General features: G+C 43.7%; 16 protein-coding genes across 40 annotated transcripts in view; 7 read left to right on the top strand and 9 right to left on the bottom strand.

Annotated features, from left to right (window-relative positions):
* Positions 1–77,285, top strand: part of LSAMP (limbic system associated membrane protein) — a 1,013,284-nt gene extending 935,999 nt beyond the window's left edge. For both annotated transcript variants that reach the window (XM_075034369.1, XM_075034368.1), the window contains 4 exons: positions 41,391–41,525; positions 45,332–45,452; positions 46,438–46,586; positions 69,587–77,285. In XM_075034369.1, the coding sequence (XP_074890470.1) occupies positions 41,391–41,525; positions 45,332–45,452; positions 46,438–46,586; positions 69,587–69,684 (503 nt within the window). In that variant the 3' untranslated portion in view covers positions 69,685–77,285. The remainder of the gene's footprint in view (positions 1–41,390; positions 41,526–45,331; positions 45,453–46,437; positions 46,587–69,586) is intronic.
* A 23,898-nt stretch (positions 77,286–101,183) lies between these two features.
* GAP43 (growth associated protein 43) lies at positions 101,184–156,861 on the bottom strand. Its single transcript, XM_075034770.1, has 3 exons — positions 156,743–156,861; positions 124,116–124,743; positions 101,184–102,264 (listed from the first exon to the last, which is right to left on the bottom strand). The coding sequence occupies exons 1-3, from the start codon at positions 156,770–156,772 to the stop codon at positions 102,176–102,178; spliced, it is 747 nt and encodes a 248-aa protein (XP_074890871.1). The 5' UTR covers positions 156,773–156,861; the 3' UTR covers positions 101,184–102,175.
* A 141,190-nt stretch (positions 156,862–298,051) lies between these two features.
* On the top strand, positions 298,052–810,880 carry ZBTB20 (zinc finger and BTB domain containing 20). Of its 8 annotated transcripts, none has more exons than XR_012651362.1 (11): positions 298,052–298,124; positions 389,290–389,349; positions 424,885–425,006; positions 469,842–469,917; positions 620,297–620,395; positions 667,926–667,980; positions 750,898–750,994; positions 758,417–758,604; positions 777,073–778,710; positions 783,235–784,670; positions 801,997–810,880. XR_012651362.1 is itself a non-coding variant. In XM_075034364.1 (11 exons), the coding sequence occupies exons 10-11, from the start codon at positions 777,093–777,095 to the stop codon at positions 783,651–783,653; spliced, it is 2,037 nt and encodes a 678-aa protein (XP_074890465.1). In that variant the 5' UTR covers positions 381,197–381,291; positions 389,290–389,349; positions 389,440–389,525; positions 424,885–425,006; positions 469,842–469,917; positions 620,297–620,395; positions 667,926–667,980; positions 750,898–750,994; positions 758,417–758,604; positions 777,073–777,092; the 3' UTR covers positions 783,654–810,880. The 8 variants fall into 8 exon arrangements, 7 of the variants coding, with proteins under 7 accessions (XP_074890462.1, XP_074890464.1, XP_074890463.1 ...); XM_075034364.1 differs by lacking the exon at positions 298,052–298,124 and adding exons at positions 381,197–381,291; positions 389,440–389,525 and having other exon boundaries at positions 783,235–810,880; XM_075034361.1 differs by having other exon boundaries at positions 783,235–810,880.
* Positions 810,881–831,468: 20,588 nt separating this feature from the next.
* Positions 831,469–843,454, top strand: DRD3 (dopamine receptor D3). Its single transcript, XM_075034769.1, has 6 exons — positions 831,469–831,750; positions 838,412–838,524; positions 839,750–839,892; positions 841,025–841,221; positions 842,118–842,463; positions 843,258–843,454. The coding sequence occupies exons 1-6, from the start codon at positions 831,469–831,471 to the stop codon at positions 843,452–843,454; spliced, it is 1,278 nt and encodes a 425-aa protein (XP_074890870.1).
* Positions 843,455–854,067: 10,613 nt separating this feature from the next.
* QTRT2 (queuine tRNA-ribosyltransferase accessory subunit 2) lies at positions 854,068–868,608 on the bottom strand. 3 transcript variants are annotated; one of them, XM_075034358.1, is made up of 8 exons: positions 868,347–868,608; positions 867,576–867,631; positions 865,208–865,284; positions 862,000–862,209; positions 860,861–861,060; positions 858,071–858,222; positions 856,419–856,536; positions 854,068–855,420 (listed from the first exon to the last, which is right to left on the bottom strand). In XM_075034358.1, the coding sequence occupies exons 1-8, from the start codon at positions 868,541–868,543 to the stop codon at positions 855,159–855,161; spliced, it is 1,272 nt and encodes a 423-aa protein (XP_074890459.1). In that variant the 5' UTR covers positions 868,544–868,608; the 3' UTR covers positions 854,068–855,158. The 3 variants fall into 3 exon arrangements, with proteins under 3 accessions (XP_074890459.1, XP_074890460.1, XP_074890461.1); XM_075034359.1 differs by lacking the exon at positions 865,208–865,284 and having other exon boundaries at positions 868,347–868,424; XM_075034360.1 differs by lacking the exons at positions 867,576–867,631; positions 868,347–868,608 and adding an exon at positions 863,734–863,832 and having other exon boundaries at positions 865,208–865,287.
* A 64-nt stretch (positions 868,609–868,672) lies between these two features.
* CCDC191 (coiled-coil domain containing 191) lies at positions 868,673–889,902 on the top strand. The gene is made up of 16 exons (XM_075034356.1): positions 868,673–868,824; positions 870,144–870,285; positions 872,608–872,736; positions 873,276–873,454; positions 873,956–874,179; positions 874,965–875,121; positions 877,015–877,205; positions 877,968–878,217; positions 879,591–880,060; positions 880,580–880,674; positions 882,315–882,397; positions 883,777–883,878; positions 885,033–885,176; positions 886,383–886,535; positions 886,916–887,070; positions 888,571–889,902. The coding sequence occupies exons 1-16, from the start codon at positions 868,684–868,686 to the stop codon at positions 888,701–888,703; spliced, it is 2,748 nt and encodes a 915-aa protein (XP_074890457.1). The 5' UTR covers positions 868,673–868,683; the 3' UTR covers positions 888,704–889,902.
* A 3,167-nt stretch (positions 889,903–893,069) lies between these two features.
* On the bottom strand, positions 893,070–900,839 carry ZDHHC23 (zDHHC palmitoyltransferase 23). Its single transcript, XM_075034357.1, has 4 exons — positions 900,733–900,839; positions 899,681–900,382; positions 898,786–898,953; positions 893,070–897,930 (listed from the first exon to the last, which is right to left on the bottom strand). Exons 1-4 carry the CDS (start codon positions 900,837–900,839, stop codon positions 897,663–897,665), a joined length of 1,245 nt encoding a protein of 414 aa, XP_074890458.1. The 3' UTR covers positions 893,070–897,662.
* A 1,280-nt stretch (positions 900,840–902,119) lies between these two features.
* On the bottom strand, positions 902,120–956,332 carry GRAMD1C (GRAM domain containing 1C). 3 transcript variants are annotated; one of them, XM_075034354.1, is made up of 18 exons: positions 956,179–956,332; positions 954,456–954,584; positions 937,408–937,492; positions 933,487–933,590; positions 931,634–931,729; positions 930,347–930,427; positions 923,673–923,791; positions 922,412–922,532; positions 918,980–919,142; positions 912,215–912,358; positions 911,324–911,442; positions 910,028–910,170; positions 908,247–908,350; positions 907,352–907,531; positions 905,638–905,695; positions 905,019–905,129; positions 904,061–904,166; positions 902,120–902,441 (listed from the first exon to the last, which is right to left on the bottom strand). In XM_075034354.1, exons 1-18 carry the CDS (start codon positions 956,251–956,253, stop codon positions 902,364–902,366), a joined length of 2,016 nt encoding a protein of 671 aa, XP_074890455.1. In that variant the 5' UTR covers positions 956,254–956,332; the 3' UTR covers positions 902,120–902,363. The 3 variants fall into 3 exon arrangements, with proteins under 3 accessions (XP_074890455.1, XP_074890453.1, XP_074890456.1); XM_075034352.1 differs by having other exon boundaries at positions 902,123–902,441; positions 912,215–912,361; XM_075034355.1 differs by lacking the exon at positions 956,179–956,332 and adding an exon at positions 954,794–955,627 and having other exon boundaries at positions 902,135–902,441; positions 912,215–912,361.
* A 3,166-nt stretch (positions 956,333–959,498) lies between these two features.
* Positions 959,499–967,684, top strand: LOC142034058 (uncharacterized). Of its 3 annotated transcripts, none has more exons than XM_075034768.1 (4): positions 959,499–959,675; positions 963,461–963,820; positions 966,301–966,441; positions 967,560–967,684. In XM_075034768.1, exons 1-4 carry the CDS (start codon positions 959,609–959,611, stop codon positions 967,562–967,564), a joined length of 573 nt encoding a protein of 190 aa, XP_074890869.1. In that variant the 5' UTR covers positions 959,499–959,608; the 3' UTR covers positions 967,565–967,684. The 3 variants fall into 3 exon arrangements, with proteins under 3 accessions (XP_074890869.1, XP_074890868.1, XP_074890867.1); XM_075034767.1 differs by having other exon boundaries at positions 963,461–963,904; positions 967,565–967,684; XM_075034766.1 differs by having other exon boundaries at positions 963,461–963,904.
* A 1,406-nt stretch (positions 967,685–969,090) lies between these two features.
* Positions 969,091–981,494, bottom strand: LOC142034057 (phospholipase A2-like). The gene is made up of 4 exons (XM_075034764.1): positions 981,452–981,494; positions 978,196–978,361; positions 972,478–972,584; positions 969,091–969,307 (listed from the first exon to the last, which is right to left on the bottom strand). The coding sequence occupies exons 1-4, from the start codon at positions 981,492–981,494 to the stop codon at positions 969,144–969,146; spliced, it is 480 nt and encodes a 159-aa protein (XP_074890865.1). The 3' UTR covers positions 969,091–969,143.
* A 16,858-nt stretch (positions 981,495–998,352) lies between these two features.
* On the bottom strand, positions 998,353–1,006,629 carry CLDND1 (claudin domain containing 1). 6 transcript variants are annotated; one of them, XM_075034347.1, is made up of 6 exons: positions 1,006,557–1,006,629; positions 1,005,895–1,006,072; positions 1,001,566–1,001,868; positions 1,000,234–1,000,341; positions 999,705–999,842; positions 998,353–999,596 (listed from the first exon to the last, which is right to left on the bottom strand). In XM_075034347.1, exons 3-6 carry the CDS (start codon positions 1,001,852–1,001,854, stop codon positions 999,376–999,378), a joined length of 756 nt encoding a protein of 251 aa, XP_074890448.1. In that variant the 5' UTR covers positions 1,001,855–1,001,868; positions 1,005,895–1,006,072; positions 1,006,557–1,006,629; the 3' UTR covers positions 998,353–999,375. The 6 variants fall into 6 exon arrangements, with proteins under 6 accessions (XP_074890448.1, XP_074890452.1, XP_074890449.1 ...); XM_075034351.1 differs by having other exon boundaries at positions 1,001,566–1,001,865; XM_075034348.1 differs by having other exon boundaries at positions 1,006,579–1,006,628.
* A 4,544-nt stretch (positions 1,006,630–1,011,173) lies between these two features.
* On the top strand, positions 1,011,174–1,015,306 carry GPR15 (G protein-coupled receptor 15). The gene is made up of 2 exons (XM_075034809.1): positions 1,011,174–1,011,224; positions 1,014,182–1,015,306. The coding sequence occupies exons 1-2, from the start codon at positions 1,011,174–1,011,176 to the stop codon at positions 1,015,304–1,015,306; spliced, it is 1,176 nt and encodes a 391-aa protein (XP_074890910.1).
* An 18,149-nt stretch (positions 1,015,307–1,033,455) lies between these two features.
* LOC142034056 (apovitellenin-1-like) lies at positions 1,033,456–1,034,590 on the bottom strand. The gene is given in 3 exon segments (XM_075034763.1): positions 1,033,456–1,033,555; positions 1,033,921–1,034,080; positions 1,034,476–1,034,590. Coding segments are annotated over 3 exon segments (375 nt in total).
* Positions 1,034,591–1,042,652: 8,062 nt separating this feature from the next.
* Positions 1,042,653–1,057,616, bottom strand: ILDR1 (immunoglobulin like domain containing receptor 1). Its single transcript, XM_075034762.1, has 8 exons — positions 1,057,562–1,057,616; positions 1,054,382–1,054,552; positions 1,052,250–1,052,399; positions 1,051,406–1,051,525; positions 1,051,106–1,051,252; positions 1,046,662–1,046,793; positions 1,044,041–1,044,852; positions 1,042,653–1,042,978 (listed from the first exon to the last, which is right to left on the bottom strand). Exons 1-8 carry the CDS (start codon positions 1,057,614–1,057,616, stop codon positions 1,042,937–1,042,939), a joined length of 1,629 nt encoding a protein of 542 aa, XP_074890863.1. The 3' UTR covers positions 1,042,653–1,042,936.
* Positions 1,057,617–1,058,351: 735 nt separating this feature from the next.
* Positions 1,058,352–1,105,257, top strand: CFAP44 (cilia and flagella associated protein 44). The gene is made up of 35 exons (XM_075034338.1): positions 1,058,352–1,058,367; positions 1,063,886–1,063,975; positions 1,064,735–1,064,827; positions 1,065,627–1,065,804; positions 1,066,849–1,067,011; positions 1,068,022–1,068,124; positions 1,068,447–1,068,663; positions 1,070,223–1,070,337; positions 1,070,834–1,070,998; positions 1,072,236–1,072,391; positions 1,073,022–1,073,069; positions 1,074,145–1,074,244; positions 1,075,496–1,075,590; positions 1,078,052–1,078,261; positions 1,079,823–1,079,933; positions 1,081,642–1,081,794; positions 1,083,648–1,083,869; positions 1,084,351–1,084,493; positions 1,085,395–1,085,665; positions 1,087,624–1,087,679; positions 1,088,112–1,088,274; positions 1,088,606–1,088,736; positions 1,089,685–1,089,878; positions 1,090,284–1,090,449; positions 1,091,403–1,091,580; positions 1,094,861–1,095,364; positions 1,096,758–1,096,961; positions 1,097,383–1,097,578; positions 1,098,555–1,098,665; positions 1,100,164–1,100,294; positions 1,101,440–1,101,556; positions 1,102,484–1,102,685; positions 1,103,384–1,103,544; positions 1,104,308–1,104,442; positions 1,105,003–1,105,257. The coding sequence occupies exons 1-35, from the start codon at positions 1,058,352–1,058,354 to the stop codon at positions 1,105,255–1,105,257; spliced, it is 5,553 nt and encodes a 1,850-aa protein (XP_074890439.1).
* A 185-nt stretch (positions 1,105,258–1,105,442) lies between these two features.
* BOC (BOC cell adhesion associated, oncogene regulated) lies at positions 1,105,443–1,152,113 on the bottom strand. Of its 6 annotated transcripts, none has more exons than XM_075034340.1 (19): positions 1,152,044–1,152,113; positions 1,131,546–1,131,713; positions 1,130,878–1,131,156; positions 1,122,470–1,122,616; positions 1,121,718–1,121,861; positions 1,120,989–1,121,282; positions 1,119,893–1,120,165; positions 1,118,798–1,119,189; positions 1,115,977–1,116,142; positions 1,115,012–1,115,122; positions 1,113,572–1,113,778; positions 1,112,567–1,112,748; positions 1,111,328–1,111,433; positions 1,111,004–1,111,126; positions 1,110,109–1,110,330; positions 1,109,463–1,109,689; positions 1,108,791–1,108,870; positions 1,107,991–1,108,184; positions 1,105,443–1,107,393 (listed from the first exon to the last, which is right to left on the bottom strand). In XM_075034340.1, the coding sequence occupies exons 1-19, from the start codon at positions 1,152,090–1,152,092 to the stop codon at positions 1,107,209–1,107,211; spliced, it is 3,549 nt and encodes a 1,182-aa protein (XP_074890441.1). In that variant the 5' UTR covers positions 1,152,093–1,152,113; the 3' UTR covers positions 1,105,443–1,107,208. The 6 variants fall into 6 exon arrangements, with proteins under 6 accessions (XP_074890441.1, XP_074890443.1, XP_074890445.1 ...); XM_075034342.1 differs by having other exon boundaries at positions 1,115,977–1,116,145; positions 1,118,891–1,119,189; positions 1,152,044–1,152,107; XM_075034344.1 differs by having other exon boundaries at positions 1,115,983–1,116,145; positions 1,118,891–1,119,189; positions 1,152,044–1,152,107.
* Positions 1,152,114–1,153,433: the final 1,320 nt, after the last annotated feature.

Raw genomic sequence — 1,153,433 nt, 5'->3', positions numbered from 1 at the left:
AGCACAGGGAGAATTTCTGGGCTGTTGGGATCCCATGCTAGAGCAAAGCAGAGCAGCTGGTCTAGGGGACCACGTACCAAGCAGCATCTCCAGGGAAACCCGTTGATACAGTAGGTGAGATTGCCAACGAGTGTGAAGTGCTCTGGCTGCCTTCAAAGCAAACAGGGTGATGCCGGCTGGGAGCGTGACCATGAGAGGAAGGTTATCTTCAGATCAGAAGGGACTGCTTTGCCCTCCTTAGACTTTCTCTGAAACAGGGGTGCTCTGTACAGATGATGTCCCTCTTGGAGCACATTATCCTCCTTGTTAAAAAAAGAAAACACCTTTGTTTTAACTTCTGGTTTGAGTGAAGGGGGGAAAAAAATGCAGCAGTTCCCAGAACTGCTTGCCATAGCTCCAGTAACTGAGTAACTCATGGGTTTTCTGTCTCTTATATGATTGTTTCCCTCCTGCATGAAGAAAATCTTGATGTTCTGCTTAGGGGCAGGGGACTAAGGGAACAGCTTTAGTATGGTCTTATTCTTGGTTCTCTCTGGCTCTGGCAAGCAACCGTAGTCCCTGCTTGCCTCACTTTCCCTTTCTTTATCTTCCTGGATGTCAAGATAATGATTTCAGTAAGCATTTCCCAACCCTGCTGTCTGGTATCACTGTGAAGTTAGTACATGCTCACTTGCAGTCACTGCATTGGCTGCAGTGCTGCATTTGCAGTTCAGCTGAGTCCAAGCTCCTCGCTCATCACTTTTCCTCTTATCTAAGCTTTACAGGTGCCAAAGCTGGTACCTCTCCCTCTCCTTGCCTTCACTCCTATGTTAACCTCCAGTTCCTTCTCAGGAGGAAAAATCGCAGGCAAGTCTAGGTTCCCAAGTCATTTTGGCTTTAAGACTGACAGCCCAGCAAATATACAGCAATGGGAAGGGGGAGATACAGATACAGTCTGCTGGGATCATCTGTCCATCAGTCAGCAAGAATGTAGTGCTTTATTCACTTACTGCATCTTCTCATGTCATAAAGCACAATCCAAATGAAGGCTTGGGGAAAATGGATTTCATACTGCATAAAGAGCCCATTTCTTGCACTGCTGGGTAAGACCATGAACTTCTTCAAGTGGGCTCTGCTGTGCTGGAAATGAGAGAGACCTGAATGTCTGGTGTTAACAGTGAGCAAAACATTGTGCTGATCTAGGCCCTGCTCCTAACACCATGCGCTGAAGTACCTGGGGACAACACCACAGCCTTTGAAGGCTCTCCTTCACTTAATGATAACGACAGGATACTTCAGATGTTGCGAACCACAGGGAAATGCATTCATGTTTTCCAAAGAAGTGTGGGATGATTTATCTAGGGAGGGTAAAACCACCAGCTATCTTGGGCTGGAAAGTATGTCAGGATTTAATTCTGCTCATGATCCCTTAGCACAAGAAGAAGGTGGAAAAAGAGAGAGAAAAAGAAAAATATGAATAAAGAGAGAATATAACCCAGAAGCTACATATCCAGTGGTGACCTTGACACAGGCATGTGTGAGTGCTGAGAAAGTAATGAGGTGTTGTTTCACTAAAGCAGGACTCGGTGGATGTGTATGGCGAGTGGACCTTAACTTCGAGGCTGGCAGGAACGGGTCAGAGAAAGTCGTAGTGGGGAGAAGCAAAATATATCAGCTACTGCAGTTCCCCCCATCTGCTGGTTCCCTGTCCCTCTCTGCCATCGGGCCGTGTCCTGAGCTATACAGGCTGCTTGGGGATTTTGGCCGCCTGTCCCGGCTGCTAACATACACTAGAGCATCCCAAAAGGGCTGGTGTTAGCCCCTGTGACCTGCTCCAGCCCAGAGAGCTTTTGCCCTGTCCCTTCCCACTCCACCTTCCAGGGAACGGGTTACGAAGGCGTCTGACACCACGTCCACTCCCTGTAAGTGCTTCGTGCACTCAGGGTGTTTCTGAGGGCTGGTTAAACTGTTTGCAGTGATAAAGGGGTTGGAGCAGTGCTCCGTGTGTAAGTTATGTTCGTTCAGTGCACCCGGAGAACACCAAACTCATCCTACAGACTCAGGTTTTCACCTCGTGTGGCCTTTTCCCAGGCAGTTTGTGCCTGATGTGCATCTTAGATACAGCTTATTTTATTGCCTGAATTAGGTTCTTGTCTCAGTAGGCATGGGCCTTTATGTCACCAGCTCTGGTAAATGTTTGTCAGCTAAAATAAATGAAGCATTATTTGGAATAGGCATCCTGGTAACAGACAGCAGGATACGGCCCTGCTCAGAAAAAGGCCCAGAGCTTAAAGAAGGCTGCTCCTCCTGGCAGCCCTAGTTTTCAGGGTGGATTTCAACCCCAGTGCGTCCCTAGTGCATGTTGTTATCGTTCAGTATACTTGCAAAACCTTGGATTCCACATAGCTTTCCTGTCCCTAGCTTTAGATACGTGACTTTCATTAAATCGACAGACGGTGAACAAGAACTAGTCCCAGCTCAGCAAATACGCTGGCGAAAGCCTGAGAGCCCGCAAGCCCGGAGCTTGTTCTTGCTCACCCCACTGTAAACCCCTTGGGCCACATCCTGGCCTTTTTGAGATGGGTGTAAGTCTAGAGTTAACACCATCGATTGCGGTAGTGTGCCTCTGGCATTAGGCAAGCGTAGCAAAGATCAGAGCCTGCCCGTGCTTTTGTGTTTGGAGTTGCTGCGTATTGACCTTGGCTTAGGTGCGTACGGAGCAAGGGTCACTTCCAAGTCCATTTCCAGTCTCCTTTCCAGGTTCTGCTGTGCCGTTTTGTTCATGTACCAGCTTCACGGCCCCATTACGTACTGCCAAATCCTTGCGCTCATTTGAGGATTATCTCAAAGAAGGGGCAGCCTGCACTCATCAGGTTTAGCCATTTCAATCTTTCCTGTAAACTAGGGTATCCCCAGAACTGGCTGTATGGTGTTGCAGGCTCCTCTGGCAGGAAAGCAGAGATGCTGGTAGCTGGCTGCGTAGATGGCGGGAGTGAGTGATTTCCCCTATAGCTGAGCTGCCAGAAAGACAGACATGACCACACTTCAGCTTACTTTTACAGTCGAGCATCTTAGCCCAGACCCACTATCATCAGGAGCGGTCCAATGCTGTAAACAGGGATAACTGATGCACTGGCACATAATGCACATATTCCTGTTGGCACTGTCACGGAGCTGGTAATCTGCAAAAGAGCAAACGCTGGAGAGCATAATGTCATAAATTGTCTGAGATGGATAGTCACCTCAGTTCTTCTGTCGGGGCTCGAGTCTCTATAAGCTGAGCAGAAGAACCAGCCTATATAGCGAGGGCTGCAATGGACCCAACACCAGCGGGGCTCAGGGGAAGCTGGGTCATTTATCTGCTCACACCACTGATGCATGTGGCAGTTCTTCCCTCTTTAAGTTGCCTCAAGAAAACTTGCTCATTTTCTGTGCTTTGGAAAAAGCTGTCGATCCTATCTTAGGTCTTTGACAGAAATGGCTTTCTTGGGCATCTTCTCCTTTTTCTTCCAAATTTCTATTCCTGAATAAGTGAAGAAAGAAAAATTGCATGTTAAGCTGAGTTCCATAGCTGAGAGCAGAGCAGAAGCCAGACTGCTGGGAGTGGTGGAGACCACATACGTGAATGAATTTGCACGTAGCTAGAGCTGAACTGGGAGTAGTAGTGAGCGTGCGGTGGATCGTGCAAGGGTAGTGTAGGATGGTGCTCGAACAGGACCAGGGGGAGGGAGGTGCACCTCTGTTTCTGTACAAAAGATCTTGAAAGAAGATTTGCATATGTAGCATGCATATAGCTGAGAGGAACAGTAATTAGGAGTAAGTGAAGGTGAAGCTGAAAGAGGAATTTCATGTTCTGTGGAAGATCTTTCCATGTAAGCTATTGTTCAGAAAGGTTATTAGCAAGCGGCAGTACAAACTGTCCTGAGCCGCGTGCTCTGCCTTTGTCTGACTACAGGATTTTTACAAGCCTTTTTTTCTTTGAGAGCTGACAGCATAATGGTCCTGGACAATGCCAAATCATCATCTGCACACTCGCTAGGGGAGCTGGGCTTTTATATGAGAGCGAGGAAGATAAAAACAGCACACTCAAAGCAGGACAGAAATGACTGAACAAGGGAATGAGAGAAGGAGAGACTTAAATGCCGTTCGCTGGGCTGGCTGGTTTTTTCTTCCCTTTAATTTTTCGCCCTCCCCTTCTCATCATATTCTGGATGTCTTGTTCCAGAACTGCTTCAGTCATTTTGTGGGCCTGTGTTTGCAGAGCATGAAGGCTCTGGTTTTGAGGTAAATACCAAATTGATGCTTTAAAAAATGGGGGCAAAAAAGCCCTGTATAAGGAAAGTTTAGGACAGATGTTGCATCTCCTTCCCCAAGCAGCATTTCTGCTCCTGACAGGCAGCCCTACAGACTGCACCTGCAATTGGACTCCACTAAAATGCTTCTCCAGCAGTATTGCCTAAGTGAGACCTTTGGGTTAGGTCCTTAAACGGGACGGGTTTGAACTGACCAGGGCCAAGAGGGTTCCCTGACCCGTCCCCATCACTAACATTGCCTGATGTCTGCATCTCAGAGCAGACATCGCCGTGCTGTCCCTTTTGAGCTGTGTCCTTCCTGCTGGCGGCCAGTTTGAGTCCAGAAAAAGGGGCTTAGTTATGAGTACCACCTGCTGACGAGGAGTGGATTCGCGTTGCAAGACTCAGACAGAAAGCCAAACTTTTCTAACGCTCAGGCGTATTAAGAAAGATCAGCATTAAGATACTTTCTTTCAGACTCCCGTAGGCGGACTGGGTGTGTGGGGGGGTATCTCTAAAGCCCGTGTTCCTCCCCTCCGTTCCCTTATCTCCCTTCCCCGAGGCTTCCTACGCATCCCTTACTGCGCCGCTCCTTTCGTAATATGGCAAGAGGGTGAGCGACAATCAGTCTCCTGCTCCTTTTCGTCCGCTTCCCTCACAAAGATTGCAGAAGCTGTTACAGTCGTTAAGACTGGAAAAAAACCTACCGTGAAGCATTTCTGCTGCCAGTCTGTGTTTGGTAGGAGGAGGATTTCCTTCAATCAGCAGGTCCCTAAGTTGCCCCAGATATACAATGCGTGCTGGCAGGGACGGCATCTGGCTTTATCAGCTTTGTTGTTGGGAACAAGCTCCATATAGTAACCCTGTCATGCAGGAGTAAGGCAACATATTGCAATTCGTGTCGGTAAACCCTTTATGCTGTTGTGTGTTACTATTAAAGATATGATTGTGTCTGGCATTATGAAGTATTTTAGAAATGTTTTAGGACATTTTAGCTCGCTGTACCACTCGCATTGTCTGCATGCCTCCAGCAACAAATCCAGGCGCCTTACTAATCTGAAGTCCAGCTTTACAGGGCAGAGGGAATCCTCTAAAATAATGTCATCCTCCTGCATATAAAATCATCACAGCTTTTTGATGTATTTTACCTCAGACTCTTCCAAGGCTGGTACGAAATGGGGAGGAGGAATTCTTTCCCTTTCCTAATGGGTAAGGCTTTTGTTCCTGCCAAGGTGTGAAATATTGCAGCGTAATGATTTAACGTGCAGAGAACAGGAAATTCTGCCATAAGCAATGGGGTTTTGGTGGGGAGGCAAAGAGGTATTTCTCTAGATAGCTGCTTTGCTTCTCCTTAGTGGTTTGAGACTGGTTGTGAGCATGGGGCTGGGGTATTATGGATGTCCTTGTGTATAGCTCCAGTCTTCGCCAGTAACTATCTTTGCCAGTATCTTTTGCCAGGCTACTAGGTTAGCTACCGTGGCTGCAGTGTCAGAAGACCTGGCGATCAATGTTAGGAATCTCACCCCAGTGTCTGGAGACCTTTCTGGAGATTTTTCTGGCTTCTTTTCTGCTTCCTTGGGAACAGTATGCTTTGCAAAGAGCCTCAGTTTTGCTTTATTGCTGGATTGCATATAAAGAGCTTATTAAAAAATGAGTAACAATAACCATGTAATTAACATTACAGTTGTTATCATCCAAGTCCTGTATTGACTGCTCATGTTTGGCACAGGCACTGACATGCAATTTTAAAAAAAATAAATAGACGGGATGAAAATTTAGCTTTTGGAGATTTTTTTGAAGACTTCAGCAGTACAGCAAATTAGTGGTACCATACTAACTTTCTTGGGACTTAGACTGAAATGCAGAAGAAGCTAGTCAGTCTGAACACATTTTCTAAAGGGACCTCAGGTGCTGGGGCTCAGGATTTCCAGACCAGCTCCTTTTCCTTGCAGGTTCCAAAAGAAGGAGTAGTTTTTCTAGCCCAAGGTGTGCTGCCCTTTTTGACCTTCAAGCCCAACCGCAGCAGAGACTGCAAGAGTGGGCTGCTCTTGAGAAGGTGCCCTCCTGCGTGAGCTGGGCCGTTCAAAACCTTCTCCCTGCCCCGGCCACCAAACCAAGTGGTGGGATTGAAGAAACAGAGTCAACCGAGGGAAGTGTACCGCAGCCCAGAGCGGAGTCTGCTGGTCTTCAGTGTGCTGCTGCAATGCCCTGAATAGCAAAGCGGAGTCAGCCTGAACTCCACCGGCCACCGCCTCTCCCTGGGAGGAGGACTATGACAGTCCTCAGTATTTTGGGGATAGTAATCCTGGGCAGTGCTGTTACGTGTGCCTCTCTGGCCCAGGGTCATGGCGATGAGGTGAAGAGGGAGTGTGAGAGCAGGACCACCAGTGTATGCCTGTATCTTCCAGCAACAGTCTGCACAGAAATATCTAGGAGAGAGGAAGCCAAAATAAAAACCAGTTTCTGCGTCTCAAATGGATAGAAACAGCTAGATAAGCGTCCAATCAACCAACAATAGAGCAGAAATCATTTCCCCTGGGCTGCAAAAAGGTGCTTAGGAGATGGAGAGACAGGCAGAGAGGCAGCAGCAGCTTCTCAAGCATTAAACGTTTTTTCTGGCCTTGCTTCTCCCAGCGCGTGGGGAGGTAGCAGCTGCAGCCTGCCTGCAGGTCATTCCCACCTGGACCCCTCCTTCTCCAACAGGCTGGTTTCTCACCTCAGTCTTACCCATCCTTTGCCTGCTTGCTACCATGGAGTTGTCTTCTTCTGGGAACCCCCTTGCCAAGGCTGAAGGTGGAAGCATTCTGGATGGCGTATTGGCTGAAGGGTTCCTCAGGTTTAGGGGCGCTTTTTTTCCTGCCCTCATACTCTTGCGTTACCTTTCTTCAGCCAGATGGCTTCTGCTTGCAGAAAAGTGGTAGGTACTGCACGCACGGCAGGCATCCCCCCGGGAAGCCATGCCAGCTGACATGCTATACCATCAGGAAAGAGTAGGCCAGTGCACTCTACACTCCTGCATAAAAAATGAATTGTATAATATTTTATTTATCAAAATTCTGGGCTTATTTTCTTTTCTCCCTTTTCCAATATTGCTGTCCAGCTCCTGTAATAGTCCTTTGCCAGTCCCTCCAACCTGAGTGCTCGGGTCTACTTTAAAAAGTTTTCAGACCACCCTTTTAACTGAGTAGTAGAAAAATCAAAACCAGTGGGAGTTCCCCCCACAACCTCTCTGCAGCTTTTCTGCTGTTTGGTCTGCGACCAGAGCAGCCCCTCTCCCGAGCAAGCAGAGAGGGTATTAAGTAAGGGATAGGGGGGCTGAGCCAGTCTGTTCATTCATTCATTCCCTTTAGCACTGCTGGTGTTCACCTCTAGAGCAGTTTTCTTAACAGGATGAGTGGGATGCATAACCATACGTGAGTGTGCGTGGCAATGCACAGAGGTCTGCCTGGCAAATATGTTCCTGCAGTACTAACCATGAGTGCCAGGAATCGTAGGAAAAAAAGAGAAAAAAACCCAAGCCAGTAGCTAAGAATGAAAAAAAAAAAACCCTGTTTACTGTCACCAGACTGGGATGAAACTGTTGCTACTAAGCCCCAAGATAAAAAGAGAGACCTTCCTACCTCACACCTCCTGCTGAAAGCTTGGCTATAGATACAGGGTTTGCATTGTGCTCTCTCCATCGGCAAGCTGGGATGCCGCTGGGCTCGTCAGGGGAAAAGGGAGCCGAGATGAAGGCCCTGCTGATAACAGTGGCCTGTCCTAGCCTCCCAAGTCAGCACTACCCGCTGAAGCAGAGGAGAGAGGCAGGCCCTGTGCTGCCCACGGTTTGTACTAGAAAGGAGGAGATAAGGCGGAGATCAAAGGGAATGCACTGGTCAGCCGTAGGAGCTCAAAATAAATTGCTGCATTCTCATCAGCAAATTACCCTTTTCTGCAACCACAGCCCCCTCCTCCCCCTCCTGCCAGATGCCTCCCCCTCCTTCTCCCATCATCTCTCCTGAAACCTCTTCCATGTTGGCCTGATGCTCCATTATGTAGCATCACCTGAGCATACTGAGAAACATATGGCTGTGATTTGTGGCTCATTACTTGAAAGGCCAGGCATCAGACCTACTCCCTTGAGTGACCTATGCCATCCTGTTCAGAAAGGGGACATGCCAGCAGCTCTGCCTCCAGCACCCCTCACTCTTTCTCCCACGATAGCAATTCTGGCAAGGTTTCCAAGAGGATGACAAGACGCTGTCATTGGCAGAGATGGCCTTGCTGTCACCTTTTGTGCTTTCTTTGGGAACGAGGAACTTTTTATCTTACGTGTGTGTGCCTCCATCTTTAGTCTCTGTCTCCGCATGCTCCCCCGTGTAAATCTCTCCTTCCCTCCCTACAGCTCCGTCTCTCAGTGCAGGCAGCGCAACTGCTCCTCTCCAAGGCCGTGATCCGCTGAGTGCAACCAAGTGCAATTTCGGGCTCAAATAACCCAGTGTGCTGGGACACACTGGGGACTGAGGAAATGGTTGCCTCCAGGTTGGAATTCATGTAGTTCCGTGAGTGCGTGCAGGGGATCTGGGTCCAGGGGGTCACTTTGGGGCTCCCCGTCAGAAGCACGGGAGTGCCCAGAAGGAGGAGGCTCCCTGTCCTACCTTCTGCTAACCATGGCTGTAGAGCAGCAAGGTCGCTGACAGAGGGGTCCAAGGGCCATGGGAAAGGCCAGGCGTGCAAAGGACAGCGGGTAAAAAATCAGTGCGGGGTGGATTCAGACTTCCTTTAGCTCAGTCAGGGTTGTTCCTACTTGCTGATTTGATTTTTGCCTTTGAAACCCCAGGACTGGGCAGATGTCTAAGCAGCATGTCCCAGGCTGTCGCTGAATAGTTATCCTCTAAAGATCCCATCACAAGAGATGTTGGAGCTGTGTTTCAAGCTGGCCAAAGCCGAGCAGATACTCGCTCTAATGCAGATCCAGCCCAAGAGGAGTCAGCGTGCAGACGCTGGCTTTGAGAAGGCCAGCAGAGCTGTGCTTGTCCGAACATCGCCCATCGGAAAGCACCGTAGGGAGAAGCACATTGTTGCTGACTGAGAAAAGGGCACGCAGCTCCTTATTTGCCATATGCCAGTCCAAGACACTATCAGAGAGCCATCTGTGGGTCTGCACCCCGTTAGTGCTGCCTCAGCCTCTCCAAGCAGAAAGACAGCCTAGGAGTGATGACTACAGAGAAAATAATTATAACGGGAAAACAGACAAACCAAAAGAAATGCTCAGAGCTCCTGCAGCACTGCACAGTCTGTTCAGGAAGGCTATCATGTCGGAGGAGAGCAGCATTTGACCGATGGAAGCTGATTTGTGTTGCTGAAAGAACATGTAATGTCATATTGGATAATATCATCCCTTTCTCTGCGTCTGGGTAAATCTCTGAGCTTTTGATTTCCCTTGGCTTATCCTGCTGTGACACTTCCTACGCAGTGGCATGGGATAAGCTCCCTCACCTCTACGCTGCTCGGGGGATGATTTTTTTTCTTTATCAGGGCACACTCCAGAAAGGCGTTGGATACTGGGCTAAATCTGCCCTCTTAAGATTTTACTTAGGGAAAAAAAAAATATGTGAAAGCCTTTAAAAAGCTTAGAGAGATAGTAGGCAAGACAGTGCAGAGCTGTGCTCCTTGGCCTTATCTCCTGGGTGTTGCTGGCTGCAGTGTACTAGCAAGCTGCAGCAGCTGTGGGAGCAGCTGCCCTCAGCCTGCAACAGTAACACCACTGTTAAAAAAAAAAAAAAAAAAAAAAGAAAAAAACCCAAAAACCAGAAATGCCAGAAATTATGTTTGTGACTGCACTGCCTGTGCCAGCTGAGATGAGCTTGCCCTGCGCGGAGCCACAGGCGGCAATGGCAGCCAGCGCACGTTAAGGGCTGCAGAACCAGTGTCTTACTGGAAACCCATCCGAAAGGGCTGTCTGGGCGGAGGAAGAAGCAGCCCAGCCCTTACCGCAGCAGGGTGGGCACAGCCAGCCGAGGAGGTGGCGAGTCGCTCCGGATCGGGCCCTGAGCAGGACGAGCTGGGAGAAATCACAGCTTTCCTGCTAATAGTTCTGGGGAGCAGGTTTTGGCCAGCCTTGCTCGCAAATGTTGTTCTCGTTGCTCCTCGCTGGGAGGGAGGCGTAGGCAGCCAGGGAGCAGAATATGTCTGTTACCATGGGAAAGGGAACCCGTAGCACCGTGCTGAGGGCGAGCCTTGGGAAAGGGCTGTGAATCCGCAGCGTACGTGCGCTGAGGCACAGGAGGGCATTCAGTGGCGATGCTCTCCGTCGCTCGGCCACGCTGCTCATGAGCTGTCGCAGCCCGCAGCTCAGCGCCATTAGGCAAAGAGGAGATGTGCTCAGCCCGCTCCAGACCGGGCAAGTCGTGCGGCCACGTCCTCGGGACAAGAAATTGCGATGGCGGCCGAGAGGGTGCAGGAGCGCGTCTCCTGTCACCCTGACGGCCACAGGGGCTGTTTCAAACACGCTGGCGTTGCCCCAGGGCTCTCAGCCTGAGGCACTGGCGGAGGGGGGCCATCCTACCGGCCTAAGAGTGGGGTGAGCGGCCCCCCCGGGGCACTTCTCCGTCTCCACTGACTGCACAGGGAGACAAGACACCTTGCTGAGGCCAAGCATGGTTTTTTTGAAAGCCGGCGTCAAGCGAGGCGGCCCTCAGGCTCTCTGTGCTCTCCTAGGTCAGGGCTTGCACCAGGCGTTCGGGGAGCTACTGGAAGCTCACCCTGGGCAAAGGACGCGGCCCCTTCCCTCTGCTGTCTGCAGTCCTTCCCCAACCTGCGGCACTTCTAAATACATCCTCTTCAGTGGCAGAGCAATACCTCCGTGAAGGTACCTCGCTTCGTCTTCCCTCCTCTGCCTGCCTGGTCTTCCAGCTCTTCCCTGCCCTGTGCCAGCGTGCCTTAATGCGTGGCACAGGTAGGAATACCCACGCTGCCTTTTCAGGGGCAGCTGTGAGGAAGGTGGCGTATGTCCCTCATCCTTCTCCTCTAGCGCCCGTGGCAGAAGGAGCATTGTTGCATTACGCCAGCATTTAAGAAATAATAATAATTAAAAGCTTTCTGATGAACCTGGTTAATTTCCTATTCTAAAAAGCTGCTAAGGCAGCGCCTTTTGTGCATTAGCATATTTGCAAGGTTAATGTAGTGTACTTAATAAGATAAATAATGCTTGTCATGATATTTCAGGCCAATTTTAAGGGGAGGGAATTAAAAATATTTTGCTTAACGTCTTAAGTTTTTGCCTGGTCAACTTTAAGTTAACTGCTGAGCTACCGCTGAGTGTTGAGAGATGTTGTTCCCTTCTCCCCTTGGCAGGTGCTCACTAGCACTTGCAGAGGGTTAAAGGAGACTGTCAAAGCACAGATGGCACGGGTGAGCTTCAAGTGGGCTCTCGGTGACTGCCGTGATAGACATCACTTTGGGAACGTTCATAGGAAGGGCATTAGGAAGGCAGCGAAGCCATAACAGGCTGAAGGAAAAGGATATGGGATCAGGGACAACGTCTGTGACTGGGAGGGAGGAGACGGTGGTACTGACCTGCAGGAGAGGGTCTGAGGCTACAAGAATGGCGAGCAGATGGCAGCAGTAATAAACCAGTGACTGATGCGGTGGGACCACGAGGCTGGAAGAGGTAGTGAGGGCTTTCTCACCAATACAGAACCTTTTTTTTTTTTTTTTTTAAAGGTCCTACTTCAACCCTTAGCTTAATGGTTTTATTTTTCCTCTGAACGTCCAGAACCAGGGAAGCATTTGAAAAATCCCCATGTAAGACACTATGGGCCATGGGAGACAATCATAAACCTGCTTCCCAGCTGCCAGCCCTGGGCAAGTCTCAGGTAATGATTAGCAGAGAGCCCTTGCGTGCCTAATGGTTTCTCTTGCCTCCTCTTCTGCAGAATGATTGCTTTTTTAGGCTTTTTAATAATATACAGTAAAAGCAGGCACATCCATAGATAAATGAGGCCACAGTGGGCAAGGAAGAAAGAGGAGAGAACTTCCCAAGCAAACAATCCAGGGCACCTGGCTTGCTGCTCCCACATGCCCTTCCTTTCTCTCCCCTCCTCCCTCTGACCAGTAACACAGACCAACCAGCTCATTATTTTCTCATAATGATGAGAAAAGGGAGGGAGAAGCAAGCCGACAAAACTGCCACTATTTGCTATATAGGAAATTAATAAATAGATACGCCACACAGATACACGCCACAGTGAAAGGATGGAAGGACGGGCAGATATTTAGCTGGCTGGGAAAGCTAGACTGGTACGATGAAGGAAGAGACGGACAGCAGAGGCAGCTGAAAGATGAGGGGGCAGAGGGGGTGGAAGAAATAAAACAGGGAAACCCTAACGCACAGTGGGGAGAGAAAGATACAGTAAAAAAGTGAAGGGGGGAGAGAGATACGAGTGAGGAATAAGGAGGATGGGTAAACAGATACAGCAAAAAGACAGGTTGGATGAGTCTGGCAGAAGAAGGAAGGAATAATATGTTGTTGTAGGTGTCCAAGGGGGGAGGTAGCGAAGGGGTGGAGGACCAGCTACAGTGGGTAGATTGATTTTGATGTTAGCTATATTGCAGGTCAAATACAGTCCTCACACCACATCGACTCCACATCTGTTTCTTCTTCTACCTGCCTGTCAGCCCCCTGCTGTGTCCTAGATTTTTTCAGCTGGAGCACCTCTCGGGCTCGGCACCGACTGTCTGTCAGCCCTGGGGTGGGGGGAGACCGGAGCATCGGGTGAGGCGCGTACCAGCCCACGTGCCCCGCAGCACCGATGAGCCCAGGCTCAGCGCAGCCTTACAGAGGTACAGCTTTGGGAGGGAAGGCAGGTTGGTGGCTGGAAGCCCGTCCCGCAAAGGGAAAAGGGCTTTGAGTGCAGCACCCAGTGTCAGAGAGATGTCGGTGTAAACACCGAGAGGCTGCCTGGATGGATGGATGGATGGATGGATGGATGGATGTGGGGCAATCCATCCTGCCCCACATGGCACCTGTGAACTGGAGGTGGTGCCAGCCCATCTCGCTGCTTAACATAAGGAAAGGGCTTTCACAGCAGCACTGCAGGCTCAGCCTCTCCAGGCATCTCGTTGCTGTGGTTTTGGCCTGTGATGATGGCCTGTGTCAGGACAGCAGCTGGCTGGCTACCCTGCTCTACAGAGGGAGCCATTTCTTCAGCCTCGTCACTGCAAATGCCATCGCTTAGCTGACCCCGCTGTGCTGTGGCGATTTCCCTCCGCCTTGGGCTTCTGGACCCAGACGCCAGCCTGGGAAAGCCCAGCGTGGTGCAGCCTGCGTCCCCTGACAGCAGTCCTGCAGCCCACCAGCCACACAATGCCTGGCTGGGATGCCTTCATCATCCTCCAGCACGGGGCAGACGGCCCTTAACGCGAGATCCTCCTACCTCTGCCGTGCTGCAGCCTATTATTCTCTCGGAGCAGCCTATTCAAGAAGAAAACAAAACCAGCCCCCTGCCTCCGTCCCAGCTGGTAGTTTCTTTCTCTGTCTGGGGTGCCACAAACAGTGGCACTTAGAACTTCAGAAGGGTTCTGCTTTCCTGCCCCGAGCCCCTGGCAGCTCTGCAGGGCTCTGGCAAAGTTGTGCCCACCCAGCCCAGGTGCCAGCCAAGGCAGGAGATGTCTCAGTGCATCCCAGTGCATCCCAGTGCCCAGGCAGATGGAGGAGCGGGTTGGGCTTGCCCTGGAATTTTGGGTGGGTGGCAGTGTGCTGTCTCTGAGGCTGCCCGGCTGAGCGCTGCTCGCAGCTTTCCTGGGGGGGAGCACCCCCCTCATCACTCTGCTGATCCCAGTTGCATGGTAACTGCGACTGCACTAAGGGATAAATAAACACCTCAGAGCCCTCCCTGCTCTTCCTTCCTCTCCTGTCTGTTGGCACCCATTGCTTTGCAGTCATTTGCTGACTCTTTCTGGTTTTTTTCTCCACTTGCCTTCCCTCTGTATTTGCCCCATCCTGTTTCTGTCCTCTGTGAATAATGCTCGGCAGCACGGTGTGCTCCTGTAGAGGAGTTAGAGCTGCTCCAGGCAGTTAGCCACTCATCCAAGAGAGGATCCTGAAAAGGAAAGAAAGAAAAAAAAAAGGAAAAGAAAACTAAACTAAAATTAGGGGTTTCTCCATTCTCTGTGTCCTTAGTGCTTGCTAGGGCTATTGGCAGAGCTGGCAGTGGGGAGCTCAGGGAGCAGGGGCACTGTGGGTGAAGCCCCGGGTGCCTTGATACAGCTTTAGAAACAAAGATGTATATAGACGGAGGAGGAGAACTGCCAAAGCTGTACGGAGCTGAGGATTGAGATAATGGAGGCTGATACAGGTCAAGACTGAGCTGTATTGCGTACGATGTACCGGCCGGCCGAGTCAACACGCCCTGTGCCACGGGCTTTGCTGTGCTCTAGAGCTCTGGATGTTGCCCTGTGGACTTCACAAACCAAGGAAACCTAGAAGAAATGCACAAGAAAATCAAATCCAACTACTTAAATTGTTCTGAGTGGAGGGGGAAGAAAAGGAGGGTTCTCGGAAGAGCTTCAGGAGCAGCAGAGAGTGCCGCACTGAAACCCGCCAGATTTTGGCTCCTGTGCCTAAGCGTAGTTCTTGGCTGCCCTTCCAGAGCATGTCAGCAAGGCTCTGTCAGCTGCACTGCATCAAAGGGGGTGTAGCAGAGGTTAACAGTAACATCTGGGAAGGGTTTTGCCCATTCTGTGCATCATGTATGGAGAAGCACACTCTTGGATCTGTTTAGGATAGTGATCAGGTAGCAAAACTTTGGGAGGGAAATGTCCCACCACCAGAAAGCATCTGTGCAGTAGGCATGGGAATTTAGAAATGTGAATGATGGGTGAAAATGTGAGCTGGTATTTATATATATATGTGTGTGTGTGTGTGTGTGTATATATATATACATATATATATATATGATGATAGCTCTTCACTAGGAAATGAAATCCAGCGGGGGAGATAATACTGTGTAGATTTCAAAAGTCTTCACATGTCCATACACTAAAGAGCATTTCTCTCCTCCTCTTGTTCAACCCCGACACCATAGATGCCTCAGACTTGAGCAGTCTGTTTGAACTACCTGCTGTTCAAAAATCTTGAGGAGACAGCTGAAGCTCTTTGCTAACCGAAGCCTTTCTTCCAGAGCTTCCAGGAGGCAGATGAGAGGAGCATCCAGGCTACTTTCTGCTCCTAGGAGAGCAGGCAAACTCCCAACTACGTCTGGACCCTGTCATGCATGCTGGGATGAGTTAAGGCTACCGAAACAGGAGCCTGCTGGCCTGTAGTTGTCCTGCACTGCAGCGAGTCACGGATAAACCTGCTTTGCGTGGGAGGTGGGAGTTCTGTCTCTGCCTAGGAGATCCTAAAGGATTTCTATTTTATAGGACATCCTAATAGGAGCTGGTCTGATTTTTATCCATTAATCCCTGTTTTACTGTGTGAGCGCACACTCGCACAGCAGCATGTATCTCTCTGTATTTGAGTCCCACCTCCTTGCCTTAGAGATGTATACACCTGCCTATTTCTCTTAGCCTCACAGACGCCGTGGAACAAAAGGTGAATGAGATTTTCTTTCACCTTGTGCATCATCAGCAGGAATATCCCTGTTTCCAATGGCAGGATTGTTTCTGTTGGGAATGGTGGATGAGGCAGATGGAGTCTTCTCTGACAAACCTCCTGTGTTTCTGGCATTTGAGAAAAGCATCCTTTGCCTTGAAAAATGAGTGAATCACACAGGGAGGGAATCTCTTCCACCATCTTACTTTTACAACCAGTCTTCTGTCTATAATCAGGGGTTTTAAAGGAGAGGGAATGAAGTTCCTGAGGCAGAGGATGGTGGGAATCTCTGCTCTGAGAAATTTTGGGGCATGGAAATCACAGAATAATGGAGTTGTGATGCTCAATATTTATTCTAGACTTGTAGCAGGCATCACTGGAGTGTAGTGGGCATATGAAGTGTGACTCACTGAGGGAGGTCATATTGAGGATGTCCAGAATCAGGAGAAAGTCAGGATCTTGGAAACCAATCTGATTTTGCTGCTCGTAAGTAGAGGTGGTAAGGTTTCTTTTTGCACTTGGCACAGTGAAGTATTGACAGCTCTCATGAACTCTTCACCCTGGGCGTAAATAATTACAAAGGGAATTGATTTTGAATCATGTTTCATATGTAGAAATGTACCACTTATTAAGTGCAGTGCAACATATGGTATGGTGTGTGTCTACATTAGCAGTTGAGTTTGAATCCTGACCGTGCTTTGGAATCGTATCTCCCAGTCATCTCTTTGCTTTGGTTCCTGTTGCAGGACGGTCTCTGGGCATATGCTGTCTTCCTTTCACGTGAAGCTAAACCAGGAGATGCACAGACTCACCAGTTGCTAATGGTGGTCAGCCCACGGGGCCTGAATAGATCTAGTCCCAAGTAAACCTCTGCACTGTATATAGTGCAAACAGCAGGTGTCCAGCGCCATTTCGCTCTATAAATCTGCTTCTTTTGCGCCGCGGTGTTGGTAACGTAGACACAGTGGTTGGCTGGGGTGGACTCTCGAGGCTGAAGGACTGAGCCTCTTAAAACCAAGTACTTTTTGCTGCAGTTTTAGCCACCTCAAAAAATACGAGCTTGCCCACACAATCATTTCATCTGATAGTTTCCCCCACCATTGGCAAGTTCGTATCATTTGGACCCGCATGTGGTTTGCACTGTGGTCTAGACTTGCCACCCATGGTCTGCCTGGGGTTTACACTGATCAGGTGAAAAGTCCTTAATGTTGACCCCAGTCCCGCTGTTCCCCCCACTTCCCTTACACCAGCTGATAGCTGCCCTTTCCCCAGTGCGTACTGGCAGAGCCTGGTGCTTTAGCTCTATTAGGTGAGAAAAGGTGATGTGAAGAGACCCCTCTTACAGCGTGCTCCAAACGTGGTGAGGCTGATGCTTTTCCTGATTACCTGCAGGGAGTTCTTCTGTCTAGGGCTCTTCAGCAGGAGAGCTCTGCGGCACGGCACCTTCTGCTCCCGGGCTGGAAAACACCGCAGCCCTTGCTCTGGGGTAGTGGTCGCTCATCCATGTCTCCAAACACAGCCCAGGCTCGAAAGCTCCCCGGGCACTTTCTTTTCTTCTCTGTGTCTGCCAGAAATTGTGCGTTTGTGGCCTCTAATGCCACACATTGATAGGAAGAATCGGGAGATACCCTGCGATGCGCTTGCGTGTGTTGCACCCGCCCTGCCCATCCATTCCCTTGCTGCTTCTGACACGGCGCTTCCAATACTGAGGGCAGTCACTCCTTTTTAGCGGTACCATTAGACCATCGTACTCTTTCTCATTTCCTTCTCCCAGTGCCGCTGAGAGTTGCTACTTAGCTGGGATTTTCCAGGTAGCCTAATGGAGTTAGCCATCCAGAGCCAGCGACTTTCTGTGCGTAGAGAGCATCTAATTCTCTCAAAGCCCATGGCAAATCCCAGCATTATTTCCTATGCAGATGGCTGCTACAAAGAAGCAATTAGGAAGATAACCAGTATCTTCCCTTCCTCTCTACCATTTTTAAAGCTGCAGGGGAAAATGGCAGTATTTTGGTTACAGATAAGTATAAACCAAACCCTAAGGTGTTGACAACCCAAAATACTTGCGTGTTTCAGTTTTGAACTAACATCTAGATTTGTATCTTGGATATGGTCCCTAGCTTTACTTCTTTGAATAGTAAATCTTTTTCACAGTTTGAACTGTGAATATAATTTAGCATTAATGTACCGTGTATGTCTTTGATATGGCCGAAAGGGACAAGTTATGTATCTGGGTTGGAGCAGAAAGACATATCACCATGTTGGCAGGATCTTTACCGCTGGAACAGTGAGTCCAGGAATCTAAAATGCAGGAGTCTTGGGGAATATTTAGGTCTGAAGCATGAAGTATGTACATACATCTAGCAGTAGGTGCCCTCGATTGGCATATAGAACACGTGAAGTGTTTCAGGTGTAGAAGTGGGGTGCTGCCTTAGGGGGGTGGAGGAGGCAGAAGAGCATCTGCAGCGAGGAACCATTTTCTGTGGCTACAAGGTCTCCTCCCGTTAGGGGTCCAGCAATGGGGAGATCCTGGTTCTGTTTCAAGTTCCTTCTTGGGTAGATTGTTCTTTTCCCTTCATCCATGGAAGGAAGAGGGGGGAAAAGATTTTGACTGTGTAAAATTGTTTGTGGCTAGAAAACTCAGCAGGAGTTCTCAGCATGATATAGTCTTGTTAAGTGATGGTCTTCTTTTCCTCCTGTTGCCTTACTGGGGGAAGAAGGAAAGAATTAGCACTCCCTAGATCCGAAAGGTAGAATTAATTATGACTGTGATTCATTATGGGCAAAACCAGCTAAACATTTCTCTGCTATTTTTAATTTTGCATTTGAATCGTAGAGTATAGGAAACCCAAGATAGAGTCTGAATTCCTGGGAACAATTTCATTTCCAAATGCGCATGTAGCAGAATTGCCAGGAATTGGAGATAAAATGCAGTCTTTATCCGATTTTTAAAGGATTGAAACGTCCCTCCGTTGTTTTGCAGTTAATCTTAACTGTTGGCGGTATGAGGGAGGGATGTCCAAGGTCAGAACAAGCCAGATCACTGAGGTTTGGTTAAGTTTGACCTGTTATTTTTAATGTAGTCTGTGATTCACTCAAGGAGTGGCTAACCGTGCCTCTCCTTGCCATTTTTTTTTTTCTTCAGGGGAGGGGGGGGGGGTCACTATTATTTTTACTACTATTGCCATGATTATTACTAGTTTGCAGTGGTTTTTTTAGTCATCTGTGTTCAGCTCTCTTGAGAGCAATGAAAAGAAATCAAACTGCTTTTGTGAGTTGTGGCAGAAGAGTGCAAATAGATTGATTAAAAACACTGTTTCTTTTTTTAATTTAAACAGAGCAGAGGCTTGTGGGTAATGTGCATAATGTATGCTCGGTGGTAACAAGCCACTGTGGGGAGAGGGGAGGAAAGCGAGGAAGAGAAAAAAAAAAATGGAAGTGGAGCCAGTGTTGTTCTGCCTTTAAACACAAGATTGATTTTACATTTTCCCTGTGTGTCACTTTCATTACTAGCAAATTAATCCTTCTCTCTGAGGCCTGAAACTTATTTCTGGGGTTTCTCATAAGAAAATAGCTTTTGGTGTGCTACCTATTCTTAAAAAGGGAGCTTGGGGCTTGGCTACATGAGGAAGTTGCACCCATTTAACCACAGGTGTAATTTTAAAATTGACCTTGTTATAGAGGCGTACATGGCTGCCTTATTTTGATTTTTACTTTACTATAAATCTGCCTATACTGACAGAAACACAACACTCTCGAAATGATACGAGAACGCTGACCAGAGGACGGGTAGCATCACTTTAACTAAACCGATAAAAAGTTACCCCTTCACAACTATGGCACCTTGTTGAGATAAAGAAGGCATCTAGGGAGACCTGTGGCCTGAAGGCTCAAGCCCTCAGCAAACCCTCTCGGGAGGAGGTTGTGAGATGTTTCTGACACTGATACGGTTCTGCAGGGCAGCATCACTTTGGAGCGCGAGGGTCTGCCGGCTGCTGTAACCTGTGGGGACTGGGGGACCTTCCTGGCCTAATAAAGAGGCAGATTTACTGAACACTCATTTTAGGCCAATGATTCCGGACAATTAAATGGTTAAATCATCGGATTGCCTAAAGCTACAACTATATTGCAAGTTAAGCAATCTATTTCGCCGCAGCTGGGTTTCTAGCAAGGGCATACTGCTGTTTTGTGGGGCTGCTCTCTCTTCAGTCCTCAGGTCATGGTACCACATGTAGAAATTCGGACTTGGCTTTGTTTCTGTTTAAATTACCTGGCATACCTAGAGCTTAGATCACCTGTGCTCTTATTACAGAGGGGTTTGGGTTTCTTTCGAGTTTAGGTGGGTTTTTGCAAGTTGTGCTTTTTTCAGATCCAGGAGTTAAAAAGCATGCTATCATTTCTTTACAGTCGTTGGTCAGTCGAGTCATTGGCTGGTTAGCAAAACCCGCTGCTGCTTTGCCTGTTTTGATGCCTCTGACGAAGCGAGAGGGCTGTTCTGATTCAGTTCTGGCTCAGAAAGCTGGAGTGTGACCCATAGACACTTCCCCACCTCGGTCAACGTTAACACTTCGATTTCTATTTAAGACGAGTAGGTGGGTCACAGCCTGCCCCACTCTTTGGGGATCACTTGCCGGCTGCGACCAGGTTTGCCTGGATCCGCGGTGCTGTGGTCATGGGGCTGTGGTCCGAGATCTCCGGTGGCTGCCTAGTATCTGGGTTAACGCAGCTGCAATTTTTCACCATCAGTTGCTGTCACAGAGCGTAAGTGTAAGAGTACGGTCTTTTGGGCTGACCTGAGCAGGGCCCCGCAGTCCTGTTGGCAGCAGTGGTTGGTAAATAGCTCGGGAAGGGTGGGAAGAGGGGCTCCATCTTTCCCGTTTGCATATCAAACAGCACGCCAAAATAGCCGTTTGCAGCCACAGCGAAGATTTGCTCCTATCAGTGAAAATCCAGCATGTTTTATCTGACCGTAGGTCAGGTGTTTGTTTGGATTAACAAACAAAAGGGACGCCAGATGTAAGGAGGAGAGTGACTGGTTTTGAATCAAAAGGACTCTTCTTTTTTCTTTTCCCTCTGAAAACTCTAGTGGCAGCGTTTCAAGACGCTTAGGCTATGTTTCAGTGAAAATGACTGCCAACTTTTCCTTTGCTGTGCAGTGGCCAACTCTAACGGAGGATCTGGTATGTGATTAGGCTTCTTAAGTGGCAGGTGGGGGAGTGCATCCACTTACAGAATTATTGTTAAAATGAGGAGCTTTTGGGACTTCTCTGCAGGAACTCTGGATTGTTGGAAGCATTCCACCTGATATCTCAAAAATGCTCACTTATAGCCTGGAAATAGCAGTCTTTACTGCTGCCTTTTGGATTTACGAGAGCCTTGAGCAAGCCATTGGCTTCTCTTTGAGCATGTACTGGTTTAAATACACCCATGCAGAACAAAGGGAAAGACATGGCCGGGCCATATTCATTTCCATTCTGACTGACTTAAAGTGAAGGGTGCCTGTGAGCATCTGCAGGACTTGTTATTGCTCAGTGGGCAAGAGCTTGTCAGAAACGTTGGGCTGATTATCTGCTATGTGAACTGTGTGGTTTATAATTGACCTCTTTACTCCTGCCTTAGCAGAGGACAATCTTATTTTTTACGCTTCAAACAAGTACAATTCCGAGTGAATAAATCTTCACGCCGAGACCTGGGACCCAGTTCTTTTCCCTTCAGAATAATTGGCAAAAATGCCCCAAAATTATTTTCTGGGAAGAAGGAATCTCAGTTTGGATGCCTACTGATAGGATTGTTGGTGGCATGGGTTTAGATACCCTGTACTACCCGAGGGACTCCTGAAAGAATGTGACATTTGATGGGCCTTGATCAATGCAGAAGCATCCCAGAAGCCAGCAGAAGAAAGGAAAGTGCCCGTGTAGCAGTAGGCATGTGGCTGTGGGCATGGGTATAGGAGTGATCTGTCTCTGACCTGGTTTGGGAGAGCAAGGAGGGCGGCAGGGCAGGAGGGAGGACACTGACAGAGCTGGAGGGCTGTGGGATTTGCCCACAGTAGTGACGTTTGTACCCGATATAGTATAAAGCTTGTCTTTTCCAACTACCAAATGCATCGGCATTGTAGACTAAGGAGAAAAATTAAAGGCAAAAATCACAGAGATTGGGGGGAGGGGGGGAAGGAGCGTTATGCTGGTTTGTTTATCAAGAAACAGAACTTTACTGGGACACAATATGAAACTACAAGCATATTATCCTACTGCCTTTCCAGCTCCAGCACCAGCTCTTTTCTTTTCCAGGTGAGGCATTATTGTGTTAATACTTGCAGGAGGAGGGAAGAAATGAGTCCAAATGCCCCTGTTTGAAACGTCCTATCAGTGCATAAAATATGTCTGCGGATTTGAGAATTACGCTGACTTCACAACAGTAAATTTCAGATAAATAATTTATCTCCTGCAAACACATTTCTGTGCTCTTACACATCCATTTGTTTCTGGAAAGCAGCGGGGGCGACGGGGAGGCAGAAGCGATTGGTGCTCGCTGGGGAACTTTCTGTGGAGCCGCCTGTAGCTTGGGTGTTGTTGGCCGCTGGAGGTAGGGTTTTGTTCTCACAGCCACCAGCTCCCACATCATAAATAAAGCCATTTTGGAAACAAGAGGCACCTTGAGCTAAAACTGGCATTTCTCACAATATTGGCAGATCAAGCCAGCAACTGTTGATTTTAAATGTTTAATGAGCAATATGTTGCTGATTCTGGTAATAATGTTGTGTTTGCCTAACCTTTCTCAGTGTGCTCCCTTCTGCTGTATTGCTGGCAAGTTTCCAGGAGAGAAGGAAAGGGAAAGGAAAAAAAAAAAAAAACCAAACCCCACCAGGAAGCGTGAAGCAGGGTAGAGAGAAGAGGAAAACTGAACGACTTGAGGAGAAAGGGCATAAAAGGCAGAGGTAGAACTTAATTAAAAGAAAGAGATAGCAGCAGGATATTGATGCCATGTCAGAGTATTAAACTGGGGATTGCAGAGAAAGATGACTTTTCCCTGCAGAGATATTCTTATTCATACTGAGGCAATTGGAAAAGAAAGGCTGGTTACTAGGAGGAGATGGACAGGAGGAGCTGCGTGGAGGTGAAGCCCCAACCAGGGAGAGAGAGGCGGTTCAGTCAGCTGGTTAAAAGCAGGTGAATCGAAAGAGAAGCGGCATTCTACAAATCATTAAGGTGCTCACTTACTTCCATGTCAGGCACATATAATGCTCACTCTAAAGACTGTCTCCAGTGTGCTGTATTTTTTCTAATTTGTTTTTGTTCGCCCTCAAAACTCAGAGTGATTCAGCATAAGCCTGCTTGACACTGGGTTGCGGGTTGGCTATAGAGAGGCTTACGAGCACAGGCAGGTATCTCAGGATACAAAGGAGGCTTCCTTGACCAGTGGAGGCAGGAACATGGAATGGAAACAGAAAAAGGCTGCTTTTACAGTACTAAATAGCAGCTGCTTGTGCTGCTGCTCTCATCCTAGACTAGACCCTCCCTCTATTGGTGCGAGTACTGACCATTGCTTGCTGTGGAAGACCGAGCTCTTGCTTAACTTATACCATGGCTCGCGTGCTAGGGAAAGCACAAGACTGAAAATCCTGGAAGCCCAAGGCTTTTGTTTTCCGAATGGAGAGATTTGGGGCAGCAGGGTCAAACGCTTACCACCCCTGCGCCTTGGACCCTCCTCAGCGGGAGTTATCCAGAGTTATTGTGCAAAAACTGTGGAAGGTTTTTGTAATGTGTTGATTGGGCTCTTGAGTGAGACCAGGCGTTTTCTCATCTTTTAATCATTACCTGTTTGGCTGATGTTTAAATCAATGACTGCATGCCAAACACTCACTGCCCTATTAGGAAGCCTTTCTCTTGTTTTACATAATGACTTATTTATTGCTTCCATTGTATGTACGGCACAGTATATATTGTCCAAAAGGGAGATATAGATACTAGGTCGTACTTGGTGAAGGAGGATTTTGCTCTTTTTAATGAGGAGAATATCAGTTTTGCAATGCTTGTTATACTTTCATTTCCAGGCTGCTGCATACAAATTGTGTTATATAAAGTTGACCACACGCAAATACACGTATAGAAAAGCGTGTGTTGAGACACTGTGAGATAAAAACGGAAAGCAACAGGACACAGAGGACGTGTCTAAGAGCAGCCTTGCCAGAAAAAGGAAAATGGTCCACCCAGGCCACTGTCTTTCCTCCAGCAATGAGAGAGGCTTAAGAAGAAGATAGTGTCCTTTATTTATATAATGGCTTGATTTATTGTTTTTCCTTCATGGGTAACCTATCGCCTCCTGAATTTACTTGCTTCCTTGTTACCAGGTGAAACATGGATGTGTGTTCCACACTAAATTTTCCATTTTTAAGAGCAAGTATGCATTGGATTGCTGGATTTACGTTCTCTCTCTACTTTTTACTCCCTCTTTTATACCACCATGATATCTTCTGTTATTTTCTCGCTTTCTTGATAAACACCCTAAGCATCAAAGCTAGTGTATGCAAAAGATATTTTATTAGCCTTGAGCTTTCCACCAGGGTCCTCAAGTAGAAATAGACACAGGCCCTTATCAGTTTAAATGAAACACATCTTCAGTGGGTCATCTTCAAGGAAATTTCCAGCAGCCCAGCTTCCATGAGTGAAGTTTTTTGCTGCCAACACATCCCAGTGATTTCTCCTTAGCTGTAGCATACCCCTTCAGTTATAGGGTGGGTTTTTTCCTTCTTCTTCTTCTCTCCTCCACCCCCCACCCCCCACCCCCAGTTAAATTTCCTACAGTTTGAAGTAGAAGAATTAAGTTTTTTCCAGCTATGTGGTGTAATATGGCATCGTCTCTCGGAGCAATCACCACATGTGTTTGCTGTGTAACAGACAACTATAAAAGCAAAACAAAGCTGCAAGTATAAGAATTCTTCTCCTAGATGTTTCTCCAATACACTATTCCTCCATGAATGTTTTTTGTCATTGCAATAGCTCAACTGAGTTGCAGTCAGGTTTCGGTCTTTTAGACAGATATACGAGTGGAAGGAGAAAAGGGTTGGAAGATAAAAAGGAGAATAATAGGGGAAGAGGAGGAGAGAGAGAGGGGAAGAGGAAGAAATGAAAAGGTAAAAGAGGTATGTGAACTGAAGAAGGGAAAAAAAAGGATGAGAAGCAGGGGAATGATGGGTTGAAAAGCAGGAGAAGTGATTCAGACCTCTGAGATGGCAAGGTCTGAGACTTGTCAGCTCTTGGCAGGACAGAGCCCTGCAGAATGCAGTATAATCTCTATTGGGGCCCTTCAGTTTAGGGGCCTATAAATTGAGTAGGGTTTATTGCGAATTCTGGTTAATAACTTTCTCAAAGGGGAAAACTCCTGTATTCTCTTTGAAATACAATTTCTTGTCTCATAAATTGAAACAGCTGCGACTGTTCCCTCTGCACACAAATTTTTTTCATCTTTTGCCTTTTTTGCTGGGTGTATGCGTGTGATTTTGCTTAATGATTTTTCCCTGCAGAAGGGCCCCAGAATGTGGTGCTGTATACAGGTTTGTGATCAGTGTCTTTGCACAAGCACAAGAAAAATGCCTTGGGCATTTTCTGCTTTTAGAGAAGAACAAGTGTTAGGCTATTAGTCTGAATCTAACTTAGAGCGCATTTCTCCGGAGAAAACTCAGTAGGAATTTCTGCAGCCTCATTCCCTAGAAAGACTCTTGCCTAAGCTGAGATTTAATCTATTACCTAGACTCCAGCCTTGGAACTGGAAAGGCTGCTAGCACCTCCATAGCTACGATGCAGAAAGCAGAGAAGAAACTATAAGTGAGCATCTCGACAGCCTGTGTTGCTGCCCCAGCTCTTAAGGCATCCCTTCCTGCACAGGGCTCGTGATGGGCACCACAGTGGAGGTGGAGAGCGGTATTCCCACCTGGAAAGGGAAGCAAGACCATCTCCCTCTTTATGGCTCAAAGCAGTGCTAGATACTCTCTGCCAGTATCAGCCCATCTCTGTCTCTCTGAGGGCTCCCAAACATCTATTTTTTTTCTTTTTTCTTAATCAAAAGAGCCAAGCTTGCCTTTGGGCTAGTGCAGAAATCAACCACTTTTGTGGATGACTGAGTGTACAGAAACACAGACGGGGATTCAAGCCTTCCTGCCTCCAACACGCTATCTGCTCCAAGTTAAAGTGGTCAAATCCCTGAATCATTAAGCAAGTGATGCATGAGTTAACATAGCCAGCACACACAGATGTCCCGAGGAGGTTCAAATTCAGAGGGTTATATGTCACCTTCAGCCAATTTCTGTTTGGAAAGAGCTCAGGAAGGTTTGGGGTTAAGTAAAGAAGTACCTGGATAGGTATCTCAGTTTCTCATTCTTCTAGCTCTCTCCCATGACTCCCCACAAGTGCCTCCAGCTGGAAGAGAAGAGGGGTGTAGAAAAAGCTGGGATTTTTCAGATCTGAGTGGAGAGCTCTTCCCCCTCATATCAGACCTCAGCCTTCCCATTACATCTGACAGATGAGAGCCTCTTTGGGCAAGCTGCGTGTTCAGGAGATCGCGGAGCAGCAAGGCCGTTTCTCATGTTGCGTTAGGAGCAGAGCCGTGGTCTCCAGCCGGCTGGGCTTCATCCCCATCCCCTCTTGCAGCAGCATCCCAGCTTACGGGCACCCTCCCGTGCATGCATCAGGCGGCCCAGCAATGCTGCGTGACAAGCTGATGCAGGTGGGAGACGTGAGGAGCCTTTGCCCGCCAGAACGGATTTGCAAGTGAGGGCACCGAAACCTCAAAGGACCCCAGTGACGAGCAACTGGAGAGGCTCACAGTGTTTCTTTCCTCCCTGAGCCTCTTGGCAGCCACGCTGGCCTCCACGCAAACCAGGGCTTGTTCGCAGCGAGAGCCTGGGGGAAGAAGAGGGAAAGAAATGCGTGGGAGCTCTTCCAGGGCTACATGGAAAGTACTGGAGATTATCTTCTAGATTTCCTGCAGTGCTGGGATTGTTTGGGGGTTGGGACTATGGCTTCTTCCTTGTCTTTTTGATCCGTAAGTCGCAGACTTGGAGCATTTTATTAACTGAGACCTTCTAGAGGACTTGTCTGTATTTGAGAAGGTAGCAGTGAAAGCACTTGTCTAGAAATGGGATGGTAGTTAATGGCGTATTTTATCTGCCTTTCATGAGATGAAGCAGGCAGAAGGTAAGGAGGAGGAGTCAGCACCAAACGTTCCCACTCTGTCCCAAGCCCTCGCTATCAAAGGTCGTGGGAACCTACCTCTCTTCCTACTTGTATGTCTCGTGCAGGTATACGCACCATGTACGTGTCTGAGACCCTCAGTGATACCGCCAACAGCCTTGTACTGCCTGTCAGCAGTGAAATTGTTTACCACAGATCAATATAACTGTGATACATCTGAAAGACTCAGGCCTCAGTTCCCCCTTGTACGTTGTATTCCCAGCCAACACTAACTACGTTCCCCGCTGCTTTCCCATGGTGATTCACCTTGCTCAGAGCTCTGCTTGCTTGCCCTAACCTTCTGCAGCCCCTCGCTTTTTTTTAATCAACCTTCCATCTATATCTCATGCTCTGTGTCTCATTTCCTTATCTAGTTGCTTTTCTGTCCTTGTCCTGAAGACTTGTGTCTCGCAAACTATCTTCTTTATGCTACTTTTTTTTAATTTTTTGTTGTCTTGCCAATTCTTCCCCTATTCTCCATTCTCCTTCCTTCTCTGTTCTTTCCTCTCCTTCCTGCTTGTTGCATTCCCCTGTATACGCAAGCTCATACTGCCTGAAAATTATCTCGGGACCTTCTGCTCCTGAAGCAGTGAAAAAATACAGTCTGCAGGTGAATTTGCCATTTTAATGTAGTTAACATTCCTCCCCTCCTTCAACTGTTCTGCAATTGCAAACTGCTGAGATTAGTGGCATAAAATCCCACCAGGATATTGACATAACCTGTAAGCCAGAAAGTTGTTTTAATCAAACCCAGCATCCCATTTGGAATGCCGGACTTAGAAATACAAGGATAGCAGTTTTGATTGCAGCTGAGAAATAAGGAGATAAGTGTTTGGGGAGAGGGGGTTTGAAAACCTTTTTTTTAATATTATTTCTATACATTATAGTCAGAAGTTGCAGGATTATTTTTTTTTCCACTGAGTCCTTGCCTATACAGAGTGCTCAGACCGAGTATTGGTATTGGAGAGGTGATAAAAAGGAATTCGATTGGATGGCTGGATTATTAAGCAGGACTATTATCCAGTAAAAGTGTCAGAGGACCTCAATCCATGGGGCATGGATGATTACTGTGGATGAATATCTGGTCCTTGGAGGCCAGGTAGGAGGGCACGATTGTTGTGTGTCTCCCCCACCCCCAGTAAAATTTAGAGCAGCCTTGGATAAGCCGCCCATAAAAATGTCTGTTATGTTGCTTGGAATACATTGAATCAAAGAAAGAATAGAAGATACCCAAAACTATTTGTCAGTCACTAACTCACAAACTCCGCCTCTCTCTGTTGCCTTCCGTCTGCTCTTGGCTTCTCAAGAGGCAATCTTTGTCAGCGTGACTGGCATCCACAGATCAGCAGGGTGAGGACAAAGTATTGACAAGCCATTGCAGATGCTTCCAGTGGCAAAGCTGATAAAGAGGAGAAGGTGCTGCAGTAAAGGAGGGATGTCTGGATGCTAGGTACTGTGGTGCCAGTCAATATGCCTGCTGTCAATACAATCCCGTGTTGCAGCACTCTAAACTGCCAGGAGAGAGAGCGAAGCGGCCCATTTGCAGCCTTGGTTTGTGCGTACGGCGGCCTGAAACCCACATAAAGCATGCAGTTTGTATGAGATGGTGATGAGAGACAAGGGGAGATTTCTGTCCCCAGCTGGTGATCAGTTTATTCGCTGAAGTACGAGGATTGATAGCGCTTGTCACTATTAGCCCAGCTAATGTAGCTGCAGATGCTACATTTAATCATATAAACTATGCGGCGCAATTGCAGAACAAGGGCCTCTGGCCTGCACCGCTGGAAAAGCAAGCGGAGCAGATTCCTAAAGGGCTGGTGGAGAATCGCAATCGTCCTGCACCCTTGTGACAGGAAAAAAGCCGATGTGTCCTGCTTCTGCGTGGCACGCTGTGTAGGGCTATGTGTTTGTGTGCATGCACGTGTGTAATTTAGTGAGTGCACATGAGAGAACAAAATGAAGAGATCTTGTGCATGAGATCAAGAGAATGTGCAGGAGAAAGCAGAGCTCCACTGCATATAGAAGAAAGGAAAGGAGTGGTTGGGGCAGGAGGATGTACCCGGTCCCCTTTGGCTGTCTTTCGTAACACCATATTCCTGACAACCTTGTCTTGGTATCTGTGGCCAAAAGGAGAGTGAGAGCATTTCAGAAGATGTGGTGCTGCCTAGCAGCACAGCTGTGTAAAGTGGGGAGCAGCAGGTAAGACCAGAGCCCTTCAACAAGGTGTTTGTAGTGCAGTATGGACAAGTTAGAAAGAAAAATTAAAAAAAGGGAAGGTTTGGAGTTTCTTATGGCCCACATCATCAAACGGCAGCCTCACTCTCTTTCTGCCGCTTTCCAGGAATGTTTGAAACCAGCTATTATAGGGTTTCAGCCATTAATGAGGCCTCTTCTCTTCTCCCACCTGCCAAAAGGTACTTTGTCACAGGCGTGCATGAGGCTGCGTGGATGCAGGCACCATGCAACACTCAGGACAGCAGAGGCAAAGGATGCTCCGAACTGCAGTCCTCCGAAGGCAGACCCCTGCGCTCGTCCTCTCGCCCCCTCTCCCCGCCTGCCAGCCTTCTCCTGTGCACACCCTCACGTTAACGCTCTGTCATACTTCCAGTCCCACGCCCCTGCTTCCCCGTGTATTTTTTCCACCACTCGTACACAGGCACACACGCGTGCAGAGTCTAATTCCCGTGTACTCCTTCACCCACCTGCATTTCCTCTCGCATCCCCACAAGCTTTCGCACTGCTCTCCTTACGATGCTCGGCAGCTCTCGCCCACGTGCCCAGCTCGTACTCGCCGGTGCTCACCGCGCTCTCACGTTCTCCGTCTCCAAACGCCCAGACCTATAACCCAGCTGTTATTAGTTCGGTGTCCTGTCAGACACACATCTGCAGTCAAGTGGTCCAGAACAAGACTGGCGTGTATCAGGGTTAAAAATGAACACACCGGGAACGTCCCTCTTCTCTAAACTCATACCCTGATAATATAGCCCGCAAGGGAAAGAGTTTGCGGTGTAAAGACAGCTGGTTTGTAGCTTTCACTGAAGGAGAGCATGGGGGAGGCAAGTCCAGCCCAACACCTAGCCCTTCAAATGAAGTGACTTGTCAAGTATGCAACTGTGGCAGAGATCTGAGAAGCAGTAAATTTAGCAGCACTCACTTCCACTGACAGCCTGTCATGTGCTTGAAACATAAATAGTGGTGGAGACAAATCACTGCTGTTTTCCTATTAAGCTTTGGCCCACTGGCCTCCTAGCTTGCCAGCAGCATTTCTACCTGGCCTGCCGGCGTGCCTCGTCTCAGGGACGGATGTGCCTCCCTGTTGCAGGCTTTGGGAGAGTCAGGACGGGAATTAGCGTGCTGTTATTTCCTCAGGTGTCCTTGGTGTCTGGGTACTTGCTCCTCAGCTGATGGATTTCTCGCTCAGGCCGTGTGCTGCTGGCACCTCCTCCCTCCACCCAAGGTTGAGGAGACACAGACCCTCTCCCTAGAGGGCTCGTGGTTTTCACCCTTGCCCCTAGTTTCTTCCGTGCAGCCTGGCAAGGTCGTGCTGATGGAGTAGATGAGGCACTGATTTGAATAAGGGAGTAGAGGTGAAGTTTTCCGGTGTACCTGAGTGACTCGCAAGCACAAATGCCATTGAAAGCCACTGGGTCTTGTCCTGTTAAAGCATTTAGTGGCTTTTGCAAACCGTGCTTTCAAGCATTAATTATTATATAACCACTTAATAAAACATGCCATCAGAAGCTCACATTAATCTTTACAGAGATGAGAGACATCCCTTAGTGCTCTAAATTGAGGAACCGGGAGCAAATGGACTCAGCAAATTTCCCCTTCTTCCCTCTCTCTTATCGGTTCTGATTCCTCTTCCCCTCACTCCTCAAGGAAGATGAAAACATGCCAGTGATTAAGGTGGCCTGCTCTGTGTTGGTTTAATTAGAACAACTGCTGTTTCAGTTACAGTAAAACTCTCGCCGGTGTGCAGTTGCAAAGGCACTGTAATGAAATCCCTGCCTCTTCAGGAGCTTTGCAGAAGGGAGCCAACGAGTCCTCAACATAAAATGGATGGCTTTTCATGCTTTCTTGGGTATTTGGGCTGCCTCTGGCTTCTGTAGGAGCTAGGGGCTCTTGTTAGAGCAAGACGTTTCTCTTCCCAGAGGAGAAAAATGTGTTTGGGGAGTTGGGAGGGGAGAAGTAAGTGGATTCCTGTCCATGACAGTAAGAGGTGGATACAGAGAGGTGAAGCCCAGTGAGACACTTTTGGTTGACATGAGTGGCCATGGTCTTCTCATGCCAGCAGCGTTACAATTGTTGGAATTTTTCTGTAAGCATTACAACAAGAAAGAGTATTAGGGAATTGGGAGAAAAGCAATGAAATATCTTTTTGGTTTGTCCTCAGACCCCTTCCTAAACTTAAGGGGTAAGCTGGAAGAAGTCAGAAAGGAGTTGTTTTGAAACTGTTTCTTCTACTCATCGTTTTCTGCATTCTCCCTTTCTGGTGCCCCCTGCTCTTTTTCCCATATCTCTGATGAAGAGACCCTGCCTCACAGCCATGATTTGCAGTAGTGCTGATGACCAGCAGCTGCGCTTGCAATGGTAGGAGTTGCATCAGGGAGCTAAAAGAGCTCAAAATCAGGGTCCATATTTCCTCTCTGCTTGCTTCCTCTGTAGGACTGTACAAGCTGCAATATTCGTCACTGAGCAAATGCCTTCCTCCTCCTTTGAGTCAGTGCCTTGCAAGTTTGAGAGAGAGAGAGAGTCCTTATTTTTTAGAAAGCAAGGGAGTGGCTAACAGCATAGGAATTAAATATCCTGGACTGAAGCAATCATTTATCTGGACCACTATCACTATGAATCAACAGCAGATACCTCAGATGATAATATCACAGGAGCCAGCCCAATTGATCAAAAGTCCCTGCAGCGTGTGAGCCCAGACAGCATCTTCCCAGCACACCCCACCCTGCCTCAAAACCTCTCTGATCCTTGCCTTGATACCTGGCAATGCTTCATGCCTGCTCAATCCTAAATCCAGCCATTTAGCCTCAGCTCCTCATCCCTTGTTGTGCTCCCTGGTGAATATCCCCTTTGCTCCTTCCACCAGGAGCAGATATGGGGGATGGTGTCAGGCAGTGGCTGTGCTGGATCTAATTGAGAAACATTGCAGCAAGGAGAGTGGTCAACAGAAAGGCAAACAAAACGATTTTTCAAGGAGCTAATCCACCTATACAAATATTGGCGCCAGGCATCACAACACACTGACATGTTTTTGAAAGGGTAAATCTTGCTGAGGGGTGGCTTAACTCTTTGACCTCATTTCCTCAGTTGAAAACTATAGCTGTGTAAAAGATCAGTGGCAAGATCCAGGCTGATACAGAAATCCCGGTCTTTAGGTTTTAGTTGTGAACTCGGTGTTCCGAGTAGCCTCACTGAAAATGGGGATGAGCTACAAGAATTGCCATCTTGCAGAAGCACAGGAGATTCAGGTGCTGTGTGATCTGGCCATGAAATATTTGGCTCCAGCTTGCAGAGAAGGAGCCACAGCAATGTGTAAGCTTCTAAGGTAATGTTCTTTCCCATTTCAAGTAAATTTGGGCCAATTTGTAATTTCTCAAGCCTACTTCCAAGTTTCGGACATAAAAGGATGGAATTCTGTGGACTAAGTTGAATCTCTGGAGGGGTTTTGTTTGTTTGTTTGTTTGCTAATTTCTAAGTTAGGTTGAAGTTCTGGGTTCATTCTTACCCCCTCATCCCAAGAAGTATGAGCGGACATAAACCAGAAGGGAACAAACCCATTATATTTGAAAACAGGGCAACATTTTCATGGATGCCTACAAAAGCGAGCCTCTTGATTCTTGCACAATAGTATATTGAGCATGTCTTGCTCTATGGGAGACACAAGACTCTTGTAAGGAACATAACAAGGATTTTTAAAGATGCCACCAGGCACAGACCAACCCTATAGTTCCTAGATTGACAGACTGGCACAGTTGGTACCACTGAGCGTCATCACATGAGATTTCCCTAAGGTTTGGGACTGAGATAAGTATTTGTGGAATTAAAGTAGGGTCTACATTGCTGTCCATCCCTGCTCTTCACTGGCAGGACAGAAATGATATGGTTCAGTCAGGCTTCTTGTGGAACTTGCCCCAGATGGGACTTGTTGCTGTTGATCTTTTCTTTGGTCTTGGGTCTGTGAGGAAGAACTTGTCTTCAAACTGTATAACGATGATAGCACGAGTGCTTTGTCAAAAATGGGAGAACTTGCAGGGAAAGCAGTACATGAGGCCAAATGAGAGGAAACCAGCTGACAGTCACCGGAGACTGTATCGGTTGACTGCTTGCTGTTGTATTTTAATTGCCTCTCATAGATTTCCACGACATGCAAGAAAACCCAGTCCCCTGCATCAGCTCTTGGCTTGCGTTACTTTCTTGTGCTTAACACAGTGGGAAACAAGCACCAGTTGATTTCCTGGCCCCTCTGCTGTTCCTCTCGCCAGGGGCAACCACTGCCCCATCCTCTTTTTGTAGCTCCTCACAGAGCTGACTGCGCTGCTGGGAGCGAGAGGGTGGTGTGCCGCCATCGACGTCTGCACATTGAATAACCCCTGTGCCTAGGCTGAGAATTCCTTCTCGGACCTCCTGTTGTCAACCTCCATTTTATTAGCTGCTCCAGCATGGTCCCCTCAGCCCTGAGGACTTACCAACTCCTGTCTTCTTAAGACACTCAAAGATCTGGTGTCATCTCAGTGATTCATCTAGCTGCTGACGTCTTCTGCCTCAATGTTGTTGTAAAGTAACCTCCAAAAGGCACCAGGCAGAGATTTGGGGACGCAGAAACTGTGCAACTATTGGTTTGCTCATGTTTATCTGTCATTTTCTTGGCAGTAGAATTAAGGCTTGATGTTTGGTAGCATAGTCATGACAACTCACGTTGCAGCATGCAACATTTAGGGAGTATAATATTGTAGCTGTGACATTAGATGACTTAATTTACCTCATGGTTCATAATTTACTTTGCACATTGGCATCACAGCCAAGTTTTGCTCAAGAGCATTTCGTCTGTCCAAAAAATGCTGTTTGTGTTCGTTAAAAAAGTGTTCGCAAATTTGGGTAAAATTCAGTAAGTAATTTTGAAAAAAAAGTTAAAAAAAAAAATCATTTTCTTTGACATGAATTTTTTTTTTTTTTTTTTTAAATTCTATCTCAAGTTGAGGCAGAACATTAATTCCTTCTTCTGGTTCAGCAAAGAGCAGAAGAAAACCACTGGTCAAACAGAAGGCTTTGACCTGAAGCAGGGCTGGATTTTTTTTCAGGGGGGCGGTTCCCTTTCTTTCTTGTGTTCACATGTGGATTTTGAATGGGAAATCTGGTCAGTTGCTGAGATGCAGTGCTATATTGCACACCAGCTCCGTGCCCACGGTCCGGGTTCTGTCTGGTGACCTTTAGTGGTCATTTATGAATAGGAGTGAAGAGGGAGTGGAAATTCAGAGAAGCAGCAGACCTGCTGCGGCTGCTTCAAGCAGACAGCCCCCACTGACAGGCACCCACGGCCGGGATGCAAGCTGCGTCCGAGCTGTCAGCTCTTGGCTTCCAGCTCCTGAGCAGAGACGTCAGCGACGGCGAGTCATCCCAAGTGGTCTCTCCCGCTGGGTTTGGTCAGCGCTGTCCCTCGAGAGAGAGCACGGAGACATCGTTCAGTCTGGGGAGGCTGCTCGTAACCTGGAAGGTTTGATTTGCATGCTAGATGCGTGGGGTTTGGGGAGAAAGTCCCGATGAAAACCGCAGGCTTTCTTAACCCCGGCCGTGCCAGCGGGTGCTCGTGCTGGCCCAGCCGGCGAGCTCCTCGGGCACCGTCCTTGGCTCGGGAGGCACGGCAGCCAGCTTTGCACGTAAGGAGAAAACGCGATTGCTGATGAGCAAGGTCCTGTGAACGCCAGGGGAAACCATGCCAGAGTGTTTCCTCCTAATCTGACTCATTCTCATTCATGAAGCCAGAGCCAGGCCAGAGCCCTCCCTGGCACTGCACTAGTTTTTTGGTTTATGTGTAATAGCTACAGACCTAAGGGCATGGGAGGCATGAGGCCAGCTTAAACAATAAATACCCTGCTGTGCCTTGCTGCTTAAACAGAGTAATTACTGCCTTACTACATGTGACCCCTCTGTTCCCGTCCCTCTGGCAGTTGTTATTTCATGGCTCCCTTTACAGAAGGGATGTCTGTGCCTCTCTCCATGCCGTACATCTCTCTGTTTGCCGCTGTCTCACCTCCCGTCTTTCTCACTCGCTCTGTCTCAGTTCGTTTCTCTTTGTCAGTAGCTGACTACCAGGCTCTCTTTTTCTCAGTCACCGAAGAATCTCACTTTGTTTGCATTTCTCTCTCAGCCACTGTCCGTCTCTTCATTCCCCCTCTATTTTTTCTCCATCTGTTTCTCTCTCGCTCTCAAGCTCTCCCCATTTTCACCACTTCCCATGCCACGCTAGTTTGTCTGCCTTCCCTCCTCACTGTAGCATTGTAGCACTAGCTGTCCCTTTGCTCATCCACCATCTGCTGCTCTCCACTGATCTTTTTGCTAAAAACAAGCCTCTTCAACTAAGGGACAGAAAAAAAATGCCAAGCTCATTGGAATCTCTGATGGCTGAGGAGACAGAGACTGACAGACGAAAACTTCAAAGTTTTGAATTTAAAAAAAAACAAAACAAAACAATCCCAGCTGGAAGTAAAACAAAAAAGTTATGTCAAAGGCTCCCTTATCTATTTTTGTCTTTCAGAAGCCTGTTCCTAGGGAACGTAAGGTGCAGAAGGAAGGAGGAAAGTTAGGTGAGCAAAACCTTAAACAATAAATGGAGAGTGCAGAGAGAACAAAAACTGCCGTTCAGCATTGGAAGTTGCTACACACAAAAAGACTTCAAATAGCATTTATTGATTTGCAATCTTTTTTATCTCCTTGCATCTTGTTTTAGGCAGAGGAGGGCCCAACAAAGATGCATAACCCCTTCTGCTCTCCCCTCTTCACAACTACAAAGAGGCTTGGAAGGAAAACAAACATAGAAGCAGGATATCTGAGCTCTTTCTCCACATACCAAATGCAAACAGATAACTTTCAGTGGCTCTGAACTTCAGTTTAGTTTAAGACCACAACAGTATTAAAAACAAAAAAAGACAACTAAAGTAAGATTCTGCACGAGCAGGAGCCAAGAGTTGGATGCACAAACAGGAGAGGACGGAGCAAAATGTGGCTGCTGCCTCTGCAGACTAGCTTCTCCTTTGGAGATGTAAGGAACTAGGGCATGACGGGAAAGACCTCTCTGGTAGAACACGTGGCTGAAGGCATCGCTGGTCCCTTGACTACCTGAAAGAGCTGTCTGCACGCAGTACAGGTGGGGTTTCTTCTGAGCGTGCGTCAATTCTAGAAAGGCAGAGTTTAGCCTTTGAGGAAAGAGTGATGGTGCGTGGCAGTGCAAGGGGCCGTTTGGGCGGAGGTGGGAAGGACCCATAAATACGTGGGGAGGGTGTAAGTCTGTGTTTCTGCACACGCAGTGGGATTTATATGTATATAAATATTTAAAATACATAATAGATAAAACACAGAAGATTATATATATGTGTTATATAGATATCTCATATATGTATGTGAGGGCACAGGCAGGTGTGCACGTCAACAGGAGACAATATGCAGAGCCCATGGGGTTGTACAAGGCTATCTCCAAAGGGTGGGGGGAGAGCGGGGCTGCTTGCCAGCGGGCTAGCATTGCCGAGCAGGTTTGCTGTTTGGGTTCATTATTTACTTTACTGAGTCCAATTAGGAAGGCAGGGGATAGGAAATGTGGCTGAGGCAAGCGGGCCTTCAAAGCCTTCCTCCTGCACACATCAAAGCCGCCTGCTGCAGATCCCTCTGCAAAAAGGGCTCTGCCAGCTCCGAGCGGCGGCAGATGCCTGGCTCACTCTGCTCGGGGTCGTTCCCTGTTGGTTTGATTGTCAAGCCTCCCAGGCTCGTACTCTCTATCTCCAGCCTCCAGAGCAGAAAGCTCCTCTTTCTCATTTACTGGGACAGAGTTAAGGAGCTACAGCTTGGCACGACGGTGTTTAACGGGGCTGCAGCAACAAACCAAGCTAACTATGAACGTGCGAAAGGCAAAAAAACCTTCAGGGAATAAGGTTGCCTGGAGTCATGGGAAGGGATGCTTTGGGATGAGAAGAGCTGCGCTGCATGTGGAGTCATCCCCTCCAGGGAAACCTGGAAGGGCCCTCACTGGAAAGGGGTTGTACCGAAGCAGACAAAACAGCCAGAGGATAACCCTTGTCGGCAAGGAAGGTTTGGCAGCAGGGTCAGGATTTCATCCCTGGATAACATGCTCAAGGCAAACATCTTCTCTTAATGGGAATGGAGTTGCTCGCTTGCCAGGAGCTGGCAGACCCTCTCTTCACCTAATAGAACATGTTGATTGTTATTGGTACCAAAGAGTATTGTCCAAGCCTTCTCCCTCCCCACTTCAATAAACTGCATAGTGACAACCATCAGCTCCCTGCCGAAGCTGGCTCCAGCGCGGAAACATTTGTAAATTTGCTCAGTGTGTAAAGCTCTGTTCCTGCTCCCCCCCTTTTGCCTTAGAGGTTAGAGTTAATATGACTCACCTAATCTGGCTGCCAAGGTGAATTAGTGAAAACATCTCTACAGCTCTGTGCAAGATATCACAACCTGACATTTTTCTAACACACTGTGATACATCTTTCCTCTCCCTGATCTGTACTATGACACCTCAATTTTATATAAATGCTTTTTGTTAGAAATTGTTAGTGTACTTTTAGAGGGGACAGGGCTGCAAGCAAAAGGGTCTGTCTTGCAAGTGAGAGCAGCTGAGTTCTTGTAGCAAAATGTTGATGCCCAGGGTTGAAACAGGTTACCAGTGCAGGGACAAGAACAGTGCTACCACTATTTCAGCAAGAGACCGTCACAGAAACTTTCCCTGAAGTGTTATGCTCATATCTGTGTCCTGGAGCAGGGGAACGAGGAGCTGAATAGGCCTACGGATGTCTTTGGCATGCCCTTTAAAAGAGAAGTCCCCGCTCTCAGTCATTCCCCGGGAGCTCCGCTGGGCAAACCAGCAGCTCATCGTGTCTTGGGAAGGGGTTGTGTGTAGCTGTGAAAGCTCTCCTGCTGGACATGGTACACGGTTTAGACTTTAAGTGCATGTATGTATGCAGGGGAGAAGCTGAAAAACATCTTCCCTTGGGAAAGTATGCACCCTTTTAGGATACTTTGGAGCTCCATTGATGTGGTTCTCTGACAGACAGACTTAACAGCACCCTTAATGAGGGTGCCACTCCATTAGAGCTGGTTAAGTCACCCTCAACCCTCTTTTCATTACGGTGACAGTCTTCTGACAAGGGCAAATTGCAGGAGAAGCAAGTCCCACTTGGAATGAACCCTGTGTATAAACAAGGCAGAATTGCAGAGCAAATGATTTGCAAAGCAGAGGCAAATTACGTTTTAACCTTTTCTTTGTGAGTCTTTCCCTGATGTCTGATTAACTTTCCAGTCAACTGGCTGACCTACCAACTGGGAGTGCTGCTGTGAAAGGAGGGGAGTGTTGGTTGTCAGCTCAAATTGAGGGTGGGATTTTCAAAGAGCCTTATTAGCAGGTAGCAGTATGTGATAAGAAGATCTGGGAATTAAAAGAGTTCCCAACCAAAAATGAATCATGCTGTGGCAAAAACACAAACAACGTATTGGCTGTACAGACAGCAGCACGGTGCAGTAGTTGCGATGCAATCCTTCATCTGTGTTCGGCCATGGTAACACCTCATCTGAAATGCTGTGTTCGGTTTGGGGTATTGCACTTCCAGAAAAATGTGAACTTGTCAGAGAGGTCTAAAAGGGAAGAACAAGAATGATCAAGGGTCTGAAAAAAAACCTCACCTACACAGGAAGGTTGAAAGACCCTGGCAACGTTCAGCCAGGAAAAAAAAAAAAAAAAGATGACAACTGAGGAGGAACGTAAGTGATTTAAAAGTTGATAAAAGGCTATTGCAGGGAAGGAAGGAATGATTTGTTCTTTTTGTCTATAGTGGCTAAGACAAAAATAATAGCTTTAAATTGCAGCAAGGGAGACTCAGGTCAAACTTCAGGGAAACTGCTCCAGTGGTAAGGACAGCGAAGCACAGGAACAGATCATCTGGAGCGGCTGCAGAGTCTGTGCCGCTGGAGGGCCAAGGATGACTGTCTCCCTGACATGACCCATGTGTCCTGCCTTGAAGCTGTGGAGTGGGTTAGGTGGTGACCGAAGTCCCTTCCAGTACTATGACTGACCTAACTCTGGTCCTACAGGGGCTAAGGTTCCCTAACATTAGTGAGTTACAGCCATAAAGTACCTTTTAAAATTCCCACCCAGCTTCCACTGACTCTCCATAGCAGCAGCCCCAGTACACAGCAGAGGATTGAAAGCCGCGTCCCGGGACACCGGGTGGGCAGCAGGAGCCAACTTTGCCTCCCTACCTTGTAAAATACACTGCTGCCATGCGGTAAGGCCCTTCAGCAGATTGTTAGGGGATGCGAAAACCTGCCTCAAAGCAGTTGTAAGTTTTAGACATAGCAATGAGACTTCGGCTCACCTGAACATCTGGTAGGAGCTGGAAAAGGGACTGCTGGTTAGCCCCGCTGAAAGAGAGGGGAAACCTTGTCTTTACATGAGTTTAATAGGTACGCTGCTGTTTTCACGCTGAGTCTCCGTGACGGGGGGTGGTTTTCCCCTAGAATGGTTCTGAAAATTGCCTGGGAAAAAAAAACAGAAAAGGCAAAAATAATCAAGCGAGGGACAGAGTTCTAAGCAGATTTTGAAGTTGCTGAAGTCCCTGTCTCTGATGCAGAAGGGAAACGCACGCAGATGGCATCGCCAGTGTGAGCGGCCGGCCCGACCCGGCCAACATGCTGCAGGTAGCCTGTGCCCGGGTGGTGGGATTCATCGCAGGTCGTTCCACGGGAACTTTAGCTCCAGAGGCAGGGCTTACCCACGGCTTTCACGCAGTGCCGCAGAGCCAAGGACAACAGCCCCGTCCTCGCAGGCGCTATCTGAACTCCATCAAACAACTCTTAAGCGCTCACGTGAAGTGGGCAGGGTTTCAGAAGTGCTTGGCACCTATTGAGCAGAAAATGTCTTCTGGGCAGAGAGTTGCTTTGGAAAATCTGACCTCTCTCTGAGGAACCTGAATGGGAGCCCTTGTGGGCTGACCTTTTTTTTTTCTGGAAATCTGTCTTTTACCCTTTGAGGGTTGGGGGATGCTTTCTCTAAACATAAACAGGCACTCAGCTGGGGCTTGTGGCTTTGCATGCTGCAGACCAGTGCTTGCAGCCCTCTCGGAGAAGGGAAGCATCTCCCTTTACACTGCTGCCAGTGCGGTTCAGATTCTTTCCAGGAGGAGCCTTACTTTGCTTTCTGAAGGAATAGGGTAGATATACTGATCCTAATATTTCATGCTTCCCTGGCACCTTTCATCTAACGATTCTAATGTGTTTTTTACGGGGGTTAACCTCCCCGCCCTTCCCTGACCAGGAGGTGATGAAGAGTGGGGCTATTAGCCGCCGTTCACAGAGGGAGAGCAAGGGAGTGACTCACCCAAGGTCATACAGTGAATTAAAAGCAAGGCCACAGACCTCCCCTGATTCCTGCCCCCGGCTGTAACCCCGACGCTCAAGTCACTGCTTTCAAAACTGTGTTAGCGAGGCAGCACGGTTTAAATATGTCATTTTGTATGTACAGTAGATCAGGGATTCATGATGATTATTGGTCTCTGCGGATCAAATTACACTTTGTTTCTCTCAGTTTGGCCGTGTTTAATGGTAGCTCGATCTGATCGATGGCACTTCAGGGTGGTGGTTTCTCTGAGAGTCAGAAAGACATTTTTCACAGTTTTGCAGTGGAGAAAAGGGTGCTGACAATACACCGCCGCATCTGAGGACCCAGTTAGCCCTGAACCAGCCCATCGGCCACAGGCCAACTAACCTGCCCTGGTACTCAGCCACCACACCAGTGAACCTACTCCGGTCTCATGTGCTAGAGATTCTGCTTCTTGGCCTGGACAGCCTGTGAGATGCAATGCTTTGGTACTGCTCGTATGCTTCCTTCCAGATTTTCAGAACCCAGGTTTTCCGTAACTGCATAAAAGGCTAGTATCTTGCTGATATGGCTTCTGAAATACTTTAAAATTACTCGTGACTGTTGTTTATTTGCAGAATCCCTGTTGTGATCGTTCTTCCATAGCAATTAAGCAGAAGGCTTCCCAAATCTGAATGCCTAACAGAGCCACCATCTGTATTTTTCTGTCCCACCAGGCAGAGAGTTTGAAGGCGAGGAAGAGTATCTGGAGATCCTAGGGATCACGCGAGAGCAATCGGGCAAGTACGAATGCAAAGCTGCCAACGAGGTTGCTTCAGCAGACGTCAAGCAAGTCCGGGTCACTGTGAACTGTGAGTACATTGCAACTGGAGCAGGTCAACGGGAAGAGCTTTGCCCACAGGCAGGGGTGACTTTAGGATAAATAGAGAAGCCTTTCTGGTTTATAGTATGTGATCTGAAATGGGGGGGAGACGCTGAGGTAACTATCTGCAATCAGACACTTATCATAGGGTATAGTTTGTGCTTTAAACCTGGTAATACATAAGAAAAGAAAGGGAGAGAGAGAGAGAAAAAAAAAAGACAGGAGCTGTGAGTTGCTCCCATCTCTCCCCTCAGAAACACTGGCGATGCCTTGTTTTCACTCATTGATATTCGGGAGAACAGTAGCGTGAAGAGAAGCTTCAGCAAGGCAGCAAGGAGAGATAAGGGAGGGTTCAGCTGGCTCAGAGCAAACACACGCCTGCCTGCACCCAGCCATCTCAGCAGTGCCTACGTGGGTATCACAGCCCAGGGGCCTGGGGGACATGCAATAGAGGCATGTGTTAATGAGAGGGTGCAAAAACTTGACTTTTATGCTGATTTCAGGTCATTAGCATAAAGCCCTCTTAAAGAGACCCTCCGTGCACCAATGCAATACAGGAGGAGGCTAGACCAAAGGATACGGCAATCCACCTAAAAACACCAGGAGGCACAGTTGGCCATGGGGCTTACATCCGCGACTGTACGAGTGGGGCATGGATCCCATCGCCCATACATGCTTAGACAAATGTCCGCTTCGCTCTGCTGGCATGCTCCTCTCACAGTGACACAAGATATTTCAGACTGCTGTTACTTTTATAATCCTACATGTGTATATGTCCACCTCCATATTTGTATGGCTCGTATTTGGCACTGGAGTGATTTACAGTGAATATCCCCATCTACCCGCTCTGTTTCCTTGCTTGGAAGCTAATACCTCTGCAGCAGGGATGGATGAATGGGAGGTATATCGTCTCCTGACCTTCTTCAGTTTACGCACCAGAATATTAACTTAACCTGAAACTGGAGATGGTTACAGACATGTTTCAGGGTGCATATGCATGGCATTGATTCACGGATAGCACCCTCAAGGAGTGGGTTAGGGCAGAGAGCTGACGGCAGCAAGTGCTTCAGCCCATCCCAGTCTAATTTGCCACCACAGGTGATTTTACCACTTTTTAATACCATTCTTGCTCTTTGTCTCTTTCTTTCCCTTTGGGCCATCACATCAGATCAACTTGTCTGTCTTGCTTAGAAGTCAAGGTTATAGGCTCCCTGCAGCATCTTCAGAATCCACAGACTTCTTTATAATTCTCTGAGAAATTGGGTGGCAGTGGTTTAATACCAGCTGCTTTATGGGCCAAATTTAGCATTAATGTGAAACTGTAGTAGCAGATTTTCTGCAGTAAAACTGTTGAGGGTTTTTTCCTGTCAAAAACAGCTGAGTTTATAAACCCAAGACATTCCATAAGAACCAATTAATATTTTCAAATATTTCTGTGAAACATAATTTCAATGATGCTTTTAACGTGGTTGAAACAGATTGTTTGTATAAAGTCAGAATGTTTGGTTTTGACTTAGTTTCAACTCATAATAACTATGCTACAGTAAGATCTTAAACATTTTTACTGTTGGAATGTATGAAAATATAATGTCGTAAGAGTACTGTAATATTATTATGTGGCCTAATTTGTAATGCAAGCAACTTATAAATTCCTTAGGGACAGATCTTTTTTTTTTTTTGAAACAAAGGGAAAAAATCTAAGAGGTTATGAGGGCCATGCACAGGAAAAAAAATCAGTCCTGTTTGGGGAATGACAGCTAGACATTTGCATACATCTTGCCTTATCTTGCTTCCTTAAACTATACCACAAGCAGCAGAAAGTGGGAAAACTACAGCAAGTTTGAAAAATGGGACCTGCCCAACCTCGGGAGCTTCCTGGCCATCACTTATCATCTGCTGATGCTGTGGAGCACGTAGCTTGTCAGCCCGGACTGCAGGAGAGAGCGTCCTCGCTTTGCTTTGGTCTCACACTACCACCTTCAGGCTTCCCGAGTAATGGCCCTTGCACATCACAGACAGGGAAACTGAGGCCTGGGGAAGAGTGTTGGGGGGGGCAAACAGCTAAAGGGAACCCACTCCTGGCATCCCCAGCAGCAAAACAGCTAAACATAAAGCGGCTGCTTTCTGAGTACAACGGGCTGGCCGCCCCTCTGGGCTCTGTCCTTTAAAAAGCGGAGGAGGGTGGCTAAGGCAGGGATGGCTCAGAGCGAGGGGCTGGCAGCAGCCCGGGGAGCACACGCCTGCCAAGGCCATTTTCTAGGCCCATAGAAAGGTGCTTGTTCATTTTGTGGCTCACCTCTTGTGCTGGATGCAGTGAAATGGAAAAAGTTTGTCTCGCTGCAGGCAGCAAGAAGATATACTGCTCGAACCAGAAAATCGAAGAAGGATGCTTAAAAAATCACCTTCACTATCCTTTTATTACCCCTCCTCCTTTCCAAATTAAAATATTTACGTGAACCCACAGCCTTTGAATGTAGGATCCTATTTATGTACACTTATTAATATTTATGATGTTAGAGGGCGCACTGCAATATCCCTAAAGCCCTGCATAAAATCCCGATTAAGGTCAGGAAAGGGATCACATTGAGATGGCTAATGTGTTCACAAACAAACTTCTTTCCATTCATTTTCCAGACAGAATTATTTTTTTTCTTTGACTGACACAATCCATTTTGATTCTTTTTTTTGGCCTTTCCGTGCTGGGACGGATACAGACGGCGGAGCTGTACTCTGTACACACAGAGTGTGCTTTATGGTAACTTGAGTTTCGGCAAAGTAGCTGCCTGAGTTGCAGCCCCGTAATCTCAGGGTATGCAAGTATTAGTGATGAGAGACAAGGCACTTATTCCCTGATCCCTCTCAGCAGCCAGGTGGAAATAATTCTGCCTTTTAACATGTAAAGCTTGTCACTTAACATTTTGAACATGGGGCTGGGATTGAAGATGCCGGTGCCTACCCTACTCGGCACCCAGCCAGCACTAAGACCTAGCTCCAGCGGAGCACACCGATATGGTTCCCAAGTTTTCTTTGCCCCTGGCACAACTCTCAAGCTTCAAAGTAAGCAAAGGTGGGAGCACCATGCTGGGCTGAGGGCAAGCTTCACGCAGAGCAATCCCGAGCAAGCCCGCTTGGAGCCTGTGACAAAACGTGATGTCCAGGAAGGTTTGGGCAGGATTTGTCACCTTAGACACCTAAGGGAAGCATCTCAACAAGTGGTCTGGCTCTCAAAGTTTCACCCACAGCTCCTGCTAGAGCTCTTCCCTTTTAAGCCATGAATGTATTTCTGTCTCAGACATGTTGCCTCAGTCCTTTCTTATTGTAGTTTTGACATTAGACACAGAGGTTATATGGAAAAAAAAATTCATGCTAGTATTAAATTCCTCCTTTATTCCTTTTACTTTTGCTGTCATCCTTTACCCTTGATGAAGTCTTTCTCTCATCTTCTTCTCCCTGATGAGCCCATGTGCACTAGAGATCCACAGGTAAATATTCATAAATTACAGAAGTCCATCATTAACCTTAGCTCTGCCTGTGTATGCCTATGCATTTATGACAGAACTTCATTCAGTGTTGCTGAAGAGAAGCACGCGTGATGCTAACACGGTGTATTAGGGAGAGTTCAAAGAGCAGGCATTATTCTCCAGAGGAGCAGAGGGGAGCGTGTGCCACAGCCAGAAGGAGTCGTGGGCCTCCACCGACCCGAATGGTTTGCATGAGGAAACCAACCCTGACATAGTTTCACTGTATCGTTCCACCTGGAAGTGCGTGAAGTGACCATGTGTTTCGTTCCTGCAGACCCTCCCACCATCACAGAGTCCAAGAGCAATGAAGCGGCCACGGGACGACAAGCCTTACTCCGGTGCGAGGCGTCAGCAGTCCCCACGCCTGATTTCGAGTGGTACAGAGATGATACCAGGTAAGACCTTTAGCTCGCCTCTTCCCTCCTCCCCTTTTCAGTCCACTCAATAGAGGATCCTTAGAGAATCACCTATCGTCCTCCCCAACTCTTCTTCTCAAACAAATTACTCTTCACAATCCACATAAGTCACGATGGTCCCATCAGACTCGGCAGAGCCAGCACGGTCAGGGCTGGAGGAGGCAGTCCCTCTCTGCGCTGGGGATGCTGAAGAAAGTGCAAAGGATGGAGCTCTTGCCTTTAAGTCAGTTACGGGCCAATACACAATTAAGACATCAATAGTGCTTTCTTCCTGATGATGTTCATGCATTAAATAGCCCATGATACAGACAAAAAAATTAGGCAGTGTTAGTCACCAAGTAGGTAATGCCACTCTAGGTGCCCTCATCTAGGGGAAGGAGTTGCTGAGGTGTAAGATTCCCCCATCTGTGTGACCTGAGCCACCCAGATTTGCATAAAAGAGAAAATGAGAAGAGAAAAAGGATCTATCCCTTACACCTGAGCATTTACCGGGCATTAAGAAGGTTGTGTTACTATCCTGGTTTTTAATCTGAGCCATGTGCACAGGCTCATGGGTGACTCAGCTTTGGTATATGCACATACTGGAACACATGAATTGGTGTGTTTCACTAAAAACCTTTTGTTCAAGTACGGACTAGCCCTCAACTGGCTGTGGTGTGTTCATTTCCAAGTGTTAGTCGGTGCTGGATGAAGGCTTCCTGCCTTTCCCTTGGCTTTTCTTGCTTCTCCACTGCTTTACTCGTGTCATTTCACCCCACTGCGCTCCTTCTTCCTTTCACTCCCTGCTCCTGCTTTAAATCAATGCCTTCTTTGGTCTCTTTCTTCTCACGTCTCCTTCGTGCCTCCCTCCATCCTCACCTGCTAGCTGGGCTGAATGACTTTGGTTCACTGCCTGCTGGGCAGTGATTTCCTTCCCAAAACACAATTGCCATTGCACTACACACCTCTTCTCCTGTCTTCCCAGGATAAACAGTGCCAACGGTCTGGAGATAAAGAGCACGGGAAGCCAGTCTCTGCTGATGGTGGCCAACGTCACTGAGGAACACTACGGGAACTACACCTGCGTGGCTGCCAACAAGCTGGGAGTCACAAATGCCAGCCTATACCTTTACAGTAAGTATGGGAGAGGGGAAAGGGAGGTCCAGATCGCTCTCACAAGGACCAGGCTCTGTAGGAAGCACACGGTGACCAAAACTCAGGAAAGCATCCACTTGCCACCCCCACCCCCCCAAAACCTCCAGCCATAAACTGGCTTTTCAGCACTCTGCTTCAGATACCTACATGTTCATACTTGCCGTGAAACAGAAACACAGCCAAATTAAAAGGTTTACAGTCAAGCCCTTTGATTGACTTTCTTTGCCGAAGTCAGATTTTGTTAAAATAATAAAAACATGTTTGTTTTAAAGCTGGAAACAAAAAACCCTTTAGAATGACAGCCCTTTTAATAAGGAGACAGAAGGCCAGGGCTCAGAGGGTCCGTGACAGCTGAGAAATGACAAGTAATTCAGAGAGATGGAGAGAACTAGCCACCGAGCCTGAGGAGAACAAGAAAAAGTCAAGAAAAAGAGAAATGAGTTTGAAAATGGAAGGGAAAGAAGTAGGGAAAGACAGAATGATTTAAAGGGGCATACCATAGGGAATGTGGGGGAAAAGGTAATCAGCAGATGAAATATGGAATAAAATTCCTTGGATCTCATTCTGCTACCTTTCAATTACTGAGTTTGTCATAGTAAGTGTAAACAGACAGAAGTTGGGACTAGACAAAACTCCAGAGCAGAGTTACCTGCTGGTTCGGAATTTTGCAGTTGATTCAGACCTGACCCTGAACAGAGCCGCTGCCCCTCATCTACCATCCATGCACATGTACAAACTGTGGCTTATTCAAAATGCAGTTCCCAATGCCAGGTCCAAAACTTGAGCTCGACTTGGACCACACATTGTTATTGCCACCAGAAATAGACTGCAGCAGAATGACCCACTCACATCAATGGACACATAAACACAAAAGTGACTTAGGGCTGTATTCCTGTGACAGCCCCAAACTGAATTAAAACACTCAGGCTGTGACCTGCATGTTCTTTTAAATAGAAAAAAAATAAGCTGTGTAAAGTAGTCTCAGTACCCGACGGAGTTTAGTCTAGTTTCTGCTACGTGTGGTCAGATTAATCAAACCCTCAGAAAAACAATGTTTTGGTTTGGTTACTTTTTAACAGATGTAGTGCAAAAGGGTAAATCCATTGGCATTCTTTCTTCACCACCTCTGGATTTATTTCATGGCAGTTTGAATTTTTGCAACATTTGGATGTATTCGTGTAAGTTTTTTTCTAAAGAACAGATATTATCGTAAAAGAACATATATTTGATTTCCCGTAGCATTGCAGCACACAAAGCAAATTTCTACTTTGAAAGTCTTTTCACCCACCCTGGTCTTGTGACTGTCATGAGATTCAAAAAAAAATCCTCAGGCAGCAATCTGGAACACAATTTTCAAATACTCCAGATTTGTTCTTGCTGATATTAATATAATGCTAAGTTTAGAATCCATTATTTGTGGCTGAATTCTAAATTTGGCCCTCTCTGTTGGTTCCTGTTACACAGATGAGCTGGAATGCATCACTGAAACAAAATATAAGATGAAATTCAATAATGTATGTATGCACACGTGATTTTAGCTGGGGGGTTGGTTTTGCTAGAAAAGCATTTTGTATGAGTTCAGAACTTCACCTCAAAGGATCTCAAAGGACTTGCTAGCAATGAATATTTTAACATCACAAGTTATTTAGAAATGGGTGTGTGTTATTAGCACCATTTTTCAGCAGGAAACTAAGGTACAGAGTGAAGAAATGGTTTACCCATGGTCGTAAAATGAGTGGCAGAACCTGTAAGAGACCCGGGGAGATCTTGCGAAGTTGCCATTAACTATTCCAGGAGGAAATGTGGCAGCTATTAAAGATGACTTGCAACAGCAAGGGTCCTATTTTAGCCTCCTTTTTATGTATGAAGAAAACTTTCCTTCTTTCAAGTTGTTGGATTTTGTTTATCATTTTTACCTTAGAAATTGAAGGCCTATTTATGCTGGAAAATGCTAGAGAACTTCACAAGAGCCAGAAGAATGGAGGTGCAGGAGCTAAGAGAGATTCAGTGATTTTCAGCAGACTGTTTCTAACTTTCATTTTTGTTGCCTAATTAATCTGTATTTCTTCAGTGTGCAATTGCTTCATATTGTTTCAGGAAATCTCTGTTCTTCTTCTAGTTCATGTGGAAGAGAGAAAGAGAGAGAGAAAAAAAAATAAAGTCAGGCAGACTACAGCTGGTATTTCTAAGGTTAAGAAATCAGGGAGGAAATAAGTGAAAAGTACCCAGACTCACAAAGATAAAGAGAGCAGCTGAAAAATCCTACAAGCCCAGGTGAAAAAAATGCTGTAGTTGTCACACAGTAGCTGAAATAACAGGTAATGTACACTCCCAGCCACACACCCAGGCAGAAAAATAAAGCAGTGCCAAGTTTTTGCGTGGTACAGCAGATAGATACTCAAATACTTGGGAGTGGTTTTCATCCCCAGAATCGGAGATTTTATTTCTTTTTTAAATAGAGGACAAGCTCACTGTAGGGCAACATCCCATTAGGGAGGCAGATACAGCAATGGTTCCTCAGTGTCCCATTGCAGCACAAAAAAGAATGGCAGCCAGGAGTGAAGAAACAACCAGAGAGTTAATAATGAGGCCCTGGCAGCCTTGCCCGAGGTGGAGGGCAGAAGGGGAGCTTGCAAAATGATGTGAAAGAACAGTTTAGCAATAGAGAAAAATGGGTGACTACCATTCCAGGAAATCTCAGCCAGCACTGAAAAACTCTCGGAGAGACCGAGTGCCTTAGTTGTCAATGCCATAGATAGAAGATGCATTAAAATACAAAAGCAGCTCCCTTGAGCTGTATGAATAGATAGCTAGTGATCTTCCTTAAAGGACATAGCTGCAGGATTGCCTGCTGTAGGTAGAGAGATTTATACCTCTCACTCCTGGAGACTGAGTTTACAACAACATAAAAATGGCCATACCAAAGGTCTGTCTTACCCAAGAACCTGTCTCCAACAGCAATATGGAATATGTTTGCAGAGAGGGTACTCGGGTACAGTTTGATGATACAACTGATGGAATAGCTTGCTGCCATCCCTTCCTCCCCACTCCTTTTGCTCACCCCGCTCTCTGCCACATGCTTTTGTTTTTTCCCTTATTCTGGTACTGGGTGGACAACCCGCTGAGCCAGTTCAACCTGCTAAACCGGTGAAAAAGTAACCCAGCTTTACCACCCACCCGCAAAAAGGACCCCAAACAGTTTTCTTTTGTTGTACTGAGCTGAATGAGTGCATGGAAGGGCTCAGCAAGCACCAGAGCCCATGCAAGAGGGGAAGCCATATCGCACATCTGTGGATATGAGGAGTTGGGAGGCAGGACCATGTTTTGCAGCATTAGTGAGCCAGTAGGTTGATTCAGCTCTGCAGAGCCTAGGAACGGGGTTTGTAAACTCCAAGCACAAAATACTGTGAGACTTAGGAAAGGGGGAGTAACACAGGTCTCTGAGAAAATTACCTGACAGAGAGGCCAAGCCAGGGCTGCCATCGCAGAGCAACAGAGGTGAAAAGTAGTGCCGCAACTGAAAGGAAAGGGTTTTTTTCCTAAGTGTATTAGGAGGGAGGGAATGTGTTTTCTTTTCATTGCACTCAGCTAACAGAGTGCTATGAAAAGTGCTATGAGTAAAAGTCACAAGTTGTATCTTAAGCCATGCTACACAGAAGTGTAAATGGGTATATATGCCACATATGCATCTGCTGAACAAGCATATAGATACATAGGTTTATGTGTACGTGAGTACGTATACATACGCATGCAGCTGTGCGACGTATAAGCAAGCGCACACTCACCCCCACAGGCACACAGAAGCAGGTGCAGCACCTGGTGCATTCTAGCAAAGCAGAGAAAAGAAATGAAAGCTTTGCCAAATGAGTTGGCTTCTGCCTCCCGCAGAGCTAGCCCATCCCGGAGGATAAACCGGGAGACAACAGGGCAGTGCCGCACATCCTTACGCAGTCCTGCTGGCTAAATTGTCTCAATTATAGGAGACTGCCAGCTCAGCAGGTCCCGTGCCGCATCCTCTGCGGTTTGCATCCTTTGCACCCTTCGGGGAGTAAGAAAATGGTGGTGAAGCAGCAGCTGGCAAGACCCATGCCATTTAGAAGCAGCAGCAGACGCGATCCCACCCCTGCCTTCTCGAGAGGCTTCAGGTAGAGTTATCATTACAGTCCAGCAGTTTTGATCGCAGCAAGAGACATGTTCCTAAGAAGAGCTGGCACTTGCCTCTAACTTGTCATTATTTGTTAGACCCTCGGCACAAGTGCTAGCTGCATGCACGCGCTTACACCCCTTCTCCTAACTCTGCCCACGCTTTGTTGCACCTGAGCATTTGCTTATGGTGGTTGCTGCTAGGGTTTGGAGCGTAACTGTGGCTGAAATCTCTCTTAGTGGCTCTTAGCGCGAACCCTGTGTTTTCCCAGGGGCTGTCAATAACGGGGAGACTCAGGAGAGGAGGAAGGTGGTTAGGGTGACAGCCAGATGGGGCAAGGCTGAGACACTGCTAATGAGGCAGGGTGGAGCAATAAAGGCAGCACGCAGCGGGTGAGGGGAACAGAGGTAGAGTCCTTGAATAGAAAGCAGCATGATAATGAGGCCGTAGTGCTTTGCTTTAACTGCTTATGCTGTGTAGTCTGCAGCCTGCTGTGCGGGAAGAAGGTAAAGGGGAGTTGAGTTATTTAACCAAACTAAATAACAAGGAAGTCATGTCAGCATAACAGCCTGCTTTCGCAGAACAATAGTCCCCTGTTGCTACATAAACACAGAGATCCAGGCTAGCTGCGTATTTTCTAGGCAAGAGACAATCTCCCCTGTGCCTGCTGTGGATTCAAACAGCTCCATTACCACCACCACGAGGGCAGGAGATCTGCCGGTGTCACAGGGATGGGCCTGACCTGCTATGTCCCCACGGGCTCCAGCGAGGCAGAAACTAGCTCTTTGCACCAAGGGTGCTGTCTAAAGAGCGTTGGCCTCCAAATAGCTGGGCCTGGGTTGATCGGAGAAGAGTAGTGGACTAATGATGTATCCTGCCAAGCTCTATGTCCGTCAGCAGTGGGCTTAGCACTGTCCAGGAAACAGCTCATTGCCCCAAGCCTATCAGCTGTTGCATAGTGGCATATCTCTACAGCTAAATGTCTACCTGCTGATCAGTCCATGAGCAGGAACTTGTCTCAGTCAGTACGAGGCATCCACCGAGCTCTGGAGGTAAGGAAAGGAGTCCCAGTGATCAGGGTCGGGCCTGGGGGGCTTGTATTCTTGGTTCGGTGCCTGGCTCTGCCAACAGTGCGGCATTTGACCTTGGGCAAATTGCTTCCCTGCTCTGTGCATCAACTGCACGATCTGTAAAATGGAATTAACACTACTGTTAGCCTCAGACTGAGGGCTCTGACACCAGTTTCCCTCAGTGTCTGTGCAATTCTTTTGAGATCCTTGTGTGGAAGAAGCAAAGCGTGAAGCCAGCAGTGACGTATAACAAAGTCCTGCTGTGACGTATAACGAGGACTCATTGTAAAAACCCTGTAAACAAAACAGCAGGCTCTGCGTAAAACTAGAGGGTGACAAGTCTGCAAAAACTCTGTTCCCCTCAGAAGACAAAAGCTCCAAACAACCACAGTGCCCTTAAGGATTCACCAGGGTGACTGCTCCCATGCTGAGATCCTCAGGGGACTTGTCACTGGCAAGAAATCCATTGTGAAGGAGGTTCTGGGGAGGCAGCAACTACCCATGGAGGACTTCCACAACTCACCTCTCTGCCAAGACTAGCTTCCAGCCAGAGGTGTAGCTAAGAGGAGCTGTAGTGTGACGACACGAGTGGTCTTGAAAGTCAGAGGGGAGATACGGCCCATCAACTCCAATTACCTTCACTGCAGGTGCTTAATCCCTCTTGCTGTGTGGATATTATTTGTTTAGTTTTTCAAATGACTTCTCTCTGACTCCCAGTCCCAGGGGATGTTGATAAGTATTAGGTGTGTTACTAGCAAAATGCTCTGTATATGAAACCTACTCTAGTTCGTCTAATTTGGGGATGGACAGCTCCATCAGGTTTGTATCTGCTGCTTGCTTGGTGTGAAAAGTGTCTTGTCCTTTTCTCCTGCATGTTGCTTATTGTTTTTTTTCCCCCCTTAGAACGAGTTTTACCCACACTCCCCAATCCTTTTCCAGGTCAGTATATGTTTTATGTTGAAGTAGCTCTTTAGCCGGGTCATTCTCCATCATCTTGACGAATGTTCAGAGCTAGGGATGGGCAAAACAGCTCAGAAACACAGGAAAATAAGGGCTTTCCCTTCTCGTCTACATGCCATTTGGTCTCTTCTGCTCACCTTCCTCATCCTTCCCCTTCCCCTCTCCGCCTTTTCAAAAAGCCAATCAAGTAAAGAGCAACAACCTCTAGCCAAGCTTTGAGCCATGACATTGTGTCCTCACCCAGGTCTGGACAGTCTTCAGTGAGGTTCAAGTTGTCTGCAGACCTACTCCTAATATATATTCCTGTCCTAAGTTGTCTTTGCCCACACGTTCAGATTTGGATCAAAAGCATAAGCAGACCTAAAATTTTGCAGAGCTGGTGGAAGGGACAAGTGAGAAGCTAAAAATTAAATTTCTGCCAGGAGGTTTTTTTCACTCTAGTTGTGCAGACTATCCATGGTGAAACACTTTGTTTTCTCATTCCTCTGTCACACATCCCCAAGTGTGCCAGTCACGTAGTGCTGCATTTGAGGCAGAGAGCACGAAAAGAGGTGCATGGTGAGGTGTTACTGTCTGCTTTATTCCAAGGGAAGAAGGTAGGAAGGCAAAACAGGGTCTGAGTATTTTTCCTGTCTCCGTGCTGCCCAAGCATGCCTCGGGTCCAGGCAGCATGGCCCCAACATCCGCGTGAGACTTGGGGCTTGGATGCGACCTTGAGATTCTGAAAAAGCGCAGAGACTGGGCACTTCCAGAAAGCAGGCTACAGCATTTGAAACAAAATCAACAATAAGGCAGCCAGCCCCCGTATTCGCTTAAAAAAATCTTGGCCTAGAGCTTCTTAGTATCTTTGTTTTACCACCATATGATGAAGATGCACTCAACTCATGGGATGTTCAGAGGCCTAAATAGTTAATATCTGCGCAGAGCTTTGGGGTAGAGTGTTATTAAGGTCCCATGTTGTTTTGCAGAAGAGTACCTGCCCAAGTAAAGCACCTGCAGGTACTCCCATGAAAAGAACAATAAATGCTGGGTGTTACACCAGCTCCATTTAACTACTGTGCCATTTTCAAATCAAGCTCTGCTCTTGGCAACTTATTCAGGCTCGGGATGTAGTCACAATTGCCTATTTAAAAGGCAAATCCACAAATACAATTAAAGAAAAGTACCTACAGAAAAAAGGGGGGGGGGGGGGAGAGAAATCAAGCTACCATTAAAATTAAATCCCAGAGAGTGATTTGTAAATAACATTCAAGGAGCTGAGAAAAGGAGTAAAGTAGGCCATTGGGAACCTAGTGTGGAAAAATAAATCCAATTAAACACCATTATCGTATGTATTGCAAATGAAACTTGTGCTTGGATATGAAATTAAAGTTGCTGAGGCTGTTTGGGTTGTAAGGTTTTGGGTGTTCTTTTTTTTAAGCAGAGTTTTCAATGACAAATATTTTTGTCTGATGGAAAACCCAGGGCTCTTTCTTTTTATGATTATTTTTATTATATATCCTTAAATTCCACAGGCAGGCAGTGTTAATTTTTTTCATAGCCAGCCCTGTTTACAGCTGGTTTTGAATTAGTAGCCCATTAAGCTAAATGATAAAGCAAAAACTGCAAGTGAGCAAGGCCAGGATTTCCATACTGAATACCCCCCTAATCAAGGTGCCAAGGCCATCCTGCACAGCTTCAGTCAATCCATTAAAACACTTCCCCCTCTGTCTTTGAAGTAGTTATTTTTTTCCTTTTACTGCTTCCCAGTCTCCTGAGATCATCTCGAAGGACGTCCTGGTGTGACTTCACTTCTGTGAGGAGTCTCCAGGAATTTGTGGTGCCAAATGCTGGGATATCTCTAGTGACTCAGGACACGCAAAGAGGATTTTGCAGAGGGGGGAAAGCAGAGTTTAAATACTCTGGACCTCATCTGTTTTCTGAAAGCCCCTACCAGCTTCTCCGATGTGGGCGTTCAGCACAGATATTGGCGCTTGTCTCAACATTTGCTTTTACTTTGCTGTTCACCTTCAAAGAAACCTTAGGCATAAAACTTTCTTGTTAGACCTTTTTCTCCCTATGAGTTGATGTTCTGAGATGCAGTCCTCAGCTCTCAAATAAGCCTCTCTTTAATGACCAGAATCACAGCCTCCTCCCTCTTTCTCCCTCAATCTCCATTTCTCTTAAGCCTCTGTAACACTTCCCTGCCCCGTGGGGTTTTGAGCATTAATTTAAAAGGAAGGTGTTTTGAGATGAAGAGCACTGTAGTCATGCTAAGCATTGCTATCATTAGCTAGCTGCTGTGGAAACATCTTGCTTTCAGACAGGCTGGAGACTCAGAAGCAGCCCATTCAGCTAAACACATGGGACTTGAATTCGATGAGGCAGTCTCCTCAAAGGCTGGTGGAGCCCAGCTGATTCAGCTCATAACTGAATTGTCCTTGGTAAATTTTCCAGCCCTCCTGATTTTGCAGCCAGGCACTCAAAATGCCCTGAAATGTCTTCTGGGATGATGCCACATCATCGCATCTTCCTGTCTGCATTGTAACATCATGTTATAATGGGATGACACAAGGCCTGGCTGTCACAAAGGGGGCCTTACTGCATCATCAGGAGGCTTTTCAAAAGGGTTTTTCTTCTGGAAAAGGAGAATTTTCTCATTCCACACCACACCTGCCAACGACAGGGATCACTGTTGAACCTCAAAGGGGTCTGTCACAATTATGGCACTAGCTCTATCTCTGTCCTCCATTGTCCCTTGTCCTCAGCCCTTTGAACGTAAGACTCCCTCCCCTGTGATTAGCACCTAGTGTCCACATCAGAATGGCTTAGCCAGACCCAGACTGATGGGCTTCAAAACCCACGAATCTTCCTCACAGGAGTTTTGTGATGAGGGCTTACCACAGACTAACCAGGGGCTTTCTCAGCGTGGTTAGCTTGAATGCCCTGTTTGCTCTGCAAGGGGCATGCTGTGTTTCCCAGAAAGCAGCACATCCAGAAGTGCCCGCGAGGCATCAAGCGTGCCGGTCTTTGGGGCCCGATCAGACGAAGTCATGGCCATCAACAGGGTGACAAAAGATTTATAGCAAGGGTGTGTAAGTAATTAGCGGAGGGGAGGGAAAAGGAGAATGAGCAGTCCTGTCTTTCTGCCAAAACGCGCACTGATCGGAGAATGACCCTGTATGGCTGTAGATCGTAGCTAGTCTCCATTTAGCTGTAGCCCGTGTAGCCTGTACTGTCACTAATGCCTTCATCAGGTGGGTGGGAGCTGGGGGAAGGGAGAAAAGAGATGTTCATTTGGGTCTGATGACCAGAGTGGGAAACAGAGAACATCCTTCTTTCCAATACCCCCTTTGTCCTCTTCCCTCCCTGTGGAGGTCCTAGCTGTGGAGAAGAGAGCTCATCTGTTGCAGTGGTCACCCCCACCCATCCCCGCTCCCCTTTTGCTTTCTCTGGTGCGTGGCCCCATCAGTTCTGCTGAGCGGGCAGCTCTCATGTCAGTGGGGTCTGCTTTGGCCAAAGGATGAACATCTGGCTATTTTGGAGCTAAGGAGAGAAGCATGGGGGAATACTTCAGAGAGTACAGACTGTAAAGGCTTAACACGTTATGGGGGTTTGCTGACTAGGCAGTGGTGTGGGAACAGTCCACAGAAACCAGCCCTCCCAGTATGGTGTGGCCAGCTAAAGAACCTGTCCATCTCTGGAGTCCTCTTCACTGAGGCCAGAGGGTGCTTGTTTCTCAGCTGGGCTCCAAGAAAGGGTCAGTGAAAACCCAAACCTTTGCAGCCTTTGAAACAAACAAATTGGTTTTTGTTTATCTCTGCCAAAAAAAGCAGAGCTTGTCCTATCGTGATCCTGACGTAGCAACTACCAGCAGAGATAATTAACGGCCACAGGGACCAAGCGCAGGAGGGCATGTTTGGAGCCATGTGCAAGGTATTTCCATAAATTCTCAGGCATTCAGGGGCCATAGTTCAGCTGTAGTGGTCACCCCACAGTGATGTTTGCCTGACTACTTGGAGCATGCCTCTCTTCTCTGAAAGTTGGCTGAGTCCCGGGCATCGGCACCTGATAACACCCATGACCCCAGGTGGGAAGCACAACTCACGGCCCTCCTCGCTTCCCGCTGCTGGTATCCAGCCAGATTTTCCAAAGAGCTCAATCTCCATTTGGTAAGTGCAGAAGGAGCTGGCTCTGCAGGGTGGATGCTCAGGCAGGCCAAGCTTCTCTTGCTGCTCAGGGTCAACCCTGCCAGGTCTGCAGGCACTGAAGGCAGGGAGTGTAGTGGGTGCCAAGCCTGCGGAGGATTCAGGCCAAGGGAACAGGAAGGACAAGACGGGGTGAAGGCAGAAGACCAACATCTTATTAATTGTTTCTTGCTATTTCATAGGTACCAGGCAAGGGATGGCATTGTATCTTATTTTGACTGTGTCGTTTAAAGTGAAAAAAATCAAAGTCAGAGGTGATGATAGTGTCTTCCAAAAGCGGCAGCAGGGATGCAGGCAGAAACAGCATCTTAGGGAAAAGAGAAATGCCGAGAATTATTTGTTACTACAGCTACTAACATTGCTTGGTGGGTTTTTCTGAATAGCAAAAGACAGTTTCTGTTTGCGGAGATTGCTTTAAAAAAATTTAAAACCCAGTCTGCTTCTTCCCCCCAAAAAAGTGTAAAGAAAAGAAACCAGCTTTCCTAAAGAAAAAAGAGGGGGGGGGGGGGGGAGAGAGAAATGGCTTTATTGCTTCATCTGTTTCTGTACTTTTTGTTCATTAATTTTAATTTAGATTGATTTATTCCAGAATGAGCCCTGGGTTGCATATATTTGCATAACCCTCTCCAGTAGCAATGCTATGGAGAATCCAGTGAGTGAGGAAGAGCAGCAGCAGAGGGTAGGAACTGAGACTGGAAGTCCCAGAAAGATATTCCTCTGAGCTGGGCCCTTGCGCTGGGATAGGGAAGGCAATTCAATGTCTGTTTAGTCACTGGCGTGGCTTTGCATGCATCCAGAACAGCCCTGCAAAACAGAGGTCGGGACGCAGCAGTCAGGTGGGAGAGTGGAGTTTGGGTGAAATCAGTGGGGGAGAAAACACAAAACTGCACTGCAGAGATTAGAAACAAACCCGTGAAAGAGCAACTGCCGTGGAAAATCAGTTGTCCGGTAGGGACACTGATAGTGTCAGCAGTGTAGCGTGGACAGATTACCCTGCAGAGCAGAGCTCGAGCAGGCTATAACCCTCCTGAGACAGATCTCCTCAGCCCAGAGGATACTCGTAGCCTGATACCATCTGTATGTTAGATGAGTTTCTGAAGCCATCAGCCGAACCTTTCTCCTCAGAGACGATGAAGGCAACTTATACCCACTGCACAGCAGGTGTACCTAAATCCTTGCTCTCTCCCTCTGGCTCTCCTTACTTCCCGTGTTGAGCTGCCAGCCGGGCTGACTGGGACCAAAGTGTGGAGGGCAGCAAGGAGGAGGATGAAGAACGGCCACTTTTGTCTTGATTTAATCCTTACTCGTGCACAAAAATTCCTCCCACCCCTGAGCGAAAATGACCAAAGAGTGCTTCCCAACTTCATCCTCCCCCTTCCATTTCCAGTGTAAACCACTCAAGAATTTGCCTAACAACTTGGCCTCCCCTCTGGTTATTGTCCCAAGTGAACAGGCTCTCCATTCACTAACCCATGACGGTAAGTCGGTTTGGGAAGCGGCGGGTTTATCTTCCCAGCTCAGGCACTGCACCGGGCCCGCTTGTGAACCGGTTGCCATTCAGTGTCTGCTCTGCTGTTGATAAAGCACATTACACATGGCTGGGCTTGCATGATTAATACAGCTGTCTAAGCGCTCTCTCTAAAAACAAAAACAACCGGGAGAAGGGAGGTGCGGGATTTGGGAGGGAGGGGGTGCACAGGGAAAAAAAACCAACCATTCCAAAGAAAGCAGGCTTGCGGAAAAAGCAGAGTGCTCCTGGCAGGACTTCCCTCCTGTGGGCAAGCAGGGCTGTCAGCAGAGCTGCCCTGCAAAAGGCAGAGGCCTAGTGGCAAGGCGAGCAAAGGAAAAATGTGCTTGGCCCTTCCCTACCATCGCTTGCGTGTCCCTCTGCAATCTGGGGAGCGGATGCATGGACAGGAGCAAGGGGTCAGGCCGTGGAGAAGGATGTGCCGTGACCAGCATAGCTTCAGTGAGGTCCGGTCAGGCAGCCTCTACGGTAGGTGTTACAGATACACACGCACACTGATGGACAAGTACATTCCTGAGCCAGATCACTTTATGCACCCTATGTGTGCACCTCATGCTCGGAGGCACATCCCACAGTCACTGGGCAATTTCCAGGCACCCTAGAACATTTAAAGGAGGAACCAAAGTAGCTGCAGGCATCTTTTCCATTGCCCCAACTCATCCAGCTGAAGGCCACCTCAGCTGCCTGTGTAAGCTGTATTAACGTTGCCTTTTTAATTACTGATCTAGGAATGGGCTGTGGGAAGCCACTATGGCTTTCCGCTCTGGCTTTTCCCATGCCTGGAGCAGGCATTAAAGGCATGCTTGCACTGTTAGGGCAAGGAAACCAGGAGTCTCTGGAATTGCACACACCTACACGCATCCATACTTTGATGAGAACTACAGGTGACACAAAGTAATATTTACTTAGACCACACACTTCAGAGACATACACCAGTCTGTGGGCCCAGCTCCGCTCCCGTGAAATCTCTAATTGACTGAAATGCTGAAAAGCGCACTGTAGTGTTCCTATGATACAGGTCCCATACTTCTCACTGTTCACAAGCAGCCCTTGACGAAGGCTAGCTGAAACCTCCTCCTGGCCCGTTCCACTCCTGGGCAAGGAAGGATGGGGACAAGGGTAGGTTTCTACTAAGCTCACTGCAAGGGTTGTCCCCAGAGAGGACTGGTGGCCCTAAGAAAACCTCAGGGACAGGCGGGGGGGCACCATGCTGCAGGTAGTAGAGGGGAGGGATGGGAAGGGCTGAGGCAGCGATACCACTGGATTTCAGTACCAGAGCAACCTCAAGCATGCTGGTCACGTTCCACCCCGATTTAGTTCTCCTTCTGCTCCAGTCTCATTTCCAGTCACCCCTCGGTGTGTCCTTCCCTCTTCATTTCTGCTCACAGGCACTCAAATCTTTCTCATGCCAAATATCCAGCAAAGCTTGTGGAAAACCATAGGAGGGATGAAGTGGGTAAACAGACAGACATAAAGCTGATGAAAATATTAATTTTTCAAGAGGTTCCAGAGCCTCCGATTAGCAAACCTGCTGCCTAGGGCTGTATGTGCTCTGGGTGAGGGGGGCTATGCTGTTTGTTCCCTACTGAGACACCAGACTGTGTGCTGGCATCACCTTTGGTCTGCTGTGCCGTACACAAGTGCTTGAGAGGTGAGCAGGGGAGGGATTGCTGTATCCTAGGAAAGTGAAAAGCAGAAAAACCTCAGATCTTCCCTGTGATGGACCCTGAAAAAGTCTGTGCTATGTATTGTTTGGTTGTTTTGCTTGTAGGAGGAGAGTCTTCAATGAATGGTTTGAAGACAAAGCAGTTTTAAGTCACTGATTTTGTATCAGAAGTTTGCCAAGTGCTTTTTAAAAAAAAAAAATCTCCTCCGGTTGCTAGGGGAATGGAAAGGGGGGGAGAACTATTTTTCAGCTGCGAGGAAAACTTGGAACTTTTTGATATCTACCAGACAGATCTGGTGATGGAAGATCTGTGTGTAACCTTGCAATGTAGGTGGTCTTCTAGGCACCACCAGCCTCACTGGTCAGGGTTAACAGTTCAGTGCTAGACTAAAAGTACTGTAAACCAGCTCCAGGATAGATGGCATAAGCAGCCAGCTCTTGAACACAACGACCTTCTCAGAAAGACACTGAGAAATACAATTTCAGGGATATTCTTTAGGCCTCAGGGAAGGATGGGTGCGCTGCATTACAGAATGAATCTTCACTAAGACGTGAGGTATGATAGATGAGTACTTAGTACACCATGAATGAGCTCCAAAACATGGGGAAGAACTGTTCAGTGCTAAAAAAGCATGAGCAAATTCTGAAATACATTAAACCGTGCGCTAAGATTGATAGACACCAGAGACATTTCCTTAATCTTGTTGGAGAGTTGCTGGAGGGCATCCTCCCTAGTTTACACAGTGGTACTTCCACCTCTAGAAAAGCCAGCCTATTGCCACTGCAGTCACAGTCAAGTTTTAATTACAGGAGCAGAACTTGTAGTGAGAATGGGGTATGAGCAGGTAATGAACAAAACAGTTTCAACATTAAGAACAGGGAGTGAAAAATCGTGTCTTCTTCTCAAAGGGGAGGGGGGGGGGGGCGACAGGAAAGTAGTAAGAAAAAAGCCCCAAATGAACCCTAGTAAGTAGAAGCTGGTAATCCCTAAAGCCTTAGACTAGAGTGCAAAGCCTTGGAAGAAAGAAATTAATAACTTTCAAAGTATGACCTTGAAAATGGAATTAACAGTATTCCTCCCTTTTAAGCCTTCATGATAATAAAGATTTCATCTTCTGAAACCCTGGCAAGAGAGTCAACAGACTAGAAAAATTACTTCCTGCAGAGGAGCTGGCAAGTGTAAAACCTAAGACCCCTCCAGGCCCCAGGGAGTGAGATGACAGAGAGAGACCCATATGGTGCACATCCCCTTCCCCTTGCACCTTCTCCTTTAGAGGTTTTTTTTTCATTCCTCCCTCATTTTTGGTCCTCTTTGCTCAAGAAGCAGGACTCCAGTCTTCACTATAAGTAGAGTCAACCTGTCAACAGCACGGAGCCCAGAGCTGCTCAGGGTGGAGAGCACTTGGAAAAACAAACCAGCTCTACTTGGTTTACCGTCACTCCTTCTAGTCCTTACCGTCACATCCTCTTAGCCTGTCCCATGCCTCCTCCTGGCCTCGCTTCCACTTAGCAGCTTATGGGGGCTGATGGTCCTCTTGCACCAGGTTTTACCTCGTGTTCTTTGCAGGATCCCAGGAGCAGATTCCTGAAAGCAAATAAGGAGTCTGTAGCATTCTGATGCCCTTTGAAACTTCTCTGTGGGCTTTCCTCCACCAGCACTGCAGATATGTCAAGCCCTGGAGTCTTGTTAATGTAAATAAGAGAAAAACTGGCACCTGCTGTCTCTTTTCCTATCTCCATTTCGGTTTACTCAGGTGATGGGACCCCAGACCCAGTAGAATATTCTAGATTGGCAAATGTGGGTGTGAAACGTGTAGACGGGTGGGTGATTTTTTCCCTCTGGGTATGGACCAGGAATGTATCTGCTTTCTGCTTGCATCTCAGATGACCCTTTCTCGAGGTCTGCGTTGGGAGTCTTGAAAGGCGTACGTTCAATTTCTGCCGGCGGTGATCATGTCGCTTACAACATTTGGAGGCATGCCTCTGTGCAACCAAGCGGACTTGTGGCTTTGCTTACAAGTCTGGCTTCGTTTGCAGGTTCAGCAAGGGTTACATGTCATTGCACAGCCTCTATCCCCCCTCTCTTATGGGCCCCTTCAGGGGTGCTGTTGGTGTAACGAAAGGGAGCTGGAGGGAGTGAGGGGGCAGAAGGGGGATTATCTGCGTGGAGGAAGTGGAACGGGCTAGAAACTTTACCACCACCCCCTGCAACCTCTGCTTCTTGCTACCATAGTGGGGAAATGTCTTGCTTTTGATGGGGATGACCCTCCAGCGGGTCAGATCTGCCCCCCCCCCCCAAGGCAGTTTTACCAAGGATACCGCTGCGTGGTGGTTGCGGACCGGGGGGGGATCAGATTCTGTGCCCCATAACCGTGGTCCTATGGGGCTGTCTCAGGCAGAAGTGGGTCCGAGCACCCGGAGCTGGCACCCTTCCTTTAGCGTGGTCCCGCGGGGGCTTTGCGGTGCGGGACCCCAGGGTTTCCCCGCAGGTGCTCGTAGCCATGAAGGCCGGGTGGTAGGTGCCAGCCAGCGCACTTCCCCGCCGGGGGGTTCCGAGCCGGGCCGGGTGAGCGCCCGGAGTCTCGTTTTTCCTTGGCTTTCGGCTGCCACCTCGCGGGGAAGCGGCGATTTGGCGGCATCGGCGGCACCGCATCCCTCCCTCGGCTGTTCGGGGGATCCCCGCTTTCTCTCCTCTGGTTCTGACCCGGGTGGTACTGGCTCCTTGCCTTTGCGTTCCCGGTGCTGACTGCCTCCTCCCATATAACACCATCCTTCCCCTGTAGCTGCCCCTCTCCCACCATCCCTGCTTCCCTGTGCCTGATCTGGATTTAATTTCCTCTCTTCATCTGCCCTTCTCCCAGGACCTGGTCTCCTTACCTGTCCAGCCTGCATGCTCACATCAGCTCCTACATTTCCCCATCCTCACCCTGGCTGACATCTCCTGCTCTTGCCCTCTTCAGTCTCCTGAGCCGATCGTGCCCGTATTGCCGTTTCAATTGAAGACCTTCCCTGTGCTGTAGCCCTGTGTTGGTACAAGTGTAAGGCTCATCCTATCGCCTCGGTCCGTATCACCCCCTTCTTATATCCCTCATCACGGCCGCCTTTTCCTATGCCTCTGACCTGATACAATCTTCCTCCCATATTTATCACCTTCTCATGCAGCCCCCAACCCCAAATGGATGCTATAGGCTTTGAGGGGTGAACGACAGCCATGAGGCAGGGCACGTACAGGGCTACCGAGGAGCCTTCGGATCTTGGCCACTGCTGCCGAGGCTCTGTGTTGCAGTGCCTTATAGCATTATTAAATTCAAGGCTTGAAGGCAGGGAGAAAAACGGCCCTTTTATTCATCCCACAAAGGTCAGACCTCAGAAGTCCGCTCCCTTCTCAGTGATTTCTGCAGCTAGCCTTGTCTCTGGAGGTTGAGCCTGTGCCACGGGGGATGCGCCACTGGAGTCTCGGTTGCTTAGGCCTCGGGGGGCATCATACCAAGCCCTCCCACATCTGACCTGTGCTCCCTTCAGCCGCCTGGGTAGCATCCGCTGAGGACTCAGTAATAGCTGTGCCCCAGGTTTGGTGGGGAGACTTGCAGCTCTGCGATTTAGGACACCAGTCTCTTGACACTGCGTAGCTTCTTTCTTAACAGTTTCCTTGACGAAAAGCTCATCTCTCTCTTTCCTAGGGAGATCTGAACACACCCCAGCTAATTCTTCCCACAGTGAGCAGTTTCCTTAGCCTGGCTCTCCTGTAGGCAGCAGAGGAGACTGCAGAGCAAGGAGTGACTGAGACAGTTTTAATCTAGCCCGTTCAGGTGGCAATTAGTAACGGGCAGTGTGCCAGCTTTTCTGTTAATGCCAAGGTCCTAAAGTCACAGGAGAACATAACACCCAAATTTATTGTGTGGCCATAATATCACTGCTGGCAGCTGACTGCCGCTGCGCTCCTTAAAAGTCGAGGGAGGTTGTGGGTATGGAAGTCTGCAGGCAGTCCAGAAGTGACTGGGCAAGTTCGTGGAAGAAAAAAATGAGTCTGTTAAGGAGTGCAGCTTCCACTGGCTCAGGATGACTCTGAAGCACCTGAGACAGGCCAGTATGATGCCATGCTGGCCGTGTGCTCCCGGCTGGTCTCCACCCGGCACCTGCAGGGAACAGGACTGAAGGTCAGACAAGACCTTTGGACTGACCCAGTAGAGCTGGTCTTTTCTTGTGGTATGCTCCTCTTGGAGGCAGGCTGGTTTTGAGGAAGAGAGCAGTTCTCGCCTTTGCAATCTTGCTGTGGTTTGCTGTGAACGTAAGCAGCACCCTGCTTTTCCCCTCTCCCTCCACTATCTCACCCAACCACCCCCCCCCCCCGCACTCCTTGCCATGTCTTTTCCTACACCCTTGACGGGAGTAGGAGCAGTTCATGAGCCACGACACACGTGCACACACACACAAAAGCATTACAGCTATACCATGCAAATTCAAACTAGCATACATACCCATGTCCCCTATAGTGAAACCTGGGCCAGCTTAGCTTGCAGCCCTCTGGAGAGGAGCAAGTGCAGCAAGCCCAGCTGTGCTGTGCCGGTTTGGGGGAGCAGGGGGGCTTAAACCTGTGAGAGGCCAAAGCACTGACCCACTGTCCCAGGAAAGTCACTCAAGATGTGTAAAGTCTGTGGGGATCCCCTCCCCAAGGGTATTGAAGGCAGGTAGTTTTGTATAGCTATTATTTACCTTTTTCTGAAAGACCAAATCTCTGCACTGTCACAAGGCTCCGAGCCAAAGCATCAGAGCAGAAAAATGTTCTGAGGGACAGTTGCTGGCTTGCTTCTTTTTACGTTTAAAATAAACGCTTTTTTCCTCCTCAAGCCTTGCTCTCAGACACAGCAGAAGTATTTTGGCTGCTGCTCTTCCCCTTAAAAAATAAAAATACAATCAGCCCAAGGCAAACACCCAGCATGAGATCGTTCCACCTGGCCTGCTGATGCTTGTAAAGCGCTACACAACCAGGGCCTTATAACGGGAAAGGTCAGGCAGCCTTAGCAGTAGCAGGTGCCGCTGGCTCTGTGTATGAGGCTGGTAAAGCTCTCGCAGCACCCCGAGCGGCACGCTGCACGTGGGAGCATGCAGCAACTCTTCTGCTTCATGCGGCGTGGAAGGGTTTGCCCGCAGGAGGGTGAGGCACTGGGTGAAATCGCTGAAGAAGTCCCACGCTGAAGGGCCTCGCCGCCCCTTCTGCATCCCCACTTGAAAGTACGGAGATGTTCTCCCTCGGGAAAAGACCCCTGGAGCCTCTCTGTGCGGGGCTGCTGCACAGGCGCGTTACACACGGGTGGGCAGGAGCGGCGAGGTTACGGTGGCACGGCGCTGGTTTTTCCCATGGTTAAATTTAAGGACACAGCGAGGGTCACGCTGCCTTGGGAAGAGGGTCCCAGGTCCCCTCCAGCCCTGAGAGGGCTACAGCTCTCTAAATCTCGGCCAAGTGCCGTGACGCCGATGCAGATCGCCCGGGCTGAATGGGTGGCACGGACAAACCCTCAGAAACGCCCGGTGAGGCTGTTGCAGCAGGGTTAGGCGCTGGGTATCTAAATGTCTCGCGATTTGGAGCAAGGGAGAGAAGTGCTGTTGTTTTGCCGTTGCCGGTTTTCAGTCTGTTCCTTCTTAATTTGATTGATGTGATCCGACTCGGTCGGCCGTCCGGGGTCTGGGGGTCCCTTAAGGGTTTATTTGCGAAATGCTGCCAGATATTCATATTAACTCATCATCATCATCCTCGGAAACCCAATTTCCTTCCCTGGCTGCGGTGGCAGGAAAAAAAAAAACCCCTTTGAAGTGATTGCATGGCCACGAATGTGGCAGGGGAACCCCCCAGCCCGGGAGACGAGCTCGCAGACCAAATTCCCCGAGCACAACCCGAAGGTTACGAAAGTGGGAGAAAAGCGGAGAAAGCACCACAAAGCCCCCACACAGAAACTATCCCCCCCCCGTGTGTCGTGCGTCCCCCCAAAACGCTCGCTTCTCGGCTGTCAGCACCAAGGGAGCGCTTTGGGCGGCCCAGCCGGGACCGCAGGCCCAGGGGCCGTGACCGGAGTCCGTGCCCAGGCCCAGGCGGGCAGGGGGACACGGGGGGGGTCTCGGGGGGGGGGGTGTCTCCGCGGGGGGCGGCGGCGGCCGCCAGAGGGCGGCGGAGACCGCGGCCTGGCGGGCGGGGGGCTGCAGGTGCGTGACGTGTGCGGGCGGGGTGATGGCGGGACGCGGCTGAGGGGGGGGGGGGGCGGGGTGAGGCGGCGGTTTGGGAGCGCGCTGGGTCCCGGCGCCGCCGCCTCTTCCCGCCTTTCCCGCCGAGGCGCGCGGCGTGCGGCGGCGAGCAGGGGGTGTGTGGTGGGGACGTGTCACGGGCACCGCGCTCCGGCGGTGGAGGTGGGAGTGTTGGCGGGTGGGTGGGTGGGTGATACCTTCCAGGTTGCGCAGCGAAGCTGAAGGGGAGCGGGAGCTGGCGCGACCCTCTCCCAGGTCCTTCGTCATGCCAGGCCTTGTGCGTCCTCCCGTGTACCTGGGTACTGCAGAGGGTCAGCCCTTGAACACACCGCGCCACGCCACGCCACGCCACGCCATACCACACCACGCCATACCACACCAGACCACACCATACCACACCACACCACGCCATACCACACCACACCATATCACAACACACCACACACACAATACCACGCCATACCACACGACACCACACCACGCCATACCACACCACACCATACCGCAACACACCACACCATACCACAACACACACCACACACAGTACCACGCCACGCCATACCACACCACACCACGCCACACCACACCACGCCATACCACAACACACCACGCCAACACACCACACCATACCACACGACACCACACACACAATACCACGCCATACCACACAATACCACACCACGCCACACCACACCACACCACGCCACACCACACCACAACACACCACGCCAACACACCACACCATACCACACGACACCACACACACAATACCACGCCATACCACACAATACCACACCACGCCATGCCACACCACACCATACCACACCACGCCAACACACCACACCATACCACATGACTCCACACACACAATACCACGCCATGCCATACCACACCGCACCATGCCATACCACACATCACACTCATGCTACACCACACCATACCACACCACACAATACCACACCACACCGTGCCATACCACACAACGCCACACTCATGCCACACCACACCAAACCACACACACAATACCACACTACATGACGCCATACCACCCCACACCACACTCATGCTACACCACACCACACAATACCACACTACGCCACACCACACCACACCTCTATTCCCCCCCGCCCCACCAAGCACACAAACCCCGAGCCGTGCACTTTTACACGTACTAAGGCAGCAGCACCCAGCCCAGGCCAAACACAGCCCTGCGTCAGCTGTGCATCGCGCGCCTCCGTAGGTACCTGTGCCTTTGCTCTGCTGGCGTGTGCGCCCTGGAAGAGTGGCAAGGAGGGGTGGGTGGTTGCCACTTACGTATGTGTGACATACGTGTATGTGTTGTTAGACAAATAGTATTTTAGCCAAACAGTAAAAACGTGATGGCTGGAAACTTTTTGTGGGCAACACACCCTGCCTGGTGTGCAGGATTATTTGCTGGGCCGGAGGAGTCACGTTTTGGGACTTCTTCACTGACAATATAGGATGGAAATGGTCCCAAACAGCCTCCCCCCAATTGTTTGACCGTGAAAGATGTTTTCTCTGAAACACAGGTCAGGTAAGTATAGTAGCCGAAATTGAACTGGTGCCCGAGCTCAGAGGGGGAAATAAGTTCCTGTCACCCAAACAAGGAGTGAAAAACTAATATTGTAGGATTTGTGTGACAAGCCACAGAAGGCGAGCAGGGACTAACTGAAAAAAAGAAGCCATAGATGGAATATAAATTTTCCACACAGTTCAGCACATACTTACTTAATAATGAAAGAATAGAATTGGGGCACAAACAGCTGATCTAGTAAGTGATGGGCTACATTAGGAAGAAATCACACAAATGAAAGTGCTACAGAATTTCAGGGGCTCTGGGGACATGCGTGGATTTGCTGCCTTTTAGTCACCAGCTAGAGTTTAATACTGACTGTGCTGCTGAGCGAGCCTGTGGCACCCGTGCTCCACCCAGCAGAGAGCGGCTCTTCACCTGGTAAACTGCAGGGTTTTTTTGGCTCCCCCCACCGTTAGAAAAATAGCTCTTCTTGGTAGTAAACATGTCTTCTTTCTTCCACCGCAGCATCAGTCCCAACGTATAGACTCATCTCCATCCACACGCTTCAGCATCTTCCTGCACCCCTTCTGTGTAAAACACTACATAGACATGTGCCTATACATATATGCGTACATATAAATGTACATATAGGCGTACACCTGTGTGTACATATACATGATGAGCATGCATTTACAAAACCACCTCCCTGCTCCATGATAAAGCAAAGGCTGCCAAGGCTTGGTATTGCAGGGTGAATTTAAAATAGCATCGCTGCCTTTAAAGCCATCCAGAAACGGGAACCCATAAATGAGAGGATGAATGAGAAGATGTCAGGAGTCTTAGCACTTAATATTCCTGGAGCGAGGCTGCACTATTTGTTGCTGCGGCAGAGCACTCCCCCCCGGCAGACCCCCCCCGCGCATGCACGCACACACGCATGCAAGTTCGTTTCCCACCCTTACGAAAAAAAATCAACCTCCCTGGCACACCCTGCACCCTTACCCCGTAGGTGCCGTGCCGCAAGGCCATAAACACAACAGCGGAGCCTTCCTCCACCCCGATTAAGAAATAAATAATTGCGGCGCAGCCCCTGGGAGGGGAGGCATCCGCTGGTCGGGCCCATGTTTTATTGATCGGACCGCTGTGATGAATCAGCCCCTGCGGAGCTGGTGTCTGGCTGCAGACAGGCGCTGGCCACCGCGCAGAATTACAACGAGCCCTGGCATCCCAGGGCCAGCGCCGGGAAGGTGGCAGAGTGGGGAGATGTGGGGATGGGGAGGGGGGTACACCGTGCCAAGGTGTGAGCCGTGCCCCCGCTCCAGGCATCCAGCCGGAGGCACGGCGAGGGATGGGATGGGGTCGGCAGCCGGGGCTGAGCCTTCCCGCTTGCTCCAGGCCCTGTTTCTCCAGCCTGGGTGTTGCTTAGGGAGAGCCGCATGCCGATGGAGCATTGGGCAGGAGGGGAGGATGAGGAGGAGCCGGCGGGCAGGAGCCTGGACGGAGGCACACCTGAGCGGGAAGGCTGCTGTGCCCCGGTTCCCTGCGGCAGGAGAAGCCCCGGAGCGAAGCGCCGTGTTCCTGTGTTACCCCCCGTCTCGCTCAGCCGTGTGTAATCTTGTCCTCTTTTCTCTCCCTTCTCGCACCCTGCAGGACCCGGCACAGGGAGAGTAGACAACGGCTCCATGAGTTTGGCCGTCCCACTGTGGCTGCTGGCAGCGTCCCTGCTCTGCCTACTCAGCAAATGTTAATACAAATCAGAATTAAAAATAATAATAATAATAATAATAATAATTAAAAAAAAACCCAACACGACAACAACAACAACAACAACAACACACAAAACAAAATGCGTTATACAGGAGACAGAGCGAAGAGAGGGGAGAGAGAAAAAAGAGAGGGGGGGAGAGAGAGAGGACTGTTTCTTTCACAACTTTTGTGTGTTCAGGAGCGAAGAGGGGGGAGAGGAAAAATTACAGCAAAGAAGACTCAGCAACATTTAATCCGAAACCTGACAAGCCGGCTGTCAAGTCACCGACCGTCTAGGAGGCAAAACGAAGCGAGGGAGAGAATGGGGCACCAGCAAGGACTGTGTCGCCGGAGGATGCTGCAATGTAAACAATCCAACAAAACCCACAAAGCCAATCGAACAGGAGATCCCTTTTCTTTTCTCTCCTCCTTCCTCTTTTCCATACTCCCTCACCTTCCTTCCTTCCTTCCTCCTCTTTCTTTCTTTTGCAGAAAGAGGTCTTTGCTTCGGTGTCTATAGCCACTTTACTTTTTGGATGCCCTGGGTCATTTTTGTGAGCCGATGCTCAGCCAGTTCATATTTTTGAAAACAACAAAAAAAAAAAAAAAAAAAAGGGAAAAAAAAAAAAAAGCCACAAACCAGAGCAAGCCACCTGAAGCTCTCTGCACACTGGTGTCCTGTGAAGAACCCCTTCCTCTCTTCACTTCACCCTGCGCTCCTGTGCACCCAGCCCTTGCTAAACACCTTCTTTCCTGTCCCCTCCTTCATGCAACATTGTGCAAGCTGGCCTGAACTAAAGCTGTGTCAACTCTACTGAAAACATACTTTCCTTTTCTTTTCTTTTAATCCTCTTCCTCTCCCCCCCTCAATTCGACCAGGTATCTTTCTCCCGTGTATGCCTGTGTGCGTGCATGCATGCGTGTATGTGTGACTCTTGCTCCGTCTTCTCTCTCTTTCTCTTGCTCTCTGGAAGCATGCAAAAGGAACAGTCCATGTGTACATATGCTCATCCTGCTGTAGATAATGTCCTGCCTTGTAAGTGTGAGACAAGATGCTGAGAGATCACTCAGGCAGAGAAGAGGGGTGAGGAGAGGGGAGCGGCTGCAACACAGGTTCCATGGTGTCCCCTCTCCGGCGTCCTCACTGGCTTTTTGTCTCCTGGCCACCTTGCTTGCAAGAGTCAGTCTGCACCCTTGCTTAGCCTTTTTTTCTCTCCCACCTGCAACCTGTCTGGCTCTCAGCCTTCAAGTACCAGCAGAGCAGCCCCTGCTACACGTGAGTGCTTGCACACGTGCATGGGGGTGTGCGCACGTGTGCGTTTGTCCGAATAAGCAGAAGAAACCAGGACTGGCCTGCAGCACTACAGAGTGCGGCTGCCCGCTCCTCCTGGGGAGGGGAGGCTGGGCCGGTGGGATGTGAGTGATGAGACCTTGGACATCACTGAGCAGCCATTCCTGTAGGTATAGGGTGTGCGTAGGAACGATGCCTCCAACGTGAAAAACCACAATCTGGTCATTCCTAACCATTTTGGTAGTCATGCAAAAATAGAGCCAATACCCTTTTTTGTTGTTGTTCTTTCTGTCCTCACTGTTATAAAAGGAAATGTGTGCTGTGTAAGGGTGAGAGTGTGAGAGTGTGTGTGTGTGTGTGTATTGTACACCACTGCTACTACAGAGCTCACTTTGCAAATTCCACATTTGAAACAGATTAGGTCAGAAAATGTCCAGGACCTGTGAATGTAAGAAAAAAAACAAATGTCAGGTCCAAAATTCTGGGCTTACAAAGAAGGAGCTTAAAGTGGTGCAGCAAAGAAGTAGGCAGCACAATTCCCCTTGTGCGTCTCTTTTCTCATCTGAAGGGTGCTGGTCTTGCTGCAGGGGGCTATCGCTTGCCATCACCCTTCCCATGGCAGAGTCACATGCAGAGATGCCAACAGGAGATGCTCTAGTGGCTCCCGAGTGAGGAGAAAGAGAGGGAGAGAATAGGCTGTCAGAAACAGGGTTAAGAAGATGCTGGGTGGTGGCTGGAAATTCCCATGCCAGCAACAGGTCTGCTGCAGGAGCCGGAGCGAGCGGTGGGAGAGGGGAAGCCAACAGTCGTACGCTCCAGTGCCTGCAGTGCGTGTGTGCGGACAGGAGCAGTGGGGAGAAGACTCCTGTGTTTCCTGGCCAGCCACGAGCCCTAGCATCCACAGCAGCAAAGATGACAAAACACAGGGTTTATCAAGTAGCCACTGGGTCTTTTAGCGGGAGGGATGCGCAGGGAGGAACTTGAGTTAGCCCACACAAGTCGAGTGACCGTTCCACGCCCGTACAGTGTTTTACAGGCACCATTGAGCTGTCAAGCACCAGCAAGCTTGCTTTTCTGTCTTTGCCCTGTGAATTGGAGCAGTAGCAGCAAGCTTGGCAGCCGCGCTCGCATGCTCTTGAAGGCAAGGGGGAAGCAGCTTGGGCTTGCAGCCCTGCGGCGCGCGGGAGGGGATGCCCACCGGGCGGTCCCCCGCCGGGAAGGAAAGTGGGAATTGCCATCCGTGAGCCTGTCCCCATCTTTGCAGAGCCGGGGCACGCTCCGCCGAGGCCTCTCGCTGCCGCTTAGCATGGTGCTTTCACCTTGCACTGCGGCACTGCCGGCCCCTGCCTCCTCTCTGCTGAGCTCAGCTGTTTCGGGTAGCAGCAGGCAGGCAATTAAGCAGGCAGGCAAGGGCTCCTCACAGGCAGCCAGAATGAGCGAGGAAATATTAGAGAGAGAGGCAAGAGGCTGAAGTTGGGGTGATGGCAGACTTGCTGCAGATCTGCTGTGGATTTGGAGGGTGGTAAATTATGCTCCCCCTGCTCCTCCAGGTCCCAAAGCCATACGTGGGGGGTGTTTGTGCCTTGGTGCAAGAGGGCAGAGCTGGGCAACTGGTGCCTGAAATCCGCCCAAGGCATTCAGGGACAGGTCCCCCCTTCCGAGATAGGGCGGTCTTTGAAGGGACTTGTGCATCTCCTTTGGAGACCGCTGTGCTGCGGCCCAGGAAAAAAAATGCCCTGTATCCTTCAGAGCATTCAGACACCCCAGTCCTCGTGCCTACCTCTCCGGAGGGTTGTGTCATTCGGTGTCTTAGTTACAACTCCAGATTTCCTGCTGCAACGGGGCTTTTCATCCCCTGGTACGGCCGCGAGCTGATGCTGGTCCCAGGAGCCGGGGCTTGGAGCTGCACCGTCTCCAGCACACTGGCATAAGGGAAAACACTGCATCACCGGCATTTCTCATTCTCAGGGCTGTACCTACGCCTGGATTTATTGTCACATGCTTGTTGCGAGAAGGTGGGCAGCCTGCAGTGACTTGCCGGCACAGGCTGTTCCTAAGGGCTGGGTCAAGCCCACCGTTTTTTCTTTAGTTTGAGGCTTCTCTTTGATGTCAACCTGGTTGCTGTCGTGAGGTCTGTCGTGCGTGTCGTCCTCTGCATGTGTTTTTGTCGCTGTGGGGTCGCTCCTAGGCACTGGTTGCGCACACATCAGAGCCCTATGGTGTGGTGGTGGTCACGAGTCCCGGCACCTCGTTGTCTCACATCTTTCTTGGTTTGAAGTTTTGAGGGGATATTTTTGTAGATGTCAAGGCACAGAGGCTTATGTTTAAAGGGAAATATATTACTAAAAGCGGGACACCCGTTTTTTTGAAGCCATCTGCCTATTAGCTAGACAAAACAGCCACAACCCCGGTGCTGGGATCTGGTCTTGCCTGCAGGACCTGGGCAGATCCGTGCCTCTTTTGCGTGGCTGTGAAACAGGGTTAAAGCCAGTTATTTGCGGACCTGTCTGAGAAAAGCCACAAATACCAAGTATGCCTGTTATCTGCAGCAGTGCTGGGAGCCCCACTCCTGTCAATGTCTGTTCCTAGCAGGGCTGGGGGAGTTGTGGGTAGGCTGGAGCTTGATTTACTCCGAGAAGCTAATCCTGCAAGCTGCCGTGTGCGTCACGGGATGCTGTGAACATCCCCCTGTTTCCTCCTGAACTTGAGCAGGGATCGCTCAAAGCATCTGTCGAGAGGAGAGCCTGGATGAACATAGGAAACACAGGCAAAGTCAAACAATTTTCTCCATTCTCTTTCACCCCTCTGCCCTTTGACAGAGAAGTTGCAAAGGGTTTTCTCATGTCTCAGGCCCTTTTCTCTGAAGCTGTTTCTCCTCCTCGCCTCTACTCCGTGTTCATGTTGCTATCATCTTCCCCATCCCCTCCCGAAAAGCTGCGCTCTTGCTTCCTGCTGCCTCTCAGCTGGTTGGGGACTGGGAGAGATGGGAGTTTGGAATGGGACACCAGTTCCTTGAGCTCGTCAGTGTAATTGTGTTTGATTGATGGAGATTTAACAGTTAGTGTTATAAAAAGAAACAAACAAAATGGAAAAAAAAAAAAGAAAAAGAAAAAAATTGTATTTCTTCTACTGGTTTGTAAATATTACAAGAGTTACATGAGATGTCTGGTAATGTCCAAGCAGAGGAACAAAGACTTAGATTTAATATATGGCCCCATACTTGCTAGCAGATTTCTAACCCTTTTCAGATGACCGAGAGGAGGGGTGAAGGCAAGTCTTTCTGAAAGGAACTGGACAGGGGAAATGCAGCCACCCCGAGCCACATGAGCTCCATGCATGACTGTAGCATGTTGCTTGGAGCGTGTGTCTGGTCAGATGGAAAACGAAGCAGACGCCTGTCTCTGAACGGCTGGGAAGGGCGACGTGGGACGCTCCAGCCGACACCTGTATCTTGGCAGTTGTGTTCATTTTTGTTTGTTTGCAGCCCCGCAGCTCGCAGGTATGTTGCTCAGTGATGCAGTCCCCTCCTCCCCCCTTCCCGCTTTCTTCACCAGTGAAGTTGTGTCGCCCCATGCTAGCACCAAGTGCATGTTAACGTGCCATTCATGAAGATTTCATTGGTGACATGCATTGTGTCGAGAGTTAGTCTTTGTCTGCACACCTTTCTCACGCCACTGACTGTTCACCGCTTGGGCAGATCTCTCGTGTACTGCTGCTTGCCCCACTTTTGGTCAAAGTATAGCCAAGCCCCACCAGCTCTTCTTAGCTCCAGGTGCATCCAGACCATGCCCCCAAGCCACCTGTCTGAGCAACCCTACTTTGAAAGTCCAAGCTCACAGCATGGACAAAGTCGCCGTCAATAGCCACATGGTCTCCAGGCTGAGTGGAAGCTGCACATCTGGAAGGAATTTGGGGGAGTAAACAGTGAGTCCTGATGATTCAAGAGCATTTGGGGAAGAGGACCTGGGAAGTCAGAGGAGCTACTTCAGAGTCCTTCACAGCCTCGTCACCAGGTGATGTTTCAGCTCAATCTTTGTGCAGTGCTCTACCACTTCGCCCCTCTCTGATGAGGGAATCTATGGGCACAGGGAAACAGCTCTTCTCCTCCCAACCCCTCTCGCACCTCTGCTTCCTCTCCTCCAAGCACACTGACCCGCAGCCCAAATCATCATGGTGCTTGATGTGATGTAGCAACTGACACCAAGGATGGCTAACCGAGACAGTCCTACGGAGGAGATGCTGGGGGGGTGGGGGGGGTGAGCACAGCTCTCTCCTGATGGTGCACAATCTTACTGCTTCTCTGACTTGAGTACACAAAACTCCTTGAGTTAGGGATGCCAGGAGCAAACTGTCCCATGGAAGGAGCAGAACCTTAGGCAGGGAAATGATGGAGAAACTGGATGGTCATTGCCAAGATGTGATGCCGGTGGAAATGGGTAGGGATGAGTGCTGTCCATCATCCATGCGCAGAACTCCCAGGTTCACCAGCGAGGAGACTGTGGCCTCTCAACGCTAGTCTTAGAGCGGCTTCATTTCCAGTGGGATGCCCAGAAGATATTTTTTTTTTTTTAACTGCATGACTCCTGCTGACTAAAAGAGCTGTGTCACACCATTAAAACCTTTCTCTTTTCCTTCTTGTAACTTGCTAGAACAATGTTCAGGCAGCTCCTACAGTCCCCCAAATTTTGCTTGATGGTTGGCTCCTATTAGGGCAATATGTGGTGTTTGCTTATTGATTCACTCGCTGTAACAGGAAAGCAGATGTCAGCTTGGTGAGGATATGTTGGTATGATCCTCTGTATCTCTGTGTCTTGGAGCGATGTGTGTGTGAGGCCAGGAGACCAGCCAAGGCAGGGCTTGGGAAAAGAGGAGCAGCTCTCCTAATGAGTCCAGACAAGTGGCAAGCAAAGGGTCCTTCATTTATTGCAGGCTCAGGTTGGCTGGTGCCACAGTGACTCAGCCTGCCCTGCAAACCTTGTAGAAGTGCCCGGAGAGCGGAGGAGGAAGGGGCAGTGCGGGTCAGGAGGACACGACTGCAGCACGGGCGGTCGGGCGGCATGCAGGGCAGGGCTCCTTGGGCAGCACAGAGATCACAGCCGAGAAGGGCCGTTCCCAGGGAGGGCAGGACCTTCCTTCCCTGCCTGTGCCCCCGGTGCATCAGGCGCTCGCCCCCCGGGGCGTGCACACCACGCTGCGACAGGTTTCCACGCGGTGTGAGACCGTGGTGGATCCGGCCGTGCCCTGGGAACAGGCGTGTGGATGTTTCTGTACATAACAGACGGGCCACAGATGGAGACGAGGAGCAAGACCGCCTAGGAGCCAGCCAGCGGGGAGAACGCCTCCCGGGTGAGGCTGTCCTTCTCCGAAATGATGACATTTTGCTCCCCATTTCGGCCACGCACAGGCACACGCGCGCACCCCTGCAACCTCTACCGCACCCACGCTAGAGCGGTCCTCACGGCTACCATACGGGCGCTCTCCTTTCCCACGCCGTCCGTCACGCACGCGGCCAGACACGCGCTCCTCCGCTTGCTCCCGGCGCTGGCTCTGTCTGCCCACGCCGCTGCGTGGTGACCTCCCGAGGAAACCAGGAGAAAGCACGCGTGTGTCCGCCTGCGCGTGCGGGGGGCACGCGTGTGTGCCAGGAAAGGGAGGAGAGGGGCAAAGAGCAGGAACCTGCCTCTGCGGTGCCACCGTCACCTCCCAAAATCGTTCAGCTTTCCCAGCTGGAGCCAAGTTTCATCCTCTAGACCTTGAGAATGAAGGCCAGTCCCTTCTTCTTGCTACACGGTGGGGTGGTTAGAACTCTCCTCATTAACAGTGTTATATACATATAAATATATATATATATCTATATCTTTATATATATTTTTCCCCAGCACTGTAGACATGAGCTGAAATTCTCTTTAACGAAACGAGAAAACGGCCGTTTTATTTTTTGCCATTGGTTTGTTTTTGGAACTAGCTCTGTGGAAGAAAATTTTAAAAGCGCAAGTGTGTGTGTAAAAGAACCGATCAAAGAAACAAAACAACCCAACAAATGAATGAACAAAACCCAGTAATGGAAAAAAAAAAGAAGCTTTTTATTTTTTCTTTTCTCAATGTATTTAACTTCTGTTATCTCGTTTCTGTTTCTTTACATGTATGAATGCTCTGCTCTTCTGTGATCTTAAAAAAATACAAAAAAATACAAAAATTAAATAAACGTGAAAAGGAAGTAATGTTTCTTTATTTCCCCTCCCTTCCTTGCATACCTGGGCTTGTCTCCTCTCTGATCGTGTCTAGTGATGACTTCCCATCCCAGCCAGGGGATGTGGGGCAAGGGGGTGCAGGGCTGCAAGCAGGGCAGGGGCAAGTGGCTTGGGGCTGAGGGTGCCAGCTCCCCCCACCAGACTGGGCCCTGGGGTGCAGTGCCTGGGGGTGAAGGGAGCGGGCTGGGTGTAAATAAGGACAAATTGGGGCTGCCATGAGGAGAGGAGAGGAGCGGAGGCTGTCCGCAACTGGGTGGTGTGGGCGAAACTGCAGTGCCAAGTCCTGAAGCCAGTGCTTGCCTTACGGTCTTGCAAATAATCACATTTTTTTAAAGTAAATAGCCTGTGTGAGCGTGTGTGCAGGTACAGGTCGGGATCAGGGTTGCAGTCCCAGGAAGGGAAGAGCAAGAAGGAGATGGAAGGGATGGGCTGAGGCTGAGCAGCACAGGCGAGCACGAGAGAGGAGCACCAAAAGATGGAGCACGATGGTGGAGATGGAAGAGGAGGCCAGTAAGAAAGGAGGCAGAAAATGCTGGCCAAAAAAACCAGAGCAGGACACAGCACTGGAGACGCCAGGTCTTATGTTAGGGAGGGAGAGGGGAGCCAGGGGAATGGAGGGGGCTTGGGGCTTGGAGCGAGGGCAGCCAGGACAAGGGGGAGAGGGGCAGGAGTCACGTACCATGGGCACAGGCAAGCATGAAACGTATAGGTTAGAAGAAAGAGAGCAGAAGGGAAGGGGCAGCAGAGTAGCCAGGGCAAACCTACAAGAAAACACAGCCAAAGGGGCGAGGAACCAAGAAGCAGGATCCAGGGATTCTGGTGAAAGGAGAAAGCAGCACCTGGGATATCTCAGCATGGTAAGTATGAGGGATGGAGAGCCCAGGACATCTACAGCCAAATCACGCCGATGGCGGGATCTGTCCAACACATAAATGCTGCCTGGATGTCACAGCCTTGCAGCACCTGCCTTGTCCAATATAATATAATATAATATAATATAATACAGGGAGAATCTGTATTTCCTGGCGAGCCCCAGGGACACAGCTAAATGTGCTACTGCCAAGGCAGTGGTCCGGCTGGGATCCAGGTCCCGGCTGTGCAGCAGGGCTAGGGCAACCCAGGGTTGAACCCCGGGGGAAACGGAGCAGCGTGTGCCTAAACCTGGGGAAAGGCAACCCCAACACTGGAGCAGCAGCACGAGGATACACATGGCCGGGCTCAGCTCGCACTGCGGGAGAGCCTGGCTGGAGCTCTGAGAGCAAGGTGGTCTTGTCCTCGCATGCTGCTGGAGAGGGAAAACCCAGGGCTGCTTATTTCTGGGTCTGCTCTGCGCAGCATCTGTGTGGTGCCTTCACTGCCTCTGTTTCACCTTCCACCTTCTCCTCTACAGCCTATTTGTTTCCAGTTTTCTGGGGCAGAGACTGGAGACCTATGTACAAAACAGGGGTATATTCTACAGGAAGGCTTATCTAATTTTGTTTCTGGAATATAACAGATAGGACAATGAAAGCCTCGTTTTCAGTAGAGTACAGACTTATTTCTTAAATTGCATGAAATTAAATAAAACCTGCTGTCAGAAGCTCAGCACAAACAGCATGCTAAGCAGCGGTACGTCAGTAAGCACTAGGGGTAAGCAGGACTGTGAACGTGAACATGGCTAGCTCTTACCACAGCTTTGCTACTCGAGACCGAGAAGAAGCGATGGATTACGAACCCTCCTCCATTGCCGTCATCCTCTTCCACGGCACTGGGAGAGCTGGGGGGTTGCGGGGCAGGGGGGGCCAAAGGCAGAGCTGGTGGGGGGAGCCCCAGGCTGGGGTACCAGTGTGCTGGGTGGATATGAAGGTCGGCGCTGAGGTGGAAACAAGCCACGCTTCTGGTGCTGTACGTGGCTGTCACCAGTCCTACCAGGGCTCCGCCGCAATGTCTGCTCCGAACACCCCTGGAAAAGCTGCCCGTACCTTTCCACCTCCACCACCTTAAAGCTGAGGCTAAGAAGAAGAAGACAAGCAAAACCCTGGCAAGCACAACCTCCCTTTTCATTAACATTTTAAATGGTTATTTTTAATGGTACATTTAACTAACACTAACTTATCCATGGGAAGAGAATTTGGCTGTTAACACTGGCATCTGCTTAACAAACTGAAGCTTTGCATTTGGTGAGGCGTGAGCATAACACCAATAGTATTACTTGCTAACAGCAGACTCATTAGCATTAATTGCTGCGTTTACTACCACAAAGAGCTTTCTGTATCTGTAACAGCAGTTATTAGATGTACCCCGTTCTCACTGGAAAAGGTACATAGGATATTAGTAGCAGTGATGCAGACCTACCGGTAAATGAGGATCTAAATTCTTGGCACTTACCATAACTCAAAACTTCCAGAAGAGTAAGAAGAGTGATGAGATGTTCCGGGCACTGTGTTCTTCATCTTTCCTCACTGGAGAACTATGTTCAAACATGGCTAAATTGCAATTGGAAATGAGTTTAAGGGTTATGGTGCTCAAAGGCCACAGGAAAATGTGTCCATAAAAATATCTTGCAATTCAGCCAAGACTGGCTTTTGCTGTCCAAGGCAGGCATTGTCAGAACAGGCAAAGAGCTGGGTTTAGAGAGATAAACTGCAATGGATAAAACACCTGATCAGATTTGCCACAGCTGTGCACTGGTTGGCACCATTAAGATTGACAGGACTTGCCACTTGTGCCCGTCAGCAGCTGGAATCCCAAGGCAGTGTATTTGTCTTAGAGACACCATATTTTGATGCTTGGGATGTGAACTACAGATTTTTTTTTTTTCATAAGATTTCTCAAAATGTGACACTTCAGGCTGGGTTATAAATCAGGATGCAGATGTCACAATTTATCACAAAATCCAGGCCAAAGCACCCCAGAAGCATGAGGGCATCTTTGAGTGGCTGTGACATGGGATATCTGTGAGAGCTGGAAATTGCAATGACTTGCTTCCAGAGAGATACTGGTACCTAACACCTTGTTACTGGTCTGTTGTCTGTGTTATGAACTCTGTCCACACACGGCAGGTGTGCTGCCTGTAAAAACTTGGGAACACGCTGGAGAGTATGACCTCTGCACAATGCTTTCTGATGATTAATACGTTCATAGTATATGGTTTGTAGAATATTTACTACTTCCTCTTCAAATATGCTGCCTTCCCAGTTTAGCTTAAAAATGGTGCAATGACCAGGAAGCTAGAGGAATTAATGTTTGAACCATTTTTCACGGAAAGGAAAGTGCTAATTGAAATGCAGAATAGAGTGGTCATACGTTCCAATAAACTTGGTGATAAATCTGATTCTATGTCTTTTAAAAAATAACAACTAAAATGCAAAACACTGAGCAGGAATAATGCTACTCTGCCAGATAAGAGCTGCTCCAAAACCGTTACAGGGCTGGAAGGCAGCAAGGCGCCCTTTAGGCTTGGTTTAGAAATCGCACCTCTGCATTGATCTGCTGTTACCCCTTCCTTGGGTGCTGGTGTTTTTTATCTAGCTCTCTGCCTGGGACTTGAGGGTTGCAGTCCCCTGATGCCTGCGGTGACAGGCTGCAGGACTAGCAACGGGAGAGTTTGTGGAATTCACTGGTAGAAGTGGACAGTCCCACCTTCTTCTGCCAGCTCAACACACAGACCTGGGTTTTCCAGCCCAGACTCCAAGACGGTTTCTTTAGCTTGCAACCTGTTTTGCAACCCATCCTCCCGGCTGAAGAAATCACTCCAGGGCCTGAGCCCCTCAAGGATGCTGCCCAGACAGAGGGGCAGTGGGGATGCACAAGGCACTTGACACGAGTGCAGGAATCCAGCAGAGCTTCAGTCCCTCACCGTGCACCTGGATTCCAGTCCTGGCCCTGCATTCAGCCCTATGTGATCACAGGTAGCTCTAGTAGTCGTGCAGGCTTGTTTCCTGTAGATACCTGAATTGCGTTGGGTTTTATTTTTGCCCTGCGGTTCTGTCAGGTTCCCCTCCCAGCACTGAAGCCGTGCACTTTGTCTAGCATCGAAATTTTCACGGGGAATAATGGTCTAATCCCCACTGCAGGCAAGTGGCAGGGTCAGGATCAAAAGATGCGTGCCGTTATGAGAGAAGTTATTTTGCTTTCAGGCTGAGGGATATGGCAGCACAGAAAGCAAGGACCTTGCACCAAAGGCTCTGCAGGGGTACTCCTTGCAACCCATCCCTCCCCATTCCCTGGGCAAGCGAACACGTGGCAAGCGAGCAAGCTGAAACGGCCGCGGGGAGAAGCTCTGACTCCAGCAGGTCTTCCCCCATCCCCTCCCACCCAGCCATACGCCATCTCCGAACCCTCATTCTCTCATTGTCATGTAGGGCAGAGGAACCACCAAGGATCCTGGCAGAGAAGCAGGAGGTCCTCTGCAAGGCTGATGGTGGGAACACTGCTTCCACCTGGCTGTCTGGCAGCCAGCACCCTTCCACTGCCATCCAGCAGGCAGCACACAAAGAGCTCCTAGAGGTGCCAGATCCTGCCGCGAGTAACAGCATAGGCAAGGTCATACAAGGCGGCAGCTGGGTCTCTGGGTATAAGGGGGGCACAACTATCATTACTGGAGGAGCTCTGCCTCAGGGACATAAAAAAAAGTAAAGTGGCTTCAGTTGGCACAAGTAGTGGAAAACACAGGCACTGTGCATTCGGCCAGAGCACCCATGAGCTGATGGCAAGCTTGAAATAAGACTGTGCGTCCTCTCTGCAATAAGGTTTGGGAAGCCTTCTCGAATAAAGGCTGCCATGGCTGCCTATGGGTCCATCACCCATTTGTAGAGTGGCCTGAGAACTTCTCCAGCTGTGGAGAACCTCTCCCAGATCATCTCTGCTGACCTTACTGGTTTGCTTGGCAGAGCCAATACAACCCCCTTCCCAAACCAGTGCTTGTGTGTTGTCTGCCTTGTGAAGGAAGGGCTGGGCTCACCGTGTCTTTCCATGAATGTTACTTTACCCAGCCTGAGGTCTTCCTTCCACCACAGAGCCTTGCACACGCCTTCAGCACACCGATCAAAGCTCTCCTCCATGGCACAGAAACTAAAAGACGTCCAGAGGTTCGTTGCTGAAGGCATCTGCTAGTGAGAGCACCTCCAGTACCCCAACACGGCTGAGGCAGAGCAGGGAGCAGTGCTGCTGTTTCCATCCACGGCACACGGTGGGAACGAGCACCGTACCATGATCTCGAAGCAAATTGCTCTTGCTGGTAGCGGTGCATTGCTCTTCTGCAAGGTTTTTTTTTCCGGGGCGGCGGTTGGCACAGTAGAGCTGTTGACAGGCATCAGGGCAAGCCTCCCACGCTGCAGGATGGGGTTCCAGCTGACACAGCCCCGGTACCCATCAGCATAAGCCGCGCTGTGTGCTCTGTTAGCAGGACAGAAATGTGATCATATGCCTGAGCCCAGTCAGGCCTTTTCCTGCCAAGCGATCTGGCAGCAAGCGGCTGCGGGAGGAACGGCTGCGAAGCGTGGCCTTGGGCTGCTGTCTCCTTGAGGATGATGTGGAGGGGCATCTCTCTAGGGAGCTGCACCTCTTGGTGTGCTTGGGGACCCAAAGGCTGCGGAGAAGACGTGGGAATTTGTGCCGCTGGCTGCGGAGAAGGATTTAATTCCCCGGGGGGGGCACAACTGAGCGTCTCTTTGTAAGGGGCCAGCAGCTGAGAGCCTGCTCCTGGCTCCAAGTGAACCCTGAATCAGCGTGAGGGCCAGGACCACAAGCTCAGAGGGCATTTGCAAGGCTGTCCAAAACCTTCCTGCTCTGCTCTTGTTACCCCCGTTAGCTAATTGAAATGGAAATAAGGAAAGAGACCAAACATCTCCGGGAAGGGGCTGTAACACTTGCAAATAAAGGTTTGCGACTGCTCTAAAGCACCTCCCTGGCCCCCTGCCCCAGGCAGCAATGCGTCCCTGGGCAGCGGAGGGACAGGGCATCCTGAGGCAGCCAGATCAGACTAACAGGAGCCCATTGCAACTGAGTGATAGCAGAGTTAACAAACCAAGAGGCACTAAGGAGAGTGACTGAAGAAAGGGGAAAAAAAGACAATGGAGGCACTTTGTACCTCTAATGATGGCTGCGATGCGGCAAATGAGGGAAAATTAGCACCAGACAGACAAATGGAAACTCATTTCAAGAGGCACTGAGTGAGACAAAATTGCAATGAGAAGCTCAGGAGATTAACTTGGTAGCAATGAAACTTTATCTCCCAAGGAATTCAGTGCTCCTGCACACTCCCTTGCTCGCTCTCTGTACCCTCAGAGCTCTCCCTCCCTGCCCTTTAGTGATCCCCTCGCTCTTATATAAATACTAGAGCTGACAAAACATTTATTCAGAGCGGGAGGGTGAATTTGCTTTGATGCTATCCTCCCTCCCACTTTTTTAAATTTGTACCTGCAACAAACAATTTCTGTCTGCAGCGAAGGTGAACAGGAGTAGGAAGTCATCGCTACTCCAGCGGCCAAAAACTGACATTGCGCTCAGCTTCACACAACAGTCTGAGAAACTGGGGTGGCCCGATCACAGTTAGGGTCAGGGAGGTTTTGGCTTGGGACACAAGGACAGCAGCTGTCTAAGGTGGTTTGTGCTTGCATACCAGAGGGAATTGCCCTTCCTCAGCCAGTTGGGCAATTTCACTTAATGAATTGCTGAACTCTGTCCCTGTCCATCACCGAAACACCGGCAACACCGTTGTGTTCTCCCGCTCTGCGTCTGTGACATGTGGTTGTTTTTTAGCCTTGTACCCTCTTGCCCTAAGAGACAAGAGCTTGTCAAGGGTGGGAAGAGGCACGTGTCGTGGGGAGGGAGCCCGTGCACCGCTCCGTGCGTCCTTCTGCACCTGGTGCCCGCTCCAGGGTCACCCGTGACCGAGGACCAAAGCTTGACAGCCCGCCCTGGGTCTGTGCCTTCAGCCAGTCAAAGCAATGCAGTAATTTAGGGATTGGGAAGCCTACAGCATGGGACTGTGCTGGGACTCTTGCCGTGGTCGCAGTTTCTGTCCAATGGTTACAAACAGTAGGGATTCGTACCAGAGATAGACTAGTAGCTGCCTAAAGTCCTTGTTGGCACCTCCTGAGGTAACTGTGCCAGACCTGACTCATTGCACTGGCTTTAGCTTCGCTTCAAAAGGATGGCACCAGCTTGGTGTGAGAGGTTACTCGGTCGAGAATCATGGGGTTTTTTCCATATATCCTCGTTACCGATGCCTGTGGATAACTCCAAGAGCAACACCATGATGGCACTATTTCTTGCTCACCCAACAGCTCTGTCACCTGAAAAGATTACTGTGATTACTGTGCAATTTTGGTTCTAGGAACAGACACCTCCTTTAAAAGCCAGATACCCACGTGGTGAAAATCAGCATTGATATACTGACACCAATGAGTCTGCTGTGCTGGCTAGTGAGCTCCTCTCCTACATCCGAGTTATTATACATAGAACCTATCAAACAGGAGGCAGTCACCCATATCATAGAGTGATGGGACTCTGTGCTTGACAGGTGCCACAAAGGACAGATATAACGTATGGCATCTACGGTGGAGCCTTGAAGTCATGCTGTCCCATAAAGGCAATCTTGCCCTAGAAATTTAATTCGCGGGACAGCCCATTTGGCTGGGCTGCCCTTTGTACAGGAGACGTAGCCCTTGAGAAGAGCTACCTGGGCTGTGATTGCTCGGTCCGCACCCTGCGCCTGCAGCAGGACCCCTGGTGCTGGGCTCACTGGTCCAGCTGATGCTGGTTGCACATCTACATCCCTCCAGCGCCAACAAATGACCCTAGGCTAACCCATCAGAGGCCGAGCGGGACAGAATGGCAGAGGCTGAGTCTCACCCAGGGGCTGGAGCGTGCTGGCAGGTACCAGGCTGCTCTTACCAGGCTGCTCTAATAATCTCCTTGTAATAAGCAAATTAGCTAAAATCGAAGCCAGTCTCCAGACACTTTATGAACAGATAAAAGAAGTATGGCTGCCTAGGGAAGCGTTTGATGGGTGCTCAGCTCCCTTGTTTTCGACTCTTATTCTCTTGCTTCTCTATTATTCAAATCTCCTTTCCACCTTTATTGGCATTAGGTATTTAATTTCCTTGCAGGGTTAGTGTTTGTCTCTTCCATTTCTGTTTCTAGTGCATGATTTTGTTGAGCAAGCACGAACCATTTGGCCCACATTGATTATTTATGAAGGTGGGAACCTTTTATCTCAGCTGCTTAGTAACTTAACGGTGGTGTAGAAAGAGGCTGTCTATAAGTAGCTGCACGTCTTGCAGGAGCTGGGAGACAGGGAAGGAGGTTGAGGTGCAGCAGTATCTGATAGGAAGGGAGTAGAGAAGGGAGACAAATCAGGCTGAACTCACTGTAAAGGGTGATTTATCTATCATGCCACCAGAAAGCAGGGGTAAAATGATACTCTTGGGATTTGATAGAGCTTTGCATTCACCTTGCAGAGGTGGTAAGAAAATATCAGTAAAGAGTGAGGCCCGTTATTATAATTTCCAAGAAGGAGGGATGAAATTTTCAGGAATGAGTGCAACAAGAACACCGCACCTCTGCTTGCGATGGGCTGGAAGCTCATCCCTCCCGGTGCGCAGGCAGATGCTCCGCAGTTGCCTGGGTGCCGGCTGTACAGGCTGACTCTAGGAGCGAGGGCAGAGCCGAAGAGAACAAAGGATTTCTAGTTCAAGCCAGGCTTAGTGGGAGAGGCGTTGCAACCCTCCGGTGAGACTGCATACTGTGATTTCTGCAAAACCAGGCAAGTCACGCACTTGTAATGGGTCACTGGGACCTGCTCAGGTGGAAACAGAAAATAAGTTTCCCTCCCCGGCCCCCAGCCTTTCCTAGCCCAGCCTTTTGTGTTTTCTCTCTTTTCGTTGCCTCTCTGCTCACATTGCCCTCTACTAGTCCAGAAGATGGGAAGAGAAACACAGCGGACCAAGAGTTCACAGCCTGGAAAGGTGTTGTCCCTTTCCTATACGCACAAGTATGCAGGAAGGCAAATCCATTGCATGTTGAAAACTGCTCTAGAGCAAAACAAATAGATCAACACTGAAGGACAGGAGCTGAACTGTTTTATGAATGGAGATGCTATTAGAGTGTATTGCAAACAGGATAATGGAATATCAGCTCAAATTTCACTTTGCTGTTACTACTAAATCCGAATCCTACACAAAGTTTAATATAGTTCTCCTAAAAATTTCTTGTCGCTTCTGCTCTTCCCTTCATCCAGTGACAGCTGAACCTGTCAGATTCCAATCTGTCCCACGGCTTATGAAAAAAATGTTTCATGGAAAAAATATTTTATGGGAACATAAATTTAAATGCTGCTCCAGCATCAGTGCCGTTCAGACAGAAAATGTTACAGGAGTTGCCTTTGAGGAGACCAGCCAGAATACAGTAAGGTTAACGTGAGGAAAGAAGGAGGGCAGTCTGCCCCCTTCTTTAGCTGCGTGTCGCCAGGATGTGCCATGACATTCTCTGGTGGGGTGAAAACGGGACAAGGGCAGGGTGTATCTGGGAGGCATCCGCAGTCAGCGAAGGAAATACACGTGTGCACTGTGGGCCTTGAGCCTGGTTTAGCAAAGGACGGATCCCAAGGATCTCTGCCATCCTTTAAAAGTATGGCTTTCTCCACCACAAGCAGGGCAGCGGGGATAGCTGTCGAGGGAGGCTGGGGTCTCTGTGGTGGGGACACAGCACCTCTACCCCAGCATGAGCTGTCAGAGCCAGCAGACAGAGGAGAAGCTACAACCCTCAGGGTCCCTCTCAACCGAGCCAATACCCAAGCGCACGTACCGTGAGCGGGTTCTGCTTTTCGACCAGCCGCTGAACTGAGGCTTTCCGTGAGGCTTGCTGAACAAAAGGCAAATCTAATTTTCCCCTCCAGCAGTCTCAACAGCAGCAGATAGCAGGGCTAGATCTGTTTTGAGCAGCACAGGGATGCTTTGCTGTGGCGGAACTGGGGTGCTGCCGCCCTGACTCAGTGCAAAGGGTGCACCCCCAGTCACCGATTCAGCGGTGCTTTGCCTTCCTTATGCCAAGGCCTCCTAAAATCCTCATTCTCTTTCCTTATCGCACCAGCTACCCTGTCACCACGTGGCAAAGGCTGCCCAGTTCAGGTGGCCGTCGCTGTACTGCCGGTTGAATGTCAGTGGCATATAAACCTGAATATTAAAAAAAGCGTAAGGGGTGGCTGATGGTGCTTGTTTGCAAGCGGAGGCCCATGCCCACGTGCAGTGCCGAGGCCCCGGGCACAGCTCAGCCGGCGCACAGCGGTTACCGACGAGCAGCCGAGTGAGCTAAGAAGGTGTTTCCAGTTTAAAATTTGATGTTATGAGCTTAATAAAGATGAACTGAAAGAAAGCCCTAGCATACATGTGCAGAGTTTTCTGTGACTACAGCAGGCTTATTCAGAGCCGCAAGGATGGGAGGCACTATTTGGGGAAAGACGGAGGTAGGCAGCGCACTGCGCGGGTACGTGCTCTCCCGAGGCATTTCACTTAGCAGAGCGTTCACCTACAGAGACGGTCCCGAGAAGCCTTTTCCCTGCTGGGTGTTTTGCTTACAGAGGCATTCCCCAGAGATCATCCCTGGAGACGCTTTTACCCTTAGAAGACAGCTGTCTTCACGGGATGTATTTTTAACAAGGCTTAAAGGTATGTTTTATTCCCATCCTCTTCCCTGCAGAATAAAAACTTCGGAGCAGAGTAGTCCTTGATCTGATCCGCACGAAATTCTGAGAGATGAGCTCAGTTGTGCGCTCTGCCACAGCCTCTTCCCGCGCCCCTGGGCAAGCAGCAGAGTCCTGCTGCACAACCGGGAGGTAGGTATCGCAAAATGTCTGGAGGGTCTAAGCCTTCACAGCCCCGTGTTGTAGTAATCATCCTTCGCGTGGCGCTCCAGGCTTTGCGAGGATAATATTGTTAGAGTACTGACAGCCGCTGGGTACAGCGTTGTAGAAATACTGTGATGCTAAGGCTGGCAGACTTCTGCGGTCTGGAGGCATCACCAGCGATATGAGACAGTCCTTTAGTCTTGGCGTTGCTAACACCAAATTTGAACGGCTAGAGCCGGCCAGCCATTTGGGCACCCAGACCCTGCTGGAGCATCTTATTTACTTGCGATGGCAACCAACAGTCAAGTGCCTGTGTGAGCAATGGCCTGTTGATACGAAGGGTCTTGAATAGCTAATAAATTGGGATGGGGAAGGTTTGGCAAAATGGTTTCTGGCCATTTTAGAGTTTTCTGGTATGAACAGAGAGGAAAATTCACACCTCCTGTGTGTAAACGTGCCTGGGTGGAGAAACAAACCTGTGTTTGTGAGCTTCCCCCTTGCCTCAGATCAAAATGCTGTTTTGATCATGTCTCTGTTTCAGGGCACATCTGACAGTAGGATTTGTATTTTAAACGAAGGGAGACTTCTTGCCATGTGATGGCAAGCACAGTAGAGACAGAAAAGGGTTCCTTGCTTCTGGGCTTTGTGGTCCCCAAGCTCCACAAGAAAGCAATAAACTAGAGAAGTGTGACCTTAATGGCCTTAAATGCTTCCAGTCTGTATAATATTGTGATAGGATCATCATGTGGGTTTTGCTAGTGCAATGCCACAGGGAAGGAAATTAAGACAGCTACAGTTGTGTGAAGAGTCCAACCCTTGTCAGGCTAACAGAGGCAGATGGTAACTACAGAACAAGAAGGGGGAGGCCGAATCTTTCTTCCACCTTTGCTTAGTACCTCTGTGAAATCACCTGAGAAGGTGTATGAGGGATTGTTTGCTGTGGGGCTGATGATAGAAAGTGCACTGATAGAAAGTGAAGGCGTGACCGTGATCTTTGCAGATACCCACAGCCTCAGTGCAGAATATCCTTCAGAGAAGTTCTGATGAGCCAGGAGTGGTGCTCTTTCTTACAGGAGATGTGCTTTGCTACCGCCGAGATTGCTTTCTTTTCTCAGCAATGTGTTTTCTGACTGCCTCAGCTAAACCAAGCAGTTCGGTTCTTTTGCAAGTGCCTATCTGCTGAGCACCTATATGTGTCAGCATGCAACCCATGGAAAGCAAAACTTCATATAGTTTCACACTTCTCGGTACTTAGATTCTTGATTTGTGTCTTTTCTACAGAGAGTTAATTGCCATGCTACAGCCCTGGCATGTTTAAACGTCTGATCTGGCTTGTTTAAAACTGGGATCATTCATGTCTCTATCCCACACAGAGACAGGGCTGCAAAAAGGTATAGATGGCCAAGTCTCACCCTGAGACGCTCTCTGTGTCTGTTTGTGCACTGCCGCTGCTTTACAAACTTCTCTCTCCCTGCCTGGAAATAAATAAATAACCAGACAAGCCAACAGCTCAGATGTAAGGGCTCGAGCTCTTGATCATGAGCGGTGCTTGGCAGAGGAGGAAAAACATGCAGACTCATTCATAGAGATGCTGTGTGGAGCTGCCGTGGAAGAGCCTGTGGGCGTATGATGAATGCTTAGTAATTAAGCTGATTCTGGGCACGTTGATTATCATTTCAGGGAGATGTGGAACATCCTGCAAATACTTACATAAACAGCTGATTCCCGGGGCGCACACACGCATGTGTGTGTGTATGGGTGGGAAGGGGAAGCAGCCTGACAAGTGGTTTGAGAGTAAGAATAAATAGGTGCTGTTGCATTTGTGACTTTGTTCTGGTTTTTAATCCAGCAGGGAGGAACCACGGGAATTTGTACATTTATAATCCTGCTTTCTGTCTGTGTCAGCCAGAGTGAACAACTCATTAGCATGAAGATTTTTCTCTTTTGATTTCTCCAAGTACTAATGCAGAGAGAAGCCAAGCGGACTTGGGAGCCCCTCTTGTAGTTTTTGCTGTGATAGCACTGGTGCAGGCACTATCCATGTCTTACTGTAGTCCCTGGAGTCCTTCCTAAAAACTTACTTAGGACTTTATGCTGCAAGTTTTAGGAGTGTGGCTGCTGCAAAAGAGGTTTGAATCTGGAGCAGAGAGTTGCACCTCTCCCCACCCCCGAAATCTCAGAGATATTTGGTTCTGGGACTTTGGTGGAGACATATCAGTTAGTTAGACTATTAGAGACCTGGTTTAGTACCTAATGGGTTTGGAAAATGTCAAACTGGAGAGAAAAAAAAAAAAAACAGAAAATGGAAATGAGTATACCTCAGAAGGATCTATTTTATATCATGGTGGGATGTGCCACAAGTCCAGTTGCTCCTGTTTTGTGCAAGGCGGGGATGATGCAGATGATGCTCTGAGATCCCACCTGGCCCTGATCTTTTGGGACATTTCATAGAGCAGAGTGCAATGGCACTGTTTATTACACCCTTTCTCCACACTTCTCAACGTCTCCTTGCTGTGTCAGATACTGCAGACAGGGCATCCAAAATCCAACACGCTTCTGCACCGTCTCACCAAAGCTCTGGACTTTCCCTGTATCCTAGCACAGCATTAGTGCTGAGGCAAGGAGGAAACTAATTGCCTCCGGGCATTTTTCATCAGCCTGTGCGATTCTTACAGAGCTCCTGGCCTTGCATATTATGAAGACGGGCAGGGAGACAGACGTGGGGTGTATATGTGTGTGACAGGGGTGGGGGGCAGCAACTCCAGGCAGCGCTCTCCGCTTAATTGGTTTCCTTCCTTTCCCACTGTATTAATCACCTCCCTGTGCATGCTGCCCAGGGCTCATTTCGAGTCATTTTGCGGGCCTGGTGAGAGGGACAGGGAGCAGCCCGGGAGTGGATTGCTTCCCAGCAGCCTCTGGTCAGAGCCACAGGTCCTTTTATCTGTCTCCCTGGCTCCACAGCAGCGTACTTTTCCACCCAGTCCCTCTTCGATGCTCTCTAATGGAGGAGGAGGTGAGCATGAAATGGACTGCTAAAACCTATGAATATTTCAGAGGAAAAAGTCAAGGGACTCCATTAAATCCTCTTCAGTCTCTGCAAATGGAGCTGGGGGGGGGGGCGGGGGCGCTGCTTAATGAGAAACTCCAGCGGCATTCAGGCGATGTCAGGAATGCACCTAGCAACTTCCAGGCTGCTGCGACCTCGTGATGCTTTCCAAAGCCCCCCCCCTTTTGCACCGTCCCCATAGAGCCACCCAGCACTGCTGCCATCCTCTCCTTCCCCAGACAAGCCCAAACAACTCTGCCGTCAGCCATGTCTTCTGCTGCCGCAGCCTGCCCCTATATACCTACCCAATATTCACCACCCAGCTTACCCCAGTTGTCCTCAGGGGTACCTCTTCCCACTGTCACCCCCATAGCATGCCAGACCACCCCCCGAGCTGCCCGGCAGCCCTTTGGCTGGCTTTTAACCCAATGTCCTCCTATAGCAGCCCATCACCTACCGGCACACTGTTTACCAGCATCCCTCCCAGTTCACCAGCCAGCTTTCCCCAGCCCCTTACCAAACCTCCGTCCTCATCACAGCCTCCTCGAGATGACTTTTACCCCCCCCCTCCATCAGCAAACAGCTAGAGCGGCGGCGGCGGCTTTCAGAGCAACAACCAGACAGAGCCTGACAGCCCCATATGTTTCAGCAGAGACAGTTCCTCCCTCTAATGGGCCCAGAGGAGCGCGGCTTTCAAAGGATTCAGCGTGGAAGTGACAGGCTGGAAAGCCTTATTAATGGGCTCTCCGCCGGAGAGGGGCTGGGAGGCAGGGAACGCCAACAGCCCGGCCGCACGGCCATCCCGCCGCGGCGAGGTAGAGCCAGACCTCCCTGGCCACCGGCATCCCACCGCAGCCCACGCGCCGGTGCTCCACGGCGGCTCCCGCATCCCAATTTCTCAGGACGACGACTCTGGTTTGCCGATTCCCAGGTCAGGGTTAAGGTGAAACGACACCGGGGATCCTTTAACTCACGAAACTCAGTTTTTATTTGCTCACAACAAGAATTGGCCTGCTCACCACCAGAATTGGTATGCTCACAACAAGAATTGGCATGAAACTATATCGGTAAACCGTGTAACATGGGCTAACCATACATCACCAAACGCATACTACAGACCTCGCTTATTTGGGAATCAGTTCAGGGAAGACAATAAGGAGATCCCTCCCGTTGAGTCACGAGGTTCAGAACGGACCCCCTTGCTTTCTAAACTCCTCAGCGCGGAGCCTAGGGGCAGCTGGATCCTAGCCCCAGACTTGGTCAACAGTTTATGTCTAAAGGGATGAGGTGTAGGGATTACGGAAAAGGAAAAAAGAGAGACACAAGACAGAGAGAGGGAGAAGAGAAAGATTTCACCAGTCCTGGGTCCAGCGTTGGTTCAGACAGCCAAGGGGTCCGGTTCCAGTGGTCTTGCACACCTGATAAAAGTTTGTGTCCTTTTATCATCCCTGCCCCTCCTTCAGATGGGCACTCAAACTCATTAGGCTAATTAGGTAGCCTTTGGGCTGATGGGCTTGGGGGGTAACTTTTCCTTCCCTGCAGACGTGATCTCTCGCCATGCATGGTGAGGTGCCCTGTTCAGAACATCAGAGCGGGGAGCTGGGCACCCTCCTGTTGCCAAGGGGTGCTGATCGGCTTCTTTTCACCTGGGGTCCTTGCTAGGCAGAGTTAGTCATTAATCAGAACTTGCCCCACCACAATGTTTGAGACATTAACTCCTTCAGTCTCCCACAGTGGCAAGCGAGCCTCCGTCACCCTCCCCTCAGACATGAGATGGGGTGGTGATGTCCCCGGGGTCTTTGTTTTTTTTCCCGAGGGACCAGTCAGTGTGCGAGGTCTTTTAAGTCTATGCACCCTGCATCACAGTCTGCTCTTCCAGCCCCGACACCCAAAGATGCCCGGTGGGGTGCCTGGCACAAGGCTTGGCTGTCATGAATGGAGAGGAGCCTGGGGGCAGCAACCCACGGCTGTAGGTCTCCTCTCTCTTTGCTACTGAGAAGCGGTGGGGTCAGGAAGACAAAGTGCCAGTGCTCAGAAACTGCTCACCCCTTTGCCGGGTGCTGGCCTTCAACCAGGACTTGTCTTTTGGTCTTCTAGAGGAGGTGAGCCATCATCCCTCACAGGGCTGCTCCTCATGGATTTCTTCTCCACGGCTTCCAGGAACATTGGTCCTTCACATGCAAAGCCACCAGTGTCTCCCCTGTTAGACACCAGCACCCCCTTAGGCCACCATTAAATTTTAGCTTTTGCTGTGTTGTTCCTAAATCGCTCAGGTCTGCCTCAGAATGAAAGAGACCCTTTCCAGGCCCTGGGCAAGCTCCACAGCGAAATTGTCCCTGCACTTAAACATGAGCTGCTGCACAGACAGGAGCTGAATGAGGCTCATCAAAACTTAAACCACGGACTGACTGACTGCAGATAAATGGCCAAGGATGGGCATACCAGTGTAGAGGGGAAAAGTTGAACCTTCTCCATTAGATCTCTCCTCCAATGAGAGAAACTGGTTTTCCCTCTCTGGGTCAGGGTCCTGAAAATTGCCACAAAACCCTTCAGAAGACCATCTCAAGACTAAAAAAAAAGCATAATCATGGGCTCAGTAAAGAGAGACCTCACCAGCAGTTTTCAGTTCACCCCAATTAACTCCTCCTTGTTATCCAGCCAGTGATGACCTATACCACCCTTCCTCTCTCCCACCACAGATAATGAGTCTTACCTCTCTCTTGGCTTAGCATCCACCTGTTGCCCCTGAAGTGCTAATTACATTTTACTCCTAACCTGCTTAATCAACTACCATGATTAAACTAAGCACGAAGCGCTGCTTTTCTACCTGTACCCAGCTTGCAGTTTGGGTTGCAGGTTGGTGCATTTACAGAGCCTGAAGTACCCCAAGGCCTTTTCTGCAGCTCTGGCAGTCTGTTTCGTACAAGCTACCACCTTTCTGCAAACCCTGCTGCTCAGCTACAGTCAGCGGTGCTCCTCTGAGAGAAATGGGCTTTTACTTCCTTGCCTCTCTTATTATTCATGTTCAGCGTTCCCTGCCAAGCTAAATGAAAGTTATTTCCTCTTTAATAAACAAAAGTGGCCCTACATGGAGAAAAATGATTTCATTTTTAATAAACAAAAGTGATCTTAGGTACAGAAGTGCATAATTTCCTTTGTCTGGCTTTTTCTGCTCATCTTCAGAGAGCAGCAGACTGGACTGGATGCCAGCTCCGCATACAATGGTAAAACAGGGCAGAGTGTAGCAGATTAGGAGATCGTAAAGGTCTCTTACAGGGTGCTTCATGCTGCCTGCTGGGTAGAGGATAGCAGACTTTTAGAAATTTGAGTGATGGTACGAGAAACACTGGTCTTTTGCCAGTGACCTCAGTAGGGCAACGAAGGTGGCAAGTCTGCCGTGAAGCTGTTGGCACTGTCAAAACCCAGGAAAACCTGACGCTCCTGTTGGGGTTTCCCCAAGGAGAGGAGGTCTCCTCTGCATGTTCGCAGCTAAGCCAGGGGACCACCACGGGAACTGGAAACACATCGCTCACGTCTCACGGAAGCTAGGGAAAGGCTGGCGGTGCAGTCCACGAACGTAAGCAGCAATCGGAAGGGAGTTCACCTGGGCCAAGAGGCAATGGGGGGGCAAACACCCAAGGTGAGTCATGGGTCATTCTGTACAATTCAGGCAGAAAGTTTATTTCCAGCTCACGCTGGCAAGAGCGTGACACTGGAAAGCACGCGCAACGCGCTTTGTGTGCCCGGCCAGAAAGTCTCTGGCAGAGATTTACGTTCGGCTGAGTGTTTTAGCTGACACACGTGCTGTGGCACAACCGTTCAGCCTCCTGCCTCCCCCCCCCCCCGCCGCTGTGTAAAAGATAAAAGAGTGCAAGGCAGCCTTGCTACCCCAAGACACCATTTACTTGGAGGGAGGTCCTTGGCCGCCCCTTTACAGATGTTTTGCCCCACTGAAGCAAAGCCAGTCTGCCAGGGTTGAGCCCTACAATCTAGCGATGTGGCTAATTGAAACCACTTGATTTTGAATGCTAAATATTTGTTTGCATACAAGCTGGAGTCCACGCCTTTTTTGGAGAAGCTACGGGGCAACTGATGATTACATGCAAGAATACAGACATCTAATTGTGTCATTTTCATTTGTAAATTGGCACTTTGTCCAGAATCCATGTGAGGTGCCGAGGTCTGCTCTGTTTCCCAGGCAGCTCCTTGGACCCTCATCAGGAATTTTCCTGGGCCCTTGCTAAGCCAGCTGCTGTATTTCAGAGATGAGTTGCAAGTGATTTCTAAATAGCGGTTGCAAAGCTTCCTGGGATGAATAGATGTGATAAAAATGCTTGATTTCAGCTCTGCTCTTGAGCTGCTGACAGATACAGCACAGCATTAAGTCAGCAGCCAAGCCCAGCCTGGGCAGCAATTGCTGCTCTGTTCATATTTCATTGAACTTGGCACAAAGTTGATACTGAGGGAAATAACTTGGTGGGACTTCTTAGGTGCTGAAATATATATTCCTATCTCAAAAACTTCTGGAGTTTCCCAGTGAACTACTGAAGCTTTAAATCCAATGAGGAATTTGATACCTTTAGATACACTTGCACAAGGTTGCCTAATTGTGTAAAAAAATTTATTCCATTTTGTACTCGCTTTTCCTGAAACTTGCTGAGTGGTTTACTGAATGGTGACCCACATCACCCTTTCTACACCCAAGCAGATTCCCTCACTTGGAACAACATCCCAGGCCCAGCATTTTGCTGTCGACATATTGCAGATCCATGGTGCCGAAGCACAGCTTTCCTTGGTTCAGCCTGGTTTCAGGTGATGTCTGTTCCTTATTATATAAATACCTAGCACTTTTGCACGGGGAGACCACGTCTTGCATCAGGCTTGTATCTTCTACCTCAATAGATATTTAACAACAGTAAAAACATACCAGGCCTTTTACTTTACCCTTTCTTTTTAACATAGGTTTTTACCTGGACAGAATAAGTAGAAAGTATTTCTTTCCACAGTAATAGGACTTGACTGAGAAGGTAAAGGAAGAATGGAAGGAGATTTTTTTTTTTGTAAAAGCATTGAAATCCTACACAAGGGAGAAACTTCTATTCCAGGAAGAAATAATTGCACACAACTACACGTATCTATAAGTGAGAGACTTTATTTGAACCAATTTTTCAAATACAGACATCTGTATTATTCTCACTTCTCGGGAATGTTTTCTGCTCATTTTTGAAGCTTGCAACCTTAGGACAATATTCAGGACATATGTGTACATTAGATCTCTGCAGATGGACACATTCATAATGCACAAGTACAATGAGTGAGAGACTCTTTCCAGATCCTCACACAAGAGCATCGGAAATGGGCCGCTCTAATCGTCAAGTTCTGCTCTTATTAGCTTCCAGACACGTCACAGTTCTTGATACTCTCTAGGCTGTAGCCACCTTCTTCAGGCCCCGATTTACTACTGTGTTACTTCAGCTGTATGCCAGTGTAACTCCTCAAAATAGGGCTTAGGTGATGCACAGGGATGTGTTTCATTCATTGGGAACAGGCATGAGCAGAAAAACCAAGCTATTGGATGAACGGTTCACCTAGGATTTTCTTTTGTGAGAGTAGTCTAGGTCTCAGGCAGGGATTTTTTTTTTTTTTTTTTTTTTTTTTGGAAGTGACCAGTGGCTCTGGGTGTGTAATACATGAATCCTGATGTTCAGAGAATACAGGGGACCTGTGGATTGGGCCCCAGTGAGGTGTCTCTCAAGTTGGGCACTCCAGACGTGAGCCACTGGGGTCACTAGCCTGTTCTGCAAATCTCGACCTTCACCTCTTCTTCCAAGTATTGCTCAACAGAGGAATGTAGTAATAAAGCATTGTAGGTAAGAATGCAGGCTCGCACATGACCTGAGATCAACACCCTGAAAAATGGATAGAGGGTAGCGCTTTCAGGACCACCTAAATGACTCATGATCTTCAGTTCCATTTTGGAAAATGACTGGAGAATTTTAGGCCTGAGACCCCAAATTCGCTGCAGAGAGGAGTTTGGACATCCTTCAACATCTGGGCCTTAGGAGCTTACGTCTCTTTGAAAGCCAGTGAAATGCATGCTCTCAAGTGCCCAAGTCACTTAGGTTATTCTGAAAACTGTACCCTATATACATATGGGTAGATAAGGGGCAGACTTTCACAGGCACAAGTGGCAGTTAGACATGTAACTCCCATTGATTTTTTTTTCCCCCTCGGGGACCTGGAAAATCCCCCCCCCGAGGAGTTGAATCCTCCTCTCGCATTATTTTCACACCAGATTAACACCACTGGTTCCAGTGGAGCGACTCCTGAGTTACCCCGGTGTGAGCGAGAGGAGAACCAGTCCTGAGGTGCTCTAAATATCCAGTGAAAGTGCTAATGTGACAATGCGGAAAAGCGGGGAATCTGAGCACAGGCCTGGAAGAGGACCCCCCGCCACCACCCCCGCCACACTGCTGAGCTGCAGGTCACCACCGAACGGACTTCTTAGCCAAGAGGGGCCACAAAACCATTGATTCGGACCCTTCCCTCCATCTCTGCAAACCACAGCCGCTCTGTTGCCTTCCTAAGACACCTATGACAGACACCAAACCTTCAGTACAAAAAGCCTCACGTTCTAGTTTGCCATTCAGAGACCGCAGAAAAAAAGAAATAACTCCCGGGGGAGAGTTTGGTAGGAACTCCCTCTTTCTTTCTTTCTTCTTTCCTTTCTTTCTAAACCCCTCTCGTCCAGTCATGGCCATTTCTTTCATTTATGTAACACGTTCCCCAAGCGATGGTGTTTACGTTGTCACCGTAGGTGAGTTCCTTCTAGCTAAGGCCTCTCACGGGGCTGCATTAGGGTTTAGGGTTGGAAAACACTGGGTCTGAAGGGATCTCAGCAGGATGCCCTTCCCCTCCCTTTGGAATGTGGCTCACGGTGGAGCTTCTTGGCTGATGCAACTATTGCAAGGGTTGTGGGGTTTTGTATGCCATCAACGCAGACAGTCTGTGGATGCCACAAGCATTGCAAAGCAGACCGAATTCACGCGAATGATCGACTGCATTGACCGGGGGTGTTAGGTTGGCATTTTTTTACACTTTTCCAAGGCTTAGCCTAGATGAGGTGAAATGTCCAGAGCTGGCCTACAGCTGGTAGGAGCATTCAGTATCGATGTGGATCACTAGCATATCTTACTACAGAGGCATGGAAAAAGCCCCTCTTGGACTCTGAATTTCCACAGCTCTGTACGTAAGGTCAGGCACCATATTCCCAGTGTGAGTCATTCTGACATGCCCTTTCCTCTCCATCCATAAAGTAACAACCACAGACACCTCCAGGCAAAGCTATATCCTCTTCAGGGAGAGAGGATTAGATATATTCTCCCTGGGGAATTCGTGTTGGTTGTTGCATCAGGAGCAGCAGAAAAGTTCCAACTACTCTGCTGGATACTCTTTGCTCCACTCTTTACTTCTGGGACCTCCTGCCTCTTGTGCTGCTTAGCTCACTTGATATCCTGCTAGAAAAATCGTTCCTCAAATACCCCTGTTCTCCTTCCAGTTTCCATCCCATGCCGCATCCTTTATACTGTTTCCTTTTAGCCTTTTAAAATCTAGCTGAAGAGGCAACTCAAGGAAATCCAAATGCTTTTCTCTGCTCTCTTCCTGTACCCTGAAGACAGCCCAGCTTCCTATACAAATCTTGTGTATTACACATTAAACCACTGCCTGCTCAAGGCAGGGTTTGTCTGTGTGCTCTCTCTCACGCTCTCTTTGCCCTGACTCTCCGGCAGGATCAGGACACGGTACAATAAGAAAGATAGGGGGGGTGCTTGGTTACAGCTAGTAATTTTAAACTGGAACCAAGGGAGAGGAATTAGTATTTAAATTATTTAGGTTTGCAGTTGGTAACCACATATCCCGTTCTCTTTGCGGGGGAAAAAACCAAAACACAAACCCCAACCCTTTGTTCTCTAAGCAACATGGCAAAGTATGTTCTTACGAATGGTGACAAAACACGCGCGATGCCCCAACCATCAGCCAAGGGGGAGGCAACATGCGAAATACAAAGATAAAACATTCCTGGGGAGAGAAAAGTGTTTGGGTTTTGAGGAGGGAGGAAGGCCTATGTCCAGGAAGACATGAGAGGCAGTTTTCTTTTCCGTATAAAGTTAAAAATAGCAATAGTAAAGTGGAGGCAAGATGAAAAGTTTGGGGTCTGAAGTCAGAAGAGCAGGGAGACCACGCGGTCTTTGCAGAAACAGGCAAGACAGTCCTTCAGAAAACTCTTGTAAATGGTCATGACAGGAGATGAGGCTAAACAAAAACCATGCTCTCTCCTTCCTGCCTCCTCCCAAACACCTCTCCCACAAATCCTGAGAGCTGAACCTCAGTTCTCTCGACTCGGTGCTAGAGACACGGGGCGTCTGCAACGTCCGAGCTGGGCTGGGCACCTCGTGTGCTACGAACAGCAAACATATACTCTACGCCTCTCCTGCCTACGCCTCGGCCCCCCCGTGTCCGTCAGAGCGCTCTCCCTCCCCAAACACCATCCACCCCCCCTGCCGCTTCCACGGCAGAAACAGGCAGGGTGGTGAGACCTGACATACGGTCCAAGCAATGCCTGATGTCCGCGCTACATTTGCTGAATTGAGGTCAGGCTGGAAGGTGTCTCAGGGTTTACCACCCATCATGACATGGGAATATTAGCATATATATCGTTTATGAAGTATGACACAATACCTATCTGTCAGTCAGCCCATCTTTCTACCTATTTAGTCTGTCTAATCTACTTTAGCTAGCTACGTTTCACTATCTCTATCAATCATCTATTGCTCCATATTATCTAATTTCTTCCTGTCTCTCTCTCATCTTTTTCACTCTAATCTTTCTTACTCTAGCTATACTCCCCTCTCTCTCCCTATCATCCATCTATCCACTCGAAAATCTTTCCCCCCCTCCTCTCTCTAATCCCTGTTTTTATAAATCTCTGTCCAATCTCTCTCCCACTCTCTCTTTCCCTCTCTTCTTTAAAATCCTCCCTCTCTCTCTCTCTCTCTTATTTCTACACAACGCCAGGAAGCACATGGAAATTAATCCTGATGCGTTTTTGATGGCACTTCCAGTGAGCGGTCTACGTTCAAACCAATCATCTCTGAGGAGACACTGTTCATCTTTTCTCCCTATTTCCAACAAAGAGATGGAGGAGAACAAAGGAGTAGGGCAGGGAGGGCCAGCCAGCCCTCTGAAGGCCACGGGGCTGCCACTCCACGCATCAGCCACCAAGGGACGTTGGGGCTGTCAGCAGACCCGTCTTTTTGGTGTTACTGCTGTGAGGTCAATTTAATTGTGGCCCTGCAGCATCGTATGGCAATCCTGCAGGGTACGCTGGCTGTCACGGCCAACGAGGCCAGGAAACCATGCACAAACTGGTGGGAAAGCACAGGATAATAATCAGGGCAGTGAAAGAGCAATAACTGGGCTTTTATGAAAGCCCGGTTATTACTGAATAAATTTTAGCAGTTCGCCCTCGTGGCTCATAAACAGAGCAGCAGACCCCGAGGGCTGTTCAGGCTCCTCCGCCGGGACAGGCTGGGTCTAGCGGGCGCGCGGTTGGGACGTGCGCGGGAACATCCCGCACCCCGTGGAAAGCGGTGGTGGAGATCGGTGCTCTGCCCGCGGCGCCCAGCCTTGCGCCACGCTTTTAGCTGGCTGCGGGGGAAGGCCATGAATAACAGCTAAAAGCCCTGGCCCTCGTTAGAGCTGGGTGAACCATCCCAGGTCTTGCCAGGGAGCAGGAGCGAGGTATTTCTCAGCGTCGTCGACTGGCTCTTACACCACCAGACCTTGTCCTGCTCACGTGCCAATTTATTCAATGCGTTGGCCCAATTTACTTTGCCAATCAGAACGTTTTTGGAGGGCCACGCTAAGCTACTCAACGACTTCTCCAACTCTAGCCCGATGGGGTGAGCGTCACCCCGCTGCCGGGGGGAGCTCAGGCCCCGGGACCCTGTCCCTCACGGCCCTTGGTAAACCCCTCAACAGAGGTCGGACCTTCAGCACGGACCAAAGCTGGTCCTTCTGCTGGCTCATCTCTCCAGGGTCACCATACTTCTCCAAATCAGGGCCTAGAGGTATCCTAGAGGGCTGCTTATTTTGCTCTTTCCTAAAACTGATTTTGCTACTTTCATTACTTGTGTTAGTCGGGGCTAACACCTCACTCAAAAATCCAAGCCTGCTTCCCTTAAAAATCCCCTCAGCAGTGCCAGGGAGAGCGGTCGGTCACTGAGCAGTGGCCGAGGAGCACAGCGGGGCCACGAAAGAAGCGGCCCACCAAAGACCGCAGGCCAGCAGGATGTACGGCAGCATAGAAATGCGACACGGTGGTATTAATGATCATTATTCTCATTTATTATAATTATTGTTCAGTTTGAAAAAGGAGCCTGGAGCCAAGCGTTACGCTAATTGGCACATTTTTTTGTTGTTGTTTTAGTTCTGAAAACAAACTGGGGTTTAGTATTATTTTTCATTCATTTGTTTGTTTGGTTTGGTCTTTTTTTTTTTTTTTCTTTCGTTCATTCCATCACATTGAAAAAGGAAGAAAAGGAATTTCTTTTTTCCTCTTTTGTTTTAACTCACTCGGTAAGTCTGGACTCCTCGGATGAACGTAACATTGCACACACACACACTTGGAGGAGAGAGAGAGGGGGGGGAGAGAGAGAGAGCGCGCTCGCGGTGGGCAGACAGACACACGCACGCGCCAGGTCAAAGAACTCTGATACAGTGCAAGAATTTTCCCAAAATGATTGGATCATCATTACCAAAAAACTCGCCATAACAACACCAAGAAACAAAGAAATGTTTAAGCCACACTGTTTGACTGGGATTTTTCCTGCTTTTTTTTTTTTTTTTCTTTAAATGTTTGCCACACAGAGAGAAAAAGGGTTTAAGTGGGAATGGGAGAGGGACGGACAGGCTCACAGATGTGAGCAGGAAGGGGGGAGATCGAGATTGGGGTAGGAAGGAAGGATAGAGGATAGGGGGAGGGAGGGAGGGGCAATGGGGAGTCATTTCTTAATGTTCAGGCATTTTCTTGGTCCGCCTTGCTCTCTTCTTCTTTCACCTCTTCCTGCTGGGCACTTTCAGTAGGTTTGGTTTCTTCTACAGCATCTAGTGGGGAAAGAGATGGTCCAGAGTTAGTCAGCCATGAGCAACAGCATCCTGCATGTACACACAGCCATCGCACGATGGACGGCGTGGCTTCGGGCTTCTCTCTCCCCAAAGTGACCCAGGTCTCAAAGTCCCTGGCATTTCTGCAGCATGGAAAGAACGTGTCAGGGTTCAGCCCAGCAGGCAAGCGTGTAGCTCTCACAAAACGCCTCCAGCCCCACCAGAAAGCACGTGCAACTGGAAGGAGCTGCCCGGCTTGCTGCTGCTGTCAGGGGCAACCACCATTCATTTCATCAGGTGCGCTGATCAGGCTCTTGGCTTACCAGCTAGATCACGCACCCTTTTACCGAACCCCCTGACTGTGCCAACCACTGTTGCATGTTGCCCCCTAATTCCGCTATGCATCCTCCCAGCCAAGGCTTAAAGCGCTCACAAAGAGAAAACCCTACACGCACTTGAAGCTTGCAAGACCCAGAGGGAAACATTTTATAACCTGGAACTCAGACTTCTCTTACGCTAAACTGAGATCTAGACAAATGTCTCTAGCCTTCAAGAACGGGAGCCTTCATCCGGGAGGTTGTCACATCTCTCCAGTTTTCTGGGCTCTCCTTTCGAAGGCAGAGCTGCCCCGGGGGGAAGCAATGAGTGTAACGGGAGGGTAGGTCTGCCTGTCCATCAGACACTTTGTTCTGGCACACTGTTCACGTGAGAAGTTAAAATGAATGCTAGGAGCAATCCCACAACGATGAACTAGACAGGGGATCAGAACCGAGGGGAAGGCAGAGGCAGCCGAGAGAGACAAGGCAAACGAAAGGAGCACCTCTGAGGCTGGAGCGATCTTATTGCTGGGGTCATCCAGCCCCAGACACCATGCCCCTTCATGGCAGCAGGACAGATTTAATTGTCTCTGAGTTCCTGCTGACCATCTCTCATCACCTTTACATCAGGGTACGCTACCATGTTCCCGGGCCTCCTTCAGAAACGCCGCTAAGGTCTATGCACCGTGTGGATTGCTTTTTACAGGAGAAGGTGATGGTTGACCCAGGGCTGTAAGGTAGAATAATGCACAAGGGTCTTAGTGCACTGTAGTGGCTGGTCTGCTCCATCGCCAAATCTGCCCGTTCCTCACTGACTCCCCCTCCCACACATACATACACACAGACCATGGAGAGGCCAAGCAAGCGGCATCAGTCCAGACTTGGGATAAAAAACAGGCAAAAGAAGGGCTGGGTGCTGTGGGACAGACCACAAGATTGGTATGTCACATACCTCAATGCCGGCACTCGACATACCTCCGTAGCATCACTGTATCTCCGGTGGTCATTCAGAGAGGACTGTGGGGTCCCTGGACAGTTCCTGGCTTCTCTGATGGGCTATCACATTACCTTATACCAGCAAATAAAATGGGCCAGGGACTGCTCTCTGGCCCCGAGGCCAGCTGGCACCACACAGCTCATGTCCATACGGCTAAACGCTCTTACTCTCCAGAACAGGGTGGCTGTGTTTGGGAGCTGTCAGGGGCAAAGCTAGTTGGCCTATTCAAAAAATCACACCATGGCCCATGCTGTCAGCTTAACAACATGGATGTTCACATGCCAGTGTTTAGTTTGCGAGGATTAGCATCCTCACACCCATGTTTAGCCTTAGTGAGAATGCTAATTGGGATGTGAAACTTTCCTTACTGACACGGTTTATGCATTTTGGCCTGGTCCATTCGATGCCATCAGATGGCAGACTTGTATTTGCTTCCAACACTGGCAGTAGGTGCTGCATTCCTGCTTCCCTCTCCCCCTCGGCTCTTTAGCCTAGCTTTTAAATATGTTCCTAGGCACCACTTCCATAAAGATCACCTTTAAGATGTGTGTAACTTCCTAACGTGAATCATCTTCATTAAAGGCTCTGCTTCTGGACCTTCAAATACTTTTTGTCTTAGTAAGTCCTGACTGCTGATTTTCCAAAAGGACAAAGTCTGTGGAAACATCCCCATGGCCTGAGCCCCTGCACCTGCAAACCCCCTGTCAGCAAAAACATCTGTAGACTTTCTTTCCCTTGACACCGAACAGCTAAACAGAATGCTACTCAAGGACTCCTTCTATATATGGTACAGCTACAACCATGAACCAAAGACAAAATGGGCTACTGATTAAAATAGGATGCAAGTATCGTTGCAAGGCAAAGCAGGCCAACTTGCCCTAGCTTTGTTAATTTCTCTGAATGACTTGATCGTACTCCACTGGGGAGGGAGGGGAGTCCTTTTAATCCCACTCTTCTCCAAGGCATTCATAGCAGGAGACACATGGAATTATGGAGCGGAGAGTAGAATCCTAATGCACAAACATCTACCCCTAAATTTGAGCCAAAAGACTATCGTTAGCCAGCAGCAAAGCATGCTTTGCTATAAGGCTCTGATAGATCCTAGTAAGGCAGAATTTGGTTTTTTGCGCACATAAATGCAAGATGGATGGAAGAGCAACAACGGATAGGCAATGCAGCTTCAGGAACACAAGCCCTGACACTGTATTTCATTATGTTTAAAACTTTCTGTGTCTTCCTACTGAAAATACACATAGGTTTTAGCCAGCAGTCCCCACAGCTTCCTCAGGACAGCACGACAGAAGGGCCCATAATGCAGCAGGCACAGCGATAGACACTGGGAGGTCCTGCATACCTGCTGTGATACCGGGTGCCTTGGCCAAGACATACAAACTGCTAAGTTGCACAGATGCCCACGTTAAATCAGCAGCTGAAAGTGGGGTCCAGCTCCAACGGTGGTAGGCTCTTGACAATGAACTTCAGCAAGAAGTAATATCACAAAGGATAAAAAATTCAGCACAAAAAATAAAGTTCAAGCTGTGGCACTGCTAAACAACAGCAGTGAAAAGAAGAGGATTCTCAGTGCAATGGGAGCAACGCAGCACAACCCTACTGACATCAGGGCCAGTTAATAACAGTTTCTGATTCACGAGGAGAGATGAGACGGTTTATCTGACTCACCCTTCACTGGTTTGTTTGATGCAGGCTATTTCTGCAGTATGTTCTCTGGGGTTCTCTCCAGCCTAGTTTTCAATGTCCCAGCAAAGGAGGGCAGGGTATCCCTGGGGAGATCAGTAAATGGCTATCCTGGGGATTCCATACATCAGAGAGGATATTTCTTACATTGCTTTTTACCCACTTCCTTGAACTCTGGGCTGTCACACCTGCCAGTTTGTAGTGGACGGATACAGTTACACAGACAGAACTGCAGAGCCTTGGCATTTTACACTCACTTTGCACTTCGTTGGAATAGGTGTAAAAGGTGACAAAAAAGCAGGTGAGAATTCAGGGCATTTAAGCAAAATGTTCAGTCCCCTGCTCGAGGAACAAAAGCATTTCATCCTGGGTGGCCAAATTTCCATCTGTCTAAAGCTGCCTCCCTTCTGAACATGCCAACACTGTGAGATCTCCTCCTGCACGATCAGAGTCCCCTGTGTCCTCTTGCAAGGGAGAGAACAAGCAGGTGGTGATTTATTCCAGATGGACCTAGACTGGGGCAGCACCGAGATCATGAAATGGGAAAGTTGAAGTGGGAGTGGATGGACATCTCGCCTAACTCCAGACATCTACACAAAGACATCTACAGCTGATCTTCTCACCCTCTGCTCCCTTTCTTATTAGTGGAAATAAACATGACATTCTAGGAGTCTATTAACCTGACTTATTTAGATGTCTGCTTTAGGACAAGAGGAGTCTCAGCCTGGGAACACCTACATCTTTAGCAAGCCAAGGTGGAGACATACACATTTGTTATAGAGCATTCCAGCTACAGAGCAAAAAAGAAGGGCCCAAACTCACAAAATGAGAACACAACATGTGCATGTGTGGAGGAAACAGAACAAGAGGGGAGGCTGAGCTGTAATACGAAGCAAAAGAAGCCTGAGGAGGGGCCCCCCAAAAAAATAAAATCTGTCCTCAAAGATAAAGCAGGAATGGCTAGGTCAAAAAGCTAAAAAACCCACCGCAAAACAAGACCAACAACAAAACCCACCTAGTTTGTGCTTGCAGTCATCACCCTCACAGTTGTTTTAATGCACATCAGTCATCACTTGCACTTCTCCTGGTTATTCCCATCCTGTGGTCCCCCCCAGACCCAGCTTTGAGATTTTAGTTTGTTTTGCAGCTTTGCCTTTTGTTTCAGTCCTTTGAAATCTAATCTGCAGTCCAAATCATCCTATAGCATGGGATAATTTTGCCAAAGAGACAGGCATCTGTGAGCTGAGCTGCCACCAACCTCACTTCAATCTAGCACCCTGCACGGGGCAGCCAAGTTGAGAAACCTTTTGGGCAGCCTCAGACAAACCTTAAGCTGTGACTGCAGAATTGCTTAAGCGATAGAGCTTCGTGGTGGGTGAGGCTGAAGTGCATTTGCTTCCCAGCTGAAGGACCTGCATCAGAGACATGCTTCATACCTACAGCTCCAACTGGTACCTGCTGGGGAACTGCCTTGCCCACGGAAGAGGAACGGTATGGAAGTGAACTACAGATCCTTGCTGAAATAGGGTCTTGGAGAGCTCCTGCCCCTCAGCACTCCATTTAGTTCCTGGAAAGGGTGAGAGTCATGTCTGTGAGCCCTGCTGCGGAGCAAACGCCTCGAACATATGCAGCTCTGGTTGCTGTAAAGCTGAAGCAGGCACGCAAGCAGCAGTTTTGCTGGATGGTGGTACTTCCAGCTGCCTTTGCCTACACTGTGCTCTAATGGCTAAGTGTGCAGGCTCCTCTCCAAGTCTCTCCACTGCCCTACATTACTGAAATTAGGTTGAGTGGATTTCCGGGTAAAACACTGTCTCTTGGGACCTGCCCAGCTCCCGTCTGACTTGCCAAGATTAATTAAATCAGAGCAGACATCAGCTTATGACCATAGTAGCAGCAACCTTTCTGCTGATCATTTCTTTTGTGGCTGGTGGCTTCGGTTTTGTTTTCCTTTTTGTCCCTGTTCCACTGCAGATCTTTAAATTATCACAGCCGACGCCAAGAAAAGAGAAATTGCACAAACACTCTGGGATTCTACTACAGATGCAGGGATTTTGCTTTTGCTGCTTTCCCACTGTTTGCATTATTATTGCTGATATTGATTGTGCAGCTAGAACTCTCCCATGCCTTCACGCTAGAGTATTGCCCAGATCTACTCAGCCGCTGCTCTTTCTCTAGCATTTGTCATGCTCACTCCTTTCTCCCTCTGTCCTCTGCCAACTACAGCTTGGTCAGAGATGGAACTGAAAACCTGTGCCTCGTCTGGTGTCCTCTTTGCTCCAAAATATTAATCTGGGTTTTCCTGCCCTATTATAAGCAGACCTCGGCTGCCCCAGAGATGACTCTGTTTAGAGACATTTTTTGGAGGGTAAGGAGCACTGGAAGGCCCCATTTAAAATCCCTGACCTGAGCCTCTCCTGATTTTAATGACATTTGGATCAGATTTGGATCCAGGCTTCACAGCTTGATTCATCTGTCCCAATCCATCTGTCCTTCTAGCCAGCCAGAAGCTGATTCCAGGCAGACGATGGTAGGTCTGAGACTGCTGAAACGAGACGCACTTCAGGTTCAGAGCTGTTGCTTATACAGTTCTCTTCCCGATCCAAGTTAGCCCATTGCAGTCAGTCAGCCCTACAATGCGTCATATGCAGCGCTAAAATCCTACGCCCTCCCCACTCGCTGCTTCTGAAAACTGGCAGACTTATGCTGCCCAGTAAAACACTGAGAAGTGAAGGAATTGGGTATTTCAGGTGAGTGGCTGCATCTGGTCCAGGGGACTGACTTGATGATTTCTCCCAAGCCCCTGGTGAATCCCTCACTCGCTAAAGACAAACCCAGGGTACCACCTCGTTACTGGGAGCCCTGGGGGTTCTGGTGGGCATCTGGCACCTGGGAGATCTGCATACCCTTGGCAAACCCTGCAACAGGGTGATGGGGAGGGACGTCCCCACTGCAAGCAGCAGGCAGGAGGTCCAGGGAAGTTGCCCAGTAACTACAGGAAAGAAGCAGGCAAAGCAGCCTGTTAAGGTTAAAACAAAAAGGTGAATACGGCCACAATACGTGGTAGTTTGGGCCTCTTGTTCCTCGACCGCCTCATCTTTGTTTCAGCGCCACGTATGCCAATCTCAGTTGCTCTAGCAGAGATCAAAAAAACCAACTTCTGCCAGTCCCATGGCTGATGACTTTGGTCCAAGCTTGGACGGCTGCCTCTTTTTCCGATCCTGCTAAATCCTCAGAGGACAGCCAGCCCCAGTTCTGTCGCCCCAGCTGCCTTTGCGCTTTGTCAGGCTGAAAAGCCAGTAGCTTAGGGATTTCCTCTCCCTCTCCTCCCACCCGGTGCCTTTCTTCTCCCAGCACCACCACGGAAATCCCACCCTGCATCGGCATCCGTGTGTGCAGCGGATGGTAAGGGAGGGAGCGGTGGCAGAGATGCTCGGGGTGCGCGGCGGTGGGGAGGGGGTGCTGAGGGGAGTCGGGCTCGCAGCTCCATTGCGAAGCATCTTTCGCAGTGTCTAGACACCAGCTGCCGGGTTGCCATGGAAACTCCCCAACTTTGGCTGATGGGAGGGAGAGTGAGGTCTCCAGAGAAATGGGAGTGGTGGAGGAAGAGGGTGGAGAGAGAAAAGGGAGGATGTTCCTTGTGAACCTGAGGTGTTAACCCTGTTACAGCTACAGTTGCAAATATTTTTGCTTCCTGGAGAATGGGAAAGAAGCGGCTCTCCTTCTTTCTTCCACTGCCGTTTCCTTCCCACACCGATGGATGCAGCCAGGCCTGAAGGCTGAGACAAATGACCTGCCTACTGCTGGCTGGTCATTTATTCCTGCCTCTTACCGGCACTTTTTGCCCAAACTTCCTGTGTACGGTACCTATAACCAGGCAACTGCAATCCACCTAGGGTTGGAAGAAGCCTACCACAGTGGTTAGGTTTTCAGACAGTGAGATCTCCTTTAATAACGCCTCTCTCTTGGCCACCGTCGCTGCTACAAGCAAATGCAGCTCCAGGGCGGACAGGGTGCTCGCATCCATCACGGTGCTTCCGTGGGGATGCTTTGCTGCACCAGAAAGTGGTGGGCAAGTGGGAGGCTGTGAAGTACAGCAGCCGAAGGGGAGGTAGAAGAGCCCTTTTGGATGAGGGTGCCTTGGAGGCAGATGTTTTTCACTGGTATTGAGTGGCCTCCTGCCAAACAGCGTCAAAGGTGCTGACCTCGACAGACTCCTACCAAGGCTCCGCGGTCTTTACGGCCAGGGAGCCTGAAGTGGAAAAATGGGAAATGACTTGCGCAGGGTCTTTACAGCCACCAGCTGGGGTCAGAGCTGATCTGATTCCCAATCAGTTGCTCAGCTGCCCAGCTGGAGCAGAAAGGCTCCCTTCAGGAGAGGTTCCAACCTACCAGCCTCTCCATCTCCCCAAAAAGTGTGAGACAAAGTCAAAGATGCCTCTGCAGACGTTCAGACGACAGTTCTTCATTATCTACTGCTTGACTTTCCAGCAAGGTAGTGTATTGGGTTTTTTAGATACAATATGCAGATTACACCGGATATATGAGATAAAACAGGCTATAATATCCAGATCATACATTTATGATGATCCCAGACCATTGTGACCTTCCCAAGTTGCTACAGGCGGCCAGCAATACAAGTATTTATCTGGTCTTCATCACCCCAACAATGGCCTAACTGACAATCATGGAGGTATTTAATCCTTGTGTCATCCCAGTGAAGAAAGCAAAGGCTTTTATCTGCATTTTAGAGTGAGCAAAGTATGAAGAACTGGGCTCTGGTCACACAAAAGCCTGTGGTGTACCCCAAAGGCTGAACCACCTTCGCTCTTCATTCCACCATCTCAACCAGCCACTCTGCACACAGCAGCACTTTCATAGGTGTGATGCCTTGGTCCCGTGATTTCTGAAGTTCCACAAAGTCCTAATTTCAGGCCACAACTGGATATGTGGCAATCTCAGCAACACACCTCACCCCAAACCATCACAGGAAGGCAGGTAGAAGAAAGGCTTTCATTACTTCACCTGAGAAAAACCTAAGAAGAAATAACCCACAAGTTGTTCTTTACTTTTCTCCTCCTCTGCCCCTGTTATTTCACACGGGTCCTGCAGACCAGAAAGGCTACTCTTTTTAATTCCTTAAATACCTTGTGATTTGAACAGCTTGAATATAGAGGTTTTTACTTGCTTCCAGCTGTGGAATCTAACAGTTGGCAGCTGCTCTTGGCATACATGCTGGAACACAGGATGTCCCCATCTTGTGCAACAGTATTCTTTTGTGTAACCCATCTTTTCCCCCTTGCTGGGTTAAGTTCTGGAGGATGGTTTAGAAACAGAGGGCATGTGAGGGGCCAGAAGAACAAAGTCTTGGTAAGACCTATCCATTCATTCTTTAGCCTCTCTAGGGTGGCTGCCGTGTGAGACCATAGGGGAGAAATCAGAGGAAAGATAAGAAGAAATGGAAACACCCTGAGTAGATCATGGCCAAATGAGCAAAATGCAGCCTTATTGAAGTGACTGATAGCGATTCCTGTGCAGCCAAGACATTTCTAGCAAAGTAATTAATTCAGGGAGTGAAGCTTCCAGCACTTTGGGGATGGAGGTCTGGGTTTGGAGAGGCCTGGCAGATGCACAGCAAGTGACAGAAGTTTGATAGACACATCAGATCCTCAGAGGTTTGCCCATCTTACAGCTCTGCTGATCAGCCTGGCAATTGTGGTAGGATCAGTAGGGGGATAAAAACGAACCCAAAACTGTGGCAGACTGCTGGCATTCACGCACTGCTGATCCTGAAATAAAGAGGGTTAAGGAGAGGAAGGAAATGTGCAGAGTGCTAGAGCCTTTGCGTTCTCCATCTACCACTCCCACCTCATCACACAGGACCGGCTGTGAGGCTCCTCTCCTCCCTTGCCCCGGCAAAGATGGCCAGGGAAAAGAGGCCAGAGGAGGAAATCTTCCCTAATTGCAGCAAAAAGGTCTAGAAATTCCTTCAGTGCATCCAGAATTAATGCACCACTCCTCCCCTCGTACTCCTCCCCCTTCAGCTGTCGGTGGCAGGAAAACAAATTGCTGCAGCCCTTACTACAAACCATGCTCCCGCCTCCCTTCCCCCAGCCCAAAAGACATGTGCCATTCATAAGCTGCCTGACTGCTGGTCTCCATTATTAAAGCCTAGAAGGCTGATAAATTGGGGATTCATGGAGCCTGCAAGCCTCCAACAACCAGATTGCCATGGAAACCAGAGGCAGCCTCCATCTCCAGCAGAAATGATATTGATCTAGCTGAAGGCAGGGAATTACAATCAAGGAGAGGATATAAAATGTCTCTTTTTCTTCCTTTTCCCATCTTCCTGTTTTGTGTTTAAATGAAGGAGAAATTTCATTTAGAGATCATTAGTTCGTTTCTGTCCATCATCATACACCAAGGCTCTGCAAATTGGATGCTAAAATGAATTAAGTGCCTGTTGTCAGGTCTTCCACAGCCATCTTGTTCGTAACCGTCCCCAGCAGTTGCAACATCAACACCACCATATTATTACTAATTTTTCCCATACGCATAGCTGGTGTGCACACACGTAGGATCCCAATGTGTTTTGTGCAGAATGGACACTGAAACACAGTCGCTGCTCTCCAGGAGGCGGTTCAGGCTTAATGCTGTACCCACTGAAGCTCCTGGGGGGCCTTTGCTTTTCATTTCAACTTGAGGAGGTCATCACACGCATTATGACAGCCCAGACATAGAAAGAGGCATTTTGAACTATAAGCACTTACGGGGAAATGCCCACTCTGAGACAACGCAGAGTGGCATTGCTGGTGCAGAGCAACCCTCCTCTTTGCCCGAAATCCCCTGTCTGGGACCATTTAATCGTAGCCCTCCAGGGATGGAAAGATCAGGACTCACGGCACCCATCCTGCAAAACTGGGTGGGCAGCTGCACGTTTTCCCCAGCTCATACTGCGAAGGCCAGATCCTCCTCGGTCTGTCACCTCATCCCTTGGGTGCCTGTGAGAAAGCCCAAGGGTTGGGAGGTGAAAACCACAGCTTGACTTAAGGTGGGAGGTCGGACTGCGTAGTCGCCTCTTCCACTCGCAGAAATCTCTGTGACCAGAGGTGCGGTGATGCTTGCCCAGTACGTGCTCAGCCCTAAGGGAAAGGAGGGTGTAGGGCAGCCCTGTGCCTGGCGCTGGCCATTTTCAGTGAGCTGGGCTGCACAGCAGGGAGGAAGGAGAGAGCTGCCTGGAAAACCGTTCACGAGCGCTCTTGTTGACAGCAGCAGTCTTCCCTGCGAAGGTGGCAGCAGCTAGCACCAGTAATTCTGATTTTAATTAAAATCTGGGATTTTTTTTTTTTAAAACCCAACCTTCTCCCGTTTTGGGAGGGACTTTCCAGCCTCTGAACTTTCTGAGCGCTGCGCCAAGCGAACTGGTGCAGCTGTCCCACAGTAGCCATCTCAGTTTAATTGGCTTTTCACAAGAACAGTTCAATCAGGCGGGTAATGAATTCGGCCTTGACATGAGGGCACCCAGTGAGGCACCTGCAAATGCTGGGGAGACCTCGTAGGGGCACAGCGAGGCAGCCCCATGCACCGCCGGCCGTGCCGTGGTGGCACGAGGCCAGGCTGCATCACCTAACACCCTGCAGCAGCAGGTATGTCTGGGTTGTCAATGGCAAAGTCAAAGCTCTTCAGTACTGTCCAATACAGTGGAAAAAAATTACCCTTATGGGGTGCTAAGACAGACCTTTGCTAAAAGAGACCTTTGCTGAGCTAGCCTACGATGACAAGGCTTCTCTCCCTCACGAAAGGACATTTCAGCACGGCCGTGGTTGTCCCCTTGCTGATGCTGCCAGCCCAAGCCAGCCCTGGCTCGGCTGTGGGGCCAAGCAATAGCCGCTTCTTTGCTATCGCAGGAGTAGCCAAAATTTGGTATGAAGCCTAGCTCTGCACGGGTCCACAGAGGCTGTGAGTCACCACAGCTCCCACCTGCAGAATTTCTAAATTTTTGGCCAAGGTGGAACAGCCCATACTTTTGGCTTGGGCACCATCATTTTGACAACGGCTGTCACAGAAGAGGGCTTTATCTGAGGCATGAACCCACCAGGCCAGAACTGCTCTGAAATTGCACTGAGGCATAGGAATTGGCACCCCACCATTCTGTGCTCATGTTGTCTCCCCGGTCCTCTGCCTGATTTTATTTGCTGTAAAGGTCCTTGGCTCAGGTCTTGCCTGCTGGTCGCAGAGCGATGTTGTGAGATATCCGCATGAATGAACACATCTCTCCTACTCTTCCTCTCCTGCTGGAGCTGTTCCACTTTCATAAATCATTAAATATTCATTGGGCCAGAGGAAAACATTGACTCTGTAGACCAGTGGTGAGGGCACTCATCTGGAATGGGGGAGACCAAACTCCACATCCTGGCTCCAGCAAATAATAAATAATTTATACAAAGTAGAACGGCTCCAGCAGGAGGGATCAGGGGAAATTTCATGCTGCAGCCCAATGGTTTGCTTGCAAAGCTCACTGGATTTCAGCTTCCTAGGGTAAGGCATGAGCCCATCTTGTCTTTCATCCCATTCAGGGAATACCTGACCCTCACGTGCTAGCTACATTAAAAGCAGGCAAAGGCTTCTCTTACTACTTTAATCTACAAATCCCATCATTCCTGGTACTGGTACACTATGTTTGGTTTTGACAAATTAAAGGGTCCTTCAGTGAGAGGAGAAGGAAAAAAAAAAAAAAAAAAGAGTTTTACAGAAGAATTCCAGCCCAGCAGGACTACTCAGAAGCCCTGCATGGAGGTGGTTTGAAAGGCAACTAGGCTTAACTCCTCTGTTTGTTATAAACACATACACATGATTTGCTAGAAATGAGGACAAGAAGTAGTTGCATGCTACATCAGTTAGGAATGCCTGGAATTTTCTCCTTGTTCCCTGCTGTAAAAATCAGTGACTCCATCCATCTTTCTCATAGTCATTTGGCTTCAGCCATGAAGAAGGTTTCTAGCTTGAGGCACAAAGAAACGTTTTCTTTTTCATTTTGTGTCTCTTTATTGAGTGCAGTGAACAGTGCCGAGTTACTATTTCTTGAGACCGAAGTCTGCTGTTCCTCCAGAGCAGCGGTGCTGCTCAGTAGCAGTGCTGTGCATTTCTTCCCTCTGCCTTCCTGCTGGGCCTCAGGTGTGTTTGGGAGAGGTTGTGTCATGGACAAGAGGTCAAGTTCCATCCCTGTGCCCAGCGTCACATTTGGCCATGCCGAAGTCTCCCAACAAAGGCTTGGCATTAGTGCTGGGACAGGTTTGTGCAAAGAGTACTTTCATCCGCACAGATAAGCTTAAAGGCATGTCCCAAAACCGTTCACACTGCTGAAGGATCTCTCAAACACCCACCAGCCCCACTGACCTGCAAACCTGCAGCGCCCTGAACGTCCACGCCGAACCCTAGGAGCTGTACTGTGGGACGGGTGCAGGACCGAGCAGGTGTGGTACAAGGTTAGGAGATCTAGGTGACAGTCATGCCTGCTCACTGTTTGGCAATAAAGATTTGTTACTTCTTTCCCTGTGCTTTCACCATCTGGATCCCTGGCGTAGCACTTGAATAACGGGCTGTGAATGCAGACAAAGGGCCAGACAGAAGTGCTGCTTGTAGAGATTGCAGCAGCCCTACCGAAGACAACCTCACCGCAGCCCTCTGATCGGAGCCTGTGAACGCAGGGAACTTCCATCCCTTCTGACCACAAAGGAAGGCAGAAGACCAATATTACAATATTGCACTGAGTCCCTCCCAGGGGAAGAAACATACAGACCATTTGTGAGCAGATCTAAGATAAAGACCACAGACTCCTTCAACCCACATGTCCTTCTGAAGTGCAGCAGGGCAGGCTCCAGCCCAGGGCTTGGTCCCCTGTGGCATATCCCTTGTTTCGGCACTGATGACTGAAGATTACTCTGAATTGCCTACAACACTAATGCTGAAATCACAGGTGAAATCCTAGCCTTACCTAAGTTAGTGAGGGTTAGATTTCAGTCCTGTAGCTGGAGCATTGCCTCCGAACAGGCTGCAAAAATGTGAGGAAGGAGGGAGGAAGAAGGGGAGCTTGGAAGAGAAATTTTGGGATAGGTAACTCAGGGTGTCCAAGCTGGAATACATACTCCTTCATTTCTAAGCCCACCCTCCAGTGAGGGGATGGAGTCCTACACTCATCTAAAAACTAGGCAGTTATGGACTTCCACACCTCCCTCAGAGGCTTGTGTCATTTCCAAATCAATGGGTGCCCAAAGCCTTTAAGAACAGCAAAGGGGTGTTTAAAAGTACTTTCCACCACCTCAACTTTAAATTACTTTTACTTTATTCCATCATCCATCTCTTCAAACTGTTATCCAGTAAGGTCTTTGAAACATTTTTCACAGCTGCTAAGACAGTTCTGCCAAAGTCAGCAGCACTGGCGAATGCTTCTGCAGACTGGTCACAGCTCTCGCTCCTGTCCTCCCATCCCTTTCCCTGTACATGCAATGCATTGTCAGCTATGGTTCTGCAGCACTGCACCACTTCAGCATTGGGATTTGGATGCTTTACCAAGTGTCAGAGAGATTTTCTTCTTCATTAAGCCCTGTAGGTTACAGGTAATGTCCGGTTATCATTACTAACATTCCCAATTACTGTGTTTTGCTGAAGGAAGATGGAGAGGTTGAATAGTGTCTTCTACCTTCTGCTTTCTTTCATAATGAAAAGAGGACTCATTTGCTATTGCCTCAAGGTACAGCTGGGAAGTGTGTGGTCCTTTGAACACTGGATAATTGGGACCTTATGACCTTTATCTAAGACTTATTTACATGAAGCCTTGAGTCTCACTTTTCCTGTCATTAGGAGAAGAGCATTTTCCTTTACATCTCTGGGCCCTGCCCAGGTTTCCATAGTTCTTTTCCTGACTACTCTGCAGCCCTGCTAAGGGCAGGTGTCCAACAAGGGTCCTGGCTGCCAGGACCTCAGCTGCGATTTTCATCTCTGTTCCAGTGTCCCATGCTGACAGTGATGTAGCTAAGGACACAGAAAGAAAAAAGAAACATTTCCACCAATCACTTTCTCATTTTGTGATGATAAAGCCAAGGCTCTTGATGTGGTACAGGCCATTAGAGCTAAAGAACATGCAAAGGGAAACTTTAGCAGGGAATACAGAACTAGGAAGAAAGTCACAGTTCTAGTAACCTGCAAAACCACACCAGACTCCCCTTCAGAGAACAGCTATGCACACAACAGCAGCACTCTCCATCACTGTTTTCCCCCATATGCTATCATCTAGCATCTCCTCTACTTTCTGCCTGAAAGACGTTCAACGCCAACAAAGAGGAAAACTAGGGAATGAGGAAGCCCTCCTTTAAGTCAAGCTTGCAGCATGAATGTAGTCTTGAGAAATATATTGTGGCTAGAGACCTGTTCAAACTGAGCTCATGTAAGTTGGTCTTTCACAGGTCTATTGGAGGTCCAGAACTGGAGGTGGAACCTATCCTACAGAGCTGATGCCAGTGGCTTGACTTGTAAGCCTCCTGTAATTGCCTACATTTACTTTGGTTCTCAGTTCTCCTGGCCACTGCCCAATCTCACAGACCATCATATGGCTGAATAAAATATTTGTGCAGTGCCTTCTACAAAGAGGAGAACTCCCAAGTCCACAATGGACCTGGATGTTATTGCAGTCATCAGTGCTCACTGGGTAGCTGTGTTCAAAAACCAAAGAAGTTGGTGTGCATAAGGACTGGGATGAGGACCAAAACAGAAGAAATATTGCCTTTCTGGAAATAAGTGTATACAAGCACAGCCTTTTCTGGACTAATGTGTGCAGTGTTTGTCACCCCATCTCATAAAGGGCTTGCAGACAGAGATGCTAAAAAGTATGGGAATTATTTCCCATAAAAAGCAAATGCAAGCATTGCTTGTGTTTTCTTTAGGAAAGAGATGAACAGCTAGAGCTATGGTACTATGGCCTCTATGCGTATGTGCATACTATATGATACTATATACAATAATCAATGGCACAAAGTAGTGCTATCAGAAGCTTTTGCTCTTTCTGTGACATAACACAAGTACAGAAAGATATTTAAGGCAATAGTGGCCAATTCACTGCTGAACTTTCCGGCCATTGTGCAGTTGGCTGGAGTTGGGGAAGCTGTGGACATTTAGTCAATCTGATATTGTGCATTTATATATATGCCATATAAAGCCACAGTTATAACTAGTATCAAAAGAGACAATACATCATGCTTTAACTGTTAAACCAAATCCTAGGCAGCAGAGGACAGGGATGAGTCCTAGCAGTAGAGAGGAAGTTTACCCCACATCTGCCCATAGCAGTATCTGGTGCCAGCCACTGCAAGAAGTACAATAAACAGAGATTAGTTCTGCCCTAGCTTGGCAGTTTCTATGTTCTTCTACCAGTTATTTGCATGGACCCTGGGGAGTACAACTTCACCTTGCCAGAGTCCACAGAGCTGCCACAGAGATTGGAAGTGATCACTGCACTGCCACTGATAATCTAGTATTAATGCACCTATTGCACAGCTCTTCAGGAATGCCTAATTAATCTGATCATGCTGACCTGGTGAACTTTCCCAATCCCTTTCCTCTGCGCATGGCAGCCATCTGCACCAGATAGTCAGTACTGCTACCTTTAAAGTACGGCTACCTTTAAAGTACTGCTCCTTGGAGCCACAAATCCCAGCTGATACTCTGCAAGCTTCTATCTGAAAAGTTCAGCCTACTTGATCTTAGTGTAAAGAGATGACACTGGTGGTGGTGCAGAGCACTGCTGGCAACTACAGCAAACAGCTGCCACTAAAATTTCATTGTCTGTCTGTCTATTCTGTCCACTGGTCTGCTATTTGAGCCCTTCTCAGCGGAAAATTTGGTTATCATTTATGGCAGAAAGCCTTCCTCCCATGTAGGGATTTCTGAGCATTTTCTGAAGAATCAAGTGCAGTTGTAGCAGGCCACTGTGGAAAACATTGTAACGAGGAGAAAGTGATTCTGAGCAAAATCTAGGTGGAGTTTAACCATTGGCCTTGGCTATAGAGAGCCGTTTGCTAGCAGGAGCAACCACTACACAACATAAGCTTATACCGTGACATTAGTATACACTGCGTTAAATACCACCTGTACATACCGCTTGTAAGAGCTCCTTCCTATGGAGATGTGCAAGAGCGTAACACTCTCAGCAAACCTTGGTATACCATCTAGAAAGTTCAGTATTGTACAGGTTCAAGACCAATAGCTTTGTTCAGTTGGAAGAATACTACATAGACATGAAGAAGAATGAGGCTGGCCAACCTCCCCACGAACAGGAATTCTGTGCAGCATGCCACGATCAACGAGGAGGGGCTTGGCTGATACAGCAACAGCCGTGATTACCAACATTAGAGGGGATGAAAGATTGCTGTCACCTTTCCTATAATTTCCATCCTTCACAAAATAGACCAGTTAACCAGCCTTGAGTGTCCATGCATTTCTTACTGAGGTCCCAAAAGAACTGGTGCCTCCTCACTGCAAAACAGTGGTTAACCCGCTCTCCTCAAGAGGCTTTTTCCAGAGTCAGCCCACAGGTTGTCATCGGTAAATACGCTTAGTGCCACGTAAGATTTCATTAAAAGCAGTCAGCTCCTGCTTCACCACTAGCCTACTAGCACCGTTACCACCTATACGGGGCAAGCTGCATCTCATTAGAACATAGCAGACCTGTGGCACACGTGGGACCAGAGACAGTATTTCACTGCAACAGAGGAGGAAATCTTGCACCTGTAGCAGGTAGCATGTAGGTTTCTTGTTCTCTGGAAAATTGTGACATTCCACGTTCCTCATCCTGCCCCTCACATGGCTATTTGCACCAATGCAAAGCAGGATGTGAAATACATCTGCAATGCTTATACCCATGTAGACACAATGCAACGATTAAAAGTTTCAAAGCAACTGAGGACTAGGCACGTACTTTGACACCTTTCAGCATGCTACAGGTAGTCTAAATTGCATTTATATTCTTACTTTGTTGCCGGAGTAGTACTACAGACAAGAAAATGCTGGCACGCTTGCTTAGCGTTGTTCCCTCTGGGGCAGTCATGGAAAGACTACTGTATTTGCATTGCTTTCCTTGGCTGCCAGGTGTAGCAGCAGAGATAAGCTCCCATGAAACAGGAATGGCAGTGAGGGTGTTATGCCTCATGCCAGCTACCCATGGGCCAAGACTAAAATTCCAGTTACGCAACTGCAATCCTCTTGCACAGTGCAGGCTGTACCTTCTAGCTTGTACATGACAATAGTCTCCCTTTCCAAATCTTTATATAGCCAGCACTCCCTAGGTGCAGCAAGTGTTGTTCTTCCATCAATATGCTGATTGAACTGAAAACAAAGAACTGATTCAACTCTAAACCATGAAAAAGGATCCGTAGGGACTTGCTCCCTCTGAGGAAGTGAAGAGAAGATGGTGCCTCCCAGTGCTCCTTCCTTGCAGGATACAGGGCCCTGGGGGAACTGCTGGCCCGCTTACATGCAAAGCAATTGTCATCTGGCTCATTTTTCATTTCGGCTGTGAAACTGCTCCATTGTAAAGCTATTTCATCAAGTAGGAGAAAGCATTCTTCATCTCCCAACAAAAGAAGATCCATTTGTTTCCTTAGGCACAATTTACTCTTTCACATTTCTGGGCTTTGTTGTATTCTTACCTGACAATCTGAGAGTGCTTTTGATGTGAGAGCTAGCCAAATTTGGAGGCGAGACTTGAAAACCTGGGAAAGTACAAAGAGAATCTAACGTTGTGTGACATTCACCTCCTCTCCTCCCCACAAGGCACACAGTAGCCCATCTTCTTCTATAATCTGCTGTGCTGGATGCTGATCTCGCTTCAAAGCTGCGCTAATGTAGACTCTTTCCAGTAACTTTGATGGAGACTCTCTGGATTTCAGCCAATGCAACCTAGATTAGAATAAGTCTCACCTCCTCATCCATATGTAATGTATAAATTCCCTCCTACCACTTTTGAATTTTGTCCTGTTGAGTAGGTTGGCATCTAAGGGAGCCTCTCTAAGCATAATGCCAACACCAAGGAGGCAAAAGTTGGATCATAACGAGAAAGCCTATAAACATAAGTCTTGGCAAGGATGCTCAGATAAGAGAACACTTTCTTGGCATGCAAGTCACCCACCAAAAGACGTGAAGAGAACTGAAACTGTCCTGCTTACATCAATCCCTCATTGCTGCTGAACAAAGCCCACTGACTCATTTATTGTCTTACCCAGGTTGGAATCCATCTACTTTTTGATACATTGAGGATTGCTTAGAAACTGCCCTACTGTACAACTGGGAATGCCTGGGGTTCCAGATCAACCAATACTGGATACAGGACAGTTGTTTGAAGCTGTTTGCCAAACTGTTACCAACAGACAGGTAGAGTACATGGAACTGAATAACAAGGAGAGCTGAGGGCTGTCAGGGGAATTAGTGACTAGTATGAACAATCACCCAGCCTCTCCCCCCCTCCAGAAACATTAAATATTTAAGCACTAAAAATCATTCACTTCTCTATCTGGTTAGTTATTCCTTTCCCCTCTTCCTGTCTTTTTTGTCCTGCCCTTAGATGAAGGCAAAAACCTCTTCTGGATAGAAATGAAACGCCCTTGCCTTTTGCTTGTGTTTGCACCGGGGAAGATATCCACAGATAACACGGTACAGCCATTGTAGTAAAATTCAAGGCAGATGAACATCACTGCACAAAAGTAGCACGGTCGGCACGCCTCACGGTAGTAGCAGCCAAGCATGCCATGGCAACCAGCCAAACGATGACACTGGCTAGGAGCCAATTTGATTTATTTTTGGCAGCCTGACACCGCATACTACTGTGCCAGTCTTCGATCACAGGAACGATAAGAGATGACCTCTGAAAGCCAAGGGGATGACTTCTGGGAGAAGGGGACTGATGAAGCTGAAAGAGGATCTGTCCCCAGGCTGGAGGAGTACTGGAGTGGCAGATGTTTGGTAGCCCTCCCTCCTTTGTGAATGACCATCACAGCCGTGCCAGTAACCACCAGTGCTGCATTTGCTGGGGGATGACTGGGAGAAAGGTCGAAACATGGCAAATGTCTTTAAGTCTACGGACACAGTAAGTACCAAGGGAGAAATGGGGAGGTTTAAAGAGATGAGAGGGAGAAATAGGATCAAGATAGGAAAAAGAAAACATAGGGTTTCTGTCAGGAAACATTTCCTGTCTGTGCGAACTTTTATACTGTGATGAAGCTCTTTTGTGGAACATTCTTTAAGGAGAAAGCAGCTTCTTACTATTCTGGACATTGTGCTATAGAGTGTATTGCAGAACACAACCCAGCATCCTCAGAGACATGGACAAGAAAGCCCGTTCAATCTTTTTTGCATTTCTTTCTTGGATGGCTCTGGAGGCACTTGCCCAGCTGTATGAGTTTGTGACTAGAAGGCTGATATCATACTGGAATAGGAATGTAGAAAAAAAAAAAAAAATCTATATTCATTAACATTTTAAAGAGACTAACAGTTTGACTGTGGCCACACACCTTCCATGTTTGCTTTCTGCAAACATTAGTAAGCTTGAGTATTACAGCATGCATATTGAATAAGTATAAATAGATGCACATACTGGCCTTGAACACTCAAACAATCACTGAAAACTCATTTTTAAATATATATATTTGATTGTAGATTTTCCAACTTACTCTGTTGGCTAGATATTTACATAAGTAACAGTATCATGTGCAAATGCATATTACATCATGCATTTAAATGGCTACTTCAGATAATGTGGCCATGAATGCTTGGCCACTTCAAATGATGTTAAATCCAACAAGAACACGAGGAAAGTATCTGCAAATAATTTAGAATACTGCTTAGAAATAAACCATTCTTTGATGACTGATGACTCAAAACAGGTAAAAATTAAGCAAATGAAACAGCCTGCTACTATGAATTTCCTACCTCTATCCATTAGAGCAGATTAATCCAAATAAAAATAGAATGTTAATTCAGAGCAGAATCACTATTCCTGTTTAGGAATAAGGCATCCCCACTCTTAAATAAAAGTTAGTTAGCACTTGTTATCCTGTGTACAGAGGACCCCAAAACATCAATTCACTCTGTCCTATTTTTGCCATTGATGTTTATACCTTTGCTCATGTATAAAAACAATGCAAGCACAGCATGCAACATACCAAATTAGATTTCACAAATCACATGACATTTATTTTGCCACTCAACTCATCACACAAAGTAAGAACAAAGAGATGGAGACCTGAACAACACAAAGCCAACTTGGATGATGCAACTTCAACGCTTATCTCTAGAAATGTTTAAATGAAAGGAGGTAAAACCAGCAACCCTTTGTTTTTGTGTACATTCAGTTTAGGCTCACCCTCTTCAGGGCCGCTCCCCTTGTCCATACCTTATATCATAAGTGTTCTGCATGAACTCCTCTCCCAGTACTTATCTCTCCTTTTGGATATCTATTCTTTCCTATCTGTCCACTTTGTTGAGCAGGAGTAGAGTCACCTGAAGCCCCAAGTTAGCTAGGAAGCTTGGAAGTCTAATTAGAGAGAGGGAATTGTAATTTGTGGAAAAGAAGTAGTTAACCAAATGAAATGATGGAGAAACATCAGTAAGTACAAGACTGGACGCTGAGGCTCTGTAACATCTACATCAGGCTGTTTATGAATATCAAGGTGATATGCCACATTTTTGTCCCAACAAGCTAAAGAATGCAGAATGCCCTGTGAATGGCTTGTTTATATTCTCTTTCTTTGATAAGGTAAGGAAGGTAAAGAACAAGAACAAAAGTATCCTGTGGTCTTTGATCCATTTTCTACCCAGCTCAGTATCACAATTCAAAAACAGCTGTTCTTTATGGTTTGTAAACACTACGCCTCTGTCAAAAATGCTTACTTTTGCCTCTCAAAACTTTTCACCTCTTCCCAGGGGAACTAGTTAAGCAGAGTTGCACTCAGTCAAGAGCAAAGACTTGAAAACACCTCCTAGAGTGACTGTTTGCATTCAAACCTCTCTTCTGTCCTCACTCCCCGAGCTGTCGGGACCTTTATTTAATATTCCCTTTCCCTACCTCTAACCACGTGGGTCTGACCCAACTGACACATCTAAAAGCTTCATGCAAGTATGGCAGTCATGGGCTACTCCAAGTACAGAGGCTAGCAGTATTGGTGTAGATGAAACTATAAGCAATGCTGATAACAAGATGTTCCTGATTGGGATATGGTTGTACCAAGAATCTCATCCATTCAGAAGCAGATGGAAAAAAGACACTTTTGGCTCCTTCTTGACCATCCCACTACCAAGGCTAAATGGCCTCCTGCAGTATGAGACCGCTTTTGTATTGTGAGCTTTTCAGCTCAAGTTGGCAGGCTCCAGTGAGCTGGTATCACCTCGGGCTGTTTTGTTGCCCCGCTGGAACTGCCTCTGCCAGTTGACTGAGAAGATTCATCACCCTCTTTAGCAAATGTAGAGTTTGGGGAGCTCTCCCAGGCTCCTCCAAGCCTCCCAGCTGGCTGACGCTCTCCAGCCACCAGGGAAAAAGGTCTGGATGGCACCTCCACCTAGAGGAACAGGAGCCTCGAGAGGAGGTGCAGTATTTCCAAAAGGTGCCGGGAAGCAGGGAAGAGGGCGTTAAGCAAGAACATGCAACTCTCCCCACCCCTAAACCCAGCAAGGGGATTCCCTTGTTAACTCTCAGTCTAACCCCCAGGCCAGCTCTCGCTGGCCAACCTCGGATGTGTCCCCAAGAGACCAAGGGAGGTATCCGTTTCTGGAGAGGCCCATTCCCTAGCGAGGCATTCACTCACCTGTCTTCTCTTCGGTTTGGCTGCTCTCCACTGTCTCCATTTGGGGTTGCGCTGTTGCCTTGGCAGTAGCATCCTCTGCGGCAGGGGTGGTGGTGGCAGTGGTGTCAGCAGCAGGCACGTCGGCTTGTTTAGGCTCCTCTTTGTCTTGGGCTTCATCAGCCTTCAAGGACGGCGAGTTGTCAGTGGAAGCTTTAGTGGCACTTTCCGTTTCGGCGGCAGCGGCAGCAGCGGGCTTTTCCTCTGAGGAGGCGGCAGGAGCGGCAGCCTGCGGGGCTGGCTGCTCTGAGCCCGTGTCGGCGGCTCCATCCCCTTTTTTCTCCTCCGCTGGCGCGCTGCTGTCTTTGCTGCCCTCCTCCAGCTGGGCACTGTCAGCGGCCGCCGCTTCTGTGGCAGTGGGAGCCTCGCTCTCTTTGTTCTCGGCCGCTCCGCCGGCAGGGCCTTCCTCCTTCTTGTCGGCGGCATCGGTCTCAGACGCCGGGGCATCTCCCTTCTTCTCCCCCTTGAGCTTTTTCCTTGTTATGTGTCCACGGAAGCTGGCCTGGATTTTGGTGGCTGCCTTATGAGCTTTATCTTCTGGTTTGATGCCATCTTGCTCAATCTTTTGGTCCCCGTCCTCATTTTTTTCAACCTTTGAAGAAGAACAAGGGAAGAGGACAGAGAAGAAAACAGGGAGATAAGTTAAGATCACTCCAGGTGTGGCCTAGGCTCTGGTTTTATTGGGAATGTCCCACCTTCCCCTCCTGCTAACCAGTGACAGGTTTCAAAGCAGCCTTTCCATTTGGTAGGAGTTTGAAGCCAGGTGGCTCTCATTTCATCCTGGGGCTGGACAGACGTGGGGCATTTGTAAAAGGAATTTAAAGCACCTCATCATCTCCATCAGCAATGCTGAGAGCACCTTGACTGTGTGGAAAGGCTTGCACCAGCTGGGTTGTCTCTATTCCCATGATTTATTTTCCCATCCATTTTGAAGTATACCATTTTTTTTCCCCTACTCATTTTCAAAACACTCTCCTGAGGGGGATTTTCACAGCCCTTCCAAATCCACCTTTGCCTTCAAGTCTTTGTTTCTTTTTAATGACACCTTGTTTCACAGGTGTGTGACTCTAATGACAGCAAGTATTTTGTCCTTTATAGCTTTTTGGCTCAGGATTGCCAACAGAGAATAATATTGCTGCCCGCCCCACCGCAGATGCATGCTGTCAGACATACACAGATATTCACAGGATATACTCCTCACAAATGCCCTGCCTGCAAGCACTCCAAGCACTTTGCCTCTGCTCACCACTCATGGTTTCAATGAAGGAATAATAGGCAGATAGATATCAGTCTTTCCCGTTTCAGCAATTATAATTTCTCTTGACTATTGGGGGGAATTCAGCTTTGCAACAAAGAACAGGCATTCCCCGTGTTTTTTAGACATAAGCCATGCATTAGAGTCTTAAATGTGACCAAAACAGAGCCTGTGCCTCGTGCTGGTCTGCTGCAGACAGATAATGCTCAGCTTGTAAACCCCCACTGAATCTACAGGACATACCATGCTTCACCCCAATAATTTAGCAGCCCTTGGGCAAGTAACAGCTCAGCTGCATATTGATGAAAGGACACTGTTCTATTAATATTCCCATTGGGAAGCATTCAAAGAGCTACTCGGAAGCAGAGCCACTGGCCTCTTTGCTGTCTGCACCTGGTTTCCAACACTGGCTCAGGTCACGAGAGAAAGAAAACGAGCTGGCTGAGAAAGATAGCAAGCGTTTATTCCTGGGTGGGAAGAGGAAACCACTCCTTAGGCCATTGCAACTGAGAGATGCCATCTGGAAAAAGGCCCGGGACCAGAAGAGCAGAGAGAGGAGACAGCTTATAAGTACATTCAAAAAGAGTGCAGCAGGAATAAGGGAGAAGAAGCCACTGCAGCACGCACGTGTGGCACTGGAACCACCACGGCTGTGAAGAGGAGGAGAGGGGACTGGTCACACTGGCAGCAATCACTGGGAAACAGACTGGAAGGGATTATTTCCACAGCGTGAGACAGGGTCAGGCACACGTGTATGAGCGAAACTGTGCCGGTGAACCAAATGCTTGGCCACTGGCATGCCAGACGCGGTACCCGCTATCTCCCCCGGGTCCCCAGTGAGCGCAGGATGCCCCATCCTAGCACTGGTGCCCCCCTGGGATCGTTCCCCAGGTAAACAGGGGTGAGCTTGAGGGGGTACGGCGGCCAAGGAATGAGCAGCCCCCAAATCATCAAGGAAAAGAACCGCTCCACACAGCTGTGCAGAGGTGAGGATGGGTCTGTCTACAGCACGAAATAAGTCTGGGAGTGAGACTAGGCGCCAGGATGCTTGTGTAGGGGGCGAGCGAAAAAGCCTGTGAATAAATATGCAACTGATATTAATACACAGCATTCAGCACAAGGAGTTTTCATGCGCCTGACCGTGCCCAGGGACAAAACGGTGGTTGTAGCTACCACAGGGGCACAGCTGAGCAGTTACATCTACAGTTCCCCAAGTGCATTGAGCGATGTGGTATGGAAAGTGGGTTTTCATGCTCGGATCGGCTTGTCAGAGAGCAGGTGACGGTTATGTGTAAAGACGTTACCACGCTGTAACCATTCATGTATGTCTTTTGCTTGCATAGCTAACTGCACTGTGTTATTCAGCATCTGGGGTAAGCTTTTCGGCCTATTTCAGCACAAGGGGATGGAAACAAATCGGAAGTACCTTTAAACTAGCGTGTTCACAGAACAGCTGTGATCCAGCCAGGGTAGTGCAGAGCTCTGCACGGGTTCATCTATCCTGCTCCTTAGGCAAGTTTTCCAGCTCGCAGTTAAGTCCTGTGTTGCTGTGGCAACATAACTACTAATACCCGGACTAGCTGGTTTGAGGAGAGCCTGAGTATGCCTACATTACACTGTAGCCACAGCAACGTGAAGACAGACTCCTTTATAGCACTGTATAACACTTAGATGCCCTAGCTTTGACTCTCTCTCTCCAAGGACTGTGGCCAATTTCAAACAGCGGCAGGACTGGGAGACTGGAAAGACAATTCAGACATAACTACAAGACCCCAAAGGTCCAGTCCCATATGCCCGACTCCTGCAAAACCATTAGTGAATGTGACAAAATTGTTAATCCCCGGACAAAGATGAAAACCATTGACTGAAGGGAGATCTCCCTTGCCACCGGCCTTGCTGCTCTCACATCCCACGTACCTCCTGCTCCAACCAGGACGGCTATTTTGAAGTGTGGACTGCTGCATGCATGCCTGTGACTCCAGAGGAGTTACCCTGTCCCTGGGCTGTGCAGCCCTTCGAAGGCTTATCTCCTTCTCACCGCTAGCAGGAGGCCAGGGCGCAGTGAGCCGCCGAGTTGGCTCTCCTGCTATTCTGACAGATGAACTCGCAGGGAGCTGCGACTGCCAGCCAGCCCTTTACCTGGCAGTAAATTCATCCCAGGGAATGGGAGAGCACTTTTTCTTTTCTCTCCAGGGAGATCAGACTGAAACCTCTCACCCGCACCTACCTCATTACAGAGCTAAAAGGCTCCTTTGCTATTCTGATGACATCATTGTCCTCTTATCCCAGTCGGGATGACATCAGTCTGAGTCCTTGCCAGACCGCAAGGTTTGCAACTGTGAAATATATTTCCAACAGGCTGCTTTCAGCATGATTTCAGATATAAAAGATAAGAAACATGAGGCTGGGGCAGAGGTGGAGTTTAAGGTCATGGACGAAAGAAATGTACTAATAGTTTGTCTGTGCCAACTGTGGCCCTCAGGAATACCATTTCTAATTCAGTCCTTCCCCACTGAAGCATCCCAGGCATTTGAAATGACTTATTTTCAGGCTACTGGCCTGCAGCTACTTCTGGGGTAGGACACGGTATCCATATAGTATGTGTGTCATGTTGTATAACAATGGGTTGGGTGAGAAACAGATTGTTCAGAGGGAAACTTCTGTTCACACAAAAAAAGACAAGGGTTCTTCATCTGTGACTTACGCACACAGCAGATAAACCTTAATTAAGGAAGATACTAAAAAATAACCTGTATACATTGAAGCTCCTGGAAAGCAATTTATCTTCCTTGGAAAGCTAAAAGGATGAGTCAGCCCTGCCAGGATGTATTCAAAAGCATCTCAGTGGAAAACAAGAAATCTGTCTGTCTTATCTATCTGCCATGCGTGTATGACATCTTGGTTGTACTATTGTGGCTAGAATAAAGTGACTACTATTACTAGTGTTTGTAAAGAATCTAGAGCTCCCAGCCAGGAATCAGGTCTGGTAAGGATAGGTTTCATATATTAATATTCCATCACACCCCCTTCATTTACACATTTATGTGTAAACTCATACTAGTACTTAATATTGACATATTCATGATACTCTAAGTGTGCATGCAATGTATTGTCATTTTACAGAGAGCAAATGTCCTCTGTTTCCTTTAGTGTGAAATAAGTCATAGATCCTTCAATGGCTGAAGGACTTAAAATCATGGAGGCTGGTGGATACATAGCTGTATGGATGTATAAAAGGACATACATAGTCAAGTATGTCCGTTTTTTTATTTGGACCATCCCCACATACCCACTGAAGCCAGTGTGCAAAGCTTTGCCTTTGTGAAACACACTGTTAAGCTTTTATGTCTCTATCTACACAGCCCACAACATCTTTCCAATCCTGGAGGGATGATCCTCTCACCATCTCCATCTGCTTGTCTGCCACACCTCCGGGTTTCTAGGACATCCCTTCCCAGGCAGACTGTTCCTGTAAGTGAGACTTTCTTTGCTGTCACATAGCTCAGAGAGTAGGAGATAAGAAATTAGTGTTTAAGACACAGGTAGGGCAGAGGTTAGTTCTTAGGTACCAAGAATGTGGGAATTGCATGGAGCCATGCCCCCAAGAAGATTTCTAATCTCTGGCCACCATTCCACCTTCCATCTCCAAACCCACAGCTTACAGAGGGGTCAAAATATGGCAAAGAATGAAGAAAGTGTTACTATAACTTCCAGGCCCTTCTAACTGTCCCACATGCTAGTACGTCAGGAAAGGAGAAATGGAGAAACTAGATGTTCTCCAGATGTTCCATGTGTTTGCAGCCACACATAGGCAAAGAGCAACAAAGGATGGGACTGAGTGCTTTGGTCCTTGCTTGCTGTTTGCCCACCTGTCTCTTGTGGCATACCTCATTGCCTGGCCTTGGAAAAATAATCACGTAGTTCTATATTTTGGATGCTGGGATGGAGAGATCAAGAAAGAACTTACTGTTCCATTAAAAGGTCTTTCAATATTACACAGTCCTCTCTGCCCATCTCCCTTTCCTGGTGTTTCTCTGCCCACCAATATATAGCATATGTCAGCCTCCTTAATGTTCATCCTAGGATCAGGCTGCTACACACTCAGTCATTACCCTGGTATCCCGCTCCTTCCTGTCCTTAGATAGGAACTCCTCTTTAACGTGACACCAAATCCCACAGCCCTTCGATTCATGTTGCTGTCTCCTGGTATTCTGAAACCCATGTGCCAGGAGTCCAGATTTAGGACTTGCACAGCTTTCACCAGAGATGGCATCAATACTGGCCGAGCATGGACATCATACGACCAGTGACAGTTATCGATAACCCACTTCACAACCCAAGGGCAATATGATACCTGATTATTAAGGAAAAAACCCACCCCGTGTTCTCCACGAAAAGATATAGGGACTCCAAGTCATTCCCTTCTCATGACACCTGTGCTAAGGTATGTGTGGAAATCTTTCCTTCAGTTAGCTACTGCTGAACCAAGTAACCCCCCGTGGAACTTGTGGGGTTAAGGTGCATCCCAGCCCATGCTCTAATCTTGACTAGAGCACAACGTATGTTCCTACTGATGCTATTCAAGGTCACTTGGGCCCAGACTCGTGAAGAAATTTAGGCCCCTGACTCCCATTGATTTCACGGGATTGAGTCACCTCAATGCTTTTGAGGGCCTGGCACTACATGACCTGATTTGTCTCAGAGACGGCATTTAAGGAGCAGAATGCATTAAAAAAAAAAGACCGGCTGTCTCCCCAGAAGGAGTGAAGCACGGACACATGAGAAAGAGAAAAGGCTTTCACGCCTTGTGAAGTGAGGAAGCAATTTAGCACAGAGAACAGCTTTTTTTTAACCCAGTTAAATGGTGTGAAGACACCTGGCTACAGGATGGCACCTCTCAGCACAACCTGTCTGCAAAGCGAGGAAACAAACAGAATTCCTTTTTTTCCCAGGATGACTATGGTGATGGCGGGTAAAACACCCTTGAGAGAGAAAAGGTTAATTCATCTTTCTGAAGGCTTATGCAGGATGGTTCCCCAGGGTATAACTAGCAGGGTTTCAGCTCGCCAGTTTCAAATCCTGTAACAATGGAGTTTCCATCCTTTCCTCTACAAGATCCTCTCACGTGTAGGAAACTTCCCCTCTATTTTATGGTGCCTAGAATGGAATAAGCTAATGATGGTCAGGCAGATGGATGGATGTTATTCACTTGTGTGCTGTGACTGAGAAGATGGGTAGAAAATAATCTCGGCTAGAACTATTTAGATATTTTCAGTGTGCCTTCTCAATAAATCTATTATACTCTCCTCACCTGCTTTGTGACTCTCCCTTTTGTTTGTCAACCTGTTTCTGTTAAGCTGGTGGTCAACCATGGTGTCATCTACCACCCTGAAGCTCCTATAGCTCCAGTGGTTAAATGGAGAAAGGCACTCAGTACTGCCTATGCTGCCTTTGAAGGCTGGGTGAAAGAAATAAGAGCCTTGCCCCTGAAGCTGATGCAAAGTCGCTGATGTCCAGGACTCGTGCTTTCTGGAGCAGAGCGGCTTGTGGACGTCATTGGGGAAAAGCACTTGCCTTGGGTCTGATCTGGGCTCTGCGGAGCACTTCGGTGGTTGTGGGGGACAGGATGCGTTCACTCATCTTTCAATTCAAAGCACCCAAGGTCTCAGAGACGGGACTGGGTTGCAGCTTGCCAAGGCGGTGCTTTCACAGTTAATGTCAAGGGCACGTGTATACCCTGTGGTATGGCCTCAGTCTGTGGACTGTGTTGAAGGCCTTGGGTGTTTGGCATGATCAACACCTTTGCTCTTGCTTCAGGTTGGATCCTGGCACATACTGAGCTGTCAGTTGTGCCTAGCCTCCTTTTTGGAGGGAAATACTTGTGTCGCTCCAGAAGGAGCCAGCCAGCAGGCGTTCAGATCAAGGGACCAAAGCCTGGAAATGAAGCAGGAAGGTATCCAAGCTGACAGTGTAAATCCACTCCCAAAATAGACCATGTTGAAGAAATTCAGCAAAAGGACCAGGTGAAAAATTTCCCTTGAACTATGCTTTGATTAGAAAAGCCCATTTAAAGAATATGTGATTTCTGCTGCAGATGGGTTTAGACAGAAATGCAAACTTGGATGTCACTGGACTAAAGAGAAATTTTATCGAGGCTCAGACTATGTGGTTTGTGTGGTCCTGTTCAGGGTAGTTCAGGCAAGGATGGTTGCTGCTATGTGAATTATTTTAAAGTAACACCTTCAGACTCTGAATCCCATGGTCTGCTGACCATAAGCAGGTAATGAAACCCTGAATTATCATTCCTTCTCCCTCCCCACCTTTCTCTCTCACTCTCTTTTCTTCTTGCTTGCTTAGTTTTGGACTCCACAAAATTTTTCGGGGAATTGTTATTAACCTCTGGTAGCTCAGATTGCCTGCCCCCATGAGGGCTGGACACACTTGCTTCTGCTCTAGCTAGAGCTAGAGGCTCTAGCTCGGCCAGAGGCTAATTTACAGCTCAGAATTGCTTCTCTGAGATCCCGTGCAGGCAGCTGCTGAGCCTCCCCAGAGTCACGCAAGGTCTCTAGAGCCTTTTCTACAAGCAGCAGCAGCTTGTGTCCTGTAGCTCCTACCCCATTCCCTCCATGGGAACACAGGGCTGCACCCAGCTCTGGTGATGGGAAATATCCCTACTTCTCCCTAACCTGAGTAAACTGCAGGCAGGGATAATACAAGCCCTTCCACTGCTGGTCTCTGAGGTTACCTTGAGCTTTTCTGGTTGCACCTAGAAATTGTGAGGAATTTCATGCTGTGACCATCAGTCCATGGGCAACTAGACTGAGGCCCTGTCACTAGCTCAAGCACCTGCTTGTGCTTCTTGCTGGTTTGCCCAGGGTTTTTGCAGCCAGCAGAATAACAATGAAAAGCTCAAGCCCCAAGTCCATCCCGTCTCTGAACCTTCTTTTTAACCTGCCTGTTAACCTTGAATCTCCTCTGGTACCTCCTTCTGGCAGTGACTATTATTATTATTATTATTATTATTATTATTAGTTTAGTTTATGTCACTGGAAATGGGGGCAATTATCTTCCGAGAAAGCATCTGCAAGTTCATTAAAGTCAAACAAACATCCCAAGCAATTAGGGAAAGCAAGGCACGGACTAACTCCCAGTGACTTGGGAAGATGCTTAGAGGGTGGGCTCTGCTATTGCAGCAAAAACCTTCCTCCCCTGCCCAGCCCCAGGCTTTGTCACTGCAGAGGTGGGCAGGGAAGGGAGGTGTGGGGCTGAAACCCAGGGTGGGTAGAAGGGGCCCTGCAAGGAGCTGGTTTGGTAAGGTGGAAGGCTAGGGGAGGGAGAAGACAGCTCAAGGCAGAGAAAGAAAGGAATGAGAGGAGAGGAGAGGTAAGAATAAAGGAACCAAATGGAGAGGAGAAAAGGAAAGGTGGGGAGAGAGGTAAAACCTGTCCAAAGCCAAAGCACTGAATGGAAGAGAGGCATATAAATAAGAGGCACAATGACAGAGATGTGATACAGAAGAAGGGAGAGGGCAAGGGAGAGAGAGAGAAAATCACTGATCCACATCCAAAGGGCATGACAGCAGGAAATACCAAGAAAAACCAGGCAGCTAAATAGCCAAGCAGGGTCTCCTGGAGCAGATCGGCATGACTGACAGTGCCACAGCTGAAAGAGGTGTTAGCAGTGCTCTCGCTGGCCCATGCCACCTCGCTGCACAACCCTGGCTGTCATTTCTGTGAGCACTGGGCTAGCAGTGGTCCTGAGGACCCTGCGTCAGCCTCTCAACAGCGTCCTGCTGGGGAGCTGGCCCTGTCAGTAAGCAGGCTGATTTGGATGCGGGCGAGTTAATGTGTGACAGCCCTGGGCTGAGCCTTCCCTCCTCCTTCCCCATCCTGGACCGCGGACGGGGGGAAGTGTGATGGAGCAGCTTCTCCAAGGCAGCAGGGAGATATGAGAGAGGAAATCCAGGTGGGGAATGAAGGTTGTTCACTTCTTCACTTCTAGCTGTGTCACCCTACTTGTAAAATATAAAGGGTGATGCTTACTCTGCCCTTGAAACCTGAAGTTTTGCCATGGTGCTGCAGGGGAGGCAAGGCGCTTTCATGAATACCCTATTCAATTATCACAGACCGTCCCACCAGCCATGCTCATGTCAGCTAAGGCTTCAATGAGAAAGAAAAATGCTTTGGCTGTGCACCAGCCTCCTCTGTCTTCCCACATCATTGCTCTACAATGAACTTCTGCTCCACAGAGCATCTGGACAGTGATGTTTCTAGAGGACCTTTCACCCCCCACTGCTTTACACCTAGCACCTGCACAAAGAAGAAAAGGTCTCTCTCCTCCCGAACTGCAGCTACTGCTGGGGTGAAACCCTGTAGCTGCTACCTGTGCCCACAGCCACATACAGCAGTTGAACTTCAGGGGGGACAGGAGCGTGTATCCCACCTGAAATGGCAGGGTGACCTGAAGAAGGTAGCAACCAGGATTCTTGATCGGGATCTGACAAGGACGGTAAAGTCAGTATTGCCTTTCTTACTGTTCATTATCTTCCTGGTCAGACCTTTGTCTCTTACTTTTCTAGTCTCCTCAAAGAGAGCGTAACCCACAGCACCATCTTTAGCCAACAGCTTCCCCATTCCCCAAGGAGGAGAGTACAATCTTTCAAATCACCAGAGCTGCCCCCAGCAAAACCCAAGTAACCAGAGTTGCAGGACTACATAATCTGACAAACTGGCTCTAAAATAGCTCCACCAAAGATATCCTCTCTCATAACCTCTTCAGCTTTTGTTCCAGATAGACCAATCCCACATCCCCACTGCAGAGCTGAACTGTGTGTGTACCAGGATCTTGTATCCCCAAAGAGCAGGAATCCATCGCAAAGGCTTCTACCTGCTGGTATAGACTCATCTCCTCACTGGGGCAGCTGGCTTTTTCTCAGCTTCTGGTTCTGAAGGGTTCAACGGGTCTCGGTGGCATGGCCTCTCCTCACCAGCCAGGATTGGCCCTGCTGGCTCTGCTTCTTGCTCCGTGGGACTGCCTGACCCCACCAACACCAGCCCCAGCTCTGCTAGGACAGGGTGTCAGCCTTGCTGCTGGAAGCAGAGAATGATGGTGTTGAGTGCTGGCTCTGATCTTCGCAGAAGCTGTTTACTGATTTGTGTTGTGGATCTTCATGCCCATCTAGGCTTGACTGACCCAGAGATTGCTCTCATGCGTCCACATGTACTTTTTCCTCTGGTTTGCCCTGGCCATTCTCTCCATCCACCTTTACTTCAGTGGTACCACTGGTGCTGATGTTTGCTCCACAGATCTTCTGCAAGGTAGCTGATAGGGCTGTCACGATAACATGAGTATGAACTCACCACAAGCAATGGGTAAGACATGGACCCCTCTTATAGATCTGAATCCTTCACAGCAACAGCACGTCTTGGATGCTAGACACCTTATAGAAAACATTCTGTGAAATCACTCTTGGCCTACATTTTTTTTCTCACTCCTTTTATGTGTTTAAAGTACAAGCAGAGAAAGAAGGAGAGAGATCCCATACCTCCTCCCTCCTTAGGCACTAGTTCAGGTGAGAATGGCAAGAGTTAAACCTACTCTTAAGATATTGAATATAGGAAACAGGTCACTGGTCCCACTGTGAGCTCTTAGATACTGCTGACTTACAGCAAAGTATGAGAAGACTTAGTCCATCTCTCTCTATTCCTCCTACCCTGAAGTTTGTACAGCTTATTAACAAACAGTTGTACTGGGATCTTATTGGAAATTCAATGCCAAATGCAATGTCAGAAGGTGAAAGTGGAGTGTAATTTCATTGATTTCAATGACATTTTCACTAGGGATCATTTTTACAAGATCTCTGTGGTCTGCTGCTCCGAACAACTTGTGAGAGGAGACACTGTTATGTTCCAGAAGGACTCTGAACCCAATTGAATTAAGTATTTGTAGTGTTGCAAGAGCCTCAAATGCATGGTGTTGTAGCAAGGCAAAGCATTGTGCAATATTTAAGCTGTGCTCTTATCTATTCCCTCCTGTCAGTGCAGGATGAGAACATCCTGAAAGGAGACATAAGTGTCTGTCAGAAACTGAAAAGGTCTCCAGAGGGGACCTGTATGACACAGCTTCCTTCACCAAGAACCTAGGCTTGACTGCCTGAGCCCATGCCCAGCTTGCATAACTTCAGTGCTTTCCAAGGTCTGTAAAAGTGATGAATCGGGCCTGTGATTTCAGCTGTCACTCCCGAGTGGCACAGCGCCGAAGGCACAGTGTCGTGCCATACCCCTCTCCCATCCTTCAGGTAGGGTTGTCACCAGAGCACAGACATGGCTTTGATTGGAAAGATCCTTTGGGGCCACAGGCAGCTGAACAGGAGACCCAGTAGCCTCAAGGCTTAATCACTTATTCTAGGGACTGGCACTGAGCTATGGGAAATGCACATGTGGCTTTGAGCCATTTTGTTTCCTACTTTGCTCCTCTACTGTATACAGCCCTATTGAAAAAGGGCGAGGGGGGAGGCAAGCCCGCAGTCCATGCTGCGATAGACCCTTTGTGGACACTCTTAAGTTAGTGCTATAAAGATCTCCAGCCAAAAGGAACACACTGAATAGATGTGCTAGGGAAAAAAGCCACAAGTGTTTGGATTCCCCACTTAGAAGGGCTAGTATATCACAGCCACATTTAAGCAGTCACCCAGAGCTTTTCCTAAGCTTCCTGCTGTAGGAGAGCTGTTCTTTCTTTCCATTTTTTCACTCCCTGGGCTTCCCATCTTTAAGTTGTTATTAAAAAAGGGCTTCAATAAGCTTTAAACATCTTGGTCCTAAAGTCTCCTGGCTTTTTTCCATTCTTCAGTCAGGAAGCATAGCAGTAGCCTCAAAGCACTGCGCATTGTAATGTGTTTTCCCCAGGCACACAGTTTAGATCACTCTGTATCTGGTGCATCTGTAGCACAACCATACTGTATATCCAGGTGCCCCTGGAGCCCTCCGCGTGGAGAGCTTTACTCAGCGGCCGCCCTGGCAGAGAAGTCGAGGGAAAAGGGACCCCTGGCAAGAACGAGGGAATGGCTGGGCAGGCAGGGTGCACAAAGCTCCTTCCACTTCTTTCTGCTCTGCTGCAGATGTGATACGGAAAGAGGGCTTTCATCCTGAGGAGGACTTTTGAGTTTCTGGAATAGGAACCTTCTTCGCTCAGGATCCCGTGCAAAGCCAGACAGAAAGCACTGGAAAGTACGCACAGACGATCTAACACCAGAAAATGTGCGGTGTTTCCTGTTCTCTTAGTAAGGGCCAGTTCACACTGCGCTGCTTTGTCACACACTGAAGAGCAAATAATTAGAATTCTCCAGGGTCCTTTAGGCCCTCCCTGTGCACTGCAGCAGGGCTGATGTTCTTCATCTTTAACCCACCCTGCAAAACCAGTGTTTTTTACTCATCTTTAGACATTTCCCCGAAAGATGATTCTCTGGGTTTCTCTGGCAGTTTATTCCTTGGTGGACTAAAGAGTTCCTCCCAGAGTTTCAGTCAGCCCCCTGCGTCTTGTCTGCTTTGAGAATAGTTCGTTTCTGCTTTTCTTAGTAACACTCCTTCACATATCAATAGCTCTTACCTGTCATACCAGCCTTCTTTGCCAGATCACTCTTCCTAGCCCTCTTAAGCCCTACTCAGAAATCTTACTTTGGTTACCGAATTCACATTTGTTCTACTGAGAACTGACTAAAATGTCTCCCCAGCTTTAATGAATAATGAAACACTATACTCACAAAAATAATAATTAGCAATATAGCTAAAAATAAATCAGTGTGTGGATCAGACTCCCAAAGGCAGTAGGAAAAGCTGCAGCCATGAACATAGATGGTGCTGAAAATAGCTAAGCACTTAGGGAAAAAAAGAAGAAAAAAAAAGCTTAGGGAAACTTCTGAATGGCCAAGTGTCCTATAGATAGATAGCAATCCACGCAGATTGTTAAACACAGTCCTGAGTCTGACTGCTCCATTTCCTATCAGCCTCCCCCAAATGCTATTCAATGGATTTAGAAGCGTTCTGAGGATGTCAAGAAGTTGGGTAGCTGGAGCAGGCTAGGACAAGTAAGATGGAGTGAAAGGATGTCAAACGCTTTTCAGAGGTTCTCCAAGACTTTCCATCCGGGCTTCTATTGTCCTAATGGTGAGCTTCCAGATGAAGGAAGAGGTGCCCACTGTGAGAAGAGCCAAATGCATGAGGATTTATGATGATGACAACCATTATTATTTCTACATCCTTGGGATATCTCTCCCTTGTGGTGCTGGGAAAGGAAGCAATGAAACAAGCAACAGGAATCAAGACAATGGGAGTGTGCTGAACACAAGAAAGGGTACAGGCAGCACACTGGTTTACAGAGGAAAAACAGTTCAGATACTGCAGGAACCAGCTTGCTTTCTCCTAGCACCATCTAAAATATAGAGCCATTTCCTGGTAGAAAGACATAATTCCTACTTCTTCAGGAAGTCACAGGACAAGGCTGGTTCTTGCCAGTCCACTTTATTGACCCATTAACAGTAACAATACTAAGTCCTTCATAGGACACATCATTGGAGTTAGGCAAACTGTAGGTCCACTCAAATGAAGCAAAGATTATGATATGCAAATGTCATATGTGACCAGGTCATGCCACTAGTTGTACTGTACTTTTCAGATGAACTGGTCCCTAAGCCATGGAAATAGACACATATCATGCAAATCCCATTACAGTGAATGATTACGGATCTAAAATTTTAGCCCAGGAGTGTGGCTTTTTTTTTCTTTTTTCTTTTTTTTTTTTTTGGTAACTCTTTCTTCTTTCTCCTTCCCAGTCAGAAAGAGGAAATCATATTGTATAACTATCACAAACTGCTTGTCACACACACACACATATATATATATAAACATAGTGGAGTAAGTGAGTAATTTGCAAGAAATCCACCTCCTGAAGTCAGTTTGCATAACCAATTCACTAAATCCTGCTGAAATGAAATCAGAAATGAAGCCTAGATGTGGAATATTTTCAAACAGATTAAATTCAACACGAGTCATTTGATCCCTTCCAGAAAGAACAAGTTACGAATGCACAAACACTTTCTGTACTCTTTCAAGCCAGTCACTAACTCAAGGTTTTGGGATCTGCTTAATCCTTAGTAATATCTGAGAGTACTCCATGTAGAATTGGAGCACCTGTTGGGGCTTTCAGGTAACTAACATTTCGATCTCAGCGCAAAGCAGAGGAAAAAAGTTTCCACCTGCATTGTGCTTTGGTTGCAGAAGCAATTATTTTGAAGCCTGAAAAAAATATAACACATCCCCCCAAGATGCCTGCTTTCCAGATTGTACTCTCACAGCACTTTACAAACATTCGTGAATTATTAACATTTTAGTACACATTCCTATGCTTTAGCTCTAGTGAGTCAACATAAACTTGATTGAAAGAAGAATTACAGGGCCGGGTTTTAAGGAACGAATAGCGGGATCTTGACAAATGCCTGCTTGCCTTAATCCTATTAAAACCAGTGCGAATTAGGCACCAAGGCTCTTTGAAAATCCTGCTAGGCTCCTGCCTATATAAATCTTATTTGTTAGGAGTTCTGTAAATTACCTGATACCACCCTGCCACTGTTTGGAACCAGGCTTGTAAATATCTGCTGAAAGATAGCAAAGTAAAACAAAGGAGCTTAAAGAAGACTTAAAGAGTTAGTAGGAAATCTGGATATTTGAAGCTTAGGAAACTTAGGGGTATAAAGGGATTACACTAAAATCTTGGTCCTATTTTTTGCAGCTGGAAGTTGGAAAGTTAAAACGCAGTAGGCAGAGGCTTGGCGAAGGAGAACAGAGGCTCTCAGGGTTAGGGCAGCTGACAGACGGCGGTCCTACAGCACTGCCCTACCTTTGCTGCTCAATTCCTCTGTTATCCTGGCCCATATTTTTCACAGGGTGATTCCTAGTGCCATGTTCTACATCTCTGAGTAGATGGTTTCAGACACCTTGAGTCTGATTGGGAGCACTGCTGAGCACTCAGAGCTGCAGCTGAGAGTAATGGGAGACGTTTTCAGATATGTGCAATTGAAAATAAAACGTACAAATAAAACTCATGTTCTCTGTTTCTCTAATTCAGCACACAGAATTAGGGAGTCCTGCTGACCAAATTCTTTTTGTGCCTTGGTTGTCCATCTGCAAAAACGGAGTAAAAATACTCGGTCATCTCACATGGGTGTTGCAAAGATTTACTAAGTAATGTTAGGGATGTGCTCAGAATCACAAGACAGCCCAGGAGAAAATTAGTATTTCTGATTTCACAGCAGAGTTTGAATAGTACTTATTGAGCAAAGCTGTGGGGTCACACGCTGACTTACTAAGAGAGAACAAAATATTGAATAACTGCTCATTAGGTGAGCACTGTCCATTCTGTGACCTGAATGCTGTAGGAATCCCTAGAAAGAAAAATGAGATGTGTTCCTGTTATTAGAAGCGTACTGAAATACATTCACAAGAGGAGACCATGCTGAGGTTGAACAGGCAACTGCATTTCCAATATTGGCTAATTTTTTAATACTTGACTTAGCAGCCTTAATAACTTTCTTCTAACATAGTTTCTCTGTGGTCTTTTTTCACAAATATACTAGCTCATGTTGCAGCTGAAGCTTAAATCTATTTCCACTCCTAGTAATGTGGGTTAATTCAACTTTTACCCAGATTTCACTTTCTAAAATGCAATTAACTAAATTACGGGAGCTCGAACCTCTTGGCCCCATGAGCATCTTAAAAAAACCCAAACCTTCCAATGTCCAAGAAGTGGCAAACCCCTACTCAGTGACCCAAGGTGAGGGATTTTTCAGCAGTTAGCTCCCAGGCAGAAAACAGCAACGGTTCCCTGGGGTCTGAGCACCCAGTGTGGCATGGGGTGAAGCTGGGTGCCCAGCTGAGCCCCAGAGCTTGTAGGGAGCTGTTGGTTTCAGAAGCCCCTGAGAGCTTCCTCCCACATGGAGATACTGATAAAAGAGTAGTCCTAACATCAGCAGTCAGTAATATGACATATCTCCATTGTGGGAGTCATACTTCAATCGCCCAGTATCTGCCTGTGGCGTAAAAGCCACAAGTTGGCCATCCTTGAATCAGGTGAGGCAGGATTATCAGTGGAAAATGAAACATTTTTCTTAGCAAAAAATAAATTAATAGAAAGTAAGTCTTATGTGGGAATTTAATGAGTGCACAATTACTACATCAGGGAAAAGCCCCCTAAAGATTTAATCATTTAATATGTACAAAAAGCTACTGAACAGAGCATTACTTTGTTCAAAGGATCAGTTATATCCTTGCCTAGTTTTCAGCAACTCGGTGCCTACCCTGCAACATCAGAGCTGGAATAGCAGGGGTGCTGCAGGGCAGAAGCACAGGGTGTTGATAAAAGTGGAGCAAAGGAATGACAGAAATCGTGTTCAGCATTTTCCTGTGCTCTGTATAACTGAGTGCTATTTCACTGCCACTGGCAGCAAAGTGACCTCCTGTTTACACCACAGTACTCAAAACTCGTGTTTTTTAAAAACTGTGCCCATCTCCAATTCTGATTAGCTTCTCCAGGCATTTCTGCGCTGCTCGGAGTTTTCATAAACGAATTTCCAAACAGCAGAATCGCTCTGTAAGGTACCCCTCAGAGGTACTCAGCATACTCTGTCATCTGCTGCGCCTGACACCAGGAAAAGCTTAGAGGCAAGTACCCAAGAGAGAAGTTGAAAAATTACAGGTTGGGGATATCAGCATCGACGATACCATACTGTGTGAAGCTGAGACGCAATGAATCATATGTGAAAGATGGAACTGAATGGGCCTGGATATAAGGAGGCAGAGCAACGAGAAGAACATTTTGCTCTTTGCAGGGACAGGTCAGAACCACAGAAAAGAAAAAGAAGAAAGCAAGCCCTGCCAGTGGGGCCACTTACTGCACCTTGCGAGACGGGAAGGCTGACCTTAGCTTGGTAAGGTCCCTTCAGTTCTGGAGTGGGTGCTTACAAGTTGCAGTATTACCTGCTGTGGTCAGTGCTTCTCCTTCTGTGGGGAGAAGCAGCCAGTGGAGCCACACGATTGTAGATGTTTCCAACAAAATTATCTCCTGACATAGCCCGGTGCCTTTTCTGCCTCCCTCTTAATATCTGTGCTGTGGCAGTGTACGCTTCTTCTGTGACAAAGCCAGAAGCAGGGGCTGCCCCGGGGGTCAGCTGAAACCCCATCTGATTTGGGAGCAGTAGGGGCTACAAAATCCCCTCCACTTCACAAATGCTAACACAAGACCTACATTTCCACTACCTTCTTGGCAAACATGCATCAGAGAGACAACACCACATTGGTGTTTGGCCCAGAGAGACACCACCACATTCACTTTGCAACGAGGTCTCTTTCTTCCCTACACTGACAGCCTCTCCACTTCCATTCTTAACTGGCAGAGGGACAGTGTCCTTCCTCCAGATCTGCCAAAACGACCTTCTCTTTTGGCCACCTACACTGCCTCCACGAAGTATCTCTCCGGATCACTCCGACTTGACCATCAACTCTGTATCAGTCCTGACAGCCAGAGGTTTAACTCCAGAGGAGCGGGAGGAGGGTCTCTTAAGCTGCCATGGAGGGCAATCTCAGCAGAAGGTCCTCAAACTAGGAGACAGGGTATCCTCAAAAGGCATAGGCTTCAAGCCATAACCAGCAGTTAGATTTGGTGGGTTTGCAGTGTCATGCCATGATGGCACATCTCAGAACAGCAAACATAGGCACAACTCTTCTTCCATGCTTACGGAGTGCTGATGAATTGCTTTTTTCCCCAAGACTTCTGAATTTCTATACTGGGATTTCTGTATTTCCATTTCAGTCTCTGCTAAGAACAGCTCTCCCTTGAGCATATTAGGCTGCTTTGTGCCCCCCTGGGAGAAGTAAACTTTCTTCTAGAGATAATTCATGGACACAGAGGCCTAGGAGGCAACGTATCAGTTCATCAGTAGCCAGCATACGTAGCAATGGTGGGAAAAATTCCCACCTGTGCCTGGCCAGAAAATTGTATCCCATCTTATGCACCAGAGATTTGAGGAAGGCCATACAGACATTCACAGTCTCCACCATAACAGCAGCATATTCAGACTAGGGAGAAACCACAGGCAGGCTCTCATTAATAAAAGTGTATGACCGTTTATCACCGAGGTTCTTGCCTCTTCTTGGGCTCCCTGTTAAGCCCAGTTTGAAGGCTCTGACCTCTTTCTTAAGCCCATCGTGGTCTGGAGCTTATGTTCCAGACAAGACTGCCTCTCCTGGTGCAAGCACAACCTCCCCACCCGGAGATCCTCCAGGGCAACAACAGAGAGCCCAAACTTAATGAAAACAGCACCAAGGTTGGGACGTAGGACCTGTGATACCATAGACATGCTTGCTTCCTCAACTCTCCTGCTCAGCCCTCCCTCAGAAGATCCTCCCGTGGAGTCCTGTAGGCAGATCCATGCCCCACTCCCACAGACACAAATATAAAGCCACTGGCAAATAAAGCAAACAAACGATTTGCATTACTCAAGCTATTTCTTCCAGGTGAGGGGAAGGGAGGGGAAGAAGAGAGGAACAAACCCATACTTTTTCTGTCATGTCTAGATTAAGTCATGCAAGGCATGTGAATACTGGTTTAAAAGCTATTGGTTGTATACAGAGAAAACAGGCAGAATGACTTCAGCAGATAATTCCACTTTCTTCTGTGCCTCAGCTTCCTCACATACAAAAGGAGTAATAACAAGAGCGTTCCAGGCTTGATTTGTTAAGGATCCAGTGAAAAGTGTAGTACTAGTTTCAGTGATAACACATTTGGCTCACTTTTGCCCAATTATTTTGCAACCCATCGTTCACAGGCACAAGTACAAAGTAGCGTGACTCATGTATTACATAAAAAGCCTGTCTTATAAGCATCTTTCTGGGCACATGGTAAAGGCTGAAGTAGAAAATGTAAAATGGAGACTACCTCTGAAACATCACTTTGACTCCCTTGTGCATATGCCTTATAATAGCCTTTATCGTATCTTTTTTTTTCTTGCAAGTCTCCCCCACCCCAGCTACTACAAAGGATAGACAGAGCTCACTGAGTGGGTAGCAATTCAGTATTTTTCCCGTTACCCTAATTTCAGGCATGGCAAAGTGCCTTACTTGCCACACATCATTCAAACCCATCACTGAATGCAGAATACTAATTTCCTCATGGTCTTTTTCTGTGGTGCTATTTTGCCGTAATATCTCAGTGCTTCATGAGCTTTAATGGATGTTCTCCCAGGGAGGTAGGTGGGGTTCTTATCTCTATTTTACAGACAGTGAAATCAGACACAAAGAGGCTAAGGTCAAAATGGCCAGAGCACCCACTAATTTTGGGTCCCTCATTTGCGATGCCTTAAATTAACATTTCCCCAGCTCTGTGCGCATTGAGAGCAGAACTCCATACAATACTGCTTCTGCACTTCTGCAAGTCGGACCCCAGGTGTCTCAGACAGAGAAGCCAGAAAATGAGAACACACCAATTAGTGGCCACCCATGGAAAAACCTCATTTATATGGCTTTTTCATATCACATAGGAACTCATGGCAAAAGGCAGGAAAAAGCCTAATTCTTCAGGGCAGTATTCAATTGCCAAAACATGAGACCATTCTTCCATTTTTGAACAGCCCCCCGCCCAATTCAATACATAACCTTCATCACTGGCAGTAAATGAAACAGGAGACCTATAGAAAACACCTCCCTTTATGGCAAAACTCATTCAGTCCCTAAGTATATTCCATTCTGTGCACTGAATGGGACAGGGATCCTATTGAAAAAAATATATACCAGTATTTGATCTTATAATTAAGGACCATGTCATTATGCCTATATGTGAGAGAAGACAAATTAAAGATGGATAGGCAACTATTTTAATTAATTCTCTAGATCCTAAGTGTTTGACTTTGAAAATCCAATGTATGCTTAACAAAAGTGTTTAATCTCTTACTTTAGAAACGTAAACTAAAAAGGAAGAAAATAGGAAATTTCATCATTTGAAATCATAATGGCATTCTCTTTCCTTATATTATAAAGGCGCGACTGTTGCTTATTAAATGGTTGCAAAACTCTTTACACTTTCAAAGCTTTATTCTTCTAATCTCAGCAGATACATCCAAATAACAAATTAAAAACCCATAGTGTCTATTTGAAGAAGACCCCTACCAAGAAAATTCTTATCCAAACAGGGAAAGCTCAGCCAAATTTGACGTAGTTGAAGAGATTGTCTTTGACTATTACAATTTATCTCATTCCCCCCAAAGTTGGGTAATCCTGACTATAGGCAGGGTGTCTTGTTCCCCCTCTTGTGTTGTGTAAAGGCTTTGGAGTAACTGAAGAAAGGATATCTTCCTGGGTGTTGTATGGACTCAGCACGTGGTAATGGAAGATACCACAGGTCAGCTTTAGTTCTTCTATGTTCTCATGCAGCAGTGCTCTTCTGCTGTATGAGAATATATCCAGTGAAGGTGAATATTATTTCTCAGCATGTTTTATTCAGTATTCCCAGCAACCGCTGGGACACATCATAATGGGAGCAGAGGGGATTAAGCACTGAAGGTGTGTGCTAGTAGGGGTACAGCACTCCAGTTGGGAATTTCTGAGTGACTGCCATATAAATGCTTTGAGACAATTCATGTCAGGCAGGTAGAAGAAGCCACCGACTGATAAATCCCTTGTAATAATTCTCTCCTGAGGATGATGAAAAGGGAACCTCAGTGTGGTGTTCCAGCAGATGTCTGTGTTCAGAAGATGGATGCTGGAACTAAGTTTAGGAAGAAGGTGAGATGCCTTACAGAAACCATAGTCTTAAGTCCACTAGAAAATATGGGGAGAACTAGGCACCTCAGTATCACAATACACCAAATAAATAAATGCTGAAGACAGAGCAGCATCTAAACTGTCTGGGTTTAGGCATCTTACTCTGGTTATCAGGGAGGCATCTTCTGGTTTGGATTCCAAGCCCTGAACCCCTGCCCAGAAAGAGGCAACAACTATCGTTCCCCTCTAACAGCATGCAATAGATAGGTATTTACCTAGTATCTCAGTGGAGAGACCACCTTCCCTAAATTATGGGAGATGTTGATTCAAGTACCTGAAAAGATCTCAGGCCTTACCTTCCTCCTACAGAAGACTGTTTAGAGTAAGCTGCCTGTAGCTTTTCCTTCTTAAGTTCTTAGGCTCTTTTCATGGAAGAATGAGGTCAGAGACAGAGAAAGCACAGAAGTAAATATAGCCTTATAACCTACTGGCTAAGCACCCTTCTGCAAGAGGACAGATTGCGTCCAGTTCCTGCTCCAGTGAATATTTGATACTAATCATACAAAATAGTGTTGAGAGAGCACAAGAGACCATTTAGTCCATCCTCTGGTCCAGAAGGACCTCCTACAGCCCTTCAGTGATTGGAGCTGCCGTAGTCTTCTCAGACAATCTACTCCAGTGCATCACAATCCTTTTGGACTCTTCCTCAGGTCTAGTCCGAATCACTCTGATGGCCCATTAAAGAACATTACTCCCTGTTTTATCCACTCTGGACAGGAAGAACAGATTATTCCCATTTTCTTGCACTCACCAGACTAGCATCCTGACCCCTCTAAGCCTTATTCCTTTTAGGTTAAACAACCCTAATTATTTCAGTCTTTCCTCACATATTACATTTCCCCTGACTTCCAGCAATTCTCACTATCCCAGTCTGCACTCTCTCTCACTGGACCACACTTTCTTAGAGTGCAGTACGAGACTAAGGCATGACATTTCAGCTGAGACTTACATGTATTCATCAGAGCTGAAGGCTTATTAGATGTGTCTTACAGCCTATACTGCCATTTGCACAACCTGGTAAAATGATGTTTTGCTTTTTGACAGTAGAATGATGTTCTAGACTAACACTGAATTTGTGGTCCTCTAGAGACCCTGTCTGCCCTCCTGAAGGATAGCTAGCTGGCCTGTTGGCTTCCATGGACAGCTGGCTGCAATTTATTAATCATTCCCATGGAGAGCACTTTACATTCGCTCTGATGCTGTTCAAACCAGGTCCTTGGTTTGACAAGCTTGTCTTGAATTTCAGTAATTTCCACCAGCCTATACCTGGTTCATACCATCTGCAGATTTTACAAAACACTTCCTCTAGATAGTCATCCAGGTTGAAATTAAAATATAAAGTACAACGTATTTAATGAAAACATGAAGCACTAACAGGCCACAGCTCAAGCTTGTGGCAACCCGCTCGATAGAGTCTTCTGTTTCAACAGGAAATCAGTGAGAATTGTTCATCCAGTGGGATTATCTACACCAGTTCTGCATCCCTGCTGTAATGTTTTCCTTTGGACCGTGTTTCTTTGCTTTGCTTATGATAAAAGCCTGTGAGAGAATGTCAAAATCCTTACAAATGACAAGGTATGACAACTGCTTCCCCTGTATCCACGAGGCTTGTTAGAGAAGAAAGCTAAATTAGTTTGACATGATCTATTCTTGACAGATCTGCGCTGGCTCCTAATAATCTGCTTTATTTGATTATTTCTACCAATTTTTTTTCCAGGAATGAAGTTAAACTGAGTAGTCTGTAATTTCTTATCTTCTCCCCATTCTTTTTCAGCCTTCTGACACCTCATCCAGCCCTCACAAGTCTTCAAAGCATTCAAAGCTCAAGGTTCAGAGATTGCTTCCATCAGCTTTGTAAATAAGCTAGGATGATTCGAAACAATGATCTTGCATCAGTACATCCTGACTTGTTCTGCCCTTTTCCTAGATCCTGATCTCCCTCCTTTGTGGCTCCTATTAATGGTTTTAGCCATCAACTTGCAGTTCACCATGCTACTGGAGACACAGAAGACAGGCATAAAATGCTTTGGCCTTATTGACAATGTATGATGTAAATCTTTAACCAAAGCTCTTCCCTCCCCTCCATGAGTATCATAAACACTAAGGTAGAGAGTCAGGACGATAAGTCTCTCACTCTCTTGCTCTGGCCCAATTAATATTTTATTTGTCTGTGCAAAATAGATCAGCTTCTCCAGGAAACACTGGTCCCAGTATACTCTATAGCCTAATAGCACATTCTCCTGGGAGGAGGGGGTGCAGATCTACTCAGGCTGAGATGGTATATTCACCACATCTCCGGGTAAATACTTTAATCAAAGTGTTTCTGGATAAAAGGAAGGTAGTGCATTCGCCTCCTCTTGGATTCATTCTGTGCGAACACTTGACCTGTGTGCTCTGACAAACCTACCCGTTTTGGCTGTGCAAGGAGAGCAGCTGGAAGAATACTTGGTTTGTAGATCGCACAGTAGCCTAGCCATTAAGTAGGTATTGAGCTGATTATTGCTTATAAAACCAAGTATCATCTAGGCATGCCAGTAACCAGCCTTTAAACATTTAGGGGATTTTGCAGGTCTAAGTGTAATTATTTTAGGACTTTAGGCACCTCCACAGTTAGAAAGGAAGGAAGCTCTGAAGTTCTACAGCCTAGAACAGACACCTCTAAGAAGGTAGTTCAACTTACAACAACCCCTTATTTCTCAGTTCAGAACAATGGTAAAATATTGTGATGTATTTCAGACCCCTCTTGTCAGCCACACCCTAATTAAAAAGCAGTGAAATTCTACAAAATAAGGCACTGTCTTATGGTATCTCTTCCCGAATTGTGGAATCATACAACTCCAAGGAAGAAAACAAAGAACATAAGGAAGAATTAACTGAACTGCAAAGGAAGATTTGCTAAAAGTTCCTATAAGGCATTAGGTCTCATTTTTCACTAATTTGTCAATTTTTTTGTCTTCCACAGAGTCTTGTACACTGGCATCATCATGGAGGGTTCTGTTTGCTGCATATCTAGTTTTAGCATATAAGGAGCTTCTGGTACTGATTCACATATTAACTTTGCTAGCTATCTTCTGGAAGTTATCCAACTTCTGTTTACTTCATGGAGGTTTCAGTTAGCTTCAGTTCTTCGGTTATTTTGAGGGGAGGTCTTTTCTCCTTGCTCCATTTGTCCTTTCCTTAGGATTTAATCTCTTCTAGCTGGTATTATGACTGGAATTTAGGATACAAGGGAAAGGCTGTTTGCCAGATCCTGTGCTTTAGGTGGGACTGGTTGATCCTTTTCATGTTTTTGACTGCAATTTTAACAGTCAACATTAAATATCAATTTTCTGTTGTGGGTGTCTGTCCTCAAAACTCTATGTAGGGCTTGAAGTTCCTCTGGGTCTTCCACTGGAAATGCAAAGAGCAGGAAGGGTTAAAACCACTGTTTCTCATCTTTGATCAGGGAAAGTCTCCATTCTGACAGATTCCAACTCAGCCTGTGCAATCCAGGTCTTTGCAAGCTGCCAGCCTGACTACTCCAACTTAACAAGCTAAGAATTAAAATCTTGACCCTAAGAAAGGTGCCCCCAGTTCTGAGGAACACAAGTGCCATTTCAGTGCAGCTCTCCAGTCTACAGTGAAGTGTCTCTGCTGAGGATAAAACTTTTGGCCCAGCTTCTAAAAGCCCCTTTGCCTCAGTTGCCCATCATTCCAGTTCCCTGTTGTTCCAGTACTGCCTCCCAGCTGCACCACGTTTCTCAGGCACAGTCAAGCAGGTGATGCCCTCCTTGCATTTTCTCAGCCGGTGATTTCCAGCAGTGGACTTCACTCTTACATGAAACTACATGGCTGCAAATTTTACTGCCAGCAAATCAGCAAGTGATAACTTGCTTATCTCTACCCTTCCAAACCTAGATGATTTTGGTTAAATTATTTATAAATCCACCACTGAATACCTTACTCCTAAAGCTGTGGGCAGACAGAAGAAGGAATGATACAAGAACAACAATGGTCAGTTCAAAACCATTGTGGTTTACATCCTGCTGGTTTCAATTTGAACTAATATAAATTACTGGCATCTTGTGCAAAAAGAGCAAAGCATGGTACCATGCTGCCCCAACCTGCTCACCCCTGAGTACTTAACATTGCAGATTTGTAAGGTCATTGGATACTATTAATAAAATAAATGGATTAGACTCCATTCAATAGTCTGACGAACTGGATGCCAATTGATAATAGTCTTAACAATTATAAAAGTAATCGAAACTAGATTACTCTGAACACCACCAATTATTAGAAATCATTCCAATTCATAAAAACCATGATGTTCCTGAGACCACAGTTTCACTCCTAGGCAATTATGAGAAGAGTGGAATAAAACTAGCTTCAGAGCTAGGTTCAGATCCAAACACACTCCGCCGCACCCCTAAATTTTAGGGGTATTCAAACCAAGGGAGGATTCTTTTAGAGCCTATTAGCTTCACTAATTACCAGCCCTTACAGAAAGGTGTCTCCTACAGAGAGAATGTTAAAATATTGTGAGATGTCCCAGCTTTCTATAAATAGAGATATACTGTGATTATGGCTGGAATTAATTCAAGAAACTTCAGAAGTAAGATGACTAATGAATGGGACTGACATTTGTTGGTTAGAATTTAAAAGACTATAAGTACATCCTGCCTTCCCTTTCGAGGCACCAAAGCCAACCAACCCTGGCGGGAGGAAGGCAGGCGCAGGACATCCTCTCTTGGGCCAACAAGACAGCTGGAGCACAGCCTGCCATCCAACAGTGGCATTAGCAGCCAAGGGACAAGCCCAGAAGTATGAACCCTCAAGAAAGCAGGAATGGTGATACTAGTTTGTACTGTATGCATTGCTCCTACGGCAGCCATACCCCTCCACAGCCACCTGCTGGGGGTGGGCAACCTGTTCCCTATGCTAACAAAAACGTGATAGGTGAGGATGCGCCATTTTGCTGTCTCTGTCTATAGGCGCTCATTTGCAGTAGCTGCGACAGCTGCCCAAGTGGAGGACAACTGGGGAAGCTGCAAAAGCAACTGGAAGGACAAAGGAAGAACCCATGTAGTTTTTCCTCCTACCAGCTTCCCTTCTGATGCCAGGAAGGGTGAAGGGAATAAGACCCTGGTGGTAGTGCCTGATGCTGCCAGCAGGAGTCCCCAAGAAGCACAGCCTAATGGAGGGCTGGTACCCAGCTGGAGGAGAGAAGCAGCAGCAGGAGGACTGCATGGTCAAGGGAGCAGGACGAAGGCGAGGAGCAGAACAGATGGGTACAGGAGACAAAATGAGTAACAGGTGGAGGCAGAAGGAGCAGTGTAACTCCAAAAGCACAAATTCCTTTTGTTATATTAAAACCAAATCACTATTTGCATTACACTATTCCTCCACCCCATACACATGTAGTTGCTACAGGCTGGATCATTATGATGGTAGGGGAGGAGCGAGCAGACTGGCGAATAGCAGGGACAAAACTAAGTTGTAGCCCTACTCTCGGGCTCTGGCCCATAGTAATAATGCCTGGGTCCAGGGAGAAAATCAGTGGTTTGTGTTAAAGGAACTCAAGCGGCTAATAAACATCCCAGCACTGCAGGAGTGACTGAGGATGGATAAAGCAATGCTTTGCCTGCCTAAAGCACCTCTCACATGAGGGCATCTGAATCTTTTTTTTTTTTTCCACACGCTAATTATTTAGTTTCCAAATTAAAGAAGCATCTTGCAGAGACGGCCATGACAGGCAGAGAAACTGTGCTTAGATCAAGTCAGAAAGCAGGTTAATAGCACTGCTAGGAAGAGAAACCAGCTCTCCTGAAACCAATTCCTATATACTAACTACTGGCCTGTGGTGCTTGCAACCATGAAAAGGCACAGATTTTTACACACACACTCAGCAGGTGATAGAGAGAGCCCTAAGGAAATATAAACACCTTCTCCACATGAGGCCATCAGAGCTCTGAGGTTACATGTCACCTCCCGGCGTGCTCAGGAGGATCTTGGAATTATAGATTAAATGAATGCGGATGGATTCCAGACTTTGACTTTGGACTTCAGCTGCTGAAAGGTGTTTCACCCAGATACCTGCTCTGGTATTCCTACAGCAAAGTATTCTGGTATTTCCACCAGTAAGGCATGTACACCTTCCACTGGGCCTTTCTGGATGACCAACCTCCTCTTACCAGCCCGGCATTGCCCTGTGTAGAGCTACTGGGCTATGGTTGTTGACTTACAGCTGGACACTAGGCCTTCAAAACTCAGGTGCAGCCAGGTACGGACTGCTGCCAAATCTATCCCCGAGACGTGTCAGACTCACAGCAAACAGGGGAATCGCATAGTGACTTCCAAAGGGCATCAACACAGAGAGCTGCCATCAAAAGGTTTCCCATCCCCAGGTCTCTTTAGCCTAGAACTGTCACCAGACCTATCGTTCATTCTCAAATCCAAATAAAGCCCTCTCTGTGTAGCAAGGAAGCAACAGAAGAGATGCAAGTCATTTATGTGCAGGAGGAAGGGACAACAGGAGAGTTGTACGGAGGGAAGGATGCATGGGCCAACAACGCATGGACTGAGCAAGCAGTAGTCAGTAATGCACCACCAGCCTACCAGGAGCATGCAGAGGTCTCAGGTTATATGTACTTGGTGCTTTTGCTTCATACTGTCTATCTCAGCCAAAAGCAGAGGCAATCTTCAGGCTGTGCCTGCTGTTTTACCTGTTAATACACCGATCCCTCAGCCTATACGTGCCTGCTCAGTACAGACTGGGCAGAGCCCGCACACACCCCATGTCCTCGGCACGTGGAGCAGGCAAGAGTCACTGAGGGGAGCACGTGTCTCACACCATGAGGCCAGTGAACCCGAGCAGGTATGCACAGCCTTGATTTACATCACGCAAGACTATCGTCCTGCTTTCATTTTGCAATGGGCAAAGGGCCCAGTTCACCTTCCCACTAGCACAAGAAGGCCTTGCAAGTTGGCAGCTGCCAGCAGTGGGGAATTCCTGCTCTCTGGGAAATGGGGAGAGGGAAATATAATGTCTGTGCAGAGTGGCTGCTAGATCCTGGGGGGGCATCACAGAATCCATGACAGCTGGCCTGAAATGAGAGCTGACTTGAGGTAAAGCTCTTTGCACTTTCTCCTTCTCGTCAGTCAAAGCAACATGACTGGCGGAGGGGTCCCCCTCATCGCCCAGCACTGCTCACCCTCTCAGCATGGCACGGGCAGAGTCTAGAGCCACAGCCCATTTTCTTATCCTGAGGCAGAAGCAGTTCCGAGCTCATTCAGACATCCTATCCTCAGCATTGAGCCAGGACAAGCCTTCAGACAATGCATGTCGGTCCCTCAGGTCGCACACGTGTGTCCAGCCTGGCACAGGCAGATACAAGATTCAATGCAGCCCTCTTACCAGGGATGCCTCTACATACTGGCGGGTACTGCCTGACTGGTTTTTGCTGGGACTTTTCATTCAGGAGCAAGCAGCAATAGGCAATTTGGATCAACAGACTGGTTTCTTTCCCACTAAGCATTACGGCTGTCCTCCCCCTGGAAACTCTGCCTGCAATTAGTTCCCTAGGAGGGGGCTTGTCTGTGCCATTAAGAACAGTTACATTACGCGATCTAGGAGAAATCAATGTCTCTAATAGTCAGCAAAGGCAGCGGAGGAGGACAGGGCGATGGGAGGGGTGTTTCTCTGGAGACACCCTTCTCGGGAGAAATCCCAGGGGTATCGCCCCAGGAAGAGAAACAGTAAGGACCTGGAGTAATTAAACTTCCATGCAGCAATTGTTTACTGGAAGAAGGACAGAAACCGCTCAGCATCTCTCAGAAAGGCAGGGGCAGTGGCTGGACTCTCCCCAGGTGCAGATGAAGTGCCTCTGCCCTGAAGTCAATGGGCTGTGGTGATTTACACCACGCTGGCAAGCGGAGGGAGGAGGGGCGCGGGCGGACACCTTTCCTTTAAAATATCCCTTTTCCTCTCTCCACGTTGGTGTTTAAAGGTAAGACCATGCCTCGCAAGTTTTGAGGCATCTGGATTGTGCGGCATAATTAAGTTATTCTAAATGAGGTCCGAGACATTTTAATATCCTGAGGCAAGAAAACCTTAACTCTGCGTGCATCTTCCTCTCTGTCTTTTTCTCCATTCCCCCCTTCCCGCACACCTCTGCAGTTCCCGGAATGACAAGACACCTCACCGGCTGGCTGTAATGGCTAGGACAGCTCCCTAATGCTTTCTCCTTCTCCAATTGCATTAAACGGCATCTTTGGAGGTACAGCACTGTTTATTCATGCTGCTCGTGTGGAAGGCGAAAGAAATGCAGACTGCCTCTTCCCCCTCCCTCCTTTGATTTGATGGGTGTGGCAGGTTTAAACCTTTGCAGCCGCTGGCTCTCCAGCACCGACCGGGGTGAGGAGGAGAGGACGGAACGGGAGGGAAGCCGTCGGATATGGCTGGTGATGAATGAGACTCATCTCACCCACAAGTGGGAAACCTGCTTGCGGGTTATTGTTTAATCACTCATGCAATCCAATACTGAGCACATACCCCCATAACGTCCATCTGTTCTAGTGTGTGGTGCATGCAACACTTGCGTTTCTAGCCACCTCTCTAACTATCCAGCTCTGCGTTATTACCGACTGCACCTCTCGCTGGCGGTAAAGGTTAAGTTCAATTTCTCAGAAATTGCTTGACCCAACCTTTCGGTTATGCCACCTTTTAGCCGAACATTTTGTGGGCACGGATTCAGAGCCGCGACCAACTGTAGGCAGAAATGACAACACCGAGCTATCTACATCGCTCATGGGCGGGCACAGTCAGTCACATACTTCACTCTTCACATTGGCATCACACCCACAAGAAAGAATAATCTGCAAGGTACGAGTGTGTGAACATATTTGTCTTTGAGGGGTGGGAGGACAGACACATACAGGCACACCTAGACACAAATGTGAAGAGATTTCTTCCACGCCCAAGCCTGTAATTTCAACATTTCGCTCTTTAGCTGCCAGAAAGGCGGGACACCAGGGGCTTCCCCTGAAAAATAATTTGAGGAGAGCTGTCTTTATTTTGGGAAGGAAACTCCTGCCTGCGCTGAAGAGCCCATGCTATCTTTTTCTTTCTGTGAAAGGTCTGGGTGGGGACAGAGGAAGAGCACAAGCTGAAAACGGAGGTCTTTTTCTTCTCCAAATTAAAGCTTCCTCTGCTGTATCACCAGCTTTGCTGAGCGAACTGCTATATTGCCAGTTTGGCAACTGTGCTGTGTATTCAGGTACAGGAGCAGGAGTTGGGCTCTGAGCCCAGGAACATCCACCGAATATGCACGGGCAGGCACATTCAGGTTGTACGGCTGCATAAGGATCAGAAAGCATGTGCGAACGAGTGCATGTGTGCTTGTGCATATATGTATAGTACGGATGCGAGCAACCAGAGAGCGGAGATGTGTGCTGCACATGCACGCGCAAAGGGGTGTGTACCATGCGGTGGATTAATGTACAGAGTGGGAAGAGAGGACTATGTGCAATCAAGATACCTGCATGCTGTGCATTTCTGAATATGTCAGAATACAAAACCACAGGAGTAAAGCTGTAGAGATGTAAAGAACAGATACATCGGAGTATTATTCAGGCCCTTTAATGCCCCACCTGTGATGGTATGGGCAACATTATCCCTCTCCCCCAATAGCTCTCTTCTGACTCCAAAGAATCCCAGAGCTACCTACTTTTATTATAAAATTTGTTGTGCACCTCCGCCCACCACTCTGTCACTCTGCCTCCCTGTCTGCCTTCCTTCTCCTCCTCTGCTCTTTTCATCCCATATTTGCCAGCTGAACGTGCTCTGCTGGCTGCCTGCAACGTGTTCCCCCCCTCCCAGCCACCACCACCTCCCTCCCGATTTTAGTGAGCGTACCATTAATTGCAAAGCATTTGAAAAACCTGCATGGGGAAAAACACAGGATGACGCAGGGTCTCTTTCTATCCCGTTCACCTGCCCCTCCCCATTATTCTATAAAATAGCTCCTTCGTTTGATACCACACACATCTCCATTCAGAAACACACTTTAACCTGGGCTTTTTTTCAACACCGTGCTGTTCTACAGTAACTGGAGTTACTCACATCAGTGTGATAGGCTATTGCTCCAGAATACTGCAGTACTACACTGTAAGAGATATAGAAATGTAGGCATATATAGAGAAAGTAACCAGTATGGTGCCATACCTAAGACTGAGTTGAGTTTTGTGCTCAGAACAAGGACCAAAGCTCCTTGTCGCTACCTACAAATGCATAATTCCGGGAAGTTTCCAAAATGCCGTACAAAGATAGCTGGGGCCAGCTCCTGCCTCAAAGTTCCAACTGAATAAATCCAGCATCCTCCCGAGGAAGTCCAAGAGGTTCAGCCAAAATAGGCTCTCTTAATCAGGAGCAGGTTTGGGCTTTCACAAAAAATAAAAGGGGGAAGGGTGAGGGGGGAACGATCCAAGTAGCTTTTTTTTCAATTTCATTATCATTTTGGACATAAAAAATTTGGCACTGAAAACTAGCCACCACCCAAACCTCCTCATCATCCCAACTCCCTTGCTGGAAAAGTCAGGTGGTACCAGTAAAGAGAATGAACTGGTTTCCAACAGGTTCACACTGTGAGCTTCTCTTATCCCACCCGAGTTCGGAGCTAACAGAGGCGTGGTCCGCTGTCTCTTTACCAGCTGGTGCACAGTTGTCTAACTGGTTGTACTATGAAGGGTATTGCAAAGAGGGTGACTCTCCCCCTCCCCTGGCTAGTGCTTTTGTTATTAATTAATTGGATTTTTCACTATAGCGTAGGTTGAAATAAAAAAGCTTCAGGTTAATTCTTGCTCAGATTGTTGTAACACGAAAAAAATGAATGCACCTGTCCTCCGAGCCACCTCACAGCACATGCACATAAAGCATCTCCCATTCATCGGAGACAGGAGCAATAGAGAGCGTTCTGACCAGGGATCAAGGCTCACTGGGCATCCTTTCTTTTTTGGCATAAGATGAAGAATTGCTTCCTTTATCTCCAAGGTAGAGCCAGATCTCATCACGTTTCCTGCCAGCCGCACCCCCCCACACCCCCAGCCCCCCCCCCCACCCCCGAATCCACACCCTCAGAACCACAGACAGAAAATCCTAGGCAATACATCTGCCCACTATTAAAAAATAATAAGGAGAATAGAGGGGAGATTCTGGTGGCTCCCCAAATGTGAACGTAGGCCACCCCCCTTCCCCACATCACCAGCCCCGGAAAGGCAAAACAGTCATGTTGCAGGGTGTGAAAAGAGCCTTCGGTCGCAAGAAGCTAAAGAATTGCAAAAGAGATGTCTGCTGAAAGCAGCTGAAATTTCCCCCCCCCCCCCGCCCCAGCCCCTACCCCAGCCCCTCACACGCTCAGGCAGACACACACCCCACGGACACCCAGCAGCCTGGGAGATTTCTTAGCGGAAAGAAATACAAAAATCTTCAGCTCTACCTGTTTTGTTCTTCTCATACAGCACAGCATGATCGTATTGTCCCCTTCCTTCCTTCTTCTTCCTTCCTTCTCCTCTCTCCTTTTCCTCTTCTCTCTCTTCCCTCTCCCCCCCACCCTCTCCACTCCCTCCCTCCCTCCCTCTCTCTCCCTCTCTCTCTCTCACACACACATACACACACGCACACACACGCACACACACACCAGGGCAGTTAGCAGCAACTGGAAGGTCCACAGCTATTGCTCATCACACATGCACACGCTGCCTCTCCCTCCCTACCCTTCCCAGAATTGTTCACCAGCTCTCCCCGACTCGTCACCTCCCCACCCCACCCCCACCCCAGCAGCCACCCCCCCCCCCCCCCAAGTCCCTTGCCAGCCTCATGAATAATTAAAATCTTCAATCTGGACCCAATTACCCAACGACTTTCCCACTGTACAAGAGGCGACGGGGGAGAAGGGGACACTGCAGACTGCGGAGGGCTGGGGTGGGGTGGGGTGTGTCTGGGAGGCACTGGGCGAGGAAGGGGGGGTCCCCCCAGCCACGCTCCCACCGGAGCGGCCGAAGCCCCCCCGGCACCCGGCCACGGCCGGGAGTGGGATTGATGGTGTGAAGGATGCGTGGGGTGGGGTGGGCTCGGCGGGGAGAAGAGGGAGCGGGGGGCTTGCCGTGGCAGGCGGTGTGTGCCGTGCACAGGTGACGTGCCGTAGGTGGGAGCTGCGAGCTAAATGGGAATTGGAAAATATGTTAAAATGGCTGTTAAAAATCCCCCTCCCCCTCCCCAGCACACTCGCAAACATATATGTACATGCTGCCTTCTTCATACGCGCAGGCATAAACCCTGCGTGGTGATGTCCTGCAGCACCCAACGGGACAACTTTCTCCCTTGTTCCCTCAGTCCATCCTACAGACCTTCCGTAGGCACAGAAAATGATACTCCCGCAACAGATTATTTTTTTCAGAATAGCTTCAAAACCTACAGAAATCATCCCTTTCCCTTCTGTATAGATCTCAATTAATTTCAGTACCTAAGTAATTTGTACGTCTATTGATCTCTGCCTGCAAATTGCCGTAAACTATTATGAGGAAGATGTGCATGTCCACACACACAGCCACCCCACATGCACGTGTGGGAACAAAAATGTATGGGTTTGCATGCACAGAAGATCCTGGCAACACGTGAGCCTGAGAGAACATTAATGCACACGCACACCCCCAAGCACACGTCTTGAAAGTTATAACACCCTGTTTCCTCAGAATGTATGTGAGCAGGATAGCTATATCTGTTGTTGTGAAAAAATATTCCAGACAACAGTTAAACCGAAGTATGACAATGTTGAGCATGTCAAAAATATAAAAAGACTGCTGGATTTTTAGGATTTCATCTACCAAAATTCAAATTTAGCTTATTTTATTTACTGTGTCTGGGAGGCAGTCAGATGCTGTTCTCTTTTTTAGCGCTATTGTCACTACATCAACTTCTCTGCCACACCATGGAGTTACTTCTAATTTATTTTTAATGTAAAACTGCCTGCAAAAGGGAAAAAAATTGTCTTAGGTTATTATTAAGGCCTTTGCTCTTTAAATATATCTAAATACATTATTAACACCAATATTCACACACGCGTGCACACTTATACAAATAAACGCATACGTATATAGATACAGTTTCTGGAATACCCCTCAGCGCAGACTCCTACATAATCATATTCAGTTGCTATGACATCATTGCAGTTCCCAGTACCCCATTTTTCTTAAGGAAAGTAAACAGCATTTCAAAGAGAATGTAGCTAGCTATCTAGATCTCTATGTAATTTAAGGGAAGTGCCTTTTAGGGTCAGGCAGGTATCAGTGTTTGTCCTCGTTCTACAGTCTAGAAAAGGGAAATAATGATATGATAATGACATTCAGAAAAGATACTAAACTGGGAAGAGTTGCAAACACCAGCTGACACAGAAGTAGACCAAAGGATTAAATAATGAAAATTAGATTCAGCTTCAGAAAACGCATGCAGAGAAAAAAAATTTTTTAGCAATCCTAAAAGACAGGTAAGAAGTGGAGCAGCTGAAAGCGATGGGCATCGAATTCGAGGAAGGGGTGCCTGTGACATACACCACCGCTAGCAACACCATGCTAAGGCACGGAGGAGCAGTGCAATGGCATTTTGGAATATGCCCGTGGGACTTAGGAGCCTCTGTCCTGGCCCCAGGAGTTGCTGAGGGCTCATCTCCATGGTGAAGTTAGTGTGTCGTGAGCTTGTGGGCACTTGCTAACCCACACGGCTGCTCCTCGTGCCCTTGGGAGATGGGACTCTTCTGGTCAAGCATGCACATCCCCATCGGAGAGCATCACCCTGGCCTCCCTTTGAGAACGAAGAGAAACGGGAACCTTGAGGGTGTGATTCAGATCGTCCTAAAGCAGGAGCCTAAACTAGGTCAGACAAATCACGCTTCGGAAGTGTTTTAGAAGCTTGTTTTCTTCCCGCTGACAAGGCCTTTTTTAGGGAACCTCCCTGCTTAGGGAGCCCTGCCGAGGAAAGCCTTCCCAGCCCTCGTCTTTCCCAGACGCCCACCCGGAGGGGGAGCAGGCTGGCAGCAGCAGGGCTGTGTTGGAGCAGCCAGCTAGGGTCAAGCCACCCTCCTGTGCACACCCCGGGGCAGTTACTCGCTACCTCAAGTCGGAGCCGAAGGCAGAGCCGCCTCTCTTCATGCCCAGCCCCATGGGCACTCTATGCTCTAGCTTATTGCAAACCACTTTTGCCACATAGAGAAAAAACCCTTAATAGGTTCCCCATGCACGTAGAGCTAGTGGTGAGTGGCCGGTCCACTGCAGAGTCACATCTGAGTTTCCTCTGAATTAATCTTCTTACATAGAAGACCCATAAGCTGAGACCCAAATTTTCAGGGCATGTCAGTTCCTAACACCGCCTTCTTTCAAATCAGGACCCTTTAAGTACATTTAGAAGTTGGACTTTAAATTCTGCAGCCAATTATATGGTTCTGAAAATCATATCCCAGCATCCCTTGCCCCACCATTTTGGCTATGTTTTCACTTCAACCTATAAGGTAAATTATCTGGTCCACAAGTCCACAGCAATGAAAAGGCTAAATGGAATGAGAAGGAATTAAAGGCATAAACTTCAGCCAGGCAATTAATGAACATCAGAGGCAAAACTCAAGGGAAGAAGAGGAGGTGAATCTCCATTTCTTGAAGTCGCCAAGTCAAGACTGGATGCTTTCATCCAAATGACACTTTTGTCTCTCCACTGCACTGCCAACGCTGGCTCATTCAGCACTCCTTCAGAGTTTCTGGATAACACTGCATCGCGCAGTGTAGACATGCCCTGAAAGGCCCCTTTGACCTTGGCTTTTGAATCTACACAAATAAAACGAAGAACAGTTCCAAAGAATAACATGAATGGGGGGCTAGGGGAGGGGGCTGGAAGGAGGGGGTGAACAATGACCATAGATTTTAAAAGCTTAATCTGTGAGACTTGACTAAGAGACAGCTAAGGAGGTGGAGAAGTGTGATATTTTCAAAAGCCATAAGCCTCAAGAAGGGAAAGGAATCATTTGGAGTGATACATAACCCATTGTTTGGTGTATGCTGCATGTTACTTCACTGTGAAGGAGGGTATGGTTCATATAAAGTAATTATTAAGATGACTCCTTTAATTCAAAGCCATGTCTTTGATTTAAAAGGGTCCAGATCATTTCAAAGTAACAAGATGTACTGGTGGTTGTTACAACATAGGGTGGGTGGACTGAGACACAAACCAGTGCTTTTTACCTGTTCAGTTCTGCTGCAAGGTTTAGCAGTGCCTGAAGTTACTCCAGCAGCTCAAGGTCCATATTGGTTCAAGGAAAAAGCATCTTCAGTCCAGCTGCTAATTTAGGTTCAATAGTGACAGCCTAGATTCAGTTTTGGTTTGAAGAACCACCTAGTTTCAACCTGCATCTGGGATCGTAATCGGGCTGATTCCCTGGCCAGACAAAGTTAAATAAAATCAAGAAGAAGGAAGATAGTTTGCCTATAAGAGCTGTCCCAGTGGTAAGCATGCTAAACTGAAGAGGCGTCTCTTTGAGAGAAGTACTGTGAAAGTCCCGTTACTAGGGATATTTAAAGCTTCAGTAAAAACAGCACTGAAGTGAGCGACTTGCTTTCATTGGGAGATAGACTGGGTTTTCTCTTTATTCATATGCTCCACATATAGTGGTAGCCTCGCCTTTTGTTAGCCAACTTTCATGCTGAAGGGAAAAAAGCCAATTTTATAAAGATTTTTTAGGATCCTCATTTGAATAGGCATTCCTGAAAATCCCACTGTTGGCCCACTTGCATTTTTAGTCTCCTCAGCAGCTTTACAGCCCTGGACGCATTTGGCCTCACTTTCAGTCATCTGCGGCTTAATGATACAAAATAGTGCAGTGCAACACTACGACCAAACTCCTTTTCTAAATGATTTAGACATAGTCATGAATCTCCTCGGAGGAGTACCCATTTTTCAGTATAAGGATCACTTATGTCAATTTACCTTGGATTTCAGTTAATCCTGAATTATTAATAATAGAAAAGGAGCGCCTAGTTTATTTTGACCTAAGACTGTCCATATGCCACAGGCTGAAATAAGTGGCTTTAAACCCATGATTTTCAAAAGCCACAATGCCACTTACTCTTGCATAGAAGCCTTCAGAAAATGCCAGTCCAGGAATGCTCTAATTCATTCAGTGCCTTTAATGCTTGCTCGGTTGCTCATCCTCCACGACACTAAACACACATGACATTAGCACCTGTTGCCATCGTGCTAGTCAAAGAGATATGCACAGGTGCTCTGCATTTATTCCCTGCAATTTCCATTTTAATTCCCATGCCTGCACAGCTGGGCTTACAGCACTGAAGACACCTGACTTTACAATAGGAAACATAAGAAATGTCCTCAATAATTTCCCTGTTTTCATCATTCTTAGCAAAAACGTGTTTCTGTAAATTGTGTAGCGTATACAAACTGGAATATCTGTGTGGGAGCAAGGGTAGAAAGATTTTTAACATGCACAAAGAATGGTCTGTACAACCCCCAAGTCAATGTTAATTATTATTGAGCTTAGAATCATCAAAAATGCAAACACAACAGTTAAATCCCAGCTCAGCTTAGTGTCGAAGACCATAACTCTTCAAGAAAATGAAATCTCATCTGCTTGTCTGTCAAAAAGAAAAATGTCATCACAGAAAGCAGTCAACCTATCAGCTATTATTCTCAGTGTAGTTATAGTCTGCCATGGGGGAATGTGATACTTTACAAGCCAAACCAAATATGAGACAGGATGACCCAGGAAGCCCCTTCCTTCTTCTCCAGGGACCATTCAATGTGCTGTTGGGTATACGCAGCAGTCCCTTCTGCTGTAGCACAGGCTCAGCAAAGCAAGCTTTGAATGAGAATCAATGGGAACCAGGAGCTCAGCACGGGCCAATTTACCCTGCTTCTCAGTCTGGCTCCATCATTTACTCCGAGTCCTGCCATGCCCTTACAAGTTGCCGTCAGCATCCAGGCTCGCCACCTTACAGTGCCACACGGGCGATGTCTACGCTGCTCCGTGCTGCGGGGTGTGATGGGACTGGGACAGAGACAAACGCTAAGGTGTGAGCCCGAGACGCTAACTTCAGGGCACGACTGGAGAAGAAGAGTCCATCTCAGTGCTGTTTCGCTTCCCTCCCGGCTTCTTCAGTAATATATTGCCATTTCACTAACACAGTGCTGAATGTGGGAGCTGCCCAGTGACATCAGTAAGATGACAGGACAGTATTATGATGTGAGTCACAATTTCCTGAGCCTTCTTTGGACCAACTGACCCTGCTCCACGCCTGCCTACAAGGCCCCTCATTCAAGGCAGAGTGGGGATGATGACCTGGTTGCTCCAGCACTGGGAAGGTGGGTGGGCAGGGACAGGTTCATCCTCCTTCTTTCCTATGCCCTCAGCTGATCCGACTCCTCCTTCTCTCCAGCAAAACAGCTGAGTTGAGCTGAACCAGTCTGCATGCAGGAAAGTACATGGGGTATCCTGGACCCAGTCAGGAAATGGATGAGAGGAAAAAAAAGCTGAAGAAGACCTTCCGATGCCCTTACTTGGCACTGCAGTGTCAGCTATGGGGTGAAGTTTCCAGAGATGAAGAGCACCCAACAAATCAGATCTGCCCTAGCCTTCAGCGTTTCAGGAAGGGGCATTAAGGATTTCTAACCATGGCCATGCTTCATTCACAGGCATGTGGTGACCAGGCCATGCATTGATCAGGATCACAGTAGCAGACTCCACAAACCACAGAGAGGGTTAAAGGACGTAGAAGGAGTATTTGTATTGGAGAAGTGTGAGGTGGTGGAGTGAGCTGACAGGACCCTTTCGCTTATCCAGAGCTGCAGATAGGGGAGTTAGAACAGCAAATATCTACCAGGAACTAAATGGGCAGGAAAACTGTAAACATCCACCTGCCTTAAGGCTCCAAAAAGCATCTCTCCTTGCCTTGGCTTCATTTAGATTAGCCACAACAGACACACTGAAAGAGGAAAGTCCATATCCCTCAGTCTGTCAAGCAGGCATGGCATATGCAGAGGGTTGTTCCCTTGCAGTGGGACCCTCAACACAAAACTCACTGCATCCAATTAAAGTGGAAGAGCTCCTCAATCCAAAACGCAGAGCACAGGCTTGGGCAGACAACGGGTCTGTAGTTCAGTCTCACCACGGCCTAAATCTTGTTACAGTTCTCTTTAAGTAGAATCCTGTTAGAAGTGGGAGATAGACCCATAGTTGATGCAATCCAGTATCAAACCTATATGAATTGCAGGTAGAGACTGCAGCACTCTTACAAGCTAGAAAGTGCTCTGTTTGGTCCATAAAATCATTTATACTGGAGAATGGAAATTCATAGTTAAGATTCCCATAGCTGATTATCATCCCCTTACTCCAGCAGCATCAGACCTGTGCTTTGGTGCATATGTGCATTAAAAAAGAGTTCTCCTACATTGCCAGAGCCACACCATGCCCAACCTTCATAATAGTGCCCTAGTACAGCAATTATTATTTCTTTTCCAAGACCCCACTGTTAGCCAAAGGAATTCACCCCGGAGGGCAGGAAACACAGATGGAATTTTATTAAGAGTCCAGGACTGTGCAGGCGGGAATCCAAACCTGCTGCCCCATGCATGGAAATTGCATTGCAGTAAAAAGCCCTGTTTTAGCTCAGCTCCACAGGATACAGAGCTGTGTTTCTGGAGCATGTTTTTCTAGAGGTTTAGAAGCCGCTCCAAGCATAACGGTGAATTTTCTTATTGTGTAAATCTGGGGGATTAGCTCCTTCCCCAAGTGATTCTGGTGGCAAGGAGAAAGAGAAGCTTTCTGGAGAGGGGCAGCTTGATCTCTCCAGGCTGTTACGCAGCCCCCCTCACTATCTGACAGAACTGTATTATACAACGCAAGTGGCATTGCGACGTGCTAGAGAAGCCAGTCCTGGTTTACATCTGCTGCACCCCTTTCTTTGCCCTACAACCTGCATGCACAATTCACCCAGCTTGTCCCTTCCGCCTGGTGTAGCTGCCACCCACAGCTGCCAGTCCCCTCTATCCCGTAGATGAGGCACAACCCGACACAAGCAGAGGCCAGAGTTTCTTAGCCTGGAGAAGGCAGCGGGAAGCAGCAAGGGAGGTGACACGGACCCGCAGCCAAACGCATAGGGAGCTTTATGCCTACTCAGGTAATGGCACAGGAGATGCAGTGGAGGTGGAAAGGTCTCCTTCAGCTCGAGGGAGAATGGAGGAAAAAGGCATTCGTTTACCGCCTACATCAGAGAAGACAAGTATGCTGATCTTGATGGTCTTCTCATGTGTGTTCATCTCAGTAGGGTCAAGTTAAAATTTATTTTAATATTGTATGCTATAAAATGTGAAGGGTAATTCTTCCTTGTTACCCTGATTTATTCACACAGAGAGGAGGAAAAAGAAGTTCATTCTCTGTTTGTTATGAAAGCTAAGCTCAAGTACGAACAATGTTCCATAGTAAATGATGGAGAGTTTGACAATCTTATCTGTATCGTATGATCATATATTGAAAGGTTCTATTGTTAAGAATAGATACAAGAGAATACAATTTCAGCTGCTTCAGGAACTGTAATTCTGATCTTCCTCATTTTAGAGTTCAAGTCAGGGATCTGTGTTTTCCCAGCATAGCTTTTTGCATGCTATTTCCTTGGGTACTTTTTAAAATTGAAATAATTCTTTGTAACATTAGAAAAGCAAACTATGTATGTCCAGCTTTCTCAAAGTTAGTCACAATACAAAGATAAGACCGGCATGGCCCTTCTGTTCAAGCACAGTCCTGAGTTCTGCCTAAAAATTTAAATGTCATTAACTTCCTTCTTGAGGATAAAAGCTAAAAAAAACAAAGATCAGGGAAAACAAAACACTGAGTCCTCAGGCAACACCAGGCACAAAGAGGTACAACCCAACAGTGTGAGGTGATCTCCATATTACACATGATACACACCAGACCCCTCCTGCTTAGCTGTTAGCCACTAATGTTGAACAGAGAGCAGCATGGTCATTTTCGTTCTTGCATTAAGCTCAATAGTTACCAAGCCATGGCTTGAGGCACTGTGATGCCCTCAAGGTCCTCCAGCATTTCCTGCAACCACTGGGAATTAATAGGCTAAAACTGAGCCCAACAGGGAAAGCAAAGTTGCTGAAACACAGTGCTCATTTAGTATTGCTGCTTGGAAGCCAGTGAAGGTTATTAATTCTTAGATCTTTGGTGAATACTGCCTCCTTTGTATGTTTAGTCATCCAAGAAGTCAAAATGGCCTCCCAAGGGATGCTGAGCTACTGTGTCTGACTTAATTTTGATCATACTGTGCCTGCTGAAGATGGGACTTTGCTGCATCTGCCTTTTTACCATCTCATCAAACTCCTGCAGGCTCTTACTAGATCTTCTTCACATGGCCTGAAATTTGTCTCGTTATTTCCCAGGACATCTACGGGTCCTTTCTGGGTAAGTACACTGGTGTCACATCTCAGGAAAATTAGAGGATGGGTTTTGTGCTGGTTTTGGCTGGGGCAGAGCTAATTTTCTTCACAGTAGCTGGTATGGGGCTGTGTTTTGGATTTGTGCTGGAAACAGTGTTGATGACACAGAGATGTTTTAGTTACTGCTGAGCAGTGCTTACCCAGAGCCAAGGCCTTTTCTGCTCCTCACCCCACTCCACCAGCGAGGAGGCTGGGGGGGCACAAGAAGCTGGGAGGGGACACAGCCAGGACAGCTGACCCCAGCTGACCCAAGGGATATTCCAGACCATATAACATCATGGTCCACATATAAAGCTGGGGAAGAAGAAGGAAGGGGGGATGTTTGGATTTGCGGTGTTTTGTCCTTCCCAAGTCACCGTTACATGTGATGGAGCCCTGCTTTCCTGGAGATGGCTGAACTCCTGCCTGCCCATGGGAAGTGGTGAATGAATTCCTTGGTTTGCTTTACTTGCGTGTGCGGCTTTTGCTTCACCTATTAAACTATCTTTATCTCAACCTATAAGTTTTTTCACTTTTACTCTTCCGATTCTCTTTCCCATCCTACCACGGGGGAGCAAGCAAGCAGCTGTGTGGGGCTTAGGTGCCAGCTGGAGTTAAACCATGAGTTTTGTACTTTGAAAACTTAAGTCATGCTTAGCATTAAAGTAGAGCTCTATTCCTCTGCACATAAAAAAATTAGGAAGCATTTGTTTTACCTTCATTGATCTTAAAACTGATCTTAAATCCTATCTTACTGTCACTTCCTCCAACTTTCTATTGTCCAAGACTTTCTGTCTTGTAGCAGTGAGGTCATCTACATATCAAAGTTGTTTGTGCTGCACATGTCATTTCACCTAATCCTGAGAATTTCACAACAGTTTTTACAAAGGCATTATTAAAAGGCATAAGAGATGGTAAATATTCCTGCCTTCTCCTGCAATGTTATTAAGCGGAACAGATATTCTACGCTGTAGTCACACTCTGCATTTTGAACCACAAAAGCAAATTGCCCTAGCTTAATAACTTTACTGAAGATTTAAAATTCTTTCATTATATCCAGTGCAATCTTGTGTTTTTGTAAAATTTATGCAAGCATTCTAATCATAATCTCATGCCTTTTTTTTTTGATTTGCTGGTAAATTATTGGATCTGCTGTGAATTCTGTCTTTTTAAGATCCTTATTCCTTCTTCCTAGGGGTTAAATCCATAGAAGGATCAAAGCTAGGATTTCTCAGACTGCCAAAAAGATGCCTTGATAAACATTAGTTCCCAAGTCTTTTTCAAATTTGGATGCAGAACCACTTCCTTTCAGTTTTTTAAACTTCTTTGCAACATCCTATTGAACCTGATCCACTCATACTATGCTTGACTTTGAGCACATTTCTTTCTCTCCTCCATCACCCGGTCAGGGACCTAACAGGCTCTGTTGCTTTCTTCTGGTCCCAGCATTCAATTGCTCTTAAGTAAACCTTAAAGTAAAGCAACACCACCTCCCAAAACACATGGACGTTTTCATAGACTTTAGGAAACAATTCTTTATCAGGGAGTTGTATAAAGCTCAGCAACAAACCACCTTTTCTCAATGTATATACACTTATGCCCTGGCAACAACATTATCTATTTTTCTAAGGCTCAGCCTATAGTTTGTATTATTTAAAAGCTATATAAATTTGCTGCAGTGTTTAGAAAGTACTCACTCCTTCCTTTTATAATTTCAAATAGTTCTATATGTGTTTTTCACTGCAGTGAGATATTTACTGCTGTTAACATGCTTTGGAACCTTGATAAATTTACTTCAGTTTCTCAATTACCACATTCCTAAAGGAGAAAAAAAAATCCTCACCCATCCTTCTTTAAGTCCCTTTGAAATACATTGTAGTTCATCTTTATTATTAGTCACTGCTGAACATATCCATGGATAAGGTAATTAACATTACTGTATGTGATGAAGACACTTTTTGATATGTCTCAAATCTGATCCTTTTGAAGTCACGAGGCAAAACTCTTTTTCTTATTCTACAACACTATGGCACACAGTATCCCCAAATCTACCCCATGTTCTTAAAACTTCCTCTTTACTATACTTTCTGTAAACTCTCCCTGACACAGCCGTCTCCTTGAAACTACATGGTCCCCTCATTTGATTCCTGTAGTCCATAATAACTTTTTCTGACCTAGCCGTAAAGGAAGAAACAGAACTTGCCATGGCTCTTTCAGAACTAAGCATCTGCTGCTTAGTAAGACACTCACTACCTCAGAAAGTATCAGCTGCAAACTGTGAGAGGCTGGAAGAGTATCTGGGGGAAGCATCTTTACTGTTTCTTTTATTGCTGCTCTCCGCCCCTGGTTTTGGCTCCTGAATAAAGAGAATGGACTAGATGGACCTTTGGTCTACCCAAGGACGGCTATTCTCAAGCTGCCAAACAGACTAACTCCTGAGTTTCCCTGTCTTTCCTTCACTAATTTGAATCTTTCTCTGTTCTCTACCCAGAGACGATATCTGTGAAACTCCTGGAGATTGAACTATCTTTGTGGCTACCACCTCTTTGTCAAATATGGGTGGGATGAGATAGTGAGTTGAAGTCTCCTAAAGACAGGGACAGAATGACATTCTGAGGCAGTGGAACCACCAGCATATTGGGTAGGTTTCTTTGCTAACGTAGTGCACTTTTAATATAACTTGCTCCACAGGTAGGTTTCCAAATCAATGAATACAGCATTTCAGACCTATCAGAAGCTACTCCTACAGCAGCTGGCTGCAAACATATTTCTTCTGCAATTTCTGGACTTCCCAACTGCTGTTGGGCAGCAATATTTAACAAAATGCTGTGGTGTAGGGCTCATTTAGCCAATGACATGTGTGATGCCTGTGGTGCCAAAGAACTGCTTTGAGCTGCAGCAGCGTTAGGGCTAACAACACTCTTCTAGGCTTTCCTACTCAGCAGGAAGCAGTCGCACAGCCATGCAAGTAAATGACAGGCTTATCATTCCTCATTCAAGCATCAGCACAGTCATTCAGCAGAATCCCCATGTTCTTACAGCAAGACCATAATAAAACAGTGGCTTGAACTACACTGTGTGTTTGTGCTTCACCTTATTTATTGCCCCTGCTCAGTAACTTTGCTGCATGGTTATTCAACAGGTGCCCTTTGAATAAGGAGCATGTGGCACAGAGATGACTGGAAGACAAGGCAGTAAAAAAGAGCAGCCTAGGAAGCAGTTGTGCAAGGCTTATTATAAAGGGCAGCTAACTGATTCATCAGTGCCCTCCCCAGCAAACCATGCCATATAAATGCTATTTTGAAATTAGCCTTGTGGAGTAAGAAGGATTAGTTGGCAACAGTGTGCATGCTTGAAGTGTGAATATGTAATGTCTTCTCTCCCTAAAGGAAGATTTTTTTTTTTTTTCCCCTCCAACTGCATGGTGCATGGTTTCAACTCAATTTATGATGTGTGCCCCAAGGCCATTTTTGCAGGCATTTCTAATTTAAGAGAATTAGCAGGATTTTCATTCTCTAGCATTGGACTGATATTCTCTGACTCCCACCCGATGCTGGAGGAAGAAGGCAAAAGAAATAACGTTACAACCCAGCATAAGATACTGCAATAGGAAGAGATAGGAACCAGGGTTGCCTCCTTTTGTAGGTCTTGCAAGGAAAAACAGCAAATCTGCCAGGCTACAGATTTCTGTGTTAGCATGCAGTGAGGTTGAAAGAGCATATGGCAGAAATGGCTGCCTGGCTGCAGTGCACCTATTGCCAGCCCTGTCATTCAGGGCTGTGGAGACAAGATAAAGGTTTATTTTAGTGTCCTGACAGCTGACAGGAACTTGTCATATTGCAGAAGCTGCTGAATAGCAGTCTGGGGAAGCAGGGGACGGGAAGAGAAATCAAAAGCAATCACATACTCGGTGCATGCTTGTCTAATCTCCTGGGGGCAAGAGATAGGGTGAGGTCTCTCATGTATTCTGTGAGTACAGCACCTAGCACAAAGGGGTGCTAACAAATGCAAGAAGTAGACAGCAGAAGAAGGTGCCAGAAGAATCTGGACTGAACTTCATTTCATGTTGTACCCGCTTTTCAAATGACATGGGGAAATCTATTGTTGTTGGGTATGAGGAAAGCTGCTCTGGGATTTCCCTGTGACTACCCAAAATGCAGAAGAACCTGAGCTGGCAGGATCTTCCTTGCAGTGTTCCTGATTAAGTGTAGGGTTCATCTCCAGAGGCAGGAGATGGGGAAGAGGGAGGGGAGGAGGGTTTCTTCTTTAGGGAAAATTTTGACTCTTCCTGCAAAATCAGTAACAATTCTTGGGCTGGAAACAAACACTGCAATGTTTTAATTAAAATTTTCTGCAGGGAGCAGATACTTTCTGTTAGTGCATCTAGGGGAAAAAAAAAAAAGAAAAAAGCCTATAGAATAGTTTTGCCTAAGTTTTTGAGCTCCTCTTCCTCTCTATTTACTTTTAGTTACATGATTTTAGACACAGTCCCTCTACCGAGTCTTCCAACAACAGCTTCCCCTACCTTTACTGTTGATTCCAGGTAATTCATCACATAATAGGTTTTAAGCTGCGGGCACTGCTGTGTCTCTTCAACTCCCAGTAAACATGCAGCCTTTTTCCCCACCAAAGTTAGTAGAAGTGTCTCTTGTATAGTGTTCTGCATCTTATCAAATCACACCTATGGGCTGCTAGTTCCTTGAGGCAGGAGACCTCCTTTAGACAACATTAGATACAGCACTGAGCATACTGCTGGAGCTAGACAGATGTGTCAGCTCCTTCCATCTGTTAATACAAGTGCAAATAAAAAGAAAAATCTGACCTGGATTTCAGTGGCAGTCAGGAATAAACTCTGGATTCAGATCCAACAAGCAAGGCATTTGAGTCAGATTTATATGCCTGCCTTGGAACATAATGTCCCTAAAAACAGAACCTGGATTCACTCCTTCTCATTGCCATAATGTGTCAATGACACATCTTCTTAATGTGCCTCTGGTGCCTGATTGTTCCTCATGTTTCCTCTGGCTTCACACAATAAAACACCTTTTGAACAAGCACCTTGCCATCTTGGAAGCTGAATAAACTCAGTCTGTTCCTGACTCGCAGAAGTAGTGTAGGAAAGAAGGCAAAAGAAATCTGCCAGCATGGCTGGAAGAGAAGCTTATCTTGCCTTGGCTGGGTTCACTTTGGTTTCCCTCTCCAGCTTCGTTCCATCAATTGCCGTACTAATGTATCCCCAAGGGTACTGATCCCAGAACAATATGCTGCAAAGATGATTACAGTCTAAAAAAGAAAAGAAAACCCTGTCACCATGGATGTTATGGGTTTCAGCTTTTCACATTTAATCCTTTAATTGGTCTTTCTGGCAAAAAGAATTCGATACTTGGCTTTATTGCTGCATGGATGAGCCCTACTGCAAATCCCATTGGGATGAAGTTACAGTCATTTGGCAGTAAGAAGATCCTTAGCAATATCTCAAAATCCTACCCAGAGGGTTCCTTGTTGACATCACAGTTTCTGTGTGATGTCATAAAGCCTCCTCTGAAACATAAAAAGCAGTAGGACCTCTAGATATTTGATGAGACTGTGGCTAGCCCTTACTCTGCTATTGTATCAAGAGCTACATCAAAGGAGAGTTTGGGTCTTGGCTTGCAGCCAGAACATTGATGAATGCAAAGTACACAATAAGAAGGTTGAACAGGTTGTATGCACAACAAAAACAAATATTGTAAAGATATTGAGTGTGCTGGACATGACGGAAAGAGAACATTACACTGAATTTTTGGGGGAGGTCTAGTCTCAGATGTCTTCCAAACTTCCATACTATTGCTTTATGAACAGTTCTATAGGCTACCTGTATGCTGTTGGGCAGACCCAAATAAGGGCTAAGCAATCTGAGCAACAGAGTCTTTGGAAGAGACAGTTTTGTCTTATGGGAATATACAAGTAAGTTGCCTTGGAACCTCCCAGCTAAACATCTCAATAAAATTTAATCTCCCATGCCCCAGGCCAAGAGCGATAGCAGCTTCTTTGCATTCCAAATGAGCAGCCCTTGAGGTATGAAAGAGAGAAACGACTTCATTTAGAATAAAACGAAACATAGGAGCTCTGATTCATAGTCCTATTCATTAATGACTGGTAACTCTTTCTTCTCTAAAAAAAGGGGAAAGACTTAAGTCATTGCAATGGGTGCCCCTCCAAGACAGGAGTGTACTTTCTTCTAACTTAAGAAGTTCCTGAATACAAACCTGAAGATTTGGCCCTAAAAGCCCTCCTCAAGTCAGTCAATTTGTGCTGATGTAACTAATTGAGGTGTCTGGATCTTACGACCCATCGTCATGCTGTATGTGCAATGAAAAGAGAGCAGATTAGCACCTATGAAGCTAAAAATAAAAGCGTCACCTCTGAGGTTGGGCCTATTGTGCTTATTGCAAGGGGTGGGGTAGGATTGGTAGAGCTGTGCGTCCATCGTGGATGTCACCATGGCACACCCACGCCAACATCTCCACGGAGACACAGCACATTTCTAGCTCCTGCATCACCAACTTGTTGCCAAGGAAACAAGAGGATGCAAAAAAAAGAAGGAAAAAATCTCAATGACATTCAATTTTGAGACAGTCAAGAAACCCCTGAAAGGGATTTTAAAAGTGCCTGAGAAGGAAATGGAAATTGGGCTTCTAATTACAGATTCTCAACCAACTCCTTTTTATTCCCCGGTTATTCTGTCTGCTCACGTCACTGTCTTCCTGCCATTCTCTGTCTACAGAGGTACGAATGCCAGACATCAGTGAAAAAAGAATCAGAAAGAGCTTTCCTGGAGTGAAGGAGAGGAGGGAGGGAGGGAGGGAGAGCGGGGGAGAAGGTTACTCAGTACAAGCAACAGTGGAGATTCCATAACTCAGAGAAAGGTGGTGGACAGAAGTTGCAGAAAGGGAAACATGTGGAAGAAAGGCAGAGTGGGAGTGAAGGTTTCTGTGAGAAGGGGTATGTGCAGTTGGCAGGTGTGGGTGTACATATGCGTATCTACACCCAAATGCATGTATATTTTTATATATGCAGCTGAGAAGGCACATGTGTATACAAAAGTATATATAAATCCACACTGGACAGTCAAAAACCCAAGTTGGGCACCCCCCAAAAATCATTAAGTTGACTTAGAAATCAAGCAATTAAACATGAAAAAATTTGTCTTTTCATTTTGTTTCTTTTGATCCATTACAGCACTACATTTACAAGCTTTCTCCATAACCAGAAAAGCTACAGATTTGCATCCCTTTTTAAATGACAGCCAGCATTTTCATGCAACCACCTGATTCTAGGAGCTGTGGCTTTGCAGAAAAGTAGCAAATACAAGGAGAATCACAAGAAGGCTGAGAGTTGGCAAGCCTGGTGGTGCACATAAACGTAACAGCACACAACAGAACCAGCAGATGCACCTGCTACAAAGTGCATGAGTACAAAAGGGAGGATTTGTTGGGTGTTCCTGTGCAGAGAGACATGACCACCAAGACAAGCTGTACAGGTGTTGTCAAAGCATAGCAGAGCCAGATTCCACCAGCACTGAAACCAGCGTGGTCCAGAATTAGACGCGCTAGCTGTCTTGGGGAATGAGCATAAAGAAGATTAACTGTTTGAGTAAATGGCTGCATATCATCTTACTTGAGCATGGGAGACAGGGAAGGTTTCATCATATGATAGCACAAAGTGGTGCAGATGTTTAATGGCTATCCTGCACAGCTAGCGGTATGGCTTGCATTTGGGTTAGTGCTGAAACAGGTGCAAGAGCTCTGTCTTCACTTTCTTCTCTTCAGTATTCACCGAGTCTCACTCTTCTTCACAGCTCGAGCCTGCCATCAAGCTTGCAGCCAGAGGTGAGATGGCTGTAGGCCAACAAGGCAAACTTACAGACAGAAGTTAACTGTTGCTGAATTGCAATGAGGGCCTTATAGAGTGACACTGAGGGATCCCCATTAATACCAAAGGAGTTCATCCAGGCTGAATACCCACCGAATTAACGATTTATGGCTGTTGGTAGTAAAAGGCTGCCAGCAGTAAGGTGTGGACTCCACCCCAGGTAGAGAAGAACCAGTGCTGGCCAAACATGAATATCCCTTTGTGGTCCCTAACACCTTCTCCCTACACCTTGCTGATGCCTTTGCAGGGCTGGGAAGTCTGTACCCACTTTGAGGCAGATTTTCTTCCTCTTGCTAGAAGCAGGTGTGAAGGAGGATGCCAAGTGCTTCTCTACAAACCTGTGTGGTGACAGTCTTGGCAGTCCGACAGTTTTTCCTAAGGTTGCCATGACATGGAAGTGATGGGCATATGAATCACGGTTGTGGAGAACACCAGCCTACATGCAGATGCTGCGTTCAGATCAGCAGAAGTAAGTCCTGACCATCCAGTTCTTTACTGCTCCCTGCATGAGGTAATTTGGAGTATCCAGCCACCTCAGGGACTGTAAGCAGGAGAGGACAAGGAGACCACCTCTCACATGCATGCAGCAATATGAAACCACAGGAACACAAGCAGCCTAAATCACCTAAATGATGAAGCCAAGGTCAGGTTAAAACATTTTAAGCAGTTGTCGGTGGTCCACTTTCAGCTTTGTTGCCGAGTAAGGTGACAACAGCTAGAGTGACTAAACTGAAGGCCATGGAAAGTGGCCTCTGCTTTGTGTGTCCCAGTGCCATGCTGCCGTGCAGACTGAGCCCTTGTCCGTGGAAGCAGAACTCAGTGTGGGCACATCCGAAGGGGCTATCTCACCCCAGCAGAGCTGTAAAGACAGGGGGTGCCTGGTGCTGAGAGCTAAACATGGGTAAGACAGAGGGAAGCAGATGCATTGCTGTCAAGATGCAGGGGAGGTCTGAGTCAGGGAGAAGACAGTAGAAGTCTTTTTTTCTCTCTTCAGCACATAAAAAGGAGTTATCTTAATTCTCCATCATATGTATGGCTCAGTCGTACTTTAGCATATCCAAAATGTTACTTTTTCTCAACACAGATAAAAACACCATCAGGTGACTACTTTGTGAATAAAAAAAGGAGTGCTTTTAACAGGCAGTTTAGATTCACAAATTACTCATGAAAAAGGATATAATGCATTCTTTTTAAAAATGCATGTTTATATAACAACTTCCAGCTTCTGAATCACCAGCACATGTTCATGTTTCCTGGAGGGAAAGATGTTTTTTTGGTAAGTTACTGTTTTGAATGAATTTATCATGAAATACCCAACAAGTGTCATTAAAATTTGCTTTGGGCAAAATACAAGTTCTGATAATTTTTGATTTTTCTGTTTGCTCCAAGTGCTGTTCATCAATGAAATGAACAGTTATTCCAATTGACTCTTTTTTTTCAGGGGGGAATTTTATAAGTCCTATTTCCCTAGATATAGTTTTGCCTCTTCAACAAATATTTTAATAGCCATTTTTAAAAGCCTAAGTGCTTTGAGTGAAACAGAATAAAAAGCTCTAGGAAATTCCAGAATTCTGGAAAAATGCTTCTAAAACACTGACAGTGGTTTCTTTGTAAATAAAATTGAAACAGAGTTTATAAATGACCTAAAATACATACAGACACATGCATACATATAAACATACATGCTGTGTTATTTTTATACTTACATTTTTATTTTGTGAAGTAGACAGACACTGTGACTTTATCTTTCTCCAAGGATACACAGTATGACCTTCTTCTCTTTAACACACACAATGTAGGCTCTCTCGTTCATTAGCATACATGCACATGCATACATCCTATAACACACTGCATCCCTAAAATGCATATACACTGTAATCTCACCCTCTAAACACACACAAACAAATCTCTTTAGCATAAGCACAGCTACACACACATCTGCACAATGAAATCTTTCTAACACAGAGGCCCTGAAAACACAATTTTATCTGTCTCTAATACATACTGTCATTCCTTTTTCTAACACAATGTAATCTCTCCCTCACTCACTTTCTTTTATACACACAGACACACAGACAGACACATACAGTGTAATCTTATCTCTCTCAGATTCAACTACAGTATCTACATTATTTTCAAAATTGCATAAACACTTTCTGCCTGACATTTTCACTTGTAGACTCCATCATTCACAACTACACAAATGCTTGCAGAGATGTGAGGATGCAGAAGGAAGTCCTTGATCACGCAAATGCCTGTGCGCTCAGGTAAAGAGGCCTTTTCTAGCAAGATGTTGTTTTACAAGGGAGAAGACATTATAAGCAATGTTTTCACTTTGGATGCAGTATTAGTTACACAGTGCTTCTTGTTATGATATTATACCACCAACAAATAGTAAGACACTTAAACAGCTTGATAAAAAAAATGTCTCCTAGATCATAAAAACAGATTATTCCTGTATTGCTATCATTGTCAAACACTTCATTGATACGTTCCACGATACCTGCTGCAAGTAAATTACAATATGCAGTTACACCGATATTTCCCATGACATATAATATGCTGTAGGCCCTGGGATTTCAAAAGAAAAAAAGAAAGATGTATAGAGGAGGTTCCACCTCCACTTAAGCTATTATTTCTACAACAAAAGTCTATGCTTAAATCACTTGTATTAGCAGGATTGTTCTAATGGGACTATTAGATGAATGTCTGCCTCTGCGAGCTTCTTTACACAATGGAGGGTGGTAACAGTAAGAATTAAAGGATGCAACACCGAGCACTTCTCTTGCACATCATTGATTCAGAGCCAGCGTAGTTAGTTGACAGTTTTGGGGGGACCTCTGAAAAAAGGAGTTTCTTGTCCTCACTCTAATTTCCAGTCTCCTAATTATCTCATAATAGAAACAAATATTAAAATGAAAACGCAATGAAGGACCTGGAGTTGATCAGTGATATTACAGAGTAGCTAAAGGGGAATTTTTTGCAGGGCCTTGTTGGGCTACAAGGATTTTTACTACCTCCATGGAGCACGCTTTAAAGAAAAACTGCAGAGGAAAACAATTATGACGCTGTATGACACTATGACACTGTAGAGAGCACAGGTGCATTGTAAGCAGCACTGAAGAGGTCACAGGAAACTCCCGTGCCCAGCAGTATTCTGGCCCCTGTTAGGCTATAATCCCACTGGAAGTCTGAAGCAGTGGTTTCTGGACTCTGCCAGCGCAGCCTTCAGCTACCACACAAATACCTAAAGGCAAACACATGACAAAACTAGACTACTTCTAACCACTTTTGACAAGACAGAAATTGACTCTTATCTACTGCAGGAAGCATATATCACCACAGACCTTGCAAAATCCATACAGTGAGTGTTAATGTCAGCCTCTTTCTATCCACAGAATTGATAGAGCGGGAGCAGATGCACTGCAAACTTCCCACATACCCTCATGTGCCTCTTCCCCTATTGCCCCCGAACAGATGCCAAGTGTCCACAATCCCATCTGTAAGGCCATTCACAGCACTGGCACGCTGCATTTCATTAGAGGATAGGAGAGCATTTCACAAGCAGGACCCAATCTTACTCTACCCCTGAGGTAGGAAAGCATCACTAAGCACCTTTCTACAGTGAGAAACCCAGTGCAGTTGCGTGTGGCAACCGCAAGCCTAATACAAGCACATGGGCTTCCTGACTCCTTTCCTGAGATATCCGATAGCCACCTGGCCATCTGCTGCATGGAAAATATTCCCTAGAAAACAGACTGCATGACTAGTTCAGCTGCCCTCAGCAGCTCTAGACTTTTTTCCTTCTCCCTGACATCAAATACCTTGACATTAGGGATCCTGATAGTTTTGAATGCCATTTAGATGTCATTCCTGCTCGAGAAAATTTGGTAGGCCTCATGCTGCCCTGCCCCATGAGGACTGCTGACCTTAAAACCCTACTTGCTGGTTGTGAGACAGATTTATTTCTTAGAATCACCTTTGACGCACTTCAGCAAGTCCCCGAGGACCTGTAGGGAAATGTCACCTGTGGGTTAGTCAGCTTATTTGGAAAATTGTCTGCTCAGCATCTACTTGTCATGGTGTCTTGGCCACTGGTTTGTTACTAGGAACAAACCAGTTTTTTCTGTGCCCTGCTGAACAAATGGTTTCCCACAGGTTGCTTGGTCAGCGGTGCTGCTGTCACTGCCATCTCCATCTCAGTCGCCTCCTGACCTTGCTGTTGTTGCCCCAAGCCCGACTAGAGGCCCTGCCGTCAAACTTTCTAGGTAACGCTCGTTGTGGACTCCTGCAGCTCTTCCATTTTTATCTCTAATGAGATTGACCCACAGAGGCCACTCCATTGAGGATTCAGGAGAAAGCCACTAATCAAGCTGACAGACCCATGTGACAAAGCTTCTTCCTCTCCCTCTTCCACACTTTCCCTCCTCTTCTCTTACTGTCTAATCAACCTAGTTATCTATCTTTCTGTCACAATAGTAGTTAAGTAACTCTTCAATATTTCAGAAACAACCAACACCCTCCTTTCTTCTTTTCCTTCTCAAGGCTGTAGGAGGAATTGTTCAATTAGTTTTTTAGGTGGCATGATTTGTTTGCTTGTTTATACGCATACATGCGAGTGGGTGTTTTATAGATGTATGTAAAGAGCTCAGTGGGGGAGGGCTAGGCTGAAGAGTCAAGCTGTGTATTTATTACTGAGAGTGGAGAGATGCATGACCTTCCATAGCTGATGCGCTATAGACCTCCACAGCATAGCACAGCCCCTGTCAGCACTCTGTCTCCTGCTTTTAGCTTAGCCCCACCAGCAAATCTGGGCAATCACCATGGAAGTAAGAGTTTTAGCGAGGGAAGGAAGAAGAAAGAGCAGTAATTATTTCAGACTTGGCTACTTCAGGATTGCCTGTCCTGGATAAACAAGATAGCCCCTGCTACTGCCTGAACATCTAAACATGAGGCAAATGCCGTAGAGATGGTCAGTATCTTTTATTAGGCCAACTGCTATGGATGGAGAGGAAAAGATGTACACAAGCTTCTCCTTGGGTTTGAAGCAGCAGTAGAGCGAAACACTGTGCAGAACTCTGCAGAAACTTTGACATTTTTAGTGCTCTGAGATATGACAGAAGCAATTTCCTGGACAACGTACTTTTCAAAAAAATTATTTTTACAAAACTTCTCTAAAACACATTTGTGTCATAAAGTACAAATATCCTAAAATATTTTGCTCTCATCAATGACAGATACTCCACAGGCTCCTAACAACCACATTTACTGGAACAGCTTTCATCCTTTTAACAGCTCTTCCTTTCTCCATGTACCATATGTTGTGTGCGGATCCTGTAAACAGAGAGAGCCGGAGGCAATACCGAGGGTCTCCTGCCATTTTTGAAGCTAACTACTACTCAAGGGATAAAATAGTATCAAACATGATGTCAGGAGTTTCACAGTAAAAGGACACAGCAGAAGAATGTATTTAAGTTGGGGGAAGATATTCACTGGAAGAGTGTTACCTCTATCCAGATTGCATGGCCATTTGGGGACTTCACATAATGTTGGCATGACTGTTTCAGATTTTAGAGTAAACGGTATGAAAGGGAAAAAAAAAGTATCTTTGTTCACTCCAAGGCAGTCTCTGTCTAAGTCTGTCCAACTGAATACCAGTCTTTCAGCATCAATTTCCAACAGACTCGTCTGTTACATTGCTAGTAGTAGAGTCACTGCTCTAAGGCCTTTCCTCACACATAAGTGTACATGGGAACTGGGATAGAGGGGAGAGGTGAAGGTGAGGTGCTAGGTACTGGAAAAACCCTGTAGTCCTGCAATGCTCATTTTGCAAGAATCTGAAAAAAAAAAGGACAGGAGAACTGCTGACCCAGCTGGATTCACATTCTAGGTGCCTATGAGAGAAAAAGACTTCCTCTTCAAAAGCAACAGCTAATGAGGAATTGGTTGGATGGTCACATCCAGAGGGTAGTAGTCAATGACTCAATGTCCAGATGGAGATCAGTGACAAGTGGTGTCCCTCAGGGGTCTGTACTGGGACCAGTACTGTTTCATATCTTCATCCATGACATAGAGAGTGGGATCAAGTGCACCCTCAGCAAGTTTGCAGATGACACCAAGCTGAGTGGTGCGGTTGACATGCCTGTGGGATGGGATGCCATCCAGAGGGACCTGGACAGGCTCGAGAAGTGGGCCTATGTGAATCTCATGAGGTTCAACAAGGCCAAGTGCAAAGTCCTGCAGCTGGGTCGGGGCAACCCCTGGTATCAACACAGGCTGGGGGATGAAGGGATCGAGAGCAGCCCTGCTGAGAAGGACTTGGGGGTACTGGTGCACAATAGGCTGGACATGAGCCGGCAACATGCACTTGCAGCCCAGAAAGCCAACTGTAACCCAGGCAGCATCAAAAGAAGCGTAACCAGCAGGTCGAGGGAGCTGATTCTGCTCCTCTACTCCACTCTGGTGAGACCCCACCTGGAGTACTGTGTTCAGCTCTGAAGTCATCAGCACAGGGAAGACGTTGACCTGTTGGAGCGGGTCCAGAGGAGGGCCACAAAAATGATCGGAGGGCTGGAACACCTCTCCTATGAAGAAAGGCTGAGAGTCATGGTTGCTCAGCCTGGAGAAGAGAAGGCTCTGGGCAGACCTTACTGCAGCTTTTCAGTACTTACAGGGGGCTTACAAGAAGGATGAGGACAAACTTTTTAGCAGGGCCTGTTGCAATAGGACAAGGGGCGATGGTTTTAAACTATAAGAGGGTAGATTTAGGCTAGATATAAGGAAGAAATTTTTGACAATGAGGGTGGTGAAACACTGGAACAGGTTGCCTAGAGAGATGGTAGATGCCCCATCCCTGGAACATTCAAGGTCACGTTGGACAGGGCTCTGAGAAACCTGATCAAGTTGAAGATGTCCCTGCTCATTGCAGGGGGATGGACTAGATGACCGTTAAAGGCCCCTTTCAACCCAAAATATTCTATGATTTAGGGAGTTCTGAACTTTGGAAAGCAGAAGGGAAGAAAACAAGCACTTCAGCTGTAGCACAGCTGCAATGAACCATCCTGAACAGTCATTACAGTGTCTCAGCATCAGGATGTCAATGGAAAGTCATTGTACCTCTGTGTGAGATTGGCTTAAAAATCATGCCATTCAAAAAAAACCTGAACCATGTAATATAGGTTCTTTTTATTTCCTCTCTGGGTTTTGAGTCCTCAAATATCATCTGGTCCAATTTTTCAGTATTGTCTGCAACTGTGAAGACTAGAAGCACACATTTACAAAAATGAAATCTTCTATTATCGTGTATTTCCATGATTCCAGTGCCTGGGGATTTTAAGAAACACCTGAAGTATCACTCAATGCACAGTGGTGACACTGCTGTTCCCAGCACAGCTCTGTTATGGTCTTTGTGTTAATGCGTCAGGACACTTTCCCTTCCATATGCCATGACCTTTCCTTAAAGCTATGGATTTCTGGAACTGCTGAGCTACTGCTCTGCAATGTGTATGCAACATTACATCTGAAACCATGTCAAAGCTTCCTCCTACAAGGTGGATTAGAAGCGATAGAAAAGCAGCAGGAGTTGCACCCAGCATTTATTTCAAATATAGGCATTTATGCCAGCACTGGAGGGAATACATCCCAAATTATGCATGCCAGAGGGTCTCTACTAGCCTGTTCCAAGGAAAGTAACACTTCCTTGGGGAGAAGTCTCCCTCTCTCACTTTTTCATTCTCCCCCTGTTCTGCTTCACCAAGAGAAAATGCTGCATCTTTCACCAAGCAGAGTCAAGTCTGCAAATCCCTTGGCAGACAGCAGACAGATTTCTCTGTTTGCTGGCCCTTATGTGACCAATTCACATAGTACAAACAAATGATGATGCAGATGCTAAAGATGGCAAGACATTACAGTGTAAACAAAGGCTATTATGGGATCCTGACAGCTCCACTACTTAGATCACTGCACACTGAAAGCAGGAGTGAGATCAGAATGCCTCTGTCCCCATCCCACTTGGATTTCCAGGTAAGATAGTTCATGCACACATGAGACCTGTACAGTGCATCAAAGCCTTTCCTCTGAGTACCCAGCACTGGCACAGAGACCAAAAAGCTGGGAGAACTTAAGGCTCTGCAGTCCTGACAGCATCACCAATATTCACACAGAAATTTGAGCATCACTACCTGCAGCAAAAGCAAACAACGTTAGACCATGAGGCAGTGAGTCTCTTGAAGACCATGTCTGTCCAGCTCCCTGCACATTCTCCAGGGCAGGCAGAAAACCAGAAAATCGGCAGCACGGGGGAACAGTGCATGCACCACCCACTCCCCTTCCCTTCCCCAGGCGGCACGCAAAGGAGGGTGAGTGCTAGGAAGAAGGCAGGCTGGCTCCCCGATGCGAGAGCCCTGCTCATAAAACTCAATTAAGTGGATTACAGATGAGCTCATTCCCAGCGGTGGGTCACATTCCATTAGAGGCAGGCTCAATGCCAGGCGGACTCAGTGCTGCTCGGATGGCAGGACGGTCCGCCCCACCGCTTACAGTCCCTGCCTCTGATCTCACCACACCTTGCAGGATTTCCTGCCCCGTGCCCCACCACTGCACGGCAGGCTCATTGCTCATCCCTGCTGACTCTCCCCGTGAGATAATCAGGGCCAGCGTTAGGTCATGGAGAGAGACAGGGATGGCCAAGCTCTCCAAAACACCGTGGTCTTGGGCAGCAATATGGGAAAGGAAAAGCATAGGGAGAAATAGTCAATGGGTACAAAGAGAAGATGAGCAGGAAGGGAGGCTCTGTGGAAAACGATGGCAGAGTTCAGGCTGAGGCAGGGAAGGATGGAAACAGCCAGCCCCATAAACTGGATCAGTGGTATTTTACGTGCAAGTGAGAGCAATCAGAGCTCTCAGCTCACTAATCCCAGAGGCTTTTTCACAGCATAGGTATAAGATTACAGCATCATCTGCTATATGAATGTATATATAAACACCTACAGACACTGCACTCAGCACTCATAAATGTGTGTGTGCTTGCATATGGGGAACAAAGAGTGTGTCTGAGGTAGATTTTTGTTGGGGAATTACTATGTTTGGAAGAGGAAGTGGGGAGGGAGAAGGTGAATGAATCTGTGACAGGTGAGCATGTGTAGGCGTGAGGGCAAGAGAAAGCTGGATGAATGAGTGTGTGGGTGTGTAATATATGGGCTAGAGTAAGTCAAATGTTATAAGCACCTGCAGGCATTTTGCCAGATTTGAGACCTATTTTGACTTGCTTTGTGCATCCCACTTTGCTTTTCACTGTTTGCAAACGTTCCTGGCAGCTCAGCTTAATTTGTACAAATAGCAACCAACCAAGAGCGAGCCAAATGTGTTGTGAAATAGGTTGAGGAAAACGCAGTTTTTTGTACAGATCCAAGCAGCAGGGGCTTTGTACCATCTGGAACTTGTGTACCAAGTCCCAGGCAAAGGCCTACAAGGGAGATCAATCTAGTTACCTCCCCTCCATTTGCCATCCCACGTGAGGAACAAATACTTCAGACCAGTTGCAGACCGAGACATGCTGTCTGGACAATGATCCTTATAGGGCATGGGACCCACACAGCGCAGGCATCTGCTATCCTGGCACAGGAGACCTCAGTATCCACCACCTCAGAGAGAGTTTTCTGCTTTATCTCAGAAGGACTGAGAGGAAGACAGCAGCCTTATGTTTCACCCCCTTGTGTGTGACAAGTGAACTCAGTTTGGCAGTGTGAGGCAGCAGGTTTCCCATTTGTTTTACCACCAGTTTACTGGGCAATTTTGGACAATTCCGCTTGCCTTCTCCACATCTGTTTCCCAAGATATAAAAAACTAGCAGTAATGACACAGACATGACATCTCTTGATGAAAAGCATTGTGTAAGACTCAGGTGATATTATTCTCCTGCACTAGCTGAGGCTGATTGCCAAATCTCCTTTGCATTCAGTGGCAGCAGTATCCAACCCCAAAACTCCGAAGAAGTCCAAGCCTGAATTGCAGGAGCTCCAGCTCTAGGCTCTCCAATTTTGCTTGCCCCTTCAACAGATCACAACCCAGGTTCTGGCTGTCTCAGGACCTCCAGCATAATACATAGAGCCCATCCTAGGTGGCAAGGGATCTCAGAGTCCATTTGGCATGTCCCAGATTTTGCTTACTACTCTGCCCTTGGCAATGTCACCACCTGGCTGTATGTTGAGTGTATTATAACAGAGTCCAGAATAGCTGGGATGCAAAACTACTGTGGCCACACCCTTTCTTTCCCCACCATGGCACCAGAAGAATTTAGGGTCATATATAGCAGCCCCAAAATCTGACACCTTGTCTTTTATTCTGCTTTTACCTTCCTTTCTGACTGGCTTTTCTTTATCAGCATCACTCTTTCTGCTACCCTGACCCAAGGGTTTGCTCCAGCAAGTGCTGTATGCACTGTGCCAAGCTGCCTCACCCTGCCTTACTGACGATTCCTATAATGGCTGACAGTACAGTGCTATATCCTCTTGTCTGCGTGCATGAATTAGCGAGCCCTTTCATTTCACCTTCAACAGAAAAAAAAGAGTGACCTGTCTATGCAAATAGCCCCCTCTCCCTTTAACTAAAGGGAACACAATATATTGCCTCTCTAGGGAACTCAGAGAAAGAGAGAAAAAAACAGAGATGGTATCAGGGTGCCAAAGCACTATGTATAAAAAGCCTTTTTCACCCTAATAGTATATCAGGTGCTGCCCCAAGAGCTGTTATTGAACCATGGCCAGAAATGGTGTGGTTCTATCCAGTGTGTTTTTCTCCCGCCCCCTCTCCCCCCTCCAGCACTCATCACTCCACGAGTATATTTCATTCAATGAAATGGTTTAAGGCACTGCCTGCAAGGAGGATCTTTTGTGAAATACCACAGTTCTGCCTTCTAAACCTTTCAGCTGAATGAGAATAACTGCTGCGGTTGCCACGGCACAGGCTACAGAAAAATGATGGTTGTGTTTAATTACACTGAGTGGTTGAGGCCACTGCCTTACTTTGCTCTGGGATACATTCTTCTGAAAAGCAGCCAGGTAATTCTGCTGCTGCTGCCATTCCCACAGTGTCCTGGGAAGGGAGGAGGGGCGACAGGGAGGGGGGCTTTCTGCCAGGTTTAGCTATAGCAAACATATCTGACCTGAGGGGTCTCAGAGGATGTGGTTACACCAAGCAGAGATCCCCCAAGGCAGTGCCAGAGGTGGCTGGTGGATTCTCAGGAGTGTAGGTAAAATTCAGTTTTCATGTGAGGATTTCAGCTGGACTATTCCTGCGCAAGAATAGGAGAGAGAAAGAAAAAGGACTGGGAAGGGAAAGAAGGCAGAAAGGAACTGGAATGGAATCCTTCAAGACTCCAGGAGGAAGATAACAGAAGCAACAAGGATGCTTCTGAGAGGCCAGTACCCTCAGCCATGTTTTACACAACTTAGCCTTTCTCTGAATGACGTTGCCAGCCTGGCTTTGGGAGAGCTGACAGCAGGGTTGGAGGTGTTTCAGTACCCCTCATAGCTACTGCCTACTTTTCCGGGAGTTGGTCACCGGTAGTTCTGCCCCAATTAACTCCAGAGCTGGAAACAATATAGCCACATGTGCTTCAAGACCCAATGAATTCTGCTCAGAAATGGGGGAGATTAACCTCAATGTCATGCTATGCTAATATAGCTAATTTCCTTCCAGGGCTCATGTCTCTGCATGGATAAGCACAGATACACCAGCTCATCTGGTGCATGCTGAAGTGCTTGCAGTACAGCACTGCCTTACCCATCTGAACATACTTTGGGAGCTCATCCATGAGTGTTGCTTTCATCTCCCTCACGTGCACTGTCTTTTGCAGTGCAAGCAATTCTTGGAGTCCAAGTCCCTCTCATCTTCAACAAAATCCTCTCAAAATGCTTTGGGAATCTGCCACTACTTCCATCAGCCAAGCTTCATCCACAGTGACCCTAAGGAGACCTGCATAAGGGAGAATCCACTGAGTGAGGTTTTGGTTGGGGTTTGTTTTTTTTTCCCCTCCCCCTGGTTCAGAGCCTTTGAGTTCCCAGGTATTAGAACCAGTGAATGACAAGTCTCCTAGACCATGTTTAGAGCTACCCTCTTCTTAGCTAGACATGCAGCAATGGAGAATATGCCAGTGGATCAGGGGGTTTTGTCATCACCCTTCTTGGGAACCACCAGTTACTAGGGTTTTTAGAGAGTCTTTTTCTGGGGTTCTGGGGTGAATGCTTAGGACTTCCTTAAGAGGACCTAAGTTCGTATGGAGCAGTAATAACTTTTAAAGTATGCTGCTGGTAAAAAAAACCAAAACAAAACAAACCCCAAAATACCAGTATAGCTCTTGGTACACCTGGAGATGGATAGCAAGGAGTTTTATCTGAATGCCTCATGAAGAAATAAAACAAAACAAAAAAAAGTTTCATCGGATCCTTTTGGGCTTAACATTCAGCATATTTATGTTAAATGTATATGTAAATATACGCTGTTATATTTATAACTACCTAAACCATAAATTTGAACATTTGGTAGGCATCAAGCCCTTCAACTACAACTTGGTGAATCCCAACCCCTACCCAATGACATCAATACAGCTTAGCCTTCAGATAAAGCTTAGTTTACTATTCAAAGTACCACACAGACAACAGCTCTTGCCACCTCCTGCCCCGCTACACTCCCTACTGCTGCCTTTGGTTTTACAAGGCCCTTTTTGGAAGATACTGCCTGCAATGGACACCAGTGTATGCTCGTGATGCCTTTCTTGTATACATATAGCCATCGGGTGGGCACCAGCCTGATTCCAACCAGTTCACTTCATGGGCATATATACAATTATCAGACAGATTGTGATCCCTGGCTTCCAAAGGTAAAGCCAGCTGCATTTAACCCACTGGCCTCACGCTGCAGAACCCCGCAACTGGCGCTTCCCACTCCCAGGAAGATGCGGCATTGCTCGGTCACCATGGTGACAAGCACTTTTCTATACGGTAACCACCATCCTGAACTCTGCAACTGGCTCCTGTGTCAAGCCCAAGTCCCTGTATTTACACACACAGTTCGTTTTGCCCGTGCAGCCCAGTTGCGGCTTTGCCCGCTACCCCAAGCCCCGCTCTTCGTCAAGCGCCTTCCCGCACCCCTGTAATCCGCCACCGGAGCGTTCCCGAGATGACCACAGGGATCGCCGGGGCTCCCACCAGAGGCTGCGGCTGGCCTGACCTGCTAAATATCTTACGGGGAGAACGGCTGGTGCCTTCCCCGAGCCTGCTGCAAGGCAGCTCCTCGGAGGATGCAGCCGCAGAGCTCTGCTGAGCGGTCACCAGGCCAGGCCTCCGTGAAAGCCAGCGCCGCGGCGGCATCCCCACTCGCTCTTCATCCTCCTCTTCCTCCCCTGCACACCCTCTCTCGCTGTCCTGCCTCATGGGGCGGGCACCGGCTCCCCCCAGTCGCCCCAGTCCGAGGGAGGCTGGGCGCGGGTGGTGCGTGGGGACGGCAGCCGCAACAAGCGGGGCGAGCCTGAGGCTCACCTCGGGCCGGGCGCCTCGCCTCAGGGCGGCAGCCGCGCCGCCTCAGGGGAGCGGGGGGCCCCGCAGAGGACCCGCAGCCACCCTCGGCGAGCCCGGCTTCCCTCCCGCCGCCTCCCCCCGGTCCTGCGGGGAGAGCTCTTCCTCCCAAGCGAAGGGTTAACGCCGCCGCCATCCCCTCCCGCCATCGCTCCCCGCCCCCGCTCCCCCCTCACGTCCCTACAGACATCTCCCCTCCGCCAGGGCCTCCCGCTTCCCCCCCCCGCCTCGCCGCAATCGCCATGGAAACCAGCCCCGAGCAGCTGCCGGCTGCGCCCCCGGTCGCCGGCGGCGTCGCCGGGGAAGGCGGTGGCGAGCAGCAACGGCTGCGCGACCTGCCCCCGGGCGGCCATTTTCTACCCCGCCCGCGGCTCCGGCGTGAGGGCGGGAGACGGGCCGGCCTGGGCCTCGGCTCGGGGAGAGCGGGCAGCCTGGCGTGCCCCGCGGTTGCGGTGGGGAAGGAGTGACTGGGACAAGCAAAGCTGCTGGGCCCGCCCTTACCTGATGCCGAACGGGCCCAGTGTCCCTGTTCCTGCTCAGCAGCAAGCGGCGCGGTCGCCTTGGAGGTGGTGGGAAGGAGGGGTGTTCACGTCCCGGCGCTTTTCACCTTTGTGCGGTTGCCCAGGTGCAAGCCCTGAAAATTGAGGTTTAGGTGAAGTGGGTGCACCTGAGGCGGGCCGCGCGTCTGCTGGCCCTGATAGTGGGATGTGGAGCTGAGCTCGGGGCTTCATTCTCCTCTCAGTTCACCTCCAGGAGGAACTTTCAGATGAAAAAGCTCCCCAGAAGCATCACACGTTGCCACCTGTAGCCCCTCCAACACGTGGCGGTCATCGCCGACCCTTGTGGCTCCTCTGTGGAGGTTTATGTTCTGGTGAGGGCTTCCCTTCCCTGGGGAGATAAACCACACATTTCCTCAGGTGCGGCAACTTGTCCTCCACCCACAGAAAACAAAAAAACCATCACACACACTTCCATCTCTTTTTTTCCATCAGGTGGAGTTGACCTAACCTGAGACACAGACCAAAACATGGAAGTTTCTTTTACTGAGGGTTGTAACACACCCTCTTTGTGGCAAAAGTTGTCACTAGCCCACCAGAGCCCCTTTGGATCCCAGCTCCATTTACACAGTTCCCATGTGTGCCCACATAGGCGAATTCGCTCACGGCTCCCAGGGGAAGAGTTGTGCCGTGCAGCACAAGTGGGAAATGGCTCCAGTAGTCCTCGCAAAATGCACAGGTGACAGCAGATCCTGTGGGAACAGGTCAGGCTTTGCTTTCGTCTGCGTGCCAGCCTGGAGAGTTAGCCTGGTGGTGGAAACATATGCCAAAGGATGTCCTGAAAGTAGGTTGAAACAAAATAGGAAATTCGGCTTTGCTGTCTTACTATCCATAGTGAATCATGTCTTTTTTACTACCCTTATCTCAAATGCACCCTCCCGGCTCCGGTTTCACCTCTGAGAGACTCATTACACCTATCCTGCCTGTAAGGTCAAAGTAGGGCCCCAATTTTGAACTTGACCATAACTCTCTTTTGTTCTAGCCCCAAACCTGTCTTCTGCCCTCATCTTATACTCTCCCAAAACTCATCCTGTTCTCACTTATGTCCCTGATTATATGGCTGCTGAAATCTTTCTGTCCACTTTTTCTGTAATATTTCACTGTGTCCCCAACCGGCAATTATACATCAGAGATCAAAAGGAGCATTTCTCCATACCCACAAGATGCTTCTGAGACTAAGATTTTGCCTGTGTACATGAGGCTACCCTATTGTCTCCGCTCTTCTAAATCAAACTGATGCCTGTTGGCCTCCAGCTTTCCCTCCCTGTGTTTTCCCTCTAATGATCTCTGCCTCTTGCCCATCTCCTTCACAGACGGAACAATTTGCAGCGCAGGATCTCCTTCTTTGATATTGTCCTCCCAAACCCTCACACTGAGGGGTCACTCCCCAATATGATACAGCACAGACACTGCAGCTGCTGTTTGGCATTACCCAGGGAATGTCTCTCCCCCACTGCTGTTAGTTAATTATAAGATCTGATGTGGTCTAATAGGCATGGCTGTTAGACGCTAACCCCCTCAGCTGCAAAACGCTGGGTATAGTTGCTGGCAGCTCTCTATTTTCTGCTCCCCTTGTATTTTCTTATTACATTAAGTAAATATGACCCTTCCTTCTTCCTTACTAGAACAACCTATTTACCAGACATTCAAATATATAAGTAGTGAAGGCAATAGAAATGCACACTAATGGAGCATTGAGGCTGTAATTTGAATACACACAGAGCCTAGGCTATTCAATCCTTGTTATGTGACATTAGGACAGTTCTCTAGCTCCATGGTCCAGAGAAAAAGCATAGAGTAGAGGGGGATGAGTTCTAAGAGTTACACTGGACTCCTCAAGTCTGCTGGGCATAAAGATTGCTACTGAAGTATAGATAACTATTATTTGATTTTGTCTGATCACATGACTGTGGGAGCAGCTCAGAACACCTGGCATTTGTTTTCAAGAGTGAACATTAGAATCTGTTGTGCTGCATGTTTGCCAAGCCTTTGAAGAACCGGTTTTACAAGGTCAGGTTGGAGGATGGCCTTGTGTATGCCTGGGAAGATGTGGCTGAAGACAGTCACAAGTATGTGTATGGAATGTTTTTATCTTTAACTGTTCTGAGGACTGGCAAACATCCCAGCTGAGCCAGATATGCGCTCCTGTGTTAGTAGTATTGGCTGTATGCCGTTAGTTCTTTCTAGGTCTTTGTTGAAACATATATAAGTTTGATCATTTAGTGAAATAAACGGAATCTTGTACAGATAGCTTGAGCGCTTAGTTCAGTCGCTGCACATGACTGCACCTTTTTCTTTAGAATGAGCTCTTAGACAAGACATCTGTGTTTTTATGACTCTTGGAGCTGACCACAGGCATGAAATTGCTGTGGGCAGAAGCTCCAATTGACTGATCGTGCAGCAGACATCTAGAAGCCACCAAGCTCTGTAGCAGCTAGCTATGTAACTACCTAAGCAACTGCCTGCTTCAAGACAGTAGAACTCAGGTCTGACAATTGCCAGAACCTACCATGAAACTTCATTACTCAGCTGATCAACAAGCAGAAGAAAGAAATACAGCATGAAAAGAAAGGCGAGGAATTAGATTGCTAGAGGTTGTGTGTGTGATAAAAACAGATTTTGTCTGGAGCTCAGAAACCGTCAGGATGAAGATGGTACAGGCAGAGAAAAAATCAGCTGACGTGATGAAAGTAGGCCTGTTCTGAATTTCAGCATGCCGTTTTTGCAAGTGTGTATGCTAGACCACCTTGGTTCCTGATAGACCTGATGTGTAACATACACTATTCCTAAACTTATACTTTCCAGGGCCTTTTACAGGCTCTCTGTTAATTCCAAATTCAGAGAAAACACGTCTCAAAGGGATACCAATACACCTTGTCTTCTGCCTTCCCCGCCACAAGTCAGGATCAGATACCAAGAAATGACCAGTATTGTTTCCTTCATTACAAATCTAGTGAAGTAGTGGGATATTAATCAAGCCATCTGACAGTCTGGGTGATTGGACAAATACTTAAGAGATGTTTTGTACATGTAATGATATATTTTCTTCAGGGACTTGGAGCCTTTCCTATTTTCAGGCTTAGTTTGCCTTCCACTTAATGTAGGGGAGAGAAGTTAAAGGGAAGATTTTAGCTCTCTAGATCCCCTTCAAAGAGCTTAGCTGTGTTAGCCTGTCACTTATGTGTTAGGAGTCCTTCTTCCTTTGTACCTGAAGATTAAATTTACCATAAAACAAAACCATGTTTTTCCTTTGTACAGACTAAATCTGAAGAAGTAAGGTCAGGAAAAGCAATACCTAAATTAAGCCACCTACAATAATGTTTACCTGGCCTGCATGTATCCTAAATGGTAAGAAAGTATGAAGGCCTCCTTCCATTACTACACTTGGTGGGGTAAGCAGGGAGAACAAGAGGGAAGTCTTCCAGAAGCATGAAAATGACTTTTTGGCATAGTTCAGAATCAGCAAGAACAAAAGTTAGCTTAAACCATCTTTAATTAAAGCTGTGCTGGATCATCTCTCTTTTACAGCAAGCACAGTCTCAGCCATAAAAAGCTTTACACTGCAAACATAACACAGAGAGACCAGGAACAGAATATACTACAGAGACCAAGTCTCGCTTTCAGTGGTGATTCACAGGGGCAAATGAGGACAAAATTAATATATGTAGAGGAGAAAAACTGATATTGCTGTGGAAACCATTTCACTTCATGACATTTTAAGTCTAAACTGTAAATTCCTGACAATGAATCAATGTAGTTTTGTGTTATTCTACTATTGCAGCCAGCCCAGAGTGGGCCATGGTGACGAATACCTTCCAGGCTATCTCCATGCAGCAGAAGCCCCTACTGTTTCAGCCAAAATGCCCGTAGTGACAGTATATGCTTTATGTGGTTCCACTAGGACTGGGAAACTTGATCGCATAAACTTCGTCAGCATGGATTATTTTTTTATTGTATTAAATTGTGTCCTGGCGTTTGCCCATACACCACATCACAGCCTCAGCAAGCACATAGTACAAGTCCCTCTGCCAGAGCATGCAGGCATGGGGGCAAAGTTATGGTTGTTGCGAGGCCTCCCATCTCTGAGCCTGTCCAATTTGGTCATGATTGACATCTCAGCTGTCGTGTTTCATCAGTGTAAGTTCCCCCTCCTCTGCCTCATTCTTCAGCTTTCAGAAGGTAGGCGCTTGGTCCCATGTCTGTTCAGAGGGAGCACCATGACCTACACGTCTGCCCCTGACCTTTAGCCTGATCAATAAAACTACAAATTGGTCTTTTCTTATCCTCGGCACTTTAGTCATAAAATCCCTATTGAGATGGAATGAAACACTGAACTTTATGTCTAGGCGTCATGAACATATTTCGAGGCGGGGGAGAGAGACTGGCAGTATTTCAGCCATGAAATATACAACCCTTTTTCTCTCACTCACTCTCTGTTCAGCAATCCTGTGTGTTATATTTGAAACCTGTAGAACATCCTTATTGGTTCTATATTCACATATTTTCCCAAATATTCCAGAACAGAGAGAACCTCAAGTATCCTTTAATGCTTTTTTTCCACTACACACCCTTCCCCCCTTTGGTGACTCTCCATTTTTTACATCGCTGTCTAGAGATGATTGACTCTGGGTCTCTGGAAAGCCAGTGGCCAGATCCAGCTACCTCCTGAACATATTTTCTGGGGTACAATCAGAGGAAAAGCTGCTGACCAAAACTCCTAGAAAAAGGATCTTTTACCTTTGCACACCAGGAGGTGTGCATATGAGGTGAGGACAAGATGCAAATATACTCATGACAATGCTGCTGCTAAGAAAGAGTTGTTTTAATACCCAGACTAGCCTAACACAGTAGGAGATGCAGAAATTGCCCCACGCCCAATGCAGATGAGAGCTGTTTTTCATCCGAGCCTGCTGAAAGAGCTTAAGACAGTCTCTCGCGTGGCACGGACAGTGCGTTCAGGGAAGAAACAGCTTGCACTGTCATATTCTTCATGTAAGCTCACCCATAAGCCAGAGACAAGCCTTTCGCCTGCCGCATCCAGCTTGTGCTAGCAGCAGGCAATGCAGCAGACATTAAACACAGGTAGTGCTGCACTTGCGCTGCTTCAGTGATTTGCGAGTAGAGGACGTGTTAGGGAGGCACTAGAGGGAGAGGAAGAAGAAACAGCCCATTCCTACAAGGGAGAGGCAGGACAGGAGACGCAAGGGGTGAGGCATAAGGACAGCCCTTCCTACTGTAGGATGGTGGCACTCCAAGAGGCAGAGGGGAGAGGAGGAATCAACAGGGACACCTGCACTGCATGGAGTGATATATTCAGGAGGAAGAGGGCAAGAGGCATAATTTCTCTTAGAGAGGAACAGAGCGTGTTTTGGGAGAGGGCAAACAAAAACCAGTAAGAGTTTAACGCTAAATGTATGTGCTGTTGTTGCTGGTATTTCTGCTATCGGATGTTTTGTCACGGTCGCTGCAGAAGTCTGCCTTGTACTGAGGCAGGCAGCGGGAGCGGACATGGGAGGGCACAACCCAATGCACTCATCTCGTTAAGCCCTGCAGCAGTGTCGGCAGACCTGAGCTTGCATTTGCACTTGTGCAATAAACAGTACTCGGGTCTGAAAAAGCATGTAAGCGCTTTTTTTTTTTTATATATATATACCAACAGCCTTTATCAGAAAATCAGAAGGGCCTTAACATGGCTATAAAGGTGCTTAATGTGTTACTTTACACCCATTACAGAGCAATGCAGAGGGAGGAAGGAGGCTGTACTGTACAGTTTTGTACACAGCTTGGAAGATCTATTCCATCCTTTTTCCAGTGAAAAGGCTGGTGGAGCCACATGACTTCTTCATGCTGGCAAGATAGTTGTGTATTTAGCATGCTCAGCTGCTAGTAAGGTTGGAAACCATACTTTTTACTCAGCTGCACTGCCACGGAATGGCCCTGAATAACCTCCTGTGTCACTTCAGGGCTTTTAGCTGGTGAAATGAAACATGACTGTGAATCAGAGGAAGGAAGAAAATCATAGCAGACTCTGTTCTAATTACTTTTTGATAGTCAGGCCACTCCTTATTGCCAGGAAGGCTTGCCATCGTGTCCATCCAGAAAGCCAGATCCAGTCAATAAGGTGGACCAGAAGACTAGGAGTCTTTTGGTTCTTGAAAGCCCAAGAGGAGTAGTTTGAAAATAACACCACCGCCTATGTGTCTCTCTGGCGCTGCTGTATGCTACATAACACTGCTGAGTCTGCAAACATGATTTCCTACACCTCAGCTTGGAGGAGAGGCCAGAAATACTGTGTTGGAATCACAGCACAGCACAGCACATGTTCAAGGCAGGCAGGTGGCAGGTTCAAAGTGGAGCAAAGAAACAGCTCCTTTATGTAATGCACAGTTAAGCTCTGGAGCACCTTTTCTCAGGATTTTATGGACGCTGGAAGTTCATATGAGTTTCAAAAGTAATCAAATACAGACCTGGAAGAAATAACATCAGAAGGTACCTGATGCAGCTCTGCTGCTGTATTATACAGGGAGTTCTTGAGCTAAAACTTGCTGGAGGCTGGAAGAGTATACAGGGCAAGGGTTGGTAGATGCTGGCCCTGCTCTATACTCTAGCAGGGCACCACTGTTGGCCACTATTAGAAGCAGGACTCTAGACAACACAGAATGGTTTCATCTGCTGTAGCTGGTTTTATATGTTCTTACATAACGCAGGCTGAGACTAGAGTCTTCTGGGTTTACACACTTGGCAGGGAAATCCCACCTTTGGGAAAAAGAGGCTTTTTCTAAAGAGACTTTTAGTGACATCAGCTTTTAATGACACTGGATCTCTGTATCTCATTGCAGAGATGGCAATTCCATCTTCACCTGCTTACCCTTTATTTCGTTTGCTGTATGATCTTAGTGTTGTCTGGAGATCAGGTCTTTATTATAATGTGCACTGCAGTACCCTATAAGAAGAGAGAGGAGTCATTCCTCAGAAGAACCAGGTGCCAAAAAAAGAAGATAAATAGAAAAGGCACAGCAGAACAGAGAGGGAACGCAAGCTGGGGAGAAGCTGGTCCCATTGGAACTGCTGGAAAAATAGTTCACATCTCTTAACTCCCAAATGAAGACCCACAAACCTCACATGCTATGTTACCTAGTCCAGTCCCAGGCTCATTTGAAGTCCTACCTCAGAACGCTATTTTTTGCTATTTTCTTCAGCGCTTCCTGATTTCATGGCTGAGTGCCCTTTCCTCTAGTGGAAAGCACCGCTCACCAATAATGGGCAACAGCTCAGCTTTTGGTGGTGGTTTATATCTCTGTATCACTGTGTCCATCTTCTTCCCTTTTGCAGTGCCATTAGGGACCAAAGGAGCTAAATAGTTAGAGAATAATACACCATTAGGGACCAGTCCCAGCTGCACAATACATTTCAAGCACACCAATGTCCAGCCACCAGTTTCATCTGGCGTACATGCCCAGCAGAAGGATTCCAGTACTGATGTAACTGAGGCTTGCCCAGAGACAAACTCCATTGGAAGCAGTGGCACGACTAGACCATGATTTTAGCAGAACCAGGATTTCATGCTCCAAGTTCCCAATATGTTCCCTGGTGTCATATTTGAGCATGTAACTTGAAGTACTCCGTATGACATAAAATACGCGGCGTACCAACAGATTTGTGTTGGAATTGATCTAGTCATTCTGAGTTCTTTATTCATATGGTTGAGCTGTGCAAGGAATAAACATTTCTGGTACCAAATTTAGAAAGAGTGTATTTTATTGTAGGCGAGAAGATATTATCTTCTCTGGTGGCAGTACTGGGGATTGATGGCAGTTTACAAAATGCAGAAACTGTGTGTGTGTTAATCTCTGATAGGCTTATCGCTGTACTAAACTGCTTCCATAAATCGTAGGCCTAATGCTGCTTTCAGTTACACCAACACACACCCAGTAACTCCCAGAGGATTTTAAGATACATAAATTACAGCAGAATTTGATCCCTTGTAGTGTCAGTATTTTTTAACACTCATCTTTTCAATAGGTGGAACGCATAAACACTCCAGATTGTTACTTACTTCACCAAGTTCAGTCTTGCTGGAAGGCAAGTGATGATACCCACTGAGTACAGCCAGGAGGAGCAAATTCCATAGACCCATTATGCAGGGTGATTTATGTGGCATTCATTGTGACTGGGCTTGGGGTGTTTGTTTGTCTTCTTTTTTACAGTATATTGCTGGTCAACTCATAACATATGTTATACTCAGACCTATGGATAAAATATCAAGTTCACAGAGGAAAAATAAGAACAGAATTTACATTTTATTCATTTTTTGTTTGTCTGCTGTTCTTACACATTCAAATGTCTAAATGCATTTGTTGTATCCTAATCTACATCAAACTGTCCTGCAGAAACATTCATTATTCTTTTATTGTCAGCAAAACACATTGAAACAGGGGTATTAAACATCTGGCCAACATACGTTTATGTGGCCCAAATGGCATATTCAAGTTCTAAGTATATAAGAATTCCTTTGAAAACAAAAGAAGTCTTGCCTCTCGATTTGGGAGAGAACCTATCAAATACGAGCTGGTATAACTAAAGCAGTGGTCTCTGCCTGAGACAATGGATAGCTTAAAGCAGTACCTGAGAAGTGCAAACTGCCCGTACTCTACCACTAATCTCATTTTAAGTCTAATGAGGGCACTTAGTCAGAATTAAGTAGTTTGCTGCTATGCCCCAGTGATTGACAAAGAGACAAGCTTAGGACTGGAGATAAGACAAAACCTGAATGTTGCCAAAAAGAAGGAAATGCGTAAAGAGCGAATGGAGCAGACACATACAGAAGAACAGGGACCAGAAAAAAAATGAAGGTTTGGAAAGGCCACAAAAGGCAAAAATGTGTGGCCATAGGAAGTGGGCATGATTTCACCCCAGTAGAGAGGTCTCTCAGCTGGGGGTGGGGGTAGGACCGAAGAAGGAGATGCTATTTGCAGCTCACAGAGGTGTGAAAGCAGGCACAGCTCAGCTCCTGTGAGGCTGGTGTGAGGCTGCCTGGGATGTAAATTCCAAGGCATCAGGTCATAGCCCCTGCAGCTCAAGGGTTTTCAGCCTCAGAGAATTTTCCTGCTGCCAGCAGGTTTGGGATAAGAAAAGTGAGTTTCTGTAACAGTGGAAAAGAGCAAGGAAGGTGGTTCCAAAGGCTGAAAAGTGGGGGAGTGTGGGAAGGATCAGTGGTACTTTGGGCAGCATCAGTGTGATGGAAAGGATAGTAGATTTCAGGAAGATGGCAGTGGGATTTTCAGATTTATAAGAGACCACAGAGAGGCGATGGGGTCTGTCGCCTTTCCTGCAGTTCTCATGCCACTTCTCCCCCTGATGCCCTTTATTCCTTCCTTACTCCCTGGAGTACATGGGCTCCATTTCCAACTTGCCCCCTTCCCTAAACCCCACAATCCCTTCTCTCTACCCGAGCAGCCTTCTGCCCACATGTACTTCCTCCGTCCCATCTATCATCCCTCCACATCCTATCCCACTCTGCACAACAGCTCCTTCAGGCAGCGGAGATTGCTGTCATAAGGATGGAGGCACAGGGGCAAAGCTAGGAAGGTAGAAATGGTAGAGGAAGGAGAAGGGCATACACGTGCAAATGATAATGCTGTTGATGTAGAAGACGGCAAAAGCAGGGTACAGATTGGGCCTCTTCAGGCTAGGAGAGCCAAGGCACCTAGTTATCTTTTACGAGGCTTCACCCTAGTACTACTCTCTACCTTACAGCAGTCTAAAGTCATTGTAGTATGTCAAGTCACATGGGGGTTGGCAGGGGAAGGTCTACTCCTACAAAACACACATGTTCATGGAACACATGTGAGTGTGGGATCCCCTTAGAAGACACATACTCACTCTGTAGCAGCTGTGCAGGGCTGCAACCCCTCTCCTGCTGCGGAACCCCAACCCTGGCCGCAGCTGGGTGCCAGAGAGGGACACTGCTAGGAGTGCTGAACGGGCAAGGTAGGAGATGCAGGCACTGTCCCAGGTGGTGGGAGGTGGGGTGAAACGGTGGGTAACTGATGGGTCTCATGCGTAAGGTACATCAGCTGGCAGGGCTGCCAAGCCCCTGTCCGTGCAGGGATGAGCAAAGCACGGACAAAACACCACTCTGGAAAGAGGCAAGACTGAGAATGAGGTCAGATTCACAACACATCCAGACATATAATTTCCACCATACAAGACAGTTCTGTACCTTTATTCAACATGATAGTTAAGAAGCTTGGAAATAAACAGGGGGAAAAACCCCTATGATCAAGGCACTATCACAGAATTCAAACATCAGTGGCTGCCTGATAAAAAACATTGGCTATTTGTTTTGCTGGATAATGGAGAAAAGCATGTCTTTTTTCTTCTTCTGTTTTAAACTGGAATAACTATGCTGTGGGGTCTTGTCAGATGCTTTGATCACTTGGCATTATAGGCTTATGTAAGTATGTGCCCACTTTACAAATTTAGTTAGTGTACTAGTCTATTCTAGAGTAACTAAATTATTGCAGTGTGATGACTTGGGGTCCAGTTGTCAAAAGCCCTACCAAATGGCTTAAAAACTTGCATCGTATTTTCCAGAGTAACTTCAGCGCTTATGACAGGAGACATTTGTGGGTGGTAAGAGAATGGCTGCTATATAAAGTAACGCAGGTTCAGTTTCTTTGGGGCAAATTAAAAGGGGAATATAATAACAGTAGTAATGGTAACAACATCATCAATAATAATGGTAGGTTAGCACTCCTTTAGCTGAGCTCCAGTAACTCTGCTGCAGTGATGCTGCTGCCCTCAGCTGCCCATCCTCCCCTCTGCCAAATCATCGCCGCCGCAGAAGCAGAGCGGGAGGAAGAGGATGCGTGCCTGGGTCCTTGGCTGTCCCCACATGCAGCCAAAGAAGGCTCTGGCTAACACGTGCCGCTGCGAAATTCAGCACTTGAGCTGTGAGCACACGTTTCCCGGTTTTGCTCCAGAGATAACAGCCTCCAGCAGTGAGGTGGGCTGGACAGCAAGGGGGTCAGGACAGCATCCGACCCATAAAAATCAGAGTGATTATTTTTAACTAGAGGAATGGGGACCCTTGTGCCGTGTCTGAATACCTATGTCCCTGCCATAGGATTGCCACACTGATGGTGTCTGAGAAGCTTTTCTGTTGGGCGAAGCCCAGTGTTGGGTCAGGGAAAAGGAGCGTTTCCAATGAAGCAGAATGAGTAACCTTTTGTTAACCAACAAGAAGAACAACTGAAGCATAAGACCTAGGTGCACCCCCCCCGTCTCAGGTCATAACCAGAGTTCGGTGCAGAAATTGTTGCCCTGGAGCTGCACCGTGTCCCGCTCAGTCCCGGGGTCAGCCATCACCCGTGAGCCGAGGCCGAGCCCTGCCCACCCCTGTGCTTGCAAAATGTCCACGGCTCTTTCTCTCAGCTGAAAACAGCTGTTGCTAGGGAACTGCTTAAAGTCAAAAAGACAGCAAAGGATGAGAGGAGAGCAGCAGCTGAAGGATGGCAGGCCGGAGGCTGCCGAATGGGAAGGCGAAGCGGGGAGGGAGGTGAGAGAGTCAGGAGAAAGGAGGGACTGAAGAGTGTGGGGTGGGAATTGTTTCCCACCTTGCCACAGATCAACAATTCCCTGTCCCTTTCAGGACCTCGTTTTCTTAAAATCACTAAACAGCTTCCTTGATTTTTGTTTTTTTAACGTGGCTGGGAGGGAGGTAGGATCTCTCTCTTTTCATTTAGTGTGCTTTTGCATTATACTTTCCATCACTTTCCTCTTGTAATAAAAAAATACAACTCTTAGTTTTGCTCTCCCTCACTCTTAGGGACTGTTACTCTTTTCCACTGTAGCGTTGAAATTGTGGATGCACCTCATTTTATAAATTCAGATGACACTAAAACAACAGGGGTTTTGTCTTTTTCCTTGAAATTTTCCTTCTGCCTGGAGTTAATGGGGTGCTGACAGCTGATCTCTCTCTGGGAAACGTCAGAGTTATACAGTTATTCACCATACAGAGGTACCTAACCTCTAGTGAAGATCTGCTTTGTTCACCTAAGGGCCTTTTCCAAAGAAAGCTGAACCCAGCAGCAGGTTGTCCTCATGTGAAACTAACTTTGGATTAGGCCAAATCACCGTGAAGCGCTGTTAGCCCATAGCTCACATGGAAGAGATACGGCTTACATTTTAATCTGGTGGCATTTGACAGCCCACCAAAGTGACTAGGCACCATTAGAGTTGGTACAGCTCTCTGCATGGGTCTAAACCACGGTTCAGACTCTGGCGTTAGGTTTTCTCAAACGATGCTTCAATGTCTCTGCCACCGCACTGTCTATTCTGTGGGTTGGAGTGTGGTAAGTGATGGCGTTTGAATTAGAGTGAATTCTAATTGTGGGCAGTACTAATGCTGTCTGAATAGTGAACAAATGCGTCTAAATAAAGAACAAGATTATATAGTTCATTGCCAAGCAGAAATAGAAGGAAAGAAACAAAATATTCTTTGTAATTTAAAAAAATAATAACATCATGTGGATAAAAGGGATGGTAACAAGAGATATAGATATGTATATATATAAAGTCATTAAATAAAATAAAATAAGCTATGTGTGAAGTTTCCAAACTCAACTGTGGTTGCAATACCTTCCAAAGCAAGCCATGGCATATAATAAAAAGCTCTGTTTTATTGGTTTCAAATACTACAATGTATAATTGACTTATGGCAGGGGCGGGTGGTGGGATAGGCAGTGTTTCACTTCCAAGCATCTGGTCCAAAATCAGCCTTGGTTAGCAGTGATTGAATGTTATTAGTGTTTGATGGGTCTCTGGTGGAACCTATGAAATGCGTCGGAGGTTTCAGTGCACTTCCTAGTGGACAGGTGCCCATACCACTAAAACCACAGCTCTTTTGGAGCTAGTTGCATTCGCTCTCCTTGGCAATTTCAGTGGAGAGGCTCACGGCTGAATGGAGTGTGGAGCAGTCTCCATGCTGAATATTTCTTCCTACGGAGAAGCTTCACCAGTCCTGTGCTGAGGCACAGTAAGGAAAGTACAGGGCTCAGTGGCCTGCTGTTCCTATCTGTTCTGAGGTCAGAGCAAGAAAGTATCTTTCAGCTTTTGGACCAAGGGGAATAAAGGAAGGCTACTGAGCTTACAAAAGCCCATTCTTCCAGGAGAGAAACCAGGGAGGATTTAAGCCCTATATGAGTGCTTGGTCGCTTGTTCCCAAACTGTCAGGCTTTGCGAAGGGAAATTCTGCTTGTTGTGATCTTCAGCAATCTCTTCTGTGGGACCAAAGGAGTGGTTATCTTGACAGGGCTCTTCTGTAATGCTTGCTGTTCTCTGTGGCGAGATACGGTCATCAAGAGGCATGAGTCACCCCAAAGATGCACAGAATAAAATGGCTGGATAGGAACCATGTCATTTTCTGGACTTGGAAAGCTCACTCCGTCCTCCCTACTCATTGACAGGCCAGAGGACTGACCTCTGGAAATAAAGGCTCTTTGGCACATCAGGCTTGGTCTTTAGACGCTATTCACAGAGCTCCATAGCTCATGTTTCTTACTGACATTTACGTTTTACATATTGCTTTCACCACATCGCCCTTCTCCTATTGCTTCTTGGCAGACTAATAAATCCACTTGGCTTTTGATGGCTGTCTCTCAGGCTGCTTCCCCCAGCCATCTCTAGGCCTTGTTCATTTCCCTCAGCAAGCAGGCATATCTTCTGCTTTGCTCCTATATTCATTTGCGCTTGGCCTTGCAGTGTCTGCCAGGCAGTTCAACATCTGATTCTGTTGTTATCCTAGACAGACTGTATTAGGTGGCTTTTTATTAACCTCTTTGCTGCTGTAGGAGAACTGCACTGCAGAAAAGCTTTGCAAAGACAGTGAGGCATGGTCAGCAAAGTTGGGAAGGAAGAATCACCCAGCAGCTACTGTGTAAGAAGCTCAGGAATTCCATTATTGCTATGAAAATCCTCAATAACTCATGCAGCAGATGCTGGACGACAACCAAAAGCCACTACCCTTCTGATGCTCAATAGGATCTTTTAGTAAAAGAAGCATTTGCACAGAAAGCTAGCTGCATGCCAGACCTGTGACTACAGACTGGTCTTCTCAATGAATTCTCCAGCCTCTTCCTGCATCCCAAAGCAGCAAAATATGGCTTTGAATCACCCCTCTGAAGGAGCCCTCCCATTTCATTAATGATACAGGCCACATGGACAAATGAGCTTCCTAACCCAGGCAGCATTCATCTCATCCTAAGAGGTGTCTCTAACAGATGGAAGCAACATCACATGTAGCCACTTGTGTCTCCCCACTGATTATAGAGGGAGCCTGAATTAATGCTTATATACCTGGTTTTTAGATGGCTAAACTCAGCTGAAACAACCCCCTGTTTGCCTAACAGTCTCAAGGTAACAACAGGGTGTTTTAAATGGTGGAGGTGTAAGTTACAGTTGCCTTCTTACAGCTTCAATATTTCCTGAAGGTAATGTATATATCTCAATATTATCCAGCAGGTCAAATTTGTCAAATAAGATAAAAGATCAATTAAACCAGAATATGACTTTTTGTGTCCAGAAATGGTTTTCTGGGACCAGAGAGTTTGAGTAAGCTTTGAAGTGGAAAGGAATTGAGTTGATATTAATTGCCCAGTTGCCTTTGGCCTGAGCAGATAGAAAAGTGCAGCTGTAGTTGCTGTCATTAGGAGACAACAGCATGGTCAGTGGGGTATAAAGCAGTAAATCATGAAAGGTTTATTCATGCTGTCTAATAGGCTGAATAACAAAAGGGTGATGGTTTGATCAGATGTGGTTGAGGGGAAAGCTCATGCATCAAGAAAAGCATGGTCCTAGCCAGAGCGATGGGGTCTGGAGAAGGAAGGGGACAGGCCCCAGAGAATGTCGGTGCTGACAAGGCAATATTTTGTAGCAGGGAGGATCAGCGAGGCAGAGCCTCAGCACTGAAGTCAAAACAGTTGAGCATGATTCACTGAGGGTAAAGTTACCTCAGTTGCCTTTCATGTGCAGAGACTGACATCAGAGGAAATCTGAAGAAGTTGTAAGAAGGGGCTTACAAATTCCAAACAGAAATGCCACTTCATGACACATGGGAAGAGAAGCTCGGTGTGTCAGCAGAGTCCTCTTCACCCCACACCAGTTTTTTCTGTGTATTTTGAAGAATTCCCCTTTACCCGCACCCAGGCATTTTCAGCTACCAATTCCTTTTTCTCTGTTGAACATTTCTTCCATTATTCATCCTCCCTCACCTACCCTATCCAACATGGGTCCTTCTAGCAAGCAGGTTCATGTAATCTAAAACACAGTTTCTGTCCTGTGATGAGGAGATGGGCAGCTTAACATAAGCAGTATCAGAAGCAGCAGTTTTAACTCCCTTATTTCCTTGGAGCAAGTTAGATTCCAGCTCTGTGGGCTCCTGGTTTTGGCAGTCTTTCTTTCACTGTTCTTCATGTTCTAGTATCAATCAAAGCTCTTGGGGAAGAAAACCCTGGAAGTAGTCTGTGGGAATTTCAAACATAAATATATTTATTTCAGTCACAATCATGAAAGGCATTTTTGTTTGTTTGGTTTTTAATACAGAACCAGAACAGGAAAATGCATTTAGGATGCAGTGGCGTCAAAAGCTGTGGTGGTGCTGTGGCTTGCCACGTTAGCAAATACTGCAGTGTAATAGGAATGGAGCTGTAGAGAGAAACAGCTGGCACTGAGGATCTGATGTCTACATTTACACATTTGGGGAGGTTTAAGTTGATCTAGCTGTATTCTGACTCCGTGGACTTAATGCCCATTAGCAGGTATATTTCTGAAGCAAGTGTTTCCATTTAAATGGGAAAATAAACTAAATGGGGACAACCAGCAGATTTACTTCAGAAGTGCACTTTTGTGCCAAAATAAAATGCTAATATAGGCACATGATATGTGGCCCTAGGTGTGCCTCCTCTTTTATAAAATAGAAGAAATGATGTTCATTTGCTCCAAGAAAAAGGGTGTTATTAGCTACAGTCCATTTATCTGCTCAAGTGCGATGCACTAGCAATTGAAGCTGAATACTGCATATTTAGAAACATTAACACTTGGAAAGCATATAGGAATGCCCTAAAAAGAAACATACCCTATGTTAACTATACTCTCTGTGCTTTAATGATCCACCCACATCCAAAATGTCGCCTCCCTCTTTTTTAATCCTTCTTTGGCCTCGTGCCACAGAGGCTTGAAAAAAGTAGTTTTTTCCTTTGGATTACGTGCGGTTGAGAGCCCCTTGCTAAATGCTGAGAACCCTCAGCGCCTGCTGAGTCTGGTGAAAACTGATGGCACTCAACACTCTGCAAAAGAGCACGCAGTCTCCTGCCTGTTAGCAAAGGATGTGGAGGGCAAATGGCTGTGTGGGTGTGAGCACGTCTACAGGGAAAAGAGGAAGCAGCTGTGTGTGAGAAAAAAAGAATGACCAAGGAAAAGACTTGTGTGTGTGTGATAGGGGGAGACTAATACAGTTAAAATTGAAGTGATAAATCATACCTGAGATCTCTCTTGAGACCTATAAATAGGAAACTGAAAAGCATTTCCTTCTATTTATTTTATAAGTGCTATAAACTTTATCAGCTTTTAGTATTGGAGACTCGTGCAATATTTATGGGCTGTTTACTTTAGAAGTTATTCAGAGGTTAGCGTCAGGAGGCTAATGAAAAAGAAAATTGGGATGGGTAACGGAAAGAGGGCTTTTCCTACAGCCCCATAATAACAAATGCATCACATCTGAGTTGCTTGGCCCTCCTCCCAATGTCCTGTGCTCCAGGGATGCCTGTATTTCTCTAGCAGATACTTACCCTGAGCTTCACAGCTCCACAGGGGATCACAAAGAGCATCACTTATTGGTAAAAATGAAGACAAACTTGTTCAGGAATTCCTGTGAGGAGACTCACAGAGTAAAGAAGGAGATTGCACAATAGGACTTGCAAAGAGGAGGTGCCTTGGAGTGTGTTTCAGAGATTTGGAAAGATTAAGGTACATAAAGGTCCTCTAAATGGACCAGAATCCAAGATCCGCCTCAAGAAGTCTTCAGTTGCAATACAGAGGAAGGCTACTACAGGAATGTCCTCTTACACTGGATAAGCCACTGGCAGTATTTTTGAACTGATTAGTAGGTTTGAACAAAATAAGAACCTCCTCGCCCCTCACAGTACTTCATACCAAGCACAGTCCAAAATTCTGATTTGTTTCTTATTGTCTGGAAACATTATTTCAACTTTCCACACTTATGCAGCTTCATAGATGGCTTATTTATGCTCTTTTCTTTCAAATGGAGACAACAGCTGTTTTCAAAGTTTTTTTTCCAGAGAAAGATAAAATCTCTTCAAATTTATAGCTGGGTGAAAGAGCTTTCCAGAACCTGATGCTGTGTAGAATCCTTCTCTCAGAAAAATTTGCAGATTGTTCACATAAGGAAATGTGAACATACAGACACTGCTGGGCTCAGTTATATGAAGGAATTCCCCCAAAAAAGCGGTGAATACAAGCCAAAACTAAACAACTCTATAGAACACATCTTACGGGTAGGACGGGAGGCCCAGCCCCAGCTGGGGAAGGCACAGACACCAAAGATGGCATCGGCAAAGCACAGGGACTGTGCTGCCCAGTTGTTTCTGTACACAGCCATGGTTTAAAACTGGACTAAGAGAAGATGACACGAGGTAGCTCACACATCTCAAAGGCGGGGAGACTACTGTATCGATAGCTCAGTCCCTTCACCATATCAAAGAGGAGACCAAGATGTGTCCAACTTACCATTTGTAAGTGCCCAGTGCTTACGGGGTCTTTAGTATGGCAGAGAAAAACAGGCCAACGACTCATAACATTAAGCTAGACGCAGACCAATTCAAACAAGAAATGAGACCTGTTTTTTTAACAAATATAAGAATGAAGTACAAAAATATGCTGGCTTTGGCACATTTTTTAAATCCTCAAATCAAGATCAGATGCCTTACTGGATGATACATTATTTTAACTACACACAGTGCTATTGGACTCATTACTGAAACAGCTGGATAAATGTCTCTGGCATGTGTCAGATTAGATGATAGTGTATTAGTCCCTTCTGCCCCTAAAACCGTAAGTTTGTGAGTGAAGAAATTACTTACTCCTGTAGATGTAAAACACCGTCTTTATTATTTGACTATAAAGACCTTATTAAAAAAAACCCCAAACACAAAACCAAACAACCTTCCTATGAAGTGATGTCGTAGGGAGTATGGGGTTTTGCCTGCCTGTATACCCTGGTGTCCTGGTTTTGGTCGTAATAAAGTTAATTTTCTTCCTAGTAGCTGGTATAGTGCTGTGTTTTGGATTTAGGATGAGAATAATGTTGGTAACATACTGATGTTTTAGTTGTTGCTAAGCTGTGTTTATACTAAGCCAAGGACTTTTCAGCTTCTCATACTGCCCTGCCAGCAGAGGCTGGGAGTGCACAACTACCTGGGAGGGGACACAGCAAGGACAGCTGACCCAAACGAGCCCAAAGGGTATTCCATACCGTATTATGTCATGCCCAGTATATAAACTGGGGGAGTTGGCCAGGGGACACCGTGGCTTGGGGATTGGCTGGGCATTGGTCAGCAGGTGGTGAGCAATTGTATTGTGCATCACTTTGTTTTGTATATTCCAATTCTTTTATTATTATTACTATTGTCATATTCTTGTTGTTATTATTATTGTTATCATAATTATTATTTTCTTCCTTTCAGTCCTATTAAACTGACTTTATCTCAGCCCATGAGTTTTATTCATTCTCTCCCCCATCCCACTGTGGGGAATGGGGAGTGAGTGAGCAGCTGTGTGGGGCTTAGTTGCCAGCTGGGGTTAAACAATGACCCCTGGGTAAAATTTTGGCCAATGGGAATTATGCCTTGAACTTCAATAAGGATGAGGTTTAAAACGTTGCTTCTGCCAGCAACTGTCCATTACCTTCTGAGAAACTTCCAACTATTCTTCAAAGAAATTGAGCAGTGCATTGCCTGCTTGTCACCTAGTGTCAGATGGACTAGCAGCAAGTTTTGTTTAAGTCCTTCAAAGAGCCTTGGAACAAACATTCAAGGGTTAAAACAGTTACCTGTTTTAAGTGTACTATCTTACAAGTTTCTGCTGCTGTTGACCCTGCAGAAAACTCTGACTACATTATTTTTAAACCACCATTTTACTGTTTAATTTTTATTTACTTGTATGGGATTTATCAAAAGAACTGGAAGAAAAAATTCTTTAGAGTAAATAAACCACAATACGTGTCTCCTAGGATTTTATGTATAGACCAGAAAGTTAGTTATGGAAAAACAAAAAAGAGAAACAGGAGGAAAAGAAGCTGTTGTCAAAGGGTACAGAGCCAGTGTTATACCTAGAAAAGGCTGAAAGAAAAATAATGATGACCCATGGTTCAGCTATTATAAGACAAAGGTTCAGAGGAGGAAAAGGCCTGAGTTACTGGAAAGAAAATGATTAAATGATTCTGCTCTTTACTGGCCTAAGGAAGATGTAAGTGAATATGTTACTGTTGAAGCCAGACTCAGGATAGAGATGAGGAACAGTCCTCTCTGGCAGACAGTTTTAGCCACAACATAAATACTGATCTGCCAGAAGTTTAAATCAATAAAATGCTGTGTTTTCATAAGTGTAGTATATGCATGTTATTAACTGAAACAAGATGAAGCAACTCTCTTGCATATCATGCCTTTAAAATCATAGGAAACTTGTCACCTTTGATGCAAGGAGTCATATGATGGAGTTAAGTTTTTTTATTTCAGATCCCATGTGAAGTAGGGAGACCTGTGCACCTCCAGACTTTGGAGTTGTTCTTCCTGTTCATTTTCATACTCAGAAATAAACCATCAGAAGAGAACATATAGGAGTTGTACTTTGTCCAGATGTAAACACGATACCAGAGAGGTCCAGCTGGCAGCCCAAAGACCAGAACCCGCTTTCCTTCCAGGCCACCATGTCTCCTCTGAGGAGATGGGAAACAGCTGCCTGGGCAGCACACTTGGACCTAAAAATCAAGCACTTGCCCCATGGCTGTGAAAAATTTGACGGTTAGAGCTGCACATGCAGGAGGGGATTATACTGGCATCAAGCCTTCTCCTTTGCTCATAGAATCCTACCAGCAACCCAGGAGTTCCTCTGAGAGACCATGAAAGATTTCTGTGATCTCACCCTCACAGCTGTGGAAGTAGGTACCCAGTTATGCTAAGGGGTTTAACAATGTTGAAGAAATTCTGAAAGAAAAAGCCAAAAATCCCTACACACACACACACACACACACACACACACACACCCCGAAAAAGGACAATAAAAGACATCAAAGACAACTGAGCAAAGACTAATTATTTACCTTTTCAGTGATAGGCAGTATGGGTTGATTTTATCTTAAAAAAAACCCTGAGGGCATGTCTGACCAAGACACATTACAAATGAATGTGTAGCTGTTTGTCAGTACGTGCAGAGCAGCCATGTAGCTTCAGTGTAAAATAACTTTGGAATAAAACAAGTAGCTCCATAAACACCACTACTATCGAAGCACATTTTGCTACCTATCTGAATCCTGTAACTGAATGGAAACTGAGAAGCTTTTTCCACATCGGGGATGCCTTCAAGGGCTCTCTCTAGTGTAGAGTTTCTGATGGCTAATAAAGGTTGAGCTCACATCATTGCTCTCCTTTCCTTGTTGAGACAGTGAAATGGTCTTTCTCATCTGCCTGGTCAGTGTACAAAGCTTGTCTTTGAGACCTGCACTCCCCACAAAAACAGCCAACAGGATCAAGAGCTATCTGGAAGAAAAAGTAGGCAAAAGACAACAGTGAGAGAGAGTAAAAGTCACTAGAGAGCAGGGAGTATTTGGATCCTTTACAACAGGCTATAGCACGTAAGGGAACAAAATGGCCAGTGCCTGTGAACACAAGCTCCACAAGTGTCCCTAGAAGAGTGCAGGTGCAGTTCACAGAAAATAATGCCGTAGAGGTCCACTCTGCTACTGTCTCGAGGTAATCTTTGCCAGCTCAAAGGGCAAGAAAATCCATCCAGGAAAGGCTTGTCCATTTAAAAAGATGACAATGACTTTCAAGTGCTAGAATGGAACCCACTGTGATGCGAGAAGTGGCAGTGTGGAGGTGATGATGGCTTTCTCACCAGGTGACAAGACCATAAATGTTAATGGGCATTTCATCAGAGGGAAGGAAGGAATGTACAGACTAATAAAAGGCACAATGCTGACAGCAGCTTCTCCTCAGCAAACATTTCCGGTCCACTCCTCTGTCATACAAGCAAAATTTATTGCCACTACGCAATGCATTAACCCTTAATATATTGGCTAGGGCCCAGGGAATAGCCATTTTTATGCAAGTTATGTCCAGCGATAGAAAGACAATATTTGGCTGCAGGGAGAAGGCTAGTCATATCCTGCCCATTCTGCCAGAGATCCCTCTTTTCTTGCTCACCCAGCGTGATCCAATTTCTCCTCCCCACACCTACTGTTGTATCCTGCAAGCCTAGAACCAGTTCAGTCCTCAGAAATTGTGGTCCTAGTCCTCATTGCCGGTCTCCCATTGCAGGCTCTTATAATATGCCAGCTCTGCACCCCCAGCCCTATTTTTTACCTCAGCCTATATGGGGTCAGGGTGGCCCTTGAGCAATTTCTCAGGCACTGCACTGCAAATGAAGATGCTGAGGTAATCGGTACGTAGCCCACAGCAGACCTCATAGCCTAAAGGCAACCATGCTTTAAGGACGCGATGATCCACAGACTTGGAACTCTTGATATTTGGAAGAAGAAAATCTTTCCCCACCAGCTTTTCTTTGCATGAATTGCAACCACACCTGTTTTTATCGATGCCCTTCTAGAAGATCTCCAGGTGCCGGGTATCTGTGGATGTAACAGGAATACCTCCTTTAGAAAATCTATTCCAGTTTCTGTTCTTTGCTCCTTGTTTCCATCTTCCCCCTCCTCTCCAGGGCCTTCTTGTCTCCCCCTCTCCCGCTGCTCTGGGGACATGCTAAAGCTAGCTCCTAATTAAGGTGGTTGCAATTCCCTGCTGGAGCGATGGCGCCAGGGCCTGAAACCATCCTGTGCCTGGGTCCCCTGGAGACAACCCGGCCATGCTCAGACACCTTGCTGCTCGCTCCTCCTGTCACAGACTTTCCCGTATTGGCTCCAGCAGGTTTGCTTCTGTGTTTTGTCAACTGTGCTAATCTCTCTCCAGCGCTGCGGGCAGGGGATGGGGAGGTCACTCGGCAAATGAAGTGAAGATCTCCCTGCCCTGAAAACAACGACAGGGAAAAAGCCGTGGGGGGAAGCGCGAAGGGCTGAAGCAGAGATACAGCTCTGCCTTGCGCTGTGTTCGCAGCCACAGCATTCCCATTTGACTTGCTATTGTCCTTTGCTGAGGCCCAACGCGCTGCACAATGCCTGCCACCCAAATGACACCGAGCATGTAATCCTCTTACTGCCCAGATTAGTGCCTTGCAGACGCCGTGTCCACGCTCACCCTGTCAGCACACACACAACATATGGCCCACCCCGCAAAGCAACCCAAATAAAAAGCTGGCCCATGGCTCTCTCTCCCCATGCACGTTCTGCCCACCGTGTCCACACTCGTGGCCCCCCCAGCACAGCGCAGAAGCGCGAGGGCATCTTTTGTGCATCGCTGAAACGCTGCCGCTGAACTGCAACATCACTTGGCATTCACAGACACCGCAAAAAATGTGTCCACTGCCCACCACGCAGGTGGCACGAGTGATAATGCTCTGGCTAGAAATATCCACCTCAAGTGTCTCTTGGAATAGGGAGGCTCTTCATCTGGAGAAGACTCTGTGGCTGCCTTGTATACCAACATCATCTTCATTAGGTCCAGCCCAGGCAATGTGCCAGAGGTACTGCAGGGTTTAACCGCAGCGGGTCCCTCTTTGGAATTGGAGCTGCTCCTCCCTTCAGCAGGAGCAGGCAATACAGAGTGCAGGAGCCAGAGTTGCACCTCAGTTCTCTGAACTAAGCAAAACTCAGTTACAGAAAGGCCTTTCCCAACACATTTCAGAATATATACCCCGCATCTGTGTTTTAAACCTTCTATGTAAACCATCATCAGACATGATTATGTAAGCACAGACTTGGTCAAAATGATGCTCGCGTACAAACGCACATGTAAAGTATCTATTCCTCCCATTAGCCACACACAGAGAAATGTACACATGGATCAAAGTGGAAAAAAAGTGCAGAGACAAACTAAAGTTCTCTGAAGGTAGCCAGGTCATGCCTCACAACCATTCAAATGACTTATGTGTAGTTATAGAAAATCCAGTGGTAGGAACACTCTCTCTGTAGCAATGTTTTCCAAAGAATATGAGTGACTGAAGAACCTAAGTGTCATTTGTAAAAATAAGGCAGACCTTACATGACTGACCCTCCTGCAGAGCCACTTCAAAGCCCTTTGTTGGTGGAAATGAAGTTCAATTTTGCCACCTCATGGAGAAGCAACAAGGATGGGTGCTCACCGCCTGGGGACAGCAAGCAGAGGGCAGAACTGGAGCTGGGAGAGCTGCCATCCTCAGGGGTGCCTGATGATGCCAGGGGAGTGGGAGGAGGACAGGCAGCAATTACTGCTCCTAGGGAGACAATGCAAACCCAGGCATAGCCACTGGCTCACACACCTTGGCCCACACGCTTGGCAATAGCAGGCAGCTCGGTCTCCGTGGCTCTGACATAGAAAAGTAGGCAGAGGAACAGTGACTCTTTTGCTGCCACCAGCAGTCTGCTGCCCTAGGCAACTGCCTGCTTTAGCTGTGCTTAAAGCTGGCACTAATCACGCTGGCCTTGAATAAAGCTTAGGCTCAGGGGACTTGGCTGCTTTGGAAATTGTTAGCCTATATTTTTCTTTCAGCTGTGACAGACAAGGAGACAGTGGGGCAAGGGAGCAAGGAAAACCAATATAACTGAAGTTGCCAAAAGTTTCGATTCAATATACAAGAAATTGATATAGGAAGGTAGAAACACCTGCTTAGAGATTCAACCTAGCAACACCAGAAATTTGCTGTCAGATGTTTTAATAGAAAATCTCAATGAAAAGAGAAAAATGGAAAAATAATTTAATCAAAATTTTCAATTAAACAATTTGAGTTTTCTTTATTGATTATTGCAAACCAAACTATTTTATCCCAGAACCAAAATGGTCTGGTTGACACTAAAATAAAAATTTTGAGTTTGAAGTGCCATTATGGTGTCTTATGGGAAAGACAGTATGAAATGTCTCATGCTCCTGTTTCACATTACCTCCTGGGGTCTTCAGGTGGACTGCTAGTCCCATGAGACACACTGGTGTCAATCAGAGAGATTCCATCACCATTGCAGTTGTAAGCCGCAGCCATCAGGAGCAATGATGTCTGGCAGGGGTGCTTGGCTCTAAAGGGAAATGAGACAGCCTCCTGCTTCCTCACAAAAATGAAAGCAAATGGAAAAGACAGGTGCAGAGATAACATTGATAGCCACAGGCACGTGAAGATGCTTCCAGTTAAGAGCTTTAGAGCTGAAGTTTTACACACTCTTCCACTGAGGAGTGAGTTTGCAGCCAAATACTGACCCCACTAAACTGGGACCATCAACAAGTCTATGAAAATAGCACAGTGTTAATCAAAAGCCTAAATAATAGCTTATGGTTGAGGTCATTAAAGGTAAACCAACATGACTATCAACAAACCTTACATGCCAGGGGTACTTAAGGAACAATTAGTTGTTGTTTCACTCAATAAAGAATCATCAGAATTGACAGGGTTAGACAGAAGTAGTTCTTTCACATGGTGTTTAAATACATTTATACCTTCTTATTATAAGAAGTTGTTTGGGTCAGGAGCAGAAATGGATTCAGAAAGGGAATAGACAGTTTCACCACTGGTGATGATGCAACATGATAGTCTGTCTGTGACTTTTGAATGTCCTTGTCTGCTAATGGTTGGGAGTTGGGAAGGTGTGCTTAGAAAAGATTGCTCACTACTTGCTCTCTTCCTTGTACTCTTCCCTCAGTATTTACAACTGGCCATGCTGAAAACAAAAATGAACAAGGCAATCTTACTACCAGAGCCAAGGTGTCAGTTTTTAGGTTATGTCCTACCACACAGCAGGACACCAGCACTCAAACACATGTGCTGTCTTACACTGGAGTGAAAATGTCATCCAGCATCAGCTCAGCCAAATGCATCCAGCTGCTGGTAAGAAATGCAGTGATGTTCCCAATAATTCCTGTCTCAACTCTCATCAAGGAATAACTATAATCTCTCCCCAAATCAAAACATAATCTGCTCAACAGGGAGCTAATAAAAGAAATCCAATTCTGAGGGGAAGAATGACAGGGAAATTTTTAGGCACATAAATTATTAATATAAAAAAGATGTTGTTGTTCAAAAATAGCCCAAGCTGCTAATAAATAGTTTGGAGTTACTTTCTGGACACCAACCAAAGCAGCCTGTCTAGGAAGGGTTTGTAAAACTCATACTTTCATTAAAGTCTTGAATAAGAAAGACTTATGCCAGAGACTGCAGCAGTCTTGTTACCTTTTCCTGTGTGAAGTTGTGGAGAAAAGAAATATCCACTTACACACTGAATAAGTAGTCAAACTAGAACCAGATTTCTTCTCAAAAAAATAGTTTTCTTCCTATGCAGAGAATCAATCATCTCAACAACCTACAATCAGAAAAGAAGATAGATTACATCAGGCATGCTAAAATATCTCCAAGTAAGCAATTCCTGCTGTTACTGCTCCTCAAAAAAACACACAGATGATTTGTTGCTGGCTGCCCATTACTGGAGCTACTTTAATTTGCAGATGTCCAAAGCAGAGACATGTCTAATGAAAACAGGCTGACATTCCCAAACCGATGCCTCTATCTCAAGTTTCCATTTAGTCTCATGCAAAAACCTACATGCAGTAAGAGGATTAAATTTCCAATCCCTGTATCAAAGCATATAGGACCAAAGAATCCCCAAACTCCTTCTCCCTTATTCTCATGCTTGAGAGTCATGACCAGCCTTTACGGAGAGGACAGAGAGGAACTGCCATGACTCAAGAACTAAGTCTACCCTGTTCTCCCTATGAAACACCCTCGCCACTAAATTCACCACTGTTGGGTTTTTTTCCAGCAGTATTGACCAAGTCAGTCAGTGCTGCAGCATCTTTTGAATGTAAAGCCCTAAGAAGCTGCAGCGTCAACTTTTATTTCACAGCTAAGCAAAGGGACTCGGAAACCATGGTGCTGTGCTTACAGACTGTAGTGGGCACCAGTGCCCCAGATACCTTCAGAGCTTGCTGGGATCTGATTTGGCCCCAGACAGCCCATCTTAATCTATTGCTATGGAAACCACCACATTCCTGGGCACAAGGCCACCTTTTCCTGGGAAAGTCTGGGGTTTTTTGCAGCTCAGTTAGAAGTGATTATTCCCACCAAAAAAGCAGGTAATAGTGGTGAAACACTGGAACAGGTTGCCCAGAGAGGTGGTAGATGCCACATCCATGGAAACATTCAAGGTCAGGTTGGACAAGGCTCTGAGCAACCTGATCTAGTTGAAGATGTCCCTGCTCATTGCAGGGAGCTTGGACTAGATGACCTTTAAAGGTCCCTTCCAACTCAAACCATTCTGTGATTCTATGAATATTCTAAGTAACAACATACAGACTATAACCAGATTCCTCTCTCCTGTATTTCAAGGAAGCCTTCTGAGATTTATTGGCAGTTGTCAAGGCAAAAAAAAGAGTGGGCTTGCTGAGACATTGATGCTTTGTAGGACTACTGACCTTACTATTTCTCACCAGATGTGAGACAAGAGGGGTATTAAAGATGATAACTTCTAACAGTAGCTACAAGGAAACGTACAACAGGATAAAGAATACCCTGTACAGTAATATGCTCTATAGCCATTTTGTCGGCAAGGCTGAGTTTGTCAACATAACAACTGCCTTGCTCACACAGAGACCTGCCATATGTTTTTTACAACCAGTTATCTTCTCCACAGCTAGAACATGTTCCCCTACTAAGTCAAAACCTGCAACTCCTGGTCCCCATCAAAGTCTCCAAATATGCAGCACTCTGACAATTTTGTCCCTCAGGGCCAGATATCTTTGCCCAAGGGACTGGAAAAACCCCAAACAGCACCTATGAAACCCACCAAATCAAACACACCTGAAAGGAGGGAAGGGGAAAAATAGCTACCATCTCCTCAGAAAGAACCACTAACAAGAAAAGCAAAGCGAGGCAGCACATTCCCTTCCTGCAGCTTCCAGCCAGAGCATGCCATGAGTGCCGTGACAAGGGAGCAGCCACCCACATGGAAAAGTGGACTCGGGGTCAAACCTTGCATTACCTGGCACTCCCATCAGGACATGCCAGTCCCACTGAGCTACTGGTCAGCTGGAGACAAAAGCAGTCCCTATCAAGAAATAGCCAGAAGGCTCCTTTTGATTCTCTGTTTTGGAATCAAACCTAATTTTGAAGACTCCAAATCTGCTGCAAAATTGAACTATTGCTTTCAAGACAGCCACAATTAGGGCTGTGAGCGTGGCACAGAAGTACCACAGACTGAAAGTACTCTGCTTTAGAGAGTGAAAGACCTTCCAAACATAAAAAACCCTCACACAACTCCTAATTTTGAAACAGGATTGCAGGTTCATTTCCTACCATCACTGAAAGAAAGAGAAACATAAACACACATATACACACCAAGGTTGAGACAGGGAGCGAGGAACTAAGTCCTTTTCCCTGTATCCTCCACACCTAGTCCCTGAGAGGCAGTAACAAGCACCCTTGGGACAGCAGTGATGGTGAAAGGGAATGGTCTCAAGTAACACTATAACCACCGTGCACTGAAGGGGGCATTGGTGGTTCATATAAGATGACTACAGGGTGCCCAGCAGACCACACAAGGGCTGATGTGCCACCCAGCACACCACAAGGAGAGCTTTGTCTGAGCTACCCACTGTAATTACATGTTGCAATTTATTGTGAGTCTTGCGTGGCTTTAAAAGGCTGGGAGCTTTGTCACTGAAGTCAATGGGAGTGGGAGCAGTTTCAGGGAGGCACAGCAGTGAAATCCTGTTGTCACAGGGTCACCACAGAGGGATGTCAAGCATAAACCTTGTGAGTGTGGCTGCCGTCTTCTGAATTGCTCTTCTGCAGGTGCTCAGAGGAAAGCAGTTTGCTCCAAAGGGTAAGCAAGGCTAGAGCTAAAAAAAGACAGATCCAACTGCTAATACAAACCAAGCTGAAAGGCCAAGGGTTTCTTTTTGATTTGTATTCTTTCCACTGATCTGTGACCCACTCTGACCTCTCCCGCTGACCCCTCACCTCTGGCAGTCGAGTGGAGAATTAGTCACTCTAAGTAAGGACGCAGACCCTGGGGCTGTGGTCCGTGCTGGTTTCCTCAGGATCAGGGCACTGTAATTCCCTGCAGCATGTGCTGCAGGTCGTGGTGCTCCTCCCGTTGGTCATCCATCTTCCATGGTTCCTCAGCAGAAAGGCAATTTGCTGAAGGGTGTTCATGTCAGAAGTGTTCTTGTCATACGGTAGGTAGGTATGTAGGCTGTCTTAAGTTGGCTGCCTACTATTGTCTCATTTTTCCTAATGGGTGGCAGAGGTGGTGAGTCAAGCTTTGCAGGACGGCTTCTCCAGTAACACTGCTGAAAGGGTGAGACACTGTCCATGAGTCGCTTAGGGTATGCAGAGCTCCAGAAATTTTGTTCTGTCTTATGACTTAGCCTTGGCTGGACGAAACACAGCTGGGACCATATGACTGACTTCTTACTAAACGAGAAGTTAATCTCATCAGAGGGCTCAATCAACAAATGCTGACTGCATTTCCTCAGGGTCTGCCCTGGTCCCATGGGAGGGACAACAGGGACGCAGAATTGAAATGGATGGCTTGCTCCCACTGCGGCCTCTGCAGATTTGCAATTCAATTCAATAAAAGATGGAGCAGGCTGCTGAGCTGCTTTTGAAAGGGTCAGAGGGTTCAGAAGCAGCAGGAGGGAAATGGAGGCAGGGTATAAGCAGGAGAAGAGCCAACATTTTTCTTCTTCATTCCAGACTAATGCTCTGCTCCTGGGGCAGGAGAAAGAGCACCTCTCTGATTGAATTACCAGTAGGACCAGAAGAATAAGCAGGTGCTGGATGGCTGACACCCATACCATTTAGCAGGCATACATGGGACTCAAACTGGGGGGAGCAGCAGCTTACAGTCAGAAAACCTTTGCCCAGGGTACTGAAAACAACTTTTTTCACTCATGTCCACACCTCTGTTCTACCACCTTCAAAGCACCCACAGCTTTCCATGTTACAGCCAAAGACAGAGCCAGTGTGTTATATCAAAGCATGAGAGATCATTGATTTTTGTACGCACTGCAAGGGAGTGAGACCTGCAGAGACCCAGAAATATGTACTGGAGTGTGCTAGGAGACCACCGTGACTTACCCCTTTGCCTCTAATCCCTCGAGAGGATGAGGTATTGCTGTAGGCAGCACTGCCTAATTGCTGAGTGGCTAGCATGAACTACAACACTATGATGAGGAGAGCAATCTAGTCAGACAGAAGAGGACCTGAAAAGCTTGTGGAGAAAACACCCTGATTTAACCACGAAAATGTACAAAATTGTTAGTGAGCAAGCTCTTTTCCTTAAAGTTTCAATTTGTCTTTCTTGCTGAAGTTCAGGCAACGCTAGTCACCAGAAGTCACAGTTATCTAATAACAGTGTGTCACGTTAGCTCGCAGTACAGTCCTGTCCCATATCCGTGATAACAGAGCCAGGGCTACAGGTTGTCAGCACCAAGCCTGTGCTAAACTACCTGATGAGGACTTTTAAAGTCATACACTTTCGTTCAGCTACATATCTCTGGATCAGGCAGGGTGGTTACTGGATGTGGCTCCATGCCTGCTGTTGGAAATGACATCAGGCAGGATGATACAGATGGATCTTTCCAGCCTTCAGAACTGGATCTTCCCCAGGTCCATTTCCTTCTCGCTCCTTATTCCCCTCTCTTTTTTTTTCCCCTTCTGACAGCCTTGCTACTGCGCAGTGTCTTTGTGCTGTGTGTCTTCAGCCAGGATTGCATTAATCTCTTCCCCACGAGTCTTTCTCAGGACAAACTGACAAGAAGCAGACTTATTAATGCTATTATGTCCCAGCTCGTGTTTCCCAGTACCAGCCCATTCCAGGAGAATACATAGGAGCTTAAGGGGGAGCTTCACCCTGAACTTCAGCATAAGAGAGCTGCAGAATGCAACACTGAAGCTTCTATGCTAAATACTTTGTACTAAAGCAGGTATAAACGCAAAATGTTTTCAGAAAAGGGGGGAAAGTAATCATAAGACTTGTCCTTCTCCAGTTGCTTGTTTTTATAATTCCCCCAAATGGGAGCAGTCTTGCACCCAAACACGTTCCCGTTTTCCTCACTTCCACTAGCAACAATGGTGCACATTTTCTGCCTTTATCTTCAGAGTTTAGCAAGGCAATGTCTTGATTTCTTCAGCGCTCCATAGTGTGAGCCTGGAAGCTTCATACAGCAGATTGCAAGCAGTGTTGCTTAGACTTTTACTGAAATGACAAGTCCTGACTAGCTAGTCATTTCAAGGAGCTAGACCTTCCTAGCCCTACCATACTTCTACTTAAAGGCCAAACAGGCAAGATGTTATTTCTCTTCTCCTATGCACTGATTTACCCATTTCTAGAGTATTGCACAGCAATCTCTACCCAAATATTTAGTGGCTAGGATTCATCTGTATTGCAAAACCATTTAAGAAAGCCAGACATCTTTGCCAAAGACCAAGGCCAAAATCAGGGCCTCCTCTATTCTTGTCTATTTGTCAGCATTTAACTCTCATCTTTTCAGAGCATTTTGGCTCAGGCAACTTCAGCAAAGTGCAAATTCCAGCTGCTCTGATCTCATGGATTCAAAACTCAACTATTTCCATTTTTGTGGCTGCATGCTTCCTGTGCTTTGAACTTTGGGTTTGAACAAACTTAGGAGTTTCCAGTCATATCAGTGAGATTTCATGTAGGTGAGAAAAAGAAAAAAAAAAAGAAGAAAGATGTTCTCTATGGATCAGACATAAAATCAGCCTTGGGTTCAGTTAGAAAGGTCAGATGAACTTCCTAACGAGCCCTACCTGAGTTTGAAGTTTGTAACGACAGCTGAAAGTAGCCAAATTTCACTCTGTTTCAGGTTTCATTTCACATGTTTCATGCACTCCTAGACCTCACCGTTTTTGACATATATAATTTGGTTATTACTCCTGGTTTAAAGAGTAGATAGAAATTCTATCAGAAGAGAAAAAGGTGGCCAGACTGTTAAATCTCTCCCCTGTTACTGAACTTTGACAAGGCCATTTTTTTCCATAGAACGCTGAGTTTATTTCAGTTGGATGTAAAGTAGAAGTCACAGATGTCCATACGGTAAAGCTGTCTCAGCTGGGCCTCGATCCTGAAGGCTCCCACAAAGGGAGGGCGCATGGCTTGATGGCAGTCACTGTAGGTGTCCACAAGTCTTCTTCTCCCTTTTTTCTGAAGACTTGTATGGGATCACGTGAGCTGCACCTATTTAATTTAAACCTGAATGACACTTACGCAGTAGAGAGAGGCCAAAGTCAGAACTGCTTCTCTGATTTGCTTCAAGCTGAGGGATGGAGGGGGCATGAGCACGACACAACATGAGAGGCCAAGGCTTAACCAAATGCAGCTTCAGTCCTCCTGTCCAGACCACATCTTCAAACCAAACTGTCTTCTGCTTTGTCCCAACAGATTGCTGCAGGTGCACCAAGAGAAGCAGTGTAATCTCTGTCCACGGAGATATTCGCAGCTTGCCTGGATGAGGTCCTAGGCAACCTGGTCTGACTGGCCCTGCTTTGAGCAGGAGGTGGGTCTAGAGACCTCCAGAGGTCCCTTCCCACCTCCTTTATTCTCCGATTCTGTCATCTTTCAAGTTGTTTCACTGACACGTTTTGTGGCAAGAAAAGAAGTGGAATGCAAAGTGCTCATTATAAACATATCAAGGTATATAAATATATTAAAAATAGATATATTCTCCCATATAACAAACTCTAGTGCTTATTAGAGAAGAGAAATGTGAACTCTATTTTAGCTGAAGCTGTTGCATCTCCTTTCCGCTTATACAAATCAGGTAAAAATATTCAGTAATGTCTCATGTCTACCTTTTTTCTTTCTAATAATTTTTAGCTAGCTCAAATAAGTCAGATATACCATGGGTCTAAAGTTCAGCTCCAACTCAGATATTATGAGGATCATCTACCACCTAAGAGTTGTGATATAGAAAAGGTGAAGCAATTGGAAAGAAGAAAATTCCAATTAAACATAGGAAGTGTAGAGTACAAAGAGAGAGTGTGAAATGATGATGAGCAAGTATAGAAAAGACAAGCAGAGACTGTCGAATAAGCAGCAGGAATGTAAAGAGATGGAGATTTTAATAAAAAAATACATGATAACTAAAGCTAGTCAGAAACTATTATATTTTTCTCTGGAAACATTTTTCAACAATATGAATTGCTAGGGTTTTGGTTTTTTTCTAAAGGCTCACCATAAAAAAAAGAGCTTTCATCAAACACAAAAATATTTGCAGTATAAACAGGAAAAAAACCTTTTTGAGATTTTTTTACTTTTTTTTTTTAAGAAAGTACAAAGGAAATGATTAATTATCTAATTATAATTACATCTTCCACTGAATCTTCCAGTGAACAAAGTTTCAGACACCTTATGGAGTAATATGCAAGGCGATGGCAGCCTGGGGCAGCTTGGCTATTGTCAAACCATTATCTTTCCAGCACTGCTATTTCACATTTGATTGTAAGAATTTTACACATGCTTAATATTCCTTGGGAGAAAAACCACACCACAAGCAGATTATTAGGGGGAAATAACTTCATATCTAAAAAGGTAATTGCAGAGACCTATAAAGCTACAAATAGGAGATTAACCTCCTTCCTTCCGTTCTTTTCCTCTACCCCAAATAATTCTCAGCTTTCACTTGTGTTTTCTGCAGCCATTAATGAAATCTTTCTTCCTATGATACCGCCACATAAGCTCTTCTATACACAGCAGCAAGGGCAAATAATCCATCACCTGTCCCCTCTGCAACTCATGAAATACTCAGCACCAGAGATTCTTATAATACAAAATGCTGACTTTTAATTTTTCCTAACGTAAGGCTGTAGATACAGGCAATGATATAAAGATAGAAATAATTCCTCTGGAATATTTGCTAAAGAGCAATTCTGTGAGAGGGAAAATCTTGGGAAACTCCAAGTCCCAAAACACTGGTTTATCAAAAGCCCCAACTTGCAATGGTTACCAGTCAAGCAAACTGGTGTTATCTGGAGTAGGATGGGATACATGAAATCAGGATCTAGCTTCAGCCAAAGTTTCCTGCCTGCATTCCCTATTCTCTGCTCTTCTCCTAGCATTAGCTTGATTTAAGATTGTGCCATTAAGACACAGGAGCCTAAGGGAACGCCCAGAGCAAATATACAGATTCTTCTCACAGTTCTGCGGGATCATATACCAGAGATGTTCTTCCCATCTTTGCCTATAAGATCCTTTGTGAAAATGGTTGCCAGGATTATTCCTGCCTTTTTTTTCTGGGGTTTGTTCTTCTCATGTGGAGGAAGTCAGCTGGAGAAGCCAGCGTCATGCAGCTCTCAAAATATTTGTGTTTCCAGAAGGGAGTGCAGCAGGGACTACAAGCAATGTCTCTGGGGAGGAGGAGAGAGAGGAGTGGATCTGCTCATACACTTTGTTTCCACACAACTCAGCCTTGCTCTCTTCAGCTGAAGTGGCATCACTGTGCCATGCACACCCCAGGTCTGAATAGCCAAAACTCTCCTATCACATAATCACACCCTCCCTTATCCAGTCCTTTGGTACCCTGGGCCGTTGCATCTCATTTCCAGCAGGCCTGTGTAGAGAACTATTGTTGCTGTTTGACAGATGAACATGAAAAAGAAAAAGAAAAAACATTGTAGTAGTTCTGATCTGAGCCAAAATTCAAATGCTTGGGGGACTTTCTTTGCCAAATCAATGAACAAACAAACAAACAAACTCCTTTTTTCCTTATTTTGGCTCAAAGAAAACATGTCACTCAATTCAAAAGGAAATGTTCCCTTTCCATTTTCAGTAAGTTTAACAGAAACAAACAACGGGAATAAAAGACTAGAGGCAGACATTGCTTTATTCAGCAGTGCAGTGTTAAAAAACACAAAGCACAGAGGGGCAGCTTTCTCCATCTGAAGGGACTGTCAAATATTCAGGTTTCCCCATTTTAGATCTACCTCTTCTGCTATAGGAGGTTCTTATGTAAGTTAAGGTCAATCTTCACATTGTTCTGCTTCGTACCACACATGCATTGCATGTAACCAACCTCTTTATAAACCCCATACAAAAAGGATTTAAATATGTTCTAGAAAGTGGAACAGCTCCAGCAGGAAGGAATAAAAGAGGTTTACCCCAGAAAATCTGGGGTAGAAATATAATTTCAAGCTGATGAGGCAGAGGCAGGGATAGAGTCTGTGTCTCTGTCGGTCCGAGTGAATGCCTGAAGCAGACAGCTGGGTTAACGTGGGCCCTTCCTTGTCATCCTCCAGTTTAGGAATTTAGCTTCTTACGCCTTAAAAAAACCCCAAAACCAAACCAACCCCAAAACCAAACCAACCCCAAAACCAAACCCCTTTTTGGCTATTCAGCAGATTTAGTTGTAATTATTGCATGGCCATGGCAGACTTCATGATTATCAAGAAATAGTTTCTTTATCAAAAACATTTGGTTTAGCCTTATTCTGAATTACATGCTAAGCTCTTTGAATTGGTGATGGCACTTTTGAGATCCAGTACAGGCACTGCACAGTGCTACACTAAAACCTTAAAGTTCATCAGGGCCTCTTGACACTACACTGACACATCAAACAGTGGAAAAGTTTAAAAAAAAAAAAAAAAGAAAAGAAAAAAACCAAACCAGATCACCCAATTCCTAATAACAAGTCTATACCTGAGTTCTTCCCAGTCTGTTTATCCCAAGAGTTTTCATTATGCCTAAAAGAGTTATTAGTCCAAATGATACTGACATTTGATAAATGTGGGTTAACTGATGTTCTAAAACTCCAATGAAAATCTCAGCCTTAGGGAAAGGGAACAGCAAAAAAAAAATCACCTTGGGAGCCTTCGACAATATTAAGACTGGCATCCTGAGGCACTGAAAATGGCTGGGGAGCCGAGCAGTGGGAAGAGCAGCATCTCAACCACAGCTCATCAGCAAAAAGAGGCAAAAATTCAGAAGACGTAAACTAAACACCGCTCAGTGTAGCAAGACTGCAAGGATAGGTGGGAACTGCTTTGCGGGACCTCCAAGTCAGTCACCACAGACCCCCAAGAATCTAAACTTTCTCCAGTTACCCTGCCTGTGCCAGGAAAAAAGCTGGGTGGGAATAGTCCAGGTAGTGCCAGCTATCTTGGAAGGCAACTTGGCAGCACCAACAGTGCGTTCCCTCCGCCCGGCACAGAACATCCTCTGCCCCTGCACATCTAGAGCAGGAGGATGCTGTTTGCCCGTTCTTTGCATTGAAAAAAAGCAATGAAATCCATTTCAGTTTTGCTTATAACTGTTCATTTACACATTGTTACTGTTCCCTGGGAATCTGGCCCTCCTCACAGCACTTTGTTCTTTAATGACTTTTTTCTGGAACTTAAAAATAGTAATAATTACGGAAAAGATTCTGTTAGGCTATTCTGGCTAAATGAAGGCCTTTTAAAAAGAGCTGATGGCGAAAATGAAATAAATGTATCATCTGCCATGTTGTCCACACCCCATGCTTTCTAAATGTGTTGCATCCAAACTGCAGTATGAGCTTTCTATATAACAGAGAGTTTAACGTGACCAAATCTGGTTGTGTTAAATTATGTAATCCTCAAATTCTGGTTTCTGCACTCTGCATCTTTAAATCTCCAGGAGTACAGCAGGAAAGATGTGCATGACGAACTTCAATGTAATCTCAAATGTTCTTTTCTGTTTTTCCCATGCGAGATAAATTAAAAGTCATTAAGCAGCGTTTTTGCATACACGGAAATACAGCAAGATGCTGAGCTGTATTGTAAGTGCGTATGCAATTGCTGTATGGGGAGTAATTGAATCAATGAAACCTGTTTGCAGTGCCTAGCCAGCACATGCAAGGACACCGGCTGAATTTTGAGAATGAAAGGTGAATGACCGGGAATGCCAGTCCTGCAACCCACGCAGGTGGAGCAGCACGAGCTTCGATCTGTGCAAGAATCAGTGCTTCCCAAATCTAATTGCAAGCAGAGAATTCCTTAGAAAGGAAAAGAGAATTTCATTTTGCAGGACTCAAGTAGTCCCTGAGCTCCTTACTGATACTGGCAAGCAGGCTGAAATATTGCCAGTAGATTTTTAGCTTGGTTTCTAAGGAAACAAGGCCTTTGTAAGCACACAGGAGTGTGTGTGTGTGTGTGTGTGTGTACGTTAGGCTCTCGGATGCCCTTCACCTCCAATAGCTTTTGAGCTCATTGGCTGATTTCAAACCAACTTTGCTGAAGGTATTGAAGGTACAGTATTCTTACAAGTGGGTGAAAATAGGTGATTGCATAAAGGCTGCGCTGTTCATTCTGCCACTGACAGAAAGGCTAACAAACCCCCTCTTCCCAGACTTCAAGGAATCCAGGATACTGGCTGCTGTATTTCATTATTTCCGCAGATCACGGATCTGGCTGTTTTAACTTGTTGAAGCATTGCCCAACAACCACTGGAGTAAGCTCTATCAAAAGCCCCTTCTAACAGCTGCTGAACACCGACCCACACTGGATGCAAACTGATGCTGGCAAAGGGATTATAGGCATAAACTTGAGAAAGCCCTGCATTGTCTGGTGCGTCACGTTTTGCAAGGAGCAGGGGCTGAGCGTGCACTTGAGTCTCAGCTGGGTGGGCTTCGGGCTGTTGGACTCCCTCACCTGGGAGCATGTGGATTATTTGACCAAAGCACCCAAAATCCCCTGACTTGGTTGCCTTTATTGTTTTTATCTCCGTGCTGACTCTGCTCTCTAAATGTATCCACAGAGTGTCTCTAGGAGGGAGGGAATCGAGGGCGCCAATGAAGCGGAGATGTGCTTAATGCAGACACCATTAATAAATCACTGATAGTTAAGATATAGATTGGGTGATGGGTGGCAGATGGGAAGGAGGAATGTCAAATTGCTTTTCTCATATAGATTATTGGATTAACAAGGAAGCAGCGGGCATGTGGCAAACCGGTGTAACAAATTACTATCATAAAAAAAAAAATGGAGCTCATCGCAGGCTGGTAATAATGCCATGTCGGCCATTAGCTCTCTGGAGAGGTACTTAGAGCGCAACATCCGTCTTCTGGAAAAGAGACGGCCACTGGAACACCAGAGTGAAGGAGGCCCCCACTTACTTCTCCTTCCCCCTCCCCCTGCCTCCGACTCCAGAGCTCACGCTGTTGAGGCAGGGTGGCCAACAGCAGCTGTAATGAATAATCGCCATAGCTTTTAATAAGCGCTGCTAATTATTCCCCCTCTGCCTCCGACTGGGCTTCTGCGCTCCCCTGCACCAGCGCAGACAATATTGGCGTGAGATCAGTAGGCAAACAACAAACCACCGGACTGACTCTGCTTTCAGGTCCCAATCCTGCTCCCTCTGAAGTCAGTGACTAAAATCCTATTTGCCTTAAAACGGAAACAGATCAAGTCTTAATTTTCCTGCTGTTCCAGCTGCCAAGCTCATGTGCCTACCTACACTGCAAGAGTTACATACTACCGTTGTGCTGCAAATAATGCCCCCTGATATGCACTGAGTGCCTCAAAATAAACCTCAAGTTGCCTTTAGTTTCTTCTGTCAGAGTCCCTGTTGCCTCCCACCAGGAACTAGGTACACCTGCATGCAGGGAGCCAACACAGCAGGAGAACAGCGGACTACAGGTGTTATGCGGACAATATGTATATCTTCTAAAATTAATAAATTAAGTAATGGTGCAGCTGTGAAAATCCTATGCAGAGAAAAGAAAGAATGAATAGCATAGCATGGTATAGCACAGCATAGCCCAGTCTATCTATTTTGGTCGCTAGTTTGTTATTTATGGGCTCGGTCACTTCGTCCCACAGATTTCCAATTCAGCTTAGGCTGGGTAAAATCATGTTTTTCTTCTGTCCCCCAAGCATGTTTCCACGCAGGCTGCCTCCAAAGAGTGCAGTCAGCGTGTGTCTTCTCCTTAAAACACGCTAGAGCTATAGAGCTGGCACGATGACGCAGGGAAGCCTTCCTCTCACTCGAGTGCCTTTCTCGTGTGAGCAGGGGCCGTTGTTGCAGCAGAAGCCAGCTGCTGACCGTGCTGAGCACTCGCCGCCAGTGAGGCTTGAACATCTTTCGGAGAGAGGGCAGCTGCCTGGAGCACAGGCAGCAAGGTGTGCCTGGGCTGCTGCAAGGCAGAGCCCTCCTTGTGCATAAAATCATGGGTAAGCACGTAATGAAACACGGTATGTTAGCATGTATGCTCTACAAAGCCTACTGAAGGTTGCCCAGGTAATATTGAACTTGGAGGTGCTTCTCTCTGAACCCTTTGCTCCTTTTGATTCGTGTGTATGACGAACCAGGGTTTTAGAAAAGCAAGGAGCAGATCCCCTCCTGCGGCATCCTTCGGACGCCTCAGCCCCCATGCCCAGCTCCAGCATTGCCCCTCTCCACCCCCATCCCTGGGTCTCCATCTCCGGCTCCTTCCCGCTGGTCTGATCTCAGCCTCCCCTTCCCCTCCTGTCCCCTGCCCACCTCCCAGCTCCCTGCGAGGTCCCTGTCCCTTGGTCTCCACTCCATTTGCTCCACTCCTCCTTGGAGCCAGGCTCTTTGCTCAGCCAGTCGGGCTCTCTAAAAGCCTTGTAATTTGGTTTAGCTGCTGACCCTTCGGCTTGGGGCTGATTTTGGCCAGAAGCCTTGGAGAGTAGGACGCAAGAAGGGCCAGAGAAAGAAACACCAGGAAGTTGGAAGAAGGTGGTTTTCTAGTTTCAGTGGTCAACCTCCACATCAGAAAAACCACTGGCGCTGTTGGTCCTCAAAGGTCATTTTCTTGAAGAGGCTGATGACAAACCAAGCTGTGGAGAGCGGGACGTCACAGGCAGACCAACAAGGCCACCAAGCGCCTTGTTGGTGCTACCCAAATTCCATACCAGATCTGTGATCAATCAACTTCAGCTTCCAGGGTTGTTATCTGGTGCTTCCCGCATGCACAAAATTAAAACCCATTAAAGATGAAGTGCGTGTGTTCCTCCATGTGCGCGTTTGTGCATACACTAATGTCTCAGGACTGGTGGGACCAGGCTAGGGCTGTCATTACAGCCATGCCACAACCTACCACAGGCGCCAAGGGCTACAGTTCTCCGTGGAAACTCTAATCCCTGTGAAACAGGATCTTAGTTTGTTTTTGTTTTTTAAGAAACCCACAAAAAATAGCTGAGAGATCGCAAAGCTTGATAGAAAGCTTTAAGAAGGCAAGAACACCAACATCTTATTGCACAGACTGCCCCTAGCCCTACTCCCCAAACAGTCAAGCTGGCTTTTAGGGTTTGCTTCTGGAGACACAAGTTATTTATGTTTTCCACCCACCTCTGCGTCAACACACACCTCGTTTGTTGTCTCTCCTTTGTCAGTTAAAAAAACAACAGATAAAAATGGAGGGCAATTTCATCACCTACACATCTTTTCCTATATAATTTATTCTGGGCAGATGAATAGAAATGATGGAAGGGGTTTAAATGTACAGTGGAGAAGCTGTTTGTCCATCATAAGCTTAAGGGAAAAAATAGCAACACCACCCACTGATTATGCAGACAGTATTATAACTTTACATATACTACTGTGTGGAATGGATTCAGGAATGACAGTATCATGATATACCAGTTGAGTATTCATTTACAGGCTAATCTATAGCTCAGATCATTACTCACTGGGCTTACAAAGCACAGCTCTGGCCTGGCTTTCTGACTGTGCTGTAATAATAAAGTTAGAGAGTGCTAAATCTAACCAACTTCCACGCAGCATTTCACTGCCTTTATTGTGGTATGGGTGCCACAACTTTAGGGAGGGCTGGAATAACAAACCCTTGATTTCCATTTTCCTGTCTAGTGCACCCGGGTAGAGCTTCATGTCCACTCTGTGCAAGCAGTTGCACATCTGCAAAGCACCGGGCACTTTCAGTTCCCTGTCCTAGGAGACAGACTTGCCCCCCAGCGTGATGTCACCTACTGTTACCCAGCACAGTGATGACATCATGGGGCTAGGTCCTCTTGTCAGCAAACATCAGGCTGTGGCACAAGCTAATCAAATGCTGAAGTCCTAAACTAGACCTGATTTAAAAGGGGGAAAAACCCCTCAAATCCTAACAGACCCAGAATATGCCCCAATTCTGCTCTCCATAGGAAACATGGATATTTGTCAATGAGGAAATGCCCCCATTTTGATGCCCTAAAGCTTAAGACAAAGAGTGTCTGTATAGCATATGGAGTCCTGAATTACAGGCCAGTGCAGCATGGCACATATATGACACAGAACATCAGACACTACATGGGAAGCAGCAAGGGCCACTACAAACATTTGATTTATGAGATAAATAAAATGTGTCTATCAAGCCAGTGAGGTGCGTATAAAGATATGAAATCGTGCCAAGTGTATAAGAAGCCTGTCTTCTAACACACGGGCAGGGTTCAAATAAAAACTTGACCAGCAGCATCTAGAAAAAAGAATCCCAACTTCTCTAAGCATCCTTTGAAAGCTGTTTGTCCATTCATGGACCATGTGCTGTCCTTCCCCTCTCAGGCCACTGGGGCAGGTGGCACCAGACCAAAGGGTCTTCTCCATACTTTCTCCATATCTGTTAAAAGTGCCGGGTGCACCTGCAGTATTTAAAGCATATAGGTCTTTGTGCAGAAAGCTAATCTCTTGAATTTTACCCGTTAATTAACTAGATGCCAACTGGAGAGTACAGGTGTTTGGCAGTTTCGTGAGACACACACCACAGAGTCAGCAGCTGCCGTTATATTACCTGAAACTGCCAAATGTTCCTCACTTGGAGCCCAGCACAGAGGACTGTACCGGGGGTGACCCAAATGCTGTGACTGTGCTGTGACAAGATTTTCGTCAGCCTTAGCTGTGGAGGAGGCTCAAGTCTCAGACTGATAAGCCCCAGCAGATCTAACCGTTGGGTTTAGGACATTGCGGTCCCAGCTGTGTTTCTGCCTGGGGTCTGACATGACGGCAGGGATGCCCTGTGGCACTCGTGCCAGTGTCTCTGCTCCCATGGTGCTGGTAAGCCCAGGGAAGAGCAGTCAGGAAAGCAGCCTGACTGGCAGCGTGTGGCAGCAGCAGAGGACACAGCCCCCAGCTGCCCCTGTCCCAAAGTCAGGGGTGCATTCACATGGGTTACGGTATCGTGGGGGGCAAGGAGGAGGAGGAGGATCATGCATCCTCCACGCGCTAACACAAAGGTCTGCGAAATGACACAGCATCCCCACACCTCATCCTCAGCCCTGCCAGGGCCATACGTTTGAAGCAGGTTTTGACAGCCCATGAAAATGGGATGGATGGGAACGGATCTAAATGCCACAGCCCTGGTAGCTTCATGTTCAGAAACTGAGCAGCCAGGAGTGGCTTCAGGTGAAAAAAATATTCACGTTTTAACACAAGCAGCCTCCCTTCTCTGAGCGTCCCTCTCCCTTTCCCCCATCTGTCTCGCCTACCTTGGTTTTGTCTACGGTGGGGGTTCTGGTCTGCAGGCAGGAGATGGCTGCTGGGGACTGCAAACGGGATGCAGCTCTGGATCCGCTTCCACTGCTGTGTCCCAGGCCACCATTTATGTCCTCGTTACAGAGGAATGATCTTTTTAAGAGGAATGATTTTAAACATGGTGTTACAGAGATTATCAGAGATGCCCATTGCCCTGCCATGAGCATAGGACAACTGTGACCACAGCTGAGAGGAGGCAGTGATGAGACCCCAAGAGGATACTCAGTGAGCATCCAGGCTTGATCTTTCAAGGGAGGCTTAAAAAAATAATGCATCCAGCTTCTATAAAGCTCCTCTGAAAACCCATACCTCCTGCCAGGGATGAGATCTAGCACGCACCCACCGAGTTTGTCTGCAGGAGGCTACAGAGTGCCTGACGCAGGCTCGGCGTTGACAGAACAGCAGGGTTCCCTGGTGAGGCCACCGGAGCTGTGAACAGACAGCAAGGTCTCCTTCCCCCCCACACCCCCCCAGCTGATTAGCATGCTCAAGAAAGGTTTTGCATGTGCAAGATATCTGCAGGGCCTGCTGCCAGCTTTTTGCCAAAGCACTGATTTTTCGTGATGCGAGTTACTGCTTTCTTCTAGTAATTATTGATAATACTCTTGGATGAATTACAGACATTTAAAAATGAATTAGATTGTATGTGTGTCTGTCTCTCCCGTTCCCTTTCTGTTTCTCCACCACAGGATCTATGGCTTTGAAATGTTGATACATATTCATTACAGCTTCTATGACTTGAAAGGCATAGCTAAAGGGAGAGCTCAGATCAACAAGAATGTGAAAGCGGCAATGAAAGCAGGATACGTGGCTGTAAGCACAGTGAGTAAGCAGCATTTGAGCGGTTAGCTCAGGGAATGAGGTACCAGGAGATGTGAATCCTGGTCCTGGTTCTGTTACTATCTCTGATGGCTGTGGACAAGACTTTGTGCCTCAGGTCCCTCAGCCATAGGATTGACGCAGCGATGCCTACCAGTGCTCTGAAGCATTATGCTACATAAATGCAATCTCAAACTGGTGGCAGGTGAATCCAGCTATCAACTTTCCTGTCATTTCCAGTCATCAAAGCAATGAATCCAAAGAGGAATTCTTTGTTAAAAAAAAAAAAAAAGAAAGCCCTGAGCAGATACCGAAACCCCAGGTGAAAGCATCCTCTGCTCGTAGTGTTCAGAGCCGAATCTCCGTGGCATGTGGTGGCACACACACTTTTGCACAGTCATGCACGCACATGCACACGCTTGCACACGTGCTCTGTGCTTACATGGAGACAAGTTTTCTTCTGTCTTGCTTTGAAAAGTTCCCAACCCAAAAGTTAAAACAATGCAGAAAGAAACTTTGGAGGGATCTTCTATACCTGTTCCTATAGGCTGGGACATGGTGAGAAAATGCAGATGAAAGATGGGCTTGTGTTTCTTAGGGCCGTTGCAACAGTGCAGGTGTGAAGAAAGAAGCAAACTGTCTTTGTGCCAGTGGGGTGGCACATTGTCAACACTCTTATCTGGCTCTTTTCTCCTCTTCCACTGCAGCTCCTTGTGCACATTTCTTTGATGTGAAATTGGGTCTAGCACCAGAAGGCATTTGGCTAGTGGCCTCCATTTACGTCAAGACAGAAAGTCACATGGGGTAGAAATTCAATCATTAATCTTGAAAAATCCTTCCTAACTGAATTTTAGTCAGAACTACTGAGAAGTTTTGGGTTTAAGTAAGCTGGCATTTTTTTCAATAAAATCAATGCAGCTGAAAAATTCCCAGGCAGTTCTGGCTATGACATCTGAGCAGTTCTGCCTCTCCCTTTTGATTCTCCAGAACCAAAAACTGTTGCATGTGGGACATCTTCAAGCTTTTGTGTAAAAGCACATTCACCTGTTAAAACTCTGCCTAGACTACTCATTTAGTGCCTTTCCAATCAAGACACCACCTGCAATTTTTCTCTTTCTTCCTGAGAATCTCTTTATGCTTATGTTAAATAAGAGGCTGGTGAAAATTTTCAAATTAACAGAAACAAGCCTCAACACAGAGCAGGTTGAGTGCTAGCAATGCTTGAATAAGGTTTTTTCTTACAGCTCCTGATGCTAATGTGTCTCAGATATTATCCCCAGAGATGGGAGAGTGGCTTGCAGCTTGTTCACTTTTTAGCCTCTCTGCCAGGCTTGCCAGTGAAAGAGGGAGACAGTTTCCAGCAGTGGTGGTATTCCTGACGTTCACTGATCGAGTACGAACTGGACTGGGACTAAGTTCATTTCCTATCGGCTGACAGACAGTCAGCACATGATAGAAATTCGCAGTCCCTGCTGGTGTGGGCTGGATTCATATCGGCAAACTCCACATGAAAAGGCTTTCTAACCCATTACTAAACTGTTGATGCCAAGACATTTCCCTATCTCCTGTGAGAATTCATTTTATAGTCTTTATGATTAATAGCTCTTGATATAAAATAGTCGGGGATAAAAAGGTACAAAAAAGAAAAAAGCATATACAGGAAGAAAGCACAGCTCTTTTGTTTCCTGATGCACAAAGATCCATCTCTGAACTCTGGAAATATGCAGGCTGGATAATGGATGCCATTAGATTTACAAAGGAGACCTTCTTTTGTAACCTACACAAAGGTCACATCTGGAACAGAGGCTCTGACCATCACGTGTAAAGAGGGATGCAAAGCAGCTTTCCAAGACCCCTGACCAGCTGCAGGCGCTCTGTGAAGATGAGTAGGGTTGGGACTTGTTTTAGTTGAAGTGAGAGCCCCTCCTTTCCATAGTGCACCCAAAAGGAAGGTCATGTAAGAAATGATTCTCAGACAAGCAAACTGTCTTGCACAAGAGCCCCTGGGCTGAGCACTTTGCCAATCCATGGTAAAGCATAGGGTATGAAATAATACTCTGACTCACCTTATCATAAGTACCTGGCAACCCCGAGGGAGGACATCATGGGAAACTCAGTAAACCCATAACACAGCAGAAATCACATGTCAGCCCCAAGCTCTGCTTTCTTCTGGATTTCTCTTGGGGGTTTTTCCTCTGCTCTTGCCCTGCAGCTCCCTCTTCCCAGGGTAGAGACTGCAAGATCCACTTGCTAACATGAATCAGGCTGCCAGACACTTGGCAGCATAAGCCAACTTAGTACCTACCACAGGGCCAATGGCTCTGTCCCAGTTTTACACTGAAAGAGAGCATGGCCCAAGTGTGGTGTTAGGTAAGCTATGAAATTTGTTGCTTAATTTACACATACTTGACACTGCAGTGAGCACTGAAGGGCTGCTCCTTAAGTTGCTCAAGAGGCAGCAGCTAGAGCGAAGAACAGTAGCTTGGAGAGTCAACCTTGCTACCTAACTGGTGGGATGCCTTAGGGCAACATCACCTTGGTTTTCCCCATGCCAGGCACCAAACATGTCTTTAGGCATCCTTTCCTGAAAGGGGCTAACCATGCCCCAAGTTTTATTACAGACACTCCTTATTGAGGTCATGCCTGTGGTAGGTAGGTGATGCTCCTTCATAAACCATCACAAGTAAATCAGTGGCTTTGACTTACAGTGGCAAGATTGTTCTGTTTGATGACAGACTGCTTTAATGTGGCTTATATCAGCGCCTTTCTCCCAATATAAGGAGACTGTCAGAAAGATATCGGCAGTGGTTTAGGGGGAGCTGGATGCTTCTGTTCTAAATTAATAGCAGGACAGCCTCCGTTCACATCTCCTGGTGCAAGGCACCAGAGGAGGCTTAGCCACAAGGACTGCAATACTCATGACATCACTGTATGCACTCCTTACTATCAACCGTATCATCTCTACCAAGTTATTTTCTGAGGGTAGATTAGTCCCCAAGTGGGCTGCATATGCCCTTCCGATAACAGGCTACCTGATCTCACACTGCCTGTGTCTGTCATCTCCCAGGCCCAGACCACTCAGGAAAACAAACCACAACCTGGAGCATGAAGAGTAGAAGGGAACATAACACTGGAAGTTGTTTCAACCAACTAACCATGAAAGGACTGTAGTTTGAGAATAGCTGCATCTCTAAAAAGACAACAAGAGGTTCCTGTGGATCCACACAGGAGATCACAGCTGAGTGGCATGCCAAGGACTGGAGCTGCAGTGGGCCATCGCCATAGACCATGAGTTTCCAGGTCCTAACAGACCAGTGTGGTATAGACAAGGCAGATACAGATCCCCACAGAGGGCAGTGCAGGGTACCGAAAGACTTAAATTCAGACTTAATTCAGACTTAAAACCACAGTGCGGCTCCTTGCTGATATCGGGAGAGGTGGGAACATTAAGGACAGGGGAGTGAACTCCAGGCCATTAGGAACAGGGCTAGTAAATACAGGCTAGTGATTAAAGGAGCTAGTTGTTATGGGTGCTGTGATAATGTATTGCCGTGGGCAAAGAGAGGTGGCATGGGAAGCAGTGAAATAAATCTATCTGAAAGGAGTTCATTGCCCATGCTAGAGTGCATGCATATGCCAGAGCCTGGATCTGTGCTGCTGGCTGCCTTCCCAAACCAGTGCACAACAAGGCAAGAGGGAAATGCCAAATCTATTTCCCTGAGATTCTGGCAAAGGGAGGTCAAAATGGGTGCCTATTTTTCCTCAGAAGGGAGAGTTCAGCATGTTTTTCCTACCCATTCAATAAGTCACAGAACCAGAAAAGATAGCAGTCTTCTCCCTTGGACCATATCTCTTCCTCCTCGCACTGCCAGTGCCTGTCTCTGGCAGGCTGGTTTAGAGACTCATAAACCTGAACTGAGGGACCAAATCCTTTGCTGCTTCTTCTTGATAGCACCTCATTTCAGCTGTGCAAGAGGAGGACAGGAGGTATCTGAGCTTGAGCTGCCTTCAGCCAAAGCAGCTGAGTGGTGTCTCTCACTTTGTGCGCGCTCAGGTACACCCTCGCTGTCACCACCCCTGGCCTCAGGCAGCAACAAGTTTGTCCTTGCTGGCAAGGGCTGTAGTCCCAAAGTGCTGAAAGATGACTCCAGAGTCTTCTGCAGGTCCCTCCTGCCATTCCACCTCCCGCACAGGGAAAATTGCTTCTCTGGCCAGGAAGCACTCTGTAGGGATAGCTGTGGTCACAAGCGCTCTCCATCACTGATGTCCATTGTCCCTGTGATTGCAGTTACCTGAGGGAAGTGAGTCTTCCTGGCTGTTTCAGACTTCAGTGTGATGCATGAGGGAGCCTTTGAACTATGCCCACAGCTCTTCTTCCTCATAATCCAAGATAGGTCTCCTTCCTTTTCTTCTCTGGGGAGGATCAGAAAGCTAAGCTGTTAAGTTATCTCTATCTTTAATTCATCCATAGATGTTCTTTAATTCATCCATAGATGTTCTTTAATTCATCCATATATGTAATAGCTGTTTCTCTGAATTACTAACACAAGATCAATTCTCATTATACTGAAGAGAAAGTATAGGGGTTCATTCCTAGTCTCACTTTTAAAATCAGACACAATGAATTCTTACATTGACTAGCTTTGGGTGAGGAAGTCATCAGCAAAGAAGCAGAGGAGCATGACTATCTATCTATCTACCTATCTATGGTGTGTTTGTGTGTATGTGTGTGCGCGTGCGCGCATGCCTAGATTGCCTCTGAAAAACAAAATCCTTCTGTATGCTAATTTTTCTCTTTGAGTTTCCAAGACAACAGTGGTTTCACTCAGTGCTGTCCCCATATAACTCCCTGGTCCTCTCTCTTCAGAGACGACTTCATGGTTTGTAAGGACACTATTTTTTTTCGCCATTTCTCTAGCTTTTCCACATGCTTCTAATCACCCACACTGAACAGTCCTACCCCAGGTATCTGTGAACACCAGCACACAGAGAAGTTAGCCCAGAACAAGCTACCCTGAGGAGAGCATTGGCAACTCTGGCATAATGGCCCCGCGTGTACATTCTTTATCCATGTTGCATGTAGAGTCACTTATCCCATTTACTTTGTTAAATAAACTACCTCACTTGGCTGTGGGGTAAAAGTATGTCCATGGGCAGGTACTGTGCTGTCACACTGTAAAGATCACACCTTAACCTGGGATACCTTTTATCTGGGATAACTTGTTCTGCACCTGTATCCAAAGGCATTCAGAGGTATGAGCTCTCCTCATTAAATTCGTACTCTGGGAAGCACCTCGATAACAGCAGTGGTTGGGCCCACAGCACATAGTAGGATTTAGCAGCATTTTTTCTAGACTGGCACAATTGCTTAATAGATGTCATTTTTGCATAGGCAGGTACCAGCAGACATGCCAGTTCATTTTGCCACTGTCACTGCTTATCCTCTGCAGTTTGGAGTTTCCTGGTAATACAGCTATGCAAAGAAAGTCTGCAAAAGCCATACAGCAGCACATACTTCCTTCCCCACTTTCCACCGGGTACAGGTCTTTCTAGGGTCTGAAGTGCTCACCTGCTGTGAAACACAAACCTGAGGGCTTGTCTTGCTACCCCTTTCCTGGGAAGGTTGTTCTCCGGCCCCTGGGATCTCACCTGTGGGAACACTTTCCTAATTTTCAAACTATACTCTTCACTGTTGTTCCCTTCATTTCCACTGCGAGCATCAGTCCAGCTCCTTTATTCCTTGGCTGAAAACTCAGACCATTTACCAGTTGCACCACTGTCTCCTCCCATGTATCTCCTTTTCTGTCCCACAGCAAACATTACCATGAAAAATCTTGATCAGTAGGGTTCAGGAAACCGCAGCAGGTTATTCTAGGAAATCAGGGACAAAACGAGATTTTGAAATACTGGCAAGAAGTAGTGGGTCATTATGATTTGAAGGAGGCTTCTTCTCCACCTTTGCTGGTAGCTCTCATTCCTCATCAGTCCAGATCAAACTCACTCTCTCCCTGACGGGACATAAGTGCTCGTGGGATATAAGCAAGTGCTTATGAAAGCAGCCTGGTCCCTGGGGTGTTACAAGAAAGCACGAGAACAGAATTGAATAGCTGCATATTCTGCAAAGAACCTGTGAATCTGGTGTTCCTGCTTATCTTTTTTCCAGGCTTTATTTTCCTGCTCTTTAAAAGAAAAAGCAGCAAAGAAACAGACCCAAGGTCCAGGCAGGTTTCGAGCAGCTTAGATTTGGTGCATTCAGAAACCTTTCCACGTTTGATAGGGGCAAATGCAGCTCTGAGAAATCACCTTGGAAATGGGGTCTTCCCTCCAGAAAGTTGGAGAAAATGCTCATATTTAGCATTGAGGAAAAGTGAACAAAAATAGAGATGTTCCAAAACATTGTCTAAAGGTTATTTATAGCTGTAGAGGTGGAAGAGTGATATGCAGCATTGCTAGACATTGCTCTGCCCATTGACTTGCTGTGGGATATAGGGCAAAGTGTGTCTCAGTGCCCCCATCCATGAAATGTACATGGCAAGTCACAGGAAACCTGGAAGATTTCCTTCATATTTTTAAAATACATTGAGAGCTTCTGCATGTTACAAATGGACAAAATAATGTTTTATCTAAGTCTTACTCCTTTGGGGGGTAGAAATACTGAAAAGATAGAGAGAACAGATCTATTGAGATGTCCAGATTTCAATCTGATCTTGAACTTGGTACACATATCTTTGATTTTTAAAGTCATTGACTTGCGAATTTGAGAACTATTTGGGGAACCTGTGTTGCCTTTAGGGTTCAGGGAGAACAAGGTTTTGGACCGCAACACATACAGGGACACGCAGATGCCCCTTTCAGTCAGCCACCTCAATTATGTCAGAGAATTTTATGCATTCTTTACCAAAAAAACTAAAGGTAGCTAGTGTCACACCACAAACAAGGGAACTATATTTGGTAATAAGATGTCCTTAGCCATATCGTGACGTTGGCCACTACAGAAAATCACTCCAGAAACCTCCACCACCCTGAGAGATCCTTGATCTTCTGGCACAATAAGCAGGTTATTACAGCTACCCACTGTTCCTGCAGAACAGCAAACAATCAGATCAGCTAAGAAGCACGCACGTACTCCTTCAGTTCCCAGAAGTGCTGTATGCAAGACTAACAGCAAAATGGCTTTGTCTACAGGTGCATGCCTTAGGATCGCACATCATAAATCTGTGCCCTAACCTAACTTTGACTATGTGTATTTATAAAGTACAGGAGATCAAATACAAAGAAAGAGATAAATAACAGCAAATGGAAATGAAATAAACAATGAAAATTCTATGAGTAGCAGAGAAAGAAAAGCCTCAGTCTGCAGCATTCTTGCACAGCATGGACCCAACTGATGCAAAACTGCTATGTGGGAGCAGTTTAGCTCATCTCCTTTGTCAGTCTTGACTTGAAGGGGGATAGCTGAGGAGATCAGGAAGGGGACAGCTTGATTCTCAGCTTCTGACAAACAGTACGGCAATAGCTGTTTACCTGAGATAACAAAGCTGCATATGAAAAGCCCCTTCCCGAAGAGGCCAAAGTGCAATCTGAAGACACTCCTCCTACGAAAAGTCCTGCCCGCTTTCTACAGCTGCACGACTTTATGTGGAGCATCAGGTTGCCTTATGTGTTAACAAAGAGTCATTTTTCAAGTGTCAGGCTCAAATTTTAAGAGGGCAAGAGATTTTTATATAGTGCTTTAGAGTTCAAGAGCAGCTTAAACTGCCCTATAGATAGGAAAAATTATATATTTGGGCTGGATTTTGTCTAATCACACTTCAGAAGAGGGTCAGGCACAGCCCAAGTCTTCTGTCAGTTTTGTTCACACCTGACTGTCACTAGCAAGTGCAAAGGTCTTTAACAACACTATCAGCCGAGGGAGGAAACAATGTACAGTGCAAAATGGCTCACAGTGAGTCACTTGCAGCTACATGTACAACTGGCACCCTCAAGAAGGAAGCATGTGCTTGTTGTGTGATCCTGAATTTACTACTATGGATTAACATATTTTTTCTCCTACTCTTGCAATAACTCACTATGGGATTTACAATGTCATGTGAAGACCCCTTTTATAAACTGCTGCCTGTAATAGCTGAAACAATTAAAATCACCAAAGACAAGCTGAGTTCTGGCTCAGAATTTTAATGCATTTTACATGTGGGATTTCATATTGGGAACAGACTTTTGCAGTCCCTGTTTAGAAATCACAATTGAAGCTTTCACTCAGATAAACCCAACAGTCTCAACTTTTACACTAAGCATCAGATCATGCCAGCGTTTCTGATGTAATAATTACAGATCAAGTTGACCTAAGAACTTAAGGTCAGCTATCCTGGGTTACATCAAAGGTCCATCTAGCCAGGAGCCTTTGTTCAGCAGTGACTGGAAGAAACTACTTGGAGAGTGCTTGTTCTTAAGAGGCCAGATACCAAATGTCTATCTGGAACATCCAGAAAACCCTGACAATACCCTCCAGTGAACAGTAGCTGGGATTTCCTGATCATTGATGACATCTTTATAACCCTCAGTAGGTTCCCCTTCCCTGAACTAGTCCAGACCCCTCTGAAGCCCATGTAAGCAAGCTTGTAGCATCTACAACATCTGCAGCAAAGATCTCCACAGGTGAACCACATGTTCAAAGAACCACATCCTTTTAATGGCTCTCCTTCAGCTGCTACTTTAATTCAGTGCCCCCTGCTTCTCCCACCAGCGAGCAACCATTCTCCATGCCATTAGTGAGAAAACAGAAAGGGCCCTGGCTTACCCCTGGGCACAGCTCTTCCAGTAAGTGCAGAAAGTCCCTAAATCACTCACAGTCATCCCAAAACCAGAAGCTTGCTTAAGCTCTGAATTGAATCCAGGCCCAAGAGGTGTGGGCAATATGAGAGGGTAGAGCCAGGATATTTGGGTCCTCACTGCTGGTCTAGCTCATTGCAATTCTTGACCACCCTTGTGGATTGACACCTGCTTCCCTAACCCTCTTTGGCACCCTACCTAACCCCTGCAGGGATCCAGGGTCCCAGGGCCCCAGCACATGCCCATTACCATGAGGGATCCTGGTGCGAGATACTCTATGTGGAGTACTTTGAGGTTACAAATGAAAACCAACACCTTTTACTCCATTGTATGCCTCGAAGTCAAAGGCCCGAAAGATATTTGCCTTTTTCCTGTGTCTCCTTTCAACTCCAACATGCTCACAGAGAGCCAAAGGGAGAGGGTGTACCAAGGAGGCACGTTACTGGACTTGGAAAAGACAGGGCGAGCAGGACATAGCCCATGTTAGTAAATAATGAGAATGATGGTGGGAAATGCTTCAGTCAGCTCCGAGGTTGAGTAAGCTGAGCTGAGGGCTGAGCAGTGAACATCTCTCTCCATCTCTATTCACAGATCAGCCCCAAAGGATCCAGTACCTCCTGTTCTGGAATAATTCTAAGCCTAATTTCAGGTGTGGTGCAGGAAGGATTTATGATCAGATATGCTGAACAAGCGATACAAACCTTAGCCTGTGGATCTCAGCTTATTCTCCCATATACCACTTCTCCCCTATTAACCTAAGGTTAAAATAAAGTCAGGATAAGGCAGTTGTTAGTCGGAAAAGGGGAAAAAACAACATTCTCTGGGTGTTATCTGTCAGCTTCTCTCACAGAAACGCCAGCAACATCCACACATACTCACATACACACACACAGCATCTACTTAAAAGGAAGGAGCACTGCGGAAAGGTCAGCAATCTGCACTCGTTTTCTGCCCTCAGGACTACAGAAAATACAGCTCATGAAGTTCATCCCCTGCCCCAGAGCAGGGCCAGTATTTGTATAAACTTTCCCTAACAGACGATTGTCCTACCTGTTCTGAAAAACCTCTGCTCCTGGCAATTCCCACAGTCTTCCTAGGCCATCTATTCCTGACCTCACATACATTTTCTTTAGCCTAAAAACTTGTCCTAGTGTTTAGCCTAAGTCTCCTTTACTGCAATTTAAGCTCAATACTCCTTTTCATCCCTTCAGTGGAAAAGAAGACCATTTTATTCACTTTCTCTTAGTAGTGATTTCCTATATATTTGAAGACTTACATTTTCCTACTGCTTCCCTCTAGACCCAGTCTTTTTTCTTTAGTCCAAACCACCACAAATCTTTCAGTTTTTCCTCACAGGTTGTTTTCTAGACCTCAGATTGTTTTTATTCCTCTTCTCTGCTGTCCCCACCAAATAGCCTGCATCTTTCTTTGCATGTAGCGTACAACGCTGGCTGCAGTGCTTCAGCTAGGCTTTACCACCACAGAGCAGACCATGGCCTCCCGTGTTACGTGCTTCTTTTTTATAGCCCGATATGATACCTGATGTCTGCTCTTTTTTGTGGCAGTGTGGCATTTACAGAATATGCATAAGGATCTTCAAGTCTTACTAGATGGGACAAATAGTTCATACTTTAAGAGGAAGAGGTGACAAAGTACAGAGACCAAGTAGGACAAAAGGCAAAGCTTGTGGACTTATGTCTTGATCTGGGGAAATAATTATTTCCTTTTACAATTTTCTGGCACAACTAGAACATTGTATTGTATTTTGAACACTGCATTGTATTTTGGATGCTGAAAGCCAGGGAGAGATTGACAGCATTAAAGAGAAACTCATTGAAGGACAACAAAAATGATTAAGAAGTAAGAGAGAAAAATTAAAAAGAAAGTCATTCTCTATAATTTAATCAACCAATAATTTCAGGAGAGGATTATAGGCTTAAACAAGCCTCGAAGATGGAGACACAAACAATGCAATGGTTTAGAGTATTAAAGGACAGCAAGCAGATGGTCATAAGTGAATGCATTGACATGAAATTAATGAAAATACCACTTCAGTGTAACCTGGGAGAGAATGGGATTTATTAGGCAGTGGAATAATTTCCACAAAGACTGATGGAAGCCCCACTGCTTGCAGCATTTGAAGCCAGACTGGACACAAGAATTAGTCAGTGGACAGCAAGGGAAAGGTCACTGGAGCAATTAGGGCTGGATCATTCTCTCTAGGGCCTACCATTCCTGTTTTCAAAGAAGAAAATTTATAGATTATGTATATATCAACAGAAAGACCCCTCTACTCTGTCTTCAGCCCAATTGACAGAAAGTTCATGCAAGAGATTTTGGGGGTGTCTTGGTAAGTAAGGAGACTAATCCATAGCCCGGTGAGATGAGCAAGAATCCCTCTTCTGACTTTGGTGGAATTAGGGAAAAGACGAAGAAAATTATCTCAGGACTCCTAAGGCATATGGCAGCTTTTGTGTTATATCTAAGCTTGTCACAGACAAGAGGAATTTGCTACTGATACATCACGAGCAAAGCAAATGTGACAGCAAGGAGGCAAGTAAACTTCTTTCTCTGTTTTTGCTGAATTTTGCATTTCCTGTGAGCCGCACTTTCCAGGATGCCAAAATGATCAGCGAATTCAAGCTGAATTTGCCAAATAATTTCACGTGAAATGAGACTGAGGCGGGGAAGGAAACCATGTCAGTAGAGAGATGAGTGGGACACTTCAAGTTTTTATTTGTAAGCTTACCTTATAAATGGGACGGGAAGGAAAGCCTGGATGCACCAAAGTGTCATAGCAGGAGCAGCCAGCCGCCCTGCTTCCTTGGCAGCAACAGCATCTTCTCGGCTACAGACGTAGCATCAGCCTCCAGTACAGGAGTTTGAATCCACACCATTTCCATTCCCGAAAAGACGGACTTAGTCACCAGACTGAGATACTCTGAACTAGGCTACTGCTGGTCTTTCTGGCTGCAGTTGTACCACTTTGCACTGACACGTGGAGGAGAAAAATAAACATTTTTGTCACTTGGCCCTCATGTGACAAAGTCCTCGGCAGCAATGAGAACATTACGTATTCTTGCTTTCCCACAGCTGGCTCTTGCCCTTGCACCATCACGTTGTGAACCAGGGCAGAGAAGTAGTGCCTTGGCTTAAAAATAACCTGCCAAAATGTAAGCTCTGCTTTTAAAGCCCCATAAATTCTTCAATTTGCTTCATAACTGAGCTGCCCCAAGACCTGTGCCATCACAAGCAGTAACAGGGGAAAAAGGTGCCAGAAGATAAAATAACATTCTATCAAAGATGGGGGAAGAGGTATTGCTGTCTCACCACCCAGGAAAAGATGTTTAACCATGGGAATGATATGGAAAAGTCACAGGAGCCCGGAAAAGGTGATGACACAAAAGTGTATCGTCCAGCAGCTAGGTGTGGAAAGAGAAGACCTTGTCCTCTCATACCACAAGCCCTGATGGTGTGGGTTGGTGCTGGAGAAGAGTGATGTACATCACAAGCTATTAGGTATCAGACATTTATATTCCTCCTACAACTGGGCAAATGGTCTAGCTTTCCTCCAGCTTTCGCAGCCTTCTACCAAAATCCATTGTGACCACCTCAGTCTAACTAAAATGGTTTTCTGTTAAGAGTGGCAAAGAAAAGTAGGATTTCCTGAGGAAAACCCCAGTCCCTGCTACTTCATGCTGTATTTATACATATGCAGGCTCACACGCGTACCCTTCATCTCCTGACCTGCAGTTAAGACTGAATTACAAATCATGGGGTGGCAGCCCTTCAGAGACAGGCCAAGCCAACGCCGCATTAAACCAGAGCACAGAGCACCCTCAGCCTGACCTGCCAAGAGATATCACGGTCATCTTCCCGGAGAAAAGCAGGGCTTCATAACTCACATCAGGTGGCGACTCTCAGGTCCTGGACATCTATGCCCTGAGCAAATGAGCTACTTTAGTTTTTGTCACAGGTGTTTTATTTTTTTGGCAAGAACTGCTGGAGCAAAATGCTGTTAGCACATCAGCAGGCTTGTCACTCCCTCCCTGTCACATCAATCAGAGAGTCTCCGTGGACTCGGGCTGCCTTGCCGTGCGTCTCGGCGTGGGAACAGAGAGTCCTTTCCCTTCGTATCGCTTGTCCCCATTGTGAATGAGCAGCCGGGTTGTTCTCCTACGCACCGCAGGAAGGCAGGGGACAGGAGCCACCGAGCCCCACCGCGTGGAGGAGAAGCTCCAGGCTTTGCAGAACAAGGGGGTCAGTGAAGCCACATCCTTCATTATGCCTGGATTTGTAATCAAGGCTGATTCCAGACAGTATAGTTAATCCATGCTCCCCGAATCTCAGCTGGAAGAAAATGGATTAGCTTTACTGACTTTACTGAAGCTGAAGCTGAAGCAATTTACCCTGGCTGAGGATCTGATTCTTATCCTGGCCATCGGTTACTGTGTGTGTTTCAGCATACAGCAAAAAAGCATGATTTTTCAAGCTGACCAGAGGTCAAACATGGCTCTTTGTCTGGAGGGAAGCAGCAGAGCTGAATCCAGGCAGTACAATTTCAATGTGCTGTGCGAAACAGAGTGCCAGGAGGAAACGAAAAGCCCGTGTTACCTCCCGTGTAAGACACCCCGGCTTCCACCCCGACACCAGCAGCTGAGGCACCTTTCCTACCAGCACAGCTGGCAGGTCCCTCGGTGAGGGCAAGCCAGCATAGATCCTGGCCGCGGCAGAGAGATGATAAACGGTACCGCAGGGCACACTGCAGGGAACATGGGAGGTTGTAAATTAAGGTCCTCCTAATTAGAAAGCTATCAGAAGCACACAAGCACACGCAGATTCCTGGTCTAGGGTAAGCTGCTCTCCTACAGGTTATAGTAACATTAAAAGGCAAACCATCACACGGGAGATGGCGAAGGACACACCAATGGATGAAGCAGCAGGTGCGTGTACGGCACTGCTAGCTGCAGAAAGCCATGAGTAAGGGCCAAGGAAGAGGCCAGAGTCAGAAAAAGACAGGCATATAATGGCAGAGGCTTTTGAAACTACAGGGCCAATTCTGAACTGTGACCAAAGATTATTAGGAAGGGAGAGAAGATGTCAGAATATGAGTAAAGTGTTAGCACGCTGTGCCTAGGAAGTCCATGTAGCTGGGACTCTGTAAAACAGAAATATGCAGTTGTCAGGTCAGGAAATTTACAGCCTGAAAGATCTCAGTGGGGTAAATCCCTGTAGCAAAGAACAAAGGATTAGAATTATGGAGACCCTACGGTTCTTAGCAGGAGATGCAGTGCTAAACCAAACTAAACACCTTGGGGAAAGGGGGGCACACACCTTTGTGGGATCTTAAAAAAAAAAAGCAGTTTCATCTGCAAGGGCAAAGATGTTTTCTGGGATGTGCAGGTACTAGATGTTCTAGTGCACAAAGAAGAGCGTCCTCCCCAGACAGCCCTTCTTGGGTATCCTGTGGCAAGAGAATGGCTATGGTGCTGCACCCTCTCTGCATCACAGCCAGGTCCAGCCCTTGTGAGGACACAGACGCAAAGAGGAGAGAGTAAAGAAAAATCTCCCAGGGAAAACAGGGGGGGATCCTGTAACATAAAACTGGCTTGGATAAAGTATTCAAAAGTGCTTGATAGGAAAAGACCAAATAGGACCTAATAATATTCTCTTAATGAGGCAATTTAACTGCCTGTAATTCTGTGTCCTGTGCATTGTGCTCTCCCAGCATAGGAGTTCAAAGGGTTGTCACAACAGGCCCTCAAAGAAGGGTTTTTATAATGAGTGATATTTCTTAAGGACTCAGTATGGGGCAGATATGCTGAGGAGAACAGGGAAAAAAGGAAAATGTAGGATAGACTGCAAATTGGTCATCAAGCTAGATAGTCACTGAGCCATATTGCTGCTTACTGTAAAGCAGCACTAAAATCAGTGGCGCTCTCCCATAGACCATGGTCAGTTCTGGCTTAAGAGCGGATGCGATTAAAATTTAGTTTGACATCTTTAGCAAAGGGACTTGTGAGGGTTTCATCTGCTCAGCTCCCCTGTTAGCAACTGTTTCCTCACTGCAAGAAGAGAAAAAGGCTTTTCCAGCGTAACTTGAAGGGAAGGCCTGGATTCAATTAACTGGCAGAGAAAATGCTTTCTCTCTCTCTCTCTCTCTCCTCTTTCCTTAAGACAGTGGCTGTCCTTACACATGAAGGTCACCCATAGAATGTGAGTCAGGGGAAAGGTACAGAGCAGGGAAGGCTCAGGCTGTGGCAGCTGCCACCTTAGTAACCTCCGCAAATGCAAACATCAATTGTGCAGAGAACGGTAACTGTTTTAAATAGGTTAAAAAATAAAGCCTGGTTATTTAATTTAGCATACATGCTAGGTGGGTCAATATCCATCGCTCTCTCACCATCCTTATTCCCATCCCTCAGGTCTCTAAGGGCAGAGGTTTAAGTCCCAGCTGAGGAAACAGGGCATGCTTCATTTAGTAGCACCATAGCAGGGCTGCTGGGGATGTCATGCTTCTGATGAGACATTAAATCAAGGTAAACACTAATCTCATAGGCATCAGGAAGAAAAAAAACTAACAAAACTTCCAAGGCTTTTGTGCTTTGAACTCTTACTACAGTGTGATTCCTCAAAGTGAGGAAGCCCAAATGTGTGTGGAACAGGAAGTATCAAGTCCTCTGACAGACTGCTTGTGCTTTTTTTTCATTTGCTCTAGGGGAGATTTGTTGTGAATAAAGGGGTTCTGCTAAACAAAATCTTTATCAACAAGAGCAAACAGATATTGTCCCAAGACTCTACTTAGCATACAAGTTATAGGACCATCCTCTCTTCTTCTTTGCACCCCTCACTCCGTTCCTCCTTGCCCTACAACCCCCACTTTTGCCTTCCACCACCCCAGGACACTGCCCTGACCATCATGGGCCATTTTTCCCAGCTGCTGATTTCAAACCTTACTAGAAGGTCTGCAACTCAGGTCAGGCTGAACCTGCACAGCCATACAACTTATTTCTTTTATGGGTAAGAAACAACAAGGAAGACAGCTGCAGTATTTCAGCCTGTTCCTCCCTCTTTCCCAGCCAGCCCCCAAACACCCTCCCTGCACAGGCATGATCTTTTCTTTGAAATAATCTTGATGCACCTGGCAATTGCTGGAATTCCTGGGTGTAATGGATCAACAATAATTATCTCTTTTTTTCATGCTTTACGCTAATTCTTGTTTAGTAAAATTGCTGCTCTGTGTGAGAGACTGAGCTGTCCCAAAGACAAGGAAGGAAGGAAAGTATTTATTGCCATCAATGTCTTTACAGAGGCTTCCTCACTTTGTTTAGGTGTGAGTAAAGAGAGCAGAAGGTAGCAGGTTAGATCTTGTCTGGATAAATAAATAATAAATTAATTGGGTTGCCCTCTCCTGTTCACCTTGTTTTCTGTAAAAAAACTGCAGTAATTCAGCACTACTTTTATGTTTTATTACAGGTCTTAGGCAAGAAATCACATCCAGCAAATTCTGTACTTGATCATGCCAAAATAGAGATGAAAATTTTACAATATTTAGTCCTAGGTTTCATTTAGTCTTAGATCCAAGGGACTCTTCCAGTAGCCTTTGCTGCCCCTGGTGTGGTCCTCCACTCTCTTTGATGCCAGCAGGTGTCATAGTCAAAATACCCTACACAGACCACGATCATTCAGGAACCAGCACAGGTTGCACAGGGAAGGAGGGAGCTGTGATTTCACAGCGGGTTGAAGAACCCAAATCCAGACCCAGTTTGTTCCTTGGGGACGGTTGTAAGATGAAGGCAAGCTACCGCACAGGGTCCCATCTGTGTATCAGGTACACGTGCAGTGACAGCGTACAGGTACTACTCTGCCCATCATATGTGACAAAGGCCCATATGTGACAGCACGGGTCCAGTGCAGGCACAGCTGTAGCCTGCCACAAGCACCACCCCAATGATAGGCAGAGAGAGGTTTCCTCTGAGGAGGCAGGCAGATGGGCCAGGGGAAGGAACAGAAAAATGTACCATTTTAATATTTTGGGTTATAATCTTTGATGGGTAAAAGAGAATTTGGAGACTTTTAATACCATCGCTTTGTGAAAAACAAACAGTTCCCCTCATTCTGCCTCCGTCATGTGGAATTAACAGGCAGAGCTAAAGCCAAAGCTACTGATTTCATTAGGCTTACACTAGGGATGAGTTTCTCTCTGCATACCAAGCAAGTCATTATACATGTTTAAAAGTTTCCTTTGACTGAGTCTTTTCAATTACCTTCCCACCGCCCCACCTCCCTAAACTCCTTGGACAGGCCGTATTAACCTCTGAAGAGCCTTAGACAAGCTCCTGGAGCCCCTTCAGCTGTCTTTCATCACCTTCCAGCCTCCTGAACTGCTCATCCAGAAATGCTGCACTGGCTATTTCCCGAGTCCAAAGCTTCCTCTCCTTGAAACCTTGCTGCTACCGCAGGTTCATTCACTTCCTGAGAACTTCTCTCTGCTGGAGCCCTCACAGCTCATACCTTAATTCTGCCCCTTTTTCCCCTTTTAACTTAATCTGCAGGGAACCTTCATGTGCACACGACCCCCACTTCAGGGACTCTGAAATATCTTTCTCCGTCCTGGACCTCTCCACAACCTTCATTCTCATGTCTTTGTCCCCCAACACCTCTTTAAGGTTGGCTTATATTCATCAAGCTCCATGCCAAAATCTTCTCCACTACTTGTGTTACTTACCCTTGCTAATAAGGCTTCCGTCCTCACATCATCTGAGCCAGACACACAGGAGTCACCCTGGACCCTCTCCCATTGCAGAACGTGGCTGATGTCTTTAGCATCATCCTTTATTCTTTGCATCTGCCACTTTTACATCCTTCCCAGCCCCACCAAGATGTTACAAGCAGTAAAATTATCTCCCACCTTGATCGTGACTTTGTCATTTTTTCCATTCTTCCAGTCATCCCAGTTTGTCTGAAGGTCTGCTCCAGGACATCCCACTGTACCCTACCAGTGAGAGACAGTGGCTAGAAGAACCAGGATGTCAGGCAGGAGAGAGACTGGTGTGATTCTCTGCCAAGCTGGAAAAAACACAGAGAAAGTTTATGAAACCCCTGTGAAGTCTGGGAGGCTTTAAGCATCTCTCCGGTGACTCCTCCTGCCTGCCTGAGCAGTCAGACATTTGACTCGAGAAAAGCACTGACCAGTTCCCTTGGGAACCATGCCCAGTTCTCTCAGGACAGGGGCTTTTGCTGAGATGTAGGTCCAAGGGTGCCCACGTGGAGAATTCACAGGACCCCTCACTTCCACCTGCCTCTGCATCCTGAGAAGGATGTCATGAAATGATTGTGGCTCAATTATTTAGTGCTGTGAAAGTCTTTGCCGCTGGGTTTGCAAGAGCAAACTTAACATACGCCCCACCATCCCTGAGCTTATCTGCCCCATAGGGACTCAGGTGCCTTTCAGGCATTCTGTGTATCGGTGGCTGTCTTTATACTAGCCAAAGATGACAGGAGAGCAGACTGAACGTGAGTGAGAGCGTATTCACGCAGATCTGCATGACGTGAACCTGTTTCTCCCCGTGCCTGTGCACACGCGTTCTCGCACACAAAAGCCGGTAAGTGTGCCCTCTCTCTTTTTACACCAGGCACACCCACGCTCCGCTTCGCCTCTCCTCTCCTGGCGGTTCCTTTCCCATTCTCATCCGTAGCCATGCCCACGGACACACTCTCTGCACACAGATCCGCTCGTTTTCTCACGGGCACACCCACTCCCTCACACGCGCCCTCCCTTTGTCTCTCCTCTCGCAGCCACAGACGCTCTTCAGCTTCAAAATACCCCCCCCCCGCCCCAGCTGGATCTGGCCTCCAGCTCCCGAGATGAAAGGAACTTGTTCCTACCGAGGTAGAAATGTTACCGCTGCTTTTGCAAAATAAATACATATTTTTGGGGGTGTCTTTTCTGACGAGCCACTGAAAGGCAGAGGCTGGGATCGCCTCTACGGTGCAGCCAACGTGCCCGTGACGAGGCGGTCCAGAGTAAGAGATCCTTCGGTGAAGGACCAGGATCATCGTTCATTAGGAGAATAATAAAAGAGCCTGAAAGCTTCGTCACTGCACTGCAGCGAGGAGTGAGCAAAATGGGGCTTCGCAGCCACTTTTCCTCTACGAGAGACAAATCGTGCCTCCCGAGGGCTGCGGATGCTGTTGCCGTAGCAACGCTACATCTGAGTCAGAACTATTAAGGATCACCATGGCAACAAGTGTCTCACTTGCCATTTCCAGAGAGCTGACGGGGGGTTTGAACTGGAACCATCGCACCATGGGAAAGGGGCAGGGTGGGAAGCATCGCCCGGCCGGCCCTCGGACGGGGGTAACAGCACCGAGCCCTCCGGGCCACGCTCGTTTTGGGGTACCTCCTCCCAGCTCCCCCTCCCCGCCCCAGCATCGCCAGGTTCGATGGAGCCACAGCATTGGTGCGCCAGCCTCTGCGCTCAAATGCGAAGACGCCGGGTGTCGTACCCCACGCCAGCCCCCAAGACGAGGCGGAGGCAGGGTTGCGGTGAGCTGACTCTCGTGTAAAGCCTCTCAAATAAGCAGATTTGTTTTAACCCGTAAACTCCAGACAAAGGAGGAGACAAAGCTCCCTGCTGCCTGCCAGCTCTCACCCTCCCCTCCGTGCAGGAGCCTTCATGCTCCTGTGAATATTGAGCGGAGACAGAAGCCCGGAGGGATTTGCATTTCACACTTGCCAGCAAATGAGCAACAGGAAGATCACACCGAGACCCCGGCACGGTGCTATTACCAATATGTGCACTAGACATACACTCACTGCAGAGTCTGAAATTGCTCCTTTCTCGCTCTCTCTCTCTGTGGAGAGGGACCAGGCGCCGTCTTTGTGGTCAGAGTAGAAGGCAGGTGCTCCGGGTCCTGCACTTAGAAGGACTGCCGAGACCACGCGTAGCAGGCTGGTGGTGTGGCAGACCAGACCTCCCCTGTGCGCGCCGTGCCATGAAGTCAGACACGCGTGTACGTGCAGAGAATGGCTCTGCATTTTGCACAGCGAGGTGGGTGTCACTGCTGCACAGACTGGCGGTTCAGGCTCATGCAGGCAACATATAGAGGTACTCTGGAAACGCACGCTGAGCTTTTAGCACCACCGTATTTCCCTGTGGGAAGTTAGATGTGGGGAGCACAGACTCTGGCCTGCAGGGGCGGAAAGAAAGCATCCCTGAGACATCCATGTTGCAGCTCTCTTCCCTACCATGCCCAAAGTGATTCTCACCACTCTCCTGCTGTAAGACCATCTGAGATGCTGGCAAGATGACTCTGACAGAAAATACGTGGGAATCTCAAATCTCAAATGTGCTGATGTTGGAATAGATCACCTACAGGGCAGAGGAGGCATAGTTTTATGCGACAAGGGCTGCCCAGGTGTATGGGTCTCCTACCAGCTTGTTAGGCTGGTAGGAGTGCCTGCATGTTCCCACATCTCTCCAGCCTGTGTTCAGGACAGACATCTATTGATAAAGTCTGCTGAAGAACAACCTGCGTCCTTCAGCCACTGCCACCTCCCTGGAAAGGAGAAACCATCCAATCCAGATGTGAAGAGCCAGATGTGTTGGTGGGTCCTTGATGACTGGGACTGTTCCAGGTCACCTCCCACTCTGTCCTGAGCCAGCGGGACAAGCACAGCCCAGGAGGTGGCACGCTGCTTTTTACAGGACCAGGTTTTGTGATCCTGGTACCCCTGGTGTCACTTTTTTCCCCATGACTCACACAGTTCTGGTGGATTTAATGACCTCTCTCTCCTGTTACCAGAAAAGAGCAGTGATATTGTCCCCCTTCCTCCTCCTCCTCGCATCATCAACAGGCCCAGACAAATCTGCTCCAGTAGAAAGACTCTTTTTCTGTGTGTGTGAAAACATTAGGTTTCAGGAAACACGAGGCAGAGTGAGGTGCTTGTTGCTGCCTGTTTGTCACTACTGCACCTGCCTTTACATTTGAGCTCTTTCAAGCCGAGTTGTAATGCGGCTCCCTGCTGGCAGCCCTCTTGCCTGAAGCTATTGCAATTTGAGCGAGCTAGTCTTTTGAGATATTTTTATACTGTGGTAACTAAATTAACAGGGCAGTGACAAAGCCATAGCTGCTGTGGATCAGAGCACTGGTTGGAAAGACCAGTAGCAAACACTCACCTGCAAGTAGGAAGACTCCCCTTCCACTTGGGACTTTGAAAATGGATGAGCAGGGAGCAGTTGCGCTCACAGTTAATACCTAAAACGGATGTGAAGCAGATCTTTAAGGTCCTTGAAAGACTGCAGCCTGCTTTCCTCAAGACAAGCTTTAGGAAGAAGCAAGGAGGGGGTGGCAGTAGCCAGGGCACCAGGGGATTCCCATCTTCTACACCATTTCTCTACGTGTTTCCTCAGTGCCATGGGCCAAACCAAGCTAAGTGGAAGTTGCCAACTGCTTTTGCCTGAAACAATGGGATATTTCTTCTGAAAAAAAAAATGCCATGGTAAAGCTTGCCCTGCGCTCCTGTCCCCCAAAAGATGTTTAGCTCCTGGTTCTTTATATTTTCTGATTTTTCATTAACTTTTTTTTGTGACAAAGATGTTTCTTTTTCTCTTATGAAAATGGGAGAAGTAGAGAAGAGTCCTGATGAATATATAATGCCCTGTTCGTGCCCCCAGTGGCAGTGCCATTCTGCTGCCAGAGAGTGAGCAGGGTACTGCACCATCCCTTTTATTTCTGTAGTCATGCTGGCAGGGCTCGCTCTAGGTTTGGTATGGGAGTTTGCAGTCCGTCCCCGTCCAGCTTTTTCACATTAATTCATTCATTTTGTCATTAATAGATGGTGTGCATGCCCCTGGCAGTAGAGCTGGTGCTTTTCAGATATGTGCAGATACCTGGGTTTAGTTCTGATTTAAAATGGCCCACACCAAAATCTCTGCCTCAAAAAGCCAAGAAAAAAAAAAAGAAGCCTATGATGAGATTCTAAGTAAATGGGTAAGCAGATTTAAAAGATGTATCTGAGGCTCCTAAGTCACGTAAGGAAATTTTATTTCTTCACAAACCACTTTTCCTTCAATGGGGCAGAGGTGGGAGACACTTTCTAGATAAGGAAGATTTTTTTTCATTAAACAGTGTGGTGAGTTGACCTTGGCTGGACACCAGGTGTCCACCAAAGCCGCTCTATCAATCCCCATCCTCAGCTGGACAGGGGAGAGAAAATATAACGAAAGGCTCATGGGTTGAGATAAGGACAGGGAGAGATCACTCACCAGTTACCACCGTGGGCAAAACAGACTCGACTTAGGGAAATTAATTTAATTTATTAGCAATCAAGTCAGAGTAGGGTGATGAGAAATCCAATCTTAAAACACCTTACCCCCACCCTGCCCTTCTTCCCGGGCTCAATTTTACTCCTGATTTCCTCTACCTACCCTCCCCCGTGGTGCAGGGGGACGGGGAATGGGGGTTGGGGTCAGTTCATCACACGTTGTGTCTGCCGCTCCTTCCTCCTCAGGGGGAGGAGGACTCCGCACACTGCCCCTGCTCTGGCATGGGGTCCTCCACAGGCTGCAGGTGGAGATCTGCTCCACTGTGGACCTCCCTGGGCTGCAGGGGGACAGCCTGCCTCGCTGTGGTCTTCCCCATGGGCTGCAGGGGAATCTCTGCTCCGGCGCCTAGAGCATCTCCTCCCCCTCCTTCTTCACTGTCCTGGGGGTCTGTGGGGCTGTTTCTGTTACATGTTCTCACTCCTCTCTCCGGCTGCTGTTTCTGTGTGCCCTGCAACTTTTTTCCTTCTTAAATATGTTTTCCTGTAGGCGCTACCACTATCGCTGATTGGCTTGGCCTTGGCTGATGGCAGGTCCATCTTGGAGCTGGCTGGTATTGGCTCTGTCGGACACAGGGGAAGCTTCCAGCAGATTCTCACAGAAGCCACTCCTGTAGCCCCCCGGCTACCAAAACCTTACCACGCAAACCCAATACAAACAGTTACTTGTGTTATCATTAGTCATCAGAGTGAACGCACCTATTAACTTGATCCAAGGCCATTCACGATTCACTCTTTCTCTGAGATTTCATTTCAGGTAATCTTTCTGCTGACAGCACTGTGTCCAGCAGTAGCCCAAAAGGCTATTCACATCATTCTTTAAAGATCAGCACATACAGGCTGCTCTAACGGACCTATAAAACACCATCTTCTTCCTTTTTAATATGAGGAAGAAAAGGCCAAGCTCTACTCAAAGTCTCAAATCACTTCCTGACAGATTTAGGGCCAAGCAGCGTGATTCACTCTCTTCCACTCTTCAGACAAAAAGCAGAAATCGGGGCCAAGCAGTGACTGACTGCGGACCCTCTCCCGCTCCCCTGCTGCAGGCAGCTGTGGTCACACGCCCAGCTCAAACTGTGTGGCAGGGTAGTGAAAATTTGTGCAAGATGTGTGTAATATTGACACAAATGTGTGGCAAATTACCCTCCACTAATGACAGAATGAGGCTATTCTCACTTATGAGTCACCTGGCTTTTTCATATATATTCCTCATGTGTTTATTTTCTTGTATTAGAGGAATAAGAGCATACCCGCTGGCCAGAAAGATAAGTACCGCAAAATAGCACTGAGATGGGTCTGGCTTGCTTGGAGCCTGCTGCTCCTTCAGTTGATCTCAGACCCTTTCAACAAGCTGGAAAACATTGGATTGCGTCTAGGAGTATAAAAAGCGGTTGTCTCACACCAAGGTCGGTACCTGGATCCAGACTGCGAGGGCACAGCAGTCTGGGGGCAGTAGGAACAGCACTTTATCTTTCCTGCTTTCAGCTGTTTCTTCCCATAAATGTTTGCCTCGCTCAGCTCCTGAGAAGAAGTTAAATACCGCAGGGACCAGCTGGCATTCTCCCACTCCTCCACGGACACAGCCACTAGACAAGCAATTTCGTGTACCCACGCAGGGACTGAAGGAGGCTGTACAGGAGCTCTGTGCCACGGCTTGACCCTCTCCGCATCTCTGAAACTCATCTCACCTTCAACCCCTGCTCAGTCCCAGGACTACTTTATAGGGACACAGAGTCACTGTAGCACAAGCCCAAGGTGGCTGCGTAGACCTGACCTGGGTCTGTGCTCTTCTCTCTTCGGTCCCTGCTCAGGCCCATGGAAAACTCCTTTGACACAGGGATGCTCCTGTCCCACGTTCGGACTCCTGGGAGGCTGTCGGCAGCTCCAGGATTCCCATGTACAGGGATTCCTGCGCACCAGTTCCGCTAACTGGGCCCTGGGGCGGCGAAGACTCATGACCCTTGTGTGTCAGGTTTTTTTCTATGTGGGAAGAGAAAGAGAGGGGCAAGGAAAATGTCCTGACTGGTGGATATTTTTTGCTGCTGTGGCTGAGTCCTTGTTAAGTATTGACGAAGGCAAGCAAGCTGGAGGATTTTAAGAGGATTTTCCATTCAAATGAGTACACAAAAGCTTTAGTACCAGTCCCAATGCTGGAAAATCACATGTCAGGCCCCATCAAAATTATGACAGTGGCTTAAATCATGAGTTCAAAAATAGATGTGTTAGCTTATTATTATTTGCTTTATGGTTTCTGAATCATTAGGTTAAACTGGCATCAAGTTCTTAGTGTTCCTCCATGCCAAAAGCTCTAAAAGCTCACTCTAAAAATATTAATGAAACCCCTGAGATACTCGACTAGTCACATTTGTCTAGAATATGAATCTTCATGAAAAAAACGCTGTCATAAGATCCCTGCTAAAACCATTAGAACTGCCAACTTCTTCCTTCTCCTCAAGGGTTTCAAATATGTGTTTTCTCTGCTCATTTCTGCCAGTAACAAATACAATCGGTGACTAAACAGCACAAAGGCCAGGTTTACTTTTAGGAGAAAGTAACGCTTCCAGTTATTTAGATGTTGGCAGAGACCCCAAAGATGCTGCTGATAACCTTGGTATCAACAAACTTCCAAGCTACCCCATTGCCTGCACGCTGCTTAGGATCCCTCTTTTTAATAGACCCATTGGATCGTGACCCAGAGGTCCCTGTACTGATACTGGATGAGCTGTCTCCAGACCCAGAAGCAGCACAGCCCCTCATCGCTACAGCCCTCACATTTTAGGGACCCATACCAACGTGCCCGGGGGGCTGCTGCGTTGTGCCCAGTGGACCCGCTGGTCCCCTGGCACCAGCTTGGGGATCGCTCGCCCTCGGCGCTGCAGGGTGGAGGTTGCACTGTGCGTGCACCCCTCTAGCCGTATTCGAAGGATGATTAATGACAATAACGTTGCTTTGGGGCAGGGGCCGGCCAGCCACAGCAACCACAGGGATTTGCCGAGCGCCATCAGCAGTCTGTGCAGGATCTGCTGCTCCCAGATCCCTCCTGAAGGGCGGCGATCCCTGCCAAGGGGCGAAGCGGCAAGCTGCACAGCACCGCGGGGCAGCACCGGCCCCTGCCTGGGGCTGGGGAGAGGCGAGGACCCAGGATGGCAGCCTGTGCCTGGCTGCCTGTGTCTGGTCCGAGCAGGAGACCTGATGCCTTCACCGACAAAGCAATGCCTACCCGCCAGTGGCCAAGCACCGTTCTTTATGGCCCTCCTAGCCGGAGCCCATACAGCAGCACAGCACCCTCTAGCACCATTTTAAGGCATCAGGTCGGTAGATGACCTTAATCAGACCGAGGGGCACTTGCTTCTACTCTCCATCAATCCTTATGTCCTTGAGCAGCTCATACATGATGTTCTTACGCACAGTCAGCCCTGGAAACCATCCTTTCCTGTAAGACTCAACAGAATTCCCATACAGACACACCATAGCAGCAGGGAGAGAAGGGGGAAGGAGGCTGTGGATGAGGACAGAAAGGAGGCACGGAGACACGTGGATGGTGGACACCAGCAGCGACTCCGTTTCCTACTTGTGCAGGTGAGTCTACCTGTAGCAATTCTGACTGTAAAGCCCAGAGGGCTGAATAAGCCTCAGGCAAGCCTAAAGTAACCAGCTATGTCAGCAAAGCAAAACCTTGGTGGTGGCGGATACCTCAAAAGGAAAGAGGGAAAGCAGATTTCAGCTTGCCGTCAGACATGGAGCTCTGTCTCTCACGTGGCCATGGACACCCACGAAGACATTGTAAACCTTGGATCCATGTGCGTGCTGGCTGCTCTCTTGCATCTGACCCGCTCCTGAGGGACCGGAGCCCACCAGCGTAAATCAGGATTTCAGGCCTTACCTCCTACCGGGCTGCAGCTGGGTCACCCTGTCCTTTGGCCACGTTGCCTCCTCGCAGGCTGGTTGTACCCCACGCAGAGTCCCTCGGGCAGCAGCCTCCCTGCCACCAGCCTCCCTGGCAGAGCAGCTCCGAGGAAGGATGGCCTGGCATTTTCTGCAGCAGTGGTGCAGTCCCCAGCAGATGTCAGGCTCACACCTCAGTCATGAGGGGAAATTTCAGGGCTCAGACTGAACAACCGGGCTCGTGGTTAACTCATGCTCACCCAACTTTTCTGCAAAGTGTGGAAATATTCATGCGTCCAGATGCGCCAGGCACTTGCTGCTCCTTCATACCTCCCAACGCTGGTGCTCAGGTGCTCATCTATTTTTAAGCTAGCCCTCTTAGCTATTTAAAATAGAAGGGAGTCAGAGAGCTGTTACTTTTCAAAAGTAGGTCCCCTGCTCTGAGCTAAACCATGCACCCTTTGCTGGCTACCTGGGGCTTGCACGGGCAGAGAACAGAGACCTGCCACCGGGCTTGGTAAATGCTGGTAGACCGGGCTAGTGCAGAGACTTCAACGGTGCAGACAGCTGGTGCAGCTAAAGGAAGGACCCAGGGGAGCTTAGAGATACGAGAAGGGCTGAGACGAGCTGCTAGGGGATGTGAGCACTGGAAAATAAGAAATGCTGAGAGAGCCAGCTGGGGGGAGGCTAATAAAGCCTGCCTGTCAGGGGAACTATCTGACAGGCAGCCAGCCAGAGGAGGGGAAAAAACAGCTCACTTGAGTCCACAGACCCATAACTGGGTTATGGAGCTATGTAATCCACTTAAGCTCTAAAACTGTCCTGCCTCCCTCCCCCAACCTTTACTCTCCTCTCCTGTACTTCTAATATTCAGAAATGTTTCCTCGAAGCTTCGCAGGAAGTCTTGACAGCGGTTCAATTTGATTAGTGCTAGCTGCAGAGTTTTCCCAGAGGATCTTGGGAAATACAGAGATACATACCCCCCAGAAACCTGCAGAGTATCGATGAGTTCATACAGCGTCTGCAGCACAGGAGAGACCTGTTCTGTAAGAGGGGCACGCACGCCAGCAGAGACACAGGGGCGGGGGGGGGGGTAACCTGCATTAGGAATTATATGTGGATACTTAATTCAGTTTATTCAAAAACAGCTGTCTTTTCCATTATGTGTCATTTACCCTGAGAGAGATTGGAGAAACGCAAGACGCAAAAGGCCTCTTAGATCATCTAGCCCATCACCCCACAAATGAAGAATTAATCCCATTAAGGGCCACCGTTGGCTTCGGTGGCTTCAAGATTTGGTCCTAATTGCACAAACACAAAGCCATTACAAGACTGCAGTCTGACAGAGGAGCTTTCTTTTTTATAGGGTCTATAATTTCTTTAATTAAAGGGGCTTATCTGCATGCTAATAATTAGAAAAATATTGTCCACCTCTGTTCTCATTTCATTCTTATATCCTGGTGTGCTGGATATAAGCAGGAGGTGAGAATGTGCAAACACACATATGTACTACGAGATCAACAATGCACAGGCATATCAAAAAGACAGGTCCTTGCCCATGAGGGGATTATAATCTAATTCATTAGATGGATTGCAGCAGTGCACTACCAGCAAAAAAAAAAAAAGTTCATTTTGTAGGAAGGATCAGGAAAGTAGGACCAAACCCTCGTCAAAAAGGGAGGGGCCCACACTGATTTTCACATGCTTTGGATCAGCAAGCCACAATAGCTGAACACATTGTTGGCTATGTACACATTTTGTTTGCTCTCTAATTATTAATTTAGAAAGGACATTCATTCAGGGAGGGGACTGGATGATAAATATCCCTGAGAGCTGCCTGGAAAAAATGAACAAGAAGGGATTTATGCAATGAGATGTACAGAGTCCAGAAGGTTGTCTCCTGCAGACAGGGTATGGTGGGAGAAGGTTAAGAGGGCAGTAGGAGGAAGAGGACAAGGCTGAATGCATTGATAGTGTCAAGATGCAACCAGTGATGGACCACAGGGTGGGAAAATGTGCAAAGAAGCCCTTTAAGAGGAGGGCAAGAAGATCAATATGGAAGCAAAATGCAAAACTCAAAGAAATAATGTGTAACTGGGGAATCAAGCTATCACTGCTGTTTCTTCCTCCTCCTGCATATTGCAGATGACAACCACAGGCTCAGAATCTTTCCATATCAATTAAACCTATTACAAAATAATAACAAGAATAGCAACAAATTACCAAACTCAACTTGCATTTGCAAATTTTTGGTGGATAAACACTTTGGTCATCTCCTCCCGTAAAAAATGTGTCCCGCCATTGATCAATGCTAATGGCTTTCAATAAAGGCTAATTAAGTAATGCCATAAGATTGGACAGAGCATAAGCCAAGTCCCAAGCATGCCCTAAAGCCAGTCTGAGGGGAAAAGAGAAAGGGATCTTACCCTTATGAAGCTACGGGGGATTATTTCACCTACTGCAATCTTTAATAAGACTATCAATCAGCCAGGAGGGATGTTTATCCCTGTCTCCCAACATATCATACAGAGGCATTCATTCCCCAGACACGAGCAAATAATGAATTGTTCTTTGAACCAAGAGGAAGATGAGGCCCATCTAGTCACCACCTCAATCAAAATGGAAAGCACCAAGTCAGAAATATAACCCAAGGCAAGACAGGAGAGCAAAACAGATTAAATATATGTATAAATGTTTATACATAATAAAAGGTGGGACTGGAACAAAGGAATAAGCCATAACAAACCCAAAGGATAAGCCAAGAGATTTCTCAGAGTTGCTAATGGGAGAGACACATAAACCGTTACTGGCATCTTAACTTCTGCTGAACGTCAGCATAGTGAGTAAAGCGAGGAGTGGGAGCCAAGACCCCAGAAATCAGAATTGTCTCTGCTGCCTCACACTACTTAAACTACTGAGAGATTAAAGGAGACCCTCAGCTTTCCTGGGGAAAAAAAAAAAAAAAAGGCATCTGTCCTTCATAGTTGCAGATAAAAGCTTGGAAACACAAAAGCAATTGCACCCTAAAGGCAAGTGAAATGAACTCAAACCTTGTTATTTCAAAATACATGATTAGCTTAAACTCTCAGGACTGATCTCTGTGGGGACAGTCTCCTGTTTTGTGAATGCTTAGGACTGAGAAAGAGGTGCTCAGAGGAGGGGAGAGGAAGGCTTCTTTCTGCACGTCACTTAGACCAGGTGAGAAGGAAAAAAGAAGAAAAGGTGGAGGTGACAGACATAAGAAGGAGACATTTGTCTTGTCAAACACAGGTGACTGTGATATTTACAACATCCTTAATGTATGTTCTGGCTCTTTTCTGTTCCTTTTGCACAGCAGCCTACAACCCCCAAAAGGGGGGATCATACCCCCCAAATAATCTGTAATAGCTTGTACCTATATGTGTGTGTGACATTGCACTTTGTAACACTCTTCAAAAGCTTCTATATGCATTATATTCAATACCATACTAATTCTACAGCAACATTTGCAAAAATAATACCTTGACTTTGCTGATGGTGAAATCTTTGAAACTTTCATTTACAGAACACCATATGAAGAAGCAAAGGATGGTATTTATTTTTTAAGCAAAAATGTCTTCAAATAGGTGAAAAAATGATGCAGCTATTGAGCTTTCTAATGCAAGCTCTCCTACTTCAGACTGCAAAGAACAGTGTCCATTAGTGGTGTACTCCATATTACAGTAGGAAAACGTGCTTGAGACACAGACTGAGTTATTTTACTGTTGAGTTCATTTTTGTTACTGATGTCTACTTTTTAACAGTTCTAGTGCTAACATCTTCATGTATAAATGGTCAAATCAGTGTTTCTAATCCTGAAGTGACAAGCCATTATTCAAATAATCTTTACTCAAACATGAACAAATCTTGTTTAGTCCCACGTCCTCATGAACTGTGGTAGAACTGTGCATGGGAGGTAAATAAAATGGCACATAGGTGTCAATAGAGGTGTGCACTTAGTAGGAATGCAGCTCTTGGGCCACACAAGCTTAACATAGAGTCATTGAAATAACAGAAAAGATAGTCATGACAGTCTAAGGAAATCAGCAAGACAAGCTGTTGGGAGAAGTAATATCTTTTGTTAGACCACTTGATACAATTAGAGAAATGCTTTCAGGCACACAAGCTCTTCTTCTTGTCCTCCCTTCCCCCCATCAGTGTATCAGCCAGTCTAATAAAAGATATTGCAACTCCTTACAAACCTTGCTTCATTTACAGAGAGATGAACTTGTGATCAGGTGAGAAAATGTGACGAGCAGGACTGGCCATGCATGCAAACTGGATCCTGAATTATTTAAAGGCAACCATGTGGCTGCCACCCAAGCAAACAGAGACGAACAGTAAGAGAGCAAGTCAGAGGAGCAGCGTCTACGTCCACACGTCTTTCAGCCCCAGTACCTATCTTTCATTTGTATCCATGTTTATTAATGGCTTAATGAAAAAGATTGTCTACATGCATAGTCTCACATGCACTGCCTCTGTGTATGGGCTCACTCCCCCTTTACTTTCTGCTGACTATCATTCAACAGCTGAGGAAAACAAAATGGAGAATCAGTCCGGATTTGGCCTGTGTTCCTACCCATAGCTCTGGGTTAGACCTCAAGGGGATGTAAACTGATGGAGACCCACTGAACTCACATGGCTCTGCTGACTTATGCCAGCAAAGGATCCAACTTGTTTACTTATCAGCTGTTTATGTCTTACATGATGAATTGTTCCTGTACTGACAGTTAATAAAAGATGTATTTATGTAAATGAGAGCGAGAGTGTGTTCTCCAATGTTATGCCAGACTGGAGTTCATTGAGAAAGGATTGTTTTCTCCACAAAAAATATCAGTTGAAAGGCAGACAGACAGATGTCATGTTTGTTTTGAAATATTGGGGCTTCAGTTAAACGAGAAACCACAAAAGCTTTTCTTTTTTTTTTTTTTTTTACAACAAATGCAAACTTGTTATAAAAACAGAATTTCCATTTGGCGACAAAGTTGTTTTTTTCAGCCTCTGCTGGAAAGCATTCAGCCTGGAGAAGGTCTTGGATTCCCAAAGGCTTTTCTGTTGTGGGTTCTTTCCCTCCAAATGTGTCAGTTCATCTAATAAAAGAGATTTTCCAGGCTAAAAACCTTGCCTCACACCTTGAAACATTCATACCACTTCTACAACAGCTTATATCAGCTATTTGCTAAAGGTGGTTTATTAGCAGCGAGTGAGGTCTAATATTCACCATCGTCAGATATGTGAGAATTACATATGTGTGTTGCAAATGCCTGAGAACACGCAAGACCAGCTTGTGTTCCTCCCCAAAAAGGAAACTATGAATCAGTCACAATATACAGCTGCAACATAACAATAGCTATTGTCCTTTCATTTTCTGTGACAACTGGAACACAGACACTGAACAGCAGGACAATGGGTTTGTGTCAACATGCAGGAAGATTTCAGAGTGCTTACAGATATGAGTCATCCCAGTCAGTTATTGAACACTAAACCTTTGGCGTTATGAGACTTTCTCAGTGGTTTGATTCTCTTTATTTTTGTCTTAATTACCTCACCCCATCATTTCAGATGGTGTGAAAGGAAGGCATTCAATGCTCGCAGAAAAAAGGAGCTCTCTCAGGACCGTGGAGAATCATCAAATTTCCCCAGGCTTTCTCATTTGACTTATTAATTCTTACTCCCTGCTATACATACACACAAACCCACACTTAAATATAAAATCTTCTACTAGCATTACAGATGAGAAAAATGTTGTCAAGACACAGCAGGAGAAAAACTTTTGGGCTTTGTTATAGGTATATACAACAGTGCAAGCATCTGCCCTGACTAATGCTTTCCAACATGTTTAGAGTTTGACCTCTTCTATATATTCATTAATACTCTGCGCTACTGGTTCCTCCATAGTGACCCTTTCTTTCCTGTTAGGTACTTTTCCATTATTGTCTTTAGCAGTACATCTTGTGTCTCTCATCATTAAAAGAAATATTCATCTCTCTTCCCTGGCCTTTTGGGACTTGAATGAGAAAGTGTTGCCCTACTTCTTTTCCCCATTGTTACTCTAGGTGCACAGTCATCATCTCTAAATGCAGTTTAAGATCACTGATTCTGTATTTGGTAACAATCTGGCAGAATTTGGCACACTGCACAGGGGTGAGGTCACTTGGTAGAGCAGGGACTCTGTGGGGATCTGTGGCTGTCTTGTTTGTTATTAATCTGTTCCTCCCAGGAACTCTTCTGCTGTTTTAGCTTTTAATCTAACAAATATTTTGAGTACCATTCCTTTTCTGGAGAGGTTATTTGCTCCCTTGTCCTAAATACTGGTGCTACAGCCTCAGAATGATTTTTAGGACTGCTGAGTGGGACTGTGCTTGCATTTGGAAGCTGTGTTCTATTGCCTGTTAGAGAGAACACATCTAGCTCTCTGTGGGCTTAATGGTGGTGGGAACGTTTGCAACATGAGTCGTTTTACACTGGAGTGTCCTTTCCCCTGTGTTGATAACACATAGATTCTCCCTCTGACCCATTCAGCTCGTATACTGCTCATCTGTCTTACCCAGCTAACAAACTCAAAGCACCTCCTGCCCTGATCATGACCTTTTATATTTAAGTCATTACAGCAAGGCACTTGGAACACACTGGGGATATGGTGAAAGCTGATCATACAAGAAATACAGCAATCGTTCTGCAGCCAATGCTGTCTAGATCCTCATCCCGCTTTTAGTTGAGTCCCTGCCACAGCAAGTATTGAACTGGACTAATGCACAGCAGAAAGTAAATGTGTATTGAAGAACTGCTCAAGTTTTATCTAGCCACATATTAAATGATCTTGAATTTGAGGCAGAGATGGGCAAGGGAAGAAAACAAAGCAGCAAATGATCTGTCTGACAAGGCTTTGGAATCGAGCCGTAACAGTCAAATCTCCATGCTTATGTATGCGTGTTGTGGAGGGAGAGGGGGATACACAAAGGGAGGGGAAGCCAGGCAAGGGGAATATATCTGTATGAGCTAATCTGTTTCTTGCTTTCCTCCTCCCCTCCCCATCTCCCTTTTTCTGCCTGTCTCTCCTGGGAGATGACTCACACCTGCTCTGCCCTGATACTACCATTTCCCATCAGAAGCACACAGTCATTCTGATGTCACCCAAGCTGTTCTGTGTTAGATCCCTGCCTTGCTTACATCTGCTCTTTGGTGTGCAGGATTCAAATGCTGTGATGGAAAGCATGCCCGTAACTCAGCACAGACTCATGAAATCCAGCCACTCGCCCATGACACGCTGATGTCTTGATGGCATCATGGGCTTCTGAGTGCTTCAGCCTACTGGGAACACCATTTCAGAGCAGGTTATTGAATCTTCTCTTTGTCAGGAAGATGGTCTTTATGAGAACCCAGGCAAAACATTCAGCAGTTGACATCAGGTCCTCAGATAGATAGACTAATGACTCTTCAGTTCTAAAGGTCTGAGTCATTTCATCTGCATCTGACCTTATTCCACCTACACCTCCCACCTTAGCTAAAACATAATCTCTCACCTGGGTATAAACCACCACAGTGGCATTCTCTAATGCTTTCTATGCAGGATCCCAAAGTACTTTGAAGATATTAATGGCTGAAGAGTCAGGACCCCATCACAATGTGGGTAACCATTATTTTAATTCACGTTTTAGGAAACTGAAGGCATAATCAGTGTCTTCTCCAAGGCTATATAAGAAGTAGAAACAGAAAATTGGAAAAGAATGGGGCAACATGACTTCCAGTGCTGTATTTGAGACCCAAAACCATTTTCCAGTTCAGTCAAAAGGTTGTGCAGGCATTTTACATCCATTATTTCTGCAAAGTTTTGCATCTCCAAGTTTCTCTGTGAGTTTCAGGTTCAAGTGAGCCTGTATACTTCAGGGACATTCAATGATAATAATTGCATTTGACCACCTTTGTGGCTCAAAGCAAGGCTATGGACTGAACAAAAGCTCAGGAAATCTTGGAGGGTTCTGGGTCCAATGCCTACTGAAATACCACACAGGACAAGGCGCACATTATTCTGAATGTCACCAGGAAAGTATTGTTCACCCTTATTATCCTGTCATTTGGTTTTTTTCTTTGATGGGTACACCTAAAATACCCATCACTGTAGTATCCAGAGCTCCTTACAGATATTATCAAAGACAGGAAAGATGGTTTGACTGTGAGCTGTCAGAAGCAAGCTTTCTATGTGCATAGATACTGTACTTATCCAGCACATACCTCTACAGCAGACAGTTAGAATTATCTGAAGAATATGACAAATGAAGGCGTGACAGCTTTCCCTAACTAGGAAGATGTTTTCCTTCAGACATGATCCCTGTACCGCATTCTGACAGTTGCAAGCTTAAGGTTGATCTCCAGGAGAAGACGGATCTAAGATGTGAGCCTTTCGTGGTAGCAGCTAAAGCCACTGGAAGAGGCTTCCTGGGAACGTGAGTGTCCTCTTCAGCCACAGCTGTCACTCCAGCTCTTAGGGAAAGTGGTGGGCAAGCCAGCTGCCCATCACAGCATGTATGACCTAATTTTTGGAACTGCTGTGGACCTTTAATGACATGAATCCAGACTCGCAAACAATCAGGAGAAAAAGGAATTTCCTTTCTCCTTAACACAAGAGAGGCAGTCATCCTTTTACAATTAAAATAATCATGAGCATATGTCTGACTGCTTGCATAAGGCAGTAAAATTACATACACAGTTATATTTCACTCTCGTTTTCTTTGGGAAATGTGATACTGAAATAGTGCCTTGGCCTTTCCCAGTGATAATTTCCCTGTTCTATTATAGGAGGGATAAAACAACAAAGAGTTCAGCACAGGTTTCCAAGAGGGCTTTTGCATCTATATAGATGGAAGGATGCATGCCCTTCTTTCTAGAGATTTTTTTTCTCTGTTTGGTTCAGCCCCTCATTGTTCTAGATTTCACTGGAAGTACCATAAAAGTCCTATTTTATATATACTCCAGAGTTTTTCTGCAATTTGCCAGTCCCTCACCAAGGCCCTGGATTTATGCTCTGCCTTCTTCTTTGCCTCTCCTGGATGTCTGTCTTCTTCCTATCACTTTGTTCATGTACCTTCTTCCACAGCTTTCTGCCCCTTACTATGCTGCTTTGATTCATCTGTTTCCGCTTCAGCTTTCACTCTGGCATTGATCAGCAGAGGCATTTGGGAACTACCAAATCTGCCCCATCCCTCCAGTTCGATATTGATCACACTTCGCAGACGGGTCTTACAGTCCCACTTACACAGCTGCCTCAAAACACTGTGGAGAAGCAGTCAGGCACCACCTCTCAGTGAGTAGTAGGGAATATGGCAGCCAGGAAAATAACCCTTTGTATTCCTGGTTTCCAACCCTCTTCCAGACACTTCAGATCTGGATCAGCTTTTATCATGCTCTTGGGCTATACAGGCTGTATCTCAGTGAAGAGACACAAAGCCGTAAAGAACTGTTCCCAGGTACTACCTGCCCAGTGTTGGGATGGAAAAGCACTGGCCACATCTATACTTAGCTGACCCTCTGAGACTCTGAGGGGCTCCCCAAAGCCCTCCCACACAGCCTGGGACCTCTTGTTCACACTTTGCTGATAAGCAGCATAGACCTGAGCTGCCCTTGCATCTGCCCTTGCAGTCCATGATAATGGCCTGCCGGGAAGCATCCCACTCTGTTTTTCTACTTTAATGTCTGTCACTTGATGTCATCCAAGGCCCCTGGGATAGATGGAGGCTACCAGTGCAAGTCTGGATGACTGCAGCTGACTCACTGTGTGCTGGCATGTGTTTCAAGGCACAGGGCACCAGCTGCATATCCCCCCACCCTAACTTTGACTCTCCTGCTACCAGCCATGGAAGAACTCAGCACACAACCACAAAGCTCAAATGCATGACTAGACATTGCTTCCTGGCTGTCCCGTAGGGCTCTGTTGTCTCTGTTCTGTGTAAGTCTAGAAAGCACCATTTTGTTTTTCTGTGTCACTGAAGTTCCACTGTGCAGCAGCAAGACAGCTCCCCTTGCTGCCTGACCTGACATTGCCAGATTTTACTAACCACCTGCTACACACAAACACTGACACACACACACGCACAGTCCCTCTAAACGTCTAATAAAATGTGATTAATATTTAAATGCCAACACAAAAGCCTCTATTGACCTGCATTTACACTGATCAATGTGTCCAAGAAACCTAAAACTGCAGACCACTGAAGGTGGAGCCTGGCCTCTGATGAGTGGTTTCTGATGCTGTACCACGTCTTCTTTGGATTAACACCTTTGGACAGTGTCCCTGTGGCTTCAGGTGGATAGCAGGACTGCACCTGCTCCCTCTTCGAGGAACCAGGAATGAAAGAGCTTGTTCAGAGAGCGCAGAGAGAAAAGTTGAGTGCTCCTAGATTTGTCAGGGATGACTTCTTTCAGGATGGCTGAAAAATTAGTGTTCTAATGGTGGCAGGAAAAAAGTACTTCAGTGACAAGTTTAGTGCTTTCTACTGAGTAATCATCTTGCTTTGGTCTTACGGGGCTAACATAGGAAGGGGAACTCTGATGCCTAGTTCATGGGATGTGTTAGCGTTATCTGAAGACCCAGTCCTTTCTGGCCACCAGTGCCTGAGAATTCCCCTAGCAAGCCCACAAATTTTTGATATCTTCTTTTGTACCTGTTAACCTTTCTAGATCACCACGTTATCTTCATCTGCAGGCTCCTACTCACTTCAGGTAGCAGCTGCGCTCAAGTGATCCTTCCCATATGATTCATGTAACAAAAGTCAGTGAATAAACACATTGCATCAAATGTGTACATGTGGTCCTTTCCTTTCAAAATTGATTCATTAGTATACATTTCTTCTGGAAGTTTGACTCCAGACACTGGCAGCCTGAAGTAGTTGAAAATGTTAGGACTTCCTAGGAGATGAACCAAGCAGAAAACATAGACTATCCGCAGGCTATTGTAGAAATCCACAGTTTGCCCACATCTTGGAGACTGTCTACAGCTCTGGTCTCCCCATCTCAGGAGGGGGCATAGCAGAGCTGGGAGAGGTTCAGAGAAAGACAACGAGGATGTATAGAAAAGCTTACATAGAAGGGATCACTAAGTCATCTAGGACTTTTCAGCCTAGAAATGAGACATCTGATAGGACTGTAAAGTAGCAAGTGCCATGAAGATGGTAGACACACACTGACTGTTACCTTGCCTTTTCTGAAACAAGAACCTTGAGCACCAAATGAAGCTAGTAGGTAGCTGGTTCAAAACAAACAAAGGAGGTAGTTTCTCTGCAAACACACAGTTGAACTGGGGAACTCCTTGCCACAAGGTATGCTATGACCTTAGGTACATTCAGAGAGCCGTTGGACAAGCTGATGGATAAAAAAAATTCAGGTGCACAGAAATAAGTCCTGGTTCAGGATGTCCCTGAGTTGGAAACAGAGCTGGAAGTATAGTCAGAGGAAGTATTATACATACTTTCTGTACTCTGACGCGCTTCTTTAGGCATCTGCTTTTGGCCAACAACAGAGACTGCATATTGGGCCAGTTAAAACATTGCTCTAACCCAGTACTATTGCTCTTATATTCTTATGTCATATATGAGCCTACTAAATGGAGACCAGCAGCTGCCACTCTCCCCCTGCTGCCTTTCACTGCATCGGGCAACATGTGAGAAAGAACCTGATAGAGCTGAGCACCATTTTCAGAACAGCATTTTAAAGAGAAGGCAGTAAGGAGCACACCTAACGTTCACAGAAACAAGCTGAAGGGAATGGCTACATGGCACAATGCAAGGCAGTGTAAGGAAACCAAAAGTATCACTTAAGATACGACTCACATAGAGGAACAAACATAACTGAGCAGCACAGAGCAAGCCCTTGCAGAGATCACTTTCCACCTCTATAAGCCTTTTTTTTAAAAAAAAAAAAAAAAAAAGCTTGTTTTTGCTGGAAAGGAAGAGGATAAGCATCCATATCACAGAAAAGCACATGCTTTTAGTTGGAGCAACTTTAGTTACAGCTCCATGGGAGAAACCAAGACCTGAAAGCATATAGAAAGAAATCTGCAGCTCAATAGAAGAATCCCTGCAGCTAAGAAAGCCAGCCTGTGATAAAACCCTTGGGTGTCCCACGTTTTGGTACTTCTGAGGGGTGGAAAGGAGACTGTATCAATAGCATTTGCATCATATTTGCATTGTATTAATTTCATACACCTGTCTTCCTCTGGCCTGTCTGGGCCAAATATAGGAATTCTCCCCCCACTTCTCATACCTTAATTGTCTGTAGGATGAAAGAATTAATGCTGCCTGTAACTAGTGACTCGATGCAGGCAGGGCATGTTGGCATTCCTACTGGCACTGAACATTCTGTTACCTGGCTGGTGTGTTTTCCACACATGCACTCAAGGTTAAACTGATCTCTAGATTCAGGAACAGGGGATGTCTTCCACTGGTCAGACTGCCTAGAACCACTTGGGGGGGGTGGGGGGGGTGGTTTTTTCCCCATAAGTTTTCTTTTAGCATTTTGGTTTAGAGGTTATTTGGTTGGGTTTTTTTAACAAATGCCCTACTATATCAGCAACCTAGCATATTAATGGTGGTGACTTGTCTCCCTGTCCTTTCCATGGAACATTTTAGTAAGCCTTTGGTCTTACAATAGGTTGTAAGTTTGTTGTAAGGGTATAGGGATTTATATTATTGTTGTGAGCAGGGTAGATGTTCTGTAAAACGTCCCGAACTAGACCTCTAAGGCATGATGGTCCTTTCCTAGGTGTGTTGCTGGGAGCACAGACACAGTTGTCACATGCAGCCTCTTTGTGTCACCGTGGAGGCACAATGATGGCATACAATGGAGAAGCTTGCTGTACGCTGCAGTACCTATGTTTTGAGGACTTGCAGATTTATGCTGGTGGGGAAAAGATTAGGTTTCTCTGGGTGTCCCAGGCTTGTCCTTCAGAACAGACAGAAAGGCTTGGGTTTGCATCCAGATTGCTCACAGATTTCACACTCAGTTCCTTTACTATGCTTGTTGTCCAACATGGAAACAAGCAGGCACCCACACTCCTCCATCTCTTCCAAAGATCTCAGCATAACTCGCAAGTCTCTTGTATTTATTCACAAGGTTCAGAAGGGAGAAATTAATTTGTGAAGCTAAGTGCTATCAAAGGTAAAGGTCTGTCTTTCAAGCTTCTGTCTCACAAACCACTCACATTCTCAGTGTCTACAGAGGTTCTGCCTGCTGGAGGTCAGCTCTGACTTGACACTAGAATTGGAGACATCCTGACCTAAATTTGGCTGAAGTGGGCAGTCTCTGTAGTGCATGCCCTGGGTATGAGACTGCCCATTCATCACAGCTCACCACGTGCTGTCAGCAGTGAAGGGCACCCAACACCCTTCCCCTCTTATTTATGTGCAGCAGGTCAGTATAAAATGCTCTCTCCTCCCACATCCTCTCATTTGTGACTCAAGTCTCAAAACCTTCTTCTATGTTGACTAAGATGACTATAACCAGAAATGGAGAAAAGAGAGATCTTTTTAAAACTGTGAGGTCCAAGTCTTCTTCCCCGTCTGCTGAGAAGACAGGCAGTGTACACTAACTTTGTAATTCCTTCTAAACAACCACAAATGCCATTCACGGAGCTGTATTGAGCATCCACCTCATGCTCCTTTTCAGCCACTAGACTTCCCTCCTTTCCCTGTGATTTTTCCACTGTCTCCCATGTACTCTGCCTGCTCTGGCCACTCCTTCATTTGAAGGCCGTGACTTTGCTTCCTGAGATTCAAATAGGCTGCCACCTTTCATCAATAACAATTTCCCTTTTTTCCCCTCCAGAAAGAAGTGCCTGTCTGGCAGACAAAGGAAAGCACCTCTCACATAAAAGTGGAGCAGAACTAATGTATTTACTGTATTTGCCTATTTTGTTATTCCTTGGAGATGTATTAGTTTAACAGGTTTATTTATGGTACGTGAAAAGTTAAATATTCCTTTGTCCTTGGGATTTACATAAACTGGTGCAGTGTGAGATTCTGGGGGTTTTAATGAGGTATTTGTCAAAATACTCTCCCAAGTAGATTTTTTTTTTTAAATACATTTGAGACCATAAAGGATCATTTTACTACAATACTCTGCTTCTATCGGAGCCTGTGTGAGTGGCTTGTAATATCCTGTGGACGTATTCCCTCCAGACGTCTGACTTCTCTTTCGGAGCAGTGAGAGATAAGAAGAGCAGAGCCTGGAGGATCCCTTGCAGACCTTCCCCTGAGCCAGGACTGAGAGGAGCAGCAGGAGCTTCATGCATCCCGCCTGGATCCTTGGGGCCGGATCAGGGATGCTGCGGAGCCCACCCAATGGTCATGGGCCCCCCCTGCCTGGAGTTAAGACACACAACAGGGTTCAGCCAAGCTGTTAGCGTAAAATCCTCCAAACCAAGGCATCTCCTCCCCTGGCTCACTTCCTTAGCAGACCGGGGAGAAGCAGCTTAACATCAAAAAAGATCTGGAAGAAAATGGCGGTGCGTGGTGTTGCTCTAAGGAAAGAGCAGCCAACACGTGATGTCCCAGGCTCTCAGCATCCAGGGCAGCCCTTATCTTTACCGTAAGGATATCTGCCATAAAAGCTGGGCTTTACCATAAGAGCTTTACCAAAGGAGCTTGGTCAAACCCACCATTTCCATGGATTTCAAGGTTGGCCCCAGAGAGGCACAGCACCCCCCCTGAACTAGCGCGGCAATGACTCCCTATTCAGACAAGACACGGGCTTCAGGTGGGGTCAAGTAGATGACCTGTCCCTGACCAGGTCCAGGAAGATGCACCGCACTTGCCAGAGCAGGGACAGCCCCAGTCTCCCTTGCCATCCACAAACACATCCCGACGCCTGGGTTGCAGTGGGCCGTAGCCAGCAGCAGGTCCCAAAGGGAGGGTTAGCTGCTGCTGGGATGCTGCGGGGGATGAAGAAGGAAGCTCGCTCCAGGTATAGGGAGCAGGGTCTGTCCTGAGACTCCAGCCAGAAGGGAGAAAATGGGAATGGGTTATGTAAGTGGTGTCAACCCCTCTATTTAAGGACACCGATGAAGACGGAGGGAAGGAGACAATTATGTAACAGCCTTATTTACAGGTCTGACAAAATCCTTTGCAACTTCCACATGTCCTTTATTGTGCAAAGTAAGCCAGACAGGGAGTGAAAATTACAGCTAGTTAGGGATACATTCATTAATTCATTTTTACTTCAGTAATTCTTTCGCAAATTAGAAAACACTGGAAGTTTGTTTAAAAACAAACCAAAAAAAAAAAAAACCCAAACAAAAAACCAACCAGGAAAAACAAGCTGCACCGGAAAAGAAACTAGTCCCTAATTATCAAATTAGTGAAGTGAATCAATATTTACCTCAAAACATGCTAACAATATATATAAACACATCCTCATTCTTTCTCAGTCTGTGTGGATGTTGATCTCCAGCTATGGCTCACTAGGCACAACCTGGGTAGTACTTAACTCCTGTTGATCCCAGGAAGAGATAAAGCAGGCTCGGCTTGCACCAGAAGTCAGTACTGAATCATATCAAAACCCCATGCATTGGTGACTGGTACAGAACCATTAGGTACAGACAAATCCCAGTATGAAGTGCAATACCTAAAGATACACAGAAAAAGGTCACATGGACAAGAGACATGGTTGGGATGGCTAGTTCCTTTTCAGGTCTTTTTTCACACTGGCATGCAGAGAAATCACTGTACAGGATGTTGATAGTGTCAGGGCTGTGCTGAGGTCTTCTTCAGCACGGTTTCTTTGTCTTATATCTCAGGGTTCCTTTCTAGCAAACTGATCAAGACCCCACTGAAGATGGTCAGTCTTTCCATTGGGCTTTAATGGGCTTTCGATCAAGACCCACAAGGTCAATTCTATAAAGTTTTAACTAATTTTGAGTACCCTCAATTCTCATTGAAATGCCAGTAGTCAGCATCTCCAGAAGTGCCTTATAGATTTGGGCTTTAGATCCACTATGACACGCAATGAGTAATTTATTTGTTTTTCAGGTGACTTTTCCAAGGTCATCTGAATCATATGTGATTGGATGGACAAGAGAGGCCATCTCTATGGACACAAATGCCTCCTTATCCTCACATTGGCAAGAGAGGCAGGATCGATCAGCAATGTCACACACAGTGATAGACAACCAAAAAAAAATTGGGTGCAATATTATAAAGTCAGGTTTCTATTTACTGTAGAGCTGTTACAGCTCCTAAAATATTCATTCATTTTTTAATAGGTTATCTGTTAAGCTAAAAAAAAAAATAAAAAAGAATGCAGTTCTCTGAAACTAAATAAACACTTTTGCTGAATGGAAGCTTTAAATTTCAGAGTACATAGCTAGCTTTAAAAGCTGAAGTGTACCCATTCATTATTTATAACCACTTATAAATTTAAAGTAATCTGCTAGGAGTTATTACCTAACACTTGCTTGTCAGTGTCCAAAACATACTTGCTGCATGTACACAGTTAGTGAGATTTTCAGTGAGGCAAAGGAACGAATCTGCCCTCTTGGTGGGCTGAGGTCTTCCAAGCATCCAGGCTCCCTCCAGCCATCTCTCTAACGCAGCTATGGTGCTGCTTAGAATACTCACACCCCTCCCATCTAGACTGGATGCAATCTGAAAGCAAGACAGATCTAAGCTATCCCCTAGGTCCCCATTATAGTCAACAGAGATGAATTAAGCATCTTTTGAGAGTAACTTACTCCATCCTAGGAGAAGTGGGGTGAATTAGTTGGGGGTAGGGGGGACTCTCCCATCTCTTTTTGTTGATTGTAGGGGAAGCCTAGACAGCTCATTTATTTTACTCTCAGATTTTTAGGAAAGATTTGCCCATTTATAGTCCAGCCTAAGCGATAATCTTAGCAAAGACAAATGCAAAAGAACTACAGTACACAGGGCTTCCAAAAATCTACATGGTAGTAATGTGTTACTAGGATGGTATTTATCCACAGATACTAAAGCCCCCAGGTCTCCCTGCTCCACCGCAGTCAACATGCAAGCTGCACTGATCGAGACAAAGGACTCTAGCCCTGGACCTGGGCTTTTGCACATTCTTCAGTCTTCTTCACATTCTTAAATGCTTTCTGTCAGTACTCATCTAATCCTGTGGGCCGCCATTTGGTTTCTGGGGGAGTGCAAATGTGAAGTCACTCGGACTCCCAGGGAGCTGTGCTGCCTTCCTCGGCTGAAGGCCAGCATTGACGTTCCCAGATATGCCTTCTTTGCTCAAGGGGGAAGACTAGAGCCATGTCTCATGCTAGATGCAGTAAATAGATACCTTAGGGGATTAAGAACAGACATGGTGGGAAAAAAGAAGTTAAGATCATGCACATCCTCGCATCTTCCCAGCGGCATTTCTGCACATTGCCTGAAAGACCTGGAAGAAAGCAGAGTTGTGACTGTACGAACAACCATACTGGATTAGACAAAAGGTTCAGTTGTGAGGTGTTTAGCATGCAAGGCGGCAAAAGCAGTGCCTAGGAGTTAGCTACTTCCCATCCATTATCTTCTTTGGTTGGCCATTTAATTCTCAGAAATATAAACAACGTTATCTCCAAAAGTAAGTTTAAGAAACGAAGATAATCTCTCTCTCTCTCTCATGTGCGCACTCCCTGCCATTTCTTTTTGCCGTGATCAAAAATGTGAAAGCAAGCTTGAACTGCTGAGGAGAGAAGCAGCTGCACGGATGTCAGAGCTTCTCCGAGGACATTTCCCAACAGGCCTGGAAAAGGATTACACTGTAGCTGGTAACAGTAGGGGATGTTGATTTTCAAATCCCTTTTATTCAGCATTTGTGTCAGCGTTTTCATGCGTGTTACCTCTGGGCCGAGCCAAACATAAATCTGTTCTTACTGGTCTTCTCATTAGCATGCATGAAACAAACATTAGCAGAGAGGGCATCGGCACCGAATGATAGCAATCCATTTATATAGCTTTGGGAGGGAAACAGGAGGTGGGGAGCAGTGGAGTCTGACATACAGACCCGATAAGGCTGCTGCTGAAAGCCTGTGCATGGTGCAGAGTGTCGGGCTGCTGTCTACGAGGTGGGGCATGTGACAGCCAGCGTGTCAGAAGCAGGCGCAGGTACCGGAGTTTCACTCTCAGAAACCAGGGGAGGTCCGTTATCCACTGGTGAAACAAACTTTCTTTCATGCCAGGTTTGTCATCTGCTTCCACATCCAAAGCAGGAAAGAAGTGACTTGTTTTTTTCATTTTTCAGTCATTGCCTCAAACCAGCATCACAGGAACGTCTCAGATTTTTTTCTTTTGTCACTTTGATGGTGGATGACTTCTGTATTTAAAATACAAGTATATCCTAGCTCCTCAAAAGCAGGAGGGATCACCAGCAAAGCAGGGAATGTGGAATAACATAAGTTTCTCTGCTGCGCAAAATCCACTATGCTGAACAAACATTGCTTCATAATATAGATATATATTTACTGTAAAAGCTTAGGCACATGTGAACACAAGCTCTGCATCAGGAGTCATGCTAAAGAACAAATATTTCATACGTGTCTGTAACTGTGGTGGATGGACTTTCTCTTTTTATGCAGCAAAGCTACTGCACACAAGGCATTGTACCAGACTCCGCAGCAGATTCCATATCACTAATGACACTGGAAGGCTGAGAAACTGGTGTCTATCAACAACATCCCTTGTGTTAAATTAGTGACATGTACCAGAAGCAATGCAGGAAGATTGTTTTCTTGGTCCCATCTGGGTCCTGTGCTGGGGAAGCAGAAAATGATAGTGCTTTTTGGGGAGAAACATTTGGCTCTCCAGCCAAACTTTTTTTTTTTTTTTTTTTTTAATTTAAATAAGCCACAGCATCAAGCCCTGGTTGCTTTCTAATTCTTCTCCAATCCTTTGGAAAATGCTCCGGTGAAGAAGCAAAGTATATTGCAAAGAGCGTTGCCTTGACACGGAAAGGGCAGTGCTTTCCTCCACAGCTGACCTGAAAATATGGAAGTGGAAAGACCATGTCTCTATTCCTTAGTGAGGTAAGAGTTTGTATGTCAGCAGAAAATGCTTGAGATCCAGCATCTCAACCCACAGGTCTCACACAGCTTGCCTGGAGGACCAATGCAGAGCCTTCTACCTGAATCCCAATGACTTCATAACTCCAGGAAAGATGATACAACAGGATGCTAGGGCATTCCTACAGATTCCTTCAGTGCTGTGAACGTCATTAAGCTGAGGATGGGACAATCTATCAAACAGGGGGAAGCTTCTTTGCTCAACCTCTGCCTGTGATGAACACTGAGCCCCTTAGAGGTGTGACAGCTGTCATTTAAGGTTTTTTTTCTCCCAATGCCAATGTTTCAGGCTTTCTCCAGAGTAGTGCCACCCCCATGTGCCCAACAGCAAATAAGTACCTCATAAGTCAGAGTGCATTTTTAAAAGCAGTCAGGTCTAACACTAGACATGCAAAGGAGGAACACGGGAAGGGCAAACAAAATCTATCTTACCCTGATCCAAGACACAACAGTAAGGAGGGAAGTTGCATTTCCCTTAACTTCTGATTTTGCTTTTTCTAAATCGTATGCAATGTTCCCACTCTCCTCAGAGATTCAGCAGAAGGCCAGGGAACGGGGCGATCCTGGTGTGCATGCAGTGTGATGGTTCTGCTCATCTCCCCTTGAAGTCTGTCGATGGCACTGGGGGAAACCTCTGGGCACTGTATGTTTTCCCTCTCCTGTTGCCCTCTGGCTGAGAAAGCAAAACAGCTTTTTCAAACAACCCTAACCTGCCGGGATTTGGCTTATGTCAGCTTTAGGATTTTTTTCCTGAAAGGCATGAAAAGGGCCTCACAGTGTATTTTGTGCCCTCCCGTGATATTCTAGTTACAGGATTTCTTACTCTAGGAAATTGGCCAACATCCCAAGAAAAGCTGCTTTATGACAGAGCTGGGCAGGTCTGGATTTCAGCAGTTAAATGTAATTGCTGGTGGGCTGATAGTAGGAAACTTCAAAACCTTTTTTTCCCTTTATTAAAAAATAAGTGACTTAGATGTACGTCACATAACACAATTCTTATCATACCTTTCTGGCTTCCTAACACTGAAGCATCATCAGACTGTTGAAACTGCCACTTTCCAGTAACTTAATTGGTCAACAAGATCAGCTTGTATTTCTGTCACTTATGAATTATTCTCCTCCTTGCACAATAAATACATTCACTGTTTAGGACACATTTACACTGACACTTCAAGACCAATTTGTTTGAAAGAACTGAGCTAGATGCTGAGAGCATTCAGACTCTCTGGAAAAAGGTGCATTCAGACCCTGCACCGTACACCCTTCAGAAAAGGCAACACAGCAGTGACTTAGCATCATAATTGGTTTTAGTTGCTCCAAAAGCGGGCTGCTGACAAAAAGAGGCACCCTTAGCCAATTTTTTTCCCCACTCCATCCCTTGTTCTGTCACAAGTGTTCATGAGGTACAAGGAAGCTGGATCACAGGGCTGACCCAGTTGAAAATCAACCCAACGAAACACAAAAGCTGAGTGCACCGCCACAGGGATGCTTGCCCTGGCACAGGGCAGGGGTGAGAACATGCTGCCGGGGTGGAGTGGAGGGACGGCTTCCAGCCTCCACTTCAGTCAGCTTCACCAATTAGGAAACCACAGCCTGACGGGAAACCACCCAAAGGAACTAATAGGAAATGCTGTGGGAAACCACCCAAAGGAACTAATAGGAAATGCTGTGATTAAAGGCCTCTTACTGGGCTTCAGCACCAAAGCAGAAGGAGGAAAAGGGGGCTTTTATTAAATGCTTAAAAGTACATCTCAGGGTAGCCTCTGCTCCCTTCCCTACCCGAGAGGGGAGTCTGGGTGCCTCGCACCATAGTGAATATCTTAAGTATTGGGTACATTTGCCTATCAGAGAAACGGCACCACCTGTCCTGGTTTCAGCCCAGCCGGTAACAAAGCACCATGAAGCTGCTCACTCACTCCTCCCCGCCCCAGTGGGATGATGAGGAGAAAATATAAAGAAAAGCTCACGGGTCAAGACAAGGCAGGGAGGGATCACTTCCCTCTTATGGTCATAAGACAGACTCAACTTGGGGAAGAAACAAAATCAATTTGATTTACTACTAAACAAATAAAAAATAATGAGAAGTAAAACCACATCTTAGAACACTTCCCCCCCCACGCCTCCCTCCTTCCCAGCTTACCTCCACTCCCAGTTCTCTCTATCTCCTCCCCTCCAGCAGCGCAGGGGGACGGGGAATTGGGGTTGTGGTCGGTTTCTCACATGTTGTCTCTGCCGCTCCTTCCTCCTCAGGGGGAGGAGGACTCCTCGCTCGTCCCCGGCTCCAGCATGGGGTCCCTCCCACGGGAGACAGTCCTCCATGAACTTCTCTGGCATTGGTCCCTTCCACGGGCTGCAGTCCTTCAGTCACAGACTGCTCCAGCGCAGGCTTCCCCATGGAGCGGCAGCCATCTTGGGGGGCTTCCCCACGCAGTGGCGGCCATCTTAGGGGGCCTCCATCCCCCTCCTCCGCGTGGCTTTCTCTCTCCCCGGGCTGCAGGTGGGCATCTGCTCCCCCGCTCCCCTCCGTGGGCTGGGGGGGGGACAGCCTGCCGTCTGGTCTCACCACGGGCTGGGGGGGCATCCCCTCCTCCTCCTCCTTCACTAACCTCGGTGTCTGCGCAGGGGTTCCTCTCACATTCCAACCCCTCTACTCACTGCAGGTTCCCCTCTTAAATCTGTTCTCCCAGAGGCACTACCACCTTCACTGAGGGGCTCAGCCTTGGCCAGAGGCAGGTCCAACCTGGAGCCGGGGAAGCTTCTAGCAGCTTCTCACAGGAGCCGGCCCTGCAGCCCCCTCCCCGCTACCAAAAAACCCTGCCACACAAACCCAAACCACCACCTTACTCAGCTGTGCCGTGTTAGCCCTGCGTGATTTAGACACACCTGCCAGGCCAGGACCCACCAAGGAGGCAGCTCTTCTCCTTCATCATTTGCAATCCCAGCCAAGGGCCAAGGTTTAAAAGAGGTATTTTGCAGCTCCCTGTATTTGAGTTTTTACGCTCAGCAGCAGAGGTTTGGTGCTTTGCTGGTAGCCTGTGTAACTAAGGTGAGTTGCAAGGTTAGCAAGAAACATCTGTGGGACTTTAGTGGGTTTAGGCATGGAAAGTCCACTTTGTAAATATTGCTTGTTTTGCTGAGATTCTTTTTTCTTAACTCTGCTTTGGGATTTTAAAACTGGAAATGTTTGGCCACTATCTGTAGTATCTAGCAAGCAAAGATTAACATGATGCTTGCCTAGCAAGATCTAAATTCTTCACCTTTTCCCACTTATAATACTGGTGCTGGCACACATGTATACATAGGGGTTTTTTCATCGGCGGGGGGGGATCAAGTCTTGATTAAACAAAAAACATAGCTTGCTTGACATTGGATTTCTGGGTTTCCTTTCCTAGCTGACTCTATTTTCTGTTTCCTGTGTCCAAGTGAACTATCAATCTGCTTGCAATGGAATGTATGAGTGAATGTATCACTTTCTTCAGTGAAAAATTAATAACCTTCTGTTAATCAAAACAGAAACAAAAATACTTATTCTAATATTAATGTTTGTAATCTACCTTTAAAAATACATCTGTGCCCTCCCACACACACCTCCTCCTAGTTCTAAATTAATTGCTGGTGCTAACAGTGCCATCTCTTGCATGAAACCTAAAATGGAGTTTCTGACCATTTATAGTCATTGTGGTTCCTGTAGCACTCTTATAAAGCACTGGCACTACAAAATCTGATGTCTAGCTACGCTTTGCCTTCCACTTGGATATGAAGTTATTTGTCAGTTTTTATCTGAAGTTTTATAGTCTTAAACACTGTTAAGTAAGTGTGATCTGCTTCAGAACTATCTGTGCTGTAAGGTGAGCAACATGGCTTCCTATAGAATTTCATGGAGAACTTTGGGGGGTGGGAAGATGACACTGTATAAACAACAATTATTTACTACAAATATCTTCCGAAGAATAGAAAGGGCATTGCTGCTTGCAACTGATGAACCTCCATAAAAACAGAGATCTATTTTTATGCAAACTTGTGTAATTATAATGAAAGGTGAGTCAAAGTGAAAACAATATGTAAGGAAATGTTACTAAATAGGGGACTACACTGGGCTGATGTGTTAGATGCTGGGAGTACTTTTTGAGAGAATAGCCTTCTCTTTTAAGCGCTAAGTGTGCTTAAGCAATAAGCCATCGATGTCCTTTTTGTCTGCAAGTATTAGCTATAACACAAGATGTCAATATTGGAATTGGCAGTAGAAACCAATGGGCAAGTCTGTGCTTTAGTCTCCAGACCATGTGGTTCACCGCTGTGCAGAGCGAGATCCTGTAAGGATGCGGGTGCTGCAGTGCTTAGCTCTCATGGCCCTTAGAGTAGAGCCCAGGCTCCTGGCTTAGGTTTAGGCTCCCTGTGCAGTGTCCAAGGGGAGATAAATGGCACAGAAAGAGAACTAGAGAAACCAGCTCATTAAACAAGGGCACAGCTCAGGGTCAGGAGGCAACTGCCAAAACCCAGGCAATTGGGAAGTGCTGGGGTGAGCAACTCCTCACCCCTGCCCACACAGACATTACATGTAGCGAAGCCCATCTGCTTGTCTAGGACTCGCTGCTCTGAGAGTGGGATTTGACTATATGGTGATAACAGCAGGGATACCATGTTGTGGAGGCTGCTCCTTGGGCAGCTTGTTGCTGCTTCCATAGTGAGCATGTAGCTTCTGCAGGTGTGTTGGCTTAAGGGCTGGGCTGGTTTGTCTCAGGCTAGGAAACAAAAAGACATCAGTGGGAGGGAGAGACTTTAAAAGAAATGCAAACAATTCCCCCATGGCCCTACAGAAGACAGTTCCTCTACTATTACTGAGGGACAAATAAGTTGTGACAGAGGGCAGGACCCATCTTACATGTGCATTGCTGTCAGATCCTCTGCTGCATCACAGGTGTGTGTTGCTGTCTGTCAAAGGAGTAAGCAAGCAATCATTCTTCTCCTTTAATGCATCTAAAGGGGATTCTCTAGAAGAATAGCCATGTGGTCACAGAAATGATGTGTGACATGGGGGAATCCAGGCTCTAAGGGTACATACCCACTACTTCAGCTCCAGTCAGGGTGAGGCAGGAGCTCAGCACAGAGGTGCTCCCATCAGGCGCATAGAAAAGCTAAGCAAAGCTAAGCTTGGAAATCCATAGTGTGCAGGTTCACATGTCACCTATATAGGGATGCAGCTGCGTGGTGTTCTCATTCCTCATCCCCTCTGCGGAAAAAGCAGTGGGATGGACTTGTCTTTGGAGGGGGTTATTTTGCCAAAAGCTCTGTACAAGCAGCACTGTGAACATCCCAATTTTGGGAAACTGGGCTGAAGGGACCTACGGACTTCTGGAGGGAAGTGAAGAGACCTGCAGTCTTGGTGACTGGGGGGTGGGGTGGGTGTATGATGGGAAAGGAGATTAGGGGTATTGAATTGCATTTCTAGACCTATGCGTTTCTGTCTAATTGTCACTATAGGTGCTTCAGCCTGTTACTGGATCTGCCTAGTCCCATGTCTCTGCATTTCAAATCTTCTGGCAAGTGTTTTAGTGCTGTTCTGTCAAGAGCTTATCAGATATTAATGTGCCTTCCTGTGGCTTGAATGAACCAGGTCCCTTTAGCACTTTTAAGAAACACAGGAAAACCACTGATCCCATTTGCTTTCGGCACGCCAAACATCTTTGCTTTCCTCTGAAGTAAGTCTGAGAGCTGCAAATCCTCACATTTCTCTTAATGCTTCACAGGAGACAAGCATATCAGATGACCTCTGCTCTGACCATTGCCACAATCGGTACAAAAGTTAATTATTGGGTGTGGTGTGCCTCGTCCATCTTTCTGCTAAAATCAGTCAGGATCAGGGCTTCAGGTAAAGACAAATAGCTGAGGGTGGGGTCAGGTCTTCCCTCCCCCAGGAATACAGAGCACATCCAGCATCCTCTGGCCCTAGCAGGCATAGGCTGCAGAAATAGCACTATTCTGCTCATACTTGGCTTCTCATGAGACCAAGCTCTGAATGCTCCTGGCTGCTTCTCAGTCAGCAGTCACATCTTCAATAGGTCTGGTCAATAGATCAAGCCAAGCTTTTGCTAAACTCTCACTTCATGGTTTCCACTTCAGTGCTGGGTTTGTGGCATAGTGACAACAGTTGTCCTGGAGAGATCTTCTCTTTGTGCTTGAAACCAGCATCCAATCTCACTGTGACAGTGAAGCTGAGCGCCAAGTCTGTTTTATTAAATAAAAGTGGAAGTGTAGCATGTGCTCCCATCCTAGTACTTGCTTACTACTGGGAGTGTGAGTGTCTAGCTGTGGTGGAGATGTGACAGTGTGAGCTAGCAGAGTACAAACTGGTGCTTGTTGTTTGGGCAGGCAGTCTAGTGGCTAGGACACATTTCTATGCATAATAGTACATTTTCCACTGCTCTTTGGATTCCTCCAATTGTCTAGATTTTACTACCACAGGTATGGTGGTATAAGTTCTTCTAATCTTAAATTTATCAACTAGACACTGTCCCCAGTGACAGTGGGGGATACTGTCCCCAATACGGTCTGATAAATGCTAGTTTTGTTGGCTTTCACTGTGTATCTTCAGGGCCTAAGTCATTCCCTGTAGTGTATGGAAAGTCTGGACTGAGTCAAAGATGACTTGGTGAACTCTGCAGTGTTTGAGTATATCGGTGCACAGTGGCTCAGCCTGACTTTTCTTTGAATTTGTTGTAATCAAAATGGTGAAAGCACTTGCAAACTTAAATATAGCAGTAGTCAGAAATTGAGGGATATGAATCTCTAACAATACTCTATTTTCTTCTGTCTACTAGAATAATGAATCATAAGTAGCTTAAAAGGATCTCAAAGCATTATATAAAGGAAGTATTCCCACTTTTAAATAAGGCTCGCAGTAGGGCAGGGGTGAAGTGGTGTGTGTCAGGTCAGTAGCAGAGCTGGCAATAAGACCTACTTCTCTTGCACAGTGATGCAATGTTCTAAGCACTAGATCAAACCCACCCTCATCTACTGCTGTAGTTAAACTTATCTTCAGTGAGCAACTTGCATTCTTAAAGGTTTGCAACAGTATAAATAATGTGTTGTATTAGGACTGTAAATCAAGTGCCATTTGCTTGAAATTATTTCAAGCAAAAGCTTCTGCTTTTTTCCAGCATAATCTAAAAGGGCTTTATTGATGTCCTGTCTACCATCTGTTTTACATATGAACCTTGTGACTCCTAGTCTTTCAAGCTTGTTAATTAGGCCAATAAGAAGCATACCACAGGAGCTCTGAAATGCAGCTCTGAAATGAAATGCTGGTGGCACATCTCTGCTAGCGTGGGCTTGTTCTCTTTTCCCAAGTCTACAAGTGAGTGCTAGTTCCCTGGATGGGCAACTCTTCTATGATCAGCCCCTTGCTCTACTTAGGGGAGTGGTACAGCTGTTGCTATTTGCATTTCCTCTTGCTTTCTCACCTGTTGCAGGAGGGACCTGGGCAGGGAAAGGTTTTTGTGTATTTTCTCCTTTGCTGCAGCACAGGCTGGATTTTTCCAGCTGTACCACACCTCCGTTGAGCTCATCAGGAGCCCAGCGCTTGAAGGCTGCCAGATGTACAGACAGTATGAGCACCAGTGTGGGCTTCCACAGGCATCCACCTCAGTGGATTATGCGGATAGCTGTTTGGAGGAGATGCAGTTCTAGGCAACAGAGGCCCCCACTTGGTATGCAAGCCACTGTTAAATGCTGGAGTCTTCTATTTCCATTTACTGGCTGCTCTTTCTGAAGTGCAGTTTTGGCATTACTTATGCATGAATATAAAACAGTAACAAAAATGTAGAGCACCTGCCCACTTGTTCTTCTCTTCTGCCTGCCCTCCACCACCACCACCTTGTAGTGTAAAGCTACATACTATGAAATAGAGATGCAGTTGCCTTGCTGGCTCTGCCACCACCTGGGGAGGGATGCTGGTTACCAGGAGACTGCCATGCCTTCTTGCTGGGATAAGGGCAGGCATGGGCAGCTGGGGATGGCATACCAAGAACTGGCTTGGATTTTATTTATGGGTGCGTGATAAATTGTCCCCAGTAACTCCAAGGTGTAAATCAGCTGATATCTCTATAAACAGACGCACAAAGTCTTAAAATTAATGTCTGTTCTAAAATGCCATCTGATAAGGCATGCCTTTTCCTAGAAAGAGATGTGTGGCCAGGCAGCTCCCTCCTCCCCTGCCTTCCCAGCTGAGGGAGAATGCTGCCCTCTCTTGGCTACAGAGACAAGCTATGTTTGCCACCAGAAACTACCCCCCAGGGGCTAGTATTTGTGGCCACCGAAAGGACACCATAGCATCCAGCCGCAGGAGATGGTGATTTGAAGGAAGCCTGAGGCGTAGCATCAAGATGTAGATTCCAAGCTCCTGAGTGTTGTGGTCTAGGCAGGTCACCTGGCATGTTGCACAGGGCTGCTGGCAGGGTATGGTACCCAACAAGCTTTGGTGTATTTGTACCCAAAGTGGTCAGTGCACATGCATTTAAACAGGAAACACTGTAATTTGTTTTGGGTTGGTTTGTTTGGGTTTTTTTTTTGGGGGGGGGGGGGGCGTGGGGGAGTCTCAATAGCCTCCACTTATACAGAAATGCCTGGGCTGGAGTCTGTGCCCAGAGCCAGGGCATAGGCTACACCAGCTCAGTTTTCTTCCTATAGGTGGGCACCAGGGCTGGGACTTGGCTCAGGTCTACTGGAAATGCTTGTATTGTCTTTATAGACTGATTGAGCAGTGTGAGGGCTGCATTTATTTCCTATGCCTTCCTCTAGCGTCTGCAAGAATGGGCTGAGTGCAGGTATTACACTGAACAGGAGACACTGCTCTGCCATGCGTGCAAGTGCATGTTGGGGCTTCTCAGGGATTTATTACCAGGGAAGCAGCTCTACCTTCTGCTTTTCAGCAGAGTCTATGGTGACAGGACTTCTGTTGTTCAGCCATTTGGGATCTGTTTAACACTACCACCAGACTGCTCTCCTAAATGATTACCTTCTACAATTTTCCTGCCTTATGAGGAGTAGAAGTCAATCAAGACAGTTTGAGCACTACTTTGCTCTTTCCCTCTTTTTTTCCTCTCTGAGCTGCTCTCAACCCTCATAATCCCTTCAACATCAGATGAAGAATGCAGTTCCCTTTAGAGTTGCTTTCTCTCCTAAAAGCACAGATGAGTTGCTAGAAGAGTTGAAGCCTTACTTGGGGGGCAAAAGGGGGCAGACCTGCACAGTTGAGAGAGCTGGCTAAAGTTAAATTTCTCACTAGATGTGAGTGATGCTAATGAATCTCTCAGGAACCCCCTGTGAGTGGACAGAGCAAGCTCAAATATGAGACAAGGCTATCAAAATTACTTACCCCTCTTTCCCAACTTGCAGTTAGATGCAGTTTTGCCTTGGTAAGGTGTGCTGATTCTGAGCATCCCCAGCATCTCGCAGAGTAACAATATCCTTGGCTTCATACTGGAAAGCCATATGTGTTACCTGAAAGTTCCAAATTCGTATTAATACATCAAGGAAGCACTTTCTCTTCCAAAGAATTCCAATGAGCAATACAGACAATGGATCAAACCTTGTACTGTGGAAATTACTGTAAAAATTACTGTTAAACTCAGTCTGAATAAGATTAAGCAGCATATGAGCCCTAGCCCCTGTGTTGCAGAAACACAACTAACCTTTGGGTTCAGCTCTGAGGGCTCAACAGCAAGAAGCAATAGTGAACAATGGAACATGAGGAAGGGTTTCCTAGAGGTGATGGTAGAAGGGATTCAAGGAGGCAGGCTGCAGTTTTCCATCTCAGAAAGACACAAAGGTTGGAAACCCAAAATTTGGAAGAATGCCCTGGGAATGACGATGTCAATGTTTGTTAGGGCATTTCTTTCTGAATGTGGTGATCATGGTGGAGCAGTGGCTTAGCAATGATTCAGAAGGAACACTGCCATCTAGTGCACCTTGAACAGAGCATTTTCATACTAGTTTGAAAATAATGTGATTTTGGTCTCTGTGTGCAAAGGATGGAGGCACTGCCAGATAGGACAAGGCATCATATCCTTATGTTGTGTAAAGAAATAGTGTTTTAACTTGCAGGTGACCTCTAAGTATGAAGAAGAGGAGTGGGAATGAACAACCCCCTTTTAACACTCCCATAATGCATGAGTAATCCTTTTAGCTGGAGTCTGTGTTTGACCTACAACGTGGGTTTCCACAAGCTCTCTGGATGCAAGCTTGTCCTACGCATTGCCTTAGCAATGTCTGATTCCTTACTAGCAGTGGATAACGTGTCAGGATGGGGGCACACTTGCCGATCTTGTGTGCCCACTTGCACCCAGACTGTTCCATGTCTGCAGACTCTCTGCATGCCAGCAAGACGAAGGGTTGTAAGGAAAACTCTTGTTTGTGAAACTTGAGATGGATCGCACTTTTTTGGGGGGTGTTTGTTGGTTTTTTGCTTTTGGGCTTGGTTTTTTTTTTGAGAGAGAGATGGCCTGATGGGCTCTATGCAAGCCATTAACAGAGCAGAAAGTGTCTGCAGCTCTCTCCCTGTTCAGGACTAACTTTCTTTTGTCCTAGCACATGAGCTTCCCACATGCTGAGGCACAGGGTGGGAAACGTCTGCATGTGGCACCATATAGCAGCTGTTTGCCCAGTGGCAGTGGACAGAGCTCTGCACTGTGTAGCTGCTGGAGGTCAGTGGGGAATGAGGCTTAGGGCTGGCAGAATAAACTGTCTTCAAAAAAGTCACTCAAGTTAGTTTTCAGACCTATTAGAAATCCCCCCCACACACACCCCGTTTTTTCAGAGCAAGCCAAAACAATCTGTACACATACAATTCTACTGGCGCTAGGGTTTTTTGTGATGTGCCCTGCTCATCTGACCTATTAGTGAACGGTTCCTTCTTTCAGGGAAGGATAATCTAACAGTTTTGGCTCTGCAGCTTCTTCCATGTAGGAAGAAGGGTTATCTCCCTCTCCATCCTGCCTGTGAAGTAGATGAAAGTTCTTCCAAGGTGGATCATGACCCTTATGGGGTTGTAGGAGGATTCCAAGAGAATTGCAAAGTGTTTATATTAGCCTTGAAATGCCTAATTAGTTTTAATCCTTGGCAGCAACTCAGAAATTACAGCTGGTTCTCATGTTCATGCCCTGGAGCAGCAAAGCTGTTGCCTGCAGTTAAAGGTAGCCAGTTGTTCCTTCCTAGTCCAAATGTCTTCAGCCAGTGGTTACACAGCCATGGAAAAGGAGGGGTGAGCAGTTTGGTGGGCTGACAGGAGGATGTAAGGTCAAAACAGCTGCGTCAAGGGGTGATGCAAGGGGGGACCTAAAATGTTGTAGATGAAGTAATAGATTGCTCACTTCCCTGTTACTCTCAGTGAAGCATTGCTGCAGAGCTGGTTTTCTTCCTTGGTGAGCTCTCCCAAAGTGGCCATCAGATTGGTCTTCTGATACAACTACTGCTATCTGACATCAGTGTAAACTTTCAGACTTTTTTTTTTATGTCAAGAAACGCACCTAATTCATTCTGTGCAGGGTGAATCAACAATGTGCGAGCATGTTGTGCAGACTGCGTGCATCCTGACAAGGTTGATAGCTCTGCTCCTACAGTCACAGCAGATGTGCTTACTTAGCAACAAGCAGCTGATGAATTAATCTGCTCCCTCCACTAGATGGGATGCAAGCACCATAATTTTGAAGCACTTATGGTTAAAATGTGAAGTTCCAGCACAGCCTGCTCAATGTAACTGGTTCCCACGCCAGATACTACTAGCCAGGGGCTATGAAAGGCAAAAGTGCTTCGTTCCAGTTCCTCTTAATCAGAAAGTGCACAAAAAAGGAAATTGTTCAGTGCCCCAGAGACATGATACATAGATGATTGCGGCTGACATCATCCAGCAATCGGGCAACATGGTGCCCCCACAACCCTCTAGGTCATAGCCTAATGTGAACAGAAATGAGGGAGCAAGCAGGGGCTGGGAGCGTCACTTCAGCACTGTCACTAGATGCAGCAAGTGCTGTTAGCTGTCTGGGGAAAGGACAGACAAGCTTATTGTTGGAAGCAGTAAGATTGTTAACATTTCTATAGATCTCTAACCTTAATATTTAGTACAATCTTACTCCATTATTGCTAGTACAGGAATGTCCACTATGCCCCTAATTGTGCTTCCCATTCATTATCCCAGAGTAATGATAGTAGATAGTATATAAGTAATACCTCTACTCTTGTTTTATGCTTCTAATTTTGTGTCTAGAAGTTAGGAATGTTGTTATTACTACTTTGTCTCTGAGGAAAAAGAGACACAAAGAGAATAAATAAGTTGCCCAAGAACTCTCAGCAAGTATATAGCACAAACAAGCAGCACCTGCATGTCCTGATTCCCAGCATCTTGAACAATATTCTGCATTATCAGGGCCCTCCATCACCATGAAATTCACAGGAAGCTAGACACAGTCCCTTTAGAAAACCTCTTGGATTTTTATCTTGACAGTGCAGCAGACTACACATTGATTGTGTTGACTCTAATCTTAAAGGTACATTTTTACTGAAATTAAATGTGAAAATAAATACAACCTTGAGGACACTAGGTCGTGTGTTACATTTTTATATTCAGGTTTGTTTAATCTTTTTACTTTCAGTTTTCAGAATGCCAAATATCTTTGTCCTGACACCACTCAGACAGGGTTCATGTACTGTCAATCCAAACTGGACAGTTGAGTAGAAGAAGGCAACAGGAGCTTGTGGGATCTGGGAAGGTGTGAGGAATAAGTAGGGATTCCAGTATGAGCATGAGTTGATTAGCAGTGAAATTATTATATGCTTTGTAATTTAATGCCTAGCATTATGTTCCAGAGTTAATGTCCCCTGGAGAGGAACTGAACACTTGTAATTCCCTCCATGCTAAAGCCTCAGAGGCCACGGCAGTCAGGCAATACTGTATCAGGTACGTTCAGCTAATGCTTTCAGTGCTTCCTTAGTAACCCAAAGGACTTGCATTCTGAAGCAGTTTCATGGCAAAAGATGAATGCTATTCCCAGGGAATACCCTGGGCCCTTCATGTCATACTTACTTTGAGCTAAGGGCCTCTCAACTTCATTCTGGTACAGCTTTGTTTCATTTGTCCTTAATGGTGCACACTGCAACCACTCTAACTGTTGCTCCTTTGAACAACAGTAGTACCTGGGTATAAATATCTTGAGAGCATTGTCACATATCAGATACTGTGGGCAAGGCAAAATCTCCTTTGTTCTGTGGTTACTTTTTGCCCTACAGTGTAAATACCACTGAAAACAGTGAGTTTTCTCACCATGTAAAAAAAGATGTTCCCATCCCTGCATGACAAAGAAATATTAGAGTGTCAGAAATGTAGGTACAAGTTTCCTGGTTATCCCCTTGATGTGCTGGCATCACTCAGTTTTCAGCAACAAACACAACAACTGAAAGGACAACTCCAATGACTGTGCTATGCCTTGAAGCAGCATTTTCTCACACTATTACTTTAGACTATACTTGCTGTTGTCTCCCCATTGTCCTTCTCGGAAGGTTTACAAGTCACCTTTGTGTGCTGCTATCCTAGTTGTTGCTTCTTGTCATGTGTGTGTATTTATGCTTTTAGCAGTTGTGGTTTTCATGTTTTGCTAGTGTGGGCACAATTCTAAGGGAACAGCTTTTTACTCCTGTTGTAGGGTTCCTCTGGATCAGGCAATGTCCACCTTGGCTGTGGTGGCGGACTAGTTAGGACAGATGCTGGCCACCTTGCCTGTTGGTATTATTTGTCTCATAGTGATGTTCGGAAGCTGTATTCCACAATGAGGTCCTCATTTAACAGACAATAACAAACAGATAGTTCCCACCCACAGCTTACTGCCTAGGGTTATGGAAAAATATATCAAGTGGAGGTCAAAGAATAGTAAAGGGCAATAATGCAACACTGGCCACCCTGCTTTCCATGGGCCTCTTGCCTCAGGGGTAACAGTCAACCTTGCCTGTATAGGACCAGCTGTCTCTTACTTAATACATACATACACCCATGCAGGCTGTGCATAAATTAAACAGTCTTCAGAATACTAACAAATAGCAAATGCTAAATTCAAGCCAGATGTGACCCACTCCCTCGACACCAACAAGCAGCTTTGGGCTGGACTTCCATGCTGTTGGAGGTGGCTTGGAAAGCAGGCCTGATGGGAAGGCTCCAACACTGAAAAGCCAGTGGGCCTCTCTAAGGTCTCGCCTTTCCTCCGGCTTAACAGACCTCCTGGACCCAGGCTATCGTCCAGCAGGGAGAATGGCTGTTCTGATGTCCTTGCGCTTTGCTTAAACACCATACCTCTTGGAAGGAAGCAGGTGAGGGGGGTTTTATGTCCATGATGTGTGTTAGGATATGTTCTACTTAGCTGTTTGGAAAACAAAGATATGTAAACCTTTAGAGTCTGACAGTCTAGAGGATACCATTCCTATGCATCCTATTCTGTGTAGGCATCTTTTGGGGCCTTTGTAGATCCAGACTTTTCCTGCTAATGTTGGATCTGAGTCTCACAACCAGTGTTGCAGACAAACGAGTTAATGGCTGAGTCAGGGCTGAGCAGCTGGAACTCCTGTGTGGCTTGTAAGATATAGCAGAAAGCCAGCTGCAAAGTGTCCTGCTCCACGGCTTCAAAATGAACAGCGAACCTGGAGAAAACATCAGTGGCCTTGGCGCTCAGAGTGAATGCCTGTGGGAAAAGAGCCATCAGAATGGTTTGGGGGATTAGGAAATCTTTTGTGAACAAATTCAAAGTTGCCCTTGAAATGATACTTCTTCAATTAATTTCAAAAGACTGCTGCTTCTGAATATTTCCCTTTTGATTAACTAGGAATTGCATCAGCATCCTCATTATTATTACTAAATAAAACTCTGTTTGAGTTTCAGTCCATAAAGTTTGATCAAATGCATTTTACTATTGGTGTCTAAACATTTCATCTGGTTAATGTCTAACTTCAAGTATTTTTAATATTTGTACTTACCAAATTATTCGGAGAGAAGCTACTGATCGTAAGCCAAATGCTGATGTCATTTACACCAACAATTAGCCCAACATTGCACAACTCTCGCCAGGTGTTGCCAGGGCTTGAGGCTCTGGTGTCCTCCCTAGCTTCTCCCAACAGATGGCAGCCGCTTGACTTCTCTTTTTCCCTCTCAGATTTTAGGTAAAAGGCCGCAGGGAAAACACCCTTATTGTGTTTTTGCCTTGAACAAGAAAGGTGTTTGTCCTTCTTGATTTAACCTTTGCTTGTCTGACTAATGGTGGTGGGGGAAAGAAGCCAATCCCCGAAGCCCAGAAAAATAGAGAAGTGGATTTCACATTAATACATGAAATAACAGGGACAACTTCACAGTCACTATGTCATGAAATAGCTGTCAGAAAAGTCTGAGTCAAATGTAATGTGAAATGTTCACAGAAAAAGGAAGCAAGCCCAGCTGAACTCCTCCGCTATGGCATGTTTGGGGGCACAGCTGCCTCTTGCGAACACTTTTTAGAGACTCAAAAAAGCTCTGTGACTGGCTAAAAATAAGCCTTGGCAACTTTCATGCAGACTTTGCGAAGCCCTGTTACAGATAGGAATTAAGGCTCAACAGCCCTGCAAGGTAAGATCTAAAAGGCTTTTATAGATGGTGGAAAGTGAGGCACCAAAAGTGGTCTACGCACAATTTACTACAAGGTATAAGTATTTTGGTGAAGGATGAGATCTTTTTATCTTTTTGTTGTAACAGTACACTCCCCACCGTGCCAGCAGTTGTAATGGTACAAAGGTACGTTATAGTGGTAAGATTATTCCCTTTGCCCAACATGAACATATTATTCTGATAAAAGTACTTGAATACCAATATAGTCATGTTAATACTAGAGAGTTTGTATAGCTTTGCTGAACTGGTGCAGTTAAAGCAGTACAACCTTGGCATATAGATAAGGACTAAGTATCTTATCCAAATATATGAAGCAAGTAAACAACTGATCTGGGAATAGCACACAGCAGTCTTCCTTCCCAAGCTGCTTTTCGGATTACCCAAAACTATTCTGTTCACATTTCTTCTCACTAAAGGGTAACACAAAGCATCATTGTTTGTCAAAATGTCATGGTTTAAAAAGAGATGCCACACTCTTATTTATAAAACCAAGTGAAACAAAGCATTCAAAAGTATTTGACTCTTCTCTGTCTTCCTTCCAGTGATACCTGGCATTACTGTGTGTGCTTCTAGAGGAGTGAGTTTTAGCAGTGCTTTAGTTGGGCCTGACAAAATACAGATATTTGCGTGGAATTACTTGTGATAAGTTTGGGGGTTTTTACATACATTTATTAGTGTTCCTCCCAAGTGGATGGTTCTAAAAAAAAAAAAAAAAAAAAAACCAAAAAAACCCAAACAAAAAAAAACCCCAAAACCCACAAAACTTTACACAAAGACCAGCATACCCAACAGTCAAGTGGAAGTATGACAATGGCTTAACAGTGTACATCTGACTACTTGTAATACGTAGAGTATTAGAAATGGCTCTGTCCCTGAAGGATTTCATGAAGCCTTGGATCTCAGGTTTCCTCTCCCTATAGGTGTGGGACCTAACTCACCAAGCCCTGCAATGGAGACAGTCCTAATAAGAGGCCAGCAAGGAGGAATGTGGTCCCCGAAGGATCTAACACAGGAGGTGAGGGGCAGGGAAGAAGGGGAGACTTGGCAGAGTTGCACATGCACTAATCATCCAACAGCATAATGGGATGGGCAGTAATACCAAATGAAAAGGCAATGGGCCTTTATGGGGGAAGTGGTAGGGCAGGCCCACAGCTGCACATCATGTGAAGATTAGGTTTCAGCTGTGTTGTTCTCTATTCAAGTTGCTTTATTTCTATGGCTCTGCATCCCTACCTGAGCCACCACATACTTCACTGCTGTAGCAGTTCAGCTAAGGCGTGTTCCTATTATCCTTTCCAGATCAGCCTTTGCGAGTTGTCTTCCCCACGCATTATGCCAAAATTTGTCTTCCTTGCTCACCACGGAAGAGCTTTATAGGCGATGTGGGCTAGCCATGGAGCTGGTTTCTCCAAGGAGAATAACAGAGCAAGCCCGCAGAGCACTGGCAATGTAAGGGTCAGCAGAGGCAGTTAGGGCAGGCACAGACTGATCTTCAGCTGAGCCAGACTGAAAAATTTCAAGACGGTCATCAAGCCCAAATTAAATATTTCTAAAGTTCAGAATATTTTTTTCTTTCAAAACTTCCCTTTCTGTGAAAAACTCTGCTAATTCAGTATTTCGAGACAAAAATTAATTTTGAATTATCTGGATTTCCCTTGGGAGGGAAATTCTGCTTTTCAGTGAGCTAGAAGTGATGTATCTTAAAATTCCCAGGCAACAATCTTATATTGGTATTTTTAATTCTGAGGACCTTTCCCATGAGTTTCTAGTATTTTTAAAGTAGGTCAAATTTTGAACACAAAAAACCTTAAGAGTTATGCCCCTTTCATCTTTTCTTAGGAGCAATAAGCCTTTTTGGTATTATTGCTGGCTTAAATATTAAACAGGAAGCAAATTACATTTCCAGTCATTAAAGTACAATAGAACAGCTCTATTGTCTGAATCAGTGCAATATTAGGTCAGATTGTCACAAAATGCTCAAAAATGAAGTCATATTGAAAGAATGCAATAAATTAGACTTTTTATGCTTTTACTATGAGCTCTGCCTGATGAGGGATTACTTCTTCATTCCTGCCAATTAAGGTAGGAAATTCAGGCCCCAAAACTTGAATTCAGTAAGCAACTATATAGAATTTGATGTTCACATGCATAAAGTTACCACAAAAAATGCAACACATTTCAATGTTGCTGTTTACAAGATTCCAAGCTTACCAGTCCTTCTACTGTGTGACCAGACACCTTGTTTTTAAGACCTGTTTTAAATGACTCCACAAATAGAGGCATTTGCTTGTAATTCTATTGGCTTGAAAGGAATTGTACTCTGTAGGGTTTTAGGTCAAGCACCACACAGGTGTGGAGCTACACAGTGGCCTTGTGTTATAACACTCTTCTAGTCAAACCCCTGCTCATAAAAATGTCATGCTAGGACAGACCTGAAAGATCCTGCAAGGACAAGTGTAGACAACACTTGAGAGTATCTGACACCCAGTGCCTGGTAGCGTCCCAGCAGCGGTGTCCTGACTATATTTGCAATCCCTGATTTGACATTAAGCCTGACAACAAAACTAAGCAGAAGCTGGAACCTGCTGCTGCTTAGAGAGGCAATAAGCTACCATTGAGCCGACTGGTGGTATCGTGTCTCCGGGAAAAGCAGGAGCTGCTGGCTGTTGCTGAAAGACCTGGGGAGTTTGGGGTTGTTTCTCACAGACACTTTGCTCCCAGCGTTGCGGTTCCCAGCCTGTCCCAGCAAGGCAGTGTGCCACTCAAGGTCTTCCTGCTTTTCTGCCTTGGGCAACTGTCCAGAGGGTGGTTGGCCCCAGCCTGTTGTAATTTTAAAAGCATTCAGTATCAGGGATCCTGTGGCCTCTAAGGACTCTATTACTGTGCTGAACCCACAAAAGGTTTCCTTAATATCTGAACTAAACCACTGCTGTTACCTTTTGTCTTGACCCAGTGGATTTGGAGAACAATTTATTTATCTTCCTCCACAGTAATTCTACTTAATGCAAGAACTTTATAATGTTCCCTTCTTTCTTCCCTTTTCTAGACTAAACAAATCTAGCTCCTTTGCCCTTTTTTTGTAGGCCATGTTTTCTAAGACTCTTACTACTGCCACTTCAAAGCTTTTAGTGTCTGATCTTCAGAACCTCTTCTAAATGCAGTGTCCGAAACCAAACACAGTATTCCAGCTGAGGCCTCCTTGGCACTGGGTATAGAGGAACTGTTTCTTTCTGGGCTTACTTTAAGTACGATTCTCCTGTTCATACACCCTAGAATGAGATTTTCCCTTTCCACCTTTGATTTGTATTTCACTTGTGATCTAGCCTGACCTCCCGGACCCACTTCTGTAGTCTTTCTGCCTCCTTAGTTATTCCTCTTTCAGGAGGAAATTCAGCTATTTCTATAGTTGCTTTCTATACCATGCTTAGCAATTTTATGAAATACCAGATTGTTGGTTGGATCACTTTCTCGATTTAACACAATCGGTTCATGTTCTAATTGTGTCCTCTGAGAGGTTTGTAACATTTTTGAGCATGAATTCTAACCATAAATTTTAAAAGCATGTTCTCTATCCCACGGTTATTAATGATGATATTAAAAAGCAGCAGACCCACATCATCACTGGAAATACTTTTCCCTGTGGTGTCAGCAAATCGCCAACAACTTGCTGAGCATCTCCGATACAGCTGCAATTCCCACCAGAAATACAGCCTCATGATCTGTGGTGGACAACAAATGCTGTTCAAGGAGAGGAATCTCCTCCTCTGCCTCTCTTTAAAATCCCCTGTCCTTCTGCAGTATGCCTTTTAATCGTCCATTGTCATATATTCATTGCCACCTCTACTTGTTGTTACCTAGAGTTACTAGCTGGGAGGTATCTGCTCTCTAATGGTCACATAATTTCTTATTCAGTAAAATAACTCAGCTAGAAGAGCCTTCAGCTCATTCTCGATACTTAGTTACAGACTGTGAAAGATTTATGTATATGAAGTGTGCTCAGTTTTACTGTCATGCGCCATTGTTTTGACAGCCCAGATGAAGTTCCAGGTATGACATTATCAAACAGAATATGCCCTAGAGAAATTATTTTTCTGAGTGTTTTACTTCACACTCTGTCTCAGCTTAAAAATGCAGAACAGGCCACAAGAAAATGAAAAGAAAATTAAAGCTCTGCTTCAGCAAAGAACCTCAGCATTTGCTTACATTTAAGCAGCTATGCAGTCGAGTTACGCCAGTGCTTAAAATCCAAGTGCTTCACTACAATACTGAGCTGAGTCTGATGGCGGCCCTTACCTTCTTTTACTACCGGTTGTAATTTGTTAATTTGTTTATTAATTACTCCCATTATATTAAAAAAACTACCCACCCACCCAAAAAAGGGGGGGGGGGGGCTACCTAGGGCATGTTCTATTTGGGACAATAGAGGTGCAGTGGGGTAACCCACATGACTGGAATACAAATATAAAGGTAATTCCTTGTTCAGGGAGGATAATAAGGGGGGCAAGGGGGAGAGAGATGTCCTTGCTTATTATACAGAAGTTGTGAAATCAAATACGCTAAGGGAGTGACAAATGCTATAAGTCCCTGGGAATGATGAGAGTAAAGAAGCTGGGCACTCTCCTGGTAAGGATCCGCTATAACACCCAAATCACGAGACAGAGGAGGTTTCTGTAAACAGCTAGTGGAATCACCCAAGGTGATGGCAATGGGAGACTCAGTTGTTCAGGAAGGACCCCAACAAGGGACATTTCTGGAAAATGCTGGTGACAAACTTTGACATGGAAGATGGAGAAACCAACTGGAATGGGAGCTTTTCTCCACGTAGGTCCAACAGACAAATATAAATACTTATGATAGGGATGTAGGAGGCAACTTGCGTTAGGGTGATAACTTTAGATTTGGTGATCCATGCAAAGGGAAGGACAGAGAACAGTAAACATAACCGACTGCTAGGAAGAAGGAATTGGAGAATTGTTACATTGGATCACATTGGAGTAGAATGTCAGAGAAAAAGGAGGTAGGAAGCTCAGGGTTCTTCAAATGATAGCCACCAAATCTAAACTAACTTAGTTGTACAGGCAGGAAAAGGAAGTATAGTAAGAGATTAATTTGGATAAAACATGAGTTTTATTTGACCTGAAACAAAAAGGAAGCAGGCAGGAAGTGGAAGGTAGGTCAGGTGAACAGAGTTCTCAAAGAACAGTGCAAGCATGCAGGATTACAGTCAGAAACACTGTCAAAAGAAAAGAAAAAAGCAGAAGAGGCGTTAAGGATGGTAAAAACTTTATATTCATGGTAAGAAAACCAAGGAAGGTCTTGGCCTTCTCTCTGATGGGAAGGGATGGCGACTGACACGGCCAACTGCCCTCAGGTCCCTTCTGGAGGAAGCAGGGACGCAAGGTGACCTTGGGACTCTCAGAGAATCCTTGTGGTGCTTGCGGCAATGGTGCTTATTGCCACCTCGCTTTGGACCTGGTTGCAAACCCAACCTGTACAAATGATGCCTTCACTGTAAAAATAACTGTCGCTTCTGTCTGGGGGGGGGTGGGAAGGGAGGCTTTGCCCCACACCTAAAGCCAAGAGGTTCCCTAGTGCCTAGTCCCGAGATGAGGAGTCCCTGGTGCAGGGCAGAGACTACAGCACTCCTGGGAAAATGACTTCACCTCGCTTCCCGGGCTGAAAACCCGAAATCCCACTCAGAAAGACGACTACGCAACCAGGACGCTCGGTGTTACAGAGCCACGGCAAGCCGAGAAAATCCGCCGCGGCGGTGGGGGTGTGTGTATGAGATCCCCTGGCCTGAGAAACACCACAAAAAAAAAAAAAAAAGCGCGGTACGAGGGGGATGAGCTCACAACCCCCCCCCCCCCCCCCGGCTCCCGCCTGCCGTTCACCCCGTCGTGAGGAAGGAAACGATTATGCGTCCCTTCCTCCCACACCCGGGCAGGGGCCGGCGCCGCTGCGTGAGGCGAGCGAGCAGCTCCCTCCTTACACCGACCCCCCGGGCCGGGCGGCCGTTACCGGTCACCCTGCCGACCCAGCGGGAGCCCACACCCCCCCCCCCCCCCCCGCCGCCGTTGGTTCGGCCCCACGCGCGGGCGGGCAGGCGGGCAGGGATCCACCACCGGCACCGGGCGGGGGCGGAGGGCACGGCTCGATTGGCCGGCGGCGAGCCAAAGCGCGGCCGGTCTGCTGGCCTCCCGTTGGCCCAGGCGTTTGATGGCTCCGCCCCTCTCCTTCTTTCCCATTGGTCGTCTAGGCCCGCCGGGCCCCGCCTTGCCCCCCCGCCCCTCCGGGGTCATTTAAGTTTATGGGGAAAATAAATAAATAAAGCGGGAAATAGAAATGCGTAGAAGGCGGGGGGGGGGGGGGAGGAGGACGCGCAACCTAACCTGCTGCTTGAGGGCGGAGGCGCTCAGGGCGGCCAATCGATACCCAGCTGCCGGAAAGAGCGACAGCTCCGTCGAACCAATCAGAGCTCTAGGCCGGCGAAGGCGGCCGCTATCGTTCTAAACTCCGGCCAATGAGAGGCGCCATCCGTTTGACCAACACTTGCGCCTTCCAATAGGAGGGGCGCGTAGCGGGCCGAGGAGCCCGGCTTCGCCTATAGAAAATTAGCCATGAGTCGGGGGGGGGGGGCGGGCGCAGGCAGCGGCGGAGGGGGCGCGGCTCGCCCGGGAGTGGCGGGGCTGTGAGCCAATGGGGGCCGGCCGGCGGGGCGGGGGGGCCGGGGGCCAATGAGGGGGCCGGCGAGGCGGCGGCGGCTGCCTGTGAAAGTGTCGAGCTGCTCGCGCGAAGGGAAGGGAGAAGATGAGAGAGGTACCGCGTTTCCGGGGTCAGCGGGGGGTTAGGGGCGGGGCCGCCGGCGGGGTACCGCCTACCAGGGGGTGGGCCGGCCGGTCCGTCCGTACCGTCAGGCGGGCGACGGTGGGGCGGTGGGGGGGGAGAAAGAAGGGGGGGGGGGGGGGCGCGAGCCGGTTGTTTTCGGGGCGCCCGGGGCGGGCGCAGCGGTTTGCCCCGCCGCGCGCGCGAGAGGAGCCGTTGGGTCCCAACCGCCGTCCCTGAGGCGCTGGGCGCGCGCCAGGGGAGCTACCGCCCCCCCCCCCCCTCTCTCCTCCCTCCCTCCCCCTCACGTTCCTCAGGCGTCCCGCCGGGACCGGGCGGGAAGGGTGAGAGAGAGGGAGGGAGATTCCGTCCCCACCGCCTCCCTCCGCACCCGGACACCTCCCGCGGCTTCGCGGAGCTTTTTCCCGTCCCGGAAAAGTTTCCGAGCCGGCCTGCGTAGCCGCGGCGGCGCCGCTCCCTTGAGGGTGCGTGCGGCCGGAGGGAGAGTTGGCACCAACACGTTCCCCCCCCCGGTCCTCCTCCTCCTCCTCCTCCTCTTCCTCCCCCCCGCGGAAAGGCCGCTGGCCGGGCCGCTGGGAAAAGTTGCCAGCGCCCTTTTGTGAAGGGCGCGACGGCAAGGCGAGAGCCGGCCGGGGGGGGGGACACACACGGGGATACGACGCCAGCTCGACGGCAGCCCCCGGGAGGGAGGCGGCCGCAAGGTGCCGGTCGGCGGCGGGATGAGGGGGCGGCGGGGGAGAGCCGGGGTGGGGAGGAGTCGGTCGTCCTCCCGACAGCGATGAGCTCAGCTGCTTTTTTGTGCCGTCCCTTCGGGCTCATGGGGAAAATATGCACGTTGATCCTCGCTGAGGTTGGCAGCGCCTTTCTACCTGAGCGAGCCGTCGGGATACTTCATATCACGGGTCCAGCAGTGGCTTTAAAAGCAGTCGGTCTCTTGTCCTTCCAGTGCCAGACATCTGTTTGTGCCAAGATGGCAGGGTGTCGTACCCGGGTTTCTTTAGCCCTGTCAGTAGGGAGTGTTCTCACATGTGTAAATCAGAGTACAGCGGTAGAATGAATTTGCTAGTCGTTGCGGCAGGAGAGCTAGAAAACGGGCTGCCGTGGTGCCAGTCGTGTTAGCCAGACTTCACTTCCTTTGGTAGCCGACTTAAGTCTTTATTTTTCAGGTTAAATGCCCTCTTGTCGGTCTTGCAGTCCTCTTTGCTGAACGGCAAATGAGAAATTGTAAGAAAGTAAGAGTCACGGTCTGGTAAAATGAACTAATATGCGAAGCCTGAAGCTAGGTTCTCAGATCAAAGTAATTATTTAGGAGGAAAAAGTGTCTCTAAAACCTGTGATTATTTACAACTGTATAACAGTCCTGAAATCCAAACACCTTCCTGGGTCTTTCCGAATGCCCGGGATGTACTCTCATATAGAAATGATGTCTTTAAATTATGGGGCTAATGTTGTAGAAATGCAGAATCATTTAGCGTCTGTGAATCTTGGGGTGCTTTGCAAGAAGGAGTAACTCGAGACAAAAATAAATCTATGATAGGAAAGTAGTGTCATTCTTCTCTTACATGAAAAAAACCTCAGAGGCGAGAGCTCTTTTAGCAGCTAGGCTGTCTTCAGTAGATGCTATGAGTACACAATATTAGAGCTGATTGGGAGGATCCTTCCCACCCCAGTGGAAAATGTGGTATTTGTGAAGTTGCAGTTTTCTGCAGGAAAGTTCCAGTTTTACTGGAAAAAAAGTTAGATTTTTCTGACCAGAAAATTAAAGCGATGGTTCATGGCTACCTGCCTTGAAGACTTCTGTCAATTCCACTTTCTGCTTACAGGGAGAAAGCACCATTAACAAAATCTTTCCCTGAGAAACCTCCACTTTTTTTTTTTTTTCTTTCCCCCCCTTTAAAGGAATTGCTTGGAATTTTTATTCCACAAAGGATGTGAGAGCTTTACTTCTTATCCTGAAACACAACTGAACATGTTTTCATAGGACGAAAATTCCAGTATTTGGCCAGCCCGAATCAAAACTTCTGGAAACTTGGGGCCAGATCTTTGGCTTGTACAAACTGGCTAGTTCCATTGTGTTCAGTCCACAGAGGATTTGGCCCTAGTTAATTAATGGTTCACCCGAGGTCATGCAGCGAGTTGATTTTTAAAGCTGGAGACTGAATCTAGAGCTGTTATTATTCAATCCTGTCATATATCTTGAAGTTTACTGCACAACGTTGTATTTTTCTTAGACAGGCTGGATTAATAAGAGCCAGAATCCACGAGGCTCTGATTGCAACTTTTCTTAAAAATCATGTTCTGAAAAATCTATTCAATTGTGATCTTACTAGAAAAGAGAGTAAATATGTTGTAATTAGTGCATAGGTGACACTGACTACCGAGGGAGAGAGAGGCCTGAAAAACTGCTTTTGTTATTTAAACCTTTCTTTCAAAGTACAAAAGCATTTGATTGGCACTTCACTGATTTAATAGTCCATTTGTAATGCAGGAAGAACATTACAGAAGATTTTAGCATTATTTTAAATCTCATCATTTAATCTGTAGGTGTTTTAAAAAAATTCCTCATTTCTAGCAGAAGAAAACTTTCTGATAGCATGTAGAATCTGTGACTAGTCAGTTGTTAAAGATATGGATGCCTTGTCTTCCAAAATGAAATGGTTTTTAAGTCTTAAAATGTAGCTTGTTTGTTGTGTTAGCACAGAAAAAAAAAATAAAAAAAGAAAAAGAAAATCCTTCTGGCCAAGGATTTCATGGTTGCTGTTACTACGTTGTAATGTTAGAAATGGAATCCTAAAACCCCTGCTTTAAAATCGGGGTTGCTAGCATTCAGGCTAAGAGGAGAGCAGTTCACATCCCGTGCGATGGTGATGCCAGATGTGCAAGATACCAGCTAGCTCATTCAATAGTCTGAATTTACAGAGGTTGTCTTTCACCTGTACTTGCATAAAGATGCTTTGTGAAGGTTGAAATTTCTTCTGTTTTGCACATGGGGAAGATATGAAGGCAAAAAATCCAAACAGACTGGCATGCACACACCCCTCCCTCCCCCCCTCCCCCCTCCCCGTGTTTCTGATTTTGAGGGGAAAAGATTTCTTAAAGTTCATGAGGGCTCATCTCTGCCTTCCAAATGTTTGGGGAGTGACTTCATTTCTAAAATATTATATGCTAGAAAGACTTTGAATTAAACAGCACTGAAATGACTTCCCCATGTCAAAGAGCAGTCAGTGACAGAGTTTGAACAGACCTTCTGCCTCCCAGGCCACAGCTGCACCTATTGGCTTCATTGTCCCATCCCTCCTACGCACATGCATGCCTGGCATTGTTTTGGAAATACAGCAGAAACTTGATAATTCAAACTGATGACTCGGAGAGCCACTTGTGGAATTAATTTATTGGGTAAATTAGTGACTAGATATGCAGGCAGATTTAAAAAAAAAAAAGATGCTGTGTCATAGTGTATGATTTGTTCTGTTACCTCAAACAGTGTGGTTTAATTGTCACTCACTAATTGAGTATCCTGGAAAATATTTTGTTCGATCTTTTAAAAGTAAAGTCTTAAAAGATCTCAGCATGGTTCTATCCTTGTTATTTAAATCTGTGAGGGGAATTGGGTTTTCAGCTCTTCAATGAGGAGTTATAATTTGGGATTAGAAATTAATCCATAGCACCTATTTTATGGTACAGGATTTATAGCATGCTTCAGAGGTTAAACCATAGCCCTAGTATACTGATCTGTGCTGTAAGCTTATTTGATTTCAGCAGGACTGTCTGCCTAAGACAAATAGGATTTGATCCTTGCTGGGTAACCTTGGTCAAATTCCAGGTGGCCCTCAAGACTTACTATTTCCATCTTGGAATTAGAAAATAAATGTGTTCTTTTTGTTTATTTTTCACAGGGCCTCAGTATTGTTCAGTATAGTTTGTCATGTGAGGCTGTAAATCCCTTCAAGCGAGGTGGGATTTTAGATTTGCAAACTGTTCCCAAATGATTGCATGTGTATCGTGAAGGAAAAGGCTGTCCCCTCGTCAACTACGGACAGAACTTAGAAAGTTTAGCTCATTAAGATCCCAGAGTGACTGCAAATATCGATGTAGAAGATGCTATGGGGAAAAATAATTACTTTTAATTTGTTCAAAGTACCAAATTAATGTTAAGTAAGCAGAATTAATCTGTAATTGCATACATAGTAGCCCAGGAAATCTTACCAGCAGTTCAAGCTCTCTGAAGAGGCCAGCTATTGCAGAAAGTGTGCACAAATCATTATGATATGGAAAAACAAAACAAAAACAATATAGTGTGTCAAATTGGCAGCTTTTAGTAAACTTTGTTTGTTTACCCTTCCATAGTCATGCTGACCCTTGATCTTGGGTATCAGAGCAACACAAACAAAACAAAATTCAGTTCTTTAATTTTCATGAGCAGTATATACTGAGATGAATCATTGGGCATTTCTGAAGCAAAAGAAAATACTTGCCATTGACAGGTTTTCACAACCAGAAGTGATTTTGGAAGGTCTGTATTGCTTTGTGAAGTCCCATACTTTGTGGCCTGAGCAGGGTGAGCAGAATAAAAAAAAAATGAATTTCAGGATGTAGATTATTTTGCGCTTACCAGTATCAGTGGATCTCAGATTCTGCTCTGATTTTCCCAGGTATTCATGAAAGGTGCCTCAAGGAATACCAAAATACAACACTTTGTAATCAAATTTTCTCGTAATACCAGGGAAAGTTCTAGGTCTGATTCTTCTACTGCTTATTCAAAGAAATAATTATGTCATCTTTCCTTATTTTTTTCGTCAAATATGGGGTCCAACCCAGTTATTGCTTCTTATATTTTCACGGAAGCATACTGAGGACTGAGCACTTGTTCACTGGTTTTGGTTCCTGGCTTAAGACTTGGGACTCGTGAAGCGCTCTGCTCTGCCACGAATAGCATATTTGACTTCAGGGAAAATTGCTCAGTCTTTGTTTCCTATCTGTATAACGGGAATAATACCAAGTGCTGTCATCGCAAATACCTGCAAAGGTATGTACACAGAGAATTCTGAAATGCTGCTGTTATGGTTGTATATAATATCTCAAGTAATAATTTCAAATGGCAGGTGCCAATTATTCCATTGGCTATTTGGTTTGACAATAAATGCCAATGTCAGTCACTTCATAAACTTTGGTGTAGTTATTCTGGGTTTGCATCAGAAAACAGAACGTGGCTTAGACATGAATTTCCTCTTTGAAATAACCGAAGTGACATCAGTGGAATTATACAGGAATGATTTTGGCATTGATACTACTGAAAGACATAGTGCTGTGTGAGTGCTTTGGCCTCATACAAAGTGAGCTATATTAGTAGTACAGGAGTCGAAAGGTTCTTTGGAATTGTAGTATCCTCTTTACTGTTTTAAGTGTTCAAGTACTGCAGCTAGCAAGTAGTGTTTCTGGGAGAACTTACAGGATTCAAAAATGTGCATGTCTCACACCCAATACTAATTATACGCACAAATGACTTAATTCCCCATACGACCTTTAGCACATCCATTTGACTAAAGCTTGAGAACTTAAAACTTTTAAAGCATTTTTGTGACAAACAACGGTCAGAAATCTAGGCTGCTTTTCTTATACGTAATGCTTTCTATTTCCAGACACTGTAAATATTGGCCTTCAGAAAATCTTTGTGTGGTGTTTACCCACATCACTTTATGGAAGATTAAGAAAGCAGAAAATACGCACTGTTTCAAAAACTGGAGATATTTTTTAACTGCTTATATTTTTGCATGCATCTTTTGAGACCCTGAGGCTTTCTTTTCTCCACCAGCACTACTAGTTCTGTACGTTTCCCTCTCCCACTGATGTTAGTTATAAGTTGCAGTCACTAAGCATAACTATCTCAAGTTAGATACTGAACACTCTCAAAACTCGTGTAGAAGTTATGACTTTTAGGCACAGTGAAACAAGGGCAAAGGTCTTTGAAACAGATTGGGAGTGCCTGAAGTTTGGTGTTTGGGCCACTAGAAAAGTTGTCGTTCTTTCAGTATTTTTAAGTGTAACAGAATGAAATTAGGGATTGAAATAGCAGGTGCTGCTCTTCTTCTGTAGAAGAAGCAATATCTGTTTTGCTAAGCAATTTCCTGTTTCATAGCTGTAAAGTAAATAAATAAAATCTTTGTGCTATTTAGTTAGAATTTAAAGGTTGGGTCCAGTTTCTCTCCAAAACATTCATAGGACTTCTCCCCATTGTAGTGTATGAATAACACCCACTGAACTAAATGCGAGTTTTTTTTTATCGTGCGACTGAAAAGAAGAGTCCCTATTTATAGCATTCAAACATTGGCAGGTGCAAGACTGGTGAGAAACTTTAGTCTCACACATACAAACTAGTTGTTTAGGAGAGTCTTCCACATGGTGGTAGCTGCTCTTAGCTGGGCCGCTAGAATCAACAGCGTTGCTCAGTGGCTGTCTTCTTGTTGAGATAAATCAGCTTGTATTTCCAGGAGGGTGTGTAACGAAGAAGGGCCTGATGGTGCTGATTGCAGTAATATACTTAGCTATGGCAGCTTTAGCTATTATTTATAGAAGTGCTAATTATATCAATAGAAATAGCAATATTAATACTGTTAAGTGTCAGAATCCACACTTGACAGCATGAACTAAACGCAGCTACTGTGAAACAAAGCAGCCAGCTTGTCTCCCTTGTCAAACCACCAATATGCATTTCAGGAAGAGTACACACCCACCTTAATTGCTTGGGGTCTCACCATTTTTCGCTCATCTTGTTATATTACTATCATTTCAAGCTGAAAACTCACAAAACCAGCTGTTCCCATGAAATATAGACTGTATCCAAAGTCAGTCCGGAAAATTCAAACTGTGACTAAAAGTGTAACAGTGGATTCCAGTTTAAAGCTGTCATCCTACAATGCTGGAAACTGAAGTGTCTTGAAGTTCAGAATCTGACCCAAACTTTTTTTTTTGAGTCTGTATTCTACCACTTCTTGTTTACAAAATAGTTGGTGAAAACTCACATAGATTTCAATACCCACAGTTACGTGCAGACTACGTTATAACCAGCCTTAATTGGCATCTTTTAAAGGGCAGAAATCATATTACCAAAAAATAAACAAAACTAAAAGAAAACAAGAGCATATTGAGACTCATTTTCTGGCTGCTTTTTTAACATTTAAAATGTGCTTGATTTCCTGTCACAGCTCTTGTTACTTCTGCCTACCTCTTGTGACAGTGTTTTAGACTGACTTCCCACAGGAGCTTATAAATCAAGCAGGTTAATGTCTTCATTAAAACTGAATAACAGTTTACTTTGGGAAAAAACATATTAAATATTTCAGGATATTGAACACCAAACTACTATTAAGCTTTAACTAATGCATTTACTTTGCTGACACTTGCTGTCCGATGGGACATGTAGCTCAAGTTAATGTCACTAGAAGTGATGGTTAAGGCTTCATGAGAAAGTGTTTCCAACCCCTTCTAGACGATTTTACTCTAATTCTATCACTCTGTACTTGAGAAAAAGTTTTAAATAAGTTATTTCAGCAACTTGCCATCCTTATTTTGGAAATGTACTGGGTATAAATGTCTCCTTTAGAGTTCTAAATAATCCTTTCTATGTCCTAGATGTGTGTGGTACACTGTGTAAAGAAAGTGACAGTCTGTTGGCCTCCAGACATATAAAAAAATGTCCTTAGCATACTTTGCTTTTGGGAGGAAAATACAAGGATTGTCATGAACAGAAGAGGTTTGGCTCTTGTCACCCATGATTGTGAACCTACCTTAAGGTGTGACTGATTTAGTGGATCAGTAGAATAGAAATGGAGGCGCATGGCCAGTAGGTCAAGGTTTCTCAGTTGGCAAATGGTTGTGTTCTGTGTGGGCTGCTGTTACTGCAGAACTGTGTGCTTGTGTCTCTCTCGCTATCTGCAGAATCCATTTGCAATGATGCCATGTGGGATACAGGGGCATCCCATCAGTAATAGGAATGAGGTTTGTTTGGGTTTCTTTTGTTCGTGTTGCACTGCAAATTCTGTTGGTGTAATTTGCTTTATCAGCTCTTTTGTTTTTGTTGGGATTTTTTTTTTTTGACCTCTTGATTTGGCAATCCTACGGTTTACTTATCTATTATCAGAGCAGTGTCAGACTGTGATGCGTCATTCTTTCTGGATCCGACTGCAGCAGCATCCCAGTACATGATGCAATCAAACAACATTCCTCCAGTGGCAGATTTAAACCAATCCCTTTGAAGTTTGTTAATTTATCCAAAATCAAAGCCAGTTTCAGTTCCATGTTGTAATAATACTGATATTTTGTTATAACCTTTCCGATTGTTGGTCTGTAATAATCCTGGCACTCTTCTGACATGTCTTCTCTGTGAACAGGTGATCTGTGACTAAATCTCCCTGAGGACTTACAAACTTTCTTGAATTATTTACATCTACTGTAGGAATTCTGTCTTGTATTGCATACTGGGCTGATTGCATAGATGCTACAAACTGGATGATGCAAGAAGAAACGGAGGATGTGCCTAGCACATAAAGATATGCATTAGTCTTATGAATATATTATATAAAAAATAATTCCTACTGTAATGCTGCAGGCTTTAGCTGAATTAACTTGAGGAAAAAAATTTGCCCACAAAACTTAGGATCTTGGTTATAGCCATAAAGATACCGTTGAGAAAGATGAACGGCTTAGAGAATAATTTATGCAATAGGACAAAGGTAAGAAGCCTAGTTTAACTGCTAGTGGTATCTGAAAGACATCATCACTCAGTGGTGGTGTTCTGGAATACAATAAGCCCTATCCTCATCTCATTTGGCAAACTTGGTAATTCCTGGTAGGGTAGTAGGTAATTAATGAGTGTGCATGGAATAGGAATTGTTTTTTATCTTTACTCCTGGTCACAGTGCATATAAGTTCAGTAGAGTAGAAAAAATAATTATCAGTTTTATTTGAATAATTCTGTGGGGCGCTCCACTTTTTGGATAAACAAATACAGATCAATATTTCCTTGAATTTACTTGTCATGCACTTTTACTCACTATATTGTCATTCTTGCCCTTTAAGTAGTTCCACATGTCGTATTTTTGAGAATTTTACCTTTGTGGTTTGAAAATAAAAATTGTCTTGCCTAGTCCTGATTTGCAAGGTAAATAAGACAGAACTGTTTGTGTTATCACAGCGGCTGAGTACGTGTACGCTCGTGGTGCAAATGCATACTCAGGTTCACAATTTGTTTTCTGAAAGGTCTCATGGACATTTGTTGTTTAGGCTTCACTTTTTGTTTTATTAAAATGTAACATTTCAGTCAAAGAATGTAGACTAAAATGGAACAGGTTGGCCTGAAGTAACCAGAAATCAGAGATTGAGATGAAGAGGGTTAATAATCCCCCTTTTCAATGAATGGGTCATCTTTGTTGTGCCACGTGGGAGACATTTACCCCATGTTGCTGTCCTGTACCTGTTCTGTGGATGCCATTCTCTTGGGCTGGTAATCTGGCGCTTTTTACCAATGCAGTACTGCTCCTGGAAAGCACGGTGGGCTTTGGGAAAACAGTTTAAATTAATACTCTCCAGATTCCCAATTAGTATTAACATTATTTGCATGCATGTATTCTAACAGAAACTAGGAGTCCCAGATGAGACCAGTGCCCTGTCCACTGGTGTGGGTTATTTTACATACTGTAAAACAGAGGCGCTGTCTCAGGAAGCTTATAGTTAAATAGGCAAGTCAGGCAAAAGGTGAAGGAAACAAAATATTAGAATTCCCACTATGGCAGTTGCAGACTGAGATACAGAAAGATTTAGTGACTTGATCAGGATAATCCAGGGAAAGGAAAGAGCGGTTTTCAGAGGCAACTAACTCCCACTAAAGCAAGTATGGGAGTGATGTGCCAACCTGCCATTTGTGCCTTTGAAAATTTCCCCAGGGAGTCTATTGTAGAGCCAAGCATTGAACTCTGATCTTCAGTCCCCCACCAGACAACCGTCCCTTTCTGCTTTAAGTGTTTTTAATTGAGAAATACCATCTGAACAGTGTCTGTAAAGAATTACTTTTCCTCAGAACCTCCAAAAGAAAAGCAAAATGATGTGCTGCAGCAATAAATTAACCAATGATCAAAATAAAAACCACAGTCTTGTTATGAAAACCAGAACTGGTGGGTAAATACTGTGAATTTATGACACCACTGAAAAAAAATCTACTCTGGTAAATGTTAATACTTTTAGAACTAAAGATTTTTGGTTTAATTATTAAACTATTCAAATCTCTTCTAAACAGACTTTACATGCAAAAGCTACAAACTGTTTAAAAAACAAGCAGTAGTTCACCCCTTGCTTTTCTGCAGGCACTATTTATATCTGTGTCGGTGTTTGTTTCAGAGAAGAGAGTAAAACTGAAGGCCACATGACCCTGTCTTACTCTCCCCAAATAGCAGTAACGCTTTTCCTTTTTTATAGAGTTGTACGTATATTAAATCACGTTCTCATCACTTCATGAGGAGGTAGACTCTCCTCCCATTTTGCAGTTTGGGAAACAATGGTAGAACTCAAGGTTATACAAGTCCAGAGAAATTGTTAGAGTCAGATTACGCTGCTGGAGTGACCCATGTTCAGGCCACTCCAACACGTCCCCTAATAATATTTTACAAGCCTGAGCCATCTGTGTGTGATGAGATCAGAAGTAAGGAAGTCTGTAGTTGCCAAGAGAATTTTAGCTTGCAGAATTGTACAACTACAAAGAAATCCTACGGCATCAACAAAGGAAGCTCAGAAAAATATTCAGATTGAGCTCTTTTGGACTATTTTAATTGGAGACCATTTGTTCTTGTAAAATTTTACACATTCATTCTTCCTTTTGCATACCTAATTGTTACTGACAGTATTGTAAGCTTCGCATACATTATTAGTAGTCTCCAAAATGGCTAATCCCATATTTTGCAAAAGCAAGAAGATACTATTTCTGTGGCACCTCTCTGTGCACTTGTAGGGGTAGCCAACCTTTTTGACTTGGCTGCATCCCAGTGGCTTACCTTCCTTCCTCTCACGAACACACACAGGCTCAGAAGTACCCCAAACAAGAACCTCCCCAAGAATTCTCTGTCCACTTCTGACCCGTGGAGTTCTTGCCATGCGTGGACCTCAGAGGTATGATGGGCTCATTACTTACGTCTTCCTGCTTTTATTTGTTTTAAAAAGTACTTCACAAAGGCAAGTAAATACAAAGGGTAGGCTTTTCAAAACCTCTCAGCATCAGTCTAGCTCTTCTCCCTTTGAAGACAACCAGGACTTGACTGGAGATGGAATTAAGCCAACATTGAGCATTTTCAACACTTCCAGTCATAGCTTCTCCCAACACTTCCAGTCATAGCCTCTCCCCTGAGAATTCATAATCTTACAAAAAGGATTAATTGATTAATACTGAAGTTGACCGATGGATCTGAATCTCTAGCTCTCAAGAACAGCTCTGATTTTGGAACGGGAAGTCTCTTGAGTTTTTGTTTTGGTTACTATGGGTTAAGTTCTATTAGGGTTTCTCCCAGTTTGTTTTATTAGAAAATGGTATTTATTTGACTGCGGTATGCTACCTAAAATTGTTATAATTTGTTTCTTTATTTCCATAAACATTGCTGCGTTTATTTTGGAAGGGTGGTTACTTAAGAAAAAAAAACCAAAACAACAAAGTAAGCATAAAAATATATTTGTTATCTCCCATATCTAATTTTCTCTTATAATCAGTGTATATAATTTTCCTATAGCACTAATTTAAACAAAAAAAAGGGAGAGGGAAGAGAGACATTAGAATCTATTTTCAGGATGGCATATCAGACCACACGCACTTATGGGGTAGAGCAGATTTGTTATTTTGGGCAGTACTGTGGAACTTATGAGAAGCTTTCTTTTTTTATACAAAGTTAGTTCAGAGTAGATTAAAGTTTATTTCAAACTCAGCATATTTGACCTCAAGCATCATAAGAGTCATGTAGAATTGGCTCATGCTATTAAATTCCTACAGCGAACTCCATAATAATGATTAATTTCTTTCATAAACTCTCTTCATAATTAATACAGGTTTCATTGTGGGCACTGCTATTCTCATATTGATTATCTCTACAATTTAGATTGGACTTGTAAAATGATGTCTTTGTTTACTCTGATGACCAGACATTTATTTTACTTGGATAACTCTCATCATTTGCGAACTGAACTGGGGATATTGCTACCATAGAAATTACAAATATTTCAGAGCTGTTTCATGCAAGAGCAGGGATAATTTTTTGGCACCTGAGATTAATAATACTTTGGTGTTCTCTGATGCCTCTCATCTGAGAATCCGAGTTCTTTATGAACATCAATTAATTAAGCTTTAAGACACCCTCCTGAAATAGGGAAGCATTAGTAGCCTCTTGCACTGATGGATAAACTCAGATTTAGAGATGTTGATGGACTTAGTTGAAGTCACCTGCGAAGTTACCATGAATATAAGCCAGTTTGTTGATTACCAATCTTGTCCTTCAGTTGTGAGGAGTTTCCTTCTCCTGGCATGATAATTTTTGATGTGGCATAGTTCCTTTTGGCAAAATATGCTTTTTAAAAAGTTATAATGGCTGGGGATGCTTCAGCTGCTTGAGCAAGTATGGACCTTTCTTGTTGCTTGTTTCTTCTCAAAAATAATTTACTTTTATTTCCAGGTTTCTCTCATAAGCTGCAGTTAAATCAGTAAACTTTTAAGACTCTAATAATCTCTTTTGGAAAAAAAGGGATTTTCACATTTCTGACAGACTTCAGGAGAAGCAGCTTTAATGAGAAAAGCAGAAAATAATGAATGATGAGACTGAGATTTGAGCATATTGAAGGAAAAGAGCCGCAAACCAGATTTTGTAACATTACTCTACACTTTATACAATGTTATGCAACAGGTGAACCTTCCTCTTGGTCAGTCCTGTGTCTTAACAGTATAAATCCACCCTATTACAATATTTTTAAAAACCCTTCTCATATAGCTTCAGTCCTGAGAGATCTCAAGGATGGGGGCAGTATACTTTGTTTAGTTTCGTTGCCCAGATTCTGAAGGGTCCCAAGTCCCACGGGAGCTGCTGAGCTCTCCTTGTTTTGTTAACTTCAGAGGGTGCCAGGGGAAGTTGCAGTGACTAGCAGAAGGCAATCTTTGGAAAGCCTTGGAGACTAACAGGAATTCCAGTTTTTGAGCTGAATACAGCCATCCTGCTGTTGCCAAACCTACAAGCAGGGAGGGGGAGATGTGGATGTAACAAGCGGCACGTATATCCATATTAATACTTGCAGTACAACATCCCCCATGCCTGAGGACAGTAAGTGCAACTGAGGACATAGTGGAGTTTACAAGAGTACCTCACATGTTGAGATGCTTTATAGTCCCCCCTGTGAATAGCCTAGCGAAAACCATATGTGAAATATAAATATACTGGGACTTAAAAATGGAGCTGTATTCCAGCCTTTTAAGTTAATTTTGTAACATGCTGCATCTGAGGGCTTAATGTGTGTTGTATCTGATGCTAGCTGAATAGTGCAGGGCTTAATAAATGCAGTATGTACTGGAGACACTAGAGGGTCTGATGGAAGACGCAAAAGGAGAACAAGAAGATGGTGGAAATATCACATTTTAGTGAAAGAACAAATCCAGTTTGAACCAACTGGCTGCTTGCTTCCTTCGGTCCGAAGGCAACAATGAACTCCTGTTGTCATGCTGAGTCAGTTGGCAGTGACTCACTTTATCAGTCTCAAAATTGTCCGGTATTTCATCAGAACTGGATTACACAATGGGTTTTTCCTTTTCCCCCCTTTTTTTTCCCAATACACTTGTAATATTAATAGGCACGTAAATCATCTGACGTTAACATGTTTCCTCATTAACTTTTACTTTTTTAATTATAAGATTGGTAATCATACAACTTCCCAAAGAGGGAAATACAGTAATCCCAAATCTGACTTGAAATTCTAAAGCACAAACTTTCTTAGTTATGCACTTCTCTCAGTTAAAAATAAGTTAAAGGCTTTTGTTACTTTCCATGGGATATTGGCATAGCTAACATATGCTCACAATTGTTCAGCTAAGGTATGTGTTCTCTGTTGGGTGTGGAGAGAAAATTTGTATGTGGAAACAGCAGCCAACATATTAGAGTTGAATTTTTCTCCCCGGCGTGACTTTTTTGGTTATTTCTGCAAAAGCCTCTTGGAAAAAACACTCAAATGTAGTATTTTATCCACTGAAACAGTGCATGCATGTGATGCAGTCTGTTTTACAGGCATATTTATTCCTTAAACACAAAACGACACATTATCTAGAATGTAAAGCTTGTGATTCTGTAATTAAAAAATAAGAACATCCTCCTGGTCTGCGGGGTCTGTGAAAAAAGTTAGGTCTGTGAGGCTTTATATCTAACTCTGCATATCAGTGTACTTCACCAGATTCTTTGATTTTAGCACCTACGCTGTTACACAGTTTCAATCAAAGCAATATGAATAAACTAAAAATGTGTAAAAAGTGATGCTGAGTTGGCTGGACAGCAATGCATCTGTTCTAAAATCCAGCATTTCTAAGTTCAGCCATCTTGTCTGCCCTAATTTAACATCTGTATTTTCCACCTGCATGATTAAATTAATTGTGTTCAATCAAATCCATTTTGTAATTACATATTTCGGGCAAAAATATGGACCTTCAATTTTTAAACTGAGAAGATTTGAGGTGTTTGGAATATGTTCTGTGCCTGTCCCAACCTCGACATCCTATCCTGGGTTTAGTCCCATCCGTCTGTGTTTGGAATCAGTCCTGGTGGCTATGAAATGGAAAGCTTCCAAGTGTCTTTGAATAATTTTTTAATTTTGTTCTTCAGTGGTTCTAGTTCTTTGTTGTTAATTAGATCAAACCACATTTCCACTGAGGCTGTAACGGTAGTGTCATCAGCCTGTAATCTGTCAAGTCCCTCTGAAACCTCCTTCAACTGCTTTTGTAAATTTAGTACCTCTCTCTAAAGTTCCTTGCAGAGTAAAATGTGTGCTATTTTTTGATCAAAGTCCTTCTTGTTCTCAGTGCAAATTTCAAGACACTTGTTGATGCAAACTTAGAGGCACATATTCCTGAGAGGAACACAAGTGTCTCTGGGAACCAGGGACATCAGTCTTCCTTTTTCACTCGAGTTAGCCAGGCTACTGGTGATAGTGGAGTGATTTTTGTCTTTAGGCTCTGCAGTACAGTTTTGGGAGAGTTTGGTTGTTACGTTTTCACTCAGTGTGGTTGAAATACAGCACTGAGCAGCTGTACATCAGAAGCAGAAGAAATAGTTTTAAACGTTCTTGTTTCAATTTTGGTTTTGTTGTCTAACCAAATAGTAAAGACATCTTTCTCATGTTTTTCTCTTTGTTCTTGGATGGTATCTCCAGTGACACTGCACCAATATTTGTGGTTTTCATTTTGGGACAGAATTAATAGCAGCATACTAGGATATACATTTCATTGTCTGTATGCTTGTGGCCATTAGGAGGTCATTTGTCATGTTCACGTAGCCAACCTGCACTGATGTCACTGTTCAATGCTGTTACTTTTTCTTTTATTTTTCCCCATTTCTTCACTTGGAGATTCTTGTAGTGGACAGCTGAATTTACAAGCCGCTAAAAGAAATGTTTCAATCATTGCTATCAATTGCTCCTTTTGTGTTCCATTGAAGGCAATATCATTAAGATAAAATAAGGTTGCATCTGTCTTGTTAAGCAGAGCTTTTCTTTTTAGCATAATCAACTAGTAAGCTTATTTCTGGGTCTTCAAGACACAAAGGTGTCTAATGTTGAAGAGCATCTGGGAGGTTTGGAGCACAGATTTAAATTGTCATTGCAGCTACGTTTAATAATTATAATGATAGCACTAAAAACATCTCACTTTCAGGATCATCAGACTCATCAGAATTCTGCTTCAGTAGTTTCACTTAAAAGAACATCTCATCTTGAAGGGTCTGCAGAAATGAATTGTCTGCACTTTGAGATGGATGTGAATTCATCCTAACTTCTTCTTGAACATTTTTTGACAATGCCTACGCTATACTGTTAAAGAATTATGTTGGTTGGGTTTTGTATTAGTTTGGTACATGTATGCACTTGTTTCCTGTTGCTTTCTTCAACTTCTTTTGAAGTCAAATAAATGAATATTCTTATGTGTGTTAACCATTAAGCTCCAGTTTGTAACACTGGTATCTTTAATATTAACAGTAGAGCAAGAAACCTGCTGTCTGGATTTAATAGTTAGGATTGCAACCTGAGAGATAGCTTTTGTTAGACGCTTGTTGTAGAATACTCAGGCTACTTAATGGCAGTTTTCAGGTCCTAAAAATATTGTAAGCTCATGTTCAAAACTCGTTCCATTTATTACTTTCTTTTTAGCATCTGAGGACAAATGGTTCCATCAACTAGCAGCATCTCTCTCATCAGGCTCTGAAAGCATTGCTTATTCCCTGTGTAAGTAGGTAGGCAAAAGTGTACATTTTTTGCTGTCTTTTATGACGGACAGAAATCATTGTACTCTTGTCAATTCTCTATTAAGTTTTAGAATGTTTAAATTTTTCATTTACAGATTGAAATTAGAGCCTAATTTTTTAAGCATCACATGCTCCTATTCTTTATTATTTTCATGTAAACGTTTCTAAGTGGCAGATCCTGCATAGTCAGCACTAACAGAAAAATGCCACTGGATTGTTCCTGTATCTGACATTGTAAATATAGGTGTCATGACTCATGGACTCTTGGCCAAACTAGATAGAAGCTACAGCAGCGAAATGCAATAACATCTCTGCTGGGACCATTGTGAGGGACTGAGGGGAGTTCTGCTGTAACTTGTGGTATAGTAGATGCAGACCTGATGTCTTGGGTCGAATATATTTCTGCTTTTGAAGCAACCTGTAGGTTTGTCTGTCTGGGCTCTCTCTCATCCATCACATCGGTGTGAGTTTTGGTTTGGTGTTTAAAGCATAGGGCATGAGGAGCACCTCTCTAAAAGCCAGCGTTCCTCTGATGCTTCCAGTTGCTGAAGAGAGAAATATGCTAATTTACCAGTACCATACAATTTGTGCTGCTTTTGTTCATATTTGTCATTGGCATATTTAATGGTCCTCTACAGCTTACTGCTTTTTTTCTTTTTCCTGCATCGCTCTTTTTTTTTTTTTTTGTGTCAATCTCTCTCATGGCTGTAAAGTAGTATGTGTCTATGTGCCAGTATTACCCCCTCTGTGTGGTCTTAAATGTAGTGCTGTTAAGTGAAAATCTAGCTATCAGTTTCAAAAGTAAAACTTCATTTAAATTGTTTATTGACATTTTCTCAAAGAGGGGGGTACACATACTGCTTTAAGAGTGAGAAGGAATATCAGGTACTTCGGGAAGTCCCAAGAAGCTTTCTGTGGGTTGAGAGCCTGGCCACAGCGGGAGAATGTGTGGGATAGTAACTGTGTGGGATGGTTTCCTCTTCATCCACTGAGTGCTTCTTTGTCCTCACAAGGATGGTCGTAGGTCCAGAGCTCTGCTCAGAAATTCCCAGGGCTTGATCTAGTCTTGAGTGCACATGAGACAACCGAGTACTGAAAGGCTAGTTAGCAGGAGGGATTTGGAATATGAAGGTACACTAAGAGGAGCGGGGTTAAAGCTGCAAAGCAACCATGGTTTTTTATGTATTCTTTTTTTATTACATGCCACAATCAACAGCTCTTCCCAGACATATGCAGGTATCTATGATAAGCGTAAAGACTGGAGCTATAGGAAATTCTTTTTTAGCCCAAGCAGTATTGGCGAGGAATTTTTTTTGGAGCTGAAAGGACTTCAGTTCAAACTCAAATCCATGAAGTTAGGGGTGCTTACAGCTACTCCTAAAACACTGGAGTGCTTCCTGGCCATTTAATTGTGACAATGGAGTAATTCAAGTTACAGTGTTTCACCTCCAACTTTATGGTCTGCCTTTGCCACAATTTTCAACATGCTTCCTAGTGTTTAATCTACACTTCTTTTAGCTGTTAGAAAACAAATTGCAAATATCTTCTACTCTTGTAGGAAGGTTTTTTTATATTCCTAGAGAGGAATGAGATAACTTTATGCACTTTTCCCTTATTTTATTCCCCATTTTGCCTCTCTGTTCCTTGATGGCTTTCATTCTTCGATCAATTCCATCAATTTTAATTGGAATTTTTTTTTCCTGTCTTCTCTTGTGATAAAAAGATATTTTCATGTAATCTGTTCCTTTGGGCCCAGTGGTAAAAGGGCTGTCTTTGGGAATTTGGACATCTATTTTCCATTAAAATGGATGGAATATAGTGTTAGTATCTTGTAGGGATTTGAACACCTTTGAGCTATTGTGAAGCAAATGTTCTTGTTCCTCTGAAAGGGAGCTCTTGCTGTAGATAGGGATGGATAATCTTGAGCTTTGAGACCTGTGGATAGTACTGAGAGCCTGTAAGTCAATTTTTTGGTTTCATTTGTCTTGCACATAACTTTTCTTTTCTCGGAGGAGTAGCCTGTAAAGTAATCCCAAAGAACTTCCAACATCATTAAGTACCTAACACCAAAAACTCATAAAAAGTGTTATGTTGTGGCTTCTCCAGAAAATGATATAATTTGTGTCCTTCATATTTCGAGACAGGGGTCAGATTGATCTGACTTTCAGCAGTATGGTAAGCTGGTGCTTTTTCCCCCGGTGGTTGACTACTTGTGCTCCAAAATTACAGCTTTAATTTAGGAAATAAAAAGCTTGTAGCCTGCTTGACTGTGAGGTTCTAATTAAAGACTGCACTAGATGTGAGCTGACACTTGGTTTTTTGCAGTCAGCCTCCTAATACAAGAAGTCTTGGATGTTTGATGCAGTGTTGACTCTGAAGACTATCGACAATAATTTAAATGTTAAAACTATTTACCATTTTACTGTTTTTCAAGAAATAAGGCAGGAAAAGAAAAGAGATACTCCTGCTATGGAGACTTTGAGCATTGTTGTCACATTTTGATACCTCAAGCCAAGAGTAGTGTTTAGATTGAAACAGCAGTTTGGGAGAGTAATGCCCCGTAAATTCTATTCATTATAACCCTGTGACTACCTTTCTCATACCTATTTTTAAACTGTGAATGATTATCAGCACTAGATGCATGCGTGAGCTGGGTGCGGTGCCTGAACAGCCAGTCCCAGCTCTTGTGACTGAGAATAGATGTGTTCCACCAGGTAGCTTTTAACAGGGCACTCCCAATTTCCCCCCCATAAGCCCGTATCTGATAATCCCCAGTGAATTTTTGTGGTGTGTTACAGCTCTCTTACATGAATCCCTAGAAATTCCAGATTGAAACTCAGTCTTTCTTACTCAGTTGGATGGATGCATGATGTATAGTTTTATATTTATGTGGGATTTCTATCAGACATGATTTTTGTCTCTTTCTTGGTGCGTGGCCCACAAATGGTCTACTGAAGCTAGTCGAGACCTTCATTTAGCTGTAGTGGCAGTACCTTTCTTTCTGAAACAGAAAGCTTTAAGGTATACTGGCATTTATGATTCTAACATCTGTGATGTTATCACAGTGTGGTAAAAACAAATGTCAATTCATTTCAAGACCACACCAGAGAGTACTTAAGTCATATTTGTATCCTGATTCTTACTGGTATTTTGTTGGCTTCAGGACAACTCAACAAATGAAACACTAGAACAGCAAAGTACCAGTTAATATAAAGTTATCTTTATTCCAACTATTGTTTATTTTGTTGGGGTTTTTTTTTGTTATTGCATACTATCAAATGGTTTCACAATGTGACCTCTGATTTTGAAACAAAACAAATTAAATGTTAGTTAGTACTGATTAGTGCAATATTAACATTGATTCTTTATTTACTCAAAAATCAGGAAATTGAAGTTCCCCTGACAAACTTAATTATGCTTAATTGCACAGATATTACAAAGGGGATCTCTCATTACAGAATCATAGACCATCTTGGTAGCAATACCAAATATTACAGTCCTAGCTAATAATTGCAAAGAAAGTCATAGAAAAGGAGCCCTTTGACCATAAAATAATATCTAACTCGGGCTTGTTGCAAAACCTGACTGAAGAGTAGCATTGAAGTTGGTACACTTTGTTTCCATTATATCATTTTGAAAATATTATGTCACCTTGTTCTGTATGTTCTAGTTCTGTAATGAAAGACCCTTTTGTTCAAACACAGGCAAAATAAAAGAGTTGTTTGTCTATAGGATACCCAAGCTCATTTTTGTCAGGCTTACACCACCACTAACCTCACCAGATCTTCCAATTTTTGACAGTCTGATTGAAAGAAAGGCTCTTATCTCTGTTTGTGTGTAAAATAAGAACTGAGCCTTAATTTTCAGTTAATACAACTTTTTGCTTTTAATTTCTTTGGCTTTTAATAATAAACTCTTTCATCTTTTCCCTACAAAATAAATTTCAGTTAATATTTCAGGAAAAGAAATGCACCTCTAGATGTGTCCTTTAAAACAGCTGAGTAAACTGTGTTCAGATTATCCAAAAATATTCTTCTTTAGGCTAAAACTAAAGGACTAATTGGAACCAGTCTTGCCTAGTTCTTCTAAGAGAACTTACTTTATATAAAATAAAAAAATATTCAGACCTTTTCTTTCTTACATCTAGTACATCTAGTTTTTTATTCTTCAGAAACATCTTTGACTAAAAGTTTCAAAGACAATGAATCCTGCCCACCTACACACAAAAATAATCCCCCTGAGGTGGTCTACAGATAATCAAGGTTTGTGAAAGTGAAACTTTTATACTTAATTTCGGTGGTGTTAGTGCTAGTAAAATGGTTGCATCCTTCCTAGTGTTTCCTCTGTGTTTGATACAGAGGTCAGCAGTTAAGTCTTTTCTCGGAGTGGGCTTCTCAGGCTAACAAGGATAAACCTTTGTTTGATGTTTCACTCATTTCCATTTCTTTACTCCATGATCTCTGTAATATTTAGTTTGCCCTGAAACAGAATCAGGCACTTTTATATACTCACAAGTCAGAGGCAGTTGGCCTAAACACCCCCAAGTCCCTGTGCCTGATATTTTCTATTAGCTGGCTGTGGGATTTTAGGGGCATATATCCAGAAACACTAAGCATGGGGAATTAGCAGGAATTTGGCCCATCTGAATCTGGGTCCTAGGGTGAAATTTTGTGTTGAGCTGCTTCGGAGTGTGATACAAGCCACACAGCTTTAAGGAAAAAGTCCAGCCTTTTCAGTAACTTACAACTCCAGACTGCCTGATAAATGCATTGGTTTCCCCTTGCCTAGAATACATGGGGAGATAATGTATGTAGGAACTTTCACACAGGGCCTATGTTTGAGGAAAATAATCCTACATCAGCTGAAGGGATTTCATGGTGAAGTATGAGATGAATAATGGCACTTAGTATTGCTCCTTTCAAATATTACAAGCATTATTGTACATGTTGTGATTTGTATTGTGTGTCTGTTGGTCACAAAAGTGACCAGCTAAAGTCTTAGCTTTAAGAAAATAAATAAAGAAACTTCTAGGTTTTATAATTGTATAGAAAAGCTTAAAAAAGTACTTGGGAGCATAACAGAGACTTAAAAAAACTCCCTGGCTTTTAAGATCACTGCATAACTTTTAGTGCCTAGTCAAGATTTTTGGATGTTTGAAGTTTCAACACTGTTTGTCTCTTTTCTGTAGAGGTGGTTTTTCTCCACTTTATGTAGAGTCAATCAAATAAAAGTTAAAGTATGGAATTTCTATTTTTGTACATCTGATACACTTAAATGCATTTTTGTTTTTATTTTTCCAGAAATGGCTATTCATTTGGGGGGCAATACTCTCAGATGTGATATTCTAAACTAGAAGATAATTACCTCTTGAAAGAGTAGCATCTTTGAAAATGCTGACATAAATATTTTCTAGGTAGAATGGATTCATGCTCATAAACTTGTGCAACTATGCAGTTGCACCCAGAGGGTCAAATTCCAAAATATTGCTAGTGATGCCTCTCACTTTTTTCCCATCTAGATCAGATCTTCATTCATGATTAACTTAGTGCCTCTCAGCTGATGTGACAATCACTAGAGTTGCAGAAGTTTGTTTTATTTGGTTTGGCTCGTTGTTGTTGTTTTTTTTTTTCCCCTACTGTTTAAAGAGGGTAAAAGTGAAGTGATGACCACCTAGAGCGTCAGCATTTTCACTGTGGTTCATGTCATAACCGTCTGCAATTATTATGACAGCAGTCAGATCCTCCTGCATGCTCCCTAACTTTCTGGGACAAAAATAGAATCTTTGATAGTCATCCTAGGTATCTGGTAGAAGAGAGTGATGGATGTGCATCCTGACTTGTTTGTTACCATAGCTCCTTTCAGATGATAAAACTACTTTTTACCATTTGTTGTTCAGTTTTGGATGGATTCAGTATGGATTTCTGTAAGTAAATCATCAAATTTCTTGTTCTTAAACGTTGACTGAACTGCAACATGACTCTATAATCAAATTATAGGTAACCTTTGGGAACCATATAGTTATATAATAGAGGGTGCACCATATGATGCAGTAGGCTGTGTAACAAGATCCGATTCCATTGTAACTCCACAGCTTGGATGAGGGCCTTGAATGTTAGCTCAACAGCTAAATTGGTCACAAATGGCCTGCCGATTCAAATAAAGGTAATATCCCAGCACTCTGTAAGTGGAGAGGATGAACACATACATAGCTGAGGCCATGTACGTGACTGCAGGTTGTTAGGTATTAAATAATTACCACACGATCTACACATTTAAAGCAGAAAGCTAACACATGAATATCCCACGTGTGTGTGCATGTATGTGTAATGGGGAGATGGGGATAAAGTATGTGGGAGTCTGAGGACTTTTTGTGTGGTTTTGTTTTTGAATTGGCAAGTGGTATGTTGGTATGATACTGGTCTTCTGGAGTTTCTTTTATGAGGACTCCGTCCCTGTAGGTGGTGATTTATACACACCAGTGTTGATGGGTATAAAAGCAAGGGATTGGCTGTGTTGGGACAAAATGCCTTATATAGCCTAGATCTCACTGTCGCAATTTACTGATGTAGCAGCAATGTTTACTCAACACAGTACTAGAGTAATGCAGTACTGTTGCATCTGACATGAGATTATTATGCAGTGGAAACAACCATTTTGCAGCCCTTGAGCAAAGTGGCCTAAGGGCTGTAGGGGAACAGTTACTGTGCAAAGTGTTCCTTTACCGAAGTGCTGGTAATGTCATCCTAAAAGAAAGAGGGCATTTATGATACTTGGTATGTATTACTTGCAGACAGATTTTCACAAATCCATTGAAACTGTTAGAGATGTATCAGCTTTGCATCTGATCTATTATTCAGGACATTCTGGGATTAAAAAAAAAACCAAAAAACAACAACACACAACATTAGGAAAGCCAGTTCTGGTTCAGCAAGTGTGCCCCAGTCTTGCCAATCAATTGGGCTGTTTGAGAGCCTGATCCATAGAGGCAGCATAGCCTGAACTTCTGATCAGGAAAGCCTGACATCCCAATCTCACTTCTATTCTCAACAGAGTGATTAACTCTTTCCATTTAGTTTTTACTATCTGTAAAATGGGAATGACAGTAGCTTTTTGCCAAAGGAGGCTGTGAGATTTGATTTGTTAATGTGTATGTGCAACTGAACTGTCGAATGATAGATCAAAGTTGCTAAATTAAAGGAAACTATTACTTATTTGGAGGTCTAGCAGTAAGTAGTGGCTGCTGAGATGGGAGAACAATTGAGATTCTTTGCATATGGAAAGACAGCAGAAGCGCGCTGTACTTCCCTCATTCTCTCCTCAGCATCTTCACCAGTAAACCTGCAGGGATAAAGAGCTTTTGTGTGGTGGTTCTACGTTTTTGTTGATCCCTGCTGATGTAAATCAAACATACTGTCCTCCTGTTATCATCAGGTTTAGAAAACCTGTTTTTAATCACTTCATACAGGTATCTAATTTGAATCAGCCTGCCGTGCTGCAGGACTCTTGTGCTTTTTTAATTGGCATCTTTCTCATTATGTTTGAACAAAGTTGCAGAGACACTGCAGGACACCAGTAGAGACACCCGAATCACCAATCCTGTTGGGCTGGCAATGTGGTGGTGTAATATGGTGGAGTCTAGGAGATCTGCGTATGTGGTGACGGTGACTAAGTGGAAGCAATCAAGTTCAGACATGTTGCTGTGAGTGTTTCTAGGTCCTGCCTATACCATCTGAAAGAGAATTGGGACAGAAATTTGCCTGGGATTTTTAACACCAGTATGGTGTTAAACCAGCTTGGTTTCTAAGAACAATTCCTGGGATTCTACTGAAGCAGAGCTCCCTGAAGGCATTGATGGAACTGTCATAGGGCACGTATGTGGAGTATATCAAGACCAGTGTGTTAACCCACCATAAGGATGGGCAGGATACCCAACCAGTTCATGGGAGTCAGTCCCACTTAAATTCCTTTAGAATTTGAAAATCAGCCCTCAGATAACTAAGAGGCTTTTTTTTTTTTTTTTTTTTCAAAGGACGTAGCTCTTAGCCTCAGACATGGTTATATGATGGCTGTGAGTCCTTTTCCAGTTGTGGCTGCCAACAAGGTGTGTCTAGATGCAGCACGTTGTTGCGCCTGGCAACATAAAAGGGAGAGGAGAGACCAGAGCAGTATAGAATATGTTATCTGGCACTGAAACACCTTCCTTCCCTCTCAGTCTGTCATCCAGAATCTTGTAATTGGCAACAAAAGGCTTTCACAGTTCTGGTGGACAGTTTGATTTTTCCTATCTCCACCTTAAGATCAGTGTGTTCTTAGGGCTCTGCAGCTCTCTGGCAGAACTGTAGATGGGTGCCCCTGCTGTGCCAAGCACTGGAATTGTCCACTTACCTATGGTGCTAGTCATTTTTTCATTTTTTTTAAGGCTTTGTTAGAGGGGTTGGAGCTCCTTTGCTTCCCTAATGACAATTGCTAGAGATTAACTCTGAACCGAGAAGACGAGTTTACAGAAAAAGAAAAGCAGAAAAGCAGAAGTATCATCGACTGGGTAGACCAGCATTGCCTGTTCTTGCATTCAGGATGGATAATGCAGCCTTTTTACTAAGATGGCTGGGAGCCCTCTGTTCCAGCCTCTTTCTTGTGGGGTGACCCCCTGTGTGGCATAACCCAAATGTGGTGTCTCCGCTATGGGAGAGGTGCGCTCCCGGGCACGTGACGAGAGTTTTCTTGCCTGTTGTGTTGCGTGGCCACGGGTAGGCCAGCCTTGTGATAGCCATGCAGGTCCTCACCGTCACAGGGCAGATGGGTGTCCAGTCCTGTGACAGAGCTGGAAGCCATCTGCAGTTACACGTCCTCCTTCCCCTTCCTGCAAGTGAACCAAGAAATTAGCCGTCGACCTCACATAATGGAAGGGAGGAATTGCAGGCCCACAGGAATGTGGTGTGATGGTGAGCAGGCTCTCATTGAGCATTCTGAATCAAGCAAACAGGCAAACCTTTTTATGTTGGCAAAACATTAAATCGAGATTCTCCGTTCAGTTGCACCAATCCGGATTTTTTTTTACACTCTTTTTATATGGTTTAGGTAGACTGAATGATTTTTAAGGCAACAGAGAATCGGGCCATCGATGGTTTGGATCCATGTAGAAAGACTCGCAGGCAAGGAATCAGTTGTGCAGATCACATCTTGCGGGGTTTCTCATTCAGGTCAGACAGATATTTGGATTTTATAAAGATTACGGCTAATTGGATTAATTTCTGATCGAGGGCCAAAACTAGCTTAAGTTGGAATTTACTTCATATTTGCTTTCAAACAGTCTCAAGCTTTGAAAGTGTTTGGTTTTAGTTCTACAGTTCTGCATGTACACAAACCCCATGCAACTTTGGAAGGGGTGGCTTTGGGTTCCAGTTTGGGTCTGGTTCTAAGCGTTGCCATAACTAGATGGAATCAGGCTCAGTTCTAGTATTCTTACTGAGATTCAGGCTTCCTCAAAATATGAGGAAATTTGGCCTGTGATCCTGGTTCAGATACATATATGACATTTCTAGAAAGTTACAGGAAGGAAGGATCTAGGTGTCTCCCAACTTACATTTTTTGGGTCTGTATCAATTGCAGATCTGAACATTTTTTGAACTCAAGTGTTTCTGACTTAGTACTCAGATTTCAACTTGAATGTCTGTTAAATCTGAAGGGTTCAAGTCTGTATTTTGTCCAAACTTGGTACATTTTGAATCTCTCTTCAGATTTATATGTATAAGGTAGGTGGGACTGAGGAACGAATGTTATTTTGGGGTCAAATGGTCCAGAGTACTAAGAACTTCTTACATCTGATATCCTCATTTTGGTGTAGATCTAGTTTTTAAATTTTAAATTCAGAGAGTATTCCTATTATTAGAACTGAATAGAAGTATATAAAATCTTGTCGTTTTCATCAGCTGGCTTTGATACAGGTCCCCTTGATAAAGTATTCATATTTTTCCTGTAATATTCTCCATCATAAAGCTCTGAGAGATGTCAGGCTGAGACGGGAGGATGAAGCAGTTTGAATATTTGTGGTACCATGGAACTACATGCTCATGGAACTATATTTGAGTCCGTTTTACAGATGGAAAAACTGAGGCAGTGAGTGGTCACTTGGTACATACACAGCCAGATCAAGTTGCCACAGTTAGAGCAAAGTCTCCAAATGCTCCTTCTGCTTTCCTGACCTTACATGCCCTTCAATAAGGTGAATATGGTCGTAAAGTCCAGAGAAGCAAATATGTGATAGGGCTAAATTTTTGCAATACGTATTTGGAGTAACTTGTGGAGCTGCCTCTACATATGCCAGGTGTGGATGTAGCTAAATATTATGGAAGGAGTTGAACTAAGTCACCTAATAGAGCTTTTTACTCTTTATATTTTACCCTAAGGTAAGAAAGGCTGTGTTTCAATGAAAACGCTAATGAAAATTAACTTTTTGAAAAAAATTACTTAATCCTTCTATACGTACACCTACATGAAAACAGAATGCTTATAAGTGAAATACAAAAATGTGTAGCAGCTACCAGTGAACAAAACTAATCAAATTCACCAGGCTGGTTAATATTATAAAGACTGTGTGAATCATGAATATCCAGCCAGCCTGAGGGTACAAATCCATGAATCTAGTGAGTTTACCTGTCTCTCTTAGTCAGCAGGCTATCCCTTTTCGATCACTACAATTTAAGCATATATTGCCTCATAATAAATGCGATAATAAAAATGTATTTTGGGAAGCAGGATGTTGTAATAGAGCTTTAGATCAAAAGTGAGATTCATTTTACTTAATTTTAGCCAACTACAAGCTAGCTGCCTAGCCTAATCTAGTTGTGTAGGCTCCCTCTCCAGTGGAGAGAGAGAGAGAAAGCTGGGATGAATTGCTTTGGGGAGGTGCCTGTCTCTCCACTGACAATAGAGGGAGCCTACACAACTGGCTTAGGTGGGACACTTAACTTTTAGGCGGGTATGAGTTATTCCAGGCAAATTCGGTGTTCAGCATCAGGAGGTTGGGGTTCTAGTCTGTCTTTCCACTGATTTACAGCATAACCTTGGGAATATCACTTAACCTCCCCCCCCTTGGACCCAGTTTCTCCATCTAACAAATACCCTGTGGATAAAGTTCTTGGAGAACCTTTATCCAAAGGTGAAATGCAGGCGCAAAATCTTGTTTTCCTGCTCTTGCTACTTTCACATGCCTGTAGTTGTCATTAAAATCAACAGATTTTTTGTGACAGCGTAAGTTTACGTGTGATGAGAGGCAGGGCTGAGTGAAAATTATTTTAGAAGCAGCATATATCTTCTTCAGATATGACAGAACACTGTAAAAATAAAAATGTAGTAACTGGTTACGTGTATTGACTTTCCCATCTTTGCCTCCCCTTCATACCTTCCCTCCAGCCCCCCCCCCCCTCCCCCCCAAAATATAGGGAGTGGGGAGAAGACTCTTCAAATTAGACCTATATTTTAAATAACCTTGGCCTGTTTGCAACTGGGAAAATGTTTGGTTTTTTTACTTGAGAGATTTATTTCTGTCCTTGTAACACCATGTACTATATGCATTGCACCTGTTCAGACATAAGCACAGCACATTATTATAGCTGTAGGGGTAGAAGCTTCCCAATCTATATTTTTGAAGGGAGGGAATGCTGGGGAGAATAGCCCTCTCCCTCCAATTGTTTACTGAGCAGTCTCTTAGGAAGACTTCTTCCTCATCAAGCTCAATTTTCCCTGCTCCCCTATTGTCTGGGGAAACCTATCTTCAGGAGCGTCTTTCTTGAAAGAGCTCATGACTTTAAAATCATCAGTGGGCTTTGTGCAGCCTGCCTGTCAAAAGAGATATGTTTACACCTTCCCCGCATGTGTTAAAGCTCTAAGGTTACGGAGCAGAATGGCTGATGCGTCTCGGCGCTTCGTGCTCACACGCACCCAAACCCCGTCTTTCTGATAATTCCGCGGACCGCCCGAAACAATGCATTCCAACATCCTGCAACAGAAATAAGAAAGGTGGAGCCAGCCGGCGCTCCGCTCCTTCTCCGCTAGCGACCCTGCTCAGCCCCGTCTACCTTTCCTCCGCCGCCTCAGCCTGGCAGCATTGAACCTGTTGCTGCATTAGCCGAGTTGTATTTTGCCGGAGAGGGGAAGGAGGGTTGTCTGCTGTCTGGGAGGAGGGCTTTGTCTGCGGGCGCCTTTCTCTCCCTCTGCCTGGCTCGCTCGCTCCCTGTCTCTCGCACTCTCGCTGGCTCTCGCTCGCTCTCTCTCGCTCGCTCTCCCTTTCCCGTCTCTGTGGTTTGTAAGGTAGGTTGCAGTGTGTGTATATACACAACATCAAGAGCAGGAAAATGGACTCATTAGGGAGGCAGGCAGTCATTACCACTCACACTGTACTTCCAGGGAGACAGCGACTATGAGGAGACAAACTGAGGACTGGGGAACAAGGTAGGCCAGTCAACTTTTATAAAAAATAAAAGAATAAAGCCTCTGCTCTCCTTAAACCACCGGCACTTCTTTATTCTCCCCCCCCTCCCCCCCGATTTTTAATTTAGAGGTGTAAGTTTGCCAGACCTATTTGCTAGCTTAAAATTCGGGATATCTGTGGAAGGCCTTACCCTCTACAAATGTTTTCCCCCCTTCTACTTTATTTCAGGGTGTGCCCCCTTATGATTCACTTTAATTACTTTTTTTTTAATCACGAAGGAAACAAATACGTTTGTTTTCCAATACTAGTTCCAAGTAAATCAATATCTTTCACTCTTTCAAAACAGCCCTCTCCGTATGTTTGTGGGTCTCTCTGCTTTTTCTTGTCTGTTTATGCAGTTCCATCTGTCCGTCCATATATCATGTTCTCCTTATTTACTGCTAAATGGGGTTTTATTAGTATTTGCCAATGACTTTTAGCTGTAATGCTGGCGACCAGGGTTAACGGTGACTCTCGTTCTTTGTTTTCTATATATATGCACGCTGTAAGTTTAAAGTCCATGCTTGGCATACAGTAAATAAAAGCAAAAAAAGGGAAGGCAGGTTCCACTCCTCCTGACAGGATTTTTAGTCGGAGATTTTGCTGTTTGTCTCTTTTGGCGTGGGGGCGGAGGGGGTTAATTTTTTGTTATTGTACGTGTACTTTTTCCTCCTGGATATTTTTAACGTCTATTTTTCATTATTAGTATTTTTCTAGTTTCCTTTACCGGGAAGAAAGGAGACATATATTCCAACTTTTATGTTGCTGAGCTAATGCAATGTTATGGAGGCATCACTGGGTTAATAAGAATTCAAACTTTCTAAGAGGGAGTTTGTATCCTTGGCTGCCCCCCACCCTCCCACTTTATGCATGGTTATGCTTGTGTTTCCGTGTGTACTGCCGGGGAAGGGAGGGGGGAAGGGAATAGATATTTTTTACAGTGGTGGCAAATTATGAAATCTATCGAGCCATTTTGTCCAGAAATAGTAACTATTTATTTACCATTTTTCATTCCGCAAATATGCTGCTTATTTGTAATTTCAAACATTGAAGCTTTTCTCTGAATTAATCTTTCTTTTTTTCTTTTTTTTTTTTTCTTTTTTTCTGGGGAGGGATTTGTGATGCATTTCATAGCCCATTTAGCATTGTCGAGTTTTTGGAGCCCAGATTTATCATGGGTTCTAAAGGCTGCTTAAATTGATCCATTTGAAATGGTCTTTTTATCTGAGCTCCTGTCATTTCTGTTGGAGAATAAAACTGCTACTCTGCTGGTAACAAAAAAAAAAAACACAAACCAAACACCAAAACCAAAACAAAACAAAAAAAGAAGAGAGATAGTGGAAGTGAGTTACATAAAATGTTCTGGAGAATTGTAAGTAATTATATAAAATGGACGCTGATCAGTGGAGATCTCTCAACAGTAACAATCACCTTTTTTAATAGAAAATTATTTATTTAATAGCAAGAGGCGGACTTCTTAAAAACATGCATTAGGCCTTCCTCTTAGCACAAAGAAGTCCATAATGCAATATTCCCAACCCACCTGGGACTGCCTAGGAGATTCTCCAAAACGTTCAAATCCTTTGAAATGTTTCTTAAAAATGCATTATTTTACAGCCAGAGAGAACTTTTGCTGCCAACAGGGGTTTTTTTGCTGTTGTTTGGGGCTTTTTTTAGCTGTCCTTTAACTTACGACTCCCCAGTTTCAACAGAAGTGCCTCCTCGCTGAACAAACTAACTTAATTAAAATCCAAAGCAGCAGATCTGTTCACTGGCACTCCAACTACAGAAACTACTCGCTCCATTTTATTAGCAGTTTTATTTCCAGAACCTGAGCAAAACTTTTCAAGTTTTTATGCATCAGTGTGCCAAGAATTGGTGGCTCATCTCTTAGCTGGGGAATGACTTTCATTGCTTCCTATTTTTTGTTCCTCCTTTTTATTCAAGCTTCTAAATTAAGAGTTTGTTGATAGACTTTAAATGTGTTTATTGCTTCAAACGACCTGTTAACTGTAGCAAGGTATTTCCTCCCCTCCTAAAGTTTGACTCTCAAGCTTTGAAACTCAGATTTGGCCGTAGAGGGGATGCTGAAGTTATGGCAAAAATTTAAGGGTCTTAAAGGTGGAGTTGCTGCTGCCTTTGGATGATGGTCAGCCTGGAGTGATGCAGCTGGAGCGTTAGCAGCCGTCCCCCTCGTGGGGTGGGTGGGTTTGCAGGCACCTGTCATTTTCTCCTGAACCAGTGCAGGTGGATGTTCCTCAACAGCGCGGGTTTTTTGTAGGAAAGCACATGGACCTGTCCTCAGAATTCTTAGGCGTACATTTAGCAGAAGCCCAGCCTCATCTTAACATTTTTGAAAAACTTTAAAAATGACTACAAGGTACCTCTTTTGATTTTATGAAAACCCCAGGCAAGAAGAATTCGAGCAGAGAAAGAGAGTCGGAGTAGGAGAAACATTTTTCATTACCCAGTAAGATCTTTTTTTAATCTTACAAACTTTTCCAGTAGGAGGATTTGATTTTCTTTGAACCCCAAGTATATTCTAGCAAAAAAAAAAATCTTAGCCCTTTCAATAGCACAAAGTCCATTTGCAGTCTGGATACAGCAGCAAAGGGTAAAGTATGCGTAAGTAAACTTAAATCCGGCATATGATGCTGTCGCTGGAACTCGGGGAGCGTCAAACCTGTTGGCCAGGGGGTAGGACGGTGGCGGGGTAGCGTGTGCGGGGCAGCGTGGGGTGCTCCGGGTTCCCCTGCTTGCAGCCCGGGCAGCTGTGCGGAGCAGAGCTCACCGTGTTGATTGGGTCACAGTGTGCTTTATTTTAGCGTTGGAGCAGACAGTTATCTAACACACCCACATGAGGAAGTGCTCTGGAGCAGTTATTTCATGCTTTGCCATGCCCTGTAGCTAGAGTAATTTTGGGCTGAATGGCGTGTGTATATGCCTCTCACTCCTATGAGACGAAAAGCAATGCTGTTGGGTTTTTTTGTGTGTATGGTTTTGTGTTGTGTTTTTTGTGTTTTGTTTTTTTGTTTTTTTTTTAACAGGACCAAAAATGGGATATAAGACAGTCAAATCCAAATACCAAACAAATACCAAGTCAAATTAATTTTAATAGTAGAGGATTTTGCTTTTCTCTTAAAGGAGGAAAAAATATCCATCTTGTTTATTTTGATAAAGACAGTTGTAGCAATTTCCTGAGTCGGATATATCATTATTATAAATATTACTCACAGTTTTCCTATTTTCACATTTTCTTCATAGGCCCAGCTTATTCATAAGGGAAAACAGCTGCAGAAAATTAAAAAAAATGTAATATTATTTGTATAAAACTTTGATGTAAATAGAGAACAGTGTCCCCTGCTAGAGAATTCTGTGGGATGGCTTACAAATCCCATACAAGAGAGATTACAGTCTTAGATAAATTGTTATTTAAATCATTTTAAGAAAACCCTGTTCGTTTTTGCAGACCATATGAGGTTTTAAGCAGAATGATCTGAATAGGAGTTCTGTTTAGAAATTGATGGCATGCTGTGGCCTTATAGATTTCAGTTGGTTTCACTCCTGTCTCTTTTTATAGGACTTTTTTACACTGTGATCTGTATGGTGAAGAGCTTCTACTGAAAGAGATTCGTACATGTTAATGGAAAATTAAACACTGAAATTTACCTTCAAGTTAACTTAGATTTTTTTTTTTAAGCAAAACTTTTAGAAAATCCAGATCCTTTATAAATGTTTTTAATTTTTGTTTTTTTAATGAAACAATGCACTGGAAATAGTTTTTTTTAAAGAATAACTTGTTCCTTCTGTAGAGTTTGCAGTTCAAACTGTGCTGCAGAGGGAAAATGATGGCAAATCAAAGTGAAACGAACTTCACTGATCTTGTTAGTTTGGCCCAAGAAAATTCAGAAAGTTGACAAGGAATATTTTCTGTGAAAAATAACTTGGATTTTTAATAATCTATCTATGCTGGTAGTCCAGGTTTCTCTTGGTAAAGAGTAGCGTTTGTCTGTGCACCAAATGTTGAGATACTTTTATAGTATCTGTGCAACTTTTAACTTGAGGAGATTTTCACAGATGTATCAAACTTTCAGTGAGGAGTGAGTAAAGGCAAAAGCTTTTGTCCAGGATGGTTTTTGCTTTGATGGTGTTGCCTATATTTCTGGTTATTATTTGTCTTAAAAGTTACAATTTAGTTCTAACAGCACTGATCCATTTCTTCTCTAATAGGAAGCTGGGAGTTCCGCATGATTACTGCCTATGGCTTTCTTGGTTTCTTACATTTTTGTGCTTAATCCTTCAGTGCCATCATGTACTATGACGGCATTTTGACCGCCCGGCAGTGGCAGGAGTGCTGTTTGCGGATGGTTCTTGTAAAATGGTCACCGGAGGCACGGGGACACGTGCCACCCCCTTCTTCCATAGCCGCTGGGGCAGCCAGGGCTGCCGGTGCCACGGGGCAGGTTGGTACACATCCCAGAGGTTTGCGAGAAGAAAAAAGTTCAGCTTTTACCATGTACAGCGAAGACTGTATATCTCAAAGGAGTTAAAACGCAGGAGTGGGAAACCAGGCTAATGGGATAAAGCTGTCTTAAAAGGAAAAAGTTCCTCTGACTGCTGGGGTTTGGCTTTGGGGAAAGGAGTGTGGAGGGTCCCAGCCTGCTGCCGATGGGGCAGATGTTGACCTGGCAGAAAAGCGAGCTGCTGTCCGGGTTGGCACTAGGTGGCACTAGGGAAGAAAGGCCATGGACCAGGCGAGCACAAAGGCTGAAATCCTTTCATGCCAAGAACTGGTCCCTTCCCATTAGCGACAACCTGCCCCACCAGCCCCGCGGAGGGCAGATTTGTAGCCTGTGGTGTACTTGTCGTCAGGTACCATTCCTCAACATCTTTTATGAAAGATACCCAATTCAAACACCGGCAGCGTCTCTGGGACTTTATTCTTCAGTGCCTTCTGTCATATGCCTTTCCTTGTGCTCTTCTGAAGTGGGTGGACACAGACCCCTAGGGAACATTTGATGTCCAGTTTGCACAAGTGTAAATGACAGAACAAAGGGTGAACCAAAACCCACGTGGTCTTCCTGAATGTTTGAGCTGGTATCAAATCAGTGGTTATAAAGTCCGTGTTAAAAACAGTTGGTAACTATGGTGAAGAGGAAAGGAAACCTGAATGGGTAGCGCTTCTGACCCTCTACAGAGCACCTATGGGAAATCCTTTGCAGGACAGAAGTGGTGGCATGCTCTAAGTTACGCCTGTAGATGGCCTCTTAATTTTAAGCTTCTATTGTAAATTTGTCTTGGGATTGTGGTAGAGCTAAAAATGCAGGCAAGTATAGTGTGACATTTGATTCTGAGGTAAATACGGCATGGAGATTACTCTACTGATGGTTTTTTGTGTTTTTTTCCCAACTAAAAGGCAAGCTTTCTAATATTTTGCTTCTAAAATCATCAGTAGCTGGAAGTGCGATCAATCCCTTGAGGATACAAAAGTAGGACTGGGAAAGTTGCCTTATGGACTTCAGCGTTGTCCTTTCAGCCAACTGAAAGTTAATTATTGATTTCTTTTTCCTCCCTAGAGATCCATATGCCTTTCTTTCTGGCTAGAAAGTTAGTGGTCACAGTGCAGGAACTTGAGAGCAATCGTCGTGTGGCAACACAAGATTTCATGGGCAGGATGTCAGGAACGGGTAAGATGAGGTTGATGTGGGGACAGAGTGAAGAAAGACGACTAGGTAAAAGCTTATGTCCGCTATTGTTTTATGTGGGGTGGATGTGGAGCCTGTTATTCTCCATGGCTTTGGCTCCTAAACTCCTAGCAATTTGATAGCTAAGTGAGTCACAGACATTAGTGACAGAGAGGAATGCTGAGAACAAAAACAAAACAACAACAAAAAACCCAACCAAAAAATCTCATTGTTTAGGCACAAACACAAGAAAACCATGTTTAATTGCTAATGTGCTCCCTCTGCTGGTTCTCTAAAACTAACAAATGCTATTCCCAGGAGACCCGGCCACACCCTCTGGGACACTGCCTTACAAAAATTGTATCTAAATGAGTGGCTTTGAGCTCTCTTGCAACGAGCAGTATTAACAGGAAGAGAAGTCTTCTGACGAAGTACGTTAAAGCCTTACATACCAGGCATGACTACTGAGAAAGGTCATGAAATGTCCAATTCTGTAATTCAGCCTTTTTTGCTTTGTTTCCAGTCTTACTTATATTTGATAGGCGTTTCTTTTTGTATAATATCCTAAAGTTTGTATTTTCCATTTTGCTGCTGCTGCTGCTTCTAGGATTTTTCTCATCTGAAGGAGTTTTTAAAAATGTTCTCATTGGTGCTTTTAGTTTCAATTTTAGTGCATGTAGTATCTGAAGAAGCCCTAGTGTAGCTTAGGCTTTGGCAGCTTCCAATTCTTTCTGTCACTGTCAGTTAAATCTGCTTGTCAGCTTTATACTGTTGTGCCCACTTCATCCTGTCCTTTGGCTTGAATACTGGCTGTTTTTTCAGGATACTCTTGAACATCCTTCCTCGTTGTGATGAATCTGTATTTCTTTTCCAAACATAGACTGAATTGTTTAATATGTTCCCTACACAGCACATTTCCCCAGTAGATAAGTTTTTAAAATCCAGCATTCTGTACTTTCATGCTATGAGAAATGTCTAAGTCCTGGATAAGACTGAGTATTGGAGAAAAAAATGAAGAAAACTTTATTAATTCCCCTAGAATATTTGGAATGTGTGGAAGATTTCTGACATGGTAATTATATAATGAAAGATTGTCCTGTATTTCCCGTATTTTCCACCTACGTGGACTGTCATGATAAAGAGCCTCATCTTGCAGCCGTTGACACATCAGTGGGAATCGGCTGTGGAGAGCTGTTGCAGGACTGGGCTCAAGTTTTCCATGTAGAGTAGTGAAAAGTTTCCTTTCTGCAAGTCTCATGCTTCCCATCTAGGTGACTGCTTATTAAATCTTTGTACAGTAGGGACAATAAACCAAACAGCCTGGTGGGTAGCTAATTGGCTGGAGTGACTCAAGCCACATATAAATCTCATTTGTACTCAGTACATTGACTCTCTCTGGCCTCATCGCTCTCCCTAGTATTCGTTAATTTTGAGACAGCTAGAATATAATGCAAAGAAAATAATCCCTGGTTCTTCTTTCTCAAAGTCTCGGAGGATGCTTGTAGGATGATTCTCCGTTATTTCTCTTTCATAGGCCCTGCAGTTTAGGAACCTATCCTCCTGAAACATAGTGCAGGGAACTGGCTGCCATGTGGGCTGTCACGGCAGAGACATCAGGAAACCGGTACAGCCCTGAGACCACATCACCCTCCTGTCACCAGGTCCCTGGACGTGAGGAATCGTAGCAGGGGTTGGTATCTCTATGATAGTTTGCCCTCCTGCTGTCCCTGCTTTGGGGATAAATAGAGAATTCAGTGCCTGGGGCTACCAATCTGGCACCTTTTGCTGGTGCTAAACTAATACAAGTGATGAGAAGCGACACGAGTTCCCGGTGAAGGCCCAGCCTGTCCTGGCTCATGGGTGGACTGTTTGAAGTCCAAGCCGTGTTTTGTAATTTCCATCATTTCATAAAAATACCGCTTTTATTTTCTTCTCCAAGCCACGGCCAAGTTTTGAAAGCTTCAAAGCTTGCTCCAATTGGATAGAAAAAGTGTGTTTTTAAGATAGTGACGTTTCCTAAACGAGCTGGTTCCTTCTGAGCTATACCAACTTCAAATCATTTATCCACTAAGTCAGTCAGGCTCAGGCTGAAACATTTCACTGCTGTGAAAGCAGCTGCTTCTGAATGAGGTTAAAAGCCATTTGTGCTTTTGCAGTACATTGGGCTATGCTGTACTTTGTCCCGGACAAGAGAAAGCTCAGTATTTTTCCCGGTGCTGGGCATTTCTGGATTCTGGAATTAACTTTCTTTTTCTGCTAATCTCCGAGTCAGTTTTTACAGGGGACTGGATCCCATTCAAATCCCATTTCTTAATACTTTTTTAGATAACTTTTTTTTTTTTTTAAACCTGTGTACAGAGATCTTAAGTATTTTTGTCAGCACAAAGCCGTGGTTCAGTATCAGAAGTTGTAATCAGATTGCAGTGCAGTCACTACCGTGATGTATGCAAGTACATAGGAACTTGTAAGGACAACCCACAGATTAGGGAAGCAGGATTCATAGTTTATTTCTAGTTTTCTGTGTAACTTTCAACAAGTTACTTCATTTCTTAATGTCTCAGTTACTCGCCTTCAAGATAGGGATAATGATGATTACCAGTTTCTGAATGCAGTTGGGAGAGAGTTATAGCTATATTAGCTAATTTCATTTTGCCCTCTCAAATTTGTGCCTTGTTATCACCCTAAAAGTGCATTGCAACCTCTTTTTTAACTCTAATGGGTTTACTTTAGCCTCCCAATGAAGTTTTTGAATACTTGTGGTCTTTCTCTGGCATGTCAGAATAGAACTGACACCTGAGGTCTTGTTTTTGGGTTGGGTTTTTTTTTTCTTTTTGAGGAGGTTTTTGCCTCATGGAGATTAAGAGCTGGCATTTACTTGGGTAGTTCAGATGGTAGTAACTGTTCTGCCCAGATCATGCAGGCTGTATTATGTTGGATCTGAGGTGAATTTTGTGTATGTTTTGAGCCACGTATTTTCACTGCATTCAGCCCTAGGCTGTCTTGACCAAACTGCTATTAATAACTGAGCTAGCTCAGTTAAAGCTGTCTCTATGGTGGAGTGAGAGCCCTGTTGTCTGGATCACATCCGTATCCAGCCCCGTGATAATTTAATCTGCTACCAAAATGAATTTAATTTTCATTCCACATCTTTTTCAGGTGAAAAAAAGTGGAAAACAAAAAGGAAGTGAGCTAAAATGAACTTTTCTGGAGTTTCCTGGTTAAGACTGGTTGTGCAGGAACACAGTTTAGTTGACTGTAAGCTGTTAAGTTATTAAAATCTGGTTGAGTAATGTTACTATGGAACATTGGCTTCAATGTGGTAGAAGGATACAAATGGAGCATTTAGGAGGGAGGTTTGGGAAGAATGTGAGCAGCTAGAGGAAATAAAAGCTGAGACGCAGGCAGGGGGCAGAGCTGTTCAAAGAAAATGAGGACAAAAAGTCTGAACTTGATGCAAAAAGAGGGGCTAACTTGGTCCCACTGGCAGGAGAGGGAGAGAATTTTAGCAGCAGGATTCTGTATGAGTAGGACCAGAGTGGGGTGGGATAAGGCCACAGCCCTTTCCTTTTCCCTCATGAGCAGTGAGCTGGAATAATCATCATACAATAATCATCTTCAGAGGACTGTGCTCTTGGGATAAGAAGTTCCACGTGAAATTTCTGAATGTCTGTGTCTCTGCAAAAATGTTTATGGGTCATATTTTACCCTAGGTTACATTTGTATAGAAGCAGACCAATTCCATGAAGTTTAGAAGAATCAACATTGAACTGAGAGCTGAATTTAGCTTTGTATTTCTAGCCTACTGGCTGCAGCTGGCACATGTCTGAAGCAGTAAAGATGATGCATGGTACTCCACAAGTGATTTGTGACCAGGAGACAGTTTTCTTTAGGACAGTGCTGCTGAATTTGACCTCATTTTTGCTGTGTTAGATACTGTGTCCCTTGTGGCAGCATACATAGGTGTATTAATAAGATTCTTACAGAACTGTCATTGAAATCTGAGCATATGGAGTTGATGAAAAGGCTTGCTTTTAGGAGGTGTTGGTGATTATTCTCATAATGCCCAGGCAAAGCCTGCAAAGAATTTAACATCCAAAAAGATGCCTTTTTTGTTGTTGTTGCTCATCTGCAAAGGTTTAATCCTGAGACCTTGTGTGTGATTTTTGTTTTGTTTTGCTTTGTTGTCATTACCCAAAAAAGAGAGGTGCCAGTCCTGTCTAAGGCTTTCCTAGGCTTTTTAGATAAAGGAGTGACACACGTACTTCAAAACAGAGAGCAGTTATCAGCTGAGTTCAGCTGGAGAAGGGAATGCTCACAAAAGGTTCCAGGACAGTTTAGCCAGAGATAGCTGCTGATACGATAAATAGCACTTTGCATTTCTGAAGAAACTTATTCAAATATCTTATAGCATTCAACGAAAGTAGTTAATTTAGTTTTGCTTAAGTCCAGTAGCTGAATCAACATTATTATTTCCATTTTTTAATCGGGAACAATTGAGGCACAGAGAGAAAGAGGAAGTGGTGCCTTTCTTTCTTCCTTCCTCGGTGTATCGTACATGCAGATGGGACCTGGAAAAGTAAGACCACGTTCCATGGACAAAGGAAGCTCAGATGATTCTTGACTATATTAAAGACTGTTAGGCTTTTTTTTTTTTTTTTTTTTTTACACCATTGTGGTATTGTGACACATATGCAACTTCTTTGCCATTTAAGTCTTATTTCTACTTTCAGAATGAGATACAAAGACCCTACAGTAACTGCACATTGAGGCCAAACACATTTAACATACCAACATGTCAACAAAACCTTATTTTTAATAGCAGAATTTTTAAAAAAAATAATTTTTTGGTGCTTTGTTTGTTTATTATTTATAATTACTCTCTTAACTCAGTTAGTATAAATTCAAAGACTCGTAAGCAACAATATTTTTTTTTTCCCGATTGGATTTCCCACAGCTGGATATGTCCCAGTGAGCTCCAGTGTTAGCTTTGTCCAAGAAGTAGATGTTTGAAAACTGGACCAGTCTGTCACCTCTTTTTGTACAATAATAATCATAGGGGAAGATTGTACCTGGCTGAAATACATAGCGGTGTTGCTTGCTTCATGAAATAGTCATCCAAAGAAAACTGAAGCTCCCGATCACATATAAGACAAAAATACCTTCAAATGGTTATGTTGTTCTGGACTTCTTGTATGTATAACTGCTTGTATGTGCAACTGCTATTAGCCTCTATGAGAGCTCCAATATGTACAGGAGAAAATAGCCCCTAAGGGTTCTTTGGACACAGGCATTTAAAGAGGGTTGTTACTTGTCTGTTTAAACTGCCAGTAGAGACAAAGCACATGCGAGTAATAAATGGTGGCTTGCAAGTACTAGATTTGGGCAGAGCACAGATGTATTGCTGCTGAGGCATCTGTCAGAGAATGAACAGTAGGAGGAATGGAGTTTTTTGTACATTCAACCTGAAAACTGTACAATGAATAGCTACATTTAACTTTTTGTTACTTGAGAAAGAGATTCAGATCTCAATTCTTGAAAACTTGCAAACAAGGTTTGGGTTTGTACTGCTTTCTAATATCTTTTCACTTCCCAAGAGCCAGTTTTAATGTCTGTTGATGCTCAGAGGACCAGATTGGAAGGACAGCAACAGAAAGTTTTATTAGCCAGCACAATTAATACTTTCTTCTTTGAAAGCAAAATTCATCTAGTATAGTATGTTTACAAAAGAAAAGGCTGGAATGCACAATAAGGTTTTCCTTTTATCAGAGACTTATGGACTCACCATCACTGGATATATTTGTGAGACATTATAACAAAGAACACTCCTCAGGCATGTCTCTCATTTCAAGGATCGAAGGGCAAACTGGATGAACATCCCTTCTAGGAAATGGTTGAACCAGCTTTTTCATATGCAATCTCCAATTTCAGTAATCCCCGAGAAGCTTATGAAAGCCAGGACGGAGTCAGTAAAACCTCATCTTACTAACCTCCAAAAGGACACAAAAGGGTTTGGATCGCAAGGCTGGTCTGGATGCCAAGTGCACCTTTTAAGTACTCTCATGCTGTCTCAGCCTGCTGTAACTTTTGGTAGATACAATACAGTAAGGTTCATGAAGTAGATGAATACAGTAGCTGAAGAGACCAGGTTTACTGGGAGAATTCCCACCTGAGAAAGACAAGTCACACTTCTTTGTACAGGAAAGCCAATAAATGTCTTCCCCCCCCTCCACACCCCCTCAGTAAAAATTTTTCCCCTCTTCCCCTTTCACATCTACATAATGACCTGTTCTGTAGATTGAATGGTCTCTGAGATTCATTTGTCTCTGCTGATAAGCATTGGTCCTATGAGAGATCCTCAAGTCAATTGTATTTGAGTCTTCTTACTTTTTAGGACATGTATATCCACTTTACATGCTAAAATGAGACAGAGAGAAGTTCTACAGAGGTTCCCTATTACATAGTTGCCTCTACATGCTACTGTGGTAATAAAAACTGGCAAATCTTTTCTCTCATTAAGCATCTGTACTGTTACGCATTTACTTAAAGGAGCTTCTGGGTTTGTTTTTTTTTTAATTTACTGAGGTACAGCTTTTGCTATATATAATTAGGACGCATGGAGTCTTCAGAACTCCAGAGGAGTGCTTGGTAGGACACACCATTTTTCCTTCTGGGTGCCATGAACCATTATATATCTATATGGACTTTGGGGAAGGATGGATTAAAGAGTCAACAACTATTCAGGCATTAAGTCAGCAAATCTAGTGGATACTTACTTCTTAACCATTTTATTGAACTCACATCTTTGTGGCCATTCCTTTGGTTTTGATGGGGATCACTGATGCGGGTAGGGGGAAGTTCTCCTTGGCCCTCCTGTCTTCCTAAGTTTCAAATGTGCCTAGAGATCAGTGAGGTGGGAGCACAGCAGGGAGCTTGGAATCTGGAAGAATGACTGGCCAGGGATTTCTCTGAGCTTTCTGAAAAGCCTGGGAAAATGAGCTGAACTTCTGGCTGAACCGCCGTTAATCAGCATTGGTGAGGCTCCTTGCCTTGTCAGAGGGAGTCTTGCTTCCTCTCGGAGCACTTTTTTGGGGAAAGGCCAGGAAGGAAGTAATTCTGCATGATTCAAAAGAGACTTTAATGGTCTATGCTCTTATTTTTTAGGAAATATGCAGGCAAGAGCCTACTTTGTCATATGCATAAAACTGTAAAGCTTCAAATCTTTATTGCTCTTTGCTTATTTTATAAAGCTTTTACTTTTCTGTATCTTTACTCTCAATGCCTGTATATTTAACCTTAACAAAAGAAGCATAGTAAGCTGAGCAAATGGAGTGGTGTTCAATTTGCTTACTTATTTTCTGCCTGAGCAGGTCACGTACCTGCTCCTTGTGGCAGAAGGGGCCGTATGTCGTGGTTCCTTCTCTGCAGTGTGACCAGATCTGTTGTGTGTGCACAGTAAAACTGAGCTGGGCAGAATTCGATCAAGGTGCACGAAGCTTACCACTTGTGTGTGATACAACCGTAATAAAGTCCATGCCCAGGAGCTCCAGAGCTTCCTGGAATCACTGGATTTACTGTGAATGCACCATAACTAATTTGGATGTTTGAAGTACGGCCGACATGTCCTGAAATTGCTTGGCTGCATTCATGGTAGTTCTCTCAGCAGCTGTGCTGGGCTTGTGTGGGAGTAGGTCTTCCAGATGAGCATCATCAGGAGAAGGTCATGAGTGAGATAAACAAAAGTCAAGCATCCTGAGTATAGTCCTCAAACATTGAATTTTATTTTCTTTTAATTCAGGTACTGTTTATAATGACCTTAGGGCATGTGTGAGAAGAGAAGATGTGAGAAATGTAAATAAGAGGACTTTTTGGGTCTGCTGCAGACCTTCTTACTGTTCTGGGTACTTCAACTTCACCTCTTTGCTCTTCCGTTCCCTAGCAGTAAAATGGAGTGATGAGAGTAAGTTCTGCATGTCTTGAAGCTTAATGAACATTTTGCGAAGTGCTCAGAAACCTTTCGGTGAAAAAGGCTGGGGATAAAACAGTGATAATTGCCACATTTAGCTTCTCTTGATCTGAGAGGAGCGAGCAGAAAATGCAATCACTTGTGTTACCATGAGAAATGAAGATGTGTTCATTTCAAAAATGTTCCCAATAAGGTAGCCTTTCATGTCATCTGGAAATTTCTCCAGAAAACTGACTTCCAAAGCTTTAATCCTTTCCCTCCTTATAGTGTTTTGCCTGATCACATCATCAGTGGAAGAATGCAGAAGCGAAACAAAGGGTAGTAGTGCTGAAAGGCAAATTTTGACATTTCTAAACCTTGTATCCTACTGATGTCAGTGGAAGTTTTAATTCCACTCGAGGGCTGCACTTAGTTCTTGGAGTTGCAGAGGGTGAGCAGAGGTGGGTATTTGGGTGGAGAGGAGAACGACCAGCAAGCGTCCACCTGGGTTCTGCAAAGGACTGAAAGACTTGCAGTTGGGGAGGCTAATCCCCCGGTGATCAAGAAACATGGCTTTGGTATGATGAGGGATGCTGATGTCTTGTTTGTTTATATCTTAACCCCTGGCAGTGAAGTGTCCAGGAGGACGGGGTTTAGAAGTGGGATAGAAGTGAATCTAAATTAGATGGAAACAAAGGTGAAAAAGAAGAGGAATCTGCAGCTTGACAGCAATAACTGTCTAGATGCCTGTGTGTGTTCTGGAGTTTGTGGTGGAGCTGAGTCTCACCGGCAGCAGTGCTGTGTACGGTGTGCTCAGCGTAAATAGAATCCATAAATAGTTTTGTAGAGAGTCAGGATTTTATTTTGCTTGTGAAGTTGGACCTATTGTGACTCTTGGCTCTGCCGTTTCTTTCCTTACCTTATTGGTAGGATAAAGTTGATATTGCTTAGCCCAAATTCACATATATGAATACGCTTTCATCTCTTTCTCTGTTGCTTTGTTTATCTGTCTCTGTCTATCTCTCTGTGCGCCTGCTGCTTGTCTGCCTGCCAGTTTTTTCTTTGTCTCTATCACTTCATCATTGAACCCATCTGTGTAGAAAATGGGATATTTGGCTGTCTTGTAGTTTTTTTTTTTTATTATTATTTTTTTGTATTTGTGTCATTTTGTTCCCTTAGACTTATGAGGATAAAACTCGCACTCCTGGGGGTGCCAGGCATTTCAGATCTTGCATTTAGGAGGAGCCGTGATGCTTTTTGCGTCTGTTTGTCTGTCCATCTGTCTGCTGGTCTATAATAAGCTGTGCAGCGAGACAGCAGCTTACTATCTGTGTGTGTGAAATTAGCTAATTGGTGTTAGCAGCAATATTTTCACATGTTTTATAAGCAAAGTGCAGCAAGGTATATAAATGTAGATATGATCCAGAGACACACACACACGCGCGCACGCAAGCCTGTCGCTGCTCATGCATAGACGCTCAGAAGTAATTAATGTTAATAAGATTTTAATGTGCTTGTGAGATCATAATGAGGAGAAATGAATGCTCTGATTAGAAAAAGGTAACTGTGTGTGTGTTTTGGCTTAGAACAAGATTTCCCTTCTTTTTTATAAATCACAATTTCAGAACTTGTTTGTGATTGCATCAATCGGTTTTTATTTTCAAATTAGAGGTCTGTTTAGCCATTTGAATGATTAGCCAAATAAATGGGTAAAACCCTGATCATAAGGAATGGTGCAGATTTTTTATTTTTTTTTCCTCTTAGAAAGCAATGCTACTATATGACAGGGCTGGGCAGCCTCATCCTTCTAACATTACATTTTTTTGATGCTGCTTTTAAAGCCTCATCAGAAACTGCTCTTGGAGACAGTGCTCATTTTTTACAAATAGAGATGTTTATCTATAGGTGTCTGCAATGCATAATCAACCACTGAAACTATTGTGCCAAGGCACATTCCTGTTCATCAGTAATGATGAATCCTCAGAGTCCAGATGATCGCATGATACCTTGATAATATTTTGAAATAATTAGTTTAAGAAAGCAGAACTGTATACATGTATTTTTTTCTTTTAATCAGTCGGTTTCCAAATAAGAGAGATGTGAAGGTGTTTGCAGGAAATATTTTACAAGCTAAGATGTTTTTTTATCCTGGATGCTGTGTAGTCACCAGACCCCAGGCTGGCTAAAATCCAGCTGGACACTAGGGGTCCTTCTCTCCAGCAAATCAGGGAAAATATTGTCCAGAGGGCTTTACTTTCATTTGCATACTTATTATTGTTATTATTTTGAATAATAAAATATATAAAAATATTAAAAGGTTCTTGTTTGATAGTGCTACACAAATCACTTTGGGATTGGGATTATTTTTTTTTAATTGACACTGAGAGGTTAAGCATTCTGTTTTAAAAACATCTAGAATTAAAAATGCAAGTTTAAAAAGTCCATGCTCCAGTGCATCCCATGTTGCATACTACCTACTTCTTATTTTGGTGGCACCTGGCTTGAGCGGTGTTTTAAAGTGTTAGATCTACGTTTGAATTCATGGAATATGGTTCATTTCCAGAAAGTGCTGAGGTACCACAACAGTGGTTGTGATGAGAAATGGTAGAGCATGGTGATAAGATTGCAGTCTCCAAATTGTGCTGAACAAAAACCAGTGTCAGTAGATACAGCTTTGACATGATTTGAAGTCTCTAAAGATGATGATGTGACAGTTCTTTTATAATGAATGAATTTATTTTAGGGAAGGGAAACATCAGGCATTATGTGTGTTTGTTTATTCCTCTAAACAGTCCTTTTAGCTAGCTGCAATACAGTGGGGCCTCTAACTCTAGTTTATCGTTCAGATAGCTCAATTAATGAACTCAATACAGAACTTTAGTTTTCTGAGGTACCTGGGGATATCGTCCACGCGTGTGTGTGCTTAAGTGTGTCTGTGCAAGTGTACTCAAAGCATCTCTGAAACCTGAACATCCATGCAGTAAGGCCAAAACAAAGTATTGCTCAACTGCTGCCAGCATCCAGGTAAGTTTTAATGACCCTAGATGGAACAAGGACACCTTTGCTGCTCCTAAGCATAGTTTGAACTTATAGTTTGAGAAGTGCTTTAAATTTTGACTAAAATAAAATGGTAATCTAACCTCTCACTGTAAGGAAGCAACTAATTTGCCTTAAAATTAATTGATCCTTTCTGTAGATAATTTTATTAGAATCTTTTGAGAATTATCAATCCCAGTTTAGGATTAGTATTGAATTGAATTAGTATTGAATTCATAAAATATGATTCATTTCCAGAAAGTGCTGAGGTACCACAACAGCAGTTGCGATGCGAAACAGTAGAGCATGGCGATAGGATTGCCATTTCCAAATCATGACGAATAAAACCAGTGTCAGTAGATACAGCTTTGACATGATTTGAAGTCTCTAAAGAAGGTGATGTGACAGTTCAAATCCCACTTTGGGATTAGTATCCTCTTGCATTTTTTTTGTTGCCTGTTTCTGCTTGTTAACATGCCACTTCCCAAGACTGGCTTCCACAAAGTCTAAGAGTGACTGTCGGAGCAAGGTAATGGTAAACTCCAAAACCACTGAATTTTCACCTTGGAGCAGGAAGCAGCTAAGCAATGCAAGGACTTTCTCTTTAGTTTTTCTGTGTTCTAGATGGAAAATGTTGAAGAAAACACTCAGTTTGATGTTCTCAACGTCAGAGATGAAGTAGGCAAGCTCCCTTCAGCTGTAGGCTGAAAACTCCTTAAGGCTTGGGGAACTCAGGAAGAGGCAAGGCAAACTGACTAAATGCGTAAAGTCAGTATGCAAAAATGAGTTGTGCTGAATCCTTGGGGAGACTGCTTTAATTCAGGAGTAAATTAGCCTTAGACCAATGTAGCTTAACTGAATAAGGAGCTACAGGGAGCTTTGCTGTTGAATTAGAGCATCTACTCACAGCTTCAGGACAATTAAGTGTGTGCATATTGGTGTCAGAGCTTTAGTTGACTTGCCTTAACTTTCTCAACGTCCCCATGCAGACTTGACTTAAGAGATAGATAAACTGTCCCAAACAATTCAGTCTGTACTGGGGATCCAGAACAAAGCAAATTTCAATAGCTTCTTTGCTCTTAGGAAAATACCATAAAGCCAACTATTGCACTGTTCTTGACGGAGTAGTGCTGCTTGCCCTGCCTCACCTTGGACACCATTGTTTTCCTGTGCAGTTGTTGGAGGGTCTACAGATACTGAAGGTGGCTTTCCGTTACTGTCAGGTTGTACATACATAAGTTCCAATATTTGGGAATAAAATGTACCAAAGGTAGAGATACCATGTATTCACAGTAACTTCTAGAATTACTACAAGAAAAGCAAGTGTATTCACAAGTTCTGTTTGGCATCTAGCTGCTTTACTTACATTTGGCTACTCTATAGTGTAGGGTTAGTTCAAAGATGAGAAAGAGGGTTTTGGGGTGGGTTTTTTTGGTTGTGATAGCAGACCAGAATATGGTGGGAGCATAGTAATGACAAGCTACCTTGGGAGAAACTACTTTTCTCTTAAAGAAGCAAATGCACAGTGAAAGTAGGAGTTCTTAATTGTATGTTGAGATTGTGCCCTGAAGAATGTTTTAGAGTACATTTGCCAGCCTTATTCTCACTACACCTGTTTAATTTAACTTTTTTCCTAAGTGCACATATAAGGTTAAAATGCTGTTAATTCATAAAGTTCATAATTGACAAACTGATTGTGAGTTAGTTGGTAAAATCTCTACGGTAAACACCATTGGATTTGCAGAATGAAAACCCTCTGCATAAAGATGGATTTTAAAAGTACCTGTAGGTTCTAGCTGTCAGGCTGGCAGAGAAAGTAGGCGATCAACTTAAAAGCTTCATTGGAGATAGTCCCCTGCTAGCCTCAGAGAGGGGTGTTTGTTCAAGTATGCTAACTGATCTCAGGTTTTTTTTTGTAGGATCTGGAGACAGAAAACATACATCCTAAAACTGTCAAGACTTAAGCTTTGAAAGAACTGATTATCTCATCTTACTTACCCAATTCCATATTTATGTTTCTAAATAAGTAGCTACTTTTTCCAAAGCTCTTAATGTCCAGAAGCACCTGCTGAAGCTGCTGGATGCAGAGAACTTCTAGTAGCATATGGATTTAGGAGAGCAATTTTAGATACTACATTTGAAAATGTTGGCCAGAAGGCTCTTAGGTCTAGATGAGCTTAGAAATTCCAGATAACTGGTGTGACACTTCTGCCAAAAATGTTGTTTTAAAAAGTTGTGTAATTGCAGTATATGGTATTTAGATGAAAGTAAAAAATATGGATATCTGTAGGAGGACAGGAACTGTCGAAGAAATCATGTAAGTTCACATAGATCAGTCATCTCTGCTTCTGAAAATGTCAAAAACTTCTGAGGTAGTTAAGGAAAGCCTTCTCATGAACAAGTATGCAAAAACCTAGCCATGGAGGAAGTTCTTGCCTTACTCTGTCGTGGGATAATTGGCCAAGTCTTTGAACAATGTGGGTGTAGGTTTTCTACTCAAGTAGAGGGTTTTTTTTAAGAAGTTCTTGGTCTCAATGTTACTTTGCAACAGATATCATGTGATCTACAGGTTGATTCACACATGAAAGGAAATGGCTTAATTTTTCTGAAGTTTTATGTGTGGATATTGGGAAAGCTGTTTGGATATTTGAGGTTTCAAGTAATGTAGAAGCAGACAGCACTGAGCAACTAGATGGAGTCAGAAACATGCATCACTATGGCATGAATTTTCTTCCTGGTATCTCAGTTTTGTTATCTGGTGGACATGTGTGTCCTGTCATTAGCAGAATTCCAGTGGCTTCAGGGTTAGCTGAAGTCGTCACAGAAGTATACAAAATAGTTTATATATGTGCTAACTCCTCCACTTAGGCCTATGTTTACAAGCAGTGCATTTGGAAAGAGTCTGAAAGTAGAAGTGTTTGAATAATGAGTTTGAGCAATGGTTCAATTTCTTCGGAAGATGTTAATACTTAAACCTTGTTCTTATTCCCCAAACTGTGCTGGCACTGACTTTAGTAGGAATAGGCCTTTTTACCTATGCCTGCATTAGTGATTCAAGAACAATTGCAAACTTCCTGTGTTTCCTGAAGCAAGGTATTATGTATCTATTGCCTCAATTTACCTATCTTTAAGATAGGATTGATATTGTATAACTCCCTGTCAAGCAGGTGGAATTTCACTGATGGGAAGCACCTCTGCATTGTTTTTTGTGAAGGCCTTTCAGATCTGCTAGGCACTGCGATGTTTGGGACTCGCTCATTCAGTCGATCTCCGCATTACGCTTTTCAGCCGTGCTGTCTGCAATTCACGCGTTGGCAAATGCAGCACAGCAACGTCTCTTCTGCTGGGGGAGTCCGTACTCTAGATGTGTTGGACCACACTGCTGGCCAGCTGTGTCTTCTGCGTGTGATCCTGGGAATGGGACAGAGATCATGGTGCTTAGCAATATCTGCAAGGCTTTATGCCTCCAAGTGAGGTCCTGAGCTGAAGGAGATCTGCCAGTGGGCATTTCACCTGGAGTGACAGCCCAGGTAACATGAACTGCTGTGTGAAGTCTTATGCATTGGGCCAGCCGAGCTGGCTGTCTTCTAGGCAGGCAGAAAGCTATGAAATCTGACTTGGGAAATAATTTCTCTGCAGTCTTCTTTTGCGATACTTGCTACAGACTGGAGTAATCCATTGGGGTACCTGAGCCACTCAGACAGCTAGAAGCTCCCAGCCCTGCCGGTGTGGAGATCGTTACCTGACCACCTGATAAACATCCTTCCTCAGATGATTGCCCTCATCATCTGAACAGCCCTTAAGGCAAGTCGTGGGGCAGGTGGTAACTTGTTTCTGTCGGTGGTGGTAACCCAGCCTGCTCCGCTCCCCGCAGCTGCTGCCGAAACACCGACCGTGTCAGGATCTGCCCTTTCTCTTCACGACTGGGGAGGAGGCCCCAGGTGACCTGGGGCAGGGATCATGGGGAAGGTGAGCAGGGAGTGGGATGGAGGGGTGAGAGGATGGAGTTGGATCCTGGTTTTGTAGAGGGGAGGAAAGCAGGGAGGGAGTGAAGCAGGGACCAGTGCCGTGGGGTTAGCCGTGACAGAAGGATGTGGATGGTGAATTGTGTAAATAGGTGGTTTAAGTAGAGTCTGCGTTAGAAGGATGGCAAGGTGAGGGGATGGAGAGGACTGTTCTGAAGGGAAAGAAGAAGCAGTACAGACATGCCTCCACCTGTGCGCTCTTGGGGTTCAGAACCAGAAGATGAACAGAACTGGGAGATGTTGTTGCCAGTGTGTTGGTACCATTAGAAACTTTGTTGCTTTTGGAAAAGTTGGTAAACATTGAAAATAAATATAGTTGAGGCCCACTCATTAGACTTTCTGCTCTCTTAATACAGTAGTCCAGTCTTGATGAATGTGTTTTTAACAAAATCATGCTTAGATACTGTGCCCTGGTACAATTGATTTCCAGCACTCTATATTTGCTGCTGCTTTCAAGGTGTTTCCTACCTTTTATTCCTTTTTTCTTCCCCTGGTAGTGAGCAGATGTTAAATTGTTAAATTTCCTGCTGCTGCTTTGCTGTGACTTGTTGCTGGCATCAGACCAGTTGAAAGGCCTAGCAGGTACTAGCTTCTATTCTAAAGACTCTCTGTTAGTCTCTGGACGTGACGGATTTATTTGTAAGCATCTAATGCATGCTGAAACCTAAAGGATTGACAGTCCTGGTGTAATGAGGCTATCCTGAAGGATCGTAAGAGACATTCTCACTTCTGGCCTAGATTACTTGTATAAACACAATACCTTGCTGAAATCCAAGCACAAAAACGGTCCCTTTCTGGGCTGAAATCTTCTCTTCCTAAGTTACATGATCATTTTGCAGTGCTTCATAACTGTCTTTTTTTTCTTCTGTGGGTTTTCCTTTAATGCTTGTCAGTGATTTTAACCATCCTAGAACCTTCAAAAAAGAAAAAGGCCTGAGGAACTTGGGTAGTCTTCCTCACTGTCCGAAAGAGGATAGACTGTTTTTTTTTTTGTTATTTCTGACAAGTAATTGTTCAGACTGTTAAGTTGTGAGTCCCACTTCAAGTGATCTATTCTAGTACCTCATTATTCTTGCCATTAAAAAGATCTTACGTTTGCCTAACCTGAATCTTTCTTGCTACAGTTTACTTCCATTACTTCTTTGGTAATTAATCCCATTCCCTTTGCAACAGCCTTTTATGTACTGGAAATCTGGGTAACGTAATAATTTTTGGCAGTGCCACACTGTTTATGGTATCTGTATTTACGATCATTCATGGTTTTTTCTGGATATTCTTCAACTGCTTCACATCTTCTTGAAAAACACTGCCCATAATTCGACAGTTTACATCTTGAAACTTTCCCAAATTGAGTAGAGCTGAAAGATTACTTCCCGTGTCCTTGGGGCTGCATGTCTGTTTTTACAAACCCCGAAATGATGATTGACTCCTTGCTTCGCCAAGATATTGCTAACTTACATCAAGCTTATAATTCATGGTAACTCTAGATCCTTTTCTGAAAAACTGCTACCTGCTCGGTTATCACCATCTTGCATTTGTGTCATTAATAATTTCTGCCCAGGTACATTACTTTACCCATATTCCTGTCGAATCTCATCCGGTGCCTCTAGACAATTTCCTTTTATTTGCCAAGGTAATTTTGAATTTTACTCAGTCATTCAGTGCCTCCTAGGTTCATGTCGTCTGCAAGTTTAATAAACGTGTTTTCTATTCCATCATCTAGGTTATTAATGGAAAAGTAAAACAGAACAAAACTCAGGGCAGAAACCCTGTTGATGTATTCTTGTATTTTTATAATTACTGTGTGGATTCCCTTATCCAAATAGTTTTGCATCTGTGTGATACCATGGCTATGCTTCTTTTGTTCCTATCTTGCTTATAAGAATACTACAGAAGATTGTCAAAGGCCAAAATGAAGTCAAAGTACATGGCATTTGCTTTCTACAAGGTTTCTTACCCTGTTGCAGAAGGAAATTGGGTTGTTTTGGCATGATTTGTTCTTAAATCAATGTTGATTGCCCCTCATCTTTTATATTTAGGTGCTTACTAGCTAGTTTGATTAATTGTTCAATAGTTTTTCTGGGAATTAAGCTTAAATTGAGTGGTCTAGAATTCCCTTGTTCCTTCTTTCTTTTTTCTCTCTCTTTTCATGGTAGGGACCAGATTTATTCTTTGAGTCTTTTCTTGTCTTCTACAAAGTCTGTTTCAAACAGTTCTTTAAGGATACCAGGATGAAATTCATACACAAATGACTTGAAAAATATCTAACTTAGCTAAGTGCTCTCTAATCTGTTTGCTCTTTCTTCTGGAGTAAGACCATACCTCTCTTCATGAGTATTAATTGACTTATCTGTGTCTCTCCACTTGAAATTTTGAATGAAAGGTGGTACAAAAAAGGTGTTAAGCACTTCAGCTTGCTCAAATAATCCGTCAGTTGATCCTCCTCTCCATTAACTGAGCCACATTTTCTCTCATCTACCTAAATGTACTAATAGAATGGTTTCTTGTTACTCTTGAATATCCCTTGTTAATTTTGTGCTTTGACCATTATGATTTTGTCTCTACATGTTTGTGCAATTTTTATACTTACTCTCATGTATTCTGATATCCTTCTGCTTTCTTCAGGCTTTTTTTCCTGTCTTGGTAGCTGTAAAGAGCTCATAATTTAGTGATGTTAAAACCCTACTATTCTCTTTCTTTCCTCTTCATTGGTGTAGCTTGTGCTTATGATATTGTTTTAATTTCCTGGAAGAACGGTTATGCGTCCTTAACTTCTTTTTTCCTGTAGACTCTCCCAGGGATTTTTAGCAGCTAGTTTTCCAAGATCATCGAGATCTATCTTATAGAAGTCCTTTGTTTTTATTTTGCTTTTCTCCCTCTTTCTTTTCTGAAGAATTGTGAACTTCATGACTGTCTTGCACTCTCACCCGCTCAGTCTGTTCATCCACACAGGCTAGACCCCAGTCTAGAAGAAATGTCCCTTTGGTCTTTTCTTTACTTCTGAATTTAAAATAAAAAGAAGTCCGAAGTGCATTCCATGAAGATGCTGGAAAGCTGTGATCTGCTGATTTCTCCACAGAATATGTGTAATTAATCCCCATCTTCACCAACTTTTTAATGCAAATGCTTTGGCTTACTTCACTAATTGTTTTCAACAGCCCCACTCATCTTCCAGTTTGGTAGTTTGTGGAATTTCCCCACCATGGCGGAACTGGTTTATTTTGCCTTTAATCACTACCTGTATTTTCAGTAGGTTTGACGCTCTGTACATTCTGGGCCTCAGAGCATGCTCGTGCAATCTGTTTTGCAAGGCAACACTCCATTTCTTTTTTCCTCTCCCATATCCTTCTCGCAAAGGTTATATACCCTTTTCTATTTCTATTGCAGTCATATGAGTTAGCCTGTCAGATTTCTGTCATGCTAATTAAGTCACAACCTTGATGATGTGTTAAGATTTCTAGTTTATTTTTCTATTCACCAAACTTCTTGCGTTATTATATGGACATGGGAGATGCTTATCTGATAGACGTTTTGTCCTCCTTTTTTTCTTTCCCCCTCTAGCAACCTATTTTCTGTCTTGCTCACCTGCTCCTTGGAGGTCCCAACCAAGTTACTGTTGTTTGGACTTAGCTGTAGGGTTTTTTTCACCTGCCCATTTTAGCCCTTGTTAAAAGACCTTCCAGTAGCATAGCAAGTTGGTGCTCGGACATCCTCCTCCTTTTGTACGAGGTGAATGTCCTCTTGTCCTTAATAGCATTTCCCGTGGTCAAAGAAGTAAAATCTCTCCTTACTGATGCCATCTGTATCCATGTGTGATGCAGTTATCTCTAGCATTTGTGCCTTGCCTGATCCCTGCCTCTGCTGTGAGGACTGGGAGGAACACTGATTCCTTCAGCATTGCTTCTAGAAAATCGTGGTCACTTTTGAGCCTTGATGTCCTTCAAGTGTTTTTGTAGATATTTTTTTTATTCCTTATGCCCTCTGTGTTGTGTTGTGCCTTCTTCCTGTGTTGCCTCCCTGAACTGGAATGTCCAGGAGACTATCCTGACCTCACTTAAAAGCCACTTAATTCCATTGTAATTGGAATGTACTGACTTAAAAATTGGTCTATATTATCAATATATTGTATTTCTTTTCTTATATTTCTTGTTTAAATTTCTTTTTTAACACCCCCCCCCTTTCTTCTTTTTTAAAATTATTTCTTCCTCTTAGCTTGCAAGTTCCTTGTGGCAAGGGTTTGTGTTCTCTTATGTCAGCTATGTCTTAATAGACTTGCTATTCTTCTCTCAGTTTTCCCTGTACATAATTTTCTTCTCTTGGTAGCATTTTTGGAAGTTTTGCAGTTCAGTGCCACTGCAACCATATGGTTCCTGATAATTGTCCTCTAAAATTAAACTTTTTGTCCGATTTCTGTCGCAGCTTTGTGTGAGTCTTCTCTATTGACTAACTTTGTTCATGCTCGTTTGCTGTTTCAGCCTATTGTGAACCAGGTGAAGGTTGAATGCTCTTTCCCAAACTTTAGTTAGTTAGTTAATAGCCATTTCAGAGTATTTGAACCCTACATCTTAAGGCAACGACAGATTTCCATTGTACTGAACCTGTCATGTTGCCACCAGCGTTCAGAGACTTGTTTGGAAGGATATCTTCCATACAAGCTGATATTTAGTAGTCCTTGGTTTAGTACTTGGGAATATGGAAGGACATCTGAATATGAATCTGTAGGTTTTCCTTTTGTATGTTTTGGTTTTGGTTTTAATACCATATAATTGGAAAATTCCAGAGAAGATAATATTTAAAGTGTCTGCACAATCTAATTGCTTACATTAATTTCTTTAGAGACCAGTATTTAAAAATGAGGTTTGGGTACAGGTTGTTTAACTTTAGTCATCTTAAAGGAAAATGCAGTCAAGACAGCTATTTAGTCTCCCTCTGTTTTCAGTGGAGAGGAGGAGAAATACCTCTAGAGAGCTATTCATCCTAAATATATTACAGTTTTAGGATGGGATTAATGGCTCTCTGGAGATGATTATGGTGGCTTCGGTTAGATACCTAACTTTTAGGAAGATAATAGTTAGATTATGTGCATCTTAGTCCCATGCCTGATCAGATTTATCTGAAGAATATTTCTACTGACCAAATATACAACACAGAAAGCTACCATGCTTTGTCTTATTTTGTAGACATTTTGTATATTAGAATTTTCCAGAATTTGGAAGAGTTGTATTTATAATATTTCCTTTTTTAAACCTTGTTTTATCTCCTTACCTTTTGATTGTAACTTCCTCCTTAATTTGGTTTGTGGTGAAGAAACTGTTTGGATTCTTTGCTTTGGTGTGGCCTCTTTTCTATGGGTCATGTCTTTTGAGACTTCCCTTCAGCCACGTGCTCTCTAGTATTGCAGGTAAATACTGTTCCATGTTACCTTCCTCACAGGTCACACGAAGATTAATTAAACACAGTTTTGAGTATATTAAACTCTGTCTCTAAGTTATTATTTTTAGGTGAATATTTGTACTTGTATTTCAGAGCATTTCATGATGCAGCCACTAAAAATAAGTGATCCTGGACAACAGATTAGACATATTTGTTGTTTTTTAGGGAAGAGCTAATGTCATTTTGGTGTTGCACAAGTTTCCCTCTTTATCTCTGTACAGCCGTAAGGTGTCCATGACACTATTATTCTGGCCACTCTGTTGCCAAAAAGTTGTCAAGAAATTAGTGGAGAATTCAGAGAAGAGCAACAGAAGTTAAGAGGCTGAAGAGATTGAAATATGAGCAAAGATTACAAGATTTTAATATGTACAGTTTGGACTAAATGATGACTAAGACATATGATAACAATCTACAAGTATTTGAAGGGTGTAAAATATTAAGACAAAAAAGGAATTATTTTAAGATGTTCAAAGGGGTAAAACTCAGCACAGAAAAATTTCAGTGTGAATCACAAAAACTTCCTGAGAATTGCATGTGCTGGAGTCATGGAGTGGATTCTGCAAGAAGGTGGTAAAAAGCCTACAGTTTCCCATAGCCCAGAGATCACACACACGTGTGCGCACAGAAGCACCCCGGTCTGGTGCCATCCATTTCTGAGCAGCTGCCTGGACCAAGTGATGCTTCAGCAGTGGCTGTTGGACTCTGCGTGGCCCGGCTGGACAGCCGGGTTGGCCTGTGTCCCAAATCGGGCTTTCCCAAGGGCTCCAGCAGAATGAGCTGGAGCATGGAGGGTTTGTTTTGGTGGCAGCAAACTGCCTTGAGCTGCTGTTTTTATGGAGAAGCCCTTTTCCATCATATGGCTGTACATGCACCCATCCATTTGATAAGCGTAGGCAGAATCAAGCTGTCACCAACAGAATATAGGCAGAAGACTCAAGGAAATGTAATGAAGAATAGCATTTTGCAGGATCCTGGCAAAGGATTGATATGACATGTTAGGCGTTTTCTTTTTCCTTTTACCCTCTTCGTTCATCTCTGAATGGTGCAATCACATTAAAAACTGGTTTTGCGTAGACTTTTTCTCCAGAACTTTAGAGTCCTCAACACCTATTTATTCATTCTGATAAAGGCAACAGATTTACACTGTATGTTTAGTTTAGTTAGGAGGTCCTTTATCATCCTAGTGAATTGTAGTGGACTAATTTAAGTCTAAAAATATTTAAGTGTCGTGACCACTGTTTAATCAGGATGGTATTTTTGCTTGATAGGGACATCTTTACTGTTTACAGCTGGTTTTGCACTCGTAATACATACAGACAGAAGGAGTGAGGACTACAGTTCTTGTTCCCTCCTCTGCCCTCTGTTCCTCATTTTTATTTTGTGTGCAAAACCATCATGCATGCCAGCTTGGGAAGCTAGCATCCCTCCTGTTAAGACCAAACTTGCTCTCTGTTGCAGTATAAATAGTGCTTGCTTCCAACTTCAGAGCAGTACCCAGTGTTGCATGCACGCTGGGAAGCAATAGCTGTATTAAAGGGTTTTTAATGTATAGAAGGGGTTTGTATTTGTGGCTTTGAATTCACTGGATGACTCCGAGCACACATCTGGGGATAGGCCTTTAAGCTTGTGTGATATTAGATTGCTGGAATATTTCAGTTCTGGAGTGGCTCAATTTAAGAAGGTCCTACTTCACTGGTATGCACAGGAGAAAGCAAACCAAATGCCTTTCTTTATTGGACTCCAAATACAAAGCTGGGAGCACGCCCAACTTTGGTAATCCTACATTATCTGTAAACCGCTGGAAGCGGAGGGGGAAATTGCACCAGGTGAGCCAGATATGTTTTGAAATGTCATTTAGTTTGCTAGACCGGGGCTTTTGATTTGATGAAAGCGCCTTGTTCTGCTTTGTAAAAGTACCTGCCTGGGCAAAACAAGAGACCATTTGGTCAGACAGAGGCCACAGAGAAAGGCTGTCGGGGGAAGGCTGAAGAGATGGGCCATTTTTCATTACAGAAGGGACGACTTCAGCAAAGCCACCACAGTCTTTGCTGACAGCATGTGAAGTTTTGCCGTGACCCAATTAGTCCTTCTGCTCTTGAAAAGCATCCTCTTAAAGTTATGTGATAGGAGGCAGTTGCTGTTTTCCTTAGGCTCGCTAGAACTCATCTTCCCAATTGAAAATGCTGGGCTGTCTGCCCCAGTCACACTCTTGGGAAGAACCTTTCCCATCCTTAGCTGTCTGGCACATGTGGCCAGCTACAGGCTAAACCCTGAAGAATAAGAATTCTTTTATCCCTCTGTCTGTTGCGTTTTGTTTTCTGAGTGTGGATGGTCTGCTTCTGCGCCATCAGCCATTGTTAAGCTTCAGCCTGGATGCACCACAGCAAGTGTGGCAGAGAAGAGATGCTGGGTTTTAGGGTTATGCTGTGTTGCTACAGATCATGTCACCTCAGTGGGTAAACAGTCCAAAAATAAAACCAGCAAATGATACAAAAAGGAATCCAGTTATATTTTTATATCTCATTAAGTTTCGCTCCTCCTTCTGGTTTTATTGGCAGAGGTGTCAGGGGAGCGTACATCTCCATCTGAGAAGTGGTGAAAAGATTTACAATGGCTGGCTGGCTGGACGCTTTTTCGTGCTGTGGGCATGAAGTGGGAAGGAGTTTAGGATCTTGCACACCTGTCTCATTTGAGGAGATCCTTATTTTATCATGTATAGAAGGCAGCTGCTCTTTTAAAATTTGTTACTAATATCCTGCCCAGGGGTTCTTTATTTAGGTACTCAGATCAAAGAGCTGCTGTCCCAAGCTGTCATTTAACGGAGAGGATTGCTTAATATTGCTGTGAGCCAAAGGTATCGGTAGGTGGACTCTCTTTTGAACCCTGAACTTTCCCTGTGTGGTGGTGACAGATGAGTAGTGATGGAAAAAAGACGCGATTACACCAACACAGGCTTTGGGGTCAACACTGGTCTGTCCCCAGAGCTCTGCATGACCTTGATTTATGACTGCAGAATACTGGCTACAAGAGCCTGTCCTCTTCAGCCTCCACGGTTCAATGTGAGACTAATAACTAAACAATACTGTTATCTTCTGTTATTTTGGGAGTGTCCTTGACTGCCTACCCCTCCTTTCCAGGGGATAGCTAAGACGTGGCTGGGTGATAGTGTTCAACTTGACCTGCATTCTCCATCGAAACACCTAGCGCAGCCCAAGTCAGGAAAGGCAGTGGGAAGGAATACTGCATACCTTTGGTTTTAGTACACCTAGGTCCACTGAGCAATTTCTTACCATGGTTGGTTGGTTTGTTTGTTTGTTTGTTTTTTCTTACCTTTGTGCTGAGGTCCTCCAGCATGCTCAGCACCTATGTGGTTAATGGTTTTTCTGGAAGTGAATTATGGCTGCTAGGAGTGCTAAGGCCCTATCTTGGATGTTTCCATATCATGTTTAAGTTTAAGCTCGGATTATGGTCCAGTCAGCTTTTCTGGCTTTTAAGTTGGAGTGGAGAACCTTTCCCTTAGGTTCATCTGTAGTAAATGTTTTACCTCTGTCGGATTTTGATCTTGAAAAAAGTTGTTTTTCAGACAGTAGCTATGGGTTTGATAGAATGGGAGTTCTTATGGCTCTTTTTATAGCCATAATCCTGTGCTGTAAGAATTCTGTTTGTCTCATGTCCACTACTTAAGATTTTTATGTAGTTATTTATACCATACTTACTGGATCTGGGATTCATGCAGTAAGGGGCATGACTCCCCAGTGTGGATCTGCAAACATGATGATGCATGGAAAACTTCAGTTAGTATTTAATGAACTTCTTCATATATTCAATATGAGGACATTGCTGAGAATATGAGCCTTGGCAAGCAGAAGTATCAACTTTTTTTTTTTTTAAATACTTAAAGCACTGAACTTAAGCACACTTGAACTCAGTAGCTAGAGAAAAACATGCAATTTCCTTAAAGTCATTTCTGTAAGCTGATATTGTAAGATGGCCTTGCAAAGGCCAAAGAATGAGGTATTCCCAGTGAAAGAGTTAAAAAAAAAAAAATCTTAATTACAGAAATCCTTTAGTAGGTACAAGTTGTGACTATTCTTTCTCTGAAAACACCAGTGTTTCTGTCACTTCACTAAAGGTCTCTTTGTAGAGTAGACAAAGATGCATAAGGAAAACAAAACACATTTCATCTGGGAATTAAAAAAAGAGTATTTTCTTTGTTACAAGTAACCTATACTGTTAATTCGAAAAATGAAATAGAATATTTTTCTAAAAACTTAGTATGCAGCTCATGCATTTCTGTGGAATGTCCTTAACTATTCACTGACTCACTCCCTATTCATTTATAGCTAATATATGGCACTTTTATTGTGGTTCCTAAAGTATGGAGGTTATGTGAGTCAGATGCAATTTAGAATAGAGATTATCTTTAAATAATCAAAAACATACTTTGCCAAAAATACTTAAAAAAGGAAAGAAAGAATTCAGTGTTCTCAAAATATGAAGTGCTTTCTAAAAAGACTATATTTTTCAATAAACAAGGGGGAAGAAATGCTGTGTAAACCTAAGTGTTCAGCAGACATCCATTTACTTCCTTCAAGGAGACAAGGGGTTTTAAGATTTTTCAGAGCTCATGAGAAAGGCACATCCTTGAGTACTTGCACCAAGGACATGATGGAAGAATTTTTCCTTGAAAATTTTCAGCAAGAAGACATAAGGTTGGAGGTAGCATGAATGATAACTTTCTTGAAGATTGTAATCAAGGACAATTTGGAGAATGTGGGTGTTTGGATCTCTCCTTCAAAAAGGGGGAAAAAAATCAACAACCAAATACCTCCCTGCCTACCCTTTCTTTTTTTTTTTTTTTAATTCTTCCTTCTCCTTCTTAAGCTGATTCTGGTTCTCATAAAGTTTTTCATTAATGATACAGTGTTAGTAATGGCAATTGTTAGTTTCTTTGCTGTGACTTTGAAGTTCCTTTGTTGTGACAGCTGCTAGGCTGGCATTTCCTGGACATCAGTGGGATATGATGATAGCTTGCCTGCTTCCCTTCTTTCTGATGGATTTTCTCAGAAAGGATAGCAAACTGGCAGACTCAGATTCCTGTATTAAAAAAGCAGAAGGTGGATCGTAGTGGGCTAGAGTTGAGAGAAATATGGAGATCCAAAGAATTATCAGCTTTTTTGTAACACAGTCAGCAACGTGATCTACAGACAGAATCAAAAAGATCTCAGTTAGGAACATGTATTCATCCTTCTGCTCGTCTTCCCCCCCCTTCCCCCCACTTTCTTTTTTAAGAGTTTGGTGCTACAACAAATGGTGCTGGCCTGTCAAGCTGATACCAACCTAAGTAGAGGCCACATTATAATAAATGCGTTATTTTTGCTATCAAAAGATAACATACTGTTGGCTTAAAAAAGTCCCAAACAGCCTTGCACAGAAGTGTTTTTCAACAATATATTAAGCCTCATATTTTTCAATTACAACAGGGCTTTTTTTCCTCTGCTGATCTTTTTTTAATACTCAAAGAAGCAAATATGTCTTGGTTTTGAGCTTTAATCTGGTGCTTTGTGTACTCTGATGACCTCCTAATCACACTCTCCATGACATGTCAATCTACTGCTATGGAAAGTGGGTGATTTGGGCTGTCATGAAAGTGTTGATATACTCATACATCCTGTGCACTTAGGATAGAGGAATTCAAATAAATTCATTAACCAAAGGGATGAAATGTTATGGGAACCCATAATTCAGCTATCGAGTGTCCCTTTCCCAGTTCATGAGTGGTTCTTTATCTGTGTTGTGACTTTAAATGTGAGCACCAGGTGTGAAGATCTCTGTTTATTTTTATTTAAGCAAAAACAAACACAAAAAATTTCAGAGCTGATGCAGATGATGAAATGTAAAGATGTGAGATGGGTTTAGTAAATAGTCAGGGTGCATATGTCTAAACAAGGAAGGAGATTGTAGAATGAGGTTTTAGTTTATAATGCTCTCCTTTCATTACTGTATAACCATCTGCCTCTCTGGCATGTTGCTTAAAATCTGGTGATCTTACACTTCAGTCTGTAACCTTCAACGTTACACTGGTGTTTCCTCTGCTGAGCTAGTGGAATCATCGAGGTCGCAAGGTAAATGCTGTCAACATCTACAGTTTTATTTTTCATAAAAACTAAAAGGTAGGACTGACCTTTATTATCAAATGGAGACCAGTCTAGTATGCAGTTTGAGAGGCATGATGCGAATGTGAGTCTGGGGGACAAGTATCTACTCCTCTTGGCACCGATAGGACTTCCTCTGTGGTCTTAGATGCGTTGCCCAACTGTTCTGCCTGGAATTTCCCATCTGTAATGTGTAGATAATGATACTTGCCTCCCTGGTGAACATTATGACAGCTAGTTAATGTTTGTAAAGTTCTGTGATAATGCAAAGCATTGTAAAAAAAATTGTATATATATTTATGTATAAAATCATGTGTCACCATTAAATTGAAGACTGTCTAAGCAAGCACTTTCACCTTCATAATCCAGCACCTTTTATGATATTGTTCAGTGAGTCGGGCATAGATTTATGATATTGTTGAATTGTCCTTGTTTGAGGAAGGCATGGTCCAACATCTTAAATACACTTTTCTGGTTTTCCCTGAGAGAAAGCATTGTTTAAAACAACAAGAACCTTTCTTCTGAAATTTTTTCTAAGGTTTTTCTTCGGTTGTTAAATTTCAGCAAATGACTAAGAGATTTAGATTTCCGGGTCTGCATCTCAATCTACCCTTGACTTGCTAGAAATCCTACAGCAAGTTAATTTGACTGCTGTGCGTTGTATCTTGACAGATCCCCTTGGATCCGCCCAATGCTCTACTGAATACTGTGGTGAAGAAAGCAGAAAACTTGATCAAGGATACGGACTTGAGGCCTTAAAATTGCTGTTCTGCTTTTCTCATCTCTAAATTGGTTACAAGGATGAAAACAGATTCATGATCTGATATGTACTTGTAAAAGATGCAAATATACACTTAATCATTTTAACTTTAATCATTGGCATGCCTCAGTGAATATATGATGGTGGTTTTAAGAATCGTGAATGTTTCTTTTTGTTGCATGGGCTTGGACAAAGGGTTAAAAGATCAGGAAGGCCAGACTCAGGTTAGTGGTTCTGTTGGTTTGGTGGGGTTTTTTTTGTTGTTGGTTGGTTTTTGTTGGTTTTGCTTGTTTGTTTTGTTTGTTGTTTGTTTTTTTTTTTAATTATTGTAGATGCTTTTTGAAGAAAAGGAGCTTGAAGCTCCTGGCCTAGGCTGTTCTTGAGTTGTGGTGTAGATGCTTTGAGGGTATAAACCACAGAGGAAGTTGGGATAAAATAGCTACTTAAAAAGAGATTAAGGGATTTACTTCAGTGCCTCTATGGGCTGTGATTTAAAGGGAGAAGAGCCTAATTTTTCATATTGCAGCTACTTTTATTAGCTACAGGTTTTAACTTCTTGGAAAGATTCTCACATCTTTCTATCAGCCAATTTTGGGAGTTAATCCAGACCAGGCAACAGAACTGTACGTTGCACTTGATTTCTTGGTAATTTTAAAAGCTTTTCAGTGTCTAATCTGTCCACTGTAACTCCGTAGTCTTTTGCCACAGATGGTATTGATCAGCAAGAATAATAGATAACTATACTCAAACTCCATTTTCCAGAGGTTTAAAAAAAAAAAAAAAAGTTGGGGTGTGGAGGGAAGAAGGCATTACATAAACCAGAATTGAATACAGAATGATGACTCCAGGTCAAAAGACTCTTGAAACTTCTCCTTGTGGTTAGTTAATATTTTTTTCCCTGTAGACTTATATATGGGACAGGAGCTGAACTTTGTCTTCCAGCTTGCTTTGCCAGCAATGATCAGTGGGGACACAGCTTTGTCAATCTTTGAGTTTGCTGGCACCCTCAGAATTTTACAACTTCAGTACTCACTAGAGTATTTTTGTAGAAGTTCTCGGTGATCTTTAGTAGAAACTGGTTTCTATGTGACAGATAAATTGAGGATGGCATGACATTGGGCAGTTGTGATGGAAAGCTCAGTACTGTTATCACTTTCAGTAAGTGGAGGTTTTTTTCAGTAGTCCCAGAAGAACAAAGTTATATACCAGGTAGTAGATGTTTGCATTTGAAAGGGTTTTCTCAGTTGGTTCTTATTCACTTATATCTGCTTATCTTGTATGAAAAACACCTTGAACTTCCTTAAATTTTCTCTCACAAAAGCTTGACTCTAGAATTGTGCTCCATTTGTGCACATTTGTTTTGTCTTTTTCAAATGTCAGCTCAGTATTTCAATAATAGGTTCAATCATACCTGGAGTTCTTACAATCCATTTTCAGTAGTGGATCATCCAGTTAGGAGATAATGCCCTCTGCGTTTTTTTGAGGCTTGATTTGTTTTAGGATCAGAAATACCCAAAGTGAGTTTTGAAAATGAGTTGTAGATGCCAAAGTAACTTCAGTCAAAGATGGGAAGCTGTATACTGTGGCTGATTTGCTCTCCTAAATGGAAGAGGGCCAGGAGGTGAGTTTGAGCAGCTGACTCCTGATCATCTGTGCAGTTCATGTGTTAGCTCTCCCTGTGGCTCCACTGTGTACTTTCTCAAGTAATTCTGTTCAAGAAAAGTCTGCTGTGGAGACATTTAGCTCTGAGCAGCGTGGGTATGAGCTAGTCTCTGCCATGTAGGGTTAGGAGTTTGGATTGCTCTCAGGTTTAAAACTACTTTATGTTGCCCATGTAGAGACATTGTGTGACCAGGAACCAATTGCCCAAGGTAAAAGAGGGAGAAAGTCCCAATGTCTTCAGTAGTTTCAGTTAAGAATGGGGTAGACTGGGTTGTTGACACTAAAGATGCTGTTGAAGTGAAACAGTAGTTCTTTTCTGTGCCACATGCAAATTGAGAATTGGCTCTATCTTGCACGGTTTGTAGGTGTTTTCTTTCATCAAGAAGGCAGAACAGCAGCAGATCTCATCGACTTGAGATGTGCCTGTGACCACATTCACTTTGATGTTATTGAGGCACTCTGCTACCGTTTGGGGATTCTCAGCTGAAGTTAAATGAAGACTTGAAGACTTCTCTGATTGCTGTAAAGGGTATACTGTGCTAGTGAGTTTGTGGACAAATGGAAGCTCTACTTTTCTCTGTGGACTCTCGGCTTCCAACATTAGTCAGGACAAAGTAGATGGCCAAATAATCAGATGCTTGCTGTCAGCCTGCCTCCATTGTCTGTGATGATTTACGCTTGCTGAGAATCTGCCTGGTAAGGCTGAAACAAAATGGGAGGTTTCTATGTTGGCCCATATGCATCACTTCTGTTTATATGCATTTGGGCAACTCTTTGTTTTGCCTGTGAAAGGGAGAAGAGAATTTGGTTGATCCTGTGAACATAGTTGCTTTTTTTCCTCCTTGACATATTCCTATTTCTTAGACTAGGTTGAATGTTCTTTAGTGGGCTCCTGTGGAAGGCATTCAGTGGTAAAAATGTTTTCTTTCTTGGGAAATGTTTAATAAACATGAATAAAAATCCAACACAATCCAACCCCCAGTGGTTTCTCTCATGTAACTTTTTCTTATTTCTTAAATTTCATTGTAGTTGCTTTTAACCAAAACCAGCCAGTTTTAAGTCTACATTAAGCCCACATTAAGGTCTAACTTCGTATTTTTGGTCTAGAGTTTGGAAATAGGAGTGTCTGATGCCCAGAGAAATGTATAATTTTATTTTTTCTTCTGTGTAAATTAAACCCAACTTGATGGATTAGGTGGGGTTTTTTTTAAGGTATTATATATGGGATAGTAGTGGTGTTGGAAAACAAGTGAAAAGGACAAAAGCCTTGAATTCAGGCTGTCAGACTGTATTCCAGAGGTCTTAAAGTACTATTTGAAACTTCTGGAAGGTTTAGGTTGAATATTAGGGCTCAAGAATGCAAATAAGAAAATAAATTTAGAAATATTTCAGGTTAAATCTTTTCAATCTGTTTTTTTTCCATGCTGCCTTCCAGCATCCTGTGTTTTCTCATTGCATTCCATTCCCTAAAAGCCTTTTCTACTTTCAGAAACTGTTTAAATGCTTATTTTATGACTAGCATAATATTCAAAGTTCTCCCAACTTTTGGGGCACTGAAACTAATGTTATGCCCTTCACTGCAGTTCCCTAAGAGTCTGGGAGAGAGTCACAGATGAGAAAAACAGCTTCTGTGCATGTATCCTGTAGCTTTTGTCCAATATGCCATAAATTTCACCAAAACCACACGGCTTTCATCATGCAAAGCCCTACCAGCTAGGCTTAAAAAATAATTGTTCAGTCTTCAGTAACAGGGAATGATGCCCCTCTTACCCTCATATTTACTAACAGAACTTTAACATGGTTAGTTGTGAAATTCTGATGGAGAGGCAGAGCCATTATTTTCATTTCTTAGAGGAGGAATTGGAGCATGGTGAGATTGCCACTTGCCAAAAGTAACAGCATATGTGCAGAGCCTCTGGGTGAACCTGATGCTCCACAGCCTATGGCTGGTGCCCTGGAGTATTGATCATTCGTCTTTTATGACAAACTATTAGTACATACAACATGTGCCAAGCTATTGTGGAGAGATCTATCACAGCCACTTAGGAAATCTTTTATACTGTTCTTTTACTCCTTGGGAAGAAAGAACATCTTAAGTCTTGTCTGCATTGAAGTGAGGTTTCTGTTTATACATTAAAACACAACCTGTTCGTATAGTGGAACTTCAGAAAAGGTCTACTCTCTACAAAGATTTGAACATCTAGGTCTGTTTGGTACGTTTACAGAATCCCTTTCAATCATACACCTTCCTGAATAAAAATACACCATGAACTTATTGTAAAAGGGAACAGACCGAGATTGGGAACAGTAATTTCCTGCCCAGGTGACACCTGGAGGGCAATTTAGGGATACAGTCAGGCACTGTTCTTGGAAGCATCTTTTGGCTGTGAAAGAAGAGGGGAAACGGGAAACTGAAACTTATCTTATTATCTTTTATGAAATAAAAATACTGGAAATCAGCAAGACATCACCAACTGTGGGTACAAAAGTTATGGCAGGATGCAGATTACTGGAGGCTCTTCATCCCTTCATAGTCATTACCCAGGCACCCTCCAAGGTGTGAGACAAAACGGGAATGTAAAGTGTAAGCTCTTGATTTTCTCCACCTTCCCTTTGCATCCCTAAGGCTTTTATTTTCAAGAAGCCAAAAAGGTATTGAGGTTTCAACTGTATTGTTTGAAGGCTAAATCGGAGGACTTCATCTCTGATTTGTTCCACTATATCCCTCTGAAATGAATGCATGTGGAAAAAATTGGATTTGGTGGAAACCCACCTGTGCAGCTGTTGTAAGTTGGTGAAGGGTTGGCTCTGCAACTGCTGAGTTTGGTACTGTGGCCTTGTTTCAGCTGCTACCGCAGAAGCGAGAAATTCTGTATTACCTTTAATAGCTTTGGGCCCAATATAAACCTGTGTGACACTTCTGAGATGCCTAAAAGTTCTCATGGCGGTTCGTTATGGCAGCATACCTCTCCTGTCATGTTCCCTCTGCTTAAATCTCCCTGTGTTTACAAAGGTGCCAGAGAAAGCTGGGCCAAGCCTGGGGGCTCCTGGGCCACCTGAAGGTCTGTTTGGACCTCTGTCTTCCATTTAGAGTCCCTTTCCTGTTTTAAAGAAAATCATACTTCACTTAAAATTTCCTCAACTTTCCAGTGAAGCTTGGTAGCCAGAAAAAGGCCTTGCAAACAAGTGTGTGCAAATACACTTGCAGAGAAGGTGATCACCTCAGAGAAACTGATATTTAATCATTATATATGGTAATATTGACATTAGTGGAGATTGCATTTGGTTTCAGTGTTTTTAAGGGGTTTTACCAGATCTTATTAATGATTTCCTGGGTTTTATAGCATTCCTCAAAAAAAAAAAAGCCTGGTCAAAGTGATGGAAGCTTTGAGAATCCATTCAGAATGGTCAGTTGCCTTATGGCCAAGTCACTTTACCTGAGATGGGGAATAACCATGTTCGAGTCCTCTTTTTGAACAAGACAGCAAGGTCTTGTCCCTGAACCTCACATGTCTGAGATGTAGTCTGTTTTATCTTTCTTATTCTTTTCATGAAAGACTCAAGAGAACGTGGTTCTCTTCTGATCCAGAATTGGAAAAAATGACTGTATAAAGTCTCTTGGAACAGGGGGAGAATTCTGCTCTGGTCTAGAAGATGCTGGAGCAATGCTTTCAGTATTAAAGCAAAAATATGTTTCATAAAATGACTATATTTTAAAACAAGAAAGAGAATCCCAGCCCCTGCTATACTGCTCATGAGGAGCATAGTCAAAGTTCTTTACAAAGCAAAATTGTAGTAGGTAAGGACTTTTGTTTCCTGCAGTACTAAGTTAGAAGGACCTACTAAACTAGAGAGAAAAAAACCTAAGCCCTCAAGCTTACAGAAATATCTCGAGGGGAATCTCTGTAAGAAAACTGCAATGATATCAGTTGAATTGTGTGTTAGTGCAAGGTGTGAGGAGACAGACCTGCTCACAGGATTGGGACCTCCTGACTTCACGGGCAAGCAGTGAATCTTTTTAATACATAAGCTGTGAAGTGGACATGCACTGAAAATTGTGTAATGGTTTCTCCCACTAATATCTTTCAATTCTGTTACTTTTAACCATATTAAGTACAAAAACCTGCAGACAAATGCAATTTTTTTTTCAAGTGGAAGACATTTCTTTATGAGAGGTTTTCACTGATGTTAATAATCTACTTCTTAAGTATCATTCTGCTTGTAAGCATTCCTTGGGCTGGGAAGGTGGCAGTGCAGTTCTCCAATATGGAATTTTACCCACAAGTTCAGTTTCCATAGCTTACATCCACTGTCCTTCCTTCCTGCCCTGAAGTACATGATAGGATTGTGCTTTTTGTTTGTTTGCAATGGTGGTCTAAGAGGAAGGTCTGTCCAGGTAGATGCTGAATAAGGTGTAAAGGGGGGAAAATATTACTGAATAATGATGAGACATTTACATACTTCAGAACAGATCTGACTCTTTTTTTTTTTCTTTTCATAATGCCCATTCCATAATGACTGCAAGCAAAGGCACAGTTATGCTTCTTCAGTGACATTTATTTGATCCTAGTTAAGTAGGGATTTTAAGAGTTTTCCTTGAAACCACTGTCTGCACCAGAAGAACATGAATTTGGAAAGAGGAATGAAATAATACAAAAATATCTCATGATCTTACCAAAGTAGAATATAAGCCATCTAGGTGCTGTTTGTTGGTATTTTGCTTTGTTAATTTGTGCTTATAATCCATTCAAAAATACAATTAAGAAGTTATTAGAATTGCACAGGGAAGTATTTAGAATTTAGGGAGTAGAGAAGTCAAGACTTAATATTTTATTGCCAAGGGGAGACTGGCAGCTTAAAATCATCACTTTTCTTTCTTACTGTTGTTCGCTGTGTGTAGTGCTTTTGTAGCTGAATGCTGAAGAAAAAAATCTGTATGCTTTGTACATTTGGTAGACCTTTGATAAAGGCAGTTTGCCTCCTTGTTACATGTATTTTTATATTGTACGTTGATGTCTCATACAGCAATAGAAAAAGGAAAAAGCAGTAAGAAAAGTGGTAAAATATAGATTGTGGAGGGAAGAAATAAAGACGAGCTTCTAAAACTCTGAACATTCATAGAGCATCTCAGGAGAAACAGTAAACCCCAGATCTCTGCCTAGCTAATTTTATAAAAAAGGACTAGTTTTCACATGGGTGGTGCATCAAGTGGCTGTATGGCATGACTTAAGTGGATGTTGTGGGGGATGCATGATATCTTGTAATGGTAGAGGAGCACGTATTAGAGCTTATATTTTCTGCATATGCTACTATTTTTTGTCATAGGTATTGAGTTTATCTTGGCTGACCCACACTTTTTAAAAAAAGATATGTCTCTGAGTTTTGTCCCTCAGAAAAAAAAGTAGCATTTTAATGAAAATATATTGATCTGCTACCCAGCATTTTTTAGATTCAGAAAAAGGAAACCTTGAATTAAATATAAAATACATATAAGTGGTCTATGGCTAAACTTTCAGAGCTGTGTTTTATCCTATAACATGATTCAAAGGCTTTTGGCAGCTTTTTGAGGAGCTGTTACTCAGTTATACCCGGTTCTTTATGTACGTTCTGCTCTACACTTCAGTATCTCCTCAGCCCACAAGACATCCGTGGCAGGGGCAGTACTGCCGAGAGCCCTACGACATCCACGTGTGTGGGCACGAAGCATCTTGTGAGGGAACCAGGACGGACATGGGGGAGAAGAAGAAAGGCTGGTGCCTGTTCGCTTTGGTTTGGATTTGAGACGCTGTGCTGAGTGTTTTTCTTAGGAATTGTAACGAAGACCTGGGACCTGTGCCCCTCATTCTAGCTCATATCTCTGTGGCCTGGGAAAACCTGTCCTCCCCTTTCTAATACCGGTTTTTGGGAGTGAGCCAGCAGGAGGCAGAACATTCAGCAAAGAGCTCCTGAAGCGGGGTCCATCCTCCGAGGATGAGGTACTCGCCACCTGTGCAATGCATCTTCCAGCACATCGCCTAACATAAAGAGAAGAAAGCTAGTCATTGGTCCTGTTCTGTCGAAGTCAATAACAGAACAGCCGTTATCTTCGTTACGACCCAGGGCCCAGCCCCGTGGGTGGCATTGGTGGGTCCTTCGTGGCACTGAGCTCCCTTTCTCTGAGTGCCGGCGAGGGGAGATCCCGTCCGTGCCTTGCCTCTGCAGTGCAGTCCTCCTGACAGCTTTTGTCACCGATCTTCCGCCTCCCTCTGCTCACCTCACCACTATCCCAAAAGCAAAAACTTAATTTTGTTAGTATTATCGAGTGGGTAGTTTATTATTATGTAGATTTTTTTTTTTTTGTCTGAAGGCCTGTTATTTGTTCTGGGTGGAGGTGTTTGGCTTCAGCCACATTTATCTGTCTGTGTCCATGTTTCAAGGATTTCCATGGTATTGACATTTCCATTACAGGAATTTGAAGAATGTTCAATTATATAGAGGCCATGAAACATATTTACTACTTTTTTTTTTTTTTTTTCTTATGTCTGCCAACTGTTCCCTGCCAAACTTTAAACTGGGCTGCTATGACTCTGAGATTTTTTTTTTTTTTTTTTACATATCTGCTATACTGTAATATATACACATAGTGCACATGCAAATAAAAGCTCATACGGTAGCATTAGAAGACAGCACCAGATTTTATCTGGAGGATTATTGTGGGCCTGCTTTTAATTTATATAATGTTTTTGTTAATAGCAGTACATGCCCAATAAAATAGTGTAGCATTAATTTAAATAGAAATTTCAGTCTTTTTAGATATCCCCCCCATTATAACAGGTCAGGCTTTTAACAGATGTCTCAATAACTTTGCTATTAGCAGGAATATTTCATGAATTAAAATCAGGCCTCTTTGTCTCTGTCACTCACTGAAATGACCTACATATTTGGCAGATGGAGAGGACCTGCTTGTGCATTAGTACTGATGGGGTAGGTTTTTTTCAGTTGTGTATTTTTGGAGAAGAGAGAAAGATTTAACATAAGTTAACATCGTTTATTTTTTATTAATACCATACTTCAGTCGCCCTTTACAGAAAAATCGTATTAGGCACATCTTGCCTTTTAAGCATAGAAAACATCTAGGACATTTCTCCTGGGCACCAGACTTCTGTCTTAATGTAAACCTTTCAGTGAAGCAGCGGACAATTTTTTTGCAAGTGTGTGGACTAATGGAGCTGGCGCGGAAGGTGCAGTAACTCAGTTGCTGCAGAGGTTCTAGATGAAATCTCCTCCAGAGACCTGAGCGCTTCCAAGCTTTTCTAGGGTGTTGATTTTTGTGCTTACGTATTTTCATTCCTCTTCCTGGCATCGTGAGAGTTTTTCAGCATTATACTCCTTAGTATAAATGCTCGCTAACACGTTGTTGTGCCGGTACGTGTCTCTGTATTCTTTGAAGAATCAAAAAGGACTTCTCAAGTTGAAGATTTCATTGACTCTCATGATGACAGCAGAGCCTGAATCCTGCTGTGAAGAGGCAAACCATAGAGAGAGATTTAGCCGTAGATGTGGTCTGTTTATCTAGTGCAAAATCACTCTCTGGTGTCCTGTGCACTAGTGCAGGTAGAAGTGATTTCTTATTATTTTTGTTGTAAGTTTGATTGGAATGTGACTAATTACACAAGCAAGTAGAAAAGCTCCACACATAAATGTGCTGCCTGAGCAACCAATACATCCCACAGTCATTAATCAACAGATAAAAAACATGGTGGGATCCCGTGAAGTTACTTAAGGGATACATTTGACCTGCTATCCTTGTTTTTTCTCTGTGTATACTAAAGGCCTCAGTCAAGGAAAGATACTAAGTTTCTACAGTTTCCATTCAGAGAGCACTGCAAGTTCTTAACACTTCTTCAAATCAGACTGTTTGAAGTCAAGTGTATCGGTACTGTCTGATCAAATTTAATGACATTTGTCCAACAAGTTCATAAAATGGCAAAATTGGTAGTTACAGCTACTGCAATGGTATTTTTTTGCTGAGGATTCTCCCTGTTTGCAAGGAAGTTTAACTTTTCCTGCCCAGTGAGAACAGCCTACTGGTCAGTTGGCAGCCAGGAGTGCTTTCCCAGTCATCTCTCAAACCAAAAGGATATTCCAGGGATTGAAGAGGCAAATCAGGAAAGGTGTTAATGTCATCGTAAACTTGTCATAACATAGTACTGTTCCCCCGGCTTGCACTCTCTAGGACTCTGAGTGGGGATATAGGTGAAGTGGTTATCTGGTGGTGCCGGTGGTGGTGCCGATGATAATAAATATCACAATTTTCAGCTCTTAACTAAACTAGTTGCTTAGGATAATATGAATAAATTCATACAAGGGACTTCCCTTCTTGGAATTTTAGGTCTTTTTCATACTTCAAGTAGAATCTGAAGTCTTTCTGGAGTGATGGCCTAGTTCATCTCAACTCAAGACTTACTGTTTTAAGGAGCTTCCAGGGATATAGGAACTGCCATCATTCCACTTGGCCTGCTCTGTCATATGGTTTGCACCTGTGTGCTATCAGAGGAAAGTATCTGAAGAGAAAGCATACACCTTTTCAAAGGAAAACAACAATTCTTGAGGTAAAAACAGTGAATCATTGGGTTCATCATCTTGCTGGGTATCTATCTTTGTTGTCTCCTAAATGGGAAAGGAGGTTTTTGATTTATTAGAGGTTTTCCTGTAACAGGGACTGGAAACACAGTCCCATAGAATAACCACTGGATGTTTATTATTTACATGTCTAAGTCAAAAAAAAAGTAGTGATGCCCTTTTAGCATTATCTTTTAACTCTTTCTCTTCTTGCACAAAGAATGACTGTAAGGAGTGAGACACTTAGGCAGAGACAATAGGGGAAAGGATGTGGTACATCCTGCGCCCATTAACACTGTCAATTAGCACCATTTATCTTGAAATTTGTCCAGCTTGGAACACAAAGTATGTACATCAGGGTTTGGGCCAGACAAAAACACAGAAAATGATGGTATTTGTGGAGACACTAGCCAATGTGGGGGAGAGAGCAAAGGCGCACAGTAATTCTAAAAAGAGCTGCATTTTTGTGTGTGAAAATTTGATTATAAGATGATTCTTTCAACATAAACACAATTCTCTAAGGACTTATTAATGCTTCAGTAGCATAGTGGAAAGACTCTAGTGCAGTCCGCTTTAATAGCTTTCTGGCTTGAACCCCAATACATAATGTTCTAGTAATAGTTTATGGGTGACTGCAATAAATTGGTAGCAAGTGTTTTCCATTTTTTGGCTCTTCTTATCAGATCTGCTGGTGGAACATTTTGTTCTGAGAATATTGTAAAGGCAATTGATCTGCTTTGGATGTGTGCTCAAGAGTTTTGTGTCTTTTAAAATATATGTATATGTGAGCTTTTTCGCCATGTTCTAAGATGTACAGTGTAAAGCTGGGGGCCAGTAAAATGTTACGGGGGATCTGAGCAGTTGGTTAGACCCAGCAGGACTCCACCTACCCTTATAATGTTCTGTGAGTACTGCCAAAAAGGCAGAGCTTTACTCCCCCCCTGCCACTTCCCTTCCCAATACTTTCATTGTTCTAGTCTTTTCATGCTGCAGTGGAAAATTTGTTCCTGCCCATGCAGGAATAAAGATCTTTCACACAGGTTCATTTTCGACCCAAGTGGCGTTTTGAAATAGGAAGAAACATGGAATATTTTGCACTTAGTGGTGAGGGAAAGAGCCACTTTTGATTAGAGATGGGCCTGATACGGTCACCTTTGATTTCTATTGGATTTGGAGCTGAACTTAACTGTAATTACAGACTGAAATTCCATGGCCTTTATTATGCAGGAGCTGTCCCTCTTGGTCTTCAAATCAATTAATTCACAGCTCCAGATCGTCTCTATAGCCAGCCTAATTGAAACAGCCCGCTTTTATCTCTACTCCCAGAACTAGAAGAAGAGTTTGGTAGCTGAACCCGGATCGGAAATGTCTAGCTACTTTCTGTGTGTAAGAGGCCAAACAAAAACCACCAGCCTGATTGCCTCTCGATTATAATCCTGTGGATATGCTAAATAAAGTAAAAGGTAGCGAGTATCAGAGAGTAAGCAAACTTTATCCATTATCCAGTGGATTGTGCCACTGAACATCCCGTGCTTGTTCCTGGCTCCATTTTGTTTCTTTAAACAGCTAGCACGCTGGCTCTTTGCACAATCATCCAACATAGCTTGTAGATTAGATTGAAAATGAAAATGGGTACATTTCTCCAAGATAACATTAAACACATGTAAAATTAACAGACAGCCGAGTACCTCCTTCATTCCTTTAATCTTCTCCAAGTACTGGAACATTTGTTTTATATAAAGGTTATATTACAAAAATACTGAACTTGGGGCAAAAATCAAATCTGGAAGAATGTAAACTAAAGCCTGGAGATCTCTAAAGCACAGACTGAATAGATACTCAAGAAATATTTGAAGTAACAGAACGTGGACTTTGCCCAGTTAATGTTAAAAGTATCCCAAATGACAGCAGGGGAGTCAGTTTGGTTGTCATACAAAGCTGCAGAGAGAGCTGGAGATGAACAGAAAGTACTGAAAATCTGGCCCTGAGACAATAAATGGAAGTGCTAAGTGGATGAGAATGAGAACTGATGAAGGAAGTTAGAATTGGAGAAGTGCAAAATAAGGGTTGTCATACCAGAACCACTTCTAATGGTGTTTACACTGTCATAAGGCTAATAAATGTGGATATTTTTTCTCTGATGCATCCTAGCCATATTATAAAAGCATGTTATGGACCCTCAGAAGGAGAAGAGCATCTGAATAAGAGGGTATGCAAGTTGGACTCTGACCACAGAGATTCAGTGCTACTTTTAGGCAGTTCCTATCCTGCAGCTCTGCTCTGCTTTCACTGCCTGTTGTCAACAGGGATCTTTTTTTCTTGTTGTTTACTTCTTTAACCAAGTTATTAAGATAATACTATCAACTACCTGGGAGCGTTGCCTTAAACAGTTTGATTTTCTTATTTTCCAAGGGAATAAAAAGCCAACCCATGTTCAGATACAGTTCTGGGAATCTGTTGCATATTGCATTCCTGTAGGTGCTGCAGTTTTCCATCTCTCATCCTATGTAATGGAGGACAGTTTTCAAGCACTGCTGTTAACAATGCACTAGGCTGGCTGTTTCTCTCCATAAACAGAAATCTGTCCCATTTCCTGCTAAGGATTCTGGGCAGGGTTGTCCAATAGGTAATTTCCTGTAGTAAACATTACAATAATTAGAGTTATCGTTCCAGAGCACTGAACTTTCAGTGTCTTTTATTACTGCATCACAGAAATCATACAAGAAGCAACTGCAGTCAGATGCGGCTATTGTTATTAATTTCAATCGTGCTAAAGCAAATATACAATGTGAAAAATGCAGAAGCTAGACGGTCCTGTATTTGTAAACATTTAGATTATTAACATGCCCTTAAAATACATGTGCAAGAACAAGCATGCAACTCAAGACCAAAGAGGGTAATCCAAGAAGAATAGTTAAAACCCCATTTCCAAAAAATCCCACTGCTTTCTTGTGTTTCTCTTATTTATGAAGTAGTTTATTTATTTTTATTAAGGAGCAGGTTTATAAGTATGTGTTTGGGAAACTACTAGCATTACAGACAATCAGTAAGGTCTAGTGTGATAGATAATATTAAAATGAGGATAATATTTAAATTAGCAAAATTCAGAAACGTGGCGATGTTGAGAATGCACAATGAGAAGCCCTGCAAGAAGACTCAGTGAGATTTGGTTCAAATTATCTGCTCTGGTTTGTAGAGGGCAATATTTTCCTTGATTTTTTTTTTTTTTTTTTTTTTTTTTTTTGATAGGTCAGAAGCAGAGAATTTGAGAGAGAACATTCTATTTAAAATTAGTGAAAGTGGGAAGAGAAATTCTTGAGGTGTGTTCCTTTTATGTTTACTGTATTTCTTCACTGTATAAAGTGGTCTACTTACAGTGCCATGATGTGTTTGGCATAAACAGTAGAATGCTATATTTCACTGTAAGGTCTGTCTATAGAAAGTGCTGGCTCTCAGATCAGCTGTTTACATTTTTTTGAAAAAGCTCCCATCTGTTACATCAAACTTGTTAATATAGGTCTACAGCATACAATAACATTAATGCTTTAAGTATCCAAATGAAATGTCGGAGTCCAGTTGCAGATAGCAAATTCAAATGTGGCAGTGTCCTGAATCCACCTCTTTTACTAACAGGCCATTTAATAATCCATGTACGTATCTATAGATGTCTAAGTCTTTGAAGGTCTGTGAGGGGCCAGATGTACAAATGCAGTTACAACATCAAATCCTCACAAAAGCTTTTCTACCACGCTAGCATGACCACATAAAATTTGGCCTCATTTTTTTTGGCTCTGCAGCTACAGCACCGTCAAGACCTATTTAGAGTGAAAATAGGCTTGGTAAGGGAAGTCTCTGAGCTTCATGCGGTTCTCAGTGAAGTTAAAGGCAAAGTGATCTCGTAAATAGAGATATACCTTACTTCCCTGTATATTTTGCCCCTTGTTTGAAAAACAAGAACCAAACCCCATAGACTTTATGGTTTGTTTTGTTTCTTTTTTGTTATGGTTTGCTTTGTTTCAATTTAAAACATAACTGAGTCCTTGGTATTTTTATTTCTCGTATGAGCTGCTATAATATATTATTATAGTGGCCATCTGACTGGAATGAAGATGTATGCCCCTGTTTTGATCCTTGTAATGATGGAGGGTGAAATGTAAGTTTGTTATATTACCTTTCTTGTTTCTACTCTTTTGTATCCATGGTTTTTTAATTTACATTGCATTGTGAATGAAAACCCTTATCTTCTGTTATGTTTTTTTCCTGCCACTCAAATTTTGCATCAACACAAAAGGTTTGTTCTTCAGTTCGTGTTCAGTATTTGGTCACGTTCATTATGAGGTGTATCTAGAATACACAGATCACATATTATACATAAAATATCATTTCTCACTGCGTTTTCCTTGATATCTTATTATTAAGAGCTATTTTTTAGTGGATAGAAACCCAGTCTATGCATAAAACTGCATTCAAATGAGCTTTGCACATCTAATCATATCTATTTTTATTCCCAAATGCTTGGTGATCAACAGTAATTTCAAGTACAATGGTTATAAATCATATTACTCGTAAACACAATGAAACTGGCTAAATAAGACCATGCAGAGGGTTAATAGTCCAATAATAATTAAAATAATCCTCTTCAATTCAGTAATAACTTTGGCCACCTGCCTTCATCCAACCCCCAACACCACCCTCGGTACTTCTTAAAAAAATACTCACATTACAGACAATCTTGTGTAACAGATTAACATAACATATCTGGAACATTACTCAGATTTTTGGGCAATGGGAATCTGAACATGTTCATAAGTTAAGCTTTTTTCTCAACAGCATCCTGCTGTTAACTCTTGCCTTTTTTTAATTGGTGGGGCTCTACGTAACTGGAAGCGCTGCCGGTGGTATCACAGGGAGGGTTATCTAAGTGTATGCATTGGAGGGACTATGCTGAACAGAAATATTCAGTATTTTAAGGGGCTTACACAGATAAACTCAATATTGTGCAGACTGATATTTTACACTCACTTTCAGATTTGAATGGCCTTGGTACCAATTTGATACCGATGTGGTAGATTATTTTAGTCATGATAGTGGATTACACAAATATGGATGCCCAGGTGGATGAGCAAGAGAGGCGTTAAAAATACAGGGTTTTTTTCTTTAAGAAATGAGAAGATGTAGTGTCTCTGGGTCAGAAACAGTAACATAATCATCTAAGCACAAGACTGCAAGTTAGGAAACCTTTTATTTTCCTCTGTTCTTTATCTCATCCCAACTCATTTTTCTGATAGGTTTTTTCTCACTTGTGAAGTAGGAATCGTGCCAGTGAGATTTGTGATGGAAAGTGTTTGGGGCACCAGTTATTATTGTTGAAGTATGATACAGTCTTCAATTTATTGTCCCTTTTTTTTTAGGTGACCAGACCTAGAAACAAAATAGCTCTCTGCTATAAACGGGATTTAACATATAAGTCCCATTTTTTTTGTAACAGATTTCATCTTGTCCGTTGGTAAAATAATTGGCCTTTGTAAAGAATCAGTAAGTAAACAGCCAAGCAATTTTTGCTAGTACATATCGTAATTCCCATTTTAAAAATTACCTAATAAAGATTGCCTTTTAAATAGAGCTATTTGGGTATATCAGGGGCATGTTGTACTAAACAAAAAGAGGAAAAAAAATCCCTCTGTCATCTGAAAGAGACCATTTAGCCTCTGAACATATTTGCTCCACACTAAATAATAGATGTTATTCTCAGATAAATAGAAAGAGGTCTATAGCCTTCTATTAGAAACTGTTTTGTTTTGTCTGGATTCTTCATCCACCTGCCCCCAAAACAACAAACAGATTTGGCTAGTATGTGTTGTAAGTAAATTTCAGGAGTGTCATATAAATTATTAATTTAATAAAGTTAATATTTAAATAACTTTTTAATCATTAACAAAAGTGGAGGGTTCAGAGTTAAGATATTCTTCTTCTTCCCCGTAAAAATAAACATTAACGAATCAGTCTAATTTCTATGCATAATGTCGGTTGCTCTGGTTTGGAAAGTTAACAGTAGTAGATGGATATGAAGATACTACTCTGGCAAAGTATTAGGATTACTTTCAAGCCCTTAAAAAAATTGTCCAAAAGTGTTATTGACAGGTTAGTACCTGCAGTGGGAATTATTAGTGTTAGCATTATTAGCATATGGATATACTGATTACTGAGTTAACTGAGAGCTTTTCCCTTTGTTTCCTCATCCTCTTACCTGGAGGAAGAGTCGAGGCCACTGTGGTTTGTTCATAGGTCTTGTTTGTTAAGCATAGCTCTTTTTGGAATGGGCAGGTCAAATGAATAAATCGTCCATGTATGGAAGAAGGTGGTAAGATCTGCAATGCAAATGTCTTCCTAGGAAAGGCCATTCCACTCCTGTTGCCCTGAAAGAGCCTTCTGCTCTTTGATAAATGAGCCGGTTGGCCGCTCGCTGCTGCTGTGTTTCCTGGGATCTGTGGTCCAAGTCCTCTGCTCCTTAGCATCCCTCTCCTTAGCATCCCTCTCCCTCCTCTCCCCTCAGCCATGAAACCGTGAGAGCTGGACTTTAGCTACTGCATTAAGTATCGATTCTTCTCTGCTGATAACAGATAACCATTTATAATAGTGATACAAATACTGGTTGGGGAACTGTTAGCCTATTACTTTCATTTTAAACAGAGCAACTTGCTAGAACTGAGAAGCATGAGTGTGGTAGCAGTGTTTCTAGCTGTTGGCTCAGGGCTAACTGCTGGGCTCGCGATAAGCATGTATGATTCAGGCTCATTCGTTACACAGCAGTGCTTTGTTTTAAAGCAAGACTTTAGTGCTTTTATATGTACCTAAAGGGTGCTTTTTGCCAGTAACTGAAGAAAGAGGAGAAGCCTGAATTTGCAAAATCTGATTCTTGAGGTACTGCAGCTTGCTCATTCCCTTTAGGGCTTGGAAAATGATTGAATGAAAGTGCTGGTATTTTTTTCATGCGACTCCATTGGTATCCTGTGATTTCTTTAGAGAACTCCTTCCCAGGTTTTATTTGGCAAAAACGCTGAAATATGTTACTTAACTTTCTATGCATAGAATGGAAGCTGTTAGTCTAAGTCATTCTTTTGTGGGAGAGACAAGACAATGTATCTTTCATTCCCGTTGTCTGTTTTAACGTTGGAAGAGGCATCACTTTAATTTTGTCTTACCCAGTTTTCATTCTGGAAAAGCTATTTGAAATACCACTTCACAGTTACTTCAGAGCTTCAAGATCCTATCATGTAGTATAGTGCCAGATTTTTCTGATGTGTGCAAATCTGCATAGAAAAGTCAAGCATTTTTGGATCCCCAAATCTGATCTCTGGGTTGACAGAGAAAACGATAGAAGCATTTCTGTTTTTCAAAAGTTATTTTGGCCACAAACAGATTAATTTTCGCTGGGATTCAGAGATATTTCCTTTTCTGAATAGTAGGGCTTATGATCAAAGTCTGATAGCAGACTTTTATCACCTTTCTTAGAAAAAATCTCTTTTTGAAATGAGTTTTATTTATAACCGTTATTTATATTGTGACAGCAGCTTGAGTATTACTGCTGGGCTTCCACTCTGGGCTAAGAGCAGCACAAACCTCAGCTAGACCTAGCAATTTATGGCCATTTGTTGGGCCTGCCAGTAGCTCAGCAAATGGTGGTCAACTGTTAGACCAGCCGGACGCTGAGAAGCAACGAGTTCTGTTCGTCTCATTTGTCAGTACAGTAATAGGTCTAGCAGTGTGCACCTAACTTTCCGCACGTGTGTGCTGACTAGTCCTTGGCCAGTCACCGGTTTGCCCCCTAGAAAAGATATCAAGGGAGCCCTGGAGAGGGATAGGATAGGGACGTATAGCTCCCTCATCTAAACACGACGCATTTAGTCTAGGCATCTAGGCTAGATGGAAGGAATAGGCAGAAGAAAGGGAGAGCCTTCTCTGGTGATGGTTGACTTGGCCACGTATCTGAGAAGAGAAGGAATCACCCTCTCAAGATGCTCACCTTGTTCCAGTGGTGAAAGGAGTAGCTTAAGCAACAGTGTCTTTTAGATGGCCAAAGGTAGGTGAGATGACTTTACCCTTAATGCTTCCACGTTTTTATTTTAGTACTTGCAAAGCGAGGATAATCTAGTTCTATTTGGTTTTGCTTCACAGTGCTTTGAGATTCTTGATGCTAGAGTTACGCAAATGCAAAGTAGCATGATGTTTGGAATTGCTAAGTTAATGGGGCAGATGTAATACTGGGATTTTTGGAGTGGGCTTTATATTAATTAGTAGAGAGGAAGGAAGGCTTTGTTGTTAAACCAGTAGAGTGTAACCTGAGATAGAAGTTCAGCACTGTACTCTTATCACAGATGTCCTGAGTAACTCCAATCTGTGTGTCCCAACTCATCTGAAAAAGTAGTGCCTGCTCTTTCGCTCTTTGGCTGGTGCGTCTGAAAAGTTTTTTTCTAGTGACGACTGGCTCACAGTCTGTGTCACTGCAGTGCCTAATACATTGATTTCACTGCGATCTCTAAACTCTACTGCAATATAAATAGTTTATTACCTGAAAACATAGGTTTGTGTTATATGATATATTTCAGAAACTTTGTTTAGTCTCATTTAACATAAAAGGGCAAAAACCTGAATAATCCATTGACCTGTACTCAGTGGAAGAAAAGTGGAGGTAATTTGTGCAAATTTGAGGAAAATATAGAGAAAAGTTACATATGTAGGTCATATTAAAATAATATAAAGTGGATCACATGTTTTGAGCGGTATCACCTCAAGAAACAGATTTTACTATGTAAAATACTTGTCCTTAAGCATTCTTAATTTAAAAACTCTACTGTGTAATAAGTATCGAGTTAAATTCATCCTTGAATCTCAGTGATTTTGGTAAGATTACAGCAAAGGTCAGTTTGATCCACAGCTATCCTTTCACTTTTGCTGGTGAATTTTTAGCTAAAAATGTAGAGTCCCTTTTGGATTGTTGCCTTCAGATCTTAATCTGTACAAACTTTATGTTTGTTCTATAAAATATGAGGCATTCTTGTAATGGAGATATCTGCTAGCTTACAATATAGCTCCCAACGTGGTTTTAATCCAAATACTATATATCGATGTATCTCAGCCAAGGTTTTTACTAAATCAACTGTCCTCATGTCCTTAAAGCAGAATGAATCTTAGAACTAAAAATGTCCTACTGATCTGAATATCTCAGTCTTCATATTGATTAATATAATAGTTATTTTTGTAATAATATTAATTTTTAATTAGACCCATTCTTGTTACTTGGTTTCTATATACTGATTTTTACATCCTAATCATTATAAAAAATAAATACTGTATCTGTAATGAATGATGGAAACGATAGGAAAAAATAAGAAGTGATGTCAGGATCAGAGCTGTATTGTGGGTGTCATATTTAGTACTGTTTCAAGTGTGTACTTTTCTTCTAGTTCCCCTTTTGTTTAGACTAGAGGAACCTGTTGCAGCATGAAGGAACTGTTTTGTGTTGAGAAGTCATTGCAGAGTGGCAAATACTGAATTTTTAATATTCCCCACTGAATATAACTGGGAAAAGATACATTTTCTAAGAGGTTTTGTAGATTGTTTTGTTTTGTGGGGTTTTTCCTAGAGGAAATGTGAACTGAATTTCTCTATTGTGAGGCATTTTTGGGCATGCCATGTAAGTGTTGTACACGTATTGGAATAATTTTGAAAAATTCAGTAAAGTACAAGAATAAAAAGAATGTGAAATAGGCTCAATTTTGTTTTGTTTTTGTTTTTTCAAAATAAAAATGTTTTTGAATGTCACTTGACAAACAACCGAAGATACTGAGAAAAGCTTTGGAAGTGATATTTTGTCAGGGATTGTAATAAACAGTAAGGGCCCTTTGTAATAATACTGAAAATAGTTCACAAGCAGAAAAAAATGCTTTTGCTGTGATCATGTATTTTTGCAGAAAAGAAGTTTGGTGTTTACTAAAGTCTTAGTATCTGTTTTAGCTACCTCATTATAAAAGGATTTATAGATACATTGACAAATTACACAGCGGAAGAAATATAAAAAGCTAAACCATACTGATTAGAAACACAATTTCTTGCCTTCTGATAGACTGTTCCTTCTTGACTGGGGTATCGCGAGCTTCAAAGGCAACTGGAGATAACTTGTCCTGGGAGGCTATCACGCCTCCTTCACACTGATATATTCACCTGTCAGATGATCTCAGAAAAATGTATTTCTGATAAATGTGCATGATTCACTTGTTAGAGGTCGAGAGCTAGAGTTAGGGTTAATGTATAATAAGCCTCTGTTGCCCCCCCCCCCAAAAGTTACTATACCTACTTGTTTTAAGGGTATGTGTTAAAAAAAGCCACCTGTATCTAAAGTGGCTGAAATAATTTGAAAGTTAAGAATGATCTGGCTGATGCAAATAGGCTAAATCCCTTCTTCTGCCCCTTCCAAGGTAGTACAAACTGCACCAGGACTGCTTATGGGTTTTCCCATAGGCCTAATTCAGGTGAGGCTGAAGGATTTTCCCTTATCTGGCCCTTACAAATGCCTGCTGGTGTAGCTTTGATTCACTTTGTAAATAGGAGGAGCATGAAAAAAGTGTGCTTTTCCTCATAACTAAGGGCTAAAGTCAAAATCTCCTTTCCAGTGCTAATTTCTGAGCATCAGTACAATCCAAATGGCTACAGCTATAGCTAGATAACTGGGATCCCCACTCAGATCTGCTCTCCAGCTCTTCCAGGAAAACTTGGACCTGATTCGGCTGAGCGGTTCTCCTTTGGTACCACCTGCTGCTCATTTGCGCTGGGCATCCTTCCCTGGGGCTTCCAGCTAGCGTTGTGTAAGTACACACTGGAAAGGCTGCATAATTCATGAGGACATAGCTAACTTACCTGCCTCATGAAAAATGTCCTGAAAGCACTCCTAGGCTCAAAGAAAGATCCTGCTTTGTCTTTTACATCTGGTAAGATACGAAAGGATTTGGGAGGATTTGCTGTATGCTTTGTTGCTGTTGTCTCCACTGTGCGACTTCAGCAATTAAGAAAGTCATCTTTTTCCTTTAGCTGGATGTCTGCTGGGGCTTCCAGAGGAAGATGTGAAATCACAAGTTAAAGGAGGGATGGGCATTCTGCATATATCCCTAATACTGCGTCTTTGATCTACCAAAGTATTTATCAGCTGGCCTTTAAGTCCATCATCAGATACATTTTATTGTTTTCTCTACATGTCTTCTGTTTATCCTTATTTTCTGTAGTGTTAGGTATACTTAGAAATACATGTATTACTTATACACTGTTCTCTATGTGTCAAACAGAATTTGTAAGTCATTTATGTGAGCAGTACACAGTAAACCATTTTCATACAGTGTACTAAATATTAAATATACAGCGTAATGTGCTAATAAAATGTTGCTAACATAAGTAGGCCACCTAAATTAGAGGCTAAGCCAGCTCTGTGATTAACAGTCTCATCTCCTGAATTGCATCTTTGGAAGGCTTTGGTAGGCAAAAAAAGTATAGTACATAAATATTGACAAAATTGTTAAGATCTAAAACCAGGAAAAAAATCCAGATTATGTTGACTATTATAGCAATTAAGAGTAGATTAATAAATATGTTATCAGATTTCACATTTGTATGTGTTTGTAGCAATGATGAGGGAATAGCAGTATGTGAATACCTTGTTAAATATTATCATAACGCTCTTGTGAACACTTCTGCTTGCATGTGAAACTTTAGAATTTTAGTGGCATGTCTCTCATGAGCAGCTTCAGCATATATGCATATGTCTTTATTAATCCAGGGCTTTAAAAGCAGTATTATAGAATCATTTCCAAAGAAAAGCTAGTTAAGAAAAATTGCCTGAGATTCACAACCACATTTCTTCTGTGATGATGATGTAACGTTTTTTCTGGATGGTAATGACTGTATGATGGCCTGAGGTTACTGAGGAGGAGATGGCATTGTTTTACACTACTGAGTGCTGGAGACTTCAAAGAGTGTGTGCTGACTTCAGCAGGTATAGCAGTGTTGCTGTTTTATCCAGCAAGGAACTTGGAATTTCCCTCGTTTTCAGCATATCACCATCACATCAGCATGGGGTTAGGCAGAGCGATGTGTCGGAAGGAGGGCAAATATAGAGATGGGCTCAGCTGGAGGTCAGCCCTAGAACAGCATCCCATCGGATCATCAGGGGTTGGTGGTGGTGACCTTTTTTTAGGTGCAGCACAGACAAGGTTTCCTTCAGCAGGGTAGCTTTATTCAATGAAGAAAATGGGATTCTACCTGGGACTATTTTGTCCACTGTAGAATTAGTATTTGGCACCTTCACCAGGTTCCCCCTTTGAATCTAGCATCTTCCTAGCAGATGTACAGTAACAGGACAGGGTGCATATGCCTCACAGGAATCTCGTTTTCTCTCAGTTGCAAGTCAGAAACAGCCGGCTCATTCACTAGCGAACACGTGAATACAGGATCTGTGTACTAAAACTTTCGTTTCTCTATTTAAAATTCCACCAGGGTTGAGTGAGAGTAAGGTATTTTGGAGTTAATAAGAAATGTGTATTCTTCAAAACAAACCCACCTCAAAAAAAAAAAAAAAGCCTACAGCCTTATAAAATACCTGTTTTGTGTCCTAAAATAAAGCATGTATTTCATGCTCTAAAAGTCTGAGGTTTGTAGCTGAAAAAGATTAAGTAAATAATTCAGAATTTGTTGTGTTTACCTGTTAATAATTAAGCAGGTTAGTCTGTGTACTTTTTATAGCCATTGAGCTTTATTTATTTATTTTTATTTACTTGGCTCATGTTCTGATTTTTAAATTTGAAGAAGTTTCTGCCAAGGAAGACATCACGAGAGAAGAGGCACCAAGGAGTTAAGCATTGCACAGGAAGCAAAAACTGTAGGGACGCATAGTCTCTGGAGAGAATGGAGAACTGTCATCTCTCACTTCCCTTCTGCATTCTCCCAGACTATTCTCTAGTGCTTTGAGGGAATTAAATTTTAAAGGTGATAATGATTTTTCGGACAAAAGCAGCACCTTTGATTCCTACTTTGTGATGCCAGGGTCCAGGGATGGAGGAGTCTGTCTTTGTTACGAGGTGACATTTGGTTCATCTCAGTCAAAGGAGAGTTTCAGCCTTGTTCTGTTTCAGAAATAGAACAGAAATTTGAAGGCAAAAATCAGGTAACAGACACAGACACTGTTTTCGTATTGTATGAGTTGAGTTGTAAGCTGAGGGTGGTAAAGTCTGAAATCTTCTTTGTCATTTGAGGAGGTAAGAGAGGCCAGCAGCAGCGTGAGCTGCTCTTGCAGACACATTCAGATCTGTCCATTGTGAGATTGCATCCTGCGGCAAGTGATAGTTTAGTCCAAATGGATCAATCAGGGCATCTTTGCTTTCGGTGGTAACGAACAGGCCAATAGCTTCCCAGGTTCCCCTTGAATTTCGGCGTCTGTCACTTGAGAAAAGAACGTGATGAGCAGCAAAATAATTCTGTGTTTTCCATCCAGTAATTTTTGGTTGCTGTTTACATAGTCTAGACCTAAGCATAGATTGAAACAGAGAATGAGAAGAGATTTGTGTTCGGGTTTGTTTTTTTCTCTCCCCTGTCAGGCAGTGATCCACCCCACTGCTAATCACATTCCCTCCCTGCCTTAAGCAAAGTCATTGCCTAATTTTTTTGAACGTTTGAACTGTTCCTTTGGTCTTGGCAGAGTAAGATATCATTTAATATTTTCACTCACCTTTTCCAAAGGGGAGAGAAAGCACAGGGTAGTGAGAAAAGTCAGTTGAAATGATTGGCATTAAAAGACAAAAGCTGCTGAAATGTGAGAGTGATCTTTGGACTGTATATTAAAAATCAAAGATTTAAAAAGACTGTTTATGTGAGAATTAATAGCCTGATTTTGTTGACAGTTGAAGTCTTCATCTGTTACCATGGCATGTTTTAATTCACTGTCTGCATTGGTATTTCCTTCTGAAGAAATAAACAGGCTTGTTGCTAGTACCTCTAATATTAAAAATGCCGTTTGCTTCTCATGTTCCAGGTGATGATTTCTGTTTAAGTAAAGTTATGGTACATAAAGTTAAGAGGAGGTTAACGTGGTAGATAGTGTTACAGATGTTCCTCTTTCTCCATCACATGACTGTTGCCTTCAAAGATAATTTTGTCCTGGGCCTAAGCAGTTAATCCAAGTCTTCCAGGGAGATAAATATGGGCAGACAGTACTTTTCAAATAGAATTTAGAAGCGCACAGGGAACTTAAATTGTTTTCTGAAAGACTTCTTCATGTGTTAAGAATGGTACTGTAACACTAGTTTCTTTAAAATTTTTCCATACATGTACAAAGCCTCCTTTCCTGCAAAAAAGCCAATTTATGTCCAGTTCATTGTCTTATACTTGCAGGCCAGCTCAGTGGTCTGCTTTGGGCAGTTGTCTTCAGAAATTCTCCACAATCTGTCTTTGTCATGGAGTTTAATGCTAGTCATTTGATTTAGTCCTTTTTTTTCCCCCAGACAGACAAGCTTTACTCTTGAAACAAGTTAAAGAGATCTCAACTAGTTCTCAGTGGACCAAAGTCCAAATCACAAAAAAATGTTACTACACTCAGTAGTAATTGGTCAGTGGTTGTAAGTCCAGTGAAAGAGGTTGAACCAGCCACAAAACCTGACCACTCAACATGGTTCCTCAGTTCAAGGCTGAGGGGTAGTGGTGAGCCTGTGTGAGTCAATCTGTTCTGCTGCTAGAACTACCGTCCTGGAAATGAGAGGATTTCAAGCTCAAAGCCTGCCAGGTCAGACTTTTCCATAAGCATTAAATTCACACACAAGTCTTTTTTTTTTTTAAAGGGCATTGCTGTGGTGCATTGTCCATTTTGTGAAGGACATACTTTACCCAATGTTTGTGCCAGGTTGACTGAATCTCAAAAGAGACCAAGAGATTTACTGGTAGTCTCACAGTGAATCATTGTCTGAAATCCTTTTGGCTCCTGTATTCTTAGCATTAATCAACAGTGATTCCTTTCATCCACTTGCTACCAGAGTTTAGTTTGTATGTATCATGACTGTGTTTGGAAGGAATTGAACTGCAGTGATGCTAATGTAATTTATCTTACTCTTTGAATTTTGTTCTTTAAATATAGAGTCTTAAAAAGAGAAGATCTTCACAGTAATCATCCTATAATATTTTCTCCCCCTGCAGCGAAAGCTCCATAACCTTGAGAAAAATGTAAATAAAAGTTGACACATTCTTTACATATTCTTGAACGGAATGTGTTTATCTTGGTTTCACTTAATCTGATGATAGTTCACTGAATAGCATTTTTTTCATTAGTAGCAAATGTCAGAAGGCCATGCAGCTTATAAGGCATTAACATAAGGAAATGACCAAGTATGTATAGTTCGTTCTTGTTTGCATTTGAACAGCAGTACAGTATGCTGTTACTGTACAAGCAACAGGCATAGCAGAAGAGGCATTTTTAATTTAGGGCTGTTTAAGTTATCCATTTCTATATTTCTTATTTTTGTGGTGGATCTCATTCAGGTTAGATATTTTAAAAAGCAGAGTTAATAGGTGTACCTAATTTACTCCATCCTTGAAAGCACATTTTTCTAGGAAATTACCATGATCTACCTCAGGCCTCTTTGAGGATTGTGATATATTTTGTGACTTCGAGCTCAGTAAACCTATTGTGAGCCTATGCTGTAAAGTATTCACCTTTGCTTAGTACATGGGGTTTATTTTCAAGTGGACCAAAAGCGATTTCCTGAGTTGCATGCATAGTTTTTTACTTCACTGATGTCATATGGGTGCATCAGATTTAGAGGGTACTACTTGCTGTGGTATAATTTGAACCACCAATAAGCTGTTGGTCCAAGTGAAACCATTAAGTGTAAACATGGAGGTCGGAATTGAAAACAAAATGAATGGCCTGTAATTTTGTATATGGTACGCTCTAGTAGCTGTCTTGGTCCAACAAATGACCATTTGTTGTGGTTTAACCCCAGCCGGCAACTGAGCCCCACACAGCCGCTCGCTCACTCCCCACAGTGGGATGGGGGAGAGAATCGGAAGAGTAAAAGTGAGAAAACTGGTGGGTTGAGATAAAGACAGTTTAATAGGTAAAGCAAAAGCCGCACACGCAAGCAAAGCAAACCAAGGAATTCCTTCACCACTTCCCATGGGCAGGCAGGTGTTCAGCCATCTCCAGGACAGCAGGGCTCCATCACGCCTAACGGTGATTTGGGAAGACAAACGCCATCACTCTGAACGTCCCCCCCTTCCTTCTTCTTCCCCAGCTTTATATGTGGACCATGACGTCCTATGGTCTGGAATATCCCTTGGGTCAGTTGGGGTCAGCTGTCCCGGCTGTGTCCCCTCCCAATATCTCGTGCCCCCCCAGCCTCCTCACCAGTGGGGTGGTGAGAGAAGCAGAAAAGGCCTTGGCTCTGTGTAAGCACTGCTCAGCAGGAACGAAAACATCTCTGTGTTATCAACACTGTTTCCAGCACAAATCCAAAACACAGCCCCATACCAGCTACTGTGAAGAAAATTAACTCTACCCCAGCCAAAACCAGCACACCATCTCAAGTATAACGCTTGATTAATTTAAATCATATATAAAATTAGTTTTAAAAACTATGCGGCAGAAATGCTGCCACTAATTAAATTCAGGCATTCAAATGTTTAGAAAGGAGCGATTAATAATTGTGAAAATAAAGAAGAGTAACCGTAATAGTTTGTATAGCACTTTCTGGCAAGAATCGCAAGTGACAAAAAGATAGCTGTGTACATCATGGGTAGTTGTGCAAAATTTCAAATGCCAGTAGGCCAGAGAAGAGAAGCTGAGACTTTTGAATTGGGTTTACTCCTTTGCAGAGCTTGAGGAGATAATGTCTAAGCGCTGACGCAGGTCTGGCTGACAAGTGGGTTTAAAATGGAAGACACTGTCTTTCACCTTGCGATCAGCTTTCCAATGCTTTTGCGCTGCCTTTCATCTCTTTTAGGTCCCCCCCGTGCCACCCTCCCTTGCCGGGCTCGCTCAGCAGAGCCGCCTCTCAGGGCAGCACGCGGAGTGCCAGCCAGTACGGGGTGGTTCAGTTGTTAGACGAGTTAGACATCGGGCAAACGGCACGGTTTCATACCTAATAGCATCGCTTAAATCAAACATATCCTTGTGCAACACATCTAACAGCATTTAAAGGTCAAAATCCTGTCCTCATTACTCCATATTTTAGGCCTTCTGTTTTGCTTTATTCGTTGTCTGTGCAGAACTGACAGACTATTCCGGAGCCTGGTTGTGTAATGTTGGAAAGTGCTAACAGCTGCTGTCCAGTGTGTCTATTCAGGCAACTGCAGACCTTATGAAAGCTGAAGCACATGCTACGCAGCCTTAGTTCAAGCAAAATAAACCTCCTTCCCTGAAAACAGTGGAAGCTGCCATCGAACAGACCATGCTGCCTATGCTCAGGACTGACCCGCGTAGGCTGGGGGATTGCCATAGGGAAATTTCCGCAAATGCTGAAGCTGGGGCATCGTTCGATTGTGATGATCAGAGGTAGAAAGCGCCCAGAAAACAAGAGGAAGGCTGCAGATATGAAAAGAAGTTGCAAGCGTGTCTGCGAAAGCAACAGCAGCATCCCTGTAGTAGCCAGGATTTGGTGGGAAGTCATGCTTGGAAACTCTGAGCCTGAAAGCCTGCTGGTGTTACATGTTCTTTATTTGAGAAAGCAACACTCTGTGTCCTTTCTTTCGAAATAAGTAACGGTGCTCCAAAGAGCAGTGCTTTTCTGTTAAGTAATCTCTTCTTACCTGTCATCTCAGTGATGAAAATGTCTTTGTGGCTAGCTTTGAAAACCCCTCACCAGCAAAGGATTAAAAAATACCAGTAGGTTTAGTTAGCCCAGTCCTGCCATACTCGAGCTGGTATTAGCTTTGGACAGAGGTTCTTAGGTAGAAAGTCAGCACTTGAGGGGAATGAAGGGATCACTCTGCTCCTGTGAGGAAGCAAGAAGCCTGGCTGGAGTGGATTTGGGCACTGTCATCTAAGTGAACCTCTTGTAACGGGAATTGGAAATTATGCCACTTGGGTCCCTAAACCATATTCTGAACTGGGGGAAGAAGAGTGGCCAAGTCTTATTTTCAGACTACAAAATACTTACTCTTTCCTCAGCTGTTTGGCAGCCAGTTCCGAACATTTTTGGTAATGAGTGGTATATGGTACTAAGTCCGCTTTTAGATCTTTTTTCAAAATGCAGGCTATAGAGAGGTTTTCTGAACATTTTACGCATTAAAGCCATTTATAGTTGAAAGATGTGAAGACTTCATACACAATTTTTCATTAAAAAAAAAATAAAAGAACCTCTTCAAACTCTTGACCTGTTAGAGTACTTACCTGTAACTTCTTCCACAAATGCATTTGAATGGTGAACATAAGTGGCAAAACTTTGGTTGTGACACTCATTTGTTTTTATCTCTAGCACGAATGAAACTACACTTAATGGAAAAAAAAGAGATTTTTTTTTTTTTTTTTTTAAGCATGGAGTCTTAGAAATCACTCCCTATTAGTTTGGTGTTCAGTCGTGTAACTCTTCTTTCTGAAGGATGTGTATAACATGACATTTCAAATACTAGTACATTTAGCTTATTTGTTTGTCACCTGTGTACTAAATGTGAATGTGTAGGGCTGTTTTGTCTTCCTTCAGATAGCTATATGTTTATATGTATACAGCGTTCCGCCCACTTCCCCCACTGAATGCCTAGCTATTTGACTGTTATGAAAACTCAAGGTGTTGTGTGTGCAAATCCCTAACCATAAGCATTTATTTTCTTTACAGCAGCATAAGAAAGAAGTGTTGAGAGCTGCTCTTAACCCTTTTGGAGTCCGAAGTCAAAAGGTAAACCCAAATGCTAGTTTTTGGGTGTGGATATTGTAATTGTTTGGAAATGCTATTTCCTTATCACATTTGAACAAAGATTTCCCACAGGAGAAAAGCAGGGATACAGTAAGAAGACTCAAAACATTATTAGACCTCTTTAAGAGCACCAGCATATCTGGGCATAAATTATACAGGTAAGTTGCAACTGGTAAACTGCAATTATCTGTTTTACTTAATATGAAAACATTGGCGTTAAGAGTCAGTGGGACTTTCAGTAGGGTTTAATATTGCTAAGGATTTAATGGTTTTTGTCTCACTATAACTTGATAGTTTTTATGATATATAAAGTTTTTTCAAATTACAGTAAAACAAATCCTGTAGCTCTTTTCTCAGGCAAGAGTCCCTCAATGGGAGTTTTGCCTGAGTGAGAACTGAATGAGGTCTAAATAATTAGCAATTAAAATATTCAGTTATTGTGCTACTGTATATAACAAAGCACTGGAGGTATTAAAAATTGCTAATCTCCTCCTTATTAAAATGTTAACTGCTAAACATAATACACTTTTGCATTCTCTATCATTCATTTTTGCAGTTCATTAGTAGAGGTGAAATGTTTGTGACAAATAGTCATTTGAACTTCTAAGGGATTGACTTTGTTTTCCTTGCATTTTAGTTAGTATTTCTGACTGAGTTAACTTACAAGTGGAAGCGTTTGTCGAAGCTGTGGATTTTAGTCAAAAACTAGATAATGTACAGAGACTAACTTCTGATATAGCATTCGTGAGTATTTGCAGAAGAAACCAGATGGTAAGCTCCTCATCAAGAGACAGAGCTGGGCAATTTAGGTATCCAATTTGTATACGTTTTGCTCAGTAGCTTCTTGTAACAAACTCCAGTAATAGGTTAAGGATTGTCCATAGAGTTTACTGGGCAAATAATTTTCAGTGAGGCACTAGCATGTTCAGCAAACGGTGAAGAAGCAAAGTTGGTGAAATCGTTTAGTTGTGCACCCAGCTCTGTTAATTAGCCCGTGAGCTGTTTATTAGTATGCTAGTAGTATATAAGGACCAGGCTGTGCTCTCATCCTACTTCACTGCACGGAAGAGTAAGGAGTGAGATGCATCTCCTGTCTCCTTTGTCACATAGTAGCAGCAGCAGGATGTGTGGAGAGGGAGAATGGTATTTGATGAGTGAGAAAGGAGTGGTAAGTGAAGGTGATAATTGGTAGAGGAAGAAGGTGAATTACTGGAAGGATTTGGTGACAGGTGAATTTCCCACAGGAAGGCGACTCCCTCAGTACTGTTTCTCCCATATCCACTCCCCGGAGTAGATTTTGTTACTTACTATGCCTAAAAGGTTTTTTTCTCATCTTTCTAAAGAGGCATTCCAGGCCTGGGCAGTTAATCATGCCATATAATGTTGTTGGCAATTCAGGCCATGATTCCGCAAGGATTTACATGTGTATTTCACATACAGCATTATGAGTAATCCTGCTGAAGTAGATGAGATTAATTGCAGGACATAAAGTTAAGCATGTATATTAGTCTTTGTAGTAAAAGAGGTGTAGTTTCATTTATTTATTTCTTTTCAGTGTGGAAAATTATTTTAAAAAATACATAAATACATGGGATTTTCCACCAATTTTGTGGCAATTAACGAGGAGGTAGATGGTAACAAAATAAGCTTTTCTGCTTGTTCCAAAATTCCACAATTTTGTCAAGTTCTCAGCTGTAAAGTATGGAAAAGAATAGGCTGGTATCATTTTCCTTTTTACATGCACAGCTAAACCTCCAGCTACAATGAGATGATCATGTAATTTATTATAGAGGAGTGAACAGGACAGAAGTCAAACAGGAAGGCATGTGTGCTTGTGTGGACTCTTGTTTATAATTTAATCAGATTGGTGCACACCTCAGACATTTTATTTAGTGATAAGATATGCAAATTGTTCTGGAGCCAGCAGCAATACTTTCACCTGAATGTCAAAACTGACAAAGATTTTTAAATCAAACCTCAACAACAACTTGTATTTTAAAGCAACTGTTCCTAAGATATAACTACCAACTACAGATGAGTAAGTGCAGAATTGTTTTCCTACTTTCCTTCATACTATTTTCCTTCCTTTCTTGTTTACCTCCGTGGAGGAACAGGGTTGCAGGCTTACCTGGAAATACTGGGTGTAACTATAGGCAACAGTGCAGAAGAGCTATGAATTTATATGGAAGTATGCACAAAGCACAGGAATGCAAATTGAAAGTGGGGAGACTTATGAAATGAGATTTACCAGAGGAGGTATCTTCTGGTTTTCCAGATGCCTACATCATACCTTCCATATCTGTGAAGGAATAGGTGGTGCAAACTCTTCGTTTCAACTGGTTTCTCTCTCTTTGGTTTTAGTTTTACTGCATTTGTGTCCTTAAATCAGAATGTGGTAGTAGAAGCCTATGGATAGAGTGGCAAGTTTGGATGATAGCTTTTTCTTGAGACTGAGAACTGGAATTCCTCGAGGCTCTGGATGTTCAGCTGCTGAGGTTTTGTTTTTGAGTATAGATGCAGTCATGGGAGAAGGGGCGTCACTGAAAATACAGCTTGGGATTTAAATGTTAGATGTGTTTATTTTTGGAATCCTTGTTCAAGTCAGTGCCCACTGCCTGTGAAGTGATAATCTTGTGTATTTTCCCCAGATTCGGTTCCTCCTCTTCCTTCTGTGAATGTGTGCACATAACTATATCCAAAACTCTTCCATCTGAAGTTTTCCTAGGACTTTTTTGGCTTGTTTTCTTCTCGTCGTTGTTTTTAGTCTGTGTACCTATTAACCAGAAAGATATCTGGGCTGAAAACATTTAACAAAGGGTAACAACATAAGTATTCCTATATCTGTGCATGAGTATATATGTGTGTGAGAGAGAGAGAGAGAGAAAGCTGTGATTAGAGAGATGATGAAAGATTGTTATTTGGTTTTGATTACATGCCTAGTTGGGTATGTTGTTCTGGCTCTCTACATTCTCTTATATGACTTGGTCATTGTGTCCTAATAAATCCTTCTGTATGACAGATGAAAATTTCTAGTCAGTTGCTTTAGTTGGTAGCAGCCTCTTCCAGGTGGGATTTTGCTTTCCACATTTAAAAAAGAGCAAGATTTTTGTTTTCCTACAAAATGAGAAAAAAGATTTTTATGTGTTCATGATTAGAAAGATACAGCCTGTCTGTACAGTGCAAATCCCATAATACATGCTCATGGACCTGGGGCCCATAGCTTTCAGGGTCCCCAGAAGTACTCTTTTTGGAAAAGGACTTCCAAAATACTCAAGGCTTACTACTTGTGCAGATTTAGGCCACTGCAGAACATTTTGTTTACAACAACTAATTCTAGGACCTACTTTGGTCTTGTAGATACTTAACTCCTATCCACTCAAACAGAGGCACTTCAAAATAATTAAAGTAAATGAATAATCCACACACAGAGCAAAGCCTTTCAGAGGGAAAGTGAGTTTAATGAAAGAAGAATTTGCCTTTTTTTTTTTTTTTTTTTTTCCTAAAGAGTTTCTTTCAAGGTCTTCTTAAATATGCAGCAAATGCTTTTGTTGGAAAATAAAAAATAAAACTGAGTCTTTGATTGTCATTTCTGCCATGGCTGATGAAGTTAAATCATTGAAAGCTAGAAAAAAATAAGATGGAATTTGTTTTTTCAAGCTGAAGCCCAGGCAGTAGTATATTGCCTCTCTGCAAAACGCTGACTGAGGTAGCACCGAGAGATATACAGTGCATGTGGCATTATGTTCATCTTTAATGCACTGCTTTAAAAGAATTTGAAAGATTTGAAAGAATTTTGAAAGACTTTCTGGAGCTTGCTGGGGACTGCAGGGTAAAAGCACCAAAGGAGGGGGAGCAGCCGTGATGACTTTGATATTTCCCATTTGGCTATAGGGATACTCATGGTTTAGTTGTTCACCTAAATGGATGCACTTTAAGCATCTGCTCCAGTACTAACACCATGGCTGCAGATATCAACATTGATACTTGCCAGTTGCCATTAAAGTTGTTTGCTTGCTGCTGTATAGGGAATAATTGCCTATAGCTGATACCAATAACCTTATTAATCTTACCAAAACCTATGCATACATATTTGATAAATGGTGATATTGGAATCTGTCATATTCTTTCAACATCAAGCGTAACAGAAAATCTCTGCTCCTGCACACGTCTTCCTTACGTGTGTACTCCAAGAGAGGAAATTCAGCTTCTTTCTTATGTTGACATTACATTTACTGGTTTTTCTGTACTGAGTTTGATTCCAGGCATCCAGCAGCATTCCAGAGGGAGAGGCGACCAGCATCGCAGCCTACACTGCTGCTGCTCTACTTGTCATGAATAATAGCCCACTGGGCTAGTTAATCATTACACTAACTTTTTCCTGTTCCTTCATAGCTGATTGCTGCCCAGGGGACATGGGTTATCGCAGTCTGGCTGCCAACACAAAGTTCAGTATTGTGCATGCGTGTGCGTTTTATGTTTACCTGCATGCATATGCATTGTGTTGTTCAGCAGCTACTCTAGTAAAACTAACAATGCAAGGCCAGCGTGCCTATTTTTCTACAAAAAAGGTAAAAGTGGGAGAGGTAATGTTTTACTCTCCCTCCTTTACCATTTTTGAAAATGAGTGTGAAAGTACTGGTCTCTTTAATCAACACACTGGCACAACAGGTTTCCTCATTCAGTGCTTTAAGAGTGGAGTTTCAGGATGCTAAAATTCTGTTTCTTAGAGCATGTTTGAATCATGTGGCCAGTGATTTGTGTTGATTTGCCAGGGGCCTTGATCTGACACCTTCTCTATGAAAGAGACCATGTCCCCGTCCACTGGGAGTGAAAAAGTATGGGCAAGGAGTAGATGTCAGTGAAGTGTTTTGAGATTCAGAAGAAGGTATTTAACCACCACAGTTTTTGCTCAGATGTATGTAAATGTATTGATTGCCAGGGTGGAAGCCAAGAAGAAACTTTCCTTTCAGTCATTCAGATTTTCTTCATCATCTTAAGTGCAGATCATCTTGCAATATCTGGAGGATGTGGTGCAGGTGACACTTGGCATTTTTGCCACATGGAACGAACGTTGGTATTAAATTCTTTCTTCTGTGCCAGTGAGTCAGTTTACCTTCATTGGAAAGAATAAATAGCAATTTTGCTGTCCAGATGTCAATATTCAGGTGGCCAGGCAGATTAAAGTACTTCTCTTCAATATCTCTGGTGTTTGTTTTGTGAAAGTTAATTTTCTCCAATGGATAACTCAGGACAGTGAATTTTTTTGCTCCTCCTTCTGGTCAGATTTCTACTCTATTGACTTTTTTAACCCCAATAGGCACTTGGCTTCCACAGTTTTCCATAGAAGTAGAACTTGGGTTGACAAGGGACTGATTGTGAAAGGGAGGGTTAAATCCTCCATCCGGTGGTACGAGATTTTAACTTCAAAACATTATTGTGTCCCACAAAGTTCAATAGATACATCTTTCACTGAGTAGTACTCTGAAATCCTTTTCCCCTTCTCTCTCTCCCTCATTCCTTCTTCCCTCCCCCTTTATTTCTCTCCTTTGCTCTCTTTCTGTCTTTCTCTCTCCCTCTCTGTCTCAGCATCTCCCTTTTTCTCTCCCTGTCCCCTCTTTCTGTAGATGGACGTCTCTTTTCCTGTTAGAGCTGAATCAGACATTTGTATGGTGAAATTGTGATGCCGCTGAACACCTTCCATATGCCTCATTAATTTTGTAAACCTTACACTCAAAACCAAGCTTAAGTTATGTAATAATATGATTAGCAGAGTAGCGTTACCACGTAACTCACTGTTATCAGCAACGCGGGTCATTAAAAGACCAACCCCCTCTTCCTCCTGTACCAGCAAATAAAATAGCAGACAACAAAATGTGAGACAGCAAGAAGTCAGCAGCAGTGTGAGCTGGAGCATTTACATGGCAGCAGCACATTTTAGTGCCAAGTAGATGAGGTAGACTATTCTGACTCTGAAAAACAGCGTTGAGGCCATTTTAGCCATTCCCTTTGGTTGTTTTGAATCAAACCTGTATCATTCTTCCTGATATTAATAGGACTTTGGGGATTATACAAGTCTCTTTGCCTTCAGAAGGCATATCTTAGGGATGGCAGAGAGGATTCACGAAAGTAGGCAGAAGCTCTTCTGAGAGACAAGCAGCTGAAACCTTGTATTTTTTCTGGCAAGAAAGCAATATTGAAGAAAATAGAGAAGGAAGAAACGTTGCTACTCAGTCACTCATAGAGCATTTTAATTACGTAAGGAATTTTCCTTTAATTTTTTAACAATCTGAATTATGGTCATTTGCACAACTTTGATCGGAAACTTCTTCCTTCCTCTGAAATAAAATTTCTTTACAATAATGTTTACAGGCACATTTAAATCTTCTTTATGAGATGAGATTGCCCCGAGATCTCAGTATCCGTGTCTAAGAGTTCTCTTGTAAGGTATGTTCTAACGGTTTGATTGGTCTGTGGCTAAAACACAATGTTCCAGTCCCACCTGCTTGGCTGGGCTATAAACATGCAATGAGCCATTGCAATATAAGCTTTAAGCCTCCTTGAGATTCGGGAGGCCACCAGACTGGATGTCTCTCAGGTAATCTCCTCCACCAAGGCTGGAGACTCTCATCATTATTTCAGAGGTCGTCAAGGGAGAGTGTTTTTCTCTTCACTGAGACGCTATACTGCAGCAGAGATTCAGTTCATTTAGGGGTGACTGCACCTCCCTCGATCTTGGAAAAAACCTCATTTTTACTGAAGCAAACTTTGGACATTTGAGAAATAGCTTTTCTTTGGTTATTTTGCAATTAGTTTTAAAAATCTTTATGCTCCTAAGGTTCTTTGTTATAATTGGTGAATCTCAGCAGAGAGATGTGTGGAGGCAACACTGTAATGGGAAAAATCTAGTTATTATCCAGACTGATCCAAGTAAGCAAGACCACCTCCCTCCCAGGCTCTTCAGAAAAGTGTGGGTTTTTTTCTCCAACCAGGTGTCTGGGGAGGGGAGATGCACAGATTTTCATAGTAATGCCCACATCCATCTTTCTTTCGGGGAGATCTGCTTCCTATAGTTTGGAGATCTGCCTGTGGATTTTTAAGGAGACAGTTACACGTGTATGTACACTGAACATCAGTCCCCTGCAGGTAATCCTGTTGTCTCTAACTCTAGGGCTGTGCTTTAGTAAAATAGGTTAATGTTCAGTTACCCTAGCTTTGTTTTTGGCACTAAGGCAGCAGCAGGTGAGAAGTAACTTGAGTATGCCCTCTCCTGGTGTTGCCCAGGTGTATTAAGTGCTGTTTTCATTCTCTAGTTAGATTTCTATAATGTATCCTTGAAATTATGAGTTGTTTAAATTTTCTGGATACTCAGAGTCACTCTAGTATTTTAAGTCATTAAATGAAGCTAGCTGCTGGATTTTGTATTCAAGCAGTAAAGTGACCCCTCCTCCCTTCCTGGATACAAAACCTCGCCAATTTTCTGAAGAATATATGTGCATGTAAATAATTTTCATCTCGTAATGGAGTCCGTGTTTGTCTGAATATTGATGGCTTAAATGGGAAAAGGAAGAATATACTGTCACTTTGAGAGCAGGTATCTTTTCTTTCTTGTTATGCAGCTATTGGCAGTTTTACACAGCGGTTAAACTTGCATTTACATGTTTAGATCTCATTTTTTGGAACACAGCGTTGAGAAGGAAAGACATCAGTTACAAAATCTTACTTCTCTTCTAGAAGCCTTTTCCCTAACATCCAGTAATATGGGTGTTAGGGTTAGTTTGGCAGATTGTAGGAATAATACATATAAGCCTTAACAAAGAGACTTGAGCTTAGATTTTGAAACCTGTACAGTCAAAGCACGTTGATCTGGATATAGCTTCCGGAATTACAGAGTTTAGCTTTTAAATAAAATCTTACTTTAGTAACTGCTACTTTGACAATCAAATAATTGAGTGTTTTTTACAAACCAAAAGCATGATTTAGCTGAAGGTTTTCCCTCTTTTTTGAACAATTTTCTAGCCAGAGATTTTTTCCTGAAGTCTTGCCAATGGCAAAAATAAGGAGGGAACATGTGGACTCATGCAGAGTGCTCACTAGGGCAAAAAAGAAAGTGAAAAAAATAAAACCCCTAAGCTATGTCTGAGCAAACGACTTTTCTCTGATGTGAACAAAATGCAGAATTCACTTCTTACTGCTTCGGAAAAATCAGATGAACTAACCTCTCCATTTACAGAACAATTTCTCTGTGTGTTCCACTTCCATTTCTTATTGGAAATCAAACAGCTTTGTTTTTCAGCACTTCTCCTGCAAACTTAGTCCCTCATGCACCCACACAAAACCCCCTAAATCCATGCATCATAGGGAATCAAAGATTTAGGGAGGTACGTTTTTCATAGGTAGTTATAAATATGTATAAAAAATTTCCCATCACATGAATTTCCTAAGGGGATAATACATGAAATCACAAAGGAAAATGTTATGGCAAAAAGTAATGAAGTAAACTCAAATCTAGATCTTCCTTGTAGGAAGATGTAGACTGAAGTAACAACATTGCACAGAGGCTAAAACCAGAGCAGTTGAAATAGAACTGGTTTTCAATCTGAGGTTTTGCTTTTGACTTTTCACTAATACAGAGTTGTAAGACCATGTTGGTGTCATCTTCAGTTGCCTGTAGAATCTTTTTAGTTGTGGAAGATACCTACTCTTGAAATATGAGTAAGACAAGAAGTCTTCATTCTTTTGTTTAACTTTAGGGTGTTGTTAACACAGCTTTCAATGAACTAAAAGAACATAGTAACTCTTAGAGGAAACATTCTTGGGGACGATCCATGCAAACTGGGAACAAATACTTTTTTTTTTTTTTTTTAAGAGGGAGGTCTTGGGGGATGTCTGTTTTGGTTTTTTTTTTCCTTCTTTTCTCTAGTGCACTGCATACACTAAAATACCAAACAGTAAAACTTTCTCCTTACACAAAGCTGTCATTGTTTTAAGGCCGTTCTGCTCCCTCTGAACCTGTGTTGAAACAGGTGCCTCACTTGCTTGGCTCTCCTGGAGCAGCTTTACGGATTAAATCACCACACGTACCCTGCACAGTGGCACTATTAACAGTGTGGAATGAGGCTGGGAGAAAAACTCATATAGGAGCTACACACCTAGGTGCAGTTAGTAAACAGACACAGTTACCCTCATTAAGCATAATTAAACCTAATATTGACTGTAAACTGTTACTTACCTTAAACTTCTCTGCAGACGTTGTGGGAAAGGAATTAACTTAGCAGATAGGTACACTAATTACTACCTTCTTCACATTAAAGTTACCATCAGGAAGGCCTATATTCATAAATAAAACATAGTAGGGGATGAGAGACTGAGAAATATGTAAATTCATTTGCAGAAAAAAAGACCAAATTAAAAAAAGAAAGTTGAGTGATGCTACTGGAAGCAAAATGGCACTCTAGCTAATTACCATGAAAAGTATGATAAATCATGGACGTATATCCTTGACTTCTGACTGATAGAGCCTGCAGAGTGCAATCTCTCATGCGTAGCTGCCTCTGACTGATTTAAACCCATACCGCTATCGGGTTTGATGGGAAAGCACAAAAGTGTGTTATTTTATTTCCTTGGGTATTGTTGCTACCTCTTTCTCCTAGAAATGACTTGCAATTATTGTAAAAATATAGTCTGATTTCTTGTCTGCAGAAGAATTGTTGTTTGATGCAATTGACAAACAAAGGCTCCAAAGATGGTCTAGTTATGGTTTAATAGCTGTATTTTCAAATGCAATTGATCTGGTATATTGAGACAATTATAGAAATATAATAAAATGTCAAGGGAGGGGTTGCTTTTGCTTCGGCATATTTATTCTCATGGGAGAGATCCTGTGTCCCACAGACAAGATCAAAAGCCAAACCCAGTTTTATTTATGAATTTCTATTTGTTTTCTGTAGAATTTTAAGTGAGTCACATTGCTGTTGTATGCTTCAGCTTTTTGATCTGTTTCCTCCCAAATTTCATAGGTTTCTGCACTTTACAATCCCTGCAAGGGACTGCACACACTTAGGATTATTCAGATGAGAGAGGCTTGCAGGAGGAGGCCATGCTATCTGTTACCGTGTCAGTGCCGTTACCGCTTAATCCTGTAAACACTTTACATTTGAATACATAATAATGATATGACTACTGTTTGTGGGGTATTTTCTGTTTTCCTTGTATATCTGTCCGGAGTACTTTTTGGCTGAGTCATATCAGAATAAGAGTATCTTCTGCTGAGCTAGCTCACACCAGAGTAATGGGAGGACAGACTTACCCTGAGCTTCCTGAGCAGAGCATTGCCTAAGCCACAGGAATAGGAGAAGCTTGAGTACATTGGTATTTAACACCCAACATGGACATTTACCATCACTCTTATTATGTGGATATTTTAACACAAAATTATTATTGGCTTCTACTGAGGATTATCCTTTAACTTTTTATGAACTTCTATCACTGGGCACACCAGAGAAGAAATAGAATATTTGTAATGATCATAGTGTAGAGTTTTGCTGAAAGGAGTGGGAAAAGTGAAGTTGCTAGTTGAACATCTGCAGATATTACCTGGTGAGTACCTTTGGGGTTTTTTTTTGGGGGGGGGGAGGGGTGTCACTTCTCTTTTTGGTTTCTCTTTTCTTCTAGAGAGACTTACCCTGTAATATTAATCAGATGTACAGATAGGAATGTGTAGTTTCCAGGTACAGGTATTACACTTCAGGAAACAGTGTTAAGTAATTTACAGTATTTTCCTGGTCTGGTAACCCTTATTCTTCCCCTGCAGCTTTTTGTGTAGCCAGCTTCAGTGTTTATAGATGTTATCTTCATACCCTTTTCGCAGTTTCACTGAGTTTTGACAGCACAGGATTTGAAGAAATAGATCAAAATTGAGTTTCAGAGCTGCAAATTACTTTCAAGATTTACATGGCCAAATTCTGCAATGACATACACATTATAACAGATAGTTAGCAAAGCAAAGAGATGTCCTCTGAGCAACAGTGCAAAATTATTACTACTTAGCAAAATCACAGGTTAAAGGAAGAGCAATTTACTGGAGTAGATACAAGTTTAGATGCTAGGTTGTTCCAGTATAAAGGAATATCTGCATCCCTTCTCGTGTTTATGACTACAGAACTGCAGCAAGGAGCTTTCACCTGGGATTCACTTTTGAGGAGCCATTTGTTCTGTCAGCTTCTCCAGGGAGATTTAGAACAACTCTGTTATGGGCTGTTGCTTTTTTCCTGATTCCCTTACACATCTTTTCAAAGGGAGGAAAGAGAGGTCAATGGAGAGGAAATGGAGAAACAGATTGGAGACATGGAAGTTATGAGGCTGCATAGCCTGTGTATTTCTGTTTATTATCAAGGTGCCTGGCCAGATTTCCCCAGACCTATCAGCTAGATGTCATGGGGAGTCTTAGTCACATTGTGTCTGTACCAGCGGATAGTCTAAATCCCGAGCAAGCATTTCAGCATTTGGCCTCTTAGTAACAGCTGCATGCTTTTTATAATTAGAAATTGAAATTGGGTATATCAGCTTCCTAGGGAAACATTGAAAATAAGTATTTTTGATAAATAATAAATATTAGGAAAGCTCCATTACATAAGAAATGGGAATATAAATGCCAGCCATGCTTTTGTGGAGGAAAGAAATTATTCTACTTTGTATCTTAGCACCCTAAAACTAAGCTGGATTAATTCCCATCTTCTGCCCATCCAGCTGATGTCCACTGGACACAATAATAATTGATCTCTTTGACCTCTTGTCAAACTCATTCCCTCCAGTCCTTTTAAGAGTGCACTTGATGATTCTAGCAAAACAATTCTCTAAGTAATAGTATACTTGAATCCAGATCATCTCTGCAAAGCATAGGCCAAATCCTGTGAATCCATACTGAGGCAAAATTTCCACTGAAGTCAAAATTAGAAGCTTTGTCACTTGCAGGATTTCTGTCAGGCAGAAATTCCCTACTTACATTCTTCCTCGGTGGTAAGGGTGACTAAACACATTTATGTATTGTTATAAAATTTTTTGGACACAGAAAATCTGGGTTTTTTTTAAAAGTAAGACAGATATTTCAGATATTTTTATGATTTTTTTTGTGAAGGGAGCATCTCATTTAAGCAATAATATTTCTTAAATAATAGTTGAATCAAGTATTTTAAGATTAACATTTTCATTTTCATCAATAGCAAAACAGCTGGATCCCAAGACTGACTTAAGACAAAATGACTGAATGTGGACATGTTTCTGCCAAGTATAGTATACAAAAATGGGAGGTCAAGCTTTTAAAGATGGATGATACCCTTAAGACATATTCTTAATCAACTGGTTTAATTTTATTTGAGTTAGGCAGAATGTGTCTGTTTAAAACAATCTTACATTTTTTTACTGGGTATGTAATAGGTTTCAAACCTTTTTGCAGTGTGAGTCTTATGTGCCACATTCAGATATACTCAAGCTATGAGAGATAGTCTATAATTTGTTTTCTTCATCCAAAGATGATCCTAGTGGAAAGCTCTCTAGAATGACAGTAGTAGGGCTTCCATTATTTTCCTCCATTTGTAGTATCAGAAACTAATACCAAATGTGTGAGGCTGTGAAGATACTTCATCACAGTGGGATTTTTTGAAAAGAATCTGAGTATGCTTCACCAGCATCCTGGCATCTTCCTGGTATGTAAACAGGCAGTGTCAGAAAAATTTGACTTCCACATGACTCCTTACTACTCGGTTGCAAATTTTGCTCATCAGTGGGTCAATTCAGCAGTCATATGATATAAATTCCTGGCTGAGCTGGGGCCTGAGAGAGAGGCAGGTTGTTGCTGCTTTTTCCATTACTAGCAAGGGAAAAAAAATAGTTCCTTCTCAAAAGCAAACTGTTTTGATGAGAGCTGGAGGGGGAGTTGAGCTATGAGTACAGGTGGAGGAGGAGCGTGGGAGAAAGTTGGAGAATACCGTCTTGGTGTGGATGAAGAGAGGCACTTACAGAAACTCTCCCAAACCAGGACAGCTTTTCCTTGTTAATGTAAGTAGATTCAGTTACTCATCTTTCGGCATGTTAAATACTACTACGTATTGAGCAGAGAAACTTGCAGTCAGTCGTGTAAAAGCTTGAACAAATCAATATGTGTCCATTGCTTCTCCTGTTTCCTGTTCATCCCCTTACCTTTTCCTGTTTATTCTTATCCTTCCCCCATATGTTGTCTTCTCTAATGTTTCCTTCTCTCACTGTTTTCATTCTTTGTTTCCTGTTTCTCAGTAGCTCTGCTCTTTTGTGGCTAAAGCCCTGAATTTCACGGTCTGTCCTTACGCGAGCAAAATGCCTGTTGAGGACAGTCAAGCCAGAGTTTATCTTCCCATGTTTTGGCCCCCACTTGTTATCAGGTAGATACATTACATCCATCGCAAACTATCTGCATTTTGGGACATACGCTTCAGCCAACACAAGGCCATTTATTTTACATTTACTTCTAGAATGAGTCTACTTCCTTCCAGTCCCCCATTTGGAAGCTTGTTAGGAGTGTGTATGCTGCTATAACATGCAAATTCTAATGAGTAGGTGGAGAATAAGTATGGGTTTTGTCCAATAGGTTAGTACTTTTATTTTACCCATTTAAAGACAAAGATGGGAATCTGCTTGTTTAATGATCAGCAAGATCTCGGTATTGAGCATCCAGGGGATATGAAGTGCTTAAAACAAAGTAACTTAGGAGCTGAGGAGATAATTATATGTAAGAGGAAATACTGGGAAGGGCAGGGAATGCAAATGAAGGCAGGCCAGGATAGAGTCAATGCCACAGGATAACTCCCCATTTACCCCTCCCTCAAACACACACACAATAACCCTCAATAACCTACTTGAGTTAATGAACATTTTGCTGCGTCTAAACCGTTGATGCAAGTGATCATTTCTTCTACTGGAGGTCTGAGTGTCTGAGCCCACCCTTGTTCCCTGGAGTCCCAACCTACACTTTTTTGTGTTGGGTAGAAAGTAGAAAATGTTACTTTATTGGAGAAGGGCTTTCTTTGGTTGTTAGGATTTTCCTGTTATTTCCTTCTGCAGTGAAATGGAACATATGGGCTTTTTACACAAAGAGTATAAACTATGAGTGTCAGGTCGTTGTAAGAGATAGTCCAAACCAATGTGCAGTTGTCCATAATGAGTCCTGTGCTCCATATCTCCCTTTGCTGAACCAAAAAATGACCACCTTCTCTATTAGAAGAACATAAATCGGAGAATGTCTGTGTCTGAGGCAAGATTCTCAGTGTGGTGTCAGAAATCCAATGACCTATTCCAATTGGCTATTGGAATATAGCAAGTTAGCTCTACAGGGCAGGTGGCCTGTCAGAAAAAAACTCCCTTACAACAACAAAACCCAAGCAGAAAGCAAAAACATGAATACAGAAAGACTAAGATAATGTTCTGAGTTCTGCCACCACTGTCCCCCTGGGCTTTCGAAAGATGACTGTCCTCCATTTTCTGATTTCTCTGCATCCTGCAGTGGAGAACAGTGCTACATCGTTATCATTTTAAAGCTCTTCCTAACAGGTAAGAATAGAAGTACAGGTATAGTTTGGCTTCCAGCTATAACCTCAAGGATTTTTCAGTTTGTATCTCTGATGTGCTGTTAGTCTGTAGCAGAATGCTTACAGGTGAAGGTGTATTTACCCTCTTTCCCTTAGCATCCACTGCTGGCAGTGGGACTCAGGCTTCTCAGTTAAATGAATTATTGTCTGCCCCAGTTTGCCCGTTCTTCTGTATGTCAGATTCATTGCATTTTTGATGCAATAGCTTGTGGTGCTTTAAGGACATAGCGTAGCTACTACATGCCTCTGAGTTAACAAATTTTAAGTATTTAAATCACATAGGAAAATGAGAAATGGTTTCTCTTGTGTTTGGAATGACTAGTAGCTTTACAGCTATCACACTGAGCTTGGAATGCCAATTGACCCTTCCACTTTGTATGTTGACTGGTGCCTATAAATGAGAAGTCTTTCCACCCCTGCCATGAGGTTATGAGACATGGCTATGTAGTAATTAATGCCACTGTATCATTTTTTAACTGCTACAGAAATATATTATCAGATGCTCAGATGGCATCAATTGGCTTAGCTCCACTGAAGGCAACAACATGCGATGCCAACTTATACCAGCTGAGGATCTGGCCCACAGTTAAAAGGAAAAAAGGGACAGGCTGCCAATATGGCAGGGAACATATTGAGATTTATGGTAGTGACTTAATCAGTAAAAAGTTCTGCTTGAAGTGGTTGTCTCTCTGCACATTCACATTAGTCACTTGAGCTGAAGACATGTGAAGCTCTAATATGACCTGCATGGGGACATTCCCACCCTTGCACTCTCTTCCACACTCTGTGTTCATAAACATCTCAGGGCATCTCACCTCACTCCCCTTCTAGTTGGCGATATCTCCTCACAGGTCTACCACAGATTCAGGGCCATACTTTTTTTTTAAAACATAATTTTAATTTGTATGACCTTATTTTTCCCTTTTGCTTGTATTTCTGGTGTTGCTTTCTTAGTCATACCTAAAAATGGAGGGAATTTCACACGTTGCTGTTGTAACTCTTATCTAGCTGTCCTATTTGCATTCAAGTATTATATTAATCTTTATAAGAATAAGAAAATCCAGTTTGCTGCCTTTGTATTCAAATATGTAGGTAATTTTTTACTTGGAGATAAGGTGACTGTAGCTAACTTAATGCTTGTAAATTTTTATCTACTATAAATATGACTGAATAACTTGGTGGATAATTCTCTTCTCCATATTACAAAGTTAGTGAATGAAATACTTATTAGAGATGAAACGGCTGTAGAATCTCCCCAACTTTTTTCTCCTTCAGTAATGTAACTGTTGTAGCATTTGGTTTATAATGAGTGCTGTCTCTAAACTTGCAAACCATCCCCAGTTCTGATATCTTGGTTTTCATAGTTAATAACATCCAGAGAAAATAATCTTTTGGGTCTGGCAGTTTCCACACGTGGTCCCATCTGTAATGTTGATTATTTGAGAAACTCTGTGATCCATTCTTGTAATACAAATTGAGGAAAAAAACCTCTCTTCTGCTCTAAAATACCTGCCTTAAAGAACGTAGCTAACTGACTGATGACTTGGAATTTGACCTACAATATATATGTCCAGCCACTGTCGGATTATACCCTAAAAGTACATATTTAAGCAGGATAAACTTCCAGAATTATTTGAATATCTAAAGCCTGCAAAGTATGTTAAGTTTTAAACATGTAATGAATTTGCTCTTCTGTGCTCTGAAAGTACAGAAAAATAAACTAATCATTAAAACATCTCCAGATATAAAGCTTAGCTGCAGTTTTTGAGAAGTTTCAAAGGATGCTTTGAATGACACTCAGTCTCTTACCATGATATATTTTCCTGCACTTCAAAGTAAGAGTGAGTCTTCTGTGGCATCCGTATCATGTAGGTGCTAAAAAGAATGTCAGGGAGGCAGGACACAATGTTCATCTCTTTTTCTTTTAGTTCCCTAATTATTGTATGTTTCAAAGAATGTGGTGCTACCTCAGCTGGAGGACTGTTGCCTTTCTTAGGAAAAAATACAGGACCCAGTACATCTCTTACTGAGGTCCATTACAAGATTTGTGTTTCAGCCGACAGTTGCAAGTTTAAACTTAAAGCATGTAGTATCTGCAAATGCGGTATGCTAGAGGTATGATAACTGTAGTTGATTCACTTAAATAGTACATATAAACACTTGAGAATATTGTAAAGTACTTACAAGAAAGGTATGAGTTGTATTAAACTATTGCAACAAATATTTAAAGTAATACTTACTCCTATATTCTTGGTGGGTTTTTTAGAAATTCCAGTGCACTTTACAAGTTTCCAAAGTGTAATATAATTTGTAAAGAACCATAGAGTGGTTTTACAAAGTATCATTATGCCCATTTGATAAATGGGGAAATTGAAACACCGAACAGTTAAGTAACTTTCTCAAGGTTGTAGGATAATTCATTGCTATTCTAGGGGTAGACTATTTCTTGGCATTGAGTGTTTCATGCACTATTCCACTGCTTCTCTGTGTTAAAGAATGCTACAGTACTTTTATGATACAGTTTAAAGAAGAAGCCCAACCAGTGGTCTCATGATTACAAGTCTTTTGAAAAAGCACTTCTTTAGCTGAACATCTTCATTTGCTGTCCTGCCCTTTTATAAAAATTAAGTTTTTATACACACACAGAGCACGCAATGGAGAGGAGGACTGATTACCATCTTTGACTTGCCTGGGATTGCAGTCAAAAACAGAGGGCAGAATCTGGCTAAGAAATATTAAGTTGAAATTCTTATAAATGTACTTCAACCCTCCAAATACTGTTTCCTGTATATTGGACCAGAACAGAAGGTTAGTAGGAGATGGATGTCCCTAGTTATAAATAATTGTGACAACAACTAGCAGTACAGTGCACTTGAAAGAACAGTTAAGTCTTGCTGCAAAATGCATCCTAACTACAAAAATGACAGCCTGCATGGTACTGTGGATGGAGGGCAGCTTGTAGTGCTATTCAGAATAATAATATTTGCTTATATCTGCTTAGAATATCCCAGAGTTTTGTAAATATCTCCTAGAAAGTAATCTGATGCTTCTTATTCTGGTACTATTTAGGAGTGCAAGAAGATACAGTTTATATGAAATCTGAAGTCAGGTTATAGCACTTCTGGGGCAGGATGTTTAATTGATATTATTTTAAAATTACAATAGTTTTTACCTTATGGCAGAGCGTTGATGGTACACTTTGTCATCTGGCTGACACCAGTGAAGAATATGGTTAATCCAGTTTCTTATTTTACAGAAGCCACTGCAGAAAAGGATACATTCTTCTTTAAGACTCTTCTAAGCTTTGCTGAGGTGCACAGCCTTGATGTAATTTGAAGGAAAGTTTCATTTTACAGAGAGGGTAACTTCACCCTAAGATTGTTGCCAAAATAGTGAGTCCTGGCCTGTTCCACAATGTTGAGGATCCTTACTTAGAGTTTAAAGAGTCTTTTGAGTCACTGTTGTCATTAAACTCCATTGTACGCTGTGTACTTTCTGTTCTTGGACAACCTAAGAAATGTCTTTGCCTGCTACTTAGTCACTGGCAACCGTGGAGACAAATCTGAGCTGCATTTACCTTAGAGTCCTTCCTAAATGTTCCCACCATTCTCGTGCCAATGTTAGCCTTACGGGAGACATTCTCCAGCAAAAGGAAAGACGGTCTCTCCTACCAATGGAGGCTGTATTATTACTTCTGGTGACAAGCAGTGTTATGTGTATATATATTGCTAGGGTTACTTGTCACCTTTGGTCCTCCTAGCTGAATAGATCTACATGTTGAGCAATGGAATGAATGGGCAGCGTCTTTTGAGATTTTAATTCTCTTTCAGATGGGATAAGTTTCTGTTGTCACCATCTTTTTACCAGAGGATCACGTTTATTTGCCAAGTAATGGGATGCGTCGGGTATTGTCAGTACGATTCCTGTACTGTGTTGTCAATAGGCACTTCATACTTCCACATCTGTAGAACTGGAGGTGCATTAAGAAGAATCAAAAGCTTACCCGTATCTGTCAGCTGCAGATGCTGTATCGTCTCAGGCACAGAGAGGGAGGAATGTACCCTGCACTTAACATAGAGAAACATGAAGTAACTTGTGTTACTGTCTCAAGATCTTGGAACCAATCGCACAAATAAAGCTGAAGTGCTAGCCAGTAAAATGGCTTCTTGGAGCTTCATTACTGTGTATGCTTTCTGAATGCTATGCACAAAAAAATAGGTAAGAAGCGTCACTGCCGTTGACATTCTTTGCTGAAAGAATTGGTCTATCAATCAACTGAAGAAGAAAGTAGCTTAAAAAAAGCTGAGAAATGAGCCTATGTTGAACATTTCTATAGAATTTACAGCCTTTTACCTCCAGCCTCTTGCCTTTACTAGAGCTGTCCATTGTTTATCTGATGGAAAGTAAACTTAAGTCCTAGTTCATGAATTAGTCTTCCAGTCGAGTACTTCATGCTCTTACTGTTGAGGCACAGTTCTGACAGTAGATAAACCAAAACTCAACCATGTTGGCCTTTTTCTGCTGGGGGATTTTTAGCAGCAAAAAGAGGTTATTTTGGTTATTTAATGCCCTTTCCACTACAGCCCCAACAGCATGCAGGACACTGCAATTATTCTTTGCTGGAGAAGCTCTGATGGGTTGGGATGCTGCATCCTTCACTACTAGGAGATTCTGGGTCAAAAGACCTAACAGATAACAGTGTAAGGTAAGATAGCACATGAAGGCTTGTTAGAGCCAACATTTCTGCCTTGTAGTTGTACAGGTGTCATTGGACCACCAAATGGCAAAAGCATTATAACGACTAATTCCAGTTCAGGTTTAGATGAGAATGTCAAACCACTTAATGCTGGTAAGACATCTCTAGACTTTACAATATTCAGCTAGTGCCTAACCCATGGCAATACTACCCACAATAATTACATGCTACCACCAGCTACCCCGAGATCAGTTTAGGAAGAGAACAGTTGCTTTGCCCAGGGAAATTTAGATTAGATGCAAAATTGGATTTTTCATAAGGCCGTGTTTTTACCTAGCTACGAATGTTTCCTTAGCACAAGTGAAAACTTTACACATTTTAGCTCAAACTGTACTCTACTAAGCCTCCCACATTTATACCCATCTTCTTGGCAGTCATCCCAAAATATGTTTGGGTTGAGGCATTACACATTACATTTGGTGAAGCTTTAGCATTCCCTGTTGCTCACATCAATCCTTATTTCTGTTTGCTCTTGTAATTTACAGTTAATGAAAATTCTAAGTTTACCTTTGTTTTTGTTGGCATCTGTACAAGAGAACCCTTTAGCCTTTTCAGCCTCCCATCCAAATGGAAAGCTGAATCCAAAAGGGAAGGTAAAACCTATCTGAGCAGTTTCATTTTAAACAGAAGCCCTAAGCGTGCATGTCAGCATTGTAACATTTCTGAAGGAGCAGCGAAAGAGCCTTGCTCAAGGCTTGACCTGTGCCTGCTCTTGTGAGTAGGCTTCTGAGTAGCAGGTAGACACCAGACTAGTAGTTGATCATAACATCAGAGCACCAGATCTTAATGGCCATCTGGTTAATGGCCTTAACCAGTTCCTGCTCCCTTCTAATTCAGGCAAGATTCTGCCTGAAATTAACAGGAATTTGCCTGATTACCAACGTGGGAATGTGGCTAATAACAAACTCGTACTGCTGACCTTAACACAGCGTAGGCAATATTGACAAAACAAACCATTCTGGAGTTAGTGCAGTCTTTTCTAACAAGCCTGTTAAAAATTGTCTCACAGATTTTCAGTTCAGGAGGTAGTTTTTCTGCATACCTACAGTACCACCTATGCACTGAGCTGTGTATGTACAAAAGTACAATGTTAAGCAATGGGCCATAAACAGATGGTACATATATAACTTCTGTACATACACAAAATTAGATAATTGTGTGATTTATACTATTCTTGTAAAGATGCTTATCTGACAGACAGTTTTGAGCATTAAAAATTTCTGTACAGCTACAGAATTATTTTAAAAGTAAGCTTTAAAATGCACCCTTTTCATTTGCTTTTGGTGCTCATGACACATTCTGAGTCATTGCGTGTTCTGAAACATTGCCTCTTACGTTAGCAAAATATTTTGCAGGTGAGAAATACTGACAAATTTAGAAAAATGTGTAACCCAGTATTATAATACAGTTGCGTATTTCTGAAAAAAGCAGGTCTTCACAAAGGCAAGCCTGACCAAGCCTTTCTGCATCTGCTCATAGTGCTACGTACAAGCTGTTTTTCTCATGTCATAAAAGCATCGCTTTGTCAGTCGGAACTCTGATCGTATTTTGAAAGTTCATTTGCTGCTTTCTGGTTCTTCTTGCGTTGCCATTGCAGAGGCTGTGCGGTCTGACGTGCTGGAGGACAAGGCATGGGAGAAGAGCACTGTTTGCACCTGTTTAAAATCTCCAGTGCTTTGTGTGGTTCCTGGGCAACAGGCAGGAATCCTGAAAAGCTAGGCTGCACTTGCTCAATTGTTGCTGGCAGCTGTGACTTTGAGAGAGCACATAGCAGCTCGTTAGCAGGTTGCTTGTGTTATGTGACATGCACTGAGCATGGCAAACTCTGAGCTGCTGCTCTGCCTTTGCTGCCTACAATCGAGGCCGGGTTGCCCAGGGTTGCAGACTTGGCCAAGGAGAGCATTATAGAGATGTAAGGTGAGTTCCTCAGTGGTGAAGGGGCAGGGAGGTGAGACAAGTAGATGTGAATCAGTGTTTTCTGGTTAGAAAAGGGGAACAGTAGCATAGGTTCTCTGCACCAATGGGTGCTATTTTCCTCTAGCAATGATGTTCTTTCAGAGCATATTTGCAATGGTGCGAGATAAAAATGCAGGGGTTAACACGGATTTGAGTGTGAATATGTGTGTATGTGTGCACACATGCACGTGCACATATGATATGTGCATATACAAGATGACTTCATGGGATAATGTTAAGTTTTATTATAAGCTTTGGTTTCTGGGTCTTATTGTTTACTTTGAGGAATCAGAATCGAATCAATCTTTGCAACCTTTATCTTGGCCTATTTAGGCAGCATCCAAGCAGCAGATGCAGTCACTCTGCAAGTCTGACTGGCAAAATCAGACCATTTCACCTTCATATCTACTCAGTTTGTGCCTCTTGGCTCAGATTAAGTGCCTCTTGGCTCAGATTGAGCATCTCTTTGCTCTTGTAGAAGGGAGTCAGTATGTTATAAATCTATTTAAATGAACTGCAAAGCTACAGCGTTGTTATGATCTGTTGAAATCTTCATCATGAGACAGGAACATACCTGCCATTGTCTTGAGATCTGTTTACACTCTACACTGGTTTAGCCCAGGAGGAGTGATCTATAGACCAGTCTCTTCCTTATATTTGTATCAGAGATCTCTGTTCTGCAGCTTCAGAAAATCTTCTTTAGACACACAGTGCAAATATTGACAGTAGAAGTCATTAACCCAAGATGAAGAAAAAGCAGAAGGAAATCTGCCTACTAAGCGAATTAGATACACTCATGAAAGAAAGGTCCATCAAGGGCTGTTTAACACAAAGATATGAATATAACCACTTGCTCAGAAAATCCCTAGCCAGTGGCTTGCCAGCAACTGGAAAGATTTAATGGAGGGCAAGAAGACTTCTCATTTGCCCTGCCCACAGATTCAGTAAGTAACTGCCCTGGCTAATGTCAGGGACATGCTGTTGAGCCTGTCTGCAATGGGATGTGATGTGGACATGGTAGATTTTCAGTTGAACCATGCTCCAGATACATGCTCCAGTGCTTATCTATTGTTGTTGACTTCTTTAGCTGAATAAAAGAAAGCACTAGTTGTCAGGCACTGAGGGTAAAGGTGATAAAATGAATAGAAACCAGAGTATGACATGATCGTGTATATTCAGCAGGAGTCCCTTAATTTATTTTGTGGTCTAGACCAGAACTTTTTGTTTCCTCATGTAGAAAATGGGGATAATTGGTGTTTGTATCTTGTGTTGCTATATTGGAGCAATATATGGTAAACTTTCTTTTCATGGTCATCCTGTGTTTATCTGTTGTCACTTCCTTTTCTGTCTTAAACCGTGGAGGACCTTCTGAATTAATCACCTGACATGAGTTTGGCTATCAAATAATAGAAACGAGTAAACTGAGATAAATGCGTAGGTCTGCGTGCCTTTCTGCTGTCTTTTGTCTTGCAGGCTGGAAACTGGACCACAAAACTTGCAAGCTGACCTCACTTTAGTCAGGACTCTCAGATTTTATTTGAGAACAATATACATAGGGTATTATTCTTTAGGAAAGTACTTGTGATCCTTTTGGTTGGCCTTGTTTAGCACTGTTCTTGATGCCATCTCCTCACTACCGTAAGAGAATTTCAGGTTTCCTCCTCCTCTTCAGGTACAGGGAACACAGAATTTTGGCAAATTCCTCTTAATCCTGCTCTGCTGTTTTTAAAATTCACAAAATGAGATCTATAGGATTTATTCTGTTAGTTTAGAACATGTTGTTAGCTGGTAATAACAATTGTGCTGCACAGCACACACAAGCCACAGGCTGGATGTTTATGAAACACATGATAGTTCTTGCATTTTCTTATGTACGGATTCATTTTATGTAGATGGTATAGCACCAAAAACACTCACTCACAAAGTGCAATAGAAAAGTGGCATTCAAATGTTAAGGGTATGACTTAAACTCTTGCAACCAAGGACAATAAAATTGAGAGACTCTTTCTTTTTTATAAATCATACTGTAGTCTCAGGTATTCCAGTTCATGTAGTGGAAAGGACAGACCCCACTAAGAGGCTCATGTGAGTTGCTACATGTGGGTACAGTAGCATCAAATTTTAGGGGAGATCTGTTTGACAAGAGTCTCTCTTTAATTTCTCACTTGGGACCACCATAGTTTAATTCATTCAGTAAACTACTCTGGCTTTTTTAACATCCCCAGGTGCTGATAGTCTGCAAAATAAAACATCCCCTATCTCAGAATGGCATACTTGCTTTGTTAGTATAGGGTATATCTGCATTCATATGCCATGCCAGATCTTTCACCATTTCCCCATGAATAGAATTGTAGAAGGAAGATGTGCTTCTGTGGGAGCCTTGTTATCCAAGAACAGCGTGGGTTATCAGCCGGTCTCCTCTCCCATAGGCTCCCTGGTCAGAATTCAGGTCTACCAGATACACCTTGAACAAGTCAGTGTGACAATAGAAAACTCTGAAGTGGCTGCATTATCAGCTGAAGAACTTTAGTGACTTTAACTTGGGTCACATCTGAACACCATTTTAGAGGGAGGAGAGGAAAGAAAAAGAAGTCTCTCTTTAGGGACATGAGCATGGGCAGAGCCTGTCCTTTCAACCTGGACTCTGCCATCTTGTCTTTTTTTTTTCAGGAGGGCCTTGTTTTCCACACTGCAGCTTCCACGTGTCTAGGCAGTGGAATGTAAAGACACTTCAGCACTTCAGAGGCTAGTGTTCCTTCTACTCTATAGTTCCACCATTGCAGCAGGTAGTGAGTGACGCCTGTTGTCATTATTTGTGGTCCTTAAGATTATTCAGGGCCTAGTAAAAGTCCACCTTAGCGCTTGGATACAATGCTAGCCATCTTTGACTTTTACCTTTCGGAATGCTTTGTTATACTACATGTCAAGTGGAGGAAGAGGAGAAGCAGATAGGCCAAAGAAAGAGGTATGTAAAATTGTTTAATAAAGCTACATGGATGATATAAAACTAAAAGATCAACTAGAAGCTGAGCTTTCCCTCTGAACTGCACAGTCCTCCCTTCCCAGGCTTCCCAAGTAGCCACCCTGTTTCACCATTGAACTTCTTTGTCAGTGTTCTGGAGCATGCGCAGCACTAAATAGCATTATTATTCCGCTCTTCATTGTGTATAAGTTATAGGTTGTCTATTCTGCTTAGTCACTGGTGGGTCATGTCTTTGAATAGTTCGTCAAAGGTGCCTAATGGCACTAACAGTGCTGGCACTGGAATTTCTCTTCTGTTACGGGAATGATATGATGATAATGTCTGGGCTAAATTTACTAGCATTTGCTGTGTTATTGTTCTCCTGCACATTTTTGTTCTGTTACTGATCTGCACAGAAACATCATAGTTAAAACTTCTGCTAAGAAACCAGACCCTTAGAAAACAGATTTGCACGGGGTTATTTTCTACTTCAATAATTGGAGATTACCTTGCCCAGTCTGCTTGTGGCTTCAGCTTGCTTTTTTTATCCAAATTCTTTTTGGTGTCAGCTGAAGTAAATTGACAATTATCCCAGAGACGGTGAGGCTAATTGTCCTAATTAATACAAGTGGGCCCAGGTGGGGACAGTTAGAGCTTGAGACCAGTCAGGTGGTATGGGCAAAAAGCCCTCCAACATTTGAGAACTAGTACCATAATGGAGAAGCTGGTGGTACCTAAGATTGTAATACTCTTGTGGTAGGTCTTATTTCTTTGATTTCTGCTTGTATTGTTGTGTTATGTAAGTTTGATGTATGGATTTTCATGTATTAGCGGTGATGTATGTGTGGGGGTGTGTTATATTAAAGAAAAAGCATTGTCTGGTTACTCCAGCTTTGTAGCTTTTGTTGATCCTGAAATAGTCAGTAGTGTATTTCTAACTGTGTCAGGATGCACTAGAGTCACCTAGCAGCTGGAGATGTATGGATTAGCCACCAAGTGAAGAAGCACTTACAAGGGAGACTGTAGGATCATGTCATGTTTCTGCTATCCCGTAGCTCTAAAATGAAAGCTATGATAATACTAACAAGGTGCATGAAGGGAAGTCTTTTTTTAACAGAAATTTCTCATGGCAATGGTTAAAGCAAATTGGAAACCTTTCAAGGTGTAGTTTTTGTGTAGGAGACAGCAGAATATTATGCTCTTCTAAAAAGCATCTATCATTTCATCGCTATTTACTCTGCTCCTTGATCATCCTTCTCCATTTCTGAGCTACCTTTATGTCGGTAGCTGTCACTGAAGACTTCTACTTGCTCCCTTGCATCTGACAAAGATTCTAAACAGGGCAGATTCTGGTTGTTGACTTTGAGAGTAGATTTTAGCCCAATTTACATAGATAAGATTTGGCATGCTATCCTATCCCAAGTGTCTGTTCAGTGAAAAACATGCCGTTCTCTGTGCCTCCTATCGTTTTGTTTGCCAGCAACCTGGCAAGCAAAACTCTTTTCAAGTCCTGACCTGGCTGATGGCTATTTGATGGCATAGAAAAAGAGGAAATAAATAGCAGTTACAGTAGTCCAAAAAACACTAATTGGGTAAGGATTTAGACTTAGCATCCTGCAGTTTGCTCTTGCCTTCAAGAATCCCATTGAACTGTACTTTTAACCACCACACCTTTTCTATACCTGTGGGGTAAAGCCTACAATCTTCATTTTTGTCTGTAAGGAAAAGGATTTTCCAAAGCCTGGCAATAACACCGTTAAAAGATAACGGCAATAGGTCAGCCAGTGCCTGCTATGGTCCTGTAGCCACAAGACAATCTATCTTTCCCTTATTAGCAATCTGGCTGCAATATTGTTGTGTGTAACCCATGCTGATGCTAAAATCAGTATGAATTGTATACATCTTGCACATCAGTTTCACTGTCTTAAAAAATGAAGAGTTTTTTTTCTTTTTTCCCCTTCCTTTGAAGTTTTAAAGCAGAACTTGCTGGTGACCCACTTTTGCTAACAGTTCTCTTAACTAACCCCTGTACTCGCTTATACTTTTTTTTTTTCTCTTCCACCCACTGTCTGTCTAGCCTGGTTTAAAATTTTTATATATGTACTTTTAAAAAATTGATTAGTTGGAGAGCTGCCCGTTCTTCTGCGCTGTATAATAAGGATTTAAAAACTGCACACTGAATTCTGTATAGTGTAATTAAAACTGACCCAGATTTGGACCTGAGAACACCAGGACTTAGCCAAACTTGCCATGAGCTGAGTTCTGATGGCAGATGGGAGCTAATGAGGACACACTACACTCCAGAATTTCCCAGCTGCTTGGCCCCTTTTTGTACAAACAAGGTTTGGAGTGAAGTCCCAATCCCAAGAGCATGTTCAAGCAAATGTACTGCACCCAGTGTTTTGGGAAACAAGGCAGCGCTGTCAGGCTGCTTCAGGAAATTTTTTAGGCGTTATTTCCAAAGGGCTTTTACTGTGTATCCTGGTGTCATGCATAAGCTGTCTCCCAGGTTCCATCTTATCCTAGGCTGAGTGTGATCGCATGCTTCAGACCTTGTCTGAATATCCTCCCCCAGTTTCAGTTGGGGGACTTACACCTTAATTTAATGGAGTGTTAAAATCCCAAAGTACTGGGTCTCCCTTCGACCTGTAGTTCCCTTCAGTGGATTCAATGTCCTGGGACTATTCAGGCAGATGTAATTGAATCAGTTTGAAGCAGCTGTAGCTGGCATGTGGTCTCTCAGATTGCTAGCACCTGCTTGGTTGGTTGGGTTTTTTTGTTTGTAACTCACTAGAGTGAAAATAGTGCCAAAACCAGCATTGGTCTTGGAGCTGATAAAGCACTCCAGATCCTATATCCCTTTCCCCTTCTAGCCTAGCCACCTCATTACTGGTGGCTGCAATAATGTTGTTGGTAGTGAGCAGAAACAGGTTTATGCTTCTCCTCCAACTGTCTCCCTCCCCTTCCAGCCAGTGCACTGCCAATACTGACTCTCTTCTTCATAAGCAGTAAGACTTAATCGTGCTCAGGTGTGCAGAGCGTCTGTGCCCTCCTTAGAAAATTGGGCAGCCCATGGTTTGCTGTATCTGATGCATGCACCAAATTTATCTACTGCTCTAACAGTCTAACTGCTGGCACGGCAAAGTTACTGTTCGTGTATAACAAATGACCAAGCGGTCCTGGGATGTTCCATTCAATACTTCAGCTCCCTTCCTCTGGTGTAGTGTACGTAGATTTTGGTTACTGTGTTCCTTCTGCAGTCTAAGTTTTAATAGGGTAAGATTTCAGAAGGGACGGAGAGTCGCTTGGTTGCCTCCCTGTATCGTGTGATTTATCGTAATCAAAGTTCAAATTAAACACAATGGCGCAATTGGCCAAATACAGTAATGACACACTGGTCAGTGGTGTGGTTTTCAATATGATATTACAAGCTGGCATATTGAAATATTAATTTTTTTAATACATCCCTCCACTGACTTCCCCTTACTTTATGCATAAAGTTTATGTGCCTCTCTTTTTTTGTCCATCCCTGCCCCAGAGACAAAGGCTGTATCTAGATTCTTAATTCCAGCCATTTTCGTCTTCGATGTTCGCCCCACACCTCGCTTCTTGCTCTTTTCTTTTGCTACTTTAGTTTCTGTTTCACGGGCTGCATTTTTTGACTTTGTCTTGAAAGATGCCACTCCACTGTGGGATCCTGATAGCGAGGAAGAGTGTATTTCCTGACACGAGTAATTGTGATCTCTTATTTTTTTTTCTTTGGCTTTAAATATTTGGGTAGGCTTCTGTATTGTTAGAAATTCCTGTATTAGCCTATTCCAGTGTCTCCTTTCTTTCTTTTTTTTTTCCCCTCTTTCCCCTCATTTGTTGGGTGTTACCACATATTCCTAGGGCCGAGAGGGCCTTGTCCTCACCTGATGTACAGGGACTTACTTGCCTCCTGCAAGAGCTTTAAAAATTGCTGTTGCAGGCAATTAAAAGTCAGTTCCACAAAGTGTTCCAGGTGATTCGGAAGCTGTTTCTTTCTCTCCTTTTAACCTATATCTCTTATTTATATCGCATATAAAAAGATTATGTGATTTGCCTGTAGATGTTTGTGGTGTAGGCAAAGTCTCTCCTCCCGTGGAATATTCCATCGCTTCTCAAGCCAACGCACTAGTCTGCAGCTCTCTGCATTTTGTTGAGCTCAGGCATTTGAAGGGTGTTGTTGAAGGCAACTTCTCTAGGTCCAAAATACACTTTCAATTCAGTGGAAGTGAAATGCCAGCTGAAATGTATAGAATGAATTGTTTCTGCTTTTTCAATAGTGCACTCTAGAGAAGATGCTTCCCTTTATTTATCTGTTTTTACAGTACAAAAGACTACTATTTTTACCTTTAAGTTGCATTAAGTGTGCTTAGATACAAGTAATACAAGGTAGTTTATCAGGGTGTTTGTGAAAGTGATGCAGCTAAACGTATTTATAGTTGTCTAATGGAAATACAAAGGAAAAAAAAACCCTGGAATTCCAATCAAGCCAGAATTGTTTTTACTAATCCAGTAAGGTGATGTTGCCGCTTGATTTTTCTCTTGTCCTGTTGTGATTTGTAGTGTTTTGTTTGTTTGTAGGCTTGTTTTGTTTTCTTTCTACCCATGCTCCTGCTTTCCTACTCCTTTCTGGTTAGTCTCTCAAAATGTCTACCAATAAAAACATCCATTTGTAATGATAGCATTTGCAGCTCTTTGTAGTCTCAAAGTGCTGCAGCTACAGATATCGTCTACTGAATAAAATGTCAGCCACCAATTCTAAGAGGGGAAGTTACTAAGGCTTACATTAACAAATGGCTAAGGACTATGGCTCTCAATTTTTAGGAATATTGTTGTAAAGTGGTTTTGCTATAAGCAGCAACACTTGTGAATTAAATAATGGAGAATAAATATGGTATATTTATCTTTTTCAGATGTATTGGGTACCTAGCATTCTTGTTGAGATCAGTAGGAATGTGGAAGGGAAACTGTTCTTGAGACCACACTGAATATAGCACCTGTGGATATCTAAATAAAGAGCAATAGCAAATCAGAAAGTGGTGTTTGTATGCAAAAATTCTTGTTATTGGTGGTGGTGGGGAACAAGCAAAGAGTACGTATGCGAGTGTCTATCTTGGGATTTCTTGGTGCCATTTGTAGCCAGCCAGAACAAGAAAGCATCTGCCACTCTTATGGTTGTCTTGAAAATAAATATAGTTTTAGGTCAGCAGCAACTGCTAGCTGACATCTTTTATTCCTGGAATGCTTTTTTTCTTGTACTAACGTTTACTTTAGAAATGTGGGCGCTAAATAATTGTGAATTCTACACTAAGTAGAAGAGGTAGTAGAAACCCAACAGGATTTATGTTCTTAAGAAGTCTATGTGGCATAAGTGAAGAGAAAAATATATAGATGTTCTTTTCAGTCTGCTAACATCTTGACTATATAAGTTGTGAATTAAGTAGTGTTTATAGTGCTGAACCATCCTTTTTATACATTTAATTTTAAGGTATCAGTTTAGAGACTGTACATCTTTTACTTGGCTACAGTTAACTGATGAATTTTATGCGAGGTATGCTAGCTTTCTGTGCACGTGGAGTAGAGCACTTTCCAAACTAAGATATATAAGTGACTAGCACAAGAGGGTGACAGAAAGGACAACAAAGGAAGTTAATAAATTGATAATGAAGTGGGATTATAGAGGATTGAGCATGGATATTAGAACCATTTCAGACATACTTTTTAATCACTACCACTCTGCTCTGATTCTGTCTAGTGGCTTTCTAGTGGCACCACCCTGAAACATCTCGTTGGGTATTTGGAAAAAGACCACTTGACTTGTCACTTATTGGCAAGCATGTCTGCATCCTTGACAGAGGCCAAGAGGTTAAATGAATGATAGAGACGAGATTCTTCTGTTTGCCATGCTGTTGGTCTCTCTAGAAGAGCCTTTAAATAAGCTGACAAAAATATTTGGATAACTTGCAGTACTGTGTCTGATCTATGAACAAAGCTTTTATATTCTGGGCTTTTCATTCCATCACTGAGTTCATAAATGTACAAAATCAAGAAATCAGTGACCAATTTAACACTAAAGTGAATATAAAAGATACTGTATCATGCTTATAACAAATAAAACTGTGTAAGGGGAACAAACTAATACAAAGTACAGAGGAGGAGATGCTAAGAAAAAGGGAATCGGCTCTTAATCTCAGAGTGCTTTCAAGAAGAAATCCCAGCCCAGTTCTTTCTGTTATGTCAGCCAGGCAATTTCTTGAAAGAAGTGTGAGTTGTCTTGTGTGGTGCACATAACTCCTGGCTGCTTCCCGAAGCTTCAGTTTTCACTTTTCCCAAAATTGCGTGCTCGACAACTGGACAGAAGGCTATGCTGAATTAAATTTTATTGTTCTGGTGTTCTCCATCCATTTGCAGTGCATGTAATCAGGAATTCAGCTATGTCCCAAGAAACCTGTTTAACCTAATGAGAGCAAATGGCAATGGGTGTTCCTTACTCCGGACAGCAGTGCCAACATTTCTGCCTAATTGGGACATATTTGGCTGGTTCCAGTGCTTCAAGTGGTTTTTAAACAGGTGTTTAATGGGTGTGGAATTCTGAACTCTGCCCTTCTGATACAGAAGTTGCCAAATAAAGATTAACACAAATAAAAAAGTCTAATGCAGAATAAATAATTTTAATCTTTGTATATTTATTCAGCATAATTTTTACTTTAACTTTTAAGTCACGGGCGGGTAGGGAGGTGTTTCTTCTCATAATTGAGAAAGTCCATTAAATAGAACAACAGGATGTCTAACAGGGTGTCCTAATTAAAATTACCCTGTAATTTGAACAAAACATTCATTTGTATGTAGCTAAGGTTGACCTAAAACCCATCTAAATCAGGAAAAATTATTATACAATTTTTTTTCTGCTGAAAATGAAACTTAGCATTCTGCCAACAAACAGCATGATTCTGTTATTAGAGAGTATTCAAGAGTAAGGATTTTCTCTTTGCTGTTAAAAAGATAATGTTTTGAGAAAATTTACAATAGATTTCTCTCCTACCTCCACCCTTTGATTGTATTCATTCATGGTTGCATTTCTGTGGTATTTTGAAAGCGGAGACAATTTTGTTCTGTGCGTACTGTAAGCCCATCTGAAGCCTTTGGTCGTGGCTAGTGTACTGGTGAACTAATAAGCGACTGAGATAGCAGCTGCTTAGCAGGACTGATTGGCTCAGGCTTGACTTTGCTATCTGCAACTACACAGTTTCTGACTGGCTTGGAGTGCAAGCCGGGTAATTTTGTTACGTTGGGGAGTGTGGGCCTGCATACATAATCTAGGCTGTATACACAACTGGATAGATTTTACTTTTGTGTGTAAAAACGACCTACTGGTGCTCTAGCTGTCACGGTTTAAAATGCTGCTGAGGCAAATTGTATTTAATATAATTTATCAAATCAAAGCGAATGTTTGAAAGAATTTACTCGCTTCAGAAATATTGTTTGTATTTAAAAAGGAATTCTCAGCGTCTTTAACTTCACAAAACTGCAAAAGCTGCAACTTATAGATGTTGCTTCCCAGACACAAGGTGGTGGAATTTTATTTGTTTCTGCCCACTTTCTGGGCAGGTTGGGAAGGGGGAGGATTTTCAAAAGCACTTGAAGCTGGTCTGAACGTGCTCCTGGTGGGTTCAACTTGAACTACTTCACCATGATTTGAGTGGGAAGAGAATCACGCCCTTGTTCCTTTGGACAATCCCAGCCATGATGTCTAATACAAAATGTAATGAGACAGCTATGTACAAAAAGTGGAACTTCATAAATGCCAGAATTTAGCTATGTGCAAGAGGAGCAACTTTCCACTGAATTATTCTTCTGCTCACACCAACTTTGAGGTTTTCGTATCTCAGCGTCAATGGAGTATATAACAACAAAAGAAAAGAAAGGGAAAAATCTGATGAACAATTTGCTTAACCTACTTTTAGCTCCAAGAATTGTTAAAGTGAAGTTAAAATTTCAGGCTGGTGTTGTGGTAATACACCTTTAAACCAATCAAGAGCACTTGAATAGAAAGTATTCAAATACTGGCATAGTTTAAAGTTCTTAGATTCTCCTCATTGTTTTAAAGACCATCAAAACTGATGTAGGTACCTGTTGTAACCCAGAAAGCGAAAAATTAATTTAATCAAACAATTGTGATGACGAGCCAATGATACTGTCATAATTAGATATTAATAACAGGTATTTGCCAGAGTATTTTATATGTGTGTGTATTTATATATGTTGCAGTGTAGGTACATATGTATGCATGTTTTCCAATGGACGGCTATAGAGAAAAGCATTCAGTGACACCACAGTAAGAATATGTGCACGTGTGGGTTGTACCGATAACGGCTGTACGTGAAAGGCTGTTGAGGGAAAACAGGAGTCTCCTGTTGAGGAAACCAGCCAAGCCTATTGTATAGGGGTCATGTAACTTGAACATGTATAGATTTGTGTAACAAGCTGTGCAGTTGTCCATGGTTGATAGAATAACTGTAGCCGTCTTTAATGTTTATAGAAGACCGAAATGAAAACAAGTAGTTGTGCGGATGCCATTGCTTCAGAATCACGTATGCTGGTGTGTAATGCTACGTATGAAAGCATTATTTCATTACTGTTGAAGGAAAAAAGCCACTAATTCTTATGTCTGGTCTGGTATTCTGCCCTTGAGGCCTAGTTGTAACCTGGGTATAAAAATTCTGACTGCAATACTGAAAAGGCAGGTACTGGTTGTTGAGCTGATGAAAATGGATGAAGACCAGGTGTCCACACTGATTCTTTTAGTTCTCTCAGTTACTGTAATTTCCAAAGATGATGAACCATCTGTGGATGCTAACTGGCTAGCAAAGCTGTTCCTTAGTGACTTCTTCTCCTGAAGAAATAGTAGATAATGGTGTTGGGTGATTCCTTTCTGCCAAAGGATCTGTCTCGCAGGGTTTAAAATGTTCCAGTTTTTGTTACCCCTAGAGCAGGCGAGCTAAAGGAAGAGATTTAGACTGCAGTGTCATCTGTATTCAGCTGAAATCCAGATACACATCCCACAGCCTCCTGCACAATTGTTTAGGCAGAGTGACTTTAGAAATGCTGACAGTTAGAAAGCTTGGTTTCTAGTCAGGACGGAGTTGATGTTTGTGCTCTGGGAAAGTAGCAAAATAGATGCTTGGTACTGTAACTGCAGAGATGTAAAAGAAAATTCCTGCTCTTTATTTCCAGATGTATTTTCTGAAGTCCTTGAAAGATTTTTCAGGAGCTTCTGGATGTCCTGGTAACAGTGGTTCTTAATCATGCACTTTATCATTTGCCTTTGGCAAGAAAGCTCAGTTCTTTCCTTTTGAATGTGGGACCTTGCCTTATTGCCTCAGGGAAGCATTACTGTAATGCATGTCACTTGAGGCTAATTCAACCTGCCACTTGGAAATTGCCCCTGGTGCAGGTTGTAGCAGTGCACCATTATCTCAAACTATTTTTCATCAGAACCAGACTGCATCTGCTCTGTATGATCTGCATAGCCTGCCAGTTTATTTTAGGTTAGCATGTGAGGTGGGGGATTTTTTACCTGTAAAGCCATGATTGGTTTGGCTTCCAGTTATGTGATAAGAGCCTTTCTTCCATGTCATACCAAAGCAGCTCTAGACATCTCAAGAGGTAGGTCCACAGCAGCTTAAACTGATCAGTTGACGCTGCTCTGTTGCCATTCCTCCACTTGTACAGTTCTGCTGCCTCCTTAGGTCTAACCCCCAAGTTTCATGCCTGGACGTTGAGCTGCACTTGGGGGTTGATGTGGCTAAAAACACGTGGAAAAGAAATTTTCATTCAGCTGAAAGCTCCCTGAACCAGACATTTATCCAGTCCTGGCTCAAGGATGGACCTGGGGACGTGGGGCAAGGAGAGAAAAGAGATGAGGGAAGGGTGGGATTGTGTCAGCTTCAATTCAAATTACCTTACATCGTAGTGCAGCCACATTCTTAAGCTTCTGGATATAATAACCCAGTGGTTTCAGCAACGTACAGCTGCAAGCATAGGGTATGATAGTTAAAGGAACCATGGCTTTGGAGTTTACTTTCTCCACTATTTTCCAAAACCTGCATTTTGGTACACATCAGAAACTCTGAAGATCACACACCTCAACCTCTCTATCCTTGAAAAGGGAAAATGATATGAAGGCTTGATTAATTTCTTTCATGAGGTTTGATTGCTATATGTCATTAGAAGCAGATCAGGTGAGGGGAAAAAAAAAATAAAATTTTTGTAAGCAGTAGGGAATTTTCCCCTTTGAAAAAGAGCTAAAACTCCATTAAGATTTCAGCCAGCTTTAAATTAAAAATTGTGTCTGAAAATAATCTGTAATGTGAGTGCCAGCGAGGCATGTCAGGGCACTATCAACACAAGTTTCTTCTATGTACAGCCTGTGACGTGGATCCTATATCTTCAATCACGGTGTTGTTATGCCACGCGTGCTGGTGTGAGAATGGGCATCAAATTAACGCTTGGCCTTCTGTTGATCATAAAAAGCCGGTGTACCACATACCATGTGGCTGACTGGGGCAAAGCAAATGGAGGAGATGACTGCTGGATCCTAAATACTACAACGGCTTTGTACACAAGCTAACTTGACCTAACACTTTTTGCCATGAGTAGTCCCATTCCATCAGGTCGCAATAGGTTTGCTTACACTCCAAAAAGTTTCACTTGTTACGTTTCTGTAGGACAGGCCCTTAATAACATGCCTCCAGAGTGATTGGGTCTTCTTTCCCCTGTCCCTGCGCCACTGAATGTTGGTACTTTACTACTTCTGCCCCTGCTGAGCACCAGTCCTTGAGTATGATGCTGGGAAGGGGAGAGTTCTGAAGTAAAGCTAGCAGCTCCGCTCTGTGGGCAGTAACAAACAGCAGACCGTTCCGTTTCACTGAGTTTCAAACGTTTGAGGGGGCATGGGGATGTGCAGCATGCAGCCTGAAATCATGCTTTTTTTTCCTGCAAGATTTTTATGTCAAGTCCACGTGGATGAGATTTGTGTCTGTCCTCTGCAATTGGTACTCCTGCTGCAAAGCCTTTGGAGAAAAACCCTTTGCGGGTGTATCATGCTTTTGGTAGGGTCTGTATTGGAGTTCCAGCCAACTGTTTCTAAAGGTTTTTGCTTCATGTGAGATCTTAAAGGTCCTTTTCTCTTCTTCTTTTAGGGAACTAGAGGGATTGACACATCCTTTACATCCTGCATTTACTCTGACCACAGTCCCTCCCTGTTCTCACAAGCGGAGGTCAGCCCTGCTTCCCTTCCTGTTGATTCCCAGTCAGCTACATGGTAAGTTTTCATTATCTCTAGACTTGTTGCCACAAGGTAAAATTCTGGCAGACTCTCTCTAAAATCCATTAGCACTGGGCATTGAGGGCAGAGTACTTCACGCCCATCAAAGATCGTTCGGTTGTATTCCAGGCTGACTGCAAGGAAGGGAAAATAGTATTGAATTAGCATTGGAGCTGAACTTCAGCATAGATTGTTATAGGAATAAAATATGAAGTAAAATATGTGACAGAATTAAATCCATCAGTTCTAATAAAGGAAACAGAAGAAAGCAAAGAAATATTGGACCCTTAAATCCCATTAACCAGGCCAGAGAGAGAATGTGTTAAAAGGGAGCTGCACTGTATCTTTTTTCATTGTTTGATGAAATAATCTTTTTCACCCTTTAAGTGGTGTGTTTAAAAATCCTGGTATTTCTGAAACAAAGAGAATACACAGCCACCGAGCTAGCTGGTTTTTATACCTTCCTTTTCTGAGTATTGTCCTTCAGTACAATACAGAGCCATTTCTTTGTTCTCACAAGCTAGCAGTTAAATTGTATGTAAATGTATGCAAATTAGATGCTGTCTAATAAAGAGAGTCATTAGATGGAAGAAATATTTAGTTTGGGGGGGGAAAAAAGAAAGAAAAGAAAGCAGGTGTATTTTGCAATAGAAAAATGTAAGATTGCAAAAGCTCCTCAAACTTTGGGTGAGGGCTTTTTATAAAGCCATTAAAATATTTTCTAAAAGACTTACGCTACTCTTGGTCCTTTTTTCTGCACATTTTTTTATGTGTATATATATGTACAGTTCTGTGATCTTTTCTTATAGCACAGCCAGTCTGAGTTTTATATACATACTTGAACAGACATGTAAATATTGTATTCATAAATATTTGATTTCTTTAAATCATATACCTATGAATTTACACATGTGTACCTTGTGTTAGGGTGTGTTTTTTGCTTACCGAGTATATACAGGTGGAATCCATGTGGTAAATTTTATTTTCATGGATTGATTTATTCATCGTACGCTCTGACTGGATACCTTCTCACTAAATCATCTTCCTCCATTTTATCAATCCCCTCCTCAACAGTTTTAAAGCTGCTTTTTTTTTTTTTCCTTTGCATTTTATTTATTCACTAAATCTCAGTGCCAGGTATGTTTCCATTCTTTCACTTCCATTTTCTACTAAGTAATCCCTTTTGAGGTATGGACCTGATTTAAGCCTGAAGCAGGCGTGACCTTTCTAAACACGATGAAGTCAGAGCTTTACTGTCAGGTGTCAGAGCACTAAGATGCTAGGAATGTGAAGCTTTGGGTCATCCAAAGGTGGAGATTCCACACCTGTGGATGAAGCACTCGGCATCCTTCTAGGCTCTGAAAGATTTAAAATTGATTAACCTTATCTTCTTGCCACTTCTAAGGAGATAAAATTTGAGACTTTAATCTCTCTACTTTAGAATCCATAGTCCTGCTCTTTCAGCTCTTCTGTTTGGGTGGATTAGTATACATAGATGACATGGCTCAATTATTTTGAAGTCATTGCTGTATTTTGTTTCTGATGGTCAGTTATCGTGGTTCAGGCAGGCGAGCCGCTATCTGTATGTTGACTGGCATATTTTTTCTGTTGCAGTTTTGCAAGTCTGGAAGTCTAAAGGCATATATGTATATGTGTATAAAATATATGTATATAAAAATAATGTTGTTTAAATATTTACATATAAAGCCAAGGGATTGGCTTCCTTCCCAGAATTACTGGAACTACCTTCCCCAGGAACATTTGGACTTGAAAAATCTCTACAGCAACACTTTTCTTCTGCAACTGAACAACTTGTGAAATGAGTGACTAGTTCTGCACCCTTTGCTGTTCGTATAGGTTCTTTAGCTTGGGGTGATGGAGAGGGCTCTGTGCATGGGTAATACATTTCCAGTTAATTATGGTAAGATTCTCTTTTATTGCTCTTTCCCCCCACATTTTCTCATTGGCTTATTTTACAAGAGAGCATTTACGAGAGGAACTCTAGCACAGTGGGAGTATTTTTGTCACTGTGCTAGGACAGGTCCATGCAACGTGTTGCATCTGGGCTACGTGCAGTCCAGAAGCAGCCATTCCCATCTGGAGAGCTGCAGGGCACGCGGACTGATCCCTCGGAATGAACTGGCTCCCCGGTTGCCCAGTGTTCCGACCGTACTGGCTGAGCAGTCAGCAGAGAAGCCATAATGTGTGTCTGCTACCCAGTGGGACGTGTAGGCAGGGTCATTGTAGGGAGATGGTGGAGGGTTGGCAGTGAATATTTCAGGGGCTCGTAAAGGTATAATAGAAGATGTAAGGTGAGGATTAGCTCTGTGGGGAATGCAAGGAAAAATCTGAGCTATAATGTGAGGATGCTAGACAGAGATAAGGTTAATGAAGTGAGAAGAAACACGGGGTATAGTGGTGACTAAGAGGGATGAGGCCACATTAGTAAACAGAGAATGTTGGTGGTTTATGCACTCACTCGGGGCACCACTCTTCTAGGCTGGCTGGCATTGAGCGTCCTGGGAGAACTGAGTCACTAGTGATGTAGACATTTAACATTGATGTTTTCATACAGTTTGCAATCTAGTTAGGTGTATCTGCACAGGTTCTTCAGATTTTGGGAAGTGGTTGCTAGTCCTGAAACCCAAATTGGGAGTTTTACACTGGAGATGGGTGAGGCTGACGTTCAGAAAAAGCACTTTGTGTCTCACATTCTTGAACAGGATGCAAAACATACATATAAACAAGAATGACGCTCAAATGGGGGAAGAGTGATGCAGGCTTAGGGGCAGGAATCTGATTAATTCTGTGTTCCTCTCCAGACTTCCTGTGGTCTGGAGTAATTGTTCGGAGCAGGAGAGAATTCAGTGCCTATGTACTTTTGAGGATATGCGTCTTACTACCTTGCCCATCTTGACAATATCAGTAATACAGCTTTCCTACCCTTGAAGTACATTGCGAGGATATATGCATTAAAAGATGTGAGGCTTCTGTATCCTGTGATAATGAATCCAAAAGCAGTACTGTAGACAGATGCGGGAATCGGACCGGTGGTCCATCTGGTCAAGCGTCGTCCTGTTAAACGTCTTCAGCTGCAGCAGAGGGAAGCACAAGAAATCCCAAGTTGTAATAGTGGAACAAACAATATTTTCACTAGTGATCTGGAAAGTAAATGAGAATTTTTTAAGTTGTATTTCTCAGGAGCTTGTGCATCTTTAAAAAAAATAGTTTTAAGAAATAAAATATGCCGCACTAAACTAATCCTAGAGCTAACGAACAGGCATTGGGACTAGCAGCTTTTGCTATTACCTACTGCTTATTATTGTTATTATTATTATTTCTTTTTAATTATGCAAAGTGCTAATCAGTTTGATTATGCACAGTGCTAATCAGGTTAATTATGCAAAGTGCTAATCAGTTATTCTCTAAGCACACGAGGAGAGCAGAGGTGCTGGCAGTGAATGGTGGTTCTAGATGGGGGTAGTCACGGCAGTCATTCCTTATTAAAAGAGGAGTAGGTGAGATGACAGGGGTTTTTGCTTCCATTAAAAAGTAAATTAAAAAAAAAAAGCAAGCCATGAGGGTGATAGTTCTGGTGGGGTAATGTCTTCTTTCACAGCAAGGCAGACTTTTTTTCCAAGCCAGCTCATGCTGTTGGATAATTTCTGTAGGAGTTTGAGTGCACTAATTTGGGCAAATATATTGCAGAGGAGTCTTGTAATGGGTGGGGTACAAGTTGCCCCCTCTTGATAAGTCGGGATGCATAACTAGAAAATCACAAATTAAGGGAGTTTGCTCAATCTTAACGTAGAGTCACCTTTTAAGCACTGGTAAGTAGGATACTGATAATGCAACATGAATGGCAGTTGATCATATGTTTGTATGGTGGAAGGTACTGCATGAGCATACAAAATGTGTTTCTTTCAGTATAATGCCTTTACAAGCTGTAAGAATGTAGGGTGCCTTATCAGTGGAACATACGTTAGGCTGTGTTTCCTCTTCCTCTTTAGCACTAAATTATAAACTAGAATTTTGTGTTCCTGTGAAACAGGATCTGTTTTCAGTAAGCTATGTTCTTCTGATAATTACCAAAGATTCAGTGTCTCTCTTACTGTGCTCAGTGTCTAACATCTAACCAGTATTCCTTATTTGATTATGTTTCAGTGTTGGTGTGGGATACATAAGCATTACTTTTTTCAGTTAGTAATGGAGATGACATTCCCAGAGCAGAGAGCTACTTGCTCGTAAAAGTCTTGGGTAAAGGATCTTAAGAGGTTTTTTGAGTCATTAAAACAAAAGACTGCTCCTGTATAAGGCCATCAGTACTAGAAGGTTACTGTACCAGCAGTGCAAGAGAAATTTTCCTTGAGAAATTAATCACTGAAGGTGCTTGCTTACGGGGGAGTAGTGACAGTTTTCAAGTATATTTAAGGTAGGAAGTAAAGCAAAGCATCAGTAACTTATGGCTTAAACCAGAGCCTGAAAATGAATAGTATTGCCTTCTTGGCTTTGTGTCTACTCCACAAGACACTGACCATCCAAACAAGTTTACTACCAGATGTGTGGTCACAAATACTCATCTATTCTTATAAATTCATTCTGGTGTTAGAACGCTAGACATACTAAAGGTCCACCATCAAGTCTAGTGCCTTAGATCTCGAGGAGGGAGCATGTGATGCAAATATTTTAAGCGAGAGGAAGATACACCAGTGTCCTGAGACTTCAAATGCTTTCCTGACTGATCAGAATCCTCTGAAGTTAACACACAGCTTCCCATAAACTGATGGTGAATCATGTCACTGCTACCTCTAGGTGCTGCTCTAAAAGAACTTGATCTGTTTGCCTCAGACCTGAATTTGACTTGAAGTAGTCCATTCCGCAGCCAGACTGCTTCCATAGATTTACCATTTTGCTTTCATTTATTGTCAGTGGCTCCAGTGCCTGTTTACTCTTTCAGTGCACTCCACTCCTCCCTCATCAGCTCTTTGATGAGACGCAATAGCAGAGTGTGTATGATCTACCAAAATAGGGAAAACTCCCACTTCTTCATGTGATCCCTTGGCATCACGTAGCCTTGCAGGAAGCAGATGCTTACTTAGATTGCTGTACCGACAGAAAAGTGGCAGTCACGCACGTTCTGGATTATTTCTCTATCTTTTGGAGGCTGGGCATATTATATCAAAAGGGAATTAGTTTGGAAGTTATTGTGATGCTTTAGGTATATTCTTTTCTATCATCCACATCTTTTCAAAAAGGAGTTTAATCTGGAAAGAAAACCCCAAAGTTTTTGTGTTCCTATGAGTGTTTCTCCTGAGTATTTAAAAGCTGGTGTAGTGTCAGGGGACCCTTGAAAGGCCAATAGCATAAACCACACACCGTAGTATTTGCATGTTAGAAATGTAAATCTACCTGAGGCATAATCATAACCTCTGTTGAATTTCACCATCTTGGATGGCTTGCCTTCTGATGAATTGGGGACCTGGAAAGTCAGAAAACTTGTGTTTTGCTCCTGTTTCTACTGCTTTCTTTGTAACCCTGCTAAATTGCATTACCTTGCTCTGCTTTAGTTTTTCTTGACAGCAAAGTATGAATGATGATACGGACCTAACACGGGGTCGCGGTTTGAAAGGCAAGGGTATTGTTTGCAAAGTGCTTTGATATCTCTGGTTTAAAGGGGTTATGGAAATGCAATGTACTACGGGGAGTTATCTGTGTTATTAAGAAGCATCAACAAATCTTGTGATACTGTGTAAACGAGTGCAAGATAGCCCCAAAATAGTTTGTGTATTCTTAAAAAGTGAAACATGTGGATGGAGAAAACTCAGTTACCTTGACTTGAGGCTAATGGCTTAGCAACAAATGAAGAAACCCCAATAAAGAAGTCTGTGCCTCCTGTACTTTGAGAAGTGTGTCTCAAATGAACAGAGAATTCATTTGCTTGTATGGCAGAAAGTCATTGCTTCAAAACTCCTTTTGCGTCTTCCCGAGGAGCTGGTCTTCAGAGGTGCAGGCTAACTGCTGCTCAACTCTGTAGGAGCTGAGTCTGCTCATTGGCATTCACAGAACTGGGAGCTGGTGGGAAATTAATAACAAAAAGATTTTAAACGTTCAGCCTGACCTTTCAAAGTTACTGACCTGCATTCAGGTTACAAATACACAGCAATTTTCTCTTGAGCTGCAAAGACTCGAAATGTTAAATCAGTAACTCGATCAGACTAGCAGCCCTTCTCCTCTCTGTTTGCTCGTGCCCAGCTGCCACGACTGGAGTAAAGGAACAAGAAAACTATCTAAACACATCCATATCTTACTGTGACACAAGTACTTGGAAGAAGCCCCACTGACATAAACTAACACAAAGTGACACTTTGTTTAAGAAGTTGTTTTGAATGTCTTCTCCCATTGATCTTCTGCAAGGGAGATAAATAAACACTGTGTGTGGTGCAGCCAGGCTGAGTATTTTTGCTCCTGCCAGTGTTTATACATTCTCTGGTGGTTGTTTGTATTGCTGTTTGTTGACTGTAAATTCCAGACCTGTATGTTTGTAATATATACATTTACAGGAGCGGTGCAGTTTTGGGAGTATGGTCAGGGTAGTGCTTTTTATGAACACAACCAGATGAATAGTGGGTGGGTTTTTTTCCTCCTTCCAGAGGAGTGAATTAGTCTTTGTGCGCCCAGTGAAAGAGAGGGCTGCGATGGCAGGAGCTTTAGTTAAGCAGGACCTTCTGTGCTCAGGTTGATGCAGGTAGGTGCACGAGGAAACCCACGCAGAACTCGCCTGGTAGGAATCCAGTTAGTTTAGCCTTTCATCTAATTAAGAAACGGGTCCCTTGGGCTCTCGGTTTGTTCGGTGATGATGAGGGTGATGCATGTTTTCTTTCCGGAGGAAGTGACTGAAGTTGTTACAGATGACAAAATTCCTGGTGGCAGAGACCCCTCCTGCCCCTCTGTTCCTGTTTCACAGTTCTCTCCCTTGTCTTTGAACAGAATCTTCCCTTTTTCACTTACTGTTGTTGTCAGCATCTCAATCCCTAGGACAGTGGGAGCGTGTAGAAGATTTTTGGGAACTGATGCAGGCACTTCTTCGTCCACCGAACTGAACGGGCATAGCTTCCTGAACATAATGTTTGTGTAGGAGGAGTTCAGCTTAATCGGTCACCATTTCTCCCATTAGGTGGAATTTTCCTCGAACCTGTGCTTCTGTCGTGTTTGTGCAAGTTAAAATTATGTGTTTCTGATGTTCTGCATTGTTTAAAGCCTGCCTAGTGTTTTCCTTTTTGCTCTCTCATACACATTATCTACATTTATTAGATGGAGATTTTGCTGTCTTGCAGTTACCATTACAACAACCTCTCTCATTTGCTTATAAGTTTTACTGAGTTTTAACCATTTGTACTTAGTTTTATTAGCTTTAAACATAATTTTTGCGGACAGTTGCTTCTGCTGTGGGTGTGCTGTTTACAAATATGGTGCTTGAGGGAAAATACTTGGGTTTGCCCATGCTAAAATATTCTGATAACATCTTCTAAGGGTTCTTGTGCCTTCATGGTTTGGAATGATGCTTTGTAAAAAAAAAAAAAAAAAAATCAACTGAATGACCTTTGTGACAGGGAGGTATTTCTTCCTTTTCTTCTTGACACTTGTGCATCTCACCACCCTGACAATAGCTGTTCCATGAAAATAAGGAGGACCTACTACCATTATCAGCTTCTTAATTAACTCAAGAGGCAGAGGTCTGTCTGGTGGGCCTGAAGGTTGCCATACTGTTGATGACCACAAAGCACTGATATGTTGGTGTGTAGCAGATTCTCATTTTCACTTGGCTATTTGAAAATCCTGGGAATTAAATAAATTAAAAAAAGGTGAAAGAATATTTCACTTATCTAAAGTCAAATCTGTGAATACTAGAATTAAAGTTGACAGAGCAGCCTTAATTCAACTTCCCTGTGCCTTTCCACTTTTTAATTATGTGATCATATGCTGTTTTCTGTGGGAACCAGTCTTCTCATAGTACACCTAATATGGATCTGGTCTGAGGTTGAAAAGAGGTTCTTTAGTAAGAGGCTGTTTTCTTTAAGATCAATTGCCTCACTTACTGCAAACACTGGAAAATGTTTAATATATGAGGCAGGAGATAGCAGAAAAAGAAAGGGTGCTTTTATTCTCAAGATTACGGTGAGAGCAGGCATGTGCTTAAAGCAAAAAAATGTGCTTGAATTGAGTTGCTTGTAAAATCAGACATTTTTAGATGGGTTACAAAGCAAGCTAGTATTTCTGCTTTCTCTTACCAGTTCACTTACTCCTTTTAACCCTTTGCTATTTGTATCTTTTAAAACATTCTATTTATTTTCCTTTAAAGAAAAAAAAAAGTCAATACCAGTAGTAACAGCCTACCCTTGTCTTGCCTTCTTTCTCATCACTTTGCTGGTATACGAAAGACATTCTTTTTTTTCCTTTTTTTTTTTCCTCCTCCCATAAAATAGCAATTTCCAGGATTTTGACTTTCAGTTGGTAGGAAGTGCACTATGTTCCACATTATTCACTGACAAAAGTGCACACAACTCTTCCTGACACTTTTGACAGTTTAGTTGGAGATGCTGCTCTAAGTAGAATGTGTCTGTCTGTAGCCAGGTCCGTTTTCTAAGCACTGGGAATTCAGCTGTTTTCTTGTGAATTCTTCTTTTCATATTTTATTACTATGAAGAGAACACAAAGAGTTCTTGTTTCTTTCTTCCTCTCTCTCTCTTTTTTTTTTTTTTCCCCTCCAGTTGACACAATCAGTATTATTTGAAGGAAAAAATTACACACAGAATGGGAAATAGGGTGGGAAAATGTAATAGGATCTGCAAATCTTTTCTGTCTTGTCTGAGTAAATGAGAGCTGATGAGAGATGCAGCACAATGAGGGCTAGGGAATGCTAGCTGAACTGGTATATAAAGATTGTTTCATTTTGCTTCATTTCATTTTACTGTATTGAATCTGAAAGGGAAAATTGCAGTGGACTTGAAAGTTTGCTGTGGAAACACCTTGGGTTGCTGTACCCTTGACGTGAACCTGGGCAAACATGAAAAGGAACATTAAATAAAGTGGTCTATGAATTGTGTAGGTGTGCTTCTGGAGCTACTTTTTGAAGAGTGTCCTTTCACAAAGGGTGGCCCTGCCTCTAGGGTTATTCTGCTGCTTCTGTTTTTAATCTCTTTTATTGTCCACTTAGGTTACCAATTTGGGAAAGGTGTCACTGTGGTTTTTTTTGTGGTGGGTTTTTTTGGTTTGGGTTTGTGTTTTTTTGGTTTTGGGGGGTTTTTTTGAGCCAAAACTGTACTGGTTTTCTAGCATACATTTTGCAGGATTATGTGGCAACATCATTTTTGCATGCAGACTTTCAAGTAGACTGGAAGGACATTATTTCTTCCCCCATTTATGCCCACCCTAAAGGTTCATCTCACCTTTTCAAATGAGTATAACACAGGCTAGGACAGAACTTAGGTGAACTTGTTTCTAGGTAGCATACTACTACAGCAATGCACTCATTAGTAGACAATTTCACCTTGTGTGTTACCAGCTGTAGTGCTTTTATCCAACCAGTGACTGCACAGCACTTGCTGGAAGGAGGATCTGTAATTGAAATCAGGTGTGAGTCAGCTTAATCTGAAAAGTTGTTTTTTGCAAATTATTGTGCTACTTTAGGCATGGATAATTCCCCCAAAATGGGCAAGGTAGGATTCCCCACCCCCCCAAGCCTAAGTCAGTCATGGAGGTCTGAAATAATGCAGCATGAACAGCAAACATTCCTGCATAAAGTCTCTGACAACACAGATTATAAGATTTGAGACTTCTGTAGGAGCCACTACTCTTGGGAGATATATTTGATGATAAAACATATAAAGATTAAACTTTTTTCTAATCTAAATAAACAAATCGTAACGTTCAGAAGTAAGATTCAACGTCCTGTCTTCAGAGTCTGGGTGGTGTGATCCCAAGGCAGGTTCATGTCATGAGCAGATTTAAGGCTCTTCCCTTGGAAAAGTTTTTTAACTTCTGGATCTTTGAGATAGGCATATTTGGCAAGAAGTTTGCTTTGTACACTCGTTCCCTTACCAAAGTCCCTGAGGCTGAAGAGGCTGGGGTAGTGTTGGTGGGCATGGGAAGAGAAATGAAGGGGGATGGTTTTACTTTTCTTCAAGCAAAAGGATGGGATGGTTTAATGGCATTGTGTAATACAGCTCTTCTGCCACTCTCAGGGCAAGGGAGAGATTGGGTAATTTTTTAATTAACACACCACACACCACACCCCCCGCAGCCATTACTAGAGAACACCTCTCCCTCTCAATCGAGACCTGGCAAGTACAAGGGTATCCACGGGGAAGTGAGTGTCTCTGGATGTGACTCATTCCAAGGAGCATCTCTTGAGCTCAGTATCTGAAAACTGAGTGTCGTTAAGTGCCATGGATTCATGTTGCTAGTTTAAGCACAATCCATTTTTTCCCTGGCTGTGGTTATGGAGGTGGAAGGGTTTCTCGCTTGTTTTTTTCTCCAGGTAGACTCCATAGGCTCAGACAGGTAAATCTCGGATAACAGAAGAAAAGTGAAGAAAAGCGATGAAAACAAAAGTTCTTCCCCCTCTAGGAGTGGGTAGCGCACAGAAGAGGGAGGCAATGTTCCCAATATGATGAGTAGATATAATGGCTATGCAGCATTAAGAACAGATCTGAGAATTTAAAAGCTGGTTGAAATCCAGAACGGGTTGGGGTTTTTTGGGGGTGGGGTAGGGAGGAATGCTGTACGGCAACCAATCTTTTCTGCATGTTATTTTAGTCTCAGTCTTTATGCTGTGCAGTCTGAATAGCTATCCTCTCTCATATACAATAATAATTCAAGGAATATTCTTTTTAGCAGAATAAACAAATTTTTGCTGCTTGACATGTGAAATGCTTGTACTAGTAAATTCCACAGACAGCTTCTTCCCCCCCAATATTGTTTTGTCTGATTATACAACCTTGAAAGTTTAAAATTGACTGGTTTACTGTAAGAAGCATTAAGTAAATGCAATCTCTCTATTTTTAATAACAGTAGCTCAAATTTCATGTGAGATCACACTAGTCCTCCAGTGTAATTAAGTTTATGGTTTTCTTATGCACTTCAAATGCCTGTGATGTGCAGTTAATAGTATTTTTCAGACAAGTATTAGGACACCTCGGCAGCGATGCCAATGTGGGCTGGTGTCTATCAGCAGTGCAGACACCACAAAGTAATGGAAATTGCAAGACACTCTGCTATAATTTGTCTAAAAATATGCATGACAGCAAAGCTTTTTTACCTGAGTTTAGAAAGTGATAAGGCTCTGAATCAGAGCGAAGCTTCATAAATGAATCGGGCATGAAACAAGATTTTCAAGTTCGGCTCTAAGTCCAGTGTGTATTGAGAGTGAAGTATGGCTGAATAGCGGAGTTCTTCTGCATCGTGGATTTTGTGTAATGGCTGTACCCCAAGTCTGATTTCCACTACATAAATTTTAACTGTAAGCTGATGTAAGGCTGCATCGGGAGTTTTGGAGGAAAGCTTTGGACAAACTTTTCATCTGTGTACATACACACACACACACGCGTGTTATTTTGTTTGTTTGTTTAAAGGAATTGTGATTTTTTTCAGTACAAGAACATTTTTTATTTCTAAGGAAATAAAATTATACTAAAGATGCCTAAGAATTCCAGTGAAATTGCCTGAAATTATTGAAGCAAAATGTTTAATTTAATTTAAACTGGTGCAGATTTTTTGTTTATGTCAAAGAAGTTTTGATTTTCAAATGTTTTGAAGATGAAGGCCAAAACTTTGAATTCATGAGGAAGAAGAATGTTTCTGACTTGGCTCCATCCGTCACGCTTGTTGAACATTGCAAGTTACAATTATACTAGGTTTGGATATAGAGCTGGATTTGTGTTTGCAGTGTGTGTCACAGCTCTGTAAATCAGAACAAGATCTGATTATTCCGGTGTCTTGAGATGTCTGGGCCTGAGTCTGCAGCATCAAGGTTTTGGGAGTGTTGAGATTCAGCTTGGTTCTGTATAGAAGTGTTGGAATTGAGCCCCGATCCCTTTCTGAAACAATCCCCTCTGATACGATAGGACTATCAGAAGTATCGGCAGTAATGGTAAAGTTCTTACGTGTCAAAAAACCTGTCCTCCTCTAGAAGGCTGAAGTAAAGCTTGCTTTATGTAAGTATTTAGGGACATGGCAAAGACCAGTGGGTAATATGCGGGGCAGCTTCTCCGTGACCGTCTTTTCAGCTCACGAGCTAACTCCTGTGCAATGCTGAGCTGTGTTGTGGGGACGGCAGATCTGGAAAATCTCTGGCAGTTAGCCGTAAACTAGCCCTTCCCTTCCTTTTTTGAAACAGCACATGCAAATGCTAACCACCTGTTTATTTTGTTCATGCAAATTTTTGCCCATGCAAATTTAGGCTACAGGTTTCCTTTGTTACACATAAAGAGGTTGGAATGCCCTTTCGAGTGGGAAATAACAACAGGGATAGTTTAGCAGCACCATCTTTTTTTTCTGTTTTCTCCTTAATCAAACGAGCATCACACACACTTTGGCGAGACTGCTGCATCAGTGAGGACTACAGGATTTGGCCCTCCAGGTATTAACTGGTGTCAGTCCTTGGGGGGAGCTTTCTTTGCCTGCTAGCTGCCTTTTTGGGGGACCGATGGGTGCTGGAAGCGGAGCGGTTGGGATGGGCTCTGGGAGAACCTGCCGTAGCTTCAACTGTCCATCGCTGGCTGGGAATTGCTAGTTGACATTTGAGAGAACATACTTTGTATGAGAAAGTGATGAGCGAATGGAAATTAAAACAAAAGGGTTGAAAATAGAGCTGTAATCAATCTAGCCCGGTATCTCAATAAACCAGGGACATTTTTTCATAGTGAATTTGGGGCAGATATCACAGCAAGTGCCACGATAGCGGGGTCTTCCCCCCCACTCCCTCCTCCCCTTCCATTAAATCTACATTTGGAAGGTGGATGGTGCTGACTCATAAATTAAATTGGAGTAATACATACAGTGTATATATATTTCTGTCACTTTGTCTCAAATTAAACACGAACCTTCTCCCCTGACAAGATGATAGAAAAGTTAATTGCTCGCCCTGGCTTTAAATTGGAATTTGAATTTGCAAAATGCTAAAGGTTTATGAGATCTAAATCATGAGGAGCTTAAATTACATTCCTGTGATAAAATATTAATAAATCAATTAAAACATAAGCCGAGTATAATATTACTTTTTTTGTAGGAACCTTGAACACAATAATTCATTAGAGTGTGCAGTAACAATTATTGTATCTTTTTTAATTTTCTTTTTTATTAGTTTTTTTTTTTTTTTTTAAACTGGGGAAAAGGCAACATCAGATGGGAACACACCACACAATGGTGGAATATTATCCCGGTACCAAATCCAGTCATCTCCTAGTAACGATGCACATACATACAAAAGCATCTGAGCACCCTGAACTCCACACATCACATCGTGGCTCCAGTATAACAAGGTGCATTCCATGAATGCTGGGGGCAGTTTCTCCCCTTTCCACCATGGGAAGGAAGGGTGGTAGCACAACAAGAAGGGAAGAAATCTTGCTGCTCCTGTTTGTTTTTTTGTTCCTTTCCAGCCTCTTCCCATGCCATTTTATTCTTTTCTTATTCTCCTTCTATTCTCCTTTCCCTTTCTGGGTATAAGACTGGTATGATTTCAGTGTCAAACCCATCAAAAAGTCACAGACCTTTCTGTAAAGCTGGCCAGAGTTTTGCGTTGGGGAAACCTAGGCTAGAACTGGATTTGGTTACTAGATTTTCAGTTACGTTGTGAACAACTCTCACAGCTCTAATCTTTACATAACCCATTTCTGTGTACTATATAAAGAGCACTTCAGGCACAGTATGAAACTTAGTTATTATTTGAGGAAGGAGGTGTTATGCTAGCTCAGCATGCATTTCTTATATGCAAATATTAATACACAAGGAATGCAATTATTACGTAGATCTGCACACGTCTAGTGCCTGCGAAGGTGCAGATTCCTGCGTCAAGTGCATTTTACCTTCTGCAAAATGACTGGACTGCGTGTCTGATACAGCTATGCTTGGTAAAGGGTCTAATTGCTATTATTACATTATTTGTGTTGAATTCTCAAAACGTTGTTTGGTACAATTACACGTTGGTGCCAAATTGGCAGTTCTGGGGACTGAAGTCTGCTGTATATATCCATACCCTAGGCACCGTGGCTGCTCTGCCCGCCCTCCCCTGCGCCCCGGAGTCGTGCACATCCATCCCTCCTGCCAGCGTCGAAGGATTTACCGCATACTCTTATTTTTGCTACTCGCGGGCAGGACCCCAGCTCGTCGTGCCCTCTCCTCCTGCGGGTCATCTGTGGTGCAGCCGAGGGATTTTTTTGACTAAACCAGGGAATTTAAATAGGAGCCCAAGTGGGGACGAGCGGCGGGTAGAGGAGAGGGCTGCATGCGGTAGGAGGGAGGGAAGGGGCGCGCAGCTGCGGCCCCCCCCTCTGCCTGCTAGCAGCCTGCAGCCATCTCGCTCGCAGCGGTCCGGGGCAGCTGCCGTTGGCCAGCTGAAAGCAGTTAGGGCCAGAGTCAGCTGGGGAAAACAGTGAGGAGAGATCCAGGAGCAGGTGGTGGTTTGTGCTTCTCACCACCCGACTGAGTAATGCTTTGCCATGCTGCCTAGAAGCTGCGGCAGGCTCCCGTTTTCCCTGGGTGCGGGATCCCTCAGGATGCTCGGGGCCCTCCCCGCGATGACACCGTGACCGGTGGATTCAAGGATCCTGCTGTACTGTGCTCCTGGCTGTCCTAATTTGGGAGTGACTTCAGCTTGCAATTAAACCTTAGTTTGCCCAGGCTTTTCCACTTGCTATCCCTCTGCTGATGAGACCAGTCAGGGTCTGTTGTAGCGATGCAGAATATAACAGAACTTTGTGTTTCTGAGCACATGTACCATGTCAGTACTGCTAAGCTCTTCATCAATATTAAAGAATCAGTTGTTAGTTTTTACATGCGTTGCTTTTCATTATCCTCTTTTTAAGAAGGGGGAGGTGGGAAAAGTCACTTTCCACCAGCTCTTGAAGTCATGTAGCAAGCCAGTGGTGGAGATTCAAGTAGACTACATGCCTTCCAACATCCCACCCTTGCACTAAACCTCACCAGAATTGGAGAAACGCCAAAGACAATGAGTCTTCTTCATTGGGAAGTAGAAGGTGGTCATTGAGCTTGTTTTAAGCAGACTGAGAAGTAGCTATCGGATGCGATTAGCTTCTCGTGGCTACCAAAATGAGCTAGCGTTTAAACCAACAAGCTAAAACTGAAGGCTTCATGTCACTAGGATGGTCTGATCTTCCTTTATTGTGATTTTTATAGCAATAGATTGTTGAGGGTTGACCCAGTGTTGTTTATTCATGGCACTTGTTAATTGCATTTACTCAATAGATCCCGTAGTTCACAAATGCTGGTTTAGAGTGTGACCGAATCTTTGTGAGCATTCCTGTAAATAAATTTTAAAAATTGGACTAGCTGAAGTTTGTGTGTGTGTGTAGGGAGGTGTTCCAGATTTTTCTTGTGTACAGGGATGACTTCCAGCAGAAGCTAAGAAAACTTTTAATGCCAAGTTCTTTGTCAGTGATAGCTGTCTGCAAATCATAGGAGTTACGCTGGGGAAGTGCTTTCTCTATGGCATGCCGCCCTTGCTGGGGGGGGGAAGTAGACTGTATGCGTAAGAGCATCGTTACCCCCTGCCCCTGCCCTCCCTGGAGCTGGAAATTTATTTGAGCCCTGGGTGACATCAGGTGCTTGAGGTGGTGAATTAAGGCCGGCGTTTTGGCTTGTAAAAACGGAGAGGAGGGCACGAGCTGGCCAGTGCCGGTACGAGTGGTACCCTACGGCTCTGAGGATCATCCTGCCCAAACCCTTCCTTCCCTGTCCCCCAGGGGATGGCCATCCCCTCTCTACCCACACCCCAGGGAGGCAGCCCACGGACGGACGGACGGACGCCGCGGTAAGGATTTCCATGCCTGTTGGGGGCACTGAGGTTCTCGCCGCCGATGGTAAACACGATTTGGCTCCCGCGCTCTTGTAATCAGGCTTTCTCGCGCTGAAACAGAGATTGCTCTATTGCGGTGCCAGGCCTCTAGCAATACCAACTGTTAAATAATAAACAGGCCCTGGTTTTTGGCAGCGGCTCCCCGGCCCCCCCGCCCCCCCCCAACCCAGAGTACCCATTTTCTGGGTTTACCTGCCCGCCTGTGCTCTAAAGCACGGACCGGCACCCGCGATCGGTGGAGGTGGAAGCAGCACAGAGACATCAGTCTCTGTCTAATCTGCTTAGTTTATTATTCTCCAAGGACCTGGGGTGATATAGCAAACATGCAGTGCTTTGGCAGCACTAACAATGGCTGTGCTGTCGTTCTAGATAATATTACAGACTTTTGCCTAATGCACGGGATGGTTTTTTTCCTCTGTTCATCTGCCTGTTTTTTAAACTCTTCTTTTATTTTCCCTTTTTTTTTTTCCTTTTTTTTTGAAGGGGTGGAGTAGCTGCTGGGAGGGACTAGTTCCTCCTTAATCAGCTCTGGTTTTTGCTGTGAATTAAAAAATGAAGTAGCATGTTTAACTGGCTTGTTCTCCTGGTGGCAGAATGGTATTTATTGTTTTATTGCATTAAGAAGTATTACTAAGCCTTTTTCCTGTAGTTTATGGTTAGAATGAGCATTGGAATGAAGAGCAATTTTTTTTATTCATGAATGAAGGGACTCCATTATGGAAGTCACTCCACCAGCGGGGAAAAAATACTGCAGCAAATAAGCCCCCATTCTTATCTTCATTTTGGCCACTTGTGTAGTTTTTGTTTGATTTCCTTATTACTGTGTACACTGTACACATGTGGAAAACAGTATGTCCTGTTTTATGCAGAAGTGAAGTTCAAGAGCTTGGAGATAAGTTAGGAAAAAATATTGTGATACTGTAAAGAAGAGTTTATACTGCAGAGTTAAAATGTAACGGCATGAATAGACTAGTTTACATATTAATTTTCCTTTTGTTCTCTAAAACCTTGAGTGGAACACAAACCAGAATTTTTGCTTGGTGGGATAATGATTTTTTTTCTTTTTTTTTTAAACCCATATATGAAATTAATTTTAAACAAAGGTTTTTCTCCATTCCATACAATTACAATGGCCTATATTTGGAGTCAACTAAACTTTGCACAGTATAGATGATTTTTGCTCATCTGTGAGGGAATTTCCTGAGCTGTGGGTTAACCGTGGCATGGATGCAAAGAAAAATCTTGGTGTTTTCAACAATACTGCATTGTAAAAAGTGTGGTGTTTTCCAGTGTTCTGGTGGGAATTCTGTCATAAAATTTCCTATCAACTCTTCTTGAAACTCCATCCTTTATCATAATTACAGCAGGTGCAAATATAAGGAAGCAAATGTAATCAGACCTGGGAGCGCTGCCCTGTCACTAGCTTTTCATTTCCTCTATGCAGCTTTGCTGTTACAGGTCTGAGAACCCTTTAAAGCCCTCACAGAATTAGCGTTTAGTGTTTAAACTAAGAAACACACGATGGTGAGGTCTGAGGCTCACTGATGCCGTTTCCTCTTAAAATAGATTGCGTAATATATGTATATCTATCCATTTTCATTAAGTGAGTCAAGTTAAATACTCCAGAATAAGGTGGGAAAACTTGAGTTTGTCTAAGTCCTTGGGCCAAATCTCATCATATGGGATTTTCAAAGGATCTAGATGACGTTAGGAGAGCAGCACTCTTTGCTTCCCAAGGCATTTGTTTTCCTAGCATACTTGAGCACTTCTGAAAATTCTTGTGTGTTTTTTTAATCATCCCTGAAGGCTTTGGCCTGAACAAGCATCTGGCATTTGACGCAGTCTGTGTTGAGACTGCAGCAATGACTTGTTCCCCTGTTTGTCGTTTACTTGAGTAGATCTCTATGGACAGTCTTTTGATTTACTCTCAATGGGAACAAGTTGGAGTTCAGTGCTTCTGAAGGTCTTCAAAATACGGGAGAAGTATCAGTGAACTTTTTGGTTAACGTGTTCTTTCCGAAAGTTGTAGAATTTACATAGTTTAATACACCCCCCCCTTTTTTTTTTTTTTTTTTTTTAATTTTGTAAGAACGTTGAAGCGATGCCAACAGATAATTTTCAGGAGGCTGGAACAGGGCAGCTACAGGTATGCAGGGAGAGGCTGTGCACTCGGGAGATTAATGAAGTGCCTTTGCAGCTGCTATTGTAGAAGCTGGAAACCTTGTTTCATTAAGCAGAAAAATAAACTACAGAAACAGAAGACTCCCTCTCCTTCTTTCTAAAAGTGTTTCCTTTCTTAAAATGCACATTTTTAATCCAGTGGGAAGAGTCTTTTCTTACTGCTGACATACTCCTTAAATCATATTGTTTTCAGGCAGTAGGTAGAGTGTGTAGATGAGTGACATTTGCTAGTAACTGTAACTAAAACATAGTTTTAGTGACATCAAAAAAATTATTGCATTTATAAGCTGAACCATTTACAGCAGGTAGAAGGAAAATTCAAAGCTGGAGTTAGCGATGGAAAACATCTCTTATCTCTTTCAGTGCCTGCAGCTGTGCCATCTTGGGGTGTGATTTATTTAGCTAAGAGTTGTCTGGTCAGTACTTGGTCAAGAGAATCACCAGGAAGAACTGGAGGGAGCTGTGGGAGTGATGCAGTAGATGGTGCTGTTCCCTTGAAGGCAGCTCTGATGCCGTGCCCAGCAGGATGCTTAGGGGGTATTTATTTCTGCAGCTCTAGCTTTCGGGTAGGACTTGAAAATCTACTTATTTGTCACTGTAAAAATCTTGTTAATGCTTTTTGTCAGCTCTAGTCCTATTCTTAGATACATATTTGAACTTTTGGGAGCATGGGGGTGGGAAATATAATAGAGGATAAAACAATGGTTTCGGAGTCATCGCATATATACTTGAACCTGAAGCTTGAAGCAAATTTCAGGATCTGTGAATTCCAGGAGTGACAACTGGAAAAAAAAACCCTGTGGTAAGAAAAAGGTAGATTTTTCCTTGCTGTGTGGATAGCTTTCCTCCAGGTAGCACCAGACTTGGCTTTCAGCATCAGGCAAAGTTGAATCCAGAAGCAGATCTAGAGAGGACTGCAAACATTCCAGCGCTGGAAGTTCCTTCAAGGTGAGCTCTCGGTGATGGCTCTCTGCTGAGCTACGTTCTAGTGAAATGCAGTCACTTAACAAACAAAGCAACACATTTTATTGGAGGACGTGAGCAGTGTCTTTCCAAGTTGTCTCCAGGCTTCAGAATTCTTCTCAGAAATCTTCAGAAGCCGCGAAACCCATTGCGCTGTGCTGGGCATACGTGCATCTTTTGTGGGAGGACTGCTTGTTACGGTCACTCAGAAGGAAGAATTGTTCTGTCTAATTGTGTGGGTCACATAAAATATAATTTCAGAAATTTCCTTTCATATGGTTTGAGGTCAGAAAGGACTGTTAGATCATCTAGTTTGACCTCCTGTGTGTCACTAGCTATTAGATTTGTCCAGTCATCCCTGTTTTGAACCCAGTTATGCACAGACAGCATCTTTCCATCTTGAAACCATCAGGAGGTTAAAGCTCCTCCCTTCCATTGATAGTTTTGTTCCAATGGTTAATTCCCTTGCTGTTTAAAAATGTGGGATTTGTTTCTGGTTTGATTTGACTTTTCTTTCTTTCTTTCTTGGCTTCACGTTCCATACTTTGGTTCTTGTTATGCCTTTCTTCACCCAATTGAAGATCCCTTTAGAAAACAATGCAATAAAGAAAAGTAAAAGGCCTTCCCGAGCCTACCCGCTACCTCCTGTTTATGCCTCCAGGGATTGCGTTAGCCATCTTTGCCACATTGCACTGGGTGTTCATGTTGAGTTGTTTATTTGTCGTGACCTCTAAATCCTTTTCAGAATCGCTGTTTTCCAGGGTGTAGCACACCCCCCCACATCCATCCTCAATCCTCTGGATACAGCATATGTTCCTTTTTCTTAAAGGTATGCCATACCAAAGAGTATTATTTGAAAGAACAGAAAGTTGTGCAAATGCCTGATTCTCCCCATCTGTCGATACCCTGTTCTCCTGATCTTTTATCAGTCTTTGCATCACCTGGAAATTTTTATCAGCAGTGATTTTATAACTTAGGAGTCATCAATCAAAATGCTGAATAGTGTTGGGGTTATTACTAATTTTACTTTTGTCTTACTAAAAACACTTGTGTTTGAAGACCCCCTAGGTCACATTTTTCTGAGGGTCTTGCATTAGTTAGCTGTTCAACACGTGCTTTTATTGACAGAACTGGAATGTTCTGTGCTAAGTCAAATGCTTACAAAACTGTAAGTGTGTAAGCTCTTAGGCTTAGAAAACTTATATACTTACAAAAGAATGAAATCAGGTGTGTTTGACAAGACTTATTTTCCATAAAACCATGTTGACTAGCATTAATTATTTTCCTACCTTTTAGTTATTTCTCAATAAATTCAGTCTTATTGTACATGGGTGCAACTTCACTGGTATCAGTAGGTTTGTACATTTTGCTCGCTTACAGTGTCTTTAATGACTGTGTATTACTAAGAAAAAAAAAAGGAATAAAGCAAAAATCAAGGCTTAAGGGTGCAGCAACATGCGCAAGAGTACTTTAATATTTGGAGCAGTCCTCTATAACTTCTCTGTGTGGCTGTGGATGGAATGCACTGGTGAGTCCCAGTGACCCTAGGCAGAGTGGACAGTGGGGAAGGTCTCCAACTGGAATTTTAATCCACCAAAATGCTTGTGGGATTTCTTACAAAAGTTAATGTTGGATCTGAATTCTTTTATCTTGCGTAAAGCATATGTATATACTCTGTGGGCATCGACACAGTACTCCCACAATCTTCTCTTGTTTGTACTAAAGCTCAAAGTAAAGCTTGGTTTCCCTCAGCTGGTCTCTTCTTTCATTTTCTGAAGTTCACAAAGGGAATCTAGTGGGGAAATCCTCAAAGGACCACAGAGTTGTAGGTGCTGATGGGGTGGCTACGAAGCAGCTGTGCTGGTGTGGAGGTGGGAGGTTGATGACTCCTGTAAACATCTTGGTGTTCTTTTCAGACAGCTTGAAATGTCATTTTCTTTCCCATCAGGTCTTGAGATGTTTTGCACTTTAAACACCCTATTTTGTCTAGTAAGCCTCAAATATTTACCATCTACATTAGTCTCCAAATGAAAATGTTGAAGGGCTCTGCAAGCAAGATTCATGGACTACTGCATTTGACTCTGGTGTATAGAAATTTCTAAGATGTGAATGGGAGTTATGTGTATAGAAATATTTTAATCTTGTATAAAATAAATGTGCGGATTTTATTTTGTCTCTAGGGCATGGAGACTTGGCCAAAATTGGGCTGGCACGGATGGCAAAAAAAAAATGAATTAGAGTATACCAGAATGACCTACTTTAAAAAAAAATTAAATTGGAAAAAACAGTAATGGCTTGTAGCTATGGGATAATGGAATTTGGGACACTGGTGACTACACTTCATCCTAATCTTGCTTTTAATTGACAACAGACGTGTTTGTGCTTTATTGCGGACGACTTTGTGATCAACACACCTTAGCTGCATGAAACACTCATCGTTTTTATGATGCTGTTCAGAGCAAATAGTCCAGGATTTTCATTTGAATCCTTTTGCACTCTATTCTGAGGGAAATTCACACTGATAATTGAAAAACAAACAAACCCCACCCAGTCTCTTTCTCCCTCAGAAAATCCCTACTTTCTTTCTGAACACTTAAACTTCTTCCCGTTCAAAGGATGACATGGTGAAGGCCAGTGTTTCCGATGAACGTTGTGTGGCAGGTTAATGTTATCCCTGTTGAAAATATTTGGGGTAGGGACTCCCTTCTTCTGTGTGGTGCAAAGGATTGTTGGTTCTGATCCAACTCACTGGGCATTATTGTGATACAAATATTTTAATAACGATAATGTATGGATTGGAGAAGTTGAAACAGAATTTAAGTGATTTCTGTGTTGTAATGACAGATAAAATTCATGAGTCTCAAACCTACTCTTTTAGCACTAGACTTACTTTCCTCAGTAGCCATGTTCTAAAACTTAATGAAAGCATTCTGTTTTCAAGAGAAGATTTCTTTACGAGGAAGTTCTTGGTGATAAACAATTTGAAAGAGCATTTTTTAACTTACTGTAGTTTTTTCGCCCACAAATTCATTATCATTTTCTCATTCTCCTTGATGAAAATGGCATTTTATGTCTTAGCAGTTTATCTATACATTTAGTCCATAAGCCTCTCCACCTTAAAAGTTCATAGTAGATTTGGTAAGATACTGTGTGCCTTGGGGAGCCTGAATGATTTATTAAAATCCCCACCCTTCATCCCTTCCAAATACGACAGTCAGAATTCAAAGTGAGAATAATTACAGCTGTGCAGTTACAGCAGTTCTGAAAGACAGGGTAATATGAAGACTCCAGAGGAAATGTTAACAATTCTAATAGTTTTTCATAAAAGACAGAGACACACTGTCAAACCAGAAGTTTAAACAAAGAATAGGTTAAAATGAAAGAAAGAATCAAGGGTCAGTTGAGCCATAGTACTGAGGATAAGCAACCAAAAACTTGTTGTCTAAAATATTGATATCTTGCTAGCAAAAAAAGACACGTCTATTATCTGCCCCACTAGATAAGTCACAGGGGGACACAGAGGGAAGAAATAAATCTCTTTTCACCACCTCTTTCTGAAATACTAAATTAAGGTTGGTGGCTACATTTGACAAAGAAAAAGTGTTTCATCTGTGCTGCACATAGTGAACTATTAGTATGACTGCTGCATTTATACAAATTGAATGGCATGCTATTGTCCGTCATCTCTTTCTTTTCCTTTTTTTTTATCCTCATTTTGAATAATTCATGGGAAAAATGATCACTTCATAATGCTACAAACTCACAGCAGGCAAAACTAATTTTACATGATATGAAAACAGATTTTATTTATTTAAGAGTAATATTTAAAGAAAACAACAACTTTTTTGACACCAGCTGCTGGGAAATAAATAGAATATTTTATGACAGAAAAAAATCCAAATGCGTTAAAAGCTGTTCCTGAGAGATGGATTAAAAAATAAAATATAGACGTTGGGCAGATAAATTTAAACTTGGTGGTCACTGATGTAATTCTGCTCCTTAGGGGAGTGAAGGACAGTTTTCTGGAGGAAAGGAAACTTCAGGAGTGGTAAGTTGTGCATAAGAAGTTCTCTGAATAGCTGGTCTCTGTGTTCCAGTGACTGGGGCCAACTTGGGTGACAACTCCGCAAGGCCTTTTACATCCTCTAGACCAGATGGTTGGTTTTTTTCCCCTCAAGTGTCTGTTGCACGAGAAACAAGCCTCCTTATTTTTTGTCTAGTTTTTCCATATCTGACCTCAGCTCTTTAGCAGGAGGAAACACTGAAGAGCTAGGATGCAATGTTAAGCTACAGCTTTTTTTTTTTTTTTTTCTTTTTTTTCCTTGGGATGGCCTGATGCGTGCTGCAAGAGGTATTCTCGAGAGAAGAGAGAAACCTGTTAACGGTGTTGTGTGGTGCTTTTCCTTTGCGTTCTGGAGAAAGAGGGTGGAGAGGCGCCCAGCAGCGCAGGGGAATGGAGGCAGGCAGTCCTGAGTGTACAAGCCTCTCCCCTTGGTGCCGTCTGGGAGCTGGCGTGGAGCTGGGCTGGGTGCCACGGGCTTCATCCCAGGCTTCATCCCGGGTTTCATCCCGGCTGCCTGAGAGTCCAAGGAACAAGCGGGTCGGTGCCCAGTTCCCGCAGCATGGGGCGGGGAGGAGGAGATGGAGAGCAGGAGGAAAGCCGCGTGGTATTTTAGCACAAGCGCAGTCGGAATCATCGGTAATATAAATGTTGCTTGTTGCGTTTTCATGTAAAACTGTTTAACTTAAAAACTCTTAGTGACAGAGGGAATGTAAATCTGAGGCTGAGAGCCTGAGTCACCAGCAGTTTATTATTATCCCTGATAACGGCTGAATTCCAGCCTTCCTGCGTGCTATAAAATGGGGTAGTTTTGTCTATTATTGGCGCCATGTGCACCATTATAGTTTGTCAGCAGTTCAAATGTAAGCCCCTATTTTCACGAGTTTATAACTTGACTGCTAAAAATTCACTCCAGGCTGAAACTTGGCACACGAGGTGAAGTCCCTGCAAGTTCTGCTGAAACTTAGGCTGTCCTCAGGCAGCTTCCTGACAGCGTTAAAAGACGCGAGGTGTGTGTACGGCTCCTTGCAGAAGACGAGAGAGCAAGGACAAGGGCCCAACATTTTGTGCCTTTCATTAAAAACGGCGCTGTGGTTGGATTCTGGCTTGCTTAGAAGGAGCACCCTGATGCCCCTTGGTATTCTTGCCCATGTCATACGTTTGGAAAGACTTTTATTTAAATTTTACATAACTTAGTTGTTCTCTTCCTTGTTAGTTTTACATGGAGAGAAATCCATCAAGCCCTTTGTATGCATTTATTTAAATGGGAATTAAATGCGCTGTTGTTTTGTTAAACTTTAAGGTTTAAACACCATTTAACATTTCCATTTAACTAGCTGCCATTAATTAGTTAATATTTGTATAGATATTGGGCAATATAACATGCTCTAAGAGTATGAAGTATATTGTTATGTAATACTTCCAGTAATATTTTCCAAGAGATGGATTTCAAGGCCATAATACAGTTTCAACTGCTGGGCAGTTATAATGATGCAACCTTTGCCTCGACCTGGTGTCATCTGGTACAAGACATGCTGTAATCATGTGAAGACAGCGTGGTTTGGTGTATTTGTACGCTTTAGTTCATCAGGGTATGAGGATCAACGCTGTTTTTGAAGGGGCGTTTGTTTTTCAAATCGGTTGGATGCTTTTATGGAGTTGTCATCTTGAAAGTAATCCATCAGGTTACTTCTGATTTTGTAGCTGGTCACAGTGATCAGGGAGTACCTTCGGTGCTGCAGGCTGGCAAGAATCTGTTAGAGGAAGGAAATGAATAGTGGTAACTCTTCATGTGACTATACAGATTTATAAGTAGATAGGTCCAGCTATGAAATCTGAAGTTGACCTGGGAAAACTAACCTTTCTGTACATCAGAATCAAAAGCACGCACAAAAAATTACAAGAGAGAAGGTCTGTTTGAGGTGCACTAAGAGGCAAAGGGTAAAAAAAAATCAGTGGGTTAAAAATCAGCCTTTGACGTATACGGAAAGATGGTACTTGTCTTGTTGTCATTAATAAATATAAAATATGTATTTGAAAAAAATGTGTCCATATTTTGCACATAAAATTTTGTTTAGATTTGTTCAGCACTTGACCCATTAAGGATCTAATTCTTGACTTATATCTGTTGCTTAAAGAACAGCACTAGAAATGAACTTGGCCTGGTGAAACAAATTCTCTTCTCTTATGCAGTCATAGATCAGAAATAACCCTGGATTTTCATACAGGTGTCAGTGTTCTGGATTTACACTAGCATGTATCTAAAAATCAAAATTTGGCCAGCTGTCTAAAATTTGGGAGTTTCAGTTCGTGTTGTGAGGTAGGAGTTGGTTGGCGTAGGCCTCCTTTTGCTGAGGTCATCTGGTCCGTCTGCCAACATCCGCGCCTGCAAAAAAATTTCATTTTCTTAATATCCACCATTCTTGATGGATGACTGTCATACCTAACCTTGATTATCTCTGGAGAAAATAGTTAAAATACCGTCTTCTGGGATTTGCTACCAAATATTTAAATGTTTTGCTGCATTGGAAAGTAAATCCATGTAATGAATTGTAACTAGTAATGAGGTGGCATGCATCTTCTGGAACTAACTTTTTACTAAACTTTATTCAAATTCAGGCACTGCTGGCAAAGCATGTGAAAGGGCTTGAGGTCAAGGGGGTGCATAACTGATAGAGTTCTGTGTGATCAGTCTTTGAGGTCTCAGTTTAAAAAGCATCATTAACTTAGTGTTACCTTTCAGTGCCTTTCTAAAATCTTTCATTTTAGACGAGAGGCCTGCGTGCAGAATTTAAGAGGCTTAGTCTCTTACACAGAAATAATGCTGCTAAGCTGCTAGAAATCTCAGCAGCTTAATATAAATGTTCAAATAAAAAAGTTAGTATTTTAACTGTATAACCTTCAAATATAATTAATAATGAAATCCTAAGCAGGAGCCTAGGGGAAAGCATTTGGATTCTTTCTATTTGTGGAATAGGTGCAGGTCTCTAGTGTGCAGTTGAAAATAGGGACTAAATATGAGCTAATGATTTGGAAATCAGTAATGTGTGCTGCTGAATACAGTCATAGTTGGGATATAAAGTAGAGCACAGGAAAAAACGAAAACAGAGGAACCTGGGCCACCAACTTCACGCTCAGATAAAATTCCAAACTTATGTACTAGGTGGAGGTATTCAGATGCAGAGCTTTTTCATTTGGCCTGAGGATTAACATACGTTATCCTGCCAGTGCAGGAAGTAGGCGGTTTTTGGTTTGGGTTTTGTTTTGTTTTTCCTTTCATTGCCTTACTAGTGCCACCCAAATTATTATTCTGGAGCATAATTATGAGAAACAAAAACCACAGTAAGAAGGTGCGTCATGGCCACCTGCATGATGAGCCTGTTAAGATTTCTAGCACAGCAAAACGCTTTGCAGAAACACTGCCTCCCAGAGAAAGGTGATCTTGTCAAGAGTTAATCCAAAGGCAGCGGTCATGTTCTAACTCAAAAAAAGGCAGAAGGAAACTGTCCAGGTAATCAAGGGCCTTCTCAAGAGCAGCGTGTGTTCTCTGGCATGGTTGGAATACATTGCTCTTTCTGCGCTTACACTTTTCAGATCCCATGTACCGCTTCCACGCTTGAAGGGTGCATGGGAGGACTACCAGTTTGCTCCTTGATGTAGTGCTTAAGCTCTGCAGCAGTATTAGCTGTAAACAGGAACTATGTGATTATGTGCCAGAATTTTGGTATCAATAATGAAGTAATCAGAGAAGAAAACTGGCTGCAGGTACTTCAAACGTAAGGGGTGTCCACACAGTACTCTTCCAAAGTGTAAGTGGAAAAGGCAGAAGCCCTGAAAATCACCGGCTAATTCTTTTTATTATCCAGCTCTTTGAGCAGCTTGCAGTACGTGCTGTAGGTTTGATTAAGGTATAAATGAGGGACAGTTTGGGGGTTGCTACATTAAAATCCTTGGAGTCACATGACTGGAAGGCAAAAAAAAAAAAAAAAGACGCGAGTGGAAAATGAAGTTTGGTGTACACAGTAGTCAGCATTTACATATTGCTGTCACACTGTGTGACCTGAGGTATTGCAGTTATTTCCTATGTAGGTATCAGTTGCCATTTTACTGACAGCTTCTGGAAAAGTGATGGTATTGGCTAATGGAGCAATCGTACTACTTGTCAGAGAAGAAAAAATTATTTTTAGACTTGTCTTTTACAACAACACCCTGAAACGGTTGATGATGCCTAAAAGGGACAACATAGAAGTCAAACTGTTACTTCACGTAGCCTGTGTTTCAAACAAAGCAAAAATCTCATAAAATGCGGAAAGGACACTGCAGGTTCACTCCCAGTCTACGCTTCTAGGCTCTCACCCCCTGCATGGCAGCTACCAGGGCAGCATGTCAATCCTGGGGCCACCTCCTGTGTTGCAAGCCATGTTGTGTTGTACCCTGTCTGTTCTCTTACAGTGGCTGCATCATCCCTCCTCCACCTCTCGGCAGCAATAACGCTTCGCTGCAGGAGCCGTAGCCTAGGTTTTTGTGACCGTCTGTGGTGGTTGTAGGAGAATCTCTGTTCTGTGCTGCCTTCGCCTTGGGAAAAACGATGAGCTGATGGCAATACTCCCTTGTCCATATCCAGCCCATTGCTAACCAACTCATTAATGCTTTCAGATCATGCTGAATCTTTCTCCCACCTCAAGCAATTGAAGGATGTACTAATGAATGACTGTTTAGCAGCTTCAGATTGTTTATGTAGTCTTGAAGTCTTTTATGTGACCTTCCACATATGATGGTCATGTCTAAATATGCCCTGCTCCATTAACGCAGTTACTTGTTTTCTGAAGCCACAATCCGACTGGTGTGAAGTTGCAGAAACTGAAGTAAACTAGAAATCAACTTTCCCCCTTACTCCAGATTCAGAAGAATATTGTGGACAGCTTAAGACATTAGCACGTAAAGATACCAGATATCCAAAATATTGGCAGATTCCTCTAATAACATATTTGAGAGTTTTGTTTTTCTTTACCGATGTTTGTTACACCTCCTCTCTCTGTAGGGCATGCAAACTGTTCATCTTAGCCAAAAGCAGGTATTAACTGCTCAATAGATCTGGAATGCAGGTCTAGTCTTTGGACTTCTTTAGCTGTCGATTAAAAGCAGAAGACTTTTTAATCAAAATGTTGCTTCTTGGTGATACGTACTCTTTCTCCCACCTCAAGAAGTTAATGCGAAGACTTCTTGTCATAAGGTTCATTTTTATCAGGACTGCTGAAGGTGGTAGAGGAGAAGAATGCACTTCTATTAATTTTCAAGGAACAATTAGTTCAGTGAGCACTGGAATTCATGAATCTAGATTTTCTGTGGATTAGTGTTATGGTTGGTTGATTTGCTGCATAAGAAGGTGTGACCTCTCACTGAAGTATTTTCTGGGTTTTGAGATGTTTATAAATCCAAGTCTGTGGTGCTTAAGGTATGAACTTGTACTGTTGGTTCTGTCTGGGGGAATTAGTAGTGGCTTTTTCTACCCCTGCCTTTTTTTATGAAGCTTGTAGGAATGAGCTTTTTTATTCAGGGTTATACCCCTCTAGCAAATTTCACTGAAATTGCTAAATTAAAAGAGTATTAGGGAGAGGATGTGTCCAGACAGCACAATTTTAGCCTTAAGGAGACCAAGAGAAAAAGCTGGTATCCAGAGATAGGATATCCTTAGTAATTCCACTTTTAACCAAGGATTTTCTCTATGACCTTTGCCAAACCACTTGTCTCTTTATGCAGTAAGAAAATACCAATTGATTGAATCGATCTCCACATGGGATGAGGGCCTTTTTTCAGATTCCTGATGGAGGATCTAAGGGTTCTTTCTTGCTAAATACTGAGAAGGTAGAAGGTAATGGTAAACTGTCAGTATTTTCTTAAGATATGCTGACATATGTCTTGATAGTGATTTGTACTGAAAGGTTTGAGCAGGTTCTACTGATTGAATAATGCAGGTGAAAATGTTTCTCTGAATTGAGGACAGTTTGGGTATGGACTGTGCAGCCTGAAGAAAGGAGACCTAAGAGCATTTGTGGGTTTCAGAAGTTTACCTGAACATTAGCTTATTGTTAATAAAAAGATTTCCCAGAAATTAGGAGAGATTTGTTTAACTCTTCACGTACTATCTATGATTTATTGCCAGTTGAAACTTGCCATAGCAGAAACAGACTATATGAGTTTACTTGCTTGGGGTTTTTTTGGCCATACACTGGCAAATCTGTGAAAATTAAAGCATCAAGGCTTCTTTTTCATTCCTTTCACCTGTCTGTATGCTAGAGCCAATACCCCTATTCTTTTTTTATTTAATATGTGATGTGACATATGAGCTGTGCAGTGGGAAGCTGGGTATCAGCATCAGTTACAATGAAAGAGTGTTTGGAAGACTGGTAAGTCAGGCCAGCTTAAAGCTTAAAAGCAAATCTTTACTAGACTGGAATTCATTAACAATACATGTAGCCAATAGTTCTTAATCATTATTAGTTATTATCACTGCATATTCAAACAGTTGGTTCTTAACAGTCCCATTCTACATTAGCTGCGAGTGTACAATACCCCAGAGTTGATACCTTGTGGATGTCCTACAGTCCCGGGTGGTCTTAGTTACCAAGGCTGAGGTCATCAGTCAAGAGCTCTTTCATGAAGGAAGTGACTTCTTTATTCCTCATTTTTTCATTTGCTCTTCTTTGAGGTTTTTATGCTTCTCATCCCTCTTTCGCCCCACCAAAATAGGGGTAATCTCATCTGCTCCCAACATTATCTTATATTTTAGACAAGTGCTTGTTCTATTTCTATCAGGCATTTTCCCAGCTTTATCTGCTGGAACCAGCATAATCCTGAAGATTCCTTTCCTGTCTGTTCTATGTCCTTTTTGTTATCCTGGAGATTTTAGTACTTCTCACACATTTTCCTGTACCCCCTTTTCTGCAGCAATAATGCAAGTATCCATTTGCCCCTTTGTGATTATATGTTACTTGCATACTGGTGCTTAGCTGTACTACAAAATGTTTATGCATTTTGTCCAGTTCTGCTGTTAGCATTAGGGTCTTTACAAAATATTACCTACTCATGTCAGTGACCAATTGCAATGTACTTATGTTTGGATTCAAGGCAAGCAAATATCAATTCTATCCAGCCTAGTGTACTTCTACTTCACGTGTGCAACAGCCTCTGCTTTGGCTATGCCATGGGTTTTCCAAAAGAAGGAACTTTCTGCTTGTGTCAAACTCTTTCCCAGAATCTGTTTGATTTCTCTCTGGTGGTGTGGGAATCTTCTGTGATGCTTTTTAGGTTGGAAGGATGGTGAGAATAACAGGTACAGCTCTGTATAGAAGATGGCTTATTGTTCCTGGCTTTTAGTTGGCTATTGTGTGACCTTCAAGAGCCCCAAATAGTTCTGATTAACCAAGTTTGCTGTCCTTGTGGTCCTTGATTACTTTGCATACACAGAGTTTGAGCTGTCTGCCAGGCATGAGGCTGACCATTTGATACGTAATAAATTCCACATTTCTTGTTTGTGTAATGAAACGGTTGGTGTTTTCAGAATTTGTTGTAGCTCTTCATAAAATGGAGAGGGTGTTCTGTGTTGATTTTTTGGGGCAGGGGGGTGGTTTGTTCTGTGGTGTGGAAAGTTGAGATGAAGCCGCTTCCTCTACAGGGGTCTGTGACGCTACCAAATTTTCCATAGTTACTACCGCCACATATGGTTTTCTGTACAATCTGGTCTCCGAGTCTTTTCTTCTATTCTGTGGGGAGTCTTCAGTGAGTATCAGCCAGCAGGCATAATGCAAGAAATCTCAGGGGTCATCAGTCAGAAGTTATATTAGACTATGCCAAATTATATTTCATGCATTTTTTTTCAACTCAGGACTTGCTTTATTTTTACCAGCAGTTATTAACAGAGGGCCAACTTGTCCCAGTTGTCAAAAGATGATGGGAAACTGTGTGTGACAAAGACCACATTAGGATGTCTCTACAAGTGAGGTGTGAAGCCTTGAGCTACGTAGCCCTTATCTATATTGGAGGAAAATAGAAGGCTGCTTCTGGGCACCTCTGTAGACAGGGCCAGGGGTGGTGGTGGTGTAACAGATGAGTTCATCGCTGTGTGGTTCCTATGGCATTACTTACACAGTGTCAGTATAGCATGACACCTTTCTTAAATACAGAGTGAAGTACTGACTATGAAGAGGTGGTTAAAAACTACAGATGTTCTAGTTCGGAAGAGAGGATCCTAGACCTTCTCTGATGTCCTTGCACAGTTATTTTGTTTAGGCCAAGCAGAAAGGGCTGCTGTTTTGGTTCTCGATGCACAACCCCGTTGGCACGGCATGGCATTATGAAGAACCATGCTACTTGGTTGCAAGAAGGGATCTGCAATGATGATTCACTTCATTTTATTGCTTTCCTTCACCCTTGGCTCTAACCATGCAGCGTATTATTTTAGCTTTTAATCTTCCACTAATGTCATTGATACTCTAGGGTGAGTGATGCTAGCAGAGTTATCTGTAGGAGTTTCACTGGCAGTAGCACTTGTTTAATTCTTTTTGGATAGACACAAGCTCAGTTTTGGATCTTTGCACTTTAATCTCCTTCTGAGACAGCTCAGAAAAGAAGGAACAGATTATCGTTCTCCTCAAAATTCTTGTCCAGTCTGGCTTATCTGTCTGTGTCTCTTTCCTTCAAGTCATGACAATGACAGAAATTATTTTTCTTTACTTTAATAGAGGACTTGAAATCCTTAGATGAGATTACACAGTTTCAATTCTGTATTGAAAGTTCTGTTGGTTCTTTTAGCAAGATATGTATTTTTCCAAGTATTGCTTAAGATCTTGCATTAAGAGTCTTAACAAACAGTATTTTGAACACCTGGAAGAATAAAAATCACTTTCCTGCTTAATACCTCCAACTTTAATAATAAATATAATCATCCAATGTTCTGCACCTGCCAACCCAGAAGTTGTCCACCATACCTCTCAGGAAAACAGCATTGTACCACTCAAAGTGCAAAGGGAAGGTACAACAGAAAAGAAAAATAAGGAATCCTAAAAAAAAAAAAAAAAAAAGAAGTTTTTAGAGAAGGAAACTATGACAGCATTGTACTTATAACCTGTGCGAGTCTTAAGTTGTCTTTTATAAACTATATCTGACAAAATGAAAACATGAAATTTGCATAAAAAGTGACAAAATTTGGGATTGGTAGAAGTCATGTCCCACACAGATGCATTCAGTGTTATGAAAAGAAAAGAACACCTGCATTTCTTTTATATATGTATATATATCTATGTGGGTATAAACAAAAAACTTTCAAAACAAAAGTGCAGAAGTTTCTTTTCACTCTCCTTCCTCCCCCATCCCTACTGTACTTAGTCCTTTCAGCCTCTTTTTTACAGAAAAGAAAAAAAGGCACAGATTTCAATTTTTAGGGTTGCAAGCTATCTTTAAAGATCTGTTCCACTTTAATATTTCTGGCTTCCAAACAATTGCCATTTTACCTAAAAGGGCAACGTGTTTACAGATTGTATGTGAAATCACTTTTGAGAGTAATGTGTTTCCTGAACATCTCTATTTTTAGCACAGTGATAGCTCAAAGCTAAGAACCCTTCCTAATTGGAACTGTACTTGTGGGAACTTAAAGATAGGGTTCTTAATTTTTTCCTGATACGGACACGTCTTAATATGGAGGCATCTTAGGAAATCTGAGACAATCTTGCTCTTATTCATAGCTGTGAGGCTTCTCCCCCCTCCAGGTTGGAATTGTGTAGTTTTCTAGTTGAAAACTAACTGTGGGTACTTCCAGGGCAAAGTTAAATGTTGAATGTATTTTTAGCTGGCTGTTTTTTGGGGTTTGGTTGTTTTTTGTTTTTTAATGCAGTTTAGCAACTGGGAATAAGGTGAGCCAGAGCAATGTGACTAACGAGTTTTCTGCAGGCCGTCAGCAAGAGCCTCACCAGTGGTACGTTGGCCGTCATGCTGCTTTAAGAGAAATGGTGGTAGTGCATGAATCTTCAGAAGTCCTACAAATAAACAGTGGCCTGGAACATTTAGTTAGCATTTTAAGAACAATAAGGGAATGCAGATTTAATAGGCTAATATGTTTAAGTGGCTTTGGTGCCATCTTACTTAACGCAGTGGGATTTTCTGCAGCCTGCAGAGGTAGGAAATAGTTCTGTACACATTTACTGTGTAGGACTTCCTCCTTTTGGACTTAATGTGGCTTAGAACAAAGAAAAAACAACTCTTCTCCTGCAGTTCACCAGTGCAAGAAGCATTTTTAAATGCATTAGAGAGGTCTTTATTTGTCACTGTGAACATCAGGGCCCTGCTGTACTGGTTATTATTTATTAATGCAGACTTCCAGTCAGTGAGGACAGAAAGGAGATCGCTGACTACATAAAATTCTAGGCTGGTTTGAGTTATAGCTCAGGAGATGGAAAGTTCCTCTCTTGCCCAAATATGAGCTTCAGTCACAGTTAGCAAATATAAAGCCATTAATGTCCTAGGGCATTGTTAAAGAGTATAACAACTTAAGCTAAAAGAGAGAAATGCATGAGGGAGAGTCTTCTATCAGATGGTTACAGCAGAGGATCTGGTGGCTGGACTTCTGAGTTCTGCTCCAGCATCTCCAGATCTGCCGGGGGAATAATGTAGGTGGTGTTGGCATCACTGTTATCTCTTCATGAGAAAGAAAGTGTGTTTTTAAATAATTTTGAGATTCAAGGAGGAAAGGCTGAATATGTTTGGGAATTTCTGCCCAGTTACTGTACCAACTGATTACAGGGACAGTTGACTACATGTAATTGAAAGCAAACCTCCATTCAATTGACATTAAATAATACAGTATTTTATGTAATAGTCTGTATTAGTACACACAGATGCATAATGAGAATTTATAGGTGTATATAACTCTTAGAATTTTGTTCTTTTTCTTGTAATCTATTGCCCTAAAGTTTGGCTTCTTACCGTATTTCTTTTTTCTGCTTGCACATGTTGGAGTAAACGGGCAACAATCTTAAAAAAAAGGTAGCCATAGAGTGGAATAGCAGTTGGTGTTTTGTTTCCTGGCAGCCTTAATGTATTTTGCAAATACCTTTACTGTGGAAGACACAGGTTCAAATTTTGTTCCTTATGCATTTATTAGTATTTGAGGGGGTTGGGAGGAGTGAGGTGGTGCTGGACTGCATTATTTCAAAAAGAATTCCTCAGAGTATGAGAAGAAGCTAAGCAGCTCCTCCATGATAGACCAACTTCCTTTATATAGTTATTTGTAGAGAACATACTTCAAGAGTGCTGAGCTCTTTCTGGGGGAGGTGCAGAGGAGGGAAGGAGAAGGGTTTTAGATCTTCCATGCAAATTACAGGCAGGTTCATCTTTGGTGAATGTAGATGCATCTCAGTTATGATGACAAAAACTCTTGAAGGATCTCGGCTTTTAATTCTATCAAGGTATATTGAAGAAATAAAAAGTGTAGCTGTATAATATGTAGCTTTTTTTTATTTGTGAATATTATTTTCACTGTCTCAGCAATTGGGCCTGAAATATTTTTCTGGGCTTAGTGGCAACACAAAGGCATTAGATCAAGAACGTTCCAAGATTCAGATTGGCTGGTATTTGCTTGTATCACCATGACTGAATGTTACCAGTTTTAAAATGCTTTTTTGTTGTTCAGGAAATTTTAAAACAGCTTTGATTTCAAACATGAAACTTGGCAAGTGGCTGGTCCATAATGTGTTCTAATCACTTCTGGTATTTTGGAAAAGACTTGAAAAAGAATGAAGTTGTTATTTTATTAGAAATCTAGTTACCAGTTGCATATCTGAACTTTTCTTCTTCTTTACCTGGAACATAATTAGCATATGGGATTGCAGTCCTTTACCCAGTAGTAGTGTTAACATGATGGAACTTAATATTGTATTTTGCTGCACACAGTTTTTTGTTAGAATTTTTTTACTGCTAAAAAAATTATATACCAGTTTCAATTCTGTAGTTTGGTTGACCACCAGGGGGGTGCATTTGATCCCATCTGTTTTGTTTAAACATAGATTATGGAACAGGTTGAATACCCAATCTTACTTTTCTAATAATAATTTTTTATTGTATGTTAGGGCTTTTTTGGTTTTGTACTGCAAATGGAACCAGACTGAATTTTAGTCTTGGCACTTTGAACAGTTCAGCGATTGCAGAAGCCCTACTAGCCTGAGCTTCTACCTAGCATGTACTCTTCTTACGTATTTGAAGCAGAGATAAATATTGCATAGATTTAAGTGTGTACACACTATAGCTCAAGGTCCCTGGAATAACTACAAACATAATTTGTATTGGACCAGGCTGGCAGGATGCTGAGGTTTTTGAATCCAGTCCTGCAACGTATTTAGATATACTTTGCCTCCAGCAAAAGTAGCCATTCTTTTTAAAAATCCATTTTAAACTTATCTAGTAATTACGCTGTTGCTTTATTAGCTAGATTTTGCAGGATGTGGCTGGCAGTATAAAAACCTTTTTGTTGTTTTTACTAATATTGAAAGTAAATGGAAGATTTTTTTCTCCTTTTTTTTCCAAATATTATTTCGTGTTCTGACACAGTGATCAGATCAAATCGTTGCTGATATGTTCTCTTTTTCTGTATTGTTTCCGGGGAAAAAAAATTACAGTAGAGCTTTGCCAAATCATAATGCAGGAACTGAACTTCCCTGAACTTTTGTATAGTTCCAGCTTGGTCTGAATTTCACTTCTTGTAGGATGATGTCTAATTAAACAAGAATTATATATATGGACTTTACTGGGAAATATTTGAGACCTCGCATTGGTGTTACATTAAAAGTTTAAGCAGCAGATTTACAATACAGTCCAAAGGTCTCAAAGTCCTCTGGTATTAAATTTCCAATGATTTCTGAGATGAATGAAATTGGGGGGGGGTTAGTAGCATTGTCCCTGTAATATTGAATCTCAATAGCCTGTACAATAAGATATTGTTCAGTATCCTCCTTGGGCCTTGAGCTTAATATGGCAGTTACATAAACTTGAAATAATGTGAAACTTCTGGGGATGGTTTGTGCATGACATTGTGCAAGATGAAGCTGGTTTTGGACTTCAGGTTAATGGCCTACTGGCAAAAGAATAAATAATGTGCCTAAGTAAAAGAGTGCATTGATTTGTGCTTCTGCGCAGGGTGGGATAAACTCAGTCCGCGCATAATCTGGAAAAGTCCCGATACCACTTGAGGTGCACCTGCTTATATGAAGTCCAAACTTAGCCTGTAGTCCTCACTTTACTTTCTGTTAACTGTACTTTCTATTAAAAGGTAGCGTGTCCCTTCCTACGCGTCAAAGTCCCGAGTTCCTCCCAAGGTCCTTGGTAGGCCTGTAGAGATAAGTTCCAAAGGAAGCATGGGCAGAAGGCCCTTTTAAAAACTACTTTACGTGGACAGAGTAGGCGGCTGCTTAGGAGAGCAAAACAGTGATGGACCTCCTGTCCATCTGAAGTGTTCCAGGGCCCCAGAAGCCACACTTGCTGTTGCTGCTCTGGAGAGCTGCAGAGTTCTTTCCGCTCCTCTGGCATCAACTAGAACTACAAATTCATGCCTCCGTGCTGATACAGCTTCCCTCCTTGTCTTTTTCTCCTGTGAGAGGAGTGTCACACCTTCATCCTAATCCTTTCTCTCTCTGCAGCAAAGGAGGGGGAATGGAAGCTCTGCATGTGAACAAGGGAAGGCAGATTCTCACAGAATCTCGCAGAAGAGGGAAGGACCTGCTTGTCAGGGACATGGGGTTAGGCTGCTGCGTGAGGCTAGAAGACGTATCGTACGTCCTGGGAGAAGATCAAAGGTCCCAAAAACATAGATGATGGATCTCAAAAAGGAGCTGGCTTACTAGGTACAGTCTCCTGATGTCAGATTGCAAGGCAATGGACCATTAACGATAAGTCAAGAGCAAGAGTTGTGACAACTTTCCAAAGTTTCTTGCTGTTGAAAACCTGCAGCCTTTACTCACTTACTCAGTTTGCTTTTGCTGTCTCAAGAAGGAGGACAATAAAAGCTATTTTGTCCTTATTTTTGGACCAGCATGAGTAAGCTGAGGCTGTGGTGCTGGGGGTGTGTTCTCCGTACAAGGAAGAGGAAAGTTCAGCATTAGTAAGAGAGAAGGAGGCACAATATAGTGAACTTCATGTCTTGCTGTCCTGGTCTCGGCTGGGATAGAGTTAATTTTCTTCCTAGGAGCTGGTACAGTGCTGTGTTTTGGATTTAGTATAAGAATAATGTTGATAACACACTGACGTTTTAGTCGTTGCTAAGTAGTCCTTATCCCAAGTCAAGGACTTTTCAGCTTCCCATGCTCTGCCAGCGAGGAGGTGCCCAAGAAGCTGGGGGGGAGCATGGCCAGGACAGGTGGCCCGAACTAGCCAAAGAGATATTCCATACCATAGGACGTCACACTGTGTATACAAACTTGGGAGAGTTGGCCAGGAGGGGATGGTCACTGCTCGGAGACTGGCTGGGCATCGGTCAGCAAGTGGTGAGCAATTGCATTGTGCATCACTTGTTTTTCTTGGGTTATGTTCCTCTTTTTTTTTTAATCTCCCTTTTCATTACTATTATTATATTTTATTTTATTTCAATTATTAAACCATTTTTATCTCAATCTATGAGTTTTACTTTTTTTTTTTTTCTCCAGTTCTCCTCCCCATACCACCCAGGGGTTGTGCGGGGGGAAGTGAGTGAGCAGTTGCGTGGTGCTTACTAGCTGGCTGGGGTTAAACCACGACACTTGCTGATGTTGCTGAGATTATCCCGGAAATATTCAACTGCCATGTTTAATTGCTCAACACTTGGGGATATTTAGAATTCAAAATAAAGATTTATCACTTTGATCTTCTCTGCCATATGTCCCGTGAAATGTATGTGCATTGCCATGTGGTTTTTCATTTCACCTCAGTATATTGCCTTTCATCCAAGATCTTGCCCTTTCATAGATAAGGGTCAGACTGAACTTCTTCAGGGCAGATCTGTGAAGAAAGTGGAGAGGGAGTACCCATTAAACTGCAAGTATTACGTGTACACAGTGTCTCTGTGGGGATAACTGAATGTCACCTCCTGTACCAGAAATCTGCAACGAAAAGGCTTTAACTGTGCAGGGCAGTGGAAATTCAGGACTACAACTAAAGGAGGACCCTGTTTCCAAAGAAGAATTTAAGGATATGTGATTACTTTAAAATTTTAGTCATTAGAACTAATATCCTTACTCTAAGAAAAGAAGCCAGATGATCTTCCCTGACCACAGTGGCTGCAATTTTTATTTTAGTTTGCTTTGCAAGGGAGCCAGTTTCACAAGTAGACCGTATCAGTGCAGAGTAACATGACTAAGTCATATGCTCACACAGTGACAACCTTGTATTTCTGAGTTCACAACCAAATTTTGTATCAATTTTTAATAAAGATTTTTTTACGTTTTAAGATACATTAAGTACTACATTGTTCTGGCTCATGCATGTCTCCATTATTTGGATCTTACAATTTTGATTCCTTTCATATTTGATACATTTCTCATTTCTGAATCATCAGTCAGTTTTGGATGCTGTCAATATTTACATTCTTTTTCTCATCCTTAATGAATCTCTTTAATGATAACAGTCCTAGCACCTATTGCTCGGCATGGGAGTAGATTCTTCTTTCTATTCTTATCTAATACCATTGATTAATAACTCATTGCTTCCTATCCGTCAGACAGTTTTTATCCACCTTTTTGTATTATTATCCAGACCATAATTCTCTAGTCTCTCTATGAGCTTCCTGTGTGGTACTGTGTCAAAGGCCTTGCTAAAATCCAAATTATATCCGCCACATTTCCTTTAGCCGCCCAGTTTGTCACTGCACTGAAATACCCATCACAATGAAACATTTATTGATGTAAGTTTCTGTGTTAAACCAGAATAAACGTGAAGGTTCTGCTGTGATTATATGATAGAGCCTGCTTCTTAACAGGTATTATCATTCTATGCACTAAAGATAATTTGAGCCATGGGAGATGATGCCATTCAACAGTAGCGGTGAGGCTGTGAAGATCAAAGCATTATGAACCTTGAAAAGAAGTGGGAGAAGCTTATATGCTACAATAACTTGTAAAGGGCATAAGCAAAGTCCTCAAGCTGTATTCCAAGAGATGCTCAGAGCGTATCAGCTTCAGAGCTGTTTCACAAAAAAGCTGTATCTTTACAGAAAGAATTGTTTGGGCAAGGCCTCGTGAAAGCTGCATGCTGTCACTGTTCCTGTTCCTTGGGAACATAAACAGGATCTAGGGACAGCTTGTGCAAGAAAACAGTTGGAATAGGGAATATCATGGTTTTCAGCAGCCAGCTTGATTACCATCATCGCCCCTGTGTAGGAGGAAAGCTTCAAGAGGTATTTAGAAGGATGCTGGGTCCCACCTGGCTATAGCAGAACTACCAGTTAAACTGCACTTTAGGAGTCCAGGGCAGGTCTCAAGTGCAGTTGTAAGGAGACTAACTCTTCAGCGGGTTGAGAAATTGAGCTTCTAATGTGCTTTCACAGCTGGGCTTCTCAAGTGCTTGTTGCTTATTCTGTTAGCAGTAGGAATAAATGAGAGGGGTGGACTGTGCTATTAAGGGATCCGACATGTTTAACAGGTATGAGGGCCCTTGTGGTGAAATCGCATCCAGTACCTGTTTCAAAGCCACCGTTATGGTGGGTTATGCATCGTGGCTTTTATTCAGTTGAGTGTCTCTAACTTTCTGAAACTCAAATTTCAAGGAGTGTTAGTCTTTGCCCAAAGGCAGTATTTTTCATACTTGAACGAAAATAGTTCAAATGCTGTTGGGGAGTGAGGGGTATGTGAAAAGTAGCCAAAAATACACCTTTTTCCTGATTAAAATGCTTTTCTAGCTGAAACAGCCATGGTTTGGAAATTAAAATGTGTAATGGATACAGTCTTCACTGGGAAAGTAAACTCAAAAGATGAATGCCATAAGGAAGACGAAATCTCTGTGGGCACGCAGCTTTGCAGGGAACTAATAACAGATGGAGATTTACCATTTTGACAAAGAAACCTTTGGTCTCCTGTTGTCAGTTCCTGCAGTGGCAGGAACCCTCAATCCCAGCATTACACTGTAGGTTTTCCTCTGGTCCTGTTCTACTAAATCACAAAACCCAGGTTTCTCCCACCAGCAGCCCTGTGACCCCAGTTTGAGCCTAGGATTAGGAAGAAGCCTGGTTCAGCACTGCTATACCATAAAAATGGCCATGAGTTCAAAGACAGAACTGGAAATGACCAAAACTCCTTTGTACTTTTGAAAGAGTACAAAAGGCTCCAGTTCAGGAAAATGTTCCTTTTTGGGAGGATTCTTTAAGCATAGGCATTACTTCCCCCCCCCCCCCCCCCTTTTTATTCTATCCCCTCAAGACAAGAGAAGGGTGGCAAAATGAACCTGCTTATAGAGACCTAATATCAACTAAAGTGAATTCACCTTTAAAAAGCGGTAGTGTAATGCTGTATCTATGTTAATAAGATTTGTTCTTTTGCATTACTGATGAGCCTAGTCAGAACATTGTGCTGATGTGTCTATACTGGTTCCAATTTCAAAGTTTGCTTATTTGTTGTTAGATGAGGAGCCTGTACAGCATCGACCTCCGTCTCTGATTTCTGTGACACAATTAGTCCATGGCCCTGCTTATGTTTTCAAACCTAAAATGCCAGAAAGTAATCTGGGCTATATCCTAAGTCAATGTTTGGATTCTGAAGCTGGAATGAGGTCTCTTGACTGGCCCCTGAGCTTATTTGAAAATTCTCTTGACAGTAATGGGATTGATTTTTTTGTTAGTTGTTTTGGTTTTTTGGTCGTCGTCCCCCCCCCAACACCCTTCCCCTGGTTGTCGAAGAAGGCTTTCTTAATATAATCAATGGGGTTTTTCCTGAGTAAGGACATTGGTATTTTACTTTCTGTGAACGGTTATTTGTAGCAGTTGCTTCATCATTGATTTGCAGTTCCAGAAGTGAGAGCAGTGATATGAGCAAGTAGTTTGAAAAAGATCAATTGACTAGTGTTGTAAATTCTATGTAGAAAATTCAAAAGATATCAATAAGTGTTCTGCTCTGTTCTCTCCTAGCCTTCCCTCTCCTCATAACTAATCAACTGTATATGATTCTCATTAACTTGCTCCAGCTGACTTCAAGTATTCAAGGAAAATCAAACCCTTACAGATATGGACCTTCCTTATTGCGAAGAGGTTGCAGAAGGCTGGTATCTTCTGAAATGTTTTCCAATGACAAATGATACTTTTTTCCTTCTCTTTAATTTTTAGGTGGAGAGAATGTGGTTCCTATGAAAGTTGGGGGACTAGACCATAAACATGAGTCAGGCACACTAGAGTCAGGTGCCATACAAGTCGTGGAATATTGCTTATGAACTTTGGTCGTTGTACAGGCAGTAGCTTTGCTCTCACAGTTTTCAGGCTCTGCATAAACTTTATGGCAAGCGAGAATCACGAGAAAGCAGAGCAAAACATGTTTACCTTCTAATATTTGTTTTTAAAGCCTTTACTGAGAGCTAATACTTGCTCTCGTGTTAACGCTCTACTAACATACCTCATTCCTGACCTGCCATACTCCTCATTCTTGCAATTCCAGCTCTTGGGCCTCTCTCAAACAAAAGTTCACCGGCTGTTCTTGAGCCATGTCTCTTGCTTTCCAGAAAGAGATGAGAGCACTCCTTTCAGACAACGGTCCCCTGCCCCACAGTGCGTGCTAAGCGTGCCCACCCGCGCGCAGGAACGCGGGTCCTGCCTAAGAAGCTGCCTCCATTTCTACCTCTCACTCATACATACCTATCTAAATAATTTCATCTCGAGGTCACAGGTTTCTCAGTTTGTAAAAGGAAGACGTTATTAAAGTGGCAATGATTGATATTCTGGGTTTAATGAGGTTTTCTGTAGGTTTTGCTCTGGGTTTAACTCCAACTTGTAGCTAAGATAGCTCTTTAAGATGCTCTCTGGCTGCGTGTGTTATATGTCAGGTGTTCAGTTAACTAAAGTTATTTAATTGAAGTTTTTGAGGATGGCGGTGGACACGCTTTCACAGTGAGCTGTTTCTGAGGCTCCATTTCTGTTAATGGGTGGATCTTTTATTGGGTGGATTGTAGCGCGTGCTGGTTACGCCTGCCCTGAGGAGAGGGGCTGCTTTATCTGCAGGCACTGTGCCCTGGGGCTTAACTTGCAGAGTAACGCTAGATGTTGGGTTTTCTCTTTTTCCTTTCCAGTCAGAAGAATGCACACGAAGCGGGAAGAACTTCAGGTTAAAACTACTAGGAAAATCCAGGGAAGAGCAGTTGTCAGGATAGTGCCCAGCATGGGAAGGGGGCCCTGTACCTTTGTGCTTTGATAGGAGAAGGCTAAATGCTTCCTCCTTCTTGACAAGAAAATGGGGGTTTTGGACAAAATTCACTGTGATGAAGTCCATGCACCGATTTATTCCTATTTAGGTCATCGGAGTAGGGCTTCAGCGGAGCAGTCTGTATGCTGGCTCTCTATACAGGGATACATTTCACCCTCAGTGAATGCTCTTTGTTTTCTCAGTTGAGGTCAGTTTTTCATTGCAATCATTAAAAGAAATAGCTTTGGATTGCAAATACCACTGCCCCCTCCTTCTCTGCCAGCAGGCTAGCATTACAGTCCTGAAGATGTTAGAAAAGGGTAAATTTGGAAGGGGAAGGAAGGGAAAGAAATGGAAGTCCAGAGGCTGAAGTTGTTATCACCTATCCGGCAGTTGTGCTGTTGCCTACTTCTGATGGACTTGCCATTTTTTTTTGCCTGGATTTCTCCACTGCTCCTCTGTCTATCTTACTAGATGCCAGTCAGCAGAAAGGAGGAGTGTTATTTGATATAAAGATTGTGTAAAGGACGAGGAACACATTTCTCAAATGGTTCCTTGAAGAAGAATTTCATCCAAGCCTATAAAGGTTATCCTGTGGCAGCATTGTCCTAGTGCCTCTGTCAGGGTCTCTTGTTCCTTCATTCGAATGCTCAAGAATTGGTTCTGTATAAGATTTGATAATTCTTGCTGTGCTGTCCCCTTCCGTACTCTCCGCTTTGCCTCCTGCTTTTCAATACCTCTGATCTTGACGGAGTGGAAAAGTTAAACCTAAAAATAAGTTCCCGAGCTTGTTCCCATGTGTGGTATAGATGTGTGTATGAACAGGTTGGTGTGACACTATATTGTCTGATACAGTGCGTTTCTTTTTAAACATCTGTGGGGACGGATTGGGAAGGTTCATGTAACACTAAAGTCTGAAGAACTGGGTTTTTACTCATGGGAGAACAAAGAAAAAATTTCACTTAGGAATTGCCCCAGTCTGTGGGACATTCAAAATCAGCATTAGATTCTCATCCAGGATTATTTGCGGATCTCTCTCAGTGTGCTGCTGGTGATGAGAATAGCTTTGACTTTGAATGGGGTAAATTAGGCAAGTTCTGCTGTCACCTTTTAAAAATAAAATTTAATCAAGTTTTGATTTGTTCCTTTAATGAATCATTGGTACATTGTATGTGTCTCTGTAAATTGCTGTATGGTTTGTTATTATGAGGCCAAATCCTGACAACTTATTGCAAAATTGTTTTAATTTATTATTAATATTTTTTGTTTTTCTCATTTCTTCTGGTTTTGGAGCCTTTATAATTAGACATAATTAAAACCACAGGTTTTAAACTCCAGTCTAACATTTAAACTCATATTTATGGTGCAACCCCTGGAGTTTTATTGTCATTCCAACTGCATTTTGAAAAAAAAAAAAAATAATTTTTTTTTGCATCTGTTCAAATGCTATGTCTACAGCTACCACTTCTTAATCATCTGTTTTGCACAGTAAAATGACATTTATTTTACACGATAAGAAACCTTGCAGTTTTATAGATTAGCTATTTCATATCCTTTAACAAAAGGGTGCAAGGGACCTTTTGCCTTGTATGCTTTAAAAACAGCTTTCCTCTTTTTGAACTTGTCTTTCTCTGCTCCTCCATGCAACAGTCTGAAAGTGCTACATGCTGTAGAACGAATTTTAAAAAAATGTTGTTGGCTGGCATTATGTAAAAACCATATTTTTCCTTTTGGTGCGTATGTTCTGGTCCTAGCAATGTCCTTGTTTTGCTGAAATTAACATTTTTTCCCCTCACAGTCGTTGGTATGTGGTGGTGTTTTTCTGTCTTCTTTAATTGTGATGCTTATTTTTTTTTAATTAGTATAAGGTTGATTGTTAAAATTAAGTGGCAGAAGGCTTCTTTCCAAGTTATTCAGAGATCTTTTGCTGAAGAAATATATTTTGCTACTCTCAATTGCCTTTTTCCCCTTCTTCTTTCATTGCAAACTACTCTGGGAAGAGCTTCTTTTAACAAAAAAAAAAAAGGCTACGCTTGACTGATAATGCATTGCTTTGGATGGTGAAACATTATGAAAGTTTAATTTTTAATTAAATCTGAAATACCAATTATAACTGAAAGAGATTTTAACCTGTTTCTTTTCAGACTGCCTGAAGTTACATTGTAGATGCTGAAATCACTGCACCTTAAAAACAAAAAGATTAAGCTGCACTGCATTCCTGTAAGTAAAAGCTTTTCCGGTACCTTTTGTCCGTATTTTTACTCTATATGCATCCCAAGTGTTAGCATAGTAGCTGGTCTTGGATAAAGGTCAGAGTTCCCTTGAATGGGATTTAGAAGTTCAAAGGATGTTTTATTTAAAAACTAAAACAGAATTTACATCTTGCAGATCTTTAATTTAGAACCCTGAATAGATCATTCTCTTCTGCTTTGTTTTGAATATTATTAGGAATAGTGTACATCTCTGTGTTTGTTGACTTACAGTTCCTGTCGCTTTGTCAGTGAGGATTTCTGCACTTTGGTGCAGAGATAACAGAAAGTAGCAGAAGATTCCTTATAGCATAAAACATAGGTTATTCTCTTTTCGTGATGTCTTAACAAATTCTTCTCCTTTATACAAGAAAAAAACCGAACAACTTTCTGATGACATCACAGGGAGCTTCAGCTGCTTTAGGCTATAGATGAAGGCAGAAATGCCGAATTCATCTGTGCTGTGACACAACAAAACAGTCAAAATAACGTCTTGTGTCTCTCAGCAAGAAAGGAGTCTCTTTCTAAGAGCATAGTTATTCCATAAATGCAAGTCAGATTGTACATCAGTCGGATCTACCCTTATTTAGAATCTGCTTATTGAATGTATTTGGGACAATAATTAAGATTTGGAACTTCAGTGGCTGAACAACAGGCACGCAAAAGAGGATTGGAAAATATAGCAGATTCAGATACTCTGAATTTAATGAAATAATATACGAATAAAAATCAGGAGCTTGTAGATAGTAGGAAAAAATTTATTTTAGTTGGACGGTACAAAGCTGTGGAATATTACAAGGCAAAGTCGGTTTGTTTTCTTGTTTAAGATCAAAATGTGCAGTCTGTAAGGAAATCCAGAGCCTTCTTCCAAAGTGGTACTTTTGTACTTCAGTGTTAAAATATTTTAACTATTACATGGGATTTTTTTCCCTACCCCCCCTCCCCTTTTGGTTTTTTTTAAATTGTATTTTAATGATTTATTTTAAACTAGCTGAAGGGTACAGTACACTGTGGGCAGCTAATGCATGCCCCTTCCAGCGTGGAGCGCCAAGCGTGACTCAGGCAGGCAGATTGTGCCATTCTGGCTCTACTCCACTGTGTTTTTACATTACTGGCAAGGGCCGTGCCATTGTGTTGTTTAAATATTGTGTATTAACTGCAGGCTGTGGCCAGTGAATGGTATTTAACATTTTCTGCTCATCATTCCTGAATATGAGCAGCTTCCCTGGCCACCAGAGGTTAACCTTGCAATTACACTGGTGAGCCAAGTTGAAACACTTGTGGATTTGCTGGGTCCAGCAGCAATTTAAAGGGAGGTGATGGGGGGAAAAATGGGGGAACACTTCTGAATCCGTGAGTACAGAATTTCAAAGTTGTCTTGCGATTTTGCGTGAACAACCAGGAGAATTGTTGTTGGAAAGTAGAAGTAATTCTCTTTCCAAAATGCAGCAGCGGAGTGAGGAGTGAATTAAGGCAAGTTCTCTGAATCCTTAGGATCCAGATGGTCAGTAAGTCCTGCATGGACAGTCCTAAGGCAAAATACCAGGTAGCGATATATATGGGCCTGATGGTTGGTGCTGGCTGGAATGGGCATTTTTTAGTTATATGAGACTCTAGACTTTGGAGGGGAAATAAATACACAAGTGTAAAACTCGTATATAGGAATTATTTTTTTAATTAATTTTTTTTTAATCAAGGGTGTCATGCACATCAAAGCAGAGATGTTGAGCAGCTTGCTCAAGGTCAGAGTAAATCAGTGGTCAAACTGGGAAAAGAGTGTGGAATCACGACTCCCAAGTCTGTTCTGTTCTGCCTATTTTTTCTTTCCATTCCATGAAGTAAAGGTCCAGGTCTTTGAGTTTCTTGTGTCATTTGCTTTTTCAAAAAAAAACACCCCACCTGTAAACTTCTAGCTGCTTCTAAGTTCTGTAGCCTTGGCATACAGCCTGTCTCTGGAATACAGAAGAACAAAGTGGGGGAACTTTCATGTATGCGCATGTACTCTGTAAAATGAGGATGTGGTTCTTTCTCTACCTTGTGTCCATGTAACTAGTAACTTGGCACAATAAAAATGGGAGCATCTTCTTTTAGAAGAAAGTATGCTTTAAGGATTTCCTTTGTTACATATGTATGTTTGCTGTAATCAGGTACTTCTAATTCTAAGATCTTTAATAAAGTGAATTTGCCAGTATGGCTTTCCTGTATTAACCCAAAAACAGCAAGAAGAAAAGGCAGGCCGTGCTCTGGTAGTTTTCTGGGGTCTTTTGTATTGGATTTCTTTAACTGAAGGGTGGAAAGCTTCCTTTAGGGTAGGGATGTCCCTAAAGCAGCTGGTTAATATAAGATGGGCCAAAGTGTCAGCTAATACAAAAATATGCTTGACTCGATACATGGCATTAGACAAAAATACAGATTCACAACACATGGACATCTGGCAGGCAGTTGCATAAAAACACAGCCTTCTAAATGTAGTACAGGCATGCTCTTAATAGGAAAGGTCCGTGGCCTGGATTCTTGCAATGTTGGGTGCTCTGGCCATGTTTTGCTGTTTACTGAAATTATGTGGGTTGATAGGCAAGTAGATCCATTGAGGTCCGTGGGACTGCTCAAATACTTAACTTTAAGGATGTGGTTAAGTACTTTGCTGTTTGTAACTAACCCCAAATAGGATTAAGTCAAGCATGAGGAGTTACCTCTGCTCACATTCAGCATCTGCTTGATTTTAGAACGAGACAATGACAGCGTGTTGTGTGCGGAGGAAAAGGGTTCTGTATGCACAACCTGAAAACCTATACAGGAGACGCACTGGATGTGCTTTCAAAGCAGTGGTTTTAGTTACATTGCCATTGGCCAATAAGGACTATACGACACATTATTTTTGTTAAAAGAGAGGTTTGTCAAGTTTTCAGCCTTATGCAGCCTTGTGATCTCATTACTGCCCAAGAGATCCGGTGTGCTAATTTTAATGGATGCTGGCTCACGGAGTGGCATTGGACAGGTCATTTAACTTTGCTCTGCCTTGTCCACCAGATCACTTTTTCAATCTGCCTCAAACTGATACAGCTCTGTGAACATTACTGAGTTTGCGTTTGCAAAGTGTAGAGGAGGAATAGTAACCATTGTTATTATTAATAAGTATATTGTGTAGACAGATCACGAGGGATGGAGATACAGCCACTCGTGGGGGTGATCTTTCACAACTCACTTGTGCCTTTGTTTAATTCCATCACTCAAAGGTATCAAGGCCAACTCCAATTTACAGAAGTATTTCTCATGTCACTCTCCCTACTGTTGAGTATTTTATTGTTCGTGTTCTCTCTCCGTCTGTTTCTCTGCTACTCTCCTCCATGCTGAATTAACCTTGCATACCAAACTTTATTCCCCCTTTTTTGTATTATGCAGCAGAGACATTTGTGTAGCCTCCAAATTACAGAGAGCAAATTCATTTTGTCTAGCGATTGTTTGCTGATGATGTATGAAACAGACAGAAGACAGTTTGAATTTTCATAAGTTCAATTGAGCTTGCAGGCATAAGGAAAGGAACAGGCAGAACCCAAGCCAATGTGACACAGTAAGCTGGCATCCCGGAGTGCGTGCTGCATGGGTAGCGTCAGCATGTCAGGGCTGAGAAGGGCTTCGTCCATCACAGCAGTGCTTTTAAATGAAGGAAGAGTTTTGAAACAACAAACAAGCTACCTTACTGTGTTCTTTACAGCACAAGAATCCTCGCAGTTCCTGATGGATACGGGATCTGTCCTGCCCTCCTGTAACTTGGTGTTTTAACTAGAATTTCTTATCTAAGATGGGCTTTGTTGAGCCCTGCAAATTCCCAGTTCCTATTCTTCTGACAAAACATAAACTCTCAATAGTTTGCTAAGCCCCTTGGTTTTTTTTGATACAGAATATATTGGCTTGTAGAAGCTACACTGCAGAAGACGTGTGCAAATGTGAAATGAGTATGGAAGTGTGCTTCCTTTGAACAAAGATCAATGTCTTGGGGCTGACTGTCACTGAGGAATTGTGTTTGCACTAACAAAGAGAATTAATTTTGCCTTTTCCCCTTCCTATACCAAGGCATTAATCCAGAAACTCACAGGGATAAATTCTGCCCTGATTTCTACCTGGGGAACCCCAGTGGAAATGTGGAGAGGTCAAAAATGTTTGTCAAGGCAGAAGTTGTCCTAGTGTTAAAATTGTTGAGAAAGCAGAAACTGGTTGATTGTTATCCGTTCCAGGGGCAAGAGGGTACATAGGAGCCCTACATGGCATTATAAGCTTCTGAAAGCGTTGCTTTTATTGTATGTTAAGGAGAGTACGAAAAAAATATTCTAGTGAGTGAAAAGTTACAATCAGGAGCACAGTGATTAATTGTTCTTCATATCCACTGGGAGAAAGACCTAAAGAAATCAGTTCAATGAGCAGTGAAAATTACCAAGTTAGATATTAAGGACCATGTTCTGACTGTATTGGTTGTAAAGCGCTGGGACACACAACCAGTAGGTGTTGTGGGAGCAGGGGAGGTTTCTTTTTTAAGGAATGGCTTGGAAAACCATCTCTCGGGGCGTGCTAGAACTTGCTGTAAGGCAGAAGACCAGCCTGGATGGGTTCTGTTGCTCCCTGGCGTTTCTCTGATTCAGCGTACCGTTTGGGAATGTTGGTATGTGGCTAATACATTCCTGATTAATAAAGCTTAATGTTCCCGAAAGATCCCCAGGGTTCTCATTTTTCCATCCTCTCATAACTGAAACCATACTGTCTCTTCAAAGATTTTACTGGGCTGCCAGCATTTTGCTTTGACCCTTCTCTTTTTAGAGAAGGACAGAGGAGGGAGTCGTATAGACACCGAAGGACAGATTTTCACTTGCGGTGAGTCTGCATGGTTTCTTTCCAGTCGGTGCACAAATGTTGATTTGTTTCAGTTACCAGTTTTTAAAATTTGGATGAATGGAGACACTCCAGATATTGCCTGATACAAAGATCTCTGACACAGATTGTGGAGACAGTTGAAAGTTGCAAATAGGATTGATGATCAGAGCAAATATGTAGTGGGGCTGGAGTAAAGCCTGCTACAAAAAGGTAAATGTCTCAGGAGATTGGGAGCTTTGTAATTGTTTTCTGATGATTGTCTCTGTGTTCTGAATTTTCATGTAAATGTTCTTGAAAGATATTTTCACTTAATGAAACTGCAATCTCAAAATGCAATTGACCAGCCTGAAAATTTTGTTAGTTCTCAGGTTGGTTTTAATCAGACCTATTCACAACTTAGCACAAAATAAAAAAAAAAAAAAAAAAAAAAAAAAAAAAAAAAGAGTTAGGGGTGACTGTTGATTAAGTCCCTTGTGCTTTTTTTGTTTTCTTGCAAATGTTTAAGGTTTGGGGGTTTTGGGAGGTGGCAGAGTTGTGTGGGGCTTTGTTTGTTTGTAGGTCTGTATGTTAAGGGCATCAGTTGTAGTGTACAAATGGGTAGAATCGTGATTTTTTCATAGGTGGCAACTCTTGTTTTTGCAGAATATGTGCCACAATAGATGAAGGTAGGAAAATGGCTCTCCAGTGTGTGGTTGCTTTAGTATATAAAAGAGCATAGGTTGTGATTCAGTCATATTAAAGAGGCATGGGAATATTAGCATTGATTCCCTGAGTAGCACTACTTTAGTAAGTTGTAAAACACTTCAGCACCTGAAGATGTTATGGTGAAAGTAGAAAATGTTTCACTCCATTTATCAAACCATTTGCCGGTTTGCTTCAAGATAAAAGAAAGACTAAATATTACTGAGCAAGGAAAGTTATCTTAGACCAGAAGTGTCATCAGGCAAGCTACAAAAGGAAAAAAGGCAACACAGACCTGGCCTTTTCCAAGCCTTGGTACTCTTTATTTTGTCCTCTCCGAAATGAAATTCTTCAGCTAAACCAGTGTATAATGGGAGGGACTCCACAGAAAGGCATTGTGGTTATTCTATATTTACATCAGTGTCCCTGAGGACACTCTCACTGAATCATTTCAAATTCCAGAGCCTGATGTAGGGCAGTCTGATGAATGTAAGTTACCCAAACTTTCTGGTCTGTTTTCTTCATTAGTGTAAGTGGTCTGAATTTTAGTATAGAGGATCTGGTTGTTCTTACTGCCCACTTTCCCATCATTGCCCCTGCATCTAGATAATAGATTAGAAGAGATTTTAATCTCAGTTGTGTCAAAATTGGTCTGTTGTTTTCAACAGTTTCCACTGGCACGAGACAGATCAGAATATTTGTTTTATTTATTTATTTTAAAAAGTAGAGCGTCTACAGAGCTCCGCTGCTGACATGTCCGTAGCTTTGGTGCCAGCGCATGCTCTGCAGGGCCTTCACAAGTCCGACAGGGAACGCTGTCCTTCAGATATGTATTTTAACAGTCCTGTATTTCCTCATGACAAAAGAATTCCTCCAGCACCTTTTGTTCCGTGTACGTGTCATGATTTTGGTTTAAAAGGTCCTAGTTCTTGCTCCTTGCTTCCTTCTCTTACACCTCTCTCCTTTAGGAGCCTGCAGGAGCTGGCAGCGAGATAGCGAGCACTTGGCAGATCGGTCTGTGCTGTTAAAGGCCATTGGAAAAGTATTTGGCTTTGCAAAATGTTATGGTGTCAGTAATAACTGAAGGCACCTCTGACTCAGAACCTGCTTTAACAAATTTTTTTGAACCCATTGCTTTCCCTGGCAGATTTTTTTTAAGTTGTCGTCATAACGTTTCCTCTAGAAATTTCATTCTAGTTCATGTAATGTTCTCATGGAAATTTTGAATAATGAAAATCTTTTGTGAAATGGAATAGTGCTACCTCATCTCTTTCAAGACTGGCAATAAGTAATTGAGAATCCCGTTACTTTTAGCAGCAGACCCTTTTCAATGAATTAGGTATATATTTCCCAGCAGCAATGAGTAGTTGTGTGCCAGATCACTGCATGTCCTCTCTGAATATGTACCACTTTAGGTCGTGATCCTGCCGTCCCAGTTCATTTAGGTAGGGTATAGTGGCACAGTTCCTGAGTATATAGTTTGCAAGATCAGACCGTCAGTGGGAAAATCTGCTGAACATTTGAGTCTGAGCCAGAGGCAGATGAATTCTCATCTCTTCCCAGTTTCATTTTCCATTCATTAGGGTTTCAAGCGAGGAGGGTTATCTGTTTTGTCATGTCTCTTGCCCTGTTTTAATACACAACTAACCTTCTTATGTCTGAGTGGCTGTCACTTCTCCAGAACAAGTGATACTGGATTTCTGAACCAAACAACTTTAAAACAATCACCCTTTGGGGCAGACTTAGCGTGTAAATGACAGCTTTTGCCTGGATGCAGTTAACAACTAGAGGGAAATTCCAGCGGTCGGGACATCACACAAGCCTGAGGAATGCAGAAATCAGGTGACCAAGAGGGTACAGAATTACATTAGTGTATCAACCTGACAGGAAATATAGCATGATTAGAAGTGAAAAATCCCGGAGTCAATAGGCAAGGTTGCTGTAGGTACTGATGCTCGTGGACGGCACCTGAATGCAAGAGCTTTGATTCCTCATAATTGTTTTGATCCTGCAGGAAGGAAAGGATTATGTTTTTTTACTTTTGTCAGGGCTTCAGTGCTATTGAATTTGTTCTGGTGCCTCTTGGCCATGTGAAAATCACCCCAGAAATGATACTGTTTGCTGTTTCTTCCTGTGTCACAAATAGACATATTACTGCTTCTCAGCTTCTCTGTGGAGGGGTCTGTGGCTTAGAATATACTGCTCTTTACAGCTACATCTGCCCTTATTCTGATCACACTTGCCATTCAAGAAGACATTTGTTTGCTATTACAAACTCCTGTTCACTTTGCAGGTCTTTGTTATGCTGGGGTGGTCTTGTGCCTATGTGGCTCTAGAAGTGCACTGAAGAAAACGTTCAGATATTAGTGCAACTCTAGATATCTAGCAAATATTTAGTTTCCTCAGGATACCAGTTACGGTCACCTCAAGCGTTTTCCTGCCCTGTCCAGGGAGCTGTTTGGCAAGAGTTCAGGAGAATTCTTAGTGCAGGAAGGTAATCACAACTAGTATATATGATTATAATCTATAACATATAAAATCTTTTACATTAACATGTATGTTTTTGGAGTGGTACTGAACCCAAGCTTTGCATTCAGATAGTCCCTGAACTTCTGTGGTTCTCAAAACTTCATTCTTCTCTCATACGTGAAGTCTTAGGCTGTTGCAGAGATACGGAAATTGATAATGGAAGGCCACTTTGCTACCCCGTCCAAATCTGTTTTAGGGGCTAGAGGCAGTAACATTTAGGTGCTTGACTCCGAGTGGAATTCAAACCCCAGAGTGAGGGTATTCATCCAGTACTCGGGATGTATTAAAGGCAAAGGGAAGAATCTTGTTGGGTGGAGTGCAACCTAGAGGCAGTCAAAGGGAAGCTCTAGAGGCTAAAGGCTCACCAATACTTCTGTGGACAGGATTTCTTACCAGTAAGAAACCCAGAAAGGATCTTTTCCTTACTGCAGCCATTAGTGTCCCAGAGAATTCTGAATATGCCAGGTAAATTTTACTTCTTATGAAATTATCAGCTGTTAAAATACATTTCCTATCCCCCTATAGAATTTACCTTTCAGCAACATGAGGTAGGCATAGATCTCCTGTGCCTTATGATGGTGGAAAACGTTTCTGATGTCCCTGCATTGTCAGGCTGTCAGGGGCATAGTTTTCTATGCGATTATCTTTTTTATGATTTAATTACATTTAAAAGCATTTAATTTCTAAAAATCTCTTACGCTGTCTCTGTCATAATGTTTATGAATGTATCTATACCATATTGTAGTTATTCTTTAAGCCTCATTATACCTAGAAAACCTTGTAAAATAAATATACTGTGTAGCAAAATAGATGTTCCTTATTTAATGCTGAACTAATTCTTAAAGCCTCATTGTGATTAATCATGGTTGTGCTGGTGGAAGTCTAGAAAGGGTAATAGACTTTTCCTCCTGCTTTTTCTCTGTTGAGTTGATAGGGAGCCTGAATATCCATGTTGTGAAACACTGAGTCTCCCTTCTACTGCTCCCAGTGCTTCATCCCTCTGTCTGAACGGGGTAGGACTTTGCCTGTCACTCCCCACTGCTGCTTCCTAGAGCTGGCAACTCAGGGCTTTTGAACTCGGTGAAATTCAGGGCTGCAGGTAAGCTATGCGACAAAGCAAGTTTTCTTTGTAGTCCCCAGAGAGGTTATGCAAACATAGCATCACCCACAATCCTTGCCAGAACTCCGCACGACATCTCTGTACTGAGTGCAGCCGTTTTCTGATGACTTCTTTTACGGATAAAGCGTGAAATCCTGGCCCCAATAAAGTCAGTGAGATTCTTCCCCATTCCTTTCAGTACAGCCAGGAGGAGTTGCAAATAGGTGTGCTTGAGCTGCCCCTTTACATAGGGTGGGTTATGGTATACCTGACGCATTTACACGTATACGCGTGTTCCCACTTCTCCAGCAGCACTGACTGCCCCTGGTGAGGGTACCAGAGGAGGCGCAGGACATTCCTTAGCTGATATAAGGGAAAAGGATTTACAACGGGAAAATAAATACGTCATGCTTTCTTTAGAGAGATTTTTTTTTTTTTTAAACAACTAGATTTACCCTGTTTTAATATCAAAGTGACTTAAAGGTTGTCATATGCGTGGTTTTGCCCAGTAGTGGTTGAATAAAGGTTTATTTTGTTTTTAATCTCCTAATTTTAGGTGGCTTGGAGTTCTTTTGTGGAAGTTTATAAGACTATATTGGTTAGAAAATATTCCCCTCTCCCATTTTATCTAGCCCAGTTTTAATACTAGCTTACAAAACAGTGCTTTCTTTTGTGGTGCCGATGAGGAACTGGCAAATTTGGTACGCGGTTCAGACAAACTGGTCCTCTGCTGGACTGGGGTTGGGCTTCTGCTTGCACTGGAACCAGGTGTAAAATTCCCAGTCTCTGTCTCAGTTTGGCTTTTCTACTCCTCTGCAGCGCTGATATGCAAATGGAAACTCCTGCACTGACCTTTGTCAGTGTTGAGAGTTTTCAGAACTAAGTCTGTATTTGGCCTGTATTTGTTTAAATATAGAAAAAAATAAAGGAGTTTGTTCTGCACATTTGAAATCTCAGTCTTCTCACTTAAAGCTACATCAAATATTCTGTGTATTTGCAAGTCTAGCACTAATTCGTGTGGCTAAATTGACAGTAATGGATGAGTATTAAAGATGGATGGTACTGTTGCCCTTTAAGTAGGGCCTCCATTTACTTTAGTGGGATTTTCACCGGTTTCACTGCTTGGAAGGTCAGGTTTTGTGTCTTTCATCACTTCGCTAATATAGCACTATTGTTAAAATTCTTCCCCAGTTCATTCCTAATGGCCACATCATTAGGACCTTTAGGTTATAGTAAGATATTGATGGTGTGGAGGGCAAGAAACGGTAAGAAGCTAAACAAAAAATCCTAATGAAAATCTTACCTAACACAAATCGTAGGAACAGGCATGTAATGGCATACTCGATGCTGCTGTGCTTACTGTGGCTGTTCACTTTACTAGTCCAAACTAAAATCTACTTTCCTCTGCCCAGTAGATCTAGACCAGTAGAGAGGAAAACAAGTGGCATTCCCTTGCCTTCCCTCTCTCCCCGCTTCATAACTACAATCCCAATTATCTCGTCAAAGAGTTTTTATGGGAAAAAGGTAACATATCACCACAATAACTTCTGTACATAGCTCATGCCTCAGGACTTAATGTAGCACAGAAGGTCTTATTTTACCTCTAGGCCCTGTACAAATAGAAATGCCTTGAACATTGAACCAGCAAAATGTGAAATTAAATAGGGGCAAATGTACATTTATTTTCTGTATAGTCACATTAATCAGACGTATAATTTTTCTTTGGAAATTACTGTTTCAACAAATGCAAAATTATAGCAATTAAAAAATGTAAGGAGGAAAAATAATTACTGATTTTATTTTGTGTGGATTTGTTATTTTTTGCTTAACTTCATGATGTGTAAGTAGTAATGTATGTCTTACTGCACATCAAGCTGTTTGTTAGACTGCAAGAGGCACTTGGGTTTAGGAAAGGTGAAGGTTCAGTAAGTACTAAGCTAATGCTTAGTGACTTTTGTCATTGCACAGAACACTGCTAGGTTTTCTACAGTGACATGCAGTAATGCAAATATAGAAATAGAAAAGAATGGAAGGGCTTACTTGGAAATTCTAATCGCAGAACTTTCAAAACAAATTTATTTTTGGCTTTTTAATTGTGTGGAAAGTTTCGGTATCACTTCTTTTTGAATTCTGACTTTGAAAGGAAATGAGAAGTCAAAATTTCTGCCTTTACTTGTAGCTCTAAAATGCCACAAAAGGCCTGGTAGCTGACTAGCAAATGTAATGGATTGCCCTAAGTTTAAACTCCTTGAGGCACGAGGAAAAAAAGATCTGGGATCTGTTACTTCTTGAAATTCTGTAGGGATGAATTGTATGCTCTTTGCAATGCTACAAGCTATATATCTCTCTCTAACTTTCTCTCTAATTTTCCACCATCATTCTTGTGTCTAGGTATATCTAATTCTTTGTCTTCTCTTGGGTCTCAAATAGAAGAATTAGGGCAACAACCTCCCTTTTTGCTGACAAAGGCCACTGTAATACATAGTTGAGTATTTCTTGTGGGTGCCAGGAGGAATGCCTATTTTGTGGAAAAATATTGTAGGAGACAGTAGTATTGATCTGGTTTCATTGTAATAAACATTGCCAGATGTTATCTCAGTGTGTACTGTTTGCATTAGTAAATAAATAAATCCTCCAGAGCACAATTATTCCCTATAATGTTTTTTCAAAAGTTTGCTATTGTCTCCTTTTATATGCCTAAAGTGAACTTCCTCTGCTTTCTGTGCAGCTTGAGAAACTAATTGGGACACGTGAGGCTAATTGTAAAGTTCAAATCCTGTTCTAGGTTCAGATACCATGTCAAAGCCAAATCTGGCATGTACATGTGATGGCATCTTCACTTCAGGTACTCTTTCTTCATCTGAGACTTTCTCCTGTGGGAAATAACCTGAACAGGTTTTTTTCACTGCTGTGTTACTATCCACACTGGTGCACACTCTGTCGTGGGAATGTCATGGTCAACATTGGCGTCCTCTGACTCTTGGTAAAGACTCTCAGCTTGTGGGTCACTTGGTACACAAAACGATGATCAGATTCGAACGTACGTGTAGTCACTGAAGGTGGTTAAATGCCAGTGCTTGAGAGCCCAACACGTCAGTTATCGAGTAAGTTAAACCAGCTCCGAGTAAGGATCTGAGCTTCCAGAGACCAAGAATCATTCACGGATCAATCTGTGAAAATTACACCACATCAGTGTGAAAAGCAGACCCGTGCACAGCACGGCATCACGGCGCTCAGCGCATCGGCGTGGGCCTGTGTGCAGCTCCTGCATTTAAGCTTGGTTAGAGCTACCTTTTTCCGCGCAATAGGCAAGGCAGATTGAAGCATACTTAAGTTTTGAGTTCTCTCTGATCCCTGGTGTTATCAGCTCTCCCAAAAACACTGAGCAAGTTCACAAGTGGGTTTTTTTAAGTGTAGTCAGCGTCCATAAAAATTCATGTTAAGTGAGAGCTGAAATTGTCTAGTCAGCATTCTGAAAATGATTTCTTTTTGTTTTCAGTGATGCCATACCTGTTTCACTGAAGTAGTGGTTCCTTGTTCTGCTGGACTAAACCATCTTGCAACTTATGATTTTGAGTCATCTGTGCTGAACACTGGCTTCCACAGAGATACGGGTTTCCTTGGCAAGTTGGCTTATTCTGGAGCCTCCCTAAAACATACTTAAAACAATTTCGAAGGTTTAGAAAGATGCGATCTATATTTGAAGTCTCTGCCAGTGGGATCAGCATTATTAACCTTATGACTCCTAAATTAAATCATCATTCTCTGTGTTAGATCCTAAGTTTAAATTCATGTAAAAGATGTGGTTTTTTCCAGATTCTTAATAGTTATACTAGCTATTGTTTGTCTGCTTCTCCAGTTTATCAGCTGAATTTAACTGTACTTACACTATCTACTTAGCTACATTCAGAATTTTTTTTATACATTTTACTGGAACTTGCTGTGATAGAAGCATTTACATGTGTGTATGTATTTACAGGTATCCTTTACAACTTGTAAGGCTACCCTGTCTTAAAATTTTTATTTTGGACAAAGACCATCAAACCCATACTTGTTCATTTTTCATTCATTAGTGTCTTCCCTTTGCTTCTTGTTGGCAAAAAGGGAAAAGAAGAAAAAATTGATGAAGAGCAAAGGAAGGGGAAAACATCTGACCTTCCCACCAACTTTTTCTTTTTGTATACTTGAATACCTTCAGTGATGTCTCTGAAAACTTGATGAGAACTACTTGCTTCCAGAAATCCCTGTGTATGATTAGGAATACTTGGCCATTTAAAACGCAGCTCTATTTTGCATCTCACTTCCCTTTGAATAGTCAAGTGCACGTCCAAGCAACAGCCACTGAAGGAACAATTTCAAGTTGCATGCAAACATGGCTCATCAGCTGTGCATTTTTCCTGTTTCTAAGGAATAAAGATCACAAGTGTGAAGTGAAACATAACAGGGAGGCACCGGAGTGCAGATCTGAAGGTGGAATTTGCATTGGCTGCACTTCAGCACAGATGGTGGAAAAACTTTAAATCTACTCTCGAGTCCTGAGACCTTTACCCCCCTCAGGTTAGCAAATGTATCTAAGGGAGGAAGCTGGAGTAGCTAGTTCCCAAGTGATTTTAATGATTCATGCTCCCTAACAGAAGGAGCCATGGGAAATATGCCTGAGCATCACTATTTTGTTGTATGCTATAGGATGTTTGTTCAGTGAAATAGCTTTGCCAATAGCTTTGTTAATCAGTTGTGTCCCAAGTGAAATAAAAAGTGCAACACAGCCCTCCTCAGGTTTGGTCTTCTGCAAAATTACATGCCTCATTTGTTCCTCTTACCTAGGCAGGAAAAGTGGACCAAAGAATGACCAAAGCCTGCAGTTGCTCTGTGGCCCTTTTGATTTTAAGGGATAAGGAGTGCATAGGCTTGCTGCTTCTTCCTCAGGAGTTACGATAGAAAACCTTTTCTTTGTTCTCCTCTCCTCCTGCCCTCCCCATCTCTCAGCTCTGAAGTGATACAGGGGCACACCATAAGAAATCTTCTGGTTTTCGGGAAGGTTAGGGCTGCTGAAGTCTTGGAGAAGCAGTTCACGTTTCAGGTAAATGGTGTGGCATGTAGCTGATGTGACTACAGGTGGGTTGGTTTGTTTTCTGTTTGGTAGGTAGATATATACATGTTTCCCTGTGCTCCACATCTGTGTGAACCAACCCTGTTTTTTAATGATCAGTTCCCAGGATAAGGTGGGAAGTCTGTCTCCAGGACCAGTTTGTTTCTTGGCATCTCCTCTGTTACTGTGTGCAGTGATGCCAGTTAATGCTCATTGAGGCAGTGGATTTGCGATTCTGGTTCTTGGCCTGAAGTGGATTGAGATTCATAAAAAATAATCTCAAATCACAAAGCCACCATGGGAGGCTTATAGCTTCTGTGACTATCTCACTTGGGCTAGATTTGAATCAGCAATCAGGAGGTGAATGGTTTTGTTCTTATCCCACTGCCAATTTCCTGAGCTAACATAATCTCTGTGTGTGTGTGTGTGTGTGTGTGTGTGTTACAAAACTTTATTGTCCGATTGAATGCATCCATCCTTCAAAAACAGGTTAAAAAATAAGAGAGAAAATGTAAAGGAAATTTAACATGCAAAAAATACAGAACAGTGCTCAGGACTTTAAAATATATGTAAACATCAGTTCCTGCCAAGTTAGTCATTACTAAGAGTTGTTAACACGGGGGATTGATTGAGGGAATGATTGTTGCTGTAGAATGATGATTTAATAAGAGAAAATCTGATAGATTTGACATGCTACATAAAATGCGCAGAACGGTTTTTCTTTGGTAAATTGCAACTTTCGTTTGTACCCCTTACAGCCGTGTTTATTCTGTGCCTTGCCATGTTCCTCTTTTTCCCTGTTACTCTCTTTCATTGCCAGAAGTCATTAGTATTCACCATTGTTACACGTCACCCAGAAAAACATACACAATACCCCATTTTCCTTCCCCTTCTTGCCTTCTCTCACACCTTCGCCTGGTCTGTTCTCCTGTACACCCGTGGCGTTCAGTAAGGGCACTGCAAAATGTCCTGCTCCCCCTCTTGAGAAGGTGGCTACCGAGAGTCCCATTTTATTTGCTCTTTGCTAGCACTTTCTCCATATGCACCCGCTCCTCACTGTTCTGGCTGATGATTGTTTATCCGTTGCTTAGTCCTAACAACATGCTTGGCGCTTTAGAAGCCAGAAAACGAAGGCTGTCTCAGCTCAAGGAAGTTGTTGTACAGGACAAATAGATGAAACGGCCCTTCTATTGTTCCCATCTTTACTGCTGAGCTGTACTCTGTCCTTCCATTTTTCAGCAATAATTTATGAGAAGGTTGGGGTTTTTTTCTAAATCTGAACTGCGCGGTGCCTGTGTAAAGATCCTGTTGGAAGCGTTGTCGGTGTGTTTGGTTTTCTCTAGAGCCTCGCGGTTTATGCCGGCAACGTCCAAGGGATGGTCCTCACCTTGACCTAAGCTGCTGCTGGGCCCTTTTACTGCAGATGGGGTATGCTGGTGTCAGAGGCTGGGCTACAGATGGTCTTCTGCTTGCCTTGGAAAAATGTAGGGCTAGCCTTGGTGCTTCTACTCTATGAATAATAATAATAATAATAATAATAATAATAAAAAACAATCCTAGAGTCTGATTACAACAAATAAATTCCATAACACCCTCTGCACTATATCTGTTGTTGTGCCAAAGAGCATAACATAAAATGACTGAGAACAACAGCAATTCAAAACAACAGCACACAATAGTGTAATTGGACCCTAAGCACATAAAAATAATGGTTTAAAAGAAAGAAGAAAAAAGGCAAAAATGGGACCATGGACTGGCATCAGGGACAGTGTCATGAAACTGCAGTAAGAGGCATGAGCCTAGTAGAAAGAAAAAGAGAAGGGGGTGGGGGGGTGAGTTACTTATGAATCAGTACAACTGTGCTTTGTTCTGCATGAGTGTTTTAATAGAGCAAGTGTAATATAAGGATCAGGTGGGCTCGTGGGAATGGAACAAAAGGTTTTGTAAAATTAAAGCAAAATAATTATAGCTCTAGGTGTAGAGTGAGCACACTCCAGCAGTTGATAGCAGGAACCTGCTCAGAATGGAGAAGGGAGGAGGGAGGAAGATGCAGTTGGAAAGGTTTTTTGGTTTGTTTTTTAAATATATACATGAATATACACGCACATGCACATACATACACGTGCATATGTAATACAGATTTGTATTACGTACAGTAACAAAGACTTTAAATCAGTGACAGTTGTATGCAACTTTAGAAGTGACTAATATACCCACACACAAAAATGCATTAAAATGAAAATCTAAGGAATAGTCTCAAATGAATTAATTAACAACAACAAAAAAAAATCATAGCAGAACATTGGCTTTCTAATGGAATAAAGGACTAAAGTCTAAATCATACACCGTCCTATGACACGGGATTTGTAGATATCCTTGCTGTAAAAGCCCAATGAGGAATATATACAGAATGCCCAGTACGCTAATAAACCAAACTCAAAGTTCTAGAAGTAAATATGATCTTCTGGGGGTTACAAGAAAGCTGTCAGCAATGTATCACGTTACAGAATCTCCCTCATTTGGGCAAAGCATTCTGCTGTGCTCTCTTGCAGAAGGGCTGTTTCCTACCTGAATTTAAGAATAGTTTTACCAGCAGGATGAGAGCTTGGTTGATCACAAGGTGGCCTCCCTGTATCTATTTGTGTGCTTTTTCTTTCCCTTGCCATCCGTATGTATGTGTACCAAACTGCACGAGGATGCTGTGCAAAAGTAAAAAAAAAAGCAAAAAAGCCAGAACAGACTCCTGCCCCAAGACACATTTTCTCTCGAAGATGCTGATTGTCCTCAAAGATGTAACTACAGAAGAGGTGCCCAGTTTCCAGGAGTGGAGAAAGAGTGTGCTCAGGTGTGCCTCCTTCTCTTTCTAGGTATGTCGTGTTGGGTTCAAGATTGTTCAGAATCTGCTCCTATTTGGGGCAGTGACTTCCAAACAATGATGTTATTTTTCGTTGTAGTTATATTGAAGGAGAGAGTGAATTTTAATGCTAGCCCCATTAACTCCCCATGGCACCTGTGGGTTACGACGGGCTTCCTTCCACTTACACGCCGCTACGCCGAACGTTATAAGGAATACGAGCAACTAGCTGCGAGAAATCGGACCTAAAGCGAGAAACCGGTTTCGTTACAGAACTCCAATTACGTGCCCCCTGCCAGGGTGGAGGGTTTCTGACGGGCGGAATGATTGCCACCTCGTCGCGGCGCCTGACGCGGGCAGGCTGCGGGAAGGAGTTTCGGCAGAGCCCGCAAACCGCGGTCGCAGGCACAGCGACCGCAGATGGCTGGCGTGCGAGATAAGGCCTTGGGGGGGGGGGGGGGGGCAATAAGCCTGCCTCCCACCACATTCCCCCCTTTTCTGCCGTCAGATTTCCCTTATTCAGAGTTTGTTCAGGATAATTGTTCACAGACAATATATTTTTGTGCTCGCGGTGCAGTCAGAGGCTGTTCTCACTTGAAGCAGAGCAACATCTCTTAGGTGGTGCTTTCTGCCAGAATGTGGAGGCTGAGATCAGAGTGAAGCTTTATGAGCTCCATTTGGTGCTTTTTACTTCCGTCTTGTTTCTTTCTCTGCAGGGGATGTGAAACTAGATTTGTCCTGTTTCCACAGCAGGGTTTTGGTTTATTTTGTTTTTCCAAAGCATTTCATTCGGTGGCGCAAATCCAGAGGAGAGTGTGTTGCAGAGATGGATTTGAATGTCAGACAGAAAGAGTTGTGTTTAATAAACTCTTTGTTGTAAATTATAGAAACTAGAGAGCAGGACAACTCTGGTTAACACAAACATTCTGTGGTTAAATTATCGCTTTAAGTATTTACCCCTTAACGTAAAGAGCAATAAGAGAAAGTAACTTTGCTAAAAGGGCTGCTTGTGGAGTCTGAAGCTGAAGACTGAAATTCTTTAATTCTGGGTACTCCTCTCAAACTCTTTCTACCTTCCATCTGGCTTTGTCTTTCGCCTTGGCGGTAGCTGCCTAGTAGAACTGAGTGAAAGTATAGGACTAGTTAAAAAACAAAACAAAACAACCCCACTCCCCAAAAAAGCAAAACAAACAAAATGTTTTATAGGCTTTTAGAAAAGAAAAAAAAAAGATGCTTTAGTAATATGATGCAGTACTTGAAGATGATAGCCAACACACAAACAGTTGAACATGTAGCTCCCCTTATGTATGCTTCTACTGCTTATCTGCTGTGCTCACCAGCTTTTGGAAACTCCTTTCTGTCTGTATCATAGCACAAGTTACGTATCTGTGTTGATCTCATTTCAAAGTGATTTGTCAACATGAGCTTATTATGAAATTAAAGGTCAGTAACAGGCCAGACATTCAACGGGACAAGCACTGCGCACTGGAAAGGGAGAGGTCAGGAATAGCCAGTCACATCCCAAGTCTTCAGATGTGCCTCGTGAGCAGGGCGTTCTGCTGTTTAGGAACAGAGACGCTGTAAAGCTTCAGAGTCGAGCTCTCATTCACAGCAAGACACAATATGCCAGTATCTGTCACATTCCAAGTCCTTGCAACACTATTCAAGTCAGAGAATTTGAGCCCCAGATTCCTGGCTTCTTTTGTGATCAACTCATTTTCTTCCATGCCATTCCAGTAAATCCGATGTACATACATGCACATGCATACTCGTGTAGACATACTGACATTTTTCCAAAGCATGAAATTCAAAAAAGGGAACAAAAGCATGGGGTTTTTTCCCTTGTCCTTTCATTTTCTGACAAAAAAGAACTTTATAAGTAGTTTATATTCCAGCTTTATTTTCTTCCATTCACTCTTTGCTGGGAGCAAAGTCTAAAGGATTAAGACAAGAACAGCCCTGTATTAAATGTTTATTTAATTATATATATGTATTATATACATTGCTTATATAATAAAACCTGTTCTAAATTTTACTTTAAAAAAAAAAAAAGTAGTATTTCCACTTTTGCTGAGAAAGAACTGATGCAACACTGCTCACATTTCCCTGCTTTCCCCCTATCTATTTTGGAATTCAATGAGCAATAACATACAGGCATCAGTAAAGACTGCTGTCCTTTCCTTTGCTCTTTTGTCTGATTCTCCTTTTCCTAGGCTGTAGGAGAATGAATCTAGTCTGGCTAGAGAATTTGCACCCTGATTTTCTCATAAGGCAGATGAAGTTTTTTAGATAACAGTAGGGACAATTTCTGGTCTTATTGAAGTCATTGGCAGTTCTCCAGATGATTTGTTATGAGATTTGGCCTTGAGAAAAAGGATCAGTCACACTCATCTCCTTTTTATTCTGAACTAGAATGACCCATATCACTACCCAGTGATGGCTGCCTAGGATACTAGCAGTGAATTTTTGGAAAATGATCAAAAGTTCAAATATATGCAAGAATGCATGAAACCCACTGTCTAAGAGACCAGAGAGAATGCAGTTGGCCACAGCAAAATACGTGATTAAATAGAACCAAATAAAACTGGAAGCTTGTTATGAAAGATCATCTATGTCCATTTTATTATTTTTCTAAATAATATCATCTTAGGATGAAGCCTGGAACAGTTCTCTCAAACCTAAACTTACGTATATGTCTTTCTGCATTCTCTAAAATCTTTTGATTGCAGAGGACTATAAATGGTGCAAAACAAAGTCTCTTTTCCAAGTTCCCTACAGTGAACAACTTAAGAGCATTTAGTTTTAGCTTGTATTAGGACTTCATGTCCTCAAAGAACAGATTCCACCCCTTTGATCTCTAGATATAAAAATCACTGTTTCCCATGTTTCCCAGTGCCTACAGAAGATCACTGGGGCCCCAGCAAAGAGCCAGGGAAACGCGGAATGAGGATCTTGCAGCTCCACTCCATTCCCAGCATGGCTGCTGACTTCTTGTGCAATTGGAAAAAAACTATTAGTGATCTCTAGTAATCCCTATTTCTGAAATAAATTTAAGACTACTTATCTGACTTTAAAACACACATTAAGGAAGGAAAAAAATAATGTTGAAGAAACAGTCATACTCTCTAACCTTAACAAATTTCATGTTTTTATGTGTGCAGGTAGTGTGCAAAGTAAAGTAAATTCACAGGCATCCTGTGATTTTATATGTCTGTATCCCATGCAGTGCCCCTTCCTATGGGAAGGGAGTTGATCAAAAACAATACTCAAATCCAACAGTTTTCCCTGTCTTTTGGAGGGAAAGAGAGGTAGCGGGTCAAAGAGAATGTAAAGTTTCATTACAATACAGTTGTGTCTGCAGCTGAAAGCATTTCACTAACATGTTGCTATCAGGAATTTTCCCTTTCAACATTTGTTGTAGGAGGTGAATTTTCCGGTTGGTTTGACTTTGCTGTCAAAAAAGTCAAGCTGATTTTTTTTTTCCTTTCCTTTGATTAAGTAAATAAAATCTTAAGAGTAATTAAGCCAAGGAGAGCTTTAAATCTAGGTTGTTTTGGTTTGTTTTTTTTTAATTCCTAACCTGGTAAACAAACTGCTTGTATCCATTTTTAGAGATAATTGAAAATCACTGTGCTGAAAGTATAGTGTAAAAACACCAGTTCTCACTTCAGAGACAGAAACACTTTAATGACCTTCAAACCTCGTGTGTTAAACTTGCAAGTAAAAATCATGTTTTTCATTATTCTTGTTACCTCAAGGTTACTTCGGGGCTAAGGTTTCCTGTGAAGATCAAACAAGAGGGGTTTTTTCTGTCTTGCACATCCTCGTTTCTGCCCAGATTGTGCCCTCTGTGAAAATACTAAACCTCAGACTTTGGCCTTGAAGCCGGTGGGAGGATTGCTTGGGTGTTTTTAAGGCTCTGATCAGCAGACCAAGAGAGATCTGGCTTCTCTTCTCCTCTCTGGCTCGGTAACCTTGGAAAAGTCAGTAATATATCTGTGCCTACATTCCCCGGCTTTAAAAGGAAGGGGATGCTATTTCCCTGCTGCAGAGGTCCTTTGAAGATAAACCTGCTCTCTGAAACCGATAGCGAGCCCCGGAAAAACACGTGCGTGGGTCGGGTTCCCAGCCCACACCATGAGCCGCCGCATGTTTTTCTCCCGGCGTGCGGTCCTGGAGATGCACCGGGAAATCTCCCACGCTTCGAGGCGATGACCGCGGGCTGCTCCGCTCCTTCCCGAGCCCTCCTTGTTTTGGGAAACCTCCGCGTCTCCCTCCCTGTGGAGTAGGGCTGTTGAGATGGAGGAGACTCCCGTGTGCTCCTCTCGCCCTTGCAGGATGCAGTGAGTGAACTTGCCCAGCCTGGCTCCTTACTTTGGAGGTTTTGATCCCCTTCACGCGGCCAAAGCGGTTGGTTTAATGCTGCAACGTAGCGATTCTTCTGTGATTTATTATCTGCAAATGCTAGTGTTCCTGATGCGCTTCTTTTCGAAATGTTTTGCTGAAGTCTTACTCACATAGGCTGATCATATGTGCCCCAGATACAAACGGGAAGACAAAGTTTCCCGTTCCATCTGCTGCAGTCTAGAACGATTTTATCCACCATTCACTGGGGGAAAGCAATTCTGATTTAAATGGCACATAAGGGGTGCGTTATTAGTCTGATAGGATAAAGTATTACAGTTTTGTCCTGGTGGGTTTTTAAATGTGAGCTGGAAATAAGTGCACTGCATGAACTCTGAGTGGAAACACATAAAACAAAACAAAAAAAACCCCAAGCTTGAGAAATATCAGAGGCTGGAACTGTACACCAGTGATGTCTGCTTAGCACCTGGACTATTGTTAAGTCTCTTCTGAATGATTTTTCCACCAAAATACCTGACCAGCTCTTCTCCAGGAGCTTTCAGCAGAGGTAGACAGGAAACCCCATCAAAAAAACAGCCAAGCAAACGCAACTCCCTCGTAGCCACCACTGTTTGGAAGTGAACAATTAACAAATGCAACCTCTTCACTGATGCCCTAAATTCCTGTGTCACTTAGTAACAGCCTGTGCAAACTACGCCTCCGCGCCTGACCTAAGTTATATCATATTGTCACATTGTGGAACAATCTATTGTTGAATGTGCACAGAAAATGGATTATAAGATTTGCGTAGTGAAAAAAAAACAAACAAACCACCACTTTGGCGTAGGGAGCAAAATAAAAAATAAGTTCACATGCCTCGCTCGGACTGAGAGACGTGTCACTCCATACCTCCGTAGCTTCCTAATGCTGCTAATGGGAAATAGCAATAGCGTTTATCTCCTCCAGGAGCCCTGTCTGGAGAAGTGCTGGGCTGCAGCGGACCTTGGTGCCTGCCAGGAGACAGCTTTCCATAGCAAGCTGTTTTTTACTAATCACCTAGTCGGTCTTCCTTAAGGTACGGCTGCCTTGGGTCAGGTTTGGGACATGGTCATGCCTTTATAAATTTGCGTTAGCAGCGTTGATTTTAGTAGAAGTAGCTCAGGTGTTACTGACCAGAAGCTGTGTTGATTTCTGTAGGAATTTACCTGGGTAAAGACATAACACTGATCAGCTGAATTTTAACTGTTCCGGACCAGTTTACCTGGTTAGTGTACTTAAACGTGGGCTTAATTTGCTGGATCCTTTTTTTTCTCTTTTCCTCAAAATTAATATTTTCTTCAAGTTTATTGTTTGGAATTCTACTTTCTTCATTTGCAAGTAGCTGAAGATGCTCAGCTGTAGCTAGTGTGTAGCAGTGGTACACGTTACATAGGTAACGCTGAGAGTTAATTCAGTGGGGAGATGGGATGGAGATGTTAGTACCGGGAGCCTTTGTGACAGAGAAAAAAAAGCACTGAGTTATTTTGAGAGGGATTTTTCTTGCTAGACGAATCGCCGCAGAATGCCTGTCCAGCTTCGGAAAATAAAAACACCTTTGAAAGCGAAAGCAAACGTGAGGTTAAAAAGTTAGAGCGACCGCATCGCCGTTTTCCTGTCAATTGGATTTGGAAGGGATTCCTACCAAAAACGCGCGGGGGAAGACAGTTCAGCCCTGCTGCTCAAACATGATGCCACATGAGCGCTGGCTCCCCGGGCCGCTCGGAGAAGAGGGACCGCTGCGGCGCTTGGCTGTCGTCCCTCGGGGGACGAATGTGAAGGAAGGAAGCGGATCACGGCGTATGAAGCCTGAGAAGTGACAGCGTTTTGCACTGAAGGCAGCTGCGTGAGGTTACCTGAGGACAGTGTCTGGCTCTACTAGCTGATTGCTTAGAGCATTTGGAAAAAAAGAAAAAAAAAATCCAGTTAATGGGGGCACCTCCTAAGCAAACCAGATATCCCTTCTACCATGCAGTCCCTGTTGAGAAGAGTATAATTTTACATTAATTACACTGGATAAGTAAGAATTTGTTATATTCTGACTTTATCCAGTAAATTCCCATTTAACCCAGTTGTCCCTATTAAGTATGTCAGTTTTTCTTTCAAAAGCTCTGCTGTGCAAAAACAAATTAGTATATTAATGTGAAAGTACGTAATTTAAGACAACAAAAATTAGGAAGCCCTTATCCATTTTTTCAGAAAGAATTATTTATTACAGAATATTACAACAAACTGCTTGTTTCTAAAAATCAAATTTATTTTTGTTCATACTGTTTATTTTTCACTTCTAAGCCTTAACAACAGAATTATACGTGCCACTGTCATTTTCTTTAATGTTTTTAATTTTGTTCAAAGTTGATTTACAATTTCATTTTCAGATTGTCATCTAAATATTGAAAATTTGACCTGAAAGCACCTCCTAGGACTGATCTACTCTTCCCTCTTCTTAAACTATACATAACATACACTAGACAATAGTCAGATTTAATTCTGAAATGCTTTTAAGTCAAAGCCGAAGGGAAAACAATTAGTTTATCTTACATAGAATTGGCAGGTAACTCTGTTTAACCAAAGTTCAGTATATTTCCAAAGGCTTTCCCTCGCAAACGGCCATTGGAGAGCAGGTCCATCGCTGTCTTCTTGAAACCCAGGATAACTCTGTTGTTTACGTCAAAGGGTACAGGACAGTCCCTGCCCAGGCACTTGGAAATTCTCCTGTGTGGAAGGCACAAGGCACTTGTATAGCTAGGTCTGTTAGCCATCAGGTGTGGGTTTTGTGCCCTGGGTTTAGAGCTTTCAGAGAAAAATCAGTTTTAGGGAAGAAAGTTAAATAATTTCTAACATGAACTAACCATCAGTTTGGGCATATGGTACTGTAAGATATATGTGTACAAGAATCCCCCAAATGACCAGGTTGTTTAAGCATGTTTCTAACTTGTCTGCTTTCTAGCAGCTGATATACATATATACATAACAAATGCATTTTATTAGGGATGTTTGATGCCTCTGATGCTGTTTGTGCTCAGAACGTGGTATTTTAGAATCCGTATTTTCAGGTGAGGAATTATTATTATATTTTATCATCCTGTGGTTTGAATTTGTGGAAATTCCATGGTTTTCTACAATATCACTGCATCATATGAAATGCACACAGTCCTTCTAAATGCAGTAAAGCATCCAGGGTGTGATGTTAATTTTTAGTTTTGGGCCCACAAGTTGTTTTTACTCATATGAGAAGTAGCCAGACCCAAACTGCTTCTGACAGATGATGCATTTCTATCCTAAAATGCATTTAAATGGATTCTTTATCATACTATTCAATCCCAGGTGGGGAATTTTTTTCTTCTGCTCCCTATAAGGGGGTTCCTGTTTTGTATTTCAGAACCTAGATTTTCATTTAGCAATTACTGTGGGTGATTCAAGTCACTCCTTCTGTATTTTATTAATTTTTGCCAAATACAGTATTTCTCTGCCTACTCTTGATTGAGCAGAATGGAACTTGCCTACACAAAATTTCTTAGGAAATACAATTTGCACATCCAGATTTCTAACTACACCCACTCTCCCCATTATTGCAAGGTGTTAATCTAGTTGTATGATGCTGCCTGTACAGATGCATACATACGTACCCTCTTTAAAAATAGGTTATGTGCCTAAATCCTTACGAGAGAGCTCAGATACCGAGTTTTTCTAGGACTGTGTGCTCACTGAATATTTAGCCCTTGCGGTTACTGCAACAGAGTTTTTTGTGAAGGCTTTTCCATGTCTTTAGAAGGTGCTTTTACTAAGTAGTTTAATCCTAAGTAACAACTGAGTTCTTCTGTAGCAAAAGCAGCTACTAATTTTAAAAGTTATTTTAAATTTACACATATCCATTTGAACAGTACTTTTGATTTGAGCAGTTCTCTTCCAGAAATCTACCCTGGAGAAAATGTTTTTAATCAGGTTAAAATGGAGGCAAGATAGAAAAAAAAAAAAAATGTTTGCTGTGGCGTGACTGCAGCAGTGCTAATGAGCTCTGCTCTAATACATGAAGGAACATATGGCCCCCATCTGAATACAAACTGGACACAAAGCAGTAATTCAGCTGAGATGTCCTGAATATTGTAAACTGGGTGAATGTGGTTGAAGGTGTTTATAAACGGTGGCTGAATCCCACACACTGACTCACTGCCTTCTAATGTCCGGGGCTCAAGGTGCAATTTGTAAGAGTATAGAAAATGACCAGTAGAGGGAATTCTTAATTAATGCTAACAAAATAGCAAACTGAAGTGTTATGTTATGAAGAAAAGACTTCTTGTGCTCATGACGCAGCAAGAGACGGATTATGGAGAGGGCAAGTTAGGAGAAGAAAAATCACAGGACAAGCAAATTGAGTATTTACTGGCAAATAATTGCTCTCTTAAGCTGTGGCTCTCTTCCTAAATTCTTGGCATTCCTGAGCACTAGAACCATTTTCAAAAAAATGCATCGTTACAGAGTAGATGTAAAAAAACCTCTCAAAGGCTGATGGTACAGACTTGTGCAGGTAAGAATGTGTGTATTACTGCATATATTTCTTCTGAAGCTTTAGATTGTCCATCATTTACAGGACTGCTACTTTTTTCTCTTTCTGGGAGGACCGATGTTTTGGTTTCACAGCTATATTTCGTCTAAAAGTTGGGGAAGCTGACATAGTCTTCTAGGCTGTGGTGTATGCTTTTCTATCAGCACAGATGTATCGATGTACAAGAAAACAGAACAAGCTTGTGGGAGAAAGTATACGCCCCAGTTTTATTTAGTTTAAACGGGTTCTGGCTTTTACAGAGGTGCCTCTAATTAAAAAGCTACACATGAGCTTAACATGGGGCAGGAGCATATTGCCTCTAGGTGCTTGCATTGCTAGGCAGCCTAATTCACTGGAGGAATGCTTGTGAGGTGCTGCAGGGAAGGAACTTTTTCTAAGCAATTTTTCGGGACTGCCTGCCTCCCTAGGGCTTCCCTTGGTGTGGCTCCCCAGGGAAACGAGATGTCTGGGAGCCCCCTCTGTTTGCTCCTGTATACAGTTTGCCTATACCTGTCTCCTGTTCCTTTTCCTTTTGAATTTGACTACTTGCAGCTGAGTTTGATGGGTGAAAATCTCCAAGATACCTAAGCTTCCACATGTTTTGGGGAAGTAGGCACCTGTTTAAAGGGGAAAAGAAAGCTCTTTTAATGACCCCACTAAGGGAGAGGCTGCCTCACAATTATACCCAAAATTACACATCAGAGACCAAAGGCAGACAGGAATCCATAAGAAAGGAGGCTCCTTTGGATGTCCGTGAGCTGGCTCAAATCTACAGAGAATTTTATTTTTGTTTATTCCACATGCGAACTTCATTTTCTAATAGTAAGTCTGTTAGGGCAGGGAGGAGTATAGGTGGTTAAGAATATTCTGCCTTAAAATATGACTCTTATTCACATCTTAATCATCAAATAACAAAGCGGTACCATTACCATTTTTTATCAAACCTACCAAATGTTGTTCTCCATTTGTGCTCCCAATTTCATCATGTACATTAGAAGGAATGGCCAAAACAGTCTCACTTTTCACAAGTAAATAGCAGCTACCCCTGAAGACCAGAAACGTTCCTTTGATTTTACAGGGATTTGATTTTGGGTGTACAGACACCGGTCAGGTGGGGTATCCAAGCTGAACACTTGATTGATGGGCATATATAAATTGCAGACATCCCTCTAGAAAGCTACATAGTAAGCATCACAGAACCCGGTATTAGGTCCTTCAGAAAAAATGCTAAGTTTCCCGTAAAGAGTAACAGTGATTTAACCTTTCCCACAGGGGCAATTTCTCCTTAATAGGTATCAAATTGAAGTTCACTTGTGTCTTTAGACACAGGCAGTTTTCAGTCCTCATACTTTATTGTACCATAATTGTGGATATTCTGTTTATTCAGTACTATGCTAATTATTTCTATAATTATAATATATTTATCATTATTATAATGGTTTCTATTATTGTTATTATTATTATGGCCATAATTAGTCCTTTTTAAACTCATAAAAATCTTGGCCCCTCTGATGTCTTGGGTACAGAGTACTGCAAGTTAATTATATAGTATGTGGATGAAAAATAATAATCCTTTTATTGGTTTTAATGTTCTGCCTTTTAGTTTTAATGACTGTCCCCTCTTTTCTTGGGAGGTCAGATTTATTTTATTTTCTCTGTGCAGTTACGTTTATATCACTTCCACTACGTTCAGTCTTTTTCATTTTATCTGTCAGTTTGAAGCTTTCTAAACTTTTCACATATGGAAAGCTCTTAAGGGCTTTAATGAGTCTTTTTACTCTCTGAACCCTTTTTGTTTCTTCTCTATCCTATTTGAGACAGGGTGATCAGGGTTGACTGCAAAATCCAAAGTGACGGCATAACACCAACTTATGTAACCGCATTATAGTTTTCTCAAAAGTATTTCCTTTGGACCCCCCGTCTGTGTGAGGCACTGAACAACCCCACCAAATCCCTCGGTTTCCCGTTCCTGAGTTGGGTTCCGTGAACTTACCGTGCATTGAGAGATGGAAGCAGTGCAAATTGTTTCTTTATTTCTGGTAATGGGAAAGGCTGACTACAGAATCCTATGGAAAGGGTTTTTTTAAAGTCTAAACAGAGATCTGTGGAGAAGGATCCTTGTACCTTGTGTACAGCAAACTGGAAGGATTCCATAAGGTGGGGGGGGATGGCTGACATGGAAGGGAAGTACAGCTTGTTCTGTGGCTCCTAGACCATCTGCAAGTGACTTGCAAGAGATGAGAGGGTGCCAAACAAAAGCACAATTGTGATATAATGGAAGTATGAATCAGTCATTGGTCTACTCTTAGTGGAAAAAACAGGCAAAGCCCAGGACTGTTCCTCGGGTGGCACTACGATACTTCATTCTTTTGAAAGATGCGTGTGTCAGGCATTAATTCAAGACCAGAAGACCCATTAAAATGTCTGGGAAAAGCTTTTTTTCAGTTTAGATTATCAAATTTTATCTTTTTATTTCTGCAGATATATAGAGGCATGCTATAGAAATATGCAATACGAAGTCCCCAGGTCCAAGTAGAGCATATCGAGTTGACTTTTGCTGGGAGCAAGTGAGTTTTATTCCTATTCCTTTCCTCTCGCTTCACCCCCCTTCTCCCTTCATTTGCCTCCTCTTCTTGCCCCTCTCTGCCTTCCACCAGGAATTTTCTTCCTTAGTAAAAAATTTGCCTGGCCTGGTATATTTTTCTAGTGTAAATGATCACTTTCAGCATTAAGGTGATAAAAGATACTTTATGCCTTCTTGGTTGCCCAAAAGATAACAAATAGATTTTGAAAAGCAGATGGTTGACTAGAGAGCCCTGAGGTATTGCAGAGCTAACAGGTGCAGCTCCCTATTCAGATTCTGCAATGCAAAGAAATCCTGTTTTCCAGACAAACCAGAAAAAAAAAGAGGAGAAACAGCGAAAAGATGGACTTCAAGAGTCCAAATACATGTATTTTTAAATTGTATTTATGGTAGGTGATGCAGGGACAGCGTTTGTATGCTGAAAGTAGCCATCCTTTGGTAAGAACAAGGCAAACCTCCTGGCTAAAGCAAAGTGCTGGAAGGTAGGGACCTGCACTGAATTCCGTTTACGGCCATTGACTAGCTGAGTAATTTGCACAACTCTTTTTACATCTGTCTCCCACACAAAAGCAGGACAGTAGTGGAGGAGTAGCTGCTGTATCCTTCTACAGATCATTGTGAACCCTGTATGGGAAAAGCTAAGGAAGGAAAAGTGTACTACTGTTGAAACTCTAGATACTGAGGCTTCTCCAAACATGTTTCTGAAGCGCGTAGAGTAAGTTGTTCAATACCTCAAGCAAAACAACACATATAGGTCATAAACAAAGAAAGAAAAATCATACCATTACCCTTACCTCGTTCTAGTCGCGTCTGTCCTATCTTACTGGTTTAATATGGGGTCGTCAAAGTATGTAGGCAGCCGTCCAGTGGTTAAGGAGCTATGTCTGCGCTTTTTCAGTTCTTTGCGTTTTGATAGAGCTTAGCTTCTGTGAGCTATTGATAACTTCAGATGCAATTTATTCAGGGTTTTGTTCACACTATCATAAATCCCAGTTCAGAATGAAAATGGTTGGAGAATGGAAATGCTTCATTACTAATAAAGTCATTAAGCCCTAATTTTGTGATCTTAAGCTTGAGCTGTCTGACTGAAATCCCTGGCATGTGCTTGCTGAATCAGGGCCGTAGTGCAGGGCTGGGAGCACTTCAGTGTCGTAGGTGCTCTTAAGGACATTTGGTCTTGGGATGCAAGAGGTCTATGAAGTGGTGTAACCTTTCTCTAGATCAGAAGAGCTATCCTTGCAGAAGCAAGTAATTTATACAAGGCAACAAAATTACTTTCTTGCATTGCTGGTGGTAGAAAAAACAGAGACCCAAAATTGTAGCTTTCTAATTTCAGTACTGGAGAATAGGGTCTTCTATTTCAGGGCAAAACAAAGGTAAAGGAAACCAAGAGGATAGCTAATCAGAATTTTAGCTAGACAAATTAGGAGAGAGAAATTAGAAAAGGGCAAATAATGAGCATGGCTCTTACTGCCCAAGCATTAAATATTAAAGTCTTTGAATTCTAGATTGCAAGAAAAGCATTACAGTGTGTTTAGTCCTATTAGAAAACTAATTCATAATAACCATAATCACATTTTAAAATCAATGAGTACAGGAATAAGAAGGTATTATAGATCAATAATCTTATGCAAAAGTTTTTCTAGGAGTTATGGAATCTGGTACATCGTACTCTCAATTTTTCCGTAAAAACATTTTTCCATTAGTCATCAGGTTGGAACAAAGTTTATAAAAATAGGAAAAACAAGTCATAAGAGCTATAAAACATTTTGAAAAGTTAAAATGAAAAAGATGAATAGGACGGAAAACTTTTTGAGCAGTTGGGAGAAAAGAAAGTAATGGGGAGATTTTTTTCTGCTTTTGTTTAAAAGACGGGGTCTTGATGGAGAATTAAGCGGGGAGAATACTGTAGCCAACTGTGAATATATGATACCGTTAGAGGAAAGATTGCTCTCCTGTTCCTATTTTCAGACAAATTGCCTCAGTGGTCCCGGTCCTTCGGTTCTACACAATTATCAACTGAGCTGAAGAAGATCACCCTATAGCTGTGAGTAGTAATGAGGCTTTAGCATTTCTTCGCACATTACTACTAGAATGTGACCTCTCTCACTAGAAGGTTCACCTTTTCATTATAAAGGTGTTACTTCTTTTCTGCATATTTAAAGCATCGCTCGGGTTACTATACAATCCCTTCACTGTGAAGCAGTAAAAAATTCAAACGAACAAAAGTTCCGGAGAGCTGCTTTAGCCTTGGATGTGAAAGGTGGTCAGTGATGGAGGTTTCAGTATACTAGGAAAGGAGTTTTGAAGGGGAGCAAAAGAATGGATACATTTAGAATTATCCTCAGAATATTGTATAAATTATGCAGGAAATGCAGAGAAATGCCACAAACACATCCACCAAGGGAGATGTCAGAGACAGAATGAGAGCTGCCATCCAAAACTGTGATGACATCTGAAATGTAAATAGATGTAAGGCAATGATCATGTCCTTTTATGAAGGCATTTGTTCTTTCCATGATGATTTTCCCCCTCACACCAGTTCACATACTCTCCCGTGACGCAGAATTGATGTGACCTCATGAAATTCCATGAAGAGTGGAAATCAGACAAAAATGGATGTTTCTACAAGGGGCAAATTACCCAGTCCTCTTAGAAGTAAAGGATATGGTGGTGTGAGTCAGTCCTCAGAAAATGATGCTTGAAGTGAGATGGATAAAAGGTGCTTGGGCACACAAGCTCTGAGTGCTGTGAGGAGGTGATACTGCGTGGCAGATTTACCTGGGATTTATGTGCTGCCAGGAGGACAGGTTTGGGGGTAGGAAGGCTTTCTATGATCAAGCAGTACAGCTCAAAGCAGCATTGGTTTTATGTGTGTGAATGATAGACAGTGGTGAAACGGAGTGCAGCAGAATCCTAAACCAAGCGATTGTGATTGGGCAAATTATAGGGGGATTTATGCTCTCTGCAGCTATAGCTCAGATGATTTGTCTATGCTTTTTCTTTTTCTCACCCTTTTCCCAATTTATTTTGTATTATGTATCATGCCTATAATTGTATTCTCTGTTGTTTCTCTCCTGACATGTTTAATCCCACAACACAGTCTAGTCTTGATGTTTTCCTTCTCTTTCAAAGAGTCCCAAGAGAGAGAAGCAAGGCAGGTAGATGTATTTGACTTTGGAAAATGAGTTGATGCCAGTTGCAAAGGAAATAAAATATATCACAGGGGTCTGCTGCGGGGCGGGGAGTGAAAATGTTGCTCGTTTGTGACAAAAGATTGCCTTGAAGACTCCTTCAGCTTGATCAGTCTGAAACCCGTGCCTCGCTGTTTCCATTACAAAGGCTTTTATGTTGCTGTCTCTTTTGGAAAAGGACTTCATCTGTTTTGAAATAAATCCAAGGCTCCCCAAGTGTACTGTTTGGTCACATTGCAGAGGGGTTAGGAGAACGTACGTGATTTAGGTCGTGAGCCAGGATAGCCAAGGAGTCCGCGCGTGAGCAGCCCCAGCGTGGCGGAGGAGCCGCGGCGTTAGGCTGATATGGCCCGTGTTAATTCTGCCGGGACTTCGAATGCGGCGGCGATATTTGGCCAGCGCCGTTGTGTTGCGGTACGGGGCCGCGGCTCCTCCGCAGCCCCGGGCGATGGGTGTCAAGCCGTGCCTGGCACAAGGGATGGCAGGATGGGGTTGATGCTGAAGCACTGCCCCGCGCACGTGATGCTGCGGTGGGGGGCTGCGGGGCTGGAATCAGATGAGGGGATCTCGGCCTCAACAAGAGAAACCCAACAGGTCTTTATTTTGCATGGGGCTCATCTGGTTTGCATGTGGGAGGCAGGACTTTAGGGCCTGTATATGCATGAAGGCAGAACGGTATTCGTATGATGCTGCCTTGGTTTCAAGTCTAGCTCGGTGCTAATCATTCCTTCAGAGGATCTCAGTCTGGCTGTGTTCGTTGGAGTTGATCGTTACAGAGCCTTAGTACATTAATGCAGGTTCTCAGTAAACAGCGGCTCAATATCCTCCCCAAACTCCCCGTGGCTTCTTATCGTGAAGACATAGCTTTCTGACGTGCTTTTTCTTTCCCTACTCCTGAGATATCTCTAATCTCTTCTGAGCATCAATTCCCATTTTTCAGTTTGCAGCAGAGAACTTTTTCAGTGCCTACCTGTGGAGCGCATTCCTAACCTATCATTTTGGTATTAGTAGTTTAATGTAGTAGTGTTAAAATACTGCTACAGTCCTGATACATAGAAAGACAGAAAATAAATGCACCCTCTGGAAAGGGACAATCTGGTCTTTAAATTAGTGGTGGCCATCCCTGGTCATGTGTTTTGAAGTTCAAGGTCTTTTTTTTTTCTTTTTGTTTTTCTTTCTGTAGTGCGTTTCTCTATTTGCATCAACTGCTGATGCTTTTACCTTAAATTTTTTTGTTTAGAAATCTTACAGGTTTTTTGAAATTTCTATTCTTCCAATTCAGCTTTTAAAAAACCTCTAAAAAAAAAATTTAAAAAAAAAAGAAAGCAACTCTCATGCAAGGTTAGCTCAAGTGAGCAGCTGACACTTTGTACTGTAAGTGGGCTTTGTATTTCACATTGGCTAACCATTGTGGCCTGCGATGACTCTGGATAACGGTCCACGAATCCAGAAAAAGACAAGTAAAGGTGGCAGGGGTGTTCACACCGGTAAGTTACTGATAGGGGAGGACACCTCATTTCTAGGAGACCACCCTCCTTGTCTCTTGTTAGCTTGAAACCATCTGGTTTTAAGCAAGCTCAGCAGAAGGGTGGAGGCTGCAAAGAGACTGAATTCCTATAGGTTTTTTGAAAACCAGAAAGGAGGCAGAAATTACTCCTGACCAGCAAGGGAGGCGGCAGCGTGCACTCCAGAGACCCAAGGGTTGTCCTGCCAGCTGGGCCAGTCAGCTCCCCCAGACTGGTCCAGTGTTTAGCACCCGTGCTTCTTCATCCTGAGCGCTTCTGGGTGCCCGGCCACGCGGTGCGGAGGAGGGCGCTGGAGGTGCTCTGAGCGTTGGCCAGAGGGAAGAGCAAAAGAGCAGGCAAGGACGAAGTGGTGGGAGTGGGAGAGGGCAGTCGTAGCTGGGAAGGCTGGGGATATCACGGCCGGGACGTCGCGGAAGAGAACCCAAATCCAAAGGAAGCCGAGGCTCGCTGATGCTGTTGCTTGTGGGATGACTTGCTTAATTCAGGTACCCTCTTGTCTGTCACCCTGTCCAGAGGTATTTTAGCAAAGAAGCGTCACTTTGAGATTAAAGACTGGAACTGGAGGGGAAAAGATACAAGTTCTGGTCTTTAGAATAATACCTGTGAACTTGACAAACTGATTGTAACATCTGTGTGTTGAATTCTTTCATCTCTGAGAGAAGAATAAAAATACATGTGTGCTTCAGAGGAGAGCTGAGATACTTCATCCATTTGGAAATTATTTTTCTCCTTTAGGAGACAGATGCTTTACCTTTTCCATGAAAAGTTGTAAATGTTTCAGAAACAATTAATGAAGCTTCCTGACATCCTCTTGGGTGAGGAAATATGATTGCTGTGGGAAAACTGAGGCAAAAATCTGTCATGTGAATATTTTATTTTAATAGTTAATGAACAGGGAAAAAGAAAGTATTACTGTAAAACACATGGGCAAGACTGTGGAAAACTTTGGCAGAGAAAGGTACTGAGATAAATTCTGTCTTGACTGGCATCTCTTGAAGGTCAAAGTGTATAAGGCAGGATTAAATTTGGCTCATGTTGTAAATATAATCAGAAGACTTAGCTCTTACTGTACTTAATTTCAAAATGCACATACTGCATAAGGCAGGCTTGTAAAGTAAAAGTAAATACTTTGGAAAGTGACTACGTGAAAAGATAAGCTTCCCTTGGTTTCGCATCAGCAGTAGTACCATTACTTTTTACATGAAAGCCTCGATTTTTTTTGTAAACAATACCTAATCCCCAGATAGCATGGCTCTTCCGTCGATGGCAAAAGAACTTGATCAAAATATACCACACCATCTCGGGGCGCTGGTGTTGTGTACAGCTAGCATTTCCTATTTAAGGATTTGGAAATTGAGACACAGAGAAATAAAGCAGGCCATACAGCAAATAAAGTGGCAATTGAGGAAGGAAAAACAGATGCCCTGACCTTTTCCTCGCTGTTTAAATCAGAAGATCCATAGTCCTTCCTTGGAAGTACGCACATGTTCTTACAGTTCAAGCTGATTCGTGTTCTTGCAGGCTGTGTGTTACCTCGGATGATCCAAGTATTTTGACTCTCTCATCCCAAGACCCAAGTCGTGAAGTCAGTAATCCTAGGTAGTCTCACTTCTCCACTAAGGCAAGCCTCCCGTTCTTTTAATCTCTAGTAGATTTTAGACTGACACACACCAAGCAACATTTGGAACTGCATTCACATCATGTTACTGGCAGATTGTAATTATATGGATATGTATGTACCAGTATGCATTGCATATTATCTGTTAGTCAAGCATATTATAAAAGAAGAAAAAAAGAGAAGCTTTAGCTGGTAGGAAATGAAAAATTTATGGTGAAAAAAGACAGGACCACCCGTAAGCATCAGATACATACTGACACTAAATGATTATTTTAGATTTGGGGGGGGGTGAAGGTTACAGTAAGCTTCTTAAGAGTCAGCAATGACTTTATTTTATGTCCCTGGAGTCAATGTGGGGTTTACTGTACACTTAAGATTAAATAGACTAGTACCGCATATTGTGAAAATCTCACCGCTAAATAAAACCAGGCTCATGTGAAAAAAACCCAAACAAACAAAAAAAATCCCAACAACAACGGAGTAACTCATACCTACTTTTGCTTCTGTGTTCTAAGGGAAGACAGTGAACAGAAATAGGCATTATTTCCTATTGAGGGAGAGGTGGTGCTTTCCAGCACACGCCTTATTTCAGAATTGCTTAGTTTTTTAATTGGCTTGCAGCCCGGCTCATCTGTGCATCCAGAGGGTTTTCCTCTGGCCTTTTTAAATTCATAAAGTTGAGTATACTAGACAAGACTGCTTTTCTACTTGCCTATGCCATTCCTAACTGGTAACACAAATAGAAATAACAAGCTAATTTCGTGAGGTTCATTTGAGAGAGAAAGGGAGGGAGGGAGAGCACTCTTTCAGCCTTCTGACATCAGAAGTTACAGACTAGTTCCCTAGCAGCATCACAAGTTTTGGACTGCTCAGTTCCTTTCCCTGGGCAACTGCAATTCTCTCCAACTCTCAAGTTGTCTAGATGCCATGTGTGCCTGATCCCTGATTATGCGGTGGGGTTAGTTATGACACCTAAGAGTTATCCTGGTTTTACTGTATTTCTGTTGGTCGGAGTAAATTAAATGGCCACAGTTTCCTCTGGCACTCAAAATCTGAATGGTTCCTTATTTTGTAGACGAGGGGAAATTACTTACTGGTGATGTTCATGACAAATACGTGAACTCTCCACTTCCATTATGGCCATATGGGAGTCTGGATTCTCTGATAACTGTATCAAAAGCAAGCTTAAGATGGAGGAGATCTGGCTACCAACTGGTCTTTACTCATAAGAAATAGACATTTGTGTTCTTTGTATCCCTGAATTGTAAATCGGAAGGGACAATCATCATTCTGAATGCCATGCTTATTCTCAGCGCGATGTGTGTGGTGAAGAAGGCATTGAAAGAAAGCATTAAGGCTAGGATAACATCAAAGGAAATGCTTCAATTTTTATTCTCCCTTCCATGGTGGATTAATTAAAACAGAATGAAACACCAGCTAACTTGAAAATAAAAGCAAATGTGTATGTGTAGACTATGGCAGTTTATTCTGAAAATCCAAGTAAATTCTTCCGTCCCCCAAACCATAGCTCTAACAACGCAGCGCTCTAATAACACAATCCTCTACCTTGCTTTCTTTGACATACCTTCTCAAATTCACTGGCTAGCCCACATGGTTGCTATGAGATTTTTTGACGTCCTGTGTCACTTGGCTTTCAGAGCTGTAACAGGTAACTCTGCTGGACCTAGTATCTGCTGATATTACATTGTGCTTGGCACAGAATGTAAACGGGTGATACTTCATTGCGCCAACCCTCTCGCTAGGCTTTGAAGTAAAAAGTTCAAACACATCCCCACTGGGCATGCGACACGTGGTGGTGACTGTAGGAAAATGGGAAGTAGGAGCTTTTCAGGCAGAAGGAGTCTAAGTAAACAACCTCAGTCTACGGCCTCCTTTGAATCTGAAGTTGCATGGCACACTATCCTTGTTATCCAGAAAAAAGTGTCTAATCCTTTTTTTTCATAGCTTTGTGCTTTATTTTATTTTACAATGACTACATCCTGTATGACAATGTCCTGTCCAGCAGGCAAACATTGCTGTGGAATACAATCCTAAGCCCCACCAAACCATTCCCACAACCCCGACAGAGCTGCCTCCTGCTTTGGGACACACCAAGACAGTCACAACATTGAATTTCATTCAGCTGGAACTATGAGATGCTTTTACTATTTGACAAAAATAAATCCAGAGTGTAACTAAATGAGTTCTCAAGTAGCAGTCAAGGTAAAATTTGTGTGCATGAAAGGGGTGCAAAAGTCAAATCCCAAGTATGTAATGTGGAAGCCAGTTGTAATCAACAGCTTACTTGTCACGTGTTCAATGAGGAAACATTTAATTGTTTTCCCAGCTTTATGAGGCAAAGTGCCTTATAATGCATTTTTCCCATGCATTATGAGGCAAGGTGGGCTGCTGGTTGAAGCAGGCATTGTGCTACTGAATTCCTCTCTAGTCTTGGGCAAGTTAATGATTCTGTTTGGGTTTTGTTAGCAGAAGAGAGTGGTACGTGTTTCTGCCGTAAACAGCTTGTGAGAATTGTTGATATATTAGGGGACTGAGCACATTGATCTGAGAAATACATTTGCCTGAATAAGTGCATCGGTATTTGGTACATTGTTATTAACACCGTTGTGCACTCTACTCCTATTCTTTCTCAAAGACAATGCGCATGCATACAAATAAACCTACATTTTCAAGTTTTATTTCAGTGCATGAACATGAGGACAGAGGAGAGGCATGCAGTTGTACAAATCTACTGAATATGTCCTCCATTATTTGTGGCAAAATTAGTTTTTTGGACCCTACTGGTTAGAATAAGACACATAGTTATTACTGAGGATATCAGCTGTAGGAAAGAAACACACTCACAGCTTTATACCACATATCCCATTCTTTTGTCAGCTTACATTATAAATAAATAACAAAGCAATTTGACACATGCCCATTGATTAAAAATAAAAGTTGTCAGAGTGAGAAGAGAAAGACAAAAATATGAATTATTAATAACAATATTAAGCAATGCAAAAAAGATGCTTAACATGCAGAAAAGTCCCTGAAAAGTCACTTAGTGAAGGGGAAAGAAAGGACAGCCATGAAGACCTTCCCTCCACCACTACTTTGTGGCCTTTTCTTTGCTATTTGGGCCCTTGGAGGTCGGAGTGACCATGTGAAAGAGAAGGATGATTCTGTTAATTTATGTAATCTTGTTTACCTCATCTCTGATATTTCTAACATGCACCACCTGCAACCATGGAGACATCATGTAGGGAATGGAGTCAATTTAAAGCAATGACGTTGCATCATGATCGGGGTTGGCCATTTTATATTTTTTTGAGCAATCTTCCTGGCAGTGGGGTTTGAACGACCAATTGACAATGCTGACACATCAGTTGGAGAAACTAAGCTAATTTATACTCTTTTGAAATTTCGAATACCTGTGATTTAGTATGCAGGTATTAGGCATGCAAAAATGTTAGTAGTAGTTTGTGTTCTGTGTACTTTGTGATGCTCCAATTGATAAAACATAAACAGTACCCTAGTAGCTGGCATAATTATGCATTTCTTTTCCCACCTTCTGTCGCTTATTTTGGTTGCAACTATTTAAATGCTTTCATTTATTAGACCAGTTTGAATGGCTGTTGGGTATATTGACCATCCTGGCAATACTTAATTTTCCATCTGTGAAGATCAGATTTCTTTTTTCACTGAAGAGGAAAGGAGGAAAAAGAATACTTGCAAAGAGCAAGAGGGACAACTGCACAACTTACACAAAAGCTGTAGAAACCCCTTTGGTGACAGTCCCGTTTGCTGAAGAATGCTTTTGCTCTAAAGCAGGTACAGTGTGTGCTATTGCAACAGAAGAGCTAATTGGCAAGTTTTCCCAGTAGAGTAGCACCAGAAGCCTGATTGTGGTTAAAGTGATGGTGTATCTAGTGGAGCATCCTATATTACCTTTCCTCATGGCCAGTCTGAACATCGTATTATTTGTAGCTGGAGAGATTACATCATCTTGGAGGGAAACAAAAAAAAAAAAAAGACTGCAGGAGCAGTAAGGCTGCTACCCTGTGCTTATCATGTTAATGTTTTGAATTAACAAACTGTTAATGAATTCACAATGTGATCTCCCAATTATTGTGCTTTAATTCTGGGAAGCTCCTTTTTATGCATCTTTGGTTCAAGTAAGGGCTAAGCACTTGTAGCTTTTATGCATTTCATTAGGTGCCAGAAATGCTCAGAGCTTCTGAAAACCAGGGTCAAAAGATCTTCTTCCTGGCATTTAGTTGCATATGGTGCAGGTACCTCCATCCTCATTTGGACTCCCTTTGCAGTCAGTTGGAGAATATTAGGCACTTAGAGGTGTGATTCAGCCTGTTACAAGGAGAAGCATCTGAAATAGACCCTCAGATAAGGGCTCACTTCTGTTTATAGACTATAAAGGAAGACTGTAAGCAGTTTAAAAGTTATCTGAGATTCTTCTGTGCGTGGTGCCTCAAGCCGAATAATCGAAATTAGGGAGTTGTGTGAGAAATATTAGTCTTCACTTTTCTGTTTCTGTGTGTAAAATGGGAGCACCGTGCAGCTTTGTGGGTTATGAGAAGATGGACTTCTCTTACTTGGTACATAATTATAATGATGAGACTTCTTATTAGCTCCTAAATGGTTTGCATTTACATTTTATGAGCTCTTTTTAGTTTCACAGATACAGTGAGTAAAGATTAGCACTGAGTGGATATATCTGTTAGTCTCAGCATGGGTACCTTACCCTATTGCTAAATTTGGCTGTATATGAAATTATTGGTCTCTCTTAAATATTAATTGATGTAGCCTGACTCCCCTTAGTACTTCTAATCTGCTGCATCTGATCCTCAGGGTTTTGGTGAACATTAATTTGTGCATTAAAAGACTGAATTTAAGGTAATTTCATTCGTTTGAGAAAGTTACGCAAACCAATAGTTGCTTGACAGAGCCCAAGCACAGACCAAACCCAGTGAAACGCGTGGCTTCTGGGGCAGGACTGAGATGATGGAGAAGGAGACAGCAGCCCTTTCTCACATGTACCCAAAACTATAAGCTAAAGTCAGATAAAGACATGTAAAGAGATCCTAGCATATTGTGCCACTCTCTGTTGGGACTCGAAGGCAATCATTTCTTAAATTGTTTTAATCTACTGGCACCATATGTAGCCTTATTCTAAAATCTTGTACAAATGTCTGCAAGGAAATCTTTAGACATTAGAAAAATTTTGTCCTTTGAAAAGGAGATTCTTAAGAAAGTGAGTAGGCTTTAAAATTCAGCAAGGAGGCTTAAGAGAACCTTTGATAAGGATTTTTAAAAATCTGGGAGAAAGCACTTTAATAATACCGTTACAGTACTTTTCATCAGTCTTACTACACCCATGTGCAGTATTTCAGCTCTGTAAACTGAAGCTTATTTATGTTAAATGATTTGCCCAATATCTTATCATGGGTAAGTGGCAGGCCAGAAATGGAACCCAGGAGTCCTAATTTGATTTCTTGTTGAATTCAGAGACAGTATACTGCCTCTGAAAGAAAAACACTCAAGAATTCGACAGTAGCACTCTGCACGAGGAGTCTCCCATTTCAATAAATGTGTGCTTCTAATATGTCTGTGCTCCGCTGACCGAGGTCCCTGAGGTTGCTTTCAATCCAAACCCATGTCTCCTTTGTGGGTGCGTATTGCACTACCAAATCTTTCAGTGCTCTAAACCAAAAGTCTTGTTCTTAATGGACATATTGGGGAAAATACAGCCATGAAAAAGCACCACCAGTGCCGGTGAAAAAAGCAAGTATGGGTGAAATAAAAAGAAACTGTGGAGTCGTAAGAATATCATCTGCAGTTTGAATGCTTCTACCAGTGTTGGGCTGCTTTTTTTAAAGTAGTGAAGATAAGGCAGCCGATGATATTACTTATCTTAAAACCCCTGTCTAATAGTATTTACCATCTCTGTGAGACCTTGAATAAATATGGATAAGTCTCTGTATTTTTAAATTCGTATTTTTGAAATTTGACAACACACCGGGTGAGCTTTACAGGGAGGTATTTCGGGTTTTTGAGAGAAGTCTCTTCACATCAGCTTTCGCAGTGTGTGAAGAAGGGAGGTGAGAACAAGAGCAAATAATACTGTCCTGCAGCAGTTGGGCAAACATTTGAAATCGGTGGGTTAAGTGTGTTGGCTGGTATAAGAGACTTGCATAGACTCTGGGTCTAGTCTGGAAAATCCAATCTCAGAATCTCGAAAGGAAAATTCAAGAGGCGGGGGAAATGCAGTCCAACGTGATTTGTTCAGTCAGGACTTGTTCGTGAATTTCTGTCAGGATTGAGCTCAGTGCATTTATAAAACGTAAAAGTGATGCTCTTTCTTAGAATTCCAGGTTTTCCCTCAGTCAGAGGAGGTTTTGCGTGTGTTACAGCCAGTTTAATTTGCAGAGATAGAGTATGACTTTTCACAGCCAAGACATGGAGGGCATAAAGTGGAGTTTTGTGAGCAGAGTTTTACATTAATATCTTGGTTTGTGTTTGGCCAGAAACAGAAGGAATTTGATTTTCTTACATTCGTGCTGAGGATAGGAAGGTCTGAAGGCAGTGAGTAGATGGAAAGGTACATGTGCGCTGCCTGTACAAGAAGGGCTCAGACACAGGTATTTGGTACCGTGTGAGATGCTCCTGGATGCCTCCTGGCCTTCAGCTGCTTTTCCCAACAGACGGGTATCTCAGAAGTGCCAAGTTGTATCTGCTAGCCATGTCCAGATGTGCTTAAGCCCTAGGGCTTTTCTGATGGCACTGGAAAGCTCTGTTTAAGCAAATGCTTGGAGCCCTAAAACCCAAACTTTACATACTTGTAACCACACCTAGTGTCTTGATTTATTGATTATAATCCTACTGTATAGTACTTTAGGATAAATCCTTTTATAGCAGTTATTATAGGTAATTTCTGATTCCCTGTTAAAATGGTGTATCAGATAAAGAAGGGAGGCCAGATCTAGAACAGTGGATTTCATTAATGCTGATTTGATTACATCAGCACTCCTCTGACAATTTAGATGAGCCCATAGGCTAAGATTTTTACCTATAAATGCTCATTCTAATGCTACCATATACTGGGGGTGTGATGGGCAGTTAAGAATAATTAGCATACGGTTTAACTGTTCATACACCTGAGACAGTATAAAAGCCCCCTCAGCACATTTGCTGAGTGGTGTGTATACAACTTGAGTTCCCAGATTGCCGTGTATTCATGCCTACTAATCATAGAAAAATGTACTAGAAGTTGAATTGTTGTATTTAACTTCTGTATTAATTGCAATACATATCAAACGAAAGTGAAAAATGGAATTTATGTCCATGTTACTGAAATCTGTGCAGGATAAGAGAAAGAAGCATCTGCAGTTTGTTAAATTCTGGGGTACAAAGGAAAAATGTGTGTCATCTGAAGTTACTCAGAGTGTATACCATATGTTTTAAACAGTTGGATTATAGTTCTAGGTACTGTATAGCACGTGTTGGTCTTGTCCTCTTCTACAGGTATCATTAATGGCATTATTTCTTTTAAGCTGGTAACATAAGGCTATATATTATGTCAGGTATCAACTAATAGGACATGATCAGTCTGGTCCGCTGAGTCTTTCTTTGAAGATGTAATCCTTATTAGAAGCAACATTGTGAAGTCTGAACCTTTTTCTTCCATTTCATGCACTGATATTCTTCTGCAGCTATTTTCTAGCATGAAAATAAGAATAATGTCTTTCACAAACTCTCTTGTCAGTCCTTATTCCAGCAAAGCTCCCATGGACTTCAGTATTTTACCTAAGTAGAAACCGAATCAAAAGTTAGTGAAGTATTTCAGGATTTTGTGCTCTATTTAGAGGGACTTGAAAGGATAGATTACTTTGGTCGTGAAATCTGAGGAGCTTTTGAATATTGCTAGTCCTGTTTAAACCTTTTCCAGAAAGCAATCAACAGATACCTTCAGCACAAACCTATATTTTGTTGATGATCAGTGCCAAAGGATTTAGTCATGAAACTTCACCTAGAACCAAACTTGGAGAATAGAAATTAGCAAGATCAGTTTGTTTATTTTATTCTCCAATTTGTTTATCTTCCACATTGGACAGTCTCATTTGTTGCCTGTAAGCGTAGCACAGGAAACAGAGACTGTAAGCCTGCCTAATGATCGTGCAATGGAATAAGATACTGTTACCCTGGCAAACTTGGTGTTAATTTAGGAAATTGTTAAGTTATGCTTTTTCTTTTTTTTATTTTTTATATTTCTGTTTTTCATATGCTCTACCTTGGTAAAGGCAAAGTTTATGTTCTCTGCTTACTCTGACAAATTTATTTTGATTGCGCGCAGTACTTGGTGAATTTGGGGAAGCCACTGTCACTCAGTTTTATTACTTGATGATTTGTCTTCTGGTTAAGACTTGGGATGGGAGATAAGAAGAGAGAGGATCACATCTCCAGCTATCATCCAGGGTCATTGAGTGGACTCCAGCCAACTATTTCCAATGCAGAGGTGGTGGTAGCATTGATTAATTCATGATCACAAAGTGCTTTGGGCTCCTGGGATAAAAAGCAGAATAGAAATGTGAAGTATTATTAATGGAACGAATGCTTGACATACTTAGTATACGATGTTAAATATCATTTGAGGATGGGTACATTACGGGAGTGTGAGTGACTCAACTGAAAGTGATTATGGTTATGTCTTTAATTGAGAAAAACAGATTCTTAATCAGTGTATCATGGTTTCAGCCCTCATGATAACTTCCTGGTTAGGTTTATGGATCGATTTAGTTCATCTGACTAACATATGGCCTAGGAACTGGATGCTGACAGCATCTTCTGAGTTTGGGGAACATATGCAGTCACTTTTGGTATTGATGGCTGGAAATTTCTCTTCCTTTCTTAGCTGGACTTATCCAAGCTTTCAGCTGTGATTTAATTTCAAAAAGCAACATCATGCTGCAAGACATGTATTTTCCCCTTTTCCAGGTGGTTGGTGGAACATATCATTAATTCTGGTTGTATTTACACTGGGACAAATTTTGCCCTGGTTGATATTAATATGAAATTTGCCACTGTGTCCCCAAAGCCAGGATTTGGCATTTCAGGGTCCGTTCCTGTATAGTAGGAAGCACTTGTTGATTGACCACTTTGTGAAATCATAGATATGCTACGATATCCAGCTTTTCTCCAGAGCAACTCACAACTACAAGGCTCTTTTTGTGGAATTCCAGTGTTTATGCATGATGTGAAAACCAGAGGGACGTGCACACCTAGATTAATGTTTTTATTTGCTGGCAGTGGTTGCAGTTTTACTGAAAGTGTCATAATATCTGGTGTTTTTCTTAAAGATTCTACTCTTGAAGTAAACAGATAATGTCAAGATCTTTGTTTTTTTGTTTGTAAAATAAGTTTCTAGTCCTTGTGATTGGAGGGAAGACACTGAATTTATGATCAAAGCCATAATACAAAGACTCAGAAATGAGAAAAAATATAAAGACTGGTAGTTATTAGATTGGTTAATAGTATTTTAAAAACATGTTAGAATAGAGGAGAAATGGGGGGAAAATGGTGAAAGGCGGGAGGGAAACAGCATGAGAGCAGGATCAGCAGTAGTTCATTTGCATTTTGTTTTCAGTTTGGTCTGAGGAATAGTTTAGTCGGCTGAATACTAGCTTTGAAATCCCTGTGTGAGTTGAATCCGTATCTACAGTATCAGCAGCAGGACTAGGAATAAAATTCTCACCTTCACACCTCTACAAAGAACAAGTATAGCAATGAGATTTTATTACATATTTTGCTAACCATTTAAACAAAGATAACTGAAACTGTTCTGTCTGGTGTTACTTATCTGTGTCTTTATTAGTTGACCAAGAAATGCACTATTCATCATTCATCTGTATGACATTTCTGTGCCTCTGCCTGTTTGTTTGGCTATAAGTGTTTGGGCAGTGAAAGTACTTACTAAAAGAAATTTCCAAGGTATTTTGTGATATTCTGCTGGTTTAACTCCTTAAATTAAGATCGTATGTGTTAGTAAAAGGTATGTGCCCATTCAGACATCAGCCATTAGGTTTGCTGTAGGAATTACTGGGTGGATTTGTAAGTTCTTTATTGTAGGGGAATCAGACTGCATGATACTGAGGGTCTTCTATGGCTCTGAGAGCTGTGAAATAGCTTTCAAGACTTAAAATGAATGATTATGAATAATTTGGGGTTTTTTTCTCTGTAGATTCCATTACAAAAATAACAATAACAATAAAACTGCAAATAAAATAGTTTGTTTGCCTAGGGAATTGTTTAGTTTGTTATTTGGATTGTAGTACTACCCCAGTCCCCAAACAGAATTAGGGTCTGTTTGTGGTAAATGTTTGAGTAGAAATTAAGAGATTGCCCTTCTTTAGATCCTCATAATCTACATCAGAGATTCATACAAATGAGAGGAGACATTGCTATAGGCAAAATGTCAAGGGACATTTTGGAGATTATCCTGCTGTAGAGATGGGCCAAGCTATTCTAAATCACATTTGAATTGTGCAGAATGTGGTACATGCAGGACTGTTCTGTGGATGAAACAAAACAGTGTAAATTGCGATTTTTTTTTTTTTTTTTTTCTTTTTGGGTTTGGGGGGGGGGGCATCTAAAAACTTTAAAGAACTGTGTTGAAAATTGACTTCCAGGGAGAATACTTTTGATTTTCAGCTAAGAGTTTCCCACAAAATATCCTAACATTTTCAGTAAGAGCATTTATCTTGCAAAAACCCTGTTGAGCTACAGATAAATTTTTTATTGAAGTTTTCACAAATACATTTCTTTTTTTTATCAGCCTTTGTTATGGAAAAAGGTGGAACCTAGTAGTGCTGTCCTGTGGCTCACTGTTTTTTGTGACTGCCATGGCTTGACAACTTGTTGAAAGGAACCTAAAAATGCATATGATTTCCTAAGGCCAAATGCCAAGTCATCGTTGACACTTTTGGGAGAGTTGGAATTCTTACTGGGGTATTCCCCTTAGAATCTAACCAGAAATGGTGTTGTCTGCACCAAATTTTAGGTAGAGAGTAACTCTGGCATTTGAAGTCAAATCCTAACTCTGTTTTGCTGATGCGAGGAAGAAATAGTGTTTTTCTTTCAATTTCCTTGGTTTTTCTGATTCCTATGCATAATGACTACTTGCAGAAGAGATAATAGGAGATATCCATTGCTTTTCCCTGTCTTGCTTTCACTTGTAGTTAATCTCCTCCAGTGAGTAAATCAGGGCAGGTGCCAGCAGGGCTGTTTCCCCAGCCAGCAGCATAAGGAAACTGTCTGGTTGTACAGAGCAAATTTTCCCAGTTCTGTGTTTATTAAAGTTGTGAGGAGAAGCAGAGCATTGAAAGCTTTTTGGAAACTTTAAAAAAAAAAAAAAAGCACCGTCAACTGGCATTTGGTGTTGGGGATTTTAGACAATGCTGACACAAAAACAAGTTCTTAAGACTGTTTTCATCCAGTAAATCTTAGGAGCTCCTTGAAAGCTTGAAACTTGATTTGCCTAGAACATTTTAGCAGAGCTATAAAGCTATTGTCTTTTAAATTTGTATTGTTCTGTTTCCCAAGATCAGGTGGATTTTTTTGGACCCTGAAGAATAAAGGTAAAGCTACAGAGAAAATTGTGAGTCTGTCCTATGGATACAATGCAGTTTAGGATGGGGGCAAAGTTACATGTTAACAGGTCTTAAATAGAAATCTTCATACTGCCACAGAAAGACAAAGGACACTGTAATATTTAAATCAATCTGAATTTCCTCCAGCTAAAAATAAAATAAAGGAAATGGTGCAACTTGGCAAATACATCTTGACCTCATGCTATTTTTACCAGTCAGACAGATGTGCAGCAACCGATAAGCTGGTACCCAGGATGAGCTATCAAATCAGAAATCTGTGGACTCACTCTTCAAATCCCAGCACTAATCGCAATGATAAAGAGCTACCTTTCGATTAATCCTGCCCTGGACTTTAGACGAAAGATACTGCGGTTTAATTACTGAGTGAAATCCACTTTGTCTGATCTGCCAGTCTGCACTGTAATGTCATAATATAATCAGCTTCACCCCTGTCTGAAGCTCTAGGGCTGTGAAGTCCAAGGACTTGTTTGATTGGAAGAAATAAAACGATGTTCAAACAACCACCAGCCACAGTGCTGTAATTACCAGAATCTTGTTTGCATCTGTCTGTCATTTTCACCATTGGTTTTTTACGACACGAAGAGGCAAGGAGAGATCGTGGTGGATAAGAACAGCAACCTGACAGGTGACAAATAAGATGTGGGAGGGTTTGCTTGTAGAAAATATAATCATTGTAAAATATTCAGGCTAATTAAACGGAGTCTCTTTCTTACATATTTCCCATCGGCTTCAGTGACACATGCCGGTTCAAGCAAAGCCAGCCATCGGTGCTGTCATCTCATAATTAAAACCTGTAACTGATCTGGGAGTGTCTCCACCGGAGGTTCCAGTGCAGGGATAGAGTCGTGTGAGTGCGAGAAATCGTATTTCTACCCATGTGAGAGAGGCAGCAGGGCTGCCACGGTGTGAGATGTTCCCTCCCACCCTCCTTAGGAGATATTAGCTGCAATTTGGAGGGAGTATTCTTCAGACAAAGGAACAGGCCATGGCTTACTGAAATGCATTACTTAACATGTCTTGCATCGGTGTATGGCTCAGTTCCCGCAGCTGTGTGGGAACTCACTGCAACGAGTCCCACTGAAAGCAAAGGGAGGATTTTGGATGCTCCTGATCTCTTAGTGTCAGGCCTTCTTTCTCCCTGACCTCCTTTAGTAAGGGTGCAACCAGGGAGTGTCAGCAGCCATTTCTTCTCAAAGTACCGCAGATAGTTTTATCCTGGAGAAGTTCATTACCTTTTCTAGGCTCATTTCACAGAGCTCACTGTATAACAGTGATTTCCCATCACCTCTGACCTTGGCAGGACCGGATCATTAACGAGAGGTGAGAAGATGCAAAGTTTCTAATACATGTTTTGTTTGGATATTTTTCTAGCCATGCCGGGGAGCTTGTGGTAGTGGTACGGAAAGAAGAATAGCTGACAAAGCCCTCAGAAATGGTTTGCTCTCAAGTTATTGCTAGACGTAGATGCTAATGACCAGAAAAGGAAACACAGTTTTTATCTAGCTGCAGCTTTTAGGGAGGGCACTCCATCCTGTGCTGGTTGGGTGAATTCTGGTTGAATCTGCAGACATCTTTCAGTGCTTAGGCTTTCTTCCCCCAACCACCCCCAAAATCCTGATTTATCTCATCTTACTTTCCCGTCATTCAACGTTGTCTGCTTTTCCCTTTGCATCTTTTATGTCTTGACCATTTCCAGACAGATCCTCCTTTTTCTTCTGCTCACATGTATTCTGTACGACCCATACCATTTGAGTTGCACTTTTGACTCTCTATTCCACCCTTCTAGCATGGAGATCTTGTACTGTCACTCTTCTCCCAGCTCCTTTCCCCTAAAAGCACTTGCAATTTCCATCTCTATCCATCTCTTTTTATAGAATGAGCTGGTGGCCTATCATAGTGAATCACAACCACAGTTTGATGGTGATCCCTGTGCTGCTTCCTCTTCAAAGGATGGGCTTGTTCAGCACCTCTTGACTAAAGAGGCCAAGCACGGGGTAGGGCGAATACTCTGTAGGTATCCTGGAGTTAGAGCCTGTGGGTAGATTTCTGTGCAAAGCCCAGTTCCCCTCTGTATTGCAAAATCAGAGCAATGTCTTGGGGCAGAGACTGGGGATGAGGAAGAATATCAGACAGCAATTGTTAGCAGTATGCGTCTGTGCCTTAAACTTGCAATACATTTACTTTCTCCCCCTTCCTTTTGTAGCCGGTAGCTGACAGCGGTGCCTAGCATTGCCTGTCAGCAGGGATGGCACGCGGGGTGTTTTGCAATGGAAATCTGGCTTTAAACCTAACTGGGTTTGTCACTAGTGTTTTAACTTCTGAATGGTATTTAAACATTACAGTCTGCAGACTCAGTTCCAGCAGGATCTATCCAGAGGAGGCTGTCTAGAGAATCTCCTCTGAACCAGCTTTGACCAGCAGCGATGGCCCTAACGCTTTATTTGTACAGTACTTTTGCCCTCAGTCTAATCCTTTGCTTTAGAAACAGAAATGTCAGAAGGAAGATGCGCACAGCTTCTTTTAAATCCCAAGAGTATGTTTCAGCATGAAGGAGTCCATCTAGTTACATGGCCTTGCTAATACCAGTGCGCTGCACTGATGATCTTGCTTCCCGGGGGAAAAATATCAGGGGAACCTGAACAATAGTCGTATGGCCAGTTACTACAGAAATGATTTCTTTTCCAAATGTGAGGATAATGGAGGGCATAGGGTAGCGTATAATAGCACTTTAAAAGAAAGGAAGAAATTAGTGTATATTGATCGGAATAAATTGCATTCTTTTACAACAGAAAAAGAATACATGCAGGTGGAGTACAGGTTTAGTGTGGAAAAGCCTTGTTAACAATGTCGAGTGACGTGAAGTTCCCACCTTTCTAAAGACCTCAGTTCATCCTCAGGTGTTCGGTATGCTTACAAACATAAAGACAAGGCATTCGTCATGTAATGGCTGTCACATGCTTTGACGTGTGAAGTTTTGTGTCCGTGATGCTATACTGCAGCCCAGTTACAACTTCGGGGCTTTCCGCAGAGATGTGGCACAGGTTCTGGGGTAGCTTAAGACTACCACTGCATTATTGGGACTGCCATAGGAACTTGTCAGAAGGCCCGACTCAAAGTGTTCATGGCTGTATAGATTATTTTAGCCTCTTACCTGCTCTGGAGAAATGAGTTTCTCTTCTCTGCCTCACTCGGTGGCATTTGTAGGTCCCAGTTATCTTAGAATAGATGCCATGACACCTTCTAAGAAACTGCTGCTGCTAGCCCTAGTACTGTGAGAATTAATGATTTTTGCTGTGCAAAATCAAAGCGGCAATGTTCTGTAGTTACAGGATGTAGCATAGATAGAAGACTATAGGGGAAAGAGGAGAAGCAGGCAGAGGAGTGATTTGAGGACAGGAGAGGAAAAGTGGTAGGCTTAAATCCCATCCTTCATCGCCCATGATTTTGTCTGTGCTGGTCCTTCAGTATTTGTTCCTTAGCCCCCGTACTGCTTGCTCACTCGTAGTCTTGTACCCGTGCTCGTATTAGCCCCGCAGTTAGACTGAACTCCACATGCACATGGCTCACAACAACATGTTTACAAGTACATTGGTTTCAGCTTCCCAAATTAATATCCAGTTACTGAGACATCTTCTACTAATTCAGGGGCAGGTTTTTGCTGGATTAATGAAAGCAGAATTTAATTTAGGAAGGTGACAAACTCAGAAAAAAAAAAAAAAGCAATGAAATTAAATAGTACAAAGTGTTATCAACATAGTCCTAGGCCTCTCATGGCATAAACAAAATCTATCAGAAGTAGAGTGATAGCTGTATATATTGGGAGCAGTTCCACTCAGATGCACGGAATCAAATCCAACTCATGGATAATCAAGAGCAAGAGCTGAATCTCAAGTGTGCTCCTAGGATGTGCAAGTTACTGGGAAGTAACTCATTTTCTAATTGTAGTTTGCGTCATGGTGCTGTTGTATTAATGTTAGAGCTGGTCAGAACGCTATTGATTTCATCATGATACTCCCTTTTCTCTTTAGCACAAAGACTTTGATGAAGAGAACTTTCTGGTCGCTTCTAGTGGCAGAGAGATTGAAAACCTCAGGTTTTTAGGTCTGAAGGCGCTTGGCCAGCTTATTTTTTAGAATGCTTGAAACCTGTTACTTCTGTCCCAATGAAGAAAGCAAAATTCTCATCCACTGGCCAGCTCTAATTAAAATTACCCCCTCCCCTAGCAACAAGCCTGATGGCAGTTCACTCTCCTTTTTGTCTAAGCACGTCACTTGGTGCGCTGGGCAGAGGTGCTGTGCTGAGAATCCCGAGGAAGCGGAGGAGCCAAGTCCTCTGCTCAACATAAAGAAGGTAGAGCATACCCCACGACAGCACGGGCTGGCTTTTTGTCCATTCGCTAACAAGCGCCTTGCCGATATGCCGTGACCATCAGCCAGGTCACCTTGGCATTCATCAGAAGGCAGGGCTGTGTTTATATTTCTCGTGGCCATGCTTACCCCACTTTTTAAACGGAGGTTGAATTGAAGCCCCCAAGATCCTGCAAGAGCCAGAGGAGAGTTAATATTTTTGGTCTCTGGTCCTGCTGATGCTGCTAACAACATTTTAAGGGCAGAAGGCAACTGCTAATTGTGATGTAACTTGAATGATTTCATCGCCTTACTCCTCTCACCCGATTGGGACATTCATCAACTCTTTCTGGTCACTGTTGACCTGGGATGCCAGCGATCTGGCAATCTTGAATAGCGACTTAGCCAACCTGGAGCTGATTTATCCACTCTGGTCCATTTCTGTAAGATGTTTTTCTTACCCAGTTATATGCAGAATATTCTCATGCTTTGAATTCTGTGGAGACTTCTGATTTTGTTGTGTTTTATAATTGTTTTTTTCACACAGTTGAACTATATCATATCAAGGGTGAGGAGAAACCTCATTTTAACATCTTGTTGCCAATCCCCTAAGCTACACATTTTTCCCTAAGCCTGCTGTTCTCGTAAATCATAAAATACCCTTTTTGGAATAGTTATCAGTTGTAGAATCTTTCTCCCCTTTAGCATGAAGAGTAGTTGAGAAACCAGGGGGGCAGCTTACTTGACTGTCAGAGCCTCTATTGAATTCATCCACAGCTCTAAAGAGATCAAAATTGTTTGAATTGACCCTTTCTGTTGCCAGCGTGAAGAGAAATCCCTTAAGCTTTTTGCTTTCTTGTCATGTACGGTCTCCCTTTGTCAGTTCAGGTCCAAGGTCCCTGTTTTCATTTTTCTTAGGGATAGCGGGAGCTCTAGCAATATCTGTCTTTATAAAGCCTGCCGTGAGAGAGCAAGAGACCGAGCAGGAGGGTGTGGGGAGAAGGGTAAAATATACTAGGTGAGTATCTGACCCTTGAGTACCTTACGCTGTCTCCGAGAACCGCAACCTTATCAAGAATCACAGTTGTGGCTTCTGTGGCAAAGGATGACAACAAAAGCAACTTTGCCCACCACAATTATTATTCAGATTTGAGGCCTGGGCTTTAAAACAAATGCATTTGGAGCAGAGATGTGGAAAGGAGGAGAAACACAAGTGTTGCTTATTGGGGGCCCTGCAGACAGAAAATTATTGTGTTTCTAACGCTATTGATTTTTTGCAGCAGCTGATATTTCAATCTGGGTGCAGCATGTCTGAGAGTCTACGCACACTGTCAAGAAGAAATATGATAGTGTCTTAAAAGATTAATAATATCGCTGGTCCTCAGGAGGCCTGTCTTAATTCACTGGCCTGTTCCTTGGCATGTACTGTAATTTATCTAGTCTGATTTGAATAGCAAATGGCAATCGGCTGCCATTAGGGAAATAGGCATCAGTCTTATTGATCCAGGATGGGCTGGATTTTATTTAAGGAGAGCTGCAAAATGTTATTAACTTCCGGATGAGAGGCTGGAGGTGGAGAATTTTTTGCAGTGTTCCAAGGGGGGCAAATTACACTGAATCTTAAAAGTCCTGAACTAGATAGTGAGAGGGGGACCTGAGCAGGGAGGGTCAACTGCTACCACTTTATTTCCAAAGATACCAGCACATCCAGCACAACCGTTCTCTCTCCTGAGCTCTCTGTATGACAATGTCAGTGAGGTACTCGGTTGTCTTTGGGTGAACGCAAAGGTACTTTGCATTTGGGGAGAAGAACAAGTGGTTGTTGATCTTCCTATTGATTCAGATAAAGCTGGAGTTGACTCTTCACTGCGATGCGTGAACTGTTAGTTTTCCAGTCCCCCTCGCTATGCTTAACAGGAGCTATGCAGGAGTTAAACAGGAGTTTAACCTCCGAGCATCATGGGGAATATGGAGCCCTTGGTGATGCTCTGCTTTACGGGTGTTTGGAACTGCCACCTTCCCGAGGAGAGGTAATACCGCGTTGGTTGTAAAGGTCCTATCCGGGTTCCCCGTTCATACCAGTTCTCATCAAAAGTCACTGTGGAGAGTAAAAACAGTCTTTGGATAATCTGTAGGTGCTGCAAATCCAGCTTTTTTTCAGATGACAGTGTTGGTAAATATCATGCTGAGCTATGGATGTGAGGAAGACTAGTGCGATTCCAGTCTCTGCTAACAGAGAAAACAAATCTTATGGCAGTATCGGGACTCTGAAAACTAATGCCTGCTTAATAAAACTAAACATAAAGAAGTAAAATTACGACAAATACCTTGGGAAATTTCCAGTCTCATGACATACCACTGTGGAATAACCTCCCCAGGGAAGAGGTGAGAGCCCAGTTATTTGGCACTCTTTAAAGTTAGACTAGATAGAACATCAGAAAAAAATAGTGTAAGGAATACCCCAGCTCAGGTGGGAGGATGGAGTAAATGATTAAATACCATAGGTCTTTCCAGCTTTAATCGCTGTAATTCTTTGATGCATCAGACTCTCCCAGCAGGAATCGCTAGAAAGAAAGATCCAGGAGTGCTGTCTATTAAAAAGCTTATAGATACCTTCCGTTCCAGCAGGAGACACTGCAAGGAACAGCGGAGGAGTGTTGTACGTAGGGGAGTTCAAAGGTACCCTCCAGTCTCGCTCTTGCTGGGAAGCCTGCTCTTCGGGGAGCAGCGCAGGAATGGGAGCTGGCAGACCGGCCAGCGCCGCGCTCCCTGCAGGAGGCACTGGGAGGACTGGGCAGGGATTGCTCTTCCAGGAGGTGGGAAGCATGTAGTGGAGGAAGGGGATGGGGAAGGGAGGGTGCTCGCAGCTGGTCAGCGTTTGCTTTTTACCTTTGAGAAACTTGTTTAGGCTTCCAAGAGGATCTTACCTACGTCTTTTTCTAACAGCATTCACAGCAAGGAGAAAAAGGTGTGGGATTATTTTAAAGAAGTGGCTTCTCATTTCTTGCGTTCCTTTTCTTTTGCACCTAAAACATGGGGATAGAGAATAAAGTGCTACAGGAAATGGCCACGCACAAAAGCAATAAAATAAATTGAAACTGACTTTGGGGTTTTTTTGAGCAGCGGTAATTGCTATACATTGTGATGTTTGCATAAGAAATTAGTTAATGTGTAGGAGAATGACATGTGATACATTTTATTTGCCTGATGACTGTAGTCTCTGAGTGAATGACTTATTAAGGTTAATAAAAAAAAATTTGCCTGTGACTTGTAATAATCCAATTGCTAGAATTTAACGTCCCCTTATGCATAGTTGCCTAAAGGGGGGAAACTAAATTATACATACGTTCTAATGACCGACTGGCTATGCTTTTATTTATTTCTTAATAGCGGTTTGAGAACAAACAATGTGTTCTAAATTGTTGGTCTGTCTGTCTTTCTGCCTGCCTGGGCAGGAATGTTATGGCTTTCTTAATTCTCCTGTGTGATTTATCATCCCCAATTCATTGTTTTGCATAACTCTGCTCAAAATGAAGAAATGTCATTATTTTGCAGTGAAAAAGTTGTCATTTGCATAATGCCTGCCATTAATTATTGTGAGACTAATGCAGTTGTTGATATTTTTAGGGCACAGTGGTACATCCTGCACCTTGTATAATGTCATTCTGAAAACATGGGTAGTTAATAGGTGCCACAACACTGCACAAATGCAAGAAAGGAGGAGAAGAAGAAGAGGAAGGGCACATAATGGAACAGGCTGTGATCTTTATTTAGATTTTTCTTTTCCTGAAATACATGGTGAGAGACGACTATAAACAGAAGCAAAAGATAGGAAGCTGTGACACCCAAGAGGATGAGGAAATGAAGAAGCAGAAATGTTCCCTTCTGCATATGTTAGTCAAGATGGACCTAACTAAAACTCTCTTGTGCTGATGATCCCTGGAAGTTGAGAAAACTTGTGGCAGTAGTTAGTACCTGTTATCCCATAGCTAGCACTTTTGCCCCTTGGAGAAGTCATTTGTTACTTGGTTTAGTGGCTTATTTATTTTTACAATGGAGTTATTTTATGATTCTTTTTCAAACATGTAAAGGGAAAATCCCTGCATATACATAAGAAATAGTATTTTATCATGTCCTTTGCATCTGTGAGGGGAGAATGTAACAATCAGATCTGACCCCCATTAAGAGTTTAACAACTGTAGTTACTAAAGTATAGTTCTTGATATCATCTTTGTATCCAAAGTTCACCGCTATTTGAAAGGGGCAATTGATTCAAGCCACCAGTGGTTGTGGAAAAATATCCTTGCCCAGCTAGGCTTGCACATTGCCAGAGAAAACATCTTTTTCATTACTTTTTCATCCTAAAGTTAGTGGATTTGGCCCACAGATGTTGGAAGTGGGGAGAGAGGAGGCCAATCTGCTGTAATTCTCTAAATTCTCTAAATGAAGAACGTAGGACAGGACTTTTTCGGTTGCCTTTTCCAAGGACTTCCATTGCTCCCTGAGTAATTAAGTGCTCCCGTTCTCTGAATAACATGTGGACAACTACAAACCATAACAGCCGAGTGAAACAGATATTTGGGTCTCAGGCTGGCAGATGCTTTCTTTCCTAGTGTTTTGTGCAACTGATATTGCTACTGCAGGATAGCCTTCATGCGATAGCCTTTCTTCTACCCTATTTCTTTTTCAGGCCTTAGTAAGAGAATGGTAGTGAGGCGTTTCTGAGCCCGTAGTCGTGATTGAATGCTAATGGGAAGAAATTAGTCCAGAAGGCCATAAAACATCAACAGATCCCAAGGCTTTTGGTATCTTTACCAGGAAATAAGCAGCTCTACTTCCCTTTGCCATTCTACAGAACTACTAGGTCTTTTCTCTGTTTGCTGATGTATCTTAAAATGCCAGAAGGAGAAAACATGGCCATTTACTCTTCAGATCCTGAGATTCACTGCCTCCAGAGGGATGTTGTTTCTTCTCCTGTTTTCTGCCATTAGAATTAAAACAACAACAAAGAAAATTAAACCACAAAAGTTCAAATAATGCTAAGAGCCTAACTGAAACCCACAAAGGGCAGGAAATTCATCTCCAAAGATTGCCAATCTGTCCTCAGCTCACCCTATTGTCACAGAGAACTGAAAGTTGTTCCTACAGTGGGTGATCTTACAGACCACAAATGCTGCAATATGTAGGCACAATAGGAAACACAATAGAAGAACAGAGACTGAGCTTTATTCTCAGTTTCTTGGATTTGGTAGGTGTGAGACAGACCCATAAGGTAGCAGTACATCAGGCTAATTTTTTGTATGTTTTTATGCACTTAGAGCACAAGTGCAGTGTATAAAGAGTGTTTCATCAAGTTGTAATTCATAGATATGAACTGCACCACAACTATAAATTGCGATCCTTAACATTACAGAAATAATCCATGTGTCAGTTCTTGATTTCTTACGCCCATACCACTGCCCCTGCTTGAGACTTTTTAGAGAAACGTAATGTAAAATACCTCATGTTGGCAAGAGTCCTAGAGAATGCAAATCAGAAGGAGAAGTTTCTGCAAAAGACTGTAACAACAACACGTCCTAACTTTGCCCTTCATCGTGCTGATGATGTGAGTATCTCCAAGGGCTTTGCAAACCTTGCAGCGATGAATCCTTCGAGCCGCTTTTCCCAATTCGCAGGGTTAGACAGACGGTGTGGTGGGAGTGAGGTCCCTGTCCATGGTATCCCGCCCCTGTTGGAGAAGTTTATGCTACAGATGTACTGGGCATCTGCTGGAAGAGCACGAATCCTCCGAGTGCTCCTTCTGTAGGATGAGTTCAGGAGCGCTTGGCACCCCTTAGAATGAACGGATCTAAACTGTCTTCCTGTCTCTGATACAGGCTTCCTGTGTGGCCACGAAAAAGTCACATCATTTCTCTCATGATTTTCTTCAATGAGGAATTAAAATCATTCCAGACATCTGAGGGTACATTGTGAGGATTAATTCACCAAGATTGTTGAGATATTCAGACGCTGTAGTGATGAGTACCACAGAAAAGCCAGAAACAAAAAACCATCTTATTTCATGCAAGACTTGGATGCCACTCAGTAAACAAGGCTTGGGGCCACACACTGAACAGAGAGGATAAAAAAAGAGTATTTGAATTAGTCTCATTCCCTGGATGCTATCCATTATACAGAACACAAAATATACAATCATAACATGGAAGATTGTATTGTAACACTACAGCTGTTGTGACAGACTTCATTTTGATATTTTCATACTTTAGCGTGCTTTGCTTTGTGACCTTAATGTTTTTACTTAGTTTTTAAAAGGCGTTTTTGAGTGTAACATGCACAATAGACTAACTGCAGCTCCCACAGAAATCACTCCGTGGTGTGAATGTTGAACGCTCATTAGATCCAAAGGGGGATATCATCACTGGTAACCCCGTAAGGTGGATGGTTTTCATCTTGGGAATGAATATCACCTATTGGAATCTTAGCCAGTTGGGAAAACCTGCTGTATCTATATATCACAAGTCTCCTGAAAGAATACTTTGTTCTCCAAGCATTTCTCTGTTTCACTCTTAACTCTTTGTCCTTAACATACGTTTTAACTATGGTTGTACCTGGGGAAGGATATTAATCAACATCGAGTAGGTTGACAGCGCAATAGTAAATCATCAGTTGCAGCCATAATCCATGTGCTCCATAAATTCATTTTAAAGCCAGAATCTCTGTGATCTATGTGTTAGCTATGTTGAAGCTTAGCTGCTGTCTGATACACGTCAGATTGGTTCATTCTGCTCTTCAGAAATGTGCAGATGAGCCTTCCCATTTCTTAGTGTGGGGTAATGTTTTCTGCTTTTGCATCATTGTGTTTAATAGCCCTGGTTTCTTTTCTGATTTTGCCCAAGCTTTCTTTTCTGATTTTGTCTGATTGCTTTTTGAAACCATTTTTGCTTTTGGCATCGAGAGCATCCTATGCCAGTGAATTTCACAATTTAATTACATACTGTATGAAAACATACTTCCTTTTGTTTGCTTTAAACGTGGTGCTTGATAACTTCTTTGGATGCTTCCTAGAAATATGTAATGAGAAATAGGGAGCAATTATTAACAGTTCACCTTGTCCTTGTTTGTTATGATTTTATAAAACTGCTTTATATTTTTCTCAATCATTTATTTTCCAGGGCAAAGAACCCAACTCTTTTTAATCTGTCCTTGCACAGAAGTTATTCCATGCTTTGAACATCTTTGTGCCCTTTTCTGCATCTTTTTAGGGTGTTTATATCCTCTTTTGCATTGAGAGTTGAAACCTACATAGAGTATTCAGTATGTGAGTCTACTATAGATTTATTAGAAGGATATAATTATGTTTTTATTTTTATTTTCTAGTTCTTAATCAATCATTCCCCAATTATTTTTTTCTTTATGATCAATGCTGAGTATTGAGCTGGTGCTTTCATAGGTACACCCACAAGGATTCCACACTGTCTTTCCTGTGTAGTAATAGCTAAATTAAATCCCGTTGTGTTGTATGAATATTTAGTCTCTTCTTTTACATCATGATAACTTTCTTTTAGAGTCTTTGGTGAGGGTTTAATTTTATTTTATTTTTTTTAGCAAGTAGTACTACTTGAATGTCTCACATTATGCCCATTGAGTCCTTCAGAGAACTCTAGTAGATTTGTGAATCAAAATTTCCCTCAAAAAACTAATGTTGAATCTTCCCTGTTTTATCTACCCAAGTGTCTGTTATTATTTATTACATTTTCTACCAGTTTCTATGGCATACAGTATAGACCAACTGATCTACGTGGGTCTTCCTAAAGCTCTTTTTTTACTATTGCTATTAAATCACTTTCCATTCTTTTGTTGCCCACCCTGATTATGTGCAAGAATTATTAATTAAGCTCTTTCATGTCTGAGTTTCTTTATAACTGTTGGATGGGAACATAGTATGCAAGCAGTATTTATTCTTTCCATTATACATTTTCTCAGACTTGACCTTCCAGTGAAGGGGTGTCACTTGCAAACCTTTTTAAACTTCTCCATAGTGAACACAAGTACAAAGAATTAATTTGTTGGTTTTTTTCCTTTGAACACTCTTTTTACACCTCATCTGTTGGCAGAAACAGATTCTGTGTAAGGTGTTTAGAAAGGTTATTTATGCCTTTAAAAAGTTGTTCCTCAACATTTTCACGGGCCTGCCTTATTCTAAATTTACTTTCTAAAAAAAAAAAAACCACACCAAAAAAACATCAAAATGTACACCTTTTTCTGCTTTCTGCATTTAGGTATGGCTTTCTCTTTTTGGATGCTGTCTTTTTACTACTAGTAAATCCCTTCACTTGGCTCACTTTTTAAAAATCCTATTATTTTCTTTTTTCACATGTGGTTATACATTTGTTTTGTGAGTTCTGAGTAGAAATGAATTACTGTAGGACAACTTTAAAGATTCCTGCATCTAAAGGAACCGTATCATGCTTTTCTCCTGGAGATTTTTGCCCTCTTGCAAAGGATTTTCATTTGAAGTGGCAACCGAATTATGACAGTTTACAACCTAGCATATTCAGGTAAATCAGAACTGTTTAGGGATTTCTTTAGTACCTCGGGCTGTAATTTGCTGTGTGTGCGAGACAAACTGCTGAGATGTTCCTCAAAATGACTGAGGAAGACAACTGGGGGTCAGGATTATTACAGCTATTCTAAGGTAAGGCTTTCCTGTTGCTTGTAGGAGACATGAATCTCTCACAACATATTCTAACAGTATCATCTTAAAGCATTTTACCCTTAGCTGCTTCTTTTTTAATTTCCTTTTCTTATGTTCCTTATTTTAAATAGGATTTTTTTCTGAAAATACATATTGCTGTAGTGGATTTTGTTGTTAGTTTTTCAGTCCTATAGAGAACTGAATTTACATGCATTATGTTCATTACTACAAGGTGGTTCTTTAATACGCGCATCTTAAAGTAGGTTTAGCAATCTTAGCACTAAAGCAAAGTTGCTCCTTCTTTCACAGGTTTTCTGACTAGCTTCTGCCTCTCAAGTCTTCCATTTTGCATTTCACAGTCACTGTTGGCATTTTGGTAGGATGTTGCATAGTATGGTTCTAACACCATTCTCTTTCTTTTTAGACCTGGAATTAAAAACCATGGAGATTTTATGGTACTTTTTCATTTATTCATTTAATTTAGATATGTTTTAATTCACAGCAGCAGTCCCTCAGCTGTGCATTCTACTCTGATTATTATGAAACGCACCCTAGTATTGCAACACACAACATCTTTTCCAGTTGCTGAAGTTGTGTCTTATACAAGTCTTTTCTTTGAAAAACAGGCATTGCACTTCTCCTATCTTAGTCCTTAGGTTTTGTATTGACCTGGCTATCTGTTCAGATACTTTGCTCAAAGTAACAACAGACTTTCTCTGTTGAGGCAGTTCTTTGCTGGATTCAGTATCTGAATTTTATCAACTTACGTCCTATTCATTTTTACAGATACAGAGTTCTCATGGTTTACCCATAGATGATGCATCATTCTGGCCTGTGTACAGTTCTGTACCTCTAGCCTTAAAATCTCTCAGATAGTCTTTTGAAGTCTGGTCCATTTTGCTGTAGTTGGACCATTTCTCCTTTGTAGGGTCCCTCGCATCCGAAGGATTCTTCAGCTAAACTTCTCTTCCCTTGAATAGAGATCAGCCTCAAAAAAGAGCAAGTTTAATGCAATATCTGACTTGCTAGCATCCTATTCAGACAATCAGTCACTCATTCAAACTAATATACTGCTGGGATTAGAAATTGTCAGATTGAGCTCAAGAAGTAGTTTTGCTTTTGTGTTACGTATTGGCTGACACACTTTCCTGTCTTTCGGCTTGTCAAGAGTGCTGCCTCCCACAATCTCGGGGATGCCTCTACCCCAGAGGACCTACAAGACCTGGAAGCTCTCCCAGTAATACATTGTAAAAAATGCTTTAAATGGTTTTCAGAGTACATCAGAATCTCAATTATCTGAAGAACATGGGAAGAACACTGACTAGAGCTCGATAATCGCGTTTACCAGTAACCAAAATGCCCTGCATGCCTATGGATCTGTGGAAATAATTAGTAATAGAAGCAATTTACCATTTAATTAATAAATGACAAGGGGCAAAACCTTGTCTGGGTTCACTGAATTTGGATAATTGAGGCTCCACTGTATTTTAAAATCTGAAATATTAACCATTATTCTGTGTGCTTGAGATAATAATCGTTTAAAAAATGTGCACATAACAGGATCTAAGCCTTGTTGTATTATTTCTATGAAACGAGGAAGAATTTCATAAAGTCCTACATGCAAAGATTTGCTCTGCAAGAAAAGATCACTTTTTTTTAAAGTGCCTGGAATTTGTGTCCTTAAATATATATATATATATATATAAATAAATATATATATATGTATGTGTCAGCTTTCAATCTATAACTACGTTCAGGAGCCAGTGAGGAATTTTGGAGGGCAGTGAATAACCTTTCACCAAGAGAAGTAAGAACCAGCACAGCAGAACATCTTCAGACTGGTTCTTATCTCAGCTGCCCACAAAGGAATTTGAGATTGATGGAGATAACTTAAATTTTATAATGAAATAAGAAAGAGATTAGAATTGGGCCCCACCATAAATAGCCATTCAAAATATGCTGTAGCAAGTGGATGGTGGAAGGCTGGGATTAAAGACAGATGTTCTTGGCGTGTAGTGTATTCCAGTGGGTTTGACTGCTATAAAGCACTGGTTTGCTGCCTTCTCAATTACAAGTCACTGAAAAAAGAGTTCCAGACTTCTGCCTTCCTCTTCGCCTGTATGTCATGCCATCTTACACATTTAACAGCCCCTACCTCTCAGGCATTGGAAGCAGTATGACTGAAGAACAAGGACCAAGCCTCTAAAAGCCTTAGCATCACTCTGAAGCTGTCAAAACCCGAAGCGATTCCCTTCTTTTTTCTCCCTCATGTCGTTTGTTGCATTCTATCTTCTTGTCCCTCAAATCTCCTCCATTCTGGCGTGGTCCTAAGGGATACTGCAGAAGAAAATAAGTGTGGTCGTAACTGAGACTTTGCGTTTAAGTCTGAAAGCAGGGAGAGTGGGATGAGTCTAATCTCCTTCAGAAGGGTATCCACTGCTAGAAACATTCTATTCCTGTACCCAACAGACTTACTGTAGATCAGTTTAGTTTGTACTAAACTTTGTTTGTATCCTTTTCAAATATACATTAATCATCAGAGGATAGGCGGTCCTTGCAGAAGTTTAATTCCAGCCCCACCCAGATGTTTCATTCATAAGGAGTTGGAGGAACGAACAATAAAACTCTGCTATGAAGTTCGAGGTGTCAGAGGGTTCTGTCTGTTGCTCCTGAAGAGGGGATTAAAAATGAAATAAGTCGTTTCAATCACATTATTACTTTGCTCACAGCGAAAGTATCACGGAATTTGGGGCGTACAGTTGTTTCTGCTCAAGGGATCCATTACCGGAAAAGCGGGGAGGGTTGCGTCAGAAATGATGAGTTGGCACCATTCATGGTGGTAAGGGAAGCTTGGTTATGCAATGAGCCACATCCTGCTCTCCTAACTCTGTGAGTAGCTCTGTTGAAGTCGATAGTAATTACATCTATTAAAATCAGTGGAACTACTTGCATCAATAAGATAAGTAGGATTTGGCCCAAAGGTTGGTTAATATCAATGTTTTTAATCTCTCATTTTCATAAATGCTATGTTCATTCAAGCAATATAAAGTGAGGTGAATAAAGAACATTCTGTGCTTTGAATAGTTTGGCATCATACGCGGACAGGGCATGTGATTAATACCATATTGTTGGCTTTGTTCTTTGCTTTTCAGTTGTGGCTGGCAATGTCCTTTTCATAATTGCTGGTATCCCCCTGAGCCTATATAATCACTCTCTCCAGCTTTTCTACGATGCCCTTAGATTTTTCCTGTACTCAATGTAATATGCTTCTGTATTCACTTACCCTCCCATCAGAACCATAATGTGTTTCTGATGTGCTTCTCTGACGTGGTCAGAGCTGACGTGGGGCAATGTATTCACCTGACAATGTTTCCCAAACCAGATATGTTATCTGTGTTTTCTTGTGCATAACCATCACATTGCAGAATCGAGCTTTGTAGTTGTGCTTCTGGGAAGACCAGTGGAACTGCAGCGCACTGGTTCAGTCAGTGGTGTTAGATAGGAAGTCGTGCTTGAATTTCAGATAGTCTAGTTCACTTGGCTGCCTAAAATAATAGAATTAGGGGCTAAATAATAAAAAATGGACAGTCCTGTTCTCATCATAGATCTACAAACATAGACTTCTTGTTGGAGCATGATAATCTTGACACTTTCTACTGAAAACAGTCAACATATGATACTACTATTAGCAGAACTATGATTTCTGCAGAAACGTGACCCAGGAATGGACTCCCTGAAGTTACACTCTGGTGTCAGTGTTGGTAAAATTGCATAGTTAGAGGTATAAGCTTCATTCTTTATATTTTTCAACAGGTAATATCTAGTGTGTTTGTTTCCCTCCAGTGAACTTCCTGACAGTATGTAACTTCTTGGATGGGCATTTGTTTTCACCAGGAAACTTCTTTTGAAAAAAAGACAGTAAGGATTGGTAGTTGTCTGTGCTATTTAGCGTGTGTCAATGAAGTGAAAGCCTTACCACAATCAGAAAAGATTCATTAATGTGCCATGAAATTCTGCAATGCCTTCTCACAAGAGATTTCCATTTTGTTATGTTCTTGCTGATGTGACATTCAGGACCAGATTCTGCTTTCAATGAAATGTGAGGTCATTTGACTGACATTAAAGGATTTTTACTGATTTAACAGCAGAATGCATAATTTATGACTACACAAGGGTAAAGGGAGAAATACTGTCAATATTTTAATTGTTATATAGGTAAAACTTGTGTGTGCTCATAGTAGTAATCCATTCATTGGTTAAGTTCGCTTAAGGAGGTTCACAGATTCCCCCTACATATATACTCCCTGGTGTTCCTTAGGGTGGAATTTCTGAAAAGGTTTTGAAAATCTGAAGCCATATGGCTCCCTACTGATACTGTGGGAGTTGATGGTCCATATGTCACTATGGGTGCGATTTGCTCAGTTTTCCTGGATGTTTGAGATATCTGCAGGTACTATGCAGGAGGAGGCGATAAGATTTGGATCACCAGCTGAGAGATGAGAAGGATTAATCCTTGTGAAAACAGAGGACTATTACTCAAGTCTTTGCATGATGAAGTATTACGTGTGTTTACAGGTGCTGTAAATAGCCTCCTTGCAAGTTCTTTCTTGCATTGTTTATCCAGCTACACTTACATTGATGACACACTTTATAAACAATTCATAAAAGTTTATATATGATTTATCAATATTCTAAGAACATATTCCAGATGGATAATATGTATTACACATTTTGTAAGCACATCACAGATCTATCTATAGGTTATTATAAACATCAATTGACTTGTTCCACTCAATCCTTTATAGCAGCTAATAAGCATTTATTGAACCCTTTATTAATCATTTTCTAAACCTTCAGAAGCAGCCTTCATAGAAGTATAACCTCCTGGCCTTGTAAGGAATGTAAAGGTTCTGAGTTGAGAGTAAAAGATGGACAGTCCAAATGCAAATTCTTCTTAAAATAGAACTGGACAGTAACGATGAAAACTCTTCTTAAATTACACTAGCGTCCAAGCATTTCTTTTAATCAATTGTTGTAGAGCAGATCACATCTTTTAGCAATCACATCTGAAAAGATTTTCACTTGTAGATGCTTACAGAAATCCCAAGAAGGTAAATTAATTTTAATTCTGAGCAGCTGAAAGTTCAGTAGCACTGTGCTCTAGTAAAAGCTTGCAAAGATTTATATTCCTGAGAACACTCTTTTAAAATTAGCATCTTTTAGATCTGTGGAAAAGCCAAAGGATTCTGACTCTGTTATATTTACCATTTAGTGCTTTTCCCCATATTTCTGAGGAGATAGAGGACCGGAGGTCATGAGTGAGAGAGGAAACTGACCTTTGCTATATTTCTCTTCAGCTTTGGCATGTTTCACTGGTTTTAATTCTTAAGAATATAGGTACCTCTATATGCATCCAATTGGGGCTCTCCAGATTTAGGTTTGCTAGTTGGGGTGGTTAGTATCTGCCTGTGGTTTTCTGGCTTTAAAACCTCAATGGAATGATTATTGCTTCATCTCTTTCTGTGTTGCAATTGCTGTGACTCTTTCTAGTTCTTATTTGTACCAAAGAAATAATAGAAAGACTTTGAAGACTTTTAAGAATTATATCACTATTTTATCTTGGCTTGTAAATAATCATACTTTTTGGAATTTAATTTAGGGTAGGTAAGAGCTTGCAGATTAGTATTAGTGATGTAAATAATTTGGGATGGATCTGTTCATGCACATGTTGGAATTTCAGAAGTGTTTGTTAGCCTAGAAAAATATGTCTGGTTGAATGTGTACAGAAGTTCATTACTTCTTTCTTGGGCATGTTTACATCAGATGGATGAAAGAGCCTTTAAGCTCTGTCGAGATGCAGAGTGAAGATTGGATTTCTAAAGCAAGGTGTCATGCAGAGATGGGGAGATCTGATCGTGTACAGGTTATGGTGACCTGAGTCTCTCTCACTCTCTAGCAGCTATCATAAACAAAGTACGTGACAAAGGATGTGCCTTTTGCTGCTCCTGAAGGCGTTAGAAAAGCATACTGATACTTCTACCATCTTTTCTGTTAATCTTACACAGCCCGGAGTCAAGCTTTATATTTCTGAGCAGGTCCAACTCAAATAAAGCCATGCACAGGAAGATATTGTAATACATTTTGGTGTAGCTCCAAAGTTCATATCTGAAAAGAAAGTTTCACAGAACCGTTGAGGTTGGAAGGGGTTAATGGAGATTGTCAAATCAGCTCAAAGCAGCATCACCTAATGCAGGTTGCTCAGTGCTATGTTGGGTTAAGTTTTGAGTATCTCCAAGGATGGAGACTCCGCGGTCTCTCTGAGCAACCATTCTGCTGTTTGAGTACCCTCACCATCAACATTTTTTTTCTCATGTTTAAATGGAATTTCCTGTATTTCCATTTGTGCCCATTCTGTGTTGTCCTTTCACGGGATAACCCGGAGAACAGCCTGGCTCAATCTTCTTTACTGCCCTACATCAGTTTATACACAATGTTTATACACATTGCTTAGGTTCCCCCCGAGCCTTCAAGATAACTTCCTGAGATAATTCACAACAAAAATCTTACTCAGTAGCTTTTCAGTGCTTACTGTAGGGAGGAGGATACTTTTCTTTCATTGTGTAAGGAGACAAACGATTTGCAACAGTTCTCCAGGAAAGTTGGGATGATCAATTTAAGTTACTAGTGATAGGAATAAGACAGCCAGTTCCTTAGATTTTTGCCAGCATTTTATTTGTTGAGGTAATTCATTATTTTGGTCAAGATGATCTACAGAGTTAAGCACTTTTTTCTTTTTTTTCTCTCTCTTTTTTTTTTTCCCCCTTTTTTTGTCAAGAACATTTTTCTGCTGGCTTCCAAGGAGGAATAAGGCTGCTTTCTGTGTTCAGAGAATCACAGAGCATTTGAGGGCTATAAAGAACTAGGAGCTCCTGAAAAGATATATCAAGCACAGTGCTAAAGCCCTGGAGCATTTCCATTTGGGAAGGTCCTTTATGATATTTTAAAATTCATCTGTTAATATCTCAGTTTCAAGACTGTGTTTTGTTCTTAAGTCATCTATGCTACTTGGGGGTGCTTTAAAAATGAAAAAAGAAGAGCTATGCATTGTGCTAACCTAGGCATTCCTGCAGCATTCAAATTTTAGTACAGCTCTGTTCTGTTACTGACTTTTCTAAGTCACACTTTTAGTCTTCTGTTATGGTTGTGGGTAAAATAGTTGACATAGTGGTGGAATGGCATATTCGAGAAAGCATAGTGCCTGCCCTGTTTCCAAATTTAGGTGTTGTTGGCCATATGAGAACTTGTACTGCGTAGAGAGATGATGATGGTGCTAAGTTGTACTTATATATCTACAGCTTCAGTTTTTGTTTGTTAGGAAGCAGCATTGATCAGTTGTTGCTGATGAGATTTCAGCCTATTCTAAGAAGAGCTGCTAAGCAGACTTGGTTGATTTACAGTGTCCATGTCATTCTTGGAATTTGTCCCACTAAACCCAACAAAAGAATTCCTTTTTATAATTTCTCATTACTGTTTGTTGATAAATTGGACAAATATCTTCTTTTAATCTTTAAATGATCATTGTTGTTCTCTGAATTTCTGATTCTACATGTTAGTGCATGGCGCACGTGGTTTACTTGCTTTAAGTCTGATATATTGGGGGCAGTTCAGCTTTGTTGAGATTAATCAGGAATTGTGACCATTGGAATAGGCAGCTGGTCTTTACCATTTTTTCTTAGGAGGTCTCAAACATCTACAAAGGCCTAGTATGTGCATAGATTTTATACTAATATAATTATTCTACTTGAAAGGATTAATGTTTCTACTGAAGTAATTATAGTAGATCAACTTCATGCATGGATATAGTTATACTATACTATAAGATTGAGTTATAAACCCATACAGTTACATCAGCATAAAATGACACGAGCCTTTTGTTGAGGCAAGGACAGGGCTTAAGTTTTTATATTTTAATTTATTTGGAAGTAGAGGGTTACTTTATCTAATTTGAATTTTAACATACCATTAAATCTTCTCCAAGAAATAATATAGTATGTTTAAGATCATAGATATCAGTTAGCAAATCTAATAGAAGGATTCCTAAGGAGGGATAGATGTATGTCAGATATTAAGATATATTGGCAGACAATGTGCCAAGAATTGAGAGGTATTTATGTATTAACATAGCTGTTCTCCTTCAAGCAATATAAGATGTATTAGACGTTTGTCCCAGCCTATATTTTTTCAGTGCATTGTATACAGAGAAAAGGATGTATTTCTTGAACTCTGGTAATATTCACTCTCTTTGTCATAAGAAAGGAGAGAGTTTGCATTAAACAGACTCCTTTTATGTTCTACCTACAGAATTTCAAAGAATGCTGAACAAATGAGGTAGGAGTTTGTACATCTGTGCATCAAAGAAATGCTTAAATAGTTTCTTATACGTATAAAGGTACATTGTAGGGCACCCTCAAAGAGAAACTATATTCTGTAGTCAGTCTCTTGCCATCTGAATAATTAAATAATGTTTTCCAATTTAGAAATGCTCTTAAACACACTAAAACTATAAAATACCCTGCTGAGAAAAGAATGAATGGACTGGTTGCTAAATGGTCATTGCTAAAGATAACATAAATGTAGAGTCATTACAGTTGTCACAAAACAAAAAAAGCAGTATGGTAGTATTTTCATAACAGACCCTACCAGGTTGATGGTGCTCAGGTAATGCAGAAGTTAACCAAAAATCCCTTCTCTTCCCTCTTTCAAATTGGTATTTTATTTCTAGATGCCAAAACTTTTCAAGTAGAGTGGATCCCCTGTTACTACATAAGTTGTGCTGAGCAGTTAAAAAAAATTAGTAAGTTAAGAGGATGGAATTACATTTTTTAAATTTTAAAATGATTGTGTCAGCCATCAGGGGTTAAGGGCCAACTTTAACAGTGAGGAAAGCAGGAATGGAGTTTTGTTCAGTAGCTGCAGTTCATTGTACTGTTTGAGAAATGGGAATATTAAGACCAAAAAGAAATTAAATGAAGATATGTAGAAATTCTGTCTATGTGGAAGGTATATACATATTATATTTAAATACCTTCTTGTCTGTAGATTTTCTGAAAACCCTTTCAAATGGACCATCTAATACTGGATAAGCATAATGTATGATCAAGTGAATGAAAGAATTATCCAGAAGTCTTTGATTTAGGAAGTAGTATATCTGGTTTAGTTATCCAACATGATCTTGACAGAAAAAGTCTTCTTAAGGTAGGTTTTTTTCCCGACTTTGAGTTACGGAACTTCTTTGGGTTTTTTAAATACACCCTAATAATTTGTCCATTAAGTTACTGGTTAATATACTTACTACCTGGATTTCAGAGGAGACTTTTTTTAGATTTGAGTATAGTCTTTTACTCCTGTAAAATCCAAGATTCGTTGATTGGCCATATTTGAAGTTCCGCAGTATTTAAAAAAGGTTATGGGTAAGGCTTTTTTTTTTTCAGCTGCCCTTGAGACCTAGTGGGTTCTTTGTACCTTATTTATTTAGCCTATATATCCAATAGTTTTTGACTTAGGGATTCCTGCTCCTTTCAGAAGAGCCCAGAGGTCATGTATTGAATCAGCAGTTCATTTTCACTGCCTTATGAGCAACTGGGAAGCCAAAATGTAGCTACTGCAATGAGGGGCACAGAAGGCAATCTCCAGTGACTTTGTTGCTTAGCTTTGCTCTTATCTTGTGGAACCTCCTCCTCCTCCAACACCCCTTTGAGACGGTAGGGTGTGAATGAATCAAGCACTGAATTAAGATCGTCCAGCAGAGACATGCTGTAATCTGTTTACATAACTGGCCTAATGCAGGCTTTATCACTTTACTGCACCATAGAGACCTCAGTATCACAGACTTCCATTTCTGTCATCTCCTTTGGCAGTTCCAGTAGACTTAACAGAAGCCTAGCTAGCAAAAAGGAAGGTTGAGGCAAGACCTAGCTCCAGTCTAAGTGATGGGACAGAATACCTGCAACTCGGTCTGGCGATGGGAGTGTGTGGCACGCTGGCTTCTCCTCAAGTCAAGGCAAATACCCCCGTTTATCCTCTGGTAATTCATCAAAATGTTGGTTATTCTCAAGGCCTAGGGAATGTTTGGTCTTGAAGTTGCCAGACTGACCTGGATCTGGAGTCACACCTTGTTCCTTCCCTCTAGGGGATGGTCTCCTGAACTGGGGGGCTTAACTCTGGCCTTTTTAATGACTAGCCTGAGGGAAACTGCTAGTGGTACCAACAGGGAATCGGTCTTCAGACACGATGGCAGTGATTTCACAACTGTGCCAAGTAAGCTTACGCAGAAAAAACTCCAGGCAAAATAATGGCAAAAATTGCGACTGCTTGCAAAGCAACAGCAGCAGAGTAATGTAAAGGAAAGTAATTGTATACAATCCTCTTGACTAGGCAGCCTGCTGAATAATAAACCTTCCTAAAGCCAGCAAAGCATATTCTTGTAATTGTTTATGATTTTCTTTGTGCATGTGTCTTCATTTATATTGTGTGTACCGCATATGTTTATATTTATACAAATCTTACTGTTGAACAGAAGCCTACTGTAAGTATGCATGTTCTTGGCTATGCCCGTATGTGTGTTTATATATGTCTGTGTATTTGTGTGCATGCACGCGCGTGTATGTATATATGTCTGTGTGTACGAGAAGCAGATGCACTGTAGGCAGATAAAGCAGATAAATATAGATTCAAATAGAAGCACAAGCCTATAAATATAGACACTATATAGAGTGAAACCAAGAAGATCAGCAGTTTCATTATTACTTGCATTCTGTATAATAAATGAGTAGCTGACACTGAAATGACTGAGGGGATGACACTGTTGGCTCTCAGCAAACATAGTAAAAAGGTAAGAAAACTTCTTTCCCATATGAGCAGTAATTATGACAGAGAATTAACTATATCTCTAATCATTTGCTTAATACAAGTCTTTGTGTAGTTTCTTCTGGGAAACAAAGCATAACATTTGTAATTTTACATGAAAATAAGTAAATAAAATAAAAATCCCGACCCACAGTCTGAGAAAGTGCAGCCTCTGGTTTCTATTTTACAATAAGCCTTACACACTGTGTTTGTCAACTTTCTGTTTCTGCTGTACAACAGATCTTCTTTGCTTCAAGTCCTACAGTCTCTCCAAATGAACTTAGGTGGCTGAGTATTGGGAAAAACACTTAAGTTCATGACAAAATTAACTTTCAGAAATAACGTTGTGAGTGTCTGTGTATATGTGGATCTTAGCCTTCTGTTTGCAAATCTCTGATGCCTGTTTTAACAGCCAGCTTTCTCTCTGTTATAGCAATATAGCTTTGGCTAACCCGTAGCTGTAAGGTAGTTAAAGACAAAAAGGTGTTAATCTTACTAGATATAAAGAAAACATTGCAGCTATTCAGGGAGGCCTGAAAAGTGAAATTTTTCTTACTCTCTAACATTTTGATGAGGGTGTTCAGATGAATCAAGATTGCTGGAAAATGCCGAAAATTGTCAATACTGTGTTTTATTTTTCTTTGTATAATACAGGTAGTACTGAGGTGTTTAGAGCAAGAGGCTCGCGGCCAAGAGTTTGGCATTCTCTTTCTGAGCTTGACCACTCGCTTAGAGTGAGATTTTGCACAAATTGTTTAAAATCTGTCTACTTATTTCCCCATTTCTGAGTAGAATTGATAATAATTATGTCACAGAGTTGGGTAATTGAATAATACCTTGTTTTGTTAATAGGTCTCATGATTTTGTTGGAGCTACTCATGGAACAAGGTGTTCAGTAAGAGTGTACCTCATTTTACAAAGTGCTCTGACAGTCTGGAGGAAAAATGAAGAAATAACAGTGGAAAATACTCTTGCTGATGTTCTCTATTGTGTTACAAACAATTTGCTTATTTTTAATCTATTTCATTGTTTTCAAAATATGCCATTAGCTGACGAGTATTGTCAAGTTTCTGTATTCTGAGGAACTCGGAGCAAAGCAGAAGAAAGGTAAACGCCAGCATGTATATATTCATAGTCAGACCAGCAGTGCTTGATATGACAAAACGTAACGAAAGATAGAAAATTAAAACGTCACGTGGTGGAAGCCTTGCTGTGGTATTCAGCTCATGCAATGCTAGTTTTCTTAAAATATCTAGTCTAAGCTAATTTTCTTCTGCAGATAAAAAGAGAAAGGCACCTCAGAACATCTGGGTTCTGCTCCTGAACTTGTTACATGGTTTGGTGCAAGCCATTTTTTACTCAGCTTTCTTATTTTGATACCTGAAAATGAGCTCTTCCGGGTACATTTTAACATGTTAGGTTAGATCCCAATTTCTAATCTCCTAGGTGCTTTCTAAAAAATTTGGTCTTTGAGTCACGCGAAGTACCCTGTGAAGGTGCTTATTTTTGCTGTATCTACTGAGATCCCCAAATTAAATTAATAATTCCTTACCAGATTAAATTATAACGTTAGATTGTACTTGCAGTAGGGGAAATACGTTAGAAAAAAAAAAAATAGCTCTTGATCTCAAACCTTGCGCGTGTTGATTCTGTCTGGATCAGATCATTGCAGCTGCGTTACAGTCTTGAAAACTGAGGGTTATTATGGAAACACTGACATAACCTCTATTCTTTGGGTTCCGACGGACATGGCAAAAATATCCAGAGACCTTTTTTTCTGACTCTTAAGTTCTTTGCTAGTCTCCTTGGACTTTGCTTTCTGAGTCTTTGCCAATTTTACTGCCATTCATTTTGACTAAAACTGTCTTGGAAATATATCAGTCTGGAGGAATCATTAGGAAATAACACCATTACACATGTTTAATAGGTTGGTTGAGGGGTGGGGAAAGTTTAGTAACTTCTGCTGTGTCATGGTCATTCCAAAATAGTGGAGTCCAAAAGGTTCATGTGAAAGAGAAGTCCGTAGGAGAAAAATAAAGGTAAATTGCCAAGAAAAGCATATTTGTTGTGAGTTACTTTCATTGTAAGGAAAGTCATGTTGCAGAAGGTCTGCAAAAGGTTTATTGATTCTTTAACTAGCAAGAAGAGTTGGCAAGCATCTCTAATGTATTTATTTTTTGTCTCTATCATGTTAATATTTTTTTATTATTCGTTTTGCCATTAAAAGCCCATGGCAACCTAGCACTGTGCTTATCTCCTCCTACAGTCATTAAAAAGACAGAAACTGTATTGAGAAACATTAAGCTTGCATGCAATATCATGAAATCCTAGAGTAATAACTTGTTTATAACCTTAGTCTCTCCCTTATGATACAGTCTTTACTGAGAAGTCACGTTGTTTTTCTGCAAATACAGAGCTATGGCATCTACTATTAATGTGTCTTGCTAATCAAAAATCCAAAAACCAACCCAAACCAGCTGTCTAGCACAGTGAAAAATAATGCTACTTTGTAGGTATGTTGTCTTGTAGGGAGAACATATACCAGAGAAGTTAAAGACTGTAACATACGGTTATGTACAAAAAGGGCAGCTTTTTAGCATGCACTAAGGGGTTTTTTTAGGATTTTCTGCCCTAAGTATGTATCCAAGATGCTCATAGTAAAATATTTGGTAGGATTTCATAGCTGTGTGGACTTTTAAAAACTTCAGTATTTTCATCATAGTAGAAAACTTTTTCTTGAAACGTGAATCTAGCCAGTATTGACTTTGTAAGCTGTGAGTCCATTCATGGTTTTAGTTGTTAATGCTTTTTTCTACAGATAGTTTAAGCTCTCTCTCTTTTCCCCCTTTCTCTTAAATCTCTGGATGTTCTTTTTTTCACATTCCCTATGTGTAAAACAGATGAACTTCTGTTTATTCAATTTCAGATTAGGTAAACATTAAGAATAGAAAATTTACATAGTGAAGTTTCCAAAATTTTTGAGTGATTGAAGGCAAGTTGATTATAACAGAAACTTTTGACAGCTTCCCTTCATAGCCCTCAAGTACAAAATGTATCAGAACTGGACTCCCTAATTTGTCTCTCCATATTTTTAGGGGATACAGACCTCTGGTTGAACCTGATATGTGCAATCCACAGCCAGTTGCTTATAGTCTAACATGCAAACAAGTGCTTAAATATGTGCGTACTCTGGACAACGATAAAAGCAAGCACAGCAGCGATGGAGCTGCTCTTACCGATATCTGAGCTTGCTTTCCCTTAGCTGGTATTTCTTTAGTTTCTCTCTGTATCTCTTTATAGAACATTCCGTAAGACTAATGCGTTTTAAGCTTCTACACTGCATCCCATAAGACGAGGAGATACTAAACATCCAGACTGACTTTAAGTGTGTAAGTGGTGCTGAAAAATATGTTGCTCTTCATGTGCAGTCTCTTCAGAAGATTGCAGGTTTTCATTGTTCGATAAGCTGATCCTATGGCCCAGCCTTCCCGAGACACTCACCTTGCATAGCGTCGCTCAAAGTTTGATTGCGAAGCAGCGTTTCTAGTGACTGCATGACAGTGAAGGAGAGTTTGTGTCTTCTCTGTCTCATTTCTTTCCACGAGCGTTCTCCTGGTGCACAAAGAAAACATGCCTGAGGACATTTCGAGTCGGCCCCATCTGTATTAATGAGTGCTTAACCCAGATTGCACACCTAGGTCCCTGTTTATGAAGACCTTAATCTTTTCCTTTAAGGATCAGTTTCATTTTAAGACAAATCAGACTAGTTAGGCTGCACATGACTTTTTGTGTAAAACTTTTCTGGGTAATTTCAATGCAGTTCCAGTTTTGTGCAAACAAAATGAATAAGCACATGCAAGATAGTGAATTACTGTTTTCTTTTTCTAAAATCCTGACAGAGATCCTGACTGCATGCTCACTGGTAGTATCATAGTTAATGTTAGTAGATGTGGATCTGGGGAAAAGAAAAAAATCAGCAGAATAGTTAGAAACATTGTATATCTGTGGAATTCCCTTAAAATATGTTTACCTTTCTTATAACGTGGGGTGGGGGTTTTTTTGCTTGCTTTGCTAATTTAGGACTTGTAAAAATGCCTGATGCCAGATCTGTAAAGAAAAAACATGTTGCCCATTACACAGAATTTGAAGAAAACAATATGGGGAATGCACGTCTTCCAGTAAAGATAATGCATAAGAAGCTTTAAGAGCATTGATAGTCGATTTATTTTTTTGTTATCAGCATACTCAGTTTCATTTCTGATACTAGACTAGTTGTCTGCTGCAGCTTGTAATAAACCCCCTTTTAGTCTTCAGTCTTTCAGTGTTCTTTAGAAACCATGTTTACATGCTTTAGAATTGCATTATTAGCAAAATCCCCAGCCCAAAATGAATAAATAAATGGATGCCCAGCAGCCCGGTGTTGTGCCAGCCTGGTGGTGTTTCCTTGCTTTGTAGGACCTAGTGTCAGGTGGGAGCGGGCAGAATTTGGAAACCCATGTCTCGCCTGGGAGGCAAAGGATTCGGTAATGTGGTAGGCATTCACCTGGGGGAATGAGAGGATTTCACCTTCCTGACTCAAAATGATTCTCATTACAGAGCTAGGGGCCTGTCTGTCTCTAAATTGAGGACTCCAGGTGTGTGCTTGTGTACAAGAGAGAACAACGGGGATATTTTGGCAGGCCTAATGAGTGCGCAAAATAGGTCAAGCATTCCTTGTTTCCTGTCTCTAATTCCCATATTCCCATGTCACCCTACCACCTCAAAAAACGCAGGGCTTTGTATTACATACTGTGCATGCTGCCTACGATTTCAGTCCTCTTACAAGCTTGTAGGTCCCGAGTAAGTCAAAAGTTGATGTATAGTATTACTGAAGAAAGATTTCTCTTACTAATATTAATGACCCTCGTGGCTGAATATGAGCTTCCAGTGCATCGTTATATCTAGCGCAAGAAGTGCCACAGTGGCATTAATACGTATTTTTTTGTAGTTTCAAATAGGATTTGGGTGTGGATGTGGGAGGGAAACCTTGCATTTGGACGGAGGGGTTCGTGGTTTTGTTAAGCATCCGCTGTTCTAGCAAAAGGCACAAAAATGAAAAGATGAGGGAAAGCATGTTTGGTTCAGAAAAGCATAATTCTGCTTTTAAAGGCTTTGCTTCCCTCTTTCCATGGTGCCCCTCCTCACGCATACCTTAAATCCGCATCTCACCCCTCTGCATTTCTTAGTCTGTGTCACCCTCTTGGAGCTCTGAATTCATTATATGGAGTAGTGTAAATCAATAGTAAATGCTAACCGCCCACTCTGTACTCAGTTACGCAATATCACATACCGTGTACACAGAGACAAAAAGGGAAAAAGCACACACAGGCTTTACATTCAAAAGCTCTTGCATAATTTTGCTTTTCTACAGCCAAAAGAAAAAAAAAAAGAAAAAAAAAGGAAATAACAGATGGGGAGACTTGCAGTTTTTTTCCCTTTTCTCAGACTGTACAGAGGGGAGTTAGCTTAACATCCATGGTCATTTCTAATTGCCCTGTGCTGCAGATAAGCAAGGCAGACTTGCTTGTGCTTTAAAATAAGACTTTTTTCCAGCTTCCATGATGTGGTGCACTTTTCAGGTAATACGAGAAAAACTATTATGAAGTGTTTAAGGCTGAATCGGTTATTTGTTTAGTCTTAACGGAAAAAGGAAAAGAAAAACCTCACTTTAACTACTCGATACATGTTGCAAAGTGAAAGAGGGAGGAGGAGTGAGGGAGGTTGGGTTGAATTCTCTGGTGTGGTTTTGTGCTGCCTTTTCTTTTAATCTTTTTTCCTTTCTGAAAAGCAAAATATCTCTCAATGTAATATTTATGTAAAAAGCCAGTTATGTAACTCTCGCCTGCCTTTCGCTTTTGTTACCTCTCTGGACTGTACAGCTCCACTGTTTTTCCTCACGACAGATTGTATTAAAACCTGCAAATCCTGATGAAAGGAAAGAACGACCGGGTGCCCACAGCACAGACTTCAATTTCGAGCCTTTTTAAGGGCTTCAGGCTGGAAGACAATGGATCTATTTAAGATCTGTTTTTGGCTGGAGGAATTCTTATTGAGTATTTTCCTGTCACAGTGCACTCTGGAACATCCCTGGCTTCTGCACAGTGTTTCTGTCTCTCTCCTCCTCTCTCTTCTCCCCCCTCAAACTTTGGATGTATACAATGAGAGCTTTTTCCCTTTTCTCTCCTGACCTTAATGCGAGTGTCAGGTCAGCCTCTGTGTAACAGCAGCAAGTGCAGAAGCACAGTGAAATTTTGGGCTGCGCTGAACTTTATTTATTCATTCGTATTTCATTTAAGTGATTGATGTCCATAGAGATCCAGAGATTCTTTTGATTAGGATTGGTTGGGATATTTTAATTGATTTCTGTCAAATGCAAGTGAAAAATGTGCAACCCTGCTAAAAGAAAAAAAAATGAGGGATTTGGGGCTGTTCAAAAAAGGGAAGAAAAGGGTCAATACTAAGAAAAGTTCATACTTTTTGATCACAGGAAGAAATTATTCCTGGGCTTGTTGCAACCAATTTATTCCTAGTTGTATCCTCTGAGGATCTGACCTGTTTGTGGTTGCGAGCATTGTGTTGGGGTTTGTTTTCTTTTGCCCTTTACAAATCGTTCTCATCTGCGTGCACATTCTTGGACAGATTCTTCCCTAGTGTAATGCTGCTAATTCTGTTGATATTATGTCAGGAGTCTATTAGGTCAATAATAAAGTTATAGGGCTCGATTCTCAGTTATTTTAAAGTGGTTTTCTGGCATTGGAAAGGAGTCATAAACTGAGCCTAAGTGTGAATTATGCCCACTTCAGGCATAATAGAAAAAATAGTTAAAGCTGACGTCTTTCAACAGTGATCCCTGAGACAAGCTTTAAATGAAATAGGGGTTTCTGAAAATAGGAAGTGGAGGATTATAAGCTCTACAAGTATATTATAAGCTGTATATTTCAGCAAATTGCTGGGGAGTACATATATATATTCAAAAGCATACTGGAACACCTGGATTCCCTGTCTGATTCTGAAACCAGCGCTTGCTTTGGCTCTGAGCAATGAAAACTTCTTCTGCCTCCATTTCTGTCTCAGTACAGAATCTCTTAGGGATTATAGTAGTAGATACTTTGTTTATTGTGCCCTACAGAAATATTCTAAAGTTATTTTATTAATGTTTATAAAGTGGATTTAAATGCACAGGGAGAAGGTGTTGAAATAATTTGGAGAGGTTAAAAAAATCATTTAAACTTCAGGCCGCTGTTGCCACAAAGACCAAATTGTGGGCACCAGCCATATATAACTGTTAGCTGGAAATCAGAAGATGACCTTAGTCATCCAAGGATTAAATTCTGGAAGGCTATCCTATAGGAATTAAGGATTAAATTCTGGAAGGCTATCCTATAGGAATTATAGGGTCTGGAAACCTATGTAGTTGTAAGATGGGGCTGAATCAACGTATCAGTAGCAGTTGATGACGTGGTTGCATGCAGTGGAGGAGAGTAACCTCCTTAAAATCCCTTATCCTGGTGCCCCTAATAGCTGTCAACCCTTTATAAAATTCTTGGAAGATGTAGACTGTGTAGCCTTACAGAGAACATGATAAATAATGATTCTAGTGTTTAACTTAATCAAAAGAGTGGTCATATGTCTTTGAATGAAAAGTACGTTTTGCCTGTCTTCTCAGAGTTTTAGTCTGTAAGTTTTTTGCCTGCACTAATTGCAGTGCAATATTTATTTGGAATAGGTGTACAAAACCTGATAACTTTTAAGAGTAGACAAGCAAATTTCCCTCTTAAAGGCATTTGCATGCTTTTCAATTACTGAGAAGTTTCTTTGCATGTCACTAGGTTACCTCTAACTTCTCGAGGCTTCAGTCCCCAGCTTTGCTTTGTATGCTTTAGGTGGACTTGTAACAAGGCACTACTAACCTTCCCTAATGGTCAAGCACACATTTAGTTATTTTCTGAGCATTTACTAATTAAACAAGAAGAAAACCCTTGGCAATGCCTGCTGCTAAAAGTCTGGTTACATATAGGCGGTTGAACAGCGACTGGAATGATGGGATTTTTGTGTTTTCTGCAGAATGGAAATCTAATTTTAATTTATGGAGGAAAGGGTGATTTGACTTGACCAGATGCTAGACATGCAACCTGTGAAACTTCTGTCTTCCTAAATTCATAGGCAAAAGGGATGGTTTGAACAGTTTCTGAAATGAGATGTTAATATTCAGTTTTAATGAATAAGTCTTCATTTCACAACTCAGAAGGACTCTGGTATTTTATTTTTAAACATAAGCTGTTTGAGTCCTGCCACGATGAAGATCTGTGCCTTAGTTTTCTTAAATTCAAGTTTGTTCTTTTAAAGAAAAGGTTAAATATGAACCCTAGAGGTTTAAAAACAAAACAACAAAAATGAAAAAAGCTCTACATTAATTTTTATTTCTAAATTTCATTATTTTTCTTCCCTGACACATGCTTGGGGTTGGGTATATTCAAAAAATAGCCAGCAAATATGATTTTGCTCTATCCAGCAATGTGCTGAATTAGCTACAGTAGTTTTTTTTTAATCTAATAATTATTCTGCAAGATTTCCTCCTTCCTTCCCTTCCTCAGAACAGTGTTTTTTGCAACTCTGACACTTTGGTTGAAGTTCATGACAATTTTGTGTCCTTCATTATCAGTAATTCATTGCTACTGCCTTCAATAGCTTCACGGGCCTTTTTGACTTACAGAAGTCCCTAAGAAGTGAAGCAAGAAGCAGTATTTTCTGAGTAGTTGTAACACAAGTATCAAGCCTAGCCGCACTGAACATTCCCACGCTCCTCCTTTTCCAAATTATTATCTTACACATTCACAGCAAACGAAGCAGAGGGTTCACTTCTCCCATCCAAGAATCTGTGTATTCTTGTCTTTGCTGTTACACCCGATGTCTGCGGGTGGGCCACGACACCCGCCTGGAAGGATCACTGAAGTCCAGCGGCGCAGAGGAATTGTCGGGATGGGCGCAGTGCTTAGAGCAGGGTCGACACCTGGATGTCTTCTGTAGGGTGGTTAATATTTTCCTGTTGAAAACGAGGAGGGCTCTGTTCGGACCGAGTGCCTACGTCGGTGGGAGCCCCGCGAGAGGATGCCATACGCACTTTGGGGAAGGGCAGGAGCCCATCGTGGTTCGCTCGTGGGTTTGTTCCCTGGACGCCTGGTCTCATCGCTGCCAACTGCTGAAGGCTGGTGGCTGGGGTGGGAAGGATGGATGAGCTCTCTTCACCTTCTTGAGGCGGAGGCTTGGAAACAACTCTTCAGGACGTGACCTTTATACCTGTAGTTAAAGAGAGCGGGGAACTAGACTTGATAATCCGGAAAGCGTGCTTCAGGGTAAAATCTTGTCAGAAAACTAACTGTAAACAGTTCAGTTTCTGTGGGGACTCGATTCGGGGTATTATTTCATAATTTTGACTGAAGAAACCTCTGACTTATTTTGCTTTCAGGACACATGATGAAACTCACCCCTTTAGGGAAGTTCTTGCAGAGACAAGATACAAAGAGAGTCCGCCTGTGTAAGCAGCAGAGAGGATTGTTCGCTCCCAAGTTTTTGCTTATTTATTTGTCACTGGTTGCAGCAGCAGAATAGATGGACTCACTGCCTTGACTGTGCTGTGAACAAGAGAAAAACACACTCAGTTGATAATGTTTTAAATCAAAACAAATAATAATGCTCTTCATGGAAAGACTGTGGAAAGATATTAAGAGAGAACAGTGCAGAAAACATCTGAAACCATCTTTGCCCATAGTTTTCACTGCATCTATTTCTTAAATGATTTTTCTGCTTACAGTTTTTACTAAATATCCTGGTTGCCTTAGGCCCCTTACATGACTGAAAAAAAAAAAAAAAGACAAAGTTTCAATCTTGTCTTCTGGGATCCATCTAAATATACATTTCTGATTAAAAAGCATCAGTCGCTCCTGAGGCTGGAAATGGTCTGTTCTGCTTTGAGGAAGGGAGAGGCAGATCCATAATGGTTGCTCGGGCTGTCGTGTTTCTGAGAATCAGCTGTTTTTTCTTTATACTGCAAAGATTAAACAAAGAATGTTAAACATTTCCCAATTTAGCATTTATAATGGAAAGCGGCTGTAGGGCCACAGCTCGCTGCTGCAAGGGCAGGCGTTCATATTAGGAGTCGCTTAAAAAGGCTTTTATTTTCTTTGAAGGCCTATCCATTCCTCTCCCAGCCTGGCTGCTGTGCTTTGCAGTCAGGTGGAGGCAGGTTTAAAATTCTACTTTCATTTAAGTAGGAGCTAATTTACTTTTGGAAATGAAAGTTAAAGCAGCTCAGCCATCTGCAAAGTGCAGGAGGAGGCAGTGGGTTTCTTTAACTTTTCAAATCTCTACAATTTCTATTTCGCCCCAAAAGGCAAGCAAAAATTACCTTCCTGAGTTCCTATTAGTAATAATATGTAGTATTAATGATCTAATGTCTTAGCTTCAACTCTTCATCTCGGTTTCTAAAAGATACTTGTTGGCTGTGTTCAGTCTTCTTTATACTTGCAGCCAGCTCAGGAGCTTTGAAGTAAAAAGTTGTAGTCTTGAGTGCAGCAGAACCACCTTTTTTGACCTACCGACAGCACAGCTTTTTCTGTAGCATTTCATTAGTGATTACGTGGAGCACTGTGACTTTCTGTTCCTCATAGTAAAGGCAAAGAATGCTTAAGGGCGACTGGTAAATGAAAAAAAAAAACCAAAAACGGGGGGGAGCAGCATTTTGATATCCTGGTGTTATATATGCTTTTATTGTGGTTGTTTATCAGCCTTTCATATTTTTTAGTTTTACTTGAAGAGTCTGTAGTGTTAACAAACACATTGTTCAAGCTTTCTTAGTTGAAGCCGAGAAGAATTTCAGGTTTATGTAAATATATATTTTATTCCCTATCAGAGTGAATTAAGTGTTAATACAGTTAGTTTTTCAACAGAGCAGCTAAAAATGTCCTTCGCCTGCCTCTCCATTGGCTAGTTTTCAGAAATTCGGTAGTTCTCTGTTATCACGTGGGGACAAGATCTAAACATCTAATGTAATTAAAACATTTTCAGAAAAAAAATATTTCTGGCTTCTTGTATAAGTTGTAAGTACTATAAAGAAATCAGATACCCAGTTTCTGCCTTCTCCAGCCTGCCTGCAAGTAGGTTTTGTCAAAATAAAATAGCCTTGCACTCAGAGCTCACAAACATTTGTGTATTACTTAGATATCTACATGAGTAATTTTATTGGCCTCTTACAGTAGCTAAAATATGTTCGTAAATGTTTCCCACCTTTTTGTTTCTTAAAGGAAGCTTTTTACAGGTTGGTTTTTTTTGGAGTAAGTCAAAGTTTGAGTTTGAAAAGTATTTCAATCTCCTTGTGATTGCATTTCTTACAGAATGTTGGAATTTTTGGACTGTGCATCTGTTTAGGCACGTGGAGACAGACAAGACTGAGATCATGTAAGTCATGAAACTGAGGGTGAATAATCCATACTTTGTTCTCTCACCATTTTTACAATTTATACCCAGATGCAAGTAATAAACCAAAAAGGAAAAAAAAAAACCTAGTTAGCTTTTATTTTTAAAGTGATTAATGAAAAGCAAAGTTCAAATGAGGCCACAAATCCTGGTGGTGCACAATGGGTTGATTTATTTTGTAAATAGACCATGGATAATTAACCGTAAAACAAAACTTTTTTTTTTTTGGGGGGGGGGGGAAACTTGCATAATGACACTGGTTTCTTTTAGTTGCTGTGAGTTGCACAGAGGGGTAACGACTTATTCACAACTGGTTGCAACTGGTTACAGCCAAGAAAGGAAAAATCCCAGAGCAGCTAGAGGAAAAAGGCTGTTAATACCCTGCTACACTTGTAGTTTTATAGTAAAGCATTTACTAAAGGCTACAGAATGGGCAAAGCTACCCTTGTACAATAACAGCAAAAGAGGAGACATGTACGCACTCTGATGATGCTTGCCATGTTATCCCATGCTTTGGCTTAAAACCCAGAAGCAAAAGACAGCCCCTGCAGCTGGCCTTGTAGTCTACAGTTTTGTATTGACTTCTAAATAGCATGACTTTATGCTTTGTTACAAGCTTCCATGATGCCTGTATCTTACTCCTCTGGCGCTGGGGGAAGAGTCCTCTGGATAGTCAAAATAGTCTGACTTGCTGCCAAGTCCTCTTGTGAGCCAGAGAGTGATGGTAGTTTTTCAGATATGTGATATGAGAAAACTGCCTGCCCGACGTCCCCCAAATTTGTCTTTTCATATTCTATAGTCATCTGTGGAAGGGATCTCTGATGCCCAAGAAGGAGAAGGTCCAATTTGTTGTGAAAGTACATTCACTGCTAATTAAAACTACCAGCTGGGATTACAGCCTTGGAGACTGTAAATAAACTAGAGCATGAGATGTTCAGATGACAATATGGCCACTTTTGTGGTGATTTGTACTAGTTGCCTGTACTCAGATTTGCTCATCTCATGCCAGTTTATTAGAGTGAGGAGGTTTATATAGGTAACAGTCAAGATGCAAGAGGTTGGCTTTGCCACGCAGACGCTGTCTCTATGGTCACCTTAGCTTGCTCTTACACGCTACAATGTGCCTTAAAATACATTTGTCCATCTATATAAGCTCTGCAGTTCCCACAGAGCTAAAATCTGATCACGCTGCGTTCAGGTGAGAGTTGGCTGTTGGTGCAGCTCTGCAGTGTTTCACGGACGGTGACTCTACGGTACTTGCAAAAAGCCCCCCTCGTTCCAAATGATAGCCTGGGTAGGCAGAAGTAGTGTGAAAAAATGCTTAAAACCAGTATTGGTTCACATGCCTTCTGTCAGTTAATGGCAACGGTGTTACAGACTGATGTTTGTAAGGGTTCTCTGTCCTAAAATTGATTTGTACGCATGTGGTTTCTTCTGCAAATTTGGAGTATTTATTTGTCAGCAATGTACTGAGGGGACTGAGGAGAGGAGAAGCAGATCGTTAATGTCGGACCATCACCTGCTATCTGCAGGAGCTTGGTGTAGATAACCAGGTATAAGGGTTGTGTGGTTTTAGTCTACATCCCAGTTGCAAGACCAGGCCTTAGATCAACGCTTTAAAACCATAACCAAAGAACTGCTGAGTTCCCACTGTGTTACTGACACTAGTAACTACAAAACATGGGCTGCCACTTACAATCTTTTTTTAGGCCAAAGAGTCAAGTTAAAATAGCACTTAGTCTGAGCAAGAGGCTTCTGTTGTGGGTGGGAGTCATGCTGGGGGCAACGTTAGCATTGTGCTTTCAAACGACAGTGCAGTGAAGACAAGACCCCAAAAGTAAGTTAACTCTCCAAGGCTCAATACGGTCTTTAGCTTCTCTTCAGGTCCTGTAGGAAGGGAAGCCAGCCAGGGTCCACTGTGGTAGTGCTAACTGGATGTGTCTGTCCCATGGGGATCTCCCTTGAAACTGCTTTTTGTCAGGCTTTTGCTTCTGGGAAGTTTGGCAATGTATGGAATCTGCTATGTACTGTTTATAAGTTAGAACTTGATTTTATTGACTAACTGAGTCCTTGTATCTTGTGACAATCTTTTTCTGTGCTCTGCATCATGCCAAAGAGACAGGGGAGTGGTGTTGGCATATCTTTGTATGAATAGGTCTGTCATTAAATATTTGAAATAGAAACATCTGAAATAGATCTTGCCTGAGAAGAACAATGGGGCAACTAGAGAAAGCCAGTTTTCTCCAAATTCGCTTTTGGGGGCTGGAGTTTTAAGCAAACGGAAAAAAGAGCAGAGAGACCAGGTATTAGTGGAGGGGCTTAAAAACAGCAAACCCCGGGAGGCATGAAGGGAGATGCAAAGAAAGTTGGGGGGAGGGTTTTTTTCATTTGTTTGTTTGTTTGCTTTAATAACTAAGACCAGCTAAGGGAGAGGGGAGCTGATAGTAGAGGATTGAGAGTCCCTCATTTGGAAGAGGCACTGTGTTTAGGGAACGGAAACCTGTCAGCTAACGTGGATCTAAGCCCGAGGATCATTCACGGCTAGTGCTGAGGATGCTGAGGCATGGAAGTGCACTTGGGTATTTTCTGTTTTCTCTGATCTCTAAATCTGTATTTTTCTTTTATGAGGAGTGAGGGAGTCAGTCATCTTCCTCGGGCAGTTAGGCTCTGATGTCTTACTGCTAGAAAGGGGTTCCAGCCAGCCTTATCTGAAGGCACACATGAGATGAAGGAGAGTGTTCAACTCCTTTCAGACTGTGGAAGGTGTCAGCACATGGGCCCGTTTGTGCAGAACACAAATTCGACAGTCTGCTTGGTGTGCAGCAGGAAAAGCTCTATTAGAGGTAACTGTAGTTCAGGCTTTTGAACAAGCCTTTGTATTCCCCTCATGTGGTAACAACCACTTTGTAAAGGTACACAATCCCAACTCCTTTTATTTTAGCCACCCTATCTCTTCCCAAATTCCTTTCCCCAAATCTAATGCTTTAAAAACCCCACAGGTGGGGTAATCCCAACAGTTCTCCCCAAGGCTTTCCCTGTCTCTGTAAAGGTGGTATCTGACACTGTAGTAGGTAGGTTCAACTTCCAAAAAGTGGTGCTTTCGTGGGGGACTAAGCAGTGCAGTTGTGTTTGAATCCTTGGACTTCTGCTCCAAGCACTGCGTTCAGAAATTCGCTTTAATAAGAAACAAAAATTATTTGGTTCTTACTGAGATTCTGTCCCTGTTACAAAAAACCCTTCACCAAATGGCACGGGAGACAACCACTTCTCATAAGCACCTCAATACTGAAATAGCCAGGGGATTCCAATCAGCGGGAATGATGTGGTGTCACAGTTAAAGGCCCAGCTGTACTTGAGCTCTCCTTCTGGTCTTCCTAACTGAGTAGTTTCAGACGTTGGCACTCTTGCCGCTACCCGATCTAGGTGAAATCCCTGAATTCTTCCTGGTTTAGGCCAGGATCTGTCTCACAGCTTCAGTCAAGCTTCACATGACTTCATGGTATTTTGCATTTTATTCATTTGGAAATGTATGAGCAATGATCATGAGCCTTCTTAGCACTTGGAGCAAATGGTTGAAGAAAAAGGAATTCTTAGATGATAAACATCTTATTAATCTCAACTGTTCTTACATTTCTCTACCAGTTTAAGGTTACAGGGACAGAAACAACTAGAATTCCTCTCCCTTCTTACTCCAGATTCTTCTGTAGGACTCTCTGTGACTTTCAGGCTGCTGCTTTATCCTGCTCAGAACTGGTTTTGATACTTCCCCAAATGGCAATAGTAATTAAGGGTACTTGACCCAACAAGACGTGTATTAGTTGTTACATAAATGACTGCCTCAAAAAGCCTCTTACCTTTCATACATCGGTAAGCTCCACTGGTTCTTGGACAAGAATAAGAATCCAGCTGGATTATTAATAATAATTAGATTGTCACTGATACATTGATAGCATTGCAGAGGTATTACAAGCATCTGAGGTTCACTAAAGAGTAGTGAAGGTCAGGACTAGATGCACTAAAAAAAATACCTAGTGAAATTCTCTTCTTGTGGAAATACTGGTTCATTAAAAAAAACAACAACCCACCCCAAAACAACAACAACAAAAAAAAACAACCTCCAGGACTCTTATTTATTTTCATTATTCATATTTCCAGATAAAGCTTTTTGGCATTTGTGGAACAGAAATGCTTTTGTTTCAAACTTTTCTTTCAAAATGTATTCTATGTTCTAATATAAAATTTAAATCAAAACTGAAAGTAGCAATCAAAACAAAATTATTTTGTCAAAACAAAACATTCAATTGATTGAAATGATTTTTTATTTGTTTCATGGGCAACTTTGCAATGCAGTGTTTAATTCAACTGTGAAACAAAAGCAAATTTAAAACTCTATAACTATCCAGTAAAGCAGGAGTGTTGAGTTGTGTTTGGGCTTTTCTAGGTGGTGCTTAGAGGAGTACTTCATCAGAATTCTACTAAATCTGTTTTAGAAAAATCTATTAAATCTGTCATATTCTGTTAGATCAACAAAAAATTTAAGATGTGTGAGGACCCTTAGACTATGTTGAGGTTTTCTTGTGTTGATGTTATAATGGGACTTGGTATCTCTGTAACAGTTAATCAGAATCTGGCTCTGCAGCTATATGTAGATCTCCCTGGAAATATATTCTGTGTTTCTGCTTAGCAAATTGGAAAGCCTTTGATACCGTTTCAGCTCTCCTGGCTCCCTTCTCTGTGGGCTGGTCACGGACCAAACCTTTCAAATTCTGGGTACCTATCTTGGTGGAATTGCTTGCAAAGTCAGCAAACAGTTGAATGTAATGATATGAGTGCGTGTGTGAATGTAAAGCCTATACAGTTAATATTAGTGTATTCACTTCCATTTGTTGCTTCTTAGATTTGATTTAGAAGGGACCTTCCCTTAGTAGAGTGCTTTCTGGTTATTGCTTTGAGTCTTTCCTTGTCCTGTATAACACCCAAACCATGCTCTCTTTTTCTTTCTAATGTATTGGAAGTTTTTTCCTCTCCGTTCTCATGTTGGATCTGTATACTTAAATAGTAAAGTTCTTCTGGCAGCAGTCTTGTCCAGGGCCACAATATGGTATATGCCTTGGAGGCATATTACTTTAGATTATGGGTTTGGCTAAGTTTAAATTCTTCAGGATTAGCCTAAATCTGTCTCAGTGGGACCACCCTACAAAAGAAAACCATGAATTTAAGGGGGGTATTTTGGACAGGTAGGGCAAGGGTGAAGATTAAAAGCAAAGAACATAGTTAAGGATTGCTTTATTACTAGAAAATGTAAATCACCTGAGCTTGTCTCAACAGTGTGATGGTCCTTATTTTTTGAACAAGGGCTGAGATACTAACCTCCTTATGTGATACCTTGCTTATTCAGATCTAGCTTCCTTAAACTTGGCTAGATACAACAATGTCATATTCCTTAAGAATATCAGCACCGTAACTTTTGTAAGTTAGGGATAGAGCAGTCAACGTCCAATCAACCATTCAGGGCAAACTGTGGCTCTGCACACAGAGATGACAAAGTAAGATGAATTGAAAAGCTTTTCCATTCATTAGACCACCTAACCTTTTGTTTCTGTTTTTCAAACCGGGAAAGGGGTATTTTGTGATACAGAAAAGCTGCTTTTAAATAAAAACGCATTTGGACAATAGTGTAGTTAGTTCAGAATTTCTCAGTTACGGGCCTGTGACAAGACAAGGCAGGAAGATACGCTTTGTCCAACAGCTGTCTCCAGTATTCATCAGAATTTTCTTACGTGACTAAGCATGTATCCTGCTATATAAGTATAAATTTAATTTAGTCTTAAGAAGGCAGATTTAATCTGAAGAATATATTTTGCACTGGTCTTGGACATGAAGAGCTGGAATTGTGATGTGGTTAGGCCTTAAAAAATATAAAAATAAAAGCATCCCCACCTCAGAGCTCTACAAATAAATAAATAAAATAGTTTATGTTGTGGACACGCTCACAGTATTTCCTGCACGCTAGCGAAGCAGCACACATCAAAAAGATAATAATATAAGCAGTAAAATACCCCAAGCAAACAGAAAGCATCTGTAGATCTTGCCTAGCTGGCTAATATTACTGGGTTGGTTGTTTTTAGCTTACCATGCCATTAATGCTTTGCAAATGTATATGTGCATGCTGAGGGTTGGCCAGAAGTTGAACTGTCTTTATAATGGTTATATTCAATTGCTGCATTGTGCCTGAATGCCTACAGACATGTAGGAAGACAGGAGAGGTACTCAAGAAACCATTAGACCATGCAGGATCTGGTCTACCAGGTCTAGTCACAGGAGAATGTAACGTGCTATAAACAGGATGTAAAGAAACATTCATAAAGGTGTTTGGATAAATCCTGGGATGTAACTGAAGTGTTTGTTAGCTGGTGTCCCAGGATTGATGGCCTATGTCCCTTTTGTTGTGCTCCTGCCTTTAATAACACACCAAACTCAGAGATACGATTTAACTGGAAAGATTGGTATCTCTAAAAACTTGTCGTAAATGTAAAGAACAAGCTATTCTGCCTCCCCTTCTCATTCACTACCTTTTTTTCCCCTCACTATTTGTAGTCGTTGAATACTGACACAGCTCTCTAGGCCTTCGCTTCTACCTGATACTCCCTTGCCAGTCTGTCTTAGAAAGTCAAGGCCAGGCCATTTCTGCAGGTTATAGGAGTGCAGATTCGGGTATAGACAGGAGGTATGACTGTACGGTTTTCCAATGAACTGTGTTTCGCTGTGTATAGCATTTCATGTAGAAAAAAGATCAAGTTTCCTTGGAACGTGTATGGAGCCTGATCTAAATTTTCTCCTTGGCTTTAGCAGGCTGCGGATCAAGTCCATATTGGAAATTCTCCATTCAAACTGCTGGATGCAGTCAGAACCCGTGACTGTCATTCAAGCTCTTGCAGCCTGTGCTGCCCTCAGCCCAGAATCAACACTGGCAGCTCTGACTGCAAATACAGAAATCAGAAAACTTCTGATCTTGACTTGATATTAAGTGTTACTTGAAGGAATCCCCTCTCGGAATGAGTTTGGGGAACCCTGAGATTTCCTGATCTGCTTTTTTATCTTTCCTTACCATCTCTAGAGGTAAATAGGCCATTTTGCTGGAAAACTGAGATTGTAAGCATTAATCTGAAGGGGTTCCTAATAGGAAGATACTGGCAACACAGGTAGCATAGCCCTACTAAGGCGGCAGGCCCCCTTTCAAGAGTCAAAGGTCTTCAGGTCAAGAAGTCAAGGAGACTTTCCTAAAAGTTAATTTTGCATCAGGACATCGTGGATTGTAGCACTTCCAAAAGTATTTTCTTTCATAGGCCTCGACAGTCTGATGTCACTAGAGTTCCTACCGCACGTAGCGTTGCTTCTGGTGGTAGTTCCTGGGCAAGAGGGATGAGTTTATCCCACCATGGCTCCCACAAACCTGTTAGCAGTACCTCAGACATAGAATTGGCTCATCCTGTCTCTGCTTTGCATTCAGGTTAATTATGGATTCCCTTTTCAGATTCAACTGTTCAACGTGCTGCAGTGTGAGCTTCAGAAATTGCCGATTTCTGTCTCGGGGATGACAAATTTCACAGCGTATTCTTTAATTTCTATTTCTATAGCAGTTTGTAAAGCATTTTCACTTACAGTTTTCTAATATTCAGTAAGAAAAAAATTTGGGAATAAGGTCTTTCAGTAAGGAGCCTGTTGCAGAAGTCCCTTGGTCATTACATTGTGCAAGAACTTAGGATTTTTACGATTGAAAGTTTTGATATAAATATGAGATTGCTGTATTTATGGGAAAATCTTGATATGATCTTGCTGTTATGTGGGGCATTTAAGAGATCCTGAAATATCTTTAAAGATGAAACAATGGGAAGCTGCTTACCTCATGACATAATAAGGCAAAATAAGGTCATGAAAAGAGTCATGGTTGCAACTCCAGCAACAGAACCGAACGTATTATTTGCAGCAAATAATTTAGTTGCCAAATAGAGCTTTTCTTGTCCTGTCAAATATCCACGAGTTGATCAGTCTCTTGATTCAGGAATCGTCGGAATTTATTTGATGACTACCTTCAAAACTTACAGTCTATGGACTCTCTGTAAATGGAGGTGAAAGAGGGATGGCTGTGGTTTTAATACTATTTGCAAAAACTTATTCTGTAATTTTCCTCTCTGGCATCCATCTTGTAAATTTGCATTACGTGATGCCAGGCATTTAGGAGTCTATAGTTTTGATGAAAGAGGGTAACAAGTTTAGAGTTCATACAACAGGAGTTAATGTTCATTCAACAAGAGTTAATGTTTAGCAAATAGGAAGCTTCACACAGGTTCCTGAATCCTCACACATCCCTCGCATTACATTTATTTTGTTAACCCTGTAACTGAAATGATAAAACAGGAGGAACAAAAAAAGATAAAGGAGATCCGGATGCTGCATGAGTGAAATGGGGTACAGGGTGTGATTATTTCAGTGTGATTATTAGAGTGCACTAATTCAGAAGATCAGCGTTGAAGCTAGTTCAGCGCACACAAGGGCAGAAACATGTCAGAAGTTGTTGCTGGTAGTGCTGCATTCATAAAAGGAGCATGGCATTCACTTTCCAGCCACCAGAGAGTAAAGGAAAGACAGAAAGCCGCAGACATGTGTTACTCTGTTTGCTTACCTACCCCTGTTCCTGGAGGTGTTGAAGTAGGATTTGAAAAGCGCACATGACAGTCATTGGTTTTGACCATACTTTACAACGTCCTACTGACTTGAAAAGAGCCAAAATTTGGACCTCCGTAATTTAGCCAGCGATACACACAGGGCACTCTCAGTGAAAGGGCTGGGAACAAAACTTAGTTCCTGGTTTCCTGCCTATTATTTAGTACATATCTGATTTGAAATCTGTTTTCTGCATACCCTTGCGTGCATATTCCTTGGCACATGTGCTTCTTGCCATTATGGGGCAGATCCCATAGATTTTCTGCGTCATTAGTAGAGAGAGCCAGTCATTAAAAAAAAAAAAGCTTATTTGCCTGAGCTGTTAAGATTTTTTCTCACAGTTCTGCCTGTGGCGCCTGTCACTAGCAGTCAAATAAGGACAATTTTACCATTCTCTCCTGCTGCTCTAATTTTTTTTTTCAGTGCCAGTACATGTATTTGTTATTCTTTATAACTCCCTTTGAAGTTGGGAATCCAAGGGGAATCTAAAACCGACCAGATGTTTCTGCTGCTGGAGACACAGAAGACAGCAAGGATTAAGTTTAACTGAAACTTAGTTCTCTACAAAACCCATTACAGTGAGAATTCTTCCTCAGATAGTTTTATTTATTATTTATATTTGCACTTGCCATCCTGGGTAGGTGATACCTCAAGTCATCTTGCCCGGGAGGAAAATGGATGATTTATCCAAGTAAATAGTGTATCAGCAGCTGCCTGCGTTGATTTCCCTTATGGGGTTTCAGTTCCATTACACTGCGTATTTCCCACCCACACTCTTTATACAGCATTTCATGTTGAGGAAAATCATTCTGATCTCTGTAACTTCAGAGGACAGATATGTGGAACCATCCAGAGGGAGGGCAGCGCAACTCAAGCGTGCGTGGGGAGGGGTGACATACTTGAGGAGGTGCTGGCCAGAAAGCAGTACAAGGTTTTAACTCCTTCTCCTGTCACAGCTGGAAGAGGAGAGAAAGGAATGGGAGACTGGTATGGGAAGGAAGGGACGTGCTAACCTGCTAGAAGTGGGGGCAGAAGTCTCTCGGGTGGGAAAGGACAGGAAGAAATGCTGTTACTGACTTCGGAGTTCAAGTTAGATGCTTTTGAAGATGCGAGGCAAGAAAAAAGAAAAAAAAAGTTGTAAAATAGTCTACGATATGAAATACATTAGGTAGTCTTGTGGGGTGTCCGTGTCCAAATTCTGGGATGGGAGGTCCTGCTGGCCTGCTTCTGCAGTCGTGGCCACAAGAGAAAATAGCGCACGGTCGCTCCTCCGGGGGGACTGAGTGGGAAGGCAGCACACGGAACAAGGCCTTGGTCTCTCTGTACCTTAAGCATGGCTTAAGCTAAAGTTTGGATCCACCGCCAGATTTTAAACACCCTGGATTTCTAGAGTACTTGTTGCCAAGTTATCTCATCTGAGTTTATGGGACTGTCTGTCCCCATGCCGGTCTGTCACACCCGTACGTAGCTATGGAGCGTGCCGACCACTTTCAGCCAAGTCAGAAAGAACTGAAGAGAGAATTTGTTTTCTACAAAGCGAGTATCTAAGGAGAGGAGAAAAACTCCAATCGGTGCCCCTGCTGAGGGAAAGACAAGCAGAACTTCTCAGCTAAGCATGTTCAGCAGAGGACAGCTGGCTGGCCAGCACAGGCTTTGCTCCAGAAGAGCCCCAGCACATGCTGTCTTTTGCTGAACGCGAATTTTATCTTTGTTGTGGGAGAGGAGACCTACGATAATTGTACTCGTGTTGTGTAGCACTCGCAGGGTCTGATTGCAAATCTGTAGGAAGGCGGACTTTATCGGTACTTGTTTTGTGTCGGAGCCGTGTTGTTTTCTTTAAAGTCCAGCCCCGCTTCTTGTCGGTAAGTCAAGGTACGTCTCTGGCTGATAGTGTTTTCCCTTTCCTCTCTGCCGTGGGGTTACAGCAGCTTTTCCCTGATTTTTCTCCATATGGATTCACTTTATTGTTTCACACCAAATCTCGCTGCTTCTCCACTCTCAATGTCACAGCCACCGTAATTGAGAAATAGTAGCGGGCTCTGCCTAAGTTACTCTTTAATTGGCCAGATGGATCGCTAACGCCTTCGCTGAGGCACTGTCCTCCATCATTAGCTGTTGGAGTTGCCTCCTAATATTGCAAGGCCCTGCACACCACCCTAATTTGTTTTTAAACAGGAAAATCAAAACGTTGGTAATTATATAGAGCCTCCTAATAAACATCAGGTAAAAATGCATGCACTGTAACGAGCTCTTTTCAGAACAGCAAAAGGGAGTGGAGAAAATAATTTGCTAGTCCCTACGCTTACTTAAAGCTGCTTTTAAAATATAAAAAAAAAATCAAGCCCTGGAAACACTGGGTGATTTTGGATGTTCTGTGAGGTTTTGAGGAAAGATAAAAAGAAAAGAAAGTAATAATGTATTTTTCATGTTATATTTTTAGGACCTGAATTTCCCAGCTTTATATTAAAGGGAAACAGGTTAAAATCAGAGAGTTTTGGACCTACATATTTTCTCCTCTTCTTTATTTTTTTGTCAAGGCATCGAGGCAGATGGTATGAAAAGCATTTATATTGGTCTCTCTGCTCATGGAGCTTAACCTAATAATCCAGGACTTGGAACTGGGTGCTTCGATAAAAACACTTTTGAGAGATTTTTCCATTCAAAACACCAGGAGAAGTTTTTTAATTGACAACATCAGAAATTAGTATCCTGCCAGGACTACATTTCTTTGCACCTTATTATTCAGAACAAAAGATTAATATATACTCATTCCGAGCATGAGAGTTTTCAATAATTTTTTCCTAAATTAAACCAAAGACAAAGTGAAATGGTTTACCACAGGATTGTGAGAGTGAAAACAAGGGGAAAGTCCCAGTTCCATGTCAGTTATTACTTTGTCCTAGTTTAAGCACTTGACTCTCTTCTGGTGATTGCTCCATTTTCTTGTTTTTTATAGCGTGCTAGATACTTTGAAATTTGCAAGCTTAGCTCAGTCTTTGAAATGAAGAAATCTCAGCTCTGAAAATGCCAAATTAAACTGTGATTCTGTGTTCCCCTTAATTGTAAGCAACCTCACGTACAGAAAAAGCAGCACCTAGTGTGGTTCCCCTTTGTCCAGCTTCAGCCTGGACTTCATCTCATAACCCAACTGTCATGGGGCAAACTGAAAGACCAAAGCCAACGTATAAGAAGATAACATAGTTCACATCTGAAATTTGGAGCTCAGATCTGTGTGGACTCCACCTGCATTCTTAGATTTTTGTATGTGTGTGTTCTTGAGACATTGCTTTTGAAATATATACAGGAAACTCAGCCTAGCTGAGAAGATTGTAACTTGTAAACATTTTTCTGTGTATGTTTTGATAGAATGGTATGGGGGCGGGTGGCAGGGCTGTGGATTTAAAAAATATTTTTATGCTTTCGTAACACAATCCATAGTCCATTTTAGACTTAGTTCTGATTAAACAAAGATATTCAGATGTGCTGTGGAAGTTAGCAAATCATGAAACAGGTTCCTTAGTGTTGTGACACCAATGCTCCAAAGCAGCCCAACCAAGTAGGACAGGATACACCCTACTTTCTTGGGTCAGTTTGTGATTTATTTTTTTTTTCCCCGCTGCAATACAGTGGCTTTAAAGGTACTTCTGGTGCTATTTACAGTTGTCTTCTTCCATATAGGAGCTCTGCAGGGAAGGGTGTGCAATGGAAGGGGCCAGTTCTGCAAACAGCAGGTGCAAGGACATGGCTTGCCTATTGTCTGTAACACACTGTCTTAGACAGTCAGACAGGAATCTCTCTTTTATCTCTTGCAGTCTTGGGTATTAGAGTATATAGGCAATGAGTCCAAACCAACAGGGAGCCAGAGGGTAGATTGCACATCTGACTGTGAGAGTCATCATCAGGCCAAGTACTCCACCAGGCCAACTGGAAAAGCATCTTGTTACTCAGAGGTAGGGCTGGATTTATGTTCTGCCCAGCATGCTCATTTAGAGAGGGAGGATTAGATAGCCCATAATATAGCTGTTGATATTCTTGCGGACCGAGGGTTACTAGTCCTTTCCGCTGTGCTCCGGGTAGTGAGTGTGTGAATAGGGTAAGGACTTGGATGCAGCCCCAGTACCCCCAGACTGGCTCGGTTGTTCCAACAAAGTAGCATAGACCTCTGTGGAGCACGTTCTCTGCCGATTCACATGCATTTATGTCCTGTTGGTCTTGGAAAACATTATGCCTCCTGTGATCGCTTTCTCAAACAATACTCCTACTTCTCTCATGATTTAACAGCTGCCTTCCAGTTGTGGTTCTTAGATCTACCTTTCTTAGATCTCCAGTTTGCCCCATGGCCTCTTTCATCTTCCTTTCCCAGGGCCCGGGACAGATTCTGAGCTTCCTGCTAGCTTGCTGGTGCTTTGTTATCTGCCCTCAGATTGTGGGTGCTGGTGTTCTGACAGTCTACCCAAATCCTTCGTTGCTCAGAGGAAATAATAACTCATTCAGCTGCTTTCTTAGCATTTATTGTGACATCCGAAGACAAATGCAAACTCATCTCTAGAATCATTATTCTCTTTGAAGAACAACGGATTGTCAGGGGAGACATTTTTTTGTGTGGATTCACTTAGAAGTTCTGTCCCCCAGTGTGGTTCTCCAGCTGCCCCTGTCATATCCTCCGTTGTTGTTTATCCAACTTTTAATAATTTCCTTTTCATGCTAGAAAGGGCCACATAATTTTCTCTCTGTGTGCATGTATTTGTATCTACTTCCTGTCTTTTCATTTCTTTCAATTCGTAACATATAAAATATATAGGAAAAGGCTTCCATTGCACTAAATACATATATTATTTATACATGTTTGATATATATTTTGGCCTAAATTTCATTAAATGCCTAGGGATTTTGTGCGCCTCCATTTTAAGTGCTCTATTACAGTCTTTAAGGTAACTCTTAATCACCTCACATCATGACTAATTTTTGGAAGAGACATACTGATACGTGAATAGCTAGACTACCTCTACTTCTGTGTAGAAGCAAATGGAGGGGAGACGTTGGGACTACTGAAAGAGGTAGAGACTGTAGATACTGTTCTACATAATCAAAAGAAAGAATATCACTTAATATATTACCAACAGCATTGCTTCCCACACCTGGGCATCAGCTGTTTATTTATGTTTTCTGGATCACCAAAGTTACTTTGAGGTACCAGTGTAATACTTGAGTAGCTTTGGTTAAATTATTTTGATTTTAACTCATCTCCATTTCAGATGGGAGATCAGGCCCGACCTGGAACCAGCCCAAGGTGGTGTGAAACTGTGTCGCTTAACTTACTCTATTAACATAAGCTTTCACCTAAAAGTGTTCAGATGAGATCAGCACAAGGCTTGCTATTACAGCAGCATGCACAAATGTGAGGGTGGAAAATTGGTCAGAGAAACTGTTGTTCCAGTTCTCTGGGTAAAGTAGGGACGTTGTTTGTTCTCCCCTGAATAACAATGGCACCGTTACCTGTAGCAAAAGGAGCGGGAAGAAGCAGCAGAGAGAATGTCCTTCCAGTCATGATTTTGGTTTGACAGTCTCCAGTGAAATGAATGTTTAAGCATTGGCTAGCATTCTAAAAAAAAGAAAAAGCGATGACTTGCGAGTAATCAGATGCAGCATCACTGGTTGGGGCGGGGGACGGGGAGGAAAAAATCAGTGGAGAGTGTTAGAAAGTGCAGTCCTTGTCCCGCTGGAGCGAGCAGAATTTTTGTTGGCATCTTTTTTTCAGTTCTGTGTCCCTAAAAAAAAAACAAAGCAACTACGCGGCATGCACTGGAGAGAAAAAGCGGACGGTGAAGTTGTCAGGGCACTAACCTGAAACACAGAAGCCCTGGGGAGGTCAAGTGGAGCTCAGGCACCACAGTAGCAGTAGCCTTCCCAGGAGGTCAGACAGATACCGAGGTTCCATGGGATGAATGATGTTAATTGAACTGAAGGTAGAAAGCGTGGATCTGGGATGAAAATGGTTCCTCGTCTTGGGTTCTGTTGTGTGCGCGCCAGATAACGTGCCTGGCTGTGAGCTGCTGCACAGCTTGTCTTTCTACATTTTGTTTAAAATTTACACCAAAGTGTTTGCAGTGTAATAGTGATTTTTCTTTCCTGCATTAACACGAGTGTAATCTATATATTGTGTTTATAAAATGAGGATTTAAAATAAGGCATGAAGGACATCCGTGTTACATAAACATAGGTACCTTTTGGTTTCCTTTTCCTCCTTTTCTCATGTTTATGCCGCAGAAAGAACTTAGTAAAGCATGTACAGTTATGGAGATTTTAGCTTTAATCTGCATGAGTTTTTTAAACTTTTTCTCACATCATAACATATTTAACTGCTTCTTTAAAGGCAAAGAGGAATTCTGTGGCTGGGAGCAGAGGAATATGAAAGGTGTAGTGGCCTTCCTCTGAGAAGAATACAATAATACTCACTGACAGAGGAACTATGAGGAACAATTATCCCAAGCTGTGTCTTTCAGACAATGCTGTCAGATTTTCCACTTCCATGAGCACAGCTGGGCATGTGGTGCCAGGGTGAGAAATTCCACAGCGGCTAGAGGCTAAGTGCGTTGGGTGCCGGCCTGACTGGCAGTGCTGGAAGTCAGGAGCTGAAACGGGAAAGAAAAGAAAGATGGCTTTCTACAGGTGTGAGACTGTAAGAAAAACCAGGTTTGGAATGTAAGGAAAAAGTCTTTGTAAGATGCCCCTTCTCACACTGCTGTTCCTCAGAGAGCGAGTTTGATCTTGGGGTTCAGGTTCTTAACATACCTGTACTGCCTTTACAAGACTTTTGCTTCTCTACCTCCAGCTAGGGATTTGGTCTTGTGCAAATTTTCAGCTTACTTATGTATCTGTTGAAACCTTGAGGGTTTGTTTGTTTATCTATTTATTTATTTATTGGATTTTCTGTACCACTGCTACTTTACCTAGGGTTTTTTGTGGTTTAGGTTTGTTGGTGTGTTTGGGTTTTGTTTTTTTTTGGGGGGGTGGTGGTGGTGATGGGATTTTTTGAAAAAAAAAAGGGAAGAAAAAAAAAGGAAGCGATGCAGGTCATACACTGATGGGCACTGAAGTCTGAGGGCTGTTTGGATGCAGAGTTTCAGCCCTGCCTGGTTTCGTTGGGGTCAGCCAAGGATATTGACTCTCAGACTTGTATGTCTAACAGTGTTTGTATTAGCTACACTTCGAGCTGATAAAGTTGGTTGCATCCAGAGAGGCAAAGAGGTGAAGAGGTTCTGAACAAGCAAGACAGGAGACAGCGAATTCCTCATTTGCTAGTGCTTCAAGTACTAGAGACTGCTTCCTTTGTATACATCAGGTTTTATGTGTTGTTTGAAATAAAAAATGGTATAGCCATATGTTACGCCTTCTGTTTTGAGGACTATGTGCTGTTCTTCATAACTTTTCGGGTTTCTCGTTGTTTAAGAATGGTTTACTGAACACTTGAGTTTGATAATCTTTGGGACTCCATCTAAAAGATTACCTTCTTAAATTATCATATAGATTGCTTGGTACATCAGATTACTTTGACTTTTACCTACTGCTTTGTCTTAATGCTTGGAAGGAATGGTCTCTTTTCTCATTCTTTGTACAAGTTGTTTCATAGAGCTGTTCCCTGGCCTACCTTTTTAATGTTTTCTAATTTCTCTGTTGAAAACTTGGGAATTCTGGAGAATTCCCTCGTCAGTCAGACAGCTCAAATAATGGACCCCAAAATGTAGGCTGTTAATTATTTTTCAGTGCAATGGCGATGTAATGTGTGACAACGGAGCTTTTTGGTAACAAGTGAAATCATTTTGGACATACTGAAGACTAGAGTGATTAGCACTTAAATAACACCACGCTTCTGAGGATATCAAAACACTTCATAGCATTTAATGAAGGAGGCCTTCCTTACATACCCGAAGGAGGCACTTCACTGCTGCCAGCGCTCTTCGTAGGGAAGAGAGGAAACTGGTTCAGGGACGAGGCAAAGTTATAATTAGTGGCTATATTGTCTGATGACGATCTCAGGCGAACACAGACCAAAAGACTCTGCGTTTTAGTCCTTTGCGTGAACCCTGGAGGGGCCCGTTGCCAGCAGGGAATTCCTGCAGCAACCGCTGCCTCCCTGGGGCTCTCCACGACCTGACACGAGGGGGGCTGAAGGGGGGGGGAAGCCTTGCTGGGAGCTCACGCGATGGCTAAAGAGGGAAGGGAGAACGTGAGCGCCTTGTAAAACTACGGGGAGGTGGCTGGTTGTGGACAGAGAGGCCGGAGGAACGCAAGAGCGAGGGAGAAAGTAAATGAGACTGTGCGTGTTTGAGGGGGAGAACTAGCGCACGTGTGACCCCAAAAAATAATGGGCAAAGGAAAGAAAGGTGTGGAATATGATCAAATTTGCTTTCAGCTACTGGAACGTAGAAACTCATTTTGTTTCCTGCGTCATTGGCACTGCGAACCTGAGTATTTCAATGTTGATGCTCAGCTCCGGAAAACCAAGTTCTCTACCTGTGTTTCGCAACACCTTTGAACTGGACACACATAATAAATATCACCATGTGATGGCCTAACAGGATTATTTTAGGATAATGGTCAACTTGAATTTTTTAGCCTTTATGTGGAAAGGGATGAGGCCGTTGGCTCGTGGTTGCTCTGGCTAATCTTTTTAGCAATATAAGAGTACTATACTGTGAGCATCTTCCTTGTGTGCTCAGCCTATCCACGAGATAAGGATATCAGACCCCAGAGTCTTGTCTTAAATTCCTTTGTAAATAGGTACAGCTGGTTTGCTATTATTTTTTCCTGGGTAATTACAGTAAAAATGTGCTCTTAAGTTGTATCAAGTCTTAATGTGCTGTGTTTTTTGTGGTTTTTTTTTTTTTTTTTTTTTACTTTGGCTTCAGCAGTATTTTTAAATCCATGAACTAGGGATTTGTTTTAAATTTTAAGAGAAAACCCCCTAGGCATAGAAATACAGGACTAAATTTGCTTTATGGGCATTAACATAGCCTTAAAGTGGGCATGGAGAGCGAAAGCTGTGCGCGACTCTCAGGATTGATTTTGCTGTATTAGACAAGCTACCTTTTAAATTCAGTGTTCTGATCTTAGGAATGGCCAGTGAGGAAGGCAGATATCTTCAGACATACATGTGTGTGTGACATTTAAAAATTATATTACTTGAAATATACCATCACTGTTAAAATTTATTCACTGCTGAAGCATACATACAGTTGATAAAGGTCTGTGCTGATTAATGAGACAATTATACCCATTAATACCATAGTAATCAGACCTCATACTTTTAAGACAACAACAGGAAGCCACAAATACATTTTTGAAAAGCATTATCCTATCTGTAGTTGTCACTGGCTAGTTTGGCCGAGACGTACAAAATGATAGTTGGACTTCATCGTACTAAAGCACTATCTCTCGAGACATGTCTTGCACACAACAAATTAAGAAAATGAAACACCGATAATTTGAAAGACTTACCTAAGCCCATGAAGTAACTTTCTGTCTCGTCAGCAGCTGACACAGGAATGCCACCATTCAGACCCATGCCATGGGCTCTTAGCTGTTAGGTCCTGGATCCTGAATAGGTGCAACGTGAAAAGTCCGTAACCGAAAAATTTTATCCTGGCTTAAGGATCCGTGTTTTATAGCATCCTGGATACACTTTCCTGCTCTTTATGAAAACATGGCTCTCATGCAGGTATATTTGATGCTGACAAAAGATAATGTTGAGGTGAAATAATGAAAGTTTTATCAAAGAATTGGAGGTTACCAGAGGTTATCAGAGGTTTGGCTATGAACAAACAAATATACATTCAAGTCCCGCTACAGCAGTCAGCCAGCAAAAGGGTGCCTCTGAAAGCTCACACATTTATGAGGTAAAACACATTTTCAGGCAGAATAACGATGTGTTTCTTTAATTCTTCCTATGGTGGAAGGTGGTCCTTGGCCTACTTTCACGTTGTCTTGGTGCTACAAAACTGATTAATCTTGAGCATGTAGCATTTGCAGCTGAGTTTGAAGGCAATCTCATTTAATGCTGAAGAACACTAGTGTTTCTCATCTAAGGGATTCTTCTGCACAACAGTGTTGTGTTTGGTTTTGAATATCAGGCTACACCACCATTCTGCAGAGCTGGCTTTAGCACACTTCTATGGCTCCTCACGGGCTCCCGAGAGGCCTTTTGTCTGTACGTTTTATTATTTGTATTTATTATTTTCAGTCTTATTGCGGTTTTCTTTTTAAGCAGTAGACAGAGCTGACTCACTCCTGTTGACTCCATGACCTGCTTCCCATTTCAACCTGCACCTGCTTAAAAAGTTTAGTAGTTGGCAGTATGTCTCCTGGGGCTGACGTCTGAGCAATGGACCATTAAAAAGCAAAATGAAAGGTAAAACTCCTTTTGGCTTGTGTGGCGGGATCTGCAAGCGAACACCCGCTTTGCCGATCACTGAACCTAGGGAACAGAGGAAAGAGAAGGAATCTCTTTCTAAGCAAAATGAGCTACTGGAAGTCAAACGCCCATCTTCCTTGCTGTATTAGCTAGTAAGAGTACAAGTGAAAAATAGCTTTTTTTTTTTTGTTCTTCATATAAAATACATTGAAACGTCAGGAAGAAACTAAGTAGTTTAGTGAGGAGTGGGTGGTGCGGGCTATGGATTTTATTTTGGTTTTATCATCAACTCACTGTGTGACTTTGATCATGTGTCTTAGTTTTCCCCTGTATTAAGTGAAGGTTGGAAAATATGTACTGCAGTTTTTGATGTTACACTTGATTTATATAGATTCCAAGAGACCCCGCAGTGTTTTAGCTACTGTCCGCCTATTATGGAGGTGCCATGTAGACTTCAACAACTTACAGTTCAACTAAACTGTGACAGGTAGAAACTTCATTACGCTAACTTTCCCCACAGCTGATTTCTCCCATCAAAAGCAAACCTCTGCTTTAAGCCTCGGTGAAGTAACAGCACATTTCTGGATATCTGAAGAGGCTCAAATATAGCTGAATGAATTTATTAATGATGTATTCCCTCACAGCAAACAGATTTGTGCTCTCCCATAATAAAGCAATAAAGTAGTACTTGTCACCTTCCCTTTAGAGAAAGTGAAAATAACCACCGTACAACGTTAGACAGTTTTCTCCAAAATTAAAGTTTTATTGTTGTTGAATCCTCGCAAGTCTTATATTAACAAAAACATATGTTTTATTTTCTTACATGTTAATACAGTTTTTTGTTTGCATTTTAATGTTCTTGCGGAGTGTTTATACCACTCTGAAGGAAGAGCATCGTTCACACATGAAAATCTGTAAATGAAACCAACTTGAAACAAAAGTAAAGCTAGCACATCTGTTTTAATATCTCAGAAAGTAAACCAGCTGTGTGTATATATAATATATACACACTAGTAGTAGATGTTAAATTAGGTTTTAAGAATTTGTTTCAGCTTAATAGCCTAAAATGTTATTAGTAACATAGATAAGGAAATTACTTAATAAAAAATATATGATTTTTAACCTGACAATGTCCCTCTTAATTAAGTTATGAGATCCTTAGATGAATGATGTTATAGAAGTGCAGTGTGTAGCTTCTATTATTTATAAGAGAATGCCAAAGAGCTAGCTCAAACCGATTAAAGCAAGGAAAATCTCATTGAAACTTGCCATTCTGAGCAAGTGAACGGTGAATATTTCTAGAGAATTCATACAGCCTCAGCATCTCAAGTATAGTACCCGGCTACCTCTTTTTGATGCAGGTATTGCACATGTTGGGAAAATAATGATAATAATATTAAATTAATAAAAAGGATGGTCTTGGCAGGTTCTGGAATGTGAGCAAAAATCTAAGTATTTCAGTCGTGGTGACTGATGAAATGTAAATTGGAAGTCTGGGTATCATCACCTTACAAAGTCAGCCTTGCACTGAATCTTTTTGTTTTTCATAAAATCTTCAAATATTCATATTAGGCAGCTATTTGAGCTCCCCTATTAAAGACCCCTGTGGGGCTTATTTCTGCTTGCCCTGAGCTGGCCCAGGTCCATCTACCCTCCAGCACCGCAAGCACTACAGACCCGCAGACCTTTAATCTACAAGTCTCCCGGTAGCAATAGCAAAGATTTTCGGTTTTAGCTGTACTCCGGCATGCGAGCGCTTCGAGTTCAGGGCTGAGGAGGGATGATGTACGACGCGCAGCAGGGCTGTGCTGGCACGGGGCGCTGCTGAATCATTTCCGTCCCTCGCTGGGGGGACCAGGGAAGCCAACATTAGCAACTCACCCAGCATCCCAGCTGCAAGCTCGGCTCAGCCCAGTTGTGCAGTAAAACAGCAGGACCCTTGAGAGAGTTGGCGATCTCCAACCTGTGAATTGCTTTTGGAGGTCCCGTACCCCGTATCTCTCTTTGTCTGTGAAATGTGTCTTGTGGCTTTCAGCTGTATAGAGATGAGGTATGCTGCATGGCTTTAAAGGCAGGAGGGCTAGTTGCTCTTCATGTAAGAGAATTAAAAGGGTCCATACTGGTTTTGCTGGTGGTTGACTTATAGTTAGTGAGCTTTTACCTCTGCCCAGTTATTTTAGCAATTAAGTACTTTAGTAATTAAATTACCTACAATTTAAGCAAGAAAGCAAGCTGAAATCCCAGCTATATTGAAATCAATGGTAAATGTTTTCTTTCTGGGTCCATGATTTCATCCTAAATATCCAAATCATTGAGGGTGGATTGATTAATATCTCTTACTTTCTCTTTCCGGTGCTTACGACCCTCATGAGAGCTATAAAAATCGTGAATTATGTAGAATTTCAATCAAAATGTATGCAGCACAAGCAGGTTATAGAGGAGAACTTGTAACATGTTTGAAACTTATTTTCTACTCTGCCTTCAGAAAACTCCTGAGCAACACAAATAATGAATTAGTTAATTTTAAAGGTTTGATTCTGGGAATATCGTTGAAGCACTCAAAAGATGGAATAGCTAAGCACATCTTTAAGAAAATACATGTAATATCTTAACATGATTATAATTTTAAGCTAGTTTTCTATAGTAGTTCAAGCTATAACCCCTAGAACTGATAGAACATAATCATGTCTTACGATGATCCTGCTTGGCATGGAAAATAAACGTATGCAAGGCTTCGGCTTAGATTAACCATGCACCACAGATGCGTTCAATGAGCCCGTTTCCTGTTTTGCTTTATAAGCCCCCCCAATCCAATCCTTTAGAGACATTTTTATCTGCTAATAAGCATAATTACAGTCATTCCTGCTGTCAGTTATAAAGTTAGAAGACGTTTATTTAGTCAGTTGTAGTGTTCAAGGCTACTAAGTTTCCTTGACCAGAATCGAAGCTCTACTGGCAAATATTTCTTTTAAGACTTCAGCGGCACACCTGGTCTCCCGGTTCTCTCTCCGTTCATTAGTCTGTGCTGAGCCATCTACCACGTAGAGGTTTGCACCAGAGATGCAAAAAGTTCTGGTTCTCACCTCTCTCTGCTTCATGCCATTTATAATTGCATAGAGAGGATCCGATTTTCCTCCGAGTCTTGCAGATGTGAATCTAGACCCTGAAGCCTGGAGGGTTTCAGCACTGTACGTCTCTGCGAGAGGAAAAGCAGGTCCAAGGGGTTGAAAGCACTCAAAAGAGAATTGGGCTGCGCAATGTCTTACAAATTGGCGAGACCCTTCCAGAGGAGTGGAAGCGCGCTGAGGAAGCTGTCGTAAATGGCACATCTCAAATGACCTCAAGGGAACGGAGGCCATCTTGCAGACCTTCTGCTGCTCAAGGGGGCTAATTGGTCTACATCTAACTTCAGCCATCACTTCTCCTACAAACCATTTGAAAACTCCTTTTTTTGCCTCTCACCAGGTTTTTCATCTGCAAATAATCAACGCAATTTGATGAATACATCCGGAGACTGGAATTTCGTTATATATTCTGATGTTACACACAAAGTGTCTGACGCTCAGGCCCAGTTCCCTGTTTCAAGAGTTGAGCGTATCTTTTTAAATCAATAGGAAATTTGCCATTGACTTGAATATAAATTGTTGAAAGGGCTCTTGTTTTGAGGGAAGATATCTAAAAGTTCCAGAACAAGCACATCTGTTAGCCAGACGTCACTTAAAAATCCTGAGTTTAGTAGAAAGTTTTAAAGGCTTTGTGGGAAATAATGGACTGCTCTGGGGAACTGCAGAGTATTCAGATTAATCATCTAGACAGAAGTTTATGAGTCTAGGGACTCTTCAGTATAGAAATGCCGGAATCATGAGCAAAATGTTATGTTAGGTCACTTGGTTCTACTAAAAAAGTGTATCATCCTTTTAACTTGTGAAATCCTACTGTCTAAAGGTGTGTCAGAGCAAAACAGTTCAGGCAGGGGCAGCATCAGTAAAAACTGTGACTGTTACTAATTTCACCCTCACTGGTATTTGTTCCATGCAACTGCTGTTTCCTCTTCCTAATTCATATTATAGTTGAGGTTTTTTTTGTTTATCCACATGAATAGACAAGCTCATGAAATGGTCTCAAGCAGCAAATGGCTTTGGAAGGCAGACAAAGTGAACTAATCTCCAGTTTATAAACGTATGGCGATGCTGAAAGAACAAATGCTTCAGCAAGCAACTTTAAAGAGGAATTGGGGGGTGGAGTTTCTGAAGGAAAGGAGTTGGAGGTGACAGAGCACAATACGGCCTGAGCACAATGACACACTGAGTAGAGAAATTTAATTATATAAAGAGGGATAATAGATGAATCAACTAGAAAAACAGACACCAGAGAGCAGGGAGAAAAGAAAAATAAAAGAACCATTTGACCGTAGGAAAATAAAATGAAGAGAAGTTCGCAGTGTCCTACTAGCCAGCCTTTGAAACTGAAGAGAGTATATGAAATTTTTAAAAACTCATTTGTTTCTTAGACTGCCAGGGAAAGGAGACTGCAAGGGAAGAAGTGACTCTGCTGTCATACAGCTCAAACTGCTTCAAAGGTCTGCCCGGTGTGATAAATAGTGCAAAGCCCTTTGTGATCTCTGGATGAAAGTCACGATAGTAAGTCCAAAAAATCGTTCAAAGGCCAAGTCCAGCAATCCTCAGCCCTGATTCAGGCAAAACTGCCATTGTTTCACACATGAGTGTCTGGAAAACAGAGGATACAGGGGCACTGAGCCAACTGGGGGTTTTTTCTCCTTTTTTTTTCCTTTTTTTTTTAATTTATTGTAGAAAAAAAAAAAAAGCTGAACAGCTTTTCAGGGTGCAGGAAATTGTGAGAAAGGGAGGGGGCCACCCACTTGTAATTCAAGGCTGAGCAGATCCTCCACTACTCTCTCTCCACCTGCCCCCAATTTGCCTTATACTTTGCATCATTCATTTGAGGCCAGCCTTTCAGCCCAAAAGGAGAACTTTGCAGAAAGTTATGGGCAAACAGTCTGAATGGAAACTGTTCTGCAAACTTAATTATAGCGTTTGCAGTTAAATGCAAACTAGTAGCAAAGCAGTGGGAATAGCTGGGCGTTCAGCAGAAAGAGACCAGGTACAGATGCTTTGATAGTTAGATGGATCCAAATTCGAATGAAACACCTTTTTAGGATCTTAAAAGAAACAGTCTCACCTCTGGTTCAGGATGTATACCTTCCCCCCCCCCCCCCCTCTTTTTCCCCCCCTTGCCCATGTATACTAGGAAATCGTAATCAAAGCAAAGCAAGCAACTATGTTTGGTTCTCCTTAGGGCTATATTGAAATCAATGAAGCATCTTCGTGATCTATTGTTCTTAAAAATGTACACGCTGAGTCACTCCCTCAGCATCTTCTTGCAGTTCAGGGTAGAATTTCACCTCGGGTTTCAGTGATTGTTTGGGAGGCTGGGGGAGGATTGTGGCTGCTTTCCTTTTCCTTGGGAGTAAGCTCTCCTAGTGCTGGTAACCTTTGCAATTACCAAGCAATAAGAAAGGCAGTTATTTGGGTGCCGTTCTTTTCAGCCACTGCGAGTTTGGAAGAGCTCAGCAGACCGTCTAACACATTGCAGAAACAGGCTTCACGCTGTGCTTCACAGGCAGTCTTAACTCAGGCAAACTAGCACCGAAGTCAGCTGAGGTTTTCCCCGAGTGAGAAATGAGTTAAAACTGAGGCAAGATCCTGATCTTTTACCCAGGCACAACTCCAACAACTTTAGAAGAGTTGCTTTTGACTTACAGCGTTGTAACAGAGATCAGAATCTGGGTTTCAACAAGGACTTCGGCATTTGGCCCCACTCCTATGTAGGCCTTTATTAATTTATTTATTTTAAAAAATGGACAATTGCATTGACTTTAATAACCCTTACCTCAAAGTTCACTTGAAAGAAAACTAATAAGACTTTTTATTTAAAGGGGAGGGGAAAAAAAACCCCAAAAACTAAAAATAAAAGTTTAGCTATGGTCAGCCAGGGTGGGAAATTCCATTGTGGCTGCAAGCCCATGGCAGGTAGAGTGGAATTTAATGAAGGAAACTGCTGTGTTTTTGTGTCTTTCTGTATGTTTTTCCTTTAAAACCAAGAGCTGGGCAGGCTTCCCATTTGACCTGATGTGACCCAAGCAAATTGCTTCTTATATAAAAACAACTGCAGACTTGGAGAATGTGAAAATGCACTGTATCCTTTTTCCAACTCAGGGAAAATGAAAGCCTGAGAAACAGGACGGCCCTGTCAATACTCGTTGAGCAAAACTATCACTCAAGCCCGATAAAGAGAGATTAGAACAGGCTTCCTTATGCCAGAGGGATTCATTATAAGTTAGATCTCTTTATGTTTTTTTTTAAACAGACACACTTACCGTCAGTAAGAGAAAAATCCATTTTTCAGATAATGTTTTTTTTGCGAAGGGAGGAGAAAAGAAGCACTTGTAAAGGAGGAGAGAGAAAGAGAAAGGAAGGGGAGAAAAAAGGTTTTAACTAATGCACCCAAATGAAAAGAAATAAATTGATAATTGTTAAAATGTAGGCAAAAAGCCCAGCTTTTAGCTTTTGCTGTAACTTGGGAGAGCACAGGCGCAGGGATTCAGGGTGTGTCTGCTGATATTGTATTCAGATGTGTTGCCTTGGCATGTGTACTGACGGATTTATTTAAAAAACAAAGCAAAAAAAAAAAAGCATTGTGTGCTCGTGAAATGACTTCATAAAATCCTTCCCTTTATGAATTATTTTGATCACAGAGCTTGTTGTTTAAATTTCTAAAGTACTGTGCTTTTTTTTTTAATTGCCTTCTTTTCAGAACTGTCTGTTCTCAAGTTGGCACCTTCTGCATAGCAGCATGCAGAGATTAAAGGAGAGGGGAGGGAGGGGAGGCGCGGAGGCTTTCATCAGACCAAGGGGGTTACACGGTGCATAAGCACACTCGCATCTTCTGCGGGTCACTCCTGAAACGAGTCTTAAGCTCTCAGCCCCTCTGCTCCCCTATAGGCATGTCTGATCTGCAGCGCCTACCCCGAGGAGAGAGACGCAAACACTTGAACCATCGCGTGCTGCCATGTCATAGGAGACAGGATAGACTTCTGTTTGCTGTGTCTTGCTTAAAATGGAGGTGAAGGGCTTCCTGCTCAGGAAAGCAAGATGCTGTAATGCTTTCCAGGTTCAGTGAGGCCTACCTTTCCCAAACACGGGTTTTGCTTGTGCTCCGTGGGCTTCTGACTGTTGCTTGAGGTTTTTTCCTGCTGTGGCTCATGAGGGCAGCTGATAGACACCGCGAGCGCTCCCGGCATTGCACGCTGAAGGGGCAATGTAGAGGAGGAAATTTCTTGACTGTTTTGCTCCAGACATTGAGTTAAGGACCTGCCAACTCAGTATTAGTCACTTCCCCAAGATCAACATCCACCATCATCATCATCCAGATCCTGTATTTATCCAGAAGTTACGATGGTATTTTCAGACTAGGCATGAAACCTAGAATGTTTTACTGCATGAAAACATGGTGCTGGGGATCAGGAGAGCTGGGGTTCAGTTGCTGCTCCTTCTTTTTATTTGCTGGGGAACATTCGCAAGGTCCTTATTATATTTTTTGTTACTTGATAGAGTCTAAAGTAAGGTAGTACCCGTGACAGCCCTCCAAGACCGTTTCTGCTTGTGTAAAGGAGGAGGTCAGAACAGTACTGACCTGAAAAGGGCTGTGAGCTTTTGATTGTAAGGTCATATTTGGATTTCCAAAGAAGGGTGGTATTTCTGTCAGGAATGCTTGTGTTTTCAGAAGGTGGCATGCTGATTTATGAGCCTGGCACTGATTTGAGGATAGGATTAATAGTTTTATGTTATGTGTATTGATTTATTTGGGTCTCTTCTCATTGCCTTCTCTGCTGAGCAAACAGTTGACAGCTGCACATATAAATGGGTGTAAGGTGACAGCAAACAACGATTCAGGGTTCTAGATTATGGTGAAGAAGATGCTGATTCCCATGGAAGCAAAGAATCCTTGTTTGGCTGACTGGATGCAATGTTAGAGCTTTACCTCAGCCTTTAATGGTATGGCCAGTTGTTCTCGGGCTACCCAGCCCCCTCAGCTGGAAGACAGGGATGGGGAGCAGAATGAAGCCCTCGTAATCCAAGGGGACGTGGTTAGTGACCTGCTACACCACTTAGACACACACAAGTCTATGGGGCCACATGGGATCCACCCAAGGGTACTGAGGGAGCTGGCAAAAGTGCTCACCAAGCCACTTTCCATCATTTATCAGCAGTCCTGGGTAACCGGGGAGGTCCCAGTTGACTGGAGGTTAGTGAATGTGATGCCCATCTACAAGAAGGGTCAGAAGGAGGATCCGGGGAACTACAAGCCTGTCAGCCTGACCTCGGTGCTGGGGAAGGTTATGGAGCAGATCGTCTTGAGTGTATGAGGTTGTACGAGGTTCAACAAGGCCAAGTAACGGGTCCTGCACTTGGGTCAAAACAACCCCATGCGACGCTACAGGCTTGGGGAAGAGTGGCTGGAAAGCTGCCCGGCAGAAAAAGACCTGGGGGTGCTGGTCGACAGCCGGCTGAATATGAGCCAGCAGCGTGCCCAGGCGGCCAAGAAGGCTGATGGCATCCTGGCTTGTATCAGCAATAGTGTGGCCAGCAGGAGCAGGGAAGGGATCGTTCCCCTGTACTGGGCACTGGTGAGGCCACACCTCGAGTGCTGTGTTCGGTTTTGGGTCCCTCACTACAAGAAAAGACAAAGTCATTGAGGTGCTGGAGCACATCCAAAGAAGAGCAACGAAGCTGGTGAAGGGTCTAGAGAACAAGTCTTACGAGGAGCAGCTGAGGGAACTGGGGTTGTTTAGTCTGGAGAAAAGGAGGCTGAGGGGAGACCTTATCGCTCTACAACTACCTGAAAGGGGGTTTTAACGAGGTGGGGGTCAGTCTCTTCCCCCAAGTAACAAGTGCAAACTTTGGGGAGAACTCCTACTTTAAGAGCTTGTTGGGACATACAAGCATTTCTGTGAAATATGCCTTTTCTTAAAGCAAATGAAATAAGTAATGCGCTCCAGTTTTAGGTTAGTTTTACTGTGTCTTATGGAAGTTTAGAAATACATAAATTCAGCAGTAGAATGTGGTGCCTAGCCTGACAAATGAGTCCTTTTTTATCATTTTAGAGGACAAAGCATTTGGCAGAGTGAGGAGAACAGTTTAGGTACACAGGTGTCCTTCTGAGATTTAAAAGACACTGTAAGGTGTACGCATTTTTTACAATGGACTTTAGAACTGGTTTGAATTCCAGCAAGAAGGCCTAAGGATATCCCTAAAAAGAGGTCAAAGGGCATTTCGCGGGTCATGGAAAAAAACCTGTCGCATGTCAGTTCTCCCAGTTTGGGCAGACTGTCACAGGACTGTGTCATCATGTGTCATCCGTTATTTGAGTTAGATAAATTCTCAGCTGCTTTTTTAGCCTATACTCTTTTATTGATCTCAGAGGGAACTTCGCCCAAGAAAGACGTGAATAGTGCTTCAGAATTCAATGCTGGATTTTTATGTTCCTGGTCTTGACCATGTATGTGACCAGATTTCCGAGTGAAAGGCAGGACAAAATGAAGATGTTGTTATGTGAAAAGCAGAGGAAGGAATTTCTGGTTTCGAAAATCCAAATTAAGGTATCAGCAGGAGATTTGCAGCCTGTTTAGAATATTTCTAATTTGTACAAGCCCATGTGGACCTATTCCTTTCTCATTTAATGGCACACCCAGAACTTCCATTGGCTTCAGTGCAATTATTCTTACAGCTCCGGGAACTTTCCCAATAAGCCTGCACCAAAGACCATTTAGCTAAGTGGGAATGCTTCCAGTAACAGCTGTATGCCCTGGTCTGGGCTGTATATGCAGGTACTTCTGAGCTGAGTACTACTAAAGATAGTTTATGCTCTCGTTTAAACAGATTAAATTCTCTGATCGACAGTACTTTTTCAATGTCAAAAGTAGTAACAACAGGAAAAGCTACCAACAAGAATTATAAAAATTATATGATGGATACTGCAATTTGCAGTATGTAGCGGCTTGGAAAGGAGACTTCTTTCTTCTGGAATTTGAGAATGTCGCTGATTTTGGGACATCTCGGTTCTACTGGGAACTGCATTCGTAAATATTGCAATATTTACATTACATATGCATCTTGTGTTATATATTTGTTTTATTTTCAGAGCAGTGACAGTAATATAAACACTGGTATTAGTATTTTGAATTTTGGTAGATTTCTTTACCTGAAAAATTCTAACAAATTATAAACATAGGTCTTGCTCTTGTGAATACTTATCACTACTTACTATTTTAAGTGTGTGACTAGTCCTGCAGGACTAAAAATTCAGGGGAATAGCTAACCAGATGTAAGCTGAGTATATGACTGCATGTTTTCATAATCAGGGTTTTAAATTTTTAAAGAAACTGCACAGGAATCTTATCATCTACTTCAAAAAAACCAGGACCACTTTTGGAATAAGAAACAAGAACATTATTCACTAACCTAAAGTAGAGGGAGAAAACAGACTGTTGAAACTGCAAAATGGACTGAAATGAGAAAATTGTATTTACCCAGTTTGGAATCTGGCAAGTGCACTTGAAATACTTCTTTTCTTTTTTCTTTTTCTTTCTTATTCATGAAGAGATGTAGGATTTGAGTTAGGTCTAAAGTCAAAATAAATATGATACCTCACTCGAGAACTTACCTCCTTTATTTTAGAATTCATATAAAGCATTCAACAGGGTTGAGTGGTATTTTATTTGGTTAAATTAGGGTTTGAGGTTTGTAAAGTTTAAACTTGGTCCCCTTTTGAGAATGATTTAAGACAGGAATGCTATAATCATCTAGTTATATGAGGCTGGAGCAGGTGCAGGGTATGGAAAAATGTTCTTTTCTCCTCCCATCTGTTCTCTGAAGAACTATCTAAATCTTCTTTCAGGAATCTGTTAAAAGCTTTTCCTAAGATTTCCCTGTAGGCAGGCAAGAGGCTGCAGAACCCCACAGGTAGTGCCTTTGGATGCACTGGGAGTAACTTGTGCACAGGCTCTTTCTGCTTCTCCAGGTGAAATGAGAAAAAGAGGAAAGTATGCTTATGGATCTTCTGCATACCTTTCTTCCAAGTACAGTAGAGATTCAACTGACTGAAGAGTAGCATCACGATCCATTTCTGCTAATGGGAATAACCCCACTTTCTGTTGTACTTAAAACAATGAATGGAATTGGGTTTGCTTTCCCTCCTGTATGAGCATCTGTCAGTTATTCCGGTTTTGGTTTTTGAATATCCAAACAAATGATAAGCAAAAGCGAAACCACCTTGAAAATGTTTAATTTAAAATTGTTTCTGCTTCTGAATCAAGGCTACTTGAGTTTAGCAGGCTGGATGTCCTATTGTTGGGGAAATGAGCTGTGCTACTTTCCTTACTTGTTTGTTTGTCTTCATGACAGGTGTCCCCACATGTCTGAGCTTTGAATTTTTTTAAATTCAGGGTCATATTCTCTTCTTAGTGCAGATTTCTTCACAACACTTCTGCTAATATTAATGGAATTCATACAGAAATTCCTTTTTTAGATATAGAGGAAGGGATCCCAAATGTTTTACTCTTCCCATCTGTATATTGGAAATGCCATCAGACAAGAAGGAGGAAAAGAGTACCAGTTTACAGCAGAAAAGTATTAGAGGAATTCCCCCAAAACACACCTCCCCTGCAGCAAAACAGAAGCATGTGCGTACAGGAAAATTCTGTCAAGTTTGGTGTGATCTGGGATTTAAACTTCCTCCGAGCTCTGAAGTGCTGGAATCCAGCACTCAGGTCTGACCCATCGCTACTTTGTGAGCTGACAGGGTCAAAGTTGCACCTAAGGGTAAAAATCCTTCCTGCTTAACCTTGGAAATCTGAAACTCAGAATTTTAGATTTTTCTCTAAAATAACTGAAGAGAAATGGGCCCTTCCAAAGTGTGAATTATTCTCCTCCTTTGATAGACCTGTTACAATGGGACAAATTTCTCTTTACAGAAAGAGACCTGTCTCTGAAATGTCTCTGACCACTGGTTAGCAAGGGTACCTGGCTAAACGCAGACTTTAGAGATAGCTAAAACAAATGAGTTGAATTCTACCCAACATTGCAACACTTGGATGCGTTCAGAAAAATGATAGCAGGTCTTCTTCGTTTCTAATTTGAGCTTTCCTGTTTGGTTTTCCATGAGCTGACATTGCTCGACTGAAATGCACTTTTAACTCAGACAGTGATAGGGCTCACAGATAGCTCTGTTTTGAATGCAGGGAAATCCTCCATATTTCCAGTGTTTTCATTTGTTTTGTCACCCTTTATTCCCAAAAGCCTTGCTATCTCAGAAAACGTTTAAGCAAAAGACACCAGGCTGCAGTAATGCATATACATGTTGCCATTAGATATTGCAATACCAATCTGGTCCTGCCGTTGGGGAAGTTAGTCCGGGAGAGATTAGAAAACTGGGCACTACCTGCACAGTTCAGCACAGTGCAGAGAACCCAAGTTAATGGTGAACAAACCACCTTGAGAAATTAGAAGTGGCATGGGTACGACAGGATGGCACTCTACTAAGCTAGTAAGCACTGCCTCTTCCAAGTATTTATTTGTTCAGGTGCACCACAGTGCTTTTCAGATCTAGGTTTGGTCAATGTATATTGTGCTGTGCTCTGCTGGCTGGTTATACAACCCTTTTCTGATTGACACTGGGGCTACCTGTGGAATTGAGAAATAGCATTGCCTCGAAGAAAACAGTTCAGTTAGGTATTCATAGTTCACATAGCAGTTTTTCAATATGACACTGCAATATATTTACAGTTGTTACCACTTAGGGATATTGCTTCGTTACCATTTAGGGATATTGTTTATGTTTTTTGGTTACTAGCTTTACTGGTGGAATTCAACCCCGTCTCCAGGTTTAATGGAGCCCACAGTTTAGTTTTAGGCAGTCCTGCACGGAGCAGGGAGTTGGACTTGACGATTCTTATGGATCCCTTCCAACGTGAGATATTCTATGATATAAGCCCATCAACTAAATCACTGAAGGGAAGGGGACTGTTCTGGGAAGGTATGGCAAGAAGCTTGCTTTGGTTTTATACCTTTCCTTCTAGATGCATACTCTTGGCCTCCACTGGAGAGGGAGGACTGGGCTAAATGGAGCATCTGCCCCATATATATCCCCATGTTATTCAGGAGACTTTATGTATGTACACAAATACACACACACACACCCCTAGCAAGCTATTCAGTCTCCCAGGTGCTGTGGGTAATTATTTTCGCCCCTTTTCTAATAAACAGGTAAGTGGGAACACACATTTGTCCTATGACATGGGTAGCAGGTCCCAGGAACATACGGATCAAGAACCCAGAGCCTCTTGGTTCCTAGTTCAGTTCCTCTAACCTCCACACACATCCCTCCTGCTTGAACTCTTCAGTACACATCATAGGGGCAACTTGAACTGTCTAGCCAGGAGAGGGAAAAGGATAGTTCTCTCAAAGAAACCCGGTATTTGTTTCTTTGACCACTATATGGGACTGTTAATACATTAATGTGAGAGGAGGGCATGTAATTGCTGGTCGTCCTGCCCAGATGGCAGGAGTGCTACTTTCATGCTTTCCAGTTGTTCTTTGCAAGTCCGGTAGAGGAAGAGTTGAGCCTGCTCATGGAACAAGTCCCAAGTATGTAGTGCTGCTACCATGCCAGATAATTGCATGTTAGTCACTTTATAGCGTGTGTGCATGCTGAAATATAGGTAGGTGTATTGTATGTATAGTTTATGTATAAATATATTAAAGCATACAAGTGTACCTGCATGCACCCAAGGGAAGCACTGCATTTAGCAGCTTCACTTCGAATGACCTGATAGTTAAGGCTCGGAGGTTTTTTGAATATCCATAGCAGTCCTTCTTTCTTCTGTGTAAGAGGACCATGCATGTTACATATCCGCCTTGCAAATTTGTTCTTTCCAGACACTTTTGAATAATAGGATCAGGACTGTATTTGTCTTAAAGAAGTGTGGGTGATCTGAGCAGTTATTTCTATGATAATGAAAGCATGTTTCAGATACAAGAAAGAGTTCTGCTAATCCTGGTTTCTAATAGTGCTGTCTCTGACAATGTTTTCCTTTTGTGGCCTTGAGTAGATCACATCACTCCTTTGCCACTGTTTTTCCATCTCAAAGAGCCATTGTGAGCCTTGATTAACACTTGGAAGGATTTTTGCAAATGAAAGCTAGTTGTGAAAATGCATGGACAGAAAAGCAAACAGTATGATCCTAGGCTGGTGTTTTCCATAGGCATCCTGGTGAACTTCACCTGAAACTTAGCTCTGTATCTGTGAGCTTTAAAAAGCAGAGACATTATCTGTAGTACTACATTTAGTTTTATTTATTAAAGAGATGTTTGAAAGACAGTATTCTCTTTAGTCCGGTGAGCAGCCCCAAGTTAAGTGGTATGTTATGGGCTGCTTCGTGGAACGAAAGCACAACAGAAGAAAATACTCTATTTTCCTTTTCTGGTTTTTGCGTTGTGACCTAACATTTATGTATATTGCATAAAGCATATTCTGAGCACTGCAGCTCCACTGACTTGGGAACTGACAAAGATTTTTTGTCCTTTTTACTTGCTTGTTGTCATTTTCTAAGAAGTTAAAACATATTGTATTATGCAGCTCTTTCCAGATAGCACAGAAAGGCTCGGTCGTAGACTTCACATGAGGCTGCACTATAACTGTTTATGTCCAGTTTTTCAATGCAAAAATAATGTGTACCTGAGTTCAACCACAATGGTTGTGTCTGCCTGATTGTATCATCTATAGAAGCCAAATAATCTAAAGTATGCATGGTTTGATAGACTAAGCATCCAACAAAAGCTTCCTTAAAATGAGTCATATCTTTGATTCAAAAGTCGCATTAGTTGAAAGGAATCAGTCATCCTCTTGCTGGCACTGGGAAATTTAAGAAGAAAAGCAAAAGAATTGCTGCAGCATAACAATGCCATCCATTGTAAGGCAGTGCCAGCCAGGGATACCAGGCAGCAACCAGCCAGGCCAAATCAGCACTTATTTGTTAATTCCAGGAATGTCTCAAATATTTGAGGGCAGTTTCCGGACAGAGCAGCGATGGCAGAGGGTTCTGGCATTACAGTTTGTCAAGGCATGATGGATCCCGTGTTTGGAAGTGTTCACATTAGGGCACTCATTTCATTACACTTGAAGTAATTGTCCTTCACACTGTTCCAGCAGGAGTGGCAAAAAACTGCATGGACAAATAAAGCAAACAACACTTCTTTCAGCATCCCGTCTGGAGGCCAAGTTCATTTTTTCTTTCTTTCTTTTTGAAACTTAATTTTACATCGAGCAAGAGGTCAGAATTCAGGCACAATAGCTCAGATGTGTTCACCTAGCAAGTATGTATTATAGTTGCTATGTTCTTGGTCATTTTTAGGCATAAAGGGAATTTATCTTTATCTTTCCTTATTCCCTTGCTGTCCTAGTGCTGTCTTCTCTGTATTTGCATTACAGATTTATCAGGTCTTTTGCAAGTACCTCCACTCGGTGTGCAGACACCTATTCGTTCAAGTGTTTCTCTCCCTTCATTACAATCTCCTTAACTGACAGTTATTCTCCCATGCCAGGTCAAGCTCTCATTTCCTTGATCTCCCTCTCATCTATTTTTTTCTTTCTGTTCTCACAATTCAAAGAATTCTCTCACCTTACGGATTGGATGCAGACACAACGAACTGAAATTCTATGGCTTACATTACTTAGGAGGTAAAACCATGCTACTTGGGCAGACTGCTTGAGCCATAAATCTATTAATTTAGTCATTTTGATTCCACGGACTAGTGTTTCTTTCTGACCTCTGCAGTTGCGTCCAGACTTTTGCACAAGCAATATTTTAGATTTCTTTGTGCAAACAAGATGCATACACATCAGTCAGTTCCAGCCTTGGTAGCATAAATTCACACAGGAAAAAAAAAAAATCAATCTAAAGAACAGTAAAATGCAAGGAAAAAAACACGCCTGAAAAGAAAAATATTCAATTCTATTTTATAGATTATCATTCTGCAGTCATAGTATTTGAGCATGTCCCAAAAGTTCATTAAGCAATGCAGCTAATATCTGACATAAATTTACAGTCTTGTCTGGCTTTTGTTTTTCCTCATCCAGCAATACAATATGGTACCCAGCTTACACCCTGCATTTTTTTGTTACCGTGCCTTTTCCAATTCTGTTTCTGGTCTGTTCTGTCTACTCACTTCTCTCAGCTGTTTTACCTAATTTAGTGAATATAGGTCTAGTGTGTTTCCTAGAGACGTAGTTCTCAGTTTCTTTAAAACAATCTTTCTGCTCTGGTATATGCAATATTCTCCTTGCCCACTTCTGGTGTATTCAGGCCTGGTGTTCTTCAGAACTGAACGAATGATGCTCATTGTAGCCCACTCAGCTGCTGAAAAATTGCCTCCTGCTTAATTTTCTCCAAAGGCCAATGGAATTCGTGGAGTTCCTGGTTTTGCACCCTGCTCCAGACTTTGGTTAAGGATGACTGTTTCCCACTTAACACTAGCCTGGTCTTGTCTGCTATATTTCTCCCTTTCAACCATCAAGTGCAAAACAAGGTTAAGATTAACTGCTTGCCCAACAGCAGTCTGCATTGCCAAACAAGATGCCCGAGGTAAACACAGTTTTCCTTTAAGTTCATCAACTGACTTGAGATTGGAGCAATGCAGGTTTGCTGGGATCAGTTCGGAGCAGGAAGGCAGATGCAGGCTGGCTGTAGAGCTAGCCAAAAGTGGTGATTACAGTCTGACAGAAAATATTTTGGGAGTATTTTGGGAATGGTGGGGAAACAATGGATATTCTTCATTAGTAGACTGTTGGCTCAATAAAATGTAAGGATTGTTTCTGAATGTATACGTAGGTCTCAGACTGGGCAGGCTGTCTTGTTCCCTGTTTTTTAATGTATTAACCAAATGTGTAAGAAATTAAAATCGCTCAATGAGCAGCATTTGCTCTCTGCAAACTTGCAGTGCACCAGCTGGGAGATGGTATGCGTTCCTGGGGATATGCAGTTTTCATACTCCTTCCTGACTAGCACCATATAGTTCCATCTTCAGTCAATAAGCATATGTGTTTTTAATATATATATACACACATGTACATACATATCATTTAAGTAAATAGCTGTGGAAAGGAGGAGAAATTGTTATAAAAATAAGCATTCTGAACAACAAACAAACTTAGCGTACAACTAAAGGAAACTTTGAAGGAACAGGCCTTCATGAAGGAATCACATTGTTGAAACCATATGTTTTCCATGTACCAGGAGGCTGTTTTAATAGTCTACAAATGTATTTAACCACAGAAAGTCTAAAATTAGTCAGTGTTTTAAAGGCCTAAAGATTGACACAAGTCATTCCAGTTAGTAAAGGACTTCTTTTCATCCAGATCCAGTGAATAAACTTATGTGACTGAGCAGGAGGAGGTGTTTGGGGGGACTGGTGAGTCTACCGCTGCTGATTACGGTTGTGCAAAACTTTGCTGCTGATTTACAGTATCCGTTTTCTTCAGGCATTGTGTCTGGTGGGAAGTATAGTGGCCTAGACCACAAGTGACCTGAGTTCTGTCCCTGCTCTGCGGCTGGTATGCTAAATGATCTTGAACAAGGCATTCCTCCTCGTTGTACTGGTTTTGCCCTCATAAAACAGAAAATCCCTTTGTAAACTACTTTGAGAACTGCTGATGAAGGATGCTGCCTAGGATCTTTGCCAGTCTCCCAAAGTTGCTCAAGTTTTGTAGCCTAAAGCAAAACTCAGGTGAGTCTCTAGAGCCGCGGGGGTTTGTGCTGAAGTTGTACAAAACCTTAAATACAGCATGTTTTCATTTTAACAGCTCCAGGGTTAGTCTGAGCTGGGACCCCCCATCATCAACAGGGTTTGTGAACCTCAGGAAATCCTTCATCATCTGATCTGAATTATGAATTGGCAATGAAACCAACATCTTCTGTTGAGCAGCAAAGGTTTTACGAGTCTGTGCAACACTGTCTCAACAAAAGCTTAGCTCTCTTTCGGCAGCGCTCAAACGCCAGCTCTGCTCTGTTGCACACCCTCTTCATTCTCCTGTTCATCCTTAGATGAACTTCATCCCAGATGGCTTCATCTTTAATTGATTCTGGACTGTGTATGACCACAACTGAGGCATGCAGAACGATGTCACCCTGTTCTGTGATATCACAGGCTTCTGCTGAACATGATCTGGGTTCCTGCATCCATGAGTCCATGTTCTCAAATGCAACATAAGTTTGCCCTTTCAGTCCAACTGGACGCCTTCCTCATCACGACAGCTATTTTCATTGTGGTTTGAGCTACTTACAGAGAACTAAGAGTCATTCAGTAGTGTTTGAGCATGCTTTCCTGCTAGCTATGTAGTGGCTCTGTGCTCGCTTGACAGGTTTTCATCCCAATGGCTCTTGTACTGGGTTTCTAGTCTGTAAGGAACTCATTTTTATTCTATACAGCCCTTGGTAGGAGCAAGCTTAAGAAAAGAAGATGTACCTAGAAGAAGGGAGGAAGGTGGGTTTGGTCCTCAGTAGGTTGGTCGGGTGCTTTACCAGAAATCTGGACAAGATCTCTTTTTTTTTTTTTTTTTTCTTCATGGTGAAAATGCACTAATGCAAACAAACGCACAAGCAGAAAAATCTTACTAGACTTTCTGCATTACTAGAAGTGCTATCCGGGTCTTTTATTTAAAACATGATCAAAATGAACCTAAGACAAGGAGCTGTGTTAGCTCCTTTAATAAAGTATTCCTTTCAGTGTCTGTCAAAAATGGTCACATGGTAAACATTGAACAAAAATTTGAAATGTTAAAGGAATAAAACTCTTCAGGGAATAAATTTTTTTTACAACTGGCCAATATAAAATAATACAGTACAAGTCTCTTAAAGTAGTAATTGATAAAGGAATAAAACTGCTAAAAGAGTATATTTTTCATTCACTGGAGCTAACTGTATAATAGCACTCAGCTGTATTTAATCTCCAGGGACCTACGGAACAGGCACAAAAATGAATGTAACTTAAAATCGACATGAGTGATCTTTCATGACATCTGTGCTACCTGCTGCCTACTGTCAACAGCCATGTTACTGCAGCAAACCTACTCACTCAGCCCCACAGTACTTTGCCGTTCTGAGCCTTTGTTTATCTGGATGTTAAGTAGATAATTCCCAAGGCCTCCCTATTAAGTGCAAAAGAATGACTCTTCCAGCCTGACACCTGGGGAAACTGAGATACACAGAGGAAAAAGCCTTTGCCTGGGGTCAGACTGGTTTGTTCTACCGTGTAATGTGGCTGTAATGGGCCTCGGTCCTTCCACAGAGCGCTGGATGAAAACACGCTAGAATAAAAATTGTAAATTGTGGTTTCACTGGATACTGCGAAAGAGGATTACAGCTGTGTTGGAACCAGGTCCTTCAGCTGCACCTGAATCTCAGTATGGAAACCAATTATCAATTTTATATTAGTGACTGGTTAATTAAAGAGCTCTTACGATATATTATAGAGCTACGTGAGTGGGCTTCAAAGCCTGACCCCACATGGGCAAAAAGAGCATCCCAGAGAGGGAGAGAATTCTCCTGCTGTGTGGCTGTAGTGTGATTCTTGTTCGCCTTAGAAACTGGTCTGTCCCAGAAACTTTTTAAACTTCCGTTGAGGAAAAGAAGATGAATTTTTCATTAGGTAGATACATTCAGGGAGATTCTTGGTTGAGGAGAGTGGAAAGAAAGTGGAGACGTGGAAGAATGCCTATAAATGGCATTTCATTTCTCCTTCTTCTGTCTTGGTGGGTCTTTGAGATGTCAAGTGACTTCTGGCTCGTGCAGGGTTCACCCAGTGACGTTCCCTTCCCGAGGTCTCTTCCTGGTTTTCCATCCACTGCTCAGACCGTCTGTCCCTGCAGAACTAGTTTGTTCTTGAGATCGGTTGCACTGAAGCAATTGTGTAGAATTAGGCTTTTTAACTGCATCTGTCAACTAGTTTGGGGTTTGCTGGTGCTTCTCTCCCACTGCCCGCAAGCTCGTTCTCCATGAATTTAATCAGAAGTAAAACCAAGAGCTTTTATCTGGATAGTCTTAAATTTGACCTATATTTTAGAACTGGATCCTTCTTATTATTAAAGTTACAAAACTACCTTCTTTTCATAGCACTTCCTTATAAAGCTATTGACCCAACTCTATTAAATTTTAAATACACTTGAAATTTAGAAATTGATCTACATTTTACAGCATTTCTGGTTTTGATAGCCCCTAAAAAAGGAGATAACTGTTTTTTAAAAATTTTCTTGCACTGTTTACTTTATTTAGTTCTAGAGGAGGGTATGCAAGAAATTTTGATGAGTGGGTAAAAATAGTAGAAGGTAAAGATGCCTTTGTAAAGCTCTACCCCATGCATACCCTGTGCCCTTGCATCATGGAATATACTCTCCTAGCCTGTTCATTTTAAAGAGACTGCATTAATCCAGGAATAGTAGCACGCTCTTATCAATAATACCGAGATAGTTTCCCTTTATAATCCACAATATCAGTTACAATTTTCTCTCACTAATTATTTTAGGATAGAAATTGTTATACTTTGAGACCTGGGGGGATGAAATGTAAAAGAAAAAACAAACTTCAGTCTTTTTTTTTAATGGTTGTTTTAAGCATATAGAAAGAAATGAGGAAAGAGAGAATGAGAATAAATTGGAGTATTCCTAATGTACCCAGTAGTATATTTTGTTTCTGCCTCACTTCAAAATGACCCAAATGAATGTTGTTTAAACTTGGCTTATTTTGTAGCTACCCTTGAGAGCTTGATAATAAATCAAATGCTAAACAAGTTAGTTCAGTAGTTTCAAAGTGGTGTGTATACATAACATATGTAGACTGAATATCACTTGTGCCTGAACCTCACTATTTTTCTCAGTTGAGATCTGTCTCCATTCTCATGGAAACCAACCACTGATTGACAGTAATGCTGTGAACTTCCACTTATTAGCTAATGCATTTTCACTGACTTTTCATGAAAACAGGAGCCTAGCGGAGCATTATGGAATATTCATGGAACAAAATTCCAGAGAGAGAGGTCTCAGGGTCAGGAGGAGGGAGGGAATGGGAGACAGACGCCAGATTGCCTGTAGAGAGTCCAAGCATGTGTTTTTGTTTGTAGCAATGATGCACATGCCTTTTGCGGGTGCAATTATTGCTTCTGCCTTTGAAAGTTTCACCATAAATCTGTTTCTCAATCTCCCTTCTTTTTTGACCCAAATTAACCTCTTCTCCATACAGTTCTGTTACTTAACCTCAGTTTCTCTTGGGAATATCCATGGACCACCATGCTGTAGGTGTTCTCTCCTGAATTTGAGAGATCACTCTGAATTCAAATCTGTTTCTGGACAGATTTAATTCATTAAGTATTTCTGTCTTTTCATGATCTTCATGCACTGGATTTTATATTTCACTGAGTCACTGCAATGAACACCACCACATGAGTGAAAAAAATAATTTGCCCTTTATTTTTGGTCTCTGCCTACCATCCAGCTTTAAGCAAAGGCATATGAGCTGTAAGTAGCTGAAAACTGAGACCTAGAGTATTTGAATATCCATTTAACATATCGTGACACTTTCCTTTTAATCTATCAAACGCTTAAAAATCTGATTTCTCTTGTTCTAGCAATAGCTTGTCTTATTTGAGTGACACCTCGGGTCTAATGAAGCTGACTGCAGGTGACTCACAGCTAACTGTGCAACAGATGTGGGGTGAAAGCTTTTAGCAGCCATGCACCTCCAAGTGGGAATTCCCAGCCTGTAGTATCTGTGACATTGATACTGCGCTATTTTCCCATGTCAGGCTCAGGCTTGATTGTGGACCTGACAGGTTCAAAGTCACATAAGCTACGTCTTGTCGTAGAGTGTTGCAGAGAAGAGGGATTTAAGCGTATTAGCATTTTTAGTTTTATTTAGGAAACGGACAAAAAATTACATCTCGGTATTCTTGTACTCTGGGGGAGGTCTGAACTTTCTGTGAATTTTCTAACTTGGGTGTAATCCCTAGGCTGGGATGCTAGCAAACGTGCTTCAGCTTGCTGGGTGAAGAGGTTGCGGTTAAATTCAACTGCAAGTTGTGCGGTATCTGACTGAAGAGAATATGCACTGCTTTTAAATGTAGTCTAAGTTACCGTGAAGAGCTAAGTATCAGAATGCAGAGTCATTTCATGCTACGTACAAAGTCAGGAACTTTCTGTGCCCTCTCCTTCTGGAGAGAGAAGCCCTTTGATAGCCAAGGAGCTTGTTTGGGGGAGAAACAGCATGTTGCCTACAGTTCTCCCCAAATGCTTGAGGTGGGTCTCCCGTGGCACGTCCTGCAACGTGCAGGACTGATGCTGGGAGAGCGCGAGCGGTGGAACCGCTCACAAATGTGAGCCTTGCCGTGCTGGACTAGTCAAGGAGGGTCAGACGGGTTGGCAAAGTTTCATGGTTTTTGGTGTGCTGCCCACAGTGGCTTGAAGGAACTGCAGCCTCCATCAGTTCTGCCAAAGCTGAGCGGTGGACTTCATCCCAGGTGGGATGCAACCAACTAAATAGGGTCGGTCACTTGGGATAGCTGTTGTGTAGGGATGCCCGTTGTCCTAAAGGCAGCGTGAGCTTAGCGGCTTCCAGCCAAGAGCTCTCTGCAATGCTCTTTATCAAGAAAGCCATTCTTTTGAGCTAGAGGTGTGTATCTGGGCCCTCAAAATAGAAGTAATTTAAATGCATATATATGTATTTTTATTTTATTTTATACGGGGCAAAGTTGCCTGAAGCCTGTTTATTAGTTAATAACGCCCTCCAGGTTACCGCCTCTAATCTTGTAATGAAATTGAGTTAATAAATCCAAGATATTATTAAATAAAGTAAGTATTTAATATTACTTGTCCTCTTTGAATCCAAGTTGCAATACAACAGAATTTCATTTTATAAATAACACCTTTCGTGCTAGCACCACAGGGCATGATTCAAAAGAATCTAAATAGAACATGAATGCTGTAATCAAATGCAGACCCCAGGAAGGCAGATTAAAAAGGCATGTTGCTGGTTAGCGCAGCAGACAGGGTAAGTATAGCGGGTCACAGCAGAAAAGCTAGTTACAAAAACAAGGGCACAATCAAATGGAAATTGTTTGCTTGCCCACTCCAGACCATGACTGAGTGCTGCTGTGTCCGTGACCTATTTTTTTTAATAAAGGAAGATTTTGAGAGGCTGTTACATTTTAATTGCTTTGTACTAAACAAGAAAACAACAAGAATCTCAACTCTGTCTTTGCATCTGGAGGACACTAGGAGAATCCCTATTTATAGATAGAGACACTACATCTGGAGAAGACTTTTCCACTAGGTTTATCTCATCTCTTGCTGTTTATCTCATCTGTTTTCACCCACTGCCAAAGGCTGTGTATCTCCTCCTATACAGAGGAACGTACAGCAGAGGAGAAAGCTGCAGGGAACTGCCACGAAGCTTCCCTCGCGGAGATCCTGCAAGTGTTCAGTGCTGAGGGCGGCACTGGCAGGAGCGAAGGAATTTAGTCTCCAAATCCTGGGAAGCCCAGGATCCAGAGGCAGCCCCATCACGGTATGACTCCCCTTGTAGTGCCGCCTGGCCTGCCCGCACCGTCTTGCTATCTTTACTCCTTGAGGGTCTCACGAAGGTGGAGCAGAGGTTAATGGAGCAAAAAGCAGAATTAACCTCCACGCGGTTATCTGCAGCTGCTCCCGAGGTCTGGTCGCGGCGTGGCCATTCTCTAAGTGCGGAGGCTTAGCCGTGCCGAGGGATGCGTGGAGGGGAGGAGAGAAAAGTCGGGGTCTCCGGGCGCTCTCCTGCCTCTGCTGGGTTTCTTCCCCCTTTCTTTGCAAGAGATGGGGGAGAGCATCAGCCTTTTTGAGGTTTGTCCTCGCTAGACTGATAGAAGGCAGGCACAGAAACCCTTAGGTCGTGCTGTTGTTTTTAAAAGGATTCTCTTGAGCTCTCTATTTTGTGTGTGTGCATGTGTAGAATTGCAGCCGAACGCATTCAGTCTTCTAGTTCAAGGGCTAGCAGCCAAGTCGGGAGGTAGAAATAAAACTCTGATGATTTAATTTATATATACGTGCGCGTACAGAGGTACACATTTATATTTTTGTGCGTTTAACAGTTCTGAATATTACAAAAAATTATCTAGAGAAAGCCTGTGTTTTAATTAGGTACCACCTCCAGGACTCCCACTTATTTGAATATAGGTCCCAAGAAGAAGGAACATCAGTACAAGTGCCTCACCAAGCTACATAAACAATGACAATATTTCTGTAGGCAGTCTATCACTTTAACTGGTAGGATCAAACTAGCCTAATGCATATAACGAATCGCAGAAACTAGTCCGTAAACAGTATTGTGGAAAGAAAAAAAAAAACCACCAACCTTCCAGAGTGGTCTGCTGTACTCAAGGTAAATGAAATATTTAGTGGTAGCAGCAGCAAAAAATGAAATATGAGATCTTGCATCCCAAGTTATTAGTGACCTGTAAAAAGACAGGCTGAAAAGTGCCTTTACCAAATTAAAACTTTGAAAAAGGGCACAAATGGGAAATGTCAAAATAAAAAATCGGAGGAAAATGATTGTCCTCCTGGCTCTTATTATTTTGCAGTTCTGAGGCTGCGGCCACTGTTAACGGTAGTGAAACAAGAATGGCACAATTCAGTCTCCTGAAATCTGTAATGGAAATAGTCTATGCTGACAGGCAGACAGTTGGAATTTGCTGAGATTTTGGTCACAATTGCGTGATCTGTTCACTGCATGTGTTTTTTTGTTTAGTCTAATTTTCAGAAACTTTGTAGGCTTTTTTTTTTTTTTTTCCAAACAGAAGATTTCATCTGGTTCTCTGCTCCCTGTTTTTATAGTACAGCCATCCCTAATGCTTAATGATACTAAATAATAAGAATGCCAAAGTGCTTAATTTAATGCCTGCTATTGATCTCTGGGCTGTTTAGCAAATGACTTATTAAACACAGAGGGCCATATACTGCCCTCACTTCCATCTATGTAAATCCCCTAAAGGCAGCGAAGTTATTGGGAACCTAAGGTCAGTTGATCAGCCTGCTAATCGTGTTGCCTGCTTAGAAATGTTGAAGGTTTTCCTTGGCATGGGCAGGAATTCTTTTTTTCAAATTCCGTTCCATTATCCTTTGCGCGCCACTCTGCTCTCTGAGCACCTGGCTCTCTGGACACCTCTCGGTAATAAGGTTTCACTTGAAAGAGCTCAAATTTGTCTCAGTTTTCTTAAGTATTTCTGGCAATGCTAGTAAACACGTGGGTAGCGAGAGGTGAAATGATGAGCTGATCCATAAATGAGCAAAGCAGTTTTTAGTGAGGTCAGATCAGAGCTTCTCTCTGTTGCCCAAAGTCCTTTCAGGCTTAGGACCTCTTCGGTATTAGCATGTATGAGCTGGATGGTCAGATTTACAATTTGCCGATTAGTTTGATAAAATTGATTAGACTCCCCTCCTTCCCACAGCTCCCCCCCCTCCAATGCTGTATCGGTGATGTTACTTCTACTGCTCTGGCTTAAGAAGTCTCTTGAAAATGCTTCCTTCTTTTATTTTATTAAGATCACCTTGGTATTGTAGATACAGAAATGCTTTAACAATAGCTTCCCCAAAAGATCTGAGCCTGAAGGAGCTGTGATTTACTATAAATTTTGCATTAAAGGCTCTCAGCTTTTATTTTCAACCATACTTCAGTCTTAAGCTTGTGTCTGCCTTATCCACCTGCATCGTAGACTGTTGCTAACAAGAGTCTATGACAGCATTGCTTCACCAGCACGAACACACAGATGTAAAACTAATTAGTTTAAAAAACATGTTTTCATTTGTGTCTTGTGAATACGGTAGGCCTCAAGAATTCGACAGATTAGGCAATTTTTTTGAGATTTGGGAAGCTGAGTTGTGGGGTGGGCACTATCCACGTTTGGCACTGCAGCTTTGTCTCCAAGGGAAGAGTCCCCTAGAAACGAAGTGCAGATTGAGACTGCCAGGACATTTTCAGTTATCTCGTGAGCTTTTAGTCTTTTGCCCCACTTCTCCTCTGAAGTAGCTCCTCACCTGCTCGTACTCTGCTTTCCTCGTCATGACCCAAAACACAGCGTTGCCAAGCACCTCGGTTCTCATCAGCAGTCTCTGATCTTCTGATGCTCTACATGCAAGGCAGGTTTAATAAACTCCCTAATAATGACTTGTAGCATACTGGTTTCGCATAGACTCGGGCCATCCCCCTGTTCCAGGTCTCCAAACATGCTTGATAAATTATTTGAATTACTCTTTCGATCGTCATCTGTAGTTCCTCGTAAAGAGACTGCTATTTGCTGTGCATTGTGCCAAATCACATGATAGTTTTTTTGCAAAGCTAGGGACTGTGCTGAAATCACCAAACTCATGTCACTTGTGAGCTGCAGTACGATAACGTTACCTTTAAGTAGGCTACAGTTGCAGTCTTGTGAGATGAGAAGGAAGGCGCTGGAACTCTGGCCCGTAAATCTCAACAGTTACGGGGAGGTACAAGAGAAGTTCATGTGCCTCGGGTTTTTAAATACATATATAAAAATATTCTTATAAATATGCATCATAAAATGTTCATATTATGCATAAATAAATATACACATATATACAGATCTGTACACACACACACATATATATATATACACTGTGACCTTTTCCTCCTTCCCCTTGCCTTGACCTTCCTCCCTGAATGTGTCCTAATGGCGGCGCGATGATCAGATCTAAAGAAATTTAGCACTGCGTGAAACCTTGGAATAGTGACATCTGTTGAATTTGGACGGTTTTGTTTGTCTACTGGGAAATGGCATGAACTTCCCAATGTATTTTTTTCGAGTTCGCGTTGCCCTCCTCCCGCCCCCCCCTCCGTAACCCCCCCCATAAGGGAGGGTAGCTTCAGGAGACATGGCTGCTTTCTTGCTTTCTGGTGTGGTGTGTAAAGTTTTCCGTCGAGAGACAATAATGTACATTCCTCTGGCAGGACGGGATGGATTTTTTTTTTTTTGTTTCTCTTGCTGTTGTTTATTTATAAGACATTTCCTCTTGCTTAGTGGAAGTTTGATCGTAAGAGGCTCCAGTGATTTTCCTTCCCACCTCTCCCCTCCCTAATTTCTCTGCCTCGGCACACTCGCTCTGGAACAGAGCGAACTCCAAAAGCCCATCGGCGCAGGGCGCGCTTCGCAGCCAAGCCCTGCCACTCTCCAGAGACTCCGAGGTGATTCTCCTTCGTCACCGCTTGGACCAGCAACCACAGCCCTGGTGAGTGGTGAGCTCCCAGAATTTGATGTGTCAAGGCTTCTATTCTCGGGGCCGCCGCGGCGAAGCAGGAAATAAAGGTTGTTGGTTTTTTTTAGGTTTTTTTTTTGTTTTTCTGTTGTGTTTTGCCCTTTTTTTTTTTTCCTTTTTTGCCCCCCCTCCCTTTTTTTTTTTTTTTTTTTTTTTCTCAATAAAAACAAAACCAGCAGTAAGCACAGAGGTATATGGAGCTTGGAGCAGAGGCTGAGGGGCAGGGAGCTCGGTGTCACCCGTGGTGGGGGGGCTGCCCCCAGCCTGATCTCCACGCTGTCACCAGTGGGGGTCAGGCTCGGCAGCCGCGGACGCGGCTGCCGAGCCTGACCCCCACTGGTGACAGCGTGGGGGGGGTTGTATGAGCGAGTGTGGGGGGGTGGGAAATGTTAATCCTTCGCTTGGAGTTTCTGTCTGGCAAGTTTTCATGCCTCTGTGTTCTGAGCATTTACATTATGCTCTGAATACCTGATTGCCCAGCCAAGCAGAAAAGCAACTCTACAGTGGATGCATAGTAAAAGAAAATGCTTGTGTGGAAGCCACCTCTGGGAATAGGGAGGAATAGTTGGTTTATAGGCTGCTGGTCCGTTGGAGGGGAGAGGGAAGGGGTGGATTTTTAATTTTTTTTTTTATTTTATTTTATTTTTTTAACTCTCTCCCTTCCCTTCTGTTCTCTCTGTGTCTGTATGGGGAACTGGCAATCGGATGGGGGGGGCTGGGGAATGTACCATGGAGAACTTCATGTACGAAATCTTGGATGCTAAAGAACTGGGCATCTCGGCCAACATCAAGGTGCTTATGCAGAGTTATTTCCAGCTGTTGGATAGGGAAGGTGAGGCACAGAAAGCTGCAGCAATTTGCTCATGGCCGCATGGGAAAGCCAGGGAACGAAAAAGGAGTAGGATGCTCATCTCTAGTTCTAGGCCCAGATTGCTCAGGGTCTCCTTTTGTCCTCTCCTGCCCTGCTGAATGTGTCACTTCTGTTAATCTTTTACTGCTGTAGTGCTAAAGAAGGCCAGGGCAGCGCGTGGGCTGTTCGATTCATCCTTCATCATCTCCCATATTATCAGACTTGAAGAAATGAATCATTTCTTGACTAACATTTTCTACTCTTAAGAAAGTAGGCATATAAGAAACACAGGGTAGCAGTCAAAATATTTGTATTTTGAGGTATTACCCTGTCCTTTGAAACATGTGCCTGGCAAAAGAACAAGATGTTTAATGGCACCGATCTATCTCACGTGGGATACGAACTAGGGAGCATTCTTCTCACCCTCGTCTTGCTTTCGAGTTGGATTCATTCAGCAGGTGTATCAACAAGCATGTCTCTCTCTGACCCCCAGGGAGGCAGCCCCTCTCCAAATGCTCCTGGTCATCTGTGACATACAGAGAAGTCCAGTCCTCTTTTCCCCAGTTTCATGCCCGGTGTAAGTCGTGAGGACAGTACGTAAAGGCTGGCGCTGAATGGTCTTTCACTGGAGTTACTGGAGGCTTTGACACTGACTTCAGAAGTGAACTCAGTATCAAATCACGTCCAACCCAGCTTAAAGTACTTGCTCTTTCTTATAACCAGTAAGTAAAGTCATGCAAGATTTGGTGGTTTTACTGCTTGGCAATTTTTGCAAATATTTTTGTTGGTTGCGATCCACGTGGGGTTCTCAGTCCCTCTCCCTGCTTCAGTTTCAGCCTGAAGTTTGACTAAGCCTGAAAACTTCAAGTGAAAGATAGACAAAACCTCCCAGTTTCATCTGGTTTTGTGTTAGAACCATCAAGAACTGCGACCTCCTCTTTTTTCATATACAAGCCTGTAAGTTTACCGCAGACCTTTTTCAGCACTGAGCGGCGAGGGTTAGCTCTTTCTCTTCATTCCCTGGTGCTGTGGAACCCCTCTCTGAACCTAAACTAAATCACCAGCTCTTAACAAAACCCGCAATTAAGTTGGCTGATCCCCTCAGTAAAGAGTCTTACATACACATAGAAATAACCTTTACGTACATCAAAGCCCCAATGCGAATGCTCCCAGCTTTTGACTAAATTGATGTTAAGATCCCGACTTGGCTGTTGCATCACCTTTCTGCAGTGTACTCAAAGCAGCTGACAGATCAGAACATCCCAAACTTTCAGGCAGTTCACATCACAGATAGAAACATAATGGATTTTTTTTTCTTTTCTCTAAATGGGCTATACTGAACGCCCACACACACTTTTGGGTCTGATCTTTGAAGCTTATCTCTGATTTACTTTCTCCCTCCAGGCAGTGTAAGTCTGAAAGACATAAGTACTTCTGAAATGGAAAGTTCTCAAAGCACAGTGCTAAATGTCTGAAACTTCAAACTTCTGCCTGTATAACACTTGTTCTCTGGGTATACTGAAGTCAAGGGCTGTCACTCTGGCAACTTTCACCAACAAGGCAAAATAATGTTTAATCTCTTTTTTAAGAGTCTCTGTGTTGCTCTAAACCTCTCAAAGTTTAAATTATTTAATTAATGTATTTATTCTGCAAGTCTCTGTGGTAGCAAGGGAACTTGTTTTCGCTGGTATTTATGTACAGCAGTGTGGAGAAAATCGGCGGTCTTTCTTACTGTGGTATAAGCTGCTTATTGACTGTAGTCCAAGGTTATAATGGTTTGTCTATGGTCTAAAGTCATTAGGGTGAAAATCTGCAATTTCAAATCATGTTTCAACCGTCTGTTTAAACATGCTGGGATGGTAAGATGATAAATTGTCTCATTAGTAGTAGCGTCTTTGTCTACTGCGTAATAGTTTACCATAGTTGCTTTAAAAAATGGAAATGAATACATACGGTCGTTCTTTTACAGATGCACTGTTTGCTTCTAGCAGTAGCCATTTTAGTTACAGCATCCCTTTCAACTAGTAATCTCAAAGTGCTCTACTTGCATTGCCGAATTAAACCTCCCTCTTTTACCCATAGATAACATGGGAAGGGTATCATATCTTGCCTGACACAAGCAAAGAGAAAATGCTAGTCTTTTGCTTGCATTCAAACCACCAGTTTATGCTTTTGGGGAAGAGAATATATATTTATGTAGTAGAATCAAAACCACTGTTTTCCGCACAACAGTTTTGTTTGATGTGATATGCTTGTTGTTCTGCGACTGTTAACTGCATCAGACAAGAACAAAGCACAGAAAAGGATGTAATGATAAAGGTACACAGATTCATAGGTACTGGGACACTTCAGAAGTACAAGAACTTGAGCTATATACAGAGACAATTTTTGCAGTAAAAGTACATGAAAGGAACTGCCTCATTTTGAGTACGCTGCTCATTTTAAGGTAGTCTAATTTCTTTTTCTTATTTTACATTCTAAGCCTGTCTTTTCCAGAAGTTGAACATCAGCTTGCTTTCCAAGGTCACAACATCGAAACAGCACTGATTTCCCTTCCTGTAAATCAGAAAAGAAAGTGAAACTTGATTTTGAATTAAGTCATATGACAGGGAAAGTTATGAAAGTAAAAGGGATCTGCAAGTTCCTGAGGTAAAGCGGCCACTAACCACAGATCGCTAATTATCAACTGCAGAGTTGTGTTGTGACGTGGAACATTTGACCAATTAAGTCACGGCCTCAGCTAAAGGATAAAGAAATAGCAAGGTGCACGAACGGTAAAATGAAGGTTTTTCTTTCTGTCCTGGGCCGGGGAGGGGGGTTGGTGAATAACGTGATGAGAATGGGGGGAAATGGAATAGGCTTTGGGAGACCTGAGTCTGTATCCCAGCTCCATCGCCGTGTGATCGCTACCTCTATCTATGCGTCACTTACCCACCTGTAAAATGGAAATATTTTTTCCTGCCCTCACAGGGCTACTGGAAAGGAAAACTCGACCAGATTTAGCCAGGCTCAGGCATGCTTAAAAAAAACCCTGTAAGTACAGCGCGTTAGATCCCCCCGTTGCTGCCTTGTTTGTTTTTTCCTCTGTGCGTGCTTCGAGTTCCTGGAACCGAGGCGAGTTCCAGAGCTAGCATGGGTCTGTGCTGCTGGCAAAACAAAGCAGGTGCAAATTACGGTGGAAACAAAATAGCTGGTGCTTTGAGGTGGTGGAGTGCCCAGTTCACCTCAGGGTATATGTCTGCGTTCACAAAACACGGCTATCACGCACACCCGGATTCATTAGATGTGTTATCGGGCAAACAAGAAGCCTAATCATATTTTAGCGGGAACATTCTTATGATAAACTCTGCTTTAGTGAAACTCCGCGTATAGTGCAATTTCTCCTGGCCGCGTATATTACACGGTGAAGAAAAGCTACCCCGCTGCGTATCAGAAGGCTGTAATTTCATTTAGGGGTTCTATTGACATCATAAACTGCAAGAGCAGAGCTCAAGTGGCTATTTAAGTCATAGGAACTTCAGACTGAAATTACTGCCTGGCAGTAACCGGCCCTCCCCCCACGGGCCCCCACGTACGTACGTACTTCATGTTTTCATCCCTCTGCCTATAAATAATAAATCTCTTCGGTGGCTTCGGAAGAGAGCGGTTCCAAAACGCCGGCGTTATCCGCCACCCTCGCCGTCGGCGGTGCCTTCCTGACGGGGGGGGCGAAGGAGCGGGACCCCCAAGCCAAGGTGGGACCGTGCCCGGAGATGGCCGGCGCTCCGGGGCTGTCGCTCCGCTCCGGCTCAGAAGGCGTCCGCCGGCTGGGAGCCGCGAAAGGCGAATACGCCCGTGCTCGCTAGCGAGGACGTTTTTTGCCATCATAGCTGACATACCTGACCTTTCCCACTCGTAAGCCGTAGATGTCCACCCTGGCGCACGCGATAGATAAATACGGCGTGCCACCTGCAATCCGCAAAGCTACGGCGCGTCTCCTGTTTATACCGTGCCTCGACGGAATCGCTCCCTGCAGCCCCAGGGCTGCTCCGCTGCTGGGAAAGGGCTCGGCGCTGCCCCAGGTCCGTGCCCGGGAGAGCAGAGCCGAACTTCCCCGCGGTGGGACTTGACGCACCTGAGCGAAAAAAAAAAAAAATTCCTCCTTTTTTATTCTGACGTTTAAGTAATGCATGGAGCAGCAGTTGCATTGACAGTTCATATATTTCATCCATATGGGCTTGTTTCAAGAAAAGAGTGAAGTCAGGGAGCATTTGCTTTTTATCAGGAAAGTGAGGTTAACCATTCATTAGAGCTTGTCAAGAAACCCCAAATTTAAGCCAGGCACAGGAGGAGACTTTCAGCAGGACAGGGAACAAGAATCATTAGTTTCGTGCGCCGTAGATACCCAGCGTAGGCATTTTAATTTGGCTATCTGAAAACAAAAACATCTCAAGTTCTCATAAATGTTAATCTTTGTTTCCCTTATCCTCATTTTTTTCCAGATAGTGGGAAAGAAGTATTCTTTGTACTCAGTGTTTCCAAGACCTTGGTGTGTGAGATAGGTGTTAAATTACCAGTGGGAACAGAATTAATATTTATTTATTTTCTCTGAACCAGTTTGTCCCTTCTTACATGTCATTTAACAGAATGATGGTTCACCACGTTAAATTATAAAAAGCACTCAGTTATATTATTAGTATTTCCATTTTTTATAAAGGAAACTATTTTGCTTCTGGACCTAGCTTTTTCCTGGAAAATCAATTAAATCGTTGCCTCTCCCTCTTAAATGCCACCATCCTGTGATTCCTGAGACCGTGGTACGGCTTAAATGAAACAGCAGCTTTGAAACTAAATAAACAAAGTTTGTATAGTTATTAGACATGGCAGTCTGCAGTAGCAGCACAGACTTTTCTGGTCTGAAGTTAAGCCGTTCACGCTTGCATTTCATCTGACTTTGAGTACCAAACTACACTTTGAGTCTGGATAGGCAGTTTTCCTGGAGAATATGCTTCCAGTGTTCTCCATGAATCCGCGAGAGCGGCTTACACACATGCACACGGCGTAAATGGGAGAAGTGAATTTTGAACTCGGTGTGGCTGACGGGGGGCTAGGGATGTGGGTATCAGTAGCATCTCTGTTTTTTCTGCTTCTGTCCTAAAAAGCTCTAGCCAGGTCTTTTTGTGCCATTCGTTACGTGCTTCCCCCTGCTTTATGGACTTCTGAACCTTGTTGTGACTGAAGTTACTGTGCTGGCTGTGTGCATACTGCAAGTGAGAAAAAAATGGAGTCCACAAACTGTGGATAACAGCAGATCCCACAATACAGTGAAATCAAAATAGGGTGTTGTATGCCAAGACACAGAGTTCTCATGGTCCTTATCTCTGTATGGAATAACTGGAAGCGGTTACAGTTTCCTTCATTTAGGATAACTGAATGTATTGAGGGCTGAATATTTTCAGTGAGATATTGACTGCCTGATGGCACACGTCCTAATTTCAGGACGTGATGTCCTGGCATGAAGATAGGGTAGCCTTTTGTCCCACTTAGTCTTGAGCGCCTGAAATCTAAAGCTATGTTACTGCATTGGTGTCTGTCCAACAAAGATGTGTGTTCTACTTGTACCATGTGGAAAAATGAATAAAATATCTAAAGTTAAAAAACAATTCATAAACACCATATGCACATACATACTGCATGCACAACTTCTCTTTGAAAATATTACAATGGGACACCCTTCCAGATTCTGGTTGTAAAAGACTGTAACTTAATTTCTTCTACAGGTTTTTAGTCAAAAAATACTGCAACAGTCTGTTTTCTTTCAAATCAGCAAAAGTATAGAAGAACGGAGAGCGTTCTTTAAAATGAAATATCGATCTGTCTGTCTAACATACACTGCTTCTAAAGCTACCGACCTCTTAACTTGTAGGTGCCAAAAACTAATTCACACTTGGGGATACTGAGGCAGAGACTGGGGAGGTGACTAATCTAACACCGTGCCCTGACGGAGTCCGTCTGACTCCGCGTGCCTTGCCGGAGCTGCTTTGATTAACTTGCCAGAATTGCTGGTGTAGCCTGGATGTGGGAGTGGGGGGTTCTGCAGGTCCCCGAATCCTGTTGTGGGGACGAAGCTTGCTGCTTGGGAGCCAGAGCCTCTTAGAGCAATGACACGTGGCCCTAGGTGAGAAAAGGGGCTGTTCCCAGCCCGCGTAGCACCAAACTTCTTGTGGCACGTATCTGCTGGGGGAGGCATCATCGTTTCTGCTGAATGCCTGGCTCACCGAAAAAAACACAAGGAGACGCCCGAGTGCTCTTCTGGTCCCGTCTCCCGTTTGCTACGGCGGTACCATCGTTTGTTTTGCCGGCGTAGCGCTGCAGCGTCTTTGTAAAACTGGAGAGAAGCTGGGGCACTGGGTTAGACAGGAGATGGATGACATTGCTGCAGCAGGGAAAGAACAGAGAATATCTGACGCGCTCTTTCTTCCCAACCCCGAGATCTGCATCTGGGTTTAATATTAGATAGGATCACTGAGGATAATTGTGGTTGGCATTTTTACTTTTTAATGACTGAAAATGACCTGTGATGTATTAGGCTCAGCAGTGTCGCTCCATGGCATGACTTCATTGTGAGACTTCTTGCCTCCGCTAGAATGAGGGGTGCCGATCCGTATTGCTGCTTTCAGCGTGCGGTACCCTGCCATGTAGGGAATGCTACAGCTGTTTTTACTTTAGAAATATTAGTAGTCTGTCTGATATTATATCAATGGGACTTGCTGCTCCATAAAATTGACTGCTCTGTAGAGCAAAGACACAAGTACAAGGGCAAGCTGAGTCATTGGCTGTATTTGGATGTGTTTTCGCATACTTTTGTGGGGGAAAGATGTATACTTGACAGGAGGAAGGCTAATTCTTCTCTGTCAGTCAGTGGAAGGCAGAAGGTTTAGTGAGAAGAGATCAGATGGGCTTGAATGAATTTTGTAATTCTGAACGTATCTAGGAAATAGAGCTGAATGATGTATAGAGACTCCTCTGTCAGTGTGGAAAATTAGAGATTTGAACAAGATGAGTTTAATACTGAAATGAAACAAGAAGAAGTTTATGATTAATAGGGTCTGGCAGAGACAGCATACTTATATATAATTTTGGAGGCTTAGGAAATGATCCTTGGGTAGATGTGGGTCTGAGGGCTTAAGGGGAGAGGGGTGGCCCCACAGGGAAGCCCAGCTGGCTTGTCTCTTTTCAGTGAAAGACCCAAAAGTTTTATGCAGCAGGCATAAAATGGAAGAGGTAAACCTTCAATTTCAGAAATTCAGAGCATCTTTTTAAAATACTTCACAAGGTCAAAAAGATAAGTTAGGAATAAAGTATTTGTTGAGCTGAAACAGGCTTTTGGTTCCTCTCCTCTTTAGTCCTGCTTCTGAAGCAAGTACCATCAGTCGTTTCAGGGCAAGTCGTTTTCCTTCTGCATACCGCGTCTACCCAACTGAACAATACTGAATGCTGGACATGGAGACCAGGTTTTCTGACCCCTGCGCCGACCAACCTGCATCCTGAAACATCAATTTTTTACATTAACTCATAAATGGCAAAATATGAGGCTAGAGGAAATTTGCCTTGTCTTACGTGGCTACAGATGCAGCTCATAATCATTAAAATTACTCATTGGCCTGTGAGGAAAACAGAAAGAAAATTATTTCATAGAAACTAACAGAAAGGGGTAAGATTCACAGCTCACTTGTTATCTTTATTCTAGGCAAATAATTAGCTGTTTTATTATATTCTAAGGAACTTTAGAAACTTGGGTTGTATTCTCCCCTCAGGACGTGGTGAGGTTCTATCTCTTTTGCCTTGCATGCTCCTATTGAAATTTTCCTTCAGAGTGAGAATTATTTCTCCTTTGAACACCTTTATGTTTTGTCCCTGTGTAAGAGAAAAGCCATATTCCCGTACCGATGTTTTGTGACTTAAAATTATCCCTGTAAAGTCAGCAAACACGGAATAATGACTTCTAATGCAGAATTTGCAATAAGCAAGTTTTATTAGAAATGGGGAAAGTGCAGCTCTGGTCTTTGCCTGCCTCCCTCCAGAGTCCCATCCTAGTGCACTTTCCTTTAGGTGGCACTCCCACATTAAGTTGTGTATGACCCGAACAGCTGTTTGTGATCTGTCAGCTGTGTCTTAAAATATGATGGAGAGACTTAGAAAATTATATTAATAGTGGTGTCCACATCCTCTCTTCATTAAAAGTTGAAAATTGCTGTTCAAATATTTCATAATCAAAAATTAATCCCAGTCTACCTGTTCCAAATCTATATTACGCCCTCTGGGAATGAATCCCAAATCCCTGTTACAATTTGGATGCTCTCTCCTCTGGGTATTGATTACAAATTCTGGTTATTGTTCACATACTTTGTCATAGGGGGAATTAATCTCAAGTTCCCGTCTACTGTTCTGGGACTGAAAGCTATCTATAATTAAGATTTTTCTATTAAATGGATATTGACGATGAGCTGTTCTGTCTACATTTTGGGGGTTATCTTCTGGCAGGGAAACTCTGTCTCAGCTCATGGAGATATTCTTTATGCTGAGTGTTCTGACCACCAATTTTCAGGTCACTGTGAGTCCAGGCATTTTGCAGGAGCTGGTGGCATAGCTGGGGTGTTCTCTAATGGTGACGTTGGGTAGGACGACACAAACATTTTCACAAGGACTCAGCAAAGTGGAGCAAATAGGATGGCTGAATAAAACCAGAAGCGTTGCATCAGAAATGCAGAGGAAGATGCGAGCGTGCAGTTTAGCCGTTGTGAAGCGCCCTACAATTGCAAACCAGTTGCCACACGAAATCATAACAATCTTACTTACGTAGAAGGGAGGAATAATTTGTCCTCCTTTCTGGTGGTGGGTAGAATAAGAATGAAAATACCATGGTGAGAGGAAGCAGTAGAAAAACACCAGAGAGACCATGTATTTTTGATGTGTGAATCTGTGTTCTGCCTGATTAGTTTCAGGAACTTTGACTACGAAAACAACTGCTATTATTTCCACGTAGATGCAGTCATTTTCCATATAATGATGCGAAGCAGAGAAAATAAAAGTCTTCACTTCCATAGCTATGTCTATCCCTGTTTCTTCCCGGGCGGAAAATAGGATCAGAATAGCCCTGAATTTTGGAGAAGCTGGAATGCGGACCTAGGTTTTCGTGTTTCAGACCCACCGCTGCTGCTAATAGACATGGTGTTTCCAGTGGCAACAGTTGGCTCACGCATTCTTTCACACTTCAGAAGAGATCCCCGTTTCCTTTTTTTCCCCCCTCTTCTTTAGCAGTGGGCAGCCCTGCAACCTTTTGATCATGCCGACTTTGTACGTTACATGACTGAACTTAGCTATGCCAAACAGCCTTTTAGAAAGTTTGACATTTGTGCCATTTGAAAAAAGAGAGGGAGAGGGAAGGAGAGAGGGGGAAGAATGAATCCTGGCGGCTTCCTCCTGCCCTTTTGATTAAGAGTGCAGTAAGTCAGCAGAAGAGGTGGGACTTCTAACGAGCAGGGGGGTGTGCGAGGCGGTTGTGATCTGTGATGTGTGCACACACACGCACACGGAGGAAGGGGAAGAAAAAGGTGGAAGGTAGACAACGGTAATCGGAAAGAACTACAAGAAATTAATTAATCGGTGGAAATTATACAGTGACAATCAAAGAGACGAGATGAGAAAAAGGAGTTGGCCTTTGATACTATGCTAAACAGGGCAAAGGAGGTTGAATTCAGGAACTTCCAAGGTCCCTTTCAGACCTAATAGTTTTAATTCTGTAACAACTTTATTCCTGTTCATGCCCTTGCAGTTGCTACTTAGTGTGTTCTATTCTGTGATAAATTTTGTGTAACCATTAATACTTGCACTTCTTCTAAATTTTTTCCCACCTCTGTTATCCCAGTCTCAGAGATGGTAGAGAATTTATGGAACTGAAATGGCTGTTGTAACATTGGCACGCAAACAGAACAGGGACAAGACTTAGCTATTCTAGTATTTGCAAAAGAAGACAGGGAGAGAAGGCTATTGCATAACTTTGGACAAGTCATAAGACTTTGTTGTGTCTTCTAACTCAGTCCTTTCATTTAATTAAAATGCCAAAGGCTCATTGGGAAAAAAAAAGTGTCCTAGCCTTGCAGTGAGTTAGAAAATTGCCCAGCTTGCTCCCTTCCCAACAGGCTCACTTAGAGTTTTGCTGCATTTTAGAAATTTTAGCTTCCTTTTTCTGTTCCTCCAGAAAAGAGACAAACCTCCCAAGAAAGTTTTGTTACTGGCTGCCGCGTGAGGAGATGGTGTTTGCATTGCCCAGGGATACACGCCACGTTCTTGGGGAGAGATAGGTCAGGCAGGCTCTGCGACGAGCCCACCGTGCCCTAGCACGTACTCGGGACATGAGGTGACCCAAAGGGGTGTCATTGTGTCGGTATTGCAGAAAACCCAGGTAATCAGCCCTTGTGAGGGGCAACTTCATAGCTCGGGCACATGGGCTTCTCTGTGTGCTTCAGGGATCATCCCACCCGGCGCTCCGCTTCAGTCTAAAGACTGAAGCTGATCTCTACTGAGGCGTAGGAGGAGGCTTTTGTAGAAGGGCAATACTGAGGGGTTTTACATCTTCCTTTAGTACAACCAGTGCTGGCCTTTGCTGAAGATGTGCTACGGGACTGCATGAATCGCTGGGTTAGTGTTTTGTGATAGCTTCTCAGTTATTATTTTTTAAAAAGAGAGAGAGAAGAAGAAAAGAGAAAAGAAAAGGGGGCGTGTGAGGAGAAACAGCAGGCCAGAAGGGGCAGTAACGTTAGATGGGCTCTTTAAAAGTCCTAAAGAAAAAGTACTGAGTGTTTTAAAGTAAGTTTGCAATGATGTGTAAAATAGTTCCCTGTGTGAAAATCTATATTGATTTTTTTTTCTTTGTTTGTATAGAGATTGTTCTCAGAATAGAAAGGCTTTGACATTTTGCCTTCTCATGTACTTAATCAGTCATTTGTGTCATCCACTCTTACACGCACGTGTGCTCTGTCTTCTCTCTGGCTGTCAGCGGAGGATGGCTCCTTGCTACTTTACCTCATTTGTAGAGCTATGAGTAATGGCTAACGGTGTTGGAGACCCTGCTGGAACTCTGGGGGTCGTGGGATGCACGGTGGTAGGGAAGACAAGCTTTGGGTGGTGACAAGAGCGGATAACACAAACGGCTGACCATTGTAGTCCGTGATACAGCTGATTGCCACGTGTGCCAACCTACAAGAGCGTGGTGGCTTTCGAAAACCAAAGCCTCCTATGTCATCAGCAGCTGGAGGTTACCGTCGGAGTCCTTGCACTTGTTTCCACTTGGCTTCGCAGTCAGAAAGGTAGCTTTGTTTTTTGAAAAAAGGGGTTTTTTTTTGCTTTGGCAAAGGTAGTCACAAATAACCTGATTGACAAGATGATGGTGAAAACAAGCTCCTCTTGAATGCTGCTCATGCTAGTCCCTGTTCTTGCAGTGAGATTTTATAGCTGCTGTGGTCAGCAAAGCCTCATGCGGCCAGAGACAGAGAGAACTTAGGGGAACAGTTTTTAGTGAAGAATGTTTGCTTTTCTGCAGCGAAAATGTAAGTGGAGAACCACAGGGTCTTGCTGCGACACCGACAGGGTCTTGCTGCTTGGCTTTTTGTACAGCGCTCCCTTTGCTTGTCAAGATGTTCTCAGCTTCTCCGGATTTTCCTGCAACGGGCTCTTTCTCTGTCAGGAGGTGGCTGGCCGGGATCTGGGCTCACCCTGCTTGGTGTCATTGCATTGAAGAGAAATCCTGCGGGACAGCCCGGCGGGGAGCGGGGGACAGTGGGGACAGCTGAGCCTTGCGGGAATCCGTGCCTGTGCCTCTGGGAACAAGGGAGCAAATGGCTCGTGGAGCCCCGCTTCCAAGTGGCTGTGTGCAGAGGGGCTTGCCGAAGCCGTATTTTTGACACAGTTGGGTATAAACGGCCCATTTTTACCTCTGCATACATCATGTACATCATCCCTTCACTTCCTTCCTCTTTAAGTGATGTCTTATGCATAGATTTGTCATTTACGCTCCAACTGCATTTTGCATTATTACATTTTAATGATATTTGAAGTTCTTTCATACATATTTGAGTTCACTGATATAAATGAAAAAAGAGAAATAATCAGCATACTTGGTTTATCTGATGGCATAAAAATGTTATATCATAACTTTGGCAATTTCTTGGATAAGATCAAGCACAACATCAAATACTAAGAGAGGGTCCAAGTACAGCTGTCTATCTGAATGGCTCTAAAGTTAGGGTCGTTCAAAGTCAACAGCTGAACTTTGCAGTTTGGCCCCATTTGTACCTCAGATAAAAACCGTTTAACCAATTCTAGCCCTTAAGCTTTGTAACTCGTGGGGTTGGTTAAGATGAAACTGGGATCTGAGTGGCCCTTGACCCTCATTTTTTTTGGTAAAAATGAACGTCTCGCGTATTGGCTTTGTTTGAGGATGCTCTGCATGATCTAGAGGGTCTAACCTCCTCTACCCCGTATCTCCTGCCGATTTACAATCTGTTATAATCTATTAGGAATCTTGAGGCTTGAGGGCAGAATTTTGTGTAGGGATAAAAGATGCTTTCATGTTGGTGCTGTGGGATATATTTTTTTTTTTTTTTAATTCTTTCTCTCATTCTCCGTTTCATGAAAATTCATTAATCTGTGACATTTAAAGACTCTGTCTGAGAGGTGTCTGGAGCAGCGGCCGGCTGCATACATCAATAGTTTCTCAGAGTCTGGCACTCTGTCAATATTTGGGGGCCTCAGTAACAGCACTTAAATGCACTGCCTGCCAGCCGTCACGCTCTTAGCATGTCTGTAAGAGTCTGAATGAGCGGATATTAGCACGTCAAGTCCTTTCACAACTGGCAACACTTTAGAGACAAACTGCTTGGTAGGTATCTCTCCTCTTCCCTCCCCTCCTGTTTTCTGGCATGTCTTCTTTGTTTATCTGATGTGATTTATGTATTTACACACAAATATGCATCCTGCGAGAAGGCATCATAAATCCTGAGGCTAGAGGTGGTATTATGGCATAATCTATATAACAATGGAAATGGGCTGAAGCTGGATTTGGACTCAGAACCGGATTAAGCTTGGGTTGACTCCTGGGCCAGTTGAGTCAGGAACAGAGTTTTGTTTGGATTTCACAGTGCCAAAATCTTCAGAGTTTAGTTCCAAATAATGAGAATCTTGGACAAAAAATTTACAGGAAGTGCTACTGTGGCAATATTTCAACCAGCTCCAAACCAGAAGTGGAAAACAAGCCATTTCAAGACTTGGGCTGTATTCAAATCAAAACTGTTAGAGCAGGTTCAGAATCCAGACCTTCTGTTCCTTTTTTAATCCTATCCCACTGCATAAATTGGATTCACAGCTGAATATTGCTCTAGATTACCCATGACACCTCCCTTTTCAGTGGAAAAAAAATCAGGGAAGCAAAATATAACTTTTTCTTCTTTCCCCTGGTGGAAATAGGAAGTACAGTAAAAGAAATTTGGATTCACAGACATTTATTGCTGTCCTCCCCCTGCCTTTTATTTGGTTGAAGCATTATAGCCAGAGAGTAATCAGTGTTTTTTATCATGCAGCCATGGTTATTTTCTCTTTACCCTTTGTGCTTCACCTCGTGCTTATTATGTTGCTGGATCTATGGGTCTGAAACAAGGTTGTCTAGAAAAGTGAATGGCCATACTGTCCGGAAATTTAGATTGGTTTTCCAGAGCTGAATTGTAGGCAGAAACCAGGCCATGAAACTCTGTCTGAACGTTTCCATTTTTAAGTCTCCTTAGAATATTCTTTTTTTCATCCTATTTCGTGCCATATATGCCAAAAGGAGATGAAGGGGTGCAGAGTGAGGCCTCCATTAAGACCATTTTCCTGACTGAATTTTGGGAACAAATTCTTAGAAGAATAAATCTGAACTCAGAAGCTCTCTGAACCACTTCGTTATCATTCCTACTTCACAAGTACAGTAACACCAGCCAGTGCCCCTCAGACCTCCAGCACATCCTTCAGTACTAGCTTGAGTCAACAACTTCTTAATCCTTTTCCAATAATGTCCAGAAACTTTTTTTTCAATAAACTTCCAACCTTCCCCTGGTAACACCTGCAATGGTAACAAAATAAACAAAATTATTCTGCTAGAACGACCTCGCAAGAGTAAGTCGGCAACAAAAATAGCTAACTACCCCTTCTCAATCATTTCTTGGCTCTTTTTAGCACTTTTTTATCTGCTGCCTTTATCTTGATTTTTCCCTGACTCCCAATTACAGCTGCATCTGATCTCCATTTTCCTGTTTGTGTCCCCAGAGCACCTGCAGTTATACGGTATTTTGTCACCTGTTGGAAAAAAAGGAAAACCCTGTGAAAGTTTACAAATGTCTCCGCAGAGGCAGTGAGTAACAAGGGATGCATTTATCCCTGCTTCAGGCCAAGCAGCAAAGGGAAAATAAACAGGCTGAAGGCTTCTGTGAATATTGGAGATGCGTCTGGCTAGATGGCAGCAATGACCAATAAGTACAGACAATCGACAGGGAGGAGGATTTATTTTTAATTATAACAATCGCTCCTTTAGCATGCCGTGGGGGCACTCATACGCGGGGGGGAACGGCCGTCTGCAAGCGCTGCCCTCGGAGCGAGCGCGATCGCCTTGGCAGCGACCGGTGCCGTCTGTACGCCTCTGGCAGCCCCCTTGCAGGAGGCCAGAGGGGCTGTGAAATGGCCGTGGTGTCTCCTAGAGCTGAGCAGCAGCCCCGAGGATGGAGAAAAAGAGCGTGGGTGGGATTCCAGGATACCCAGGGCACCCAGGATCGGGCCCGTGCCGTGGGAATCGTCACCCCGTATACTCTGCGGTTGCTCTTTCTCCGTCTGTGCTTTGCGCTGCCTTTTACGGTCTCAGCAAAGTAACACACGCGCTTACCGTAACCCACGCACCTTTTGTACCCAGGGAGTACATCTCAAGACATAATGGGGCACATTTGCAACTCTGTCCCCAGTGTTTTAAAAACGTGACTGACTTTATTGTCAGTGACAGCCAAGTGTGCTCTGAGAAACCTCCCCGCCCCCAGCCCCGAGCGCTGCGCATCGAAGTCGAAGAGTTCGTCATGTTGCGTTCGTTTCTATTTCTGTGTTGTTTATTTTCTAACGAGCTCTAAAGTTGTCTTTTGATTAAGCCGGTTGGCCTTGCGAGATGCAAGGGGCCTTCAGAACAGAGGCAGGCAGCCCTCTTCCCTTCAGCCTCACAGCTGTTTCCACCTCTGCGCAGACACCGAACTTGCATTTTCCCATTCCTACCGGTGACAATTGTGTGCCCAAAGCCCTGCACAGAGAATCTGGAGGTTGCCCGGGAGGCTTTCCACTAAGCAGCTCTTTCAATCCAGCTCCCTTTCCTTCCCTGGAGGGCTGCGAGGATTTGTCCCCAAATAATGGGGGTACAAAAGTGCTGAGGGGATCTTGGGTTTCAGGCTTCATTCAGTACATGTCCCTGTTGGTTCCTGGTAGCTGTAAACGAGATGCTTTCTTTGAGCGCTGAAATTGATGAAGCAGGAAAAATCTAGACGTGTCGTCCGTTCATATTTTACCTCTATTAATAAGTAATTAATTAAAAAAGAAGCTGATGTTCCCATGATGGGCCGCTAAATATATGCAAGTGAAACTATTGGCATTAAAAAGAGATTTGACTGCAGTTGAGCAGTTATTTATATTATAGTAAATCATATAAGCTCCAGTTGAGATGAGCAATCTATTGTGTTAGGCACTGTACAGACATGCTGTAGGAGGTGCATCTAACCCCGACGAGCTCAGAGACGACGGAGACAAAGTGTGGACAGAGGGACAACCATAAAGAAAAGAAATCGTAACTCACCTCGGACACAAAGACAAGGGCTGAACCAGTCTTGGTTCAGAGAATGCAGATCCCCTGCCTCCCTGCTCTTCTTTTATTAAGTCGAGAGCCAGTCGACTCACAGTTCTGCCCTTAGATTTAGGTCTGGGTAAAACTGTTAAGTTAAATGTTTTATTTGCTGAAAACTGCTTGCCTCAGATAAGGGTTAGCCAAAACTATGGGAAAAAAATAAACTGAGAAAAAAAAAAATTAAAAGAAATATTTTGGAAAGCCAAAAGGTTTTGTTTTGATATTTCTAAACAAGGTTTCTCTTTTTGGTTTGAAACAAAGTCAATTTTAATTGAAATATAATGGACACAAACATAAAAACTAGCCCATTTTGTTAAACACCTAGGTGGTTTTGGGTTTTTTTTCCTTTCCATGTTCTCAGTTTGGTCAGCTAGCCAAATAAATCAGTTATTTGCACAACTGTAATTCTAATTAGAATATTGGGCCCTGGGGACTTGGGCTATATATTTCAATACAGTACATATTTATAATACCAAGTACCCTGCCTGGTACTCCATATATAATAATAGCAAGCAGTCCAGTGCACTGGGGAGATGAGGGCACTGGGGAAGACCCAGTGCCTTTTTAGCTCGTAACATTTTTATTTTCAGTTGCAGTAGTATTTTGGAGGGTATTGCTTACAAGATAAAATTTGCATTTATTTGAGCAACTCACAAATGGGATTCACTGCAAAGCTATCATTAAAGGGAAATAAAGCAGAAGGAGGAACAAAAGATACATTCTCAGCAAAGTCTGACATGTAGACGCTTTCAGAGATCCTTGTCGCCACAGGAAAAATGCCGTCTTCTCACTCTACCACCACCCCCCAAAATCCTGAAAAACAACCAGATAAGTACAGGGGCTGTTTGTAAAGTGCTGCAACTCAGACGCTGTTCAGCTGTATTGTCTATTTCCAGTGCTTCTACCTTACAAACAATTCAGCCATTTCTATGTGATCACTCCTATCTTGAAGCAGTCTCCTCTCATTCCAGTTCAAAACCACAGCGCCCATTTGCTGGGAACGACTTCCAAGGGGGGCTACGCTGGCATCGGGTATTCCTGATGTGCTGCTTGCTTGTATAGCTGTTGCCACTCTTGCTTGGTAGCTGGTAGGAACCGAAGGAGTCACTTTAATTTTGTCTGTATGTTAGTCTTCCTCTTCTTGCGCAGGGACGATGCTGGTTTGGGCTCTGCCCCAGTCCCAGTCAAAAGGCTCAGGTGTACATCCCATATGATCTTTCTGTAATGTAATGAAACGGAATTCTTCCTATGAACCCAGCTGGCTTGGTGAGTTAGCGGTGGAGAAAAATGCCTTTAGGATTGCTAGGCCTTGACTGCTAAGTCCTTGAAAATTAGGACTAGGTTTTCTAGTGGAGAACTCTTCAGCGTTCACTTCCCTTGACTGAAGAATCGTAACTGTAAAAAAAGCGCTAATGCCGGTCTTGATCCGATAGTCTAGTTGCAGAATGACAACCAAACAGGGAGCCATGGATAAAATGCAAGAAATGAGACTTGACCCAGCCCTGTCTGGCTGCCCACAGGTACTCTTTGGTGAGGTTAGCTTTGCGCACGTTTTTGAAAATTTCTTCTGACATCCGTGAAGACCTCGTGTCACTTTGTCCTTACCTCCAGAAGTCTGGGGCATTGCTGGACAAAGCGAGGGTCTGCTCCAAGCTGTCAGGTTTCTTTCTCCCTTCCATTACCTTCCAGCTACCCCATTTAATACTATCTGATGGTAGGTGCCCTGGGATTCAAGGTAAGTGGAAATGTGGTAGGAAAAAAAGGGTAGATGAGATGGGTGGGATTGGAGACTTGAGTAGGGGAGCTGAGAGTACGCTGTAGTATGTAGGAGGACGGGCAGACGTTTTCACTGAGTACATATGCATGTAGGGAGTAGGGAGCTGCCTTCATTAGTCTTCATTCGTTCAGGATTTCTGCTGTTGCATTTCGGCAGTCCTAGTAGTCAACCCTAATGCTCAGAATATTCCCGTGAGATTACTCGGTGCCCGTGAGACTTGCAGCCCCAACAAGAGAGGTGCAGGAACTCAGGTCCTCCCGCTGTTGCCGCCAGTGCCCTGGTGTAGAAAATTGTGGAGAAGTGAAATTTTTACCTCCGGTGGTTGCTGTTTTCTTTGTGCGCTGACTGCTACTGTACCAAGCAAAGGTTTGTCTAGACCAGAGCTCAGGGTTACTTATTATCCTCATAATCCATTTCCTTTTGCCAACAGCAGCGGCTTATGTGGATAAGTCAGAAGGGAATGCTCACATCACGGGTAGCCTCTTTTCTATGATCTTCATTAAGCTTTGGACCATTAGCTCAAGATGCGTGATTATTTTGTTTGTTCGAACAGCAAGACAAGCAGAGTCTCCTCTGCGTGTTTCTTTCAAGCAAACCAGCATGACTGAAAACTGGGAGCTTGCCAGAAAATGTTACGTGAAATAGTAGTGGCAGGTTCGTCTTGGTGTGGGCGGAGAGAGAGCTGTACCCTCTATTTTACTACTTCAAACACGCAGTGTCCATATGCCATAGTTGAGCTGGTTTATGGATGGAGTACGAGGGCTACTACTTGATCTACTTCGTGCAAACACCGTGCGAGTGCTGTAGATAGATAGTCTTATGGATACGAGTATCAGCTGTTGTTGCAGTCCAAACACACAGCATCAATATTCAGTACGCTATAGACAGTCCCGTTTTTCTCCTTTATATTTAGTGTTAGTACATAGAGCCAAATACTAAAAGGGGGGGTGGGGGGGTGGGTCACATGATTAAATTAATACCATTAATTATTTAGAAACAATCAAAGGAAATACAAGACATCTGGCTTTAAGCCCAAACAACTCATGGCACTGCTGTTGCCTTGTAACCTCATCAGCTCTTAGTCCAGTCATCTCTCTTCTTTCATTATGAACACAGGAGATGTCCCCCCCCTACCCCCGCTTCTTTCCTGCCTTATTTCTGGCAGCTTGGAACACAGATCACAAGACTGGACTATAGAATTGTCTGATTTTGTGTGTATAAACTCTGATTAGTTCTACGATGAAAAGGCATTCCCCCCCCCCCCCCATCCCCATGGTATACAATAGTGTTTGATTAGCAGTGTGTTGCAGCCATAGGTTGTGTTTTTCTCTTCATCTCGGTTTTGGGAACTAGCTGCTGTAGGAGGGAAAAACACTGTTGTTACTGCAGTCCTGAAAGTCATTAAACACACGTGTTACGGTAAACTGCGTACGACATACAGTGAGAGATGGTTCCTGTGCTGAAGAGTGGATGGTCTACGTAGGCAGAAAGGCTGGAGGAGAAATAGCGTCGCGGAGAATGGAAGCGCTTTGCCCGTGATTGTGCAAGAGGACTGACAGACCCAGTCCGCTGACCTTGGCATTCACCTTCCCCTGGCTGAGGCCAGTGGTCCGATCCTTTGTAGCCGTGGCCAGGTGTTTTCCATCGGAATGATTTTTCAGTGGAAACTCTTTTTTCTTGAAAGAAAAATTTTCATTGGGAATAACTGGTTTACCCAAGAAAAGTCAAAACAAGTATTTCCCAACTGCTGGTTCTGGAAGACTCTTCACTCTTTTTTTTTTTTTTTTTCTCCTCCTCCTTTTTCTACCTAGTCGATGGACATTTTCCATTTTGATTGTATGAGAGGTGAATTTTTGTCAAAACACCTTCCCATGGGGAAAAAAGACCCACTTGGCTGTTTTTTTTATTCCAACTGAGGAAAAGAACGTTTTGGGGGCTCTTGCCCCCCCCACATTTATATCTTCATGATAAGGTAGTTCCATTTTCTCTTCAGCTCAGTCTTTATTAGTATAGATGATTTAATACAATCTAAACATGCAGTCCTCATCTTCTGTAGGTAAATTAGTACATACAACTTCCTGAAATGGTTTTACCGTTATTGGGGCAAAGCAAAGTTTCTTGCTGATCATTAGGATTCCTCTTTTCTATGCAGTGGTGAGTGTGGACCCATTTTGATTACTAGCAGATGTATTGAAGTCATTCTCATTACGTCTACGTCTGTGGAGAGGCACTGACTTTCATTTTCTTACTTTAATTCAAAAAGCGTAGTTTTGCTGGCTGTTCGCTTAATGGTTGCTGAGAGTTGCTTTGAAGAACTCTTATTTTATGAAAAGGCATTGAAACGTCTGTTACAGTAAGGATCTCTAGACAGTCTTTACCTACTCTCGACTACTATTTTGAAGATGCACATTCCCAATTATCTGTGAAAAAGTATCGAAATATGCTTCCTTGGTTCTGAAAAGCTTACTTTAGACTACTGCTCTCTATTATTTGTAGTATTCCGTAGCCTACACTTGTCCTCAGAGAATGATGGCATCAGTTGAACATATTGGGTGTGATTTTTCAAAGTATGCAGTTATCCACATTTGGTTCCCACTGCATTCGATGTGTGTTAACACTACCTTCAACAAAGGCAGAGTTAGGCCCATGCAGAAGACTTCAAAAACCAAGAAATGAAACCCACCTCTTGCACCCTGGGCTATTTGCAGGCAAGAACATATGTTGCAAGTGCTTCTGCTGCTTTGCAGGGTGTTTGTTGAAGGGGCTTAGGCTGCTCTCCGAGTAATGGTGTAGTTCATTTCGATGCTATGATAGGTTTGTTTCTTTAATGTTGTCACTTTATCATATGTTTTCAAAGTATTGTATCTCTTGGAACTAAACTTAAACAAAATTTCTCTGTATCCAATAAACTAAAAAAACCTCTTACATTAAGCTCTTCCAAGGTTTTGTTTATTTGTTTCCTTATACTAAAGCCAGTACTTTTTATTTTGTTGTCCTCAGATGTAGTCATTATGTGCAGTTTGTTGTTTATGTAAAACTTATATTTTTCTTTTCCTTTTTCTTCTCTCCCTTTACTTTGCCTTTTCCTAACATCTACATCACGTGTTGATGGCAAGAGCAGCAGTGGTTGGCAGTTTTCCTCAGCTTCGCGAGAGAGAGAGATTTGGTTGGAATGAAACCTTGCTCGCCGTACAGCCTGCTTGAGATGCAGCATTGAAAGGTATTATCTCATTTTCTGTCTTGAAACCAAAGACGAAAACCACAAACAGGTAGAAATCTTGGTGCCAAACCACCTGTTGGTTCACAGCCGAAAAGCCCTTGGCAATACATTTCTCACTGTATCCAGCTGGAGCAGTTGCATGGCTGATACCCACAGTATCTGTCTGTACCTGCGAGTTTGGTAAAGTGGCTAATTCATCTGAGAAGATTTGGATTGATATTTAAGTAAAGTTAGCAGGGGAAAGAATTTTCTGGTCTCAGTCTTGCTTTTTGCCTAGAGTAGCAGACATCACTCGTGTAACTTGGTTCAGCATTGAAAATACCAATCCTGAAGTCACACGCTGTGCCTTATAGAGCAAAATGAGATTTGTTGAAACAGCTGTGTGTGGAGAGTCCGGATCTGCAATAGCATGATATCCTGGAGGTCAGAATTGAGGTGGATGGATGAAACTGTGAAGACAGAAGTTGTGAAATACCCTGCTAGTAGCATCAATACTTTGTCTTTTGAGAGTATTACAATTCAGAAAATCGCTTGAAATCAAGTTAAAATGCTATCCTCGGATTGCTACACATATGCTCCCTGTGACATGTGCATTACAGAAACAGCCACTGTGTGCTAATATGGCATTAAAATTTTGGACTCCACCCACAAAAATTAATAACACTCTTGAAATAAGAGTGATGTAGGATGCTGACACATTTAAGTCCATATGTTCTTGGACATGTGTCCTCCAGTGCATGAGAGAACTTGAAATCCCAGATACTCTTATTTTTCTTATTTCCTGTAAAGCCATGCTGGGAAAGTAGGAGAATGTAAGTGATGGCAGGCTGGCAGGCTTTGGCCTATGGATAGCTGTACAGTAGAGCCATATTTTATATTTTTACATGCTCTTATCTGTTCTGTTCTGTTAGCGGTACTAGTTGACTTCCATGGATTTGCATAAGCATAATTTAGAACAGATTTGGGCCACGCTATTTATATTTGTGCAGATTGCTTCATGTTTGTGAAACAATTATTTCCTGTGGATCTGTAGCATTGTCCAGCATTGTGCAATGCTTTCCTATGTATATACAACTGGTTAAAACACAAAATGTGTTTTGAAGCAACATGAGAAGGAACAGTAAAAGCTGCACAGTAACCGAGCTATAGTTGGCTGTCCATATAATGCCCAATTAATGTGGTTACTGCACTCTGAAACCTTTCCAAGGCTGAATAAGACATGCTGCGGCCTGGTAAAAGACACAATTTTTTCCCAAATTTTCTAAAGATTTCCGTTACAGATCCTACAGTGACATGAGAACACTGTAATCTGTATCTTTAGTAGCAGTAACAATGAAGGGTGTGAAGTATAACCCCAAAATCTGAAGGTGTGAATTCTAACCCATCAGCGAGCTGTATGTGAGAATTCTATACAGTAAAACCTAATTCTGTGCTGAAGAGGAACACTGTGAACTCCCAGCATAAAATAAAAGATTTTCTGTTCTCTGCTGCACTATCTTGAGCCAAACTTGGGATCTAAAAGCCAAGAGAGGTTCTTTCATCACCAGTCATAAAAATTGCTGTAAGTCAGATTGTCCCCTCAGGCTATATTTTGACAATGTAGTAAATCGAGCTTTGGGAACTTTCTACCAGATCGAGAACTCTGTCACCTCAAAACGCAAAGCGCGGATCTGTTATAAATTCATTCTTCTGATGCAGTTTTTAAAATATATTTTGATGTGTTGACTTTTACCAGCCAGCTCCATGCCTTATCTGATACCCTTTTTTCCCCGCTGCTAACATTAACACATATAAGGGCTGGCAGAAATGAGATCTTGTGCCCTCACATGATCCAGATGAAATTTGTACTGTGGAGTTATCCATTAGTGCAGTCTGTTAATGTCATTGATGATCAAGCACCATCGACTCGGTTACTCCCCTGTGTTTTGTTGTCTTCCTATTCTGCCCTTATTACTCAAGTCTAGACTGGAAGGTGGCACAGGCATCAGGAAGAGCAAAATTTGATCTGTATTCCAAGTGAGATCAGAAAATGCGTTGGATTTTGTACATGTGTATCAACACTTCGATTCAGTGAGCTGTGTTGAGAAGAGTGAAAAAAGCTAAGTCTTGTTTCTTGCACGAAATGAAGCCAGAGTGGTACAGGAAAAGTACACGGGCAAATTCCTTTTTGCCTAAACTCTAGAGAAGCTAAGGAATGGGCAAAGCTCCAGAGTTTTGATTTGAGAACGAGTTTGGCCAGTATGAAAATTTGTCTAAAATTCTTATTGTTTTCTTCTGCCCTCCTCCCCTTCGCTTTTCTGTGTTGTGTGATGAATTTATCATGCCCAGATTTTGCAACTGTAGCTTTGTGCTTAAAAGCCACATTGACACAATGAATGTCTTTACTAAATTATATTTCAGAATTCTTGCAGGGAGTTTGTAGTTTGGAAAGACAGAGCTGCTTGCAAAATTTTTAATTTCAGAAATGTTGTGTACTTGAACCTATATGATTTCCTTGATCGTGGTGGGCCAAGATGGTTCTCCGTCTGATGATTTTGGTCTCCTGGGAAGAAGAATAGAGGAAGAGGAGGGAAGAACTTTACAGTGAGATTGTTGATTCTACTATGTTTAAAACCTATTGTTTGCTGGAGTCTTGAGAAGTTTTCAATTTGTTTTCCTTCTCTCTCTAACCTGATTAATTTTAGGGGATATCCCCAGGGACATAATTTATAAGACAAATGAATTACATTAAAAATTGCTGTCATGGTATGAAACCCCTTGTTTATGGTAAATTTAATATGTTTCTGTATTCATTCCCTCTGTAGTGATCTACCAGTGATAGTTTGGTTTTTTTATTTTTCAGAAAATTTTGGGTGCATAGTGACTTATTGTCAGCATTAAAAACACTAAAAAATATAAATGAAAAAGGAGAAACGTTATTATAATTCAGTTGTAGTTAGCAAAAAGCTTCTGAAGGAGCACTAGCTGAGACATAGGGCTCTTTCCTTTGACTTTTTCTTCTTTAAAAACAGATTTATGTGGAGAAGAGTCAAATAATAACTAGTATACAAGTCTACTCACCAATTCTCAGCTTACTGTAAAATAAAAACATTAGCCCTCGAGAAGGGAGTTTTAGGAAGGAAAAGCACATATCATTTTCATTGCTGTGTTCAGGACTGTCCCATCTGCGGTGTTCGTATTAGTGAGGCTGTTTAACCTTTTGAAGCCCACGGATCTTTGTGCTGTCTTTTCATGCAGCCTTTGTTTTTTATATCCATGCATCCTACTGAGTTCAGTAAGATAATACACACAGTAAAACGTTTACCTTGGGCTTCCAAAGCTGCACACGCTTTTCTGAAGGATTAAAGAGGCACGAGGGATAGTTGCTGCTCCTGGTAAAAGCAGTAGGCGTTTTACTAACAACAAGAGCAGGAGTAAGTTTTCTGTAATTTCAGGCCAAAATAGAAGTTTGGAATTTATTTGGATTCCAAGATTTTCCAGCAGCATTGCAGCTAGGTGCTTATTCCCGAGGTCGGATAGTGACACTGAGTTTCCTTTTCCATCGAGAATGAAATGCAGAAAATAGCTTAAATGGAGATAAAACAAAGTACAGTGCATCTTCAACAATTTTTGTTTTGATTAGATGGAGTAATCCAAGGAAGGGAACTTCTTTCGTAAAAACGTTACTGAACGTAGCAAAACCTCCCAGCATGAGTTCAGCAGAATATCCAAGCCAGTGCTTAAAGTGAAGCTCGTGCTCCAGTGCTGCGCTGACGTGGAGCGCCTGTGCCCTGGCACGGGCTTTCCGACCCGACCGCGGCCAGGTCCCAGCGGCTCACCCACGCCCTGAGCAGGATTTGGGCAGGAGCTTTGGTTAACGGCAAGGAACTGCGGAGCTGGTAAATTTGCCTGAGGGGATGATAGCAGGGAAAGGGTGTTGTGCAGGGAACTTATTTTGAAAGACTGGATGCACTTTTTTTTTTAGTTTTCTATTTCCATCCTGTGTTCCCGGCTTTTCTAAAGGACTCCTAAGTAATTTCAAAATTAAATGACTTCACTAGCAGTTTTGTGGCCCTCATAAATATGATGAAGCCTGACTCTCTCTCTGTTTCACTTTTTCGTGAGGTGCTTAACAGTCTTATGGCATTTTAAAAATCTTCCTTCTACGTCAAGACAGCGTATTTCTTTAGTTAAAGATAAGGTTCAGAGGCAAAAATAAAATAGTTATTTATGTTAGGTCTGCACTAACTCTGACTTTTTTTTTTTTTTTTTTTTTTTTTTTTTGAGATGGTAAGTTATTTTCCTTTCTTTAGATGGATTATAGGGAATGCGGTGCTGTCCCACAGTCCCCAGCTTCAATTTTAAAATGGATCAAGTTCAGGTTCTGACATACTTGGCAGAGTACCATCATTTTTCTACCCCTCCCTCAATCTGGGCCATAATTGTGGATATCCTGTGGACTGCAGCCCAGAGACTGCCAGTACTGGGAGCATACGGAAGGGAAGAGATGATGGCAATAGCTTTGTAGCTTGACCTGACACTTGCATTGTTTCTCAGTCGCTAAGTGTGATGAGGGGAGCAGAGGGTTTGGCATGAACTGTTAAGAAACTGGTCATGATTTGGAGGAGCAATCTCCCCTACCTGACTCAGATGTTGTTTGCACTTTAAATTAAAAAAAAATATAAAAATAAGGGGTATTTTAAATAAAGAGAAAGAAAGCAAATAGATGGAGAAAGTCATACTCTAGGTAATTCCAGTGCTTACGATGAAGTTGCGCTGGGGATAGATATTAACCCCATAAAATCCCTGGGTCACAGACAGCCTTATGACAGACCCTGATAGCTTTGTGGAGACAGATTATGTCAAGCCCTCAAATTTGGAAATGTAGCAATTCCTCTGTAGTAAGATTGCAAATGAACACCCATTCGGAGATTGCCAACATTATCACAGTTTGTCAGGGTGATCTCACAGCCCACAAAGCGCCGTAAGAGATTGCTTTACAAGTTCTGAAAGATTAGAGTGTTGAAGTATGTGACACCGGAATGATGCTTTGATGCCTGGCTTTGTCAGTCAGCCAGACAAATAAATAATATCCAGTGTTTTTATTAGTGTAAAGCATAACAGGTAATGGAAATGTAAAGAGGAACGCTTTCTTGTTGCAGCTACATGGAGCACAGAAATGTAGGCTAAATGAAAATGGGATGTGTTAATGTCAAATCCTTCGAACAGGCAGTTGTATACCTGCGTGGGTCAGTAACTGCAGTGCAGCACTTATTGCTATTTCAGCAGGTAGTGGTTTAAAGCATTAGCATTATTGCATGGCTAAATGAAACGGCAAAAATAATTTGGCGGTCTTGGGTTTTGGTCATCTAGTGAAGCATGAAAACATATATTCCAGTAAATTAAGGATGGAGTTTTGGCTAGCAAGGAGCAAAGGGCCTGGACTGCAGAAACCATGTAACCATGGGTTCCTCTCTTGGCTTGGGAGAGAGCGCAACACAGGTGTGCAGTTAGGAAGTGGCATGGAAGTAAAAGGTAGGAGAGTATAAAATCCAGCAGTTCTTCCCTGGCAGGAATTGTGGAAAAGCTTTTGGGTAATATGGCATGCTCAGGGTTTTGTTATGAGTTTCAGGTACTTAAAACGTAAGAGATCAACGTGAGAATAATCTACAAACATGAAATTGGCGTTTGGGACTTTCTGTAACAACTGGACTTTGTAGGGTACCTTTTCCTAGATCCCTTCGACATTCAGCCCAGACTTCCACAAAGGATCTGTGGTCTGAAAACCATTTGTGGAGCCTCAGATGACAGCCATTCACACTGGTAAAGAGTTCCAAGCAAGGCAAATTTGTCAGTCTTTGTGCTTTGGTAGAAAATACTGGTATAATTTTGTATCTACCGGAGTTCCACCAAAGATTAGCCGTGGATCTGATTTGTGTCAATTTTCAGCCTTTAAACTTTGTGGAACAGAAGGTCTAAGATGCACATTTGTTGCACTCCTTCGTTCTTACAGAGCCATTAAGTTGTAGAAATCTAGGATCAGCTACAAGCTTCTGCATCTCTGATCTGCCTGTAGTTAGAAAACCACCATCATCTGCAGTTCTCTCCTACCTTGACGCCAAATCATTATTTGTCCTTGACCTTGGAGAGCTTTTGCCCCTATTTCTCCATCCTTACAAGCAACAGAGTACTCGTGGGTACCCAAGCATTAGTTGATGACTGCTTACGCAAACCTGGAGAAGCTTGGATGAAAGACCCTGTGTAAGGGCATAGAATTATTATGACTATTATTAACTGAATGCCTAAACCTAGACAACGTATTTGCACATGTAAGTAATTATGATGCACTTCAAGGCATTCTGTTTGTAATGCTTTGTAATGCTTTGCTCTCCATTTCCTACAAATCAAATTACTGAGGGATAGATTTGATTTCCACATCATTTTGAAAATATTTTCTTTTTCTTTTTTTAATTTCCTTTGTATTAATTTTTTTCAAAGTTCAAAACACAACCAACTGTGACTAAATGCATAAAACCAAACAAAAACCCCCTAAAGTATAACAAAATTAAAGACAGCCTAAGATGATATGCAGCAAACAATGTAAATCATACCTAACAAACATGGTTGTAATAATATACCTTATCCATGTCTGATCCACTAATAACAAATACTTATTCAGAGAACAAATAACTCATTCTTCTTCTTAGTGAGAGAGAGAGAGAGGCAAGCCCCAAATTCAAATTATATCTTACAGTCTAAACAAATATGAAAAACCTGCCAAATCTTCTTATAGAAATCCCAACAATCTTGTATTTTCTTTGTATCTTTTGGGAATAATGAGATTGGGAGGAGGGAGGAAAAAGGCCGGTTTTTACTGGGAATGTGTGGCCTGATCCTGTAGCTTTTCCCTGAGAAGTGCTTGCTGCCTTGTGTTGAAAGGTTTCTGTTGCAGGTACTGGATTCAGACCAAAACCTGAAAGCACAGCCTGGGGTTGTTTTTAATAATGCGGGATTTTTCCCTTCCCTCATGAGAAGTTTCTTCAGAAGTGTAAGGCTGACAAGCAAATTACAAGTGATACCTCTGGTCAGTTTATAAAGATTGCTACGAGAATAAAGACTCTTACTGGAAATTAATGAATGCTTTCCTCTCTGCGTCATGTCAAAAGAGGTTCTTGCCATCTTCTCATTTCCTTTCTGTTTAGAGAAATGATTATTGTTGGCTTAATGGAATAGCATCATCCTCCCCGTCCTACACTGCAGGTGTATCACCATCTTCCCCAGGCACCCGCACCCATCCCTGGGGTCGGTCCAGTTCAGTTTAGTTCTGGGCCGTGAGTTGCCGTCGGTGTGGTCGTTGGCACAAGTACTTCCCAAAGGGGAAAAAGGCAGACGTTCCGGTATCTTGCAAGCCGTGGTACACCTCACGTGCCGTGCAGTGCGTGTTTGTAGTTCGTGACCGGGTCCCTATTCAGCTGGCTCTGCTGCCAGCTTTCCCGCTTGCCCCTGTCAACGTGAGAGCAGTTCTGGCCTCATCGCCTGCTGGTGAGAACTCATGTCTAATGACGTTTAACGGAACTGTAGGAAATATTTGCCCTTTCTCACATCAGAGACTTTGGGGTAGAAAACACCCATGCATCTCGTGTCTCTTCTGTCGCCCTTGTTGCTCGTCGCTCCTCCGTTGCGGGCCACGCGTGTTGGGGTCAGAAGGGTCTCGGTCCTCTCCCTGTCCACGCTGGTGAAACCGCTGCCGTTGCGGGGGCTCTGTGTGTCTTTTGATATTGCCTTGAGGCCTCTTGTCGTTCGGCTCTGTGCCCCTTCCCCAGCCTTACGCCCTGTCCTTCACGGCGGCTTGGGATATATACATCAGAGAGGAGAGCGGGCAGCCCAGCCGCGATCAATGCCAGAATGACCCAAGCGGCTGATTTGTCTTGGAAACTTGAGGGGGTTTTCTTCTCTCTTCTCAATATCTGTATAAATACCTGAATTGTTTTGGAATCCGCTATTCTCCTTGCCTAGTCTGGGAGGATACAGTCATGAATTCTGCAATTTCCAGGTGATGCTTCTTGTCGTTATTATTACGTGGAGTTTAAAAAGCAGCATTGGCCGAGTCCAGGCTGCCTTTTGCAAAGACCCCCAGTCTAGTCCATACAGATAACATGTATACATAACGATAACAAATGGGAGATGAGTAGGATCACTAGAATGATGTAAGGTAAGGAGGCATTTTTAGAGCTTCTCATATTGCATTTTGCATCATGAACTTTCATTCAAATTTCTATTAACAGCAATTTGAATTTAAAACCAAAGCCATTGAGATTTCTTAATATCATAGCTGTGAAATATGCCTTAAAAATGTGAGCCAAGCATAGCTGGTACAACGTCATGTCCCAAAGTGTAAGATCCTAGATCACTGCTACTTAAATTGGTTTTTTATTGAGGAATACCTGGTTCCACCAACATGATTTCCAACAAAGATGGTTTCTTCCCAGGCTAAAAAATGGACTTTATTAGCTGGAGTGTAAAATGTAAGAGAGAAATGGCTGTACCAGCTGCAGAAACATAGATCCCAGCTTCAGATACAGACCAATCTCCTAGCAGTGGGCAAACAGCCTTCCTTCCCTCCTGAGTAGTACCAGGGAGAAAATCTTAATGCACTTTGTTTGTATTCTCTTTGAGATTCTTATTAAATGTCAGATACCAGGCCTTTTCCCTTATGCATCTGTATAAAATCCTGACAGGGGAAAGAAGGATTTGGGAAAAGGTAAGGATGTTTATAGGACATGTTCTGAGGGGCTATGGAGGGCAAATTGGCTTCTGTGGTAGATGAACTTAGGAAGGAGGTGGGGTAACAGGAGAAGAAAAAAGAGAAATTCATGTATAGGCAGAACCTCAAAGGTCAGAAATAGATAAGAATTTATCTTTATATATTCTTTCTTTCATAGCAAAATTATCTGCTTTATGAAGCAATGTCCTAGGTGTTTAACCTGTAGTGTTTTCATAAGAATGCATTTCCATTTCCAAAGAGACAAAGTGCCCAGAACATGGTTTAGGGAATGGAAAGAATGTATATCAGTTACATCTGAGTTGTATTTTCTCTGTATTGAAATGAAAATTAAATTACGATACTGGTGTCATTCTTTGATTAAGAGACCTGAAGCTACAGAATTAAGCTTATAGTGCCTGTGATTTAGTTGGGCTCTGCTTGAGTCAAGTTGGCCAAATCATCAGAGAAAAAGAGGGTCCTGAATTTAACCTTTTAACCTCTTGTTTCTATCATTGCAGCACATCACTGCAGTGGCCTGTAGCACAAGAACTGAGTTCCATGCTCAAAGTATGGTTCAGAACTTGAACTGGTGGTGTGCTGGCCCAGAGCTGCACTGTGACACCTTCAGTTAATCCTTACAGATCAGGATAGTAATTTACATGTCTCTGTTGAGATCTAGTGTCTTGTCTTGTGTTTGTGTATCTCTCAGCTTGTCCGTGGTTATAGTTGTTTCAATGGTCTTGGATTTTAAGCTTGTTGGATCTTCCCTGTATAAGTTCCATTCGTTTAGTCAGGGTGGAGATGGTGTCTCTGCTAGAGCCCCACATGGTTTTTCATCTGCGTCTGCTTTTTGAATTCTCCCAGGGAAGAGGTTGCATGCATGAGGTTTGTTTAAGGAGGCTGCATTCATTTTCTGTAGGCATGTCTCCTGTTGCACTGTGATAACATGGACCAGTTAAGGTTGCATTTCTTCTGCAAGAGCTTAATTCTGTAAGTCGTACTGGCAAGACGTCAGTGTTGTAGTCCATGTAAGTAGGAAGGACTTGGTTATGTGTTGGAGGGCTGAGGTGAGGCCTTAAGATACAAGACCTCCTCTACAGCACAGCCCAAATAGCGTATTGTCCCCAGAGGGTGGCAATAACAGATGTTTGTGAATGGCAAGACCAAGCCTGCAATATGATCAGGAAAATAATTCTCAGCGGAAATTTCACTTCATTGTGCTGAAGGGAAGTGAAGCACCATTTATTGATACGACTGAAGAGTTTTACACTCTGTTGTGTTATGGATAGAGAAAAATAGTAAAACAGCTTCCACTTAGCATGTTACCAGTGCAGCCACCAATTATAGCAAATTCACTCATGTACAATGCCTTCACACCAGGGAAAGTAAACTTCTACAATACCTAGCACAGTCATCAAATTCTCTGCATGCACATCCAATCTGTGCAACTGTTTCCTGGGTTATGGTCTAGTATGAATACAGGGATGAATCACTGCTTCCCATAATCTTGCCAGTGGACAGCAAGACTAGACATACAAAATTTGGGGAAGGCATGAAAACAAACATGCAGATGTTCTCCATCTCTCCCCCTGTGCAGTCACCACGTTTCAAAAAACACGGATTCGGTGATGCATCATATGTCAGGGGAATAAAGCAGACTACACCCCATGCAGCCATCACACCTTGAAAATAGACATGAAATGGTAAGTCAATATGAATACACAGCTCCTAACAGCCTAATAGAATAGATCACACCACAGCCAGGTACATCTGTTCTCAGCACTAACCATTATCATTAGCTTAAAACACTTAAAATCACTGAGCTTCCTCAGGTCTGGGGACAGATTATACCAAGAAGAATCTGCTAAATAGATTTAGCAATGTAGCAAGCAGGGACCTTGACTACATTAAAACGATACATTTTGCATCTCAAAGGCTGTAGGCTGTTTTCAGAGGAACAGTCTGAATGAAGAATGACACTAACACTGGATAGCAATTTCTTTATCACTGTTTAAATACGGAGCTTGAAACCCTTGGACAAACAATTGTGCCAAACTGGAAAACAATTTGTTTGTGAGAAATCAGGCTTGCCTTGTATGGCAAGCCATCCGCCATCCTATAGCATGTGTTCTTGTCAGCCTTCTGCATAGGATGCAAAGACCTAACTGTGATTGGACTTCAGACTGTGTGGCTGACAAAAAGAATCAAATCTTTTTTACGTAGGAAAAGAAAGAGGGAAACAGAAGAAATAGCATATTTCTCCTTGTCTCGCTATCTTCCCGATCTGGTATCTGACTGCTGTGAAATGTGAGATATGGGTTCTTGCAGAGACCTTCAAGTCATAAAAGCTTCAGAGAAGCTTTCAAAAGCAAACAAACAAAAAAGCAGTTTGATATACATGCAGCAGTGACTGCTAAGGTGGTACACTGCTGCTTCTTTAAGACTTGCTCTAAAGGGGCTGATGAGGAAGGTAGGTGACTGATTCAGTGGGAATAGAACTGCCTGGCTCTTCAAAAGAAATGGAAGTGGAGATAGGGCAGAATGACCATGATAGAAATGAATGTGTGGAATACTATTTTTTCAGAATGAAAAATGTCTGAAAGATGCAGAAAAAATGCATGTATGTTTTGCATGTTAGCTGAGAACAGGTCCAAAGAAATATGTAAAGGTTTAGCTTGTATTCTCATACTTCTTGTCAGGATAATAAAGGAAATTGTTTGAACTTTATGAATGACCATGAAGGACAAATACCTCTGGCAGGACGTATGTGGTTCCTTCCATATATCTTCACCCAAACTCGGAGTTCTTCAAGAACACTCCAGCTCTTATGAGAAAAAGCAATAGCAGGTATGCATGGAAGGCCATCACGTTTTTTAGTCAAGCTCACTCTTCCTTGTATCTTCAACAGAGATCTGAGATCCCATGCTTCCACGGTGTCATCTTTTCCATATCTCCCCCCACCCTGCCTCATGCCCTGAATTTAAGAGGGGTTAAGGCTGACTGGAGTTCTGCATTTCCCTACAACCGAGCAGGCTGGCTCTGCGGGCCTGGTGTCAGCACGGGAACCTACTTCACCGTTCTGGTATAGGGTGAAATGTCTTTGCTGTTCAGCAGCCTGACCTGCAGTTTGGTAAGCTGCTTTTCCTGCGCCTGAAAGGTCATATCGCAACCTTCCCTTGCAAAGTCCTCAGAATGATTCTTGGTGAGGGAGGTTCTGCAGTGGAGACTTTGAGGGATGTTTTTTCAAAGAATCATCTTCTAACAGGAGGCTTTTGAAGAGTCTTAAATTTTCAAGGCAATGTGAGCACTTTTGTGGAAGGATCACTTACACAAATAAGCAAGATGTAACTAAACTCCCATCCGTTCCCAGCAAGTTCAGCATCGTCCTTGTGCAGGACCCACCTCTAATGCTGTACAATGGCAGCAAAACAGAGCTGCTGTATTCCTAGTTTTACCTTCTGACTGTCAGTTCTGTGGAATTTTTGAATAGCATTTCTTCCACTTATTCCTCCCCAAATCCTGGAAGTCCACAATTGTGTCAAAGGCACTTGATGTGTAGTTCAGACATCTTTGTGGAGCAAAAGCTAAGGTCTCACAAAGCCTCTTGAAATACCGTTTTCTAACCTTTCCTGTTTTGTCTATCTCATCCTAATGGACAGTGCTTTCACCTTTGAGGTTCATGCCTTTTCTGCTGGAGTACAACAGAGTGTAGCTAGGCATGAGAACTTCGGGACTTAGAAGACTCTGCCTAACAGAGAACACTGGATTGTGCGTACTTGGGAGGATGGATCACCGTAAAAATACTGGATGTCAGTACCGCTTTCCCACAGATGTTAAATCAAATCCTTGACTTCAGAGTACCCACATAACCTGCACACGATGTATGGAGGTCCCTGGAAAGCTGCTGTCAACAGCCATGCTTCTCTGGCACGATCAGTCTCTCCATGCTAAAGGACAATCGGTAATTTTCTTGGGAGGCAATCTGAGCCCATGCAGTTAATTCCCTGAGGAACTGGTGGTTAGCATATACCTCACCACTCTCTGCTTCCCATGGGAAGTGTATCTCTTTCATCGTGTCTTCTTAAATATAAATACAGGGCATCAAGCACATAAAAAAGCCCCTACGAAAACAAGAAACCATATTGCACCCGCTTCTATCTCTGGAGAAAGGAAGGAATAATTCATAGTAGGTATGTTGGATGGCGTACTCAAAGCAATATCTGAATGATGCTCTGGTAGTACGGCAGTGGTCAGGGAATCAGAACCTGAGTAGGACGGGTGAATACCATGGACTCTAGCAGGAGGAAAGGGTAGCTTCTGACAAGAAATAACCGATGGCGTATGCCTGTTCATTCAGCCCCAGGATGGGGATAGGTGGGTTATAATCTTTCTACGAAAAAACAACTAATAAAGTTGCCAAGTACAGATATTTTATAATCTGTGCTAAATCTCTGCTGGAAAACATGAACAGCAATGAAACTGAGAAGACACTAAAAGAAATTCGGGGCAAAGTGCCAGACGCCCAGACGGAAGCAGAATGTGGACCAAAAAGCTTGCGACAATTGGGTAATTATGGTTTATGAATTTCAGCTTTAATCTGTAGTTCAGTGAGTCCTGATTAAATATCTGTTAAACACAATTAAAGTTTGTTTTTGTATTTCACCGTCTTGATCAGAATAATTAGAGACTGCGTGTTTCATGTCAAAAGTAGCAAGAGGAATTTTAGTGAATGAACATCGTTTTTAAAAGCCATTTGTAGCACCAGCTGTTGGCATTATTTTATATTTTAGTGTTATCAGCATAAAGACGGGTCCTCTCAATGCTGAATGCTTTCCAGCGGGGCTAAGATTCTGGGAAAGGCGTGATACAGTAGGAACCGTGCCTGGCCACGGGGCTACGCAGAGAACCACGGCTGGGACTCTGGAGCTGTGACGTTAGACTGTGCGCTTAAGCGGTGGAGGGTGAGAAGTGCTGGGAACAGGTCATGTAGCGCCCAGCCTGAGCTTCTTTGCCAGCGATGTTTTAGATAGCGAGCGTGATGAGTGATAGGAAGGATCATTGGAAAGGGCACGGATGTGATGAGCTTCATTTGGATTCTCTCATCGCGGTGTCTTATCAGAAGCTCCGGGTGTCCCAAGGGTTACGTGTTAGAGCGTTAGCCTGGAATGATAATTGTGGTAGCATTACAAGTGCTCTTGAGAAGGAACCCTTGAACTGTGCTGGCGGTGCCTTAGCAAAGGCAACAGGCTGCCGTGATGGCCCTACGCAGATACTGAAAAGGATGGGTACGCACATGCCAGTGGCTGCAAGGACGAAGTGTGTTCGTCTCCATTAGTAGCAGTTTCATTTAAGTGAGGAGAGGGGATGAGGTCTTCTAAGTTGTTCCTCTAAAGAATAGGAAATAAACAGTGTTGTGGGGGAAAAGCAGGGTAGTTTTAAATAAAGGAAAGGCACACTGAGATACAGCTTCCATAGATGGAGCTTTATTTTTTTTTCAAGAACCTGAAATGTATATGAATGTCACCTGAACGTAGTTAGGGTGTATAAATAAATCCTGTGGTGTGCACGTATACGGCTGACCTGGTTTTAGCCTTCATCTGTCTCTTTATACCAGCGAAGATGAATCTTCAGTCGCACTTAGTGGTGCCTGAGGAGGGGGAATAAATCTCAAATATCATAAGCTAAAAATTGAAAATACTTACTAAAAAGACTTGAAAGACAGTGCCGGTTTCTCCTTTTGAGTAAGTGTTCTACTGCTTTATGTTTAGTTTACTTCCAACAATATAGTTCCTTTAGCCTTTTCAGCTTCAGCCTCTTTGCTGAGTGTCAAAAGAAGGGGGAATGCAAGTGTCGTACGCGGGGGAGACTTAGTCTTCAAGGACAGGACTGAGACCACAGTCCTACTGGGGAGTCATCCATTAGTAACAGCTCTCGGTCACCAGTGGCCTTGTGGAAGGTCTGTGGCTCATTATCATCCGGCAGAATCACTTCATTTGTTGGCAGCTTAATAATTCAGCAAGAGAGTTGTGTAATAAGCACAACTCAAAACTCAAGAAAGGTATTAGCTTATCTATAGTTTCTTTTTTTTTTTTCAAACACTGGTCAGTTTTTTATACTGTTTCACCTACCTTTCCAGCTAAGAGGGGAAAAATAGTGCCAGAGAAAGCAGAATTTCTAAATTAGCCTTCCAATAAAACTATAGATCTATTAATTCCTAAGTGAAATCAAGGTTAATGGTGAAAGGGTTGAACAGAACTTAAAAATCAAAGATACTTTGGAAGACAACATCAAAGGCATATCAAAATATGGTGGTCCTTTTATAAGCTGCAAGCCCCGAAGAGATGGTGCCCCTAATAGAGCTGAGGGAGAAAGGATCAAAGCGATGATCACATGAGTCTTTAAAGTAGAAAGGATATCTGGAGTGAATCTATGAAAAGACAGGTTTTGGATGAAACTTTCATAGCACGGGGATCGTTTATCAAGTCTTGAAGCCCGGGTACAGTACAAATGATCAGATTTCACCAGAGAAGGAGGGAAAGGATATTTCATTCAGAATAGGAAAACTAAGACCAAGGTGTTGTCTATCTGTGGAATAAAAATATCCATGTTTAAATGTGTGTATGTTTACATATATATATATATATATATATATGGACAAATACATTTTTTAAATGCCTACTTTATGAATTTTAGCCATACCCCCTTATTTCAAGAGGAATATATTCTGGTGAAACAAAAGATATTGGTGGGATTTGGTTGAGTGTATGATTTTTTATTTTTGCTTCTTAAAGTTATGAGGAGAGGAGAAATGGAGTTAGGGCTTTTCTGTTATCTTCTGTTGCATTTCTGGATTACTCTGATTTTCCCTCGGAACCAGCTGCTTAAGTATATCTCATCAAATGGCTGAGCTTGTCCAAATCCACTACCCTTATGTCTGAGATAAAAAAATCAGGACAGTGTGTAGGTCTCTTAATACGAGTTCCTTTGTACGGGGGTGGGGATGGAAATGGAAATACTGACTTATAATTCAGTGTGTGTAGGCCTTTCACAACAAGCCCGCTGAAAAAAAGGAGCTATTTCTTCTTTTGGCAAAGGTGTACGTAGTTCTTCCACAGAGTTTTATGCTATGCCTGAGGGTCATTTCTCTTTTAAAGAAGCACTGACAGCTGTGATGAATGGCATTACCTGGGAAGAGGGAATATCTAGATGTTTAAACAGATCAAGTTTCTTCTTATAGAAGAGTAAACATTAGGTCACAAATCAGACTGTTCTACTTTCATGGACAATCAGGATCAATTCTACGCTACTTAAATGTGAACTGGAAAGGCTTAAGTATAGCTGCATGCTGACATGAACAGGGGAGGGTAGTTTATAACCTGTGTACATTGTCACAGCTATCCTTTTACATGAAGTCATGGATGAATGCCATGTGCCCATGTTGAGTTGCCTCCTTGTCAGCAGGTAAGATTGCCCGTCCATCACTATTATCTACAACGAGGCTCATTACCTGCCAGCCAGTAAACATCTCACTCTCACCATCTGCAGTGAATTACGAAGTGACTGGAAGAATCAGGATCAGTTTGCCTTGCAGAATGATTGTCAAGTTCATTTTCATCTTTGGAGGCCCTTTGGAAATGGAAAAGATGGTGACTGGGATGGGAAAAAGGATGATGTCCATTACCCTCAGGCGTACAAGCTGACTGACGCTATTCTTGCATACCTTCCATTTTACCAAGTGCAGGTGCCTTGAAATTTTCACAGCATGCAGGTGAAATAAGTTCTTTTATTCTCGGCTGGCTGTATCATTTGTGATATATAGTGGTGCCATTTTCACATGAGTGGACAATGTGTTGTCTCATTCAGGAAAGATTTTTTTAATAAAAACATTAATTGTACTCAGTACAAAGGCATCTCCCATGGACAAAGTTGATGTCCACCCCATCAGTGATCCATTTAGAAAGGAGGATAGTGTATTATAGTAATTTTTGCTGTTAGCATTTTGCCAGTCAGTGGGGTTTTTTTGAAGCTACCAGGTAGCTTGATAATGATTTAAACCTTGATGCCACTGCATGGACATACAGTGAATTCTGAGCATCTATTTTAAGAAAAACAAAATCTATTTTGGGTGTCTTTTAAGGGAAAACATAAAATAATAGGGGCAAATCAGTAATATGTCTATACATTCTTGGTAAAGGGTCTGTTGGTGACGTACAGACAGATGAGACGTCCCACTGTTGGTGGTAGGAAGGCAGGCAGAGGAATGGGAGCGTTAGCAATCAAAGGTCATTCTTATGGCTCTTCCCTTTGGCCTTTGGGACACACCAGCATAGTGCAGAACCTGGCCCTGGGCTTGGGTGTCTGTCCATTCTCTTTGGCCTCTCTCCTGGCAAAATGCAGAGTTTTTTAAAAAAAAAAAAAAAAATTAAAAAAAAAAAAAAAAGGAGTGATATGTGTTTGGTATGTCAGCCAATGGCCACATGTGCAGTGAGGAAATTTTCTCTGAGAGCTCCCAAAGCTCATAATCATTGTGCAAGACATAATTATACTCTTTAGAAATCCAGATCGGTCCACAGTAAGGGGAGGATGGGAGGGAACGTTACAGACGGATTTTAACAAGTGTATGTGTCTCCTTTCTGCAACGATTTTGGTCTTAAGTGCACTTGGCTAAATTCTCATTCTCCCCCGGGAGGGTTACTGGAGGGATTTCCAGGCTTTTCTGTCTGCCTGCGGCAGGCTCATGGGGAGCGAACACGCTGACTACCATTCTTTGCACCTGCTTCGGAGCGGGGCAGCACACACTCCCAGATGCTTGCCTCGGGGTGCCAGCGGGAACGGGGGAATAGGAGGAGGCTGGCACTGCTCTTCAACAGACAGTCATCCCCCTCAGGAGGCAGGAGATGCCAGTGGGCACGCTGTACCCAGGACTTGCGAGCTGAGCAAGTGGTAACGACGGTGGTTTTTTACCTGATCCCGGTCAGATAAATAAAGAGGTTTGGAGGAGAAAGCTCTCCTGAACCCTTACTTCACTCTGATAGCGCTTCAGCAAGAGCTGGTATTTAGCTCCCTGTAAGAGAAGAGCTTTGTGCCGGTACTTTAGAGAGCAAAATCAAATTAAAGTGGAGAGCAACCCTGGTTTCTGACTGGTTTTAACCATTTGCTTGTCTGACCTAATCGTTGTTTTTAGGCTTCCTCTTTTATTTTTGAAGTGGAGGACTTATTTAGATCCTTTGAGTTGTAAACATTATTTGCTACAGGAAATGATTTTCTGAACAGTGATTTTTCCCATAAAATGGCCTGCCATCCCGATTGTTGGCGATACCCAGACATCTGACTGACCAGGCACGTTTCATAATTCTCAGATTTGCTGTATTTTGAAAGAGGAACAAACGCGTCAATAAAGTAAATGAACAATACCCTCTGAACCCTTGAAGTGAATGCAAATTTTGCCTGGGGCAAATAATGTCTGGAGCTTCACAGACACCCTCGCTTCGTACAGAAACAGAAGGGATTGCAGCTATTTCTGTAGCACGCGTGGATGATCGGATACCTAGAACCAGATAGTGGCTTGCTGCACGGTAGATAGTGCAGCCTCTCCGGATCGTACCTCAATATTCAGGACGAGCGGTGAATGTCAGCCTTTCAGCAGTGTTTGATATGTTGCATTTGGCTACACGTGCGTGCTGTTGTCACTTTTCCCGTTTACAGAGGCTCTGCAAGGGAGGGATCTAATTGCTGGATGCCAGATTATCAAAAGCATTTAGGTGTTTAAAGATGTCACTGATTGCCTGAAGGTAAGAGCACGTCAGCAGGTTAGGGTCATTCCTTTAGCACTGGATGCCTTTTAAAATTCTGGTCACTGCCTGCTGTTATGTTTGATTATAACAATTTCTCTAAAGATCTTTGTTGCCACCTCCAGTGCTTGCCAGCTCGCCCACCAGAGGCGTTGTGAGTAGCCCCTAGGCTTCTCCTGTATGAGGCGTGTGAGGGGATGATACGGCCCCAGCCTGCTTCTTTCAAAGTATTGAGAAGCGCACAAGTATTGAGAAGAGGGCGTGAATAAGAGGGAACTAGATAAAGGCAATTTCAGCTGACTTTGTAAAGGGTAGAGGAAGCTTGTACAATGACCGTTGCGCTGAAAGCCGCACCACCGCAAATGTCGTCCTTGTGCTATGTTTGCTGAGCAGGGATGAGATGGATTTGAAGGATGGCAGGCTCGGTGAGCTTCACGTTCCCCCGAAATACTGAACAGACAAATCAGCTGTGATGCGAACTTCGGCCGTTCAACAGTAAGCACAGCTTGGCTTGATAAACAGCCTCTCGGAAGAAGATACCTACGTCACCAGTCCAGGCGTAGAGGAAAGCTCTCCTTTATGTTATGTTTTGACTATTATGTGCTTCCAAATGGTACATTTAGTGACACTGATAGAGAAAAGATGGCTCTAAGTATCAAGCAAGAAGGAAATGATAAAATACCAAGCTGTTGAAATAGCATATCGACTAGCCAAAAGAATGTCTGGCCGCATTTTTAGATGTTGTAAAATCGGTATGATTATTTAGATCCTAGTTGAAACATGCTAAGTTATACTTGCAAAATATCCAGCCCTTTGTTTGCAGTAATTCATTTAAGTAGGAGCTTTATCCCTCTGTGTGGTTAAGCATTTCTATAGGGGTGTTTATATTCTAAAATTTCAAACACAGATTTTTAAACCAAATCAAATGGAAATGTCACTCCTAGTTACAGGTCTCATTCTTTGGGGTTTTTGAATCGTAAAACATCTAAAGAAAATCCTGAGACAAACCTGAATCTACAAATTGCAAAGGCATAGATACCCTTACGCTGGTGAATCAAGCAAAAAGTACAGAGATTTTCTAGCAAAGCAGCTGTCCCAAATAGCAATAGAACCGCTTGCAGTTACACAAGGAAGAATTCAACACACTTGACATTTTGTAAGAATTTGGGAATTTTTATAACTTGGGAAGTGTTTTGGAAGTGCTTTAGATAGCATGCTATAAGAAATAGGTAAAATAACATATCATGATTTAATAATTATCATTTTTATTTAATGATATTTTCCAGAAGCACCACATTAAAAACCCATTGGGGTTGATAAAGAAGTTCCCACCAAATTCAGCATGCCTTGAGTCAGATTAGTGGCAATTCAGCACCCCTAAAAATAGCAAGAAAAAGGTTTTGGGAACCTTTTAATTGAAAAAGTGCAGTGACAACACAAGCATTGAATTACGTTTCTGCCTGGACTTTGTTTGGCAAAGTTAGTCCAGTTCTCTGGCAAGTCCCAATAAAAGTTTTTCAGAGAGAGGTGAAGGTGGTATTCTATACAAAGTGTATGGCAGAATGAATTACAAGAGGAGAAGTTTGTGGGATTTTAGCTAGTAAAACACCTGCAAAAGGCTGCTTAGATGTGGGATTTGAGGAGGACCTTAACCGAACTGAAGCTTTATTGGTTTAATGTTTAAATAACTGTGGCACTGCTTGCAACTGTTAAGGCGATTGCGGATTATTTTGTTATTTGCTTTCTTTCCTTTTTTGCAACGTACGAAGTTCATCAGAACTTGCATAAAGAAATGATGGTCCAGCGTCCTTAATAGCACCTTTGTTGTTAAGATTGAGATGATACAAGGACTCCGGTGATGGGATCTTCCCATCTTTTCCTCATTCAGATCTTCCCTTGACTTCACTAGCTGGAAAGCATAAATATCAGCTGTGAAACAGAGTTCTGATTCCTTTTCACTTACAATTTCCTAAGTGAAACAACTTGTTACAGTTCATCACAATTGGGAATTTGATTTTGTTAGTTTGTTTTGGTGGAGAAGTTTATAACATCCAGGCAGTTGAGGAATAAACAACATGCCTGTCCGTTGCCAAATCCTCCTCTAACGACACCTTAGGACGTGGAGAACAACATTGTAATTGAAGTATCACATTTCACAGCTGAACCAAAAAGGTCATGCTGAAGTATGGATGTGGCTGGATTTCAATGCAGAATCAGTGGTCGTTTCGAAGCTTTTCTTGTAATTTTCTGTCTACGTGTCTTGAAGCAAGGTGATGTAAGATTAGCTTTTCCCCCAAGATTTCTGCACTATATTTTTCAAGAAGGATTGTTAGAGGGAAATTTTAGTGGTATCTAGATGGCACTAGAGAACACGCACCTTCTGGTTATTCACAGTGGGAATTTGAATCCAATTTGAAATAATTCTACCCTTTTGTAAAGCATTTTTGAGACTGCGTCTGCATGCACATAAACAGGGACTTGTGACCGTGTCATGAGATGATACTGTTATTTGAAAGCAGTGCCTGTCTGAGTCTAGTGGGGATGGCTGGGCAGTCTTCATTATCCAGAAGTTTTTCTGAGCATCTTACAGCAAAAGCATACCCTCCAAAAACTGTGTTCTTTTGTACCCAGGCCAAGTAATTATAACCTTCCTTGTCTTTCTGTTTGCCGTGTTATCAAATGTACATTTTGTTGTCTGTACAGTTCTAGAGCACAAGGACATGATGTGGACAGACGATACTGCAGATATGTAAATATATCCCAGGATGACTAAGATCGCAGTTAAGTTACAGGGTTGCCACACAAAGAGTTGCCACTGGAAAGACAATATCTGGGTATTCAAATATGTCAATTGGTACTGTTTGAGCACAGGAAAATCTGAAAGGGAAAGAAGGTAGGGTCAGCATTTCAGCTAGAGACTACCAGTGCAGGGAACTGCGGTAATATGTGATCTTTGATGCATCATTATTGCTTGCAGGCTTTGGGTGCAACGGCTGTTAATGGTGAAGGAGAGCTTTTCCTTCACTTCCAGATGTAGCTATCCTGCTTTTGGGTCCCGAGGTCCTTCACTGAATCTTGTGCTGAGATGAATTCTTCAGAAGACAAGATAATCCTTCATTTGACATTTACTCACTCAATTACCTTCCTGCATTTTGCACAGGCCACATCAGACTTTTCAAATTTTATTTGTTCTTGCCAGACCGCATTTATTCATTAGCTGTATTTATTGTAGTTATGGTTGAGACAGCACTTTTATTGCAAGCCCCCTATCTTTGGTGGTTTATAACTTTCTGAAACAATTACCTTTTTGGCTGAAATTTCTCGAGCTTGTTCTAAGCTCAGAGGTGAATAATGCTTCAGTAAGTTTGAAAAAAATCCATTAAGCCATTTATGAGGACTAGACGTTCCAATAAACGTAGGCGCATTTATTTTTTGATGACCTACTTATTCCAATAAAGTACATTATTATTCTGTTTTCTCCTGTTTTAAATTATGTTGTCTTTTAAAAGAGAATGAGGACATTTTATACTGGATTTTTAGATGGGCTTCAAGCGAGGTTCGTTCACATGCAATTTTGTGCAGGCAAGCCCACTTGTTTGCTACACTTAGCTCACAAACAGCGCTGTTTACGCGTGCAAAAGCTTTTGGAGTCTGGTACGTTGTTCTCTGCAGGAAAACAACAGCTCAAACCCTTGTGGTTGTGGTGGGTAGTTGACAGAGCGCATATGTTAAGTCTGACTATGCAGTGCAAGGTTAGATAGACAAAATGAGGCCAGCTTTTGAATATAGGTCCTTAGTTGTGCAATGATGCTAACTCAGTGTGAAGATTCAGATATTACTTGTGCAACAGTACAATGAATATACTTCTGCTGTCTTGCAGGCATGGGATACAATTTTTCATCACGCTGTCCTGGACAATGTGAAATAATTTGACAAATGATAAAGTCTCATGCAATTGAAAAGGCCGTGCTTTTTTCTTCTCTCTCTTTTTTTTTTTTGCATTGAACTTCTGCATAGACTATGTAATTAAATTCAGCTATGCTTTTTCTCATGTCTACAATGTGCTTTTTAGTACAGATGTAGTGTTTTGTATTGTCCAGCCTGTGTATTGCATACATTGTGAGGAAGTTCTAGTGTTCATGCACACCAATGCAGCATGACGCTAAAATAATTCTACTTAGTAAAGTAAAGACGTTCTAAGTTTATGCCAGTGTAACTGAGAGCAGAATTTGGCCCAGTATGAGTAAATGTACTGGTGAACTTTAATGCTAAACTGCATGACCTTTGCACAATTAAAATCTCAACTTTAACATTGCATTAGCTTAGCTTTTCATTTAATTATACATATTTGGTTGAAAGCTCCAAAAATGTTAATATTTTAAGTCTCTTCTCCCGTTTGTAATTGAACTTTTTTGTGTGATTGTTTTCTGCAGTAATCAAGAGGACATTAGCATGGACAGGAAATGAATCTGGAACTCTAGAGATTAATATTAATCAGCTAATGTCCTGTCCTGATGTTCTCAGGAATCCTTTCTTCTCTAGCACATTATGGTACTTTAGTAATCAGCAATTAGGGTAAGGTTTTCTCATGCCTGAACTATGTCCTCGTATGTCTTTCATTTTCTGATTGCTATGGGAATGATGGTTCTTCCCCCCATGGAGTCAGAGCAAAATGTAATGTTTCTTCTTCAAGAGCCATCCTGCGTAGACAAATGCAGGGCTGGAGGCTTAGTATATTATCAGGAAGGAGATTTGAGGGTTAGTTTGGGGAGTTTAACCTCAGGTTATGTTTCTGTATGGTATCTGCCATGCCTCTATGTTTTGAAATACTTACCTTGATCCTTGTGCTAACTCTGCGTAGATAGGCATGGCCTCAGTAGTGGTGCTTTTGTGAAACACAGACCCATCAGGCCCTGGTACGCAGCGGCCCCTAAGAGCCTGGGCCGTGCTGAAATCCATGTCAGGAGGGACGTTCTCGTCCTTCGTGTAGTCCAGGCAAGGCTTTTTTGCAGATCACATCTTGCAGTGTCAGGCAAAAAGTCAGAGGGACTGTGTAACCTCAGCCCATTTATTCCCTTCTGCAAGGGACCTTGTTGTCTCAGCCCACGGACGTGCTGATGCCACTGCAGAAATTATTGTGGCCCTAGGACTCCAGCAGACTCCACTGAAGCTGCTTAGGTCTCTATGTGTGGGATTTAGGCAGGAGATCCTGTATACACGGCTCACTGAGCCACGCTATTTCTTCCCTCTTATCTCCTCTTCTTGCCACTCCCCAGATGGTCCTGAAACATTGTGTCTTGGTGGCATTTAGGAAATGCAGACCTATCTCCATGTATACCGCTCTCATTTGCATAACAAAGCTGAACTGATTCTTATTTCTTTTAGGATGTGTGCAGAACTAGCTGTGAGCAGAGAGAATTTGTTTTCAAGTTTTCAGAGAGCTGTAGGATTCTGTGGGTTGGTTGGGGGGGAGCGGGCGGGGTGTGTGTTTTTTTCCTTTTCTGGCATAAGTGCCCCTGGTTTTGCTCCAAAAAATTAATTGATAGTCCATTAAAAACTTACTACGTTTGTTCTGACTTCTACTTTTATTTTTAATTTCTATTGTGCAATTTCATCTGAATAAAAAACCTTTAGAAGGTGCAATATTGAGATGCAATATTGACTTGATTGTAGCAGATCATTCAATTTTTTTCCGAAACAAAATTTCATTGAACTCGTTGTATTTTCAGTGTTTCACTTTTGATAAATCGGCATCTTCCAATGGCCATATGTTCTATTGGAAAAGTCTCAAGTCGTCCTAGTTGTATGCACCCAGATGATACTCAGTTTCATGATATGTTCCATCATATGGTATTTAGTACAAAAAGAAGAAAACAAGAAAGTGATAGTGGAAATGACACTAAGGCCTGTGCTTGCACCTCAGAATAACCAGATTTGAGTCCAAGCATCACTTAAAGCTTTAAGTTCAGTAATTTATTTTTTTTTGGCTTAGGATACTGAATAATTTCCATTTCTCTCAGATTGGGTTGTGTCCTTTATAGCCTGTTTGTTCCAATGAAAAATGCCTACATTATCTGAACCTTTGACTGGCCAAATACTTATTAGTGGTTTTGCATGATATTCAGGTAATTGAGCTTCCACTGTTCTTAGCAGATGAAGTGGATGCTGAAGTTGGTTTGATTTATTTACTAGGAAATGGGAATCAAAATACCATTTCAGACCTCAGCCTTATTTTTTTGTGCCACCATTTCCCACCTGTATGTACGTCTCTCTAATTTATAAAGGGTACTTTAAAGATAATTGTGGCAAAAATGGAGAAGTGCATGGTGTGGACTCTACAAGTACCTAAAAAGGTACAGAGGATGAACCCAGAATCTGGGCGGGGGGGAAGCCCAGGTTTCTCTGGCTGTACAATTTCTGCTATGGCACTGGGACTCAAAAGGGAGAGATTCACTTCAGGTGAGCAGAAAACCCAAGAATTTTGACTCATGACTGCAGACAGCTTGCACTAGTGTGGTAAACAAAGTTACCTGCCCAGGCTAACTGCTCTATCCCAACTCTGCAAACATCTGAGCTTCTTCTGAAGCATCCCCTGAACCATGACAGTTTACTACCAAACGTTTTCAAGAAAACCATCACCACTTGTGATTTACTTTATAGCCTTCGACTGTGAGCCATAGCATTTCAAAGTCTGTTTCGTGAGCGTTTCAGGCAGCATTGTAGCAGCGGTGGATAGAGAGCTGGGGTGGCAGCAGCATTTGACATCCCAGTGCCTAGGACTGATTCTAAGTCGTACCAATTCCTTGTGCTCTAGCATTGAGGTCAGGTGCATCCTCCATCTGTGCTCCATCTGCTAAGCAAGAATGCTGATCTTGTATTCTGTACCTAACATGGTGTATCTACCTTGCTATTAGATTTAAAAAAGACAAAAGGCTCTGCGGAGATCCACAATGTATAAGTATTTTTAAAGGCTTGGCTGGAAACATTTAAACTTCATGCTTCAATGGTCAACAGGGGAGTTGGAGCAAACGAGATTTCTTTAAACTCACTTCAGAGCCCTTCTTTTCTATATCGATCCAGTTTTGCTTTTCCAAAGGATTCCTGGTTCTCAGAAATATGAGCAGAAATTGTAAGAAAGCTCACTAGAGGCACAGCCTTTATGCTAAGGCTCTCGGTATCTTGCTGAGATATTGACTGTCTTAGGGCTGATGGAATTTCAGTCTTCTCCCTTCTTTGAACTGTGTCATAGGGATCCAGGGCTTTTTCTTGTGACAATGACATATCGTCATTTAAAAACTACAGTTTATTTTATAACTGAATTTATTCCCTGGTGGCAAGGGGAAACTGAGGCAGAAAATTACTAGATCATAAATGGAGTGAGTATCAAAGCAGAAAATGAAATCCCACATTTAATGCTGGCTTCTTGAAATCAAAGACAGATTTGATGGGACCAGCTTTTCTGAAGATAGCTCCAGACTCTTCATCTGTCTTCTGTCTGTTTAACTTTTGTCTGAGCACTTACAGCTAAAGGACTAGGAAGATCAGTTTAGCTAAGTATCCAGAATGGTAGGAACTCCTTTGAATGTTTATATTTTCAAAACCGGACTACAAGTTATTTAAGGACTGTGTTGAACAGAATATTTTGTCACTTAGTGTCATAGGCCTAGCAAAATGCATTGTATGTCCAAACAAAGTTTTTTCAAAAGTTCATTGTATGTATTTAGTAATAAAGAGCTCAGTAATTCCATCAGCATTTTTAAAGTCTGAAGAAGATTCAGGGTCCAAATATGCAACACTTCCTAGAAAAAAATGCCTGTTGCTTTTGTTGTTCATTCCCAAACTGGCATGGTTAAAGGCTTAGTTATTCAGCAGCATTCTGGGTAAAAGATCAGACTGGCTTGCATTTTTTTTGTAAGGCAGTTCACCCTTCCCTGTGGCAGAAAAGGACAGTTGTATTTTTACTGACAAGAACTGTAAATCTGAATTGGAACACATGTTGGCACTGGCTCTTAATTATTTCTGGGAGCTGAGATCAGGTATGGCTTATATTTATACCGCAGCTCTAAAAGGCCACAGAGTACTTTCCAAAAACTGAACAACGCACGTGTCCCCTTCTGTGGGTTTCAGCTGTAGTAGGCTGCAGCCCACTGCTCAAACATCTGTTAAAGGAATGGGCCCATTAAAAGAACACAGTGTTGCTGTAGTTCTGATGCATTTTAATAGTCTCCTACTGTACTTTTTCGTGCTTTTTTAGCCCTGTGGAAAACCAAGTTCTCCAACTGGTTAGAAGTGTTCACGTGAACTTAACTTGCCCTGGGGTTCGCTGTGAGTCCCCATGAAAAAGTGGGGATACTGCTCAGGGATTCTTGTTTCTTAGCAGTTAATTCTAAACAAGTCTTGCTAAATCTCAGTTTTCTCTAGGGTTCAGGGATGTGGGGAGTTTGGTGTTTGGCAGGTTGTTGATTGAAAGATCTTCACTTTTCCTACTGTAGTTCATCACTGGGCTCTCAGGCCAGTGGTGCCAGATAGCTGCGGCAGGCTAACTGCTCTGGAGTAGCTATTCACCGTGGGGCTGGTGGAATTTCGTGATAATTTTGCAAAGCCTCACTAGCCCCTAGACCATGCTTCCTTCTCTACTTCTGTTTAAAGAGGTGGTTGTAAGTAAAGTGCTTGCACATTCTATTGCAAACCATCTTGTTTTCAGAAGCATTTACAGATTTGAGTCACAGCTTTCCCATATCTGGCAGCAAATACTGATTTCAGAGTGGAAGAGATATCACTCCCTTGATCAACTTACAATTTTTTCTTTTACATTGCTCCAGCTGGAAATTACTCATTTTCCCAGCACAGCCCTACTCTTCTACCCAGAAAGATGCTTCTACACATACATAAAGGGTGAACTGAAGCTGGGGGAGTTGTACTTTTGGGTTTTTATTATTATTATTTAATTTATTAAACAAAAGTGTCAGTTTCATTCTGTTTTTTACTGAAATTTAAAATCTAGACCTCAGAATATGCGTGACACTTTCCATATCATTATGATAAGGTGCTGAGCACCCACAACTTCCTTGGAAGCTGGTGGAAACCAAGAACTTTAGGACCTTCTAGGATCAGTCATCGAAGACCCTTTGAACCAGATCCTGCCTCTAGCTACACAACATAGAAGATTTTATACAACTGGAAATTTAAACGAAGGCATATTTCAGTCTCTTGTCTTGCTGATATTATTGCTGTATAGTATAGCTTAGAAGTCCCAGTCCTTTTTTTGGTATTGAACAGATCCCATGGGTGCTTGGTCTGATGCACAGTATTTATAGAGGTTATGGATGAATTAAGTAATTAATGACTTACCACAGCATGTGTTTCCTGCTGTGGGAAGACCCTGCGAAGGGGTTGATTTAGCATGGGCATTTTGTTTCGTTGCTGCTTTCCTTAGAGATTCTCAATCTGTTTTAAAGATCCGGTCAGGATCAGTGGCAGGGCTCAGGCACAAGTACTGTTTTTTTGTAGGCCTGATGCAATTCCTCCTTTGAGGATGATGATGGCGTATCGCTTGGTAATTCCTAGATTAAAGCTACGGGCACAAAGCGGCACTTAAGCTCAAATCGGACCTTCCCCAGTCGGAGCCGATGGCTGCTTACAGTTGGGGCCTTCCAACAGACTGTTGATCCAACCTTTGCTTTTGGGGAAACGAGACCGAAAACACCGTGCCCTTTGCGTGCGCCCGGCGGCACAAGGCGGTGGTTGGGTGCCGTTGGGCGAGACAGCACCTTGGAACCTGGAGCTTCGGCTCCTCACATGCAGGGACCTTAATCTAAACAAGGAGCCTAAAGAATAGCACTGCATGTGCCTGTATAAACACTCTGCAAATCCGATGTTAATGAGACATTCCTGAGGTGATTTCTGAACTCCCTCGTCCCAGACGGGCAAATTCTCCCTAGGTTACACCCAGGCTGCTTCAGCGAAGGCGGTGGGGTAGAGCATGGATCACTGACGGTGTCTTTCCTAGGCCTTGTGGTTGCAGAAATGGGACTGGAAGAAACATCTGCAGATGTCTGGGTTGTACAGGAGTTAACAGAGGGAGTGATCTAGGCCACCAAACGTGGATAGTTTATTGTGGCCCTATTGTAACTTTTCTTATATCATGAGGGATTTTATCTTCTACTGACTGCACAGTCCTGGGACCTGCCTTCTGGCTGTGATTTATTTTTCCTGTTAAGTCATTGTTCATCATTATGAACTGAGATTATTTTTCTGTGTAAATTTAACAGAGAAGCATTCTTGAACTTGCACACATTTTTAATTTTAAAAAAGCAACAGAACCCCCTTTGCCCTCCTATAATTATGATACTAAGCAATTATAACGCTTTACCCTTTGGTCTTCACAGCATTCTTGTCAGATTAGTACAGGGAGAGGCTTAAATCAGGACACCCCTGAACCACCTCACCAGCTTTGAAGGGCTGTTTTAGCCTGGATCTAGACACGATCTCGTCTGAACGCCGGGAAGCGAACGCAGAAACGTGCCAGGGAAGCAAGGCCGTGCAGTCGCCAGATGCAGAAGTGATTTTGTTGTTATTGTTAATGCCGAAATCCTAGAGGAACAAAACTTGGTTGGGGAACCTGGTGAAGGGGAAAGAAAGAGGACTGCTAGTTGACCTTGGCAGACGTCCGATGAAGGAATGCAACTCTTAGGAAGACTTGGAAGATCACTTGGGCAATCTGAGAGAGGGTGAGCCGGCCTTCCTGGCCACCCAAAATTTGGCCTGAAGAGAGGAGCAGGTGCACCTGAGTAGGTCAGAGGGTGTTCCACTTGGCTTTTGGAGAATTTCAAAGGGACAGGTACGAGGCAGGTCGCAAGTCCCCATTCTTCATGGAGGGAAGGTTATAGGAAGTCGTGGGGCTGTCGCTGCATGGGGTTAAGAGTATCAGGATGCTTTTCAAGGGGGGAAGAAGACATGTAGTGCTTGAAGAGGAGCAGGGAGTCCTTGCCCGGACAGGCTGAGACCTCCGGTTTTGCCTTTTCAGTGGCGACACAGCTGGCTGAGTAATCCTTTCGCTTATAATTTATTTTTTGTTATATTTGCTTACAGTGTAATGATAGCCTCTTAGCTAAAGCAAAACCTGATATTTCGTAGGTGGAAAAGAACTATCCAAAAGCTGGGTTAGATATACAAGTATTTAATTGTCTTTCATTTTGTTTTGTTCATGCTACTTAACGGCATTTTGCTTACTGCTCAATTCATCTCTTTGTCCTAGTTTACAGTGTGTGTTCTTCTGCCAGCCCCAAAAGTTCCCTAACCCTTGTTGCTTCTTCTTTGGGAGTCTTTGTGGATATATTTGTATCTCTCTTCTCACTCACCCGCCTCCTTCCCTTTCCTTTCCCTTTTGCTATCCACATGCAAGTTCATCATTTTTACTATGGGTAAGGAAGCCCAGTTGTATTTGTCTCAAATTTTGAGGTCTACTGAAAGGGGGCAGGGGGGAAACGAGGTTGGAGTGAGTCATCTTTCTTGGCTCCTTGAAAGTTGGAACAAACTTCAAAGGGAGTCTCAACTTGGGGGCAGTTGCACAGATGAATCCCAAACCTTTGTACGTCCTTCCCTTTCCTCCTCCTCTCTCCTCATGTAGTCCGAACAGATTTGGCAATTTCAGTTAAGCACGTCTGTGCAGTTTTTTAAAATCCATTACATAAGTTTGTTAGTTTAAGACTCTCTTTTTCGACATATGAGCCTAAAATGGCTTTGATTTAAAAATGGAACTTGGCAGGGAATTTGTTCATATGGTAAGATTTTTATTTTTTTTTAGTTTAGTTTCATTTATAATATGTTTTAATCATTTTTGGTGTTTTCAAAACAAATGGTGAAATATGGTTTTTTTCCTTCTATTTTTGGCTACCCTCCTCTGAAAGGCCTCACTTCTCCCTTGTGTGTTTAATTTGGTGCTTTAAGAAGCCTTTTTAGATAGAGGGGCCTTATGCTGCAAAATTTAGACTTAAACAGCCCTGTGAAGAAGGAAAATTCAGACATAGATCCTGCTGGCCTGGACTTTGCATCTCAGGGCTCTTCTCTAATAACAAGCAGAAAGGTCACTAACTGGGGCTCAGAGGATGTACAAATATAGAAAATAAATTGAATACAAGGAGGAGAAAGGAGGGAAACAAGGGGAGACAACACTGTTCCTATATTCATGATCAGTGCATCCCAATTATCTGAGCAATTATTATTTTAAGGAAATTTTTTCACAGTCTGAGATGCAGCAAAGCAGATTGCTGCCAAGCAAAACTCTTTCTTCTAGTCCCTAAACAGGGGGACTCTGCATTCCCCGATTGGCCCTGGTTCCTCTGAATTTTCTCACAGAGGTTTTCCTTCGTGATCTCCTTAGCATATAGAATAACTCACAGAAGAGACTTTTGCCCTTTAGCAGGTGGTTCAGACCATGCGTCCTGTTAAAATCTGTCCAGTGGAATTGGATCCTAATTTTTTGAGTGATCTTCTCATCATATACACAGGTCCTAACTTTGTGGGGAGTGGGGAAGCAGGATATGAGTTAAAACTTGAAGCAGCTGTGTTCAGGCTAAGACCTCAGAATAAATCCTTTTAAAAGAAATGCAAGGCTGATCACCTGGGCTGCCAGTTGCACCCAGCTATGCAGGAGGCCCCAGCTTGTGTTTATACCCAGACTAGCTGAAACAAAATGCATGTTGCTTTTGCAAAGGATAACGGCAGAGAAGAGCATCATCAAGCCGAAGAGCAGCCCCTTTTTTGAAAAGGGACAGACCCTGAAAAAAAGCAATCTCCTCTACTTGTCCTTTGTGGGAAACCCAGTTGCCATGACTGATGTAATTCAGAATGAGAAAGAGGTAGACTCTGCATGACTAAAGCAAAGGAGGAGATGATCCACCATAGGAAAGTATGGTAGAGGGGAAGAAAAATGGAAACTATACTTCATCTCAGTTAAGGCTGACTTGAGGTAGACGGAAAAATCTTTTAGGCTCGGAGATGGGCTTTAGAAGATCAGCCAGAAACAAACACGCACAAAAATCAGAAAGCAGAAGGCGTGGGTGGTTATGGGGATTAGTACTGACATATGGAGCCTATCAGCTTGAAGTTACACGTTTATATCTGACCTAGGTCACTCATGCCCCAAAGTCATTACTGTTGAACAGCTGTTGGGTGGCCCCTGTGAAATGACTTAGGGGTCTGAGCCCAGTTTCTAGTGGCAGGTGTCCACATTACACAAAATCCATCTGTATTAATTAGCCCCCTATATCTAGCAATCTCAGCAGAAAGGCCAAGTACTAACGGTTCACCACAGAGATGGAGCTATCCTATTTTCTCTTGGGTGGCCCTTCAAGGAAGGAGCTAAGAACTTTGGCAAAAGTACCATAGGAGAAGACAGTGCAGCCCCTGGTCTGTGGTTGAACTCAGGGCACCAGTTTTCAGATCCCTTGGACCAGCAGATTTCACTAATACTGCATTTATTCTTGAAGTCAGCACAAAGAAAGTATTTCATAACTGACGGCCTGCGTGATGTTGAATATACATCCATTTGGTTTCTACTTTTGGATCTTAATAATATAAACAGGAAAACTACATTTTGAATTCATTAAGTTCTTCCTCCGCTGTTTATAAAAGATAAAAACTTCTCTCTCCTTTTTTTTTTATAAGGATTGATTGGTGTCATGTACATATTCGTTCACTTCTGTTTATGCAAGATAATAAGAGTATTAACATGGAGGTGGAATAATGGTGTTTATAATTCCATCACCACTGTTTATATAAGATAAAAACAGTTTTAAAAAAACAGAAAAAAGAAAAATAGTGAGGGAACATTTGCTGTTATGTACATATATTATTTTTTTTCCCACTGCTGTTTGTAAAGAATGTGAAACAAAAAAAAGTGTAGCAAGTTGAAGAGGAGTTGATTCTGTTTATAATATTTCTGTGCTGTTTACCTAAGATAAATTAATTTAGAGTTGATGTAATGAGTAGCTTGGGAGAAGAGAATTGGGGTGAAAGAGGGACTGGTGGGGTTGTGCCTGATACTCTTAGTACCTTGTAATCCTTTCCTTTATTAAGAAACATGAAAGATGTATCCTGAATCTTTCTAGTGGGAATACGATACCACCGGTGAGGCAGGGGACACATGGCACTGTCATGCCAGCGAATACATCGGTCGCTGCCAGAGGGGTCGGAGGCTTTCTCCGGGAAGAGGACTCTGAGAAAAGAGAGGGTACTACAATAGTCTGAAAAGATCTCGTGAACGTTAAACCCCTTGGTATCATTGTCCATGGACTTAGTCCAATAATTGTGTGCCTGTATGACTCTGTTTTGTTCTGCAGCTTTGAAGTCGTAATCCTAATTCCTTCAGGGAGAAAGGCTTGTAAAATGTCTGCGTTTCAGAGAGGCAGAGGAATACTACCTTTGATGCAAGCTCTATTGTCAGTCCTGTGCAGCCTTTCTGATTCACCCCTGCTCCTACCCTATGCGCGGGCGTATTGACAGATGTGGAAGGCTGGCAGATGTGAATGTTTCCTTGGGACGAGCACCGATGCGCTGTTTCTCAGTGTCAACCAGAAAGGCCATTTATACCTAATAAAAGAGCAACTGTGTGGACATTAACGCACACACACAAAAAAAGTCCATGAGTATTCGCTTACTTTTACAAATGAGTTTGCTCCGGCTGCAGTCACGCCCTTCATGTGTTTGCTTTGCGCAAACATTCAAGCAGGCAGGCTTTACCCTGGTGAAAGCAAACGGCCCACTTTAAAAATCACATGCTCGTATGCTTTCAGGTAGTGAACTATCAGCTCACATATGTATTTACCCTGTAAGGTGTAAGTGCTGGGAGAGATGGCTTTGCACGTGTTTCTCACCTCCCTTGTGCAGTCAAAGAAATGAGCCCAGGAGCTGGCCTGACTTTCTGCAAATGGCGATGTACATGAAGTAAAAACGGAAAAGAAAGGAAAACTGAAAATCAAACTGCATGCCTAACCAGGAAGCTAGAGAGTATCGGTAAATCTAGTACTGCATCAAAAAAGCTTTTTGTCTTCCAAAAGAAGTCACTGTCTTTTATAATTCCATAGTAACATTTCTCTCTCCTCTAATCCTGAATGAATCCAAATCCCGATGATGTCTTCATCTCTTCTTCCCAATTTTTACTTCAGCTCAATAAACTGGCTTTACAAAGCAAGCCGTTTAAGTGCATGCATAAGTCCATTTCTGTTAAATGGAACCTGAAGTAAAGGTTAAATTTTAATTACATGCTTGAGTCCCATTGCATTCACATGTTTGAAGTTAAGCACAGGCTTGAGTACATGGTTTGAGGGCTCAAGGGTTTAACATTAATCCAGTCGGGAGGCAAAAACAATGCTGTACGTCTGTTGTGTGACGTGGTCTATTGCATTGCTTGATCCCACCTATGCATCCCTGCTCCAAATGTCAAGTACTTGAAGCAGACTGTGTATGCTTAGTGAACAGCATTGCCCAGGGTAGAGGAAAGAAATAGGCTGCGCTGAAAAAAAATTGCAATCCGCTGGTGGACCTTCCAAAAGCAGGCAAGGACATGAATTAGCCAAGTAAATGATTCCTTGAAAATTCCCCTCTACTAATTGCCAGCCTCTGTTTCCCTTAGTGCTGACGTAGCAGTGGATGCAAAGAGCAGGGATAGATCTGTCAGCAAGCTGGGAAGGAGTTTAAGGGAGCTTCAATCAGAAACTTTTGTTTTTCAGCTGAATATAAATTGTCATGGGTACAAAATGTCATTTCCTGAAGCGAAGGCCACTCTCATCCCTATCTCAGAGCATTCCAACATACAATAATATGTGTCTTAATTATGGCGCTTCAGCACAAAAGGCACTGAAATTTCACTTTTCAGAGTTGTATAATCAAGTTGCTCCACCTTGCTATTAGGCATGAATGGCAGTCAGTGCTCCAGGGAAGCCTGAAATTGAAAGAGCAGCGGGTGGGGAGCAGTGGGTCAGGATGGGTATGCATTTAGGAGAGCTGTGTGGGGAGTCCAGAGCTAGAATAGCGGGAAGTGCTATAAATTGGATTGAACACGTTGCTAGTGGACAGGGTGAAAGATTATACAGCATTTGTCTGTGTGACCGTAATGAGCTTTTTTCCCATAAAAGATTTGGGGAGAAAGTACTGCGTATGAATAGGGTCCCTTTAAGAAGCAGTTTTAAAAGAGCTCATTTTCGATTCCAATCATGTATATGCCTCAGCAAGACTGTAGCCAGATGCTTGTAGATCTGAAGAAAACAGCCCAACCCTTTTCTTATCATCTACCAGAGATGACAGACTTTAAAAACTCAATGGCACTTTCGATAACTTCTAACAAGAACTGGGACTTGCCTGGCTCCATTTGTCTGGTCAAGGCTGTATTTCTGCGATTTATCCCATGGAGATTTTCAGCAGAACCTTACACTTAGTGTCTAAATTAATGATATTCCTTCCTTTTTGCCATGACAAAAACCACTCTGCACTATATACATTATGCTAAAGTTTTTGTCATGGACATATTCTGTAAAAGCTTTTTCAGCTTCATCATTTTGACAAGCTGATTCCATTAAATCCTTCCCAGTGATCACTTTCATATGGCGCAGATGGGGGAGGTTGTTTGCTTGCGTGGTTTTCCCTTCTTTGAAGCTAGAAAGCAGTGACCGGCTGCCAGGTTACATGGTATATCTTACCACTGACCTGTCCCCAGGAAAACGTATTTTGAGGAAACACCTGCATTTTTCTGTATAGCTCTTTCAGTAAATACTGTCTGCTCCTTAGTCTAGTCCATAACTTTTCTTCAAGGCTCTTTTAGGATGTAAACATGGGCTTAGCGTGTAGGTTGGTCTGTTAATATCCACGTGCGTTAAAAAGATCTGGATACAGAAGACATTTCTCTCCTCAGCATTTTTCACCATTTCACCTGCACTGAAATGGGAACTGTTGAGTGCTTTGAATAAGGAACCCCTCTAGTTGTTCTTAAATACATGGTTAACTCAAAATCCTCCAGGGAGGGTTCACCACGGTGTGGCGGTACCTTTGCTGGATACCTTGCGGTGTCGGAGGAACCAAAGGGCTCTGGGCAAACACTGTTGGCTTTGATCCTGCCATACTGGCAAGTGCTAGATGCTGGTGATAAAAGCTAGAGCTGATAATGAAAGAAAAGGATTCTTACTTTTAAAATACATCCCGTCAGAACATACCTTCTGAGGAAGTGAGTTATTTTAATCTCAGTTTTACGGCATGAGGAAACAAAGATTTTGTGACTCAAGCAGATAGGAGGAGCGGGGGAACCAGATCCCACAAAACCTGCCTTTGTCTTCAAGGAATGCTTTTAATCTGCCATTGCTACAAATGAACATGGTGTAGAGCTACCTCTTTGCTTCATTCGTAATGAAGCCAGTAGAGTTTTTCATGCCAACCTCAGTGATGGGCATGGACGCTGGTCTTTTTGGGGTAACTGTCAGAGCAGAATAGCATTGCATACAGCCTGCTTTTGCATAAAAAGAAAAACAAAATCTATCTCAGTAAGCTACCAAGGATATCGAAGCATCTCAGGTTCCTTAATTTATTTATCCGTGCCACAAACCAAAAGCAAATTTTAAAGCTCTTTTTTTTTTTCTTGCCACCTGCTAATAACTTTACCATCCTTCTTTTCCAGAGCGTTTCCACAGATACTCATATTTCTCAAGCTGACAGCTTTCTGATCCCCAAGACTGAATAGCTGGTTATCTCAGCTTCCCATCTTATGTGCAGTTTATGTCCCTCATTTAAAATAGCAAAAGCACTGTCTGCATGCACAGACCATTATCCTGGTTGGGTTGTTAAAGTTACTGTAATGCTGACTTTATTTTCTGTAACAGTTCTGAACAAAATGTTTCCTTTGAAAGGTCTCAGACCTCTATCCTCCCAACTCCTAATCACAGTAATAACCAACCTCAAGGAGTCATTAGTGAAGACTCAAACAATATCCTGTAACAAGTCAGCTATGAAGAAATTGGCATAGTTTACCTCTTTGATTCATGTTCTTATGAAAATAATGGGTTGCAAAATAAAGCTAGCATTGCTCTCATGCTATACAGTTTCCCTTGGATCGGAGTCTTTCCTCCCCCACCCACTTGTCTCCCAAACTAACATTGAATATACCTCTGCAATCGCTTATGAGACAGTGTCCATCTGTAGATGTGACGTGTTCTTAGACTACAATGCCAGTTTATTGTGCTGCTTCTTAAACTGACTCACCTATAAACCTCTTTTTGATCGCTGTAACTTGTTGCATTTTTAGATGACCTGGGAAAATGGTATAATGATTATATTCAAATCCAGCCCATAAAGAAGGGTTTACTTTTCTGAAGCGAATGGATGCAGCGAACTATGTAAACTGGGTTTGGATAAGTTCTTGGAACTGTTTGCTTTTGGTTTTGTCTTTGTGAAATGGACACTTAACGCTTTGCAGGAAAGCTGATAAATAGCGTAAACTATGGCTCACCACTAAGAGACTTTGTAAAATCTCTGTGTCTGCTGTTTGGTTTGGCTTCAGCAATCAAAGGGATCAGCTTTTCTTCATTGAAAGGAGCATGCAGGTGGCTTTTCAGGTTTCTTTAAGGATTTTTGTTCTCATTTGATGTGGTTCAGGCTCTAAACTGGGCATCAAAAGATGTGAGTTCATTTTGCAGTTCTGCTTCAGTATTGGTCAGCTTCAAGATCAGTTTAGCTTTCTATTCTTTCCTTTTTTTATTCCATAAAATGGGAACAAGGACAATTCCCCGTATAAAGCGAAAGGTAATATCCAGCTCATTGGTGGTTTGTTTGGGTTTTTTACAAAGAAAACTCTTGAGACTTTGTATATTGAGCTCCACAGCTTCAAGGCATGTTAGTTTGTCGCTGGATGAGCCATATTGATATGGATAAACTATACTGTTTGGGGGAAAACTGGGAAGCTTGGTATTATTTCTACTAGTTGACTGGGTCAGCAAATGAAATTGCCAGGCTGAGATAGCCTGAGACGGTTGGGTTGCTCAGGAGAGGAAGTTTAGAACTGGAACAGAGTGTTGCTTCAGAGGGTGAGTCCTACTAGAAAAGGTGCTAGGGACTTACAGCGTGGTTTCTTTTATGTTATGTCTGACTGGGGCATATACCTTTTGTCTTCAGTTACACTTTGCAGTAATTTGATTCAATCAACTACCCTGTGTTGTCCTCTGTCTATATTATCAAATGGATACTCTGGTTAAGATTGAAGAGTTGGTGAAAAATGGCCATCTAAGCTACCCTGCTGTTGCACGGCTTAAACTCCCTTCCTGCAGCATCACGTTGGTGGCGAGGGTCATGGAGGGAGGCATGTTGAAGTTAAACTGATAAAACAAGGAATAAGGGTGGAAGTGGTTTGGATATATTAGGAGTAAAACTTAGAATTAGGGACAGGATCCTATAAAACAGCATCAGATTTGGTGATAAGAGGGATCAGGTTCAGTGATAAGAGACTGCGTTCTTGACTCCTCAGCCACCCACCCCCATCTAAAAGAGCAATGAAAAATTTAGTTCCCCTGAAACTCAGTTTTCAGGGCACGTGTCACAAAACTAACAGCATGCTATAGAGTACACTGTTCTCATACTGAATATAAAATGTATTGTTCCCAGAAGTCGTTTTAGTGGATCTTTATAAGGTAGTTTTGATTTATTTTCATAGACGTAGAGTGAGAAGAAACAGGTGAAAAATAAATTCCAAACTATTGATTATGGCCTTTTAGAAAAAAAAAAAAAAAGTAGTTGGCTCTCCTTTTGGAAAACTCAGAAAAAGCACATATTTAACCTGTCTTTGTAGATACTGAGGGCTTAACACTGCATACAGTGGTGCAGCTGCGTAACCCTCGTGACTTCAGTGCATCTGCAGGGGTTTAAAGGCAAGTGAAATACTTCTGTAGTGCTTTTAGTCTCATTCCAAGTGTTGCATACTGTCACAAGAACACAGTTCATGTTCAAAGCAGTACAAATTGTAAAAAATGGAGCACAAACCATATGGTACCTTACCTTTCAAGGATTTGCTGCTCTTGTGTACAGTATCTGTCAGGTTAGCGTATTCCTATAGGTCTTCATATAGTCATGTTGTGATTTCTTTACTGGATAGGCAGTCAGGAAAACATTCCAATGTTTTCTTTAAATGGTTGTGACTATGGATTTGACATACTTGCACTTTTCCATAATGATCTTGCTGCCACTTTGCTCCTGAATTTACAGGAGCATATTCAAGTCGTAAACCATGCAGCTCTCACCAAAGAGAGCAAGCTGGATTTTTAAAGTCCAATGTAAGCCCAGCTCGGGGCTTGCCAGAGCTCTGCACATACCCTTTGCTCCCCAGCACCCACGGATGGTGCGGACCCCCCCATCCCTGCACAACCCTCCAGTCCCCCTTGCAGCTCAGGCTTAGCAGTGCCCCCCACTCCAGCCCACCCTGTTCTCCAAGCGTCGTGGTACTCGCAAACTCAGCCGGTGCCCTTTAGTTCTGATCTGCCTTCAGGGAAAAATGATATATCGGAGTACTTATGTCCCAAATTGAACGTTAGTCAGACGTTAAAATGAAAGAAATATTATGAAGAGTCAGCACGTCTCACTTTGGAAATAAATTATGTAAAGTACACTGGAGCGTCATGGCTCTTGGGACCACATATGATCCAAAGATACCATTTAGAGAAGTGATCACAACACCGCTAGATTTTTCAGATCATCCTGGAGGAACATTAATACCCAGAAAGAAAATAATAATTAGCAATAGAAAGCTCCCAACCAATAACTTAAACTCATTTTCCAGGGTCACTTCCTCACATCAGTAACCTATTTGTATGTATCGCTAGATATTATAGCAATTATCTCCTTATTAATAGTAGACAAACTTTACTAATTGCTGTTATTAATACAGATGCATTTAGTTCCCAGTACCATAGTTTTTCAGCTTAACATTTTGGTTACTCAAGTTTAGTCTGCTGAAATAGTTCACTATTATTTGATTGTACTTTCTCATGCTGTGTAGTCCAGTGTTGGCACTGCTGAATTCAGGACAGGTGCTTGAGAGGGTGCAGGGAACATGGACCATGCACTGGAGCTGCAAGCCTTCAGGCAGGGAAGCAGAAGATACACTCCTCTACTTATCCAGCTTGCAGTAAGGAGAGTATGACTTGATGTGGCTATGGTGTAAGGCAACAGATCTAACTTGTGAGCTGCCGGTTCAACCATACTGCCTCAGAACAGAAAATTCACCTACAGGCCTGAGCAGAGCCAAGACCTAATTTTTAGGGTATGATCCTGAAAGACAGCCAGAACCTTTAGGTATATATCCTTCTATATTTAGGTAGATATGTTTTCTGTTTTCTTCTGTTTAAGGTTTCAAAGCTGAGTTCAGAGTTCCAAGAGTAGCCAACACAAAATATTTTATAAAATGGAAATGCCCAAACTGTTTATGGACCACAAAGACAACTCATCTGGTCAACAGTCGACTTCTTTTTTTCCTCTTTTCCAAGAGGAAACAGGAAACAGGCTGTAAGTTAGACAGAACAGCCCAGTCACATCGCAACCACCATCTTTTCCGGGGCCATCTTTGCTCTTTCACCATCTCTTGCTGGGAGCACGCACAGCCACACAAGGGAAGGGCATCAGGGACGTTGGAAAGACAACAGGCAGGAGCAGGCAGCTGCTGCCACCAGAGCAATGAACCCAACCTATCGCACAGCCCCTTTGGGCAGTCAGAAGTAGGCGGTGTGAGTTATTCTGGCAGCAGCCACCCCTTCCCAGGTATTCTGTTTCCCAGAATTAATCCCCCAGCACCCGCGAAGCGCTGGCTGCCTTGTCCGTGCACCCCTCCAGGGCGGTGGTGGGCGGCAGGGAAGGGGCAGTGCCGCGGCACTGGAAGGTGCTGGTGGGCACCTTCCTTCTGCCCGAAGGCTGAGCTGCATGAGGCTGCTGGCCAAGTACGTGCCGACAAAATGTCCTGGTTTAACATATTTTTACAAATTCCTCAAAGACAGTCAGTGGTTAGTTACTGAAGGTTAAAAGCAATACCATTTCAGGCTGTCTTTAAGTCAAGATGCATGCTCAAAATGCTACATCTAGATTATAAAACAAGAATATATTTAACCTTCCCCCCCCCCAACTTTTTGCTAGTTTTCCTCTCACCCTGAGCCCGTTAAAGCAACTGCTGCTGAAGCTATAATGTGCTATTGCTTCCACAGAGCTCTCCTGCTCTTCTTTTAAAGTTTTCCTCTGAGGTGCTTTGTATAGAGACTTTCCTTGACTGAAGTTCTTCTTAGGGAGCTGGAGACCTCCGATGGATGTTAATTAGAGTTCAGTTTGCAGATGTAAGAGATTCCTTTTCTCATTTCATCTATCTCATTGTTTTCACTGAGAACAGCTGGTAGGACTTATTTTGGGCTGAGTTACCTGTGGAATGAGTCAGCTCCTTGGCTTGATGTCTTTTTGAATTAGCTTACATGTACATGAAAGTCCAAATTTTGATTGGATTAATTTCTTTTGTCTTATCAAAACATAATATTATCCAGCCTTCCTGGCAAGCAGGGTGTGCTGAAAAATCTCTTCCATCAAGACTTTTCTTTTATATTTTCTAGTTAAGGGTCTGTGAAGTTTCTGGTTTATAAAAGCATTTTTGTGCATGTGCATGTGTAACACACATTTAAAGTCTCCTTTTTGTAGTATATATTTCTTAATTTGAAAAAGACAAGGCTAACCTTGTAGCTATTCTTAATTACAAAAAATAAAAAAGTCTCCTTTTACTACACTTTCTGGTCCAAATTTAACAATGATACTAAATAGTTACTTATATACTAATTAAAGAAAAAATAAGCTATAGCTATATCATAAATCCTTTACAATGTGTGATAAGGTAAACTGCAAGGTTTTCTGTCTTCAAGTTTGAGAGAGGAAAAAACTCAGTTACCTTTTCTGTTATCTTCTGTGTACTGTAGGTTCTAAACAAACTCTGTCTTTGGAAAATGAGTGACAGAAGCATTATTGATAAATTTTGATTCAAAATTGTTCTCAAGTCATCATTGCATTCTCTACAGAACCACAATTTGGCTGCCTATTTATTAAAAAAGAGCGTGCTCACGTATAGTTGAGTAGATTTTTTTCAAATTCTTTAATGATACATAACCAAAATACATGCGTAAGTACGTTCCGATGTATAAAGACATACCTTAATTCTAACGCATGTAGAAAAACTCCTTGTCATTTTTCAAAGATCATTTGTCGTGGTTTAACCCCAGCCAGCAGCTAAGCCCCACACAGCCGCTTGCTCACTCCCCCCAGTGGGATGGAGGAGAGAATCGGAAGAGTAAATGTGAGAAAACTGGTGGGTTGAGATAAAGACAGTTTAATAGGTAAAGCAAAAGCCGCACACGCAAGCAAAGCAAACCAAGGAATTCCTTCACCACTTCCCATGGGCAGGCAGGCGTTCAGCCATCTCCAGGAAAGCAGGGCTCCATCACACATAATGGTTACTGGGGAAGAGAAATGACACAACTCCGAACATCCCCCCCTTCCTCCTTCTTCTTCCCCAGCTTTATATGCTGAGCATGACGTCCTATGGTCTGGAATATCCCTTGGGTCAGCTGGGGTCAGCTGTCCTGGCTGTGTCCCCTCCCGACTCCTTGTGCCCCCCCAGCCTCCTCGCTGGTGGGCTGGGGGGAGAAGCAGAAAAGGCCTTGGCTCTGTGGAAACACTGCTCGGCGATAACATGCCTGTGTTATCAACACTGTTTCCAGCACAAATCCAAAACACAGCCCCATACCAGCTACTGTGAAGAAAATTATCCCAGCCAAATCCAGTGTCGTAGGCTAAGAGTTGATACGTGGCCATGTAACTGGCCCTCAAGCTGAATTTGCAGTATCCTCTCCCATTTGTGTTTTCTCCCTCACCGCAATAAGCTGTCAGTTGTAAAACCATCTCCTCAGTTCATCACTTTCCTACCACTAACTCAACCGAGTGATGTTCGTTTCCTTTCTTATTAGATAGAGCAGCCAACCCTTCTCTTCGGTCTTGTATGAAGGAATGAATCCACAAGGACAAGGGCCGGGCTGTGGAGCTGTCGCTCTTCCTGTAGGCACACAGAAGTAAAGATGCAGAGGAAGAAAAGCAACTTGACCCATTAACCCTTTGGGAAGACTTGGTTGATTTCAAAGGGAGCAGGATTGGGCCGTTGCAGAGGTGCTATCGTCGGATTGGCCTTTTGGGCCGTCTCCGTGCTGCGACACACCGTTTGAGTAGGTGTCGTTACCAGTCCCCGAGCAGACACCATTGTGTAGTAAAGCCTGTTACTATAGGTGACAGTGAAATTCCAGACATTTTGGCTGCTAAAGGAGGTGGTCACCTCAAGTATCATGACCACAGAAAAAGAAAAAGGAAAAGGAGAACTCGACGATCATTTTCCTCTATACGTTGCCATGTCGCTTTTCTTGATGTGGCTCCTTACCTCGCGTGTGACATCTGCGGCTAAGGTGTTGTCATATTTCTGGTATGCTAACATAACATTTGACTGCCTGCCTCTGCATTCTTGTAATTAACTCCTAATATTAAAGCAGTTTCCATCTCTGGATTCCTCAGCAAGCTGATTGAAAGGCAGTTTAATTGCACAGCATTGCCAAGAAACATGTTAGGTGATTGCTGGCTGTAGTAAGAGTTAATGTGAAAGTAATAGGAGATATCACAGGGACTAAGATTTTGCTGGCCATTAGCAGAGGTGACTTCAAAAAGCAAATGATAATTAGTATAGGTTTCACTGAACCAAGTTTCCATCTGCTGCTAGTCACTGGATTTTGAGCTGCCTCCTATTAAAGATTTGCATGTATTTTCCTGGATTCTCGATGGAAAGGACACTTAGGGGAAAAGGGTATAAATCAACAAATAACAATGTAACCTGCAGAAATATAAATCTATGTAGATTAATCCATGTTTCCTAAATTGCATACTAGATTGTAATTCAATCAAAGGGCAGGGGTCTTGTGACGTTTATGAACATTTATGGATAGTATGAGCGCTGAGATTAAATGTCAAACCTGGTATTCAGTTTAGAATCACGTATTATTGTTGTTCATTAATATATAAAAACAACAATTATATCCACTAAAATCCTCAATTTAATTTTGCTGTAATCTGTCTGTGCTGTGTCAGAGACGCAGTGCAGCCTCTCTGCCCCCTCAGATCATTTACAGGGCTCCACCGACTTTCAGCCAAGTCTCCTCTTCCACTGTGTTCCCCCAGCATGGCATTGGCTCTGTTTGGCCCCCTCTGAACTGAGGAATTGCCCAGTAAATTATTTTCTTTATCTTCCACTGGGATTAAATTCTAGTTTAGATACTGAGCAGGTGTAGTGCATCCAGGAGGAGAGGGGTGACAAGACTCTGCGTCTTAGATCCAATTCACTGAGTAGATTACATACAATAAAGCTGTGCCCTTCACTGGTTTCATACTGGTAAAGGGTGAAAATGTTTTGAGGTAAGAGCAGTCAGTTCAGGATTATCTGAATCCATTGCCAGTGCTCCCTGCTTAAAGCAGTTCAGAATTTGCCTGCTTCTTGCCAGTCTAGGGGCTGAAGGAATAACGTTTCTCACCTCGGCAGTGCATTACATCAGAGAGATCCTAAATCACTTTGCAAAAACTAGAGCAGAATCACTGCCCCAATTTACTGCTAAGAAAAAGGCACTTGAAGCAGATTAACTCAAGCAATTTAGTGAATAAATGGTAAGAAGCAAATGAATGCCAATTGCAAAAATGACTTTGGCACCTAAGATGTTAATTTCCTTGAAAGTAAGCAGCGCTTAAGCTAACAAAGGTAAAATATTCTCAAGTCCCCAGGTGGTTTACAGCCAAAACTTCACTGACTTCCAGTGGACTTTGACGTGAATGCCTAAGTCACTTTTGAAAATTGTAGTTAGCCTCATAAATCAATTACCTGTTTATATAATGTAACTCATATGACTGGATTTCACCATCTTAACTCCCCATAAATAGAAATTCTTCAGTTCCTCAGGAACCTTATTCTCATTAAACTCAAGGGGGATAGATTCCTAAACATGCTTAACATTTAGGCCTTGCTTGTCTCCTAGTCTTTGTGATTTAAGTGGAATTTATTCACATAGCTAAGAAGGAGAGAGCGGGCAGAATCTGGCCCCAGTGAAGCAAGGGCAGGCTTAAGATTAGCCCCTGGCTATTCTGTCCAGTGGCCAAAACAGCTTCCAAGTAATAATGATTAATTAACACTAGGAATTCAATATGTAAGAGATCAGCGGATTCCCTTTGTCCACCCCACCAAACAGAGCCATACTGGGTTGAAAACAAACGACACAAATAGAGATGGGTGATTATTCTGCTTATAACACAGAGACCTGGGGAAAATGGTCAGCTTGCTTAGACTTCATTTTTTTATGTTATTATATAATAATATATCTTGAAGAAATCTACTGTGTTAATCTAATATAATTAGGTTAAGTATGTCTCTAGTGACAAACAGCGCCATATGATAAAAAGTTTCACCCCAGCATTTTAATGGTTCAGGTTCTGCTCCTGGTTTCAATTAAGTCAGCACGATTGCACAGGGCAGTGAGAACAGGATTTGGCCCACTTCTCTCCCGCATACGTGTTCTGCAGTTATCTAACCTGGAATGAATCATAGTTTCCTCAGACACATCTTGTTTTTCCAATACTTTACATGGAAAGTTTTGTTTTCGTATATTTTCTTTTGAACAAAACCGGTAATCAAGTGTCCAGACCAATTGCAATCATTTAAAAAATTATGGTGTTTCACTTCTGGTGATTTTCCAGATTCTACTTTGCAGCTTCTAGTATATTGTGCCTGTCTAAAATTACCCTACGGTTTTAATTAGGTACGACAATCTTGTTCACTTCTTATGGCAAATTCGACGGTAATGTTGGTGTAAGTCATTACTCAGCACCTCCAGAGTCTCAAGCCATAATTTGTAGAATTCTTTGGCATCCATGTCATCATAGTTGCTTGACGCTTTCCCTTAAGAGAACTTGTTTTATGTTGCTTATAACAGAGCCAAACTCTAACCACTCGGCCTAAAATTTTCCATTCTGTGTTTTTTTTCCCATGCTGGATGCCTCCTGGTTGTTTTGTGTTTTTTTTTTTTTTACTTTTTTTGCCTTTTTTTTTTTTTAAACTCCGGGGCTCCAAGGCACATTCTTTGGTTCAGACTTCTTGTCTCAAGTCCTTCCATGGTGTGCAGCTTACTGTCCCATCTGCCCAAAACCCTGAAAGAAATCCTTCCCAACTACCAGCTGCTAACAATCCTTCACATACAGTCTATCACAGATGAATCTATGGGCTTCAGGGTTACACCTTCAGGAGCAATGTAAAAGGAAAATAAGGGATACATGCTTAGCAAAGGAGGTTTTTTCCACTGGGAGAACTTCCCTGTTAAAGTTCATCAGAGTAATGGATTCTTGAAAGCGAGGTAAAGAGTGACGTGCTGTCCACCAGCCTGATCTTGCCCTTCCTTTCATCTTACGGCGCTTCAGCTTTTCAGTCTGGGCAGAATCCATCCTGTCGTCTGTCTCATGCAAATCTTCCTTACACGTGGGAGCAGTCACCTTCTTTAAGGAGAAATTTGCTGTTAAACAGGGCCTCTCTGGGTGGCCTATCCAAAGGATGCTATAAGCATCTTGTTTGCTGCCCTGCAGTTTTGCTGATTCTCTCTGCTCTTTGCTGTATTTCCTCCACCTCCCTTGTGGATGGCCAGCCACTAGATATGCACACACGCTTTCTCTCATGCTTTCCTCTACCAGGCCCATAATTCCCCCAAATAATAGCTACAGCTCTGAACAAATTTTCTGCCTGCCTGCCTTTGTTCTCTCTTGTGACAACTCCTCACTTTTCCTTCTCTATCCCAACTTAGGTTTGTATTTCTCTGAATATTTTTAATTGCATTGAGAAATGGTAGAGCTAATCTCTCCCTATAACTCAACAGGAAAGAGTAGGTGAAGGCCATGTCTAGACTTAAGTACTGGAGTACACCACATGGATCCTGTGGTCTTTGCCCACTGTGCTCCTGGTCCCCTGATAGCAATCTTTCGGAGAGCACCGTGTGGTCTGGTACCTGAATTTCTTTCAGCTTGGTGAAGGGAAGGGGAGACAAGACCGATTTGCAGCTTTGAACATTTTGGGGGCATCTGCCTTTGTTTTCAGTGTCCAACAGGAGTGTATCTTCTTGTTACAATGCAGAACATCAGGCTTTGATTCATTCTGTTACTACATCCCAGGTTAATATGTTTTGGAAAATGTGTTGGCAACAAAGCTTAAATACGCCATAGTAGACTTTGGAAACCAGACCTGTAGTCTACCGAAAGTTTGCAATCCTTTAGCCATTCCACTTTCATGCAGCCATGTTTTTTCTTAGGGGTCTCAGGGTAACAAGTCTGTCAAGTCCCAAAGATACTGTGTTGACAGAAGGAACTAAGACAACACAGTTTTTCTGTGCAGCTATCAGCCGTAATGTAAGCATCCTCAGCCCTAATAATATGCCTAACCCTTCTTCTGTGAAGGTCAGGATCAAGAAGGCGAGTTCTGTTTCAGAGGCCTGTATCATCTGGCATGACTGCTAAGAAGGATGCCGTTCAAATCTGGCAGTGTTTTTGTGATAAGAGCATTTGTCCATAGGAGCCACAAGCCTATTTCACAGAGGCTGGTGAACAGCTACCAGAGGATATTTAGTCTCTGCTGGCTTTGAATTATCTCAGGATGGAAGGGGTCCTCAGCCATTACTGGTTTTCTCAGCTACATAGTTTTGGGGTCAGGTAATTTCAAAACTTCCAAGTTTTATGCAGTTTGTGAATTTAAAACACTTTTTTTTTTCACTCTTCTGCGGGAACTGCTACCATCTGTGAGCATCCTCGATCCCTGTTTTATATTGGTATCATTTAGTGTGTTTATTGTCACTTAATTCCCTTTTTTCTTTCTCCCTTTTCTTCTCAGATCACTCACAATCAGTTTGTGGCCTTCCTCTGAAGGAACCTTTCCTGTCTCTTGAGTAAGTATTTATACCAAACATTTTACACTCTTCATTGATACAAGTTGCGCATTTTGTTCAAGTTCCATCCAATTGAGACCAGAGCCCTTGTGAACTTCCTTGTAGCTCCCTGTGGCCACAGGACTCAGTACTGAGTTTTTATTTTAATGCAACAGTCCGGGATTTTAATGCAGTGTCAGCTTATGGGACTTGGATTTAGTTCAGTGACATTGATTGATTGATTGAGCTGTAATTTCTATGTATATTTCTGGATGACAATATGGAAGATTTCTGTTATATTTGGGGATATACATGTTGTGATGGGCGCTCTGATTCAGAATAAAACAGAGTACTCCATGCTATGCAAGCGTAAAACAAGTATAGAAAACAGTCAACTAGCATTTCAACCCGTCCTTGCTGAAATCTGACCTTGTGGTGTGGGACCCTTCCTTACCCAGCCCTGTGTGCTCTCCTACTTAATACTGACCTGCTCTTCTTATCTGGGTAGATTAAATATGCTGTATTCTCTTTGGCGTCTAATAGTATCAGGATTAAAAATCTGTTAGTGGTTTATTTGGAAGATGTTATGTAGAGTTCTTTTCTCACCTGGTCTTATTCAACTTGAGTTTGGCTGCTGCTGTGTAGGTGACCTTTTTAATTGAAGAAAATACTATATTAATCCAGATAATTGTGTTTTTAAGACCTAGAACAGGAATAATTAGAATTTTCATGGCTTACATTTTGCTTTTTCCTTTTTTTGGGGGGGATAGGGGATGGAACCTTTGGGAGAGTTTGTTTATTATCATTTGGGTTTTAATTCTGCCAGGTTCTGACACATGATGGTCTTGCATATTTGGAACAAAAGTTTGCATTTTGCTGGGATTCCTTCATACGTATTGGCAGTAAAATCTAGTGTTTTTAAAACAATGACGCTTCTTGTTGCAATATAAAGAGAAATATAGCACTACCGCTTCATAATATTTACTATAGTTAAGTAAAGACAGACCAAAGTTTTCCAAATGTCCACCAGCATTTTAAGCCACTGTTTTGGGATGTCCAAGCTGGAGCTATTTAGTGAATGCCAAAAATAATGAGGGCTTTTAAATTTAGGTTTAGAACTCCATGTCCAAATATGCCTAGACTTTGTGTTACTTTAGATCTCCATTTTGCAATTTAAATTCATGTCTCCTACCCATTCAGAGAGGAAAGTAGATGGCTGTTAAAGTGCTGCCTGGAATTTTAAGGGAAAAAAAAAAAGCATAGCACAGGAAGAAGAATAGCTCTTTCATATTTGGGATAGGAATTGAACCTGCAAATTTATGTTCAAGTTGTGCGTTGATTGTTGGAATTTCTTCAAAGGGATGCTGAAGTCTAAATGGACATTCATAATTTTTTCAGGTGCATGCTGAAACAATCAGAGAGCTTTCTTTTCCTGATACTAGACCTAAAATATATGACTTTAACATTTAAAGTTGAATCACTACTTTTGCGGTGCAGAAAGAAACGGCACGTCACCTTCTTCCCCGCCCCGTGGGCAGAAACATGAGATATGCTGCAGTGACTGCGAAAGGTGGTATGACAATGCCAGCTACCGAGGAGATGTATTTGAGCTGACCTATCATGCCTATGGTGTCCCCATATTTCTTTCCTTTCCCCTTTGCCTTTCATTATAAGGTGTCCCAAATCTGTAATTTACAACATGCTGTTCCAGTTTTGCGCTGATATATTTGCTACAAATAAGTAGGAGTCTATGCGCGTGCATAGCTCCCCGTGGCGGTGTCAGGCCCGTGAGGCGAGGGGAGCAGAGGCCCCCCCAGAATGCAACACGGCTTACGTCTAACGTGACATTTATTTGACTTGGAAAGGCAATTGATTAAAGTCCCATCAGACCTTTGCCATCATGTATTATGTATTTATCCAGCTGGGGCGGTTCATAACGGCCCCTGACAAATCCTATTATTTTTGTTGCAGAACTTCATAATATCGATAAAAAGTGTTAATGATACTTAGGGACCTGAAGCGCACACTGGTTATGTTAACGCTTCCTGCAGCAGTGGCAAAATCATTTACGCCTGTGGCAGGGACCGTGTGCCTTCAACATTTGCACAAAGGCACCAGTTTATCATTGTTCTATCTCTGCAGCACAAGGCAGTTTGGGTGGAAGCAGCAAGCTGGCTTCGTGGTAGATAGGCATGTGGAAACCCGGAGCTGAAATCCCTCTCCGGCAGTGCTTTGCTGTGTGACCATGCGTAAGTCGTTTCCCGTCTGTCTTGCCTTTGTTTCTTGACCTGTAAAAACTACAGGCGCACACTTCCTTGCTTCTTTAAGTCAGGCTTATTCCACAGCCAAGGGCTTCTTTGTGCTCCTCTGTTCTCAACTGAGCAAGCTCCGTAGGAACCTCACTTTATTTCAGGCACACGTGTAAAGTTTGTATTATTTGTACTGGTTCCCTCCTTTCTCTCTGGAAGATAGGTCCTTCAGGCCACTGATACTCTGCATTCTTTTGGGTAACAGAAAAAGTCGAATTGGGACATTTTTACATCAGAAGCCGTTAATGGTACCTGTGAAGCGTGTTTCTGGTCTAGAGTTAATAACTGATTTGTTCTGCCCTCTGCCTCAGTACCCAGCACTGGGCTCTCTTCTCATATCCCTACCCACAACTTGCCGATGATTCAGTCTTCTTCCTCCTCCTCCTCCCCCAGGTTACACACGTGTCTGTCTGACTATGTGGCATCAAAGTTTTGGAGGTGGCAGGTTTTCATGGATGTCTCCCCCAAATGTTATTTCCACTTAAGAGGAATACAATTTCTCTCTGCTCCACTTGAATGTCCTCAGGAGTTTGAGAGAAGCAGGTAGATTCTTTGTCAAAAATCAACCTTTTCATGGAAGAAGAGTCTTCCAACCGGTCTTGAGCCTTTCTATCATATTGTCAACAGCGTGTAAAAGTATCAACAATACTAAGGTGCTTTACAGTAAGATAGGTAGCTACAGCAGGATAAATAGCTACAGTAGGACGCTTTACTTCCAGAGCACTATCCGTTCAGATGGAGCCCATACAATATTGAAGAGTTATCCGCTGTTAGCTTTGGTAAGTGCAAATCAGAAATGCACCAAAGTGATCCAGATACAAAGAAGTTGCAGGACATGTTAACCTAATTCCGTGAACATCTGGCTGTTTCCTTGAAATAGGTTTCTGATGTAACTGGGTTGTACTGAACTGCAGCCTGATTCCTATTAGATTCAGCACTGATTCTAATCCTTGTTATTAGGCATCCTGTTTAAAAAAAAAAAAAAAAAAGAAGAAGAAGAAGAAATAAAAAAAGTGCCATTTATTCCTCAGCTTCATGAAGACATATTCGGTCAAGTAATGATGACCTAAGGGAAGCTGAGCAGCATCTTACTGATCTCATCACAGTTATGAGAACCATCCATCATATGGTCAGTGATTTGTATGTCAAAAGACACCCAGCAGTATTCCAGCCTGCCAGTTGCCAGTTTCTGAGCATACGTATTCACTTTATGAGACATGATGATGCTCAAATAGTCTTTGATATCTATATATGTGTCCCTGCTGTTGGTACTTGTTCACCACCAAACTGTCATCTGTTAGCACTCTGAACCATCCGCATGAAATAACAGCTAATTAGCACCGTCTGAATCCCTTTATTTGGTTAGTGTGCTTAGTATTGTTTTGCAGATGAGGAACAACAACAGCGATTGCTACATCAGGAACAGGGAGGAGGCATCTTTTCTCTTCTCAGGTTTCTTAAGAAGCTCTCCCTTGCTTCAGAGGAGGGTAATAACCTCCAGGTCAAGCTTATTCAGGAATCAAAAATGAACATTTGCAAAATGCCAAAAAAGTCTAGATGTAATAAGCCTTATGTTTACAACAGCTTTCAAGAGTTAGCATTTTTCAAGAATTATCATAATTAAGGTAATAAATAGGCATGCAAATTATCCAGAAGAATCAGTCAATCTGCTTCTGAAAATCAGGGGTTCTTGGAAGGGAATGGTCATCTATACAGCAACCTGAGACAGGAAAAGGATATTATTTCCCCAGCTTTTATGTGTCTCCTGAAGGAAGGGAATGTTCCAAAAAAGAGAATAACATGGGCAGAGGCCCTTTATTTGGCATTTGCAAATGAGAGAAATGGTGAAACAGGCTCAAAATAGCAGTGGAGCAGAAATTCTGCTCTGCTGTGTTTATAGAAATCAAACTGTGTAACTGGGAACGCACCTCGGGATGAATGTTCTTGAACAAGTGCCACAACTTTAAGCGTTATTCTTTATCTGAAGATATAACCATCAAATGGACTTAAGCTACAGATTTACATGAAACAACACCTTATTTAAAAAAAATCTGACAAAGTTCATGGTTTTGTTCTAAAATGTCCTTAATAAAAATAGACCAAATATCCAAAAAAACAGAGAAGTGGCCAGGTTAAAAAAAAGGGGCAAAATTTAATACTAGTTTTTCATTCAAGCATTAGTTTAAGTGTTAACGTTCAAATTATTTAACAAATAATAATGGCTGCCCATGGCTGTGAAGTTGATGTGTGGATTACAACAGAGGCATGTAGCAACCTACTTTCTAATTGCAATGCCTACAAGATATCCACTGGAGTTAGATGAGATTGAATTTAAGACTGGCCAGCATGACAGCTGAAAATGTCACACCTTTCTGCCATTATGCTTACTAGAGATCTTTTTGTTCTGGGTTATTTTTCATCTAATTAGCGTAATATAATGTATGGAGTGTTAGCTTTTTTTGAAATATAACAGATTACAGCAGAAAAAAAATGGACTTTAAACTAGACAGTTCTAGGAGCATAATATTTTAGATTTAGCTAGAAAAAGGAAAGGGACAGAAAGAAAATGCAGTTGTTCAGCGTGCTTTTACCCCACACTGGCATAATTTAATATATTTGGATGGAAAAGACCACCTTGCTGAATCAGTAGCAGCATTTCCTACAGCAGTTTGAACACTAACTATCAAAATATTAAGACAGTCCAGTTTGTTAGGTCTGAAATTACTGCACAAAATGGCACAACTACAGAGTGTAGCAGAGTTTTTCAGAATATTCCCTTTGCAGTTATGGTAAATTATCTTCCAACTTTGGCAAGCATGTTGCTATTCTACAGTTATATCACCAAATGTCTGTCTCTTTTCTGAAATGTATTGTCAGTCCTGCTGCTTATGCAGAAATCCTCTTTGATGCACCCTGCTTTAACATTATGTTGTATACCTGTCTCTGTAAAATGTACACACCAGATATAAGGTAAAAACGGTACCAAGAGCAAGTAGCACTGGAGGCGTGGTTACTATAAAACTGGATATCCAGAAATAGGTGGTTTCCCAAAAGTCACTTCTTGATCAAAAGATCATAGATTGGACTACTGAAACTGGCACCAAAACATGAATACTCACAGAAGTTTAAATGCCAGACCACGTCTCCGTATTTGTGCTGAACGTCCTATGGGTAGGACACCATGATTGAAAATGAGCTTTTAAGAGTACCTCCTCCATCTCTGTATTCTCTCCGCCTCTCCGACTTAAAAAGGAAGTGAAAGCCATCTGCCATGTAGTTTAGCTGTGTGCCATTACACAGGTGCACATGTCAAAACATATGTAATTAGTCTTCAGGCCATGCTTCATGAAGGCTGTTTTACTACTTGGTAGGAATGGGAACTCTTAGACATAAAAGGTTCACAGGGTATTAAGAAATAATGTTTTCTTCCTCTGAAGTTCTTGCCACTGCTGCTTCTTTCCATCATTTTGGATAATATCATGCTGAATATGGTTCACAAATTCAGCCCCCAAGGTAATATTCTCATTTCGTATGTTTGCATGCCCAAAATATTAGATTTTTGCACACCACGGAAAGCAAATGGGTTTGGATTTGAATAGATCTTGCTCTCTCCCATTCCATCACATTGAGTTTTAAGTTTAATAGAATAGCTGTACCAGTTTTGTGAATGCTGTTTTCTAATGTTTTAGCTTCTTAAGCATACACTAAACAACTTGATTCTTCAGAGACAAAATTGGAATCCCAACTTCAAATAGCATACAATTTAAAGGTATTCATGCTTTACATAGTCACCAAAGTAAGGACCAGTTGCAACATTTGGATCTGGATGTGTGTTTAAATTTCATATTCATCTGTGTTCACTTATCCTGGATGTCTGTAAAAGGGATTAATAGAATTTCACTTTTTGCAGTAAATCCACTTTTACATAAAAGACAAAAATTAATGTGCTACATTCTGGATGCTCTGCAATATGCACTGAAGGTTGTGAAAGAAACCTACTGTGTGCGATCAGCATATAACCAACCCCGAAGAATGATGTGTTTCCAAAACTGTTTTTCAGTTTTAGCACTTAACAAATCCTTCGAGTTTTGGTTTTTAGTGCAAATTTCTTGCGTGAAAGTCCATGCATGCTTAGCATGGTCTAGTTGTGACACTAAGTAGTTCAATTCTGCCACAGAAGACTAAAACAAAAATGCACCCCTTCTTCCAGTGAACTTTAATGGAAAGGTAACAGTTTTAGTCATTGAATTACCTGTAGAGTGAGGCATGCCTCAAGGAAGATTGTCAAAAATCCAGGTTTTTTTCTTAACTTGTTGAAAATATGCTGGCAGATCATTTATTTTGGCGTCTGCAAATTAATCTCACATTGATGCCTTCTACTGGGACTTCTGTGGCATTGTCTTCACCTTTCATTCTGGCATGGCTGTGTTTTGATGCATGTCATCCTGGTACATACAGCGTGCCCATGGAACATCTTTGCCTTGCTAGTTGTCAGCCCAGTTTGTCCTATTGGTGGAATTCACAAAATGTCATAGCCTGGATAGATCAAGAAAAGCATGTAACGTTCAGGGAGGAGCAATGCTTTCGTAAGTCCTTCTGCTCACCAAGTATTTCTCCTCCACATCTTATTCCAGCAGCATTTTGTTGGGAGGCAGGGTCCAGCATTCAAACGAGATCTGAGGCATTCAGCAAGCAGATTTGTAGATGAATGGGCATCCTGTTCTGGGAATAAGAATATTTTGAAAGCACAAAAGTGAACTAGATATTTAATTCATCCGTACAAGTAAACTGCTGTTATAGCATCTTTGAACTACTGAGTTGTAGCATCTTTGAACTTCCCAAAGGACAGAACCATAGAAATAACACGGAAACATTACAGGTGAATGAGGCCTAAATATTGTTAATGAGCAATTTATTGAAGTTGATTGTTCCTTTTATGGCTGTTAAGCATGCTCCCACTTTTTCCTACTGTATGCCCCCTCCCTTTGAGGGGCCTCATAAAGAAATGTTACCCACTCCCCCCAGATCTTACTAGGTAGAAAGTGCTATTTTGTTTAACTAAAAAATTGTGGAAATATAGCCTTCACCTTGGCCAGTAATTCTTTTTTCACCACAGCCCCATCTCCCCTTGAGGTAAACACTTGCTCACCTTACAGTCCTTTTGCAACTCTTCATCTTAACTCATAATTTCCCCTGTGATACTGTATCAAATGCTGTACTGATAGATTAAATTTACTGCATTTCCTTTGTCTGGATAATCAGTTATCTTATCAAAGAAAGTTATCAGGTTAGACTACTACAATCTACCTTTGGCAAACTCATGTTGTGTTTTATCCCATTTTCCATTTACCTAGTGTCTCTTTCATTATTTTTTCCTCCAACTTTTGCTGCACTCATGCTATTGAAGCTCCTGATGTTACATCAACATCAAACAGGTGTAAGTGAGATCAGAATCAGTTTCAATGTGCTGCAGCACAGCCTTGCAAAAGCCTATTCATTCTCACGCCTGCAAAATGTTAAGTTCTCATCTGGCAGACAAATAAAATATCATTTTTTGTTTTCCATTGTCATTATAGCAAAGGGCAGGTGAGCTGATTTTGAGCCTTGGCTGGTGGATGTTCACGATGATTTGCAAAAGGGTTTCTAGAGATAGAATCAGAGACATCTACCTGCACATGAGAGTGCTTGGGCACTTGCATTAGCAAAACCTTAATGTATGTATCAGTAATGAAAATCTTAATTAAGAACGCTGCATCATTGTCCATGAACACTCTTTCTTTCTCTGTGTGGAAAGTCCTTTGTGTATTGCAGCATCTACCTGGTCCAGACAGACAGAGCCCTTGAAGAGTGTGTCTGGCAGATCTTCTCTTGATTATTAACAACTAGCAAATGGCAAACTCTTATTCTTCTTTTGTCTCGACACTGACGCTCAGAATAGTAGAGCATACAGCATAACTTACAGCTTGTTTGGATTTTTCCTATTGCTTTTTCCACTTCGTTATTGCACTAGTGGGTTTCAAAATCCAGTAGCATTGATTAGAACTGAATTATGTAGCTTAGAGTTGCCAAAATGTGCACAGACACCTATTTACCCAATAGTATACCTTTTCCTTTAGAAACAATACACTTGCCTAGGCCATGTTCTCTATGCACAAAAAGTATGCTAATGGGATGTGGAGACTGAGATTTTAATCTTCCCTAAACTCAGGAAATTTAGAGTTAAGGTTCCCACAGCAACCTTACCTCTGCCCCCTTGCTTACAATAGGGTCTCTTACTGTGTCATCCCTAGCTGTGGGCTTTCCAAGGCAGGTAGTACAGAGAGAAGACAGTGTGATGGGTAGGAACCGCTGAGTTTTTTTCCCTGTAATTGTATTCAGGGACATTTTGTTTGTTGAGCACCGCCTATATGTTTGATGTGCTTTGAAACACATTCAGAAAACCTCTCAAATGAATGGACATACTACTGAGTTATAGGTGCACTGATGAAAGCACAGGTAGTGTAAAGTAAGGAAGAGTGTATGCATGCACACGCACACGCTCATTTCTCTGTGTGAAAGCCCATCAGGGTTGTATCTTTTGCTTTCAGGTGAGTCAGACTGTCTTCTCAGATTCACTGTCATGTCATGACATTGATAGTTTCTGTGGACTCACAGCTGCATGGTAGGAGGATATGTCCCAGGAGAGGGAAGAGCAGGAGGTACCGCTATTTACTTTGAATGAGAAACAGCTATGGAGTCTCTTCTTGTCTGTACAAATTGGCACAGCTGAGCCCCTTATAGGAATCTACACATGCAGTGACTTTGCTTTTGTAGAAAGGTTGCATCTTTAGAAAGAGTTCCTCCAGCCTGACGGAAGAGTTCTTGCTGAGGCCAGTGGTTCATGCAAGGCATAAAAGCTGCATACACCTTTACGTCGTCGTATAAAAAAGTAGTTCTGAGAGTGAAAGCTGTGTAATCCAACAATCAATCAGACTACAGCTCCTGTTTCAGCCACCACTAATATTCTCAAAACCAGCACCTACTCCACTAAGACATCAAAACATGAAATACTCCAGATTAAATGAAGTGTTTAAATTAAGTAAATGGCTGATTCTTATCTGCTTGGTATCATGTCAGTGCATTTCTATCTAGGCAGAATGTAAGTGAGGAATCATCTCCAGTCTGATTTGATGCCATTCTATACCGAAATGCAAAGATGCGATAATTAAAACTAGAAGTATGCAGCGCCAAACTGAATTCAGAATCTTTATGGAAAGCTACGGCCATCACAGGGGAGCGCCACGTGTTGTGGGCGAGGGCGAAGGATTCGGTTGTCCTTCTCCCACCTTAAGTGCCGGTTCCAAGTTTTTAGAGAGTACATGATTGTAGGTCTGTACTAGTAGTTGAAGCATGATCTTGAAAGCAGACCATGCCACCTACACGTTTTCTGACCTTATTGCCAGCTATTAGCCTGTGGACTGTTAAAACTCCGGGTAACTAGCCTGCGCTTGGAGAGAGCGGCCCTGAGCCACCCGCCAGCAGACAGAGCTGACGAGCACACGGGTCTCGCCGTTGCCAGTCTCTCCGGAGCGCACGAAGCCGAGCTGGGTCTTGTGAAAACACCAGGCTAGAGCTTTAGCTGTGCTCCTCTAGAGCGCACGTGCTTACGCAGAGTGCGCTGTAGGCAGGTCTGAGCCTGCTCCCAGTGTAAACAGTGTCCCCCAGTCCTCCCTGTTACAGCACAGTCACAGATTGCAAGAATAGTGTCTTTTTTTCTTTGGTTTTTTTTTTTTTTTCTTTTTTTACTGGTCATTTACACAATTTGAGTGTCTGCAGTTAAAGTATAGCTCAGTGTCTGGGAGAATCCTTAAGAAAAGAAAGATATTTTAATATGGTAATAACCTTGTTATTTCAAAACCAAATGGTTTCAAACATGGCAGTGCCGCTGCTTCTCTTTCAGGACTATGTACGTGTCAAGTTTGATGTTTTAAAACAAAGCTGTGTTATAATTATACAAGCGTGTTTAAGAAAAAAAGGCTGATGGAAAACTTAACAGCTGGAAACTGTTTTTTACATACTTGGATGACTCAAAAACAGCTGAATGGGTTTTTGCAAAGCTTTACCAAAAATGTCGTTTCTGGATTGAGACAAGGCATGAGAAATATCTGCTGAAAAGGTAACTGTTTCAGAAAGCTATAAGCAAGTATAGACAGAGATTATTTAATTCATCAACTTCCACTGTATGGTCGTTAATGTAATGCTGGAAAAATAAAAGAATTCATATTTATATAGTTTTTCAAAGATTTCAAAGATCTATACTAGACTTTAAGGAACTAAGCTTTGTAGCTGTGACTTAATCAAATATTAATATTTATATTTCATCGGAACATCACATATTCAAACAGGAAAACAAAGACGTAGAGAAAGGTACAGGGCTTGCCAGAGTTTGCACAGAAAGAGAAGACGACCACGTTTAGCACCCGTGCCTTCGGATGGCTCAGCTCACGTAGCGTGGCCGCGCTCTCGGGCGCGCTCGGCATCGGGGAGCTCCCGGCTCGTCTCTCTCCCCGAGTCCCATTTCGGGCGCCCCCAGCTTGCAGGTGAAGAGCCTCGCTCACGTGGATGCGCTGGCCTCAGGTACCCAGCTCCCTTCTCTCTGTCTCCTACTTCATTCCCAAAGGCAAAATCTGCCAAATTCTGCCTACTGTGATCATGAAGCTTGACTATATTCAAGTATCGCCCCCAGTTAGAAGCACGCATGCATTCCTCCTTCTCCCCCAGCGCTCCCGAGGGTTGTCAAGGTGAGAGAGCTGTCACGGGAGACCTATTCTGGGGTCTTATTCAGGGCATGGTCCAATCTGTAACTCAATAACAGTCATTTTACTGTTTGAAACCTCAGTCAGTGAATAAATACGATTTTACTGCTGCTTAGTTTGGATGTTGAGCTGTATTGGAGGAAACTGCTCTTCTTTCATACTGAATTTTGTTTCAGGGCGGTGTGTGTGAAAAATAACACAAATAGGAGTATTTTTGGATGATCATACTGAACAGTCAGCAAGAAGAAAAGTACAGTATGGTGCAGGGAAATCTGTTTGTAGTAAAAGCAATATGAGCTTGTGGTTTGCTAACGGGACCAAGGCATGAATTTTCACTTTAACCCTAGCCGTAAAACTCCCTCCGATGCTGAGGAAATCACTTGATCTCCTATCGTTGCACCTCAGTTTCTTCCTCTCTGTGTTCGTGGCAATCATGACCCAGCTCACCAGAATACTGTTCCTCCTGAAGTTCAGTTATTACCAGAGATGCTTTTCTAACCTAACAAACCCACTCCTTGTCAACGTTCGGAGTGCCATTGTCTTACTTTCCCGATTAAACGGGCTTTTATGGCTTTCATTCTTTTTAGCTTGGCAGAACCACTGATTCTGGGAGGGAGAGCAAGACTCGGCGCTGCCTTGTGCATTATGCAGGAGATTTTCAGTAGCAACCCCAGGTTAAGAATTCAGTGCTGGTATTTCAGTGGGACATAAATATCATTTCGTTTTCTAAGCACAGCTGATCTGAGCTCCTTGAGAAATGGTAATCACGAGACAGACTTCAGCTTGCCATTTTTGCAGGCACATTTGCAGTAGCCCCAGATTTAGTTAGATTTAATCTGTGCACCTCAACTATGGATTCACATGAAGAAAAAAATTGAATTTAGCTAGCTAGGAACACCTAACTCCACAAATCCCCTCGGCGCAGCAGGGCGCCATCGATCTTTTCCCAGCTTTTCGAAAGCTTTGGCTGTGTGCCCTACGTATTGACCGTCTTGCTCACGAAGGGCCTCAGTTTTGTTTTGCCTTTATCATCTCCCCTTTGAGGTGTCTGGTGTTGCCAGTGGTTCTCACAAGAAGCTGTCCTTGTACTCCTGCTGAAGCCAGAATCACAGCCCAAGCCAGCCTTTAACTGGGCATTAGAAGGAAATGATGCTCTTCTCATTTTGCTGGCAGCATCACTTCCTCAGCTTCACAAGTGATTTTCTGATCCAAAACTTCTCCACTATGGCATTTAAGTGTTTTGCAATTCTTATACCTAAAACAATTCAAATGCTGAGCAGTGTTGTTATGCATCTCTCTCCTTTTGGTATGTATATATCCTATGCACCAGGAAGTACCATGTTCATGGATCTTTTTATCAGAGCTCATCCGTTCTCACTTTCCTGAGAAAGTCTTTTAGATTGTATGAGTTTTAAATATTTGTTGACTAGAGGATGATATGTTGAGATGACTGGATAGAGAAAAGAGGAGAAGAATTAATAAAAGGCAGAAGTCAGTGGGTTGGGTAGTCTGTTAGAGATAAATCCTTCCCTGGAGAAAGAGTTACATCCTGTAAGGCCCAGGGCAGTGTGAGTACAACCGAGTTGCAGGCTGGCAAATTCTGTGCTTCCCTGCTAACTATTATGAACAGAACTTACGAAAAAACCACAACAGACCTTTAAATACAATTGCATGTCAACTCTGACTGAAGTAGGAGAAACAAACAAAAGCCTAGTAAGCGCTCTTAGAAAGAATTTCCCATTATAGTCCATACAAGAATTGGCATCATTTAAATAGCACAGGTGCATATGGGTGGCATTTAGGAAGCAACAGAAACTTTGCAGCATCCTCTTTGCTCCCACTCCACTCCAGCAGGCTTTTGTTTTTCAGCGTAGCTGCCTTTGCAAGACTGCATCTTGAGCTGTCTGTCGCTGGTTTTTGGCTGAAAGTTTTCAGGCTTTGTCACTGAAAAAAAAGTATGGAGAGAAAACAATGAAAATTTTCATTTTCTTGCCTAATTGAAACAGCAAAAGTGGTTTGGGTGTTTTGGCGTGAGAGGCAAGGCAGAAAATACAGCCTCTTCGTTTTAAACAACTTAACTATTTTACAGCCCACTTTGCACAAATGGGGCCGTGGAGGTGGGCAGGATGGGTTGTGAGAGAAACAGGCTGCAAGGAGAAGCAATGCAATCTCTTGCGTGTCTTTAACAACAATACGACCCTCTGATACTATATATGCACAAAAGTTTTGTTGTGCTTGCACGGCAAGGTTGTGGCTACCTATGTATTTGTGGCCCACCTGCACGTACGTGCCATTTGTGAACCTTTCCCTCAGCCCATTTACAGTTTGCCCAGGGATTTAGCAGAGTTTTGCAATCTCAGAGGAGTCTGGCTTGTCGGACGTAGTATCAAATGAAATTGGTTTGTATTGCAACAGGATTGGTGGGAGGATCAAAGTCTTGGTATAAAATAAAAGGAGTTATTTGGCTTCTGTGTCCTGAAATATTTCTATTTCCCTCCGTTTTTTTCATTAGTATATTAATCTTAAACTATCAAGTTCTCAGTAGTGAGCAAAATATTGTACCAAAACAGTTGTTAAAGAGAGGGTTGCCTCTTCAGTTACTGTGAGAAGGGGTGCATGTTACTTGTATGAAGGGTCTCAGAAACTGTGGGTTTTTTAGGGTTGATCAACATTTTGTTTTAAAATCACAGAGATGTGCACCTAGACAACACAATATATCTGATAATTCTAGCTTACCCTGCAAAGCCTGTGGTCAGCTAGAAATTTGGTAATTGTCTCTCAGGTCAGGAAGTGGTTCTGGTTAACAAATTTAAAAGCCAAAAATCTGTTTTAGTATTTCTTAAACGTCAAAACAACCCTCTGACCTTGAAAATTACTTTGTATACTTTTCGTGCTTTTAAGTAAAAAACAGGCCTTTTTCTTAGTGAAATATTGCAGCCTGTTAGTCATCAAATCTGAGAATTTAGAGAAGGGAAAGTGACATTAATTCATCTTTCCCTTTGCCAGTGCAAGAGCGGGCATCATTCCTATCAATGGCAGCTGGAGGGAAAAAGACTTGCTAACCTGTACCTATGCTTCCAGTTTATTTCCATAACATACACTGTATCTTCTCGAGGGCTCAGTCCTCTATCTGCAGCGTTTCAGACCTCATAATAATAATGTGTGGGAGGATAAGTTTCTCTGCTGAGTATCAGAAGTGACCTCCAGTGCTTCAAGTTTGGTCTGTCCCCATCTAAGCACTGCAGGAAGGTAAAGGCCGTATTTAGCCTAGCTGGCCAATTGCACACTTCTGTAACCCAGACTGATCATTCCTGACCCTTAATATGATCGGTTGAACTTAAATATGGCATTTGAGCAGCCTGTTCAGTTTACAGATCTCCAGTATTCTCCTTTTCTGTAAATCTGTTTTGCCACTTTGGAATGTTCGGTGGTTTTCCCTCCTCTGAAAATATGCCCTTCCTTCGTCCCTTCTCCGTGCAGCTCTTCTTCTCACTCCTGCTTTTCCTTTTAGAAAGCAGACATCTGCGTGGTGCCCCTCTTTCCAGGTAGAGCAGAAGCAGCCTGCGGTGCTGGCTGGGAAGGAGCAGTGGCACCGGAGGAGGGAGCAAGGCGAAGCCCTTCTCTCTCCCCTGGCAGAGGAGCACAAGGCATCCTCCCTGTTCCCAGGCACTGCTGCTCTGCACAAAAGTGACTTCAGATCCTTTTGGTTCTGATACGGTGAACCTCAAAACTTCTGACAGCGTGAGCTCTGGGCCTCTTCTGCCTCAGTTATCCATAGTATCTAATGTTACTGCATTCTCCAAGACTTTCTGCTCGAGGAGTTACAATTAGTACGTAATTGTTACTGACTTAACTTTCCCTGGATTTCTGTGAAGTTGGGAGGTTATATTTTCAGCACTTAGCTGCAGAGGAAACTGAGGCACAGGATAAATCACTTCCTGATTTAACAGAACACCTGAGCACAAATTTCTTTTAACTTAAGGGTTGTTTTAAGAGATTTTTCTGAGAAATCATTTGAAATGTCTGCCTCAAGTAGTCTGCTGAAAAGCATCTTAAAAAGAACTGCCTGGTCTTTACAGCAATCGATTAATTAGGTACGAGATGGGGAAACCAAGGCATAGCATTTGCTTAAGGTCATGCAGCCTGAGAGCTGATGTTCACAGAGTTAAGCAGCTTTCTTTTCAGAGTCTTTTGTGGTTACATTCCCTCCTTTCTCTCCGTAGTTGATCATTTAAAAGATTGAACAAGGCTTTTTGGAGAAGAGATTAAATTTGGAGGTGTTGGCGGTAGTATTCCAAGGTGGTGGTTATTCAGTCAGTTTACAATGTAGCATTATAAATTATTAAGTATATTAAAATGTTAAAAAGTAATACCTGCTCAGTGATACACCAACTTAATATAGAGCAAACACCTACTACTGATCTGTAGTTAAATTATTTAATCTAGAACTAATCTACCGTTCAAACCAGTTTCAAAAATGAAATAGTTCTATCACTGAAAATAATTAATTGTTCAAACCCATAGGGCTAAATCCAGCAGTGACCTAAATGACAGGAGAGAATTACACGTCAGACACAAGTGTGCGGGAAAACAAGTAACAAAATAATACATGTTGCCCCGGTTCTCTCTTATCCTGGCCAGTATCATGCACTTTTGTTGGCAGGGTTTTTTGCTGTGCTGGCTTTGCCCCCCCACTTTCTCCCCCCCGGCATTTGAGTTCCAGCACTTTTCTGACCATCTCACAAGGAAAGTTTTGGTTTTTGGGGTTTTTTTTTTCTTTGTCCTGTGTCCATTTACACCCATTCTGTGACCTGGCACAGGTGTCGCAGTTTAACCCCGGCAGGTGACTAAGCCCCACGCAGCCGCTCGCTCGCTCCCCCCCCACCCAGTGGGATGGGGGAGAGAATCGAAAAAAAAGTAAAACTCATGGGTTGAGATAAAGACAGGTTAATAGGACAAAAAAGAAGAAAATAATAATTACAGTAGCAATAATAAAATTACAATATTAATAATAAAAGAATTGGAATATACAAAACAAGTGATGCACAGTGCAGTTGCTCACCACTCGCCGACTGATGCCCCGTTAGTCCCCGAGCAGCGATCCGCTCTCCCTGGCCAATTCCCCCCTGTTTATAGTATGTAAACTATATGATGACACACGGTATGGAATACCCCGTTGGCCAGTTTGGGTCAGCTGTCCTGGCTGTGTCCCCTCCCAACTTCTTGTGCCCCTCCAGCCTTCTTGCTGGCTGGGCATGAGAAGCTGAAAAATCCTTGACTAGGTATAAACATTACTTAGCAAAGACTGAAAACATCAGTGTGTTATCAACATTCTCCTCATACTGAATCCAAAACATAGCACTATACCAGCTACTAGGGAGAAAATGGACTCTATCCCAGCCAAAACCAGGACACACAGGCCTTGGGCTGTGGCTGGTCCCACTGAAGAATTTGGCTCGGTGGGGCTGACCCCACGTCTGGGGAGGGGAGCTGCCTGCCAGAGCACTGCCGGTCACCTCAGTCTAAATGCTACTGATTCACCCCGATGTAAATATGAGCAGATCTTAGGCCAGTAGACCTTGGTGAAGAAGGGTTTCCAGCATTCCATGTCAGGAAAAATAGCGAGCCACTTTGAAGAAAGAAAAAAAAAAAATAATAAAAAAAAAATCTTTTTTTACTCTCTCTCTCCCCAAACGCCTCAACAAAACAACATGGGGGAAAGGAGGAGAAGAGAAAATATTTAACAGGAGTTTTTTTCTTCAACCTTCTTGGAGAAAAAATTCCCCCCGCAAATCAAAACAAGATGGAGCCCCGGAGCCCCACCTGCTGACTTGAGGAAACTGAGAGAAGAAAGGGAAGACGCCTGGTCCTGCGCCAGGCATTCAGCCCTGGGCTTGTAGCACTGTGATGTGGCACTTAAAGCTCTAGGGGACCCGGAGCCAGCGTTGCAAACGCAACAAAAAACTTTCGTGAAAACGAGCCTCTTAACAGCGTGTTGAGCTGGTCTGCGATGGCCTCAGGAAACCCCCCTGGCTAGACAGGGCTTTTTTATCCACTACATTGCTCTGACTCAAAGAGAAATCTCCGGTAACCTTGACCAGAAACTGAGCGTTCGTGTGGCCTGCAGCGTAGGGCTTTGCAATTTCCTTATTTTCAGTGAATCATTTCCCACCTCCCGCTCTGAAGAAGTCTGCCCTACCTTTCTTTGCCGTCTCATCGCACGTAGGGCCCGACGCGGCAAGCACGTGGCGTGTCCTCGGGCTTCCCGCCGTCCTTCCTTCGTGGCCAGATCCTTAGCTGATGTAAACTGGCCTAGGGCCATTGATTTGAGTGGGGATTTTTACTGGTTGAACACTTGGCCTTTTGATTCCTGGAGAACTACTCATTTTTAATAGCACCATGACTGACGCTACTTGCTTTCAGGCTCAGGACCATCTACAAGCAAATGCTTGCGTATTAATTACAACAAAGAGCAAATCTACTTGACATTTGATTTTGTTTTTCTTGTTTCCTTGCAAGCTTGAAAATGAGCTGCTTTTGCCAAAAAAAAATCGAAATGCATTTCACACCTTTTTTTTTAAAACTTGAAATAGGCCCCTTGAAAAAACTGACATGTTAAACACAGCAAGGAAATGATTATTTGGACATATGGCTCCTCTTCCTGAACTTTGCGGAGAGGTTAGATAACGCTCTTTCACATCTTAAAAGACTAGACTCCTGCTACATTACTAACATATTCTTATGTAATAATCCGGCACTGATGATACTTTATCCAGTCCCAGTAACATAGGACTCGTGTATGGTTCAGTCAGTTATGAGGGATTTGCTTTTTCACAGATTATTTTCTAATTTGTTCTTTTTCATTACTCTGTCCTGAAGTGGAATATAGAATAGAGTAGAATCATACACAAAAATCTATTGTGGCTCTATCTTTCAGCAGGGTTTTGCATCGTATGGATTGTTTCTGTTAACCATTGCATGATTAATATAAAAGTAAAACCAAATTGTAAACCCCCACTCTAAAAGGAAGACAAACTCATCTGAACCCATCCATTTCCTTTTCAGATAAGGCTGTTTCATAAAGTGAAAAATTTGTAAGACTTAAAATAAAGGTGTCAAACCATCTGAGATAATGACATTTCATAGAAAGATTGTCATTACCTTTGTCACAACTGATGTTAGCAGTCATCTAAGGTCTGCAGATACTGGCAGAATGCATAGTCATATAGGTGAGCTGGCCAGGAAACTGCAATGCCCCATGCTGAAAACATTTGAAATTTTGTAGTATGAGAACGAAACTTTGTGAAACTTTTTCATAAACAAACAAGTTTTCAAAAAACCCACCTCAATCGAGCTAATGGCTCAGGGTCAGGACTCCTGCAGTGGGTGAGGGAGTGTGGGAGTCTGTTCCCTTCCAGGTCTCCCTCATCACACCCTTAATCATCAGGCTTGGGGGTCAGCCTCTTTCTCCAGCTTTGAACTGGAGTTTCTATCCTGGACCCAAGAAACCTCCCTAATAATATTTTCATTAAAAATTATGTTTACCACAAGTTGTTTCATGTTCAGTGACAGAACTCTGCAATGGAAAATTGTGGAATCACAGAATCCTGGAATAATAAAACTCAGAAGGGACCTCCTTAAGTCATCTGGGTCCAACCCTCACCCCTGCTCCAAACAGAGCCAGTGAGGATCAGGCTGCTTTTTTAACCAGCTCGTTTGTGTGGCACGTATGTCCTTCTATGTACCCGTTCTGTAAGTACTTACATCCTACTGCACATTTTTTCCATAACTATGTTTTTGAAACTCGAGATTTTTAGAATAATTTTAGATTCTCTCGTTGATAAGCAGAAACTCTTGATCAGAAGCTGTCCTGCGCAGGGATGAATGTACAGCTGTACGGCCACTGTACCAGACTCTTGCTGTGCCTGGGTCTTTCCTTTCATTGCAAGACCACTTTGTTTAGTGACAGTGGGTTGTAGGGGGGGCTTAAATATGTACCAAAAGGCATAAAATAATGCTGTAGCAAGGACTGGCATTGACTGTGCTTAGGCTGAACCCTGTTCCTGCACAGAGAGGGGACCCCAATTCTGCTACCCTGCGTTTGTCGCTGCTCTCTGTTGCGCACAGGACGTTCAACTAGGTGGAGCAGTGGTCTAATCTGACGTGGCAGCTCCTACATTTTTATCTTTTTAAATGCTTTACTTACACGAATTAATTCTGAAAACACTCTTGTGATGTTAGTCATTGTTATGATTCCCATTTTAGAGACCCTGTGTCTAATTCTTAATTATACTAATTCTTCCTTATGCCGGTGAGGTTCTGGATCTGTGAAAGGGTCTCCCAACTCAGGGAGATGGATTGCAGAAATGTCAATGGCAAAATGAGAGTTCATTGCCCTATAGCAATTCTCTGTTTCTCTAAGGTTGGAGAGAAATATTGGAAGACGATTATAAAAGAGGCTCTGTTGATTTGTACTAGGGGCTACACAGGAGTTGCATAGCTCAAGCCTGTATTGGCCAAAATGAAATTATTGAGATTGTGGACACTCCTTTTCAGTGTGGCCACGATCTCATCAAAAGAAAGTGAAAGCCACCTCTGCCGCCCCTTCTTTTCCTTTTACTGGAATACATTATCAGAGAATTGACACCCCCACCGCCCCCCCCCCCCCCCCCAAAAAAAAAAACCAAAAAACCCACCCCAACAAATCCAGAATGAGAGGCAGTGAACTTGAGGGAGGGAGGAAGAAACTGAGGCTTGCCCAAGAATGAATAGCAAGCCATTTTAAAAGCAGTCATTATGTGCTGAAACCAGAAGGATCTTCTGTCTTTCTGTATGATAAAACTACCAGTGAAATGTATTGGAAGATAATTAGGAGCAAACAGGCAGGAAAAATGAGTGATGCACTACTCTTCATTTCCTGAGCCGCTCTTGTTCGTCACCTTGCAAGCTGCTGCTGTGTCTGTGGAGAGAGTGGAGGTGGAGATCAACTCTGTCTGTGTCTTCCTTCCTCACGGCTTCACCCAGCCCAAGGACATGATGGACAATCATATCTGCTGCAGAAGAGAGGCAGAACTCTACACCCGCCTCTGGCTCTTTGGCTTCCCACTCTATTTATATCCAAGTCTAAGAGGGACAGTGGTACGTGCAGAGTAGGGACCCTTGCAGCTGTCCCTGAGACAAAACTAATGGTTGGACAGAGAAGCCAGAAGCCCTCGGTGGGGTGGGTTTGGTGGGAATCTCACGGTTTTGGCATGCTGAGGCTGTACAGCTCCCCAGACTGCTAGCAATACTGTTGTTCTTACGAAGGTTTTGTCCCGAATGAGGAATATGAAAATAATTACAATTTCTACTCAGCATTGAGCCTATGGAAAAGCCTACAGAAACAGGACATCTTTAGATAAGAAAGACTGGAGGCAGAGGCACAATACCTGTCACCTCCAAATGCAGGAAATAAGATTTGTGACTGTGTGACAGGACCAAAGTTAGCAAGAGGGTTATATAGCATGTTTCATGTCAGCATTTAGAACAGAAGTGGGGCCGACGTCCGCTTTAAAGTTCTTCAAATCAAAATTTTAATTGTCTTGCTATAAAAGTATGAGAGAAAATTAAGCCTCCTGATACCCTGAGATACTGATGCTTCTTTCAAAAATCATAGAATAAAATATAACAGAACAGAATAGAATAGGCTGAATATAACACACGATGCTGTTTAAGTCATTTTAATTTTGGAGCAGAGATGCAATCTGGTAACAACAGTATGGATTGTGATAGAGGGTAGAGAGTGAGGTAGAGAGTTAATGTTTTCAGTGTTTTAAAGTCTTCTGAGGCCTTCACGGTAAGCAACCATACAATCGTATGGAAAACATCACCTGCGAAAGTCACCTCCTCGTTTATCTGCTTTTTAACCAGTGATCAGGTTTCCTTAATTTGTTGTGAAAACGCACTTTCGAAACCTTACTTTTTGGCCCAATGCAGGCGAAGAGGAAGAACGGCAGGAGTCTTGCTCTTCTTGTGTCTTCTCAGCCGGACGTTTTAGAGAGTTCCCCTAGGTTGCACTGTTGCTTTTCCAGTGAAGGCAAGGGGATTGCACTGGTGCCCGTGAGGGCATGGCTCACTTTGCAGCATCTTAGTGCTGGCGGTAATGTGCAAAATGAAGAACAAAAATGTCTCTCGTAGCCCAATTTGCAAATTTTCATTTTTTTAAAAAGAGAGGCTCTTCCGCAAAAGAGGCTATTATATAGGGATTGTCTGAGCGAGAAAAAATATGGAGCCCCTCTGATGTTTCCATTTGCGTTTCCCTATTGTCAGGAAATCTCTGAAGGGAATTGCCTTGGGAACTGCACAGTGTCAGTAAAAGGTGCTTTAGGAACCAGCCTGGACATTTGCTATAGTTTTATGTGGTGGGGCTAGTTCTGGTAACGAGTGCAATAGGAAATAAGGTTGGTTGTTTTGCCCCAGAAAATCAAATTTCACATATGACAGAAATGAACTAGGTTAGATGCAAGGCATGGTACCTTTCTCACCTTGGCATACAAAGGTATCTATCTACCAAGCATAGCGGTGCAAGTTAGGAATGATTGCCTGCCCAAAACATAAGCAAGGAGTAGATTTCCGCAATAGGTGGACTTTCCAGTCTTTTTCTCTCATTTCTTACACATTGAACCATATATTCACCCTCTCCAATATGCTGTGCTGGTTTATGTCTCTGAACAAAAAGCACAGACTCACAGCTGTTTACGAAGACAAGCCAATAAATCTAGAGGAATGTATTTATACAACTTATCCTGAGATTACATAGTTAAACGCCATTTTTTCAGGTAGACAGAGCTCCTTCATTGCAAAGGAACCAAATTCCTCTCTGTGCCACCCAGATCTGTTGATTTTCCATTAATGTCGGCTCATGTCAGCCATACTGAGCGTTACAAGTTGCTCTGCAGGATACTTTATATACATTAAAGGAGCAAGTACTCTGCCATTTCCAGGTTCTTCCCGGTCTCCTGTTGTCTTGTGTCCTGCTTTTGGCTGGTGTTACATATTCATGTAGAAGTCTGAAAGTGAGGAGCAGTTCTGGTGGTGGCTTTTCCTTTCATCAGTCCTGCCCTTTGCTAGTGGCAAATCCTGGTACAGTTCTCCTAAAGATCTGTTCCAATTCTGTAGCCACACTTTCTTCCTATGGAGTGGGTATCATATACGTGAGCTTGAAAGCTTGCTGCAGCGCTGATTGCCTTTTCCATAGCAAACAGCAAACTTTATTCAACTGATCAGACTGAGCTTTCAATTCTCGCTGCTTTGGCTAAACCTCCCTGATAGATGCAATGATTTATGTGAAGGACGAGCAAGCAAGAGGGTGCGACGCAAAGAGAGAGATCATCATCATCATGTATCTAAATTAAAATCCGTGATAAAATCTCAGGAGGGGAAGATGATGTACGTTTTTTGGAGCTGCTCTTGGCCTTTTGCATTTAGACTCCTGGTCTGCTCTTCGTTGATATTCAGGTAGAAATCAGGAGGTCTTTGACTTATGTAGCTTCTAGTAGAAGGGGACCTACTGAGAGCAGGACTTAACGGAGGTGCTTTCTACATTAAGCACTATAGGAGATTTGGGGATCACCATATCAAGAACACATGCTAATAAAATATGTGCCACATAGTAAAAACTCACCTGGGTGAAATGCTGCTCCTTCTGATATCAATGGAAATTTCCTTTTGACCAGGGGTTGCTATGGCAGCAAGCACTGGAAATGAGAACAAGGACATTTTGATATGTCTACACTGTGGATTGCAAATTATGATACCCGAGTTAGTTTTAAACAGTCTTGCAAGAAGTGGTCTAGTTAAGGCAGCCTGGAACGCCACGTGGCCTAATTTACCATGCTAAGCAGCTCGCTTTCCTCTGCGCGCAGGGTCTATCTGTGCCTGGGGTAGAGCGGAGGTAAAGAGGCGTTTGAGGGGATGCTCATTTTGGGGTAACGGGATGAGGAACAGACTGTAAGAAGGAGTGTAGGGAGGGAGAAATAGCATGAGAGAGCGCAAGTTAGAAAACAGGAGGAACAGCAGTCCATGGAGTCAACTGAATGGAGGGGATGGAAGCAAAACCGACAGCCACAGAAGAGATGCAGGTTTAGGGGTCCAGGGACCAAAGGGTCTCTTCCCATGGCAGCGCACTTTGCTCCTTGGAAGTCAGCCTAGGGCTCCTGACTCTCAGCATTCCCGTTGTCAGGAAGACACCGTCAGACCCCTGAATGAAGTATCCTCACACTCTTCCAGTGGTCGATCACCTCGTAAGCATCCTGCTGTCGATGACGCTGCCGGCTGAAGTGGTGAAGTTCTGTATTACAGCTCCACAGGTGCTAACCCGCCTCAGCGTCAGCAGCAACATGGAATGGCATTGGATTTTTAAGTCGGCTTTAAAAGAAAACCTTGAGAAATTATATTGAAAAGGCATTACTGTAATGTTAACGTTACGAAGTCAAGCACTTAGGAAATGCCACAGTTAATGTTGTCTGTGCAGCCTTCCTGCGGGCCCCCTGTACCATTACCATAGCCTGTAATTACATGACTGCACACTGTTTCTTCCCCTGTACCCCTGCATCAAGTGGTCAGGTCCTCTGCATATTTCGTTAGAAACAGCCCAGAGCTGTTTTGCACCCTGCTGGATTATTAGTTTGGTACTGACCCAGGGAAGAGAAAACTACTTGTCTGTGTCACTGTGCTCTACAAAATCTCCTCATCTGGAAAGGAGTTGAGGCCTTTGATGGCACTGTATTTCTCTGAATTCTCCTTTTCTGTTCTTTGGTAGCGTCTTACCTCCATAATCCCGTAATATTTCAAATGGGAGCAATTTGTATTTTGGGGAGGCGGCTCATAAATAGCATTTAACAGACCTCATTAAGTCCAATGTCCCGTTTGCTTCTGCAGCGCATCCCTCTCCTATTGACCCTGGTTAGTTCTTGCTGTCATCTGCACTGAGCCAACGGGCCCCAACGGCCTGGTAGGCAGATGGGACACAGTCACCCAGCACGTGGCATTTTAAAAGGTGGAAAAGGGCAGGCACCCACCTTTTCCCATAGCAGAGGGTGATAGAAGGAATGAATAATATTGATCCCTTCTGTCAGCTCTCCATTAATGGTGAAACACATAAAAACTGGTGCTAGCTTTGACTGGAGGTGCCTGTAGAAAAGATGATGAAATTAATGTAGAGAAGTTGCTAGAGCTTCTGTCTGTCTTTTGTTTCTTCTTTCCTTAAGCATTTGTACCCAAAATGCGAAGTGAGGGGGGGAATCCCAGCGTTCCCTCTCGAAGGCCAGCAGTCAGCCGCGTTGCGAATTCCTTCTCTATTTTCTTCCCGTGCTTTTGAGCGACGCTTGCAGGTTAGCTGTGCCCATTTAAAAGTTTATATACAGCAGATGTTCACGGAGCTGATCAGGAATTACGGATTTACTGCTGTAGCTGCAACCCTATATGAAATACAGAGAACGAATTTAAAACACAGAGAATATACCTGCCTCGCACAATAAATTCACACGCACGCCCCCCGCCTTGCTGCCGTTCGTTCGGGAGGGGACATCAGAGCCTGTGTGCCCTGAAACCCAAAGCAGGTCCCCAGCAAGAACAAGGGAAAGTTCTGGCGGGGCAGGGGGGGTGACATCTAGGGGCTAAACACGCTGGCAGCTCCCTCTCACAGCAGCGTGATACCTGCTGCCTTCCCTCTCGAGGGTTGATGCCGCCGGCCCCACACCTTTTTAGAAGCAGACTTTGCAGAAGTGTCATAAATCTCTGCCTTGCCCGCCGCGCAGCGCTGCCGCTGCGCTGGTTATCGCCAGGATTCATCCATTTGAACTGCACTTTGTTTTGCAGCCCAAGGTAGAAGGAATGGAGCGCTTTGCCACCTCTCTGGGGGTATAACTTCTCCCTCTCCCCAGTGCCCGGGACTCGTCTATCCCAATACCCAGCATTGCCTTTTTACAGCATCTCCATCTGTATCCGGCAGGTACTCGGTGTGTCTGTGTCTGTGCAGACATCCATGGCAGGGATGCGCTCTCGGAGCTTGTGTACTTCCAGAATCATAACATTCCAGTGATCCGTCGGGAAAATTCAAGCGACGGGCAGCAAGGTCTCGCTTTACCCGAGCCGAAGTAGCCGGCAAACCTGCAGCCCCTTCCCCACCCCGCAGGACAGGTAGCGTTGGAAGGCTGCGGGAAGGCGCGGGTGTTTATTTCAGCGAGAGCTGCGGCGGTGTGTGAAAAAGAGAGGGAAGGGATCTCCCAGCTTTTTGGAGAGGGCCTCTGTATAATGCCATTTGAATCTGTACTTTTTTGTTTGGTGGTAAGTTTTAATAGTTATCCTTTGAGGATTTTCCCGGCGAGCTTATCTGAATACACCAACAGTCTTTTTTGTAATATTCGCATTTCCCCTTTGGTTCAGCCGAGCCCACTGACAGATCATTCAAATTCAATTGTTTTATGTCTAAGCCGAACAGCTAATTAAAGTAGGGATGATTAACCTGACTGGCAGTGTCGCTCTCTCTCCCTCGCTCTCTCGCTCCCTCCCTCCCTCCCTCCTGTTCCAATCAGTCTTTTTCTCACACTCTCCCTCTCTCTCTCTCTCTGTCTTTTGCTCTACTGTGTGTGTGTGTGTGTGTGTGTGTGTGTTTTTTTTTTTTTCCTCTCTCCTAAACGTGGTCTGCTTGCTGATGGCAGAATGGCACTCGGAGATTTGTGCATTGTGTCTGGTTTCCTACGGGCAGGCTGACCCAGTGCCTCTAGGGACTTATCAATAGACCACTCAGAAGAGACAGAGACAGGAGAAAGGAGGAGGGGTGGGGGGGTGGGGGGGGAGAGAGAAAGAGAGAGGGAGAAAGAGAGAGAGAGAGAGAGAGAATCAATATCAAGAATAGAAGGAGCTCCGAAGCCATTTTTTTTTTTTTTTTAAAGAAGTATCAGGACTTGGGAAGAGGGTGACAAAGAAGGTTTTTCAAAGAGGCAGTGGAGGAGGTTCTAATAAATTTGGAAGGAAACAGTTCCCTGTCTTGGGAAAAAAGGAGAACTCCTGGCTGATTAGCATTCACACCAGGTATGAGATGTTCCCTACCCCTTATCACTGTCGCAACCGAGCTGGAAAAAAGCTTTTTCTTTTTTTTCCCCCTTTTTTCTTTTTTTTTTTTTTTTCTTCTTCTCTCTCTCCCCCCCCCCCCCCTTTGCTCTTTAAGGAGACGGAGCGAGCGTTTATTTTGGAACGTTGGTTGGTGGTGGCAGGGGGAGCGCGAGCCGTGGGCATTTGTGTGCTGGGAGCAGGGAGAATGGAAGCAGGGCAGCGGGGAGGGGGCGGGTGGGAGAAGAGCCGGGAGTGTGTTACTGTGTCTCCTCTTTGTGCACCCCTGGGGGGGTTACCCAAGTTCATTTCCAGCAGGTGGATTTAGACAGGGAGTTACTTAACGCTTGACCGCCAGTTTTGAAAAAAAGGAAAAAAAAAAAAAAAAAAGGACCTGCTTCCTATGTCTATTAAAGGAAGCTCCAATTTTTTCCCTCTCTCTCCTCTCTCTCTCTTTCCTCTCTTCCTAACCAGACAGCGGGAGGGTTTCTGGCTCCTCGCCAGCCCAAAAGCCTCTAAGTGTTTTGCACTTGTTTCAGGGAGCCCGGGGATTTTTTTCAGCATTTTCACTAGAGAACAAAGAGTTCTTTACAAAGGAAGGGGGAGAGCGAGCTTAACGCCTGAGATATGTTTTTCTATTTTTATTAGGGATTTTTCCCCCCCCTCCTAAAAAGAAAGAGAGAGAAGCAAAGCACAGAATGTGTGGCAGCAACAAAATAGATTGAAAGGAAATGCAGTTCCCTTACCTCCAAATTATAATTTGGAATTAATAAGAACAGGAATGGAAGGGGGACGAGACCAAGTGAGTTTGATATGTCATTCTTTTCTCCCTTTTTTTTAACTCTCTCTTTAAATCCAATTGCTGTTTTGCCAACTTACCTAGCCTCTTTTTTTTTTTTTTTTGGCATAAAAGTTATACTGCAAACAGTTTCTGTTTACTTAAAAAATCAAACAACAGATTCTTACTGGGGGGGGGGGAAGAGGGAAATTGGGTGGTTTCGGTAGAAAAGAAATAAATGAGTGGGAAAAGAAATCTTTCACTTTCTGTCACTTAGAAAAAAAGTTGGTAATGGCTTGTTGAAGCTAGGATCCTAAAATACAGATGGGGGACTAACGTCTGTGTCCACGGACCCAGCTTTTCCCTGACCATCTGTCTAAAAGTCACCTCTCATTGGCAGCTCAAATGATTAGTCAGAGCTCAGGGATTTTTTTGTTTGTTTGTTTGTTTGCTTGTTCCTCCTGTTCGGTGGGACCCTCTCTCAAATGGCTCCATTTCACCTTCTGAGTTTGGTTCTTTAATCGAGCCCCAAATTGAGGATTTCAGGATAGACCTCCTTGCACTGTAGATTTTTTGTTCTTCTGAATGTATTTCTTATAGATACACTCTTTGTCTATTTCTACGTGGAAAAGGCACACGTAATGTAGAAGGGAATAACACATCACATTTAAGGAGACGTTTAGATTGGAATTTTATTGCATACAGTGTATAACATACAGGGTATCTTCTCTACAGGGTCTCCTGTACAATGGTTAGGATGTGTGAGAATATATACTGTTGCAGATTCAGTAGCTTAAGGAAGTGCTTTCTTTAGCCAAATTCTGCCTGCCTTCCTTTATTGATTTGTATTTTCCTGGCTTTGACAAATTACCAATCTAAAAACTGCATCATACAGCAGTGGTACAGAAAACAAGAGAGGAAGCTGTATATTATATCCCCCCCCCAAAAAAAAATCAGAAGCTCACAATATACAGAACTAGATCAAATTATTACAGAGTTACAGCGATTGTTTCTGGATGCAGGGCATTATTACTACAATACCTTGATTTTTATATTCATGCTGCAGGCTTCCCTCGGAAGAGGTCATCTGTTACAGCTACATAGGTATCGCATGTGTATCTATGGCATTGTTTTTAAGCAACATCTATGCATTGTGTAAGTGTACACGGAGAATTAGTCCATTTACATCTTCTCATGTGATGAAGGGGGGAAAATCCATCCTTGGGCTCTGCCTGCACTGCTTTAGGAGTGCCACTACCCTACAGTGGCAAAAAGTCCTGCAGGATACAGCCCGTCCCTCGCAAAAGTGAAGGGAAACCGTCCGCGACAAGTGAAACGGCCGGTTAAAACACAGTTTTGTTTTCGTACCGGTGCCTAGGCTGGGGGCTTGCACCCCTCCGGCTCCGTTAGCCGGGGCTCTTCCCTCGCCAAAGCTGTGGTGGGCACGGCTTCCCCAGCAGAAGCTGGGGGGGTCGTCGTGGCCTCAAGTCCCCTGCTCCGAGTCCAGGTACCTCGGCTGCAGGTAACCCAGGTGCTCTGCATTTCCCTGGGTAACAGCAGCAGCAGTGTCGAGTCGAAAGTACTTTGCGGGCTCCCCAGTTTAACATGAAATGCTCGATGGAGAGGGATGGACCACCAAAAAGAGCTGGTCGTTCTGTTGGCAAACAGAACGAGCAGAGGAACTTTTGGCAAATTGCAAATGCCTTTCTTTTATTTAAAATCCTCGCTTTCCTCGTTCTTCCGGAGAGTTTTCCCAACTCCTGATGTTTTTCATGGTCTGAATGTTTTCTGTGACTTTTCTCTCTTGCTCTCTCACTCTCCAAAAAGGAAAAAAAAAAAAAAAAAAATCACAGGAAAAGTAAACAAAAGAGCACAGAAATGGGACTTGGCCTTTGAAGTTTTCCATAGGATAAGCAGTCTCATTTTTTTTCTGTCTGAATCTTTTTTCTTCTACCCCCCCCCCCCCGCCCTTTTTTTTTAATGTAACAAGCTTTTGCGAGCATTTTGTATCTGCAGCCGTGGAGATGGTGACAGTACAGGGAGGATGTAACAGAGCTGAAACCTACTTTTAGCCCCCCTCAATCTCAACTAGAAGGCATCTTCCAGTGGCTCTCACTGCTTCCAGAAGTAGGGAGAAAGATGATAGCTGTCTTTCGGGGACTCCGCGGACCTGACCTGAGAGTAGCACATTCACAGTACAGGAGAAAAGAGGGAGAGGGCAAAAAAAATAAAAAAAGGGGAAAGAAAAGCTCTTTGAGCAGTAACACACTGGCTCTTTCTTCCTGCAGGCAATCCGCTCCAGCTCCTGGCGACGTGTCCTGCACTATCAGATATCATATGACTCTTTATTTGGACTCCCGTTAGCAGTATGGGCCTGTTAGGAGGCTGTTTGTTTTCTTTTCCTTTCATTTCCTTCTCCCCAGTTCCCCCCCTATTTTATGTGTGCCTGTGCGAGCGTATCCCTTTTATAATCTCTTTTTTTGTGCTGAAGCTTTATAGAAAAGAAAAAATAAAAAGCCCTTAATCATTTCCCAGGGCTGTTTTTAATCCTCTGCCAAAATTGAAGTTCATTGTCGAGTTGTAAAAATGAATAACACCTTTCGGTTTTATTTCTCTCTTTTACCTCTTCCTTTGCCCTTTCTGGCACTTCTCGGCGTGTCCCTACGCACTCGTGTGTGTCCCTCTGTCTCTCCTGCCTGAGTGGGTGAAGTTGGGATACACCTGTGTCAGTCTAAGGAGCAGTACAGAGCTGCCTGCTGCCGCTCCTGCCACTCCGCGCCGTTCGTTTCACTTTCATAAACTTTCCTCTGGTTATTTATTTCTTTCGTTTGGGCACCTTCTCCACACCGAGTTCGAAAAGCTGTCAGGTAGCGATCCCTATGCGGGGCTTTTCTGCCTTTGGGTGAGCAAAGCGGGGAAGTGAAGGCTGTAAGAAAACGAAAGGTTATGCTGAAGGAATAGAGGATGAAGTGCGAGGTAGAAATCAGACGTGCTTTGTGTATGCCACCCATAAAAGTTTCCTGTACCAGAACGCTGGTGCCTAATAATAGGATGGAGGGAGCCAGACAGCAGCTAGCAATTGGAGGTGTATAGCCAAGTAGCCTTATGGCAGCAATATTTCTGTTACTGGGTCACATTTTAGTTAAGGGAGATGACTTTTTTCCCCTGTTTGTGCTGTCTTTAGCAATACATTATTTAGATAAACACCGCTGCAAAACTTTTTGCCTGAAAATGCAAAGTCACGTCAACAAAAACAATGAATTGCTATCAAATGCATTAAATCGTTGCAAGAAAAAAGGTCTGTCTTTCCAAAAGAGAGGTAATGTTTTGTTTTGATTCTTTCCTATGCAATGTTTTAATTTCTGGTTTTGAACTAAGGGTTTATTTTGACAAGTGTTAAGAATTGATTTTTAAAGGAGGGGGGGGGGGGGGAGAGTTAAAAACATTCCAAAATGAGAGGGTTCAAAGGGGGGGGGGGGGGTTGAGATTTTTGGGGAGGAATTTAAAGTGTTTGGGTTTTTGTTTGTTTGCTTCAGTTTTGTGCAACCTGAATTGTAATATGCTTTGGCAAGCAAACCAGAAAATGAGCTTTTTACACAACTTTGCTCCCTCTGTAATTACTGCTCCATCTTTGTGGAACTCGGTGTTTTTTTCATCTGAATTCGGTAAGATCATCAAAGCCGAAATCCCGTTTGCACTGTAGAGGCACAAAGGAGTTACTGACACTTTCCGTCAGAGGTAGATGCTTTGGCCGGCCAGTCCTTCCACCACCTTGCACCGTTCAGCAGCTGGCTGCGTGCGGGCCGATTGCCACGCTCCAGGGGGAAGTACGGGCGCATTTTGTGTACGCGATCTGTATACATTTTGTGCTGATACTCCTATTAGCGCAGCTGAAGATCTGTAAGTTCTAGCATTTCCTCTCCGGTGTATACTTAGGCCAGTGTACAAAAGCAGTCTTGTAAGTGAGGCAAATACATACTAGAGGTTTGTTTGTTAGGAATCCAGAAACAACTGTATTTCAGCCATACTATAGGTGTGTTGAACCATATCGAGGTCTCCCTGCTAGGTGGTGGTGTTTCTTATTTCTCTTCTAACTGAGACACCTTCCCACTGAAGTCAGTGCAGGTTTTCCTGAGAAAGGGTTAATGAAAAACAGAGCTAGAACGTCAGGATTTAGGGTGATCCCCTTGAATCAGTGTTGGAAACCAGACACCCCAGAATGTGTCTTTGCACAGCACAGCATCCCTCTGGAGAACGCGGGGCGCACTGGCTGTAGCGGAGATGCTGGAGCTGAGTTGCGATGACTCCTGCAGTCTGAAACTTTATTTGTATATGCCTCCAGTCCCTTCACAAAATTGCCAATATCTCTCCTTCGCTCTCAACAGCAGACCGTTTCTTTTTGTTTAGTTTTTGCCAGTCATCTCAATGAGGAGTAAGAGACTCTGACCAGAGACAACATTTTGAGGCTTCTTTCCTTTTCTCTCTTCCTCTAGCAACTTGAAACCAGCTTTGCTTTAACGTTTCCTGCTTAGGCACATTCATGGTCTTGAGGAAGGAATTACAGACTTTGTTGGAAGAAATTTGGTTTTGAAATTAGTGTTACGAATGTTTAAAAATTGCGTGCTGTTCATGCACGGTACATGATGTTCCCTGTTACTCTACGCACGCTCCAGTGCTCTGAACAGTCCTAGCTGTGGGTATTTATTTGTGAGCTCGTTCTGGTAGCTGCCCGTGAATTTACTTGACTTGACAATCAGTAAACAGCTCAACGGTAAGGCTGAAGCTCAAGAGCTATGTAAGTGCGAAGTAAAAGGCTTCTTTCAAGTTTTCGGCCATTTCAGTGGATTGTTGCTCAGCATCTTTATTTAAAGAAAAAAACTGTTCTCCTCAAACTTCTTTGACTTCATCTCTGCCAAGCAGATTATTCTGTTTCAAAGTTATTATAAGCTCAAATAATGATAAAATACATATTTAGCTACCTCATTAAATAAATATGGTGACGAGCTGCGGAAAGCTGAAAGCCAAGCGCTGCAGCTAATGTCTGAAAGTGTGGCTCTGGGCTGGGCAGAGAAGGCCAGGCTCGTCGCTGCTGAAGTTTTGTTAGCATAACTTGGACTCGGTGGAATTGCACCAACGTTGTCTTTTGACTTGGCTTAACTTCACTGCTTTCATCTGACTTTTTTTCTAAGCCAGCCCAATCCGGATCTATTCAGCGCTCGGGAGGGTGATAGCCAAGGGACAAAACAGCTTGTCTAACACATGTCTCTTTAGTGCACCAGTGTGTGGTTTGTGGGGCCTCAGACTGGATCACCACTGTCAAGAGAAATGCCTTTTCCTACAGCGTAATAAGTTGTCCTGCTGCTTTCAGATGTCAGAGAGCCCCAGTTCAGCACTTGGTGAAAAGGTCTGCTCTCAGAAGAGGTTTCCCTTCCATTTAACATTTCATTAGTGCATGCAACTCATGTAAATGTGATGTGGCCAGTAGGAGGAACAAATTCTGGTTTATTTTTGCCAAGATGCATGTATTTATTCTGTGTCTGGATTAATATTATGGTGAGATGGTATTTCAACCTAAACACCGATTTCGGTGCCTTACCACTAAAAAATGAGCTGAGTTGAAATGTCAAGTAGTTGTTCCAAGCTCAGAGGTGAGGCTTATATTATTTTGGAAAGTATGAGGAAAGTCATGGTTATTTTTTCTTTTTTTTTTTTTTTCTTTTTTAATGTGTGTTGGACAGTCACACTAAGACAGGAGCATTTTCTGATTAACTAATTACTGAAACCCATTAATTTTTCCATTCTCATTCTATTTTTAATTTTTTTGGTTTCTTCAGTACCAAACGAAAATTATAAAGAGCTAATTTCCTTAAACTAATTAGACTTACAATTTTAATCTCGCAAAACCCAGGAAATTCCAAGCGATGTTTTTTTGTAACTCTGCCATGTTGCACATGCCTCTCTCCTCTTTGAAACCCTTGTATTGGCCTTCAAAAAATCCTGGGAAAACACTCAACACTTGCCTGAGCCAGCCTTGTCGGTCCAAACTCTCCTGAACTTCTGGCACTGTTAGGCATCCAGATCCAGATTTTGTGATTTGAGCTCATCACTTTTGAAAATAACAACATGGAATTTCCAGACATTTCTTGGTATGAACTTAAGATTTTTTTTTTAAATAATTAATAAATCAGAGTAATTCTGTTTCCACTGAAGCAGAATCCACATACTCTGGGTAAAATTTCTCATGGCACTTTCCAAAACTTGATTTTGCTCAGATGGCCTTTTCAGTTTTGACCATCTGGAGAGCAGTTAAGTCAGTTACATATAATATTCTTTAGGCAGTCCTCTGAATAGGGCTCCTAAAACTCTTTGACATGTTAATCTCAACTACATATCCCATAAAGCCTAAAGAGCTAGCGTGAGAAATAATTTTTGTTCCCTCCTCCCAGAAAAAAAGGGTTTAGTGATGATTTCTTTGGCTGGAGAATCAGGAAATACCAGTGAAAATTCTGTGTAGGAAGATGCCAGAGTCATCTTCAGTGAAATCAGCTGTTCTTTTTATTTTTTTGTGTGTGACTTTTTTTTTGACTCTTTGAAATATATCCCCACAATCTTCAGAAGCGACAGAAAATTATCAGTACCACAACAACCCTATACAGATGGAGAGAGCAAAACAGAGCTGATCCGAGGAAGCCTTCCCCACTGATGAGACAAGCCAGCAAGTTCGTTTCAGGCTTTAGTTTGTGCCATTGCCTGCACGTTGCTGAAGCACCAAGGTGTACTCTACAAGGAATCTTCCTCTCTATAACCACTTTTTCCCTCCTGGTCCAATTCTCTAACTTGTGTTTTCATGAAATTCTCACCAAAGTCAGGGGGAAATCTCTGGCTGGCAAGCATGGCAAAAATGGACACTCTCTGAGTAGACTCTCTACTACTCACGCAGTTAAAAATTCAAGCCATCACTCATACAAAAAAAAAAAGAAGTTGTTACATAGTGGAAAGCAAAGGGAACATTTATTTGCAGCCTATTCATTTTGTATTATGCTCATGTCAGACAGCATAAGACTGTTCTGGTGCTTGCTTTGGAGGACCTTTGTGAAACTCTGTAGAGCTGCACAAAGCAAAGTCAGCGAATGAGAAGCAATCTTGTTTCTGATCAAAATGAAGTAATGTGCCAACTAATGATGACAGAAACCTGGAGAGCTGTAGGTGCTCCCTTTTGTCGGAGATACAAAATAGAGATTCAGACTGTTGTTAAAGATTACATAACGTCCTGGCTAAATTTCAATTAAGGTAATTGTATTTGGCCTCCTTGAATTCCCTCTGAAGTGTTGGTTGCGTAGGGCAATACTCACGTCCCGGCCTGAACCATGCCATAAGGGTATGGAGCATAGTTAGGCAGCTGCCACCGCTCACTCCAGGGACGGCTGTATTAGCTCAGGGTTGAGCAAGGTAACCACTTTGCAATTTGATCAATGGCTGAATAATGGCACCACCAAACACCGCTCTTCCATACCTTCATTTGTCTCAAAATGCTTATTATAAAAACTAACGGCTTGGGCCTCTTCCCCTCGGCAGTCTGGTGGTATTTGTAAGAACTATATCCATTTTGCAGATGAGGAAACTGAGGCAGAGATTTTTGAGTGACTTTTCTAAGTTCACACAGCGAGTCAGTGGCAGAGCCAGGAGGATAACCTGGGAATCCTGGATCCCAGTCCCATGCTCTAACCCCTAGGAAACATTACCCCTCTGAATGTAAGTTATTGTTACTAAGATGTGGTTTATCTTTCATGTGAGTCGCCATCTGTTATATTGCCTACTTGCTATTAGTTACGAAAGCTATTCACTTTTTAAACTGTTTTGCATTCTCACAGCTACTTAAGCCCACAGTAGACTTTTTGACAACGGTAACAGCACTTTTCATGTGAAAGAACTGGACAAATATTAACTCATGTTTTTTCAGTAAATTTTTGCAATGCCATAAACCCACAGTTTAGACTGAATTTAAACAGACCTTGAAAAATCCACATATTCGATGCTGGTTGGTTCCGTACCTGTCAGTTGTACCATAGTTAAGACATGACTATATATTCTCATAGATCTGATTAAGAAGATAAATTTCCAAATGGTAATTTAATGTAAATTGAGTCATTGATAACTTCATGTGTCTTGGGCCTAACAGCTCTGTGGCTGCTAAGGTCCTTCGAACATGTAGTAGAAAAAATGTATTAATCTTGAGCTCTTAGTGATGCTTCTGGGGACCTCAGTGAGCCAAGGAGAACTAGGTCAGGTTTATTGGAGGCAGTCTGGAAAAGCCCTGAGCAGAAGCTGGAGCAGTAAAATGAGAAAAGGCTCTTGAAAAGTAAAAGTTGCTCTGTTTTTCTCTCTGTGTACAGGTGGGTGGTAGGGGAATACATTCATTTAGATCGTCACAATCACCATTTTTAAGGCAAGCTGTGAAGCCCCGGCTTGGGAAAGGGTAACCCACGCAAACAGGGAGAAATATCCTTGTGTCTGAAGAGGGAAGGAGTTGTCCCAAACTATCCAACATCTACTAGCAGGTGGAACAACAGGGGAGACTGCCAAGCAGAGTCAGAGACAGATTGGACGCTGCTGCCTTTTCACCTCTGGAGATGATCAAGCAGCAAGGGCCCTTCTGACAGTCCTATCTAGTTTCCTTCACATGATAAAGCCTACTGAATTTCTTAAAGCTCTTATCTTCTGGTGAGCTAGAACGTATCTTTCAGAAAGACAGGTAACCTTAAAGCATTTAAGTAAGGGAATGACCACATATTTAAGACAATTATTCTGAAGGTTTTACAGTCCATATGACTTCATTTGAATCTGAATTGGACTAACTTCAGCTATGCCTTTGTCTGATGTATTAAGGAGCCCTCTACTGTCAGAAATCTTCTCCCCATGCTTGGTATTAATAAACTTTGCTGGTCTGGCTGATTGATGGTTAATTTTTGACGCCCAGAGTACAGTTTGAAGGTACGGGAAGGCGAGTAGTGGAATTTGAAGTGAGACATGAGGAATTATTGATGGCAGAAGAAATGGATGAATAGAGAAGAGAAGCAGTATGCAGCAACAGTGGGTTTCTTTTTTCTTCCCAAGTAGATGAGGCAGAAATGAAAGAGGTATGTGGGAAAAGGCAACGATCCAGTTGTAAAGAGGGAAAGAGATGGGAACATAAGAGAAAAGGTCTTGAGACTAGACGCAGAAAGTAGTGTGAAAAGAGAAGCATTGTAAAGCTATTAAAGGACAGAAGAGAGAAATAAATGTAGTCTGCTGTGGTCAATAAGGTCAGGACAAATGGAGAATATCAGATTATGTTAAGAGTGTAACAAAAAGTAGCAGCAATTCACCTTGGGTACTATGGACCACAGCTTCTCAAGCAGTGGGTAGTTTCCTATCTCACAGGAGGCCAGCAGGCTTAGCTCATTATGGCTTTGAAAATGTACTGCTTAATCTTAAGGTTAGAGAGGGGCTGGTACAGTTTTGAAAGGTCTGAACACATTCAGACTTTGTGAAAAAGACTGGCCAAATTTTCTGCCCAAGGCCCCTCTGTGCTCAGGATTAAAACTCCAATGTTCAGGGCATAACGAAAGGGAGGCCTAATTAGGCGAGAGAAAGCTCTTCTGACACACATAGCTATTTTTTTTTTTCTTCTACTGACAAAAGAACAAAGAAGAGGGTAAAACTTTCTTAGGGTAAGTGTACTGTTAGTTTTCTCAAGTTGTTTCTCTTCCAGCCCTCTCCAGAGCGGTACCTCTCTGCTCTGGTGGCTGGGACATCGTGATTTGGACATGTTCCTCACCCGCTGCCCGCTCACAGTGCTGCCTGGGACTGGCCGCTTAACCCCCTGGCTTCAGATTACTCCAAACAACCCCAAAACCGGCCGGTGGTTTCCCGTCTCAGGGGTAGCTGAGAAGATGGGATCAACATGGCCTGTAAAACGCTACGAAATCATTAGGCGCAAGTGGCAAGGTTGCCTTTATTGTTGGGTTGCACGCAGTTCAGTATGAAGAATTCTTGCATCTTCCCTTCAGACGTTGTGTCATTTCTCTCCTGTCTTCTTTTACCTGTGAAATAACTCTGATAATGCTTGTCACTGATGCTACAAGAACGCTGAGTGTGAGTGTAATGAGTTCTTCGCACTTTGAAGGTATTAGTAGTCTCCTCTTAAATCTTGATAAAATCCTTTGGCTGAGGCAAAATTCTGGTTGGTTTCTACTAAGAAAGAAAAAATATTTTTCTGAAGGACTTTGATTTTCTTTTCAAAACACATGCCTAGTCCTAACCAATTTGGGAAGATAGGGTAAGATAAAAGATAATTTCTGTGTTGCCATTGTAGGCCAAGCACTGAAATGGTGCCAGTCTGGACCAGTCAGACTAGCTTTTAAGAAGATACGTGCTTTTAAAGAAGATGCAAAAAAAAAAGCCAGCCCTTCAAACTGGCTTTGTATGGCTGACTTGTCTGATTTGAATGAAGTGCATGGAAGTAAACTCCATAACACTCACTGCTGGAAGTAAACTCCATGACACTCACTGCTTACTAGAAACACGTATCTGGGTATTCTTGCTGATTGATGGATCACCAAGTGTCGTATTCCAATATCTTTCAAACAAGGCTATCCCCTTGCATTTGTGCAAGCAAAGAAAAAAAAAATTACTCAGAAGGAGAAAAAAACAAAAACTGTTGGAAACATGAAAGTAATTTCTAAAGCCATTTCTCCCTGTCGCTGGTATGAGAAGAATTTTCATTCTCTTTAAGGCTATTTAAAATATACTTTGGGGCTAAAATAACAGAGAAGACAATCCAATCCATTCTCAGCCCTGAAACCACAATGGGTAACAGATCCTTGTTGCCACATCGCATCCAATGAGATAGCTTACTGGAAGAATTGGTCAGAAAAACCTCATTATTGATTGCAAAAAAAAAAAGAAAAGTAAAAGAAATTAGATTGTTCTTTTTCTCTTACTCTTTTTTCAAGGCAGAAAAAAGTGCAAAACACTGTTTTTATTCTTTAATTGAAAATAACTCCCTGTTTTTTAGTGATTTTAATTTCGTGAATTTTAATTCTCCTTTTTTACATGAGATGAAATACCAGAAAACTGTGGAAACAGTTAAAATTTTCTTCCCCCGCCCCCCCATTTTTAATTCCGTATAAAAGATTATTCTCTCACTTTCTGCTGCCCTCCTGCCTCTCTTTTCCATATTCATGCAGACTCCTGGCTGACTCTGAATGGCACTTAACTGTTTCACTCATTAGAATGAGCAAGTGGCAGCTCCGTAACTTTGTTGATTTAAGGTGAGATCATGGTAGGGACCACTCTGGATTCTGGAAATGACACAGCTTCTTGAAGATATTCTTTGCAAAGCAAGTAAGGAATATGATAGCATCACTTCTCATCAGGATGAATATCATTGCAGTCAGCAGTAGGTGTCACAAGCTATATGGGTACATCAGGGATCTGACATGAGAACACTTGTGTTCATAATGTTTCTGTCACTTACTCAACGCACAATCTCTGACTTCTCTATTTTGGCTTGTTTTCCACATTAGAACAACTTGGCACAGGTAATAAACCCAAATTTCTTTCATTTGTTTGAGAGATTACTTGAGGAGTTACCTGTATTTATAGCACCAGTATTTGGGGTTGTTCCTGTGGAAGGGCCAACGCTGCTGGCTTGGTCTGAGCTAACGTTTATCTCCAAGTTGAAGGCATGCCTTTTTTTTTTTCTTTTTTTTTTTTTGTTTGTTTCCCCAAACATTGAATAATGGTGAAATTAGGATGGTCTGTGATGATGGAATTAAACCCCATAATTTTAGACTAGGTGTTGATACTGCGTTGCTGTCCACCTGTAGTACCTTTTCTACTGCTTTGAGTGAAATGGCAGTAGTATTAAGGAGGAAAACTTCAGTGGGCATTATTGACCAGATGGGTGCAGCTGCTTTGTTACATTCCCACCGTTTTGCATTTGAGCTGTTTATTTTTGCTCTCTGGCTGTCTGTCATCACGTGAATTAGAATTGAAAGACTCCCTACTATAGGATCTGTAGTCATGGGTCCCCCAATCGCTGAGTGACTATGCTGTTTAGTTCTGTCTTCTGTAGTTTCTGTCCTCTCCAGGTTGGGTTCTGCAGATTGGCATCACAGTTTAGTCTACTTCCAAGAAATGCCAGACAAAAGAGAGGCAGAAATTTGTCCCAGTGGGATTAGAGGAAACCTTGAGTGATTTGACCCGGTCGACAACTGTCAGGAAGCATTGCTGCTTGAGGAAAAGTAAATGCTTCATTATTGCTGCTAGACAGATGCACCTCCATAAAACACCTGGAAGTGGTCCACAGACCACAGACAAACATCACTGAGGTTGATTTTTAAAAAAATGGGGAGAGATAGCAGACCTCATATTTTTAGACATAAATTGATCATCAGCTAGGGTGAGGAAGTAATCTATTGCATTTGAGTCTCATGTAGAAACCAAGTATGTTATAAGGTGATGTCCCTTTCATCAGATGTTGAGCCGTGTAGGGGGAAGGACATCAGACTGCCTGAAGCATCGCTTTGAAGGGACGAGCTGACAGGAGAGATATGTTACTTGTGGCGAGGCTGAAGGTGAATGAGGTAACCACAGAGTAAGCTGCTAAGGATGTGGATTGTGGGAAGCACTACTGATAGGAGGCAGACGGTTGGATCGATTAGGGCAGCACCAGGGACTGGTTGGTTTCTTTCACCATCCCGGTGAAGTTAAACCTGCTACTGGTAATAATGAAGAATAGCTAATACAGATCAGACTCTGCCAAAGTAACAGCATTGGCATCGGGAGCAGAAAGTTTTGCAGATTTCTGTGTGTGTGCACTTGCTACTGGTGTTCCTGGTGGGTGGCTGAATCATCCTGATGGCATTCAACAGGAACCAGCTGCTGAGAATATTAAAATGCAAGCATTTATTCCTCTAGAGAGACAGTAGCATCTGCAAAGTTTTCCTGTCTTGATAGTACAGATAATCCCAGGGAGTATTCTCTAGCAGTTTTTAACTCTCAATTCATTTATGCATTTTTTTTAAAGCTGTATGTGCTTTGTGTCTGCACAGAAAGGCGAGCCTTGTCTTAGATCTGAGGCCACAACTGTCCTAGACAGGTAGTTTGCAAGCCCTCTGCTCCGGCTGAGGTACCTTACGTGGGGAAAAGGAAGTTGGGCTTTGCCTCCTTCTCCCCCACCACCTTTCTTCTTCACCCTCCTCTTCTCAGGAGGAACTGCCTTGCAGGGTGGTATGCCATAGAGCAGGAGTCCTCTGCCAAGCCACGATTCTGTAACTTCCATATCAGCATGAGCTTTGTCTTAAGATTCATAGTGGCAGAAATTGTAAGAAATGGTAAAAACCGGAAGAAAGCCATTTAATGGTCTGACAGAATAGGATGTTGAACATACCCATTATTGTTTGTATTTGTTATTCCCAAAGAGGAACATGTCACTTCACAAGCCCGTAAGCAACACTGCCCAGCCCTGAACTGCTTATAGTCTAGGGGACAACTCCAGAGAGGAAACCGAGCGCTGGCAGCTTTCATTAACCCGATCAGGAACAGGCGGCACTCGGCACCCACCAGAAGCTGGCTCGTAGTCCGACACGGCCGTAACACCAAACATCACAACCAACACAGCTGAGGAATGGGAAAGAGCAGATAGTAGCAACAGTGGGGGAAAAAAGATGGCAATTTCTTCTTTTAAGTCTTTTGCTCAGCTCTGCATCTCTCTTCTGCTTTTGTTAGAACATGTTCTCATGCTAATAGTGCGTGAATTTGTATACTAAAGGTATTTACAGGAGGGGAAAGGCAGAGATTCTGCCTATGACATATGACGTGAGAAAAGGTGCAGGATTGTTTTAAGGAGAAAGAGAAACAGAGTTCTTTTGCAGTGTGGCTGCAGTGTTGGCACGGAGAGGAGAAACGAGCTGTAGGCAGCCAGAGCTGTGTGGCAAAAGAAGGGGTAAGGATTGTGATTTTATTTCAAAAGGAGCATAATTCAGTGCGCTCATCACAGTAGCATTTTATTAAGGTATTTCAGCCTTATCTAAATAGCCTTGTGTAAAATGCCTGCCTAATACCTGCAAGGCTGTGAATAGTTTGGCTCCATTTTTCTGAGTTGGAATCTTAGCACGTGGCATTAGAAGAACAAACTCGCCCAAGGCAGCAAACCTCCATACTTCCACCTTTTGTCATCTGCAGTCATCCTCAGAGCCTGGCAGGGTGCGTCAACAAGTCAAGGTTTTGACAGGATCTTACAGACACAAGAGGGACCGCAAACACCACTCTACAAAGTTTATTGATAGCCTCTCTCGTGATGTGACAGGCCAAGGAAAGCTGTTGCAGGAGAGGTGACAGCAACGGCAGCACTTTATAGCCCTTCCTGATTTCAGCTTCTCCTTGGAAAGAGCTGCTGAAACCTCTTAGCCGTGTTAGACGTATAGTTTAATCTCAGTGAGGCATCACAGTGATGATGCATACATCAAAGACTCTGTTGTTCTTTTCCCTTTTTGTGTGAGTTATGTTTGCTCATTTGTTTAAAAAAAATAGCATAATGATTTCAATTTTAAGAGGCTTAAGCCCAAAGCTTTGGAAAGTCTTAACAAAGAATGATTTAATGAACTGGCTATTGTGTTTATTGTTGTGCTCAGCTACTTAAGTATGTCATAGGCTCTGCAATACAAACAATTAATGGTCAAGCTTCTGAGCTCAAGTGCTAAGGTCTTCTGCTTTCAGAAAGGGAGAAGTAGCATTTGAGGTCTGTTCCCACTTAAGCAGCAGTGCAATAAAACTCCAGTGGATTTAGACTAAGTGCTTTGGGGTTGGATTTGTTGTTTGTTTGTTGGTACAACAAAATAAAGTAGAACTTAATCCTGAATAAGAGCAGCACTGGAAAATTTCAGGAAAATACTGAATAATAGTCAGACATTTTCACCCCAGCATTTCCTCTAAGGACAGGCACATCTCTCTCTTAAAAGAGCCATAGGGAAGAAAAGATTCTTGAGTTTTGCCTCGATAATGCTGAGGGTGTGAGTGAGCTTTGCACCAGGAAGATCGTGCCCACCAAATTTAGGGATGGGTTGATCGGCATTGCATACCCTGAGAAGTCATGCTGTTAGACCACAGGGCATCAGACAGCTCTTAATGCAGCTCAGCTGATAGTATGAAGTTGGTATCCATCTCGAAACCCACACAGCATGTATCCCAGCAACTCCTGGGGTCTTAGGTTCTCCAGTGCAATGTAGGCTATGAATAATCTTAAAAAACGATCAAATCGCTTTTTTGCTGAATATACTTTTGCTTTTCAGTTTTATGATTTCTAGCATGTCAGCTAACTTCAGCTCCAAGTAAAGAAGGCAGGGAGCGTCACTTTAATGCTTCTGTGTTTTGTCATGGGTACTTCACGTCTTCTGTTTTCACTGCTTATCTGCACTTTGTATTTACCACTGCAAAATGATAATGAGGAGGTGGGGGTTAAAGAAAAATAATTAATTTTTAGAGCTGTTTATTGTCCTCAAACAGCATGATCCTCTAGGGCAATACCCCCTACCTAGTCTAAGCAGCCAGCAAAGAGACAGTTGGACACAAAATCAGCCACTAAGAATGAAGTCAGAGCTCAGAGCTATGATAATAAATTCCATCCTGAGAAGAAAGGAAAGGCTGAGGCTGCCAGTGGAGCAACTGAATATCTGTGGAGCTATGACTTCTCCCTTTGCCATCCCATGGCTGAAATCAAACTACATCTGTGAGTTATTTACCTCTCTGACCACAGGAAAATGGCAAGCCTGAAAATCCCGTCAATGCTGTCCACATAGCAAGAGCTGCCCCTTTTTCACCTCTGAATATAATACCCGAGTAGTAAACTACACTAACTCTGTAATAAATACAGTAACGACAGTTACGGCTGCGTTAGATTTTCCTAGGAATGCTTTGTGCAACCATTTTGGTCAAGCCCTCCACCTTTCTCCAGCCCAGTCCAGTCAATGGGTGCTTCCCCTGACTGTTGCCTGTTCAGTCACCCCTGTAGTGCGGTAGATAAATGTGCCATCAGCATAATGTGTACTACCAACTTCCCTCTTCATCTCTAGGCTATTTACGTTCAGTGTAATTCTTTGACTCATGCCAGCTCGCTCGCAATACTCTGTCCTCAGCCTTTTGTTCTTCAGCTTTCACTCTGTGGGTGAAAGGAATAAACAGCAGCTGCTGGAACCTAGCGGCCAAAATAGTTGAGAGTTCACATTTCTTTAAGAAGAGAATCTGTGAGGATTTTTGCTCCAATCTTTCTTTTTCTTGAAGATTTGGAAAGAGTGCCATGTCTGCGTGCTCTGGCATGGCAACTCTTCTTCACCACCTGGAACAGTAGTTGTTCATACTGCTGTTTCGAAGAGAAAACTTGAATTCAGCAAATATACCCGGGCCACCAAAGAAGGGCTACGGTAGCCCACAGGCTTTCCTGCAGCCTGATAACTCACTTGGCATTATCAGGATTTTCTGAAACTCCCTTTGTGCCATTACCTTTTCACAGGGAGATTTCCTTCTGTTCTGAAACCTCAGAAGTTCCCCATTTCAGGTGATTGTTGTGCTCTCTCTCTAGCTGGGAAAAGGAAGTGTAAACCCATGGGGAAAGACCGTTGCACGAAAGCAGAAGCAGAGGGAAGATGCATTGCCTGGGTGGGAATGCAGAGGCCCTTGGACCCTACGGAGAAGCGTGTTAGGACTTCATGTGCTCTTCCAGAAGAGAGCAGCAGGGTGATCTCTGGCACCTCTGGGCCATGCTGAACAAATGCAGTGACAAAACTGGTGAACTGTTAGTTCAGTGCTTTGCATAAGAAGGGAGTGATAGATTAATCTACCTGAGACAAATACGCATGTAGCACAGGCTTGATAGCTTCTTTTCAAATAATATTAATAAGGTATGCTATGCTTTCATTGTATTTTGTGGGAGAAAAAGACAAAGAAGCGGCTGGAAGAAGAGTATTGCTCTCTAGTTTATGGAGCAACATTTGTCTTTATGCCTTAGAAAAATAGAACACTTTCTTGCATTTCAAGAGGGGGAAAAAAGGTTGTAAAGATAAACATTTTATACCCTTAAGCTCATATTTCAAAAGTGACTTCTAGAATTCTGGGTAGTATCTTTAGAAATGTGGGATTTTGGAGCAAGTGAAATTTTAATCTAGGCCCATGGGCAGTTGTATTTCTAAAACCTGGTTGTGAGAATGTTGTGAGCATCTGAAATTTAGCATATCAGATTGAGACCCCTGTGAAAGTCTGACAAGGCCCTGCACAAGGCAATGGAGGTGGATACCAGAGACCAGGACACAATATTTTGTTTGTCATTAGACATTTTGGGAAAATGAGTGATCCTTCACTGAGGTTTCACAGAGGGCTAAAGGATCCAGGAGACATAGAACAGTTTTTGGCTTCTGTCTGTGATGTCCAAGTACACAGAACACTGTGAAGAATAAAGAACAAGTCAAAAAGAACATTTGTTCTCCCATATTTTCTCTGAAAGTCTCAGTCACCTTTATAGGGTAACTTCTCCATGAGTAGCTTTCAGTTCCAGCTACAAGATACAGGGATAGACATTCATTCAAAGATGATGAAGCCTGCACTATTTTTAGAAAGTTCATCACAGCACTTTTACTTGTAGACTGTAAAGTATTTTCACAAGTTAAACATAAACAGTTCTCAAAATAAATGAACAAAGTATGCTCTGTGATGCTTTATCCTTTATTTATTTATATTTTGTATTGTCTGTTCAAGTGTTTGTTAATTTGAAAAATTCAATTATTTGCGATAGGTCAGCATCCTAGCTGTTAGCTTGAATTAGCAAGATCATATTATTTTTCTGACTAGATATGCTCCTAAAAGCAAAAGTATTAACTGAAACACGGTTATGTTTGGGCTGGAAGAACTGTGGTCACTACAGATAATCCAAAGGATAATTCCGTGATGGATTATCCTAAATGAAGGTTTTCCCAAACTGCCTGCTCTCTGAAAGGTCACATCGCTTCTGTGCTAGACTCGGTGTCAAGTCTCATTTTGGTTTTTGCAGGAGGAGGGCTTCCAGAAGGAAGGGATGGAGGTGGCAGAATTGGGTGCCATGTGGTAGGCATGTCAGCGAAGGGGATGGCATGCCACACACCTGCTTTGGGGCTCTGCCATGCCACAAGTTAACATTTTGATGAGCAATTTCCATTCTGTTGTTTTCTCTCAACACATGGGGTTCAAAAAACAGTTAGAAGAAAACTGTACCCATTTGCTCATCCCAGAAGCCTGCGATTTCAGAAGAGTCTGCCAGATGAATTTTCACATATACAGTGTTTCAGACTTGAAGCACACAGAGGACAGTGGTTTATCTTTTGAAATTGTAGTGTGATGACCAAAGAAAAATAGGGGTGCATTGCTCTAACTTCATGGAATGCCACTGACTGATAGATATATTTTTTTTGACAGTTATAAACTTTTGCTGCAGTCAAAACCTTCAGAGGTTTCTCAAGTCTGTATAATAATCAGGAATACTAACCTCTACAGGAAGGGGTTTTTTTCAGTGGCTATATCCAAAAAATTCCAGAAATGCAGCAATCTTTTTGCTGGCTGCACATCGGTAAAGAACTTGCTTTCTATAATCACCGTACTTGAACTAGACATCCTTTAAACCTGCACTAGCATGGTAGAGTATAATCTAGTGATCTGCTATGTTAAAACATTTCTTTTTTGTCCATACTAGCTCTGTAACACCCTCTTTGGGGAGGGGAGGGAGGGGAAATGGCTGCAGAATTCCATTGGCATCACTGCAGAAGGGATGCGGGTCTCACAGAAACACTGTTACCCTGACTATGTATTTTAGTCAGAAATAGGCTAGTCCTTTGCTAATTTACCCTGACAAGTAGCTGTCATGCGGTTGAGGAAAGAATTAGACTTGTATTTCCTGGTTAAACGTCTAATCTGATATTCATATAGCCGATTTGGTCATAAATTTTGGCTACTGAAAATTTTCTGGCTTGCGGTAGGCCTGTATCTGTGTAATTGGAAAACAGAAGAGATTCTCTCACTTTAATCTGACGCTTATCTCCATCCTCCTTAAGGCAGGAGAAAAGCCAAGGGATTTAGCATCTTCCTTCTTTTCTTGCAACCTACTGAGACTAACTATGGTTAGAAGCTCTTCTTGATGCATTTTATAGCAGGATGTCCATGCTGCTAGAAACCTTTTGTTGCTGAAGTCTGAAGCATTAAATCATTCAATAACCCCTTATTTTTGTCTTCCAGGCGAGTGTCAGCTTGTAAAAAGTGACATGATCAACACAAAAGTCAGCCTCTGACATGCCCTTGCACCCACAGATCTTGTTCATGCACTCGCTAGTAGAGCAGTTTAAAGGTTTTCAGTAGCCTTTTAATAGAGGTAATTTCACTGGTCCCTTTCAAGGGGTCCACTTGATTATATACCAGTAAAGAGAGATGGTATTTGAGAATGGTTGATACGCTCACAATTTTTGTAAGCAAAGACCTTGACGAGTTCCTCCACAGTCAGTCTCCTTGGGCTAAAATTTCAACCTATTACATGGGGATTTAGCCACTCATTTCCCATGAACATCAATGGGAGTCATGTGGCTAAATCCCTGTGCAACACATTGAAAATGTATTCCCTTATGTTTAAACTCATTTTGATGCAGATGCTTTCTTCTGCAGGAAACAAGTGAAATGAAGAAGCCATTTATTTCTTTCATTTGTCTGCCCCAGATCACCAAACCCCCAAATTATCTTCTCTTCTGCCTAGGTACCAGAGTATGCCACGGGATTTGCTGAATCTGCGTGTGACACTAAGTTAGAGGCCAAGCTTCAAGACATTAGGACAATGGATGCTAATTTGTATTTATTACCTACTCATGTGTGGGGAAAATTGGACAGATGACAGGCTGTCCCTTCACCCATGAGAACAAGATTTCTCATTTCTCTCAGTTCTTCATCACCTGCTGTATTACATATTGAAGGAGGGACCACATGCTGTTATTAGCGGATTTAACTAGTGATCTTTGACTACAAGTTACGGTGTAGGATCACTACTTGGCTCTCGTTTGATGTGTGCTTTGTGATACTCTCCCACAAGGTTAATGGATCTGCTATGATCACGATATGGAGATTCTACTTTACTAACTTCCTTAGTCAGGAAGAGGGTCTTTTAGACTAATTATTGGAGGGAGGGGAAATGAAAGGCTATCAGAATGTAGGCACAAATGCGACTATGCTATTTCAAAATCATCGGGCGTGATTTTCAATAATGGCATATGTGTGTTAAGATGCAATTTTGTGCCTGGAAAGAATTGTGTTCATTATAAATGGCAGGTGCTTTTAAAGCATTTAAATATTGCATTTTCTATTTCCACCTGCACACCAGGTAACTGGGTATTAATATGCTACTAGTTGAGCCCATGATTCATTGCAGGTGCAGTGCTTGGGAAATCAAGGATTGCATTGAGGTCCTGATGAAAATCGTGCCCTCAGGCACATCTGAGCTCCATTTTGATCAACAAGCCAAAAATAAGACTTTTATTTCAATTACAGTTCGTCTGATTTTGAACTTAATGATGCAACTCGAAGTCTATTGGCTTAGCTCCTGAGACCCAGGAAGGAGGATGTCTGGGACCTTGTCTATTCAGTGGAATAGAGGTTCCCGTTAAATTCACTCTGATCTCATTACATCTCTTTTATTTGGTCAGAAGCTCTATTTTTTTCTCTTCCTGGCCTTATTGAATCTGTTGTTGATTCATTGTGCAGACTTGGTATTAATGAAAAAGACCGCCTCACTCAGGTCTCTCTGGAGGGTGAGATTTTCCATAGCCCTGTGTCTGTACCATGCGTTGGAAGCACAGACTCCGATGGGTTGCCTTGTGAAACTAGATTCGAGCAGAGCTTTATTAATAGGCTGATGAGATGTATCAGCTTGGCGAGGCTGCCTGCCTCCATAATGAGCGAGGGCTGTATTTTACTTCCCTTAACGAACAGAAAAATCCTCAACGATGCCTTTCCTGTCCCTCTGCTATCCCCGCTCCACGTTCCTCTTTCAAAGACCTCTTTCAAGGTCTCTATTATCCCAGCTGCCTTTAGGTGTCACTCGAAGCTTTGGGTTCCTCCTGTTCATCCAGCCCTTTGTGTGCTGAGCCCTGCCTTGCCATTCAGCTGCCCCAGCAGCTTGGGGGCCCAGTGGCCACCCCTCAGCTACTGCCTCCCTCCCTTCTTCATTGCACCGGTTGTCCACACTAGTTGCACATCATTGCGGTTCGGCGTTTAAATTGCGTCTAAGACATGAAAGGAATTAATTTTGGTGACTTTTTCCATTTGAAGCAAAGCTGGATGTCAAAGGCTGCACCTGCATTAGTGGATTGGAAACTCTGCCACAGGAGCGCATAGTTGTCCTAAAATATGTCGTGGGCAGAAGACCTGCATTTTTAACTTGCGTAAGAGTGGAAGGGCTGACTTCCGTCCTGCTTTTGTCAGGCATTGTTGAGCTGTCCTAGCTCCTTTCGCTACGGGATTTCAGGAACTGTTAATCTGGTCTCTTCCGTTTCGAGATGGATCTGAACATTCTCAAGTGGGCCAAGTACTTTCTTGGCCTTCTGACGAAGCTTAGGTCGCTCATATGGTAAATCATTAATTTGGAGACTATATTCCGCCTTTGCTGGGAGTTAAGAGTGGTGTTCTAATAGCTTCCTTCCATCTGGAACAGTCATAAACCAGATGGATAAAGGATTGGCACCACTTATTTTGAGTCTTTACCCAATTCACCCTGTGTAAAGGGACCTTGCAATATTTCCCAGACAATTGTTGCATGTATCCAGAATCACAAGTGAAAAATGTCAGGATCAGATGTGTGGGCTGCCACTTGGGGGAAGTTTTGGAGAGGTGAGCAATAAAAATTATACCTTCCTTTAGCAATATTATATTCGAGTCCATGATTAGGAACCATATGTAAGATTGTTTTGTATCTAAGAATTATTTGAAAATGTAATTGTCTAGTTTGAATTCCAAAGTTTATAGCACCTTGGGTTAAGCCAGTTCAATGCAGAATTTATTTCTTAAATAGAATGGGAAGAGATAGGTTTTCAAGGATGTTGTGTATAAAGATTTTGGCATCTTGTCTTACTAGATCCATTGTCTTCCTCCCTGTTTTCATGAAAATAAATTCATCACACTGCATTTCAGTACATTCCTTTAATATGATTTAGTAAGAATGAGAATATTGCCAGAAACTAGAAGTTGCATTTATATTTATTTATTTTGGTGAATTAGAAATATTAATATTTTCAGTAGTGAATGGCTAGAAGGAAGAAGTCAAGCGGTTCTGGTGTGTTGCAAATTGCATTTGTTATAGAGAGTGTTTTCATTTATAACATGCCTTTAAAGAACTGCTCTTTGGCCCAGGCCATACTGTAGTGTTTAGGAATTGCTTCAGAAACACTTCTGATCCTGCTGAATACCAGAACAGATACATAATTGTAGCCTGTTTTAAAGAAAATGAAGGAAAAAGAAAAGAAAAAAAAAGATAATTCAAGGAAGACTGTAAAATTCAGGAGACAAAATTGAAAGGTTCACAAAGGCTTCTTAAGCATCCCAGAGAAGTCATGGAGACATGGTATTGCAAAGCACAAGAAGGGAAGCAGGAAGGTGAGTGTGCCTAAATGGGCAAAGGTGTAAGAAGTTGTTCAAGCCAAACACTTTTCACTAAGCACAAGTCTAGGACAAGCAGAGCTATAAGAAAGGTTTATAAATCTCAGATGAAAGTTACAGAAAAAAGGATGCAACAATGGTTGGAAAAGCAAAGAGCAAACCCATAGAAAGACAGACATTCTGTACTTAAGCTTGAGTCTGAGGGGGGAATAGATAGGGCCACTATGAAAGAAGAGAGGAAAGATTTAAAGGTAGGAATACTGTGACAGAGTAAAGAATTTCTTTTTGTTTGTCATCATTGTGTATATTGGAGGAGACCTTTATGATTTTCAGCTGATTAAGATCCTTTTTTAGACCATTTTCACAGAAGGTGTATGGAAAAAGAAAAAACATAAATAGTGACATAGCATCTAGTATCATGTTGCATATGAATCCTAGAGCATTCAGGGAACTGAGAAGAAGGTGTTGGTGCTCCTAGCAAAAAAAAAAAGCAATCTGTTCTTAAAATTAGCTGGAGAAACAAGGAGATTGAAAGGTTGCTCTAGGACTTTGAAAGACGAAGCGGTCATCATTATGAATGAATTTAGCAAACCTTGTTTCAGGAGTTTGTAAATTGTTTACCATTATAGTTAAAACCATAAACAATTTTTTGTAGGCTGATTAGTCTTCACTGGCTCTTTCCACTTGCTTGGAAGAATCTGTCCGTGCCTGAGTGCTTCAATGCCTAATGCCTGCTGTCCAGAACAGGCCATCCCAGTGGTCCCAGGTGTCATCTCTGTGGAAGGGCACCTTTTGAAGCACCGAATGCAAGGAGGTTCTACCACTTCCCGCTACCAGCTAGATGCTGGTCTGCGAAGCAGTAATTGGCAGCTAGCATTGTGTATTGCATCCAGGATACATTTCCTAGGATATCCATGAGGATAGAAGTGATGGGGCAAATGTTATCACTACAGAAGTTAATAATTCAGTCCAGTCTGTCTTTGTGGTTTCACGATAAGGACAGTATTAGAAGAGCCAGTTCCTTTTAGCAGTTTCTTCCTGAAATGTGCTGGAATGTGAAGTGTTCAGATGAAATCTTTTGTGCTAGCACCTCTCTCTCTTCATCTTCTGCCATTCCCAAGTTGCAAATTTGTCTCAAGAAGGATGCTAAATTGAGGTATTGGGTCAAGAAATGTGTCCCTTAGAGTAACTCATTAGAAAACACTTAAAATACAGCTGTGCCTCTTGTTATAAAATCAAATTAAACTGAACTATTAAAAAAATTACAAGAGAACAAAAGCACCAAAGTAATAAGCAGAAACATATTGGCATTCAATGTTGGTTCACCTGACCCTCATAATATGGAAATACACAATTTAATCAGTTATTTACAAACTGCAGAAGAGAACACAGCCTCTTAACACCAGTAGTCCAGTTTCCCTATTGCCATGTTTGTAGCACCGGTACAAACCAGAGAGTAAAATTTAGACTTGCACCTAGTATTTTCTTCTAACTCCTTAAACTGGTGCTGGATGAACGCCAAAAACTCTGCTCAAACAAGGGACCAGCAGGAAATTAACAGCTTATGTCTCTTAAAATACCAGAGCTATAGAAGCTACACACCCAATACTGTGGTTCTCAACTTTCTGAAGACACACAGGCTGTTTTTCATTATTCATCCCAATCATTCACAGTATTAAAGCTACATTAGTCTGGTGGCCATCTGGCCTTTTGCCATTTTGGTTTGGTACATCTTCAGTCATCTCTTGCATACTAGAAAAATTGGAAACAAAAGACCTGATCCTGCTCAGAGCGCTGGTATCACTGATGTCAGTGAGACTACTAAAATAAGAAAGGTCTGTGCAGATTAGGCTCTTGGTGTTCACACCAACTGAAAATAGGTTGGGATCCCATTCAAATTGTCAGGCAGTGGTGGCAGCTAATGCTGCTTGATTTTGAAACCTGACATCTTCTGCCCTGCCTGTGTTAGAGGCACTTTTGCAGCCCCGTAGCAAAGCTTTCAAGACCTGTATCTTGTTCCATCACCAGTCCCAGATTATGATTTTAAAAAAAAGACAATTCTCTCTGTCCTCAACGCAAGAAAACAGTGCAGAAACACAATCTTGCAGAATGACAACTGCCATTCAGAAGAACAAAAGGCTGAACTGGGAAGGTCGTTGTTTTGATTTTTGTTGCTTCTGCTTGCCTGATTTCTAACCTTAGCATTAATATAAAACATAGCTCCTTTGCTTTGCTGTTTTCTGTGACTGTTGTTATTATCTGTAAAGAATTGTTAAAGCCTTGCAAAAGTGTTTTCATAGCTCACCATGATGATCAGTATGTTGGAAATAGGCATCTTAAAATATGGATTACTGATGTGATCATTTGCCCCAGTTGCAACCTTTCTAGATAATCTCTAATGCAACAGGCATTAAAAAATACAGCATGTGATAACAGGAGCTGCTTAGTTACTCCCTAGCAGAGCTACAAAGAGCTCTGTATTTTCACTTTGCAAACCTTGGCAAAGATATAATGCTGTATATGCCAAATTTTCAGAAATGATGGAATTTTTGAAAAATGCTTTCATGCCCAGGAATAAAGCAGCCTAAGGTACCAACCCATAGAAAATTTGGTGGTGGGGGGAATACCCCAAGATACCTCAGATGCTGTTTTCTTAGAGACTTTAGACATTAGCAAATATTATCTAATGACTACAGCAGGACAAAGAGTTCTCTGGACTTCTTGCTCTGAGAAATACAAAAGCAAGCATCTGACATGAAGTAGAGCAGTAAAAATACCTTCTCAAACTATATCCTGATTTGACAAATTTCGACTGAAAGTAAATGAAATAGCTGAAATGCCAACCCCTGACAAAAATGGAGGAGACATGTTAGAACAAAAAATGTATCATCTAGGTTAATAATTGCTCTCTCTGTTACTAAAATTGAAAAGACAAGTTAGTTTACCCCTGGATCATTCAGCTGCTAGCTTACTTAATAGACCAACGCAGAGGTTTTCCAAATTTCTCTCAATTTTACAAAACACCAGTTCATTGCTGCAACCTGGAGTGAAGCTGTTTACAGCTCTGTGCTAAGTAGAAAGTTCAAATCAATTCTTGTCCATTAGAGTTAGGTATAACTGATGAAATATCCCCAGAGGAGTATTGTAAATGTATCAAGATGTCCTCCCCCATTACAGAAATGGGGAGGCATGGTGAATTACTTACCTTCTCTCTTACACTTAATGTCTCTGAAATGCTGCCAGGCAGAAAAGGCTTATCTTGTCTCACTGGGTTTAAGAAAGGTCTATGCTGTAGTCTGGGATACAGGGGAGGAAAAAAAGGTAGTAGTACTGAGGGCAGACCCACATTAAGCTTTATTCCCAGACAAGACCAAGAACAACAAAAAAATGGAGAAAAGCTACTCAGTAACCGTCAGTGGTTTCAAAATACATGCAGGAAATATCTGATCCAAAAATCAGTACCAGGGAGTTTTTTATAATGTAACTGAAATTTTTGTGCAGTGAGCTATATAATAAATTCACTCATTAAAATGTACACTGAAATAGCATTGGGGCAGAACATACAAACAATAGAAACCAAGAAATCTATGCTTCAGGATGTCTCCAAATGCCAAAGCACACTGAGCATGGTATTGAAACTAGCTAGCATTCAGTATTTGTCTCCATCAGGAAAAGAACCTTCAGCCTGCTTCTCACTTGCTATCAACTTGGCTCTAGGACTGTACTTGAAGTTCTAAAGAAATATGGAAAGACAAGGTTCTTGCACCAAGGGAGCATCATTTTGTAAAAGGCCCTTGCTAGGGATGTAATGAAGTTTGTGGCTGCCAGACACACTTTACTTTTTACGGCACTTGACTGAGATGTTCTCAGCCTACTGTCGCTGCTGGCATACAAGGTCGCTCAGTTATAGGGTTTGAGTGATCTCAGCTGCATGTGACTGTCTGTGCCCCTGAGCACAAGGCAGTAGAGTTGAGGGGAAAACACACCATCCTGAGACCTCTTGAAGGCTGAATGGAGCAGCAGAACATACTGGCAGAGAAAAGAGGAAAGGAGATACGGGACTAGGGAACAGCCATGCTCCTAACTGGTCTGTGAAAGTGAATCTTAATGTAGGCAAGGAGTTCAGGTTTATGAAAGACTCAATAAATATCCACTGCTCTCTGAGCATCCAGAATGGAAGCCAGAAATACACAATGCAATAGGAAGAAGTGTGCATCTCTCCTTAACATCCCCAGAAAATGTTGCCATAACAAATTATAGCCTATGCTACCCACAGACAAACTAGACTCAAGCTTTGCACAATGCCTGTAAATTTAAGCAGTTCAATGAAGCAGAGGGAGAAGGTAGGGTCAAAAGTTTAAAAGTCCTCTGTGGGGTTTTCCTGACTCTTGGGACTTGTAGCACGGCAGCCTCTGCTGAACTCGGTTGCAACAAGTGGACACAGAAGGAAAAGCAGTCTCAGGTAGCCGAGTTCCAAAGCCATGTCCTGCGTATCGTGAATTTCACCCCCAAAATATATGTGACATGTATACGTGTATGTTACAGGATACAAAGGGAAATTTACCTGAAACTTATAATTTCTTCACCCTCCTTTTGACTTCCAGAATTTGAGAGGTTAGTATGCTTGTTTTTTCCTTTAGAAGAGCATCTGAACATCAAAAATTACTTCTCTGAGCATTATCAATCCATCTGAGAATTATAGCAGAGGATATTAGAGAAGAAAAAGGGGAGAAATAAAGACTGAAAGGGCGTAGGAGGAGGGAGAACAGTGACTTTGAGAACCTGGTGGAAGCTAAGCATGGGGAAAGAAAGAGAGGCAGGTAAGGGAAGTGGGAAAACTGGGGTGTGGGGGGAACAGGAATAGTGGAAGTAGCTGGAAGGGAAAAAAGTATTCAAAACAAAATATTTTGAGAGTAAAAGCACAGGACAAAATCTAAGGAGAAATACCAAAGCTGCAAGATCCAATTTAATGACATGGGAGGGCAGGAGGAAAAGGGTCTGAAGGTCTTTTAATCCTGAAGTGGACAGCATGACTATTCCAATAGTTAAATCCCTGACTTGGAATTCTAAAGTCTGATTTTCAGACTTCTACTTCTTAATTTCTTCTGTGACCTTTAGGCAAGTAACTTAACAGCTCCAAGCCTTAGTTTCTAGCCCTGTAAAATAGGAATGCTAGCACTTCAATAATTTACAAGGATTTTATGAGACAAAACATATTGAAGGTCTTGTAGTAAGCTGATGCTACAGCTGTATGATTCGCATAAGTATCTAGAATACAAAGAAATGTTGGGAATGCAGATCTGTGGAGTAAGACCTAATTTGAGACCACTGGAGTGTAGATTTGGTTGTACAAAATGCTCTTTCCTCACAAAAGGATGATGACAAGATGTATGGTGAGGTCCAGCTCTCCTCCCAATCTTAAGTACAGTTTTCAAAGCGTTGTGCAAAGGAGTTAGTTTTGTGACTCATATCAGAATGCATTAATCACACAACCGAGTGTTGGACTCTGATGGATATTGAGCTACGTGCAAACTTCTGTTGATGTCAGCGGTATATGATCTCAGCACCTCTCATAATCAGAAGAAATCATTGTTGACAGCTTGGAGTTTATCTTCTACATTCTTCTCCATCGTTCCCCTCCAAGCCACAGTGGCTGAGGTAGCCACTGTTGAGAATGCCAGTCAACACGTTAGCGGGTGCAAGAAAACAGTCTGATGGCCGGGTCTGACCAAGAGGACAGGAGTTGCCGTTAATGCCGGTGTGGTGGTGTTCCTCCCCGCGGAAAGCCTTCCAGCCTTCCCTCCCGCCTCTGTCCGTGGTACTGGGAGCCAGCCCCGCCGCCCACCGATCCCGATCCCGATCCCGATCCCATTCCCGATCCCGTTCCCGCTCCCGGCGGCGTATTCCCTGCGTGGGCTCCTCTTATGCGTCGTGCTGAGGTCTTTGGGGGAAAGCAGCTGCTTGCCAGCTCTGTTCTTGAAATGCTGAGGGACTAGCACAACTGAGCCCAAAGGTTTCTTCTTCTAAGGCCGAGGAATACTTTAAACTCCCAGCGCTCCAAGATGCACTTCCCTGCTGCTGCTACCATCTCATACTACTGTAGAAATCTTTTCTCTGGAAAAAGACAGCTGTATGTTGCTCTCAACCAATAGTCAGATTTGTCACCTCCACTTCTCTCCCACTTCTTCTGGGTGGAGAAGGCTCAAGGACCTGAAGTGGGATTGCCAGGAAACTACAAAATACAGCCACAGGCTAAACTAGTAATTAGTAGGAAGTTTTCTGTTCTTGCTGCTGTGATGTGGCTAGAGAATGTTTGACACCCAGCATAACAGCTTTGAAGTTTGGGAGGATCACTCTCCTCGAAAGTAAAAAAGTCTATGATAAGCTAGTAATGTAAATCTTCCCATATGAATGTCGTAAAGCCTTAATCCCACTCTATATCACTCTCTAATTCATGTCACGCAAGTCTTTGTAAAGTAAAACCATTTACAAAAATGTTACAGTTCCTTATTTTACCTGTTTGTGTTTTGAGTCTTTAATCTTAGCCCTGGCAAAACACCACAAAATGGTGTCTACGCAAACTTGTCCAGATTCTGTTTTATTCTGCCATATTTCTCTCCTAATGAACGTTTCAGAAACGTTGAGGTGAAGACTTTTTTGGTTATGAGTACTTATGCATCATTTGGAATCTATCCTCCTGCTTGAAAAGTTTGTCATTCGGTTAGAAACAGGAAGCATATGACTTAGATGACCAGACGCATGGTGTAAATAACAAATGGTAAAAAAAAATGAATCCTTCATATATTGCCAGAAGGATATATACTATTTATGCAGGCTGTTCAGCTCATGCAACTGAATAACAACATCACTTGAAAAAATTAAGACATGGGTACCAAAAATAAAAAAGGGGTAAATTTTTCCATTCCAAATCAGTTGTTCAGTCAACTCTACTAATCCTTCATGACCAACCTTAGAGATAGCGAATAGCTGTAAACATACTTTAAAATAATTTGAAAATTACGTATGTGGCTTTTCTGTACATAGTGTTCCTATAAATAGTGTTGCTGATCTCTCAGGACCTTACAAGCTGCCTCTAACCCTGTTCTGCATATCCTCTTTGGAAAATGGAAGGAATTGTCTTGCTTAGGTACAGAATTCTCTTACTTCTTGTCATCATGAATTGCAAAATTCACACCTTGTATTTGTCATTGCTCCAGGAATCAAAATTATCATTCAAGAACTTTGGACCACTTTAGTTTATGGTCAGATATTCCACGTTTAGGGAAAGGAAAAAATCCATGCTATTGTTAAGATCTAAAAAGGGAAAGAAAGAAGAAAAACCAGGGAGCAGGGGAAGAGGTTGTTTTCTTTGTAAGTGTTAAGTAGCTTGAGATACTAGAAATTGCACTGTGGAGGAGAAGCTTGTGAACAAAGGCAGAAGAATCAGCATCTGCTGCAGCTCCTCTTATGGAGAGTGCTGTGGTAGAAATGGTGGACGTATTCGCGATACGATACAGAAAGTTTTATTGACACGAGCTTGGGACATTTGAAATCTCCATTTCCAAGTGGTGCTGCTCAGCTCAAGTAAAACAGGATGCAGGGAGAAGGTTTTGTGTTCTTTAATGAGAGATAGATAGATAGATAGATACATACATATATATACAGAAAAATATTCTAGGTAAGCTTTAGGTATAGTGGGTTTCTTTTCTGTAAGTACAGGGCTAATTGACGTTATCCCTTCATCTTCAGCCAAATACTTCAAATATCACAAAAGAGACAGCACAAAGCTTGGGAAGTGTTCAGTGAGTGTAAAATGCTTACAGGTTACATGTGTGAGTATATGTATGTATGTATAAGTATATATACAAACATGCCTGTAAATACACATATATGTAAAAATAAAATTAAATAGTTGTTTATACATATGCATGCATGAATATGTGTAACTGTTGGAGTTTGGTGTACATGTCTCTGCAGACATATATGTCTATATATATGAAATATGAAATGTATTCAGATAGTCAGTAATTGCAGTCTAGTAGCAGGGTCAAAAATAAGTATGACATGTCTGATTAAGAAACCTGCTCTCTTTTCCAGAGCAGTGGTGTTGCCCTTCTTCTAATGCAAAATAGAAATTGCACATGAATGTAAAGACAAAATTTTGGATAAAGACTGGACCTTAGGCTTCTGTGGTTCTAAGGAGGAATATTATATCTGTAACAGAGAGGAAAAACCCTTTTCCTTGTCTGGAAAGAAGCAGTTGTTTGAAGCTGCAGAGGTTGGAGAATTGTTAATCTAATTCTTGGGGGGGAAACGTTAGCCAGCAGGAGATGCTAATGTAGGACACTTAAAATTACTCCTGTGAAAAATTAATTTAGAATATACATGTATGATTCATTACACACCTATCTCTTCTACATACATGACATACAGTGCTTTCCGAAACAGATATTATGAAGAAATGAAATGGTCTGACTGAGAAAGGTTGTGGCTTTATAGATTTCCTTCTAGCAGTTTTGAGCATTGAAAGCCTTTAAACAAAAATCTTGAAAGATGCAGATCACCTGTCTGCATCCCGCTAGACATTACCCTTTGCAAACAACTTGTTTCTGGGGAAAATAGTGACAGTGGATACCATAATCCTTAGGTATTCATGGACATTTGTCCTGCATCTTTTGGGCCTTGTATCATCTTGGGGCAGGTGGATTCTTGCTGTGATCATGACACTACAAATGTTCTTGCTGATGTATTTCATCAAAGCCTGCTCTAACCCACTCTGCTTTCTGTTGCCCTTGGAGATCATCTTCACTGGAAGGAGGAGTTGAGGGAGCTATAGTATTCGTGGCTTTGTGATGAGTGTGAAAAGCCCCTTTCTGGGTGTTTGGAGGGGAGACTTGGTGTATCCTTGGGTCATCTCTGTACCATAATAAATAGGCTGCTGTAAACAAGAGGACAAATTACTCTGACTTGTTCCAGACAGACATACAGTACGTGCAGCTTAGCAGGCAGCTTTCTGAGTCACTGTATGCAAAATAAGCTTCCCGTGAGACTTTGCGATAAAAAGAAGAAAGCAACTTGTTGTTGTTTCAGTAATCATGAGCCACTGAGCTAAGTAAACTAGGACTGCCCATAGAGCCACCCATAACCTGGGAGAAGGACTGTCCGTGGCTTCTGCTTTCTCATGGATCATTAAAGGCACTGGGATTCCCAAGAGTCACTGGGCCATCTTGATTTAGTCAACTTTTGTGTTTGGTTTGACTAGAAAACGACCTATTGAAAGCTGAGTCTATCCTGTGCAGTCAAAGGAAAACTTAACCACTTTTGAGTCGGATTCACGGTCCAGACCGGCTGCTGCTGCATGTTCTCTCTGGATTACCTAGCTGCCAAAGCCTGCTCGCTGCTTAAATAGCCATTGAAAACCATGCGTGATGCCTTGCCTCTGAGCAAGGAGCAGTCAGAAGAGTCTGAACAGACTGATCAGCACCAATAAAGGGCTCCAATCTGACTGTGTAGATAAAGGAACAAGCTTTTTCTATAAATCCAAGATACAGCCATCCAAGATAGATGCGCCCATGGAGGGGACTCGGTACATGAAATTGCAGGAATCATTTGAGAAAATGTTTGCACAGATAAATGTAATGGATTTCCTTTTCTCTCCTTTCTCTTTGTCATCTTCCCCCATCCATACAAAGCCACAGTTTATCTTTCTGTCCTCAGGAACAAGGAAGCCGCCAGGCACAAATCAAAGAGCCCACACTAGCACAGAATGGAGCAAAACATTCTCCATCATCTGTACAGATCTGACCAGCCTGTATTTAAGCTTTCTCTCTGTGCAGGCACAAATGCAATTAGGAAACCTGTGATTTCTCCTGAGCCTTGCCAGTCTGACAGCTTGGGAGAAGGAAGTGAGGAGAATGCATGGAGTCACTGGGCTAACAGTGATCGGCAGCCACAGTCAAAATGTCTGTTCAATCAAGGAGGACGTACCGGGCACCGAGGTCTCACTTCACTCTACAAACTGTGGCATCTCGGCACTTGCAGGCACCGTGCTCATTGTCAATCAATCTGTGACAGCCAGCACTGCCTCCGCAAGCACTTCATTCCTCCTCCTGCCTTTTCTGGAGTGGTAGGAACTGAAGAGGATACAAAATCAGAGTTAACGAAAAGAGAGAGTGTGAGACAGAAAGAGTTTATCATAATAAATGCAAGGTAAAGGTAAACACACAAATTACAGCCAAGGTACTGTGGTGGCATGGAACATTGATGGTGCCAGGAGAGGTAACTAGGAACAGCAGGAAAAAGGTGTATATCAGTGGGTATTACAAAATATGTATCGGAAAGCAGAAAACAAGTGGCAGACTAAGGGAATGAGTAAAGAGAGACCAAAAAAGGCAGATAAAGGGACAGGCAGAAAGAAGAGTGTGGAAAAGGGAGGAACGCAATGGAACAGTGCCCTGGTATAACTTATACTGCATCCTTTCATGAGACTATCTACCCAAAAGAGATGGATAGGATCTTTGAAACCATCAAAACAGATTAAACACACAATTTACATTGAAATAAAATGAGAGTTGTAAGTGTAACACACTGAGCTGGTCTTAAAAATTCTCGTCTGTATTTGTAGCAGCATACAGTAACACTAGCATGAGCTGCATGACTTAAAGCCCTTCAAATCGAAGTTAGCATGGGCCCCAAACACTTCATTAAACACCAATGCATATACTATGCAATGTCAGTGTGTACTGAGAGGTTGGGTATTTTTTCTTAAAAGCATGTATGCATGTACGTGTGTGTTCCCTACATGCTCTGGATAACTTTACATAGATGAAGTTGCCTCAACTTGCCCATTCTAAGATTTTGGATCAGTTGCCGATTACTTTGCCGTCTTCACGCCATGGAAACTCTGTTCTGAACACATACATGCTGCATTCCTGTCTTGAATTTCACCACAGATTTGCTTTCAAAGTTGCATCTGTGCCATTCATGGAGCCATAAAACAGAAGTACTAATGCATTCCCTGAAGGAATGGTGGTATAAAAGTCCTTTTTGGGGAAACAAGGGGCTGGATGTGAGTGAACAGACCCATAACTTCCACAAGTGAAATTCTTACAAGAGAAGTGGCAAATGGAGCCAGCTCGGCTCCCACTTTGCAGAAAGGTTCATTAGAGCTGAAAAGTAGAGTCCAATCAGACACTTCTCTAGAGCCCCCTAACCTGTCAAGAGGAATAGCAAAATCTTTAAAGTGACAGCAGAGTTTTGCTCAGTATATTGTATATAGCAAGTACCATAACCATGTAACAATACTGAATTTCTACTGCTTTGCCTCTTGTGTATGAATCCCATGCCAAGTGGATCATTTGAGGCTTCACGTAGTGAGATATTTCCCTTTCATTTTACACAGATGTCAATAATTGCGTATGGTAGTAAGCAGTGAAGGATGTGGGGTTTTTTAATGCCCTAAAGACTGCAGTGGACCCTCAGGCTGAAGCCTCTTGCTCCAAGTTTCAAAGGACAACGAAATGCAATGACAATTATACTTCTCTGAAATAGAAGGTTTATTGTGTACAGCCAGGGCAGATGCTCACTTAGCTGTAACCAAGCTGCTAAAACAAAAGCTGTGTTTACCTGCTGCTCCCCAGCAGATTTGAAGTCCAACAGATCTGTTAGCTGCAATGCAAGAGGAGCCATGTGCACGCTTTAGGTTTAATGGCACACCTCATGATGGGCCCCGAAATACTGCTCTGGGAGGTGAAGAGGAGGTGAAAATACACTCTGCTTAGTCAAAAAACATCTCTGGACCATGAAATACACTTTGGATGGGAAAAGGTGCATCAGAAGAGTGTCAAAAGGAGAATTACAACAAGGGTCAATAAAGAACCGTGGAAAAAATCTGCCAGATTTAACAGAACATTAATTCAACATGCTAGGCTTTAAAATCAAGCTTTTCTTTAACTGATTTTGTGGGAATGTTAGTGAAGAATGTAAATTGGAGCCCAGCTGATGAGTCTGGGCATCTGTGACGTGATTAATTTTTGTAAATGTAAATAGTAAAAGGACTGTTCAGTAAAAGCTAATCTGTTATGTTCTGCTTCAAAATAGCCCTTTTTAGAACCAGTTGCTTTTCTAATATATAGCACATGGGTTTCCATTAGCATCATCAGGATGACTTCATGCATATCCTGGGGCAAGTTTTGGCCCCAGATGTTCTATAATTAAGTTCTAGTGGCTCACACGGCAAGCTTGTGTTTTGGATAACTTACTTAAAGCTGTTAGCATTTAAATGGCCACAACTGGGGCCTTAATGTTAATGCCCCATTAATCCCTCTGCTCTGGGAGTCAGGTTTTCCTGCTTTAACATCTGTTGCACCAGCAGTAGGTGCACCTATGCTGACAGTACACAGAAGGTCAGATACACAGGGGAGGGTGTGCAGATCTCTACTAAAGGGACCATTCTAGCAGGACCACAGTTTGCGTTGGGTGGAGCCATGCTCATTGCTTCTGCCCGAAAAAGCATCTTTACATATCATAGCCAGCCAGGCCTGGTAATGGCTAAAGAGTTTCTTGAAATGTCCTAGCCTCCCATTTGGATCCACCAGCATCTCTTATTTTAGCAGGAGCTGAATCAGACATAAATTAGAGATTAGGTATTCTAGTACCTAATACTTTATGAGCCAGAAAATAATCCTAATGCACCCTTTGGATGTTGATACCTGTACTTGGAAATTAAGACCTACTTGCATTTGACTGGCTTTTGTTGCAGTGGTCTCAGAAATCTTAGAAGACTTGTCAGAGTTGTAGATGCTTTCTGAATATAGAAGCATGGTGTTGTTTACATTAGTATTTGGTGGGGAATTGTAACAAGATCTTTCTTGTTGTGGATCCTACTATGATTATCTCTGTGGGGGATGGTTTAAAAACTTCAGCTTGTATACAGAGAAAGTTCTTGCTTGCATAGTATTTTTTCTGCTATGGAATTTAATATATTAGCACTCTATGGGTGACACTGACTTCCAGGTCATTCTCAGGCATAATCTAGGAGATGCTTTTTGACCTTCGAGGGGCTTTATGGGGTTTGGTCTCTTTCTTAACAGCTGAATTAGCCTGATCAGCTCAGCCATTGATTCTCTTGTATGCCTTGTCTCACTGGTTACCACACCGGTGTACCCTTCCTCAGAGGAAGTCAAAGATTGTTATACAGCAGGGGGGAGAGCCCTATCTATTTTCCCAGGCTTTGGGGAAAAGGGAGAGTGGCAGAGTGAGCTGAGTGGGAGGCTATGTAAACTGAGGAAAGGAGAGCCGAGCTTGTTTCTGTGAGCTGAGAGACCTTTTTTAATGTTGGTATGAGGCAAAGTCAGATTGAGCTTTGTATGTGATTTTAAACATCATTTTACATATATACATCAAACTTTTAGGTACACTTATTTTATAAATCTTAGCAAATTTTAAAAATCCTGAGTTGTCATAAGTATTGTCAAAGTGATAAAAATCACACCATTTTAGGCAGTTTGAGTCGCTAGTGGCTGCAATGCTGTGCTTGGTGTTTAGAAAAGCTGTCAGCTGTCAGTCGTATCAGCAGTACCCATAGGGCTAGGAGTGCTGGTTTGGACAGGCTGAAGGTAATTAAAACATCCTATCTATAAGGACTTACAGTATTAACTTTAAAATTAGCTTGCACTTGGGGGAGTGAGCAGCATTGTATTTCCTCCTCATGTTTAAGTGTTATTCTAGCCAGAATGGTTGTCAGAAGCGTTTTGTCCGTCAGCTGCTTGGAAGGTCCTCTGTGACGTACATGGGATTTTAGGATACGGGGCCCGTAGAAGCTGAGAAAAGCAATGAAATATTACACGGATCTTGTAAGTGTAGAGGTCAAGTTATCAATGTGCATCAGCTGGAAAATAAACACAGAGCCTCAAGCCACCTTTGTCACAGGACTCCACAGCACCGGGCAGACACACGGTGGGCTTGTCTTCTGTCAGGCTCAGCAGAGATCCTTTCTGTTCTTTTAGAAGAAGCTATATTTGGCTCTGCAGATGGACAGGTACATACCATTGGTTAGCAGGGAACTGCAGAAAGCTAATAAGGTGCACAGGCTGTGGTTTGTCAGTACACGGGCTTCAGGGACCAAACCAGTTGAACAGATTTACCTCTTTGGCTGCTCAGATTTGCCAACACACTGTACAACTCCCCCACTTGTGCCAACACAGCTGTTTGTAGAGCTGGGCTATGAACAGACAACCAACCTTTCTCTAAATCATGGATTTTTGCAGGGATCGGGGAATAATTTTTTCAACGGCCTGGGGAGTAATGAGAATACCTTATCTGATACTGCTTCTGAAATCTATGTTTCATTGGACCTTCAGCCTCAGGGCATGATTTGCAAAGGAATCAGTACTGCAGTAACATTTACCATTTTGTTCAGGAAGCACCATTGCTGGTACAAATAGCTCCTCTTCTCCAAAGATGTATTTTTAATTCTTCACTTGAAGTCATGCTCCTGAAGGTAAAGCAAAGGGAGAGAGTCTTCTGGATGTCATACTTGACCAGTGAGGAAGGTTAGCAGAAGAGTAACTCAGAAGCAAAGGTGAACTTTGTATAATGTCACCTGAAACTTCCTGAGATGTTTTTCCTTCACATCATGGAAGGATCCCACAGTCAGCAGAGCTGTACTCATAAGACCTCAGGCTGAGCTAGCAGTGTCAGGAAGGTGCTGCATTGTGAGGGCTACATGGCAGCACCAAATCTGAAGTAGCCCCTCCTACGTAAGGCCACAGAGGAGTGAAATCCGTTAGTGCCTCTGGTCCAAAGAAGGTTGTCTTTTTTTCCCCTTGGTTCCAAAAAATATAAAAAGAATAACAGATGCCACTCAAATTAATATACCACTAACCTGATTTTTCTATTTGATAACACCACTGCTGTAAAGATAGAGTTTGTCCTTCTTGCTGATAACTATCAGTAAAACCAAGTTTATTCCCCTGTCTCTACCTTCGCCTTGCTTCTCACCTATAAGCTCTTTACTTTCCATTTTAAAAAAGCTAAGGATTCTTTTCAGGGCAGCCTGAAATCAGTCAGCATCTGGTTTGCTTTATGTAATAACTTTTATGTCTCAGGTTTAGCTGGTGGTTTTCCTGTCTGCACTTCTTGCTGCTGGGGGTTATGGATGGGAAGTGACAGTAGCGTTTCATCTCATCATGTCCAAACGCCCACGCTCCCTCCACTGCCACCCCCTGCATGGCTCTGTGATACTTTTTGTCTGTGTGTGCAGCTTTTGCAGTGTTTTAATACTGAAGTAAGGGGAAAAATATTTTTTCTTTTATAGGCTTATATCCACAGTTCAATAGTATGGAAGAGTGCAAGGCTCACTCTGTCTGTCTGTCATTGACTTTCTTAGGATGCTTTAGAGAGAGAGACTAGCTCCCCTTTTGCACAGTTAGGTTTCCAGATTTGTGATGCAAGCATTTAAACTTTCCATAGACTTGCTGGCCAGCTCATGGTTCAGGAGGTCATGTATCCTTTAAAGTCATTTCCCCAACTCCATTGTCACATCTTGTTGTGTGATCCATACATGCTGCTCTCTTTTTATGCAATGGATTATCCACTCTGCTGTGTTGCTGTTCCTCATTGTACCATCTGATGCTAAAAGAGCCATTTCCTCAACCCGCTAGGTTTTGCTCCTTGCTGTTTTACTCCTTTCTTCATATACAACTCTGTCTAATTCATGGGATTATCCAATGAACATGAATTTAGCCTCCTTCTGGTTAATCATCATCTAACCTGCCAAAGTGTGTTTCATGGGTTTCTGTATTTTTACGGATGGTTTTTAGGCCAGAAAAACACAGTGTACCTTGGAGTCATCAAACTGGAAAAACAATCAAGACCTGCTCAGCCCATCTCCCCAGGGCCAATGAAGGATGGTGTGTGCATCACATGTCTAGTGTTTTGTCTACGGCAGTTTTAAATACACAGTCAACCTTCCCTAAGGAGACTACTCTTCAGGCTTACACTATTTGCTCCCTGGAATTTTAACTTGATGTTACTAGTCTTGATTTCATCCGCGCGCCTTTTTATTATTAGCTACCCTCTGTTCTTTCCCTTTTTTTTCTTTTTTTTTTTTTTTTTTTTGGCATTAGCACCTTTCAATTATACGCAGCTTGTTTTCATGCCTTTCCCTTCGTCTGCTAGTCATTGGCATGTAACTGGGCTATGCAGATGTAGCTCTTCATTTCTTTTCCTAATAGCTCAGTCTTTCCACCACCCTGGTCGTTTATGTGGCTCTTCTCTGAACTCTCTCCAATCACTCTGATGAAGAGGTGCCCAGAAACAAATGTCGCATTCCAGGTGATTTCACCTCAGAGCAGAGACAGAGAGACTATTGCTGTATCTCACTGTTATGTGATGTGATTACTTAGCTTTTAATGGTGCTGATTTGTCTTGACTTTTCTCTGTGTGTGTTAGGTCTAGACTGTGGCCATCGTCTGTGGCTCTTAAAAGAGCCTCTTGAGCAGCCTCCAGGCCTGTTCCATTGATCTGAATTTATTCATTTTCCTTTCAGGCTCCTTCAGCCCCTTTGCTCCCTCTTTTTCCTAAAGTGTAGATGTCACAGAATTCAGTATAATCCTCTCATGGTACGTGTATTTCGGATACTGCAGTTAACAGTTCAGCTCCACCTGCGTGTGGAGCCAATCCTGTGGGCTGAGATTTTCAGGCTACTGGTTCCAATGTGTAGCAAATACTGGCACTCACCTTTAGCTAACTAAGTCCATCCAAGGCTTGTTTGAAAATGTTAGGGTAAGTGAATTGTATTGTCCTGTAATGAGTCTTCATGAGACTAGATTTTAAAGTAACAGGCACCTGCAGCAAAATGCTCAGTCTGGGCACTTCTCCCCAGTCTTTGGGTGACTTGAACCCAGATGTTTCACCTTTTGATGTTTATCCATACAACTATATAAAAAGAACCAAAAAGAAATGCCATGTTGTGATACCTTGCAATTTTTGAAGGTGTTTGTATTCCAGTACAAATTTTGCTCTAGCACTTACTGTCAACAGAACTAAGGTCAGGTTAAAGTAAACAAATAATCTGAGCAGCTTCTTAAAATGTATGAAATGTAGAAGGCAAGACTTAGTTTCTCTCCGCAGTGCTCACCATGGGGTAAACCTATTTTGTCCATCTGGCAATTAGATATTTTGATCACTGTTATGCTTACAATCATTGTTTTTCTCATTCTCATGTTATCATGTTGTTTGTTCCTTAAATATTTACTCCTGGCATGCATATATGCAGACATAAAAAAAAGCTTATACATTTCCATATGCTCAGAGTGCTTTGGCTTCATGCTTAGCTCAAGTGTGGAAACCCCTGGGTAGCTGTGCTACTGTGACCTTTGTGGTAACTGCAATGTCATGGCCTCTGTGCTAATTGCAGCTTGGTATTGAAAAGACAGAATTTATGTCCTTGTTAGTGAAGCCTGTTCAGGATAAGATAAGAAAAAGATGCATACCTTTCCACTGTCTGCTAACTTTGATAGTGCAAGATAAGAAAAATATGCAGTATACAGTGGAAGGCACCATATGCTGTAAACAAGCAGCTATAAGTATATTTGCATTGAAATGCATATTGAGTTCTCTTCATCCTATAGATGAATGTGGTTGTGGTAGACCTTTTGAATTGGTAACATATCACTGCTTGGACTTTTTGGTAGATTGTATTCTTAATCAGTAAACTAAAACACGTTTGGGCAGTTCCATCTCTTGAGTTCTTTCTTTAGGATTAACTCTTACTAGAGACAAGAGTTGTGACAATGATGGATGCTACCAAAAGAACATTGATGAACAGATTCGGTTCTGCACATCTGACTCATGGCAGTTTGGTATCTTCTGTTTGTCATTTACGTCTAAGTAAAATGGTTTGGAAAAGTTGTATCAAATTAGAATAATGTTGTTTTGTTTTTATAATTCTCTTAATTTTAGTGTTCTCATTTTGTGTGTCTCTTTCTTTCTTCCTAACCTAGTTTATAGATTTGATCTATCAAGGGCTATTCCACCATATCTACTATTACAACACTCAAAAGTTTTAGAAAACCACATCCATTTTAAACACAAACAAAGCAGGCTGATGCCTAGGGTTGTGGACTAGTGGAACGAGGGGCCAAACAGTTGGTCCTCAAAGTCTTATAGCAACAGTTGTGGCATCTTGCCTGAACTGCTGCTGGCAAGAGGCTGTGCAAGTAGCCAGCCATCCAAGTAGTCATAATTTCTCATCTCTCTTCCCACCAGGCCAGCAGCATGGTGTTATCTCACTGGGAATGGGCACATGCATACAGTGTTGCAACATTGCAGTCCAGCAGGGACTGAGGCTGAGCAAGCGTACAGCAAAGCAAGGACTCTAACACACTGATTCTTCAACTATTTGTGGGGGCAACTTCTTTGCCCATTTGGCTGAGAAGCTTTAAGCTTCCTTTGGAAATAAAATCCAAAAAAGGAAGTGATTTGTTCTTTTTTCTGTGATTTCTGGGAGATGGTCAAGTTGTGGAATCTCTTTTTCAAGTGTTTCCCAAATCTTCAAATTCCTTTTTGTCTTTCCTTACGTATAATAGTTTCTTCATAAAGACCTCAAAGTGTTTTCTCAACACTCATGAATTAAGCTTTATAAAATGCCTGTGAAGTTGATCTGTTACTATCTCGACTGGCTTTACAGAGAAGCTGAAGCACAGAGCACTGACATATCTGTCTCAAGGCCAAGCATAGATTCACCAGAAGAGGTGTAAGTAGGACCCAGATTTCCTGATTCCTAGTGCTGTTCTTCAGAATGAATAAAATTCCCTTTTGACTTCTGAAGATGCTCTTCGATGGTGGTGATGGCAGTGTAGCAAGCCTTGTTTCATATTTGTAAAATTTTTCTTCTCCTTTTTGATCTCACATCCTTTAAACCTTATTATTATTATTTTTATTGATGCCAGCTCTAATCTGTTTCTATTTTTATTTTGTCAGCCATGAGTTTTCCATCAAATTGGTGGAACTGTGGCTTACTAAACTTCTTCATAGTATTAAAATTGATGAGATTGCATTGAGTCTGCTTTTACTCTTTTTTTCTAACTTTTTCTTTCTCTTTTAATAAAGGCAAATCAAACTGTGATGTTCCACATTTACACCTGTACCTTCTTTCACTTGGTATATTCTGATTGATGGTTGTGTTTCTTACTACTCCTTTTCTATTATCATGCGTATCCATTTGTAGTAAAATACCCATCTATCTTCACTGTTGTATTTTCATACTCTAGTCAAAAAGCTCGTTGCCTCTCAGGCACCAATTGCAAACCCTTTTCTTTTGCATCGTTTCCAGGAGATTTGTGTGGCAGCTCAGTCCTGCTGCAGACTAAAACCTTTGCCTCTTTTTTCCTTACTCATGCCATGAAGTCATAGCTGTCTGTGATATCACAGTGGGCTGCTATGGGAAATCTTGCGATATCTGAAGGAGAGAATTATAACTAGGTTAACAAAGCCGCTGTAAGACTGGGATGATAAAGGTGTTTATCATACCATAAAGCATCTTGGTAATTAGAAATTTAAGCACAGACGTTTCCTGTTTTTTGACGGAGAGCTGGAATTTTATCTGCTTTTCTCTCTGATGCTTCATCAAGGAAGTTCACATTTATAAAGCGAGAAGAACTGAAGCTGCACTTTGTTTTCCACACAGTAAGAGGGAAGGGAAAAATGTGCAGGCAGGCTAGGTCTATAACATTGATTTGTAACCAACAAAGGAAATGTCTACTTATGAGACACAAATCAATGTAACCAGACTGTGAAAGTGCAAACAGAGATGTGAGAAAATTATTTGATCATTAGTCTTCCTTTGGAAAAGGCAGAGGGCCAAATTCTGCTCTCGTTTATGAGGATGTAACTTCCATGAAAACCAGAGGAGACTTGCTGGTGTAATTATGAACAAATTCATACAGTGTCCTTCTGATGGCTGGAGGTGTAAGGCATTAGAGTCAGCAAGGGGGCTAGGCGTCAAAGGCAGGCAGAGGAAGGATGCTGTAGCAAAGAGGATATGAACCAGGTTTTGCTATTAATGAATTGTAGGTACAGAAAACATATTGATGTTCTTTCCCATGCAGAGGTGACCTGTGTGAACGGTGCACCTGCTTGATTCAGCTGAAATCTCAAAAGTTTTCGTTAACCTGAGACTTTGATGCCACAGGCTGAGGTACACTTTCTTGGAGACGGACTGGTCTCCCAAGAATAATCTAGTCCTGCAGATTCTAAACTACAGGGTCCATTAGCTAGGAAAACCCTGTATTAACAACAAAGCCACTGTATTTTGAAGGTAAGAAGAAAATTCAGTAGTCTAAGTCCTTCTGGCCTGTGGGAAGTAATAGATGCTGAATTGGAAGTGAACCACTTTATTGTTACATGGCTAGTCTTTTCAAGGACAACCTGCTTCTCAGGTGGGTGGGAGTTCGTCTCTGCTGGAGCTTTTTGTGCTCCCAGATTTACCCTGTAGATTGATAGAATTGGTTGTTTCCATTTCCAATAATGTCTGGGGCAAACAGTTTCTGAAGCTGTGGTTTGACGGCACAGTGGATCTGGCTCATAATACCCTATCAAAAACACTGTAGCCATATAACACGAAGTGTTGATCTAGGATAAATTCACATACTGGTTTGAATGTTTTCAGAACAAATGGATTAACTTTATATGGCAGGCTTTGTGCCAGATCAGATATCACCTGTCTGCGCCACTCTGACTTCAGGCTAGATTATATATCGTCTGTTCTCTTGCAGCAACACAAACTCTTGCTAATTTGATAGTAATGTGATCATGTGCCCGTGCCCAAACCAGGTCAGATCTATACTGCTGAGTGATCCCGTGGTAACGGTTGTGGGCTGATAGCCTGAGTCTGTTCATTAGTGGGGAAACTCATCTCGACTTCAGCATTAAAAATCCACCAAAGTAGAGGCAAACTACCTTCCTTTAGCAACTCACCCTGCTTCAGTCTAGGCTTCAGCCCCCCTTCACCTTCAGCAGTTCCCCATGTTTGCGCAGGTACTGGGCTTCCCCCATGTCTCCATTCAGTTCCGTTAGTGCAGTCACTGGAAAGAGAAAGAGGCCAACACATACATACGTACACAGTTTTAAAGGCTTGGGACCCATTTGGAGAGGTAGATATTTTTATTCTGGTTAAACTATTCTAATTCCTGTGGATATTGTTTTATTTATGCCACAGTACGAGATTAAATCAGGCCATGGCTTCCCAACAGGCAAACAAAGCAAGTCTAAACAAATGATATTTTTAAAAGCTTTTGGGATAAGAATAATTCTGAATCTAAAATGCGTTAAAGTGACATTAAATAACAACAAAAAGCTTACATTCATTGCAAGTTAAACTCCTCTTTACAGAAGGAGATGCAAAAAGTTCTGTCATTCTACTTCGTAAACTGAAAGAAGTCCTCTTTTTGATTTTTCTGTCTTCAGAACTGCACTTGGCCTTTCAAGATGGAGGCAAAACTCTCCCTGGCACTTGCCCCCAACTCTCACATGTAGTGAATATTTCCCCTTGGGTGCTCTTTGTGTCGTGATACCTTAAAATAAGTGTCTTTCTGTCAGGCATTGCTCTTATATAATACATGTTGTCATCTGGAGTGAGGCACAGTTGTGCATATTTAGCCGGTTTGCTTTGTAATGCGTCATTACAAGTGACCGAAAACATGGTACAGGAAGTTGTTTGTGTGCTTTTTTTCATTGCTTATGCAACTCCCAAGCAGAAAATGTTCTTGAGAGCAGATGGTACAGAACAGTCAATTGCAAGCTCCATTTTCCAGATGCATAGATGTTTCATGTCCACTTGAAGCCAGTTCAGATGGCCTTGTAAACTTGAGTCCAACTTTTGTTTAACCCCTTACTGGGCCACCAGTGAAAGTGTTTCCTGCAGGAGTTTCAGTCCTAATAAAAATAACCTGAATGCACAAGATCTGTTGTGTTCTCAGATGCTTAGCTGGAATCTAGGACATAGTGTTATGATCAGCAATTAAAATATCAGTAGTTTTTCTAGCAGGAATGTTGCAAGTTCAGCAACTGATGCATGATCTATGGTTTCCATTCGTTTTCTCTCTTTCAACTTTCTAAATAGTATGTTGTAACACAGAGTGGCCAATATCTAAATTTCTTACTGCTTGACAAGGGGATTACTAGATAGTGAAGGCAAATTAATTTGACTTCCTACAGAAAAGGTAGGAACTTCTTACCCTAGGGCAGTAGCACAGTCAGCTCATGACTGCATGATACTGATAAACTACAGTTTACAACTCAGCAGGTTTCTTGTTTGATTTGTTTTTTTCACTTGCTTGGGTCTTTGGACTTTTCACAGTAGGCTTATTACTGCTGAACCATAGGCTTTTATTTGATAACAAGTAAAAGTACCAGTCCAATTTTTTTCCCTGTTGCACCCACAGAAATCTGTCTGAGATCATATGAGTATTATGGACTAACTTTGTGGGAGGGCATCCATAAAGCTGGTCTGCAGTTGTTGGCCAGACCAGTCAGCTTGTGAGTTCAAACACGATTTAGGTTTAGTTCAGTTCTGACTTTACTGTAAGGTGATTTTTGGTTCCAGGGTCTCATAATAAGATGCTTGATCCCATAATAATAATACCAAATTGTCAGTTATTGTCCATAGATCCTGAGAAACAGGCAAGTAACGATTCCTCCAAAGGTACTGCCTGGTTATGCGGTACACCTTGCTCAGAAGTAGGCATAGAACCAGAGTCTGACATGTGATCCACTAAGCTTTGGTGTTTTCAAGTACTTCCAACAAACTTTGAAGAAAGATTATCTGAGCTGAGAAAGATAATAGATTTAGAAATAAAAGCTAAAGGAGAACATTTTTTATTATGTCATCAGTTAAGTTTTTAACTGTTTATTACATTCCCACAATGTGAAGGGATGAACCTAAATTGAACTCTCAAAGCTGAACAAATCCAGAAGTCAAATTGACTTTCCAAATCCCTGGCTCTAATCCATCTCCTAAACCAAGAGAATATAGAAGTTTAGAATGGCTGAAGTCTGGCTCTTGTGTTGCTGATACCATATAATCCAAGCTTAGATGCCCAGGTATGCTGACTGATGGTAAGAAAGGTCAGAAGGAATTGGTTTCTTTGGAAAACCTTGTGAAACAGTCTAGAACCACTTTGCCAACAGGCTCCCCAGGGAAGTGGTCACGTCACCAAGCCTGTCAGAGTTCAAGGAGCGTCTGGACGACGCTCTTAGTCATTATTTAGTTTGAGGTAGTCATGCAAGGAGCAGGGAGTTGGACTTGATGATCTTATGGGTGCCTTCCAACTTGAGATACTCTATGATTCTATGATTCTCTCCCTTTGAAGAGTCTTGTGTTTGTTATTAACCAGAATCAGGATACTAAAGTTGATGGAGCTGATGGCATGTTTCTCTACAGCAGAACTTTGTCTCATTTCGCAAGAGGACAGGCAGTGCAATGTCTCACAGAACAGCAGCAACATTACCGGCGATGATTTCTTCCTTGACCTCCTACTGAATGAAAGTTCAGCATTTTTGTGATGCGGTAGTAATCTTCAGAAACTTCTCCTTTCTGTGGACCACTCATGGGTTACAATACAAATAACATTTTCAATTTATAAAGAAGTTCCATTTGAAGACCTCATTATTGATTTGCAGCATTTTCTATTAGCCTTGCAGTAATGGGGGGGTTGCATATTGCCCTTTACTTTTCCAAGGGGGAAACTGAGGGATGGAAAAAATAAGGGTTTGTCAGGATTATGAGAATTACCAACTTTATCAAAATGTGGGCCTTCTCTTAGAGACAGAAGGAGAGTTCACGTCTAGAAAGAGTCAAGCTTTCAGGTCAGGATCCAACCATGGCCTTTGCCATCCAATGCTCTCTCAAAACCAGACAGTGCTGTCGGGTTTTCTTTTTGCTCCCTCTTACTGCTTGGGCTGTGAAGCATATTGCGTGTACCGGACTGGCCTCTCAAGGCAATAAGTGAAAAATGGCATTTTAAAATAATAGATGCCGGGTCCTGCAGCTCAGAACTGTCATATTGCATGTTAAAAGCTCACTCCTTCCCAGAAGTGAGGTGTAAAAAGTAATACAAATATGTGTGTGTGTGCACATGTGCATGTGTCTGCGTCTGGGACACAGACAGATTCCCTACCTGGAAATGGCTTGCTATTATTAGACATGCAGTTACCAGGGGTTATGTAAGACAATTGAAGCTCTGTTTTTTAACAGAGACATGATTCATGCTACTTGTAGTAACAGTAACCACCTCCAAACGAGACAGAAAGCAGACACAGACAAAAGGCTGAAGAAATCAATGCTGGCTGAACACAGCCATCCTCCTGATACCTTCTGCCTCTCAAACAGCCGTTGGGTTATCAGCAGTGGAGGTTGATGCTAATTCCGAAGACTTCTGGAATTACTGAACCGGTGCATTTGTATCAGCAGCGTTTTCAGGGAGCGACTGAGCCTGCAGGAGCTGCGAGGAGGGACAGCGCTGGGCACACTTTGCTGTGTTCCCGGCAACGTCTCTAGTGTTCTGCAGGAGGCTGAGGGAGCTGTGAGCAGAACTAGCACTCCTACTCTATTTTCTCAGTTACTCCTGCTGGGAAAGGCTGGAACCAAAACAACTTTTGGCTCCTCTGCAGTTAACACTTCTACAGTCATTTTTATAGTAATGTGGAGGGAGAGTCGAGACCTGGAGTAGCTTTGAACTTCTGCCAGCACTCTTCATTAGAGCAAATTGTGAAATCTGATTGAACTAGAATAGCTCTGAGCTCCCCTACAGCTAAGATTCCTGATCCATCTCCTGTGGCACTTCTTGCCGGTCATGGCAGAGATCAGAATATCTGCAAGCGCCTTCGTAATTTTGTTCATCTGGGCCATTTTCTTATGACAGTTTCTGTTGGGAGATAGCAAGAGTAAGGTAGCTGCCAGATTGTCTACAGTCAAAGATCTAATCTCCTCCTCACAGCATTTCTTTGATAGGAAAAAGGGTTATGTTCTGAATACCGAAGTGAACACAGGTGGGGTGCTTGTTTACAGAGTGTCACCTTCCAAAAGTAAAAGGTGGGGAAGTTGCTGTCAGGTCCCCTCAAGTCACTGCCATTCCCTACAATGTCTTATCTTGGAAGACTGTGGATGTCCTGTAAAATTTCATTTCAGCATCATCTAAACCGATCTGCGTAGTAACTTCTGCTGTCAAGGAATAAGATGCTGAAGATTTGGAAATGGTCTTTTTAGCACTCAGAAGACAGCCCTCCTACGTTAGCAGAACTTACCCAACAACAGAGCCAACTGCCTTCAGTTTCATTCAGGAAAGTTTTGAAATGACCAGGGAAATAGCCTCTAAGAGCCACAGAAGAGAGCTGAATACTGAATTCCAATAAATCCCAAGAGTTTATCATTTGCTAATACTGGAGTAAGAATAACAACATTTATTGCTATGTTATTTTCCTTAATGCATCATGCTGTATATACTGTACCTAGTAGAAATCACTTCAGCTGCTATTAATGTTAGTAATCATTCTCCATCAGCCACACTGCATACAGTTTTAGGAAAACAGTGAAAAATAACTCAGAGTGCCTTAAAAATGGCATTGTAGTCATATCCTGACTCTGTGCTTTCCTGGCACAGGGTATTTAAAACCCAGATCTGAATAACGCAGCCGGCACTGACATCTCTACATTTCAGGCACACTTAAGAAAAATCCTGTTTTGATGCAGACGATACATAACTTTAAAAAGCAAATAATTATCACAAATATACATCACACCTCAGGACACATTGCTGTCAGTGACTTGACATTTCAAATGATGAGTTTCACAAATGTGCATAACCATCAGATTTGATTGAACAATGTTTTAGAATAATTCACATGCTCATCTAGAACTTTTTTCATTGTGTGTTGGCACTGAAGCATGAAACAGGAAATCTACAGTGGGTTTCTCTTTGCTTGTGAGGAAGCAAATGCTTTGATCAGTTCTACGTACTCCAAGGCTGTAGTCAGTTATTCCTCAATGGATAATGAAACCAAAGCCCAGAGTGACTCTGTTTCTCTGTGGATCTTGTGTGATATTTTATATATAGTTTTTGACATAAATCAAACAAGCTTTCATTTGTACAGTTTGAGGCCAGAGGCTGCAAGCACACGGGAAGAATGGTATGGGAAAACATGTTCGTGGTGCTTTTTACCTAGTCTTTTCACTGTGTTGGTTACTGACTCTTTAATGATTGACTTGCAAGGGAAATCTTCAGAGACAGGAGACAGTCATCCAAAACAAAACAAAAAAATATTCAAAATCATTTGAGTGTTTTTCCTGACTGTCAGTAACATGATTGTTTAGCGCAGCATTCGAGCAGTGGTGTTATGAATCTTAAAACTTAAGGAAAAGGTTCCTTGTCTCAGACCTTGCCCCTCAGAATGCATGCAAACATGATTTTTAATGTAAATCTTCCTCTAGTAAGGGCAGGTAAAAATCCTGCAAGTTTCTTCCTCTCCTTATAAAACAAGTCACATAATAAAAGCTCAGTGAGAGGGAGGAATTCCATCAAGATGATGCTAAGTTTTTGGCGGGGGGAGGAGGGTGTTCAATTTTTCTGTTTAACTGTTTGATAACCCGGGTCTTGGTGCTTGAGACAACCAGATGTATGAGTGAAAGTTTCATTTCCTAGTTTACCTTGAGGGGGGTGGTTCTGTGACAAATGGATCAAATCCATTGAGATTTATTGCTGGTGGTATTCCATTGTCCTACATGAAATTACACCTTAAATGAATGTAAACAGTATGTCATAGTTTCTGCAAGCAATAAGCCATGAAAAAAACAGGATTTCATTACTTTTATCAGTTACCATTTTGTATCATCTTCCATACTCATGACAATGTACTTCAGACACATCTGTGAGACTAAGGGTTTCAGGGTTTATGCCAAAGTATTTGCAGGGACAGCATTCAGTGAAACCAAAGCAAAGTGTAGGGGAGGAGGAGAAAACTCAGCTCATTCTCTTCGTATGCTTTCATTGTTTTTGTTCTTCCTGAAAAATAATGTCCTTTCAGATTTCGTTTGACATCTCCATGATGTTGAACAGATTCGGAGAAATCACCAATATTTTGACAGGGTTCCTTGGCAATGAAATGTTCATGAAGCTCATCTGTCATGAGCTAATCTGGCTCATTTAGCCAAAGCAGTAGCTTAGGCGGATATATTACTGTAACAATTTAATTTCTACACATTTTCTTCGTCTCTGGTGATTGCAGTGATGGCAACTCATATTTCAGTTGGAGAAACATTGGTAGTAGTTGCAGCACAACTATACCTTTGGTTTTGTGAGAACCTTGCTTAAGGTAGCAAGGCAGTGTCATGTTGTCGAAGTGCCGCCTTCTTGGTAACAAGGCAAGACTGATTGCACTGGCCATCTTCAGTGTTCATGGCTTCAAAACCTTAATGTCTTACCTTGTTCCCCTCTCACAAACCTTTTGAGTTTCATACCGTAATGCTGATGCCTTGTAACCTACAGGATCAGCACATGAATGCCTGGGGCTGTTTATACTCTCAAACTGCTTCTATTAATACTAAGTATCTGTAGAAAACTAGCACTCAAGAGTCAATAACACTGGCAGTATACAAGCACTACCCACAAATCAGTCTGTTCCCTGGAAAGCTTATGTAGGTGCAGTTCCACCGAGCACTGAAGATTTACTCTGTATTTGACACCAGCATCAATAACATCATGACTTTATGTATTTGCCTCAGTCACACCTCACTTTAATGAATTGCTTTGAAAAGTATGTGGTTTCGTTCAACATTCAGATATGATTGTGACAGCTCCATAGTCGGAATATAGAGAATTCTGTCATTATACCTGGCAATATTTTGCCAGAATAAGATAATTTTAAAATAATAATTGTATATATAACTATACAGACATACATATAATATATATGGTTGCCAGATATGTATATATCTATCTATACGTACAATACTGTTTCTTCTCTTTACCACTTGTGAAAAGATAACTCATGGTCTGACACGCTGCCATGATTCAGTCTGTCATCATAGATTTTTGTATTCATTTGAATGTTTAGCTGAATGTTACATCAGGGCTTTTGGTGATCTGCTTCTGCTCTTATTAAGCCCACCAACTACTGACATTTAGATGCCTCTTCCAGGTACCAGTTATCTTCACCATTTCAAATCAGGAGTGCAAAGTCTGAACAGATGCTTAACATTGCCTAACATTGCTTTACCCTGTTCTGCCCACAGCGAGGTGCAGCCAAGAGAGCAACATACACTGCTTGGGCACCATCTAACCAGTTTCTCTGCAAGTATGGGGTATATACACCCAGCACTCTAAGCACGATGAGATCTTCATTAATGGAAAATAGGCAGCACCCCGATTTATATCTTAAATGAGACAGAACTCCTCCAAAAGTTCAGGGCTGAGGCCTTCTACCACTGCACAGGGTAGGAGGGGCCATTAGGCAAGGGGAGTGGAAAGGAAGGTCAGTAGGAGAAGTTATCCTTTTGGACCTTAGCTCTTAGGTGTGGTTAGCTGTTGCATTGAGAATACTGCTTGCAAATAGAAGGAAGTACCAGAAGAATCCACAGATGAAAGTGAGACCTGGAAAATGCCTATTACAAGTGCCAAATTCAAACTTAAGAAAAGAATTGCACCTTAAGGGAAGCAAAATTCTATAGTATCAGATAAAAGGCAGTGAAAGAAGGGGAAAAGAAGCAGATACTGACAAGTAATAGAGGGTTTGTGAGACAGAAAGTGGGAACATGGTGTAGACTTTACTACAAACTACATTGCTATTCCAGATTTCAGTAAGTACCCCTGGGACCTCAGGGAGAGATTTTTTCTCTAGTACTTTTGCAAAGATGTCCTTGTGGGAAATTGGCCCTTACCAGGCTAGAGCAGTCCAGCCTTTTTAAACAGTCTTTCTGCAAATGTCTAATTCATTAACAAATTAATTTCTGAATTTCAGGCCCAATTACTGATAGTGGACATACAGTGTTCCCAGTAGAATACAGAAGTGAGCAGTTTCCTCTCCTAGATGAAGCCCTGACTATTCTGAAAAATTCATGCTATGGCCTTCTGATAGAAAGTCCTGTGCTGCTAAATTTTAATGTTTTCTATGGCACACATTCTGGCCTCTGTTGGAAGGGTGTTTTTTATATCACAGTGCATCTTGATCTCTGTTTAAGACACTGTGGTTGGATACCTACCTGTAGGTAGCCAACAGCCTAACCTTGTTCATGTCACGTAGGTGCTGCAGTCTGCCCTAGTCAGAGGATGTACCTTCTTTTGAAAAAGAAACAGTAAAACACATCTGGAATAACCCACTTCATGCAGCAAGCTGACTCTTGAATCACATTTGTTGATGGCTAACACTGCTGTTCTCATCTTCTCCTTCTCGTTGCTGCTTTAAGAATTTCATCCAAAATGCTACTCCCAGAGAGAAAAAGTGACCAAAAAAGAATTGCATTTAGCCTAGACAGCTCAGTCTGAAAATATATCATGATTGTGAAAGCGTCAATTAAAACTGACCTCGCCTTACTCAAGAGACCTGTACAATATGTGGATTAAGATCAGACATGCTAACTTCTGTGGCACTAGCCAGGTCTTATTTTCCATTGCCTCATGATAGACAGCACTGTGCCAGCACAGCAAATAAGAGTAATCAGAAATAAGCTCACAAGAAGCTCATCTTTTAATTTTTTCATTACAAGGGATCACACGAAAGGCAGAAGGAAGCAGACTTCTGAAGGTATCAGGGAAAAGAGTATTGCTGGGATAAAATAAATAGCAATTAACTAAAAAATTGAGTCCCCTTGATCAGGACTCACTAAGAGAAAGTAACAGAAGACTGTGGTACCAGGTCTCAAGCAAAGAGAAAGATCTATTCTGCTGATTGTCTCTTGCAGGTCAGACATTCAAGTGCCCCTAATAAATGGGGAATACTGAAGGTGTTTGATGGTGTCTCTGAGCAGAAAGAAGTAACAGCCAGGGGGAGAGATAGAAATGTCCTGCAGGGAACCAACCTAGAAAAAGCAAATTTCAGGACCAAGCACCAGCAGGAAATTGATGTTTATAATATTTAAGTCATCTGTAAAGGAAATATTGTCATGGTGTGTTGTATAAAGAGCAGAGTCAGGCCAATGCTTGCTTATGTGTGTTTTAAGTAATATGATATGACAGACCACATCAGATCTATGGTGCTGATTAATGAACAGCTCTGGAAAGGTAGCTAACAAGAGATGAAAGGGTCAAGACACAAATTTCAGGAGGGAGGAGAAGGAGGATCAGTGCCCCAGAATATGGAGTTACGGTCCAGGAGCCCATTAATCATCAGCATTATTATGTAAAGTACCACATTTTCTCCTGACTTCATGCCCACTGCAACTCCACTGAAGCCAGTATAGAATTGACCTAAAGTGTACATCTTAAATCACAGTCTGTAGTACATCACTGCTATCATAAAACGGACCTTCCTTAATAAAAACAGTAATACTATTAATGTTTCTTACACCCTCTAAATTACCAGATAAAGCTTGGGAAGAGCAAGGTGGAATAAAAGCGAGCATATATAAAATGCCCAAGTTACCATCATTAGTGGAAATATTTAAGTAATAAGAGTCTGCATTTCTGGAATGCATTCATGCAGAAAATTTATCCTCCAAATTCTTAATTAAGCACACAGTACCTCATGGAGCAGAAATGTAATGCTTTCCTTTTCTGGGTAGAGAAGCCCAGGTAGAGAGGGAAGAGGTTACTTAACCCAATGTCACACATCCCATTCCCCTGCTGTCCTGCTTGTCTCTCTTTTTGCCCAATCTTCTCATGGTCAAAAATCCTTTTCCTCTAATTTTTCCCAAGCTAGATTAAAACTTTTAGAAAAATTCAGGGTGTTTCCTTCTCCATTGCACTCTCTGACTCTTCTGAAGTTCCATCAGATTTGTTGATTTTATGTACTTAAAATGTACCTATCAAATGCTGATGGTCTCAGTGCTTTATGCTCATCACACTGGAGGAGGAGATATATCTTCCCAGGCCATAGCAAAAACGATGGAAAAAAAATAAAGATATTTTAAGTGTTGCCTTTCACAGAGATTTTAGTGCCCAGATTTTGTAGAAGACTTTGAACAGCCCATCTCTAACAACTTGTCTGCCTGACCCTTGATGTGAAGCCAGATTGAGTGCTAGGCAGTGCTGTAAGAGAGAGCCACTTGGATTGGGATCCCAGAGATTGGAAGAGCAATAATGACACAAAAAGAGAGGTGACAAAATATGCAGGATTAGTACATGCAGTTCTTAGGCTTCTCTTGTGTGAAATTAGGAGTGAAGTGAGCAGGAGTTCTGCCGAAGTAAAGACTAAAGACCTGATCCTGTGATTTTTCTGCTTCTAGTACAAGTTAAAAATGCATGTTAACTGAAGTACTGGGTAGTCTTTAAGGCACACGGGATTTATGCCTTAAAAAGGTGAGCAATAGCCAGATAAAAGACAGACTGATGTGTGCAAAGTGGATATAAGAAGCGAGGTCAGCATTATCAGAATGGGGGGGGGGGGCATATATGGAAGTGGGAAGGAGAGCTTGAAAGTAAGCAATGCTGAGTGTTAGCAAGGGCTTAAATCTGCAGAATCCTTGGGCATTATGGCACTTTTGAAATTCAACCCTTGGTAGTGGTCAAAGGTGTCACTGTTTTATTTAATTCCTTTGAGCTAACCTGATGCTGGCATATGGTTCCTCTCCCAGGCTCTGGTGAAACTCAGAGGTTCAGGCTAAGTTGAGGATTTTTGTGTGTGTGTGTTTAAATTTACTCAATTTGCAATTCAAAGCAGACTCCAAGAGGGGAGAACCTACAAAAACTGGAATCAAAAGAAAATGTTTGCTTGAGCCCCTGTGAACTGTAGCTGCCAGATTTCATATAGCCTGTTGAAATCAGTATGTAGCATATAACCCCATCACCAATAAACGTCATCATTACAAAATGTATAAATTGAACATAAAACTGAATGTATATTTTGTGAAGTACATTATTACAGTGTCATCTAAAATCCTTCATTGTGTCTGCTGGTGCTCATTCTGGTGTTCCTGCTGCACGAACAGTGGGGTTTTTTTATTGTGTTGCATTCACAGACATAAATTCCAACTTGCACAGTGACATTAACTACCTGTGAAATAACAATTACATCTCTTATCATTTTTTGTTCACCTTCTTGATTTCTTTGATAAAGCAAATATTTGCTTTTCTTGTCTGATCAGAGTAGGCAAAATCATTTATTCATGGAAATAGCACCATTGGCTTCACTGTGGGTAGGACTGAATATGCTGATGTCCCAGCAGTTCTTTGCATAAGTGAAGTGAGCAGGATTTAATTCTGTCCCTGGATGTTAACTTCAGACATACTTCCAACATCCACAATGAGCCACCCAAAGATCATAAGAAGCTAGCAAAGGAGGAGTTCTGTTAGTCTGAGAGGGATTCAAGTCCCCCCAAAATGTAAATACTCCCAAAAACTTAGGCCTGGGTGGTGAAATCACCCTCTAATAAATACTGGAGCTGAGGTTTTTCTTTGGATCCCTTTCTGCATTAGTCCATTGAGTCCAACTCCCTCTTTAACTCAGGAGATTTCAGACATAAAACTGCTGCTGAGCTCAATCTTTCCCGAAAGGCTGACAGTAAGTTATTTCACTGGTCTCACCACAGTAGACCTGGTGGCTGATGGGAGATCAGTGGGGTTTCTGCTTTGATAGGAGCCATCATTTTTGTGATGTAAAGACAGCAAAAGAAGCGAAGGAGGATTTTTCCTTCCTTTTCCTGCCTTTCAGTCCTGAGGAAGTGTTTGTTGCTGCTTTGAACAGGACTAGCCTTGTTGTTCTGATGAGATGCACTTGAGTGCCAAGTTTGTGCTAGCTCTCCATCACTGCTCCGTGCTCATGCCATTAGAGTGAGCAACTTCTCAGAATGAATCCTACTGATAGCGCTTTGCTGGCTAATCCTCCCTCTCCTCCTCACTTCACCAGAATAGGTTGCATGGGCAGACTGGCGTAGCCGGGGACTGACTCTGTTGTTGTTTGCAGCTGGGGCTGGAGGGATTGAAGCGGGAAGAATTCGGCCCTACCAGGCTGCAGCCAGCTGTACTGACAGCGGAGAATGCCAGTTAGCGTTGCAGCAAGTTTTCTTGCTCTCAGTAAATAATTATTATTTCCCCCTGACCTTTCCTTTTGGTTCTTTCTGGTACAGACACAGCCTCTCTCTGTTCCCTGCCCCAATGAACGTCTGCACTAGGTCCAAGGCTTGGAGTAATTTACCTGAAGAGTGATACCATTTGGAAACCACTGTAAGTATATTTTATCTCTTATAAAAGACTTCTTGTTTCAGCAAAAAAAGACATCTTTAAAAAACAAAAACAAACTGCAGCACCTGTGAGCATTACTGATGAGGGTAAGCTAAGTTTTGCTTTTGAAATTTGCAAGGAAATATGTGGGCAAAAAATATGTCAATAAAAAACTGTTAAATATTTAAGTCTTAGCCTCACAGCATAGTTCAGCAATGGCTGGTTTGATCCGCTTGTATCTTTTAGTTTGGCAGGTTCTCCCTGCTTGCTGCTCTAGTTCGTGCTGTTCTAGTTAGTTCATCCATGTTTGTCTTCAGAGTGTTTATCTTCTTTTTTATTCTTACTACTTTTTAATGAGACACCTTTCCTCTCGTTGGTGTTTCATGCAATACAGATTGAATTAACTGCAGCTCCTTAAAGGTTTACACTGTTCTTTCCGGGCCTTGAGTCATTTATGATTTAAGGCCATTACAATTTGGTAGATTTGGCTGGATTACATAGGTAAAGTTGCCTGAGAGAATTTTGACTTTATGTTGTGGTTTTATTATGCTCTGAAACTACCAGTTGTCTGTTATTTGCACTTTTTTTCCCCATAGATCTCATAGTTTTGATTTCTTATCATCAGTTCTCAGTGCTTGCCAGTATTGTCACAGTGTTGCCGTAGCTGAGATGCTCTGAGGTTGTAAGTCAGGCAAGTTTTGTAGTCAGGGCCTAACTTCCATGAGACTTGTGGTTCAGGTGGAAAAAATGGACAAATTTGGGGGCATATAAACCCCACTTCAGGCCTGAAACACACCCAGCAAATTTCAATCTTAGTTTAACTTAATCTCCGAGTTTAATTTAATTATGTTAATCAGTCTCCTGTAAGGGATTTTGGAGTTTATTTTACTTTTCTGTGTTGATTAAATTTTCCAGGCTTTTATTGCACTAGAACATTGGGCCTCTCTTGTCAGTTCTCCGTGCCTCCCATTCTTGCTCTGCAGTGTTCTACTGGGATTTCTCTTCCGTATTACATTTTATGGTGATGTTTTCAGGAGTTTGTGTTTTCCATTGTATGACACAAACTTGCAATCAGAGATTTTAAACAAACTGCCAGTCATGTAGCTGTAACAGCATGAAGATCAATGTGGCTGCAAAATCATCAGAGAAGCTGTGTGAATATTCAGGCAGTCAGCCTGTGCAGGACTTTTAACTACTGAAGCAACACTTCTGGCAGGAAAACTGGGATGGCTCAGGTGGTTTAAAGCAAGCTTGTCTCGGGAAGCTTCACCCTCAGCTCTGGCGTTCAGTGTGCCCTAAATTTTGAGGTGAGGTCTCTGGGCAGATTTCAGTGCTTTTCACTGTTCTTTCGGGCTTTTTTTTTTTAATATATATATATATTCAATGATCGTACTCTTCTCTCTCTCTCTCTCTCTCTCTTTCACTTTGTCAGTTTCTAAATATGTATTGTCAATGTCATGTCTGGAAGAGACACAACACTGGCAGTGATAAGCACTGATATCAGGAGCTGTGTTAGTTGCACACAGGCAGAGGAAGAATGTGCAGCAGAACACTCAGGAAGAATATCGCTTAAAATCAAATGCAAACTATTTTCACACTCTTACATTTTTAGGATCTGGAAAGCCAGGGTTTGTTTTTTTTTTAATTACATACAGTCTCTGTGAATTACTAGGGTTACAGACAAACTGTACACCGGTGAGTTAAGTGCAGTGCTTGGGCACTACAGGCATCTCTGACCTGAGGGCACTTACTAGAAGGTGATGTTGTATCTGTGAGGAGGAGAAATAATGCCTGGAACATGGGTGGGCAGACTCAGCCAGCAGCAGCAGTTGTAACAACATCAGCAACCCTGTGGCGTGTTCCCTCCGTGCTGTTTAGTATGCGATGAACAAAGGTCTGGTTGGTGACCCAGCCCTCCCTGTATTCAGAGGCTGAAAACTGCCTCATTATTGTTCATTATGTAGTATTATTCTCATACAGTCACATTATCATAGCTTCCCCTGAGAGCCAGGATGCTACTGTGGGTTCTGCGCAGCTACGCTGGTTCCTATACCTGAGCTAATTTGTTCATTGCTAACCTGGTGTCTCTGCAGGACGGAGAGCTGTTCCCTGTGTAAGGGAAGGTTCAAGCGTTAGTCATAGCTGCCGTGTGAGAAGTACAAGAACATAGATTGCCTATTTTTGACAGAGGCCTGGTTTGCTGGTCCTGCTGTGAGAACATGTTAACTCATCGAGGAGAAATTCATTCCAAACTCAAGTAATGGTTGCAAGGGAGATACGTGCAAAGAAATCATGTGTGGAGAGTGAGTGGAGGGTTGGGGGAGAGAAGGCTGTATGCAAGAGTGGCAGCAAGAAGGGGGAAGTGTAGCAGGGGTTTTAAAGGCTTTCCAAAGCTCAGAGGTAGTAATTAGCTTCTAGATAGCTTTGAGGTTAGGACATCCAAAATACTATCCATTCTGCCTTCAAATTAAACAGAAAGGAGCCAATTCTGTTTTGCAACCAGTGCCCAAATCATTGCAGTTGCTGCAGCATTGTGAGTTGTGTGCCATCTGAGACCTTGTTTTATGACAGTGTAGTGTTAAGGTACTTGGAAAGGGGGGGATGTCTCACTGCCATGAAGATACCGACAGAAAACAGAAATAAAAAGATGGCAGTGATTGTATGTCTTGCTTTACGCATGAGCTGGAAAGTGCTGATACGCACAGTTCAGTTCAGGGATGACAGTGGATGCATTTAGCCTGATATTGGGTACTGGAGAGCATACAATCAAGAAAGAGGAGAATATATTTTAAGTGATGTAAATGAACATAATAAAAAATAACACAATAAATATAAGGGAATGCTGGAAGTGAATACCAACAAAAGTAAAGTACCTGGACATAGGATAGAAAATTTAAAGAGATGGAGTAGGTAGGATGTTTAGAAATGGACGGGATAAATCTGTTATAAATCAGTAGCAAATACAAATTCTGCAGTGACCCTCAAGACTCAGATTAGCTTAGAAAGGTCAGCATCTTTTCTGTCCCCGACTTCCAGGAGTCTGTGCATCGGGTCCATATACAGAAGTGCCATCTCTTTGCTATATTGGCCTTCTGCTGTCCTTCACAAGAAGCAAGATGATGATGGCCCTCTGATAGTTTTGAGTGCAGTATTTGGAAGGACTTGTAATGCACCACAGGTGTGTGTGGAGAAGGAGCTCAGAGGTAACTGGAGCTCAGACTGGAGCCCCTTGCTCTGAGGGCAGGTTCCCAAGTCTTTTGCAAGTAAGTTGCAACTTTTATTGCCCTTACTAACAAGTAAACAGCAAACTTGTTGTTTTCCAGGATTAGTCTGTAGAGAAGCACATAATCACATGAACTGAAGTAGCAAGGTAGACTGACCCTTACTACTGAAATAATCACACAGGACTGCCAGTCAATGAAGTTCATGGATGGTACATAAATAGGTATAATTTGGGAAGGTTCCACAAACAATATTTATTACTTGTTTCATTCTCACTCCTACCTTTGTGCTTTTTAATACGTGTTTCATTCTCACACCTACCTTTGTGCTTTCAGGGTTTCTGACATAGCTATGACAAGTCATACTCTTCCACAGTTAGTGTGCCATTTTACCATGGAGATACGTTAGAGAGCTTGCTGATGGAAGTGTTCATAGAAGTGTGCAATCAGGAAAAAAAATTAGGTTGGAAGGGTCCTCTGGAGGTCTCTAGTCCAATTCCCTGCTCAGAGCAGGGCTGACTTGCAAGTTGGATTAGGTTACTCAGGGCCTTGTTCAATTAAGTTTTGAAAATCTCCAAGGATGGAGGTACCACAACACCGATCCAGCGCTTAAATACTCTCTCTGTGAAGACTATAGCAATAAGATAGCAATAGAAGTAGACTATGTAAGTATATATTTAATTAGAATATATAGGTGAAGATCATAGCAATAGGAGCTTTCTGTATGGGTGATAAGGTAGGAAAAAGGACAGCAATATACTTACAGCAATAGCAGGATTTTTCTGGCTTTGCTCGTTGTCCTTTGCTGGCAACAGCAGTCGGACATTGCAGACTGGAGAAGAACTTTCTTTGGGTTTCTTCGTAGGTAGTTTTGATCACAGTGTCCCCAGCATTTTTCTTTTCTGAAAAGTGACTTGGCTGTTTCCCTTACTCAGCCTTCCTCATGTGGAAGCCTGCATTCCTTTCAGGTGGTACTGAGATGCAGGGCATGTCGAAACAGTGTGAGAGAAATGAACTGCTGTGGAGAGGTATCGCCTCTAGTGCCAGTCAGTACCATTGCTTCTCTTCCCATCCTAGTGAGCGTAAGTCACCAAGCTGCAGGATTCTGATGTGGAAAAGCGATGACACAAGCATCTTGATAACAGTGTCAGCCTTAAGAGCGAAGTAGAAAATAAACAGGTTTGGAAAGGAAGAAGCAAGGGTGCTGTGCACAGCCTCACTGGTGCCACTACCTGTTGCTAAAGTATTTTTTAACCTATCCCTCTAATGAGTTTTGAAGGCCTGGGAGGCACATGTGGGATCAGCCACACGATGAAGCATCAGACAGTGCTTGGTCTAACAACACAACTGTGGCTGTGCCAGCGGCTGACAAGTCGTGCTTTCCCAGACTGAGCCCCTACCCTGCAAATAACAACAGCATCCTGCCCAGGGGAGGCAGCTCTGCATGTGGAAAGAGCTGGAGTCAGGGGCTGTATTCCGAGCGTGTAACTTGGGTTAACTCTGAGCTGAAAACAGACCTTAAATACGGCGGTTCAGCTTCCGTGCGCAAGGGACTTCATTACCCCATGCATCCAGAGTCTAACCCTACATACATCCTTTGCTGCCTGGACAAAAAGCCATGCTATCTGAAAGCTTCTTGGGTAGCAATGCTGTAAAAACGCACTGCTTTACACACAGATTCCCTGCAGCCCCCAGTGCGTGCTGACTGCACATGGGAGAGTCATGGGATCTGGAAATAAGGTGTGTGAAGGTGTGCCAGAGTTCATACACCAAGAACTGATGCAGACTGTTACAAACAAAATGTGTGCAGTCCATATACTTTAAAATATATGTGCCCAGTGTCTCAGGCATCCTCATCCGCAGAGCAAGAGATGGATCCTTGTGGCAGAACAGGGAACAGGCAGAAGGATGCCCAAGCTCGGAGTGACGAGATGCTCTGTTTACTCCTCAGGAAGAAAATACGCTTTTTAAATGGTTTGATTTTCCTTCCATTTAAAATGGAGTATATCAGTTCAGCCCTTTGCTGTACCTCTACAACTTTAAGTAAGGTCCATTTAGTCATCTCCTATTGATTTAGATCAGATTAGACTTTAGCCTGGTATATTTTTGAGCATATTGATTATATATGTGGAGGATACAGCAGCAGTACCATCTGCCTGTCCCGTGGCATGGGGATTTTTAGCCCCGGTAATCCAAAACACATCAGAGCTGCCAGCAGCTGCGGGGTTATCAGCGTGACCCTCCGTTGGCAGCGGTTCACCTGCAGAGCTCAGCTCCCCTGCAGCACCCCCCGAAAACCCCTTCCTCTGGGACCGAGCGCCTGTTTTTTTTGCGTTTTCGCCAGCCCCGGGGCATCCCCTCAGCGCCGGGCAACCCAAGGCAGATGCCAGTGGCCTCTCGGGCCCAGCACCTCCTGTGGGGGGCCTTTGCGGGGGGGGGGAGTTGTGTTATTTCTTTTTGGCCCGTTTAACTTATTTTTTTTATTCTAGTGAGAGTTCAGGTTCCCTCCTCTCCCGGAGCTTTCACTTTCCGGCCGAGGAGGTACCTCGGCGGGGCGGGACGAGCGGGCAGAGGCCGCTGCCCGGGGTGGGTGTGTGGGCGGCCGGGCCGGGCCGAGCCGGGCCCGGGCGGCTGCTGCCCCCCGACGGCGGCCGCCGGGAAATGGCGGCGGGTCCCGGCCCTGCCCCCGGCCGGGCGTGCCGCCCTTATATAATGCCTTTATGTAAGCGGCGGGGGCCAGGGGCTCTGCTCTCCCCTGCGAGGTGGCCGGCCCGCTCTGCTCCTCCTTGTCGTCGTCGTCCCCCCCCCCCACACACACACACAGCCCCGCGGGAATGGGGCTTTTCTTCCTGTACAAAGTTGTTTAAAAACTGAGAGGCCGGTCCAGTCCTCAAAAGTCACGTTTTGGCCTGTCAGCCGCGTGCTGTCCTAGGTGGGATGTGGGAGAGCAGGGCGTGTGGGGAGAAGGGGCTCCCGCCTTGGCCTTTCAGGAGGACAGTCCGACCCTGCGGAGAGGGGCTTTGGGAGCACACAGGGAGCCGGCACCACGCGCGTGGGGCCTGGGTGGACGCGGGGCAGAGCCGCCTTGGCTCCAGCGGCACCTCCGTGCTCTGGGACGACCCTCGCTGGGGCCAGACCCTGCCCCGAAACCACAGTCGCCCTGCGGCCCAAGCTGCGGCCTCAAGAAGGGGCCGCTCCCAGGGCGACCTGCCACTGCTCGTGCCTCAGGTGCCAGCAGGAGATAACGGCGTTTTATTTGGACAGCTTCGGCCTCCCCGGCTCCCGCTGCTCTCTCGCAAGCGTGGTCGTGGCCTCCCTCAGCGTGCAGCGGGAGCTGCTGGATGATTACCCCGGGCGCCGTGGCGGCGTGCTGGGTCAGGGCAGCGGTGTCCCCGGCTGGGCGGCTGCCTGCCTGGGAGAGCAGGGGAGGGAGCGCCTTCACCCGTAAAATGGAGGGGAAGCAGTGAGGTGTGGGTGCTTGCCTCCCCCTACAGAGTGCTCGCTGCGTGATTCGAAGCCCGTCGCTTCTCTTCGTGCCTTAGTTTCTCCGTCTGTGAAATGAAGGTGGTGATTACCTGCTTAATGTTCCTCTGAGGCTTAATTCCTTGTGTTTACAAAATGCTCGGAGGTCCTGGATGGAGGGAGGCATTGAGAGCTCATATGCACTGTGCTTATAGCCTGTTGTTTCAGGCTCCAAATCTTTGTGCTTTACTTAGATGACCTCTGCATCTCAAAATTACTTCAGTGCTTTTCCCTGCAAAACGAGTCTCTGCGCTGATTCGCTTTGAACTGGAAACTTGCATATTTGTTTGCATTTCCGACAATTCTATTACATTTCTGTATAACTCCATTCAGAACGCTACAGCCTTGGTTAATATTTGTCAAATGGAGCTCTGACTGTCTAAACCACTGGGACGAGTTTCATTTTATATGTCATCAGTAGGGGCAGAATGAGGAGCTTCGTGCTTGGCCTATTTGCTGTAACACAGTCTCAGGGCCATTGCATCAGAGTCAAAACAAGGAGCAGCTTGTTTCCAAACAAGAAGCATGGAGGAAAGTCTTCTCTGCCTCCTTCCCTGTAAGGGAAAAGAGAGGAGAGAGGGGGGATGGTGGGGGCGAAGAAAGTTATCTTTAACAGATTCTAAAAATGCCTTTTCCCAAATATGCAGTCAGTCCCTTCAAAGGTCTCTTTGTTTATTTTCAGGAAGAAGCCCAAGACAGCTGAAAACCAGAAGGCGTCTGAGGAGAATGAGATTACTCAGACGGGTGCATGCAGCGCCAAGCCGGGCCTTCCCTGCCTGAACCTTGAAGCTGTTCCGTCTCTGAGCCCGGCCCTCATCCACTCACCACATTCACCAACAAACCTGCACGCACACACAGGGTCATCTGATTGTGAGTACACCAACACGCTGCTGGGTTGCACCGGGGTTCTTGAAAACACGCTCCCTACTGCAGACCAGGTTTTCCAGTTGGATGCTCTTTCCATAATGGCACGAGCAGGACTGCCTCAGCGCTTACCTTTTTCCTTCTTTGGGAATTACCACTGAAACAGAGTGTTTTGTGTTAAGGTTGTGATAATGCAATCAGCCAGAGGAAGCTGAGAGCATGTTGTTGGGTCAGGTTGCTGCTTCTTACGAATTAAAAAGGGAAGACCCCTCAAGCGTGTCTGTTTCAGACTAGAGCTATAGTTATTCCTCTCCAGGTAGTCACATGCTTGTCGTTACCCAAGCATATCTACTGATGGGGGATTTTCAGCCTGTGCTGTATTGCAGTCGGAAAAAACAAGTGTCTGGCTCTGACATCCAGGATTGTAAAGGATTTCCACAAAGAAAGGGGGGGAGTGTTTTGTGAAGAGGATCAGACTGAGAAAGTATGGAAAATCTTTGTAGACCTGTGTGGTTGTACCAGTTTAAGGCCCTTGTTTTGAGTGCATTCACTTTCAGATTACTCAGCATGGGTTAATTGGCCTTTTAAAAATGTTCTTTTCCATTTTGCCAAAAAATACAAAAATAAGGAAGGGAATGATTAAAACTGGATTTTGGAAAGTCAGGAGTTTCCCTTTCAGCTCTTCAAAACATTGTCATTTCACAGTGGTGCCTGCCTGGAAGTCTCTTGGGCAAGAATGTGCAGGGTGATGTGAACCTCGTCATTCACTAGTTTTAGAATATATAGTTTACCTCTTCTGCGGTGGTTTTAGGATGTTGTAAAATTTACAAGGGTGAAAAAAAGGAGAAAGAAAGATGATGACACCGGGTTTCAAGAGCTCAGAAACCAACCAGACTTTGCAAAGGCCTATAAAAAAAAAAATCAGGGCATGACAATAAAAAATCAGATTAAAAAGTATGTATATCCTTTTCTTTTTTTAATTTAAAAATTCTGCCTCAGGGCCAAGCTTGGAAGCAGCCGGGTTATAGGGATCATCACTATCAAAATCACTTTAGCTGCAATTCATTCCTGTTGGCTTCTGACTTTATTCATTATGAGCTTCTTCTAGAGATCTTGATTTTAATAGAGCTGGTAAACATTGGGGAGACTTTCCTAAATCTCACCTGGTGATTTGGGGAGAAGAAAGAGATGTGAAACAATTGGCAGCAGGCAGCATGCAATTTAGTATATACAAGAATTCTCTTCAAATTGGAGATGCCAGGCTCTTTGTTAAAACTGGGGTACAGTTTTGTCTTGTAATGTTTTCTGAAAACAAAAAGCTTGTGAAAAGATGCAAAAAATGAGCAGAACAACAAGAAAAAATAATCCTTATTTTCAAACAAAGAATCTATTTATCCCATTCACAAAGATGAAAGAGTTCATCAGTAAATGGGATTTGAAACCTCACACTGATGTTTTTTGACAGTACAAATGGAAACTCATGAAAGCAACCTTAGGACAGAGGCCAGCAGGAATTGTAGGGAACTTGGAGAATGAGCTCCTGCTTTTGCTTTCTGAGGTGGCCAAGTTCAGGGGTGAGGAATATTGGCAGAGGGCAGTAGGGGGAGGTGGAGCCTGGAGCTCTTCATGCTCTACCTGTTTTGTGGACAGAGTCTTTTAGACCCCAAAGTTTTTAATGTCCCCAAATCACCTTCCATTCCTACTAAATTCACAATACCAATATGAATTAACTGCAAACCCAGGTTAGATGCTCCTTTCACACTGAAGTTGGGTTTGTTTTTTTTCAGAAAAGAACTTTAATAATAATTTCAGCATTAATATTGTCCCGTTTCAGGAATTGTTGAAATTTAGTTCCCAAAATAAAGTTAGAGTCCTGCAAAAATTCAAGAAATGGTAAGACGTCATGTGGGTTGATCTCTTTTAGTTGATTCCATGTGCTTTGAAACCAACGGAAAAACTCCCATTATTTATGATGGGCTATAACCTTTATCAGGCTGTATTTGTTCAGGGCAGCATGCATGTAATTAGTGTTTGGCACGCCCTTGCGAAATAGCAATGCCAGTTTCTCATACAAACTAAAAACGAGTCATGATGAATATTTACTGCATATTTACTGTAGCTATCTCCTGTGTTATGTAGGGGTTTTTTTCAATATTGCCTCAATCCTTAGTGCTGGAATACATTCATTGACCCAAGAGATTAATACTTGTGGCTCCCAATATTTAAAAATGGGCTTCCCTGTCATTACAAACTCCTTCTCCTTACCTCTTGCCTTCCCTGCCTTTGGACTGATTCTTTCCCCTCACCCTAGAATCCCTCCCTTTGTCCTTCTCTTCCCCTCCTCTCAGAGCTACATTGCCACGTCTTTTTTCCTCTCAACTGTTGGACCTGTGGTGATCCTTTACTTCTTTGGGCCAGCAGCACTTCCTGTCCTCTCTACCTTCTAGACACTACAGCATTGCTTCTTCTCCCTTGCCCAGACCACCATACTGCCTCTACCCCCACAGCCGGGCAGATAATATTTCATTTTCAAAGGGCATTCTTCATTCTGGTGGGGAGTTTTCTAGTGGATGGTAAATAATTTAAAAATACTTAAAAACTAGGATTAGACAGGAAGTTTGAGAGGAATTTTTGTTGCAAATATCAGAAATGCCCAGAAAGAGTCAGTGTGGTAGGGCATATCAATTCTTGGAAAAATGCACTGATGTACAGATGGTTCCATAAGCCCTCATTCATGTATCTGGAAAAAATACTTGGATTTTATGGGCCACCTATTCAAATCAGGTTGAAATCTTCACTGACCATTTTACATGCACAGTCACTAGTGCTTGGCAGAAAACACCACCACATATTTATTATGTGAAATATTAAGAAGCTAATCTACTTTAAAAAATCAGGGTGCTTTTGGAATTATTCTGATCAAAATACTTTTTTCCAAGCATAGGAAATAAAAACTCTATGATAGCCATCTTCTCAGCTGTAAAAGGCAGAGGTGAAGAAAGCCTAAGCAATAGTCTGAATGCCAGTCTTAACTGAAATTAGTACTTCGCAGAAAAATGTGGGTGAAGTCATATGTGATGCACAACTTAATTTAGGGCTTAATTCTATGGAGTAGTGCATTGTACATGCTGTTTCTGGTGCCACTTATTCCCAATGAAATTACATTACTTCTGACCCTTGTATGACTGGGTCTTAGATTTCTGGATTTGAAGATTATGATATATTTCTAGTGCAGATGAATCCTTGAAGCAAAATCCAGAACCTAGGATGCATCGTGTCCAGTTCCCATGTCTTTCAGTCTTGGGAAATGCTAGATCACGCAATGCAATTGGAGAAAAAAGTTAGAGGAAGAGGTGCTTCCTAAGGTAACTGTTTTCATGTAGGGCTTGGCAGATAAAAAGCACCACTTTGAATTAGTTTGGAATTAAGTCATAGAGTGAGTTGATAGAGCTCCAAATGAGTTATACCTCTAGCTACTCAGCTGTCACAAACAGATGTAGCTGCTTACCCAGAAGAAAGGTGTTTGTGCAAAAAGCTACAAGGACAAGCATGGAGGCACAGGTTCTGGAAAGATTAAAAAGCAGCAAAGGAAAGCATATGAGATTGGTGCTATTTGCAGTTTTCCACATACTTTCTTGCTTATGGATAGAGAATGCATAAAGTTGGTAGGGTCCTAGTTTGAAGGCTGAACTGCCTCAGGTAAAGCTTGTAAAGATTTTGCTGAGAGGGAAGGAAGTCATTAGGACTTGGCTGTATGTAAACTGATTTGGTCTGTATAGGCCACTTACTTCAGGAACCCTTCAGAAAGCATCTATACCTATATATGTTTTGCAAGTGCCAAGAGATAAGATCATTTTGGCAGAAACTTTCATGAGTTCTCAGAGATACAATCAGACAAAAACTTCATTCATGCTCTGATGTATGCATCTTAACAGATGTGTCCAAACTCAAAGGAATCCCCCGGGAACAGTGCAACTGAATCTCTTTGTCTCTATTGATAGTTAAAAGAGTTATTCTTAGACATTGGATGGTCCATCTGTGAAGGAATTTGTTCCAGACAAGGGAGAAGCAACATCTTTGCAAAGAGTTTCCATGGGACTGAGAGGAAGGCTGGACAACCATTGGAAAAACTGCTGAAGCAATTTTTATGATTTTAGAGAACACAGAATTCTTGTGAAGACCTGAGATTCTGGTAGGGAATTAAAGTTGAGAAGGGAAGTGGGGCACGTATAATTTTTGAAAAATCCATGAAACAATAATTGGCAAGACGTTGAGATGCGGGAGGACTTTCTAAAGTTATGTTTTAGCAAGGGACCAGGGAGTTTTTTATGTAGTAAATAGAATGCACCTTATAAACACTGTTGGCGATGGACTACATCTGAACCCTTTGTCCATACGTGCTCAACACTTGGTCCAATTCCAGCTTTTTTTAGCTTTGATAGGATGGGAACTTTGAGGCAGTCTGTTTTCTTTCTCCTTCTAAGTTCTGATTTTTGTATCTTAATAGCCTTCCAGCTTAATGGGGAAGGACAGAGAGGGAACCTCACAAGGTTCCTGAACTCCACAGAGCATTGAGAGTGGATGTGGAAACTGGGTTTTCATTTTCTTGAGCAGCTAGAGGAATGCACCATTCCTTTCCCATGAATCAACAAGTTTGATTTGCCTGGGGCTAATCGAGAGGCTAGGTGGATCTGAAGGTGGTTTGGCCTCATCTTTATGTTTTAGGTTTTCCTGTGTTTCTTTTTGAGGTTCTGTGGCAGGAAGAAAACAGTTACATGCCCTTATGGTCTTCATGCTGCCTCTGGAAATTTGTGGCTATGATTCCCTAGGACCTGCTGTGGAGCTTTCAAATGATCTCCACTCTCAGAGGGGTGGAGGGGGACCCTGATTCTACTAGCTTCCTTGTTTTCAGAGGCAGGCAGTATGTCTATAGTAATTTCATCTGTATTTTTGCTAATCTATGTATGGCACGTGTTAGCTAATGCTGAATATTTTTAGGTTGGTTTTGGTGATCTAAGAAATGATGTATGTTTAGATATCTATTTTAGATTATATAATAATAATGATACAGGCCTTTTCTGTAGCAAGCTAAACTGAAAGCAAGGACATCGATAGTTCTCAAATACTGATGTCACGACATTTAATTATACTTTCATCTTGCAGAACATTTGAAATCTTGTTTAGTTAATGCTTCTCTTTTTAAGTCATCAGTGGTTTCTGTATCCTGCAGGTTTATATTTCTTTTTGTAAGATTATCAAAGAAATATCATCCAGGAATGACTTGAGTTTTCATAGAAGCAGATACATGTTGCTTGAATTGTGTAGAGACAGAAGTAAGTACAAGTACAGGTGTGCAAAAACTATAAGCTGAGCTCACCCTGCCTCTGTTGAAAAAGCCGTCACAATATACTAAAGAATTGATGGTGTGAAATGTTGTACTGCTGATAGGAACTGGTCTCTACATTCCTCATCAGTACACTAAGTGAGTTTTGTCAGGTTGGTCTCTCGGGCTTTTCTTCTCATGAGAAATGACTAATAGCATATGGTACTTCAGTTATGAAGGCAGTGAGTATGTTTTCAGAAGCAACTGTGTGACTTTGGAGCCTAAGTTTCGCTGATGCATAAATCACATAACACATACATGCTTTTGAAAATTTGTCTAATTATCCTAAATATTGATTCTCTTATTTGATGACCCTGTGATACTGGCTTGATGCTAGGTTGTCAATTCTTGTGGTATTCAGTGCTTTTCTTACTGCTCTCCTTTTTGAGAGCTCTCAGTGATAACATGCATAATTTCAGCTTTGGTTTAAAACAGCTGTGCAAGTTTCTAGCTTTCATGATTTCAGGGGAGAAATTGAAGATATGTCCCCTGTCCCCAGTGTATCTGTTCTCTCTTAAGTACCAGGGAAAGGGATAAAAGGTCTTAACTGCTCTTTACAATTCCATAGCTTCCATTCTTAAGTTTTTGAGGTGACTGAGTTGATAATACTGTGATACTTCTGTTTGTAAGTTATGCTGCAGCCACTGAGACATACTGTAACTGTCCAGTAAGATATCTGCAGTCTGTTTCTGAGTTTACCTGTTCCTGTTTTCAGAGTCTGCCCGCCATAGATTTTTATTACCATTCTTTAAGTTGAGTCTTCTAGTAAATCCTTCCTTTATATATTGGATGAGTGTTTCAACTGCTTCACTCCTGAAATGAGTGACTGATGAACACTATACAGCTATCTATCAGTGTTCAATGTATTAAGATGTTCTAGTACTCTTTTGTTGTTTGGGATTTTTTTGTCTGGTTTTGTACGTGTTTTCTTTTTTAATAACAGCCTCCAGAACAGTGTTTCCCTTTTCTCCCCCCTGAGCTACCTTACCTTCTTCCGTCATCCTTCATTCTGAAAATTAAAGCAATAATGTCAGTTCCACTGCAGAGTTTCTGTAACCTCTTTGATTCCTTTACTGCTTTCATAGATCAGTAGTCTAGCTAAGCCACTGAGTCTACTACTTGCCTACTTAATCTATCAATCCACATAATCTACAGCACTTCTTAGGTACTGGTCATTGCCCTGTAAACTTTCTCTGTCTGATGTGTTTAAATAATGTTTTATTACAGTATTTGTCTTTATGTCTTTAGTGGTTTTTTTCTTTAAATTTCCTCTTCACCCTACCTAATCTTTGTTTTACATCTAGCCTGCTACAGTTTATGCTCAGTTCTATTAGTGTCACTTGGGCATGATTTCCATGTTTGGAAGGATACATTTTCAGCTTTAATGAACTCTCATACCTTGTTATTCAACCAGTGTAGCATTTTCTACTTCCTTATTTTTTTGTTGTTGTCCTTGGATATGCATATGGACTCTAGTAGAGTATTATTAAGGCCACCTCCCTGCTGATCTTATGGATTTTAATTCCTTATCTTTTCCTTTCAGACTCACTCTGACTAACTTCCTCTTCTTTTTTTTCCTTTTAATAGTTGTTCCTCCTGAAACTGCACATACCGAAACTGCCACTTTATATGATCTGCTTGAAGGATGTCAAATATAATCATGCCAATCATTGTTATTTCATGTCTTAATCACGCATGCTACTGCTGTCATCTCCTCTGTCCTAATCGGGTGAGAAGACTAAACCAAATGTACCATTTCCCTAATATGGTCTGCAGAGGGAAACTTCATGTAGCAGAGTCAAACATAAAAGATTTTCTACTGTTTAACAGGTGACTCTTACTTGAGGGCAACTAAAGCAGCTACATCTACATGTCCTTTTGTCCTACTGTGTGTTGTTAAAACCCTGCTTAACTCAATGCTTACATCTTCCTTGGTTAGTCCTTTGTGTGCTATAGGGAGACACCTTCCATGCTTGGAGAAATATTGACTGGTGCATTAGTTGCCTGGTTTGTTGCAACTACGCAACTCCAGAGTTACAGATGTAAAAATAGACTTGGTCACCTTCTGTTCCTTTTCACCACTGTGATCTGTGTAGCATTGGAGCTTTTTGCTCTTTTCATCTAAGCTTCCATAGTTGCTTTCTCCTCTTTTTTCTTGTTTACCTATGGCAGAGTAGCCATGTAATCTTTCTGCTGTGATCCCACTCAATAACTTCAGAACAAGGTAGGGCCAGAGCAGTATTTGAATGAGAGAAAACCAAAACAATTCTTGTATTGTTCTCAGCTGAACAAAGAGAGCTCTTTCATTCAAAACGTTTTTGAATTGAAGCCTTAACGGTACTGGGAGAGAACCTGAAACATAAAACCAAGGTACTGTTTAATACCACCTACTAATGTTTATAAAGTGCGCTAGTGGATGTTGTGGGGGCAAATCATTGTATTTCCACAAGAAATGTGGTGTTTGATCTACTCCTTAGGTGAAAGTTGGTTGTAAGAGTGCCACTAACCTCCTTCATTTGCATCAGGGTTTTTGCCTTGCAGTCTGGTCCATGGCGGACCACAGGGACGTGTTCTGGCTGGCACTGTGTATTTGGGTTCCCGAGGACACCAATTATTATTGTTTCTAGAGGGAATGCCATTGTGCCATCTTTTCATTTATGTTTTCTGTGACTTGTTTTCATTGTCCATGGAGTCATTTACAAGGCTAAAATAACATGAGATCTAGTCTTATGTATCTACCACTCAGGAACTGGAATACAAAGAGAACTGAGGATCTCTAGTTAATCTGTCAGCACAAATAGCTCCTTGAGGCATTAACTGCGGCTATGAAAAAAGGATAAACAAATCCTAGAACCCCTACTCATCCCAGCTTTGTTGTGTTAAACACTGAAAGGATCTCTCCCCGGCTGGGATGCGCAATATATACTCTGTATCAATCTGTGACATGTGGTGAAATGCTTCTTCTTGAAAGCCCACAAGAGAGAAGTAGTATAAATTAAGAGTAATCTCACAACAGCTATTTTTGAGTTCTTAACCAGTGAAAATGTAAGTGTAGCAATATTGTGGATCTATTAAAAATCTTGAAAGGCTCTTTATAACTAGATGATAGGAGTGATAACGTGTAATTTATTGATGTTACACAGATAGAGAAAAAACCACAAAGTAGCAATTTTTGTGTGAAAAGGGGTAGGATAGGGGAAATAAAAACAGAGCAAGGGACTTCTCCCCACAGCTTCATGCCTGTGTGGGCAACCACGTCAACTTTAACAAAAATACTTTGTGCTTTGATCCTGTGCAGCGTTTCAAAACAGGGCATATTCCCTGTATTAAAAAGTAAAACTCCCAGATGCTCGCTCTAATGTTTTTGGCTGAGTAGAGGGTAGAATGTGCCTGCAGGCAGACCTGAGAAAGAACTCTCATGCACTGTATTAGTATCACCTGTTGGTGTCTGTATGCTTGTGTATACATGTCATTCCAGGCCCTTTTCCCTGGGGGGGGGAAGCATTGGAACTGACAATGTACATTTAATGCTACAGATCCATCTGATGATATCAAGCCACCCATGAATGCTGTGTTCTTGTTTATTGCCTTCATATATTAGTTTAAAGCATTCTGCCATATGTTTCTCTTCCTATCAAAACTAAGTAGGTGATTCTGGAAATAAGTCTGCTCCCAGGGATTGCAGAGGTCTCACTGAGGACAGAAATTTTCCCTGTGGCCTTCAGCGTCGTTGACGTGAGTGTGTGCTGTTTCCCACTGATATTTAAATCTGAATTATAAGCAGGCCTGAACACTCATCCCATAAACTCAAAATAAAGAAGCCACAGTCCAAAACAGTATGAATATCTGTCTCACGATATTGCTAAGTTTAAATACTCACAAAAGCACCCAATTGTACTAGTTAACAGTTAGCCTTTCACTAATAGATAAAAAAGATAAATGGAAAACATAACCAAATAAAATCTAGCATTTTCATGTGATAGCTTTCCTCTACTCAGGGCTGAGACACAGCCACTGGAAGAGATAAAAGAATCCTTTTCCCAGCCCTGAGGACTGGCATTTACAGTTTTTCATCCATTCCTTGTTTCTCCCATCAACCAGCAGTTCTGTGACCAGAACAAAATCTCCTACATTGAAAGGCCTTTCTCTGGAAACATGGAGGGTATAAGCAGTGCTCTTCCACAGGCGGCAGCTCCCCCACAAAAGTCAACTATTTCTGACTGCACCCTTTTCCTAAAAAATTGCTACAAACACTCCCTGTAGAGGATTCTAGCTTGAACAGAAACATTCTAAACAGGTAATTATCTTAAGAGGTTTTAATCTATATTTTCCTTTTAACCAAAGCCTACAGGCTTTCAGGCTTACTGAATTTAACCACACTCAAACTGATAAGCTTTTCCTCCTCATCTTTCTGCCTGGAGAGAAAACCTAACAATACAGGGCAAATGTGAAAGAGTTCATGGAATAGCAGTTGTCTCTTTTGGAGACATGTTTTAATATATTTGCACCTATTATCCTTCTAATTCATTCCTCCTCCAGACTCAGCTCCCAACTCCAACTCCAGACCCTTCTCATCCCTAAACAATGCTGCTGAGAGAGAATATAAGTTTCTACAGTCCACTGCAGCGAGATGACCAAAAGCAATCCCTGTTCACTTTTCTTATGGCTATTCAGTCTGAAATACACTAATAGGAGTTAAACAAAAGTCTTTAAGGCGGGTGAAGGTATTCTTAATGACGGCAGTAAGCTTTTAATCAGGACTATAGAACAGCAAAATAAATCACCTTGTTTGCCTACATTTTCAAAAAAAGCTTTTTTTTTTTTTTTTTTTTTTTTTTTCCCCAAGAAGCATCTCCCTATTCCTTGTATGAGTGGGGAGTGTTCACACTGTAACTTCACTGGCATTGCTGGACCATCTCACCTCTTCCCTGTTCAGTGGTTCTTTTGCAGCAGGTCTGCTAGTACAGCATGCCTTCTGAGTAATGGCACCTGGCACTGTGAAGGAAAACTAGCAATAGATGCACCTAGATTTTTAAAAAGCCAAACTGACTTAAACTTATAGCCAATTAAAACAGTTGGGCCATGCTGGGGCTTGGCAGGATCGTGCGTGAGCTCTCTGGGAACAAGCGAGCACGGCTGAAACAGTTTTCATACAGAACATGAAAATGTTCCCTACTGAAGAAGGGATGAGCACAGCCTTGTTTCTCTTCCTAGGAAATGGTGCCATCATGTGGCCATGTTTTTTTCTCTGTTTCCAATTACAAGAGGGCAGTTGTATAAACAGTTTTCTCCCTCTACGTTTTAAAAAAGAGCGTTAAAATGCTATTTGGTGATCCTATCTTTTGCTAACGTAAATAGGTTGCAGGTGGCCAGGGCACAGGAATTAACACCCTGGTAATGATATGGTCACCCTGTTGAAATCCCCATTAATGCAGCTGTGATGACAGCTTCGGTGGTTCTTCTGTTAACGTAGTACGTGTTGCTTGGAGGTGCTGTAGATACCTGCAGGTGAAGCATCCCCCATCAATGTAGTCTGTGTCTATGATAGGGGGATATGATGGCATGGCTGTAGCAGCAGAGGCTCTGCAGACAAGGGCTGAGAGAGGAACTGAGAGAAACAGAAAGTGTGTATATGTGTGCCAGTGTTTACAGTAGAGGTATATTGGACTGGACCCCAAATATGTGCCTGGAAATTAAAATGGCTTTTGAGTATACCCTCTTTACTCTGAAGTATCTTTGGAGTTCCTAAAATAGCAAGAATACAAACTGGACCAAAAGTGGGAAAAGTAAATACCCTGGCTAAAAATGGAGTTATTTCTTTAACTTAAAAATAGCCAAATGTGCTGTAACACTTACGAGCCCTTGGTCACCAGACTGCTATGAACTGGAGCTAGTTTTCACCTGGTGTTTTACAGTTGTAAGCAGGATGCTTGCCATAAAGAGGTATAAAGGAATCAAGGCACTAGAGTAGTGTGTGAGGAAAGCTTCATTTTTGGAAGCCTGGAGAACAAAATTTGAAGAGACCTATGGAGTTAATTCTTGATCTTTCCGTAGTGTTCTTTATCCAAGGAATGCAAAACAACTTGTTAAGACTAATTAAGGCAGTCAGTCCTTCTGCAGAATTGGGGGTGTGATGCTGTCCTTGTTCTACATGTGAAGCAAACTGAGGCACAGACATTGCCGCCTGTGGGTCATAGAGCAAACAGGTTTAGTGCTGATGGACTCTTCCCGCAGCATTTCAGGCAAAGCATGGGAAGGTGATTCACTACGTATAGGCTGAAATAGAGGCTTTTTTGCTTGACATTGGGGATTTATGCCCACTGGGTATAGAAGCAAATTTATGTGCAGAACACCTATACAGAACACAGGTAGATGCTAAAAAGGAAAGGGCAATTAACTGAATAAATCGTCCATAGGAAATTTGTTGAACATTCTCTAGTCTGCAGAAAAAGCCTGTCTTCTGAACAAAGTTTAAGCAAACTCTTTCTTATTAGCCGTCTACTTGATATGTTTGCTATTTGGAGAATAAGGTTGTGTTTGTGTGTGCATGCATTTCTGTCTTTCAAGTAAATGTAGTTATTAGACTATGAAATTTAGAGAAGTTTGACAGCTTTCAGAACACAGTGATTCTTTCTTCCATAGACTGTATTACTGACACATTCATAGATGTTGTGCTGGTAAAAATACAGTACTTCCTGTTAAATGTAGACTGCTACATATTTTGATTCTAACAACAATCTGGTAGGGTTAGGGCAATTCGTGTAGTGTCATCTGGTGTTTGTTTTGGATAGATATTATAGAAGGAGATACTGATTTTCAAGATGTTCAAGCAGATGATTGGGTGAAAACTCCAGCAAACCTTTAAAGCAACAGAAAGCAAGGGCTGCTCCTGGTCAGATCTCCTGCTGAGGATACAAATGTTCTTCTGTGTTCCTGGAACTCCATACAAGCTTTTCCTCTTGCAGGCCCCTGCTCAGAATCAGGCCAAATATGCAGGAGAATGAGTCTGAGCAGGATTGGCTAAATCAGCCTCTCTAGCATCACTGAGATATACAAGGTTTTCAGGATTTGAATTCAAGTCACTTCCTTGACTGGAAAAAATGTTGCTCCACTAAATTTGGTCCCAGAGAGTTGGAACCTGATGCAGGACTAATTTTGTGTATGGAAACACTAGATAAGAATTTTTGCTCTGTTAATACAGTTTTATTTTAGAGTAACTGACTGGAGAACAACAGAAAATAAAACTTCATCACTAGGGATAAATCAGGTCACTGGAGCTGAAGAAAGCACCCATGGTTATGGTGCTAAGTTTGGAGCAGGAGACACTAATGTATGGAAATGAGAAAACTTCCTGTGGAAATTGTGGGGCTATATTAGCTTTCAAATGTTGTGATGGAAATGCTGTATTTCCACTGAAATGTCACGTTTATGAAAGAGTTGAGATTTTCATTCTGAATTAAGGATTCTTTGTTGAGACATGCCTTTCTTAAGGAAAATTTGTAGAGTTTTGTTTTGATAACAGGGCTTTGTTTGCTTGGTTTTATTTGTTCTGTAAGACCTTTTAGAAGTATCATATATGAAGTGTTTCAGGCAACTGTTTCATTCACCTCACTCAGCTAGAGTACTTTATCCACTTTAGGGCATTGCATTTTAAGTGAAAGAAGGACAAACTGGATAGAAGATGGAAGACGATGAGGAGAATACGTATAACCAGTGAGGGTGATTAGGAGACCTGAGTTTGTGTTTTCAAGAAAAGACAGGTCTAAATAAGAAAAGTGAGGCACCTTCCAATATATGAGAGAGTGCTATAAAGAGGAAAGTGGTCATTAGTTCTCTGTGTCTGCTAGAGGAAAGCATGAATAATTGGTTTCAAAGTAAAATACTGGGAAAACTTTCTTGCTATAAAGATAGTAGACAGTCTGTCTGGGGAGAGAGTGGAAATCCCCCCATTGCTGGTTTCTTGCAAACATGTTAGACAAACTTGTGAAGAGATAGTGTAGGTAAATTGTTCCCTCCACATGGAAAAGGAGTAGACGAGATTACTGTCTGAAGAACCTAATGCATTCTTTTGATACAGCCAGGAGGCTGTGGTCATCCAATACTTGGTGTAGAGACCAAGGATTAGGGATTTCCAAAACTACCCATGGTAGACAAAGAGAGTAAGGAGTAGATGATAATGCTTGTCTCCAGCAGCAGCAGGTTACTTAGGTTTGTGGCACTCCCAGGAACTAGTGGCTGGATTACAGATGTGCAGAGAAACAGCTCCAGAAGCAGGAAAAAAGCCTACCAATCCCAATTTCCACATCTTTGTCTTAGCCCAGGGTGTTCTCCCACCTAGGAGGGCACTTGCCATTTTGATGGTAAGAATATAAAGATACCGTATTCTACACAAGATATAACACCTCCAACATTTCTACTGTCTCTCAAAGTGTGTATTCTTCTCAATGTGAGGCCTGAGAGGCTTGTCAGGAAGACAAACTAGTAGTAATATCAAGCTAGTTCTAGTTAATCTTGCCTAAGTATCAGGGAGATGGGTTGCCAAACAGTTTTCTAATGCTACTGCAGAAAATTGAGGCAAAACCTCAACCTATATCTGTCTCAGCAAGCCTAGCAATTCTGAAGGATATAAGACGATTATTCTCATTGCCCCGTAAGTATGAAAGCAAGACAGAGCCTTTGGGGTTCACTCTGCTAGTTATTCCTGTGAAAGACCACACAGTAAGTTTCAAAAAAGAGCTTGGATTCCAGCGTCCTAGGCAGTTTTGCTTCAGGTGAAGGCTATGCACTGAGCTACTGCTGAGTTACAGTAGCTGTGGTGGTTTCATCATCACTGTGTTTCTAGAAATGGTAGTCATTACTGTGCAATGAGCTTTGAGATACTGTTATTTTAAAGGACACTAGAGAAAATCAAATTCTGTGATATCATTCAGTTATGAGCATTAAAGCTGTAAGCATTGGCTTTGCAGAAAGGGACATCTAGTGGCTGTACAAAAAGACCCTTACTAAATACATTTTTAAATGTACAACTTAGCCATTTGTGTGTGGCCTGCAGCCTTTGGTATTCCATACATCTTTGTAAGCTCTACTACATCGTGTGTTTGTCGGGATAATTTTTTATGGTTTTGGCAAACAAAAAAATCACCTTTGCAAGCCATACCTTTCTAGCTTTATGTAAGTCTGTGTATGATAGTTTTGGCAAATAGAAAACTGCCTTCAAGCCATGCTTGAGGTACCTCACTGCTGCACTTCCACGTTTTCTATAGCATCTTCCAGGAGTCCACTGCCTGCTGTTTCCTTCTGCCATTGCCTTCCCCTTTGGTACTGTACTTGGAGAGGTTGTCATTGTTATTGTCATGGTAAAATCTACTTTCTTTTGAATGCCCATAGCATAAAAGTCAGCAGGAGGGGTGGATGAGATTCAGGGAAACGCTAATCTAAGCACTCAGTCATGTATTACACAACAAAAGTTTTTTCCTTTCCCATCCACGTTGGGCTCCTTCTTACTAGTTGAGGATGAATTCCATGCATGTTTCTGTGAATAGCCTGACAGTTTAATCGGTACATTTGCATATGGGCAAACGGAGCTTTTTTCAAAGTTGCACAGTAATATGTTTCACCTTTATGCCATGCCAGCTTCAAATTGCATCCCAGGAGGATTGCAAATGTGCATAATCTGTGCAGTTGTCTGGGCTTTTTTTCTTTTCTTTTTTTCTGCTTTTTTCTTCATCTTTTTTTTTTTTTTTAACTGGCAAACGCCTATTCATTGCCCATCTGGGTAAGAATGGCCTTTGCATTTTCACACCCATTCTTTCCTATATGGTTTGTGAATACCCTTCCAATCAGAACTTGCTTCACAGAAAGGGGACAAAACCATTTTACAGGAGTTTCTCAGAATAAGTCCATTGGGATCTCTACATCATGTTTACTGGACAAAAAAGGGGAGGGGGGGGCACTTAACAAAGACCACTTGAATTTCACAGAAAGGTTCCCACTGTCTCAAGTTTAAAAGAGTGGCAGGCCTGAGAAGAGCCTGAGACAGCAGTCTTTTTCCTGAGCCAGACATTCTGTGCAGTGACGAGTAGGTGAGTGTGCGCGTGTGTAGCTGCGTCTTGTGAAAAGCTGACACACTTTCTGGCTTGTCCAAGGCTCTAGTAGTCTTTGTCAGAATGTGGCATTTCCTTTAGAATCAAACTGGCATTGGCAAGTCCACCTTTTATGGGGAGCATTGCCTTTAGACTTTCAGCTTAGAACAGCATACAGTAAAGGACAACCACAAAACTTGGATCTGGACACAGTTTCCTGCAGAGGGAGAGGAGCTGCATGGGACAGCAGGTTTTGCTACAGACCAATCTCTGGAATTTGTAAAAGCTGCTCTTTTATACTGCTGTGGTTTGTGTAGTAACATCTCTGACACTATTGCAGACTCTTTGGTTGCCTGTACTTTGGATAGGTGTGGTTTTCAGTGTTGAATGTCAAGGAGGGTGGCCTAGGAGAAACGTCCTCAAAATCTGTATTAGCTTTTTTTACCATTTGTAATGTGTCTCTTCCACCCACCCCTCTTGTTTTATCCATAAGGAGTGAATTTCAGTTCTTTCTAAGTTGAAGAAGTGATAGATGTTCCAATTTCATTTGAATAAGTAAAGAAATGAGGAGAGGATTTTTTTTAAGGGAAAACTCTGTTATACCAATAGCAACCAAATCGTACTCCATGCCTTTTATGAAGCGTCTCAATTGACTTTCATACCAGTTCCTACACCTCAGGGTGCATCCTAGATCAGTTCCTGTAGGAGAGCTATTCACATCACTTATAAATGCATACAAACCTCTTTTCTTTAGCCTTGATTAACCCCAGCTGGCTGTTTTCATCGAGTTGGGTAATGACCAAATACATTGTGGCTACACAACTCTTGCTTCGCACAGCCAGAACCTGAGATAGACTGCTGAAACTTACAGATGAACCTTGCCCTTCCTCCCTTCTGTACATGATTTGTAGATAAGTGGCAGAATTCACTTTCCCAAGAAGTCATCCAGTCTTGTGGTGCATACCACACCTTTCTGGAAAGGAGTTGTTCTGAGGATGCATTTTTCAGAGTTCCACTCACAAAATTCATTTTATCTGCCAAGGTGCAGAGGAACAAAGTAGTTTTTCCAGTCCTATGATCAGTCTCATCAGAGGAGGAAACTCAGGTTTCCCAGCAGAGCTTATGAACAAGACATGTAATTCACAACCTCCATGATACTACTGTTAGTGGTTTCCTCCCTGTTTCTCCTATGTGATCATCCCCCCAGTGCTCTAATCTCACATGGAAATTAGCACCCTTCTGATGCTGGCTGGTTTACATCTGTTAACATCAGACTTCTTCAGACAGCTTGGCCCCATCAGGATTTCCAGTTCCTGACCTTTGTGCTTCCCTTTTATCATTCAGCTACTTCAGAGAATTAAAATAACCACCTGTATCCAAGGTGGTTTCTCTTTGAACCACCAGAACAGAGGGTGCTTGAGATGTCAGAAGTGGATAAATGAGAAGGAAAAAGCAGAGCAGGGAGGATGCCACAGTTTCCTGCAAATTGCAGTGAGTAGTGTTCTACTGCCTGTGTGTGAGATGTAAAGCACCCTTTAGGCTGGAGCAGAGGGACATTGTTGCGCTAAAAGGCATGTATACAAAACTGCTTTCAATGCCATTTATTTGCTTTGTATATTTCTGATAAAACAGACAGTAACAATAAGCTAGTTTAATTTACACATGCTTCTCTACCAAATTTCACTTGGATTCTCACACATTAACAAGTAATTGTGGCAAGAGGGGTTGTAGCTTTGGTAGGAATATTCAAGACAAAATGCTTGTAATACTAGTGGTGATTTTGCATTACTTTTCTCTGCGTACTTTTCTGGGAACCAAGGTGATGCATGTACTACAAATGCTAAGAGAAATAAATTATTAATAATGTTTTATTTGTTCACCACTCAAAGGGCAGTTGGTTCTTCATAGCTAAAAGGTGAAACTATAGTTTCTGCCCATCAAAATCCAAATAGATGAAAAATGAGTAAAGAACAGGAAAGGAAACGAAAATGCATTAAAACCAAAGCAAACAAGATGTAGGTAGGGAAAAGTGGGTCAAGAGATTAAGAAGTTACTTTTTAGTCACTTGTAAAAGTTAATTTTGAAGGATATGTTGGCTCTGTACCCAAACTGGTTATATGCTTTTCTAAACTGTTCTCTATTTAGACTATTTAGCCAAACTAAGACAAAGTCTTCCTTAGAGTAAATGTCTGTAATTTTCCAGTTTCTGTCAAGTAAATAACAGCAGGAGAACATTTGTTTTTATATGATGGCATTCTGGTGCCAGTCAGAACTTGGGATATGCTAAAAATGAAGGGGACAGCTCATGTTAACTTTTTGCTTTGGGTTCTTACAGAGGACTGTTTGTCACTATTGGGTAGCAAATGTTCTAAACCACAACCCCAGACAAAACTGTGCATGGGATTTTAGGAACATTTACAGCCTAAATCTTGAACCAGATTTGGATTTTACAAAGTGACTGCCAGTTTTTTTGATACAAGTAACTGTACTGTAAAACACAGAATCCAAATTCCTTAAAATACCAATCTAGGTAGAAATCACATTTTCATATAGACTCTTTGCATTAACAACTTGATGTAAAGGGTCATTAAAGTAAGAATCTGATCTTCTCTGGCATAGGTCCACATCCGAACAGCCTAAAATCCAGCTTTAATCCATGCGCTCAGTGTTTACAATTGGCTGGCTCTAGGCTTTTTAAAGCCGGATAAACTGATAGGAAGTCCAAGGCCCAGGAATGTGGTTGGAATTTAGGCCCAACTACACCTGTCTTTGTCTGCTTTTGTCCAAAAATTCAGGACTTGAGCTTCTGCAAATGAGTAGCAAAGTTTACTTTGAGCCTTACAGAGATTATGTCTTCTTATCAGTGCCTTTGTATGTGATTTTTACAGTATAATCTGTTTTGTTTACCCAGTGGGCAATCACCTTCACCAGTGCCCTGACTGTGGCTCTGCAGAGGACAAGACTCAATCTGTTCTTTTTTTTTTTTTTTTGTCACCTGCTTTTCTACAGGTAACATCAGTTGCAAGGGGATGACAGAGCGCATTCATAGCATCAACCTTCACAACTTCAGCAATTCTGTGCTCGAGACCCTCAACGAGCAGCGCAACCGTGGCCACTTCTGTGACGTGACGGTCCGCATCCACGGGAGCATGCTACGCGCCCACCGTTGTGTGCTGGCGGCTGGCAGCCCCTTCTTCCAGGACAAGCTGCTGCTGGGCTACAGCGACATCGAGATCCCCTCAGTGGTGTCAGTCCAGTCTGTGCAAAAGCTCATTGACTTCATGTACAGCGGGGTGCTGCGGGTCTCACAGTCGGAGGCCCTCCAAATACTCACAGCTGCCAGCATCCTGCAGATCAAGACTGTGATTGATGAGTGCACAAGGATTGTCTCACAAAATGTGGGAGAGGTCTACCCGGTGATTCAGGATTCAGGCCAGGAGACACCCAGGGGAACACCCGAATCAGGCACCTCGGGGCAGAGCACTGACACAGAGTCTGGCTACCTGCAGAGCCATTCGCAGCACAGCGTGGACAGGATCTATTCAGCCCTCTATGCCTGTTCCATGCAAAATGGCAGCGGGGAGCGCTCCTTTTACAGTGGAGCTGTGGTCAGCCACCATGAAACAGCCCTGGGGCTCCCCAGGGACCACCACATGGAAGACCCCAGCTGGATTACCCGGATCCATGAACGGTCGCAACAGATGGAGCGGTACCTCTCCACCACTCCAGAGACCACACACTGCCGCAAGCAACCACGCCCTGTCCGAATTCAAACCCTGATGGGCAACATCCATATTAAGCAGGAGATGGAGGATGACTATGACTACTATGGCCAACAGAGGGTGCAGATCCTTGAGCGCAATGAGTCTGAGGAATGCACTGAGGACACTGACCAAGCAGAAGGCACTGAGAGTGAGCCCAAAGGGGAGAGTTTTGACTCGGGAGTCAGTTCCTCCATTGGCACTGAGCCTGATTCCATGGAGCAGCAGTTTATGGCTGGTCTGGGCCGGGATGGGCAGCAAGAACCTTCTCAAGCAGATCAAAATGACGTCCCTGCTGATGGCACTCAGCCGCAGCAGCAGCAGCAGCAGCAGCAGCAGCAGCAGCAGCAGCAGCAGCATGTAGATGCCAACTCTTTCTCGCCAGAGAGAAGCAATGACGTTGAAATGGACAGCAAAGTGCTCACAGTCAATAACAGCACCGAAAAGGGGGCTTTGCAGCCTTCTGTCAACACAACTGTTGCCCAACCATTGCCAACCACACAGATCTACTTACGCCAGACAGAAACCCTCACCAGCAATCTGAGGATGCCACTGACTCTGACCAGCAACACTCAGGTCATTGGCACAGCTGGCAACACCTACCTGCCTGCCCTTTTCACCACACAGTCTGCTGGCAGTGGCCCTAAGCCTTTTCTCTTCAGCCTGCCCCAGCCTTTAGCTGGCCAACAGACACAGTTTGTGACAGTGTCCCAGCCTGGCCTGTCAACCTTTACTGCCCAGCTGCCAGCCCCACAGCCCTTGGCCCCATCTGCGGGCCACAGCACAGCAGGTGGGCAAGGTGAAAAAAAGCCTTACGAGTGCACTCTCTGTAACAAGACTTTCACCGCCAAACAGAACTACGTCAAGCACATGTTTGTACACACAGGTAAGAGTACGTTCCTTTGGCTTATACACGAAGCCAGAGAAAGTCCTTGACAAACATGGACTTAGATTCTGTTTCCCAACCTGCCAGCACAAACAGGAGGGAGAGGTTATCCAGGGAGCTGGTGTCGCTGAACACTTTCTGAGCTTACTGCGTTGAAGTTGACCCCTTGCAGAAACGGTCCTTTACAGGGGCCTAACTGTGCATGGTGCAGAAACAGGTTCATTTTACTTGGAGTAAAACATGTCCTGCACCCATCCAAGGAAATGGTAAGCATTTTTTGTCCCCTGCAAGCTGACCAGGCAACATTAAGTACAAGTGGCATCAGGAAACTGTAATAAGTCATTAAAGAAAAACTGTATCTACTAAGAAAGGGCATCACCCTGTAAGTTTCACAGCTATGGGAATTTAAGCTCAAGTGATGATGATGGGCCTGAGTTTAGGGAAAGTTCATTCCTGGTGGAGTTGCAGCCGTAGGTCCAGGCCTGGGTGTTACACACACTGCCACATATTTTCTAAATCTCACGTATTCCTATAAGAGAGTAAATTTGGAGTTTTTTCAGGAAGTTTTTTGTACTTCACTGAAGCTGATTGCTGTAATCCCCTGTCTCTTGGCAAGTCAGATGTTTCACTAGTTGTGAGTACAGAAACATAGGGCTCAATCAGGAAAAATTTAAAATAATATACGTAGAACACAACATCAGCACCCTTTTTGTTTAAAAATACAACTGGTTTAGTATATGGTCTTTTGAGATGATATAGGTAACCATATTTATTACGGAGCCGAAACTGCCTTTTCTAGCTTTGTCAAGTTACAAATCTTCAAAGCAAGGAGATATATGTATCTTACATGGAGAAGCTATCCTGGGTTCGGGACTAAATTTTGCTTGCTTTAGCCCTTGGCTCATTCTGAAGTTGGAGAGAAATTCTAGTTTAGAGAAAGAGTAAATATTTCTCTCACCAAGCAGTGGTTTTGCTAACATCAGATCTTAAAATAAATGCTGGGTTCATGATACATGGAGTAGAACCTGGAGAAATTGCCCGAGGTATGGGAGGAATGCAAGTCATGCCTCCCCATTGTATCCAATAGATTTCACTTCCATGTGTGTATGTAAACTTTTAACTTCTATTTACCTATAATTATCACTTAAATGAAAAATTCCTCTAGACTTCTAAGGCAGACATGTACATATACAAAAAGGTCAACTTCTCAGGACCGGTACAAAATGTATGATTGCAAGGATCAAGAATCCTGAATCCCAAGATTACCCTTTGTGTCTGTTTATGTTCTCCATCTCTTTGTTGTAGATGAGTAGCTAAAATACTATGTAGATAGTGTTGTGTTATTCAGAAAAATATCCCCTTCAGAACATAGTCAAATATATCTGCCTGCATTCTTGTACTAAAAGCTAGAAAGGCTTTTTCACAAGTAACTTCATTGAGCTTAGGTGCTTTAATTCCCCCACCCTCAACTGTGCCCCGTTTGGTGTTTGGAGTCAGATAAAGAATAATATTGGAAGACCTGACCTAAAATATTCCTAGCTACTCACATAAAGGCAACCAAGGAAATTGATAGGCATCTCCAATCATGAATTAATGTTTTATTTGTGTGGGTCTGAGAATGGTTAAAATAATGAACTATGGTGGCAAGGAGAGATTTGCATAGATAAATTATTTCAGAGTTCATTTAGGAACAAACTGGCTCCTGGAGTGTCTGGGAGGATAATTGCACTTTAACCAACAGAGGGCAGGGCTTCAGAAAACCCTTCTGAAAATAACCTTTATAAGTACAGCCTCAGAGAAAGCATGTCTGCTACCTTGTCTAGTACTGGACAGGATCATTATGAAAACCAAGAGGAGACAGCTGTTCCCACTGTCATGGTGACTTTCCTCACCCCTGTTAAAAGAAGGCAGGCAAAGTGGCTCTGGAAAAGATCCACAGAAAAAGGGAAAGATTTGTAAGGTGCAAATATTTGAATTAGTCTTGCTGTTCGGAGGGCTCACAAGAGGAGGCATGGAGGAGTCTAATCATAAACCAGAATTCAACAACCTAGAGACCTCCCAATCTCTGTAAGTTTTTATGCTTCTGAAAACTACGCCCTGATGTAGCTTTCCATGGAATGGAAACCTACCACCCTTTCTTCTTTCACATGGACACAAACATATTAGAGATGGATATTTTTCCATGTTCCCTGCAGACTGGCTTTAATGTATCCCACAATGTTGTTCTCCAAGACATGCAATGCTGTGGAAATACAGTGCTAGAATGCATGCAGTGTCTGTGCACCTTATAAGCCATCATTTCCTTCTCCTACATACCATGCTGTGATTAATATTCAATAACTGTCCCACATTGCTGCCTAAAACCAGCCAAATATAAAATAAAGAACCAAAAGGAGGAACATGCACATTTAATTCACTGAGCAAAGTTTTCTCTGACTTAAAGATGAAGAATCGTGGGAATAAAGAATCTGCAGTGCTCGCTTAGGAAGCACGTACATTTGCATACAAAAAAGAAAACCTAAAAAGTTTTGAGATTCTTAGGAGAGAAGAAATCCCATGAAGGTTTTGAAGCTAAGATTAGAAGGCCAGAACCTAGTGTATCTTAGAAACATGTGCAGGCAAAAATTAGGGTGTTTTTATAGCATAGTCTTAACAGGGTCTAGAGCAGAGGAGACAGACTTATTACAAACTCTGGGACATATATTGCCTAAGGCAAAAATGAGCATTGTAAATATAATCAGTCTCTTGTAAGTTAATCAGACATTATTATAACTGACACACTATCATTTTCCACGTAACACGTGTCAAGCACATTGGCCTGTCTACACTCAACACACTACTATGTTCGGCAAAGCCAGCAGGAAAGTAAGGACTTAATGTGTTTTGACCAAGTGTCTTTCACCAAGTAGGGACAAACTCATCATTGGTGCAAGGAAGAGCAGCGTGTGTATTTCATTCACAGATGTCACCATCATATGTGCAAACTGTGAAATAAAAAGAAACAGAGACTCAGGGGAGATAAAAAAGTAGGTCCTTCCCATCCAATCCATATTAATTATCTCCTCATAAAATTGAATGTAAGTAGCTATTGTAATCTCACTATACAAAGGGTAAATGATATATTACCACAGGCGTGTGATGGTCCCTGAAGATTGACTCTTCAGGATTTAAAACACTGCCAGACAGATTGTAAGAAGGAGGAAGCAGGATGTCGGGGGGGGGGGGGGGGAAAGGATCTCTGCTAGAGAGGAAATTGTGGAATGACCAAAGGAAAATCATTTTTCAGTCAGTGAAACAGAGAATCATTTTGATTGTTACAGACCTATGGTACCATCTCTCTCCCTGACAGCTTTGGGTATGATGAATTACCACACCTGAAACATACCACAAGTGATTTGGAAAACAAATTAAATAGCAGCTTTTGATGGGGCATTCAGGCTGTTGGGTATTGTCTACATTACCAATACAGCAACATATCATGAAAATGTTGCCTGATACCATGAAACATGAGGCCGTGGCATTGTATCCCAGAAGAACTCTGAGCATGAGGAGGAATTAAGAGTAGTCGGGACAAACCAATCGTATGTGGTCAGCTAAATATTTTTTTCAGTCCTTGTAGTCACTGGTTTGTCTGGATATGATCAGAGTTCACTTACATGAGTTGCCAGAATCAGTTCTACAACAGCCCTGGGCGCAATGTGGTAGACAACATAAGTATTTTATATCACCTCTGGTTTACCTGATAAGGTGTTTTGTTTAATTGGCCATCAAATCATTTAAATTTCATGTCTGTTACACTGGAAGTTTATCTGTTAGGTTGGCCTTTGCATGGCACTGACTGGCCTAGGCGATTGTATGTACTGAGGTTCCCTTTTCAGTTACTCTTATCCATGCTTCAGCTATGAGATTTGACCAGAAAAAGGGGCAACAAATGCAAACCTCTTCTAAAGTGTTGGATTCCTTTGGCAATCGCTAGCATTTCTCTTCTGAGAAATTTAAAGCAATTTGACAAAAATGAGTGTGTTACAGGTCAGCTATCTAGTAATCACTAGCTTTGTCCATGCTTTTATTGCATACAGGTAGGGAGGTGGAGGCACTGAGAGGTAGAGTAACGTAACTAAGACCTGCCTAGAAATGAGCACGAGGAGCAAGGCAGGAGCATAGGCAGGAGAGGCTGTGCCACTGAAGCTGGACCTTTTAACTCTAGTCCTGTCTTTGTCAGTGCCTACTACATGAACTTGAAGAAATCACCTGAGCTCTTTTTTACTATACGTGGATTGGGAATACCTATAGCCCCCTTTGTAAAGCATTTTGAAACCTCTGGTTGCAAAAAATGTTGTGTATCAAAACACACTTACTAACAGAATTACTCTCTCTTAGCCAGAGCACCTCTCCAAAGACCCCTGTGAGACTTACCATTAGTTTCTTGGAAAGAGTCATACCAAGCTGGTTTAATTTTATTATCTTTTTTTTTTTGTCTGTTTTTCTTTCTTTCTCTCTCTCTTTCTCGTTGGTAATGGGCAGGTGAGAAACCCCACCAATGCAGCATCTGTTGGCGCTCCTTCTCTTTAAAGGATTACCTAATCAAACACATGGTGACGCACACTGGCGTGAGGGCGTACCAGTGCAGTATCTGCAACAAGCGCTTCACCCAGAAGAGCTCCCTTAATGTGCACATGCGCCTCCACCGTGGGGAGAAGTCCTACGAGTGCTACATCTGCAAAAAGAAGTTCTCCCACAAGACCCTGCTGGAGAGGCATGTGGCTCTGCACAGTGCCACCAACGGCACGCCTGGAGCCACCGGCACCGGCGCGAGGGCTGTCCCTGCCGGGGTGGTGGCCTGCACGGAGGGGACCACGTACGTCTGCTCTGTCTGTCCAGCTAAGTTTGACCAAATCGAGCATTTCAACGACCACATGAGGATGCATGTGTCAGACGGATAAGTAGAATCTCTCTCTCTCTCTTTGTTATGAACAAAAAAATAGAAACAACAAAAAAGCTATGGCACTAGAATTTAAGAAATGATTTTTGTTTCATTTTTACCTTTATTTTCCTCCTTTTTTTGGGTTCGTTTCGTTTTGTTGTTTTTGTACTACATGAAGAACTGTTTTTTGCCTGCTGGTACATTACATTTCCGGAGGCTGGGTGAATAATAATTTTCCCAACCTCCCTCGGATGGTGGCCTTAAGGCCAGGTAGTGCTTCATGAGCTCCACTGGTTGGATCTCTAGCTACTGGCCTCTAAATACAACCCTTCTTTACTACAAAAAACAAACGAAAAAAAAACCACAAAAAAAAAAAACAAAAAACAGACAGAAAAAATAGAAAACAAAAAAAAACAATTTCTTTTTTCTCACTTGTGAAGAGCACTACAAAAAAAAAGAAACAAAACAAAATATATTACAAATCTACAAGGCCTACTGTCGTTATAAGTACACCGCTCGCAGTGTTTCAATGGACATAATTCACAATGCTGACCGCTTTCGGACTTCACAGTATCCAGTTAGAACTGTGGAATATTTTGCTTCTGGTTGAGCAGCAACCAGAGGAAACAAGGCCCTGCTGGTTTCCACCACGTGTCTGCTTTCTCACACACACATGCATCCACAAACACGCGAAAGGGCTGAGGGGAGTGCGAGGCAGTGTGGCTTGGATAGTGTGGAGTCCCTGCAGAGTGAGGAAAAAGAATCAGAGGTTCCTCACCTGGATTCTGCTCCATCCCACGCTCTCTGGCGCACCCTCCCCGCTGCTTTTCCCATACCACCACCACCACCTTACAGCAGAAACCAAGAAGATTCAGACAACGAGCAACGGTGGCTTTTTTGTAATTTATTCAGTGTCTTCGCTGAGCCCAGGGCCTCAGCACAATCAAGAGGGACTTTCACAGAAGGCAAAGAGAAACACAGAGGAAAATCAAAGATATCAGAGGTTGCAACCGATGGATCTAGGTACAAGAGAAGGGTTAGTTCCCACAATCTTTGCAAAAAAAAAAAAGTTGCATCAGGATTTATTCTTGTGGAAGAAAGAGGAATAGAGGGTGGGTGGGGAGGGGAATAATAATTAAACAAAAAAGAGTTCTTGGGACTTTTTTAATTCAAAATTTTATAGAGGGGCAAAAGTGACGTTTACCAGATAGAATGCTGATTTTTTTAATATATTTACAACAGTATTTGTGTAAAAAAAAAACAAAAAAAGTGAGATTGTTAAAAGTAATTTTTCTTTGTTTTCTTTTTTGTTTTGCGTACACTGCCACTAATATCTTCTCTTTTATTATATATATGAATATATATAAAAATATATATTTTATTTTAAATTGAGACTGTTAAGGTTAGCTAACCTGCTTCCAGATAGAGGGGGGGAGGGGAGATGATCTTGATTTTTATTTTAAAAAAGAGGAAGGATGTTTCTTAATTTTCTTTTCTAGTATTTCTCTCTCTCTCTCTCTCTTTTCTAATGGAATCAAGAATTACCTGGGTCGATGAGGGGCTCTGTGAAGTCATCTGTGAGATTATCTACTAGAGTTTGTGCATCCTGCAGTATCATTTGAACTGCTACTTTGTTTAATTACATGGTTCTCTTTTGGCTCTTACCAAGGTTCTGTTGTTTCTTTTTTTGGTTCCATCTCAGAATTTATTTCTGCTGAAGGGCGGTTCCTTTGAGAAAGATTTTTCTAGCAATGTTCCCTTGGTTTTGGGATGATAGAATCTGTAGTCTTTTCCTTCTTCTTATTTGAAAAGGTATGAAAGTTTTGGAAGTGTGTAATAACTAGAATTTCCCTTCTTTTTGGTCACTGGACAAGAATTAGTCTGCTGTATTGTTCTCTCATCCCTGCCTTGCTCACTAGAGAGCTTCCATATTTGTGTGGGAATCTGATCCTGCCCCTGGTAATTGTGCTGATGCCAAAATAACTTAAAATGTTACCATTGCAAATAATCTTCCCTTCTTCATTTGCAAAAATGTCTAACTGAAGGGCCACATCCCGCATTCTCTGCATATGCAAAGCTATGCAAGGAATGTAGGATCAGTGTGAAAGATTGATTCCTGATCTGCATATATATGTTGGTGTTTTGTATTTTGTTTTATTGTGTTTGGGCTGGTGTTCTCCCTAGTCGTCTTCTGTGTATCTGTGTGAGAATTTTTCCCCCAAAGCCAACTCCCAAAGTACATGGGTCCTTAGTTCAGTTGGATCAGTGTCTGACACTATCTTTGTCTTGCTTGAAATCCATAGCTAGGATTTGCACCAGCTGCACTCTGGACTTTACATTTTAGGCAGAGAAGAAGCACCTAACAAAAATATGCAAAAAGAAAAAAAAAAAAAAAAGAAAAAATTGCTAGTTTAGCTTTTACTTGTGTCTATATTTAAATTAAGCTTTCTTAAGTTTACAAAACTTTGCTTGTGAACACTGAGCATTTCACATAAGACATTCTTTTATGCTGGACAACTTTCTAACTATTGACTTGATAGATCTCCACATACAATTTTGCGTGTTCTTTACTTCTGTATCAGATGTCTGTGATTCAGCACAGGTAACCTCATTGCTATGTTCTATGCCTGTTCCATTACTGATTTATTTTGGGGAAAAAAACTGACAGGTGGTTCAGTCTCAGAATCTTTCTGTACCCTGCAAGGTATTGTTCAGCTGATCCTAAACATTGAAGCCCTGATTCTCAGGTGCAGTAGGCAGCATAAAGAGACTTCGAGGCAAGTGCCAGAGCAAATGAGTCTCTTATATGGTAGCGTCTTTTTTTGTTACCAATTTGTTTGCATAGTTCAAGAGGGCTGGAGAAGGAGCACAAGTTAGTTAACAAATACTGTTCTCATAACCACATTGGTAAAAGCAATGCTGGCATGTAAACCGAGAAGTGAAAGGACAAAGCCTAAGATACAGAGAGGGAGAACTAGTATCTGCCATGTAAAGACACACTAAATCTGAACAGAAAATAAAGGTTCTAGAGACAAGGGTGTGGAAGAAAATGGGGAAGGTGAACCTCTACAAAAGGATTGAAGGTCTTTCTCTGAGGAAAGGAGTTTTTTCTGAGGTCTTTAGTATCAAAGAGTTTGGTGTTCTCCCATATGAGGAATTAATGAAGAATTTTACCCAGCTTAAAAATCTGTAGCTGCTCATTTGTCATCTGAGGTATGGGGAAAAGCTGTTTAATTTGCCGTTGTTAAATCTGGTGAACTATAGTCAAGATTTAGCATATTCTGGAATTTGGTTCTGATATCAGAAGAGATATGCCAGCACAAAGGAAATAAGAATCAGTGTTTACATCCGCCAAAATTTGAACACTATGGTGTTTAGAGAGAAAAATCCTATCTAAATTTTAATTCTTCAATTTTCAACCTTCCTTAAGTCAGAGAAGCATCATCTTTGAAATGCAGATTTATTATGGGGCCTAATAAATTTGAACTGAAATAAAGTTCAGTTGTGAATGAATGAAGGGTGCCATTTAAAAAAATACACAAACTTCTTAAAGTAAAGCTCAGGCATACTAGATTGAATTCTAAATCACTTGTCAAAGAGCTTAGGCCAAGGTCTTCACAAATGGCTGCCTGAAATATAAACTGATTTTGTTGAACTTCCAGGCTCAAAAATTAGTGATTTGATTTTGTAAAATACGGAGCAGCTTGCAGCATGACTGCAAATGTAACTGAAAATGCTCATCAGGTCGCTTATTTAAGTGCCCTTCTATGAACTTAGGAGCTCAAACATAGACCCCTTTATCTTTTAAAATGTTAAATTCTTTTAATAATGCTTCCTCCCATCTGTTGAAATATTTATTTACTACTTGGAAATAACTACAATATCTGAATGTTACAGGTATCGTCAAGTTTCATGTTTTGCTACCATATTCCTTAGCAGAAAGAACACCTGTGTTACACTAGCAGCCACAATGATGTACAAACTGCTGTTGACAGTGTTTGAGCGCATCCATTTCAGTAGGCTTGAAAGGCTTCCTTCAAAACACCTGATAAAATGATATAGATGAGAAAAAGCAGACTGTAGCACACATCCCTCTGATGGAGCATGCAATAACCTGCATTCCTTGAGCCTGATTCTCACTTTCCCTAAAGCTCTCTTTATATTGCTTTGGCAATGGAAAAGGGCATTAAATAGGACATAAATTCAAGCATACAAATCAAGGCCTCTACAAGGCAAAAGTGCAATAAAGGAAGCCTGAGAGTAAATGGGAGGTAAGTGCCTTCTCTTACTGCTGCTGAGGCTGATGAAGTCAATTGAAAATGTAGGATTGGCCAGAGCAGATCTGCCCTGTGGTCCACCTCGCCCAGTATTCTGTTTCTGACACATGGCCAGTTACGGATGATTTGGATGAAGATGAAAGACCCATGTTGGATAATTACAAAGTAATAAGCCTAAGAGAGAAGATTGTTATAATCCTCATTAGCTATGTATCTGCTTATAACCTAAAGACATAATAATTTATGGCCTTAACTTTTTATCCCATATAAAAATTATATATTGTGGCAGATAATTCTCATTCTCCTTTAAAGATCTAGCTTATTAATTGCTAGGTGGCCCGAGTGCTATCCTGTGGAATTGAGTTCCTCAGGTTAGTTACCACCTTGTTGAAATGATTCCTTTTCAGGAATTTTGTTGCTGTCTTTGAAACACCCTCTTTCCTGTTTTATGTGAAATCATAAATCAGAGACCCAAAATTTAACTTCTCTTGCCCATTCCACTGAACTCTGCCTCTCTCTGGGAAATCTGAATCCACAAGGAATGCAGGAACACAACATCAGTCTGCTGGTTAGTAAGAAGAGAACAGCTACCGAGTGTGTGCGTGTGCGTGTCTGGGGTGTGTGCAATTAGTGAGGTTCTTCTACAGCGACCTCTTGCAGAGGACTAGCAAATACAACTCATAAATAATGGGAACACACCAGCGGACTACACCAGTCTAGCAATTGTAATATGGTATTTCAGTCTGGTCCCTCCTCTCACAAATCCCCTATTACTAGTCTCTCATAAGGGAAATGGGTATAGATATTTTGCAGGACCTGCTCTGGGGACACTTTCTCAGCAACTGTCATGCTTCCACTAGGCCCACTTCTGGCCCATGGTATTCCTTACTTTCAAAACCAGCTGAAATTCACAGTAAGCTAACAGGGAAGAGTGGCATTTAATTGACTTTCTAAAAGAATGAGATTTCCCTTTGCTCTAAGATCAAAGAGGCCAAGTGGTACCTATTTTTCTTCTCATTTCTTTTTCATCCAAAGGAGGGTTGAGTAATAACCCACATACCTTCAGCCCCCTCACTTCTTACCAACCCCAAACTAATTGATTTCAGTCAACCTTGAGCTATTTAATTAATGCTGGATCATTCACACGGTGGAGGAACAAATCTCTTGCCATTACTGAGTATTATTCTAGCATGTCCTGCCTGTCGTTAGTAATGAAAGAAAATCCTATAGTGAGAAGGTACAAAACATACTATTTGCAGGAGTGTAGAGTCCAATCCAAAATCAAAAGCACCCAAACAATTTCAAACATAACCAGACCTTCAGTATGCCTAGGACTGAAGTCATACTTCAGTATGCCTAGATATGTGACCCTTCTGACAGTCTTAGGCTAAGGAAATCCTCCAGCTCTCACTGCTGAAGATGACTTGCTGCCCAAAAAGAAATATAATATCAAATTAGCACCTGGTGGCTGTTCTGTCAAGGAAAACTAGATTTTCATAATCCAACCCTTTCAATTCAGCATCCAGCTCCTCTAAGCTATTGAAATAAACCTGATAGAAATGAATCAGCAGGTAGCCTAACTGAAGCAGCATGTGATCAGCCTAAAGCAAAATAGCTGCTTTTCACATTCCCTGATTTGTTTTTATGCTGGCTGTGAAAATTCATGAAGGAAGGTGTAATGTGATGAGAACTTAGCCCTGAGAGGTTCTGAGCCTCCTCTGCTCCCAGGACACTTGTCACTCAGTAGGATCTGGACCCTAAGTGATCACAGCTCTGCTGAAGAAAGGCTTATGAGAGAAACTACAGATAATACATTAAATCTGGAGTCTTGAGTTTGTAAATGCAATGCAAACCTTTCCCAGCACTTGTGTCCCACTGACAGAAACCAAAATCGGGTAGGAAGGCCTTGCAGAAGGGCAGATGCTAGAAGTACCAAGTTTCTACAGCATGTCCAGTAAGACAGCCAAGTGTATGAAGGTGGCCTAATGCTAGATTCATGTCCATCAGGGGCTTGTTGTGGCCATGCCAAGTCAGGGGTTTTGCTGCTGTTAACTTTCTTATTTGTCCTGTTAGAAGTAATAAGGTCTCAGCTAACTTCCTTTAAGGCTACTCAGTGATCCAGTTAATTTCAGCAGGAGCAAAGGAGTCCCCAGATTGTGACAGATGACTAAGCTGGTAAACTTGGAGAGAATTTTAGGTATGTGCATATTCTTCAAATTAACTCAGACAAAACAAAAAGGTGGGTTGTGTTTTCTTTAGCATAGAACAGAGATTAGGTCCATAAGGGAGAAGGAGACAGACAACCTGTCTGAAAAGTAAGAATGCTTTACTCTCTTAGACTTATTGTTGTGAAGCACAAGGGGGAATCTTTGTTTCATTTTTCTAAGAAAATATGTAAATGAGAAACAAGATGTGTTAGGTAATAGTGTATATCCATCTAATTATTCCCAGTGCTGATAACTAATCAACTAGATTAGTGCCTCTAGGAACACAAAAAATGTTATGCATTCAATGTTTCTATTTCTGATCCCCCTCTGCTATAGATCAGGAGTAACTAAGATGGTAACAGTAGACTTGCACAAAGGCAAAATTTTGGTGAATGAAAGAATTGTTTCCCTGTGTATGTCTGCCAGTATCTGGACAAATATCCACTCTGAATTAATGTTTATAATTACTAGGATACTGCTGGATAATTTTGGTTTAAATTTTATGGTCTTAGTGAAAAAAAATACAATGTTAAATATTAATAGATATTTTTTCATTATATATTTAGCAATGGTGCTGGCTTCTTGTTGCATTTTAGCCTCTGCAGTAGTGCTTGATCCCCAGGCATTATGAGAGAGTCCAAGTGTAGGAGAAGCAGAGCTGACTGATCTACTGTCAATAAGGTAAAAAAGTAAATTGGACCCATAATGTGCTTTAAATCACTATTCACATTGCAATTGGTAACTCAGGAGTTTCTGGGTTTATTTTAAAATACAAGGAGTCAAACATATTCTAAACATAATTCTAGCAAAGTCACATCAGAAGAAGAATTAGTCATGGTATTTAAATGCCAGTTTCCCCAAGAATTGTTCATTAAAAGCTTTTAAAATAATAAGAGGCCAACTCAAGATATGCAGAACTCTGCTACTATAACATGATTCTTCATGTTATACATGATCACAGCTTCCACCACCAGAACTAAGTCTGCTTCACTGACTTCCTTTCCCCACAGTCAGTGAACTGAGATTTTTGTGCACAACGACATACGCCCAAGGAAAACTTTTAATGTTTCCCCTAGGAAAAGGAGTGTAACAATGAGGTAAGCAGACCAAGAAGATCTTCCAAACACTATGTATTTAACATCCCCAATTTACACATTTGCCCTCAACTATTTTTCAAAAAGCAAAGAGCAGTAAGATACTTCTTTGGGAAGCAAATACACTACAGCCTTGAATACACTACAGCCTTGTATACAACTGCTGCCTTAAAACAGAAATGTGTCTGAGCAGTATGGAGTGTACTCATGTTTTGTATCTGTAGCAAAGCTTCATCTAAAACATTCCCTTCATATGAAATATGTCATATTGTGTTTTCCTGTTTAAGAGAGTAGGGAAGAGATAAAGAAGTATTAGTGAGGCATAGTGGTCTCTTCACATTGGATGGTGCTTCTCAGCTGTTTCTTACCTTCAGTTACAGCTCCAGGTTTGGTCCTCTTCCAAAGTGATCTCCTCCTTTTGATTGAGTTGGTTGGCATCAGCTCCCTGTAAAACCCTGGAGGGTAAATCCTTCCTAAACCAAATGAATGACTGGGGGGTAGGGCTGTGTGATTTGACTACTGACTCCAGCCTCGCCAATGCCAGTGGAATTCATGAGAGAGAAATCCGGTGAAAAGCTACTTCCCAGTGACAAATTTCATTCTTAATTTCTATCAGTGCAACCTGTATTGGCACTTTTGGGTTGCATGCATGTCACTGATAAATGTAGGCCCTTTGATTGGTTTAGCTGTGTCTTCTTTTAAGAAAAACATATTCTAACAATATCCTTTTGCTGCAGCAATATCATTATACGAATAAAAGACCCGCCAATATCCCATCATGTGTGAGAACTTGTATCCAGTTCAGCCCATAGGGATATCATTTCCACTCCTCATGCAAGCTTTGTTAGCACTTGAGCCCTCTTTGTGCTGCGAAATTTCGTACACAGTCATGCAGCCACACCCCAAGCATCCCTTGTAAATGCGCTATGTCAGGTTGGGCTTAGGTATTACAGTAGCCCATGTGCTTTCATAAGGTCCCCACTGTGTCTTACCCTGCTGGAAAATCTGGTACCAGTGTAGCAAAGCATTTCTTGCTTTAGGTATTTTCTAGGCAGAACTGCAGACTTCTACAGTGTGCACACTTCATACAGTTGACTTGGTGGTTTTTTGCCAAGTTCACAGTCCTATGACACTTGAGGAAAGTGCAGAGCTTGGTTAGATACTTATTGTTGTGCTCAACTGTCTGATTCTGCAGTGTCCTGTTCCTACAAAACAGACAGGTATCTTTCTGAGATCTGTACATTTAATTAGGCACCTTTTCTATTTCACTTTGCTCCTTTTTGCCACCTGGATATTGCCATGTTCTTCACTGAACCTTATAAAGTCCCATAAAAGTTCAACCCCCATGTTGAATATATACTGTTTGACTAAAGAGGACCATCACTTTCAGGAAGCAGGATTACGTTCACCTAGCTGCCCTGAAAATATATCACAACTTACTTCCTCTCTCTTTTCCCATGAAGTCCTTTACTTTCATTTGTCACATAGTCTGTTAATACCTATGGGATCTTTGAATAAAACCAAATTATATGGCCTCTGTGTGTGTGTGTGTGCAAATGTATGTGTGAGTATGCATGTGTATGTGTGCATGTGTAAGTAGCTAGCTAGCTGTCTCTTTCTGGCTTTAACGGACAGGTTGCTAATTGTGTTGACACGCATGGTTCAGGAAAGGGTTTAGATGAAACAACGGTTACAACGTTAACCGGAGCATTGGCATGAATCTATATGAATCTAATTAAAAATAAGTACACTACTTATACGGTATATATGCACACATATATTCATAAAACACATTCTGTTGGCCAAATGCTCTTGACTGGATGTTTGCCCAAATAAGATGTTTGCCTTCATTCAAAACATGACACCCAGATTCGGTCCAGTGTATTTTTGTGAGTACCCATTCTGAAAGGAAGGCTGAAGTGTGCCTCTCAGAGCCTTGGGTGGTCTTTCAGCCACAAAATAAATAAAACAGTCCAGCTCAGCAGGCTTCACTAGCAAAGATGGGCATCCATGGGACGGTGCAGCTCTGGAACGATAATGTTGAGTTCAGTCACTCATTTCCATTGAATTGCAACATGTTCACCTGACGAAGGAGTAAAATCCAAGCAAAATAAATTAACTTGCCTGTTTGCTCCCCTTAAAAAGAACAGTGAAAAAATACCAAGTCTTTAAACAGTTAGCAACACAGTGTATTGAGAGACTCCCAAATACTCCAGGTTTGGAGCTTCTAGTATCCAAAGTGCCGTATCAAACAGCTCTTTCCCCACCTCACATACTCTGAAACATATTGGCTATGAATATCTTTACAAGTAATCTGAATAATCCATTCCAAATGTGCAGTCACTAACAATTAACTGACTTTCCCATGGTCTTTGCCAAAATCTTTTCAGGAACATGGTTAGCGTGTCTAGAAGACTGTAGATTGTCAGGAGGAGAAGAAACCGGTCAGTGAGAGTGTTCCATATATAATCCATGAGAACTGCAGGATTTCTAGAACTCATTTTGTGCCCATTTAGTTAGTGGGATGAATAAGTACGTTTAGCTACAGCTGCCTATTGTGGTATCATGTTGGCCCTAAAAGTAACATTTTATTCCTTTAAATCTTTTGCCCAATTGGGGGATTCTTCTTGTCTCAAAAGATTTGGGGGGGATTTTTTTCTTCCATTTACACTCATACAAAGTTCAGTAAATGTTATTCCTCTTCTTAGATTGGGGGCATTTCCCTTCCCCTTCTGAATAAGATGATAAATGCAACAATTTTGGCTGGTTGATTTTGGGGTGAGGTTTTTATTTTGGTTTGGGGTTTTTCTTTGGTTAAATGTACATTGTCTCTCTATAGTCAAAATGTCTGTGACTGTAACAGTATGTATTTCTTTTACTGGAGAAAATAGACTTTTGGGATTTTGTTAACAGTACTAGTGACTTTGTGGAAAATGACAAGTTGCTATTTAGATCTGCTTAGTTAAGTACAGTACACTACAATACAGTATTTCTGAAAGCTAGAACATACAGTACACAATATATATAGCAATTCTATATCAATATATATACATAGTATAATCATTTAACTTTTGCATCTGCCTATGATCATAGAAAAATAATTTTTCACATGTATCATTCACAACCCAATCAGCTGCTGCAGCTATTTGAAGCATTTAACAATCATTATTACAGCTCTAGTGTGCTTTTTCATATTATTGGCTTCTTTATTGTCTTTACCAGTATTTTTTTCAGGCTTTTAAAAATCTCTATGTAGCAAGATGTAGGAAAGTAATGTTTTTAAGAAAAGGTAAAAACAGTATTAGGCTCTACAAAAAGTTAGAGATTGTTCCCTGCTACCCTTTCATAACAGAAGAACAATTAGTCAAGACAATTAAGGTTATCTATTAGCTCTCTTCTAAGATGTCCTGTTATTTCATTTGTAAAAGCGTATGTCACTTTCCTCTTCCATTCCTAGCCTTGGAGAAAGATGCCGCAAGTGGTCTTTCACTCTTTCCAAGTTCTGTTTCTTTAAAGTTTTAAGATGTCCTAAAATTATCCTCCATGCTAACGAGGGGTAGAAGAAATATTATTCTCTGAACAGTTATGCTAAATGTGGCCAGTGGATTTTGCAAAGAATTGGATAAATAATACCTCCATCCACCACTATTGATATATTCCAATTGCATCTTTACTTATCCACTTGATCTCCCCTTTTTCAAATAAAAACAACCTCTGCAAGTTTGAGTTTCAGTTCAAAAGTTTTCCAAGGCGAGTGTTGCCTTTATCATCTTCACACCGTGTTGCTGTTGGTTCTGAGTTTTGGGTCAGTCCCGCTAGATTTTGATTGTTACCACAGAGCTGCTGAAAAAGATGTCACTAAGGATATGTCAACATCTAGGTCCAAATAAGCCAGGGGAAGCTGACTGACAACCAAGCCTTATGGCTTGGGGTGTCCTTTCTGTCTTCTCATCTTGCAACAGACGGCCCCGGCAGCAAGTCTAGATCCAAACTTTGTAAGAGTGCAAACTTATGAGCGCATGGGAATTTATGTTTCCTTTCCTAATTCAGGTACATCTCAGCTGACCTTCATTCCTTTGGTGGATAACATATCACTCCTAAATGAAAATGTGCAAAATCAAGTGGATGAGGGTTGTGGAGGAGGTATTAATTATATCTCATTTCTCCTAACTGTGAAGACTGAAAGAAATGAGAGATGGTCACATCAATTACAAACTGTGCTTTCACTGAGACTGAGGAAATCTGTGTCACTGCAAATCAATAAACTTAAACAGTTATTTTGGAGTGGGAAGAGAGGGAAGGAGTTACCTATGCCACATCTTGGGATAATAAAATGAGAACTTCAAGCATGGGAATCATCAAGTGCTGGCATTCCTTACAGACTCCTGTCATCTGCCATTTGCACTTACGTGGAGGCCACTACCACATCCTTTTTCTTTCTACTTGCAGTTTAAAAGTTATGGTCTTCCAGCAGTGATTTCTAAGTCCAGCTTTTCTTTATTCTGTGTATACCCATTTGTAAGGGAAGGAAGAGACTATCCTCTCAATATTAATTACGCAGGTAACAAAACCAGATTACCCTATTACATAAAGGATGGGCTTTGTCCTGTTAAGCCAAACAGGTGCCATTTCCCAAATTAATTCCAGTTAGCTGCTGCAAGAGTGCTGATTCAGTGGTCCACATTTTCTGACCATGGTCTTTGCCTTTTCCTTTGACTGAATGCTGAATCATACATATTTTCGTAGAGAGTGTTCGCACTTCACTGAGAATGCCTGATCATTTAAATGGCTGTGTACCCATTCCACGCTTCCCCTGCTAATCCTTTGTAAGGTTCAGTAATTAATTTAGGATAATTACTAGTTTAATGTGTTTCTTGATTTAACTTCTTTGTTGCCTTTTATTTTTCCTAATGCTTTTTTAAACACCTCAGTTCATTTTGCATCCTATACAGTTTACAGTTTATATTTTTAGGCTAAGAAGTGGTTTTACAAACAGGATGGTACCAAACAGGTAGATTATCCACAGTAGAGATTGTACTTTTAGAACACAGTGTGTACAGATACAATTGCCTAAGGGAAAGTGAAACTAACAAAATAATCAGCTGGTGAACACTATTTTAACATATCTTTTACATAAAAGACAGTCAGTCATTTGTGAATCCAGAAATCTTGCTTTTTTTGAACATGTATCCTTTCTTTTTCATTCTCTGAAGAAATACTAATCTTGAGAATTGTGATGTTCTAAGAAACTTGTATCATATGTGCATATTTTCTGCTTTTCTAAGGAGATAGAAAACAGAAGGTGATACTGGCTTTACAGTTTTATAGATTCTTGCATTGGACACTTTCCTTGAATGATACAAACATCAAGGGAAGACTCTGTCCAAATATTAGCTTTATTCTAGTGTATGGTTTTCATTATTACTTTCATTTTCCATCTCCTCGTTGACCAAGTAGACCTCCAGGGCTAATGCAAGCCATGGTCTCACGTTTCTGTGGTCGACAGCATTTATATTCAGCTCCTTTTTGCACTTCTTTTCTGTGTTGTACAGCTTTTGAGGAACACAACAGTTGAAGTAGGTAACACTGTCACCACGAGAGGGAGAAGCTTGTACTAAGAGAATGTTGCTCTATGCTACTGTGCAGGGACAGAAAGGGATTTTAAAGCTCTTTGCTGCAAGGTTGAATAAGAGGAGAGTCCCCTGCCTTGGGGGTGCTTGCACCAAAGACTGGGGGGCCTCTCAGGAGAGAGGAAGGCTTGAACTCCATACAAGGGACTTGCTCTTCACCCGTGCCACTTAGAGGAAAAGACTGAATCTCCAGTATCTGCTGCTGCTCTTTTTTTAATGTATGAATACCTTTTACAAAATTTATAGTTCCTATTTATTGGTGGAAGAGGTGTCACACTTTGATTTAATGGAGTCAGAACTACTTGTTCACAAGTATCTTCAACAAGTTTCATTGTCTTTTGGGGTGCCCTGTTTCCTTTGTCCTAATGCCAGGATGTAGCTTGGACTGCTGTGAAACTCATAGGGATCCTTTAAATCTGGAATTTATTCCCAGTTTCATATGTGCTGAGCATTCAGTCCCCTAGATCCTTGCTCCGAAGTTCAGATGCAAAGAAATTCTTACAATGAAATGAAGCAGAAAATTGGTGGTTTCCCGTAAACTCCACCCATAATGAGTTTTTGTTGTCAAACATGAGATAAATAGGCTGCTCAGTTCAGGCAGGGTGTACTGTGTGACCTTTCTTGTCAGCATCAGTGAGGTCTATACTTAATCCTGAAAATTGATTGGACCAATACTCTGTGGGCCAAATTCTGCAGGCGGGACCCACATGCTCTTTTGTTGACTTCAGTGCATTTTCTCTGACAAGGAAAGCATATGTAGTCCTCCAGAAAGCTGTAGTCCTAAACACTCATTTCATACACACCCTTTAAGATGTCACAGGACTTGCCCATAATTTAGTATGTTTCTGCCCAAAGTTTCTATTCTTCATAAAACTGACTCAAGATTTAATTTCACTCCACCAGGCAGATTTTGCCTGTGTTAAGGGCTCTGTGATTAAATAGTCTCTCCTTCATGCTGGGAGGCTTAATTCAGAAGAACTATACAGTGCAGGACAGCTGCTTCCCTTTGAACAAGGCGTGGGAATTTTTTTGTCCAGAGAGTTGTAAATAGCCTTGAGTCTTTCATTCCACAAGCATGTAGCCTCTTTGGGTTTGACTGGTGATGGCATGTTTATCTGAAAAAAATAGTGAGCCACAACAGCTAGTGTAGATATATGATACACAGCAATCACTTTTCCCTAATTTACACCCTTGCTGTGTTACTTTCTATTGCCAGAACAATGCATTTGCGTATTTGGATATTTGGAGTAACTTGGTTCTAGGTTTCTGACTGCTTTGCCCAGAAGTGCTCTGGACATACCTTTTCTGTAATGGTGATCACATATTCGTGTGGGTGAAAAAAAGTTGTTTCTTTGTAATATCTGATTATATAACGCCAAATTCAGGCTCTACATCAAGCTGTTCTGAGGACTTCTTTTTAAAAAAGTGCTACTGCATTAAGCATGCAGGAGAATGGATGGGAACCCACGTAGCCTAGTGTGAACTTAGAATTTCAGCAAACAGGTAGGACACCCTCAAAGTACACACAGCTGAACAGCAAGAAAATTCATTGCTGCTGATTTTACTGGCTAAATTGATGTTTATAGATTTTACAGAAGAGCTAGCATGCATTATCTGTTTTGTGTCTTATGTATGCTCTGGCATGGGACACGCCACTGTAGCTCTGCACCCATAGAGACTGGGTTTAGGTGCTGGCCTCTTGCCATGGCTAGTGATTCCATTGTGCTCTGTTTTTCATGATAGGCTCATTGGTAAAGGTAAACAGCAAAAGTCCTTATAGTCTGGCATTTTTCTGTTTTGGAGGTGGATATTCAGGATCCTTGCACCCTTATTTAGATTCTTTATCTTAGTTTTTTTCTTTATTTCTGTGCATGTGAAACACTTCTCTGCACTAGAATGAAACAGTGTGCATGGAGGCGAGGGCACAGTTCTTTTATCTTTGCAAAAGAAAAAGTAAGGAGGAACCTGCTTCTTGGTTATCGTTTGGTTTATTTGTTGCTACTTGCTTTTGTTTCCATTCTGGGGTGAGCTGCCATCTTCAACAAGGGACTGGGAGTGGGAGAAGAGGCAGAAGGCATGAGGAAGCATGTGCCTGAGCCTCAGTGAAGCAGCATGCAATACTCTATACACTGGGCAATTACAGTAAGATTAATATAGCAGCAGCAGTATTGCCCTAATGTGTTCCTTTTTCCATACATTTCCCTTTCTTGCTCCTCCTTCCCTGTTGTGGCCTCTTAGACTGTTTTAGTGGTTCCCCATGCTTCTTTCTAATAGTTAGATGGAGGCTCTTGTGGCTGTCCGAACTGAAGTGAATCTCCAAACCAGTGGGTACCCCAAAGTCTTTGTTGTGTTTTCCCAAGTGATATCTTAATGAGTGGCAAGCCCTGGCAGATGTTTTATTTTGTTTAAAGAGATAGATAGGCTAAGGGAGGTATGGGCTGATGGGGATTCAGTAACCTGCTTGCCTTTGTTATTAGTGAGCTTTATTTTGTTTTTCTTATGTGTTTTCACTTTGAGGTACTTAAGAGCTTATATGCCTGTCAGTAAAATTCCTGCTTTTCCCACCATAGCCCTAGAAAGGCTATGAAAAAAATCCTTTATATATATACTCGTGTATTTGCAGGATAGGGAGGGAGTTGTCCATGCACGTGCGTGTCTGCGTGAGAGGGAGAAAACTAAAGTTAGTGTTGATCTGTCCATTTGTTTTAGGGTGGCCACAGAGAGCTGCCACTTTGAAGAGTTGATTGCACTACAGAACCTTAGCTTGGGCACTGTTAAAATAAGGACTGTATATTGGGAACAGGGAAGCTTTTTAGGTTTTTTTATCCACACTTAAACATGCCCTTTGCAAGGTGTGCCCTTGCAAAGTTTGCATCTGACAACTTTGTGTAAAACCACTACTGACCTTTTTGCTGTATCCATTTAGTTCTCTCTTATTTCTGCAGCCCCCAAACAATGGCTTGTCTCCTTTCCAATTTCTGTCATTCGACTTACTATGTTTTCGATAAATGTCCTATCTGCTAATGAGATATCTACATTGAGTGGGAGGAGAGAAAATGAAGCATGTGAAAGTGTGGCTGGGAGACTGCAAATCCCCCTTTGTTTTGGGGCATTCATATACTTTTACTGAGAGCTGACTTCTTGGGGGCTGGGTGGGGTGGGGAGGGAGTTTGTGCTTTTTTGGTCTGGATAAGGCTTTTTATTTTTGCACTAAGTATGACTGCACTGCACTGCATTGCACTACTGAAATGTATTTACATGTGGTGGGATTGGAAGGGGCCAATTAAGCAGGAAGGGAGAAGAGAAAGGGATAGGCACAGAAAACAGGACGTACCGTAAACCTGACCAGGTTGAAAGAGAACTGGCATTTCCTTTACTTTAAGCAACTAGTCAGACACTGAGATAGCTGTATTGGATAGCTTCTGTAAAAAAAAAAAAAAAAAAAAAAAAAGAGAGAGAGAAAAGAAAAGAAAAAGTAAAAAAAGGCACTATAAAAGAAACTGAAGAGGCATCACAGATTTCAGGGTGCTACAGGTCTTTTTCCCCCTTTTCCTAGAGAGTGTTCTTGCAGGCTGTGAGAGAGTTAAGAGAACTGCTCAGCATGAAAACCAACATAAGGCTTCAACATAAAGATACCAATTCCTAGTTCAGATGTCAAAACTTGCATTGTCAGATAGGATCTCTTCAGAGAGAGGTTTGACTGTGATTAGCATCCCTTCTGTATAAGCATGAACTCTCAGCTCAAGAGTGAAGCCACAAAGCAGGCTTACCAAAGGGGAAGGTCACTGCAAAAGAGCACTTCTTTCTGAGGCTGTTATGGGAACAGTGCAATAAACAGTCATCCTGAACACTCAATTAAAGGTGTTCCAGTCAAGCCTTTGGGGCAGAGGGAGCAGGAAGGACATTTGGACAAGAAAGGGTGACATGGAATTCAGTACAATAAGGAATATTCCTGCTTAGGCAAAGATGCTGTCTAGCATTTTAGGATCTTCTGTCTGATTTCTCTCCCCAAACAGATAGTCAAGCATTATGAAGGCTTTTGGCTGGAACCAAATGGAATCCTAAGTTGGAAAGTATTTTTACAGTCAAGATGCATGTTGGCCTATGCCTTGGTCATTAACTTTGTAGCGAGCATAATATGAGAAAAAAGAAAACTGTAGTAATGTGCAGCAAGATCCATCTCTGCTGTAGCTCTATGTGGTCTATAAACTTTCAAAAGTTTGTGTTGAATCTCTTCAGTAAGACTATAATTACAGCTTCCGCCAGAGGGTAAAACAGGATCATGAAAAATGCTCTGTATATCAATTGGGAGAAGAATGTAAAACATGAGTGCATCTGCTTTGGTCCTGTAGTGGAGGGACCACCTGTCTAATGTACACGGAGGTTTTATGGACAAAAAAGGGGAGGTAGTCATCCAGTTGCTAAGGAATGTGTAGAGTAATTGGATGGTCAAAAATCTATTCATGCCCTGAATTTCTCCTTAGACTTGAAGCTAAGACATTTTGGCTTCATTAGTACCAAGGAATGGGTAGTACAGAACTTACACAGAGCTGCATAATGCAAAGTGGATTGCTGCTGGTCAGTCTGTTGGGCTGCCTTCTTTGGGAAAAGTATCAAGAACTAGAGCAGGAATAACATACAAGAGGCAAGGCTTGGGTGGGAAGGAACAAGTCTGTCTGGAACCAGGAGACACTTCGTTGTTCAGGATGTGTTTTTCTGGCAAGCTCTGAGATTTCATCCATCCTGGCTTGAAAGGACTGGAAGAGAAGAACTGGAGATATCCCCTGGTATAGTGTTAGATGAACTACTGAATGACTCTTCCCTTGAAAGCAGGCAGGACAGTAGAACATGCAGTCTTTTCTGAGCCATCTGCAGGAATCCTATAAGATGAAAACCACTGGAAGGTCATCTTCCAGTAATGAGACAGTGGATGCCCAACAAAAGCATAGTTCATTTGCGAGCCAGCATAATACAGTGGCAGGAGAGCACCTTTAATTTGTAAAGCAGCATTTGCTTCTGTAAGAGTAGTGACAGCTACAGAGTCATGATATGGGAGGAAATGAAGTCTGTCTGCTGAAGTTAATTCAGGTTATGAGCCAATACTCCCCTTTTTTGTTTAGGTGAGTTTTTGTTTTGTTTTCTTGTTTACGGCAGCTGCATTATTGCTACTGTCAGAGCGGATTTGCATTGTCAAAGAGGAGTAGTGGACTGCTCCAGAAAAAAAGTGAAGCTGAGGGTTTACTGAGCCTGCTGTGTCCAGAGTGCCTTTCCTGCTGTGGTAAAATAAAGAACTTCTGTAGTTTGAGCTGTTCTGGCTGACTGATTGCTGCATATTCCTCCCTTGTGGTGTGACCCGATGGCAACCATATTTGGACAAGGAGAGGAACACTGCATGCTTGCAATGCTGTGATAAGATGCCATTTGCACTAGTTTTTAAAAAGTACTGCAACCTGAAGAAGTGGGCTTTGAGCCATGCTCCAAACCTGGGTTTGAATTCAGCCTGTTTAAACCTGATTCCAGCTGACTCAGTTTCAACAAAACTGGTCTAGTTCATGTAAACAGGAACCAAACCGGTTTTTAAAAGCCAAACTCCAGCCTATGTTCCCACTCAGTTACAGTGCTTGACCAGATCAGTTTGTGGGCGTAAGTGTGATTGTATAGTTTTAATGGCTTTTAAATAAGTTGTTCCTTTTTACATGGTCAGTTTGAAACTAGTTTGACTGGAACTGCATTTAAATATAGCACAAACTCTTTTTTTTTTTCAGCATGGTACTAAAGCCCCATGTAGACAGTGCTTGACTGAGAAACCAAGGATAACTTGAGGTTTATTTTAAGAAGCCAAAACATATGTTGCTGACTAGAGATGCCGCATAACTTAATGCCCAATTTTTTTCTCCAGATGGAGAAACACTAACTTCCATAATTCTCCTCCATTTGTCATCCTGCTTCATTGTTGCACCTTTTCTCTTGAATGAAAATCACTTTGGCCAGTGGGCTAGATCCAAAACAGAACTTCCCTGTACTGTTTGATCATCTTGTTCCTATACGTTCCTTTCCTCGACATTGACAAGCTCTGCTGAGGATCAGCTTGAGTTTTTGCTGGGACTATCTGGCATAGTTATGGTTCAATAAGATGCTAGTGATATTTTCAACATTATGGTAATTTTAGAGCTTACCCTTGAGGAAAATGTTATGTTTCAGAAGTTCCACGGAAAAAAAGAAAATGCCAGGAATCACGATGGAGCTTCAGTCACAGTGCTATAGCCAAGTTTGTAGGGAACACACTTTCTAGTGGTTGGTGATGCTGACATTTACGAAGGCAATTCGAAAGCAGTAGAGAGCGTATGCTTTCTCATACCTGCTGAACTAAGAGAATTTACACTAACAGAACAATCCCAGAGTAACCTGTCAGTGTTCATCACTTTTTCCCTAATGGAGGAGGCTAAACAATCTGTCACATCACCTTAGTCTGAATTTGCTTCAAGACTGCTCCCAAATGGCCTGCCAGCCAGGTGCCCTCCCTCATTGATCCTAGTATCACACTGGCTGGTGATTTGTCACATCAGCCAAGGTGACCAAGAGATAGCCTTGGCCCCAGCTAGGAGCCTTTTATCTTTCCTTTTCCTTTTGGTTTTCCATTGAACCAGGAGTGCAATTAGTGGTAAGTAGATGGCAGGTCTGCTGTTGCTCCAGATGACAAGAATGGCAAAGCCACATGGCAACTGAGCTACTGTTGTCCTCAAGGACACTGGTAAAGGTAAAAGACCAGGCTGTGGTTGCTGGTGTAGTTGTAAACCTACAGCTTCTGCTGCTTGCCCCTCCAAACTTGTTTTGGTCAACTATGCTGTTGCCCTTGAATATGCTTTGTGTGTGAAAAACTGAATGCGGTTGTTCTGTTGTCTGTCTTCTTTCTTCTGCATCACGGATGTGGCACCAACTTATACTCACAACAAGCTTGAGTTTTGTTTTTGCTGTTGTTATTAACATGTAATTCTACTGTAGACCAAAAAATACGAAAAGGAAAAAAAATCAGTTTCAAGACATACAAGACCAGTGAGTGAAAGGTGAAAAATTTAGGAAGTGAAGGTGTGAGAGAAGCAATGGTTAACTGTGTTAAGTTAGAAATCTCAGAATAGCCTTACCTATTTCTTAACCAATGCTTACCAATCATCCGGTAGTGGGGTTAGATAGCTTTCTTGGCTCATTCGTACTTGTATCCTAATATATATATATATTATTTTTGTTTCTTTGGTATTGCTGTTGCACATCACGTTGTCTTTTATAATGCCTGGGTTTTATTGTATTGTACTTTATCAGTCTGTTTTGTTTTTGTTTTCCTTTTGAAGGATGGGAAAAGTAATGTTTCCTTTTTGTTTTGAATTTTTGAGAAAAAAATGCACTGGAAGTAAACACAAACACATTTTGCCATTTGAAAAAAAGGAAAACACACAGCCACGCAGTGGAAAAGGCTAAGAAAAAGCTCCCCTCTTCTTCCTTATTATGGAAGCATCCTCTAAAAGATACTCTAGAAAGAAAACAAACAAACAATCTCAAACGAAAGAAGAGAGAAGCCTCTTTGATCCTAGCTCTGCAACCTGGAGTATTTTAGCACAGTGTTTTGCAGGGTCGGGCTCCTAAATGGCCAACACTCATAAAATCCAGAACCACATGGGGCAAATTCATCCCTGGTGTAAGCAGATGTAATTGCAATGAAGTCAAAGGAGGTACACAAAGGGTGGATTTAGCCACATGCGTGCAAGATACAGCTGCCTTCCCCGTAGTACCTAAGTTCCCACTGCTAGATTTTATTGCTGTCAAAACGGTTGGTCTTTTGGCTGTGTTAATTGCATAATACCCCTTGAATGTTGTTCAAGGTAGGCAAAACATTTTCCCACTGAATAAATCAGTTCTGGATGCACCTTGGTGTGACACTTTTTGCCTACCAGCTTTCAGCTGTTACCCACTCTAAGCCGTGAACTGATACGATCTAACTCTGGTTGAAGAGCCTGCCTTTGCCAGAAAAATGGACTTGACTATTAAGCATAGTAAAACTTTTGCGTATTGAACTACTATGATCCAGAAATGGCCCTTGCACTTTCAAGGCATATGGAAACATCCTCTCTGTCTTTCAAAATGGCAACAGTTCTTTTGCGAGTAAAACACCACTGTGCGCACACGCGTGCACACACCCGCACGCGGTCCCTGGCTCATTGCCCCAAATTCTTCCCGGATCCTTCTGTGCCCGGCAGTGTCCTGTCTCCATAGTGCCTGGTCATTTGAGTACAGTGGGGCAGAGACTTGTGTTGAGATAAATGCAAAGAGCATACATTTTAAAAGGCAGATGATTTTCCTGTTATGCCAGCATCTTTGAATCCCCATATCAGCTGATGGTTTTTCCTAGCCTGACGGCTTTCAATCAGTTGTTGAAACATTGGCTTTCTCTGTTTTGTTTTCTAAGGAGGGAATGTGGGGTGGCGAGAATAATGAGGTGTTGTTTGTAACTTCACAGTCCTGATAGTTGGTTTTTATCTTCCATATTTTATGCAAAAACAGACATTATAAGTCAATAAATAATTGTGCCCTAGGTTGAAAGTTAAGTGTTCAGGAAAGGAAAAAAAAATGGTTGGCATTTTTCTACATTTTTGTGAAGACTCTTTTGGAAAGGAAGGGTACATATTTTTGTTGTGTAGTATTTTCTATTTTTGAATGCATTTTCTTGGTACAAGACTGTTTTGTGGAATTTTTTTTCTTTTTGGTGAACACATTATTTAAAAAAAAAAAAGAAAAGAAAGAAAAAACTAATTGAAAAGTTTGCCCTTAAGGATATGCTGCAGTTTTGAGGTTTAAAATAAAAAAAAAAAATTCAAGGCGCGTGTTAAAAGTTGGGGGATTGTATTGTTGGGAGTTTTTTTGTAATTGTTACAAGAAGAAGTTTGTAGCCACTGCTGTTTATTTTGTTTCAGATGAGTAAGTAAAGGGATTGTTCTTGTGTTATTCTTTTTTTTAAAAAAAAAAAGTTATTTATGAAATGTCACAAACACTGGACTGTGAGTTTGTGTGGAAGCATTTTACCACCCTGTGTCTTCATAGAGCTGTTGGTGATCCTACTTCTCATTACTCTGCTTTATGATTTCCTGAGCAAATTGGGGGGTGTGGGGGGGGAAGAGAGAAAATAAATGCATTTTTGAGGCAGAGACTTGGGGGAAAAAATGCAAAACAGTGTTCTGGAATCCCAAAGCTGGGCCATCAGCTCTACTTCTCCCATCTACCACAGGAATGAGAAAGACTTACAGTCACTGATGGCGGTGTGCAAGGGGCTAAGTGACTGAGAGCCGCGATGCTCATCATGACCTCTGTAAATGACATCCCAGTGTCTCAGTCAACAGCTCCCTTTGTTTGCTGTCATCCAGCCAGTGGCTTTTGTGACCAACTCACCAACCCAACTGAAACCATGAGGGTGTTTTGCGTTTTCAGTCGCTAATCAAGCCTTTTTGGCACCCCAGCAGTGGGAGCAAGCAGCAGGGAGCACTACTCAGTTTGATCAGTGGTTCTGGATTTGAGGAGAAGTAGAGCCTGAGGGCGACCAAACAGGTGTGCCGTGTTCTTGATTTTTCTGAAGAACAGGCTTAGAAAGACTAAAGCAGTGCTCCAGTCACTCATGGGACTGGAGAAAAGGGAAGGAGGAAGACACCAACAGCCATAACAAAAACTGGAGATATGTAACTGGGCTACATTTGAGACCAACCAGACTCTTCCTTCCTGGACAATAATGCAGCCAAATCTTGAGACTGTCAAGCAGACAGAAAGCTGAATGTGGCCTTCATTTCTCCTGCCTTTCCGTTTTATTCTCCCTCTTCCTTTGCCCTGAGATTTCTTCTCAGTGAGCACCGGCTCCACTGAGCACTTTTTTGCCCTCCACCTAAACTGCCCTTGCTTTCAAAATGTGGGTTCAGTCAGGACTGAGTAAAATCATGTGCCTTCTTTTTCCCCTTTTGTAATTATACCAGCCTCCTCCCCTTCCCCTACTTACACGTGAGAGACGCAGGAGGAGGCTCTTTAGAAGTGCTACTTGTCTATAGGTGTCCAGCAAAACAGTAAGGTGGTGGTGAGGGGAAGGGGAGCGGAGAGATGCTATTAGCTCCTTTCCCTTTCCACACGTAGCAGGTCTTCCCAAGGAGACACCCTCCACCACCACCTCCTCAGATGCTCCTCTCTCCTACAGAGCAGTCATAGCGGGCATGGGGTGGCTCTTCTCGCCCATTCCTGTCCTAGCTGAGTGAAGCACTCACTCAATTTCAATTCATGCCGTTTGCAAGCAGTTACATTGACAAGACAAATGCAGTTTGTGGCCTTATCAAGATGACTTCTAAACCACTAAAAGAGAAAAAGGCAACTCATTTCCCACCCAAGGTTTGTGTCACTTCTAAAAACCCAGTCCGTAGCAGTTTAGACTCCTTTAATCTCAGTCCATTTTAACGATGGTGGCTAAACTGACCAGCCTAGAGCTTAAATGCTAGACCATCTGGTCTCATGCTTTCTTTGCTATAACCCCTACTGTCTGCTTGCTTTTCCTACTTTCTACTATATTCTTTGCTTTACGAGGCAGCCCTAGCCTTTGGTGAAGGGTGAGAGGAGCCACTGGGATCCTGGCTCAGGGAAGGTAGTTGATGGATTGTTTTCAGCATTTTAGCAGGAGAAGGATACACAGCTGCCACAGCAAATGCATATTATGATGGGCCGACTGCAGTATTTTTAGGGCCAATAAACCCCACCCAGTTACTGGAACGTGGCTTGTTCCCAGGTCGAAACCATGGAGAGAAAAGAGCGCGTTGGCATAACAGAAAAGGGTCTTGCAATCCACAGCTGCTCGTGGGCAAAGACGGGGACCCAGCTGCCGCCTGGCTTCCCTGCAGACTTGCCCACTGCACGGTCAGTGTCCCTGACTCCAGGGAGGAGCCAGCTGCGCTGTAGAGGCTTTTCTGTTTTTAAGAATCAGTGCAAAGCAGCCCGAGTAGTGTCCATCTGGCAGGCAAGCGTGCGGGTGGGCACCCACCCGTGCTGTTCCCCTGCACGCAGGGAAACTCCACGCAGGCTTTCCAGGAGCTTGCCCTTTCAGACATCCACCTGAAAAACCTGTAGCACCTGGGTGATGGGAATGAGAAATCCCTTGATCACTTCCAGAAGTGATCCCGTAAATGAAAATGTTGTGGACGAGGGACTGGAAATTTATTCCTTAGGCTGGGCTCTAGAGCCAGGGAGGAGCAGCAGGGGAATGGTGTAGTTATTCCCCCCTCCCAATTAACAGTCTGCATGTGTGCACATATATACAAGAGAGAGGGTGTGTTCCTACCCATCTTTGGTGCTGATGGATTTAAGACATTTGTCCAAGGCCTACTTTTGACACACTTTGAGAACATAAGAATAAACTCTATCACATGCAATATTTCCCTAAAAAAAGGGAGGGAGGGGGAGGAGAGCAGTGCGGGCAGTCGGGATTGTTAGGGTTGGATTATTTTGCATCTTTTGTAAAACTGTAATTTCAACAGTGCCTTATTCCTAATAGATGCTGGCACTTGGGACACACACACGATGAAAGACAGAACTAGGGAGAGTCAGATGTGTACATCCATGAGACAGAGGTCATTAATCATTGTAAAGGAAGCTGTATTGGGAATGACACAGCTATGTCGGAATTGAAAAAAGTTCAAATATTCAACCTCTAAAGCAATTTCCCTTCCACCACCTCCTGCCTTCCCTCCTTGCCAATGGTGCTGCCCAAGAATAGCTGCCTACACCGAGGCCTGTCACTGCCCCATTTGCTTTTGGCGTTGTCAAGTCCAAGGAGTTTAGCATAGTCAAGCTTTCCACTGCTATCGTGTTTTCCATGGGGTATGTGAATGCCAGTTATTTTGCTTTAAATGCACTTTAAAAAAAAAAAAAAATCAAATCAAAGCTCCAGACTGTTTCAAAGGGGAAGATAGTGCATATGTGTTTGAACCCAGTTCACTTTATCTCCAGTTAAAATGTACTCCATGCAGTGTGTATGTATAGAACAATGTGTATGCATACAAACACACAGGTCAACCTTAAATATCAGCAGACTAACCTTTCTTCTTAAGCTCATGAAACCAGATGCTACACAAACACAGCAGCAGCAGAGGAATTACGGTTGGGCTCTTGAAACAGATCACAAAAAATAAAAACAACTACTTGGTCCTTTCTGTATGTTCAATAATTACAGAAGGAATTGGGTTGTAACCAGAATAAAAAGGAACGGTGCTAACTGAATGAATGGGCAAAAAAAAAAAAAGTCAAAAACAAAAACTCAGCCCAATAATGCAGTTTGAATTCTACGCTAATTCTCACATTGGGTTGGTTTGTTACTTTTTTTTTTGTTTTATATAAAAAAAATTTGCATCTGAACTGATCCACCACAACAACAAAAAAAAGAAGCAAACAAACAAAACCGCATCCTGCCCTGAGGAAGCTCTCGTTTATGGAGGATGTCAGAAGTCTCAAAACTCTCGGCCTTGCTCTCACGTACCACATGCTCAATCAGTCCTTTTTTTAGAATGTCTGAAACTGAAAAAAAGAAAAAAAAAAAAAAAGAAAAAAAAAAAAAACCTTTTTGAAGCACCTTACGTGGCTTCCCATTCCAGGAGTGGGAGCTGCCTTTTTTTCTTTGAGCACCTTACTGATGTGTTAATGCTATCTGCTGTCTTTTTGTTACCCGTGGGCCGAGCGGCTGGCTGTTAGCACGTGCAGGCGAGCGGGTGGGGGGGCGAGGGTATGGCTGGGGGCGCGCTGCTGCGCTCCGCGCGCGCGCGTGTGTACGCCGGCCTTTCCGCCACACGCGCAGCCCCGCGGCGGAGGGGGGCATCCATCCACGGTCCCGTTCCTATCGCGGCACTGGCTCGAACCCAGAGGGAGATTTCTTGGTCGGTCTTTGCTCTGTTGCGTGGAGGGGAGGAGGGGGAGCTCAATGGTGGAGGGGAGAGCACGCACTTGTGTGCGCGGATGTTAAAAAAAAAACAACAAAAAACAAAAGGGACATTTTCTTCTTGGGGACAAAGAAATTCCCAACAGTCATTTGATGCTGAGTGAATGGGAAACTGCACCCAGGCCTAAATCCTGGAGTCTTTATGCAGGCAGCCACCGCTGCCCACCTCGGGAGGTGTCTTGCCGGCATAGAGACTTCAGGACTTGGCCCCAGAGCGGCGGAGATCCTCCGCAGGAGACGGGTCTCTGCCGGTACCCATGCGTATTGCCGTGGCCGTACGTGTCGTTAGACGCCCACCCATCCGCACACCCACGCGCGCACGCTGCCGCCTGCACACACGCACCCCCACACACACACACCCCCCCACCGCTGTACAGGCATCTCGAGAAACATGGTTTGTGACGATGTGAAGAGCAGGTCAAAAGTTTTGAGGGGTTAAGTTCCTTTTTTTTCTCTCATTATACTCTGTAAATGGTATGTCAGTTATCAAAAACAAGCAAATAGAAAATTGTTAAAAAAAAAAAAAACAAACCTTGCATACGCCTTTTCTATCAAGTGCTTTAAAATATAGAATAAATACACACATCCTGCCAGTTTTTTCTTACAGTGAGAGTATCCTTACCTGCCATTTAATATTAGCCTCGTATTTTTCTCACGTATATTTACCTGTGACTTGTATTTGTTATTTAAAACAGGAAAAAAAATAAAAAAAGAAAATTAACTGTAGCGCTTCATTATACTATATTATTATTATTATTATTGTGACATTTTGGAATACTGTGAAGTTTTATCTCTTGCATATACTTTATACGGAAGTATTACGCCTTAAAAAAATACGGAAATAAATTTTACAAGGTTTCTGTTTTGTGTGGAAGAGTAATTGATGTTGCTAAGAATGATGTTTGTTTTTTGTTTTTTTTTTTTAATGTTACCAGCACTTTTTTTGTAAGTTTCACTTTCTGAGGTATTGTACAAGTTCACACTGTTTGTGAAGTTTGAATATGAAGGAATAATTAAAAAAAAAAAAAGACAAAAGAACGTGGCAGGTGTCTTTGTGCGTTTCTTTTTCTCTGGAGGACACGGAAGGTGGATGGCGAGTGTCCTGCAGACCCCTCTTAGCTCTGATGCAGCATGGCACGAGTCCGGCTGGCAGCTGTCTGCAAGATCAGCCGAAAACTTTATCATGTTGGGATCATTGTCAAGTCCGAACATCAACAGTATTTGATGTTGGGGCCAGATGCCTGGAGGTCTGGGGTGCTGGTGTCTGAGATACCGCTCAGAGACCAACCGAATGACTTCCCATTCTTCCAATTTTAAGCAACTCTGCACTAAGTCTATGAAAGCAAGACATTTCCCTTGCTCAGCCCTTGTCAGCCCCCTCCAAATACCAGAAACATATTCTGCCTGTCGTTTCAGACACTGAAAGAGTGAAGTGCTCCTTGGGAGCAGTGGGATCTGCACTTACTCTGAAGGGTCTGGATTTCCCCTTCTTGACAATGATTAGTCCTCTTTCCTCTAGTTTCAATAAAATTTTTTTCCTCAATCACTACAAGCACATTAAAAATACAGCCCTAAAGCTTACTAATTACTGTGTTGAATGGTGGCAAAGAACACCAGCTGATGGTTCATATGGTTTCATGCTGTTCACTAACGATTTTTCCTGCAGATCCAAAGTTGAAATGGTCAAAATCCCCCAGGCACTGTGTGCAGCAGAGTTGTTGCTGAATGAAACAGGCACAGTGCTACACTTAAGCAACTTTTAAAAGCAAACTTTTAAAATTGAGCAAATTTTTTTAACTATGATATCTTAAAAGTTACTGAAGATGTAAGCAGTTCTACCCTTCAGTTTTGTCCTTTCAGCCCTGCCATTTTCATAGCAGATGTCATTCTTAATTTTCCATACCTTCACTATGCTTTTCCCTCCAGTACCAATTCACCATTGAGTTGCAATATCCTAAGTTTGATGACTTCCATTAAAAACACTGAGCAGTCAAACCCCACCAAACCCACTCCCAGGTCATGCTCGAGCCAATGCCATAAAAATGCAGAAAAGGCTGCTGCAAGTTACAGCAGAAGTGATGTAAGAACCAGGGCACAAACCAGAATTGGAAATGCAGACCTTAACTGAGCTCCCGCTCACTGCCCCAACACTGCTCCCACTTAACCAAAACCATATTGGATCTAGAAAAGCCCTTAATTTTGTTTCCAGGTCACAAGGTTTACTTTAGGATAACCAGCTTTCTCCTTGGAGCAGACTGAGAGCCCCAAGGTGAGACCAAGGTACCCTATCTTAACTTTCTCCTTGTGAAAACTGGGATCATTTTGTCCTTTTGTTTTCTGCTGCATGCAAAACAATTATCTTCTTCATTTTCCATAATGGGATGAAGGACAACTTTCCCCACAGTCCTCTGACCCATGAGTGGTAGAAAGAAAGGAATCCTCCCACCTGAGCGAAACCATGTTGGATAAGCTGCTCCATGAACAGCTCCAAGGGGTGTTTTAGCACAGAACTAAAAAATCCTCTTTCTCGGCCATCGTCAGCAAAAATGCCAAGCTATCTCATGTCTGACATGGCACACCTGAGCTTTGCTAGGCCATGGGTGGCCCAAGTGAAAGCCTTCCCAGGCCCATCCCTGCGTGTCCCTGGCAGTGGCCACCCTGAGGTGGGCTGAGACGACAAGAACCTGACCTCTTAGCTGAGGGTCCTTGCTGCCACTGTCATTCGTGATGCGTGGTGGTCACTTGCCTTCTCACCCTCCCTGCAAGGAGGAGCTAGCCCTTCAGTGGGGGCCTCCACCAGTTTACATTTCAGCCAGTTCCACCAAACAGCTCCTTTTGCTGCGTCTACCACAGTCCTCTCCCTCGGAGAAGCGAGGGAGCCCTAGATACAACTGGTGCCAGGAACAACGGGGTTGATCTCATGTCCACACGCTCTCCCCTCTCAGCCTCCTCCTCCCTGTTCACCAAATCAGCCCATTTTTATTGCAACGCTCATGCTACTGACGTGACTGGTACCAAGGTTTCGGTGAGTTTGGGCCATACATTGGTCTGACCTAACCGAGGATCATACTGCCTCATGAGGAGATTTTGGGTGGGAGCTCAGTGGAGGAGATGGGGAATAGAGGTGATTTGGGATGTGTCCCTATGCCAACCCCATAGGCTGGAGCGCTCCTTAGAGGTGTCACATGCTCAGTCGATGAGGGAGAAGCTCCTACAGGAAACCTCTCCCCAGTCAAGGAAGAAATGAAGCCTCCCAAGCTGTGCCCTCACCTTTGGTCTGTGAGGGAGAGGGGGGTCCCCCGTGGCTTCTCTGTAGGGCATGAGCCTCTCCTCAGAATTGCACCTTCAGTAGCTGGGATTGGGAAAAACTGGGAAATTGCCTAGACATAGGCTTCTGGGGAGCCACTGCATGTCCTCAGTGAGCACTTAGAAGGACATGGGGCCATCTCACACAAGCGTGCACATACAGACGTTCATTCCCACCGTGACACAGCTCAGAGAGGTTCCCTCACCCTGAGCCGCAGGGGGCCCCGAGTCACAGCCCCAGCTCAGCCCTTTTGGGGACTTGGACCTCAGGCTCCAAAGAAGGTCAGAAGATGCAGCTGAACACAAAAGCACAGAATAAGGGTGGGTTCAAGACCCTCCTTCAGATTTGCTAAGGTCAGAAACTTTTGGCTGGGAGACATTTGTTTTGGCTTGAAACCGCTCAACCGAAACTCTGCTGGCTGGGGAGATCCTCCAGCTGCCTGCCAAAGCTGGGCTGGCGAGGTGCCACCCCAGGGAGAGCAGCCCAGGACTCCCGTGTGTTCAGCCAGGGTCTGGGCTGGTTCTTTGGCCCAACGTGGGGTGCTCACCAGTGGCCCCCCAGTACGGTAGGAGCCACGTGGCTGCATGGTCCCTTCACCACTACCCCCCCACTCATGGGTCCAACCCAAGTCAGAGGCAGGTGGCAAATATTAGTGAGCCCTGCCTTGATGAGTTAGTTCATGCTTATAATAATCACAGATGGGCTGGGCCATGGCCAGGGCTCTCCTTTACCTGCTGGGGTGAAGTAGAAACCTAAATCTACCAGCGGTGTGTGTACCCCCACTCCAGACTGCAAGACTGGCAAAGGGAGCACAGTGTTGGGTTCCACGGTCCGAGGTTGCTCCTTGCACACCTTTCCCCCATCCCTCAGGCTCCTTACAGCCATGAAACTGGGCAGTGGACGTTGTTTGCTGCCCATCACCAGCTCAGCCGCCTGGTAGCCTCTGTCCTGAGCACCTCCGTCGCCTCCTCTGCCTGGGACCAGACATTGCTTGACTGCACAAGCCACCTGCAGGCATCTCCATCCAGGCCTGTATGTCCAGACACACCACAAAACAGATATACGGCTGAGCGTATTGATCATGCAAGGGATGTACATTAAACCATATGATAAGGCAGGGGCCACAACAGCAAGCAAGCCCCCCTCCAGAGTCACCATAAAGGAAAATGGAACATAATTTTTTTTTAAAAAAAAAAAAAGGAACCTCGAAGCTTTTACGGGTCACTTTCTCACTTTCTTTTAAAATTAGAATTGCCTCCTTGTGCCAAAACCAAGATGAATAATCCCCATTTCCAGTGAAAATGTGCAAAGTTCAAGTAATTTTTATCAGAACTGTGACTTTTGGTAAGAGATGATAAAAAATTAAATTATAGTCAAATTTAATTTTAAATAGCTTGGTTTTTGTCAGAAGGGCTGCAGTCCTAATGTTCCCAATGGATACCCATGGGATGCAGAACAATTGTGAACAGTAGCACTCTGATTTCAGAGGCCCAGACAGATTTATGAAACGCTTTAAGGCCAGGTCCATGGGGGCAGTTCTGTGTCTCTAACATGGCTCCGTTTCAAAGGAGGCAAAGCTGAGCCCCAGTCCCTTTTGCAAGGAGAATATAGCTGCTTTTGAAACGTTGCCTCGCTTGTCAAGAGCCTGCTTTCCTGCAATTTTCCTTGGCTGACCCATTCATTGGTGGGTCTGTGCACTGAAACCCAAGTCTGAAGCACAACAGGAGACTGAAATACCATTTCACCTAAGGGACAAAAAATGTGATTTCCTTCAGGAGACACAGGAGGATGCCCTTACACAACTGTATGGAGATAGACGAGATGAATACAGCCATTGTTGCCCCCATTGCACGTCTTTTTGAGTATCAGAGATACTCCCCGTGGCCCTGGTGAAATGGGGCCGACTGTCCTTCAAGGCCTTGGCCTAGGTGCTTCCTTTAGTAACCATCATCGATGACATCTCTGTGACAATCGTACAGGTGCTGTGCAATACATCTTGTAGAACAAGTCAGTATATTAGGAGGGAGGGAAGGTATAAATATCATTAATTCAAGGAACTGAAAGTGTCCGTGGAAACTCAGCTGTGCCGACAAAGCTCTCTGTGCCTGTGAACCAGGACACAACGGTCTCCTTGCCCACCTTAGTCCCACTGATGGGCTTCAAACTCAAACCTGGGTGGAGAAAAGTACTCAGCTCACATGTCCCTCTGTGGTAGCCCTTGTGCCACCAGCAAATTGTAGGCAATGATTTAGCACTTCTTTTGCTCAGGGACTGTCCTCATAGCACAGCACTGGTGAACCTCACACTACTACCATGGCTGAGCTTTTACCCAGTTTTAAATTTGCAGGCTTTGTGCTGCGGGGATTTCATGCCAGGCTTTTCTGCCCAAGCCAGAAGAAGTGCATGATAATGGCACTGGCAATATTACTGACCGCAATCCCATCTATCTCATCTCGTCTCATTAAAATAAGCAAGTGAAGAAGGATCCAGCTATTCAGACAAGTTCTATTTTCCATATAGCCACACTGCCCATCATCAATTAGCCTGATGAATGAGACAGAGCCAGCTGTCTGGAAGAGACTAAAAACAAAGCAATCAAGGGAAAGAAAGAAAACAAACAAACAAGCAAGCAACAGGAGCCCAACTTCCCCAGACAAGAGCACAGCCCTCCTTTTTTTTTCTTGCATGATTTTGGAGGCCTGCAGCACCAAAAGAAGCACTGAGTGATAAAAGCAACTTGCCCCCACTGCAGATGAACACCAGCATTTCAGACAAACCCCAAGATTTCTCGTTCCCTGTCTGAACCCCAGGAGAGCCATCATAACCCAGCATCCTCCTAGGACCGTACCTGGACCAGGGAGCATGAGGATGCTGATCACACACCAGCGCAGCCCCCTTGGCAGGAGCAGCCAGGCCATGCTGCCACCAAGCCATGAAAGCTAACAAGCCATAGCTCTCACAATTCCCACTCCAGCAGGCATTGCTATTAGGGAGAGAATTGAAGAGCTTATTTTAAAAGCTAATTGGGAGCAGCAGCCGTCTCACCTATCCTCTGAAAGAAGCATAAATGAGCATGCTGCTGACATGCAGTCAGCTGCATGTGTCTGCAAATGCATTTCTAGTTCTCAGTGTAGCAGCTGCAGGGTGGGAGACAACTCCTCCTGCATCCCCCACGGTGGAAATAATCCATAAGGAGACCACTCCGCTGTTTCAAGGGGGGGGGGGGGAAGAGGGGAGAAGCACCTGCAAGCTCATGTCTTTAGTGATGGGAGCAGAAGGAAAGTTTCTCAGCCCAATACATCCTAGGACTCTGAAATTTAAGACCTGCATACCCAGTGCCATGAAGCGCTGGGCTTTGCGGTGTCGCAGCTCTGCGCCCACCCCAGCCCCCAGCAGAGCGCAGGGCTGCAGCCCAGCCGCTCCACCAGCTCACCTGTGCCCACGGGAGCCAAGCCTGCCCCAGGGATTTGGGCAGCGGTTGCTTTGCCTTTACCTAAATCCCGGCCTTAAGATACAGAGCAAGCTGGCAAGGCACCTCCGGTGTTTGCAGCCACAACTTGTGCTTTCTTGGATCTTGAAACTCCCTTGAAGCCTCCCAGAAGAAAAGCTGTTACCACGTCTCTGCTAATCCAGCCATGCAGCTGACCCCTGAGAACTTTTGGCAGCACGCACCCAAGACCTGTCTTTTGAGTCCTGCCTGGAGGGGCTTGCTAAGCCCATACCCACCGCTGCTCAAAGGCAGCTTCGCCCAAACTTTCAGCAAGCGACCGTTGCCTTGGAGGAAGGGTTTGCCAGCTGCCAACTCTCAACATTGGCCAAATTACATTTCTTCCTCACTCACACACTCCCCACACCACCACCCGCCGTGTCCTGCCCCACAAGCTGCAGGACAGGCAGGGCAAAGCGTGGGTCGGTTTGGGGTGCCCGGGCACAGCCATGACATGGGGGGTCTTTTGGCCCTGCCAGCACACCCAGCCCATGGTGCTCACGCCGCTCACTGCCTCCTTCCCCCAGCCTAACAGCGCACCGAAACTTCACCTGCTCTTAATTTTTTTTTTTTTTCTCTTGCCTGCCCAAACTTCTTTTAAACCCGAACAGGCTGCCTCCAAGGGGATTTACTGTCCAGCACAATGAGGTCGATAGCTTGACTTCACAGCTGCTCGTGGCTTTCAGGATGCTTTGGGGCCTTTGCAAGCACAGCGGTGCGACGGCTCAGGGCTGCGGGTCTCCTAATTGTCCCTTGGCTCAGAACTGCATTAGTGACCTAACCTGACCATAAATACAAGCTGCTGAGCTTAAGATCTCATGTGCAAAAGGAACTTCAAGGCATTTTAATCCTGTTTCCTTCCCCCTCTTCCCCTAGGTTTTAGATGACGCCTATCTGAATCTATATATCTTCCCACCCACCTCTTTTTCACCAGACCCTTCTTTGATCCATTTGCAATTTGCTTACATGGCTCTTGGGAAGATATTTTAGTGACTGTGTTTTATCACATCGCCCAGGCTTATTTGGGTTTATGTCTTTGGACAGCCTCCAAATGACTTTATTCAAGGGACTTAATTAGTCACCATTAATAAAGTGTATAAACAGCTGCTTAGGAGAAAAACAGATCATAAAACCAAGTATTTTAACAAGGCCACTAGCCTGCAATTATATGTGAGACAGAAAAATGTTACCAGACCATCCTGCACCAGCCTCGGGTGACGTTTGAAAAAATGCCAAAGAAATTTAGGTGCTGGCATCCTTCTAAGTTCCCAGCAGCGATGCTGGCACTGCAGAGCAGCTGTGCTCCTCAGTGCCCTCTGCACCTTTTCTCTCTTGAGTGTCCAGGAGTTAGGATGTCTGCAGGGACCTGAGGGTGGCAAGCACATATATGTCCCCTACACGTGTGGTTCATAAGCCATCGACCCTGTAGGGCCTGATCCTGAAAGCATTTGTCCAAAAAATATGACTATCTGAACATGCTCTTGAGTGGACTTTTTGAGAAAGGCCACCAGGTAACACCTCTCCTTTTGTATCTACACTTGAAGTGGCCTCTAGCCAAAACAGCTATAGACCTGTATGGACAAACTTTGGCAGTGGTAGTTGTTTGACACGCACGTTGAACCCAGAGCTTTAATTTCCCAGCTGCCCACATGATGTATGTGCTGGTTGGAGGTCTGGTCTGGTGAGAGCCAGCAGGTTTCTCTTCCAGCAAAAACCCAACAGGGCAGCAGCAAAGCGCCATGAGCTCCAGCCCAAGGGGCAACCTCCACCTCGAGCCGACTGGCGTGGCAAAGTCCAGCCCCACATCCAGACCCATCCCAGGCGGGACCAAAGCACCAGCACCTCTTCCTGACCACAACAGGAACAGCTCAGCAGCTGCTGCACAGCGGCTTAATCCCATCTTACTTCTTTGGAGGAGACTCTCCTGAACCTAGCGTGTCCCCCTTTCCCTCCCTGCAGCCAGGCCCTGACACGGTCCGGCTATCCTGGTTTTAGGAGGAGGTTCAGTGACCGTGTTTTGCCATACCAGGTGTATCAGGTGTCCCAGCTCTAAGCAATTCCAGCAAAAGTGGGTATGACCCACCTTTGAATATACAATTTGATGGATAGGTCAGATGGACATTTCTGCAGTTCCTGCCCTCCCATACTTGCCTCTTGCACCATCTCCTCTCTTCTATTCCCCCAATTCTCCTTCCTTTCAACACTCAAGCCCCCTCTATCCCCATGCATCTGTGTCTTCTTTTCTGTGCTGGAGGTCCCCGTCTCCTCACAGTCCTCCCCAGCTCCCTCCTCTGGCTACATCCCCCCAGCCCTTGCTGTGCCCCTCTGGGCCACAGTGGTTCCCCTGAGGAACATCACCACAAGCACCTGAGGATGCCTCTCCCCTGACAGCTTCATCTACCCGCCTGTTTGCCCTACTTGTCATGCTTGATTGATGCCTTTAACGAGGCAAGATCACAACCTACATCCTTCTTCACCTTCTCCTCTTGCCCCACCATCCAAACCACTTCTTTTCATTCATCTTTCCTCTCTGGTTTCCCCTCCTTCATCCCCTTTGACCCTCATCATTCCCTGGCCCTTCACTCTGCCTTCATTTCAGAAAAGGAGTACAACAGTGAGGGGATTTCGAAATCCCAGCCGTGTTTGTGCAAGTGGGAAGCTCCACATGGGCCTCAGCAGATCATGGCCAAAGCCCATGGCTGCTCACGCTGAAGGAGCAAGAAGAAGGGTCCCATTCCAGAAAAACACCCATGCAGCTATTTGATTTTGAGTATGTGAGTGATCCCAAAGGAGACACTGGCACTCTTAAATTTTTGCTCAAGTGCATTAGTAGCTCGGGACTGAAACCAGCATCACCCTGACCTCACGGTTCACAGGGAGATGGAAGTCTTGGCAAGGAAAGGCAGCTGGCATGAGATAACCTCCCTCAGCTGGTGACACCATCGAAGCCTGGGGAAGGACTCCAGACAAGCCTTTTCTGTCTCACCTCCTACATAATAACAGGAGAGTGAGCACGGTAACAGAAATTTGGTACAAACGAAGCACGAATGGAAATGTCTGTAAGCACCAGAGGGAGGGTTACAAGAAAGGCCTGAACTGGTAATGAAGGACACTGTTCCCCACGGGCACACTGAGGAGCACGTTGGTCACATCACGGCCAAAAGACCACTACGACTGCAACACAGGCGACTCATCAGCAGAAGACCCAGCATCCAAACACCAGGATGATGGCAACAAGGCTGCAGCGCATCGCATATACTCTTCCTTTCCCTGTTGGCCCGACAGAAAAATAGAGTCTGGGGTTATAATTCAAATAGATGGTCCAAACAAGGAAGGTCAGACATGGGGCAGCAGCCCAGCCCATGGGCTGGGGAAGCTGCAGCCAGCCAGATCCTCAGGTGCAGGACCAGCCCCTAGCAGCTGCTGACTGCTAAGGGAGCCCTCCCTCAGCATCCGTCCAAAATTTATTTTGGTATTGACAGTCAAGAGAAACCCAAGAGGCATGGTGAGGACTTGATAGCCACTGTCCGGATAGCCACTGTCCCTTCTCCTCCATGTTGCACACAGGTGGTCCTGGCCAGATTGCCTGAACCCATATATCTTGGTGCTTGTTAGTATATAAGCGTGGAGCACCAGCCTGCTAAAGATTTGGTTTAAAAATCTTCTTCCCCTTCCATAAGATCCCACACTGAGTTTTGTTATCTTTTTTCCTACACTCTTATTATTCTTTGAATTTTTTACTAAGTCCCTAAAACTCAAAGGTTCGTTAACATTTGCTTGTTTGCTACAAGTAAAACCCTACAGATTAGAAATAATACACTGTTTAAACTAATCAAATATCTACAGGCATAGAGAAGTTTCTACTTAAAGACTCAAATGAAAGGGTTTTTTTGTTATTTATGTTCCCTAATTTAGTACTGGTAGTTTGTGTAATGTTGCGAGATATTAAAATGCTTTTTCTACAAACTACTCAAATACTTCACAGTTTTGAAGCTCTTAACTGAAAAGAAACTACAAATTCACAAGCCTTAACTAGAAAGAACAAAATGCTGGCACACCTTACCTGGTACTGGTTTTCCAAAAGAGAAGAAGATAATTAAAGTGGATTAGTACCTGCCTTCTTATCAATGGATAAGAAAAGGTTAGTACCTACCATTCTTATATTTGATATCTTTATCAAATATAACTCCTGTTGTTTCTAAAAGTTCATGGTGAAATCTCCAAAGTAATGTCTCCTCATTCCTGTCATTACAATTCCATGTCAGCAAATGACTTGAGACCATCCTTCAGTCGTATGCACCAAAGCATGTATATATTTAACTGCAAATGTCCTTATTGTTGCAAGCGCTTGAAATAATAATTTAACTTTCCCTCTAATACATTGAAATACTTCCAGAATCCGGAGGGAAGGATACAGACGGCAAGAACTTTTATAGAAATATTTAGTATCCCAAGGAAGGCTGAGGCAAGGAATTAATTACCCAGATATTGTACTACGGTTGGCCCATACTGATGAGCGCTGACCCATTGAGGCAACAACAGCTGGCGACCAAGGTGAGTAACAGCAGTTTAGTTCTCTCCTGTCCCTCACAGAATGAGGACAAGTCTTACACAGTGCTGCAATAAACTTTGGGCACTTAAAAGTTTCATAGCTTTCTGTTTTACTGAAGGAATGGCTCCCATGCAGTTTCCATTGTGAAAATGAAAAAAAAAAAAAAAAAATCTCAGCAGAGCCCGCATGCCCTCAGAGCAGATACACCAGTCAGAGCGCTCAGCCCCCAAACCTGTTCATGAGATGTTACTTGTACGTGCAACCTCAGCTCTGGGTTGGGGCACATCAGACAAACCCCTACATGAGCAGGAGAAGGCTTCTCCCCTGCCAAATTTTGAGTCTGAGCTCTAAACCCCAGGAGAGTTCAATTTTAAGAGGTAGGGTTTCAACAAAGGCAAAATTGTGTTGTTCCCCCTCCCCCCCACCCCGTGTCTTAGTTCTAGCTTAACACTTTTGAAAATATCCAGCATGAATCAGGCCACTGGGATGGAAAGTTGCTATACGTAGCATAGTCAAAAGAAGCGAAGAAGGCGGCCTTATAGCAGGCAGTGTTGGGCAAGTGATCAGTAAGCACTGCTGCAGGAGTACACGGAAAGTATTACAGACTTTCAGATGTTAAACAGAGTATCTGCTGTTCATCAGATCTAGCAAGCCAAATGCTATGGGCTTTTGGCTTTTGGGCATTTTTCGTGATGAGACATTCCCCTCCAAAACCCGCTTTGCTCCTTGTCACCAGCCACCAGCCACAAGGAACCGCTCTGTGGCTTGACGGAGCTGTGGTGGCCCTGCTCCCGCCACGCTCCCAGCCCTGGGGCCACGGCACTCGTTCCCCGACCGAGTCCTGGGAGAAAACGGCCCCAAAGCTGAACACAAATGCATGCTGAAACTCCTGATTTCTGGCTCTCAGAAGCTTGGTTTAATAGAAATAAATAGATTAGCCTGAAGGTCCATAACGCTTGTATGACTGCAGGTGCCCTGCAGGTGACTCTGATGAAGCTGCTCTTTGCTGCTTCAGGAGAAAAGGCACTTAGTGCAAGGTTTTAAAACCTGAGCAGCATGTAAATGGCAGTGAGATAGGAAGATGCAGTTCTGAACAGCACCTTAAACCGCTCCTTGTCTTCTAGTGCACTCCAGGGATACAGGGTAGAAAACCAGGCAGACAGCAGCAGGTCTCACCATTTTCTGTCCCAGCAGACAAGCCAGAATAGAGGTTTACATTGAAACGTTCACAAGAAACCACAGGTAAAGCAGAGTTCACTGAGGCAGGCAGATGAGCAGGACTCAAGGCAGGTGTTTGAGGGGGTGCAGGAGAGAAAGGGAGGTCTGCGAGGAGGTTTGTCTTTGAGGCAGGCAGGAAGCAGAGAGAGATTTCAGTTCACAGCCAGGGAAATGCATAAATGCTACATCCACCCCAGCAATTTTCACTTGAGATCATTTCATGGTGTGTCTGTATATAGCACTGAAGTACCTCTGAAAGCTATAATGAAGAGTACCAGAATGCAGTCTAATTTCTTGCCTCACTGTTCGGCCTATAATTTTGTCAGTCTCGCCTCAGTTCAGTGTTCTCGGTGCTTTCAAGTAAAAATGGTTCAGATGTTTTTAGCTTCATTGGCTCTTTTAAGGAAACATGGCTCGTGCCATCATACCATCTCTCTGGCCCTTAGCAAAGATTTTGAGCCCAGTGACCCAAGCCTGACAAGAGTAACAGCAAACCTAACGAGGATGACATTACTCCAAGCCCCATGCAAACTAGCAAGCAGGGGGAAGAGAAAGGCAGCAGACCAGGCTGTGCTTGCTTGGGACAACTCTCCCGCTCAGCCAGGGAGTAAGAGGAGCAGCCGGGGTTGCGGTGGTGGGAGGAAGGCAGAGGTCTCAGACCCTACTCCTCCCACTGCCCCTGGAACAATCAATTTCTGAAAAAAAGTGGAAGTGGGATCATCTGTTTTCTTTCTTAAAATAGACACTAAATGTCCTGGAGCGTTCTTGCTTTACTCATGGGTCACCCTGGCACAGGGCTAGAAAGTCAAAATTTGGCAGAGGCAACACTCCTGGGTGAGGCTTAAGTGTTTGGCGTGCGTTGTGGGATACACGGGCACCTCGGCCAGAGGGGATTAGGACACTCCAAGTCCACGTGGGAGGCACGGTACCTCCCCGCATCCCCTCCAGCGACACGGATGTCCGCCAGTCAGTCACACCGCAGTCTGGACAGGAGAGGTGGCCGGAGCCACTGCCCGGTGAAAACAGCCTGTGGGCTGGCAGCGGCGTGCCACCCAAAACGGGAGGGAATTCTAGGTGGACGCTGGGGACAGAGACCGGTCAGCGACAGGAGAGAGCCACAAACAGCCCTTTCAACTCACCTGCATGCCCGTGTGTGCGCACGCAGCCTCTTACCTCCAACACGAAAAGAGGATTAAAAATTCCTGCTAGCTGTGAGACGAGCGTATGGCTGCGACCAGCGGGGAGAGAAACTGAGAGGTCAGAGAACCAGCACAAACACCCCAGAGCTGTGGGTGCCAGACAGCCGGGTTTGAGGAGGAATCCCAGATGTAGGATAGAAAGCATCAGTACTGTTACCGATAACGCCAAGACCCCAAAAGCCCTTTAGGATGGAGGAGGTGTGAGGGAAGAAGAGGGGCACAGGCACCACAGGAGGAGCTGATGCTGCAGCAGACCTTTGCGAAGGAGGGATCCTGTTTGCTGAGGATGCTCCGGCTGAGGCGGAGGGGAGGAATCGAGGAGCAAAAGTAGCTTTAGCATTTGGGTTTGGCTCACAGAACCCCTCCTCCAGTTCAAATTGAGCAGCTGTTCCCATAACCGGTCCTGCTTCCAGCAGGGCTTTGCTCCCTTCCAGCGATGGAGAGCCGTCCCGTGTGGAAGGGGCAGCCACGCTACCCGAGAAAAACCCGCACGCAGGCACTTAGCAATAACCAGCCTTCGATAAACGACTTGACAGCCCCGGCTGTGCTTCACGAGAGGGCACGGCGAGAGCCCCAGCAGCGTAGTCCATCACGGACCAGACAGGTTCATTTCCCGAGGAGGGAAGGAGGGACAGCGGTAACGACAGCCCTGCAGCTCCACGGCTTCTTTACATGAAAACGTGAACGGGTTTCCCTGGAGAGCAGAACGGTACTTTTGAACACCGAGGCCCTTTTCCTCACATACGCACTGGGCCCCCAGCATTTTTCTTCCCGTACCTCCTGGAACTGCTCCAGCCGGCCGAGCCCCTTGGGCTCCCTGCGCACGGTGCAGCGTGGAGCTCGTGGGGACACACCAGTGTGATCCCCCGGCCCCCTCCACAGCCCTTCCTCTGTCAGGCATTCCTGCAGAAGTCACCCTCCTCATTTTTAAAAGCCCATCTCCTCTCTGCACAAGCAGCACCGATTGCCCAAGACTGGATGCAGAAGAAAACCAACCACAGCAGGATCCGTCCTTTTGCAGACACGCTGCAGAACACATGTTCTAACACAACCCAAATTTAATGACAGGAAAATAGGATCAAAACAGTAATTTTAGAGAGGGGTTTGGTGAGATGCTGGTGTTATGCGATCAGCCTGCTTTGTGGGATGCAGAGCCTGAAGTCCCAGTTCTGCCTCACAGCAAGAGCTCCTCTACCCCAGATTACGCCTCCGGTGAAGCAGAGGAAGGACTTGGACCTAAAAGTTCCAGCCTAATACCCAACCACCGGATGAGAGAGTTGTTATGCTCCCACCTACCCTTGTAGTAATATTATTTTGCTGTATAAAATCCACTGCGGATGCGATTTACATGACAAACATCCCCTGCGGGCTAAGCTCACATCGCTGCGCGCTGTGCAGATTCAGGATGTGCCAACTCTTTCCAGACTGCTGGACGAGGGAACAGGGAAGGTAAAGGCTGAGGAGAAGGGAATCAGGATCAGCAGGATCTGAATCTCCTGCGACTCTTATTTGACACGAGCTGTGGTAACTTCCTCCCATTTCTCCAAGGAGTCTGTACTGGTTCTGCAAGCTGCTATGCATACATTATCTGCTGTTTATTAGCTGCTTGAGTTCCTTTTTGGTCTCCACTGTGAAAACAAGTGAGTTTTGTAAAAAATGTAAAGTGACCGAGGCTGAATAGGCATATCCTGCTTAGATGGTATAGTATGAACTTAAGTTTCATCAGAAGTTGGCAGGTTGTGCCAGGCAGGAAAGCTCTGTTTACTTTACATCCAGCAGACAAGGTTATTTTCATGGCAGCATAGGACCATTCAGGTTGAGAAGGGTCCCCTGGAGGTGTCTACTCCAGCATCGTGCTCCAAACAGAGTCAACCATGAGGTCAGATTAGGGCTTTATCCAGTCAGGTCTTGAAAACCTCTGTGGATGCAGAGTATTTTAACAATACTCGTTGTCAGGGGGGCATCCTGGCTTGCAGGATGAGTGATGGAAGGTTTATTCCACCTCAGTGACACGCGTTAGACGCTGCACTTCAAACACTGGCTGTAGTGACAGCAACCGTGGTGTGAAAGCACAACAAATATACAATTTGCAAACAATCCTTTAAGCTGCAGGAGTGCAGGGGCCTAGCAACACAGCCAGTGATGGCAAGGTGGAAAGTGAGGAGCTTGGGAAGGACAAATAGGCTGGGTGAAGCTGTCAGAGGTTTGGGAAGTGGACAGGGTGCTGAGACTGTGGCTAGAAACCAAAGCAAGCGACACAAGCAGAGGTGGGAGAGAGAAAGACACAAGGGAACAGGAGTGCACAGACACTCACCGGACAAACTTAGCACAGAGGAACATTGGGACTGATGGGCAAGGAGATGGGGAAAAATTAAGAGGGAACACTGAGGTTTATCCAAGTGATTTGAAATCTTTACTAAAGAACCTGGGGACATGTAGAACTGAAAAGAATTAAGGGAAGTGGTGTTGGAGGTGAGGGCAGAGAAACAGGCTGGAGGTGATCCAGAGGGAATGGACCAGGTTTGGGAATGGTGGCCTCTCTCAACTTTCCGTGCATGAGGGCAGAAAGCCTGTGATGGAGCTGGAGATCCAGGAGTTTGAGCAGTCTTTGCTGTTAGCCTACACCTGTGAAACCTGCTGGCACATCCTCTCATTCTGAGGTTCCCACAACTCACTACTGACCTGTTTCTCTGCCCTGCTCCAGTGATACCATGTTGTCACAGCCAAGGGCTGCAACTTGTCCAGTGTTTAACTGGGGCCAATATATGCCACATCATACATGATTTTGGGGTGTGAAGAAGGACTAGAGTTTATGAGAGAGTCATTGCACTAAGTACTATATTAAAGAAGTTGTAATGTTAAAAAAAAAAAAATGACTGCAAATATCACAATCAAGATTGCCTGTGCAATTTTAATTCAGCCCTGTCTCTGTGTGTGGTGCAATCTAATCTAAATTAAATGATCACATGGATTATTATCTTGCTCCACAAGATCTCTGCCGCAGAGCAAAGACAAGAAATTCATTAAGTCCCTACCCCAAAGAGCTTCCAGTCTCAGGAAAACTAGACAAGGGGCATGAAGGAAGCCACCCCGGGAAGGAGGTGGGGAGGCAGCACTGGTGAGAATGAGCTTAAATAGAGCAGCAACATTTACAGCTGGATTATTTTTTTTTCTTGAGTCAGAGTAATATTAAGAAGAAAGGAGCTAAAAATAATTAAAGCAAGAAATGAGTTTCACAAGCTTCTGCTGTCCATCTGTCTCATTAATCTGAGCAGGTTGATGCGGACAGGTTGCTGCAGACCTCTCAGGACCAGAGGAGGGTAAAGGGCTGGGGCATTCACAATGGGGGTCTCTGGGGTGGGGGGGTAACATGGATTAAGGGGTGAGCAGGCTCCTGGGAGAGGCAGCACCAGGGGCTCCACTAACACGCAAGGCAAGGCAACAGGGAAGGTTTCAACACTGGAAGATAAAGATGTGAATCAGAACAACGGTGCTTTTGTGGGTAAAGCACTGGGTTCCCCCGCTGAATCCCTCCTACCTTAAAGGAGGGGGCGAGGTGCAAGGTAATGCCTCTTTATCGATCCATGGTTAGCCATTACATCGAACAGATGACATCAGTAACGCGTAATGCAGTAGTGCCTTGCGGTCCCAGCGTCCTAGAGCCGATGTGAGCACCTTGCTGGCCACAATCCTTCGGGAGTCGCCTACAAACAAAATGCATTTTAAAAATGCTAAAATGAAGCTAAAATGCTGCCAGCTCTTCGCAGCTCTCGAGCCCCACTGCGAGGAGCCGTTCTCACCGGCCATTCTCACCCAGCCTATGACTCCCACAGCCCTGCTAGACAGAACAAGCATCACGGTGTGTGCTTTCCCCTCTGTTTTTAATCACACAAGTGTGGGTGTGTTGGGCTCTTTCCAAGCTCACAGCTAAAAATCCTCTGCTGGGGATGGGTGGGAGGGCTTCCCCACCTTCCTTGACTGCTCCAGGCACAGTTCGCAAATGCATTTCCCTAAAGGTGACCAGTATGGAACGGACAACAGCAGAAGTTCAACTGTACACATATAATATAAGCATGGTAAATGTAGCTCGTGTCACACCATTTTGGAGCTCCCAAGGGGACAAGGGGGCTGTAGAGCCCTTCATGGGTCATTTGGTGTAGACCCTGGCAGCTATATCCTCCACCAAGGACACCTGTGAATGTGTCACCTGTAGGGACAAGGCAGTGACTCATCATACTCATCCAGTACCATCCACTGACCTGCCTCGGGGTAGTCACAGCCTTGGTTAAAGGCACTGACACTGACTAGTCCCCATCAAGTCCTCTGTGGGCACTCCACCATCCCCGGCTGGGCTAAAGCTGGGACTTTCACACTCCTCACACCTAATGGGTACGAGTGCTCTCTACAGCACCTCTCCCTCCTACCACCGTTACCCACAAAGAAATTAGCTTCGATAGCCACAATCAGGAGAGACGATCCCGGCAGCCAGAGTCCCGAGGCACGCTTGTTAAGGTAACTAATTTCTTAAAAATAAATAAATGAACTCTGCCCTCTGCAGTACGTCCTCTTCTTCTTGCCCACCTGCAAGTTAGCCCGTGGCCACCGTGACCAGCAGGTGCATAAGGGGGAAGAGCACTTGCCTTCCTCCCTGCCGGGGCCGCCGTGCCGCTCCTGCGACACTTCCACGCCGGGGAAGGGAAACCTCAGCCCTGCAGCTGAGCTTCCCGCACCTTGGTGAGAACCCACAGCGAGCCCCACTTGCTGTGCCGGAGTGGACGGTGGGCACAACCCAACCCTAGGAGAGAGGCGGCCCACTGGGATCATTCGTACCCCACAGAGCCCTCCCAGGGACCACGGCCCGAGGAGAACTGGGTCTCAGAGACCTGATCTCAAGACCTCAAGGGAAGCCACGTCTCCGAGGCGGTGGCTGTGGTCATGCTCTGGCCGGGGTAGATGCGGCTGGCGTGCTGCGCCTACAGGAGAAGGACACTTCCCCGACATCGCTCTCCTTCCCGGCTTCCTTCCCAGCACTCTTTCATCTCAGGTTTAAGGTAGTTTATTTAAAGATTTTTTATTTTTTTTTTCGTTCTCTCCCTTTCTAAAACCATCTCTACTTTGAGCGCTTCTTTAAACCAACCATTTTGGAAGCGCGAACTTTCTATCCCCCGATGGGGCTTTGCCTATTCGCCTTCCACCCCAGCTCCGGCCGAGGCATCTCCCCCCGCTCCCCCACAACGCGGACCAAGCCCACCGCCCGGATTCGGCCTCCCCACCTCCCCACTTCACCCCCCCCCCCCCCCCAGGCAGAAGCAGATCCGTCCCTCGGCAAAGCTGCGGCCCCCGGCCTCCCAAATCCCCCCAGACCCCCTCCGGGGGTCCCGGCGGGGCAGGGGCGGGGGGCGGGCGGGGAGGAGGCGCCCAGAGCGGCCCCGCCCCGCGGTTCCGCGCCGGGGGGGGGCGGCAGGAGGGAGCGGGTCGGACCGGCACCGGCACCGGCACCGGCACCGGGACCGGCACCGGGACCGAGCCCTGGTCGGCGGCTCTGCCACGGCCCGGCGGGCCGGGGGGGGGTAAGTCGTGATCGCTGTCTCCCCTTCCCCGCGGGTTTTCTCCAGCCTCCCTCGGGCCCCCACACTCCCCCCTCCAGCTCCGGCATCGCCGGGGCACACGGCAGCCCCGGGTCGGGGAACGGCAGCCGGAGCCAAAGGCGCGGCCGCGCCTGGACCCTGCGCTCGGACCCCGGAGCCCTCCCCTGAACCCCAGCCCGGACCCTGCCATCCGGACCGGGACCCCCTCCGAGGCTGAGACCTGCGGGACGAGCATCCCTCCCTCTCCCCTCCGTCCCCACGGCAGGCGACCCTCGTCCCTGCCGCAGCTCGCTGCCCCCGGTGTCCCGGTACCCCCGTGTCCCGGTACCCCCGTGTCCCACCCCCCCCCGTACGTGGGTATCCCGCTCCCCCGGCACATCGGTATCCCGGTACTCACCCGGTTTGGCAGCACCCTGGCGGTGGGCAGAACGAGTAAGGGCCCGGGGAGGGGGATGTGGGGCAGTCCAGGGCTGGAGGTGGGGAGCTGGGAGGGATCCTGGTAAGAAAGGTTGGCCCCCGGGTGAGAGTCGAAAATTGGGCTTTAGGATGGAAGGGGCAGGAAACCCGCAGGCAAACTGTGTAATGCGGTGCCTTAAGCCTTTTGGTTATATTGTGCGTGAGGTTTTGTTCATTCCCTGTCGCGGCTTTGCTTATCAGCTAGGCAGCTGCTTAATGTAGGGGGTTTTTTTCCAACGCTACAGAACCAGCCTTTCATGGCCCCAAACAATACAGATTTCCCAGAGCGGGAGCTGTGTCGGTGCAAGGGACGCTACAAAATAAGCCCTGTATTTGGGTGGCTGCAGCTGAACTGTTTTATGAACAAACAGTCCTGGACTCGGCAGCAGCGCTCACGGTACGGGAAATCCTTCAGATCCAGTGGAAGGCTTAACTTCCTTGTCAGGGGCAGGCAGAAGAAAGATAGAGAAGGAGAAACAAGCACAGCCACTTTCAGACAAAACGCATGCCGTAAGAGATTGTTTCACCCCTGTCCCGAGGGATCTGTGTTCACGGGACAGAGGGAAGTTCACTTTCCATCTCATTTGGCCCTTGTCTCCTCCCAACTACAAAGCAGCAGGGGCAAGTGACACCAGTTTTAAGGATGAATATACGCCAAGGGGCTGGAGCGATTCATACCTATTGCATGGCTGCTCTTCCAGGAGTGTGTGCTTCACCGATGCTGCTGTTCAAGGGGTGAGGTGGAACAAAGAGTAGTATTTATACCATTGGTGTTGCAACGATTTGGCCTTGCCTTTCGTACCTGTCACGCTGATGATGAGTTCAGCGATGGGAGCGCTAGCAAAGGAAAAAAAATGGGACAAAGTGATTAAATGTCACAGAACAACCCTGGGACAGCAGCCTGCATATTCCTGGAAAAAAATCATCCTCCTTCTAAATCAAGAAAGGATAGGTTCCTGAGCACAATCACGAATCCATTGTAAGAAAAAGAAATGCAGAGTACCCTGCGAGCATCCTTCCATTATTTCATCCCAAATGACAAGGTGATTTGCTCCTCAGCATAGGAAGTGCATCTTCTGGCCAGGCATAGAAAACACAGAGCACAGCATGGATGAATTGGGGGCAGCACTGACAGTCAAGCTTTGGCAAGGTAGGCAGGGCTGAAGCAGAGCATTATTTGAACAGAAGGCCTGGGACAGAAACACTTTGCAGGAAAAGAGTAATTCAGTAGGTGGTACTTACTGCCAGGCAGCCAGGGTTCAAGAGGCTACTTGAGCATTGCAGGTGCAGTCTCTCTGCCAGGCTGCTGAGCACTCGAGTACATGAAGTTATTGAAGATATTTTTTGACGAGGGAAGGGGAGGGTACTTCCCAGAAGAAAAGATGCTTCTGGCCAAGCCCTAGTTTGGGTAACTGCGTTGGGTCTTCCTCAGGACTACAAATTGTTGTCTTTCAGACTGCGCTCTTGCCCAGCTGACTTGTACTGTGGTGTGACTTTGGTGCACCTTAAAACCATTGCCGCTTTCCGTACAGCTGCGTTGGTTGGTAAGATGCACCCTTCAGATGCACACAGGAGGTAAAATCTTGCATTCTTCTCTTGGCTTAGATTCAGTGAAAAACAAAACAGGCCAAGCAAGACTTTAAGCAAAGCTCTGCCTATATACAAGCAGAAAAAAAAGACCGCTGTAATCGGCTTGAAGTAGCATTCATGAAGGAAGTATGAAAATCATACACTGGCCACAGAAGGTACTGTTCTCCACAATTATCGTAGAGCCCTGATTTTCAGTCACCTCTTTCTTTCTCTTTGCAGCGGCGTGCCCATGGCCCTCTTCACAAGAACCAGCAGTCATCCTAACACCACCGACCCCGTTCCCTGTGGGGCAAACAACACTACAGAGCCCGACCTGCCACACTCGCATGCCTACTACGCCCTCTGCTACTGCATCCTGATTTTGGCCATCATCTTTGGGAACGTGCTGGTCTGCTTAGCCGTGCTGAGGGAACGCACCTTGCAAACCACCACAAACTACCTTGTGGTGAGCCTGGCGGTGGCGGACTTACTGGTGGCTACTTTGGTGATGCCATGGGTGGTGTACCTGGAGGTGAGTACGTCCTAGGAAAGATTAGCAGAATTTAAGCACAGTAGGAGTTCACCAGCATTAGCGCACGCTCTCAGGATAGGCCAGCTCTGGTACAGATAAAGTCCATTCATATTTTAAGCCCTCAGCTAGCTCTGGGGCACTTGTGGGGTGGGTAGCAGCCCACGATGTCACACAGGTGGCCCTCGTAGGCTGGACACCTGCTGGACAAATGCACCGCAGTCCCCCCTGTCAGCAGATACCCTGAGCCTTGCTCTTTCTGGCAGGGCACAGCCTCGTGGAGCTTGAATGGCAGCTGGGCTACAGCCGGCAGCGTAGATGGGGGGTTCTGATGTGCTAATATCACTTTCATCTGAGCATCCTTGAAGCTGGCTCCATCAGCCAGAAGGGTTGCCAGTGAGCACCATGATGATTCAGGAATGGCGGAGGAGGCAATAGGGTGGAAATACCTTTATGGGAGCTCATCCTAGAGCCCAGATCAATCCCTACTCCTGCTGGCCAGAAAACAAGCGAGGGCAGTCAAATCCTTGTCTCCTGCGGAGTTTAAGAGCCTTAACGTCCATGATGTTAGGTCAGCTCCAAGCAACGTTCCCCAAGCAGGCTGAGAAAGAGATGAAGCTAAAGAACATGCTCTAAAATCTCTTCAAGTCATGTGAGCATTTTCACAATAACTTCAAAGGACTCATCAAGCCCTCGGGGTCTTATTCTCCATTGCCCTGATCTTTGCACATTGGGCAGTGTAAAAATGTACTGGCATGACTGTGCACAGTATGGACAACACCATCAGCTATAGGGCAGCAAAGGTGGAAACCAAATCCCCCCCCCCCCGCCACTGCGGCAAAATCCCGAATTAATGAAGCCACTCCCGGGGCAAATATTTTTACTAAAATAAATACATGAAGGTGTGCTACAGCTGACATTTTTATCTGTTCTCATCAGCATTTTTACACTAATTCACAAAAATTGGTAGGTCTAGAAAAATTAGAGTCGAACATCTATCAGCCATAAGCTTTCAGCTGAGCCCTAGTACCCTGTTCTCGTGCTACCAGACACAGAATAAGGCTCTGAGCCATGATCTTGCTGAAGCCTCATGCTCTTTCTCTAAGGGGCAAGCCAGGATCAGGCTGAAGGGTAGGGTAAATATTCCGTTGGCAGCTGCCCACCTTTGGCTGACCTCTTTGCCGCAAACCAAAGCAGAAGCAGAAAGGGATTTTGACTCGTGCATATGGACCGCGCAGTGCGTGAACAGAAAGTAGGACAGGACAGGACAACACTACCAAATGTCAGACCTACTATGTGGGTACAAGGAGATTTGATCAAGTAGCAGGGGACTGGCAGTGGCCTACAGCCCTCCTCTGCCACCGGAGTATGTTGAATAGGAAACACAGCTCTAAGCTTTGACACCCAGCCTGGGCACTTCCCTTGTGTTAATCCAAGCCACTCTCCCAAACTGTGCCCACTGCAGTCTCAGCAAGGCTACAGTTAAGAGAAATTAAGGGTTTGCTCTGCGTATAAGCATTATTAATAAGGGCATTGATGGTTAACTGTTTATGCATAGCATTGCCATGGAGTAAAAGAACAAAGAGAGCACCACGATACCGCACGTGGGATCATGTTCCCAATGAAGTCAGTAGCAACATTTAGACTAACCTGTGTGGAGCGGTCCTGGAGCTGGCCTGCAGGATGTTTACAGCTCCGTTGTGTTACGCTGAATGATTAAAAAGCAAGGAATAAGGGGCGGGGGGCATGCCATCCCAGCAAGACAGAATTACACTCTGCAATTTGATTGCAACTAAAAAATATTATTAAAAGTCAAATTTTCTTTTGGACTGGAATAGTCCATCACCTCAAGCATATTCCAGTCTTTAATGAAATCACACTATGCTTTGCATTCAAAAAGACTTAGCACTCCTTCTTGCTTGTGGGGAGAGCGGGACTAAGGCACATCTGTGAGGCAGCCTCTGCCCCCATGCAGTACTGTGGTCACGATTTGTGAGCACGACAGTAGGTCCGTTCCCTAGTTGTGTTTGCAGACCCATTCAAGATTCAGTTCCATCTGTGGAGCTTGGATAATCAAGGTAGCTGATCCAAGTCACCCAAACAACAGGGAGAAGAACTCCCACACATCCCGAACCTAATCTACCGCTCCCAGCACTGCGCAGTATCTCCTAGAGAACTAGGCTGTAGGACTCCAGCAAGACTAAGATTTAAAAAGCAGTCCAAAAAGCCCCAAAGTCGTTTAGATATTTGCTGCTGTTTATGGATCAGCGATGCTACCAATGAAGTGGAAATGGTATCATGCTTCAGTACACTATGGGCCTGGAAATTGCCAAGAAATCATTCAGTCCCCAAAACCGTGTACAATACCTATTCATCTACTGAACGTTTGCCAAACCAGACATCTGAGACCTGGCCATTATTTATGGAGAAGCTAATGGTGGATGAATACCTCAGATTTAAATGTCACTTGTGAACTTTGTGCTTTACACTCAATTTTTAGAGCTATCTGCATCCTGGACCTTCTCCATGAAATCTGTAATTTTATCAATCATGCAGACCAGAACTGTCTCTTTCTGAGAAGTCTTTTGGGAAGGCTGTGACAGAGCAACAATAAGAACATTTTTATAACCTCAAAATCCTCATCTTCACCTAATGAAGTTTCTGGCACAAAAATGCTATTCAGCACTGTGTCTAGCAATCTTCTGGGGTCAACGGGTAGGTCTAACATACCAGCACTGCTACCCCAGTTCTTTTCTGACCTCTGATGCTGTGGCTGGCGTGACTACTGAAGCTCACCAAGGTTTCTAAGACAGTGGCATTAGGGTATCCTGCCCACTGGAGTTTGATGGCATTAAATACCATCGTGCCCTATGGTCATTGTATAAATGGAGGAGGACATGTAGCAGCATGGCCTGGAGCATCCTTCTCAGTCTTCTGACAACATCCAGTTCTACCTCCAAAGGGAAAAAAGCTTCAGAAGATGATTGTCACTGAGGTCCCACCCGCAGCTCTGTTCAGAGCGTGCGAGAGTAACGCCGTCTCCCCTTCTGTGGCTCTCACACCAGAGCAGCGAGAGCTACAGCTGCTCTTCGAGCTCAAGGAGCTCACCAGCCTACCTCAAAGGGGGGACAGACAACCGAGTTCCTGCAGCTCAGCAGCTGACCACTGGTCAGCCGGCCTGACGCCTGCTTTTAGTTACTCCCGCCGTGCAAAAACATAAGCAGCCATTTCACAGCTGTGGGGAGCTAACAGCACGCCCAAGAAGAACGCTCTCTAAAACACCAAACGCTTAAGTGAGCACGCGTAGAGGCACCGCTCCTTACGTCCCTGTCGTCACCTAATGCAGCTTCATGTTCATACTTGGCCATCCATATACTCTTCAACACAGTATGATCATACGTAGCTGATTTACAGAGATTCTTTCGTTTCTTTTTAAGGATTCAGGAGAGTGATGGATTTGTATGTTTTTGAATGCACAATGATTTTTATTTTTTTTTTAAATTGGAAGACTTCCCATAGGGTTGGAAAGTTAAAAATAATAATACCGCAATTTTGTGGCTAAAGCTGGTCATCAAGAAAGATGAGGTGAGAACCTGACCTCAATAGTCTACAGGGAGCTTTAGCATTGTCTTTGACAGAGCCAGGATTTCATCCTGGACTCTATTCCCACTTCTGCCACACATGCACTGAGTGGTAATGAGAGATTGTATCAGCTCATCTCTCTGTGGTTTGCTCTCATCAGCTGTAAGAGAATAATATTTGACCATCTACCTCACCCAGGCAGTTGTGAGGATTCGTTCAATTAATACCTGTGATGTGCTTTGAGATTCCTGGACAAAAGGCACCAGAAGGATAAAGAACAGGTACCCTGCCAGCATATGAAAAACAGAAATGTACACTAGCAAGTTCTAGCTGCTGTAGCAAAGATAAGCGGAACAGAGCAATAAAAGGAAGAGCAGAAATAGAATTTAAAAAATTATGAAGAAGGCCTATAATAAAAAGGCTCTTCTTCATTGTTAAATTTTGGAATAAATTCTGGGTTCACATACCCCATAGGTAAATATTAAATATTTCACCGATTTCAGCAGAGCTACTCCCCATTTTAGAAGTTGTGGCTGGTGGAAGTGAGGATGGGTTTTAAGCCCAAGCGTTTTGATCTGGCAAGCATTCTCTTAATACAAGCTACAGCTTAGTATGCAGGTGGTGCGATCTGAATGCATCATCCTGAGAGCGTTCACTTCAGAGCCATTCCCACCACCACCTTCTTCAGTTTTAATGGTTCACATTCTTGGGCTTAGCATTTGAATGTGCTCAGGACCTTGGAAACTCCCCCAGTTAAGTGCTTGCACATCTGCTGGGCTAGCGGCAGCTGGCTTTCATGCGAACACCTGGCACCAGCTCCTGGTGAAATATTCTTCAGACTCCACAGAACACAAAGGCGCTGCATTGCGTTTTGCCTCAGACTACAGAAACACCCCTTACTGGATCCCACTGCAAAGGCTTCCAGCATTTATATATCTATATATTTTTATAGTTTGAGGTGGTCAAGCAGTTCTCAAAATCTGAAACTAAAGCAAAAACAGTGTGGAGTGTCTTTGAAAACTGAACCTACTTATTAAGGTGCCTCATTTCAGAGGGACAGCCTTCAGTTTGCACATCTTGTAGCCCATCTAATTGTGCAGAAAAGCTCTAAGGGTTTGGGTTTTTTCCCTTTGCTTCCTTTTTTTAGAAAAAAAACAAAGGAGCCCCACAAGTATCAGTGAACTGAAGATGAAAGCACAGTTCCCTACTGCATTTTGCAAGCCAATTCCCATTTCTCTCCCCTGCATTCATTCAGAGTCAGGGGGTCTAATGGAAGACTGCCTCGTTCAGTACCTGACTTCTGCAGCTGGGTCCAGCAGAGAACACCCTAAAGACACAGCTCACCTGAGCACGTTTCTGTGCCCATGTGCAGGAATGTTGGCATAATCCAAACTATTTAAATTTCTCAGGATTATTTCTTAAACAACTCTGAAAACAACTCACACAGAGTGAATTCTGTATTTATATGCATGATCCTCTCTGCAGGGAGCTGCGTCCTTCCCAGGCATCGACGCTTGCTGCAGGGTTGACCCACTGCCTCAGAAGCCAAGCTTACTTGTGGCACCCTCTCCAGCTTGATCTGGGATAGGCATTTTTGAGTGGGTCTTGAAAAACCTCCAAGGTTGGAGCCTGCACAGGCTCACCAAGCAACCGGCTCCACTGCCTCACGGTCAGAAAGTTTACCTTCATAACCAGTTTGCACCTTTCTTCTTTCAACTTACGCCTGTTGCCTCTTCTTGTCCCACCACGCACTGCTGGGAAAAACCTGGCTCCATCTTCTTAGTAACCTGGCTCCAACTTTCTTAATAACCTCCCAGTAGGCACTAGGGGACTTCTGTTAGTCCCCTCACCCCCCCAAAAGCCACCTCTTCTCCAGGGTGAACAAGCCCCGTTCCCTTAGCTGCTCCTCACAGGACGCGTGCTCCAGCCCCCAGGGACTGCCTTGGTGGCACTCCGCTGGACTCGCTCCCATTTATCAATGTTTTTCCCATACCAGGGCCCCAAAACCAGACACAGTACTCCAGATGCGGTCTAAATGTAAGCAGAGAGACCGGGAACTAGTGCTGGTTCCTGATAGCTTCCCAGGATCCAGCTAAACCAGCAGGATCTACGGGGTCGAAGACTAAAATCCAGGCTCTCTCCAAGCAAGGACTTTCCTCCTGCTTTCTCTCCTACCTCCCCCCCTTCTCCAACCAGCGCAGCATTAGATCGATTTGCTGTACTCATTCAACAAGCTTATCTGTTGGAGGGCAGGCTGCCTCCTTCATCTCCGACAAGGAGTGGGTGCTGAGGCAGAGCACCTTGCTCGGAGTCAGGCTATCGTCCCAGCCCCGAGGAGAGCAGTGCCACGTGGTGCTTGGAGCATATTGTTGTCAACCGAAAAGATCATTGTCGAGAACTTGATGGCTGGGCCAAAAAATGCATTTCTCCATCACAAAGATCGGCCACAGCTAAGCTTTCACAGTTACACACTTCAGATTAAAAATTCAAAACAATCAGAACAAAAGCTCGACATGGTAGCAAACCAAAACCCTTTATCCGAATAGCTTGTGAGTTCTCTCTCAGATCTAATAATCAAAATCTGTAACTGAGATAAGAATCCAAATAAGGTTTTAGAGAAGCCTCGGGTCTCAGGTCTCTGTTTCATGCATAAATGCATAACATTTGCAGCACTTTTCCAGCTCACTGCCTGCAAGAGAACTCCAGCAGCTAAGCTGGGAAACACTTTCAGCCCTTAGATTTTTTCAGATAAGCCTTAATCAAAGGATATATACAGTGATATCAAATTTAAATCAATTTACCATGCTAGGCCTTAAGGGAAGGGATAGCTGCTATCTTTTTCTTTACCCTGCCTCCCTCCGTAAGTGTAAGTCAAGGATTGAAATCAAGGTGTGGTCCTTCTCCATGACCTACCGCTGTGTTATCTTGCACACAACACAAGTGCCTCAGTTTCCCTCTGCACATCACTGTGGACATGAACTGGTCTAGCTGTTGAGATACTTGGAGGAGAGCACCTCCTTATACGTAACTTACCAGGACTCGGTGCAGAACAAGGCTGACAGTTTTGTGGTTGCTGCTGCAGGTGACCGGAGGAGTCTGGACCTTCAGCCGCATCTGTTGTGATATCTTCGTCACCATGGATGTAATGATGTGCACAGCCAGCATTTTAAACCTCTGTGCTATCAGCATTGACAGGTGAGAGCCATCAGCATCCAGGGGAATAGTCTGGAGATGGGGGTTGGCCCCATACCCCAGCGTGGCAGGGACAAGGAAACGGGGTTTGCACGGGCAGCATCGGCATCTTTGGGAACACAAGTCTCCCTGCAAGTCCGTTGCTATCACTACTGCTATTAATACAGTTCTGCCCGCCATGTGCTGGAAGATGTCTGTACTTAAGGGCAGAGAGGCACAAGCAATAAAACATCACTGATAGGCAGTCAACCACATCTTCATGCTTTTTGAAGGCAGGAACCAGAATTGGTCATCTAATTCCCATTGAGTCTCAAAGAGGGTTTCTCCGCCTGGAGACCTCACTCATGAAGTTTTAATAAACAAAATCCTGCCATATACATAGGGAGGGGGTGAAGATTATCGCTGCTTAATCTTCAGCCTTGCTCTCGTTTTCTACATCATGAAACTGAGCCTATTTTAAGCAATGCTGAGGGCTGGGAGCCAAGACCTCAGCACACATGGTGCTGTTAGGACCGAGGAGTGGGGGAAGGAAAAAACACTGCATGCTGTACCTTTGTAATATGTGGTTCAAGGGTAATCGTACGAAGCAGGTCTCAACGCTGGGTTGGTCCAGTGTTCCTCCACGGGAATCTTCATCCCTATTTCATTTTGGCTCTGTCTGCAAGTAGCAGCCCCCAGGCTATCCTAAAGATGAGACTCCTATGCTTTCCAAATCCTAGCCTTGCTGAGCTGCATCCCCTGGGGCACCCCGGCAGCCGAAGGCACTGAACGCCCACCCGTGGGCAATCTGCTGGCTGTCAGCGAGGCTGACACCAGAGCGGGCAGCTGAGGCACAGAGTGTAGCGGGCTGTGGTTGCTCCAGAGAGTGCTATTTCCCAGCAGTGCACATATAACCTTAGGGGTCTGAGGGATGGGGATTTCCTGGGGTTTCTAGATCCATCTGGTATCCCAAACCTTGTAGCTTCACAATGCCGGCAGTTCTGTAGAGCTTTTCTCTGCAGTGCTGCCAACTAATTCTGATTTCCTCTGTTCCTCCCCCCAATGCCCTGCTTACCATTTCTATAAATTGCTGATTCCACCATCTGATCATCTCTCCTTTCCTCTTCCATTTCTTCACCACATTCACCATCATGTTCCCTACATGGCTTTCATTTCTCCTTTTAAAACCTGGTCCTTCTCCTCCCTCCATTCTTACCTCTCCTCTTCCTGGAGCTGGTTTTGTCCACAGATACACCGCAGTGGTGAAACCAGTTCAGTACCAGTACAGCACCGGGCAGAGCTCCTGCAGGAGGGTGTCTCTCATGATTGTGATAGTCTGGATGCTGGCATTCGCAGTGTCGTGCCCTCTCCTCTTCGGCTTCAATACTACAGGTAGGTGACGTCCCGAACAATAGCACACAGGGAGGGGTTGGAAATGAAGTTGCCCTGTCAGGTCAGGTCATTTAACATGGGTCCTGCAGACTTTCCAAGTTACAGGAAATTTTAGGGAACTGGAAAGCACACTATGAAAGGTGAGAAAAATCTCCAGTGCTGGAGAGCAGATGTGCTCTTGTCCATAAACTTGCCATTTGCTCAGGCAGACACTGCCTATTGCTCTGAGGACAGACCTGCCTGCTTTACTAAATCAATGCCATCAGAGTGTCCGGGTCTACAGCTCCCCCAAACAATCACTCTGCACACACAGACCAAATCTCCAGATGTGCAGCACATCCAACACACACACACACACACGTGTCAGACTTACTGCATCTTGCCGATATCAACAGGTCCAGACACACAGGCTTAAATCTGATAGAGGACACATATCTAAACAGCAAGGATCGCATATTGGCACTGCTTCTGAGAAATCTCTTTCCCATCCAACCGGCTGTCTGCCTCCTCACTTAATCCCGTGAGGAGAGCAAACAATTTAGCCTCCTCCTTGGAAGCAAGTTGGTCTTTCCCCTTCCCCTCACCTGTAGAGCAGCCTGTTCTCCCAAGGCTGAGAGGCAGGGGAGCCTTGCTCCCCCCTGATCCACAGGCAGAAGTCCTCTGCTCCCCATCCATCCTCTATGCAGTGCTTGAGGCGAGAAGGGGACGGGGGTGGGAAGTGCTGCTGTCCCCCACTGCCTGGTCCAGACAGATGGGGGTGAGGGCACACCTCTACATCTAGACCGCTCAGAGGCTGCCAGAGGAACAGGAGAAAGGACGAAAGGAGAAAGGATCCTCTGAGAAAGGATGGGAATAGGCATGAGAGAAGAGGGCAGAGCTGTTGGCCAGAAAAGCAGGCAGATGCATACCGGGTCATGCTAGACAGCCCCAGGTAGAGTCCGTTTTAAGCATCAGTGAGGTGAGTGGGTAGGCCACAGTATAATTTGCAACAACAGAGATAGGAGATACTTGCACTCCTCAGACTGCCTTTGTCCCCTGGCCACCTTTCGACTTGCTTTGCCAACGCACCGGACCCTCCTTGTACTAAACCGAAGCAGCTCAGCCGCTCCTCTCTCTCTCTTCTCCTTCCCAGGGGATCCCAGTGTCTGTTCCATATCCAACCCTAGTTTCATCATCTACTCCTCTTTGGTGTCCTTCTACCTCCCCTTCATGGTGACCCTGCTGCTCTATGTCCGGATTTACCTCGTGCTAAGACAAAGACAAAAGAAGCGAACCCTCACCCGGCAGGGCAGCCACAGCGCCAGCACCAAACCGTGTTATGCACACAAAGTAAGATCCACATGAACGCAGTAGGAGCTGTCAAAAAGGACAGGGCATGCATCATCTCTTCTCCTCAAAGGGTCAAAGCACAGAATGGAAAGCATAAAGAAGGGACATGGCATGTTTTCATCCCATCCTTCACTCATACGCCATGATATATGAGACGCAGAAGCTCCAATTAAATCCTTTTCAGCCCTCTAAAAAGCAGGTGCTCCCTCTGTATCTCTGCCCTCTAGAACCAGGCGACTAGAAAAGAGCATGGCCTATTTCTGTATTTCTTCAGAGCAGGGCTTTCTCAGCCATGCAGAAGTCTGGCTAATTTTTTCATTTATTGTCTTCTGATTTTAATGTCTTCATTTATTGATTTTTGCTCTATGATGCTTCATTCTCAGGGCTTCACAGGCTTTAACCTAGATTATTTAAAAAAAAAACAACCTTCTTCATCTGACGGACTTAAGAGGTCAAAATGCTCATGGTGCATGGAGCATTTTTTCCACTGACCTTTCTAGACGAAATACCTGCAACCATGGGAACTAGCGCAATGGTTTGAAAGGGCTTGCCTGGTCACGCATATCCGCTTGTTTTACCCATTTTCTCACAGTGAAGCTACATTTAAAAAGGGTGGGGATGTTGAGGGGAGCAGGGCCAACACAAAAATACAAGCAAAAGGTTAGCAGAGCAGGTGTTTCAGCGCTTCTTGTTCTCATGCTTCTCCTTGGTGGGATGGAGGCAGAGTTGTTCGGTGCTGGTTCACCCTCTGATAAGCCAAGGTCAGTCCAGAGGATATGTGCAAACCTAAGAAGCAAGTGGGGCTAAGGATGACTCCTACAACTTTCCTCATCATCCTTTGACCCAATTAATGGTTTGGATGGTTCCTAGTTCTTCTGTGGCATCCTCTTTTGCAGGAATACATGGAGAGAAAAGCTTTGCCAAACAGAAGCCAAGGCACCTTTTCCCCCTGTCTCCCACTCAAATGCTCAGCCCAGGAGACGTCTACCAAAAGGAAGCTGCTGACCGTCTTCAGCCTGCAGCGGTACCGCAGCTTCTGCCACGAGGCATCCCTCACCAAGACACCAGGGACTACACAACACAGCAGGCTGGAAGAGAGGAGAAAGAGTACGAAGTCAGGACTGGAGGTACAGAGGCTCAGCGATGGCAAAACCATCAGCTCTTTGAGGCTAGCGCAGCAGCAGCCCCGGCTGATCCAGCTTCGGGAGAGGAAGGCTACGCAGATGCTAGCTATTGTCCTGGGTGAGTGAGAGCCACTCTGTCTAGTGGGGTGCAAGGGCTGATGGTTTGGGACTTGCAAGAGCAAGGAGTCTCCTAATACAGTGTAGAGAGTAAAAAAATGCAAGCCAGACCCAGACTTCAGCTGTCACTGATCTGCAAACTCTGAAGAGACGACGGTGGGACATTTAGGGAGCTAGGGTAATGCTCTCAAATGTTGAGAGCCAAGCATGTTAGTGTTTTATTTGCCATGATTTGTTACCCTCCTGTTTTAAATTAGTGGCCAGCAAGCCCTGCTAGAGGGAGCAACAGCCAACACCTTTGCTTTTCCATTATTATTATTATTAAGCTGGGACGATCCTAAGTTTCCATACACACAGAAGCAATTAGGTCCAATTACAGAAGGGGAAGGAGCAGCAGAGGAACCAGCTCATAGAGCTGGATAGAGAAGCCAGGAGACTGGTGCCCCAGTCACCTGCCACGGTCACCAGATGCAGTAGCAGGGAAATAATGCAGCCCTCTTCATAACTGATTAAAACAGCTAAGGCAGCAGTCTAAGTTGTGGCTGCTTGCTTTTGTCTGTCACCATACCATTCCTGAAGCCCCATCCATCCATTCACATAACTGGTCCCAAGGAGCCTCCGCTCTTGCCAAGTCCCTCTATATCAGGAATAAATGTCACCTTCAGCATTTACCAGATGCAGACATGTGCATGGAAATAGTGAGAGGATGGAGGGAGAGGGCACAGTTGCAGGCCCCTTTCCAAGCAGTTGCTTCTCTAAATTCATGGATTGTTTTCTCCCTCTCTCTAAACCCAGGGGCATTCATAGTCTGCTGGCTGCCCTTCTTCTTGATTCACATTCTCAATGCCCACTGCCCATCCTGCCACGTGCCCCCAGGGCTTTACAGTGCCAGCACCTGGCTTGGCTACGTGAACAGCGCTCTCAACCCCATCATCTACACAACCTTCAACACCGACTTCCGCAAAGCCTTCCTCAAGATCCTCTGCTGCTGACCGCGGGGCCGGCACCGGGCTGCACAGGCTGAGGTTTGGAGCAGAAGCAAACCGGCGAGTCGCTCGGCGTCGGGCACAGCGGTGCCGAGAGGCAGACCCGGCGTGCGGTGGAAGATCAGCCGCCGCAGCGTGCCAGCCCTGGGAGCTGCCAGGCTCGCAGAGTGCACGGGACCCAAGAGGACATGGACCCGATCTCCCCAACCTACGTGCCGGGAATGCATTTGCCCTCTCGCTGCTGGAGCCTCCGCCTGCAGAAGGCACCCAGCTCACGCGCAGCAGTCCTAATAAGAGGGCGGAATGTGACCTCTTTGATAAGGATCCCGATCCCTTTGATCGGGAGCCAAGAGCAAAATTTCAGCAAGGAAACTTAGAAACGGAGCACCGATGGAGAATCGACAACATCCCTCTTGTCTCCATCAAAAGGTTTGCCCATAAAACTGGGTCAGTCTCAGTACTTGAGATAATTGCGCCAGTTGCAAATGAAACCTTCCCCTGTGCTGCCAGCTTGTATTTTATTGCTCCTTGCAAGGTAGAGAGGTGGCTACCATCCCTCTGGTAGGTCTGATCACATGAGAAGTGCCACACTTATCACAGTGTCCCCTCTCTTCCAAACCCAAGGACCAGCGATAGATTGGCCACTACTTAACTACCACATACCCAGTCATCTGCTGGGGCCACTAAATAATGAACAAGACCTAGGAGAGCTCCAGTCATGCCTGCGATAGATTCAAACCTGTTTTTTCAGCTGGGGCAGGTGGCATGCACCCAGCCTCAAAACTTGTTCGTAGTCTTTTTGGAACCAATCTGTTCGCGCTCCTCTCCTCATCAGGAGCGCTGCTAGATGAAGGGTTTGTCCTGTCTGACTGCTGCGATAACTCCTGTGACCGCCCACGCTGGGGGGAGAGCTGTTTCAGTAACATCCCTCCCAGTATGAAAGGACGTGCGCCTCAGGATCAGACCCAGGACTCTCCCTGGCTCCCCTCGCCGATATACCTGTCAGCACACAGGGCGTCCGTACACCCCAGCTTCCAGGACCTGGCCAAATAGAGCCCTGCTACAGTCTCCTTTCCCAGCAGTATTTTACAAAGCCATCTCCAGTAGTTCCTGGGTGAAAACACCAGAAAAGCCCTGCCGTACCACGTAAGCTGGTCTCATGTCAGAGCACTCTAATGCTTGTCTCCTTGTATAAACAAACATGACCTGGGACAGCCTCAACACGTTTCTTTCATTTTTCCCCCCTCGCTGTACTGGATCAGCTCTCACTCCCAAGACTAAGCTTAGCTGTGCTGTTAGCCGTGCTCGTTTGACAGCTTTGGGTGTAACTGTGTGTGCTGTCTCTGCCTGTGTCCATGCCACAGCTCCTCCGTCTGGGAAGGGCTTCCTCTCTTTCCTAATATAAAGCCAAAACCATTGTCCTCAGCCTCTGGAGCACACAGCAGAGCTCTAGCTTCTTCTTTTGTTTGTCTGGGTTTTGGGAGGAGGTGCTCGTGGACAGCATGTGCTGTTGGCTTGGGGAGGTGCCCTCCATACTGCATTGTAACTGCATTAGTCCAATAAAACACAGATGTAGTTGGAAGTTTTGGTACCTTTGTGGTGAACGTAGCCCTTCCATAAGCCTTTTCTCACCGTAGCCCTCTTAACACCTTCCCGGTACAATACTATCATCCGCCTGGACACCCACAAGAGGTCTTTATTATTACTTGTATTTTACTTGCATCTGGGAAAGAAATCAATGGCTGCTGTAAGTGTTACTCCATCTGCTCAAAGGTGCAGGACAGCACCAAAGGTAGTCAGCACACAGGATATTGGGGGTATCAATCGAGTGAATCAACCTGTGGACAGATTGCTGCTCAAGTAATTCTCATTAAGATGCTTCATAACACATACCACCAGAGACCAGTTTCAGTTGCTTTACACACACAGTTGCCAGAAAGGTGGAAACAAGGAAAAAGATCTTTTAAAGGGTGACTACGTCCATTTCAAGCCCTGGCCTAGCATCTCTCAGGTGTCATGTTCAGTCTGATCTTACTTGAATTCGAACCTGTTCTTCAAGCAGTCATCCCCAAGGCGATTCAGGATAGAGGTGAGCAACAGGAATTGTGGCTGATGATCAAGCACTATTTTGGTACCCACACAGTTATGAGGGATGGGGAAAGTTCTATGCCTAAAAATATCGTCCTTTATTTAATAATTTAGATTTGAACTATCAGATCACAGAACAAACAGCATCCTCTTGAACTATAACCTGCTATGGATGAAAAAAAAAAAAAGCACCACAAACCCCACGCACAATTACAAAAACTCAGCTCCAAAATAAAACCATCTCTCTCTCCCCCTCCCTCAAATACTGCTTGAGCTCCATGCCCAGTTTTACTGTGGCAGTATGAACACAGGTGGCCTCACAGGAAAGGCCAAGGAACAGAAGCAATCAAAGGTGCAACCAGTTGATTGCACAAAGGTGCACTGTCCTCCCCAGAAAGCCAGAGGGACAGCTGAGGAGCCCCCCAGGACCTGTGCTTCACAACCCCCCCACTCATTATTTACAGTAGAAAAATCCACACTCCCTCATTTTTTAACTGAAATGCCTCCTCCTAACCTTCATTTTCTACACCATTTTCATCTTTGCTGGTGCTTTTCCCCTGGCTCCACGACTAGCTGGAAGAGGAGAGGTTAGCCGTTACTCTGTGCTCTGCTGAAGAGCCACAGGCATTGTGCAGGGTTTCATTTACATGCTGATAGTCACATTAGAAAAACCTTTGGAGAATGCAGAAAGGTCCTCTCCCACAGAGAGAAAGAGGGAGCTCAGAGACCGCTGCAGGCTGTAAATAATTCCCGGTGTCAGGAAACCTGCTCCAACAGCGCGGCTGAGCAGACGTGCAGGCGCAGCAAGGGGTCCTGCAGTCTGTGCTCACCTTCACTCTGCTCCACCAGGCAGCAGGAATGGGATACCTAAGGTCCCCTGTGCTGGATGGCATTGGTAAAGGAGCCAGCAGACAGAATAGCCAGGAAGCATCTCTACTGTAGCGGAGGAAAGTGAAGACCCTTTGGAGACAAAGGAGAGCTGGCAAAACCCACTGGGAACAGCAGCCCCCCCCGCAAGGTATGAGGCAGCCATCCAAGTACTGCCTGTCTAGACGCAATTACAGCACGCCTGAGAAATGGACTGAAAAACACCATTTATCCCCTGCCTCCGTTTCTCCAGGCAGACATGTGTCCCAGCTCGCAGAGCCATAGGCTCCGACTGAGCTGCAGGAGCCCATACGAATGAGCCGCTGGGCCCGCATACCCCCACGGCTTGCTCAGCAGGCTCGCTCAGGTTAGCAGGCACATGCAGCTCTCCCGCAGCACCGCACACTGGCTCGGACAAGGCCACGGAGACCCTGATCTCCTCCACATGTACCTGGGGCTCCCCAGGGGTACGCCTGTGGTAGGTGTGCCACACGTTGCATGCATCAAGCTTGCTGCTCCCGCCTGGGATGCTGCTCTTTGGGGGCTCCTGAACAGCACAACCCGCCCAGGCGTGTACCTGCACCTCCCAGTGCCCTCCCTGGAGGGACACGGGGGACCTCGACGATGGCTGCAGCTCTGAGGCGCCTTTTTTTTAGAGCATAAAACACGTAAATAAAATGGATTATGAATCCGTAGTTCAGAATAAGAAGTTCTTCAGAGTAAGTGGTAAGAGCCTGACTCTGGGCTGGAAAGGACAGCTGGCCAGGCAGCAACCTGCTCTCCATGGTGCCTTTCAATCTGCAACTTCTCCTCAGGCTGCCTTGTGATAGCCATGATGGTAGAGGGTATTTAAGGTGAGTACTGATCATCTGAAAACAAGGCAAGACAAAACCCATCCCAAGCAGCTCTCAGTCACTCACTCCTACAAGCATGGCAGGCAGAAGCAAGCAGAAAGCATCTCCATAGCTCACTGCCACCCCTTCACAGACCACCAAAAATTTCTATTTAGGCTGCTATATGGTGGTTATTGTAACTACTTCTGTGGCTTACTTGGGTTCAGGTGCAACAGGAGATGTGCATCACAGAGCAGAGCCCCACGTGTGCCCCCTGGCTCTCAGCTCTGTTCTCAAGGGCCACAATTTAAACTTCAGATCTAGCAGCAAAAAAACACAGGTTACCCAAGTTACTAAAACCTTAAATGGTACCAGGCACCAAACTGAAGCCATATAGAGCTAAAATCAGCATTTCTTATGTTAAGCTTTACATTGTAAAATAAAAAGAGAGAAAAACCCATAAAACACTCTCCCTCCTCACAGGCAGCAGCAGGCACGACAGGCACCAGGTCACACAGCAGCCTTTAAGCAGGAGAGCACAAAGGCCCATGGGGCAGAAGGTACAACAATCTTCCACGAGGGAAAGCTGCCGTGCTGGGAAGGCAAGGAAATGATGGAGGAGGCGGGTTTCACCCGCTGGCACAGTCCCGCTGCTCTGCAGGTGACACTGCTCTGCCAACATGCTCCAGCGCACCTTGCAGCAGCTCTTGGACACATCCTAATAATCCCAGCTGCAGCCAGACGTTAAAAACGCGCATTTGCCAGATTACAACAAAGACAAAGCAAATTCTTGCAGAAAACCCCGCTTCCCCAGGTAATCCTCCTTAGACTCCTTAGGGGATGGGCTGGCCAGCTACTCAGCTGAGCTCAGCTGGACCCCGCTGTTAGGCTAAGCACAAGCAGCTCTCCCTTGGCGGAGAGTGCACCTGGAGTCTGCTGTATTGCAGCCTCTCTGAGGGGGATCAGAGTGATCTGGGGACCTGCTTCCCCAGGCTGGTCCTCTGTCCACAGCTGGGGTCAGCACAACCTGCTCAGGCTAGCAGCTCCTCTGCAAGGGGCAGCCTTAGGCGAGACGGAGCTTGGCTTAAGCTTATTGCAATGCAAAGCCCTGTCTCAGTCACTGTTACTGACGTGATGGTTTTTCCAGAACGCCTAATCAATGCCAGCATTTCGAGGAAGGATCAACAGGCTGCTGGCTGCTGATATGGTGTTGCTCAGAAAACTACAAATAGGAATCGCGGACACGCAGAGGATGCTGGTACCAATCTGATTAATTTCAGCCAAGTGTGTGATGGTTTGCTCACGAAGTGATGACAGGCTCTGGCAGCCTTCAGCCTGCAAACACTCCTGGCTGTGAGGTGTCTCATCTCCCAAAGAGAATGGGCACATCAGTTCTTTCCCAGACCAATGCCCTTATCTTATGGTAATAATGAATTAACGTAGTTGTCATCTCCTGGTGGTATCTTACCAGCTGACCCGCTGCCTTAGGAGCAAAGGAAGGCTCAAAAGGCTGCAGGCAATTCAAGGTGTGAGGGATTTGAAACAGTACTCCTTCAAAGTCAGCATCAGCTGCTACATACATCTTGCTGAATGACACTGAACAGGAGGTAGAAGGTCTATCCCAGACCAATCCTGCCTTTCAATCTCAAATGCCACCGATCCAGCTGTGCTCTGTTACTCTACAAACAGTCAATCTCAACTCAAGACAGAGCAGTGACCTTTCTTGTTCTGCTTTCTTGGCATCACTCATGCCACCCTTCCTTGGTTTCATACCACCTCAAGCACCAGAGTGGGACCCCATCAGCTCTGATGCCAACCATACCTTTCTCCAACAGGGATACTCTTTCTCCCAGGCCCAAGTGAGGAATTCTCCTGAGCCTCCTTCATGATTCTGGCCACACATCAGTGAATCTCTTCCTGCCAGTCACTGGTCTCATCTCGTCCCTGAATGCCTCTGGAAATGGGAGGCAAAGAAAAAGAAAACCCCTAGAGCCAAAGAAGAAAACGAACATAATTAAAAATTAATTTCAGTATAATGATTTAAGCATCTCAGCGAGACAAGCACCAGGCTGCTGTATGTTTGATGATGTGGGGGAGACCTTTCTGGTTCCCTGCCCTGGGGACTCTTGTCAGTTTTGATAAGTTTTACCCCGCAGCTGTGAGCATGGTGAAATGAACAGCACAAATAAAGGCTACTTTCCACTGGGCAGAAGCACACTTACTATGGGACCTTACATTTCCTTCTGCCACCCTATGCCATGGCAGAAGGGCTGTGATGCAGGTGGACTGCTCACCTTGCGATGCCTCAGCTGAGAGGCAGCAGCATTTCTGTCTGTCTGTGAAGGACAGGCAGAGGGAACTGGGTGGATCGTTAATGCTGTAGGACTCCCTGGAATATTCGTGATGGCACTGGCTGCGGCAAACAGGGGAGCAGGTATCAGGGGCAAGTCCAACACTCAGTCCCCCCTCAGCGTCAGGTCTGAAGGCCACCAGTGTTTCTTTGTAGCCTTTTGCCTTTGTGAGCAGGAGAACAGCAGCCATTGCTAAACTTCCTGCACAACAACAGAATGATTCTTCCTCCTCAAGACGTGCATGAAACAAGGGATGTAAAAAGGCACATGCCAGTGTCTTCTGCAGCTCGGTGTTGGCAATGCTACACGTGGACATACTGCACAGCTCCCACTCCTTTCTTTGCTGGCCTTGCCAAATCCTAAGCATCCTGTTTGCCTATGCTCCTTCCTCCCAGATGCTCCATCTCCTGCTCCCTTCCTTGAAGATGCTGCATCTCTTTGAAGGCTTCGGCTGCCTGCCAGTCTCTGTGTTCTCTCCCATCCCAGTTGCTCAGGGCTGGTTTCCTCAGCTGTTTTTCATCACAGAGTAGCATTAAATTTGACATTACATTGTAGACGGTTGCATTCAGGTCTGGGAAGGGCAGTATAAAAAGCTCAGGACAGATTTGCAGCTTCTGCTGACTTCCTGCAAGATGTTGGCCTCATCACTTCCACACCTCCCCCGATTACCTCATCAAAAGGGAAACCAGGTGTTCTCCTCTGGAAGAAGGGAGCAATGAGCGCAAAGCATTGCTACAAAGCCACCTTCACGTCGTGCTTTGCCATCCACGTCCAGTACCTCAGAAAGGCAGTCAACTCCAGAGCAGAAGGTATCACACACAGAGTGCTGGAATGTGCCCAGGAACTCTGGCCGAGGACCTTGAAACCACTCCTTTCTTTTGTGAAAATCTGTGCTGGGCCATTACATCTAAAGGCTGTAGTTTTTAGATCTTTTCTTGACCACCAGTCTGCAAATCAACCTGCTCTGCAAGCACGGACGGGTGAGATACACCTTGTCCTGTATTGCTGCAGGCGTGAACCATAGCCATTGCCTTTCCCGGTGCACTGGCCATCCCCTTGACCAGAAAATGCTTTACACAGTAGCAGGGGGATAGGGAAGACAGGAAGCTGGCTAATCCTGAGCTGTCCGGCAGATCCAGATGCCTCTAGTTATCATTTCTTTATATATGGCCCTGTCCCCACTACATAAGTTCTTAAATTTTGAGGCTGAAGTTTGAAATAACCCTGGTTAACGAGATAACCCCTTCTCATCCAAACCTACTTCCCAAAGAGCTCTGCAAGGTGTTCAGACACACAAAGAGCTGCTGAACAGAGCAGGCTTTCTCTGAAGTTTTTGAAATGATGGGCAGTGAGCAAGGCCAGGAGCTGGAGAGAGTACATCAGAAGCGTGACAGAGCATCCCACTGTGTTGCACCTTCACCTGACCAGTCTAATTAAATCGTACAGATGACAGATGTAGAAGTAACCAGGCAGTTCATCATCACCTCACTGTGAGGCAGGGAAGGTATTGCCTTTCCCAGACAATACGCCACTGGGGAGGAGACTGGGCACTCTGACAGACACCATTCACACCGACAACATCAACAGGGAAACAAGAACATTTTGCTGCAGGAAGATGTTAACCACTTTTGTGTCAGCACCGATTTTGCCAGTCTAAATCCAACTTCTCAAAGGGATTTAACTTCATTCTCTTTTTGTTTGAGAAGTCCTATCATGCCTACAGAGTGTGCCTAAGGATGGTAACATGTGCTTGAACAGCTTTAGTAGTCTGAAGAAGTGAGTGCTGCATTACCAGAAAAGAGATGAGGTCCCTAGTGAATTATGTAGGTGACCCCAGAGTACTACAAATAAGACCATTAAACTGGCCTGCACCATCATCTATTTTGTGTATGCCTTCCATATCACAGAGGAAACCTCTCTGAAATTACTGGGAGGAAGGTTTAAACATTTTATTGGGGCCCTCTGCCTGACAACTCAGCTTATGAATCAAAAATCAACAGGGTTCAGGAAGAAAAAAAAATAGCTACCCAATGCTTAAAAGCACCTCTGAAGCATACCTGGAACCGATTTTTCTATGCATAGAAACCCCATGATCTGAAAGCCCTCTGGACCTAAGGGATGTAGAAACAAATTGGACACCCTGCTGGAACACTTCCAGTCTTGGGCAGCTCTTGCAATCCTGTAGAGCCACAGAAGAGCAGACCTAGAAACTGTCAGACAAGGCTTGATGGAACCTGTCATGGACACCATGTCCTAGTAATTTAGAAGATGGATAGGGTGGCTGAATGTTTGTGGGAAGAAATTACATACCTGAAGGAGAAAACACTTTTGTGATAAACTAATTTGATTCCTTTTTTCCTTAATACATTTTAAAGCATACCTTTGAAACTGCTAAAGAGTGTGCAATATTAAAATAGCTCTGAAAGGAGTTAAGTTACTGAGCAGAATACTGATGAAGTGGTCAGAAAGGCACAGGACTTAGCATTTAACGTGTGGTCCTGCCAGTTATTCTCATCAGAAACAGAAGAGCATGAAAGATTTTTCTTTATGAAGGGAGAGGTTACACTAAAAGTTGCTAAGGGAAAGACATTCAAGGGTCTAATGTTTTTGTAACACAGCATCTCCTTTGTATTCTGCTCTACTCTTTTGTATTCTGCCATTTGGGGCGGTCAAGGATGTTTTTGCAGTCTTCTGCGCTAAGTAAAGTTAATTTAGCACAGAAATTTTTCCACTCCTTATTCATTTCAATTTTCACTTCTCCATGACAAGTGTAGTTTTCTTCACGTAGGTTTCCTCCCCATATTAGGGCAAGAGTTCTGTTTTTGAAAGAAATTAGATCTCTGCTTGGACATAAAATAAAATATTTTCTAAGTTAGCATGAAGAATGGTGCTTAATTTTTACAATGTGAACTAGGAGGACTGACAGATTGAAAACTTGTGTAAATACAACACATTAAGGTTGTTTCAGGGTTAGTGCAGTTTGTTACTGTGTTTGTAACATGATGAGTAGATGCAGCTGGTCAAATTTTGCCCAATAGGAAACTGTTCACTTTGTGCAGCTCTGGTACACACATGCACACACACAAGCTAAGCAGAGAACCGTAACAGGAAAAACTGATTGGTATGACTGGAGAATGAACAGGAACACAGCAGTATGGAAAGACCGGAAGGCCAGAAGGAAGAACGGAAGGGTTATTGAGAACGGCATGTTATTGACACTTATCTTAGCCGGTCACTAAGATCCCAGTACAGCAATGTGTAGCTTCTCAGGACACCCAGGTCAGGAGACAAAGAAGAACAAATAAATCCTAATACTTCACAGAGGTGGGGTAGGATGGGGAGACTGATCACAGCTAGCTCCCAAAGGATACAAAATGTTACTTCAAAAACGAGCAGTAAGGCTACCAATCCAAGAAGAATGCAGGCAACGCGAGGAGGACACAATAGCTAGCATCCCTCATCCTCTATGTCTTCACAGAGCATCCCCGACAGACCTCTTGGACACAAGCATTTTGGTGCAGGAGGGCTGGGCAGACTCATGCATTTTGGCGATTATGTGGATAGAAAGTGTCAGTGACTGCGAAGTTTTAAAACAGTCACTGTCCCCTCCCATAAGGTTTTGCACTGACACTTGCAACATTGCAGAATGAGACACTGCAGAAACAAGCATTGCAAGGTCTGAACACTACCATTGTATCCTGCATTCCTCTTGAAAGAAGCATAAAACATTTTTGTTTCATTAGAATTCCCTGCCCTTTAAGATAGGCAGACCTTCTACCTCATGCTGTATATCCAGGACACCATCTCCAAGTTTCCCAGTGCTGCATCAACATTAAAAATCATAAGATACTTCTTGGAGTGAGAACGTTAGTCCTGTATTTTATGTAGTTTCTGTGGCTGAATTATTCCCAGTAATCTCTGTTTAAAGACAACAGTAAAGCAGTCTTTGCACCATTTCTTTAGGATCCTGTGGAACATAAATGTAGTTAGTACAATGCAGTGGATAAGGCTGGAATGGTAGAAAGGACTCTGACATCATTGTGTAGCTGCCCAAGGAGATAGGGATGCACAGGCAATGCTGACAGGGAAGCTAAAAACTCCTTATACTCATTGGTAAAGTCATTCTGATGCGAGATATTAAGATCTTAAAACATTAAAGAAGTGGTGAAGAGAAGCAAACTGCAGGTTAATCCTTAATTGCTTTAAGGCCAGCAACTTTAACTGTGGTTTTTTAAGCTTAATGCAGGTAGTAGAGTTCTTACAGGAGAGGGACCGGCAGGTCTCTTAAACACTTCCAAGCCTATTATGGTGTTCTTTTGAAACAAATTATTTGGACCCCTGCTCCATGACAGGATCCTACTCCTAGATGAATCACTGTCCTCCATCAGGCTGCTAGGTCAAGTTTCCAGGAGACATCTTCTTAAGCACTGCACTCAAGCTCTCTGGTACACCACCTCTGTCACAGAATGAGGACCCAGTGTAACAAATAATAAAATTTTTTTATTGTTGCTTTGTAACATAAAATGAATAAATCCAGGATTCCAAAGTAAGGGGCATTAAAAAAACTGAATAAGAGGAATGTGACATAACTAAGTCATATTTTAAAACAAGGAGCCACAAGAATCTTTTCTAAATGACTTTTCCTGCAATACATCTCTTCCACAGCTGCATCTCATGTTGACATTCGTGTAGCCTGCTATTTGACCAGTGCTAGGATAGCTGGAAAGAATGGTACATTCATTATCATTCACATGCTAGAGCAGGAGTGAAATCTTAGTCCATACAGGTGAAAGGGTACACAGTCAAAAAACCTCTATAGCAGGACATGGATTAAACACTTTCTCTTCTTTCTGTCTCTCATGTCACAGACTGGGACTCCCGAGGCAGGGGTTTTCAAGGCCAGGCTGACGTGGAGGAGCTCCTCCTAGCCCAGAGAACATTCTGCACTGCAGGCAGCCTGAGAGAGAAGTATACATACAGTCCCTTGTGGCAATGAACACAGCAGCACATCCAGTCAGTTCTTTTCAGGGACACAGATGCTGGCAATGGCCACAAGGAACAGCGTGTTAGACTGAGGTGGGATCTCTCATCAAGGAGCTGTGTGATGGGACAACCACACCACTAGGATTTTCGAGAAAAATAATTACCTGTAATATCCGCTGGGTGTGCAATTAGAGTCCCAAACAGCTGCTGAGCCCCCAGGCAGTTGGATTAATTTTAAGCATATGCTCTGCTTCTTCTTCAAATCGCAAGTTCAATAATTCTGTCCTTCCACATGGAAAACCAACAGTAAGCAACTGAAAACAAAGCTATCCATACCAGTCTTGTGAGCTGTTCAGGCTCTTCCATACCCCAAGAATGCACCAAGCCAATTAACCAAAAGGGACGTTTGAATAAGATCTTCCTTCACTGCCAGGAAGTGAGATGATCTTCAAATGTCTCCTTCAATTCCCTCCAGGAAGGAAACCATTTTAGTACTAACAGGTCCAGGTTACCCTGCTTGCAGTCCACCTTACACACTCCCACTGGATAAGGATGTGGCCTGCAACCTGTTCTATCCTCTCTCTGAACTCACTGGCCTGGCTTCACATTTGCTGGGCCTTGAAGCACCTGCCTGAAGACAAGCTTCTTCAGCTGATCCAGTTTATTGTCTCTTAAGGCATCCCGTATGGCACTGAAGAAACTGAAGTAGTGCTGGAAGTTGTGCATCATGAGCAGGACACCAGCCAACAGCTCATTGGTCACGAGGAGGTGATGGACGTAGGCACGAGTATGCCTCTGACAACAGTAACAGGTGCATCCTTCCAGCAAAGGACCAAAATCATCTTGGTATCTAAGGAGGAAGCAATGTTGGATAACATCAAAGGTAAGAAGACCCATCCAAGCAATACAGAGTATCCAGTTACTACATGGCCTTATGCAGGGACCTGAGCCTTGAAGTCCTGAGGGCCTGAATCCAGCTGCTGTAAGATGCGTTGACATCTAAGACCAGCACCACTGGCACAAAGGACTTCAATTATCATGCCAGAACTCACTACAGAGGCAAAAGTCCACACATCTAAGTCAGAGGATGACTTTGACTACATCACAGCTAACAGCAGAGAAAGGCCTTATCTGTGCCTTCCCTGACAGAAAAGCTGCAGTGCAAGACACACCTAACTAGCTATCACACAGTCTATGAAGGAGGAAGCTATCAGAAACAAGGATTTACCAATTCCACTATTCACAAAACAGTATTTCCCTCTACTGTGAGATGCACCATTCTCACAAAGTCGAGAGAGGATCGAGCAAAGCAACACAGTCGTCTACTTAGACAGCCTAGCGGTAGCTGTGGAAAAGAAAAGGAAGGACAGGTAGTAACACTGGCCAAAGTTTTTGTGAAGTATCCAGAAATTGCAGAATTGCTCTGCAGCTGCCCAAACTGAGTCAGAAAGCGGAGGCTCTCCATAGTTTAAGTAAAATCTAGCATCCCTAGATAACCCAAGTTAGATGTGGAAGAGCAAAATGATCCCCAGGTAACCTTTGTGAACCTATTGTCTTCCAGCTGGAACATAGTTATGACCACAGTATGTCTGCTGGATAAACGATCAGAAAATCCCTGGCTTTAGGTCAGGCAAAAGACAGTGCTTTCAGCCATACACTGTTGCCTGATAACAAGCTAGAACGCTTGTCCAACACTCTCCATTCAATGTCCAGAAGTACTGTCTTCAATACCTTCATGTTTTATGAAGTTTCCCATCCGGCTACTGACCACATGCAATCAAATACAGAGGACAAAACCATCATATTTAGTGACACAGCTGCAGGCACCCTCCTCACAAACTCACATACCTCTTGTCCTTCAGAAATATCTCAAATGGTGTCATTTCTGGGTCAGCTTTGGAGATTTCATCCTGGTCTTCTTCAGCACCATTCTTCTCCAGGTCCTGGGCCCCATTTTGTTTTAAAACTGTTTTAAATAAAAAGACAACAGTCTTTTATGAACAGACAGCAAGGGCAGAGGAAGGGTAGCAACCTTACAGTAAGTATTTCCGCTACTCTCTCACCACATAAGAACTCCTGCCACAAGTTTCCACCTCTTTCCTACAGTAAGCAACTATTTTTCTTTAATTGTCAGAGGTTAGTTAACACAAATACAATTTTAGATGATTAAAACAGCAAGAGACAGGTGAAAACTAATCTACTAAACCTAATGAAGAGTTAGAGCTGAAAAACAGTATAACTTTTTGCTGCTCTACTGAGCTGAATTCTTAATAAAATGTCAAAAATATTTCCAGTCTGAACTGCATGCTGAATAGAATGCAATCATCTGAACAAATTGATTTTATTGAGATTTTGTTAGAGTAGACAGGCAACTCATCTGCACTCAATCATTCTACTTTCCATGCTGTCATCAGGCTCAAAGACTTAGATGCTTTTTTTTTTTTCATAAACAACTGGAATCAAAAGAGGCTGGTAGCACTAATGCAGAAGATATAGATTCCACATCTGCCTTTTGAGCAGTCTATCTTAAAAAAATCACCCCATAATTTTGTAGGTTTGCATTCCTAGGTTTGTTCTTAAGCAAGAGATGTATCTGGAAACATCAGTATTACTGTTTGCACAATCCATGTCTACTGAGCGTTAAACAGACACAGAACAAAGAGATTGTCCTTACCCAGAATCTTACGATTTAAGAATAAGGTGAGACAAGGTAAAGAACAACAAACAAAGAGAAGGGTTAAAAAAATTGCAGCAAGCACAAAGAAGCAAGACGTTCTGTTCTATTCAGCTGGTGTTGAATTATCCAGGCATGAAAAGCCGCTAGGTTCTACCCAGGAGGAAAAATGCAAAATGTTTTTCTGTATTAAAAACATTTAATAGGCCAAAACAAAACAGCTGCTTGAAACACATTTGATAGATGCTTTAATGGGTGATACACATGCTCCCATCTCACAGCATAATGAGGTAATGAGTTATGAACATCTTTATACTTTTGTTTTGATATGAACTGATGAATGCAAGGACAGAGAGGAAAGCTGCCCAAAGAAATGGGATCCCTAACTTCTGTCAGCTAGAAAGAAGAAGGGACTTAAAAAACAAATATATTAAACCAGACACATATTCAGTTAATTCTAGAGATAAGTATCTTAGATCTCCACTTAATAGGTCCAGCCTTCATGCTAATGGTAACAGAAAATTTATCAATGGTGTCAAACAAAACCCCCTCTATTCAGTAAGCGTTTAAGAAATACTGAAGCATATTTTGGCTAATCAGACATTCAGATCCTAGGTTGTGACAAACTTGAGGCCTCAACAGGTTTCACGCCAAAATATCACACCTTCAAAAGCAACACTTAACAGTGGAATCCTGTTTTTCCAGTGGTTACTGCACTTATTTCAGGAACAAAACCCTCAAATATAGATTCCTCCAAAGCATGAATTATGCTTGCCACAATACTGGCTGATGCAGTAAAAATTGTAATGACCATCAAGAAGCCTACCTGCTGCTTCAGGATCTGGATGGCAGCCATAACTGAAAACCAAGGCACAGCCTCGCTCTGTCACTTGGAAGGGAAAGAAGCTCTCAAAAATGTCCACTCCTCTTTCAATGCAGTCAAGTACCTCATCTGGTTTGCCTACACCATGGATGATTCTGTAAGAGACACATAAGAAGACAAATCTAGAATATTCTGAGTAGAAGCAAGCAGGTACCTGAAGGAAAAGAAAAACCTGCAGCATGTGTATTTTATCCCTGCAACTGCTAACCAAAGGCAAGTGGGTACAAGAGTCATCACTCAGAATCCTGTGTGCTTCCATTTCCCCACCTCTAATCTATCCAGTACATGGCAGGCTTTTCTTTATCTGCCATTTGGAAGACAGCAATAATCCCTCATTTACTGTGGAAAAAACTCATTCTGTTCATGGTGTTTGAAGTGATTTGGTTTCTTTCACACATACATAAATAGACTTAGATTCAAAATTCACCTAAATCTAAGCTGTAGAACAAGTATTTTCCTTGGTCATGTTTCTGCCCCAGGGAACTACCAGTTTCCAGACACATGGACACCTTTGCTTGGTAACTGTTTAGGAGACAGTCTAAAAAGACTTGATCAAGAGCAGCAGAGACAGCAGTAGATGGCTGGTCAAAGATGCAAGTCCTTCTGGTGACAGACACATCATATAGCACTTGGAGAACTGCCTGGAGGAGAATGGACTAATGAAAAATGTCACTGGAAAGAGAAAAGTTCCTTGCTTTATTCTTCCCTCCTCTTTACACTCTACCTGCTCAAATGATTTACCCAAAAACCTGGGCTATAACATCTCCTGGGACATGGCATTAAGAGCCAGAAAGAGCCCAGCTGGATTGCCATCAATGGTAATAGAGATCCTGCTGTTAGCAAAATTTAGCTGGCAGCTTCCCTGAGGGCGGGTGAAGCAGAAGAGAACAGAGCAGTGCCTGCTCTCCTGCAGGTGCATGGCTGGGCTGACAGCAGTAGAAGCTAATGTAGGGCAACGATCTAAACAGATAATTAGGAAAATACACAGGGGCTGATAAATGAAGTCACAAGGTGCCATTTTTAGTTACTTTTCTAAGTACTCCAATTAAATTGATGAGCACAGAATAAGGACGGGAGAAGTTTGCAGCATGAGTGTCTTACGTTTCAGGCTCTCATGGCAGGGAGAAAATGATACTCAATAGTTAGAACAGTAGCTCTGCATATATGATCAAACCACTTGCTAAAACTTATCTTTGCACAGGTAAGGACAAACATTTGTTATTGCAAGTTTTCTGATGCTATTGAAAAGGAAAATAAACTTTACCAAGAGACTTCAGCATCTTCAGGTACATGAAAGGACTTTAAAGAGTACATTCAGAAGATCATTTCACCATCACACAAAAAGCAGTTGCTTCTTGGGTGAAGCACAAGAAATGTTTGTCTTCTAGAGAATTTCATATTGGGGTAGAACACAGCTGCAAAACAACCTCTCCAGCCAGAAGGGCAAGGGTGATTCAAGAAAGGAGGACTGTCTGAAACTCACTTGAGGTACTTACAGGACCCCCTAGGGCTAACCAGCTTTCTTCCTCAAAGAGGTCAGAAACACTTGTCTTAACCAGACAAGCAAACTATGTGATAGATGAGGCAGATGCACTGGTAGCCACTAAGGTTAGCTGAGCAGATTTGACTCTAATGCTCCCAGGGGATCTTTTAAGTAGCTCAGCCAGACAGGATGGCAACAACACAGCAAGCCTTCTAATTGTCAGGAAAATTCAAACCCCAGGCACCGCTAAGCATGAACAAACTGCAACACCAGACACATGCTCTTGCATTTTGTTTCCTTTTGAACTCCATTAGGTCAGAGCAATGCTCAGCTAGCAGAAGGCAGCACAGCTACAGAAAGACAATGGGGCCTGAGTCACTCTCTTCAGGAAATGATGAAAAAAGTACCCATACTACTTCTGTTGCAGCTGCTCTTGTAAGAGCAACCCATGCAAAAGCCAGCAAGCTCAGTTCAACACTAAATAACACCCCCACTTCTGAACCACTAGCAAATATTAGCACACATTTTCTGGAAGTCTTTAGTTAGTTAGTCATTTGTAAGACTCAAGAATGCTGCCACTCCTGTTCAGTCTCTGGCATGGATCTGATGGGCATAACTAACAACTCTGAATACACAACAATCCCCACACTGTGCTAGTCCAAGCAAAGAATACAATTGGTTTGGGCCAGGCTGTACCACCTCTGGTAGTTCACAGGCTCAGTGCCTCAGGTACTAGGTCAGAGCTGGCTGCCATAAGATCATGTAAGGACTGTCTGGTTCTGTCAGCATCCTTCTCTACTCTCCTCCAGTTCAGACCAGAGATAACTGGAAATACGACAGTTTTTCTGATAAGAGGTCTCTGTAAAATACGCTGATAATAATGTTCTTGTTCGAGCTGAACTTCAAGTAAACCACGGCCTCCGAGGCCAAATGCAAGCAGCCCAGACGTATCCTACCTGTAATTCTTCCAAAAAAAGTAAAGATGACTTGAACTAAAATCTTGGTTATTCTCCAAATGTGGGGAATACTCAAACCCACAATGTGAGCACAGCTTGGTGCCACTTGCAGCTAAAAATTGAAACAAGGGCTGAAGACTGCAGCCTGACAGTGGTAGAATTTATGCAGCCTGGCACACACACAGAACTGTGCAATACAGTGATTATTTCCTACAGTGATATTGCACAGCAGCCTCTAGACGCTCCTCATAATAGGACAGATGGACTTCCTGGGATGTTGCCCACACAACTTACCTCGGTTTATCCTCTGGCAGCTCTGCTGTGACAGAAGCTATCAGTTTCAACTTGGTCTCCTTGGCCATGGCACATCCCTGGAAGCCATCTAGCAGAAAGCCACCCACAGGTCGCTTGGCAGTCTCCCTGGCTGATCTGAGCCTCTCTTCCAAGATATCTCCACCTTCAATTGCCCCAAACATCACACTTCCTTGTAGTTCCTGGCCCAGGAGAAAGCCACAAGTGTTAGAGTGTGCTCTGCCAAAGACACACAAGACATCTCACAGCCCAGACTCCAGATGCCTGCTACTTAAGGCCCACATTCCCAGGAACTTGCCAGAGCCACAGTGTTTCATCCCATGTAAGCCTATTCCCCACACGACACTGTGAAGTCAAGTGTAAGGTAGAAATAGGATTAGGAGAGACAAGATTTTGCTCCTTACCTTGACACTAACTCATTGAGAATTTTGGTGCCATTCTTCACACCTCCCTATAGAAGGCAATAACCACAGAGCATCACTGTACACAGCTTTTTATAGATGGCCCCTCAGCACTACCCGTGTCAGTGCAGAATACAAAGCAGGTGCCGTTATCCTGGCTGTCGGACACCAGATCTCACAATGAATTGCCTTTCAGGGGATACCAACATCAGCTGCTGTCACGCATTTTCCCTTGTAGTACAGACTCAGATAGTATGTCCCCTTTCACCAAAAGGGAGGGAAATTTCAAAGCTGCTAGAAGAAATAAAAAATAGCACTGGCAAATTCCAGCAAGTCCTCCCTGACTTGAAACTGAGGGGACTTCAGAGCAAAAAGATGGGTTTTCTCAATCTGAATGAGAAGATCCTACTTTGCCCATGTATATAGCATGAAGGTAAGTGAAAGAAATGCACCTCAGTCCAGAAGTGGAAAAAAATTTTTAAAAAGTAGTTCTCCTCAACTAGTAGAGATGGGTGCCCTGGTGCAGGAGTGAAGAGAATGGTAGAAGGAAAACCCACTGTGCTACTGCTTATACCTCATCCAGGACTGTCACCTGGGCATCCTCTGATACATACACGTGACACGATTTCCTACTAAATCACTTCCTGGAACTGGCCCAGCATGCAGCACAGACCAAAAAGCAGCTGTGGTGCTATTGCCCTGATACTTTGGGGACCTTACCGGTGATTTTTCTAGCAGCTGTAGGCATACATCCAGGAAGGAAAGCGACCTATCCACAGACTTCTTGGCCCTTTTTCTACCACCTTCCCCAGAAACGGTGTCTCCATCAGAGATGCACTGGAACCAGTCTGGCTGGATGGCCCGCTGTATGTCCATGAACTTGGAAGCTGTCATTTCCATGCGCCCTGAGTTTCCCCACAGGGACACTGTCTGTCAAGGAAGAACAGGGATGAACGTTAGTTGCAAAGGTTAACGGATCTTAAGGGTCAGAGAGAAGGAATTGCTCTAGTGAAATGCCAGGTACTGGCATGATACTTCATAGGTAAGTTCTCCAGGAGCATGGCTCAGATAATTGGCTGCACTTGGCACAATGAGTGAAAAGAGATAAATGTCTGAATTGGGATTTCTTAGATGAGTTTGATGGTTTCACCAAAGAGTAACACAGTGACTTCTCCACATGTTTGGAAGTCTCTGAGATAGAGCAGCTGGCCTATCATCACACAAATTAGTGGCAGAATGGGAAAAAAAAAATTAAAATAAAAGAAAATTTAATTCCCATCAAAATGATGTTGTCATCTCATGAAAAGCAGCAAAGGCTGCAATGGGAAATACAGCTCACTAGTTTTCTGTACACAATGCAAAACCGAGAAACTCTCCTCATCAGGGCAGGGAATTCATACCACCCATGTGAATATACGCGTATATATAAATCACACAGACACACAGGGAAGAATATAGAAGGTTGTTAGGCAATTTAATCTTAGAATCTAGTATTATATTAGGTCCCAAATCCAGCCACTTAAGAAGGGATTGAAATGCCAAGAGCAAAAGAAATACACAGCTTTCAAACCGAGACAACGTAAGAAATGGCAAGTACTCATCAGGATTTCACACACGGTCATCTCGGTCTCTTTACACGCTTTCCATTCTGTGTGTGCACGTGGGCCCCCATCTTCCATTGTTACCCTCAAAAGATTTTAAAGCAAGACAAAAACACCTGCACAAAAAGGTTATGTTACCCAAACACCTCTGAGCTAGCAGATGCCACCATTCAATTCACTGAACATTCAGATTCGCAGAATGCTACTGCAGCCACTGCCACTATGCATGCTACCATGTTTCATCTTATTCTGCAGAATCTGTAACTAACCTATCTGTGAGTGCAGCTTGGCGGTTGCTTTTGCTGTATTATTGTTAGACTTGTGTCACTGCTGCTCCAAAATTTTAAAGGGGTATTCAAGTAGGTTAAGTATTGGGCTCCAGCCCTTTAGAAGTTAGTTCTTTTCATCTTTAATGCCATTAGTGCTTTTTTAAATAAGGATCAGTTTTCAGCTATCAGAAATAGCTTATAGCTTGAAGTGTTATGAGGAGTTTTGGGGGCTTGGGGGTTTAAACACATTCTCCTAGCCTATGGCAGACAGACAGATTAAGCAGTGCAGTTTTCATGCATACTAATTCACAGATTGAATTTGATCAGCTGATGCAAAAAATATGAGCAGAACAATTTTTTTTTGTCTGGTCTCCACAAAAAACAAAAGGATTGCACGAATACACCACACGTCTGTTGTTTGTCCATCCATCTTTCCCGATCACTTTTGGCCTCATCAGCCAATTTCACTAAACTTGAGTAACACAGAAACAGACAGAAGTCTCCAAAGTAACAACATTTTTGCAAATTTCCAATTTAAAAAAAAAATAAAGCAAATCCAAAGGAGGGAGATCCCAAATTAGTACCTGCAGAATAACTGGAACGCAGCAGCTATACGTTGCTCTGCAGCAGCATGTTGGCCAGTTAGTACCTGCTGCCTCTTATGTGAGAGCATCAAGGAACAGCTGGTAAAGGCAGACGGAGGAAAGTCAGAACTGTTTGAGCCAAAGGACACAGAAAGTAATCAAGTCTAGTTATCTTCATTCTGCTCTCTAGAGGAAAAAAGCTGCTTTAATAAATAAAATAGCCATGAGGCTTAGAGAACTGAGCTTTACCCCATGATTATTTAAATCCAGCCTGTGCCAGGCTTTCTGGCATAGAATCCAGAGTTTTCTGTCCCATTGCTTTCAAAAAGCTTTCATAAGTATTTGTCAGCACAGACTCAGCTGCAGAAGGCCTTGCAACAAGACGACAAAAATCTTCACCAGTGTAGGGTTCGGCGTTCGGAAGATCTCGCGATGTCACGGAAAGTTAGAGGGTTAGTCGCAGCCTTGTGATGTACCTGTAATCCCGCCTCCCCTTGTTAGTATAAAAGGAATTAACTGCACAATAAAAGGCGGAAGTTGGCGTTCAAACTGTGTGTGTTATCTGTCTCTTTCCCTGGTCCGGGCCGACCAGTGATCTAAGTGTGGCACCTTGATATGTAGCGAACGCTACACACCAGCTTAAAAAAAACCACAAAAGCCGAATCAAACCTGCAATACCCAAGTTTAGATCACTGCTATAACCTCATAGCTGCACAACGGTGAGACAAGCTTCAGGCAATTCCTTCCCTGCAGAGAGACGGGACTCAGCCTGGTTCCCAGCAGCAAAGAATATACACCGATAGCTGGATGGCTGTAGTTATCTCGTGTCATTCAGTGACCTTTCACCAAACACAATCGTACCCAAACAGGCCTTGGGACTGACCGTATCTCAGCAGGTGCCAGGAGTGGCCCCTCCAGGCCAAAGCGGTGGCAGGCAGCAGGTAGTGCGTGGATTGCTCGGGGCACTTGCGTGCCTGTGGGATGGAACGGGCAAACATCTGCAACACTACGCACTCCTGGATTGCTGAGCCACCTTCCTGCAGAAATACTAAGTCCTAACCATACAGTCCCTTTGTGGGCCTGTAGCAGACTGTAAATACACACATAGGGGTTCAGGTTTATTGCTTATCAGTGGCATCACCAGAAGCTTGTACAGCATATAAGCTAAAACACATGTATTTTCTTTTACTACCATATTAACTGCAACGGCATGGGAGTCCAGAGCTCTCCTTTTTATCTGAATTGCCACTTAACTGTTCAGGGAATGCACTGCCAAGTAAGAAAATGTCCAGCTTTATTTAGCTGGAGGTATGAGCATGTAAATGACATTCCTCTTTGTGCAAAGATTTATTTGTCAATAAAGCATAACAAATCTTGTGGCTGTCTAAGCACACCCACACAGATGAGGGGAGGACTGGCAGCTTTCTTTTGGGAACTTCAGGTAGACCCTTTCAAGTCTTTACAGCTACTGTACCTTGTTAGTGTTGTAGCCAGATGGACAGGGAGTGACTGGGTCGTGAAGGGAGCAATACAGCACTGCGTCTGGCATACCTGAGAATGCAGCAACAGACACAGAACAGAGTTTCATGAACCAAAACAAAGCTAATGCAAAGATGTGGTTTGTAAATTTGCAAGAGGGAACAGGGTATTCTCCCCCACACAAGTACATCCATTCTGACACAGAAAATATTGTTCATTTGATCTCCCAGCACCAAAGGTGGCAGACTATTTCCCCAGCTTTACTAGCTGCAGGGAGGAGAGTGCAGCATTAGGACAAACCATCAAACAATACCCTTTGGTTCTGCAGCCTACATAGCTCCTTTGAGATTTATTTATGTTTCTTCTTGATTAATACTCCTGCTACTAAAGTCTGCCAGATCCAACAGCTGACTCACTTGACCACTCCACTGATACATGGGAGACATCTGACATTTAACACAATCTGAACTGAACAACAGCCTCGAGCCTAGAACTTTTAAGGAAGGACAACATATAGTGAGAGAATAGATCAGCTACACAAATGAGAAATTGATCATCCCTGCCAGACTGGAGGTTTCAAATGTCAGAAAGCTAGACAGTATGTCTCAATGACATACAGTTTTCTCTTCACAGATAGTCACTGGAATTGGTGAAGCCTCCAAGAAGTTTCAGATAAAGAGATTTTCAATTGTTCTTGAAGGAGTAAGTTGTCCCAAAGCAGTTGAAGCTTACTGAAATTTGGGTGCAAACTTCCTTTGGAAATCCGAGCCATAACTTTGTTTTTGTAATGAAATGCATGTCCAAACTTTTGATGTGTTTTGTTTGGTTTAAAAAAAAAAAAAAAAAAAAAGCTTGGTCTCCATATACAGGACAAAAACGCTTAAACATTTTAAAAAATTATAGTAGTTTACATTATTTTATATGTTCATAATGTCTGTGGAACTGGCGCACATACAACATTCATAAAAATACTTCAGCTTTGATACAAGCATTAGCAACTCAGAAGGTCTTTTTCCTACAAAGTCTGCTAGATTCCATATACAAAGAACAATCTGTCAATTATAGAAATTAAAGACATGCCATCACTTCGACAGGATTTACCCTATACCCAGTGCAGCCTGAAATACGCAGACAAATGAAGCATCCCAGAGAAGCTTGTTGACTTGACTGATCATCCTCCAGCTCTCTGAGGAACCTCCCCACATATAAATAGAGGCTATGATACAGATATTCACACAAGATGCTAACTCTGCATTCACTGTGCGTTCAGGTTCCTTCGCCACACGAGCCTGACAACAGTGATCTTGGCTGCATAATGCATGCGGTCAGGCCTTTACTGATCTGTTACAACAACCAGAGGAAAAACCCAGGACAGTCACAAATGCAGGAACTGTTGTTTTACTCATTCTTATCACCAAGGTGTTAAGATAAAGATTTCATCCAGGAACTGCTCCAAGAATGGAGTACAGGGACTGACGAAGAGCACAAAGGCTTGGTGCAATAGCTGAGGGCTATGACAAGGTTGACTGTTTTCCATTTGACTATCCATAAGTAAAATTGAGTTTATTCCTAAAAGTGACTCTTTAACACAGAAAAATGGAAGAAGAATACAGGGAGCAAGTACAGTCCAACTGCTAAACTGACAGGAACAAAGAGCAGGGGAAAAATGAGCTTCTCCACCTGCTTCTTTAGTTCCTCAAAACTCCTGCAAACCCAACATAGGCCCTTCCCCTAACATCTTCTCAGAACAGGAATAGCTCGGAGGCAGAAGTGTCCACCAGCTGAGACTGATTTGATGTGGGGTGCTTTGCCTGTTTAGTCTTCACACTGGACAAAGACTTCCTGTTGGAAATCTTTAGATGAAACCAACTATTTTATGAGAATCAAAAAAGCCAGCTTGAGCAGATACATTTCCTGAGAGTATCTATTGGAAAAGCTGTATGGGGAAGGCTATTTTCATGAGAACTTCTAATTCTTCTCATCAAAATAAGTCAGAAATTGCATCTGGCAAGATTCATTTGCAGCAGTGACTGGGGGCTACAGTAAAACCTCTCTCAGTTCTAGTCTCAACTTTTGGGCTAAGCCCAACCCAGTCAGTGCTGGAGCACCCAAGGAAAAGACTGGGTGCAGAAAAGGAGAAATAAAGCAATACATATTTTTGTAGCCTGTTTGAAAGATTTCTGGCCACACTAGTGACAAAATGCTATTTCGAGTCTTCCTTAGGGACACTTTGAGTGAGAAAATGCCTAAACGTGGGAAGTCTATGCCTACATCTTTCTGCCTGCTGTACTGCCTAAAAACACACCAGTGGGATCCACCTCTGTTATCTCTCCAGACATACAATCAAACACACACACTTTTACCTATAAATTTTGCAGCTCCTTCTTTATATTCTTCCAGGACCTCATGAAGTTCTGCCCTGCAACCAGATACAGAAACACATTAACTAAACAAACAACTATCAAGAAATATCAGTGGTTTCATAACAAAGGCTTCCGTTTCCATACTTAAGCATTGTCTGAACTTGGATTGGTTTAGGCGCTGACAGTTGCCATCCAGCTACCAGACAGCAAAGCAGGGACAGACGGAACCAAACGCCAGAGACACAGAGCTCAAGGATCACAGCTTACAAACCGGGGCACTCGTAATTCTGTGGCAAAAAGGCAGCGCTTTTACCCACACTGACCAGTGACCGCTGACTTGCTGGAGAGCATGAAGTCACACTGTGACTTTCTGGGCAGCATTACTAACATGCATCACTCAACACCTAGACAAGCGAGGGAGGGGAGAGCTTCTAACAAGCTTTACGATGTTAATCTTCCCCTTCGGTTGCCTGCTACCTAACTAGTTTTGAGAGTCGGCTGTTTCTCAAGCTGGTTACTCTGCTGGGAAGATGACCGTGAAGCTGCTAAGAGGGGTTTGGCCAAAAGACGCTCAAAAATCACGCAGCCCTGTAGGTCCCTCACCTTTTACCTGCTTCCTACTAAGTCACTGCACCTCCCTTCGCCTCGGGGCAACCGACTTGGACGCTTTGCCTTGCGCCCGGGGAAGCGAGAAGCCCGCCTGCCCCCCGGCAGCGCTGCGGGGGGCCCGCAGACACCCCCCCCCCCCCACCCCCCCTCCCCGGTACTCACAGGGCGGGCAGGCCGAGCTGGGCCACGGCGGGGACGCCGCCGACGGCCTGCAGGGTGTCGCGGGTGAGGTGGGGCGCCGAGCCGGTCCGCGTGTAGAGCAGGCAGCCCGGCAGCGCCAGGGCGGCGGCCCCGCTCCTGCCCAGGCCCGCCAGCGTCCCCAGCCGCCCGCCGCCCGCCCCGCACAGCTTCACCTTCATCGTCGGCCCCGTTCAACCGGCGCGGGCCTCGCCGCCTTCCCCGGCCCGCCCCGATCGCCTCACGCGGCGTCATCAGCCTCGCGCCGGCGGGCGCACAGACACCGCCCTTCCGCCTCCCGCCCAGGGAGAGCGGCGTTGCCATGGCGAAGCCGCTCCCGGCGCGGTACGCCCGTGAGAGGGACGGGAGGCTGGCGGGGGTGCCCGGCGTGGCCACGGCCTGCCCGGGGCACCGGCCGCAGCTCTACCGCTGGCGGCGCCTCACGGCCGGGGCCAGGCCGAAGGTAACGGGGCCTGACGGGCGGCGGGACGGGGCGGGACGGAGACCGCTAGGGGGCGCCCTGCAGCAGCGCGCTGTCCAATCAGGGCGCGGCCTCTCGGGTGAGGGGCCGCGCGCCGCCGCCACGCCCCTCGCCACAGGCTCAAATGGCGGCGGGGAGAGGGCCGGGGGTGCTGCGCGGGCTGTGTCGCGGTCGGGGCGGCCCCGCGGGATCCCGGTCGCTTTTATGAGTGGGGTCGGGAAAGAGGTTTCCCGGGGCTGCGGGAGAGAGGCGGCCGTTTGACTCGCCAGCCGTTGGGAAGTCCGCGCTGCACGCTGGAGTGGATGGCGCTGAGGTCGGCGGCGTTAAACTGCGGCTCAAAAAAAACAGAGACAGGTGGTCGCAACGCTGTCGTTATTATTTTTTTTTTTAAAAAAATATCTTATTTCCAGCCAAGGTTTAACTCTGATAACTTGGAACACTGGATCAAGGTGAAGTAACTTGCCCAGTAACTCACTCAAGAGTAAGGTACCTTGTTGCTGTGCGTAAAACTCACAGGTCACGCACAAAACTTGCTGTTGAGCAGTACTGCGGGTTGTATGTATGGGCAAGTATTACAAGAGATTTACCCCAAAGCACCATCTGCCTCTACAAACACCTGAGATCAAGGAAAATGAATTCTGGGGTGAGCTTCCCTTTGTTTTGCTTCCTTGGGCACCCCCATGCTCCCACCCTCGGCCTGCTTCTTATGGCAGGTAGGAGGGTGCACCTGCCTCCTCATGCAGCCTCCTAGGCCTCCTGGCAGCAGCTTGCTCTGGTTGCCCCAGCACAAAGGGAAGAAGTCCTGCAGAAATGCGGGCTGTCGGGGGTACGGGTGTTACATGTGAAAACACAGTGACACGCCAGGACCATTTACACCTCGGAGAGGTGAATATGGGATGGAAAGTCACTCAGACTATTTACACAGCGGACAGCCTGGTTATGACAAAATGCTGATACCACATTTCATAGTTGGTGGTTGCTGGGGACTAGCCCAGCAACTCTCCATCCAGCCCCCTGGGGCTGGGTGTTTGCATTCTCCCTACATGTTCTCTAATCACTATGATTGGCATTAATTGCCAAATGAATGCTTATTACTTAATGATTGCTAAGTCCAATTTGTCTAGTCAATCGAACAGTCGGAGAAACATGTTTCAAAATAAATCTATTTCTTAAAACAGCCATGCTGTCTTGTGTTACATTCCCACTGATGTTTGCTCTCTCTGGAGGAGAACCTGGATAGAGGAAGTTTGAAAATTAATATCCAGCAATCCTTAAAAATTTTTCCTTTCTTTAATTTAAAGAAAGCGGACCAAGCCTCTGAGTATGCTGTCTCTGAAGCTTTTTCCCTTCAAAAGTCAAGGTATCCACTGGGGCCTTGTGGTCCTGTGACAAGTTTGGAAACTGTGGAACAGCTGCAAGATCATGATGAGGCCCGTGAGGAAGGTGAGCTGAAATACTGCTTGCCACAAGCTGCCTAAAATGAACTGTTCTTGATCCAGCATTGTGGTTCTGGTCTGAACAGGCTCTTGCAAAGCTTGAGACTGTAAGAAACAGTTCATCGTAAGATGTCTTTCATCTAATGGAGAAAGGCATAAGAAGAATCAACTGCTGGAGTTCAAGATAGATCCTAATTAGCATACCTAAGAGAAGGATAAACTCTGTCTCCTGGAGATTTCAGGTCGATACGAACATGAATACTGCCCTTGAAGACACACTGTATGGTCAAATACAAGTTAGTGGGCTACAGGAAACTGGATGAAATTACCTGATGTATTTTTGATAGCGGGCCAGATGTGAAAATGGAGTTGCTCTATGTAACTTTCACATCTATGAATAATTGTGTGGTTTTGCTTTGACTCCCATGCAAAATTTTCCTCACTAATTAGCTAACTAAATATTCCCTTTGTAATGCCTGCAGCCACAAGTGCTTCCTGAAATTTGAAAATAAAACTGCGGTAGATTTAAAAAAAGAGAGGGAAATTATCTCCCATCAGTGCTAGAAGTACATCTGCAGTGTAAAAAGCTGATAAGAGACAGGATTTTAAAAACTGAGTTAACCGTTCTTTTAAGACTCAGAAGTGAGCTTTACAGAATAGAATGAAGACATGTCTCAAGACCATCCACTTCAATACAGGAAGTCAGCTTTTTCACTTGTAATCATCAAGGGTTCAACTGATAGCACAGAATACACCTATCTGCTTACAGTGCACTGTCTGAATGCATTATACAGCACACTGGCTCAAAAGAAGCTGTCTTCGCAATTGGTGGAAAAGTTGCTTGCTTTCCTCATGGTTCTTTATTATTTTTGTTTGCCCTTCCCTGCTAGGGTTTTCCTTTTTATAGCTACCAATCTCTCAGGATTGTTCCTAGCTCAACTAAAAGCCTTTTATCTGGAATCCATTATTAGAATACTTAATGGTATTAACTACACATAGTCCACTTTGCAAAGAAAGGTATCGATAATGGAAGTGCCAGAACTCTTTTATTCCAGTTACGAGGAGCTCAGGTTTCCCACTCAAAAAAGTAACCCTTCCCCAAGTGATAAGCTCTTTTTCTCTCTTCTTTCTGCTATCGGATATATTTCCTTGTTCCTGAGCTGGCCCGAGAGATTATGAAAGAGAACAAAAGTAATTTGAAGGACAATAAACATTACATTTGTGTTTTCTTCAAAAAACCCACCCCTTTTTAAGGAAGTTTTTAAAAGGCTTTATTGCCTTAGAAGTACCAGGACTCAATGGGAGCATCTACAGTTTGTGTTAGAACAAGAGATTTGGAGCAGCTGCTTCCTCCTGTCTATCAGCTGTGTGCCTTTACAGGGGATGACTTGCACTACAGTGGCTGCTGAGATCCCTGCTCTTTGCCCATCCTCACTGCACGGATGGCTCAGCTTCTCGTCGGGCTGCTCCTGATGCCTTGCAGTTTACAGCCCTGCATTCTGCTTCAGGAACAGCTTGGCCATCCGTGCAGCAAGGCCAGGTGGTTTGTTGAGGCAGCAGCCATGTTAGCTGTCCTTGTTTTTTAGTAGGAACTCTGAAACAAAGGAATTTTTCCACAGAAGAGTGGAGATGCAAATAAAAGTTCACAGAAGGACTTTATACCCAGTTGTTCACTAGGCATTTGAGCTCACTGAGGAGTACCAAATTCATCACAGGTGCATTCCTGTAGTTCCAGACTTAATTCTGAGTACAGGTAGTCCCTGGTGAAGCTTGCCACCTGACAGATTTGTAATCTAGACTCACCAGTTGTTCCTGGAGCTGTGGTTCTTGCAAAGGTTAACCTGTACACATGAAGCAAACATTTGTCCAAACAGTAGTTCTTTTTGTATTTAACATATGACATCCGTGGCTGTACAGGTGGAAAATACCTAAGGGTCTGCAAGTGCAATGGTAAAACATATGAAAGCTATTGGAGTTACGAATTACCTCATGTGAATTCCATCTCCTTGATAAATGCTATAATAATCACACAAGTGATCTAAATGTCCACAGAATCTTGTAGGAAAAATGAGGTGGAGAAGAACTTATTTGTGACCTATGTGACAGGGAAAAAGTTTGCCACCTTTTCTTCCTGTTCTTTTATAGATCAAGAAGATGAGAACAGAACTATTAGCATTATTCCATTTTCTGTTGCAGATCAGCTTACAGTCATTTTAGACAGCCTTCCCAGCATGTGATATAACTATCCCAGAGACAGAGTCTTGCTAGTTTATACTTACCCATATATTTTTTAAGCAAGTGAAGTCATCAGTCTCTTTCCTCATGATAGCCCAAGAGCTGCTCAGTAACTGGATAAAGTCCAAACTGCAGCGGGAGCTGAGCGATGGAGAAGATGAGGTTGACACTGTCCTCGTGGAAAAGCCTTCTGCAGTCCCTCTGAAGTATGAGCGGTTCGATGGTGAGAGCACAACAAAGCAGCTCCTGGCTTCCTTTCTGAAGATGTGCTGGGGAAGGGAGCCAGGCCTCATGTTTTGTCAGACTGAGAGGTAAAAGTTGCTTTGAGGCCACGGTAGTGGGCTCAGTAGAAACAAGATTAGAGGTGATGATTTTTCTCCCCCAGCTCTTACAGCAGCTTGCTGTAGGGCTGCACAAATGCACCTCATAAACATTCAATGTCTCTTGTATAAAAGAGAAATTTTATTTCTTTTGTGTATGGGTATTTGTGATGCCTGTCAAATTTATACAGCTGTTCGAGATGCTCAGAGGCAAGGCAGTAAAAAATGGACGAAATGTTATTACTGCTCTAGTGTGTTCAATGTGAGACTGATTAAGACTCTTTGGGGATAAATAGAGTGCAGTCAGTGTGTCCACTTTCATCAGAAACGCATTCACAGTCTGGGAAAGTGATCCTTTTAATTACGTTAGGCTTTGTGATCTGAGACAGAGGGGCTTATTCATTTCAGACTAGCCTGAGATAATCTAAATTCCTCATTTCAGACTTGTGCAGCTATCTGGAACATGAACTGGAAAGTTCTTCTGTCCAAGAATACCTACAGCATCTTTTGCAGAGTGAAGTCGTGAACTGTGGGGTAGCGGAAGACCTTAGACTTGAAGACATCAAGGAAAAACAAAAACTTGTAGATCCACGAATAATCATGGAGCTCAGACACAAGCAGGTGAGCAGGCAAGGCAGCACAGTTAAAAGGAATAAGATGGAGGATTATAGGATTAGAGTGAATGCTCAGTGATACTTCCCCAGTATTCTCTCACAACCTGCAATAATCTCTGACTTGCAGGCAAATACCCCAGGATACTCTTCCACAGTTTATCTGAAATGTTACTGTGTTGCTGCATGGACATTAGCCATTCACAGTAGCTTGCACAGTCAACTTTCACTACATCTGTTCAAGTTTTCCCCCCCCTTTCCAAAGACTGACAGGAAAAGCCACCATGGCAGTCAGGTCTGAGTTTGCTCCCATCAAGTAACATCTCACTCTCTTGCATGGAGTTTTTTTGCTGGTCTGAGAGCAGAATGAGTGCAGTCAGTGCCAGCCACAGATAGGGTTGCTTGCTTCATGTGCAACGTGGATTGTGACTCACCCTGTCAGTGTACAATGAACCTCAAATTCTTCAGCCTTTGGCATCTGCTTTGATTTTTGCTGATCCCTCCCTCCCAGGTGAAAGAAAACCGAATGAGGCGTCAGAAGGCATTAGAGCTTCAGAGACAAGAAAAGTCCCTGAAGAAATCAGTTCTGTCTGAGGCCAAGCTCCAAGCCCAGGAGGAGGACAGAAGGAAGGCCCTGAAGGCCAAGAAGGAGGAGGAGGAAATCCACAGGGAAATGGTGAAGCTGCGAAAAGAAATGGCTGAGAAGAGGCATACCATGGCAAAAGCATGGAGAATGTAAGAGGGAGAGGGGGGCATGGAAAGAACTGTATGAACACTTCTCTTATCAGCTCCATTTGCTAAATGTAAGAGGAGAGGTGGTCCCAAAGGAAACATCTGCTATTCCTCTGTCTCCAAGCTCTCCCAAAACCTTTTATTCCTTTGTTACCAATGTCAATGGCAGAGTTTATCATTAGTGGGAGGTTGGGCTAAAGATACTGTTAGCCTCCCCTCAGCCATTACCAGTAAGTAGACTGGATCACAAAGTAGGAGGGTGTTCGCACTATCGTGCATTCTCTCCATCAACCCTGTGGCCACATCCAGCCTTGTTAGCATCTAACACAGCATGAAAGCCAGTACACACACACAAAAAAAAAGAAGAATAGTCTATGTTGAAAGTCTAGCACTTAAAATACTTCCTCTGCTCATAATAAAGTGCGTTCTTGGCTGGGAATTCTGCAGAGACATAATTTTTGCTTCTGCTGAGCTTGGATTGTCACAGAGATGTGACTTGTAGGGATGCCACTTAGGCAGCCCTGAGATCCTAAATCTTCTCATGCAAGTGCTTTACTGAAATCTTACTATTTTCTTCTACCTGCTATATTTTGGAAATGGTCCAGACTGTTTAATCTCTGGGACCCCAAACCATGACAGAGGCTGTTTTCTAAGAAGGCCAAGGTAAATAATCAGCAACTTTCTAAGCTGTAGAGGTGAATCTCTTAGGATTGGCCAAAAAGAGAGTGAAATCTGTGCTATAGTACTTTCCTCATTGTATTAGATCTGTGGGTTTGTTCACTTTCCAGGGAGGGGAAGAGACAAGAAGAAAGTCAGAAGCTGTCAATGCAGGAGGTATCTATTACTGCATCACCGCCCCTGGTCCTGAAGGAAGAACAGCAAGGAGAAGAAAAACAGAGAAGGGCTCAGGAGCTGCTGCGCAGGATTCACACCAATAAGCAGAGAGTGAGCATCACGCTTCTTTATCTGAGACTCTCAGCTACCTGCCCTCAGCTACTTTTGCAAAACAGAAGTAAAAAGCGCTAGTTATCAGAATTTTTTACTTCTTCCAAGCCCTGCTCCTGATACCAGGAAAGTAGAAAAGCAGGGCAAAAAGTATCTTGTAAGACTAGGAGCAAGAAATCCTGAGCTTCCATCCCCAGTATGTCTGTGCCCCAAGTGTACTTAGTGGGAGGTTTCACTTAGAGTTGTGGAAAAGATGTGGCTCCCAGGACAGTTGCAAATATAAAATCTTTTGCAATTGAGAAACAGGCAGATGAACAGAGGCAGCAGCGGAGCGGGATTTGTTTTCCCTTGAGGAAGGAAGTAAAAGGGGGGAAGTGGCACAAAAGGGCTCGAGAAGACCTTATTGTGTGTATGGGAAGATATTTTAAAGATTACCTTGCAGACCCTGGTGCAGGAGCAGGGAGAGGGAAGAGAAGTGCTGAGGCCTGGGATGAATTTTTAGCTGGGTCTCCAAGAGTTGAAGTATGCCAGTACATCCACGGTAACAGGTTCCTCAAGGATCGACTCCCACTGGGTGCAGTAGGATATTCTGTGATACTGCAACAGGTCTTTTGAGGCAAACGTAAAGACTTTAATAATTCCTAGCAGGAACCTATTTCTTTTACCTTCATTATTGTGATACCGTGGCCAGCTCTGGGTTAAACACATAGTTGTATCAAATACGTGCAATTAAAGAGTGATCTTTTTGTACTGAATAATTTTATATGGGCAGCCTCAGCAAAAGGAATAAATTTCCCTGAGTGCAGGTGTGAATGCCATCTATCATGTAATGTTTTTAATTAATAGAGCAGTCATCATCATTAATGTCTACTTATCTACCTCTAGAATTTTTTTAGTAGAAAAATCCCATAGTTTTTATGGTGATTCTCCCTGTGGCTCACTTCATCTCCCTGTCTGCTGGATTTGAGCTTGGCTACTGTTTAGCAGTACACAACCTCTCTGCAGCACAGTCTAAGCTATGAAGATAAGCTTGCATGAAACCACAGAACAATTTAGGGCTGGCATAATGTGAGAAGCCACGGCTTAGCTGAGCTAAGCAATAGTGACACTTTGATTATTTTCCTAAAGCAGAAAGAAATAGCTAATGCACTGACATTTTGTCCTTTTTCTAAGTCTCCATTTGGAGATTTCAGTGAGTGAGAGGAATGCAATTAAAACAAGGCATTGTGACAAAAGGGGAACAGCTGAGTCCTGTGAGTTGACCCACTCGGCAGATCAAAATGAACAGTGTCTGCAGCGACAGGACTAGAATTATGGGGTAGATTAGATAGCAAATTGCTGTTCTGTACAACGTAAATCACTCCCAGAGGCAGTGAGTCTAATTACACAATAGGGGAAAGGTTTGGCTTCCTACTGGAACAAGGGTGAGCTTAGGTCGTGTCATAAATTCACACTAGGAAGTATCTTGACTTTTGTCTAATTTACAAAAAACACCAAACAAGTGGTCCACGGAGGTATTTGTGAACTGTTCTCCACAGAAGCGTTCTTACCTGTAGCATCTTAGATGTTTTCTAGATTTTGAAACATCTTTCCTGCCTCCAGAAATTCTACATTCCTCACCCATTTTATTCCTTTACACTTGGTGAACTAAGCATGTTTCACTCAAAAGCAGAGCCCCGTGATGTTATCTTTCTAGTCCCTTTCTGCTTTGTATAGAAGACCTGCACGTGCTCTGCATTTTTTTTTTTTTTACCCTCAAGGTAATTGTTGAAAGTGGGGATTCGAAAAAGAATCTCAAAATGGAAAGTCAGATAAGGGGAAGGGTGGAGAGGACCAGCATTTGTGTGACGGGCTGTGTCTTGCTCATTGGTTTTCTGAAACTCTCCCATGCAGTGCATGCAACGACATTTCTCTGCCTGGCTGAAAGTCATTCTGGAGCACAGAATTAAAATGGGAAAAGCCAGAGCCCTTGCTGACTGGAAATGCCAACTGAAGGCCCTGCGAGCCTGGAGAAACTATACTTGGGACCAAAAAGTTGAGCAGAAGATACAGCAACTGGAAGTTCATCTCCAAGATCAAAACAGGTAGTGACCCTACACTGTGGAATTCCTCCTACTGCAGCAGTACTTGGGCAGTGCAGTCATCAGGGACTGTAAAAGGGGCTTGCCAGTTAGCCAGCAGGAGGAAAACAGTAGCTTTTTGAGAAAATTGCTATATTGCCTGCAATCTGCCAGAGGCATTGTGGCACAGATGAAAAGGAAGACAGAGATAAACAAGAGCTTTAGGACTTTCCAACAAGCCTGCGTCTCATTCTCTCTAGATATCTCACCCTGGCTTGCTCTGGACCCCAGAGAATATGAGGTGCCATATTTATTCCTGATTAATATAGTTATTTCCTATTTCAGTAGTAGTATAGCAGAGATCGTTTTGGCCAGTGTCTTTCATTGAGGAGGCTGTTGGATGAGTTCCCTATCAGCCAGAGAAAATTTTGCTCTTGCAGGTGTCTGGCAGGCTGTGTGGTGAGGCACTGCAGCTTCCCCCTATGCAGCTGGCAAGGAAACAGGGTACCTCTTTTGCACCTATCCTACAGCCCAAGGATGACACAGGAAATTGCAAAATGTGAACTAGGGAAACTTCAAAATAACGGGCATCCTTTCTGCCCTCCCACTCCTCCTTGGAGAAACCCTGGACAGCTTTGGAGGGCCTTCAGAGTTAAGTGACAGAAAGACTCGGGAAGTTACGGGGCCTCGTGCCATGGCCTGGACTGCTGTACTTGATGCAATTGTTTTAGGCAGGCCTGGGCAGAAGCCTCACTCCTGTCATAACACAAGTGCTTTCTCATTCAGGAAAAAACAACTGTCTGTGGAGCATAACCAGCGACGGCTTTTGCGCTGCTGCTTTCTGGCATGGCAGCGCTGGAGCCAAGCAGAGACAGAAAAGCGAGAGCTGCAGATCAAGAGGGAGGAGACGAAGAGAAAGATGGCACAGCTGCTGGAGGCAGTGTCACTGGGGAAGAGTGGTCTGGACAGGCCACTGGAGGTTAACAAGCCTGGGACAGCACCTGTAAACCATCATCAAGATTTGCAGCAAGATCAGGTAAATCCTTCCCTTGTAGTCTATCGATCCCATGTCATCTATTGGCATCTCAGTACTCCTACAAAGCACTTTGTTTGTGCAATCTGAAATAAAAGAGTACATTGTCCCAGAGTAAGGCTCCTTTCACAGGGTGACCCCCAAATACCTGCCTGCAGCTGTTCGGGAGAGAAGTCTTTAAAAATAAGAGGCAAACATGAAGGACAATGGATGAGTTTTAAAAATAATCTCTAATGCTGCCAGAGAACAACCCTTCATGTACTGTGAGTCGCAATGAGTGTCCCACCCCCAGATCACTTTTGCTGAGAGATTAGTTACATCTTTGATGCCTGCTCAGACTTAAAAAGAATAACACTTGACTGCATGACAAGGGATCTTGTCATGCCAGTGCAGCTTTCTGGCTTTTAAGCATGGAGGGAAAAAGTTGTCACTGGCTGTTTCAGGATAATGCGCATCACAAGGAGGTAGGAGAGGAGAATCAGAGGTTGCTTCCTTAAATTGTCATTTGTCAGGTCAGAGCCTGCCCTTCCTTTCTGTCTATAAAACCTGTACCACAGCAGTATCCTGATCCTAGCACGAGAGCTAACACAGACATATTACAGGTCAAGCTTTTCGTTTGCTTAAATGTCAGCAAAAATTGATTTTCCCACATTGCTTATATCACCCTAGTAGGCCCATATTTTTCTTCTGATGCACTGGTAAAATTTGTGCTGGAAGGATGGGACTGAATTTGGGGTTTGACCTAGGAATCAGAAAGCAGACCTTACATCTAATGCCTCTTCAGAGAAAGACCATGTGTCAGAAAAGGCACAGCCTCATTCCCCACTGTGCACCAGTTTCATGGTAATATTTATCAAAGCTGGAGAAGAGGTACAAAGAAGCAGCACCTTGTAGACTTCTCTTCCATTTGAAAAGGAACTGTCCAGTAGATCAGCTGTGTAGATCACTTCAACAACTATTTTTTCCTTTACTCTCAATCTGAGTGCTGAGTGGGGACAACACAGTCCAAAAGGGAGTGTGCTTATCCCTGAGAGATGAGCTAACCCCTGAGAAATGAGCTGTCCTGAGCTGTGCTCCCTAACAAAATAGTCAGGATATATTCCTGCCAGAGCTCTTGCCTGATCGGGATTTCTTCCTCCCAGTGAAGTGGCACACAGCTCCTTAACAGTTCTTTCCCACAGCCTCCCATTTTGTGCATAACAGGGCCCCTCTGCCCTGGCTAGGAACTGGATAAAGATTGCATAGCTGAGATTGCCCTATATCTCGGACATCTCACTAGATTTGCATTAAAGAAACACTTACTATGTAGAAAGGGCAGAAGAGTGCTTGGTTTTAATCAATGCCAAATTTTTCTTTTTTTTTTTTTTTTTCCCTAGCCAACCAAAACTTGCCTTATACAGAAAGAACCTGACCAGACCAGAGACCACTCTTGTTGGGATGCTGCTCACACATCTCATTCCTACAGAAAACTCAAATTTGCCTGGGAGATTACTGTAAAACGTACAGCCCTGAGTGCCCAGGATGAGGTTGTGTACAGGAATCAAATAGTCTCTCTCCCCCAGCAGTTTCAGGCACCTGGTCCAAAGACAGCTCCTGCTTATGGTAGCCATTTTGAGCACCGTCATGCCTTCCAGCAACGTCTGATTGAGGAGCAGAGGCAGCAGCTTCAGAAACAGCGAGAGCTGATCCTTGAACTGCAGGAAAATCAGAGGCTGAGCAGAGCTAAAGAAGAGTCAGCACAAGCCACGGCTGCAACCCAGCCTCTTAACAACTCTGCTTCACAAACCAGGGAGGAAAAACTGAAGAGGGAAAAACAATCCAGATGCAAGAATACAACCCATTTGAGGTATATGCCTTCGATAAAGCAGGCTCAATTAGTCAGTATGTGTCATTCCTACTCAAGTTGAGCCAGAATTTGCCAGGCACACTTCAGTCATGCTAGCGCTATCTGCTCTTCCTCTCACCTGTGACTTAGCCTCAAGGGTGGTATCAGGCTGGCTACAATTCTCCATCCTTCTCCCTTTTTGCAATGGCTCAACGCCATGTGATCCATACAGGATCCACTTAGAAACAGCAACACCAGTGTCACACATAGTAGCAGCAGGGATTTATTTAGTTAGAAAAAAAGAGAGCATCATCCTCAGTATTTCAGAACATGCAGCAGTCCTGGGTACTCAGCTCCTTTGCAAGGATGCATCATTAATCCCATTTCAAGCGGAAGAAAGGTGTATCAGGGATTCAGAATGAAAAGGCAGCACAATGTAGAATAGAAACTACAAGGCCTGTTTCTCAACCATAGGTGGTAGGTATGAGATGTCATTTGACCACATTCATTGATGAATTTCTTTACTCTTTCCTTTCATAGTCCACCTGTTTCTCATGGGCCAGAAAACAAAAGCGCAGCGATGCAAGGCAGGAGGCCCTCCAGCCAGCTGACCTCAGCTCATCCCATACTGAAAGGTACTGTTCTAGATAGCAAAAACTATTCCAGACCACTTTTCTCAACAGCTTGTCTGGAAACTTCTCTTTCTTCACCTCAGCCTTGCTGGTGGATGACAATATGCAAGTAAAACTCAGCTTTCTTTCCCAGCCTGACCAGTGCTGTGAAAGGGTGAGCTGTTTCTGTGCCCAAGTCAGGCATCTGTAAAACCTGGGCCACTGCAAGCCCCTCAGGTCCATGCTTAGTACACTGTAGTAGCAGTTACTCCTAATGCTTGTGATTGTTTCTGGTGTGACAAGACTCAGAGAGAGAAGCTCTACAGGGTTTTCTGCTGTTGGTCTTATTCCCTTCATTGCGCATCCAAGTAACACTTAAACTGACCAGTCATTTTCACCTACCTTTGACAGAAGTATTGAGGTTTCAAAGGGAATTAAGTGCCTACCCACGGTTTTGTGAGACAACAGTAGCTAGGCTGGGAAAGGAGCTGCAGAGCCCAGCCCTCTGTGAGATATCTCCCCCTCTCTGGGGAACTGCACATACACTGGAACAGCATATGGAACAGCACATACATGTTGAACATGCAGCACAGCCTTTTAATGCAGTAAATTAAGATCAGGTTCTGTTGTATGCCTATGTCATGTTCTTGCATATCAACTGGGCGGTCATCACAGTCTGCATGAAAGGTTGTCTGGAGTATGATCATTGTGATGTTTACCAGTTTGGGGATCACCAGAGCTTTTTGGCCATGATAGCTGGGCATTAATAGTTGCCTTTCATTAACTGACAGTGTTCAGCTCCAATGCTACCTACTCCAAGCTATCACTCACTCTGATTTGCCTGAACTCTGTACACCTTAGAGAGAGTAAGCATCTTTTCAGAGCACTCAAGTGCTTTTTGTTTGAAGATCCCAAAAAAATTCAGTGAATAAGTTATCACTGGATGATTTTCCCTTGGCAGAGAATCCTGGGACAGCTGAGAGGAGAAAAGAATCTAAGGAAACCTATTGTGAACAAAACACTTAAATACCCCCCCAGTTATCAATTGCTTCAACCTGTGCTTCATTTGTGACTCCAGAAGAAGGAAGCACAGGTTCTCGACTCCACTGCATGTTCTGTGTGGTCACGTCAGTAACGTAACACCTTTGCCGATAGCCAGCAAGATCACGCATTGCAATTTGTCTCCCAAAAGAAGCATTAAGCAGTAGCTTCTCATTAGTGGGACCAAGTACCTGTGTGTCACTGTGGCAGGGATGCTTTCTATCATGAAGTCACTTTTTAAATAAGCAGTTGGAGCTTATTGGAGACCTCATAGCAGTTGCTGCTGAATCAGGTGCCCTGAGCCTCAGCACTCAATCAGAGAAGACAGGGATAAAACCCCTGAATACAGCTCCTTTCATAACTGAGCCTCATGGCTGTGACTGTGAACCAAGGAGGGTGGAGTGAACCTAACTGGGGTAGTCCTGAGTAATCTCATAAATATTTATGAGTTCTTTGTTCATGACGCTGCCAGCCATAAGAGGCAGCAGAAAAAGCAAGTCCCTTTGTGCTGGCATTGCCAGGTCAATGGGGCCTGGCAGTAGAGTGGTCATCCTTGTTCACCAAACTTTTGCCATTATCCTATAGTGCATTTCCACTAAGCCTTACATCATCTGTTTCTGTAGCTATGGAGGAGAGAGCAACTCAGCGTGCAGAACGGAGAAGGAAACTAGAAGAAGCCAAACAACGAAGAGAAGAGGAAAAATTGGTAAGGCAGGTGGAAAATGAAATAAAGTCTCTTTCACACCATTCCAGTTACAAGAAATGCTGTTTTAAACCCAGAGTCAGGGACCAAGAAAAGGCCCTCTATCCAAAACAGGAGTTTCATAGTTGTGAGAAAGCAGATGTCCGGCACACATAAAAAGAAGTAGTTATTGCTGCATTTGCATATGGTGACAGCACTAGCTCTGCCATATCACAGGCAGACACTTCATGTTGATGCAGTTGCAATTCCAGAAGCAGCCTCCCTTACCACCCCTCCAACACTTCTTTCACACCTACCCCATGACAGTAACTTTTCCTTGTCGAGGATGGGAAGGGTGGAAGTGCGTGCAGAGATCCACTTGATTGGACCTGACAGTGGTGGGGTTCCCCTCCCCTGCCTTTTCTGTCTGGTCACATGCAGCTTGAGGATCTGTAGTCCCACCTAGTAAAAATCCTGCATCTTTCTAGCAAATCTCTACTGACAGATACTGACAATGTTTGTGTAGTTAATACACAAGTTCTGTGGTACACATCCGACAGAGGAGCCTTCTTAGCTTCAGGGCATTAAGCCCAAAACATTGATAGTAAGTTGCATTAGGGTTAGAAAGCTCAGAACTGGGGTCCTAAAACAACCAGGGTTTCTTCCTTCTCCAAGCAGGAGAGATGCATTTGTGTACACAGGAGGCTGAAATAAGCCTTTGAGAACATTTTAACTATAGACTAGACAGACAAGCATCAGGTTAGGTTTCCTCAGCTGCAGTTGCCACAATCATAGAGTTCAGGAAGCACAGTCATAGTAATCATGCATTATGGTTGGTGTAGGTTTTAGGCCTTTGATGCATACATCAAGAGCAAAAGATTGGTGAAATGAAAGCAGAGTGGGGTTTGCAATGGGAGTAGATAAACATTCAGAGAAGGATATTATGGCAAGTATGATCAGTACTGAAGTAAAGCAACTTCTTTGATCCTCAGTGTTTGGGGAAAGAAATGTTTGGGTACCTGTAAAGCTGCTTTGCATGTAGAAGTAAAACTTCAGAGCAGTCCCCAGGGATTCAGAACTGACTTCAGTGATCAGGTTATGAATAAATAACTTGATGTGTGGTTTAAATTTTTTAGGGGAAGAGTGGGCAAATACTATAACTTAGGGCAAAGAAAGAGATATATATATAGGTAGTACAAAGAACAGTCCCTCCTTCCTCTCCCTTCCACAGTTCATTGTCTGGCACAGATCATGTCTAGTATATGACAAGTCTGCTTCCTTCTGAAGTTTCAGGTGCTGGTCAATACTAGAGGAATACAGGGAAAGCTTAGAGGTCTGTGTTCTCTGAAAAGGTCACATGCACCAAATTATGTTTTACCTTCCTCCACTTTCTCCATTTCAAGGCCCAGCTGAAGGCTGAAGAGGAAGAACGACGGAGGAAGGAGGCTGAGGAAAAGGAAGCTCAGCAGGAAAAACGACGGGAGGAGAGAAGGCAGCAGAAGCTGGTGACCAAACACCTCACCTGTTTCCCACCCCTTTAGCAGGGAGAAGAAGAGCCATTACCCACTGGCACTCAGTCAGCAGCCAGAGTAATGTGAAATGGAGGTCTCCATTATTAGAGCAGAGATCCACAGCACAGCACCCGCTATATAGCCTCACCACCCTCCCCCTTTTTGGCAATGTTAGGGGAAGGGCTGTGGACTGAATGCACTATGAATTATATACTGTCTCTGTCTCATCAGCAGGACTAGAGGTCCCAGCTGGTGGACGTTCACTGCTGAGATATAGCTACATAAGCCCTCACAGTGGCAGCATCTTCAGCCTACTTTCAGACTGCTCCTTCCACTTATATTCCCCTCCAGCATGCACAATGATACCAGTCACAAACTCACAATTTAAAAGTAAACAAGCCTGACATATATGAAGGGCAACTTTCCAGCTGAAGAACAGAAGCATCCTCTCCTTGGAGCTAGCCTAGGAATAGCCCCACTTCATTATTGTTACTTGGAAATGAGCTGTCCCAATAACCCAAATAGCACATTTGAAATCCTACAGGAATTTGACCTATGACTACTGTTCTACTTGGATTGAGTGTTTTAGGATGTTTGACCTTCATCCCTGAGTCTCAGACAAAAGTAATATTGTACAGTTACATAACACCCACATCCCTCCCCTACTTTTTAGGCTAGATGAAGTGGTAGGGCTCATGCATAAACTCAATCATTTCTGGACATGTTTTCAATCTAGTTTTATAAACATAGAAAGCTGCCCTCCTCGAGCTCACCAAAGCACCCCTCCCCACATTGATGAAGGTCCATCAAAAGGAGGTTCCTGCTAGGTCAGCACTGCTGGTAGCCACAGATTATATGTTTGCTACAGTAACACCAATCTGCTGTGCTCAGAGAAGGCCATGTGCTGATACATGGCCCAAGGAAATGTCCAGAAATACCATCATCTTCCATGAGAATTTTCAAGACAGTTTGCTTTCTACCACAGGTTCTAGTACATGGGGTCCTGTCTGGTCTGCACTGCTAAAGATCATGCAGATCCCTATTTCCTGTCAGGTCAGGACCTCTAGCTCCAATATGACAATTTATTGTCATTGCTCTACGTTCTCTTCATCTGGAGTGAATTAAAACTAGTTCTCTTTGTATTGTAGAAAGAGCTGGAGAAGCAGAGGAGGCTGGAGAAAGAGCAGCAGCTCCAGAAAAAGGCCAGAGATCACTATGAGAAGGTCCTGCTGAGAAAGCTGGGAATGGTGCCATGGAAAAGGCTGAGGGAGCAAGCCAAGGAAAACCTGGTGGTAGGTGCTGAGGATAGAAGAAAGGACTGATGCCATGGGAGGAAGGGAAAAAGAATGGATGCAGCACTTAGCAGAAACCTTAATAGGCTCTTAAGCCAGGTAGAGATGGAAAAAGCAAAAATTCTCCCTGCACGCCGTGTCCTATATTAGTTCTTTAAATCAGCCCATCTGACAATAATCATGAAAGGTCATCAAAAACCCACAAGGGTGGCATCCTCATTTATAGCTGATTAAACAGGAACCAAAAGGACAGAGAAAGGAATGAATTTCAATCTAATGAGAAACCATCTTTTGTTAGTCTACACTTGTCTGCAGGACTAACTGCCACATGATTTGATGCCAGTAACACAGTGGGAGTTAGTTTAGTATGATACAGCCAAAAAAATAAATTGAAGTTATGTGACATGAGCCTGTCAGTTCACTTGCTCCACAGCAAAGCTAATCAGTAAGACACTGCCACGCCACTGTAGTTATAGCAGTTAACCCCAGCCCATCACTAGGGCTTTCCCTCTCTCTGGAGTTGCTGGTGCAGTGTTGGCTACTGCTACAGGTAGGACACCACAGGTGATAATCCAGCGATCTGTTCTAGCCTGGCTGTATCTTCAGTGTGGAATAGCAAGTGGTAGCTTCTGAGACCTTGGGACATAAATATTGCTAGTGAAATATTTCTGTACATGACTGAATTGGCATGCCTTACTGGGGTGGACTAATAACACTCAACCGTATCCTGAAGATTTATCCAGAGCCCAGGGCTAAGTTGGTAAGCTTCCCTTTAAGTCACTGGAACTGCAGCTACTTACAGTACTCGACCAAATGCACATAGGCCTCCAGCTGGGAAGGAGTAGAGGGATAGCACCTGCTCCATAAGTCCACCCTGCTGGTCAGTGTTATGGATGGGCTTGGACTAAACTCTTACAGGCCATGCCTCTGCTCCAGTCACAATAGGTTAAACCGAGCATCTAATTCAAAAGGGTATTCTCTAGAAGTGATGCAGCAGTGGCCTGATAGAGAGACTGGTCTTGTTCCTTGTGCTGACCCCTCTTTGTGGGAAACTATCCTGTAAGTTATTCCAGCTGTCAGACATCTGCATTTTGGGGGCCCCAAAAAGCTGAGGTGATTTTCTAGTGTACCCAGTTTTCTGTAGCTTTATGTTTATGTAGTCATTAGTCCAATTAACGAGCTGCTGTCTCTGCTGTCTTCACTCAGGTGGCACAAAGGCACCACTGCTTGGGCCTGCAGAGGAAATGTCTGATGACTTGGCTCCAGGACACCCAGGAAAGCCTCATGGAGAAGGTGTCTCAGGCTGAGGACTTCTATTCCCATACGTTACTGAGACGGGTCTTCAAGAACTGGCTAAAGGTTTGCCTGCACCACAGTGGAGAAACGATACCAAGCAAGCTAGCTGCTGCTGCGCTTTCCCGTCACCAAGTGCCACTTCACACACCTGCAGCCCAACATTTGCTGAGTTACATTGTCCCCATTCCAGCAACACCATTCCCTTCTTCAGAAACCTTCTTTCAGCTCTCACTCTCCATCATTCTCCTCCACCCAGGACAATCTCCTGCATACTGCTCCTCCACCTTCGCACTGTCTCATCCTGCTCCCTGCTGATTTTCCTTCACTCCTGTCCCCATTACCCTTCACTGCCACAGTCTCAGCACTGCTCTGTTTCTGCTTCTTGGGCTGGGGGTTGGGAGAAAGAAACCATTCTCACCTCTTTCTCTGTCCTCCTTCCCTAGTACAAGGATTATCTCTCCACTCTGGAGGAGAAAGCGAGTACCCTCCATGCAGCCTGCCTCATAAGGAAGTACTTCTGGGCATGGTTTGATGTGATCATGGAGGAAAAAAGTACTTTATGGGAGAAGCTGAAGATTGCTACTGAACACAGTAACAAGTAAGTGCATTCCCTTGCCAGCAGTTGTTTTTACTTGGGTTTAATATACCCTATAGATTATTTTAGAGACTACTTTTGACAGGTCAATTATCTGTTCCCCAAGAACATGTGAAACAGGTTCTTTATTGCTGGTATTTTGCTTCTGTGATATGCACAGACAACATCAGCAGAGGTTTATGGTAAGAATTTTCCATGCAGCCTGGAAAAATAAATTTAGTGGTACCCTTCACAGGACTTTTAAATCTGCTGAAAGAATACAGTGAAAGCAGCTAAGTAGCTGAAACTTTCTAAGCTGATTAGCAGATCTGGCCATGCAGCTTCTGCTAAAAGCTGCCTTAGGAAAATCTTTAAGTACAATTATAGCAAGCCAAATGATTATGCTGGAATTACACTGTATGGTTTTGTTCACAGCATATGATTTAGTTCACAAATCCAAAGTTGATCAACTAGAAACCTTACTTAAGCAATCTTTCGGTTTATGCCACCGTCAGCCTGACTTGGCAGTGAAAACTACAGCAGACAGTTTTACTGATCATGACTGGAGCTAGGTGTACCCAGTTCACTCATTGTCCCATAACTACATTAGCTATGCATTTTAACAGGAAGAAAAAACTATTGTCCAAGTTCAGCAGAAAACACAAGCATGTTCACCTACCTCACCATGAAAGCATGTCAGCTGCATGCAGTCATGGATAGGCTGCGCCTGTGCGTAGCACAAACAGGATCTGCAGCACCTTGGAGGAAGAATTAAATTAAATTAACCTCTTATGTGGTAGAGGAAACCTGTTCTGGCTTGCTGTGTCAGTAAGATCAGAACAGTGCATGATTTAACCCAACAAGCCAGCAAACTGGAGGCACCAGGGAAAATTCAGACCCAGGAAGAGACTGGATTCATCCTATATATGACCTCATATTAGGAGCATAATCACCTGTCATTCCTCATTACCTGTTCCCCCACTGACTGGCAAAAGGCAGCTCAGACTTTGACACAGCCAACTATTCTTTAGACAGGACTGGTGCGCCCTGTTGCCCATATGGGAACCCAGGGTAAGGCACCTTTGGTGGGGTGATTAAGATCAGGTCCGAATTGGAGCCCAGCTGCCTGCACTTCCAAGTGGTTGGTCTGGACCAAACCAACCTGCAATTTTCCTGAAGAAACTGCTTTCAGAGACCCTGTTTATTCTTCAGGAAACATCTTTCATCTTTGGAGTGCTAAGCAAACACCAGCTAATGAATCCTGTCAGAGGGAGGAGCAAAATTCTTGGGGGAGAGGACTAGAGAAGGGCAATGTGTTATTTTTCCCTGGCATGATTGACATATTAATGGAGTAGTCTGCATGCAGAGGTTTACCATGTCACAGCCCTGACTAGCAGCAGAAAGGACAAATCCCACAACTATTTTAGGGGAGTTCCCCCCTCAAATGGAAGTAAACTTTTGATTTATGTTATGCACACATCTGCATGTCATCACTTTGTTCTTTGTGTCCTCAATTTCTTTAAGGAGACTCATGCTGAATGCATTCAAGGCATGGAAGCAGTACCCATTACTGATGAAAAAGGAAAGAGAGAGAGAGGAAAGGAGAAACCAGCTACGCAGGAGAGTAGCTGAAATTCTCCCCAACTTCCAAACGTGACAGAAGAGAGTCAAAGATGACTGGAAGAGGAGACAAAAAGACTGATTCTGTTCAGTGCTATCTTCCTACTGACTGAAACAAATCCAAGGGGAAGTCCTGTCCAGTGCAAAGGGTCTTACAGCCAAAGGAAGCTCCCTGGGGTCACTGCTGTCGTAAACTAAGCATATATGGAAACTTAGCTGACGGTTTCACTTTGTACTTCAGGGGGTTATTCCCCACAAGGTCCTCATGTGAAGTCTCCATAGGGATGTCTTCACTGGTGGCAGAGAGGCTAGGTAACCAAAGCCTAGCACAGGGTGTGTTTCAGGCCAAGACCATTTCCACACACAGAGCTGCAGCACTGACATGAATCCTCTTCCATCACAGGAAGCACAGAACTGAACTGCATCTATTTTTCCTTAAGCAGTAACCTGGTGCTTTTCTGTTGCCAGTACCCTGTAGGGTGACACAGCTTGATCAGGCAGCAAACAGACCTGACTGTCAGCTGACCCCTAACCACTACTGCGAACTTGGCCACCCAGAGAACAGTTTCTAGCTAACTGTGCCAGGGAAGTCTGAATGGGAGGAGGAGAGGGAAGAGCTATTTATGCAAATCATATTTGCTAATGATCCAGATCACAGCATCACATATGGACAATCTAAAACCTGAATTCTTTTTCAAGGGACTGCCTAGTTCACAGCACTGGCCAGCTCACAAGCACAGTGCTTTGATTTTGGTGGCAAGCAGTGATTCCAAGTTTATGAGCCACCATCTTCTTGTCATTTAAACATTTTCCAAGCTGTTTAACTGCAGCATTTAACGATGTATTGTGCAAGCCTGTCTGGGCCTTTTCACTTGATCCAGCACTTCAAAAAACCTAAAAATCCAAGAAAAAAGCAGACTGTATTTTTACAGAAGTTAAAGCTGACATGATTAAAATGAAAGTTTCTTATCACTGTTCAACCTTTACCTGCAGCATAGTGCATATAGGGTAATGCCATAAGGTTCAGTATGTCTTGTCTTAGCAACAGCATAAGGCAGGAACCTGGAATCACTTCCCCCTCACAACAAGACAGGCAAAGTTCTCTCCAAAAGCATTTGGCAGTATAGGGAGCACTTGGGTAATGCCAGGAAGAAGAGTTTACTGTTTTTCCATTGTATCAGATAATTTTTAAAACCTGTATATGCACTGAAAGTTTCCAATAAACCCAAACCTGAAATGAACACAACTGAGTTGTCAGTGCAGATTGCGTCAGAAGCCGGCCAAGTGGCACTAGACAGAAGTCCAGGGTCAGGGACCTAGGCCAGCACTAAGCGCTGCCGATGAAGTGGTATAGGACAGGTCAGGTGCCCGAGCACAGCACCAGGCTCCAGAGCTTTAGCGCTGGGAATTTGTCCAAGCGGAGAGCTCACAGGGATGTGGTCAGAGAGCCTGCCTGCCCACACGAGCCAGGCTGTTGAGCAGACCCTCGGTGCAGGTCTGAAGACAACTGTCGCTCCCAGGCTACCTCCCGCAGCCATCCTCTACAACTCGAGAACATTCGCCATCTCCCAAAGGCTGATTACAGCCCTGACCACCAGCAGGTCAGATGAGCGCATTATCCAAGCGCAGGGAGCTGAAGGTGCCTGCGTGGAGTGTGGGCGAGTACAGACCATCTGGCTGCATTAAAAGGCAGATTGTGAGAGGAAGTGACAAACTGAGAGAGGGCTGAGTAACTTGTCTTGCGGGGAGAACAGGCACTGCGGAAGGGTAGAGTCTTTTGCAGAGGACTGAGCCAAAGAGACAGGGAGGAGCAGAGCTGGGGGCTGAGCTACCGAACTCATGCCCCAGTGCAGCGAGCAGCCACACTTGGTGCTAATAGCAGCAAGCTGCGGGAGCTCACAATCCACTTTCTTATAGTATGCTCTCCCCTTGGAAACCTCTCCCATGTAGTGCCTAACGAGCTCCTGAACACCTACCTCTGAACCAGCCCTTATGCTCCCATGTTACTGCTGGCCTTTTCCTAAGCTGACTTCCTCCTTTCCGGGGCTTGGCAACGAACACAGCAGGGAAAGTCTCCAGCCCACCCTCCATCTGGATTCACGGCATAAGGAAGACAGTGACCCAGAGGATGAAAGGTGAGGACATCCTTTCTCAGCTAGAGAGACAGTAGCATTACAGCCAGCCAGAGACAGGACACACTGCAGCTGTAAGGGAAGTAGCAGGAGTATGGAGCAGTAGAGTGGATGAGCCCACATGCAGCCTGGTCTTGACCGTAGCAACAGGCTGAGCAGACATTGCATCTATGTCTCTCACAGCTAAAAGGGTGCCCCAAACTACTGGCTACTCAGGGGTGCGCATCCAGTTTACTGAACTGCAGATTCTTTCCCCAGCAATGCCACACTTGCACATCTTGTCCTCGAGGCCCACAGCTCCCACTCACCTCAGTGCCCACTCACCATCCATGAAAATAATGCTGCTTATGTGGAGCATAACTCCCCACAAAGAACTTGAAAGTACAGTCAACACTTTTGAAACTGGCCTTTGTCTCCAATCCTCTCAGCTTCTAGGGTTTTCTTCTATTCTTAGTATCTTTGAAAAAGATTCTCCTGGTAAGATGCATTTTGGCTGCACAGTTCCAGCAGCGAGAAGCCAAAACACGATCCAGGAGAAGCTGTGCTTTGATGCCCCTTTGCCCTTGCCTACTGCTAATTCAATGCTAGCATGGAGCTGAAGCCTCAGCTGGATCCAGCTGAGGGATAGGGGTGATGTTCAGGGATCAGGCGCATTCATACTGAGAACATGGTCTGAATCAAAGGGGAGATGAGAAGCCCCTTGACTTTCCCATTCAATCCACAACTGGCTGAAACAACTCGTACGTCCTTGGCAGAAGCAAGGCTGTGCCCAATGATGCTGTTGAGAGACTGCACAGGACACCCCTAAAATCCCTGGCATGATGTTAGTGTTTTGCAAATTAAAGCTCCAGCAAACATTTCCCAGCAGGAGGGTGACACACAAGAGAGCTTGTTAGACCGAGGAAACAGCTTCAGCCTGCAGCTGTGCCACAGCATCCCTCCTGCTCCAGCACTTGGTTAGATGCAGATGTCAATGCCTTAATGCTGGTCATCAGCCCACACTCTCACAGCTTAGGCACACTCCTGCCTGTCAGCTCCTTGCTTTTCTTAGCAAGAGAGGGAGGTGGCTGCATAGCCAGACTTTCCTTCTCCTGCGCAGGGAGGGGGGCAGGATTTTCACTTTGGTGCAACAGCAAATGCAGAACCCTGAAGTAATTGCAAACTGCCCCTCTCCCTAACCCCGGCCCCTGCCAACACCTGCCCTCTCGAGTTCTTACATGCTTTCCCACAGAAATACCTTCTCCTCAGCAAATCCCTACACCAGTCTCTTCAAAGTCTCCCAGGCCCAGCTCAAAGTGGATTTGAAACAGACCCTGAAGTATTAAACAATTTCCTCTGCTCCCCCCAGGCAAACAAGACTGTAGCTGGGGACAGTAGTTAGCCTGGGAAGGATCCATGAACCACTGCAGTCTGATCCACAGCTCACATCTTTGCAGACACCAGCCACAGTAGCACACCTCGGCCTTCCCCAGCACATGAGCTACCACTCCAGACGTGCTCCTGCTGTGCAGGGGGCAACATGGCAAGCCACACTGAGAAAAAAATAAAAGCTGGGGAGAGACAGTAGTCTCATGTGTCCCCATTATCAGCACTGGGGTTAATGAAGCTGGTGGCTGCCGGGCTGTCGGAAGTCTGACACCCTTCTACACATACCTCTCTCACCTAACTACAAACCTGGTTCATTGCTAGTGCAAGGTCCTTGTTGTCAGCGAGCGCAAAGTAATCTTCAAAGAGAAATAGCTGAACAGCAGACAGAAGTGCCATCCAGGCAAATCAAAGCAGAGCTCTGGGAACAATCAAAGGCACCTGCGATTCTACTCATTAGAAGTCATCTTGCCTTTAAGCAGATGTCTCAAGATACCAATAGAATCAAAGGCTACATTTCTTCCCACTATCTGCACAGAGAATATCCACGTCATTTCCAAACATGGCTTAGAAAGTTTAAAGTAAAACAGTGTTCCTTTTGCGGGTTCTGGATGTATTGTGTGGGCAGGTGTAGGAGGGAAAGCAAGACACTGGACAAACAGGCTAGGAACCTGATCAGATACCAATAATGGATTGCTCATGGGATGCAAGATCCTGGTTCAAATCCCCACTGCAAGGGAATATCCCTGGTTTCCAGGGTGGTGAGAACTGCCAGCAAGTCTCTGTTTCATCCCAACACCAACAAAACCAAAGGTCAACTTTTGCAGAACTGGAAGAAAACTTGTTTCCCAGCTTCTCCTTAGCCTGTTGCTCCCTTATGCCCAAGTCCAGCGCACAGCTAAATAGCCATGAGATGACAGCAGCTTCTGGTCATTTGACCTGGCTGAGCATGTTGGCATAAATCAACAGGCCACTCCACAGATCATTTCTAATTATTTATTTTGATTCATAATTGCACCCATTTGGAAACACTGAATACAATGCAAAATGGATGCAAACACACACACACCAGTCCTTTCAACAAAGCTCACAAATGTGTTTCACAAAGTTTCTTCCTAAAGCTCAGGGTGAAAAAAAAAACAACAAAAAAACCCCACCCCACTCTCCAAGGTAGACAGTTCTTCCAAAGCCCATCATTCTTCACGTTATCATTAGAGGAGTTACATAAATACAAGATTTTGGGAGGCTGAATTCCCACGTTTCAGACAGAACCTCACCTGTCTGCAGAAAGATTTTTGCTGTACAAACATCCTGATAGTGGAAGAAAATCCTAGGAAACTGTAGAGTTCTTCGCTGAAAGCAATACAGGAAAACACATCCATAATCACACACGCTTCCTGCCCTTATGAGGCAATATACATTCATATAGAAGGAAAAAACCAAGCACATTATTAAGACATTAGGCAGTGAGGCAGTATCCATTTTATCTTCAAAAGAAATTTTACAGCAAATGGTTTCATTAAGACACTTGAAAACAACCTACTTTGAAGAAAAAAAAAAAAGCACCATCATAGCGTGAAGGCTGAAATGTGATTAGGAGTCACAAGCAGTGCCAACTCGGGCTCACCAGTGACTTTTGTCATTTGAGGACAAGTTAAATGGAGAAACAGTCAATGTGGGGATCTGTGACTTGCCTACAAAAAAGCACGATGTAAGAAGATACAGTTAAAGAGTGCCGAGCCACCATTTACAGGGTGTATCTAATGGTGCACAGTTCTTAGTATAGTCACCAAACAGTAGGGTGCTGGCATTTGGACACGGAGGTTTTAACACTACAACAGCAGCAACATCAGAACCCTGGCCCCTTAAGAGTTGCCCTGGTCTGCAGAAGTCCACAATACTTGTGAAACAACAAATGACTCTTAAGAGGTCATGGTTAAAGCAGGAAAAACTAATTTCCAAATCTGGGCAGAGAAACATCAAGGCTAGCTATCACCAAAATCCTTCCCCGCTTCTGGCCAGCTTGAGGTCCTCTCTTCTTACACAGGGAAAACTTTTCAGGGCCAGCAGGGTACTACTGTTTTCTGCACTGCCAGGTATGTGCATACAGTATTTACAGGTGAGACACTGGTCCTTGCCTCAAGGCCACACACACATGACTTAAGTCACCTGTCAAATGCAGCCTGCTCCCACTGCTCCAACACCCAGACAGCACGGATCTAGGCAGCTACTAACACAGTGAGCCTGAGGACTGACTATGCCTAGGTTTTAAGGTTTTTCTACCAGCATGGCCAATAACAAGCTCAGCAAGAAAATACTCAGAAGAGAAATTGTCCTTTAGTGCACAAGAGATCACAACAGTCTGCCCTTGCTATAAGTGCAAAAGGGAGCGTTACCCTTCAAGGACTGCTTGCTAATTCTCAGGGCTATTAAAATGAGAGCTCCAAAGCATGCATCTGAAGCTCGCAACTCTTCCGCCCTTTTAGATACCTTTTAGATATCCTGTTACTTTATGCTTCCCATCTCCCAAGGCATTCACAAGGTAAATCCTCTCAGGAAGAAGCGAGGACAGTAAACATAAGCCACATCCTTAAAGAAAAGGTCATTACTATGGAGATTACAGCCACCTGAACTTCCTATTCACTGGGGAATCAGCACTGCACACTCCTCATAAAAAAAACCCCAGCCTTGCAACCCTTTCAGTCTCCTGAATGGTTCCATTTCCCTCTGGAGTGAGTACAAAAACAAATTTTATGTTAGCACTTTACCCCCACTATATTGGAGTGGGCATGACCAAGGTATGGATGGAATGGTTACATTAGCCCAGGATCCTTTGCTCCTAAACTGCACTCCAAAGTCCACACTGCCTGGGAGAACACCACTGAGAGTGTCTTGGCGTAAGCAGTTCAAATGAAGTCTCCCATGCCAGAGCTCACTAAGAGACAAGAGTCAAGACTACGCTGACAGACAGGCTGCAAAGTAGTAACCAGTCTCTGCCTGTGGGAGAAAGCGAGCACAACAGGGTCAGGCACTGCCAGGGAAACGATCTGCGATCTGCTCAGCTTTCTCCCCACCAGGAGTAGCAGGACTCTGAGAAACCGCTTATCTCAAACCTGTAAACAACTCCCAGAGCTCGTTCAGCTCACGGGCGCACGACTGATTTCTGTACATGAAACTCACAGGGACAGAGGGGTTGGCTACCTCCACTGTAGGAGTTCATTTAGCCCAGGAGGTCATTCTGCCTTAATCTTCCCAAGTGCCAGCAGGATGAGATCTGAAAAGATCACAAACCTGCTATCCCACAGCATCCTTGTCTCCAGGGTTGCCAAGCTCCAATTCATCTCAGCAGGCACCACAAAATGCATATGTGCCATGGAAACATTTACAGACAGCTCATGTGGAAGCAAGGTCTTTGTGTGAATTTAAACTCCTAGGGTCAGGCTCTAAGCTCCAAACACTCGGGTCATAAAGGAACAGTTAGCACAGTCCAGCTGGGTACATTTTTCTTCACGTTAGGGCAAGGGAAGTGATCAGAAACCTCTTAGCGTGTTCAGTGAGAGACAGGAAGCAAGAGAGGTGTTGTTCCCTTTACCTTCTTATAAAGGATTGCTCACTGGCTGAAAAAGGGTAAGAGGAAATAAGGGACACCCAGTAAGTCAGTAACTCTTTCTGCACAGCCACGTTCCAAGTGCAGCTGCTCCCAATTATCTGCCGGTTATACAAAGTTCCACTTGAGGAAATCAAACAGTGCAAAGAGGGACATGGTCTTCACCTTAAACTGGGTCATGTAATCAGGAGCACACACACCAAATATGGCAAGGATCTCAAGGGACACCCCCAACCCTGCTATCTTTTGGCACCATGCACCATCCATCCATTCTTCAGAGATAACGCACAGCAGCGCACAGTGAATTTGCATCACTCAGCCAACATCCGCCAGCTGCCTGCCCACACAAGTGAAGTCACGTCCATGCTGCACACACCATCTAAAAACATCAGTAGCTAGGACAAAGCTCTTTACTCTGCTTCTGCATCTTAGGCCCAACCCGTAACTCTTGTGCCATGGTCCCAGGCTTTTCCAGCCAGACCTTTCCTATTTCTGCAGGGCTAACAACATACACAAAGGGTTTAAAACAAAAAAACCAAGAAAAAAAATCCCACCCACAAAACCTACAAACCATCACCACCAAAACCTTGTGATTTCAGCTGAAGGTCAAGTCTGGATAATATGACAGTTGCAGGCTGATGAGGAACAAGTGGCATTCTTGCAGAGCACATTTAACACATTCATTCACCTGCCAGTGCAGGTCATCTACCCCAAAACCACACAGCTCCAACACATCCTCTCCCTACATACGCAGAGACTGAACTGTTCCTTGACTTCCTGGCCTGAGAAAACAGATCTACAGTCAGGCAGCTCCAAAGTGACTGGATTGAGAGGAGACAGGATTGCTATGTTATTAGCAACACAACCGACCAAGATGCTACCTACCAAAAAAGCTGTTAGCAGAATTGCCTACTGTCCCACAGACTCCCTTCTCCCACAGAGGGAGAGACAAAGGTAGTTTCCATAAAGCTACAGTAACACCAGACAGCACTCTTATTTTCCCCTCAGAGTCCACTGTTACACGTTGCTTCAAAACATCTCCTTCTTACTTGGTATATTTACCTGCTGTCTCATGCCACAATCCATAATCAGAGCAGAAACACTTTGAGGGAGATGAGCCAAGCCTTCAAACCAACACAGACCCAGCCTGCAGAAAGAACGACGAGATCGAAGATGACAGCGTCTTCTCACCCAGTCAGACAGATGGGGATGTACTCACAACCGTAGGGGTCAAGACGTGATGGGATTTTACAAAGCCCTACAGGAATGTTGCTCACAAAGGCACTTAATACAAGCATGTATACAGCTGGATGGAATAGAAGATAGAGAAAAAATAAATAAATAAATGCACCAGAGAGGAGGGAGCTGCTCAGTGACTGCCTAGACAGTCTCTTTTAGCCAAACAGCCTGGCTTCTACAGCGGTCCATCTGTTACCTGTATCAAAAGTCCACCTTCCTGACATCTCTGGAATGTCGCACGTAGGTACAAGCCATGGATGCCTTAACCTTTGCAGGAACCAGTGCACGCTCTGAAGTCCAGCCGCAGGTTCCTCTTGATGCCAGGGTTCGCATGTAACAAACTCAAGTTCTCAAAACCTTGTGCTCTTCTTCCTGTTGAGCTGAGCTGCACAAAGTTTCCCACAGTGGAAAAAGGCAGCAGGCTCCTTCTCTCCGGGTTTGTGTATATGGCTTACCGCTTTCTGCATCCTGTTGCTGGCTGACAGCACACGAAGAACCATTCTGCCTGGGAAAGACTCTGATGTTGTCAGTCACGGGACAGGCAGCCCAAACACCGACCACGAAGGAAAGGTGTGGGAGAAGGGAGTCCTATTGGAAGGGGCCATTCCCCTGCTAAAGAAAGTCAGTCAACATCATCTGCAGAAAGAGGGGTGTCACACGATGTCTTCAGCAGAGCGCTGTGGAGGAGAAGACCCTAGGCTCAAGAAATGGCCCCAGTTGCATAGGAAACCCCTGTTATACTGGCCAGTGTCTATCACTAACCCACCCAGGAGCCTGCGCCCAGTGTTGTCCCGCAGAGCCAGCCGAGCTTCCCTCTCGGTCACGTTGTAGCTGATGTTCAACAGCTGGATAACGAGGATGTATCCCATGCCAGCTGTTACAATGGCACAGTACCACACACAGGTGAACGACAGAGCAGAGCTGGCAGCAGGGAAAAAGATGGGAAGGAAGCCATTTAGTTTTGGAGCAGCTGCTTTAGAGTGACTTTCCCTAGTAATCACTACCCTTTCAAATCCCTGTCTACATCTGCCACAGTGATCTCAGTTTGGCGCTTTCATCAGATAATCCTTAAAGGCTTTCTCAAAATTAAAGCTTCAGGGCTTACTTAATGAGAGCTTTTAGAGCTACCAGAGCTACTCTTGCACATTGCTATCACGCTACCTAGCTCTTTACTCTTACTGTTGTAAAGGCACTCGGTCTTTATTGAAGGACGCAATGATGCTCACACTAGATAGATCATGAAATGGAGTACAGAAGAAGGTGGAGTCGCTTGTGCTAGTGTACTCTGCCCGTCAATGGTAGCGCCAGTCTCTGAACTCATGTCTAACACTTTTTGCCACCCTTCCTGCCAGACAAGGCATATTAACGCTGTCTGTTCTGAGCACATAACTCAGAGGACCAGTCACTAGATAAACAGTGAGGGATGAGAGGAAGAGAAAGCACGCAGATTCCAGATTGTCAGGCCATTACCTGCATCTGGAGACAAACATATTTAAGGTGTATCTACATAGGACACAATAAATAAGGACTTCAAATCCCAGCTCCTCCAACGACTTTTTCCAAATAAATGGTGAGCTCTCTCTGAGTCTCAGGCTCCCCACCTTGGCAAAAGCAGTAATGCATCCCTGCTTTCTACAGCTTTTTAGGGAGCACTTTTTGGTCAGGTTTGACAGCTAACAGCACTGGCCTAGAGCACAGAATGAGGAACACAAGCTAAGCTGCCTGACCAGACCAAGCCCATTCCCACCCCATCTCTCTCCCAGACAGATGTCTCACCTGTAGTCGGAATAGGCCCCGGGGCAGTAGAACAACGCCACAAACGGAGTTCGTCCCCTACAGATAGTGTGCAAGGTCAACGTAATCCCATATACAGAGGTGAGCATGAAGAAGGAGAGTGCAAGGATGAATGCTTGGTGGTTCTGCTCCCCTACACAGCTGTTAATCCTCCAAAAGGAAAGAAGAGATTACTTTACTTAAAAAGAAGAGAAACAGGTTTTTCTTTCCTCTTCCCTCCCCCAGCTGTCAGAGAACTTCATTTCCAAGGTGCTTCTATACAACACAGGCTAAGAACTTTGAAACACGTTCAGAGAAGCTTTATAGCTTTTTATAGAAAGGTTATAGGCACAAGTCAGTAGACCAGTAGGGTAATAGTGGTAGATCGCTTGCCTCAAACTTTTAGCAAGTGTAGTATCCTTTGCTGAGACAGATCTATACCCTACTGCTCCTTGGTTTCAGTACTGCATGCACACAAGCACCTTTGGGTTCCCTTGCCCCAGGAAAGCACTACTGCAAGTTAACTGAAGGATTGCTAGTGCTCCACAGACCAAATTTAAAAAAAAAACCAAAAAAACAAACCAACCCCCCCTTCCAAACCCCCCAATCAAAAAGAAAAAACCAAAAAAACCCCAGATGAAAGCCAATAAAGAACCAAAGGCAATTCTGAAGTGTACTGTAAAAGTTATCAGCTATCAGGTCAACCCACTTACAGTAAAGTTTAAATTGTTCTTTACAACAGCAAGTACAAATTTACTGTTTTAAAGAACGCCACCAAGTCTTGCACATAACAAAAGCAACCCCATTTGACAGAGTCTGTAAAAAAAGCAGCTCACTTAAAAAGGGGCAGGGCAGGGGCAGAGAGAACAGACAGTAGCCTCAGCAGCGCAAAACCTACCAGACACAGTGATGGTCCAGTCTCCTTACACACCTGCCGCAAAGCCGGCAGTGCCCTGCTCGGGCTGGTCTGACCAGCTGGCATTTAGCGCACCAGTCCTTTTTCACACCTTCTGGCTCCCCAGCTGACATCCTGGAATAGCCTTTGGCCTCCCCGTTCACAGCACGGCCGCCGGCAGTTCCCGACATGGTGACGCCACGGAGCCCGTTGGAGCTCCCTCTAACACTCTTGTTGGGCAAACCCTGGTGCGATGACTTCTCGTTGCTTGCCGGGATGGGAAGGTAGCCGGGGTCTTTCTTGGCTCGAGACAGGGCCGCAAGCATGAGAATTAACCCGCAGGTGAGGGCGACCACTTGGGAATAGCCCACGTGGCCTCGGGGAACCACCTCCTGGAGAAAGACATAGTACATGTAGCCCAAGGAGAAGAGCCCCAGGCTCAGGAAGAAGAGAGTCCGTTCCTTCCTCCTGTGGGTGAGGTAGTAATACCACAGCACCAGCACGGGCAGCGATGTCAGGATGACGAGACCCAGCAGGAAGTGCAGAGCGGCAACGTGGAGGAAGACGGGCAGCAGGACGAGAGGCGGCACGAGGCTGACGTTGATCTTCACGGCCCCAGCGAACCAAGGGACCCTCACCCGGTCCGCCACGGTGTCCGCAATTCTTTCCAGAGTTCCCGGGGCCAGGGATTTGCACGTCAGCCACCTGTTAGGGGGGAAAAGCGCGGACCCCCGGCTAGCAGGCGGGCAGCCCAAGGCCCTTCCCCTGCCTCGTCCCGCTCCTGCGGCCGGTACCGGGGCGGCCCCCGCCCGCCTTCCCCCGTCCCTCTCTCTGCCGTCGAGTTTCCCCAGAACCGGCGCGCAGCTCCCCTCCCCTCAGGGCGGCAGCCCCGCGGGGGGCACCGGCTAGCCCACGGGGCTCCCCGTGAGGTGAGGCGAGGGGGACGGACACCCTCCTCAGGGAGGAAGGGAGGGTCTCGCAGCCGGACCGCTGGCCGGCCGGTCCCGGGGCGGGGGGGGGGGGAGCCGGCGGGGCGGGGGTGCCGGAGCCGTTACCTCTCGCAGCCCTCGTCCAGGTCCTCGCAGTCGCAGCAGCACGCCGCCAGGTGGTTCCTCTGGCCCCTCCGGTCCACGTACTCGCAGCAGCAGAGGGGCTCCTCCATCGCCGCCCGCCCGCCCGCCCTCCCTCAGCCTCAGCCGCCGCCGGGCCGGGGCCGCGTCCCTCACGGCAGCGCCGCCGCGGCAGCCGCCCGGCCCCGCCCCCGCCGCCAGCCGCAGGTGCCTCGCGCCCGCCACCGCCTCCTCCACAGCGGCCCCGCCCCCTTCGGCGGAGCCCGGCCGCCATTGGCCGCCCGCGCCCCGAGCGTCTCCCAAACGCGGAGGTGTGCGGGGGGGGGTGGGGGTGTGTGAGGGGACACCCCCCCCTACACACACACACACACGCTCACCCGCCCCGGGCCCATCCACCTGACGGCGGAATGGCCCAATGCCTGCCCGGCGGGGGCGGGACTGGCCGTGACGCGGCGGTACCTGGCTTAAAGGGCCAGCGCAACAGGTGGCGGCCGCGGGGGCACCGCGGGGTCCCGCCGCCCCCCCGGCTCCCGCGGGTGGGGAGAGGGGCCGAGCCAGCCCCGTCTCCCCTCTGCGGACGGGGGAACCAAGAGCGATCGGCTTTGCCGTTCCCCGGGGCTGGACACGCATGGCTGGGAAAGTTTCCCCCCCCCCGCGCATGTTGAAGTGTTGCCCGTGGAGGGTTTGGTGCCAGAACACGGCTTTTTGGGACTCAAGCGCCCACGCACACGTCCCCTCGCCTACCCCGGGCTGCAAGCCAGGGGAGCATCACTGCAAGGATGTGCACCGCTGCGAGATGGACCGAGCACCACAGCAGCCAGCACTGCCCCGCAGCCACCAATGGTGCCGTTTCCCTCACTTTTTAATTTTTATTTTCATCTTCCTTCTCTCAGCCCGTCTCGAAAAAGCTTGAAGCCAGAAGAAAAGGTGTTTCATCATCAGTGGGCACACCGTGCTAAAGAACTAAAGAGCAGCCCTCGACGGAGGGAAAATACCGAGGGCTGAAATTTTTCTGGGAGAGCTAGAAACATATGGCAGGAGGCAGACTGCCAAAGCTCGCAGTATGCAAGAGATTTAGCAAAGAGGTATCAAGCGCTTTCCCGTTTAGTTAATTAATCTTAAAAATATTAATCCCTAAAGATGGTGACTTGTTTTACAAGGTCCCCATGGCTAAAAAAAGCATATAAAGATTCTGTGGCTGTGAAACCACAACTTTTTTCCTCCAAAACACTCTTCGCTGTCGGTCATTTTTTAAGATGACATAAAAAGCTGCGATTTCATTAAAGACAAGTCCAGCTCTCTGCTGAGGGTGTCCTCCCCTCCTCCAAAATTTGCAGATCTGTTAACCAGCAGTACAACTGCCCTCGCTCACTCAGCCTGGGATGTGAGAGCTCTGCACTATTTGTAAGCAAGACTCCCCAAGGCTGGCAGGAGGGACAGGTCGCCAGGCTACGGGAATGCAGAACCCAACTTACTTCTTCCAGAAACCTTTATTCCATGCAGCTTTTGAGCCAAATAGTAAAGAGTCCGAAGGTGACAGTTACAATCCCCACCCCACAAGTCCTCACACACGCATCTGTTCTTCCAACATCTTGATCGGAAAGCTGACGTGGGTATTAACTCTCAGTCTTGCCGCTCTGTGTCCTGTTCAAGTGATCAAAGCTTCTTTGGAGCATGGAAAGGGAGATCTTTAGCTGTGAAGATAAAACCATCATATCCCCCCAATTACTTAGTCTCCTGCATGGGTGAGTGATACCAGGAAAATAATGTCTCCCTCCTCCTTTTCTTTTAAAGATCTCATGCAATTTCCTCCTCCCTGTTTCTATAAACAGTTGCCTTACTGTGCTCTCCTAACAGCTATACTCTGTAGAGTTAGTAATTACTAACAGTCCAGCATGATAAAGTCTTAACACCTCACCAAACAATAGTGCGGAAGGTAAGCCACCCCACTCATTTTTAGTCACAGTTAATGTTCATAGCAAATATTCTAAGGAATATGGCAGCAAAGCATGAATTTTCTTTTAATACCTGGCCCTCCCAGTGCATTTGGGTGCACAAAGTGTGTTTAGATTATCGACAACCCTCAGAAAACACACGATAACAGGCACTAAGATGTGTCATGACTTCCAGACAAAAGTGTTATTTGGGATGAAAAAGGTGGTTGAATTCTCTCTCTTATTTTTTTTTTTTTTAACACTGTGTGTGTTCAAAAAGCAGTTTAACACTTCAGAATTAGGAATTATTTAGGTAGTAAGCAGTGACAACGAAAAGGGCGTGGAAACAAGGAAATTGATTTCTACAGTGAAATTTCCAGCACTCAGAAGCTTTTTTCAAGCTGTGATCAAAATGGTTAATAGATTAATAGCAATTTTGTGTGCAGAGACACCTCTGAACAAGGAGTATAAAAAAATGGCTTCTTTTTCTACCCTCCTTTAGTGCGTGGGAGAACACAGAGCAAACTGGTGACGGATAGAGGTACATGTGAACTCCCCCACAGCTTTCCTAATCTAATAATTTCTTCTGTCACATTTTAAGATTTAATAAAAGAACTTAAAATCAGAACATTCATAGGTTATAAGTAAAAAACAAAAAGTATGAATTTACTGTCCTTCACTTACTGAGTTGAAATTTCAGCCTAGGGGTTTACCGATATTGGACTTCAGAATCAGAGAGACAAAACGACATTCAACAACTTCATTTTTTATATAGCACTTGTAGTATGTAAGAGCCTGAAGTGTAAGTTACTGAGAAGGAGGATTAACTCCATAGCTATGGAGCCTCTCAGAAACACACGGTTTGTAGAATTTACTTGTTTTTCACTGGAGATTAGGTGACCCATTGATACCAAGGCTAAATGAAGCTCTCACCAGTATCTAGAAGAGTAACGGGGAGCAAAAGCCAGGATAAACCAGAATGAAGAAACCCCATAATGAGATGGGCAAATACTTAACATTATGTTTTGAGTCTTCTTAGACGAGAGGATCTGTTTTGAATTAATGCAGTCTTTGCTTTGCCATGATTCAGAACTGCATCAACACATCTCATCAATACAGGTATTTGACAGGTTTAAGAAAATTGACACGAGTATTTAATCTTAGTCAAAAAAAAAACCCAAACCAACTCCCAACCCAAAACATCACAAACGTGAGTGTTGCCCATGTACCAAATTCAAGCCTAGGACAAAACAGGTCAAGGAGTGATTAAAACTTCAGTTAGCACCAGAAGACATCAAACAAAAGCTATGACAGCATAAGGGAGAAAACTTGAGTTGTTGAGAAACAAGAACATCACCAGGAAAGACTGGCAGACCTACCTGCTCAAGCATTTCAATTGAGTCTCTTAAAACTCCCTTCACATGTTTAACCTGTTCTTTATCATATTGAGGGATCTCCTCTTTTGATACCATTTCTGGTGATACGCTGAAAGAGATTGAGATTACATCAGAAACATGAAACAAGCACCTCCATGGCTTTCTAAAAGCAACTGCCCTCTGTGACCATTGCTCTGCCATTGCTAAAAGCATCCTTTTCCAAAAACCACATAAAAAGCTGCCTATAGTTGAATTTCAATCCCTGTTGCCTTGAAGATGCTGCCTCAGACCTTTATAGACAACAGCCACAAAGAACAAATGTGCTCACATTATGTTTGCAATGTAAGTTCTCACACTTCAGAGGGCAAGATCTTTGTTATGAAGAAAGTAACTCTAATCAATTCTGAGATGATCACTATGGGAGGTCACCACACCACTTCCATACTCAAGATGAGGTTATGGTTTTTAACATGTTTGCTGATACCATATTCAAGAAAGGAAGCAAAATCTGAGCCTCTTCTGTGTGTCTGAATACAAAAGGCACCTATAATGGAAGTTTGAGGAAGAGAGGAGATTTAGCAGGAGACTCACAGAAAGAGGCTAAAAAGCTAAATGAATCTCTAACATTACATTTGACATCACGCTGGTTCACACAGGATGAAGTGAACACTTTGGTTCTGTGATCAGCACTATGATATTCACAGAAGATGAGTCACAGCAGGGTGATAAATGCAAGCTAAGGTTAACACTCCCCCAAAAAACAGCTTGTCAAAGGAGAAACTTATTACTGCAAGATGCAGTCAGACATGTCACTGGATATCAGCGTAGACCACAAACGAGCAGCAAGCCCCAACAGCTTTTGAAGACTTACCACCAAGTTTCATTGTTCAAGATTTATTTTAGATCAGATTCTCACATAAGCTGAGGAAGAAAGCAAGCAAAGATTGTGAATTCAACTTACTTCAAAGAGCTTTCTTCCTGAAGTTGGACGTGATAGAGGGACTGAGCTGCATGCTCTATCTTTGACAGTTTGAGAAAGAGTGTTACATTCAGCAAGACCAAAACCAGCAAACTGCAGGGAGAAGAGAACAAAAATCAAGTCCTGTAACAATCTCAGTTGCAATGCTACAGAAACAAGATCTGGGCTAAAAACAGCTAAGAAAAGAGAATCCTTCTGGGAGAAATAAAAGGTATGGGGCACCACTATACTGAAAATAAAGACCTATCCAAAAAATTCTTAGCAGTTAGCATTAAGCTGTATAATAGCAACCAATAGGAACGACAACAGTGTCTCCTCTTGGAACTTTTAAAACTAGGAATGAGTAAGTTCTAGACTTTTTTTTGTAGGATCAGACCTAAGTAAAACTGCAAGGTAGACTAGTTTGGCAAGTCAGTATTTTCATTCCGTGTGTCACTTAAGTCAATCCATTCCCCTCCTATACCCAAGTGCTCCATTCAAATTCGGTTAGGATCTATCATGCTACATGCAATGTTAACGTGCAAGTAAGGTACAGACAAATACAGATAAAGACCAAGATGAGCTTGACTCAAGCTACATTTTAATGCAAGTGAGTACTTACAAGACACTCATTACTACAATGATGGTGGTGGTCCGACTTACAGCATCTCTTTTCCTTCCTATAGGGCATGGAAGAAAAGGAGGTTAAAAAGTACTGAAGAACATTCCTAAAGGATGCCTGCAGATACATGTCAGTGCCCAGCATTTCATACAGAATAGCTCAACAGCTTCTGATGGAAAAAAAATAACAGATCATGTGGGTGCACCAAGGCATTTTTGCAGTCATCTTGGACAAGTCAGCTGGACAGCTGGGCTCTTCCATCAGGAGCAGGATTCCCCCTACCCCAGTAGGTTGGGGAGAACACAGTGCTGGGACATGTTCACATTAAACCTAGAGAGCCTGAGAAGGTTACAGTCCATCCATTACTAACACTCAGCACATATGCTGCTAGTCACACACAAGCAGAGACAGGCTGCAAAGTGGCTCTCTTCTGCTTGTTCTCCTGCCCACATTAGTCTTTCTGACAACCAGTGTCAAATCAAGTTCTCTTGTAATTTGTCCCACCCTTATTGGCGTGGTTTATATGTTGGCCCAAAGGCAGCCTTTCGAAAGAGCATCTGCTAGTCATCAGGCAACAGACACTAGTGAGGGAGGGGAAGTATGCATGTCCTTTCCAAACTGAGCAGCAATCACCTACCACTGTGGGCAGGCTGATCTTTAAATATAATTACCTGTTCTCCTAAAATAGTTCCTTACATTCACATTTCCTGCCCTGGACAAAAAGCATACATGAAAGCTGTAGTGTATACTGTGACAGACACACTCACCTCAAAAGGTGGAGGAGCAGCAGCAAAATTAAGTAATCAGGAAGTAATCTCAGTTAGGTAAAGAGAGTCCATTACACATGGCTGTTGATTCAAATGTTCTCTCAGTGCTACACTCAGTGTTGTCTCTCCCTTTAGAAAAAGGCACTTGCTCCTATTTCAGTGTTTACAATTCAACTTGTGTCATGAAATCCACCATTCTCTGATACACATTAATGCACAGATGTTCCTCCTGTCTGTAGGTGTAGCCAATATTGTATATGCTAGTGGCCAAGTCTGTCATGTCTAGGAGCAGTAGAACTGCAGGAAATGCTTCAGTGACCCAGAAATTACAGAAGCAGATAGGAAAGAGACTCCTTAACATTAAAAACAAACAAACAAACAAAAAGCCCCAAACCCTCCATACACACCCTGCAAAAACCCCCAAAACAACAACAACAACAACAAAAAATAACCCCCCCCTCAAAAAAAAAACCCCCAAAACAAAAACCCCACACACCACCAAAACCCCAAGACGACAGGGCCAAGGTGAGTGACAAAGTCTAATCAACTCATGACTTGGGTGTGCAGTTATTTGAAGAAATAAAGCAATTTTTCAGCAACTTTAAAAAAGTCAGGTTAAGTGTCTTTCTGATCCCATCTTATTTTCAATCCTATGCAGGTACAGTGCAGCATTTTAGGTTTTGGTTGGGTTTTGTTTGTTTGTTTTAAAAACAGAAGCTGAGATTAGGTTTGATTTCATGAGATAATCATCATGAAAGTGACTATGCACGCTCCAAATCTATTTTATGTATTTTATGCATGCTTGAACACACTAAAGCATTTGCTATCACACCCATTAGATAAAGACAATGAGAGTAACATACACTCAAGTGTTACTCATGTGCTATTTTAAGAGTTAAGTTTCTTGAACACATCTTTTGGTAAACACTTGATATAAAAAGTCCTACCTATTAAGCTGCCCTGGGACTCTACTCCCATGTCACCAGAGGAGTGTTGGGAAGAACGTTTAGGAAGTGATTCTGCCAGACTCCGGTGTAAAGTGCGTCGTCTTCGTCTCAGAGCAACTAATTTTCCAGAGTCTTCTATGGACTGATTAATTGCATATTCCTCCATTAGGAGATCTGATTCTGCAGTGGAATAAAAATAAGGTTACTGAACTTTCAAAAGGAAAGCTGAAAAGCCTAGCACTGAAGATTTAAAATTGTGAGATATGGAGGGTGGCAGTGAGAGGAATAAGTGCACCTTCTAGTAAATGAAATTAAAGCAGGCAATTGACATAAACTACACCTTGACCTGTACTACCTGTCCTGTTTGCTAGAGGGCACGTAGTACACTTTTCAGATATGGTGTACGCTCAGCCTATGCAGGACTGTTTAATGATATGTTAGACAGCAGTTGGAAGAGCACTTCAAGACACTGTTAGACTGAGACTGGGAATTGTGTTAGACTGCGAGCTTGCAACCGTGGCTGGCCAGGCTGTTAACAGACATAGCCAAGGAGCCTGCCAAGTGCCACTGCTGCTCTTCTCAAACCCACAATAAAGGAAATACTTAAAGATAGGCAAAGGCAGTTGAGAGTAACAGCTTTCCTGCTGCTCCTCATGTTTCCTTCAGAAAGCAATTATGACAAGGTATACGAGAGCTCCTTGTTAGCATTAAGCTACAAGGCTTCTTTTACACCCTGGAATTGGCAGATATATTGATGACAGGAACTTCTGACTCAGATTCCTTTGGTGTTGCCTTCTTTTCAAACCATTATTTAAGGAATCAAGTTTGACAGACATGGAAACTTACATAGGAAAGGTAGCCTCCTTACTCCAGCACAAAGAAGAAAATGCCTCACCAAGTTGTTTGAAGTTTTCCTGTATTCCTCCCCAGGTATTCTTCTCAATTACAGACTTGACAAGGCCCCAAGGCTGTTTTTTGTACTTCACTTCTGCAGAAACTCTAATAAACAGAATGCAATAGTGAAAGAATGCTCTTCTAGGTAGCACAGTGATAGCAGAAATCTCTTAGCAGAAGCAGGCCTCTAGCATATGTCCATAATCTGAAATATCAAATGCAACTGCCTTGGCATTCTACCTGGGCAGCACTTAACTCTGAAGCAAGGCAAGAGACAGACAGTAGCAAAGACAACGTATCTAGCTAAAGCCTCAGGAAATCTGAGTGTCCAAATTATGGGAAACATTTTGAAGTGTTTTTCTTCAGACTCAGGCTAGCAGAGAAATTCTCTCCTCTGAAGTGTTCTCATTTTAACATACATTTAAAACAGGCTTCAGGCTTTCAGATCATAAAGTCCTGCTTTTTACTCTGTATGTGTACACATGATGTATTATGTGGGCACTGCAATGGCAGCAGGTGAAATTCATTATCACCACTCATACACCAAGTGCTCAGATCCTACTCCAAGCAGACAGAAATTAAAATCTGTCTTTCTGTGAGCATGACAGAGAGAAAGTGACATTCCTGCCTTGCCTTCCCCAGGTCAAGCTAATCAATAATGCTTCCAGAATAGAAATTAATTGGACTAGAATCCTTCAGAGGGCTGCTTTAACAACTGAATGAATCCCATTAATTTTGATTTGTTTAATTGAAGAACACTGACTGTCCTAGAATATATTTTTTTTCAACATTTTCAAATAATCATCAAAATCAATGTAAGCCCACTGTGATTCTAGTCTAACAAAACAGCATCTTTCAAATAGAGTTTCTGAGCCATTTTAAATGCACTATAATAAAGCCAGCTGTAATACCACTATGCACCTCCTGTTCTATACATGCATGCTCTGTGCACCATATTGAAGCCTAGGTTTTTGCTCTTACCCTATGGTTGCCATGTGTCTCAGATAAAACAAATATAGCTCTCAAAGAGGAAGAATGACTCACTCAAAAAAATTATCTAGAACAGTTGTGCAAGGACCTTTCTTCCCTTCTCCTCCTCCCAGTAGAGACGGCGCCTTTAGCACTTTTATAGCTGAATAATAAATCCAGGCTTGCTTACCTTTCCTGGGTACTGATGAAGATTGAGTTGAAAGGTCTTACTAAAGACAGCACAAAAACTACCAAGGATTACATAGTCAGAAAGTCACACAAATGCACTGAACATGGAACTTGATCACTTCAGGCATTTTCAACAAATGGGAAAGGGAAGTGCCTTCTAAGACTCCCCTATCTAGGTAGAGTTTAATAATGAAGTCTGATTCGCTTGAGTACCTTCCCTGCAAAAGTAGGTACGTTCTATCTTCCCTGCACCTTCCTATGAAACCATCCTCCTCTGCAGGCCCTTAGCAAGGATATCTGAGAAACTTTGTAATAAAACATCTCAAGTAGTTCCAATTTATCCCACTAACACAGCTGCACTCTAAAATGCACAACTGGTCAGAACCCAGTTCAGTCTTGGAGACGAGTTCTGTACCTCAGAGTCAACATAAGAGTTAATTTCTCAGTGAATTAATGAGATCCAAATACAGCATAGATGTGACAAGATAAACCAAGCTTATTTTTCAGAAGAGAGAAACTGACCTTCTCTATGCTGTTGGCAGATCTTTTGATAAACACACTTCATTAACCCATAACATACATGCCTTGGCTTCTCCCCTCCCACTGTGGACCACTCAGGCTCACCGTAATCGACACTTGTGACTGGATGTGCGGCTGATGCAGTATCTGTTCACAGTGTAGAAATAATCATGGTAGGGGACATCATGGGTCAGTACCTCAGCATCCACCTGATAAGACTGACCTTTCTGGCTCTGTTTATGCAGGATCTACCATAAAAAAAAAAAAAGGTATATTCATGGTACCTGATTTTTTTTAACTTTTTTTTCCTTCTTCCAGCCGGAATTCCTTAGGCTAGATCAACCAACTCCAAGTGAACTACAGTAGGGAGAAAGCCTGAACAACCACAGTAAAAACCAGTTCAGAATGGCAAGTGTAGATGAGGTGGGGAAAGAGAAGATGCCTCACACTGGAGCCAACATAGGCAGCTGCAGTACTTCCCCACTGCCATTTCAAGTACCAGATGCAAGGCTGGCCACTGACTCATGACTACAGCCCTTTTTTGAGACTGACCTATGAGACCTTTCCCAAAGCAGAATTACAGAGTGGTTGAGATTGGAAGGCATCTCTGGTGGTCATTTTGTCCAAGAACACTGCTCAAGAAGGGCCACCTAGAGCTGGTTTCCCAGGACCATGTCCAGATGGCTTTCCAATATCTCCAAGGAAGGAGATGCCACAACCTCTATGGACAACCTGTTCCAGTGCTCTATCACCCTCACAGTGAAAAAAGTGTTTCGTGATGTGCATGGTGAACCATCTGTATTTCAGTTTGTGCCCATCACCTCTGGTCCTGTCACTGGGCACCACTGAAAGGTGTGGCCTTTGGTGGTGAAAGCCTGACTCAGTCCTCTTTGCACCCTCCCTTCAGAGGGTGCAAAGTATATAATATATATACTTATATACATTGTAAGATCCCCCCTGAGCCTTCTCTTCAGCCTGAACAGTCCCAGCTCTCAGCATTTCTCATATGAGATGCTCCAGTCCCTTAATCATCTTAATGGCCCTTCACTAGACTCTTTCTATCTCTCTCGCACTGGGGAGCCCAGAAGTGGACACTGAAAGCATTTCATTGCATCTTTTCACCCCCCAATTCATAAGAGATGTTAATACTTTTCCCCACAGACTTTGTAGGAGAAGTTTACAGCCATCTGTAAAGGTAGAAAGCCTCTCTGATTTCATCAGCATTTGCTCACTAATGGTAAGAGAGGCAGCAACCTACCCTTAGAGATGCTACATTTAAACTGCAGATCCACATTCAGCTCACTGAATTCTAATCCATGGTCAGATCTCTGACAGACCATAGAGTTGACATCTCCCTTGCTTTAAAGGGCACTGGACAGACACACACATGCACACAGTTACCTGCTTTTCAGTTGCAGTCGTGAACTTCCCACAAAGTGGATTGTTAATCGTTACAGTGTACGTCAAAGTCCTCAACTGATTGCCACTGGAATCTCTATTCCAAGGGGTTGATACAGCATCTAGATGAGAAATTACACAAAGTATCACATGCAGATTACCTAAAAGGCATTATCTCTGCCCTTTCATATCTTAAGAGTTTAGGAACAGTGGTGGGGGGAGAGAGAGAGAGAGAGAACTGACTCCAGACGGTTGTGGGTTTTGCAGGAAAAGGGAAAATTGTACTTCACTGATGAACAAAGGTGAGGCACTATGTAGCTGAACCTGAGTCTACTGAAAGAGACCTGAGGGTGGGGAGAAGAGTAAGCAATGAAATGAAAATATGTCATTTCCCATCTGCTTAAAGTTGAAGAGATTCACTTAGCATTATCAAATGCTTTTGCCACTTTGCCTTCCAAGCTGACACTGAATAAATACTACCCTTTTTGACTTAATTTTCTGTTCTTATGATCTCGGTGAATAAAATTTACTCATCCAGAAAATTAAAGCCTGTGAGTATCATTTAGGAGGATGCAATGATTTTGCCTGTGTGCCAGCCATACACATTTCACTACCCCACAGAATGCATCAACTTAATAGCCTACGCAAAATTCAGGCATTAAGGTGCAGTTTTGTGGTGCACTGAAATGAAGTTTTTACTCTGAAATGTGACTGATCTACAGAAACAACAGGCTAGCTTTAAATACCCTCTCTCACAGTGAAACTTTAACGCTTCAAAATTCTTTTAAAGCAAGGAGAAACTTAAAATTCAACTTAGCCCTATTTAAGATTTCTCAGAAGTTGAAATTTTCAGTATAGTTTGCAACACGGACAGAAGGGAGAAGAGTCTATTACCTACTATACTCCTGGAATTGAGAAATCTCTGCATGAAGTGAGAATTAGTGAAGAGGATTTCAAACATCTTGTCTGCAGTGATGTGGAAAACTCTGTTTATAAAAAGTCTCCCATAGAGATCATTCTCAGAGACAGTCTCCTTCACTGCTAAGGAAAGGCAGAGAAATCAGGTTAAGAAAAGAACAGCATTATGAAGAAACTTTATAATATTCTAAGCTTCATTACAGCTCAAATCCCTCCCAAGCTTGCATCAGCATTTGTTTCTCACTCTCAGAAACCCAGTAAAGATAGCAGCACATGATTTGGTGGGTAGGTTGTCTTCAGGACCAAAGTCCAGAATTGATTTTCAACACCCCCAGCCTGCTATTTCCCTGTGCAAACATAAATCGATAAAACAACATCACAAGGTCCCATCCCTTTAGTTTTGCCTTCAGTATTCTACTAATCCTACAGGAAACATCAGAGAAAACAAAAAGTTAGCATATTCTTCATTAATATGTTTGCCTATTGTACAAAGGACACATGCATAGCAAGCAGGACAGTAAAACCATACTAGCTTTCTTCATACTGGTGGCTAGTTTCAGAATTCTGCTTTTAACGTCTGTAATGCTGGTAGTGTCCACAGTCTAAGAGACCAGGTAGACTCCCAAACAGTTCCTCAAACTGTTCCTCCCTCCATACCTATTTATAAGAGGAACACAAGAGGTACCCTGCTCCATTTTGCAGTCCTGAAAAGTGCACCAAGTGCTTGATGCCATCCCCTATTTCAAAACCACCAACAAGCGCCCCAGTAGCACTCTGTGGCTGCAGCACTGACCTTTGCTATTTCTGCTTCTTGTTGGTTGCTGGCATGACTCAGCTTTGTGGTTGTCTCAGCCACTCTTGCAAGAGATAAGGGATGGAATTATAAACCTGGAGGGCAAGCAGTTTCTTCTGCTAACCCCAACTCAATCTGCTTATGCTTTAGAAACAAGTCCATCCTAAACTGTAATTACCAAAACCAAACAAAAACCCCACCCCCACACATTACTAAAACGAAACAAAAAGCCTGAAAGCAAATCTTGTAGAAGCAAGACAGAAGTCAGGATGCCTAACCTTTCAACTGATGCAAATAAATGCTTAGAGCTAGCAAAGGTCAGTGCCAGCCACCAATGCAAAGGTAGCCTAAATATCAAGCTATAGTTCACAAGCTGCCTATAGGCTAAGGTTACATCACTTAAAACATTACTGCTTGGTAGCAGTCAGTATTGATAAATGCAAATGCAGCAACTAAACACCACAACAGTCCCCAACGAAACCCAATTCTGACTCTGAACAGACTTCTGCTCTAGTGCTGCTTCTAGTCTGCTAGAAGGTCGCTGTTATACATCTGCCTCCAAAAAAGTTTTCTTTGACTTAGGCAGGCTTCAATGTAGGACCCCAAAAGTGAAGCATGAATGCCATATTTTTGTGCTTGCACAAGAGATGGACTTCCTTCCCATGCCATGTTCTGCTTATGCAATTTTAAGTCTATACAATTGCAAGGTGGGACAGAAAGCAAGCACACATTTTAAGAGGCCTATTTAATCAACCAATATGCAGTCATTACAGGCTATAATACAGATTCTGCTGCGCTGAAGCATTCTGTGGGAAGCCAGAAATTCAGCCTGGGTTTTCAGCTTATGTTCACTATATTTCCTCTCAGAGCTGAACCTAATTCTGGCAAAATGCAGTCCGAGTGAACTGTAAGTTTGACCTCTGCTAACAAGACCTCAACATTACAGACCTCTTTCAGAGTGCGCTCCCCACTTCCTCTCTTCTGCTAAGAGAGAGGAAACTTTACATAGGGTTGTTGACATCCCCTTTGCCTACTGCGCATCAGCTAACACGCACGGAGTCAGGTACCACGTAATTCAAACCTGGTTACTCTGGTTGAGTCTCTCAGCTGGACCTTGACATGCCCAAGGAATCTGCTACCACTTAAAAAAAAAAAAAAAATACAAAGGCCTAGACACACAATCAAGTCACCATGCATCAGATAAGCTTTGACAGCTATTTGTATATACATCTTAGCAAATGCAATGTAATACAAGTTACCTTTGCCCCAGTGAGGCTTAGCTGAACAATGCAACTTCATGTTCCCCTGAAAGGCCTGGGGACAGCTACTATGTTTCTGCTGATGCCAGGTAATTTGGTAAGCCACAGCAACTTACATGCACAAAGCCCATGAGTTATTACCTTAAGGTGCAGATCTTGCTACTGAGGTATTTTACTCTTCAAGCATGAAGTCTGTCCTCCTTGTACCAAGTCTTAAGCAAGAGCATCCATGGGTCTATACAAAATTTCCTTTTAGTTGATTTACCTACATAATCTAGTCATGTCTCTAATAACAGTCAATGAAGTGCCAAGTGCATGAGAGTATCTATTGAGAAATATGTTTTTACTTACAACCCCTTTCAGCTCTTGGAACAAACAAACAAATTTCTAACAAATGGTGTTATGACATAAAGCAGTATTTTCAGAAAATCCAAGCTGAAACTGGCTTGATATATTGGGCCCATCAGTCATTTGAGACGCCAGGATTCTAACAGCTATTTTCCAGAAAGGCTGGAAATCTTTCAGACAATAGGTCTGGAAGGTGCATGCATGTATGAATGCTACAAATGAATACGCATGTTTGTCTACTGTTTTCTTTTAACTCACAGGTAAACCTACCTGCCTTTTGTTTATCTCCATACTAGAGCAACAAGCATTCTACCTAGGACTGGCTTAGAAATACTGTTTATGAACAAAACGTTTTGTGCAGGTATCTAGATAGCAGTTTAACTCCTTCACTTTTAATGCAGTTCTAACTGCTCAGCAGTATGCAATTAACCACTAACTCTCTTAGTCTGAATACATTTATAGATGAATTGGAGCTATTGTCTGATAAGAGAACAGGAGATTATTCTGACTTTAGGTTAGGATCCCTAGGGACACAAAAGTAAACATATTACCCAGAGTGTCCTGGTTCAGCCTGAAGACAGCAAGTCTGTTCCCTCCCCCACTATTGCCTTGCACTTCATAAGGTCATTTTCATCACTGCAAAGGAAGCTGTGAAATAATGTTTGAATATAATACTATTATGCAGCAGTGATTGCAGAGGTTTGAAAACATCTGCAGTGCAAAAAAAATGAGACAAAACTGGAGGGGGGGGAAGGAGGCAGGAAAAAAATTGTTCTTAAAATTCCCAATTAACAACCAACTGCTTGAAGCTAAACACACACCACAAGCAAATTAAGAAAGCTGAACTGATAAGAGCAGAGGCTATCAAACAAATTAATAAGATGGCTGATTTTTCCACTCCACAGAGTTGGGGGAGGATCAGGAGAAAAAAAAATGTATATATGCAAATCTTGGCACTGTTGAGGATTTCTATGCCGCTAGGGATGAGGAAAAATTGCACACTGCTTGAAGAATAGGCAGGTAGAAGCCTTTGACCAGATACACCTGAAATCAAGTCAATAAAACCAATTCCTAGAGTGAACATGTTCCAGACACCATCTATTTAAAGACTGCATCACCAATATTAAATTAACCATTATCAAAGAGCTCTCCTATACTTTAAAAGACCAAGTACAAAATTAAGTTGGGGAGGTACTAAGTTACTGTGACAATGCTAGCTTCTTCCAGTTCACAAGATAAAAAAACCTTATTCCTTTTGCTTTTAGATAACTCAAACATATATCCTCCAAACCTCAAAGCAACAAATAATTGATAGTTATATGTTCAACAGAATAAGTACTTTTGGTATTTTGATTAAAATGCCAACAAGATAACAGGACTACTCTTCCTTACATACACTGTATATCCAAAATTTCAAATCTTGGCGGGGCGGGGGACGGGACGGGACACGACCCAACCAAACCAGGGCTGAACTAGTTTCAATCACCCTGTATTTCATTTTCTGCCCCATATATCCCTATCTGCAAGAAAAGTCAAGCCACTACTGTACCCATCTCACAGCACTACAGTGCAAGCTGTTACGCCCTCCTGCAGATAACATGTTTAAGGTGGTTATTGGTACAGCTAGAAACAATACAGTAAGGCTGTCAAGTTATGCAAGGACATCAGGAATTTATGATATCCCCATACACAGAAAAGGCTGTTTTCCAATTTCCTGCTTCCCCCTTCTTTCTTCGAAGTATTTTATGCTGCTGAACATTGTCATTGAAAAAAAACAAAAACAAAAAACAAACCACAAAAACCTACATACAAAAGTCAGTTGAGGAAATTCAGAATCTCCTGCCTCTATTATTTTGGAAATACATATTCTGTGCTTGAACTAAAATTTGTTTTCTCACATTTAGAATCAAGACCGCAGATATTAATTTTTAACTTAGCCAAAAGTTTGTCATGGCTCAAGATTTATACTCCAATTTATGAAACCGAACAAAAGCACCAAGACGCAGGTCAATAGGCCAGTGGTACATAGTGAGACACATACACCCCATCCCCCAAGTAAGCAATGTGAGAATTGCTTAGGGCAAGGGAACTAGTGTTGCTAAGGCTCTGGCATTCCAGCTTTGGGTGTCAGGTGGACCTGGAGTTGGAGAACAACAATCTTGAGCTTGCCCCTCACCTTATTTGCCAGGACACCTCCATGGGCAGCCCGAGTATGAGCCAGAGGACACAAGAGAAATTAATCGCATGGGTAAACCTTTGACCATGTGGGAAAGCTAGTTTCATTTGCATGAAGGAATTCACCTTGTAAGAGCTTAGGGCAAATGCAATAGAAAACAGACAGAAACAGAAGAAAAAAAATTTTAAGCATGAAGAAGGGAATCTGAGAGAAAAGATTCATGTTGTGGGACTAGAAAATCCTGCTCTGAGTAAAAAAAGACTAGTCTTGGGGGAGGGAGGAGAAATAAGAAAAGTAGCATGAAGTCAGTTCTCTTTTTATTAAAGAGACATCTCCAGTTTAATATGCTGTATTTACTCAACATCACCCAGGCAGGGAGTATTTACTGCTATCGTTGAGGCAAACAGCAGCATGAAAGACAACAGGACTATTCTCAATCAGTTTCACTGGAGACCTTTGCCATCAAAAATAAAATCCAGAGACAGAAGAGAGATGTGGTACTAAGAGGATAGGAGAACTGCAAGATATCTAAAACATCCGAAGGCCAAAACTTTCTGCTGCTCTAAAAGACACACCTGTGATGGAATAAATAATTAATTTGTGAAGCTTATTAAGTGCGTAGGAGTATGGCATAAACAGCAGCCTGTTCAAGTAGGTATATTCACAAAAACGGTACCACCTGACACGCATCTGGTTGAATCTGAACTCAAGCAAACACCAAGGCAGTATGGATGAGCAAAAGAAAAGTTAGTTGAATATAAAGTATATCCTCAGGCAACAATCACAACTTGCAGGCAGACAATTCAATCCATGTCTCTGAAAGCTTTCCTGGATGCCTCAGTGATCCCAACATAATGACACCTGCAAGCAACTTCAGTTGTCAACTGTGTTTGAAAGGATGAGAGGCAAAGTTTCTCAGCCAGATTAAGAACTGCCCTCAATTAACTGAACTGTTCTATTCCTGCCAACAGGTGATGAAAGTAAGTTATCTCTTTGCATATGAAAGAAGTAATTCAGTTGCTACTGAGCACACTGCTATCGTTGAGATTTTCTGTCTTTCATTTGCATACCACCGTACAACTTCGGAACGAATCCAGGTTGTGCACAATTTACAGAATCCAAGATGGAGATTTAACACATCCACCACAATTTCAGTGAGCTGTTTCAACAGCTACAGCCCTTTGGCACGGTAAGTGAAAAGCTCACCCTAGAGAGCAAGAACTTGTCAGGGGCTACTGTGGGACCACAGAACAAGTACCCACAGACCTCAGCAGAAGTCTCACTGCCACCCAGCCTGGGTAGAAGGCACTCTCCGGCCTTACTCTCTCCCCAGGACACAGCAAAAATGCTTGTACCAAAACCATTATGAGACATACAGCTACGCTTTTCTCTCCTGTGGTGAGAAGAGGAAAGGAAGCACGTAATAGCCAAGTTACAATCTCTACACTACTGTGATAGCCATGTTTCTTCTCATCTTGTAATGAGTAATGAGGTATGAGTTATGATGATAGTATATTAGGATCTGTTAATATACTAACTCTGTTGGCACACAAAGTGTAATCTGCTCCAAGATACATGTTAAGATTTTTCCTGTTCAGACCAGATTCAGAATATGCACAATACACTCCTGAAAGCTGGGAAGCTGTCTTGCCTGGACTTTCAGTGAATTCCTCAGTTTAATCCATCAATAACATCGAAGCCCATATGCCATAAGAAAGTAGAAGTGTAAAGAAGGGGAGGTGGGGAGGGTGGGGCAATCTTGCAGAAACTGGGGAACAGTCTGAAATGTTTCCCCTCAGTTCCCAAGAAGGGAGAACAAAAGGAAAGAAAGATATTTGAAATACCTGTGAGAGCATTGAAAGTGAACAAACACCATTACATTGTCAAGAAACTTTTTTTTTTTAAGTTTAAGCTGTTAGCAACACTTCACCCACCAGAGGAAAAAAAGCAAAACCACTTGTTACTGTTCTAAGCACCCCCAACAACAACTTTCTTTTTTCTCCTCAGAAACTAAGTAAGATACAAAGATCTTTTTTGCTGCATTTCTATTAAACAAATGAGCAAAAAAGTTTCATAAGATCAGAAAGTTCTCTAACTTGCTCCACAAGTGAGATGGAACACCAGAGTCAGGTTGTCTTACAGATCCCAATTGTTAAGAGATTTACCTTCTTCACTATCTGAGGCACTGCTCTTCTCTGGAAGATTTTCATTCTCATTCAGGTCCAAGGACTTTTCTAAAGACCTGCTCCTGACTAGCTTAACAGGTTTTCTTTCTGAAGATGGAAGAGGGCTCTTCTTTACTTGCTTCTCACTTGGGGACTCCTCCACCTTAAACAACCAAGAGAAGAAAATGCATCAGTAATCACAGACCATTAAAAAAAAAAAAAAGAAAGTTACTTTCAAAGAAGAAAGCCCACAAGTTTTATCTGCTCAATTACCACAGAGTCAAGCACTAATGTCTCACTTGCTCCCCTAGCCAGCCAACTTCCATTCCTCTTTATTTCAAACTTTCACTTCACCCTGGTAACAAGGGACAGACTTACTCATCTGTACTGTTATATCAAGAGCTGCCTTAAAAGGGACAGTTTACTCCCCATCCAGTCACCTTGCACCCACCTACATGGTTTGGTCCTCTTCCCTGCATCAATGCTAGCATTTATAAATTCATTAACCTAACACAGATTATTTACTTTTTATTGATCAGGTTAGTTTTTTCCTGCCAGTTTAGCAAGGGGTCCAACAATCTTGAGGGGAAGCACAATGAAAATAGGCAGAGCCTCCCTTTTTCAGTAAGATTAGATCATCCCAATTACACATTTGAAAGGTGTTCTTATTTTGCAGGTCTCCATTATCCTTTGGAAAAAAAAAAAAAAAAAAGAAGTTTTAAAACACTGTCTAGACCCATCCTACCTATGTTACTTCTCAGAAACAAAGCAATGGAGTATAATTTGCCATCTCTAACACATAAGCAGGAAATCCCCCAAAACATCAGTCACTGAATCAATGATGCAGCTCTTAACCCTAAACCATAATAACTGGCGGCTAAGCTTACATGCCATTGCACACTTCAAGAAGTAATTTCTAGTGAAACTGTATGCACAAGGTTCGTACATCTCAAAATGCCACCCAAAAAACTTGGCTACGAGCTTTGAATCATAGTTTTCATTCTAAACCTCTCCTCAAAGCTCCCATTGCCTCCAGTGGAACAGCTGGGATCAACAGTAGTACAGCCCCCCATATGCAGTAGTACATGGACCATAATAAATAAGATCAGGCCTCCTCAACTGAGTAGTTCCGATTCATCTGCAATACCATCATTCCTAAAGATTATTCAGCACTGACTCAAAAAAACAAGAGCATGTGCTACTTGAATAGTCATCCTGTACTTCCTGTACTTCTTGGCTTTTTTCAAAATAAAGATCATCTACTTTTTTGTGCAACTGAGGGCCATTAACAGAAGGTGGGTGGCTGTAAAACTGAGACAGGCATGAATTTGACTGCAGTATAAGCAGGCAAAAATACTTCCTCAAGGACAAAAAAAAAACAAAAAAAAAAAACAAACCAGAAGACTGCACATCAGAAAAGCAAATCAAAGCAGATCAATTAAGAAATGCTTCTACCGAAAGGAGCTACCATGCCAGAAGTTATACTCAGTCACACAACAGGAACTAAGACAGAACCAACATTTCTGCATCAAAATATTCTACCAATACAGATAGAAGTAAAAAAGGAGCTAATTGTGGTAAAACAATCTGAAAACTGATACACAGATCCAGCAGAAATCCAAGGAACTCTCATAGCATTCTGATGATGATTAGAGATCTGGCTTTTGGAATAACTGGTCAACTCAAACACAGCTTTCTTGGGGTTTTTAGTGTTGGGATTTGGGGGCAGGGAGTTTGGTTTTTGTACACTAAAGAGTAATGACTTTAAGATCTGTCAGCTGGAATTAAAGACGTATAATTTCTTCTTTATGTACATTTATCTCCTGAGCTAGTCCAGTACTGCTAAGCTCTGTCTATGGCAAGGTTTTTCTGCTTTTTAACCTCTGAACAGTGGGCTCTGGGACTGGAAGGCCTCCCTACAAGGCACCCCTTGGGAGGGAAGAAGATGGTTGAAAATACAGGTAGTAAGGTGGTTCCCACATTGAGATGAACTGCACTTAGAGAAGGAGACGAGCCATGACTGATGTTACACACAGACTTTCTTTAATCAACTATGGACAGCTATTGACAATACTTTTTCCAAGACAGGCTAAGTACTATAGCCAACCCCTCCATTAGTTCAGATCTTCCTCTGAAGAGAGCTTTGGGACTTGTCTACCAGAGCAGTACAGGAGAGGTTAAACCTGTTTCCCTCAAGTCTTTGGAAGGTGATTAACTGTGTTTTGTGTCATCAGTACCATGGTTTTTGATAAATACATTCTAAGCACTTCTGCCTCCACCTATTGCCCCTGTGCTTCTACACAATATGCTGTAATCCTGGGGCTGTCAAGAGAGTATTGACATTCTTGAGAAATACCAAGTGACACATACAGCTGAACACAATCATTATGCATTTTAGTTACACTGAAACAGTAAGCTAAACAGTTTAGTTATGCATTTATCAAGACTGCACTTTTACATTATAATTAAAGGACTTTTAAAAAGGCAGTTTATTCAAGGCAGAATCCTAGCATTTTTCCTTGCATACAAACTAAATCCCTAGGCATTACTCCTTACCAACATGCCCCATTAGAATTAGCACCTGCAAGAGATCTCTGGGAGTGGCACCCAGTAGGTAAACAAAACACTTCTTTTCCAGGCAGAGCAATTATTTTTTAAATAGCTTGCTCTTGTGCAAATAAGACTTACAAGTCCAAACCAAGGCTACCCGGGTAGATTTTTAGTTATCCTAAAGAGCCCAGATTCCAGGAGCATCCAGTCCTCCCAGGCCTCCCTTACAGCTCTCCAAAACTCTTGTTTTATACTGCTAGGATTTCCATGAGGGACGCCCATCATCCCATTAACTAAGCTTTTAATATCTGACAAATACCAGTATTGTTTGCTGGGTCTGAGTCTCTAGCCATTAACTTGGATTTTGGCAAAACTATTTAAAGCCTGCTGAACCTCCAGATCAGTTTTAGCAAGTGACAAAAGCCAGAAGATTTATATGGTAGTAAAAACTATTACAATCATCTCCTTCCTTCCCTCCTCAAATTTTCTAAAGTAGAAACAGCAATTAGGTACCCAACTCCAGTGAAGTTTACAAGAAATGCTTTAGTGCCTTATTTGCTTTTCCAAGGTCTTTCCCTTGAGGTAAATTGTACTTCTATTAATCAAGAGAAAGTGTCTGTAACCTTTTAGGACTACAACTACACACAGGGGTCCCAGCAACTGTGCTAGACACTGTGTACACCTCAGATTTTTCCAAATTCAAGAAACATTCTTGAAACTTGAAGGTATTCATATTAAATTTCTGATGTGAAAACCTCCTACACTATTACAAATTCTCAAAGGCTTCTTTAGAAGTTACAATCCCCATGCATCCTATGCTTACAGATATACAAGTTCAGCATATATGCTACAAATAGCTAGAAAGGCTGTGTCAGCACTTACTCCTGGCAACGCATGTCTATTGAGTGACTCTCCTTCTGTTTGAAGCGTGGGTTCCGGAACTAAAGCAATCATTTTAGGTAGTTTTTCATCCCTTTCTCCAGAATCATCACAAACGCTGGATCTGTCCAAAGCAAAAAGGAAGACATCTTTGGAGATACAAGTGCTGAAAAATCTGAGAAAGCTTCTCATGTGTGATTTTTGCATTCAAACCATGGCTGTTCAGCTAATATTAAAAACTACCAACTCATTCTTCCCACATCCAGCTCGTTAATCTCTCAAGCCATTTTCCTCAACCTAGCCACCTCTCAGAAGATTCAGCTTCTGACTATAAGGTTAGTAAAACCAAGCACTGGTGAATCAGAGGGAAAACGAGTGCCGTGGGAAGAGAGGAAACAGAGATAGCTTAGAATAAATTTGGAAGGAAAATGCTTTAAGAAAGTTTGAGACAAGAATTTTATCCTGCATCCCTTATTCCAGAGTTGCAAAGTAGTGCATTTTTTTACAGGAAAAAAAATCCAGGAAATATTTAATAGGACATCTTTTGAAGCTTGCACTGAACTTAAGATTTTTTTTTTTCTAACAAACATACTGAGATAACACAGCATTGAAAATAGACATAAATTACATTGTTCACTTTTGTAGAGCCATACTTATTTACAAACAGATACAAAAATTAAAGCCCCATTATTAGATTGACACCAACAGTTTGTAAGTTAGTTCATATTTGTTGCAAAAAAATCAATGCAACCATTTTAAAAAAATCCACATCTATTCCAGCTTCCTAATTCAAGCTGAGGACAATACAAAAATAAGCTAAGACCTCAGACGCTGGGAGAACAAAGCAAAACAAGTGTTTCAGTCTCCACAGAGGAGAGGAAAAAGTGTCTGAACACCATATATAGCTCCATTCCATTCAGCCCTTCCATATTGTCAAAGGGCATGCAGATCCTGACTAGATACCATCATGAGAAAAGGTTGCTATTTAAGCTATGCTGCTGATATCCCCAAGCAGATCCAGGCAGAACAAGGTCTTCCTATCTCCCTCCTCTAAGGGACCTCAGCTGTGCTCCTACTATTTTAGGCAATGAACACAATTAGTTTTTATGCACGTTCAGTTTATGCAGTTCGGTTCTTTGTATCCTTTTACTATAGGCTTAACCTTTCTAGTAAGGCTACAGCAGCACTTTGGAAAAAGAATTTCTAAGAAGGGGGTCACTGCTTCTCCCTGAACATTTCAATAAGCTTTATAGCCTCCCCTTACCGAGGCTGCCCATTGTCCTCAGATGATGAGTGGAAGCTCTCCATCTCCTCACTGTTCAGGCCCAGCTCAGAGCCATAGCTCTGGTGCACCAGCTGCCAGAATTCCTGCTTGGTCAGCCTCTGAAAGAAAGCAAGCTAGTCAAGAACTACGGTATGGGACAGTAAGGCACAGGAGGTAAAACAGTAAGAAGTTTGAATTACGCCACAGCCTTTAACCTCAATTCTGACATGGACTGAAAGCATTTAGGTATCACATTTCAAGATTGGATTGCAGCATTTTGAGGAACTGTACTCCTGTCTACTCCACATTCCCAGCCCATCACTGTCCGACCAATAACACCAGACATGAGACAAAAAAAATCATTATTTCAGGAAAACACACACTCGTAGCCACTACTTGCTCCTTCATGTGTCACCAATGTTTTCACAGATATCTTCAAGGTAGCTCCCTCTTGAATTTCACTGAATACGGCACAAGACAAGTAACTAGTAGACAGCCAGGGACTCCCTCTTTGATCTTGGACAAACTACTTAATAGATACGCACTTGTTTCCTCAGGATGCTGAGAGTGCTTTACAAATGGCGAGAGGCTAGCGTTTCAGTCACTAGAGACAGTGGTGTCTAGGTCAGCCAACTGTCCACTTTGCCAAGGTGGGACAGGAGGTCCTCACTCCGGAACACCACCAGAGCCCCCTTTACGAAAAACAGTTGCTTTTGCACGGTAACAGTATTATCTTGACTCGCCACTAGCTACTGTTCTCTTTCTCTACAATGTCTGTGCCCTGCTCTGCAAATTCGCACAGCTGCTGGGATATATTTAAGTTTTCTCAGATCATAAGGAAATTTAGGAAGTGAAAGTAGTATCACAAAACTTATGTCGGCAAAGCAAGCAACTAGTTTCAAAGTCCACTTCAGGTGTACAGGGCTAAAAAAAAAAAAAAAAGAGAGAGAGAGAGAGAAAAAGGAAGTGGTTGTGGGATTTAGCAGAGCTCAGAGACCAATACTAGCGATCTTAAAAAAAAAAAGAGACACCACACTGGAAAAATGTGCCTCAGCCACAATCCATATTGATCAAGGGAACAGAAGCGCGCTAACGAGGCAGTAACACAAGTACTGCTCACGATTTGCATGAAATGATCACATTAAATACCCATGCATTATTCAAAGGGCTTTTAAACGATCCTCCCCCCACCCCCCCTGCTCCACCTGTAGAGCGTTACACTACCCGCAATTTCAGACCAGACCCAAAAGCGCCGACCCACGAGCACGCCCCCACACACCCTCGGCGCTCTCCCACCCGCCGGGGCCGCCGTCCGTCCGTCCGTGTGTCCGTCCCCCCCTCCACCCCCCACCCCCGGTGGGCGCCTGCCGCCCCGCACCGCCACAAACCTGCCGCCTCCCGCCGGGCAGCGCCGCTCCCGGGACTCCCCCGGCCTCGCCGCGCTGCTCCCACTTCCTGATCGGCGCCGGGCACCGGCCCGGCCCGGCCCCCCCCCGCCCCGGCGGTGGCTCCCGACAGCGGAGCCGGGGCAGCGCCGCCTTCCCCGGGGGGGAGCGGGACGCTCGGGGGTATCGCCTCAGCGCGCCCACGGGTGTCTCTCTGCCCCCTCGCCCTCGAAGCGGGACCCCCGCGCTGCACGGCAAGCGAGACGCTTCGTGTCCCGTCCCCCCCCCCCCCAAACTGGGGGGAAAGAGTGCGAGGGTCAGGGCAAACCCAACCCAGCTGTCAGCCGCTCTGGAAGAGTTTTGGGTGGTTTTTTTTTCCCCCGGGTATTTTCCAACACAGAAGGTTTCAGGCTTTTCAGAAAAGCGGCTGGCACCAGCATCCTAGTGGTAGAGATCAGTTTCGAGGTATTTAATCTTACCGAGGACAAAGTAAACATTAAAACGCAACACACACGCGCGTAAAGCAAGGGGCCCAACTGCTAATGCCAGCCTCCCTCTGCCGCGGGGGTTTGTTCTACAAAGCCATGTAGTGCTAAAAAACACACGTATCAACGTACAGCCGCCGTATTTTCCCCAGGCACGCTGTCTTTCGGAGCAGTAAACTCATAACCACAACCGACAACCTACAGCTGTTTTCATCAAACTGCTAAAAACAGGAGTAGGCGTTACGTGGTTTCCAAATACGGCTGAGCTGTATCTTTAGACAGCACACCTTTCAACCAGAAATTAAAGGACAGAAACAAAGCCACTTTCACTTCTGTGGCCCAATATTGCCAGCATTTACTTCCAGTCGTAAGAAAATAACTGGCAAATGGCTAATGTTGCTAATTAAATTCACTAGCACGTTCTGCACCGGCCTGTGGGCAAATCAGGCTGCCCTTGTACAGAGCTCAGTGGCTTGAGGAAAGCAGAGAAACTTTAAGCTATGCATTTTAGGAATCTATAAAGCTGTTTCCTGTGTTTTTCTAAAGTCAATGTTACCAACTTCTGCTTCTAAAACAGGATTCTTGCACTCTGCTCAATTATTCCTAGCTCAGCCAGATATAATAAGTTGTTAATGGTCACAGCCCAAGATCAAACCAGGCTTGCTTTATTGTATCAGAAAGGATTTGTTCTGAAGGCAAAAAAGGGCACAAGCTTTCTGGGTCAGACTTCTGCTTCTGAGAAGACGGTTTGAGAAGCTCTGAAGCTTGAAAGGCTGAATCTAAACATGAATTACTTTTCCCACTCAAGGTGACGGTCTATGCTGGGTTTTTCCTCAGATCCCTTTGTACACAAAAAGAAAGGCTACAAGAAGCAGCTGGGACACATTTTTGTCTTTTCAACCAGGAGCATAAGACACCAATACTTTGTTTCACACTAGACAAAGTGGTGTCACAGCACAAGCAATAATACTACAGAATACCACTGACATAAGCAAAGCTGCTGATTTTTACCCCTTATGGACAGATGCAGGAATAAGAACAAGACACTCCGTACAGGTTTACTCCAGAGACAACCCCCCACCACACACCACACTCCCACCAGTCAACTCTGATATAGAACTCCAATTGCTTCTTCGCAGGACAGGGGAAGGAAACAGCAAACTCCCCCTCTAACTGCCCAAACATGAAGGTCAGAATCAACCCAAGCCCTCTTTGACCTCTAAAACAATCCTCGTTGCACGCAAGAGTGCAAGTAAATATCTCTTTTTCACAACCTACCCTGAGAAGCCGCCCGGGAAGGCAGAACTGCTGTCCTGGTAGATGTTCGCCACAAGAAGCATAGCTCATCAGAAATTCTGGTCCCTTCTCACACCTCTAGGCTTACCTGCTACAATGACGCTGGAGACAGGTGCAAATCTCTACCCAGCAAAGCAGAAGAAGAACAATAGGAAAATAAATCCAACTCTAAGGAAGAGGACTTGTGGGAATTGAGACCGATTAAGATCTTGTTCCATTAGAAATAAGGGGCACTGTGTTTGTTTGGGATTTGAATGACCTGCCTAATTAGATTTTAATTTGTTCCTTCTCCCTTCAACTGGAAGGATATTTGACACCCATAAGCTTTAGGAAAATAAAGCAAAAGTGTAAATGGCATTGCTCTTACTGTCAATAGCAGCCATAGTAAACTTGTTTTACCAATCTAGAAAGCCTGTTGCAAAACAGGAATTTTGCCTGATTTTATAAACTGATGTATTATTGAAAGCTTCAGTGGATGTGGAAGCAGCTATCTGTTTTATCGAGACCGGTGTCATGTCTCTTCCAGACCTACATTAATGACTCCTTATTTTCCATGATGCTTCCCCTTCGACCAGGAGCATTTAAAAAACAGTGGCAAGGTAAAAGCTTAAGAGACGCACTCTGAACACATTTTACAACAGGAATGGGGGAAAAAAAGTAGAATTTTCCTTGAAAGAAAAAGTCTTTACATGAACATTTTAAAAAAAAAAAAAAAACATAGCCTAAGAAAGGACCATCTTAAGAGGAAGGTACCCACTGATTCCCAGAGGAACCAACATTGAAGGGCACCAAATGCACGGTAGTGTACTCTGAGCAAGATCTGAAGGAGAAGCTATGAGCTAGAGAATTACAGCTCAGCTAAGGGGACTCAGAGTCCCATTAGAACAGTGACACAAAGTTGGGGGAGAGCTTCTTGATGGCCGAAGTAAGCTGAGGCATGGAATAGCATGTAACCATTTATTGGTTTACTTACACAATGCAAGTCATTTCCAATAGAAAGGGGGACTTTACAAAATACTACTTGTTCAACTGTCTAGGACACACGATACTTCAGAAGTACAAGGCAGAATGGCCACAAGATGGAGATCTGAGAAAGGGCATGCTGACCCTACCGAGAAGTTCTACAGGTGGTGGAAGCTTAAGGCGTATCAGGTAAAGCAGATAAATCACTCTTCAGAGGTGAGACACCGCAACACAAAATCTATGCCCAGGAAGCATTGAAGAGGCAGAGCCGGTGACTGAAAATTACCTTTGCACAAACATGATTTGAAGCAAATGCAACTCCAATCCCCTGGATCCAAACCCTGCAAATTGGGGATAATTCACCATCAGGTGGTGCGAACCAGCACTGTGACAGCTGCATTCAGAGTTACACTTCTGATGACACCAGAACAACTTTATTTCAGAATTTAACAGTTGGATGTCATCTACAGGTTTAGCAGATGCACTCCAGATAATAACTAAGTTATCCACAGGCTTTAAAATATTTAGCTATCTGCAGAGGAAACATTAAAACAAGCTCCTTTTGGAACTGGTTCCAGAATGAGATTTGTTTTCATGTCACAAGCCTTACAAATTCTGACAGGATCCCTTTGACCACTGGAGCCCAGAAACACCAGGCTTCACACACTCAGGGCACTACATACCACACCAGAACCTCAGACATCCAAGATCTCTTTCAAATGTATGGTGTTCCTGCCATGGGGTGGTGGGGAGAAAGCAGCAAAACTGCTTGGATGGACCAAAGGCTTTCTTTTAGCAATAGGTCAGTGGGCAGCTGTCACTGTAGTGCAGTCAGTGGATCCAGCTTTAGCAACTTCAGTTTCTACTTTCAACTCCTCAGTGCCCCTCCATAGCTTGATCTAGTTTGGTTAAGCAGTAAAGAATCATAAAGCAGGCTGACAGGAGACAAACACATTCTAGCAGTGAATCAGAAGTCACTACCACATTGCAGAAGCAGGACCTCAATGTGACAGAAATCCCATTTCAATAAGTAGCTCCACACGTACCACACTAAAAAGCCCTACGTACACCTCATGGCAACGCTCCATTTTACCACAGAGAACCCCAAGCAGAAATTCATGTAACAAACTTATCTTTCAACATACTTCAGTTAGGATGCAAGAAAGCTAACAGCAAGATTAGATACAAAGAATAAGGAAAGTTCCCAAGCTACTCAGATGCACTGGTCCCTAAAACCTGCTGACTCAATTCATCTGGTCTTACATGCAGTCCACACGTTCTACTTTCATATCTATCCTTTAGTTACTGCTCTGAAGTGACACTAATGTGACACTCATTTCAGCGTCGAGGAGTGGAAATGCATGGGAAAAACTAACACTGAACAGCACAAAGCTTACTGCCTCTGTTCCAGCCCCTTGGATAGGTTTGTATACCTCAACGCCTATACACTCACCCTCCTGCGCCACAAGCTAACCAACAGAATAAGATAATTACCATTCCTGACAAACTTTGCCTAACAAAGAAAACAAGGTTAGTTCCGGTTGCACGTTCTAGTCCAAACATACGTAGTACATTGTGCGTTTTGCAGTGCTACTGCTAGATTCCAGACAAGATGCTTATGATGTTACAGTTAAATAGTATTTGATATGAGGGATAAGAGATTTGCAGGAAACATTAGTTTTGCCTTAAATGGCACTTTCCTTTATTTTCAGCTTTTTTTTTTTGTCAAAAAGTGCCTCTAGCCTGTCCTAAAATTCATCTAAAAAAACCTTGTGTGGTTACTACACATAAGTATTGCAACAGCTTTAAGCCTTTGGGGACCACTGTAGTGCAGAGTTATATATGGATATTTAAGTGTTCAACTGCAACTGTGTTGAAATATTTAAACAACGAGAGCCATAAACAGGAAGGAATTGGCTTACAAAAATTGCATTACTTACAGTGATGTTCTGCAAAAGTGTTGGTATATTTTTAGAAAGAAGATTAGCTTAAATGTCCACAAATTGCAATATAAATCAAGCTAACTAGCAGAAGTTGCCAAAATACACTTCCATATCATACAGCCTGCCTTTCTTGCATTTATTCAAGGTCAGAGGAGTTGTAATGAGTTGGTTGGCAAAGGTTCAGCTAACTTATCTGAGAAGGTGACTTTTGGCTTTTTCCTTAAAAAGGAAAAAGCTTACACTGAAAAAGCCTCTTGCCTTTTTGATCACAAATTAGCCATAGAAAATGTGAAGCAAATGCATGCCATTTAGTAATATCTGCTTGAGTTGGTAGTGAAGAGAAGCATGCAACCTATCTTCAAAGACAAAATGCTCCACCAACAGCAAAGTTGTAGGTGGCAGTACGAGAAGGAAAGAATGATAAATTTATCTGGTATCTGAAGTACAAGAGGCCGAAGGAGAACATCAGATTAGAATTCCCTGTCAGAAAGGAAAAACTAACTTCTGAAGGAAAGCCTCTTATCCTCCAAAGGCACATCTGCTTACATTAGAAAAAGATTATTTCGTTACTTAACCACAGGTACCGGCACTTACAAGCTTACCTTATGCAGCAATGCATTCTGCCATAAGCGGAAGATACTGAGGTAGCTTCTGTCTCTTGCACTGAATGACGTGAAGAAAAACTGCAGGAAAAACAAGGGGCAAAAAGCTCACTTGTAGGTCGTTCCAAGAAACCCAGAATGGTTCCTTGTATCTTGAATATTCTGCGGTTTTCAGCAATGGCATCCTCCCCTCGCATTCAACAAACCTGGGCTCCTATTCCTCACACTCCACGCTTTTTATCACTTTCAGTAAGTGTTAGTTCCCCAATATCCACACAGTATATAAAGACACTTGCTCTCCTGGGCATCTGATTGCAATCATTTGTACCTTTGGCATAAAGGAAGAGCTCCCCCTCAACTAACTACACAGTTAAATCTTTCCCCCACTTTCAAATAGGAGGTGGAACAAATCAGAGATGCATATGCCTATTTCTTACAGGCCACAGCCCTTTCTGTCCTTCCGCCACATAATTCTTTTACTAGTCTTTTCACATGAGAAGATGTGAATTTAAAATAACTAAAATAGGAGATCAAATTAGATGCATCATTTGCAGTATTAAAATATTTCCCATTTGAAAGTCTGTTTAGCAGAGAAAGTGGTTTGTCCTCCTTGACGATGAAAGTTAATATTTAATAAATTGAGAGGGAACAGCCAAATATGAGGAATCACAGTTCCTTCATAAAGAACAGCTCCAGATTCACCCTGGAAAACTATTCTCTGTATCCAGCCAAGAATTATTTTCAAGGCTTTTACAGAAGAAGCATCATGAAGTGTGTTGCACATAAGGACATTCTGCATCATGCTTTTCAGTTTTTCCAAATACACACCCAAAACCTACACTTCCCAGCCCATAAAATTGCATGTTCTATGGGTAGACATCTCCATGACTCCAAACCCATGATGTCACAGTCCTTTTGTTTTCACCAATTTTCTTCTAGGGGCACTTTAAACCCAGTGAGTTTGATATTTTTGTGATCTCAAGGATGCATATTCTGAATTCATACCCTGAACTTTCAGTTTTCAAACGGCTCTCCTTTGAGAATCAGTGGGACAAAAACTCCCTTACTTTCTGGTTACTGCATCAACACTACTAGGGGATTCTGCAATCAAACTAAAGTTGAATTATCAAGCCAATATGCACAGGGACCAAACCACCAAGCCTGTCTTCTAATCCCAATCACGTTTAAAGATTTGACAGGGAAGTTACTTATGCAAATTTAAAACTACAAGTGCTCTGCCCTAGACATTATAATTTAAAAGAAACTTATTTAAATACAGGTTTTCACCTTCTCTCCTTTTGCTGCTATTTGTATGGCATTTGGAATGAGCCGAGCAGTCTTCTCTTTTGTCATGAAAGTGATATCCTTCAAGGCAATAGAAATCTAAGCAGAAACAGATTTAGTAAGACATATTAAAAATAACTGTTAAGATTAAAAATTTAGAGAGTCACAGAACATGCAAGAGGAACTCAAACTAACCCCAAACCCTAGGATACAATTCAGTTGAGATCACTTGCTAACCTTAACAGCAAACATTCCAAAGTAGAAGCAAGTTAAGATGACTAATCTCTTCTTTCATACTAGCACTAGGGAAGCAAGTAGTTCTTTCTTCTTTCCTTCCACTTCTCCAGCAACACTCAGGGATTAAGGGCACAGACCCAACCACATACAAATGACAGATCTGAAAGCCAGTCCCAGTCGGTACACTATACATAAGGCAGTACATAGATCAGACGGCAGACTATCTTGTCTATGTCATCTCACAGAAGTTTGCAATCTAGTCCATTTTCACAGAGGTTTATTTGCAGTCCAGACACTGCAAGGAAGTCTTCCTGCTTGGGTGTGTTTGCCTTGCATATTAGCACTTGAAATGTTTCTGTTTAGAAGAGCATGGTCTGACTGTCTGCAACAAGCCATTTCCATTCAGCCTACCCCCTTCCCTTGAAGATAAGGCTGTGCTGCCATTCAGCTTAGAGAAACGAAGAATATACAGTTGGATCTTGCTTCTTCCTCTGTGTGCAGAATCTGCTCCACTTTACTCTCCCTGCATCAACACAGCCTTCGAAGGAGGTCCCAAAACTTAGCTCTACCATTGTAGCTGATGACCTCAAATTGCCTTAAGATATCACTCTGCTAGGCAGGTGGGAACAGGTTAAGAGGTTGTATCTGTTTTGGCTGAAAAAAAATCAGTCTTTGAATAGTTTATAAATTCAAGGGTATCATTTCAAAGGGAATTTTTTGTTTTTAAATGTCAAGACTATCATAAGAAATGTTCAACCATCAAATCTTTCTGATTAAATTAAGCTTGGTTTTCAGTTAAGCATTTCTACACCCCCTCATTGTCTTAAGTACATGAGCTATTTGCTGTCTGTCCTGTGTACTTCAGAGCACACATAGTAGAATTTAAGAGATTAACTTAAGGTATGAGGAGTCTGCAGCTGCAGAACATTTTGACACATCTCCATCACCTATTAACTAGGTTACCTTCCCTTTCTCATTCACTGCCTCATGCTATTTCTACAGCAGATGCAACAACTGCTTGAATAAAAAATTTTAACTCATTAAGCTAATTTGACAGAAATAGAGGGCCAACATGTCACAAATATCTACTTTTGCTCATACTGTTCAAAAGATACAGACCACAGTATGAGAACTTGCAGAGGTCATTTATAGATTCTCTTCAGCTATTCTTAGATGCTGATACTTACATGTGAGACTAAACCAAGGAAGGTTCAATGCTGGAGAGTTCTTGAACAGGGTAACACCATGTACTGTATCCTGCTCCTGGTCTTACAGGAGACCATTATGCATTACATCCCTTTATAGAGCAACTCTTCTTGGTTAGGAGAGGCAAATTGTCATCCAGAAATGTAGAAGATCAGCTTTAGTGTAACTCCTGAACTCCCTCCTATGCTGAATGACTGACTGAGCAGGCTTACTTCAGCATACAGATGTCTCTAATGCTATTCTCATTTTACGGAGCAATGGATCTGCGTTTCCACTCAGGAATGCAGGCTCTTTCTTTTCAGCACAAAGTTACTGGCACGAGATTGACAGGATAAGATTTGTTTGATGGACTCTTATATCCCCATAGTACAGGACAAAAAGATGTCGGATTCAAGTGAGCTAAGAGATCTTACTGTGGTCTCCCATCGGAAAATGTTGCTGTGGAAACAGAGCCAGTTTTCAGAGAGATACAAGCGTCCCTGCAGCAGGATATCCTTCTGGAGTGCACAGGCATAATCTATGTATAGAGAGCAAGAGCAAGTTTACTCACTTATTGCAGTTCAGTTGACCCAAACCTGTTAACTTAAAATGAGATAAGGGTATTACAATACAAACAAAAAGCCATTTCTTTCACTCTTCAAAAGTCTGCGAAGGTAGACTTGTGCTGGGCTGCATCCAGACCATTGCTCTGGAAACACCCCAAAGCCAGAGCTGATGGAAGTATCTTTGTGAGGACAGCACTCCATGTACCAACCCCCTGTGCATTATCCTATATTTTCAGAGAAGGGGTATCAGGCAAGATCAGGAGTACATGGGAGAAGTATTCGTAAGTCAAACTTCAAAGCGCCTGAACAACAGAATACACAAACATTTTATAGTATAACAGATTATACTGTCAACTCCTACATAACAGTAGTTCATATGTTGCAGTAAGAAAATAACTTTCCACTAAACAGATCCTATCACTAGCTAAAACTATCTGCAGAGTGAGACACTAAAAGGCAGCTTGAAGCTATCCAGTACTTCAGGGAGGGAATATTTTCAGAAGCTGACTGCCATTTTTATTTTGATACTGCTTTGGGCTGAAACATCCCTATTGAGAAACAGGCTTCATCTAGAATGCAATTACCCATCATCAGATACCCGCTAATTAAGAACAAAAGCAGAAGATTTGGTTGCACTTTTTAAAAACCTCTCAGAGAACTTTCATAATTTCAGAGCCTAAAGATTCAAACAAAACAATTTTCAGAAGTACTACTGCTAGAAAGTTATGACAGACCACTTTTGGAAGCTCCAACCTAAAGAAGTTACCTATGTATAGAAAATACCCAGAATGTATCTATTCCTGCAGGTTGTTAATGATTTTAACTTTAGAGCTATCAAAGAGTTTTGTTATTTTGAAAAACATTGTATCTAGTATTGTCTGAGCCAGAATTTTTATCTCATGTACAAGAAGATGAATACAGTCCTTGTTCAAGTACCAAGAGGTTCAGGAGTCCCTCACCATCCTAACTTCAAGATAAGTCTGCATCTACAGAAGCTTGTATTAGTATTTTTAAAATCTCTTGGGTTTTTGCCTCAAATAATCAAGTGGAAGTAGAGTTTCTTGCAACAAGCATGAGGCACGTATACAAGTCCTTGAGACATAACTGCAAACAGAATTAAAAAAACTTAAAGAAGTCTAAACCAACAAGTTTTAAGTGCATATTTAAAGAGAAGTCAGATACCAAAATGCTGGGAGAGCAGGGAGAGGGAATGCACCAGGAGTTTGAGGTTAAGGACTTGAGGAAAGCATTATCTGGATTAGTTTGCATCCAACTTCTATATTTGGGGAAGGGAGGGAGAGTGATTCAGACCTATAAATATTGGAGCACTGGGGAAATAATGAGCAACACCAGCATGACCTACCTACAGAAAAGAAAATATTAAAAAAAAAAAGGAGATATTAGCATTTCTCCTTCTAAGTTTTCAGATCCAGTAACTTAAGATGCAGCTTGTAAACAACATTTTCAGACAAATTAAAGTTATTGGCACTACTTTAAACTCCCATTTTGAAAGTCTAAGTAATTTCTCTTTCACTATAAGAAAATAATTATATTTCATATAGTCTTTAAATACAGAGCTCATTACAGTGGAATAGTCGCTTCTTTTTTTAACAGCTAAGTTAAGATCAGGAGCAGTTACAGTTCTTTTAATGAATAGCAGCAAGTAATTGCTTTTTCGAGCACTGTAAAGCCTGTGATAAGTTTCTCTGCATCAAGCAAAGAAATAGCTCTTTGCTTGGAGGATGTAAAGAGTCCTTCCAAAGGAGCACTGCTTTTTATGGGGTAAAAAAAAAAATGTACATAAAGTAATGACTTTGCTTCTGATGGAGCAGGTACTACATTGTTGAGATTAACCCATTACTAAATATTTCTCCAAGTCCTAGACAGTCTGTTTATTGAAACTATGTTTCAGTTTGCTCCATGGCTTTCTGTATCAATCCTGTGTAAGGAGAAACATCAAAACAATGCTTTGAAGTAATATCCTTTTCTTCCGTTTTACTTCTGTACTGAACTCAAGTATTTTAAAAATGCAGAAGGCATTTCAGAGGATAACTGCCTCCTTCCGAGGCTGGAAAAAGACACAGGGATTTAACTGTTTCCGTGCAAGTGGAAGCTCTGATTTCTGTTCCGTTAACCTGGAAGGAACTCAGCATGCTGCAAGCATATACTGACAGCCTCTCAATATTCACTTCCTTAAAGGTTGCATAAGGTGACAGAAGAACTTTAAACAGTCACAGTTCCACTTCTGTATAAAAACACCACCCAATTCTTGGACAGCGTATTTATTACAGAATGCTTGGGCAGCACAGGCAGGCTGACCTTCAAGGCAAGCAATAAAAGAGTGAATAAGGTGCATCGCTGCATGCAAAGGAGGTAGGGTTATATGCTGCCTTCTTTGGATTTTGCAGTGGAGCAAAACAGGGAGTCAGAGCTCAGAAGGAACATTTCAGTGCCAAGAACTTACGCACCATAGTTTGATACTCTGCCACATGCTTCTGTCCCCTCCCACCCCATGCACTTACCACCTCTGCTCTTCCAGCCAAGCATTACTTCTATGCCTGTAACCATGTCATCAGTGTACGGATAAGCTAACCTGGTATAGCGGGCTGTGGTAAACCTCCACTGAAGGCATGAGCCAACCCAGAACTAACAGATTTGCACAGCACAGCACACAGATAATGCACTTCATGTGCAGTAACTACAACTGCACAGAGCAGTGAGGGGCATAAAACATTTTTATCGGTCCTCAATATACCATGTTGACAAACACATCTAAGTGCACAGCATTATAAGTCAGGATAAAATGAAGATTGGTTTGTGTTTTCCAATTATCTCCTATGAGGGCTGATGGGAATTACACACTTAAATACTGAATTTTATGTCCTCATACCACATAGCTGGCATTTGTCTCTGAAAAGTCTTTTAAATTACAAGCACCCATTGTGTCACTCAGTCCCAGAAGTCACATTAATCAAGGTGCCTAGGGCAAGGGTCTAGGCTTAGTTGCAGGGAGCAAGGGAAAACCTTCTGCTAAGGATGATCTACCTACTTAACAGGGTCACTGAAGCAACATCCCTTACATTTGTATCCAAGTACCAAACCATTAAAACTATGGAATCATTCCTTCCTCCCCCAACATCTACAGCAACTCACTCAGTCATAACCAGCTGCCTCTTTGAAGTAAAAGAGAGGACTCAGACACTCACAGAATAGAAAATAAATGGTTATGACACTGCAAGAGGTACACCAAGCTGGTCATCCATGCTGGAAAGAACACAAAACAAATTCAATGCTCTTGGGATTTAACTCTACTTCTGTTCTTCTCACATGTGGATTGCACATGCCCGTCAATGCATATATGTTGAGTTTATGTGCTTCGTGCTCACCCTGACCCTGCATAGTGATCTTTCTTTCCAGCTTGTCAGCAAACAGCTGTCAGACAGTCACATCTCCACTGCTGTTAGGAGAGGGTTTGTCTAAAAACCCACTAAAAAGCAGCAGCAGGAAAAAGACATTAAGAGGCTCCCATCCCATATCTAGATGAACTGGAGGATTCTGTATCTTCTCCTTCACTTCTCAGCCTCCAGAAGGAATCTGTCTTTTTTCACAAAGCAGGCAGTACAGGAGGAAGACCTGACTTTCCTTGAAGTTATTTGATGCTAGTTCAGAGACAGGAGAATAGGAAGTTATCAGCTATAGTTAGAATTTGCCACAAAAAACATGCCTTGGCACTACTGCGATCTGGAGTTATCAACCAGAAGACAAGCACTTTTGGTGATTACATCTTACCTACTATGAGTTTCTCAGAGTCTGGTAGATGAGAAAACTGCCTCTTGAATTCCTCGCTCCTATATTTGTAAGTGGAACTTGAGAGCTGCAACAAAGAATGGTAAAAGGTTAAGCAAACAGATTTATTTTCAGCCATCAATTGTCTTCATACTGGATGTGTAATTTTATCTTGAAGAACAAATGAACATCAAAAGAGCAACAAAGAATAGGTAGTATCTAAATGTGATCATCACTGTAACTTTATGCTTGCTTATGTAAGACTGCGCTTCTAGTATTTAGGATAGCATGGGCCAAACTGTTCCCTGTTGCAGGCCAGATGCCAATTACAAGGCATTACAGTTGTACGATGGCAATGTGCTCCACTCATAAGGACATGAGAGCCCCTTCCAGGGCTAAGTCTTCTAGCACAGACTACATGAAGGGGCAGCAAGGCCACAACACAGGAGGTGACCGAGCAGATCAAGTCCTCATGCAGGCCACTAGCTGGACACAAGGACACAACCTTGAACACCAATTTCTACTTGGAGTACCATTGCAGGAATACTACAGTGCAGTGTATTTTTTTGTCAGTTGCCATAGACAGACCTGTAGGAATAAAGGCAAAGGTTTCCTCCAGTAAGCACAAATAGCAGCACCACCATCACCTCTTGATTTCCTGTTCTGTTCTATGTTGTACTCCATATTTAAAAAGATCACTGTCTATCGTTCATTTGACATTCAAATTGGGTCATAAACTCAGAGCAAAGAAGATTAGTCTTGATGGACTTTAACTCCTTATTCTTATAAACGAATGCCCCTGCTCCCATTCGAATAAAGAGCTTCAGCATGTTCTCCAGGAATGATTCTGCTGTAAAAGCCCTATTTTCCATTTTGCAGTAATAACAAGGGCATATTTTTTTTCTTAACTGATGTTGGCCACTTATGATGGGGCCATCCTAAGAAAATGCTGTATAGGGCAATGACTCAGATGGACTATAGCTAAGACAGGAAGAAGTCACTTTCAAGTGTTACCAAAACAAGGTATAAATATACTATAAACCCCTCTTTTACATATTATTTTTTTTAACCTTTCTAAAGATCTTAAGCACGTGGCTGCTACTCCCTCCTTGAGCACCTGTATTACTCCAAAACTTGACATTCACCAATAAACCCATGTCTACCATAAGATTAGTGGCTATTTATGTTTAGGGTGGGGGAAGAAAGAAGAAAGGCGGCAAAGAACCACTTTTGACTCTATGACCTGGCAGCATGTTTACTAAAAAAACCACCCAGTTTTAGCACACTCCTGCAGCATGTTAATTGGTCACTACCCTTTCATCATATCTGTGTTTGTTGTCAAAACAATCCCAGAACAAAGACAGACTTATCTTCAGCTTGAGGGTCTTTTAATAAACTAGTGCCAATAGTGCCCCCATCTCATCAAGATTCTCACATTTTGCTATTTTCCGCAGAAGAGATTCCTGCTTCTCGCAGTTCAAAAGTTCCCTGAACACCACCCTACACAAACATCCCATGATGGTCTGTCATTTACCTATACTTGAGAATTGAGCTCTTTGGCCACAAGAACACGTAAGTGCTACTTCAAGGTCAGGTGTTTAAGTGCATATAACACAGGGGAGGGCAAAGTCGACCTGACTCAGTTCAGCTTTAAAAAAACCAAACAAAAACAAAACAAAACCCAAACAGTAATGTTACCTTCTATTACCATCAATAAAAGAAACTCTTTATGTCTGATCACCTGTGAGTACATATTTGCTGTCCACTAACATTCTGAGCATTGCAATGCAAAAAGGCAGTGAGGGAGGGAGACAAAAAATACGTCCACCCCTCCTCTTCTGAGAAAAGTAAGCATGAAAGCTTTAGGTGCAACTAACAGGGCAACATGTTAGACATGTCCTTTAAGCTGTATGCTTCCAGTTATATTTCAGGTCTTTTTGAGAGTATGAAAATAACATTCTTGGAGATCATGTCATCTACTAAAGTAGATAGGCTATGGCTTCTTGGCCTTATCATATCATGCCCCAAAACACATGCTTTTAACTGATCATCTGAAACAGGCATCCAATGACTGCACCGCTTTGAAGAAATTGAGTTCTCTGCAATTACTCTGGAAAGAGACTTGAGGAAAAATGAAAAGTTAAGTCAGATCTGTAAAGTTTCCACCTGTAGTTCCAGAGACCCTATGGTTTACACAGTCATACCTCAATTGACTGAAGTCTGAGCTTGCAATGGCAATGCTGACATACAAAGGGAAAAAAGAACTGGTCTGCCGTGAAAGCAAAAGAAAGTTCACAATCTTCAACCCCAATTTATGAAACCATGATTTAAGAAGCCATGTTTTTAAGGAGAGTAGTAGTTTCTCAAACACACTGCACACAAGAGAAGAGCTATGCTGATTTTAAGCATTTTTGTGGTTATAAGACAAAAGGAATCAGGAAAACAGAAACATTACAGTATCACAGACACATTTATATCAGTGCCTGAATCAGCCAGTTCAACAGCTCCAAGAATCCAAACTCAAGGTATCTTGAGTTTCACTTAGAAATTGAATTTTTCTAGAGCATAAAACCTGCTATAGCTTGTCTGAGAAACCCTTGCTAGCATTTAGAAGTGTTCTTTGTCACAAGAGACAAACACGCTATAAGAAATCCTCTTATTAATTGTAGATTTCTACTGAGCTCTTATGACATTTATGAAGAGCTTGCTCTGAGTCCTTATCTAATCAGCAGAAAAAAGTAAGCACATTGAAACTTCTTAACCTCATCTTTTCCTTACTTTGCATGAAAACTAGCTCACTTAGATCTGTAATTATTACGTACTCAGTATGTGGCTTGGTGATTAAGAGATCGCTTAATGGACTTGGGAAACAACAGGAACAATTTTAACACTATTGGCACCATCAACTTCCTTAAAGTGAAGAAAATGAGACATTTCCTATGAATATCATAAGCAGCATATCAGACAGCATATTATAGTATGCTGAATATAACGTCTTTCAATCACTATTATAATATCCAAGACATGGCAGCATTTGAGGCAGGTTGTCATCTCTGGGTTACAAAACTTACCATCAAATATTAAAAGAAGAAAGGCATAAATTAGACTGTAGTACGGCATTTAAGAGATGAAAACAGCAACTCATTTTTAACACATGCACATTTCTAAGTTTAATTATAAGTCATCAGGCAAACACTTTGCCCGAGGATAATCTTAGGCATTTATGAGTATGCTATATTTAATCGCTAAGAAAATGAAGTCCAGCCAACAACATATTAGCATTCTTTATCTGAAGCCACAAAATAAACCAGAAACCTATAAAATTTCATAAGCAGAAAAACCTCTTCAGTGTCATCCAGAAAGTTTCACAGAAGACAGTTATGCAAGAACCAGATACTACTTGAAGACACATAACCAAGTGATTCTTATACCTTGTTTAGAAATGGACCAGAGTCCAACTATATAAAGTCATGTTCCAGAAAAAAATATGTTAACTTAAATAGCACTAAGCTGAGCTATTTATGTGATAGAAGCCTGTTAGAAAAACAGCTTCCCTTCACATTTACATCTTCAAAGTGTGGACACTGTAAGTAATTTGAGCCATTTAGCAAACTGGAGAAGAAAGTTAAGCTACATCTTCTCCCAGGAGTACAGTAAAAATGCTAATTGTTAGGAAATTATTTGATTGCATATTATCACTAAGCATGCAAATAGTCAATCAACCTCAGCAGAACGGCGTGCACATTTTTTAACATTTGCTAATGACAGTAATAATTTTGCATTTGCTTTGTTAGTGTTTTCCCCTTGTTTTGAGACACCACAAAACCCACGTTACCTGATAATTTGCATTCTATACTTTTAACATGCAGCTATGAATACAAACGGCCGAGAACACAGATAAGTTGACCTCACCACCAGAGTACTACAACTCTGATGTCACCTCATTTTGAGAGATGCACACATGCCTCCCACTGAGCTTCAGTCTTAGTATCAGTTACCACCGAGTCCTTGGGGTCCCAGAATCAAACAAGCCTAATAAGCAAGCTGCCCGACCTACTCCCCTTTTATGCTCAGAAGCCTCACTTCACCATGAAAATATGGCCAATGAGATGCACGGCTTTGCTCCTCTGTCTACAAGCAAGCAGATCCATGCCACTATCTCTGCACTCTACTTAAAGACCACCTGATGTGCTATTCCCCAAAGACAGAAGAGCTTGACCTGTACTTTCCAATGAAGTTTCTAGACATGGTCAAAAATAAATCTGGAGGCATTAGTAAGGTTAGGATGAAAGTACTTTTTAATCCTACACTAGCACATTAAAACAAATATTAAATATGCTGGCAAAAATTGTTGCATTTCTACTGAAGAATGCATTGTTCCTCCCCCACTTCAAATTCATCTAAAATCCTTCTTAGCATCAGGAGAAAGAAAAAGAAAACAGCCTCCAGAAGAGCAACATAGAATCAGAGAGGAGTTTGATTTTATACAAAAAGACTACTTTAGACTACATGTATTCTTGAAACTTATCTGGTAAGGGAGAAATAAAAACACCAAAACCAAAGAAAACATACCAAGATCCCACTTCCAGTGAGACTAAAGCCTCAGTAGGCTAGGAGAGAGCTAAGTTAACAGCCCTAAATAAAAGCCTCATTTAGCAGTATAAGGCAGGCAAACTTAAGACTTCACATACTCCAAAACAGATTCAGGCAGACTTATCTATAAACACAAGAACAACTACCATGGCACACTGAGATGGTGGTCTCTCTGCTGAGGCTACCTGTAAAATGTGCCAAGTCTGACAAGCTTTCCATCAGAGAAATGTTGATCCCACTGCAGTCATTTCTTCAGTCCAGAAAAGTTCATTACGACCATCCAATCTAACCTATAATGCACAAAGCCACAGCTAGCTCACGATTTAGTTCCTGCTTCAAAACCAGAGCTGCAATTACCATAGTTCCCTTTGGGAAAGAAAAAAAACCCACACAAAACAAACCATATTTTACCTTCTTAAATTAAAAGTCACCCCAATGGAAAAATCCATCCTAGCTATGGTTAGTTCTTCTAGTGGTCTGTTGGTTAATCTTGTCTTCACTTCATGAATTATTTTCAGATTGTGAGCAAGTTACCCCATATCTTCTTTTGAGGTAGGTATTAAGCTTCTCAAGTCTATTAGCAAAAAGTTATTTTTTTTCCCAGACTTATTCTCATGGCTCTTCTGAATCCTGTCCTATTTTCAATGTGCTTCTTGAAAGCTAGATGTAGCATTGCAGGAGTCACTGCAAACACACAAATCCAACTCACATTTGCTTTTAGGCACAGAATCACAGTGGAAGCTCAAGTCCACATGACTACCAGTCTCCCTTATCTTTTCACAGTTCTAGGGCACATTTTTCCATTTCTTCTGAAAACAAGCACAAGGATGTATTTTGAAAGTGTCAGACTTGTTCTGTTTACCCTGTCACAAGCAAACAGCCCAGATCCACTCTGTTACAGTGACCTATTTTCACTAACCATTCCTTGACAGAATCACAGAAAAATTTTGAGTTAGAAATAACTTTCAATTATTGAGTACTCAAACTTTACTAGCAGTAACTTACTGTTCTTTTCTCTCTTGAAGCACAAAAACATTAAACTTGCACAGGGAAAGAAGCACTCACAGGACCTGAGAATAATACCACCTTACTTAAGGTGACTTACAGTGCTATGTACAGTACACTGTGCACTTTGGGACTGGATGTGTACAGAGTGTCCACTTTTTTTTTTTTAAATAAGGAGCTATTTGATCACACCTGTTTATCCACACAGTTCTATTTAATTCATAGGTAATACGAGGCATGTCAAAAAAAAAAAAAAAAAAGAGAGAGAAAAACAAGCAACTGTTGCCAGGGTTGGCTCAGCCATTGTATTCCCTAGGAGCCTGCTTTCCAAAAGTTCCCATGCTCTCAAGGAAATGGAAACAAGCTCATAGCCACAGTGGGAGGGGGAAGAGTTTAGGGGACCAGGACTATTTTACTTACATTCATTATATGCTGCTCTTCATTCACTCTTTACTTCTCTGGAGAGGGGACTCTCATAAGCACAGGGCACTCTTCCAGTGGGCCACTGGCAGGCACAGGGCTATGTACTAGGGTCATTACATCCCCTTCTGTGGCCCAGCCCCCCTCTTATTTGCAGAGGCTGAAGGAGAAACAGATTTTAACATTTCTTAGTGACTGAGCACAAAACAAACCAATGGCAGTTCTCCTTCAGTGGCATCTGTGTACAGACAGAGCAGCATCCAGTAAGAGTTTTGGTGCACATATGTCTTTCTTCTGTTGGAAATACAACATGTAAAATTTCAAGGAAGGGATATTAGAATACAGGTCATGAGCAATTACTCAAGCTACTGTATTTTCTAGGGTATTGTTTGTTTGCTTGGGGGTTTTGTGGTTTGTTAAATCCTATGAGATCCCATAAACAAGGCTAAAGACAGAGTCCCTAGTCCCCTTAAAATGAGTGTTACTATGAACTAGTTCTCACAGATGCATGGGCAGGCACGCTAAAAATGTCAGACGGACTATTATTTAGCACTAACACTGGTAGCTTACAAAAATCCATGTAGGAAGAAACTCCTCAGAACTATTTCATTATGGAGAGCTTCTGAAATGTTGGATGCCCACTTACAAAGTATTTGACACCCAGTGTCAAGAAACTGACTGAATTATGTAATTCCGAAAGAGAGACTGCTCCTATTTAAAGACTGGATCTAGTACATCAAAAGCACTGTGTGCCACAGCACCTCACCAGTAGTCCAGCCCTCACCAGCTCCACTGTGGACATCAATCTCATCAAGCCATCATTGACCCGACATGTGGCTTCCTTCCCAAGCAGAAAGAAAACTGAAAGACTTAATATTTAAAAGTTTCAAGATGTAGAGGTATTTGTTTGGAGAACTTTTTAAAAAAAAAAAATCTTTAACTGGTTGTACTACTTAAAGTTCTTTAGAAAAAGCGGTAGAAAAGATCTGGAAAAATTTTGTAACAAAGTATTTCAGTTTAGAACATATGAGGAACTCTCCCAAGTTTCTCCTTCAGATCCCACTGGAATTAGCTCAATTTCACAAGCTATTACATTTCATTGAAATAGGGTTCAGCTGAAGCTATTCCAACAAGGTCCTTGCGAAACAAGCTGATAACCTTCTTACCATTGGTAAGAAAGCCTCTTGTCATTAGTAGAATTATAGACTTTTCCCTGAAAACAAAAAAAATATATAGTTTGGATTGAGAAAATCCTCTGCTTATTCTGAAGCAACTACTTTGTAGTATTCAGTAGTTTCTTTCTGCAAATAAACATTCTGAAGTATTTTTAAATGGTAAAGCCAATGTACTTTTGTAACAACTCCGATTTGGATATAAAATCTAAAGTTCGACATGTACAGTGAGGAGCAAAGCATATGCTCCATTTCAGAAATAAAACTGACTGAGGCATGAAGCTAACGCAAAGTCAGAAGACACACACCCCCTACATATACCTCCTCCTCCTCTAGCTGCCTGCAGCCTGTTCCAACCCATGCAAATCCCTGGCCAGCACTCAGGCAGCCTCTACGGCTCCCCCCTCTCTCACCCACTTGCTCAGAGCCGGTGCTGGACACCATCCAGCAGAGCTAGCTAGCGTTCTGCCAGCCTCTGCTTGCACGCCAGCTTGGAAAACAGGCTGGAACACACTAACCTTGCAGAACACGCACACAAATGCTGCAGCAAGTGGTCAAAGAAAACTTAAGCAGGGGGCTGGTTTGCCTAGAGCTGCCCAGCTCCAATCTAAAAATCACTATCGTCTAAACGGATTTGGGGAGGCAGATTGCAGTAGCATAGGTCATTTCAAGTTCACCAAAGTCCCCAAGGGGACAGCTGAGGAAAGTACCATCACCAGGGAAACACCAGCTTGGAAAGGAGCACCCAATACCCACTGCTCCTCCTCTCTGCAGCACTGAAGGCTGCAGCTCATGCACCAGTCTTAAAGATAGAGTACATCTACACCCAGTAACTCAGCACAGACCCAAATCTACTCTCACACAAGACTTGGCCATTGCCCTCATTGTAAGTCAAGCCCTTGCTAACAGACCTCCTCAGTCTGAGCTCCAGGGCAGACAGGGAGGAGATCAGGGCATGCTTCATGCATACCCCAAGCTCCCAAAATGAGTACACTACCACCCACCCCTCTGTCAGCTGCCCAGAGCTCAGTTCTTCATAGGTACGGAGCAGACACTTTGAGGCAAAGGATATAGGGCTTTGCATGCCCACCAGATCCTTCCGACTGCTCTGAAAGGGGAACAGAAGGCACACATCTATTCTGCTTTCTTTGTGCCGTCTGTCCCTTTCCCCCTGCCTTACCTAGGACCTGCCCGCTGCGCTTCTGCAAGTAACTACATGAAGTCAGGCTCTGACTGCCATTTGTGTAGGAAGTTATTCTGGAAGTGAGGAGGACTACAGAGAAAACAGCAGGCTGCATAGGAGCTTCACCCTGCACAGACCACGAGCCACTACAGCAGCGAGGGGCTGTGGAGTCCCTCTTTGCTGCATGGCACCACCCACCCATCCCCAGCTGCAAGACGGCATCCCTGGAAGCTATCACAACACACGCACGGTTTCAGAGCTATAGAAGAAGAGGCAGGTGTCCCTCTGGTGCATCCACCTCACTCACTGAAGGCCCAGCCTCCTACAAGTCAGATCCCCTTGGGCACTTCGCTGAATGTAGAGCTAATGACTCAACAGCAGGGAAGAGAGATCCCTCTCCTAGTACAGCCCTACTGAGGAAGCTGAGAGAAGAAACAGAAAAATGCATTTCAAGGCATTTTAATCAGTGGTACAATCAGATTTAAGTCTGAATGCCTGAAAGGAAAAGATAATTGAACACAATGGGGCTATATTTACAGTCATTTTGCCAGCTACAGCTGCTCACTAGGCTAAAGCAGTTGTGTTTGTGCACCTAGCTGGGTGGTGGCACTTTAGATGGCCCACAGTTCTGTTGTCAAGATCAGCTTCATATGTAAATAGCAGGAACTGGTTTCACCAGAAAAACAAGGCAACTCTTCTGCCTTCCCAAAGCAAAGCTCAGATACATCACAGGGAATCTCTGTGTGCTAGAAGAGCAGCAAGACATTGGGAGGCAAATCTATACAGAAAAATATTCATCGGCCATTTCTTTCCATCAGAAAGACAGTAAGAAGACTCAAAGTGATCTCAAAAAGGCCCCACCAAAGCCTGGGTACCAGTATGACTCAGGCCTCAGAAGTAGCACGAGCATAAAGGGACTTAAGTGCATTTCCTGTTTAAAAGATAATGCCATCTTCAGCTGACTAAACACATTTGCAGTTAGCAATAAGGCTGATAATTTCAAATATAATTCTTTATACAACGGCTACCAAGTACCTCTGAGTTTGGAAACATCCCTGGAGGTATTCAAAAAGCGAGTAGACAGGGTACTTCAGGACATGGTTTAGTGGGCATGATTGATGGTTGGACTCGATGATCTTGAAGGTCTTTTCCAACCTAAATGATTCTATGATTTAAATTTTAAATAAGAAGGTTGAGCAAAAAGTTCAAGAGATTTGGACACTTCCATTGACAAACATCTTCCCCAACTCTGAATTGGAAACTAAGGTGCTTTTAGCTTCCAGGAAACAAGATGCTCCAATCTCGGATTTACTCAGCATTCTCATCAATACCATCCATAGCTGGCAATATGTTCTTTGGTCGTGGTAGTAAAATTATGCCTATAACGCCCCTGCCAGAGACCATGTTTCATGCTGCCTCCCCAAGACACTAGTACTAGCCAAGTTCACAAGGGTCTTAAGTACCTAGCTTCTTTTCATTTTAAGGACAAATTGTGGATTTGTACCTACTTTCCTGACTTCAAAGATGCAGCATTCAAGCAACGTTTTTGTTTTCTTTTAGTAATTTCATCTACTGCAGGAGGATTTAACAAAAAAAAAAAAAAAAAAAAAAGGAAAACAAACCCCAAACAACAACAAAAAAACAACAAAAAACCCTGTGATACATCAAGTTCTAAAACAAACTTAATACAAATAAACCAAGTGTGTTTGTATGAACTCTGCAGTTACTATTTTAACATTGTTTAACTGAAGAAAGTTTGTCCCCCTCCCAGCACAAAGTTATCGTTTAGCTCAATTTGTCTGCTCCCCAGTTTAATTTTGAGTCCTGTAGCTACATTGTCCAGGCTTCAACAGCCAGAAGTGTACTAATATGATGCAATGGCAATTAAAAGCTCAGTCAAGATGATTTCCTTTTGGATAAAAAATACATTCTTTTCAGACCAGCAGTTTCATCTGACTCATATTTCTTCCTACAGCATGTATGTGAAACAATTAGCCAATGTTATTTGTTAAGAACATCTGTTCCTTCACCTGATCTTTCACTGCAGGCTGCCTAAGAAATGAAAAAAAAAAAAAATTCAGACTGCTCATCTTTGGACTTACTTGATCCATTTAACTAATAGTGGAAAAAAACCCCCAGATTTTGGGGGGGAGGGGGAAAAAACTCATACAATAAAGTAACTATAAGACATTACTTCTGAATTCTTGTCTTCCTTACCTGCAACAAAGTGCCATCAAGATTACTTAATACAAAAGTAGCCAAATACAGAAGCAGAAGAATGGCATACCTCAGTTGCACTTTTCCCTCCTTACCTTGCCAGAACTGGACTCTGGCATCTCTGATCTGTATTTAAGTTTAGTAACAGTCCCCAAATATTGGTCAGGAAAAAAGGTCATGAAGAAAACAAACAACCCTCTTGGTAGTAATTGCTCTCGGTCTCATTTACTTTTCAGCAACTCATAGAAGGATACATAAATACTTCGGTTCAGGACTGTGGTGAAAACCTGAAGGAGCATATTAAACAAACTACAATGGTAGTTACATAGTTAATGCACTAGTGATTGTAGCCAATTACATTAACTGTTTTGGTATAAATGAGACTGGTCATGTCATTAAGCCTGCCAGTAGCCCTACTGCACTTGAAATTACATGGAAAATAGCACTCACCAAGCAATTGCCCCAAATTTTTCCTATGAAGTATCTAGTTTGATCTTTTTCTATCTTAGAAACCAAATGCAGATTCTACTCTTAGTCATTTCTGTATTAAAAGCTGTTACCAGATTTGACTGAACCATTCCCAGCAAAGAGAGATCACACACAAATTTTCTTCAATTTTATATTAAAATGGAATGCAAAGGGTCAGCTATTGGGAAACATGTATATCAGTACAAGCTGGTCAGAGCTACATACACACCATCATTCACGGTCACATACCTCCACTCATTCTGAACAAGGGGCGATATCTTGAGTTCTGGTGTGTAGGCACAGCAGAAAACAGGAGAAGCTGAGAGGTCATATGAGCAGGCCAAAGTCCTGAATGACTTTATCTGTCATTTCCCTCGGGGCTTTAGGGGGTTGCAGTAATAAATACACAAATATCTGAAGTGTAGGCTTTACTGACTCGATAAGCAACTTCAATAAAAAAGCACTACCTAAAAAAAACCAAAAACCACTTACTCCACATCATTTCTAGAATGCTGCCAATATCACCAAGGAATTTTGACATAACTCAACTAGTGCATAACCATCTGCTACATGGGATGACATAAGATATAACTTCCAGAGTAGTCATTAGCAGAAAAGCCACATACTCCTGTCTAAAACGCTCTTGTGTTTTTGGATAGGTAAGTATGTGTCCCAAATCATCTAAACATCAACAAAATATTTCAGATTTTGATTTTTTTCTTTCTTTAATTATCTCCTGGAGAATTTTCTACTCCTAGTTGCTGCTAATGACTTAATTAAATGTACCACCAAACAATCACATCCTGTAGTTTTGTTTACCCATCTTCTTTCCCTCCAAAGGGATGCAGGTAGCTCACCTGTAGCAGACTTAAAAAAGACAGTGCTACACCACTGCTTGTTTGCAGAAATGCTGAATAACAAAGCTGTAACCAAACGACAAAGGCCAAAACCAGAGCTTACTTCTATCTCCTAGAGTTGTGGAACAAAGGGTTTAAGAGACAAGCTATGAACTACCCTTTCATTAAAAGGATATCACCATTCAACCAATTCCATGCTGATTTTCTGAACTATATTGCATTTCCAATGGTTTTGCTCCCAGTGACTTAAAAAAAAGTAAATCACATGAATCTGAAGTATTTTCTTCTTGATCTATTAAACTTAATCTTCAGGTTCTAGACTAACTCTTTAGATGTGTGTAATAATACATATTATATAGAAACTCCCACTGCTGCAGCTGGGGTAAGCTTATTTAGACAGGGCACCAAACTGCCAGTCTTTCTTCAGAACAGGCTGAAACTTGATGGCAGTCAGATCTACCCCAGTGCTCAGTTTGGAGCTGCTTCAACAGCAATAAAGAGATTCCCAGGGTGAAAAGAAGTGAGAAAAACATTTTAGCCTAATCAGCCATGTTCAAGGGCTAGTCAGAACTGCACCATTTATCTTTTCTTACCATTTTAAAATGCTGCTTCTCTATAATCAGTTCTATCACAGGGCTAAAAAAAGGCACTTATTCTAGAGCTTCCAGATAGGTAAACAAACAAGCCAGTGCTACAAGTACAGCAAAAGCTATTTAGACTAAAGTTATGACATTTCAGAAGAAAAACAGCATAACTGTGCTTAAGATTTTTATTCTCTTTTGAGACCTACAGCATTTCTCCAATTCTCATCCTCCTTAGCAGACTGCTTCATACCAGCAAATAAAAAGAAGGCTAAAAATCCTCCTTTGATGTCACAAACCGTGACGTCTCTCTTTCACAACCCAAGCATTTGGAGGCACAGATGAGAAGAAAAGCTTTCTTCAGAAGTAACACACCAAGTACACAACACAACAGATGAAGCAACTGTCAGAGGGCCTTAAACACCAGCCTGCCAAAACATAGGTACTGATCTAACAAGCCCAGTAAGCCATTCCCAGAGTGAACAGTAGTCTTCAGAGAAAGGTGGAAGGAGCATTCAAACAACTGTAGCTGCAAGAAATATTTCATCTAACCCTTACTACTCTTGGACTCAAAGTATGTCAACTTGTATCTGCGCTGCAATAAGTTATCTTCCAAATTGTAATGTATATCTGCATCCCCCCTGTGCATGTTTGACTCATATATGTTTATTGTGTTCTTGGCATATGTACTCTCACAAACTCCCACAGACTAGCTCTTTCTCATAGAGACTAAATCCATGTTTGTAAAAAAATCAAAATCCTTTTCCAAATCTTGTAAAACTTCACTTATTCCTGTATTATGAGAAATAAAAGGCTTATTTTCACTTTCACTGTATCACTTGTTTGCTTCTATTGTCGCACCCCTTCACACTGACCAACTCTTTAAACTGACATTACACTGCAATCAAATTGGCTTTTTTAAAGCCTCTTTTATTATTTTCTTTCCAACACCTCCTTGGCACCTCACATTTCCAAATTCTTAAACAAGCCTCCCAGATAAAAGCAATTTTCTGAGAGATGCTCATTTGATTTCAACTCTTTCCACCTACCTTTTCATTGCAATGGAAGGACTTACTTTTTTGTTCTTTCTTTCCACAGGCATTCTTCTTATTGTAGACATATATGAACTTTGACTGTTTATTAATAGAAACTAGAGTCCTCAGAACACCCTCATTCTTGATACAAGAATCCTTTTCATTAGCTTCCTCATTCACCTTTACCTTCTTCATTACAGTAGCAGAACACTTAAGACTTTCATGGGTTTCTTCTTCCAAGGATATTAAATTGAATTATATTTCAGTATGAAGAGTGTAAAAAGGATAAAAAGTGAATTCAGAATCTTGAGATAGGGCTTCCGGATGTAATTTAATTTCCAAAGCATCTTTGACTTTCATAATTTCTATTTGCAGTTGCCAAGACTAGAACTATTTAATCAAAAGTAGATGCAAGCTTTACAGGCTCCAGTGAAGAGAGTAAGCCCTGAGATGAAGTTTGCAAGCAAACTTTTTTCTTCTACCAGTGAGGTTGTAAAAGTCTAGCTTTGTCCACCTCCAGAGAATGGTCTTCAAAAAAAAAAAAAAAAGCCACCCACAAAAAGCCACCCACCTTAAAAACAGCAGTTTGTAACACTACCAGTTTAAAAATTGCTTACAGTAGTACAGAAAATTCTTTCTTTCTCAAAACTTTTCAGTAAAGCTATCCAAAGTATTACTTTTTTTTTTTTTAAGAGATGGGGAAAAATTATGCGTAATAGACTTCTCTTCTTTTCTTCCTTCCCTGCTGATTTTTCTGCTACCCTTCCTTCTCCCCACTCACCATAGCCAGGAAAGAGATCCCAGAGGCTCCCAACCCTAGCTTGCTGCTAATTACATGTGTTCACAACACCTATTGAGCACTCATGATACCTGGCCTGACTTAGACGCATGGCACAATTGCCTACTCCCACTCAAATCCATGAAAAATTGAAGTCAAACCAGTCAGGCTCTAACATCCACATTTGGTTTCCATCATCAGAGAAACAAGAGTACATATTTAGAAGAAACAAATCCTTGGAGCAAACCAAAGTTGTCACAAACGTGCAGCCTCTCAAAGCAAATAACCCAGGCAACAAAGCTGATCCCTGGATGCTACTGCAGGCTAGTCTTGTAGCAATTCCTTAGTTCTACTGACTTCAGGAATGAGCATAACAAATCCACACCTGCCACAGGACACTAAGATCATCCTTTGCCAAACGTCAGTGACACATGCTTTGCACACTGCAACAAGCTGCCTTCCGTGTTATCACCTACACATTTACTGTGACTCAGTATTTAGGGAGTTTTAATGATTTGTTTATATAGTCAGCAGCTGATCATGAACCATGCAAGTTATTAAAACACATTTTCTGTCTAGAAGACCAGGGAAATGTGCCAATGACATAACATTTTAATTAGAAGATCTTAATTTTTGCCTTGAATTTGTGACTTTCTGCCTCTTGCTACTTCTAAGTTCAGTCCCCTTGAGGCTGAGAAAATGAGTACCACAGCCTCCTATAACCAGACTGGTAGAGGTTTTTAAAACTAATCAGTGACAAACGGTATGGCTAGAACATTACAAGCCACTATCTTACAAGAGGCAAGTATTTACACAATTCCTTTGTTTTAACTGCAAGGTCATATTTGCAGAACCAGATAAACACTATCTTCAAACAAATACTGAGATCTTGAAGTATAAATCATAGACAGAAGGCAAGCATTTAACTATACCGGACAACATCTCACACTCTCTTAGCGGCTGCCACTGCAGAAGAATCCCATTCCCCTGAAGTTACAAGCACACGTTACTACAGGAAGCAGAAAGCGGCACTGTGAGGACACACAATACCCTGCACCTTACATGCCTAAAGCTCTGTTCAAAGAAACCTCTAATCTCTGGCTTGTGTGTGAAACCTAAAAATGGAAAGCCAATAGCACAGTTACATTCTTCATATATTATACTTTACTGACTTTATTTTAGATTGCCAAGTTTATCAAGGAAAGACTGAGCTGCTAACTGCATGTCCAAGTTCAACAAACTGACCCTAAGACCTAAACAGGTTTCTTCTTCACAAACTGCCAACTGCATTAACATTTGTATACAAACCATCAAGAGTTAGTTTACACAATCTAATTTGCAGTCTCATGAGAGCATAGCTAGCAGTTACAATGTCTGTGCAGCATGATTTACTATCGATTCAAGTACAGATACAGCAGGGCACAGGCAGAACGGCCCTTTATCGCCTTTGTAGCTGTAGGAACAGTGGAGAAAATACTGAACGACCCAAGTACTCGCTCTCTAGCAACACAATTCTACAACCTGCTGGGATTTATTCGGATTGTCCCATTTCCTTTGGCTCCAGACTACTGTTGCTCAGTTTAAAACTACACATGTATTTTGGGGGAAGTTTATGCTAGGGCCTGAGATGCAAAATCAATCTTCTGACCATTAGGACATATGCTTAGTTTGAAAAGGAGGAATGAAAAGACATACAAGCTAGATTTATAAATAAGGAGTTGGGAAATCTGATCCCCCAGTTGGGCTCGAAGCTCTGCCACAGATTCCCTATGGCCTTTGCTAGTTACTTAATCTTTCACCTGCTGAGCAGGATGACCTCATCAGGACTAGGACATGGTAGTCCAGATGATGTTCCTATGCACGAGATGAAGCATGCCAATTTACCGAACCCACCTGATGCAGAACCCGAGTCAGACTGTCAGAGCTGTGCAGAAGGGAATCTAAGTTTCTCACGAGATCAGGTGTTACCCTGCCTGTGGCTGCACACACAAGTGTTCCCCTTCCCCATCTAACAGCAGCAACCCATCCACCAAACCAACAGCAAAACATACGCTCTAAGTCTACACCTGTAAGTTTACCTTCTCTCATGGCATTGGGGGGGGGGGAACAAAAAAAAAAAAATCCATCAAAAGCACGATAAGAGTATTAAAGACAGCATTTATTATTACACCCTCCACTTTCAGTGGGGCATCTCCCTGGAGAGGAGCAAGATTGAACCCCTCCATTCTGCCCTTCTTATTCACAAATCCCATTCTTTACACAGAACACAGGAAACTTAATTACTCTTGTGGAAAACAAATGAGTTTACCTGACGAAAAACAGACACTAGGAAAGCGCATCAGAAGAACTACCAAGCACTGAGAATCAAAATTCAGCCCTTACTGTTAAAAAGCATCAACAATGTCTTTCTAAAGGCATAAAGAGACTTTGGATAGGTTAATGCACCAGGCAAGGAACTGGGAGACAGGACTGGGCACAGAAGTCCTGTCACTAACTTGATACACGACATCAGGTAAACAATTTCACCCCCTCTCAGTCTCAGCTTACACTTAAGTAAGCTGATAATGATAAAATTACCTACCTCACTACATGGGTGGAGAACGTTTTACTAATTCATGACTACAAAGCAACTTGAGAACCATGTATATAAAGCTAGTACATAAACACATATATATAAATTAAAATATACTTATGTTATATTTATAAATAAAACACAAGTTAGAAGAAAGATAAAACACATTACCCAAAAGCTCCAGTCAGAACTCCAGCTATACTGAGCAGGACCCTGCATTTTCTCTGTGCACGAACTAAGAGTGTTCTCTGAATCAGCAAGCAGCTGGCTAATAAGACCATGATCCACTTCATGAACTTCCTGTGAACAAAGAAACAAGGTATGTAATTCAACAACAGAGGAGAAAACTGAAATACGATGGTTAATCCATTTAACAAGCATATATTAAATGAAACTTGACATGCTAATTTTACCAAGGTGAGTGGCATAGAAACACTTCCCACTGACAGCCTTTTAATTGATTTTACATTTATTTTTTCCAGAGTATACTATATTTAATTATTACTTACATTTTTAACAGGGTATTTTATTTCCACAGCAGCCCCTCAACTTGCACATTGAAGCTGCACAGACATTTAGAGCTAGAATAATATCAACATGAGACGTCAGTGCATAACGCGCAACATGTTTCTAGAATCTGTGGGACCTTTCAAAACTTGAGAAAGGTCACGCAGGCGTAGCAGAGCTCTGACATATATTATTATAATACAAATCCATCAAATATTTATACTTAAGGTTAGTTACACTATAAATTGTGTGTTGTGTTGTATATAAATACGAGCGCAACGCTTCGGAGGCAAACAGTTCTACTCATATTGCTTACTATAAATACAAGCACTCTTCTCCCTTGATATCAATATTCTTCACTTGGGAGGTCAGTTTTACTTTACGACGGGAAACTGAGCCCCAGAAAGACCCTTGTCCCAGCCCACCTAACAAACCGGCACAAAACCAGTCCAGGGCCGTGACCAGTCACTAACACCGCCTGTACTACTGGACCCATCGATGAGACACGACGCCGGGTTTCCAGCCCGGAACGACTCAGAACCGCAGCGGTGCTGGCACACACGCACGCCCATGCCTAGGCAGGGCTGGGAGCACCCGCGCTCCTCCGAGGCTCCCGCCCAGCCCGCGGCGCAGGCCGGGGGTACGTACGCTCCGGAGAAGACAGCGGGGCGAGAGGCAGAAGGCAGAGACCCCCCCCCCCCCCCCGGCTACGTGGCGTGAGAGCAGGGGGTTCTCCACGCAAACACACGGACTCGCCGCAACCGCCACCAGTTGCTGCTCCCTGCCCGGACGGACCCGTTACTGCCGCGGCAGGGACGCTCCCGACCCACCGCCTCGCCGGTGCTGCCACAGCAACCCCGCGGCGCGGCTGGGTCTCTCCCCCACCCCCAGGGCGGCTCTCGCCACCCGAGAGCCCGGACCCTCCCTCCGGGGGCCGCAGCAGCCCCGCGGGACGCTCGCCGCCCCTCCTCACCGGGGACCCGCCGGGCCGCCGCCACCCCCCCCCCCCCCGGCCGCGCCCGCCTCGCCCCAAAAAACTTTCGGGGAGGCGGCTGGTGGCAGGCGGCGGAGGGGACGGCGGCGGCCCCGCACCCGCGGGCGGCGCTTCCCAGCGCTGCCCGCGGGGGCCACCCTACCGCCGGGCCTCCGGGGCGGCCCCGCGGCCTCGGCCCGCCCGTCCCGTCCCCAGGGGGGGGGAAAAGGAGCGGGGCTCCCGTCCCGTCCTCGTCCGTGCCCCCCCCCCCCGGCCCCGCACCTACCTGCGCAGCCCGCCGCCGCGGCTCGCCCGGGGGGGCGGCGGGCCGCGGCGGGGCAGCGGCCGGGGGCATGGAGCCCGCCGGAGAGGCGGGCGAGGGCCGGCGGGGAGCGGGCAGACCGCGGCGCTTACCATGGAGGGGGGCGAGGGCGGCGCGGCGCCCGCTAACTGCCTCAGCGGGGCGCACGGCGGGGCCGCGGCCGCCATTTAAAGGGGCAGGCGCCGGCCGGGCCGCGGGGCGCCGGCCCGAGGCGGTTGCCAAGGGCGAGCGGCGCCGCTCCTGAGGAGGGGGAGCCGTCGGGGAGGGGGGGGAGAAGGAGAAGGGCCGCGGCGCCCCCGATCCCTCCCTCGGCCGGCTCCAGAGCCCCCTCTGCGGCTTCCGCAAGGGTTAATGACGAAGGCTCGGAGCCGGTGGAAAGTTTGTGAGGACTGCAGCAGGAGAAACTCCTGGCTGCGGGGAGTCGGGGCCGGCTTTAGCTGCCTCCCTCCTGAGGGAAAGCCCCGCGCCCCGCCGCCCTCCCCTGGCGCCCGGCCCCGGCAGTCGGTTCAACAGCGGTTCCTAAAATCCGACGAGGAGGGGTTTGGGGTTCGGCGGAAAAATGCCGCCGAGAGGCCGCTCCAGGGGGACACCTAGGGGGGGGAGAGGGGAAGGGAAGCCCGCCCTCCGCCTCCTCCTGAGGCGACCCGGGCCCGGCCGCCGGCCAGCGCTGCCGCCGCGGCGGGCCGCGGTCTGAGGGACCGTCCAGGGCCCGAGCCCGCTTCCCCGGCCCCGCCGCCGGTTTTGCAGGGGAGCAGGCGGAGGCCTGCCCAGCCGCCCCGCTGCCGTGCGGGCCGGCTTGCGGGCTGAGCGGGGGGGGGTGAGGGGAAACGAAGGAAGTAAATGGTGGGACAGTCACCTCAGGAAACCCAGGCTCCGGTTTTTAAAGCTGCTGAGCAGCGCCAAGAGGGGGTCGCTGCCCGAGCTGTGAGCGCCCAGGGGTTTGGGGAGCTGGGCTCCAAGTTAGGCAGCACCAAAAGGGTGTCCCTCAACGCAGGGGACCCAACCAGAGCCATGGTGGCTCGCAGGTGTGTGCCCTCGGGTCACCTCGCAGGAAAAAAGAAGAGCCCTGTGATGTGAAAAAGAGATCTCCGCCTTGCTGGGTGGCTGGCTGGCGGAGGATGAAGAGGGATGGGTGGGCAGCCGAAGGAAGGAGGAGTAGAGCAGCCTGGCGTGGCAGCGCTGTTTCGTTCCACTGTCCCTCTTCTCTCGCCACTTCCCCAGAAAGTGGGTTGAGGCCCTCCCTGAAGGGACATCTCTGGGCCCTGTGATATCTGCCTGCTGATACATTAGCAAAGGTGCCAGAAGTCCCTGTGGCTGACGTCCCCTCCAGGCTGTTGGCCCAGAAAGGACAGCTTTAACGCTGCCGACTGTGAGTCTCCAAAGTTTACAAGAAAGTGTAAAAAAGAATGTGTGTTTCATTTTATTTTTGTTGCTTGCTCTCTTGCTTTGGACCTCTGAAACTCAAAGTTTTCAGGCGTTTCTCAACAACACTCAGGGGACCAGTTTTTTTTCTTTTTTGTCCAAAAATTGAGGTGCTCTCTGAATCATACTGGTTTAGCCAAGTGGGAGAAGCTTGATGTTCAACTGATGGCTGCCAGCAACACTAAAACCCCTTTGTATTCCCTCGGTTAAAATCTGGCTGGCCTGATGGCTTTGCTCAGGCATGTCCTCTTTAATGGGAGATTCACATGAGAATTGCTATTACAGGATGAAATGAACATAAACAGCATTTGCAGGAACAACAGCAGTCTGTCCATCACAACAGTGATGTGTTTTTTTAGAAACACACCAAATACTTGGGTTTAAATCAGACACTGGAATGCCTTTGGTCCAGCTCCATCTTCCCACGCTGACTTCTCTGACGTGCAGTCATGGCCAGTACTCTAAGCCAGTAACTCGGTCCCAGTTCCTCTTGATCTGCCAGGTGCCTTTGACTTTACAGGTTATTCCCTCCTCAAACTCTTGATTGTTTTGACTCTAATTTTTTCCTTCCATAGATAATTTTGGTTTTACTCACTAGTACTTCCTTCAGAAGACCTTCACAATCTACTTTCCAGCTTTCTGCTGAAGTGCTATGTTGCTCTGCACTTGGTCCCAGTTCCCTTGTTAATATATAGTTTACTTCGGAGTGATTCCTTCCTGGTAAGTCCAGGTCTTCCCTCTCTCCCAACCCATTTCAAACAGAGAAGAAATATTTGCCTTTTAGGTTCCTTTAACCATACTCCCTCTAGCCTATCCTGCTTTCAGTGATACAGGTGTCACCACACCAAAGCTAGAGCAACAAGTGATCGCTCAAGGAATGGGTTGTTCCTCTTGACATTGTTTGGTCAGCAGAGTTTTGCAAGTCAGATGTGGAATTCCTTGAAACAGTTTTTGTGGAGCATCCACATGCAAAGATGCAGATCACAGAATTTAATAAAGCTTATTCAAGAAAGCCATATGACAGTAGGGTGATTTCCTCATGGTGTGATGGGGGCTTTTGGGGGGTCTGTTTTGCTTTCAAATACAAAGAAAAGCAGAAATACTCATGCCTCGCAGCTGAATTGTGCTTTGTGTTTTAACAGATGTGGAATTGAGTCTTTACTGGATACTCAAGCACAATTCCATTATCTGAAGAGTCCTAAAGATAAGCAAAATCATTAGATAAAGCCAGCGGGCTTCTGGAAAGGTGTGCGATAATCCCTAATCCCATAGCTGAGGGAAAAGGAGTCATCCAGACAGCGAGAGTGGCACATGCTTGGTACAGCGGTAGCACTGCTGGCAGAGCTGGATGCTACAGGTGAGGCTTTGGGGCTGCCGGAGATCTTTCCACAACGCAGCACTGTGTATGTACCTTTGCGTAAACCCAGATTTTCCATTCCATAGCACACCTGCTAGTTTTGCAGATAGGCCACCTGCTTTAGCAGTTTTCCCCTCCACCCAGGTGGCATAGATGAGCTTTACTTAAACTGAGTTTAAGTAATCGATTTTTTGTGAAAAAAAGATTTGTTCTGCACTGGAAAAAAATACTTTGGGGAATACATTTTACCTATAAACACCGTGTGCACATAGCCACAAAGATACTGAATTCCTATAACTTCCTTTCATGGTGAATTAGGATGATAGGACTCCGGCTGCTCAGAAAATCAAGCCAATGCTCTTTCTCTTCTCACTTCCACTAAGGAGGTGTTCAGCAGAAGAGAGGTCTCCTTTAGAGTATCTGGATATTCTGTACTCAGCCCAAAGTTCTGGTTTATACAAGGCCAAAGCAGAAAACAACGGATTATCTTCCCTCTGCTCTCAGAACAGTTTCAGAATCTTCTCAGGGAGAGATCAGAACAGGCCCCAGAACTCATTGTTGTCGCTTCAAATGTGGCTGTCATCCAGGGAGCAGGCAGAGCACTGTGAGCTCGAAGCTGTGGTAACTTTAGAAAGTGTGACATTCACTGGGCAGAATGTGAGGTCCTGTTGCAATAACACAGACATATTTTTTTGCCCGTACTACCGGAGGGAGAGACGGTGAGGCCATATACTTCAGCAACTATGAGCCAGCACATTGGGAAGCTCTGTAGATCTGCAGCATCTTCATTCCTCCTCTTCTTGTTGGTGGGTGAGTACTAACTAAACCACCTTCCTTAATTAGAAGAAATATAGCTTATTCCTAGAGTTTGGTTTGAGAAGTTCTCTCTTCCCCCCCCCCCCCCCCCCCGAAAAGCAACTTTACACTGAGGGCTTCTTCAGGATGCAGGAAAACTGTATCTTGTGTTGTGCAGTGCATTAAAACATACTTTTCTTTATGGATACATTCCTCTTTAGCTAATAGAAATGTTCAGAAAGAGTATGTTTGCCTGTCTTTTTCAAGAAGAAAGGCTGTGTATCATCATTGCTAGAAGCTTCATTTCTATTTTGGTTCTCTGATGTATTAGCAACCAGTTATTGTCTACAAGGTAGTTATTCATATCCATTTGCAAAAGCCAACCTCAGCCCAGGGCAAAAGTCATATAAATTAAGATGAGAAATGTGCAGTCATTGATCACTTAATCATAGACAACTGGGAGCTGAATACAGCTTGTATAGCACCCTCATAGCACCAGCTGAGTGTGAAGTTGAGCTCTAAAGCCAACAAACCCATCTAAAAGACAGTCATTCCAGCATGAGAGGATTTTTTTTGTGGGTTGGAAATCGAGCCCTATTTGCCCTCAACCTCTCCTCCACCTAATGAGTGTGAACAAAGGAGAGGAGGCTCAACTAGAAAGGTTAAATTTTGCACTGACCTCCACCCACCATTTTGGGTCCCCGGTGCTGTTGGCAGCTGGCAGAAGAAGCTTGCAGGGCTGTTTGGGTTTACTGCAGGCGCCAAAGAGTAAGTTAGAGGCTCCAAGACTGGAAGAGAGCACAGGTATCTTTTATTCTTTCCTCCTGTCACCCCACCTCCTCTAGCCTGCCTTGTGTATTTCTCATTCACAGCCAACGACATGGCCTTACATGGGAAAGTATCAACCTGCAGATTGCATAAAGGGGAGGCTGATGGCTTAGTCGGTGCCCTATTAGTACTGCCAAATGTGGAGCACATTGTCACATTACAGGAAATCCCAGAGAGCTTTTTCCCCTCATGGTTGAAAACTGGCCATGAACTACCGACTTCATATGACAATGACCTATTAGATCATCTAATCATTTTTCCAGGTCAAGACAAGATCATCCGTGCTGTATTTCTCTGTAGTCTGTCTAGCTCAAGTGCTTTCACCAAAAAGCGTTGCATTCCTCTCCATTGGGGACTGAGCTCTACAACCCGCATGACAGGGGACCTACACATCACTCTGCTAACTAAGCGGCTGACTTAAAAAGAGCTTTGAAGCAGAGTCAACAAGGCATTTGGCATGGTATGCTCCCAGATGCCAGTATGATAAGGGCATTGTGTATTTGAATACAAGTGAACTAGTATGTTCCAGTTTTGCAACCTTACAAAAGGAAAAAGAAAGAAAGAAAAAGAAAGAAAGGAAGAAAGGAAGAAAGAAAGAAAGAAAAAGAAAAGTAGAGGCTGTGCTGTGGCATTCTCAGTGAAACCTCCAAACAGAGCTGGGGTGAAACAATACAGCCTACTGCTCTTGTGTTTTGATTTTCCTAATTAGCTTTAAGTTACGTGATTTGTATTGAATCCAAGATGTGGGATAACACAGCTGACAAGGCCAGTTATTTCATGATAGGAGGTGCAAATAAAACTCATGACAAACAGAGGCAACATCAAAGCACATTGTTCCTGCTCAGTTTTGTTCTCTATGCCACTAAGTGGCTGTGTAAAAATGATACCTTTTATATCACTAAAAGGAATAAAAATTATGATTGTGTTGCAGGGGGTGCATGTGGTAAGGCTGGAACACTTGTAGTGGAGAAATTCTGTGGTCATCCCTTGAAAACAAGGTAGCAGTAGCACATACTGCTTTTGCTAAAGCAGCAGTATCCAGTGGAGATAATGGTTAATGAACAGAGATTTTTAAAAGAGTGCTCGTGATGAAACTGCTCAAATTAACTCCTAACGAGTAACCAAATAGATCACATCAGAATATTTGATACACAAAGACTGTAATATGTCAAGCTACCATCAACTTTGCCAAGTATTTCAATTATACTTTGTACTTCTTCAAAGTACCTTGTCCAGATACTTCAACTTTTATGACTGCTGCACTGATACACTGTTATCTAGCTGGAAAGGGAAAATCTGGACCTCAGATTCCCCCAAGAAACTCCAGTGGGCTCATTGGTAAGATTATGTGTGAACACGAGGATAATATCTCATCCAGTATCTTTAATAAGGACTACTCATTTTAGGGGGCTGGATCCAAAACTACAATAATATTTGGGTACCTAATTCTCAGGCATCCGATTCCTGTGGATTGGTGTTCCAGTTACAAGGCCAAAATCTTCACTTTGAGGTAAAAGCACAGAGCACCAAGCAGCTCTGAAGGTTTTTCACATGCTTTGTCGTAGCCTAGTTTCATAGCCAGCTTATATTTTCTATATTTTTGCATCCATGAGTTCTCTCCTCTCTGATATTTAAACTGTAAGCTCTATACCCCATCCTTTTATAAGGCACCTAGAACAACAGGGCCCTGCTGTCTGACAGAAATTGTCAGTGCTACTCCCATACGAGCCATAAATAATAATAACTATGAATACAACTGTGATTTTGTGTACAAGCATGCCTGGAGGAGCCATTCAAGTAACTCTCAAACTGATCGTCAAGGGGTTTGGTTTTCCATGGCCTTGAGACATTTGTCCCTGAGCATAGAGAGGCTATTGTCATTGTCATACCAGACCCAGACAATAGCGTTTCACACCCTTTGGATGGCAACGAAAGACTCAAGTCAATGGAAAATCAAGACCTTCACTGTGGAATTGTCTGCAGTCCTTGAGAGGGCACTGACTAGTATGAGGGGAGACTATTTCACTTGAGGAAAATAAAACAACAGAAGAAACTGTTCCAAAAATTAGTCTGAACTCCTTCTTGGCGACAGCTGTTGTCTTAAGAGTTTGGTTTTCCCTCTTTTTGGGACAGCAACTATTCCTCTCATCTTCGGAGCTCAGACTTGTTTCCAGAAATGAGATCCACTCACAATACTCTTAGCTCAAGGCTGTTTGATACTATGATTAGCAGCTGAGTGAGAGAAGGCAGGTTTAAGTCTCTACTACAGGCATGTGCCCATATTTTTCTAACAAAAGGTAGCAGGACAATGGTGTCCCTTCACAGAGAATAGATCTCACCCTCAGTATCAACACCTGCAGAAAGCCAAGGTGCTGCCCCCCAGGTCGCTGATAGGATCTGCTGGGGGTTCAGTCTCTTGCAATGGAGATTCATCCCATAATTTCAAGATTTCCTGTCCTGAAACTAGAAATATGTGCCAGAACTTCTAAGAAGCTCACATTATGTTTTGGGATGCAGGCAGTTGCATTAGGATGCGCGCATATTCACTGTACTTGTCAGAACAGAGCTGCCTGTGTGTAAGTGTACATGCATTTTTTGCTTTGCCTCAAAAGCAGTTGAGGCAGGAACATCAGGCTCCAAGATTTTTTTTGGGGGGAAGAAAGAGGTTAGTGTTCCAGGTGGAAATGTGGCTGAATGGTCTTTATACTTCACCCAAAGCCATTGGACAATGGCATTAATCTTCCTCTAGTATGGCAGTAGAAAGGAACTGAGGATCAGGAAAAGACCTGTTTGTACACATGAACGTAATCTAAGCAGGAACTGGGAAAAAAATCCCTATCGTCTTAATAGTGACTACCCTCAAGTTCTAATTCCAGGAGCCATTCTTTGTGCTGGTTAGAGGCCAGGAGCAGCTGGAAGGTTTATCATCCTATCGCCCTCAACCCTCCTCTTCTTTCTCTTTCCTGGTACAGATGTTGGTGTTAGTGATGGAAGTGCAAGCAAGGAGAATGCAGCTGTAACTCGCGTAACAGCACGGCCCTCGTTGTTGACAACACCTGAGCCATGGCACCTTTTGGTGATTCAAACACCAGCCAAGGAAAAAGCCAAAGAGGGTGAAACTGTGGTCTTAAATTGTCGCTTTCACAGCCCACAACGTCCCTTCCTGACTGACCTAATGGTGAAGTGGTACAAAGAAGATGAAAAGGGACAGATGGACCTGCTAGAAAACAATGTGACCATCTTGCCAAATAACTCCAGGGTTTTCATGAGTGGAGACTTGTCCCAAGGGGATGCCTCCCTGGTGATCCTCAATGTGACAACCAGTGACCACGGTATTTATTTCTGTGAGGTTACACTTCCAGACGGGAAGGTGGTGACAGGAGATGGCACAAAGCTCAGGATCAGGAGGGCTCTGGGTAATATTTGATGTTATTTACTTCTTTTCGCCCTCTTTCTCTTCCAAAGCTGGTCTACACGCTCGCAGATAGGGGGAAGTTGGCCTGTTTGGCCTCTAGCAGTTAGGGCCTAGTGTCATGGAGTGTAATTGCTCTATAGCATTTCTCGTTATTTTTGTTAGGCCAGCTAATTTTGATTGGCTTGCCTCTATAAGCAGTCTCACAGGTCTTATTGTAAGGAGGGGTATTTACAACCAAAAAAAGAAGGAATAATTTTATCACTAAAATCAAAGTCAGTGTCAAGAATGAAAGAGTCGGGCAAGTTCTCTTGTACTCACAGCTCTGTTTGGCAGAACCCTCATGAATGGCAGGTGTCAAGATATCACCTCAGGGAACAGCTACGAACTCTTTTTTGACATTATTTCTCTCCAACCCACTAACTTGCATATTCATTCCTTAACTCTGGATGACATAAGGAATCCCACAATAAACATGAGGATCACGTTATACCATTTCTGCTTAACTTCACATTAAAATCAAAGTAGCATTAAAAGTGCCATGCTATGTTTTCTTAGCTTCACAAATAGACACTAGGCATATTAAGTAAGGAGATAACTTGCTTTGCCTTCTATCAGCTGGAAATGTCAAAGCAGCTTTCCTTTTTATGTAGGCTAAACACATTCCAGTCCCAACAAATCAACACATCAGAAGGTTTATTATCTTATTATCTAATTAACAAAAAATAGCACCTTCTGTGTCAAGACTAAATTATGCAACTGCTGTTTCCCCCTGATTCATTACCAAAGCTTCTAGCTCACCAAGATTCACTAAGCCTTTGCCCTTTTGAGCCCAAGTTCTTCCATTACTAATTTTTATAAAACTACTTAGTTTAAACTGTAGCACTAACAAGGCAAGAAAACTGTGCCCCCTGCAAGTGCTTGGTCATGTGTCTAATGAGGTGTCCCGTTGGCTTGATATCATAGTCTCAGTAGCGCAGGTTACTCTTGCAACATCTGCACTCTGGCCAGTGTAATTGCCTTTCTGTGTTCCAGAGAAGATGAAATATATAATTTTTGCACTATGCCTGAATTAAAGGGACAAGAGAATATGAGAAATATAATTCGTAAAGAAATGTTATGTGCCACAAATCCAGACTGCCCAAAAATTTATCTGAAATTAAAAAGAGAAATTAGCTGACCCTGTTAACTTGTCCATTACAGGCAACAAATGACATATATTTTGAAGTAAAGTAAGTAATGGTTCTACAGCACCTTCATTGGCCTTACTTTCCTGATGAAAAGAGCAGCCCCACAAATGGATTTAAACTACAGGATACTTCCCTTTACGTGGGAGAAGGGAGTGGGTTATTTACTGATGAGCACAGCTGTAGTAAACCTCAATGTCCATCCATTCAACTAGGTAGCACAGAATAATGGCTGCTCCTGTGAACATGTGGTCCGATGCTTGGAAATCTGTGTGTCAACATGGTAGCAAAACTATCCAAATTTTCTAGTGAAGCTTAAATATAATCACATAGATATATGTAGTGAATGCCTGATTGGACTGCAACTGTAGATAAAACTGGAAGGCTTTTAATCATTCTTTTATTACCTTTCCTGGGTGAGTCACATGGCAAAATGACTACTATGAGCGTGAGGCAGTCACTTAAAATCTGATCAGATCAGTCATGTGCCATTGCCCAGCCAGTTTCCCTCTCTCTAAAGAGACATTCCTGCTCTGGCAGACGCTAAGCTACAGGGCAGATGCTCTCCACGCTGCGTCCCACAACCCTTGTAACAGTCCATCGTACTGTGCTCACCTGACCAAAGGTTCTTCCTGAATCATCCTTCAGTCCCAACAAATAATAAAGCCAGAATGCCAACGTGCTCTTATCTCAAAAAAAATGGGATCATCCCATCTCTGCCATGCAACAGTCCCAGAGAGCAACAAATCAAAGAAAGGGCTTCAGTGGAGCTCTGCCCACCCTCTGGTGCTGTCTCCTTTGGAGGTAGACAGGGAGACTGCTGACTTTCTCAAAATGGTCAGAGTATTTTTTTCCATTTGAAAGTAAAGCATACAAGCATGAGTCCCATTAATTCAGGCAGCAGCATCTTTTGCCATCCCATAGCATCCAGCTGTTAAGGGAGATTGCTAGGGAGACGGGGCTGTCCTATCTCTAAATCCCCAGAAAGTGTAGCAGCTTCCTACATAAGAATGAAAAAAATCAATAGCTCTGTAGTGCAATACACTCTCTCCCTTGTAGAAGCCTATGATTTCATATCAGACAAGACATTAGCCTAATTGATATCGTAGTAAGCAGCTTCCTCTGCAGCCACTGCAGAAAACGTGCTGGCTGCATTGCATATGCTTGCCTGGATGACATCTTTTGTTCCTCTCTACCTTCCCTTCTCCCCCAGGCTTGTTTGGTATAGAAGAATCCATTGGAACTATCATTGGCGTTGTGGCGGCTGGTATCGGAGGTGTAGTGGTTCTGATCATTGTTTTAACCCCGCAGCTGAGGAGATGCGTCCTCTGCATGAGACAAGGCTCTCGCCAAGGTAAGGAACACAAACCAAAACCTGGAATCCCTTGCTAGAAACATGAACTCAGTCACCTATTTCCAAAGGTACCTTTTTTTTAACTTAAGGAGGAATTAGCCATTTACTTACCTCTGGTCAGACATGAGATCTGGTTCCAGAAATAAGCAGTGTGGATGAAACTCTAACAGGGCTGGCTCTATATTTCATCTCTTTTTCAAATAGTTCTTTGTTTTTGTTGGGTAGAGCTACATGCATGGGCCTAATGAGTTACCTATAAATAAAACAATGGGATCTTCTTGGCAAGGAGTTGTTCAATGAGATGCTGCTGCTTCTTTTAATGAAGTCCTGGGTCTTCTTCGGTTCTTTTAGGTTTATGCTCAAGGATGTTTCTTCCTCCCACCAACTACATGCTTACATTTCTATTCTTGTAATGCTCGTGTACAGAAAGCCTATGATGGCCTAGGTGTTTGCATTAAGTGTGGTGCGTAAAGCCCAGTAATATCTTTTATTAGATCAGGTTGGAAAAACTAGACCTTTTCGTTGCACATGAGCCAAAGAATTGATCCGAGAAGAGGCTGAGGTACATGAAAGCTTGCCTGTTTTTTCCAGCACTGTCAGCTGGTCTAATTAGAGTAGACTGACACTGAAGGCTGCGTTTTGAAACAAGCTGAGCTCCCATTTTGCGCAACCCAAGATGTGGTCTGTGTTTCAGACCGAGCTCGGCTGACTTCTTGCTTTCAGCGGGGAGCCGTGTCTGTGATTTGCACCTCTTCTCCCGACACTCAAAAATCTTGCTTGGCCTGCTGAAAAAAAAAAATCATAAAAAAAAAAATAGGAAGAGCTGCTCTTTTCATTCACTGGAGCGCTGCCGCCACCCGATGGCCATCCCGGCGGGGACAAGGACACGGCCAGAGGCAATGCCTCCCTTCCCGGGAAAGGTCTCCCAGCCCTTGCTGAGAAGCTCACCCGCACCCTTAGACTGATGCTGCCCACACAGCATCATCATCCCTTTGCAAAACCCTCTGCATGAACAGAGTTCGGGACTTCTTTACTTGCCAGATGGCCTTGGAAGAGTTTGTTGCGCTGTACTGACTCTGCATCGCTCACTCGCTCTCTCTCCTTTCCTTCTTGCTCAGTGTAGGTTGAGGTGCAGCATTACAGGAGTCACTGGAAGATGCAAAGCCTACAGGTGGAACAACTTCTGAGGCCCTGTAAGCCAAAAAATGGAGCTCTAGACGGAATAAAAGCCTTTGCCTCAGTACCTGTTGTCTTTGGCATTTTTATTTTTGTTAGTCTGTTTCTTTTTCCTGCAGCTTTGACAGCCACAGTGGCATATTCAGCATCCCCCTCCAGCAAGGAGCAAAACAGCCTTTTGTGAAGAAATTTGCATTATCACCTGCCAAAACCCCACTTATTTTGGCCACATATCTCCAAACCTAGACTCTGATGAGGTACCTTGGGTCTTTCCCTGCCATTACTTCTTGTTTTAAAGATAGAAGGAGCCTGACATACCCAGGCCCCCCCAGCTGCTAACACCTACCTGAGGAAATCGAACGCGTTGCTTCTGGGGGTGCAACCATGGCTCCCACCTGTCTGCGCCTCTCGGTATAGAGGCTCTTGTCCCGTTGGCTTGCTCCAGTTTACAGGCTTGCAACAAAGAGGCAAAGAAGGACCACTTGAACACAGCTATCCCTGGCTGAAAGAATGGCATTTTGGCTTACTTTTGTCAGAAGGAAACGTAGTGTTTCAATATAAGCCTCTAATACCCTTAAAAAAAAGGAGTGATGAAAGATTTGCTTGACATAACTAATGTTCTTGATAGCTCCTGTTTCCTGACATGGCAATAATTGATTCTCAGGTCAGTGAGTGGGGGTTATTCCAATATAGGAGAGCATGTCTTATGTGTATGGGAGAACAGCATATCAGCTCTGAAGCATGTGTAGCAGGCAAAGGATATGTTCTTTTGCAATGCGTGGGTGCGCCTACTAGTAAGTAGAAGTCAGAAACCCCTGCTGGCCTTGCAACAGCAACAGCCTGGTGTAACTCTGCTTACCTTCGAACACACCTCAGAAGTGTCCCCAGTGCTGTAAGGCAGGAACGTAAGGGATAAGACAGCTGGCTACATAAACTAAGAAATACACACACCCCACACACCCCTCACAAGAAAGGATGGAGCCCTGCACTGAGCCAGACTCTGCTTTTCCTTCTGGTAGGAAGCAGAACTCCTCTGAGCACAACTAAGGGGTAATGAGGCATCCTCCCTCTTTGATGTCCCCCTCTCCTGTAGGTCCAGGAAAATACGGTGGGTCACTCTACTTCCAGACTGGCACACCTCAGGTCTTCAAAGGCCAGTGTATCTTTTCACAGAGATGGATTTTCTTTTTTTTTCCCCAAGCCAGTCCAGCAGAAGTCTCTACATGTTTTCCAGATCATGTGCAAATGTGTGGGAGCTGAAGGTCAGGCAGTGTGAAAGGACAAAAAAGCCATTTGGTAATGGGTAATGTGTTTCCACTGCACTGCAGACCAAACCGTCTGTTTCTGCAAGGGCTGCGATCAGAGCAGGATTTTATCCTTACTTCAGCATATATGTTACCCTGTCTCTCCCCTAAACCCTAGCCTGATACAAATTCTTTCACATCATTGTTAGCTCTGGTAAAAGAGGTCAAATTTTATTCCAGCACATTCAGATTCAAAGGGTTAGAAGAAAGGTCCTAAAAAGACTACTCTGCCCCCCCATATCTGAAATGGCATGTGGGATGAGTCTGTCCACATAAGAAGTCTGGCCAGAGGATGAAGTGTGGGTTGTACGGCGCTGCTCCCCAGCATTTGGCTGCTTCTTGGTCACACAGGCACACCATTTTTTCACACCGGTCTGTCAGGTTATCTGCAAAAGAAAATGTGAGCGGAGGATGAGAGGTTCTGTATTAGTCGAAGGCAAGAAAGTTTTAAGAGGAATGATTCCCTAATAAAGCAATACTTAGGGAACAGAGGCTGTGGGAGCAGGAAGAGAGAAGGACCAACATGTCGTGTTGTGTGTGGACCTGACTCTCCCCTGTCCTGTCTCTGTCAACAGGTCTGACCTTAACTGTGACCAAAAGCATCAAAAAGTAGCAGCTAAACATAAATTGGCAATGCTTATAAAAACCTGCCCAGGACAAAGCGTTCCCTGCTTCTAGAACTGTGTGAACAATGGGAGTTTAGTTCAGAGGCCGAAGCTGAAAAAGAAAATTATTTTAGCTTAGCCTGAGCTAAAAATATTCCATTTTCCCTCAGTCAGTCAACTTCCCTTTTAACTCCTCCTTGTGCACATCAGACCAATTTCAAAAGAAAAAAATGCTGCTTTGAAAGGAAGAGTCTCCCAGAGGAACATTCAGAAACCCGAGGGTATAGAAGCACCCACCAGGCATCCTTCACTCATGCTCCATGAGTTGCTCTTACATCTCTCTGATCTCTGCAGAAAAGCCAAGGAACTTCACAGCAGAGTCAGGTACCTGATTTTTGTGAGTCAGCAGCTAACGAAACTGATCAAAATTATACGTGTGGAGCTATTTATAATGCCATTATATGACTACATCACTAGGTAAGGACCATGAGGACCATCAGAGCAACTAGCTCAGGTGGCTCTATTGCAAATGGCTGATTTTGGGTTAATGAACCCCATCCCACCTATAGGTGGCTTAAATGCAGCCGTTGGGCTAATATTTCAAAGCACAGTGCCTTGTTTATTTGAGGCTGCTACTATAGATTATCTAACACCCGCCAAACCCCACACTAGGCAAAGTTTAAAGTGTGACTTCATGCCAGTGCACATGGGATTTGCTCCAAAACCAACTGCAAAGAGTACAGGAATCTTTCCAGATTTCACTGGACTCTGCTGGATCAACCCTGTATCTGATAAATAAGAAGACCCCATATTTCTTAAGCTCTTCTGAAAAGAATCACATGTTTACTGATAAAAAGTGTTTCAAGGGTCCCATGGATGAGGACTCAGCACTAAGTCCATTTTTTATTTAGCTACCAGTCCTGCTCAATTTTCTCCTTGCCCTCTGCTGCTTGAGTTCTTCCTGTGCCGTGCCAACCACCGTCAGTCTAATGTGAGTACAAGAGTCTGGCTTGGCAGTCGTTTCTGTTAGAGCAGAATGATTTTTTTGACCAGCCCCCACAACTTACATCCTTTTCTATATTCTGGGTATTTATTGAATGGAATTCGCCTACATGTGATGGCATCTCTGGACTGAAAAATATGGTTTTGCCAATTTTTTTCATTCCATGAACAAAACTGCCTAACAGTAGCAAAAGGAGGAAAAGTCCCAGGTAAAATGAGTTTCTGTTTAATTTACCTGAAAATATCTGTGTTTATGATACAGTGCCAGGCAACAGGCATTTATTTGCTCTTGCATAGAAAGGACAGTGCAAGCAGTTCTGCTTCTAATGTTTGTGGACATCGCTACCCCAGGCCCAGCAAGCAAGCCTGGAAATTTAATTCTTCATCCCTTTTGTTTGAATGGGATCAGACAATATACCTTCACACCTCAGTAAAACCTGCTGTGCTGTAGCCTGGGGTGGGAAATTTGCCTTCAGAACACATTTCTATTGTTCCTCCCCATGGGGGATGTCAGGGGAAGTGAAGCCTGCTGAGGGCTTGTGGAGAACAGTTGATGGATGCTTCTCAGGCATTGCCTGGACATCAGTTAAGGAATGAATGGCATTTGTTTAACTCATGCTTGTTAGCCAGGTTGGAGCAACAGCTGCCCAGTGCAGTCTTATGGGACATACTTTGCACGTGTCTTGTGGACTTGATGATACGCCTCACATCTGCAGCTAGGATTGTTCCTTCACAGCAAAAAGAAACAGGGTTTTCTTTTTCAGATAACAATAGCTAGCAGATAATATCAGTCAGCTATGGAAATATGGGTAAGCGGGAGGGAGAGCAGTTACACATTAAAGCAATACATTCCTTAGCCGGCACTTTGTATTTAATAGGTTGTTCTGGCACTTGGAAAAGAGCAACTGCAGATGTGCTGTGACCCATCCCGTATCTGCTGGCAGATTTTCAGCTGCTGGAGAGGCTGAGGATTGCACCAGTAGAATATGGTCTTCTGATAAGGTGGAAACACTCTTTTAATGTTCAGGCAAGTAGCTTTGATGGTACAGGGACAAGTTTTACTCTCACATGTTTCTTTGCAAACTTTAGAAGTGTTCTACAATGGATTTTACCATCAGGGACTTTTTGGAGACTTAGAAATAGAAGTGACAAATTCTAAGACTCAAGTCATCTGGTGTATGTCAAAACAAACTGGTGTGAGCCACTGACGGGCTGTGATTGTGCAATTCAAGACCTTCTTGACTGGGTACCAGCTGTAGAGCTGAGCACAGCCCACACTCACTGTATGCCTGCGGCATTCGAGAGCATTTGACTCCGCAAGTTTCAGAATCCCTGCTGGAGCCCTAGGGCTTTAGGCTGGAGTCCCACACGAGGCAAAGATGCAGGCTGGCACCCTATTTAACCTGTCTTACAGACATGTGTAATAGCATGGCTCTTCTCTAGCAGTACATAATGGTAAGTAAAACGGTGAACAGTCCCACTGGACAGAGGGCCAAAACTGCCGTGGGAAGACCACCCCTGCAGAAGTTCTGACAGGTAGACCATTGCACAGCTTTGGGAAGGCACCGGTAAGGAGCAGGTGTGCTTAATGCAGGTGGACAGAGAGCCTCCGGAGAGGCATCTGCATCTGTGCCAACCTGAGACGGCTTGTTGGCTCCATGGCCCCCGCTCCCACTCCTCAGCCTGGGGAGGACTCCGGTTACCTGGGACAGCTGGTGCTGGGGCTCCAGCCTTTCTCCCAGCTCCAGCTGGGGACTCTCGGCAAGCCCAGTGATCCAGGCAAGGGACGGGAAGAGAGCTCAGAGGAGAACAGACGTTGCCCAAGGCGGCTTTAAAACCATCTCAGCATACACAGACCTGCCTCCGAGGCCCACAAAGCCCTTAGGTCAGGCTATGCGCCTGCAGAGGAAGGAGCGAAACAAACCCAACATGAGCGAGCCTTTCCTTACCGCACCGCACGGCGTTCTGCTCACATGCCCACCGGTACTGCTGCGCCTTCGGGCTGCAGCCTTCCTTCTCTGCCTTGTCATAGCAGCAGTCGTGCCTGTGGCAGCACCTGGGAGAGAACAAAAGGTAGAGTTTGGGCTCAGGCATCCTGCACGTTTTGCTCAGGGGTGTTTGCTCGTACTCCAGGAGTGCTCCACTCATGCACCACTTAGGACAGCAATGTTTGCCCCAGCCTGCCAGTAAATCGTCTGTCGATGAACCAAGCGTCCTGGCATCTCTTTGAAAATTCACATGGCTCAGGAGCTCATTAAAGCTATATTTTCTCCCATAACCACCATGCTGCTTCCTCTGAGCTTTCGCTCTCAGAAAGGCAGGTGTGGTCAACACGTGATAATCCCACTCACTGAAATGGTGCGTGACCGTGGGTCACCAGCTTAGGCTTAGACCCATCTCAGAATTTGGAGTCGGGATGTTTTTCGCCTTCCTCAGCATCACCGAGCAGCTCCATCTCTCCAGTTCACCTGGACCTGCCACGTGCTCTTTGGCCCATCCAGTTTCTGAGAGCTGGCTACAAACTCATCAGCCTCAATGGCGGGATTCATATCAGTTAACTTCAGGTCCCTAAATGTAAACATCTCCATCTAAGGCATTGATCTATGCTGCCTTTATGCATGTCTGGGGCACAGTTCGTATTATCGTGCTGAGGAGATGTAACATAGGTGAAAAACATTGCATTTGAAAGTGCAATTGCTTCTCATTGACCATAGAGGGGGCTGAGGGTGACTAGCTCAGCTGATGGTATCAGCCCTACACACTAGTCAGTGAGATGATTCCCACTGTAAATTACTTCAGAATTTATAGAAAACTTGACCCCACTTGAATTTCATTCTGGTAGTTCAGTGACTCAAAATACACTGAGAAAAAATTCAGCATTTAGAGAGGTTCTCTGCCAGATAACCAAGGTTGGTTGAGCAAGGATGCGAGGTCAGAGGCTGGAGCCAGAGAAGAGTGAGCTCCTGCGTTTCCAGAAGCTGTCCCTGCAAGATCACTGCGACTCTACAGAGAAACCACTCTACTAATTGGGAAGCATCAAGGTAGGCTAATCTTAGGTGTAAAGGAGGAGCAGACAGCTTTTAGAGAAGCTCTGGAGTCCTAGATGTGAATATCTTCAAGACATCAATGAGCTGGCCAAAAGGGAGCATGTCTGTGCTGGCTGCCCAAATCCAGTTGAAGACCTTCAAGGCCTGAGGTCAGTGTACCTGAAAAGCCAATAAAAGTCTGCAAAACACTCTAGGATCCAACATGATATCCCTCTGGAAAAGTGGAAAAAACCTGCAAGAAGGATAAAGGTCCCTTGTGCAGGAAGCGGGGCTTCTCCAGAGACCCGTTGGGAGCTGCTGGTACCTTACCCGGGAGCTCAGGAGCATCACAAACTCCATCACCCTCTGCTGCAGGAGGATTTTGCCCTTTTAGAAGTTGGTTTACAGATATGAGGGCTGATGGGCTGTGTGAGGTGATAAAGCCCAGGAAAAAACCAACAATTTTTGAAGTGCGAAGAAGAAGATCCACCACTGATGCAAATTCTAATAAAATGACTGCAACTAGCTCAGGTCAATCATGTGAAAGAGACAACAGAATCAGACCAGTCAGATCAAATTCAGCCTTCAAGTAACCCCTGTGATTACACACAGGCTGAATTTAGTCTGGTGTGCTTTCCCTGCTGACTGAGCTCCCGATTTAGTAGTTAAAGTAGCAATTTCATCCCACAGATGAGTCTGCAAACTAAATGCCCTTTTTTTTTTCAGCTTGCAGAGATGGAACCTGTGTACTGATTATGACCAGACTGCTCACTGCATTGTGAAACCTAGAAATGTAAGTTAGCAGTAGCAGACTAGTATGTCCCTCCATGCCAGCTCCTCAAAGGACGTCAGAATGGGACTAAGCCCTATGGGATATACGTATCCAGAAGTTTTGCCATGAGGAGTTACAGCAATTGCTGTAATCGAGAAGACCTTATTCAGCCCATGGAACTGGTTCTGTTGGACATGACGGCACTAACAGGCTGAGGGTCAGATCTTTAGTGATCCAGTCACACCTCACTCCTGGGCTTGTCCTGAAGACTTGAGAAGTGAAAGGCCAAAGGAGAGAAGAATTCGCAGCGTTGTGGAAAGTATGTAAGTCTCAGCTTTCTCCAGTGTATGAGTCCCTATGGAAAGTGCCATATGATATGACCGGGATGGACTATGCACTGAGCTACAACTGGGGCACGTGTCATCTGGAGGAGTTGCTGTAGCTGAGGGCATCCTGGCTAACGTACCTTAAGCTGCGGCACAGCCTCATCTGTCCTCAGGGAGGTAGATGGCAGAGCAGTCCCATCATGGGTGTCTCATATATGGGGGACAGAGCACAAGAGGCCACGGTGGAGAGCCACGAGTCAGGCTGAGCTGAGGCAGAGTGCCAGCTGTAGAAATCACAGCGTTTATGAGGTCTGAAGAGTGAATCAGCAGTCAAATCGGTAAAGTTGTCAGTGATGGAGGAGCGTGGGGAGGAGGAACAACGCAAAGGCAGACAGGCAAAGGGAGGAATTAGAAGCCTGTGAGCCAAAGGAATGAAATTGCTCTTCATGGAGAGCCAGAGGGAACGAGCAGAAAAAGAGGTAGGAGAAGAAGTGAGAAAGGATCTTGGAGGGGGCAAAAGAGGGTCTGTGAATCAGGCACGGACAAGCAAATGAGCACGAGAGAGGTGTGCTAGCTAGCTGTGAGAACTCGCTGCTCCTTAGCTGCCTTGGTGAAATCAGCGGGATTGCATAAATTCCGCAGGATTTGGGGCATAAGTCTGCTTCGCCTTACACCGACCGGTTCCTCCTGATGATACCCATAACTGCAGCGGGGTGACATGTAGCTTACACCAACAAAAAGCAAGAAGAATTTGCCTCATATGTTACAAACATCTCTTTCAGATGCTCTGAAAGAACTGCCAGGGAATGAAGAGTGAGGAAATTTATCGTTGTCCTTTGCCACCTTCGATGTCTGTCTGAAAATGCTCTTTTCTGCACCTGGGTCAGAACATGGCGTTAAGCTTTTAATAACCTGCTAACACTTGGTTAGAGCAACACAAACAGAGTCAGCCAACACTATGGCAGAGCACTGGTCAACAGGTATGGAAAACAAATACAACTGCATCATCTAGTTAGTAAGCAACCTATTCATCACCTCTGGGCTACCAAACGGCCGTAATGGCTACAGACAGCTCTGGCTGGCCCTCAGGGATCCGCTGGCCAGACCCCTGCCGCTGAGCAAATGCCATTAAGGTAAGAATTTGTCACGTTGTTTTTGTCACGTTAACAGCACAACCACCACTGCGTGTCCTTTTGTCTTGCTTTAACACAGCAACTGAGGGGAAATCTTACTCTTCCCTATGGGTTTGCCAGAACTTAGATGAGCCATATATGCCACCCTGCCTTTCATGGCATTTGGGGTTTTCAGGGAGGTGCTGAGCACCTTCAGGTCCTCCTTTACAAAATGGGGTCTGCAGCAAGCCAGGGCAACAGAAAGGGGAAGGAGAAACAAATCTATTGACTTTCTTCGGAAGAGATGTTATTATGTCTTGAAGTGATGGGCCTGTGAGAGTGGAACAAAAGGGAAAAGGTAATTACTGACAACTCCACATCAAAGTCGGTGTGTGAAATAAACCTTATAAAAGGATTACCCACTCAAAGGCGCTTTTTTTTTCCCCATAAAAGAGAGGTGTTTAGAAGCAGGCTAGCCCTGTCTAGACAGATTGACTGAATTACTCACAAGAAAATTACTCCTTTTGTAGGGGTCTCAGTAACAAACCTAGAAGTGTCAAGGGGGTGAGTCATTTCAAACAGTGTGTGTCACTCAAAGCCAGTAGTTTTGCCACTCTGCTTCTTTCTTTTTTAGAATGGCAAATATGGAAAATAATGTGGTCACTTTCATAGGCATGGGGTACTCAACCAAACTGATTTTTGCACTCCTTCTCAGTAACAGATATCAGAAGATTCCTTTAGGAAACATAAAATGGAAAATTTTAGGGCTAAATCTAAATACGTTTCTGGTTTGTTTTGTTTTGTTTTTTTTTTTTTGCAGCCAAGCGTTGCAGCTAAGGGATAATAATGAATGCACTTAAAGGATCAAGCTTCCTTTTTACAAACTATCTGGTACTTTCAGCCATTTCCAGTTGCAGAGTCTCATTTTCTGCCATTAAGATAAAATCCATATCTCATGGAAATCAAATGGCAGCAGAAACACCAGCTGACAAACATGTGGCCGTATTTTACTCTATCTGTTTTTCAGGAGTGCTGACCACTCGCATTTCCCAGAGTCACCTAAACTTGGGGGTCACCTAAAGCCTATGGAACACAGCTTTTAGGGGACTCCACTCAGCCCTTTGGTAAAAGGAGTACTCCAAATTAGCGAAGTCATGTTTTACTTTAAAGACCTGATTATGAGAGTTGGTAAAGGCCTAACAAAAATAATACACACCTTTACAGACACTGCTGTAAGTGATGATAAGCAGGTCAAGAGATATTACTGAAAATTAAAAGAAATCTTTACACCTGAAAGCTATGACACTTTGTAGGCACTTACTCATTATTTCTAAGTCCTGTATTGACTATCTCATAGATTAAATGTTTCATAGGTATAAACCAGGGATGTGAAGAGACAGCTTTGGGAATGAAACGTCTCGTCGCATTAACGAAGACATCTCCACTAGTTCTAGGGGACGCTTGCTCTTTTATGCCCACAGAGGAGTTGTCCTTTAACCTTGGCATCCTTCTTTTCTTCCTTTTTTGCTTTTTTCTGTCCTGCCAATTCAGCAAGAGTTTGGTTTTGTAGCAATGCAAAATGTCTCCAATGGCTGGATATTCTGGAAAGCTCAGTTTCCTTCCCAGTGATCTGCACGCTGCCTTCACTCCCCGTAAAAGCAGTGCTTGCTTATCGGTAGCACCTGGTCTGTTGACTGTAGATAAACAGATAGACTTGTGTACTCTGTCTTTGAGGTTTAAAACCAGACAAGTCTGCAAATAAAAGGCTCAGAGCACACAAAAGTCCACCATGCTCAAGATTTACATGTACGCTAATTGCAAATTACAAGAAAGAAACCTTTGATTGCAACACCGCCTAAACTAATTGATTTTAGCCTCGGGACTAACAAGCACAGCATCTTCACCACTAACAAAGAAGAGGGGAAATAACACCATACCCTCCCCTGTTGTTGTTCTTCCTTGATTCACTGTGAACTAACGGGCAATCGAGGCAACAGGTTTGATTACTCCTTGCAATGACCTAGATTTCTTCCAGAGGATAAACAGCGATATTCCCACTGCTGCCATTTGCAGGACCTGGGTGCAATAACTCTCCAAATACCTTGGTCACTCCCCTTTTTTCAGGCAGGGCTTGCTCACTATGAATAAACATGCATCTACTTCATGAAATCATATCCTGGTTCCTCCTTTGCCCTCCACCCCATAGAGTAGGAGGTCTCAAGAGCTCTGCTGTCATCTAGAAGGTGGTTAAACCCTCATTCAAACCCCAAGTGACACGTGAGTCCTCACTCACAATTCCCCAGTGCTGTTCATATATACTAAGTTCCCTTTCCACGAGGCAGTAACGAGTCCACGGAGTCACAGGAGTACGAACAGAGAAGAGCGGGTAGATCTGCACCGCTTCTGGGCACATAGTTGAGTTTCTTCTTACCAGTCTGTTTTATCTTTAGGCCAGCCTTGTCCTCCCAGTCCACAGTAGCATCCATAGCCAATATATGCCAAAGGAGATCGTCCCGTGCCACACGATATAGCTCCTGCCAATTCGATGATTCCTCGGGTGTGCAGTGAATGGGATTTTCCCAGAGCACCTTTCCAAACTGCAAAGACAGGACATGGCTACACACGAGGATTAAACACGCCTGACACCAATTTTCTTGAAGCCCTTACCTGAGGGCTGGGGTAACCAGGAGGAGGACGCAGAAATGCCCAAGCAGGCTATTTCTGCAGAGGGAGCTCAATTCAAGCAAGACTTACTAGCTCTGGTGCACTAGCCTGTGATTGCAGCTATATTGCACCGGCGAGCAGCGTGCCCGGTTTTGCACGTCACGGAGCCCAAGCTGTTAAGCTTTGCAGGGCCTGTGCCAGCACCATGCAGAACCAGCTGGGCTTCACTGCACCCCAGAGCCCCCAAACCTGGGAACACTTACTAGCTACGCTGTGGTCCCAAGTAGGACGTGAAGCAGCAGAGGACAAGCACATAACCAGACCTAACATGGGCTCTACGGAAAAAAATGAGGTTTCTATGTTGCCCAAGATGTCCTATATTATCCAAGTTTCTCCTACTATTCAGGAGATTTTAACCCATTCTCCAGATGAAAAATGCTGGCGATATTATTAATTTGTGTAGAGGGATAGCTACAAGTCCCTGACCCTCTAAGGCATACTTTGTCAAGGGTACAGTGCCTACATTAGCCAAGATGTATGTATATTGGCTTTCTTTTGAATGTTTGGAAATGCTGGCAACACTTACATCTGCTTCTGTTATTACATTCCATTTAAGTCATAACATCAGGTTGGCTGCATTAATTTGGAAAAAAAAAAAAAAGGAGCTCTGTGTCAGCTGAAGCATGCGGATGGCCACCCAAACCGGTCTGGAGTTTTTTGAGTTACAAATCTTTCAAACAGTGTTGTGATTTCACATGTTAATTTGCAACTCCCTTAGAAACCACAGACTCTACCTTGCAGTAACTGTTACGGAAACTAAGAGTACCCTGCCTCTAATACTCAAACCACCGTGATGCTCAGCTGCAGGCATTGATGCTTATCTTGTTAACGAGTGTTTCTTGCCTGAGTTTACTGTGAAGGACCAAGTGCACTTTGCTCTGCTCTATCGTGGCCGGCAAAGCTACTCACCAGTAGCATCAAAGCCCTCAGACCAACTGCCTAACCCATCCGCTCGTCCCACCCGTGCACGGCCGCTCCGAAAAGAAAAGCCTGCCGAAAAGGGGGGGGACTTCGTGGCACGCTTGGATTGAGAGGGAGGTGACGCCTGGGAGCTGGGAACCCACCGCCGACGTCGCTTTGCCACTTGCCCCCGGCTATTGCAGCGTGCTTGACCTCTTCAAAGTGCGGTGCAAACACGGACTAATTAATCCCCTAAACCACCCGAGGACTCAATACTATTATTAAAACAGTTGATTTCCTTTTAAAACCTAGCCTCTAATCCCCTTGCTTGGGCCTCTCCCTGCATCTCCTGGGCTGGCTCGCCCTCCTAGCCTGATCCAAGCCCCGGCGAGGACAAGGAGGGTCTCTCCCCAGCAAGGACAAGGCAGACTTTTGCTCCCTCCCTGCAGCCCGAGCCCCCAGCAGGAACGAGCGCTGCCCTCCACCATTTTTACCCCAGCGGTCGGCACCTTGGACTGTGCCGGCTCGGAGTTTCGCACAGCTTCTTTATGCTTCCTGGGGCATTCCTCGGGGATTAAATGCACATTCCTGAAAAAGTAACCACTGCTGCTCACCTAAACACTACTTGAGTGTTCGGGTTTTGTGCTAAAAACACATTAGACGGGTGTTATTTGAAACTAAAGAGACAACCTATTTCCCTTGTCTAAACAGCGGGGCTCCGGAGTTAGAAGGGGGCTCCGCTCTCAGGCACCCCAGGGGAAATCACAAGGAGTGAGCTGCTCTGGATTTGGGGTTAAAAATCATGCTTTTTCAACCTGTTGCTGTTTGCAGACCCTGAAAATGTTCCAATGGAGACAAAAACTTCTTTGTAGGCATTCAAGCCTCCTGACGAGCAGCTCGCATTTTTTTTTAGCTTTCACTGACCTCTTAAACCAGGACTGCTGGACTTGGTCTGTTGGCTGCTGGCTGAAAACAGCCGAGGCTGGTGTAAGGTAACTGCACCTCACCTAGAAGAAGAAAGGCCATTCTTCTTTTGGGGATATCTCTGAGGATCAAGGAACTGTAACTACAGTGCAGAGCTCCTCATCAAAGTGGAGAGAAAGCCCCAAAGGGAATTGAGTCCAAAAGACTCAATTAGTGCGCTTAGGGCTGCGTGCTCTGCAAGAGCTTGAAATAACGCGGGCATCCAGGCAGCCTCTGATGTACCTGTTCCATTCTTTGAAAGCTAGCCGGGTTTTGAGCCCGACGGCGGGTCGCCGCAGCTGAGAGGTCAGCCCCAGCAAGTACGTTTCAATATTCAGGAGCACAGCTAATAACTTGACCAAGAACTGAAATTGCTTTTTCTATGCTGGGCAGCCAAGCCAACGCAGCTGGGAAAGCCTTGAAAAAGTCTGAGTCTCCGCAGCAGCCTGCATTTAGCCACATCTCCCATTAGGAACATGTCCAATCATTAGTTATACTACTAACGGGGCACCTTAGCAGAGAACATACCTGCAGGGAGGTGAGCAGAGCTGGATCTGACAACTTACATTTTCTATTTCCTGCTTAAACGGGCAGCCTTTGCTGTAGATTAAGGCAAGGTTTGGGGTTTTATTTTAAAACTGTACTGCAGGTATAACCTCAGACCTGCCAGTTTAGTGTCGCGTTGCCTCTGTGTGTAGGGGCTTTATGTTAGCAGACATTTATGGCTTTTTTTAACAGGCTTTTTAAAAATTATTTTACATTCAGATGAATTGAAAACTGCTTACAAAACCAGGGTATTTCTATGAAGAAACACAGACGCCAACAACTTCGTAGCAAAAACCTATTAAAAAAGAAAACGACCCGCGTTTATAGAGCCCCAGCTATGTAAACCACCGGGGAAGCGAAGCAGGCAGCTCGCACGCACAGCCCCTCGCTATAAAGTCGCAAAGAGTCGAGCGGCGCTTTTTTTCTTCTCACTTGGCCCAACCACACCGAGGTGCCTGCCGTGAAGCACACAAAGCTGACGGCGAGGGGAGAGCCTGTCCCGGGATGGGGGGGAGAGGCGTGGGGAGGGAGAGGGGCCGAGAGGTTGTACTCACCTGCCTGAAGCAGCATCAGCAGCAGCAGCAGGCGGGAGCCCATGGGCAGATCGCTCCCGTGTTCCTGTACCCTGCCGGGGTTCAGCCGCCGGGATGGCCGGCAGCACCTCGCCGCGCTGCCGAGCGTAGCCGAGGTGTGGGTGTGCTTAACAATCCTCCTGGGCCGCTGCTCCGGGGTTTATATATCTCTGGCTCTGCGCCCGTCTGAAGCGAAACACCCTTTTCTGCGATGCCTCGGAGCCCCGGTCCAGTCCGTCCTCGCAGCGGGCTCCTCGCTGCATGGGGAGAGGGCGAGGGCTGGCTCTGTTTGCCTAGCATCGCCTTTGGGAGGGAGGGGCTGCTGGAAGGGCATTAGGCTGGCGGTCCCCAGGACAGCCTGAGACACCCAGGCACTAAGCCGGGCTCCTTCTTTAAGCTGTTTGCTTACAGACCCTGGTTAACCTCTGAGTAGCTGCGGAAAAGGGAAGCCCGCAACCGGGCTTTGTGTGGCTTGGGCTCGCTGCTGTGGCGTCCCCCTGGCAAGGATTTTCTCTTTTTATAGATCACTCTTTCCAGGGTAAATTTTTTTTTTTTTTAATTATTTTATTTTAAGAGTGATTATTTTTCATGTTTAAAAAAGAAGAGACAAAACTATAAAAGTCCAACAGAAAGAATACTGTTAGGTGCAAGTATCTAATTATAAACTGACAAACATAGCTAATTCTGCGCCACTCCCAAGGGAAAAACCACCACCCTCTCGGCCTGTTGCTGCACCTGACTGACACCAACTGATTTCTTGAAGACTCCTCAGTATGTGGGTCCCAGCCACGGCAACAGACCAGCAGCTGGGGACAGTCCCCCAGGGCCAGCTGTGCTCTGGTGGCACCGGGCAGCCGGATCGGCAAAGTGACCTCCTCGTCACCCGTCAGTGGGAGAGACGGCTATGGTTGTTTTGCCTTTGGGGTTGAAACAGCTTCACCCAGCCCTCCAGGGCTTTAAATCTCCTGCCTTGCTTGGTACAGCAGCCATCCGCCGTGTTGGGGTCCAAGCATCTGCCCCTTCCCCAGTGTGGGCATGATGGGCAGGGCTGGCTGCTCTGCTGGGAGAGGGAGAGGAGGGGATGAAGGCTGCTTGCCCCTTCCTCAGCAGCACCCCTTGCCCGAGTTCCCCATGGTAAAGCTGTGCCTCCCTTCTTAACGGCGTGGTTTTAAATATTTGCTTGCTAAATATTGGTACTCGAATCAAAGGTCAGCAGCAAGTCATTTCCACGGGTGCCTTCCGCTGAGACCAGCCCTGCTCCAGCAGCTGGCACTCTTCACCGAGCAAGTTTTCAAGATGCAGTACATATTGGGTGCCTTTGATACAGAGCAAACGAGATGGCAGATTTGGGTAAATCTTATGATTCAAGGTAGGGTGAACACACCACTCACACGGCTGCTCCGTGCCCCGGCTCCTCCACAACGTCGGAGGGGCCCAGGAGGAGCCGCGCAGCTTACACCTCGTCCCTCGGAACCTCCCTTCGGTAATTACACATTTACTCAAGTTATAAAGCCAAATCCTATGTATGTGGGCTGCTGCTGGCTAATATTTAACCTTAAGACTGTAAGTTTGAGGAAGGAGGATGCTGGAGGGCGGGTGTGCTGTATTCAAGGGCTCCGTGGATGCAGGTCGTCAAAATGGGAAGCGCAAAGAAGGCGGCAGGCTTTGAAACACCGTGTGGGGTCTGGCTGAACGAGACGCCCTGTCAGAGCAAGCTCCATCCCTGACAGATACCCGGCAGGCCCCGTCCTTAAGTGGGGACCAAGGGGGAGGTGTGAGGAACCTCTGCAGATGCTTTACGGGATTCCCAGGGTCCCTGAGCCTGGGGAACTGCCTTTGAGCATCCAAAGTGTCTAGTCTATAACTTGGATATATCACACTCATTTGGGTTTGAAAACCTACATTTAATGTTTTTATTTCAAAGGCTTCCTGAACTACAAACCTGATCAAAAAAGGCATTACAAATTTTCGGGTTACAGTTTAATTCTATTCTTCCCTTTCTTATAGGCCCCCAAATAATAGAGGAGTTTTTTGTCCCCCATTGAGCAATAAATACAAAATAAAGAAATACAGACCCTTTTAACAGCCAAATGTATCTGCAATGTTTGAAGAAGACTTCTGCAGGATATTAAGGAAGGATGCCCAAATTCAACCTTAAAATGGAAAGCTGAATTAATGTATTGTTTCCTTATGACTGTTTCACACTGCTGACTGGTTGAGTTTGTTATTTATCTGTGCAGTTACTGATTACTGTTGCCTAAGTTAATCAGCATATTTATTAAACAGTATTAAGTGCTAATCATATTACTGTTACGGCAAGTGCACTGGGATCATGAGGGCATTTTTATTACTGTTTAGGGAAATAAAATGAATTCCCTGATCTCACTCCTTCACGTGAATTTTGCATGTTAACTGCTTGAGCTCTGCTTCTTACTAGCAGCAAGAGGCAGCACACGACGGTATTGATATCGTCTCAGCAAACCGAGCTGTACAGACTACTGGCTCTCCAAAAATGCATAGGGAATAAACTTACTTTGAGCCTCAGGTCACTTGCATGGGGCAATCAAGCCGTACTGTTGGAGGGCTATTTCTTCAGATGAAGTAGCTCTGCTGCAGACAGAGTTCCCTCGGTTTGCACCACCAGAGCAGCTGCCCCTCAGGGATGATACTACCTCATGCTCTTGGGCTACTTGTTATTGAAAGACACTATTAAGGGAAAAGCCTTCAGCTGAAGGGGAGAAGAATTTATATGATCTACACAGTTCTTAATGACATTTACTCAATAAGGTTCAAGCTGTCAGATGCTGTTGGAGAAACTGGGCTGTCCTTCACCCCATAGAGGCTGTTCTTCCTCAAGAGCCTCATTCTCTCATCACTGGAAATGTCAAGGTTTTTCTGACTTTAACAGCCTTATTATCCCAAGCGTTGGTGACACTACCTATTATGTTTTTCAGAAGTATCCACCTCCTAGGCTGGTCCGCCTGTAACTCCCCTTTTGCTGCAGAGCAAGCAGTCCTTCTGCTGCCGGCGAGAGGTTCGCTCGGGAATGGAGAGGCTCTCGTGCCCTCCAGAAACCGTCGGGCTTTGGTGGACGTCACATAACCTAGCGGACCTGTCAGGGCAATGGGGCCATGATTCCAAAAAGGTTTTCAAGACTGCAATGTCCTTTGGCCACAGGTAGCCAGGACATCAGAAACGCAGCACGCCTTGGCAATGCGGAGCGTGCTGCCGTCACCACCTGGGGGTATTGCCACCAGTACGAACCAGGGAGAAGAGCATCTCCTTGGAGCCACCTTGAGTACTGCCCGTAGCGATGCAAAGGGATGGGTGAAAACAGGCATATGTTATCAGCTGAGCACCCTCAGACAGTTGGCTTTTGTTTTAGAGCCCTGGTGACATTTCTTACTTAAAAGAGAGGATATATTACCAGAATTGAAGTACACCTAAAACAAGAACAGGCTGCATAAAGGTGTCTTATTTAAATACTGACACCACCTCAGGCTGCTTAGTTTATGAGATTCACCAAGAGGTTGGGCTGCTTCATCCGATCGGAGGCCCAGGAAACACACACACGCACAGAGATGGATGTACACTCTGATACCCAAGACAAATTCCTGAAATGCCTCTGAGTTCCCCGAAAAGGAATGGCTAACATAAACGTCTGTGTCCATTTAACAGGAACCCGTCAGAGACAAAGCTGGAAGACCCATCATACCAGTTCATACCAATGGCACCAAGGTTCATGATAGTCAGCCGGACTCCCAAGCCCATTAAAATACTTGTTTTGATGTGTCAGTGTTTTGAAGTCTGTTGTTTAAATTCATGGGCAGTCCTCAACAGAGCAAAATTACATTTTTCTTTTCTGGTTGTAAAGATAATGTAAACAGAGGTGTTCATAGCTCCTCCTGGGAGACAGAAGAAGGGATGGCCTGGGTGGGGAAGGCATAATACAGATCAGGAGCACATAAAATTCTTATTCCACCTTTGCAAGTACATTTCAACCCTGACAACTCTAGACCACCATCCTCACTCAGCTCTGCCGGTATACTCCAGTGCTGCCTACCTATGGAGTTCGCTGTGCACTGTCATCTCCTCCAAATGCTGTCTGCTTTTTTAGCTTCTCATTTCCCCATTGTTCAGGTTTCATTTTCATTTTTTTCAATTGCTAAAAGTTTTCCTGCTTCTGCACTTGCCCTGTCACACCTCTCCCCTCTCCCCTTTTGTCCCAACCCACCACTTTCACCTACAACATCATAAATAGCTTGAAGACTCATGCTGGTACTATCTCAAGCCTCAGGTACCAACAGAGACAGAAAAGTGCTTTTTTATTGAAGGCCTCCATTCAAAACCACAGTCGGTCCTGTTTAGATCATGAAGCACTTGAGAGCTCTGAATCTTCCACTTTTAAGAGGATGGGCAATTAGAGACTTCCTGAAGAAAAGAGGGTATTTGTTATACTACCTCTGCTCCATTACCTAGATTGCTTTATTAGGATGCATCCAGCGTACAGACTAGTGTCTTTTATGTTTGATGTCTGAGTATATAAAGAGAAAGCCAACAATGGGTTAAATTTTAGGTGGTGTTGCTACTCCTACAGGAAATGTGAAATCAAGCATTCCCTGAAGATACTACTAGGATGTAGCCCTTCTGAAGGTTGGCCCTGAGCTCAAGGCTACTGCTGTAGGTTTGTTAGGAGAGGCACTGGAGAACAAGGCTTTAGCTGCTCTCTTTTCTTGACATCAACCAGTGCTGCATATGGCAAGTTTTTAAGCATTCCTGGAATCCCTCTGCTGTTCGCCAGACCAGGGTTTTGTTACCCACCCCCCCCCCCCGCCCCGAGACATATGATTAAGCTTATATTGATAAAAGTACCCTATTGGGAAACTTTTTACTACTTCCCCAATCACAATCATCTGAATTATCAAGCCCAGGTTCAAATACTGTAACTTACACAGTTAGTAGCCTTCCACAGGCCCTTCAAAACCTTTCTCTTTCCATACATGTATACACGCCTGCACCAATGCTTATATGTGCTACCACCACCTTGTTTTTGTTTCATGACTCATCACCTCTTCACTGCTGTGGAAATTGTCGTCTTCTGCGTTTCATACTTGGTATATTAAAAGGATTGGAAAAAAAAAGAAAAGGAAAAAACATCAGGACAGTGAAAAGAGCTCCACCTTTCAGGAGGGAGAGAAGAGACAGCTCTGCAATTTGTTCTGCTGGGAAGGCAATGCTCTGAGCTGGTCACTGTGGTCACCTAGTTGGTTCGTGTTTCTTTCCAGTCTGACCAGCCCCCGGCTGAGGGCATGCTGTGCGTATTACATCTCATCTTCAGGCTTTGTGCCTTTGTAGTGGGTAAATTACCACATTTGCGGCCCCAGCGCCAGTCCTTTTCTCCCTTGTGACAAGGATTTATCTGATCAAAGCCTGCACCTTTGCACCCAAGGACAGGTTAGGTGAGGGCTGGATGCTGCTGTGCTCTGAATGCTGAATAGCTTAGTGCCTCCTGCGACCAACAGCCCTCAAAAGCCACAGCAAGGAATTGCCAACATGGGAAGCTCACGGCCCCATAGATATCTCCTCAGTTCCCAGTAAAATTGCCTCTTTTATGTTGAACAAATAATCCTGACAAGGCATTTTGGTTATGATTTCCTGTAGCCTTTTGCTTACACATACAGGAAAATTTCAACTTTTACCTGGCTCTCCTGCCTGTTTCTCATACCAGTCCTGGTATTTACAGTAAACTTAAAACCACACAGAAGGACATAGATAGTGTAATTATAATTTTGAGTGCTAATTTGTCATTAGAATGTTGTCGGTTGTGATGTGGTGGAATGAGATAGCAGGCTGTGCCTGCTGAAATGCCTTATCACTTTGTGGATGCCAGTCACTGCTTGGGAGTTCAGGAGTTCACCCAGTTCCCAGCACACCAAGAAACCGCCTACAATAAGAAAGCTTGTATAGTTAGCAGGAAAAAGATCTGCAGTGATGAAGAAGCAGGTAAATACACGTAGGGTGTTTGGCCTTCTAGGCTGGGCAGCAAAGAGTAGGTCAACTCTGTAAACCCTAGTTAAAATGGCTGCATTCAACTTCAGTGCATTTTCCCACAGTTAAGTCACCCATCCTTCCCACTTTGCTCCATTGTACATTTGGAAGTTGTGTATTTTCATTGTCTTTGCATCTTGTCCCCATGCATATATCCCACTGGACATCAAGTCCCTGATCTCTATCACAGTCATATTTGCACAATAAGCAGCATCCACCTTTACCTGAAGACATTCTTCTCATTCCAAACAGCTCTGATATGTGTGGCAGTCAGCTCCTGAACTCTCTGACGTAAGATCTAGTGAAGATGTCGTGGCTTTTCCCCAAATCAGATCATTTTTCTTTCACTGCATACATCCAGCAGTCAACTCTCTTCAGGGTGTTTCGTTTAAATTGTTTGGGCCTAGGCAAACATGCATCTTGGCTGAGTTTTCTAGGACTATCAGAGCTGGTTACCTGGCTCTACGTACTTCAGGACCAGGATTCTGTCTATTTGCTTAATTTCTTCCATTACTTTAGCAATGCAGATTATTGGTTTTTCTTCTTCAGTAAGTACTCCATAAAGCTCTGCCAGCCTGAGTGACACAAGCAGTCTACTTCTTGGAGTAACTTATCCAGAAGATGTTACTTGCTTTCTTTCAAAAACATTAAATTTTTTTGCAGCTTTGCTACAGAAAAGCCAAAATTGCATGCAGGCTCTTCCAGTAGCACTTGTTTTGTTTGTAGATCTACTGAGGGCACCATTTACCACTTGTTTATCAAGTTTAACTGTAAATAAATACGTCCATCAATCAAAACATATTTCTCAGTAATCTCTACATTTCCTGATATTTTAACCTTTATACTTTTCCTTGGTATTGCAGTTTGGCTTTCCCTGGTGGAGTGACAGGCCACAGTCTAGTTTCAATTTAGCTTAGCAAATTTGCTATCATCTCTTGCACAGCATTAAGCATGCCTTCACACATTCAACCACTGCCAAATTGCATGTTTGGTGCCTTGTTTCCTGTTTGTACAGGGAGCATTTTTTTCTGAGACTACTACCAAATTAATTTTTGCTTATCTGCACTATGTTAATGCCAGATGTGACCAAAATCTTGTTTTCTGAGTCATTGCTTACTTTCTTTAAAAAAAAAAGGGTTTCTTTCATTTTCTTCTCTGCATACCTTTCTGGTTACAATTACTGTACTTGGCTAGTAAAAGAACATTTCTGAATTTGTACTTCTTGCTACCTACATGTAGGACTGGGGAGAGGGTGTCAAGTCTGAGTTTTTGCCCATAGCTGTAGTTTTGTACTTGTGCATTTATTTTTCCTTCTATATTCAGGGCTCCCTTGTGCTATTTGCTCAGGTGTCTCTGTAGCATCATACAGAGCTTTAACTGGAAGTCTGATATTAACAGGCTAATGGCAGGGTGCTTTGTGAAAAAGTAAGGATTGGAAATGTTCAACTGGCTGACACTTTCCCTTCACCAGTATTTTCATAAGTCTTCACAGGATAAAGCCTTAGACAAGTTGAATTTGTCAACCTCCATGCATTATTGCAATCTACAAAGCAATGTAATCCTAGAGATTAAATGTGTTGGTGCAGTGATCTCTGGGGAAATATTTCTCTTACTTAGAATCATGTACTAAGATTTTCTTTGCCTCAAAAACAAACAAAAAAACCCTCAAAACGAAACAAAACACATAAGCTGAAAACCACAACACGGTTTCAAAACAAATTCCCTATACCACTGCCTGTAGGTAAGCAACAAAGTCCCAAAGTTTCTCCTTATTTTTCTGTAAGACTCAGGGCAAGATTTGAAACAAAATTAACATCTAACACTAAAATCTTAAATTTTTATTTAAAGCCCTTAAATGTGTGATCCAGTCATACCAGAGCTGAACTCACAGCATTTCCTTGTAACTTTTGAATGAGAGCTACTACATCAGCTTCATATATCCACAGAGCACATAAAGTGCCTATCACCATCACACTGAGACACTAGAAAGTCTCTTTAAATTTGATTATTTCTTGTCGGACCCAGCTCCTCTCTCTCTGGGCTTAACTGCTCATGATTTTAATGTTCTCTTCTTGTTTGTTAAATTTTGTCACTATGAGAAGATTTGTGCAGCGTTCAATAACATGAGCTGGAAAGAGTTCAAAGAACTCGTCTGAGAGAAGCCAGTTGTTGGTTAGAAAGAACTTTGCTTAAAAAACAAAGACACAGAGAACAAAGGCGAGCTCAAGCACGAAGCACCTCTGGTAAGACACAATTCAGATAAGGCAGAATCTATTGTTAGAAGAACAGTATGATGAGAAACAAATACTTCCTATTTGAAAGATAATTAATTCTGTCTTAGAAATCAGTACGAAGGAAGAAATCTTACTTAACTAACCTCATTCAGAGGCAACTTTCAAAGAAGTTTTTAGGGAAGCAGCTGACAAGTACTTCTGTGTGAACAAACTCAAGAAGAATAGCATCTCGGAACAGATATTAATGTATCACTAACATGAAGCTGTCTTCTTTCCTGCTAGGCCAGAAGGAATATCAGCTTTATTATTTGTAGCTCAGACTTATTTTCCAAACCTTGCTTTTGTCAAGTTCTCTGTCTTCTCTAATTTCTGATGCTTTCCTTTGATCACTTTCATTTCAGCCTGACTCAACATGACAAACATCAAAAAGAAGTCTCACTGCATATCAAACACCTGCCCTTATTCTCCTATTTATGACAATTTTTTAATGTCACTCCATATGAACTAATTCATCAATGTCTAAAAGACAGCAGTTCTGGGCTACAAGTAGTATGTGCGGTCTCATTTCACCCCTACATGAAATGCTGTAAATGGGACAGGAATTTAATGTGAGATGTATTGTGAAGAGTGAATCAGGGCTTCTTTATTACACCAAGTGACAGACTTCCTTAAAATGCTGCACCAAGGTTCAAAACAGTTATATATACGTGACTGTGAACTTTACAAACCAGATCTGCATGGCATCACTCAAGTGCATGCAGGATTTCAAGCCTAGTCTTTTGTTTGTCCTAAACCCAGGAGGAGCAAGTCCCAATGTATTTCATTCATCCTTTGCAAAACCACCTAAAGAAGTCCCAGTACATAATACCCCTCACTCATTGTATAACAGTGACACCAATGATTTAAAAAAAAAAAAAAAAAGGGGGGGTGAAATGACCATGAACTCTAATCTAGACAAAGGACCACTCTGTTTAGTAAGCACTCAGATGGCGATGCTTCCTTCAGTGGAGGCACTAACAGAGTCCCCGTCCTCTACGAGGCCTCTTTACAGGAACCTTGTAAGAATGAGTATTTCAGCAACTCTGGCTTGAACGGGCCAATAGATTCTAAAGTTATAAAGAGGAAGGAAAGACAATAATCATAAATACATAGACACCATAGTTTCCTCAGGCTTGTCTCACCGAGAAACTAGATTAAACAAGCCCCAAACTAAATACACCTCAAACAAATACAACAAATGAAAATTTTAGGGAAATCTATGGAAGTGACTTTTTAGAATGCATCTTGAGCCAATGTCTCAGGTAAAATAAGTAATTGGATCTTCACCAAATTTCACAATGCTCATTTGAGGGTCCATGTTCAATTACGTTTTTTGGTATTTGTATTTCATAAATAATTCTGTCACAGAATAAGCCAAGAAAGTCCCTCAGAAATGGTGTCTCTTGGTAACACTCAGTAGATGAGCCCTTAGGCAGGTGAAATTTTTTCCTGAAGATGGCTTGAATGAGGAATATAAGTGTAGGGCTGAAGGGACAAATAATCATCTAGCTCAGGATCAAGCATGCCTAGACCAAGATTTTTTTTCCTATCCATCAGCTTAGTTCTCCTATACTACAAACTAAGCTGGTTACCTCTTGTCCTATCACCAGTGGATGTGGAGTACTACTAGCTATTGTCTGTATCAATTTCTTTTGTAAAAAACATTACTTGCCCCACCCGAAGAATCCTTCCTTCTACATAATGGCTCCATTGCTCCCTATCTTCTAGGTTACGGTTTCTAAGCATTCTAGAGGCGCTGTTCACTCCTCTCAGGATATGCCCAACTATCTACGACTTCAACACAACGTCAGCTAAGACTGAACTTGGTCAAGTGAAGAACAGTAATTATTTCCTGCATCTTTTATGCATATCCCAAGTTACTACATCCCAGAATAGGAAACCTACAGAAAACGCTACCTTTGTCTGAAATTCACCTTCCTGAATCTTCATTGTCGGTGACTTTCTTTGTCCCACTTATTTCTCATTGCTTCAAATAACCCTCAGGATTTTTTGTTGGGTCACAGAGCTTGAAATTAGTGACATCTTTGTTGAAAATCTTCCTTTTCAGTAAGAAGACAAAGGTGACTCCCATAATTTCTAGGAACTCTAGCAGTTAATCTAAAAATTACTAGCAATAAAGGAAAAACCTAAGCTGAATATACGACACAGCCTCTGACAAACGGCAAAAAAAGATTCCCCACAAACTGTCTTTACCTATAGACCAGAATACTTGCATTGTGTATGCTGGCACCACGTGGGTTTTCTTTACTGCTCCATCAGTTGATCCCTGTTTCCTTGCCAGCTTGTTGAACACAAACAATGCCCAAATATCAAGAAGCTATCAGCTCCCTACTGGCATCTCCTGGGGTGAAGATGACCCAGGGTAGGGAGTGTAACAGAAGCAGACAGCTGGCAGGAACAAGAGCTCCTTTAGCCCAGACCATACTAAGTAAACTTTTTACTGCAAACTAAGGTCTTATTTCTCATTCTGTAAATACTGGATGCAGAGAATTTAAAACATGAGCTGAGCATCTGGCAGAGCAGAGCCAAAAGCATCCAGGCCATGTTAAAAAGGGTGCCAGTGCTTTAAAGGCATTCGTGGCTATAGCTGCATGCCCTAACAAATGTTCACGTGCCTTGCATTTCCAGTTAGCTGGCTTTAGGCTTCCAGACGCTCCCAACTGGGTGTGTAACAGGGATGCGGACAGACTTAAGGTCCTCTGAGTATGGCCCAGTGTGCCTCTGAAGTGAGTAGCTAGCTTATTTATTGTGGTAAAAGAGGCTACGAAAAAGAGAGAGAATGGAGGAGGGAGAATCAGTACAGGAGCTGGGAGAAGGAAGCAAGGAGACATAGGGGGGGAAGAACAAGTCTATCGCTTGGATGATGACACTCCTGCCGCTCACAAAGGTGGCTGGAGATAAAACACACCTGTCTGCTTTAGAACAGGTTTGGCTTCCTCTCCCCATAACGCTACACACCTCCCCATGCTCCCCAGGGAGGACAGCGCGGGCTGCTACATCACTGAGTATTGCCCACGCTGTCCCTTGCACAGTTGTCACAGTTGTCCGAGTGCTGTTCCTGGGCAGGTCTGCAGTGGCTCGAGCAGAATGGTGAAGCTGCTCCAGAACCTGCCACCCACCCTCAGGGACTGCTCATTTCCCACGGCAGCCCTCCTGCCTCACCGCCCAGTTCAGCACTCTGTAGGCAGGGGCGACTCCTCCAGCAGTATCCCGCTACGGACGCCATTCGGGATGTCCTCATCATTTGTGGACTGTTAATCACTTTCCAGAACTCGAAGACCTTTAGTGAACCCAAGCAGTTCTAGCACTGGGCAGACGCTATGGTTTTATACCACTGCTGCTATTGTGTGGAAGTAAACATCAAAATGCAAATCAAAACTAGCTAGTTAAATATGTCACTTGAGTGCAAGACAAAAAGGATTTGTTTGCAAAAGAAACTACTGCAGCAGCCCCAGAAAGCACTTGGAAAGTAGAGCTTATTTCTGGTGAAGACAAACCCCACCCTTCTCAATCAAAGCAATTTAATGAGGGTTTGGGAGATTAGTTGAGTGAAGTCACTGGGATCACAATCACCCACACAAGTAGTTTGTTTAAACTAGAGAATGAGAAGTGGTAAGGGAGCACAGTCCAGTGCAAGGCTGAGACCTAGGAAGGATTTGGAGAGGCTGTGGAACCAGTTCTCCCACGTCTGCTATCAGTATCACTGGTAGGCAGGAAGGCTCTGGCAGAGCTGAGGCATCACAGAAAATTAGCACAGCCACTCCAGCACACTCCTGGTCTCACCCAGCCAGCACTCCAAAACACGCATCAGTTTGGTGATTAACTGGTGGATTCGATCAACAATTAAATCAACATCAGTGTGAACATATCAGATGGTCAGCTTTGATGCCCTTTACATGTGTTTGTCACAGGCAAATTCTCTGATAATGAGGGTTTCTCAGTGAATTTACATAGAAACAATTTAATGCAAAAAGGTATTGCAACGATCACTTAGCCAACAGTGTCAGCTACCAGACTCAGAAGAGAAATCTCCAGAAGAATCAAATTAGCTAAAGGGACAAGCTGTACTTGGCCTCAGAGGAAGAAGAAAACCCCTAATTCAGTGCAGTACTGTTTCAGTAGCTTAGCCCAAGAGCATACTCATGGCACATCATGGTTGGACACTGCTGGGGAAGGCTCTAATCACACTCACCTGACAGTGCAGAGGACACCCAATACTAACACTTACAGCTAACACAAGTCTCCACCGCTGAGCTTACGCGTATGGGAACGTGATGGGACACTGTCAAAGAGCTGCACTCCCTCCACCGTGAAGGGTCTGCCTTGGTTCCTCCAGGCAGACAGCTAACAGAGGATGGTTCTTCCACAAAGAGACCACATGCCGCTTCTTCACAAGGGCTTTTCCATCTTTCTGACAACAGGGGCACTGTAGTGTAATCCTCTTATCATGAGGATGATAAAAGGTGAAGTTACAATGAGGAATGGTCCTCAACCACGGCTCAGTCAAGTTAACGTGTGGCACAATATACTTGTGTGCATTCAGCTGTGGAAGCTGAATGGGAAATGGACTGATTGTAAAGGTGCAGACACATGGTAGGTCATAACATGGGATAGGAGTCCTTGCTAACAAAGTGCTCTGGAAACACTTCCTCATTATTTAATTTTTTGAAAGGCTATTAAGGACATTTGGATGAACCTTATTTTTAATAGGCACTCCAAATTTTAAAAAAATATGCATGTCTGATATTGAGAACTAGCCCAAGTTACAGATGTAATGGGTAAGTCCATTAAAAAGTTACATATGTAAGGCATTCCCCTTCTGAGATAGTGATACAAAATAACAACAGTAGATTAATTTCTTTGTAAACATCAATCTAAAAAAGATAATATTCTAAAACCATTTAAGGTAAGAGACACTTTAAGAGAGGCAGATGAAAGACTTGAGAAAGCTGGAAAAAGAAAGAAGGCTATTAAAAAAATCACTCTTCTTTTAGGAGGGTTCTGATTAAATAATCATTAATTTACATTAAACAAAAGGTTCTAGTTTTCTTGTAAATTTTCAATCTTCACCTTGGAAAACCCAAGGCTAGAGAGATGTTTGGATCCTCTGCAAAAATCACTTACCGTCAACCTTGTCTGTACACAGAAAGCATGGAGCATAGAGACATCTGACACTCATTGCTCTAACCTGATCAATAAATAAAACATTGTCCCTAGGGTTATTTTTAAAAGTGGTAATTTTAGAAGGGAGAAGGAGAGAGAGGAGTGGAATACATTATCGCTGTCAGATTTTTTCAGTGGTCATCGGTTTGTATAAAGGTTTGGCATGTATCAGTAGGCAGACAGGTGCTTGTTAAGTGTAATTTTGCATATGGCTGTTATTGCCCTATCCAGATACCTATACCATCTTTCAGTTACAGAGTATCTATTCTTCCACTGTCCTATATCTGAACCTTAACTTGAACAAAGGCTTCACTTTTCACTCTGTAGTTTTGAAAGTTGCAGTTTAAAAATACAGGGCAAGAATAATACTCTACAGCAACAGAAGAGTTAGTAGTAAACATGCAAACTTTTGATCCTTTCCTCTCTCTGTTGAGATACACAATCTACTCAAGCAGGAAACGCACAGAGATAGAGGTGGACAATCAGCCCAAGATATAACCATGACTAGCTGCTGACATTTCAGAGTTTCTCTTTGAATAGCAGATGCTGGCTGAGTACACACAGTGCTAGTGAGCAGGAAAGTGCTGTTTAGAAGTCATCGCCTTGCATCACAGAACTAAGGCAGCATTGCAAGAGAGACTGCGAGCTGGTACACAACTTGGTGTCAACCATAGTGACAAAGAACAGAAAAAAACAAACCCCCAAACCAAAACCCAAATGCCTTTCTCAAAATGCACTTCAGAGCACTTTAGATGAGGGGAGAGGAGGCATTCATTATCACCATAGCAAAAAGACTGCAACAGACCTTCCTTTCATGAGGAAAGGACCACTTGGCCAGCACACAATCCAGAAGGAAAACGACGACCACATGTAGTTTCTGGCATGACAACAGATTAGAAGGGCCTCTTGGGTCATCCAAGACTCTATATCACTTGCACCCACAACATATTATTCCTTTTGTAAGTGGCTAACTGTCCCCTTTACACAACAAAGCAATGTTTTGTGTCCGCTCTACTTCAATAAAAAAAGCAATATAAAGAAATGAGATTGACTATTCTCCTGTTTTCAGTGATCTCTCCTCTAATACCACTAGGAACTGCCTTTACAGCCACAATAATAAAAACCCTCTTCACAGCTTCATTGACAAGCCCCTTCTCAGAGTTGTGTAAAGCAGGGGGAGAGGACAGGGAAAATGTCACTTTTCCTTTGATATGCCTTCTCTTCACTGGCCCATACAACAGTGTTAAGAGATGTGTGCCATTTCCCCTGTCCACACAGACACATAAGGACATCCCTTTTTTAGATCTACTTTGATCTCACTGTGTCTATCTGCTTCATCCCTATCTCCAACACTGAACCAGTATCAGTAAACACCTCCCATGGTCAGACCACAAAATACTGAGGAACACAAATCAGCCTGTGACCTCACCACTCTCTTCCAGAGTTGGAGCACTCATCACTTTTTTGAGCAAGGGTGTCTGCATTTGCATATATTTATGTGACCACAAACATATATACAGGCCTCAAGTTTCCCTTGAATGCAGCCAGCCTCTGGATGTGGCATGAGGATCCGCTAGCGTGAAGGGCCTGTACCACACACTCGGCGTTAAGATCTGCCTCATTATCTGTTAGCACACTTAATCATCTTTCTTTTGTAGAACTACTTCATCCTCAGTGTCTACTCTGTTTTGCTGTCCTCCAACGCCATTTAGTGGACCCAAGCCAGCAGCCCAAGAATGAGTCTTGCTCCCTTTACACCTTGAACAAAGCACACAGTCACAAAGCAAGATAGTTACATGCAGATCCATCACTCCAGACAACAGAGAGGGCTAGCCCTCCTTCTGTATGAAATCTGCCTCTTGCTGAAATCCATTCTGATTAAGAAATCTTTACACAAGAGTGAATGAAAAAAAAAAAGGCAACCCTGAAAGGTGACCCTCATTTTAGTTAAATGGTCCAAATCAAGGATCAATTAAAGCCTGTTTTCATTTCAGGGCAAAGAAAACCACCAGCATTTATCCAAGACAGACAAAAGAAGGCAATCTTGTTTTTGCTGATACTTAAAGTGATCAAGAAAGGACTGACAGCACGTCTAACATTCCCTTTTCTCTCCATTAACAATCCTTCTTTTGGAAGCAAGCATGTTAACATTTGAAAACCGAGATTTACACTTCAGGAAAATAGGTGTCTCATACAAGAGGAGAGAGCAAGCGCACAGCATTCCCATTGCTCAGATTAAAATCACACGATATGATTATTCTGTCAACTCCTGAAAAAAGAGGAAAAAACCCCTAAACTGTACTAGACAAAATAACCAGCACTGTCTCCTCTCAAAGTGCAGAATAGCACCTTCCAGTCCTTTTGACCCAAGCTGAGGCCTGCATGCCCTATTATTTCTGACAAATGAGGAACAAGAAAAGCTGAGCCATTAGGCCTTATCTACCTAAGTCAGAGATAACTAATGACTGAAAGAGCACCGTATCAGTACATATCAGCAGCACGGATTTTCATTTACTCTCAGATACTGCGCAAAAGTACCACATCCCCTCTCACAGGGTTAGAATTGGCCTAGACATTGTACAGAGAGAAAGAAGCTGTTTGAGGAGGAAAGGTGAAAAATTACTCAACAGCAGGAGAATGAGGATTATCTTGAACGGCCCACCACTGCTTTTTCAGCGATCCTGGTTTTCATCATCATCCTTGTTTCATTTTGTAAAGATCCTAATGACGATAATAAAAGGAGAAGTAGGTTGATCCCCATCACACACGATAAAAAAAAAATAAAGAAATGATACTAGCAGATATCCCTGATCTTCAGGGAACTATTTGCTGACCCAGTAAACACAGCCTGGGTAGAAGCAGCTACTGAAAAAAAAAAAAGCACAAAACAAAAACAGCCATGAGATAAAAATGCCTATTTCTGTGTCATTCTCATCAACAGTATCTCACAGAATCCTTAGCATCACAGACTTATTCATTTTGTGACATTCTAAGACATACTTCTTATATTAAACATTGAGTAAGGAAATGAGGGGAGTTAAGGCCTCAGAATTAAACAGTTTAGTCTTGGATCATTGTTTTCTAGATAAGTCACGGCACCCAGTCTGGCTAGAGTTGCAGTGATTTAGAAGAAGTGCGTGTAGAAGTCATGAACTAATCAGAAATTAAGGGGCGTTGTGCCCCCCAATGATAAGCAGGAGAAAATTTAAAGTTAGCAGGAGCCCAAGAATTTAATTATATAAAAAAAAAATCTTAACATACTTGTTTGTGGTGACATTTCCCTGAAAACAAAGAACGATCCAGAGATTGGCTTTTCTTTCCCCAAGTAAAATTCACTTCAGACCACTCCCTCATCCTCCCATCAGATTCATGCAATGGTGAAAATTTCTGAGCTTTTTTTTATTTATTATTTCATTTAAACAATAGGTTTGGGGCAAGATGGGGAAAGAGCAGCACCTTTTAAAAAAACCCTGTTGTGCTATATAGGATAAATAGGTGACCTTTAAAAAAAATTAAGTTTATATATGTACACACTTACACTAAACCAAATTAAAACCAAAAAACTTGTGAGAGGTCATTTTCAACACAAGAGAGAGGAAAGCCTTATTTCACAGCAAGCAAAAGCACCACAAGTTAAGATTAGAGTGCACAATCACTTGTAGTGCAGATACCAAATTAGCCTGGGTCCTGGAAGCAGTGTAGCTAGAGCAGCACAAAGCTCCACGTGGGCCAACTTATCTCGCTCCCTGGCAAAAGCAAGTGCGTACTTTTGGATGGTGTGCTGTGCAGGCACTCCCACAGCCAGCTGCTCTGCCTGCATCAGTTTTGGCAGAAGCCACAAAAAAATAGCAAACCAGTGAGAATAAGAGACCCAAAGCTAAGCTACAGGACCGATTTAGCTACATTATTTCCATAACAGAGGTTTCTGAGTTCCCCCATGTCTCCTGGGTGCTCTCTGTAGGTACTGCCTGCTTGGGTCACACAGCAGACAGCTCCTGATTATTTATTATTTGTGCACCGAGGTTCCCATTCTTGCCTATCTGCATCTTTTCTCTTCCCATCTCTCTTCCACCTCACAACACCACTTCTATTTCCTCCAGGCTGACAGGTTAATAAAATTAGGAAGGGGCATTTACACCTAACCAAGGGGATAGTCAACAACCAAATGAAGCTTAAAAAAAAAAATAATTCTTAAAAAAAACAATTAAAAAACCTGTTCAAGTTCTGCAGACTTCTGTCATTTAGCCCAGAGGTCTTTGTCTTCAGGGCCTGCAGGCTAAATTGTCTCAACTGGCAAGAAGCATGCAGTACAAGGTAAAATTCTGACTAAAAGAAAAAAGTAGTAAGGTCTGGGGGGAGAAGAGGCTATAACATGGAAACCCAATACTTCGGTAGCAGCACTTATGCTACACGGTACGCTTTCAAGAGAGTGAATTCCTTTCTGTTGGTGCGAGCTGCCCAGATGAAAAGAGCAGCTGCCATAAACTGCAAAGGTGCCGAGACACAGGCTAGGCAGAAGGACCAGCCAAATTCACCCCTCACATCATCAGGCAGGGGCAGCTTCTTATGGAGCAGCTCAATCCCAGCTACATAGCAGCCAACGAGGCCCAGTGTACAAAGTCCTGGGGAAGGAAGCAGCAAAGCACAATGAGCTCATCGTTGAAGTGCTCTGGCTGTCACTATGAGCTTCTGGAGGAGGGAGGGTAAGTGGTGTACGGCACGAGACCCACCTGCTAGGAAATGGAGGACTCCAGTGGCAATGGCCGGGTAAAGGCTGCGACAGGCACAAGCACAGAGCCCAATCAGAGCCCCAAAACACATGAGGCCGAGGCTGACAAAGGGCAGGAGAAACTGCAATCGCCAGAGATCTGCACGTGAAAGAAACACACAGGACAAGTTTACTGAAGATGTGCTAGAAACTGATCTTCTCCCACCATCATACATTCCCTTCTAACCATGCTGCTCCTGCTTCATCAGACATTCTACACTCATAGCTAAAAAGGACCAAAGGCTCTACTGAAGCAGGAAGAACTTAATTTGTTAACTCCATAATTCTTGTACTGCATTCATGGGCAAAACACTTTGCTAACACATCTAAGTTTTCCTTTTAACTTTGAACTACTGCCTGTGCTACTATAAAAAAAATAGTAAATGCAAAGCAAGATACTGATGCTTTCCTCGCTAGTGACTGTATTTGAGAAACAGTCTTTTTTTCTTTTTATGCTACTTGTCTACCTGCCAGAAGTGAAAGACACTTACAAGTCCGATTCAAATCCGTGCCACTATTGTGATTTCCGGGCTCTATGTACTTTTCCATAAACTGATCAGAGAGGGAAAAACTGATGCAGTTTGTAGTCATATCGGTTTCTGGGGGGGAAGAAAAAAGAAAAAAGAAAAAATTACCATTAGGTGTCTCCCCCATTCTGCTGTTCAATTCCTCCTTTCTCAACCATTTGAGCTGGGAAGCTCCTCAGAGTTCCATTTGAGAGAAAGAACTACCTCTCAGGACAGATCTGTAGGATGCCTTATCATAATGTAGTTAGCATAACGTAGTTATTACAGTGAGGCACAGCATACACACATGCAAAATCTTCAAGCTTACCCGGGTTATCCACAGAGAACTATGCCATGCTTGACAGACTGGGAAAGAAATGCGGCATATGATGCTCAACTATGTTGTTACATATTCTTGTACTCCCTTAACTAAGCTGTGCTTATCTCCATGTGCAGAATGTAGTATCATACTAAACACTTAATTAAGAAATGAGATAGAAAGGACTATTTAAAGAACAGGAAATACTTGCTTCTTTACACTAAATTTCTCCCCTTTTACGCTTCAGTTAGATTTTGCTTTGAGAATACTATTGAGCAGAGCTAGTTTAAGTGTCTTCCAAAACAAGTATTTTCAATGGGTGAGGCTGGGGGGGGGGGAACGCAAACAAAAGTATTTCATGTAATGTTTTTTCTCCCCAAAGTGTTTGAAAGTACACTTTTTTTTGAGAGGGTTCAAAATGAATGTACTTCACACACAGAGTAAGTGTCCAAAATCTACTTTGAAGTAATTAAAATAATTGCTCATCACACTTTTTTAGCCCCCAACCATCGTGAAAAAGAACACAAATATTTCATTCTATATCCAGTACTATGGTACAAGGAGTCCAAAACGTGCTGATGCAACAGTGGGACATCTGTGATGTGCGAGCAAAATGACCGACTAGCTGAAAGGAGCAAGTGCCACCTTGATAAAGCAGTATCTTTATTCCATTGCTGGATCCCAGGACCTCTCCTAAAAAGACAGACTGGCAGAGCAACTATAACTGTATCCCCAGTTGGACAGCAGATGCAAAAGAAAATCAAGTTATACCAGACTAAATTTAGATCGAGTATCATGTCAAATCCAGATTCTGTAGCACTGACAGCCACAGACCATTTTGCCTTTCGCTTCTTCAACACTTTACTGTCTTTATTAAAAAAACTACATAAGCTAGAAATAAGCCTTCTGGAGGAACAAAGTGGCATGAATATGTTCTGAGGAAGTTAACACATACCACCCCAGGCAAGCTAGAGAAGTGTTAATTGCCCTGGAGATACCTGGTGGGCTGTACCAGTGAGAGTTTTTGGGTACAGTGATGCACCTCCGCCACAATCCAACCGTGCCGTTGCACCGGAAGAGTGCATCTGTGTAGGTCTTCTCATCCGCCTCTTCACTGACAAATTCCTCCAAGATGCTCCTACCAGCTTCACTAACATTCTCAGCTGGGGACAGGGTGTGGTATTCGTACCAAAAGTCGGTGCCAATGGAAGCTGCCATATAGATGGTGGAGATGAGGCTGAGAACACAAGCAATTACTAGTGCTGTAGCAAAACGGTTATCCATCATTGCGCCCTTGGCTGCTGTAAGGAAAGAGAGGGCCACGTGAGTAACTCCTATGACAGCAAACACAAAGTTATTCTAGCAGTGTCAAACTCATGACATCATTGCTATTATGCAATGTCCCCTCAGGATACACGTCTTCCTTTTCCAACATGCTGGAATCAAAGGAACACTAAGCAAGTCTACAGCACTAGTCAGCATCCGCTGGATCTGCAAGTTCAAGATGCAGATACCACCCTTCTCCCAGCCACGCTGCACTAGTTGCTCTCTGAGACAGCAACTGACAGAGCAACAGCAACTCTGTCCCCAAAGCAGATGTCACAGCTCACTGCCATTTGTGATCCTGATTGTAGGGAACCGCAGAGAATCCATCCACAGCGCCCAGGCAGAAGACTTATCTTTCCTTAAGAGATTACCAAGGGTAGAAGTTATTTTTAGCCTGCCATCCCATACGGCTTTCACAGCTTGTGTTTACAGCAAAGATAAGAACCACAAGCATGCCAAAAAAGCTCTTCCAGACTGTTCACAAAGGGCAGCGATGCCAACGTGCCGGAATGCCTTAGGGAAGCAGAGGAATGTATCTAGGCGCTAGAGACAGAACATGAAGGAAGCACCGAAAGACAAATTTGGCAATTATGATAAATGCTGCAATAATGCCACAATACATACAGTGGTATTTCTGAAGAACTAAATCAATGCGGGGAGGTGCCCTGTTCCACAGGAACAAGATGACAAGAGCTTCCAAAACTGAAAGGCCTTCATGAACTGGCATGAGGACTTTGCTCTGGCTCCCTGTATTAGGGGTCATTTACGCCCCCTTTTGCAGGGTCATGCTCACAAACGGCATAAATTCAGGGTCAAAGGAGGCATGGGAAAACACAGATACCACACATGCTTACGCTTATGACAATACTGTGACTTTAATGAGTAATTGATCGCTAATACATGGAATGTTTTGCAGATAATGCAATACGTCAGAGGACTCTCAGATGCCTGTTGTTCTCATGTGTTTTCTGTGCTTGATTAAGTTCATGGATTATGATGAATCAGGCCTGATGCACTTGCCAAAAAAAAAAAATAATCAATTGAAGTTAACTCAGCAGCTAGAGCTAGTCTGGTGACACAAGCTACTATCTAATCAGCTCTTGACTATTGCTTTTTCTACCTCCCTTCTCCCACATACTTTGATCAAAATATTTTGGCCTAGTTTCTTTGCAACTAAATGAACCACAACTGGAAACAGCAAATGCCTTAAAACACAACATTCACAAGGGAAAACATGAGTACTCAAGTCAGACCTGCCAGTAAGAAATTCTGAACTATGAAACAAGGTGCAAATTAAAGCAGGGAGTTTCAAAGGCACTGATTATTTGCTGCTAACAATGCCATTCTTATTTCTTTTCCCTCCCATCTGCTCCTCTATTTGGCTGAAACTGGCTAACAGGGCTGGGGAGGAGAAATGATGTATACCCATATCATTCCCTATGCTTAATTTTCATATTAAATGAGGCACACTCTCGTAATATCTGTTCTTGAACTGCATCCTTAGCAGCAAGCAAGAACAGAACTGATTTTTGGTGAACTGACAAGCAGCACCCATTTAAAATAATGCAAAGTTTTCACACCACAACTGTGCTTAAATAATAATCCACAAGCTGTGAACTTTTATAAGCTAGGACAAATATTGAGAGGGAGAAAACATCGTACCTGGGCTTATTTACCTAGAAGACATAGTATCAAGTCCAGACTTTAAAGTAAATTCTCTGTGCAGCATTTAATTCTTCGTTATGTACTTCCATTCTCCTTCAATATCATAACATCTAGCTCAAGGTACACAGGACATTGGATGAGCAGAATAGGGAAAGAGCAAGCTGCTGTAAATATCTGACCTCACTATTTATCCCCACTGAGATTACTGAGGGATCCCCTCCCCTTCACAAACTTCTCACAAAGCAAACAGGGCAAGTGACGTCTCCAGGGCCAAAGCTGTGTTGTCCAGCTCCTGCCCAGCTGAGCTCAGAGCTGAGCAGATCCTCTAGGAACTCCCTCTCAGGGCAAGCAGCAGAACAGGCTGGCAAGCAGGCTGGTCTGGATTTTCCACTATATTGCAGTCACACTCACTGCAAGAGGAACCCTCTGCAACAGACTCCTCTCTTTAGAAAGGGCTCTCTCTGGAAGGATGAATCACAAGAACCTACAAGCTCCAGCCTCAGAGTAGTGTCTGGCGAAAAAGAACAGAAGCAGGACATTATTGGGCCATTGGTTTGCTGCCACTGCCTTTTAATATAAATACTTACAATAACAAAGTCCTATCAACTTTGTACCTAACATACAGAAAGAAAAGAACTGGGTCAAAAAAATTTCAATTTCAGATACAACATCCCTGCTGCCAGATGCAGAACACTGGTGCTGGAAACATCCCTATGATAGCATCATTAAAACTCAACCACACACTTCTGGGCAGCCTTCTGTGTGTTGGCATCATACAGTGGACTTGGCAGACTTGACGCCAGCTGGCAACCAACAGCCGTTCACAAGCAAAATGAAGGGTTAAACATCAAACAGTAAATTAAAGCACCATCCAGCATTCACTACTCATTTGGTAAAAGGGACATGGCTATCTACTGATGTTCAATCCTTGTAATGCACAGCTCCAGGTGGAAAGCAGCTGAGGTGGCTACAGTCCCCAAAATCTAGCTGGTGGCTTTGTGTGGCATTTGTCCCAGAAAGAACACACATGCATTTTCAGTACAGACGAGACAGTGCCAAGGCAAGAGTGCACCCCCAATTCCTTATAATAAAGGTCCCCTCAATGCTTCTGCCTAACACTTCAACTGCTTACAGAAAAGATGAAGAACTCCACAACACTTTAGGCAAATTTTGAACTAGAAGTTCTTCCTGCCATAGTGCAGTAGACTTGACTACTCTGCCCACTCACTGTGTATATTCAATGCATCTTCGTTTACAATAGACACACCCCCACTTAAATGAGGCATCCTTTGCTCTGTTAAAGAGAGAACCCTCTTTCCAGCCCCAGGCAGAGCTCAATGGGAGTAGTAAGCACAGTCAGTAAGAAATAGTTACCAGAGAAGACCATGAAAAAAGACACTGCATGTTTACAAGATTATGCTACACTTTGCAAAAGGTTCTATGCAGAACAATATGTAGGAGGTGCCTTAGAATAAACTTACTTGCCAAAAAATAACATTACAACTACCAAAGATAACATTAATTATAAAGACGTAAAGATTGATAACAAATAGAAATACTTTGTCTTTATAGGCTGTCAGCAAGAACCTCCATTGTTTTTACAAAAGGTTTGTTTATATGGCACTGCCAGCACATTTTACTCTACCAGCAGAAGCTATTTCAAACAAGTTATGGCTGAAACTAAGCTATGCAATGAATATAAGACAAGACAAGGCAGTAGTAAACAGGCACTCAAGCAGAAGTGCTTCACAGGATATTGTAATTACACTCATATTTAAAGAAGTGAGACACATAAAAATTTCAAAGCACCAGCTCATAAAAGAGAAGGCAAAGGCCAAACCAGCAGCAACATTCAAGGGAATGACTAGATGCATGCACTTCATAGAAGGGGAGGAAAAAAAAAAAAGGCAAGTCAGTAGAGCTGAAAAAGAAAGAAAACCCCAAATGACAACACAAAAGCAAGTACTCTAGCAAAAAGTCAACTGGAGAATGGATAAGCATTTTAAGAAGCTACTGCACCATGGCAGAAGGGAATACAAAAACATGCATATTTTTATCATGTTACAGCAATCAGTCCCTTCAGCCAACAGTGGGCCACCACATTTAAGAAACTCCTTTTACCTGACATCACAAAAGAGGAAGGCTGGGTTTTGCTGGCATTTTGTCAGAAAACATGCTTGCAATCTGACTGCTCTGTGGGAAAGCAGAATAGGCAGAAGGCCTAAAAGAAAGTGTAAATGTGGGGAGAGGGCTGGAAACACCACCGAACAGGATCCTCCTTTTAACACTCAGGGCAATGCAGGGTTAGGAAAGAATGCTACCAAACACTTTTTTACCTTCAGAGGTCCTCAGAGTCCCTCAGGACACACAGCTCCAATGATTGCAGGTCCCTTCAGAGACACGGTGTCGTCTGTGTCTTGTGGCAAGCAGAGAGAGTGAAATGCAAACTTCCTATCTGCCCCAACTGTTCCATTCATTCAGTTTCTTCAACACCACCAGTTCACAAAAACTGATCTAGAAGTAGAAAGCAAACGGAATGGTTGGAGATCATCATTTCACAGAAACCTCCCAGGCTTACTCATAAAGAAAAAAACATTAAGAAGTAAGGGGAAAAGAAAAACGACTTTAAAAGCCCTCAGGCCGACAGCACCATGCCCCCCCCCCCCAGAATCAAGCCAGCACACGGCCAGGCCGGCAGCCGCCGCTGTAAGCGACCCCGAGAACGGCTCTCGCCCCCCGCCAACGCGAAGCCTCACAGCCCGGCCACCCCGGCCGCCCTCCGGTACCGGCCGCAGCCGACCCGCCTCCCCCCCCCTCCGCCGCCAGGACAAGGCAGGGGCCAGCCCGACCGCCCCGGCCTCTCAGGCGAGAGCCCTGCTGAGGGGGCGCAACCGCCCGGCGGGGCCCGTTAGCAGGCAGCAAACCCGAGGAGAACGCCTCGACGCCCCCCGCCCTCAGCAACCGCCCCTTCAACGGCTACAACCGCGCCGCCTCGCACCCCCTGCCCGGCCCCGCCGCACCGCTTCCGCCCCGCCGTGCCAGGGGCCAGGGCAGCGCCCCGCCCCTCTCCGCCGCGCGGGGCACGCTGGGGGATGTAGTTCTCCCGCCCCCCTTCCCAGAACGGCTGCGGCTCGCCGGCCGAAAGGCACCATGGGAGTAGTAGTTCTTCACGTCGCCCCCCCCCCGGCCCCTGCGCCTCCGCCGCGGTGCCTGCTGGGAGCTGTAGTCTCCCGCCGCCTGCGGGGCGGCCCGGCCTCACCTTTCGACGCCCGCCGCCGGGCAACCCACCTCGCCTCCTCCCCTCGGCCACCGGTGTCTCCGCTGGGCGCCCGGTGCCCGTCACCCCGCCGACACTTGCGGGCCCCAAAGCGGGACCCCGTCGCTGACACAGGTCCGGCTCGGCTCAAACTGCGGCGGCCCAGCCCCACACCTCCACACCTCAGCACCGCGCCCCTCACCGACCTCGTCTGGCGTGAGGCGCAGCGCTGATTAATGCCGAAATTGCACACCTGCGAGACACGGGTGCTCGGGATGGAGCTGGAGTCGTGGTCCCAACGTCCTCTACCTGCTGTAATAGCTGTGAGTTTTTACAGAAACACAAAACCACGCTTCGCAAACTCCCGTTTCTGCAATTTCAATTATTTGGTTTCCCCCTGCGGCCGTAAGGCTCACGTTTCTTTCTTTTTTGCTTGATTGCTTGTAAAAATGGTGACATGATATCCTGGCTGAGCGACTTGGGAAAACACCAAGTAAGGAAAAAAAAAGATTTAGTAAAAATTGCAAAAATCGGCAACACCGGCTCCACGCTCCAAATTGGACATTTCCCCCCGTCCCTGATACACATACCCATGCCAATTACAAGAGGACTCTTAAAAGCGGTTGACAACTCCCCTGGCTGAGAGACCACCACACCCAGTTTTGATTTCACCAACCTCCAAACTAGCAAACAAATACTCAGAAAAAAACAGAATCATGCCTAAAGTTTTCACATCTCTGAGGATTTCTGGGGAACGATTCCAACCAACTCTTCTCCCAGAGCAGCCAGGAAGCATTTTTGCAGTGAGGTAAGAAGCTAGGACAGCAAAGGTGAGACCAGGGATATAAGAAACTTCTCTGACTTGGTGAGACAAGAAAAAAATTTTTGTTTAAAAAAATAATTAGAAATTATATTTAATTAAGAAACCTCTGCCTATACACCCCACCTTTCCAGATCATGGAACTGTCTCGCCAACACTTCATAAGGCAATTGTCTGCAAGGATGTATTTTAGGGCCTGACTGGGATTTATGCTAGACTCCAAAATATTTAACATCTTTATCAATAGCCTGGAAGAAAGCAGAGTATTGCTGATAAACTTCACAGATGACACAAGGCCTGAAGGAAAGGTAAATAATGACATGGAGAGGACACTGGTACAGGGTGACCTGATCATTTTTCAGCCGGGGCAAGCAAACTTGCGTTTCAATAAGGTCATTGATGATCTCATTCATTTAAAAGCAAAGAGTGGAGGCTATACTTAGCTGACATAAAACTTTATCCTGGGAAGCACAAAATGGAAAGGACAAACATGTCATGGTGGATAACCAACCGCCCAGATGGTGCTGTGGCCAAAACCCTCAACTTTCCTGCAACCTCAGATGTATGAACAGAGCAATCACAATGAGGAAAGAAGTTGTATCACTTCTAGAGTTGCTGCTGGCTGCTGAAATAGCATGTCTAGTTTTGACATGTTGATAAAGCAGGGAGAAAACGGCAAAGGGACATGAAAATCACTGAGCAATTAGAAAACCTCTCTTAGTGAAATATATCACAGAAGGTCAGTCAATTTAATTTACTGGAGAGAGAGCTAAGGAGTTGCAAGACCATAAAATACATGTAATGGCAACAGGGAACAAAAAAAAATCAGTAACAGTTTTTTCAGTATGCCTGGCAAAACTATCAGAAGTTGAAGCTAGAAAACATTACAATAAAAAAAAACACCTTTGTATTCTAAACCATGGGATAAGCAGAATTGGAACCTTTTACTGTAAATAGTAGTGAATTATCTAACACTGGCAAGTCTATAGGTTTTTCTCCTAAAAGATCTCATCTCATAAAAATGAGAATCAATTCTGGAAAATTTTGCAGCCATTACTGCTTCCATCATTGAATTAGACTACAGTGGCCTCTTCTTCATAATCTGCCCTGATCAATATGATGTGTGCAGCTGCTTGAAAATCACCAGAGGGAAGAGATGTGTTTTCATTTTATTTATTTAATTTCAAATACTCTCTACAGATTTCACCTGGATTTTTTTTTTTTCCTGGAAAAATAACCCTCAATATAATACGAGTAACCCAATAAAAATGTTACAAATGAACGCACAGAGTTATTCATTGCTAACATCCATTTTTTTTCATTTTCTCTTCACACCTCCTCAATGTGCCTCAGCAGAACCACCGGTTGATCAGTTTAGCTACAGAACAGGATCATTTGGGAAGGTTTTCAAAGTAAAAGTTTGTTTTACTGTGCAGAAACTGTGGCAGTTTGCATGTGAAAGCACAAAGGGAATAATGCTGATGGCTATAGCTTAAATGCTGTTCCTGCTTTTTGCAAAGCTGAAGTTTTTTCAATAGCAGACCTGGATCATCTGCATTAGTTAGTAGCATTAACAGAAGTTCTCAGGCACTGACAGAGAGTTTAACATCACAGTGCTGCAAACAAAACAAACAAACAAAACCCTAGTATGTTGCAAAAAATTTGTGTCATACAACATTTGTGTCATTTTAGCTCCCACAGTCTGAGGAAATAAGTAAACATTTGTAGGAGGCAACACCATCTGTATTAAACAAAGTTGATACAGGATGAGAAATGACAAATGAAAAAACCTTCTTCATGTATCACATTCGCTTCAGGAGTTACTGATTTAGACGTAGAAAAGGTTTTCAAAAGTCTGCCCGTTTCTTCCAATACTAGTTAATTTACTACATGATATTGCCTCTCCCACCAAATATTCTCTAATAATAAAAAGGACAGTTTTAGTTTTTGTGGTTTAGGCACCATCTATGAGCATTTCACACAGCCAGAATGAGCAGAAAATCCCACGGATTCCCCCCAGACCCCTTTATACAGTCTCCCTGGTTTAATTTCTGCCTTCTGTATTTTTCTGTCTATGGCACTGAACACAGTAGGCTAAGAAAACCCTACCCTAATTACAATTTTCACACAGAGAAGACCTTCTAGATGTGCTTCTTCCACATATGATGTGTAGCATTCACTACATATCAAGGTGCCACGCTTAGATCACTGGTCGGCCCGGACCAGGGAAAGAGACAGATAACACACACAGCGTGAGCGCCAACTTCCCCCTTTTATTGCGCAGTTAATTCCTTTTATACTAACAAGGGGAGGTGGGGTTACAGGTACATCACAAGGCTGCGACTAACCCCCTAACTTTCCGTGACAACGTGAGATCTTCCGAACGCCGACCCCTACAATGATGAATAGCACAGGTTCACTTTAATGACACCCACTTGTCCTCTAAGTTAGTGGTCTCCAAACCTCTTGATTGTGCACCCATCAGTAAAATTTTTTGAGCATGCACTCCTATGATATATTTTTTAAAATTATATACAGGTACTACTGTACTAATATATTATGTATATTATAAAACATAAACAAAAATATAAATTAAAAAAGGATGAGCTAAAGAGGAAATAAACACTCTTTGTAAAATATTTATTTCATTAAGTGTACAAAAATTATTTTCTTCCCGCACCGCACTTTGTAGACCACTGCTCTCAGTATGAAACTATTCCAGCCTACCCCAATGCATTGTCTCAGTGCCCACAGTTTTACCTGAATCAGTTCTACCCTCTCCTCTTTGTTCGGTGGTGAAAATTCTGTTGGTTAGCATTCATCTGGTTACCTCTGAGCCTGCCTTTACTTAGGTTATAGCACAGTAGGGGCAGTTTCAGCCAATTTGGTGGGGTTTTTTTTGTTTTGTTTTTGGTTTTTTTTTTTGTTTTAATTAGGTCTGCAAATCTCTATTCCTTACACAAAGTTTTTGAAGCACAATCATTTGGAAACTACTACACTTTCTTTTACAGCCAAATGAACCTCTGTTCCTTCTCAGCATTTATCATCATTAATAATTTCCAGAAACATAGCTTATTTTATCTAGATGCCTGGGCTTATATAAAAGCACATGTACAAGTTGGAATAAAACCACATTTAAACTATCAGTAAAATAGAGAATGTAAAAAAATTCAAAAAAACCCAAACCAAACCTCACTACCAAAAATGCTTCAATTGCAGAAATTTGTAAGGGTGGGGGTTTATGTAACAAACTAAATCAACAACCCTGCATATTTCCTGTGCAGATAGTTCTGCTGTGCATCTCTTTTACTGTTTTTGCCACAAATTTAGAAGGCCACCATAATACATGTATCATAAGCATTACAGAACTGTGAACAAAGACATGAAATCTCTTCCCTTGCTACTGTTGGAAATACCTCAGCATTTCCTATGAGGAAGATTTAAGGAGTGGTACAAACACTGACAGAACAAACTTTGAAGTGCATTTGAGAAAGGCAGGACCAGGAGAGAAACACACGCTCTGAAGCAGAAATGGCGAAATGCATGGCCACGATTACAGTATCTGCCGCAAGCGTGTGGTTACAAAAGCTGTAGGTTCACTCTCAGGTTCAAAACTACTCAGCACCCAGTGGCAGCATTTTTTCAGAGCTGCGTCAAGGGCTGGACAAGATGGGTATCCCGACTGGAAGAACATACACCCAAGCCAAGCCCGTAGCTGTTGCTTCAGCAGAAAATTTTGTTTGGGAACAGGGTTTACATCTATCTGGCAAGGTCTGGGAGGAGGAAAGCGCTGTGGAAATCTAGGAGCGGGGTGAGGAGAGGGTGGAGGCTGTCCTCCTGGTGACAAAACTTCTCACCTCATCTCTTGGATCTTAGCACATCACATGCTGAGCTTTCTGGAATATCTATGCAGAAGTATTATCAGGGGAATTTCCATGTGCTGAGTATTTTTGAAAGCTTGGCTCTACCTCAGGGAAATGAGCTCTGGGAAGAATAAGACCCTACACAACACCGTAAGTGAATCAATACCACATAAAAAACGCACAAAGCTTACAGACTACTGACAAATACGCCTGCTACTGCTTCACTCAGATAATTACAAATTGCTTCATTATTCATTATAATGCTTCATATTATCTTTGCAAATCTTCTGTCCACATAAGGAAGTGTCACATCTGTAATATGGCAACACACAGTGACATCCACAAGTCTAGAGCATTCAAGAAATACAGAGTAAATTCAACAGAACAGAGTTGATCCCAGTCAGAAAAACTTTTTTTTATTTATTTAATAAGTAAGGCTATTAAACTACAGGGAGACAACAAAGTGAGGAACCACAAACACAAGAATACATGGGCATATGCTTATCTTTATGGTTCCATTAAGCTTTTAAAAAGTTACTCACTTTTTTCTCTTCTCTGGGTTGGGGAGAGGGAAGGAGTAAGTTTCAAGGAGTATGTAGTGGTGTGAGATGGAGGGAGAGAAGTCTGTGCCTGATTTCTAAAGTTTGCAACTGCTTGTAAGCTGTTAGGATCTAAGTGCAGAGTAAAATAACATGCAGGTCCATCTTTGCAAGAGAGGAAGAACTATTATACCACAGACTGTAGCGTTCAGCTGATCTTCCACTCTAGTACTGATGGAAAGAGAACGCCTCTATTTCCCAGAGCTTCTTGGAAGAAAGAAACCTGAAACACATTCCTTGAAGCAGAAATAAGCAAAGATGACACTAAACTCACCGCTGCACTGAATCCATCAAAAATAATTTCTGTAAACTGTGAGATAATTGGGCATTTCTACACAGCTCTGAGCTGAAAAGTAGGTATATCTTTTGTAATCTTTTTTAGCCTGTCCTTCCTTACAGGTTCATATTTACATCTGTGGCATACAAATCTGTAATCTAAGCCAGGGTGTTTTAATACACCTTGATCTTTTTCCAGAGTTTGTGATGGCTGAATTACACTCACTGAGATAATTAAATCCTTACACATTCCATGAAAAATAGTCAGCTAAAGTCCACTAGTGCCCTACTGATAGGACGGCAGTTGTATATAACTAGCTCCTTATTAGACATCAGCTTATCTACACAAGAGAGAGTGCTCACCTAACTATCCCTTAATCCAGCAGCCAGTTGTTTAATAGCAGCTGGCTGCTTTTCCAGGTGCTTGGAAGTCTACCACGTTCCTGCCGCACAGGAGCACATAACCTGAGCACTGGCAGAGTGAATATGCGTGCATTCAGAGTGCACTGGAGGGACTAATTTGCTGTCCATGCAATTTGGAGTTGCTCTTTGCCTGTGGAGACATACATAAGATGCGATCTGTCTGCCCGGGGCTTGAGCATGCTCCGGTAAGCAATTTGCTCAAAGCTTTGAGAATCCTGAAGACACGCCTGGTCTGTGAACACACAGGTGGGAGGGAGGGGAAGGAGAATATGAATTTATCTGCAGAAGAGAGGAAGGATGATGAAGACCAGTAGCAGAAGTTTCAAATTAGTATGCAGTGACAAAGCTGTAATGAATTCGGTAGTTTAAAAAGTGAGAATTTTCATTCGATTTATGCAACGTTGAAAGGGCCATCTGTAAGGTAAGCCACAGCTGGAGTGATATTGATATTGCAAATGAAAGATGAAGGAAATCAGAGCTCTTTAAAAGAAGCGAGCCGTGTACATAACAGCTCAATAGCCATGCGGGCTGCACAGTCAGAAGGAGAGGGAACAAACCACGGCTCTGGAGACCAGGACTGTGGCCGATAAGGAAGCCTGTGTGGGGATGGGAACATCACGTCAAGTTTCAAATTGCAGAAGAATATATGACACACTGGAAAACTGTCCTCAAAGTTTCTAATACATTCATAAAGCTGGGTGTGGGGAGCCCAGGGCTAGGGTAGCTGGAGGAACTGCAGGGCAGGAGGGAGGGCACTGGCAGAGCAGTGGAGGGCCTGAGACTGATACAGAACAACTAACAACAGGGCAGAATGGAGATGGTAAATGTTTTTCCCTAAATATTTTTGTATGAGAGAATTACTCTCAACAGAAAACAACAATCATAAATGGACAAAGAAAGTAAAAACCTCCAAGCCTCAGAAAAGTTGAACTTGCCCCTAACAGCAATTTATACAGAATGTTTTGAGTAAAGATAAAGAATGTGGCACCTGAATTCACGGTGCTCTGACAACTTCTGAGCTGGTACAATCTCAAACCTCTGCAAACTAACAATATCCTGTCCTCAAAAAGTTTAGAATCTTCAAAACTACCTTCCCTCCCCCCAAAGTAAAAGCAAAACCCAAACCTGGTTTGCTTATACAGGCAAATGCAAAATGAAGATAAAATCAGTAAAACTAAACCTGATTTTAAAAAAAGCAGCAAGTGTTTATTCTGAAGACAGGGTTTTGACTAATCAGAGACTCCTGTTGCTTGTCCGTTGCCTATGCGATTGGCTAAAAGTATATAGATTACCCCTCAAAAACCGCTTTTCTCCTCCTCCCTCCCCCCACTCCTCCCCCCTCACTTGCTAACAGGTTTTTAAAGACGACCTTGAGGGGAAGGGTAGGGGGAACTCAGAGCCTGCCTGAGGACAGCTTGTCCAGAAATGGAACTCACCCAGCTTTCGCCCGTGACTACAGTCACTTTCAACTATGACTACTACTACGATGACAACTGCCAGTATCAGCATCTGCAACATATGTCTACTTTCCTCCCTATCCTGTACACTGCTGTGTTCCTGGTGGGCATCGCCGGCAACTCTATCCTGATAGTAGCCTTGGTCTTCAAGCAACGGGTCCAAAGGCTGATTGATGTCTTTATCATCAACCTCGCTGCATCTGACTTCATCTTCCTCACCACGCTGCCGTTCTGGGTGGACAAGGAGGTGTCGGACGAGAGCTGGAGGGTAGGATCTTTCCTCTGTAAGGCTAGTTCCTATGTCATCTCAGTCAACATGTACTGCAGCATCCTCCTCCTGACTTGTATGAGTGCTGACCGGTACCTTGCTATCATGCATCCCTCTATCGCTAGACGCGTCAGAACAAGATCCTATTCCAGTGGACTCTGCATCTGTGTCTGGTTATTATCCTGCTGCTTAGGGATGCCAACCCTCCTGTCCAGAGAACTGAAGAAGCAATATGGAAAGACTTACTGCACAGACAAAGCCGTGACAGAAACCAAACAGATCGTCTCACTGACGCTTTTAATCCTGGCCTTCTTCTTCCCACTGTTGAGTATCTTAACCTTTTACTACTCTATCACCAGGAGACTCTGTGTACATTATCAGAGAGCTGGGAAACATGATAAGAAACTGAGAAAATCCATCAAGATTGTCTTCATTGTAGTGGCGGCTTTTGTTATCTCCTGGGTTCCCTTCAATATTTTCAAGCTTATGGCCATCCTTTTGGGACTCCTAAAGCAGCCTGACTGTTTTCCCAACATGGTTGCCCAGCTGGGCATGAAGGTGAGCAGCCCTTTTGCTTTTGCCAATAGCTGTGCCAACCCTTTCATTTACTATTGCTTTGACAACTACATCCGCAGAGCCATGCTCCGGTGCCTGTGCCCACGGGTCAAAATCAGCAGCAGCAGCAGCAACTCTGATACTCTGGACAGTCGCCTGAGCCACTCCTTATCCAATTTTGCTGCGGGGGAGTATGCCACTAGGAAGAGGAAGCGCTCTGTGTCCCTCTGACTGGGAGCCAGGACTGCAGAGGAAGGAACTTCTCTCTCCAAAGATGGCAAGAAAAGAATAAAGGGAAGGAAGCTGAAAAAAAGAAATGAGCGACAAAGGTGCAAGTGTAATGCAGCCAGCACTCCAGGTGGGAGGAACACTGCTCCCCTTTAAATGCAGATAAATGGAATAGGGAACCTTAACTACAGAATTATGGTTCACAATGATCGCTGTGTCACTGCACAGTGTAAATCTGAAACCATTGTACCGAGAAATATCCACAAACGCTTGCACTGGAACCCTAGTACAACTGCTTCAAACTACAGAAAAGAATCACGTGATTCAGTCAAAGCCGCTCCGAGGCAAGCTTTGAACTTAAATGTATATAGGTTTTTATTCCACGTAGAGCAAGAAAAACAACACAACAGAAGTGTTTCTTCTCTTTGGTTCCTAGCTTACCCACAAACCTGTCGTAATGTCCTCAAACCAACCTGATGAATTCTGGTTTTTTTGGAGGTTTTGTGAATTTAGAAATCCAATGCTTTAATGAATTCATGTGTTACCAGTTCTCATAACTTGAGTCTTGTGCATTTTTCTTTAGGTGTCAGCTTCTTATTATGGCATTAAATCTTAGTTTTAATCACAATAATTCAAGTAAGTTTCTAGTCCCTGTGATTTCAGAAAAAAGATAACTTCAAGGCAGAAAAAACAGAAGACAGAAATCCTGCATTTAACCTTTTTCTTAAAGGAAAAAAAAAACAACAAAAAACCACTGCTGCTTTTTAAGACTTTTTTGAGGATCTGACACAATTCTGACTTCTTGGGTTGTTGTATAATGGTACGACATTGTGTGCCATTCAAAGTCCAGGTCTGCTTTGTTTAGCTGCAACGGGTTTATGTAAAGACTTATGCACTAGGGCTACTTTCTCCCACTGGAGCCAAAGTCAAATGCAAATGTACCTGAAAAGAAAAATTAGCCAGGGTTTCACAAACATTTGAGTGATTCTCTGTGAGAAGCATGGAGAATCATGGAAAATCCTGAGAAAATCTGGGTGCAGGGATGCTCACAGAAAAGGAATTCAAAAGGAACAATGTTTTAGTTCATTTACAGAGTTGAACTCTGTAAATAAAATAGCTCTATAAAGTTGGCTCATTGCTATCCAGCAGTCTTTGGGAAATGCAGAGGTCTTGCATTTAATATGCTGTGGGGAAGATATCACTTGCCCAGCTGGTATCAAGTTTGATAGCAAATGGGGTGGGGAAACAGCAAACTCTGTATTTTTAACAGCTGTAGTACCTCCTAGATTTACAAGCTGAACAAATGGGGAGCAAGGAGTTAAGCAGCTCATCAGAAAACTGGCACTGGACTTTTATAAAGCTGACTATAATTATATTATTAAATGTTTCATATCCTTCTAAATGCCAATGACTGATAGAAATGTTTGCTTAAAACAAAAAAACAGGGTACAATGTTTTAAAGCGCACAGTTAAAGTATTAAACGTCCAACAGCACTAGGATACTGCAACACAGCCAAGTTATCTCATATTCTGTTGTCTCTCTTGTTAAATGTTTAGCTTAACATAATACTGCTTGTCATAAATATAATAAATCGGTATCAAAAAGCATCCAGGATGTGTAATGTGACTAAGTCCAAAGAAAATTTCCTTTTATACTTCCGGATTTTTAAAGATTTTTATCTTTTGTCTCTTTTGCACTTACCCTTTGAAGTTTTTGAATTAGCTTTCACGAAACCCACAAAGATGTTGACTAGAGGCAAAAGTCATCACTAAGTGGTGAAACAAAATACATGGAAACAAATCTTGAATTGCCGTAAGTAAAACATTTTTAATGGTACTTACAGCCCTGTAAGATAAAGCAAATTCAACTCTGCCAACGAAAGAAAGAGTCAGCAAATACACATCTTTGAGTCTACTTTTTAAAAAGTAAAATAAGCTGGTAGCAACTTGCATGCAATCTCTTATACAGAACCCCATATCATTTTATTGGGCAGCAGTGTTTCAAGTTAAAAGAGTTTGGTTCGGTGTTCCCTTCTCCCAGCTTTGCCAGGGAAGGAATAAACTGGCACACAAATCAACACTGTAACTGACTAGAGGGACTCGGAGACAAGTCTCTCATAAACAAAAAGACTTGCAGCAATAGTCCCTGGACCACTTTGATCACCATAGAAGAGACTTTTACATTTCACTGAAGCTAAGAATTGTCTTCTAGGCAATCAGATGCAGGAGATTACTCTTGGAATAACAATGAGGCATTGTACAAACCTATGGAAAGTTACTTTTATTCTAATTAGGGAGTAGTCTAAGTAAAAAGAGCCACTGCCTCCTACTTATGAAGAGGACACAGTGAGTTCTAGGGTGAACGGTTACACCCATGCAGACCTGCTAAAAGGCTTCAAAGGGAAGACAGCTATACCAGCTAACATAATTCATGAAAAACAGAGAGAAATGGACAAAGCCTGAAGACCTGACTACTGTCTGGATGGCAGAGGAAAAAAATTGTAAACTGAACAATGGCAGAGGTATCCCTCTGACGTAACTGCAGCATGAGTACATTCACTACAGCTTTTCTTTTCACACCTCTGCATTTTCTAAACATCTGTAAATGGGAATGGCTATTTTGGGTGTTAGAAATAAATCCTGCTATTTGCATTTTTTTATTGAATCCTGCAGTCATGCTGTTTAATGTAGGCAGAGAAATTAAAACATATCTCACACAAGGGCAGTGCAAACCTAAAAACCAAGGCATGGATGTCTAGCCGAACTCCCCAGCCAGTTCCCTACTGTACCCCCAGGCTAACAGAGCAAGCCTTCCTTGGAGCAGGCGGAGAGCTGGCACTACAGGGTCAGTGGAGGCAAAAATGTCTTTCAGCAATTGCTGGTGACACTGTGTGCTCTCTGGCACACAGTAAGATACTGGGATATGTGCCTGGGCTACAAGGGGGACATCGCAGAGATGCACACTAGCTTTTTGATCTCCCCTCCCTTCACTGCATGCTTTTTTTTTCTCCCCCACTACCTCTTCTAAAAGATGGTTTTTCTTCCTCCACGTGACACTTTTCTCCCCACACCTAACAGCCAAACTCCTTCTTCGGGCTTACAAATGCATGAAGAGCATCAACTGTGTTTTCAGACCTTCCAGTGTATGAAAATCAGAACGGCGTCAGTTCAAATTTGAATCTTATTTGCAGTGACCCTCAAAAACGACTGTCTCAATATCCTCTTCTCAATCTCTTATCCTCCCTCTCCTTTACTAGTACATAGCAAGAGACTTATGTTTTTAATTACAAAAAGAAGCCTAAGACTTGCATTTCAACTAACCTATGATTTTTATTACTGAAAAAATTCACATCTTAGTAAGTCAGACTCATTATTTCCTCATTCCCCACCCAACGCAGAACAGTATCTCTGGAATATAATCAATCTACAAGACTTTAAATAATTTTAAGTTAGGGCTGCTGGGTTTTGTTAATTTGTTTGTTTTTTAATACTTCAAAACACCAGGTCAAACTGGAACAATGACTAAGGAAGTGTATCAAGATATGCTTCCATTGCCTAAAGCTTTAGTACGGACATCTGGAAAAAAACCATAAACTTGCTAAATATTGCCAGGCTTGAAGAGAATCACATATAAATGTCACAGTGACTGCTCCACGTGAGCGAAAAAAAATACAAAAGATGCAACTAATTCAACAAAGCAAAACTCTCTGGATTCTTTCAGGCTCTCATCCAAAAGACTGTACCCTACGAAGGTGCTTATTTTACTCTTGTAAACTGCAGATCTATTTGACATTTTCACAACAGTGTAAACATTATTTTCAATTCTTTCTTTCAAAGAAAAGGCAACCTATGCTTGAACAAACTTACTTCTGGAATTTTGACTCTTCCATGTTAATATTAATTATTCATTTGTTAGCACTAATACAGTTTAGGATGATACCAAAATTGTTGTGATTTTAAGCATTTAACTTGGTAGACTTGAGTATTGTAACAGGATGCCTATTTTATCTGTGTTAAAAGAACTTAATGACTGTAAAGTGGTTTGCTATGTGAAATGGAAATGGTGCAATTCTGATATGACACCTGCTAAAGATCTTGGTGAGTAATTTGGACTGGGTTTTTTTCCCCACTTTTATTATTTTAAAATAAATCCGATACAATTGCAGCTAAGAAAATTTCTTTTTTTTTTTTTTTTTTGTAATCTAACTTCTCCTTTCATTGTCATGAGAAGGTAGCAAAGCATTACTAGAAAATCTGTCAGCAGATCTGGATGGGAACATTCATCTGCCCATCCCACAAACCTCTTCATGATTTCAGAGGTGCTTTTGTATTGCCTTGGAACGAAATCAAGACCTTTTGAGGTTTTTCATGAAAACAACTATACCACCAGCACCACCCCCAACAATCTACAGCCTGGTGCACTTTCTTGAGATGAGCACAACCAAAGTTGAAGTGCCTCTGCTTCTTGATATAAATCAGGGCCTGGTTAGATGCATCTCTTGGTCTCCATTTTGGCTTCAATTAATCAGCATTTTTCAGAAATAAAGTATTTTATCTCAGCACAAAGAAAAATTGTACCCATTTCTGATGCTTACTTAAATGGGCAAAGAATTTTTGCAACCTTCATTTCAGCACCAGATGTGCTAACACTGACAACTGCACCGCTGCTAAATGGCACTTCGAGTTGCAGAGGACTGAGGAGAAAGTCACACAGGGAATAGCTTCAGATCCAAAATAAGCAGGGCCAACTTACTGCCCTCAAACAAGTGAGACAAGTGGTGTAGCCACTGCACCGGACTGACCCACCACAAGTACTGCAGTAAAGATTGGCTCTTGGAAGCTAAGAGGAAAACTTCCACTGACTAAGGCGCATCAAGATTTCATCTGCAGCTTCTTGTCCTGGCTCTGTCAGACCTGTGGCGTGAAAAGCCCTTCACAGCATGTCTGTGCCTCAGGTTTTGAATAGGCTGAATAAGAACATTTCCTGACTTCGCACAAATGTTGCAACCATGCCTTTGTTGACTGATGGGTGGGGACACTTACATGCACTTTTAGCAGTTACACACTACTGGAATACTAATTCGTTATTACTGTATGATCACTTATATTCACAAGGTCAACAGGGACTTGTGAGTAGATCTGCAAGCTGTGAGCACAAATCATTACCTGTCCCAAAATTTCTAAGTGAAAAACAGTTTCAGTTTTTCTCTTGTTTAAAAGGCTTCAGCCAGTTAAGGAGCACATTTCGTGGCAAGTCAAGAACAGGGAGCACTGATCACAAATGGCCTAAAGACAATCCTGCAATGGGAAATCCATCCACTCAGGCTATTTACCAAATATGTCAGCGTTCTGCATGTCATCAGAGAAAGGGAGATCAGTTCATGAACAGGAACAAAGAAAGAGCTAGCTAAATTCATAACCGATAGAAACATGCACTGATGATGCATTAAGTGGACTCAGAAGTAATTACAATGCTACCAAATGTCACCCACAGAGGTGGCTGGGTAGCCCAAGAAAACCAGAAAAAGCCCATATTATCTCATATAACATTTTAATACTATACCACAAAGCCTGTAATTAGTGCACTCTAGGTTTCAATAACAACCCAAGCACCTGCTCAGTTTGCAGGTGCCAGTGTTCTGTATCCTGCTGGAGTCTTGCTTGCAAGTGACAGGAGGTTTTGAAGTACTCCACTCTCATTAAAAGCCAGAAGGAGTTTGGCCCAAACATCTAGGCAGCTAAGACCAGAGTCCATAATAAAGTAAAAGAATGCAAAATTTGGGAGATGAGAAAGCAAGTAGATTGGAAATCAACAGCCTTCAGGAAGAAAGGCAGCCTTCCACATGGGACTCAGTAAAAAAGCCCTACCAAAGGTCAGTCTGCTTGGGTTGATACTCATTTTTAAGTATGAATTGAATTGTAGGTTTTATTTTCCCAATTCACCTCTCCTATGTAACAGACTGCAGCAGCTTTGGAAATAGAGGCCACGTGTTATGGTTTGAGAGCACACAACATTATCAGTATCAATCATCTAAATAATGCATTGTGACCAAAATACATATTTTCAAACTTCAAAACAGTTTCCTTATTAGTAAGAGACCATATCCTTAGTCAGAAGCTCCCACTAAGTCTAGTCAGTGAACATACTTCCTCTGTTTACTTTTCACATTTTCTAGAGCACATGGGATTTTACAAGAGGCATCTCAACAACAGATCTCAGAAGAGAACAATGTTTCTCTTGAAATCTGGACTGCATTTTGCTGCTTTGGGGACTACAGTAGGGCACAGGGGAGGTAAGGTAAGAATCTGTGTTCAGAGAAAATGCCTTCCACAAAGTGATTACTAAATACAGAGGTTTTCATTTGTAAATGCCTAGCTTCAGATCCTTTGCAAAGCACTGATTTCCAGAAAGGGCAGAGTACTCACTTTCTAAACAGCAGGTCCTTCAAAAATAAATGAATTAGATAGTATCAGGAAATAACTGGATGCATCCAAAAGTCACTAGTCAATTCTAGGAAAAAAAAAAATCTCTTGTCTTTTACCACGCAACGGAGATCCCAGAATCTGATACCCTCTTTCTTTCTAAACTGATAAAACTAGTTAATATGAATATAAAAGAACAGCTGTTCTTTTATGCCCTTTCTTTTACCCTCAATTTGAGGCAAAAAAACCCACACTGCGAAACTGTGTGGCACTCTGGTCAGTTAGAGAATGAAACTTGGTCAGTGGTTTTTAAAACAATCCAAGTTTTCAGTCCAGCTTTAAAACTGGTGCGCAAAACCACCAGAAAGTCAGACTTAAAATGCAAAGAGCAGTTTTTCCACTGAGGAACACCATGTATAAATAAACACACAGAAAATATTTGCCCTATATAGTACCATGCACCTGACTTGACCACTCGACTTCCCTGTATGCACTGCCTAACACCTGCGTGACCACACCACCCATTTCCCCTGTCACCCACTCCTCACCCTCCCTCCTCTGGGAACCACAGAAACATCTACCCATGCCTCACACACAGCAAAACATTCAAACCATTACAAAAAGATTTGAAAAAAAAAAAGAGAGAGAGGTGCATATTTGGTTTTGCATAGCTTTGAACCTGTGGGAGTTACCCACCATGGGTACAATCATGCCACCTAAGGAAATGCTGCAGGTAAGAGTAGAAGCTTGATAGCTTTCAAGAAACGCATGTATGTATATAAACTTCCACTCTCCTCATAACCAACCAGGACATTATGTATGGAGGCGTGCTAAGAAGCAGAGGGCAGACAAATGCACTGGAAAGTGCAATGGCATGCCCAAGATCTCACAGCAGCTCAGCTGTAGACAAGGTACCAGATACTCCAATTTCTAGTCAAAGAACATGGTACTTCAGACCACTTAGAACACTCAAGTAATTGAAAAACCCTTCTGGGTATCTCGCCAGGAGAGAGAAAAAGGCTCAGGGAATAATCAAGAGAATAAAGGTGAGGAGAGACCTGGACAGCACCCTTTTTTTTTTTTTCTTTTTTTTTTTTTTTCCTGGCAGGAGTAGAACAGAAAGTATATGGCAGATATAAAATGTACTAAAACAAGGTACTCATGAGAAACTAAACTAGCACTTGAGGAGAGAACATTTCAGAGCAGAGCTGCTGCACAGAAAAAGGACTAGATCTAGCTAGAGAAAAGGAGATAATAAACCTTGAAAAACCCTTATAATCCAATAGCTTCTAGGGCTAATGTTCTAGGGCTAACGTTTTGGCAGCATGAATCGATGGTGCTGTGGCATGCTCACATTTGCATAGCCACTTTAGAGGCTGCAGCCATCCTGAGGCTATTAAAAATGTCCGAAATCCCTGCTGATTCATGAAAGGAGATGTAACCCTCCTACTATTCTAATTTTTAAGAACTTGTGCAACTAGACTAATGATGCTTATAGGTCTTTACCTCCACTGTCACCCAAATAAATACCAATTAAAGTCAGTGGGGAAACTGCTGTTTTCATTGAAATCAACTGGAGTTTTATATGATTAACTTCAAGAGAGCTGGGGTTTGGCCGAATGAGAAGAGCGAAAACCTAGACCACAGACTATCTACCCAGTAGTGAACCCAGCTGGATTAGTGTGCCCTCTTTCAGAGATTCATCACCATGAAACTCCTCTAATTATATGGCCTCACTCATCCATACAGAGAGGAGCCATCTGAATAGATGCTCCCAGCTGTGCTGCTGGACTAGGTTTCCTGATACTATTAGCTGCATCTTCCTTAAATGGCCTTTAAGCAACTTGGATAAAGTGTAGGGCAAGATCATGCCAATTTAGGCACCTGTGTTCTTTGCTAAGGCACGCATGCTCTTCCTATGTGGTTGTAAGAACCTGAGCCAGCACTGTCAGGGAGCAAGGGCAGACACAGGGATCTCCCCCAGGCAAGCACCACAGGTCCTTATGCAGTTTGTGCCTGGTTTAGACTTCATTTGTACCACAGCTTGAACTGGCAACTGCAACACCAGAAGCCGTGAACCTGCTCACCCAAATGCAGTGATCACGCGCAAGGGCAGCAAAGCAGCAGTGATGCGAATATCAATATGGATGAACAAGCCTCAGAGGACTGGGACTCTACATTTGGGTTGTAAGTAGATACTGAAGTGCATGCTGGCACTTCTTCATCTATACCAAACCTCTGAACTCGTCAAGTGAGAGTAGCTCAGGTGTCCTAACCCACATGGCTACCATAGCTCTGGCTGCACTGTAGGCCAGTGCATTACACAGCAAAACACCAGTAGTTCGTGGGTTTGAAGGCTGAGTCCCCTCTCCGTTCTTTAACAGGCAAAGCTAGCACTCTCCTCGAGCACCCAGCAGCTGCACACAAAGCATCACCGGGGAACATCCCCTAAAGATCAGGCAAAACCAAGCCTGCCAATCTCAAGTGTGGGGTTCAGGATGGGACAAGGTTTCTGCCATGGAAAGAGACCCAGCTGGGAGGGTGCTGGAGGGAGCGAGCCCCAGGAAAGCAAGCTTCCCACTCCCCTTCCGGAAAGCTGTCCTTCTCCAGCAGCATCTCCATGCCTGCATACCTACAACTCCCGCAGCAGTCAGCCACCAGCCTGGTTCTCCAGACCTCTGGCACCGGCAAAACAGGCAGCAGGGCTACAGCTAATGCGCTGCTCTACCCCTGGATGCCCGCCTAGGCCACGTACCCAGACGGTGCCCACTTTGGCCATATTTGAAAGTCAGAGGTGGAGAGTGAGGCTAAGTGGCTCAAAAAAATAAAATAATAAAAAAAAATAAATCTGCATTTGCTTTAAGACCAGATAGGAAAGCATGTGCCCTAAATCAAGTCTTGTGAAAAGGTCCAGAGGAAGTGAAAAAGGAAGACTGCAATAAAAACAGGATTTCCAAAACGCTGCACATAGTGAACAAGGACCAAAGTATACATTTTCAGTCTTATAATTAAACTAAAACAGCAACAAAAAACAATTGTCAGTTCATCTTATGCTGAATTCAGCCTTTGCATGGAAGTGTCCATGTTTTTATCAGACAGAAAAACAAACCAAGGGCTCCTGTCACACAATGGGCATGATTCCATTAGTGTGTGAAACATACATAGAGTGAAGGTGATAAATTGTAGTGTAAAAACATAAAGGCTGAGCTGTCTGCTAGCAGCTGTAGAATACTACTAGTTTTTGACATAGAGTGTCTCATGTTCACAGAATGGACAAATAGTGACATGCAACCTTCTTCCTTTTTATTTTAAGAAAGCAAACTTGTATTCTCACTCATGCTTTGACACGAGTGGCATTACCAGTGCAGCACAGCTGGAGGAGACCTCAGTTGATCATCTAGCTCCCTAACAAAGAGCAAATATACATAGATTATCCTTGACATACATCTGTCAAAAACCATAAAGGTAGGCCATGATTTATCCTCCGAATTCACAAAATTCACTGAAAATCATGAGATGCCATGCAAATATATTCGGAGGATCCTTTTAATTGCTTTTGAACTCGTAGGTTTACCTTTAACCACATGCTTTGCAAACAGGAGGGGAAACAAACCTTCATTTAAAAATAAAGCTGATGGGCTTTGAGGATATAACCACCTATTAGCATCACCAAATTGACAGTTCACTCAGGGAATGGAGATGATCCTACATACCAGTTTAGATGCTTCAAAAAGAGGGTTTTGATTTACTCAGTTATTTAAGTCAGGTCTGTGATTTACTCAGTCAAGGGAGTCAATCATAAACCCTGGTACTCTGTGGGAGCAAGTGCTTGTGGAGTACTGAAGAACTTTCTGCATTCATGCTCTGTATTTTATGTGTTATGACATAAGACAAGTTAGCAATGTCTGCATTACCTGCCAGCCCTCTATGGTGGCTGGCTGCCAATGAGTTGCCCAAAACACTTGCAACACTGCCCGGTATTCTTGTCTTTTGCGACAAGCATTTTTCTCCAGGTTGTCAGATGACAGTTGCCTGCAGCGTATTTCTAACACTGCACATGAGCTGGCAAAAGTCACTGACCCACACTGAGTCAATTAAACACAGAAGTATTTCTTTTCCTCCCTCATTCAGCCACCCAGTGCACCCTCCACAATAATGTATGATGAAACAAAAGGTGCTTATAACTGAAGTGGAAAATTTTTAAACCTAACCGCTAATAAGAACTCATCAGAAGGACAGAGTTTATATGGACAAAAAATGCTTTTACAAATACAGAAGTTAATCAGATGAATGACTATTTTGGATAAAGCATTGTTTCTCAATAAAGTATTACACGTCATGTACGTGTGTATTGATTTCATATAGATGATCTTTCTTTTTCTGAGGTATCAAAGTACTATTTGGGAAAGTTGATAATTCCAAATAAAATTAGCATTCTCTCCCTCCAGCAATATCTACCAGAGTTATTTTTACAAAGTATGACTTCTATCGAGTTAACCTTATTTATCAGAATACTCAAAGCTCCTTTTAAATCTAAAAATCACCACAAGCTTTTACCTGCCAAAAGACACTTGATGAGTTACTTAAATGGCTAAAATAACTGTATAGGTATGTAACTCCAATAATTTTTGACACCCAAATAGGAGAAGTAAGACACTTTCCACTTTCACGCCAAGCAAACCAGCTCAGAAGCATGGGAAACCTAAAATGCTGAGTTAGCTAACAGCTATAGTAGCAGTTTAACTGACAAAAGACAGCATTTAACTAAGGATACAACAGCCTGTAACTATTAACAAGGTTTGATTTGTGTGGGGTTTCTTCTTTTTAAAAAAAGAACTTTGCGTTTTACTGATCACAACTGAAAAGAGATAAGTCCTGCAGATCATGCAGTCACCCTGGCTGTTTTACAGTTCTCCACTCTCCAAGCAGCAAAGCCAACCTGAGCACGCCATTTTGAAGATGTCTCTGCAGGGAAAGTTACCTGGGAGGGTCCGTACCCCACTCCAAAGGGAGCGATCCTCCACTGGTAGGACTTTTAACATCATCACCCCAGAGAAAGGCAAGGGACAAAGGAGCCTTTGGAGAGAAGAGAAAATGTTACAATTAGGAAAAAAATGATGATCTTGAAGCGGTTCTAAGCAGTGAACTTAATCCACTTGTTTTTAAACACTGGAGTTACACATTTTCTCTTGCACTTGCAGCTTTCTCCTCTTCAGTGGACTCTCAATAAAGCAGCCTCAAACCCAATATCTGAACCTGTTTAACAAGGATGCTACTATAAACCTGGAGATAGGAAGCTGTGAAAATAAAAGATCTGCTCTCTTCACTGACATGTATCACAGCTGTACTTGTAAATATTTATTCTGCCATTAAGATCTTCAGTAATCAGTGCAACTCGGGGTTCATAGCGACTTCTCTTATAAACCATTTCCAGATACATTCTCAGCGCAGCAGCAAACAGGTTAGCACGTCTCCCACGAGACACGGATGGTACCAAATGCTGTGGCACACATTTGAACGCTACTGCATTTTTGGCACCAGGAAACTTTAATAAAGCAGTTTTATCACAGCTACCATCAAGACCGCTTGCACTTGTGCTGCAGTTTTCTAGGCTTTGGAATAGCAAACCCAGAAATGTTTCTTAAAGCATTTTTTGGGAAGCGACCTAATCCCATATCAGCCCCAACTCTAAGCATAAAGAGGAATTCTGTAATATGGGATCATTTGGCATGGCACGCCCTCACTCCCCACCCCAAAAATTAGGGTCTGCAGAGGACAGCGTAGTCATTATACGCCCAAGCGACAGGAACTCCCACCTCGCTGGCAAGCACGCAGGTAAGCGGGCAAACGTATGCGAAAAACCGTCTTTCTACACGTTACGGAAACAGCACGCGAACCCTCCCCACCCAACACCGTCCCAGCTGCGGCCTCTCAACCCCAACTCGGCCCGGGCCAAAACACCCTTCCCCTTCCACAGGCTCGACGGCTGGGCCCTCGCCGGCCGGCAGGGAGCCATTTACCCATCCCAGCCGCACCAAAAAGCGGGTTTATTGCAATAAAACTCCTCCTCCCTTCCCCCAGGTACCTCTGCTCGCCTCCCCGAGCAGCCCCAGCGGGGGATCTCCTCAGCCTTCCCGGGGCAGGTGTCTTGTGGCGCCCGGGTGACTCCCCAGCCCCGAGCGTACCTGCCCGCCCGGGCCGCTCCCGCCCACGCCGCCGTCCGGGCTCCGACCGGGGCGGGAGTGCAACGGGCACGGCGGCGGGGCCGGGAGCGAGGCGAGGGTGGCGGTGGGGGTGTGAGGGGGGGGGGGAAGGCCGGCGGCATCGCGTGCGAAGCGGGTGTCGGTGTCGGTGCCGCTCTGAGTCAGTGCTCGCCGCGGCGGCGGGAGACCGCGGGCTGTGAGCGAAAGGGAGACAGACGCTGACTGATCTCTGCCGCCCGCCGGCGGGTCGGCTGGCACGCAAAGGCTTTCTGTCACCCGCCCGCGCCTCGCCGGGACGGCGCTGCCCGCCGGCCGGCACCGTTTAGTTTTCCCTCGTCCCGGGACCTGCCGGCGGCCCCGCCTGAGGCGTTTCTCCTGCCCCCGCGGGCGGGGGTCGGTGGCCGGCGGCCCCCTGCCTTCCGCGGGGCTGGCCGCGGCTGATGGCCGCCTTCCTCCTTCGGCCGCCGCGAGGCCTCACCTGGAGCCACCTGCTTTTTCTAGGTGCCCGTTTTCGTCATTGACATCACACGCACGGAGGCATCCCGTTTGTGATTTGGGTGTTTACTTTTAAAATTTGAAAAAGGTGCTTTGCCAAAAGTCTGCGGAAAAGGGCAGAACCGACCGAAAGGAGGCCGTGTCAGCTCTGCACCTCACGGGGCGTCCACCATCTTTGTCCGCTCCCTCACAGCGGTGGCCGCACCCCTCTGTCCCTGCCTGTGTAGCCGTGCGCTGCCATCACCGAGGACAAAAAATAAGTTTAGATGGAAATGTGTGTGCGTAGGGGGTGTGTGTGTGAAATCGCCACATGGCTCTTCAAGCGTGACTACCTGCCATAAATTTCAATGATTTTACATGGCTTTGTCCAGTCCTCGGTGTCTCTCCTTGGGAGGAGAAAACGCCTCACGTTGGGGTTTCTGCTACTTGGGCTGTTTGTCGACAAGGACAGACGCCACTGCTCACAGCAGTGCAGAGCCTGAGGTGTTCGTTAGCATTAATTCGTGATTTTTCCAAGTGTTAGAGATGAGGGGAACTAGGAAGTGTACAAGCCGAACGGTTCTGTGCCATGAACACCCTGAGCCACTGAAAATGGTGTAAAGTATTCACCATAATAAATACTTCTCGAGAAAGGGTTTTTTGTAGAAATCAGGAACCTATAAGGTGTTACTCATCCATCTTGGAAACAGTAGAAAACTGACATTTCTTAAGATTTCATTTCAATGGATTCAGTTGAACCAGTTACACCACAAGCTTTCCCAAAGCTGCTGAGTGAATGATGATTACTCACAAAGAAAGTTTCTGTGACATGAATCTCACTGAAATGAATGCTTCATTTATGAAGCCTCTCCAAGAATCTTGAAGCACTCAGTGAACTTTCACAGACTGTAGCGTTCGCTACATATCAAGGTGCCACGCTTAGATCACTGGTCGGCCCGGACCAGGGAAAGAGACAGATAACACACACAGTGTGAGCGCCAACTTCCGCCTTTTATTGCGCAGTTAATTCCTTTTATACTAACAAGGGGAGGTGGGGTTACAGGTACATCACAGGGCTGCGACTAACCCTCTAACTTTCCGTGACATCGCGAGATCTTCCGAACGCCGAACCCTACAACAGACATCACTTGGGAAGTGATTTCCATCCCTATTTTACAAAGAAATTACAGATTAAGCTGTTTATTCCTATTGAAAAGTGGGAGTAGATGTGAAATACTTGAAGTCTGAGAATAAAACATATGGCCTCTTCATTACCTGTACCATGAATTTGCCCCAGGATCCATTTGAAGATAAAATGCCTTTTTTTTTTTTTTTTTCCCCTACCTGATTCCAGCCTGAATGCTGTCTCAGCTGTTAGTTTCTGCCTTTAAGGAACTAACCAAAGGGTGACACCAGTAATGTCAGGGTCAGAAGTAGCAGTGGGAGGTTGTCTACTTTGCTCTTCATAGGCTGCCCTACATTGTAGATTGTACAGCAGATTAACCATCTGGAAGGTTTTCTGTTTACTTCTTTTAAAGCATAAAAATGCATAGATAACTACATGATCAGGAGATTCAGTACAAACAAATAGAGATCTATGGGCTGATTCAGTTTTGCCTGTATACTAAAATCAGTCAGGTATCAAACAGCTAATCAGCATGTGGCTGGCTTGGACTTTTTTACATTGCAGAAGAAAAAAAGGGTTATAATTAAATGCATTTAACAAATATAAAAACTTTGTTAAGTTTTAGCATGGAATTCATACCAGGTACTGCTCTGCTCCAGCTGTGCAGTGATGCAATACAGAAATGCCGCTGGGTTGCACTGATGAAGTCATACACCAGGCTCAAAATGCAACATGAGTCCCCTATACTTTCCAAACTTTTTCCTACCCTTTTTGGCAGTGCATACAAATAGATTGAAAAGGCTGAAGCAATGATTTCCAGGACACTAAACTCTTAAGGGCACATTCAGACTCTTTCATATGACTCATGACTTTCACTCTTTCAGAAAGAAATACTTTTGCCAAAAGAACAAGCTCTATCCTGAGAAAACTTGGAATGCTGAATTCTTCCCTGGGGCGAGAGGGGATTTGAGCTGCAGGGCTTCTCCTGCAAGGGTTATAGTTGGGAAAAAAGAGAGAAAGACTGAGCAGACACATGCAAAACAAGCAGGTAGGAAATAATCTCTGTAGCAGAAGTTTCTGGCTTTTTCATGTGGTAAACACTCTTATCAGCCCAAACTTCGCTTTTTTAAACCTTCTTCTAAATACTGGTGCATTTACATAATACCTATACATGTGCACATTCGTGCGTGACCAGGGAAGCACAGACAGTCTAAGCAAAACAAGCAGCAATAAAGAAATCTGCAAAAGAGCTCTGCAGAAGTGGTGAAGCAACCGGAGATGGAAGAACTTGCTGCTCTGCATGCGGACACTGATTTCATTCTGATTGCGCATGGTACCAAGCAGCTGCTGAGAGACATAGAAAATGCAAACTGAGATTTTTTTATTCCAGGCAAATGGTTAAGTGCAAGTTTATATTGATAGCTGATCTGACTGTTAATTACAAAACCAAAACAACAAAATAACCAACCCCAGAACATAGGGGACTCATTTCTCCTGTATTATCGATAGCCTGCCAAATTGCTCCAACAGGACAACAGCTACAACATGTTCAGGTTTGTGCTGAAGCAAACTCTTCTCAGTAGCAAAGATCTTGGGAGGTGATATTCAGACTGGGGCAGTAGGAAGCTGTGGAGAATCAAGTACTGCTGGCAGTAAATCTGTCTGATCATTGAGAAAGAAAGTGGACACACACATTTTCAGTATCTAGCACTTGAGGTTGGACAAAGTCTTACTGTTGGCTTAGGGCAGTCTTCCCCCACCCCCAACACTGTCCAAGCAATAGGAGTATTGAAGCTCAACAATGGCAAAGCCTGCTTTCCTGAGATGGTCAAATACTCTTATAAAATGTGGAGAACAGGTTAAAATAAAGGCCTGGAACTTTGTACTGTGGGCTCAGGGCAGTGCTCCCACCAATGCTAGTGGAGGTTGGCACAGAAATATGGGATGAAATAGAGCCTTCATCTGCTAATTGGCCTTTTGTCAACTATTTGGGTTAATTTCCATAGTCAAACCCATCGGGGGGGAAGGGATAGCCTTGAGGAAACACAATCAGCTTTTAGAGCAATCGCTGCTGATTCTTTTACTTCCTTCAATCTCTATTGCTTCTCCCTTCTCCCTGTGGCCTCCCATTTCTCCATTTGCTGTCTTGCACACTTCCTGAAACCACGAGACGTGGGAAGGGCCAAACACTGACATATCCCAATTCCTCCTTGGGCTTCTCTGCTTTTCCTGCTTCCCCTACTCAATGGTTGATTCCCTGATAATCTAGAAATAGTGTCAGGAAGCAGCAAGAGCTGGGATGTTCCAAGAAGGAGGACAAGCCAGGAGCCAGCAGAGACCACCGCACAGGTAGTGATGCCCCAGCGAGGGCACAGTCCCACTGTACTCAAGCAGAGGCGAGGTCGTAACTGTGACAGGGTCCTTCAGCCGTACCAGGGAGCCCACTCAGGACAGCAGGAGGCAGAGCTGAAGGCAAGGCTATAGCATAGGTCCAAGGTCCACCCTGGAAGCGTAACTAAGGATAGAATGAGGCTACCCACAATGTAGGTCCAGCATCCATGCAAGAAAACCCACCAGTAAGCCAAGACAGCAGGGAGGAGCCACAGGTCTGGGTGCCCAGAGTCTGAGCTTAGATGTGGCTCCTGGGTCCATAGGCACGGTGCGTAGATGAGGGTCCCAGGTGAGGGCCGTTACTGGTGCTCTCAAGCCCTGACAGATAGTTAAGGGTAATGCTGAAGCAGAACAAAGTTTTAGGTTTAAGACACCAGTGAGGGGAAAGTAAATGGAGATGCACCTTAAAAGACAGTAGCGTTGCTTTGTAGTTACTAGGCAAATCTCCTCTTGCCAGTTGTAGTGATGATCTCCCTCCGAAGCTGTAGCTTTGCCCATGTGCATGTGACTCCTAGATGTCAGACTAGCAGGGTTTTGTTTTAGCCTCTGCTTCAGTCTCCCATTGCAATTTCAGACAAATTGCCCACTTGTTTCTGCTTGCTTAATGATAAAGTAGATGGATTTCTTTATCCAGTGTGAGCATATGAGATGAGGTAGTTACACAGGGCTGACAAGGACCTGCCAGATCTTTATAGACAGTCCTGGGCATAGGTGCCCCTCTCATAAACTAGTCACCCTCCATCTTGAAGAAGGTGAGAAGTTTTCCCCTCATTTCTCCTTTGGAAAGGTTATTCAGTAGCCTCATTGGTTGGCTGATGAAACATACTTTCAAAGTCCTGACCAGATTGATGGACAGTTCAGTTTACTGGCACTTGTTTTCCCAAATGACCTGAAATCTTCAGACACTTGATACAGGTGCACTGACTTGCTTCTTACCTAACTGAGGAGCACAATCAGTAGGACTTACTTAAATTTCATGGTCTGTCCTGATGTGAGGTTACGGTTGCCATGTTGTGGCTACCCTGAAAGATGCTCAGGTAGTGCCCCCTCCACCCAAGAAGAACCTAAGCTTAGTTAAAAGTGCCTGAATGTTCGGGGTTGGTTAGCATTGGCTGCAACAACTTCTTGTGAATCACAGCTACATTCTCAGCAGAATGGGATGCCAAGGTGGATGTGATTTTGTAACGGTCAATACAAACAGGAAACTTAAGGAAGTGTAACAACCAACATTTTTTTTATTAGAGGGGCAATGGCCAAGCCATTCAGGAGGAATTAATTTTCAGGATTTGGCTACAGAAGAACTCTACAATCTCATTGCCTTCCCCATGCCCAGCCGTGGGGGGGTTTTCAGGGGAGACTTCAGCAGATGCCTTCCATCCTTTGGACTTTGAAGCTGGGTTCCCTCTAGTGGCATTAAGAGGAGCATCGATTCTGTCTTATTGACTGATCTTGGTTCGTCGTAGGGGCAAGGGGAAAGAGGACACTGCAGCGTATTACCAACTCACATCAGGAAACACTGGCTTGTCTTCATCTGGCTAGTAGCCTAGGACTTTTGTGTACCACAGGTTCTTTATTTTTTCCATCAGCTGTTCAGCCAGTATACTGAGTTTAGTTGTTTCTCTGATGAGGAAGTTTCTGCAGGAGATGACAGTTTGTGTGGTAAGATACACAAATACATGAGGGTAATCTCCATCTGCTGTAATTATCACACTGCCTGTCACTGAGAGTGCAAAGCTTCTCAGAAGTCCTAGAGGGGCTTTCCTCAGAAGACAGGAACAGGCAGTATGTGTTTGCCCTGAGTTACGTGAAACTGTACCATATCGTCCCAACCCCACTTTCCAGCACCCCACTCCCGTTGTCACATCAGGCTTTGGTTGCCGATTCATTTCCCATTGGGTCTCCCCATATAGATACTTGATTAATCTGTTCTTTCTCCCACTCCTCCCTCTCCCTTTTTACCCATGGCTACTGCAGCATTAGCGCAGAGGATCTTTCCATACCTGGTCACAACAACTACTGGAGTCTGGGCAGCATCCGCCAAGAACTGACCAACTTTAGGAGACATCTTGTTCACAGTTTCATAGATGTAAGCTGCAATTGCATCGGGGATGACCAACCAGTCACGACGGTCTCTCTCAAAGATGGACTTTGAGTGCACTTCTGAGAAAGAGGAGGCAAAAACCCACAAGGCTTCTCCAGTCACTTGTGTTTCTGATATCTTCCCCCAGGAGCACTGGGAAGGGACTTGAAATTCTGAGATCCATAGCCTCCCCCAGAATTCACTCTAGCAGCATCCAGCAGCACCTCATCACTCATTTTAGGGCATCTAGGTCATAGGCCTTACATGGCTGAGTATTTGCACCAGCTACAGACAGTTTTCATGCCAGGCCCCTACTGACTTGTTTCATGCTGCCAAGCACTATATATTCATGGCCTTGAACTGTGTTATTGGGCCTCAGTCCTACTTTATGGATGGGTTAGACTTCTCTAAGGCAAGTGAGAACCTGTAGAGCTGAGCCTTGTCTCAGGCAGACAGAAAAGCTTTTCAGACTTACCAGGGACAGTGGTGCTAAGAAGCAGAATCAGAACTATGACCAATGCCCTGGATTGCAGCATGATTTGCAGTACCAGTTCCGCTCTCTACACCAAGAGACCTGCTGGAATCAGCATACAATGTTTTGTTTGTTTTCAGAGAAATAAAACATATCAGTTAAACACCTGCAACAAACCAAACCAATAAATGAAGAAGAGAACAGGAAAGATCACAGTGCATTTCCTCTGAAGAAGTGACGAAAAGATAGTATAAAAATGAAAGTGTCCTTTTATTTGTATAATCAGATATCCACAATGAATGATAGTTTTCAGAGCTCCAAGAAACACGTGACAGTTGAAGCTACTTCTTTTATATGAGAGCTAAAATTCCTTGTTTCAGCACATGAGCAAACCACTAAAACTGGCAGAGGTCAGAATAGGTTTCCTCCACACATAAGTACAACTGAAATTTCATAATGTGGCATTTTTTTGTTTGAAATTTTTTTGGGTAAATTGCTCTAAAGAACATTGTGCTAGTGAATGCATCACATACAATGAGCATCTTAGTGACCCAGTGATTGAGTATTTTGTCTTGCTCTAGTTGAGGAAAGACCCAACTACCCAACTTTAGCTTCATCCAACCTCCTGTATTTTGTCTATTAAAAAAAGTCAGAATTGGAGGAGCTCTTTAAAATTTGGTACTTGGTACATTGAAAAGATGACATTACTTCTAAACAAGCTTTTCAAACATGCTGCACTTAAAAAGATGTTTAGAAGTTAAAATTGATTTATGTCCGGAATTAGAGGGCTGCATCACTCAGAGCAACATGAGGAAAACATTGCAGTGCTAGGAATTGCAATGGCAAAAAAGGCTGCAAGTCTATTACATGTGAATATTTTGCTAAATCCTGTGCCAGGTAGCTACAAGTGAATGGTCCTTCTTATCCCACAGTAAGGAAATTTCCATCCATTTTTATTTCCTTCTGCACACACATTACCTCCAAAAGCTACCATTCCATTTACTAGACATTTGCTGACCAGCAGCAGTTGCTCCATCACCACCCTTCCTTGATTTTTAATCCTAGAGCCAGTTTCTCCCTCTATAGACAAAAGGTATAAATTTGCTTCCCAAGAGCATAAAGAGGTGGTCTTACCCACTTCAGAGCCTGTAGTCCCTGTGGTGAAGACAGCTGGGAGAAGGTTAAGTATCTTCCAACACTGAAACTTCGCAAACCCTACCATGGGCTTGACCTTTCTATGAGTGTCTTATGGAGCATCCATCACTCAGCTTCAATCCAGGTCACCTCAAGCACTCCCACCCTCCTCCATTTCAGCAATATTCTTGGCTATGGAGCATGAGAAGGGCTCACACTTTGGCTTGCAATAAGAAATGGGGAAAAATAGAAGACTGCCTCCACTCCCTTCTCTATGGCCTAGATACACCAGTCACAAAGTCCATACCACCCAGAGCAGAATTCAGCTCTTACCTGTCCTGCTTTCTCTCTCTTTCTCAGGCCGAAGCTGAGGTAGATGCTCATCTGAGACACCGGCATTTATGCAGAGCTAATATAGTGTTAGGAAGGGGTCAAAGGTCCTGCTTTGTTTCCCTATTTGCTCTTTTGCAAGCACATCCAGCTCAGTGGGACAGACAAGAAGCTGCGGAGGACTCTGGACCTGTTGTTGAGATTTGGTAATGGAGGGTCAGTCTGACCTGAGCCTAAGAGACGTGGAAGGCAGCTCCTGGGTCACTGAGTCCCCTACTTTTGCAGACAACCATGTCATAGAGGCCCCTTTCATAAGTTGACCAAATTCCATATTAACAGTACCTAAAGCTGGGGTGAATTTTCCTCCCACTGTTCCTGTGGGAAGGCCTGTGCTGTAACCTCACTGCTCTGACAGTTGAAACTTACTTGCTGGCTATTACGCCCATTGGTGTTTTACCCTCCATTTCCAACAAATGCATTAACCAAATGGTGCACAGGGGTAAGTGTGCACTCCTCCCACATTTCTTCTTTCCCCATGCCCAAGTCTTTTTGCACAGGCTGACAAGATGGGCATACATCTGAGCCAGCTGTCAAAACTTACCCAGGGGAAGCATCCAGCTCCGGGGCCCCCAGCCCAAGAAAGACATGGACCTGTTAGAGTGGGTCCAGGGGGCCACAAAAAAATGATCAGTGGGCTGGAACACCTCTTCTGTGAAGAAAGGCAGAAAGAACTGGGGTTGTTCAGCCTGGAGAGGAGAAGATTCCAGGGAGACCTTATTGCAGCCTTTCAATATGGCTTCACCACGGGCAAATCGTGCCCTTGACAAATTTGGTGGCCTTCTACAACGGGGTTACAGAGTTGGTGGATAAGGGAAGAGCAACTGACGTCATCTACCTGGACTTGTGCAAAGCATTTGACACTGTCCTCCACATCCTTGTCTCTAAACTGGAGAGACATGGATTTGATGGATGGACCACTCGGTGAATAAGGAATTGGCTGGATGGTCGCACTCAAAGAGTTGCAGTCAATGGCTTGATGTCCAAGTGGAGACCAGTGACAAGTGGTGTTCCTCAGGGGTTGGTATCGGGACTGGTGCTGTTTAACACCTTTGTCGGTGACACGGACAGTGGGATTGAGTGCACCCTCAGCAAGTTTGCTGATGACACCAAGCTGTGGCGCAGTCGACATGCTGGAGGGAAGGGATGCCATCCAGAGGGACCTTGACAGGCTTGAGAGGTGGGCCTGTGCAAACCTCATGAAGTTCAACAAGGCCAAGTGCAAGGTCCTGCACATGGGTCGGTGCAATCCCAAGCACAAATACAGGCTGGGCAGAGAATGGTTTGAGAGCAGCCCTGCAGAGAAGGACTTGGGGTATCAGCTGACAAGCAGCTCAACATGACCCAGCAATGTGCATTTGCAGCCCAGAAAACCAACCGTATCCTGGGCTGCATCAAAAGAAGTGTGACCGGCAGGTTGAGGGAGGTGATTCTCCCCCTCTACTCCACTCTCGTGAGACCCCGCCTGGAGAATTGTGTTCAGCTGTGGGGCCCCCAGCATAAGAGGGACATGGACCTGTTGGAGTGAGTCCAGAGAAGGGCCACAAAGATGATCAGAGGGCTGGAGCACCTCTCCTATGAAGACAGGCTGAGAGAGTTGGGGTTGTTCAGCCTGGAGAAGAGAAGCCTCCGGGGACACCTTATAGCAGCTTTCAGCACCTAAAGGGGGCCTACAAGAAAGCTGGAGAGGGACTTTTTACAAGGGCATGTAGCAATAGGACAATGGGTAATGGCTTTAAACTGAAAGAGGGTAGATTTAGATTAGATATAAGGAAGAAATTCTTCACTGTGAGGGTGGTGAGGCACTGGAACAGGTTGCCCAGAGAAGTTGCAGACACCCTATCATTGGAAGTGTTCAAGGCCAGGTTGTATGGGACTTTGAGCAACCTGATCTAGTGAAACATGTCCCTGCCCAGGGAAGATGAGATGATCTTTAAAGGTCCCTTCTAACCGAAACCATTCTATGATTCTATGATAACTTCTCCCCAGGCTCCCTGAGGACCTGGTCCCTGTCAGAAAGTGGCTGCATTGCTGCTGTAGGGCGTGTTTTCCCATAGCTCAAGTTCAAAGTGCCCGTTGGGTCTTCAGTCAGGCCAACTATCTGTATTTGGCACATGCAACCACTGAGCAGTAGGGGGAAGAGACAGAAAGGTTGCAACACTGAGCTACAAAGGGCATTAGCTAAAGGGAATGGGGAGGACATGAGGCATAAATTAAGCCTACTGTGTGAGATCCAACAGACCTCCATTCTTATGTCAGCCACTTATTTGTTAGGTGACTGTCACACGTGGAAAGTGGGAAAAGCTCAACCAGTATCTTCATTTATCAACCAAGCAAAATTTCTGGAAGACTTTTCTTCTCATGGAGCTCAAAGTACTTTAGAACCAAATAGTAAGCGTTCCGGTTTGACAGACATGGCAGCCAAGTCAGCAATTGCTAGTGGGTCACATCATTAAAGAAGGCTGCCAATGGTTTTCCACTCTCTTGGTGTGTATTTATTCAAATTATCTTCTTTCTTAGAAAAACAAAGAAAGAAGTCTCCCAAAATAAGAACAACAACAAAAAATCCCCCATACAAGCACACCATTTCTCATTTTTGTCCAAAAAATAACAACAGAAAATTCTTACTAATGTATAACAAGGTTAATTCCAGAAGGAAGAACAGAGACTTTTCAGTTCCACTTCTGGTGCAAACACTAAAAAGCAATATATGGTCTAGGAAGAACACACAAGAGCAACTGGTTGAAAGTTCTCTTGTGTTTTAATTAAACATTTGACAGTCATTGAAGAGAATCTGCACATTTACCATCTGCTTTTACAGCTGGAATGATGTTCAGAAGACCAGCACAAGGCACATTATAGGCATTAAACTTTGCAGAAATAGCAACGAACACTCATTACTTGTGGGGGTTAATTTAATGTAACCTCAAGTGTCATCTTTCTCCTATGTCAGGTCGACAAATGGAAGGCTCTAACCTTATTAAGTGGGTGTTTTAAACTGATGTGCTGCTGGAGGTAGTAACACAGAGGGGACTTAGCTACCCTATGTAGTAATACATACTGCTGAAAAGCTTTGCATTGTGGTTGTTATCACACAAGGTAACTTCCCCCTGCCTGAAGTTAGGCTAACTTTAGCTAGTGCTATCACGTATACAATCCCAGAGATAGCAACTGGGCATTTCAGCACTTTCTGCTGCCAAACAGGCACTTGCCAAGACCAGATCAATGATTGCACAAGAAGCAGCCCTTGTCCTCCATTCCTGGAACGGCATTCCGGCATAGCAGGGCACTCTGCAAATAAGCAAGAAAGCCAGATACTCCAAGTCCTTTCTTAATCAAAGAAAAATGGCATTATTTTTTATATCTCTTATGAATCTCTGGTCTGAGGTGGAAAACAGCTGACAGGAGCAGCATGGACATCCTTATCTGCTCCATGTGGCATGGTCACTTACTCATTACATTATTATTTTAAATTAGGGTAACTCCAGTGGCTGTCAAGACACCTTATCTGAGACAGAAAATTCATTCTTGGGGGTAAGGTATATTCCCTCAACTGCATGGCAGGAAGAACAAAAGTCTAGAATGGCAGTAACTCCCATATGTGAAACATATTCAACTTTTTTCATCACAAATGGGCTGACATACGAACATCAGATCTTTGGAATGGCTGAAAAATTAAGCATGAATAAATTGCAACATAGAAAGAACAAGGCTAGGCTATTTCCTACTGTTATTTCTTTCAGTGTGCAGTATTTGAGCTGCTCAATTCTCTCTCTCTTTTAAAAAGTCAAAGACCCTGTGATCTTACTGGAAAAAAGAGTCCACATAGTATTGTGTAGTGTTGTCACAATGGCTTTCATTTATAGCCAATTAAAACTAGAAATAAGCACTCAAAGCAGAGACTATTTCCTTCCCAATTTTCTGTCTGCTTGCAGTTGTAAAGCATGCATATACAGATTTCCTTTGCATTATTTCAGAGCCCACTAACTAGTGTTTTATGAACCGCAGTGGTCTGTGGACCAGTAAACCTGGTGCCATTTCTGCTTCCCTGCTGGATAACCTAATCTACTTCTGTCACAATTTAAGAAGTTACAGAATTAAGAGTGAGATACAATCAATTGTCCCTGAAGAGTTTTGTTTAATGTTTCTATAAATATGAACAAAGCGACTGAAGAGGAGCTCAAGTATGATAAAGATAAAACTCTTCAGACTTCATACAGCACAAATGTGTTCACACAATCTACAATTAGTCACCCTAGCTCAATTATGGGGACTAGAGGAAGAAATAAAGATAGGGAGCTCCTTCATAGGATTTACGTAAAAAAGCACAACCTCTGCAGTTAGTGCGCTCATACTACAGCAGCAAGCTTCAACAGCTGCTACTGTTACACAGTCATCTGGGTTTTCTTGCTGTGTGAGGGGAAACTTGGGAAAACTTGCTGGACACACGTTGGCTTATACACGCCTGTATGCGAAGGAAAGTCAACTCTTTCCCATCCTACCGTCTTGGGATCTCACCTGATGTCTCCATAGCCTCTACTCTTGTTGGAGAAATGGGCAGCCCTTCTCTGAAACCTGGACATTTGGGCTGGGTTGAGATGACAGGAAGAAGTTGTCCTGCATGATATATGGACCTATTGGAAGCATAAGGAGAGGGTCAAATTCCAAGCCACCAATTCAGCTTCCAAGGGTAGAATCTGCAGGGCCCTGGGTATCTGCTAAAAGTCACCAGAGGGCAATGCTAAAGTCAAAACAGGATGTTAGCTTCAGAAGAAGGAGCCCCATTGTTTTCTGTCATTGCAGTCACCATAAACTCCTCTTAACTAATAAAAATACTAGCCCATCATAGAAGAGAGGGTGCATAAAATCCTCATGTCATTAAATAAGAATAAAAATGATTCACAGCCAGTGGCTGAGAACCAGATTCAAGAGCAATACCAGCTTTGCAAGTTCTGTGAACACACTTAATTCCCTATATTTCAGATGTAACTCATGGGTCAGTTCACATTATTCACAGTTTGCATCTAATGTAGACAAGGACCATGCTTAACACAGCCTTCCTTTCTTGGATTCAAACTTTGGAGTTAGTCTTTTTTAGCTCTTTCTTGTGTTAGCCATCAATTCCCGGCAAACAGCCCCTCTGTCTTCAAAAAGTAGGCCTCTGTTTCTGAAACAAAGTCAAACAGAGAAGCTAGTGGTTCCTCCTGCTTTATCTCCATATGCAGGAATTAGAAATAAGCACTGTCAGCCAAGAAACTGTAGGAAAATGAGCACTCTCGGTAGTAGCCTTTGCTTGACCAGCAACTGCATTGGATATCCAGCTAGGAGCATTTGCTCCAAGTGTGATGTTTCCCATCATTGTCCAAAGAAAAAAAAAGGAGGTTTGCAAGTGAAAGCCTCTCCAAGCCAGTCTTCCAAGAGAAAGCATAAGCACATCAGTAATTAGGACATTAAAGAACAAATAGTAGCAAGTGTCCACGTGGCACTGGCTGGGAAATAAGCTAGGCAATACTGTCATTGATACTGGCCAATCTCTAGTACCTCTGGGTTACAAAATAATTAACAAGATGCTCCAAAAGCTTCTTGCCAACAGCTGAGTCTCTTGAATCCAAGAAGTGCCTTTGGCAATCCAGTTTCCCGTGGAAGCATCCAGCATCCAGAGAACCTCTCTTTTTCCAGCACATTTTAAATGAAAACAGTGGATGAATCACATCAAGGAGAAATGCCAAGTTCTTCTCCTTCACAACTGGTCTCAGAGCATAGAAAAATTCTGTGTTCTAGTTGCAAGGTGAGAGATGAGAAAACCCTGCAATCTAGCTACAGATCAGATGCACCACATATGCAGAGTTGGTAAAAGTGTCAGGGTAAAGATCAAGAATAGTAAAAATGGTGACTGTAAGACTTCTTCAGAGCCCTTTATCCCATCCCATGTATATGATGGCACAGAGAGCAAATGGAGCATATAAAATGCATGGAAAAGAGTACACGGCTTAGGAAAGATATATCCACCAAAGCCACGCTTCCTAGAGTTGAAGGAAATTCTGGTCCATAGTGTGAGGGACAGTAGTCATACCTTGCTCAGTCCCTGTAGGGACAGCCAAACCTTGGTAAATTTAGCCCTTTAAGTTTACAGATAAATTCAAGTCTGAGTTAAAGGCTAGAACAAATATCTTTTAAGGCACTAAGGTCTAAGCATAAAGTAGGGCAGGTTGTGAAACAGTCAGTATAGGGAGGATAAGCTGGCAATTTGCAGATGTGCTAGTGAGCCTTTATTCAGGCAGTCAAACATCCTTCCAACACTGTGATCCTTCTTTTTGGGAGAGAGGCTTACTGGGGACAAAAGGAAGCAACTGCCCAACTATGCTGAGCAGGCAGGCAGAAGCAGCAAACATTACACATTCTGAAGCACAACAGAGGTGCCTTAGAAAGGAGATGCTATGCCTTCCTTCACCGACCTTGCAGGGGACCAGATCAGAGGACCTCCAGAGGCCTCTTCCAACCTAAATTATTCTACTGTCCTGTGACTTTACAACTCTGTGATCATGGGAGCCCTTCTCCAGTAACTGGTGTGCAAAGGATGAGCATTCTATGGACTGGGCTTCTCACAGTGCCAGGGGACCTAACAAAGACAATGGGTATCTCTCTTTAAAGATTGGGAATATACCATTTACTGAAAAAATCTGCTGTTTCCAATAGAATGTTTTGAACGGACCACAGACCATTGCAAACCTAAGTTTCCAAATCACAGCAAGAATAAAAATGGGTTATGTATTGCTTTCATGGGCACTAGACATAGATTCTTCAGAGTTGTAAGTCTAAGGGGAAGCTGCTTCATCTGTTTTTTTTGCTGGTTGTCTGTTCAGTCAAAAGCAGCCATCCCAACCTACATAGTAGAAAAGCTAAGAGGAGTCCAGTGGGAATCTTAGTTTTTTCAGTACTGGCGTTAAATGACTATGCTTCTTCCACTGTGGGAACTTCCTCTGTCCTGTAAGAGAAAACAAAACATTCAGGAACAAGGAAGTATGAATGGAAATCATATGTCTTCCTACCTGCACCATAACAAAACCATTCATACATACACACATCCCAGCCGGGACTAGAACTGCACTTCCTTCCAAAACTCGGAAGGGAAGATGGTAATGTGCAAAATACAGCCCTTTGAGAAGACTCCCACCTGGTAAAATTCTGCATATATGTGATAAGGGACACTTAACATTTTTTTTATTTAAAAAAAACCTTAATTTTTTAAAGGGGAATACCCTGTTTAACTTGGAGACTAGCAATTGGATATGAAGCTTTTCACACTTAGGTTGCTCCCTGAAATGTAGTCCCAGTGTAAACTGACAAGATGAGCTGTGAACAATAGCTGTTCACTGCCCATATAACGCATGTTCAGTTCTCAGGAGTCCCAGCAAGCGAGCCATTCTCTTCCACCTGGCCTGGAGGATCACACATTTCTTACCACTATAGCCACCCATGATCTTATAGCTTATTTCATGTAGCTTTAGGCATCTTACCTGGATGCTTTCGCATATGAACCATCTTAAAAATATCACCAAGATACTATAAAAATTAAACATTGGAGATCAACAATAGAGGAATCATGCACATGTTAAAGGAAATCAGAAGTAAGCCAACATCAGAGAGAGTTGCAGAGGGATACTCAGTACTGCTGCCTACTCTAGAAGTGCTTTCTCCCCAGGCAGTGCCAGAACAACTACTCTAACACCAACACATACATAGAGCCCCAAATGCCTCCAGGTGGGGACAGGAGTGAGAGGGTATAAGGTCACCCGGTGTTGGACGTGATAGGTGACCTCCTTTATTTGACTGCTCACTTTGCCCCTGAACACACTATAGCCATGCAACGCATGCCTGAAGGCAGGGAACTCGGCAGCCTCTTCGTAACCCAGCTGCATAGGGCACCCAGTGTTCCTTGCCATCCCTTTGATAGGCAGCAGACTGCAGAAAGTAACAAACATTCACTCTCACTCCCCAAAACACACCTCTTCCCTTAGATGGGAAAGTAAAAAGGCAGCTGACTCACCGAGCGTGGCCCTGCACTACCTTTGTGCTTCTTGTCCTGACCTGGGATGATTTCTAATGAGCGATAACTGGGGGGTTTATCTTCTGGCCATTCCCGAGACCGGTGCCGCAGCCTGCGATTTGTCACTGGGAGACGGACTTGCTCTTCTGAGGAGCTCCACGACCCACGGCGAGAAGGGGGAGAGTAGCTGTGCCGCCGCTGACCTGAGTTATTGCTCCTCCTGGTGTGGTGCTGGTAGTCTCGCCTCCCTGTGGGCTCCTGTCTCCAGCCACGATGGTGGCGGCTGGAGCGCTCCTTGGCCTCCTCTGGATAGAAACTGCAGCTGCTGCTGCTGCTCTTGCCCCTCTCAGCCTGGCGTGGGGGTGACACATCCCGTCTGGAGTGCTGGGGCCTGCCGTTGTAGCCGCCTGTCCTCTGCCTCTGAGGATGGTTCTCTTGCTGCCTGTCCCAGGGCTCCCGATTGTAGCTGGAATGAGAATCCCCACTGGAAGGCAAGGGCCACCTCCGGTTTTCCCTCCTGTCCTCCACTGCAGAGTCCCAGGGTCTGGGGGCATGGGCAGCTCTCTGTGGCCGTGAGGAGTTGCTGCTCCCATGGATGGAAGAGATGTGATCAGTGAGAGGAGGTGGCATGATCTCAGAGCTCAGGGAGGAGAGCAAGCTGGGCTGCACAGCCTGCTGCTGGTGGGAAGGTGGCCGGAGCTGTGACATGTTAATGTTTTGGATTTCAGACTCCAGATAGTCCAAAACACCCTTATTAGGGGAAAGCTGAGTTTGTGGCTGCACCAGTGGAAGACTGTTCTGCAGAGACACATCTAAGGATAAAAGCACAGGAGAACACAGCAAGTCAAGAGGAAAACATAAACAGAGGGCCCTTCTGCACTAATAATCCTGGCTGAGTCTCTTTTGAGCCTCTCTCCTCCTGCTCCTCCTCACTGCAAGAGCTGCATGAGTCTCAAGCACCCCAGCCAGCACATCCAGACCATGCAAGGTAAGGTGCAAAGAGTAGTAAGTTGCAGCATGATCTGTGTTTTGGGCACCACAGAGGTAAGAAATGAAAGTCATCCAGCACACATGGAAATACAGTTTATGTATTTAGAGAGAGGAACATTTTTTTCCTACAGCATTGATACCAAATTTTATTTTTAAAAAATCAGGGAAAGTTCATAGTGTTTTCTCTTATACCTCATTGAACTGGAATAAATATGAACCAATGCTGCAAAAGAAAAAGAAATTTTTATATGTATGCACACACACAGACACACATGTATGAATAGATGTAAGTAGCAAATGGAGAAGTTTCTTCACTAGGAGACTGGTCCAGCTCTGGAACAGTTACACAAAGAAGTAATGGAATCTCCATCCTTGCAGGTTTCCAAGACTCAGCTGGACAAAGCCACAGCTGATGTCACTGAGGTTGCTGACAGTTCTGCTTTGAGTAAGAGGTAGGATTAGGTGACCTTAGATGTCCCTTCTACGCAACATCTCTAAAAAGCTGACCTGAAACAAATTTAAGGGAAACTTAAGCACAGGAGATTCAAGGACTGTGAAAACATAGGCTAAGAAACTGCCTGAGGAACTGACTTGCCCATTTTCTGCCAGCATGCACATGGATTTCCTTGAGAAGACTCAGTGTATTCTGTCTTAAATCATGGTGGCTCAGTCACCAGATCTTCCTAAGGAAAAGTGATGCCTTGACTAGGAAAAATGGTAAGTGTACAGTTAACTAGCAGGCTAAAAAAGTATATACTCAAACATCTTGAATCTAGCATTTAAGATGTTTGCAAACTATTTCTTCAAACAACAGGTAAGACTCATCAGACACAGAGTAAATCTGTGACTGCTGTATAGTGATGAAAAATTTCTGAATTTAATCTGAAATATTTTCAGATGAAAAATATGTTCTATTTATTTGATAAAAGTCATTATGCTGTATTGCCCTATTTTCCTTGGGCAATTAAATAATATTACTGGTAATAAGTTATTTTATTACTTATTTCTCTAGGTCTTCAGAGACTCAATCTTCCCTCCTCCATTAAAGTTACAAAAAAATACCACTAATACATGCAATTTTGGGGCAGAACAACTGGAAAATTCTTCCTGGTTCATTAAAGAGTCCTTCATTTTTTGCTGCATGCAGGCTAGATCTATTGCACAGAAGGCAGTTTGCCCTTAATCATTTGAAGACTAGACATTTGATAAGAACTCAAACAAATTGCACCTCACTTGTCATGTCAGTTTTGGCTATAAGGAGTTGACCGTGACCAGCACAGCAGAACAAAGAGACAGTACTCTCCTCTACCACATGAAGCGAGATAAGCTGGGTATATTTACCCTGCAGTTGTTGGGGTGTAGCACAGATATACCTTAGTTAGCATTAAACTACTTCACCCAGCACTGAGCTTAGCAAGGCACTTAAGACAGATAGGCTGTATTTATCTACCCAGGTAAGTCTATAGCACACTGCAGTTGTAGCAGAGCTGTCATGCTAGGACATAGAGTAATGCTAGGAACATCCTTCTCTCTTTTGTAGTAGAGAGGCTAAAGCCTTACAGCTGAACCTCCCTGAGAAGTTACCTGTTTCTCATCCTGATTTCCCTCTGAAATGATGCCCATGGTCTTACCTTGTTGCAGTAGAGGGTTCAGCTGGTAAGAGGAAAGTTGCGAGTTCCTGTCACCACCTCCATAGAACATGTTGGGTGACATCCAAGGTGCAAGTGCCTGAGCCTGCTTCATGAACCGATGCCGTTCCAGTACTGTAAAAGGAAGAAGAAAGCTTACAGCAGCTGTCCAGAGAGAACAGCTTGCAGACCACATACTGTTTTGCCTGATGGACTGTAGCCTTTGGATGTGATCAGACAGAGGAAATTCACAGAATGAAGAGTTCTCTCCACCCTATGACAAAGGTAAAATAGAGCACAGGAAATTCCAATACAAAGTTGTATAGCTTCAAAAAGTTACCTAAAACAGAAGAAAAAGGTCACTGCCTGACATTCAGGGTACAGCTCCAGCAACTGGGAACAAATGGCACTATGAGTAAGTACACAGCACAACCAAATGCAAGACTTCCACCTGCCCTGTCATTATAAGTACAGTTGCAGAAAGGTGGGAAATAATGTTTCACACAGCAAGACATACCACACTGTTTTCTCTCTCTTAAAAGTCTTTCAGCTCATCATTGGTCCTTTTCCCCTTTTGGCTTTGATTTACAGCTAAACAAGACCTTTTTCTGCCACCTTCATGTAGTGTCTGTTCAGATCATATTTTCCACACCATACTCCATCATTTCCTCTCTGTTCCACAAATAGGGCACTCAGAGATCCACTGTCCAGCTTCTCCCTTTCTAGTCTTTCAACCACTCTTGTCTCTCTCTGTAATTTAACTCAGCATGACTCTCAGATTAAATCCCTTAGGACAGAGTGATCAAACTGGTGAATAAACTAAATTTCCTGTTCTCAACAGCAATGTCCAGTGTGCCAAAAGAGCAACTCAGTGGAAATTTCTCTCTCTTGCTGTTTTTCCATCACTGCTAACTCCACACCCCTACTCGTGGGGTCAGGCTCCAACTCCACTTCACTTTTTTCAGCGCTTCCATCTCACTTCTATGCAGACAACCTCACCATCCCTGTCTTCAAAACTATTGTTCATTGCTGCTGCTTTTTTGCAAATACCTAAAAACATCTTACAGAAACTTACTCCTTCTACCATAGTCAATCAAAACTTAAGTTTATGAGCAAGTAAATTCTGCAAGCCCCAGACCTTACAGAGCCTGACTCCGCATGGTTTGTCTGTCATTACTGGGTGAAGCTTTCCTGCAGCACAGCCTTCACAAAATTTCTCTTATATGGCTTCTGTGGAGTTTCAGAAGTGTTAGGCTTTTACTGCAGTCTCTTCTCTGGTCAGGCATGAACAGAACAACACTGGCAATACAGTTCAGGAGACAGATAGGAATGTAATTGCCTTTGAGACTTTTACCCCTCTGATAAATCTGGCTGAAGTTGGCTGATGAAATTAAAAGCTATTGGAGGGAAAGAGACAGGGGATAGACAGACAGGTTGACTGCATAAGCCTTGCTTCTTTAAGAAACCAGGCTACAGCTGAGCTCCAATTAATTCTGTCCCCTGGGTTCATCTGCAGCAGGCACCATTTAGACTGCATGCTCTTTGGGACTGAGCTCTCCATTTCAGGCAGCACTCCAGTTATTAAACATGTCCTCCTTTAGCTGTTTCACTGAATTTACACAGAGTACCACTTGCAGCAAATCGGACTGACCATGCCTCTCAACACATCCTTCCCTTTCCCCACAGTTCATGCGGCTCCACTTCGTTCTCCACTCCAAACTCCCCCCCCCTCCCCTGCCTGGCTCCAACCGGAGTGAACTACAAAGCTGGAAACTTCAGGGTTTTTAATCCTAATACTCTTGATTTTTCTTCAAAGCTGTGTGGCCTGAGGTAGCAGCTTTCAAGCATTTTATGTCAAACATGCTTCATTATTCTTTTTTCCCCAAGGGATTTACCTCCAGTTTAGAGGAAGAGAGAAAGAGGAAAAAGGATAAAAAGAAGGAAAAAGGCCTTATCTCTTCCTCTCCTGTTTCTCCAATTATCACCTTGAGAATGTCCTAGAACCTGCTGAGTGCATGTCCCTGGGTTTTGACCATGGTCTTTGACTGAGGAGTAAAAGACCCAGCAGCTGTGGGCCTACCTACTTAGGGTTCCCCTCCTTAGGGTATGAAGGCAGTCACTAGGACCAAAGTCATCCTGTCCCTGTAATTCTCTGATCTCTCCCTACAGCTGAACAAATACAGAGTTATCCTTGGAATTCCTTCACTACCTTCATCCTCTCTTCCTTCCCCCGATACTTTGCCTTCTAGTTTGAACCCAATATATACTCTGGTTCCCCACCTGCAGAATGGAAGTAAAGTTACAGATCTCTTTTTAAAGTGAACATATTTATCTAAGGAAGGTCAGATTCACTGTAATTGCAAAACTCACACCTGCTACAAAACTTTGGCAGAATGTCATGTTGTTCCCTCCACTTACTCCCTGCTGAGAAAGGTTGTTCTTCACCTTTGACAGACTTTAGAGCTGCTGGGCCAATTACCCAATTATAAAAAAAACAAAAAAAAAATATTTTCCAACCTAGTCAGACCCAGGTGCAAGTATATCCTGTTTTGCACCAATTCATTAGTGGAAGAAGTCCACAGTAGAAAAGGAACTAATAGAAACAGAAGGAGGTCATATGTATATTTACCCTGGTGGACTTTTCTCAGAGCTTTCCATGGGGAATGTAATTGGCTTGCTCCTGGGGCATGTTTAATATTTCTGTACACCAATTCTGAATTACTCAAACAATGCACTTCTTTTATTACTAGGTTCAAAATCATGTTAGTTAACGACCTGACTTAAACCACCCAGAATTACCTTGCCTCCATGGCATCTATGACTGTTCAGCAGATCTAGGCTACCCTCTAGTGGCCAATAATGTGGAAGAAATCACCCGTACTGGGCTTACACTGTAACTCGTAAGACTTAGTTGAGGATTTCTGCCTCTCTTCATTTGTACGAAACTGCTATTCCTCAGGACTGTTCTGTAAGAGGCCCCCTGTATTTATCCTCTTGTGGTTTTTAAGGCCTCCAGTTCATTTCTTGGAGTGCAAAAAAGTAAGTCAGAAGCAGGCTGAAGTGAAGAGAAGGTGTGCTAGAGGAGGGGAGCAGGCACAAAGATACCTTACAGAGTGAATAAAAGGGGCAGACAGCTGGGATAGAAATTACAGCCACAGAATCCAGCAGCCAGTCAAGGTGGCTGGAACAGGGAGAGGCTTTGGGAACCCTACAGGAATCCCTCCTACCTATCCTCAGCAGGAGGTAGGAAAGACAATAGCAGCAGTCTAGAGTGTGCTAGAATCTTCTACAACACAGAAGAACAAAAAGGAGCTCACACATATTCTGAATCCCTGTTTTGATGAGAACTAGGAAGTCTGGAGGTGTGAGTCTTTCATCTCCATCACCTCTCTCTCCCTTCATGGAAACTAACTTTTCTGCCGAATTTCCATAGCCTCCTCAATACCACGCATTCTACTTGACAGCCTGTAAAGGCCCCAGAAAGAGTTTTGTTTTGTTTTTTAGCAATAAGAGGGATGCTCTGTTTGCTTTTTGCAAGGGCTAAGCAAATCACTCTTAAATCTAAAACTCTAAAACAGCTTACTAACTCCCAAGGTATAGCAAATAGCTCTTTTACAAGTAAAGGGAAACCAGAAACACAGCTCCTTGTTCATAAATCCTCTCCTTGTAGCATCCAGGGAAAAATCTGGTGATTTCAGTGATAAATAAATGTATTTGTTGCATTTTGTTCCTGTCAGATTGTGTAAACTGTAGGGGGGCTCAGTCCACTTTGTGTTGCTACTAAGTTTCAGTTACAGGAGCACAGATGTTATATGACCTTAGCAGTCAAAATTCAAAGGGTGGCCTCACTAACAGAACAGGGTCTGGCTGCAGAATCTTTATTATTGCTAAAAATGACACACAACAAATTTTCTCTTGCCCCTCAAAGCCTCAGAATGCATTTGCACCGTTGACCACCAAGAGAGACCATCTTTCTCCTTTCCTTCTCCTCACTTCCTTCCCCAAAGAAAAACAAACAAAACCTTTTTCTTGTGGAAGGAGCAGCTCTGAAAATAACATGAAGATAGAAAATTCCAATTTTTACATAATTACCTCTCAGAGCAACACACTTGCAGGTTAGGCCAGTTTGGAGAGTAGTACCAAGGCATTTGCTACTCATACAAGAGAGCTGATCATGACCTGGACGACATGAAAGAAGTTGGTAGCAAGATGTGAGTGAGGAGGAACTTCTGAAAGTAGGACACAGAGGAGCAAGATGGGCTCCATGTATCCTAGCTCCCCTCCTCTAAACTCAGATAAGCTGGTCACAGAGGTCACATTGGCCAAAGAAATGTCTCAGTCTATATGGATGCTGAACTGGAGGGAGAAAGTGGACCTCAGCGAGCTCCCAGTCAAGCTTTTGTCTTGACAGAAGCCATGAATGGACGCACATTTGCTTGAACCTCACCTTCCTCATTACAGCAGCACCGGGTTGGGCAGCAGACACATGGGACGTGGCAGCAGCAATACTGGGGGCAGCACTGGCACCAGCATACTCCAATCAGAAGAAGGAGGAGGAGGCCACCGAGAATGATGAGGAGTACTGTGAGCCAGTCTATGGGAAAAATGAGAGAGAAAGAGGATCCTGATGTACCTGGGCATAAGTAAGTTAGTGAGCACCTCTCCACTGCTGGAGACATCTTGGAGTGGGGAGGAAGAGAACAGGAGGAGATGCCTGCCACCCATGCAACAAACCACAGGCACTTACGGAGAACAATCAGCTTAACTTCTTTGTCTGGATCACCTGAGGTATCTCCTGGTGCTTCCACAGCGCAGTAGTACATGCCGTGGTCCCACCACATGACCTCACTGATGACAAGGTCTGCCCCTGTGGGAGAGGGACCGAGAAGTCAGCGGGCTATTTGGGACTGACAGACACTACTTTCAGGCCCCACTCTAAGAAGGCCTTCTGCCTGCAGGTGACATACAGTACTGCATCTCCCCTCTTCCCAAGCGTAGCCATCACCTTCAAACAATCCCATTTGAGTCCATTGAGAACTCCCGTAAACAGCATTAACTGCCAGTCCCTTTTTTCTTTGTGTTGCTGGAAGGCAACGCTACTTAGAAGCAGGACTAGTTCTGTGTGGAGTGAAATACCCAGCATGCTGCTGGGTGGTGGATGTTAACAGATACCAGCTGCTGCCAACCCTACTGGTTTTGGAACACAGATCATTGTCCCTGTTAGGCCAGCCATCCCAATAACTCTTCTGGCAGGAGCAACAGCTATTGCTCCAGGGACAGAAGGGAGCATACAATTATGCAGTACTTCTTAGAAGAAAGAACCGTTTCCTAGCCTCTGGGGTCCTCAGCTTACTTTTGTGCTCTTCAGCAAAATGCTCAGGCATCCTCAGCTCAACCTTAGCTTGTGGTACCTCCAATACCCTCAGGCCAGCTGGGGACAGGGCCCTTCACAGCTCTTATTCCACTGCCACCTCACAGAATATGGAAGCTACAGCTTACATTAGCTATGTTTATGCTTCTCTTCACTTAGTAGGCCCAGATATTGGATAGTTACTGAGTTCACTGCCTGCCTGGGAGGTCAAGCCACTTACGGTTCTGAATGGTGATCTTTCGTTGTTGGTAGTCGATACCCAGCACAGGCTCCTTCTGCCCATACTTCTGGATGACAATGCGCACCTTTCGCTGGCTGTCATTGCAGTCATCAGATGGGTCCTGGCCAAGAGCTAAACCAGCCTGGTATGCTACAAACACACATCACCAAATAAGATGTCAAAAGTTATTTCAAAGGACCAATTTCTATCCCCTTGTGAGCAGCAGAGAAACTCTTGAATGCATGTGTGCTTTTGCTTTAGTTTAGTAATACAAGGTATGGCTTCAAACCAGCAAGAACAAAGTGCTTTGGAGTACTCAAAAGCAAACAGAGGTAGAGCCACAGGAATGGCAGAGATTTTGCAAATAGAGGAGCTGCAGAGGAGATGCCTCCTTCACTCACAACTGAAAGATCAACAGCAGAAAGAAGGTAATGGTGGTAGGCAGCTCCCAGTATGAAGATAAACTGCAAGGAAAAGAAGTCGCAAAACTCCCAGGAGTACTGGGACTAAAACAAAAGTGTGTTTATTGGCCAAATAAAACCTCCAGTCATACATGAACTGCTGTAGGGATTGTCTCCCTTTCCCTCCTGTAACCCATTAGATGCTGTGGAGCTCATAAAGACAGAAAAGAATCCATCATCTGATTCCAGCTAAGGATTATGTGTAGAGACACCTAACAGAATTAATGGAGGACTAGAGGCCATTTCTGTGCAATGCTCTTATGACAGACTCACAATATAAAGTAACATTGAATTGCCAAGTATTTGGGAGCTAATATTTGGGGAGATGACTGATATAGTCAGCATTGTCTGTAAAGGGCTTGCAGCGATGAGAGGAGAGCACAAAGCTTGTCAAAGGCTTCTCCATTGCTGTATCTACAATGGATCATGAAGAGCAGACCCAACTAAGCAAACACCGTGACCTTCCTGCTCTCTGTCCCTTTTGGGGACTATTAGCTTGAGCCTGGGCTCAAAGCACTCGCATTATGCTGGGATCAGCAGAGCCGGGGACCCACCTGCTTGTGGACAAGGCTATAGAGCGCTTGGTAACATGCCTACCCAACCCATCCAGGCTGCATAAAGCAGAGTTTGGGCACCAAGACACCAAACAAGTCCACACCCCCACTCTGAGCTCAGTTTTAAGTGTGCAGTTAAGCTAAGGTTGGCCAGCTTAAACATGCTGCAGGGTTTGAAGAGAAGAGAAGGGGGGAAAAGGGGGGAGAAAGGGGGGGAGAAAAGAGAGAGAATAGAGGAGTGGAGTTCAGCTGGAAGGACCTACAATGGTGATCTAGTCCAAATGCCTTACCACTTCATGGCTGACCAAAAGTTAAAGCATGTTAAGGGCATTGTCCAACTGCCTCTTAAACACTGACAGGCTTGGGGCATCGACCACCTGTCTAGGAAGCCTGTTGCAGTGTTTGACTACCCTCTCTGTAAAGAAATATTTCCTAATGTCAAGTCTGAACCTCCCCTGACACAGCTTTGAACCATTCCCACACATCTATCACGGGATACCAGGAAGAAGAGATCAGCACCTCCCTCTCCACTTCTCTACTACTGCATACAGTATTCAAGGTGAGGCCGCAGCAATGCTAAATATAGTGGGATCATAACCTCTTTTGACCAGCTGGTTACACTGTGTTTGATGCACCCCAGGATGCAGTTTGCATACCATTTTAAGAACCATCTTAAACACTCCTGAATTAAGGCTGCACACACCAGAATGTCTGCACATGAAGTGCTGCCACCAGTACTAAATGTTATTACTTAGAAGTCTTTCTGCCTTCCATAATGCATGTTTCTTCTACTTTCTAAAATCAGTAACACCTGGTCACAGGTATCTAGCTCCAACCATGGGGTCCCCCATGGAGTCATAAAGTCCACTTGTTGCAGGGCCCTTGCTTTCAAACATGCTGAAGCATAAGATGGGGCTGCCAAGACTGAGAAGTGTCAAACATGGCTGAGCCTCTCTGCCTTCTGAGTTGATGACAAAAAGGACAAATGAGCTGCTTTGGCTGGGATTTCTGGTTTGTGGGCAGGAAGAGATCAAAAGCCTGTATTACACAGTAAGTCTACCTTCCCCTTCCTTTCCGTTTGAAGATGGATTCCTTGGAGGACAAGCCTGACACTTACAGACTGAGTAGTAGTCAAAGATGGGGTCCTTGCAGAAGGATTTGAAGCGCCAGGTCACCACCACGTCCTGTAGCTGAGCTGAGGTGCTATAGTCACACTTGAGGACGACAGTGGCAAATAAGGTAGTATAACGCTCAACATCCTGCACTGTCACCAGAAGGGAGAGGCAACCTGCAAATGAGAACACAGAAGGCAGTCAGCCCACAGGAACAGACCACACATCACAACTTTCACTCTGTACCAGACCAACAATCAAAGTACATCTCCCTTGGCCTCATCCAGGACCTGCACCTATGGAGCTCACCAGCCCCACTGGTGAAGCCATCCAGAATTAGAAACGCTGGTTAGAGTATGAGTCCCATCTTTCCCTGACAGAAGGCAGCTTGAGCCAGCTGCATTAGCCTGCCTTACAGACTGAATTATTTTCTCCAAAGCAACTATTAGTAGTCATTATGTAGCACATCACTCTGTGTTCTCCTTCTGCATGGGGAAAACTGTCCCTCCCAGCTGAGGGAGATAATTTGTTGGGCCCAGAAGCACACAGGATGCTTGTCATCCTAACCAGAAAAATTCTGCAGCGCCATCTGTTCATATAAACACCAAATGAATTTTATCAAGGTCTCGCTAAGACAGTCATCAGAATGGCATCTAATGGTGACCAGGATTAAGACAATACAGCTTTTGGGCTGTAACATCATAGTTAAACTTAATCTGTTTATCGCCACTTCAGAACAACATACATGAATTACAGTTTTTCTCTTTTTTAATGAAGCTGTTGTTATGTTTGTTTAGAACTCATCCATAACAATCTCCACAGCATTTTCTATCCAAGCAGCTGCACCCACTGAGGAACGTTTTACAAAGTTTCTCATAAGCTATGCTTTATTTTAGCCACACTCCAGAGACATCTCTATCTTATTTAAACTTTGATAATACAGTAAGTTGTGCTTGTCATTAACAATAGCAAAGTTATCACCAGTTGCCTTTGATAAGGAAATACAAATAGTGCGGAGCAAGTGTGGGATGCCCTGTCTGGAATACAGCCTGGAGAACAGGGCAGGGGTTGCAGTGCAATGCCAGTTGCTTCTTAACTGGGGAGCACGACAGCAGGAAAGGAGGGAAGGAAAGTGGGAGGCTTGGAAGGTACCAACTGAAAGGTTCTCCATGAACCAACACTTGATTTTTATTGTATATTCAAAGGCCTTCCCTCTACTCCATGTTTTCAGGATGAGAGCGTGCAAGGGAACAAGGGACTCTGTAGTAACATCTGGACCACAACTGCAAGCATCATTCTTTCAGTGTCCTCTTAGGCTGCACCTCCACAGTACGTTCCAGGCAAATATGAGCTCAGTCAGTTTCCATCCTTGGAAAACATGCTGCAGAGGTGCAACGCTGCCTCAACAAGTAATTCTGCAGTGGGATATCATCAGTGCAGTACTCGTTCAGTTTCTGGTTTGAAACGGACTCCTGGTCAGCCAACTCAAAGCACGGGCAGAGCAAACTTATTTGCCTTAAAAATACCACACAAACACACAGAGGACCAGGGTAAACTCTGAGTCCAAGGCTTTTCTGAAAACTAAGATATATGCACATGCACTTAAACACAGAAATACCAGCAGCTGTGCAAAACTCTAGCAAAACCAAGGATCTCCAGTTTTTGTAATGCTGTAGCACAGCAAGGTCCAGACTGGTCACAGATAGTTACAGTTGCTCTTATTTAAGAGCATTGTACTTCAACACATCATGTTTCAGCTTTCTTTGTGAAATAGCTGACCCACAGGATCTTACTGCAGGAAATCACGAGAAACCAACCCAAAATCCAAACTCTCAAGATTGGCAAAACCTTGATTTCATTGTCAATCAAATTAATTCCCATATGAATTCTGACCTGTCAAGGATCATGGAAACAGAACAGATTTTCCATGGTTTCCTACAGCAGCGTCTCTCTGGCAAGAATAAAATACTCAAAATCACTATGTGCTTTTCACTTACAGAAACCAAAGCTCTTTATTAAAGGGATCCTTTCTCGTTACCTCTGTTCTGCAAAAGAGTCAGAGTTGAAAAATAAGTTCCTTATTTTCTAAAGAGGTTAAAACTCTACTATTCCCACCAGAGGACAGTCAGATGTCTCTGCACGTCTGATGTTTCATACCAATGTCCTCCAAGAAAACTGAAAAGTTGTGAAATTAAGGCCGGTTCCTAAACTTGGACTGCATTACTCCGCTGCACACTGCTATCCTTCTTACCCTGGTTGGAAAGAACAAATCTGGACACTACCAAACTAGTAAGTTAACGGCTTCCTCAAGCCTACGGCTTTGCTTTGAAGACACTAACCTTCAGAGCCACTGAAGCCAAGTTTTAGCTAGAATATCATGCAGGAAGGTGGCTGTCAAGCAAGACAATCAACAAGCATACCTGCATATTTTTTTGCTTCCTTTACTGGTTCTCTGTGAAAAACTGAACTTTGGTATTTAAAGTCAAATCATCAGCAAAGACCCAGGCGTCCAAGAAGGAAAACGATCATTGTATTTCCTACAGGAGATCAGAAGCTGTCAGGCAACCTGCAAAGCTTGGCAGAAAGGACTCTGCTTGCTGAAGGCCGTCCGTGGACACGGAGGTGAGCTCCTATTCTCCCTACAAGCACGTATCTAGCAGGTAAGGAAGCTCTGCCGCTACACCAGAACCCCGAAGTGTCTGGGGCTGCTGAGCTAGCATCAGAGGCTGGGGTGGGCGCTTGTCACAAGCCAAAGGGGAACCCCTCCGTGTTTGTACCCCGTGCTCCGGTCCGAACCGAGCCGGCCGCACACGAGCGATACCGGAGGCTGCCAGGAAGCCGGCGGCCACTTCCTCCTAGGTGAGCACCTAGCCGCACCTTTGGGGTAACGAAACTCCTCTCCGCATGGCTTTCGCACCCACCTCGGGAAAGCCCCGCTCTTCCGCCCAGCGGGGAAGGACACCGGGGGGAAAAAACAACGCTCGCTGGGGCCAGGCCACCCCTTCCCCTCGCCGCGGGGCCGCCGTCGCTCCCCCCCCCCCCCCGCACCACGTTAACCCCGAGCAAATCCCGACGGCGCCTCCCGGGCCCCGGCCCCCTGTGCCACAGGGGTGTCCCGGGGCGGGGAGGGACCCCGGAGGGAACCGGGACCCCGCCGCCGCCTCCCCGGCGCGGCCCCCACTCACCGGCAGGCAGCCAGGCCAGCAGCAGCGCCCACCGGCAGCGCCCGCGCTGGGCCATGGCGCGGCCTCCTCCACCCGCCCGGGGACGTCGGGCCGGGCCACCCCGCCGCGCCCACAGGCCCTCCCCTTCCCGTGGCACCTGTCCCAGGGCCGGGCGCTGCCGCCGGCCGCAGTCCCCTCCCTCCGCGGCCCCTCAGCGCCCGCCCGGCCGCAGGTACGGCCCCCCCCCCGCCTCGGCACCTGCACCCTCCGCCGCAAAGCCAGGCAAAATACTTCAGAAACCAGCCCGCCAGCTTCAGAAACCGCTTTTAAGAACAAGAAATATATTAAGTGTGCACACAGGTGTATGTGAAGATACGGACACAGGGGCGGAGTTTCGCCCGAGCTCTGCCGTCTGGAGAAAGACGCCGTAACGGACGGGACCGCTCGCTTCGTCTTGTGGGCAGAAAGTTTAGGGAATTAACCTCGTTTTCCCGCTGAGTTTTGAAAAGACCGCAACGGTGGCCAAAAGAGACGTTCCTTTTAAAAAAAATAAAAAAAAATAAAACAACGAGCAAACCAAGCCGCGCCCACCCTCCCCTCTAATTGATGGCGGAGCCGGAGCTGCGGTGCGTCCCCTCAGCTCCAGCCGTTACACCGGGTAACGGCCGCCCGCAGGTGCCGCCCCCCCCCCCCCCGCCACCGCCTGACGGACACGCCCCGCGAGCCGGCGCATGCGCACGCCGCCTCACTACAGCTCCCTGAGCGCGCTGCGCGCCGCGGGACCGGTTGCCTGGAAACCGGTAACGCCGCCATGGAGGCGGCCCCAGGTACGGGGTGGTGGGGAGGGTCGGGGCCCGCTCCGGCCCCGTACGGGCCCACATCGCCTCTCGGGGCAGGCTCCCGCGTGTCCCCGCGTCCCACGGACCTGTCGTGTCCGCACCCCGCCGGTGGCCGCCCCGCTCCTCATGCACCCGCCGCTGCCCACTGCCGGGCTTCGTCTCCCCGGGTCCCCTCTCTGGCACCCTCCCCTCAGGGGCTCCCCCCCTGCTCTCCCTGGGGAGCTCCAGGTGTCCCTTGCCCGCCCCTTTGCCATCCCCCGCAAAACAGCCTGTCACGGGCGCTTCTGCCTGGCCGTGGCCTTTGGCTGGTGTCCAGGTGGAAGGCGGCCTTGGAAGAGCCCTGCGCCTTCGCACCTCTGTGCGAGGCCGGCGCCATCGCCTTTGCATGCTGAAGTCTGTGTGGGACCAGCCTTCCTACGCAGAGGCTTTTGGAAAAGAAAAGCCTTTATTCTCATGTGGGTGCTTCGCTTCAGAAAAGTGAAAGAGGAGTGAATGTTCTGCAGCTGAGACGGACCGTCCCGTACTTCATTTGAAATGTGGGACTTGCTGGTTTTGCTTTACCATGTGCGAGGCAGTTAGTTTTATTACCTGTTGCATTTGTGGCACTGCTCTTGTTAATTTTTATGATTTTCCTTTATACTGTAAGTTAATAAGTAACTGTGGTGATGTCACCAGTTTCTGCTTAATAAAAACCTGGTAACCTTTATCCACAAAGCAGACCTTCAGAGACTTGAAATGTTTGCTTACATGAGACAGAGCTAGGGCATCTGGATCATACAGAGGACTACTCTAGTTGTAAGGTTGGAAATTAGAGTCAGGTTTTATTTCTCCTAATTTTATAGGAAAATATTTTGAATGTATGCAATATAGCAATAGTGAGGTTCTAAGCAGGGGTCTCCTGTCCACTTCTTTTCTCTTTCTGATGGGAGGGGGGAAAAGAGACAATGGGGCTATGATAAAGGTGATGTGTCTAGATCCTGCTTTGTAGCTTTATCCTTGCTGTTTCTGTCTCTGACTAGTAAATATTTTATGTACTTAACCTTAACTGCTGTGAGAATTGATATCTTCTGTTATTCTCCTTGCTCTCAAGTCTTCTAGCTATTGTAAGAGACATTGCAATATTTTCTAGTACAAAAAAAGTCTTCCTTGGGATTTTGCGTTGATTGCCTAAAACTGAGTTTATTACTAATTTTGTAGTAATGCTGACTGATAATGATACACAGGTAGCATTGGGTAGCAATGCCTGATTTACACTTGGATATTTTTCTTTATGTATATAAGCACTAAAAGACTTTAAATTTTTTTGTATTAAAGTAAGTTTTGCAAAACTACTGCTTGCACGTGTTGTGCTCAGCAGCTGCCCAGTAAATTGCTGTTGTACTCTGATGTGGTCTGATGGCTGAAAGGAATGCTGAGAGAGTTGTTCAATGGTGTGCTGTTTTTCATAAAGAAATGGAAGACTCTCAGAAAAAACTGCTAAGGGGACTGTATCTGAAGATGAGTTAAACAAGCAGGACTTGGCAGGTGGGAAGAAATTGGACACATCCAAAGCAGAGCTAGACTTGAAGAAGATGCCTCAGCCTGGAACAGACAATTAGTATGTAACTCCTCATGGCAGACACCACTCAAGATAGCCAAATGTTGCAGTCATTATTTTAGGCCAGAAAGATAGCAGAGTGTAGCCTGGAAGGCTCATAGTACAGCGCTAAGAGGAGTCAGGATTTGAAGCAATAAAGCAAAAGAAAGTTCTGGGACAAACCATGAGTTCCTTCACATGGAATAAAGACAAATAAAGGAATAACGCACAAGACAATCTTTTTTTTGCAAAGCCCACTAGTGGCCAAAGCTTTTCTACAAAAATTTGCACGTTTTGGAGTGAACCAAAAAATGAAATCCTGAAGGAGTAGCACAGTGTAGGGATGACTTTTTAATCTCTTGCTTATTACTAGTACTAATAGCACTGCAGTTATGTTCTGCAGTAATAGTACCCTATTTCTATATATCCTGAGTTAGTGGACAAAACTGATTATCACTTTTCTGTAGACTTAAAAGCTGAGGTGAGATAGGTGATGTCTTTGAAGCACTGTCACAGAGCTAATGGTGGGGCAGAGACAGGTTGAAATAATAACTGCTAGATATGTTCAGTTTCTAAAGTAAAACTGCAGACCACATTTTGATCATTATTTAATTTGATCCATTTTATGCAGTTGAAGTGTCAGTCATGGGATTTATGAAGGCAAGCACTGCATTTATGAAGCTTACACATCTAAACACCTTTTTTTCTGGAAAGAGGAAAAATGTAGGATGACAAGATACAAAGCAAGTGGTGTCATCTCAGTGAATTTATTTATGTGTTACCAAATAAACACCCATTTGATTTAATTATCCTGGATTTTGAATAAATGAGACAATTGCCTGAGATGAGAAATCTCTTAATGTCCAAATTCACTGGCAATTTTTGAGAAACTCCTATATACAAGGATTCTGTGTGGCAGCAGAATTGCCAAGAATCATCTTAGTTTTGAAGTAACTGAAAGAACATACCCGAATGAACATATTTTTCCATTCTGAGGTGTCGTGGTTTAACCCCAGCGGGCAACTAGCTGGCATGCAGCTGCTTACTCACTCCCCCCACCCAGTGGGATGAGAGAGAGAATCAGAAAAAGAAAAAAAAAGTAAAGTTCATGGGTTGAGATAAAGATGGTTTAATAGGACAGAAAGGAAGAAAATTATAATAATAATTAAATGACAATAATAATAATGAAAGGATTGGAATATACAAAACAAGTGATGCAGAATGCAATTGCTCAGCACTCGCCAACCCATGCCTAGTTAGTTCCTGAGCAACAATCTGCGCCGCCCCACCACACACTGGCCAACTGCCTCCAGTTTATACACTGAGCATGACATCATATGGTATGGAATACCCTTTGGCCAGTTTGGGTCAGCTGTCCTGGCTGTGTCCCCTCCCAACTTCTTGTGCCCCTCCAGCCTTCTTGTTGGCTGGGCATGAGAAGCTGAAAAATCCTTGACTAGGTATAAACATTACTTAGCAACAACTGAAAACATCAGTGTGTTATCAACATTCTTCTCATACTGAACCCAAAACATAGCACTGTACCAGCTACTAGAAAGAAAATTAACTCTATCCCAGCTGAAACCAGGACATGGGGTAAGCTGTGGCTTTTGAGAACATAGCTAAGAGAAAGACAATTTGAAAGAAAATGGAGCTTAGCTGAAATTCACAGCTTATAGCACTGGCCACTGAAACAAAGAAAACATGAATTCGCTCCTGAGTGAGTTCTTAGCTAAGTAATGGAACTTATGTGGATCTGTGTAGTGTTTCAGGTCTGTATCTTGAATTACTAGGACTAGGGAAAAAACCCTAATACTTTCCTGGTCAGGCATAGTGTATAATTAGTGTTGGCAAAAATGTCTGGTTGCCAGCTTGGTTTTTCTCCCTACTTCACACCAGTTCTACTTGCCACTATCTCAGTTTTCAGTATCAAAAGCCTTAATTCTAGCTTATTTAGGAAAACTGTCTCAAAAAAAAAACCCAACAGGAAAACAAAATCTGCAGAGAGAGATGCATACCTTTGTCACAGTGAACCTACACAAAAGTTTTCTGGATCAGTCAACCCATGAAACCCAGAATCTGCAACCAAAGTAGATGTGTCCCCTCCTTTGAGCCTCCTCAGAGTCTTTAAATTCAAAATTTGTTTTGGCACAGTGCTTGAACTCCATCACGGTAATATGCACAGTGAACATTGCAATAGCTTTCTTTAACTAGAACCCAGATATCAACACAGGCGGAAATGTTCATACCCTCTTTCAGCCTAAAGCATTTTCCAGATAGGAATTAATTTATAATGAAAACTATGATAGTCTTAATTTTTAGAAGATAAATGATTGCTAATTAGTTACAATAATTTGAAATTTTATAGCACTTTTCTCTATGGATATCAAAACACTTTGCTAAGATGGGTAAGTATTATTATCTCATTTTTCACAAGAGATAACTGAGACAGCCAGAGGTGAAATGGCTGATACAAATTGTACACCATTACTGGGTTTGGAATTAGAATTCAGGTCTCTGAACGCTCCACTATATGTTTATGCAACTAGTCTGTAACTATTTCTTCAACTTCAGTGATATCAGTTCTGTTACCCCATTAAAAACTCATGAATTTCATTTAAATATATTGAGATATATTGCAATTGTTTTCTTTTGATTTGTTTTCTGAACATAAAACTTTCTGTATGTCTATTTTCAAGTTTTCTCAGCATTCCTGAGGGGTAAAAGCTCATTTTAGTTCTTAAATGAAATTATGAGGAAAGTCAGACTCTGGCAGAGACTCAGAACCTTTGGATGAAGATCAAGTAGGGCAGGTTGACTATATAATGACATGAATGACATATCTACAAAATTTCTTTTCCCTCACTGTCCTTCTGGTGGATGGCATTATGTTTGGACACTTAGCCTTTCCTGAAATACCTGAAAAGTCTGAAATGCCTTAAAAGATCTTTTCCCAAATAGATTCTGACCCAAAGCCAGAAACAGGAAATGCATTTTTAGGGACTTTTTCTTGGTATCAAAGTCAGGCTTACACAGAAAAAGAGATTCGTTTCATCCTGCCTATGTTTGTTATTCTGAACATTTAGGTTTCTTTACATTCAACTTGTGAATTTTCTGATTTCTGATAGTATTTTATAGCTGTAGTATTTGTACAAAATTGCTCCAGTGTTCTTTTTAAGGTGTTTTTTTTGGAAATGGAGACCATGTTTGAAATCAAAAGGCAGAACAAATTTAGAATAAGAGCAATGCTCATGCTTTTTTGCTTCTTTCAGAGATGTTCATATAAATGATCAATGTGTTTGTTTGTACATGAAAAAATTTGGATCTTTCCCACTCCAGAGGACAATGGTAGCTAATGAAATTGCAGCACTCTGAAAATGCTAGTCCGAAAGCTGAAAAATTGCTGGGGGGTCTTAGTTAAGCTGTTTATTTAATTTTTTTTATTGTGTTAATTTTATTAATTCACTTTCCATTAATATAGAATATTTTGAAGAAAGTCCTTTTTTTCTTAAAGATTAATCTCTCCTGCTTCTCCATTCAAGATATTAGATGGTCTCAGAATGTCTGTCTCCTGATATTTTTGTGAAGTCCACCAGAAAGCAGGAGGAATAGCCTTGTTGTCTCAAAAAACAAACTTCCCCCCAGTATATTAAAGAGAAGCCCAAAACATGTAAATTTGTCTTCAGCTTCCCTTGTTACACAATATTTAGTCTTTCTATAGCAATGTACACAGAGCCCAGAGTCCTAAAACGTGAACCAATGAATTCACCCTACAAATTAGGACATATGTTTGGGTTATCCATATTTGGAGTGTACAAGCAGAACACAAATATTATCTCTGGGAATCTCAAAGCATCTGAGAGGAAATGAAAATGGTCTAAATGGCAGATGAAGGCAAAAATACTAAAAGTTCCTTTTCACCACCACCAGGTAAAGAGGACATGTCATCTTTTCCCAAGGAACAGGAGGGAGCTGATAAGAAGCCAGCAGAAGGTGCACAGGCAGATCACCCTGGTGTCCGTGAGTATTTCCCACTGTTATATAGCTATTTCAATACTGAACCTACAGTAGCTTCTGGCTTCTCCCACCACTCACCCCTTCCTTACTAGTACGTGTTCATCTTCAGTTGCTGCTCTTGGTGTTGCCAAATTTCATTTTGACTCTGGTCACAGATGACCCCTTCCAGTGAAGTTCTGGGCTGAGCACTGTGTCTGCAGTTCCCGCTGTTCCTGAGCCCACAGCCTCTTCCCTGGAAATTTTTGTATTTTTTATTGTATTTTTTTCCCTGTCTCTGTAGCTAGTACTGCAATCTGTTAACTCCACCAATGTCTTTCAGTCACGGACCTGTATTTCTCTTTTTAATGCCATTTTCATCTTGAAATGCCTGCCCAGTGTCCGTTTCAGGTTTTCTGCATGTCATCTAACACACTAGATCTAGGTAGCATGGATAACAAAATCTGCTAGTGAGTCTCCTGTGGAACTTTGGAAGGATTTTTGGTGCATATATTGGCGCACTACTTTCAACGCTTGTTTGATCTTCCTGTTATACCTTTTTCCTGTTATAAGATGTGGTTTTTTCCTTCCCCTAAGTTTTAAAATACAGTTTTTTGAAAGCAAACTTCCCTCTACAGTTAATGCTAAACAGCAGGAAGTCCACTGCTGGGCAGAAGGGATTTTTTTTACTACTACAGAACTATGTATTTATTTAACATGGCATGTATGAGCAAAGTAATCAAAGGAATTCATACTTAAGAGAGTAATCCCAATTGTCCTTTGCAGAAGAAAGCAAAACTAGCCTTCCAAAGGAATCACCAGCTGCAGGAGAACGGGAGGAAGAAGTGGAGCAAGTGGAATCAGACACTGAGAGCATTGGTGAGTACTGCTTTCCAATGAGGAGATGTTGGTATGACCTTAAAGATGCCAATACTTTCTAGTTTTCATTTTTTCACTGTTATTGTTATGAACAGCATCTCGGACCAGTGCCATCAAGTTACAGTTATTGAGTTTCTCTGCTCCTTTTCAGTTGGCTTCCCTCGTGTACTTCATTTTGCTCTTTCCCATGGCTGGTCTCTGCCCCTTTTGGTTGTTTTTCATAGAACACCTAGGAGAGAAAAAAATCAAGACAGGGTGAAAGGCTTACAAAATAGGTAAAGGGGATTTGATCTGAGGTATCAAACTGAAAAGTACTTTTAACAAGTGCTTATGACTAGTTGGAAGTCAAGTTGACAGTATTCTGTGTTGCAGTCCAGTGAAGAACTACACTGAGTCACACATTAGCAGTATGCCTTTTTGAGGACAATGGTGTCTTATGGTGGTCTGTTGTATGTGTGTTTACTAACTGTTTTGTATAATGATGTGCATTCAATAGCTACTGAAAAGAGACACTTAAAACTTTATTTGGTTTCTAAAGCTGAGACCTAAATACCAAGAAAAGCTGAACTGAACTACTTTCGTAGGTCTTGAGTTTTAAAATCAATGTTTTTAAAACACTCTAAAAATCTTTCTTCTTTAAATTCTTCCATTTTCAATATTCACAGTAAAGTTTTTAAAAGCCTGAGGGAGTGTTTGTTATAGGCTGTTACTCTGTTGAAGGAGGCAAGTCATGTGTGAATGCTTCTGGAGCCTAAAATTTATGGTGAATATAAATTTCCTTTATGTTCCCACTTCTGAGATGCAGAAGGTGATTTGGAAGAGCAAGATAATAGTGAAGGACCCTTGGAGGCACATAAAAGGCCTGAGAAGGTAGAAAAGAAAATCTCAGAAACTTTCTTCTATAACTATGAAGATATATATTCATGTCCATTTGTCACTGAAGACTCTGGGATACCAATTAACCTTCTTACACTTAAGTATCCTTTCTGTTGAAGCTGTGCAAATTTAAAGCTAAGGATATTTAATATATGTTCTTAAAATTGTACTTGTCTAATTTGGAGTAGACTATGTGGCATTAGTGGGATACCTTTGGTTGAGACACAGATAAGAATCCTTACCCATTATGGTTCTGGGTGAATTTAATCTTAAACGTTGTCTTGACCTCATAAACATTTCTTATTCGGGATAATTCTTACTGTTATAAGTATTCTTGTAGAACTGGATCATGGCCAAGTTAATGTGACCAGGCAGAAGACTAGCATAAGAATATCCCCTGCAAAGCTCTCCCTTTCTGTGTAGCCACACTGGTGTTCCCCAAGAAGCTGAGGGGAGGGCAGGAGACGAGCAGCTGCGTACCTCATACTTCCTCACAGAACTGCTAAGGGAGAAGTTGGGAAGAAACCAGGTTGATTTTTAGTCTGGTGCTCAGAAGATCTAAACTGGTAGAATGAAGGAAGTGATGCCCATCAATTAAGAGCTCCAATAAGTCCTTTGCTAGGTATGGTCAAGTAGGATATATGTGACTTTCAGAAGTGCTGATGGTTTTCTCTGCAGGCACAATCAAGTTGCTGTTGAAGACTCAATTTTCCTTTCTCTACATCTGCCTGTAAACATTTAAGAAGTGAGCTTGAGCACTTCCTTGGTTTGATCTCTTGTCTGTAGAACAGTTCCTAGTAATCTGATGCATATCTCCTACATTTTGTTTAATAAAAGAACACGGATAGAATATGAATTCCTTGCAGCCCTAAAGGATCCGGCAGAGGCAAGAGGTGTGCCCTGTAGTGGAGATGAAAGGATGGAATATGAACTTTAGAAAGTCTTCACTTGTGCCTTCCCCTCAGTTATAGAGGCTTGGTATATTTTACCTTCACTGTATACTGAACAAAATTGTCTCCTACCATCAGGGTTTTAGTCATCAGATCAGTATTCCCATTTCAGTTTCGGTTTAAGTGTTTCTATCCACTTAGTAAACTTCTCGAGAAAGCCAGTGTCAAATCTTTTCCTTATTGAACTGTTCTCAGATATTCTTTTGGATATGATTGCACCAGAAGTGTAAACCTGCTGCTGATGGATAGCCAAACACTGATGTATATAGCAGGCAACCAAGTGGTGCTCCTGGACCTGAAAACTAAATCTCAAAGTTATCTCCGGAGCAGCAGTGGTGGTGGAATTGGGTTTATCACGGTATGGCTTTTGTTTCATGTTTTAGGATGTCATTCGCTTTCTAGAAGTGAAATGTTCACTTGGTTGCCTGATGGGAGATTTCTACAGCTTCACATGATATGCATGTATCATATTGATTAGGGGGATGCATGGACCATGCAGCATGGGCTACTCAGCCTGTCAATGTAATTGGCTGAGGACAAATGTCTGCATACCTAAGTCCCAGGCTCAGGTACCTTAAAGGACTGACAGATGCCAGATGGGATTAATTTTTAGAATTTTTAGAACTTTTAGAACTTTTAGAATTACATTCTTATTTTGGCTCATATCAACTTTTTTTTTTTTTTGAACACTCATCTCTCCTAGTCACAACTGATATTAGTATAGTGTTTTGCCTGCAGTTAAAATTTAGAAAATCAAAATCAAGTTCCTAGATAAATTAAAAGTATCTGGTTTCATTCTAGTAAGCTCCTACCAAGAGCTTGGACTCACAAATGCTTCCTCTGGATTTGAAGCATCTTACCCTGTGAAGGGCTCTGCCATCTCTCGTTTGTATTCCACATGAGTAAGGCTTTCAGAATACCAGCCTCAGACTGGTTTGCTCCATTGTAAGAAGCCTTTTCTGGTGAAATATGGTACATCTTTATGTCTTCAGAACTATGTCATTCAGGATGGCTTTTCTGCAGCTGTCTGCTGAAGTAGATGGCTGCTGATAAAAATGCTGTTCATGGAAAGATCAGCTAGTGGGTTGAGTGAGGTAGGAATAGTAAAAGAATGCGTGATAAAGCAAATGATTTCAGTTTGTCATGGTTCCGCATTATATATGCAATATACCATTTTGTGTGCATAGTAGCTTCATTCTGCTACTGGGCAATAGATTGGCAGTTGTTCAGAATAAATGCACAGAAAAATGCAACCTAGTATTTATGGCAATATCGTCTGACTAATGAGTAATTGGAATAACTCAATAACTAGCAGGATAGAGACAAAGGAGTCATTACAGCATGTAACAGGATTTTTGCTTTTTCAAGGCACACCCTACTAAGCAGTACTTTGCAGTAGGAGAAAAAGGAAAGAAGCCAAACCTCATCATCTACGATTATCCTTCACTGAGGCCCTACAGAATACTGCGAGGTAGTGTAAAAAGTTCTATTTTCATTTTACACAAATGGGCCAGTGTTTATAGATCCCAGCAGATGGAGTAGTGGGTCACTTTAGAAGTTTAGAAGGAAATATAACCTTTTGGTCCTTCAAAGCAAAATAGAAAACACCAGTTCCAAGCTTTTTCATTATTGCATGGGAGGAAACCTTTATTTAGTAGAAATAGCCAACTAAGAGCTATTACCTGGTGAAAAAAATAATTGCAGTGAAAGTTGAGCTCCTTCTAAGTAGATTTTCCTATTGTTTCTTCCTCTTTTCCGTGTGTGTGTGTATTGAGGCTTGCGTGTTTCTTCAGGTGGAACAGAGGAAGCCTATATTTTTGGTGATTTCAACGATGCTGGCACTTTGCTGGCCAGTGTTGGGAGCAGCCCTGACTACATGCTGACTATCTGGGACTGGAAACAAGAAAAGATTATGTTGAGGTCAAAAGCTTTTTCACAGGATGTTTACAAGGTCACATTTTCTGCTGATAATGAAGAGCAACTAACTACATCTGGAGCAGGACACATCAAGTAGGTTTACTAATTAGGATTAATACGTATCACCTCTAAAGTCATAATATGTAGAAGATGACTAACAGGAATGTATCATTAGCAAACATGGACCAATGAGGAATGCTATTTTACCTGGCCATTACAATTACAAAAATGAGAAAGTTCAAGTCCTTCAGCCAGTCAGCCAAGTCTTTTAACACCTTTGCTGTGCAAAAAGGATGATGCTTAATGTTGAATGTCGGTACCACTGGCTCCATTCTTGTAATTTCAATAAGCACCAGGGAGAATTAATAAAAAATATTTACATATACATGTCTTCTAGCTGGTAACATAGCATATATGCCTCCTGTGCCTTCTGGGCTTTCTCCCTTTGATTTCTTGAACTCATCTGCTGTCTGGGCAGCCGTTAGAACTGGTTGCCAAGTCATGGATCAGAAACCCTCTGATACCACCAAAAGCCTGCAAGGAAGCCTTAAAAAAGATATGCTTCCATACACTCCCTTCTCTGGTAAGTTCATGGATCCTTTTGTAACAAAAAAATAAACCACAACTTTAAGCTCTTTGGGACAGGGATTAGCTTTGTGTTCTGTATTTATCCAACGTTCAATGTTAATATAGCAGAGACTTAAGATATGACTTGGATACTATTGTAATAGAAATGATACCTTTAAAATTATAACACATCTAAAGTTTCTTTGAATTTTAACAGAGGAATTGGATCAAAGTCTGAGATTTGCTCTGTAGTTTGGTTGCGAGGTGGGTCTGAAATAGCAAATGGCTTATTTAGACCCAGAATGAATGTGGTTTAGAATACACTATTTATGGAAATCTGACAAAACAAAATCTCTTATAATCTTTCTTTTGAGCTAAAATACTATGAATAAACTCTGATATAGCTTTTATAACATGATAAACATGACCTTTCACCCAAATGTGGTCTCAAGTTCCAATTTCCAACACCTGTCTTCAATGTAATGTCTCCTGCACACACAGTGAACCATCCCTAATTGCAGTAGATTAATTTTTCTGTAATGCCGTAATTTAAAGTTATGTTTTATACTGCTAAAAATATAATGATCAAATAGAAATAGCTATGAAGATCTAGGATAAAACCTTTCGCTCAGTGAGATTTTATAGTCAAGTTCAAGTCCATGTGGGTACTTGGATGAAATTCAGTGAAGACCTTAGCCCCTTGGATATACAATGTTGAGCATCATACACTGAAGACAGCAAGAGTAAAATAGGTATCCCTAACTACTTGTATTGGTTGTAGCTGAAAAGACGTAGCTATGCATTTTACACTTACTAATTTTAAATAGTAGTTTAGTCTTCATTCTGCCCATTCCAAATCCTTTTCCTAGCTTTTTCATAGGAGTAGTATAGGGAAATGTTTCTGTAATTACAAAGCTTTATCTCACTTTAAAAAGAAAACCCAAGGTCTCCTGTGAAAAAGAATAATAAATGATCAGCCCTTACCTCAGAGACATCCCTGGTAAGATTATTACAATGTCTTAGAGGGACTGAAGAGTGTGTTTAGGAAATCTTATATCAGAGGGGGATGTTTTTTCTATACTCAGGTTCTGGAAGATGGCTCTCACATTCACTGGTCTCAAGTTACAAGGAGCTTTGGGCAGGTTTGGAAAAACAGCAGTGACCGACATTACAGGTTATGTGGAGCTGCCTGATGGGAAAGTAAGTAAGAAAAAGTTTAATTGATTTTATGTTCCCTCTCAGGTTTTGATATAAAGTCTACTGAGTAAGTTGGAGAGTTACTATTTGCTTCAAAGTGATTTGAATTAGACCCTCAATGCACTGCTCTGACAAGCTAATATTGACATTAATTTGCCAAAAACCTGGCTTGCTTTGTAATAATTGAAAAGTACGGTTAGTATTGTAATTCCCAGACAAAAGATCTCTGTTGGCTTAGAGCTGAGGCTCCTCTAATGGGGTAAAGAAATAAAAAGACAGTTAGCCCTAATCTTTAACCATTTCAGTGCTTGTAAATTATGTCATGTTGCTAAAAAGTTGAATCTTCTCACCCTTTACACATTCTCTTGCAAATATCTGTACATTGCTATTGATCTAATGCTTTCATGGAAGGAAGCCACAAATGTTTACCAGATTCTTGCCAATATTTGTGCATGGTTAAGTGCAGGTGCTTATGTGCTTATCTTCATTTGCATTGAAGGTTATCTCGGGGACTGAGTGGGGCAACTTGCTGCTTTGGGAAGGGGGCCTCATTAAAGTAGAGCTCTGTCGAGCTGGACACAAGCCCTGTCACAGTGGCCCTATAAGCCAGTTAGTTCTGGATGAAGGAGAACTTGTCACTGTTGGAAGAGATGGCTTCATTCGGGTGAGTTTTATTTCTGCTCTGCCTTTAGGTGTGCAAATTTGTGGTCAGCAGGTAAATGTTACATGTTTTCTTTACCAGGGCTTATTTATGGAGGCAATTTTGCAGTGCAGTTTCTTTCTGAGAATGAATTTTTAGAAACAAACGGAATAAGATCACATCTCCACAGTGTATATATTTGAATTGGATAGTGTTCATGCAATGTTCTCTGTTTAATAGTAGTAAATAAATCACCTTTTACTCTAGTAAATCAAAATAATTTTCACTGATTCTCTAACAGCTTTGTTCTTGCCTGCATTCTAACATTTTTTTTCATGTGTAGTTTTGGCTCATCTTTATAATTTTCAGGCCTATTATTAATACATTTGGTGTTATTTCAAAGGATAAAGTACAGCAATATTTGAAATTAATTTTCTGAGTATTTGAAAGCTCAGATTATTAATGTTAAAATGACATAGAAATTAACTAGCATCTCAGAGATACATATACTGAAATAGAGGAAAAATTAAAAGAAAAAGCATCCTGAAGTTGACATATAATTCTATAAATTAAGATCAAAAAGTTTTCCTTATCCATACCACCAGGTTCTGATCTCACCTGTCAATTATCAAGGATTTTGCAATTTTGTTTGCCTGCTCTTTAGGGGAAGACATGATGTGTCTTCTGCTTATATGTGAAAGAACCCAGATAATCAGCGGGAAGCTGACTGTTACAGGCAGTGAAGGGTTTCAAACACCCTGGATTTTTTGTTGCTGTTGTTGTTGTGTTTTATAAATTGATATTATCCCGTGAGGAAAATTGATTTGGTTATAAGGGTACCAACTGATTTCTTGTCCTTATGCCACAGAGCAGAACATGGATGTGTTAGATTTCCCATTCTTTCTTCTGTGCTGCCTCAGTATGAGCAATGCTGAGAGCAGGCAGATACCATTTACAGTCTATAGTTTTGAGGCTGCCATGTATAGGTCTGCTAGTGTCAGGGCTGAATTTAATCTACTGTTGTTTCAGAATTGGACAGAGAACTTTTACATATACTTTGCATTGCACCCAAATGTATCAGATAGTAGTTGCTGATTGTCACTGTTCTAAGTTACATTCAAAGCAGTGAGGCAGATATGACAGGTTTCATACTCTACCTGTAGAATCTATATTCCCCTGGTTTCTTATAATTTTGAATTTCCTTATTAATCGTACACCTCCTCTCATCCCCTTATTTTTTTATGCTTCCAACGCCATGAAGGTGTGGAACTTTGAGACAATAGATGCTGCTGATCCTGTGGATGACACAGGGTTACTGGAGGTGGAGCCTATGAATGAACTTCACGTTGGCAGGAATGTCAGTCTGAGTTTCATGTCGAAAGTTCATGACTGTGGACAGCCCATTTGGTTCGCTCAGGTAAGATACACTCAAGTACATACATCTCTCTGGAGAAACACAGAATGAGGGAGGTGATGTTAAGTAACAGCAGGAGTCCATTACAAATCAGTACATTTCTTTTTGGTAGAGTTCAATCTTCTTCTGGATATATACATAATCTTATTTTATATATATATAAAATAACATCTTCTTTCAAACACTGGAACAGGCTTCCTAGAGAGGTGGTTTATGTCCCAAGCCTGTCATTGTTTAAGAGGCATTTGGACAATGCCCTTAATAACACGCTTTAACTTTTGCTGAGCCCTGAATTGGTCAGGCAGTTGGACTAGATGATCATTGTAGGTCCCTTCCAACTGAATTATGCTGTGCTGTGCTATGCTATGCTATATTTTTAGTGTATAAGTAACATGTGAGACTCTGGCTTTCAGAGCCAGAACTGCATAAGAATAGGAGAATGTCAAAAGGTATTGTCCCAGTTCTGTTATCCTGGACTGATGGATAGGACTGACAGGGCCAACATCACCACATTGTTTTTTCAGTTTCACAATGATAATCATTAAAGAATTTTTAAAGACTCTCCACGGGCAGTTTTATTTCAAATTGAGTTTGAAAATATTCAAGTTACATGTTTTGTTTTTTCTTCTTCAGGATAACAACGGAGCAATCTGGAAGCTGGATTTGACTTTTTCAAATATGGCAAGTTTGTTTTCTTTTTCTTTCTTCTGATTTCTTCAGTTCCTTTGCAATAACTTCCTTAAACTATGCTGGATGCATCTGCAATGAAGCTTGTGTTTTCTGAAGCTGCACGGTTGAAATTTTTAACATTGAAACAGATTTTTTTTTTCTTAAAAATTTATTTTCATAATGTTATTGATTATAATGATTGTGCAGGATTATAAAAAACAATTTGATTTTTCATTCCCGAAATTTTGGCTGCCACATTCACGTTACTTTAAAGGACTTTTATCCTCATAAGCAGGTAATAAAAGGTGCATGGATGCAGGAAATGAGTTCAAGGAGTATTGATATATCCAATCTTGACAGGTGTTTGAAACAAGCCTTACTGTTATCTCTAAATGAGAAAAAGATCTGGGAAAAACAAGGAGAAGATGAAATGCACTTCACATGTTTTATCCTGCTGGTTACTAGTGTTACTGCTGGAGATGTTTCTGATGGAGAAATAGATGACACAGTTAAAATGCGGGCATTTAATTTTCGATCCCGAACATATTAAAGGGATTGTTCCCATTCACTTTGAGTGGAATAAAGTTCTGTGGCAACAGGTAAAATTATGATCCAAGAATTTTGTGGTAAATAAAAGATGTACAAACATATTATAAAAACTAATGTAAAAAATGTATAGCAAAACATAGAATTCCTTGGATGATGAAATGATTTCCCAGGCAGCATAAGCCCTAGGCTTGAGAGCGTTTTCTTTGCCTTCAGAGCAACAGCTCTATGTTAAAAATACTAATTCCAAGCCTGAAACCACTTAATGAAAGGCATTCCCCTTTATGTTCACATAGAAAATGATGGATTTTTAAATTAACTTAATGTTCCTACAGTAATTTTGCTCATGATCTTCTTATGAACATTTAAATTAAAAAAAAAAAAAGGAATTGCATATAGGTATCTCACGGATGCCAAATTTTGTTCACACAAACAGCACCTGTTTAGATTTTTTGGGTTCGCTGTAGGTATGACTGGTAATACCTTGTAAGTGCAGCTCCAGAATGTAGCAGAATTTCTGTTCTTCTGTTTTGCGCTGCAGACCCGTGATCCAGAGTGCCTGTATACCTTCCACTCTGGAAGGATTGAGGCCATGAGTGTCTCTCCTGTTACATACCTTATGGCCACCACTGCTCTTGACCGTAAGTACGCTATTCCTTCCCTCTCATGCCACTGTAACTGTTTTTGAAGAGCAATGATTATTGGTTTGGAACTATTCTGTTTTGAACTGAAGTTGTGTATTTGCTCTTGAAAAGTCACTTCACAGACAATTGTTATTCCTGGGATCAGTTCTTTAATAATTAAGGCAAATCACTAATGTTTTGAAATAATGTGTTAAGACTGCTTCATCTTAAAAGCCTGGGATTTTAACAAGAGAAGTTTTTAATGGGAAACTTTGTAAATTCTGTTCGTTCTGAAGGAATGGCTTGAAAGATGAGACATTTGGTTTGAATAACAGCACTTGTATTCAAGGCTCTGGATCGATAAGTGTTGGGATTTTTGTTTTGTAAGGAATTACATACATCTCTAGCATTGTGTAAGTCATTGTAAATATTAATATTCGTGGCTTTCTTAGAAGATGCAATAGCTATCATGCTCTCAACAACAGCTAACATGTAATTACAGACATATTTATTTAACTTATATAAATATTGCAATTTAGGCCTCTCACAGTTAGCTTTATCACGCTTTGAAAGAAGAACCACTGACCAGAACATTAACAATGTCATTTACACTTCTCAGAAAATGCTACAAGGTCTTTAACTCAACTCTTGTCAGCAGTATCTTGTCATTTGTCTGTGTTGTGCAATGTACAAGCTCTTCTAGCCTGAAGACAAACTCCTACCAGTTGAGCAAATGACACTTACGATACATGCCAGCTGGAATGGAATTTTATGCAGACCAATATGTGTGTCTATGAATCTGTTAGTTTCACCTCTGGTGAAATTGGCTTTTCTTTGGACAGTCTCCCATTTTCATCTATTTAAATATTTTCCTCCCTAGGCAATCCCAAGTAGTAGCGTATCGTCTTTTCCTATGTTGTCAGTACAGATTTTTCCCTACAGTATGCCATGGATCTGTGATTACTTGAAAATTACACATAGTGGTCAGCATGGGACTTCTTATTATAACCCTCAGCCCTGAGAACTCTTGGGAGTGTGTAAGTTAAAGGGTGAAGAAAGTTTATGTTTTGTTCATGAGCACCATGCTAGCTGTGGTACTCTGTAGTAACCACCAGTCATGTCTTTCCAGGCTGGCATTGGATACTCAAAGAGAAAAATTAATAACATTCTCTCCAGCTTTTAATTCAAATAAATAGACATTTCTCCATAAATCTTAAAAAGTAAGTGTTGTTGCAAGAAATAAATTCTTACTGTCTCCTTTCCATACAGGGTCAGTGCGTATCTATGATTTCATCAGCAACAGTCAATTGAGTGAAATTAAGTTTAAACAAGGAGGAACAGCACTGATGTGGGCACCTCGTGTTGTGAGTTTTTGCTGATGTGTTAACAAAAATTCATATGGGGCCTATGAGCCTGCCAGCATCAAGAAAGTTGCTCACCATAAAAGACCTTAATGAAGTCACTGTTAGGCCATGGTGGAATTTACTGTATGTATATAAAAGTTTGTGGAGTAGTATGTATGTATATAGTATGTGTACAGTTTGACTTTACTGTGGATTATCAGGTATCCTACTTTGTGTCTTTCTGAGATTTTAAAATCAGATCTCAGTGTGCAGTCCTAGGAAGTAGTCTTAGTTTATAGACTAACAGTTTCTATTTAACCCACACGGAGTAATTGTCAATTAACATGAGTTCATTAACACATTTTGAAATGACAGCCCAGACAATCCACAAACATTTCGAGATAAATCCTAAAAAAATGTTGCCAGAACTGATCATTTGTGTGGTGTGGAGTCTATCACTTTTAGACATATTTGCTAATTTTAATTAAAATAGTGTCTAGTTATGTCCTTGAGGAAATATAGCAAGCCTGGTGACTTAATTATAAGCAAATTTATGGAGGAAAGTGCTTACTTGAATTTCCAAGGCAAGGGTAACACTGGGACAGTACTCTTAACACTGTAATTCTGGCCATGCAGACTTTCAGGGATGCTGTTAGGTGATACCTATACATTCAAGAGGTAAGCTGACTGCCACAATAAATTGTACAGCATTACAAAACTGACTCAGTTCAGTTTTACAAAAGGGTACTTAGTTTATCTAGCTGCATTTAAAATCCTATTAGATACTTCCACATAGCTTAAGGTGCTCAAATGTGTTTGAAAATATGTGCTATTAATCTAAGAAAATTTCATCCAACATACTTTGAAGCATCTGTATACCACAATATCCTCATAGGCAAGGTAGCAACATACAGGTTAGATAAGTCAACAGTGACATGGAATTAAAACTGCCTAAACAGCTGGGCTCCAGGGGGTAGTGATCAGCAGCACAAAGTCCAGTTAGAAGCAAGCCTTCAGCAGTGTACCCTAGGGGTCATTATGGGTGCCAATATTCTTCATTAATTACCTGGACACTGGAGCAGAGTGCACCCTCAGCAAGTTCACAGATTATACAAAACTGAGATGAGAGTGACTGGTACTCTAGAGGGTTGTGCTGGGATATGGACAGGCTGGAGAATTGGGCTGAGAAGAATCTCATGAAATTTGACAAGGGAAAATGCATAGTCCTGCATCTGGGTAGGAAGAACCCCAGGCACCAGTACAGGCTGGGGGCCCACCAACTGGAAAGCAGTTCTGCAGAGAAGGATCTTGGGATCCTGGGGACACCAAGCTGACCACAAGGCAGCAATGCCAGAGGTCCAACAGCATCCTGAGCTGCATTAGGAAGGGGCATTACCAGCTGGTTGAGGGAGGTGATCCCTCCTCTTTACTCAGCACTGGGGAGGCCACATCTGGAGTGCTGGCTCCCTCGTAGAGGAAAGATATGGAATTAATGGAGTCAATCACAGAGCCATAAAATTGAGGTCCATGAGTGACTCCTCTTGGTCATTTACTGAGCAATGCTATTGTACACCTGCTTATTACAGAGGGGCTTTGTAAGGTAAGACATTATGGGCTGATTTTCCCAGATAACAGGAAGACAGTTACCCCCAGCTCCCTTCTGAACAATAAACTTTTTCATACCTAAGATCATACTTTTGCCAATTGGTCACAGAGCTTATCCATTCACTCTCACCTCTTCACACAGCAATTCTCCTTCTGGTGTGCATTAATAATGATCTGTGCCATGTCTGGAGATGGCTCAGCTTGTATATCACTTCAAGACACTACCATGTATGGCTAATATCAGCTAAATAAGCAAGTCCAGCTAGATCCAGCTGAAACACCAGCCTGTTGCTGCTAACTCTTCTCTCTCACAATTCAAGCCTGTTAGCAATTGGCTTACCTACAGGGCCTATGGACTCCACAGCCTCCTCTTTCCACCTCAAGCAGCTATCCCTGTTGACAACTGTACTTTACATGGATCAGCCAGACCCAAGTCTGTGCCCTCACCTCTTCAAAAATCATACCCACATTTGATGCCCAATATTATATTCAGGATAATATAATAATTCCTTTTTTGAGTTCTAACTCTTGTCCTTAAGAAGCTATTGATATATTTGTATATCAGTATGAATTACCTCTTCCTCAGATGTTACAACCACATCCTCATTAACATTTCCAGTCTCAATGGCATGTTATCAGTAAAAAACCCCAAAACAATCCAAACAAAAAAATAATTCCCAGTCTTCCCATTCCTTTTACGGTAGCATATTAAACAGAATAAACAACATTTCCCATGTATGAAACACTCTTTGTGCTTTAGCAACACTTCCATGTAAGATGAGTTACAGATTAACACCACAGCATGTGCCGTACAGATTCCTATTCTAAGCTCTCAGGTGTACACTGTGATTTTTTTTCTTCATTCTTCCACTCAAAGGTAAATCCTAAAGGAGGTCTAATTGCAGTGGGGTTTGAAGATGGTGTTGTCCGAATAATTGAAGTTTATGATCCCAAAGGACAGCCCGTTCTTGCAGGACAGAAAAATACAGAGAATGCAAAGATAAATCTGAAACATGTTTTCAAACCTCATGCTACTGCAGTTACAGCCTTAGCATATGAACGAAATGGAGATGTGCTTGCCACAGGGGTATGTATCACTTCTTTTGGTTATTTTTATTAAGCCATAAGTGTAGAGATTATTTAACAAGAAAAGGTAAAGTTTGTTTACTGACAACACAGTTATACTTCTGTTACTGCTGTTGATTGCTTCTTGTAGTTCTCTGCAGTGCTGGGGGAAGAGGAGGATCTGTTTGCAATCACATTTGTTTTCTGAAGGAAAGCAACCATGCAGTTCATACAATTCATTTTGTGAATTACTGGACTGTTTAGTGTGTATACTGTAATCCGCTTTGAAGATGGATTTGGTTCATTTTGGAATTAGTTTAATAGTATCTTGGAATTAGTAAAAGCAAGTCCGTTTGTACACCACCTTGACAGCACTCCAGCTGCTACCCGGCACTGCTTGGCCTTACAACAGTATTGACCAGTTGGTTTGTCAGTGTGCCTGCTAGTCTTTGAGATGATTTCCAGTCAATATTGCCTCTCTTTGTAAAAGCTAGCCTTCACCCATGATCAGTGCATTTGCAGTTACATATTCCTTGAACTGGATCACCATGCATTTCACTTAATGCAGGATTTAAGCTGCCATACTGTTGTGGTTTAACCCTAACTGGCAACTAAGCCCCACACAGCCGCTCGCTCACTCCCCCCAGTGGGATAGAGGAGAGAATCAGAAGGGTAAAAGTGAGAAAACTGGTGGGTTGGGATAAAGACAGTTTAATAGGTAAAGCAAAAGCCGTACACACAAGTAAAGCAAAACAAGGAATTCATTCACCACTCCCCATGGGCAGGCAGGTGTTCAGCCATCTCCAGGAAAGCAGGGCTCCATCACGCCTAACGGTGACTTGGGAATACAAATGCCACAACTTCAAATGTCCCCCCCTTCCTCCTTCTTCCCCCAGCTTTATATGCTGAGCATGACGTCCTATGGTCTGGAATATCCCTTGGGTCAGTTGGGGTCAGCTGTCCTGGCTGTGTCCCCTCCCAACTCCTTGTGCCCCCCCAGCCTCCTCACTGGTGGGGTGGGGGGAGAAGCAGAACAGCCCTTGGCTCTGTGGAAACACTGCTCAGCAGGAACGAAAACATCTCTGTGTTATCAACACTGTTTCCAGCACAAATCCAAAACACAGCCCCATACCAGCTACTGTGAAGAAAATTAACTCTACCCCAGCCAAAACCAGCACACACACATCATGTTGAACACCAGTTCTGGATTTTCTTGTTATCCAGGGAAATCAGCCTGTGCTGTCTTATCTGAAAAATCGGGCCTGAGCCTGAGCTTTAAAGGAGCTCCTGGGGCAATGGGCAGAAAGCACATGGCTGGGGTGCCAGATGAGGCCCATCAGGACAATTAAGGGCTATGGGTGCACTCAGGGCCCTGGAGCAAGGTGGGCAGGATTTTTATTTCCTCCCTGTAATCATCAAGGAAAGCTAATTTTAAGTTCCAATGTACTTGTAAGTCCTCCTGTTGAGGCACAAAACATTTAAGTATGTGTTTATGTCGTGAAGTACTTACAGTCTATCGAATTTTTGGTCAGCTTTGATTTAGTCATCATCTTTGGTTTCTTTGGGTTTTTTCTCTCTCTCAGAGTAAAGACAAAACTGTTTTCTTTTTTGCTGTTGAAGATGAATACAGGCCAATCGGATTCATCTGTGTCCCTGGGCCTGTGCACGCATTACAGTGGTCTCCACCTTCTCATGTGAGTAATACATGTTTGTTTTCTTTCCTTCCCTACAGTGTTAAAATGTCATTTTGAAAAGAACTTCCAATGAAAATAGATGAAGATCCATGACCCTAGCCATGTTCTCTATAGACAATGCAAAAAATGTTTTGCTACTTTGTTCTTCATGCTGCTTCAGAATGACAGGTTCTGTGTAGCTGTATCTCTGGTTCAGTCACTTTGAACGTATTTTGGACTTTGGATAATAAAGAGCAGAAACATGTGCAAACCACCAAATTTTGCTCAGCTTTTTGAGTTCCTGCCTTGAAGAAACAAGCCTGTGCCTTAGCTTTTGGAAGGTCTTAGTCTTCTTTGATAACAGAGTTATCTGAGCATTATTGCCTGTTCCTCTTGCCCATATTAAAACAGGCTTTTGCAAAGCTTTCGGACCATATTAAGAAAGATTTTGTGTACTTCTTTGAATTCACACTCTGTGTTTGAAGTGTGTCAGTGACATATTTAAATAGATTCTTGCTAATATTTTAAAAGTTCTGTAAGGTTAGAGTAACATCTGAAATTTTGGTTGGTCCAGTATTCTTATTTAGAAGGGAGATTGTTCATTATATTTAGATAGTGACAAAGTGGCCAGCAAGATATGTTATACTAGTGCACAGTGGCAAAGTGTAGCTATTATTGCTTGTTCATGGGAACTGATAAAAACTGCATTGGCAAAAGAGCTCTTGCTGGTATGAACCGTATGTTACTGCAGAAATGACAGATCTTGATCTGACAGTTGCATTTTGAGTCCTTTCCTTGAGGACAAGGTATTCCTACTTACTAAAAAAGCACCCATCATACCTTTGATGTGTTAGGTTCTCTCTGAGTAATTTTGTCTACTGGTGTCAGTTCTCCACTGCTAGATATGAACACTTATTCAACATAGTACATGCATCCGAGTGTTACACTACTTCTTGTCTCTTTAAAAAAAAAAACACCTTGATGATTAAATACTATACATTTAATGAATGTATTTGTAGGGCTGAGATTTTATAGACATAAGAACCATATCTTTTCTAGTTAAGTAGTAGTTCCATAGTAACTCTAATATACCCCTTTTGTACGTTTTTAGTGATGATAAGCCTCTCTCTATTCTCCAGATGGCTTAAAAAATTGAAACTAAATACAGATTTGCCTTTTAAAATCTCAAAACACTAAGTAAGTATTACCCTTACCTCACCTATTCTTCCTAACTTTGCATTTTAAAGGATCTGGCAGGTACCAGCAAAGAACAAACAAACTCAAAGCTAAATAGCATTTGGCAAGATTCTGAGCCCAGTCTTGAAGGTATAAGGGATTTATTAGTATAGAAACATATGAACTTTCAAGCAATTATCAAAACAAAACCTCAGCTCCTAACTTTTGGGTCAGATCCATCCTTTAATTTAACCAAGCTCCCAAAATATCATTGTGCTGCTTCCAGGCTAGACAGTGTCAGAATGATAGCTGTTCTGTATATGGCAAGGACTTCTTCAATTGCTTAGCTTTGCCTAGCATACATAGTATAAAAGAAGCTCACTGGTTTCTGATGTCCATTTAAAAGAGTCCATTTAAATAAGAGCATAGAGTTAATGCCTCCTGGCTGGAGTTTCGCTTTGTGCCTATGCATCCTCTGACTAACTTTTTCCCATTTCTCTCAATTCCATGTATACATCTGCCCTATACTTGTATTTTTTCTGGTTTTGTACAGGTGAAGAGCATGCTGCTCATCCTTTGTGAGAATGGCTTTGCTCTCCAGGTTCCTGCCCCTCTCCCTGAGGAACAGGATACAGTGTCCACCTATCAAATAAAAAACCTGCCGATGCAGTACTTCCATTTTTATAGCGTTAAATCCCGAATCAAGGTAAAGAACTCTTCTGTGGAGGAATTTCATGTTCTTCATGTGCCAGAGGACAAAACTACCCAAAAAGCTTTCTAGTCCCTATACTGCATCATAGGATTTTTGCTGAGCTTTTTGAACGGGAAGGTCGGGTGGAGTCCCTTTGTGGCTGAGTTTCAACATTTGAAATTACAAGTTGTTGTCTGTTTATTCAAGTGGAACATACACCACACTGAAAGCATGATGTGCATTTTGATTAGAATTAAAAGATAACATTGTGAAAGGGAAAGATGGTATAGCACATTAGTTCTTAAAGTATTTTCATTTTGGTAATTTTCAGAAAAAGTAGGTTTCTGGTGGTTGATGTCAGCCCTGTAGGAAATGCCTTTGAACAGTCATAAAACACCCATGTGGTTACTTTGAAGCAAACGTGAAACATCCCTTTTTTTCTGATTTTTTAAAAATGTTGTAATAATTTTAAAGGTGTGGTTTTTATTTCTGAATGAGAATTAGCATTTTAGAAGATATGCAGGGCCAAAGGAAAAGAGTTATGCCAGCTTTCAGCTATCGTTAATTTTGTGAAATTAAAAAGCAAGCTGATGTTAGGCTCAGGAGTAGAGCTCCAGTGAGCAGGCTCTCAGTCCCATGTTCAATCCACCACAATCCAACAGCCTCTCTGATTCTGTTCTTAACCTGTGATTTCTCTGCTTTCTCTAGTAATTGCTCCTGTCTTCTGAGTGGTGCATTACTGAATGTCAGGCAAAGCCTCATTTCTTGTTAAAACTAGGAGGAAGTCAGTATCCAGAAGAAAGATTTCTTGGTGGTTTTCTCACAGGAGGAACCACAAGAATGATCACAAAGCTAGCATACATATGTAAGGAAAGATTGAAAGAATGTATGTGGAGTTTTTTGGGGGTGTTTTTGTTTGGTTGGGTTTTGGGTTTTTTTAGTCAAAAGAGAAGAATATTGTTGGGAGACACTATAAATCTTTAAAAATAAAAAAGGTTTCTACAGGGAGAAAGAATATTAATTGCTCTATTTTTCCTCTAGGAATAGATCAATAATTAATAAGTTGCAACAAGGATGTTTTAGATAAGATGTAAGGAAAGATTTCTAACAGTAAGGGTGGTGAAGCACTGAAGTAGTTTGTGTAGGCTGTCAGTCCCCATAGCAGACTTTTAAAGGGTAGGTCAGACAAACATCAGCCGATAATATTTAAAGTTTAGCTGATTCTGCTTTTGGGCAAAAGAATGCTCTTTTGAGATCCTTTCCAGACCTTTCTCTATGATTTGCTATCTAATATCTTCTTAGGAAGATCCTGTTTTAGAGAATGTTTGATATTTGTGTATGCTAAAGTAGGCTTGAAAGGAAAGGGAGGTTTAAATATTTTATAAATCCAAAAATGTCTTTCCTTCATTGTTCAGAAGGAGTAAAGTCCATTACAGCTTCTCTTTTTACTCTACATCAATGATGCATTAGAAGTTGGGAATCTGAGTTCAGCTTTCCAGTGCTTTTCTTTCTTCCGGGCAGGCAGAGGACAGGGCTTAGGAGTTCTGCAGAAGCAGTATGCGAATAGTGGTTAATTTGAGGAATAATCCCTCTGAGGAAATGCTGGTCTGCTTCTCAGGCAGAATGGTTTCTGTTTCAAAGGACCATGAGTTAAAATACTTCAGAGGGGATAAATGGGGGCATTTTCACTGGAGAGTCCCGTGAAGTCTGGTTGATCTCTGCTTAGTTGAAGGAAAAGATATTTCTCTAGATATTCTGTGTATATAATGCCAGGACCACCTTGGATTTCATTTATGGGACTCCTTTAGTCAGTAACGCATGGAGTGCCTTGGTTTCATGTCTCCATGTTTCTCTACTTGTTGTAATAGCTGGAAGAGGAGATTGCACTGAGAGAGAAAAAAAAACATGAGAAGGAGAAAGCAAAGCTTGAATGGATAAAGCAGCAACAGGAGATAGGAAAGGAGGTAGAAGAAGTAGAACCTGAAGAGGAACCCGAAGAAGAGCCATTGCCACCTCTCTACATACCAGAGGAGCCCAGTCCCATCCTCTGTGGGTTTTATTCAGCACCAGGAAAATTTTGGCTTTCCTTGGTAAATCAATTTTTATTTCATATTGATGGGATTGCAAGATGTGGCAACATTCCCTTCACATCTGGGTGCCTTAGAAAACTGATTATTTGAAACCTGTTATCTCTGGGACATGGAATCCCCTTCATGCTCAATAGTTTCAGTGGTCTTTGTGAAGTAAATCAGTAGTATCACTCCAATTCAGATTGTTCAGTAAGTTTCCATTAGGTATGCTTCTTGGTGATGCCTGAATGAGCACAAAGACTAAGCTGTTCCATCACAAGCAGAAGGTAGAATTTAACATAATGGTAGGATGGCTTGTAATGCCAGTGATCGTGAAAGATTTTTCTCTGTGGGCAAATAGGATCTCTAGATGTTTGGAAGTAACATTTTCTAACCCATAGTAGATCATTAAGGAAGGAAGAATTGTTCTGAAAATTGTATTTACCTGGTCAGCTGCTTCAGTGTCCTTTTGTTACCTTTTCTTTATGGTCCTTCTCTTCAGGGTGGGTATGACTCAGGGTTCCTCTATCATTGTGAATTCTCCTCACATCACCAAGATGACCCTGAAAACAGGAAAGATGAACCCTTTGAAGTGATTGCTATTGAGGACACCGACAACAATCCCATCCGCCAAATCTCCTTCTGGTAAAACATTGTAGTGTAACAGCTTCCCGATAAAACTTGATGAAATGGAACTTGGAAGGGAGGAGTGTACACTGCTTTGTCCCCTTTTAATTGTGGGTCAGCTGTAGTACACAGGAACTCTCTCTGGTTTTCCTGGCACTGAGTTTCACTTAAAATTCCTCATGGACACAGTTGGGCACTGTGTCTGACAGAATAATTTGAAAAGCCCTTCAAAGATAAAAATGTCTGATTTCTAATTAAGTACTGATTAGGACTCAAGCATCCTAGACTGCAGATCTCCAGGAGACCCATTAGAAGTCTCTGCAAATTGTGATCATCAGAACAGCAGTTATTTTTGCTAGTTAGCTAAGAGAGGACACAGTTAGCCCTCAAGGAGAACATGGAGGGATCAGTCCATCCCTCTTGTGCAAAGAATACAGGCTTCTCAGGATATTCTGTGAACAGTGTGAATGAAAAGGGTAAACTGTTTTCAGACTCCCAATATTATGTTCCCTCTGTAAGGCTAGGCATGATCTGCATCTAAGGAAGCAGGTTTAGCTCAGGCTTTAATCTACAGCTGGCTGCATTCACCACCATCTATACTAGATGAAAAGCAGGGAGAGAAAACTTTTTTCTAGCTCTGAACTTGGTGTCTGCTACCCTGCACAACTCAGGGCTAAGACCAGTTACATGATACCCAGCAAGTGCTGGAATGTTCCTGAGCAGCCAGTTAGCTGGAAAAAAAGTTTTTAGTAGTATCACACATACTTTAAATGGTCCAAATACTTTGCTCCTAGCTTACAAACTTGGGAAGGCTACATTTATTCAGATAGATTAGCTCTTCTGAAGAATTATCACATTTTGAGCTGTGGCCCTGTTACAAGTTGCCTGTTACTACTGTTTCTTGTTGCTTATTTGACAGTACCAGCAGGCTACTGATGTTCTGTGGGATGCAGAATGGCGCACTGCGTGTTTATCCCCTCCAAGATAAAGACCTCTCAGTGAATACCCTAAAGGAATACTGGTCCTTCAATGTACATGACAATGATTATGGCCAGATCCAGGGGATCTGTTCTAGTTACGATGATAGATTTCTGATTACCTGTGGTGGAGATGGAAACATTTTTACTTTCAACATCTTGTCTCCAGAGGATGTTCACAAAGAGCTAAAAGCCAAAATCCCCTCTCCTAGGGTAAGCCGCTACCATCTTTCACTGAATTAGGCCTATTTACTGTGAAACTATTAGATGGGCAAAATGCAGTTCAATTATTTGGCATCATAGATCTTTCATAGCAAAAGCTGACATTTCCCAAACAATTTGGAAGAATAGTTCTTGCAAACATTCCCTTATAAACAGGCACTATGACTGCATTGTTCCTTCTCAATGTTTTGTGGTTTTCTCCACATAAACATTGTATGTGTTGTTCATATGTAATAGTCTACTAGTCTTTTCCCACTCATAGGTGTAATCATGCACATTCCTAGAATGAAAGAACCACAAAGATTTATTATACTTAATACCTGTCTTGGATTAATTCCAGTAAAGTATGATTCTGCTTTGGATGGGGATTCTAGAAATCGTGTTGGAGGATACCAAATGTGTAGTTTCTCAGTGCATCGAGTACCATTCATATAAAATTCACAAGCTGGATTTTTTAAATTTGCAAAATAGCACAGCATGATGCTGATCCTGTTTATTTTTCATTCTTGGACAGGATTAGCAAGTAATGATTTTACAGGTGTTCTGTAATCACTGTAGATCTCATCACCTGTAGCATGTTTGAACAGATGACACTGGAACTCAATAACAGTTCTACTGATGATACACAAGAGAGAAGTGTCAACTCCCCCACTGAAAATGTTCAGACTTCATCGGGTTTTTTAGAAATCTCTTGAATGCCTGAATTAAACAAATATAACTTGAAAGAAGCAGTGAGACCTGTTGAGTAAAGAAGTGCTGTCATGCACAATGAATTTTCAAGTAGATATAAATTCAGTACAGTTTAAACATTCTTGAAAGTGTCCACATAAAAGAAATTCAACTTTTAAATATTTTTAATATTAGTTGGTAACTACATTTTGAAAGATGCTTGTTAAGGGAGAGGGAGAGGAAATTGTGATTTTGATCATTTAGTTAAATTGTTCATGACTAGTTGGAATTCTTTACCAATATCACAAGAATATATAGCACTGAGAATAGACTCAAAATTATTTTCTTAAACTAAGTGAATGATTGGAACATGTGATATGAGAGCCTTGCTAGCTCCAGTATTACAAGTAGTGATTAATTTACAATTATAAAGCATATATACAGTTTTATCATTTTGAGTATGTAAGTACCTCTATATAAAGATCTTTATGGTCAATTTCTATTGTTCAGGCTAGCAACATTGCTTAATGACCATCCTAATAGAGCTTTTCCCTTATCAAAGTATATCTTCATTAAGTATCTATTCTAGTTTTAAGTCATGTGGAAGATTTTAAAAATTCCATCTTCATTAAACTTAATGAGATTCTTAGAGAATCAAATACAAATCCTCTGAAACTAATTGAGTTAAATTACAGATCAATTTAGTATGACTGTATTCACTGTAGGATGATAGGCCCCCCTCTTTTTTTAGAGCACGACTGCCTAGGGAAATGAGGCTTGTGCGACTGCAGTGTCCATCCATCTGTCATTCTTCACAGCTAATAATTGTGAACCCATTATGCAGTCAGCAGAAGCAAACCAGATTAATTACACATGTAACTTGGAATTAGCCCAGGATATGTTGTCTCTTGTCAATGTGGCAGCGAGGGGAGACAAGAGAATTGGATTTGGGGGTAGAGAACCAAAGATGTTATGAGACAGAGTGAAGTTAGGACAAGCAATGGTGTAATGGTTGATGTTGATGGGGAGGATGTAGAAGTTGTGTTCTCTGTCCCTAAAAACTATGCTTCATTAGTTCTTTTACATGTAAACCAACTCAACTGCTTTTTCTTGAAACATTAAAACCTGATATTTAAGGCCCCTACAGCAATATTGATCATGAAAGTTTCTTTTGGTTTTGTGAAAGGCAATGGGAGCTCTGTCTTAATGTTTGTAAAAGCTTTATTGTCTGTTGAAACTATTATTGCTTGTTTAAAGACAGGACAATGTTTTTATTGCAGCGTGGTCTTGAGAAGGAGAAGGCTGCTGAAGACATTGAGGATCCCAATGCCTACAAGTAAGAGATGCTTGGATAATGATGAAAGAGATTTTCAGGTGTTGGTAGCTCTTTCTTCAGAGCATGTATTTCTTTTTGCCTCCTAATAGGAGGAAGAAGCTGATCACCCTGAATTTGGGTCATTTCTTTGTTACACACAAAGTTTTTTCAGTCTTTCCCTCCATTTTATCTACTTTTCTGTGGTAGTAATTCAAATATGGTATTCTGAGACTTACCTTCAAACTACAGAGACAACACAAGGTCAAGGTCAAAGCCGTGTGATGTTAGGACTGTACAAATATACAGGAAGATGATTCCTTTCTAAGTTACCCTAAGAGCCATTGAGTTCACTGGGAGTTTAAGGCTGTCAAGGAAATCTAAAAGGTTACATAAACTGTAATCTTTCCTCTCTTCCACTGAGATAACACTACTTCCTTTTTCATGCATTTTCAGCATTGAGGAAGTCAAGCAGAAAAAGGAGTATGAACGGATAATGAAGGAAGCTGAAGAAAAAAAAACCAAGAAAAGAGAGCAGTTAATTGCACTGAGGCATGAGTTTCTTTTTCTTCTTCAAAAGAATCAGGAGCTGCCCAAGCACATGCAGCTGCACAGAGAGGTACCTCTGGTTTTTATAAAGGTCATTTACTTTTAGAGGCACCTTCTTCTAAAATGTTGCTACCCAATGTGTTGGAGCCAAAGATGTCCAACCCTTTGGATTAAGGTAGTTCTATGAATATATAATTTGCTCAGACTTCTGAATCACAGGTGGTGAATTGTGACATTGAAGAAGCATGTGGGAAAAATGTGGTTCTCTGTGGAGGTCTGAATAGCTCCTGAAATAAATGATTGTGTTGATGTGCATGGAACTCTGGCATCTGGGCAAAATATTTATTACCAAAACCTAGTAGCCAAGATAATGTGATGGTAGGTTTTCTATCTTTCTGCAGCAGTATGAGATGGACCATAGGATCTTTGAGGAGCTGGATAGGCAGACAGCACAGAGAATCCAGTTAGTGCAAAAGGAGCTGGCTTGGGAGCATGAGAAACACTTGATTGGACTGCAGAAACTGCGAAATCAGTAAGTATCACTTTTCTTCCACTTCTCCCTCTGACCTTGCAAGGGGCTTATCGTTTACAAAGTTATACCTGCCACAAGGAAATAGAATGCAATTTTTTTTCCTCATATAATCAATATTTCTTCTGTTCTGTTTTGATTCTGTTCTTATTTTACTTGGAACATACACAAGAGTATATATTGATATTTGGGTGTACTTACTTCTTTTGAATCTTTGATAAAAATTCAGATGTTCAAATCAAAGAATTAGCATTCTGATTCACTTCTATATGAAGAAAACTGCGGGGGGTGGGGGGGTGAGTGTTGAGACTAAATTTGCCTGGGTTTTTGCCAGTAAGTTCAGTAAGAACCAAGAACTTTTATTGAAACTTTGAAGAACAACCTGTGAAATGAACCCCTGTTTTTCAGGCATGTTGCATGTGTGTCAGATATTTTAGTGTCATTGCTAACTCGATGTTCCCTATACAGTTTAAAGTTAGGAAATGAATTTTCTCAAGAAAATGTGAGGTGCATTTTGGGTTGGTTTTCTTAAATCTAAGTATATAGCAAAAGATAAATTCCTAAAAATAAATACATGATAGAAACAATACACAATGAAAAAAACCAACCTTAGGCACATAGAGTGTGTGACTGGGGAAAAGACTTGAATGAACATGTTTTTAATCAGTCCTAAATGGAAGATGAAAGATATTCTCATGAAAAACCTGGTGTAAGTTTCAATATTGGGAGGGGTCTTAATATGTTTATTCTTGAGCATCTCCATTCCTAGATTGGATAAAAGTCAATAGACAGTGTCAGATGTCATCATGCTATTACTTAATGACTTGTGAATTTACATGTAATGATTGTATGTGCAATAAGTAAACTACATTATTCGTGTCCTTTTGGTCAAGGCAAAATGGTAGGTTGTGCCTACTGACATCAGATGGTTTGTCTTATTTGGCTTTTCAGGTTTCGGGACTCACTGGAATTTGACACTGTTGTTGTTCATGCTATTCAAAGCAATCATCAGATTTCCACCTACAGACTTCTAGCAATGTCTGAGAAATACTACCAAGATAAGGAACGTCCATCATGGAAGAAGACAGTACTTAAACAGGCATGGAAACAAGCAGAAGAAAGGGAGACTGTCACAGAGACAAGGCGTATGCATAGGTCTAATGATGACCATTTAAACCTTACCAGTAATATGGTTTCTGTCTTTCATCTCAGTTTGTTTTCCTGAGTCCAAGCTAAAGAAATTATAATTTCTTCAGGTACAGGTAAAGAAATATAACTCTGGTATCTTTTTCAGTACCTGCATACATAGTTACACACATACATAGTTTTCCATGTTTAGGTCAACATCAGCAATTGTTGCATTCTACCCCGTGGGTAGAATGTAACTAAGAATCAAGTCAAAGAACCCAAATACATTCAGGACATCCACTACACTGGAACTATACTGATCGACACTAGCTCTACAGGAGCTGTCCCAGGGGTCTCCAGTAGTTGGGACTGCACTGTGCTGCATGGTATTTACATCTTCACATGGTTATTTTTTGGTCCAGATGCCAGCATTTTTGAGGGCGAGGCAGAAGAGCCGAAGACATCAGAGGTTCGAAAGCCAACCACGCGTTATATAGAAAGCAAACATGAGCAAATCAGAAGAATTGTTGAGAAATCTGACAAGGTGAAAGCTAAGATCATGAAGAGGAAGGCAGAGTGGGATGAATTGTGAGTCTTGAACTGGACTCTGTGCCCTTTCAGTTCTGCTTCTTATCTGAGGTCAAGTAATGCTATTTAGCTGTCATATGGCACTGTAATCTCTCTGCCTAGTTTTTTATATTCCTAATGGTTGTAATTAAAATAGATGAGTTTTCATGTATCTCTGAGTCTCAAGAGAGCATTGAAATATTTCGGTTAGTTTTTATGGTTCTTCTAAAATATTAAAAAACTTGAATTCAGCTAGGTAGCTGCATCTTCAGATAGGGAGTAAAAAGGTGTCTAAATTGATCATGGCTGAGAGACACCTAGACCATTACAGTCAACTCTCTGTCAACCCTGCCAGCACCACATAGAGCAGATGCTGTAACAGCTGGGTTAGGTCAGTTGTGCTAACATCATGGCCATTGTGTGAGGGTTTGTGATATGCCTTCATGTTCCATGCTGGTCTTTATCTTGAGAGGCAAGAAAGGGGAACAAGACATCTCTGAAAGCTCAGGGAAGTATAGAAATTCTTCATTAGGAGATGAATGACAGGGAATGGGACCAATGCAGAGTCAGAATACAAGGCTTTTAAGGTTATTAAGTGTTTAAAAATATAGAGTAGGATCAGGTATTCTCTGCTACAGACTGGTGGAGTGTTGACACACAAGGCTCGCAGAGACTGAGAGCAGCATGTAGTCACTAAACCCAGAAGTCAGTCCAAGTGTAAAGGTTTAACCTGTCCCATGGCAGAGCTATGTTATAAGAGTTCTTGGGGAAAAAAAATTTATCTGAGGTTTTCATTCAAATGTGCAAGGATGTTCTTCCCAAAGTAGCCTTTCTTTTCTGAAAGAGCTGTGTGATTCTTGAACCCTAGCTCACCTCCCAAGCCTTGCTGCACAAATCAGAAGGTATGAAATGACCCCATTTGTTGATCTGTATGCTTTCTGTCTTGAAGTTCAGCTTTGTTTTGTACCTACCAGATACAAGAGCAAACCTAGTGATGATTATGAGAATCCCAAAGATGCTGAGGCCATCAAAGAAGCACAGGAAAATATGGGATGTTATGAGTTGAAGACTGCCACTAACTACAGAGTCCCTGAACACAAGCATATGAACACTGAGAAGAAGGTGATGCAGCTTAAATCCCTGGAATTGTTGGTATGTAAACTGATTCATTGATGTGTATATTTCCCCCTTTTTGGGAGAGGGAGGATAGTGTATTAGTCACTGAAGAAATTTTTTGAAAGGAAATCAAAGTGGATGTGGGAAAAGGCCTTGTGGACAGACTGTTGAGTTAGCTTTAGTTACAAATCAGCCTTTCATTCGTGAACTGTTAGTGCTTCATCAAACTCAAACCTGAATCAGTCCAGGATAACTGTCAGCTGGCTCTTTTTAAACAAGAAAGAGAATTTACCTTTTCTAATACTTCAGCAGAAACATCTGGTTTTTTTAATTCTTCATAAAGTCTTATCTAATAAATGGTATGTTTTCCTTAAAACACTGAGCTAAATAACCCCTGCCATGAAATACCGTTACAAAAACAGGGATGTGAGCAAGGACAGGTGTTTCTAGTGTGGCGTCACCATATTTGCACTTTGGCAATCACTGCTTCTGGGTACTAAGCACTGGAACCTTCCTGAGAAACCAGGTCTTTTGGAGCCACCTTTCTGTGATAGGACTCCTACAGCTACCACCCATCTTTTAACCACAAAGACACAGGAAGCTCAAATGTTGTGCAGTATCTTTGTTGCTTTCCTTGTGACTTCTTTCCCTGTATCCTTCTTCTCACAGGAACTGTTTTTCATTTTATTTGGCTGGAGTGCAAAAGAGTGACAAATTTCTTTAGCTAAAAGAACAATGAAGAAATATATCTATTGAACTTGGAACTGTCTAGTTGCTTTTTGGTAGGAAGGCTTATTTCTTGCCCTGCTTACTGACAGAGGAGCCTCTTCACTGCATGGTTTATCTTTGGCAAAGTGTAGGGTATACTCTCAGTGGTCCTGAATCTTCTCCAGCCTTATGCTAATCTCAGGCACCCTCTAGGCTGTGTTGCTTTGATAGCAAGGTCTAAACATTACAGAAGCAATGCTACAGTCTCAGGGGATTTCTTGGATCATTTTAATCTCATGCTTAGGCTCCAGTACTTCATTGTAGTGCTGATGTTACCAGATACCCAGTGATTAACCTAACTCAATAGGACAAGCCAGTACAAACAAAGGAAATAGTTCTTCTTGTAAATTCCAGGTTTATACAGATGAAGAATTGCAGTATACTTCAGTGTATAGGGTTGTTTTCTTTTATAAAGATCAGAAAAGTTTCTGCCAAATATACTAATGTTAGATCACATTCGGTTATTATTTCATGTGAAAAGGGTAAATTAATACAGCATCTCCTCATCACAGAATTGCAGAATGATTGAAGTTGAAAGACACTTCTGACGATAATCTAGTCCAAACCCTCTGCTCAAGCAGGGCCATCTGAGCAGGTTGCCCAGGACCATGTCCAGATGGCTTTTTAGTATCTCCAAGGATGGAGACCCCACAACCTCACTGGGCAATCTGTACCAGTGTTCAGTCACCCTTACAGTAAAAAAGTGTTTCCTGATGTTCAGGGGGAACCTCCTGTGTTTCAGTTTGTGCCCATCTCCTCTTGCCCATCACTGGGTACTACTGAAAAGAGCCTGGCTCCATCCTCTTTGCACCTTCCCTTCAAGTATTTATATACATTGATGAGATCCCCCCCCTCTCTGAGCCTTCTCTTCTGCAGGCTGAACAGTTCCAGCTCTCTCCACCTTTCCTCATATGAGAGATGCTTCAGTCCCCAAATCATCTTAGTGGCCCTTTACTGGACTGTCTCCAGTAGCACCGTATCTCTCTTGTATTGGGGAGCCCAGAACTGGACACAGCACACCAGATGTTACCTCACCACTGCTGAAAGAGGGGTCACCTCTCTCAACCTGTGGCAACACTCCCTAATGCACTCCAGGATAACATTAGCCCTCTTTGCCACAAGTGCATATTGCTGGCTCATGGTCCACTTGGTGTCCACCAAGACCCCCAGGTTCATTTCTGCAAAATTGCTTTCCAGCTGGTCAGCCCCCAGCACGTACTGGTGCATGGGGTTGCTCCTCCCCAGATGCAGGACTTTGCACTGCCACTTGTTGAATTTCATGAGGCTGCTGTCAGCCCATCTCTCCAGCCTGCCCCTCTGGACAGCAGCACAACCCTCTGGTGTATTAGCTGCTCCTCCCAGTTTTGCATTATCAGCAGACTTGCTGAGGTACACTTTTCCTCATCATCCAGATAATTAATGATGTTGAATAGAATTATTATTACTGAATTCTGAATATAGAATTGTTACTGAGGTCTGCCTACAGGCCAAGCAAGATGCAAACAAGTTGTTACAAATAGGTTTTGTTGCACTTGGCTGTTTAATTCCCACCTCTACCATCTGATGTGTCACTTTTCAGATTAGTGGATCTTCATCTTGAGTTGGAGAAAAAAATATTCAGTTGATGTCAAAGTTTTCTGAGTTGACTTTGGGACTCTGGGTTGCTGGAAGGCCTGGAGAGAATTTGTTTTGGACATCCAGTGGCTTGTATGAAATCCAAAAGCATCTGACAGAATGTTACTTTCTTGCTTTTAGTATCCCTATCTACTATACTTTGAAAATTCAGAACTTTGTTCCACTTCTAACCACCTGCAGTAGCTGTGATTTCAGCTTCGCCATCACATATAATAGATAAGAATCTCATCTGCCTTCCAGAACCTACATTTATGGAGGACTGCTTCAGTATCTTTGAGGTTATGTGAGATAACAGCTTTGTTTCAATGACTATGTCAAAGTCGTCTAGATTTCTGCACAGCTGTGCATTTTGTAGTGTGTACAGTAAAGGTCCTCTCAGGTATGTTTCTTTTGTCTTGGGGATAGAAGCTTGCCTTAGAACATACTAAAAGAAATCTAATTTTCTTTTTGTTAGTGTATTATTTATACTATATACCTGAAAAGAGGCATACATGTATCAAAGCTGAGATACTCTCTGTAGTTAATGACAGACAGCCCAAATGACTAATCCTCTAAACTCCACAGCTTATTTTCACAGCCCCTGTCTGCTTTCTGCACTGCTTCAATATCTCATGTCATGAAACTCACAATCAAGTCAGGAACTGAGAGAATGGGGAAGCCTTGTTTCCCTTCTTACACTTTTGCTGTTTGCTGTGAAGGAGAGGAAGAGAGGTGGTTCCAAAGATTTTAAAACCAGACTGAAAGACAGCTGTTTAAAAATGTTAATGTGTGGAGATGGTAAAGAAAAGAAAGCTAGTATGGAAAGAAGGAAAGTCAGTATGACAAGCCTCTTAACCATTACTTTTGTTGGGGAAGACTATATACTATGTAAGTGTTCCTGGGGAATCTTACTAAAATTGTTTTTCCTTTGCAGATCCATAGGAGGAAAGCGGATATGAACAAAGAGATCATGTCTTTGCGGGATCTCAAGGTTTCTGTTATTGATGAAATCAAGCGTTTAGTGCAAGAATTGAAATCCATACAGGGAGCCTTGGATTTATCAGAATGTCTCCCTCTTCCTCTGATCCCTCAGTTACACCCAGATGAGGTTCCTGAAAAAAAATTTGAGTATGACAGTGACATCCTCCTGAAGTTCAAAGAGGAGCAGGAGGCCAAGGCAAAGCTCCAGGAACAATTGGAAGGGTCTCCTTCATCTCACGCATTTAGGCATGGGTTTCTTCGAGCTCCTTCCATTAAAGAGATTGACCCCATGGCACAGGCTGCAGGTGCACACCCAATGAAAACAGCATCATCTGTGGTCACAGAGCAGCAAAAAGTTTCTGAGATTGAGAAGGCAGAGCCAACAGAAATGGAACTGGAAATTTTAATGAGGGAGAAGATAAAAAATCTATACTTGCAGGAGACCTTGATTAAAAAGGTAGGAAATAATTTTTTTTTTTTTTTTTTTTGTCAGATTGAACAATCCCACTGCATCAGAAATAAAACCAAACCCCCTTTTGTCTCAGGATTGCAGCTACTCTTGCCTTTCCGAAGTTCAGGAAAATGCTATCTGGTACAAATTTACAGTGTAAGTCAGTACAAATCCCTAACTGTGACCTGTGTGCTGAATATTATCACTTGAAAAACATATCTTAGATTTCTTATTGATTGTTCTATGAAAATATGAGCTTAGTGGCAAAAAAAGACAAGTAAAATGTTAGAAATTACTTGAAAAGTGGCAAAGAGGAAAAAAAGGAGCATCACTACAACTTTGTAGATTCCTGATGTTCTCAGCAATTAAATAACTGTAGTCCCGACGCTTTGGTCTCAAAAATGATTTTGTAGAATTAGAGAAGGTACAAAAGAGAGTAACCAAATTGCTTAGTCATGGAAAAGCTTCTTTAAAAAGCACATCTAAACGGATAAAGCATCTTTGGCCTGGAAAAGGGGCAACTGAAAGGGTTGTAGCAGAGGTGGTGAAATTATGAACAGCATAGAAAAGGAGAGTGGGAATCATCTCTTAAAAGAAGGAGAGATATCAAACAAAATAGTCATGTAGAAAGCTTGAAACATGCAAATGGAAATAGTTTTCCTATCCAACAATAACTAAGCTTTGGAACTTGGTGTTAGGATGTGGGAGAAGCTACAGTCTGATAAAGTCTGGAAGAAAAATCCATTCAAAGCTATTGAACACAAACATACTGCTTCAAGTTCAAGATGTCCCTAAGTCAGAGTTTAGGAGGAGTGTGCCAGAGGTATACCACTGTTCACTAGTTTGCTCCATTTCTTACTGTCTTTTCTCTAACTTCTGCTATTGGCCATTGACTCTTTAGTCTACCCCAACGCAGACAACCTTGTGTTCATGTGTATGAAGGTTTTGAGAGAATATCCAAATGCTGCTGTGACCATCACACACATATAAGTTAATGTTGGCAGCTGCTAGTACTGATTTAACTGTAAATGTCTAAGGGAAGAGCTGGCAGGTATTCTGAAAGAAGTCTGTCAAGGCAGAAGACATATTTATTGCTACATCTGGGATTGTTACATGAACTACTTCAGGCTACTCTGAAGAGTAAAATCCTTCTGGGGTAGTGAATGCAGTGAAACGTTCCTGTGAAGCCCTGGTGACTCTTTTATTATTGTGCTGAGAACACAATCTGGGGTTAATGCTATCTTTCTAAGCGCTTCAGTAATCCATAGTAAATAGCATGGACAAATTGTTGATTTGGGAGAGAGAATTTTTCCCTTCTGCTCCTTTCTCTAGCTTTACATGTTTAGCTCCACTCCTAATACTTTCCCTGTTCCTCATTTGCCTCTCTCATATGCTCCAGATCAATGCACTAGTGACCAACTTTGATGCTGAACTTCGCTTTCTGCGGCACAAGAAACTGAAGCTGGATGTGCAGATGAAAAGTGCTGACCTGCGCTACATCACGTGGTATGAAGAGCTGCTTATCCTGAAGAACCTTGAGAAACATGAGAACCTTCTCCAGGGGCATGTTAACACCCTCATCAGGGAGCAGGAGGCCATGCAGGTAAGTAGGCCATGTGTCTCTGGATTTAACAGTACCACTGATGCATGGCTTGAAACAAAAGCAAGCCATGAAGTAAACAGTGGCATCTTTTTGCTTCATTTTAGCACTGATCCAGTGTGTAGCGCTGAATTTTGAAAAACAAGAAACTCTTGATGATCAACCTAGGATGGTCGCTTTTAACTTGCAATAGTTAATCTTTTCATAATCTTTACACTTGTATTTTAATAGGTACTTCATGATGTAGAATAAGTGACAAACCATATACTTAAATTTAAGAACATACTTCTAGGTTTTGCTTGATTGAAGCATGGGTTTAAAGAGAAAAAGACAAGTTTTGCATTTCCAGATCTTCACAGATACATCCTATACACACACATGTGGGTTATGCCTTTTAACTGAAGTGGTTTTTTTGTTTGTTTAGTCAAAATTGAACAGCTACCTTGCAGAGATGGAGGATAGAAAGTGTGAGATTGTAAAGCTTCAGGAATGTGAGAAAGCTCTTTATGCCAACTTCCAAGCATCCCTTGGAGAAAACAATGAGTTTGCCCATTTTCTGACCAAGGTTCTGAAGAAGAAAATCAAGTGCATGGAAAAAAAAGAAGTAGGAAGAGAAGCAGGTTGGAGATACTGTTCTTCTTGGTTTATGGATTTGTTACACATACTTCCATGTGGTCAAGTAAATGTGTCTCAATCTAGCTAGAGCCCTGAGTACATGCAACACTGAACTTAGTTTGCAAAACCATAGATCAGACCTACCCAGATTTGTTTATATACCTACCCGTGTTCTGTGGCAGCCATCTTGACTGATAACAGTGATGTAATTCAGTCTCTAACATGACTGCGTTTGGTCTGATGACAGCTCCTGCAATTTACTTCCTGTAAGTCAATACTGAGGACTGATAATTGCTATGAAGAAGAGAAGCTTTAAATAGGTACTTCCTATGCTGTAGCAATGGGAGCTATGGATAACTGATTAGTCTGCCACATTCATGACATTCTCCTTTAATCTGTCCATTGACTAATGAGAGATCATAGACCTAATCTGCAATCATCTATTAGTCACAGGACTAAACATATTATGAAAGGTTTTAATTTATCTTAGTGACTTGGTTTAAAACTGTTAAGGCTAGGCAGTCTTACTGAGCTAAAATACTTGTGCTCTCTCTCTGACTTGGCTTTTGATTTCAAGTGGACACGATTAGCATAAAGCACAGACAACAGTGATGCTTTTGTGATAGTTTTGTGCCTCTGTATTTTGCTTGGTTGATTAATCTCGGTAGTAGAATGGTAAACCCACAAGGTTTAAATTCCTAGCACATATAAAGAGGGGAAACATTATTGAAGGAAGTCCCACCAATGTGCTTGTGTCTGTGCCTTTGTCACTACTAGATGATCTCTCTCCCTCATTTTTTTCTTTTTTCTTTCTGTGAAATTATCAGATCAATGCAATAGGCACAAGGTGCCTGGATTCACATATTACCAGGATGATATTCATGGATTATTGGGACTGTGTTCACCAGCACATTGGCATAATGCACAGCTAGTGGGTTTGGGGGTGTTCTGCAAGCCAGCAGTACTGTTCTTTTCTTCCAGATGAAGAAGATGAGAATGAAGAGGAGAATGATGAAGAGCCCACCTTGGGGACTGATGAAGAAAATTCTGGATCTGAAGATGAAGTCTTTGATGACTCTGTTTGCCCAAAGAGTACCTAAGCCATCGTTTCCTTGGGTTGACTGCTTGTTTAGCTTTGGGGGAAATATTGTGTGTTTAAAAAGAAAACACAGACTTTTTTATTATTCACTGCATATTAATGCCCAGAATGTGTGTACCCCTCCTGAGTGAAGCATTTCTCCCCAGGAAATCTCAGTGAAGATAATGAAACCGCTGGTAGTACAGGGTACTCTAATTAAAAAGTTTGGAAAAATAAAACTTAGCTAAGCACCAAGAATTAATTATTTTGTGTAAAGAACCATTCACCATTACACAGCTGTCTTCTGAAGAGAAAAGGCTTCTCTCAGGGGTGGAGCTGGAGCGAGGCTGTAGCAGCTCTCTGGAAACCTGCTGCCTGGTCTAGCTGGTTCCCCTCTGCGGGGAAGTTCTGAGGGGACCCTACCATGCTCTTAAATTAAGCTCTTTGTTACCACCTCGTGGATTTATGCAGCAATTGCCTGTTGCTAGGCTGCTCTCTTAAGGGTATCTGAAAAGTGAGGAGCTTTACTTTGCAAAATCCTCTTCATTCATTCATTCAACAAAGGCAAACAACTCCACACCCCCACCCCGCCCCTTTTCTTTTTTACGAGTTTAACTAGTTTAGGGGTTTGGGTTTTTAAAAAATCTTTGAATAATATGTCAATGACCATGTAACAACACCACTTTATTTTCAGTTAGAACTTTCCAACAAATTACCTTTCATATTTTTTTAAAATTGGATTTTAACATCATTTCCACAAATTGAATTTTTTATTAACTCCCCATTCATCTCCTTTTTCAATGAAATGTTGGGAAGAAATGAAAATTTTTACTTTCTATTAAAAAAGTCCAAACTACTAATTTAATAGGGAATTTACATGTTGCATTAGCCTCTTCGTATTGGTCTCTTTATGTGTCACTTGCTTTGCCTTTATTGGAGTCTTTTTTATTACACCTGCTGATTTGGGCATAATTTTGCACTTGATTAGTATGACTGAAATCACTGTGTTGTTAAGTAGAAATTCACAGATCTTCCTTACCATGAAACAGGTCCTATGAACCACAGCTTTGTTTATAAATAGAGCTATAAATGATCCCTAGAGCAAGTTGTTCACTTACTTAAAGTGAAGGGTGCTATAGATAAACAACTAGGTGTTCACATAATTGAAGACTATACTGTAACATGTATTAACTACTGGGACTGCATTACTTAAAAATGCTAACTTTTGAGCACTTGGCTTTAATATTGGCTTTGATGCATTTAGTCTTACTTCTGGAAACAACTGTCTTGATTGAATGTACAGAAAAAAGATCCATCCAAGACATTCACCCCCTCATGGAGGAATGTGGACCATGTGATTAACGTTTGAGAAAGCTCTAGGGAACCAAGAGCATGGTCTTATTATGGGGAATGCCAGGCAATGTGCACAGTAGGAGAAGCTACTAGCTCAAGCCTGTAACTATAGCAGAGTCATAATGAAACTAAGCTATTCTTTGACTCTTTCCTTCTCAGACTGCAATGAGGCACTCTTCCGAAACACCATCCAGCTCCGGCAGAAGCGGTTAGACATTGAGAAAGCTTTAACAGAGGAGAAGAAAGCTGCTGCTAACCTCAGAAAGAAATATAATGCCTTGGCCAAGAAGGTATTGTAGTGTTTTCTTCTCAGCAAGCATTGACTGGCTCCATTACAGTGAAAATGTTGTGCTAGTGATTTTGGCTAAGATTTAAAAACAAAATCCTAATATTTTGAGAGGCCTCCGTTTGGGTAGAGATATCTGTGGTAGCACAGAGGCAGAAGGGAGCTCAACATGGGTCACTTGTCCTCCTGAAAAGGGTAAATCAAGGTGGTCGGACCTTAGCTGCCACGAGGCTAGATCCAGGTTTTAGTTCCAGTTCCTTCCCAGCTGTCTAATCATCATGCAGCAGCACAAACTGGATTCTCTGGTTCAGATGAAACACCTGGTGTAGCCTGGCCTACCCTCTGTGCATGTGTATGGGTATGGAGAGATTAAAGAATACCCTAGCACAAATGCAGGTTAAAGTAAATGCATAAAAATACTATTCTTCCATCTATTTATTTTGTTTTTAGTTATTGTCTTTTGCTCTTTGTCATAGTAATCACTGAATAAACTCTCTTGGTGCTTTAGCTTTTTTGAGCTCCTGCATTCATCAAGACATTTGACTTATATTAATTCAAAAATATCTTAATTTGAAGGGTTATCCGGGATAGAGGGAGAGTTTTGCCAAAATAACATTATGCAAGTCTTGCTTTTATTGTGTCTCAAAAATGTTCCATCAAATATGCTTAACTTACAACATTTTTTGTTTAGTTTTTAAAGGCTTTCCTAAGTGCCAGCTGCCACATATTCACCCTGGGGTCTGACATTTGAGTCTGAATTGTTTCTTTCTCATGCAGAATCAATAAGCATTTCCAGGCATAACACAATAAAAAATATCTTGCAGGCTCTGTAGATTTAGAAGCATCTTAGTTGTTAAACAAAGCAGCTGTCTCTTGATACATAACAGGGCTTCTCTACTAAGGAGACATTTATGAGTATACATGTGTACAGAGGTATTAGGTATTTAGGGTAGAATATTGCTTGAATATGTAGATGAGCCTCGTGTTTGCCTGTGAAGCTCATCTATCATCATTTGTTTAAAAAAAAAAAAAAGGCATTTTTTCTATACTTCTTACCCTTTGGATCAGGAACTCTAACATAGAACCTTGCTGCCTTATGTATTTGAGTATTACAGGATTTTTATTTGTCCAAAATTTATCTTTCTGCAGGCAAAAGTAGTGGAAACCAGTCTGGACACTGCAGACAGGGAACTGAAGACCTTTCAGTGGGAAAAGCAGCAAAGACTGAATGAGCTATATGTAGTTGTTCCTTTGAAACTCCATCAGGTAACTCAAGATGATGTGCATCTGCAGGTGCAGAATGGCCTATGTACATCTCAACAATGGTGTTATTGTTCTTTGGGGCCCTTGGTTCCTGATTCACCATAGTCTCCTAGGAGTGAAATGCTATTAATCGAAATTCATGCTGCTATTTCCTCTAGACTTTTTTTTTTTTTCTCCTATACTGACAGAAAAGAGGTAAGGACAGGCAGGTCAGCCCATTGCTGAAATGTGCATAGTCTTCAAGTGTTTTATAGGTTTGGCATGGGATTTTCCTTCAGGTACATACCTACTGATATTCTCCTGGAAAAAAACCCACCCCAAAAAAACAAACCAAAAAAGCCCCCAGTTATTGAAACTAGTGGGAGTTTTGCCCAATTCAGTAATGCTGGATTGGATGCAATGCATTCATCTACACAGCTGTTAGCACAGGGATGATTAGTAGAAAATGAAGAGGGAAACTCAAGACAATACTGTTACTTCCTTTGGGCTGAATCTTGTCCTCAGAGAGAGAAGATAGGCCTCTGCCTGTTTGGGCTTGTATACCTCTGAGGCAAGCTCAGCTCTCTCCATTTGTTCTATCTCCCTTCATTAAAAGGTTGGTAATAAAGACGGAAGAGTCTAAGGCCTGACTATGCAATCCTGCAGGTCCCAGATCATTCAAAAGTACACTTGACAGGGAGTCCCTTACTCCCACTTTGTTCCAGGTGCCCTAGAAGGGTAGACAGCTTTATACGTAGGCAGTCATCACAGCTCTAAGTAGTCTTTGAGCTTTGCTGAGTGGTAGCAATTCCCTGGCCCAAAATGTGAGAGTTGTGCCCATGCTTACTATTACCTCACTCATTAGTTCTCTAATGCTCACACATTTGTTATCCAGCGAGATCACCAGCAGCCTTTGTAAGTAACAGCCTTGCTTATGGCTGTTTCTTGCAGGTGGAGTACTTGGTTAACGGGGAGATGCCCAGTGATTTCTCCCAGGCTTTGGTATTTACCAACCAGTCCTTAGAGTATCTGCAGAAGAGAATTGTGGACCTACATAATGAAAAGAGAATGCAAAGAGAGATCTATAAGAAGGCCCAGGAGCAACATAAGCAGCTTCTCCAGGACAAAAAGGAGATGGAGATAAAGATTCGACGTAAGTAACAGACTCTGAACAACACAGCATACTAATGCTCATTCTGTCCCCCTCACTGGGTGTGGGTAACTCACCAGATGTCTGTCTTTACACTCACACAGATGTCACAGCTGGTTACTGCAGAAAATAAAACAGAAAGAGCAGATCAAGTGGACAGTTTTGATGAAGTACTGGTAGTTCTCCAGCACTGCAGACTCATTAGGCTGTGTGAAATAATTTGGGAACTTAGTATAAGGAGAGTTGACTGAGATGAGACATTGGAAGTCAGGACACACGATTGCTATTTCTGGCTGTAAACCAGAACTGCTAGGAAAAAAGTACTTTCCCCAAAGCTACGTAAGCTTTTTTGGTAATTTCCTCCTCTGTGTAACATAAGAAGAACAAAACAAGCCCTGTTCGAAACACTTACTTTCCCAAGGACCAATCTAGCGCCACCAAACCTATGGAGGCCCTATATAGCCTTTAGGGTGGGAGTGACTTACTAGGACTGGCTTAGAGTGTGGCTTAGTGACCACATAGACGTAGTCGTGGGCAAGGACAAACAGCAATATTCAGTTGTGAGCTCCGTGTAGTTTTGTGTGAATTAATTATTATAGAGCTAATACCCCAGCTTTTTGTCTGAGCTCTTTAGTAAGGCAGAAATTCTTATTAACTAATGAAAGACAGTGCTGCCATTCATGCTGTGCCCCTTCTGTTAGAACTGGAAGAGAAGTGCAATCATCTGATGATGAAGAAGTTTGGCCGGCTGGTTGATTTTGAAGCAGTTCAGGCACACTCTGTTAACATACGCATGGAAGAGTTGGAAGTGCAAATAATGGAGAAAGAATATGTGCATTCCCAGGAGCTCAAAGAGTGGGAGGTAAGGAGCGGGAAAAGGAGGAAGAGGTTTGTGTTATGATGATCTGTTAAGGCTTCATTTCCCTGGGGCTGAATAGTTACACTAAAATCTTCTGTGAACATGTTCATGTCTGGTTTTTTTCACTTGTCATAATGTCTAACTCCCATTTCCCATCATCATTCCTACCTCTGCTGCAGTTGCTGATGCACATCCTATTTTCTCAGGGAGGTAGTTGATGATCTTTTTGTTTTACTTCCCTCAAATGCATCCTTCTGCTTCAGTCCCTATGTGAAGTTCTTCCAGAGTGCTTTCCTTTTGTTTTCAACTGGCATTTGGCACCTACTGCCTCCTCCCACCACCTCTGGTGACAAACTATTTGAGTACAGGGCAGCCCTGGCTCATGCCTGGGATGGTAGTCTATGCAGTCAGAAAAGTTCATGTCCCTATCTGGGGGGGGGGGCTAAGGCCCAGCTACTGTGGTGCAAGCAGGAAACACTCTTATGCTGCCCTTACAGAAGGGCACATATGGAACTACTATATACCTAATGGCTTTCTCTTGCCCACACTTTTGCCTAACTGCTTTACCTTCTTAGGCATTTGCAATATTAGAAAAAAAAAAAAAGGTGACAGACTGCACTAAAGTACTGTGGGATCAAGTGGTGTATGCAAGATCAGCCTGTTGTTTACCTCTCCTATGTGACACTTATGTTGTGCCTAGCACTTCTTCCCCACTTCACGCTTTCTGTCCTCTCTCATCCCAGCTCAACCTTTTATATCTTTCTAGGAGAGAATCTTAGACCTGCAGCAGCAGCTAATGAAGCTGACAAAGGAAAACACTAGCAAGCTGCAGCAGCTGAACCAGTTTTGCCGTGAAAAGCAGCAACTTGAAACTAAGCTGGCTTCGCTAAAGAATGATCTAGTAAGCCTTTTAGCCACTACTACATTCAGGTTTGGGACTGTTCAGAAATGGGTAAGGGATCATCTGGCCCTCACCAGCTCTTTGGTCTCACATCCTGCTCTGGAGTCAGCAGTTCGGGCTGGTATTGCCTAGTGGCACAGGCTGAATGCCTGCTCCAGGTCTTGTAGAAAGGGAGGTGAACGAGCTGATCCTGAAGCAGGCCATACCTTGGCTTCTCTGTAATTTCTTACTTAGCTGCTTTCCAATATTGAAACAAGCTCATTTTATTTCTAATTAAAAAATGTCTTGCAGGAAGTCAAAATTATTCCTTTGTTACATGGAAACAGCCAAATGAATTAAAGTGTTTTCTTTGCTCTGTATTAGGGAACAAGGCAGCCACCTGTCACAGTCTGTCTAGGTTAGTGGTCTCTCACTCTGACTTCCAAGTAGTTCTGACTGAGGACTGGAAAAGTCATGAAGCTGTCCTGCATCTTGGAAAGCTTCACTTTCCCACTTGAAATAAATTTCCACCATTCATTCTCCCACATTTTATAGGAGTTATTTTTCTCCTCTCTTTACAGGGAGTAGAATTTCAGGGCACCCGAACTACTGACATCAAAGAGAAGGCCAGGTTGGAGTCACAGCTCAAGCACAGAGCTCATGACACAGCCCTCCTAAGAGAAGAAATCAATCTTCTAAGCAGAAAAGATGGGTGCCTCTTTCTACAACCTTCATCACCACAGGACTCTGAGACACCAACTGAATCATTCCCTGTCCTTACACCAGAAACGGTAACTAAAACCAGCCCCATCTCCCTTAAAAATGGACATGGTTAACTGTGGCAGTAGTCATACCCAGAAGTGTGAAATGAATTGCTTTGGCTATACAGGGGTTTAGTTGTAAAGGGTTGTATTTGTTTCTCCTATAAAAATATGACTGTAGTGACAGATATGGAATAAAAAAGTGCAAATACAACGGGGAAATGTTGTTACCAGTCTATTGCAGAGATTTGCACTGGGCAGATGTGCTGTGTGTTTGTGCATATGTGTATGCCTGTTCTTCAAATGAGTGGCTGTTGAAGGCTGGATATGAGTTTCACATGGGCAAATACAGCTTTGGTACCTGTGTTCTCAGAAATGGTAAGAGGTGCGCCTTAAGGATGCATTTTCTTATTTGCTGAACATCCTAGCAGCAATGGCACTTCTCTGCTAACTGAGCTGTTAGAGTCAAAGAAAGTGCTATTTGTTTGGAGAAAGCAAAGGGACCGTTCTCTTCAGGGGCTACAGTGCTCAGATGGGTGTGGAGCCAGTCCAATACTTTCCCACTTGCCTCTGCTCTGTAGCAGTGGGAAACTGCACTGCAGCGCAGGACATGGCCTTTACCCGGCAGGCAGAGGGTATAGCAAATGCAAAGTCAGCCTGTAATTCCACTGGCTTGCACCTGCCTGATCAGAGTGAGAGAGTGCTAGGCTCTGTACGTTTTCGGGTTTTATTCTTTTTTGCCTCTGGTGTTTGGTATGGTGGCACTGTGTGATCATTTACAGCACTTACCCTATCTTACTGTGAAAACTTCCTTGGGGTTGTGTTGTGCTGTTCTTCAAGTGCAAAGCTTCTGAGGGTGCATGGGGAGGCTTGGGGTTTGTTGCTAATTTTTCATTAAATAGATTGAACAACCTGCAGCTGCTCTTGCTCTTCCTCCCCACTCCCTGCTTTTTACCACTGGTCTTCGCTCAGCCAGGATCCAACCATATCCCAGCCAGGCACAAGAATGCCCCTGCTGGCCCCAGCACACCCAAATGAATGCTGCTTGTGCTGCCTGCCTCTTCAGTGGGTCCCTATGAAGGTGCTGAGCATCCTCTGTTTCCCGAAGGGAAAAAACCCACCCTTATCCACAGGCCTGGATGCTGAAAGCTTTTGAAGCTGGAAAACCACAGGATGGGAGGTGAGGGATAAGGAAACAAAATTTGCAGAGATTTGGGTGTCCATCTGCCTCCCCTCCCCCACCAAACTCATGCAGCTGTCCTTGGAAATAAATGAAAATTTCCTCCAGCTGTGCTCCTCACTAGTTTTATGTCACTTAACTGGCACAGGTAGTGGCTGTCCCTCTTCTCCTGAGCTCAGCATTAAGATGATTTGCGTCAGTGGCTAGCTGGAAAACTATAACTGCAGGAAAATGTCACCTTTCCTCGGGTGTCCTGCTTGCTGTATTTCTGCAAGAAAAAAGAGCAGGTTCATTCTGTGGGAGGATTTAGCATACAGCCAGCCACAGAAAAGACTAAAGCCTTTATTTTAGATGTTAAAGCGTGGGTTTGTCTTTACAGATACGCGGCTGCAGATGGCGTGTATGTGAAGGGTTGTTTAAGTTGATTAGGCAGAGTGCATAACTCCAGTCCATTCACAGGAGCGTGGTTCTGGGACAAACCTTCCTGTGGGGGAGAGGAAAAGACCTTTTTGACAGCATTATCATTTGTGAAGCCCTCACTGCAAGAGGGTGCTAGATCTTGGTGGTGGCAGCTCTGTTTGGACCCATGTCCTGCAACGTTTCTTGTGCTGCTGTTTCAATCTTGTGCTCTGATGAATAGCCCGGTGCCACGGATAGCTGCTGCCTTGTTTCTTGGGCCCTCCTGTGACCTTGCTGAGGATGCCTTCTGTCTCCATAGCATTATAAAAGGCACATATACATCTATATACAAGTGCATAAATATATAAATAGGGGTGTTATACAAAAATAAATACCCATTCTCTTTTTCTCTTTAGAATAAGTCTTTTGCAAAAGGCAGCTTGGTCCCTAGCTGGTGGGAGAATGAGTCTCTAAGGGCCTCAGTGGTGGCGGGCTGCTGTTCAGATGTCTTGGTAGGTCCTGACCCAAAGATGTGATCACTGGATTCTGGGGATGTAGATCTCCCCTGGACTGGCAGCAATCTAGTCTTTCTACCTCTTCAACTGGCACTAGGCCTAGGCAGCAAGGGCTTCCTGAAAGGGAAAGGAGAAAGAAACGATTACAATGCATACAGAATTGGGAGATGCTGTGGTAGCTTTCTAGTCAACAGTCCACTTTACAAGGATAGGTACTCTGATCAAAGAGGAAGATCTGCATTCTGAAAGTCCTGGCTCCATGCGAGTTTGATCCTACACTTGCACACAAGTTTGATCCACACTACAGGGGTGGATCAATGGATCTGGTCCTAGGGAGATGGATTCACATTATTTTTCAGGGACCTTGTTGTTTCACTGGTGATCTGGAAAATGCAAAATTAAGAAGGACTAAAGGACAGCGTCTCTGCAACTCGAGGTGGGTATATGGGTATGTGCCCTTCCAGCAGCATACAGCTCAAGCTTTTGGAGAAATGAGAAATGTGTCCTCTAAAACTGACTGAGGCTATTTACAGTCCCCAACTGCAAGTATGGCCTTTCCATGCTGTTGTTGTTCTATGCAGTGATAAAACTGTCCTTGCACCACAGAAGCAAGCATAAACAGAGCCATCAGAAAGGCTCTGCAGTGAGATTTCCCTTCAAGATCAGCCTAAAATGATGAGATGAAGGAAGCGTGGAATTTTCCAGACTACTGACCTTGGTGGAACAGGGGATCCCGTCGAGCATCCAGGCTAGGGCCTCCCACTTTGCTGCCAATCACTGGATGATGGAGGCCAACAAAGTGCTCTTGAAGGTGAGGACAGTCATCTTGTGGCTGAAGCAGCTGGTGAGTGGAGTCATCCGGGAGACTGTAGAGGAAAGAGCTGTCTCCTGTTCTTGAGTTGGGCAATCTGGGCAGGCAGACAAAAAGGTTTAGCACTATTAACAAATCTTTCCTCCTTGAAAGATATGACCTATGTAACACCTCAGCTAGTCACATCAAAGCAATGACACAGAGCATTCCTAAACGAGGCGACTAGTAGAAATTGGGATGTACTTGCAGGATGGGAATGAGGTGATGGGAGCTGGTATCCACAATTCAAGTGATATGCCACAGGAGCTGGGAGGAGTAGTGTCTCTCAGGGAGCATGGGAATAACGACTTGATGTCTGAACAGCGAGACACAAAGCACTCGTAATTGGACCCTGGCCAGATTCTGGGGCAGCTGTTTATCAGCATCCAGTCATAGATTTTAGCTTCTCTCATCGTACTTTTCAGTCTTCCGCTTAGGAGCAGGGGGAGGAAGGTCTGGGCCATCTCTACAATTAAATTATCCCACCCTCAAACCGTAAGAGGAATGAGCTGTATGAAGAGAATTTAAAAGGCCTAGTGCGGGAGCATGGATTTGTTTCCCAAGTGAATTGGGACAGATGGGAGTGTGGTGAGGGCAAGCTTTGTGAGCATGTGGTCTTGTGGGTCCTATTGGATTGTTCCACCCTCCACAAGCCAGGACTAACCTGGAGGGCTGGTAGTCTTGCTGGGCATTCCCGTTTTGCAGCACTCTCGCCTGCAGCAAGGCGTTGGTCTCCTCATGTGACTGGAAGGAGAGAGAAGAATTCTCAGCAGAGCAATGCCACACAGCAGCATTAAGAGGCAGGTGCTGATCTGGGAGCCGAAGCCAGAGCCAGAGCCATGGGGCAGACTGGTGAAGCTCTTACGACAGACGGCAGAGAAAGCTGAAACTGTTTCTTTTGCTACAGGGGACAGTGGAACTGAGCACTGAAAAACTCACTTCATGCTTACTGCTGAATCAGTCAGGGATAATAACCGATTTATAGTCTCAGCTGTGGCACTGCCTTGGCCTGTGTTACTGTTTACACACAGAGTCCTCAACGTTGTCAGTCCCTGTGAGCTTTGCTCAGGAGAAACAGGAACCATTCCCATAAGAGTAGCCTTTGCTCACTGCCTCCTCCATACTTTGAGCCACTGCCCCAAGAAACCACCTCTTCACCAGTGTTTTGGAGACCCTCCTGTTCCTCCCATGTCTCAGACTCCACTGCAAAGGGGGAATCTCTTTCAAGAAGCCAGTCTTGCCACTTCTACATGCTGCAAAGGGTGCCAGCCCTCTCACTGCAACCACAGCCTCCAGCTCATGTCAAACCAACTTTTAACCACAGGTGTGGACATACCAGTGGCACTTCATCTGGACTGTAATCTTGGGGCTTGGTACTTGCATACCCCACTCCTGCAGAGGGGCAGATGCCGTTCAGATGTGCCCCGTTGGCGTAGGGCTGCCTGTTAACATAGGGATGTCCGCTGGCACGAGGAGCAGAGATGCCCCTCAGAGGCACCATGGTGTACTGGCAGGATGATACCAGCAGCCCAGCTCCTGGGAAGCCCATGTCAATGGTTTGCTCTGCAGAGGGAAGAAAAAGGAAGTCTGAGAACAAAATCAGAGGTAAAATTGAGCTTCTTGAAGCTCAGCAGGGATAGTGTTAGGCTGTCCTGCCAGGCAGCTATTTCGGCACCCAAAGCACCCTTGGAGACAAATGGTGGAAAGGGGCCCTACACAAAGGCAAAGGGAGGGCCCCTTTCCCTGTTCCAGTCCCAGGGTTCCTTCTCAACAAGGTAAGCAGGGCAAAGGAGAAACAGTGGCCTTTGTCTTTATGGGGTTCCACAGGACAGTTGAGACTTGCCCTCTGCCCACCTTCTCCCTGCTTCCCAGAATGTGCAGCCCTCACATTTTCAGTGTTTGACCCATCTACACCCAGGGCCAGATCTAACCCACAGGGCAGAGCACACCTTGTAAATCAGCCCTCAAGAAAGAACCCTTACTCTGCTTGGACCAGGCTCTCCAAAGGCAAAAGGGGATGAAAGCCACGATGAGGAGTACGATAGAGCCCAGCACAACGCCTACAATCAAGTATGGCAAGTCGCTGGAACGGGCCACCATGGCTCCTGTCCCCAGGCCACTGTGCCCACCACTGAGTGGTGGATGCTGCTGAGGAGGCACTGTGGACGGTCGCAGACGACCTGGCAGACCAAGAGACTTCCGAGCTGCGAAGGGAAGAGAGAGAGAGAGAGAGAGACAGAGTTAGACACAGACATGGCAAGTGGAATAGCAGCCCGCTCCAGAGATGTCTATGCTGCTGTGGAGTAGACAGACTTCTACAGTGGCTTTAAAGAAATGCTTCTGGATGACAGAGGATTTCCTAGGCTGACACATACTGCAGTGCAGACAAGTCCTCTGTGCTTGGCTTATAGATCTGCCAGGCTCTTGGACTGCTAAAGCAAAAAGAAAAAGGAAAGTAGCTTCTCCAAAATGCACACTTGGACTTAATGTTGTTCCTGTCATGACAGTGCAGCTGCTTGGAAGACATGGGACCTGCTTATAACCAAACACAGGAGGTTGGCACAGCAAGGGAAAGTTAGCCCTTCTGGTTCCAGTCACCATCTATGCAATACTTAGGAAAACAAAAGGTAACTACTACTCTGAGGGAAACAGTGATGCACTCTGCACAAGGGTCTGTGAGTACTGGTATGGGTATATACACATACTGATCAACAGCATCAACAAACCTACACCTCTCTTCTCCCCAGTGCCACCTCCACCACCTTGCCTGAGCTTGGACGTCAGGAAGGGATGGTACCTGCTTTGCTGTGCTCTGGCAGCTGCAGGCAAGGAAGGCAGCAGGCTGCGCTCCCAGAAGTGCCCTGTGAAGCTGGTTACCTTTGGTTTCACAGATCATCACGTTGCTGAACTCGCTTTCGCCACCCTCGTTGAAGCATTGCATCTTAATGTCATACGAGGTCTCTGGCTGCAGGTGGCTGATGGAGTGCCAGTACCGATCTCCTGAGGAGGGAACAAACACACCGTGCCGTTAGCTTCCTCGGGGAACATGCAGCTGCCCCAGCTCTGCAGCAGTGCTAGGTAAAGCAGGCCTGGGCAGCAGCAGCAGCCAACTTTTGTGCCTTTTGTGCACAGGGCTCTTTCTGGCTGTGTGCTCCTCTGGGAAGAATGAGCAGCTGGGACCAGTGTCTCAGCATCTCCTACCTTCCACCACGTCCTTCTTGTAGTCGCTGTCATTGTCACTGTCAGTGGGGCGGTAGTAGATGTAAAAACCATGGATGGGAGTATTGTTGTTGCTGGCTGGGATATACTGCAGAGAATGGGAGGGAGAGCAGAAATTAGCAGAGATGTCTGTGCTCCATACTGTACTAGGTGAGGAGCAGTGGGGATAAATGGAATGGGACAGGACGAAGACCCAGCATGGGGATCTTCCTTGTGCTGCCACTGGTTTGCACAGTAAGGGCTTCCTTCCAATTGCTCAGTGCTATTTTATAGTCTCACACCTTGCTTGTCTCAGGTAACAGACAAGCTGTGACTCTGGACCTGTCACCCCAAGCATCCACTATTCTGCTCCCCCTCAGCAGCCACAGCCAATGCTTCAGAGAAAAAATTCTTCAATGGGAGTGACTCAGCTGGGCAAGAGCAAGCACACCTTCACCTTGACTCCAGTAAGCTCATGGCTCCCAGGCAAACTGCATCTTGCCACAAAATGGTGACTGCAGAAGTCTCGTGTTCCTGAAGACAGCTCTGTTCTTCCCCCACCCAGGGCAGTACTGTCCCAGCTCCATGTGTTCTTGCTGTCTTTCACCCAGTATTTTGTCAGCTACTGTTTGTGTCTAAATGAACAGCAGTGACCATCCTGCCCTGTAGCAATTTCTGGCTAGAAGCAGCTAGGAGACAAGAGGGCAATATGTCCCTCTGAGTAAGATCTAAGCTGTTGGAAACACTTGGATCTGGGCTTGTGATCCAAAGGATCCTGCCCACTAAAAATCCTCTGGAGTGGACTGCTGTAAATGATTATCAGCACTTAGGACTGCTACCCAGCAAGGGAGAGTGAAGGACATATATGCTGGAAACTACTAGGGCAGACAGAGATGCTAATGGATTCCAGGAATTTCACCAAGAGAGCAAGCAGTCGCCCTGTGCATTCTTGAACTGTGCTTGTTGAACAAAATGGTCAAGACCCTGAGGTTACCACTGAAATACCTCCTGTGTACAGTGTTGGATTCAGACAAAAAGGGTTTCCTAGGCTCTCTGACTTCCCCCACTTCTATGTGGTCCAAACCCAGTCCTCTTTTGCTGGAGGGAGCTAATGGATCCCAGATCCATTTGTGCTGGTGGCGGGCTCCCTTGTGGTAACCTGGAAGATGTGTAAGCTGGGCAAGTAGCACCTACACACCTGCCTCCTGTGCATTCAGAGATCTCCACCCCTACAAACCTTACCATCCACTTCAGCATGATGGTGGTCTCATTGATGGCATCTGTGAAGGTGATGTATGGCCCGGCCACAGGGCGCTCGTAGACTCGGTTGCTGTACCCAGACACCACATATGGCCGAGACGCTGCGCTGGGCTCGCTCTCTCCCAGGATGTTCAGTGCCCGGACACGGAATTTATAGGACGTGCCTAGGGGAAAAATGGGAAATAAAAGAGTTGCAGAGCTTGGAGTCTTCCAAGACTTCTACTGTCAGCACAGGCCTGCCTGTGGAGAGGGGCTACATCTTCTCCAGAAGATATGGCCTACAGAGAGGTTTTGATCGAAGTACAAACACTGAATGGCCAGATCTCAGCCATGTGCTAGGTGGAGCCTGCTTTTATTTGCCTTCCCCAATTCCTGTCTGGATGGTCTAGAGGTCAGGCAGCAATTCTGGAAGGGGTGTGGGTGGATTCAGAGATGCCTGAAAGGATGTCCTGACCCAAAAGCAGGTATGGGAAGGCATCCTTCGTCTACTACATGGAAATTAAGTACACGAACATCAGTTAAAAGCTCAAAGCCTAAATAATTTTTACCCAAAGATTGTTTTACTGGTCTTTAAGTTGGGGTAGATACGTTGCCCTTTTAAGCTGTTCAGCTAAGTGATGCCATCTTTTTTCACATGAAGCGCGGTGGGAATTGTGTGCCCATCTGTCTTGCCTGTGGCTAAGGAAAGTTCTGTCCGGTCTAGTAAATGGCAAAACCAAATGCCTTTAGTAACTATATCCTGTAATACAGAAAAGCATGTGCAAGCCTCCCTGAGGGAGGTCAAATCTATGCTGTTCTTTGCAGCTGGAGAAATTGGAGAAGCATCTGCAGCTTTTCCCTATGCATCTAAGACTGGAGCTGGGAAGGCTTTGTTTTGCTTGCACATGCCGGGGCTAAGCATGATGTGACAGATGGCTAAGCATCCTACCGGGACTGCACAGCTTTCCTACAGACCTCCAGGAAGCAAGGAGGAGAACACCTGCCTACCTTTCTCCAGGCCTGGGATTTCCACAGAGAGGCGAGAGGGAGGAATGTCACTGGTGGCCAGGACCCAGTCTCCCAACTTCTTCAATTTCTTATATTCCACACGGAAAGACTGGATGGGGAACCCACCATTCCCGCGGGGGATCCAGGTCACGTACACAGACGTCTCTGATGCCATGGAGATAGTTGGACGGTCTGGTGCCTCTGGAGCTGCAAGGGGCACAGAAAGACATCATGACATGAAACACATTCCTCTCGCCCTGTCTCGAGGATCCTGTAGCTCAGAGGTATGTGGGTGAAGGACTACCTGCATTGCATCCACCCACATGCTCTTTAAGTCCTGACTGCTCTCTTTCTGTGTCTTCATTAGAGCTGGCACCCCCAAATCCTCACTCCTTTCAGTATGTGCCCTGCAAACGTCTTTTACTTCTGCTTGCATCTTGCTCCTTTTCCATACCCAGCTCAAGTAGGATGAGACAAGGTTCGAGGTGTGTACACCCATCAAGGGAGGGAAAGCAGTGAGAGGTGTGGATGCAGGGCTGGAGATAGAGCAAAAGGCCTGGCTGATGTGGAAGCAGTGAGCAGGGGGAGACTGACACTGGGGACAGACGAGTGTAGGAGACGAAAACAGGAGAGATTGAGAAGAACCAGCTGAGGAGGAAATAGGGAAAATTTCTGAACTGTAGAAACGTAATTTGATAGCAAAACAATCAAAAGATGGGAGGGAAAGAGATGAACAGAGCTGTGAAGATGAAAGAAAAGGCAACACATGAATAAGTGTAGGGGATTAAAGGAGGGAACTTCACGGAAAGGGTAAGGATTGAAGGAGAGAATTTCACAGAACAGATAACGGCACTGGTGAATAATAGTAATGGCAGACACAAGGTGGGAAAAAATGAATTGGATTAACCAGTAAGGAACTGATGGTTCTCCAGTGCAGCAAAATACCCAAATGGAGCACTCTGCACACCTAGAACGGGTGCTAACTGCCCCTTGTCAGGGCTTGGCTGAGAGACGAGGATGCCAGGACCTGCAGGGACTTTGTTCCCCTTTCTCCCTTGCCTTCCCCCAGCACCCACTGGTGCACAGCAGCCTGTTGGTCCTCTGCACCGCATATTCACAGACTCCATGGCAGGGCGTTCTGAACCCTGCATGTGAAACTCAGCAAGAGACAGAGAGTTTCTGACAAGTCCTTGGATTAATGATGGGGACAGGCAGTGGGATCAGCCTGCTCTCCTAAGACAGGCTGCCTGCCAAGTGCAGTAGCAGGGGTGTCCGAGAAGGACCTCTCTTTGTCAGGAGCTAGAGACTATCCATCCAGCTTTGCACAGTCTTGCTCTACCCAGTAGAGACTTCAACCCCAGCATGACCTGGCCACTGCCTCCCACAAGAGATCCAGGACCCCTCGGCCTCCCTCCTTGCCCAGTTCAGGGAGGGCCTTACGGGACAGACGGCTGTTGTCAGACTGGTTACTGCTCTGAGTGCTCGTGCCTGGGTCGTCCCTCTGGATTTGCTGCTCTTTGCTGGCAACAATCTCTGGTTTTGGGCGCCGGCCTGTGCAGAAGGGGGAAGGTGGCATCAGTGACAGAGACATGGCTCAGAGTTAATTTTTGCTGCGATGAGCAAAGAAAATATTCCCAGCTACAATGGCAAGGTAAGTACTCTCTGGACTCAAACAGCCCTAGGAACTAGAGCTAAAGGGGCAGGTTTAATAAACTGTTAATAGGTCCCCCTCATATTTAATTTTCTAAAACTTTTAATTGATTTTCTTGAAATGTTGCTTGATTTCTGCCTGAGAAGGTAGTAATTAGCACAGGGTGGTGGCCTGAGGGGAGATGTGAGCAAGCCTACCACCATGGGGAAGGTTGCTACAAAAGGAACGCCATTCCCTACACCTGCTGGAGACATGAAAAGCAGCCAGGGGACAGGGGGACTTTGTGTAAACGTTTGGAACACCCTTTAAGTGGTTAAGACAGCTCTGCACCAAGCAGACAGCATGGGAAGGCTTGGAGTTTCCTTTAGTGCAGGTCAAGCTTTTAAGGACAGATTAGACAAACACCCGTGGGAAACAACCCCCACAGGCCGATCCTGTCTCCAGGCAGAGGATGGATTAAATGACATCCCCACCAGACCTATTTTCTATGGTTCTGCAGGTGTCCAACTGAGATGCTGAGAGAGGAAGGGACTTAATCCAACCCAGGCAGAGGGGAAGACCTGATTTTCCCCATCCCATTTCAACCCTACCCTCCACTTTCCCTTCTGACAGAGTTGCTCTAAGCTGAGGGCAGCTGTGTTTCCAGAGCAGAAACAGCCCCTTTGTCGCTGTGCCTGTGCCTCAGGGCTGGTGTGGGATGTCTCCAAGGGGCCCTCCCCTGACTCAGAGCAAAACACCCAGGGAAAGGTTTGACCTTTACCAGTCCGGAAGGTCACCATGGCCGTCTGTCCCTCGCCGGCACAGTTGTGAGCGGCCATCTCCACCTCGTAGAGGCTCCCAGGGTCCAGCTTGGTGAGGGTCAGGCGGTGCTGCGAGGCTGGGACGTCCCTCACTGCCCAGCTGTCTGAGGCGTTGGTGACCTGCTGAGAGACCAACGCAGGCGTTGCAAAGCTGGGGGCAGGCTGGGCTTCTTGCCTGCACCAAGCTCAGAAATTTTCATGACAGGTTGTGTATCAGCCAGGGCTACCTTCCCTGCCTGGACTCCAGTTCCCTGCCTGCAAAAGAGGGAGATATTTCTGGCCTAATTTTGCAAAGCTGAAGGATTCAGGTATAAGCAGGACGAGTCACCAAGCACCAGCGTGTTTTCTTGACCCCAGAGGTTCACTCAGCCCTGTTCTGTCCACTGGTCCCCTCTGATACCGCTGCCACTCAACATGCATAAAGCCCTGGAGCAGGCGAGCCCACAAAAGGCAGCATTAGCTGGAGGCTCGAGCTGCTTTAGGAGCCAAATCTCTCCTGCAACCCAGCTGCTGAGCTGCTCATTTAGATGCTGGCCCTTTCCATGGGATGACGTACCTGGACACCAGTTTGGTCATCTGGACCTAAATAATTTGACTAATGGCTTTTTATCCAGTTTTATCCAGCCTCATCACTGGCACTTTCTGGCTGAAATGAGGAACCATAAAGTTTGAGCACAGGTTTCTGCAGGGAAGAGACCATGTATGGCCATGGCCCCCAGAAAGGCTTGGAAACACAGTTCGTTTTTCCATGATGCCCTGATGCCCCATGAGAAGGGGGAAGGAAGGTGGGACCTTCCTCCTCCTCCCCAGCTGCAAGGATAATATTTTTGCAGGCAAATAGGCAGGACACTGAAGTGACCCGGTGCCAAAAGGAGCATTAGCAATGCAGGCAACGCAACAAAACGGAAATGCCAAGACTCTGCCGTGTCATTCATCTTCTGCAAGCGTTTGACACTGACTGATTAATGCCTGCCTAGTTTTATTTTTATTCCTGAGCCCGCGGAGTTGTGAGGCCAGGGAGGGGAGCCCTAAAGACTGCTAATATCCAGGAAAGAAAAAGAGAAATTCTTAAGAAACAACAATAATGGCTGTGTGGCATCTGACTGCTTGCAGGCTGCTGAGATTTTAGGGGCAGTGTAAAAGCAGGGAAAAAGATACATCCGCAGGTATTTTCCAGAGGAGAAGCAGACCCTTGCCCAGTACAAATGTAAGCCTCCTGTCAGTAGGTTTTACTTTCCGTATAGCCATCTTCCACACAAAGAGCCATTTCTTTTGTTGCTGAATCAATTCCTTCCCTCTCCACACACATGCTTTTCCAGTCAGAGATGTCAAAACCAGATCATTATATAACTTGATCCTAAGGATCTCTGATAGAAAGACTCTTTCTAAACAAGTTTAACAGTTATTGGGACTAATTCCTTTCCACACAATCCTTAAGCATCCCAAGAAAGAGTCTCCAGCTGAGAATTTGGACTACACTGAAAACATATTACTGCAAACTGCAGTGACCCATGGTGACCTCCACTGCCCTACAGCCCCTTCCAGGTGAAGCGCTGAAAAACAAATAAAATATGGACAAACTCCAGCCTGCAAGTTAAGATTGCATGCAGAATTGGTAGTTAGATGATACACCACTGGGGGACAAATCTCTTCTTGGCAGACAACCAGAGCCAATAGTCTGGTAAGGCTTTTGGCATCTTTTGTTTTTCATTTAAGCTTGCCCTATTGTGTTCTTGTGTTGGCATCTTCTGCCTTTGTTTTAAAGGGCTCTTTAAAGAGATGGTTAGCTGAAACCCTCAGCTTAAGTTTTGTTTAGAAAGAAATCAAGGATGGGTAGGGATTATAACACCCTTCTATTCTACCATATTTTCACAAAATCAAACAATTCCAGGAAAATAGATAGATATATTCACATATAATTGAAAATGGTGCCTTGCAGTGGCTGGGAATCCAAAACATGCCAGATCTGGTATGTACTCAAACCCCAAAGCAAAACCTGCCTCTCTGCTGCAACTCCCTGCCTACTCAAAGCAAATACAAGCAGTGAACAGATAAATTCAAGTCCCCTTTTTCCGTACTTATCCCCAGCAAAAAGGGAAGAGATGCTCTACACCTCAAAAGCAGAATTTTTACCTCAACAACGCTTTGCTATTTAGAGAAACCGCTGGGCTACAGCTCTGCCAGCACCCTGCCCACGGTGCTGAGAAGCACCGCAGAGGGCAGGAGCCCTTAGGTGTGTGCCACCAGCCAAGCTCAACAGTGCACTGCCTTTCAGATTCCAGAATAAAACTGGTGGTTGAGGACCTTCCCAGAGGATTTAGTATGGTTCTGATGGCTCTCTGCCAGCTCCTCACAGTTGCTGAGCGTGGGTGCTTCAGGGCTGCTGAGCAGGGCAGGTACGTGCAGCAGAGAGAGGCTGCTAGTCTGTGTCCTGCAGCCCAAGCCTTTCAAGGCAGAGGTGTCCTCGTGGCTTGTGCCAAGACAAAAGCATTACGGAACAAGTCACTAAGCAATCTCCCCTCAGGACTTCCTACTTGTGTAAGCACACAACCGGGAATTGGAAGTGAAAGCTCTTCAGACTGGAAATACATGTGTGTGCATATGCCCTCTGCATACTTAGGCAGATGGGCACTGCTATGGACTCTTCTTGGACAACTCATCAAACCTCCTCTCGCAGCCCGTACTCATCGCACCTCAACAGGCTGAGGCTGCAGCTGAGGAGGTCCCACCAACCAGCGCCACCAGTGAGCGATGGGTGCCCCTGCCCCAACGCACCTGCTCACGAGGTGTGAAAACGTGCAGTGAGGCCACCAGCCCGCCTGTGGAACGGCGCAGAGGAAAGATGGGAGCAGGGCGAAACAGCGATACCTTGCGATGCTTCACCACATAATAGAGGATGGGGGCTCTGCTGTCAGACCGGGGTCTCCACACCAGATCGTAGCTGTCCGTCTTGGATGTCCGGGGAGAACTGAGGATGATGGGGGCCTCGGCTGGAGACACCAGCTCCCCGTTGTCCGCACACTGCGGAGACGCTGCCAGTGGGGTCGTCCCAGGTTTTGGCAGTCCAGCTTTATCCAGGGGCAGCTTTAAGGCACTGTCCCTGGAGGGTGGTGTTGAAGGCTGAGCCAAACCCAGCTGGGCATCTCGCCTAGAGTTGAGTGTAGCTCCTGAAAGACAAGGTGTCGAGGCAGGGTAAATGCCCGTCCCAGTCTGCGGTGAAGGCAGAGCTGTGAGCCCCTTGAACCTCTCAGAAGACTGGCGCTATACACCCGTTGCAGCACAGGTACCTTAGAGGCATCAGGTCCCAGGCGGTGCTGCCTGCTGTGCCGCTCAAAAAGGTGTCGGCAACAACCCCTCCTTCTCCCGCTATAAACCTAACACACCTCACTGGGGCCTCTCCGAGAACAGACCTTGGCCACATGGGGCTTCCTCCTTCTCTGAAGCCCCTCTTACTCTGGATAAGTTCAGCAGGGTCCAAGGAATCAGGTGGTACCTCTTACCCCAGGTGAATCCACCCACGTCAGTGTTTATGCTCTTGGCTCAGTGCGAGCTCAGTGGCAGAGCTGAGTAAGCCATAGGGTAAGGCACTACACTCAGATGTCCTATGCCTCTCATGTAGAGATAGCTCAAGTATGCACACATGGCACTGCACTTGGAAGTAAAACTGCTACCCTCTGTTTCTACAGGGAGATACGGAGATCCCAGTCAAAAAAGCACTCAAAGCACAAGCAAAAAGGGAGGGAAGACCAAGGCAGCTCAAACACAAGCAGGAGAGTTACACACCAACTTTCTTCTCCTGCTCCCCCTGCTCTTTGCCTGTGTGTTAGGCTCTGGGATTGCATGGTCACAAGCTTGGAGAGAGGGACTTACCCGGACGGGCTGTCCTCAGTTGCACCATGGCTTGCGCGCTGCCGACCTCGTTCTCCGCCATGCACTGGTATATGCCGTCATCCTCGGGCCCCACGCTGACCAGCCGCAGCGCCCTGCGGGAGAGCCGGAGCCGGTGGCTGGCAGAGAGGGGGACGGCGTTGCGCAGCCACATGACGGAGGGCTGGGGGTTCCCTCGCACCTCGCAGGTGAACTTGGCGCTCTGGCCCCAGGGAATGATCTGCTGGGACAGCTCCATGGTCACCTCCGGGGGCTCTGTGCGGGGAAAAAACATGGCTGCTGAGTGCCCCTTGGCAGGGAGCACGGCACGGTCATGGCTTTGCACTTTGCTCTCTGGCAAGGATGAGGGCAGAGCGATGGATCCTTACCCCACCCCCAAGATCCACTCCCTTTGTGGGGACCCACAGGGGTCTGTTTCACTGCACCTCCCCTTCAGCATCCATGTGAACCATAAGGAGAGGTGGCCCAAGGCCATCTGCCCCACTCAGACGACAGCAGCCACCTACAAATCCCATTTTTCTGAGCTGAAATACTACTCTGCAAAGATTGCACTTGTGCCAAAACAACACATTGGCACCTGGATGAAATGCGATCCAATAAAACATAGACTCAGCCTCCCTAATGCTTGTGAGAAAGGGAAGGATGCATGGTAGAAATATCTAAGGTGTAGCATCCTTTACATTTCCCAACCCATAGAGACCTTCCCTACAGAACAGAACAAGAAGCAAGACACTCTGATGTCTTCCCCATGCCAATATCAAATATGTCTAAGAAGCAGCCAGTCCTCCACTAGAAAGTGTTAGTGCAAACCCAGTCCCACAAATTACAAGAGAAGAGCTTCTGCAGAAGAAGACAGGATCCACCATCTCCAGCCCATGGTGGGAGCCAGGAAGGAGGAACTACCACCCTCAAGGAAGAATTTGTCCCGTCTCCTACAAACTGGAACCACAAGCAGGGGTTTGCATTAAATTGTGGTTTGTCTAGGGAGAGGAAGAGCATAGCAGCACTAATATTTTCCCCTGAAAGCAGTGGAGAAAGTCCAAGCCCTTCCTGAAACAAGGGCTACAGCAACACTCACCAAACACCTGCACATTGTAGAAGATAAACGCAGCTCCGGCCTCGCCAACCCCATTGTCGGCTGTACAGCTGTAGGTGCCCGAGTCCTCCTCACTTGTGGGGTCAATCAGGAGGTTGCTGAGCAGGAAGCGTGTCTTGTTGTACGCAGAGACACTGGAGCCATCTTTGGCCCAGGTGACCCGTGGCGGTGGGATCCCACTGGCCACGCACTCCAGGATGAGGCTTTGGCCCTTGGTGACAATGATGGTCTGAGCTTCGGGGGGGTAGATTATCCGGGCTGCCTCCGCTGTGGAGCCTGGTGAGGAGAGGAGGAGGAGGGAGGTGGGTGGGAAGGAAGGCGGCCAGTGGGAAAGCACCCTGTGCAGACTGCAGGTAGGAGTAATGGTAGGGCTAGCGCACTGCTCCCCTGCGCTGGGGCGGATAAACGGCAACGCAGGCCAAAAGGGACGTTCCTTAAGGGATGCGTGCACACAGCAAGCAGTCTTGCCGAAGGGCTAAGGGCCTTTGCTCGCCCATCACCAAGAACAAATCCTGAGGAGGTACAGCAATCCCAGGGTTGCACACACATACCCCAGGAGCAGACCCTGGGACCTTGTGCTGCTGGAAAGGAGTTTTCCCAGCAACTGCTAATGTCAGTTCACACAGAAAACCAACTGTGGTAGCACTGGTACGTGCTCCCAGGGCTGGAAGCACTATGGAGAAGATGTGCAGCGAAGGGAGAGCAGCTTACGTCTCACACGGAGCCTCTCGCTGGAGACCGACGTTTTCACCTCCTGTGTCACAGGGTTGTAGGCAGCACATTTATAAGTCCCCTCATCCTCTTGGCTGGCATTGACAATCTGAAGGTTCCCGGATGGCATGATAAGGTAATTGTCTACAGAGAGAGAAGAGGAGGTGGCACATGGTCACAAGATACGCTCCCACCCAGCCTCCTGGAACATATGCAGTGCCCTGAAGAAAAGGTGGACAAGTGGGAAGGGAAAACACAACACAATAACACCAACAGCACTGAAATGGCCCCTTTTGGTTCAAATATCAGGGGAAGACATGATGCAACGATGGAAGGAACAGAGCCTCAGGTGAAGCTAGCTTGTCACAGGCACATGCAGCAGATGGAGTGAAACTGCAAAATTCAGATCCAAATTTTAAAAATTTCCCCAAATTCAAAGTCGCCTTTATCCAGGCTGGCCTAGAAGAATGCTTCAGAGACACATGGAGGTGCCCAATGAAGAATGATGCTGTGCATCACCCAATTCTGCTTCCTTTCGCCTTACTGCAAGCTGGTGTTACATGTGGCTCCCCAGTCCCAGGCAGCGGGGACATTAGGGAGACCTGGCAGAGACCCTGAACTAGCCTGTGCTCAGACCGGCAGCAAAGGGACAATGAGGAGGCAACAGGCAGAGAAAGCTACTGCTGGTAGGGAAGGGTAAAACTGAGGGTCCTGGGAGGGGACCCAGCGGCACAGACCCCTGTGGCTCTCACCTCGGGAGGCCTCCAGCCACTCCTGCTTCACGCTGTAGCGGACCTGAGCCTTGGGGTGACTTTCAGGCAGGTCGCAGGCGATCACAGCTGTGTTCCCTTCATCCACCTCGATCACGTGCTGCCCGTCGAACTTGAAATCTTTGAGATCTGCAGAGAGAGCGAAGGACAGAGCATGTCAGTGGCTGGCTCAGCATCTCAGTGAACCCGGGGCTGTTTCACTGCAGTGCTGGCAGAGGACTGCTCTGTCCCCAGCAGCTAGGGAAAATGGCCTGGTTTCAGAGTTTGATTTTTTTTCTCCTCCTCTTTCCTACAAAATAGACAACTTAAGACACAGCTTCTGGAGGAACCACCTACTCCATGGCCGAGAAACTGGGTGGGAAAAATCCTGGCCTGAGAGTAAAAACTGAGCCAACTTACTGCAGCACCGAAGGGCAGCCAAAAATGGTCCTTCTGCCACCTGCTATTTCAAATGTGTCTGCTGTCCTGCTACCAAGAAGCTAACTTTGTAGTTGTAACTCAGGGAGCCCAGCCAGCTTCAAGGGTGTACAGACACCGGGTGACACAGTGGGAGAAGGTGTGTGTTCCAAGAGCTGCCCTGAGCTCCTCCAGCACCTGAGTGTCTCCACTCTGGGCGCTCTCGCTCCCATCAAATATCTCACGTCTGAAGGCTGGTTAAACACGACGCTTCGTGTGTGCCCAAGCAGTGCCCACACCCCAGTTCAAAGAACAGGGACTTGCAAGGAAAAGCAGCTCCTCCCCTGCACAGCGCAGCTGCCCCCTCCCTAAAGCAGCCGTGAAAAGAGCTCGTCCCAGCACACGCACCCCTACGAGGCTGTGATGGGGGTCACCCCCGGCAGGGCTGAGGGCAGCAGGACTGGAAGCACAGGGGCGAGGGGGGAAGGGGCGCTTGACTTTTTGTTTTCTTTTCCCTGTTTTTCAAAGCAGGAGCGGAGGACTGCAGTGAAACGCCATGGATCTGGCAGGGCAGGGAGCACGCCAGCCTGGCTCCGCCAAAATTCCCGGCGATGAAACCGGTCCCCGCTCTCCCTGGGCATGATGGCAAATCTTGCCGGGGCACTGCAAGCCCAAAGTTTGTCTCATGGTCAGCCTGTGCTGGAAGGGAAGAGGTTTTGTGCCAGGAAAAAACTCCTGCGCATGCATTTTTACAGTGCCATGCACCAGCCGAGGCGACCACTAGCGACAACTGCACATCCCGCAGTCGGTCGCAAGTCACGTTGTTGCATCAGGGCTCAAGCTGGCCCGTCTTCCCCGGGACCCAACACTAACACACGTCTCCTGAGCGGCACGCCACTAAATCCGGACGAGACCGCACTTCCTTTTCAAAACCCCACGCTAAGGCAGCGCGTCGCATCCGTCGCCACGGCACGGCATGGCCGGGTGCTGTCAACAGCTCCCTCGCCCCTCGAAACCCATCCCGGGACGTGGCGCCCGAGACCTCGGGCAGTTTGGAGAGCCAGGGGGGAAGCAGGAGGGCTGGCGGTGGGCGGACGGCAGGCAGCCTCCCTTGGCAGACCCGGCCAGCAGAAAAATGTGTTTTTGTTCTCTGGGAAATGCAGCAGCGCTCCAAGAGCAAAAGACAACTCTGGCTCCAAGCTTCTCCCACCCACAGTCATGGAAAAGTGACATGAAATTTCTCAAGCAGACTTTCTGATTAAAGCAAGATCCTTTATGGAGTTTAAATAAAAACCAGCTCTCTTGGCAAGGCAGCGAGAAAGCCTCCCCAAGCGCGGCGCGGAGGGGCTGCCGGGCGGCTGCCGGGGGAGCCAGCGTTCCAGATCTGAGGGAAGAGGAGGAGGTTGAAAAGAAAAGGGGAGGTTTTGCAATGTCATAAAAATGATTTGCAGCGAACATGCTTAATACTTCTGGAATTTCTTGGCATCGTTCAATTAAAAAAAATAATAATAAAAAGAAGGAATACGGGTGAACTTCAGAAATGTGATTAATCCTTTAAGACAAGCCGAGGAGGGGAGCCATGTTTCCACTGGGTATTAAAGCCAGATGAAGGTTAACTCTTAACTTGTGAAAAGCTGGCAGCGCCTCGTGCTCCTCCAACAACGAAAGTTACTGCTGGGGAGGGGAAGGGTGCTGGGTATTTTTTCCTCATTGCTTTTTATATTTGATCAAGGAATAAAATAGTAAGAGCCACAGAAATGGAAAGAGGTGGAGAAGAGGCAAGAGCCCAGTGTCTGCCTGACCACATCACGCATATTTCTCTGATCAACAAAATATAAACGAGCATCAGGAAAATTAATGTGCGCCTTGGTGGTCTGGATTCATCACAGCCAAATTAAGATTTCGGAGCCAAGGCATAGGCTCCAGCAATGCTGGCAGGGATCTGCTGCACACACACACACACGCACGCGCATGTGCACACACACAGAGACCCCGAAGAGGAGAAGGAGCCCGGAGGAAGAACAGACCCATAGCCCCAGCACAGCTGAGCCCACTGGGGAGCACCACACTCTCGAAGATGGAAAATGATGTCCCCATGCCAGGGCACTCCTGGGACAACCTTGGGCTGGGCAGACGTGGGGGTCCCTCACGTGCCGAGCCCCCCAGATAGCAGCTCAGCCCACCGCTCTCACAGCCGTGAGCGCTGCAGCCCCACGGCGGGGGAGCGGGACCCCCAGCTCTTCCTGCCTTCCCCCCCCCCCAGCCCAGCCGCAGGGGACAAGGGGCGAAGTTGTGGACGGAAAGGACAAAGGAAAGGGATGCTGGGGTGGCCGGGGGAGCAAGAACTGGGCACTGCTGGAGAAGTGGAGTGAAATCAGCAGGGGAGAGGGGAAAAACACGAGGTGGGCACCGGGACAAACTCTTTTCCAATACGCAAGTGTACGAGCTTCCTGCCAAACTACTCCCCTAAATTCCTGCTCCCCCACAGCGAACAAGACTGTTTTATTTGCCAGTGGGTTTTGGCCACGGGCAGTCTCAACTGCCCTGCTCCCTGCTGGTACAGGCGCATCCAGCCGTCCATTAACACCAATGGGTCGGCCAGAGCTGGTGAGGGGCAGCGGCGGGCACCCCCAGCCCCCTCCACGTGTGGGATGAGCCCCCCCGTCACACATCCCGCTGCACTTGGCCCCCAGCACAGCAAAACGCAGAGTGGAGCGCCGGACTGGGACACCCAGCTTCATCCTGGGGGCTTCAGATGAGCCACCCCTGAGACGTGGGGGCCACACGTGCCTCCCCCCAGCAGGCAGTGCAGTGCGGGGAAGGGTGGAGGAGAGGGTCAGCACCGGGGGGGGGGAAATGCAGCACTCGCCCCTTCGGCTGCCTGGTTGGCAGCAGCCACGCTCCACGTCTAACATGCAATTTGCACCCCGAGCCTAACTCCTGCTGCAGCTGGGAGAAACCACATCCCCTCACCGCTGGCTGGGTTTTCCTTTTCATATGACGGCGCCCAGCGTGCCAGCCCATGTCCTTGTCCTTAAAAGACACACTTAATCACAGGGGAGCAGCAAGCCTTCATCCACCAGCCACCGGCCGGGAGGTGCTGCGGACAGACAGACAGACAGCACTGCCAATCCTAGCCGTGCTGGGATAACAGGGCTTATTTTTTTCCTCTTTTTTTTTTCTTTTTTCTTTTTTTGTTTAGAAGGGAGCGCAACCAAAGGCCACTGCTTGTGTCCATCTGTGCCCTGCTCCGAGGCGTGATGGGGCGAGCCGGGGCGCGGGGAGGGTCAGCCCTGCGGCTAGCTGCGCCACTGTCATCGGGGAGGGAAACCAGCTGAATCCCAGGGCCGGGGGCCAAGCAACAAGGCAGGCGAGACAGACAAGATTAAATGAATGGGAGACCGTAAATAACGTCGTAGAAGAAGCAGTAGTAAATAAAATGCCGGCCCTCCAGGTGAGAGTCCTGCCTGCTGTAGGGAAGGGTAAGAGAGGGACCCCAAGAAGGGGAACGGGCAGGGACTGGGGTCCCTCACAGCCTAGGGGCAGGCACCTTCTTCCACTAATCCCTCTTCGGCTGTCAGAGCAGCCTGGGGTTACGGCTCTCACCCTCCATCTGTCCGTCCGGCACCACGGCAGCCCGGGCACCGGCACCACCAGCCCCCTCCCAGGGCAGCCCCCCAGCTTCCCGCCTGCTCACAGACCCCCGAGCGCATCCCTCCCACTCGCCATGCCCCAGCCCCACTCCCCCACATCTCCCCCGGCCCACCTCACAGCCCTCGCGCCACAGCTCCGCCGGCTCGCCAAACACCACCTGTGTTTTCCTTCTCCCCCCTCCTCACGCCACCTCTGCCCCCGGGGCCAGAGCCCCCCGTGCCTGCTCAGCAAATGCTTTTCCAACACGCAGCCGCCTCCTTCCCTCCTTCCCTCCCGCCATCGCCTCCGGGGAGCCATCCGAGGAGAGGCCAGGGTGGAGGAAAATGAATGAGGCTGTCTTCGGAAAGCAGCTGCAAATTCCTGGGGGATGCCCGGCCTGACCCGGAGCAGGGTCACTGCCCACGAGGGCTGCGTGCCGAGGCCCGACGGTGCTGATGGAGGGCCGTGGGGCAACGAGCCTCCCCTATCCCACAGCATCCCCAGGACACGGGCACCCTGCACTCCTCTTGTCCTGGACCACAGGGGATACGCTGGAACAGGTGGAGTTGCTTTGCTGCACCCCTCATCTATTTTTTTGTTGTTTTGTTTTTAAATGTCATGTCTAGGTCAGGCTTGCTGCTGTGCTTACTGCACTGATTTTCCACGCACGCAGCTGAATGCTGGTTGTTGCACAGCTTTCACCACCTCTGCCTGCCAGCTTTGTTCTAGCCCTGCACTTCAGCTGCCCTGGGAGCCACACCAATGGCTCTCGACCTTCCAAGCCTTTTCCTGTCGCAGGACCAGCCCACAGCCCTGTGTTAGTGTCCCTGGTGGATTTATCTGGCCCCACCAGAGCCTGCTGCAGCTGTACCTTCTTCATATAGCATCTCCACCCAGGAGAGGGACTGGAACAGGGCTTCTGGTGTGATGGCAACTTTGCTACCTGGAAGCAGGCACAGAAAATACCTTTCTCTTCCTTGCAGCTCTCAGCCAGGCCAAAGGGCTGCCTCCGGGCCACGCAGGACTGATCTTGCACAGCACAGCCAGGCCGGCAGCGATCGGGAGGTATCTATCTGCACCAACGTGTCATAGGCTGCCAAGACTGAGTGTGGGATCACGGAGCACCAGGTCAGCTCTAACTGGACTCAAAAGTGCCCAAGTAATGCCTGAAGTGCTGCTCCTTTTGTTACTTTAAGAAGTCTTCCCCTTCCTGCAAATCCCTCTGCCTCTCGGCTATACAATAGCTATTTTATCTCTGCTGGAGTAATTAAATGCTAGTTTCAACCAGCCCTCTGAGCCAGGGAGAGCAGAAATGGACTCGGCATCGCTGTGCCACAGACAGGAGATGGAGGTATCGGTCCCAAGGCTATGCTGTGGCTGCCAGCACGGCAGCGATGGTTATCTGCCTGCTGACTGTCAGCAAAGCACAAGGAGACCCTGAGGCACCAGGCAGGCACAGCATGGGGCACTTGAGGGTGTTTCCTCCACAGAAGGCGGAGAGAAAGGAGTGGAAATAGCCTAAAAGTTGGCCAGATGATGTTACCGACACCCCTCAAAACCTAGCAAGACGCTTTTTCCAATGACTCCAGGTCCTCTTCCAAAATAAACCTAAACCTTGAAAATATTTCCACACCCCCCTCTGCTGCTTTCATTCATGTTCTAGTTTCACTCTCCCCCTGGCCCCTCAAAGTAACTTTTGGATGCTGCTAAGACTTTCAGAGGGTTTTCTTTCAGCCCAGCAGGTGATCTGGAAGAGATGTATCAACTGCAACGCGACCTGCCAGGGGGTTCCCTCTCCACCCCCAGGACCATGGTCCCCACTGAACCAGCTCAGAGCAAGGCCCTGTAGAGGAGGTCTGGAGCAGGACTGAGAGCCCGTGGCACAGCTGCTACCGTAGCTTTCAAACTCAGTCCCACCACAAATCGGTGCCCCCTGTTATTTCAGATCACTGCAAAGCCACTGTTGCAAGCAGCCTCCAGCTCACCAACATGAAACTGGTTATTCGAACCCCTCCAGAAGGTTTCCCTCCTACACCTTCAGCCCCACGTCTTTCCTGGGCTGCCCTCTCTCTCTCTTCACGCATTGACTGCCAAGTCTTTCCCACCTGGGGGTTCCCTATCGCCAAAGCTATCCGGGTGCGTGGGACATGGCCTCTGCCATCCCCAGCTCCCCTCAAGGACAAGGGACCTATGCAGCGCAGCACAAGGGTGCTCCACAATGGATTAGTTGCTTGTTCGTCCAACATCTGGCTCCAGTTTTGCGAGCTCCACTGAATGGTGCTCCTGACCTCCCCTCAGTGGTAGTGCCTTTGCCATGGCAGGGACCGCAGCAATGGGTGAGTCCCCCTCTTTTTCACCCGCATCCCCAGTTACAATCGGGTAACTGAAGGTGAGTTGGCTCCTAGAAAGGGCTGATGGACTGCTTCGGTTGTGGCTTTGATTTGTCCTGAGGGAACTTCTGGTGCTCTGAGATCTGTCTCCTGTCCACCACTGATGCTAGACCAAAGCAGACAGATAGGTCAAACAGCCATGCTTTGTCCCAGGAGACAGAGCTGGTAGTGGTGGGTTGGGGTGAAGGGAAAAAAACAAAAGGGGATCAGCCTAAGAGGGAACCAATCAGACTGAGGAGCTCTGCACACCCTGCTCTCCTAAATGCAAACCATGCCCTTGGTAATCCCATCCACCTCTCCCCTCCTCTCCTTCCCTCTATCAGGCCACCAGCACACACAGCCCCCTTTCTGCTCTGGAATGTGTTCTCCGAAACTTAATCTCAGCATGGGGCTCAGGCCAAATCCCCCGACAGATTCGGCCCCGTGACAACCCCCTCCCACCCCGCTTCAGAGCTCAGCAACTCTCCCCTCGCTTTCCCTCACCTCCTCCTCCCACCCAGCCTGGCCTAAACATTTCACTCCTGATTAATGTATCAGTGACAAGCCAATAGCTCTTGGCTTCAGAGCAAAGCCAGCCCCCACGCTGCACAAACATCTTCACTTCTTCATTTTCTTAAGACTTAGCCCCAAACTCCCCCTTGCTGGAAAGATGAAGCCCCTTCCACGCCCAGGGGCTGTCACTGCCAGGGGATGGCGGTCTCCTCAGCACGCATTTGCTCCACCAAAAACTGCACAGGTCTCTGAGAAGATCAGAATCTCCATTGCCTAAACAAGGACGGTCCACACTGAGCCCCCCCACCATCTCCAAGCAGGCCTGCGTTGCCCTTTCTCAGATGCATCCAAATACAGCACTTTCTCACATTTGAGCATAACATCTGGCCAAAACTAGGTGCCTGAAAGAAGTTCCCCACTCTAAGACATCCCCTCCCATGCACACACGTCTCCTTGGTCTGTCATGAATGCCAGAGGGCAGCAGTGAGGAGTATGTAAGCTCAGAGCAAAGTCCCTCACTCAGAGCTTTAGCTCAGAAAAAAGGTGGCTCTTTGCTGCCATGCCACTGCAACCTTACAGGAAGAGGACAAAGCCCTGGAAAGGGGGAGCATGCCCCCCCCAGGGACCACAGCAGTGGTAATGAATACAGCCTCCTGCCCTTTAAAGACAAAAACCTCGTTATGAGTGCTTTTAGATACTCTGCTCTCCTGCACCCGTCTCCTGTTGACTTCTGCACCTGCCTTATCAAACGAGGACAGCACGGTCTCTGCCTTCAAGATCTCCATGCAACCATTCTCCCACCATCCCTCCCCCTCACCTTCCCTTTTGGCAAGGGATCTTCCCAATAGCACACAGAGGACCGCCAGCCACTCAATGCAGGTGCTCAGGAGCACCCCCTCACCACAACCAGACTAACCTTTCCTTAGTGTGAGTGTGGGGGCTCGTACTTTGGCTATGATGAACCCAGGGGCAATACAAAAAAGTGCAGGTCCCATCATAGCACAAGCAGAGCAAAGGACTTCACTTTCTGTGGGTCAGGAAGGCAGTAAAACTTAGCACACACTGACCCAGCGCTGGCAACAGCCCTGCAGCAGCCTAGGCAGCAGTTTGGCCATCAGCACCAGCAGGTACTTTTTGGTAACCAAAATCAAGAAGTCAGCAACCAGATGAGGCAACATGACAGTCAGGAAACCAACCGTGCACACAAACCCCATCACTCGGGTACTCCCTGCCCTTTGTGGTCTTGCAAGAACTGTCACTGCAGGACAGGTCTGCAGCCTACCACACAGGACTTGCTTGGGTCATGGCTGGGCCTCAACATGACAGCCAGTCCATGATCAAAAATACTACAAAACAGCCTAAGCCAAAGGAGCCCTCCCTTGATGCCAGCACGAACAAGTGAGCATGGATGAGCCTCTCGAGATGCGTGAGTGATGGCCCAAGCAATGCAGGGGATGACAGAGGACTAAAGCTACTCACTAGCTAACGTGACCACTGCAGGGACACTGGCAATGACTCCTTCGGGCACACGGGCTATGCACTGGTATCGCCCCACGGTGTGGTTGTTGAGAGCCGAGATGACAAGTTTCCCTCGCTCGATGTGGATACCCAGCACCTCGTCCGATCCAGCTAGCTCCTTCCCGTTCAGTCTCCACGTGAGGTTCACTCGGGGGGGGTCCACCACACACCCCAGGCTGACTGGGCCCCCGAGCTTTTGGACAATGGAGGCAGGTTGCACTGTGACCTGCAGAGATTCACCTGCACAGAGGGAAAAAAAATGGGAATAAGAAAGCTCTGCGAGACTCAGCAAAAGAAAGGACAGAGGAAAAAACTGCAGTGCTGGTACATTTTGCATTCCCCATTGCTTCCGCTTGTGCTGCACCTTCCCCTTAGCTCCCCACACACCCACCCTCGTGCTTGGAGATACACACCAGCCCCATTTCTTCTTGGCACCACTAGAGAGAGATGTCCAACTCCGACTATATCGCCTTCTCCTCTGGAGGAGTGTTTGAACCTAGACCTGTGGTCAAGGCTACTGAGGAAGCAGCAGAGAGAGGAAACCACTTTGTGCTTGAGGCATGGCTATGCTAAACAGCATCAAGGCAAAACAAAGAAAATGGAACAAATGGGTAAGAACAGAAACTCACTCAGTTTGGCAAAACAGCTAGCAGCTGCGAGGATGAGGCAATGGATGGGGGACATGGGTCTCTTCTTTCCACGTGTCATTGCCATCCCATGCGGTGTGTCCTGGGGCGCCCAGGGAAGGGTCCCATAAGCTGCCTCAGGGGATGCAGTGGATGTGCGGCAGCAGATTCCTGCGAATGACAAGAGACACGACGGATGAAACCCTCCAACTTGCCTCTGCATTCCAGCCCTGCCTGGTTTCTCTACCAACATCCCTGAACTGCCAGGGATTCACCAAGCCAGTGGCCCGAGGAGGCTACAGACACTGATGCAAGCCCTTCTCTTCTCCAGCCTCTCCCCCAAGCATGGTTGTGAGTCTCCCAAGACATCCCGTCCTCAGCTCTCAGTACCAATCTACATGTGTGCACACAGACACATACTCCCCTTCCCTGTTTCAGCCTTGGTGCAGTGAATGCCTGTACTGTGCCAGCAATGCACACCAGGCAATTTTCAGGAGCAAAACACAAACATTTCCAACAAAGTGTCACTGGAGATATTCGCTAAGCATTGCTGCCACTTCTTGGCTGTGTCTGGAATATATTCTAACTGGAACACAAAAGTCAGTGAGTAGTACAAGTCCTAAGCTACATGAAGGCAGAGGTGATCCCACAGTTTCAGTCTCTTCCTGAGACACTGGCCATGTTGCCACTGGGCATACCTATGATTCAATCCAGATGGGAGTCCTTAGGAGATGTAAAAGTTTTTCAGGGCAACTGTTCTGAAGTAAAGGGGACACTTTTTCAGGAGAAAAGAAATGCCCAGTTCTAAATTTGTTTCAATTCAGTGCAGTGACCTGAGGGCAGATTATACTCATTTGGCATAATGCACCTTTATTCTAAACTAAGAGACCCAATCTATGGAAAAATTTCAGATTAACTGTTCTGCATTAAACACACTACCTATTTTGAGTTGAATTACCCCGTCTGGACAAACCACCAGGTTCATATTCAAAAAGCATCAACAATCTCCCAAAAACTTGAAGCCCAAGGCCACCCATCACAACCCAGGTTGCTGTGAAGAGCTGCACACTGCAGCAGCTGTTTTGCAGAGACTGTCACAAACAGATGCTAAAGCAGACAAGCCAGGTCAGGGGGATTAAAGATCTAAGTGGCTGCCCCAAGAGACACCTCCGATATCAGACTGAGTTCAGCTTCAACCACGGGCAAAGGGCTGAAGTCAAGAAGAGACTTCCCTTTACGGACATTGTAACGCAGCTACGGGATTTTGAGCTCCCTCCAGCTGCAGCATTAAGATGACCTGCGACTCTGAACAGCTTTTCAGAATTGCTCCTGTGGTGTGCCTACATTGGCAGGGGAGAAACCCAAGACCAAACCAGGCATGGCAGCCAGCCCAAACAGCACTTATATTGCCTGCTCCCCCTGCACATACACAAGAAGCTTATTAGCTGCAACCACCATCCTCAAGAGCACCTGGACTCTGCAGAGCAATATTTCTTACTTACACCATGGTCACTGCTCAAGGCATCACCTGTTCGAGCATGTCCTTTCCATAACCATCTCAGTCAAAAAGAGGGAATGAGTCCCTCCAAGCATAACCTCCAAAATTAAACCTCTTAACTCCTGAAGTAAGGACTGCCACAGACTCCCCATGAGATGCTCGGTGAGTTGTTCAAGGCAAGGCTGATTACTGCTAGCAAGAAACCACAGCACTTGGGGAAATCTCACCAAGCTACTCTCAGATGACTTTGCTTGGCCTCTGGTGACAGTAGAAGTGCAAGAGCACAGTACAGGGCAATGTCCATGGCCAGCCATGCCGAGGTCCACATTGTGACAGCAAGAATACAGCTAGCTAGCTTGCATGCATCTCTGCAAATCGGGCTGTCCTTCTGACAGCCTCACAAACTGTCCCCTTTCCTCTCACCACACCCCAGAGCACTGCTTGGGGAAGAAGTCATGGACATTCATATAAAGTCACGAAGAGATAAGAAAAAGAAAAGCCTCCTCTGAGCTGACGATTTCAAAAGGAAGCAACACCCAGGAAAGCAACCTGCAGCTAGAGCTTTGCAAACGCCACAGAAGAGCATCTTTACGTGGCACTTTGCAGGCCGATGTCAGCTCACTCAGCTGGCCTGCCGAGCAGGCTCAAGGCAAGGCAGCTCTTTCCTGGGAGCCAGGCAGTCACGGTCAGTGTGACCCTGAGGCCAAGATGACGAGCCCTGCTGAGTGGCAGGGTAAATTAGGTCAAGCTCGGCATGGCCCGACGTGGCTTCCAGGCAGCAGGAGCATGGACAGAGCTCTGTCGTTGGGCATCAGGCTGGGCATACTCTGAAGGCAACCAGAAAGATCAGCTAGACTCACACTCTAGCTACTGCAGCACTCAGCCCCGTTACACGTGAAAATCCTCTGTGGGTAACCTCCAGCACCAAAGTGACAAGACAGCAACTTCCCCCCCACGCACCTCATCCTTTCCGGTATTCACCCACCGAATCTGAGGAGAGAAGAAAGTCTCAACGATTTGTCTTTGAAGAGTTTCCTCCATCAACCAGCACACACTGTTGTACGAGATCCTTTAGCTATTAACTTGGAGACCATCTGAGTTACTCAAGTTCATTTCTCCACGCAAGACAGCACCCAAAACACCCTTCATTATGCCACAGCCATCTTGGGCAAACCACCACTGACCACAGCTGTAAAAGCACCCGAGGTCTGTCTGTACCAAAACATGCACTGTTGACACTATTGCTGATGTGCAAGTTGATGTGCCACTAATTACGCTCATCTGGAAAAGATGTTCCAAGTTAGTTTAGGCTTAAAAACACCTCACACCATAAGGTTTGCTGGAGGTAGAAAGCCTTCCACCAACGTAGAAGAAACATTTTGGGGTAGGACTTAATGCCTCTTGGTCCTCAGTGCTGGAAGCCTACACAGCAAAGCTGACTCATCCCCCCTATCTGGATGGGCTTGGCAGCAGGATGGAAAAACATTGGACAGAGTTGCTCCTTGGAGCCCATGCTGGGGGAGGGGGTAGGCAAAGATGTTCCCATCCAGACCTCCCTGCAGCTCTGCGTCGCGCAGAGCCTCTGGCCAGAATGGCAAAGCCAAAGGCGCAGAAACGTGTAACGGACCCTTCGAGAGCTAGGACCACCCAGGCACATCGATGCAACGACTAAACTGGCTGCCCCCAGGTCTGTAAAAAGATGAAGGGCAATAGGTGGGGAGAAAAAAGGGGAGATCAAAAAATTTGGCCGCGGCACTGGGCAGATTGAACGGTATTGAGCAGAGACTGAGGAGAGAAGGTGTGTTGCAACAAGTGCATGGTACCTCCCCAAACCTCCAGGCAGAATATGAGCTCTAAATAGGGACATGTGGCCATTTCTTTCACAGCTGAGTGAAGTACAAAAAGTAAATGGCCAGCATAAAAATAATGAGGAAAATGAATGAAAACATCAATTCCAAAAGAACTATTAGGATCCAGGGCCAGATTTCGAAATTCTCAGCTTCCACAATTGAAGCCAGATTTTCAAAAGCATTCAGTTCTTGACATGCTGAGCTCTCCTGAATAGGCAACCAACTTATTTCGATGCCTAAATGGGAGCTGACCTCTTTTGAAAATGCTGCCCTTAAGCAGCCTCCAGTAGTGCAAAGCGAGGAACTTTATTAATCAGGCAGCTTTCGATCTGCCCGGTGTCCCTGCGAGCACTGTCAGAGTGGGCTGCAGTGGGAGAGGCAGCAGAGGTGGGGAGCGGAGGAGGCTCCAGGTGCTCCGGTTGCCTTCCCAGAGGCAGTGGTCCCGGGCAGGGGGCTGCGCCGGGAGCTGCAGGGCTGCTGCGTGACAGCGTCCCACTCTGCTGCCTCCTCTCCCCAAGGCAGGTATGCTACGAGATACCCCTGGTTGCCAATACTTCTGCAGCCACCGACACCACCAGCCTCGACAGCTCCTGCTTAATTGCTACCTGGGAAAAGAAAGAGTTAAAGTAATTTAAAGAGGTCCAAGGGGGGAGGGAAAACAAAAATTGTTTGTTTATTTATTTTTAATTCTTTCCTGCCAGGTTAAAATAACAATTTCCTGTCTAAGTCCCTTTCAGACAGCCCAGTAAATCAAAGGAGGGGCCATTAGGAGAACAAAATTAATGAGAGCTTCATCAGATATGGAGGGGTGGTGGGGGTGTAAAATCTGTCGGCTTGGCTTCCCACCACACACCTAAGCCCACCGAGGCCCCTGCGTGCAGCCCCAGCTGTGCCGCGGCAATGGAGGGCACTGCAAAGGGAGCGGAGCAAGAAAGAAAAACCAGAGGTGAAGATATAAAAGAGAAGAAAGGCGCGCGTGTGTGCGGGGGTGGTGATAAAGCTCGAAAGGAAAAAGGGATCTGAATTAAGCGCAGGCAGCAGGAGAGGTGTTTGCTGATTAGAAACTGAAGGTTTTACTGAGGAAATGCTGCTCACAGCCCCAAGCCCCCTCCTGCTTAACAAGGGCCGGCCACAGCCCTTGTTACTGCCACGCTGTCTCTAATTTACAAGGCTCCCAAATAGGAACCAGCCTCTGCCCCGGCTCCGGGGCAGCATCCCTGCACCACACACCCCAGCTCCGCAGGCAGGCGGGGGGGAAACGCAGAGGCGGATTGGGAGACGGGGAAAACTCACCCATGCACATGAGGGCGGTTTGGGGTTGTGTCAGGCGGCCGGATCCTGAGCACCTCTTCACGCAGGGGAGGAATGGCAGGAAAGCGAAGGGGCTGCTTTGCACTAAGGCAAAAGCTGCAGCAACTCAGGTCCGGCTACCAGCTGGGCACACCCTGGGTGACTCCGGAGAATTCACTGCAACTGGTCTCCATTTCCAACAGGTCAAGTAGGGACAATGATACTCCCAGTTCTCTGCTTTATACATTGAGACTTAAGCTCTTGAGAAAAAGCAATGTCTTATGCAGTACAGTGTGCCAGTTTTACTTGTAATCATTAGTTTTTAATAAAAGACAGTGTTCTTTTTGTTGTTCCATAGAGCTTAAAGCACTGAAGAAGAAAATGTAGAAGAGAAAAGAGCCACAGTACCCCTTTGCGTTACAAATGAGGGAACCTGAGGGCTAGAAGAGGAAGCCAACCTGGCCCAAGGCTATACAGCAAAGCAGTGGCAGGGCTGGAAGTCAAAAGCTCTCTGACTGGGACCTCCATCCCATCAGCCAAGTTGTTCTTGGATCCCAAATCTTTTGCAACCTGTCTGAAAAAAGCCACCATACAACTGTATAATCCTTTAGCTGAAAAAATACTCTCCAGGTAAACACACCTGAGAAGGTCAGCTGCAAAGTCCCCACATGATTCCTGGGCATGGAAGGCAACATCAGCACCCCTGACTGTTTCTCCCCAAACCATCAAACAGTAACATCCCAGAGGGCAAAATTAACCTCTACCAGCCCCCATCCCCACTCCAAAGTACTAATTTCACACTGTTAAGTTATACACACTGCCTCTGAAAGGGTTTGGAAAAGGAGAGGTTTGCAGCAGGAGAGACGCTCCCCCTCCCATGTAAGAGCATGGGCATCCAACAGGGATGAGGGTTCCCATGCTGTAGGGAGAGGCAGGATCCCAAATGGGAAGCGGGTGGTGTCAGGAGGGAGCAGAGAGAGGCAGCATCCAACTTTACACCACCACGTTTAAAGTCAAGGAGGTAGCACAGTGTATGTGCAAACAGGGATAAAAGCTTGCCTGCTTCCCTCTGTAGCGCTGAAAGCTCCTGACTTCAGAGTGCATTAGCTCTGTTAACATAGCCCTTGATTAACTGTGTGAGGAGTTCCCCCCCTCCCTTTTTTAAAGTGATTAGGCAAAAAAGACTCTCTTATAGGCTACTTGTGAGCTCAGCAAGTCCATCAAGAAGCTACAACAGAGAAAGCCTGGGATAAATTCACGCTTATAGTTGGGAGAAGGAAAATATCCAGAGCAAAACCTGGCATGGCACCACCACCATGCAGATGAGCAAGTTCGCCTGCAAACTACAAATTGCGCTTGGGCGCTGGGTGACCCTAAAAAAAGAACCACAGATTTTCTCCAAGCAAGTCCTGAGCAATTCAGTGGCAATAGACACCTCTCTAAAAAATAAACTAAACTTGCAGGTAGGACAGCTCTTTTCCCTTGAACAGGGAAACACATGAACAGCAACTGCTCACGCAAACCAAACCACCAACGAACCAAACTAAACACACAGTGATCTTTGCGACTTTTTTCGTCTTCCTCAAGACAAAGCTACTGCCCTGGCCAGCTCCTTTCCACAACAGCCTGTGGTATCACCGGGGGGGACTGGGCGTGCTGCCTTTGAACTAGCAACAGGATGCAAAGCCTTCTCATCGCCCGTCTGACTTTTGCTCGCACCCCTGAAGACCCAACACCTGCAGTTTCTGGCACCTCTCCACCCAACGGTTCCTCTGAAACGCGCGCCACTTTCCAGCGGGCATTGATCAGGCCGACTTCGCTGAGCCCCAGTGAACCCCTTCACGTTGGCGTTTCCTCAGCCGGGAAGCGTGAGGCCGCTCGAAGAACGAAATGCCACCTTCGTGCTGGCCACGGGCTCCCCGGTGTCACCACGGCGGTGGCACCGCAGCGAGCATGGCTTGCCTTGGCTGATGCCTGCGGCACGGTGGTCCCAGGCAGGCCAGGGATGCGAGGATGGCCTTTCCCCATGGGATACGCCTCCCTTTTTCTGCAGCTATCGGGAGAGGAGCCCCGTGCTAAAACAGAGTATACATGCCGGCTCTCGCTGCCCCTGGGCGCGCCCCGAAAACAGCTCCAGCCCTTGAAAAGACAAGGCTAAAGAGTAAGAAAGAAAGAAAACCCGCGTCCTTTCTTCAATATCGTGCTCCCCCCATGCCCTAGACACTTAATTTCCCTCCTTCCTCCCCCCCCCCCCCGGCTTCCCCCTCCATTCTGAGTAAATTCAATTTGACAACCCTGCTAATTGGATAAACGCTGCTCCCTACGCTCCTTTAAGGCTGCCCGCTTTTCTCTCCTTGTTTTTGGAGGGCGATTGTGGCTGTTCTTTAACATGAATTCCATCTGCTTTATTTCTCCTCTGCCCATTCAAGACCCCTCCTGAATATGTATGAGGGGCTGCACCCCCCCACACCCCCTTTCTCCTCCATCCCACCTCCCTCCCTCATCACCCCCCCGTCCCTCTCCCTGCCCTCTCCCATTGCCCGGGACAATAACCCCCCAAATGCCCCCTTCTCCCACCCCGGCCCTTTTTGCTTTAGATAAACACAGGCAGTGTCAAGTGTGAGGAGGGGGGGGGAAGGATGGGGTTCAACTGCCAGTCAAGCCTCGGGCCCTCAATGAAGCCCGGAGGCCTACCCTAATCTGCTGCATGCTTGCCATATGGGAGCTGTGTTGCCCTGGGAAACACTAACAGGCAGAACGGAGCTTAATAGAGTCCATATTCATTGTAATGCAGTGAAATGGCTCGAGGGACTATTGCCCCTTGGGTCTGTTTTCATTCTTCTGTTCCCCCTCTTTCTTTTCTCTCTCTCTCTCTCTTTTTTTTTTAATAAATTTTTTTCCTCCCCTCCTTCTCCCCCCTCCCTTCCCCCCCCCCCCCCTTTTTTTTTTTTTTTTCTTTCTTCCTTTCAAAAGGACCAAGTCCCTGGAGAGCTCTAATCTGGAGAGGCTGGGGGCTCCCCAAAGGGCCGGCCAGGCCGGGCAGGAGCGGGAAGGGGGAAGGGAGAGGGTGGAGGTGGTTAGGGAGGCGAAGGAGAGGTGGAGGGCAAGAGGAAAGTAGCAACTAATAAGCATGCAGCCGGCCAGCTGTCAAGATGCTGACAATGCTGCTTCGGGTGCAAAGAGCCCGACAGCCAGCGCTGGCACAGAGGCTGGCGCAGGGTCCTCCCGGGGAAGCGCTCGCCTCCCCTAAGAGCCTCCGTCCTTGTCTGCCGAACGCAGCGCAAGCGACAAAAAAAACCCCCAAAACAAAAAAAAACAAAAAAAAAAAAGAAAAAAAGAGAAGGGCGCAGATGGAGCGTGCTGCAGAGCCTCTTCAGAAACAAAGTGCACCTAGGAAACAGATGTTGTTGCTGCAACAAGCCCAGAGCTGCTGGCTGCTCTCTGGCTCCTTCTCCCAAGCGCACGAGGGGGGAAAGCAGCCCCGCAGCGATCTCCGGGGCTGCCCCTGCGGCTGGGACAGGATGCCTCAACGGTCGAAACCTTTCAGTCCAACTTCAGTGCCAACCTGGGAGAGCTGCCGTAGCTTTAGACCAACTTTTCCTCTGCATTCCCCATCCTTCTCACCCTTGATCCACTCGTAGAATCTCCAGCCTCCCAGTTAACATCCTAATTTAAAGAGCTGAGGACTCCCAAAGGGAGTGCACATCTGCAGCACTTACTGAGGGGTGCAGGCCATGCATCCGGGGGGGCTGAACATCAAATATCAGAGAATCAGCAGAATTGCTGGTATCGAGGTCCTGAGAGACCCTGACCGAGTGTACACAGCGTTGCAGCTCAACCCACTCTCATGCAGAAGTTGGTGTTGGGATAAAGGGTCAGGATCCCCTCGGAAAACCACATCAACACAGCCACACACTTGTGGAGATCAGTTATGTGCTCTGGAACATTTTCAGTTTGCCACACCTGCTACAAACTCAGCTCATGGTGCTGCAAGAAAGTCTGACTTATCTGAGGCTTCGCAATGGGACAACACTGCATCTTTGTGGGGAGAAACGCTTCAGAGGAGGCAGCAGGAAAGAGGTCATCCATTGACACAAGTGTGATGTGAAAATACAGCTTCAGTCTTAGAAGCAGGGGATCTACTGCACTGTATTACTTGCCTGAAGCATCCTATCTCTTGCCATATAAAAACAATACCTGCTTTATCATTCATATCACAACTAAAGCCAGAGATCAGTGCCAATGCAGTCAGAGCTGCAGACAGATGCCATACTAAACGCAGAGTGAAAACCATCCCGTGTCCTAGAGACTTCACACCACTGGCTAGAAGGGTTACTCATTTTAGGATGTTTGATATAAGCAGTAACAAAATTCATCTATCTGCACCTTTTCCTATTTGGACAGAGAGGCAAAGCATGTAGCAAGAAGCTGGGAATGAGGGAGAGCATGCACCTGGGCAAGGAGAGCCCAGGTGATGGGTCCACTGGGGGCTGATGCTGTGGGACCCGCAGGACGGGTGATGAGCACCAGGCGATGCTGCTGGCTCTGGTCTGGGCTCCACCACGCCAAATCCCACACCAATGCCAGCCAGGTATCAGGTTGTTCCCCTCCCTGTCAGCAAATGCAGTGGAGGACAGTGCTGGGAAGGATGAGCAGTTCCCACTCAGAGCCATCACCCCACAGGCACAGATGTGCCTGTGGCTGGCTTACATTAGTCAGGGCACTGCTTTTGTTTCTCCTTTCTCATCCTTTCCAAACAAAACCCCCCCCAAAACTTGAAGTCTAAGGATGAGGTTCTAATCACCTCTTGGGTTAGGGAGAGGTCAGAGAGGAGGCAGGCCTGGCAGATGCAGGGAAAGCGATGCTGGGCAAAAGCCCTGCGAGATACCAAAGGAAAGTGGGGAATAAAGGTGGCAGAAAGGAAGAGGCAGAAAAATTAAATTGAGATGAGGGTGTTAAGAAAGAAGAAGAAACCGGGGACTTGGGATTGTGGCCAATTTCCTTACGCTGCATTTGTCCCCACTGCTCCAGGGGCTGGGCAGGCAAGAAGCAGGCAATGCCGCAGCTCACCTGCCACGTGTGTGCCCAGGCTCAAGTCCTCGCCCTGCCTTCCTCAGAGCAGGGGCTGTCACCTGGGACCACCGCATCTCAAGCAAATCTCTCTCTCCCTAGCTGTCACTCTTCCACTTTGTTTAAACAGGGGTTATTCATGATGGCAGGAAAACCACTCCTGCTCTCACCAGAAACTCCATCCTGCTCTAAGACAGAAGTTTAATCAACAGGTGCACTTCCATAGCATGCTCTGGTCCCAGTGAAACAGCATTTTTCCACAAGGACAGCAGGATGCTCTCCTCCAAAGCTGGTTTTGCTCACCTCTGCACTGCGTTGCTTCCTCCAGCAGCTCTTGGGGAGCACACACACCCAGCCAACCCTCAGCCCCCAACCGCAGGACACCGCCACATCGATCAAAACAAGCATTTCGCCACTGATTTGGCAGCAACGTTATAAATCCTGCATCCTAGGCTACCTAATATCACCCTACGACCTCTCTGCAGCTGGACCGGTGGTCAGGAACAGGCCCCAGGGAAGGAGGGCCACAAATCACGGCAAAGGTGTGACATGGAGCTGCCCTGAAGAGACCCATCTCCATTTTATTGTCTCTGTCACACGATGGGGTCAGGCTTGCAACAGGACAGACAATAAATATCACAGTGTCCATTCATGCTGGTAAACACCAGATCAAACATGAAGCTGTCCTCTCTCTGAAAGCAGAATCCGTATAATATAATATAAACTAAAGCACAGAGTAGGGGTATACCAGACAAACACCACCGGTCAGCATCTGCTTGAAGTGCTGCAGGAGTGCCCAGGGAGCAGGGAGCGTTCCAGTATGTCTGTCGGCTACAGCCACCTCCAAAACGGATCTCGGAAGCTCTTGTTCGCAGAGTGGATCACAAGCCAGACAGACAGCAGCTATGGATGCTTTTTGAGAGCAGCCCACTTCTTATATGCTTAAACATGAACCTACCTTTAAGTAACTGAAAAAAAAAAGTTATCTTTGTCTAGGAACAACAGAAAAATCTTGTCCATGTCCTGTTAGGAACAGTAATAGAGTGAAACAAGTGCACAAACAAAAAAAAGCCCAAACCAGAAGAGCCCACAGAAACTGTCAATGACACTGTTAAGCCTTCCCTGGGGGAAGTTGCATTGGGGAAATTTTCCTGCTGGAGCAGAGCAAAGATTTGGGTAGCTTTCCTAGCTTTTGAGCCTTCTTCCAGTGTGTATTTGAAGAGCAGGGGCGCCTACCACAGCTGCAGTAAAAAACTGACCGAGCTTATATTAAATACACACCAGCAGCACAGCAGAAATACCTGCTAAAACAACACATCCAGAAGATCATAACAGAGGACTTGATTCTGCCGCCTCCAAGATCAGCCTGATCTTTGCCATGACTTCAATGGGAGCAGGCCCAGAAACTGCATTAACAAGCACGAGGCTAGTTTAACACAGTTGACATCAAAATCCAGAAGAGCATACAAAAGAGACAGGACAAAGTACTCGCCAGTAACGTCAATACAAAGTTTAATCCCCAGATGGCTGGCTTTAGAGACATCCCCATCACCACCATAAAGAGAAACTGCCTTCTCGTTTGCACTCCTTTCAGCAATGACTTGTTGCTGGGATGCAAAAGAGCACAAGCCCATTTTTCTTGTCCTTTGAAGATGGTATTTAAAAGTTGGGTTTTTTTTTTTCGCTTTTATTAATTTGGGAATAAATGGGAGTTTTTACTTGCCATAGCTGTCACTTAAATGCTTTTCATTAACAATAATCATTTTGGTTATGGGAGCAGGTCAAAAGCCTCTAGGACTCTGCTGGGGTGAATTTCCCCTGGAAGACATGCCACTACTCCAAAAAACACAAGAGGAAGCTCGAGGCCAGCAAAACAAAGGGACAGAAATGACTGCCCATACAAAATGCTTCATCTGGTGGCAAACGCCTAGGTGGGGTGCGGGGGTTCAGCGCTGAGTGCCAGCACCCAGATGGGATGAACCATGGCCCTCGTTCCTGCTGTGACCAGCAGCCACCAAAATCCCACGGGGCCCACCCCGAGGTGAAAAATGACAGGGGACACACTTGCAGCAGGGTCTCGGGACGTATGACAGACTTCCCCTGCCCCAGAGATGAACAGGAGATGGTTGCATCTCAGGCTTTTTTAAAGATTGTGTCTGCACATCATTTTCCCCATTTATCATCCCAGCAGTCAATATACCTCTCCAAAAATGATGGTCCAGTTGAGGATGGTGACCCAAACACGGGCAGAAGATGGAGCAAGACCTCGCATCGCCCTGCAGAGATGGGCAGGGCCAGCACCTGGTTTCTCCTTCTTGGCAAGGGGATGCTCCACAACAGAAGGATGGCAAAACGCTGCTGCCCCAGAGCCTGGGAAGGGAGGCTCACCTGCCCGTGCCCCAGCCAGCTGCTAGGACATGCTGGTGAGAGCTGCGGCCAGTGCCTGCCAGGCAGCAGCGCCCACGCTGATGGGGCACTGCACAGACCCATCGCTGGCTTCCCGCTCCTTGCCCTTGCCCGTTTACACTCGCACCCCTGTTGAAAGCACGAGCGCGGAGCCACAGGCACCTCCGCGGGCCCTTCACACAATAAGCACCAGCAGCAATTCCAGCTGCAAAGTTTGCTTTCCTTGACGCACAGTTTACTTTCTCCGTTCCCCTGCATCCCGCCCCTGCCACTTACCCCTCACTCCAAAAAGGCTCTCTCAAACAGGCTTAAGCTTTAAACAAATAAGGGCTTGGAAAGCAGCAGCCTGCTCCCGTTTCCCTCCCCACCACCCCTGCTCTCCCCCCGCCGCCTCCACCTCTGAGCCGCAGCGGAGCTGGCGAGCGGCGCGCAGGCATAGAAAACAAACACGTGGAGCAGAGCCAGCTGTGAAGTCGGATTTGGCATACGCTGTTTGCAAAAGGCATAAAAGCACATAGGAGAAGGGGGAAGGGGAGAAGGGGGGGTAGGGCAGGGAGCCGGGGGTGCCCCGGCCTCAAGGGGAGAGCGTGGCTCTGTTATAAAGCCCTGGCACACGCCTGCAGGAGGGTCTGCACGTACGAGTGCTGATCTCGTGCCCTGCGTGGATTCGGAGGGGAGAGACAGGCCCACAGCAACATTTCCCGAGCTGTTCAGCATCGCGCTTCCCCACCTCTTTCCTAGCAAGCTGGACTGTTTTTGCATGCACTTGCCCTCCCTCCCAGGCAAAATTAGTGTGTCCTGATGCAACACGTGAAAAATAAATACACTTTTACCTCCTGGGGCTTGCAGTTCTCCCCCTTTCTTTCTTTCTTAGGGTTTCTTATTCCCCATGCACGCTATGCTCCAGGGCCCCACAGTGCAGGAAACCCTGACCCAACTTCCCCATCACCTCGGCTGAGATGACATACGTTGAGGGCATGCATTCACACTAATCCTCCTTCTTCTCATCTTTTATGTATTTATTTATTTACGTGCCCCCCCCCCCCAGCAACTGTCCCTTTCTGGAGGAGTTTCAGACAAAATATCCCTCCTCTTTACACCCAAGCGCCCAGGGGACTCAGCCCAGGTATTATTCTGCCCTCACCAGCCTGGTCTAGCCATGGGAATGGCACTTGCAGGCTTTAGGAATGGATCACCTATGGCCTTACGTCAACACTGGATCCACAAAGGTTTTCCTCCATCTCCCTCCTCTCCCATTCATCTCCCAGCGAAACAAAACAGAAGCTTATGCGCTTTGCCTGGTTTGGGGTAGAATCCAGCGATTTGACGTGGTTTGCTTGTGGTTTCCACCCAAACCATAAACCAGCCCAGGTTTGCTTGGAAGGTCCTCAGCTGTGTTTGGAGGTGGTAAAAAAAAGCAGCAGTGTCCTACCTGGTCTTGGACCTTGTCCAAAACAGGCCAGCAGCTGGACAGATTAACAGTCCGAGGCTGATCACCCAACCACCTGCAGACATACTTTCACCAGTCTCGTTACCACCCCTGAAACACAGCAAGATCTCTCCCCTCTCCCGGCCTGCCGTGAACACTTGTCCCTCAGCATCGCTCCAAACCACCAAACTGACAACAAGAGACAATATTTGGATATCGCTCTTCCTGTGAACTACATTACGGACCCCTGATCGCAGCCAAGGAAGTTAACTTACCTTGGAGAAATCTTGCAGTTGCCTTTTTGTTCTTGGGTGGAATTTAGTGGGATGCCAAAAAAAGCCATGGATTGCTGCAAAGAAAACGCTGCTCAAAACCAACTAACCCACTCTTATCTCTTTCTTTTGAGGGGCAAATTAGGTATTGCAAGACAAAGAGGGTTAGATCTCATAGTCCTGGAGGTTATGACACCACATTTCTGGAATTGCTTCTTCATCTATTGGACAAAACATACCCCTACCTTGTGTCTCACTTTTCCGGGTTGCAAAAACAGGAATAGCAAACCCCAGCTGGTACAAGCAGTAACCAGATGAACATGAGCCAGGCAATTTCAGATTCTCACATGAAAGGTGCTAGACAGGTATGCAGTGTTATTATCTGTACTGCTTCCTGGTAGCCCCAGGATTTCTGGATTAGTAAAATACAGATGTCAGCATTCTGGGGATACAGCCTCAATAACTGAACCAAGCAGGGAGGGGCAGACTGATTACAACAAGAGGAAAAAATATGAATTTGCACCACACACAAAATATTGTGGTTAAGGGAGACAGCAACCAAGATATTATTGACAACAGAGAACAAGATAATTCAGTGGGGTTTGTCAGACTACACTTTCTGTAATCACAGACTCCAGGGAAAGTGTTTGTCAGGCAAACATTCAAACATGCAGCTGCCAAGAACTAAGTAAACAGAGAAGGAGAAGCAGCAGAGTCAATGTGGCACCATTTGCAAATGCCCCATGATCAGCTGTCACAGGCCAACCGAGCCCATCAGCAGGCACTAGTGAAGCCAAGGGGCTGAGCTACTACAGGAAGACCCACCACCAGGTTAGATGAACAAGGAGCAATTCAGGCCTTCAAAATATTTTCATCCAGCACAGGATTTGCAGACCCGGGTAGGTGTGGGTACAGCGGTCTGTGTGGATTCAACAGACACCTTCCTGCACCACACGCATACACATGCAACCACTTGGGCAAGTGAAATGAAGCCAAACTCCAGGCTGAAGGGAGTCCTCCAAGATAACAAGTGATACCCAACAGCTATTGGGGTCATGCATTTATTTTTAGTCCCACTTTACCTAGAAGCCTGTGGCGGTACTGTGCTTGATGTGGAGGCAGAGACTCAGGCCAAACGCACCACAGATCTAAGGGCAAGTCGGCTGATCCCAGCCCTGAAACCAGGAGTGCTCGGTGGCACCGATCAAGTGAAGGGAAACATTGGCCTTCTGCTTCCCACCGAAGTGCCCATCCATCGGTCAGTGCTTCCCACCCATGGTTCGCAAGACTGCTGAAAAGGGTACGTGGCTGACTTAAGGGGTCCAAGAAAAGGGATGAAAAATATGCAAGTTCAGATATGCTGTGCAGTAAGTTGTGCATATGCAATTTCCAACCAGGTCTACTGACCTCCATGGGAAAGCATTCAAGATTGCATATGTCAAAAAATAAAGCTGAAACCCATCCAGGTGATCCTGCATACACATCTTCTGTCCACATGCCCCTATTCTTCCCCACCTCATCCTGACAAGTGACACCAGAGTGGTGTTATATTCATTTCCTACAGATCAGACCTCTCTTGGCTGTCTAGAAAGAAGCATGTAAGATACAAGGCATGTTTCAAGGCCAGCACTGGATGCATCACTTCTCTACTAGTCGCTGGCCACCAATGCACGGACAGTGGTGCTGCTATGACCATCCCTTGGCATGTTTGTAGCCAGCTGCACTCTGTGCAAGTGATCAAAAATTCACATGCTGCAGCCAAAGCTGCTGGGAAGATGTTTGTGGTCTCCAGCCCAAAGTTACTGACACCCTCTTTGGAGCTGAAAATTGTGTTTATGTTCAGGAGGTTCATGGGGGGATTAGGAAAGCTGTTATCCTCCTAGCTAGAGAAAAGGGACTGTGAGAGATTGGAGGGCCAGAGGGACTGCTGGTCCTCATGAAGAAGGGTCTTGCAGGTTTAGTTGTGGTGACCAGTGACTCTGCCCTAGTTTTCACAACAGGACTTTATGCATTTTATGCATACAGCATTGGTCCCTCCAGCTCTGAGGGAAGAGGGCGGTCTTCCCAGGAGAATCCCATCCAGATGGAAGAGGCTGGATCTCCATACCAACAAACAGCCCAGCACCACAGACTAAAACCCTGGGGTGCTTTTAATCAGGAGATACTTGACCTCTTCTGGAGTCCTGACACAGGTGCTCCAAGGACTTACAACCTTGAAGAGATCTTAATGAAGAGACAGAGTTGCTTTGACTTTCCCTTCTCTGCTCCTCTCCTGTATCCTCACCCTCAGTTTCCTACTGTGCAATAGTCCCGGGGCAATTAAATCAGCAGCCTACACACCATGCAATATTTACGGCCCCAGGCAGTCACAAATACAGCAGTACATGCCTATGGAGGTTTTCCACCCCCCACACCCTCCAACAACACAATTTTCTTGCACAGGAGACTGGCTCAAAACAGAGATGAGGAACCAATGCTGTGATCTCCTAGCGGTCCTCAGCACAACCATGAGCTACCTGGGGCTGGGGCTTGCTGCCGCCCCAGCCCCAGCAGTGCAGCGCTCCTTTGGTCAAAGGACAAGGTGTTTCCCAAGCATCTTGCACATCAGGAGGCAAAAGTAATCCCTGCCCCACGATGGGAACAGCTGAAGCAGAGTTCAGCAGCATCTCAAATCCTGCCAGGTGCTTCTGGCAGGGCAGGAAACAGCATAGCAGTCCTGACCCCCTGTAAGGAACATGCTGATCTTGTTTTTCAAATGGCAACCGCACTAGTTCTGGACCCTCACTGATAAATAAGCACAGATTTCTCATCCACTCATTACGGTTTCCAGCAAGAACCCTGGACTATCATTAGCATTTAGTCATAACAGCAGACCTTGGCTTGAGACCTGGGCCACATAACACAACACAGCTCCGTTTCAGGTCCAGGGACTTTGGTGTTTCCTTGCAAGGCAGAAGTGAGACGACAAAGGGTTAAACCTGGTATAAACTCAAAAATTACTCTCTGCTTTCTGAAGCAAGAACATCTTTGGCAGGGTCCCCATCTGGGAAATGACATCCCGTCCCCCCTCGCTTCCCCCTTTTCTCCCCCTGAACTCAGAACAAAGCACTGCACTGCCCAACATGCTCCTCCACTGGTTTCATCTTGGTCCAAACGCTTCTTGTGTTTCAACTCCTGCCAAAAAGAAATGCATTTAAAAAAAAAGTATAAAAAAAAGGCATGTGTGGGGCAGGGGGAGAGGAAGCAGAGAGAGTAGAGGGAAGTCATTAAAATTGAATCTTGATTAGCTACCAGTGGTGGAAAAAGGAAACAGCAGGGAGAGGAGATTTTTCTCTTGTGATATGTCATCTTGAAGCTGAAACCAGGAGGCCCAGAGGAGGCAAGACTTCTCCACACAATCCTCCACCTAGGACCAAACTTAACTTGCTTTACCTTTCCGGTCCCCCGTGCCACCCCACCATCATCAGAAGAGGCATCTTCTTCCTCAAAACAGTTTCCTGCCAATCCCACTTTTCACCACTCTCACAGCTGTAGCCCTCCCAGCGTTCCCCCACCTCGCACCGAGCCCCCATTGGCAGAGGGCTGGAGGACACAGCACAGCTGGCCTGTCCTTGCTGGCCCTTCTGCCTTCGATACCAAACACAAAGGCTTGGCCATTGCAAAGCCACAGGGAATCCTAGAGGAAATGAGCCCAGAGGAGATGGCTTGTGCATGCTCTGTGGATAAGCTGGATGGGCCAAATGAAGAACCCTTGACTGGCTCTGTCTCCCAAAAAGACACCCTCTAGCCAAGAAAAAAAAAAATAAAATTAAATCACATTGGCTAAAGAAGTATTTAAAAGCAAAACAAAAAAGCAGTCCAATTTGGAGAGTCTGTAATAGCTGAGCCCAAGGACACGCAGAGGATGTTTTTTGTTCCCTCAGTACAAAAGCCCTTGGTTTCCCCTCCTCCTCATTCCAGCACTTCCCCATTGGGGGTGTCAGAGACAGTTCAAGGCCTCCCAGCACCACAGACAAAATTGGGTCTTGCTGCCTTGAGGACAAGAGGCTGGGGGGCTGTGGGAACCGGGGAGATTTGGGGAGCCCTGAAGAACTGGGCAGGCTGAACCTGCCGCCCCTGGAGGATGGCCAAAGGGTCACCCCTCCAGCATCCCTGTGACCTGTCACAGGCTGGTGCTTCCCTCCAGGGTTTGGCTTCCCAAGGTGTGACTTTGGCTCGCAGGCTGCAGGGCTATGCCATTTTGATTCCTCGGGGCTCATTTGTGCTACAGCTGGTGCTCTGCAGCATGTCAAAGAGAGGGTGAGATTAACTCCTTTTTTTAAGTATCTCATTACTGTTCTATTTTTAAACACAGCTGGTCAAAAATTTTTCGGCAAAGCCATAAATAAATAAATACTTTAAGGAAATTTCCTGCGATTTGAAAACTTTACCTACTGGTCTAGCCTTTATCAGATGGTATTCTCTCTTCAGCATGCATAAGCTCCACTTGCTTTCGATTTCTCTCCTATAAGGACCAAATCCATTGAACCATCAATAAAATTTCAAGATTTCACCACCTGAACTGTTTGAGATTTTAACAGCCACCCTCCTGACCAGTGCAGCAATCACATATTCATTTTTGTCCCACCTGATGACCTTTCATGTTCCTTGTAAACGGTGATACCACCTCCCAAGACCCAGAGATCCAGGCACTGTAAACGTATCTCCCAACCCTGTCTGCAAAATACTTCTTTTCCTGCTCCTCAGGAGAGAGACAACAGAGCACAGCCAACTGGTACTCTGATCGGTTTTCCTCTTTTGCAGATCATCCCGCATCTCACCAGCTCCCTTGCCTCCACCTTAGTCAACTTGGTTTAGAAAGCAATCAGTTTCTACAGCTGTGGACAACATTCAAAATCACCATCTGTCATGACATCCTACATAAAATAAATAAGACAACACCACCCACCACCTTCTATTAGCAATCTGTTAAGGAAAGCAAAGTCACCCACTTCTGAAGCAGCCTGATATGGGAGGCAGCATTTCTCTTGTAGCCCATCCCTGCCTGCCAGTGGCAGACAAAGCATGTTAAGCAGCATCTGTACAAGACTCCACTATTACGTAAATAGCAAATAACGTCTTGGGGCCAGCTGAGAATAGGGCCCCCAAGCATGAGGTTCTGCACATGGAGCAATGGAAGTGCTTGCCCCCAAAAGGCTGCCTTTCTACACTACTTCTCGTTTTACCAGGATGGTGCCCATTTAAACCCCCTTCAACCTTGGAAGAGATGGCTTGGAGCTCCCAGCCTCCTCACCCAAATGCTAAACTGCTCCTTGTAGCCCAAAAAAGGAAACAAATTCATGACCAAATCACTTCCAGTACTTTTTTCCAGGCTATTGTTATGTGACTGCATTTGGAAGTATGGGAGAAAAACAAATACATGACTGTGGTCAGTGTCTGTCCTAGAATATGGGAAGAAAAAAAAAAAAAAAAAAAAAGAACAACCCCCAAACCCAATCCTTGTTTTATATGTTTAGTCATTTTTGGAGAAAACTGTAAGCAGTAAAGAGACCAGGAAGAAACAGTGATACCAGCCCCTAGGCCTTGGAGGGTGACAACAGAAGCAGAACAGAAGTGAATCTACTCTCTATTAACGTACACTGTTGTGCCCAAGAAATTCTTAAATGCCCCAGCAATAGCCTAAGCCAAGAAGTCTACTTCTTCCTCTGCTGCAGAGGACTAAGACATTTTTGTGCTGTGAACTGCTTTATCAATTTAGAAAGCCTTTTTAATGCAAAAATCACCTTTGCTTGAGAGGCATTAGTAGGCGTTTCACAGAAAAGATGAGATCATCCTCTCCAAAGACTCACCCAGCAGTGATCTGGGAGGACACAGCAAACCTCTGACATTTGCTCACTTGTCTACCAGGAAAAAAAATATCTTTAAAACTCTTTGGATCTTTTGAAGATCCTTACATTACTGTCCAGTAAAGGAACATAAGGACTATTTGATTCTCTTATTTTACATAGAGTCCTTTAAGACCTCAGTATTAGGTACTCTACAAAACCACAATAAAAAGACATCCTCTGCCTCAAGGACATTTATCTCTAATTGCTTACAGAGACTGTCAACACTTTCTCTGAGAAGGGAAGTCTGTGACTGTCCCATAGCACTAAATACCCCTAGAAAAAACTTTCACTGTTTAGTGCAAAGTCATCTGTAGACCAGCTCAGTCAGTACCTACCTTCCAAATTATGTTAAATACTGTCACTTGCTACAGACCACAAATGCAGTACTACAAGTGGAAAGGAATAAGGACTTCACCCCTTCCTGTAGCAACTGCAAAAACTGAGCTATGTAAGAGAAATACAATCTCAGAATTACCAGTAGGGAAATTATTGACCGTTTCTTAATTTGGAAAATACCATAAACTCTTTTAGGATGAAAAGCACTCCTCAGTTTTGAGGAAATGCTGCTCCATGATTTTAAATCCAGTTGTGCAGCTGGCACACTCAGCCGTGGGATGGGTAAAGCAAGCTGTTCTCATATAGTCACATTGACAACATGCTGCAGGATTTAATGGGTCCCTCATGAAAGAGATAAGCTACATAAACATAAACTCTAACAACAGGACAAAAAGCAGCTTCCAGAATTCCCTCTGCAAGCCCAACAGGGAAACAACAGTAATTTCCTTCTGCATTTCTCACCAGCTGAAGTTTGTCTGTTCCTCCGCTTTGCTTTGCCGATAACAAACATCTGTCAGGACCGTCCTTCCCCGTGCAAGAGGGGAACACGTCCATTGCGGCCTCCGGGGCTTTGTACCCCAGCAAAGCCTCTGGAGAGCCGCCACTCTAAAAGCCACAGATAAACCTCTGCTGGTCTCACCTATCGACTACAAAGGTGTTACATGGAAAATGAGTCTTTTTTTGCAGCCCCCAAGAAGTTAAGGAGACCTTCAGAAAAAACAGGAGGAGCCTCTGGCAGAGGCGATCTCTTGAGGTCCACCCCAGGCGCGCCTTTCTAAGGATCTTTATTTTAGGGTCTTCCTTCCCAACCCTTACCCACCACCAGCTTTGACTCATAGATTTCTTCAGCAGAAAGCTCTAGAAGCCCAAGGCAGCAGGCTCCCAGATAAAGCTGTCGATCTGTGGCTCATTAACAGCTCACTGAGGCTTTCTGGCCTGGTGCCTACATGCCCTTTACAGATGCTGGCACTTAGCGTATGCCACGTCCGCCAGCCCCGCTGAGCTGCTCTCCCGGCTGCCCGTGAGGAGACAGGTCAACACAACGCCCTCCCAGTTTGCAAAACGCTGCGAGATCGGAAACGTTGGCGGAGACTTGGAAACGCTGCCTTCGAACCCCCGAGCCCCAATCCACCGGCCGGGGGTGGGGAAAGAAGGGCAGGAGAGACGTGGCTCTCCTTCCAAGGATGGTATTTCTCCAGAATAACCTCTGGGGAGGCAGCAGCCCTGCCTGCAACTGCAGGCAGCCACCCTGCCCGGGCAAGGGCTCCCCGAACCCGCTCTGACATGCCAGCGGCCTGTGCTCGCCCCGGGTCGGCGAGGGCTGGGAGCACTGGGAGCACGTCTCTGGCAGCGGGCTGGCGCCTGGGGAGCCGCCCCTAGTCGTTCCTTATCAGCCTTCCCAAAACAAGTAGGGACAGGGGCATCCAGGATACGGCCCAACAAGCCCTTCTCAGCCCCGGCAACTGCTGTTGGCGGCACAGGGACCTCAGGCAGAGGAGGGGAAATTAAAGACAGCAAAAATGAGGAGAAAGGGGGGTGAGAGGGCCTGGCGGCGGCCCCCGCATCCTTTGGGAGGCAGCACACACGCGGGGAACGGGCACGCTAGCAGCCTCAGCTGTAATCCCTTTCTGCTTCCCCATTGTGGGATCTGAGAAAAAAAAAGCCTCCCCGGCAAAACCGAGAGGGATGTGTGTGCCGGGAAAGAGGAAGAGATTAATTTCCCTAAGCACAAGGAGGGATGGCGGCACAAACCCATTTTTTCACACCTTCTCCATCCCACACCCTGCCTAATTCAGCTGGACAGAAATGAAGGCAACAGCTACGTTGGTGCCTCTTCGCAGTCCTTCATGCA

The sequence above is a fragment of the Buteo buteo genome, chromosome 8 (genome assembly GCF_964188355.1).
Source record: "Buteo buteo chromosome 8, bButBut1.hap1.1, whole genome shotgun sequence".
NCBI lineage: Eukaryota > Metazoa > Chordata > Aves > Accipitriformes > Accipitridae > Buteo > Buteo buteo.
Note: the sequence above shows the minus strand (reverse complement) of the source record. Positions and strands in the feature narration are given on the sequence as shown.

Coding starts and splice junctions, on each gene's coding strand:
- GAP43 (XM_075034770.1), bottom strand. CDS start 156,772: ATGCTGTGCTGTATGAGAAGAACAAAACAG. Junction 124,744..156,742: donor GTATGAGAAGAACAAAACAG/GTAGAGCTGAAG, acceptor TCTTCTTCAAAG/GTTGAAAAAAATGAGGACGG. Junction 102,265..124,115: donor CCAAACCGAAGAGAAGACAG/GTGAGTGAATGC, acceptor TTTCCCCACTAG/ATGCTGTAGAAGAAACCAAA.
- QTRT2 (XM_075034358.1), bottom strand. CDS start 868,543: ATGAAGGTGAAGCTGTGCGGGGCGGGCGGCGGGCGGCTGGGGACGCTG. Junction 861,061..861,999: donor AGCTGCTAGAAAAATCACCG/GTAAGGTCCCCA, acceptor CTCCTGGGCCAG/GAACTACAAGGAAGTGTGAT. Junction 858,223..860,860: donor CTGCCAGAGGATAAACCGAG/GTAAGTTGTGTG, acceptor TGTCTCTTACAG/AATCATCCATGGTGTAGGCA.
- DRD3 (XM_075034769.1), top strand. CDS start 831,469: ATGGCCCTCTTCACAAGAACCAGCAGTCATCCTAACACCACCGACCCC. Junction 841,222..842,117: donor AACCGTGTTATGCACACAAA/GTAAGATCCACA, acceptor CCTCTTTTGCAG/GAATACATGGAGAGAAAAGC. Junction 842,464..843,257: donor GATGCTAGCTATTGTCCTGG/GTGAGTGAGAGC, acceptor CTCTAAACCCAG/GGGCATTCATAGTCTGCTGG.
- LOC142034058 (XM_075034767.1), top strand. CDS start 959,609: ATGAGCCAGCACATTGGGAAGCTCTGTAGATCTGCAGCATCTTCATTC. Junction 959,676..963,460: donor CCTCCTCTTCTTGTTGGTGG/GTGAGTACTAAC, acceptor TTCCTGGTACAG/ATGTTGGTGTTAGTGATGGA. Junction 963,905..966,300: donor CAGGATCAGGAGGGCTCTGG/GTAATATTTGAT, acceptor CTTCTCCCCCAG/GCTTGTTTGGTATAGAAGAA.
- BOC (XM_075034340.1), bottom strand. CDS start 1,152,092: ATGTTTGTTATCGGCAAAGCAAAGCGGAGGAACAGACAAACTTCAGCT. Junction 1,121,283..1,121,717: donor CGAGAGGCTCCGTGTGAGAC/GTAAGCTGCTCT, acceptor TCTCCTCACCAG/GCTCCACAGCGGAGGCAGCC. Junction 1,108,185..1,108,790: donor CAAGACTACCAGCCCTCCAG/GTTAGTCCTGGC, acceptor CTGCCTGCCCAG/ATTGCCCAACTCAAGAACAG.
- LOC142034057 (XM_075034764.1), bottom strand. CDS start 981,494: ATGGGCTCCCGCCTGCTGCTGCTGCTGATGCTGCTTCAGGCAG. Junction 978,362..981,451: donor GCTGATGCTGCTTCAGGCAG/GTGAGTACAACC, acceptor CTGTCTTTGCAG/TTTGGAAAGGTGCTCTGGGA. Junction 972,585..978,195: donor CCTAAAGATAAAACAGACTG/GTAAGAAGAAAC, acceptor GTTCTCTCCCAG/GTGCTGCCACAGGCACGACT.
- ZDHHC23 (XM_075034357.1), bottom strand. CDS start 900,839: ATGGAGGAGCCCCTCTGCTGCTGCGAGTACGTGGACCGGAGGGGCCAG. Junction 898,954..899,680: donor CTGGACCATCACTGTGTCTG/GTAGGTTTTGCG, acceptor TTCCTTTTGGAG/GATTAACAGCTGTGTAGGGG. Junction 897,931..898,785: donor GGGGCCTATTCCGACTACAG/GTGAGACATCTG, acceptor CCCTGCTGCCAG/CTCTGCTCTGTCGTTCACCT.
- CLDND1 (XM_075034347.1), bottom strand. CDS start 1,001,854: ATGATGGATAACCGTTTTGCTACAGCACTAGTAATTGCTTGTGTTCTC. Junction 1,000,342..1,001,565: donor TCACTGGTACAGCCCACCAG/GTATCTCCAGGG, acceptor CTTCCCCCCCAG/AAACCGATATGACTACAAAC. Junction 999,843..1,000,233: donor CACGGATTTGAATCGGACTT/GTAAGTGTCTTT, acceptor TTTCACGTGCAG/ATCTCTGGCGATTGCAGTTT.
- ILDR1 (XM_075034762.1), bottom strand. CDS start 1,057,616: ATGGCCCAGCGCGGGCGCTGCCGGTGGGCGCTGCTGCTGGCCTGGCTG. Junction 1,051,253..1,051,405: donor AGTTAAGCTGATTGTTCTCC/GTAAGTGCCTGT, acceptor TTTTTCCCATAG/ACTGGCTCACAGTACTCCTC. Junction 1,046,794..1,051,105: donor GTGCTGCTGTAATGAGGAAG/GTGAGGTTCAAG, acceptor TTCCTTTTACAG/TACTGGAACGGCATCGGTTC.
- CCDC191 (XM_075034356.1), top strand. CDS start 868,684: ATGGCGAAGCCGCTCCCGGCGCGGTACGCCCGTGAGAGGGACGGGAGG. Junction 872,737..873,275: donor GAAGTATGAGCGGTTCGATG/GTGAGAGCACAA, acceptor TCCTCATTTCAG/ACTTGTGCAGCTATCTGGAA. Junction 880,061..880,579: donor AAGAATACAACCCATTTGAG/GTATATGCCTTC, acceptor TTCCTTTCATAG/TCCACCTGTTTCTCATGGGC.
- CFAP44 (XM_075034338.1), top strand. Junction 1,074,245..1,075,495: donor GGCCACCACTGCTCTTGACC/GTAAGTACGCTA, acceptor CTTTCCATACAG/GGTCAGTGCGTATCTATGAT. Junction 1,078,262..1,079,822: donor GAGATGTGCTTGCCACAGGG/GTATGTATCACT, acceptor TCTCTCTCTCAG/AGTAAAGACAAAACTGTTTT.
- GPR15 (XM_075034809.1), top strand. CDS start 1,011,174: ATGCATGGCCACGATTACAGTATCTGCCGCAAGCGTGTGGTTACAAAA. Junction 1,011,225..1,014,181: donor AGCGTGTGGTTACAAAAGCT/GTAGGTTCACTC, acceptor GGGGAAGGGTAG/GGGGAACTCAGAGCCTGCCT.
- GRAMD1C (XM_075034352.1), bottom strand. CDS start 956,253: ATGGCGGCCGCGGCCCCGCCGTGCGCCCCGCTGAGGCAGTTAGCGGGC. Junction 923,792..930,346: donor AGAATGCATTGCTGCATAAG/GTAAGCTTGTAA, acceptor GCTTTCTTTCAG/AGGCTGACCAAGCAGGAATT. Junction 905,696..907,351: donor GTCCCAGGGCAGCTTAATAG/GTAGGACTTTTT, acceptor CATGCCCTATAG/GAAGGAAAAGAGATGCTGTA.
- ZBTB20 (XM_075034361.1), top strand. CDS start 777,093: ATGACAGAGCGCATTCATAGCATCAACCTTCACAACTTCAGCAATTCT. Junction 778,711..783,234: donor GCACATGTTTGTACACACAG/GTAAGAGTACGT, acceptor GGTAATGGGCAG/GTGAGAAACCCCACCAATGC.